Source organism: Desmodus rotundus, chromosome 7, assembly GCF_022682495.2.
Source record: "Desmodus rotundus isolate HL8 chromosome 7, HLdesRot8A.1, whole genome shotgun sequence".
In the NCBI taxonomy this organism is placed as follows: Eukaryota; Metazoa; Chordata; class Mammalia; order Chiroptera; family Phyllostomidae; genus Desmodus; species Desmodus rotundus.
Window position 1 is genome coordinate 90288903 of NC_071393.1, and position 1153433 is coordinate 91442335.

Genomic DNA, 1153433 nt, shown 5'->3' on the forward strand with positions numbered 1-1153433 from the left:
TTGGGTTCAAAGCTAAGTCCGATCTGATTGTTTATTCAGCCCTTTAAGAAAACATCAGTTTGTCGGCCTTTCCTTCTTGCTGTTCCTGTAAGAGAGCACCTGGGTGTCTGGAGAAGGTGGTGTTGTACGCATACTAGTGAACTGGAGAGAGAGGGACCCCTTGCGTGTGTGCTGGCTGCTACTTCTGGGTTTGCAGGACAATGTCCACCTATTGGGTGTCCTGACAGCCTCCGTGTTGGAATTTGCAGCGAGTGAATCTGTGGTCCATTCTCTTGGGTTGGCCAGTACTCACTCTGATGGCCCCAGCCTGGCTGTCTGCTAGCCTTGGAGACAAAGGTACCCTGCCCTTCTAGGGTGAGCTTCTCAGCAAACCCCTAGACACTTCTTGCCACGTTATATGCCCAAGTTTATTTGATGGGGCCGCAACCCAGGTTGGTGTGGGAAGCTGTGAGATTACATCATCCCAGCCCTCACGGGGAGTTAGGTGGGACGGGGGAAGTTGGAGGAGTCTTTGGGCTTCAATGTTACACTCACACAGCACGGGGTGTGTGGCAGACTTGGAAATACACTTAAGGACAAATGGATAAAAAGTAGAACCTCAGTGGTTTGTAATTAGCCAAGACTTTACTACAGAATATTTTAAAGGAACCTCCACATTTATCATTTTTTTGCATAATACAAATAATAACTAACAGAAAGCTAATTATATCATCCAATAAGCCTTAGGAGACAGTGTAAAAAACAGAAAAGAATTATTTATAAGTAATATATCATTCTTTTATAAGTGAAAAGTTATGTAATGTGCTCGCAAATTTTTATATTTGTTATCAGGGAAGGCAAGTTTGTTTACTTCTAAAGAAACTAGACATAGACCATCACTTGTCTAGCTTTAATCACATCGCAGTAACTAAAACTAAATTAATGAGGTCCTCCACATTGCAGATCAAGTGCACATTTCCTAAACTGAAGTCAAAGTGGAAATTTATGCAGTATATTGTTTGATAAAGAATGCTGAAAATATAACAAAAGGCTTGAGTTTCTAAAATCACATAATTTTGTAAAACTGGAGAGAAAGGTACTGATTCAGAATGCTTGGGCCAGGCTAGTAGTTTTTACTCTGCCAAATTCCTGCCTAGCTTCCCAAATGTGATGTTTCTTTATCCCACAATGAGAAAAGAAAGATCCTTTGCCTAGATCACCCTCACCACAGTTAGTTTTTAACATGTGCTGCTGTAAAAGCTCAAAGCATCTTAGAAACAGCCTAAGCTAAACAAGCATCAACCAGCAAAACCACTGTTCCAAGTGGCTTTGGGAGCTACCTCCAATGGTGACGGTTCTTACCGCTCCACAGGAAAATGAAGTAGGCACATTTAAAGTCTGGGCTGTGGCCTGGACCTTCTACAGGGCAAGACCAAGGACCACATCCTTCTCAGGCAGCCAGTGTGAGAATTCTACAGGACACTTAAAAAAAAAAGCAAACTAAATCCATCATAAGCAAAATATAGGAAATTTTTAATTAAACAAAGTGCTTTGGAATATGTTGTCCTTAGATGTCTATGACTACAAAATTAGTTATGTAAATTATGGCGCATCCACACCATGCAGTACACAGGAGTCAGGAAAGACCGTGTTCAGACTGTTAACTGACCCGGGAAATGCTGTGATGTAAAATCTTATTATTTGAAGAGCAAGTCATAAAAAAGTAGGGTCATTTTTTGCTTTTTAAAAAATATATTCACAGACTAGAAACAGACATCAAAAGTCTAGCAAAGATTATTTTACATAATTGAAAAAAATTTTCACCTTTTTCTTTATCTAAATTTTGTATAATAAACATGCTTTTGATGGGAGAAAATATTATACTGCTAGGAAATTGATCAACCTGTTTAATCATATTTCCTAGTTAACTAAAACACAAACAAAGCACTTTGCATGGTTTGAAAGCTTTAATCCTTATCCTGATTACTGGTCCACACAAACCCAATGGTCTGATTGTATTCAGGGACAGCACTCAGCTAGTAAATCTCGCAAAACACCCTCACTGTATTTTTGACATACGCGATATCCAAAGCACTTAAGACTTACATTTAACTTTCATTCAGTTATTACATTGCTAAGCTCATGGGGAACTTGACATATTTGAGACAATTTAAACAGTTACATCTATTCTTCTTATGTAAGCATCACTCATCATCACCCCAGAACCACGAATGCGGGTGTATGAGCTTTAACTTCCACAGATTCGGGTATCGTGGTTTGGAATAGTGTTTAGTGACTAAATTCCTGGTTTACATTTCTTGTTTATATGGTATTTGCCTCAAAGATTAAATGCAACACAAATTGCAAAGGGCTTAGCTCTTTAGGATTCCTGTTGCAACTCTGTTACAATGTAATGACTTTTTTTTGCCATTTCAAATATGCAACTTCTATTTAAGTTCTTACACCCACTTCTTATGTGGAAAAAAAACCCTATTCACTTATTATTTTCATTAGATAAAGTATTCAGGTGGTTCAAATACCAAATGTACAAAATACCACACTCTGACAAGCCTCCCTCCCATCTATGTACCTACTACATACTTCCCACCTTCTTCTAACAGACAATCATTATTAAGTTTCTAATTTGTGCTTCCAGATTTTAATTGAAATGTATATACAATCACAGTACATATTTTTCTACCTCTTATTTTAGCCACATATTATACTGTTACTCACCTTCCTCTTCTTACTTCTGGGGGCTGGTGCTTAGACAACTTCCTGTATTTCAGTGACGTATCTGTTTAGATCCATGTCTTTTGAAGTCTATCTTGATAAAGTATTAACTTGAATTAAATTGAGTGAAGTAGTTTCTTATAATTATCTCTTTTTCTATAATTCTCTTGTTTCCAATTTGTTACATTTGCACTCTCTAACTTTTTTACTGAATAAACAAGCAAATATTTTATATTTCCAAAGCTTTTGGACTTATTAGTTCTACTAAACTTATTTTCTGTTTATATTCTTTCCTTCTTTTTTAAAAAATTATATTGTATTCATATATTATAGTTGTCCCACCATTTCCCCCTTTGCACCCTTCACACAGCACCCCCCCACTCCCTAAGGCAATCCCCACACCATTGTTCAGTCCAAGGGTCATTGGTGTAAGTTCTTTGGCTACTCTACTTCCTATACTGTACTTTACATCCCCCTGGCTATTCTGTAACTACCCATTTGTCTTCTTAATCCCCTCACCTCTTCACCCATACCTCCACACCTGTTTCCAACAGACAAACATCAAAATGCTCTCCATATGCATGATTCTATCTCTGTTCTTCTTATTTGCTTTGTTTGTTTTTTAGATTCAATTGTGGATAAATTTGTATTTTTTTGCCATTTTCTTGTTCATAGTTTTGATCTTCTTTTTCATAAATAAGTCCCTTTAAAATTTCATATAATAATAGTTTGGTGATGAAGAACTCCTTTAGTTTTTCTTGTCTGGGAAGCTCTTTATCCTCCCTTCATTTCTAAATGATATCTTTGCTGGGTAGAGCAATCTTAGCTGTAGGTCCCTGCTTTTTATGACTTTGAATATTTCTTGCCAATCCCTTCTGGACTGCAAAGTGTCTTTTGAGAAATCAGCTGACAGTTTTATGGGAACTCCCTTGTAGGTAACTAAGTGCTTTTCTCTTGCTGCTTTTAAGATACTCTTTTTATTTAACCTTTAGCGTTTTGATTATGATGAGGCTTGGAGTGGACCTCTTTGCATCTGTCTTGCTCAGGATTCTCTGTGGTTCCTGAACTTGAATGTCTATTTTCTTCACCAAATTAGGGAAGTTTTCTTTCATTATTTTTTCCAATAGATTTCCAATTTCTTTCTCTTTCTCTTCTCCTTCTGGGACACCTAAGATGCAAATGTTGGAGCACTTGAAGTTGTCCCAGAGGCTGCTTATACTAACCTCATTTTGGAGGGATTCTTTTTTCTTCATGATTTTCTGACTGGTTGTTTTTGCTTCCTTATTTTCCATATCATCTATTTGATTCTTAGCTTAATCTCCTCTGCTGTTGTTTCCCTGTAAGTTGTTCTTTATTTTAATTAGTGTATCCTTCATTTCTGACTGGATCTTTTTCATGCTGCTGAGGTCCTCATTAAGTTCCTTGAGCATCCTTATAACTAGTATTTTGACACTGCATTTGATGCATTGCTTATCTCCACTTTGTTTAGTTCTTTTTCTGGAGTTTTGATCTGTTCTTTCATTTAGACCATGTATCTCTGTCTCCTCATTGTGTCAGTCTCCCTGTGTTTGTTTCTATGTATTAGGTAGAGCTGCTATGATTCCCTGTATTGGTAGTGTGGTCTAATGTAGTAGGTGTCCTGTAGGGTCCAGTGGCACAGCCTCCCTTATCACTCAAGCTGGGTACTCAAGGTGTGTCCTTCGTGTGGGCTGAGTACACCCTCCTCTTATAGTTGGGTCTTGATTGTTGTTGGCAGGTCAATGGGAGGGATTTACCCAGGCTAGTCAGCTGCAAGGACTGGCTATGACCACTGACCACCAACCTCTATCTTCTGTGGAGGATCAGCTGTGCAGGGGCATGGTGGTGGTGCTCTGACATGGTCTGTAGCTGTCCCCTGGGTGAGCAGGCCCTGCGTTTCCCAGGTGGTGCAGACCTAGGTCAGGCCCTACCTGTGTTTTGCCCTGGGCCATCCTGCCTGAGCTATAGAGCAATCTGAGATGGCTGCTACTTGTGCTGGCCTTGCGGATTCCTAGGCGAGGCCAAGCTGTGCATCTAGGATGACTGCTACTAGTGCCGGGCCTGGGGCCACTTAGCAAGAGTTATGGGGGTGGGAGCTCAATGAGGCTGGCTGTTGCTTGTTTGAAAGGATTTAGGAAGTTGTGAAGCATAAGCCAAGACCAGTCATTCATAGGGAAAAGCCACTATTAGCAGCTGTAAGTTGGATGTGACGGATCCTCAAGGCCTCTCCTGGGTGGGGCAAACAGTATTAGCCAGGTTGATGGAGTCTCAGATATGGCATCTGTCTACTAGCTCTATGGTTCTATGGGGAGGAGGGTTCATAAAAGGGACAATGGCCTCTGCCCATCTTTCTGTCTGGGAGAAAGCTGACCCCCAGCTCCCACTTTGATGCTGGACACTTCAGTTTCTCCTTGTATGCCACTAGTACCTTTCAAACTGCTACCCTGCTGCTGGAGCTCAAAGGGAATGAGTCTGAGTAAGTCCATGTGTGGATTCTTTCAGAGGAACTTCTTGGGACTCCAGAAGTTTCTTCCACCAACTCAACCCCTGCTAGGTTTTGTAGCCAGAAATTATGGCGACTTATCTTCCTGGCACTGGAATCCTGGGCTGTGTGTCCTGGTGTGGGCCTGGGATCCCTTGCTCCCGAGATACCTCTCCTGAATTTTTATCCACCACACGTTGATAGGGGACCTGCCTGCCCCTCCTATTAGTCTGGATGGATGTGGTTTCTTTAATTCCGTAGTTATCAGACTTCCATTCAGCTGGATTTCTCACAATTCTGAGTGATGGTTTTTCTATAATTTAGTTGTAATTTTGATGCAGTTGTGCAAGGAGGACAAGCCGTGTTTACTTATACCGCCATCTTGACTGGAAGTGCCCTTTATTTCAATTTATTTCTTTCCTTTTGTTGACTTTTAAATTGGATACTTATAACATGTATTTCTATTTTATTGTATACATATACACATATATGTACATATGTATACCTAAATTTTTCTGCAAGAATTCCTTTTGTTATATCATATAGTTTCTGATATGTAGTATTTACATAATCATTATTTTCCAGCTATCCCAACATTTCAGCTTATACTTCCTCTTTGACTCAATTGTTGATTAATAGATGTTTTATTTAATTATAAGATACATAATATGAATATATTTTCTGTTATTCTAATCCCCACATTAGTCTCAGTCTTGATTAACTGTTAAATATATTCCACGCTTCCCTCCAATCCTTTTGTAACTATCAGCCTAGTCATATCCTGGTTAGCTGAAATTTGCTTCCTAGTAGTCTCCTCAGTAAGATCTCATGGCAGTGCTTTGTGCCAAGCCATACTGGGGACTGGGCAAAAATAAAATCAGCAATAGTGGTCCGGTTTGTACTTAAAATTACAATATTTTATTTATCATAGATTGTCCATTAATTTTATTTATTTTAATATTTCATTATTATTCTTAATTACAGAGATTTTTTTGCATCCTCTTAAACTTTGGCTCAAAGTGCCTATTATTCTTTGGATTCCTGTATGTTCTGCCTTTATATTGGAAGAACAGTGTGGCTGGCTCACTCTCTCCTTGAGGAAATTCCAAGTAGTGCTGTATAACCTGCTGGTGTTGAAAGATGCTGTGGAAAAGTTTGATTCCAGGCAAATTGTTTTCATCTAAGTGAAACCTCCCCCCCACCCTGCAACCCAGTCTTCCCAATGACTCTATCTTTAAAGTTCAGTACCTATCCTAGGATCTCTCTTGGTGTTGACCATCTGGGTCAGTTTTCCTTGCATAAAGTATGACTTTTTAATGCATAGATTCAAGTATTTTTCTTTCTTGAATTACATTTTAAAATATTTGTTCTGTACCATTTTTTTTTTGTGGTTTTTTCTTTGGATACTTTACTTATGTGTTTGCTGGATCCCCCTTGTATATCTTCTGTGTCTTTCATTTTCTTGTAATTAAAAAAAATGTATTTCTATTTCATTGCATTTACTTTTCTTCTTTTGACCTTTTATATCCTTAGCAGTATTTTCTACATTGTTTGTTACTTCTTCCAATTTGTCTCAATTTCTGCATTTATTTTTTCCTTCTACTTCTTCCCTGTGTCCTACTAGTTTATATTTCTTCTCCTCCTACTGTCTCGCTATCTCTTCTTTCAAATACAGCATTACCACTACTTACTATTCAAAGGCTGTCTTCTCAGCTCTTTCTAATTTTTTGCATTATTATTTATGCAGCCCCATATCCCCTCTGTGTTTGACCTGAACTGGATCCCAAGGGACTTCTGCAATGCTCAGCTTACCCCCATCTCCACCATTGCTGTCCCAGGTATAGGCTATAAGCTCTGATACCTCAAGAGTATCACACCCTCAGGAATCAGAAATTTCAAAAGACTCATGAAGTGAAAGCATCTGGAAGTGAGAATAAAGAGGGAAATTAGCTATGGAATTTTTTTAAGGCAATTTAAGAAATAGTTAGGCTCCAAGATCCAGACCATAGAACAAGACCACACCCCAAGAGAGGATTGAAATTTTTTTTTTTCTAATGAAGGTGGGGTATTTGAACTAAAAACTACTAGGTACAGTTGGTGGCAGATGTACCATTAACAAAATAGGGAGAACACGTGAAACTGAGATCCACCCCCTTACCATGTCTCACTCAGCTTAGAGGACCCTGGTGTCAGACAGTCAGTCACCCCCCAGGAAGAGCCTGGAAAAATCATATGGTCTTACCAGCTCAAGAGTAAAGACTTACACATATTGGCATCACGGTTCCTCACTGAAGGCTGAGTCTAATCATTCTGAAACAAAGCTCATGTCAACAAAGTCCACTTATGTACTCCAATATCCCAGTCAGAGTTGTAGTCTCTGTCTTAGCCTACTCAGACTGCCGTAACAATGCCACAGACCTGCTTAAACAACAGACACTTGTAAAGCTGTTTTATTACACTTGTGGAGGCTGGAATTCCATGATCAAGGCACCAAAACACTCAGTTTCTGATAAAGGCTCTCTTGCTGGCTTTTAGACAGCCACCCTGTCACTGCGTGCCCACATGGCCTTTCCATGCATGTGCGTGGAGAGAGAGTGAGTGCGCCCCCTGGTGTCTCTTTTCATGAGGACACTAATGCTTTTGGGTCAGGGCCCCACCTGTATGACCTTAGTTAACCTTAACTACTTTCTCACAGACACCATCTCCAAATACAGTCATATTGGGGGTTAAGGCTTTCACATATGAATTGACAGTAGAGAACACACTTAGTCTATGATAGTCACCCAAACTCTGTCACACCAAACTGTATCTATGGGATTTCAGTATACAGATAGTAATTACCAACTATCAGCTCTTCCCTTATTCAGCTATTTCACCTCTGGGTGCTCAGTGAGCTTCCACAGCGGGGTGTCACTAAGCGGGAGAACACTTCCTGTTTCAGGACGCTTACATACATTCGGTAGGATTTGGTTTGCCTTCTGTAGACACCAGTGCACCTTCTTTCTGAGTTGTGAGTCTGCTAAAGTCTTTTAAAACTGGTACAGATGGAGAACTGAGGAATGTCAGTTAACCTTTTCTTTTCATTGAGTATAAATATGTTCAATTATAAGGAATTGTTAAAAAATACTGACTGATGGGTATATGGACATATGTAGCTATCTACACCCTTTGTAAAAAACCCTGTCTGTTTCATTGGTATTCACATCCTTTACCCTGTAGTGATCCTTAAGTGCAGGTGGATCCCCCATCATCAACAGAGGCTACTGATGGCTTCCTACTGGAATGGGTGAGCTTTGCTAACAAGCCAGGTGTGGACTTTACATGCCCCTCCAACCAAATCATCCCTTCAAGCACCTTCACCTCTACTTATGTGGGTTCTTTGCCTCCCTCCCGTCTGTCTGTAGGTTCTGGAAGGAAACTCTGATCCTTCAGCAAACCCACCTCTGAACAGTGAGCTTCTGTGAGATATGTTGTCCCTTTGTTTGCTGCTGACAAGCGTAAAGAACCACTTTCATTGCTCGTAATAATGGTTAATTTATCACATCCAGCCGAGGCTGACCTCTGGGTGTCCCAGCCCCTCCATCACCTTCACACCTGCTCAAGCTAATTGTTAGAGCCAAGTGTAAATGAAAATCAACTGGGCTAATAATGAATGGAGCCCATTACTCGCAACAGCACATTGCTTTACAAAGGTTTATCAAGAAACATTATAACCAGTCCCCTTGTCACAGTCCCCTGTTTCAGAGATGAGAAAAAGCAAGCAAACAAGGGGGAATGAGCACCTGAAAACAGGCACCAGGACCAGAAACAGAACATTTGGCTTTAGCTTCCAGAGCAGTGGAATAGCCATTTCTATATTTTATCAAAATTCACTCGTATACCAAAAAAAAAAGGGGGTGTGTGTGAAATATTTCTCCCACTGTTGTTTTCATCTGTTTATATAAGCAAATGCTATCATTACTGGGTATGAAGGCTTAATTAATGTGCTAATCTCATCTGTCCATCAAAACCATCCTTTAAGGCAGTCATCTCCCTGGCTCCTCCAGTCACTGCCACACGTGCTAGAACAGCCTTGCCACTCCTATCTAGAGGCACAGACCCAGCTCCAAACGCTTGAAATGAAATAACCAGAACCCCCATTAAGGGCAACTGTCAAAAGAAAATTCAGAGAGCTTTACTTGATGTGCATATTTTACTGAGTGAGAAACAAAACTGTTCAGAAACAGAGAGACTTCCAAACAGAAAGTGATGAAGAAGTTCTTGGCTCTCAATAATTGCGGCTTAGTTTATACAACATGAATGAGTACATTGTTTTCTATTGGGATTTGTTACTAGACACTTACATTCCTTTTCATCCATAAGCTTACTTGTTTGTGGCTGATGGGCTAGGAAGCTGCGAAGTCCTGCTGGCATGAAGAAAACTAAAGTTTTGTTTAAAGTCCAAGTCAACGTTTTGGGGAAATCAGGGCAGTTTTGTGTTTTGGTTGTGCCACTGTGAGTGTTCAGTCTAGAAATATATTCAAAATGTGGCCCCCATTTTAATTTCTCTTTAATCCTGAATATCATCAAGAGGCAAATATCAGACTAACAGAAATTGGTGACTGAAGTCTGAAGATACAGCCCCGAGGGCGTACAAAATATCACTTCCCTTGGCCAAATTGGGGGTTGGATGTATTTGGGGAATGTTTTAAAAGTTTTTTCATGTAGTAATGCATTTGTTCATTTTAAATGTGCTTATTAGCAGTCGAGATCCCCACTTCAAGCCATAAATCAAAAGAATCATTCGTCCCCAAGCAAATTCAGTGCCAGCAGGAGATGCTCTTAAGCCCATGTGTCTGAACACACACTTCTTATCGACTTCTACCCAGCGATCCTCTGGACTTACAAACACATCAGACCTCCAAATCACCAGTTTCAGACCACTTTGAACCAAATATCAAGTCATTCTGCATTAGGCTTGAATCAGTCAATCACCCAGGATGCAAGTAAGACGGTTACAACTTGAACAAGTGGGACTGAGTCCCCATGATCTTGACTTCTTGCCTGACCTCTGAAACTTGGCTAAAGATCCAGGACTTGTGAGGGAACCAAGATGGCGACGTAAGTAGACACACTGCGCCTCCTCGCACAACCAGAACTGACAGAGAATCGAACAGCAAGGGGGACCGACACCAAGGAAATAGAAAATAAACATTCATCCAGACTGGTAGGAGGGGCGGAGACGGGCACCGGGGTGGAGAGGACTCGCGTGGCCGTGGCGGGACTGAGACTGGCGGAGTGTGGGACAAATGGCACAGGCAGTCCAAGCACTAGCAGACCCTGCGGCCCCACATTTGCACAGATAAACCCAGAGGGCCGGACTCAGAGTGGTGGAGAGTGGGGCAGGCAGAGTGGCGGGTAGCACCCTGCGGCACCACATTCGCCCACAGATAAACCGGACGAAAGGCGGGCAGCGAAGCAGACCGTGCAACCCAGGGCTCCAGCTCGGGGAAATAAAGTCTCAAACCTCTGATTGAAAGTGCCCCTGGGGGTTGGGGCGGCAGCAGGAGAGACTCCCAGCCTCACAGGAGAGGTTGTTGCAGAGACCCACAGGGGCCTAGAATGTGCACAGGCCCACTTACTTGGGAACCAGCACCAGAGTGGCCCAGTTTGATTGTGGGTATCGGAGTGAAAGATTGAAATCCGGAGGAGAGTGAGGCTAGCGCCATTGCTCCCACTCGGCCCCTCCCACTCGGCCCCTCCCCCACGTACAGCGTCACAGTGCAGCAACCAGCATTACCCCGCCCCGGTGAACACCTAAGGCTCCGCCCCTTAAAGTAACAGACGCGACAAGACAAACAAACAAACAAACAAGCAAAAAAAATGGCCCAAATGACAGAACACTTCAAAGCTCCAGAAAAAATACAACTAAGCGAGGAAGAGATAGCCAACCTATCGGATGCACAGTTCAAATCATTGGTTATCAATATGCTCACAGACTTGGTTGAATCTGTTCGAAAAACAGATGAAAAAATGAAGCCTATGCTAAGAGAAACAAAGGAAAATGTTCAGGGAACCAATAGTGATGAGAAGGAAACTGGGACTCAAATCAATGGTGTGGACCAGAAGGAAGAAACAAACATCCAACCAGAAAAGAAGGAAGAAACAAGAACTTGGAAAAATGAGGAGAGGCTTAGGAACCTCCAGGACATCTTGAAACGTTCCAACATCCGAATTATAGGGGTGCCAGGAGGAGAAGAGGAAGAACAAAAAATTGAAAACTTATTTGAACAAATAATGGAGAACTTCCCCGATCTGGCAAAGGAAATAGACTTCCGGGAAGTCCAGGAAGCTCAGAGAGTCCCAAAGAAGCTGGACCCAAGGAGGAACACACCAAGGCACATCATAATTACATCACCCAAGATTAAACGCAAGGACCTACATCCAAGATTACTGTATCCAGCAAAGCTATCATTTAGAATGGAAGGGCAGATAAAGTGCTTCTCAGATAAGGTCAAGTTAAAGAAGCTCATCATCACCAAGCCCTTATTATATGAAATGTTAAAGGGAGTTACCTAAGAAAAAGAAGATCAAAAATAGGAACAGTAAAAATGACAGCAAACTCACAGTTATTAACGACCACACCTAAAACAAAAACGAGAGCAAACTAGGCAAACAACTAGAACATGAGGGTTGTCAATAAGGGAGTGGGAGGGGGAGAGGGGGGTAAAGGTACAGAGAATAAGTAGCATAGATGATAGGTGGAAAATAGACAGGGGGAGGGTAAAAATAGTGTAGGAAATGTAGAAGCCAAAGAACTTATAAGTATGACCCATGGACATGAACTATGGGGGGGGAATGTGGGAGGGAGGGGGGTGGGCAGGATGGAGTGGAGTGGGGGGGGGAATGGGACAACTGTAATAGCATAATCAATAAATATATTAAAAAAAAAAAAGATCCAGGACTTGTAATGACAAGGCTTTTCATTACCATCTGCCTTAACCTGGGCATCTTCCTTACCCAGGTTTTGTGATGTCTCTTGGAGAGATATACTAGTCAATGATTTTGGTGGTATCTTAAGTTTTTTCTTAAGTTTTGAGCACCTTTCCAAACTTACATTGCACACCATCTGCTTCCAATGTGGCAGGGCAGGTAGGTGAGCACGTGCTACCTGAATAGCAGTATCCACTGGGTCCAGAGGAATATGGTATGAACTGTTGTTCAGGGGGTGGGGTGAATATTCCATGGTCAAATAGGATTGGAAAATATTGGGTTACATCATATTTAGTAGGAGTCCTTTTCTTCAATGTAGAATTTCTTAGAGCTAATAAACATTATTTGTCTTCTTTTAACTTCCATGAATATAGAATCCTTGTTTCACAGAACACCAGTAAACATCTCAAATAATTACTAGGATTAAACAGAACATGAGCTGGAAACACTACTCTAAAAGATCTTGTCCAAATAAAAACCAAATAGACTGCTGCAGGAGGGAAAAACAATCAACAGGTTTGTCTATTACTTATACTTCTGTGGTTTGGGATAAAAACTGCTAGCTTCATTTAAAATCTGATATGATAGGGTTTTCAGACTTTGGATTATTCAGCTATTATTGCAATAAGCATGTACAGCAAACAATCGCCAAATCTCAGACGCTTATAACAAACAACATTTACTTCTCACTGAAATCTCTGGGCTGGCTGGGACAGTTCAGCGTCAAGCAGTAAGTCAAATTCATACGTGTTTGGTGTTTCTCATTCAGGAATCCAAGCTGAAAAGCAAAGACTACATTGGGTGTGCTTTTCTCAAGGTGTAGGGCAGGAGCACAAAATTACTAGCAGACATTTGACAGACTTTAAAGTGTTGGTTCAGAATCGGTACACTATCGCTTTTAGCAAATTCCATTGGGCAAAACAAGTTATATGGCTAAGCCCGACTTTAGTGGGGCAGGGAAGTATATTCCACCCACAGAGAAACCAGGAAAGGGCAAAGAAGGAGAAACAGTGGTGACCGAATAAATTCCAATCTGACCAAAAATTCCAATCCAAGGTTTAACTGCATGTGTAGGAAGTCCATCATATTTCTATTTTCTTTAAATACAAATGTCCAGTAATAATTCAAACATACAAATGATTTGACAATAGGAATATAGAATTCATAACCATTCTTTATTCTTTTTCTTCCTGCTTTAGACAGGTCAGTATTCACTACTTATGCAGCTTAATCCAGGGGAGTTAGCATATTATGACTCTTCCAGTTGACTCCTGGGTGTATATCCAGGACACCAACACCACAGTCAACACTGAGGAAGGACAATGACTAGTGTGTGTATTTTCTATGTGATATAACAACTTACCACCCCAAACTTAACAGCTTAAACCCACGAGTGTTTATCACCTCACAGTTCCGGTGGGCCCGAAGTCCAGCACAGCTTAGCTGGGGTCCCTGCAATGCTGCAATCAGGCGTGGTCTCACCGGGGAGCTCAGCTGGGAAAGTATCTGACAGCCTCCCTCAGGTTGTTGGGAGAATTCCTGTGCTTGCTGTTGTAGGACTCTTGGTATCTTGGCTTCTTCAAAGCCAGCAAGGAGAGGAAGACTAGAGAAATTCCACTGGCAATTCTGCTAGCAGGGCAGAGCCTTGCATGACGTGATGTCATCACAGGAGAGCTGTCCCACTGCCTTAGCCACATTCTACTGCTCAGACATGTGTCACAGATCCTGTCCACGCACAAGGGGAGAAGGTTATACAAAGGTGCAAATGCCAGGACGTAGAGATCATGGGGACCACCTTAAAGTCTGTCTCCCATAACTAGAGACCTAATAACACGGTATTGTATTTGTGTCCTACTTTATTCCAACTTCGCCCAGCTTCTCTCGGTGGTGAGTCACGCTCCCCCACGCACATGCATGCACCCTTAGCATGCACACGTAGCATGAACCCACATGCACTGGCCGATTCTATTTCACACTATATTTCAAGACCTTTTCAGGGTAGGAAACCTCTTTAGTCAGCTGGGGAATGCTGTTCTCTCATTGACTACTCAGTACTATTAACACCAGAAAGGCTGAGAAATCATTCCAGCCAGAAAAGGCCCACCTACTGCCATGATTTATGTTTGTACTTGATGTGACCAACCTAAGTCAACTGGTTATTCATGGAAAGGCAAGCACCGACTGACAAGGACTGCTGCGTATGACGCATGCCGTGTCTCCCCCGAGCCAAGTCTCCACTCAGTCAATTCTAAAGGCAGAAATATCAATCAAATAAATGATTTGGCAGCCTAAATATTTAACAACCGGATGATGACTGGAATTTTTGCTTTTCAATCAGTCATGCAGATATAGTCTCCATAACAGAAAGAACTGAAATTTAGAGTTTTCCTTTTCCTAAAAGTCGTTCATCCCGAAACATTTGTTGCATGCTTACTGTGCTCCAGGTACTCTGCTCACTGTTGCAAATACAAAGATGGGAGACAGTGTTGGGAATGAAAATTATTCTTCAAGCTCTTTCTCGGCTAGCATTATGTTACGTATCCTGCTACGCAATTTTCTCAGTGGTCACTGACCTTCCCCATTGCTCCTTTTCCAAATATTTCTCATAAGGAAGAAAACCCAAATATTTAACCAAAATTTGCTTTGTTTTGGCACAACCTCAATACATATACATCTCATGAACATCTCATTGGAACAAGATTACTGCTTCCTACTAGACTGATAGAAAAATCCATATGATAAAAATGTATTACTATGATGTCCATTATAAGATCCGAAGTTAGGAATACTCTTTGTGGCCCTGGCCAGGTGGCTCAGTTGGTTGGAGTGTTGTCCGTACACCAGAAAGGTTGCAGGTTCAATCCCCAGTTGGGGCACATACAGGCGGCAACCAATTGATATTCCTTTTCTGTCTCTCTCTCTCTCTCTCTCTCTCTCTCTCTCTCCCTTCCTCTCTCTAAAATCAATACACATATCCTCCAGTGAGGGTTAAAAAAAATACTCTGTGTTCTACAAACACCTGAAAGCCAAACGTAACTTAATACAAACAAAGCAAGTCTGATACAAATGCTCCAAGTTAAACACAAACAGGAAATGCCACACAGAGAAAGATAACCTCAGAGACCTTGGCCCTTTCTTTTCCTGTACTCTTTCTAGATATGAATTCATACAATCCCATGGCATTTATGTCCTAAATCCTTAGACAGCAAATAGATGAATAACGTACTTCAATAATCATTTATCATGCACTTGGTATGGGGGGCAGTGGATAAACTCTCGACAAATACCAAGGACTCCTGTATTCTTAAGTCCCCTGTACTCTCAAGGACTCCTTTATTCTATGCAATGGCTCCTGAGAAACTTTCCTTTTCAAGGATCCTCTTTTCAAACACAATCAATAATCTACAACCCACTTTGTAAGCTCTTTAGAAGGAAGATATTTTCAGCTTCAGAGTTTTGAAGATAAAATAAATAGCTGGATTCCTACAGGCCAACAATTTTAAATGTTTGATTTGGTGGTTTTATTAATCAGGTTATTAACACTCTGTCTTGTGCCCAGGGTGGCTCAGTTGGTTGGGCACGGTCCGAGTCAGGACACACGCCGGGGTTGTGGCCCAGTCCCCAGTTGGGGTAAATGTGAGAGGCAGCCCATCGATGTTTCCCTCTCTCTCCTTCCTTCCCTTCCCCTCTCTCTAAAAATAAATAAATAAAATATGTTTTTAAAAAGCCCTGTTTTGTTGCCCTGGCTGGTGTGGCTCAGTGGATTGAGCACTGGACTGTGAGGCAAGGGGTTGCTGGTTTGATTCCCAGTCAGGGCACACACCTGGGTTGCAGGCTACCCTGGTAGGAGGGGTGCACAGGAGGCAACCATACACTGATGTTTCTCTCCCTCTCTTTCTCCCTTCCTTCCCCTCTGTCTAAAAATAAGTAAATAAAATCTTTTTAAAATACTCTATCTTAGGCTTGATACATAATGGAAAGTCAATAAATAGTTTTAGAAATCACTAGTTTTAAAATTTGAAATGTGTTTTAAAGCACATTTGCTCCAGCCCCTACCTACAGTGAGAGTCTCCAGCGGCAATCCGTAACCAGTGTTGTCCAGCCCGGGCCCCAGCAGCCCAGCAATGAGGAGCTCTCTACCTAATGAGGGAGATCATTCCAACCTCTCACATCACCATCGAAATGTTTTCCTTATTCTGAGTTATTTTTTTTTTTGTCCTGTCGCTTTAATCCATGAAGCTAGTTATACCCCATAGTGTCTCATAAACTGGGTCTAACCCCTTTATATGACAGCCCTCTAAATATTTGAAATCCCCTACAATGTCCTGAACACCGTTCTCTAAAGGTGCCCAGTTCCTCAAATCATTCCTCATAGAACATGATTTTGGTTCCATTACCACCCTGGTTTCTGATCTCTAAATTAGTGGATTTCAACCATGATTTTGTAACACAATCGTTCTTGTGATCGATAAGAAAAGTTAATTACACATAGCATCTGCACTGAGAACTAAGGATAACTTCCCCTCTATATCACTTCGTGCTACAGCCTGGGAACAAACGAAAAATACCCAGGTGAACATTCTGCTCCTGTGAATGTGATCACCCGCATTATCAATGGTGGGTTAAAGGCTGGACCCCTTGCTTTAAATATTCCCCAGTTTGTCTACTTTCTTTGAAAATGTTGCAGCCAGAACGGAATACAAAAACCAAGACGTGGGTTAGCCAGGGCAATGCAGACTTGTTCATTAAATGAAATTTTTCTCCTCTTTCTACTCCTACCTGCTCTTCAGGACTCGGCTTGTCCCACCTCCCATATGAAACCCTTGAACTGGAAAGATAAATTTTGAATTCCCAAAGTGCTTCCTTTGGATGCAAGCCTAAACTGGATTCCAAGGTCCCCCCACTTCTGCCCCTGTGTCCTTAGCCAGTCCCTGACCCTTCCTCAGATCAACTTCCTAAGGTGCAAAGTGGAGGTTCTTCTACCCCACTGGGCAACTCAGAATTTCCAGTACAGTACTCAGCAACATTAACTCATTGCCGGTCTTTTACTCTGCCCTAAACTGTGCTCAGAATATCGAACTGCTAAGCTTCAAAGACAGGGTACACCAGAATTATGATACCAGGAGAAAAGATATTGCTCTAAGAAACTGAAATTAATAAAAGTCAATGTAAAGTTATGCATTGGCCATTTGTGGAAATCATGCTAGAATGTTACCCACGGTTAGAGATGACTTATAAGACTAAAGTGCCCCTCCAAAATGCTCTCTGCAGTGCTCACTCCAAATCAGAACGAGTGTCAGACGGTCTACAAATGAACCACCACTCATATAACGTAAGAGAGGAGATCTTAACAGTCCCCATCACAAGAAAAAAGTATTTGTAACTATGTGTGGTGATGGATGTCAACTAGACTCATGTGGTAATCATTTGCTAATATATATGACTATAAAATCATTGTTGTACACCTGAAACTAATATTGTGTTATATGTCAATTCTATCTCAACAAAAAGGGATATAATAAGAGAAGCTTCTAACTTACAGTAAAATTACTGTCCATGGGACTGCTGCTCTCAGGCTAATCAGACACATCCTTAGATTGGAAAGAGCAATTCACAGAGTTACTGCTCAAGAATAGTCAGTTCCTCTACTTAAACTTGGGACTCACCTAGCAACCTTCTAACCTGCCGTACAATCTCCTGAGTGTGCAAACATAATGGAGTGTCTGGTGTGGGGGCTGATGTCAGTCACACGCTCCCCCTGCCAATTAACACATCATCACTGCAGCCTGAGCATCGGTCTCCTGCGGGACTTGTGCATGGGAATTGATTTCCCAGCCTAATCCCCTCTGGGAAAATGAGTTCTGTTTTTAAAAAGCTGAGCGGTACATACACCTGCACTGTGGAGACGCCCACACTGGTGCCGACTCCAACGTGCCCTGGATCCTCTAACGACAGCACATCCTTGTCGGTGCCCCATCAGGCCTGTGGGAGATGGGGCTCTGCGGTCCCTTTCTCCCCACTAGACCCTCCCCTGCCCATCTCCAAGTGAGGACAAGCTGCTGCTCTGGTCAGACTGAGGGACATTCATCAGGCCACTAACAGGACAGGACAGGACTGGGTGGCTGTCCTCGATGTTCCACGTGGCGCTCTCCTTACTCTCTTTTCCATTACCTGGGTCCCAGCTACGGCCCTCTTCTCCCGCCTCCTCTGAGATGGGAACATAGGTGGGACTACAGGCCCGGTCACCTTGCACTCTACTCCCACGGGCTCAACTGAACACATGGTTTCCTTCATTTTTATTTAAAAATTGTTTTCAATTACAGTTAACATTCGATATTATGTTAGTTTCAGACGTGCGGCATAGTGGTTAGACGTTCATACACCTTAGTGGGCGACCCCCCGACAAATCTACACTCTTCTGGCACCTGCACGGCTACTACAGTGTCACTGGCTTTGTTTCTTGTGCTGTACTTTACATCCCCATGACTATGAACACATGGGTTCCAATACGCAATTCGGTGATAAGGGAAGTAGGGGGGGTTGAACGGAGTAGGATGTATCATTTGTCCCCAAGCCTAAGCCATATATTTTTCTTTCTAAATAAAATCCTTTCTTTCTAAAACCTCTCTTGGTAGTAAAAGGTGTCTTTCTTTCTGCCCTCTCCACGCCCTTAAACAATTCTGCTCATTGCCGTTTTGTTTCCTCGTGAACTCCAGCACTGGTTACGACCATGGGAAAGAAAGGGAGGTGTCCGTGAGGCACACTTTACAAGAAAGCATATGAACGCTTCTGGCTTTTGCCTTCAGAGCGGCTAGAGCTTTCATGGACATTTAGTGATCACTGCTCGGCTGAAGACAGTTTTCCATCTTTTTCCACGGGGTTCAAAGCTGGCAGCCTTTGCCACCCACTGGATCCTGAGGGACAGGGGTCACAGGGAAGGAAAGGGTGTAGTGTCTTGACTCTCCAGGCCCTCAAATAAAGAAGGGCTCAAATGCTGTTGTGGGGTGACAATGTGCTGGGCAGGCTTGTCAGCAACAGGCCTAGATCTAAGACAGAAAAGAAATTTTCTTTTTCTTCACATTTTTGCCCAAGAGCCCTAAAAAAACCTTAGCCATTTAAGCCCTGCAAACATGCCAAGTGGTTTTATTTATGTTCGTCTCATTTTCTCAAATAAACTATAATCTCTCCGAAAGCAGAACTGATATTCTAGATTTTTCCTACATCCTTGCTTTCTCCCATAGCACCCAGTACTATATATTTGCTGAGTTCATTTGCCCCTCACTTGGTATGGACATATTATTTATATCTGAAGCCTCTGGTCTTTTCTCACTAGCCCAAATCAATAAGCGTAGTTGGGTTCTTGGTGCCAACACAATTACAAATACAAGTGCAACATGGGGCCTGAAATTGTGGGACAAGGGCTAATTACAAGGTGATCATCTCAGTGACCCAAAGTATAGTCACATTATGATTTCCTGATGCTTCCTTAAAATATAAACAAATAAAAATGTAAATTCTTATAGAAAAAACATACATACCCTAAAATTTATTTGAAAACTCCAGGCTGACAGAGACAGACTCATAGATGGAGAACAGATGACAGCTAGTAGTAGGGGTGGGGATTGGGGGGTGGAAGGATTGAGCAAAAAGGAAAAAAGACTCATGGACACAGGCAACAGTGTGGCGACTGCTAGCGGGAAGGGGCATAAGGGGACTAAATGGTAATGGAATAAATATAATACAGACCATATATTAAAACAAAAAGAGAACTCTGGTCTGAAACACACTGACTGCCACACCAAACTCCGAGATGATGAGTACGATGGTGGAGGAAGAGGCCCAGTGTCCACACCCTCCACAGACATGTATTATTTGACTTCCAAGGATCCAAGTGGATTGATTTTTATACAGTAGAAAGAAACAGCCAGCTTGGGGAGGGGCAGACCAGGGCGACAAAGAGGCCTGAGTGAGACCTCTTGCCACCACTCTCTGAAGCTCCCTGACTCTTGCCTGGGCCACTCGCCTCGCCTCCTCCTCCAGGAGAGCATGTGGTCAGAGAGCAGGCCCTGCACCCCGACTGCCTGTGTTCCAGTCCCAGCTCTGCACACCGGCTGTGGCCTCGGAAAACTTACTGGGCTTCTTGAGCCTGCCTCTCCCACCTACAGAATTGGGATTAAAATAATTGTTTGTGTGTGTAAACGGCACAGTACTTGACACATAACATGTCACAAATTATCCTCGAGTCGTGATTCCTACCACCCATCCTAGTCATGAGCCATTTTGCAATCTCCCTGTCTACAGGGAAGAGGAGCCCTCCCACCTCTGCCCTGGACTCTACCACCCTTCGCCCACCTTGGAGGCCTGCTCAGCTGACCGCCCCCTCCCTGTCTGCTGGACACGCCCATCAGCATGCTAGTGCCCTCTTCCATCTTGACATCACCCTGAACGCTGCACTTCCCTACATCTCTTCTCTTCTTCAGAGAAACTGATAGACGAAGTGGTCCCTCGTTGTTCAAAGGCCAATGTCTAAAAGGCTACCTCCAACTTCCACCCCTTCGTACTGTTGGGAGCCTGACCCATACCCCCCAGAAAGTGCTCTCAGAAAGGCAGATAATGCTTCCCTGATGCCAGATTCAATGGGCCTGTGTCATCAAATAGCATATGCTTCACAGCAACACTACACTTCTCAGCTCTCTCTTCTTGAAATGTTCCCTTGGGTTTCACAATACCACGCTCCCTTATTTTCCTCCTCCCTTTTCAGTGAGTGCTTCCGGGTCTCCTTTGAGGGCACCTTTCTGCTTGTCCCCTAAACATTGACAGTTTTCAGGGCTCGAGCTTTGGCCTTCTCATCTGTCAGTTTGCACACTGACTTCACACTGTTTTCCCAGATGATGACGATTCCTAAATTAACATCCCCAGCCCTGGTTTCTCTCTTGAACTTCAGACCACAACTCTTTAGCCAAATGTCAGTATATCTTCACTTGAACTTCCTACAAACATCTCGAAGTCAACACACCCAAATATAAACTCAGAAATTTTCTCTCCAAACCTGCTAACCTCTCGTCTTCCCTATGCCCACATCTGGCAAAACAGAAATGCAATTTTGTATTTTGCAATGTAGTTTTTGAACCCCAAGCCCACATTTGTATGTACACATGTCAAAATCTTTGGGAGGCTTACTCAAGTGTCTGAAGTGTTTCAAGAAGGCCTAGAAAAGGAAGGAATCCTTTTCCCCTTTCCTCTTCTTAAAAGCAGGCTTCCAGCTCCTTTTAAATGAGATCTACGTTTTATCTTAGGACTCATCCCCACATATCACTTCTTCCAAGGAGGCTTCCCTGAGCCCCTGAGAGCAAGTTAAATGGCTCTCCTCCATGCGCCCAAAGCTCCCTTTCAACCACTGCATCACTGAGGATCTGAGTAACTTAGTGTCATAGGGCTTTCTCCCTCACTGCGAGTTGAGCGCTTGAGAACTCTGCTTTAGTTATCTTTGTACTTCCAGGGCCTAACATAAACAAATGCTCGATGATGTTGGCAAAATGAATGAATGGCAAATATTGCTCACAAACCTAGACTAGGCAGGAGAGTAGAGGGTTTGAATTAGAGGCCCAGCATTTTGTCCCCGATTCTAATCATGGCCCATCCTGAGGCCTTGTTCAAGTCCCTTCACTCCCTAAGCCTAGGTCTCTGTATCTTTCAAGGAAATCAGACCAGCAACACCACTTTCTTCACAGGGTTATTGGGACAACTAAATGAAGTTAAGTCCATAATACATGGACTTAATGTTCTTAGTACATAACAGGTTCTGTAACACTCTTTGATGAATTTATTACAGATAAATAGAAGGCAATGACCGTGGAGAAGGGGGAGCCAGAGAAAATTTATAGTTTTACTCATAAACTTTAAATTCACATGTCCCCTCCATTTTTAAAATAGAAATAGTATCAAGAAAATACAAATAATCTAAAGAATGGTTTGCCAACGACATGACCAGGGAATGGGGGGTACAGGTGGAAGGGGACACCTTAGTAGACAAGTGGTCTTTTCAGACATTTTTGGAACCCAAGCTTCCTCAAGAGGTGGGGAAAAGGGTCAATGACCTTGAGCGCAAATTTTTGTTTTCCCCCTGAAAAAAGATCACGATGCTATAACTAATACAAATGGAACAAAAATAGTTACAGTCACAGAGCAGCTCAGCATTCATTAGGGATTCCGGCTAAGGCGAGGCATAGCACTAATATTAACTGTTGTTCTAGCCTTCAGAGTTAGTGAGATGAACCCAGCTTCCTGCAGACCAAACATTTATGCTAATTGAAGAGAAACTTTCTGAAAAAAAAAAGAAGGCAGCCAAATCGAAGAGACCTGTCAACTCCAGGGTCACCAGTGAAGTGCTAACCAGGAAAGAGCTGAAATCAAAGGCTGTCTCTGCCTCCCCCTGCACACTCTGTTCGGTGGCAGCCCATGGTGGTCACAGCTCCTTTAACAATATTTATAATGAAGGAACAACGTTGGAGATGTCAACCTTGATTATTCATAAAGCTTCCTCCTGCTCAGATCCACCCTGGGGCTAACAGTAAAAGTACCTGATTCCCAATTCTCAAACACAAAAGCATACAGAGCTTGAAAGAGGAGCTGACTAATAAAGTTTGCATATCCCTAAGAACAAGAGCATACAAGGAAGAAGAAAAGGAATGGCAAGATTAAACAAAAACAGTAAGCTTGGATGGGATATGATAAAAATTTTAAAAGGCAAGAACTTAAATCTATTTTCCTTTCTTTTTTTTTTTTTTCCAACGTCCTTGTTCATTTACATTTCAGTATAAGCATTTGGAGGAAACAGCTGTTTTATCTCCTGACTAGAATGCTGAGGTACTTTGAACATTCACTGTGGAAGCGTGGTGTTGCTAAACTCTGTTTTGGAGAGTAGTCTAGTGGCTTTAAACTGTGAGGAGAGGCAAAGGGACGCCTTCATCACTGGTTCTATTAACAGAGGCCATCTGTGCAGGGGGAAGAGTCCCAGGCAAGCTCTGGAGTATACACCCTGGCCCCGTGGCCCCTTAGCTCTATGATCTAGTTATTTATTTGGGCATCTTCCTCAGTCCTCTCATTTGTAAAAGGGGAATAATACTACCTTCCTCCCAGAGTCACTGAGAACATTTAATTAAATAAGGAAAATAGAGCTCAGAGCCAAGATGGCAGTGAGCACTTAATAAATGTCACTTATTTGCTGTAAGTATCAATCCTGAAAATATTTGTCAAATCGATATTGAAACTGTTTGTTTTTATTTTTTCTTTTTAAAGTATTTTGTATTGACTATGCTATTACAATTTTCCCAATTTTTTCTCCCTTTATCCCCCCTCCGCCCTGCCCCCCAGCCCTCCAGCATTCCCCCCACCTTAGTTCATGTCCATGGGTTGTACATATAAGTTCTTTGAGTTCTCTGTTTCCTATACCATTTTTTCTCTCCCCGTTTATTTTACGCTTACTAATTATGCTTCTTCTTCCCTATACCTATCCTCCCTTCCCACATCCCAACTGAAGTCCCTTCATGTGATGTCCATTTCTCGCATTCTGTACCTAGTCTAGTTGTCTGCTTAGTTTTTGTTTTCATTGTTTTTCTTTTCTTTTAGGTTCATTTGTTCATAGTTGTAAGTTTGTTGTCATTTTACTTTTCATATTTTTTATCTTGTTTTTCTTAGATAAGTCCCTTTAACATTTCATATAATAATGACTTGGTAATAATGAACTCCTTTAACTTGATCTTATCTGGGAAGCACTTCATCTGCCCTCCCATTGTAAATGAAAGCTTTTCTGGATAGAGTAATCTTGGATGCAGGTCCTTGCCTTTCATGATTTCAAGTACTTCTTTCCAGCCTCTTCTTGCCTGCAAGAGAAATCAGCTGGTACTCTAATGGAAACTCCTTTATAAGTAACTCTCCTTTCCTCTGGCCTCTTTTAGGATTTTCTCTTTATCTTTAATCTGGGGTAACTTAATGATGATGTGCCTTGGTGTGTTCCTCTTTGGGTTCAACTTCTCTGAGACTCTCGGGGCTTCCTGGACTTCCTGGAAGTCTATTTCCTTCACCAGATTGGGGAAGTTTTCCTTCATTATTTGTTCAAATAAGTTTTCAATTTCTTGCTGTTGTTCTTCTCCTCTGGCACCCTTATAATTTGGATATTGGATCATTTCAGGTTGTCCCAAAGGTTCCTAAGTCTCTCTTTACTTTTTTGAATTCTTGCTTCTTCGTTCTGTTCAGGTTGGATGTTTATTTTTCCCTTTTGTTCCAAATTGTTGTTTTGAGTCCTGGTTTCCTTCCTGTCACTGTTGGTTTCCTAAATATTTTGCTTTATTTCATTTTGGGTATCTTTCATTTGTTCTTTCATTTTTCGACCAAGCTCAATCAGTTCTGTGAGCATTTTGATTACCAGGGCTTTAAATTCTCCATCAGATAGGTTGGCTATCTCCTCATCACTTAGCACTCTTTCTGAGGTTTTGCTCTGTTCTTTCATTTGGGCCATTATTTCTTTGTCTTGGTGTACCTGATAGGTTGTGAGGGGGCGGGGCCTTAGGTAATCACCCGGGAAGGGCGACCCTCTGCTGTGCTGTGGTGCTACCTGTGGGGCAGGGGCCAGAGAGGGAACAGTGCAGCTCGCCTGCTCTCCCTAGCCCACTTTTCAACAAACTCTCGTGTGTGAGTGGGAGCTTCTCCCACCATGGCAACCACTGTAGTACATAACGACCTCTGAGTCTGTTTCCCCTTAAATCAGCCCCACCTGTGCAGCCTGCCACCTGGCCGCAGCCAGCCCCGCCCACCCGGTCTGCTGCCTCACCTCGGTCTTTCTGACCCTGCCCACCTGGTCTGCCACCTTACGTGTCTAGTTGTTCTGGTTGATTTTTCTTTAATTCCTTGGTTGTCAGGGTTCCAAGCAGTTTGATTTTCGGGTGTTTCTGGTTGTTTACTGATTTTAGATTGGTTATTATCCTCCTTTTGGTTGTCTGAGGAAGCGAAGGGTTTCTACCTATGTCTCCATCTTGGCCAGAACCTGTTTGCTTTTAATGGTGGTTTCAGTAGAGGTATGTATGGTTTGAGTTTATGGTAATGACTAATGTTGACTGCCAAATATCCTAACTCTTTTCTTCTTCTGGGCACATGCTAGACTTTCTGACCCTTTGTGGTTGGGGGTGGGTGGTGGGCATGTGACTAATTCTGCCCAATAGTTGTGAGAGGAAATGCCACGTGTCACTTTTTGGCCAGAGCACTCAGGCCAGTCCAAAACCTTCCAGAACTCTCTTTCCATCGCCATGACACCTGCAAATGTGCCAAATGATGACTGTTCCATCAATCTGGGCTCTAGGGTTCATAAACCTCTTCCATTTTAGCTGATTTAGTATCTTTTCTCATTTTTGGAAACCCTAGGTGAGCAGCTCTTCAAATATTGGTACTGCCCCATCATCTCTCATGCATGTGACCACACAAGACAGTAACAAGGGTGTTCTTACAACAGTTGTTCACAACACTTATAAATTAGAAACAACCTCAAGATTCATCACTAAAAGGATCACTAAATTGAATTATATTCATTTATTGAAATATTACACAATAGTTAAAATGTTGAAACAACCATATGTAAATTAACAGACAAATCACAAAAACTTAATGTTGACTAGGAAAAGTATATGTTTTTAATAAATGTTTAAAATACACAAAAATGCTACATACATTTAAAGGCACATAAAGATATACTTAAAAGTATACAAATATGCATGAAATTGATAAATATAAAATCAACAGAGGTAGTTTCTGAGAGAAAAAGTATTGGGATTGGAGATGAGAATTAAGCCTAAATATTATGTTAAGAAATATAGCGTCTGCCCCAGCTGGTGTGGCTCAGTTGATTGAGTGTGGCCTGCAAACCAAATGGTCACTGGTTCAATTCCCAGTCAGGGCACATGCCTAGGATGGGGGCCAGGTCCCAGGTGTGGGGTGCTCAAGAAGCAAACACACATTGATATTTCATTCCCTTTCTTTCTCCCCCCTCCCACTCTCTCTAAAAATGAAATAAAAAAATTAAATATATACATATAAATATATATTAAATTATTATATATTAAATTAATATTGTGTATATATATATAACATTTTATTACTTAAAAAGCAGAAAAGAGCCCTAGCTGGTGTAGCTCAGTGAATTCAGCACGGGCCTGCGAACCGAAGGGTTGCAGGTTCAATTCCCAGTCAGGGCACGTGCCTCGGTTGCAGGCCAGGTCCCCCCACCCCTGGTAGGGGGTGCGTGAGAAGCAACCACACTTGATGTTTTTCTCCCTCTCTTTCTCCTTCCCTTTCCCTCTCTCTAAAAATAAATAAACAAAATCTTAAAAAAAAAAAGAAAAAACATAAAGCACATATACAAAAAGATTATTATAATTGAGTATGTTACAAATATCTCATAACATTTTAACAAATGTAATAAAATGAGCATATAAAGGTACCTGCCAAGGCACATTTCTGCTAAATAACAAGAGCAGTTCATGAACGCTTTTTTTAAAAGGTATTTATTTATGTCCAATCTCTACATAAATAATATCTTTCTAGAAATGCTATCTCATAGTACCTGCTGATCTATATATTTTTATAAGTACTCACCAAGATGAAACGAAGCTTGCAGACTATAACCCGGTCGCCCTTATCTGTAACAGGCCACCAGTGAGCGGGGTTCACACAGCACACCACGCTGCTCCTTCAAACTTTCACCCCCACTGTACTCCTCCATTTCAACCATTTTCACTGTTTGCAAGCTCCGTGTCTGACTGATTCATTACTCTACCTCCAGTGCCTGGTACAGAACTGGCCCTTAGTGGGGGCAGAATAAATATTTATAGAAGGAGCGAAAAAAATGAATGAAAAAAATAAAGCCTAGACACCCAGCAAGGAAAACTGTTTTCACATAAAATAATGTCAAAGATTTTCCTTGCCCAACTATGTCATGGTGGGAAAATAAATTCTTTTCCCCACTTTTCCACTAATGGTCATCATAATTGCGTATACCCATGTCGTCAGCTGTTTACATCAAATAACCTGTATACCTCTAGTCACCTGCAGAAAGGGGTCACCTGGCAGCGAAAAGTGGCGAAAGATATATAGTAGTGTTGCATTCTCTCCTACGCCGTAAACCCTCCTTATATAAAATAGACATTCCAGAGGAGAAAGATAGTCTCCACCCGATTTCTCCTTTCCTCACATCCATATTCCTTTTTAGCTAGAAAAAAATAGATTGTTAAACTTCCAAGCCAAACTTCTTAGGCATCAGACATGAATAAATAAATATTTGTTGTACAAGGTTGATTTGGCAATGAACAGGAGAAAGTTGGAGAGAGAAGGGGTCGGAGGTAATTCAAAGGATGGCAACGGAACACAGGTGAAGCTAATACAGTGATTCTCTACGAAGCAGCTCCTGCTGGTTCCATTACAGGTGCCACAGGCAGATGGGGATTTGACTCTGCTGTTAAGCTCCACTACAGCAATCAAATAATCTCTCTTCTGAACTTTCCTCGAGGATTCCGCCTCCTCTAAGTGCGAGCCATTCCATTCTCAATGTGGCCTAATTAAGGTGTTTCCATTCGCATTTGTTCTGTAAATTGTACCACAAAAAGCTACCATTTAAGAATTTTGCAAGCAATCAATTCCACTGCTCTAATAGGAGCAAAATGTCATTTAGAAATTACTGGCATGCAGGGTTACTGAACAAGATGTCAGCCACTCATTGGAAAATTCATTTTGTGGAGACCAACTGAAGTACTTGCCCACCTCGAAGATATTGGAAAGGAGAACTTCTCCACCAATTAGCTAAATTTCTTAATTTGTTAAAGGCCAAAGTTTTAGCTATCCCCCACCTCTATTCAATAGATCAAATAAATGGTTTCAGAAGATAACCAATCCCTCCCTCGCTAGCAGCCACAGGCAGCGAGAGGAACTATTCTACCCTCAGGAGAATTAACCCACAACCGAGCACCCAAAGCTTCCTGGAACATCAACCTCAAGAGAGTAATCCCAGCTGCTGCTGACCCGGACAACGTAAGTGAGGTGGGGGCTAACTTACTGTCACTGTAGTTAGGGGACTGTACCTCCAAGTTTTGTTCCTTTGCACATCTGGAAGTTAAGATCGCTCTGCAACACAGTTTTGTTTTGTTTTTTTTTTTTTTAATTTATTTCACACTTGGGTTATTTTAATTCTTAACTTCTAAAAAACCAAAATTTTCAATACAGTTGCCATAAACAATTGATTTTTTATTTCAAAAACTCTCCCTCCCCTCCTTTTTTCTTTTAATTTCTTTGTCCAAATAAAGGATTAAGAAAAAACTTTTCTGATGTCATCCAGTTGAAATAGTGTTCCTGAGCAGACAGGCCACAGGTACCCGATATGTGAGGGCCAGAGAGCCCAGTTATCCATGGCTTCACTGCCGGGGCCGATTGGAATACCCATAGCCCTCAAGACAGAAAAGCAACTTGGGTCTGATCGTTCTATAAGAACATGTCAGGGAGTAATCCTAAATTCGCAAACTGTGCGAAGGTCCCCATGACCCCTCAAAAGCAAAGCACCACTCACAACCCAGAATGGCAGACACCTTTTTTCTTAAAGAAACATAATATTATGTAAACATTTTAAATATCCAAACAAATATTCCAAGTGGGTTTGCCAGAATTTTGACCTGCTTGTTAAAAGATATAAACAGTCACATTTAAGTTTTCATGCCCAGTCTTTCAGAAACGACCATTTAGAAGGAAAAATAACTGAGGAAACACTAGCCAAATTATTTGGTTGCCAGCTTTAAATATTTCCTTTTCCTTCTTGAGAAAAGCATACACACATTTAAGGGACTCTCTCCACTGTCCCCACCTCTTCCCTTTCTTCAACAGGGACAACCCCAGAAGTAAAATGTCTAAGGCTTCACATATGAGGGTCTTCCTAATTCATTTTTCAACCATTTGTTGATCATACAGTGCTTATTACTACTGAAGATTTCATACTCTTCATAATTATGGTTTCCAACCTGTAACTCTATCTAAACTGAAGGTAAAGCATATTGGGATTGAAGAGGAAAATGAAAATTTAGATTCTGTCTCACACAGGCAATGGCCAACACCCCTGAAGGACATCCTTTCGCATTTTTAAGCCCAGGTCCTAGAAGCAAAATGGGAGATGATTCATAGCAGAAAACAAAAGGAAATAAAAAGAATAATTTTATGCCACAATTATTATCATAAGCTACAAAATGGTTAGTCAGAAGGCAATCCACACTTTAACCACTTTTGGAAACAGATGGCTCTAAATGTGACTAATTTTCCTCAACATTTAACAGCAACATCAGAAATTAAACATGTTACAGAAACCATTAGGTTCAGTCCCACCCCTGTTACTATTAGTGTTGTCTATTAGGGAAATCATATCCCATTAATGTATTTACACTGAAGGAGGAAACTTGAAGGGAAGAATTCGCTATCACTAAACACTCCAAAGCAAAGGCTGAGCTCTTCCTTTCCCAGTTCAAACCTCTGTCTGCTTGCTGGTTACAGCAACTTGCTCTCTTCACCAAGAAAGTTGGTGGATCAAGTTGAGGTTTTAAAATAAATTTTCTTAGCCAGAATCTTGACCCATTCCCAGAAGCTATAGTTTATTTCCACCTCGGATGAATAAAATATCTTACTTGTGAGTATGCTTTCTATCCAATAAAAAGAAGGCTTGGGGCAGCAATCCTTAGTTCAATCCTGGGTTTTGTCTGAACCTACAGCAAATAGTCAAGGAAGAATACAGATTTACACACACAAAGAATTCCTCTTGGTGGCCTACTCAGCCACAGTTCAAAGTACAATCCTAAACAAGTACTGACTGTATCAACCTTCCTCAACTTGACAGCTTGGGTGAAAATCATTTGCCCAAAGCCCTTTGTGCTGATGTATGAGTTAGATGCCACAAGAATGTGAAAAAAGGCTTTTTTCTGAAAATCTTTGTTCCAAAGATGTGAGATCATTAATACCTCCTGTTCTTCCTTCTTGAAGGACACATTAAAGATGCTTTATGAATAAATAAAGATATGAATGGCGTGTTTGTACCTCAAAACAAGCAGGGGGACTACGGTGTCACCTACCAATCCCAATAAGAAGTCCTTCAAGAAAGGCAGAAAGCTAGGGAAAGTCCTAGAAGGGTGATTACGCTGAGGGAGAGGAGGGGGAGCCCGCTGAGCTACAGATCTTAAGACCCTTTAGTCTGAGAGGACGGAGAATGAATGGAGAATTACCAAAGGCTTTAAAGTCAGGAAGAACAGAGATACCATGGGTCTGAGCTTGTTCACAAAATGCCAGGGAAGACCCAGGGAGGGTGGGGGTATCTGAGAAGAGGGTAGTTTGGGCGTTGCAAACAGATACATTGAGGATAAAATACTTCTTTCCGTAGTAAATTGATTCAACTAATTAATTTCCTCAAGCTTTTCCCCTTTCCGTAAAGATTATGTAGGCTAACACCTGTAAAGCTCTAACAGAGTGATCATCATCACTAATTCCTGGAACCAAATTAGAAGACCCTTAAAGACCAAGATGTGTCTCTCTCACATTTTAGTGCCCCTGCCGTGCCCTGCACACGGGACGTGTATAAGGTGGCAGACTTTTAACAACCAGCTCCCCAGGTGTGAGGAAAACTCTGATTTGCAGTGATGGCCAGTTTCCATGATATAAATACTCCCATCGGGGCAAAGGTCAAGCAACCGGGATGATGTCACTGAGAGCGGTGTTGGGAGGAGATGCCCGTAATCAGGTCTGGGGGTTGTAAAAGCCACTCCAGCCCATCACTGGATGCACTCAGTAAATAACTATGAGATTGAAAATGGGGCCAAACCCTAAGTAATTTACACCACGGCCAGCGAAGAGCCATGTGCATGAATAAAAACCACAAGTAGCAGCAGCCACTTGACGAAATCATCTGCACGGTTATTAAAACAATCAGGTGTTTCTCCCAAATCACAACTTGGCCCCATCATCTCTCAGATTTCACTGTCACTAAGGAATTCTAAGTACAGTGTCAGCAGAAAGCCTTGTTACTCACTGCAAGACGCATGTGGACTGTATGCAGCAGCAGGAGGGGGCGTGGGGGAATGGAAGAGATTAGCCAAAGAACATATATGCACAGCCCATGGACACAGACAACGATGTGGTGAAGGCCAGGGGGCTGCAGGGTTGGGTGGAGGGGGATAAAGGAGGGGAAATGGGGGGCATCTGTAATAGTGTCAACCAGGAAAAATTAAAATTAAAAAAAGAGTCATGGTATTTACTGTTGTCAGTGAAAGTTATGCTGTGAGTTAATAAACCAGGAACACTAAGTAACTAGTAAATGAAATGAATATGAAATCATTCATAAGAAGAAACCACAAAGCATTAAAACACCTCGAATTCTCAATTAATGGAATCAGTTATCTTGACGATATCTCCCTTTTACACAAGTTCATGGCCTTGTTGGCCTCAACTGGCCCAGCATCGATTCCCTCTCAATCCTAGTCAAGTCCTGGGTAGACCGTCCCCTAAGGCAAGCTGCCTCGGCCTCTTGGGACACCCAAGGGAGCAGGTCGACCTGGGGGTTCTGACTCCCTCCCTCTGTCTCGCAGAGCTCTTCCTATCCCTTTCTGATGGTACTCAGAAGCAGAGCTACACCTCTAATTGCTTTTCAGCTTAGAAAAATTAAGTCTCTAAACCAACTGAAACCTTTGTTTCACTTTTCTTTCAAAATCAGCCCCAGCTTTGGTGGCTTTCATCCCGGAGGACGCACTGTGCCCTGATGGGAGTATTTACATCATGGTAACTGGCAACCACTACAAATCAGTTTTCCTCATGCCTCCACCCACTCAACATCTCTCATTCTGAGTGTGAGTGTGTGTCTCCTTAATCCACATGGCTCCTTTGAACAATACTTACAATAAGAAGCATCTTTCCATTAACGCCTCATGAACGGGACTGTTTCCTCCCTGTCAGAAAAAGTGTAGGTTCTTTGAAACAAACAGTTGTGCTCCGCCTGCATGCCCTACGTTTCTCACAGTTCTACCCATGTCCTCTGGAGACCTCTGTCTGAGTGCCTTTCCTTCTTGAGCCCAGTTAGAATATCCTGTATCTCTTTTTCTTCAAGTAGCCATAGCTTTTCTAGTTCTCGTAAACAAACAACCAAGACAGTAAAAAACAAGCTCACCACTTAAACAAATAGACTAAAATGTTCACATAACTAGGGTTCCGATGACAGGCATTCAAAAAGAACTATATATTTTATTTCAGTGGGCTTATTGTTCACACCAGGTGACATTCATCAATGTATCAGTCTACAAATCATTAAATCTCAGAGGGGAGGGGGAAGTGGATAACAGGGGAAAGAAGGGGAAGGGTCAAGTCAAGGAACCTGTATAAAGGACCCACGGACAAAGACAACAGGGTGGGGGAGGACCGCATGTGGAAGGTGAGGGGTGGGTAGGTCAAGGGAGAGTAATGGGGGGAAAATGGGGCAACTGTAATTGAACAAAAATTTTTTTAAACAAGCTTCTATATTCTTGCTTCCTTAGGCAGAAATAAATCCATCGTTTAATACATGTGGGAGACAAATTAATTCTTCTCACTCTAGACAATTGCTGCCTAAGACAGTTCCATCACAACATATATCATGCAGTTGCTCTAAAAACAGCGTTTCTTGGTTGCCGGTTTGAACCCCAGTCAGGGAGCATAGAGGTCTCTCTCTCTTCCTCTCTCCACCCCTCCTCCATCTCCCCTTCCTCTCTCTCTAAAGTCAATAAAAAGAAATGTATCTTCACATGATGATTAAAAAAATAGCATCTTCTTTTTAGCAGTCATTAGAAGCGTTTTTTTAATTGACAAATTCTAGAGTCTGAACCCAAATAAGAGAGATAATGGAAGAAACTTATGAAGAGGCTTTGACATGAGAGAATTCGGGGTTTAAGAAGCCATGCAATTTGCAAGGCCCTGTTTAAGAAAATACAACAATCATGAATACAAAATCGGGTACCAAAGGAAATATTCTTTCAAAAAGGGTATGTGGAAGTGAGGACTCCTGAAATCTAAGCTTCACAGTCATACACCTCCCACCTAGAACATCTTCCTAACAGGAAGCCCCATGGATGCTTTCTACCTGTAAACCCATTACACAGGGGAGCCTACTTAATCATCTACCAGCCTTCTGAGAAAGGCATTATTTCCAGCTTCAGTGTATAAATGAGAGATCTGAGGGCAATCGAGGTTGAACAACTTGCCCAAGGTCATATCGCCAAGGGCAGAGCCAGGACCCAACTCTGGCTCCGTATGGCTGGCCAATACTCAAGGCAGCCACCTAAGACCATAAGAATATTTATATATCTTACTTCTACCACATTAATTTATTTTTGTTCCAGCCTAAATTTCCTAAGAAAAAGAGGCACAAAAGTAAGAATGTTTAAAGTAAACACAAATTTTGACCTTGACATTGCACAGCAGATACATCATTATTTGGTCTTAAGTTTTCATCCCCAGTAGCTCCAATTCAATCCTCCCAAACAAAATGAGCTCCTTCATCAGCCATGGCCAAATGGATTTTAAGTGGATGAAGGTTATAGCTGCTGGTGCGGGGTTCTCTAAATCACTAAATTCAGATCATTTCGAATGTCAAACCGGCACTTAACAGGCAACAGCTGAGAATCTGACTTGATTTTACTTTGGAGTAAAATCCTCTCCAAGCTAAGGTTTTATTCTATAATTCCTCACATTACCTAGAAGTGTCATCAAATAGAAAATAAAGATATTTTTCACATCCTTAAGTAATTCAGAAACATTAGGGATGACCCTTCTAATGTGGGAGTCTCAGGAATAAAGTTGCTCACTTTCAATGGGGGTATTAACTTCCTTGGGACCCAGAGGCCATTAGGTATAGTGAAATAGGTACTTTAACACATGGATCCTGAGAGGCAGGAGGAGTCAATGTACCTCACACATTCACCACCAAATGTCATTTAAAACTGAATTTAAAGCTATAAAGAATAAACAGGTCAAGACTGGTTTGTCCGTGACCTCCCTATTCTGAAAGCAACCCCAAAGCAGCTTATTTATTGAACAATTAAGATCCATTTGTTAAAAGTCAGTAATTAGGAAAAAAGAAACTGAGGGAGAAAAGCATCATCTTCCTAAGGCTGGCGCTTGCACTTAGAAAAATGGCCCAGATGAACTAAGTGCCCCCTGACCCCAGCTATCTCTTTTCTGTAACACACTTTTCCAGCTTCAGTGTACAGACGCATGTCATGGAACAGTGTGGGACACCAGGGGGGCAGTTTGAAGGGACTAATGAGAAAGGAACCCAAAGTCAGGCTCATGTAAGCTTGTTTGAACTGACTAGGCCCCAAATTCAGTAGAACCCATCACATTCCTCTCCAAGGAGCTGAACTTGGTTTGGAGTGCATGTAATTTAAGCCTCATAAAAAGGGTTGTTGTTTTTTGGGGGTTTTTTTCAAGAATCCAAAAGACCTCATTGGAGGTCACTTAGAATCTCTGGGCATCACTGATTTTTTTCCCCTTCAAATATTTATTAAACACCTATCATGTGCGAGGCACTAGGGTATGAGTTCTAAGTAGACTGTCTCTGATCTATAACAGTCATGTTCATCCTTTTGACCTCAGGCCCTAATACAGTATCTAGCACATAGTTGGTGGCTTAAAAATGGCAGTTAGCGTTATCATCATCATCACTCTTATTAATGGTACAGGGGTTCAGGAACGACACAGTGGTCAGCATTTTCCAGAGCTGTGTCCTACAATGCACGTGGAATCCATAGTCCCGCCCCTGACAGCTGTCAACCACCCAAGTGACGGGTCAGAGGGCAGTAGGACAGTGAATGACTCATTAGGGCTTTCTCTCTCACAGTTCTCCACACAAGTGACAAAAGCATGTTACTAAGTGGCTGAAATGAGTTAACCTGTTAACAGAAAAATTATTCTTGTGTTTCTCATTGTAAATCTACAGTGTGAATTTTTGAGGGAGGCCTGCGTATTTCACACTAATTGCTTCTAGGTTAAATTACAAAAGGAGATTTAATTAGGAACATGATGGTTTTAACCATGGCATCTCTGAATGACTGCTTGATGCCATACTTTGCTTAGGCAATTCATATTCATCAGCTCAAATTTAATCACCTCCTCTCACGGTATTATTGGCTTCATGTCCCACTTGGCAGATGAAGAAACTAAGTCGCAGACTACCAGGAGGCCAGGGAAGAGTAGGGAGACGTCTGCCAAGCCCCACCAGAAGTCCTCTGTCAAGTAAGGCAGAGAGCTAGGGAGAGTCAAGTGGAGTGAGGGAGGGGATGGGGCGTGCGGTGGGCTTAAAGTCTCAGGGCTCTTTGACCTGAGAAGATGGAGGGAAAGGGGGAAAATGATCAAAGACTATAAAATCATGAAGAAATCCAGCACGAACCTGGGTTTGTTCACAAGATGATGGACTAGAGAAAGGAACTGAAGAGAAGTAGAAAGACCTGATGGATTGAGTACAATCACGTAAGAGAAAAATCACAAAAGAGTTGAAAGCCAAAGTCAAGATTAGAAGGACCCAAGGAGGATGCATGTCTACTAGATACATTTTTATTGATTCCCTAGTAGGTTTCTAGCTCTTTTGATATGATGTCATTTGATCCTAATCAAAAGCCCCTGCAGGGGGAGCGTTGAGTTTTTTCAAGTTGCCCTAAATGCTCGGTGTGGAGTCAATACACTGCCCTTCCCCCTCCCACGACTGAGGGCTAGTCAGCCGGCCCCAGGCCAGCAGGAATGTGTATTGTTTGGGGAATGGATTGTAACTACTTCTTTATCTCCTTTTGGGAGCGGCTTCCGGTCCTGTGACTGCTTCTTGACCTTTTCCATCTGCACGCACACACTGATGTAATGTAGCTCCTGGCTACAGGTAGGTTTGCGCAACGGGGCCCCAGGCTGCCTTTGTCTGGGACCTGTTAAAGCAAGCCTCGGACTCAGGGAGGTGGCGTGCCTCTCGCACTGACCCACCGCCAGCAGTGCGCTCCCTTGTAACAGGAGGAATAAACGGCATGTCCCCATCAGCAAGTCCGCCAGGTGGGTTTTTTTCAATATCATGAACACTTAAGCAGCTCCCTGGTTTGGGGCTCCTGTACTACCCTTGGTCATTTTAATTCAGCGTTTGTGACTACATTCCACCAGAATAGCCAAGTTATCAAGTTTCCATGATGTCTCCAAGTTCATGCTCAGGGTCACTCCATCTGTTGTGTTCACCTATTTCTCTGTTCCCATTCCACTCTAATTGAATTTGGAATAACTCTGCCACTTCGAACAACTGTGCTCACCCAGACACCTGGCCTCTTTCTTTTCTCTAGTGAACCCCCTCATCAGTCTCTTCATCTGATATGGACCAAACATTTGTGTCCCCAATTCATATGTTGAAACTGCACCCTCCCACATGATGGTATTAGGAGGTCCGGCCTCTGGGAGGTGATCAGGATTAGATGAGGTCCTCGGGGTGAAGCCCTCATGAGGGACTAGTGCCTTGAGAGAGCTTTGCGCACCCTCTCTGCACTCTGCCACGTGAAGGTACAGTGAGAGGTCAGCATTTTGTAACCGGGCACCGGCCTTACCAGAACTCAGCTATGCTGGCACCGCGATCTGGGACTTCCAATCTCCAGAACCATGAGCAAAACAATTGGTTGTTTATAAGCCACCTAGTCTATGGCATTTTTGTTACTGCAGCCTAAGATATCATCTTGTGGAAATCTAGGATTACCTCCCCAAAACAAACAAACAAAAAACTCAAACCATGAAGCAAAGAAAACAGTTCCTTTGGGTCCAACAGCAAAGTGCAATGTAGATGGAGCCAAAAGAGGTCTCTGGAAGCGAGAATAACAATAAGCTGCAGGTGTTTAATAAGATGGTCTTTTTCTATGATAAACATAAGTGTGTTTCCTTTAAAAATGTCGATGTACAGGTTTATCCTGTTACAAAAGAAAAGCTTAGAGATTTGGTCACAATAAATCCAACATGAATCACCAATGGAATGTAGCTGCCAGATAAGCTCATGAGACTTAGGCCTCGTTAACATAACATCTACTACACTTTGTACGAATGAGAACCTACTGTCTACATGCATATTACTTTCAATTTTAGGGTCTATGCCCAGAAGAACAGGCTGTAATGACCAAGGCAAGTGACTTCAGTAATAAAGAAACTCAAGCCCTGCCACATGAGGAATGATTCCAGTTAATGGGAATATTTAGCTTAAAATATTGGGGGGGGGACTAGGGTTCAAGGAGAGACAACAGTTGTTTTCAATTATGCAGAGGACCTCCCTGTGGAAGAATTAATCTGTTTGCATTACACAGCTCCAAGGAGCAGAACAAGAACCGATGATAACAATAATAAAAGCAGTTACTCTTTATCGTGCTCTTTCTCTGTGCCAGACACTAAGGGCGTTCTATGCACTACCCCATTTAGTTGTCACAATAATCTATATATAAATGAGCCGTAGTTACCAAGAAATAGATGTAAAGCCAACACACACACACACACAATAATTTTCTAACAACTAGAGGCACCCAGAGGCGAAAGAGGCTGCATTGGAAGGTGCGAAGTGTCCTGTCCCAGGAGAGGATCCATTACGCGCTGGAAACCACAGGTGAGAAGATGGGGAGAGAACGGAAGCATCAGATTGGGAGTTGAGTTCGATCCTACTTTAAGTCCCTTCCGGGACTTGCTATAATAAAAAAGATATAAACAAGGGCTAATAGATGCTTTTATATGAACAAAACAGAGGACCATGAAACAGACTATAAGGAGAAATCAAAATTATTTCAAGCAAAATGAGATGGCATCAATAGAAATCTTTAATAACAGAATACATGCTCTTCTGGGGGATGATTTCTTCGAGGTCCCTTATAATGGCCGAGCTGACAGTGCAGCAGGGCCCCCTGTGCCACATGCATTCTCCCAGTTTTGTGGGGAAGCTTCAGGAGAGGTGCAGGCTTCTCTGGACCCTTTCAAGACTTGACAACTCCAGGATTCTGGAATCCAGCAGACGGGAAGCCTCCAAACCTGGGTGATTTCTAATCACTCCAAGCTGCTAGTCCTTTCCTCGCTCTAGTCACTCAAAATGTCTCTCGTCAACAGGGCCTCGGGTAATTTGCTAGGAGACAGCCTTGCATACTCTGAAAGGACCTGGGCTGTCCAAAGCCTGCCGCAGCAAAGGAAACTGTGGGAAAGTTGAAACTCTTAAAAATAATAATGGGAGTAGGTTGGATCTTTCGGACAAGGCATGACAGCATTAAATTTTAGAAAACCATTTCCAATGCCCGTCGTTGGGCTCCTTCCTACTTTTTCTGTGTTTTTCGGCCTAAGGTAACAATTCAGTACAAGAAATGGGAAAAGAAGAAGAGTGAGAAAGTGGAGTGGCAGATGGAGGGGAAGGAGGGAGAAGAGAGACGAGGAAAGGTATACTCACACTCGGATGCTGAGGGGGTGGGGTTGTCCCCCCCTTAAAGATAATAAGGGGCTAGTGGAATGATTATACCTAATAACAGGAATAATAGGAATGATTACACCAGTTCCACATACATGACGGAGCCTGGAACACGCATAGAGGACACACATGTCAACAGCCACCAAATACTGCTTGCTGACTTTGACCTGAGAAACAACAGAAAGAGGAAGAGGAGTTAAGATCAAAAAGCCTCAGAGACCAAATTTTTTTTCAAACTACCCCCAGCACATCAGCTACCACCTCTCCTCCAGGAAATCCACTGTCCGGGCCTTTAGTTTTGTCCTAGGCGGACCAACACCTGTTTACTAGAGGATGATGTTTCTAGAAGAAACCCTTGTTCTTGAGCAGCAACAAGAGGTGCGTGGAAATTCAACCCAAGCAAGAATCCTCTCAAAGCAGTTTTTCCACGTTCCCTTACATAAAGCAGGTTTTCCTCTCCACTTAAACAACAACAATTTGTTTTACTTTGATAGGTCCTCCTAAATAATGGTTTCGTCATTAAACATCTGGCTTCTTCCTAGCAGATTAGGCCTCCAATGAGGAAAGTGTGTTTATAATTCTAATTTGAAACACAGCACATTAATATGCTGATTCTCATAATGTTTGCCTTAACCTGTTTGGAGAAATTATGACTACAAATATCTTGTACACAACACCTCTAACTACCAGCTTGTACAAACAACATAAGAGCCGGAGCGCCACATCCAGACGATTGGAACCACTTCAGAGGCGATCATGATTAGTGCTTTGGCTGGAAGCCACGTTTTACACATAAACTCAGCATCTGTCTCCAAGCGGCTGTCCCAGGCTAACAGACCCACCTCCACTGTTACTAATAAGCACATTCAAGGGAGCCAGATGGTCTGACGGGAAGCACTCTGCCTTTTCCTGAGCTAGGCACACTGGAAGGAGGGAGCCCAAGCAGGCTCCAAGTCATATTTCCTCGGGCTCCAGGTTCCTGCAATGCTGTGTGCAAACAGGCGCCACTAAAAAAGAATGTAAATGAGGGTGCTATTCATTATTTACAGCTGGCACCTTGCCATCACCTCCTCCTCGGCCATGTCTGCCTGGAGGAACAGGGAAAACATCTGATGAGAGCAGGGCAACCCTGGAGGGGGCGAGCCATTGCGAAGCAGTCTCTTTCCTTCTGCTGTGGATCCTGCAGGCTCAGCACTTCTTGGCCCACAGAACAGCTGAGCTTTTCACTTCCTTCCTAACAAAGCGCTGGAGTTCTTCCTCTGTTTATACCAAGGGTGTTTATTTACAACCTAACCTCAAAAAGCGGACTTGCTGCTCTATACTGAGTTGTAGCCAAGGTCCTTTGCCTCGTGCCAGGTTCAAGGAAAGGGGGTGGGGGTGACCAGTTTATTAAGAGAGAGACTTACAAGCAAGTTCTAGACTACACTGGCCAGAAGTTGCATCAAGAGAATGGCTCCTTTCTTTTGGGTGTGTGGGTATAGATCTTATGCCGTAATACTGAAATATTTCACACATCTGCATCATCTTTTGCTAACTGATTTTAAGCAACAGGAGAGCATGGACCATACATTATATTTATTCTGAATTTCTCCAATGCCAACATAACACAGTGTCCAGAAGATCATTATTAAACAATTAAACTTGTTGTTTAACTCTTTAAGTAAACTTTCTGATTTCATATAAAATGTATAACTTGGCATTGAACTGAATCAACTTTATCCCAGCAAAAATAGCAAAAACTAAGCATTCTTGTTGCTGGGGTTGGCACAGAGCTAATTCCTTCACCTTTTTTTACCCAGCCCCCCACCTCCACCCCTGATTTGTGTTCACTGTCAAAACATCAGATTCCTTTTCAAACTCATCTGAGAGTCTTTTTTGGTCAATGATACAATCCCAGTTGTTAAAAAAAATAGGGAAAAAAAGGTGAACAGAGACTAATGGACGCGTCTGTGTGCTCTCCATGAATCTGAAAAACTTGTTCTTGTCTAATGGTAAAAACATGCTGGCTCCTAGTATTAGTCTGGACCCTTTGGCTCTAAGTGACTAAACTCCAGCTCTAAATAGTTTTATCAAAAAGGCGGGTAGGCCTGGCCAGGTAGCTCAGTTGGTTGAGTATCGTCCCTACTCCAAAAGTTTGCAGATTCCATTCCCCGTCAGGGCACATACCTACGTTCCAGGTTCAATCCTCAGACCCGGTGCATGCAGGGTGGGGTATGGGGATCAACCAATCAATGTCTCTCACTCACGTGCACGCTCTCTCTCAAATCAATGGTCCTGTCCTCCAGTGAGAATGTAAAAGGTGGAGGGTAGGGATTTGTTGAATTCAAATTCAAACTATGCAAAGGGCAGGGATGTAGCTAGACTCGGGGGCTCAGAGACCTTCCTTCCCTCCTTGCTGATCAATTGTCTCTCTTCTCTCTCCTCTCCCTCTTTCTCTCTGTTGTTTCTTTTCCATTCTGTATTTGCCTGCATGTTTGCTGCAATTTCTATGGTCAACCGACCCCACACACTAGTTATAGAGCTACAAGCAATCCAGGCTTATATCCCTATAGCTGCATAGACAAACTTTAAAAAAAAATGCTCTTCTTCAGTTCCACTTATAAAGGGAAGGATGATGACTGGCCTAATGGGAGTCATGTTCCCACTCTGGGCTGTGTACGATGGGAGAGTAACAATGGTGGGCTCATTCTCAGTCTTGTCCCCATCTCTGCGGCTCAGGAGAGAAAACCAGGAGGCACTCACCAGTAAAGACTCAAGTGAAAACAAGGCCATTTCCCCCAAACAAGAAGTGCTGTTAACAGGTAGGACGAAGGCAGGACGAAGGCCAGACCAAGTAAACACACACACATCCTCTATGTTACTTGTCGGCGGCGGGGGTGGGGAGGGGTAGTTATGCAAGACCCTATTACTTGTTATTATTTCAGATATTTGCAGCAACCAACAAGTATCCTTCTACAACCTTTGAAAAGTGAAGATAAGAATTTGACTCCTAGAAGTAATTTTTTAGCTTTATTTTTTTAATTTAATTTATTGGGGTGACACTGGTTCACAAAACCATACAGGTTTCAAGTGTACAACTCAACAACATCGTCTGCACACTGCATTGTGCACTCATCGCCCCAAACAAAGTCTCCTTCCAACACCATTTATCCCCCCTTCCCCTCTAGCCATCGCCACACTGGTGTGTCTCCGTGTTACAGGCACAGCCCTCCAACCCCCTCCCCTCTGACAGCTGTCAGCCTGTTCCATGTATCCATGCCTCTGTTTCTATTTTGTCCGTTTATTTCATTTATTACTATTTTAATCTTTCCCCAAAAAACTTTTCAGAAGTTGAGAATGTTTGCCATTCCAGCTAATGACACCTCGTTTCCAATGGGGTTTTTTTATCGTTGTCTTTACCTTAGTTGAAGTTTTAGGTGCAAAGAGTTTTAAAAGGCAAGAAGTTCTACAAGGGCCAGTTATCACAGAAAACAGGTGTTCTTCCACAAGCTCCCCTCCACTCCAGTAAAGCACATTTACTATTTTTTTTGATATTTACCCCTATCTCTCTCATACAAAGTATAGACATTGTCCTTTTGAGGTGTTAGCTACTGATCTCCCCTATTTAAAATAGGTATTTTGCTTCCTCTGTCCCAACTCCCCAACACTCACACATGCCCCATATATGGGCGTACCTCTATACCCCTATATACTCAATCCTCTACACCCCTAACAATCCTCTACACCCCTAAATTAACCAAGTTAATTTTGGTTTGATCATTATTCAATTTTATATTATACTGATTATGTGAATGCTATTCCACTGCTGAGCCATGAAGTAGGACTACTACTTTTTCTTTCTTGTACAATTTATTTTGCATAGCTTTTAGCTATTTTTTTGTCTGCTTGAATATTTTATGAACTGTCACTACTTTATCTTCAGACCCAGCCCCACCACTGATTAGCTAGCTTTCCTTTCAATACCTGCAAACACTACCCATTTTATGTTTTGAAATTACCTGTTCCTGAACCTTCTAACCTGCTCAAATCTTCTGGTTGCTCTCTGGGTCTGTTCCACCTGGATTCATCTGGGAGTCTCCCTCCACCATCATTCTGAAAATTCTCTTCACCTCTGTCTAATGTTAAATTCCTTTTTTCCCAGAATCTATACCTTCATCATCATTTGCTTACTTCTTTGTTTTGATAGAAACTTCTTCCTCTAGCTGCTGTATTAGAAAAAGCTCCATGGGAAATAAAAATGTTTGAAGCCTTACATGTCTGAGAAACATACTGTCAACCTTTATGCTTCACTGATATTTTGGCTGGGTATAGAATTCTAGGTTGTGGAGCATATGCAAAGTCCAAAATGATTTTAATTCCTGATTCTTTGTATATAACCTTCCCCTGCTCTCTGAACGCTTTTAGGCTCTTCTTTTTTGTCCTAACTACTCAGGAATTTCATCACGATGTACCTAGGTATAGATTTATTTCACCTATTTTGTTGGGCACTTGATGATTCTTTTCATTCTGAAACCTCTGGTCCTTCAGGTCTAAGAAATGTTCTTAAATTAGTTATCTGATTAATTTCCTCACTTTCATTTATTCAATTCTCAATCTTAGGAATTTCTATTATCCAGATGTTAGACCTTCTGGTCTGATCTAATTATCTTATCTCTTTTTCTCCTATTTTACATTTCCTTGCTTTCTTATTCTAGTTTCTAGAAGATCTTCACATCCTTGTTTTCCAAACTTATATTGAGCTTGTGGTTTATGGTTCATTTTTTCCCAAGAACTTTCTAGTTTTTATTTTTCTGATCATTTTTTATAGTAGTATATCCTTATTTTATGAATGAAAAATTATCTCTTATCTCAATTTTTTTCATTTTCCTTTTCTCTGAATTGTCTCCAATTCCTCAAGTTTGTTTTTTTGGTTTCTTTAAGTGTCTGTCTTTCATTTTAGATGGAAGCCATCCTTAGATGTCTGGTGAGTCTTAACTGTCTGCTCATGTTTAAGGTTACAGCACTAAAAAGCTGATGGGTGGAGCTGTCAGCTCTGGGTCTTAATCTTGATGCCTGGGCTGGGTTGTTTCATTTGGGAAATCCCCAATGTGAACATAGTTAGGTCTTTTCTCTTGGACTATGCATATTAGACAGATACTAAATACCTAATCTTGTGCCTAGAAATAGAAGCTGGCTACCAGCATTTGGGGAATCAAGTGGGAGATGAAAATCAAGTTTGCAAATTCAGGTGATCCCTCTTTTCAGGGTGGTATTCCTTCTCTTTTATGTGCACAATGTCCCTGAGTCCACAGGATAAACTCAAAATTTTCTGTTGCACTGGGAGAGGGGCATCATCCAGCTGTCCCAGGATGGGGAGGAAACAGAATTTAACTCTGTGCTGTCCAGAACAGTAGCCACTAGCCACTGAAGCTATGTAAATTTAAACTAATTTAAGTAAAATTTAAAATTCAGTTCCTCAGTTGCACTAGCCATATTTCAAGTGCACAGTAACTACATACAGGTGAGGTAAAAGTAGGTTTACAGCTGTAAATATGTGAAATGCAGAGTTTATTCTTATATTATTACATATTATTATATTATTTTCCATACAAACAACTGTAAACCTATTTTTCCCCACCCTGTATGACTAATGGCTATGGTATTGGACAGCACAGATAAAGAATATCTCCGTCAATGCAGAAAGTCCTATTAGACAACGCTGGAATAATTTCTTCTCCAATAAACTTTGGACCAATCCTCATGGTTCTACCCACATCCCCTGCCACTTCCAGAGATATCTGGCATCCCCAATTCCTGAGCTTGCTGGAGATTTTTCAGGTGAAAATCTGGTTGCTTTTGTTGTCTTTCCTGCCAGAATGGTAATCTCACAAGAACAGTGATCTTTAACTTTGTCCGCAATGAATCCAAAGGACCAAGAGAAGTATCTAGCTCAGGGCTGGTACTTCATAAATGTGTGTGGAATGTTGAATAAATATTTTCCCCACTCTTGACTTAGGGTTCAGAGTTCTCAGATCTAACAAGTCAATTATCTACTCATCTTCCTGCTTTCCAGTTTCCAAAATGGTATTATTAGTGTCTCCATTTCTACTCTCCTATTTATTTTGAGTCTATGTATTACTGACATTTCAGAGATGAGTGTTTTATATTCAATCACCATTTTTTAACCCAGAAATACATTTCTAAATAAAAAGGAACAAAAACTAAACTTAGGATACCAAATATGTAAAGGAAAAGGGGATCTATATTTTGGGGGGGGGGGGGAATCTGAAATAAACACCAATCAAGACAAAAAGATATCCAGACTCTACTCAAAAGAAGAAAACTGGAACAGCAATAACAGTAATCATGTGAAGAAAGTCAACATGTAGGTTAAGAAAATAAGTTTGTTTGTGCCCTGGCTGGTGTGACTCAGTGGGTTGAGCACTGGCCTGCAAACCAAAAGGTCATGGGTTCAATTCCCAGTGAGGGCATGTGCCTGGGTCGCGGGCCAGGTCAGGTCCCCAGTAGGGGGCTTGCAAGAAGCAACCACACACTGATGTGTCTCTCCCTCTTTCTCCCTCCCTTCCCCTCTGTCTAAAATAAATAAATACAATCTTTAAAAAAAAGAAAAAGAAAATAAGTTCGTAATGATTTTCTTATATTATTACAAAATACATGTTTACTATAGAGCATTTAAAGCAGTGGTTCTCCTAAAAATTTTAACAGACTTACTGGAGAATCAGATGAAATTTGCAGCTTAAGGGACTCCATTCCTGAGAACCTGTAGTGAATATTTGTTATTCATTTTGGCAGCCAGTATGCTCGGGGAAGCTCCACACCTGGTGAGTAAGACCGTACTCCACCACAGGAGGAGATATGTACTCTCCCAGCTTCTTGCAGTGGGGTGCAGGAATAGGTCAAACCTTGCTCATGAGATACTCCTGACACAGGCCCAGAATTGGAAGCTAAAGACCCAAAGAACTAGGATGGCCCAAGATCCACCTGACTGGAGTGTCAGCAGAACTGTGTTCTCGCCGATCAGTTCTGCAGCCAAACTGGAAGATGTTTCTGGCTGCATACCCAGCTCCAAGCCTATTCTCAGATCCTCTCCAATATCCTTTTAATAGATTTTTTTGTTGTTTAAAAAAAGCCGAGTTAGTTTTTGTAACAAGCAAATAAAAACCCAGACTGATAAAACATTCAGACACCCCCACCCTGGGAACCTCTGGTTTAGACACAGAATAATATAAAAATATACAACCCAACTTTTTAAATTTCACCTATTCTCTTACTGATCTTCTCAGCCAAGGAATCAGGGACTATGTAATCTTTTGTGCCCAGCTCCCTTCATGCATCCCGTGCCTCTGAGATAAACTCGTGTCATGGAACACAGCTCTGGATTGCTCAATGTAATTAGTATTCATTCCATCGTATGAATAAACCAAAATGAATTTATCCATTCCCTGGCTAATGGACATTTGGATTTTTTTTCTCAATTTAAGTCTATTGGTAACATTCTTATAATTGTCCTTCAGTGGGCAAATGCTTTTATTGTTTTTAATTTTTTACTTTTCAATTATAATTTATATTCAATATGATTTTCTCTTAGTTTCAGGTGAACTCAACATTTTTTAAAATAAGAGTAATTTTCTAACATTTACAAAATGATTTTCTAGGAAACTTAGGCGAGAATCCTAAGAGATTATTTTGTGGAACTTTCACTCAGCATTAAAGCTGTGCCTTGGTGTAGAGTCACAAGCTAATAATATGAAGTTTCTCTTTGTGCCAGGAAACCCTCAGAAAAGCTGGCATTGCATGCTGAGGATATTCTTGGCCGTTATATTCATGTGGAAAGAAACAGAGGCTGAATGAATTGTCATCTGTGCTCCTAAGAGCTGTAGACTCTTATCTCTAATAATAATAATAATTTATACAAATTCCAAGAGAAAAATACAGAAAAATGGAATATTTAATTCTTGCTCTCTGCCTAGAAAAATTATGTATGCTTGCTATTTAATAATATTTCTATTTTTTAAAAAACCAACTTTTGAAATTCCATAGTAGAAAAATAAAGTTGTGAAAGGATGTCATCTTGCCGATGCAGGAAGAGAAGGAGACAGTCACCAGGGGCTGTCCGCAGAGCTCGCTCATGGATGAGCCTTTCTCTGGCTCACTAGCCCTATAATGCTGGCATCAGCTGCTCAACTTTTAGGCCAAGAGAAACCTCTTCAGCAGAGGCCTGAACAGTAAGTGAGTTGATTATCACTTATTAAGTAACAACTAAGAACTTTTGTTATCGAAATTTTCTTTTAATTATTTCTGTTCCTGGGGTTCTGAATGTTCCCTTTTCTGCTTAAGATGAAAGATCTAGTGGGGAGAAAAGGAATGCTTGCATAGCCTCGAAGTCTCTACCAAAATATGTATTAATGACTGTGTGGTTTTAATATATGTCCACACATTCTGATACTCCTCACTTCTCTCCTTCACGTGAGCTGAATATAATGACTCACATCTAGTGAACAGAATACGGAAAGGAAAAAATGGTAATTTTACAGCAGAGACACCTGGCAGACGCCACTCTAACCAAGCGATCAAGGCCAGCATGGCCAGTGGTAAGTCATGAGAGCAAGGGCCCCTCACACGGTGTGATAAGCACACTATCACCTCTGCCATTCTTCCCCAGAACAGTCTAATCACGAGAAAACATCAGACAAGTGCAAATTGAGGAACATTCTACAAAATACCTAAACAGTACTTTTCAAAAGGGCCAAGATCACGAAAAACAAGGAAAGCCTGAGAAACTGTCACAGATTGGAAGAGATATGAAGCCATATGCATGTGGCATCCTGGGTTGAATCCTAGAAATAAGAAGAACACTAGTTGAAAAATTGGTGACATCAGAAAAAAAAGTCTGTAATCTAGTCAATGGTATTGTACCAGTATTATTCTCTCCGTTTTGGTAAGGATGCCGTGGTTATGCGAGATGCTGCTGACATCGGCGGACATTGAGTGAATGGTGTACAGAACTCCCTGAACTATCCTTGCAACTCTTCCATAAATCTCAAATTATTTTCAAATCAATTATCCAAATTGATGACCTGCATTTTAACAGGGCTTAGCAGTGTCTTCCTGCACAGAAAGTCATCTACATCCTTCTCTGCGTAGCACTGTAATGCTGTGGTCTTTCACACCCATTCCAGAAGCACCAATCTCTCCTCTATCAAAGACCTATATACTGCAAGCTCCAGAAGATGCACTGACGAAAGACCCACATTCCAAAGCATATTAGCTCCCAAGACCTAGCCCCTCGGCAATCTGTGACAAGATCATTAATTTTAAAAGTGCGGTTGGGACTCATTTTCTTCTGAAATTATGTCAACTGGGTCTTCTAAGAATCCTCTCTAATGTGGTATAAGACACAAACTGGTAGTTACAAGATAGGCACAGGGAAGTAAATCAATTAATATTGTAATCAATAGGTATGGAGCAGGTGGACCTAGACTTTATCAGAGGGGTCACCTCATAAGTTAATAAATGTCTAACCACTAGGCTTTACTCCTGAAACTAATATAATATTGAACTATAATTGAAAAAAATATAATTTTTAAAAAATAATAAAGTGACATAAAATATTACAACTGCATCATTTCTATCTTTATTATTAACAAAATACATCAATCTATCCTAAGCCAGCAGGCCCCCTCTGTTGGCTGATTTTGGGGGTGGAAAAGGTACTTGCTTTGGCTTTATTTCCAGAGTTATTCATAGACTTATCACCTACTTGATTATTCTACTTTCACTCAGTCGGTATGTATTATTAAGCAACTACGTTTGGCCGTTCGCTGCCCTAGGCACTAGAGATAGCAAGGTTAAAAAGATATGCTCCCTGATACAACCACTTTGGCAAATGTTTGGTAATGCCTGGTAAAGGTGAACTTGCATATATATTGTGCCCAGATGCCCCGCTTCCAGCTATACCTCTCCTATGCCAGCCTGGCACATGCGCCAGGAGACATGGGTAAGGATGTGCCTAGGAGCCTCGTTCACAATTGCAAAACCTAGAAACAAGTCATCATCAGTAGCTTCAGTAAATAAAACATGGCGTATTCGTGAAATGGAATTTATACAACCATGAAAAAAATGAATGAACCATGACAACGCATATCAACAGAATAAACCTCATAAATATAATAAAGGGAGAAAGCAGCAAGTCACAAATGTATACCAACAGAACAATTCCAATTATATGGTGTTCAAAACAGATCCAATTAGACAATATATTGCCCAGGGATACACACTTAGGCAGTGGTATTAAAAACTATAAATGAATGCAAGTTAATAATTGACATAAAATTCAGAATAACAGCTACTTACAGGGGGCAGGAGAGGCGATGAGACCAGGAAGAGGCACACGGGGGATTTCTGAAGATTGGCAGATCCTATGTCTAAGGCCTGGTTATAGGCACACGAGTGTTTAATTTGGTTGTGACTGTTGTTTAAATCGCATAGATACATTTTAAACCCTCTTTTTGTATGTTTTCTATAGTTCATAAAAATGTTTAAAATGTTCTATGAGAAAAAATTTTAAATATTATAATAATAATTGTGTGATCAGCTCCTTATCTCCAAGGACTTGTTCAAAACTAGATGTAATACAGTGCCACCAGTGCTGTGACACTTTTATATGAAGTCAAAAGGAGAGAGGAGTCAATTCTGCCTGAGCAATCAAGGAAGACTTCCAAGAGGAAGTGACTCTTGAGCTGAGAATAGTTATTCAGAGAGCACAGTAAAAGAAGCGTGGGTAAAGAGCTCACAAAAAGGCCCAGAAAGTTAAAGGGATAGGCCACATTTGCGGAAATTAAGTGATGTGTTCCAGCTGCTTTTGACAGGCTGGCAAATGTAGTTAGAGAGGTAGGGAAGGCTAAAAGCAGGAGTTTGGAGCAGCACTGCCAGTCCAAGGCAAGACTAGGGAAGAGGGCAGACAGGAGACCACAGCCACCACTTGAGAGATATAATGGCTTAAAGGAGGGCAGGGAAAGTGGGGATGAGGAAGAGAGGGAGTCTAGAGAAACTGGAGGTACAATTAATATTTAGTGAGTCGTTGGGCGTTGAGGTGAGGAAGAGGGAGCGTCCTGGATGATCCTCAAAACTCCGGTTTGGATCAGGAATTCAGAAGGAAGAGGAGGAATTTGGAGGGAGGAGCAGAGTTGTTGGTGCAGAGTGGGGAAGGAAAAGGAGATTCGTCCAAGTTAGCATCCAATGACTCAGCTTTGAGGTTGCTTTGAAGCAGCCATCTGATGCTTATCAGCCTAACCCAGAGTGGTGAAAAGGAAATTAAAGGAGAAAGCAGCAGCTGGTTTATCTCTTTATGTATAATTAGGAAAGAGACAGAACCCCACAGCAATAAAGAAATTCCCAGACTGTCTCTGGTGTTAGGGATCCATGTTACCCTTGCTCACTGGGCTCAACCAGAGTGGGACAGGGAATCCTAGAAGAGATGGCACAGGTGTCATCGGTACCAGAAGAGAAGTGGGGTTCTCATGGGCACCAACAATGAGGGTCTTCCATGCAGTTGTCATATTATAGACCAAATTTTGGTCTTGATTTCATGTGCCTTTAATAAATGTAAAAACCTAGAGAGAACTCCCTCAGCACTTAGAGTGAGTAAAGCCTTCCATTAAGCTTAGTCGTTGCAATCTAGCTATTATCCATTCAGTCAACTTCATCCTCCCCAAAACTACTCTGTAAAAATCTAAAGCATCTCACCCCTACTACAAGGACTTGAATGGTTGCCCAGGCCCATGGGTTGTTTTCTGCAGGGCGGACGAACAGAGCAGAAGGAGGTTGGCTGCCCAGGTGCAGGGCAGCCAAAAGGGATGAAGCAAGCAGGTGCTGAAGGTAAGTAAGTCTCAAAGTACACAGCTTCCATTTCTCCACTCTCAAGACAAAGCCGCTGGAATTAGACATGTCTATATTGATGTCATTATTTGATGTTTATGTTAACATTCTTGCGGTATAAACATACTTGTAGGTATATTAAGATTTGGTAAATAAACGTTTGCATTCATTCTATACACCGATAGAAGAAACAGAGAATGAGAGGCTATAGTGAGCACATCAGAATAAAATGAGCCTCATTCCACCACAGAGTCAACTCACCCAAAACGCATTGCACAGTTGGGGTGCAGAAAGCTTGGGAGACTTGGGGGAAGAGAGAGTCTAATGGTCAAGTTCATGAGTGCCTCACACTCTTGCTCACACATGCACTCATACACACATTCATTTCCTCACATCGTCGGAACACATGGCCACCTACAAGGTGTAATTTTTTTAAATGGTATTCTCTACCCAACACTGAAAAAAAAAGTCTGCTTCCAAACATCTACCGCTTCTACCAGTTGTTGCAGCACCATTCCCTCCGTTGTTTTGGGGTGTTTTGGGGGGCGGGGGGTTGAAATCTTGAATGTACTGTAGTGCAGATGCATCACGGTAAAAGGCAACGTGCCGGCAGGCCCCTCCCAGGGGGCGGGAAAGCATGAAACAAGCACTGGAGAATAAACCGGGTAAGTCTGACCCACTGCCTAGTTGTGTCGAGGGCCAGACCTCCTCCACACACTAACGTTATCAGCAAAGTACTCTGCTGAAATCGTGCCCTTAACTCATCGCAGCAAATGTCTGTTACTGCATTATTCCTACGTCACAAATCAGGAAACAAGCTTAAGTGTGGTTACCCCAAAAATTTGGCTAAACGCCTCTGGGTATTTATCTGAAGAAAACAAAAAACACTAATTTGAAAAGGTACACGCACGCCATGTTCATTGCAGCGTTATTTTCAATAGCTGAGACACAGAAACAACCTTAGGAGTCCATCAGTAGCTGAATGGATAGAAAAAAATGTGAGACACACACAATGGAATATTATGCAGCCATAAAAAAGAACGCCACCTTGCCACTTGTGACAACATGGATGGAACTTGAGGGCATTGTGCTCAGTGAAATAAGCCAGGCAGAGAAAGGCAATGCTGTATAGTCTCACTTACATGTGGAGTCGAAAACGATGAGCTCACAGGTACAAGACCAGATGGGCGGTTGCCTAAGTGGGCATGAGGGGTGTGACATGGGTGAAGTCATGGGGATATAATGTATGGTATGGTGACACTGTAGATGTAAAAGTTGGTAAGAGAGTAAACCTGAAATGTTCTCATCCCAAGAAAAAAGAGTTGTGTTAACTATGCATGGTGACTGATGTTAACTAGCCTTTTTGCGGTGGTCATCTTGCAATATATGCAAACGTTGAGTCATTACATTATAAAATGTTATACAATGTTATATGTCCATTATACCTCAAATCGAAAAAAACTTAGCCAAGATCACACAGCCAATAGGAGGTAGAAGCAGGACTCTAACCCAGAGAGCCCGTCCATGGGCATCCGGCCATCATCGCCACACCCACTACCTGGCTTCACACGCTGGGAGGGGGCCCTTCACACCCACAGAGAACAGGAGAGAGAACATCGGGTGCACACAGATTAGTCAAGAGAGTTGGGGGCAGAGGAGCCGTCCTGTGTACTGGGAGATGCATATTTAATCTAAACACTGGGAGCTGCGGATGAACTCCGAGGAAGTACTCCCAGCCAGCACTAGCAAACCGAAGGAGACAGACTCTCCTGGGAACAGGGTGCATGTCAGGGGCCACTTGCTCTCACAACCAAACAAACAGCACACAGGGGCAAAAACAGACCAGGAGTCACTAGATTTCTTGGATCAATTCTAAAGCTTCAGAGCTCAAAAATATTGATCAATAGAATCTAATAAACTTGCCCAAACTTGCTTTCTTCAGTAGTGGGTAGTTGAAAGAACTTCCAACCACGATTTAGAAGACTGGGTTCAAATTCCTGTTCAATGTCACTGGCTGTGTGCCTCCACGCAACCAGCTAAAACTTTCTGAGAGGCAAATGTGCTAAATGAAAAAGGAAAACAGCACTGGACTTCAGGAAACTGGTCGAAATCACTATGGCCAAATCACAGCTGAGCCTTGTGCGGATGGGGTCCTACTGCCCACACAGAGCTGCTGCGAAGGCGTGACAGGCGCGAGGGCATCAGGGTAACTGCAACGGCTGCATAAAATTATAGCACTTGCCTCCACCCAAAATAGAAGAGGGAGTCAAACTAGGAGGTCCTTTAAAATCTTTTCTCAGTCAATTGCTTGCTTCTGCTGAGCACACAGATATTGCAGGTTCAGTACCAAACCACCTCAATATAGTGAGTATGCAATAAAGTGAGTCGTAATCTTTTTGCTGGTGGAAAAGGGAGTTTTGCCTTCAATGTAAAAAATGCAACAGCTGTGAAGCGCAGTAAGACAAGGTATGTCTGTCTGAATAGGGGACAAGCAGGGCCAGCTCCATGGGTGTGCAACCAGAGCAGTCTCAGAGGACCAGACTTAAAGGGGCCCACATTGGGACTAATGCCCTGCAAATTCTAGATTTTTGAACAAGGAGCCCAAACTTTCACTTGGCATTGAGTCCTGCAAACTATGTAGCAGGTCTGGTACATGCCCTGTACTTAGCACCCAGGACACAGCAATAAACAGGACGGCATCCTCCAGAAGCTCCCAGTAAGTGTATTACTTTGGAAGCAAACCCTACAAAACAAACAGGACACTTAAGGAAAGATACTAACTTGCCTGTTTTAGATCTCAGCCCGAACTTAGATTGCAAGCTCTAAAAATTAAAGCGATTATTTATCCTCAGATTCTGGCTTGCTTATATGTGAAACATACACACACCCCTATAGACTCACCCAGCTGCAGGTTTCGGAGGTGAGAAGATGTTTTCCTGGACTCTTACAGCTCCCTGAGGCACACCCACGCAGGTATACCTCGGAGGAATGAGTGCCTGAAGCAGCGGTTCTTCAAGGGGGGCCCCCAGCCCAGCAACATCAGCATCACCTGGGAGCTTGTTAAAGATGCAAATTCTCAAGCCTCACCCCAGACCTACTGAATCAGAAACTCCAGGCCTATTGCCCAGCAATCTGGGTTTTAACAAGCCCTGCAGGGATTCGGAGGCTTGGGCTGAAGTTTGGGAACCACTGGCCTAAATAATCAAATTTAATTATTTTGAAATTTGTTTGGTATCTTCTTCTTCTTCTTCTTCTTTTTTTTTTTTTTGGCTAGGGAGGGTGTGTTGGGGGAGTTGGCTGGGTTAACCTACCCAGCATTCTCCACACACCACAATCACTGAAGATCATCAGATCTTGGTGTGTTTCCTGAGAAATTCAATTTAACTCACACACTTTGTATTTGCCTGTCCCTTCAAGTCACAATGCGGCGCGGGAGTCCCTTGTGAACGAGCACCCCACATGCACATGTCGAGTGTCCGATGCATTTAGACTTATCCCAGTCGCTTCATGTCTGCAGCAGAGGCCTCATGCTGTTCTCGGTCTAACAGCTGAGTTGGTGCCCTGGGACAACGGGGCCTGGTGTCTGGGGGAGCCCCGCGGGTCTGACAGCCACAAAGAGCAGCTTGTTGAATGCATGCATAAAAAGAGAAGAGATAGGAGGCAGGGACTCTGATCTTTATGACCCTCCGATTATTCTATCAGTTAGTGAAAGCATAAATCCATCCTCCGACCTAACAAAATACTGTTTTACTTCCTTTTACTCCATATTTTACCTTTTATAGCCAATAAAACATCAAAACCTTACAAAGGTTATGTTCTCATCAATTTTTGCACTAAAGGACAATAAATTAAGTGGAGCTTAGGGCAGCAGCAACAAGACGTCAGCCTGAAACTTTCTTGAAACACAAGCCTCCCTTCCCAACATCGGAGTGAGCGAGCTGCTGGTCAAAGACTTCTGCATTAAAATCAAAGCCCAATTTTCATGGTATTACCATCCTATTTCTTTCAGTGAGATAGGGTCTAGCCTTTTCTCTTGTTTCTTAAAAATCTGCTAGGGACCAACAAATAACACAGGCTGTAAAAACACAAAAACTTAAATATTTATCAGATACGAACAAGAAAAGCTATACTTTTTTGAATCACTCTAAGTCCAGTATCTTCCCATTCTTGTTGTAATAAACAGTCTCCCAAACCTCCACAACACGAAATAGTTACCAGATGATTTCTCATTTATGTAAAAGTCAGTCGACCAAATTTGTCAAAGTTCTATTACGTGGACTGGCACCACGCACTCAGAACAATGCCGGGCACGCGGCAAACCGCATCCCCCCCCCCCCCCCCCCGCCCCCCCGCCCCGTGTGTGTCTGTGTGTCTCTCTCATCCGTCACCGTCGCTGCTGTCACTGCTCCTGCGGTGTCTCGTGCTCTCCTGAGCTGTTTTGTGCTCTGTACGGACAATGACCAGCAAAGCAGATGAGCCTCCCCCGCACACGAAGCCCACCGGCTAGAAGAGACAGCTATCAATCAAAAAGCCACACAAGTAAATGTGCGCTACCAACGGTTACAAACGAGCTCACCCATGGGAGCAGGGGGACCACGAAAGCTCAGAGTAGTTACTTATCTACCACTTGATGACTTTGAAATATTTCGGGTATATAATTTGGTCCAAATCATAACCCTTCCCCGGATGTTTTTCAAAATCCTTCTGTATTACTATGCAAATTCCAAATGTAAAACAGCCAAAAAGATTTATAAACAAATATTCATATTTCATTACCATATGACTCAACATCAGAAACATCTTCCCAATTTTGTACATGAGAACTTAATATTTTTTATACTATTAACATTAACGTTTCTAAATATACAAACAAGCCTATATTCAGATACATTCAATGAATCTTCCATGGATTTTTCTCAGAACATTATGAATTAAAATTAATTCATAATTAAATTATAAGCCAAATTAAAGCTAGGGTTTACACATCGCTTCTCAGCCTTTTGGCTAAGATCAAGTGTAAAGCTAGGGTTTACCTTTAAGTAAAATACACAAACCACTTTCTTGAACCTTATGACTATTTCTAAATCATATGAATTACTTTATGAAAATCAGTTTTTAAGTCAGGGCAAATGCCTGGGTTGCGGGCCGAGTCCCTGGTGAGGGGCCCCAAGAGGCAACCACACATTGATGTTCCTCTCCCCCTCTTTCTCCCTCCCTTCCCCTCTCTGTAAAAGTAAATAAACTCTTTAAAAAAAAAAAAACAGTTTTTATTCCCTTAACTTCTCTCTTTTTTTAAGCTACAAAATAGTTTTTCTGGTGACTTCACTTAGAACCAAAAGAAAGAAGAAAAAAAAAAATAGTGACCACAGAATGTGGAGGCTCGTTCTTAAGTAGAATCTAGTACGATTTGACAAGGAGAACTGGAGAAATCAGAAAGGGCCAGGGATGTCTCCTCAGGCAGTCACGGTGAAGCATGCTAGAGCTGAGGGGAGCCCCTCACAGCATCCCCCAACTTCTTCATAGCATGGCAGGAGGGCCTGGGCTCTGGTCCCCCAAGTGAGCCCCCCAAGTGGATTCCAGCTCCACCTCTTTGTGTCTGAGCTTGGGGCAAGCAGCTACCCTTGTTCAGCTCCAGTTTCCTGCTGTGTGAAATGGGGCCTGTCTCCTAGGGAAGCAGTAAGCCCTAGGTGAAAGAACGCTCGCAAATGCTTCCTACAGTGATGCCAAAACAGAATGAGCACTAGTTAGCGATAGGCAAGCCGCTCATAACTCCATCTCCTAATGGGAAAGGCCCAAAGGCACTACTTCAATAAACAAGCAAACTGGGACCCACAAACCCAGTTTCCACTGCCCATGAACTTCCACCTAGGTCCTCACCTAGGATTCCCTAGGGGGCCCCACAGGAGCAGACAGTGGTTAGCTCTATGGCCTGACTTCCTGACAGGTTCAGTCCTGGCCACCACCTCACAGAACAATTTATTACCAGAGTAGATATTGCAGCTAAACCAATAGGTCAGGTAGAACTTGGCCCTCCATAGTGATCTTACCACGCGCGTTACCTATATACAAGAGCAATCAACTTCAGTGTGCTGAGAACCTTAATCCCATAGGCCACTCATGAAAAAATAAAATAAAATTCCTAGGCAGTCATCCAGAACCTTTTCTCCATCCGTTTAATGCACTGTCAACTACATGCTGTGCGCCACGTCGGTGCTAGGTGTGGACAGAAAGATTCACAAGACCCGGTCGTTGTCATCAAGGTGTTCACGGCCCTGGAGGAGGAAGATATTAAATAGGTAAGTTCAATGTAATGTGGTCAGTACCGTGAAAGAGTCACACACAAGACATTTGAAGTGCTTTTCCTTTTAGGAATTTGGCCTAGGAAGTAAAATATTCAAGACTTTAAAGAAAAACATGTTCTCCCAAAATAATAACTATGTTACCATATTTTAATTAGGTTATTGATACATATCACTTTAAAAAAGAATCATAAAATAAAGATAAGTAAAGAGAAAAATATAATTTTACTCTCTGAAATTACTGTTAACACTAGTTGCATGGACTTCTGGATTTTAAATATGTTTCTACTTCTAAACAAGATAGAAGATTGTTTTATACAGAGTATAGTAACTTAAATTTTTTACTCATCAACAAACATATTAACATATTTCTGGAGTATTAAGTATTCCTCTCATTTATCATTTTAAGCGATCACATAGTGTCCCCATAGAGCACAGGCGGCAAACGCAAGGCCCAGGGGCCGAATCTGACTCTCCACCTTGTTTTATCTGGCCCAGCACCTTGTTTCTACCCGGCGGCAGCGCGGAGCTCCTTGCCCCTAGTTAAGGAGTCGTTAGGCTTATGCAGTCCTGAAGTTACATTCGGCCCTTTGAAGGCAACCAAGAGGCTGGCGTGGCCCCAGTGAAAATGAGTTTGACACCCCTGCACTACAGGTTCCATAACTTCTTTACCTTCTCCTGCGGGATACACAGACTGCCCCCACTTTTTTGGCTATCAGGAATATGATGACATTTGTATGCACACATCTTTCAAACTAGTTCAATTATTTCTTGGGAATAACTTCCTAGAAAGTGGAATTGTTGGATCAAGGGCTATGTACTTGTTAAGACGAATGCTTATTACCAAATTGCCCTCTAGAAAGGCTGTATCGTTAAATACCACCGTTTGCCCCTATATTCACCCTCGCCGTCTAGTATCACTCTTTTTACTCTTTGCGTTCGGTTTTTTTTTTTTAATTTTAATGCACGCGCCTATAAATTTTTTTTTAATTTTAATCACTTTTTACTCTTTGCATTCAGTTTTTTAAATTTTAATGCACGCACCTTAGCTACAAGTGTTGCCTGCAAGAACTTCTTTTTCAGAAGTGGTTATGACCCCTGCTGAAACTAGGCAGCTTTCGGCTGCGGGTAGTTCCGGTTTGGGCCCGGGGCGCTAGCGCGTCTCGAATTCTCTCCTTCACAGAACTCATCCAAGAAGCTAGTTGCACTGCAGGTTCTGACTCAGTAGGTGTGGAGGAGAGACTGAGACGGTGCGTCTCTGACAAGCTCCCGGTGCTGCTGGCCCACAACTCCACTTGGAGGAGCAAGGAGCACAATTCTCTTATCTCAGGGCCCCTCCGAGCCCCTAAAACCCGTCCCAATTCCCCAGCAGCTTCCTCCTCACAGGCGTGCTGCAGCACAGAAATCAACCTACCACTATGCTTTTTGCATTATTCACTGAGCTCCAAAGGGCCTCGGTTTACCCATCCGGGAAATGAAAAGCTTGGCGTATCTGACCTTCAAGTTCCTTCCCATCTCCAATAGCGAAGGAAGGACTTCCTGCCCAGGCACAGCGGATCCGTGAACAACATGGGCTTGAACTGTGTGAGTCCACTTAGATGTGAGTATTTTTTTCAACAAATACCTGTACTGCTTTCCACCCGAGGTGGGGAGTCTGAAAATGCAGAGGGAAGACTTTCTGCATTGATCTAAGCCATTCTATTCGGAGCACTTGAGATCCCTGCAGTTTGGTACCCACGGGGGGGGGGGGGGTCCTGGAACCAATCCCGGGTGGATGCCAAGGGTCAAGTTTGGGAGGAGCCAAAATTTATATGCAGATTTTCGACTGTGTGGGAATCAGGATCGGCACCCCTAACCCCTTATGCTGTTCAAGGGTAAACTGTACAACTAGGCACATTCTAAATTCCTTCTCACTAGCACAGTTTTGCATATTCTCTTCCCTTCACCCCACAGGACTGCACTCAGAAGTGAGGCTCACCAAGAAGCTGACAGTCAAGCTGTGGGGGACAGCCGTGTCCCCACAGAAAAGCTCCCCCAAAGGAGATACTGCTCCAAATGACATTTCACCTGGGAGTGCCGGGTCCTAACAATGCACAGCATTTTCTCTTCCCACCAGGAACAGATTTAACAAGAACTGAAGGCTAATTCGCCCATTAAAGGAACAAAGAGTGGAGTAAGGGAGGGGATTGACAGAAATACTACATCTGTAAATACCTTGCCCAACAGCCTCCACATGTCGGCTCTCGGCCCAGGGAGTCCCAGCGTCCTCGACAATATTTCACGTGTAAAGGCTACTCCCTTCTGTTCTGCTTTTCCTCGTGCTTTTCTGCAACAGGAAAGGGTGGGCAGAAGCAGAACATGGTCCTCACTGCCTGAGCGGACCGAAGTGGCTGTCGGAAATGAAGTCGAACCTGTGGACACACTTTCTCGCTGATGGGAATAACACGACGGCCCTGCAGTCCCTGCTCTGAAGGAACACGGCACACGTGTTGTCTGCCCTAACAGGAGACAGACTTTAATGCTCCCTAGTCCAGGCTGTCCGGCGAGATCCCGATGGCTGTTTAATTCCACCCCCTGTTTACGAAAGACTGGGCCATGTGAGGCAGAGGATGAGAGCAAGATAAATTCTGTTGAATAGACAATAAATAAACTCCTCCCTAAAGCTTTAAAAAGAAAGACTGGACCAGAACGATTCGGTTTTAGTTACTGCAGTTTTCTCCCCAAATCTTTTTCTCCTGCTCCTTTCCTTTTACTGGCAGAGAGTTTAACCTGTTCAAAAATTCTTGTTCTCAGTCTAATTTTCTGTAGCTTTCTTTAAACAACACAAAAGTACTTTTTGACTCCTAAATGAACATTTTTTAAAAGTCCCAAACTCCTTTGCTTTTCTCTTTGTCTCCCACAAAACTGGGAAACTTTGGTTTCTTAAATTAGGCCTGAATTAGGTACAGCAAGCAACTCTAATCAAGAACATCAGCCAACCTGCCAAACCTAAAATACAATAAACAAAAAGAAATCAGTGTCCTGGCTGGGTAGCTCAGTTGGTTAGAACATTATCCCAATACACCAAGGTTGTGGGTTGGATCCCTGGTCAGGGCACATACAAGAAATCAATCTTTCTCTCTTCCTTAACCCACCCCCTCTCTCCAAAATTAATGAATTTTAAAAAATTTTTTAAAAGAAACAGGCAGCATCTTTCACATTTAACGTTTATGCTGCTGGGAGGTCCCTTGAACCCACTTCTGCCCGGCCAGGCCGCAAGCCCCTGGTTTTTCTCTGTTTGCCCTTTCTTGCTCTCCCATTTCGAGGTGGAGACCTGGCTAGGATGCACTTCTCTGAAGAGCTGCAGCCCTAATTCCTCCCCATCACTTGGCAGCTTGTCAGTCCAACCCCAAACAATAAGATCGATAAGAAAACAAATCCCACCGTATTAGCTCCTGTTTGATCTTAAACCCACACCATCCAAGATCACAGCTACATAATGCTGGCTCCGCACGAGAGGCAGAGTTTCCTTAGGAAAATACAGCAGACAAGCACACAGATGAAAGAGAAAATGGATGTGCCCATGCTTAAATGTTCAAAGAGCCTTCAGTGTGGTCAGCAAGCTAAGCAAAGGCCGATGGTTTTTTTCTCTTTCTTCTTCAGTCTTTTATTCTCTGCTCTGCATTCACCCTGCAACAAGACAAATCTTTTTCTTCCAATGAATATTTTTAAGGTATTACTTTTCAATTAGGGATAGCTTAATTTCATTGGTACGTTGGGGTTTTGTTTTCCGCACAGAAATTATAACGCACACTGAAGATGGCAAATGCAAGTCCTAGGATTCGCCTTGCTACAATCCATCAGCTATGATAATAAATATCAAGATGAATATCCATATTGTCAGACCTGTATGTAGCTTTTCGTTCTTTCTACTCCCCCACTAAGAGAGGCTCCACCAGGGACTGCATTATTATTCAAGCTTCCTGGACCCACTCCAAATGCAGATTGCCACTACAATTCAAAGGGAAACTTACACAAGGTGATAGAATACAGACCTTCCACAGAATATTTTTTAATAAAAATTAACCTTTTCAGAGTTTAATTCCATTCTATGTACCCATAAATAGACTGGCTTTCAGGAACTAAAAACTAATCCTATAGTAATAACACAAAGCTCACTTTCTCATTCCATACAGCCATTAATATTGCTTTAAAAATCACGAGAAATCTCTTCGACTTCTTAAGCTGTGTAATTCATTTCTGTACACCGATTCAAGAAACCTCATTAATTTAGGTGGCCTTTTTGCAGTACATCTGAGGCATGCAAATATTTGGAATTTTTACCTTAGGTCAGCGGTTAAGAAAAAATTAACTTCTCATTTTCAGAAAGGATTGATATGTGAAAAATGCTTTTGACAGTAACATGTTTATGCCATCTAAATTGCAACTAATATAGGCTAACAGAATATAAGAAGTAAAAATTAAAAGGAAAGGAGAGGTTTGTATAAATGGTGCAGGTATTTTTTAAGGAAAAAAAATCTCGTTACTTTCTTAACATATTTTTCCTATAACCCAGTTTCTTTTTTTATTTTTTGACAGAGGAGACGGGAGAAAGAGAAAACATCAATGTGTGGTTGCCTCTCGCGCGCCCCCTACTGGGGACCTGGCCTGCAACCGAGGCAAGTGCCCTGACTGGGAATGGAACCCCGCAGCCCTTTGGTTCACAGGCCAGCACTCAATCCACTGAGCCACACCAGCCAGGACCCTATAACCCAGTTTCAATACTCCAATCAAATGTACGACGGAAGAGCTTTGATTTGGGAGAAAAATAATCCTCTGAACACTGATCGCCACGTGATTTGTGCAGTTATTTTACCTGGACTTAAACTCCCTGTGCTCTACTCTGCACTCACTTGATGGACTGAGATGCCTTTTCCATGGAGCTGGATTCACAATTATCCTTAAACAAGCGAAACTTCAAAGGCTGCTCAATAGGTATTTTCCGTTCTTCATTAGAACTCGTAAATGTATAACCTGCACATAAACAAGTCACTCTACCTAATTAAATGGAATCTCTTCGTCTCTATTAAAAATTTAGAAGCGCTGCCTGAGTATAAACATGTCATCTGAGGTGGGGGAGGGAGACTCCCGTAATATCCATGAACAACCAGCTGATCTCCTTTAAGCAAAGCCATGTTAGTAGTAAGGCTGATGCACATAAATTTTTCTAATTATTTGATTATCAGTGAAGATTGTCTAAATGTAAAGCATATTCATTGTTGGCAATAATGCCCCTCAAGGTATTACTACCTGGGTATTAGGGAAATGCAGCCTGGGCCCTTTAATTTACTTCTGAGACGATCACACAGCCTTTCCCCGCCGTCTTTCTCCAACACCTGCCTCCCAGAAGAGGTAACAGAGCATTTTCTCCGAGAGGTGTATCTAGATTGGAGAATGGGTTTGTTTGCTTGTTGGCTTGTTTTATCACATATCTAGCCTTAAAATTCTTAGAAGCATAATCCACAACAGCTCAAGTTTGGAAATGAAAACATTCCTAAAATGTTTTAATTTTGTCTTGTTGGGTCTTTTGTTAAAGAAAGTAAAGATTTTTGAACACTGCCCCTGTTTTGGAAGTGATGTAGGAATTATAGACCAAATCTAGCTAATCAAAGTAGTTTAACTTGTGCACAGGATTCACTTCGAAGGCTACCAACATTCATTTTCTAAAAATATCATTTTTTAATGTTTAAAACAATATTCGTGACACCAAGCTTTGTGTCATAAGACCAGCCAGAGATTGTAGCGTTTAAATGTTTGAGGATGTAGTTTTTTGAACTGTGAGGCGTTTTGTTAGAGCGCCCTCTTGTGGTCAAATGTCATCAACACAATATCTGTTCCACACTTTTCTAGAAGGCACATTTGACAATCCACAGTAGCATAATTTGACAAAGATACACTGCAATTCGTGGTTCAACTTTCTAGTACCTTTTTGGATTTTGGATATTCTCTTATCTAGGAAAGCCTTTAATTGCATTCACTCAAGCAAACAGGGATGCATGAGAATTCTTAAATGTATGATAACAAATCCCTACACATGACTTAAACACAAATGCAAAGTAATGTTCCTTGGTGATTTGGGAACATAGAAAATCTTCCTCATGAGGTATTGAGCAACAAAAAAAAGAAAGAACTCATGAAAACAAAGAAAGTCTTCTTCGTGACATGACACCCATCCTCGAAGCTCCTTCAGCTGGCCTTGGAAGGAATGGTTCTTCTCCAGCATCAGCACCCCTGTCAGATACTGATGCATGAGGTCGATGTGGCAGCTGCAGGCTGGGTGGATCAGGCTGCCTACCACTGCCTGAGAGGTCTTAAAATGCGGTGCTATTGGCTGCACCTGTCTGCAAGGAGAACACACGCGTGCGTTTATCCCCAGTGGAGCAAGGGCCCAGCTGCCTCTGTCCGTGAGTGGAAGTGAGTGAGTCTCTTCTCCCGCAGTAGGGCTGCAGGAATTCAAAGTGAGGATGAAAAGATTGAAGGGAGTAAGTATATACAAGTGTTTCCATAATTTATTAACTATGTTAAATATAAACCATTTCTATGGCTTCAGAATGATTGACCTAGAAGCTTCACTAAAAATAAGCATCTATCATAAATCCTGCCTTTGGCCAGAAAACCTGGGTTAAGAAGTATTGAGAAATGAGGCCTTCTGCTTGATAATCAAATCTCAAGTCTTAAAGGGACCCTGGAAATTATACATTTCAAACTTGTCATTTTACAGATTGAAAAAAAATAACAGTGAGGCGTAGGGATTTGCAAGCCTGGGATTGGAGGGAGTCTCTCAGCTGTAACTAGCACGACCTCCTCTGCCCATCTTTCCAAATTGCTTTCTGGCATGCAATCCGTCTCCTGACCTCTAGTCTGCAGTCTGGCTACCAGAACTTTTCTGCTACTGACGGGTCTGCCCTGGTTCTTTCCCCACAGGATAAATAAATGACACCTATATTCTTTAAGACGAGACTAGCAACAATTGAAAAGCACAACCAAACTCAGTATAACGCTGAACATAAAACATCCTCCCTGGAAATCTCTGGAATTCCCATCACACATAGCTTCATGTACTGTAGAGCTTGTAAGCCAAACTTTTTATATAAAATGGAATTAGAGTAGGTAAGGGGATCGACAATGTGCCATTTTTTATTATAAATGCCAATATCAGCACCCCTCCGTGACTGACTTTAAATGTTATTAGGAAGGACCTTTCAGTCTTTTATAAAAATAAAAGCCCATAGGTAAAAGAACTGAAGAAAGGTCGGTGATTAGTGGCCTGCAGCTGATACACACGGTGTGTGCAAAAGCAACGGATTCTCTGGGGCTGACTGACGACTTCCACCAAGATCGGATGTGGTTATGGTAGTAATAGAGATGCCCACAAGATGGCACCATTCTTTATTTTTAATTCATCATAGGCAAACAAAAACAGTAGATCTTCACACAGTCCAGAATAAATGAGGTTAGGAAATATGCCGCTGATTTAATGTACTGTCATGTTTAATGTTGTGACATGCATCCCAGTTATGAAAATCTGCCCCCTACTTCCCTGAGGACTAGGCGCGAAACGTACAGAGCTCCTACCTGACTCCCTCAGGCTGACTCCCCCAGGACACGGGAGGAAGGCCGTGTGCGTGTAAGTGGTGTCTATGCATGATCCTGTGTGTTTCCTAAAAAGTGAATTCTGTCTTAGAAGCCTGCTCCTTAGATCCGCCCCCATCTTAAGTGTTTTTTATCTTCAAGGCTAAAACAGAAGCTCTCCGACCAATGCCCCTTCCTGTACAAATACCCCTCCTGAAGGGACTTGACCGTCTTTGTCTGCTGCACACGGGCACACATGGGCACACACGTGCACACAGCAGTTCCTCTCCCGTGCTACTGACATACCAAGCCTTTGTCTTCCTCTTCCGCAGGCAGCCGGCGACATCTGGTTTGGAAGAAAGGTGGGTGAATGAAAACAAGAAACACATGGAGGTTCTCAGAAGACCTTGGCGACCAGGGCCGGCGGGCTCCGCGCTCACTTCCAGAGCACTCTTGTTCCACACACTGAACAGAAACACTTTGCTAATAAAAAGTAAATGGTGACTTTTCAACACACGGTGCTGCAGCGGCTGAAGGTCCGCATGCAAAAACAATGAACCTGGACGCAGACATTACACCTCACACAAAGTTAACTCCGAATGGATGGCAGTCCTAAATGGAGAACGGAACACTGCAGACATGTCTTGAAGAGAACAGGGAATCTCTATGACCTTGGGTCTGCGGATGAGTTGTAAAATACAACCCCAATAGCAGTCTGTGAAAGAAAAATGGACCAGCTGGACTTCATTAAGCTGACAGCTCTTGCTCTGTGAAAGACATTGTCAAGAGAATGAAAAGCCGGGGGGGGGGGGGGGGGGGGGGAGGGCAAAGTAGGTTTACAGTTGTTTGTGTGGGAAGTAACACGACAATTAACAGGTAATGATACATGAATGAACTCTGTGCTTCTCGCACCCACAACTGTACACCTACTTTTCCCCACCCTGTGTTTGCAGAACACAAATCTGATAAAGGGCTTACACATACAGCATGAAAGAGCCCTTCAACGGGGGACCACTGCATAAGGCATACAAATATCTAATCCCTATGCAGTACTACACCTGAAACCAATATAATACTTTGTCAACTGTAATCGAAAAATACATTTATAAAAAAATACACACACATAAAAAGAACTCTTAGAAGTCAACAACTAAAATAACAGAGTAAAAGTGGGGTAAAAGAGCCGGACAGACACCCTACCAAAGAAGATATATAGACGGCAACTAAGTATTCGAAGAGGGGCTCGCCATTAAGGAAGTGCAAATGAAAACAACCGTGAGGTACCACACACAGCTATGGGAATGACTACAGCCAAAAAAATGCTGATGCCACCAAATGCCAGCAGGACGCAGAGCAAGGGGAACACTCGTTCATTGCTAATGAGAACGCAAACTGGTGCAGCCACTTTGAGAGAGTTTGGCAGTTTCTTACAAAACTGAACACAGGCCTACCATATGACTCAGCGATTGTACTTTTGCGTATTTATCCTAATGAGCCGCACTTATGTCTTCACAAAAACCTGCAGAGATGTTTATAACAGCTTTATTCACAATTGCCAAAAACTGGAGGCAGCCGGCACGTCCTTTGCCGGGGCCTGAATAACGAACTGTGGGGTGTTGCCCCATGATAAAAAGAGACAAGCTATCAGGCCACTAAAAGACATGGATGAATCTTAAACGCGTGTTGCTAAATGGACAATGCCAGTCTGGAAAAACTACCTGTGGTTATGTTTCTGATTATATAACATTCTGAAAAGGCGAGACAATGAAGCTGATGAACACATCGGTGATGGCCAGGAGTTAGGGGTATGAGCAGATGGAGAGCAATGGACTTGGGGCACAGTGAAACTATTCTGTGTGACACTGTAAGTGTTTCTAAACAATTATTTAGGAGGAAAGGGGATCCCAGAATGGAATACACAATGTGGCAAACAACCCAACTGTATTACAAATGTGTGAAAGACAGTGGGTGAACTTGGTGTTGATCTACGCGATGTTGCGACCGAGTAGAACCTGTCACCCCAAAGGGAAAGGAGCTGCACGGAGCACTGACTCTAGCTGAGGCAGTGTTTCCCTGGGGATGTGGGTTAGCATCCGGCGTTGCTACACGTGCACACTGGAATCCAACAGTGAGGTCGCGGAGGGCAAGCGGCAGGAACCAGGCCTCTCGCTGTTGGAGTGGGAATTACAGGTGAACCAGGGACGGGGCCGGAAAGATAACATGATGGATTAGAGTGGGAGATGGCGGCACGAACCCATCTTTAGCTTAATACAGATATATATGGTCACATGGAAAATTTTATAGATACGTGCAAATACACCGGGTAGTACTAACACACATAGACATTTCCTTGCTCTTCCAGCTCACAGGGCGCAGAAGCAGTGACATCCCAGTGGCGATGAGCACATCTAATGCCCTCCAATGAAAGGAACCAGGGCTTCTTGGAGAAGTGGCAGATTCAAAGATGGGGGCAGGAGAGATACAAGATAAACTTGGAGTATCTTGTAGTGCTAGAAAGTAGGGGAGTGCTCAAAAAAAAAAATTAAGTTGACGTTTGGCAACTTAAAAGCGCTCCCAGGGGCCAAAGCTGAAACAATGTGAGCAGCAAAATAAAGCGGTGCAGGCAGACCTCTGAGATACTGCAAGTTCAGCTCCAGACTATCACAATAAAGCAAGTATCAGGATAAGGCAATTCATAATCTTTTGGGTCTTGCATTCAATTGGTAAAACAAAAACGCAACATCTGTGATGTGCAATAAGGCAAGTACAATGAAACGAGGTATGCCTGCATTGAACTAAAATCCAAAGTATGAGATACATATCCATGAGTCCATAGTGACATGAATGAATGAATGAATGAATGAATGAACGAGGAAAAGAGGCTAATCCACTGTACCAAATTCCAAACGACCTATGTAGCTACTCCCTCCTGAAGCAGGTGGTGCGTTACTCCCCACTCCTGAAGGTGGGCTCTGTGCAGTGACTTCCTTCCACAGAGGGCAGCATGGAAACCGGAAGGAGCAGGTTCAGCAGGGGAGGAGCCTGGCAAACACGACCTCAGCGAGGCGATCGATGTCACCACGACAGTGAGAAGTCACACGGATAGGGTGACCCTGAAGACAAGACGATGACAATGGCATTTTACCTCTAGTCTCCCTCCAAAAACATGTTGCCCCAGTCTAATCATGAGAGAAACATCGGACGATTTCCAATGAGGGACATTCTATCTGCCCAGTAGTCCTCACAACCACCAAGGCCGCCCGGAACAAGGACAGTCTGAGGAACTGCCACCGCGAAGAACCTGAGGAGGGAGACCCGACTACGAAAGTAGTGTCAGAGCCAGGCGGGGTGCGGGGCCGAAACGGGGCACAGAGGAAAACCGGATAGCCATGGGATTTACGCTGTTGGTTTACTCACTGTGAGAAACATACCATACTAATGTAAGATGTTTAAAAAGGGACGACTGGGTGTGGGGCACACAGGTCCTCTCTGTACTGTCTTTGCAATAATTTTGTTAATCTAAACCTATCCTAAAATTAAAAGTTTTGTTTAAGAAATGTTGATAGCCTTTTCCCAATTCACACACACATACAATTGATGGATAAAATGTTCTTCCATTTTTATTAAAATCCTGGTGCTGAGCCAGGAGAGTGAGTCGGTTACCAACAAAGGTGGAGGAGTAAGAGATGGGGGTTCTGCCCCTCGCTAGCTGCCTGACTTCGGGAAAGCCGCTTCACCTGGCCGAGCCTCAGTCCTCTCATCAGCCAAACGGGCTCCCGATACCTGCTCCCTAGGCACGCCCTGGGAGTTCCACATCCAAGTCTGTGCTGAGTGCCGGCGCAAAGTGAGCTCAAGAAATTATTGTTCTTGCTAGCTAGCTAGCGTGGACTGACTGACAAAACCAATGTCCTGGTAGCAAACAGATTTAAATAGAAAAACTCAGCATCTATAAAATCTCTACGCTGAGTCCTTTACTGTGGATGAGAGAATGTCTTACACTTAACCCATCAAACACCAACATCAGTTCCAGAAAATATTCAAACAGGTATTTTGCTCCAGGTTCAAGCGATATGTTGTAACTAATAGAAATCCTTTCTAGTGGGAGAAATTTGGGGTTTTCTTCTGTAAGCTGCTCAGTCAGCCCATACAAATGAGGCTTTAGTCCCTGGCTCTGTGGGTGCACCCTGAAAAAGGTGCCCTCTCTCCCTTCTCTCCACCCTGCCCATGGGCCTTCTTTCTCTCTGCCTTTTCTTGTGTTCCTTCCCTCCCCCTTTCTCCCCCACCCCCAAACCCTGCAGGCCTCTCCTTCATAGGCACAGAGTGGGCATTCTCTGCTCCATCTCTGCTCCATGTTCAAGTCCTGAGAATAGAGGAGAAGATGGAGAGGACTAAAAGTCAACCAAACCTTAAGCCCAAAAAGGTTAACTCCCACTAGCCAACCTCCTTATAAGTTATTGGGCTAACAGGGGCATCTCGTTGTAAAAGGCCCCTTTCTACTACCTGGAATCAGCAAGGGCCTGCTTCCAGGAAAGGAGGTGAGGAGAGGTACAAGAAGGACCAGCACGTACATGTCATTCCCCAGAAATGTTTCATGTGTAAGTTTTTGAGGCATGGAGGCTGTGCACATAGGATTATAAAATTTTCCATCAATAAAACTGCTCCTGGTTTATGTAATAAATGTCAAATGGATCTTTATTCTGAGATGTCTCCAGAAGCAAGTTGCGGGGACTTGGTTGCAGGAACAAGTGCGAGAAGCACTGCCTGCCAGTAAGACTCACGGTGCTGGGTGAATGTGGCCAACAGGAGTAGAAACCATGCACCGTGGGCTCCTCGCCCTTCCCACGGTTTCTGACCTAGTGGGATCGAAACTCTCCTGAGTCTCGGCCGCTGGACATATTCTACAGTTTTCCTACCACCATTTAATTGCAGTAATCATCACAGGTTCCGGGAAGTGAGCCCTCAAGTCCTCTTCCTCAAGTAACTGGTCTGCGTTAGATTAAATGATTTTCAAGAACAGGAAGGAATGGCCACCCTGAAACATTATTTCCTACCCACAATCAGCCTGCATGTATTTGCCAACTTCAGAGGGTCCACAGTTGATGGAAATTAAAAAAAAAAAAAAAAAAAAAAAAAAGGAAAAAAGTACCCTGTCTCGCTGACAAGAAGATGAATGATGTTAGCTGTAAAATAAATTCAAGGGCACTCCGCACTAAGATCAAACACCGCATGTTTCCCTAAAGGACCTACAAAGTCAGGTCTTGTGAGCCATTGACAGACGGAAAGGAGGGAAGTGGGGGGCACCCCCAGGTTATTTGACGAGGCAGAAAGCTAAGAGAACCACGGAGGCCAAATTGCCAAGTGGAAACAGGCCACAGAAGGACAGCCCCATGACCCCCTGAAACTGCTGTCCACTACCCTGTGTGAACACCATGCAGCGGGAAGTGTCTCCCGGGTCCATGAGGTCAGCTCTCTAGTACCACTGTTCAATATCCCTTAATTATGTGTTACCCGTCTGATTATATATGAAACGTATTCATCTGATTTATTAAATGTTTCCGATATACTAAGGACTATGCTAGGGACATTACAGGAATTGTCTCATTTAATCCTCCCAACAGCATTATAAGGTCCACGCTATTGTCCCCAGCGGAGCAGACCTAGGGGCACACTGACTGCAGAGACTCCAGGGGGAAATTCTGCTTAAGTGGAACGCACAAGCCCACAGTGGGGTTCAAGGGGAACACGCCTGTGTTGGGGTGAGCCCACCGCCCTCGCCGTCCCACCGCCCTCTCACCGAGCAGCAGCATAGCTAGATCCTGACCGGCTAACCCCTGGGCACCCTCCAATCTGCATTCTTTGTTTGGGGGAGAAGGAGAAATGGTCGATTGACGTAACTCATCTCTAAGCGGGAGCCCTCAAACACTTCCCATATCGGAGCCTGAGCTCCATTATAAAAGACACCGAAAGTTTACTAATGACCCATCTGATCTGGCTCTTCCAGTTCCGTGTGTTGTTTGTGCTCAGTTTCCAACTGCGCAGCAGGTTTTGTTAGCCTCACGCCCCCTTCAAAACTTCCCAGCCCTGCTGCAGGGGGCGCCGAGAGCGCACAGCAAGAAAGGCCGCTGAGCCGCCCCGCGGACCTGGCGCTGCCTGGGCTCCACGGCCACCCTACCTGGCCTTCAGCTCCTGCAGCGCGCGCAGGTCCTCAGCGTCACCGTCCCCTGGAGCGCGGTGGCGGTGGCGGTGGCAGTGGTGATGCAGGGAGGTGCTGCCCCACGAGGCACGTGGCTGCAGGGCCAGCATGGCCACTGGGCTCCCCGCGTGGGTCGCAATGCGCTGTGCTCACTCCAGGGCCTGCCTGCCCTCGACTGGCTTCCTCACACCAGAATGTGAGACTCTACTGGGAGTCTCCTGAGCGTTGCCTGACTCTAAAACCCACTCCCTACAGAACAGTGAAACCCGGACAACTCTCCTGCTCCTGGACGGGAGACCAGGGCTCAACACCAGCTAAGGCCGGCCTAGCACCAGGATGGCCCTGCCGAAACCCCCCTTCCCGTCCTCTACCCTGGAAGTGCCGACGTTGCATCCAGGTGGCGTCCAGGTGGGAGATCCCTGCCCACCTGCAGGGCTCCGCCCTGCTGAGTGTCTCCTGGTGGCCCTCCGAGCCTCCCCTGCCCAGCCACACCACGCACGGGTGGTGTGAGCTTTCTTGATGAGCTTCCTGCCAAGGAGACAAGAGCTAATTCTCAAACAGGTCAGCCTTCCAGATGTTAGCAGTGATTGGTTCAGGTTGGAGTTCTGGGTGATTCTGTTCTCCTTCTTTATAGTTTACTGTGTTTTTCAACTTCCTACAATAATTACTCATTCCTCTTGTGTGTCAGAAAAAGAAATACAAGAAAACCCTGCTTTAAGTATTGCCTGTCCCAGAAACCTTCCAGATGTCTCACCCTGGGAGAGACTCAGACACGTGGGACCCTGAAGCACCTCCCCTGTGCCTTCCTTGATCGCAGCCCCTATCTTTCTATGTGCTCCGTGTTGCCCGGCTCTTCTTCAAGTCCCCAGTGCTGCGTTTAGGGACCAGCGCATAGTAGGATTGTCTATTGAATAAATTAATACATCAGTGAACGAGCAAGCGAAAGATTGATGTCCTCCATCACCTGCTCAACTCGACTTTAAACATCTTCCTAGTCATGTGAGTTCATGTCTATCAGGACAAAGGTCATCCATTAAGACCAAGATGGTTCTTCAAGGCTCAAGAACACATGGTAAACTCTGAAATCCAGCAACCTCTCTGATACAGAAACCTAATGCTTGTTTGAAACGTTTCTCTAGTCCTGATGCAAATTCCTTGTTAATCCTTGAATTAATGCATCTTTAGAAGTGATAGCCATGGGCTGCAGGGATTATAGCTGGGAAGGTCCTAATTTGTCCTCACCTAGTTGTAAATATAACAGCCGCAGCCGCAGCCGCAGCCGCAGCCAGGTTTCATTGGCATGATGTGCCTCTTCTGGTTTGTTGCTTAATAGAAAGCTAATGAATGGTTCAACTACACAGAACAGCACAGGGGAGGAGATGGGTGGGCTGGTGATCATCCTAAAAACTTAGCTCATTTCTTTACTGTGATTTCAGGGGTCCAAGAAGGCCCTCTCGTACCCCGACCACTTTCCATTTCCTCAGTCCCAATTTTTCCCAGAGCTCACCTAGTTTTTAGGCCAAATGCAGGCTATTTAAAGTTGAAACTGCTGGGTTTGGATTTCCATAAGGCCTAAATAAAGTGGCTTCTGGTTCACTCTCCCCTTACCCGCGACTGTGGAGAACAAGCCCGAGCAGTCTGATTAGGGACGCATAGCTGGGTACAGCACAAATGCAAAAGAGGGCTTGCAAAGGGGGAAAGTGTGCTTTTCTGTTTTAGGAAAGCTGCTGACATAGGGAATGCTTCTGTTTCTCCGCAGAAATGCTGCCTTCCATGGACAGAATTCAGCCACAATCAAGCTAATTGAATGCACAAATGTAATATTTTTTCCAGGGCACCTCCAATTTAATGCTTGATGAAATTGTGTCTTTCGCATATATTTACAAAAGCTTTTCTTCATCCAGAAATGTCTGTTAAAATTGCTTATAGATGCTGAGATAGCAAATCACTCTTCTAATGTAATGAGATAAGTCATCTCTATAAACTTTGCTTGCTCAAATGTACTCGCATAAAAGAAATCAGGCTACAGGCTTTTTTCAATAAATAGAACGAACAACTAGAACTTGATGGCTATAGCGTGTTCTGCCTCATTGCTATGAGATGTTTAAAATTGCTCCCTCTCGCGCGTGCAGCCGAGTTTTCATTTTGGTAGTTGATGGGAAAGGAGGTCAAATAAACTGATGTGGATAAGAGACCAAAGCCGTTTGTCAGGACGTGGGGAGAGGCCTGGAGATGGGAGTCATTTAAAGACTAAAAATTGATTTAAAAGATTTCTGTCCTCAAATCATTTTTCCTGCTAAATGTAGCCACTTCGTGAACCTGGTTTTCCCTGCCTTAGCAATCTTTACTAATAATTTACACCGCGGGAGCTTCACATACTGGTTAGATTCATGGTCATTTGTGCATGGTCCCTAAACCAGGTCCCAAGATCAAGAGTCCACGGAAAAGATGAGGTCTTGGGAGGTTTATCCATCTGTTTTCAAGCGAGATTTGTCTTCCAAGTTTAATCTGGATGCCAACACTGTGACAAAAGGTCTAACAGGCCATCTCACACACGCACAGGGTCACCAGAAAGGGCCGTGGCGTATGGCTACTCCTGCTGTGCGCTGCGCAGCTCCCGGGAGGCGCCTCTCACGTAAACTAGTGTGGAGGGGGCCACCTGCAGGTGTACGATGGCGCAGCCCCGCCCCACCCCACCCCGCCCTGCAGATGGGGCTGGGGGACAGTCATCTTCTGGTGGAGTCACAGTTCAGTAGGCTTCCAGGGCTATACTGCACGCGTTGCCTACCTCCTCATGGAATGAAATCAAAATTCCTTATTACCAGCTGACAAAATGTTAAGGCCTGTCGGCTGTCCCGTTTCTTTTCTTTACCAAGTAAACTGGGAGAATACTCAAATCTCCACATGGTTCTTCAAGAAATGCTTTGGACAGCTTGACTGAGGAAGACAGGCTGAAACCAGGAAGACTGAGACTGAGGTCCGAGTGCCCTGTCAGAGTCGGAAAACCAAGACAACCATCACTCCACATGGGGGAGAGACAGTAGGAGCGTCGGGGATGCTCCCCCAGGAGCGTGTCTTGTCCCAGCCTGCCTTTTGGGTTTTCCCTCACGCCTGCTGGAGGGTCCCGACCAGCCAAACTAGTGGCCAGGAGCACGGCCCGCCTTCTTTGCCTCCCCAAACACACTGTGGTGGCAGGAAACAAAAACCAAGCTCTCGCTGCTCTGAGACGTGGGTCTCGACGGCCTCTGCCCAGCCCTATCAGCTCTGGGAGTTCAGCGCAATTCGGGGTTGAACAGAAAGGTCCTGCCTTTTGTGCCGTGGCTTGAACCTCTGCCCAAAGCGTATTTTGGGATTTGGGGCATCAGCGCTAATATGCCTAGAGGGGTACATTTGAGAAGACATCCTACTTTTGCATAACCTGGTTTGTAAAGTCTAGTTCAGTGACCTTAGTCACTCTACGGGCCACTAGGGACTCAAGAGCCATGCTCCATCTGAGTTTCTGTCTCAGGTTTGCCAAAGGGTCAAAACAGCAAGTCAGTCAGCCCACAGGTGTATTGTGTTGGTTGACACGGCCTCATTATACTTGAATTTGAACCTTTGCAGTGGGGCAGCTATTCTCCGATTCTCCAGACTTCCTAATTCTGTCCAACCGGCCTATTTCACACATTTATTTTCATTACCTGCCCAGTCCCTGCAGACTACAGAATTTGCCGTAGTTTACAAGGACTTGCCGAGGAAGGTACAGGCAAACCACTTAGCGGTCTCCAGACACCCAGGATGCTCACCCAGGACGGACCAGGCGTCAAGAATGAGTGGTTGACACAGTATCCTCTGAGAGAAGGAAATGTAGTGGGGACAGTCAGCTGAAGCCCCACTCCCTCCACCCCCTTGCCCCTACCTTTGCCCAGCCCTACATGCTGCTTCAGGAAGTACCTGTATAAGCCAGCTGTCTGCAGTATCCCGGGCTAGCAGCCTATGGACCACTTTGTTATGAACATAAACACATAAATAACACATATATTGTGCTGTCAATCTGTGAAAGGACAACAAACCATATCTCTCTGTGATGGGTCCCTGGCTGGCTGGGGACAGGGGGAGACATAATCATCACCGTATCTTCTGTCCTTGTGTCTTCTGAAATGCGTACCAGTCGTATCAATGACCTCTTATCCACTATCGGAACCCTAAGGCCCTGTGTGGAGAGCTTCCTCCCAGCTGTAACACCTCACCTTAGACTTTAGGGCACCGTTCAAATGCTACCTTCTCCTGAGCCACCTTTCTCAACAGTCAGAAGCCTTCGCTGTCCTCTGTGGGCCGAATTCACTCTCACCAGAGGTCCTTTACAAGAACACCATAGCCTGACTCACTGAGGGTGGTCCTTGAGACTGGGGTAGAATGTTATTTGTAAGTCTAACGGCCTAAAGGAACATTTGAAGAATCCATCACCCCACACCTCTTCCTAATTTGAGGTCACCCGTGATGCCTGTTTTCAGCTTATTTAGCTGTAGAAGGCTGAGCAGATGAGGAGTAGCTCCGGGGTGTTTCCCCCACAGGCAGCACAGATTCCTGGGTGTGTACGAGGCCCAGGAGAACTTCCTGTTAGAACGGAGATGTTCGTCTTCCACCTGCGCTGTCTGCACATTAGCCGCTCACCACACGTGGGTACTGAGCATTGAAATGTGGATGGCATGAGGAGGAAGTGAAATTCTTACTCATTTAGGTTAATTTAAACGTAAATGGTCACATCTGGGTACTGGCCACCCTACGGAACGGCTCAGTTTTAGAGTGTTCCTCCTGGAGGGGCAGCATTACCAGCTGAGTCCTACAGCCCTCGGGTATGTTTGCTGTTTAAACAATTAAATTTAAAGTGAGGTCAACAAAGTCATTGGTTCTAAAGTAAAAATTCAGTTTATTCATCTGTTTACAACACAGTACACAAGAGGCAAAGTGTTTCACATCATAGATTTAACTTCCAACTCCTTGGAATGTTCATTTCTTTGGCTAAAAGGAGAGACTAGCTGGGAAAGCTGGGCAACGCGTGGGCAACTGGAATAAGGTGGGGCAGGGGCAATGCTAACATCACCCTCACGGGGATGAGCACGGGGGGCTATTAGTCGCAAGCAGATTTTCTAGAATTGTTAGCTGGAAGCATAGGAGCACCACTCCTGGACACTCGAGCTGTCTCGGGCCTCAGTCGTCCCCACCACACAGGTAAAGCAGTGCTTTCTGGTAGTCACCCTTGGTGTCTTGCTACAAAGGGCCAAAGAGAAAAAGGAAATGCGATGTCAAAAAAAAGACCCAAACTTCGCAATAACATACAGGCAGAGCCAGTGCACGCAGAGCCTCTCCTGTATTAACAGGGACAACTCTGCAGGACCTGCCCAGGCACGAAGGCCTGGAAGGCCACTCCCCAGCCACCACCACCACCACCATCATCATCACCATCAGAGAGGGCTCTCAGGGAGTGTGGCGCAGGGAGACTTTCAGTCACGTTACTACTACAAGGGTGGAGCAAATGCGAGGTGCTGGGGATTACCCTGGTAAGTGACTGCTCTGATTACTGTGATTTCCCACACACTCCACCCCTTCCGCTCTGGTCCTCCCCATTTCAGAGAAGAGGGGAACTTTCCTGTCTAGCTCTGCTGTTTTCTAGATGCTTGAGATCAGATGGAGATAAGCTGGTGAGATGAAGACGCAATAACTGGGAGCCTATATGGGACCTAAACTTTAAACCTGGGCCTGATAAACCCAGGCATAGCTAACCCACTGTCAAAGTCACCCTGGGTAACCAGCGACCTGCCTTTGGAAACGCCAGGATCTTTAGAAGGGGGGCTGCAACGCCTGCCTGAACCACACACAGCGGGACCACTGCGAGGGAAGTCACCCCCCCCCCGTAGGGATGCTCTGTCTGCAACACAGAGACTGCACTGCGGGGGTCGGGCGTTCCGAGTCAGTGCTGCCAGGCCTATCACAGGCTTTTCAAGAAAAGGAAATATAATGAAATGTAAAATTTAATTGATCTAAGTCTCTTGAGCTTGTCAGCAGCTCTTACAGGATCATCCTCAGAACACCAATGATCACTGTAGAATAACGGATGTGGGAAATAGAAAAACATTTGCCTGATTCCACAGGATTCCAGGACAATCACAAATGGCACTTTCAAAGTAAATCCCTGGTATCTGATGACTAGCCTCTCCTCCCCAGTGGAGAGGGAAACACCCGCCACCTCTGCGGGGACGCAGGGTGCCGCCGCACAGGGCTCACCTGGATGTAATAGTACAGGGACTTGCCGTACTTCTTCTTGAACTCAGACCTGATCTTCAGCATGTCCACTTCACTGCGGGAGATCATGATTCTCATCAAGACCTTGTCGCGTGTCCCCTTGCCCTGAAAGTCAAGTCGACGTGCCAAGTTACGATCCCCTGACGACGTTAATCACCGTTCCGTGTAAACTAAAAACCGATCTAGTAAGTTTTCGTGCGCAGGGAACTGATCTGGATTCCCGATGCTGCCCACTGAGAGATCACCGCCATAGCAGTGAAACTATACCTGAAGAGCAAACGAGCAGGAAACGCACGAGGATGGCAGCAGCCCACGTGCGCATTCAATGGACGTGTGCTGAGCACCTGGCACAGCAAGGCTCAGTTTAACAGGCGTGCGAGGGTCCACACGTAGCAAACAGTTCCTGGCTCTCGGGGGCTTGCAGAGGCCGCACCCTCATGCCCCCATGTGGCTCTGCGCCGTCGTGCCGAGTATGAGCACTAGGGGCCACTGAGTCTCCTCCCAGAGCCTCAGACCAGAGGCAGCTAGGAAGGGGTCATGTTTTACACAGACCCTGAGGAGAGAAGGGGAGAGGCAGTGTGGGCAAGGGGGTGACCCGGGGGGCAGTGAAAGGGCCTGGAAGCCGGAAAGCACACTTGAGACATGAAGCATGGGACGGGACTGTGGGAAGAGATGCTTCATTTGAGCGAAAGTTGCTGGGCTGGTTTTTGGAGTCAACAGAACCAAGTTCAAATTTGGTTATGTAGCCTCAAGGAAGCTGAAGCTTTCTGAGCTCCAGTCTCCTCGCCTATAAAGAAAACAGTAACACAATAATAAGCCCCAGGTTCTTTGGTAATTACTTAAGGTAAATAAAGTAATTTGCACAATGTCTATTATGTCATGGTTGCTCAATAATAATCTCTCCCTTTCCCGCCTGTCTTCACTGAGGTGAAAGGAAGGAGTCCCTGAGGGGTCTGAGTGGGGGTCGGCACGACTCTCAGCTGGCGTTTCCTCCCCGGGCACACGATTTTCCACCTGTGCACAAACACACGTTCAAGTAGCTGGCAGAGAGAGGATGGACTTGTGGTCTTCTCAGCAGTCAAATGCAACCACAGCTGACCGGTGCACTCTGCACCTGGACTGGGGGCTCCTTCCTCCATCCGCTAGGCAAGGAGACTTAGTTTGGGGACAGAAGAGAAGAAAGGACTAGCACGGAAACATGGACCTCACAGCCAGCTGCCCTTACCTTCATGGAGTCATACAGTCGGTCAGCAAAATACAGGGGCTTGTTCTGGATGCACTGGACTGTGGGGAGAAGAAAAGGGGTCAGTCACCCCTCTGTCCACCAGTGGAGGAGAGGCGCTGCCCTAGGCACAGACCAGACAACCTGATGCAACAGGAATGGGCTGCAGAATGGGCAAGTCTAGGGAAAACCAGGGGGACAGGGGAGCTTCTCCAACAAAGCCCCTTCTCTTGTCTCACTCTTCCACAGCAAATCTCCATTCTACCAATTTAAACCCTTCCTAAATTTATACGGGGAAGGTTATAAAGCCACCCAGATCGTGTGAAGAAGCCACACAACTCCCCACACACTTGAATTAATAGAATGGTCATTTGTTTCTTCTACTCCAGCACAGAAAGCTGAGGTCCACCATGGATGGGGACCTCACGTACGTACCCAGGTTCAGGAAAGCATTTTCCAGGTCTCCCTTGACTTCCTTCTTGATGCTCTCCAACATGTCATAAGGGCTGTAGCTCTTGTACCTTTCAAATACTGAGGAAAAGCAACAAATAATTACCATAACAGGGCCACTAGTCAAAGATGTCCATGACCACTCACACGGTTATGTAACACGATTTAAAAAAAAAAAAAAAAAAGAAGAGAGGACAATTGCAGCATCTGAGGGGCTTAGGGGTTACCATGGTAAACCAGAGCTGACACTGCACCGTTGCCCTGGGACAGCTGTCCCCTGCACTTGTCCTGAATGGCACTGCCCAGGCCATGTTTGAACATCTCCCTCCCTCCCGAGTGGACACATCGCACCCAGCAAAGTCTATCACTTCAACAAATAGAACAAAATTAAATGGTCCTCAGACAAGAAGGGGCAGCAAGCTAAAGCACCAAATCACAGGAACTAGTTAGAGGAAAGAAGGATCCAAACTGAGAGAGGAAGGCAGATGGACCTGCTGACGGAAAAGGGGGTGCGATGTGAAGAGTAAACTTCGCTCTGGCAGACACGACCCCTCCCACATGGACACCCCAGGCTCTGGGATCGCACGGCACCCACCTTTCTGGAGGTGACACACGCTCCGCTCGGTCATGATGCTGATCCACTTGGGAACGTCGGTTCCTTTCCTCTTCACTCCAGCGTCATAGAGATCCTATGAGCACAGCCCGCCAGGAAAGGTCACACAGCAAGGTCATAAAAAACGTCACGTCAAAAAACTAACAACCTACACATTCAAAATGCCACACGAGAAAGGATGATGCACCGCAGCTGTGGGCGAAATGCACTGACTGGGTCACAGGTCTTCACCAAGGGCAGCCCTCCTCAGACACGGACAGGGCGGCCCGAGGCTGGGCTGTTGGTGAGGCCAGTGCTCACACATCTCCTTCTTCCAACACCCACGACAGGACCGAGAGCTTCCGCTCACGTACGGCAGGACGGGCGGACGTTCATTAGCACACCCAGCCCTCCTTCCCTGTTGGCCCTTTAACAGCAAGTAGGCTAGAGGTCGTCTACTGAAGGCAGCTGCAGGGCGGGCACCCACACCCGAGCTTCCGAGGGACTCGGGAAACACGATGGAGCTGAAAAAGGAGCCAGTCCAACCGTATTTCCAGTTTCCAGGAAATCTACAGGCTGTAAGTAATGCTAACCATGGTGGGGAGAAAGCGGGAGAGGCTAATGCTAGGGTGGACACCCATCCGTGACCGTCTGTGATCTGGAAGTTGCAAAGCCCAACTTCTTTATTTTATTTAAAACCCTGTACTACCTGCTAAAAGTGCTGTGGAAATATGTTGAAATTTAAAATGAAAATGAATTTAAATAAATTTTGTTCTGCAGCTCTTAGGAAATGTCTAGAGACAGCTATTGATCCTCCGGGAAAGGTATGCACTTCAGAGCGACGTGAGTCAGATTAACAAACAGCGCTCGGGAAATATGGCACTAGAACCACGAGGGTCCTAAAGAAGGCAGGACCTCTGCCACCCTCCCCGCCTGCCCCGGCCTGCCCCGCCCTGCCCCTGGCTGGGCCTCCACCGTCTTCTTCCACTTTCTCGTATCGTTTACTTCGCTGGCGTTCTCTTGTACCAAAGGCACACCAGTGAGCACAGCTGTATCACACCCTGCGGAAGCTGGTGCTTCGCACACTCAAAGCCTCGAAGAGCCTCCGTAAGTCAGCTGCGGACCCCGTCACTGACAGCAGCAGTGCGAGGCACACCTGGTAATGGATACGGATCCCAGAAAGTGAACACGAAGCCCACGGGCTCTCTAACGTTGCTCCCTCCCAAATGTGGTGGCTACTTCCCCTGCCAGACGGTGGGCTGGACACAGTGACTCACTTCCAGTGAAGAGAGCAGGACATGGTGACAGTGTATGACTCCTGAGATTAGGTCACAAAGCACTTGGCTTCCTCCTTGTTTTCTCCCAGGGATCGCTCCCCGTGGGGAAAGCCAGCTGCCATGTTGTGAGGACACTCCAGCAGCCCCGTGGGGGCCCGTGTGGAGAGACACCAAGGCCTTCTGCCAACCGTCATCTGCGTGGGCCACCCTGGGGCAGACCCTCCTGACCCTGCCAGCCCCTCAGGAGGCTGCAGGCCTGCTCAGCATTTTGTCTACCGCCGTGTGACCGGCCCTGAGCCACAACCAGCCAGCTAAGCCACCCCCAATTCCTGACTCAGAAACTGAGTGATGGTAAAAGTTCTGCGCCACTATCTCTGGAGGTGATCTGTCACACGGGATAGATCGTTACTATACAAACTATCCAGAAACTTATCACAAACCAGAAACTCGCACCAAAAAACCCTGGTGCTTACCCGGGCATCCTGGTCAATCAGTTCATAATCAATGACAGAGCCATCCTCTGCTCTCCTACCCTACAGAAGGAAAAAAAAATAAGAACATCAAATATATTCCTTTGCACATTTTCAATGTTTTCTCTCAAATTCTTGTAAGCCATTACTTATTTACTCACTTAACAAATACCCACTTAACATTGTTTCTTCCCTTTTCAAGTCTAGACAAGACCAAGGAGGGGTAACAGAGCTGAGGCAGTGAAGGCGGGGCTGTGCCTCACATCCTCCCCTCTGCATGGTACCCAGTCCTGGGCTAAGCCACGGTCAGCACGAGTCAGCACGGTCTGCAGACAGGGGAACCATCAGTCAGATGGGGCTGGCGCCAGGCAGGGGGAGAAAGCCGCTCAGCAGGAGGAGCAGCACAGGGGAGGCCAAGTACCTTCCAGCCCAGGTGAGTGAGTGATACCCAGCTGGAGCAGGTGAGGGAACCCCGGGAAGATCAAGTTAGGGAGAACCAGGGTACAGAGGACTTTTTAAGAAAGCAGAAAGTTGGATTTCATGCAGCAGGAATGGGTTTTGACAGGGGACTAAAAGGGTGCAAATGGACTGCAAAACGATCAGTGGATGGTGGCGCACAGGGCAGGAGGAAGGGAGGACAGCAGGGCGGCAGCGCGGAGCTGCTCTGCTGATGGAGATGTGAGGGGCAGGACGCAGTGTGCCAAGCCGTCGTCTGTCATCAGGGTCCCTGGAGAAAATAACTTCTCTTCCCTCCCCTGACACATAGGCATCAAACTGCACACTGGTCAGAACCCGGATTCAGAAGAGAAAGGCCTTTCCTTCCCATTAATGTGTTCACGTTAGCAAACAAAGCCCTCCCCACCCCCTCTCCAGGCCAAAGGCTGCACAGGCAAATCTCCTAGAAGAGAGAACAGGAGAAAGAAACAAGGGGGTCACTCCCACTGGGTCCCCGGTGACCACAGACAGAGGCAAAGTGACCTTCCTGAAGTCCCATGGGAAGGGCTGGCATGGAAATGCAGGCCAGGACCAGAGAGCCGCTGTCACTCCTCCAGCCCCCAGAGTCCACCCGACCGTGCAGTTCTGCTGGGGAAGAAACCCTATTACACAAAAGTGACAACAATCCACAGTGACAGTGTAGACCCGCCGTCGAAAATGCAGGCACAGAGGACTGAGTGAATTCACTCCCAAGTATAAAAGGCGGGATGTGACTTGCCTTGTAGGAAGTAAGGACCAAGAAAGAAACCGGAAACCAACCTTGGCGAGGGCAACCATCAGCTTGCGGAAGTCACCAGATGTGTCGGAAATAATGTCCTTCTCCAGGTCAGTCTTGTACACTTGGAAAACAGCACATAGGGGTTACTTCCTGCCTGTGCAGCCAGCCACCCACGCACTCCAATTACCCCCTGCCCACGGAGCCTCTGAAAAGCAGAGATGGCTCTGGCAGCACAGATGTACCTGCCCAAATGCAAGGGGATTTCCTAGGATGAACTGTACCTTCATTAAACCAGAGCCAGGGCAGACAGAGACAGACAGAGCTGGGTCCGGTCAGGGGTACTCAAGCTCACCTATAATCAGTGATCTCTTCTGTGGCTAAGATGTTGGTTCCCAACCTCCTGGACTATGAACCCTCATTCTGAACACCAAAACATTTGAAAGGCTGCACACACACACACACAATTGTGCTTTATTAGCCAGCGACTGAGAAAATGCACAATGGCAACGAATTTCCATTGTATTATTCAAAATAGCATCTGTACTGAAACATAGTAACACACACACACACATATGCTGCATTCTGCCCACAGCCTCCTATACTGCTTGGTGCACATAGGTCCACGAGCTTCTTGCCATAATCATCCAGTCCAGAGTCGGGAACCTCTTGAGCAGAGACTGGAGGGCACCCAATAAATGAAACCCATGTATACTTTCTACGTCTCCCATCAGATCTTTTAAATGCATTTTGATTTCTCTCCTGTCTTTCCTTTTGTAGACATTCTAACAGAACGGAATAATCAAAACCCAGGCCATTAGGAGGTGGAGGAGAGGTACCCGGACCATGGCAAACCCCTGCACAGAGGGCAGGCATTTCTGCCTATGTAATCAGGCCTCCTATCCTGGTAGCTATGAAGGGGGCTAGAGAAACTGGGCAGAGAGGATGGATCACAGAACTAGGGTCACTCACTTTCCTTGTAGACTCTGTTAATTTCCTGCAGCTCCTGGTTGGTCCTTGAGCAGATGATCTCAATGAGCGAGTCCTCGTCAGTCCCCAGCCCCTGTGAACCAGGTACCACAAACTTTAGCAGCGCAGTCCTCCTGGCCATTTCCCTACTTCTCTGGTCTCGGTCCGGTAAATGGCTGACACTGACTGGGTCTGTGGGCACGCTCCCTTCTACACTCCTGCTGAGGGATCTGCACTGTATTCCTCAGCACAAGCTAATGTTATTTTCTATTCCTTTAAAAAATGCTTTACCAGAATACAAGGCAGTGTAAGTGACATATTTGAGCTCAAATATGGGTGTGTGTGCATGTGTGCACGTATGGTATATGGGGAGAGACACCAAAAATATTAAAAGTGGTTGCCTTTTAATGATGGGCTTATAAAATGAATAACTTCTTATTCCCATTTTTCTTTATATATATTTCAATTTCTATAATCACTCACTATTTTAACAGGTGGAAAAAAACCTTTTAAAAAAGATTCTATTTACTTATTTTTAGAGAAAGGGGAAGGAAGGGAGAAAGAGGGAGAGAAACATCAATGTGTGGTTGCCTCTCACAAGCCCCCTCCTGGGGACCTGGCCCACAACCCAGGCATGTGCCCTGACTGGGAATTGAACTGGCCACCCTTTGGGTCACAGGCCAGCACTCAATCCACTGAGCCACACCAGCCAGGGTGGAAGTGATGTTTTTTATTCAACAATTCTGCTCAATAATTGAAAATAAAAGAATAGCCATGGCTGGGTAGCTCAGGTGTTAGAGCGCCATCCCGATACACCAAGGCTGGGTTTCAATCCCCAGTCAAGAGCACATACAAGAATCAACCAAGGCATGTGCCCTGACTGGGAATCAAACCCATGACCCTTTGGTTCACAGACCGGGCTGCGGGCCAGGTCCCCAGTGGGGGCCACGTGAGAAGCAACCTCACATTGATGTTTCTCTCCCTCTCTTTCTCCCTCCCTTCCCTTCTGTCTAAAAATAAATAAAATCTTAAAAAAAAAAAAAATCAACCAATGAGTGCATAAGTAAGTGAAACAACAAATTGATGTCTTGTCTGTCTCCCTTTCTCTCTCTCTAAATTCAATAAATAAAAATTTTAAAAATACAAACTGATAAAATAAAGGAATATAGAGATTTTATGTTGTCATTTGCAGCCAACATTATTAGATTAGAATTAAGGTTGTGTGTATTGTTTTTTTGTTTTTTGGGTTTTTTTTTTTAACAAGAATAGGTATAGATAAGATGATATTTTTAGCTTCACCTCTTTGAAATGTAAAATTGGGTTGATGTTAAAAATTTCATTCTTGTATTTCCATTTCTGCTTGATTACTATGCACTCTCCAGGCATTTTAGGGTAGCAAAGGGAAATAACGAAGTGCCAAATAAACCTAGACACCAACACTTTATTAAGGAATAAGAATTTGATGGGTGATGTATTCAAATTTAATATATACACTTTTGAGTGTGCCAGATATCTTGAAAGGACTCCCTGAAACACGTATTTCAAAGCTGGCTTCATGATCAAAGTCAAGATTTAATAATGAGGATTCTCTAATACTTGTTTTTTGAATATGGAAATATCACTTTGAACTAAGTAGAATTACAACTGTTTAAAATGTAGATCAATTATAAGGTGTTAATACAATAAGAAACTTACTGATACACATGAAAAGTATGTCAGCTATTAATTAAACTTATTAGAGTTTATATGCTCCTGAAAAGGGGTTTGTGTAATATAAACTAAGCCTCAGGTTAATGATTAATTTTGAATTTTATTCTTAATATAATCTATGAGCCAATGCTCTTCCTACAGAGCTTTTAATCATAGAGGTTCTGGCAAAGCCAAAACTTCTTTTCTTAGCAAAAGGTCTACAAAGCATTCTCTACAAACGTTATAGAATGATTTCCAAGCATCTTAAATATTTTAGACGGCAGTTTTTTCACCTAAAAATAACTCATGCAATGGAAGAGATGCTACATCCTGACACTGTAGAAATGTAAAGCAGGTGGGCAATATAAGATCTCCCTTCTTCCATCACTGATGTACCACTGCTAAGATCTGAAAATTCTCCTAGCGTTTTTTAATCTCTGTATTCAAAGGTGACCTTGGCGATTTCTACCACTTGGCCCAAGCTCTCCACAGATTATCCACAATTCCTCTCACAAGGGGACCGCTGTGACATATGGCAGATACTGCCACTGGTATTGCCAGAAGTCAAAACAAACAAGAAAAGAGTTTTTAAAGCCTAGGTCAGTTAATGTCACTTCAAGCTGTATAGGTTTCGGAAGGGTACTCAGCTGTGACAGCTAATGGAAGAGCTGGCGCAAGGGCAAAGGTATAGAAGTCAAAGCACCTTTCATGGGACCCAATTACACAGATTCCAGCGGTGACTGACATCTCAAACAGGGCCGTTTCAAGTCTCTCAGCCTGGTAATAGATACTAGCAAAACCACAACTAAATGAATACTTGATGAAAATAAGATAAACTGATCCGAAGTGACGATGGTCAGGAGAAACCTGGGAGAGGCCAGCTCATCTGCGGCTCCAAAGGCCCCACAACTGGGTTCTCAGGAGTGCTCTTTTTATCAAGCAGGATCATAAAGTGTGGCTGACATTTTATCCTCCTTAATAATGCCTTCCTGCAATACTATCGCCCACTTAGGAAACTCAGGGCAAGTCTGCTCAAATAACCTAGAGAAGTGAGGGAAGAAAGAGTTCACAACAAATCTTTCCGCAGCCTTGAGCGATCTATCAAGTCCCGGGCGCTGGAAACGCCCGCTGCATGAAGCTGCCTCACTCTCGGGGTGCTCTCGGGGGAAAGGGATGAGAACTGAACGGCGACATTCGCTCTGGTGACAGGCTCGGTCGCTTCATAATTCAGGAACAGTGGCATCACAGAAAGCGCCTCTCGGACTTGGAATAAAAAATCAGAACTGCAGCCGTCTCCCTAAGGCGGAGGCTTTCCCCAGGTTTACCGGCAGAGGGCAGTATCCGATTGCTCAGTGACGCAGTCACACACTGCAAAGGGTCTGGCGCTGCTGTGCTGTCACACGCACTTACGTTTGTGCATCTGTTGCAATTATATAATACGTGACGTTGTAGGTGCGCACAACATTCAGAGGGTTTCCAAACTGGAATTTTGACGATCTAATTTAAACCAAAAGTGCAGGTTCGAAATAACTTTGAAAAGAAAAACAAAACATAATGCGCTACCATACTTTAAACAAAACAGACACCATTCACAATCTGAAATCACTCTTTATATGCACTGGGCTGTTCTGATTTTGCCCAAATTTGAATGAAACAATGGGACTGACAAGGAGGTCGGGAAAAGAAACACCCAAGAGCATGGGCAGAATTTGCAAGCCTCACTTAACAGAACCTCTGAGTTTTACTTTTGCCTTAATATCAAAACAAATCTTTTTAAGGAGGAAGTGTAATCAAGGAAGTAGTTTCTCCAAATGGTGTTTCAATTGCCCAGGTGCCAAGCAGTAGCAGCTGGTAACCGACTTCTCAGCATCATGAAATTTCTTTACAGTCTTTAAAAAAAAGTAATTGAAATATTTTTGGTACAAATCCTGAGACTTTTAGCTGCAGTTCATTCCAAATAAGATGGTTCCAAATGAGAATTCAACAAAACCGAAAATCACCTAATTACACTCAAAACGCTGTAATTCACAAATATTAACGGCAGATTCGACAGATTCGACGCGTTTACCTTCATGGAGGCCTTCAGCTCGGAAGCATCATACTGAGCAGGTGTTTTCAATAGGCCCAGAATCACCGTCTCCAGGTGGCCGGACAAGGCTGACTTCAGTGCTGACGGAAGTTCCTTCAGAAAAAACAAGAACACAGAAAACTTGGTTGGTAACCAATACTCACTTCAACACTGGTGAGCAAAACAAAAGGAAGAGTGATGTGTTTGTGAAGCAGATTGCGATTCCTTGACTATTCAGGGGTCTTGGATCAAACTGGCCCTCCACTGCAGGCCCTTCAACAGACACAGGTGGCAGGAACCGAAAGATCAGAATTTGCTCTGACAAGAACCCCTTAAAAGAGGAGCTGATGTTGCCTTCTCCCCCAAGTCATTAAAAGGAAATCAGAGCAGTCTGCAATTCCTCAGAAAGCAATGAGTGTGAGGGCATTTTCTGAAACACTTGCATGTGGCAAGAGCCAGTGAGAGATGGGGCACTTTCTGGGGTCAAGGACCCTGCTAAGAGGGAGCCAGTTTGGGGGGGGGCAGGCTCTAGGGAAGCAGAGGTCTTTTCACCTGCTCATATCCTCCTGTAAAAGGTGTGTGTACAGCTGTGCCAAGGGTGGCTCCCCAAAAAGTCTCTGAAAGGAACCAGAGGCCCCAGTATGCCTGGAAGTGGCTCATGAAGCTTTCCCACTCAAAACACTTCATCCAGGACCAAGAAAATATCTCCTTGTCCACATCAAATTGGGACAAGGTTGACGGTGATGCTGGCGGGGCTAAAACACCCCAATTTCCCCATCAACTTCTCCGTGGTATATTATTTCTTAAGGGTTGCACTGTCACATTAACACAGATTTTATATCAGGGAGGTCTGAGCTGGCACCCATGGAGGTAAACAGATACCCCAAAATTCCATGCAGCTTCCTCGGGGATTACACGGCCTACAGATAGTGGATGGGGGTTGATGCCGGCATCGTGCTGCGGTAATTACTCTCTTCTCTTTCCACTTTTCCCCTCCTCTTCTCTCCCTCCTGCTCTCCAGCAGCCCCACAGCATCTGTTGACACAATGTTCAGCCCCTACAGGTACTTGCAGGCGTGGAGAGGTGACGTGCCACCTACTTCAGAAAGAATCTTCTCAAATCATTCGCAGAGGTTGAGAGCTTAGAGGGATCTTAGAAATCACTGGCCCACCCCTTTCACTGCCGACTTTCTCCTGCTTCCCGCTGGCCCAGTTACATGTAGCTCGTAGGAGGGCACTTTAAAAGCAACACCTTCCAAATATAGTACCGATTTTCCCATTTGGAACTTTGAGGTTAGGTAATTCCAAACTCCGCCTACTCTTGACACTCCCCTCTACCCATGCTCCGTTCAACCCTCAAATAGCATTTGTGTACCTACCGACTTCTTCCACTTCTATTATAAATACCTTATGGGCGTTCAACTTCCTGCTTCTCACAACACCTAGCACAAGGCTTCGCACTCAACAGAAACTCCAGAAATGTTTGATAAATAAAACACAGTCTTTCCTTACATGGAGAAACCTGGCATCTGGCATCTGCTTGAACATGAAAGCGATATAAAAATCAACCCTCTCTCCCAGCTCCTATCCACTTCTACTAGCTCTGCCCATGCTGTTCAAGTTCATCACCTTGGCAGCCTTGGGCCATATCCCTAACGTGATCTGCACGATGGGCTTTCTCCTTTCTTATGCAAACAACTCATTCAAAACAGTAAGGTCTGTATCCAGGACTTCTTCAGAAATTATCTCCAATCGTATCTTTCTGTAAAAGACGACGATTTTCCTTAGCCCAAGGCTGAGACCACTCAGGACAGCGAGTTGTCCCCAGCACACAGCACAGCCTGTGAGGTCACTGAGCTCCATTATGATTCTGGTAATACCTTCCCTCCAACAGGGTACACAACAGCTTTGCCTTCCATCCAATTTGAAATCAAGATCCAGGCTTCTATATTCCCTTGTATGCTTCTGTGTACATACCCAAGTGCGTTCCCAGACCCACCCTGTTAGTGCCTGCTGAGGAGCAATTACAGGCACAAGGCCCAAAGAGGTAGGCCTTCTGCGCCAACGGAACGCACTTCTACCAGCTCACAGATCCCATCAGGGAAGTGGAGAAATAATACACTCCCTTTTGTGCCTCACTACAGATCACTGTAAGTCTAGTTGGAAGAAGAATTTTAATGCACACGACATGAAAGAAGCCAGATGCCTTCCTATTTGTGTCCTTTCCAACTGTTTTAGGAGGTGAGGGAGGGAGCCGTAACAGGGCTTGACCTGCAACTCCCAGAACCCCGGTGGTCATGTCAACCCCAAGAGCAGAAATGTTCTCCAGAACGCTTCCAGTTCACCTCCACGGGGGCTACAAGTGAAAGCCGTAAGTCAAACGGGACCTGCAGGAAGCCACATTTACTGCACCATCCAAGAATAAATCTAAAGCTTTTAATAGCAAGTAGTTAAAAATAAAGCAGCCCGTTCTTAAAAATAAAATTTCCTAACACTGCAACAAAATAAAGGATGAATAAGCCTGGGGCTGTCCTTTAACCACTAGTGGACAAGTGAGAGCACAGGCGCACAAAGACCCTTTGAAGAGTGGGGACATGGCATGTCGAAGATAGCCTGGTAGACCAAACAAACTATTCAGTCCGTTCATTGCAAAGCTCTTAGAATTCAAGTGTTGCTGGGTTTTTTTGTTTTTGTTCTTTTTTTAAGAATGAGAGGAGCATGTCAGGATCAATATTGGCTAGAGCCAAGTGTCCTAGGATTAAATTAGAAACATCTTATCAAGAGCCAGCAGAAGTCACAAAGATGAAATGAGCTGCTGCTACTTGCAAACAAACCGCATGCCCGGCGCCAAGTAAGCCTTCAATAAATGGTACCTGCTGTCGTCACAGCCTCCGGCTCTCTGACTCCACTCCCAGGACCGCTCCTCCACGCGCTGGGGGCTGGAGGAGCGCGTGGTGTTTGTGTGAGGGCTCCATGCACTGCAGGGGCCACGTGTGTGGGAGCCGTGGCTCTCACAAGGTTGTAAGAGGAAACCTTGGACCCCCAAGGGTTCCAGAAGGTTCTTGCTGGTACAACCCAGAAGGCGTGAAATGAAAAAGCAACGGCTGAAGAAGTGAAACTCAACAAGGAGTGCCCTCCGTCCCCCAGACTGCCTGTACCTTTTTGGTCCTTCTCTGGTAGGCGAAGGCGATATCCTGTCTCTGCTCATTGCTGCGGTTGGTCAGAATGTTGACGATGGTGACCTCATCCACGCCTGTGGGAATGCAAGTGGCGAAGGGTTAGCCGTGTTCTCTGGTTCTTTGGGCTTATACAGAAGGTTTGAAACAGTTTTACAAATAAAAATGTATATATTGTTTTCCAAATAAAAGCACCAGGACATCAAAATTGGGTCTCTCTCTGTCAGCGCCCTTCACCCCAATGTGTATGGCCGCTTTCCTTTGCTTCCTGACCACTTCACACCTCAAGCCTAACTGGACCTTTTAAATATTTGTATTTAAAGAAACTATTTTATTCATAAATAGGTTTCTGGATTCAACAGTAGGAGGTGCGTTTGTAGGGCTCTGGCAGTCGGATGGAACAACGAAGATTTAGAAGGGTTTTAAAGGAAGGTCCCCAAATTGCTATTTAACTGGAGATTTAATAGACAGTAACTGTGGACTGAGTTCATAGAGACAATTATTTATATTTATCGCAGGAGTATGACTATGTAAGTAGCTAGGTATAATTTCTATAATTATAGAAACTGTCATGACAAATGAGTCATATTTAATATGGCAGTTGTATTTTAATAGCATAATTGATTAATACAATCATACTTATTGAAGACTAAATTGTTTTATAAGGAAAACAAACGTTCCACTGCTTTTAATCTTCAATAGGCAATTTTAATAATCAATTTTATAACTTTATTAAAAAGAGTGTTTTAATCTAAATTAAATCTAAATTGGGAGTTTTGAAGTGCCACCAAAATATTTTAGCACCTATTTTAATTGGAACATGTGTATTTACAAAGATAAGCAATGCCTTCTGGTATCTGAAAGTTTCCAATTTTATGTCAGAAATACTCCTAGCCTGCCATTTACCGTAAGAAAGCACGATTGGGGAATTCAGAAAGCAAAGCATCTGTCTCTTGACTGAATATGAATTTTGTTTAATAACGAGTCTTTGCCATAAGTGGACAGTAATTCTAGGCCCACAAGGTCACATGCAAAGGGCCAACAGCATGGCCTAAAGGTAGCCAGGCGTCCCAGAGCGACAGAAAGGCCGGGACTGCGACGCTCCGAGCCAGAGGCAGTGAGCAGGCGGACAGAGAAGGTGTCCTCAGCTCCCAAGCATGTTAAAAAGATCAAAAAGCTGAAAGTCAGAATTTCTGGGTATAAAAATAAAAGTGTGTTCATGCCAGTATGTGAGTCGGTTACGTGAACTGCAGCGTCTGTTACCTTAGCTCTGATTTTCAGAGGAGCCGGTGTCAACATAGAAGTCCAACTGCTCCATAAGGCATGCTTATTTCAGCATTTTGTATAATACCAGAAATAATGGGAAGAAAAAGCCCTACGTCCGTTAAGAGACTGATTAAATAAATGTTCTCGTTTATATACTGGGATATTACAGTCAACTAAAATGGTGGAATGAAGTATCAACTGACACGGGAAAATGTTCTCACAATATACTGTTAAGTAAAAAAAAATACAATACTGTTAAATAAAAAAATAACACAGGTTGCAAAGCAGTATACCAAGTACAACCCAATTTTATAAAATACATATGCACGTATAAGAAAATATCTAAAAGCCTTTACACCAAAGTTTTAATAATGATCATCTGAGTGATGGAATTATTGGTAATTTCAGGTTTTCTTTCTTTTGATTATATGCTTTCAAAGTTCCATAATGAGCATAAAAGGGTTTTTTAAATGCACTGTGAGTGACACACAATCAATGATCTAGAATCAACTAGGGACTTCACCTCAACAAATTCTTGGCATGGTTCTAAATATTTTAGTAAATAAAATACAATACGCCTAATAATTAGGAGCTAGAGCTATATAATTCTCTTTGGTTTCCAAAACATCCTAACAACAACTATATCATTTAATCACACCGTGGAGATAGTTATTTCTCTTCCCAGTTCACAGATGAAGACACTGAACTCAGAGGCTGAGGCCCCACCTTGCAGATGTCACAGCCATAAGCATCTGCCTTCCTTGGATTTCAGCTTCCAAGTCTACAGAAGGGGCTTGAGCAACAGTCTCCAGTTCTACTTCCACAAAACACTGACAGAACCGAGCTTTACCGCATTTAGTTTCAATAGGTACGGGCAGGATAGATTTATGCAGATTCGTGAAAGTTAGAGGCTACCTTAGCGGACATGTGTCTGGGCACGTGCACCTGCACGCACACCTACCCCCGCACAGGTGTGCTCCCTGGCATGTGCGCTCTCCCGGGCTCTGTTTTACGGCTCTGACTTTATACTAGGAAAACCACTGGGGCCCTGGCCGGGTAGCTCAGTTGGTTCGAGCATGGTCCTGATACACCAAGATTGAGGGTTCAATCTCCAGTCAGGGCACAGACAAGAATCAACCAATGACTGCATAAGTAGAACAAATAAGTGGTTCTCTCTCTCTCTCTCAAATCAGTTAAGTTAAAAAAAAGGAAAGAAAGAAATACCCACTTGTTTATATACACTTGTTTTTGGCTTTATAATTAACTTTTTTACCCAAGTTTGAAAATGCTAGAGAACAACAAAATACAATTATATCCTCTAACCTCAATCCTAATATTTCCTGAAATCACTTTTGGGGCTGCTGACCTGAATGCACACCAAGAACACTGAACCATAAAAACACTATTCTCCCTTGGGGACAAATGCAAAGCTGTATTTGTGTCATATGTGGTTCCGGGCCCCCCTGAATTAGAGCCACATGAAGCACTTACTAAAAAACACAGTCCCCTGGGTCCCATCTGCGGTCTATCAATTAAAGGCCCTCTAGGAGTTTGGACCCAGGAAGCAGCATTTCAGCCACCTCCCTGGTGATTATTTAAGAGCCACCAAGAGTCACCAGCAGAGATGGCTAAGCATGGGCAAGGAATGGAAAGCTCTTTAGAAATCTCCCCACGTACAAGACTCTCAAGTACACTTCTACCACCTGCATGTGTCAGGTGCAGGGTCGCCTACACTTTCAGGGAGAGAAATGTTTACCCTTGTCCCCAGACCCCAGGCAGGAAATAACGCCTGCAAAGAGCTGCCTGCACAAGCTATGGTGCAGTCGTCCTCTTAGTCAACGCAACTGCCTTCTGCTTCTCTGTTCATAGCGCCTACGCGTCCAGCCCACTGAGTCGCAATTCAATCCAATTATTGGAAATCCTCATAAAGAGCCCGGGTAGTTAACCTGAATCTCACCAGGAAGGCAGCAACTGCTCTAGTCGGAAGGCATCTAAATGTGTTTTACCTAAATTATTTACCAACCGAACAGCCTGCTGAGATGCAGCCTCCAACATGCTGGGGTATCTTACGAGTGAACAATCTGATGCTTTACAAAAATGCTAATGCCAGCAACGACAAGGAAATTAAACGGGGGTTATTTCTTCAAGTGGAAGCCCACTCTGCCTTCTGAGAACCTCACCTACATCAGTGGTCTCTCCCACACCATTGTCCGCAAGCTTCAAATTGAACCGGAAAGATGAAAAAATCCTGGAGCCCAGGGTCAACTGCCTCGTCAAAGCCACTTAAGGCATCTCCTAAGTCATAACACCAGAACACACACATCGGCCTGCGGGATGTATCCACCTTATCTTCAGAGCACTGCTGCTTCCTCTTGAGCTGCTACCGTAATTGGTGAGACAGTGTGGAAAACAGCCCAGCACAGGTGGAGCTGCCAGGGTCATCCGGTGACTCATCATTTCTGCCCAGGATGTAGCTGAAGGATGAGGACTGAACACTCAGCTCCCTCCGTCAGCACAACTGTCGCCAACAGTGGGCAGTGAGTGCGGGCCACTAGGGACGCTTTAACAGACATAACAAGGGCACAGATGCCCAGGAGATGAGGCTCTGCCCCTCTGCACTTGTACTTTCCAATGGCTCACGTTGTTCCCGTGTAACAGGGAAGTGTTTGCTGGGTCAAAGGAATAGGGAAAAACAACCAGCCTGAGTGGTGCTTTGCCATCCAGTGCACTTGTGTTTGATGTGGAAGGTCACAAAGTAATCTAAGCAAATGCTCACACTGGGAGGCAGTGATACAGGGAGTGTGTGTGTGTGGGGGGAGGGGTACGGTGTCCCACAGAATGTGGGTGAGAACACAGAAATTCCGTGGTCCACGCAGATTTTTTTTTTTTTAAGATTAAAAAAATTTATTTTTGTCCTGGCTGGGTGCTTAGTTGGTTAGAATATTGTCCCAACATGCCAAGGTTCTGGGTTCGAGCCCCCATCAAGGCACATACAAGCAACCAATGAATGCACAAATGAGTGGAATAATAAATCTCTCTCTCTCTCAAAAACAATAAATAAATTTTTTTTTAATTATTTTCAAACTAGTAGAGGTTAAGATTTTCGAGACTGGTGAGGACCTAAGACAAATTTATTCGGCCCCTCATGGGAAAGAGCACCGTAAGGTTTGTAAGCTTTTACTCCCTACGTGAAAATGGTGGGCTAACCCCACCGGCTAAGTACGAACTGTTTCCCACACTGGGCTGGGACCCCTGAAAGGTCAGGCACTGTTCTAAATGGCAGGGAACCTGCAGCAACAGCTCTGCCCAGTGATGCCACAGGGAGGCGCTGCTGACGGCAGGGCTCGAGCACAGAGGTCTGGGGCCGTGGGTTCCTTAAACCACCCGCTGTATTTGTAAAATGCAAAGAACGCTTGCAGTCTAAAATAATGGTTGGATCCCAAACCACAACATCAGCCTCCTGGAGTTTCCTCCTCCTCCGCTCTGTGGGTGGAAACCCCAAGTCAGCTCCGCATCTGGCACTCCATGGAAAATGTCTTTATTGTCCACGGGCAAGGAACCAGGAGGCCAATCTGAACAGGATGCTGACTCACATCTGCCAAGACACACGGGCTGCACACAGAAAATGGTTTTCATTTTGTTCGATGAAGGACACAGGAGGCTGTCGGGCGGTGCTGACTGATTAGAAACTACAAACTGCCCAGATCCTCTCATTATCTCAATCCTGGGAAAAACCCATGATTCGGCTTAGATTACCAGGCATGTCAGTACTGAACCTCCGAAGAAATCACCTGTACAGCAAGGTCCAAGGCAGGCCCCTGAGGGGAGGTGGCCATATTTGCAGAGGTGTGGACCTGTTTTATTTATTATAATATCAAGCCAGCCAGTCAGTAAGTACCTACTAGGTGCCAGGCATTTTGCCAGGTGCTTTACACCATTCTATCACGTAATTCTACTACGTCCAGGCGAGGTGGGTGTTACTGTCAACCCCGTTTTACCAATGAGGAAAGCAATGCTCACAGAAAGCAGGGACTTGCGGCCCTGGCCACATAGTTTAGTAAGTCAGAGTGTCACTTGGACATGCCAAGGTGGCCGGTTCCATTTCCGGTCAGGACTCAGCACACATACAAGAATCAACCAATGAATTCCTAAATAAGTGGAATGACAAGTTGATCTCTCTCTCTCCAAAATCAATAAATAAAAATAAATAAAGCCCTAGCTGGTATGGCTCAGCGGGCTGGGTGCTGGCCTGTGAACCGAAACATTGCCGGTTTGATTCCCCGTCAGGGCACATGACTGGGTTGTGGGCCAGGTCCCCAGTTGGAGGCCTGTGAGGGGCAACCAATCAATGTTTCTCTCCCTCTCTTTCTCCCTTCCTTCTCTTCTCTCTAAAAAATAAATAAAATCTTTATAAGTAAATAAAAATTGTTTTTATAAAAGGCAGGGACTCATAAGCAGAGCTGAGATTCAAACCAGGATTAAAGGGTCAGGCTCACTGAATTCGGCTATCCTGCCTCCTGCTGCAGGGTATTATCCAAAACTCGAAAATACGGCAAGAGAAAGACTGCATGTCCCCCCAGAGTGCCTAGGAGGCCCGTCCAAGACTCTGTGCAGCTGCGTGCTCCACGCGACTCGCTGCTATGTGCTGTCGACTAGGGTACAGGCTCTCTGAAGGAACATGTTCACTTGGAGGTTGAGGTCCCCTGGCAAGAGAGCTCCATACGGCCTCAGTGCCCTGTAGGAAATTAACAGTCTCGTGTCCAGGCCAGTAAGCTCATCCCAACATTCTTTATTCAACACCTATAAACACCCAGTCTCTCAATCACCCTTTGAGCCAGTCTTATTTAAGCTAGTTAAATGCGTCAATCCTGTATTTATGAGTCATGTTTGTACCTTTTACAAATTATACTTTTTCATACCACACTCCTCCCACAACCAGTCCCTAAAACAGATTTGGGACAGTAATGTGTTTATATGTCTACAGAATGGAACTTGTTTAGTACGTACAAACACATTTAATAATCAATAGATAATCAAGTAGATGTTACTGAATTTACTCCCCAAATAACAATGCGTGGCCAGCAAAGAGAACACCCATCCGGGATTTTCTCAACAGAAAGAGCTAGAAGACTCTCTTCTGGAGACAGCCACTAAGAACTCAGTGGGAAAGGGGCAGTCCCTGCCAGCAAGTCATCTGTCTACCAGGAGTGATTTTAGGGACACAGACACACACACACAGACACTGATGTCCAAGAGTCTCCTCGCCACCACCAGCCATGGTACTGCCTGGCTGGAATTCCTGCTCTCAAAGTCACCTCTGTGGACCACTCAGCGGAAGTGAGTTTGTCTCCAGGGTTTCACCAGGAGCCAGACGTCCAGGTGGGCGACAGATGCAAAAGGGAGGCGTCTGGCTACGTGGCAGCAACAGATGTAGTGCTCTGGGAGGACGTGGGACAAGAACTTACGATCTGGGGCATGTTAGTGACCCCCCCGTGCCTCAGTTTCCCATCCTGTAACACAGAGACCATGAGAACACAATTTACGGAGATGCAACAAAGACTGGCTGGGCTAGTGACCTGGAACGCGTCTACTGCCTTCTCCACTCGGCTTCTCTCTGGCAGGCCTGACTCCTGACTGTGTTCAGTGTTTGGTCTGTGAAAACACAGGGCATAGAGAACATGGGGCCACCAGCACGCACTAGATTCGAATCCAGCTTCAGGATAAACTCTGGCAGCTGCCTGAGACATGGGACAGAAACAAGCACTGCACAGGGTGGGAGGAGACTGGGAAGCTCGGCCGCTCTCCCAAGTCTGGCATAGCTGGGGAACATGGTCCCCACTCAGGAAAAGGGTCATTTTAGCTAAGTACCTAAGGAGAAGGCTTGGTCCAAGAATCAAATTTCTGTCCCCATTCCACTCTGGTCTCTCCTCAGCTGAGACCCTTAGAAAGGATTTAAGTACCATCTATTTGGTAATCCCACTGGGTACTTTCATAATCTAGACCCCTGTCTGCTCTCCATACACAATTACATTTCTGCAAGACTCGACAGGACCAGCAGAAAAACAACGCAGGCCACCACCCAAGATTCAAATCAAACCAAATCGCAAATGAAGGACGATGCGTAACATGCAAGCTCGTTTCACGTACTGCTGCTCTATCAGCCTCTTGAGACTGAAAATTAAAAATCTGGACAGAGGCAAGAGGGCCTAACATACCTACCCTGAACTCAACTGGCAGTGAATTTATTATTTATTGACTTAGCATTGACACCAGGTGGGAATCTGGATCCTTCCCTTGTCCCTGGGTGGCACTGATACTAGGATTTCTCGGGGAAAAGGGGGGACAGTTTTTACAAAAAAAGGAAGAGCTGAGAGGTAGGCAGCAGAAGTTGAGGCCTACAGTTTAGAAAGGGAGCAAAGAATCCTTCACCCACGTTTTACAGGTGTCTTCACTGGGGTTGGGCATCTATACCCCACCACCACCAGGGAGACAAAAGGCATTTTGAAGGAAATCATTAAATCTGCCCTGAGCAAAGGTGGCTGTGACTCAGCACTGGCCCCTCTTTGTCCCCAACAGTGGTGGAAGATGAGAACGCAGACAAAAGTCAGCCTGCACAAGGGAGCGGCCTCAGCAACGGGAACACTCCCTCCTGCTCCTTTCCAGCAGGGTGAGACACTCAGGGCGACCGGAGTCCCCAAAGCCTTCCTCACAAGCACACCCTCACTCAGACTCAGGGCTTCTCGCTGCTTTGGGCCCTTACCTCCCACCCCCTCTAGTAGGAGAGAAGCTGCTTTTCAGAGCCAATCTGCCTCCTGGCATCTTCTAAACCACATATTCCTAATCGCTCCCTCAACTGAATGGATACACCTCCAGGGGTGCAGGTGTGACCGTGAGACCGAAAACACGGGCCCTGGCTTGCTCACCATTGTCAGAGGGATGTTAGACTTTTGGCCAAGCGGAAATAAACCCTAAGTGGTTCCATTTTAAAAGCATAAGAAAAAAGTAAGTGCAGAAACTTGCTGCGGTGATGCTTCTATACTTATGCTTATGAGAAGGGGGGAAAGCATTCCCCGCTTTTGCATCCCTTCCGGAGAACACAAATACTGCTAAAATCAAAACTGGCAATAATAATAGGGCAACTCATTACCCTCCCCTTCCAGAGAGAGAGAGACCCAAGCTGTACCAGTTTATTGGCACTTACACTAACTCCGGGGTTGTGCTGCCTCTAATTACAATCTATTTTATGTAGTCTAGATTCATCCTTTTCTAATTTAGCTGACTTTCCTTTCTAGTTATTTGGACCCATATGGTAAACCATTCACAGCTGTGTTGTACACTCCATAGTATATATTTAACCCAAGGCCAATCTAGACCAAGAGACTCCTACAGATTTAAGTCTCCAAAACCTCTTGTTAATTAAGCAGTATTACTACTTTTGCATAGCTCTATCCAGCTTCTAACCAGACATAAATTAAGGTAAGTAATTGCACAGTCTACCTCAAGCCAGAGCAGAACACGTAACAATCACCCACTGGGTGTAGGTAACACACCCAAGAAATACTGAGATCCCTTCAAACTAAAAACAAAGCAGGCTTAGGAGAATGAGCTAAATTCATTTTGTAAAAACAGATCAAAGCTCACCCGGGGGCTCTTACCCTTTCCGGACACTGTCCAGATTCTGGAACTGCCCTTTGCTACCTCATCTGCCAGCTATGGGTCCCTACTCCCTGCACACACCGTGTGCTCTGGGGTCTGCGTACACTGGACTATTGGGTTAAATGTTTACCTTCCCACGCAGTCCCAAGGGCTGTGTGAATAAGATTAAATCCAGTTAATGAAATAAAATCCTTGCCTTCAAGAAGCTGACATTCTGATGGGAAGTGATCCATACACAAGTGTGAGTGACAAAAGCTATATATAATGAGACGCAGACCAAGAAATAATGGATCCTGTCTCCTTCTCAAAGAAAATTTAAAGAAGAGGCTGTGTATCAGCTTGGGAAGAGAGACGCGAGGGGACTGCCTGGATGTTAGAAATGGGTTAACACCCCCTCTGGAAAGTGGTGGCGCTCTCCTGCCAGAGCGAAGGCTCTGTCTGGAGCATGGAATAGCCTGGAGATGAAGACAGAAAAAGAGCCTGCAATGGAAGAGGCAAGGAGGCCCATTAAAAGGACACACGCCTAGCCATGTAGTTCAGTTGACTGGAGCATTGTCTCGATACGCCAAGGTTGCGGGTTTGAACAGAGCACATACAAGAATCAACCGATGGATTCCTTGGTAAGTGGAACAAGAAATCATTGTTTTTCTCTCTCTCTCCATTGCCCCTCTCTCTCTAATCAATAAATTTAAAAAAATTGTTTTTTAAAAAGGACAGATGTCAGGCCAAGTGAGAGATGCTAAAGGTGAAGGGGAAGGGATGGGTAAGAGCTGCTTTGGGATCTACCTTCTGACCAGTCCAGGGCAGCCTATAGATGTTGCCCAGGTCTGCCGCTCCTGTTAATCCTCCCCGCTCCAGGTCTGCTCCTTTACAGTCCTTGTGATTAACCCGCCACCACAGGTCACTTGCTCCCAGCTCTCGTACTGAGAGACTTACTCGGACAGTAAGGAAGTAGATCTTGCATCAGGTGCAGCAGGCACTACCCAGCATGCTCTGCACTTGCACACCCCCCCCACACACAGGTGTGTGCACACACACTTAGGTTACCCTTTCTAGGAGAGAAGACTAGATAGTCATCTTTACTTTTCCTGGTCTTCTGGCTTTTGTTTGTATCAGCATTTAAGGTTTACGCTTCGTTTCCTTTCATGTCCAGAAGTACCAATTACTCAGCATTGTGTTCTCCCCATAAAGCCTTGGAGGTGGGAGTGGGGTGTGGCAGAGCTTCTTAATTACACTGAAGGTAGAAGGCATTCTAAAAGGGAGGGCTAAGATCTTAATTAGCTCATTGTTAAGTGGTGTTAGTTATCTAAAAATATCAAGGGGAAGGAAAAGGAACAAAAGGGATTTTAGCCTCCCAACAAATGACTTCATTTTTGTTTGTAATTAAATTTACTGCCTTTCATTATGAAGTTAATATGTCATCATAATTGAAAACTTAGAGAATATATTGAAAGCAAAAGAAAGGAAAAGAATCAATTACCCATAATTCTGTGTATCAGTTAACACCCTTTTTCCTTTTTGACATACGGAAGCTGTGGTATAATCATACTGTATATGCTCTTTTATGTCCATTTCTTGATGTAAATGTCGCAGTGAGGGTAAATGTTAAAACAGTGCTCTGGAATTGTGGTGATGGTTGCACAACTCTGTGAATACACTAAAAAACAGTGAATTCTACCTTTTATATAGCGAATTGTATGTTATGTGAATTGTATCAAATAAAAATGTTAAAAAGTGTTCAGAAACTTTGTTTTCACGTCTCTGTGGCAGCCTACAGACATCCTATGTGCTACAGAGTGAGCTTCCACCACTTCCGGAGTCACTCCCCAACTAGAAGGTACCCAGCATTTACACGCCTGGTACACTGAGCTCTGCGTGGATACCGTATTCTTTGTTCTCAACAGTTTCCTAGAGGATGTTAAGGTTTTAAACATACTGACAATCTAGAAATTATTTTAAAGGACTGAGAGACAACACAAGAAAATTTAATTACTCTCTAAAATCATTAGGCACCAAAAAAAAAAAAAAAGTAAATAAAAATGGGTTCCTCAGTGGAACTCACTGGGCTTTAAGTCTGAAAGAGGACAGGTCCCTAAAGTGAGACCACAGATATGACGAGTCTGATAACAGTAGAATCGCATTTCTCACATCTGACACTCATTTAGCAAAGAGAAAAAGTGCGATCCTGGAAGGTTGGCATCAAGATATTGGGGTGCTGAAGCCTACAGCCTGGGGCTGCTCAGAACTGGTTCAAACTCCAGTCTGAAATAAGACCAAGAGACCTAGAGCATGCTAAACCCTCAACTGTGTCACCCATAAACTGGCCTCCTACACCACAGGGTGAATCTGAAGTTCTTCTAAGACGAAATGTTCCAAAAGTGCTTGGTTGCAATACCTGCCCATAATGAGCACTTAATAAATTCAATAAATAGTTTTCACTGGGATCACGGTGATGTCAGCTGCTTTGGACCAAACTAGAAAGCAGGAATCCAAGTCTCAGCTGTGCAGACATTTCTGCTTAGAAACTACAGTATTTTCCTGCTAACTTAGAAAGCGCCTGAAGGTATTTTTATTGCCATGGGAGTTTCAGCGGTTCCCAGAGTTCATTTGCGCAATCTTTACATTCCAGTGTGCTAAAAGCTTTCTCATGCAGGGATGAAAGCAGTCTTTGTCTCAAGCTGGGGAAAGGCACCGTCTTTGTCAGATGAGTTAACTGTTAGCCTTCCAGTGTGTTTCTCCGATGGCACAGTGGGAAGCCCCAGGAATACAGACACACCCAGATAATGAGACAGGGTGAGTTTTAGGAAAGTGGATTGTGAGTGTGTGTTTTCAGGTAAACTATTTTGGGCAATGTCAAAATGCCGAGCTCTGTGCTAAGGTGTTAAGAGTTACTTCACAATAACCCTGGGAGGTGGGAACTTTGATCAGTCCTACTTACTACTAAAAAAACGGAGGCTTAAGGAAGTTAAGTATTTTTCCAGACTCAGATAGCTAGTAAATTAGTGGCAGAGCCAAGATTTACAATGATGATCACACATGTTCTCATCTACTGCGCTTCACTGAGTAGAACTGACTGTAATGAGATAAGCCTTACAGACTTTAGTTTTACATTCTGATTAGTGACTTCCTGACTTCCCAACCTGATCTTTGACAAGCATGTTTAAGAGCACCAGAAAAGAAGACTTTTTAAAGGTCAAATTTAGACACTTCATTATTCTCCCTTCAGATGTCCCCTTGGAACTTAAGGCTGCTCAGAGACAGGTGATGCAAACCTCCATGTCCTGGTAGAACCACAGGACGTAAAGGATCTTTCTCCTTTTCTTTTTTTTAAAGATTTTATTTATTTATCTTTAGAGGGGAAGGGAAAGAGAAAAAGAGAGGGAGAGAAACATCAATATGTGGTTGCCTCTCACACAACCCCTACTGGGGATTTGGCCTGCAACCCAGGCATGTGCCCTGACTGGGAATCAAACCAGCGACCCCTTGCTTTGCAGGCTGGTGCTCAATCCACTGAGCCACACCAGCCAGGGCATCTCTCTCCTTTTCTTCCCACCTCTGGAAAAGTCACCAGTTTTTCCAAGGGTTTTAGGAAAGATGACCGTAAAACTTTATTCTCCAAAATAAAACAATTTTGAGAATGAAAAGGGGCACAATCAGTAAACGTGCGGGCATAACCCAGGACATATGGTCGTTCGGTAGGTTCCTAGGTCATCTGGGCTGAGGTTCCCTGTCCGTCAGAGACCTGGGTATGAGCATGTCAATAAGGTCACTCTGCTAGAAGAGAAAAATGTCTCCTAGCTTTTCAGAAAGAGTAAGATCCAGCAGCTCTGATTGCTGGGTCTTGTCTGCATCCAACATCACAGTGGAAAGGAAGTCCAGAAGGGAAAACAAGTGTGGGGGAATCATAGCATCCCAATAATCGCCATGTTTCCAGGGAGTCAGGGGGTGGGGCAACCCCAAAGACACATGCTTCGTTAACACATGAACCCAGAAAGTCAGAACATTTACTTCTGTAGACACAGAAAACAGTGTGATGACTTGAACAAGCTCTCGCTCAACTCTACACAATTAAATACTTTATTTGGTGGATTTAGATAAGGAGACTTTGTGCCTGCTGGTCCTCTCTTACTCATCCTGGAACTCAAGGAAACATACTCATTCCAACAGCTCTTTTATGTCCAGGCCTTAGGGGTGGTGTTAACTAGTAGGATAAAAAAAAAAAAAAGAGTCTGAATTTTTCTCTCATTAGATCAACCTGAAGAACAAAGCAGTAAAATTTCCCCAGCATTTTTCCAACAAAAGTAATGAAATTCAAGGGGAACCAGGACCAAAAAAATGCCCTTAGGGATTCCAGTGACCAATTTCTACCTTCACAGAAGAGGCACTGAGGCCTCAGAGGGTGCAGCTGGGCCCAGAGCGCATACCCAGCAGGGGGCCAGGCCTCCTGGCTCTCAGCTGAGGCCTATTTCCAGGTTAAGTGCTTTTCGGTTAAAACGCTATCTTGTTTTACATCTACTGCTCTCCAAAGAGAGGAGGGAGGGAGCGGGAGAAGAAGGGAAGGAGGAAAGCAAAAGGTGTGATGTAAGGTAGGGTTGAATCCACTCCATTAAAACAATTGCAGATGACCAAAGTATGGAGATTCAAGGGACAACTGCAAATACCCTAGTCAGAGCCCGAGGAGAGGAAAAGTGTATCACCTACCTTTGGTCTTGATGGCCGTTTCAATGTTCAGAGCGTCCCGGTCGGCATCAAAGTTGGTGTAGGCTTTGACCGACCCGTACGCATTTGTGGGTGTGGAGTGCTGAGGTTGAAAAAGAAACATACCCAAATCATACACATTTAAGACCCTCTTGTTGAAATATCGATTTCTAAAATAGATTTTTTTTCCTATTGTTTCTTTTAACAATTCAAACCCTTCTTAGACTCAGTGGCTATAAGGAGCTTGATTCTTTCTAATGAGAATTCTTCCAAGGCTCAGCGAGTTTGTAATATGCTGTCTCTATTTCCACTTATCTTACTTGAGTGTAAGCTCACAAGCAGACAACACAAAGCCAAGCATTTGAAAGCACCTGTTTATTTGGGAAGGTTTTGAAGAGCATTAAAACTGGGCTGGCAACAGTTCAAAACAAATTGAAAATGTGGGGATGCCTGAATAACAAGTGTGTTTAGCCAAGCTTTTGCAACGGGCACATGAATTTCCTCTTGGGCCTGTTGGCTGAGCTTACCATTCTTTTCAAAGCAAATGTAAACCGCCTGCCTGCTTGTCTCTATCAAGTAAGTGAGGAACCCCCTCCGCTGTGGCCTCTCCTGTGGCACCCAGGTGGTCAGGCCACATGGCCCACATCCTCCTTCGTGTCAGCCAAGTTCCTACTGCTCTCCTCTCTCTTCTGTCCCCTCCCCTTTGCTGCCTTTAACACTGTCCCCTCTGCCTACCACTCTTCCTAGTGTTTTATTATTGCCTTGTAAACCATACCCTCCTCCTTTCCAATGGTTTATAATATTCCCCCTCCTGGTCGGAAGGACCCACCCTCACCCCACCCCAGAATGAGGTGAGGGCAATAGCCTGCTTCTACAATGGTTTTCTCTTCCAAAGTGTCAGCTTGCCTACTTCCTGGAAATGCTCTTGCAGCTTTCCCCACCCCTGCTACCTAGCCCCAAAGCGAAGGCCAGACTAAAAGAGGATGGGCAATGTGGTTTTGGTTAGCTGAAGGCTGGTGGCACCACCTACCACACCCCACCTTCAGTGTCAGTGTTCCCCATCCTGAAATCCTCCCACTGCCTCCCTCGTACATAATACCCATCGTAATGTGATGAGTGCCGTCAGCTCAGTTTCTGGGAAAAGTCAGAGACTAAGGTGCCCTGACCCACAGGCATTACATTACAGGCACCCAGCTCCCGCACCAGTTGCTTTTACTAGCAGGGAGGTTGTACAGATCAGCTACTAAGAGGCCGTCCTCTTCAACATCTCCGAGGACAAGCTAGAACTCTAAGTTCAGAACGGGACAAAACATCTCAAAATGTACTTGTCACCATCTTGGCCAAGCAGTAAATCCAGTTCCTATTTATAACTCTGAAACACAATAAAATACCAAGGTGTTTGCCATCTAACTTCACTTCTTAAACTTTCCAGTAAGATTAACTCAGTGGACATGGAGGACGTGTGCAGGAAAAGGTAAAAACAAAGAGCTATTGTGAAATGGTCTGTGTGGTGGCTACAGACTGTGGATGGAACTCGAAGGGAAAACGTCTTCCTATTTATTAGCAATGCCATCAATGACTTACAAAGGCAGACAGTCTGGTCATTGAGCCATATCAAACATGGCTTCATTCACCAGGTGCTATGTCATCCTATTCCAAAAGAGTGAGTAGGGGAATATTTTGCATAATTTTTTAGCATCTATGGAGACAAAATGAAATGGATAACTGAACCTATTCTCTGTAAAATCCACTCATCTGAAATCAAATTATCGAGGCAAAAGTGATCTTTCAAAATACTGGGTAAAACATGCCATTTTCTACTGCAGGCCCATCTCCCTGGACAGGGAAACGCATCACACAGGAGCAGAGCAGCTTCAGAGCCCTCTCAGGAAGCCTGGTACTAAAACAATCTAATGATCAGATCCATTAAAGAAAGAAAACACTAGCTCCTGGACTTGTCTGGACCCAACGGCAGCTTGTACTGTTGCCCACAACCTTGGGCACAAGTTCCAAAAGGAAAGGTCAGGCTTTCTGCACCACACACGGTGCTCACGTGGACGCCATCCTTCTGAGCGCTTAGAGGCAAGCACCCTCGGCAACAGAGGGGTCCACGTGCACACGGTCCAAGCTGCTGTCAGCCCACCACGAGTTCCTTTGTATTTTAATTTAATTGAGAAATTATTTTAAAATATCTCCAAGATCTGCCTACAAACCAGTACCGGGATTTTGTAAAAGCCATTTCCCCAAGATGACCTAAAAAACGTATGATGTGATTAGATAGCTTAGATATTCATAATTTATATTCTCCTTGATTCTCAAAGTATTTGCAATGACATAATCTCGTATACAGTTTCAAATTTTTAAACTGTAAGACAAAGAAGCAAATGCATCAGAATGTCCATGTTCACGTATTTCCTGGGAAAGACAATTAAAAAGAATTCCAAGCTCCAACAGCCAAAGCAAAAAAGGAAATAATGAATTACAGTACTTCTGTTATTTAAACAAGAAGAACAACAAAAAACATCCCAATTCTTTGGGAGAAAAGCTTTCCCAGGTGCTTAAAAAAAAAAAAAAAAAAAAAAAAAAAAAAAAAAAAAAGGTATACATTCTTGTCTGAAATAACTTCTGGGACACTAAGAAGTCCCAAACGCTCAGGATCATTTTTGAGATGGCCAGCCATTAATAAAATCCCAGGGCATGACATGAGAAGCCATACATCATCATAACAATTACTACCACTGACATGATAAATACATAGCCAAACAAAATTCTAGCCACCTCAGTGTCACTAGTGTCTGTCCTATTTTAATGTGATGCCAAAAAAGTTTCTAGAGCCAAAATATTTCTTTCAAATCGAAGTCCTAAGAACAGCTAAAGTAACGGGGGAAAAGGAGAACCAAGAGGGGAATGACTGCCTGAGTTCTGCCCCATTTTCTTAGATGCCCAAGGAAAGGTAGTAGGAGTAGTATCCAGAGATGTCCAATTTGCAAAAATGACACAAAATGAAAATGATATACTTACATCACCCTCCAAGCTGAGCTTGCACAGAATTTCGTGAACAGTAGACATTTTGAAAGCAGCTGGAAAAAAATTAAGCAAAACATTTTTAGGAAGAGGCTTTCCTTTCCCCGGACGCACAGTGATTCATTACACTAATCTCTACTTCTTGGACCATTTCATCTGACAATATTAAAGTAATTTTTACAAATACATGCAATCCCCGTCTCATGATTGGGAAAATTAAAGTTTGGTGATAGCTTGCCTTAGGTCTGGGATGGGCTGCTGAACAAGCCAGTCTTTCTCCTGCTTTGTTTGAACAGGAGCTGGGCTGGGATGACGGATTTGTGATACAAAAACAAAATGCTCTCCAAGGCTAAAGCAACTTGTTGTTCCAACAGGACAGAACTGAGCCTTCCACTTCTCGTACAAAGTGATAGGCTTGCCAAACCTGTCACAACTTCTGTTATTTCTTACCAGTAATCTGACATATTGAAAGGGGCCTGAAACTATGAGTATGAACCGAAATCAGTATCATTCTCATACTGGCCCATTCCTAAACGGAACCTTTAATTACTATCCGTAATTATTTTCTTAACTCACAGATGCTTAGAAGATATTAAGCTGTTAATGAGAGACAGGGGATAGATTTTCTGACATTAACTCATTCCATTAAAGACTGATCCTTGCATTTAAGATTCAAAATGGCTGAAATGAAGTCATCTTCTGGCTAATACACTTCATCGGGCCGTGGCACTGCGGCTTGATGAACTGGCTTCCCAGCTTTGCCATCACACAATTCTCGGAATCGATACACCAGGCCCTGCCGATGAAAAGTGCTCAACTGGCATTAGATTTGTCTCACCGGAGCCAAGGCAGGTTATTCAGCAGCAGCATCCCCCAAATAAACAAAACAGCAGAGCTGCATCCTGAACAGTGGGAATAACACCTGAATTGTAGCATCCCCTCCTTTGGTACTTTTGTGCTTAATATTCTTTGATCAAGGAAATTGCATGCATGCAAATTCAGCTTTCTGTTCTCTTCCAACTATTTGCTTAGTCTAAATATTTTCATAAAACTGGCTTGGAGGGAGAATTGACACAGACACTTACTGTTGTCAGAAGGCTTTAAACTAACTCAGGTGGGGATTCCAGGCTCAGTGTGGGGTGGAGGCGGGGAATGTAAGGGAAGAGGATTCTCCTTCGTTTTGGTTATATCTGTATTTCTGCAAGATTGCCATCCCCATCTCTCACCTAGACCCCTTCTCTCTTCTGAATGCTCACAGATGCTTAAGCACAGCAAAAAGAAAACCACAGCTATTCTAATTCCCCCCACTCTCACAACTCTGACACCCACCCCCAAATATCCTAGTACTGGAATATAATCCTAATTTGCAAAGTCTTCCTCTATAAATAAACTGTGGTACATCCAGACAATGGAGTGATATTCAGGGCTAAAAAGAAAGAAGCTATCAAGCTATGAAGGAAACTTAAATGCACATTACTAAGCAAAAGAAGTCTGTCTGAAAAGGCTACATACTGGATGACCCCACCTACATGACATTCTGGAAAAGGTAACACCAAGGAGACAGGAAATGGATCAGTGGTTGTCAGGGATTGGAGCGGAAGGATGGAGAGATAAACAGGTGGAGCAGAGAGGATTTGGGGGCCATAAAACTATTGTGTATGATGCTCTAATGGCAGATACACATCATTATACCTCTGTCAAAACCCACAGGACGTGTAACACCAGAATGAACCCTAATACAAACTGTGGACTTTGACTGGTAGTGATGGGTGAATGTGGGTCATCAGGTGTGACAAAGGTGCCACACTCAAGTGGGGCTGTTGTGAATGTGTGGGGCCGGGAATACATGGGAACTCTGACTCGCCACTCAGCTTTTGCGGGAACCTAACAATGCCCTAAAAAAGAGAGTCTGTTTTTTCCTCTCTCAAAAAGGCTAGCTCTGGAGGTGGGCCCTCCAACAGAGCAGCCACCAGCCGCACGCGGCTGTCAAGCATCTGAGAAGTGTCCCGTCCAAATGGAGATAGACGTGCTTTAAGTGTAAGTACACGCTAGATTTGGAAGACTTAGTATGAGAAAAAATGTAAAAATCTCTCAATAATTTCTATATTGATTATATATTATATTTATGATGTGTTAGGTGTAATGGGTTAAATAAAAAACTATTTAAATTCAATTTTACCTATTTCTTTTACTTTAAAATAATTTTTTTAAATCTTCGCCCAAGGATATATTTATTGCTTTTAGAGAGAGAAGAAGAGAAAGACAGAGAGAGAAACAGGCCTGGCTGCCTCCTGAATGTGCACCAACCAAGGATCAAACCCACACCCTGGGTATGTGCCCTGACCTAGAATTGAACCCACAACCTTTCGGTGCATGGGACGACACTCCAACCGACTGAGCCACCGGGCCGGGGCTTTTTTTCTTTTTTTTTAATGTGGCTACTAGAAAGTTTACAATTGCACATACGCAGTTCACATTCTGTTTCTACTGGACAGCACTGGTCTGGAGGTCCAGTCCTGGTCCCCAGCCTTTGAAGTGGCTAGTTCAGTTAAAGACCAAGTTTGAGATTCTTTGTAAGACAAACAAGTTTGAGTCTGCTCAAGAAATCCCCAATTTCACCTTGGGCCAACAAACATTCCAAACGGTCTCATCAGTATCGTCAGCCTGAGAATCACCAAAGCAGAGATAAAATGCCTCAGCTTTGGACATTGGAGCCACTCAAGCCCAGGCCTTGACTATTTACTGCCCCTGGGGCTGGGTGAAAAGTAGACCGACAAGTTCTGCACTGAAGGGTCAGCTGTTGTCACCTGCCTTGCAGAATTCTAGTCCGCACTGTGCACCCCTAAGAAATAAAAACGCCAAAACACACAGCGGACTGGTAAGTCAGTTGCAAACAGAGTTGTTCCTCTGCTCAAGGAAGTGTGGATGAAATTCCATTTATTTATTAACTCGAGGACCTCACATTGGTTCTGATGTCTAAGAAATCTCAACCACAGAGGCACAGTATGTTTTCACTGTGCAGTTCTCTCAAGCTGCCTTTCCAGCTCTGAGCGCTGGCTTTGCAGACAGCTGCCCACCATAACCGTGAGCCACATGCCACCCTCAGTAGGCACCAACCAAAGTCTGACATACACTCTCCACTCATGGTCATTCTTCTCCCATAGCCACCATGTACTGAGGGGAGACAGAAAACAGGGGTGTTTAAAAACCCCACAAATCTTCCTTTGCATGTTATTGTCTACAAGTTGTGCTGCTTTCATCACATCAGTCCACTGATCGGTGCCACTATCAGTTAAATTCCCCCAGCGGGTCTTGTTCAATGTCCATTCTTGGAACGCAGCTATGCTCACGACTATACCACCAACGCCAACTCAATGTCCATTCTTAAGTGGCGGTCTCCAAGAGTGGCACGTGAACCCAGCCTTAGTGCCCTGCACGTGGGAACCCGGCCTCAGAGCCCTTCACGTGGGAACCCAGCCTCCACATGGGAACCCAGCCTCCACATGGGAACCCAGCCTCGGTGCAGGAATCCAGCCTCAGTGCCCTCTATCCACTCCCCAGCAAGAGTGGACTTAGGCCAAATTGTTACTTGCTTCTCACCAAACACACCTTACTCCTTTAATCCACAGAGCCCTGATTGGTCCTTCCTCCCCCATCTCCTTACCCTCCATTGTTCCTCTCCTTATAGACCCTGCCCATCCCTCGAGTCACCACCAGTATTGCATCTGCACTAGTGGGGCAGCTACAGCCCCCGTTCCACAGAGCTCTCTCCCTCCTTTCAATGCTGGACGCACTTACTGATGCTACTAGATTTATCCACTGCGTTCCTGCCATGTACCAAAGATTCAGACAGCAAAGGCTTCAGTTCAATTCAGTGCACCAGGCAGTCTGTCTTACCTCATCTCCCTGAGTCTGTTCACCCACAGATTTAAGAGTATCTTCGCATAGTCTAGGCACTAAATGAACACTGAGAAACAATGAGCTGATATTTTACATAGTTAACATTTAATACATGTTTTATTTATACATGTTTTATTTACATGTGTTGCCAAAAAAGCAAAAATGCCAATAACTACAAAGTAATATCCATGAAACTTGCTATGACTCCACACATGTCTTTTGAATCCATATAAGTATTTCCTATTTCATGCAAGCTTAATGGCAAACTTAATTTCACCTTAGAAATAAACTATGGCCCCTGTTTCTTTACTGAATCTAATCCCCCTGGCAAAGCAAAGTCATTATGTGAATGATTGATTAGTCTCTAGAAGAAATAGTTGGCTTTCCCACTCTTGTTTGTTAAAACATTAGCTTAATATTGTATATTTGATTAATGAGATCGTGTCAGGGTGCTACTGCCCTTGAAAGTGAAAAGGAAAGTCTTGGCAGAGCTGTGCTTGGTTACACACCCTGGGAACACTGCAGTAATCTATCAACCCCCCCGCAAGCACGCACTGGCCTGCACCCCAGCAACGGCGGTGACAGGCCCGCACACAACTGTGAAACGCAGGCCCCACGCTGCAGGACCTTCAGCTCTCTTCCCTCCATGCCCCAGTGACACACCTAAGAGATTAGCCCAGGGCGCTCCGCCAATGAGCAGGAAGAGACGGGGATTGGTCAGAATCCGGGCCCTCCGACTCTGGGGTCTTTGCCCCTTCGCCTTCCCCACAACGGTTCTCCATTCTAAAGATGAAAGATGAAGACATCGGGAGAAAGAAAAACAATAGAAGTGAGGTCAGCTAAGGGCTGAAAGGGTGAAGTGCTGACTAGTTGGAGAAGGGCAATGATTCTGGAAGATTCCAGCCAGAGAAACTTGGGGAAAGCCTGGGGAGGTGGAATGGAGGCTGTCCCTGGGTGTCAGCAGAACCAGAGACCAGGCTTAAAACAAGCCTTGTGGGGGGCCTAAAATGAAAATTTCTGAATGGTGCAAATTTAAGCTTGGAAATACTGGAGGGCCAGAAAGCTAACGTGATTTGTTCCCGATACTCATAGTATCTGTTCACAACATTTGCTCTGGAGGCTGAATTTTCTTACTGACAATAAGAGCTCTGCCTTAATGTACCTATTGTTTTAAATGAAAATAAGGTCTACGTGCCTCCGTGAGGCGATTCCATTCCCACTGACTGCTCACCGCAGTGTAAAATTCCTAAGAGCATTTAAAGCAGGACAAGCGCCCTGTCTCTGGCAGGCTGCTCTACAGACAGAACATGGACGTGGCAGCCAGCGTCACTCCTGCCAGCACTTCAGCCTCACCCAGATCTCCAACTGGTTTCGACATGCAAAAAAAATCAGCAAGTTCTATCTGTTGACGAGTACCTCTGCATACCAGTACTTTCCATTCCCAGAGAAGGGCTGGGTTACCAGACAAGATCATTAAAATGGTCCCTTATCAGGGAAAGTTTTTCCTTTAAGAAAACAGAGAGACTTACTGAAAGAGGCACACCTACTCAGGCTGGTTTGAAATAATTCGCCACTAGAGTAAGAACAGACTCACTCAGCTCTACCCCACCAAGGAAACAGAACAGTTTCCTCTGGTCTTGAAAATATTCATAAATGAGACTTAATTGTCTGACTGAAAAAGCTCTTGAGTAAAAAGCTTAACATTAATGAAAAACTGTTGAAAAACAAGTAATTTACAGTTAGCATCAGGACTAGCTTAAATTTAAGGGTTTGTCCTTTTTTTAAAAGCCCTATAGATTGGTTTGTATATTATCGTTTCACTTCAAATACATAGAACAAAAACAGAACAAGTGAAACAGCTTTAACTTCTGCCCACAAAAGAAAGGTCAAGTTTGCAAACAGGTTGAAACAAACAAAAAAGTAAAACCTAAAAGTCAGCACTTGAAATAGTAAAAATAAGCTCTACTGAAATGAATTAAGAATCAGCTCCAGGAAGACCACGTATTCATTCGCACGAACAAAAGCGTGTTGCAACATGGCCGGTCTGCAGAGCAGAATCTGACTCCAGCCCAACAGTTTCGCCGACACGCCCACTTTATAGTTTCATTGTAGTGTTGACGCATCTCCACAAAACACAGCCCTAGCAACCATGCTGAATCAATCAGGGACTCGATGACACAAAAGAGGATTTTTAAAACCAAAAAAAGGAGGGGGTGGAGGGAGGTGGAGGGTTGGGCTTCCCCATCAAAAACCTTACTGTGCAAAATGCTGGGTCTAAGGGACCAGACAGCAATTTTAAACCAAAAGGGGAGAAAAAGAAACACAGGAGTCGGGGTGTGCAGGGAATTTCCCCTGTACTCCACTCTCCAACCTCCAAAACATTTTTATTTAACAGAACCTTCCGGAAAGCACATACTTTCTCCTTGGTTTTATGGTCTTAATTAATGCCTGAGTCACAGGGCCAAGTCATCTCCACAAATCCTGGAATTCTGCCCAGTGGCCGGGATCATAATGAGCAGGACGGACACACAGAACTTGCTCTGGCTTGTCCCTTTTGTTGCCTGATCTCAATCGATTTTTGTTTGCTACCTACAGACAGGTTGCAGCCTTCTGTTCTCAGAGCCTCTCCACACACGGTCTCCTGATCGGGGATGGAGTGGGCGGAGAGAGACCAGCAGGAAGAATGACCTCAGTTGGCAGGAAGCACTTTCAGAGTTGAGAAATCAAGGCCTTCACATGGTCAACTCAATTTCAGCGTTTTATGGCCTGCAAATTGTGTGTCCAACGGGACCCTGCTGCCAACAGAAAAAAGGTCTAAATTCACATTCTGGACTTTACCTACTGATTCATAAATGTCTCTTACACGCCGCAAGCACACCAGCCCCACAATCAGACTGGACTTGTAATTGTTCTCCAAACCCTCAGCACTGTCCTGCCACCTCCAGGCCGGGGTTCTCCAAGTTCCCTCCACTAGGAACTCTCAGTCACCACCAGCTAACATCCCCCTGAGGCCTCTGGCCACAAACACTGCTACCTTTTCCCCTGCTCTGCGCTCCTGTGGCTGTTGTGTGGCTGACATTTCAGAGCCGAGTGTACCTAGGCGGTCCTCCATTCTACCTGCCCGTGGGGTTTCCGTGTTACTCATCCCGGTGTCCTAGTGGGTCTGACCGAGCACAGCGCTCAGCACACACCAAGCGATCGGTCACATGTTGGGAGGGCTTACACACACCAGGTCTTTCCACATTCTGTCTTTTCCCCCTTCTCTTCCAGTGCACTCCCCTGCCTCAGCTTCCTTTGTCTCCCTCAGACTGAGCGTTTCCAGGGAAATTCCAGGGCCACACGTTCAGAGCTGGGGCCTTCGGTGCCCAGCTGCTGCGGAAGTCTGTGCGAAGCCTGGCCAGTCACTGGAGGGCGCATTCTCTCTCATGACGTGCAGCCCATTCCCACCCTGGCTCGGCACCCCACCTCCGTCCCGTCAAGGCCCTGGGGGCCTAGCTCTGTCCACTGGGCAAGGTTGAAGTGTAGCCTGTATTTCCTGTGGAAGGAGGTGGGGAGGAAGGATTTGAAGAGTGGCCTTGGGACTCTGACTTCCTGTGAGCTCTGCGCAGCAGACTGGGAGTGGTAGGGAGACAAAGGGCAGGATTCCAGTCACAGCCACTCCTGTGGGTCAGACCTTCCCACACCACGCCCAGGATTAGACTACTTGGGTACTACTGACTTCTCTCTGACAAGATTGAGCTCAGACGGCTTAACGACTTCCAGGTGTACCCTGAAAAGGCGATTTGGAGGTAATCTCCTGAGAACCACCCAGACCAAGCCTGGGTATCCCTGACCCCTCCTGCTGACCTGGCCTGCAACAAAGTAGATGGGGACTGCCTCTGCCCATAGGAGAAGGAAAAATACACCAGAACGTGAAAGGGCGGAAGGACTTTTTTTCAAAGACTGGAATTTCCTCTGAGTTAGCCAAAAACTAGAATAGGGCATGGTACCAGGGAAAATGAGGGGGGTGGATTCTCATGTCAAAAAAAAAAAAAAAAAAAAGGAGCATTGCTTTTCTATCGAATTCTCACAGTCAAATCCACATTACAGGTTAAGTCACACTAACTTTAAGTAACAGTTTCCCTAAGGTTAAATCTGATGCTCAGATGTGAGGGACAACTAGGTTAAAAAGACAAGGAGCCCCAGCCAAGATTGCGAACTAATGTGGATTTGGGTAATTGTAACATTCAAAATCCAGTTACTGCCTACACAATTCACTTACTTTGTCTACTTTCTGTCTCTGGTTCACTGCAGTATCCCCAGTGCCTAGAACTGTGAGTAGAACATAATAGGTGCTTAAGAAATACTGTGGAATGAATTCGTGTTTAAAGCAGCCCAGCGGGACCAGGATTCCTTTGTGACACACCCACCCTCCCTTAACCAAAAAGGGCCAGAGCCCCACCCAGGCAGAACGAGAACAAAGGCTCATGACTGCCTGCTGTGTCTGGACTAGAGTCTAGGCCCCGTAGTGCAGGAAGAGCCTACAGACCTCAAAATCAATAGTGGTTATAGAAAGATATCTACCTTGCCAGAAAAACTATTTAAATCAGACATTAATCAGGAAACTAATGGCCAGGACTGCTGGCCTGACGTCAATCAATACATCATTTCAATAGCTCAGGCCTGACCGGATGGTAAGTACTGAGACGCCGCCAATCCCAGATCAAGCTCCTGAGCGAAGTCAGTGAGTCAGCAATATTCCTCGGGCATGTACCCCAAGCAGGTCATTCGGCACTGCAGGAAATTACAAAATCCAGGGGGTCTCCACATGATAAAGCCCCAACCGAGAAAAAATGCATACTAATGGCCACACTCTTTCACTGCAGATGCGATGGACAGTTTTGGAGAAACTCTTGAAGCTTTTAGAGAACAGGCGGATTTAGGATAAGCGAGGAAAGTGCTAAGTGGGAATATCTTAACACCATTCACCTCTCTAAACGTGGCTCCATCTAAACTCTTCCCTCACTGCCTGAATGTTACATTATGTGTCTCCTTGACTCCATAGCCCTGAACTCTATAAATTACAAATCTGTTCAGGTAACAAGTTTTTCTTGTTTTTTAAATAACTCCTCTAGATTGCTGAAGATTCTAGAACCATCAACCATTCCCAATATTGAATATTAATGCACACAAGTGAATAAATTCAATTTGCTAACTCTAGCTGGGTGTTAAAGACACTGAAGTAGGAAGGAGGAGGGAATGCAGAAGTGGCTAAACTTGGGTGGCTTTTGTAAATTGTCAGGAAAGGTCTCTAAGAAGGCAGGAGAAAGGCAGAGAAAAGTGGAGGAGGGGGCAAAGACATAATCTTCCAATTAAAGTAATTTAATCTGGGTCAACTTTAAAACTAATAAAAGTCCCCCAAAAAATATTTCAATGGTTTATTCTCCCTACCCATATACCCTCCCCCTTACCCTTCCACCTTTCCTCCCCCCATCACCCTACCACCCAAATTAGTCCTTAGAAACCAGTGCATCTTAAGTATGTTTTCTGGGGTAGCCTGGGAACCTAAGCACCTCCTGTAACATTGTTTCAGTGCGAAAGTGCATTGTTTTTCACACCATCAAGTTCCAGAGGGGCATTCAGTTTTGAACAGAATCTGTCTGAACTCAGGGCCCCAGGTTCCTGGACTCCAGAACTTAACAGTTCGTAGAAAAGACCCAACGTGCACCCAGAAGGCCATGCCCTTTACACACAAATTCAGGACACCCATAGCTTTAAAACTGCAAATCTTGACATACAAAGGACACTCTACAACTGCCTGGCACTTAATGTTTTCAGTATGCTTTACATATTTATTTCTGAGTGAACATGTTTTTTGAAATTTTCGGTAATTACCTTATGGGAATGGAGGTTAAAAAAATTGGCATCCTTAAACCACTTTCATAGGTAAGGAAATTGATGCTCACCTCCGACGTTGAGAACAGCCAGCGGAGGGAATCCAGCCCTCCCACACCAGGCGCTGGGACCCACTCCACAGAGCTGCAGGGAGAGGCCCAGGGGCCACACCCTTTTCTCTACCCTCAGTCCCTGACTCACTGTGGCATCATCGACACAACCCTCCCCACAGAACCCCGGGGGGCACTTCCTTCCTGATTCAAAAGGGGTCAACCAAGTGGAAAACTCTCCAGATACAAGGAAATCAGAAGTTGCTCTCTCGCAAGATAACCTAGACAAAGGAGAATGAGCTGAGGGTTTTTTTTTCATTTCGCTTTGGGGACCAGGGTTGCTACTAAAAATTCCCACCCCTCCTCCTCCCCCCGCCGCTGCTCTCCAGCTGGTCGGTTCAAGTTCCACAAACACGCATTTGTTTCAAGTAAAGTAACTTGTAAAAGATGGGGATTACTTTCTAAACTGTCGGAGAGCTTTTGTTAAACGTAGAGGTAAATGCTCAGCGTTACTTCTCCGCTAGGGACCCGCGGCTCCCAGGGCAGCCACGCCCTGCTCCCGCGCCAGTGCGTCTGGAATGCGGGGCCTCCCTCTGCACCCCTCCCCTGTGCGGCCTCTCCGGGCTTCCTGGGAACACTTCGGGGGACTGCACGACCCTGTCTCTCTAACCTGCACCCCAACGTGGGGCAGAACTGGCCACTCTCACTCCAGCTGGGACCATCTTGCCACTGCGCCCCCTCTCCACAGAGCCCTGTGCGGACCACCCCCCAGCCCCTCCGTCAGACGGCCTACAGGGTCCCCGTCGCCCGAGCTTCTCTTCGCAAAGCCGTCTTCTTCCCGGTCTCTCCGCGCCCCGCTAGCACAGCGGCCCCCGGGCCATAGCGGGAGGGAAGGGCGCGTCCCGCTTACCTGGGCCGGGCGCTGAGAGCTGTGAGAGTCCGGAGAAGCAGAGCGCAGCGGGTAGGCCAGGGTGGGGCTTTTATAGCAGCGACATCCCCGCTGTGCAAGCGGGGCCTGCCCCGCCCCGCCCCGCCTCCCGGTTCCCCCGTCCACTCCCGCCCGGAGTCCGGGTGACTCACCCTCCCCGACCCGCCAGCCAGGAGGGCCAGCCCCGCCCTGGAACGTTCCCCCAGCCTCACGGAGCCCGAGCGGCCCGGGCGCCCCCGGCCCTGCCCTCCATGAAGACGCCCCCGAGGCTTTCTCGAGGGCCTTCGGCCTCGTTTCTTCCTCCCTTCCTCATTTTACTACTGGAGCGCCACGTGGCGTGCTCAGCCCCGGCTTAGATTAATAAATTAACAGGACTTTAGTAGATTCTGAGCTTCGTTAAATCACTTTTTTTTCTTTTCTTTCTTTCTTTCTTTTTTTTTTTTTTGCGTCGATGCGATGGTAGGAAAAACTGATCCAAAAAAACCTAAGTCGTGATTCCCCTGAGCTGGGGCCTTTGGCATCCAGCTCCCCATTACCGTCCGCAAACCTGTTAGCTTAATCTCTGGCCAGCAGTTCCCAGGAGGAGCGCGGGGAGGGCGATCCTTCGGCTGTAGCCCCGCCAAGACTCTGAGCCTGCAGGGAGGCTGGAGCCAGGATTGGGGAGGAGGAGCAGAAGCCAGGAGCCAGCCCCCAGCCCCTCGCTGCGCCGGGAGTCGCCCTTTTCCTGGGAGAACTCTGCAGCGCTTCTCTCCGAGCCTCTGGGGCCCGGACTCCGCGCCCCGCGTCGGGCAGCTCCGTGCGTCCTCGTGGCTTGCCTTCCCGGGCTGGGTGGGGCGGGTGGCTTTGAGCCTCCAGTTCCAACAAAGAAGTTTCCTGTCTTCTTTCACAACGGTCGGTTTTTCGCAGCTGCTTAGCCAGTTCCCTCGCTTGGTTTTGCTCAGTTTCCCTCATTTTTCTTCCCTGCTTTGCTTCTGCAGGGGCAACATGTGCGCAAACAGGTTTTTACGTGTGGCGGCGCAGGTAGTGGACTCCAACCTCAGACAGGAATGTTTTGCGAAGAGTCGCAAAGACCTCTCACTGCAGCGCCTTTGCATCCCCCCCTTTGACACTCACCTCGTGCAGCTCTTTCTCCTAGTCTTAATGCTTCCATATTTAAATCTCCTATCTTAACGTTCATTTCTACTTGCCAGCTGAGCATCATCTCACTTCTGGGAATCAAAAGTGACAGCAAGGCCAAAAGACATCCGTTGGCATTCCAGTTAGCTGCGAAGTCCAGGCTGCAAACGGGGTCTCAGGACACTCAGCCCAGAGCTCACTGTTACCCTGTCTGTCCACTTGGAATGATACCTGATAGGACCTCTCAGAGGGACAAACAGAAAATAAAGCAATTGTTTTGATACAATTTCTGATTTACATTGATAGCTCTTCAATTTAGGCCAAAAGCCGAAACTGTGTTTACTGCCCACTACCCTGAGCATTTCGGGACAGACAGTAATGGTTGGACAGGATTCTGCCATCTTTTTCTACTCCTGTAGGCGATTCCTCAGCCTCATACTCCTAATGGTGCTGTGGTAGGCCCACTACAGAAGATTTAAATCAAATCATGTGGAATACATGCAAGGCACCAAGTACACACACAAAAAAGTCTTCGCTTATCTTTGGCATCCCGCAGACCCGAACAAACAAATCTACGCAACAGCCAGACTTTGCTTCATGCTACAGAACTTACACTGATGTTATTATGAAAACGAAGTAATTAGAAGTCGTGGTTTGCAAACATCTGAGGAACGTGGGGCCAGTAAGTACGAAAGAACTCACAAATCGCTCAGTGCCAAGACCCACTGTTTTCTTTCTTTCTTCTCGCCCTGTGGCCGGGGAGAATGTTTTTACTACAACAGATCTCAGAGTACGTCTGCTGTGAGGCGTACGCACTGTCCTCTCGGGCCTCCGATTTGCTTTGTTCACACTTTACTGTACCTCCACACCTAACAGTGCCTGGCTAGAAATGACAGGCGCTCGCTAAAAAGTATGGAATGATAGCATTATTCACCTAGTAATAGGACGTCAGAGCAGAAAGAGGCCTTAAGAGATCCATTTGCCCAATTCTAGATTGGTATAGAAAGAAGACAATGGAGCACAAATAAAGTCTCCTGCCCAGTCCAGAGACTGTTACACCCAAGTTACTTGTGGCAATGTAACAGATGCCACCCAAAACCTAGTGGTTAAAACATGAGCATTTATTTGCTCTTAACTTTACAGTTTGAACAGGACTCAGTGGGGATAGCTTGGCTCTGTTCCCTGTGATAGTGGGTGGGGCAGAACTGTGAGAAATAAATTTCTGTTCTTCATAAGCCATGCAACATGGAAGTTTAATGTTGTCGCCCAAACGGACTAAGACACCGAGTAATATTATAGTCTCCAAAGATGACCGCAGTAATATTCCCCATCCCATATGTTCTTCTAGAACGTTGTCACTTCCCCATCAAAAGGAGGAGGGTATGCCCACTCCCCTTGAACTTCATGGCCCATTCTGAATTATACGATCAACAGAGTACAGCCGAAGTGATGCTGTGACTTCTGGGGCTAGATCATGAATGCATTTCTATCTTGTGTACTTGGGACACGTGCCTGGGAATGCAGCCACCATGCCGTGAGGAAGCCCAAGCAGCCTGTGGTGGGGAACCAGGGTCTTCAGCTGACAGCCAGGACAACTAGCCAGCTATGTGAGCCACCTTGAAAGTGGACCATCCAACCTCCTGTTGAGCCACCCCAGGTGAGGCTGCCTACAGCAAAGACCTCCCCACTGAGCTCTGCCCAAACTGCACACTAGTGGACAAAACAAATTCTTACTGTTGTTGTAAGAAACTAAATTTTGAGGTGATTAGTTATGCAGCAATGTATAACTGAAACACTTATCATGAGAGGGAAATGCAAGCAGTACATTAAAAGGCTCAGGTTGTGTTTCTACAATCATAATCCTGCAAACAATGTGTATATGTATGTAAAGGGTAAAATACTTATTTTGCATAGTAGAAAATAGGTACTATTTAAAACTGAAAACTTAGAAAATACTGACATGCTATTTAGAAACACAAGGTCCGGCAGAAGTAACGCCTGCTTGAGTGTGGTTGGTAGGGTAATAATATGGGTGTAATAATGTATAATTTTAATTTGAACATTTCAACTAAGATGTCATATGGTGTGCTTGAGTGTGATATCATTATGTTACAGAACTACATGCTTATGATTTTGTAATAAAAAGGGGGCGTTATTTGTGCCAGATCCTGTATATAGGTGACTCACCATAAGAATTAGCCACAAGTGTTGAAAGTGTTTGGCTTTGGAGAGCAGAAATGTGGGGATTGTGGATCAAGGTAAGTAACTGCTACCTGGGAGTGTGTGTCTGCGTGTTGTGTGTAGATGTGTTTGGAAGCTATGATAGAAAGTACACATTTCCCGCTCAATATATATTCTGCTTTTCTTCTTAGCAACAAACCCAGTTTGTTTGTTTGTCAAGTGGGCAGCAGTGTACTCAGCTAAAAGATTATGGTTTTCAGCTACGTTTGGAATTAGATGTGTCCATTTAACTAAATTCTGGGCAAGAGAGGAAGCCAATGAAAGTTATGAGGTACAGTTTCAATAAAACCACTTTAAGAGAAAACAGTTGTCATGGTTTTTCCCCCCCTTAATCCCCCCTTTTTTCCTACTTTCTTTGCCTAATACTTGATATGATGGCCGGAGCTCTTTCAGTTACTGTGGTCCTGGAGGAAAATTGGAAGATGGAAACTAGGCACAAAGGATGGAAAACAAAACCTTGAGGATGAAAACAAAAACACTGAAAAAAAAAAGTGTGGAGGAAGCCAGTGCCTGTTTCCCTGATGACTGGGAAACCAATTCAGTCCTGAACTGCTTTCTTTTAGATTTCCTTTATATGAAAGAAAAATACATTTCTACCTGCCCAGGCCGGGTAGTTCAGTCGTTTCGAGCATCTTCCCCATGTGCCAAGGTTGTGTGGGTTTGATGCCAGGTCAGGGCACATTCAAGAAGCAACCAGTGAACACATGAATAAGTGGAACAAGATCGATGGGGTTTTTTTCCCCTCTCTCTCCCTTCCTCTCACTCTCTAAAATCAATTTAAAAACACATCTCTACCTTATTTAAGTCACTTATTTCCAGGCTCTGTTACTAACAAACAACTCTAACTACGGTGTTTTCGGACTATAAGACGCACTTTCCACCCCAAATTTTGGGGGAATGGGGGTGCGTCTTATAGTCCGAATGTAGCTTACCTGGCTTGCTGGGGTGGGGGGGCGGCGGTGGAGTGGGGTTTTTCCCCCCTATTTTCCTCCTCTGAAACCTAGGTATGTCTTATGGTCCGGTGCATCTTATATTCCAAAAATACGGTAATTGTATATACAATTATATGGAGTTATCATGTAAATATGTGGCTTTTAAAACTATTCACTGGCATAACTTGGCTAAAGATAACAATTAAAAGAGGACGGAAAGAGAGAAGAAAGGAGGGAGGGGAGGATCAGGGAGAGGTTGAGTGAGCACACGTAGGGCTTTGGACTGAACCAGTCCAGGCAGGGTTCTCATTCTGTTTCTGCTTCTTCCTGGCCAGGTGAAACTTTGAAAATCTCAGTTTTTTCTCATTTGTGGTATTGCAGGACCATTGTAGAGAGCGGACAATGTATAAAAAGCGCCCAGTGGGTGTTGAGGCAACAGTGGCTATTTTATTGTCTCCTTGGGTCTTTTCAGCATCTAGCCTGCTGAACTCGTAGGAAGATTTGGATAAACTTGTTGAGTTAAGGCACCGTGACCGTAATCACACAGAGTGCTCTTGGTGTGGACAAACCACAATTTCAATTTTCAGGGAAAAAGGTGCAGTGACTCCAACCTCCCTTCCCCAGCTGTAGCAGACACTTTCCCTCGCAATACATGCTCTACAAGGCATCCAGAATTATCTTTCTAAGAAATAGTTCTGATTATATGACCTTCCCCCGACGCGGAACTCTGTGGAGTCTGACCTACCTGATAACCTTATTTCCCACGTCTGGCCCCGTCCCGCCCACCGTGCGCCACGGCCAAGCACACTGACGCTCCGTGCCTCTCTCTACACTGTTTACCAGCCCGGGGTGCCTTTCCCGTTTTCCACAGGGGTGAACTTTGCCTCATCCTTCAAGCCTTAGAGCAAATGTTGATATTATTTTCTCATGAAGAAAGCCTTTGCCAAGTCCTCCAGGCAGATTTGGCTCTAATCTGTTTCTCTCTGCATTTTTTACATACCTCTCGTCTTTCAGTGGTCACCTTGCGTTTTTCCATAGGGTCCAGCACAAGTCACGCCTGCTTGAGTGTGGTTGGCGGGGTAATACTATCAGTGTAATAATTCATAGTTTTAATTTGGACATTTCACCCAAAATGTCATATGGTGTGCTTGAGTGTGATATTGTTACATAATTACACGCTAATGATTTTGTAATGGGAGATTTTGCAATTTAAAAGGGGCATTATTTGTGCCAGATGCTGTATTTTATTTATTGGTCTCTGCCACTAGACATTTACTTGCTTCCTATTGTGCTGGCAGTGACGTAGCCAGTACCTGTTACTGTTGGACTTCTCTCCATAAATGCATTACTTTGCCTCATTCCTACTTACACTCACCCGACAAAAAGTAGAAGGCTGGTAATACCCAGTGGGGCGGGAAATGGGTGAATGGGGAATTCTCACATGCTGTCGGTGGGAAGGCGGTGCAGTAGTGTCTACCAGTGTTTAAAACATCCGTGCCCTTTGACTCCGTGAGTTTGCCTCTGGAAAGCTATCCTGAAAAGAGTGTCACACATGAGCACAACAGGAAGTGTTCGTCAGCGAGGCTAAGTTACAATTAACTAGGGAAAGTCTACATGATGGACCGAAGCTGCTAAGAAGAATGGAATAGAGCACCATGTTCTGACCCGGATAGATCTCAAACACACCGTGTTAAATGGATGAACGAGCAGAACGCGAGGTAGGCTGTGCCTTGTGGGCGTAGTGAGTGACAATGCCAGTATAAAAAAGATTATGAAAATGAACTTGGCTAAAAAGGCCCGCCCATTCATGATCATTCTCACATTCACTGGCTGAGATATGGGATGCTTTCTGAGCTATCAGCGTCTTAGTTCTTACCTCCACATGTTTGATTGCATTTCTACCGTTTGTCAAGTCAGAAGATGAATATTTCAATCTCCACCAGCCTCTATTGTGTCTTTAAGCAGCATTTTCCACATAATGTTTCACAAAAATATATGAACGACTACTTAGGTGCTCAATGCCTGCTATCAGTGGGAAGATCCTAATTCTGTAATAACACATACATCTCTTAGTTATAAGCATTTGCTCAAAAGAGGACAGTATTTTACATAAAGCGTGTAGTGAGTATGAAAACGCCCACACGAAAGTAGCTACACTTTGGATGTTTTCACCGTTATTAAATGTCCATTAGATGCATTTGGGGGTTTTGAATATTTTCAAACTTGGAAGACCTTATGTTGGCTGATTAAAAAAACAAAACAATTAGACTAATATGACTAATTTGACTCTACTTATATTACTGGTTATGTACATTTACACATATATTGGTGTGTGCGTGTATGTACATATACATGCAAATATATGGAAGGATATACACCAAAGATATTGATCACTTTGGGGAAAGAGGAAAACTGGTATATTTATATAAAGGAGAATGTTTACTTTTTATTATATATACTTTTTTATATTACTTGAGTTTTGTTAATAATGAGTATATATTACATCTATAATTATAAACAGTTGGAAAAAGATATACAACTAATATAAAGAGGGCTTCCTTCTCACAAATTAAGATGACGACAGCCCATGCCAGGCTGTGGGGAAAACTTTTTTTATGGTATTTTTCATATATATTCATAACACACAAGGGTAAACCATAGAGGAGCCCTGGTGAGGTGGCTCAGTTGGTTGGGATGCCACCCATACACCGTAGAGTTGTGGGTTTAATCCCCGGTCAGGGCAGAAACCTGGGTTGCAGGTTCGATCCCCAGTCAAGGTGCATGGTGGGAGGGCAAGGGTAACTAATCAATATTTCTCTTTCACATCAGTGTTTCTCTCTCTCTCTCCTCCCACCCCCCTTCTTCACTCTCTAGAATCAGTGAACATATCCTTGGGTAAGTATTAAAAACAAAACAAAACAAACAAATGAAAACTATAGAGGAAAAGTTGTATATCATAGCACCCTCTCCCGACAAAGAAAACACTTAGATTTCATTTGGTTTTGATTCCTCTAATAATACTCTGTGATAATGCAACGTAATTATCCTTACGTAATGAACCTTACATGGTTCATATACTGTTTGAAAGAAAAGGTTTGATATCCAAATTAATGTAATAAATAAGATAACTTGTTGCATGAGGCTTATGGGAAGGGTTATAACCCGAGAGGCCAGAGTTGGTGCAGGGATGCTATGAGAGGACATCAGAAGCTGGGGTAGAGCTATGCTAAGTATCAAGGAAGAAGCCAAGGACACTGTAAATTTTAAAAATTCCAAAGAACAAGAGCAGAGTTTGAACAGGAGATGAAGCCAAGTTTCTGCAGCTAGAACAATATAGAAGCAAGTAGGAGGGAAGCAAGGAAAATGGAGGTGAGGCTGCAGGTGGGGTTGAAGTGCCCTTGTCTCTGTGGCTCAAGGACAAGTGATGCCTGAGGGTCAAGCTTGGTTGACATGAAGTGAACATGGATGCTAAATCATCTTTGCCATTTCTTCAAAGAACAATGCAATAGAGAAGAACACGGAGGAGGAGGAGACCACAGTGGAGGGGGTGCTGTGTTGCTGTGGCAGAGAGAAATGGACCGACAGGCACTCCTGCCCTAGGCACTCCTACAGTCCCTTCACAGCTCCATCCCAGTTTCTGCATGTGGGGACTGGGCGGTTTGGCCAAACTATCTGGGAGCTCCTTGCTAGCTCTTGAATTTGTAAGGCCTTCCTTCCTAAAAACAGTCTCAGATTCTATAAGACTCAGCTAAAACAACCATTGAAAGATTCATAATCCAACTTCATTTCTCAGGCAGTAGAGTTTGAGTTCAACTCCTTCAGCACTTTGGTATCTGGTTTTCCTGGGGCCCTTGGTGAGAATTCCTCATTACTTTCAGTAGGGTGGACCTCAAGGTTATGCTAGAAGCAAAAGACAAACAGATGGGTGAGTTGCTCCAATCAGCTGTGGTTGCAGTCTTTTTTTTTTTTTTTCTTTTCAAATGAGAGGTTAGTCTTCCCCAAATCCCAATGATCCAGCCACTCCCTAATTTGGAGACAAACCAGATGATTTCACTGGTCTTTCCCATCTCTGGTTTCTATGATTCATCCGCTATAGCAACTAGGGTGGAGTAAACACAAACACAACTCTAGTATGCAGGTTATGCTGGAGCGCAAAGGAAGGAATCTAAGAAAAACTGTTAAGGTTGTTTAAAAAAAAAAAAGAAAAAATATAACTTACAATGCTCCTAACTCGGAAATATTTTCTAAAAGGTCTTCCTGTTTCCAGTGCCTCCTATCTTTCCTCTTCAATTATTAACTACATGAACTTTTCCATTTAGCAAGTGTTTTACACATATTTTTCTATGAAATTGGTAAAATGCTTATTCTAATACAGATGGAAGCCTAGTTGGTTTTGGTCACCCATATTCCTGAAGAAGCCACCAGTATCTGACTATAAAAATCCAGGAACTCTCAAGACAAATTCATTCAATTCAGCAAACACCGAGCACCCACTATAGGCCAGGCCCTAGGGCGGGACTGTCTAGCAGATGCATACTAGAAAAGAAAACATGGTCACTCAACCTTACGGCCTAGTGGGAGGAAGGAAATAATTATAATTTGACAAACGCATCGAAAATCAAATCCAAGGGCGAGTGGAACCCGATAAGAGAATGACAAATCTGTCAGGAGGGGTTAACAAAGATATTCCACTTTGGCCAGTGCAGTCACAGTCACTCACAGCCACTTGAAGTCATTGCGTAACCACAAAAGAGGAAATGTAACATATGCCAATGTGTTCAATATCCAGAGCGAGTGTCATTGTAGAGGGGCGTGGCTGTTAATTTTTAAACAGACCCTTCTAGTACAAAAAACAGGCAAAGAGGATTAGCTGCTAGGGAAGGTATATTTCTTTAATGCCACCATTATGAAAATTGTGAAAATATTTTTGGAACTCCTCTCCTTAAGTATTGCCCTAAGAGCCTAAGGCTAATCCTGGTCACTTGAGAGGAGTTTTGAGGAATATTTAAAGGTCATTCTGAGCCCAGGCTCATGAGTCAGAGGCCAAAGAATAGAAGGAGGAAAGGATATTGGTACCTGGGGTTAGGAATGCAGGAAGCCACGTTCGGGCCCTCATTTGACTACACCCTTTGACGGACTCAGCAGTATCTATTTTCTAGTTTTAAGGAAATCCGATCATTCTGATATGAGATCTGAAGTGGATAGCTATCAGTCCAATACAACTCTCAGAGTTCCTGAGATACCCAACATTCAAAATCGTGAAATACTATTAAAAACACAATTCTTTGTTTCGATGAGGATATCCAAAAATAGAGCGGACTGAAATGGAATCTTCGGTAACAATGTACCTATGCTTGAGGCATGTACACACCAAAATGAGTCTCAAAAACCAGTACTCCCCTGACCGAGTTGGTTGAGATTTCCAACTAGTGACATCGGCCTCCTGTAGGTCACCACCAAAATGGGTCCAGTTGACACCATCAGCCCCTTTCCTTTTCCAGAACCAGTGGCGTTCTTGTGGGCAGTCTAGAGAGCAGGAACAAACTTAGACTTGACCCCAGACGCTGAAGAGGAAAGGAGGCGCAGAGTTGGTGGACGAGACTCGGCCCAGAGACCTCTCGCAGCCAGTCCTCACAAAGGCTGACCGCTCCCCTGCACCTGCAGGGTTGCTCTTCCTTCAAACACTGAAGTCACCCTCAGAACCGTGAACATTGCTCGTTCGTCTTTTCACAAATCAGTCCGTTAATACACTATGCATATAATAAAGTTATCTGCCTTGTAGTGTTAAAAAAATACATGAAGCTCTCATCACAATGACACAAGCTGAAAAGGAACAGCTGAGACCCACGTGGGCTGGCAGCGCTGGTCTCCATATTACTATTGAGTTTTGACTGGTTAAGCCACATTTTCTCTTCCAAGGCTGTAGTATGCATTTTAAACATTTGAACATTAACATAAATATCACACAAACATTAAAACATTTTTGGGGGGAGCTCATGGCATGACTTACTTTGACCCTCAAGCTCCTCAATGGAGGGCACCTTGGGTTTCCGGTTGGGCCTCTGGGCTCAGTGGCTTGACTCACTTCCTTTTTCTTTCCTATACTCCCGGGTCCTAGTTTTAAAAGGTTAGGAGAGAGACCAACTAGGTCAAGATAGCATTTACAGTCAACCATCTTTTCTAAGTGACTTTCTTGAGAGGATATCAATGTTTTTCCCCATGGATTCAGGGTCCACTTCCAAATAATATAATTGGAATTTAATTCCCCGAAGAATAATTTTTGCAAAGATACCCTTCCTCCATGTAGCTTTGGGTTGTAGAGGAAGGAGCGGCATCTGACCCAGCTTGGTGAGGACCTGCAGCACTTAGCACCCTATTAAGTCCAATGCCAGTAGACTTAAGACCTCCTTGTCTCGGCCACATTCGCCCCAGCATGGCAGGTGTATTCGATAATGCAGAAACAAAGATGACAGATTGTCAAGTAAAACTGATCGCTACGGGGTTTTGTTTAGATTGAAAAATAGCCTCCACTGATCTCCCTGCCTCTAGACTTCCCTAGTTTCCATTCCGTCCCCAAATCGATCCTACCTATTATAGCCATGCTTTTCCATTATAGAATTGTAACCACGCTGCCCACCTCCATTGCCACCCCCATGAAAACACTTTTGATTACTTGCTAGCTCAAGACGACACTCCCCGTCTCGAATAAGGCACCCAGGACTTTTTATTGAATTCTCCCCAGCACACTTCGTTCGGTTCCTTTGGGCCCCTTCACTACAGGCTCCCTGGCCAGCTCTCAGTGCCCTGGATGACCTGCTATCCCAACGTGCTGCGTGTGTCTGCATCTCTGCAACGCTGATGGAAATGTTCCTTCCAGTCTGGCAAACTCCTTTCAAGTTTTAGCTCAAACGACATCTCTCACTGATTTAACCTGACAATACTTCACACTTACCCAGTGAGCTGCAGTTTAAAAAGAACTTTGATATCCATTATTTATTGGAAGGCCACTAGAGCCTGGAGAATATGCTGGGAAGGCATAAATATCTGAATTGTACAGATGAAAAGGCCTCGGCTCAAAGAGGAGAAAGGTAAGGCCTTAGCAAATGATGTTCAGACTCCTACACAGTGCTTGCCCCCAACCTCCCCACCTCCAGTGCCTCTTCCGCTGAGTTCCAGCTCTGGGCTGGCTCCTTCTGAGACCCAGCCTCTCATACTTCTCCTCAAGTTGCAGCTGACAGTCTTAACATTCTGAAGACGACCCCAACGGCTGAATACGAATTAACTCCAGCATGGGCTCCAGGGAGGCAGAAGGCTTGGCTGACAGCAACCTCAGCCCTCCCTGGTATGCAAAATGACATTTTGGCCCTAGGCACTTACTAAGTCACACAGTCCTTGCTCCTTAAGAGCAAAAGTTTTCAGGCACTAGAGTGTAGCATTAAAAAAAAGCCAGGCTGAATTAGGGACTGACCTACCACTTTATTAGCCTTCCCACGTGTGCACACATGCACCTTCCAGCCCAATGCACTGTGATTTCAGTTTTCTTTGCCCTCTTCCCGGACTCAGAAGAACTCGTTGTGCAATTCTATGGGACAGCATGTTGGAATTGGACAGAAACTACTTCCAGCTGCCTGCTGTGGCACTTGGGAAACTAGTGTGTAGCACTCTCAGTGGGGCAGGGGGCAGACATTTCACTTGCAACATGTGTTCCATTATTTATTTTTCACATTAGCAAAACAGCTCCTTGCATATTGTTGGGACCCATAATGGACTAGTTAAAAATAAAACACAAGCTCCGTAAAACACATTCCATTTCTTAGTTGTGCAGAAACGTGAACTCTCTCAATTAAAGAGATTATAATTACTTGATTTTTTTTTTCTGGACTCATTTCTCATTTTCAGTTGAAAACTTTAGGAGCAAACTTAAATGTCTCAGGGAGGATTTGTCAGTAAGACTGTTCCTGGACACAACGTCCTCCTCATTTATTGGGAGTCTCATCTAAGAGGCTAAAGCAAAAAAACCTTACAGTTAGCTCAGGAGCCTAAGTCGGGAAGAGGTGTGTTGAAAGCCCAGCTCGCTAAACTGTGCTAGCTTGGGTTTACCTGACTTTGGAAGGCATCACCTGCAGAGCTGTGTAACACGGGCTTCTTTTCAGAACACTGGCGACTGGGTACCAGTTTCCCTTTGATAGGGGGTTTAGTTTAGTTTAGTTTAGTTTAGTTTAGTTTTGTTTCTGCTCCAGGAAGACTCGCAGACTGTTCAGACGACGTTTTGGCTGCCAGGTAGAATGTTTTTAAGAGATTTTGAAATATGCTATCTTCTGAATTGTTAAACCTAAACTAACGTTGTATTTTTTGTTATTCTTACATGAGAATAACATTAAATGAGTTAGACAGTGTTGTAAAATGTATCCAAAATATAGAGCTTTATTGTTTTTTGAGGGGTGACTGGTGTTACCTTTAATAAACATTACGTTTTAAAGATTCACTTTCTTGTGCAGGGCTCACAGCTGCTCACAGACCTGCCCTTGCCAGCGATGAGGCCTCGGACTGAGGAGGAGACAACCCCGCCACATGCTGGCGTACGGCGGGCTCTGAGGAATCGGCACAATTTAATACGTGTCGATGGAGCCTCTGGAGGCCGCCTAGCCCTGGAGTTGGATTTGGGTTATACACACAGCTGTACACAGGCACAACCATTGCCCTTGAGAAGTGTACGATGTGTTTAGGGATATACACACAACCCTCAAAGGAGAATAATGCAGGATAACATCTGAGATTCAGGATTTGTGCTATTATAGTAAGTACTGCAGCAATTCGGAGGAGAAAAGGCTTTTAGAGGTTTGAGTCGTGAGGAAACTTTTATGCCCTGGACCCTAAAAACAGGAATCTCTGACTTCCTCATTTCATTTCAATGCTTTTGTCTTTACCTCTGATTTTTGAATCCAAGTCTTTTTTTCCCTCCAGCCTTTGCCCTCCGAAACTTCCCTGTAGTACCTGATACTGTGAATTATACCCCTCCTACAAAGTATTTATTCTGAGATCATCTCAAATTTATATGAAAGTTACAGAAATAGTATACACGGCTCCTGTATCCTCCTTTCAAGACTTCCTGTTAACATTTCGCTGCCTAAGGCCTCCGATTTCAGAGTAACTTGCAGACACAATACCCCATTATTAATGTAGACCTCAGTGTTTATTTCCCAAGTACAGGGCAGCTCTGACCACATCCAAATCAGGAAATTAATATCCATACCTTACTGTCATATAATCCACAAGCTCCATTCCAGTTTGACCAATGGTCCCGATACTGCCCTTTAGTGGACTAGGACCCAGACCAGGAGCGTGAGTCACATTCGGTTAGTCTTTAAGTGAAACATTCCTGCCGGGTTTCTGTCTTTTGCAACCCTGACATTCTGAAGATTGCTAACTGATTACTTTAGAGACCAATGCCTCAGTTTGAATTTCTCTGCTATTTCCTCATGGCTTAAGCATAGTGGCAGGAATACATCACAAAAGTCACGCTGTGCTCTTCTTGGTGCGTACCAAGAAACACACACTGTTGATTTGTCTCATTACTGGTAACAGTAACAACTTCAATCACTTGGTTAAGATAGTTTCTGCTACAGTCTTCAGCATTAAGTAAACTAACGTTATACTTAATAAACTAGTAACTCTCTTGTAGAGAGATTCTTTAAGACTATGTAAATGTTCCTATTTGCCATCAAATTTTCACCCACCACATTTAGAATCTTTGATGATTCTTAGATAGTTGTTATACTGGTTGCAAATTGGTGATTTTTCTAATTCCGTCATTCCCTCTAGACTTATAGGTTGGAATTGTACTGTAGGGCAGAATGTTCTCTTCATTCTTTATTTATTCACTGATACCAATGTGGGCTTGTGGATGACTATTTACTCAACAGATTCCAATCTACCACTATCATTATTTGATGCTCAAATTTTCATTCAAGCTGGCTCCTATGTTCTTTTGACATTCATCCATCATTCTTTGAGTACTTTCTTACTTTGTTACAAGATGATGTAATTTCCCTGCTCCAGTCTTAGAATGAGTCGTTTCTCCAAGGAGATTACTTCTTTTAGTGGAGAATGGGATTTAGGAACCAAGATCTGGGTTCCAGGTGTGCTATTGCTACTAGAACATCATTGCTTCTAGACCCTATCAGCAGAATTAGAAAATATTAGAAAACACAGAACTATGTTTCTCCATCTTTCTCTGTGTATATGGTAAGTACCATGAGTTCATTCTGATACTCCCAATTCCAACCAACATCACAGGGTTTATTCTTGCCTTCCCCTTTCCCAACTCTCAATGTGTTTATTTTCTCAGTTAACTGGGTATGTAACCAAACTCCTAGCCCCTCCCAAACAGGGGGAGAGAGGAAGAACAGAAAAATTTTTAAAAAGCCAGCTTTGTCCCAAACATGTTAGGCCCAATTATCTGGTGAATGGGCTCCCAACCTCCCTATCAATTTTTCTCCACCAAGTTCCAGACCCCGTTTTCAGTCTACAGGTTCTATAGGATATCGCCTTAATTGTACTGCTGACCTTTGGCTGAGAACACTGCTGCCTGTCTTCTTACCTCATCCACATTCTTCCTCTGACATTTTCCTTCGCCAGCGGGGGCACTCGGGCTAAAAGCCCTCAGCTGTCTTTGAAACCTCTCACTTCCTAATTCCATACACACGTTATCTCGTGTGCCACACCTCCAATTCAGCTTTGTGCTCCCAACACCTACTACTATTACCTAGTTGAGACTCAATGTTACACGTGCTAGATACTCATTTTGGGGGCAGAGTTAACTCTGATAGCTGCTAACTTTTAAATGACTTTCCAATTGACATCCTTATCATCTGCCTGCTAGTTGTATAGTTAATATCTCCTTATTATAAGACTTGCTCCTTTCTAAATAATCCTTTAATATTGTAAATTTCCTAAAACTGATGTCATCTTGCTCAAAAAGCCTTACATGTGTCCTGATTGCTTTCAAAATGAAACCAAACAACCTGGGAATAACAGTTAATACCTTCCACTATCAAGCTCTAAACTCTTCACCTCCCATTTGTTGTCCTTTGCTCCCATGCTTATTACATGAGTACATTGCTATTTCCTAAAATCAGCACCTTTCATACGATTTCCCCTTATGCTCTAATGTTCTGATTCTTTTGTCTGTTAATATTTTGTTTTTCAAACACAGCTTAAAAGTTATTTCTACAAGTTTTTTTTTTTATGCAAGCATATTTTTCTTACTCTTAAACACTACTGTGCCATTTCAATATTCTGCCCTGTATTATAGCTAATTGTGTATATATATCTCCCCAACTAGATTAGGAAATCCCTGCAAGGCAGAAACCAATCGTATTTATCTTTAAATCCCAAGAGATTGGTATAATGTATTACACCCCACAGATGCTCAAAAAGGCATTATTAGTTCCACAGAGGACAAGCAAAATTTGACAGGTGAAAATAAATCCAAGCAGATGTAGCTCTATGTGCAAAAGCATGCATGCAGGGGCAAGAGTGGCTCATTCACGTGGAGCCACAGCCTGGCTGAAGCAGGTGCTGCTCCAAGGCAGTGCTCGGAAGAGACCTGGAGTCTGCCTCAGCGTGGCATTGTCCTACTGCAGTGCAGCTCTTGGGATTCACATGCACACACCCTCCTGTGCTGGTTTTTTGGGGGGGCGGTAAGCAAAACCCAGGATAGGAAATATAGGAAGTATTCCCTTTTTCCCTCTAAGAAATGCTTATTCTCAAGAAAAGGGAAGGAGAAATTCAACTCACTAACCACATAACCTGTTTCCTGACTTTCAAATCAGCATTTAATTTACACCGAGCCCCCACCCCATTACCTCAGAGAATTCACCAGGCTGTACAACGCATATACAGCAATTAAAACAACAACAAAAAACCTTTAGTAGCTCCTTGCTTGGTTACTAACAGTAGCTCATATACTGAAAGCAAACACATATGCCGAGGCCCTTGGCAGAATCTTCCTTTTTGATGAGGCAATCTAGAGGCCCACCCGAGATATATTCATCTGGGCCTCAGCTCCTCCGAGAAGCTTTGCTCAGACCAGACCCAAGCCCCAGGTTCATGCCTGTGTACCTGCCCTTACATACCTTCATAAGAAGTCTGGACATTAGCCAAAGGAACATGGCAAGACTGGAGGTCACAATTAAATGCATCCCCTTTATTTCAACATCTCAACGAGAAACTCAACAAATCTTGGTATCAAATATTCTAAGGTATATGATTTAAAAAATACCATGTGTCTATAGCACACAAGCAGCTTAATAGCTTTATCTGTATGTCCATCAGAAATTTCAGATTTAGTATGTTGGTAATAAAATATTAGAATAGAAAAGTGTTCTCTCCCCTCTCTCCCCTACACCCATGCCTCCTCATATCTCTAAGAAGTTGGCAGTGTCCAAACCCAGAATCCAAGTGCAACTGGAAATGAACAAATAGGTCAATTCCCTTTGTGAGATTGCAAAAGATCCAAATAGTGAAATTATTCCCAAGTTTTGCTGGCTAATTGGCAATGAAGAATGCCATTGTTTCCACCTCACTTTGTACTTATTTCCTAAGTTTTATAAATCTGACTCCCATACTGGCCACTTTAATGAAACTTCTCCTTTTACTGAAGTTCTAGTTTTCCCTGGGGCTCCATTCATGGCCCTTTCATCATTCCACTCATTTCTGCTATATGTTGTTCTTTTTCTGATTTCAAATATCAAAGATACAATTCCCAAATCTGTATGAATGCAATCAGTCTTCTCCGAGTTCAAAATTTAAATGATCAACTATCTTTGATATCAACTGCCTCTATCTCAGATTTAACATGTTGGTAATAGGGCTTTTAAAGAAAAGTGTCCTTTCTTTCATTTATACCCTAAACCTAGTTCTCCTATATCTCTAAAATGCTCATGGCATTTGTGGTGGCTTCAATATTATGCTCACAAATTTTTCCTATACCCCTTCCTTCAAGAGGTAAAACTAAGTTATTTCTAACAAGAAGAATGTGGCAGAAAGACATTGTTTTACTTCCAAAACTAGGATGTAAGATACTGTGGCTTCCTCCTTGCTCACTCTGGGGTAAGCCAGCTATATGTCAAGCCACTCAAGCAGACCTGTGGAGAGGTACAGGTAGTGGGATGCAGCTTCCTGTCAACAACCAGTGAGAGACTGACGCCTCCCACCACCACCAAGAGTGAGCCTTCTTGGAAGCAGATGCTCCAGCCTCAGTCAACCCTTCAAATGACTGCAGCCTCAGCCAATGGCTTGACTGCAATCTTATTAGAAACCGTGAGTGACAGGCACCCAGCTAAGCTGCATCCGGACTCCTGATACACACAAACTCTGAGATAATGTATGTTTGTTTTAACTAGCTGAGTACTGGGGTAATTTATTAGGTAGCAATACATAACAGAGTATTTGAACTCCAAATTCAAGGAACAGAAGTGGTGAAAGGAAATGAACACTTTAATTGAATTTATTCCCATTCTACACGCCTTCTCTCACCTTCTCAGTGTTTAAAACCATCATTCACCCAGTGCTCCAAACAAGAATCATGAGGCTATACTTGGCTCTCCCTCCTACCAACCATCTCACTGAGCTGTCATTTCTTTTTCTGTTATCACTGAGCCCATCCCTACACTTACGGCATCCACTCAGGGCCTTTACCATTTTTTCAGTTACTACCTCTCAGCTTTCCAACTCTTCTCCTTCCCTGCAGTCCTTCCCAGCCCCATTCCATTCTTTGGACTAATGGCAGCAAGGGCTTTTCCAACCGCGTATCTCACCGCGTTATTCGCTTTTATTAAAATTCACTGCCTGTTCTCCCCTTGCACAGGGCAAAACTTAAATGTCACAGGATAGCATGTTTGTCCCTGTCCTGTGTCTTTTTCTCTCATCTCCCATGTCCACAGCCTACAACCTGGCCACCTTTAACCTTTGTATATGCTGCCTTCTTTCTGTGTGGAAGATCTTTCATTCTTCCCTTCTAACTCTTCATTTCTAAAAGACTCAGCTCAACCTTCATATTAGAGAAATCTGCCTTAATTTTCTAATGAGAAAGGTTAAATGGGTTTCTTATATTACTTTACTAGAGCACTTATGTACATAGGTCAGTATTGTGCCCTTTACTAGAATTGAGAGCTTCTGGGAAAGAAGAATTTATCCTTGTATCTACTTGTTCATTTATTCATATATCCAACTTACATCTACTAAATAACTATGTGACAGACACTTGTGCTAGGTGTGTGTTACATGACGGCGAACCGCACAAATGTGCCCTTGCCCTTTTAGAGCATGTAGTCTATTCAAGAACACAGTAACTCAAATAAACGAATAGGTACTGTGATACATAGTAAAAGAAAATGTTATGAGTGGGGACCTACTTTAGATTGTGTGAGACATGGATATACCCAAACTTTTACTGAATTAAATATTTTCCAAGAGGTATGTATAAATTACACCCTCAACACAGAGGTGTAAGAGGGCCAGGTCCACCACATCCTTGCTAACACTGACACTGAGTCTGTTTTAATATTAAAAAAAAAATGCTCATATTGTCAATGTCACTTTGTTACTTACACATTCTCAGAACTAGAAATCAAGAAAAAGAACACAAGACATGATCAAATGTATGTTTTATAAAAGGCTTAATTAAGCACAAGTGGAAAACTAAGACTAGCTTTATATATATTATCAGTTACTCAAATGTATGGCTAAAATAATTTCAAAATAATCACTTGCAAGATCACATACTTTACTAAGTAAAAAGTAGTATTAAAAAAAACCAAAAGCCAAGACTTCCTGGTATTCAGAAGTCTGAAGAAATCATTATCTCGCTTTTTAAAAACAGCAAATTCCAAGGGAATCCTTGACTCTCCCTAGGTTCACTGCCAAATGATTCACAACTGAAGTATTTCTGAGATATGGGAGTAGGTGACAAAGCAAAAAAAAAAAAGCAGTCCATTAAAGAAGGCTCAATGTTTAAAAAAGGAAATGGGAGCGCGAGGAAATTATATATTAAAATACATAAAACAACTTTACTAATAGTTACTCATTAATTAAACATATTTTATAAATGACCAAGAAAAAATCTAAACTAAACAAAACTTGGTAATTTAAGATAAAAATATCCGACTATCACCTTTAACAGTGGAGAAGATTTCTAGAACTCCAGAAAATTCTAGATTTCTTATATTAATGTACATTTCTTATATTAATATAAAACACATAACAATCGCAAAAACAAAGCTAATATTGTCTTGGATTTACAAATGACGCACATATTTCCAAAAACTTTAGTGGATATTAAACAACACGAATACAAAAAATTAAATAAGTCTGTCCCTTCCTTAAGTCCAAATTAGCTACATTGACATCAGCTGATCATGACTTTTTCCAAAATCATTGATGTGGTCCTGAAAAATTTAAATTAATCAGTATAGATGAGGGAAAAATTGCTTATGTTTTACCACACATTAGCCTTATCAGTTGAAATAGTAAGATTTTTCTGGAAAACATGATCATCTCTTTGCTTTCAGGAGTGCATCTCAGTACTCAACTGGAATTAGTGCCAAGAGAGAGGCATTCGTCACCAACCCTATAACGCAATAAAAGTTGTTGTTGTTGTTGTTGTTTTAACAAATGATTGCCCAACAAAAAATTGTTAACTTCACCCTGGCTGGTGCGGCTCCGTGGACTGAGCGCCAGCCTGCGAACCCAAGGGTCGCTGGCTCCACTTCCAGTGAGGGCACACGCCTGGGTTGCGGGCCAGGACCCCAGTTGGGGGCGTGCGAGGGGCAACCAATTCATCAATATATCTCTCACACACTGACATTTCTCTTCCTCTCTTTCTCCCTCCCTTCCCCTTTCTCTAAAAATAAATAAATAAAATCTTTAAAAAAAAATGGTAGCTTGTTAACTTTTCAGAGGCAGGAAGCTTTTATTTTAAGTTTCAGTTTCTGTATTGGAATATCACCAAGTTTTTAGAGGAATTAATTTTACTAACCTGCAACAATCACAACCGGGGAAAATTGGGACAACTGTAATAGAACAACCACCACCAAAACTGTCAGCCCTGGACAGGTGGCTGGGCTGGCTGGAGCGTCAAGTTGTGCACCAAAAGGTTGGGGCTCTCTCCCTGGCTGGGGCATGTACAGGACGCGACGGATTGATGCTTCCCATCGATGTTTCTTTCTCTCCCTACCTCTCTCTCTGAAATCAATAAACATATCCTCAGGTGAGGATTAAAAACAAAAAAACCAACAAAAAGCTCCACCAACCACAAAAAAACCCTGTCACAAGGTGTCAGGGACGAGGTCTACATGTTGCTCAAAATGGTCTTTGACAGTGGCACAATTTGATGCTTTGAACCACCCTCACCAGACTGGTAATACGACTCAAGTTATTAATATAACACATGACAATAAATATTGCTCTCGGAAAAAAGCAAATTATTTTCCTATTTATTTACAGTTTTTGGAAAAGGTCTACTATAAAAATAATTTTCTTTTCTACATATTTCCCTGCCATGATCATGTTAAAACATATCTAGATTTTTCTCAAACATCAGCAGTTAAGAGTATAGTTAGTATTCCGTTTTAGCTGAAACATTCCTTCATACAGCCAACAAATTTTTTCAAGGCACTCTAAGAACTCTCAAGGACACTAAAAAAAATGTTCATCTCATCTACTGATCTTTTAGGCATATTTCCCCTCAAACTTTTCTAAATTGAACATTGTTATAACTGTTTCTCCTTCATTTTCCATGGTAGAGTCCTTAAGTTATTTTTCTTTTATTTGGAGCCACTCCTTCATTTTCAACTTGCTGAGCAGGCAGGCTTTTGGTTTCCATGGAAACTGGATTCCTGCGGCTGTGTGTAGGCATTCTTGTTCCACTAACCTAAGAGATGAAGCAAAGAAGAGAAAACAGTTCAACATGTTTACAACATATTTATATACAGTCAACGCTGTATTATTACCACATGCATTACTTTCTTTGTAAATGGTCCTTTATATATATTTAATCCCTAGCCACCTGGCTGCTTTTAAATAAGCTTTAATTTGACAGTTTTAAAGTACTAAATTTTCAAGTAACAATCAGGAAAGGGGACAGATGAAAGTAGATGGAGAAGCTAAGGGGAAACCACTCTCTGTGTTAAATTTGGAAGAGGCTGAAGTGTTAAATTAGAAAATGAGGGAATCACAGACCTTTTTGGCAATGTGTCTGCAGTAATAAAGCTGAAGGGCAGGAGAGAGGAAGAAATGAAAACTATGACGGGGAGGGAAAGGAACTTCATGAAGGTCCGAGCTGATAAAGAGGAGGGAGAAATTACAAGTGGAGAAAGAGCAAGATAAACAGAAGAGTACAGAGAGAAGGAGGGGAAAAAGAATAAATGTGGAAGAAAGGTAAAAGAAAAATAGCCCAAGTAAGAAAAGAAAAACTGAAGAGCTGAGAGAGAATAGAAAGAAAGAGAAAAAGAAAAGAAAAAAGAATTTGGAAGGACTACAGAGGATGAAAAAGAGAAAGAAGGGAAATGGGGGAAGAAACTTAGATGGGGTCCTGGTTCTACCTTAATGTCTACTCATCCTCACTTTCTAGCTCACACTGTCTAGGGAAGAGAGAAGGCATATTCTTAAGATACAATTCCTTGCTAATTACAGCCATGCTGAAGATGAGATCTGGAAATTGGTCACTGAGAGAGCATAAAGTTTTGAAATGGGTTAATGGAGAAAGCCAGGCCTCACAGAGAAGGACCAAAACTTTATAGCCTGATACCACTTCCCCAGAAGCTGTCGATATCGGCCTGTACTTTCCCTAGCCACCCTGCACCCTTCACATCTTGTCCGGTGAATTCTACACCTTGGACTGATGGGTGTTGCTGTAACTCCAAGCACTCTCTCTCATATTCCTAATACGACAAATTACTAGCACCGCTCTAAAGGAATACTGGCTCACTAAGAATGAACCACACCCCAGCGTCTCTCACTTAATATCTTGTCCCTTTAGGGGCATTTTTGGGTTTATCATTAGATGACTAGAAAGGACAAACTTGAGTTGGGATTTGAGTCTGCCAGTCTGTCTGAATGTGATCAACTTTTATAACATACCGATTATAAAAGTGCTGTGGTTTTCAGATGATCTAGGCCACTCCCCACGCAGCTGGTATTCACTATAAAAGTATACTGGCCACACTAACTGTATCTACTGTATCAGTGAGGAAAGCAAGCATTTTGAAATGCCCACTGTGAGACTGTGTGTGCAATGAATGTTTATTACAGAAATGTTGAAGGAGAAAAGGGGTAGGCACAGAGCCACTGCAAAAGGACTGGAAGCAAAAGTGAGAAGCACAGAAAGCAAATGGGATCCTACTATTAAGCTTCATTCTATGAAGGAGGCAGAGGTAGGGTTTCCTGGGGTACTCTCAGGGTTCTGGTGTTTAAGGCATCACACAAAGATGAGATACCAATTCAAGTGGACTAGAAAGTAAGGGATCACATTAGAGGCAGAAACATTAGTTACATGAGTTTTTATACCATGAAATACATAGATGATTTCATTTCACATAGTGTCTTACTTTCCCCAGCTTCCTGAAGCTTTGGTCTCCTATTGCTGCTAAGGCTAGAATCCCTATCTCTGCTTATCTTGGTTGGTCTAGAAAGTCCTATTCCTATGGCCTCACTAGGAGGAAATAGGGAGGAAGGTGGGGTAATTCCCACCAAACATAGGGCTAAATTGTAGGACAGCATGTCAGAGATCACCAACAACTTTCCATAGGCTTGGAGAAAATATCAAACCAAGGATTATTATTTAATTTCTACTGTACCTAATGCTAGCTGTATGACAACTAGGCCCTGAGTAATCTAAGTATATGTCCCTGAATGCATGAAGTATCTTAAAAAATACAAATGAATGAAGTGCTCGGTAGTATACATATAACTGAATTGTTTAACTTTGTATTTTTGTGGCCAAACCCTAAATATATAGAATTGTGTCAAGGCATTAAAATGCTAATTCTCACTAAAAAGGAGTAAGCCGCTCCACAGAGAATTATCTTATAGGTGAGAAAGTATAATCAGAGTTTCTAAATTCAAAGGAATTCATTATTCTAGAACGAACATAAATCCTTTAAAAATAGTTTTCAATGATTATCTTTAGGTTAGTTAAGAAAATTGTGCCTTAGTAGGTTATAAAAATCACAACTTATATGAAATGTAAACTGGAAATAAGCAACCAAAACTTTAGATAAAATGGCTTAAAATGCTGACAACTTTTTCCATTCTTTCACTTATAGCAACTAGTTAATAACATTTATGTATTTTCTTAGAGAAAGTTAACTAAGAATGTGCAAGGAGTTCTCATTTCTAAAAGGATCCTCCCAAGCAGTAATATTAAAAAAAATGAAAAACATATAAAAAAAACCCCATTCACTAAATTACTTAAAAAACTTCAGCATCTGCATTCCAGATGTTTCTCAAAGGCCTTGAGTACATGTGCTCAAAGCGAAAGAAAAAAAGACGGGAGAAATTCCCACACAGCCCCTGAGTGACACACGCTCTGGGGCACACACGTTGGGAAGGTTATGGAACTTCGACAATGATTTTGACTCAAAGAGTTTTTGGCAGCAGGGAAGGAAAACACATTGCTTTTTTGTTTCCTGAACATTCAGATTCAGATTTGTAGAGAACAAAACTTTACTACAGCTGAACTCCATTTGGAATTTCTTCCATGATATAAAGAACGAGTGACGTGGTGAAGGGTATTTCTTAGTCCTGGCCTTATAGGAAGTTTCAGACAGAGGAAAAACATTCAGCTGGTATTTCTGGGAAGGATTCTATAAAGAGAGTAACATTTATTATAACTGAATAAATAGTTATATAATATTTAGCAAAACACAATATAGTCTTTAACATTTTATTGTACTTTTAATAAGCACTGCATTCCCTAATCACTAACACTAGTTTTTATATTTTCCTATATATCCTACTTATCAATTTTTAATTGCATCATAATTTTATTGTATGTATTTTTCTGTAAATTGCCTCAGATATTTAATGAAATAGAATATTCATAAAAATTATCAAAAACATAACTTTGCTTTTCATAGGAACAAAGGGTTTAACTATGTGGATGCTTTACTCATGCTTCACTGGGCAAGCTAGGAGAATTTTCTCTAGTTGACTTATAAAGCTTACAAAAATAGAAAGTTTCTCTGACATAGTAACTAAACTCAGGAGAGCATACAACTTTACCTATCCTTTCTATGGATAGGGTTTTTACCGTGATGTTATGACTGATATGGTGAATGTGGACATCAAGTTGAAATAGTATATAGCCAGTGAAATAGATTAATAATAAACAACCCAATGGAACATTTAATTTAGAAAAAGATCTTACCTTTTGTTGTGCTGTGGGACCTAGTGACTTAGGTGGAAAAGTACAAGGTATTCTTCCATGATGGATATGATACGGTAATAACAGACCGGGGTCTAATGGAACCCAGGGAACTGAGAGACTGGAAGGGACACCAGGGAGGCTGCAATGTGTTTTATGTAAATTGTATGTTGTCCTAGTGACTTTTCCATCAGAGGTCTTGTAGATGAGGAGTGAAGAATCTTCTGCTGCATGAGACAACAAGTAGGAACCCTCCTGCAAGCTAAATCCACACAATGAGACTCAACTCAGTGTGTCAATTTCAACAGCATTTTCTTAATCATGGACTACGAGTAAAATCAAAAACAGTACGGGAATGGGATACCACCTCTAAAAATAATTTTATGACCAAATAAGATTCAAGAAGTCTTTTGAACTATTTTCATGCCTTTTAGGCAATTAACTTTAATTCTTATTCCAAAGTTCATGATATATGATTATCTTATTTTTACTGTCATATCAGCCAATTCATAAGTTTTCAATAATTTAATGGGAAACAAATAGTCTGCCTAATTGTCTAATCATGGACAACATACACTTATGCTGAAAAGCATTTCACGAATGTACATTCATGTCATTCTTATATACAACAGTTTAATTCATTCAACAAACATTCCATCTACTTTGTATCTAGTAATAGGTGAAGAGACATATAAAAGTGCATGTGACACATTCACTACACTGAGTACTCTAAAAGTAGCAGAAACAGTCAGTGGATCACAATATAATGAAGTAAGAGCTGATAGGTATGGAATGCTTATCATGAGTTAACTACTGTACTGCTTATACCCATGTTATTATTAAATATCCACAACACACCTTTGGTGCATACTATTAATTACTAAGCCCATATTAGGGATAAACAGAAATTAGAGGTGATATATGCCCAAAGACCTGAGTGCAAGGCTTGGACATAAAATCAGGCAAACTCCACAGGCCATACCCTTAATCATGATCCTCTCCGTCACAATAATCAGTTCTGTCAAATATCAAATATACATTTTCCTTAGAAAACTTTTAAGGAATTAAGTGCTTTCTCAACATAAAGAGCTAAAAGAATATGGTTAATATACTGTACTTTCTTAAGATTTTGTACTCCTAGCTCAAAGGTGCTAAGGAGAGCATCAGTTCTTTCCCACAATATATCTTTAAAAATAAGAACTATCATGCTTTAGTTATACAGATCTGCCTACAAAGCTGGTAAGTTACATTTTCATTAATTTTTTTTCAAACACATTTTTTTCATTGCTTTTTAGAGAGAGAGGAAGGGAGAGAAACAGCAGTGAGAGACAGAAGCACCAACTGGCTGCCTCCAGGACACACCCAGACCAGAGATCGAACACGCCGACACCAGGGATCATATGCACCCTGGCGGGGGATCAAACCCGCAACAGGTATGTGCCCTGACTGAGAATCAAACCCGCAACCTTCTGGTTATGACACAACACTCCAAACAACTGAACCACACCGGCCTGGGCTTTCTCATTAATTTTTTTAAGTAGAAAAGTAACAGGTGTGGACAAAGGAGGTACAGAAAATTATTCTTACCCTCTGGAGAATTTCTTTTCCAAACAATCACTTTTATATTTTCATATAAGGAAATGCATAGTTGATTTGGTAATAGGAATAAGTCACATTTTAAAAATTGATCTTTCATCAACAAAAATCATATAGCTTAACTAACTTTCCCCCAAATAAAGGTGGCTTTGGTTAGCAGAGAGAATTCAAAAAGAACGAGATAGATGCTCCAAAGAAGAGTATCTTAAAAGTGCCACAAAGCGCAATGTACATGGTGAATAAAGGCCTCCCGAAGCGCCTATGTCCTAAACCCTAGAATCTGTGAATGTTACGTTACATGGCAAAGGGGAGTTACAATGGAATTCAGGTTCCTAACCACCTGGTTTTAAAACAGTAAGATTTTCCTGGACTCCAGTTAGCAGCTCCCTGTAATCATAAGAGTCCTTACGTGTAGAAAAGGGAGGCAGGGGAGACTCGGAGGGAGGTGTGGCTGTGGAAGGGCTTGGAAATGGTGTGATATGAGGAGGGCTCAACTCGCCTTTGAAACTCTTCAAAACAAATTAAAAAATATTTTAATCCTCCCCTGAGGACATATTTTCTGATTTTAGAGAGATAGGAAGGAGGTGGGAGGAGAGAGACAGAGACAGAAAACTTCGGTCAGTTGCTCCTTGTATGCGTCCTGACGGGGTATTAAACCCCAACTTAGGTATTTGTCCTGACGGTGAATGGAGCCTGCGAGCTTCTGGTGTACAGGATGGCAATCCACCCAACTGGCCCACCTGGCCAGGGTGCGCCTTTGAAACGTTGAAGGTGGAGGAAGAGAGGCACGAGCCAAGGAATGCACGTGGCCTCTAAACTATACAAAGGTCAAGGAAATGGGCCATGTTCAGGGCCTGACAGAAAAGAAGGCTGCCCTGCTGATACCTTGATTTCAGCCCAGGGAGACCTGTTAGACTTCTGCCTTACAGAACTGCAAGATGATAAATTTCTGTTTTTCTACAACACTAATTTTGTGGTAATTTGTTACAGCTGCAGTAGAAAACTAATTCACAAACTAAGATAGTGATAGTAAAACTTCAAAAAGCATTCGGAAAATTTCATGTATAAGCACTGCGTTTTACATGAAGAATAGAAAAAAAAAATATATATATATATAAATAAAAATCCTGCCACAGAATCACAGAATCTCAGAACTGAAAAGTACCTAGGAAATTACTGAATTCAACACCATCATTTTAAAAATACGAAAGCTTATGTCCAGTTGCATAATAAATAGGAGAATTAAAATTTTGAGATTTTTGACCAGACTCTTGAATTGTTTTTTAGTTTATGTTTTGGTAAGGGCACAACAGAAGAAGCATTAAAGTTCATATAACAAGTTCACATACTGGTTTGATAAATGATCAGGTGGAGAATCCATATTCTAAGATGTGCCGTGGACCTAGTGGCTTGTGGTTACCAGCTCTACGTTGCTTCCTTACTCTGAAAATATGAGCACTACAGCCACGGCAGGCTATAGTGGTCACCCAGGATGTCCGCATCCTAATTTCCAGAACTGTTAACGTTACTTTTAATGGCTTTGCAAATGTGTATGGACACAATGTGACACAGAAGCAGGAATCTGGTGGTGCACTTTGAAGATGGAAGAAGGGGTACAAGTCAAGGGGTATAGGTAGCCACTGGACGCTAAAAATGAAGGCAGGGAAGTGACTGTCCCCTCAGGGGCTCCGAGGGGAGTCCTGCTGACGTGAGTTTAGTCCAATGAAAACTCATTTCAGATTTCTGACCTGCAGAACTGTCAGAGAACAAATCTGTGTTGTTTTAAACCACTAAGTCTATGGTAATTTGTTACAGTGGCAACAGGAAACCACTACAATTCGCCTCATAGAAAAGTGTAGATGATATTATTTTTTAGTTTATTTTCATAATTTCAACTTTGACACAGAAAAATACATCTTACATTTCTAGGTTATATTCTACCTATTCCTAATAGCATATATTCAAAGTTTCTATGAATTTTCATCAAAGAAAATAAAAAAATATCAATGAAACTATAAAAAAAATACTTACCTACTTAATTTCTTTAGAATGTGTTGGAGGATGTTAAATAAACTTGAAATCCTATAAAATAGAAGACATTCATGGAAAATGAAACGACCAAAGACCCCGTACTCATTAACAATTACGGTTCTCCAGGAAGAGAAGTGCCCTCCGCAACAGCAGCAGCAACAGCAACAAAAGTGGGTGGGAGAGTGTAAAACACAGAACACCGAAATTTATCCCTCATTTGATTAATTATAATATTTATTTAATTTTTGCCATTTCCTGAGCTTTCTTCAAAATCATCAAGTATTGGCTTGTGTGAGAGCACAAAATAAACCTTCTTACTTGAGTGCCGAAACTTTTTCTTTTAATTCTTCTGAGGTAATTTCTTCTAGCAGGAAAAGCTTTGAAGTAAATGCATCGATATGACCTAAAGTAAAATATCAAACTTGAAAACAATTGTGGTAATTAAAAAACAAAACAAAACAAAACCAAAAACCAAGTTACCCAGTCTCTTTAAAGATGTTTTTATGAAACTATAACAACTATAAATGAACTTTACATTCCAAAAGAAGAGTTTTAAGTTTATTAAGTAAAGCTGTTTTTAAAAATGACATAAAAAGTTAGATTACAAAAGATATATTAATGCTAAAAAATGTGCTGAATGTAGAAAAGGTTACACATCCACACTCCCCTAAGCCCGCAATTTAAGAATAACAACTTAAAATACTGGTGTTTCTAATTGCTACGAAAGTTGAAATTACACAGAGATAAATTTTCAGAGAAGTATGTGCGTATTATCAGAGTAAAGAGATAAAGTCGAATCTCATTTGGGCATGCTCTGTATCATCTCTGAGACATACCTGGTTAAGACAAAAGTTAGATTACAAAAGGCAGCTTATTCATAGTAGCCAAGATATGGAAACAACCTAAGTGTCCATCAACAGATGAGTGGATAAGGGTGTGGTGTGTACATACAATGGAATATTCTTCAGCCACGACAAAGAAGGAAATTCTGCTATTTATGACCAAAGAGATATACCCTGAGGACATTATGCTAAGTGAAATGAGTCAGACTAAGATAAATACTGCAGGGTATCACTTACACAGGAAATCTAAATTAAAAAAAAAAATCTCTTAGAAACAGAAGGTAGAAAAGTGATCCTCAAGGATAGGGGGATGAGGAAAATAGTTACAGGTTGGTAAAATGGTACAACATTCACCTATAAGGAAGATAAGGTCTGAGGATCTAATATGTAAACAGTGATTATAGTTGTTAACACAGTATCATATAATTAAAATTTGGCAGAGCAGAACCTAAATGTTCTCATCAAAAAAATAAAAATATAAATACATGAGATGACATGTTAATTAACTACATATGGCAGAAATCCTTTCACAATGTATACATATATGAATTTACCACAAAGTATAGTTTAAATATCTTACTACTTTATTTGTCAATTATAACCCAATAAAGCTGAAAATATCTGACTTATTTTTAATTAAGGCAGACCATGAGATTTCTTGTGGTTAAAAATAAAATCAAAACAATCTGCTCAAAGTTTTACTTTCTTATAAACATGACATAATTGTGGAATTCCAAAAACCCAAATGGCAAATTCTCAAGATGATGCTTCTACTTTAAGAAGTAATGTGCAGGTTCCACAACAAAATGGGCTGAGACACAACACCGAGACCCTCAAATGTTCCAAGGAAGAGTGATACAAAAACCCTCAGTTAAACGTGAGATCAATACAAAACCACGTTACAATACCATGGTTAAACACATCAATTTGTTTTTTGTAAGTATAATTCTCACGAATGCTGAAAATAATACCGTTTTTGTTTTTACTTTTTTAACTTTCAACATTTAGTTATCAGAACACATTACCTAATTAGGACAACAAAAAATGCACATCACTTAATATCTCATTTTTATACCTAGCTCTCTTTCATTTCATTTGCTTCATGCTCATAAAAATAATTAGAAACATTTCTACCACATACTTCCCTTACAAGACAACAAATTCGTTTTTCCCACACTACTTGTTATTTTCTATGCTAAATTTTAGTTTCACCTCTGCATGTCTAACACTCACCACAGAATGACATTTCTAGTAACAAAGATATTTTAATGGTTTAATAACTGTAGAAATGGAACATTAAATATAATAAAATCTTTTTAGACATTTACTAAATATGACTTTGAAGAGACTAACAGTTCTTACCTTTTTAAGAACTCTTAATTAAAAGTATGTATTAAAGCGTACATCAAATATGGTCAGTCAAAAATAACTACACAGAGAATTCCATACTAAGTGTTATGAGCACCTACCCTGTCTCCTACACTCCCTCCCTGTTACAACATTTTTCTTAAATTAAAAAAGTAATATAACAACATTTAAAAAAAACCCCTCAAAACCCACAGATGCTTTAAAAATAGCATTACAGCCCTGGCTGGTGTTGCTCAGTGGTTTGTGTGCTGGCTTGCAAACCGAAAGGACGCCAGTTGGATTCCTGGTCAGGGCACAGGCCTGGGTTGCAGGCCAGGTCCCCAGTTGGGGGCATGTGAGAGGTAACTGATCAATGTATCTCTCACACATTGATGGTTCTCTCCCTCTCTTTCTCCCTCCTTTCCCCTCTCTCTAAAATAAATAAATAAAATCTTTAAAAAAATAGCATTTCAAAACATATTTACCCCCACACAAAACCCCCAGAGAAAACAGAACCACACATCCATACAATGTAAGTTTCTCACCAAACAGTTGTCAAAGAAACCAAATACACCATCCCATTACAGTAAAATGAATGGCTTTAAGTGGGTAAGATTGTTGAGGATAAACAGCACACAGGGCAATGACTACTTAGAACTTTTAAGAATACTTTAGATGAAGTAAGCCATACAGACGATGGCAGTTTTATATGTTAAACTGTACATTAAAAAAAAAAAAAACCTTTAAACTTCATTATTTGCAGATGACATGATACTGTATATAGAGAAGAACCCTAACAATTTCACCAAAAGACTACTAGAAGTGATAAATGAATTCAGTAAAGTAGGATACAAAATTATTACTCAAAAATCGATTGTATTTTTATATACTAATAATGAACTATCAGAAAGAGAAATAAGAAACAATCTCATTTATAGTTGCAACAACAAAAAAAAGGTACCTAGGAATAAATTTAACCAAGGAGGTAAAAGACCAGTGGAAAATTTTAAGATACTGAAGAAAGAAACTGAAGAAGATACAAATAAGTGGAAGCATATATCATGTTTATGAATAGGAAGAATTAACATCATTAAAATGCCCATGCTACCCAAAGCAATCTATAGATTCAGTGCAATCCCTATTAAAATACCAAATGCATTTTTCACAGAACTATTGCTGAACAAATAAATCATCCTAAAATTTATATGGAATCACAAAAGACCCCAGATAGCTTCAGCAATCTTGAGACAGAAGAACAATGTTGGTGCAGGAACTACTATAAAGGACACATGGACAAAATCAAGGGGGAGGGTAGTGGTGGGGGAGGGAGGTGGGTTCAGCTGGGGTGGGGTGGAGGGATGGGGAGAAAAGGCATACAACTGTAACTGAATAACAATAAAAATTTTTTTTAAAAAAGAACAATGTTGGAGGTATTACACAACTGATATCAAACTATACTACGGTGCCACAGTAATCAAAACAGCATGGTACTGGCATAAAAACACACATATAGATCAAAGGAACAGAACAGAGAGCCCAGAAATAAACCCACACCTATATGGTCAGTTAATATTTGACAGAGGAGGCAACAACACGTAGTGGGATAAAGACTATTGAATAAATGGGTGTTGGGAAAATTGGATAGATTCATGCAAAAAAAACAACATGAAAATAAACTACATTCTTACACCATATACAAAAATAAACTCAAAATGGATCAAGGACTTCGCTGTAAGCCTCAAAACCATAAAACTCCTAGAAGAAAACATAGGCAGTAAAATCTCCCATATTTCTTGTAGCAATATTTTTTTCTGGTATTTCTCCTTGGGCAAGGAAAACAAAAGAAAAATTAACAAATGGTATTATATCAAACTAAAAAAAAGTTTTACCCAGCAAAGGAAACCATCAACAAAACCGAAAGACGACTGAATGAGAGAACATATATTTGCCAATGATACATCTGATAAAGGGTTAACATACAAAATGTAAAAGAACTCAGATAATTTAACACCAGAAAAACAAACAACCTATTTAAGAAGTGTCAGAAGACCTGAATAAACCCTTCTCCAAGGAAGACATACAGATGGCCAAGAGATATGAAAATATGCTCAATGCCACTAATCATCAGAGAAATGCAAATCGAAACAATGAGACACTACCCCACATCTACCAGAATGGCTCTTATCAATAAATTAGCAAACAACAATTGTCGGGGAGGATGTGGAGAAAAGAAGCCCTAGTGCACTGTTGCAGGGAACACAGGCTGGTGCAGCCACTGTGGAAGACAGTATGAAGGTTCCTCTAAAAATTATAAATGAAATTACTTTACGACTCAGAGATTCCACTTCTGGGAATATACCTGAAGAAACCTGAAGCAATAATTTGAAAGAATATATGCACCCCTATGTTCACTGCAGCATTATTTACAGTAGCCGAGATATAGACATAACCCAAGTGCCCATCAATAGAAGAGTGGATAAAAAAGCTGTGGTATGTATATACAATTGAATAATATTACTAAGCCATAAAAAAAGAACGAAATGTTTCCTTTTGTGATAGCACAAATGGACTTAGAGGGTACTTTATGTTAAGTGAAATAAGTCAGACACAGAAAGACAGTAATATGATTTTACTTATATGTAGAATCTAATGAATAAAATACACAAAGTAGAAACAGACTCACAGACACAGAGAACACACTGACAGTTGTCAGAAGGCAGAGGACCTGGGGGCTGGGTGAAGACGGTGAAGGCATGCAACAGCACGAACTGGTAGTTACAGAACAGCCACAGAGATGTATATTGTAGCATAGGGAATACAGCCAATGATATCGCGATAACTATGCATGGGGCCAGGTGGGTACCTGAAGCAGCAGGGGTACTACTCTGTAAAGTACATGATTTTCTAGTCACTTTGCTGTACATCTAAAACTAACACAGAATAACACCAAGTGTAAACGGTAATTGAAAAGTAAAAAAATTAGGTACAAATTACTGTGATTCCCAGTTGACAGATGCGGGGTACCACATAATGCACTAGAAAGGACAGGGGTCCTCCTGACACTGTGGTGATGCTTAAAGCTGAGCTCCTCTGACTGAATTGTTCGTCTGTGCCATTACATTACAACTGGTACTGTTTAAAAAAAACTTAAATGTTTTAATCGTGAATGTCTATTCTCTGTCAGTACTTTAGATTAAAGAGGATTTCAGAGATAAGTTTTCCTTTGGCCCTTTCCTAAAGTGGATGTGGATGGCAACTACTTGGTATGTGGGTGGACTGTTGGTATGTTTCATGGCTAGAGATCTTTCAGACAACACTGGAACTGTGGTCACTGGTAGGAAACTGCTACAATGAGCTTCTGCCACTGTGTCATGAAGGGAGAAGAGGGGGCTAGAGTATCACCAAGTAGTGCATTTAGCCACTTCCTTTTTGGGTTGAGCAGAAAGGATGAATCAATTATCTTATTAACACTTTCATAGAGTATGAAGACAAAATATTGGTTAACTGAAATATGGAAAAAAAATGTCCAGTATTTAACCTTTTTTTGTTTAAGCAAGAAAAATACACTCATAACATTGATTATATACCAGGAATTATGTTAAGCACTATGAGAATATAAAGTTTCATTAGATTCTTAAACTGCTTACCGTTAAATGGGAAGACAGGAAAGGTGTAAAATGTAACAATAAAGTAGAAAGCAACAAGTCATAAGAGCAGTAAAAAAAAAAAGACAGTGCACTGAGAGATCAGAAGACAAAAATGGCTTAATGGAGGAGCAACTTGAGATGGTTGGGATTGATTTGAAATTTGTGGCATTAGGCGTATTCCACTGGGAGGGAACAATGTCGATAATGATTAGTTATTCTCTGTGTGAAGTATGTTAACAGTACATGAACTCAGCTAACACAAATTAATTCCCTGCCTAACTACACACCCCCCAAAGACAACAAAGCAAAAACAGAGTAAAAAAATGTCATCAATATTTGAGATTTTGAAAATGTCATTATAATTTTTAAAACATTTCAAAATATATGCTTAAAGCAATTAAAAAGTACTTTTAAAGAAGCTCATTAGAAAACATCTATATTTCTAGTTAATTACACTGTTAAAGACTATATTTTAAAAATAAAATAATATTATTTACATTCACATACAGCTAAATAGATAGGTAATAAGAGGTAAATCGAAACATTTGATATCACTACCATTTAACTCTGGAGTAGGAATGGTGTTTTAATAAGAAAGGAATGGAACACAATCACAAAACTGAAAACAAAAAGTATAGGGTAGACATTTATAACTGAATTAAGAAGCATGTATTGACTTCCAGCCAAGATGGAGGTGTAGGTAAACACGGCTTGCTCCTTACACAACCACATCAAAATTACTAAACTATGAACCGTCAGAAATCGAGTTGAATGGAAGTCTGACAACTGTGAAGAAGGATTAAGAAGTACAAATAGGTAGTTACAGATTAGCCAGGGGGATGTAAGGTATAGGAAATGGAGTAGCCAAAGAACTTATACTCATGACCCATGGACATGAACAATCGTGTGGGGATTGCCTGAGGGAGTAGGGGGTGCTGGGTGGAGGGGGAGCAAAGGGGGAAAAATTGGGACAAACTGTAACAGCATAATCAATACAATATAATATTTAAAAAGTACTGTATTTTGCTGTGAAGCATGTGCACTTTTTTTGTCCAAATTTTTTAGGGAAAAATAAGGATGTAAATTATACATGGGTAGTATATCTCCATATCTCTATACTCCATATCTAACTAACTCCATATCTCTATAAATGTTTTTAATTCTTTTATTTATGCTTATGTATTAAAAGTGTAACTCTAGAAAATAATAATGATATCTGCATGCAAAATAATACCCTGGAATATGATGATCAGTTTTGTTTCCAAATATAAATAAATAAAAAACTGAATTAAAATATTAAAACTAAAGATTTTTTTCCTGAAAGTTTGGGCCAAAAACATGCATGCACATTATACACAGCAAAATACAGTATGTATTTACAAGAGAATGAAAAAGGAGAAGAAAGCCTCTCATACAACTTACCAACATAAAATGAGCAGTTGGAATGCAATAAACTCTCAGTCCATAAGCGACAAATTTCGCTTTCAGTCAGAGCTTCCGCTCCATAACAAGCTTGATACTCCACTTTTGGTAGAACATAAACTGGAAATTGCTGCAATGCAAGGTTATACTTTTTCAAACTTCCATTAATTTACTACTAACAGCACATATATTTGCCTATATAGTTTGCCACTTTCCAAACACTTTCAAGTAATTTTATTTGATCCTTTCAAATACAGTAGGATTCAGACAGAAAGATAGATGATGGAACCTTGGTAGATGGGGCAAGGTGTGGATGAATAAGAGATCCTGAACCACCCCATCCAAACCCATCCCGATCAACAACCCCCACCCCGGCCCCCATATGTACCCACCTGACTTCTGTCAGGGAATCTGACTGACAGCAGAAACCTTGGAACTGAGCCTGATACATAATTGCCCAAAGGTTAAAAACTAGATTCTGGGAAGGAATGACTGTGAAATATACTCAGGAGGATAAAAAACGATTTATGTTTTACCCCTTCAAAGCATTAGTCACATTGACATTATCAAGGCTAAAATAGTCTGAGCAGCTTGTTTTCATTCTATGAATGTATGAGCATTAATATCGACATTAACATCTGTGAATGCCATTAGCTTTATTAACATGAAAGCTTTATTCTAGACCCTTAGTACCTGGCAAATTATCCATTTAGAGTGTACTGGTCAGGACGCTAAATAGGTTAAGTAAAACAACTGTACCCATTACTGGTCTGAAGGAGGATATGTAAGGAAACAAATGCTTGTGAAATAACGTAACATTAGTCATGTCATCTCATTTCTGTCAAAGACAATTCTACTCTTAACAGCAGTGTCTTTAGTCCCAGCTGCAGGAGACAGACATGATTTATGGAGCTTAGAGAGATGTGGCTACTTATTACAATATTTTTGAAATTACACTACGTTGTCACTAATTATATACTTGAAAATATTTCATAAATGTTTCAGAATTCCTGATTTTCACAAAGAAGCAAATAAGGGCTTGGCACAATGGTTGTGGTAAGAACAATTCAAATCCAGTAAAACTTCTGTTAACAGGTTTGGTTCATATAATTACCTTTGAATGTTTCATACCCTAAAGTAATGTTTCTTAAATTTCAATGTGCATAGGAATGTGATCATGTTAAAATGTGGAATCTGAAGTGTAGACCAAGGTTTTGCATTTTTAACAAGTTGTTGTTCCAGGGGCCAAACTTTGAGTACTAAGGCCCCTTGACTTAAAAAGAAAAAGAAACATACATATATTTTAAATAAGATATATATATATATATAATGATTAGGATAATTTTATTGCTAAAGCATTTTATTATATAATAATTCTTCAGCAACTAGCAATTTCCATTTAAAGTTACTTATAGTTGCAAATAGTAGCTAAAGACAAAGAAATGAGGCTCAGAGTGTTAAGAAATTTTCTCAAGGACACACAGCCAGTTTACAGCAGGGTTCGAAAGGAACAATTGATAAAGAAGATTCCCCTTTTGAATCAGAAATAGATAACAGAGTTAAGATTTTTTTTTTTTTAAATAAAAGATACTACTGTTTCTGAAAAGAAAATACTTTGGAGAATTTTTTTTGATAATACTGCCATATTTGTAAAACTAACTCCTGAATCTGGTTTTAATTTCTGTATGTATTCTACTGCCATCTCCAGGAAGCCAAGGGAAAGAAAGTTAGAATATTTTACCTTAGTATTCCAAAATTAAAGTGAAAGTTTAAACGCAATAACAATTTTCTAACTATAAAAATTAAACCTAATATTTCCTTTCTCTCTTGATAGGTACTCCTATTCTCCCTAAGTGAGTTTCTTTTCTTCTTTTCTTGGTCTGTCTTTCAATTTTTCACATAAACCATTTAAACTTTTACATACATTCCTAAATAGGTAATTCATAGCTATTTCCTGGCATTGATCCCACTGGGTACATTCTACTCTTTCCTAATATTCAAGCACCTTCATTATCCTTATTCTCATCCTGGAATACCAATATAAGTTACAAAATAATTGGATCTATGATATATTATAGAAGTGTATTTGTATACCTGAAACCTATATAATTTTATTAATTAATGTCACCCCAATGAATTCAGTAAAAAATAAAATTTTGAATCATTTTAGAATACATCTCTTAGGAAATTTGGTTAACTGAGACATATAATAACACATAATATTAAATCATTCAAAGTTACTTGGTGTGGGTTTCATAACTATGTGTAGTACTCACTAAGTTCTAGCTTCACCTCTGGTCCAAATTAGCCCTCTTTATTTCATTCCATCATTTGAGACCAGCTGCTGTTCTAAGTTCTCTGATGTGTAGTTCTTATCAAACAGCGATTTGATGAAGAAGGATAAATGATATTGTAAACTAAAATCTCAACTATGATAAACAGAAAATTAAAGACCCAAAGAAGATGAGGTTCTTGTACATCTGAGGTTGAAGAGACTTCTAAACATATTTTAAAGCTTTCTCAAAAACAATTTGATTTTAAAGCAGGAAAAATTGATGAGGATGGATTCTAACCTAATTACAGTTTAAATGGTACCACTTTAAAATTTATCAAACTAGTGCCTCAACTTCCCTAAGTTCCCTCCTTTAACAACACCCTCCTCCTTCCTCACCCCTCATTTTTTTTTCATTTATTCAATATCTATTTATTGAGTTTCTATGGTATAAAACATTTGGGTGAAACAGAGATAAACAGGATATGATTCAAAGGAAACACATTCTACTAAAGGATTTAAACCATGTGTACTAAACTTGGTAAAAACTAAACCTTATTACATATATGATAGGTGCAATATAATAACTATTCACTGAAAATTTTTAAATTTTATTCTGAGTTTGACACAATCAGAAATATAAGGCTATTAGATATTCTTTGGGGCTGGACTGTTTGGATATATTTTGATGTAGAGTGAATTCCCTCCAATAAGGTTCTGTTCTGACATTTGCAAATTTCACTTCAGTCAAGTGAATAACAGTGTCTTTAACAGGAATTCAGGAATTAAGTAAGTATCCGAAGCATCCCTAGGCAATTCTTACTTAAGCGACCCTGGCCATCAACGGTTTCAGAGTACTGTAAGCTGGCAGATAAACACAAAGTGGTAAGGGTTCACAGGGCAGTGCAAGGAATAAGTTATCCCCCATATAAATCAGATAGTAAGTAAGAACTGAAGATATAAAACCTTGAGCCCTGGCCGGGTGGCTCCGTTGGTTGGAGCATCGTCCCACACACCAAAAAGGTTGCTGGTTCGATCTCTGGTCAGGGCACATACCTAGGTTGCAAGTCCAATCCCGGGTTGGGATATGTATGGGAAGCAACCAATCAATGTTTCTCTCTCTCTCTCTCTCTCTCTCTCTCTCTCTCTCTCTCAAATCAATAAATATATCCTCAGGCAAGGATTTAAAAATAACTAAATAAAAGTAACACCTTGAAAATATAATCCATAGCACTGACACTGTATGCATTTGAGATGTTTATGCTATGACCATTAAATTGATCACAGTTAAATATAGATGAGACAGGAAAAATTAGCAAATAAAGTAAAATCATTTAATACAGAGAATATTGGTATTTATCTAGGAGGATGTAACAGGGTGCCACCAGGACCCCCTCCAAAGAGGGGTTTGTAATGGGGTCCAGAACTCAGGGTGTCCAGAAAATATAAAAATATAGGATATCCTCACCCCCATAAGTCTGGATTGGGGATGGGACACATGGAGCAGGGCCACTGAGAGTTATTTTGCACATCAACAGTTGACCAGCTTCATACTTGATATGCAAAAATGGTTACTTTACATATCTACAACAGCTGGCTAGCTTCATAGATTTGTTAAGTAGCTGTGGACTAGCTCTGAGCCAGGGAGATAGGTGTAACTTTAACCCATGCTGTAACTGGGAAGCAGCTTCCCTTTTCTGCACTTTTGTGAGAGCCTAGAGATGGTTCGCTCCATGCCATGAGCCCACACCTGCCTGGACTAACTATGGCAGCCAAGAAAGACTGGAAAAATACAGGAATGCTGGCAGGTGTAGCCGATTGTGGGAGGATTCAGGAATGGGGTTGCAGAGGAAGATTCATGGGATTTAAACCCAGGCGCAGCATCCGTGCTGGGGTCTAAGCCATGTGGTTTTGGGGGGACCAAACACATGGTTTTAGGACTCCCTTTACCATGTGGCTTAGGAAGCAGGAAAGCAAGATGTAGCATCCATGCAGAGCTCTCTTAGCAGTTTGAAAGAATGCAGGAGAGACATTGCAGGAAGGAAAGGGGTGAAAGGACTCTTGCTCGTGGGCCATGAGAAGGTACCACGTGGGTTTAGATTAAGATCTCACACAGCTAATGGTGCTGGGAACGGAAGGAGGCCTGCCGGCCGAGCACAGATTACTGGAAAAAACTGGGAGCTAGCCGAGCCACGGATGGTATCCCTGACTGGCCTGACTGGGCAAAGGGGGGTAAGGAAGGACTGTGTGTGTTTGTGGGTGCTTTAAGGGTCTTTGAGTGTTTAGCAGTGGCATTCTGCCATTATTCTAAGCCTGTATAACTTTTGAATAAATAGTTCCTTTCCTTTTCACCCAACTCTTGCACTGAGAGCCATAATTCCAATTTCCTGGTGGCAGGCAAAGAATCCACAGTGACAGAGGGACCGTGTAACCCCCAGGTCCATTCTGTAACAAGGAGACGGATATCAAATGTACAGTTTTTTGTCCCCTTGAGTTTCTTTTATTGAAACAAAAACCAAAAACCAAAAAACACTCCCCCATACATTTAATTCAAAACCATTGGGTTTCTAAAATTTCTAGCCTAAAGTAGTGATGAAAATCAAATTATAAGTTAGGAATTTTATAAAGTGGTGACTGAGGATCCTTATTAGGTGGTAGGTTAGACATCAATACTTCAAAAAATATATACTATGACAAAGGTACAGGAAAGAAAAAATTCTCAAGAAAAATTAGAGACTTCATAACTTCTTACATGATCAATCATAATACAGAAGCTACTCTTTATTTACCAGAATTCAGTGGTCACACACACACACACAAATCAAACTAATTTGGAAGATACTTTCAAATCACAAGTGCAGAAAACTGCTGAAAGAGCCAATTAATGCAAACTGTAGCAAAAACTTTTTTAAGTAAGGAAAATATTAACATCAAACCTCAAAGAAACAACAGGGGAAAAAGAAAGAATGACATTTGGTCTCCTAACAATTCTGGGAAGACTTTTCAAATGTGTGTGAAAGCCTACCTCCACAATTTGGACTTCTAAAATGAGTCGAGAAGGTCCCCGAAGTAAGAGAGAAAGGGGTTAATATGTCACAGGGGAAATCCAAATTCACAGAGAGAACAGGAACTTATGTGCCAGTCTAGGTCAAATCTATGATGGTGTCATTTTCCACAAAGTTTGTTATTTCATGCAAGAACATGATCAGCATTCATGACTATTATATTTAACTAAACACTTTTCCTTATTAAAAATGTTTTCAGTATTTTACTAAAATTTCAACCTGGAAACACTACTAGAAGAATGATCAACAACTTAAAATTAACCTTCATAACAAAGCCATGTTCAATGTTGCTGATTACCGACGTATGCTAGTACACCCTAACTCCCCAGGTAACAACTTACTCTTCTGATTTTCTTCCGTTTTTTAGAACGTGGTCTGGTCTCTATCCTCTGGACACTGCATCGTACAAGTAACAACAGGTCTTGCAGGCTAAATAACTTGTAAACAAAATTTCCTTCCTGAGGAGCTACATATTCTGATGTATCTTCAACATAGTCCTGAAGTTCATATGGCAGTCCTTTAAAAATAATTATATTTCTCATTTTTATTTTAAAATACATTAATTGTTTACCTAGCATAATCCAAGATAAAACAATTCAATGATCTACCTTTAAATTTCTATCAACTTTAACTTTCTAGTTCATCTCATTTGACCATCACACCATTATCACTTGTTTACTTTTACTGGAACTGGAGCAAGAACTGAAATCCAAGCTTTAAGGTTCTTTCTTTTAACAACTACCTTAACTAACCCTAGACAAAGAGTAAGTTAGTGAGACAACATATGAAGTGAGAAGAAAAAGAGTTTTAAAAAATGTTACTCCTAACCTAGGCAGAGCTGAAGTGCAGCTTTGTATCTATTTCACAAAACGAGAAAGTACCAAACACCAAGAATAAATAAATTTTGGACTAATAAATGTTTATGATTATTTTTGATGCACTTCGCTTTCTCAGTTTGGCAAACGACATTACCTATAGCTTAACAGTCACTATACATGTTGGATAAACACAGGTTACAAAATCCATACAACTCTGGGTATATATTTAGAGAGGTTTGGAAGTTAAAATACTGATCACTAGATTTAAAAAATAATTTATCAATGACTATGTAAAGATTATAAAACAAGTTATAACAAAGAGAAAGTAGGGAATGAGAGAAAAAAAAAACTAAGGATAAGGAACAGGCAAAACAGTTAATATGAACTTTTTAAAATAAATATTGACTTACGTCCTTTTGGCTTCTGAAACGCAGAAGGCCATACAGTTTTTGGCCAGCTAGAGGTATCTGAAGGAGCGGAGGATTGTTCGGAAACAGGAGGTTGTTTAGAATTTTCCATATTCATTAAGGGCAATTCAGGTATCTTTCTGGAAATTGGCTTTAAGAGTTCATCCTGCATTTTTAAAATTTCCCCAACTGGATCAAATTTTTTGTATACTCGTTTAATAGGTTTTTTGAGAACACAGGACTCTTCAGAACTGCAAGTAGCATTAGTCTGGTTTCCTGAGGAAGAATTTGGGCTGGCTGGCTTAGAACTTAAATTAGAACCCACATCAACTGTTTTTCCATTACTATTCTTTTGACACTCTGTATCAATGATTAAACAGTCTTCATCTGTATCACTATTGCAAAGCATTGCATCATCAGTTTTTGCTGCTTCTGATATAACAGTCTTTTCCTTTGAATTGTCTGTGTTCCCTGGAACATTTAGTCTTTCACCAGCATACACAGGATCGGTAGCTATGCCATGTTTATCAGAGGTTTCGTTTTCTGCAGAGCTTCCTAACTGTAAGGCATCAGATGTTTTCGAGTCACCATCTTGCATCAGAGGCTTGTCAGAATTTCCTGATGCCTTCTCACCACATGGTACAAATCCCCGATCATCTTTATTTTTACACTCTTCAGGGCCACCGTCCACACCAGTCACCAGCTGTTTCTCCTTTTGCAACTGTTCCATTAGAATCTGAGATAAACTTCTAGAGTGAGCAGCAACATCTGCCGGTGCAGTTGGTGCCATGGGTGTGGTTGCTGCACTGGGGGCTACGGGAGTGTTTTTCACGTTGGGTATTGTGGAAGTGCTTGCTGGACTTGGTGACTTTGATGGTTTGGTGGTGGTTACTCCAAAAGTTTCGAGTTCTGTGACGTCATCATCAAAATCCAGATCCAAATTTTCAAGGGTCTCAATTTTTCGGCACTCATTAACTTCATTAGACATCTTAAGAAAGTATATTGGTAAACTATTAGCAAAAATTCCAGGCCACACCTCATCTATCTCTCAGTGCCCCTGCTCCTCACATACACAGTTCATGCTCTCTAAAAGCAGAAGTCTAATGGCTCTGAAAGGTTCTTGCTTAAGATGGCAATAAACTACTAGCAACTAACTTATTTAACCTTACATTCCCACTGAAATGTTGATGAAACACAAATTTGCCAAGCTGTGACAACACAGGAAATGGGAATACTTGTGAACTATCACAGCCCATGAGGAATTTCCACTAATCAAAAAATAGGACCACAAAGAAAAGAGGAAGGAAGCGGCTTTTCATTCACACCCATTCCACACACTCTTGCAGAGACACCTGGACTTAGCTGACAGGAGAAAAGCCTCTTTGCCACTGTGAAGGGTCGCCAGCCTCTGCGTCTGGTGCATCAATCAGTGACTTTTTTCTTTCTACATCTACTCAGGGAAAACAAATCTCAGTAACAGGAGGAGAAATGGACAGGAAGTGATTTTATTGTATTCTGGGACACAAAGCCATTGAAGCAGTAGTTTCTCATGTACTATTTTGATAATGGAAGAGCTTTAATTTATTCAGGAATAAACTGTCCTCTCCCCCAACCTGCAGCAGATCGCTCCTCAATCTGGCGTAGCACTTTAAATACATACCATGGAAACTTGGTTACAGCCTGGGCTACATATACCCGTTAGCTTTGCAGCTTAGGATTTGAGAAAGAAATCGTCTGACAGCAATTAAGTAGTGAGTAAGATCAACCTGTGTTAAGTTTTTTTAACCTCTCTGAACCTTAATTTCTTCATCACTAAAACAGTGATAATAGAGTCATCTTCTTGGATTTGCTCTAAGGATTAAATGAGAAATTAAATAGAAAGTTGCTTGTTATAGTCTCTGGCACATAGTAGCTTCTCAGTAAATGGCACCTCTTACTGAAATAAAAAGATGACTAGATTTAGTAGAAAAATAAAATTAAACTATATGCTATTTTATCTGACATTCTTTCACAAAAATATTGAAAAACAAAACCACAAGGCATAACATCAAGAAATAGAGACAGAATGGCAACATTAAGTGTTAGACAAAGCAGAATTCAATGCAAAATGCATTAGACAGGGAAAGGAGTCCTATGCGGAAAAAAAGAAGAAATCCATGATGAATAGATAGGGTCTGGTCATGAATTGTGACATGCCAAAAGCATCAAAATAGGTAGTCGAAACTTAAAAATAAAAAGAATATTTGACAGAAAAACTATTGTATTTGGTCAATGGTATACTGTCTCTAATATGTAAAATAGAGACAAAGTATGAATGAGATTAAGTGATTGAAAGAAATATATATAAATGACTGAAAGCATACATACAGACTACAAAGATATACCTTTTCCCTCCCAAGAATCCAAGGGGTATTTCCAAAGATGGACTATAAATTAATATTAGAAAAAAACATCAATATAGCACAAAGCACAATTTGCTAGGCATCATTAAGAAAAATGTAAACAAACAAAATATCCAAGCCCTTGGAAATAAAAAATACTCCAATTATTAAATGGATTAATAGGATAACAAATATGATATTTAAAAGCAAAAATTAGAACAGTAGACATTAAAAATCAGAAGTACCATTCATGGCATTTGCAAGAAATAAGAAAATAATATCATCATAATAAAGAAATTTCATAAATATAAAACCAAAATTTAATGAATTGGGAAACAATTCTCACAATGGAATTTAAATTAAAAATATCATTTATCTGTAAATAGTATGTATCCATAAATATTGTATAGCTATAAAAGGATTCTTCTATAAAATATCATTAATTATATCAGAAAAAGTTAATAATTTCCTAATGTTATAAAATGTCAGATCAAGTGTTAAAATTTCCCAGTGTGATGCCTTTTTACAATTGTTTATTGGAATCAGTATCCAGTTGGTTGACACATCTCTCAATTGTCTTTCATTTGTCAAATGACTCTCCTCATACTCAGCCAACTCCCTCATCGGCCAGATATTTGTAGAAGAAACCAGGTTAGTTATCCTGTAAAAATTTCTGCATTTTGGATTTTAACTTGTGCATTCCTGTGATGTCATTTAACACAGACTTATATCCTTGGAATTTCCTATTAAAATGATCTAGTAACTTGATCAGGCTCGGGTACCATTTTTCTTAACCTGAATATGTTACGTGTGGCACTCTGTGCTCCCACTTCAATCAGGAGGCTAATGATGTCTGGTTATCTTTCTTCTTGTGATGTTACAATTGATTTGTTGGTTCATCAGGTTTCATCAACTTAATCTATCCATTATAAAATTCCTCATTGATCTCCTAATGGTTTTAGCAGCTATTGATGAGGATCATTGCCTAGATTCACTATTTCATTAGGAGGTACAAAATGACAGTCATATTCTCTCATTACCCTGAAATATAGTTTGTACTGGGAAGGCAAGACAAATACTTGAGTTTTTTAAATCAGTTGTCAGAATAACAACTTCTTGTAGAAGCATTCTCTGAAGGTGACTAGTACTTTTTTGTAAGGTATCATTATAAATTCATGGATTTCAACATATTTCATACGTTTCAATCCACTGCAGTCATCCTGTATCATGGACAAACTGACACATCTCTGGCCAATTGGAAACCCTTCAAAGTTGGCCCGATGTCTTTTTGACATAATTCTAGTATTAGTATAGGGCATTAACTTCTTTGATTGGCATTTTTATCTCTTATGTTGAAATTCTTAGTTCTTAATATAAACATACTTATTTGCTTTATCATACTATCTAAGGTATTCAAAATAAAAATAGCAATATGCACTTTAAGATTTTTCAGTAGTTCTTTCTGATCTTAGGACATAAATCTCTAGGGCTGTACAGTCAAATTACCAAGTTTCTAATCACTTAAAATAATTCTCTGGTTAAACCACTGACTTGGTATACAGTGGATTCATTTGTTTCACTTCAGCTTTTTTAATATTTTAAAATTTGTTTTATAGACATGTAAAATATTTATATGGCTTAAGTTAAAACTGTAAAACAAAGAATACTCAGAGTAATCCAGCTGATAATCCTGCCTCCTCTACTTTGTTCCATCCCTCCTCCAAATAACCATTTTCATTAGTTTTAAATTTATTCTTCATTGTATTAATTTTCTTTTAAAGTATATGCAAATGTGTGTGTGTGTATACAGGGAGGGACAAAAGGTTTACAGTTGTTCGTATGGAAAGTGATACAGTAAATAGTAACACAAGAATAAACTGTTTCACGTACTCACAACTGTAAAGCTACTTTTGCTCCATCCTTTCTTCCTTCCTTAAATACAAAGTAGCCTATTACATGAAATGTTCTCTTCCTTGCCTTTCTCACTTAACAATACATCTTGGATATCACTGCATATAGCTGCACATCTAGAGTTTCCTCATTCTTTTTAATAGCTGCTTATTATGCTATTGAGAATGTTCACTTTATTTAATCAATGCCCCATTAAGGGACATGGGAATTGTTTCCAATCTTTTACTACTGCAAATAGTACTGCAATGAATAACTTGCATATACATTTTGTTCTTTTCCTGGTGTACTTCTGAGCTACATTTCTAGAATTGAGATTTCTAGAATGGACAGTTTTCACATTTTGTGGGTACATCTTGACTATAGATATATTACAGTAATTGCTTCTTTTTCCTCTAATACCTTTGTAAAAGCTTCCATCAACAGTCCTCTTGTGTTCTTCAGGTGTAAATGAGACGGGCTTTCCTGCTCCTATGGGAGAACCACTGTGTGGGGGGATGTGCCAGGAAAGCTTTCTTAGCTTCATGGCTCTCCGCTCATGCTTCATTGTTACCACAAAGTATGCATACATGTGGGTCCGTGTGGATGTGTGCGAATCTCGAGTATATTCTGACATCTGGTTCCTCTATTCCTCTCTCCTACAGTTATCTTAAAACTTCTTTTCTTTACTTTTAACGTCCTTGTTCTGGTCAATATGGACTCTACTACCAGTAATTTTTCCTGAGTGAAGGCGTTTGTCTTGGAAGAGACTTTGGCTGGTTAGTTTCTAGAGTTCTTAGTGCCCAGGTCATCTTAGAAATCTCTTAACTTCTTGAGTGCCCCTGCAATCACTTAAAATTAGAGCCTATTCACGTTATTTTCACTTTTGTTATTCTTCATTCCTCCTTCCATCTGGGATTATTTTCCTTGTGCCTCAAGAATATCCATTAGAGAGGGTCTACTGGTACCAAACTCAATTTTTAACAAAAAAGATCTTGTTTAATATGGTTAGAAAATTTTAGTAAATGGATTTTCTTCTTATCACAGTATATCATTCCACTGTCTTCTGGCTTCCATTGTTGTTGTTGAGAAATTATTTGTCTAACTCTCAGTCCTTTTGTTTCTCTGATGGCTTTTAAGGGTTTTTTCTTTGTCTCCAAGTATTGATTTGGTTCCAGTGTGTCTCTTACACCATCTTTCTGGGTGCAACTACACACGTTAGACATTCTCACTACATCCTCTTTTTGTTGTCTGTGTTACATTGTAGATGTAACACATCTACAAACACACCTTTCAAGCACATCTTTCAGTTTACTGATTCTCTCTTCAGCGTTATCTAAAGTGCTTTAATAACCTCATTTACAGAATTCTTTTTTAAATTAATTTTCTTTTTTATTGTTCAAGTTCAGTTGGCTCCATTTTTCCTCTCAACTGTACTTATTATATTTTCAATTTAAAATTTTTATTTAGTTCTTTTTCAAATGTTATTGGCTTTTAAAAGTTTCCAATTCCTCAGTGAAATTTTTAAGCATTAATATCCTTGAGTATTGTATAATTTAACAGAGTTGGCTAATAGCTTTTGATGGATAATTCTAAGATCCATTCATGTGAGTCTGTTTCTTTGGTCATTGTTTCTGATGGCTCTAGCTCGTAGTATCTGCATGGTCTTCTCCTATTTCTAGTTACCCATATTTTAAGAACTTATTTTAAAATATGCTATATTGTAGCCCTGGCTGGGTGGCTCAGTTGGTTGGAGCATCATCCCTTACACCAAACGTTTGTGGGTTTGATTGCTGATTAGGGCACATGCCTGGGTGGCAGGTTCAATCCCTGTGGGGAGGGAGGGCATTTACAGGAGGCAACTGATTGGTGTTTCTCTCTTTTTCCCTATCTTCTCTCTCTCAAATCAATAAAAACATGTCCTCAGGTGAGGATTAAAAATAAGAGTTAAAATATTATCCTGTATTTTTAAAAGTAATTCGCAGAAACAATTTGAGGCTCAAAATGACGTAAAGTTCCTCTAAGAATTATTTTCATTTGCTTTTGCTACATGTCTAGAGATACTAGTAATCTAAAGGCATCTGAATTCAAGTTCAAGGCTTGAAAACTCAAGCTACAATCTCTGAGAAAGCTGATTGTTTCTGGTTCACCCTTACTTTTGGGATGTCACCCTGCAGGGACCAAGCCTTTGATGAAAAACTGAACTGTGACTTTTGTCTCCCTGGTCCTGTCATGCTGCCAAAACCACAGTTTGTTTTCTGTGGTCTCTTCAGAACTGGTGAGTACCATCCAGGGCAAAAATAAAACATTAAAATTAAAAAAAAAACAAAACAAAACACTAAGTGAGAGCATTACCTCCCTGGGTTCTGTCTTCTCTGATATCCCAGCCCTGTAATTCCCTACTATCTTGTTAGCTCTTTGATGATTTTAAGAAAGAATTTTTAAATTTTTTTCAGCTTTAGTTGTCAGCAGTAATGGAAAAGATCCAAAAAATGTGGTCTGTCATTAATGAAAGGCGTTAGTTACTCTGTCAGATTTCATCCTTTTTAACCTACTTCATGTTTCTTCATAATACTTGTTACTTCCTGACATTCACCTCATATTAATATAAATTTTAGGTAGATTTCAAAATGTAAAACAAAAAAATTTAAGAAAAGTTGGAAGTGTTCTATGACTTATAGATTATAAAAATATTAAAAGACAAATAGCATAAAGAAAAAAACATATAAACACACATAAAACACAAAGAGCTCATACAATCCTTAAGATAGTATGAGCTCTTTCTCAGGCAGTAATAAAAAATGTTTTCCTATTTTATTTTCTAATTTTGTTTTCTCTCTCACTTTATTCATGTCTCTGTTCATATTTCCTGTCCTTGGAAAAGGCTTCTTGACCATGAGTCTCTAGAAATATTCCTATTTCCATCTCTTTTCCTTAACCTACTCTATTTTTCTGCATAGCATTTATTACTACCTGTTTTTTTTGCTATTGCTTTGTTAATTATCTGTGCCCTCCACCACTGATGTAAGCACCAGAAGAAAAGAGACTTTATTTTTATTCACTGCTGGATCCTCAGTATAGTATAGAACAGTATTATCAATAAACACTTGTACAACAAATGAAGAAAGTTTGGTATAAACCAAATGTCTCACTTTAATAATCATGGAAAAATATTTTAAAATACACAAAATAATAAAAGCTACTATTTATGGAGTGCCACACATTGTTCTAAATGCTTCACATGTATTAACTCATTTAATTCCAAATATTCCCATGAGTGAAATAATATCATGACACCCATTTTACTTATGAGCATAGTAGACATAGAGGTTATGTAGCTGGCTTAAGGTCACACAGCTACTAAGTATGCTGAAAAGGATTAACAGTCTGGCCAAATACTTTCTGTACCAATCAAATTCACCTGTTATTTTTCATACTTAAAAAAACTTAAATATAAATAAGAATAATTAAATAAAACTTCACCACAATTACCACCGCCATTGGCTGAGTTTTTTAGTACGTGTATACTGAACTGCTCAGCATTTTACATGTAAGGTCAAACATAATGTTTATTAACAATCTTGCAAAGTAGGTATTATCACCTTTTTTTTTTCCTAAAAAAAAAGGGGAAAAAATTGAGGCTGAGGGAAGTTAAATTACTTGCCAAAAGACTAGCTTGACCTGGGGTTCAATTTTAAGTTTCAAATTTTTATCTACCGATTTAAAGACCTATAATAAAACTTTAGGCTTCGATAGAATAAACAAATATATTCCCTTAAGAAATAAAAACAATTACATACATCCATTTCAGGTATATAGTCTTCTGGTTTGTCCATAAATACTGCAGAGACTGGAACAGATGTATTTTTGGACATCATGAATTTTAATGGAACTTCATGGAAGATTTGATTTCTCTCTCTCATTGTCAGTTTCTTTTGGGGAAGTGGTGAATTAATATAAATTACTTTAACCGGTTTTGAACCTTAAAACAGAAACAGAAAAGGGTGGTCAGTTTCTAGTAGTTAATTTAAGAAAAAAAAAACAGGATGTATAACAGAAGGATCACTAAACAAAGAGACACAGGATAGGAAAGTGGTAGCACAAGTCCCATATATTTGCCAACCTCAAATTAGAAAATCTTTAAAGTCCCTTAGAGATCTGAGGACCAGAGAATCAAACTGGCAAGAAAAGTGTTTTCTTTCTAACAGTTTTTAAAAAGGATTTCTGCTTTTATTGTTATACTTTCACCATCATTAATACTCAGTTCTTATAGGGTTATGTCTTCAAAAGGTGATAACACTTTTACCACAGAGAATATCTTGCATTTAATTCTAATTTGTAGTTTTGTTTCATTAGACACAGTCCTTCATTTATTAGAATTATATTGTTACATATAATAATAGTACTTCTGGAAGATAAGGAAAAATTATTAAATATGAACCAACATAGAAAGGGAATAATCTTTTTCTTAAAGGTTTTATTTATTTTTAAAAAGAGGGGGAAGGAGGGAAGAAGGGAGGAAGAAAGAGAGGGAGAGAAGTATCAATGTGTGGTTGCCTCTCACATGGCCCCCACTGGGGACCTGGCCTGCAACCCAAACATGTGCCCTGACTGGGAATCGAACCGGGGACCCTTTGGTTCCCAGCCTGCGCTGAATCCACTGAGCTACACCAGCCAGGGCAGGAATAATCTTTTGTACAGAGGAATTTACATGCAAATGTAATTTTACTGTCAATAGACTGACTAACCTACACTCATAAGTACAGACCTATTTTAATTCAGAATTCCAGTAACAGACAAGTAAATAAGTCCTGGAAACTTGCCCATTTGAGGCTGCCTAATAAAGTATTGTATTCCTTTCATTTCATTGAAAGATAAAGAACCTGACCATTTCATGTAATTTTGGTCACACTAAACCATAATTATTTCTCTAATATCTTTTAGTCCTAATACAAATGCAGGTTCTGTAGATCTAATAACTCATTTATCTCAGAGTGTCAATTCTATGGTAGCACTATCTATTTAAAAAGTTCTATTAAATGCAAACGTCAAACTTACATCCTCCTTAAATCAAAACTTACATTGTTTGCATTTGATAACTGCCTATAATTAGACCGCTGAAATAGAACCATTACAATCCTCTGTTAAGAGCATTACCTGACATGGCAAATCACAAACCTGCAACAGGTATTACTTGAACAGACACTGGAATTTCCCACTGCTCCTTGTAGTCTGGTCCATGATTATTTAATAAGGCAAATAATGACTGACTAGTTAGAGCTATCTGAGGGTGGTATCTGGAAACAAGCTTCTCTGCATTCGGATCTTTACTAATATCCTGAAAAACAACATAAGACTTGTTACTTCATTATGCTTATTGGAAATTTCTTTTTTTTAATTAATTTTTTATTGCATTTTTTCCTATTACCATTTAGTCCACGTATTCCCTCCTGCCCCCAACCCCGTGGAAATTTCTTTAATGACGTAGTAAGAAGAACTGAAGAAATTCAGGAAGAGGACTTCAGAATAATCAGATCACATGTACTTTGTTAGGTACAGAAGGTTACTTAAAGATCCCAAACTGCCTTCTACTTACATAATGCATAGCTGCCGCTGTTTGTTCGGGTGTCTCAATGGTAGACACGTTATCTTTTGACAGCTGTAACTTTGCAGGCATTGAGGAAAATACTGTCTTCACATATTTCACGCTACCCTAAACAAGAAAAAAAAAAATGTTTACTGCAAAAATCTTGATGCATTTTTTTCTAAGTATCCTTTCATCGTAAGAAACTTTGAAGTTAAAATTCTTCATTCTACTAAATGAAAATGTCAAATTTAAGCCTTCTTAAGTCAACACTTTCATGTTTGTGCTTGACAACCACTATATATATAAAGGGCCAAAGACAAGGGTGCCATAGACTTTCCCTGCCACTTTAAACTTTAACCGCACATTGTGAAGTACAAATGATCACAGGGTAGAGTAGAAGATCTAAACTATCCTCTTTACCACACTCGCATGATTGTGCATAAAATTCCTTTAAAAAAAATACGACTTGTTGCTTATATTCAGTTACATTAAGATGGGCACTAAGAAAAAAATCAAGAAATAAAGTGGGTAGTGACATTTTTAAAAATATCAAGTATTGGAATCCATTTAAAAAGGGACACATTTATACTGCATATTTTAAAAGTGGTATCTCGTTACCGTTCAAAATTTAAACACAAATGTTGTCTGTGTGAAATACAGATGATGTTTCAAACAAAAATAAGTACACACTTTCATATGGTAAACCTTACCAATGCAAGAAGAGTTTTTTCTAACTTTAATCCCATCTCTATTCTGAATGGGAAGAATCCCATTAAGCTGGTGACTTCATGGAGAGTATAGAATTCTGGATACTTTTTTACTTGGTCAATGCAAGCTCTTAAACTTTGCTAGAAAAGAAAAACCAAGAGAAATTCATTTGTATTGTACTTCTTTCTTTAATGATCTAACAAAAATAATTTAGTTACATGTGGCTATGTAATTATTCATTTCAAATATAGCTTCATTTCACTAATCAAACTTTTAACAATCCAGGTGTATATATATTCTACACTTGATGTAATCTCTTATTTTTCATAACAATTCTTTTATGCCTGATTTCTGAAAATACTGATATTTAATAATACTAAAATTAGCAATTGTATTAAAATTTAAAATTAAATAGAAGACATATTTCATATGTTATTTAAGAAACTGTCAAGGAAATAAAGCCACATGAAAATTTCAAACACTTTACTGCCATAAAAGCAGTTATATGATTAGGAATAAGTAATCCTAAAAAGACTGCCAAGCACAAAGAATTAACGTAGTTATCTTACATGTCATTCTAATCTACAACCAAAAAAAAAAAAAAGAGAGAGAAATGTTGTAACTAATTCAAACATGGAGCATTTTTCTTCTCTCCAAACCCTTTTCAAAATATTAATAACTTACCAGGAAATGTAATCAGGAAGGAAATAGACTCACAGCTTTACCCAACACCTGCCTTGTGATAACATGTAGATAACTCAAAGGAACACAGCAGTTTTGGGTGGGGGTGGGGTTTACAATTTTTAAACTACAGAGGCATCTCTTGTAAGTATTTGTTCTTGTCAATGAACCTAACCTGTTCCCTGTAGAATATACTTTATATCACAAAAGCCCTCAGTAATAAGAATGTCTTATGTGTATCTCCTTTCCCTTTAGACATTAATAAAATCTGTCGTTACAAATCAGTAACTTTACTACCGTGTGTCTTTTAATCTATAGTTTCATATCCCTGTCTTCCCCTCTTAATCCTCACTCCCAGCTCTTTCACATTTCCCCTTCCCTCCATGCTTTTCAATATTGCCCTTAATATTTAACTCAGAATACTATTTGCAACTAAGGCAGATGCATGTTAACATGGAAGAGCTGTTCGTTTTTTTAAACTCTAGCCCACTGCAAACTCCGATCAGTATACTTTTGTTCTTCACTGATGACACTGGTTAACATTCACCCCTGACATTTCTGTCCTTATGGCAGTCATTGTGAGAATGTGAACATGCAAAGTTACAAAAGAACTTCGTGACATACAGACCATTCTGGTTAGAGATTTACTGGCACATCTTTCTTGGTAAAATTGCTGGATGTCACAGTGCTTTTATCTGAGTTTTCCTTAACTCAGTAACTTAGGCAAGAGACACAGTCAGAGGAAAAATCTAAGACAATTTTACCCCTATACTCAATAGATTACATATTATTAAAGGTATTTCACAACTGGTAGATATTAAGCAACTAAAGGAACATTATATTTGATATACTTAATTAAAATGTTTCTTAACTAATAACTTATTTGTCTTTGAAAAACAGCTAAGAGTGAACAAGGAAGGTTAAGAGATTCAGGCTGTTCCCCATCATTCATCCCCTGAGTATCATTTAACACTCAAAATAACTTGAAAGTTAAATACCCCCAAACATGCATGCACACAATACAGATCTATCACTACAAAGAAAGGTGAAAATGACTATCTCCCTAAATTTTATTTTTGGGCCATAAAAAAATGGTATCATACACATATTGTTTTTAATGAAAATTTATATAGGATAACATTGGTTAATAACATTATGTCAGTTTCAGGTGTATAATTCTTTAATACAACACCTGTATATTGCACTGTGTGCTCACCACCCAGAATCTAGTCTATTTCTGTCACCACATATTTGAACCCCTTTATCCTCTTCTTTCTCCCACCCCATTCCTCTCTGGTAACCTCCATAATGTTGTTTGTTCTCTATGAGTTTGTCTGTCGCTTTCCGTTTTATATCCCACGTGTGAGGAAAACCATATAATTCTTGTCCTTTTACATCTGGCTTATTTCACTTAGCTTGATACTCTCTCAAGATCCATTCATGTTGTCCCAAAGAGCAAATTTCACTACTTTTTATGGCTACGTAGTATTCCATTGTGTATAGATATCACATGTGTTTCAAAGTTTAATAGGCACTTCTGGCAGTATTGTTGAACAGGTATCTTGAAGAGCACTCCTTTCCAAATAACACTAGATCCCAGATAAATTACAACTAGCAATTTTTATAGCACTGCTGGGCTCAGTAAAACAAGAGAATCTCCAAGGACCATAAATAATTAAAATCTTAACACCTAGAGGAGGAGCAGTGATCAGTAAGAAAATCCATAAAAGGTGAGGTAGCTTGAAAGCAAACGCCTTAACCAGCTCTAAGATCAAGCCGAGAGCTGAACATGAGCCTAGCATATTTATATTTAACCCTTGGAAAACAAAGATCTGAACAGATATTTGTACATCCATGTTCATAGCAGCATTATGCCCAACAGCCAAGAGGTAGAAGCCACTGAAGTGTCCAACCATGGGTGAATACATAAAATGTTCATACACATACAATGGAATACTTATTCAACCTTAAAAATGAAGGAAGTTCAGACACTTGCACAGCACAGATGATTCTTAAAGATACTAGGCTAAATAAAACAAGCCAGTCACAAAAAGACAAATACTTAAGATTCCATCATGACAGTACCTAGACAAATTCAGAAAGTATTGTACAATGGTGGTTGCCATGAGCTAGAAGGGGGGAATTAGGAGTTATCATTTAATGGGTGATACAGTAAGAAATACACATTTGGGCCCTGGCCGGCTGGCTCAGTGTTTGGAGCCATGTCCCATACACCAAAAGGTTGTGGGTTCGATTCCAGTTAGGGCACATACCTAGGTTGCAGGTTCGATACCCAGTTTCTCTCACATCGATGTTTTTTTCCTCTCTCTCTCCCTTGCTCTCTCTCTAAAAAATCAATAAACATATCCTCAGGTGAGGATTAAAAAAGAAAGACACATTTGGTCTTTGTTCCTGGTTTCTGACACAGAGCTCCTAAAACCTGTACAATCCCCTGAGTGCTAGGAATGTCTTTTTTATGCTAATGAGCTGGCTGGTGGCACTAGGTAGCTCCAGGAGGGCTGCCAGAAAGACCAAGGCATGACGAGAGGGCTGGGACTTTTAGTCCTACTCCTCACCCCCAGGTAGGGAAGTTAGTCACTAATAGCCAATGATAATCAATCATGCCAACGAAGTCAAACATCAACGCCAAACCCTAAACTATGGGGTTCAGAGAGCTCCCAGGTGAGTATGTGGAGGTGCTGGAAGGGTGGTGTGCCCAGAGAGGGAATGAAAGCTCCGTGCCCCTTGCCCTATGCATCTCTCTTCCATTTGGCTGTTCCTGAGATATATTCTTTATAAAAAGTGAAAATAGCAAGTACTCTCCTGAATTTAGCAAAACTATTGAATCAGAGGCAGGGTTCACAGGAGCCCTAGGCTTGCTTACTATCTGGAAAGTTGGAGAATCGGTTGGTGTGGGGAAATCTTGGCCTCATCCCTCAACAAATTTGGTGTCAGTATTGAGTAGAAACAGCTCAGAATTGGGTATAAAATCTCAGTTTTACAAGATAAAGAGTTCTGGAGATTGGCTACACAACAATATGAATGTATTTAATACTCCTGAACTTGACACTTAAAAATGGTTAAGGTGGCAAATTTTATATTAGGAGTATTAAAAAAATTTTTTTAAAGGAAGGAAATTCTGACACTGTATGATTGAAACTTAATGACATTATGCTAAGTGAAAGAAGCCAATTACAAAGGGACAAATATTGTATATGAGGTACTTAGAGAAATCAAATTCATATAGATATAAAGAAGAATAATGGTTGCCAGGGGCTGGGGGAGGGGAAAATAATGACATATTTAATGGGTAGTTTCGGTTTGGGAGGATAAAACAGTTCTGGAGATGGACTGTAGAAATATGCTCACAACAGTGTGAATATATTTAATGCCATTTAACTGTACTTAAGAATGGCCAAAGTGGTACATTTTGTAGTTTGTTTGCTTATTTATTTAGAGAGGGTAAAGGAGGGAGAAAGAAAGGGAGAGAAACATCAGTCAGGTGCCTCTCATTCGCGCACCAACAGGGAAGTAACCCACAACCCAGGCATGTGCCCTGACTGGAATTGAACCAGCGACCTTTGGCTCTGCAAGACAGTGCCCAACCCACTAAGCCACACTGGTCAGGGCTCTTATATATATTTTAGCAAAAATAAAAAAAGAGAAAGAGAACCTGAAGAAAAACTGAGGTCTCAAGTCAGTATTTGGAGATCCCATAACGACAGAGTTGAGAAAATGAAGGAGAAGCAATCATTTAAAATGGCTGGGAATTTTCTAGAACTGAAGGATATGAATTCACAATAATGCAAATGTTAATAATAAAGGCATCAGCTAATAACACTCATGGAGTCTTTATCACCTTCTAGGTCCTATGCTAATGCTTTACATGATATATATCATTTAATCTTCAGGATAATGAATGTGGTGGGCAGCACTGTTTTAGTAAAGAAATTTAATGCGTTCCTAAAAAAAAAAAAAATGAATGAATGAAAGACAGACAGACAAAATGAACCAAACAGGAATAAAAAAAAATCACATTGCAACAAGATTGTAAAACACCAAAAATAAAGAAAGGTTAAAGAGAAAAGATAGATTCCCTAAAAGAAATGACTTTGAACAGATAACGCTTTTTAATAGCAATAACATGAGCCAGAAAAAGTAGAATTTTATTTTCAAATCTTAAGAAATACAGCAAACTGTCAACTTACAAGTATATATATAAAAAAAAAAACTATCTTACTAGAATGAGAGCAAAATAAATATATTTCCAGATTAAAAAAATTGTTTATCACCAAGAGAACTTCATCAAAGCAACATGTAGAACATACAGCATTTCAGGAATAATGAAGAGGACTTCAGGTTGTAGATTTGAGAAGAAAGGAAAAGGCAAAAAAATTAGATAACTTAAACATTGTATAAAATAGTAATATTAAGTAGGTCTTAAAAAGAGACAGCATTAAAACAACAGTATGAGTCAGGAGGATGTGATGAAAGTCAAAATGCTCTGTGGTCGTTGGAGCTATAGCTTAACAGAACAACACAGAGTTGTGAAAATTTCTCACAAATCACAGGTAACAAGGTAATTCAATGAGGGGACAATTCATTGTAAAAATTCAAGAGTAACCCCTAAGAGAAAAAAGAACCAAAACAAAACAATGTGTAAATGCCAAATCAATAGAGAGGAGAAAAGGAAGGAGCCAGGAGAGTCAATTCCTTTAAAAGAAGTAAAAGGAGTTGTTTAGAAAAAAATAAGACGAGTAGAAATAACAAGCAAGTCCATATACACCAATTATTATAATAAATGTAAATGAATAAACTTTCTAATTAAAAGATAAGCGAGGATCAGATTTTATTTAAAAAAGGATAAAAGGCAATCTAAGCATAATTTTGAGGTATTTGTAAAATCCAAGTTCTATAGATTCAAAGCAACCCAAGTGAAACTCCTACCTAGCATTTTGGTAGAAACTGACAAGCTAATAGCAAAATTTACATGGAAATGGAAAGGACCGATAAGGGCCAAAACAATTATAAAAAAAGAACAAAGTTGCAGGACTTCCACCACATGTTTCAAAACTTACTACAAGACTAGGAGGTATTGGTATAAAGTCATATATATAGATTGATGGAATAGAACAGAATTAGAAAACTGACCCACATGTCTACGGTGACAAGGCAATTCAACGAAGAAAAACATAGCTTTTTCAACCAATAGTTTTCGACAGAGTTTCTCCACATTGGCACTACTGACATTTTGGACCAGATAAGTCTTTATGGCCGTCCTGTACGTTGTAGGATACTGAGCAACATCCTTGGCTCTACCCACTAGATGCCAGAGGTACTCCTTTCTCACTTGGGACCACCAAAAATGTCTCCAGACATCTGCTGGGAGGCAAAAAGCACTCTTAAGTTGAAAATCACTACTCTAGAACTAGATATCCATACGAAAGAAAAATCAGCTTTGATCCAAACCTCACATCTTGAACAAAAAATAACTTGAACAAACACATTCAAATAAATTAAAACCATAAAGCCTCAAGATCAGGGTTTCTCAACACAACCACTATCAACATTTTGGGCTGGGTAGTTTTTTGTTGTGGGGATGTCATGAGTATTGTAGAATTTTTAGCAGTGTCCCTGGCCTCTAGTCAGTAGATACAAGTTTCAGTCTTCCAGTGAGACAACCAATTATGTCTCCAGACACAGATAAAGTCCAGGGACTGGGGGAGGGGGGAGGGGAGGATGTGAGACAGGGTAAAAGAGTAAAAGTGACCCCAGAAGAGAACCACCTGGGGTTGGCAAATATTTCCATGCAAGAACAGGTAAATGCAATAACCGTAAACATTCTGAAAAATTAAACTTCATTAAAATTAAAATTTTGGTTTTTTGAGAAATCCTGTTAAAAAATTAAAAAGCATGTCACAAACTGGGAGAAAACTGTATATAATGGACTTGTATGCAGAATATACAAAGAACTTTCAAGACTCAGAAATAAAAACAAATAAAATCAGCAAAAAATTTTAAGACATTTTCACAAAATATATACAAAGCCAGTAAGCACTTAAAAATGTTCAAACATCACTGCTTATCAGAGAAATACAAATTAACACTATAGTGAGATGCCACTACACACCAATTAGGTTGGCTAAAATGAAAAAAGAGGAACAATACTAAGTGTTGGTAAAAGTGTAGAACTGGAGCTCATATGTTGCTGGTGAGAGGGTTACATCTACTATGGTTCGCAGGCTCATTCCACTGAACCACACCAGCCAGGGCTGGAAACCTCTACTATGAAAAACAGTTTGGCAGTTTCTAATAAAATGTAACCACATTTGCCCTGACTGGTGTGGCTCAGTGGGTTGAGCACTGTTCCACAAAACCAAAGGGTTGCTGGTTTGATTCCTGGTCAGAGCACATGCCTGGTGTGTGGGCTGGGCCCCTGGTTAGACATGGGAGAGGCAACTGATTGGTGTTTCTCTCTCACATCGATGTTTCTCCCCCACTCTCTCTCCCTCCTGCTCTCTAAAAATAAATATTTTAAAAATATTCAATAAAATAAAATTTAACCAAATTTGTCATATGATTTACAAATTCTGCCCCTAGTTATTTACCCAAGAAAAATGAAAACATATGTCCCCAAAACACCTTGTACAAGAATGTGCATAGTAGCTTTATTCATACTTGCACCAAAATGGAAATAACACAAAGGTCCATCAACAGTTGAATTAATAAACCATTTTTTGCGTAAAAAATATAAAACAAAAAGGAACAAATTATGGATGCTTGTATCAATGTGAATGAATACGCAAACAATGCTGAGTGACAAAGAAGCCAGACATAAAAGAGTACACATTGCATGTGACTCAATTTTCAGGAAGCTCTAGAAAAGGCAAATCTAATCCACGGTGACAGAAAGCACATTGATGGTTTCCTGAGGGCACGGGTCAGAAGAGGCACAGAGATCTTTTCAGGTGTTGGAAATATGTCATACCATGACTGTGGTCAGGGTTACGTGTATATACATTTGTCAAAACTCATGGACATGCACTTAAAATGAATACTTACATGGAAATTATACCTCAATAAAATCGCTTTTAAAAGTTGAATGTGAATTGAAATGGAGATGATTCAGTATGTAAATGATATAAATGTAGTACAAATAATATAAATGTAGTACAATATAAATGTGGTCTGAACTTTTAAAAAAAAAGTAGAGAGTAGGGAGAACATATAAAAAATTTTTTTCAAACTATTTTCAGTAATCCTGTGGATTGGTAGTATTAGTATTGTTATTTTTCCTTTAAATATGTATCTCCTAGCTCCACCAACCCAGGAGCAATGAGCATCCCTAGTGCCCAGACTGCAGTCTTGAAATACCATTCCCCGCTTAAAAACACAGCAAAGCAAATAAACAAACGACGACGACAGCAAGAGCTCTAGAAAATGGCTGAGTCTAGAGCTGGAGAGAAGATGTTCGAAATGAGCCTCAAAGAGTAGAAGAGTGACTCACAAGGGTTCAAAAGTCAATATGCAGAGCCTGTCAACTAACCAAAGATGGTATTATTTGAGCTTCAAAAAGGATGCTTGCAGTGGACTAAACCCACTAAGTAGGTTTAATTCCAATATTTAATAATATTTAAAAAACAAAACACTGATCGCCATTGGAGAATAAGAAGGAATCTATTAATGTTTTTAAAACTGGTATATAAAGGGAAATAATCTATCTTTTTTCCCCTGCTACAGGAAATCAAAGAGCAGACGAGGGAAAACATGTCTTAATAAAATTATTCTGACTAATAAATAAAAATAAAGCGATTAGAATCTACAGTTTTGCAAACCCCAGTAAAGGAATGGATCTAGGCACGGAACATCACAAAAAGAAACAACAGGATATTATGTGTCACCTAATTAAAGAACACACCACAAATTATGTGTTCAGATTATGTGGCAAGACTAGTTCTAATCAAGCTTCTGGATCCCCCTGGTAATTTGTAAGAAATACGGAAAAAGAGGGACGTATTAAACATCATCATGAATACGCAATCAAAGTCTGCACTGGGGAAACTCCGCAGGTCAAATGACCCAGGTTCCTGCAAAGATAAAGTTTCAGAAAAAGAAAGGGATGGAGGGGGAACTTGTAGACTAAAAGAAACTTTTGTCAAAAGAAATAAAACTTCCAACATAGTATATAACCTATAAATTTTTTTTATTTAAATATACAAAGAACTCCCACATATAATATATTGGAAATCCAGAATAAAGTGCAAAACTGGAACAGTCAATTCATAAGAAATGAGCACCATGCATAAGAAAAGATGCACAGTCTTATGAAACATATAGTACCATAGCCTCCTTATTAGCTAAAACTAAAATGATTTTAACTATCAAACGTTGAGGATGTGGAGCAACAAAATTCTCATACGCTGATACATGGAATGCAAAGTGGTATAATTACCTCAGAAAAAGTTTGACATTACGTATATGCTGCAGTTGAAGATAATGCATTTTCTATAACCCAACAATTCCATTCATAATTTTATGCCCAGTAGAAATGTGTGCACATTTGCACCAGGAGAAAAGTATAAGACTTTGCATGGGAGCATTGCTTAGAATAGCTCCAAAAGGGAAACTACTCAAATTCTGATCAACAGAATAAACTGTACTTTATTCATAAAACGGAATAATGTACAGAAATGATCATGAATGGACTATAACTACACACGTGTGTATGAATCTCACAATCATAATAGTGAGTGAAAGAAGAAACAATTCTGTTCATATGAAAGAGTAAAATAATTCTGTTCATGTAAAATTCAAAAACAGCCAAGAGAGACTGAAGAACTAACAGAAAATAAAAAAAGGCATGGAAATTATCAGCACCACACTTGGGATTGTGAGGATCTTTTCAAGGAGGGAGAATGAGATTATCTAGGAAAGATACACAGGGGGCTTATGGGTTACAGGTGATGTTGTAGTTCTTGACTAGGAAAAGAATTACATGGAAATGTAATTATATTACATGTAAGTGTTCATTATATAATTCTTTGTTAAGCTGTATATATTTGTTCTTATAGTTTTCCATTGGTACATTACATTTCATAATATAAAATTAAAATTTTAAAACATTAAGTAAATGTTAAAAATATCACTGAATCTTTGGGATGGAGAAGTAAAATATAAATTTTGAGATGAAATGTTTTGACAAGTCAATCTAGCTAAAAAAGCAAGACATACGCAAAATAGAGGAAAAAGTGAAGGCTATGCAAAGTGTGTGCTAAAGCTAACCCCTGTGTTCTGTTAAAGGTCAACTGCATATATTAATAGTAATTACTTAAGTAGGTTACTCTAAATTTCTCCCAGGCCCACTGAATGATGGTAAGGTACAAGGCAGAGTGACTTACATGCTTTGCCAATAAATTTGCATGTATTATTTATATAAAAATGCACTCACAGTTGAAAATTATCATTTGGTAGTTGCTTACCAGAAAGATAATAAATACAAATTTATGTGACTAAGTTTTAAAGGACCATTTAGATTTTTAATGACTAAGTTAACTCCTTAAATACCCATTATCTCATAAGGGAAATCATTGCCTCAGATCAAAGCATCCATTTGAGTAAAATATTAACTCTCAAATACAGTAGTTGGAGCAGTAAAAGAAAAAAGAATATACTATAGTACATGATTTTGTCACATTAGCACAGTATTTCTATTATTCATATACACCATAAAAAAACTATTTATTTGGTCTCTAAATTGGTAATACTGATACTTCCATATGCATTTGACAGGATCATCACACACTTTAAAATGCTGCTATTGCCCATTACTTGGCAGTTTAAGTAAACGTTAGTTGTTTGTTTTTTACCTCTGTGAAGAGACGTGCATCATCAGAAAGCATATTATAATCCTGTGCACATTTCTTTGCAGAATTCTGTAAAAACTTTAAGAATTCAGTAACTTCTTCGTTCACGTGTTTTTTCATATCCTAGTTTTTAAAAAAGTAGACATATAGAATAAGCAGCTTGGTTAAAAACAATCACCTCAATCACTGCTCTAATAATTTGGAATTAAAGAATAATTAAAAGTATCATATCCAAAGCAAAAATCACAAAGAAAAGGCTGATTAAGATTATTATACAATAATGACATACTTGTTACTAAAAACTCCTCAAAAATAGAAAAGAAAATGACTAATACTACAATATACACTTTGGAATTAGTAAGCTTATTTTACAAAATGGTCTTAATTAACAAAAACAAAAACCACTCCCAAATGGAAAAATGAGCAAACAAAATGAATAGGTAAATTACAAAAGAAGAAACAGATATGGCTTATAAACACATGAGAAATGTTTATTTGATTAGCAATCACTGTAAATTAATGTAAAACGAGGGATCACCATTTCACCCTATTGAATTAGAGGAAAACAAAGGTAATGCCCAGTATTAGTGAAGATACTGAAAACCAAACCAAAACAAAAAAACCCCTTTCATACAATGGTGGTAAAAAGAAGTTGGCTTAAGCTTTTTGTAGAGCAATTTACCCATGGGTAAATGCGTATCAAAGCCTTAAAGACATGTGTAGCTCTTGATATGGCAGGTTTGTTTTAAAATTTTTATCTTAAGGAAACAATCATAGATATAAGCAGTTTCCAACAACGATGTCAGTACAGCATCATTTATATAGTTGAGAATTTGGAAACTACTTAATTAAAGTAATAAACAAAAATTTAACTTGGTTCACGGACCCATGCAAAGCCCTTCTGCTAGCACTAAAGATGAACTGGAGAGAAATACGCTCAGAATAAGAGCAACGTGCCTGAACTGTACCAGAACCAATAAAGGACTTAAAGCACCATTTTGTCCATCAATTAATCTCCTCCATTTTCCATTTTTGGTTCTATGATTTTTATTTATTTTTAAATTTTTATTGTTGTTCAAGTACAGTTGTCTCCATTTCCCCCTCCACCACTGTCCTCTGCTCCACTCACCCCTTGTTTCTATGATTGCACCTAAAAACATAAAAGCAAATTAAAAGTGTTTCCTAACTTTTAAGTATGTTTTTTTCTGAAGCTGAAGAACAGAATACATACCAAATACTGCAAGTAGTCATTTTTATTTATTCCAATAGCTTTGGAATTAGCAGAAATTTTTGAGTATTTAACCAAGAGGTCCACATAAGTCCTCTGCTCTCTCTGTGAGAAACGAGAGAAACGAGGATAAGGAACTCTTGGTTTTGGAAGAAGAACCATTCCAACTGTGGTTTTAACTTTTTCCTTTGCTTGAGTTGCTGTACTAACTGCTGCCTCATTTTCTACAGAACTTGCTGATGCATTCAAATTTTCTCCCATACGCCTGAAAAAAAAAATACAATTTACAAATATGTGCTTTTCACATGAAGATTACTATCATGGAACTTTATGATTCTTAATCACCAGGGAGAATATAGCGTGATTAACACAGTAAATCCTGAATTATTATCTAACTTTGCCACCTGCATTCTGACGTCTAGCTATTTTGTGTAAATTAAGTATTCTGCAGGATGGGATCACATTACAAACTCACCTTCAATTATCTGATGGAAAGGAAGAGGCGTACTCCTTAGACAAGTTATTCAATTTGGAAGTTTTTTCCCTCTATTGAAGAGAGGTAAATCACTCTTGCCAATTACATATGCAGATATTCATGTTTACATTTTAGTTGCTTTATAATGCTTAAATTTTTCAGTAAGATATATCAGTTACTATGATGAACAAAAGCCAGAGAGCAGGTTATGATATGGTCACAAGCTTGAAGTTAACCAATTCACTGAGATTCTAATTCTCTGGTTTCCTCTGCTTCAATTATCTCAAGAATTAAAGAGAGAAATTCCACCTGTGTGTCATATTTTATAAAAATATGAAGTTGTATAATCCTCTATCACTTGTGTACATGGCTAAATCCATGGAAATGTCTTTATGCTTTGTATGGATGCAAAAGAGAACCTTGGCATATCTGTAATGAAATGCACTGGAGTGAGTAGTTAGAGAAACTGTTACCATATTTGTTTATGAAATGCTATCCCCAATTTTGGAAAAATCACCTTACCACTCCAATTAAAGTATATGAATACAAATTTGTTATCTTGTTCATACTGTCTCCTGATATTCAGCTGTTATAATCTACATTTTATTTACATTTTAAAGTAAACATGTAATGGGGTGCAGAGCAGGGGTCCCCTGATATATTCCCCACAAACCTCGGTTGGGGGAGGTAGACAATATGGATATGGTGTCTAAGATACTTTGCTGTGGCCAGTTCAGAGCTGTGCTACTACCCTAGGCAAAAGGTGTAAGTGGTTTTCAGAGTCAAGTGACTCATGACATAGCCAGGGGAGGTGGATGCCCACCCTGGATGCCCTGCCACGGGGAACTCTTGCCCTGACTAAAGATGGCAGCTGAAAGAAGGTAAAAGATACCGGGGAATTGGCGAAAGTAGCACATCCTAGGAGGGACCAGATGTGAGGTCACTTAGGAAGTTCTGGGCTAAGCATTTAAAATAAGGGCAGTCTGAAAGAGAATGGGATTCCACCATGTAGCCTGGGGTAGGAAGGAAGAATTGCACTGTGAGGTCTGAAAGGGAGGAGGAAGCCATGCAGGAGGAAAGGGTGTAAGGAGAGAGCTGATGGAGCTGTGCGGGGACCTGCCTAACCAAGCATGGATTCGTGGCAGGTGCTTGGAGCCAAAATGGGACTGCTGAGCTGCAGACTTCTGCTGCTCTGAAGCATGTACGGAGAAGTCACTCTCCTGGGACATGTGCCTCCCTGGATGTCACCATGATCCAGTGTAACATGGCACATGTTCCCCTGAACCTTACATGGAGGCTGAGGACAACGTACCCCAGATTTTGAAGGAGAGAGCTGCTGCAAGAAGATGGAGACTCTGAAACCCACAAGAGAATCTTCCAGAGAGGATGGAGACCTGTTTGCACAGCTGGCTTAAGCACAGATGGGGATATGGGGAACTTCTGGGCATGGTTCTGGCTCATAGCCTTTTGGGACGCAAGGGAAGTGACAGGTCATGGGAGGGCAGGGCTCTGAGCAGGAGAGCTCTCAGCCCTTACCCCCCAGGTTGGAGTCCTGTAAATAAAAACCTGTTTCCTTCAACACTAACTGTTGGGTCATGCATCAAGGCGTCATGTGGACAAGCCCTGGTTCGCTTGGTTACACACACACACACACACACACACTGTATTTTCTTAGCCTCGACAACTCTAATTTCTATGACAGTAATTATTCCCTGTATTTGGTTCCAAATTTAACAACAATGATAACCCAAGAGAAAGGAAAAGTAATGAGAAAGAGGAATGTGTTGATTCATTCTTTATTCCTCCATTAATTAATATTTATTGAGTGATTATCATGTGCCAGACCTATATCAGGTACTAGAGATACAACCAACATTGAGCATGATACAATCTCTACTCTCTAGGACCTTACGATCAAGCAGATAAAATGAACGGGGAAGAAAGAAAATGAAATATGTACATCAATACAATGTGACTATGGAGCTCTAAGGTTAGCAAACTAAACACACTGAATAGGTGACTGAGCGGAATCCTAAGGACATCAAGATCAGGAATTCAGAGGGAAAGGGGGAGGGGCAGGAAATATCCAGAGCAGTGGTTCTTAGTTATAACAGTATTAATTCCCTAAGGGCATTCTGGAAGCCTGTGGATGCATCTGGGCTGTCAAAAAAGAGGGAAAGAATTGAAGGCATTCAGAGGTGAGAAATACTTCCTGCCTATAATATATGATGGTGTTCAGCACAACTTTCAAAGGTCTATTCGGGCTTTCTGTTATATACAAGTAAGTCTGGTCTGTTATTGTCTTTTTTCTTTTATTTAGTGATTTTAGAGAGAGGAAGGGAAAGGAAGGGAACGGAAGAAACATTCATTTGGTGTTCCACTTAATTTATGCATTCATTGATGGATTCTTGTGTGTGCCCTGACCAGAGAGCAAACCCACAACCTTGGCGTATCAGGATGACACTCTAACCCACTGAGCTACCTGGCCAGGGCCTAATATTACTTAACAGTACATTTTATTCCCTTTGGCTTTCTTATGATTCTTTTATGGCAGTGATTCTCAACCTTTTCCATCTCATGGTACCCATAAACTAATTACTAAAATTCTGCAGCACACCAAAATACATATTTTTTGCTGATCTGACAAAAAATAGGTATAATTTTGATTCACTCACATTGGACAACTATTATTTTGTTGGCTGCTGTCATTTTTTTATTTGACAATCTAAGGGAAGAGAGGTCAGTGCCCCTGACAAAATAGTCAGGTACTGTATGTTTTAAAAGCCCTTAGGCACACCAGTTGAAAAATCACTGCTTTATAGTATAAATTACATTTCTTAAATCCAACCTTATTCACTTTAGCTAGTGCATTTGACTACTTCATTATATATCTTCTTGCTGCAATATTTTAGGAATTTACATATTAAAACATATATTAGAATATAAATCTTTTTTCTTTTACTCACATTTATATATCTAGGATATTATTTCTAAATATTATGTCTGTGGGTATTATTAACTATGAATTTCAATTCAGACTAGTAAAGGAGGTATCTTGTTTCTTACAAGTATTTATGAAAAATGGGAGGGTTTTGGCCTGATAAGGTTGAGAATTACTAATCTAGATTTGAACCTGGACAAAGGGTGAGTTAAGCTTCACCCAAAACTAACATTGACTTGTTTTAAGTCAACTTTATAATATTAGAATAAATATGGTAAAAATTCCAAAATTTTTAGAAGACTTAAGGTCCCAAACAAAGCAGAAATATTCAAGACCACTCCTTTAGAGCTAAACTATGGATGGAGAATTAATCAAGAGAGTTGGTTAGTAAATGGGAAAAGAATTATGAAAATTAGGGATGCTTAGATTGGCTCTGAAAATAATACAGGTGAAAGAAGACATACTTAGTGACTAAAGTTTTTCCCATAACTATATAAAAATGAGCATATTTTAGGTTAACAAAATGAATATTAACTGCTGATCTTGGGAGAAATGTATCACAGCAAATTGATTTTTCACTAGAAAATGTCTTGAGAGCTATTCAAACCTTACAGTATTGTGTCCACAACTCTTAACAATACTGCTTCACAGCTGTCTCTCTGAATACGAGAACATGTCTGTCCTTGTGGCACAAACTGGCAAATTTAATTAAGCTGCTGCAGCAACAAGATGCTGACTCAGATATGCCAGAGTAGGAATGTCAAGAATTTCCAGCAGTTTAAATTGGCTACATTCAGCAAAGAACGAGATGGCAGCACATCAAGATCATTTCTGTGTGTGGTGCTGTCAAAATCTTCATCAGGGTGCAAGCCGAGAGGATCTGACAGGGTTTCTCTACCCACACTTACAGCATTATATTTTATTTCAGTTGAAGGTCTGAAGTTTTCCCCCTTCACTTTGTCTACTACTCATTCTTCCTTTTTACTGAAAGTTTCTATGGAAAAAAGGCAGAATTCAAAAGTTCAAGTTTCCTAATTTTTAAGTCTACTGGTTTGGGCAGCTTCTTTAAGTAGCGTTTGGAAATGGAGCTTGCTTCTAGTCTTCATCTGAAGTCTACCTCTACCTCCCAAATTTGATTTACTTTTCTATATTAAACACATTAAAATTTGATAGCTGTTTTTCTATTTACAGCTACTCACCCCCTTGTTGGCAACTCAGGTATAAATGTCTACAACCAGACACTTTAAATTTGAAAAGAAGGCAAATGTTTACCTTTCAATGAAGGGTTGTATAAAAACTTCACAGTGTTGAAAGTTGTGTAATTAGTGTTCTTAATATCTTACCAAATGTTAGAGAATAAAAATACAAAATTAAAGCTAACAAAAATTTTATATTCTTCTTAGTTTTCAATCCAGAAAACAGTTGTAAATTAATAGTCTGAAAATCCATTCCTTACTGTAAAACTTAATAAACCTCAAGATTAGCAACAAAGACTAAAAATAGATGAAATCAATGCCCTCATCTTTATTTTTCTACATTAAAAGGTAAATTATAATAAAATACTTTGTGCTATATATAGTAATCTACAGAAGAACAAGCATATTCTAGGGAAAAAATTTTAGGAGTTAGGTGAACCCTAATGCCAGTAAGATGTCCTCCCCTTACATAATCCAGACTATAACCCACCCCTGGAATATGCTGAACAGTAGTGGACTTGTAAACAACCATTAAAATAATCAAGAAGCAGTGGCAGGATAAAAAAAGGTTAATATTAGAAATTTTTAGTCTGATAAAAAAAGATGAAGACTGAGATAAAAGTTCTTAAAATTGTGAGAATTTTTTTTTAAGGTAAAGCTGTATGTTCACTAAATACCAGGATACCAGAATTGGTAGGCATTCTATTATTCAAATAGACAAAGGCAATTCTTTATTTAATAAGTTTTAAAGAAATTACTTATCCCTAAGACACAGTACAAGTTGAATAACAGAAATAACCAGAGATGTACATTTATAAGGAATCTATTGTCGTACCCGTCTATAGCTGATATTAGTCAGGACATAATTATGCAGTTTTGGAAGAAGAATATTGCTTCTGAAATTGCCTCTTTTAAAATATCTACTTTTGAAATTGTCTCTTTAATACAACTTTTGCTTGTTTTTATATGAACCTACATGTTAATTTCATGGAATCAAAAAAAGTGCTTGTTTCATTAATGGGTTTTTTTGTGGTTTTTTTTTTTTTTTGGTGGAGTTTATTTACGCATGTGGACCCAGAGGAGGCAGTCTCCAAATTCTGGGCCTCATTAATGTCTTTAATGGCAATCTGGCAATATCTGTCAAAATAAAAGCACATACAAACTCACCTCTTATAGAAATTTATTCTAGTTTTTATACCAGCACATGTACAAAAAGGATGCTGTTTATAGTAGTAAAGGAACAGAGATGACCTAAATGAATATCAATAGGGTTAATTAATTGATTCCACAGACACATCCTCAAAGGTTCAAATTCCAAAGGTTGGGCTGAGCCCTGGCTGGTGCGGCTCAGTGGATTGAGTGCTGGCCTGAGAGCCAGGGGGTCATCGGTTCGATTCCTAGTCAGGGCACATGCCTGGGTTGCGGTCCAGGTCCTCAGTAGGGGGCTCGTGAGAGGCAACCACACATTGATGTTTCTCTCCTTTTCTCCCTCCCTTCCCCTCTCTCTAAAAGTAAACAAACTCTTTAAAAAAAAAAAAAGGTTGAGTTGAGAGTGCAAAATCAGTATTTTTTAAAAAGATCCAGAGTCTGATGAGCCAGCATGGTAAGCCTAAAAATGAAGACAGCAAACAAGACTGAGAAACTCCACAGTCACCAGACTAGGAGGAAAACTAGAGTAAGATATCTCCATAGTCAACAGCTTATTGATGTTGAGAGGAGCAATCTTAGACCAGAAAGGGTGGAAGCCAGATTACAGCGGGATGTTCTGTGAAAGCAAGGCCTGTGAGCTACACAATGAAGGGAAGTTTTTTTATACTGTTTTTTAAATCCATTCTCCCAATTTGTCTTTTGATTGGAGAGTTCAGTGCATTTAAAGTAATTATTGATAGGGAAGGACTTACTATTGCCATTTTATTGTTTCAGCATGTTACATTATTATTGTCCGTCGTTTCCTCCCAGCAAGCATATACAAGTCTTTAAAGGGGTCTAAGCACAAAGGGACAAAGAGGTAAGAGAGTAACTAGGAGGGAATCTGGCGACCAGGGATTAAAGACAGGGAAAGCATAAACACTTCTAAATATAGGCATACCTCCAAGATTATCGTGGGTTTGGTTCCAGACCACTGCAATAAAGCAAATTTCACAATAAAGCGAGTGATAAGGTAGTGTGGGCACACTTTTGTAGGTAGTGGTCTTGCCTTCAGTTGGTACAAACATAATACCTGTGAAGCCCAATTAAAGGAGGCATGCCTGTACTGATCCAGAGAGAACAAAGATACAGGAGTAAGAGGGGATGTTGACAGTAAGGGTACTGAGAAGGCAGGAAAAGATGGGGTCCCATTTGACGAAGAGGCTGAAAATATACTACTTCTACTGCAAAATGAGGGGACAAAGGATGAAAGTAAATGTTGAGCTCCCCAGAAGCTTCCTAATTCCTCATTTGGCATATTTACTCATTTCTAGTAAACCTGATTACTTGGTTTCAAGATTCATCCACAATACTGTAGACACAACCAATCGCAAAGGAAAGAAGAGCTGTTAGAAGTCAAGCAAGCAGTGAGAAGGGAAAATGATCAATTAATGGGTATTTTCATTCCAGAGAGGGGGAGAAAAATTGGCAATTCGGTAGTATCTATTAAAATATTATATGCCAGCTAACCATTTATATGAATTTATCTCAGAAATGACTATAAAAAGTTCACAGATGTAAAGTTTATAATTTCAAAAAAGGAACACAAACATTTTGCAATATAAGACTAGCTAAATGAATGAAAAAGTACATTTATGTAATGAATATGCAATTATTAAGAAGACTGAGCTATACGCAGAGATATAGATATAGGAAGTATTATTTTAAATAAAAAACTATAAAAGTTTTATACTATTTGTAGTATTATATAGCATTGTATTATATAGCATTTGTAGTATTATATAGCACAGAAAAAGTTCATTTAGTTTTTTCCATATGATGGCTGTAGTAGTGCTTAGCTGTCTTTAACTTCATTGAAAACAATTTTGTTAGATTGTATTGTGAGAGCTGTCATATCAGCATGCGTTTTAAAAAAACTTATCAAAAAACGTGTTTTTTGTGCAGCCATTTTAATATTGAAGGTAGAAGAAAATACGCAACATTTTCAGTGTACTATGCTTTATTATTGCAAGAAAGGCAAAAATGCCAACTGAAACACACAAAAAAAGATTTGTGTAGAATATGGAGAAGGTGCTGTGACTGATTGAATGTGTCAAAAGTGGTTTGCGAGTTTCTTGGTACTATTGACATTTTGACCAAATAAATATTTGCTGTAGGGGCTGTCTTATGCATTGGAAGATGGTTAGCAGTACCCCTGGCCCACTAGAAGCCAATAGCAGGTGATAGCCAACATACTCAAAATATCCAAATCAAAAAAGTTATTGGTGAAAATGAAAAATGTGTAGTCTAAGGAAAAAACTAAATGAACTTTTTGGCCAACCCAATATAATATGATCCTATTTTTATTTTAATATCTATTTATCTGTTAATGTGTGGAGAAAAGTCTGAAAAGATATATACCAAACAGAGGTCATCTTTGGGTACTAAGTTCTGTTTCTTAATTTTTATATTTCTATAATTTGAATGTTTAATAGTGGTTGTAGATATAAAACTTCAACTATCAGAAAAATAACAACCAAATATGGAAATAGTTAACCAAATAAATAAACATATTACCTGCTGGATAAAATGCACAGTTCTTTTAAACTTGGAGCCATGGAATGATCTTTGTAATTTTCTCGAGAGAAAAATGTCTTAAGGCCATTTTTTGAGGAGACATCCCTGTGAAGCAAAGTAATTTACTTGCATTTGGCAATTCAAAATCTCCTGCTAGAGTAAGCAGCATAATGGTATACGACTGTAATTTATAACTACATGCCCTCTACTGCCCCTTTCCTAGACAGTCACCTCTTAATAATTTTAATTTCAAGTACCAGATGTATGAGTTTAGATGTTTTCCTTCTTAAATAGCTTTTAGCGTAGGGCCATTCTGAAAAATCCCAATTCCAACAACCAGCTTTGCTTTTCCTTTAGTTACCCGTTGCATAAACGTCAGAGATACTAAAGTGTGAAAGACAGGACAGATTAAAGTACAGTACGAGGTCTGTCAGGGGCAGGGGTCACCTCCAGCTCTGGGCAGTCTGGTTACTGACAGAAGATGCTTCTCATTTCTTTTTGTTCATGCTCTACCAAGACTGCATATCTCCTATCTTCATTACCTTGGCAAATGTGATATATGGTGGGTCTCTACCAAAACTACTTCTAAGGTCATATATGATTTTCCGTAACAGAAATAATTTAGAGACTAATACAGTCAATGTTTGCCATTAGTAAACATCCCATAAAAGCTAGCTGAATGAAGGAATTAAAAAACTAAAAACACTGAGAACCATTAACCTGGGAAGACAAAGATTAGCAGAATTCTGTGGGAGAGGAGAGTTCGAGGGCTACAGTGCTTTGTAAATGCTCTAAACCACACTTGGTTTTACAATGTCAATGGTATGTAAGAACACTGTGCTGCATCTGAACACACACTGTACGGCAAAGAGCATTATTGTGTATACCTCCAATTAGATGGCAACTTCTGGCTGGCCCATTCCCCAAATGGCAAATTCTAGCATACTTGCTCCATGCTCATTTCTTCCTGTTTTTAAAGGCATTTATCCCCCCTCCGCCCCCGCCAAAAAAAAGATTAAAGTGTAAGGGGTAAAATTAGAATGTCTTACTTGCTATTCACCAGTGCAGTTCTTACTACTATTATGGTACTGTATCGCTGCCATCTCATTACATTTTCGGGTTTTTGCATATCATACAAAAACAGTCATGGGCCTCAGGGGTTGTGAGCTCCATGGGGGAAGGGAGCATTGTTTGCAGTAAGTAAATACTTATTGAGCACATACTGATTGCATCTTCTTTGAGTCAGGTACTATTTTCATTATTTCTATACTCTCTTGTAACTTTTGTACTTTCCCCTTGGCTAGCAAATTGCAGATGCTCAGTAAATGTGTGTTAAATTAATTTAAAGCAGCACATATATTAGTTAGATCTCTACAAAGCCACTTAGGCTACTTAACTGAGTCCTCTATTTGTGAAGTTCTCATACACTTCTAAAATAGCCCATGCATTTACATGATCATTTGATGTAGATTCCAACATAATAAAAAGCAGCTTGTCTATTTTTAAAGGGGGAGTCTTTTTATTACTTGTACAGAAGTGGGTAAGGTTCTTGGGCACAAGAAGATTCCAGCATCTCTCCTTCACTGAGACATAAATACGCCCTGGCTGGTGTGGTTCAGTGGACTGAGTGCTGGCCTGCAACTTAAAGGGTCCCGGGTTTGATTCCCAGCCAGGGCACATGCCTGGGTTGTGGGCCAGGTTCCCAGTAGGGGGCATGCGAGAGGCAACACACAATGATGTTTCTCTCCCTCTCATTCTCTCTCCCCCTTTCTAAAAATAAATAATAAAATGTTTTAAAAAATAAAAGACACAATAAATACATGATGGAAATATACTTAGTGGCAATCTGACGGCTGACCTGCCACTTTAGAAGATGAAGGGCAGTTAGCGGTAACTCAAAAGTGTTCAGTATGTGAAGGTAAGAATGGGGTAAATTCTGAGCCACAGAATTTATATTTTCTCTGTTCCCTCCACATCACTCCAGTTTGGAAAGCCTCCTTTCCTAAACCAGCCCAGTCCCACTTCAGTTCTCGTAAGGCGATTACAAACAGATGTCGCTCACCAGTTCAGCCTTGGTTCACTCATGGCCATAATGGAGCTCATATTCTTAGACTTCTTCTCCCCTCTAGCTCACAATTCTGCTGCCTGGCAATGCAGGCTACAGCACAGGCAGGATTTCTCCAGAATCAACACTCCCCTGAGGAAAAACAAAAGGTCAACGTTAAAAGCAGGTGATTGTTTGAGTGGTGTAAAACCAGGTGCTGTTAAGTCAGTAAGGATCTGGTCCTAACACCTACCCTAAAACTGACAGGACACCTAAAACAGCAGCCACAGGAATGTTGCCGAGGCTCTTTGTAGAACAGCAATGATGGTGTAGGATACGTTCTCCTCCATTTAATTTACTCCAGGATTGTCACTCTCAGAATACTCACTGTGAAAATAAGAGCGGAAACAGAATGGTGTTCTCACTGCTTCCACACTGCATCACTTTACGGCGCGGAGATGTACAAGATGTACATCTTAACTCGGCTCCCCCCTGGCTCTAATTGCCAAAATAAATCTCGCTTTGGGTTTGCCAATCACAGCCTGGTATGGGGCATATTCGGGAAGCAATGCAGGCCAAAAGCTTCCTGGACATCAAGAATCTTTCAAAGAGCACCTCACTTTTGAGGAGAAGGAGGTCCAGGCAACTCAAGTGATATTTCACAGGGTCACTTAGAGGAATCACCCTTACTACAAATCGGGCTTGACCACTCCATGTTCGGGGCTTCTCCTGTCACCCTGGACGGACTGATAAGATGTAGGTGGGAAACTTACAAATTTAGGAGTCGGTCTCTGGGCAGTGGGCAGGCCTGACCAGCTCCCACATAACCCACATGTCACACTTCGACCCAGGATGGAGTATGGGAGAGTCAATGAAAGCAAAAGGAATGACTGACGGGACGGGAACTACAAAAGAAGAGAAACAAGGGTTCAGGAAAGCAGGTACGGGGGACAGCTAAGCCGGGGTTCTGGGCCGTGCCACAGCCAGAAGCCGAGTGTCCCGTCCCAGCCGACGGTGCCGCCATGTTCCGTCCTCCCGCCCCTCAAGAATGCGCCCGCCTGCGAGGCAGCAGCCTCCCTTCCCCGTCCCCACTGCAAAGTAGCCTTTCTTCCCACCTCGCGGCCCCCAGTGCCTCTGGCCTGGGCTGCGTCCCCACTGCAAACTCTGTCGCGCGCGCCTCGGGCAGCCCTCATTTAAAGGACGTGCCCGCACCGCCTCGGCACAGCGTGATGACGTCACCCGCGGCGCAGTGGGCGGGACCCGCGCGATTCCTAGGGCCGTGCTCCGACCCGCCCCCTTGAGTAGTTCCGGCACGGAAGCAGGCAGATTACGCTTGCTTGGGCTTGCGGGGTGGAACTGGCTGGGAGTTGCTTGTCCAAAAACATCCTCCACCTCAGTGATAAATTGGGAAGAGGGCCGATGACAAGTATAGTACTGGAAAGACCCCAACAGACGAGTTTTTTGACCTTAGCTCACGGTTTTAATTTCCCTAACCCTGACACCTCTTCAGTAAAATTAAGAGACATACACAATAGGTTTTTTTTTTTTAAAGGATTCGATAGACTAAGTGATGAACTGTGCTCAGCACAGACCTGGCACATAGTAGGTGTCCACTCCATCCCTATTCCGGTTTAGATGTCAGTTTCCACCAGCGGCCCAACTGGCACTCACGTTAGTTTTTTTTTTTTTCTTTTTCTTTCTTCCCCTCATCCATTACGGAAAGATTTATTGGGCACTTGTAATGTGTGCTTAATGCTGGGTACACCTAGGACTAAGACCAAATAGTGGGTTTTCCAAGAGCTTTTTTGATCATTGAGAATCTAAGGCATTCACATTAAATGATTATAAAACAAAACAGGAAGTGTTAAGCTGTGTAAGAGAGGTATATAGAAAAGATTGTGTGCGTACAGAGAGGGAGAGAAGGCAGCTTTGAATAGCTAAAGACATGTATGAAGTACGATATTGTATGTCCGTTACCACACTGGCCACTTAACATGTCAGCTCATTTGAAGAATTTGAAGTATAAAGATGATGGGAAAGGACATTCTAAGAAGAAACCAGAGAAAGGAGTTACATAAACGTATGGTATGAACAGAATCCAGTTTGTGTGCTATCAGGAAAGTGTGTTCTAAATTTTAGAATGACTCATGGTGTTTAAAATAAGTTAAAAATTATGCTTATGTTAAAAACCTCCTTTGAATATAAGGACCTTAGGTAGTTTATTTTGCCTGGAATGCAAGGCTTATGAAGAGTAGTAGAAAAGAGTTTGGAGAAACAGGTTGGGACCAGACCATAGAAGATTTTATAAGCCAGACTACAGATTTTGACTTTATTGTATAAGAAATACAATGCTGGCAGGAGAGGGGAGCTTATAAGCAGAGGAATGACACAATCAGATATCCTATGTTTCAGGAAAGTTTTTCTGGCAAGGTAGTGAATGTGTCGTAGGGAAGAGGCTGGTTAGGAGACAGTGCTTGTGAACCCTTGCAGATCAGCCTGTACAATGCCTGGCACTACGCCAGTAGTATTTTTTATTAGTGAGTGATATCGATGGCCTGTGCTAGGATGAACATGGACGTAAGGCAATGTAGCAGTTAATATGTTGGACACTATCTCATAAAGCATGCAGTCACAGTCAGAGCTGGGTGTCTTGTCCTAGTTTTCAGCAACTGCTTAAAGACCACTCCAGAACTGTTTAAGCATTGATGCAGCTGGGATGCACCGGCCCACAGTAGTGTGCTATAGAGACATCACCAGATACGGCCTGTGTTGAGATTCTAGATTAGCATCAAGCAGTCTGCTCTGGTTTGGCGTATCTCAAGTTCTGGTGGTTGCAAGATAGCACACAGAATCAGAGTTTTTACAGCCAGAAGGAACTTTGGAGGTTATCTAGTCCAACCCTTTCGTTTTCCTGATAAGGAAACTGAGGCCCAGATTGTCTAGTGACTTTTCCAACATTGCATGATCAGTGTGATAAAGCTGATTCTAAAAATCAGGTCACACACAAGGGTGTGGGAATCGACTGCGGGAGCAGGGGGTAGGCTGGGCAGAGGAGGGCAGAGGGGGAAAAATGGGACAATTCTAATAGAGTAACAATAAAAAATTTAAAAAATAAAGCTTAAAAAATAAAAATCAAGTGTCATAATCTTGCCATTAAAATGTATTAAATATGTGCATCCTTCCCCCCCCCCCCCCCATATGCTCTGCTTTGTAAACCAGAAGCAATTGAGTGAAAAGAACATGGATTTTGGGAGTCCAGCATATATGGGTTTGATCTCAGTTTTCTGCTTACAGGCAGTGTGACCCTAGAACATGTGGTGTTTACTCTTCGAGCCCAAGTAGAGGAGGCAGTAATAGCTCACCTACAGGATTTAGTGAGGATTAGAAGTAATATGTAAATGAGTTAAAATAGGCCAAAAAAAGTAATATGCAAGAGTAAATGTTCAACAAATAGTAGCTATTGGTATATACTTTCTCTGCTCCCCCCAAACCCACAACACAGTGGACGTGGCACTGAAAACAAGTGATTATAATAAGAATAAGAAATGATATACATACATATTATAGAAGATTTCATGGGAACACAATGAGGAAGGAACTCATTTTGATGACTGAGATACTTTAGAGACTATTTTGGAGAAGCTTGATTTACGTTGGGGTCTTGAAGGATGAGTAGGAGTTTGCTGAGTAGAGAAGACTGTGCATTTTCAGGTACGAAAAGTCACAGAAGTGTGAAACAGCATGTTCTGGGGAAGGGGAAAAGTTACTGCCTCACTGTGTATGTGTGGAGCAGAGGAAGGAGAGGTCTTCATGCCATGCTAGAGAACTTGAGCTTTCGGACTTTATTCTTGCTGATGAGAAAACCTCTGTGTGTGTGTGTGTGTGTGTGTGTGTGTGTGTGTGTGTGTGTGTGTGAGAGAGAGAGAGAGAGAGAGAGAGAGAGAGAGAGAGAGAGAGAGAGAGAGAGGGACAGCTTTATCAAGGTATGTAGGTAGGTTTACTACCTACTGCGAACTTCACCCATTTTACAAACTTCACCCATGCTATTCAGTGATTTTTTAGTAAGTGTGGGGAGTTTTGGAGTTTTGCAACTATTAACATTACCAAATTTAGAATATTTCCATTACCCTAGAAAATCATTTGTGTCCATTTTCAGTCAACCCTTGTCACCCTCAACTCCAGGAAAACACTAGTCTGCTTTCTCTCTCTGTAGATTTGTCTTTTCTGAACATTTCCTATAAATCAAATTATATAATATGTAGTCGTTTGCATCTGGATTCTTTTTCTTAGCAGGCTATTTTTGAGGATCATCCATGTTGTAGCAGGTACTAGTAGCTGTTTTGTAGCTGAATAGTAGCCCATTTATGGGAATGCCTAATGTTGTTTGTCCATTTGACAGTTGATGGACCATGAGGTAGTTTCCACTTTTTGGCTATTACGAGCAATGTTGCTGTGAGCATTTGTGTACAAGTCTTTGTGAACTTTGTGTTTTCATTTCTCTTGGGCAGATACCCAGAAGTGGAATTGTTGGGTTGTACGATAAATTTTTGTTTAACTTATCAAGACACTGCCAAACTACTTTCCAAAGTAATTGTACTGTTTTATTCTTTGGAATTTTAAGCATAAAAAAGATTTGGTTTTCCATTTCTGCTAAACTGAGAAACAAGCAAACCCAGAAGTTGAATGAGAAGCCAATTTCAGTTTGAAAGAATTTATAACAGTAGGTACTTATTTTGAGCATGTAAAATGTTTCATCAGACCAAAATTTCAAAAAGAACACTTTAAACTGTGAGCGCCTTGCTAAGTGAGGTTATCATAATTGTTACTAGGTTTGTATTTCTTCTTGTGAACCAACCAAGATGGAGAAATGTGCGAGGTCATCTGCATCTCAGCACACCAGCCATCAGCCTCCCCAGCACATGAGCATGGGCTGGTCTTTTGAGACCCGGCGTGAGAAGCAGGCCTACTTTGCACCAGTCCATTTGCTCCAAATGCACATTAGAATTAGAAGTCTAGTTTTGAGGGGCTAGATTGATCTTGACCCATTAAATAAGGCTTACTAGTAACAGCAGCAACTAAAACATGTGGTTGGGTCTTACTGACTAGTCTATGATTATTTCTTTGGCTTTGTCTCCAAGAGATTCATAATAACCTGACACTTGTTTTCTTCATCTAATTATCCCACGAGATCATTATACACAAAACTTTAAGTTGTCCCTTTCATACTCCTGCTTAAGTACCCTCTTGAAGTGCAGCAAGCCAATCCACGAAGGAGGGCTGAGTGTGAACCACTGTTTTTATCAGAAGGAGCTCAGGCATGAGTTTGGCTAACGGCCCAGAGGTAACTGATTTCATATTTTGATCTCCAATATTTCCATTAACTCTCAATTTCCTGAGACACTAGAAGGTGGTGAATATTCATACTATATGGAATATGATAGTCTACATGTATTTCACATGCATAATGTCATTCTTCCTCTTCTGTGGGCTAGCTGGAAATAAAAGCAGGATTAGGGACTGTTTGGTACAGGGGACAATTTGGGGGTCAATTCAAGTATTTATTTTACTGAGTGCAAGAGATACTTAGGTATTGCAGTGTGTGTAGGAAAAGGCAGGCATAGTAGCCTTTATTCTGACTTCAGAGTATTTTATTTGAATGTCCTTGACACTACTTTAAAAATAATTTGTGGTGAGCATTTTGCATTGTTATAAGAGTGTGATACTTAGCTGATGTTAAATTTATTGGTTCACTCCTATCTAATCTACTCAAGAGGAGGGGTGGGGCTGGAGGGGGGCAATACTAGCCCAGGGAAAGTCAGATTTTTAGTCTCTCGCATCATTAAAGCCTTCAGCAGCATTTATGATGTTACATTTTAATGATTTCTAAAGCAGAGATGACCATGCATGGTGTGCATTCAGGACTTCTCCCCTCCTACCCTCAGAGCAGGTATTACTAATCAGTCCAAGCACCCTTCTCCGTTGAGACAGAAAGTAGCCTCAGAAGCCTCTATCAGTCAACAGATGTTAGCTCACAAGTTAAAACTTCTTTCTTTGCCTTCTCTGATCGAAACGGTAGTTTTATCCTTGCACATTTTTTCCCTCTGCAAAATGGAAATAACAGTTTTTAAAGTATTATACTATAGACTGGTGCTCTCAAACTTTAGTAAGCTAACCAATCACCTGGGGGATCTTGTAAAAATGCAGATTCTGCTTTAGTAGTGCTGGGTGGTACTTTGGATTCTGCATTTCTAATAAGGTCAAGGTGACAGGTGATGCCACTGCTACTGGTCTGCAGACCACACTTCGAGTAGCAAGGTTCTACTAGACTGTTCTCTAGGACAAGATGTAAGCTAGAAAATCATGTAAAATAAAAAAACAAGGAAGACGAAAAACAAGGCAAGTGTTCCATTAGAAGCTGAAGTTTTATTATAGGATAACAGTACATAAAGCACATCTAAAATTGATGTGTTCAATGCACTTTTAATAAAGGTAATGTAATATTAAAGGTACAGTTTCTAAGTACAATATAACAACATTCATATTAGAATGAAAATCGGAGTATTTAAAAGACAACATTAAATCTCTCTTTTTTTACAGCTCGTATTTACAAAATGAATCAAAATATTTTTTTTTAATTCAGGACACAATAAAATAACAAACAGCTGGAAATAAGCAGACTACTGTAAGAGTGAATTGAAAAGAAAACCCAATGATGTGAAAAGTTGGATGATCCTCCAATAAAGATCATTAGCAAAGTTTTAGTACAATACTATTTTTAGGATACCCATAAATGGCTTGCATTTTTAGTGTGGCAGAAAAGGAGTTTTTACATACTGTACACAGAACAGACAGATATATTTATAGGTACAGTATTACTGTTTCCAAACTTGCATGTATATTTACAGAAGGCTGAGTTTGTTACTCACAGAGTTTTGTGAAATTTGTGTGCTTAATCTTCAAGACCTACACACAATTAGAATCAGCATTTCATGTGGTCTTTTTAAATGTGTATTTAATACTTGGTTGTAGAAGACAGTGTTAACCATAAGGCTTGGCATACTTTACAAATTTACGGTAACAACGCAGAAAAAGAGTTTGAATTGGGGCACATGTTGTCATGTAACAATTATCAGATGCTGACGTGCTGGCCACTGTGCAGACACAAAGAAACACAATCTCTATCTTCAGGGAGCCTGGGATACTGAATGGTGCCTAAAAAAAGTTTCCCTCTCTTTCTAAGCAAAGCAATAAGGAATGACATGATTTGTGTTAAAAGAGATTTCTCCCTAAACGGCAGCCAATTCACTTGAAAAGGTTAACTATTAGCATTAGCTTTCATTAACCACATGATTGCATTTATAATTAAGGTAATAGCAACTCTTCCATAAAAATGGAAAATGTCTACATTGTGGGTAAATATGCAGTGCATGGAAGCCAGTAACCATGGCTTGAGAATTTATCACCTTCAATTACAAAAAGTGCAGTAAACAGAAACATTTGCTCTACATTTATAAATTGCTCAAAAATCTTTGCTAAAGATCTTACAAATTCAGTAATATTACAGAACAATTCTAATCAATATTTAATAAGGTTAACTACATCCTTAGTTAGATATTTGATATACTTGGATTTTTAACAGTGCCAATAGGTCTTGGGAGAATAGGTGGAAGAGTTTAACTAAGCTCATTATAAATGACTTTTAAAATGAAGGTCCTTCACTCAGTTCATGGAACTGGTTGAGGTCATTTTAGCGCAGAACATCCTTCGTCGAATTTGTTTTGTGGCCCATGTTCTGCCATGACAGTGGGTGTCTTCAGACGTCTCATGGCTCAGGTAGGAGGGAAACGGTGGCCATCAAGCCACCACAGATATTTTCTATAAATGCCTATTATCTACAATAGGAGCTAAGTACACAACCCTGTCAGATGTCAATAATACAATTCCCTAGTAAGAAAGAAAAAAGGTGTGACTCCATTAAACTAGAGTGTTTCTTTAGGATCTTGAAGGCCTGGCAAATTATTTTTCAGCTCAGGAGATATGGTGTAAAGCCAAGTAGCAAACACAAGGTAATTGCTAATAAATTTTCATATAGCCATATTTATAAACAAATTCACCCTATAGATGTCAAATATCCATACTAAGGAAGTAATTTTATCCTAATTAAATACACTCTAGAATAATTTATATAATGATATTATGTATTTAAAGAGAAAAGCATGTCCCAAATCCAGCACTCTGATACAGCTGCCAGTTGGGCACAGGTAGAGAGAGATATATATATATGTATATATATACAAATATATAGTTATACTCAATGAAATTAACAAGACCCAAGGTGGTATTGTCTAGGAATAAAAGGGTTTTTTCTTTTTGTTCACAAAAGTAACTTATCTAGCACCACACATCAGAAAAACACAAAAATAGCACACTCTAGTTCTAAACAGCTATGTCTAAAATAGATTATATAGTAAAACCAGTATTATACAGCATATTGTGGATTTGATAAACAGATAAATATTTGCACTGAGTAGGCTGTTTATAATATAACATCTTCTTATCTATACAGAATGAAAGCCCAAAAGTTAACTGTATAGAGATGTGCAGAACAACATTAAATATCATGACTCAAAAGCAGGGATGAAGGTAAATTTGAAAGAAGAGTAAGAGAGAAAATGTTTACAGGCCATTACAAGTTCTTAAGTTAATAGTAAATAAGGAATCAATTGCTCGAGTTGAAGAAAGCAGTAAACAAGAGATTGCATTTACATGCAGATGTCTAAAATTTGTATTTTTTTAAGTCTATACACAAAAGTCATTTGTTTTATTGCTTGACATTCAGTTATGGCTAGATATTTAACCTATTTTTTTTTTGTACTTTGGAAACAAGAATATTGTTAAAGGTGCCATAAAAATGGACAACATTGAAAACGGTTTGCAAATAAACCACCTAACACTGCAGTTCTTTATACATATTAAAAGCCTTGTCTGGGGTTTGTCGTATGTTAAATATATTTAAACTGGGAAAATATGTTGTAGCTTGAAGCCTCCCATTGGCCCAAACATCCAATACAAAAACACATCTCCACAAAAGGAGCAGGCAGACAATACAGGTACATTTAAAGAAGCAGCCAGCTAATGTCCTAATGTTTAAAATTTACCACTGTTTTATGTGAGATTTTAAACCATGGTGGTAAGAAGAGAATTTTGGATTCAGGAAGGTGTGTACAGCACATACAGACTGTTGTGTGTGTGTGAAATCATCTTCACTATACGCTCAAGAATTACCTGCATTTACATATGCACTCTGTGCGACGATGACCATTTCTGGAAATGGTGTTCCTGCACATGGAAGTAATCACGAACGAGAAAGGAATCGCACAGGAGCACTGGAGCGAATTTAGTTGCTCTCAGAGGACAGCGTAATTTCACGTGCGGCATGTCTAAGCCGAGGCCAAACTACCTTTCATTAGTTCTTAGCAGAAAAATAGAAGAAGTGCGATACTGCTAACGTGGCAAACATACTACATGTAAGCAGCACACAGATTCTCTAGGCATCCACTTTTTTCATAAGTATGAAAAAATATTCATATTTACTCTCTTAGCACAAGACTCATGTTTCACTGCTGACAAAAGTGTTTCTGTTTGGATCGACTGTTCTGTCATTCATTTATAAATGAATGAATGCATGAATGTGGTTATCGCTCTAAGTTCCGAGGGTCTGTTTAAACACAAAGATCTCCTCCCCCTCCCCCATCTACAATGTCTCCTTGGTATGAAACCAGGCTTTGGGATTATTTTTAAAATTTTCTGAGGGTCTAACAAAACTGATCTCACCTACACTAACAAACAAGCAAACAGACCCAGAAGGGAAACCAATTGCTTGGTAAAGCCATTGCTTGTTACTGTTACGTCTTAAGAATAGACAATCATAGGAAGGGCTCTTTAATGAAATCAGGTGGAACCTCTTTATAATACTAGTGTTTAGGGATAGAGTAAAGACCTGTGTTAGAGACTATTAGCAATAGATCAAGATTTACTGTTGCAATTGCCTTTCTGGGCCCATGATCTGATCTAGAGTAGAAAGCTGTTTTTACTGTGTTCTGCTATGTCATCCCTTTATAAATAAGAAGTGGCAATCAAATGTTATAATATGTAAAACTGTCAGTAATATGTATTTGTATATGGATATGTGTGGATATGTATGTATATATATATGAGAGATATTTCTGCCTATTTCCATAGTCTTTATTATTAAAAAAACAAGGTAAAGGCTTCTTTTTCATCTGAGTGACATGAAAAGTTTTCCTAGATTATGCTCTTGTGTGGTCCTAAGAAAGTATGAGAAGCTTTCTCTGAATGTGTATTCCAGGTGTGAAACGGAAGAATCAAAGCCAACGATTACTCTGAGATTAACTGACTGTATGAAAAGCAATATTGGAACATGGTAACAAACTGTATTTCAAAAATGGAAAACATGACCCTAAAAGCTGGCTCATGTTGTTGTGACCGGGTGGGTAACTGATTAAAAACAAAAACATGGAAATAGGAGAATTGTGTTACATAAAGGGATTTTTTTTGGCTTGCTTCTGGAGGAGAATACAGTGAACACAATAGTTGTTTGCTGCCATTAAAAAACACATGTTGTAGGCCCTGTCTGGTGTGGCTCAGTGGATGGAGTGTGGGCTGTGAACCAAAGGGTCGCTAGTTTGATTCCCAGTCAGGGCACACACCTGGGTTGCAGGTCAGGTCCCCAGTAGGGGGTGTGTGAGAGGCAACCACACAGTAATATTTCTCTCCCTCTCCTTCTCCTTCCTTCCCTTCTTTCTAAAAATGAGTAAATAACATCTTTAAAAAAAAATACACGTTGTATCTTCTACCTGTCTCACTTCATCAACAGGCAGGCCCCTCGTCTCCTTTGGTTTAAATTTTTTATCCATATTATGTAGAATTTGAAGTAGTTTTTCATATATAATGCTATAAATATATCATGAATATTTTAATTATTTGAGAAATGATGAATGGCATATGCAGGGCTGTACTTTGAACGATGCTCTCTGTTGGTATGTGACCTATTCATTTATCTTTTGAGCATACTGGCGTAACGTTCTCCTGGCGGAGCTCCGGAAGTCATTCAATGTTTTTACGCACACAAAAACTGAAGAACACCTAAGTTTCAAACGCAACCAAATGAGATGACAGTGAAGTTTATACACTCGTGCAGTTAGTTCTACACAGTTCACTTGTGCCTTGGAGGGATAGTATTATCATCACGATCGATAATAAAAACACAATTCGTCCCAGTAGTACTGGCCACCCTGTTTGAAGAGTTTTAGAAGATCCCTGAGCACATTGTTTCTGACTCTTAACCCCAACTCCAAAATGATAGGGCTTCTATCGTTGATACCAAGATGGATTGTCATTCACAGTAAGTCAATCATAAGGTGCTTATTTACCCTTTCTTTTCACCAATCAGCACAAAGAACTGTCAGAAAATAACTTTTTATTATTAGTATCTTTAAAATAATAGCACTGGAAGGACACATGATTTAAACAATCAATGTTTGAAACAGTGGCTTTAGGATTATTATCTGGCTGCCCCTCAACAGTAACAAGTGATTCAGTCGACATTCCTTAGCCAAAAACAAAAGGAAAAAACAACATCAACAACAACTGTACAAATATGTATTTTTCCCTGAGGGATCCAGGTACACCCGCAAGTGCTCTATGTACATATTGCACTAGAGAGGAATGAAGAACATGTGCAAAAAAGCAACGATGAGAGAAGCTTACATCCTACTTAAACCTTTTCATTAAAGATTCTACTAGGTTGTTTTGCATTCTGGAATGTCGGAACACAAAGAGCTATACCTTAGCCTAAAACTAAAAACACGTATTTCTACTATGGCACATTCAATGAAATAAAAAGTTTTCCAAAGACAGATAGACAAATTCCATCAAGAAAATAATACAAAGTTTGTTTGTTTGTATTTTTTTTTAGAAAATTACATTACTTTCTTTCTTTGTTTCACATTACAAAATCTTTTTTTTTTCTTTACACAAATCACATGTTATTGCAGGAATATTTCAAGTGCCATCAAATATTTATAGAAGGGTTAAAAAAATAGAAGTCTCTCTAAAGTGGTCCAGACAAGGCTTTGTATAGAATAAATCTTTTTCTCCCCATCTTCTAGTTTTGATTTAAGTATTTTGAATACATTTTCTTTTACATTGACACTTAGTAGCCTAGAAGCGGTCCGACACACACACATCATACACAAAAACCACACACACACACATTCCCTCCTCACTTGACCCTCAGCCCACCCCTATGCACTCACAGACATCTGGGTATCCACACTATAAAGAACAACCAAACTTAGAAGCAGTGTCTTAAGTCATGTTTTCTTCAAGTTAGGAAGGGTGAATTAGGATGCTGAAAGCCTTTCAAAAAAAATCCACAGTTTTAACACAATTTGCAAACTGTCCAAAAAAGCAGTTTCACCTGCACTTTTGATTGCATTGAGACCAAGGCCAGTTTCTTCAGGACAGACCACAACCATGTGGGCACCCCTGGGACTGAAGGTACTCAGGCTTTGTGCAAAAGCCTCCTTTCCTCGCTGTCAAACATTGTACATAAGGCCTTCCAGCAGCTGGGATGCCAATGCTATTCCAGTATTTAAAAGACTACTGGGCGTTCAAGGTTAGGGAACTTTGTAAGAACTATTCAGAACAATTGTTCCGTATCACCAAATATTTTGTATCATCCCACAGATGTTTCTATAATAAGGAAGAAAATAAAAATGCGAAGTTTTTCATGCCATTTTCTATACCTCATTTTTTTCCAGCTGAATTTACTGTTTAACTTCATATCCCAACTTTGATCTAAATACCAGTGAGTTGCTCCCGCATCTCACGGAGCATGCCCCTACTGCCCTGTTCCTACACTCTCCAGGTGCTCTGCTCTTAAAGCCCACAGGCCGCTTTTCTTTCAGCAAGACCTAGTAGCAGCATCATGCCAATGTATGCTGCTTTACCCAGAAAGCAGTGTCACCATGGAGCGGCTATTACTGAGATTATATCATCTTTTTTTTTTTGCATTAGGTACATGCAAAATCCTTTCTTGGAAAAGGAACTTCTTTTAAGTTCAACATTAAGTGCTCTCTCACCCTTAGAGAAGTTCAATGAACTCGTATCATCTCATAAATGGACACTGGAATTAGGTTTAGTTGCTCTTTAATGCACTAGCACCTGAGGCTGGTCATATTCAGAAAGCTTTGGTTAAAAAGAAGTTAATATACTTTATTAAAATTTAGTGAATCAGAATGATAAGAAACAAAAAACAACCAAACCAAAGTAAAAATATACCATTCCCCCCAAAGGAGAAACAATAGGAAAAACATGGACAAATAAATAACTATACTTGGTACTTTTTTCAGAGTATAAATACTATTGATTTTTAAAGGAACTATGCTTATTTAAATTAAAAATTTGATTTAACCCTTCCTGCCCAAACATAAATACTATATGCTTATTGTTAACCTCTCTATATAAACACTTATAAAGTTTTATATGCTTGTAAGAAATTTAAGTAAATACTACTCTTGTCTTCTATTTATGGTTAAACCCTTACTATATTTTTGAAAAATTTTTTAGATGTTATTTAGGCTTCATACACACTTCTGTGTGAATGACTGCTTCTCCCTTTCCAAGTCAGTGGAGTTGAAAACAGAGTGAAGGGTTGTGCGAAGCCTGCGCTGTGACCCAGCACGACATCAGGAGCCACAGTCCCCACAGAAGACTCAGGAGGGACCCTGGTGGTAAAGGAGACACTGTCTCCACTATAAAGGGCTGCCTGGAAACTCCCACCTTTTCGCTGTGGGAGGATGTTCCCTTTTCTGAACAAACATGGTCATTGATGTCAGACCAGAAGTTTGACTCCTGCCCCGAGGGGGACTGAAATCATCCTCTAAATACCTACATTCCCAAAGGTCACTTATTTTTAAACTATGCACACTTGTACGTCAGACAGCTCTTTCTCCCTTCCCCCATTGGGAATTACATTTAAAAACCCACAAAATTAAAAAAAAAAAAAACCCTCACTATTTCTCTCCTGAACACCAAAGCCAAATAATCTTCTAAATATTTAATAAAATAAATTACAGTCCACAGTTTTCTAGTGACAATAAATACAAAAGTAAATGTTTGCAGCAAGCACTGACTAATCACTTAAAAGGCTTAAAATACTTAATATTTAAATAAGAGAAACTGGTTCGACATGGTATTCCTCCCCCACCCTCCCACTCATTGTCTAAGAAATATGGAGAGCAACATTCTAGAATGATAGCATCTAGAGGCAGCTAATCTAGAAATAGTTCACTCTGAGATAAACTCTTCGGGTTCCGAGATTATACCAAGAACATAAGCAGTCACAACATGAATGCCTCATGTCCTCACATGGGGAGTGTGCGTTCGCTCCACACAGAATCTTTGGGTCCTTCTTATTATAAAAGCTAGATTCCAATACAATATTCTGAGTTCTGATTTGTTCTCAAAGCATGTGAATTCCAACTCGAGACTGAGCCTAGATAACTACTGAATTGTATAAAACGAGCCTCCCCTCCCCTGCCTCCTTGAGGTGGCATTTCAAAAAGCTTTTTAAAACTAATGGGCGTGATAGTATAAGTCCACAGCACCAATCCATCATTCAACTTTGTATGAAGCATAAACACATCTATCCTTACTTACCCATGTGCAAAGTGTAATTTAGGGAGAGTTTCATTTCTAATTCCAAATTCACATGTAAAAAAAAAACAATCCAACATTGTGATTTCTAGATATGACCAGCCAGTCTCTTAAAAGTAATTTTGTAAACAGCAGCATAAATACCTCCCGACGTACCTTCCAAGCCTTTTCAGTTAAACTTGTGTTTCTGGTGCACATGCGACACGACAGTGAACACGCTAGCATTTAATTTAAAGAAAAAGGTGCAAAACGAAAGTGCCTTATCAATTCAACAGGAAAAGCTACACCAGTAACTACATTTTATATTAATTAAAACAATATATAAACAATATCTCTTTTAGCTATATATAGTCTTCATGCCCATTTACCCTGTAATATATTATAATGCTATTGTTGCTAGTGCTATGGACCCTTTTCGTGCCATCCTGCTGACTGGCAATAATCGGTGAAAAAAATAAAAACTTCCTTCATGAAACAAAGAGCAAGTTGTGCAAATTAATGCTGCAACCTCCGCTATGCACACCAGTCACCGATTATTGCTGGACTCTCTTAGTACTAACAGATTGGTGACTCTGTAGAAAGTCTGTGGGCAGTGAGCTACAAGAAAAGGAAATCCTCCAACTTTAGTACCCTCCTTCTGTTGTAAACAGAGGTCAACGATCAAGAAGTCAAGACAGAAAAAGGGTCCATATCTGTAGGCATAATGGAAATCATATGCATGAGAAAAACAAGTTCAACTTTTATTTGTTTTCATTGTTTCCCCTCCTTTGCCTGACCCCGATCACCAAAAGGTGTGCAGTGTGTTGGCGCTCCAGGTCTGTGCAGGGCCATGTAAAGTGTCTTGGTTAATATTTTTTGTTTGCTTTTTCAGGTTTGTACTTCAGACATTCTAGAAGTGCTTAGGTGATACGTTTACCCATCAATTTGCATTGCTGGCTCAAATTCTGAAGTGAACAACTCCTTGTATAATGGAGGAAAATGAAGTCGCACAATGTCTGGATATATTGCTTTAAATGCCATTAGCTTTTCTGTATGTCGTCCGCATAAGGCTCTTAATGTAGACACCTTGCATATTAACTGTAAGTGGAAGAAAGGACACGTTGTTAGGAGAGAACAGACGTGAGAACCAAAATTCAGGGGGCCTGGCTGGTTCTTACAACACGGTTTATGATGGCGAAACACACTGAAAGCAGCTCAAATGTCTAGTGAGGAGAGGCCTGATGAAAAGAAAGGGTGATATAATTGTACCACAGAATATCAGGTAGACATTCAACGCTAATGACAAGTTTCTTCTTGAGAAAGCGTGTGCCTAAAACAAAGCAATTCTGGGTCTAAATCCCTGAGTCCCTGACAAATATAAAAGTCAAAAGGCCTGGATGGAAGTCCCAGCATTGGCCATTTACCAGCTGAAATACTATTATGATTTCCAAAAATGCTTTTCCAACTCTAAAGCACTATGCAAGCACACAATAATTAGTATTTCAACCCAGAAAAATTCCTCTCTAAGAAATGTTTTCATCAGGTCATAGGTCTTCTCCATGTGTGAGGTACAGTTTATAATCAAAGAACCTAGTGGTACCCTCGTCTTACGGTGAGAAGAGGGAGAAAAGAGGGAAGCTCCTGAGATCTCATCTTCCTCTAGTTCCCATTCCCTCCCCAACCTTCCCTTCAACACGGTCGGAATCATAGACAAAGCAGCAACCAAACCCCAGTTTCCCCTTCCTGACCTAACCTAGCTATCAGCAGTAAATAAGAGAAAATAAACTAGAAAAAAAAAAAACCCTTTCAAATCACCCTCTTGAACAATAGAACACAACAAATAATCTAAGAAAGGGCTGCTTTTTCTAAGGCCAAATACGTTGTCCTGGCTCTAGCACTGAAGAACATTAGCATATTTTAAATTGACATCCTAATTATGCTTTTATTGCAAAAGATAATAATTAGCAAAAATGAAAGCTTATGCTTTGAATACAGGGGAGTAATGGGAAATTGATGAAGAAAATACAAAAGTCATTTACTGTTGATGGCTGATGAATTTAATGGAAATAGAACTAATATTAGAATATATGGTTATCCTGGTTAATTGGCTTAGTACTTCATAACTTTCTCTTTCAAAATTCAAAGACTGTCTAATTTCTATCAATGAAGACCATTAGCGCTGCTTTGTGTTCAAGTTTGATGCAATAGGAAGAGGATTTCCACAATGTGTTAATGCTTTAAAAAATTCTACTATTTCCCTGTTGTAGAGCACTTTACAGCCAATGACAATAAATAGAATTTAACCTGAATTTTGGCCCCACAGAACTTTTGAGATAGACATGTTTCTTTCCTTTCAGCAGCCTGTTGCTTACTGATACCGTTGGGGGCTGGTCAGATGACGTACTTGGGTACTGGCGGCATGATGTATGGCAAGGGGTAATTCAGGCCATTGCCACCTGGAAACCTTTAGCTCTCACCTTTGTTAGTATTCCATCTTCTCGGTGATTCTTCTGTAGGACGTGTTGAAGAGCTAGCTGAATCTTCTGTTGCAGTTTTTCAATTTTTACCTTTTCCTGCAGCCATGAGCGATCTGCACATGAAAGGTGATATTCCTTAGTGTTCCTCCAACATGATGTCAGAACCCCAACTCCTCCTGACTCTTAGACCCAGAGTACGAAACCACAAGGCAGTTAGAAACTAACAGGCCAGTTTCACTCTTCTTTCAAAATTTGCTCCTAAAGGAGTAGAACGCTAATCTAAACAGTTATAAAGGATATTAAACCTTCCCATTTTTACTGATACTTAAAGGAAGGGAGGGTCCTCTCCTTCAAAAAGGATAGCCATTTAAATCTAAGGCCATACACGTACAAGTACAATGAAACCACTGTGGCCTCTTAAGCCTTTCTAAGAATAACATTTCTGAATGAAATATTTATATCAACCCTGCTAGTCTTTCTGGAAAATTTGAAAATAAAATTTTAATCCAAGGCAACTGTAATTGTCAATTGGATTCCACATGACTTAAAAGCTCATAATATAGGGTAAAGTCTTTACATGTAAGAATTTCAAGTAGGCCCTAGCTGCGTGGCTCAGTGGGTTAGAGTGTCATCCCCATACGCCAAAGTTGTGGGTTCGATCCCTGGTCAGGGCACATATAAGAAGCAACCAATGAATGCAAAAATAAGTGGAACAATAAAGTGATGTTTCTCTCTCTCTGTCTAAAAACCAATAAATAAAAAAAATGAAAATGAAAAAGAAAATAATTCTGAGTAGAAGATTGTAAATTAGCAAAACTGATGATCTCCAAGAAGCAGGACTGGCCGAAAACATGGATTAAATTGAGATAAACTTGTGGATGATATCCAAGTAGATTTCAGGAAAAAGTTGGATCTCTTAAAAACCACGTTATCTTGGAGATTGGTATTAAGAAGGGAAACCCAACACTACCATAGCATTTCTCTTGGTATCCGGAGGTGACTTAGGGACTGGGTTTTACTCAATTCTCATTTCTTAAGATTTTAGCAGAACAGCATGAGGTCTTTTTTAAAAGGTATATGTATGTGTGTGGGGGGGAGGTTATTGTTTGAAGAAATTAAAAATAGATTGAATAAGTGGAACAGCCTCTCTTGGTAGCATCTGAATATTCTAGAAGTTATGGACCTGGTAAAAATTCTTCACCTGGACCATTTTTAAAGCACTTTATTTTTATTTGGTTAGCTTACCTGCTGACATCAGTACAAATGCAGAAAATAATGCAATTTCATCTTCAGTCAGGTGCATAGAACATAAACTCTTTCCAAATTCAAATACAAAGCTAATAAAGTCTTCACAACCTGCCAAAATTAAAATGAAGAGAGTTTAGGATTTTGGCTCTTACCCTAGGAAAAAAATATGGAAGCAAGTGAAGAGAGATGTAGTCGTAGAAGATGAGAGATGAGAGGGGATATTGACAACATTTGTACAGTTTAATCATTTGGCATCTTCAAAGGAAAATCTGTTCCGCCAAGGTCACCACCCCACCCTCCATCATCATCACATCATCATCATTCAGAGTAATGAGAGCGGACTTTTGCTGCGTGGTCAGTATGTTGGGAAATGATCCAAGAGATTTCTTTGGGTTTCCAACTACTTCACAGCAGCCCTGTGGAGGAGGCATTTTTATTAGCCCTGTTTGAGAGGTGAAGAAGCAGACTTGGAGAAAAAGGTCATGAGCCTAGGGTCACGCGGGTAGGAAGCAACATCCTCGGTGGCAGAGTCAGACTGCCCGACTTCAGGGCTCACAGTCGTCTTCACCAGCAGAGTTTAGCAGCACAACCTAACTGAAATGCCAAACTCACTCGTTCTGGTGTTTGCCTCTATTTCATCTAAAACGGCCTTAAGAAATACTAACCAATGACACATTATAGTGTAGCAAAATCATTGTAACTGTCACAGAACTCAAAATACAGAACATGAAAGTCCTATAAAATAATGATCCATCCCCAAAGACTACTCTTTCAGATTTGCGTATTATTTATAAACAGGGTGGAGCAAAGAATAATGAATACATAATAATACAAGAATAAACTCTGTGTTTCATAAATCTATTTTGCCCCACCTTCTATTTTAAATGGAAATGAGCTATACTATACTTAAGTATACATACCTTATCATGTTACTACTTTAAAAGTCACATAACGTATTTTAGATACTGTCCCATTGCTCTTAATGACTCTACTCCACTTTATTTATATATAGAAATTCAATACAATTTATAAAGTATATGTCGGTTTCACTTACAAAGTAGCAACACTTTCTCTGATACCCACATTTAATTCTCATTAATGCGTGTTCTCTGAGGAGTGAGAAAGGGCAGACCTCGGGCTCTTTGCTTGAGTTTATGTATCAGATCGCATCCTCTCGTTTATCTGAGTAACATACCCCCTGCCTACCTGGTTCTTAAAATCTGGAAGGATATATAATATGGATTTCTTTGATTACCAACTACATAAAATGAAACTTTGGACCTTTACATGTAATATAGACCAAAGGCATCTGAGGTATCTTTCTGTAAGTGTCTAGCTATAAAGCAAAAAACAGGTATAAAATTCTTCAGTTATTTCCAAATACCCAGTTTCCATTTTGTTCAGTAAGAGCTTTCACCCAGCTCCCATTTGCTCATATAATTGTGATTTAAAGACAAAACACCCGGAGATTTCCTTACCTAAGGATTTGAAGACCTCGGGGCTGGCGTATTTCCCATCGAAGTACACGGTGTTATTCTGAGAGTCAAAGGCACGGCACATTCTGATAAACACCACCTCTAGAGAACCTAAGCGAACGCAGAATAGTTTAGATTATTCCATCTTGGTGAGTTTATTTCAAAGGCACTAACGTAGAAAGCCGCTTCTGAGTCGGAGCACCGGGTGTTGCTTAGCTAGTGGGCTGTCAGTCCTCTAGCTCTCTATCTAAAAGGGCAAAGTTCACGGGTGTAATTCAACACCTGTGCTGAAGCTAAGGCCTGCTTTACTGAAGAAAGGATTGATTTACAAATGACTTCTCTGTCACTCTTCTGTCTTATGTATAGAGTCTCTGAGTCACTAGTCAAATATTCATTCACATGTATTAAAACAAACAAAAAAAGCCAGGGCTGTCTGAGGTTCCACATGTCCTTCCTAACAGCTTACTGGAACCTCCTGAGGACCTGGAGGGTAGAAACAAAACACAGGGGACGGTAAAATCAGGGAAGGCACGCGTCCTTCACATTAATCTTGTCACCCAGGGGAGAAGTGAAATGGAGGGAGCGTTTCCTGCAAATAGGTGAAATGCCTTGAGAAAGAACTCAGTCTCTGCTCAGAGGAACCTGAACTATCGTCGCCGGAGAAAAACTGTTCCCGACACCTTCCTTACCAAGCATTTCTTTAATAGGCAGGTAAAAGCAGGTTAGGAAGAGATCTCAACATTCACTTGCAAAGCACATACCTGCTTTGAGAAGCACAATTTGATCGTTTTGACACAGTTCCATAAATCCATCAATGCGTTTGGCAAACTCCACCACATACTGTATAGCTTCTGTGATTTTGATGGCACACAACTGCCACATCACCTCCCGCTGCTGTTAAAGAGGGAGACACATTAACACACACCGCTAGCCATGGCCTTGGCTCCACTGGTGTAACTGTGCCTCTTTTGTAAAATCCTTCTTTGGAAATGGACTAAAAAAGGCTAGAGGATTCCAAAATAAACAGTTAGCCAGTTATTTGGGATATAATTAATGATAGCTTCCAAGTCCTTTCTCACTTCCCCCAATTCCTCCCTGACCTTTTTGGGGGCAGAGGGGCAGGGGGAAGATGTTATGAGCATGCGTGAAACAGAAGACAAAATCGCAAGCCACTGCTTGAACCCTGGGCCATGGAGGATCTTCTTGTAAGCAATTACGATATGTTTTGCCTTGAGGAATTTAACAGCATTTTACTGGGGGGAGGAGAAAGAGGGGGAGTCAGTTACATTTATTGTGTATCTGCTAGGAGCTAGGTGCTTCACGACATCCTTGTCTCGTTTCATTTTCACAAGAACATTTCCCCATTTTCCATAAAAGGACACAAATGGACATGAATGCTCACAGAAGTTTCGCAGAGAATAGGCATCAGAGCTGGGATTCAAATCCTAGCATCTCTGACTCTGAGTCCCATTCCATACACTTTGCTGCTGCTTCTGCTTTCCTGCAGCCCTTTGAGTCTTTGGCTGCTGGCATATCTCGGAGGCAAACAAAGTGTGTGTTGCTATTCCCCAACCTGTTTAAGTTCTTTTTATATACCCACTCTCTAATTTAGTGACAGGGTGACCTGGATCTGTGGTGTTGCTCACCTGTTCCCCCAATGTCAGGGAATGAACAATTATTAACCTAGATAGGTGTGGGAAATGAGGGACGCAGCCTCTTCCCTGTGTCCCTCATTTCCCACACCTTTATTTTTATAAAGACACACCTGCTGTATACACTGACCTGGAAAGAATTACTCTTGAAACATTGGTCTTGAAAAATTTTAAACTACTCTTGAAAAATTAAGACTGTTTCCACCAATAGATGGGGTGGAAGAAACACTGAATTAGGAGCAGGAATCATGGTCTAGTCCTGACGACTGCAGTCTCAGCCACATGCCCTCGTAGCTTCCTCCTATGTGAAGTGAAGGGCAGCCTTGGCCTAGATAAACTCTATGGTCCCTCCTAAGCCTGAATTTCTCCAATTATCAGGCGGGAACAGCAGCATTTTCTTTACCCGAAGGGAGAGTGGATAATTATAAGTTCCCCTTCTCCAGCCCCACCCTCCCATTTTGGTGGCTTGTTGATCAGCGTTTTACAGAAGAAAGTCAAGTAGCAACACCTGTCAGCCTCACACTGCTAGGTGCAGACCGGAGTTACAATCATAGATTCCCAACCTTTCTGTGTACACGCTCCCTAAACTGCTTTTTCTAAATCTCTAGGAACATGAGACTGAGATTACTATTTTACATGAACTTCCTGACCTTGAAATCTGCCATTATGATATTGGGACAAATCCCAACTAATTGAGGCTTATGGAAACTGCTTCATTTAGCCCCCTATTGACAAATGATAGGAGATGTGTGTGTAGTTACAGGCACAGCAGCATTTGTTGGCTATTGCTGAAACTTCACACACTGGCATCTCAGTAAGACGGTGATGCCTCAGGTACACAATGAGTTCTGGGAGGAAGAATTTTAAACAGAAACTTGACAGCTGATGAAAGGCACTCATTCTTTGGTCTGTTGGTAGTCTCGTTCTAATCACCTGCATGAACACTCTTCCCACCGTTCCCTCCACCCTCGATAAAATTCTTCAGAGTATACCTTGTTTTGATAGTTCTCAATCTCCTCCTGCAGAAAAGTCTGCCACGTTATCTGCTGGAGCTCTTCTCTCAAGTATTGGCAAGTTTCCAGGTGTGACTTAGATATATTCTGTGCGAGGTGTTCTAAGGAGAAAACGGGAGATCGCAACGTGAAAAGTCAAGTTCTTCTTTGGGCAATCAGTGTTTTCCCCTACCTAATATTTGCTGTAAAGAAGTAACAAGTAGAAAGCATCATGCTGAACCAGATTAATTATCTTTATACATTGAAATAAGCAATTTGAAACTATTCTGTCTTTTGGAATGTGGGGATGAAGGACAGGCAAAGCCAAGAGTTAGCAGTAAGTCTTGGTGACTTCAAAGACACTGCTGACCTTCTTTTATAACTTTCCACCAATGTCTGGGAATAAAAAAATATTGACCTAGATAGGTGTTGGGGATGATGGGCACAACCTCTTCTTGGCAATTTTATAAAGACGCATCTGCCATATCCATTCACCTGCAAAGGATTACGCTTGAAAAATGAGGAAGTGGTATTCTTTTATGATAACAGAAATGTATTTCTTTAGTTTTTCCTGAAAATGGCAGAACAAGCATTACTGAGGGCCTACTATGTCACTATATATGGTACAGTGGTTAAGAGATAGACTCTGGAGCCAGAATGCCTGAGTTTGAACCTCAGCCTCGCTACTTATTAGCTGTGTGATCTTGGGTAAGTTACTTAGCCTCTCTGTGCTTTGGTTTCCTCATTTGTAAAATGAGGGAGATAGGATCTATTTCATAGAGGTTCTGTGAGAATTAAATGAGTTGAGAACTTAGGGAGGGTTACAAAGTGTGTGCTACCTAACATTAGTTCTTATTCTACTATGGTATAGGGAGTTTGATTTTAAGAAATAGATGCCAAAAAAATTTCTATAGGAATTTATAATCTGGTGAGCTTGTATGGACATGCTGAAAGGACAATTCAAAGCATTAGACAATAAAGTATAACGTTGGATTATATCAGAAGAGCAAGAAAAACTGGTAATAGGTACTGTCAGGGAAGGGGAGAGATGAATGTTAGCTTAGAGAAGTTAGTGGGTACTTCTTGGCAGAAGAGAGACGTTTGAGTTGGCCCTTGTGGAAGGGTAGGATTTGGTAGGTGGGGGCCAGTGATGTAAGGGGTAGGCCTGTTCCACATTCAGGGGATGGCAGATGAAGGAACCAACATAGCGTTTATAGGAGACAGGCAGATGTGATAAAGTGACAGAGTCAAAATAGAAATATGAGTAGGTAAGAGTACAAATCCTGAAGGATCTTGAATATTAGGATTGAGAGTTTGGAGCTGATGAAACACAAGGAGTCAGCAAGATTCTCAAGGAGGGGCCGAGGTACTGAACACTGTATCTGGGGAAACAGAACAAGCAGTTTTGTGACTGGATGGTTGAAGGACAGGGGCTGGAGGTAAGAGGACCCCTTCGAAGTCTGCTGGATCTAGTTGGGAGGGACTAAGAGCAGGAAGCAGGCTGGTAACCACTGTCATGGGAGGGAAGGCTAGTGAAAAGTTTTAAAAGAAAAACTGATAAGATTCTGTGAATATGAAACCATAGCAAACAGGAATCCCCCTCTCGGGGTCTTGAATGTTTAGCAAGAAAGCCATTTAAAGAGTGGTGCCGAATGCAAGCTTGGCAGCAGTAACAGGACTATTTGTTTATTTGGGAATTTGTTACTTCTTCCATCAAACAGGATCACACTCATTTGTGTGGAAACAGAGCAGGTTCACCTAAATGAAGCTTCAAACTAGAATCTCTCTCGAGACACTGAAACAATAAATCTTAATGGCCCTATTCACAACACACAGACACAAAACAATGTACGTCAATACCATAAAAATGAAACATGAACAAAAGAAAAGAATTTAAGGGGAAGTGACAGAGAGGCTGAGAGAAAGAGGGAGAAGCCAGTAAACTATGTCTTAGAATCAATGGCGCTTGTGAAGAGGAGAAGCAAGACAAAAACAATGGGAAGTCAGAAGCAAAAAATAAGCGTGTAAATAAATTAGTGAACCATCTCCTGCAGAAAGAGCACTCTCTACAGAAGACAGATTCTAGAATGTAAACCAAGTTCTGCAGATATGAAAAAAATGACAAAGTGTTCGCAGAGAAACGGGATCCTGTGAGGTGAGGGGAGGGAAGAGGATGTAGCATTCTCTGCCAGATTATGCTTCTTTTCCAATTAATATGGTCAACGTGTCCTTTCACTTCATCCTAAAAATTGTCTGCACTCACCCCTCCCTCCCTGTTTGGGCCCAGCTTTTAGAAGTAGCAATGAACGACACAATGTGCGTGACTAACCAGTAGAGGGCAGTGGCTGCATTCTTGCCAACTACTCATCAGCTGCCTTTGACTCCCAATTCACAGGTTGATTTGGCAAGTGTAAGACTTTAGACACTTGGCTGTTCTTAAATCTCCATTTCAACAAAGGAGAATATGGCCGCACTGAGTAAAAGTCAACAAGTTAGCGTGGTCTCTCAGAGAAGCAGCCTGGAATAGTGAAATACCTCGGAACCAGGAGTTAGGAGACCTGGCTTCTGGTCTGAGTTCGGTGGATAGATGACCCCTTGGGACAGGCAAACCAGTTCACTTCTCACCCACGCCTGCTTCAACAATTTTCACAGTAGGAAGGAACTTTAGACATCATCTGGTGCAAACTCTCTCCAGTTTACAGATAATAACAACATTAATAGTGATGATAATAGTTAACATTTAATAGCATTTACTGTGTGCCAGACTCATATAATATACATTCAGAATATATATATATATGTATTTTTCTCTTTTCTTATTTAACCTTTGTAACAACTCTTGGAGAAGGTACTAGTAGTATCTCCATTTTACAGAGGTTAAGTGACTTTTCCAAGGTGTCACAGCTGGCACGTGGCCAATTATAAACATACACAGTTTGGCTCCAGAGTCCGTGCTCCTAATGTTTACAGTCCGTAGGCAGGGAGACTGTAGTCTGCAGGGGTTACATGACTTATACTGGGTTGTATCACCTGTAGCGAAGCTAGGACCACAACCCATGTAAGTCGACTTCTTGTCTCATGCTTTGCCCATATGTCGTCTCTCTGCACAGAATTATTGATTATATAACAAGTGCAGTTAGTTTTTTTTAAATGAACCCAGATGGCATATGTGGAACGTATAATTCAGGTATTAATTGTACGTCAAGGGCTACATTTCCTAGCCACGAACGCAGACAGAGTCCCACTAAAAGTAATGGATTGTGGGTACTATTCTTGAATGATAGAATTGGGCTTCAGATGTGTTAATATAGAATTTATTTTTCCACTGAATAATTGTTTTCATTTGTTTAAGATCTAATGACAAAATTTAGCCTAAAATAAAGTCAAGAGTCTTAGTTAAAGAGGTAGCAGGACTTAAGCCCCAAAAGGACACTCAGCTTTGAAGAAGAAACAGTAAAGTCTTTGGCCACCTTTAGGCCACCCAGCTGTTCAAACTATTTTGCCCAGGTAACTGGGATAGAAAATTAGAGCCCAGTTACATCCTTTTCAGATAAATTCCTGTTTAAGTTTTGGGTTTGGGACTAATTCTACTGTCAAGTTAATTTTATTCATCCTGGAAAATGCCAGAACACGTGTAAAAATTCCCTAGTTTAGGAGAACATGGAGAAAGCAGGAAGGCACAGGGCTCCTAGACTGCACTGACAGGTGACCAGCGCGGAAGAGGAAACTGATCTGCGGGGAAGAGGAAGCTGGGGGAACCGGCCTCGCCATTTCATGCCCCCTCAGGTGTCACTCACTACACATGTAGCCGAAGTGCCATATTCAAGGGGAACACTGGCTAAGCCTTGTGGATTTATTTCAGGGTTGCACGTTTGACGCGCAAACAGAATAGACTCGCTGGTATTTATGATAAGGTGGGAGCAGACCTAAGGTAAAGAGAACCAGGTCTTTTTTCATGATATCATGTCAACTTTCAATCAAATCCTTATTCATTTCTGAAAATTTTACTTTCATTATAGTTCTGCTTAAGGCTCAGCCAACCAAGATTTCGTGACAAAAATGGAAGGTTTTTGTTCTAGTTCAAGAAAAATAAAATCAAACCTACCTCTGCTCAGCTTGGCGTCTAGTTCAGAGGTTTTTCTGTTAATCAAAAGAGCTGTGATACACCTTTAATGCTGTTCAGTGGTTAAAGACCAGGCTTAAAATGTCTCTGCTCTTGAGGATTTAAATTTAGACCCATAAAGAGGTGCTTGTGTAAAAACCGTAAAGAACATTCAATTTGTTCTATTTGGAGAAAGATTTTACTGGAAATATAAATTTCACTTAAAAATGTTTTATGGGGTACAGAGGTGGAGAAACCATCTAAAGAACACAACCACTTTTTTTTCCCTGTGAACTGAGGATTTCTGTGCTCAAGTCAGAACCTGCTGGTTCTTTTCCATCTGAAGTCTTCACTCTCTCCTCGCATTAACTTAGTTATCTCCACACAACTAATTGAAATCTCCCAGAGGATTGTAACCTTGTGCAAGGGGTCATGGGGAGGAACACACCGAATTCTAAAACTGCAAAGGTTCTTATCAAAGTTTCTGTAACAATAGTGCTGCACTTAAAAATCGATTAAATGTAACAGAGGATGCTAATGCAACTTCCTTGAAATGGGAAGTTTTTCATTGTGTTATCAACATTTCTAGGTCACATCACTGAAGAAGCAAAAATGATGTCATAGGAATAAGGAAATGACAAGGTTTCGTTTTTTCAGGGGGTTTTGGGGGGGGGGGCGGGGGAAGTTAACTCTTCTATGAAATATATCAGTTTTGTTACCAATATCCATCGCCAAAACAGTCTGGCAAATAAAGAAGCCAGTTTCCCTTTGGTGTTTATTGGACACATCAGAGTCGTGAAACTGAGAGGCCTGCAGGGGCTGGGCAGTCATATACACATGGGGACAGGGGAGGGGGGTGCTGCAAAGGTGTTAGCACCTCACTGGGGCCAGCTAGTTGCTGCCGGTCCCCTATACCTAGATCATTTTTTCCCTCCCACAAGAAGCTGACAACCTGACTTCTTCTGTGAGACTGTCCAGTTCTAAGTTTTGGCAACAGATTCAAAATTTTAAAACTCGGCATCGGTCAAAAATTATGTCTATGGGCCAGATTTAGTTTGTGGACTTCAGGTGTAAAGCAATACCTGGGACGTAAGTGAGTAACTAACAAAGTAAATGGGGCCATTTCCGGAGCACAACAGTTTCCTGAGGAATTTTAAGACTGCTTTAATTCATGCTGACCCATCTTTGATGCTGACAGGTCAATGTTTTCCTTGCCCATCCATGGGAAACAGTGGACAGTGAAAAGCAAGGCGGCAGGGAGGGTGGTATTCCGAAGTGGTCCAAACGGCAAAGGTGAGTTTCCCTTCTAGCTGCATCATTTTAATAATATAATTCATTAGAGGAAAGTCAAACACATCCCATTTACTTCAAAGTGCGTACGCAGCGCATCCCAATAGAAACACGGAAGCCATTACCTAGTTCTGCCATGGACACAGTTGGGGACGTCTCTCCATTAGTGAAAGAACAGTAGGGAAAGAAGCCTGATGCTGGTGTGTAGTCGCATATTGGTTCTGGTTTGATTCCATTGATGTCGAGACCTGACTGGTCCGGGGAAGGCTGTATGTCCAGGTAGAAGCTGCTGACGGCAGAGTCTGCCTTGCTCCCCTCGGGGGTGTGCCCGTCGATGTAGTTGCTGAGGTCGTCGTGCAGTTCTGTCAGCCCGTTGGCCGAGATGTTGTAGGTTGGAGTCAGCGGCTCGGCCTCTCCGGGCTGCTGCTGGTGGTCTCTCTGCTGCTGCTGCATCCGGTGTTTCTGCACTTCCGCATACAAGCTGTCTCTTTGCTTTTTCGACATTCGGCCAAATTTTACCGCTGGAAGAAAAAGGCCAAACCACACCATATATAATACGCTTTTCTTCATTAGGGGTTGCTTTAGGGGTTCCTTTGAAGTCTCAGACAATCTCATCCCAAAACCACATAACCACAAAATAAGGGTGTGATCCAGAGGTGAACACAGTTCCACCCCACGCCCACAACAGCAAAGACACATCCCAGAGGAACTGAGGATGGGCAGAGGAGACCCAGCAAAACAACCACCTATGGTTTCTTGCTGTTCTGTGACCCCGTGCTCAGGGGAGCCACTGGAATGGGACTGGGTGGGGGTGTTCACTGCCCACCCATGCAGCCGGGCGGGACCCTCTCTCCCTTCCCAGTGCACAGGCTCACAGAGGTACATCGAGGCACAAGCAGTCAAACCTCAGTTTTCATCCATTCCTCTATCCCGTATGCTCAAATGAGTTTCTTCCCAGACGGTGGAAGCTGGGGCTTTGCTGAGAGACCTAAACAGACTGGACGAGGCCTTTGCAGTTCCCCGAATTACATCTCCAAGTCCACCCAAGAAGCCCCTCCCCTATGCTGGGTCACAGTGACCCCTGCAAAGCACTTGGGCCCATCTTTAGGTGAGATTTTCTACTTTTCTTATTTTGCCTCAAGTAACAAGAGTGTCGGAATTCTGGAAAGGGCAAACACTGTCTAAGATCCCTCCCTGTTGCGCGAATTTGTGTTTGCAACATTTCTCCTTGCGATGTTCCGTATTTAAAGTGGAGCAATGACTGCAGTAACTTCCCAGTTCATTCAGAATCCCAAACGATTTCTTCTGAAACACCCATATAGTTGAGGGAAAAAAAACCGTTATGATTTCCTGGTCTGAACTCTCCCAGGAACCTATGTATTTTTCAGCCTGAACCTATATATGCAGAGGGAGCCTCTGCTGGAGGGACTAAGATGCTCTAGTCGATTGTGGTTAAATTTACACCTGATGGGGAGGATGGATTCACACATTTGACCATCGTCACAGCTCTGTGAGGCTACAGGAAGGAGGCAGGATAGACGGGCAGGATAGACGGACATGACGTTGGGAACCCAGGCTACCAGCTGGTGGATTCTTTCCCTGCCAAGAAGGACCTACTGTCCTTTTGCAGAGAAGAAACAAGTGACTGTGGGATTGCTAATTTTCTGGTTCCAGGGAGGAAGGAACACACTTGGGTGGGGCTAGTTAGACTGACGTGGCTCTGCGTTTCAGGCCTATGTTTTTATAAGCCCCCAAATTCACTCCACGCCCTTAATAACGTGTGCCGTCACTTCCCTACAAAACCTTCAGGAGACACACTGAAGGCACTTTACTTTTGTGTGACAGAATCTATGTTCTAGAGCACTCAAGGGGATTAATATTCAGAGGTGGAACCTGTTCTGCATGACTCTGAATTGCCTTGAACCTTTGCATGAATATTAACAACAGCAATCACACCATCCTGTAAGGGAAAGGAACAGATCAGCTGCTGGGAAAATGCAGACATGACTTGTGATTTTAACTTTTAAGTTCATAAGAGATGAACCCACTTGGTGGGTGCAGTGCCATTGGCAGGTGGGATCTGCAGAGTCACACGCACACCACAGGAATCTCTGCGACTACAGTGTAAGGTCTGGGACTTGCGTGTCCCAAAGGTAAAAACTTCACTTTTGTTTCTACACACTCTACAAGAGGCCACCCTGTGCCCCACTATTGAAGGTCATTGCCACTTGTGTCTGGGCAAGTCCCCAGGCCCCAAGAACATCTGATTACGGGTAAGACTGGCCTGCAGAATGCCAACCCAGCATCCTCAAGTATTTTTCCACAGGCTGAAACTCTATAGGAAGAGATGTTTCCTTCAAAGGGATCTCTTAAGAGAGCCAGCTAGTATATTTGGAAAAGTCTTTAAAAGGTACCCGCTGTACTTCTACACGGTTTCCTTATATAAGAATAACTGTCTTGAAATCTGGTGTTGATTATTCGGTGCGCTTCAGCTGGTTTTCCAGGAAGATCTTGAAAGGTTCTCTAGTTGAATGGTAGGTGGTCTTTATTTCTTAAAATAGCTTCTTTTAACAAAAAGAGCATTTGTCATTGGGCCAGATTTTGCACTATTTTCATATATTCTCAGTGTACAAATATTTGACTTTGGCATTATGATTCAAAGTATCCATTTAGCATAAAAGCTAATTGAACCCGACTGGCACTAAGCTCACTAGTGTAAAATATGTCACAATTAGCTCTCGCTTGTGTTTCCTTCTCGGGAAAATGCCTACAGGAGGTACGTTTATTAAGGACCTCAGAGGACACTAACCTCCCATCGCCTGGCCCACCTGTGATGTGGTAAACATCAACATTCCGAAGGTGTTCTGACCACACAGATACTTCTCTCCCACGCGCCCCTCAACAGCCAGGCAGCTCACGCCCGTGGAGCACGGAGGAGGAAGTAACTGCTCTGAAGCCCACTAGCCGGCAGGGGAGGGAGGGCCTGTTTGGGCAGATCTGGGTCCAGGTTTCAGGAAGCACTTTGAGAAGCCCATGCACCGTACATCTCCGGCTGTGAGTGCTCACCATCTCGAGACATCCCTACGGCAAGGCATTTCTGTAATCGACAGTGTTGGCAGCGGTTTCTACTGGTTCGATCAATCAAACAGTTCTTCTGACGAGGACAGGAGTAGGTGGCATTGCTTTGCTGACTTCTCCTGAAAAAGCCCTGCGATTCAGTTATGAGACATAAAACAGGTTAGTGTCAGTTTGAGCTGTGTGATACTAAAGACAGTATAGTGAGAACTGAGTGGCATTAATATTTAATGAGGATTAAACTTGTAGCAGAATCATCTAGGAGACCATTAATGAAATTAAAGTCACTTCTTTTTCCTGAGTAAAATTGATCCCCAGAGCCCAGTCCTCTGTCCTTTACACACACAGAACTTTTCACTGCATACAGATGGTGTCTGTGGAAAAGGCACAGGGTCAGGCCCTGTTCTTGGCTTCTGATGATCAAAAGCAACGTGTTGATGGAAGAATACCAAGGCACATATATTTAACCTCTATTTCCAAAATGTTTTGAGTAGAATAAATACAAACCACTTCTGGGGATGTCCAGAGATAAGGAAATTCATCCTTACCATACCCCAGAGTGGCTGCCACCCTCGTACACACTGTGGTAGTCGCTACTAACCCACTCAAATGCATCATCCTTCAGGTGTCTCACCTTCCCCACGTTAGAATCTGCTGCCCCAAAAGTTAAGTGACACTTGGACAGACTACTTTGGCAGATCATTCAAACTGGGAATATTCAACCCTAACAATTTGAAAATACCACGTGTTTAGTGTCACAAACTTTACAATTTCTTTTTAAAAGATTGTATTTATTTATTTTTAGAGAGAAGGGAAGGAAAGGAGAGGGAGAGAAACACTGATGTGAGAGAGAAACATCGATTGTTTTCCTCTTGTACACGATCCGACCAGGGACTGAACCCGCAACTGAAGCAACTGGCGACCTTTCACTTTGCAGGACAAGGCCCTACCGACTGAGCCACACTGGTCAGGGCATGACCCTTACAATTTAACAAATCCAATTTGATGTTCATCAAGCTACACTTAGCTGTTAAGCGCTGTTTTGGAGATGAGAGGGTGTACAAAGATGCAGAGGTAATAAAAATACATATATATGTATATATATACCAAAGACGCAAAGGGAATTGTTGACTTCAAGCATTTCATTCTTCATTCACTCATTTTTGCTAACTTCTTGAGTTGGATCCTTACTAGCTCATTAATTTTCAGTGTTTATTCTTTCTTTAAAATTGTTTTTTTATTCTCACCAGAGGACTTGTTTTATTTTTACTTTTATTGCCTTTAGAGAGCGAGGAAGGGAGAGAAAGAGAGAAAGAAAAACATCAATGTGAGAGAGAAACATTGATTGGTTGCCTTCTTGTACGTGCCCGACTGGAAACTGAAAGCTGGGTATGTGCCCTGACCAGGAATTGAACCTGCCACTGTTCGGTTTACAGGACGATGCTCCAACCAACTAAGCCACACCGGCCAGGGCTTCAGTGTTTATTCTTAAAGCTGCAAGTTTTCCTTTTACTTATGCTTTAGTAGCAACCCAGAAATTTTGCTAGGTAGTATTTTCATTATCACTCAAATGAAAACATGCTCCAATTTTCAATAGAGTTCTTCTCTAATCCATATGTTATTTAGAAGCACATTTCTTAATACCAAACATAGGGATAGTTTTTGGTTATCTTTTTATTGATGAATTATCTCTCAGTGGTGGTGCAGTACTGTGACGAGAACAAAGGTAACCAGAGTTATATCTATGAAGCATAGCCACGAAGTATACAAAAGTATTATCATCTTTAAATCTTTAAAGATTAAGATGACGCCACCCAACAGCACACTAGTGGAGGGGGAGATGAAAAATCCTGAAGAGCTGGCAGAGTGGTGGGCAAACTGATAAGGGTATACCTTCCACCTAAAGATTCTTCTGGAGGCCAGCTTGGCAGTTGTATCAAAATCCTTAAAAACTACCTATCCCTTGAACCAGGAATTACTCTTTTAGGGAATATATTCTAAAGGAACATTACAAATGATACAAACATTTACCTACAAGGATGGCTGCCACAGAACTATCTGTGATATAAAACAATTTAGGAAGATGCTAAGTGTCCAACATTCGTGAATTGGAAGAATCATATTGGATATCCACACATTCAGCAGGCATTAAAAATGGAATTTCAGAAGTACAGTTGACAAAGAAAGGTAACAAAAATATATTGCTGAATTTAAAAAGTGAAGAACTAAACATAATATAATCCAATTTTTGAAAAAATCCATATATTTCACATAGAAGAAACTTTGGAAAATTATGCCCCCAAATGAAATTGTTGGCACTGGTTGGTGGGGCCATAGGTGATTTCAATGTTCTTTCTGTTTATCTGGGCTTTCTGATTTTTTTTTCTATTGTACAGTATGCAGGTAGGAATGTATGTGAAACACTTGGGGAAAAAAGTCTAGTACATCTGCTTTCTTTCGTGACGGCTGGGGAACCATGTGATTTAGTCGATGGATATGATGATATGACCTCAGTTCCCAGTTCCTTCCTTTTGGAAGCCAACCTGGGAGAGAGCAGGGCACAGATACCTCACCCCCTCTCCGCTCTCTGCCACGCTGCTCACTAACCTCAACAATGTGGGCAAGGCTTGGGGCGCAGGGTCTCGGATGGCCTTTCTATTGTACTTTCAATCTCCCTTATACCAAGTCTGGCCTCTTCTGTCAAGCAATTTCTCTTTTCTCAAAATATCTAAACTGTGGGGTTATTTTTTTTTTCCCTCTGTGAAGAGGAAGTGAGAAGAAGGAAAGCTTTCTTTGGGGCTTGATGGTGAGAATTCAAGAAAATATAAATGGTTACAGAGGCAGATAATCCTTAGAAAGAGATACCAAGAGGCCAGCTGTCTAAGTAGTTAAGTCTGAGACACATAATCTCTGTCTAAGCTAAAGGCTTTCCTTTTTTCTTGAGATCGTACCACCATTCAGTCCCTTTGTGTCTGAATCTATCACTGCAAACGTCTAGGGTCAGGAATTATTTGCTTTCCTTTAGTTGAGGCTGAATTTTGCTTGCATCGCAAGAACCCGTTTCATTTTGTTTTAAGATCATTGAACACGGAGAGTTCTGAGTGATCTCTTTTTCCTTTAAATGGAGACAGTATTTGGGGACTGCCAGGCTATCAGATAATGTTTAGTCTGTACACCCAATCGGAGCATCTGCCACCTTCTTTCCAGGTCCTTTTCCACTGTTAGTGTTTCTCCTCAGGGTCACCTGTGGTTTCTCCACATCCTTCATAAATCTGAAATCTAGAACTAGATACCGCTCTTGAATAATGATGGAGTCATTAACAAAAAGGATGCTACCTTTTAGTTCCCACATATTAAACTCAAGTTAATAGAGACCACTGCTAATAAAGCTCCAGAATGTTAGCAGAGAAGCCATACATAATCACCAGTTTGCTCTGCTATAATGGAACTCTAAGGGGGCATGATGATGATGATGATGATGATGATGAAAGGTTTGGGAACAGCAAGCGAGCAAATAGACACCTTGCTCTTCACAGCACCATTTATTCTTCACTGAGCCAGCTGAGCAAGTGCCTGGAGTAGCAGAGCTACATGCCAGAGAAGAGGTCTTTCTTTCTTGTGGACTAAGTCAACAGTCATGGCCACAAAGAGAGCTATCGAATTCTAGACAGGAGGGCTCAGTGAGGTTATAAAGTGAGAGCCCTGAAGGGCGAGAGAGGGTTAACCTCTGTGACACAGATAACCACTTCAGCAGAATGAGGGCTTGGTCTTCCTCCCCACACCCTCAACTCTTCTTTTCAGCATGCCTTGGGGTTTCTCAGAGGTTTAAGGATTCAGGAAGTTAAACTAATAAAATGTTTAAAGCTAATGGACACAAAAGAGGGAGAAAGATTAGAAAAGTGAGAAGGAAGAGGAAGAGGAGTAGAAAGTATGGTAGATAGCTTCCTCCCTAAATGTAGACGTATATGCTCATAAATGCAGAAGCAGGGTCTTGACTGACTGGGGAGCCATCCTGGAGAGGGTTTCACTGTGAAGTGAGTGAGCTGAGACATCGGTGCTAGGGGTCGGGGAGTCTGAGCCCAGTGCATGGAGTTTTGGGTGGAGCTGATGAGGTACGTAGAAAGAGCAGACAGAGTGCTGATGCTGGGAGTTAGTTTGGAAAGATATTAAGCACATTAATTTTTGAGTTTTATTTCTAAAAGAACTTTCTTAAAAGTTCACTTTTTACAGATGTCAAAATGCATGGAAATGTGCCATTATAAACAGGTCGGGCTTGAGCAGAGAGCCACCATGATGAATTTCAAGGTAGTATATCCTCGTGTGACAGTGGCACATTATCCCCACCTAGTGGCAGCACACTAACATGCAGTTATTGTGAACAGTAAATTAGAAAACAAACAGGCCTTTAGGGGAAGGGAGTTGAGAGATGAACAGGTTTGACAATTCTCAAATAGACACAGAATCTCCAGTGGAGCTTCTAAAAATATATGCTTTACGTCCATTGAACCAAAACCTTGGGGGATACAGTCCAGACATACATATTACTTAAAACAATATTAAATGGTCATTTTTGTAGGTCAAAAGAGCAGAAATGTCAATTTAAAAAACTCCTTGAATTTATTGGGGTGACATTGGTTAATAAAATTACATAGGTTTCAGGTGTACAATTCTAGAATACATCATCTATATATTGTATTGTGTGTTTACTACACCAAGTCATGTCTTCTATGAGGATTTTTTTTTTTTTTGCTCAATCCCTTCAACTTTTCCACCCATCCCTCCTACTCCCTCCCCTCTGACAGCTGTCAGTCTATTCTCTGTATTTATGAGTCTGTTTCTATTTTGTTGGTTAGTTTATTTTGTTCTTTAGATTCCCCATATAAGTAAAATCATATGAAAAAATAAACAAGTGGCCTAGCTGCGTAGCTCATTTGGTTAGAGCATGATCCCTGAATGCTAAGGTTGTGGGTTCAATCCCCTGGTCAGGGCACACCAATGAATCAACCAATGAATGAATAAATAAATTGAACAAGAAATTGATGTTTCTCTCTCTCTTTCTCTCAAATCAATAAAAATAAATAAATAAACAAATGGGACTACATCAAACCAAAAAGATTTTGCACAGCAAAGGAAACCATCAATAAAATGAAAAGACAACCCACAGAATGGGAGAACATATTTGCCAATAATACATCTGATAAGAGGTTAACATCCAAAATTTATAAAGAACTTATAAAACTCAACACCAAAAAACCAAACAATCTAATTTAAAAATGGGCAAAGCATCTGAACAGACACTTCTCCAAAGGGTACAAAGGTAGCTGATAGACATATGAAAAGATGCTCAACATCACTAATCATCAGAGAGATGCAAATTAAACCAAAATGAGATATCACCTCACGCCTGTCAGATGGCTACCATCAATAAATCAACAGACAACAACTGCTGGTGAAGATGTGGAGAAAAGGAAATCTTCGTGCACTGTTGGTGGGAATGCAGATTGCTGTAGCCACTGTGGAAAGCAGCATGGAGTTACCTCAAAAAATTAAAAGTGGAACTGCTTTGTGATCACAAAAAGTCAATTTTGAATGGTAAATATTTTAACAAAGCGTCCTGAAGACTCTGATGCCTTCCTCTTGCAGGAGGAGAGATCTACTCTGGTGTTCTGATTTTACAGACAGCAAGAAAGAAGCTCAGAATTTTAAGGTGGTCCCATGGCAGGTGAGAGTCAGTGCTGGGATTCAAACTCCAGTGCCCTAGATTTGCCTGCAGCGCCCTCTCACTTCCGTATCTTCCCGTAAGAGCTGGACGGATAAAACTGATGTCCCGCAGTCCCAGTTCGCTCATACAGAGCCTCCTCGCACATCAACCTTTTGGCTCCATTCCCACTGTGTCAAGGAGAACTCTCCAGGGTTTCTTCCTTTATTTCGCCTAGCCTTTCAAAGTGCCCGTCATTGAGTTTTAGTTCTGATTTTGGCCTTTCATTCTCTATCACCTGTTTTTTAAAAACAATATGGCTGTATACGGACTGACGAAATTGTTCATCAATCCCACTAGATTGGATGGAGCGCCCCAGGACTGGGACAGATGCACAGGTGTGTGGGAAAAGGCTCATCCCAGGCTGCAAGAGCAGAATGTCCAAATTCCACGAGCCAGCTATAATCATTATTAAACATCAACATATTCTTTCATTATTTTTCTATTCTCCACGTTCTGGAGGTTACTTACATCACGTCTGTCTGAATGGTGGATGCGCTACACAATGGTGGGTCCCTATGCACCTCTTCCCTACTCTGTACACAGTGAGACTGCATGGTGGGAGGCTTGAACCAGCCTCGTGGGGGTAGTATTTATACTACCGAAATTGGCAAACGCTGCAAATAGGGACTTGATTTATTGTTCCATTTATTGTCTAGTTTTAAAAAATGATGAAGAAAATGATAACAATGTGGGTGAAATGCCAAAGTGTGTCAAAATACCAACCAACATTTGTGTTGGCATTGTAGTCCTTTGCCAACTGCAACTACCGGTATGGATACAAGGGTTCAGCAAAAGTCAGCGAGACCATCCAGTGAGAAACATTTGTATGAGGTGCATAAATAAAGAGCATTAGAGATTTTCCTCTTTGTAAACTGTGTGAATCATATCAGTAAAACACACGCTGAAGTTATGTACAGACATACGGACACTGTTTGTTTTCCAGGGAGCTGGCTGCTAGAAACTGACCGGCACGAGGCTGGATGAAGCCCAGTCCGGGTTGGATCCCCAGCTTCTCATCAGGCTGAATGAAGCCTCCTCACTTCAGACAGGAATTTACCCGAAGCTGTGGGTTGGTTTCGCATAGCTCCATCTGCCTCCCCCACCACCCACACACTCTCCAGAAACTTTAAGTGAATAATTTTATCTTCATTCCAGGACAGAATGTATCCCGACCCACTCCCTCTCTCCCAGCCTCATCTCCTCCAGGGTTTCCCTGCTTGCTCCGTGAAGGGCACCACCTTCACCCCATTCACTTAGGACAGAAAGACGGGCTTCCTTTCATCCCTGCCTCCTCCACACTCATATCCACACAGGCACCAAATTAGGCTCTTTCTAGCCACCATATTTTCAAATTTATCTACTTCTCTCTCAATGTTACTGCAATTTTCTCAAGTTTCCTTATCTCTTTCCCCCTTAATTGGTTATTATACAGCCTTCCAACTGGTCTTTCTCCTTCAGTTCTCACTCCTTCCAATTCATTTTCATACAGTCGCTTAAGATCACGTTCTAGAAAGCATAAACCTGATCAAGTCACTCCCCTGCTTATTAGCCCTCAGCGGCTCCCTACTGATGACCAGGCTATGACCACCTGTCCAGGCAACTCTCTCCTACATTCAGTCCTCTTCTCAAAGTCACACTCTGGCCGAGCCTAACCTATTGTGTTCACAGTTCCTCTAAGGCCACTCTGACCCAACCCAACACACACACACACACACACACACACACACACACACACACACACGCACGCACATGCACTTCCTGGAAAGCTCTCTCCTTCCCTTCAGGATTCACTTTCTCCAGGAGCTTTCTCTGACCTTGCCCCTTCCGAGGCTGGTTGAGGAGCTCCTCCCATGTGTATCCTTAGAGCCCTCTCTGTGTCCCCCTTATGTCCCCGAACTTGCTGTATTTCTAATCTGCCACCCTCACTGACTGCCCTGTTTTACTGTTTCTAACAGCTAACCAAGGACTCAGAGAAGCCAACAGATACGTGCTGAATATATGTCCAAAGGAAAAAGAGATGATGGTAGCGATAAAGACAGTAGCGACGATCGGATGCCGAGCACCTATTTTATACCAGGCACCATGTAGGGTGTTTGCACATTGTTTGTTTGCAATTCACAACAACTCTGCAAAGTAAGTATTTTTATATCTGTTTCACAAATAAGAAAATTAAAATGCAGAGAGGTTAAGCCACGTGCCCAAAACTACAGAGCAGGTAAGGGCAGGAGGAACCAGGATTTGAATTCCTGAAACCTCGGTGCATCTTATTCCAAAGGCTATATACACTTCTTAATGTACCACAGAGAAATCCCTGAGACAAACATGTAGGGCAGATCCAACGAAAACAGACAAACGACAAAACAAAACAAAACTAATAACCCCCCACCTCAATTTCAGTTCTGTAGGCAGTTTCATGTAATGGTGCAGACCCGAGGTAAGGGAAGTGGCGTTTTGTAGGTTATTGAATATGTACATATTAATACATAGCTATTTAAAACACTTTTATTTGCAAGATCTACTTAATAATGAGCTTTGATATAAACGTGGCATTTCCTATTGGGTGATTAATAGTTTTGCCCCACAATGTGGGTTGGCTGGACACAGAACTGGGGGTGTGGTTGGGAAGGTGCTCAGGGGTCTTGCCCCAAAGGGCTAGACCTCCTCCTTGGGGCTCCTTCTCAGTGAGGCACAGGCTGAAATGCTGATCTGATGTTTGGTCTTTTGACAATTTTCACTTAATGAATTGATTCCTACAGTTCATTAACATACCCACTTCCACTTCTGTATACACATATGTCTTAATTAGCTGCTCATTGGCTGTTTAATTACAAGAAAACAGCTGACAGCTGCCTTGCTGAATTCTAATGGCAGACGCTTTGGAACGGCTACACATTTGCTTTTGACAACCAAGATTTATTCATAACTCTATGATTTATTGCGAATGCTTGCCCGAATTATTGTATTTTCCCATACAAGTAGAAACTTGGAATTTGGGGGGCTGTTGAAGTGGGTGTATGTGTTCTTCTCGTGGGATTGCTGAGGCTGCGAAGGACTGAGGACCCTGTATGTAAAAGCATGCACTATGTTAAGATTTTCTTTATCTGGGGAACTTTCTGTTCAGAAGTATGCGGGGTGAGGAAGAATAAGTATCTTTGGAATAAACCTGGCCAGAATGCTAATTATTTGGATAAAGGAAAAAGGAATATAATTGTCAACTTAATTTTATTGAGGGATAAAGAGAGGAAATGGATAGATTAAAATTAGGGAAAGAGACAGCCTGAAGAAATGGTAAAATTAAAATTGGGGGGGAGCAGCAATAACAGTCCTAAGGAAGCCAATGAATAAGGAAATTTGTTTTTTTAAAAAGAACAGGCAGCCTCATTCACAAAACACTTTTACTGTGGTCATTTCCTCCAATCACAGGGCAGGGCCAGGGAGGGAGTGGTCATTTCCTCCAATCGTGTATGAGCCCTACACTCATAAATCAGAGAAACACGGATCTCTTAAACTACTTTCTTATTCAATAATGACTGGCCTCCCTGTAGAATTTTACATGCAAATGATCTCTGATTAAAGCTGACCTCATGTGTCATATTTGGCAAGTGTAGATGTCTGCTTTGCCGTACTGCGATTTGCTACAATCGGATCCAATCCAAGTGAGCACATTCAGCAACAGCGATTCCCAAGCAGGCAGCGGGCCCTACCCTGAGCCAGAGACTATGTAACAGCCCTGCCTACAAGCCCTCGGCCCAGTGTTTTCTGGAAGTTGAGGAAGGTCCGCAGTTATTGATACATGACTAGGACCTGAGCAAAGAAAAAAACCTAAACCATCTTGATGTAAATTGGGTTCTAATACATTCTACTACTTGTGCATTTAATCCAGGACTGGAAGATTTAGCTAAACAACATTTTTTTCTTATCACCTGTATACAGCAGAACTGAAACTCTGATGTCACAGTATGCAGTAATGGCCAAGTCCAATTTTCATTTTAAATGGCTAGCTCTAAAAATGCAGCCAGCTATTACAAACCATTAAAATAAAAATGTTGAACATGAATGCATCCATGCTGGAAAGTGGACAAAATTGGTAGAAGACTAGTGACATTTCACAACTGAAATTAAAAATATTAGAATCCTATGAAAAACAATTGGGGCCTCAGAGGGACATTTATGGACATTGGTTTTTAACCTAATACAAAAAAAGCTCCAGAAATTGCCTTAGTGCTTTCAGGAATAAAAAAAGTAATAAGTATACACCCTAGATGTCATTGAAAAGGCTTTCTATTGTTAATTTCAGGTAATATATTTGTCATCGCAAATAAACTATTCCCAATTCTCCCTTTACTGGGTAAAAAAGGAAGCTTAGCATAAGGCATCAAAAATGTATTATAATGAGTAAATGTTGATAAACAAATGCTACTCTAAGAACAAAGGGTCTTAAATGTAATCAGAAATCAATTCACTAATTTCAATAGTCAATTGTAGATTATCATTTAAAAAGTTCCAGTTGAAATTGTAGAGCCAAAAAGCCTATAAGGATACACATAAAAAAAAAGTGTGTTTTTATTATCTTGAGATAAATTTTTCATCACCACCTGAGCAGCTCCTGTCTCTAATGATGAAGCTGGGAACTGGAGTTTAATGATAAATAGGCCCATTTTTCAAAAGAAAACCTCAACTAATGGTCATTTTTCTATAAACACTTCAGCATTCAGGATTTGAGCAGGGCTAGTATACTGTTAGCTCATTATTTCAAAAGAAGAAGTAAAATATTTTAAAAAAGAAAAACCCTAGCATAGCAGAGCCCTTAAAATGTTGGAAACGGTGTACCTGTCTACCCCTATCGCCCACTATCCCCGACAGCGACGCCCTGCTCCAGCCCAACTGGGTTGCACATCGTCCCTAAAGTACAACCAAGACGTGTCCATGCGTAGGCTCCTGCTCCCCAGTGGCCGTGTGCTGCTTGTGTCGTGCGTGTACAGACTGTGGCCTCGCTCCAGCACCTCCTCCTTGCGCCGCTATTTAGCTTTTTCTGTGCTGGCCTCAGCTCTACAGCGAGACCGCAAACTGCCTGGCAGGAGGATTAGGCCCTGCATGCCGTTCGATCCCTTCCAATACTTCTAACATGTCTGGTCCCAGGATGGGTGCTCATATTTTCATATGTTTGCTGCTTTAATTGGAAGAGTCTATATCACAAATCACAAATGGTCACAAAATCAGGACTGGACCCACAGATAACCCGAAACAGTATCCGACTACCCAGAACAGCATTACTCGGGCACCAGGAGTCTGGCCGGGAAGGACGGTGCCGACGGCCAACACTTACTGAGTGCTCGTTCCGTGCCCGGCACTTTTCTAAGTGCTGCACATGATACCCCGAGGAAGTTAGCTATGACTCCTGTCCTCGTTTCACACACGGGGGAACAGAGGCACAGACAGGTTGGGTAGTCGCTCACGCTGGTCGACAGCAGAGCTGGGATTCAAACCCAGGCAGTCTGGCTCCGGAGTCCGACACAGCTTCCCTGCAAAGAGGCTCAGGGATCAGGAGCTGTGAGCAGGGAATACAGGCACCAGAGAAAGAGCTACTACCCTGTCTACCCTTTTCACTGTTCATGGGCAATGTGTATCCGAGCCAGTATGTGATAACACAATCATTTCAGCAATTAACTAGGTTCTCTTGTTTGTAGTGGTTTCAGGTTGTCAATTTTAAATGCAATTTAAAATACATTCGCAAAGTGATTAGCATAGAAAATGACTGAGTCACTTTCTTTCCTCTCATTAGATATCTATTTAAATATCTAATTATAAATTTTCCTTATGTCTAATGATACTGACACTGAGATAAATTATTTACAGTTTGTCATAACATAACCACCTTCACCTAGTTAGAACACAGTAAATCATTAACGTCAATGGCAGAAGCAGAAGGCTCTTGACTTCCCCACAACTAGAAATAAAAATGTTAGTTATAACAGACAGAAACTATTATGCAGAGTAAATACTATGTACATCAAATATAAACACATACCACCGTATAGGTCCCAGGCTGGGCTTAGGCCCAATCTGTTAATAAAATTAAGTGTTAATTGTTTGTTTCTGTGACTTTGAATAGAGGAACACAGTAACCAAAAACCACTTTGGCACTGAGTCAGTACATGCGCAAGATCTGAAAGGGAATCTAGAAAAGTGACAACTGTGAAATAATAGCTGCCATTTGTTATTTTATTGCCTTTATTTCTGTCACAAACATTGGGGGTGAGGAGACAACACACACTGTTCACGCCTGTGTAAACACTGGTGCTCAGACAGTCGTTCGGCTTTTACTGAACAGCACGTTGTGAATTGGTTTTCTGAACTGTGGGGTGATTCACAGGAAGTGGCCCCTGCTCCCAGACCCCATTCCTAGGTACTCACTTCGGTTGGCCGCACGAGACCACACATGTGGCACTTCGTGGCAGAGGGAGTGGGCAGGTGTCTGGGCAGAAGGAAGGTACACAGGGTGGTTGATGCCTAGGACCCTGTCCCCTTAAGAAAACCCTGGGTGGTACTCAGGGCACAAAAATCACCATTGTTTGGAACCCCTGGTGGGGGAGGACTACTGTCTACATGGCCTCATCCAGAAAGGCCATGTCACTTTTACCAGGGACCCAGCTTTGGGAAGGTGTGAACGCAGAGTGGATGAGGAAGAAGTGTTACACCTGCACAGCCACGTCAGCCACATGAACTCTGAACGTCACTCGGGTGGCCACTGTCACAGGCAGATCCCTCTCTGAGGTGGCACAGGCCTGGCAGTTGATTTCATTTTGTCTTATTTTAATTAACTAATTAATTTTGAGGGGGGGCAGATTTAGGAAGTAAAAGGGCATAACTGTGTTTTTTTTCCTTGGTAACCGAGAACCCTGAGGCATTCATTGAGGGTTCCCCCAGAGATAGCCCCAATTCCCGTTTAAGTAGCAAGCCCCCATCCCTAAAAGGCTGGTGATTTAAAATACAAAAACAAGAAGTGTGTTTGGTGGTGTGCAGAAACCTCAAGCTTCGCCGAGATGGGCTCACTATGAAGCATTTGTACATGTACAAAGAGCCAAATGTTATAATGATTAACAGTAAAACGAAGACCTACGGAAATTACGAGCCAAATTTCCTTGCAGTCTCTCAGTAGTTATTTGTGTCTGGATGTGATTTTTGTATTTTATGACATTGTATTTTCTACTAGCCTTCACTAAAGGAGAGCTACCCAAATTTGTGGATTTTATTGTTTGCCTCATCTTCAAAATGCCTTAGGGCTCATTTAGGCTGGTTTCAGTGGCAACCCACGGTCTCACCTTCAGCATATTGAAATAGCTGCCCTTCTGTTTATTTCGCGCTGTTTTATCTCGTAAGCTATCTCAAGGCCCTTCCAATATAAGCAGGAGAATGAAAATCCAATACATTGGAATTTAAAGAACAGAGGCAATCTGGGTTTGGGGGTCTTGAATGACCAGGATAAGTATCTCTATTTCCCACTGCCCTACTGTGCATGTGCTGGCCCTACTGTGCACGTGCTGCCCTGAGACTAGCAGTCAGTCAGGGTTAAAACATTAACAACAGCAACACGAATGACAATGTTTAGACTTAAACTGCACTTTTCAGTTTATAAGGACTTTCATTTAGTTTTTCATTCTCAGAGTAGTTCTAAAAGATAGGAAGAACAGGTGTTATGCCCACTTTGTAGATGAAGAAACTGAGTCACTCAAGTACTGAGAGATGCCCAAAACAATATGGACAAGCGGTGGCACCAGGACCAGAGCTCAGTTCTTTCCAACTGCACTGCCATAATCTGGCCAGCTGTGTCAACATCTGTGTGCCAACAATAAGACTTTCAATCATATTCCAATTAAACTTCCTGCAAATGCCTTCTTATAAAGCTTATAACAGGGATGTTATAGAAGTCTAGAGTCGGCTCTTTTAAAAAAGATAACCACAGAGATTGTTCATCAGATCAATCAATTCTGGGACTGGAAGTGACAAACAAGCAATGCTCAAACACTCTTCTCAAGCCTCCTGTTAATTTGACGGAAGGAATTTAAAAATATACATAACTTATTTACTTGTAATTTAACCCCAAAATATTCTGTCCCGTCATTTCTCATCACTCGAAATTCCCAGGAGCTGCATTGTTAAACATCGGAGAAGTAACAACTAAGACTTCCAAAGACACATTCTAACACTGACAGAAACAACAACAGCGATTAAAAAGGCTTACCTTGCAGCCTTCACATGTAATGACACCATAATGGATTCCTGATGATTTGTCTCCACAGATCTTGCATGGAATAATTTCAATTTGAGCTGCAACAGAAGCACGTAACCAGTTAATTACATTTTCTTTTAAACACCTTATAAAAGCGTTCCCCGATCAGCATTTGTATAGTGAAAACTAATAACCTGCTAAACATTATACCGCATTAACTATTCATTGCTGAACTGTAAGGGTCCCCCTAGAGCCCTGGACTAAATTATGGCTGCTCGTTATATAATAGCTTTCGGGTTATTAAAATGGGTCATTTGAGAAGGTGTTTAAGGACCCACAAGAAGGCTGGAATCAGCATTTCAAAGCCTTCAAGAGCTGGAGAGTTCGCAGTTTAGGCCTCAGAGCAAAGCAGATACTAAAATGTTTCCTCCGATCTTATTTTCCATCATTATTTTTAAAAGGTCATAAATCTGTCTTGGCTGAGCACTTGAGCTTGACTGGTGGAGAAAAACATACTCCGAAAGGTTAAGAATACTTAGGAAAATGATTCAATCCAAAACATCAATGTTACATGTGATGGTAAGTTAAGAATTTTTACTTATCCTTTTTTAATTGACATAGTTACCATGTGTTAAAAAACGAGTCCATCTGTGTACCACCAAAGTCTTTCAACTATACAGTTAATATCCTATCTGATTTTAGTAATGATGAATCCAGAAGAATAGAATAAGTAGCTTCTAAGTTCTTTACATTGGAAACTGATTCCCTGGTACAGCGTGCTCATGTTTCTATCCAACCGATTACTTACAGATGCCCCATGGTGTAAAACCAACCAAATACATACAGAAATATATGGGTACGGTACACCAACGTTCTCAAATATGATAAAGCACACTTCTAAGCATACACATCATTTCTTGAGCAGAGTTGAAAATAACATCATTAAGGATTTAGAAATAATCTAAGAATAAAATAATTAGGCACAACGAAGTACTTGGGTCAACTGTGAAATATGGTTTATACATGAAGAAAAGATCGACGCTGAGGAGTATATGGAGGAGAGCAGCGTTCCCCAGTTCACCTAGTATGTTCCATCACGCTAAGTTCACTCTCCATGGTTTTCACTACCAGATATCATATCAGATTAGCTCCTAAATCACACACACAAACACAAGTGCAAGAGCCCAAGTGGATCTCCTTCTCTACAGTTCCTTCCCAGACCCGTGCCTGACACAAAGCAATGACGTTCTAAGGATGTAAGTCACACGTTGTAAGTAACACACATACACACAGCCCACTCTTCCCTCCACTGTAATCCCACACCTTGGGATCATTTCCACAACATGTACTTTGCATTGGATGTGATGTTGAAATTCTTGGATTTAATCTCATTATAAAGCATGTTTACCTGCTAACTTCCCTTCAAGGGGAATAGCACAAGTACTGATCAGGGAGTGCAAGCCATTCTCGAGAGCTCCTTTCCTATCCATCACTGCTAGTGTTGACATACTGAGTTTTATTGCCCGGAGTTAGAGATGGTTCGAAATAATCACATCCAATATATTTTCCATAATCCTGGAGCTTTTTAATACTCCAATAAAGGTGTATTTGTACACTGTCGAATATGCCTATTTCTGAGTTATGCAACTTATTAATATGTTACAGGGTCACATTTAAGAAAAATGATCACCTCCAAGTCCTCCTCCTTGTCCTTAGTGCCTAGCTTGATTTCTTCAAGGAAAATTCTCTATGAAATCTGAAATCTAATAATGTCTCACACTTATGGTCCTTCCAATATTCTTAATATAGTCAAGGTGGAGTTTTGTGCTACAGACTGTCTGCAACTCGAGAGAGAGAGAGAGAGTTAATGCTCAACATTTTTCAGGGACCCATAAAAGCCAAGTGGTAGCTGAAAGGTGTTATCAGCTGGGAGTTATTGCCTGGATTCTCCCGTATGAATTAACCAGTCTATAATGAGAACCTGCCTCCCCCACCCCCACCCCTAAGGAACAGAATAGTTAGACAACACAAAGCACTTGGACCGTTTATTAAACAAAATTTATATGTGGAATAGAGAAGACTGACACCGAGCTGCTTCTGCATATGTCTCATCTCAATCTGTAACCACAGAAATGAGACTTAGACAAACCTAGTGAGGCCCTGTAGTTTAAGGCAGCATCAAAACTATCTGAGGCACTTAAAGCAACACTAGTGCTAAACTCGGGCCTTGCAAGTGTTATCTTCACTCCACATTAACAACGGGGAGACCAAGCACATCTGTTTAGTCCTGTGTAAGCCAGGAAGGCCCTGAGCAAGCCATACTGGGAGTGCTGAGTAAAACTGCCTCTGGATCAGATGGAAAATGATGTATGCTGTTCAGCTGGCTTGAACTCAGTGGACTGCCCATAAGAAGTGAAATGATGGCATTTAAGCCAGTGACCAGAATGCCTGCTAGTGGCTGCTGTCATCCCGCAAGTGACATGGAGGTCTAGCTTGGAGGGATCTGCTCATGGTAGGGGTGGTCCCTGCACTGCACTTTCACCTTTGAAGTGGCTCATGGCCTAGTATGGGGGAGAGGGAGGGGGCAGCATCCTTGGAGCACAGACACAGAGTTTGGTGCCACTACTGACTGGTGGCCTGAGTCAAGCTGCCAAGCTCTTGGTCTTCAGCCTTGTTTTGGCTCCCAGGGTCTTTTAAATCTGTAAGACACTCACGCTAAGATGAAGTTCACAAGATTTATGGGGGACAGTGAGTCATCTACGCTCATCTAAAGATGACTTGCATTCTCCAGCAGGGGGCCACCTGACACCCACTGTGTTTGTGCTTAGTTCCAGTGGGCAATGAGGGCCAGAAAGTCAGGATTAGTCCAGACAAACTCCACTAGGAAGCTCGGGGTAGTTACGGTAATGGAAGTGTTCTCCAAAGCAAGGTTCAGGCATTCTGACTGGTCCGATCAAACTATCCTGCCAGCCTGTCTCCTGGGGGTGGGGGGGCAACCTTAACTCAGAAAACAATCTCAGTTACAAGAGCTTTTTAAGAAATACCTAAAATCCGCCTGCCCCCAAAAGCAAACTCTGAATGTGACCTGATCGCACATGTTGATATTTCCAGAAGGCAAACATTTGCAGATTGGAGCAGGGCACTTGGCCTTCCCTTTACTCCAACGATGCCCCAAAGCGCCCCCTCCACCTTTCAGTCAATTTACAGAATTCACCTGTAACAGTGAGTCTAAAAAAGGTAGTCACTGGCTTGTACATTTTTTCAAAAGGAAGGCAGTTTAGTTCCATAAATTTGAGTTTTCAGTCCAAGAAGAGTGAAAAGGAAAAAACTCCCCTTGCCCTTTGCTTTCCATCCCTTAGGCTTTTCCGTCTTCCAACAGGCAGTGTTGTGTCTTTTCAAAATAATCTTTTAACACAAATAATGAGTCTTGGCCCATAGATATACTGTACACATTAGCTCCGCCAGTATTTCAAAGGATGAGTCCTGTCAGACAACACTCTGTCACAAGTATATTGATTAAATTAGCCCACATCCATATTCATCTCAGCAAAGAGGCTTATTGTGTAGGGGAATATCTGAAGCAAGATGCACGCTGATAATCATGAATTGGCTTAACAATGAACAATCTTGCTATGAAAAATTCTAATTTGCCCACATTTTCAGCTCTATTGCCTAAATAATTTGCTCTCTCATGCACCCTAAGGAGTTCAAGCAGGCGCTGCACACCTGCAGAGGCAGATTCCTGCCGTTTCCAGGAGCTGACAAGTGGCAGTGGGGCGTCAGGAAATCCCGCCACGCAAGCGCACTCATTCGCCGTGGGGGCTGGGGGCTGGGCTGTCACAGAGGCTCGAGTACTTCCTTGCAAGGTTTGCGCTTTACTTTTAATTATGAACGGAACAAGAACATGGGTTCTTAACACCTCATTTATTTCTAGGACTTACAGAGTCTGGCACAAATAATCCCTCTGTTTATTACCAATTCTTTTATTTACAAAATCATAAGCATGTAATTCTGTAACATAACAATATCACACTCAAGAACCCCATATGACATTTTAGGTGGAATGTTCAAATTAAAACTATAAATTATTACACCCATGTTATTACCCTACCAGCAACACTCAAGCAGGCATTACTTCTGCTAGACCCTGATTTTGGGAGATATCGTGGTCACGAGAAAGATGTCCATTCTCCCAGAGAATTAAAAAACTACAACAGTATGAGTTCCCATCACTTCACGCTTAGTGAGTAGTAAGCTCTTGATGATAATTTAACAGATTTATAACAATCAATTATATCTAACAGGCATTTGTGTTTATAATGTAAGGTATTATTGCATTTACTTCAACAACCCTGTGAGACAGGTGGTATCATCATCGTCATCATCATAATCATCATCATCATCACCACCGTCGTCCTCTGTATTTTTCAGATGAGAAAACAAATTCAGAGGGGCGAAATAACTTGCCCCAAATCGAAGAGCTAGGAAGCGGTACGACTGACATTCGGACACACTTTGTTTTTTCGTCTGACAGAAAATTTAGGGTCACCCCCACGCCCCCGCCCCTTTCCCACCACTCTGCACTGCCAGCATCAGATTGCTCCAGCAACAAACACCAGGCGGTTGCCACTCTTGCTGCGTTACCATGAACAGACCCAAAGATGTAAGTACCTGGGTTAAGCGTGCACACTAAGAACTGGCACCAAGGTGTCTTTCTGGGAGTTCCCCGTCAGTAATCATCAGCCTTCTGGGCACTCTGCTAGGTTTTGACCTCAAGGTGACCAGTGCCAAGGGTTAACAATTCTTAAGGCTCGGAAAGTTACTTAACGTCTCTGACCCTCAGTTTCGTGCGTGAAGATTCGATGATATGATATATAAATAACACAGCACATATATGATTATTTCATATATACTCTCTCTCTATGCACATCACACAGTTCTTAGAAGTAGCTGGCACTCAACAAATAGTTGTTATTATTATTGTTGTTGTTGATAAGAAATCCTGCCTTATAGCGAAATGAAATTCTTCTCTGCAGCCTGTAAGCCCTTTCCAAAGTGGGGATGGAGAAAAGCTGCTTATCCTCCAAATACTGTGACAGGCAGCTCGTCCCGCCCCCCCAGCAGTCCTGCACAGCACGGGCACTTAACCGTTTGCTGCGCTCAGTGCTCCGCCGGGATCAGCTGTGGATGTGTCACCTGGAATTGGTCATGAATAACAGTAAAAAAATAAAAAATGCATGGGTCCACATCAAAAATAAACTCATAGGACCCAAGGTTACCCAGTAATATCTTTCATCTAGCTCACATGCACATATTTGCCTGAATTAGACTGAACAGGTTAGGGGTCCCGCTGGCTTGCTAGGTAATGGCTAAACCCTGGATATGTCCATGAGAGTATGTCACACATAAGAATGTCAAGTAATTTTGTGGGTCTTGCAAAAATGGTCAAGAAATACTGCTTTAAAAAATATCTTTTACATCAATTTGTTGACAGTGTTTCATTTTTAATTTTTTTCTGGAGGGCTGAAAATATAGAGGACTTTTCACTTGCTAAGTTATATTTTTCTAACGTTTGAATTTTTTTTACAACCATCATGCATTACTTCTGTAAGCAGAAAAACCAATAAAGATTAAAAAGAAAAACCCTAAGGCATTTGATTTTATTTTCAATAAAATGGCCTGAGTCCTTTATGGATTAGTCACTTCATTTTATCCCCAGTTTAAAACTGCTGGGGTATTAAAGGATTCTGCAGCTGCCTGCGTGGCAGCCTGGCGTGCCTGTCGAGGCTGGATGGTGGAAGAGTGGCGGAGTCTTCACCTGGTTCCCTGGAGGGACTTGGGGAGCGCCTGGTTTTTAGAGTTTTGTGGCCTCTCTGGGTCTAGCCACCTCCTAGTTCCAAGGACGTTGTGCCCTGCCCAATGGAGCCCAGATGAGGGGACAAAGCTGAAATTCGTCTGGCTAGGAGTTCTGAGGCTGTAACAGCCTGGACTTAGGGAGCCTTTTCCTACTTTGCCCTGACCACAGCCCTTTTTCGAACCATCCTTCCAGAGGTGGCGCCTTCCCTGCAGGGTGCAAAGGTGCTGTGTGTGCTAGCCCGCTAGCTGTGGGCACTCCTGCTGCTGCTGCCGCTGGAGGGAGGGGCGCAGACTGTGGCTTCCAACAGTTCGGCACATTCTGTCATCCCGGACCTCCGGCTTGGAGTACAGCATGAATACGTTCCACAGCCCAGGCATGGTCCTCCAGGGCTGCGTTCCAACTGCATGCTACGCAAACCAATAATCACCTTGTTCTGCCACTTTGTCTACTAAATATATACTAAATATAATATTTGTATGTTTCCTTCCTTAGTCGAGTCTTTTCTTCTACTGATTTTGGATTCTTTCATGACAGTACCTGAGCCTCACTGAACATCACCAAAGCAATTAGCCCCCACTTAGAAAAGCCCTACCCTTTCTGGAAGCAATCATAATGCCTGATATCTGCAGAGTTCGCTAGGTTTTTTTCCTCATTGGCTTATTTTGATTTTGGTGCTCACAACAACACTGAGGTAGGCAGACAGGTCTCATCATGCCCATTCTGCAGATGTGGGAAATCAACTTCAGGAGGATTAAATGGCTTATGTCTAGATTTCCCAGGATCTAACTATAAAGGCAGCCAGCCACAGAGCAGGAAGACTTGGTGGTTCTCTCCTCCTAAAGATTATCTGCCGCCTTTAGATTTATGTTATCGTCTCTCTGGGGATCTCAAAAGGCAATGACACGAGAGAAAGAGCTGGAACAAAGATGTGGAATTGGCAATCCTTCCAAGGCCATGGCCGACCCTCCATTCCCTGGGTAGCCTCAGGCAAGTCACTTACCCCTCCACTTCCTCCAGCTATAAAATGGGAATAACTCTTACCTCCCAGGTAGGTGGTGGTAAATGAATGCTCGCAAAGCTCTTTGAAGATGAAAAGACCTATATAAATGGGAAGCTTTAGGAAGCTTGGCATATCATTCTTGGCAAGGACTGGGACGCTGTGCCCTCACTACCCACAACAGGCTCTGCCACAAAGAGAATAAAGAAAAATATATAGAACTGTAATGTTCATCTGCTAGCTAGACTGACTTAAAATTTTTAAAATATGGCTGGCTCCCAGAATGCTTTCCTAAGAGACGAACGCATCCAGATGTTACTAGCTTAGCCTCTGCTTGAGAGAAAAAGAGCACAAAGACGGAGAAGCCACATCTCTGTAACAGCTGTCACAAGCCAAATCCCTGAACTTTACTTTCACCAGGGCTGTACAGTCTTGTGTGGATGTCATGGGAATGGCATGATTCCCTCTTACAGACGCAATAAACATACATGTCATCCTCTGACATCCTGAGCGTGGTAGCATGTTGGTATCTGACCCAAGGACTCTGCCAAACTGTAGCCATTAAAGAACAAAGTCCAGGGCCTGACTCTGCCCCTCCCGAGCCCCGCCCCGTGCCCACTATTGAAAGCCACCTCCAAAAGGCTTTCACTTGACTGTGGTTTCTGATAAAAACTTAACAGCTTTTAAAAACAATTTTTAAATAAAACATGTTGCACATACCTGCCACATACAGACACGTAAGTGCACCTCAAATAATCAAGAGGTCAAGCATTTGCAAACTAAATCTAAAATAAGACAAAATTGAAGTTTTGGAACTCTATTTCCTTCAGTCTTTCTACAATGTAAGATTTAGGTGCATAAGAGTTAAAACACTGGGCCAGAATGGCCCATATAAATTCAGAGAAAGTGGAGCTGTGTATGCAGGAAATCTCTGAAGAATAAGGACGGCAGGCGTATCTTCTCATGTGGCTTCCTGTGAATATGCAGGTAGTTCCGACAATGGGAACTGAATATTAATCCTTTGTAATATGTTTCTATCCCTACTGGGTTAAGCTTTCCAGAGAAACTGACTCACATTCCCTGATGCATATGTATCTTTGCTAAAAGCCAGATCCAAATGAGCACTTTTGTCCCTGGACAGGGGAATCTTGTCAAATGAAAGAGAAAACAGATTTTCATATAGAGGAGCAGTGGACAGCTTTGATTTTTAGAACCAGTTTTCTCTAGAATTCTCCTCCTTTGCAGTCATGCACAAAATACCTACATTGAAAGCAATGAACTATTTACCATTTTTGGAAACTACCTAGTAACCAACTAAACCTTGAATAAATTAGTTGAATAGCAAGAGAAGCAGCTCCCCAACACTTCACTTTACTCATCCATTATGTCAGAAACTGAATAAATTCTCATCCAATAGAAGATGATGCCATTAAGGTCAGCAATACAAATAGTTCCGTCTCTTTGTTTTTCCTAATTTAATCTCTCTATTGTCTTTGCAAATAATGGAGCATATTTGTTGTTGAGAATTTGTGGGTTATGTGAAATCAGGGACCAAGACAGAGGTAACTGGTCATTTGGCCAATTATTCCCAGTTGGAATAAGGTTCCTCTAAGATTCTAGAATTAACTGCATTTTTAAATCATATAATTCCTGAAGATCTTCTAGGGCTTTGAGATGGGAAACATCTAATAACAATCCTTCTCTTGAACCTCTCAGTGTGGGTTAACTGTCATTTCACTTCAGCAGGAAAAATAATGCACTTTATTTTACTAAGTGCTTTGACTACGCTCAAGGGAAATTCCTAATAACTTCTTTTCCAACAACGGGTACGTGTCCCCTACATGATTCTGGACAATACTAAAAAAAATGTCATCTGAGTCACAGAACTGCATCTAATCTTTTCTAGCGATCAGCCTCACTCTAAATACCAATTCCTTTTTTCCCCTTAACAAGAACAATTTTGCCACATTTAGGTTATGTCTTCCTTTGCTCACAGTTGAGAGCAATGGGGTCAGCTCTTTGCTTTCATCATTCAAAGTCTGTTTTTCACAACAACAGAAAAGAACATCTTTAAAACCAAACCAAATCTGGAGATCTTATCTAGTTTCTGTTTAGCCAAAACATCAGAATTTTACTGCATTTTTTTTTGAAATAACCTTATTTTACACAATTCCCCCCTAAATTTTCACATCTAAGCCTAAGAGATAACCACTCTTATCGCCACACCTGCCTATGTAAACCTCAAGCTATACCATACAATCTGGATACTTCAATTTAGAAGCTTTTACTTTTTTCAATGGTACAGATGATATTATAAAGATAAACAAACCTAGTGATTCAATTATAAGTTCAGAAACAGGAAAATATATTGACACAGAAATGGGTCTTATAATAAACAGGGTATTTATTTAAATCTATCAGTTTGATGCCTTCATATGAGTTTGGTCCATTGTATGCTTAGCACACAGCATCACAGTTCACTGAATAAATCAATCAAAGCATTCTGTTTGACGCAGAATACTCCTTAAAGAGACAAAGTTTCCTGCCTCAAAATTCAGCCATTGCTTGTTAACTCCAGTTGCACAATTTCTATGACCCCTTACAGTGCTGGGTGCAGATATGCAGAAGTCAGTCAAAATAACAAGAATCCAGGTTAAGTCATCAAGCTCACCAGGCAAAGGAACCCACTTCTCCCTTCCATTAGCTTGGATTTTTTTTTTTTTTAAAGATCAGCCACTGTTCATTGAATAGTAGATCAGAAAAATATTCCCTAACCAAAGAAATTAAGTTTGAATTCATGGCAAAAGACTGGAAATAACTTGTAACCTTAAACCTTGAAAATATAACTTCCAGTCAAGATTGAGGCATAGATAAACATGCTTCGCCTCTTCGCACAACCACAGAAAGAATTACAACTACACCTCAAGATAAATAACAACCAGAACCATCAGAAAATCAGGCTGCATGGAAATCTGACAACCACATTCATCCAGATGGGTAGGAGGGGTGGAGATGGGTGGGGAGGTGGTGGAGATGGGTGGGGAGGTGGTGGCGGATGAATGGGCGGTCCTGGATAAAAATCAGGAGGGATACATTGGGAGCGAGTGATCCCAGCCCCCAGCCAGATTGCACAGAACACGGTTCCAGTGCCAGGAAGATAAATCCCCATAACTTCTGGCTGTAAAAACCAGTGAGGGCTGGGGTGGCAGAAGAAACTGCCAGATTTTCAGGAGACTCTGCTTAAAGGGCCTGCAAGGACTTAAAACGTAACAAACCCACCCCCTGGGATTCAGCTTCAGGGCAACAGCTGGAAGGGTGCCAGTTGCAGGGCAAGTGCTGAGCAAACCTCCAGAAGCCAGGCAGCAGCAGTGTCCCCTTGCTGAGCCTTCCCCCAATACAGAGCCACAAAGCGGGTTGCCCTGCCGTGGTGATTACCTAAGGCTGTGCCCCACACAATTTACAGGTGCCTTTTCTATAATAGGCTACACTACTAAGACAGGGAGTCAAAGCAGCTCTACCTAATACACAGAAACAAACACAGGGAGGCTGCCAAATTAAGGAGACAAAGAAATATGGCTCAAATGAACGAACAGAACAAAACCCCAGAAAAAGAACTAAATGAAACAGAGATAACCAACCTATCAGATGCAGAGTTCAAAACACTGGTGATCAGGATGCTCAAAGGACTCATTGAATATGGCAGCAGCGTAAAAACAACCCAGGAAGAAATGAAGGTTACACTAAGTGAAATAAAGAAAAATATACAGGGAACCAACAATGGAGGGGATAAAGCCAGGATTTAAATCAAAGATTTGGAACATAAGGAAGAAATAAGCATTCAACCGGAAGTGCAAGAAGAAAAAAGAATTAAAAAAAATAAGAATAGTATAAGGTGCTTCTGGGACATCTTCAAATGTAACAGTATCCAAATCATAGGGATGCCAGAAGGAAAAGAGGAAGAGCAAGAAATTAAAAACTTGTTTGAAAAATGATGAAAGAAAACTTCCCTAATTTGGTGAAGGGAATAGACATATAAGTCCATGAAGCACAGAGAGTACCAAACAAGCTGGACCCAAAGAAGACCACACCAAGACACATCATAATTAATATGCCAAGGGATAAAGAGAGAATCTTAAAATCAATGAGAGAAAAGCAGAGAGTTACCTACAAAGGAGTTGCCATAAAACCGTCAGCTGATTTCTCAAAAGAAACTTTTCAGGCAAGAAGGAACTGGCAAGAAGTATTAAAAGTGATAAAAGGCAAGGTCTTACAACCTAGATTACTCTATCCAGCAAAGCTATCATTCAGAATGGAAGGGCAGATAAAGTGCTTCCCAAGAAGGTAAAACGAATGGAGTTCATCATCACCATGCTATTATCACATGAAATGTTTAAAGAAACTCATCTAAGAAAAAGAAGAAGATCAAACTATGAACATTAAAATGACAACAAATTTGCAACTATCGACAACTGAATCTAAAAAAAACCCCAAACTAAACAAACAGGCAAAACAGGAACAGAATCACAGATACGGAGATCATTTGGAGGGTTATTAGCTTAGAGGGGGAAGGAGGAGTATGGGAGGAAAAGGTACAGGGATTAAGAAGCTCAATTGGTAGGTACAAAATAGATGGGGGGATGTTAAGAATACTACAGGAAATGGAGAAGCCAAATAACTGATTTGCATGGCCCATGGACATGAACTAAAGGGGGTGATTCCTGGAGGGAATGGGGGTACTGGATGGAGGAGGGCAAAGGAAGAAAATTGGGACAACTGTATAACATAATCAATAAAATATATTTTAAAACCCCCTTGAAAATACATTCACACCGTCTGTATTAAGCCATAGAGGACTAAAATGACAACATGCCCATAGCCATAGCAACAAAGACTGTGAAACCAAAACCTTCTTGGTCTACAGATCATTTTAGTGGGTGAGGATGGTTAAGAAAATTACCCCACAGCCCAGATCCCTACTCCATCTCTGTGCTATTTTCCACTTCACAAAGTCTCCCTAGAATTAATAGGGAGAATGGAGTTTTGAGCAAGGGACCAGAGAAGGGTCTGGTCTTTATTAAAAATCACAAGCAAATTATTTAGACTTGCCAGTAGCAGAAGTACAGATGATGTTGTCATATTAATCATTTTAAGATCTTAAAGGATTAGGTGACCAACTCCTCCTAGAAGAAAAATTTTACTAGGTTCTCCACCCACAGTTTCCAGGACATAGCCAATGGTATAAAAACAAGAGATATGGCAGGTTCTAAGCTTTCAAATAAATACATCATAGATGTATTTGAGAGCTGCAGTTCAGTGTTTGTTGTTTTTTTTAAAAATCATCTCTTATAATGCTTTTCTGAGCCAATCAGTGCAGTCAGGCAGAGGAATGACCAGACAAATGACCCAAGGAGTTTTTTTCCTGACACCCTCTCTAAACACGTGTTCTTTATACTTGCTTATGAAAGAAATATTTCATTCTTAATTATAATATATAAGATCAACCAGAAAATGGACAGCAATATTTGCTGAAATCTGATGCACAGTTGTTTCTATGGTCTGTGCCAAAGGGGAGAAAGCAGGAGCTGACAGCTGGAAAGGAAAAAATAGAAAAAGGCAGCAGAGCCTTGGGGATATTAAACAGTTGGGAAGTGTGAGGAGAAGGAATGCTCTAGACCCAGCTAAGAGATTGACAGGTTTATTTTAAGAAGGTCTGACATCTAAGCATCAATTCAGAGATGCTAACACCTGAGAAATGTCATTTTTTTCCCCAACAAAGGAAATGTATATCTTGGGTGTTTGTCTTGAAGCTACCTATTTTCATGTACGTCATGCACTAGAGGTGAGGTAAGAACACCATAGCCATGTAAAGATATCAGAATAAGGTTTGCAACACAATCCCGTTTCCAGTTTCTACTCCTACAGTCCAAGGAGCTTTTGTTAAAAAAAAAAAATATATATATATATATATATATATATATATATATAAATAATTTATTTTTAGAGAGAGGGGAAGAGAGGGAGAGAAACATCAATGTGTGGATGCCTCTCATGCACCCCCTATTGGGGACCTGGCCCACGACCCAGGCACGTGTCCTGACTGGGAATCAAACTGGCGACCCTTTGGTTCGTTGGCTGGCACTCACTTCACTGAGCCACACCAGCCAGGGCTAAGAAGCTTCTTTTTCCTGCAGACAAACATGTCACATGATATTCTGCGACCGCCCTGCACCTACTGCTCTCAGCTATCCAACACTCAGCAATGTGTGTCTTCGCCACTTAAGACAGCTAGAGTGAGTGAGTGTGACTTTATCATTGGAATAAGCGAATCTTTCTAATTTGCAGTAAAAGTGTACCGTTCACACACTGTGGTATTTCAGTACAGCAAGGTTTTGAATTCTGTTTCACAAGTGATGGCAGCACATTTCACATCAGATAGAAACACACTCTGATTGCTAACAGCTGCTATGGGCACATCTTACTGTCGGGGCAGGAGCTTAGAATAGCAGGTCCTTTTTAATGCCAATGGCTGCTACCATCTTAAATACACACACACGCACATCACACATTCCACATGCTCACACATACCACACACTCCACATGCTCACACCCAGCTCCGTCCAGCTGCCAGCCCTACCACCACCTGCTGAGAACCTGCACAGTTAGGCATCAGGGATGCAAAGAAAGTACACAGAAATCATTAGAACCCTTCATCATGTTGCATTAGCTTCACTGTATGTGAATTAAGGAAGAAGGTGAACATTTTTTCAAAAGGAGTTGAGTACAATCTTGAAGGTAAAGTGTCAAAGTTCAATTTGTAAGCTCCAGAGCCTGAAGTTGAATCCTTGCCCTGTCACTAACTAGTCACGTGAACTTGAGCAGCTCTCTTTCTTAATCTGTGCCCGATCTTCCTTGCCTCTAAAATGATGCCTACCTCATTATTACATGGTGCCCAAATACGGTGCCATTGAATCAGTGCCTATACATAGAAAGTGCTCAATAATGTTAGCTATCACCACCATCACCATCATCACTTATGTTTTAAGGATGGTGGTATTTGGCAAGGGTTGCAACTGGAGTTGAGGGAACTATTACAAGAATGAAGAGGGACAGGTCATTCTGTTTCTTTTAGGTAAAGACATGGAGTTCTGCAGCTTTATTTCTGATGTAGAGGCCTAATATGAGAAGTAACGCTAAGCAGGTACAAAGCATGCCCGAAGGAAACCAGTGAATATTATGTCAGCTGCCTACTTTGTAGGAAAGCCCACAGCCAGGCTGGCATCTTAGAGAGATGGAGGAAGAGAGAGACATCCCTGTATGAGCTATGTGGTGAAGCTGGAAAATACCTGCATAATGAGCAACATTTACAAAAAACCTGTGAGACTGTGTGGCCATCTTTCTCCAGGGCTCACCTTCCCTCACCTGTTCTTAGGTATAGTGCTGCGCCAGGTAACCTTCCAGATCTGGTCCTGCTATATTGCACTGTGATTTGATGGTAAGAGTGAGTTGACCTGTAATTTCCCCAAGAGTAGAGATATCTTTTTATGGCAAAGTCTGTCAGGTATCATCTAGTTGGGGGAAAATGGTGACAGAAAGTGAAAGAGAAGCTCCCCTGGCAACCAATCTGTCCATTTTCATTGCATTTTGGTTTAGAGCACACTGAAATGTTCTTGTCAAAGTCCAGAGTCAAAGTTCTGCAGAGTTCCCAGCGGAGCTAGAACACTCTGTTTCAATACACCTGCCTCCTCTTTTTTTGTCTTATTTAAAAAACAATGTTTACCACTGTCAATCAAAGAGAATTCTGTTCAATACCACACCCTGCAATTACAGAACAGACAAGAAAACATGATGCTAATTTGGTACTGATGGAAAATAAAGTACTTTTTCCCTTCAAAGTAAATAATTTCCATTGAATGTGCTAGGACATAGTTTAGTTGTCTGTCTGTCTGTCTCTCTCTCTCTGAAGGCCAATAATTATGTATCATGGCAGGCTGCATCAGTAATCCAAAATTATTTCCCATTATTTTTTATTTCTCAAAAGAAAGCATTCTCCATCAGCTAAGTATTTTAGGACCTCAAGCTACATGGTTCCCAGCTACAACTGTCTAAGGCATTAGATGTCAAGGACCAAGTCCAAGGCCATGCCAGTGACCCTTAGGGCAGAGAGAAGTGACTCCTATGGCAGGGTACACTGGTACCACAGAAGCAAACCAAGCAGACAAGCGCCACCCCTGTGAGATGTTGGGGAGCCAATGTCCAGAGGGGAGGCTGGAGTCAGGCCACTGCTCCAGGAGAATCAATGCAACTACTCACTATGACCTGCCCTTATATTTTGCCTTCACTGTTATTCAAAGGAACCCAAAGTAGCCTCTGAAAGCAATTCCAAGAAATGGAGTTCAAAAAAAAAAAAAAAAAAAAAGAAGAGTTAAGGCTTAAAAAAAAATCATTTGAATAAGCATGCAGACTTCCAAACTGAAATTCTGAATGGGACAAGATTTTTTTTTGCGGGGGTGCATAACCTCAGGATGTTTGTTGAAAAAATTCAGTCACACCTCAAACACACCCATCAATAATCAAAGGGATAGCTAACACCTGTGTGGAATTATTATTCATTAAAATATCTTTAGACTATGTCACAAGAATAAGCTTGACTGGTCCTCACCCATCTCCACCCTCTAAAATAAACACACAGTCTTTCTATTGAAGCCAATTTCCTGTTTTTGGAATCAGCTTTTTGGGTTGTCAGTCAGACAAAATGAACTGATTACCTTACCATAAAATTTGCCATTGTCAATAGCAAGTCAGGTAACTATCACCAGAGGAATATCAGTCCATTTCAAAATGATTCTTGAGAGTAAATTCTTCCATCTGTGACAGAGAAATCATTTCTCCTCTTCTGCCCCACTGAGGTGACTGCACTCAAGAGGTTCATTTCATTGGCCAGTTAGATACCACAGTCCATTTTAGAGCGAATCTACTCCTTTCCTTTCTTTCCCCATTTCCTTTCTTTTTCGACTTTTGGACATTGCTAATTAATTTCCAAGTATGTTTTCTATGGGCATATGTTTTTCCTATGGGCATATTTTTACAAATATACTTTGAGAACCTACAGCAAAGTTCAAGGCGCTTTGCCAAAACAATGTCATCAGTAAGGCAGGGCAATCTCAGGAATAGTGATATAATTACTAATGATGTTAAAAGGTCTGTGTGATTTTTACATCATGTCATGCCAGGAACTTTTCTTCAAGGGGCTCAAGGGAAGAGATTAAAATGGAGAAAAGCAAACTTTGACAGTGGGGGTCAGGCTGCCTTCAGTCCCAACTATGTCAGGGAGTGAAGGTGCTGAGGAGACCTCAGTCCCAGCTGAGAGCACAGGTGTTCACTCCTCTCCGAACCTGACAGAGGGTGCGCTGGCATTTCCATCCCTGCTGACTTTGCCAGGCCTCCCACTTTATTCAACTACAAGCAAAAAATGGGGAGAAAATTGAGAACCCCGAGGGCTAACTAACAAATGATGTATTTTACTCTTGTAGGAATTTAAATTTGAATTGTCACTTGAATTAATGTTTGGCCTGTCTATTGAGAGAATCATTGCTAGACTGAGGGCACTGAGTTACAAAGACTTCAGCAATGGGTATGAAGGGCCAGTGGGCCAAGGGGCTTGAGATCACGAGCAGCAGATCTAAGATCTAAGTGGGTTCTCCAGGAAGGCTGCCCTCACTTCCGTCCGGGGTGTTACTTTTCCCTATCTGCAGCAAGCCCAAACAAGTCCCGGCAGAATGGCGCCGGGACAAGAAAATAAGTAGCAGTTCCAAACATTCTTTAGTAACATCAAAACCTTAAAAAAAAAAAATCAAACTTTAAGAAATCCTATTTTTTATATCTCCAAGGACACCACACTGTGAAATGGGGTAAAATATCGATAGTTCTATCATGACTTCTCATGGGGAAAGCTGCAGTGTCACAACTAACATTTCCATCGAATTCCCCTGTGTGCCCGCGTCTGGACCCCCTGTGGCTAAGTGAGGGCCGCCCAGCCCAGAAACACAGCAGTCGATGCTGACTGCAATAAAAGCACGGAGCTGCCCCGCAACCAAACTCCGCTGCCTCTTAGTGATTTCTGAACCGGTGGCTGAAGTCAGAATTCACCTGTGATGACCGTCAGGTTATGACAACGGAAGTCACCATTCCGTGGTCCTCCTGGGTAAGAGTTTCCCTTTGGTTCTTCCTCCAGGCAGCTTCCCACACTCACTGCCTGCTGTACAATTTTGTTAGTCAGGGCAGGAGTCATTCTGACCCGACCAGAAACGTGTATGATCAAGAGTGGGGTGACCTGGGCACTGGATGCCTGGTGTGTGTGTGTGTGGGGGGTGCTTGAGTGTTGCAGCAGAGAATGGCCTTTGAATGTCCTTTGTTTATGTTGTTGCTGCCATCTGCCATATTAATTTTCTGGAAGAAGAACATTTGTGGCCAATATTTTCTTCCAATAAAATCACTGGCACTAGTCTCTACACCAAAATGATGTTTGACCTTCAAGTGGTGATGTCGTCATTGCCACAGACTACTTTGAACCACTTCTCTGGCAACCACTCTCGGTGTCCATGAAATGAGAAGACAATTCTGTCACTTTATAATCTCTCCCCCCGCCCCTCTCTCTTTTTTTAAAGGAAAATGGCCTGGCCTGATTTCTTCTCTTACCATTAACTATTGGTTGTTTTCAAAAATCAAATTCACTTCTCCAGAACAATGGCCACTCTGGAGAATATTAAACCATCACTGAAGGAGTCGAAAGCAGTTCCAGAAGAGGAATTGCGTACTGGGTCTTGGCAGTGACAGTGAGTGTTTTTGGCACAAACGTTCACTAGCCTCCCCAGCTGACTGTCTTGAAGGGGCAATGTTCATGTGGAAGCATACCTCCCAGTACATTTGTTAAAATAAAATCAGCCTCATTACCTAATAATGCAAATGACTTTGGGAGGAAACTCGGAGACTCATATTTTACTTCTCCTTACAACGCTGTTCAATTAGAGTGGACTTTGTGGAAATTCTGATTTCATTACCATCCCTGCTGCATTAAAGTATGCTTTCTGATGTCATGCTCTGGAATAAACTAAGTTGTTTGCTACAACTACCTACACACAAATTAGAAAATTATATGACAAGGAGTTTAATACAGCCTGCAGCCGGGACACAGGTTATTACTGAAAGTAGTTGTCGGCATGGTTTCTGGTTCTGCAGTAAAAGAAGATGACTTGAAAGGACTCAGTGGTTTTGATGCTCTCCTGGAATGAAAACATTCAGTGAGCGCACAGCATTGGGCTGTCATTAACGCCAGCCATGCGAAAACACTGTCTCCATGAACACTACCGTCACTTCCCCGGCAAGGCCATGACTTTCCACTCTCTGGCATTTCGGGCACGGAGCTGGTACTTTTCCAAAAGAGAATGTCTGGGCGATCCATTCTAGGTCCTCCAACACACACGGTACTTTTCAGTTAATAGGTGGCCTGAACTTGCCAAAGTCATTCGATAACTTCTATGGGAAAATGTGTTCCTTTCTGCAAGTTAATGATGAAATCCTCAAACTTTGGAAGGCAAGAAGTATCAACACTACATTTAAAGGTACATAGTGTTGGTTCAAAATAGTGTGGCGGATTAAAGTGTAGACATATCAGAGTAGCTTTTTATTGTTCCCCTTGAGTTTCTTAAAATGTACAGTTTAATGTGGTATTATTGATAAAGCAGAAAAATGCCTGGTATTCTTGATATATTTGAAGATATGGAGCACCTTTTGTGTACTATGTCTGTTGCCTGACTGCGCTGTCACAAGCAACAAAACACCATACTTCATCCCAAAGTGACGAGGACTGTGGAATGAAGCACGTTGTGTGCGGTGGAGTTAATGGCACACCATCAAACAACAGAGTTGCCCTCTATTTTCTAGCTCTGCAATCAAGAGAAGGAAATAAAGCTATTTTCTTATGTAGGGAGGAAGCATTAGGAAGTGGCATTCACTATCGTATCACCAGGGTATTTTGCTGTTCTTGTTATTTTCCTCCCCCCACAATTCCTGGCCCATGAATTAATTTAAGAAACAAACAAGGCATCCAGGAATAGACTAAATATAAAACGGTATTTGCTGTATTCTTTGGTTTCAAACATTCTAAAAGCAAGATACCAAATTTTAGATGAGAAAATGTTTTGCAGTTTCCCAGGATATCACATATTTGTCATACTTGCTACAGTGATAGTATGTCATTTTTAATACCACATTTTTATTGCAATGATTTTCAAATGTCCACGGTGAATTCTCACAAAGAGATTGCCTGAGTGTTGGGGAGGGTGGGACATCTGGTTACACTCTTATGTAATCTTTTTATTTCACTCATTTTCTATGTTTAAAATTATAAATTCAAACTACATCATCATTTTTAATCCTTGTCTATCTCAATTTTAATCTAAAAAACAAAAAATAAAATTATATCATTATTTGTATTGTGAAATACCCACAAATAGGACTCCAGGGGTACATATGTCTTGCTTTATACGGTGTCTGATTTATCTCCCAGCCGTCAATCAAATCACAATGACAACGCAACTCATTTTATAAAACAAAGGAGCCAAAGTACAAATTGTTTATAATTGAGCTGCTTTTGACCTAGTAAGAAATTTAGGAGAGGAACACCTAAGACTGGAACTCTGGATGGGAATTTTAATGTTTTAAGTTGTTCATACTTAACCCCAAACACATTCATTTCAGAAAATAATGTTTAAAGCCACAAAATTTATGATGTAGGTATCAATAATTTCCCCCTTTAGTGTTCACCAAAAATACTTTTTAAAATCTTTTCTATAAAACCATATCTGGAAAATATCAATAGAAATATTATCAGTCTTTCTCCTTTGGACATAAAAGGGGTTAAAGCTATTGTCAGCATACAATAAGCTTTCAATGGAAAAAATTAATCTTTCTTAATGTTTTTTCCCTCAAGGACGGCCAGAAAAAAATGGAAATAGATATCTCCGTCTGCATCTATCTACGGTGACTCTCGAAGGAGATGAAGGAGTCTAATAACGCTACCTCGGTTTTGAAATAAAAGTTCAAGCAATGAATGGCTGAATTCACACCTGAAACTACACCAAATACAGGCTTACAAAAATAAGTTTTCATTTATGTGAAATCATTACCACAATTACAGAAAACAAAAGGAGCATTTTGCAGAACCATTGCTAGTTTGCCACTCTTTCTGCTAATTTAGATTGTGCAGAAGTTTCATCGTGTGGACGACTTGCTCTTCATCACACTGGGGGAAACACCTTTAGAAGCAGACAAGACAGCTTTACATTAAGCAATCTCTTTCCATCTAGGTTTCCGCAAGGAGATTTCACAGGATCCCATAAGTGAAGTCAATTAAGTATAACTATAGCTCTGCAGGGAATACAAAACACATCAATATACTCATGGAGAAGAGATCCATGCATATTTATTTTCAGCATTTGGAAATGACTGGTGAGAGTGATTCCGTGCCCTTGCCTGTTGTCTTGATAATCTCATGCCTTTTAAGCAAAAGGAAATGTATAGCGCATAATGGCTTTACCACCCTGACCTCAATATGGAGTAAAATGACAGATAACAAGGAAGTAGAAGGTGGTCACTTACACAAGAAAATGATTTTGATGCTTTGGCTTATTCTGGTCTCTGCTTAGTTACCACATCCTTGTCAGCAGATGTGGCTGACAGTTAAAACCTGCTATGTCTAAGGTTTAAGATATTGAACATAATTTGGGTGTATGAAGAGTCATCTTTTCATTTCATAAATAATTTCAGTAAGAATCCATTGCCCATACTAATTCTCCCCAGGAAAGTTAGTTGAAAGACCTCAAATAATTTCTCCCACTGCCTTGCGATGATGCCTTGCTGGTCTCCTTCCTCATCAGAAACTCCTTTTCTGGGTTAGACACTCATAGTTTTTGTTTGCTTAGCATGCATGCTCTTAAGAGCTAAACGGAACCTTTCAAATACACAATTTCAGACCAGTAAGACCTCTGGGATGACCCAGTCAAGACCCTTTACTTTTTAAGTTGCCAAGGCAACTGATGCTTTGAGAGGTAAAGTGGCTGTCCTGTGACTACCTAGCTGGGGTGAAACCCAGAGTGGCCACCACCACACCTGCTCACTCTCCTGCCATCTTTCCAACCAGGTTTATACTAACTCCCCCATTTCACAGACACAAAAACCGAACCAGTGTCAACAGAACAGAAATCTCTCACTTGGGAGGAGTGGGCAGAGGTCAGTTTATCAGGGTGGCTAGCTGAAGCCTTGGCAGCTGCAGGGGGATGGGTGGGCTGACCTTGAAGACAGGAAATGGGATGGTTCAATGGTCACGGCAGTGGTGGTAAGAAGAGGCAGTAAACTGTGGCACCTTAGACATATCTAGAGATACAGAAGCTTTACTTGCTTCTTAAAGTCTCCCTTATTATTTGTCTTAGGGTCCACAGGAAATCAAAAACCAGAGGCATTCTTAAGTCCTCTCTTCCCAAGTCGTCTGCTATTTTAACAACTGGATTCATTCTTTATAGCATTTTTCATTCCCTGGAATGCTATGTAACTATTAGCCGTCTCCACATGTTTAAAACGGAAAGTGTGTAAAGCAGGGGCCTTTTCTTCTCATCCTATATTCCCAGGCCCTAACTCAATGCCTGACATACAGCAGGTACTCCAAAGGAATGCATAAATTAGGGAATCCTATCACCTGCTTCCAGCATGTACTAATCCCTATATCTTTAGAGGGAATGAAAGGGTTGTCAAAGCTATCCTAGATACCACTAAGCACTTTTTTCCTTCTGGCATGGAAACTCTATGGCGAGAACCAAAATAACTTAAAGGATTCCCAATTTATCATAAAATGAAACAAATAAGAAAAATCAATGGGGGCAACCATTCTTTTCTGAACTACATTTACTAGAACCTGCAACCCACAGATGCCAAAGAAATCCACAAGATTGGGGGCAAAAAGGCCATGGGAGCTGGAATTGGGGGAAAGGGGACTTCCACGGAGAGAAAGGTGGAAACTACTCTTCTGATGCCAAGGGCTGATCCATAAGTGGTCCGCACATGGACGCCCCGTGAGTATGTTAGATGTGCAGGGGTAGCTTTAGAGATAGACAGACAGGAGCCTCAATGCTAAGTTGGCCACTTATTAGCTCAGAGATCCTGGGCAAGTTATTTAACCTCTCCAGTCTGCTGTTTTCTAATATGTGCCATGGAGACAAGAGCAACGATTTCACAGGGTGGTTACGAGGCTCAAATGCAAGCATACATCTAAGCAAGCAGATCAGTGCCTGGCACACGATGGTAGCCACTATTACTATTATTACATGAGCTGCTGGTATTTTTATTTGATCTCAGATAATACTTAATAATCAAAGTTAATCTCCATCTGCTTTTCTGAACCAGGAATTACTGCTTTATCCTGGGATTATTATAAGATCAAGGTAGCAAGTGGGCTTCAGCTCATTTTCCAAGTCAGATGGGTTTCTAATGGATGCTCAGGATACTGGTTGAGACGCACTGTGCTGCAACTGATTGTGACGTCTGCCAAGGGTATGGGGCCAGGCTCGCTGGTTCCAATATTAGTATTGGTAAGCCTCTTCTAGGGTCGCAGAGACTAACAGCTATGTTAATATTATGTAACAAAGCACAAAGAAATGGAAAGAATGGGCTAAGAGTTAAGTGGTATGGGTTCTAATTCTAGCTCTGGAGCTAACTGGCTAAATGATTTGATTCAGTCATTTGTCCATGAAGTTACTTCCTATTCAAACCCTGTGATTTGCCAATATCGATTTTGAAAATGTCAGATATATATATGGCAGGGTCCGGCCTACAGGAAGTCCTTAATGGTTATTTAAGATCATTTGAAAGAAAAGTAAAAGTCCAAGACTATCATACAGAAGTGTAACAGTTAAATATTTCCTGTCCTCATTCAAAAGTTTGACTCTTCCTACCAATGAAGAATATTTTTGAAAGAAGAAAAAAAAAAGATTCCAATATTTTTGGCACTACAAAATAATCAGCTAATGCTGAGGGATGCTCCAAGAAAGACAAGGCTGTTGAGAACATGGCAGCCCTTTAATAACCAAGGCACCATTTAAAAATAGCTGGAATTAATTACAGAGCTAATGACCCATTGAAAGGCTTAAATACCAAAGCCAGCACTGAACAATCATGGAAAATATGGCTTAAAAGGGTTTTAGAGAGCAGAAACCAGGAACAGCAGTTGAAACAAAAACCACATTATCCTAGAACACTAGCTACTTTGGTGAGAAACATTCAGGATGTGAAAATCTCAGGGGAGTTCTCGTACTGGGTAAGAGAAGCCACTAGGATCAACAGAAAGACAAGAAGATGACACATACGCTCACAGTCACCTGCTTGGAAAAGAAGGGCCTCTATTCAGCATTCACCCGAGAGGAGAGTCCTTCACAAACAGCTCCCCCCCACCACCCAGGCTTCCTTTCCCCCCTCCCACCCCGTTTTTCTGACATACCTACCCATTTGTAATGGGCCATAGGCTAAAATGAGAATTTCCACAGACAGGAAAATATGTGTTTTAATAAGTCTCTGTGGCTATTTTCGAGCGGCATTATCTCCATGAGCTTCCTGTGTCCTGGTCCTCTGTGCCTCACAGCCACACCGTCATAAGCCAAAGAGGAGATGATAACCTGCTTCAGACTGCCCTACTTGCCAGGCAAAAGTGATACCACTGCAGTTCTTAGCTTCTCTCTGTACCAAAACGGCCTTTCTGTACATCAGTATCCTGGGAGTACACCGGGTGTCCGGAGCTGGAACCGTTTCATTACTTCATTCATGCCCATTTATTAAACGCATTACTCTTACCCTTATTTGCTCTGCAGCCCAGACGGGCCTTGTAGTTGCCTTGCGAAGTTAAAAATGTAATGGAATCAAAAGGTTCCAAAGCCTTTGAGCTTTCAACGTGGGGGTGTGGGGGTGGAAGTGAGGCACTCTTGACGTATATTGGTTTCAAGGAGCAAATATAAATTTGAGTATAAATTGCTGCTCACAATAATGCGTTTAAACCAGCAATTATTTATACTGTACTACTCGAGATACCCTATAATTATTCTGAAAGCGCTTGCCAATGTCTACCCTGTTTCATAATTGCCAACACAGCCTTGTTCAAAAGAATTAGTGGCTATGTTAAAATTCTGTTTGGTGTTATGTTACTGTTTGAAACGAGAAGTGATTGCACCATGTTGTGATAGTCAAGCCGAAAGAGGCCAATAAAGGAAAAAAAAAAATTGTCCTGTACTCACAGGTGGGAAGGAACGGGAGGTGGTGGTTGGGAGGACGCTCAAACTGCTGGAGTTTTTTTTCTACTTCTTTTCTAAGAAATACTGTCATCTTTTGAGCACACTAACTTTCAGGAAACTTTTAACAAATGTTTCAAGTGGTAGTTGTTTGAAAGAAGATAACCCACTTCTCCCTCTTCCCCACTCCCACCTGCCCAGAAAATATCGTTCCCTTCTGGCCTTGACTCCTGATATTCGTGAGTCTGTGGTGGTGGAGCCACAGCTTACGCATCTCGAAACATCCATCTGTGGAGGTCACTTGACTTTGTTGACCTATTTTTTGGCCACTTCTTCCTGTTACCCAAATCTTCCCCTCTTGAAACTATGGTCCTACTTTCTAATGAAGAACAAACAGCAGAGGGAGTTCTCGTTATCTATAATGAAAGCTTTTGGAGTCTCTGGCATTCACTTCCAGTGCGTGGTTAGGAAAAAATGGGATGCATCCTGGGTGTCTCTCCCATATTGATTTCAAGCTCTGTTTCCTCATTGACCCACTCAATTGTGGATGAGGGGCTCTGCATTCCTAGCCATTTCCAAATGAGATCTACTCTCAACATTGGAGGTGCTGCGGATAGTTTCATAAATAGAAACAGGGAGGAGGAAAGTCTGGCCTAAGCAACAATGACTGAATTTAAATCATATATTGCCACCCATGACCCCTCTCTTTTATGAATACATCAAGAAAAAGTAGAGAAGTAAGGCAGTTGTCTGAGAATAAGTTTTGTATTACTTATCTAAATATTTTAGGGAGATCTTTTTCCTACTCTGAGTGTCCAGGCTATCTTCTCAGTCCTGTTGGCTTGGCAGGTGAAGATCTCACCACTGACCGCTCCCCACACTTCTCAGGTGGGTCATAAGCCAAAGTCAGGATGCCATGAATCCACTGGCCACAAATGAGGTCCTCTAAGCCTGGAAGTTCACAACTCCCCCTTTCTCTTTCTGACTTCAGGGTCCACTAGAGACCTCAGCTTTGAGTCAAACATCACTTCCTCCTCTAAGTCTTCTAAAATGAAGAAACCTTGCAAATTACAATAGATGTTTCCCTTCACCATTCATGTATCCGGTTTGAACTTCCTTATCTTCCTTTGGTGAATATGTTGCCTTGCCCTTTTTCCCCTTCAGGAACATTTTTGTGTCCACCCCAATTCAATGACACATGACAAGGAACAGATTTATCGCAGCATACATTTCTGCATCCCCCCCAAGTGCCTGAACCTCCCCAAACGATTGAACAGCAATATGCGCCCAATAAATATTCTTTAAATAGCTATCCCTTACTCCCTGATTTAATCCCACTGTCACTGGATATGTGTTATTCTCCTTTTGTTCTAGAGAAATTTCTCCTCCTCCTACTTGCTGGCAGAAAGAATTTTCTGCTACCTGTATTTTTTTCCCGCTTAGTACTCCCTCCGATTCTGTGAAGGCTGAACTTGAAGTTGCCATGGAAGAATCTGCATTATCCCTCCACAGCCATACCTAAAATGAACCCATTTTCTTCAGTAAGATAAAAAACATACTCAACTGTTGTAGTTACCTGGGAACTAGCAAGTGGGAGCTTTTTGGCCCTAGAAGAGGACGTGTGAGATGACATGTGGTTTGGCTTTCATTTGGAAGGAGCAGAAATCACAGAGCTCGTGGTTACGTGACAGGAAAGGCCAGGGCAGCGAACGCGGTGTTATGGCTAAGTTACTCCGTACTCTTATGTAATGAGACGTAAGCTCAGCCTTGCTTGAGTTTAAATCACCAGAGTCCACTGTTACAGACTCTGGGGTGGGAGGATAAACACCGGAAATTCTGTCCTCCCCCTCAAGTCTGTGAAGCCCAGGGTTCATCAGAAGCACATTCCCTTCAGCTCCATGAGAAACATCTTGTAAATTGGAAACAGACAGGAGTTATTTTCTAGATAGTTTTCTCAAAGAATTCGACGAGGTAAATTCTCCTAACTTCAGAAACCTCTGTGAACATTATCTTTTAGAGCATCGCCAGAGCAAAGAACATGAATCTCAGCTAAGTAGAGTCCTAGTAAGTAATTTGGGCTAGCTAAATTTTCAAATAGCTGAAGTTTCATCCAAGCAAGCACATCGAAGCAAAGGAAGTAGTTATCGTAAATATTTTTTTATGGAATATTTCTAAAATCATGACATTTATTTTTCCTCCGAGAGCATAATTTACTCTTTCCTGATAATGCAGTCTTATTATAAAATAGTTTAAAACTTATCATATACTTACCCCCAAAACAACATAATTAATATATACGCTGCAATGCTCTGAAGGCCTACTAAGAATTATATGACATTTTGCCTCCAAACTACATGCCCCAGTATGTTGATTTTTTAAGAGTTTTCCCCTTTTTTATTAGTTCCATCTGGAGCCACATACTCCATCTAATGAGGCCATCCCATTTATAACTAATATTTCATCGTAGGGTTAGCCATGTGCTTGGAACCTGACCAGAGAACCAACCTTGTCAGGGGACCTGTGCAAAACCATTATAAATAGGATGTATTAGGTCTACAGGGATTTCCTCTGAGTCAAGGACATGAGCTGTAGTGCTTGAACTTTGGGACTCTGTTTTGGCAGCCCAAAGAACTATCTGCTTACTTCCTACGTTCTCAGATGGTTCCTGATAGAAGAGGTTGCAAAAGGACAGGGTCATCATAGGTAAAGTATTGCTGGATTAGGAAGGCAAAGATGGCATCTGAAAGACCATGTTCTTCAAATTACCCAGAGACAGTGTGGCGCAGAGAGCAGATCATTATCTGCACGACAGTCTTCGGTAATTATTAAAAGCTCATTTGCTTTGAGAAAGTTTCCCAATCTATTCCCAATGTCATCACACACAAAGGTTTTAAAGAATGGCAAACTGATTTAATATGACTTAAGACAAATTTTATGCCCCCCCACCAAAAAAAAAATGTTCCAAGCCAAATATGTATACATTATAAATTCTGGCTACTGTTTTTTTGTCTTTATTACAGGTAATCAAAAATGACTATAGTTGCTTTTTCTTAAAGAAGCAACTCGAGTTATAATAAGCAGTCTATGAATAATTTGAATTTGAGGTTTTAGTTCATTTTTAGACCATGTCAACCAATAATAGGTAGTCCATATTGGGTAAAACAAAAAGTTTATTAGAGCAAATCTTTATTCTGTTCCCTATAAGATCGCATTCAATTTCAATCTCTCCAGAGAATTTGACTGACCTCTTAAGGCGGTTTAAGTTGATTATACAGCCACAGATTGCAGTCTGGCTGTATGTTGAAATGCATGCCACTTTAAAAAAACAATGAGGACATCAAAATTATAACTAGACTACAGAACAACCATCATTCAGAAGCACCTGAAATCTAGCTGAGTGGAAGTCCTACAACTAAGAATATAAAGAAGAAGCCACATCGAGAGTGGTAGGAGGGGTGGAGATGTGGAATAAATAGGCTGTTCCTGCACCCATATGTGGTAGACAAAAGTCAGGAGGGATATCTAGGCTGCAGAGGTCCCCAATAAGGAACATAGTTACATGACAGGCCCTCCAGCCCAGGGTTCCAGTGCCAGGAAGAGGAGTCTCCATAAACTCTGGCTGTAAAAACCAACAGGGATTGTAGCTGAGTGAGATGGAGAGCTACTGGAGTGCCAGGCAATTCCTCTATAGGGCCCACCCATGGACTTACACTCCGTCTGAGCTCCAGTGCTGGGGCAGCAACTCAAAAGGGACATACGAGAAAGAACTGAATTGTCTGGCATCTGGGTGAGAGCTGGAGGGGCAGCTTTCTCCCAGAAAGAAGTGCTGACAGAGGCCCTTGTTCCTTTTCCTGAGCCCTCTCCCTATAGAACTGGCAGGCAGGTGCCACATCTGAGTCTCCATCACCTGAGTAAGTCTGTTAGCCCTGCCCCGGATGTTCCCTGAGACCCTGTCTCACCCAACTTGTAGGCCCACCCAAGCTGTCTTGGCTCATGCTTCAGACTTTCCCAAAATCTCTCAAACAAGCAGCACCTGGCCTTCGTGTGCCTGTACCTCTTGCTAAGTGCCCCCAGGCCAGGCTCTACCAGCATTTGGACTTGGTTAGCAGCTTGGCCTCTCTCGGCACCTCTCAGCCCAGCACAAATAGCAGCCATCTGCAGACCACTTTGTGGCTCATGCTGGGAGGCCCAGGGCAAAACACAGGATCAGGTGACATTGGCCTGAAACTTGCAGGAGGCCCCAGAGCCAGCATACCCAGTGGACAGTTTCAGACCACATAGCAGCACCACTTAACCATCTCCACAAGAGACACACTCAAGGGGTGAACTCAGCAGGAATGAGAAGTCCTCTGAAGTAAGTCCTGCTCCATAGGGTGGGCTCCTACTCAGTTAATCCTCCACAGTGATCCCAGCCAGTCCTTGAAACCAATCAGCCTGAGGGTAAGTCCCTCCCATTACCAGGCCAATAGCCATCAAGGCTCAACTACTACAGGAGGGTGTCCACAGCCCACAATGGGTGTGAGCACCTGAGTTCCTAGCTTGGTGAATGGGGAGACTGTGCTACAGGTCCCTATAAGATATCTCCTACATTGGGCCACTTCACCAAACCCAGAAAACAGCAGCTCTACTTAATATATAGAAACAAACACAAGGAAGCAGCCAATATGAGGAGACAGAAACAGGTTCAAAGTGAAAGAACAAGAAAAAGAACTAGATGAAATGGAGGCAAGCAAACAGATACAGAGTTCAAAACAGTGGTTTCAAGGATGCTCAAGGAACTTAGTGAGAACTTCAACAGCATAAAAAAGAACCAGTCAGAAATGAAGGATGCACTAATTGAAATGAAGAATAATTTACAGGGAATCAACACTAGAGAAGATGACGTGGAGAACCAAATCAGTGACTTATAATATGAGGAAGCAAAAAACACCCAATCATAACAGCAAAAAGAAAAAAGAATTTAAAAAAAAAAAAGGATAGTGCAAGGAGCCTCCGAGACAACTTCAAGTGTACCAACATTCATATCATGGGGGTGCTGGCAGGAGAAGATAGCAAGGAACTGAAAATCTGTTTGAAAAAATAACAACACAAAACTTCCCTAACCTGGTAAAGGATGTAGCCATACACATCTAGGAAGTGCAGAGAGTCCCAAACATGATGACCCCAAAGAGGCCCAAACCAAGACACATCATAATTAAAATGCAAAAGGTTAAAGACAAAGAGAATTATAAAAGCAGCAATGGAAAAGCAGTTAGTCACCTACAAAGGAGCTCTTATAAAACTATCAGCTTATTTCTCAACAGAAACTTTGCAGGCCAGAAAGGATTGGCGAAAAAAATATTCAAAGTAATGGAAAGTAAGGTCCTATACCCAAGATTACTCTGCCCAGCAAAGATTTTGGATCATTTAGAATCAAAGGACATGAAAAAGCTATAGGAGTTCATCACCACCAAACTAGTATTACATGAAATATTAAATGATCCTCTTTGAGAAAAAGGAGGGAAAAAAGATAAAAAATATGAACAATACAATGGCAATAAATACATACATACCTATCAACAATTGACTAAAAACCAAAATAAATGAACACACAGAACAGAAACAGACTCACAGATACAGAGAACATTTCAATGGTTGCCACATGGCTAGGGGGTTGGGTGAAAAAGGTGAAGGGATTAAAAAGTACAAATTGGTAGTAGCAGAATAGTTATGGGGATGTAAAGTACAGCATAGGGAATAGAGTCAATGATATTCTAATAACTATGTATGGTGTCAGATGGGCGAGAGATTTATCGGGATAATCACTCTGTAACTTATACAATGTCTAATCATCAGGGTGTATACCTGAAACTAATATAATATTGCATGCCACCTGTAGGTGAAAAATAAAAAATGATTTTAAAAAACACTGAGTAACAAGGGTGCTCTTCTAACATTTTTTTCTTTTATTTACTTTTTCTTTTCGAGAGTGCTTTCTGAAACAGTCAAATTCATGTGACATAACCAGGGTCAGCTTGCCCCCACCACACCATTGATGTCTGATTAACACAGGAACCGAGCTGCCATTCCACTTTTCTTATGTTTACGCTCGCTTAATAACCACATTCAAGTGGTTATCCATCCTCTAAGGCGGCTGCTTAGGCACTCTGTCATTCTGCTCTTAGCAGCAGCTGCTAATATTTAGCTGTAATTTTAGGCTGAAAATTGTTTCCTTTTTAAAAGTTACACAGGCTTACTAAACAAAATTCAGAAAATATAGAAAAGTATAAAGGAAAAAATGTATTCATAGTCTCTGCTCCAAGAGTTACTCAATGAAGGCGTTAATAACGTACACGACTGTATACACACTCATCTTCACATGCACACACCAACACACACATGTTGGCGATGATGTTTTAAACTGTTTCTGTACGTGGGGAGTTTTACTTTGTATTTTTTTAAATATTGGAAATGCTAGAAAATTATAAACAATTGAGACATAATGGTAATTGTTATAAGAAAACGTTAAACTCTGAACTTTGAAATGAATGCAAGAATTTCACCCAGTGTTACAGATCCGGGAAAGCTGGAGGAAGATGCTTTAACCATGAGATGGCTCCCAAGGTTTTGGGCCCCTTTCTGTAATATGATAGATTCCAAATTGTAAAATACCCATTCGTTTTAAAAAAGGGTCAGACAAAATAGAAAGAAAGCAAATGTCAACCCAAAACTGTATCAGTAGGAGTTGAAATTCTCCCAAAGCGAGCAGAGTCAGCCTACCACAGCAAAACCACAATGGGGTGAATACTGAAGTATTCAGACAAAAACCCCTGTTACTGAAGCAAACCGCAAGTATTTGCTTAGCACCTACTATGTCCAAGATTCTGACTATGCACACACGAGGAGTGTCAGACAACTGCCCAGTTTTCCATGCTTCTTTGTCTAACTAGGTATACCGGAAGTTCTCCCCATGGGATTCCACTTTTTGTATTTTGGCTGAAGTATCCATTTATATTGATGGATAGAGGATATTAAACAGGCTTTTGAACTAGATGGTATCTCCACTTCAAAATGAAGTCTACCTTGTGCGTTTGATTAGGGAAACTTCAGGAGATTTTAGCCCGTATGTACATATTTTCAAGTACTGCAGTGGTCAAGAACACTTAGGGTTTCTGTCTGCCACTTGGATACATCTAAGAAAATTTTCCTTGAACCTCAGTTTCTTCATGTGTAGCATGGAGATCTTACACCTCACCTCACCTCACCTCACCTCACCTCACCTCACAGTGCTCTAAAAACAAAGAGATTGCGCAATACTCGGGCAATTGGGGACTCTCAGTAAACGGCAGTTCTTATTGTACACCCCAAAGAGTCTACTAGGAAACTGACTCCCCAGAGGTTCACCATGGCGTTTCCTGTGTGGTTACACGACAGACCTTGTTTATCAGAGGACACAGACCCCAGTTCACTGCGGTTCATTCTTGGTGGTCACTGGAATATTCGTTCCCATACAAGTACACGGACAGGTGACAGTGGCCTACATATGAACAGAACAGCAAACATGGCACTCAGTATTGGATGAAACATCCTCAGAGTGTGCCTTGGGCCTGGGCCCAGCTTTTACTTTGTCCTCTCAGGTGTGGGCCTCCCAACGTGAGCATGCTCGTCACCACACACTCTCCTTTAGCCTGTGAATTCATGTCCAAATAATGAATCCAACATCTGAGAAATCCATAGGCTTACAATCTGTATATGGCACAGCTGTGGAGACATGGTTGAGAGGCTCTGGGCTTAGACACCTAAATTCAAATCTCAGTTCCCACTGCTCTGTGATCCTGAAGTCAGTTTAACCTCTCTGATTCTCAGTTCCCCTCTCCTGTAAAAAGGAGATCACTCCTACATACAGAGTCGCTGGAAGGTAAATGTGACCGTGCATGCCGACTGCTGAGCCCAGTCCAGTGCCTGGCATATAGAAAAGATTCGACCATCATCAGCTTGTGTTGGTAATGTTTCTGACTTCATCCTAATAAGGTGCTGTTCACATTTGTTCACCAAATCAGATCTTGTTTTGGAAGTTTTCAAAATTTTGAAAAAAATTTTGTTGTTCTCAGTGATGACAATTTGGATCGCCCACATTTTCTCATCTAGTTACTTTTGCCTGCACTTGTGAGAGAGCTGACTAGGGTGAGGGGTACAATTGTGGGCTGCAAAGTACTGTTCTCCTGGATTCAACGCCTCCTGAGTCCTAACAAATATGATCTTTTGGTCTCATTAGGACAATCATCTAACCAGGAAAGACAGGGGCCCACAAGAGCCAGTCATCTTCGACTTGCTGAACTTTCAATGAGTGTATTTTTCAAATACACTTCAAGGACGAAGAATCAGAGAGAACCCTCAATTAAAACTACTTTCTCCATGTAAAATTATAATTATTCTAGGAAAATTATGGGAGAGCATAAAAGTACTGATAGTTAAGTAACTCAATACCCTGACGGTGCCTGAGGTAAAACTCTGTAACCAGTGCAATGAGAGCATCATTACACTTCTTTGCTTCACTCTTTGGGGCTTTCACTTCAATGCCACAACCACCTGCTTACAAAGTGCTCTGGGTGAGCAGTGACCACGCTGTGAGCTCACTGAGTGTTATCTACTGCGTTCTACCAATTCCTCCGTGAAAAGACAGGGTGTTCCTGAGACCTCAGTCTCTGCCTTTCGTCCATCAGTGCTTTCAAGAACATTGTCTTCTTTTGATGTGGGCTGATTTTAAGGGACAACAGAGGTTTAACAGAAAACAAAATTGTATTTAGATAAAATTGGTGTATTCCCAAGAATTCTTCCCTGAAGGTAAATTCCACAGATAAAACACTGACTTTTCTGCATTTTAAATGTAATTTAATATATATATTTTTTGTTTTAAAAGAGTTGTTTTTTGTAACCAGGAGCTCAAGTACTGTTGCCGTTCAAACTGGATTGGTTTCGGACGGTGGGAAAGGTGGGAAAATAATTCTGCAAACGCCACTGACAGTGCACATTATACGTGATCTATATGTATGTATTTGTGAGCTGAGGCATTTGGAATACATGGCTGCTTAAATAATGAGATAAACTGCATTTGTCCAATGTCTTCCCATTTATATCACATAAACTTGCGTTATTCAACAACCCAAACTTATGTTATTCAACAATTAATTCTGCCATTCACAATGGGCTTTTTCCAAATTGATCTGTTTCATGTTAAAATTGGTGATAAAGGCGTTTTTTTTTTTTAATGGGCTAGGTAGCAAGCAATATCAACTTCCGAAAGCATAACCCAATACAGATAACTTAATTATTAGCCATACCATCTACACAGAACCAGTATCATAAGACACTCAGTTTGGTTCAAAGATATATTTCCACTACTCCTTAAAAAAAATTGAGCTAATTATGATGTGACCTGAATTGAGAAAGTCAACACATCCACTTGAACAACCACTCACACACCTGAGCAAAGTGAATTGTCCTTGGACTGAGGCCAGGTATTTGAAAGGGTTTATAAACGTCACTCATCTCCTGGCTTGAAAACAGAAGTTAATTCTAATACAAGTATCTTGCCCACCTACCCCCTTGATGCTGGTAAGTTGTTCAGGGAGCATTTGGGGAACATGATGCAGAATTAAGAGCAGAGGTCTGTAATTAACATACACTCATATGGACACTCTAAAAATAGGTTACCAAGGAAAGTCTTCTTATTAGGCAATGTCACCAAGAATTAATTGGTTAATGTCTACATAGCCCAACTATATATAAATAATGTATGATTATTATAATTATGGAGAGCACAGTTCAAATTCCACTTCTAGTTCAAAGAGTAGTAATTTATACATCTAAGTATAGATGCAAATATTTAACTGTGTAAAAATACTTATTTTAATGCTATTTCAAAAGTTTAATAAGTATTACTCATCTCTCAAGTTTTACTTTTCCTCTTAATAAAAGGCCTTAAATGATGCAAAAAATCAAAATTCCATTTCTTTAATGTTATTATTTTTTCAGGAAATTTGGTTATTACATGCAAAAACTGCCACATTAACCAGAGTGCATCCTGGTGGGTGGTTAAGGAGCAGGTGATTTAACTTTGCTGAAAGCTAAGTTTACATGGAGGAGAGAACAATAAATAAGGTTGGGTTCCTCGCCCTCAGTCGCCTATGTCACTTGAGGTAAAAGAAGTGGGTGACTGAACGAGTGCATGGTAAGTTGTAAAGATCATAACGACATAATATAACAATCCAGATTTTTTGAGAGATGATATAGGAAGATCATTTGTCATTTGATTGGGCCATGGAGAATAAATACCTCAGTTCAATAGAAAGCGGAAGCTGAGACGGGATGGCAAGTGCGGCAGACATTCTGGCATGAGCACGCATGGTGTGTTAAAAGAGAGGCTTTGCTGGAAAATTACCTCTGGGTAGGAGGGTGGTGCTCTGCTGGAAAATGCACAGGAAGATGCCTCATACCTCCCGCCGTTACTTCTGCCGGGAGCACCTCTCCATGGTGCCAGAGACAAAAGCTGCCCCAACCTTGGGGAGGTGGAACCAGAAGGCAGCCTCTGTGTGATGCCAAAATAGATCCCAAAGGCCTCTCCTGCCTGTGAGAACCTTCAAACACCTCCACGGATGGTATAGGAGTGAAGGCTCCTCTTTCTGTGCTCTCTGTTACTGATGTAGTTGGGGGAAAGAGGACATGAACTTGCATGATCTCCTCTCAAGACCCAAACCTCCCCATTCCCATACCCTGGCCAAGTACAGTGTCAGGAAGCCTCTGAGGACAGAAGAAGCCACTTCTCCACAATAAGGCAGGGGAGAAGTCCAGTCTCCATGGTCCATGATGTCATGGGGAGAGCAGAGCTTGCTGCCGCTAACACCTGGGAGGTTGGAAGCAGGCCGACCAAGATCTCAGAATACATCAGACCACCTTCCAGTACCTCCCTGTCCTCCAACCCAAAGGCCTCTGACATCTAAGTTTAGCGTCTGAGAGCTTCTTTCATGTCTCCTCTAACACAAGTTTACCTGGAATCTAGGCATGGTTATTCTATTCGCAACCCATCAGTAAGAGATTTTGTGTGTCTTCCTGGTATAAGTAAAAGTGACAAGTTTCTTTTTGTGGGGGAGGAGTGGGCAGTTGTTGAATGACAAAGCCAAGAAGTAGGTAAAAGTTGACTAAAGAGTTTTGATATTTTTTTTTCAGATGGAGTTCGGGTTGGATTGGTTTTCAGCTAAGAAAAAACTATCAAGATTATGGCATTTCCTGGAGTGTAACAAAGATAGGCTGATAATACGACTGACAAAATCATATTTTTGTGGTTAGTGTCTTTTCACACTTTTTTCTTCCAGCATATAGAATCTAATCATTTCTCTGTGGCTGAATTAAATTAATCAACGAAAGTGGCTCTTTTGCACCCCTTCTCAAGAGAAAACAAAGGCTTCATTAAAAAAAAAACCCCAAAATCCAAGTCTTCTGAACGATGCTTAGCAAATACATAGTAGACGCTCGATATGATTTAGCTAATAACAACAGACCTTCTAGTCCTCATGATACTTTGGGGGGTGTTTAAAAGTGAAAACAGGACAACAGCAAAGAGACATGACAATTGGTCTCCTCATTCACTAAATAATGAGTAAATGAAATAGCAGTCACCCACCAAAACAGAGATCGTGTTCACAGTAGGGACAGCTCAAAAGGATGAGCCGGCTTGAACAGGGGGAGGGTGAACAATACAGGGGTAAAAGAGGGACAAGGATAAGGAGGGTTCTGAGTAAGCAAAACCTACTGGTGACAAAGAACGGACAGAGAGCAGGGCTGGGCAGCTGAAGCATCCTTTTATTCGCCAATCAATGGAAGCTATTCAGGCCAATATGGTTTGATTTAGCAGATACTAACTGCAGCTAAAGTGATGCAAATACGTCAGCAAAAGGAGAGGAAGATAAACAGGAGAAACCCACACTGGCTAACAAAACAGAGAAGAGAACAGAGACTGACATTTAAAGACCAGATTAAAAGGATAGGAAAGACGAGAGAAAAGTAAGCCGATGTGAGCATGACATCCTCAGACAGAGGGGAGGTGAAAGGGACAGATCCCATGATCCCCTGCTTATGAGACTCAGAGGACAGAGAGAGCATAACTGATCATGGATCACAGGTCACTCAAATACAGCACAGGCACTTAGCGCATATTTGTTGAATAACTAAACATACATGAAAAGTTCTGTCCTTTCTGGATATGAGGATAACTTAAGATTTTTCTACGATGCCGTATCAACCAGTTTTTTGCCTTTTGGAGATGTTAAAAGGTACAGACAGCTTTAATGATGACATTTCAACGACTGTTTACAGAAATTCTTGTGAGCCTCATCATGTACCCCTGACGCTGGTCCCGTCCTAGATTCAATTGGGGGGAGGGGGGTCAGGCTACAGTAGCTGGAGCACTGCACTGAGAGTCCAGAGACCAGGGTTCCAAAATCGGCTCTGCAGTGAAGTGTGACACAGGGCCAGCCACTTAACCTTTCTGAGTGTTCCTTTCCTCTGGAGTAACAGGAGTGGCCTGGACTAGATAACTCTCTGGACCCTCTAAGGACCCTCTGCACACAACGAAGTACATTACCACACTATTCCGCATTTCTCTTGCTCTGTCTCCATCCTGCCTTGTGTGCCCCAAGTTGAATGGCAGATAAAAGTCCCCCCATCCTCCTCATTGTGCCTGACAGTGCCTTGTCAACAGTACTTTATATAATTAATTCTGGAAGTGTTTACCTATCTGTATTGCCTCAGGGTTGTTATTTACTGTTCCTGTGATTTTTTTCTTAAGGAGGGAGGGGAGAAGACAGGGAGGAACTTCCACGTGCTTCTCTTGGGGAGACCACAGCAAACAACAGGAATAGATTTTCCCAATACTCAGCAGGAAGGGACCCTGATCTGTTGGCCTCTCGGTCAAAGTTTGAACTGAATTCATCGTGATGGCACATTTGAAGGGGTTTCCTGTGTTTTACTGGGCTTTTAAAGACTTAATTAAAGGTAGGTACATATGGTCTTTGTGCTGCTCCTCTTAGCTGGAATTTTTTCCCTTTTCTATGAGAATACAAATAATTATGCAATTGGATATTTGATAAAAATGTCTGGCCTAGTTACTAAAGAGTAAAGGAGGCCTACCACATCGCTGACAGCACTTTTAATCTGATGATATCACATGGAAACTCTTCGCTGCACTCTTAGATAAAGCAAGAGCAGAGAAAAGACCGAGGCAGGGGAGCAGGGAGGCTGGTTCTAGTCCTTAACCAGCCATAAATTATCCTGGTCCTGGGATTTAATCTCCTAACCACCAGATTTGTGAAGTAAACAGACTGGACTCGATCACTTCTCAGGTTGCATATAGGTCTAATATTCTATAAGCTGCCTGACTAGCTAAGGGACTTCATTTTAGCTACGTCGCCTTGCATGATCAAAACTTTGCTCCCAACTAGGGAGCTATCAAAACTCACTCATTAGAACACTGTGCCGAACACATAAATCGACCTTACGGCTTTTGTGTTACCTTGTTGAAAAGTAATAATCCATGCAAAAATGTGGGGTGTGAGGCTAATTGAGATCAAGAGAACAATATTCCAACTTAAACATATCAGAGCATTCTTGAGTGGTCAGAAATCCTAGGTCTCTGAGATGGAAAGAGGGAGGTCTGACCTCTATGTGCCATCCTTGAGCTTCCACAGGTCTGCAAAAAAGGTACTAGGTATATCCTCCCCCGTTCCTCAATACCCGTGATTTGAATTTTAGGACCCGAAGGTTAAGGAGCCAAGTGGAGTACCCTTAAATGCAGAAAGAATCTTGGTGAATAGATATAAAGTGGATTCATGTGCTAGAAAGGTGCTATACCCAATGGAATTCTACGCAGCAGAGAGAAAGAAGGAGCTTATACCCTTTGCAACAGCATGGATGGAACTGGAGAGCATTATGCTAAGTGAAATAAGCCAGGCGGTGAGGGACAAATACCATATGATCTCACCTTTAACTGGAACATAAGCAATAGAAGAAAAAAGCAAACAAAATATAACCAGAGACATTGAAGTTAAGAACAATCTAACAATAGCCAGCAGGGTGGGGACAGTGGGAAGAGGGGATTACAGGAACTACTATAAAGCACACATGGACAAAATCAAGGGGGAGGGTGGAGGTGGGGGAGGGAGGTGGGTTCAGCTGGGGTGGGGTGGAGGGATGGGGAGAAAAGGCACACAACTGTAATTGAATAACAATAAAAATTAAAAAAAAAAAAAGAAAAGAAAGGTGCTGTACCGCTTTTCACATGGCCAGTATAAGGCAAGGAGGGGAGAATGACTTAGAAATTTCTATGTCAAGGGGAAGGAAGAATCCCATAAGAAACAAATCATAAAAGGAGCGCAATATCTCATATTTGCATGATCTTTCCCCAAAACTTGAATAATTTGGGCATATTCAACCACAAGATGTACAGAAAGTATAACCCTAAAGGTTTAATAAGCTCAAAGCTATTACAGATAGTTGGGTTGTCTTGCCTTTATCATTGGTATCCAGACAAAAAGAGTGGCATTTAAGTCATACTCCTTTCCACCATTTTAAAAATATCTGGAAATATCAATAATCAATCTACATTATGAAGCACTTACTGATGGGCCAGGCACCTTAAATATATAATCTCACTGACCTCTGAACAATCCACTGAGTAAACGGCGGCAGAAAGAGACTTGCCTTTGGGTGGTGGGAGCATGATTCGGTGTGCGACGATGAGCTATAGCAGTGATTTTCAACTAATGTGCTGCAAGAATTTTTAAAACATGCTGATACTTGATTATTTAGGCAGGGACACTGACCTCTTTTCCTTTAGATTGTCAGATAAAAAAATGACAACACCCAACACAACAATAGCCATCTGGCATGAATGCCCAGTCTTGAATCATAAATATACAGGTGATACAATCCAGTTACATCTTATTGGTCACACTGCATAATAAGGTTGCAACTGATTGGTTCATTCTTAGTACCAGAAATCCTTACATACAAGTAAAGGCACCTGATTTTTTCGATTCCCAGGCAGGGCACATGCCTGGGTTGCAGGCCAGGTCTCCAACTGGGGGTGTGTGAGAGGCAACCAATCGATGTATCTCTCAACACACTGGTGTTTCTCTCCCTCTCTCCCTCTTTTCCTTTCTCTCTAAAAGTAAATAAATAAAATCTTTTAAAAAATATTACAAACACTTTTTAAAAAAGTCACTTTGGAGCAAAAAGGGTAGGTAATTACTTTTTTGTAAATCAATAAAAAATTATACCTTTTTTTGTTGGGATTGGCAAAAAATGCATATTTTTTTGGTGTGCTGCAGAATTTTAATAATTAGCTTATGTGTGCCATGAGATGAAAAAGGTTGAAAATTGCTGTGTTTTAGAGTTCTATACTCGAAACCTGTATGGTTTTATTAACCAACGTCACCTCAATAAATTCAATTAAAAAAAACCAACACCCAGTGAGGGCACTGGCATGGTCATCCTCGCTAGCAGAGGGGAGCTCGGGGCGTCAAGCAACTGGCCTTCTGGTGAGGAAATCAGATCACCTCTATTCTGGATAAACCTGCCCAGTGCCAAGGGTCTGTCGTGAACGCATGAAGACGCAACAACCTGAGAGGCAGCTGGCAGTGACACTTACTCCTTCAGGGTTTGGGCATGCGTCCTGACTAACGTATATTAAATTACCAAGCATATCTTTAAATAAACGTGTGCTACAGCAACTCCAATTCAAACAATCGTCGTCAATGTGATAATTACACTGGCTGTGACATGAGCTTAGCCGAGAGTGTATTTTTATTTTAACAAGCTTGAGTAAGTGCACGAGTGTGGGCTGAGCTTTTTGCTCGATAGTCAATACTTGAAAGCTGGTTCCAACCTTTAATTTAAGCATTCGCTTGTAGCACCAACAGGGCTACAGGGTTTCTAGTATCAAAGACACACTCCTCCGTCCTTTCATGGCCTCACTTCTGTAAGCAGCGTGATTGAACTGCAGCACCACAGAAACTTGTTTTCCCTCCTCCTGGCAGCGCAAGCCACAACACTACTGCCCCCTTCATCTTAGTGACACCATAATGAAGTCCCTGAATCAGTTTATAACAGGCAAAGTACAAAAATCCATTGAAGGAGTCTCGTGGTGGATGCCTTTCATACCTGCCTCAACGGCAAATGAACGGCAAACTGTCTGCACAGAAACCCAAATCATACCAGAGAAGGGTCTTTTGCTACATCCCAAAAGTTTTCTTTTCCCCTGGAAATAACTAAGGGAAAGGAAGATATGGAGAACACCTGATTGCTCCTAATGATTCCACATGTCTTAAACATGTTTGGCACCATCCCTCAGGGACTTCCTATCACCTTCCAAATAAAGAACAACCCCCTTAAAATGATAGCAGGCCCTTTTATGGTCTAACCCCCCTGGCCCATCTCCTAGTCTGTACAGGCCACACTGAGCTACCTGCCATCCCTGAAGTCCCCTCACTCACTGTCTAGCCTTTGAGAATTTTCATAATCTCTACTCCGTGCTGGGAATTGCTAACTTCACTTCAGAGCTCAGCTAGGCCTTTACCTCCCACAGAAAGCAGTTCCTAACACCTCAGTCTGACCAGGGCTCCCCCCGTGTGTTCCCCTTGTACCCCGTTACTCTCTCTGGCACTTACACTGTGTCATGACTTCATTCCCACCTGGGGTCCTCCCTCACTGGCCTGTGAGCCCCCTGAAGGTAAGGGCTATGTCTCTTCACCTCCCTCATTCTAGCACTCACACAGTGCCTCACACACAGTAGACGCTTCATAAATACCTGTTTCTATTCTGACTGCCTCCACTCTACCCAAGTGTTCTGAAAGAGCCCCCAAGACCAATCTGCACGATGACCCGATCTCAGAGTCCAGAACTCTGTGTTTTTGTGAGACTCCCACGATGCTGGGCTCTTGAACACAAGGAGATTAAAAATACAGCCTCAGGAGTCAGACAGGCTTGGCCTGCAAGGATGGCGACGTGCTAGCTCTGAGATCCTGGACAGGCTGTTCTGCCTCTGCGTCTCAGCTTCCTCCTCTGTGAAAAGGGGATGAAAGGCTCACATGAGCATTCATGTGGTGATCCACTTCACAGTGCTTGGCACAGAGGAGGTGCTTTAGAAATGACAGGCTTAGAACATGTGTCACTGCTTACGGTGGCAGGGCTTGGGTAACGCAGGACTAGAGGCCTCTTAGGTCACGTGATGAGAAATAGCATCACAGTGCCCCTTCCAGCAGCCTCCATCTGACCCAATCACGTAAGCCATGTCTTTGGACACTGTCAAAACCCCGTGTGAAAATGTCAAAGTGCACCGGCTGAGATAAGATGGGATGAAGTCGTTACCCTGAACATGATGTGTATCGCTCCCCATGGGAGCGTGATGATGACAATATTAATCACACTTATTCAGTGTCTGCTATGTGCTAAGTACCTGTTACAGGTGAGACATTGTAGGACGCACCTTCTCTGTGTTACTTCCTACTTTCCAAAAGCCCTGTAAGATCAATATTTTTATTACTTTTATTTTATAGTTGATAAAACTAAGGTTGAGAGAGGTTATGTGACTTGCCCAAGATCCTTCAGCTAGAACGTAGCATTTCAGGGACTTACACCTTATAGCTGGAAAAGTTTCCAAATCCACACGTGCTCTTATACTTATGTCAATTTTCTCAGGCTCCTTCCCATTCACTCCTCTTACGTTACCTGGAAGAGCCAGGAGAAATGGGATCTTCATGTGCTAGGAGAGCAACTCTGCCCTTAGCTGCTAAGCCTGAGACCTCTGAGGACACTGAGAAAGGAGATGCCAGATTCTGAAAACATAGCCAATTTGCCTGAGGCCATCCTTACCCAGGGCCAGAAACTTTAGCAAAGAGCTAAAAAGTACACAGAGAGTATTAAGTCTTAGAAGAACTTCCTATTCCTATTATAATATCCTATCTTCTGATTCGTTTTCTCCTCCTACCTTCCTCATGGGTCACTGCAAAGCCAATGTTAAAAAAAAAAAAAGGAAAAGGGAAACAGAAAGGCTGTTATCAGGCCTTCGTGATATAGAGTTACAGCTTTGTACACACACGTGAAGTATATAAATGCCTTTAGTTTCCCTTTTGCAAGGTCATAGATTCGATTTTATGTTTGTGAAGTGGTGGCACAAAGGAACTGAGGATAAACAAAAGGTGTGTTAAATGACAGTGAAAAATTCCAAAGCCGCTTAGTCTAGAGAATATTTCCAGTACTGGGAGCGTATTATTCACCCAAGAAAAGGAGGTAGAATGCCCCCGCCTTGGAGGAAGCTTTTTACTGAAGTGCGACATACATTGAGAAACAGGCCCAAGTCCTAAATGTTAGCTCCATGAATTTTCACAGAGGCAACAATCTCAGATCAAGGAAAAAAAAATGCCTTTTTGGTTTTTTAATGTTTTTCTGTACCTGGGTCAAGCCACTGAATCATGCAAAACGTAATGCATAAAATTTATTATTTTAAGTTAAATTAGCAGAGACGTGAAATTTAATAAAAACACAATGCCTAAAAAGAGCCATTTTACTTTAAGGAGGATCATTATCCGGGAAATTTGAAAGAAGTATTGTTTTGTTTTTAACCATGAACAGGCACACAGTTATTGCTCTAACCCTTCCCACAAAGGTTAGCGCTTCACCTTCCCGCCAGCCTTTCTAAGGAGAGAGGATGCTATCTCTTTGTTTCCTTCCTCTCCATTCCCATCCTTCCCCACATTGTCATCACGAGTTGTTCGGCAACTAGGCCATCTCACTCTCCTTAGCTCTCCTGATTTTGGGCAGATCCAAGAAGAAATGAGGTGCTTTTTCTCCTGGCCAGGCTAGCTGTGGGCCACTGTACAACCTCTGTTTACAGAGGGAGTGTGTCTCAGCCTATACCTTTAATTGGCTAATAAAACTATGCTGGAGGGAGCTGTCCCGATACTCTGACACTGATCTGGCTGTAGGGGCACCAACTACCCTCTTAGTCATGAGAGTCAGGAGCAGGACCTTGGAAATGCAGAAAGTGCTGAAGCTCCCACTCAACTGACAGCCTACTGATAGGAAACCAAATGAAACCAAGACCTGCGTGCCCCTGGTTTGTAGCTGATGGCCCAGCTGCAAAGGGCAATGTAAATGCCTGTATGTCAGAGGCCAACAAAGTGATTATAAAATTAAGGACAAGGATTTGAGCATCATTTTCTAACTGTACATTATCTTTCACAAGGAATTTCAGGGAAGGTTGGACTTTCATACATTTAATTAGTATAATGGAACTGGTCCTGCCAAGGGCATCTGGAGTTATTGGAAGGCTCGGCCTTCCGGACACACTCTCAGTGCAGATGGATATGTGGGCAGAACTCTTCCCTCTTGGAGAAGGTCTCAGGGGTGTGAGTGATGGGCCCCAGGTGAAGGTCCCCTCACTTGCATGGTGGCAGGACCTGGAGGACTTTCTGTCACTACACACAGTAAGGAAATTCCCCCAAATGCCCAAATTAGTGGCAAACACCTCACATCTACCAGGAGTTAGGACAGCTCTGTCCTAATAAAAAAATTTAGGACAAAAATTTTTTTCTGTCCAATGTACAAGTCCAAACTGAAAAGATAAATAGTAGTAATTTTAACGACTAGTTTTGCAAACACAGGTTGCAGATGATCAAAGATAAAAGGTAAAGCCCCTGTAAACCAGCATTTTATGGCAAATCTCTGTATAGAAAAGAAAACAACAAAAACTCTGAAAATATAACACCAGCAATGATTCTGGTCTCCCAGGGCTATTAAAGATGAAAACATTATTTTAAAGAAAATGGGTATTAGAAAATTTGTTCTTGAGTTCATACTTGAAAGTGATTTGTTTAATATATAATTCATGGCTTATTTGATAAATTTGTCTAAATTTAAAGCCCCAGCCCCTTCTATTGCTAGCTGTGCTTTGTCACCAAATCTTCTGAGTCCCACAGAGTAAACTGTAGAGCAGTGGTTCTCAAACTTTTTGGTATCTGGATTCTTTTATGCTCTTAAAAGCCACAAGGAGCTTTTATTTATGTGGGTTAATTTACCAATAATCACTGTGTCATAAACTAAAACTGAGAACATTCAAAAATACATATTAATTTAAAATAATCGCAATAACTCATTACATAGAAACACAAATTACTTTTATGAAAAATAAATATATTTTCCATGACAAGTAAGAGAATGCCATTATTTTACATATTTACAAATCTCTTGAATAGACAGGTGGATTCTCACATCTACTTTGGCATTCAGTCTGTTGTGCCTTTTTGGTTGAAGTATATGAAGAAAATCTGGCGTCACACAGAGATGTGGCTGGACAGGGAGCACCATTTCAATAGCCTTTCCAGATAGTTTTGGGTCTTCTTCTTGATACCACACCAAAACTCAACAAGTTGTGGAGATTCTTAAAGGTCAGCTGGAACATAAAACCTGAAACAGTCTCAGTAATCTTTGTACTCTGTGACAGTCAAGTACATTTGTGTATTCTGTACCCCGAATGAATTTTTTACCCATGCATGTTTTTATAATAGCACGCACTGGTCACTTGGAAACTGTTCATTGGTTCACCGACTCACGTAGCTCTTCCAGATGTCCTGTACGTCATTAGCACATGTGATTATATCAAGGGATCACATTTACTAATATCACCACAGACATCATGAGAAAAGTCTTTAAATCCTAGGAAGCTGTCAAGTTCAAGGAGCTTTATACAAGTACTCCAAAAATTCTAATGTTTGCCTGCAAGCTGGAATTTAATGGGAATAAATACTGCCAACAATTGTTCTTGAAATGATGGGCTCACTTGGTTCATTCTTGAGAAAACGCATGACATATACCTCGGTCAGAATAACCACAGTCAGCCGTTCTCGTAAGTAAAATGGCATTCCGCTCGCAAGCAGCTAGTTCAGCTCTTCACTCCAACCACGGTGCAAGGGCTGTTCCCCGGGGACAAACATCCTGCTCTGGCATGAAGCAGAAGTGCTTCATGTGCTTTCTGCGCCTTTCCCACTTTGTCATAAAGAATATTAGAAAGGACTTGTACTCAAGGGTCAAAATTTAATGAACTCAATAATTTTTACTGCTTCATGAAGGACGTTCTCAAACGAGCCTGCCGATGTCTTGTGACCGGCAAGTCCACAGCAGCAGCGAACACAGTGACCACTGACAGGTACGGGCCTCGGCCTCCTTTCCTGCCGAGGTGTCAGGAATTTTACCCACCAGTGCTTGGACCCTACTCCTGCAAATGGGCCATACCGTGAAAAAGGCAAATAATAGCTTAGTGTTGTTATGCAAATAGTTTTTATCTCTTGGAACTGCAGAAGGGGCCTGGGGGAAGCCCCGGTGCCTGGATCGATGGTGAGGGCCAGGGCTGCAGAGGACAGGGGCAGAATAAATCCACTCTCTAATCTGCTTCGTGCTCCTGTCCTTGTGGAGTTCACGTAAAGAAGATTTAAAAGGTTTATTTCTGTCTCCACCCTCCTGCCCTCCCTGCTTAAAAAAAAATTCCATTGTGGCAATTCAACATAAATGATGTGTATAGAACAAAGAAATTGCAGTACTCTTGACTTCATCAGCATTTTTCTCCCTAACAAAGAAAGCTACTCTAACAAGCTACTGGGAAAACTATCATGAGTTATAGGAAACATGACATGCTTAGTGCCCACTCTACCCCATTGAACTCCCAACCCTCCCTAAACCTTTCACTTCAGGGGTATTTCAGATGAGTTCTTAGTAGTGTCCTCAGAAATAATCGTGTGTCCTAATTCAGCCACATGCAAATTAATGCTCCCCTAAAGAGGCCCTATTATAATTTCCATTCCTTGATGTCTACATAATCCCCTATAGTTCTTTAACTTCTTGCTTTCGAACTTCTGTTTACCAATGCTACTTTTGTCAGCTCAGTATAGCATCAATTAGTAACACAGTTGTGTTTATTAGGTCTCCCTAGAGCCTTGAGAAAGCTGCTTTGTATTTATTAATGACTACACAGAGCACTACTATTTTTCAATAGCATTTAAAAATGAGTAAATTACTGAAGATGAACTATAAAAGAACTTCAAATTTCAAAGGAAAGAGGGGGAAAAAGCACATTATTTCACACCACCCATAGTACTTGCATAGTTAATTTTATTTTCTATTTAATATCAAGGCTGGCAAGGGGGAGTCAAATCCAGACTATTGTTCCTGTTCTGCTTTGGGCATTTGGAAGCACAGGCCATTTGATTTAGAGAACTGAGGCAGATCTGGTGATTAATTAGGAGCCAGTTTAACAGGTCTAAATTTCATTATCACACACCTGTTAAGTAATGCACACCTGAATCAGCAAAAAAATCCACCCACAAGGTTAATTTTAAAACATTAAAAAAAAACCAACCAGGCATGAGAGAGAGAGACAGACACGTATAAGTCTACAAACTTAGGTCCAGTATTATGTTCTCAAGCATAATTCAACACAATCAACTTGAACTTGAAATGTACCCAAGATGTACTCTCTCACTTTGTGAATAATTCCCTGTACTACATTAGGTGAAGCGAGAGCTGCCCACACTGGTACAGAGCTCACTACTTAAGGAAACCAGACAGACCCATTTGTCCTGCGATGACTCTTCCCTACCCAAACTTCAAGCGAGGGGAACAATTACAGCAGCACTCGTTTGCCCTTCTTTTGTATTCGTGGTCATTTATGAAATGAAGACTCGATCTGCAAAAATCACTTTGCATTCATGAAAGGAGCTCTGGGAGCTCCCCCTGAGCATCTGGCAACGAGGCAGAAATATACCTCAGTACACTTCCTTTGTCTTGTGCTCCCTCTTTGATGTGCAAGTCACTGGTGGAGTAAGCTGTGATCGCTTTGATGTTGAACTTCTAGATTTTATTGTTACTAGCATGCCTACAAGGAGAGCTGTCAGTCATTTCTCACATCTGAACAACCATGCTTTTTTTTTTACGGCACCTCTTTTACAAGCATCAATCCTTAAATACATGTTTTCACATTCCTGCTGCTTACCACACTATCTGTGCTGGGAGAGGGCTGTGCTCAAACATAACTACAGCACCCACATTTTCTGTAAACACCCTGAGGTGTCATCAGACGGCTGGTAACCAACCTTCTTCAACGAGAAGCCTGAGTGCAAAACATATTTCTAGCAAATGAAAACATTCTAAAAATGCTTAAGCCATCCTAACAGTAAAAATGAGTGGTTTAGTCAGTATTTCCCCTAAGCAGCCATTCAAATCACATAGAAACTTCCAAGCCACATTAAAAGGGATTCTGAATATAACAGCAGCAGGAAGCTTAGAAAGCCTGCCAAAACTTTGAGACATCTTAACTCACCTTCAACAACTTTGTTTCTCTGCAATGGTAGAAACAGAACACGTCTGTTCTACCCGGTTTTGCTCATGATAAAAAAAACTTTGCTTTTGAAATAGATTTCCGCCAAACTGATTATTTTGTTAAACAGTATCATTTTCAGAAGGTGTTTGCTATTGTGGATGCAACTTAAGTTAGAGGAAGATGGTTTTTCATAATTTTATATCTAAGGTAAACATATTGGAGGTGCAAACAAATTGTGTACAATTTCTTAAATATATTCATGTACACCAGGCAATATGCTCATGTTTAAAAACCTCTGTTGAAAAAGACAAGGCTCTAATTTCTTTTACCAGCTCCCATCAGATTTACTTTTCAAACTACTTTATCACTTCTGGAACTGCTGAATATTATCAACCCCCTCTGGGAGATTGCACACAAAGAGGAAATAAAGTTAAGGTGCTTACATCACACCACGCTGCTTTATAATGAACTGTTATCTTTCGAAGTAAATGTTTCAATGAAACTCAAATTCTTAGAGATACAGGTCTCAACTGAGGAAGCGCAATGATATTTTTCATGATAGAGCTTAGTTTTGTTATTTTCTTTTTATAAGATGGCAACACAGGAGATACACTATTTCTGCTTGCTAATACATTCCAAACAATGTATTAGGAAAGAGTCACATTCTCTGGGTTTCTGGCCTGGAGTACTCGGTGAGGAATAAAATTACTGTGGTGGACAATTGTTAAGACTATTCAGGTTTTCTGTGTTTAAACAACCTCCCTACCCCCAGCTGCCTGGGTTTTACTCAACCATCAAAAATGGAAAGAAGGCTTTGGGCTAGAATTTGATAAATAAGGGATGACTGTAATTTACAAGAGCCGAGTCTCGGCATACTTCTTCTTATTATTATTAACGAAAGCTTGCTTGTTCTTTAATTCTTTAATGGTTGGCAAAAAGTAATCATTTCTTTTTACCTTACATTTTCACCTCCAAAAGGAACTGATGAGCGGATTGAAGCACCTATAGCAATTAGGGGTTGAGCCAGGGCATAAGGAAACCAGAGGCCTTCCTTTTCCTCTGCTTCTTCCAAGTCTTGAACAAGAAACCAGGCCATCTTTCTGTTCTAACAGAAACGTTTTCATAGAAGGAGGGAGCTGGAAAAGATCTTGATGGCTATCACGTCCAACCCTCTAATTTGACAAATGGGGAGAGTGAACAATTGAGATAACCTGACAATGACGGGGTAGCAGACATAAGGGGGTTTCCGCCATCCAAGGCTGTTTCCCTGTGCTGGGGACCATGACTCATGTGTAAAGTAAGGGTGCTGGACTTCAGGGGTTTCTCAACCAGAGTCGCCTGGGTAGCTTAAAAAAATACTACCGATACTTGAGCCCCACCTCAGACCTTTAATCAGAGCCTCTAAGGAAGACAGCCTGGCCTTGCATATTTTTAAAAAGCTCTCTAGACCTCTACTGTACAGACAAGGTTGAGAACCAAGAGACCAGATGACCTCTGAGTTCCCTCCTGGGACTATTGCCTACCGTTCACCATTGGCTGGAAAACATTCTTAGATTCTGGTCCCCAGTGTCCATCCATGAGGCCGCAAGCCTTTCTAAGGCATTACGCTGTTTTTATATGTGGGCCTAGCTGTTGTCACTTTTGGCATTTACCTAGTTCAGTAATTTTCAACCGGTGTGCTGCAAGAATTTTGAAAACATGCAATACCTGACTATTTAGTCAGGGGCACTGACCTCTCTCCCTTACACTGTCAAGTAAAAAACTGATAAGACCCAACCCAACAATAGCTGTCCAGTGTGAATGAATCAAAATTATACCTATTTTTTTTTGTCAGATCGGCAAAAAATATATTTCTCAGTGTGCCGCAGAATTTTTGTCATTAGTTTAGGTGTGCCATGAGATAGAGAAGGGTGAAAATCGCCACTCCAGTTCATTTATGTGTTTACTTAGGCGTGGCCTCCCTTCTCCCACCGGAACGTACACTCACGCACAAAGACCAGACACTAAGTCTGCCGCAGCGTTCTCTGCTGCCCCAGCCCTGCAGCATCGCCTCTGCAAATGCCCACAGCAACGGGACGGCGCACAACCATTTTCTGAAGACAGAGGGGTCTGGAGTTGCCCTCCTCCTTATAAACCAGAGCTGTTCCACTTTTCCTCTTTCACCAGACTAGCATCTAAGCCGCAGGAGGGCTGTATTGGGCCTGCCTTGTTCAGATCTTGCCCCCTTCAGTGCCTGGACGTGGGCAGATACACATCTTGGGCTCAGGGCCTAAGAAACGCCATCTTGTACAGCGGGGAGGCTGCAGGGCACTGGAACTTTTACTTTGTTGCTGAAAAAGCAACATAAAAAAGATATCACTGTTTCCACTGGAGTTGGCCTTGATGCCTGTGGCATAATCCCCAGCCTGCCCCTCCACTTAGTGGTCACAGTGGTGGCAAAACCCAGCCCAAGCTCACTGAGGGCTGGAAGGCCAGAGCTCCCTGGCAGGGTTTATGCAGAAAAGGAATACAGTGATTGGAAAGTGCCACAGGCACCCCCAGTTTCAAAGCATTGTCTCCTGTTTGGACCATTTGGGTAACAGATTTTAAGTCTGTCCACTTCCTTCTACTCGCTGGTTGATAGCAAGGCTGAAACAGCCAGGAGAATATCTCAAGTGTGATAGTAACAGCCGAGTAACAGCACCTCTTCCACTCCGAAAGAGATTTAAGCAGACTAACGGGAAGCTTATGCTTGACCTAATATGATTTACCTTTCTGAATTTCAGTGTCCCCCTAGTAAGAGGAGAGGGTTAGACCAGACAGGTTCCCAAACCTGTCTGATCTGCAGTCAGCAGAGGAGCTTTTACAAATTCAAATTCCTTGGCCTTACCCCAGACCATTGCAAGCAGGGTCTGTGTAGGTGATGGAAAAACAGGCATTTATCTTTAAAATCTTTCCAATTGCCTGTGAAGATCAATGATATTTGGACACTGCTGGAGGGCCGGAGGACGCCAGTGTCCAACCAGCTCTGACTGGCAAGGACAAGGGTGCACAGAGGGAATGCTGAGGAACACCTAAATTGGAAACACCAGAGACGCTTTTCAAATACCCGGCTTCCTGGGTCAGGAAGACTAGATGACAGAGGAGAAAACAAAATCAGGATCTCTTTTGGGGGGGACTCAGGAACCTGCCTTTGGAACTCTCCAGGTTATGGGGAATACTATAAACTTTCAGAACCACTGCTTTTGGCAGGATTTTAGAGCCTACCTATGGCTTATTTGGAAGGAAATCAAATCATGTTCACACATTACTATATGAATCGGCTTTATCCAATGACGTTAATGTTTCATTGCGTGTCACAAGCTCTCCTTTGTTTTAAATGGCATGTGGCTCATAGAAACTACAGACCTAAACCTATAAGCCCAATGGTCTTAAAGCAGCCTTCTCTGGTTAAGCATGGCTGCCAATTTCTCAGTGCATTTTTAAAATGCTGATTCATGGTTTACAAGACACGATTAGAAGGAAGTTGTCTCAACTACTATAAACGCATACAGTGGCACTTGAGTAACCTAGCACACAGTAGGCATTTAATAAGCATCTGCTCTAACAAATTTACTTAATTATTTATACCCAGTGTGCTACAGAAGATTTGACATGAGAGGAAACAAATAAAAGAAGAAGAAGAAGAAAACCCTACAACTGAAAAATGAAAATAACATTCTGTGAAAGAGAGCATATTTCCCATGCAGTGAAAGAATCACACTTCGGGGTGGCTCGGTTTGAAAAACAGTTTGCTTCAAGAACTGACCTGAAACTTAACCACAGGTCTTCACTTCTGAACCACCACCTTATTTCTGCGGTGGAAAGGTTTAAACAGCAGGTTTTCCTTGCTTTCCCCCCACCCTTGTTTTTCACATAAAGAAGTAATTTCATCTTTTCAGTAGGAACCAGAGACGCGGTCAGCTTGTAAGATCCTGGCGATCACCGGTCACCACTGCTAGCCCCGGTTACTCTGGCTCAGCTCAGAAGCCCTGACTTCTCGGGCAATGTAACACTCGTGTGAACTCGCGATCTCCTTCCTGTGCAGCATCAGGACAAGGGCTACTTAAGGAAATGGGAAGATCAGCACTCATCTCTCTGATTCCAACACAGAAATCAGATCGTTTTATGACTGTTTCCCACCATCAAAATGCCAGCCCACAGCTCGTGTTATGGACTTACCCTAAAAATGACAGAGACGGACGCTCACCACTGCGTCGTGCAGTGTTCTAAAGCATCGACTGTGTGACGTTCTGCAAGCCTATGCAACACGCGCTATCGCTTTGGCAAACTGCGCACGCTGAAATGAACCAAACAATCTGACCTTAAGTTTTCAGAACCTGAAGGGTTAATCGTTTTGCATCTATGTTTAAAATTGTTTTATTGCCAAAAACAGCTACAATCATTTACTTCTTTCTAAATGTTTATCTTTTTTGAAGAAAAATGCTTTAGATTTAAAAAGGGAAAATGCTATATTTCTCTGATCAAAATGACACTCTCTTTTTAAAACATATTTGAAGGCAGTGGAATGGCATTGAAGTTGAAACTCTAAAAAACTCTAAAAAGATTACCATAAAGGTCAAAATAATTGTTTACTTACAAACCAAATCTTACTGAAATTTTTAAATTTAATATGGAGCCAAACAAAATTTTATAAATCAGCTTTAATCTATCTTAAGGTTTAAAAAAAAAACCCATTTATTCCAAGCAAACTTTTAAAATTCATGATCTCCCCCAGTTCCATTGCTAATAACCATGTCAAACACAAACACTTTTCAATCCGATGTAGAATTCCCAGAGCAACTGAGAAAATAATTGCAACCTTTGACCTCTCCAGCAGCCTGATGGGAAATTCACTGGCACCACCGCGCCTGGCTGTCCATGAAGAAGCAACCACTAGAGGGCAGACTCATCTCAGAGCTGACACTGCTTTGGAGAAAAACATCTCATAAACGCTCCTAATGTTCCTTGAATGATTTTTGCAATATTTTTATTTCCCTAAATATTTGGTAATCAACTTCAGTTTATCTAACAGCATTCCTAAATTGGCCCAAGGTTCACTTTCACAAATTACAGTATCACAAAGGCTGAGATGGTCTACAGATACAACCTAGCTTCTGTATCTTAAAATTTTAAAACAAAGTTTTAGAAACTATAGTCTTTACTCCGTGGTGGGTTGAGGGTTGAGTCAATCATACCACAGCTAGTCCTTGGGTTCCACTTTTGGCACAAAAACGTTGAGAGGTTCTAGACAAACTGAAGTGCGTTTGAGGAAGAAGCTGACCGAGAGCGTGGGAAGGCTGGCTGTGAGAACAGCGGAGGGGAAAGGAGCCGCACAGACTAAGGGTTAGAGGGGTGTGTGTTGTGTTTCATCCTTAGTCTTCAAATTACTGACAGTCTTTCATATGAATGACGGATTGACTGTATTCTACACGGCCTGAAAGATCAGAATTAAGAGATTAAAAGAACAAAAGAGCCCTGGTCGGGTGGCGCAATTGGTTGAAGCATTGTACCAATGTCCCAGGCTTGTGGGTTCCATTCCTGGTCAGGGCACATACAAGACTCAGCCAATGAATGCTAGGAAGGTGGAATGAGGAATCAATGTTTCTCTCTCTCTCTTAAATCAACAAATTTTTAAAAATAAATTAAAAGTACAAAGGAGAGACTTATGGTTGATATAAGAATGTTTCCAATTCAAGATGGAATGAGCTACTTCTAACAGTGAGCTTCCATCATAGGAGGTGTTCTGGCATGACTAGATAATCAGCTGGCAGAAATCCTGTGGAGAGAAACCAAATGCCAATAGCACATGTATCTGAGTGACTTTGGAGGTTTCTTCTCCCCCCTAGACTTTATGAAATGATGCTTATTTGCTTTCAGACAAACACACCTCAAACCAGTCGCCAGAGAGGTAAACACCCATCAAGTGAGAAAGGAGCTTTTGCAGATCTATCTACTTGGAAACTTTTACTCCTCATGTGATTTTCTAAAAGACAACAGATTTCTCCAGAGTATGTCCACAGCCATGCCCCTCAGCTGTCATGGGAACAACCAGGACAGGACTCTCAAGTCCAAGGACACTAGAGCTTTCTACTACATACAGGCACTTTCACGTTAGAAGATGCATTTGCAAATGCTCCTTTGCCTACAGATAAGTGGAATATACAGATGAGTCTGTAGCTCCGTTCTATCACAGTGAAGAGAGGTTACACAGGTTAGTCGCACTTCACGGTATTCTGTCTTTTTTAGCAAAGTACAGAAATGCTTACATTTTACCCAGATCCTCTCATAACAAGCAGACTTAATGAAAATCATGGATGAAGGGAGCTAATGATAAGCAAATAAGAATAACTCCATTTGTACCAAATTGATTTTATTAAATAGTAATTTAAGGATATTAGGCTCAGCAAAGCATTACATAATTGAATCTATTTTTTCCCTTATAAACGCCAGAGTTATAATTTCCACTAACTAGAGACAGAGTTATATCCAGGACATTTTCACAGCTTCCTCCAGGGGAGGGAACATGAAGATAGTAGAAATTAGGGCTCTAGTCCTTACTTCCCCATGTGATGACCGCTCCAGCCCATGACCTCTGTGAGCCTCAGTTTCTTCAACTAAAAAGCCTGATCTTCCAAGGAGAAGTAAAAGAGAAAAGAATGTTTGTAAACTGTAAGGTGCAAAACAAATACAGATTAACATCACCCCTCTATGTATTTATGAAATACCTAGTCAACTTCAGAGACAATGAAATGTAAAGCAAAAAAAAAAAAAAAAATAAAATTGCTGGCAAGTCTAGGGAATGGGTTTAACATTACGTTTTATACCGAAGCAAAGATTTATCACATTACTTCCTTGTAATGTGATGAGGCTGACAAATGTCAAAGCCAGAAATAAAAGATTTCAACTGTTTCCTTGCATTTTGCCCGTTGGCCAATATATGCTATTATCTGTCTACGCAGATCTCTATGTCTGCACACAGAGCACTCTGAGAATGTACGAAAAACCATGTTCCATCTCATCATTCGCAACACTGACAGACACCCAAAGTTCGGACTTCGAATCTCTGAGAGCAGGACTCGGAGGCTGTTATGGAAGGGAGGTATTCTCTGCGGAGGAGCGGGGAGGTGGGGAGAGGGGAGAGAACTTGTAAATCATTCCTCAAAAAGTCTTTGAAATAGTATCAAATGTCTGTTCACACCTGTAAGTATTCTTAGAAGATTCCATGTAATGGCTTTTACTGATCACTAAATATAAGAGAATTTTAAGAAAACTGAACTCCAACTCCACCTCTGCAGATCTGTCTGTCTACCCACCCACCTACCCATCCATCCGTCCATCCAGCTGTTTTTTCTCCCACTAAATGGCCATTTGCAAATATTGTCTTCTTAGGTGGCCCAGGGCAAATTACAAAGTGGCTGGGTGCTGCTGCAGGTGCTTTGCAATTGCTACTTGCTGGTCACATCTATTTTATTGTGGTTCACTTGGTTGGGAGGGACATGTGGGAGAAAAAGGAGTCTAGTGAGCACTATTAATATACTTACTAACATTATCTACTAGTCTTAAAAAAAACCCTAAAATTTATATCACATAAATATGTATATATTGAAAGGACTATTTCTGTTTAGATATTGTATTATTTTATAATTGGGCAGCATGAAGAAGTCACATGGTTTTCAAGTCAAATAGAACTCAAAGTGGTTTACTTGTGTATGATGTTGCTTTGCATTTCAAGTAATGTGATTGAAATATATAAAATCAAGAGGCTGCTCACGAAAATGGTGCTTTTCAAATATTCTCTATTCCCAGAGATTCTGAGCTCCCCTCTCCTCCCCGGGAAAAATGGACTCAGAGATCCTCTTTGTCTCTAAAGAACTGACCTCCCCTTGCAAGACCAGCACACTACCCAGTGGAGCGGCCACATGGGCTTCCTCTTTTCAAGAAGACCGGGCCATCACCTTCCTCCTCCCAAACCTGCCCATTGAAGGTCACAAAAACGGGACAAAAACCCTAGCGATGGGACACCACTGACATGGTGCTTAAAAGAAAACCAGGGATAAAATCCAAACCTCATTTGGTACAAAGAAAAGACAAATTATTCAAAACTATAAAATCAAGTTATTGAAGTTGGAAACATTGCTAATCACCAACGTCCACAGCATTTTCAAAGTAGCCAAGGCGTCTTACATTTGCACATGAATTGTATTGGAGAGGAATCCGTGAAGGGACAGAAATTTCCTTTACGCCTCCCCTTCACTCTGAAAACTCCATTTGCACGAAGGTAGCTGAGGACTCGGAAGAAGCAAAGGGACAGACAATCTGCTGAAACCCATGAGGCGCTTGCGGCTGCCTGACGTCGCCGGGGCAGTGCTGTGACCGGCAGAGCAAGAGCTGCCCTCACCGCACACGTCCGCACTGGCTGGCTCCGCTTGCCCACGAAGCAGTCCCCGCCGCATTGGAACTTTGTTACTAATTAAACAAAAACAAAACTGAAGGAGAAGACTAGAGGTGCTCGAATGAAGATTTATTACTTCTAAGCATGAAACCACTTTCAGCCTAAACTTACTTGACAAGTAGTGCAGAGGAAGGATTTTCTTCTTTGGTGAGTTCAAAAGGCCTGATTTAATGATGTTTAAAAAACAACAGTAAATCAGCCAACAAAGAGGATGTTTCTCTTTTATGGTTGCTTGTTCTCAACTCCCCTGTCCACTGGCATGCACATACCCAAAGCTATATTGTAAAGAGAGCTTCTGTTTTGCATGAAAAAATCTAATTATACAAGATGTCTTACAGTTGGAACTCATTTAACAATAGTTAATACTGAGAGGCAGTAGGGAAGCATTTAATATGATTCTGGGCCAGGTTCCCCCTCACCCCTTCAATCTGATATGGAAACATTTACTGCATTCCTCATTTTCCCACAAACTATTTCCCTTTAGTTTAAATTTGCACCCAAGCAAGATAATCCCATTAAAACACAGGATGTTAAGATATTGGGAATGAAGTATCCTAATTATCAAGATGCACTGTAATTCTACTTCTCTCTCTCTCTCTCTCTCTCTCTCTCTCTCTCTCTCTCTCTCTCTCTCTGGTGTATTGAAAACTGCCTTGCCAGTACTTCTGAACTACTTTTCTCCAAGCACAATACTACGAATCCATTATCTTATGGCAGCCAGAGGTCACTCCAAGACAAATGTGTGGGCTAGAGCTTTGGGGGGACGAGGGTGGTGGTGTAATTCTCCTTATTGTTAGTGAGGGATAGTATGGAAGTTCACTTTGTACTCGAAGTACAAAAGCCAAAAACCCTATATACTTGGAAACATCAAAATTAAAATATTAAAATGTACTTTATTGTTTGGTTACTGTTCATTAGGGGAACCAGTCTTAGCTTCTCACCCTTGTCCCAATCAACACATATTATACTAAATGAAATGGATAAGAACTGGCTTTGGCACTTCCCAACTGGCAAAATCTATTTTACAACTTAAAGGGAAAAAATGAAAGAAAATGTCTGAATTACAAAGGATATTTTATTTTTATTAATGAAACATAGAAAATATAATTAAAAATTGGGGGGGAGGGGAGGAGCATAGATTTCTTTTACATAAAAGTCGGTAGAAAATCTTCACGTTTTTTTTTTCCAAAATGATTTTAAATGTTTAAGAACGTGAATCACGGGGAGCTTTCCTCTATGTCACTTCATCAGTTGCATATTCTAAAAATGATTGTATCCTATTTCCCGCAAGCCACGGGGGGGGGAGACAAAATTTGCTGTGGGCACGTTGTGGAGAGAATTTCATCTCAAGCATCTCAGGGCAGCGTCCAGTACGTTGCGTCCTGTTAATAATTAATAAAAGAAATGCCACCCAAGCTCTAGTGAGAAAGGCAAAGCTCGATGATACGAAAGTAAACCCAGCGCAGATACCGAACCCGCGCCCTTCCTCTTGGACTGCAACAAAACCTCCACCTAGCAAACATTTAACGAGCGGCACCCGCACGGACGGCAGAACCCGCAGGGCAGTTTGGATCTGCAAACAGGCAGCGCGTTAGGGGAGCTCCGTCCGCGGCAAACAGATGGAACTCTAAATCCGCATTCCCAGCGGCCGGGGCTGCGAGCGGCTCGGGCAGATTATCTAACCCCAGGAACCTGCTGTTGCCAGAGCGCGCAGCGAGCGGAGCCGACAGTCTCTGGGCTGTTTTCAACAGTCCTAGGAGCGTGTCTCGTTTTCTCGGCCTCACAGGCGACTTCCTGCACACCTCCAAACTCTGGTTTTCCATCAGAAACTTCCTTGACTTGCATGGTTTCTTTCCTCCTCACCTGGGGAGACCTCGAGATAGTCCTGTCTTAAACCAAAGCCCCCTGCCATCCTGTCACTAGTCTGAACACGGAATCCTGATGAGGGCGAAGGCCGGGTGGACAGGCTTGGCCGCGACTAACCCGCGCCCGTCGGCCCTCACTGCCATCTAACCTCCACCATTGCCCGCAAATCCACAACCCAAAGTATCAAGTCGGGGGGGGTGGGGCGGCGGTGCGCTGCGGCTGCGGGCTGCCTCGGAGGGAGTCTTAACACGCTCTAGAAGCCCGTCTCACTTGGGCCCGGGCACTTTCGGAAGTGGCCGCGGCAAAAGGCAGCGCGGACCTGCCGCACTTCCCCGGCGGGCCGCCGCTGGGCCGCCGAGGCTGGAGGGCGCAAGGCCCGGGGCGCTGACCAGTCCCCAGGGACGACGTCGCGTCCGCGAGCACGCACGGCCCGGCCTGGCCACACAGCCTTCCTTCTCCACGTAGGCCGGAGATGTCTGGGGCGCGGGCCCCGGGGACCGGCTGCAGGCGCCCCCGGCTTCCTCCGAGCTCCCCAGGCCCTCTCCTCTCTTCCAGAAGCGCGGCGACTGCCGGCAAAGTTTCTTCCGGGAGCCCCGCCAGGTGCCAGGCGGACCCGAGCAACTGACATGAGCCGGACGGGGCGGAAGAGGGGGGTCCAGCCCGTGCGCCTTTGCCCCCAACAGGAGGCAGGCAGACCCCACCGCCAGGCTCAGGTGGCGCCGCTGCGCGGGCCCCGAAGGCCCCGGCGGGGCTCCGGCGGCTCGCCCGGGGCAGTACGTGCGCTCCGGCAGGCGCGCCCACCCCTCCCCCTGCGCGCCCGCCTCCCCGCCTCCGGGAGCAGACAGCCCACCCGGCCCCGGCGGGGCGCCCGGGCTCACCTTTCATCGCTGCGATCACAAAATACATCATTTAAGCCGCGGTGCGGAGAGCGCAGGGAGAGCGGATGGTCCGATCCCGGAGCCCCCTCTGCCGCCGCCGCGCCGCCGCCGCCCGAGCCACAGCAGCAGCTGCCGCAGCTGCCCGCCCGCCGAGAGCCATCCCGAGCCATAAGAGGCTCCATGTGACCGGCTGACATCACGGCCGCCGCTCTGTTTACACCGCGCCCCTCCGCTTCCTCCCGGGGCGGGAGGAGGGAGGCGGGAGGCAGGCGCACCCCGCGCCGCGCCCGCCCCGCCCCCGCGGGCAGGTGAGCGGAGGCTGCCGGGCCAGCGCAGCCCGGCCCGGCGCTGTCCTCGCGTGCCCCCCGCCCGAGCCCGGGACCCCGGCCTTCTCCTCGCCTTCAGGAGGACCTGGGGCCGCCCGGGCGCTTTCTGCACGCGGCGCTCGGCGGAACTCGCGCCTGACCACTTTCTCCCCTCAGCCCACGGAGCAAGAGGCACGCAACGCAATGCCACTTTCCCGCTCCCTTCCCGGAGTCCCTAGAGGTGTTAAATAATCCGCCTAGTTGGCATAAAAAATGGGTTTGGTCTCGGGGGCGGGGTGGGCTTAGCCAGATTCATTACGCGTTTTCCAGAGCACCCCAACTCTACTTGGAAGGTAGAGCCCCTCCAGATCCGTGGAGAACGCAGCCCTCCGAACCACCTGGAGCGGTGAGCTAGGCGCCTCCTAAGGTCTTTCCTGAGAGGATCATGCTGGGCAGGGGGAACACACATGGGTAACTCACGTCACACCGACAGCTAAGGTCCTGGGTTACAGACACTTCTCTTCCGACCCACTCTCCCCTCTCCTCCCCCGCCCCCCCCCCCCACCCAATCGCCAACACCTGGAAGCAGAGCTCCAGGCGGCCGCCAGTTTGGGCCACTAAGTTTCCAGGCTCTCTCAAATCTTGGGTTCCATTTCAGAGAACCCATTCACAAATGGAAAAAGCTCTAGTTTTCACACCCCCAAAAATGAGGCTTTGTGGTACTTTGGACAGGGGTGAAAAAGACTTCTAAAGGTCAGCGTTGTGAATTTTAACTTGTAACTAATTCCCTCCAAACTTTGAAACTTAATCCTTTTCACTGACTTTATGGAAACTTAAATCATGACATTATTATCAGATGAATCTCTTTACCATGAATTTCAGGGGTTAGTTATCTAGAGTCTGCATTATTTAAAATTACATCAGGTGTATCTGTGGTAATCAGCATAACAGAAAAAAAAATTATCAAAAGCCAAGTTTGCATACCTACTATTGTTCCTTCCATTCTGCTTTGTTTTTCTGATGGTCTGTTTCCCTTTACAACTTACAATATTAGACGGTTAATTGTTGCACTTACGGTGATTAAAGAAGCAGAGTCCTAGAATTTTTCCCATATAACTGAGTGGTCCTTGTCCCCTGAGCTGGGCCATAACTTAAAACACATGTAAACAGCACTGTAGGAAGCTAGAATCATACACTGCCCACCCTACTCCCCTTCAAGGCAAAATCTACACAAACTTCTGATTTAGAAGGTCAAAAAATGTCATTGTACCTTAAATCAAGCCATAGCTTTATAAAAGTCTGATTTCAGCTAAAGTCAACCTAATTCAGTTTTTTCTTTAGAATTTTTTCCAAATCAAACCACAAAAATAAGAAAAGAAGTCATAAAAGTATGAAGCCAAGACATACCCATGTTAACTCAGCTGTCCAGCCATAGCGAAGTGGGCTAGAGTTTCAAATGAATTAACCATACCCTCTGTGATGTTTACAATTATGAAATTAAATCACACCACGTTCCCATGATGCAACTGCATCTCCCAGTTAGGCAACAGCCCTCAGTTACCCTCACACCATCATTCACATTTGGTTCTCGATTTCCTTTGTGCTAAGGACTTTAACAAGGAAGGCTAATGCCAAGCTATGTTGTAGGTAGATTCTGGGTACCATTTTTCTTTCCTTTACACAGTTAAAGGATGGGAAACCATCAGAGACTGCACGCTCATAGGCATGTTCTTCCAGAACATGAATCCAGATCTACAACCCTGAAAATTCATGTGACTTTCAAACAGTATCCTGCTTTAGAAAATAACGCTTTGAAAACGACCAAATCCATTAGCTCTAGTCTGCCTGTCAGACAGAGGGCTCCAAGGTAAGTAGTCTTACATTGCTAGTAATTGGCATTTATTTCCAGACCATTTCAAATGGAATTGGGAATCGGGAATGACGTGCAGCGTGATGCGTGCTCCTGCTGTTCCACGTGGCAGAGTCACTCGTCCGATAGGTGTGTTCCCAATAGAAGTAGAATCTCATCGTATTTATTTGAGCTATTTACACATTTATTCAACAAAGACGTTTTCAGAATAATGTAACACTGACCTTGCCCTTTAGAAATGTATTTCATTATCATCCTACAACTAATGAGCAACAGAATTGCAGATATTAACTCTTAATCTTCCTGTGTGGCCAGGTGCTATTTGTAAACATGGCTCTATGAAATGCCTTCAGCCTTTAACCCAGGCTATGTTATTGTTCTTTATATTAACACAGAGCTCTTATGAAACTTTGAAAGCTTAAAAAAATTCTTGAAATACAAATTTTCTATGGAATTGTAAGTCCTCAACCAAACAAATCAGTCAAGAACGAAAAGATCCATCTCTTCCTTTAATACTACCAAGTTGGAGCCATAAATGTTGCACATTTCAGGGGAGACTTCTACCAACTATATATTAAAATGTGTGACTAATTACTTGGATTATATTAAATAAATGCTTATTGAATACCTACCATGGGGGAAACAGCATTAAGCAATATAGTCTTTCCATTAAAAATTATTTTACTGAGTGTTCTAAAAAAATAGACAATTGCTTACAAGATGATAATTAGATGGGATGGGAATTCTTTACCATGGATGGGATTATGTTGCACATTAATTCTCAACTCAAATGTTTCTGTTGGTTAATCTCAGAAAAAGAAGGCACACATGTTATTCATCTCAGTCCTGGAGAGACGGCGACAGCCCCACATGGTGTCCCTATGTACTAGGTTTCACATTGGATCTGTCACTTAGCAGGGAAGTGGAGAGACACTTCTGATGCCAGGTTGTTTCCAAATGCCTGTGAGAAAAGCCTGCTGTACTTCTGCAGGATTCTAAACTTGAGTGTAATCAGTAAATTGGTGCCAATCTTTGCACTTTCAGAGGTTAAATAAAGAAATGATACTTGTTTTTTATGAGAGTATATTTGTTTTTCTTACAAAGGGCGTCTGATCTCATGATATACCACCTTAAATCACAAACACAGTGCTACTGGGAGAATGGCAAACCAATGGGTTGACAAATTTATCACGAGTCAGCAAGTGGCTTCTGGTAGAAAGATGATTTCAAAGTTTGCCGATGCACATGAGAGAGAGCATTTTGGCTCTGTGGTTCTGTCTCACCCAGGCCCTGATTCTCTCCCCAGTGTATGGCAGCTTGCTAATTCAATTAATTTCTTTCTAGCTGAACAAGAAAGAGATCAGTGAAAGGTTAATGTGGTCCTAGGCAGTTTGATGCAGCTGCATCCAGAGCCACCACTGCACTGTGATCTGTAGGAGCTGGGCCGTTCTGGCCAACGCAGGGCCAGGGGACCAGGTCTTCCACGGACCAAGCAGGGTCAGGCCCAGGGAGTTCTAAGCAGGATTTCTTGAGAAACTCCAGAGAATGCACAAACCTACAACAGATCACAGCCCTGCTTAATTTTTAGTCTGGAAGGAGCCAGTGTCTCCTAAAGGATTATTTATAAATGGAATAGTACTGGTGAGTCCCAGACACTGACAGTGACAGAGGGGCCCCGGTATTTGTAAGTGTTAAGGGGAGTGGGATGCACGGCCCATCATAGCTCATCTGTCTTATTCAAGCATTTAAACCAAATATAGATGTAGATTTAAATGCATATGCAGGTATGCATATAAATGTGTAGTCGATGGAATACGGTGAAATGAACTGTATTTTGGTGGTGAGAGACATCTTTAATTTTGCACACGTGCACACACATTTCACAGTACCGGCCACATTTACTGAATTCCTATTATGTGCCTGGTGGTGTACAGGACAAGACGGTAGCCCTGACCTTAAGAAGCTTGTTAATCAGCTGACGTTGGCTCTGAAAACCCCATAGAAAAGTCAGTTCCCTGAGTTAATCTGAACATTCCTAAGGAAGGCAGTGCCTGGTTTCCCATTGAAAAAGACATTTGCACAGCACTTTGTCCCTCACAGCTGATAGATGGCTGCAAATCATTAGTGTGGCTTTTAGTGTAATGGGATGTTAAAGGTGAAAGATTTGGCTGAACTGAGAGAATGGTGAAGGGATTCTGAGATTTCCGGAACCACATGTCTCATGCATCTATTAGGAAATTCAAGAACTTGCAGATGTTTTGTAACCATCACAATGAGGGACAGGGTAAAGTTCACAGGCATATGGACCTGAGCAACCTCCACAGAATAGGTGGGTAGCAGGTGCCTCGCTACACACACACCTGCCAGGGCAGCAAGGAAGGAAATGCACGTCAGAGGCCAGAGGGACTTCCAGCCCTTGTGTTCCTACACGGTGTCCGCACCTCACCCCTACCAATGGCCCTGCAACAGGCTGTTTAGGAAATTACGATGTTTTAGTTCAAGGATTTTGAGAAATAGAAGTGAACTTACAACCTGGAGATCTAGGTTCAAGTTTCACACTTGCCACTAGCTTTCTGTATGACCCTGGGCAAGTCTCGGCACCTCTCAGGATATCAGGCCCCTTTCCTGTGAATGATGGAATGGGAAGAGGCCTCAAAGTTCTCCTGCAACTCACACATCCCAACATCCCATAACTATTTTGCGGGTCACGTCCCATCCGCTTCTCAGGAACACCCACATCCCGTTCTCTCTGCTGTTCCACGTTCACTTCTCCAACCAGCCTTCTTTCTTTCACTGAACTCCATGATAAAGGAGGATGATCCCCGGCATTAGACAAAGCCGGGCTCAAAGTCCACCTTCCTGCCAGTCACTAGCTGGGCGATCGTGAGCAAACCTGTGTTTTCTCATACGTGCAATAAGGATAGTAGAGCCTGGCAGGGCCACTGGGCGGGATAAATTAAACAATTTAAAAGAGGGACAGAGTGACTCTCTCTTAGTAGGGCTCACAAGTGGGGATACCATCACCACCCCCACCAGCAGCCCCTACATTGTTATACATACAGAGAATAGTTTGTGCCCGGCATAAATTATTAACCTTAATAAAGATGTGTTGAAATAACTATTAGTATGCACTTTTGCTAAGCTTTCTGCAATTTTGAAACTGTGTGTATAAAACAAGCATTTATTAAGTACCTGCTAAGTATTGGGAATACAAAGATGAATAAAAGTTAAATTACCCCATAGCCTAAGGGTACTCATGACCTCACCTTTTTATGTCTCATTTCTTAGGAGAGTCAGAGTACAAGCTTTTAAAAATATTTTACTTCCTGTAAGAGTGCAAGCTCCCATCCAATAAACATTGATAAACACCTGTGCATTACACTGTGCTAGGACATGAAGAGGGAAGGGGGAAAAAAAAAGATTACGAAGGCAGACCTACCCTCAAGGAACTTGGAATCTCGTAGGAAAATGAATGCAATGTTTACAATGTAAGGCAGAAGGTGTGACACATACACTAAGCGTTCCAGAAATAAGGTTCTATGTAAGCCAAAAGTAAAGAGGTTACTTGGTGCAGGGTTCACCTGAAACTTTGTGAGATGAAAAACTTTATGGAGGAGGTACTCCCTGAAGAAGACCTTGAAGAACAAATCAAATCTTAGTGGATAGAACAAGAAGTAACAGGCATCTTAGGAAAAGGGCAGAAAACAGGTAAAAGTACAGAGACATAATACATTTCTTATTTAAGGAAGAACTAGCAGTGAAGGTTTACAGCAACATAAACCTAACCTACAGACAAGGAGGAAAGTTCAGTGTAAGTTGTAGCTATTGCTTCTGTATTCTCTCAAAGTGCCTAGTACAGAGCTTTGCAAACTACACACATTTAGAAAATGACTTTTGAAAAATTGAAAGCAGAAGAAGGGAATTGTGCTTTAGAAAATAAATCTCTTTTTGGCTCTTGCCTATTTTATTGCTTTGCTGTAAGGATTAATAGTTGGTCTGATAGCCATAGAGGTAAATTGCACTTAATAAAACACGTAGAGCAAAAGAGTCCCACATCGCAGCATGCTGAGGAGGAATAAAACTGGAAATGGGTGTTACTTCATCAGAGCAAAAGGCTAAGCAGAGCATTTTCGGATGAACAAGATAAATTGAATGTTATTCGATTTTGTATCTCATCCATTTCAATTCTGAAAATTATCTGAGACAGTTCCATTAATATAGATGCTTTGTATATAGGCCGTATCTTATTTAAAAACAACGATCTTAAAAATATATTTTCAAATAATGGAGAAAAGATAAGCAGTTACAGATGGTTTTCCCCTTTTTGTCACACATGATTAAGGGTGCAGAGCAGTGTGGGCTTCACTGGGAAATCCGAGTCTCACGGCCAGGAGCCTTCCAGGAGCAAAGGCTGGCATTATTTTGCTTTCTCAGAGAAAATATGTTTCTGTTCAGTCAAGCAAAGTAATCAATCATTCTGCATTATGAAATACTCATTTTATCACCATTGACATTTCAGACAGTCGTGCCCCATGTCAATAGTGGTTTTGATGCTCACATCTAAGCCCCAGCTGATAGAACGGGACTCAGCTGGGCTGAAGTGCCTGACCGGCAGTCCGTTCTCAGCTCTCAAGAAGCCCACGTATTATTTTTGTTCAGGCCTGCCCTGGGGAAATACGCTGTGGACATGAAACAAGAATAGACTTGGATATTTTTTTCTGTTTTAATAAAAAGTGTTTAAATTCGTCTAGATGTGTTAGACTCACATTTTTCAAAAAAAGAATCAATACTTTTCTCTTGAATTAAAAACAATCCCTACATAGATAAAAGTAGATGAAATTAGGCATTCCACACAGAGACTCCAAAATTCACATTCGATTTTTGAGTACCCAATTAAAGCTCGTGTCCTCAAAGATAACTTTCCAAAATCAAAATGATGTCTCCATAATTACACGTCACTGCCGCTGTGGCTGATTTTACCTCTCCTGTTGCGGACCCATTACTTGGGTTGGTGTGGCAGGCACTTCTTTTATAGTCGTTGTAACATGTAATTCACCCCAAACTCTCTTTTTTTCAGATGAGGAGACTAAGTAAGGCACAAAGATATTAACTACCTTGCCCAAGAACCCTAGGCTAGGACATGGGGGAACCACAACAACAACCTACGTCAGCTGATTCCAGGATAATATACACCCTTAACCATGAGGCTACCACTGTCAAAATGTTCGTAGTTTTTCCTTACACTGAGCCCTACTCAGTAGTTTGAACGTGGCAAAGCTGACGTCTTCAGGAATCAAAAATTACTACTCTAGTCAGTTTTAGGCATGTGTGCAAGAAATTCTTTTATCACTTGCTCCTGTAATTGAGCAGGGTTAGCATGTGTTATTATGAATTATTGCACAATTTAGTAAATTGTTTAATTACTTACTAATGAAGAAACATACTGTACACAGTTGTAATTATCCCTTTTGAAAACAATGTTGCCATTTGTACATTTAAGAAACACTTGCTACACATTCAATTAACCCTTGAGGGGAATTCTTTCCTATTTTGGAATAATTGAACAATGCTAAATATTGGTAATGGAATGTTAGAGATGACTGCAAGGAAACTAAGTATTATAAAAGCCAATGCTACATTTCTAAAAGACTCTAAGCAAAATAATGTATTGGGTAAAAACACACAAAATAATAATTTCATAGTCCATGCTATTAGAAAAAGAACAAGATAGGGCTATGTATTGCTCTTACTTTTAAAAAATTATATACCTGCTGCCCTTTTGATAAAGCTTTTGCAACACATCATATAATATAGTATTTCTTTCACCTGTTTTAATCATCCAACAAATGGCTGTGGTAGTATAATAATCTTAAGCACAGCTACTTAATTTTCAATGCACTTTAAAAAAAGTGGTTGTCTAGAGTTACCGACTATAGTCAATGGCCTTGTCACTTATATAAAGCCATACATAGTACAAATACAGCCTTTTTTTTTTTTTTTTGGAAAGAGAGGGAGAGAAACATTAATGTTTCCCCCAATGTGTGGTTGCCTCTCATGTGTCCCCCACTGGAGACCTGGCCCACAACCCAGGCATGCACCCTGACCAGGAATTCAACCAGCCACCCTTTGGTTCACAGGCCGGCCCTCAATCCACTGAGCCACACCAGCCAGGCCTACATATACAGCCTTGGGATGTTTTGACAACACATCTTAAGTAAAATATACATAAAGTAACTTTTACAATATTATAATGCAAGCGAGAGTGACTTGTTTGTGTAAATGCAGGTATTATTGAGAAACTATCGATGTTCATTATTGAATTTGTTATAAAGTCTTAAGTACAGTAAGAGTCTCAGATAATCCAACTTGCTTATTGTTCCAAAGGCTAGTACTTACTGTACAGTGAAACTGATTTCAAGAAACTGGAATACAATGGTGATTTTACTTACAATAAGGATGTATAACAGAGGTAATGTGGCAAAGACATTATAAACAAGCAAGAATAAAAAGGAGAAATATCAGAACCCTTATACACTGAGCGAAGGCATGTGGTAGATCTTCGTGCCTAAAAGGCTTGAGGGGATAAACTGACCATATCTGACAGTTGCCTATCATTCAATAATCATATATAAGCAAGAGAAGTCATAGTATCTCATCTTTATTTTGTTTTCTCTTATCCCAAGGTCAAAATGCCATTTAACTGGGTAATTGAAATCAAAGTTTTGTCCTCTTATGAATAATGCATATATTGGCATTAGAGTATCGTTTGCAGATTTCACCACTTGTCAAAAACAGTAAGAAACCATTTCCTGGAAACCAGTAAGAGCCATGTTACATTTAAGCATTACAAAACAAGAGAAAAGAAAACATGGCTTGTATGTTCCTAGTGTCCACTGCCCTAGGTGTGCTCTAAATTACCACATAGTGTTTATCGCTAGAACTGGAGGGAGACACAGGAAGTGCTCTCTGTTTTAATGGTATTTACTGATGTTACTGTGGCAAACTGGAACTTTTTTTTTGTAATTTGATTTATTCTTCAGCTGTTTTTCATCTGCTATTAAAATATAATTTACATAAAACTCACTCTTTTTATGTACAGTTCTTCAAGTTTTGACAAAGGTTTTTAATTGCATAACCACCAACACAATCAAGATGTGGAACAGTTCCACCTCCCTCTCCTCCCAAATTCCTCTGTAGCCGACTTATTCCCCTTTCCCAAACCCTGGCAATCACAGTTCTTTTTTCTATCCCTGTAGTTTGCCTTTAAAAATACCATTTAAGTAGAATAATATGTTATGTAGTGTTTTGGCTCTGGTTTCTTTCACTTAGCAAATGCATTTCAGATACATTCCACATTGTTGAGCATATCAACAATTTGATACTTTCTATTGCTAAATAATAGTTCATTCCACAATTTATTCATTCCTTAATTAAAGGACATTTAGGTTGTTTCCATTTTTTTCACAATTACAATAAAGCTGCTATGAAAATTCGTGTACTGCTTGTTACATGAATGTAAGTTTTTACTTTACTTGGATAAATATCTAGGAGTGGGGTATCTAGATTATATGGGATACAGATGTTTAATTATAAGAAGTGTCAAATGGTTTTCCAGGCTGGCTGGGCCATTTTGCCTTCCTATTAGCAACATAGGTGAGTTCCAGTTGCTATATATCCTCACCAGCAATTGGTGGTGTCCGACATCTATCTATTGTCAATTCTTCTTATTCGAGGTAGATGTGTTCTGTAAAGTCATCGGGATCACCGAATTGGTGAATTCTGTATCACGGCCCCCAGCGTTAGGGACTGAGACTGTTACAGTCATAATATTTTCCTCAGCTGATCGGTACATAACCTTGTTTCTTGAGTGTGTGGCGTTACGTACTCAGGGAACCCAAACAGTTAAGGGAACTTTTCACTTTGGAAGTGGGTGTTTCGTCACTCTGTCCATCTAGCCATACTCTTTAGAGCCAACGGTTGTGTACGCTGTACACTCTCAGTAGGTCTCTGTGAGAAAGGGTGATTTATCTATTCCAAGTCAAAATGTTTTCTGAATATTTTTAAGTGATTCTTCAATAACCTAATAAGAGTTTGTACTCTCTTGAAACAAGATTGTTTTCTTTCAAACATTCCTGAAAAAACAAAAAAATAAATTTAATTCATAGGCATATTATGATTTTGTATGTTTTCTTCCAAAGATCTACTATGTTCCTTAAGATGTCAAGGCAATAAAAGTCAGTAATTTCTATAAAATTATCCCAATCCTCCTGAGTGTGACTATGGCCAACAAGATCCTCTAAAAGCTAAAATACAGGGGAAAAGAAGCTATATAAACAAAAGAAGTTACGATAAACCCATAATGGTTTCATCGCTTAAAATTTATACATATGATTGCCTTACAAAATTATGATGATCAGATAGGATTAAGATTATTGGTCTTTATAAATGCAAAACATGATGATTCACTGACAGAGCAAGATCACGGTAGGGAGGGAGCGATGCTAACTTTGTGTATTTGATTACAAAGCAAAGCAGATAGGTAAAACCTCGGAATCAATAATTACTGTTTTATATGAAACTTTCATTGTTTCCTAACTTACACTTACATTAACTTTTCCTGAGATGACATTTTCAAACAGATAAATTCTTACGTGGACCCAACAACAAGTCTACGTTAAACCTGGGGTTTAAAACATCATTTGCCAAGAGGCACCCTCCAAGAGTTTCCCACAGAGGCACTTCACTGCCTCTTGTCTCCAGGCTGTTTTCGATGATCTTGGACAGGGCTACCAAATGACTTGTCAGGGACCAGGAAAACCTTACGATACTGTTCTTCCGATTTCTTCCCAGAACATGAAATATTGGGGACCGTTCAAAGAGAAGCAAGGCTAGTTTAAGGAGAACTTAAACTTCAAGTGGAAGCTTTCAGTTTTAACTCAGGGAATGCTTCTAACATACGGCTGGGCTGGGACTCATAGCAACCTTGAAATTCTGGCCAAAACGTCTGTTTCAGGAGATTGTGTCTGATAAGCCTGTGCCTCCCTGGTGGGGCCCAGCAGGCATCCAATAAATGCGATTGTTGGAATGAATGAATGAATCAAAGGGCTTCTAATTGTGAGCTACAAAGTCCTCCATCAACAAAATAATCCCATAGGAAAGCTGCAATGTACTTGCTGTGAGGAGTTCTATTTTCAGCCACTTTAAACATTTTTAAAATCATTTATGTCTAACTTGGTCTTTCTTAATTTCTTTAAAACCAAGGTGTGAAAAGCACAAAAGCATTTTTGAGAACATGGAAGACAAGTATACTTCTTAGAAAGTTTCATTTGTATTAGCTTGTACATGATAATTATTTTTAAAAAATCTTTTTTTTATCCTCAGCCAAGGACTTTTTTTCCCATTGCTTTTAGAGAGAAAGGAAGGAAGACAAGAAGAAAGAAGCATCGATCAGTTGCCTCCTGTAGGTGCCTGGACTGGGGATGGACCCCACCACCTAGGTATGTGCCCTAACTGGGAATCGAACCCACAACCTTTCGGTTACAGGACGACAGACACCCCAACCAACTAAGCCACACTGGCCAGGGTCATAATTATTTTTAAATCTCTGTTAATCACCAGATATTTTCTGGGAATAGACTGTGGGTGAGGCACTGTATAAGATATTTGAAAAGGAACTGTAAAAAGTCCTACCCTTGCTTACATAGCAAAAATTGTCATTAAGACTCAGTAGAAGGTGTGTGGGTTCCAGTGTATTCACTAGGTGAGGCAATGGTTAATTAAATAATACTAAACTAGAACTACTATCAAAGAAGTATAAATAATTGCTACAAAACTTTTCATAATTATAGGTCTCTCATTTGAAAGCTTTATGAAATGGAACATGGAAAAAAACAGAAGGAAAGAAAGAAAAAGAAAGAAAGGAGGGAAGAATGAAAGAAAGGAACGACGTAGAGAGAGATCCACAAAGACACACTAAAATTCTAAGAACTAAAGTTGGTATCTGTGCTTTAAAAAAAAAAATCCCTCTGGCGTTCACTCAGTAACTATTTACTCTTATGTAAGATACAATTTTGACAACCTTGAGATCTGATTTTCCAGCATGCAGGATATATAAAAAACACAGCAGAAAGGAGTAGAGAGTTCTGCTTATAGGAGCAAGGAAAAACAATAAATATTGAAGGAAAAGATAAAACATTTTTAAAAGTTGGACATGAGAACTCAAGAAGTGTGGCAGCAGGGGGCCATTCAGCGTAGGGGCAAACAGCCAGCCACACCTGCAGAGACGCTGGGGACAACCTGTATGACAGCATACTGTACACACCACAATAATTAATGTTTATAATGAGTTTGAAACATTGAGAATGGATTAACCCATGAACTCGGAGAAGAGAGGGACTTACATAATATACTAGGAAAGCCTCCCTCTCCCCCTTACACAGAGAAGTGGTTTAGGCATTGGAGAGATACACTCCAGAAAACTGACTTACACAGGATATCTCATTTTCTAATAGTGTCTGTGAGTGGGTATGTAAATCAGGACATGTGCATCTGAAGTGATAGCCCTAATCAATGAAGACCTTACAATGGGGTCTTAGTCCAGTTTCAGTAAGCAATGCTCTGAAGCCTGTGGAAAACTAAAGAGCTTCCTGTAGTAGGAATGCCCGTTTCATACACTGGTATTTCAATCCCAATATTAACCAAATAGCAATAAAATAAAAACTGTTCAAATACACCTCTCTCTTCTTAAAGCTAGTGCTTGAATGATGAGTGTTCCGGGCTGAGGTTTAAATACATACCATTATATTAAGACAGTTGCTATTTATACAACAGAAATTGCTATTTATATAATAATGCTTAACCTGCTGCAATTCTGGAGAAGGAAAGATTAGCAGTGAAAGTAAGTTTGATAGGAAAAAAGAAAGCAGAACGTAGGGACCTCTTGGTGCTGTTCTCACTCAGTGCAGGTGAAGTGACTGGTTTTTAAAAGTATGCTGTATACATGCACACACATGATACCGGCGCCTTCTTCATGGCTGTAACAATTCTTTTTTCAGAACTGCTAACCTGTTTCCAGGGCAGCTGCAAAACATCCGTGAACACTAGTTAATTTGTCGGAGTCATGGAAACTGCTGCCTCTACACCTGCCAGGCTTGATCCACATTGTGCAGATGCCACAGCGCCGGAGCCGAGCTCCCGAGCCGGATTCTCTCCACTGCAGGCTAGACGGAGAAGGGTGGGGGGGCACTGCTGTCCGTGTCCTGGGCCCCACTCTCAGATTTCTCTTGCTTTCACTCCCCATACTGTCTGGGCTCCGGAATAGTGTTTCTTTTTGTATTAAAATCACCACAGTCATCTCTAAATTGCTATTAAATTTATCATTATCTTCTTCATTACTATTACATTGTTGTTGTTATTGCTAAGGCGAGTGCTGTTTGAGGGCTACAAATCGGCACCAACACCGGGGAAGACAACAGGCAGGCAGGGATCCTCACTGCCACTCACAGATGGGGTAAAGGAAGCTCAGAGAGGTTTTCCAGCTTGCCCACATCACACAGCTAATGGTAAAGCAGCAACATCAGCCGGGCTCTGACTCTCAGTCTAGTGCTGGAAAAATGTTGCCATGTGCTAGATATTAACAACTGATTTCCCATTCTTTAAGAATGTATATTCTGAGGAATCGGCAAGTATAAGGAAAGTTTTCCATAGTATGATTTTTGAAAGTTAAACACGGGGCTGTCTGACAACTTTTTTGGAAGACTTTGGTCACTGATTATGTCTTCCTTTCGGTTCATACATGTTTAGGTTATCTATTCATTCCTGCCAAAACCGATCACTTACATGGTTCTTCAAAAATATGCCACCAGTCAATCACTAAGTAATTGTTCATTAATTGGACCTCATAATAAGCTACACAAAACTAGCACATTTGATGCAAAGCAAAAACCAAGCCCGGTCATGGGAAGTGGTTTCACAGTTTCCGATCACTTCGGTGTGACGAGATACGCAGTATTTTTAAGGGCCTGGTTCCCAAGGTGACACTGGCCTCAGGAGTTAAGGATATATTTTGAAGTTACGTCTCTTCATTTTTATGGCTTGCTTTTTCATTAATTTATTTTGAAAGTAAATTTTAATATTTTATCCATTGAGATGGGGCCAGTCCAGGCAGGCTGTATCACACGTTTTTTAATAGCATAAGGGAGTGGTCCCTAGGATTAATTCCAAAATCAACCTTCTTCCATATTTAAGGGACATTCGTTTGGCGTCTCTGTCCCTCAGAACTTTTCTGTTACCACCCTTTGCTTGGTATAAAATACTGAATTAGTTTAGAAAAAGAACCATTCATAGGTTGAATTATCTTTAAAAACTTATATTATTTGGTACTAGGGCCTTTGAAGTAAAACACAAAATATTTATTTGGGCCAGAAAACATGCAATAATCATGGAGAGGATTTTAGAGGGCACAAAGATGCGGTAGCCTTAGGGAGTACATGATATATCAAGTCCCAGGTGGAGATCCTGACGGACCCAGGAATACAATCCTCGAGGTCTCGTTCCGATTCAATATTCTGACCATTTGGTCACGCTGGAGGAAGAGACAATAAATATGTATCTGTGGACAGTCTGTCCGATGGGAATGAGGTAGCCTACCTTTCTTTATTGGCAGTGCTCAGAGACGAAGCCATCTATAAAAATACCTGCCATGACAGAAACCGCTGCATCGCAACTGGAAACGGGAACGCAGAGAAGAGGTTGATAAAAATGAAATCACGATACACTAATCCTTATCCTATCACCAAAGTGGTTGCCCGAAGAGGGGCCTCCACAGTTGTGTGATGAAAGGTACAAATCACGGACTGCCCGCTGGGGCAGCTGGGCCAGAGAAGTGAGGGAATGGCCTTTTCTTCATGGGCTGAATGGCTGGACTCTCTCAAATGAATAGATAACACCATCGCAGAACAGACAGTGGAGATGAAAGTGGAAGCCCACGGAAACAGAAGAACGGAGGAAAACCATCAAAGGGGCAGGAAATAACAAAAGTCCAGGGACTGATGTGATCAGCACCCAAATACTAAAACTGCAGGGCGAGAGAGCTGTTTGAAGCTGCTAAAGGGACTTCATATAATCTGGAATGAACAGAATTTGCCATCAAATAGAACAGAGAGCTACTAAGAGACCTTAAGGAAGAACAACCTAATGGAATGTGAGCCCTACAAAGAGCTCACCTGGCAAGGTCCCTTTGAAGATCTCAATCATTCTATAGTGCTGCTTAACCCCCCCCACCCCCGCACACACACGCACACACATGATCCAGAATCAGTAGGAAATTTTGATGGGAGCTGCTCATGAAAATTCTTAAATAATGCACGGCAATAAAAAGCCATCCGCTCTTCCACTCTGAGGACCAGGAGCAAAGAACAGACGCAGGCTTTATCAAAGCAGCCTCTAATCTTTCTAGCACATCTGCAATGTCCATCTCACCAGGGGTGACCTTCTGAGTGAACTTTGGGGGAGATGTGCTCTTTAGTTTTGTCTGGGCTGCAGTTTAATTCAGCGGGAACCAGGCCGTGGCTGGAAACCACAGCACAAAGAAAATCACGGTAAGGAGGTGAAAAATGTGGGGCTGGTCGACAATAAGTGAGATGAAATAACTGTCTGGTAGTTTGTTTTTTTTTATGAGACCAGCAGAATAAAAAAAATATGATGGGTTATCTCTTTGAAGGCTCATTTCTCATTGTTACAACTAAGTAGGCAACGACAGGAGCAGCGCGACTGAGCAGTAGCACCCAGGTCCGAGGGAAAGAGACAATTAAGGGATCCGAGATGCCCTTCAGGACTGTGTCCAATCCAGGGCAGTCACATGAAAAAAGCCTTTCAATTTCACTCAAGTACAATGAGAATAAACAGCATTAGGGAGGTAAAATATACAGACTTTAAAAAAAATTATTCTGTTTTCATGCAGGTAATTGTCCATAATACCTTTGGTTTGAGAGTGTTTTGGTTCCTGTAAGGCATAAAAATCATCAAATGATCAAAAGTAATGTATCTAATTGTAGCAAGGTTAAGAAGTCATGTCACCTAAAATTTATGGGCCAGTGGTCTTTCTTGTGCTAATCTTTAAGCTAATTTTGGACAAAAGGGAGGGAGGAGGTATTTCTTAGCAGGGGCAAGTCCAAAAGAGTTTGCATACGGAGGGAAAGAAAATTTCTCTTCCTAGTTGACTACCTTCACCCTCTGGGCTGGGTATTATCACACAGGCAGTGAGGAATGGAAAATTCTGTACTCTTGAATGGGTTCAGTCTCTTAGACTCCAAAGATCTCCAAGAGAGGTTTCCTGAGAGAAGTGGCAGGAGCCTTGTTCTGATTTCTTCAGTCTCCCATTTTTGGTGATCATTCCACGCCCCTCAACCTCCCCACAGGTGAGCAGTGCTGAATCAGCGTGAGAACAGGGTGCACGTGGAAGGAGGAAGGTGTTCAGTTCATCACAGTGTTAGCCTTCCTCAGAACCTTCCGTGTTTGCATGCTTCTGGATTCCTAGCAAAATGAAAATGTGGATCTATTGTGCATTATCCCGTTCCACATGTCACTCTCCTTGTCCTGGTAGAAAACAAAGTCACCACTGGGCTCCATCTCGAACAACCTTAAGTTTGGCAAAAATAAGGAAGGATGGAGTCTTCTTTGCATGAAGAGTCTATCATAATCTGAGCACCTAGTAGGTGCTCAAGAAATACTGGCCAGTTGGTAGGGCTGGTTTCCCCTGACAGCTGGCCAGAGACACAAACTGCTTTTGGGAACCTGATGAAGAGACCCGCCTTTCTGGCAGAGCCATCCTCACTCTTTCATCACTGTACTCAAAGATATTACTGATGTTGGTCCTCTGGTTTTGCTGCTTTTTTCCTCTGACTGGACTAACTGAGTCTACTCTGCTCACTAGCTGCCACTTCAGAATCCTGTCACGCAGCGGAAGGCCAAAGGACATTTTCCCCTAAGTCCTTTTAACTTCCTGGCATTCCGTTTTTCAACCCCACATTAAAGGTGCTGATGTTTCATCCTAGTCTACCAGCCAATGTGCGGCCTCAAGTTAGACTAGGCAGGACTTCTATCAGCTCTTTCCCTGTTGGGCACAGGGAGAAGGAACCCAGAAAAATGTTTCCTCAAGCTCAAGCTCATTTTGTAATTTTCCTTTGGATGCTATCACTGAAGTTCTGAGGTCGTTTATTCATGAACAGGCACATTCGAAACTAACATACAACAGATGTCAACTGAGGGCCACGGTTGGCCAGCAAGACCTTTTTCTTGCAAGTTCTCAAAAATATTTTTTCTCTTCTCTTGCCTTTTTTCCCTCTCTGCTCTCGCCCAACTCCCATTCATCTTATAATCCGTTAAAGCTAGTATACTAATTTTGTTTCTTTTTCAAGACAAGATGTGCCAAGTTGAAAAACAAAAATGAACCTTCCCTAATTTTGGCATGTTTCTCCAAGCCTCAACTAACCCCAGGCAGGAACTGGTGGATGTGCGCCCAGTGGAAGCCTGAGGTTTGAGCTATGATTTTTTACCTGCTTTAGTGAACAATCTCTTGGTATGTTCTTGAATTCTCGTCCTCGGTCTATTGCTGGCCCAGGCACTGGCAAACCCAGCAGACTGGCGTTCTCTGCAGTTTGGCAGAGCAGGCCATTTGTCCCGAGAAGCAGAGACCCGAGACGCCTCTGCTCCCAGAAGAATCTCTCTCTCTGCCTCTCTGATTTACCCTGTTCCCGGTGGTAAAGTTTTTTCTGCAAATATGAAATTGGTTTATATTTTAAGGGCTTTGGAATGACTAATTTTGACTAAGTTAAACAGGGCAGAGTAGTGACTCCCGAGTGACTCGATCTGTGATTCTCGGGAAGAGTTTAATGGACATATTTTATTTTTGTTCAGGGTGACCTCACTGATCATTGTGCAAAATGCCCTTTCTTTATTTTTTTTTTTAAACAAAGTAATCACAATTTTCTAGGCATTTCCTAAGGAAGAAAACTCTAATTGTATTTTACTTATCTATAAGGCCACTGTTCAGGAATTATTTGTTAAAAAAAATCTACTTTAAAATTAAAAGTGTAGGTGAAGGTGATTATATCTTTCCAAAGTCAGTAAAACAAATGTGTTGCATAAGTCATTTCAATTCAATTAAGAGAAACAGGTCAGATGCTAAAATATTAGTGAAATCAATTATGCGTAATAGGTCTCCTGTTAACATGTATAACTACAACCACCTCTCTCATAATTCTTGAATAAATTTACATTTGTTTCACATTCTCCGTGTGTCTGTAATATACGTGAGTGTCACTGACCGTAAAAGCTCCTCCATTTCCTTTTCTTTGTTATATTTGCTCTGGTATGCCTTGGAAATCACACGGACTAACTCTTATTCAGTGAAGAGTTTCCTAAGGTGAGAGAAAGACAGGTGGCAAGTTGAAAGGAGCTTTGCAGGCAGGTGGACCCAACATTGAAAACTTTCCTGTCACGTGTCAGCTGGGCAGGGAGCATCACGGTTTGAGCCTTGGTTCCCTCATCTGCAAATGAGGGTAACAGGATCTTCCTTCCCCACAGGGTCATTGTGTGATTGAAATAGACAACTCACTACAGCAAGCGCACCAGGGTGCCCAGCGCAAGTGAAATGAATGTTTCATTCACATACACACCCCACAGGTTCAATGAATGTTTCCCTCTGATCTCCTTTGAAAAATCCTAAAAGTCCATTACCATGTAGGAGAGGATAATAATCATAACTTTTCAAATTTGATGCCCAGTTTTTGCATTAGGATTAGGGTCACTGAAGTCACCTGAAAAAGGGGTGTCAGAGAGGAAGACTTTATCTTTACTGTTTAGTAAAGGGGTGCTCTCAAATTCTCCTGTAGGTGACTCATGTGAAGGCAGCACTGTGGGACAATACATTTGCTACCTCAGTCAGCTTTTCCTCAGACAATAGGCGATGTCTGATATGGGGAAATTATGTGGGAAAAAAAATACAACATTGACTCTATAATTCAATATAAAAAATGAAAGTGACATAGGTATATGATAGATGAAAAATGACAAATGGAAATCTTTTTGTTAAGATTAGTGAGAAAAATGGGTATATTTTTTCCTCTATAATATCCTTTATCATTCTTACGATGAGGTTGGACATTTAGGTAGAAGACAGGGAATGCTGTGATTGGTGATTCATCCTTTTAGGTTGATAGGCTACCTAGTCAGAAGGTGAACAGCTCAGGGATGGAACTTAAATACAATTTGGCTTAATGGACTATTTCCCCCTAACAGCACAGAGAGAATGCAAGCGTTGGCTGAGGTGAGGAAGAGGAAGGAAGGAAGGACAACTCTGAAGGATGGCCACCAGCTGAGGGGAGAAGACTTGGAGAATGGGGGTTCTAGACAGGAGCTCAAGGGGTTGCAGATGGGGGAATAAATGGAAATGGGCAAAGCTGTAGAAGAGGCAAGGCAAGTAATGTTGGGAGGGGCATTAAGGGGTTGATTCTTTGAGGGAATGTGTGTTTATTTTTTAAGAAAAGGGGCATCCATAAGGTGCACTGGTAAGCTCCATATCTCTTGAGAAGGCTCCAAGAAAAGTATTCAAGAGTTCAGAACATAGCTCACTGATACTCTGGCTTCAGAAGACATCCCTTCTGCCTTTGGTTCTATGAACCTATTGTGGGGGGGGGCAGCATGGCCCATTAGGAAGGATAGGGACTTCGGGGCTTGGCAGGCTCAAACTCACCTCTGCCACTAGCTACGTGGGTTGGGCAAGTTGCTTAACATCTGAAGCTCAGTTTCCTCAATTAATATTCATAGTTATACTTATGAGTCATAGTTATCATAAGGTTTAAATGAGATTATACACACATACACACACACTTACATACACATAAAATGCCTGGAACATAGGAAGCTCTCAAATAATGTATTCTTGCTACAGGGAGCAGGAAAGATAAGTTCCATCCTAAGATAATAAGGAAATTAATAAAGTTAAGGTTGCAGCTGCATCCAGGTTTATAGGCACAAGGGGGGACCAGAACAGCCTTCTCAGGGAGTCATACGATTAATAGCTGCCCATGGAAATAGGCGGCACTAGACCACAGGGCCCCACTCAGCTTCCTAGAACGTGATAGTGGATTGGCTGCCATTATCCACAGTCCCACGTCCTAACGCTCTCTCTTGTTTCTTCACCTAGGGCTAGAGCACTTGGCTGAGCTGATTGCTCTGATTCCTGTGTTTTGAATCCTGTAATACTGCATGCTTGCGGTCGGGGGATATAGGTAAAGAGGAAGAGGGTGGCTTCTATTCTCTATGGAGAAGCTGGTAAGAAAAAAGAGTAACACCCCTGCCAGGATCTCTAACCCATACCTTGCAACATGTGTAAAATGAGAAAGGGAGGGGAGATTCTCCCCAGTGAGGGCCATGAGAACTTACTGGGAGCAGGCAGGTAACTCTGTATCTGGAGCTCCATCAGCAGCCAGGAGGAGAAGGCTAATAATGGGAGTTGAGTTTACCCAGCAAAACCCACAGCAGAGGCAGTGGCTGGTAGGCAGACGGAGAATGTGAGTGCATGATAGCCAGGGTCTGGGGAAGCTGCTCCCTCCCAAACCAGCTCATAAGGAAACTGTTTATGTTTTCTGTTTGCCAAAAAGTCTTTGTGCGTTGCTGAAACCTGTTTGTCCTGAAGTCCTAACAATAAACATACGGCAACCAGTTCTCCAGGTGACAAGTCCTTTTGTTAATGATCAAGGAGTGACTGATGAGGCCCAATGCTCTGAAAACTCTTAGATGCCTAGAATCTCGTGGACGCCTCTGAGAAGGCACTTTGGAAAACAGTCTGTTTCTCACTATGCTGCTCCTTCACGTGTGGACAACCCAAAGCACTGTTATGTTATGGTCACGTCACTTGGACGGGTGGCATTTACATTATGTCCAAAGGGCCAAGTGCTCCAGGGGAAGCCAATGCATCTCCATACCAACCCAAAAAACTCAGGATAAAGAGCATTGAGAAATAAAATGTTGTAAATATAGAGACACACACAAAACACTTTATGTCATGTTTAATGTATGCATGCATACACACACACATGTATTTGCAGTTTGGGTATCCATGAGAGTCAGGTCAACTTGAGAACATGTAGACTGATAGTGTTAAACAATTAAGCTGTTGATCAAACTCCAGAAGGGTGTGTGTCTCTCCAGGGTGGTGCTGTGACGTGTCGTTGGCGTGTATGAGACCAATGCCAGCACATGTACCCGCTCTCTCCTCTCCCTCACCTTGTTGTCTATTCAAATCTGTCTCCCACACTTGCTGGGCACCCTCCCAGTTGCATGAAGACCGTCACTGGTTGGCAAGGATTGAGAAATTCCGACTTCTGTTTGTTGTTTTATTGGTATCTGTTGTTAACTAAATGTTAGAAAATCTCCCTTGTAGTCCTTAGAAAGGTTCAGAAAGAAATCAAAAGTCTGGAAGAGTACCAAAGGCGTGTTTGTGGGAAGTCTCAAGGAATTCTAGTGGCCACAAGGTCTAGAGATTCTGATCTTGGAATCAAAACAGACCCCAAATATGTCAGAACAACGTTCCAGGAAAAGAGCTGGGAAAAGGAAGCTTGTCAGGTTAAAATAAACTGATTTTCCCTGAATAATCTTGCACTTTGCACTAATAAGGATGACCACACCTCCATTCTATACCTGGGGCAAAGCCAGGTTCAGCCCAACTAGCTCAAAGGTTTGCTGAGTCAGTGGCAAGGCTGCAGGAAAGCCCCTTGTTCTCAGCCTGGTGTCATCCAAGCCTCGGGAGCAGAACTCTGAGAAAATAACTTGAGAAGATTTGATGGAAATGCTTTTACTGTGACAGACAAGCTTCATATAAAAAGGCCATGCATTTTGGGAAAGACTTCCACATTACAGAATAGCTTCAAAATCAAATCAAAACAAAACAACACAAAACAAGACAAAATAGCAGCCCCATACTTTTTCCTTTCATTCCTACCACAACTATCAAATGACATATGTTCTTTTCTGGAGAGACCATCAGGACAGGGGTGTCTGTCTGGCTCGGAGTTACAACCTCGGAGCCCACCGCAGTGCTCAGAACACAACAGGTGCCATTTTGTTCCTCAGATTTGGTCAATCAATCGATCAATCATGCAGAGTGGGGAACCCAGTGGGTCCCCAACTGAAGCAAAAAATATATATATATAGATATATATATATATACACCTAGTGACAAGGTAATCGGGGGCCTCTCTTTTGAGTCTTGAAGGGCAGCGAGGTCTGAGGTAGCAACTTAGCAAGAGGCAGAACCATGCCGGTGAGAAGCCTTCTCAGAGAACACCCTGTCCACAGGCTCCCTCGGAAGGACTGTTGGTGGAGCTGTCCTGGGCCAATTTCAGTGCCTGTTACAGTTTCATAACATGGTGGATGATGAGCATATTAATCAGGAAGGAAGACAGAATAAAGCAAAAAATATATACACACTCACACAGGAAACCCTGGAACTGTGAGCTTCTTCACAGCCCAGTCTTCATTAAGTCTTCAGACCTGTGATGAGCAGATCTTCCCACGGAGGGCAGAAAGCCTGGCTTCTTCTGGGCCCTGGCAACAGTTGCTAAGCCCCAATTGGGGCAGGGCTGTTTCTGAGGCAGGGCCTGGCTGTATTAGGGACTGGGGTGGCCCTGCGTGCACGGGGGGTGGGGGCGGAACACAGGGAGGCCGCTGAGGATGAGAGGTGCTTGAAAGGGTCATGTTCTGTTGAGAGTGATGATGGTAGGTCCCACTTTGATTCTTAAAACCATTAAGTTGCAGGAAAGTGACAGGACTTGTATCTGAGGGCAATTTTTAATGATCAGATAGGAACAGGCCTATTAGAGGCCACAGACAAGCTGCTAAACAGTCTCCTAACTATTACCACATATTTTTCTTTTCTTGGTCATTAACACTTAGCTTGGCTGATTTCCTGTTCCTGGAGGTGAGGCAGATGTAAGTAGCTACTCTAAGAATCTGATGGCAAAGCCAAACTGAGAGACAGCAAGGGAGTCATGCTTGGGTATCAGGACCCAAGCCGCCTCTCTCAACTTTGACCAAGGCCAAGAGATGACCCCAGCTGTAGTCCTCCCCTCAGTGATCCCTCTCACCCACACAGCCCCCCACATAGAGTACACACTGACACACACACACACACAGATATCCTGAAGCCGCCTTGTCGTGTGCACTCCAGGCACCTGGCACACAGCGGTGCCCAGTATATATGTTAAATATTGAATGAATGGATTGAAACATTAGGAGACAGGTACCTACTCCATCCTGTATTTGTCTCCACAAAGCCTCAACTCGCTATAAAATTCTGTGGACCCGGCTTTTTTCCATGTGTTTATTCTGCCTAAAGGAGCTTTATAAAAGTCAGGACATATATGTAATATATATTTTTTGTATGTTGGTGACAAAAATGAAAATAATTAACTTTCTCATTTCAAGATAGCATAAGGCCATCTTTCCTGTGGGTTTTACCTTTTAAAGCAATCCCTTTCTCACTCCCCACCCCAATAATAATTCTCCAAATCTCACATCCTAACATTTATCTTATGGAATGACAATTTCTTTCAAATTTTTCCTGTCTTGCTATTTTCCCAAATCTTGCCAATTTTTCTGGGTTGGAAGCTCGTGCAACTTTTTTTTTTTTTTAATCTGTCCCAACACCTCCTGCTGACACATGCCCGAAGGTGCTCAGCTTAGAAAGGGAGTGGTCTTTGAAAACACAAACTAGGTGTTCCCTGTTCAAATGAAAGCTGGACAGGTTTTCTCACGGGGAATCTTGGCACCTTTCCTTCAACAGCTGTACAGAGGTGAAAACATGTTCCTGGCAAACGAGGCTCCACTGATGCATCCTACATGGATCGCCCCTTCTTGTGGTTCAGTAAACTCTAATTGCAATTATGTTGGACGGAGGCTGCTTACTGTAACATTTTATAATGAAAAGTGCGCTCTTCAGAATTCAATCCCCAGTCATGGCTTCTTTGATTTGAAGGATTATTATGGTAATAAAACCACTCCAAAAATTGACACTTCTTCAGCAGATCACCTTTATTTGGAGACAAAGGCAGGTTCTGATTCCTGTGATTATTGAGGATCAAATTCAGCTTTATGTATGCACTGCCTGCAGCCATTTCAGCTTCATTTGATTAACTTTGGTGTAAAATATCTTGGGGCTACAAATATGGCCACCCACATTCACAGGACGTATCATGGCGATTCCTCTTGGGTGTACTCATAGTCAGCGGGGCTGAGGGGTTTTCGTTTGTGCGCTGCTAAAAGCATAAACTTTAACGAAAAAGATGAATAAGCAAAACAGAAACAAACTCATAGATACAAAGAACCAATTGATGGTTGCCTGATGGGTTGGGTGGGAGGCTGGGTAAAAAAGGTGAAAGGAATTAAGAAGTACAAATTGCCAGTTGAAAAAATAGTCACAGAGATAGATGTAAAGTAAGCATTGGAAATAGAGTCAGTAATATTGTACTATGTGTGGTGTCAGGTGGCTACTAGACTTATTGGAGTGATCACTTTGTAAGGTGTAGAAATGTCTAATCACTCTGTTGTATCCCTGAAACATAATATTGTACGTCAAATGAAATATGAACTAAAATTTTTTTAAAAAGAAAACAATTATAACATATAAGGAAACTAAGAAACTCACTTACAATCCTGAAACCTTAAACACATTGAGCTGCTTTCCCTCTTCCTCGGTCGCCTACCATCGGCATCTGCATGCAGGTTGGAGTGCTGCTTGTCCCCACGCTGCCCTGTATCTTTACGTCCTCATAATGAATCAGGAATGCTTGTCGCCCCAGCACCTGCCACTCTGACCACCTCAAGGTGACCCCGGAGGAGGCAGAACCACCAAACTCCCCAAGATTTTAGGACTCTATGACTTTTAAGGTACAGAACCCAGGCATTGCTTGAGGTATGTTCTGCAGCTGCTGCACAGCATCTTCGCTGTGTTTTCAGATCTCAAGGCACAGGAAGCCATCGTCCACAGTAGGCTGATCCTCTCAGTTCCGTGTATTCAAAGCTGAATAGATTTTCAGAGTTCCAGCCTCCTTCTCTGAGGCCTTCCCCAACCATTCCTGTCCAGAAGGCTCCCTCCTTCCTTTCAAGTCCTGAAGCTCTTATGGTCAACATCTCCCACCGTCTCCCTTTTGCTAGAGGGCAGATGTTTCATTCCCTCATCAAACTCCACTGTTTTTAGAGTGAGGAATCTTCTTAGACTTCTGACTCCCCAGGATATCTAGTGCATAGAGAGTACTAATGCATATTTATAGATTGATCCAAATAACAGTGTTGATACAATAATTGTCTAGTGGAAAAGCAAGTAAGTAAAAATAATGCAGCAAATGTGAAAGAGCACAAGACATCATGGTATTGGTTCAAACAAGGGCAGAAACCCAGCCTTCGCCCTCTTACGTTACTTAGCCTCTCTGTATGTCAGTTACAAAAAAGAAAACAGAAACAAAAAATAATAGTGCTTACTTCATAGGCTGTCATGAGGATTAAATGAGTTCATATTTGTAAAGTGCTTAGAACAGTGCCAGGCATGTAGCAAATGCCACATAGGCATTTGTTAAATGAAAATAAAAATTAAACACTATGCCATGTCAAAATCTACCATAGTGCCTGCCACAGGGAAGCTGCTCTATAAGGATGGAACTCAACTACCTTCTCTGTTTTCTGACATCGGAACCAGCAGGCGCCCGGGATGGAGCCGCTCTCAGGACCAACGGGCTGGCTGGTGACCATGCCTTGCAGAAGCAGAAAATCTTGGGAGCGCAGCAATCTCCGTGCTCCAGTTCAAGGGTCCTGGAAGTTACCAGGTTCTGCCACAAGCTCAGCTCAGCGGGAGTTGGGGCGTGCGGCTTTTGGAGGAGCAGTTGCTGGGCACCCTGGCGCCCCCACCGGTGGCGGCTGCTGCTGCGGTGAGGGGGACAGACCGGAGCTCCGCCCCCGGGCCTCAACGCTTGGAGCCTGCACGGAAAGTTACTGCGTGCTAACGTGGCAGGACCGATGGAAAGCGCAAGGTTGCCAAGTGCTGAAATCCTGGGCTGTGTTTCTCATGCTCACAGGCACGGCTCTTTTGAGAGTCTAGTCTGTGCACGTCCCCTGCACATAACTGTATTCTTTCAGCAGTTTCTGTATTTTGGGGTGGAGGGAGGAGAAAAAGTTTGAAGGAGTGGCAGTAAAGGTATGGGCCAAGATCCCGTGCATTCCCTGCGATGTCCCTAAGGTGAATATGTGATTTCACCCACTGTATCGTGTATGGTTGAACCTTCATCTAATAGATTTAAAAAACACAGCCTAACTCTTTATAAAGTTCAACTCCCCGGAGGCTTCCATGTGTCTAGTTGCCCGTTCATTTTTTAACAAACATTGCCCAGGTGCCAGTTTATCTGTCAGTTATCCAAGCAGGCCCTGGGAACGCCGAGGAGCTCAGGTCCAGTGTGGAGACAGGGAGGAAGTTGTTGCTATAGGATGCGAGGGCTGTCTGGGGGCCCCCACGCAGGGCTCCCGAACAGAAAGGATTCCTAGCAGGTGGGAGAGCAGCCTGCCCAGGCCTGCAGGGGAGTCTTGTTAGAGCTGCGCTCTGAAGAATGACTGTGGCGAGAAGGTCATCAGGTGAGTAAGTGGCCTAATTAGGCTGTGATGTACATTTACTATCTTTGTCTCACACCTCCTTGTTCAAGTGAGGCTTTGAACACACAAAAACACTGTGTGTGTGGGGGGGGAGTTGGAGAATCGTATTCTGTGAACACTGCGTTCCCTGATTTTGATCATTGCACGGTGGCTGCGGATGAGGACCATCTTCCTAGGAAATGTACTCTGAGAAAGAGCAAGGAGGACTGTCCTATCTCCCCCCCCACACACAGACACGCATGTATATATTTGTATATATACACAAACACACAGACATAGGAGAGAGAATGAGAACGATAAAGCAAATAGGACAAAATGTTAACAACTGGAGAATCTGGATAAATGGCGTTTGTGCCATATTTGCAGCTTCCTATAAATTGGAAATTCCACCAACACAAAGGACAATGCCTGTTCTTACCATCGTTCTGAAAGTGTCAGCAATAACCAGAACATAATTTGGTCGGATGGGTGCTGCTACCGCCACAGGCGACTGGGACCTCTGAGGAGTCGTGTCTTCTGTGGTTGCCCTTTTACCTCCCCACCCTGTTCTTTTTTTCCATGAAGGCTTGAGATTTGTAGGGTGAGAGGGTCAGGGGAGCAGTGATGCCCGTACCAGGTGTGGTCTGTGAAGGCCCTGAGAGGGGAGGGGCCAGAAGATGCTGCCTGTCCCTCTGCAGAGGAAGAATACACATCTCTGGGAACCTGGAGGGATTAGTGCCACAGGAGTGGGCAGGCGGCTTGGTGAGAATTTGGGACCAGACAATTCTGTTGTGCTTGCTTATGATACATTTTCAAAAGCACAGAGCGAAACTTAGTAACAGCAGCAGCTAACGTTTACCAGGTGCATACCATATTCTAGGTACTTTGCTAGCTACTTAACATGGATGCTTCATCAATTGCCCATTATAGATCCTTGAGGTAGGTATTACTAATATTCCCACTTTACAGATGGGGGAACTAAGACTCAGCTAGTCAGTGGTGGAATTAGATATAAGTACACGTAGCCCGGCTCCAGTGCCTGGGCTTTTGCCAGCAGTATTATATTCTCTAGTTCAGGCTATAGTTTATGTGCATGTGAAGTAAGACTTTCAAAGGACGTCTAAGGCAGAATGAAAGCAGAATGATTAGTTGGCATGGCAGGACTGCAGTGATGTTTATTTTCATTTTAATGTTCAGTGTTATTTGTGCAATAAATATTAAAAAAACAATCCCATAGATTGATAATTCCTGATCCAATAGATACAGTTTGGGATATGTGTACCTAAGGCAGGCTCTTGTCACTAAGTAAATTATAGCTTCTCTGTGCCTTGCTTTCTATATCTGAAATATGAGATAATATTTGCTAATATTTCCCTCTGAAATATTTGCTCTATGGTTGATATTTTGTGTGTGGTGTGTATAGGCACCAGAGAGTGGGGAGACGAGGGGGTGAGAAAGAGTAGGGAGGAGAAGGGTGGAGTGAAGGCAAAAAAACTCTTTAAAGGGGCAATCACTCACTGGTGGAATCACAATGATGCATGAGGATGGGCTAGGCTTTGTACTCGCAAGGTGTTGTCCAACACGGGCCAAAGCACCACATCTGAATTAGGTTTCCTTCCCCCTCGCCTGCCTTCTTTGCTTTTCACCTCTCCCTTCCCTCTCACCCTCCGTCCCTCCCTCCCTCCCCTATCTGTCTCTCTCTCTCTTTCTCTGGGCCAGTGGAAGTGGTGTGTTTTGTCATATTTACACATTTTCTCAGATAGGAAAGAATAACAGAGACTCACCAGAGCGAATGTGAGTAGCTTGAAAGCATCCAGGGACTCAATCCCGTGATAGTATTTAACCCCTTTACCACCTACATGGAAGAGAGACTTTTCTATTTGCTGGTTATACACAGACAGTTCACTGGAAATGCCAAAGCGGGAAAATTTGGTGTAACCAGAAGACAGGCTACTATGGCTGGAAATGAGGCTGGTTAGCGTGTACTCTCTTCCGGGCCACCTTTCAGACCATCTGGACAGAAAGCAGCACTTTCGTTTCTGCACATCAGCCATCGAGGTTCAAAGATGCCTTTGAGAGAGCCAAGGGAATGAAGCTTTAATGCTGTCAAGTGCATTGAGATCTCAGACAAAGAAGCTCTGTAAATACTGAGAATTACTGGGCATTATCGGCCCCAGTATCGGTCCCCTCAGTATTATGAGGGTTTTGAAAAAATTAATGAAGAAAGAGGTCCTGGTGCACTGGCAGCAGCGACTGCTTCTGGAAAGATTAAGAGACCCACTACACGCGGGAATGTCGGAGCCAGTGAAAATACTCGCCCATGAATTACTTTTCTTTCTCTCTCTCTCTCTCTCTTTCTTTCTTTCTTTGCCAGTGATCACCACCAAAGATAAAAACCCATTGCAAAATGAAAATGAAAGAATGAAAGCTTTTAAAATCAAACTCTGGTGGGGAGAGGGCAAGGGGCTGTGTGTGCGCGCACACCAGTCCAGGAGGCGAGAAGAGAGACACAGACATCCAGAGAAACAGACTGGGTTTCAGAAGAACACGATGCAAAATGAAAACAAGGCTTATCTTTGCTACAAAATGAAACCCTTTAAACACACACACACACACACACACACACACACTGTGGGTGAGGGTGTAGGGCAACAGGCACTCAGATACATTATCTGTGGGCATGTAAACTGCTAACATCCCTCTGGAGGCCCACTGTGTGCGTCCAGTGACATTACTTAAAATGCGCTTTCCCTTCGTCCTAACAATCCCACGTCGAGGACTTTCTGCTGTATGTATACAAGACGGTGTATGGCCGAGGGTATTCATTGCAGCACGGTTTGCATTAGTAAAGCTTGAAAATAACTCAAACGTTGATTAGTGGAGGATTAAATAACTGCTGGTGTGTCTATAAAATGGAATACTGCGCAGTTGTCAAAAAGAATAAGGCGGCTTTGTACACAGTGCTGTGGAGTTAGCTCTACAGATGCGGTGCTCACTGAAAACACAATACGCATAACAGTGTGTGTATGTGTGTAGGTGTGCATATTTACATTGAATATGTAGGTCTGTATTCATCATGCTCCTATATTCACAGAGCGGATTACTTCTGGAGGCTGCCTAAGACACTGGTAACGGTTAAAGGATAGGGCTTCCCTCTCACTTTGTATTCTTTGGCATATTGTGCCACGTACCCATGTGACCCATTCAAAAAATTTAGATAATGCTTATGTGAATGAAACCACTGATTAACCAACAAAATAAAAAAGATGAACTTTGTACTGCTTTCTGGGGGTGGGGCTGGAGGAGCGTGTCTTCAGGCTTTCCCGTGTTCCCACGTTCCCCTTGACACCAGGCTTCCCAGCCTCTGCCTTCCCAAGCTGCCCACAGCTCAGTGCAGGGGTGGGGTCGGCCTGGTGCCTGTTTGAGCTGCCTCCCCCCAAACCAGGAAATCCCTGATCTGCACCAAATCTATGGAATTAGACCTTAGTATTCAGGGACCTTCCCTGTAGGACTGACAAGGATAAGGATCCCTAACGATTTGGGCTCCCGCTGGACTACATCAAACATATTTGCTGCAACTCTGACCAGAGATAATTTTGGAATTGGGCTGTTTTTGGTCACAAAGAACGAAGACTCACCAAGCTAGGGGACACTTATTACAAGGATACATATGGAGTAATTAGAATAGTACAGTTTTCTGAGAATCTAGTAAGAGTAATAAAACAACACCCTGAAAAATAACAATTCTGGAGCACTTGGGTGGTGGGCACTGTGCTAAGGGCTTTGAGTGGATACTGTTGCCTCCAGGGCACCACAAACCCAGGAGGCCGTCACTGTTATTACCGCCATTCAAAAGGCATTTAGGCTTGAAAAGGTGACTGGTACCACGGAGTGACCTTGGCAATGGGATCTGGACAGTCTGTCCCTCTCTAGTCTCACTCTCATGGGCAGCATGGCACGCCTCCCTCAGGGCTGCTGCTCTGTCTGTACATCTGCTTCCCTCTGTTCTGATACCTCTTGGCTTATTCCCTCCCTGCTGGGCCCGCTCATAGATTTTGGTCCCTTACATCACCAGCTTCACACGGTCCTTTGAGACCCTTCTCCACCTCAAGGTCTCTTCTGGGCTTCAGCTGCCTCCTAATCACCTCCTCTTTAGTCCTCCTGTTCAAATCCCCATGAGAGAGAACTTGACAGGTCATCCTTCCTTTGCAGGCCAGCCACTTCCCAGCCTGGGGCTGGTCGTTCCTGGTAGGTCCCCTTTTTGTTTCCTTTACCTGTGCCTGAGGGCTACCAGGCTGCTTGGGATTAGTCTTTCCCTTCACTTAACAAATGTTTTTTGGAGAACTGACCTTAAGCCAGGCCATGGGACACTGGGGATACAGCAGCAACAGAGCAAAGCCCCTCACTCCAGTGGACTTCTACTTCTCCACCTGCAGTTAGGGGGTGGCACACATTCTAGCCTGTCCAGCTTACAGAGAGTGATCCGTGATTGACCACTAAACTCTGGCCCCAGTCCCTAAGTCACCGCCCCTAAGATTCCCTTCTTCTATGCTTTTTTCCTGGTTACTCACCCACCTCCAGAAACTGGAGCTGTGTCTTGCTCCAGTGTACTCTGGAGTCCTGGGTGACCAGATTGGGGGACACAGTGGGACCGAATCCTGGTGGACATTGCTCAGAGGCCCTGAGGGCCAGCTGCCATAGGCAGGCAAGTCCCAGACATAAATAATGAAGTTATTAGCTGTTCTTCCATAATTGGTCAGCAAATACCCGAGCTGTGCTCCTCTCTTTCTTCCTTTCTGTCAAAGCTAAACTGCTTGAAGGAATTCCATGCCTTGTCAAGTGGTGTTTCCTAGAACTGAGTTAACTTTTTCCAGGCTTGTCTTCCACATTCTTCAAACTCCTAGTAATCTTCTAAAACCGACCTCCAGGCCTTTCCCCCTTCAGTAAGTCTTTGCTAAATTCTCAGAGGCAATCATGCCATCTTTTGGGTGACTTTTGTACTTGGTATTCAATTTAGTTGTTGCCCTTATCATGCTGTATTGCAAATATTTATTTAGATAGTGTTTCCTTCACCGGAGCATACACTTGTAGAGGGGAGAGAACATGTTATGATAGCTAATTTATTTTAATTTAAATAAACTATTTCAGGAAAGATTTAGATTTACAGAAAAAAGACAAAAATAGTACAGAGAATTCACACAGACCCCTTGCCCATTTTCACTTACTGCTGACATCTTGCTTAATTGGGGTACATTTTTTCCAGCTAAGGCATCAACATTGGTATATTATTATTAACTAAATTGCACAGTTGCCTCAGATTTCACTGGTTTTCCCTTAATGCCCTTTTCCTGTTCCAGGATGGCATCCAGGTAGCACATTATATTTAGTAGTCATGTCTCATTAGCCTCTTCTGGGCTATGACAGTTTCTTGAACTTCCCTGGTTTTTGATGACCTTAATAGTTTGGAGGCAAACTGGCCAGGTATGCTGTAAAATGTCTCTCCAGTTGGGTTTTTCTGATGTTTTTCTCATGGTTACATTGGATTTATTTTTAAATGCCAGCACTGAACTAAATACCTAGCCTATATCAGCTCGCAAACATCAGGCATTTGATTAATGGTTATTGAACTGAACAGAATTCCAGGGTTTCTTTGGCACCTTCTATATAAATAAAACCCTGATTGATACTCTCGGAGAGATTAGGCATAGGACTCAGGTCCTGTGAAGAACTACCACACAGCTGAATAATAAAAGACAGTTTGTGACCAAGTGTCAAGTCAGGGAACTGAGAGGACGACCTATGCCAGCTCAGGAGATGGGTTCATCAGTATGAGTGGGTGAGGCCAGCAACACCTCTGTGTAAGAAGGGACTGGAAAAGTGGGGTTGATTTAGAGAGGCCTCTCTCCTTTCTCAAACACACCAAGCTCTTTCCTGCATTTGCAACCCTTCTGTGTTCATGGCTGGACTCTTCTGTCTTTAGGTCTAGGCCTAAATGTGGCCCCTGCAGACCCTGTTATCTAAAATAGGCTCCACCTGCCACTCCCTCTCAGCAGCCTTGTTGTTTCCTTCTTTCCTTTGCCAGCAGTTATAATGATTTATTGTTTATTCCTTTATTGTCTGTCTCCCTCATACAGTCTAAGCTCCTTGAGGACAAGCATTGTATTTTTAATTCACTTTGGCTGAGCCCATTACCTGGCACATAGTGGTACTCAAATTATCTTGGGGAAGGAATAAAAGGGTTGATGTTGGATAAGCCCGACAAGATGTGAGATGATGATGAGAAGATAATAAGCAACTGTTGCAAGAGGCACTGGAATGGAGCAACAGCGCACTGGGTAGGCAGATGGGATGCTGCCAGGTCATGAGACGGATCACATGATACCAGGTGATCCCAAATGGGGTGGCATAATTTGGGCAAAGGCCAATAATGTACTAGGTGTGGGACACACAGAAGCAGAGGCCATCTAGTAATTTTCCATCTTGGGAAGGCCCACAAGGGTTTATAGGACCAACAGGGAGGATGAGGAATAACTGGGGTCAGGGGAGGTACAGGGGCCTTAGGAATGTTTGTATAAACTGAGAACACATCCCACGAACAAGAATAACAAAAAAAGCTCCTGGAAGGCAAATGGGGTGGGGTACCCAGTTTAATGTCTCTGGTGTTGGCACAAACCCAAGAAGAAAAAGGGCATGCTAGTCAACACTACTGAATACGAAAGATAATGTAGACGATGAAGCCTCATGGTTTTGCTCTGGGGTTTAATTCAGGGAAGACAGTCATCTTTGCAAGCATGAGGAAACCTAGACCAGTGCTTAATGAGCTCTAGGACGCAGAGTGGAAGGGGCCACAGAGAAATCTGTGATCTTTTCCGTGTTTTCTACACGGTTACAAAGGACAGGACCAGAGTTCCTACACACTGCCTGCCTCAAAAACTATATACTTCCCCATGTGAGCTCAGTTTTAAAAGGCTGACCAAAGAGGCAGTGTTTCATACAGATTCTGACTGGAATGACTCCAGAGAGAAAAGGCCTGGGAGGCACATGGCAAAGAAACTCAGGGAGTCCAGAGTACAATTCAGAAACAAAAAAAGAAGTGCCATCTTTGTATACCTGTGTAAACAATGATGGTGGGTGAACTCTGCTTATTTTTCATCCAACCTAAGTAATGGGTTTGAAGAAGAAAGATAACAATGACCTGTGCAGACGAGATTCCAAAGGGACTGTTGGCGACAGAGCTCAGGGGATTCCTGGGAAAACCAAGAAAAGGTCCAGCCAGTCTTCCCCTGACAAGTTAGGGTGGGCAAGGAAGGCGTACAAAATGGCGGCACGTCGACATGCAAAGGTCAGAACACGAGACACGGAGTGTGTGTTTGTTATTTCAAATCTACAGCCTTTGAACCCTCAGAAGGGAAGTGGGTGAATCCTAACTTGTAACTCAGAAATTCCTTCTCTCCTCTGTACCTCCTTAGATCGGGGCTAAAGGGAGAATAGGCATTAGCTTGTGCAATCTCTTCATTTGGAAAGGGAGGAGTCTGATGTTCAGAGGACAACGCAACTTGCCCAGAGTCGCCTGGAAGATGGCGTTGGAGCCAGGGTGAGACCCTCTAACCCAGCTCTCCTTCACAGTCCAGGGCAGCCCACCTGGGCCTGACCACGGAGTTGGCTCCGATTTTACATTTTGATTTCCACTTTCCTTTCTTTGAATATATGAGCGCTAGTCACCGCGTTTGTTTCCCCCCTCACATTACTTTTGCAACAACCTTGAGGTGGCCAGAGGAAAAATAAAACAAAACGCCACCCCCACTCACACTCACTTGAATGAAATGCACGCCGGGTACCTGACTCCCACTCCTACTGTCCTGCCAATCTCCAGCTCCTATCAATTCACGTCCGGCATAGAAAGCACGTGGCAACCTAATAGAGGGAAAGTAATTTCCTTGCAAATATTACCAGAGAGGTTACTAGAATTGCTTGACAGTTTTATTATTGCTTTTGTTTCAAGCTTAGGTGGGGAACTCTACATTTGCCAGATTGTATGGGGGAAACAATGCAGGGTTTTTAACTTTGCATTCGTTTTACTGTCAGAGGGATAAATAAGAAACAAAGAACAAGTGTGCTGACTGCATGCTGAGTAAATCGGAGGGCTCCTCCAGGATCCTGGCTTTCCTCCTCATCCCACCCACAAACTCTCAGATCCTACAACATCAGTGTGGGTTGAAGGGAATTACTCTGCAGCACCTGAGCAGCCAGCTCAGAGGTGGGCAGCTGAGGTGACTTGGCAGAACCTGATTGTAAACGCAGGTTATCAGCTCATTTACAAGGTAAGCCAAGTGGGGCAAGTTAACTTGTTTTACTCTTCTCTGGATTTCGCTGAGCGTTTCTATCCTTTTATATAAGAACTCAATCATCCAAATAGTTCATATTTAGATGAGAAAATCAGACAGCATAAAGGAACCAAAAAAGCATTTCATTAATAGTTATTTATGCATAGGGGCTACTTCAATTCACGCTTTACTACCTTTAATTCATTTAATTACTACCCCTGTATTTTCTAAAGGGTCAGATACTCCTGCATGTGGAGTTGCCAGATAAAATGCATAATATCCAGTTACATTTGAATTAAAAATAAACAATGAATAAGTTTTAATGTAAGTACAGTCCAGATATGGTATGGGGCCTATTTTATTCATTGTTAATGAACACCGGGTCCATTAACTAGCCAGCTTATTTATTATCCAGATTTTTTCTTGCTTCCTTCTTTTTTCAGTGGCTTAATTTTAGGAACCCTGTTAGAGGGTGGAGAGAGGAACACAATTCAAGCACATTGGGTGTCCTACTTACCAGGAGCTGAGGCACATGTTTTAGTAGGGGAGGAATTTGATATTCTGGGTTAAAAATGGTGATTATCCGTACGCTCCCTATTACCGTATCCACAGAATTAGCCATAAACTGATGATTTTTTCAGAGTTTTGATTTTGCAGACCAGTAAAATGTAAAAAGAAAAGGAAATTGTGGGAAGATCAATATTGTGTTGCCAAGTCTAAATTTGATCCAATAGGGATGTTAAAAAAAAAATACAACTACCATCTTCAATTGCCATTCATTCACAAAAGAAAGTAGGTGACATTTTAATACCCCTAAAGTAGAAAAACACATTCTTGGAATAAAGAGTAATACTTCTTAAAGCTGGCAGCCTTACAACGTGTTGCCCTCAGTTTCGTGAACACTTCATCAGGACGTGGCGCTGGCCCCGGGATTTGAGAACTCGCAGACAAGCTTGCACCTCAGTAACACCTGTAACCTGACAGTCGCTATGCAGCACATCACAGAGGTCTGTGCTGGTAGGAGATAATCACCTTCTGGAGAGGAAAGAGAAGGCAAGCACAGCCAGTTTAAATTTTGATGACCTTAAATGAGTATGTAACTTAAATATTTTCTTTCTGAGGAGCATATTATTTGTGCGGAAGTATGCTGTGACTTTTCTCAAACCACAAAGCATTTCCTCAACCTCTAGTGTACAGAAAACCTGTCTCGAAGCTTCCTTTGGAGCACAGCCCAATCTCTGTACTCTTCCTCTCTATCTCTGTAAAATGAATGCTCAGGAACTGGATAATGTGACATTGAACTTAGCCCCCTTCCTAAGAGAGTTCAGAGGTCTTTGAAACTACAGGTAATTAAGCCTCCTGGCTCCTGTGAGCTGGCAGAATGTGTGACCCCGGCTGAGCAGAGCTGGGTATTTGCCAAAGACAGGTGTTGCTGGCAACAGTGCTTGGAGACCAAGTCCCTGGGTTCAGCTTTTCTATCACCCTTCCCATCTCACACAAGGGAAAACTATGGTGTGAAAGTGGATAATTGCCTGAAATTGCTGAGTAATTCATAGAAACCACGATTAAAATCAATTGCCCAACCCAAGTCTTATATGCAGTTTCTTCTTTCCTTCTCCTGCCCGAGACACACATATAAAGAAATTTTTTTTAAACAGGGGAATTTTTCTTCAGATAAGACTGAAAATGAATTTCATATGCTGCAGAGAGAATCAAAGCATAATTTACCAATAATCTCCAAATATTCTTTCCTTCTCCCCATGGCCATGAAGTTGGAAATTGAGTATCCTTTTCTGGGGCTCTTCAAAGCAAAGTAGTCATTAAACACGCACATGTTAGTATATGCTTAAAATGTGAGGAACACCCTCAACTTTTAAAATATTTGGACACATTTTACTTCAGTCTTTTTCTAATCACCGGGTTATTTGCTATCTCTTGATTCTGTCATGCATTCAATGTTTAATTATTTTTAAGCTTAATATTATTATATAAATATTTATTGTGTTGTGAATACTATCCATAACTTTATTTTAAATGATATATAATACAAATCATATAAAATATTTTTACTCCCAACTTGTTATGTGATACTCTCTGCTTTAGGGGAATGGGTAGGAGACCTTTTTTTAAAAAAATTGATTTTCTGTAGTGATGGTGTTTTTTAATTATTGTAACTGTCTATTACTTTTATAATAAGTAAAAAACAAAGACACACATACACTCCATTAAAAATCACTTCAGCCTGAAATTTTAGGAGGCCATTTAACATCACCTCCTAATCACATCTTCCCTTAGGCCTAGTCCTGAGTGGCTGAGAAAGCCGGGACCCCTGAGGTATTCCAACGTTTGTCTTTCGGAGAGAAGCACACAACCATTTCTTTTAACCTCTCAAATGCCCAGCTCTTCTGTAGTTACTGAAGCTGAGGGTTCTCCACCATACCCCCAGCCCTAATTAACATCAGCTTGTATTCATTCCTCTCTCTCTCTGGTTTTTTTGCCTTACTGATTCTGACATGACTGTTTTTTTGTTTTTGTTTTTTTCCTTTTCTTCAGGCTCAACTGAATAGAAGAGAGAGATTTTGGCTTTGATTCCAGAATGATGTTTCGCAGAAAGTCAACTCTTGTTCCAGGTACTTGATAATCATCTCACTAACTAATTTCTTACTGTTCCTAAGCCATTAACATCTTGGTTAGCAAGTCCAGAGCCCTTCAGACACCGTTTGCCTCCTACACAACAAGTAAGCAAAGGAAACCCAGGGAGCACAGCCTGCCTCCGATTCTCTTTACCGGTGTCTGTCCCCTGGGGCACCTGGACTCTGCACACCGGGGTGCTGCTTCCGGGCAAGTGGGGGAATGCAGATGGCCTTGGCCCTCACGTTGTAATTTAAAGATAGCTACTCGCTTATACCCATCTATTTCTCTTTCTAACAACCAACTTTGAGGATAATGTACTATTTTTACTTATTTTCAGTGGAAAGAACATTAAACCTTAGGGTGACGGTTGCATATTGCTGAATTATGTGTTTTAGTCTGACGAGAATAAATTAGATTTTGTGGGAGAGAGGAGAGAAAAGAAAGCCTTGAATCCAAAGAAAGTCAGATGTTAAAGCTAAATTTTCCAAGTTTCTGGGTTCTAGGTATAGAGAAAAAATAGCCACAATTAATAATATAATAATTAATTACTTGGCAAGAAGTTGTAATCATTAACAAGATGTTTCTTTCCAGGCTTTCAAAATCTGTGTACTCTGATTTTAATTACATTTCCCTCTATTGAGTTAAAATATGCTGTCTGCAATCAGAATGCAATTACAAGATTTAAAGGGAAAAGAATACATTTAAAAGGCTTTTTAAAAGCACTCCAGGTTTCTTGGACAGGGACCCTTTCAAGGATGCTGTGCGGCGCCAGGGCACTGAATCAGAGACTTGGGCCCTCCATTTCCTTAGGGACAGAAACATGCTTAAATTGTTAGGGCAAATGAGTTGGACAAAGTGCACTCTACGTTTTGCTTTACATTTTAACTAGAAACAAAACAGAAAAAAATCCTTCACTTTGGACTTTGCTGGAGAAATATCCTGAGCCTGTTCATCTTCCATCCCTTGCCCAAGTCAACTTTGGGTATGATTGAATTTTCAGTTCCGTTATTTTCAGATCTGGCCCCCTTGGTGGTTGTGGGGCTGGTAGGGGGAATGGTCGTGGAGTCTGTCATTCTAAGAGTTACCATTTGAAACACCCAAATCTTTTTTTAGGCAAACATTCCCTCTGCCTGTTTCTCAAATGAACGTCTTGAGGGAGTGTGTTCTGTGCCTGTCCGGAAGCAGTCTACAAGAATGAGGGTTGGAGGAGCTTGCCTAGGTCCTTACAGAGATCCTTCCTCCTTACCCTACAGTAAATCTGTGTTCTCCTTTTCAGGTTTATCTTCTCAGGCTTGGAAGGACAGATGAAAATAATCCTATCTCACCACTCCTGGGAAGGGGAAGGGATGTGGTGCTCACGTTCTCTGGCTTTTACTTGAATCGAGTGGGGGAGAAAGGAAGGAAGAGAAGGGGAAACTAAACCTTGAGGAAGGAGGAGGGAAAGTAGCTACTCCTCCTTGGCCCACCCCGCCTCCCCCCCCCACAAATCACCTAGCACTCTGCACTTTTGATTAAACTGACTCACAGTTGGTAGTGGTACCTCTATGGGCTTGGAAGTATCCTATTATCCCTACCATCAAGTAGAGTACAATCTAATATTGATGAAGGAAAAAAAAAAAAAGCCCACCATTGGTTCTTTTTTATTATTATAGTCATTTGTAGGGGAGGAAAATTTTTTCCTCTACCCATCTTAGGTTCATTCATTGCTGGGATCCTGCAAATTAGACGGACGAAAGACAGATTAACAACAACAAGCTTCTTAACTCAGTGATGAGTAGTAACTCAGGAATAATCAGAACTTGGGCTTCTATAGTGTCTTAGCAAAGATCAATGAATTTGTCGAGAAGTGACTTGTTTTAGGGTTTTAGGCTTCCAGGCAGCACACTATGGGAAGGTGAAATGCGTGGGGGAAACTAATGGAAGATAAGGATTGTTTTAGCAGGATTTGTTGCATAGATTCCTCTGGTTCCGTTTCTGGGCCCATAAGAGGCTAGAGTTGTCTCTGGTGGCTAAGAATCTCTCTGCCCTTCCTGGTGGAGAGGCGGAGTCCAGAGTGTTTGTCCTGGGTTGCCTTCAGCTCAAAACAAGCCTTTTGCCAGAGTGATGTATTTGTGGGTGGCATACTCTGAACCACTTCAATTTCAATTTTTCTTTCTTTTTAAGGGGTTCTAAAAATAATACATATGAGTATACATGGTAGAAAATTTGGAATTTAAAAAGAAGTTAAAAGTACACAGAACATTACCAAATCTTATTGTCTTACTAGTCAAAAGCAACCAGCATTAACATCTATAAACGGCTCCCGTATTTTTTGTGTGATTTTTAAAAATCTCCACATAACTGAGATCATTCTGTATACGGGGTTTCACATACTCTTTTTTTTCAATCAAAAATATTTTCTCATGGCATCATTCATTCTTAAATATTATCTTAACAGCAGTACAATTTTCCATTATATGACTATACTGTAATTTATTAACAATTTTCCTATTATTGGACATTTAGGGAGTACTTAAATAAACATTCTTTGTGTGTGTTCATAAATCTTAGCATTTCAAATTACTTCCTTAGGATAATCTCCTGCAAGAATGACCAGATCAAGGAGTATCATCATGTTTTAGGACTTTAATACACATTACCAGGAAAGGTTACCAGTTTACATGAACACAGCATATGAATGTCTTTCTGAAGCTCTGGCTGCACTGATTAATGTCACGTAAGGATCTTTGCTGTTTTGTTAGGTTCCTGTTATGTAACTTTGTATTCACTGGTGAGGCTGAAAATTGTTTACTGTATAATTAGCTATTTGTATTTTCTCTTCTATAAATTGTCGGTTCATGACCTTTATCTGTTTTCTCATTGATTTATAGTAACACTTTGTAAATTAGAGTTATTAACTACTTGTGTCTCAATTTTTGAAAACTACATCTTCTTACCAGTTTGCTTTTTGTCCTCTGATTTTGTTTGATTATTTTTGACATATAGAATGCTTATATTTCTCTGCATTTCAATTTACTGATCTTTTACTATGATTCCTCTCATTGCTTTAAAGGACATTCCTTTAGTTGTTTAGTTTTGAAAAAATATTACTTCCTTAATCTACCTAGGACTTCCCTTGTTGAATGGTATGAGAACAAACTTATTTTTTCCCGGTAAGCTAACAGTGATCACAGCACCACTTGTTGACTGCTTTTTACCGAGGTGGGTTTTCTCTCTGTGTTTCATTGATCTCTTTGCCTATTCTTTTCCCAGTCGTTTTTTTCAGCCCTAATCCTTTTTTTTTAAAGAAGTTCTTTTACCACTTATACTGATTCTTTCAACCAATAGGTGGCCAAGATGGCATACAAAGAAGGCTGTCTAAAATTACTGGAGAGAGAGAATCTCTGCCTTTCAAGATTTAGGTCTTAGGTGCCAACAATACAGTGTTAGCTTTTCTTGTGCCTGTGAAGGGTGGGGTTCAGCCTATGACACAGAAAACCAGAAAGGCCTTTGGGTTTCTCGACAGTGGTAGGAATAGTAATACACAGAAGAATTAGGTATCTTTTTGTTCATCTCAAGAAAAGAAAATTTCCAGTGAGGACATTAAGACATTTAATGTTGAAAAATCATCTCTGCTTGGGCTTCTAGGGTGTCAGTAACGGTACCAACCCGTGTATCTGTAGAAAACTGCCGGAAACTGTCACAAAATGAAAAATGAGAGAAAGCCTGAATTACAGTGATCCTGTTGGGGTGATACAAGGTATGTGCGGCATAGTTTTGTTTTGTTTTGAAGGCTTGTTCACAGTGAATATCTTATCTTAGGATGATAGGACTACAGGTGAGTTTTAAAAAATTTAATTGTATTTTCATTTTTTTTGCCCCAAATTGTATAAAAGCTTTTTTTTTTTCCTTAATGATCTTTTGATTAACTTTTGGAATACAGTATTGGAAGCTTTAGTCCCAAGAATGGTACAAAAAGTGGATTTTCGGTTTCTTCATCTCTTTTCCTTAATAGACACAGCACCACAAAACCTCATCTCATTAGAAGAGATTTTGTGAAAATGAGACAGGCCATTTCTAAACCAAGTGCTTTTCCCTCTGAATAAGATTTAACCTAAAATGGGGCTGGGAAGTGGAAGAAGGTATAAAAAAACTACCTTTCAAAATTGCTGTTTCTAAAACAAAAAGGAATTGCTTTTCCAATAGCTTTTTTCCTTGATGACCAAAGATTGATACATCTTGCATGTTAAACAGTAGAGAACTGTAAGGTAGGTACTCACAGGCTACAATCTCCCCCACCCCCGCCCCCCTGTAAATTCCCTCTTTTGTGATACAATTGACGTTATTTTACTCTTAAAGATTCCCATTTTTCTTTAATGGTCTTTGCTTTCCTGTTTTCTGAGCTCTTCTTAATTGTTCTGCTTTTCATTACAAGATAATTCTCTCTGGCTGACCAACAGTGATGAGGGTCAGAGTCACGGACAATATACCATATCTGGTTTGGTCTGGCTCGAGAAAAGCTACACGGTGCCTCAGCCTCGAATTAGTCACTTCAGTATAAAGGATAGGCAGCCTCCGGGGCAATGATTTTGTCATAGTAAGCACTTGAGAATACCTGCTGCAGCTCTTTCACCCCCACCCCTCCCCCCCCACAAAGCAAGTTTGTCTTTGTTCTTAAACCATAAGCAGCACTTTGTATCTCTTTTCCATGCCACAGTGAAAAGATATAAAAACCAAGCGCCGTACATATCACTTCAATGCATAAACAATTGGGTAATAGTCCATTTCCCTCTTAAACCTTTCATGCTTGTTTTCCTGTCTTAGAATAACACTTAAAAGCCATCAAAGTGCCCACAGTACCAGCAGCTCTCCCGCTGGGGGTGGGGAGTGTTCAGCGCACAAAGCCTTTGCTTGGCAATGGGTGCAATGCGTTTCCTCTGAATTTCTTGGGAACGAGGCTTCCAGTGGGTAGGTAGCCCTGTGAGAGGGAGGAAGCCTCCTTCCACTCGGACAGTGTCAGGGCCAATGTGCCTTTCAGGAGACTGTCTGTGAGCTTCCGAACATTGAAACCATAAGACAAAAAATTGAGTTGGACAGATCCTCGCCACCACTTTTTCCGCTAAATATAGATAAGTTGTCATCGGGTTGCACAAGCAATTTCCAGCTACAGCTCCTCAGGAAGGGAGGCAGGCACAGGGGCTCAGGGCTCTGGTAGCTAAGCTGCACAGAAAGGAGCTGGCCCTGACTCGGCAGTTGAGAGAAGCAAGGGAAGGGGGCAGAATGGACCTGGGGTGCGGGAGTCATCTTAGTCTGGGTTAAATGCAATGACATACCGAGGGAATCTGTAGCAAACAACGGTATTGCAATAACTTGGCAGAACAGATCCATAGAAGGAGTCCTACCACAGCCCCTGCTCAGGGTTCCTTCTCCACCACACTTGGGAAAACCATGGGGTGTAGTGGGAAAGACTATGAGATATGGCTCAAATAGTTCTGAGTGTGAATCCCAGCTTAATCTGACCCAATGCTTTTGTTTTAACTTTATTTTGATCTTTAAAGATCTTCTCCTAAGGACATGCTTATTGATTTTTGAGGAGGGGGTGAGGGAGAAGAGAGAGAGAGAGACAGAGACAGAGAGGGAGAGAGAGAGAAACACTGATGTGAGAAAAACATTCATTGCCTCCTGTATGTGCCCTGATCAGGGATCGAACCCACAACCTAGGTATGTGGCCTGACCGGGGACTGAACTGCAACCCCCTGGTGTATGGGATGATGCTCCAACCACCTGAGCCACTTGACAAGGGCTGACCCTATGTTTGATTTGGAATAAATTACTCAGCTTCTCTGAGCTTTTTCCCCCCTTAAAAATGTCTTTAATTTTAGGAAATGAATTCCAGGGAGGTTAAAAAGCAGTACCAGAGGATAGAGGTACACAACTAGCTGTAGTTAAAGCAGTCAGTTAAGAATATGGCAATATAAACATCTGAAGAGCATCTCTTAGGGGTTCAAAATAAAATGTATGTGTCAGGGTCCTTATATATGAAATCTCAGTACAATAATATCTCCCTCACAGTGTTATTAGGGTTAATATTAGGATTAAAGTACATGGCGCTACTAAGTGCCCAGCTTTTGTTGGTCTCTTTCTTCCCCTTGTCATTCAAGTTCCCTTGGACTCCAGTTGCCTCTCTTCCAGCAAATCCTACCGGTTCTACCTTCAGAGTACATGCAGAATTTATGCACTTCTCTCTGTTTCCACTGCTACCACGCCCGTCCAAACCACTGTCAGCTCTTGCCTAGGCCATTGCAACAACTTCCTAACTCCTTCCTCTCTTTCTGTTTTCACACTCTGTACAAACCATCTCGGTACACAAGCAGAGAGAACATTTTAAAATGTACATTAAATCATGCCACTCCCCTACCCAAAGCCCCCCAGTAGCTTCCCCCTGCACTTAGAATAAAATCCAAACCCCTCACCACAGTCTGTGAGGCTCCGTGCCATCCCTCCCCTGCCTACCTCTTTCCTCTGTGACTTCAGCTGCTAACACTTTCTTCTTCTATTAATATTTTCCAGCTGTACTGGCCTAATTTTACTTCCCAGAACACTAAGTTTATTTCTACCTCGGGGCCTTTGCATTTGCTGATTCCATAGCTTGGAACAAGTTTCTTCCATATTCTGCTGTGATTGAAACCTTCTCAACAGTCAGATCAAATGTCCCTCCTAAAATTCATGTTTCCTGACATAGTCTGTGTCTCAGGCCTGTTTTATTTTCTTCATAGCACGTATCAGCATGTGAAATCATTTTACATTTTGCTGTTTCCCCCATAGGAATGTAAGCTCCTTGGAAGAAGTGGACTACATCTCTCACCCTTGAATAAGCCTAGAACAGTATAGAGTAGGTGCTCGGAAAACATTCAGTGAATGGATTCTGAGTGAACATGTAAAAAGGAGTAACAATATCTTCCTGAAAGTCTGTGAGTGGAGTTGAAAATCTTCCTCTGTCCTTTCCATTTCTAAATATTCTCTGATTCCTTGCACAGAAAGTCTGAATCCCAGAACAATGTTAAAGAAACGCAGTTAGAAAATGTTCAAATAGTCAATATAGAATAATTCGTCCTAGGCTTGCCAAGTGGAGGTACTCTGGCTATGTGCTTTAATGAAAAGAATGACGACTTACCATTTGCATGTCCAGTATTTAAAGGGATCATTTAAATACTATTTGTAAATACTGTATGTAAAGGGATCATTTTAAACTACTTAAAAATTATGTTCCCTTAAGTAGCGTTTAGATGTTCAGAGCAATCCTATCGACAGTTGGCTTAGCACATCCTTTCTTCGCAGGTCTTGAAAGGAATAGGATGCTGTAGCACAACACGTGTGCTAAAGGAAATGGCCAGGTAAGCACAGGCTGTGCGAATAGTGTGTTCTTTATTTCACTACTGTGTTCTGTGTAGGTCAGGCCACTTCCAGGCTGTGCTGCAAGAGGAACACACCGTAAACTGGATTACATCCTAGGGAAGGAACTGGAAACCATGTTAGCAGAAGAAAATGGGAAGCCTAACTAACAGGGGAGGGGACTGTGCAGACTCAAGAGGTGTCAAATATTTGAAAGTTTCTCATAAAAAGACAGATTCTCTGCTGCATGTGCCATGAGACAAATCTAGAATCGATGAGTAGAAGCTAGAGGGAGGCAGAATATGGGTCAACCCACAGAGGCTCAATCTCCAAGAGTCTGGCCTCCTAAACAGAGGCCCGATCGGAAACGTAAGGAACAGGCGCCATCGCTGAATCTCGGGCCAGCGAACCCGGAGTCAGCAGTGTCCTACACGGCTTACTGCTGTTGCAGGTGGGCAGCAGGCACACTCCCAGCAACCTCTCACGGAAATCTTCCCCTGCACCCTAGATGGGCTAGAATCCACAGTGTTCTTCTCTAACACCTAAGGTGGAGTATGACAAGGCTGCTGCAGCTAATGACTTAAGTTCAGAAAACTTTGGATCTCCAAAGTTAACCTAGAATCTCACAGGCCCATGATTTTATTTTACATTCTGGCCTGGAAGCAGGATTTTGTATTCTGACCTTGCTCTTTCCTACCCAGGAGGTTTCTTATCTGGAAGGCTGAAGCAGGCCGCTGCTCTTCTTAGGGAGTACCAGTTTGTGTTCCGGAATAACCCTGGGGGTAGGGATAGGAGATAAGCTGGAGAGCTGGAGGGGTGCATTGGATCACCTTTTAATTTGTTATCTGAGAACTGTCTGTTTTTTGTAAAAGCTATTCCTTCTAGCAGGGGTAGATGGCAACTTTCTGCAGAAGCTGACCCTCCTCAGCAACAGCCCCCAGCCCAACCCCTCTTTTCTCCTTTTTGCCTTCCCTTGCTTTTCATTAGAATCCCTAGGAGCCTTTACGTGCTTAGCATGAAAATGAGCCCATTTTATTTTTGGAACCCACAGAGGCAGCCCTGAGGGGAGTTATTGTGTTGCTTTTAGCAGCTAAACAAAAAGGTGTGAAATCATTTGCTGGCTGTTCTAGAATGGGAGAAAATAAATAAATAAACAGAGAAGGAAGGTTCAGAACAGTGGGTGGCAACTTGGACAGAACCTCGTGACTGGGCTTCTCTGAGACTTATTAGTAACCCAAAGGGCTGCGGGGATGTCTGTGTATCTCTCTCACCTTCCCAGGAAGTTACTAGAATAGCACTGGAAGCCACTGGGATTTTTTTTTTTTAATTTATTCGTTTTGAAACACTATTTCCATGTTGCTTTGAAAAGGACTTGGGGATGGGACTAGTTTGAGAGAATTCTGTACAGCCATTTATAACATTCCCTGTACAGGGAGGTGAGGGAGGGGAGACCACTTCAGCAAGCTTTTTAAAAATCGGAGATACTCAGGGAGTAGTACTTTACTGCGAGGCTTTTAACAATTTAATAACATAACAGTGGTAAGAGACAAAGGCCCGAGGCAACACAGGTTTCTCGTGAAGCTGGAGGATTTTGCCTCTTTCCCAAGAGCCAAACCCTGTTCTGCAGCAGGTGTGTGTCCTTCCACCCTTGGCCTTCATGCAGGCCTGACCAATTAGCTTAACAAAAGCCTTTGGAGTTGGTCTCTCAGCTGCCTGGCTTCAGTGACCGGTGCACATCACCACACAGTGGGCCCTCTGATTGAGATGTCTTATAAGCCTCATTTTCTTTAGCATTCAGGGCAGACTTCTAGGAAAGTCAAACACCAGGATAAGACAAACCGTTTAAAAGTACAATGTAATTGATTAATTAATTCATAGAACAGACAATATTGATTGCTCACTTGTTGCCAGGGACTATCTGTGTGCAAAGACACGGTGAGTCACAGGCAGGCAAATGGAAACTGAAACCATTGTCATACCCAAATTTCTCTTAGGAAAGGAACTGTCCTGGCTGAGGAAAATTTCATGATGAGCTGTTGACTTTGAAGATAGGGGTGATAAAGACCAAGAGACAATTAACTGAGCTGAGCAGGGTCATGGGCAAAGGGGGAGAGAGGAGAGGGAAGGGGAGGAGAGAGATACCTAGGAACCTCAGGGTGAGAGCAAGAGAGAAGAGGGGTGGGAATGGGGGAAAAAAAAACAAAGGAGGAAGACACAAGGACATTTAGCAAAACGGCTAAAATGAGCACAATCGACGGTGGCTCAGCTGCCAAAGGGGCCCAGCAGCCAGGTCGCTAAGGACCCACCTGCAGTTCGTTTTCTGTGGGAGAGTCTCAGCGTGCTGCCCACCCTCTTCCCCCGTCCCAGTGAAACCTTCAGGGAAACAGATTCTTCTAAAAAGTCAAGTAAGGGGTGGCTAGCATATACAAGTATATTTATATATTTACTTATGTAAGTACATGTAATGTATATTCACGAGTAGGTGTTCCACATACACTTATATGTGTATATATGATACATACATCTACATGTTCCACAATATGAATTACTGGACTGGCCCAAAAGTCCGTTACGTTTTTTCTGTATGATGGCTGTAGTAGTGCTTAGTTGTCTTTAACTTCATTGGAAACAATTTAGTTAGATTGTATTGTGACAGCTGTCATATCAGCGTGCATTAAAAAAACTTATCAAAATTGGTGAATTTTTGTGTGGCCATTTTAGTGCTGAAGATGAAAGAAGATGGGCAACATTTTCAGTGTATTATGCTTCATTATTTCAAGAAAGGTAAAAACATAACTGAAATGCAAAAAAAAAGATCTGTGCAGTTTATGGAGAAGGTGATGTGACGGACTGAATGTGTCAAAAGTGGTTTGCAAAATTTCTTGGTACTATTGACATTTTGGCCAAACGATTCTTTGCTGTGGGGCTTATGCACTGAAAGAGGTTTAGCAGCACCCCTGCCCTTTACCCACCAGAAGCCAATAGCAGGAGACAGCCTACATACTCAAAATATCCAAATCAATAAAGTTACTGGTGACAATGAAAAGTGTGTCTTTTATTTTACAGAAGAAACCATACGGACTTTTTGGCCAACCCTGTACACACACACACACACACACACACACATACATAATGGACACGTAACTACTGTATAAAGGACGTCAAATAAACTGAAATGAATCAGTAAAAACCAGAAATTCCGGGCCAGGAGTGATGGAAAACACAGCCCCCAATGCCTCCCTCTTATGCTCTCAACCCCTGGAACTCTCAGAAATCCTGCCAAGGCCTCGGCTTTGTATGTGGTACGGAAAGAGTTCTTTGAGGGACATCGCAAAGGGCAGAGAGAGATCATTTGACCTCAGAGCTGAGAGCTGAACTCATTGTTTCAGTCACACCTTCGGGAACAGGGAACACAATTTGAATGCGCGGGTGGATTCTGAAATCATACTTGATCAAACCTCTGCCTGTAGTTTTGCCCAAATGCTCTTTTCCCTCGTTTCCAACTAGCAAACCCCTACTCGTCATGTTCGATTCTATGTAAATAGAATCACTTTATCTGTGGAGACTTCCCTGACCCCCAGGCAGGGAGGGCAAGTTTCCTCTTCTCAACTTCCATCTCTCTCTCTACATACATATGTGTGTGTGTGTGTGTATACATATATATTACAGCACATATCACATGGTATTACAGGGTATTGCATCTGAATACAACAATGTAGACCCTCATAGTACCACTTCTGACTCCCCCACTGCCCAGCAAGACATATGACACATCTGCTGAGTAACACCTGGGTATGTGAGTGATAAAAAGAAACTTACAAGTGGACACATAGCTTTGGAAAGGGCAGAACTCCCAGGCCCTGAATGGTGGCACCACTGTCCAGTGCCAGCTTTGCTGTTAGATGCTATTTGTCTTGCCCCTTGTTCCTATTTTGAATAAGAACCCATTGCTCCCCCGAAGTAAAAGCAGTGCAATCATCGTTTGTTTATTAATTCCCTGTGCCAAGACGCAGGCTGACGAGGCTGGATTGCACACGGGGCGTGGGCATCAGAAACTGGGAAGTCTCACCCTGCCCGGCCTGTCTGGCTCGTATGCTTGGGCAGGTCACATATTCCTGTGGGACTCCGTTTCCTCACACACTGGTAATGATCGGCTTCGCAGGGTGGCTGCAGGGCTTAATTAATGATTGAGAAGCAGGCAGAAAATACAAAGTGCTTCATGCACGCAAAGGATTTTCTCCCCATATTTATTTTTGGGGTCAGTTACCCGTAGTAGGAAGTGCTTATGACCCGGACGATGAGTCTAGTAAAAACATGTACGTATATATAATTTCTATTTTCATCCTAAAATGGCTCATTTGGCATTGATTGGCAAATGGACCACCTACTTATTTCTTCTCTTCCAGCACAGTCTGTAGCCCTTGCTGCTAACTTTTGGTGTACAGCTTGCTACCTCTAGACCTCCGTTTCCTGGACTACAAGGACTTTCTCTATGATTCCTTTATGCTCAGAGGTGTTGTGAGGCCTTAAACTTTGATCTTGGTGCCTGCGTTCTCAACCCACACTCAGAAGAAACGAGGTTCACGAATGTCACAAAAAGTCTGTGGGCAAACCCGTAGGGGTTGGTTCCCTAAACCAGAAGATGCAGGGGCTTGTGAAGTCTTATACAAATGACGCCACAGCTCGGTCTGGCCAATGCCCTCCGTTCCTGTAAGCGGCCAGCGCCCTCGGGGAGCCAGTGTTTCCCTCACTCACTGCCAGAGCCTGCAGCTTCATTGCTGTTGCAAAGGGACAACCGATCCTGAGGCAAGAGTTGATTTACTGCCTTGAAAAATCCTTATTGTTACTATTCCTGGCTTTTTCTTTAAATCACAGTGGCTGCCCCTGTGCTATAGGGGTAGTCAAAGACCAAAACCGTTCAAAGAGAAGAGTCCAATGACTTACACCCCAAACCAACACTGTGTGCCATGTTCATAGTTGAGAGAGGAACACGGGCCAGAAAATGCCCTTTGTTGACATAGAGCCTCCTCTATGCTCCTCCTGCCGCAGCTGTCTGCCGAGTCCCTGGCATCACACCCCAGAGGCAGGTGGGTCAACCCCAGGAATCAGGTGAGGAGGAGGAAGCGTCAGACAGCTATTGCAGGTTGCCTGTCCAGGTGTGGCGGTGGCTGTGGAAAGACGTGGGGCCACCGAGGCTTATATAAAGAGGAGGAAGAACACAGGCCAAAGGGGAAGATGTAATGTTGACTTTGATTGGCTAACTTAACATGAGGCCAACTGAGGGAGGAAGGGGAGAGAGGGAGAGAAGACACTTTTGAAAGCATGACAGTATCTCATTTGTACGTGAGGGAGACCCAGCCTTCCAAATACTATAGTCCTGAAGAAGGTGGGGATAAGCGGGAAACCAAATGCTACTTTAAATATATACAAACATATCAAAGAAGGTTGGTAATACTAGAATATAAAGTATATCCTAATTACATCACTACTGGATACATTGTTAATACTATTTCTCAATTTCATTTGAAATGCACTTGAAGAAAATGCAAAACTAATTTTTGGAACTTTAACCTTGGGTGCCCCATAGATCATTTTCTTTGGAAATGTGGCTATTGGGAATGTTGAATAGTTTTTTTTCTTTTTTCAAACCAAAGCATTATAACTGGTCTCTCACATGCTCAGAGTAAAAATTTTTATAGAAACACTAGTATAGAAAAATGCCACATGCTACAGATTAAGTGCAGAAGCCAGCTAATCACAACACATGAAAGCAAATGTAGCCTGTTCTGAGAAGTACAAATACGTTGAAACATGACTATCATGAAATATGGTCTTAATAACCCTCTGAAAAATAGCCCTTTTGCAAAGAGAACTTATTATTATACCTCATGGAGGGTTCTCAGTTTCAAATGGAGTTAATTTTATACACTTTGATGATGGAAACTAAAGACACTATGGAAACATCCTTTTAATTCTAAGCACCCCCCCACTTTTTGTGGGGAGGGAAGCTTTTAGTGATTCCATATGTACCCTTTATTCAATATGTGGAGGGTGGAAAGCAGTGCCAGGTAATTCTGACATTGAAATTGCCACCAAACCGCCAGCTGTTAGAGTTCAAATGAATCGTTAGCTATAAAAGAGCGGTTTCTCAATCTACATCCCACTCCAAGGTCAACTCTCGTCACAGGTGCACTTGGCTGTGAGGCACTTGTAATCTCAGAAGCAGATATGGTTGCCAAGTTCAGGTTGCCATGACTCTGAACATAGTATATAACATTCCATTCCAAGCCAGAGCCCATAACTCCTGCGGCTGTTCCAATGAGGGCCCTTCCTGGTACCACTCTGGCTCCCACCCACTGGCTACAGTAATGCAGCAGGTGAAGGACTTAAGTGTCACTCAGTCGGTTTCCAGTTGCTTCCAGGAAAAAAAGAAATCCATGGCATATACGACTATTGCATCTGACACACGGCAGGTTTCCCGTGTTCCCAGGCCACAGCGAGGCGGCCTGACCGTTGCTGTCATGACCGTAAGTGCTGTCTCCCACACTGCGACGGGCCCTGGGACACCAGGAGCCTGGGAGGGTTCGAGTTTGGGAGACAAGGCATAGAAAAGCACTCTCCATGTATCTGAAAACTCTGCCAAGCACCTCAGCCCTGACATGCCGCTTCTTGGCTCTTTCAACTGCGGAACATTCTGTCTCAGGAGTTGTCAGTTAGCTTGACATCACATGCTGGTTCGATGTTGATACTCATCTCCCAGACAGGCGGCTGAAAGGAAGAGCTCACCTCCGTCACTGTCTTCTGCAAATGACCACCCGCCCTTGGCCCATGGGCGTGTTCTCCATGTATCGTTCTTGGTCTGTCCATCTATTTTGGACTGGGCATCTGTGGAACTGGAGTTCCCCAAATATTAAAATGATAAACAATAGTGCTAATTGTCAGTAGGGTTCCTCAAAAAACAGTGGAATAGCAAAGTCACCTTAACTTGGCCTTTGTTTCTTTGGCAATTGAAAGGTCAAAATGCTGTTTTATCATCTTTGCATAGTCATTTATGTTGACATTTTCCCCTTGTGGGATCAGATCTTCAATGTGAAAATAAATCTAGAAACTTTCTGTTCACACCCTTTTCGGTGTGTGTACCAAATGACTCGGGGAGGTGGTAGTTGGCCACATCCTTTATCTGTTGAGTCCTAAGAGTTAGCAGAACTTTATCTTTATGATGAAATGGCCTTTAGAAGTGGGTCTCGGCAAGTTCAGAATAGAGCATCATTACTGAGAAAAGCACTTTCCTTTTAAACTGAGAAACCAACAGTCATGCACTACAAGGCCTGAAAAAAAAATCGAGCTACCACAAAACAAACAAATATTCAGCTCGGTTTCAGGAAGTTTGGAGAGGATCAAACAAGCCTTTCTCTATTGAAGTTGTTCGAGAACATTTATGCTTACTTCGGCCTTAGTTCCTATTTATGCTGCTGGCTTTTATACATCAACCTCAGGAGGGCATTCCAACTTCAGGTTACGCACCGAGCACCTTCTGAAAAGGAGCCCTGCAAGCCCCATCCCCAGCTTGGGGGAGGGGAAGCACTCACGTTGGAATTTGTTTCCAAACCACTGCTCTGTCCTTGAGGGGAGGATATCTCAAAAAGTGGAGACAGAAATTCCACAGAGAGAGGGTGAGAAAGCTTTCTCATGGTGTGAACATGCCTGTGAGGAGAATGCTTTTTTTGGTGGGATGAAACCCAGAGATGAGAGAGACTGTTTGTGGAGCCCCAGTGAAGGTTTCCACTCAGAGGGAGCTTGTGATTTTCTGCAGGTCCCTGGGGAGGAGGATTTGGTAAACAGTTGAATTTTCAAGCAAATTACCTTCCAGAGTAAAGGAGGAACTATGCCAACTCCTTGCAAATAATATTCTTATTTTATTGTACAAACCCATTACTTTTCTTTCTTAAAAAAATGTATTGATTTTTTTTTGTGAGAGGTAGGTAGAGAGAGAGCTGGGGGTGGGGGGGGAAAACATTTCTTTGTTGTTCCACTTATTTTTGCATTCACTGGTTGATTCTTGTATGTGCCCTGACTGGGAATTGAACCCACAACCTTAGCATATTGGGATGATGCTCTAACCAACTGAGCTCCCTGGCTAGGGCCAAACTCATTACCTTTCAATTCTTAGTGTCATTCATGCTCTCAACAATGCTTTGACTGGTGTTTTTATGCCCATTTGATGTATTAGAAAATTGAGGCCGAGAGGTGAACTCTCCAACAAACACAGAAAATCTAAGATGCAAACCTGGGTCTTTCTGCCTCTAATGCCTGAGCTCTTTACCACATGTCACGTCTGCTCCTACCTATGCCATTCCCAACAACCAGTATGATTGGTGGGAAGAGAGAAACTTCTGGAGAAGAATGCTAAAGAGCTTTGATCAGGGAGTGGGCGCGAGGCAGGAAATGTTACCCCTTTGGTTGTCGTTACTATGTCTTACTATGTCCCCATCTTTTCATGGAAATATACAGCAGTTTCCTTTTAATATTTGTATGTTGGAACTTGCTGGTGAAATTTAAGCCACATCCTGCATATATGGTCCAAGATCTCAGTGGAGAAGCAAGAGACGAGGAAGCTGCCATCTCCTGATGTGTCCCGTCTGAGGGAGGCACACGCCTGACCTCCTGCAAACACCCACGTGGCTGGCCTCCGGTGGTGTCAGTAAGGTTCATCTGTGCTTCCGCAAGCACAAGTCTTCCACAAGCCCCGTAGTCCTGTTTAGCTATCTCCTGCTACGTATATGCCTAGCAAATAAGTATCTACTTGGCTTACTCTAGAGCTTAGGACTACCTATGCTGATAACTTCCATTTGTTCTTTATGATAGAATAGATTTTGGTTACACAAAATAGGCATCTTTTCTATGACGTGTACCTCCTCCTTTTTCTCCATTGCCCCATCATGCCGATACACTCAAGTACACGGGAACCCTTCCACTCAAGGAGGCTTCCGGGAGTCGCAGCTCTCTGCACCCTCTTCCCAGGCTAATCTTTTATAAAGTTGGTGCAACATGACCATAAAGTCGACTGTCCCTCCCAGAGTTTTGAACAGCCATTTTAGTCACCTAGATCTGACAGAGATAAAATTGTAAATACACTTTAGGTTTATGTGGGGAACCATAAGTATCAGGCTTGAGTCCTGAGGGCTAGAATTTCATGGGCCATTATTAAGCATGTCACCAGGTGGAAAGCTGTCTGGAGCTGGATCTGAGCGGCATGAGAGTAACCACGCAGCCTGGTTTGAGACAGCGCAGCCCTGATGGGAGAGGGTGTCCTTTCGCCCGGCTCTATCACTCCGCTCACCAATTCATCTCTCCCTCTCTGAGCTCAGAGCTTGCTCGGTCTTTATGATCTGTCCCCTGTACAAGATGGCAGGCTGCCCTTCGCTCACCTAGAAGGAAGGGCTGGGCGGCAGATGGAGAGAACAGGAGATGTGCAACGAGGCAGACCTGGATTTCAATCCTTGTTCTGCCATTTGTAGCTATAAAATAATGCGCAGGTTACTTAGCCCACCTTAGCGCCAGTCTTTCTGATTGTAGAATTAGTAAAGAGAAGTAATAGTACGTGAAAGGTATATCTAGGACCACTAGGCAGAGACTGGGCAGACAGATTGCCAGCTTAGTGGACAGAAGAACTTTCTAAAAACCAGACAGTCTCAAAAATAGAATGGGCTGCTTTGAAAAGAAGTGAAGAAGTAAATACCTTCTCCTTACTCAAGTTGGATGCTGGTGGAGGATCCTGGAACAGATGGGAGTTCAGACTGGCTACTGCAAATTTCCCTGCTAATCTGGAAACTGGATGATTCTGTGCTTTACATGTGTGTCCTTCCAAAAAGCCAAGATGCAGCCTCTTGAAATCCCCAGGGAAGACATCAAGTAAAATGACCTCCTTTTTTCTCATTTTTCATTTTTCCTTCAAGAACACTGATTTCTCCCATATTTTTTCCCCTCCACTTAACTAGTTGCTAGAGAATACCATTTTCAGTGAGTGCATAGAACACACGTAACCATTTTGAAACACTTAACATTGAACACAAACCGCATGGCTATAAGTTTTAATTATTTCTCGCTACACAAATAGTTCTATTTTCAGACAAATCTAAATTCCCCGTGCTGCCTCTCGCTTTCCTCCTCGCTGGTGTCTCCGTGTTTCACCAGCTCGGCAGTACTGCCCCTTCCTGCCCTGCTGCTGACTGAGCCCTGACAACTGCCAACGGAAGTGACGACAGACTCTCATGCGCACACAGGTTTCCAGCAGCAGGGTTCACTTCCTTCATAGTCACCGGAGGGCAGCCAGTAAGCACGATCCGAGCGACTCCGGATGTTTTCCCTGAGATGTTACACGGAGTGCTTTCTTTTCTACGGGTTACAAACTACTTTGAAAGTGAATTTTTTTAGCTTTCTCGGGGAAATGACCTACGAGCCTGCAAACAAATCCAAACCCTTGTTAGAGTGCTTGAGTTCGCTTGGAAAAGTCGCTGCCATGTATGAATCATAGGTACAGGGTCATGCTCCGGGAGAGCGTGTGCTTGTGCACTTGAACATGCCCAGGACATGAAGCAAATTGTGTGAACCTTACCACACAGCATCTTCGGCTTGGCCAACGTGACTGTCAACAGTGGCTGTAAATGGGAGGAGGGCTACCACCCTCACCGTCACCCTCATCACAAAAGGACTGTCATTACTGACCACACATGGACCAGCCAGGCACTGAGACAGCAGGTGCTTGCATCACACGATCTGATTTATTCAGCTACCTAACATAGTCTCCTTATCTGTGGGGTGTAGGTTCCAAGATCCCCAGTGGAAACCTGGAACTGTGGATAGTACCAAATCTTATCTTCTGTGTTTTATTTGGTACATACTTACCTTTTCACTTACAGGTAGCACTTTGTGGCTTCTCTTGGGCATATCTGAATTGTCAGCACCTCGCACACTGTGTGGCCATTATTAAGTAAAATAAAGGTGACTCGAACACAGGCACTCTGGTCCTGCGACAGCTGATCTGATAGCCGCGTGACTAATGGGCGGGGAGTGTCTCCAGGGTAGATGCGCAGACAAAGGGACGATTCACAGCCCAGAACTGTAGCTGGACAGCTGAAAACTCATCTCACTACGGTACTCAGAACAGCGTGTTGTTTGTTTCTGGAATTTTGTTTTCATTTCATAGTTTTGGACTGTCCTTGACCTCAGGTAACTGAAACCACAGAGAACAAAACTGTGGCTTGTCATGGGTGGGGGCGGGCGGCTACTGGACTATTATCCCCATTTTACAGAGGAAGCTCAGAAAGACTAAGTAGCCTGCCCACAGCCACATTACGCCTCGGTTCGGGGCACAGGCATAAGTCACCCCGTGATAATGACTCTGTGGCCTCTGGATCTTTCATGAGACTCCTTTTTGGTGACTTTCAGTGAAGACTGATTGTTTCTGCCCCTCAGGCCCTGTTTTAGTCACATTGTCTCTCTCTCTCACTCTCTTTTTTTTTGTCTCTGATACTTTATTCTCGCTGTTTGTGCCGGATTCCTCCCTGTCTAAGTTGGTTCTCTTATTTGCCTAATGTTATAATTCATGTGTCAGATGTCCTGGGGCATCATGTTTGAACTTTCAAAACTATGAAGAACTTTAGGGATAATTCGAATCTCATCGAGAGCATGGATTCCACTAGGAGACCCCCAACTTTGTAGCCAAGTCGCTGCTCCTCCTCTCCCACGAACGCCACCTCCTTGGATAGTTGGGATTTAGAATGTCTATCATTTTAATCAAAGAGGCTGCTGAATAAAGATGTGTTGACTGAAGTTTCTCACAGGCAAAGGGCAGAGAGGGCTTAGTTCTTCCCTTTGCAAACAAAGATTCCAGTCTTCTCATACTGAAATATGGATAATGCCACAGTTTACACAGGTACCCTAAAATGTCCGATGTTTTGTTTTCAAGGTAGAGTTTTATAAGGGGATGATTTATTTTTCCACTTTGACGCAACTTGAATTGAGCAGGCATTTTCCCCCATATTATATTTCATAAATTTATTTCCACCAAAACGATATGGCTGAAAGAAAGAAAGAATCGAAAACAAACAAGAAGGCAAACCAGCAAACAGGCAAAAACACCTCCTCCATTTGTTCCTTGCTAGGCAACGGGAAGCTAAGCATTTTGAGATCAGAACGTTGTGCACTTTTTGCATTAGGCCGAAACGGTCTCTTCTAACCCCAAGGTGTCCACTAACCTCTGGAACCTGTGGCTGTTATTTTAGACAGCGAAGGGGGCTTTGCAGATGTGATTAAGTTAAAGATTCTGAGATGGGGAGATTACCCTGGATTATCCTGGTGGGCTCATGTAATCCCAAGGGTCCTTATAAAAGGGAGGTAAGGGCATCAAAGACTCAGAGGTGCCGTGACCGTGAGAGCAGAGAGACAGAAGAAGAGAGCTGAAGATGCTATGTTGCTTGCTGGCTTTGAAAGGGGAGGAAGGGGTCATGAGGCAAGGAATTCAGGTGGCTCTAAAGCTGGAAAAATCAGGAAGCAAATGTCCCCCTCGAGTCTCTAGAAGGAACTAGCCCTGCTGACACCCTGATTAGCCCAGTGAAACTGATTTAGGACTTTTGACCTCTGGAACTTTAACAGAGTAAATTTGTGTTGTTTTATATCCCAAATTTGTAGTAATTTGTTATAGAAGCAATGTAAAACTAAAAAGCTTGTTTACCATTTATTGTATCTTTTATGTTCAGCCTAGTGCTTGACATAGAAGATAGACCCATAAATTAATATTTACTGAATGAACTGAAAAATGTAAAGGAAGGAAATTATGGGAATAAAATGTACCCCACTCATGGCAACATTTTTTGCTTTAAAAAATCCCCATTTCTTCTTTTTTAATTCTCACCCAAGGACACTTTTTTTTTTTTCATTGCTTCTAGAGAGAGAGGAAGGAGAAGGAGTAACATCAATGTGAGAGAGAAACATTGATTGGTTGCCTCCTGTTCACGCTCAGACCAGGGATCATAGGCCCAGACCAGAGATCGAACCTGCAACCCAAACAATGTGCCCTGACTGGAAATCGAATCTGCAACCCTTTGGCTACAGGATGATGCTCCAACCAACTGAGCCATACTGGCCAGGACAAAAATTCTCTCTTTCTGAGGATGAAAAGAATATGAGAGGGGAACCCATAAAAACCCAAAATTATCTTCTGGATACCTGGGCTCCTTGTAGTACAGGCTTCCCTGGAGTGTTCGAGGAACCCACCTGTGTCAGTGCACCAGCTGGCGTTGTTGTGAGAGGTATGCTTGGCTTCAGTGAATTTTTTTTGAAGACTCTCAGTGCGTTTGCCCATTTCATCATGGGTGATTTATGAGTGCACCTGCCTACACCGCACTGAGTGTTCATCAGTTTTTGACCAAAACAGCAAGACTCCCATCCATCACCCTCCCTATTCACCCAATCTTGCTCCAACTGACTTTTATTTGTTTCCCCAGATGAAAAAAGTCCTTAAAGGGAAACATTTTGCCAATGGAAGAGGTGAAACGAAAAATGGCAGAAGCACTAAAAGGCATCAAAATCAATGAGTTCAAAAACTGTTTTGAGCAGTGGAAAAATGTGTCGATATGTGTATTGCATCCATTGGAGAGTCCTTGAAAGGTGACTGAAGTTTACACATGTAACAATAAATGTACAATTTTTTAATAAATAAATTCCTGTTTTTTGAGTCCTTCCTCGTATTTCTTTAAAGCTCAGCTGGGTGTAGGATTACACAGCTTTGTATTAGCTCCTCAGGGCTAGTAAGCTCTTTCCTGGAGCAGGTGGAAGAGACCACAGGCATGAAAACAGCATTTAGAGGCCAACTGCTTTAAGAACACCTATTTAGTGCTTCTAGGGACTCAAATACCAGGGAGATGGGGAAGAAGAAGCATCCATACTGTATTATGTAACTAATAAATAATACCACCTTGATGAATGTCTGGTATATAATAAACACTCCACAAGGAAATGGTAGAATGAATAATATTCAGAGCCAGTGTGTAAATGTGACTCGCTCACCTCCTTCCCAAATCCTTCTATAGTAGAAGTCAACCTTCTAGTATCTCTGCCTTTTCTGCCTCCCTGGATGCTGATTTCAGTAAGATCTTACTCATATGCACTAAAGAAGCCCACAGAAGGGCACCCCCAACCTCCCACAGACACACATACCTATCAACACGCCACCTGTGTCTGGGCATCGGGACTGCAGGCCACAGCAGTACAGCTCCTCCCTTCTGAGGCCCTCTCGCTGGTTTCATTTGTGCCCGTCTTTTAATTTAAAGGAAAATAAATTAAGCCATTCTGGCTGATTGAAGAATAGCTCCCCTAAGGAACTTAACATGTAATGGTTACATTAGTGATTTACAGTAACTTCTCATTCAGGATTCTTTTAGATTTATCACAGAGGTAAAATCAATACCCACTACCAACATGGAGAAGTTTAAGTGATTCATTTTTGAGATGGAGGAACAGAAAAAAAATAATGATAAAGACTGAAAATAACTCCAGTTCTTCTAATTCATGATCTGGCCGGCTCTTCGAATCATAATTTAGGAAGGGAGAGACCTTGGGGATCATCTAGTCCTGCTTCCTCACTTCGCAGGTGAGGAAAGCTGAGGCCCAGACCCCAGGGGCTGAGAAACAGCCTTCTGAGTCCCAATCCAATGTGCATCCTCATCTGCCTGCTTTCATTCGCTGACGCTACAAGCAGTAAATAGACGCCAACGTTGCTTTCAAGGTGTTTACATCCCAGCAGCAGAGATGACGCACATAGAGAGAAAATCCTGACACAAAGTAAACAGATACACTCCATAAAAGAGATAGGGATTTAAAAGGAACCTTTAACGACTGATCCCTGACATTTTCTCACTTTTTACAAATAATCAAACTTGTGAAATAGTGAATCTCTTCCTTTTTTCAAGATTTCTTTAAACCAAGCTCTTGGACCATAACGTATTAAAGATTTCACCACACACGCTATTTGAGTATCTGATCTGAACAGTAAACAACTAAGCCAGACCCCACAATGCATGCTGGATGAGACCTTCTGGGCAGGTATCTCCGTCTGCCCAGGCAAGCCAAACCCAATGAGGCACTGGGTCAAAAAGGAAGGAAGAGGAAAGGATAAATCCATTGACTGACACCCCAGGGGGCCAAGAGACTGTCTCCCCCCCATCAGTCGTGGCTGGCTCTACAGTAAAAATCACACGCTCAAGCTGTGACAGAGGAAGCTCTTGGTTTGGAACCCAACTACAAAGTATTCGCAAAGAGAGATTATGATCCAGTAGAGACTCTCTTTTCAGTATAACTAGAAGAATAGAAAGACCACTGAATAGTGGGGTTTGTGAGAAATAGGGGTCATATGTTGGCAGCCCTAGTTGCTTGCAGAATTGGCTCTGTGGGTTGGCACATAGCACCATGAATATTGGAAACCACGAATCTCTAATAGAGTTTCCTGAACAAAGTAAAAGGTCTTTCTGTGGACTGCCGGGTTAGAGACTGGCTCATGAAGGAAGCCCCTGGGCAACTGCCAAAGCCACCTGTGCATCTCACACTTCTTCTCTTCCTCTTCCTCCGGTTCCTGCCTGCCTTCCCTCCTTCTCTTCTCATTTTGGTTACGTGTCTCAGTGGGCCTTGCTGTAACTTATCTACGATGCTTCTGCCAAGCCCCAGAGGAAACAGGCTGTCTCCATGACAACTACGAACCGGAAATCCACAAGCAGCTTTGGACAATGGGACCAACCTTATTTCCATGGACAAAAATCAAGGCAAACTGAGTCCTTTGCCCCTTGGAGGACGAGAGGAGTTACTGACTCCTCCCCCTAACAAGGTCAGATCACGCTGCTACATTTGAAGGCCCAGAGAAGAAACAAACCTCCCTACATGAACAACAAAGCCAGTTCTTGAGAAGCTGAGTCAGAGTGTAAGACCCTTTAAGAACTTCTCCTTGGGAACCTGCAGTGGAAACAAAGTAATTCCCTGTTTTCATGTGTCCATTCTTAGCCTCCTCTACAGGATTCTTATCTTGGGTTCTAAGTTAAGTAGATGTTTCTTAGAAGGCCCCATTGGAGAAAAAAAGGGGAAGATGAGATGAGTTCTTCAAATCTCCAGGATTAGGTTTACCTTGGACACAGATAAATTAGCTGTCTTTTAATACCATAGTTTTGTTTATCTCTGGCCTGGAATGTTCTCTTGGCTCTTCCTTCATGCTCTGTTACACTACTTAGCCAGATCTTCATCCAAGGTGACTTCCAGGAGCCCCCAGTGGGAGGCAGGCCCTATGTCAGTCATCTCTCTTTCCTTCACATATGTATCCAAAGCACTTAGATGTGGCATCTGTGTACTTTTCTGTCTCTGTACTCCTGCCTCCTCCATGAGAAACAGGGTGGCAATGGTGATAGATTCGATCTTTTCCCTCTCTACACCTCCCATACCTTCCACATATCAGGAGGTCAGTAAGGTCAGGAGAATTCCTAAATGAATACACGAAATCTGTATTTCTTGGGCACCTGGTGGACAAAGGAATCCAGAATCCTGAGCAATGGACGGAGAAAGAGAGGAGCAAAGCCAGCAGATTCTGCCTCCACCGAGCACACCAACAGGGCAAAGCCCTCGGACTGTATTTCTATTTTTCATCCATTTGCACAACTATGTTTTTAGGACCCAGAAGCATGCTCTTCGTAAAGCTCTTGAAAAGACTGGGTAAAAATTATCTTATAAATGTCAGTCTGATCCTCTATCTCAATGAGCTGCTACTAAGTACAGTGCAAAAAAGAGAAAATTCAGCAGGGATGTTTGTGCTTAAAAGATTTGGGCCACAAATGCTAAACAGGATCCATTTTTCCATTTGGAGAAAAATGTACCACTTTCAATTGTGATGTTTGGAATGTCAGCTTACACTACAACAGGCCTTGGGAAAGGCATTCGAGGTGGCTGCCAGTCCTTGCAGAATCCCTTGGCCAAGTGCATCCTGCTGTCAGCCGAGCCTGTCATTTGAGTGTATTGACCTGTGCCCGACAGAAAGTCTATGGAAGGCAGAGGAGGAGGAACACACAGCAAACCTGCTGCAGAGCATTAGCAAGAACAGAATTAAAAATGATCACTTCTGGGACTTATCACACAACTTGGAAATAGTGTTCAATAAAAGAAAAGATAATTTGGGGCCACACTACTTGGAATGAACATCTGACACGCAGTCACTGGTCTGGATTTAGAAAACTGCTTTGATCCCCAGAGAGGAGCTTGTTAATGAGTATTTTAAAGGACGAGATTGAGGTAGCATGAGAGATTTGAAAAGGGTACTGGTTTCGAAGGGTTCCAGTCTTGCTTCACTTCTGTAAAAGCAAGTGGAACTGACTTTGAACAAGATACTTTATACCTTCCTGAGAAATGTCTTCATCTTACTACACCAGAGGCGGGGACACCAGATTAACGCTCTCTGGTCCCCTCGACTCTCAAGTCTGGGCCTTGATGATGATGATAACAAAAAGATTGAAAAACCAGAACTAATGCTCCCACTTTTTTTCCCTAGATGAAATGAAGGTGTGGGAACCTTACTACAAAAAGGTAATTTTTTCTTACATGTATGCTAACAATGAGTCAGGATCTTGAGAGCAATGTATGGACTTGACATAGTTTAAGAGATCACCATCCACTTCCCAAAGCTGACATGCTCTTCGGTATCATGTGCTTCTCCCTGAACACTAATTATCCAAGGTGGTCAAACCTCCAAAGGAAAAATAATCATTTTATAAGTTGTAAACAACAAGACGGTAAAGAAAAGTTAATCTATTAAAAGTATCAAAATACCTTACAGGAAAATTGAACAGTGTGATACATTTCATGTACTTCCCCTCCCTCCCCCGATAAGACAACGCTTCGCCATTCTGGCTTCACCTCTTCTAAGTCCCACCAAATATACTTGTTTTACAGAACATTTTAATGTAAATTTCATACATCTTGTCATTTTACCCACAACTACTTCAGTCTTCATCTCTAACTTATAAAGATTTTTAAAAAAACAACTACCATGCCATTATTATACCTGACAATATTTTAAAAATAATTCCTTAACATCATCTAAAATACAAGTCCATCGGTCATCTACATTTTTTTTTTTTTTAAGTTTTTGGCTTGAGTCAACATTTAAGCAAAGACAGAGGTGAAACTGATTTTGCCCTATACACAATCCTTTGTCTTTTAAATATTTCTTTTAGATGCTAACATTACTTAGACACAATGTATCTGGAACAAAACAAATGTGAAGGCCAATTTCATTGCTACTAAAGATTTCATTATTTGAAAGGTCTGAGTCTGTGAATCAGACACAAATACAGTTCAAGTCTCAGAACTGGAAAAATATCAAGTAATTCTTCTCATAGTCTTCTCAAATGCAGAAATAGTTTAGGCAACTTTAATAGTAAGCTTTAAAGATAGTTTGTTAAACTTTATAACATTCCCAGGAAGAAAACATCTGACACACCCTAGCCGCTGAATTTCCTAGACTGTACAGCAGCCCAACAGCAAACGGAGCACTTTCAGCTGGAGCTTCCTCTGCACTTCAAAAAAGGCATCTGGCTGAACCAGGCAACAGCCAGTCAGCTTTGTAAATAGGACTAAGAGCCCTGAACTGTCGCAGACTCAGACTTTCGGGAAGGGGGAAGGTGAACAGTTTCTCCATTCAGCTTCCACGAGGCCTCTCTGCTAACACACAGGCACTGCTGTGACTCATAACGAGAAATACTGTTTTATAACACCAGTCTGTGTTTTGTAACACACACTGAAACACACAAAATAAGACGGTTCAGAAACCCAAACCAAGCCCTGTGTCTAGGCACCGGTATCAAGATCTCCAGATGTCAGGGTGACTATTTAATCCAGATAAAGTAGGTACGGCCTTATCCCTTTCCTTGGCGAGAAAGTGGAGGCTTCCTGCCTGCTGCTGCACATGCCCACAGGAGGAGCCACCATGAATGCAGTTTTCTTAAAACAGAAGCATTTTCAGACTTGCGTTTTCCTGGACAGCTGCCTGGTGGCTGTAATACATAATAAGGGCGTGTAATTGACAGTACTGTGAATCACTCACTGAAATTCTGGCAAAAAATAAATAAATAAATAAACTAAAGAAAAAGAAAAAAAGAAAAAAGAAAAAGAGAAAAATACAGAGATATTTTTTTTCAGGAAAAAATTAAGAAGTAAATTCATCCTGTCCATTGAAAATAGCAATTACTTTACATGTGAGTTCATTAGCTACCTTAGATGAAAAAAATCACTCTAATTTGCACTGTCTATCAGCACATGTAAAGAAGAGTGGTTGCACAATGCCTGCAATTGGATGGGTTGGGTCGGACGTATTCTGTGAAATGGCAAATTTAGATGGGTTACTTGATACAGCATACATGGAATTCCTCTCCCAGGAGCGAATTACAGGAGTTACTGTCCTCCCAAAAGATTTTGCCACTTGAAAAGCTGCTGTCTGTCAGGACCTTGTAATTATTATGGTAATAACCAGGGCAGACTGATCAAGATATTGATGGCAATGGGCAGCTTCAGAATTCCTTTCACTAGGGCTCAGACACAGGGACCTCCAAAATAATGGCTGGGGATTTTCCCAGGTAGGAGCTGTTGGAACCATGGAAGCTTTTAGGCCAGGTAAAGGGTTTCTCTATTCTATTGATTCTCTTTGAATAAGGGAAAGAACAATCTGAATTAACTTCACTATCAATCTGAAAGGGGCCCCTCTTTTCCAAGGCAGAGGCACAGAAACTAAACCCTGGAGAGCCATGAAGATTGAGTTCCATTTAGATAAACCCCCGACTCCATCGGAGCTGTACAGGTTCAGATATTTGGCTGAACCTTCAGCATCTGTGAAACTGGAAAGCCTGTGTTCAGCTCTGCGAGGTGCCTTGAGCTGCTGGTTCTGCAGGGAAGAGAGGTGTTCTAAACTGTGAAAATCTCAGAAATGCATGAAGAAAAACTTGGGACTTTAGAATGTTGGGGAGATACTCTTTGAACCAAGAAAGAAAGAGTCAAAACACTTAGCTTTTTCTCTCCTTATAATAAATACTTCATGAAGACAGTTGGGATTGATTTTCTCACGTGGGATTTTCTCATAAGTAAAATTGAAGTCAAATTTCACGAAATCACAGGTTACGTCAAGACTCTGAGAAATAAAACTGAAATTCGTTCTGTATTTTATCACTAATTACTACTGAGAAGCTTTTTTAATATGACAGCCATTGAGGGAAGGGATTATTGGCTGGGGATGGTGCTCATCTTGGACAGGCCCCACTAATCTCCAGTTTAATTCCAAGTTCATTTGCAAGTAATTGCTAACAGGCAAAATAAGGATGGAGTCCCATAAACCACTAAAAGGGCAGACATTATGTACGTACATAAACCCTGAAAAACATTTCAGATATTGTATCTTAATTGTAAGACAGTCGCAGACTGTCACAATCTGAAAAGTAACATGTACTATGTATATAACTAGTTCCTCTTGCAAGCATTCTCTTTGATTCTATATGAATACATTTTACATGAGCCCAAAGAGGAGGAAATAGTTATTTTTTTCAATTGAGAAAAATGTGTTAACTCTCTGGAATGTCCACATGTAGAAAAATAAAACATCGTATAGAATTGCACACACGTATGATTTATAATGCACATATCCAGGGCCAGAAATTCTAACGAAGAACCTTATTCAACAGAAAAAAAATTTTTTTTTTCAGCATTTGCAATTCTGGTCTTCCACAATGCTGAGGCCAAGCGTATATTTTATTAGTTTAAATCCTACCTAAGCAATAAAATGTGTGTCGTTTCAAATAAAGAAACCATGTTTTTCACAAAAGTTAAGTTAAATGTCCACTGTGGCCCCCTGCAGTGATGCTGTGGTATGCCACCCAGAGCCCCCCCTTCAGGACTGAGACCCGTGTTCCTCTGGGACCTGGCGTGTTGATTGCCAGTGGCTCACCCCTGAGACTTGCCTTGAGCTAAAAGGAGCTGCACAGTCCAAGATTATGCCCCTCCCAGGAGGGAGCTGGTACCCAGTGGCTAGCTGATACAGGGCAAAACATCCAGCCCCCTTGCCTTGATTTGGGACATCTCTCCAGAAACACCCCTGCTTCTGATCTCTCTGTGGCATCTGCTGAGCTCAGGCTGCAACGGGTGACTTCAATTTCCCCTTCTGCCCAGTCTAGCTTCCTTTATCCTGCATAGGTGTTGTTCCTAAGAGCACTCCCCAATCAACTTTCTGTGTGCAAATCTGAGCGTCTCAGAGCCTCCTCTCTGGGGACCCAATCTAAGATAGCCATTTATTTAAAGATACTTTAGTGGAGTGGCAAATTAGGAATAATGATGAATTTTAGAGGGGAATATGGTAGAATGTCACTTTATTCAGTGTGAGGTAGACCCAGCCTAGCCTTTATGCAAACAGGGTTGTTTCCAGAAGTTTTCTAAGTCTAGAATTGCGTGGTGAGCTCACTTAATGGTGATCATATAACTTTAGGATGAAGTTTTACTATTGCCTTAATATAGAAGAATCATGGACAGTAGGGAGACCCTTTGGCCATATACGGAATGTTGGCAGTTGGCTCTTCTGTGTTTCAGGGGTTTATTAACCCAAGCCTGGTAGAACTCTTCCTCGTAAGTGACACTCTGGGATAGAATGAATAAGAACTCACTGGCCATTAAAAGGTAGCTTAAGCACTAGGAGAGTCTGTGAGAATGGGACCCATATTGGTCATATTGTTCATTAGAAATCTAACTTAAGAGAAACACATCAACAGAATCTCAGGTAAAACAATTTAGGGCAATAAAAACACATTCTTCTAAACGATACTGTCTCCCAGTGGCTCCCATAATGAAATTGAGAACATTTTCCTGTCTCTCAAATCACCTCAGTTCTATGCAGGATTTGGGAACTTCCCCAAATCAGGCCATGGAGAGTTCTTTGATTTAGAACTCTTAGTCGGAACTCTATGGGGTGGGGGGAGCGGTAGGGGGATGGTGGTGTGTAGGTATGTGTGATGGTGAAACAGTTTTTCCTTTTTCAACCTGAAAACCATAGTTGGAGCTGCCCTCTGGGATGGCTTGCGCTTTGATGGCACTTGCCCGTGTGAGACGGCAACACAAAATGAAGACAGCGCCCCTTGGTGCATTATTAAAGACCCCCGCCTGAGAAAGGAAAGGGATGAGAGAGGCTACGAGAGACGACACTTCCATCAAAAACCAACTCCAGAGTCCCAAAAGGTCTTCTTACTTCATCCTGTTCTCATTCAGCTTGCTAATAAATACCTAATGAGAGAAGAATTATTGTGAAGCTGAGAAACCTAGGGTTTAAATTTCATATGAAGAGACAGACTTGCATTAGAAGCAAAGGACATTTATTCTCCTATTATAATAATTCCAAAGTGCTTTTTGACCTTGAAAAAAAAAATCAGTGTGAAGATAGAATTGGTTAGGTCATCGCCTAAGGAGGCATAAAAGGCCACTAGAAAATAAATTAAAATTAAAATAAAAATAGATTCTTTTATTGGGTCACATCTCATCCTCTCATTTATAAGCATGGTTTCCACTCAAGGAATTGATACTGCAGGGGATAATTTCGTTCCTCTTGTTTTGACTCAAGAAAAAGTTACAAACAAAAGTAGGGAGGAAGCCACACATAAAGCTGCAAAGACAGAGGATTCCTTGGAAAAGCAGACAGAAACCAAGATTGTGAGCAGCTGCTTATGAAGTGGACAGTAGCTTTGAAATCATTGATCCCTGCTAAGTCAAGGGGATACACTTACATTCCAGACTAGACAGACATGGTAATGTCACGTGTGCTGACTTGGAACAAATCAATGTCATACTTTTCCAGATTTTCCCTTAGAATTCAGTAAGGAAGCTAGGGCTATCAGAACATCTACGTCCCAAATTGTTTAACACACAAGGATCCCATTTCCTCTACAGACCTGACGAATACAGGGTATCTCCCTTGGTAGAATATATCACCTATTCCTGGAAAGATCAGCCAATTCCTTTCTCTAGTAGGTAGTTTTCTCTTTTACATTCAAATAGATACCAATGGTAACTGAAAATATCTCTATTTTACTCTATAAATTTGAGTATCTGGTTTATAAAATCTTGTACTAATAATGCAAACACATGGTATTTAAGAGGTCACTCAGAAAAATAACACATCCCTCATCTTTAGAATGATAAACAAGTATTTTTAAATCTTTTGGATGAGATTCCAACTCATATCTTACACACTGCTAAAGGAAACTTTAAAGAGACCCATCCTAAACCTAAGGCTCAAAATACATGTGGTAAATTGCCAGACATCAAAAAGCCCTTTGAGATACAGTATTGGTTTCCGTGCTAATATAGCACAAGTCTCACAATATAGTTTCAAATAATAAACCTATGTTCTTCCTTAAAGCTGTTAACAATGGGAAGATTATTATTTTTCCCTAGAATCAAGTGTGTAAGAAAACTGGTCATAAAATTGTGTATGTACACAGATAACACATACACTTATTTAAAATCTATAGATATTAAATGAGCACATAGTAGATACCAATGACTACACTAAGCTCAAGGGTTACAAAAATGATTAAAGCATACCCAATGGGACAAAGCTACACAAACAACCACTATTCCACAATACGTGTTCTGCACTGTCCTCTTAACGAGGTAGGTGGAGGACCTGCAGCAATTGACAAGGTGGGGTTGGAGGAGGCTTTGCATGGTGAGTGGCGTTTGTGCCAGCATTCGGGGGAGCAGTAAGACTTCGAGAGGTGCCGTAGTTGGTGAAGGACGTCCCAAGACAAACAAGATGCAGGAGAAGCAAAGGCACTGGGGCTTGCCCATGCATGGAATCTTCTAGGAACTGGTCACTGAGAACGGGAAAAACTGCTAGCACAGTAAAAGTCAAGGAAAGAACAGTGGAAAGATAAAGAACAGATTGTGAAGGGCCTTGAATACTAGGAAGTTTCGACTCCTCAGGCAATGGAAAACTCTGGAAGGCTATGAAGGCAGTAGAACGAGGCGATCCTGCCGACAGTGGAATTCCAGAGCAGTCTATAGTTTTTCTTTTTCTCTGGGGGAGGGAAGAGCTGGGACTGCTGGATGTCAAGGTAGTCTTTTCTAATATGCCCGGGCTCAGAGATCAGAATTTAGCCCAGGTCTGTTCTTAGCACGTGAGAATTCTTCATACCACTAGAAAAGATTCTGACCTCCCCACTAAAATGTTCACGACGGTCCCTCCTCCCGTCAGTGTTCTGTTATAGTCCCACAGCAAAGCAAGAGGAGTGCCAGGCTGCGTCCTGAGTACTCTGCTCTGCAGATTTACTGCCTGATAAGCCTTAAGTTAAAAAAATATTTCAAGCTCAATCTGTCACTAACAACTTCCCATGGTTTGCTGTTTCCTGAGTAGCCTGGCCACTGGGAGACCGAGTGTCTGGTAGTGTGTTCAATGGTGAGTCTCACCAACAACGGCTCAGTTGTTTTTTGTGTTACACACACCAGCACACCGAAACCCTTTCCGAGCTCCAAAGCCAAGCTGATGATGAACAATGAAAAACTGATTTTCTTCTCTTACTTGACTACCTTTGTTAGAAATCTTTGAATCTATAGAGTGCATGGATAGTAAAGAACACAATACTCATTTTCTAAATTATTTGATTCCTCTTCATGACAGTCCCTTGTGGCAGGAAAGTAGTTAGTCTGCAGGCAGGATAAATCTAGGACCAAAGAGATAAGCTAATTGGAAATCACTGTTTGGTGGAGTCGGGGGCAGAGTTAGCAGCAGCATTCCTTGGTAGCTGCTTTCCCGGGGAAGCCCGAGAGCCTTGTTCCCATTGCAGGCTTAAACGTCCTCAATCCATGTAGATCAATTTGGATTCCTGAGCCCAAATGACAAGCTAAACTACCAGTAATGCCTTGCACGGGGTTTTAAGCGACATAATCAACCGGAGTGGGACTTGTGTCATTTAGACTTTGTCTCCTTAAAAATCAAGAGTAACAGCAGTAAGAGAGAAGTTTTTAACAAGGAGGAAAACCCTAGACAGTTGTCTCTAAGATTCTTCACCACAGCTTCAAGGACAACCAGGAAAAGAGCTGCTATTTGAGGCAACTTCATTATAAAATCATTTTTAATAAGCAATCTTAACAAAGAGAGGGAATACTCTTGTGGAGAAACCCTCCAGGGACCCAGAGGCTGCCCAGTTAAGTTATTAGGAAGTTTCACACAAGGGACCAAACAGCTATTTCACTGGCCTCGGGGGACAGAGTTTAGTTTTCACCTGTTCTCTAGAGGCACTGGTGTTATCCTGTCTACTAACAGCACAGCCTGGTAACAATCAATTATCCTGATGCCCCAGCTGGGTGAGGGAAAGTGAATCTTCAGTTTTGTCGACACAAAAAGACATGGTGTCGCAGAGACAGATAAATTAACGTGATACAGTTCATTATACACTGAAGACGTTTATGAACATGTAGCCTACAAAAATGCCTCCAACGGACCTTAGTGTTCCTTAAGTGAAACAACAGAAAATCGTTCTTGGAAATTAACACCAACAGAGAGAAAAGGAAGCATAATTATCCTCTAACTGTACTGTTCACTTATGTGAGAGACATAATTCTTTGATGAAAAAATAATAACCCCTGCAGTTTACTCTGCCTACCTACGTGGGAACAAGATTGGAGTTTGGGTTTCAAGTTTTAGAAAGGTATGTGTGGCTGAGTCTAAACGGGTTGGAAAGACACAGACTCCTAGTGTATTACAGGGGCCTCCTGCCAATTAGCAGTACGAACAGAAGATACAAAGACAACCATGAGCCACACAATGCAAAGTGCACTTATATTTTTTGAGCTTCACTGCTCATTTCATCCTTCTGAGTCTAATGAAATGGGAAAAACTGGTCTTCCAAGTAGACCTTAAAACTGGGGACACAGAGAAAGATTGAAATACTTGTTCTTTAATCCTCACCTGAAGATATATTTGTTGATTTTAGAGAGAAAGGAAGAGGGGAGAAAGAGAGAAGAGAGGCGAGAGAAGAGGAAGAGAGAAGGCGGGGAGGTGAGAGAGAGACAGACAGACAGACGTCAGTGAGGGACAGAAACACTGATGTGAGAAACATTGATCGGTTGCTTCCTGCACACACCCCAGCAGTACGTATCCTGAGCAGGAATCGAACCCACAACTTTTTTGCCGTATGGAATGATGCTCCAAGCAACTGAGCCACCTGGCCAGGGTGATACTCTTTTTCTTTAATAATCAGAACAGCCTTCCCTTTTTGGACTAGATCTCCCCTGCTCAATAAGCACGTTTTTTACACAGCTGATCAGAGGAAAGGCCAGGAAAGGACTTCTATCTAAAGATAAGAGTTTTGTCCGAGTTCAGGGAAGGGACTGACGTATAGAACATTTTGTTCATGTACCTAAATGACAGCAGCAATAAAACGTTGTTCACAGGTCACTGTATTTTTCACACATGTTCTGTGGCTTCACATTGGTTGTTATGAGATAAAGCCAAAACCTTATCTCTGTTCTTCAAGTCTCTCTTTTCCTTGTAAATACCCTCCTCCAGTCAGACGGGTCTACACCACCCTCCTCCAAACCCTCTGCTGACCTACCTTATAACACCTAATGCTTGCTGCGCTTCTGGACCGAGCTCAGCTCACCACTAGTGTTCCCAGCTCACACAGACAAAACGACTCGGATCACAGCCCCGTGTTTTCCTGCAATTCGTTCATTCCTGAAAGTTCTTCAAGTGGCTCTGTCCTTTCTCTTCCTCTGATACAGACTAAACCACTGGAGAGGGAGGAGTATCAGTTAAACTTTCTATATTACACAGTGCCCAACACAGGGCTAGGCACAGAGTAGGGGGAGGAAAACACTAAGCTAATAAAATCTTTCTGATTCCCAGCCCTATCCTCTCTCTACAGGGATTGGCTGGGGTCTGCTTTCTAGCCTTCCTTCCCAAGACCCCTGTACGATAGGCATCTGGAGTATTACCATATCCTCTCCTCCCTCTTGCCTCCAAAAAGAAAATTTAAAATAATGGATTTATGGATTAAGTCTCTTTCACTGAATCCAAACCTCAATCTTGCACATGTTAGCATTTTCTGCTCTTTAATATGCCTTTAATTATTATGCATGGCTGTTAATTATTTAGGCCATTAGGAGCTGGGGTCCATGTCTAGGAGATCGACAAAGTAAAACAGGGGAAGAGTTATCACTCCTATCTAGGCAGTGTTTCCCCGGAGGTGAAGTGCAGAATGTTCCACTGTAAGGAATCTTGGGCAGTCAAAGGAAAAAGGGTAATTGAATAGCTTAGAAAAGAACACCTTAGTCACTGCAATGTACAGATATGGATATCAGCTATATCAAAAGGCCCAAGCGACTACAAATACACTAAGTTCCTGGCAGTGTAGTTGATAAGGCTGGTGTAAAAAATTGCATGTAATTTATAAAGAAAGTGAATGGAGACCAATAACTTTCTTCATATTTCAAATATGTTGGCATGTATTTGAAATATGCTTCTCCTAAGTTTTTATTCCTTTGGCTGCAAAGAGAGAAGCTGATATAACTGTAAATCCAGACCTAAATTCAGGTCTGCTTGAGCATACTCAAACCCTTGATACTTAATTCTCTTATGTATCCTTTTGATATGTGTTTCAGTTCCCTGGGCATTCTTTTAGCTTTGATGGTTTTATTTGTTTTGGGTTAGGTTTCAGGGAAACCACAGTATCCTGAATCATACTACCTCTTAGTGGCAATGAATTGTCAAGTTGGTCTGACAAAAGAGTAATAAAGAAATTTATTAAATGTCTCATTAACATCCACTAAGGGCTTTGTTGTATTGGAGAATGGGTTCATGCTGTAAGAAACATACATTACTGTTGGTGTGGGAAACACAACCATCTTAGAAGCCAAAGTGGCCACTTTGAACCATTCTTTTATTATGAAATCAGCTGAATGGTATGAACAGTGACATGAGTGGATGCCAGTTCTTTCAGGAAGATAAGTAATGATCATTTTTCAGGTAAGACGACTGCCTAGTTTCTAGTAGCCCACCTTCTTTAAATAAATGCTTTCATATAGTGGGAATAACTCCCCCCCTTTCTTATAATCAGTTGGTTCTCCAAGCTTAGAAGCCTTCACAGTTAAAATAATCGCGTGGTCACATAAAACCTGAGTCAATTGTAAGAATGACTGTGTCACACTGGGCTTTCTTCCTATATTTAAGAACGGGAGGACCACTCTAAGGAATGAAGTTCTCTGGTAAAGTGTTTAGGCTCTGGACTGGCTTCAAATCCTGGCTCCACCACATACCAGCTAGTTGTGGGACCCCGGGTCTCAGTTTTCATCTATGGAGTGGGGCTAGCAGCAATTACCTCCTGCACAAGATTGTGGTAAAGATTAAATAAATTAACACCTATAAAGTGCTTAGAAAAGCATCTAGCACTTAGTAAATGCTCCAAAGCTATTACTTAATGTTGATATTGGAGATAATGGTGTGGCACCTATGTGTATGCACGGAGTCAATGTACTCTATTTTGAGTCCTGGCTCTGCCCAGTACCGGCTGGATGAGTCTGTAAAGTTTTTCACTTCTCTAAGTAACTGATCTCTCAGATAAATTTTCTCATCTAAAATGGGCGTGCAAGTAGTACAAAGCTCATGGAGCTGATGAAAAGATTGAATGAGGCCCGGAGCGTTCGACATCCAGCTCTTCTTTACAGATCAAACCAATCATGTCTAAGAGTGTATTACTAAATATGTAACAAAACTATCGAGTATATACCTGTACGGAGTAGACTAGGCACTTTCGCTTTGCCCCTAGTAGTGAGCAGGGATTTTCAAGAGCCATTCACCATCCCAGTACACCCCTTCGAACCCTTGTTATGAAACAGAACACAAATACTTTTTGTCCAAGTTTAATTCATGAATCTGAGGTCTTCTAACAGCAAACTTGAACCAACTGGATGCTCTGATGGAAACACTTAGCTAAATATTCTGGGTTTTTTCAAATGGAATTCACAGATCCTCACCAAAAACTGTGGGTTTTAATACCATGTGAATCTTCTACCTTGGAAGAACTGACCAGCAGGGCCAAGTGCAGTCCATTTATACCCTAATATGATGAAACAGAAATCCTGTGAAGCTCAGGAAAGCTTGGCTCTAGCCTCACAGAGTGAGTCTAAACAAGGTGAAAGGTTTCTAGACAGTACGGGAGCATTTTTACTTCCTTGGAGTAGCTGACTTTGAAGGGACTAAAGAGGTTTCCTCTGGGTGAGAGTGGGAGAAGATGAGCAGAAGGAATAGTTTTTTAGCACCCAGGGCCAAACCTCCTCCTTTCCTCTCATTGCTATTGCACGCTTGGACCACAGCATCAGAATCCTGGATGGCCTCTCTAACGTGTTTCTCCTTCCCCACACTTTCAGCTCAGTCTCTCTCCAGTTGTGATGTGAATTTTCCGGAAATCGTACACTTGGTATTTGTGTTTCAGATGGTTTCTGTGGCTATGTCTCTCCACTATCCACGCCCCACCCCCCACCCCAGTTCCCACCTTCAATCTAGTTTGTAAGCTTCTTGAGGGCAAAGAACCTGTCAGCACACAGTAGTCTCTCATTAAATGGTTGTCCATTGGTTAGCCTTCTGAGTGGCCAGCCTCTGTTCACGCAAGCTTAATGTCTGGGAGAGCCAGTGGCCTTAGCAAGCTAAGAAATGAATCCTCTGGCTCCTTGGTGAGCGCTAGGTTGTCTCTCTTCCTGACTGTTTGTCAATGGTTGGACAGGATCTGGATGGAAGCCTACTTAAAGAACTCCAGTATGGCTTCTTCTCAGGTCTGTCTTAACGAAACACCCAGCCAGCAACTGAAATTATAATTGCTGTGAGTCACGCCATGAGTCACATGGGTTGTCACAGCAACCTACTAACTATATAACCAAAGCCCCTTCCATTAGCTCTGCCAAGAATGGTTCTTGAGTTTTCCTGGACTGTGAAAATAACATGGGTGAGCCCCAAGTCTGGGGTTGCTAAGAGTCTACAATCAAAAGGAATGGCCTCAAGGAAAGGAAAAGAACACGAGAAAATAGAGTTATTCTAGTTCTTGGACCTCCTGAGGAAATGACAACAATCATGACAAATTGTTGGGTTGGTTATGTGATATCAACAAATGCCTAAGGAGAGGAGGGTGAGGCCTCAAAACTAATTTTATCTAAGTCAAATTCAAAGCCAAGTCTCTAGGGTAAAGTGAATGCGTTAACCTACTCCACTTTAAATGATTGCGATAAATACTTTTTCTTTTTACAGATACAAAGGATTATTCCTCAAAGAACTATCCTGATTTGTTCTAAAATATTTTTTACTATTGAGGACTAAGTCTCTACAGTGTTTTAATTTTATACTTTAGGTATTAGCCTGCTACGGCCAGACTTAATATACTAGATTACCTTTCAATGCAATTTCTGTTAAAATTAAACTAGTTTGGAGGGTTCAGAAGCACACTTTGTTATTTTGGGGGGAAGAGTGACATTAAATTATATAAACCGACCCGTTTCCCCGACTGCTTACTGAGTAAGCTGCAGTTTCCACACGTTTGTAAGTGCCTGTTTCTGGGGGTAGAAGAAAGCAAGCAGAACAGACTGAAACAGGAAGGATAAGGAATATAAACAAGGATGAGATCAGAAGGAAGTAGCCATGGTCTGTTGCCCCTGGAAGCAATCCAGAAGCCTACCAGTTATCTCTTTGGTCTCTGACGTGGTGGCTGGCTGATACAAGCCCAAATTCCACGACGCTACACTTCCCAGTAGCTGGCAGTAGCTAAGATGATCTGTTGCATTTTTCCCTTTTTTACCTCCATATTTGTCATATTCTAGCATTTCAGTGAATGAAGAATCATCCAAGGAGAATTCGATTAAGTAAGAGGTCAGGAGCAAATGACCAGTTGTCCTTGGCAACTAAGAAAGAGCAAGATAGCAGCTGATTCCAAGAAAAAGATCCTTATCCACATGGTAATATTTCATCAGGAAAGAGACCAGAACAAACTCGTGAAACACCAAAGCGAAAGCAATCTTGGACGTGTCCAACTAAATACAGGTGCTATATAATCACCACAAAAATTAAACTGAAATTCTGTACCACAGTGTAAAATTTCTCCAGTATGTCTCTACCCCACAAGTAATAACTCCCTTTTATGGTCCCATACCAAAAAACAACAGTAACATTTCCTAACAATGGAAGAACATCAAAAATGTAAGAATTCCTTGACCAATTTGGTCATGATGACTTTGTACCAGAAACCCGAAAGCTCTGTCCTTCCCCATGGGCCAAGTAAAGGTAACGACAAACATGAGAAGTGTTTATTTTCTTCTCAGGAATTCAGGAGAATGCCTTCTCAAAGACCGTGCTTATGGATTCCTCTGAAGCTAACAATAAGATTTCCTTTCCTGGGAATTTCTGGCTCAACTCATTCCAAAACATTTTTTTTTAAAGTAATACCTGTGCTTTCCAGATAATAAGGTGGCCTAAAATATTATCAGGTGTCACAACTATTCAGGTTCATTTTGTAGTTCCTGTACCTCTGACTGGGGTACCTGCGAGCTGACACTCTGGTCTGATAATATATTCTACAACTGTACATGTTAATTTGTAAGTTGAGCCATCTCTCTGCGAGGGCCATGAGGAAAACCAGAGTGAAAGTGCTAATAGGGGGTGACTTCAGCTGTCAAGGACGATGTAGTCAAGCCTGGACCAAGGTTTCCAGAGCCCTGGCTAAAAATGGCAGTCGTGAGACAGTCCAAAAATGAATTCATACACTTCACTGATAGTGAAACTTTCTGAAGAACAGATGTCAAGATGATTTAAGAGGAGCTGGAATTTAACGTCTTAAGAAAACTTATAGGCAAGTTAGGACATTTCCGTTTTCAAGAAAAATCCGACAGATGCTAAAGAAGTCATTTGAGTGACTGTTATTAGAGAAAGAACCGGCTGATTTTCTTCCTCCTCACAACTTGTGGGCCCTGTAGAGATGCTAAGATCAGAAATATGATGGGCTCTCTGCTCTGTTTGATGACAAAAACAATCTCCACATTTAAGTGGCATAAGACTTTTACTAACATGCAACTTGGACAATTCAATTTCTTCTTGGCATGTGTGAAGTTTAGTGCCGACTGTCTACTCAGGTGCTGTTTATCCCAACTCGACTGGCTGTTTTATTTTGGGTCTCCTTCCCCAAATCAGGAAAGTAAATGTCAACCAAAAAAACAAAGACGATTTCTGATCTAAATCTTTCTGTCCATTTAATACTTGAATTACATAAAGGGAGCTTTATTTTAGGTTTTTCTACATTTATTTTATGCTTAATATGTATGAATTTTCCTGCTCATTTTCTTAGTTAGAAAGGCAATCCAAATCTGCCCATTCTGGCTATATCCTGATTTTATTTTAAAGCAGGCATATAGCTGATGGAGTTAGTTAAGCCTCTGCTGCAGGGCCAACCTGCTTATATTGCCTCTTATTGGAAATTCAGTTTTCCTCACTAGCCACCACTCTCATGCTGTCACCTAAATCCTTCCATGAATTAAAATCCAACCACAGGTCATTATTTCTTCAATAGACCAATGAAATGACTCTCGGGGATGACAATTCCTTGAAGATCCATACGGATGGACAGTCTATATATTAACAAAAATCTATGGTCTCTGTCTCATTAGTTGAGGAGGACTCTTGGTATCCAATGAAATTGAACTAGTGTTTCTGTCCATTTATCTAAGAGCCAAGTCGTAATGCAAATAGTCAGTGGCTTTCTGTATATTGCCAGGTGGCCAGGAGTCCATACCCCAAACCACCATGAACAGCAGGCACAATCATCCGCCCCTGTTTGGGAGAGGCCCAGGACTGAGCTAGCAGAAAGACTGAATTACTTACCACCTCTAGAGTGGGTCCCTCCAGGCCAGGGACGAGCTCATGGGCAAGGCTGTGCAAGGAAGCGTTCTGTACCATGCCTGCCCTGCGGATATACAGAGGACTTCAGTCTCCTGTACTGTCAATCTCTCAGTCATCATGAGCTCAATTATGCACCGACAACAGCAAGAACAACAACAACGACGACAACAAAACAATCCCCAAAAAGCTAAGGGCCACAGACTACCCTGATGGAGGGACGGCCAACTGGAGCTGTGCATTGAAAGATGGAGGTGCTGTCCTGATCGTGTGTCCATTACAGGCCTGACCTTCTCATCTTTCCTCAAGTATTCCATTGAAGCTCGTGGGGGAGCCACATGGAGAGACTGTAGGACTGAGCCCTAAAAGTCAGGCAGCTATCAGATTTGGTGGGATTTTTTTTTTTTTTTGCTTTTTTATTTGCTACAAATACAGATAGACAGACAGACAAACCCAAGAGTAGGTTTCAAGAATCAACTAAGGCACAAGATAAACTACTTTGATGTTACACAGATTTTTTCCCCCAAATGTTTCACATGAAATAAAAACATTTTTAAAGTGTAATTAGGAAAAATTGGGGGACATGTCTTTGTCAGCCCTAAGTTGTGCCATAAATACCTCCACTGCTTGCCTTAGAAGGATGCCAAACACATCTCAGAGGTAGCACATATCTGTGATCTAAAATAGTCATCAAATTCTCATGACACGATTAATTCAAAGTCTAAATATGCTGGTCCAGTCCAGTGAAAGTTGACTGCCTGCATCAAGGACGTATTAGTTTCATCCTGAGGTTCAAAGCACAGTCAAACATCATTGATCAGATTGCAAATCACAACACTTTACATTGACGTGAGTTTGTAAACTTATAGTACAGTTTGAATGAAGGCAATTGATGAAAGCAGTTGAACCTGAGAAGTGCGAGTGAGTACAAAGTATAAATCCAGCGCACATTTCCACATCAAACTACCGATGCCATTAACCGGGGCCCCGGGAGGCCACACTCATGGTCAAACAACAGCGCCTACATTCCCAGTCAGTATCTCTGCTCCACAGACACAAGTACGAGACGGCCTAAATCGGGAACTAGTGGTGAGGGAAAGGAGACCAAAGTGTAAAAGAAATCAAAGTGATATTTCCTAGAAACATGACTCTTCTAAGAAGGATCCAGTGTAAGGATGATCAGTAAGTAATTAATTGATCCTCCCAGCTACACTTTATGTTTTTCTTCTACAGCTTAATGGCTTCAGTCACTAGAATTCATCAGAATATGTCTAGACTCTCTTTAACACACACTCAGTACACACAGGTGGAAATGCACCACTTCTGACCACTACAGGTAGAAAAGTATGACCTCTGCTGAGCATGGATCACAGCTGAAACATTAGTTTATACTTGAAGGGTCACAGCAGCCAGACATATGCGAATTCCAACTCTTCAGAAAACGTGGGACAAGGAAAAAAAATGCATTACTTACATGTATGTGTCTTCTTCGTTACTGAGATACCTGGAAGAGAAGAAATAATGACAAAGGTAAGAAAGCATCGTGCATGTGCTTCTCGGCACATACATTGTTCGCAGTGTACTCAGGAGCACAGTGTGTTCAGACGGTGATGGACAGATAGGGTTAGGCTTCATCTTTCATGGCCACATCACTGGACCGACCCCGGAGTAATGCCACCATGAATGACAAGGACAGTGAGCATCACCTACTTGATTTGACAGGTTCTGTGGTAAAAAAAAAGAAGTAGCACAGATAATAGTTAAACAGGGTGAGAGAAAACTCTTATTTTTTATTTTAAATAGGGGAGATAATCATCTTTATAGGTAGAGTGGGGAAGATTTAAGACTCAAGAGAATGATGCCAACCTAGTCAGACAACAGAGCAATTAACTTGCTGTGGCCATTGATTCTATGTTTACTTTTTAATGAAAATGACTCTTCCTGCTTGCCTGAAACACAACTCTTAATGGTGAGGGGAAATACATCCTCAAAATGTACCTATCTGTCCATACTCATTAGGGTCAGAGGGGGAAGGAATGGTAAACAAAGCCAAAATGAACACAGACAAAGATAGTATGAAAACATGGATTCATGACTTCGCCCCCTTGATAGTTCCAAGATTATCGACAGTGAGCAGGTGACGAATGGAACCAGGCAAGGTCAGGCACGGAAGTCTACCTAAGGATAACTCGAACGCGTGCTCAGTGCAGACAGTACCATCTGCATCAGGGGTACCGCCTCTCGAACTCTTCCTGCTTCGTTCTGCCTGGGGGATATTCTTGAGACCACATGGGCTCGAAGATCAAAAAACTCTTGAAAACTTTTTGCCTGTGACTAAGAACTGTGGTAAACCTTGAAAATTTTTTCTTTCAAGGTATTAAGAGAGCTATTTAACCCTCCTCTGGAAAGTTAAAGTTGTTAAAAAATGTGGCACCCACATCAGACTTATTACTTAGCTATGGAACATATGGTACAGGGAAGAAATCCATTTTGAAATCCATGGTAGACATTTTTTTTTTCAGTTAGTTTCAAAGTCGTACGCCAAGACCAAAATCACACACTTGCTCCCCCCACAACTTTCCAAAGGACTTATTTAGGAAGCTGAAATTACATAGCCCAATGCAAATTCTTCTTTTCCTTTTTATTGAGGAAAACTAAGCTATTGTTTTTCACCATGTTTGAGTTGGCTTCCCAAAGTGAAGTTAGAACTTTCTGCAAAGAGCCTCGAAGGCTCTCCCACACGGGAACTGAAAAAGCATTCCAGAACTTTTTGAAATCAGCTTGATCATGGGAAGGGCACTTTGCCCCACAGCAAGAGAGAGTAGAGTTTAAAATCTGAATACAATTTGCAACTCCAGCTCGTGACACCAGCACCAATAAATGGATACATTAGTGCTCTTTCAGCATTGTGAGAGCTATATGTGTACCTTCCTTAGGAAATAATGCTCTCTGTAAAATCACTTTGAAGAGAAAGTGCTTATGCTGTCACTCCTGATTATTCAGAACCTCCACACAATCGGATTTAACACAGCCCCAAACAGACCTATCTATATTCGCTGAGTGTGGCACTATTTTCTCCTGACACTTAAAGGCCTGATGAAAATACCACCGCTTTGACTTTTCTACTTAAATTTATTATACACTGTGATGCAGTGTTCTCGTCAAAGATTTTCATGATGATTACATTGATAATAGATTTCGAGAATCTTTCCAGGAAAGCTGCCTGATCTTCGAGACCGCTGTTGCATGGAGCTCAAAACTTCTCATAACTGTGTCTGGGAGGAAGCATGATGTCAGCAATGGCACAAACTCGGTCCCTCACTTTTGATTAACTACCAATTAATAATCAATAGAAATAATTGGGGGGTACACCTGTATTAGAGTTGCCAGATTTGGCAGATAAAAAACAGGATACCCAGTTAAGTTTGAATTTCAGATACCAATTTATCTGAAGTTCAAATTTAACTGGGCAACCATAATCTATACAAATATAATGTTAATTTTATCTATTTTATCCAATGAAGAATATACTAGTCAATTAACAGTCACATTTTTATGGAGAAAGGATTAAAAAACACACTTCTCCTACAAAAGCAGTATTTTTAAAAAATGCTCCCCAACTCCTAATTATGGAGATAGGCCTGTGCATACATATGTATTTTTTTACTTGATATCCATTATGAACACAAAATTCTATTTCCCTAGGAAAAGCAAACAAACAAAACTATGAACACACAAAAGACAAATGTAATGGAACGCTCAGCAAATGCACTGGAATTCCCTTCCTCCTCCTGCTCTCCTGAAAAATAGCAACAGCGCTCACACTGAGGGCTTGGACTTGTGTCCCTCCTTTCTCTGTGGAAGATCCAGTACTTCACAGTAACCAACTCCACAGAAGTGGGAGAGAAGCAAAAACTGTGCCTGTCATTTCGCAGATGGATCTACTGAGGTCCAGGGAAGTTTTTAATTAGCGTGATAAAAACCTTGCTGTGGGAAGTTAATATCAGACTGGAAGTGTGTCCATGGCACGCATTTTAAAACCCTGGTACAGAGGGTACCTCTCAAAAGAATAAATATTCAAAGAAAAAATTTACTTCCTGGAGCATCCCACTTAGCAGTCAGCGCTGCCGATAATTCCCAGTCCCCCAGCCTGTCTAAACCAGGAAGCCCCACCAGGGGCTCAACCAGAGGGGCCTGTGTGCCCAGGTTTGCAACAATTTCTTCTCCGTTCAGTGGGGTGGGGTGGGTCTTCCTTTTTCTCTTTCTTCTCATCTCCCCAGAGGTTGCAAGATTCCTGTCTTTCTCACCACAGAACTCATCCTCAATGAGACTGCAGCAGTCATGTATGGCCCAGGTCCTCAACTGGAAGAAGAAAGACTAAACTAAACCTAATGCTATTGGCAGCAGCAGCATTTCTGAATCAGAAACTTTTGGGGAATTGGGTTTTCCGAAGGCAAATTTTGATGAGTGTTTAGGAGGCAAATAGCTGTAATTCTGCCCAGGAGTAGAAAAGAGTAAACTTTCTAAAGGCAGCTCTTAAGGTAACCGGCTTTGAAGAGAAGCTGGCCAGAGCTTGCAGGCTTAGCCCATTCACTCTGTGGCCTCTCGGCCAGGAGACCTTGGGCAAGTCACTTAACTCCTCTGGGCTTGTATTTCTTAGCCTTTACAATTGTAAAAGATTATACTACATGTATTATAATCATGATAATACTCAAAGACTGTTGTGAAAATTAAAATGAAATAAGGATGTGTAAAGAGCTTTACAAACTAGGGAAGGTGATATACAGGTTAATGGTTTACTTTGACAAAGGCGGGGGTGGGGGGGAGGCAATCCTCACAGTCTTATTTTAACAGAGTTGAATCAGAATGTACTACTGAAAGATAAGCCATAGCTATTCATGATGTTTCTGGGTTTCTCACTGACTCATGGCATAGGATTCTGGTTTTGAGATCTTTGCTCCTGACTTCAAAATTCATATTTGATGGAGGACAGCATGAGACACACAACCAACTTCCTAAGAGTAAGTGGACTTGATTCTAGACCCTGAACTCCACTGGACTCTTTCCTCTCTGAAATCAAGGGAAGATACTTGGCTCTTTGGCAAGGGGGCGAAGTGGGCTGCTGATCAAGCAGCACAAGCGAAGGACTTAGTTTACCACCCACCACCAAAGGGTGTCGAACCAAGTCCAGATGTTGCGAAGGTTTTGATTCACTTCCAAATGACTGGGAAGGACACCAAGATTCTTCCCCCGGGATTTGCAAACAGGCCATTGAGCAGATTAATGTTTACTACAGACAGTGGAACTTCCTGGAGTTGTAAGAAGCGTGATGGGGCAGGACCAACTTCTAAATGCAAAGCACTCACATACCCTGAGCCAACAGTGAACTTGCTGGATGATTTAGGCAAGTCACTTAACTTCTCTGGGTCTTCATTTTCTCATCTGTCGAATGAGGTAGTTGAACTTCATGATCCTTAATTTCCCTTCTAGTTCGTTGATCAGTGGCTCCTTGCCCTGCTTTCTAGCTGTAAAACCAACCCTCCTCTTTCTAAGCAACAGGCTGCCAGATCTATTTCTTGCTGTACAAAATCTACTGTAGCTTGCAATCAAAGGTAACCACCTGAAACTTTTTCCTTTTTGCCTTTAAATCCAAAGAAGAAAGAAGGCAGTGCCCACAAAAGGTTATATAAGTAAAAGATACACTTCTTTTGGGTGATATTTTAAAATTATCTGGGCTAGAGAAAAATGGTACCTTTTGAAAAGTTGCAAGACTCCTTATATTATATTTCACCTAGATCACACACACGTACAGATTTATTTGCAGGTAATGCTTTAATTTTTCACTTAGCAACATGACAGCAGTTTTATATTGCCAATTAATACTCTTAAAACTCAGAGGAAAAATCTCCCCAAATATCCTACCCCAAGTAGGGCTTCTCATATAGCAAGACTGCCTGACTCTATTTAGTCAACCATGCTTCAAAGTAAAGCAAAGGAAACATAATGAAAATACCACAAATTTATCACTGTCACGGTTATCAGTAGTTTCAAAGTTATAGTTACCACAGAGCAGAGCACTTCAGGAATGTAATCTGATATTTTCAATCAGTGCCAAATCTTGGACCAATTAAACTTCCTTGATGGACTTCTTATTGTCTCTTGGTTTCTAGGCAATTGTCTGGATTCCAAGTTTATTTTAACTTTTTTGGGGGAGGGTAAGAAATGACATCTTTCTTCTTCCCTAGACATGCCAATTGATAAACTAGCATTCCCAGAGGGCCTGCCTTCTGGACAAGTCCCTAGCTATACAGATGCCCTCTGCCACTGTGCCATCTATTCTGCCTCGGAGTCTTCTGTTGTCCTCTTTCAAAGTGAAATAATTGTTGGGAAAGACATACTTTCAACATGGAAAACTGTGAGAATAAAAAACAAAAAGAAAACAAACACAACATAGAATACCTAAAATAAAATGCAGCAAAGTTTTTCTTTTTTTGTTTTAAAATATGCTAATGTTTCCACATTGCAAGCGAGTTTGTATGGTAGGGATGGGGAGATGTACCAAACGATGATGGGCCAAATCTTTAATTGGCCAACTAGCCCTGAGTCTACACTAGCCTCACACATTGACTTAGTTTAACCCCTAGACAAGGAGGGCTACCCCTCTGAAGGCCTTCATAATAAGACTTATTCTCGCTCCTCAGAAGATGCCTGAGTTTAATAAGATGCTCACTGGTTGAGCTGTGAGGTCCTGGACAAATGGCCTAACCTCTCTGAGCCTTTGTTTTCTTCTCTATAAAATGGAGATAAACTTCTGTGTGCTAAGTTTATAGTACGACTTCACTGAGAGAATTCACACGGGACACCCAGCACAGTGTCCCTATAGACATCTAGCCTCTCTCCATGAAAGCTGTTTCTAATGGCAGACACTTTGCGTTAGATAAACAGAGAGATAACCTGTGGGCGGAGACAGGCATGCCCATCAGGGCAATGCTGTTAAACAGGTGGATAATCTGGTAAATGAATGTTTGAAAGCTCAGACAGAACTTTCAAAATAAAATCTGGAACACGTAACCTCCTTCGGACATACTCTCAATAAGCATCCAGCAAAGAAGGATGCTTTCTCTTGGGTCCACTCGCTGCTACCTGTACTTGCTTTTGACTTCCTCATTGTAAGGAACTAGTAGTTAAAACAGCACTTTAAATACACTGCATGGACACTAGCTAAGGAACAAGGCCCAACATTCAGGCTCTTCTTTTTTTAATGGTTAACAATTGTTTCATAAAGAAAAAAATATCACTTTGTGCTGGCCCTGTGTCTCCCCTGACCCCAGTCCCTAGTTGTCCCCTGAACTTGCTCCACCCCTCACATCGTCAAGGAGAGAATCTATGCAGGAGGAGGATCAGGAACACAGCTGAGAAGGGCCTCACCAAACAAAACGATGTTACAAAACAATGTCCTTGTCTAGGACAAAAGAGCTATTAATGATAATCAGTACATATTACTGAAAGTGCTCCAAGTAATCTCTGGACTTTGTTTCAAAAATTCTTAATGGACACTAATGCTTAGAGTTCACTCAAAAGAGAAATAAATTATGTGCCAGGGTTGCAGGGACCAAGGACAACACGCAGAAGGCATCACAGAATTAGCAGTGTTACGACAATCAAACATTTTGTAATTGCATAAAAAGCCTTTAGAAATCATTTAGAAGTACTAATTATGAAGATAAATAATACTTTCATGTGAGCCTTCTTTTATATTTGAGCCTAGGTTGAGCTGTTTTAGTAACAACATTCCAGCTCTTATACCAATCAAGGTGCTTTTTACAACACAAAAAATTCCATTTTCATTTGGAAAATGGTCATGGGTATTGATAAGAGGAATTTTTTTTTGGTCTTTGGACTAAACATTTTTTTGTGTTGTGATTGTCCTCCATGCCTAGGTCACATGTCCGGACATTGGTACCCAGAAATATCTTTTAATTTTGGACAGGCAGGCCAGAGCTCTATCCTCTTTCAAGCCCTGCTTTTACCTTTGATGGACTAGTTCCAAGGACACAACCTTATTCCTGGTCCCCCAGCAAAGTCAACATGAAGAGCCATCAGTTTAGCCTAGAAAGAAATTTTGAGACTCAGTGTATTTGGGAAACATCCATCTTGTCTCTTAGAGCTCACTATTCAATGCATTATGAGGACTTCAGACCTAAGAAGGGCAATTTCTCCACTTAAGGCTTGCTGGTGCCAAACACTTGATTAGTACTAATGCATGGTAAGAACAATATGAATCCTTCTTCTTTCAAATTGATTTGCTTTTTCGAGTCTCTATATTGAAAATGGGGCTACCCATTAGATATGACTTGGGTGACTTAAAGGTGATCTTGGAGCTCTGAGCAGGGATGTGAGAAATGACAACTATCAACACTTTCAGGTTAGCCTTTTAGAATTGAGGAGTTTTATAAGTAAATAGTACAACTCAGGTCAAAATTAGCAGCTCTTACCACACTTTTCCAGGAAACACTTTACTTTATGTACCTCTGAAATCTGTTGAAATTGTTTATCTTTGCCACGAACAGGGGCAGGTACCGACTTGAACTGTCTGCAGATGACTTGCCTGGATGTTGTCAAACACGTGGCTGTAGCTACAATCTGCAAACGCAAAGCTACCAGAACTGGTTGGGTGAGGATGACCCAAAGATAATAGAGTTGCGGCCCCAAAGCAAGGCAGACACAATGGACATTTTTCACATATTATACCCTTGTGTAGACAACCTAAATCATACCTCACGGAGCATGGATCCTGGTCAGCATACCAGGTCAAGGCAAGTAACCACTAAAGCAATTTCACCTGGTCTGCAGCTGTCTCAGACCAAAGGCTGCTACTGATGGGAAAAGCATGGATGTTCCAGAGAAATAGAGGTTATGGCAAAGGAGAAAGCAATCCAGGGATTCACTCACGTCCTGAATTGCCTAGAAAGGAAAGGGAAGCTGCTGAAGTAGAAATGATCAGAATTTGGTTCTAAATTTGGGGAAATTGAGTTCCACCATCAAAACCAGGACAAACACTCAAAGCCCCAGGATCCAGTGGGATAGCAAATAAATATGTAGAAGGGGAGAGGTGGCTTTAATTATTCCTTAACACATGGGATACCATGAGTCTTTAAAGGATTTTTAAAAATTGTTATCAACTCGAAGAAGAAAGTTGAAATCTTCAATTAAATATGTATTTGTGGCCTCTTTACTATCCCCTGAGGACAGAATTATAGCAGTTTGTCTGGACTGGGCCCTCCTGGGTGACAATTCGAGAAGAAAAAGTAGTCATCGAGCTCTTCCCTTTGCATTTACAGAATTTATTGAGTATGACAATTATTACATTACATATTTTCCACATGAGCTTTAAAGTCAGGAAACCTGGATTCCAGTCTGAGCTCTGTCACTTGCCAGATGTATGAGTTTGGTCAAAATAATCTCTCTGAGCCTCAGTTTCCTCATCTCCAATGAAGGGAAAATATTTTCTTGCTCAATTCGACCACTAGAAATGGAGTCTTTAGAAAATCATTATAGGTGTACTCAGAAAGGTTCTCCTCATAGCATTGCTTCTATCAGCAAAACGCTAGGGAGGAATGACCCAGATGTCAACAGTACAGGATGAGTTAAAGAAGCCGTGGCATGTCCACATAATGGAATACTCCACCATCATCAAACTAATGAAAACTTAACTGCACAGAAAGATGTTCTAGCTGTCCTAAGAGGAAAAAACATTCAAAACATATACACCAACATTCCATTCAGATCTCTGCTCAAAGGTCACCCCCTCCCAGGATGCTCCCAGGTCAGCTTCTCTAGAATTGCGTCCCCAGCCCTGATCTTCTCTTTGTTTTACTTTTCTCAACTGTGCTCTCCCTGTGACATTCTACTAAATAGTTGTTGTATGTCTTCCCAAGAATGTTATCTCTCAAAGTTGGGCACTTCATGTTCCTGGATGATCGGTGTATTTTTAGTGCTTAGAGGAGTTACCTGGCACATAGTAGGAGCTCAAGAAAATTTGTCAAATAAATGAATGAATGGCTCCCCAAAGCCAGGCAGCTAGTCTACTAATGGTGACCTCAAAGCCCAGCCTCTATAAGTGTACAGAGAACACAAGGGGAACATAGATGGTGAGGCAAATGCTTGATGGGATGGTGTGGGGCAGAGAAGGTAAGGTTTGCACAGGTGAAGAGAAACACAGAAAAGGAAGGCTACATATGAAAGTGAGAGGGGAGAGAACACACCCCCACCCCAGGACCCTGAGGTCAGGCAAGCAATAGAAAAGTTAAAACGGCACTTTTAAACACTTCTGATAAAATCAATCTGGTCATTACCAGAGCTGAACACAGGGCACATAGGCCTCATCTGTTAGAAAGAGCTTTATGATCTTGTTACCGGATCCCCGACACAGAAGCTATAGAGGTTATAACCCAACTTGTAAAGCTAATCTCACATTGGCTCTGGTATAATAAAGAACCTACAGAAAAATTCCCTATTAGCCATATGCTCTAGCAAGAAGAAGACCTTTCATGACTTCTCATACATGGCAATTTGGAATAGTTTAACCCTCCCATTTCTGAGACTGAGAAAGCTGTTCTGAAAACAGTAATTGCAGTATTCAGGGCTCTTAGCTGTAACGGCTTAGAGGTTGACTTGTGTTTAGCAATCCCCCTTCACTTCAGAGTGATTTAAAAATAAAAATCAGGATGTCATTGCCACTGAATTATGCTGGGACCAAAAGCCAAACTTAGTTTATTTTTTAAAGATAGCTCTGTTTTCTATTTGTATACCCCAGATTTTAAATCCTTGGAGGAGGAGGAGGAGGAAGCGGAGGAGGAGGAGGAGGAGGAGGATTATGACTGTTTGATTTGTGAGTTTGGGGTCATTCTTCTTAAATAGAATATGTAGCATCCTTTCTTGATTCACACTCTTCTGGACCACACGGTCCAGATCATGTCTGCAAGAGCAGAACAGAAAGGGAAAAGGAGTTTATACCACATGGCAGGTCCAGGAAACAAAACAAAATAACAATTACAAAGCCCCTGCGTGGCCTTGAAAAGAACACAGGGGAGAAAGTGAGTGCAGCAGGCACTGAACCGCATACTGAAATATGAAATACGTAGAGATGACATGATACTATGTCTGAGATTTGCCTTAGAATACTTCGGAGAAGGAAAAAAATGATAGATGAAGCTAGAGGGGCAAAATCTTGAAAAGCCTTCAGTCTGGGTGTTGGGTGTATGGGAATTCATTGTATTGCTGCCTCTATTTGTGTGTATGTTGGAAATGTTCATAATAAAAAGTCCTTACTGGCTGGAAAGACTTTTAAAAAGAGGCCCAGTCCCCCTCATGTTAAGTGTGTGGGTGATTCTGACCATGTATGTGAATATACAACATTGGTATTTCCTACTGAAGAAGGGGTTTCTCACCAGAGTAGGTCTGCATGCTTTGAGGAGCAGATACCTTCAGAATATATGTATTTGGCCATTCATCTTCTTTTATTTATGAAAACAAATATTAAATACCTTTTATTCCTCCTCCTTAGCACTGTAAATCATTCCCATCATGGTTTTGTCAGCTATGATACATTTTAGGAACATAACCTCATTGGTTTGTGAGGGAGTACTGGTATTTGGTATGGCCATGTGAAGGAAGCATGCAGTAGAAAGTAAGTCAGACCTGACTTTGAACCCCACCTTCCTCTCCCCTGGCCCTCTGCCATCTTTTTACTATAGTTTTAATGGGTCTGCCCTCTTGGATAATCTTTTGCTCGGTTCTCTTTGTTCTCAGCAGCCTGTGTTTTGTTGACTGGATAAAAGTCCCATCAGTGGTATGTAATAGCAGCCACTCTTGAAAGCAGGCCACCTCTACTATATAGAAACCTAAACGGAATCAGACGTCCCTTGGTTAATGATCCCAAACAAGAACCTGAGAAATCCTGGCTACCCTCTTAAGTGGTTATTTTAAGGCAGAGGGTTACTTTTAACGTGCAGTTCAGCTCCTTTGCAGGTAATTTCAATTCATCATTCAGAACAGCAATCTGATCCTCATTCAAACAAGATGTAGCATTTCCCCATCAGTTTTGTGTGGGTGTCCTACATTTTTAATCACTTGAAGATTATTCAAGGGCAATTTGCTGTTAACCATTGTAACGATGTATTCATTGGTGCACAGTTGACAGCATATTTTCACCCTAACTTCTGGTTTCCTCATCTCCCTCTGTGAAATAAGCAGTGAAGATATTAAGCTATTTTTCAGTGAGGAAACTGAGTGTCAGAAAGATGCAGGGGCACGTTCAAGGTCAACTGGCCCCCATGTGGCAGAGCTGGGGCCAGGGTTCAGTCAGTGACATTTTCTGTGACTGCAGTTATTTCCTCCTCTGGCTGAATCCTTTAAGTGCTCCTTCCCAAGCTCACACCAAAAGCCAAAGGCATCCAGCAAAAATGATCAGAGATGAACATCTGTATCCCGGCTCAAAGGCCCCGCGGTCTCCCTCTCTTCCACCAGCGTCAATTCTTTCACTAATAGGCTCTCCTGGCTTTACCTTCTGGCTGTCCTTTCTCATTTTGTGCAGTTTAGATAGTGTACTGCTGCACAAGTGCGTGCCTCTCTGTTCTACCCCCTGGTATTTATAAGAAAGATACTGGAGGGGACTGGTCCAAGCCTTGAGGACACTCCTAGCTGTCAGGGTAAGAGATGGGACTCCTGTGGTATTATCCAAGCACAGTGGATCCACTCTGCCACACAGAACCAGGCGCTCTGCTCTCTGACCTTGCACCCATGCAACGTAAAAGCAGCACTCTCGATGCCTTTATGAATTTGCAACTCAACCCCTACCCAGTGAGGTAGCTTTACTTACCTCTAATTTCAGAGCTGTCACTAGTTTGAGCCCAGAGCCAAAGGAAAGCTGGAAACTACTCAAACATCTTATTAATGAACAATGTATAAACAATCTGATCTCTCAGCTCAAAGTGGAATTTGTTCAAGTATAAAAATTCAGACATGCATATATGCTGCCTCTCTTTGGCTATATGGTCGTTTCTTCTCTCCCTGCCCCATGCTGTCAGGCACTGTCTTAGATGCTGGGAGTGTAAGAGCCCATCAGATAGCCATAGCCCTCGTCCTCACGCTGCTGAGGGAGAAAAGCCCACAGTATGAGTATCAGCCGATGCCTCAACTGCTGACCCAAATTCCATTCTGCCCATCCACTTTGCACTGGCCCCAGTCATGGTCCTAGAAGTCATCTCCTTCCTAGTGAAGCCCAAATACTCCTCTTGATATCCCTGAGCTTCAAGAGCAAAACGTGTTTGAGGGGCACTGGGAAAATGCAGCTGTGTTAAGTCAGCCCACCCCTTAGCACATTCCCTTTGCATCCCTGGCCAGTGGAGGCCCTGGGGACTTCTTTTTCAGGTGCCCATGTTCATTAAGAAATATATATGACAGGGATCTCTTCCTGCTGTATGTTTCCCCCTACAAACATCTTGGTGTTTTATTTGCATTTAAAAAGATCCTTGTACATGATCTAAATACTCCAAATAATTCTTACAACTGCTATGATGATCTAATTCTGTTAATTCTTTATTTGCACAAATGAAACCTGTGCCTCAGTTTCCAAGGTAACAGCACAAATAAAACAAGCCATCTCCCTGATGCCACTACAGTAGAGGTTGGATGGCTTTGAACTCAGATATGACGAAGCTTTCAGCCAACTCAGTGTCCTCCTGGTTGCTAATGTTTTTCCCCCAATAGTCATACTCAGTGTCACTTATTGAAGTGTGCTTTTAAAATGGCTATAAGAGGTACACAGATGAAGCAAGGAAACTTTCAGGATTTTAGTTCCAGCAAATGAAGGCAGAAGTGACTAATCAGAATGAATGCGACTGAGTCAGGAGCGTCAACGTCAGGGTGAATCAGCCTCTGACAGCGAGCGTGGCTTCAAGTGCTGCTTCTGCGAACGCCATGCCTCAGATGAGCCGCCATGCAGCAGAGAATCCCAACACCATTTCGAAGCTGACAGACGTCTTATTATTATTATATATTATGCTGCAACGCTGAGCCTTACGGTAAGTCATCATCTTATACAGTTTTAACAGTGACTGTAAAATACTGCCACGGGGGGCACTGTCAACGTTTCTGTGAGGGCTACCTCTTCCTCATGGTGACATTCAAAGTACAGAGTCTCCTTCATCTAGAGGAGTTGTCCTATCCGCTCGCTAATGGGAACAATTCATTTAACCTGCACGCGAAGTGCAGCCAAGGAGTGGAGTAATTCGTACGGGATCCAGGGGGAGTCTGGCCTCCCACCGGGCCCCTCCGGACATTTGATTCATTGAGGAGAATTCCACTTTCTTTCCACTCAGGTTGACTTACAGGAAAAAAAAAGGACATTCCAGAAAAATTAAGTTAACTCAATCCCCTCAAGCTGCTGGTGTGGATTACATAACAGCTCCCTGATTCCAGAAGGTAATGTACGGGAGGCCCGAATTTCTCTGATTTCCTATCCTTCTAATGTCCCTTCCGGTCCCCTGTCCCCTTCTCCCAGTCTACCACCCGGCCACATATGTCTCTGACAGCCCACGTGGCATGTGTTCCTCATCTACTTGAATTATGTGGGGTGCTTCTGCTTATACTGCTGCCTCCCTCCTTCATAAAATCCTTGCTTTACATGACCCTCGCTTGCCACCTATGACCTACTCACCATATAACGTTTGCAGAGCCAAAATTCTAGGAACGGCACCTGCAATCATTAATGCGTTAGACGGTCGTTCCAAAACGACTAAATGCACGGTTTCTGCTGCAGAAGAAAATGCTGAGGTGAAGCAAGAGCAAAGGTAAAGACCTGGTTTTCCTAAAATGCATACAGCACTGGAGGCACTTAGATTCTCAGAGGACACAGTCGTGATTCTTCTGATCATTTTTCAGATCAACTTAATGAGTGGGAGATGGTCCTCTCATTAAACTTAGGGAACAGATAAACAGTACTTACACGTGGGGCGGGCAGCTGAAGCAAAAACATTGTTTCCTCGGATTCTCAAGGGGTTTTAACGGAGAAATTGAGAGCCTGCTTTCTGAAGCGGGTTTTATGTCCTGCCCTCACTCTTAACCGCCTGGCACAATAAATAGGGGCAGAGATTTCTCAGCTCTGACGAACTTGTAACAGTTCCGACTGGTATGAATTGCTTTTTGTAGGATTTTGAGTAAGTACCACATTACAAATTTTACCTCTACTTATGACTTCCTTGAAAGATGACTAAATGCCAAACGAGCTGGAGCAACAAACATCTAAGGAGCTACATCATCCCCAACATATTGTTTTTTCACAAACCACAAGCGTAAATTAGATGCTATATACCCCACACGGCTGCCCAAATGAAGCCTCCCCCACCCCAACCTTCTGGTGCAGCCAAAAACCCAGACAGGACCTTCCTAAGGATCTTTCACAAAATGGATGTTAAATGCAAACAAAGCATCGTCTAACCAGCTGTTCTAACTGCCTCAAACTACAGAGTTGTCCACCTTTGCTACTTCCTTCCAGAAAAGTTGGTTGACTTCTGCCTACTTGCTGCTGACAAACACTAGAAACTTCAGATCCACTTGCGCGCAGTATTTCTGCCTGTTTTGAATAAAATAAGGCCTGCTTTTGTGTTAACGAAATCAGGCCTGTTACTCAGTAGAACCCGTAGTCTAGGGTGACCCTAAAGAGACATAAATTTCTCCTTTTTACACTTTCCTCAAATTTCACAAGTTATTTTGTTATTGCAAAATCCAGTGCTTTATAATAAATTTATAGGGTGCCTAGGGGGCTAGCCATTCATATTATATGGCATCTCATCCACGGTTCCTTCGGGAGAGTTCTGCCTCTCAGTCAGCCAGCCACGCTCGGTGTGAAGTTCCTGTGTGACAGGACAGACACGGCTCCCGTGGGAGTCCCTACGCACACAGAATAGAAAAGCCTACAAAGCGGAAACAAGGCCGCTCCACTCCTGAGGTAGGATCACCGAGGTAAGCTGGAAGAATGCTGCGGTGTTTGTAGTCCTGAAGTGATTATGCCTTTTGTTGTAGAAACTGGTATAAAGTACTGGTTTCAAATCATTTTTTTTTTACATACTCGGTGCTGAGACAGAGGTGTGACCCCTTCTTTCTTTCCAGAAGCATCAGCAGCCACAGTCACACATCAAGGAGGGGAGAATGCTGTGGGAACAGTTGCCCAGCATGTAATGATTTAAATAACTTAAATGACAATAATTTAAAAACAGCAAAAAGCCCGACTAAAAGCTGACTTGGTTTTCATGGTTACCGTGGACTGTCAATTCTAAGCAATGTCAGTGATGAAATATTCCTCTCCACATAGGCCAGACACTCCCACTGTCTGCAAACTATTTTACCTGCCACTGTGAAAGCATTCCAGTATCTTTTATTTAAGACACACTCATCATTTTTAAAAATGAAAATAATACATAGTTACTGTAGAACATCTCTACAAATTTAAAAAATTAACTAGAGAATTAAAATTTTCCATTAATTCCACCAATTATTGATAACCATAGCCTTTTATGTCATTTCCATTTTTTGGCTATTAAAATAATTCTACCATAAATAGCCTTATTACCTATACCTTTGTTGGCATTCACAATTAAAAAAAATATTACATTTTGAAAGTATAGCTTTTTAATAGAATTGAATATATACCTCTAAAGTGCCCTGTATAAAATATTTGCTGATTTATAAGTCCTCGAGCAGTGTGTACCCTCACCAAAACGAACACTATCATGAAAAACAAATCCTGAAATCGAAGTCACTAAAAAGGTATCTTCTTTTAATATATATTTCTTTGTTTACTTATGGGATTGTTTTAAGTTTGCTGACTTTTGTATTTCCTCTTTGGTTAACTGCCTATTCATAATCTCTGCTCATTTTTATATTATGTTATTAGTCTTACACTTGCCAATTTATAATAATTCTGTAAAATTAATCATATGTTGTTTTTTTTCTTCTAAATTTTGTTTAAATTTTTTTCCACATACACAAATTAAAAAATTATTTACTTCAGGGGGTAGGATCAAATCAAATCTAGTTGGTCTTTTACTTATGACTTCCACCCTTGCCTAAAGACTGTACCAAAAACATATTCACCTACATTTTAAAAATACTTTTAAAATTTTATTCTTCAGTACTTGGCTATTGTAAATTGTGCTGCTATGAATATTGGGGTGCAGAGGTTCTTTTGGATTGGTGTTTCAGGGTTCTTAGAATATAATCCCAGCAGCAGAATTGCTGGGTCAAAGGGCAGTTCCACTTTTAGTTTTCTGAGGAAATTCCATACTGTTTTCCACAGTGGCCACACCAGTCTGCATTCCCACCAACAATGTACGAGGGTTCCCTTTTCTCCTCATCCAAGTACTGGAAGCAACCGAAGTGCCCATCAACAAATGAGTGGATCAAAAACTATAGCACATTTACACAATGGAATTCTATGCAGCAGAGAGAAAGAAGGAGCTTATACCCTTTGCAACAGCATGGATGGAACTGGAGAGCATTATGCTAAGTGAAATAAGCCAGGCGGTGAGGGACAATTACCATATGATCTCACCTTTAACTGGAACATAAGCAATAGAAGAAAAAAGCAAACAAAATATAACCAGAGACATTGAAATTAAGAACAATGTAACAATAGCCAGAGGGGAGTGGGGAGGGGACAGTGGGGAGAGGGGTTTACAGGAGCTACTATAAAGGACACATAGACAAAATCAAGGGGGGAGGGTGGAGGTGGGGGAGGGAGGTGGGTTTGGCTGGGATGGGGTTGAGGGATGGGGAGAAAATGCAGACAACTGTAATTGAATAACAATAAAAATTAAAAAAATTATTCTTCATAAGTAACTTAAAAATTGAAATGGAATTTATCTTTTTCTTCCTTAAGCTTTGCTTGTAGAAAAATTGTTCTACCCCACTCCTTAATATTTGAATCCAAACAACACAATTGTCTTGTCTTCCTTTGTCTTTCTCCCAAATGAGGTATGTCCCTGTGTCTGTCATGTCAGAAAAAAACCAAGAATATCATAAGGCTTGTAGCCGAACTCTAGCCCAAAAACTTTATGTGTAGAATTTGAGTCAACACATTCCTTCTTAAGAAAATGAGGCCAACATTAGGATTTGAAGCATCCATTTCTTCTTTATTTTTAAGATTTTATTTATTTATTTTTAGAGAGGTGGGGAAGGAGAGAGGGAGAGAAACATCACTGAATGGTTGCTTCTCATGCTCCCCCTATTGGGGGCCTGGCTCACAACCCAGGCATGTGTCCTGACTGGGAATCAAACCTGCAACCCTTCAGTCTGCAGACCGGCACTCAATCCACTGAGCCACACCAGCCAGGGCTGGAGCATCCATTTCTTAAATTTGTTTTCACTGAGTAAACCTGGGCATGTTTCCTGATTTCTTTGCAAAATGGGAATTATAACAAGCAAAGCATAAAACTACAGCACCGATGCTTGGTGCTCTCTATAACAGATCACTGGTATAGTAGAACGTTTCATGTTCATCCTTAGTATATTTAGTATTTGCCTGCAATGAAAACTATTGGTGATATTTTAATACTTACCAATAGTTTTTCAATTTGAGTCGATTCTATAAAAAAGGCCCCATGTGCTGTTTACCCATGTTTGTTTAATTAGAATTATATTCCATAAGCTAAGAGGGCTCCATTCACTGATTTCACACAAAGTACATGCATAGACGTGATGTGCAGTCCAGATGCTATTCCACAAGTTGATCTGCTTTTTGTCCAGAAGGACAGCCAGGGAGGTCACAGAGTTAGGAAGGAGTTTGCAGAGTGGGCTGCCCTGCCCAGTTATGGGAACTGTGCTCATTAGGAGAAATAGGAGGAGCAGGTTGGGGAGGCAGGGGCTGGGGAGGCACACATTTTATGAAAACACTAGATATAGAACCAAGATGGCGGCGTAGGTAGACACACTGCGCCTCCTCGCACAACCAGAACTGACAGAGAATCGAACAGCAAGGGGGACCAACACCAAGGAAATAGAAAATAAACATTCATCCAGACTGGTAGGAGGGGCGGAGACGGCACCGGGGTGGAGAGGACTCGCGTGGCTGTGGTGGGACTGAGACTGGCGGAGTGTGGGACAAATGGCGCAGGCAGTCTGAGCACTAGCAGACCCTGCGGCCCCACATTTGCACAGATAAACCCAGAGGGCCAGACTCAGAGTGGCAGGTAGCACCCTGCAGCACCACATTCGCCCACAGATAAACCTGACGAACGGCGGGCAGCAAAGCGGACCACGCAACCCAGGGCTCCAGCTCGGGGAAATAAAGCCTCAAACCTCTGATTGAAAGCGCCCCTGGGGGTTGGGGTGGCAGCAGGAGAGACTCCTAGCCTCACAGGAGAGGTTGTTGGAGAGACCCACAGGGGCCTAGAGTGTGCACAGGCCCACTTACTCGGGAACCAGCACCAGAGTGGCCCAGTTTGATTGTGGATATTGGAGTGAAAGATTGAAATCCGAGGAGAGTGAGGCGGGCGCCATTGCTCCCACTCGGCCCCTCCCCCACGTACAGCGTCACAGGGCAGCGACCAGCATTACCCCGCCCCAGTGAACACCTAGGGCTCCACCCCTTAAAGTAACAGATGCGCCAAGACAAACAAACAAAAAATGGCCCAAATGACAGAACACTTCAAAGCTCCAGAAAAAATACAACTAAGCGAGGAAGAGATAGCCAACCTATCGGATGCACAGTTCAAAGCACTGGTTATCAATATGCTCACAGACTTGGTTGAATCTGTTCGAAAAACAGATGAAAAAATGAAGCCTATGCTAAGAGAAACAAAGGAAAATGTACAGGGAACTAATAGTGATGAGAAGGAAACTGGGACTCAAATCAATGGTATGGACCAGAAGGAAGAAACAAACATCCAACCAGAAAAGAATGAAGAAACAAGAACTTGGAAAAATGAGGAGAGGCTTAGGAACCTCCAGGACACCTTGAAATGCTCCAACATCCGAATTATAGGGGTGCCAGAAGGAGAAGAGGAAGAACAAAAAATTGAAAACTTATTTGAACAAATAATGGAGAACTTCCCCGATCTGGCAAAGGAAATAGACTTCCGGGAAGTCCAGGAAGCTCAGAGAGTCCCAAAGAAGCTGGACCCAAGGAGGAACACACCAAGGCACATCATAATTACATTACCCAAGATTAAATGCAAGGACCTACATCCAAGATTACTGTATCCAGCAAAGCTATCATTTAGAATGGAAGGGAAGATAAAGTGCTTCTCAGATAAGGTCAAGTTAGAGAAGCTCATCATCACCAAGCCCTTACTATATGAAATGTTAAAGGGAGTTACCTAAGAAAAAGAAGATCAAAAATAGGAACAGTAAAAATGACAGGAAACTCACAGTTATTAACGACCACACCTAAAACAAAAACGAGAGCAAACTAGGCAAACAACTAGAACATGAGGGTTGTCAATAAGGGAGTGGGACGGGGAGAGGGGGGTAAAGGTACAGAGAATAAGTAGCATAGATGATAGGTGGAAAATAGACAGGGGGAGGGTAAAAATAGTGTAGGAAATGTAGAAGCCAAAGAACTTATAAGTATGACCTATGGACATGAACTATGGGGGGGGGGTGTGGGAGGGAGGGGGGTGGGCAGGATGGAGTGGAGTGGGGGGGTAATGGGACAACTGTAATAGCATAATCAATAAATATATTTAAATATATATATAAAAAAAAGAAAAAAAAAAGAAAACACTAGCACATGGGAAGAACAATGTGCACAGTGGCCATCAAATGGTATTTGAATGAACAATTTCCTACTCTACTCAACGTGTGTCAAGTATAACAACCCCACCTTCTTAGCTCCCTTTACCCGGACAATTGCCAGCAAGGAGGTATTGCAGAACATGATTTTAGGCAGCAATGTATTCCTTAAGAGAAGATAAAGTCTACTGTAAGAAAAGGGGAGCAGGATGGTTGACCTTGATCCTATTTGACCATAGCCCCAGTCCCTGGGATCTTTAGCTTTGCAGAAACTGAAGGAAGCAGAGTCCGTGGGTTGATGCATAAGGGAAATCTTTCATTCCACTCATAGGGAACAGGCAAACTCTCAACTCCTTCCTTAAGGGTGTGGGAACTAAGTATACTCTAGAATCCTCCTCTACTTTGTGAGGGGAAAAGAACAGCCCAGGAGACAAATCTAGAAAAAAGGTCAGGAATCTTTTCACTGATGTATTTCACCAGTGATAAACATTTTCTCCATATAACCCCAATGCTGAAGAAAGGCAACTGGTTTCTTAGCCTGCATAGCTTCCCCAGGTGTTCATGTTCTTAAAGACCTCTGAGCTTTTTGGTCTTCTGTTCCCTCTGCCAGGAATGCTCTTCATTTTCTCCCCTCTTCCCCCACTTATCCTTCAAGATTCAGTGCAGGCTTTCCTTCATCATCACACCCAGGCTGTGCTGGCGGTCTCTCCCATCTGCACCCTTAATCTGGCCTGCTGCGGTCTGTTGTGAGTATGGTCACAGCTCAAGGGCACTGAGGGAGGAATGGACAGGGGTATATGAGGTCTGTCCAGAAGGAATCCAGCTATGTAATATTAAAAATAGAGGCATTTATTGAAGAAGATACAAGAAACATTGTACATAGGACAATTACACTTAGTCCCCTTCAAAGTAGGTATCTTGGGACCTCACACACAGTTCTCCCAATCACCATCAGCTACTCCATCATATTTTCCTGAATCTCATCAATGATCTGAAATATCTTTCCAAAGATGATTTTAGTTTTGGGAAAAGCCAGAAATTGCAGGGTGTGAAATCTGGGCTGTAGGGGGGCTGAGTCACCTGATTGATTTGATGTTTCACCAAAAAACTCTGCACGAGACACAGTGTATGAATGGGCACATTGTCACAATGAAGCTGCCAATCACCAGTTGCCCATAGCTGTGGCTTCTGAATCATCCGAATAGATTCCATGGAGGAATGTTCAAGCTTAACACAAAATCTGATGCAGATTCATTGCTCTACTCACTCAGTCATTTTCAATGTGACAGCCACACCGTTCACAAGCTCACTTAATGGTATCTACCGTTCCTTCACTAGTAGAGTGAAGCCATCCTTATTCACACATGCGTATTCCAGTCCACTCTCCTTGGCTGCCAGGTTACATTGATGTCTCCCAAATCATTCTTGTTTTATTAACGATGGCTGGACTTTTTCCTGAAAGACCTTGTATTTCATTCACAAGCCTAGGTGAAGGTCTACATCCACCCTAGGAAGGAGCACCTTTTCTAAATTTCCCTGAATGTCGCCTTTTCCACGCCTACCATTCTTTTTTTTTTTTCTTAAAGAGATTTTATTTATTTATTTTTAGAGAGAGGGGAAGGGAGGGAGAACGAGAAGGAAAGAAACATCATGTAAGAGAAACATCAATCAGTTGCCTCTTGGACAACCCCAACTGGGGACCTGGCCCACAACCAGGGCCCGTGCCCTGGGAATTGAACTGGTGACCCCCTGGCTCGCAGGCTGGCACTCAATCCACTAAGCCACACTGACGCAGATCTTGGCCCGTAGATCTGCTGTTGAGGTTTCAGTATTCCAATACACATACACATGGACTACAGACGTCCTGTGGGGGAAAAGGTCCTGTGGGGGAAAAGGGATGGTGCAGCCACTCTCTCAAGAGGAGAGCACCTCTCAGCGCCTCGGCCAGTCCCTCAAGGGGAGAGCGCCCATGCCTACCATTCTTACAGCTATCACGCTGTGTTGTTTTTATTTACTCAACTGTCTCTGCACAACCCCCATGCATACTCTATCACCCACCATCCTCCCACCCAACGATATAAAACATCACTCCTCCCAATGAAGTACAGGGACAATATCTCTTTTTCTGGATCTAGAACCCGTGCTGTTGTGCCTGGGACACAGGCTCTCCTTAGGAAATCTCTTCTGCATATTTGCTGAATGAATAAAAAAATGAATGCCTTCAAGAAACATGTGGCTCTAGCAAACACCTTGTCTTGCCAGAAGTACCATGACACATAATATAATGCCTCCTATGCGAAGTTTCTGAAGAGAGGCTCAGACAAGAAGCACCAAAGGTGAGAGGGGATTGGAGAAGTCAGGGTAAGTTTCACAGAGGACGTGAGCTGGTGTCACTGACCCACAGGGTCTGACAGAGTACTTCTAAATGGAGGTTCGGTTTTCTCACTTACGGCAAAGTGGGTCCTATAATTGGTTAGCTCCTTCAGATGACGAATGAGATTTTTCTATGGTGCTATGTTTAACCTTCTTAGCTCGGTTTGTTTGGGAGAAAGCCCTCGCCTTCTGCAGCCACCTCATTTGGAAAGGGGCCTTTTCTCTCTTGCCATTTTCATTCAAGACATCTGTGGCAGTGCTGTGGAATATTCCAATACGTCCTCTTGACCTCTATCCATAAACAGCCTTTCTCACAATGAGATGTTCTGAGTTTAGGAGCCTTGCTATTTTCAACAAAGAATTAATTGCAAAGTAATTAAGTTTAGAGCAGGGGAATAGATGAACCCTGTCTATCATAAAGGAGCAATGTGGATGGTGACATAATGAAGGGAGCAGACGATGCTTTAGATTAACACACGTGTGCATGTGCACACACACAATCTCTTTTCTAAAGCACACAAAAACCTTCCGTCACTAATACTGACTAGATAAATCTAAGCTGCTTAAAGGAGCACTTAACTTTTTTTCTCATTAAGTCACAGGGTTAAGGGCTTTTACCCTCCACATCCAAGGAAGCAATGTTAGGTTTTCACCTTGGAAAGTTCCCTGAGGCCTTAGATCCATTGACAAATATAGCACTAAGATGCGTTATAGGGACATGCATCTGAAAGCCAGTTGCGTTGCTGGCCACATTCCTCCCGGGCTCCACTTCCATCAACACAGATGGCACAGAGAACACCAGAGTCACACAAGTGTTCACCCCTCTGTTGTGGAGCAAACAAATCTGCAATTAATCAACAATGGATTGGGTGGGGGGCAGGTGGGGACAGCCACCAGCAGACTAGCAGGTTTTACCACTGGAAGTAGGAGGCTTAATCTGCTTAAGGGCAATTAGGTGGACAGTCGACGCCACCCTAACATTTTTGCAGTTGCTTCAGGGACTGAGAAGATGCCAGCTCACATCACATGTCCCTCTTGGTCAATGTGATGGGGAAGGTGCTGGAGAAGTGTGATGGGATAACTTAAGGCACATCCTCATACATCCCTGTATTTTGATTAAAGCAGTACATCTCCAAATACTACATATTTGAGGCTGAAAAGAATAGTACCTGGGATTTAAGAAACACTTGAGCACTTAAAAGAAAGGGAGAAAAAGGAAAAAGGAAAGGAGGAAGGAAAAGGAAGGAAAAAGGTCTAGAAGGAAATGCATTACAATTTAACTGGGATAGTGTCTAATATTTTTCCTTCTTTATGCTTTCATATCTTTCCCCAATTTTTTTACGAGTACTATTTTACTTTTATACTGGGGACATTACCATGAACTTGATTTTGATAATTTAATAAAAAGTCTTTTTAAACACATCAATTCTAATGAATCTGCTTTAAAAGCCCTCAAGGAATTTTACCTCTAACTTTAGGCAACACAGCTGTGACAAAGATGGGTGACTCCAAACTTGAATGAACAAAATAAAAAATTAAGGTTTTTTCTGCCCATGAAGTGTTTACATTTTGGCTCCTTTCTGGTGCTCTTTCATGGTTTCAGGTTGGAGATAAGTTGTGGGAGGGGCTATATTAGTACCTGTTCTGAGGAAAACAGGGTGTTGCCCCCTCCTTTCATCACACCCCTCCTAAGAGCAAACACAACCGACAAACCCCATTGGGTACTACCTCAGTGGCTCCCGCAGTTGCCGGAGGCACACTCTTACAGGGTGGGGCTGAGGAGGTTGAGATACAAAAAATAAAAACCACTACCAGGGAGGGCTCTCTGGAGCAAAGTTTTCTGTCATCTCCTTTCTCCCTGCCCCAATAATCCACTAGTTTTAACTTAAATCCCTCTAAGAAGCATTAACCTTGTTCATGGAAAAGAGAAAAACTTGAACAAGATGACCAAGGATGCAATGGAAAGAATGAGGAGATAAAAATGAAGTTGCAGGGACTTCAAATGCATAATCTAGGTCGGATGGGTGCTAATTCGCAGAATGCTGTAACAGAAACACTGACATCAGGCCTTGCTAGCTATGGATTCAGTTCATACCGTGGTTACATGTGGGGCCCACACAACAGGGGCTTCCAGTCTTCCACACTGAGCACCCTTGCCTGTTGCTCTGGATGGTGAATGAGCTTGCACATGACACCACAGTGCTCTTCACACCGACCTACATTACATTTGCCTGTGAATGAGTTTAAAGGACTAAGGTGTGATTCGCGTGAGCTTCCACGTGTGATGGCTGGGGGCTGGCAACGCTCTCCGTGCACCGGCAGAGTCACCACAGACATCGCTAGCGTGGGGTTCCTTCTCTAAAGCACAGGCAACAAGTCACTGTAAGGTCTCCAGGATGTTGTTTTCACATTGTGCTTTGTTTTGCTTTCCCCCAGCAACATTTCCCTTCTCATCGTGATACTTTTGTGCCAGAAAAAGAAAGCAGTTCCCTACCTATGCAGTGAAGAAACCCAGGGAGTTTGCACCTCACTGTAGAAAGTTATCCGAAACAGGTCGTGTGCAACCGGGTGTATGCGAAGGCTGGGCTCATATTAAATAAGGAATTTTGACACAATCTGGAAAATGAAGTGAATATAAAATGAATACTGGTTTGAGTTTTCCCTGAAATTTCTGTGGGCTGGAGTTTGGATTTAAAATTTTCCACTCATAACTTACATTATCAATTTGTCAAATATCACCACAAATATGTGTGTGACGGTGGCCCTGTGATTTCTCTGCAAGTATTTAACTACGATGCGATTTAATCAAAGGATTCAACAACAGTAGGATTGAAAGGCCACAAAATGATCCAACTTAGAAATGTGGAGCCGTCTTTACCATGTAATTATTGTAAGGGAGAAGGGGCATTTTATAAAATCAGAGGGAAGGTGACAGTAGAGTATTTCTTTTTGCGGGGGTTGACTTAGTCCTTAAAACACGTATCTGGAGTGAGGATTCAAAATCCACCCCATTCTCTTTCACCAGCCAACCTGCCTCCCTTTTTTTAAGAGTGCATGTTCTGTTCTATAGACTGTAAGAATTAGAAAACTGGGAGATAATTTCTCAAAAGGGAAGCATAATCTATTTGCTTAATGATCCAACAAAGAGCTAATAACTATCCCTCTTAGAAATAATAATACTTTGCTTTTATGTAGAATCTTTCTCCAGGGAGCACAAAGTATATTATGGATAATATCTAATTAATCCTCCTAGGGTCCCAGGTGGAAGGGAAGTGGCAGGTATTATGAAGGTTCATCACGCACCATCAACATGTCTCAGGTGAGGAAATGCAGCTATATAAAGAGTGGCGAAAAGGGTACACACCTAGTAATTTAGGCTAGGTCTGCATGACCTCAAAGCACCTAATCAACTCAGTGAAAAGAAGAATCAATCACGTTTGATACTGGTTGTTAAGTGAACAACAGCACAGGACTGTCTGACTTCATGCTCTGCCCTTCTCTGAGCTGTGCTCAGGTGGCAGAAACTTTAATGGGGGTGCCATTGAGGGAACCCACATCTCGACCCTTTAGCCTGGGGGTCTCTTCAGAAGGCAAACTTGGGTGGTACTGATGGAACTCGAATATTTGTTGCTTGACAGACACTGTACCCTCACAGAGCACGTCAGCCATGTGGCTATGGATTCATGTTTCATTGTCCTTGGAAGTTTGGTTAACCAAGCTCCTGTCCATTGCACTCTGTAATGTGGGCTCGTGCATGGTATGTGCACGTGGTGGGATGGTGAGAAGGGGTCAGGGGCTTGAATGACCTCTTTGGGCGTCCCTATCTGTTAAATCAGTAGAAGGCAAGCCACAAGTCTACATCTCTTGTATCAGGAGAGGTGTGAAGCTGGGAGTCCTGAGAGGTGTTTGGCCTCTGCCGTAAGTACTATTCCTTTTCAATTTTAAACATTCTGGGCCAGAAGTCGGCTTTTCATTATTGCACACCCTCTGCAGAGCCAGAAGCCTATACCATGTCTTGATCAATTAACTGATGAACTAAAGAGGGTGCTTTGGCAGAGTGAGCAAGTCTGAGAGTGACAGCCGAAGTGGTACCTCCTCAACTTCTAACACTTTTTAGTGCCAGGCTCTCTGGGGAGTTAGGGCTCAGCTGAAATCACTTCCCAAAACAGAAAACCCCCCAAGAGAAAATTCAGTCAAATTAATAAACTAGTTGCCTCTGATGTGAACTACATTTTTTTTGACACATTCTGATAATAAAGTTTCTGATTCTTACTTACTTAGCTCAGGAAATATTGTTACTTGTATTTCAAAAAAAAAAAGACACGAATAATGTCATTTGTTTAGCAAATGGAGGTAGATATATGGTGTGTTCTGAGAGAAGATATCACTTTGCTGAAACGTGGAAATTAATGGGCTGATCAGATGGCCCTCAGTTGGTCACCAGCGTCTGAGGATCTTGGTTTGTTACCAGAAAGGTGGACATTTACTGAAGCACCACAGAAGGGCAGACTAGTTTACTGCTGGCTACTGCAGAGGGGACACCTCTCTCCCAAGCCCCTGAATTAAATCTCTGACTCTAGCTTGCCCCTCATACAGAGATAATTTCCTTTAAGCATCCTCGGCCCTCTATTTCTTGAAGTTACTCAAGTGGTCCCTAAGTCCACCTCCTTTTCTCACTCCCACATATCCTCTTTTAATATCTTCCTCGGATCCTTCCCCCCATCCCCCGGCTCTTCTCTTCTTGGTGTCCTGTTCTTAGCTCGTACACTGGCCACTGCCCAGCCTGGACTATCACTCCATCTATCCTAGTTTATCCCTTCCCCTTTTCATCACTGGGAGCTCATCTGATTTCTCCCAGATCTGTTCCTCATCCCGATCATCTCAGTAGCCTCATAAAATTTACATAAAACTAATTGGGTACATATTTGATTTCATGTTTATCACTCATTTGCATACATTCTTTTGGTGTTTGCTCAGGCTGGTCCTTCTAAACAAACTCTCTACTTATTGGACTAAGGATTAAAGTTTAGGCTTCTTAAAAGTAAAGAGACTGTCTGCTAGGTCCTTTGAATTTCCCCACAGCACTCTGGCCACATAGGGTACTTCTGTATTATTTATGTTCTATGCCCAACTGGGATTTTCCTAGGTACATATGTTCTTTTTAAAAACAAAATGTCACCAACTTCTCATCCAAATGGCATTCAACTGTGGCGTAGCATTAGAATTTGAGCTTCTTTGTCATTTTATGCCTGTGTGTGTCCCAAGGTGGGTGGGAGAAACACTTAGAAATAGCTCCTATTACATAAAGGGCCATTGAGGAATTTTCCATACTATGTGCACAAAAATTCTTTCACTTAAAGCCCCAGACTTGTCATAGACATTCTGACATCTTCCCCACCCTCCGAGGCCCTTTAATTCCCTCCACTTTCACCCTCCCTGTCCCTAGGGTACAGCAGGAATACTGCAGCTAAGCCTGTTTCATATTAGACTTAGAATTATTTATATCTTAGAGCTCAGGCTTGTTTATGTGGTAGAACTCTAAGAAGGAAGTGAATCAGAAGATCTATCCCCTCTCAGGGCATCCAGGGGTCAGGCCGAAGAAAAGCACCGATGATAAGGTAAACCCACGTGCTGCATAGCGGACTGACGTGACAACAGAACTCAGATAGCACAGGCTGTGCAGGGAAAGGCCTTGATGCGGTGCCCGCGCGGCCCGCACAGGGTCTGCCAGCAGGCAGATGTGATTGTCTCAGGGCAGTTCCTGAAAGGCCATGGGGATGGGAACGATCACGGAGGCCTTCAAGGAACCACTGAGCTTCAGCCCCTTGCTCCAGGCCTACCCAGCCCCGAACTTACTTCTGAGAGATCAGCAGGGAGATCCTACAATCTAGTACATTCGAACACTTCCTCCCTTACTCTGATGAACTTTCTCTTTGAACTAACTACAATTTAATTGTTTTTAACAGCATTAGTTAACAGCTACTACCATTCAATGAGTTTCTACTATGCACCAAATATTTTACATACAGATTTAATTTAATTTTACAACACCACTGAGAAAGCATTATTATTATTCTCATTTTACTGATTGAGAAACTCAGAGAGGCAAAGTAACCTCCTAAAACTTCATTGCTTTTAAGTAACAGACTGGGGGATTCAGACTTTTCTCTAGACCACCCTGCCTCTGTGTCCTGCAAACGAGGCAGTGGCTACATCAAGGGGGTAGAGTCCAAGGATTTTGGTGGGAGGGACAAAGTAACTAAAATATCAACAGTTGGGATAATCAGAGTGTTTACCTTGATTTTACTGTCCCAAGAACACTCTGGGGCTGGAGGCTTGGTAGGATGGACACTGGATTCTAACCCAGGTTCTGCCACTTTGGACAAAACCCTATCTTGCGTTGCACTTGGACTTGCGGAGATGGATTCTTCCTTATTTTAGGAATTATCCATATCAAAAAATAGAACAGATAACCCTACCGCTGAAAATGTTTGAGCAGATCATGGATCACTATCTGTCTAGGATGTGGTGTAGGAGACGTTTCGGTCTTTGCCAAGGCAAGAACCGTGAGATGAGGGGTTGGCAGTTAATGGCCGGGTGGCCTTCCCTAGGCATGCATTCTCAACATTGAAGCCCAATTTCCCCTGAGCAGTGGGAAGCCCACAGTGGGGCTCTGGATGGCTCCTGTGGTGGCTCCGGAGGGCAGGGCTCTTCTTATTGCACTGGTCCCAGGCCAGAGAAGAGGGAGGGCAGCCATACACAAGGAATCCCAGCAAACCTTGCACCCCCTGTGCTCCAGGGAACACATACAGTCAGCACCTGCAGCCCTTCTGGGATGATCTCCCCATTTCCACTACTAAGAGGGGGGACCCAAAGCAATGGGAGAGGAAGCTCCCTGCTTAACTGGCCACATTTCTCGGGGGTGCTGAGACCAGAATTCCGGGGCTCCTTTTTATCACACATTGCCAGAGCTTCCTCAGCCTCACTCTTCCCCTGCAGCCTGATTTAGGCCAATGTATTCCAGAGGAGGCTTTGACTCTATCAGGCCTCATAAAGGTGGGTCACTGCTGCTCTTCCAACGTGTAGCCCCCAGCACGGCCTCCATGCCCTCAAGGCCTTGTGTATCTCTCTTTTACCTGGAATTAGTTATTAATATACACTTCTCACTTCCACTTCTAAATGTGGACTGGGGACTATATATATTTCTCTCTTTTCTGCCAACTTCTTTTTGCCCAAGTAGCTGCCAGCATAGAGCAGGTAATCAATATATATTTATTAAATAAATGAATGTATAATGAATAAATGTCAAAAAGCTGCCGACAGTACTCAAGAAGATGGACAGCTTGAGGCGGCAGTTAATTAGAAGCCAGCTGCAATAAGGGGTGATATTAGGTGCCTCTTCTTCCTTCTTACTGTGCCCTGACGTCCATGACCACACATACCATGGACTACAAGGCTTTATTTTTAGGGCACTGTTCTTCAGTTGGAGAGGAAGCTAGATTGAGGACTGCCTGTCTTGTGAGAAGCACCCCTCATGGTAGATTAGCATTCTGTTCCCCTTCGCCTCTTGCTCTTTCCCACAGTCTCTGGCCCTGCCGTCTCTTCTGGTCCTGATGCCCTCTGGTCCAAGGGCTATGGGGAGATGATACTTCCTTTAGGGCCAATGGTTTAGCCTCGGATTGGTCCTCTAGGTTTTCTGAAAGCTTCCAGTAACACACCTTTGCCCCCATGACCTGTTAGAAAAACTCCAAGTTTAAAACATGTTTACTGAAAACAAAACTCCAATTTCCTTAGCCTTACCATGTCCACTCAGAAGATGCTATATTATAACAGCCATGGCTTCCATTCTCTTTTTTTGTAAGAGTACAATAAAACTATTTTGTGATGTATAATCTAATAATAATTGACTTTTTTTTAGAAATGAAATCTGAAATGTCAATGACAGTATATTTTTTTTCTATGAATACGAGAAGTGATGTTTATTATCTTAGAAAGCATGGCTGACACTTTCAAATGGAACACATGCCCTAGCTAGGACATTCTGAAAATATGACTATGCTGATTTAGGGGTGAAGACTTATTCCAGAGGAGACATACCGGTGGTTTGTAATGCAAACCCATGCTGTCTGGATTACTAATGGCTGCCTCACACTTTTTAAAAATCAAGTCACACAGGGCATCCCCAGATTTACACATGCAGGCATTTTCCTTGAGATATGTATATAGGTACACACACATATGCACACACACACACACACATACACATACAGGGTGGGGCAAAATATGTTTACAGTTGTGAATATGGGAAACAGAGTATTATTTATTGATAATTGTATTATTTCCCATACAAATAACTGTAAACCTACTTTTGCCTTACCATATACACACACACATATACACATATATACCATGCATATACATACACACATGTGCACACATATATACATATACAAACATATATATGAATATATGTTTTATATCTTGGAAATAAAAAATGCAGCGACACAAAGCCTATGTTCTTGAATCACACAATTACACTTGATCCGAGTGAGTGGCTGCTGTCTTCAGCACAAGTTCCCAAGTTGACGCAATCTACCCCACTTCCCACTAGTGGAACTGAGGTCACATGTGAACACTAGGTTTGCACCATGGTTTAAATTCCTTTTGGTTTGTCTTTTTCATATGCACCCAGCTGGCTTAATCACTTGCATTTAGGACCCAGCGTATTGCCAGACACTATATTCTGTGATGGACAGGGCCCGGTGTAAACTCCGGCCATTCTCCCGGGGCTAGGGAGAATTCCTTCCACCCCGTACAAGGTCTGCCTCAGTCCCCACTGTTTCCGGGATGCCTTTCCTCCCCTGACTCGGGGTGTCCTACCACTGGCGTTAACGACACACCGCCCAGGGTTAGAATCCACACTGTCCTCCGGTTGCTTCCTGGAGGGCGGACTGCTCTCCTTGGAGGGAGAAAAATCTTGAAGCTGGAAATCCTATCTCAGGCTACGAAGCCCAAAATTTCTCCGCTCATGGATATTGGGCTTGTACCCTGTTCAACAATAAGGGTGGATACTTTGAACCTGAGTTAAGCTGGAAAAAACCCCAATAGTTTAGGTTACATTCATCAGCAAGACAAACAGATTTTTCATTTTTTTTTACTTTTTTTCAGACTGTGGCCAAGGTTTCAGTGGCAATAAAAAAGATCACAGTAAATTGTTCTAAATTATGTAGGAAGATTACAGTCACTAATACAATCATCTTCCGTAAGAAAACAAATGTGCTAGAGCCAGCAATCCGTGCCAGGGGAGCCCAGGAATTTCCCCTCTTAATAGGGTGCCAGCCACCCAGGAGCATATAAGTCATTCCTCGGGCCACAGCAACGAGGCTGAAGAGGTCATCTGGTTCAAGGAAATGGCTTTTTGCCTCCTCCTCCTGCTCTTTACCCACTAAGAAAACCAATGGCGCCTTTTATCAGTTTGGCAAAAAGACAAAGGGAATGTTTAATTCTGTACTTAACATTCTTGGTTCCTACTGTCAATGTTCCCAGTTCTCAGAGAACACTGAATGGATATTTGAAGAGTTTTTGTGAAACTGAGACTGAACAGTAGCAACAAGGAGGAAAAGATCCAAAATTGAAAGAAGGTTTTAAAATACACTCCCCCGTAGATCCCGTTCTCCTTGCTTTTTTCTTCTTTCCAACCAAGCCATATTCAGCCCATAGGAATATTTCCATGGGAGGGAAATGATATAATGTCCCCACACTGTCTTTGTTCAAATCCCAATGACCCTGACTAGCTGTGTGGACCTAGGTGAGTAACAATTTTCATGTCACAATTTCCACATCAGTAAAGTGAGGTTAATATCAGTCCCCAGTTCTGGCACCTGTCATACAGAAAGGGCTCAATACACATGAGCTATGGTTATCATTTAAATTTTCTAAGGGAAGCAACTGATTTCTAAGATATTTGCCATAAATAGGATTTACTATGTGGAGTAGTAGCTGCTAGCTGTCAGACTATTGACTCTGAGCCTCTGAAGCTAAGATTTCATAGACTGATGAAGTCAAGTCCTGCAACCTTCTCAGATTCAAGAGTGAGGTACTCTCACGTGGCAAAACTGGTCCCTGCAGAAACCCAGGAGCAATTGAAGCAGCACCGTTGTAATTCACATTCTTGTATAAAGAAGGATTTGCCTTCCTGCATAGAAAATGTGTATGTAGGGGAATCCTGGGATGACAAAATGAGCTTCTGCCTTCCCCATCTGATAATATACTGATGTGGCCTCTGACCAATTAGAAAAAAGGAATGTTGAATGAGCCCAATGCTGTACTCAATGTGGTCTCCTTATTTGAGAGACCGAATCATGGAATCCTTAAATTCAAAGGCCCTCCTTTTGCTGAAGTGCCATCCAACCCTTGAAAGTTTAGGGGATATGGCCAAAATCTCTTAACTAGTTAGGGGAAAGGGTGGGACTAGAATACAAGTGTTTTGACTTCTTGTCAAAAGGTCTTTTCATTTCACCAAGCTACTTCTGGTAGCTGGGTTGATTGATGATGCTATTGGAAAGTGTTAGACTTTGTAAGACTCTCTGATTCAAGTTCTTTCTCAGGAGGGAAGATCAGCTTTGACAACTACACAGAACATCCCACTCCTTCTCTAGCAGACTCTGTGATGCAGGGTCTGGGTCCTGTCTTCCAATGTATAATCAATTCTACAGGAAGACCTACAAGGGACAGTAATCCCACGTACAAGGGCACAATGAGCAGGAAAGGCGTATGTGAGAGGAAAAAAGAACTTCAGTTGTGGTAAAAGTTTGAAAACACTGATTCCTGACAACCCTCTGTCAACCATGTGACGTGGCACAGTCACCTGTGAGACACGGTTCTCCTTTGCTAACTTTCTTACAAAGCTTGCTGGCAACAGGTGGGCGGTAAACTCTCACACTGTTTTTCCAAAGCCCTTCACAGGGGGTCTCATCACATACTGAAAAGAGCTTCCTTGAGGATTGTCTAAGGACAGTAGGAGACTGGGCAAACAAAACTCTGCAGAACCACAACTTTATTCATTCCTTAAGGTGTGCATTCACAGAAATTGTGCAAATTGCCCTACCTGTTAAAAAACAACAAAACCAAAGTCACATGTTTAGAAAGGAAATATAATGGAAACACACCTGAGTTTCCATTAACCTTCCAAATTGTCCCTGACAAGAGCTTCTAATAAATTCACAGGCTAGCTTCCCCCCCACCCCCAGTTGGGTGTACATGTGCACCAGCACACTCCCAGGTCAGCAGTCAAACAGCAATCTAAAATGTTGGAAGAGGGAGAGATGCATCTCCTAATTCAAAACACCAGTCTGCAGATTCACAGTTGGAACAAATCTGTTATACTTTTTATAAAAATAAAAAAAATTATGATTCTTCCTCTCAGCCTAATGCAGAACTGCCTTTACCCAGAAATGATCTTACACTACACTAGAACTACTCAGTCAGCATCTTTAATCATCATTTCCCACAAGCCTCTAGGCCAGTGCTTCTCAAAGTTTAATGTGCATATGAATTGCCTGAAGATCTTGTTAAAAATGCTGATTCTGATTCAGCGGGTCTGGAGGTGGCTCTGAGATTCTACACTTCTTACAAGTTCCCAGGTGATGCCAAAACTTCCTATCCATGGGCTAACTGCACAGTTTTTGACAAGCCTACTTAACATTGTTCTCCCTAGGGCAAGATATGGGCCAGAGACGATTATGGTTGGGATAACAGGCCTCTGTGGGCTACCACGTTCCCTGTAAATCTTCCTTCACTCGCATACCTCCCTCAGTACCATCTTCTTTCCCTCTCTTCTGAATGCACTTGCAGTTACTAACCTAAAGGAAACAGTCTATGGCACTGGCACAGGGAGAAGACCATGCAAACTTGGGTCTGAATTTCAGTGACACTGCTTAGCAGCCAGGCAATCCTCATCTCTGAGCCACATCTGTAAAAGTGGGGCTCAGATTCCCACCTGTGAGCTTGTCATTGTGGGTAAATGAGAGAACTTATAGTACCCAGCAGAGAGCCTTGCATGCTGTAGGAGCTCAACAAACATCAGGTCCTTTTCCTTTAAAGTGTCATGCCCAGAATCAGTGCTCCAAGCTTGGCTTGGTCAGCACAGACAAGGAAGAATGGGGTTCGTGATGCCTAAAGCAGCTAATAAAGTCCACCATGGTGCCGGAAGCTGGACAGAAAGGCGGTGGAAGTACAGGTACAATCTTCCTCTATTGGCAGTAAGTTATAAAACCCTTGTCTTGCTTTCCTGTTTTCTGTCGTCACACCAACTTTCAGAGCTCTTGGCCTTATCAATTAATTTACTAACATATTTTTATTAAGCTCCTATTATGTGCCACATACTGAATCAAATATCCAGACGAAATCTCCAAGAGTAACAAGCTTCCAGTGTAGTTGGAATTTATATACGATAACTGGATAATTGATCAAAAATGTTGCATTTTCACTCTAAGAGTTGGTATCCTACTGGTGGGACCTTCTTATCAGTGAAGTTATGTCAATGTAACAGAGTTGGCATAATGAAACTTATTTCAACATAGAGGCAGAAATAAATGGTGGTCTGGACATTGTTGGCAGAGGTTTATCCTTCTGCTCATCCATCAGTCACTACTGGACAAGTCTTTCAAGAATGCTCAAGTTTCTCACCTCATCCCTGATGATGCAACCCCTGGACCTGCCAACTTCTTAAGGGTTGTTCTCTTGTCGTTGAATTCAAGGTGAATGTGGCAGCAAGAAGTAAAGACATTCCCCTAGGAAATGTGATCCCCACTTTTAAAAAAACTAGTCCAGTGAATACAAAACAGCTAGATTTACACATTGAATAAGAAAAACCACTTTTAAAGAGGTTTTTCTGGTTAGATAGAAACAAAAGTCTTTGGATTTGTCACATTTGAATGAGTGATGGTCATTTACTAAGCTGATTGTCCTGTTAAATTGTCATCATGCCGCAAATGGACTTTAAAAAGATAACTAGAGCCAGAGTGGTCTCGTGAGAACTTAACACACAAAGCTCGGATAGCAGGAAATTCATCTAAACATCCACGTCTTGACCTCCTTCTAACCCAAGTACAAGACTTGGCAGAGAGCAGATGAGGAAGTCATTAATATGTGCAAAAGGGATCCCTCAAAGGCACACACCAAGACCATGTGCCTTTCTCTGATGAAAATCAAAAGGAATTGTACAAATATTTACCACAAGAAAATAATAAGTTCTGCCACAAAGCTGAGGAATTTCCACAATAGATACAGGGCACTGTATCATCACCAAGGCAGAGCTTCTCTTTAGTACAGGCTCCAGATCCATCCTGAAAGTGACGTGTGAGGCTCACGGCTCAAGGACTCACCTTTCTTGAGCTTTAAAATAATAAAACGAAAAGATCAGTAATGTGTGCCAGTGGGTGTGTGTGTCATTTCCGTGACGGTTAACAACCCAGCAAAAGATCTCATACAAACTGGTCAGTGGATTCAATGCTTTTCTTCCTTGTTTGGATCTTTATTTGATCAAATCAACTGCATTTTTGTTTAAAAATGGACTCAATATCATATAATATTAAGGAATTATTAATTTCCTTTCATTTTGATAATAGCATATGGTTATACAAAAAAATTTAAAAGTTGTACGTTGCCATGTTTACTGGCAAAATGACATGACATGCGGGATTTTCATTAAAATACTCCAGCAAAATTAAAAAGTGGATTGTGTGGAGGGGGTGGGGTGGGGCTGGATAAAACAATTATTTTAAAATTTTGATGGTTGTTAAAACCAAATGATGGGCCCGTTGGAAGACTGAGTTTTCTTTCAACTTTGGAGTGTTCGGAAATTTTTACAATAGAAGTTAAAAAGAAATCCAACCCCAAATAAAGGGTTTACACAACAATAGCGACTTTTGTTGTGAAAGGCAGGGAGTAGGTGTGAAAACCCTAGAGCAATAATTAATGGCCAATCCTATGTGCATTCCATTAAGCACAAGCAGCTGTCATAAACATCTTAATTTAAAGAGCTGGGGTTTGGGGAATCACAGCACCGCGAAGGCTGTGTCCTGCTGCTGCTCTGAAGAGCTGGTACATATCAGACTCTTAAATTTTTAAACACGGCTTTCATGTTTTTGAGAGCTGGAAAACCTTTGAAAAGTCGGCTTGCTAGAAAATTCACCTTGCAGACTCTGGCTTCAAGGATTGGTTGAGGTGCTTGGGTACGAGCAGAATTGATCTGGGGTGGGGGTGGGCGTTCACAGGTAAATGAAATGTGTTGTGTGCTCAAGAGGGAGCAGGGAGAGGCAGCTCTGAATGTATGGGGCGTAGCTGCATTACCACAGTACCTTTCAGTAACGCAAAACATACCGCCTTGCCAGAGAGGCATTTAGGCATTTAGAGTCTACTTCCATTTTTCCTCTCCCAGCCTCTGTCCAGAACAATGGAGAAAGGCAGCATTTTGGAGAGAAGTAGGCGCCTAGAATTTAGTCTCTCTATTGGTAAGTGCTACTGTAAGCCTTAGGTAATGACCGGCCTTGGGGCCTCCTCAGGGACAGGAGAGCCACATCTCACACCCAGGTGGGTCTCTTGCATCACTCCCAGCCCTAAGACACCCGCGTGCCTGTGCTGTGATTTGTATGAGAGCTAGACTGGTGTGCCCACCCTCTACCACCTATTTCCCCTGCCACAAGTGTCCTATTAGGGCTGCAAAGTTTAATGTGAACAGAACAGGGCAGAAGATAACTAACCACACAGTCTAAGCCAACAATTTAAAAATCCAGACCCCCAGTCAAAAATACCTGAATGGACACAATCACTTTTTATCAATAGGAAATTTAACAATAACCCCTGTCGGCTGCCTCCATCTGCGATATGTTTACTCCTTCCCCTCTTCCCTCAGGACCCCCCCCTTCTGCCTAAATAAGTGGGTCTGGGGATTCTACGCATTGGTGGTTCCCCAGCAACTTAAGAATACCTGTGTGCAGGTTGAACTTGACAAGAACCAAAGCTTGCTGGCAGCACAGAGCGAGGACTCCAATTAATTTCTTGAATCGATCCTGGCAATATTATTATCAGGCCCAGGAAAGAGCAGCTCTTTACTCATAGCATCAGATCTGAATTTTTTTAAACACTCTCTGTTGCCCGTAAGAATGACTAATAACTGTCGGCTGTAATTTCCCAGAGTTTGTGGGTACGACTTCTATAGTGTTCCTTGCGTCTGAATTTGCCATACTTCGTCTGGGGGCTTTGCGAGGGCTTTCAAACACAATTTAACCAAAACCCCCAGCCGGCTCTCGGTTCAGCCTAGAGATCTTTGTGGTACTCTTGAACTTACTACCTCCGCCCCCACACCTGAGAGTCTCCCTGAATGCTGCTTTCCCTGCCTCACACACCATCAATCAAACAACCCGAGAAACGCAGAAACCTCAGTTCTCAACTGCAATCAATACAACCACCTTTCCTGGGGTAGCGCTGCCTTAGTTTTGAAGGTCACAGAATGAGTCAGGGGCAGAGGAGAGAAAAAGAGGCCATGGGTTCTCTGACTCCATGTCTCGGAGAGATCAGCCTCTACAGAAAAATCACCTCATTAAGCTGGTCTGATCGCTGGGGAGAGGACAGACCCAATTCACAGAAATTCTGAATGATCAAAATGCTGTTTTGCTATTTTATAGATAGTCTCAAGAGCTAGAGAAACAAATTTGCCTGGTGTAAGTTCTGATTCACAAACAGATAAGAGGAAATTGAAACCACAATAGCCAAACTCTTCTCTCTCTGAGGAGAGCGAGGCTCTGCTTCCATTGCAATCACATTCTTATTTATGTATTCTTGCGTACATTATCTAAGTATACATTTATTACTCGTTACAAACCAGGTGTGTTGGGTGCTACCATGGGCAATCATAGTACAAAGTGCCGTGGGGCAGGCAGGTATGGGTACCCTCGGAGAACTTGGTAAGTGGCTATTTTTTTAAGTGCTATTTAAACTAGTTGCTCTTCTGGTAGGAAAAATAAAATTGCCGGAAATCTTATCTATACTCTCGATATACAAGGCTATTTAAACAAACCAGACATATGAAACAATTCTAAAACAGACAGATCAGGAGCTGGTCTTCTTTATTAAAACAAAAGGTAAAACCCTTTGAGGTTTGAGCAAAGATTATTTCTGCAAAAGGACACCCCTGATAGAAGCACCTGATCTCTAAACAGAACCTCATTTTGGGGGCCATTCCTTACAGGCTGGTGATTTATTTTCCTGAGGGATGCACCATAGAATGTGTACAATCAGCTCTTCAGAAATACCTCGGTTGTTTTAACAAACTATACCTATATTCATTTGCTTAACAAGTCATCTCATTGTGGATTTAGCCCAGCCACTCTACATAATCACACCTGGTAACATTACACCACCACCTTTTCTACTGAAAACCTCTCAAAGAAACAATGGCTCACGTTGCCACTTTTTCTTCTTAACCTTGTTCCTCTCGACTCCGTTCTTCCCTTTCAAGCTTGCCAAATACTATTTTCTTAAGTTCCAAATTCCTAGAGATCTTCTGTGTTACCAAGAAAATGCACATCATTAATACCAATGCATGAAATTATCTGCATATCATTAAAGAACTGAGCTTGTGCTGCAGTTAGCAAACTGAAGCGGAAGCAATCACAAAGATAACCTAGGAAACCTAGCCCGCTCGCATCACCCACTACACTGTTTCTTAGAACTTTTATCTTTGTGTGTGTCAACATGCTGTTTGCACAGGGTAATGTTTCTGTCCTGCCTTAGTCCTGTAGAGGACTTACCTGCAGCTCTCTGAACTTCTGAAGGATCAGAGTTCTTGGCTCACTCTCGCTGCTCTTGACACCTGTCTGACCTCCTGGCCTCTAGGCCCTGCCCATGTACGGCATCGCCGCTTGCTCCTCCTCGGTCCAGCTGACTTCCTGGTTGGCCCGAACCTGTACTGTGTGCCAGATGCCTGGAGCAAGGTTGGACTCTGGTCATTCCCAGGCAGCCTTGTCCTAAAGTCATCCAAGAAAAATGCAGGAAAGGAGGACCACACCCTCAGCAGATACAGACCTTGTTCTGCTGAATATTTCCAACATCAGACATGAGGGGTATCCTTCCCATTCCTCAACCTTCCCTCTCCAGGTCTCACAGATGAGAACATTTCCCAGAGAAGAGTCCAGGGTATAGCGAGACAGGGAGCCAAAAGAATTCTGTGCCTGAATGTGTTATCATGAACCATTGAGTTTAATGTCTCACCAGATCTTTGCAAAGATGGAACAAGATTAGTTTGCAAGAAACCTGGTTTCCCTGCGTTAAATGTCCTTGGGCTGCTGCGAATTTTAAGGATGTATAGAAAATGGAGCTTCACTTTTTTCAATAATCTTATTAAAATTAAACATAGAAGTTTTTTCAGGATGCAGAACTTCTTGCCCAAGAAAGGAAGCCAAGGAAGATAACGCCAAGACTAGATTTTATAAAAAGCCTAACGTAGATAAATGGATTAATATGGAAAGTTTTACTTCAGTACAGCAGCTACCCCTGGTTTACATGAGCATAGAAGTTGAAAGGCTTGCTGGAAAGAGAGAAAAATAAAGACCATTTGTTACCTCAAAACTGGTTGAGATTGACAGATGTGACCCTTTCAAACCATTTGCAATGTCCACCCCCAACCTCCCCAGCACACACACACACAAATGGCCATTTTGGGGGAGAAGTTTTGGAAAGACACCCTCCTCAGGTCAGGAGGAGGAAAAAAACAAAGGGAAAGAAGGGAAGTTGGACTGGTTGAGCACTTTCTCAGCGAAATGACTCGAAAAACGGAATCCCCCTAAATAAAATACATGATAGATTCTAGCAAACAATCCTTCCTGGATGTTTTCACACCAAAACAAATTAACATAAACTCCTGAGAGGTTATTAGGGTCAGGGTTATGACTCCAGGTAGAACTGTATCTAATTCCACTCAGCCTGCCCTCCAGGCATCGATGCATTCACCCACCCACCCCAATAACAAATCCAGAAGTATTGATCGGACACTTACTATGCACAAAATCCTGTTCTTGAGGGCTGGGGCTACAAGAAGGACCAAGACAGGCTCTCAGTCCTCCAGCAGGGTGAGAGGAAGGCAACAATATGAAGTATATTCAGGTGTGTAGGGCTCATCTTTACTAGAGACCAGGTGGATCTAGCTATGGAGCACTTGACCTAGTCTTAGACTATGTATCATACTTAGGGAAAGGTGTTAATTCTCTTAAGGCTTAACAAATGTATTGAATCTGATAGCATCCAATCTGTATACTTATTTTACCTCTGGCTTCATTTTATTATTCCTACCTGGTTTTCTTTCTGTCCTGATTTACTCACTGAATTTTTACCTTGTGTGTTGTATGCATTACTATAAGCTACCTCAGAACATCTTGGCAAATAAAGAGGTGTACATTCTCAAAAAAATAAATACAATTATCCTATAAGACCACAAAACAGTAATTTTATTATTACTGGCAACTTTCATTATGGACTCACATATATCAGGCACCATTCCAAGCACTTTACAAGTATTTTCTTATTTATTCTTCATCATAATCTTTTGAGGCTGTTACGATTATTATTCCTATCTCATAGATGAGGAAAACAAAGCGCAGACAATTGCCATCACATGCAAGTAAGTCGTGGGGCCAGGACTTGAACCCACAGTTTGCTTGGGAAGGGGCTCCTAGTGGTTTACCCAGGGATCAAACTCCCCAGGTCTCCTGACAGGGCAGAAACCCTTTGTTTACTGCTCTGACCTATCAGGCTTCCTTTATTGTTTGACTGTAAGGCTCTTACGTTGTGTCCTACCTCGTCTCAGAGGCCTCTTTGAATACTGGCTTGATTTTCTCTGTCATTCCATCCTGACCCTGTGGCTGGGTTAGTAGGAGCTCCCATATCTAAGCACCTATGTCTCTGGAGGGTGAACTCCTTAAGAATAGGGGCTGTGTCCTCCTCACTTTTAAGTTGTCAGGTGGCATAGATGAGCCTAGCGGACGTTTAAAAAGGCTGGTGTGAATTGACTGAATGAATGAGGGCCCCATCACTTTCCCATGGACACTGTGCAACTTTCCCAGACAGGCATGTCCATGTCCTGGCTCCCTCCTTCCACACTGGTCCCTTCATGATGGCTCTGCAGCTTCACTGGCTTGTGTGTGGATAGTTCTACCTGTCCAGGTGATGCTTGTAAAATTAAAAAACTATTAATATGTGAGCTGTAAAGAATATACACCCAGTTTTATCAAATGGGAGAAAAACATTTTGCAGGGAACAAAGGTCTTCTTGATTGCTGATTATAAAATTGACTTGATTTCAGTCTAACTTAGTGTATTCATGGGCACTTTTAATTATATTCAGGTATTTCAGTGACTTCTTTTCCCCAGATTTACCTCAGAGCAACGCAGCCAGCACCAAGGCCTCTCCTGCTCTGACGCTGTCTCCCCCATCCTGCATCTTCTATGCTCTTACTACATGGGCTATTTACTTGACAACTCATTGTGTTTTACTTAGAGGTCTATATTATTGTGTCCAATTGCTATTTAACTCTCACATTGTTAACTCATTGTCCTTGTGGCTTGACTTGTTTCCAGTAGAAATTTCTTGACAAGAGATCACTGTGACTTGCGCCTCTTGCAATCCTTCCAAGTCTATCCATGCAAGTATGGGTTCCATGACAGTCTGGGATAGGCCATGGAACATCATAAAAGATGAAGTCCCTCAAATAAACCGAATATAAATATCCCCCACTGTTGGGTCATTCATAAGTGAAGTTGATGGAGGTTCTACAGAGCATTCTCCATGTAGAAGTTTTGGTCAAGTGTGAGTGGCAAGAGAGGTCGGGATGAGCGTGATGGTGGGAGGGGTGACAGGTGGTGATGGCGTGCACATTTCTGGAATGACCATATATATTAGGCACTGGGCTAAATGTTTTACACACTTGATTTTATTTAGCCATCATAACATCCTCAGATGTTGACATAATTCCCCTCTCCTAGCAGTGATTAAAATGAAGCTCAGAGAATTTAACTCAGAAAAGGCCACACAGCTAAGTAGGTGGTGGGAATGGGGTATGGCTCCAGGCTTACCTGACTCCAAAATTATACTTCTCCCTCCTTACTGCTCCCCAGAGTCACCTTCACTCAGAAATTCATGCACCTGCCGGGATCCCCCTTTAGGCTCAGAACGAAGGAAATAAAGGTTAATAAGAGGCCTAGCTGGCAAGTCTAATAAATAAATGGGCTCAAGACCAATAGGGAAAGGAAGTTAAAATGTCTAAGTATCTGGTTGTGTTAGGATTGCAAAAAAAAAAAAGATGGTAAATGACCTTAACCAGGAAATTAATGGCCAGCTTTGAGTACCTACTGCATGCAAGGCAATCTGCTGAGGCATGGAATGCGAACAGAATTGAGAGAAGGTCATTTTACCCAGTGCCCGACCTATATTAAAGCTAGCTGAGCCAGGAAAGCTCTTTTCGCCTTGCATTCCTGCTTGAAAATCATCTAACAATCATCCTTTTAAAGACCAATGGAAGGTAGTTCCCAGCCTTTGCTCAAATGGGCGCTCAGACGTGCATCTGCTCACGCCTCCCGAGGGGCTGCAGCCGCGCCTGGGTGTCTGGGGGTGGTGGGTGTGCAGTGAGACTGAACCAGACTTCAGGCAAGCAGGGGGTTAATAGCTCATAAAATAAAACCCTCTAACACAAAAATGTTATTTTAATTGTATTACATTGAGGAGCCCTGAGGGTCGTGGGGTAGATAATCAAAAAGGACAAGGAGGAAATTAAAAAAGGGAAGAAGGCAATCAAAAAGGCCATTTAGGAGAGCCCCTTAATCCTCCATAGAAAGAACACTAATTATACTCCAGAATCTCCTTATAATTAACCCTGATATAAAGTGTGTTTTGAGCAGTAATAACTTTCACATTCACAATCGGTTTGGATCGCAAACTCCGGTGAACGCCTTATAAACAGCAGCCCTCACAGGTTGGTGGGTTTTTGGGTTTTCTTCCCCAGCGAGCCACAGGATTACAAGGCCATCCACAACCCAAAAGACAAATATTTCTGCCCTCAACTAACTCCACTGCTCCGCTGAACTCAGCTCATTGCTTTCTTTCTTTCTCTCTTTCTTTTTTTTTTTTTTTTGGCAGGAATAGCCCGAAACACAACCATACTTGTGCCTCCTTCCCATTCTCTGTAATTGCTTCCCTCGGCTCATTTTTAGCCTTTAATATGACTTGGACTCTGGGATGGTTGCAAACCCAGTGAATTCCCAGCATACCTTCCTTAGCTAAAAGACCCTGGCTTAGATTTACCTACAGTCCCAGGCCGCTGGGCACACATTGCTGGGAGTCGTTCTTAAGATTTCCAGACAAAAGCAAAGATTCAGACAGGCTCTGCCCAAATCCCATTCAAACTAAGAGCTTCACATTCTTTGCCCTGACAGCTGATCACTTATGAACCAAAGCTCCAAACTGTCAACTAGAATAGTTCAGGAGCAAAACAGAGCAGAGAAAGAATGGAGACAGTTCTAGCTTCAGGTGTCTGAGGTGTCTTTGGGAAGAAAGAGGCAAAGGAAAGGCAACTGGGACAAGGCTGTGAAGGGAGAAGGGCCTGGAATACATGGCTTGGGACTTTTTGTTTTTAATGGCACGAAAATGAAAAGAATCTGTCTGTGTCCTCACATGAACTGGCTACTGCTCTTATCCCACCCGGTAAGAGAAGGAGCAGGATCTCAGATCCCATGAGATCCCAGAGCAGATAGTTTCAATGGGGTGCCTGCTTGCCAAGTGAAACCCTAGGAGAGGTTCACAGGCCTTCTGATATTCACAGCACTCAGAAGGTATTCGTCCCTGCACCTCCTCCCTGCAAATACACAGCGAAGGCATTTGAAAGGTCTGCCTGTTCACAACGGGTGACATCCGCACTTTAACCAGAGATCGGGAAGCCAAGGTCTGTGAAACACCAAGCCCGGTGTTTTTCCTCTGTATCAAGAGAATGCATGCTTAAGAAAATTTCCCACTTTTTCTTGTATGCTATTGGAACTAAAATATTACTTCTACTTTCCATCTGGGTGCTTATTCTTTATGTAGAATTTAACAAGATAAGAAGATGCTTTCTTTTTGTTGTTGTTTAAATCAGAATCCATAACTGAGAGACAAATGTTCTTTTATCACCCAGTAGTATTGATTAAAGATCTTCAATAAGCCCAATGCCCTCAGACCTACACATATGGGATAGAGATTATATTGTCCCTGCTTGTGTAGGGCCTCGGCTGCTCCTGTTCAATTATATATTTGGTTGAACAGTAAGTTGTAGTTCATTAACACAGACAAACATAGGATCTTAGTTCATTTGCACTTTCAAATATCACAACCAAATAAATTATCATTTTCTTATCCAAAACACCTGTAAAGACACACAATTCACTTATGAAGTCAAAAAAGCAGATTAAAAATGAGGAATGGACGATGAGCCTCCTACTTTTCAATTTTCACAGGTACAATGTACTTACAACTATAAAACATCAAAGAGAATGTAGAGATCTCTGTTAACATCCCTGATTCATTCATAAATGCAACAAGTCCATACTGAAGTGCCACTTATTTCTCAGTACTTAAAAGATGAGGCAGGCATACTAAGCTCAAAAAGCTTAGTATGGTAGGGAGATAACTTGCATTTACATATAATTAAATTGCAAGTCAGAGTGTAAAAAGTATCATAAGTAAGGTGAAGATTTAAAAAAAATTATAAAATGATATAATTGTTATATAAACATAAGATATTACTCATCTCATTAGGCAGGGGTCTCCCCTTAAGTTAACATATTTGAAGAGAAGGTGACACTTCAGTATCTGCACAGATGGGGTATTTAAAACTTCCTTTGGTGGTGTATTTATTCTAGGTTTAATTAATATTAGCAGGACAGGAGCTGGAAGCCAGTAGGAAAAGGTACAGCTGATGATGGCCTTCACCTCCTATTTTTTTTGGTGTCCCTTCCTTGGAGATGCAAGTTCTCACACTGGGCTCCCTCCCAGATTCCCCCAACCCCACCTCTTTACTCTGGCTGCCTCCCACCTCTGTTCTGCTTCATCAAAACTTCAGTGCTTAAAGAGCCCCACAAAGGCCACTAAGAAAGACAACACTTTAGCTGGAAATGCTCAATCTGTTGGTCGCTTTCCATAGTCCAACTCCAATAATATACTGTATTTTAACAAAGTCGGCTGGGGATGAGCCCTGGACTGAAAGAAACTCCATATTAGGAGAGTTGGAGAGAACTGATTCTGGAATCCTGGGTTCCAGTCTTAGATTAGTCACTCACTGTAGTAATCCAGGAAAAACCCATTTACTTATGTGAGCCTCTATGTTCTTCATTGCTAAAATTCAGTAATAACAAACTCCCAATGTTGTATGTGACATGTAATATATGCAAATAAACACATTTTAATACAGCCGTGGGTGGGAATTTGGGTTTAGCACAGGGAGCCTGTCTATAGAGCCTCGCTTAGGGTTGTCCTCCTGTCCCAGCACGTGGCACCGCCTCCCTCCCAACTGGACTGTAAACATTTAATGCAGTCCCTCTTTCACTTGTTCCTCCAACCCGGCTTTACATCTAAATGTAAAGTCCGGATATTCTACATTTTTTGTGGTAAGGGCAGGGAGAATGTAGCACCCTCTAACGTCTCACCTCTCTGCTGACAATGGGTTTAGCTCCCACACGAAAAAGAATTGCCGGATTCCCTCTTTTCCGATTGCATCTCTGTAAGGGGCAACGCAGCACTGAATCAAAGCGGCCCTTGTCGTGGGACCTGTCACTTTTCACATTTATCTCTTGTCAAACTAAAATCAAGAAAACCACAATGAGAGTAAACATTGAGTGTTTTGGAAGCAGTTTTTAAGAAGTAGATCTTGGTATAATTTCTCAATAGTCAGCAGTTCCATATGAGGCTTCCGGCATCTTCCTTCAGCTGACCACAGGAGAGGGCCTAACGTAGAATATGCTGGAAGGCCTTCCTCACCCTGAAGGAAGACAGCTCTCTTTCACATTTCATGTGTGTGTGTGTGTGTGTGTGTGTGTGTGTGAGTGAGTGTAGGACCCTTGGGTGTTGTCATGAGCAGCTGGAAATTTTGGTGTTATCAAGGATAAAAGAAAATGCCATTCTTCTTATTCTGACTAAGTGCATTTGATCCAATGGCCTTAACATTTTATGGACTGATTTCTTTGGTTGTCTTACAGTTAATTTAAATCATTCTTTCTTCAAATTATAGAAGTAATATATGTTGGCTGTAAAAAGCTGAAAAATGTAGTTGGATGCAAAATAAAAATCAAAAGACCCCATTCACTCCCTTCCCCCATTCCTAATCTCTCTCCTCCTTTCTGAGGTAAAAAATTTTAATGTAAGTTTTTCTAGGCTTCATTGTGTATTTTCTAGGCTTTAAATGCAGGTTATTATGTATATATTATATATGTATGTGTGTTCACTTAAATTTTTCTTTGTATACTGTTTTTTGATTCTTTTATTTTACTTAATAATACATCATGGATTGGTTTCTAAGTCAATATATCTGTATTTGCATTATTCCTTCTAACTGCTATATAGAATTACACAGAATACATGGAAAGGTATATTACAGTCTGAATTTTTATGTCTCAACAGTTACCTACATTTGTATAAGAAAGGACTGATTCTTTTGACAGGAAGAACAGAGAAAGAACAGTATTCACATTGCTTGTGAGAATAATCTGATACATATTGAGGCTAAACAGTAGTAAACAGTAAAATAAGTAGTGAAGCAATATTTTTTTTAACTTCAAGAGACTTGAGAACGCTGATGGGCCATATGGGGTGAACAATATCAGTGAAAGCAAACTTGGTCATTTGAACCATGTCCACAAAAGAGTCCTGCTGCAAACTTTCAAGTATTACACCTAAATTTCACCAATAGAAAGTCATTCCTTTGGCTCACATATGGTCAACTCTAGGCATTCTCCTATAACATGCATATGTTTTAGGAATGAACAGCCACTTAGTTTGCTGGACGCTTTCCTTCTCAGAAAGCTTGATTCACTGACAATGTTGAGTGTTTCTGGTGGGAGAGGACTCTAAAACAGGGGAAGGGGAGATGTAAGATAGAGGGACTGTGATCAAAGAAGAAAACAGAAAAAAAAATAAAAACAGTATGAGTTCAAATTTAATTGAAATATCAGTCACCTATCTAGAGATAACCCCACCTGCTAGGGGTAAAAGATAATTTCATCAAGCACAAAACCCCCGACTTTTATAAAGGTGGTGCCTTTCTTCTGTTAACTAGGACAGAAGAGAAAAAGCACAGCCAGCATGCGGTGCCCCGTTCCTGTTTATGGCAGACATCACTAATCTGTCATGGCATCCTTTCCCCCTGAACCAGGCCTCAGCCTCAGGGCTGCCCTCTACCCAGCACTCCAGGCAGCCACTCCCGTTGATGGTAGTTGTTGCCCCAAATGAAATCCGGTTTTTCATTCAGTCACGTGAAGGAGTCATCATCTCTATGATTACCAACCATGAGTTTGAATCATCTCCATGATTACCAACCATGAGTTTGAATTTCACAAGCAGAGATGAATTGCATAAGCTTAAAGTTCCTGTCGGGATTCTTTTTCAGCCAAGTATCTGCAGGAGGACACATCCCAGGGAAAACAGGTCTCTCTTAGCTAATAAATTAGGATTCCTCCACACCAGACTAGAAACTCCGTGTGGGCAAAAGCTTTGTTCCCCTCGAGCCCAAGGGAACATCCAACTTACAGCAGGTGCTGAGTTGAACGATCACCTAAATTAACTCTACAATGGAATAGAATACAGCCCTAGCAGACGTTTGGTATACAGAGTTCCCAAGAATTAAAAAAGACAAGTTCGCCTTAAAATGTCATATCTGGATAGGGAGGCTTCTTCATAGACACCTCCCAAATTAGATATCTTTAAGAGAACTTATTATCTAAAAATACAGTGTCATGTTTTAAAATACAGTTGTCATCAAGGAAAATGGAAATGGAATCTAACAGGAAGAGGAAGTGAGTGTCAAATTCTTGGGTTGTAGAAGACGGAAAGGTAGGTGAGAGTGAGCCAGCATCTTCCAGATTCCTGGGAGGCAGCAGAGTCTGGCTGCTGGGCACAAGTCAGGCCCAAGCTCTCCTCCCTGCGGTGAGTCTTCAGCAAGCCACTGACTTCCTGTACGGGGGCACACTGAAATGTCTACCACCACGTTTCAGGAAGCTTTCCTAGAGTTTCAGTGTAGATGATTGTCCAATCAGAAAAAAGTTAAGCAAGTGAAATAAGCCTTTACCTGATTTAGCCAGCTTTGTTTCATGGCACCAGAGGGAGGTCAGAGCAAGCCCATCCAGCCTGTCTGAAATGGGATGATCATTTTTGTTCTCTCTCACTCACTCACTTACTCATACACATACCCACCCACATACACTCACACACACAAGAAAACATACACACATTGGCACATGAAGACATACACATATTCACACTCATACTCACACACCTATAAAGACTCATAGCCATATGCACTCACATGCCTACCCATGCATACTGTTCTATCAGCCCCAGAGAGGCAGACTCAGATATTGGCCCCTCCCCATCACACTATTTTCCTTCTAAACAAAAATGACTCTCTTTTGATAGAAATCTCCTTCTAAGGGACACTCTCCTAAACACCAAGCCTGGGGGACCATGTGGAAAATAAGCACACACCTGCTCTGCTGTCGGCCCCTTTATTACTGAGATGGTATTAGCCTATTCCTCTGGAGGAATTCTGGCTCAGAACTTTTACAAGTAGGAGACTCAATTATGCTTCTTATGAGTTCCCTAAATCTGAAAATGGAGCTAAAAAAGGAAATACATTAGTCAATGTCCTCAGCCTCCTCCCCTACTCATTTATTTCTCAATCTTTTTTTTTTCTTGTTTCTTGGGGTGATTTCTTTGAATTAGTAAAGCTACCAACTGCAGCAGCCATAAACAGGTGTCATATTGAGATGGGAAAGAGGACAAGTGAGGAAACAAATGCCAGGATTAGACACTGAGCATGATCAGTATGTGGTTAAGGACCATGGGCAAGTAGGGTCCTTGTATGGGCCAAGCCAATTTGCTCTAATACTGAATTCTATTGAAGAGTGAGCAGTGTTATTGTGAGATTCCAAAGAAAGAACACACTTCAGTATAGGAGGTCTTTATCGTTTAACTAAGGTGCAAATATTAATGCTGTCAATATTTGGGGATTACAGAGGGTATCCCCCAAGAATGAGTACTAGGGAAGAAAAAAAGACCATGGCATGCAAGTTAAGCTGTATGATCCCATATAAAGGATCATGGCAGAAATATGCAGTTACCTTATGGAGCTTTCTGGAAGAAAAAATTTGAAACCTGTCTGAATTTATAATTTATTAAAAGAAGGTATGATGATCAAGTCTGGCCATGGAAGCAGAGAGAAAGGAGGGTGTTGGAAACAAACACAGGCAATGCCCTCGGGATTTTTCAGGCCAACGAACCCAATCAGTTGTTCCCAGTAGCAGGAAAGTTGAGTCACCTAATATGTGTGTATCCAACTATCTGCACACAGATGAGGCATAGAGTGGGGAGGGAGGGAGAGAGAGAAGGAGAGATCGAGAGATCGAGAGAGGAAGAGGGGGACAGAGGGAGAGCGCGAGAGAGAAATGGAGGAGAATGAATGAGAGAAAAGAGGAAAGCAGGGAGAGGGAGGACAGAGAAAGGGAGAGCAAGGTGGATGTAAGAGATGTGACTCTGTTGATCTTTCAGTCAGCCCTAGTTTTTGAGTGTATGAGCATCTCTCTGTTTTTGGTATGATTTTTAGGGTTTAGTAATTATAGTGCTTGTTCGTTCAACATGACCCCTAACCAGTGTCCTCCACGTGTGGTCCTTGGACCAGCAGCATCACCTGAGAATTTGTTAGAAATGCAAACCTAGGTTCCACCCAGGTCCATACTATATCAGAGACTCTGTGGGTGAGGCCCAGCAATTTGTGTTTTAACAAGCTCTCGGAGTGATTCTGATGCGCAATACATCAGAGAACTCCTGCCTTAAATACTAGCCAACTAGTGCATCTGAAGCTCCATGGAAGAAACAGCTGGAAAAATCTCTCATTTAAGTAAGCACAGAACATTCTGGTTTTATACATCAATTTTTGGAGTTTGTAGGATTTGAATCTGTCCTCACATCTCTGAACATCGCAAAGACAAGTCTTTGAGCTTGTGGTGCTGAACACTCTTCTCTGCTAAAGGGAGAAAATCACCAACAAATGGCCACTGTTAGGCTTCTTGGGACACCTGGCCTGTCCATGTGCTGGGTGGGTCCTCCCCCTTTATCAATCATTTCAGAAAATTAGGCTTCCATTATTAGAGAGAGACCCACACCTTGGTACCAAGCTTCAGAAACATCCAGTGCGCCCTTCAAAAAGGCCATTCAGCTGTGTATATTATATCATGGTAATCACATAGCCATGCTGAGGTGACAAATGGGGCTAGAAATTTCTGCAATACTTTTGGCAATGGCTAACTAAATTGCTTCCCTCTAATCTAATACATCAGTCTGGTATTTGTTTCTATACTGCTTTTATTGTTTCACTCACTCTGCTATGTGCACTCGGACTTGACTTGTAGACAATTGTGGGCAGCACAGTTGGGTATAAAAGAGAGTTATTTAATGGTGTTATTTAAGGTGTGCCCCTTAGCCATGCAGTTTACAAAAGCAAATCCCTGTGAGGTATAAAGCATCAGAGAGCAAAACAACAGTTACTGACATCGCTTTAGAGGAGAGAGAGAAGCTGAGTCAACGAGCCTGCAATTCAAGGGAAGGCAAATATAACACAGAACAAAGAATAAACCTTCACCCTGGGTCATAGGACATCTGCTTCAGAGACATTCACCAGCACAGAAAATTTTTTTGCTTATGATAAAAGACATCTGTGATAAGACATAGTGAACAAAGCATCGTCTGACCCCTAACTAAACATAGCTTGCTTTATAACGGGTTGCTTTTTTATATGATATTGCCAAACACTTTCTGTAGGTCATTTAAGAAGACAGAGACCAATCAGTGTTATTGAATCTGTGGCAGACATCATTCTCATCGGTGTCTAGGAAAGCACATGACACCTACATCCTTCCTGTCTAATTTGCTACTTAGAGATAGAAATTAGTGCTAATTAAAAAAAAAAAACCCCAAACATTGCATTACTGAGGGCCTACCACCTCTACAACTGTGCTAAGCATCCTGAGGAAAAAAGGAAAAAACAGGTACCACTTTGGCCTCCAGAAGAAACAAGGTAAACAGAAGTTCAGTAGAGAAATATTTGTGTTTAGGGATGTCCACGTGGCAGGAGAAGGCTTTGCGGAAGGGATGAGTTTTGCTCACTTGGTAACATTTCACAAGGAAGTTTGGCAGAAAATATAAGCAAACCAGAAAAAGAGGAGTAAGGGCCCCATGCTTTTAAAGATAAAATTCAATACCTTACTTTCATTTGAAATGAAATATTGGGATATAGCAAAGTCACCAATAGGAAGGTTGATTCATCACCAGAGAAAGACATATTGATCATCCATGCCCAACTTAATCCTCTATTCCCAATTCTAAATACATAGTAGATTAGATGTGTCCAGGTCCTTCACAGCAGGGTATTATCTATCACATTTCAGCTGTTCCTCTCCTAATTATCTTGCTCACCTGTCACCTCTAAGACATCATCTAGGGATCAAACAGATGCATCAGAGGCAGGGACTTGGGCTGGGGGAGGAGATGTGCGGATTGTGGGGTTAGGAGACTGTGAATAGGGATGCCAGCTCATTACTAGTTGAGTGGAGGGCCCAGATTCAATCTTTTGCCTTTCCCCCTGGTCCCCAAGTATCCTGGAATAGTACTTTCTGGTTGGACTATGAGCTTTCACATTGGCAATCTCAGATGGCACAGGGGTCTAGGGCAGATGACAGAAGTGCTAGCTGCATGACAGGAGGTCAGATATTAAGGAAAACATCTCAGAGCACAACCCCGTCTGTCTCCCTCTTCCCAAGGGTCCTGGTAAGAGAGGCCCTTTGGCACTACTTGATAATACTGGAAAAAGGACTTTCCCACTGAAAGGAAGACCTTTGCATAGGCCAGCGTTCAGTTTAAGACTTTGGCTTAGGTTTCTCCGTTCATGAACTCTGATGGAATATTCTCTGGTTTGAACAAACTCTAATCTGAAACCCTGTTTTTTCTCCCTCCTGAAAGCTATCACAAGTGAGGTATGATGACGTCCAGAGCACCTCTGAGGAACTGTGAATCTGCTCTCGTAGTACCTACCGCCTGCCATGTGTTATGATGATTTGTGGGCCTGCCTCACTCTCCCACACAAGAACATCAGCTCCTCTAGATGAATCACCTTGGCATTCTCCACCTTGCCCTACACAGAACTTGCACAAGGTAAGTGTTCAATAAATACGCCTTGGCTGATGGAATACAGTAGAGAGAATTCAGGTTCTTCCCACCTCTCCACTGATCAGAAGACTAAGCTCTTGCTAAATCTTCATTAACATTCCTTCCCCACCCTCTGCACCCTTTCTTGGACCCCACCTGTCCAGCTGTTCCCAAGTGTCCGGCCTCCAGGTGCACTGCTTTCACACCTGAACCCTTGCAGTGCCTTCATCCTGGACCATCCTGCTACAACCATTGGGGCTGCCAATGGGCTAACTAGGGAGGGTAGCAATTCTCATGAAGGGCAGGCATGGTATAATCATGCCGATCATACTGTCATTCCTGCTTCTTGGACTTATAGCTAAACCGCTTAAAACCCTTTCGGGAAAGTGATGGTGTCTACTCCAACTCATATCCAGGTAAGGTTCTGTAACTTCAGGCTGTCATTTCCTATGTTAAACACTCACTATGCCCCCTAGTAACTGCAGGATGGTGTTCTCTGCCACCTGTTAGCGATACAGACCAGTTGAAGGCTAATGTCTAGACCAGTGGTTCTCAAAGTGTGGCCCTTGGCCCTGCAGTGGCAGCCTTGCCCGTGAATGAGGGAGAAATGCAAATCCTGGGGCTCCATCTCAGACTTACTGAGTCAGAAACTGTGGGGGTGTGCTCAGCAGTTTGTGCTTTTAACAAGCCCTACAGGGGATTCTGCTGTTCACTACAATTTGAGACCCACTGGTGTACAGACTGGGGGCTATGAAGGTCACATGTACGTATTATTCGTCAATTTAGAATCACCCGTCTGTTTGACCAAAGTGTCCTCTCTTTATTGCTGCTTGTCAGAGATATTCACTTTAATTCCATAGTTTGTGTGAACTTTCAAATGCAGAGGACAGGATCCAGTCTTCACAGGCCACCGGGCTCCTGGAAGCTCAGGCTATTTCACTCCAAAGAACTACATACTAGATCCTAATTAATGAATTTGTCAAGAGCTGCTCCTCTTTGTCAGGATTTTAGCAAAGTCGATGGTGACAGCCGTCCACTCCTATGGCTTTTAACTGAGTAATTAATAGGATAACAGTTGCAAGTGCAAGTTAAGTGCATATTATTTCAACTGGATTGGGTCATAAATAAGTAATATGGCTTTTTAAAGTGAATAGGAAGAGAGGGTTGAAAAGGAAGACTATTGGGAGCTGAACGAAGGAGGCCAGACTTAATTTGAAGCTCTACCTTCTCGTTGCAGCGAAGCGAGCAGTTCCACAGGGGACGAGCCGAGACCGTGGCGCACTCGGCTTCACTCTGTGCTCCCGCTGCATCAGCTCACAGACCATCTACCAAACGGAGGCATTCTTGAGACCCTCCTCCTCCCACCGAAATCAGACATGAAAAGGGCTCAATATGCCGAAGCAAGAAGGAAGGAGGCTCAGCAAAGCTTGAGGAATATTTTGCAACACAGTTACACAAACAACTGGATGTTTTATCTTTTTGGGGGGAGGGGGGTGGGGAGCACCTGGGCTGACTCCTGCTCCAACCACAAATTCCGGGGCTTCTCTGGCAATCCAGCCTTTCACCTATTCTGAAACCACTCCAGGCCTCACGGGTGCATCACATTATTTTTTTAAATCCTCAACTGAGGACATAGTTATTGACTTTAAAGAGAGAGGAAGGGAGAGAGAGAAACATTGATGTGAGAGACAAACATCAGCTGGTTGCTTCCCATATACGCCCCGACCAGGGATCGAACCTGCAGGCTTTTGGTGTGCAGGATGATGCTCCAAACACCTGAGCCACCCAGCCAGGACTGCATCCCATCTTCTGTGGGCCCTGCACACTTGTGCCTTCACAGGCCCCCTCCTCCATAAAAAAGTAGAAGTAAAAATGATATTTCATGACTGCATAGGTATAAAGACAAATATAATCTAGGCAGGATATCATTAGTATATATATTATTATTATATTCACTTTTCCTTCTGATTAAAAAAATTAGAATTGAAACAATTTTGTGGGACCCTAAAGTGCTGTGGGCCTGTAGCAATTTCCTAGGGCTGCTATAACAAAGTGCCACAAACTAGGTAGCTTAAACAATGGAAATTTATTGTCTCACAGATGCGGAGGCTAGAAGTCTAAGATCGAGCTGTCGGCATGGCCATGTGCTCTCTGAAGGTCCTAGGGAAGGATCTGCTCCGGGTCTCTCTCCTACCTCCTGGTAGTGTCTTGGTTTGTGGCACCATACTTTCAGCCTTCGCCTGGTGTTCTCCTTGTGTGACTGTCTCCCCACTGCCCCTTTTTATAAGGACACCAGGCATGTCAGATTAGGCCCCCCCCCCACTTCAGTATGATCTCACCTTAACTAATTCCTCTGAATGGCTGCGCTGAGTACTAGGCATTTAGGATTTCAGTGTATGACTTTTCAGGGGACAAAACTCAACCCAGAAACAAGGCCCTGGTCCCTGTGTCTCATGGAGACTCCATTGCTGCAGAGACTTCTCCGGGATTCTGAAGTTAAGAGGCAAGTCAGGGGTCTCCAGAGCATCAGAAATGAGGTAAGTGCCCAGGAGGGGAAAGACGGAGCCATGATAGGTTTTGTTTTATCTTCTTTTTAAAGGAAATACTTCAGGATTCAAAGGCACTTCAAAGAAGATCTGTGGATCAGCTCAACCTGGAGGAAGGTTAACCTCTCTCAGTGCCTCATTTCCAATAGGTCCAGGGTGGGCTTTAACCCTGCCTCGGCCCAGCACACCCCTCCCATCCCCCCATGAATCAGCTTGGTGTTCTCCACCCTGCCCTGCACAGGAACTTGCACAGGGGAGTGTTCAATAACGCACCCTGGCTGAGAGTGGAACACAGCAGAGAGAATTCAGGTTCTCCCTCCTTTCCACTTCTCGGGAGACTAAGGAGCAAACCTTTTCCTACCCTGAGGTTCCCATCCTGTATGCTCACTGCTATTTTTTTGGAGCTGAGCCTTCCTAGGAACTGAGGAAGAATACAATTTCTTTCTTTTTTTTTTAATCTGATTTCACTAAGGCCATGCACTGCTTATGCTCCCCGGTCCCCAGGTTAACCTTTTCCCTTCTTGCTCAACCTGCCCCTAGGTCTAGATTGATGATCCAAAACAGGGGGAAAGGAAGAGAGGCTGCTTCTGAAAGAGAGACTCGCCCATCTTCCCCAGACACCAACCTTTTTTCTCCTCCCTTCTACTGGAAAAGAGAGAAAAAGAGCGAGAAAGGCTGGAAAGGATACCTGAGATTATCACTCCCCCACCCCCCTTTTTTTTTGCTTCAATTTTTAAAAGTTACTATCAGCGCACAGCAACAAAGGCCTGTGAATTCTTTTTCAGTCCGTGGTTCAATGGTTTAATTCCCAAAGGATTCTATAAACCCAAACAAAGTGCAACCTACCCTCTCGGACACTCCCCCTCCCCCAAACACAAACACTCAAGAAGAAAAATCACCTCACACAAAAACAGCCAAATAAAGCAGCACAGCCCAAGGGGGCCCATAAAGGGAGAACTGAAACAGTACGTGAACTTGACCAGTCGATTTCAATGGCAAAGGCTCCAGCTCATTCGCAGGCACACAATTGGGTCTGGCAACACCATCCACAGCCCTGGATGTGAACTGGAGTCTAAGACATCGTTAAAGGCACCAGTGACAATGCCAGCGAGGCTGTGTCGAAAGCTGAACCGTCCCTGTGAAATGGTTCTCTCTTAGAGTGGACCGAGGTAAAAAGATAGTAATGGCTTTGAGGGTGTGCACGCCAAAATGGGAGAGCCGGATGTGTACATGGACGAGCAGTTGAAACTCAAAAGGCCTCAGGAAGGCTTTTTCTCCCCGCACAAATTGTCAAAAAATAATGGTAGTGATTACTCTGAGCCAAAAGCTTCTTCGGTTTTTGTGAACTCAAAAAAAAAGTGATAATGCAATGTACATATACAAGACCAAATGACTTGTGGAAGAAGCTAGCAGAGCCCTCCTTCCTCCTCAAAAAAAAATCCTCATGTTGGTGTACCTCCCAGACTCAGCCCAGAGGTTGAGCAATTCTCAGGTGAGAGAGAAGCTGTGGTACTTTTCCAGGCTGTACACTCAGCTCACCTGTATTTCCTGTATCAGCAGCTACCAGATGTAAGCCATAAGCATTTGGCTAGCGCGGTGAAAATGGTGTGGTTCAGAATGAATGGAGGTTCTGGGTTCCAGGTCCCTGTGTGACAGACTGCTGAAGGTATCCTGAAGTCCTCTCCAAATGCCTCACTAACGAATCAGATACCACAGTGACCGTGAGCAAATTGTGTGGGTCAGGAAGAGAAGGGTCAGGGAACAAATGGCTTAAATTCAATTCCCAGCCAGAAACTTCATGTGGCACAGTATGAGTTTCAGAGGCAGTATTCTAAGGAACAGTGGCTTCTGCTTTGTGTGACCTTGAGGCTTTCTTTGCCTTGCATGCATGGCAAAGGGGCTGCGTGCATGCCCAGTCCTGTCCCTCCCCAAAAGGAAGAAGACTGTTCACTCTGTCCACATGATCTCGGATAACACGGCTTTCAACAGGCTCTGGGCTTCTGGAGGCTATAATAACCAGCATCAGGGAAAAGTGAGATGGGAGAATGCTTCCTTGGAGTGAGAGCTTCCAGAGAATGGAATAGGGAAGAGGGTAGGGTCAGATTGACTATAAAAATTCTCATCAAACTGCTCAGAGAGCAGTGTTCGAGGGCAGAGAGTGCAGCTGGTTCTTCCCTGTCTGGCCCTGAAAATATGGAGGTTTATACCTGGGCATTGAGCAAATGCCCCATAACCCACTACAGCAGTTGCTGGTACCACAGCTCAGTACAGAGACCTGGGCACCACAGCTTCACTGGCCTAATGGACTCCAGGGACTTGGCCCTCTCCCTGGAATCTTTAGAGCCTCAGGGCCCTTCTCACTTTGTGCCTCTTCCTTATTCACGTGGGAGGCCTCAGCAACCTGACTTTCCTTGTCTTCTTTCCCCACTTCCTGCATGGCCACAGCTGACATTCCCCCCCACTCAGCCCTCCCCCCCCCCCCCCTCCCGCCACATGCCTCAGACCAACTGCACAAATCTCCTTGGAAACCAACACGCCACTCCTTGCCAAGCTTACTCAGAATGTTGCCTTCCAGTTCCTTTCCTCCCAGATGAACAAAAGTTTCTCTCACATCGTTTATGTAACCTCTGAAATCCAACCTCCTCCAGGAAGCCATTCTAGATTGATTAGAGAGAAATGCAAATGATTCCCATGGCCTCAAGAGAACACACACACACACACACACGTACATAATTCTAGGAATTACCGTTTCCATCAACCACCAACTTGCTTGGTGTATCCTTCTCTGCCACCCACAGTGAATGCTGTTACTCTTTTAAAAGTGAAAGTAACTTAATGTTTTACCAATTATAAAAATGCCAAATGCTCACACTTAACAGATTTGTAGATGTGGAAACCTATCCAGAAGAATCTGGAAATCACACTCCACGTAAATGCATTTAATGTCAACTAATATTGCCTCTATGACACATGCAAAAATTAAAAGGTGGATAATTTCCATAGCAAACAGTAAGTCCTGTAGCTACTATTAATTGGTCCTGTTTATATATACCTACCACAGAAGGGTCATTTTTATGCTTAATAGGAAAGCTTCAGCTTGACCAAGACGATAGTCTCAAGAAAATTGAACGGATGCAGATATCTATTGTGATGTGAAAGATGAGTCAAGATCTCATTGATCTATTATCACTTTGCTATACACTCTGATGGGTCTAAGGAAAGTAGGAAGCATTAGTTTGAGTAAAAGAGTGATTGAGGTTGACCAAAGAAGCGTACGCAAGGCATGGGGAGCATATCTGCCAATCTTTCTGATTCTAAGCCCAAATTTAGCACGAGGCTCACCTGTGCACATCTTATGCGTTGCCTGTGTTGGATGGAAGGTTTGAGGAAAATAAAACACTCCCAGCTTCTCCTTTCTTCCTGCACTCCAGGGAGAAGCTGGCCTCAGTCCCATCGGACCCTGGGCCCTGTAGCCCCAATCAGAGTAGCGGACTGGTGATGGAGGAGAGGAATGAAAGAAGTCAAGACTGTCTGATTGGTTCACAATGGAGAAACCAGATTTATAAAAGAGGTAGGTAGAGGAAAAGATAAGAATCAGAAAGCACTGGTTTGAGAAGTTTAAAGGGACTTTCCTTTTTTTTTGAGGAGGGGGAGTGATTTAGGCAGTTGTCATATTGCGATGGGTGAGTTGAGGAGATAGATGTATAGAGATTTTTTTTTTCCAGAAAAATCTCTTGTAAACTATAGATGGGACCCTTCCTTTAGAATTTTCTGAGAGACTATAATAAAGATATGTCACTTTAAAGTTCTTTTTGGAAGTCAGTGTGCACTTCATTTAGGAGTGACCTGTGCCGACGCTGAGGCTGCAAGGCAGCTCAGGTGTGTATAGGTTGGTTGCTCTGCACTCTCAGTTTTTGGTGGTCGGGGCCCACGTTTGTGTAGCTGATCCTGTTATATCCAGGGAGGCATCTTTTCATACGTACAGAAGCTCTGAAGTAGGGATCCGAAGACCTGAATTTGAGTCCTGGTTCTCCTTCTTACTAGCTGTGTGGCCCAGGGCACATCCCTTAGCCTTCCTGAGTTCAGTGTCCTCATAAGTACACTGCGGGCAATGAAGGTCGCATCTGCCTGCACCTTGGGCCTCCTTGAGATCAAATGAGATAAGAGTATGTGAGCATGCTTTGAACCCTAAAGAGCCACCCAAATCATCACTAAGTGTGGCCTCCAGTACAGCAAGATACTCAGAGACTTGCTATAACCAATGCTAACAAAGGCGGCTCGCATAGCTCCAGAACTGCTTCTGCCCAGGGCTATCGGCAAGTCTTCTCTGCCCCTTCCTGGTGTCATCTCTGAGTTGGGGGACAGCAAGGAATAAACTCAGTGCCAGGAAGCCTGTTGGGAACAGAACAACTTCCCTACCTCATTTCACCCGCTGCCTCCACCACTGATTAAATGGAAATGCTGGAGGGTATGATGGGCCCCGGCCAGGATTCTGTTGAATCCAGCGATGCCTGGCCACTGCACCCTATGCTGATGGTGACTTCACCTGCTGGCTCCCATCTCAATGGAAGGCTCTGAAAGGCCATTTTGTGACTTGTCCTGGGAGTGTTTCATTCATGCTGGCTGAAGTTCTTTCCCTTTTTGCTCAAAATTAACCCTATTCAGCCCAAAGCAGCCAAGAAGAATCTGAATGAGATAGTGGCCAGCGAAGACCTCACACACTCCAAGCTGGTTTCCAGGGGAGCTTTCCTCTACTTTCCAGGATTCAAACAGAATCCCATCCAACCACAGAAGCAGCAGCGTGACTGCAGCCCAGAGCCCGCCTTCAGTGGAGGTCTCTCCCGTATGCTCCTGTCCCTCCTAGGATCTGCACCTCCCTATGGAAAGGAAGCCAGGCACATGTACCTGCTGCCTCAAAATCACACCCTGTCATTTTGTTTTTAGTAGCTGAGACCAAAAGCCTGGCCTATTCCATCTTTGGATTGAGGCAAAAGTCTTTGCAACTGGTTTTCCTGAGAGGCAGCCCAGAGGCTGGGGCAACAAGGAGCTGGCCTGCTTTCTTTGGCCTCCACATGGCCAGTCCTGCCCTTGCCCTGAGCCAGGCCAGTAGAAATCAGGGCCCAAAGTAGCACCAAGACCTTGAATTAAGACACAGGCAACTCATTCCACTTTCCTGGCTGCCTCAACACATCTGTCTTGCCGGCCCGTGTCTAAACCTCTTAAGCGATTCCAGTTGCTGAGCCAGGCCTGCGGACACAGTGACATTTGGTTTCTGTTAGAACACAACAAATCAGTGTGTTCACCTGCTTCATTTTTTCCCTCCTGCACAAGAAGGGGACAAAGGCAGCCAAAAGCTGATGCTGCTGACCTAGAGATTTCCCTTTTTGTTTCAGTGACTTCATGCCTTGGCCTGGCCTCCACTGGATCTTCCAAAAATCACTTTATTTCCTGTGTATTTCCAGCACTTGGCCAAAAAGAATGTACAGTATGAGAGAAATGTCTGCTCCCCTCAATTGCAGAGACCCTTTGGAAAAAAAATAACTGGAGGGCTTTTAAATAAAAGAAATAATTAGAACCTGCTGAGTGCCTTACAGAATCTATGAAACTCGACCTTTTCCAAAATATCATAGTGTTTCCTGTGGCTTCTGTAGGCTAAGCCTGCATGGATTTATAGGTATGTGTCCAACATCATCTCTGGGCTTCATTTTCTTAATCCAAAAGTCAGATTTGAAAAGCACAACACACCCTTTTGGAAGACAACATCCCAAGAGGTGTTAAGCTGAAACCTAGCTGGAAAAACATAGGCTGCCAGCCATCAGGGGTGGTGGGCCCAGTATGTTTGTTTCATTTTATTTATTTCTTTTTAATGAATGGAGGTTTGCTGCCCAGTGGTAGCTTTTCAGCATGTGATGAACATGCCAGGTCTGCCTTGCAGATGTGTACAGTCGCAGCTTACAACTGTACGGTGGGTGGAGAGTGGCTTATGAGCCGTGAGAGTCATAAATTCCAGTCTTTAGAACTCTCTCTATAAACACCTTTAAAGATTGGGAAGGGAGAGAGAGAGAAAGCATTCTGACCTTAAACTACCTGTGATCAATGATCCAGGCTCATGCTACCTTTTCCCAAGAGAAAACTGAAACCTTTTGAAAGAGAAACTCCAGGAGAAAGAAGCTTCTACTGACTTTCCGGAAGAGGTAAAGATTCCAGACCAGTTCACCGTGCGTGACTATTTCTCGATAGGTCGATGTGCAGACAGACAAGATTGGAACAGAAGGAGGTACAATTAACAGGACACTTGAATACATAGGCCATCTCTAATAAGTGGTCATAAAAATACCTGTCCCATAGTGACTCTGAAAAACTAATTCAGATTATTATCTTAATTTCATGTTGTAGGCTGCCCATTGTAGCTAAACCTGCAGAATTACGACTTCATTTCCAGTGAGGAAGAGTCGAATTCCATATCAAAATATGGAACAAAATAGTGAGGGCAAACTCACAGACCGAATGCAGTTACTGTCAGCCTCAGGCTGAGCTGTGAACTGGTGATCATCTGTTTTTACAGCCACAGCCCTCTCCCCTTGTTCCCTCTAGTCCCCAGTGGTAGGGACCCTCCATTAAAGCTTGGCAAACCTGGCAGCATTCCAGGTTGGGGACAGTCTCTTCTTCTCTAAGAAACCAACTAATTTTTGTTAAGCTGAGAATAGCTGAGGATGTGTCCTACGTCCCCAGTAACTCTCCCCAAGGGAGAGTCCAAAAAGAGTTGGAATCCTTGGAACCAAAGGGAACTGGTGAGAGAAATATTTTTAATTGGAAAGTAGGCATGTTCAACCCTTCTCACCCACCAACTTTGAGGGACTATTAGAACATTGTGTGAGACAAAAACGAAAGGATGAACTTGCTCTACTCTGTGGTGCCCAGTTCGAGTGGCCGAAAGTAGAGCAAACATAAAGAGAAAGCTCTGAAATAACTGATATTTCATTACTTAACCTTGGCCTGTTAGCAGAGAAATATATACAACTATTTTGTACAGAGAAAAATGCTAACATGCCCCAGTCACCTTCCAGAGACACTTTTATCAACCTCCTACGGTTTGGGCTTGCCTCTACTCTCTCAGGATTTCGGAACAAGCGAGGCTTTACCAGAGGGACCACAAGAATAAGGGCTATCAGACACACAGTATGTGATAGCTGCAGGACACAAGCAGCACACAGAGAAGAGTCAGTAAACAGACCACAGGAAATTCTTGGATGAGTGGTCTTGGGCTCCCAGGTAAGCCACAATCAAGTACTGGTAAGTAGGTAGAACCTTTCTTGTTTCTATGCCTTTCCTTTAGGGATCTAATTCTTAGTAAAGCAACTCAAGAAGAAAAAAACTAATGCTTCTTTGTTTCTAGGACTTGGCCCTTTGTTTTATAATTAATACAGATTCCCACCCAATGCATAAATGTTTAAAGAATCATTTATATTGCATTGGCCACTTGTTAAAGTTTAAAATGTTGCAAATAGCCAAGAGTCTGTGCTTTCGTTACAAGCAAACTTGCTCACCCCGTAGTCTTTATCTCTGGCAAACAGTGGCATAAAATTGACCTCTAGGTCAATTTGCTGCACATTCTTTGCCTTTATAAAATGAGACGTGAAAATCTGGTTTGGACTCAAAGCCTAGCTTAAAATAGTTTAAGCATGTGCATTTGCGTGCTGGTCTGAAATATGTGTGTGGATGCACGTGTGTACATCTATATGATATATCGTACACCGACATGAGTGGGGAAACATGGTCCTAACCCCGTATTGGGACAATTAGTACATAAAGATCTGAAGAGATATAAACCAGCACCTTCAGACACAGGGGTGACTTCACTAACAAGGGAATGGGTACACATAATGACCAAGCCATCTGCTTTCAAAAAAGTCACATGCAAATACAGTAAAAAGATTCCTCCTCATGTTGTTCTTAGATGTGTTCAAGTTTCATGTCACTTGGCCTCATATGTCAACGCAGGGGTGGACTGTACAACCTGTCCTGAGCGTCATTCCAATAACTGGGCTCCTGGCCTGTCCTCTAGAACCAAGCCTCTCCTGGTTCAGTGATGGAGTCCCCAGCATGATCTTGCCTGGGTACCAGGAAACCAGGGTTCCAGCCTGCTTTCTTTCATTTCCTCCTCACCTCAAATTCTGACCTTACCATCGTGATTTTTAGGCCATAAGGTTTTCTGACTGTTGGAGGGTTCTAATGCAGGCAGCTTGGCACAGATCTTGTGGAGTTGGGGTACAGTTCAGTGAGTTTAAGTTCTGCAATATTATAAAAGAAAAGAGGCCCCCATGTTCCTACTATACAGAAGAGCCCTAAGAAAATTTCCTGGGTTCCTTCAATCAAGGTACACATGATTTTCCAATGTTCTGTTTAAAAGTCGTTCTTAAATTTTAGTAAACCTACTAAATTAGCCAGGGATTTTGTTAAAATGCACATTCCTAGATTCTACCCCTAGAGACCCTGGAATTCAGAGATTTGGGGGTTCCAGAATCCTGGACTTTTATCCCCACAATTCTCTTTCTTGGGTGGAATATCAACAGTTTTTCTCTATGTATTCATTGAATAACACTCATGGTGAATTAGGTTTTATTTTCATATAGGCCATTATGCTTAAGAAAAATAGTTGCTGTCTTTAAATAGTTTAGTATATCCCCTACAAGATCATTTGAGCCATTAATTCTTCCAGGAAATTATTTCTGTAAACCATAGATGTATAACTTAATGTAACCTGATCCAGGCTACATCACTGCAAACTGCTCTAAGAATGGATGAGATGCAAATTAATGAGATTTCTGTGAATGCTTGCTTTTTTCCCTCATAGTCTATGGTAGTGAGTTATGATATATAGTCAAATATTGAACCGTTTCATCTATTTTAGAAGACTAACCTAAAGGCTATTTTTACACTAGTTAAGAGAGGAAGAACAGAGTCGATGGTCATCTCAGTAACCCTTGCCTGGACAGGCCAAGTTTTGCAAGACAAAGTAAACATGAATTAGAACTGCCAAGATAAATGTTCAGAGTATCTGTTAGCACATTCAGACAGCGTCTCCTTCACCAGGAAGGAGACAGGGAGAAAATCTGCTCCCTGATGTTAGGTGCTGAAGACCTAAATTTAAACAACAACAATAACCATAATAGCTAATATCAATCAAGCCCCTTCTGAGTGCCAACGCCTTCCCATTCATTATTTCACATTGCCTTCACAACAGCCGTACAGACGGATCCTAAGTCACACATCTATAAAGTGGCACTGCTAGAGTCTGATGCTAAAGTCCCGGAGACCCCGGCGGCATCTGTTCCTGAGAAGGGCCTCGCTTTCCACAGCCACTGGCCTCCTCAGCCAGTGCTTCTTCCTCTGTCTGAGGCACAAACCAGCCAGCTCCCACGTGCATCGTGCGGAACAAGGGGACACAGAGAAATAGTTGTCCCGATAATTTTCCGTAGTGAAAAAGAAAAACAAAATTCCTTTTAAATTTCATTTCCAATATATTTTTGTAAACACATTTGGCCTGGTTGCCACAGAACGCAGCCCTGTCTGGACCCGTGGCCGAAGCTCAGCATTCCTTCTGGGTACAGCGGCAGCTTTGGGCAGCCGGAGCATTAGACTCTCCGGAGGGAAATCTTTCCCGGACATCAAACTGAGGTTAGATTTGAAAAAAAAAAAAAAAGAGGAAAAGATGGCCAGGGATAGTCATCTATTCCCTTTTGTGATCTGCATGTAAAGAATAACTTTAGAAATGAAATTTTTTAACTTAAAAAATATCTGTAGCGCAGAGAAGGAAAGGCAAGGGAAAGCAGCATCCAGGGCCCCAGTAGTTGCTTCCGATGGGGAACTGGCTGGCACTGTGGTTTCATGGGCTATGCCCCTGATGTCCCTGTTCACAGACAAGGTTGCCAAGGCCTATAGACAAAGTCACCCAAGAGGTGAAAGGTGGGGAAGAATTCAAGCCTCCTGATCCCCAGGTGTGTACCCCTCCCATTACACCATGATAAAGGGATTACTTCATTCTAGTAGGACTTAGTGGGTGGAAGCCATTTCCAAGCGGGCAGTGATCAGAGTGGAGCAGAAAGGCAGCAAGGGGCTGAAGGCAGAACAAGGCGGAGGACTGCAGCACCCCGGAGGGCAGGGAGGGGCTGAAGTTGGGGCTCCACGGAGAAGGTCTGCTAAGACCCTTTGGCTGACTGTCTTTTCCCTCCCCATGGCGGGCCCTCCCTCCCCACAACCTGTCCATGTTATAAATTGTTCTGCCTCCGTGTACCGTCTTGTCAGGTCTTGGTTACTTATGGGAAATAACATCTGGAGCAACTGGCAGCTGTGTGAAGATAAGCGGTGGAAATAAGAAGTGGGGATAGCAGGAAGTGGATCATCATTATGATTATTGTTTTGATTTAACTAGGTTTTGCTATTTGAATGACAAAAATATTGAGAATGATAATAACACTGATAAGCTAACATTTAGTAAGTCAGGCACTACGTGGAACACTTAAAATATGCGATCTTATTTGACCTTCTGCTGTTGTGACCAGTATCATCATTGCCTACTTCACAGGTGAGGACAAGGTGGCGTGAAGAGGCCGGCCGCCAGATCACTAGTGCTGGGACTCAAGTCCCAATGTCTGGTTGCAGATTCCAACTTCAGAGCCGGAATTCTTGACCACCATATTCTGGGCTGTCATAGGTGTTACCTTTGTGAATCCTCAGAGAAACAAGCTGAGCCGGGCATTGTTATCTCCCCTTATAGATGAGGAAACTGAGGCTCAGAGATGATCACCTGCCCAGGGAGAGGAGCAGAGCTGACATTCCAAAACAAAACTGCAAGCCATTCTCTACTGGTCCACAGCCCAGCCTGGAACCCACACTGAGATAAGAATGGGACGCTGGTTCTCGTGTCTAGGACTCTCTGTCCAGGTAGGAGCTGGACCGGGGCTTGGGAAGAGGAAAGAACTGACAAAGTGTGTTAGAAGACAGAGAAGCTGTAAACATTTAGCATCTCTCCTGTGACCTGTCAAGCGAACAAGGGGACATAAGGAAGGAGTTGGAGAGGGTCATCTGAGTTAGGATGAAGTTTCTTTGACTTGCTAAAAAAACTGGGGAGAGAGAAGGCAATGGGACAGGTTGGGGGAGAACAATGAAGAGAGAGAGGCAGACATAAAAAGAGACCATCAAGAGAAAAGAGAGAACCCTCTCAGAATGGCATATACACAACCAAAAATTCAGGCGTCAACAAAAAGCCCCGGATGGCCAGATACCTCCAACGTCCCTCCTTTCTTTCCCCAGTGGAGCAACTGGAAGCTCTGATTTCATCTCCTTTTGCTTCTGGATGAAGCACACTGACAAATACAGTATGTAAAATGCAGGGATGTGTGAAAGGAAAGTGTGGCTAGGGTTGTTTTCCATCTCCCAATAATAGCGTTTCAATTTGGTACCTAAATAAACAATCTATTTTAGTGGCTCCCCTTTGATACCTCGAATGTTCCCTTCTGTTATTTCTGGCAGTTCCCAATCCTGTGATGTGATTAGAGAGGATGATTACACTTACATAACAGCATCAAATTAATTTGCCACCGAGAACAACAGCAGCAGGAAATCATTGGAGTTCTCAGATCGCTCCCCCCACCCCCACCCGCCTCGAGTTTATTTAAGTGACATCAAGGGATTAGAGCGAAGTCGGTCAGTAGAGCACTGCTGGGAAAACAACCAAAACATCGACTCTGACCTTGTAAACGAAAGAGGAACAAAGCAAATAATGGAAAGTGCTGGTCCCAGGCCTGGTGCAAGGGCCATCGATGAATCAGCCTCCCAAACACACATTTCCGTCTGCGGGAGAAAGAAACAAACTGTACCTTTCAGGGAAGATTATTTTCTCAGGCTATGTTCCACCAACCAAGGACTGTCAAAACCAAAGACACTTGCAATTTTGCTTATATATTTTTTTTAAATCCTGTTTTTTCCTGTTGGCCCCTTTAAAAAAAAATTAAGTGACTTGAATTCTTTTTTAACTCTGATTTAAAAAAAAGAAAAGAAAACACAGAGGACAATAGTATTGCTTCCACCTTTCTAAAATGTAAGATAATAACGACCCAGAAAACTTTGGCCCCATCTCACCAAAGGCCAGAGGTTTAAACAGAGGGCAGCGCGCGGCGGCTTGGAAAAGGTGCTCAAGACCGAAGTTCCTGCGTGTAGTTTTCAGCTCTGACACTAACCTCGGACAGTCATTAAACTCTCTGAGCCTTGGTTTTCTAACTCATGAAAGCAGGTATTACCTTCTTTCATCTCTGTTACAGAGTTGTGTTCACCCACCCATTCATTCCGTTCATCCATCCATTCAACAAATACTTATTGAACACCAATCGCGCTGCAGGAGCTAGGCTGGCCCCTGGGAATACCTACTGACATGGTCTCAGCCCTGGGAGGTCACAGACTAGTGGTGTGTGACAATAAAGGCAGCCACCGGGCACTGCGAGCTGTGTAGGCAGGTGCTGACCTTGTCCTCCTTCATCCATTATTGTGTCTAAATCTCACAAGTGCCCTCCCTTGCCAGGGTAGGTATCACTCTCCCTATTTTACAAATGAGGAGATGGAGTCTAGGCACTTTTAAAAACTCCACGTCACATTACATTAGCAAGCATCAAAACTGGAATTCAGATCCAAGTTTTCTGAATTCAAAACTGTGCTAGGTCCCTTTATATTTTCTTGGAACCCGATAAACTCTAGTCTTTTGCAAATACAAAGACTTATTTTAAGTGCTTTTGCACAAGATGTTCTGCTACTAGACAGACATGACAACTGTATAGTTTTTTTGGTTGCCTCATTCCAGCAATTACAGCATTTGCTTCTTTTGAAAGCAAACTCACTCCCATTATCTCCTTCGAGCCTTGCAACAGTGTCGTGGTTCACACAAAGCAGGGGTTATTACTCCCACTGCATACATGAGGAGACAAGGTTAAGCATTTCGCCAGAACCAGACCTAGAACTGGCCTAAACTGGAACACTGATCAGTGGCTGTTCACTCGCTCCCCTTCCCCCGAACCTTGTCTCAATGGGGCTGATAAGAGTAGTGTTCCCTGTTGACTGCAGTAGATTCCTGGATGCTGCCTATATGTGTCAGTCTTTGGATCTCCGTGTCATACCTTGTTTAGGTAGAAATCCACATTTGAAATACAGCATGGGCTATATTTATGCCTGTTCACCTTCACAATCATTTGCTGCTTTTCCACCTTATAAGAATTTGTAGCATTTTGCTATCATCTTTTATTAACATTGTCATCATTTGCTAACATGGAGATTTCACTGTGTATTCTTAGCTCTTATATCAGTAAGGTTCCCAACGTTGGTGCTCCTCCAATTTGGTCATTTTAACCTTTTGTTTCTTTTACAGAAGCAATAAAACATGACAATGAAGAGACTCACGCTAACTCTAGCTTTCGCAGGGCATGCATGATGACACTTGACCTTGCTTGTTCGAACCTCTCTCTTCTCTTTTTGCAGCTTTTGCCTCCTGAGTTAGTTAGTCCTTCTGCCTGAAACACTTGTCCCCTAACTTCTACAACCATCTCCCATTCTTCAAGGACAACTCAACTTCCACATGTTTGAGGATACGTTTTCACAGCACCTCTGCCAGAACTGACATCTCCCTACCTCTGAATTTCCAAAGCCCGTAGACCGTCAGCGGCTTACTCAGCAGGTTCATTAGAGGAGATCCGGTCCTCGCCCCATCGTGTGGGGATGAGAAGAATGGCATCCAGAGAGGTCTAATGACTTTCTGGTTGATGCTAAAGCTGGAGCGAGTACCCCGCTCTCCTGATTCTTGAGGCTGGCATTACTTCTGCTAGGCCCCTCCCGCTCCCCCTAATGTCTGTGGAACTGCGCAGCTGCATGCTGTGTACAGGATCTGCAACGAGTCTTTGCCTCGTTACCTCCATACACTCCGTGAGCCTCTGAAAGCAAGGGCTGAGTCTCCTTCATCTCTGAGCCCTACAGCATCTTTCCCAAGCCCAAACCCACAGTAGTTATTCAAGAAATACTTTGGGGATAAATGACTGTCCTTTATGGATGCTGTCTGCCTTTTCATCTGTGAAGCTCTTTGCTAACCCATCCCTTGTTGGTTTCTTGTTCTTCCCTTCTCCTTAGTACCTCCTCCACTCCAGGCCACATCTCCCCAGAGGACTTGCCCTTCTAATTCACCACTCATTCATTCATCCACTCATTTACTTAGTTAGCAAATGTCTGTGAAGTGCCTACTGTGTGTGCCAGGCGCTGTCCTAGGTACTGGAAATGCAGCAATGAACAACATGAAGTCTCTACTCTCATGGAGCTTATTTATCAGCCTTCATGGCTCCACCTTTTCCTCCTAAGTAACAGCTTCCAACTTGAGGGAAAGCCAGAGTGTCACAAAAGAAAGTCCCAAGACTGTTCACTTCCTGACAGGGGATAATGGCATGCATTTTAATTTCTACTTAAGGATCTAACTATAATGATTACTTAAATATGTTTTCCATTTGAAAGAGAAGAGTCTGAGGTCAGGTCCCTGGGCTCACAACTAGGTCACTCTCCACGAATGGGGGGTGTGCTGAAGGTCAGCAGCCACTGTGGCAATTTGACTGTCGTGCAACTTAAAACGTTTATTTCTTGGTAGTTGTTGCCTTCAGTTGTCTAACTTTTACCCAGAATGGGCCTTTGGGTAAAGGCAAATAGCACAAGAATTCTGAAGTAAAAATGTGGAAAGTTTATGAAAAGTATACATCTGACAGCAATTCTGCAGATACATTTCAACGACTTCTTCACCAGTTTTCAGAGTTACATTTAATTGATTGACCTCTGAAATAACCCACAGACACCTTTTCCTTATTTTGAAAAGTACTGTTAATAATAGAAAATTTAGTGTTGCTTACGTCCATTTCAGCTTTTAATTATTTGTATAGCAGTGTTTATCAATAGTGGCCTTTTTTAATTTCACTATTTAGAAATAAAAGAAAAAGGAATAAAAACAAACTAGAAGATTCTTTTTGACTCAAAATGCATAGTTTTATAACATTACTTATGAGAACAGATTTTGTATGTTTTTGTCTGTATTTGATGCTATGACACACAGTTAAATTTCAAGTCACAATTTAATATTTACTTGGTTTCCAAACTAAGCACATTATTATATGTTATTTTAATATGTGTTTTATAAATTGTTATTTCTTACATAATTAAAGTAAATTAAATCACGTGCATCACTTGTTAGATGCTACTCATTCAGAATTTATTATTATAATCCAAGAATATTAGCAAATATTGCATTCAATTAATTTTGTAATAAAATCTCTAATATATACTGATCTAAAATGACACATACACTTTAAAGCATTAAATCACTTTATTTTGCATTGCATACAAAAATGATCAGATGATTAAAATTTTTCCAAATAATATATAATACTAAGAAATGAGTTCACAAGTTTAAAAATAGTTGGGGCATGCTGTTCTGAATTCTCTATCTGTCCCTGCCCTTAACATCTCTTCGCCTTCCCCAAGATGAATGTCCTTCTCAGCACCGCTTATCATACCTTCTGTCTCCTGTCCAGCCAATGCTTTTCCCTCTTCACTTTCTCCTTCTCCTCAATCATCAAGTTTCTCTATTCTAAACAGTCAGCCAGCCAACTATAAGCAGCATCAGGAAACTTCCCCTTCAGCCCTGCCTTTCTCTCAAGCAGCCACCTTACACAGACAAGCTTCAGATTTTCTGCCATCTCCGGTGCCTCAGGGCCTTTGCGCTAGCTGTTTCTTCTGCTTGGAATGCTCTTTATCTAGTTTTCTGCATGGCTGGCCGAGTCCTGTCATTCAGGTGTCCGCTGTTCCAAGAGCTGACCAGTTTTGCTAAAGTGCCCATCTAATCCCTCTCCACCACATCACCTTCTTCTGATTCTGAGGGTTTATTACTACCTGACATTTTTCTTGTTTGTTTTGGAACAGGTCCAAAAGAGAGAGCATTCTCTATTCCCTGCATATGACTTCAGCACCTAAAATAGCACCTGGCACAGAGAAATTGCTTGATATTTATTTGTTGAATAAATGAACAAATGAATAAATTATGATCTGCTTCAGCTTCTTTTGCTGTTTTTTTTCTTTATTCCTTAAATGCTTGCTTTGTGTAGGAGTCTGCCTTCCAACCTTTTCCCTTCTTTCTTTTCCCTTTCCCCCAGGGTTATCACAGCCACCCTCAGAATTCGAACACCCATCTACATACACGGGGATGACAAATTCAGAGCCTGGTACTGCCCTGGGCAAACATTCCCTGTGGATTTCAGCTCTCTTTTCAAAACAGTTTAGTCCTAGGGTGCACTGTGCTCTAAGCAGGCTCTGCCCACCGATGAAGTTAGCATTCCAGATGAAAGCTATTTCTCTGACCTGCGTGCCAATGACTCCCCAAATTCATATTTGCAGCACCGAGGTGTTCAGGCCCCCCTTTCAAACGGCCTCCTAGACACTTCCGTACGTTCACGCTATCTCCTAGCACCGTGCCTGCAGCGCGGGGAGTGCTCAGTAAAGGCTTTGTGCAACGATAAGCACATATTCAGTGACACTATCCACGCAGACAGCCTCCACCAGCTTGCCAGGTATGAGAGTGAGACTCCCTATTTGTAGTTCTCTTCTTTCAGAGCTGCCGTGGCAACTTGCCAGGCCCGCAGCACAGTACCCATTTGTAACAAGTTACACATTTTGGCCAACAGTCCCACAATTTCACCCTTGAGTTCCTTCAAAACCCTTGGGTGGATGCCATCAGCTCCAGTGATTTATTTACACCTAGAGTGCCATTCCAGGACATCCTGTCCATTCACCGCAGCTTTTGGCTTTTCTGTTTCCAAATACAATCGGGGAGGGCGGGCTTTCCTTTCCATATCTTCACTGACAACTAACGCAGAGAATTAGCCATGACTTTCTCCATCATTTTTTGCTCCTCTTTAGAGGAGTGATGAGCACGTGGGCCCAGCTGATCCAGGTGCCTCCCTCATTTTCTTACTGCCGTTGGTGCCTAATGAAAGAATGTTTTCTGACTGCAAAGCCACCCTCAAATTATCTCCTGTAGCAGCACTACACCAACTAACTATACAATTCAGGCTGATAACTCAAATGGATTAAAGAACTTTCACCCCCCGCCCCCCCACTCATTTCATCTTCACACAGACCCTGAAAGGTTGATAAGAGAGGCTAGACAGATTATCATTTTACAGACCGAGAAACCGAGGCCCAGAGAGGTCAAGAGATTTGAAGTCACACAGCCAGTTGGTAGCTGAGGCTGGGACCACTCTTTAGTGCTTTTGTTCCTCTTTCCTGCACTTGGGTTCAGTTGAATTGCATCAGCCTATCCTAATCCAATCAAAGGCTCGATGAATAGTCATTAGGACAACTGGAAAGAACTAACTGACGTCAAAATGTTTGATTCAGTGGCCACATGTAGCTATGCCCTCATGTAACAAAAATGTGCTCTGCTAGGAAATATTCCCCACGGGAGGCAGCTGGGGGTGAGGGCGGTGGGAGAACACACTTAGAGTCCTGATCCACCGAGGCCATCACGTCACACATAAATACACACAGTGTTGTGCATAAAAGTTCTCGCCGCTGGCTTTTATCTTGAGACTCGTTGAATTCTCCTTACAGGGCCCTCTGCTAGAGTCCAGGCTGAGGTGAGCGTTGAGGCCACCACTGGCAATTAATGCATCGCGGGAGAGGGGCGGGGGGAGAGCTTTGAGTGCGTAGCAACCACAATTCCCACAAGGGAGTAACGAGGAAGCTCAGTCACTGGAAGGATTAAATACTGGTATTTCGTTTTTAGGATCACATTTTGCGTGCAACCGCAGCTCCAGACCTGGGAGACTGGCCGGCTCAGATTTGCCCATAAACACAGAGAAATCTGCCTGTAGTGTACCCTGACATCGTCCCCACTCTCTGAGTAACCACTTTTGGGCAGGCCTCAAAGAAGGGTGTGCCAAACAGTGCCCTGCAGACCCCAGCAGCTGCCAGTCTCATTCTTCCTTCTCCTTAGTCTTCCCACATATTATCTTGCCAGTTAAGCCAGTCTGGCTGAACAGAAGAGACTGTTTCACCATCTCTGATACAAAGATAAGGGGTAACATTACCATTTGATATCTTATTTTCCCCCATCCAGATACCAAATAATTTGTTATTTTTACTTTAATTCCTTTGGTACAAAGATCAGTCTGATAGTATTTTGGACTTCCTAAGTCAGTCAATAACTTTCAGTTAGTCTTAAAAATGTTTTAATGTACAACCTTGGGCTGTTTTTTTTAAAATAGTTTTAAAGTTGAAGCTCCGAAACAAAGTTGTGGTTTTTTAAAAAGTGTTTCAATTTGTTTCATTACAAGTTCTCTCTGACCTCTAAAATTTTTTTTTCTAATGTTCCAGCCTTCCACTTCTAATAAATGTCAACTGAATTTGGGTGTTGAAATAAAATTCAAAATTTGTTGGGGTTGGGGAGCTGTGGAGGGGCTGACTGTGGGCAGAGCATTCTCTGGGCACCCAGCTGATTTGTCTCCTACCTTAAGAGTATTCGCTAATGAAGGGAGCACTGGCATGGGACCGAAAAAGGATTCCCTGGGTCTGTTAATTTACTTGTAATAATTCATTAGCTGACACTTTGAGCTGTGAGTTTAGCTGATAAATCCCAGGTCGCCCCCACATTATGTATAAAGAGGGCAGTGCTGTCTTTGGGCGAGACCTTTAGCAGGATGGATTAAAGCCCCCTCTCTCCCACAGCTACCCTTACTGTAGGGAGCTTGTTAATAAAAAGATCTTGGGAGACTCTCATTTGTACAGGCACTGTATGAATATTTATAGAATATTCCATCTGTAAACAGCATTAAAATATAAACAGAGCATACCGAGAAATAGGAAGGCCATTTCCCCCTCACACACAGCTGCGCTGTGACACGCCGGGGCGCTTCTCCTGGAACAGCTAGAACAGCACGGAAGGAAAAATCATTTGCTTAACAAACCAGGGGGCAGCAGATCGTGCAGTCTGGTGGAGCTCTGGTGTTCTTTGTTAACTGAGTGAGTGAATATGTATGCGTAGATCTACGCGAACACACGCAAACAGGCACCCGATAGTTACAATTGTTGAAACTGGTCACATTAAATTGCTGCTTTTGTAGATAGAAAGTGATCAAATATCAGAATTTTCATATGGTTCGACCTAATTATGCTGCGTGAAGTTTCTGGCCCTTCTCTTTTTAGGCACAGGGAGGGGTGGGAATATGGAATTCTGTTTACATGTGGGCTCCAGCTAGTAAGCTGAGCAAGAAAGGCGGGAGGGGGAGGAGTTGAATGGAAACCTTTGCAGAGAGCAATTTCTGCAGATTCCCAGGGCAGCATCGTCTCTTCCGAGGAAGGGGGATGGAGACTGCGGGGGTGGCAATCAGCCTGTACACCAAAGGAACTTCCCACTCGCCAGTTGTGGCTGCGTGCTCTTGATTGCAAACCTCTGATAATTGTCATAGGTGTGTTACCAATTTTCAAAGGGATTAGTATACAATAAAATACACTCAACAAGAAAACCACCCAGAACGCAATGAATCATTCTTTGATGATTCAAAAGGCATTTTGGGATCCTAGTGCCTTAGGGTCAGCATTACAAACATCAATTATTTTATGGTGAATGTGTGGAAGAGCCAGTTCATGAAAAGTACTAGTTAAGGAAGCCCTGGGCGGCCCTCTCCTACAATATTGTAAAAAGATAATGTTCTATCCCAGGTCTTCTCTGCCTTCCTGCTCTTTCCCAGAACACTGCCTCCATTCTCTGAAAAAAAAAAAAAAAATGGCTCATTAATCAGCTTGGAGAAGTACCTGCTTTACAGTAGGCTGGAGCACACGAAACTAAAATTCCCTCATTTTCCCACCAGCCATTTTTTGGGTAGACTTTTGTTCTTCTCCCTTGGACACTTACATAGGCCTCTCCTTGAGTTCAAATCATTATATAAGAAGTTTGGTCTGACGAAGTTGACAAAATTATTTAAAAAAAAAAAAAGTCAGGTTTGTTTTTTTAAAAACAGAATCCTTGTGCTCTGTTTCCTTTTAAAAGCTCCTAAAAACCAAGAGGAAGTGATTCTACTGCATTGAAGCCAATCACAAGCTGAGTTTCTCCCTCCTTGCAAACTACAGTCATTGGTAACGAAGAAAAAACATCTAGTCCTTGGAAGTCAAGTTCTTGGGCACTTTTGAAAACAACTTAATCCAAAACATCTGCAAGAATGTTATCTTTAAAAACGCAGGTGTCTAAAACCTAAGGGGAAATAAACATGCAAAGAAGCTTTGCCGACTAAGATTTTGAAAAACAGGATTCTAGCAAAAACAAAACGTCAAAAACGAAACACAATTGGCTTTATGAATCTTTATTTTCCATGGCGATTCCTCCTTTTGGCCTTCTACAGAAAAGGGAGTTCCTGGATGTCCTGTCAGACTTTCCGAAGAGCTAAACTGAACAAGGGGATTCCAGGCACACTGAAATGTCCCGGGGTGCTCTGGTCTGGGCTTATTAAACAATTCCAGATCTTCTTACATGCTAATGGTGGCAAACCCAAAGCAGCCAGACATGGAGGTCATGGTATCAGGCTTGAAAACTCCACAGATGTGTGGCTTAACAAATGACAAGCTTAGATGTTATGCAATCTCTGAGAAAGGCCGCCGAGGACTCAGAGAGAGGAGAGCACGTTCCTGCACCTGGGCTGATTGTGTGTCATTTAGGAAATCTGTGACACACACACACACACACGCACACACACAATAAGGGTGTCTTCAGGTTGCTGGCACACATATTTACTCCCATTTCTACAAACAGGTGAGCCTACACATGATCCGAACAAACATTATTTTACCTGAAGTGACTGTGGCTTTGTAGCTACACAGGGTGGGGTGAAAGGTTTACAGTTGTGAGTAGGTGACACAGACTTTATGCTTGTGTTATTACTTATTAATTATTGTATTATTTTCCATACGAACATAAACTGCTACTGCTTCTCCTCCTTCTCTGTCAGACATGGTCTAATGGTTTCAGAAATGATGTTCGAGATGCTGCTCTGCCTATGAGAACTTCGGCTACCCGATTCTTGAAGGACATGAGAATGCTTAACTGTGTGCTCACACATTTTATTAAGTTGTTTTGAGTGCTGGAAGTCTCTTAACCTTCATATAGACTCACAGTCATAAAAACTACATGTTTTAGTAAAAAAAAAAAAACGAGAGGGAAAAAAATGGGCATTTAATTCCAAATAAAAGTTCTGTTTATTTCCAAGAGGTACAAAATTTAACCAACCTACCAAAGCAAAGGCAGGCTGCAGATGTTGAAAAGTGAGTTAGGAGATTGCACAGATATTTTTCCAAAACTTTCTGCACAGGGCGGTAAAGGCTGTTCTGGGCAGCTCAGGGGGAAAGACAGCATCGTGCTGCCAGGGGAAGGACTTACTGTCAAACCACTTTTGATAATGAAAGCTGAACAAACGTGACCAGTGATTTTCAGCCCATGTGCCACAGCACACTGGTGTGCCTCAAGAATTTTTAAGGTATGCAATACCTGACTATTTAGTTAGGGGCACTGACCTCTGTTCCCTCAGATTATCAAATAAAAAAAATGACAACAACCAACACAACAATAGCTGTCTGGTGTAAATGAATCAAAATTATACCTATTTCTTTTTTGTCAGATGGGCAAAAAAATATAACATTTTTTGGTGTGCCGCAGAATTTTAGTAATTAGTTTTTTTGTGCCATGAGATAAAAAAAAGGTTGAATATCTCTGACTTAGATGTTTCCTCTGCCCTGAGTTAACTGGTTCTTTGGCAAATGTAAGGCCAGGGTCTCCTACCAGGGAAGTTACTTCATGCAAGGACAAGACCTCCTCAGCATCGAACTCCTTTTCTTGTAGAAAGTTTCCTCTTCCAAATTTAGGAGGTTACAGAGTGTGTTAAACTCTTAACAAGTCCTAAGACAGAGGAGAGACAAGCTACGCTGCTTGCACCTCTCCAAGAGAGCCCCGTTTTAACCAACCCCAACTGTCACTGATCACAGGGGTCCCCATGGGGACACACTCAGCGCGATCGCAACCTTGCCTCCGGAAGCATGTGTGGGAAAATGTGCCAGATGGTTGCTCCCCAATTCTCCTGCTCAGTTTCAAAGATGTTTCTCATAAACCACACTGACTGGCCCATTCAGGAGCCCTGCAAGCTCCCACCGGACCTGCCCCTCCAATTCTAGATCATCCACGTGTGTTTCCCACCTCCGGAGGCTTTTCTGTTTTTTACCTTCTCACTGGTGCCAATCACTGCTCTCCCCCTGGTGCCCCCTCCCCAAAGGCTCTGCCAGGCTGCTCCCTGTGTGATTGGCATCTCATTAATGAAGAAGGGCCGTGTCTCTCTCATTACAGTTACAGTGAGCAAGAGTACCTCAGAACTAATTTATTCGCTCTCACTAGGGAAGGCATGTTCCTCCATCAAGAAGTTCACTTTTCTGCTGCCTGTGGCAATAAAAGAACCCGTTTTGTTTTAACATTAATAAGGTGAGAGAATAGAGAATTTCCAAAAGAAATTAAGAAAGGCAAGAGGGTAGGTGTTGGCCTGTGGAAGTTTCCCTGAAGCAGGCCTGCTGCTGGGGTTCAGTGAGGGACTTTGATTCAGCAACACATGGGCGACTCCAAAAGGCCTGGCAGACAAATGAAAAACCAGGCACATGGGAAGTCTGGAGGATGAGGCCAGAGGTGTGAGTTCCAGTTCCAGGTCCTACATCCCTGAGTGACCTTGGGCCAGTCTTTGATTTTTTTTTTCTGGGTCCTCAGTTTTACTATCAGTAAAAGAAAGGGATTGAATAAAATGGTCTCAAAGGGTTCTCCCAGCTCTAAAATCTTAATATTCTATAAATGGGACTCTGGACTATTTAAACTTTTTTTCTTTCTTTTTTTGCTGTTTGGAGTGAGTTTTTATCTCTGGCAACAAATTAGAAATTCCTTCAGAATTAAAGAGCATGGAATGGAAATCATTTGGCTTCTCCAGATGAAAAGGTCAACTAGATTCAGAAATGTACTCCAAGCCTGCACTACCCGTGTGGAAACCTAATTAGAGATCACACTTCATTGGCTAAAAGGGATCAAACTTATCCAAGCTTTCATCTGGATATGTATTTTTAAAAAAAATTACTCTAATTCATTTATCTTTCTACTTACAGGAAATTCCCCTCGTGGACAAAGCTCTGCCCGACACTGCTGCTCCCGTGAAATACCCTCCTTTCCAGCCACGCCGCTTTCTGATCGTGACCGTTTATCACGTTGTGCTTAAAACACCCGTCTTTAGGAAACTGCGAAGAGGACATCTTTAAAAATGTGCCCATCACGTAGCTGGAGATGGCTGCTGTGCCTGGGACCCGAAGCGTGCCTTCCCAGTGGCTTGCCTCAATGACAGAAGGCCAGTCTAGAGATTGTTACCAAAATAGATAGTGTCCTGTGTCACCTGGGTTCCATTTGATTGGGAATGTTGTTGCCAAATTTTAATATGGGTGACAAAGCAGGGGGAATCCCAAATGCCTACCTTAGGGGGAGGGGTGACTCTTTATTGGGAACACCACAGAATCCACAGCACGCGGCTAATTCCTCTCTCAGTCTGTGAAACGGGAGAACTTTGGCGCAAGTCAGCAGTCTGGTTTCTTACCCTGTACCTCTGTAGGCTGACCTAGTACTCCCCGCACCCAAGATCCCCCACCAAACCAAATGAAAATAAGCCCCACGGGTGCCCCCTGAGCGTGGCCCGGGAGGACAGGAGATCAGCTCAGAATCACGATCTCAGCTGTCAATTCTCAAACCCACCATACCTACCTCTGCCTGTTCCTGAATACCGCCTTAGGGCGCTGACAGCCTTTTCTCCTACTTCGGAGTTTTTGGATGAAATTTAAAGCAATCCTCTCTGGCTTGGTTAGGTCTTGTGTAACATTCCCACACCCCACCATCAAGGCCTTGCAAAGTGGTGTCGGGAGAGATAGCCAAGCCGCCACACCTCCGTCATGATGCCAAGGAGGATAATGTTTTCTGCCTTCTATGTGGCAGCTTTGAAAACCTGAGTCACAGGCCCTCCCTTATGCCAGTCCCTCCCTTGCCCTTCTCACAGCCAGGACGCTGGCACCTCTCTTTAAAAATGAGCAGAGAAAAATGAACAAGACATTTGTGCACCTGAGGAGAAAATTGAAGCTCTTCAGATTTCCACCCGCAATTTCACCACGCCAATGCGGCCCAGCTTTATTTTCACTGGCACCACGGTGCCACAAACCCTCTAGTACTGGCATTTTACTCTCTTAGCTAGCAAGAGAAATAAGAAAAAAAAGAGAATCAAAAAGAAGAAGAGAAGAGACAGGGGATGAATTTTCAGGTCATCATCCTTTTCTTCTTAAAAAATGGAATTTGCCTGCAGTCCCTGTAATTTAGGAGGTTTTAATGAATAGCTTCTAAATTATTTATTACTCATAGAAAGCTGTAAACATTTCTCTCTACACCATTATGAAATTATCTGGGCAGAAGTCAAATGGTTCAAACATTTGGCACTTTTTACTGGACTCTTGTTGAAAATAGTTCTGCTCTGAGAATAACACTTTCCTTCCTCGTTACCACAGGGTTGCATGGGAGTCCGTGTATTGCTTATTGACTTGAGACGGTCAAAAGGCATGTAGGCTTTGTAATTGGCTCTTTTGCAGACTTCTGACTTCATAAGCGATTCCAAAATTAGTAAAAATAAAATGAAGATTTTAAAAAAGGCATCAGCAGAATATACAAACTGGATATTCAACAAGCAGAAGTGTTTGAAATGCCTGAGCCTCCTTTCAAAGAGCTCCCTGCTGTCAAGCCCAAACACCCAGACAGGTAGACTGCTGTGAGATATGTAGGCGACGCCCGCTGCCTGATTTTCAGATGGCGAGCAGGCATTTGAAAGCATCAAAGTGCCCTGTATAGATGTGTGTACATTAATCCCAGCCTCTGTGATCTCCGCACTCGCCTATTGTAACTTGCTGTTTAATAGATTGCCAAACTTTGCCCTTCACAAGCTGCACATTTCCCCCCAAGGATCTGTTTCTCTCCCAGGAGCTTCTTGCTGGGGCCGAGTTTTCAAAGTTTTCATTCCTGGGCTTGAGCTATGGTGCTGGGTCAGTCTTTGAATTCTGCACTTTTGAACACCTCACTTGTTGGCTGGCTTGTCCTCACCTCTGGTGCCAATGTCTGTATGTGGCTAAAGTCAGCGCCCTCCAACTATGAAGCCCCCCTGATAAACCAGCCCGGCTATGCGTGTACCACTGGCCCACCAGAGCCCCGGCCCCGTAAGAGCCTGAACTGGGGTGGGACAGGGGAGATGGAGACCCACGGCCATGAACCAGCAGCCCATGGGTCACAGAGATACTGTTTTGCCTGCACTGTTTTATTTTTTAAATTTTTTAAAATTTATTTTTATTAAAAAATGTTATTGGTGTTTAATTACAGTTGTCCCCATTCCCCCCCCCATTACGCTCCCCTGCCCTACCCACCCCCTATCTTCCACATTCAAAGTTTTAAAGTCAGATTAGTAGTGAACACAGAAGAGTTGAGAAGTTTTACTTAGAAATTTGTACTTCCAGCTTTTCCTGGAAAACTGGACGATGTGAATGCACCGGGCTTCCTTCCTGCTAGGGCTCCTGTTTCAGGTGGGGCACACGTTCTTCCTCAACTGAAGCGAGCGACAGATGCTATTCCACTCTCCATATCTTTGTGTCACCTGCTGGGCCACTGGCCCTTTGAGTTTGTGGTCGGCGATAAGAATATACACAAAGGCAAACAATGATTACTGGCATATTTGAGGGCCGCCAGCAGGTTCTTTAGATATGTCATCTCATTTGATCATCCCAACACATCTGCAAGGCTGGGATTCTAAAACCCACTGAACACATGAAAATATGGAGGTTCTCTACTTGAAGACCTTGTGCTATTTCACACAGTTGGTGAATGGAAGACTGGGGTGTTGAAACTAGAGCTATTGGCTCTGAAGCCCCCCTCTTTCCAATGAGCAATGCAAGACAGCCTCTGGGAAGGGCGCACTAAGTGCTGCTGGACCCCACACTCTGCTCTTCCACTCTCAGCTCTCTCTAGTCTAGCCACATGAACTGTTCAATGGACCCCAGATAGTCTCCGGGGTGTCCAAACTGCAGCGCGGCTGGGGATGGCTATAAATGTGGCCCCCGAAAATCGTAAATTTACTTAAAATCTTTTTTTTTTGCCATCAGTTTTCATTAGGGTTTGTGTATTTAATGTGGGGCCCAAAACAACTCTTCTTCTTCCAGTTGGGCCCAGAGACGCCAAAAGGTCCAACCATTTCATCACTTCTTGCCTTTGCATATTCTTTCCCCTCTGCCTTGAATGCTTTTCCTCAGCTTCCTTCTGTACCTGGAAATGTCTCTGTGAAACCCGGCTGAATTGTCAGCCCTTTTGGAACCCCTGAGTCAATTCTGACTTTGGAGCTCCTGTAGCCTCCATCTTACTCAAGTGCTCGATGGTAGAAGGTTTGCATACATGTCTCCTGTCATCCAACTGTCAGTTCTTTAAGGGCGAGACCGTATCTCATTCATCACTGTATCCCCTACGCCTGGAACAGGTGTCTGACATGCACTCAACACAGGGTGCTCTGTGGGGTGCAGGGTTCTGAACCATGTACTTTTCAAGGTCTCCATGGGGAAGTAAAATTAAATTGGAAGAGTCGACAGTAAATTCTATCCATGTTTTGTTTCCTCGTGCCCCATCATGCCCCACACCTATCCCCCACACTCTCTCCTTAACAAGACTTTGCCACTCAGTCCGCTGGTGCCAGATGGTTGAACACCCTCACTACTAGGTCCACCAAGTAGCTGCAAATAGGAGACTTATCACAGGCATTGCATGGGTGATGAGGAACTGGCATATGTGCACTGCAGGGTCATGACATGGCTGTAAAGTCCATCAGGAAGTGACCAAGCCCACCCAGAGCCTATAAAATGCCCGAAAGGACAGCAGGCTTGCCCAGATGAGCTGAGTGCTGGCTGGCCATCTCTTTCCTGTGTGGGGTGGGGAACTCTACCCGACACCTACACTGCTTTCCCTCCGAATCACTGGCTGGGCCCCAACTAAACTCCCTGTTTTTATTTTCTACCTCCATATCACTTTTGAAAGTGTAAAATAATTGGCTCTATATCTAACCACTAAAGGTTTCATTTCAAAAAGAAACTAATGTGGACTAGCATACGCGTGGGATAATCCAAACCAGAGGCCCAGACTCAAACTCCATCCGCTCCAACTCCCGCCCGAACCATGTGTGAGTGGCAAAATTAAGAGCAGGTGCGCTGACAGACAACAGCGGCAGGCTGGCCGGATAAGTGGGTTTGGATTCTTTCTAATGAACTTGTCGTATGCAGACAATGAGAAAAGACTGACCAGGCGGGAGGGGACGGTTGACTTTGGCAATGAATTATTAAAGGTGAGAAATGTGTCCTCTCACAGAAGATTATTTCAAGAGAAGACACAGAGAAGAGGCTGTGGCACATTTAGAGGAGTTTTTAGTGAATGTGGCCAGTGAAACTTCGGTTATCATCATATTCAGGTTCTTCACTGTTAGCACCAGGAAGTAAAGCACAAAGAGAAATTAACTTCTATGATCAGTATTTGTTAAGAAAATACTCTTTAATTGAGTTAGAATGAAAGCAAATGTGCAAACTGCTATTTAAGATAACTGTTTGATAAGCCTCTTGCAAGTACAATAGGAAGCAGAAAACTTGTTAACAATTTTTGTCTCTTCTTTATTCACCGGGGTCAGGTGCTCTGACAGGGCAGGGCTAGGGGAGGGGGAATCTGGACTAGTACTATCTTGATGAAGTTGCAAAAAGAAATGGAAAAAAAATCCATTCAGTTACATATTGTGAGTTGACACCTGACTCTGTAAACGAAGAAATTTAGAGTGGCTGTACAAATTTGGTTAAGTTTCAGGGGAGAATCTTAGACTAATAAAGTAAGTAGCCCTTGACTGTTCTAGTTACCAGGTAAGAAAAGTAGACTCCTTCTTTCTGGTCTTTTTGGGAGTCAGGTATTGATGTCACAAACCTTAATGCTATGGGCTTGCCTCTCTGAAGTTCAAGGTCCAGTCAGAATCACTTTGAAAATGCAGTATGGGCAGTTTATATAAAACTCAACCAGTGTGGCCTCTGTGCTCCTGGACCTTCTCTGACCAGGCTGGGCATTTCTTCTCCCCTAATAATCAGCCACCCAGCATCTTCCTCCAATTTCCTCCAACCCTGCTTCCTAGCCCGCGCATTTTTCTTGCTTCTTTCATTTTTCCTGTGTATGCTGACTCCCCTGTTCCCCCACTACTAAATTATGCTCTATTATTTCCACAGCCTGAAGAACTCACAGCTGAAGCATTATTTCTAACCTTATTTTGTATTCCTAGCATGTGCTATAACCTGTTTTGAGTTTTATTTGCAGCCGAGATGCTGACACAGCTCCAATTTTGTTTTCCTATTTTGATTGGGTAGGAGTGTTCATTACTGTGAATACCAGGGTAGGGAAGGAAAGTCATTTTAAAAAGCACAATTTACACCTTCGTTAAAGGGCTTTTTGTTTCTGAAGGCTGCCTATTTAAATTCTAAAAACTACAAATGTTAAAAAAAAATACACTACTTATTTTCTTGGAGGAAAAAGATTTTAATGAAAATTGTAGTGGCCCAGCATTATTTTCCTATTATGCTTTTTATGCCATGCCTATTATGTCCGATCTCCCTTTGTGTTTCTTAACTGTCCGGCACACACAGGCAGGGGAAGAACGCCTGGGAGTCAGGGATGTGTGAGAAATGTTTGCAAAGCTCAATCCAGCTCTACACTAATCAGCCATCCTAGGGACAACTGCTTCATAGGTGACATTGTGAAATTCAGAGTTCATGTTCAGCTCATGTCTGACAAACACATTATTTGTACATTTCAGGTACAGGGAGCCCCTTAGATGGGGCATGAGGGTTCACTGAACTTTCCCGTGAAGAAAAGCTTAAGATGAGTGAGGTTTCACTATTTAATTTGCACACTTCTTTTCAGAAGAGATTTATTTTCATGGAATTCTTCTGCTTCCAAAGCTTCAGGCGCTCACAGCTAGGGTTGCCAGATAAAAGGCTACCCAGTTACATCTGAATTTCAGATAAACAATGAATACTTTATTGTATAAGTGTGTCCCACACATCATTTGGGGCATACTTATATCAAAAATCATTTTTTACCTGAAAATCAAGTCTAACTAGACATCCTGCTTTTCTTCTCCTTCTCCTTTGTCTTCTAAGTCTGGCAACACCACCCACAATATAGGAGGAGCCTTTATGGGTCCTCCATAAACGGACTTCAACCCTTTTCTTTCTGCCTTCTTTTCTACTATATCTGACCTCTTTCCCCACTCCAGCCCCATGTGCCACTAAGCCTCTGAGTTTGGGTTATTTTCCCATCTTGAATGTCTCCTTTCCTTCTCTCTCCCTGGATTACTCAAACGTGCCTCCTCCAGGAAGCCTTCCCAGAACACGTAATCTTCCCAGCCAAAAGTAATCTCTTGCTCCATTTACATCAGAGAGCTCTTTTTGTTTGGGCTGTACATTGGTGCCTGTTACATCCCACCAAGGAGCTTTGGTTATTGTTCCACCAGTACACTGTATTCCTTTCAAGAAAGCACATGTTCTTCCAAGGAAGTGGCCATCTCTCACACCTCTTTGTGTGTCAAGAGTCCAGCACTAGACCTCTCAACATAGTTGCTGCTCACGAGGTACCTACTGATTTAAAAAATAACTGCTGATCATCACTGAGCTGTTCTCTTGTGCAGCTTCAACTTCTTCTTACTTATTTTCTCACATTGAGGGAAGGCTCAGTGCCTGCTCCATAATATGAACTAGTCGGCACATGGGCAGCCTACATGCATGCTCTCAGTCATGTTTCAGGGCTCATGCCAGCATCAAATCTTCAAATCATGGTTGGTAAAGTGAGACTGTAAAATGACACAGCTGGAGACCAAACCAGCTGGAGAGCAGGTGGCAGGATTCTCTGGGTAAGCTAGGGGACTAAGTCACGGTTGCTGGGAATTTATCCATACAAACTACATCACATGATTGTCTGGATTTAGGGATACACAGAAAAGGAAATTCTAGGAAGAAAAAACACAGCAATGATATCGGCTTTAAATTTCTTTGAAAACTGTTTGCATTATTTTATTTTATTTTTATATTTTGCTTTTCCTTATGCTCATATTGGTCTCTACACTGTGTCGTGAGCTGTCAATCATCTCATGAACCTGGGACTTTAGACAGGCTTGTGAGGTTGGAAGTGTCCTGCACACCGTATTGGGAGCGTGCTTTCCTTTTTGCTCTTGTTGTATTGCATTGAAGACAGCGGGGCTTTCATTTACCAGCCAGCCATAACAGCAGGGCGAGCCATACACAGTGTTCATGCCAGCCAGGACGGCCCAGCTCTCTTGCAAAACCTCATTTTGCTGCTGGATGTGTGGGCATCTGCACACTGTGGATCCTCCTCCTCACACCCACATTCAGGCTCAATTAGTGCGAGCCAGTCTTATATCCACACCACAGCAGCACATTAAAATGTCTCCGATTAAACCCTGGATTAGCATGTGCCCTGACTTTATCTTAATTGCCGATTAAGATTAATCCCTCTGGGGAGTTTTCCAGGGCTGCTTCATTACCATGGGGTGAATCATTACATTTTTTTGGGTTGCAAGTTCCATTTAGCTTCCTTTGACTAAAATGGGAGACCGGACTCTCCTGGCCTCTAAGGAAGAGGCTTTTTCTTTTTTTGCTCTCCGAAAATCTCCCTTGACAACTCATCCACATCTAAAGGTTGAGAATGGGGCACTGAAGCCTTGATCCATTGTGACAAGTCTATGAAAGCGGGGGTACAGGGGGCCACAGGCTTGTGGGCGGGCACTTGGTTTGAGACAGCTGCAGTAAACTTTGACCTGAAGAATGATATTCTTCATACACTCAGTGTTTCTTACTCTTAATGATTTACTTACAACATTTTTTTTTCTTTCTCCCTCTTTCTCTTTTTCTACATGGATATACATAAGTTATTTTCTGAACAGTTTGAGGATGAGGTGTATATACATCATGAGCCTTTAATCCTAAACACTTCACTAAGGTGTTTTCTAAGAATAGGGATACTCTCTTACATAACCACAGTTATCAACTTCATAAATTTACATTGCTAGAATAATTGTGTCTGCTCTACCAATACTGACTTACTTTGAAATCCACTTCACTAGATGTTATCCTGGGTACCTTTTAGGATCTGGTTACAAAAGTGGGGCAGGAATCAAGAGGATGGAATAATCTTTTCAAGAAAGAGTAAGACAACTGTCCACTGGGGAGAGACAGGTCAGGCCCAGGGTGAAATACCACGGTGAAGGTTACACAGTGGCAGCAGGGTCAGGACAAACTCAGGGACTTAGGCAGTCAGCTTTTCTGTCCTGCTACAGGAGCTCAAACAGCTCTGCAGAGCCAGGGTCGCAGGGCGAGAAGAGTGGTTGCAGTTTTCTCCCACCCACTGCCTCTGTGTGTTGAAGAAAAAAAAAATGCCATTGCTAATAAACGTTTCAAAACTGGCCACGAATGAGCAAATGCAGCTAAATGAAAGGCCGACATTAGGCAAAGTTCTGGCCACTGAATGGATAAGCATGTAAAATCCCAAAGAAGGCCAGGTCAGACTCAACCCTGGGAACAGGGTGAGCTAACCAGACCTGACACCCTCCCTCCAATGGAAGCTTCCCCTGTGCAGAGGCCAGGAGCTCTTTTTTGAGGCATGTGCTCAGCGTTTGTGTGCTGTGCAAATAAAGACTTGGCGATAGCCTACTTCATTAAAATACACCTTTTCTCCCAGGTTTAAGATTCTGATTGCTTAAGAAATACTGTGTGGCGTATCTGGGGAGGCATAAATCAGGAGTCCTGAGCAGCAACGTGAAACCCACCCTGGTGGAACACAGCTGAAAGTCCCTTTGATGACCATGTCTGCCTTTGGCCTGATGCAGATTCGAGGATCTGGCTGACCCACAGTCATGGCTTCTGGAGATTCCTGATAGGGCAGTTCCCAGCTGCACACTGTCAGGCAACCTAATCCTGTTATTGCTCTGGATGGATTAACTTTTATCAAAGTATGTGGGTCAAATGAGTCTGTGGAGTGCACTTATCAATGTCAAGGTCAGTCTTAACAGTCATCTCTAAATGCGCTGCCCCATTTCTTGGTGTCTTCACCTGAGAATCTGTCCTATGCAGGAACCATCACCAGAAACTTACATCCTGGGAGACCTCAGAAGGATCATGGAGGCCCAGTCTCCTCCACCAGACATACCTTTCTTTTAAAAAAGATTTTATTTATTTATTTTTAGAGAGGGGAAGGGAGGGAGAAAGAGAGGGAGAGAAACATCAGTGTGTGGTTGCCTCCTACATACCCCCTACTGGGGACCTGGCCTGCAACCCGGGCCTGTGCCCTGACTGGGAATTGAACCGGCGACCCTTTGGTTCGCAGGCCAGCACTCAATCCACTGAGTCACACCAGCCAGGGCGACCTTTCTAAAGACTCCTTCTCAGAAGGCTGTTGATTTTTCTGCTTCTATCAGTAGGGTTTACTCCTAGACAAGAGAAAGCCCCGCTGTCACTTTCCTACCCTGCTTACTGCCTTGAGTAGCCACCAGTCTTAGCATTTCAGGGTTTCAACGGATGCACTCATATCTAGGTCACTCAGTTGTCTCATGGTCTTCGTCTCACTTTACACCGGAGTCCTGATATATACCACATCTGTCACCAGTATTTCAAATGGACAGAGTCATTTACGGTCTCCTTCTAAATGTTCTAGTCTGCCCCTCCCACGGTAGCCTTATTTTCATCCTGAAACAGAACACAAGAATTGAGGACAAAAGCTTTCTCTTTGTTAAACCCACATTATAAGCATGCTCCTTAGATTCTATTACAAAACAACCATTGGCTTTAACTGGAAACTAGAAAATTTAGGGTAATTGTAGTATCAATTCATGATTACTCAACACATTTCCTCAACTTCCTTTGTGACTGACATTTTGAGTATATTACTGTAATGCTTTCTGAATAAAGTGTGTTGTCCTGAAACAAGTTATCAGTGGGGTCTGAGCCTCTCCAGGATGCTAACTGAGCTTCTCATCTGTGAAGCCCATGGCTACCAGAACCCCTTTACCCTCTTCTCCAATCCTTCTTCCTGAAGCTCCCAGCACTTGGACTGGGCTTCCTGGATTTGCCTCAGCACTACCAGTAACGTGAATCAAAACGAATGGGATTTCCACATTATTCTGGTCCGAGCTGCAAATGATTAGATTTCCCACTGAGCCCCGATGGCAGTATTACGAGGCTTTAACTTGATGGGACTGACTTCGTTAATAGAATTCTCTCTTCAGTTGTTTGACTATGTTAATGTTGCTAGAAGGAAAAATCTGATTTTCCTGTATGTAAGCTGTTTTCAGATTTGTGGGGTGAGGGGGGCTCTCCTGAACAGATCTGTACTTTTCTTCCTAGGGAGACGCTACAATTACATATTCGTTCTCCTCCTTATAAAACCAATGTCTCGCTGGGCACTCGGCCAGGAGTACTTAGACTTCGTTCCGATAAGAAGTCTTCCTGGGTATTTCTGGTCTAAGCTCTAAGACGTCTTCTCCTGCCTTCCCTCTTTGCTCTCAGCCCCTCCTTTCCCACCCCTACTCAAGGCACACACGTGTGCACACACTCCATTTATGCCCACCTTGGAGCAGATCTGAGCCAACATATTCCCTGGGGGGAAACAATGGTCTCTTTTCCTATTAATGAACAGTATGTTGTTGCAGATTCATGGAGGGCTTAATTTAATAAACATGGAAAGATGAATATGCTTATGGGACATCAAACCTCTTTAGGTTTAAAATTACTGACATAGAAGAATTATCTTCTGTAGCACCCCTCCCCCATCCTTTCACCGCTGAGTCATTAAGGAATGCGGCGTGGCAGGGGGAAAAGTCCCCTACCCTTCTACCCTTTGACTCCCTCTTCCATCCCTAGGTGCCGGGAAAGGCGTCAGTAATGCCTGTGTGTGAACTAGTTCAACCTAAAATTCTGTGGCTTAGTCCTTATCAGTAATTCGGTGGAAACCTGAAACTTTGTTAAAGGGGAAGGTATTTTGCTGGCTCAGTTAGAACTGAGTTTAGACAGCACCCAGGATTGTGATGAGCAACTGGCTTGAGGCGAAGGCACCCTTGGCCAGCATGAAGGAGTGAGCCTCCCCTGTGGCTGCCCTCCCCGCTCTCCCTAACCTCCCCAGCTCTGCAGGCTGCATTCTCTGTATACCCAGCCTCACACTTTCCACTCTTGTGGGGAAAAAAAAACCTCGACCACAAAAAGAGAATAAGAATCAGATTCAGCCGGTAAAATGGGGAGTTGACTTACCAGTATGATTTAATAGGGACCATCCCCTAAACAGCTCCCTCTCGGGTCATGACCTAGGCCTGAAGCTCCATTTCTCTTCTGAGCTAAGGCATCCTCAGCATTGACATCATCACACCATAAATTCCCTTACCTGGAACCCATGGCAGACATTGCTAGTCAATCACAGAATTCTTTCCCATTCATACCAAACACAGCCCCAAATCTTTCCCACTATCATAGTTCAAGCGGTCACAACCAGTCACCAGGAATTGACACGGGAGCTGGATCCTATTTACACTCCTGGGTGAAGGCACTGAATAAGCCTGGACCCCAGCAGTCTGAATGCCAACTCTACCACTTAAAAGCAGTGTGAGTTTGGGCAAATTATTCTTTGCCTCAGTTTCATTAACTGTAAAATGAGGATAATTAGTCTCCTCATCATATGGTTGTTGTCAATATTAAGTGGTGAGTATTATAAAGTGCTGAGAACAGTACCTGGCCCACATCAAAAGGGATGTATATGTTTGCCATCGTTACTATTGTTCTTACGCAAATGTCACCCAGCAGGGATGTGTTACAGGGTATTAGCCACTTCCCCTTTTTCATCTTGGATTAATCTGTCAGGTGGCTAGGTAATCTCCTAGCAAGGTCTTCAGGAGGGAAATAAAACCAGGCGACTAGGTCCAGGCCTTCAGAGATGCCAAAGGCTGCCTGGTGAGGGAGGAGTGAAGGGCTGGGAAGCTAAGAGCACAACTGAGAGCTGAGTGCTGGGGTAGGAGGGAAGGAGGGAACATCAAAGACTTCACATCAGGGCTTTATTGAAACACATGTGCTTTTTCTGCTCCTTTTAAATTAAGCAAACCAAACTGCTATAGACCCCCAGGCTAAAGGGTTTCAGTTGGGCCACAGATGCAAAAGGTGTGAGGTCCCCAGAGTTTGGGGTTCTAATATGGTTGGGGGAGTGGAGTTTTTGTTGAGTATTTGACTCTCGATCTGCACCAATCACTGCCTAGATGCTGCCTCAGTAAAGTGTAATTACCGTCTCCGGATTTATGCAGCCCAACCTGACCATCCTACTTAATTCTGCAACCTGCCTCCCCTTACTTGTTCTACTGTTTCCTCTTTCCCTTAGCTCTCACCACTTTCTAACACAGGACACTGTACAGTTGGCCACGGGTGTTGCATCCCCCAATTCAAGCAACTGCAGATGGAAAGCAGTACTTTCAGTTCGTGGTTGGAAATCCATGGGTACAGAGGACCAACTTTATGCATTGTTTTATGCCATTTGGTGGGACAGAGGTGAGCAACCATGCATCCATGGGGGGTCCTGGAACCAGTCCCCCACAGACACTAGGGAAGACTGTAATTTACTGTTTCTTATATTTATTGCTAATTATCTGTCTTTTCCCTGCAGGACTATAAGTAACTCAAAGGGATAGATATTTGTTCATGTTTGCTGATATATCCAGCCACGTAATATGAAAAATAGAGACATTTATTGAAAAAGATACAAGATAAAGAAACATTGTACATAGAACAACGACACCTCAGTCCCCTTCAAAGTAAGCACTTTGGGATCTCACATAGTTTTCCCAATCACCATCAGCTGTCTTGTCCTATTTTCCTGAATCTCATTGATGGTCTGAAATCCCTTCTCTTTCAAAGGTGATTTTAGTTTTGGGAAAAGCCAGAAGTCTCAGGGCCCCAAATCTCGGCTGTGAGGGGCCTGAGACAACTGGGTGATCTGATGCTTCACCAAAAAACTCTGCACAAGACGTGATGCATGAGTGGGCACATTGTTGTGATGAAGCTGCCAATCACCAGTCACTCACAGCTGTGACAGCTTTCATCATATTGCATCTCGCAACCAATGAAGAACATTGAAGTAGCGCTTCTTAGTAATTGTTTATCCTGGAGGGGTGTACTATGATGGACAACACCTTTCAACCCAAAAACACAGTTAACATGGTCTTGATCTTGCTGTGACTCTGCCACGCCTTCTCTGGGTGTGGAGAACTAGGCGACTTCCATTGGGACAACTGGGCCTTTGTTTCCGATTCATAGCCATAGACCCAAAATTCATCACTGGTTATGACCTTCTTGAGGAAATCTTGTTCACTGGCAGCAGTTTGAATCAAGTCATTAGCAACTGCAGCACAGTATTCCTTTTGGTAGCAGAAGCTGCAGAACAAATTTTGTCACAACACATTTCATGCCAAGGTCCTGCATCAAAATCTTGACACAGTAGTTTGTGGAATCCCCAGAACAGCTTCTAGTTCTTGCACTGTTAATCGCCGATCTTTGTTGATTGCAGCCCGTACACATTCAACATTCTCAGGTGTTCTGCTTGTTGCAGGCCTTCCAGAACATGGGTCATTTTCAACAGATTCTCGACCATCTTTGAAGCATTTGTGCCACACTTGTATTTGTACTGCACTCATTGCATCATCCCTAAAAGCCTTCTGAATCATCCGAGTAGTTTTCATGGAGGAATGTTCAAGCTTCACACAAAATCTGATGCAGATTCGTGGCTCTACTCAGTCATTTTGAATGTGACAGCCACATAGTACACATGCTCACTCAGTGGCGTCTACTGAACCGCTGACTAGTACAGTGAAGTCATCATTGTTCACACCTGTGCATTCCAGTCCACTCTCTTTGGCTGCCAGGTTACACTGATGTTGCTCAAACTGTTGTTATTATATTAACAACGACTGAACTTTTTCTGGACAGACCTCGTTGTATTCCTAGTACATTGAATTATGTGTGGTTACTAGTAGTTGCTGAATAAATATTTACTAAATAAACGAGTGAATGTTGCTGGTTCTTAAATGCAGTTCTCATACTCTACAAACGCTGGGGACCCTTTAAGGCAGTAATGAGTACTCTAATAAAAAGTGTACCCCTATTTGTTAGGTGAAAAGCTGAGGGAAGCAAACAAATCCAGAACATTAGCTCAGGAGGAAATACAGACATATGTGTTTTCTCCTGAGTGAATAAACACAGATATATCTCCTTCTTCATAGGGAGAAGCCTCATGATATCATGGAAAATTCACTGGCCTACATATAAGCAAAACCTGGTTGAAGACCCAGCTTGGCACACACCAGCTGTGTGACTGTGGGCAAATCCCCTTTCCTCTCTGGCCTCACTTCTCCATCCAAGTGAAGCTTAACTGAGTTCCAATATTTAATGAACTTCATCACTTCTGGCCCTAAGAAGGCATTACACTACCTAGTCTTACTCAATATTAAGATGCTAAAATAGCCTACCACATAAATTTGATCAGTCATGGGAGAGAAAGTAAAGCTGCATCCCCTTCCCTCACAAGTGTGGGTGGCAGCCCCCAGGTGGGTTACACCTTTATGTAGACACCCTTACTCAGCAGAGTAGGCATTTACTCTGAGAGGTGAGCTTCTGAGAGCCCCTGGTCCAGCACAGTCCAACTGCCCACCTTTAATAGCCACTTCGGAGAACCAGAATCTAATAGCAATCTTGCCAGCATGGGAATGAGTAAAATACCAATAGCCAAGGTGCCTACTGAACCACTGAGCAAGGGGTGTGCAAATGTTCTTTCAAATGGCTTAAAAAGCATCACAACAATGTGAGTGGGTTATCAGTACCACACAAAAACACATTTGGAGGATCTCTTTGCTCTCGTGCATCCTTGAATATTAAACCCAGAAAAATAAATTGACTTGCTGTTTAATCCAATAGTCAATGCAAGCTTCTGTTATATAGATTCAATTGACTTAAAACTCAAGCCATAGCCTCCGGCAACAAACACCTAATGCTACCATGCAGGCCTAGTATTGATACATACCATGGGCAGTTGTTTCTTCATAACAAACAATTATCCCAAACTACCTTTGGTGGGAATGGCCAGCCCTCAAGGATCAATGTTGTTACTAGTTTTTGATCTGGCTGACTGAGGAGCGGGGCACAGGCTCTCACAGGTTCACAGGGTTCTCTAATGGGATTAGGTTATCATGATTTCTCCCCACTGCATAGGGACCTTTCTCTCCCCATTCAACCATGAAGAGCTGCTGCCCATTACCATGCTCTCTGCCACATGTCGCTCTGGTATCTAACCTCACCCTATCTCACAGTCCAATTACCTGCTTGCTGGCAAGTGTAGTTTGCTGCTAAGTGGCAACAGGATAAATGAGGAGAGCTAGAAATTAAATTATATTGAGTATGCATTAATGCCTTCCATGCAAACCCTGCAATCTGACTTTCTGGGGGACTCAATGAAAGTAGAGGGTCAAAACCTAAAATTGCTGAGAACTGGTGTCTCCCTGTACCAAACAACAGGTACAGGGAGACCTGCCCCCTCCCCCTTGCCCCTTCTCAGTTACAAGAACGGCTTCCTGCTTCTTTGCATGGAGATGGCTGCTCTTTTCCTATTGCTCAGGATCCCTTACAGCCTTACGAAGAACACATTGTCCACTGGTTAAAGGGTAGCCATTTCCATGAAATTTGCATTAAAATCTTACCACATTATTTTCTCCCCTCTAAGTGGGCAACAAACTGAAGTTTCCTTTGAGTTTCAGCTTTAGACACACCCCAAAACTCAAAGTAAAAATGATATAAGCTTAGTAACAACATCAAGGGAATCCTTTTCAAGTTCAAAGCAGATTGTAAACATTAATTAATCAGTTCCCCCTCCCAACACTGTGTGAGGTATGAACTGGCCCCATTTTATAGATGAGAACATTTAGGTGGGGAGCATGAATGACTAGTTCCAAGCTCCGACGGACTTTAGTCAGTGAAGGGATGAGCTATTTTGATTCCCGTGCACAGTAAGGGCTCACACGACTTTTCTCACTCACAAAAATCAATGCAAACCCTGTCCCAGGGCCAGGGACCTGAGCCTAACTTAGCTGCCTCTCTGTGGTGGTCAGAGTGTGCCTCTCAGCTCAGCATGGCTGCCGTATGTTTCCACCTTCAGTTTTCTGGGCAAAAGGGATTGCCTTCCTCCAATACAACTGAAAGGAGCTCAGATCAAAGGCTCACCTCCGGGTCACATAAATGCCCAAGTCTGTCTGACATCTCTCTCTAATCAGACTCCGTGTGAGCCATAGGCTTGAGTTTTACTAGCCTATGAAAGTCATCTTCAATCCATACTGCTCCCGGCACCTTGGATCTGCAGCCACGGGAGGCATAAGACTGGCAGGACTGCATGAAGGGAGTGCTGTTTGGCACAATTAGGATGGAAGGCAGGTAGGTAGGTAGGTAGATAGACAGACAGACAGACGGGCCAATACATTTTGTGACCTTTTACTATATAAGCCTGTTGGCTAATCTTAGTAATCCGCATGTCTTTTATAAACACCAAGTTGTTGGTCACTTTGGAGGAAACTGTGCAAGGTTTGTCTTGAGACAGCCTTAGCAATGGAGTTGCTGACGACCTTGAGATGGTTCTACATTGTCCCCATGAATTGCCTTAAGCTGGTGAACACTGATATTCTTTCTATTGGCTAAAGCATTGTGAAATGGTCAAATGAGACCCCGGAGGAATTATCTTTGGGGTTCAAATGCACCAAGGAGATTTGCCTCCATTCAGAGGATAGTGACAGTCAGATTTCAGCTCTCCCTCAGCAGAAACATGTGAATACGCGTTTTCCAAAGCACTTGGGGGTTTTCGGCAAATGTTTATACATCTCACGAAAGGACCTTTGGGAGCAACAACGGCTATACTTTACAGAACGCACAGGAAGTGTGTCTGCTGAGTGGGGAGATGGTAGGAGGAGTTGCAGCTGAGCCCTAATGAATATGGGAATTTACAGAGAAATGGGGTGGGAGGAGAGAAATGTCTGTCTTTGCTACCATGCTGGGATGGAAGAGTTTAGCCAAGTGGATCTCAACCCTGGCTGCTTATCAGAACCATCTGGAGAGCTTTGGGAAGTTCTTATGTGTATTTCAGTCCTATTGGACTTGCTTCTCCATGAGGAGGGCTAGGCAGGGGTATTAAAACAAAGCTCCTTTAGTAATCCTGTTGTGTAGACAGGTTCGGGGAGCACTGGCTGTGAACACATGTGAGTTACATTACCTGTCAGGGAACATGCAAGAGAGATGTTCCTTAAACAAGAACCAGGCACGGCCTCCTCGGGTAATTGCTTCCAGCCAATATCACTGTTCAATTAGTAACTTAGCTTTACAGTATCTTTCATGTGAGAAACCATTTTAAAACAAGAAATCCTTCATTCTTATTTAAATGAACTCAAAAGAAACAATCCGCTTGAGAAATGAGCAGAGTTAGGGATTACATTACTGACCCCAAAATAACTTAAAATGAAAAAGGTATATAAAACCAAACCAAACCAAACCTACACTGCTGCACCACCGTCCCTGGGGCCAGGTTTCCTCCGAGCCTGCCACGCACGCACCGAACGTACCGAGGGCCCACCAAGTGTGGGGAACTGTGTGCTTGATCCTAGCAGTACCGGGATGAAGCAGATATGGTTCCTACAGCCCTGGGTCATCGGTTTACCAAGGGAGGGGGTAAGAAAAAAAACAAAAAAGGAAAAGTGCTACAATAAAAGCTGATTTTTATTTGCGTCTTTCTATGGGTCATGTAACCTTTCAAGTGCTTTCTGCTCCATTTCTAATTTCATCCTCATAACAACCTTCTTCAATGGGTTCTATCATTATATCCATTTATAGACGGGGAAACTGAGACTTAGAGGGCTTAAGGAACTTCTTGAAGGTCACAAAACCTGTAAGAAGCAGAACTAGGTCTTTCTGACTCAGCAGGACAAGTTTATATCCCTGCCTTATTCTGCTTTGTAAGTGCACAGAAGGCATGTGGGGGTTCAGGCATGTGGGGTGTTTAGTTTGGATGGCTGTGTTGGGGTGGGGTGGGGAGAGCTGAACACAGTATTTTCTGTTGTTAGGTCATTGCTGCTCCAAATAAGAGTGGACTCGGCATCTTGGGTGTCAGCAGCTTTCAAGGTCAGTATTAAGAAACACCGCCTCTTCTTCTTAAACTTGTACTCCCAAGCAGCCTGGGCAGCTTTATGGTCAGTAGTGCCTTCGAGGCTGGCCTCTGGAGGGGAAACACACACACACACACACACACACAAAGGAAACACAACCTGAACCCCTCATGCTGGGGCTTAATTTGGTACCCGGGAACCATTTATTTCAGTTCCTGGGGAAGGACACCGCTTGGCCTGCTTACCAACGTTTCGGCAGCACAGAGTTGCCTGGCCAGCCCTCAGACTTAGGTGCAGCTGATCGTAACTTGGAGTCAACTGTTTATCCGCTAACTGTACTCCTCCCTGGCAACTGCTTTACCACAGTTCAGTGAACCGAGCTCCCGAGCTCCAGTACCTTGGCTGTGGTGTCAAGTCACAGTTATATAACCACTGGGCTGAGTGCCTCCCTGGAGGGGAAACAGGGGCGGGGGAGGGGCGCTGAGCAGGAAAGGCATTATTAGTGTAATGTTAAGAAAACAGACTTTGAAATCTTCCAGAGACTTGAGCGTTTGGAACCGTTTGCTTCCCGTATAGTAGTTTGTTTCCCACTTACTTCTATATTCTTCCAACCCTGTACATTTGAGTCCAGTCAGCTGTGGGTCGGGAGGCTGGCACAGCGAACGGGGGAGTGAGTTTACTTAGCCTTAAAATATGCCCTGTTGTACGACTGTTCTCAGTAGAGCGGAATTGATGAGGAAGAGCATGTGAAAATTAGTGCACAGCTACAGCTAAAGAAGTGTCATAAGTTTTGCAACTATTCTTCTGCTTCTAAAGCCTTAATGTGCACAGCTGGCAAGATGGGCAGTCCTGCAGATTGCTGGCCTCCCAGGCGCTCCCTGAACCTTCCAATAAGGACCACAGGGTAAACACATGAGTGCCCTTTCTGGCTATTTACTTTGGGGGGGTCTGTTTCTTTTGCTCCCAAGAGTTACAACTATCTGTTGTTGTTGTTGTTTTTAAGTTGGAAAGGTAGTCATGCCATGTGCAGTCACTTCGTATCACAGAAATCAATTTAAGTTTTATTCATATAGACTCACCCACAGCTGCCATGGGCCCTCCAGCTATGAGAAGTAAAGTTTCCCACCCATACTGCCCCTTCTCCATGTGGCCCTAAAACCTTTTTAATGACTAGTCCCAGATCAGTGAACATGTGGGAGGACATTCAGCCCTGCTAGTCATAAAAAATGCAAATTAAAGCAACTTTGAAAAGGTAGCATTTCAGCCTTACCAGATAATGCCCTAATGATGGTCAGGCTGATGTGAAACTGATAGACGGAAATGTTATAACCCTTGAGTTAAATCAGCATAATTCTTCTTGAGAGAAATGAGGCAATGTGCAACAAGAATCATAAAGATGTGCTTTCTCTGACCCAGTAATCCTTCTCCTGGGAATTTCTACTAAAGAAATAATACGGCAGAAGCAAAATGCTATACAAACTGTAGCACTGTCTCTAATGATCAAATCTAATCACACACATATGCACACAAAACTCCAGAAGCAGCCCAATATTCAGTAATTAGGGACGGCTTAACAAAATACAGTATATTGACAATGATATAGTATGCCACTATGAAACTCCAAAAGACATGATAAGAACATTTAATACATAATATCACAAGGATGATAAAATTTATTTGAACCCTTTTCTTTACTTTTTTAATATATAAAAAATGTGTATTATAGAGAATGCATTTGGGGGCCTACCAAACAATTATTTTCCTGTTCAGATCATCTGTACAAAGGGGCGTTTATTAGGAATTTCCCAAATGAAAATAATGACATGCAGAGGGTTACCCAGACCATGCTGCATCCTGGGGGAGGCTCAAGACCTCGTAGCCTTGACTTGAGTCTAAGTTAGGTCTTGGCCTTCGAGTCTCACATTTGCAGACAACCTTAATAACAACTGAACAAAAATTTCAACAAAAATTGAAATTTTTCCAAAAGGGGAGACTTTGAAATGTGCCAAAATGGGGCTCCCCTCTCCTTAGACCAGCCATATGAGTGCACTTCCAGTCAGGTCCCAGAAGCACTTCCCCAGGGACCCTGAGAACACACACTGCCCGGGTTGCAGACCCCTCCAGATTGACAATCTGTCTGTCACCCATCCTGAAATCAAGGAATCTCAGGTCCAAGTGACTGGTCACCTAGGTAACACTAGCAAAGAAGTGAATCTCTATACAGGATGATCATCCAGTCCCATCGCTGGTTGAACTCAATGATTTCTGGTCAAACCAAGCGCAGCCATCCCTTCGCTCCGCATCAGCAGCTTCCCCATGTCCGTCAGAAAACTGTGTGGGCAGGTCCGTGCTGTGGTTTTCACTGGTTTGTGTCCAATGGGGAAAATAAGGATAATATAATGACTTCTTGTGAAGCTGAAGTGATTCAAAGTAAAAAATTATTTCTTACTCTAAGATAATGTCCTTTTTCGTTTTTGGTATTAAAACTCCATTCTTTTGGGAAAAGATGATAAAAATAGATGAAGTTATTTTTTGTTTCTGTTATTCCTTTTCAATAAAATAAAGGACCCTTGTGTTGTCGCACCAAATACTGGTGAAATCAGACCACTTCATTAAGCAGGTTAGCCTTGGGTCCTCATTCAGAGGGAGACGGAGATTCTGCACATTCTAATGAGGCCACTCCAAAGGGTTTGGCAAACAGTTCTGGTCCTGGTGACTCTTCAGAATGTGCTGTGCAACTACCACAGAGCTCCGCATCCACAGCTGTATTTGCCTGCCTGACCTTCCGGGCTGGGAGCGTCTTTGCCCAGGAACCGTGTCCTATTCACCCTTGTGTTTTTTGGTGACTAACACAGCTCTGAGTAAACTGCTGTTGGACTATTCTGCAGTTAGACAAAGCGAGTGAAATCTTAAGAACAGCTGTGGAATTGAGGAGAAAACTTTGAAAGCGGGCTCCAAAAACCCAATCAGAAGCCTGGGTCGGCCACATTCAGTTGTAGGACTGAGCAGTTGCTTGCCCTCTGCAGCTCTAATGTGCAGAAATGCTCCCTACACCATCCACCAGCACCCAGGCTGTGTCACTGCGTGTGGGTCCCGGGAAAGTGCCTACACGTGTGTTAATCTCATTGCATTCTCTCCATTTTATTTCCTGACTAGATGCTTCTCATATTTACATGTCGCCCCTGCCCGAGTCCTGGCCAGAAGGGATAGAGAAGTAAAAGGCCAGGTCCTCCCACTCAGGGTGGTGGAGGGCCAGGGGCAGCCGTCACTGTGCTTCAGTGAGAGACAAAATCAAATACAAGCAGCATCCGTTTGCATTTACTCATGATTATTGCGTTTGACAAGATAACCTGTACCCACTCGTACATTCATTACAGAGCTTCTGAAATGATTTTTCTTTGTCTGCTTGAACACAGGAATTTTTAATAAACAGTTTCAATGTCTGCTTTCATGCACTTGAAACACAAACATCAGTAAGCCTCTTTCTAACAGGCTTCATCCATAAACTCCGTAGACTCCCTGCTGGAGACCAGAGATTCCAGCAGGGGGATCTGTGTGGGTTTGCAACTCAGGTGCTTTCTTCCAGAGGTCATGGATGCAGATGAGAAAGGGGAATTTTCAGTCTCCCTTTTCCAGTGGTAAATATTTTAAATTAATAAAGAGGTAAATGGAGAAGAGATTTGAATTTTAAGTGGTAGTAAGTGAGGCATGAAGGTGCAAAGAGCTGTAACTGCCAGGGCAATCCTTTGAACAAATTCATTTGCAAATCATGTCACATGGGATGCAAAGAAACATCAGATGTTCTGCCTGTTGTAGTGTAAGAAGCTTAAGGGAGACCGCTCCTCGACCTTCCCAGCTGCATCTTGCACTCTTCTTTCCTGCCTTCTGGGCTCCAGCCTTGGTGGCCTTCACCCAGTTCCTCAAACACAGATTCTTCATCTCTCCGCAGGGCCTTTGCACATGACATTCCCTTTGCCTGGTTCAGTCCTATTCTTGTTTTGGGTCATCGGGAAACCTTCTTTCCTTTCATGATGAGGCAAATCTCCTAGTATGTATTCTTGGAGGTTGTATTCTTCAGTGCTCTTCTTGCTGGTGTTACTTTACATTTATCTGGTGACAGTGATGACCTCTGTTTCCATGAGACTGTTAGCTCTGCAGTACAGGGATTGTGCCTCTGTTTGCTCCCTATCTTGTCCCCTGGACCTCACATGGCAGGTGCTTGGTAACTGTTTAAGTACTAAACAAATGGAGTGAATGAATCTCTGACGGTTAACTTCATCGAAATCTTTTTTAATGATCTGCCTTTGCAAGGCACCCTGTAGAACAAATTAAAAGTCATTGTTCCAGGCTTCTGGGGTTTTCATTAGCTCAGAGATACCATTTTCACACACAAACCATGTCACTGAGTTTGAGACTTAGGCTGTAAGTGGCAGCAGAGAATCCAGGTGTGTTCCAGAGGGCATACACCACCTTGGACAAACCACTAAACCTTCTGTCCCTCCATTTCCCCATTTGTCAAATGGTGGTAATATCAGTGTGCCCTCTGCTGAATGGCCAGAGGATAAAACCAGGTATCAAATAAAAATGCCTTGAAAAGGTAAATACTGATACTACTTTTTACTTACAAGTAACCACCTCCTTGGTTGCCTCTATAAAGAGGCTTGGGCCTTACTAGAAAAAATGATGGGAGCAACCATTTTGGGTGAGATGCAGCTTGGACAGCAGGAGAGGGCTGGGCCAAGTCTGGTAGCAGGAGGGCAGACGAGAGGGGTCTCTGCTAGGGAGCTGGGGAAGACCATCCTCCTTCAACCAGAGCCACACAGGGAGGACTGCCATGCTGAAACAGGGACCCCAAACAGCTTTGTGATGGCAGAGGACCAGGACAAAGGAGCAAAGGAGCCGATTCTTCTGTAAAGCAAACCACCCCCCCTGAATTCTGTATCTGAGCCCTGTCTCACCTGGGTTGGGCAAACAAACACGAAGGCCCCTCACTACTGATGCTCACCTGACTAAACTCAGCCCTCACTCAGGAGCTGCTCCCTCTGGGAATCTCAGCATGTGATAACAGTTCAGCAACCATATGAGCACAGACGTGGAGAGTCCTACACAACCACAGTGAGAACCACGGCCTTTTTCAGGATCAGGTGACTTGGGAACCACTGGGTTGGGGGTTGAGTGGAATCTCATCAATGTTTTATGAAAAACTCAAGCCTTCCCATCTATAGTTATCAAAATGCAATGTCATCCCATTTTGCAAATGAGAAGCAGAGGGGCTAATAAGCAAGTGTACAGAAAGTCATCTAATGCCACAAAGGTAGGTACAGGTTCATCAAATCAGACCTAACAGAATAACGGGACAAGCGCTGGGTAACCACACAGGACTACCAAAACAGAAGGCCCTACTGCTTAAGCAGCCATTGCAAAGTTTGGGAGCTCAGGTCTAGCTGAGTGACAGATGTGGCTGTCACTGGAGGAAACACTGCACCAGCCCCTTTCTTATTTGTCTGGAAAGGTCACAGCCTCAGCAGATGGTGACAGGAATCATGGATCCACTAAGTGGAGCAGTTCCTCACAATCTTTCCTTTTCAACCGTGGCCAACCCTGAGGAGAAATGGCCACAGCCAACGGTCTTTTCTGGGTGTCCCTTTGCAAGGGGCGCAGTGGGTGGTGGAGCTGACATTAGTGCAGGGGTGTCAAACTCTTTTTCACCGGGGGCCACATCAACCTCGCGGCTGCCTTCAAAGGGCCGAAATAATTTTAGGACTGTATAAATGTAACTACTCCTTAACTGCTTAGGAGTTGAAATTACATTCGGCTGATGTGGCCCCTGGTGAAAATGAGTTTGACACCCCTGCATTAGTGGCTAAGAATTTGTTCATTTAACAGAAATACTGCTTAACTAACCCAGGGACATCCAACATTGTTTTCACTAGTTCTGCAGCCTGGTATTGAGCACATTCAAAGGCCAGGCCCCTGTGCTGAGCACAGAATGCAAAACCCACCACAACTGCTTTCCTATTTGGTTAGAAGGCCAAATAGACCAAAATTAGAGCTGCTGTTTGGGAAGCCTAGCACTACAATATACAAGGTGTAATGGGAACTCAGAGGAAGGAAAATCTCTGCCAGGAGAGCCTAGGAAACCTTCCTGAAACAAGGTATTGATAAAGACTAGGAATTCATCAGGCATCGCAAAGACCATTCATTTATTCATTCATTCAACACTCAACTGTGCTGGGCACCTTACCAGGTGCTGGGGATACAGTGGTGAGTGAAACAGCCCAGCTCCTACCCTGTAGAGCTCACTATCTAGTGGGAGTGGTAGGCCCACAAGAGTTAACCATAAATTTGGAAAGTGCTATCAAGGGGAAGTACAAGCTGTCTCAAGAGAGTGTATCTGGGGAACTGATCCTGTCTGCAGGCAGGAGGACCTCTGACCAGGATGTGCCATTTGAGCTGAGAAGGGAAGGATGCTCAGCAGTGTATGAGACCAAGGGGCTGGAAGTGCGGGCAGGAAGAGACTTGGAGCAGAGGAGGCGTCATGTGCATGCAGTCATTCATTCTACTGACACTTATAAAGTGTGTGTTCAGTACTGTGGTCACCACGATGATCAAATCACCTCTGACCCCAAGGACCATGCAGTCTAGTGGAGGAGGCAGATGGTTATAGTAGAGTGTGCTACCTTCATGACTGGGAGCGGGAAACGCTTCCCCTCAAGAAGGAACCGCGTGTGTAAAGGCCAGGAAACAGAGCCCAAGACATCTTGGTCGGGGTTGGGGACTTCTAGCTTTCTGGGTTGGCTGCTGTGTGGGGTCATGCTTGGCCCATCATCTTGCTCTTCCTCGCTCAAGAACGAAACTCCTTTCTCTACCAGTGGTAATGGTGCCACCCAGAGAAGAAGCCGCCGCAGCAAACGCTGACATGTGCATTTTGCAGTGTGCTGGAATTGGCTGGCCTGGCTTGGCCTGTGCTCCCCCACCACCCCTCACCGTGAGGCAGAATCCACACAATCACCAGCACTATGAACCTGATTGCTTAAACAGGGCACCCTCCCTGCCTCCTTGCTCCCAGCCACCTCAGTCCAGGCTCCCTGCCACACCCACAGCCCATCCATGCCTGCTGTCTGAGGGTCAGGGCCCCTTCCTGGAGAAAGGCCCCATCCTGCTTAATAACATTTTCCCTCTGCCTGTCTAATTAACTCTGTCACTGTATCTGCAGTCAGATAAAATGCTCATTTCACACCACATTAATTTTTATCAGCTGAACATTAAGCAACACAAAGCTATCTATGCTTGGTTTAATTTACATACTGACAGACCTACAAAGCATTACCCACAGTGGCTTCAAAGCAAATAAGCAGAACTGGCATCAAACAAGGCTTTTCAAAATGAAATATTGATTTGCAAGGTTGATAGTAAAGAAGGGTTGAAGGGAGATGGGAGAAGAAGTGAGGAGTAAAAGGGTTTTTCTTTTCCCTTAAAGAGCAATTATTGATGTAGTCAACTAATCAGAAAGGTCAAGTAGAGTGGCCCGCTGGGCTTCAGGATCCTCAGCATCAGTCATGGTCTGGGCACCATGCTGCTGTTGGCGGTTCCCCCAGCCTAAATTGAATGCCCTCAAATAGCAAAGGGTTCTCTCGCTCTCTCTCCCACACCTTCCCTATGTCACACAGACACACACACTCCATGATCTATCTCACCACCATAATTCTACTCCAGTTATTTCTTTAGAAGTCTTCCTTCCCCTACTTCATGGTCAAGACCAGGTATCACCTCCTCTAGGAAGTCTTCCCAGATTGCCTTCCTTCCTTACTAGTACGCTCCAAGAATATCCAAGAAGACAGTCCACATCGCACCTACCACATTGTATTTTAATAGTCCACGTGTATGTCTCTTTCTCCCACTGGTTATAAGCTCTTCGTAGGGGCAGATATAGGTTTAGGGTGGTGGCTGAAATTTATGTAGGTTGGGGGACTTTTTTAAGAAAGAAAGATTTTAAAACTATCTGGCTTTTGCAATAATAGAGAAAAGTATAACTGTGAAAACACATTATGAGAATCCCTCCCAGGGCCTTGGAAGAAACCTGTGCAAAGTAAGGGATTCTGAAGTTTAAGCTTTATCACCTTTGAGGTGAGCCTACTCCTGGCCTCTTGCTCATAACAAGCATTCGACAATGTAGGCAGCATGAACTGAATGACTGTAGGAAAACGAACTACTTTTGAGTATATCGTCTGTGACAGGCTCAGCCAAGAACGCTGGCAAGGGTAGTCTCTCACATCATAGCAGCCCAGATGATACAGCTGATAAAAACTGATTTCTAAGAATTCGGTCTTTCCATGTGAGGACCTATAACTGGGGGTGGGGGGGAAGGCACAGATGCCCCCAAGTGAAAAGACATGCAATTCAAACAGGTCCGTCTTTAGACTTTAAATCACCCTTAGCAGTCCTCATTTCACCCAGAACAGTGGTTCTCGCACTTTTGTGAGTACCAACATTACCTGCAGAGTACCTGGCCTGAACACCAGAGATTCTCATTTCTTTTAACTGGAGTGCGGCTCGCAAACCTGCATTTTAAACACTTGTGACCCCTCATGATTTCCCCCTCCAGCGATATTGAGATATGCCTGACATATACAGCCTTGTGAACCTTGTAGGTGTGCAAAGTGGTGATTGGATACAAACTGTAAGATGATATATATATTGTCAAATGTTTACGACAATAAGGTCAGTTAACACATCCTTCACCTCACATGACTACCATTTTGCTGTTATTGTTATGGTGAGAACACGAAAGCTCTATTCTCACAGCAACTCTCAAGTCTACAGTACAGCACTGTTATCTATAGTCACCACATTTTACAGCAGATCCCCAGAACCACCCGTGATCTTGCAGCAGGTTTTCTAAGACCATACTTTGAGAAACCTTAACTAAACACAAATGTGAATGTTGAAAGAGAGTAGGCTGGGAGAACTGGCTAGGAGCTGGTTGTGAGGGGCGAGTGGAGAACAATATTTCCTTTAAGAAGCTGGAATGTGACCTGAACACTATGTGGTGTCATGGCCTGAGGAAGATCCAGGACTGGCAGAGGGTGGGAAACATGCATTTGGAACCTGGAGAGTAGAGGAGGCTTTAGATGTTCTTTGAAATAGCTGTGCAAACCTCAGTTTAAGAACAGCCCTTGTGTTCCTGTGAATTTCAACCAGCAGATACTTTGTACTGAGTCCCCATGAAGGAGAGGAGCAGAGCACCTTTTCCAGTGACAGGGGCCAAGGGAGGCTGAGTTTTCAGCTCTGCTATACCAAGTTTCAGTAGGGAGCTCTGGATAGGTAATGTACAACAGTCCTATCATGGCTGTACATGCTTCCCCCCAAAAGAAACTTCTGGGCTGGCTTCTCTTTCACAATCATGCATGCTTGGGTTGGAAGGCATCAGTTGATTCTAGAATCACCACAAGTATTTTACGTCTAACACCAGCATGGAAGAGTCTCTCTTCTCAGAGACATCTGCAACCCATGGTCCCAGATCCTTCCTTTGGACCAAAAAGCTTCAAAAAGGCAGGATTATCATTTGTTTGTCTATTCAATGGTGTTTAGTGGGCAGAGAATGCAATAGGAGCTTTGGCATTGAAAAGTCTGGCTACCGTAGAATCCAATGTGCATAACACCAACTGTGGGTCTGAGTCTCGGCCTAGGTCATGGGTTCGGGGTTCCAGTCCCGGCCCAACCACTACGAACCTGTGTGAGTGTGGACACGTCACTTATCCTCCCTGAGTCTGTTTCCTCATCTGTAATATGGATTTAATAATATTAGTTTTCCCTCACAGAGCTGTGACATGGAGCCAATGTGTTCTGAAAAATCTAAATGTAAATATAAGAAGTATTGGCTTCTGGTAAAGGTCTACTAATCCTACTGTGGGTAACAATTAAAATACCTGCACAAGATAGTTTAAAAAAATTATTTGAAGACAATGGAGTACAACCAAAAGCAAACCGAAGTCTACAAGACTAGAGAGTCTTTACCCCGAAAGATGGGGCCTCCGCTTGGTGAAATTAGTGTGGAATTTTGCTTCAGACCACGCTCTCGTCAGTTTTTGGCTCAGGATAACTTGAGCTATCTGAGGATAAATCCAGGGCTGGAAGAAGCACGTGAAATTTGGGGAGGACATTCTGGGAGGGTGGAAACGGCAGAGGGGGAGAGTCACAACATCTGTGTATAAAATCTGCCCAAGTCCTTGGCTAACTGCTAAAATATTAATATACATGCATAAAAAAGATCTCAGAGGGTCCAATACAAAAGCAGCTGCTGGAAGATGAAGGAATAGAAAAGACTTTAGTTGTTACTGAGCACAGAGAAGGCAGAGCTGGAGTTTTAGTCCAGCCAAGTTAAGTGACTGCTAAAAAAGTTCCCTTCAGAGGAACATAGTAAAATCTAGGGTCTCTGCAACAATCATTTGTATTGACTATTACCCGATCAAAAGTCACTGGACATGCAAAGAAAGTAAAATTTAACTCATATTCAAGAAAAGAAAAGCAGTCAAAAAAATCCCCCAAATACTCAGATGATGCATTTAGCAGATAAGGACTGTAAAGAAGACACTATAAATATGTTTAAGGAATTGAAAGAAATAGATACATAAAGAATGAACAGATATGGAACCTAAGTGAGACACAGAAGCTATAAAAATAAACCAGATTGAAATCGTACTCCTGAATAGAAAGATGACTATAATGAAAAAAATTACTGCATGAGCTTAAAGGGTGATTGGAGATGGCAGAAGAATGTCAGTGCACTTGAACATGGACCAATAGGAAGTACCCAATCTAAAAAACAGAGAGTGAACAATTGAAGAAAAGTAAACAGAGTCTCAGAGATCTGAGCATCACAGCCCATCAGAGTGTGTAACATACATGAAATTAAATCTCAGAAGGACAGGAGAGAGAGGATGGACAGAAACTATGTTTGAACAAATGACTGAAAAGTCCCCAAATGTGGTGAAAGATATTAACTAAGAGATTCAAGAACTTCAAAAAGCCCAAGCTGATAAATGCAAAGAAAGCCATATCACGGCACACCAGAGTCAATTTCCTGAAATCCATAAATAAAGAGGAAATCTCGAAAGCAGCCAGAGAAAAACACCTATGACATATAACGGAAACAACAGTATGAGTGATGGCCAACTTCCTCCAAAACAACAAAGGCCAGAAGATGATGGAATGACATGTTTAAGGTACCGAAAGAAAAAAAAAAGTAAAATCAGAACCCTATATTCAGGAATAAAGGCAAAATGAAGTTATTTTCAGGTAAAACAGATTCATTACCAGGCAACCTACCCTAAAAGAAATGCTAAAGGAAGTTCCTCAGTTTGAAGGGAAATAACACCAAATGGTAATTGAGATCTGCAGGAAGAAATGAGGATCCCTGAAAAAAAATTTTAAATGGAAGCACTTATTAATTTCTTTAGTGGATAGCAAATTTATCCACATAATTGTACTTAACCCTAGATTAAATGACACATGATCTGTAAAGTCATTAAATCCTATAAATTCTAGTCTTTTCAGCTCCTTCTTCACTACCCCCTCCTCCCACCAAAAGAAGAGAAAAGAAAACTTCATTTTATTACTTAGCTGTGTGATCTTTGGCAAAAAGCTGACTTATCTGTGCATTGTTTTTCAACGTATAAATGAAGAGATGGACTAAATCTTCTAATTTCCTTTTGGCCTGAACATACTGTGATTCCAGGACTAAACTGAAACAGTATGTTAGTAATATTCCCCATTTAATTCTTTCCTCATATTTATATTTCCATCAGTTAAAGTATTTCAGTTTTATTCTTAATGATCAGACGAACTCATTAGGTTCACCCAAGAACTAATGAGCCTCAGAAGCTTCTTAGACACACCAAAACCTCTTGTCCTATGACTGAAAAATAACTAAAACATACTCCCATTGCCGAAGGAGTCAAATTCGTAGTCATCTTGAACATCGAGGAGCTACATAAAGCCACGTCAAAGTGTGCTTAGCTGGCCACGGAAGCTCACTGTACAAGTCCTGCCTGTGTGTGAAGCAGAGACGAGGGAAGCAATGGGACCCTAAGGACTAGGGGCCGTTAATGAAATATTCAGTGTGTCCATGCTCCCCGGGTCGGGGAGAATCTGTAGAAACTCCAAGAGTGCTCTGGCGATTTGCCACAGATGGACGGAAGGCAGGCTAGACTCCAAGGGTAGGTCACCATGTTCAGGGAGGACACCCCTGGGGTAGCCTTCCTCAGGATGCTCTGTGACATTTGAGCCGGGGAGCCTTTCCCTCCTGCCTCAGTGCCTCTGAGAGTCTGCTGGATTAAGGAAGCCCTGGGAGGTTCTCCACTGATTTGGTAGACTCTAGAACTGGCTCTTTGATGACCTTGGTCCTAGCTGCCTATCCCAGGTGGCAGGGGAAAGGCGGAATAATTTGGTCCCTTTATTGGAAGTACAATAGCTTTATGATTCTGCTGAGTGCAGTGCGTTCGGTTGTTTCTTTTCTCCTCAGAAAACATTCACTGTGAATAAATAACATGCTGTTTGGAAACAGGTCTACTTAAAATGTCACATTAATATAATTATTTATAAATACTGGCATAAATGAAATAAAGGTCTGACTAAAACAGAAAACTTCAAAGCCTAACACCATTGCTTTAATGAACAGAGCAGAGAAATGCTGAATAATTTTCTGCTTATTTCATGGCATTCTTGATAAGCCTTTCTTCCCTCCTACACACACGTTCCAGGTTAAATTTTCCTTTTTTAATTTGCTCCAACTTCCCAATTTGTAGCAAGTAATGTGGTATACACATCATTTGTGTTTTTGAATGGCTCTTAGACAGGTTCGAACTTGTCACCTCAAGACCATTACAACTGCTTTTAAGCTATCCTTTGGGGGAAAAACAAACAGCAACAAAACCCTAAGGGAAAATTCTGGGTACATAATCAGTGAGCCAAAGTCTGCTTTCCAATTTCCAAATCTCCACTGATGGCAGAGGCAACTGAGTCACGGATGTTCCTGTGAGCTGCCTGAGGGTTTCTGACAGCAAAACCCAATATTTTTTCAAAATGACAACCAGAACCATCTAAGCCATTGGCTACTGGTTGTCAAATAATAGTACTTATATTCTGCCATTTAATTAAAGCGGAGTGAAAAGCACCTGGCTTCCTTCCCTGTTTCCTGTTAAGATGGGTGCTTTGGCCCATCTGCCCATGTCCCTGAGTTCACTGCAATAAAGCTGCTTAGACCTGGAGTTCTGCCTTTGTACTTCAAGTGTTTCAACAAAGCAAATGTGGGAAATGAGAGGTGGTGAGAGTACTCTCGGAGGTGTTTGTCTAAAACCAAATCTGTGACCTTAGTTTCAAACGTGTGATGCCCCCTCTGCTGCTTGGCAACCACATAAAGAGCCTCAAAGAAACACTGCCATAAGCATCAGAATTTATAATCTATTACCATTTTGGCATGCATATCCTGGGGTGATAGCAGCTATCCAAAATCCCCACCCGCTCCAGTCTTCCAGCTCAGGAATCACAGCAAAGAATCCTTGCCTCTAAAGAGCCAACCTGGATTTTGTGGCTGGTAATGGGGACAGGTATAAAGAGAATTCAAAATGGCGCCCCCAAGTCAACGCTCACCAGGGGCAGTGCAGGGTCTGCAGGCTGGCAGCACCCGGCTTATTACTCCTGCATTCGCTACAAACAACAGCAGCAGCAGGAGCAGTGACAAAACCTCAGCCCCAGATGATTTGCTTGACACGCACACTTTGCTTCTACACTCTTCTTATGCTCTGTCTCAGAAAGGTGGCCAAATCCCAGGAGTGTATTTTTTTTTTTTTTGAATTAAAACTTGACAACTGTTTAGACTGGAAACTCCCTGAGGGATGGCTCAATCCTTTGACCTTTTTTCCCAAGGTGCACAGTATTTTCCTCTAGGGCTTTGTTGTTGTTTTTCCCCAAAGGATAGCATAATATAGGCATCTTATCTGTTGGCGCAATGATGACGTAGGATCTGGAGCAGCCCCAGGTGGCCACTGAACACTTAAGACTGAAACTTCAGAGAGCTTCCTCCCTCCCTTCCTTCCACAGTGAGCCAGCCAGAAACAACTGTTATTTTTTTCATCATCCTCGGACTATCAGAGGAGACCTTCCTAATAACCACCCCCCATGTATATCAATTTCCCTCACTTGGACTTCCCATCCTTCCCTCTCCTCCAGCCCTACTTATGTGAAGGTGCCCTGTAGACTGTAAGGTACTGTGCCATAAATGGAACATTATTTAGGGCAATATACTATAGTGGAAATAGCTCTGGGCAATTACCTAAATGGTCCTGTGCCTTGGTTTCTTCAGCTTTAAAATGGGGATAGTAATCCCTGACGTCTGGCCTACATCAGAGGCTTACTGTGAGTACCAAATGTTTAAAGCCTATGTAAATATTATCATCATCACCACAGTATTTTTCTGACCTCTGCATCCTCAAAGCAGGAAGTGTAAAATGAGCCTGTGGTATGTGACAGAGTGGGAAGAAGCCTTGGGGATCGGAGTGAGCCTGGGTCTGGGTCTGCCACCCTCTCATCCTGTGTGCTGGAACAAGGCTCCTCTGGCTCTCTGCCTCTCTGCATCATGGAGAGAGTGGTGGTCTAACTCCAGGGGGACACACAGACTACAAGGTCTGTCTGGAAAAAGCCCAGCTATTGTTAATATAATGACAATAGTTTTCACGACATCAATGTAAACTTGCAGCTGAGGAGAGTGGACTGGAATGCACATGCATGAACAATGATGAATTCACTGTACTAGTCAGTGGGGGTGGTGGACGTCAGTAGAGTGAGCATGTGTACTGTGTGGCTGTCCCATTCAAAATGACTGAGCGAGTAGAACAACGCATCTGCATCAGATTTTGGGGTAGGCTTGAACGTTCCTCCATAGAAACTACGCAGATGATTCAGAAGGCTGCAGCTATGGGCAAGCGGTGATTGGCAGCTTCATCACAACAATGTGCCCACTCATGCATCACGTCTTGTGCAGAGTTTTTTGGCAAAACATCAAATCACTCAGGTGACTCAGCCTCACTACAGCCCAGATTTGGTGCCCTGAGACTTTTGGGTTTTCCCAAAACTAAAATCACCTTTGAAAGGGAAGAGATTTCAGACCATGGATGAGATTCAGGAAAATACGACTGGGCAGCCGATGGCGATTAGAACTGTATGAGGTCCCAAGATACCTACATTGAAGGGGACTGAGGCGTCATTGTCCTATGTACAATGTTTCTTGTATCTTCTTCAGTAAACATCTCTATTTCTCATATTATCCAGTACATGGCTGGATACCTTCTGAACAGACCTTGTATTTAAACTAGATGGGACTCCCCAAGAAGGCACAAGCTCATGAATTAGGTGACTTCTCGATATTCTGATGCACACTGCAATCCTGGAGGTAACCCTTTCAACTTCCTAAAATGCAGGAGCCCAATTCTCAACTTAAGAGACACAATGAGGACTCAGTGGGAAAGGCTGGGCTGGGCTGTGGGCAGTGATTCGGCCTGTCCAAGCTTCCCACTGCTGAAATATTTAAACTGTTCTGAGAAACAAATCCGTCCTAAAGAAAGCCAGACAGAGGCCATTTTGTGCCCACCAGATGAGAATTAAATAGAACAAAGGAAAATAAGTGTTAGCAAAGAAGTGGAGAAAGTGGAGCCCTCATACATCGACGGTGGGAATGTAAAATGGTGCAGCCACTTTGGAAGAGAGTCTGGCAGTTCCTCAGTAAATTAAAATAGAATTATTATCCTATAACCCATAAGTTCTACTCCTAGGTGTATATCCCCCCAAACTGAAAGCAGTTGTTAAAAAAAAAACTTGTATATAAATCTCACAGCAGCCCTATTCACGCTCAGCAAAAGGGAAAACCACCTTTCGTCTGTCACTAATGAATGAATGGACACAATCTGGTATACCCATATAATAGAATATTATTCAGGCACACACACACACACACGAGCAATGAAGGACTGACACACGCTACAACAGGGATGGACCTTGAAAACATTATGCTAAGTGAAAGAAGCCAGACACAAAAGAACACATATGGATGATCCCGTTTACATGAATACCCCAAATAGGCAAGTGTATGAACACAGAAAGCAGACTAGTGGTTGTCAGGGGCTGGAAATGGCGAATGACCGTTTACTGAGAAGGGGATTGCTCCTGGGGTGATGAAAATGTTCTAGAACTAGACAGCGGTGATCGCTGCACAACTCTGCGAATGTGCTAAATGCCACTGAATTGTACCGTTCAAAATGGCTATGATGGCAAATGTTGTATGTATCAAACCACAATTAAAAAAAAAAGAAAGCTGGACAATGAGGTGGAGCTTCCAGAACCTTCCTAAATCATCTCTGCTGCACTGTGCCTGCCTTTCCAAGGGCCCAGCTTGTCGGCTTAATTGAGAAATTATTCCTAATAAGTCCCAAGGAGCCACAGGTCTTTTCCTTACAAACGGGAAACAATCATATCTCATGGCAGCTCATTACACATTCTTTTGGTACCATGAGTTGTTTTAAAGCCGTGAAATTAGTTCTGGCAGAGTTTACAGAAAAACACCCATGAGATGAGACTGAATGAGTTATGTAAGACTCCTCACACTCCGCACACGAGATGTTAACTCCTTACTGGCATAGCCAAGGACACCGGTGTCATTTATAAAGTAACAGCACTCTGGTTTCCACCGAGCCCAGCACGTGGTTGACCGGAAGGAGCAGTCATCTGGATGTGGATTTGGATGGGCCTATCAAGCAACTGCCAGGTCCTCCCTTTCCACTTGAGGCTGGGGAGGCCCCAGAAGGGTGAAGGGACTTGCCTACACAAACTGGTTTTACTAAAAGTTCCAGTCCTTTTCCCAGGCGCTAGGCTGACAATTCGCTGTGGTGTGTTGAAGGCTTAGAACCCACCGAGCATCTAAATCCTCCATGCTCTATAGCTGGGCCATAGGACCAGCCCCAGCCCAACCGAGAGAATACCTACTTGGATCAATTGAGCTTGAATTCTGGCACTGCGACACAAATCACAAAAGTTTTCACTTGACAACAACCACTACATCAATGATTATATCTGAAAAGAACCCTTATTTAATGCACGAGCCCCAAACAAGTTGCTGAGCTCATGAGTGCTCTTGCTCTTCCTCCTCTCCTTACACGTGCACCGCCCCCAACACACACTTCACCTTGCGTGTGCCTACAAAAATAAATCTAAATATATAGGGAATATTTTACCAAGAAAATGAAATACCTCATTATTTCATATGTTCAGAAAATAGCAAAAAAATTAGAAGACACATTTAAAAACAAACCTGCTCCAGGTACATCTCAGAGATCAAGCACCTAAACCCTTGGGACTGTATTCACAGTCCATGAACTCTTATTTTATGAAAAGAAACAACAGGCTTAGTTATCTGTTTCTTAAACCCAAAACGCTGGCTCCTTAGAAGGAGGAGAGGAACCCTGGCAGGTTGCTGTACCCTGTCTATAGAGACATATGATCACTGACTACCAAGGCAGGGAAATCCAAAAGGACGAAAAGCAAGCAGAAGTCATCACAAATCCAATAGCCTGGAGCCACCCTGACAGGCCAGCACGACAGAGTGCAGGAAACACAGGCGGAGGAGGCAGCCTGACCTGCGTCTGAAGGCCAGACTTGACCCTGATCTGCTGTGCCATCTTGGGTGTATTTCCTCTCCTCTCTTACCCCTAGCTTCTTCCTATAAAGGAATAACACCTCCCTACTTGAGAGTGGGAAGGGGCATATCCACCTTACAGGGTTATTGTGAAAACGAGATGATTTATGTAACGAGTTAACAAAAGCATCTAGTTATTGCTCAATAAAGGACTTTTTTTTTTTAAAGACCTAAGGACATCAGGGTATCGTGGCGTGGTCTGGTTATTCACGTTCTTCATGAGCACCCTGAGTCATACGGAGAGCATTAACATGTAGTCTGTGTGTTCTCAGGGAGAAGGCAGGGACCTTCCCTCCAACAAAACGCTTCGTCCCCTCCCCCGCACCTCCGGGACCTTGGCACCTCAGGCCTCCATCACTATGCCCATCTCTGCTCAGACTCTCTTCCTCTCTCTTTAAAACGTACTTTTCCATAACTATTCTTCTGTAAATTATCCAATAAACTAATTACCTCATAAACTAATATATTCTAAGGTATCAGTGTTCCATAATAGCAAAGCAAAATTTTTGTGGGTTTCGGTTAGTGAGGGGCACTGCCCTCAGCCAAAGGACTACATCTCTAATGGTGACATTTCAGCAAAGGTGTGTCCTCTCAATCACACCTTGTAAGCAGTGTCTTCTGTATGGCTAGTCTGAAGCATTACCGTGCGCAGCCTGGGACACTAAGAGGACCCATACCCTTGCTGTGGAAGACAGTCTGGTGCTCCCAGCCTGAGTCACAGGGTGAAAGGTGTCCATTCGAAACATGATGGCACCCCTTCCGACTGATTCATAGTCACTTATTTATTTATATTCTGTATTGGTCCAAAAATATTGGGGAGGGGCTGCTGAGTTACTAAACGTAACAAGGTCTTATGCCAGTAAGATCCCACCACTAAAGTATTGTACTAAGTTTATCATCATGCTTTCCTGCTAACATGCTCTAAGAAGTAGCACTCACTTCTTTTCCTTTTCTCGCTTTCCTCTGAGTTCTGATGTTCTTTTAAACACCCATGTGCTGGAGGGTGTGACAGGGCAGAGGTAGGTAAGGATGGAGCAGCACAGGAGGAGACAAATGGCTGAAGCTTTTTAGAATTCATCAAGATCTGTACATTGGACGTCTCCGCCTTTTTGTCTCTCTCTCGCTCTGTCTCTCAGCGCCTCTCTCTCTGTGTTTCTATTTAAAACAATAACAGAAATATTGCTAGGATCAAATGGAAAATACTTACTACTTCTCAACTGCCCAATGATGGGGGCTCTGGCTTCCTAAGGAGGACAGGAGTCGTGTCTGTTTTGTTCACTAGTCTAACTCCAACACGAGCCCATCCCCTGCGGCAGTTCTGCGCATCTCCTCTCAGCCCTGCACTCAGAGGCATTTTTACTGGTTGCCTGAAATTGACTATAATGGGCGAGTTTGTGCCAAAGAAATTAGCAAACACCACAAATCAGGGCCATTTTCCTCCTAGACATTTATCAGCTCACCACGGATAATAAGTATTCCACAAATATTTGTTAAATAAACAAAGGAAGAATGATGAGCTGTTCCCTCTCATTTGGCCAATCCCAACATGTCTCTGACTTTACTCATAGCAAACCCTCTGTAGGTTCTTCTCGACAACATGCTGACAAGCCTTAGGATTTAGTGAGGAAGCAGAGAAAGAAATGCCAGGAAGACAAACTTAAAACAAAATTTCTCTTTGGTAAGAGAGCCTCTGACTCAGTTCTAGTGGAAAGCAACAACCTTATAAACCCACAAGGTAGGGGTGAAGATTTCACATAATTCCTCATTTCTTTTGATGTTAAAAGGAGAACCATATTCAATGCTGGGACAGGGGTGTGAGAAGAAGTGTGTCGGGCTCAGAGTGAACAGTCAGTACAGCAGCCTCCTCTTTGTGACCTCCGGGAGCCAGGGGCTTTTTCCGAGCACAGGCTTCCTTGGTATTGAGTAGTAAGTGATGCCTTTGCCTAGGCTACAGGATAACCCTCTCCCCTCCACTGAGAGCTCACATTCATCCTCCTGAACCCAGTTCTCGTGTCCCTGCTCCCTCTGCTGCTCTGACAAAGCCACTTTACCTCCTTCAGGAGAAGAGGGCTCTCTCCTTGGCATGCAGGTCTCTCAGCCCATCATTCCTGTCTCGATTCCGGCATTCATTATACATTATATTCGTTAGCTGCTTATAGATTGCCCCCCACCCCCGCCTCTGTCACTGGGTGACCTCCTGCAGAGCAAAGGCCACACCGAGGCTGCATTCCCAATACTCCTCAAGGTGCTCAGCACACAGTCGCTGGCCACTGTCTGTTTCTGGAAGTGAACCACCGAAAGTAGAAGTGGAAGGGCTGTTAAACTGTTAACATACTATGTCCAGCGTAAAGGGTTATTACCAAGGGAAGGCCACCGAAAGGGTGGCACACTGCTGCCAGGCCCCAGGAACAGCCTTTGCCCAGGCAGACCCTATTACAGCATTTAATCACATAGCTGTTAGAGCAGACCCGTGCACACCTGGAGGACGCGTGTGGAAAGGATCCATTAGGAACTAGAGAAAGCAGTCTTCCAAATAGTGGGCTCCTCCTCCTCCTCCCAGCGCGTTCCAATAGCTTATTCCAGGACTCTGAACCCTCCCTGCCCACAGGGCTCAGAGGTAAGAACATTACATAAGGAATGAATGCTGCCTTCATTTGTTTTAATAAAAGAAACAGCCCATTTAAAGGAACACAGACTTCAGTGGCTCAGATATTTCAGAATGTGAATATGACCCAGAGGCTTGGGCATACGGAACAGCTGTCTTGAGAATGACCGTTTTTTCCTATTTAAAACATTCTGGAAAATTGCTCCGCGTCCTCGTGCCAAAAAGAAAAAATGAAAAACATAAGGGCTATTTGGAATGTCTCTTCATCTTACAAATGACTTTAATGCATAACGTTATAAAGACATGAAACTCTCTGGCCTCAAATGCCCCTGATACAGTCGTCCAAAAGCCCAGGAGAGGCAGCCTGCCACAGTGTGGAATTTGTGACCCTTGCAAAGAAAACTCACCATTTCAGATGAGTTTCAGAGTTGTTCACGGCCTTCTTAGTTTTTAGGCATTTCCTAATAAAATATAAGCATGCTGGTTCGGGTAACATCTTAACTGTCTCATAATATAAAATGATAAAGACAATGCTGATAGTGGTGGTGGTGATGGTAGAGGTGTATCTCAGTGTGAAAAGCTGTTTTCACATGTATTTTCTCTGGTTGTATTTGACATGGCAACCATATTAGCTAGATAGGCAGTGAACTGCTGATGTTATGGATGTGGAGATGAAGGCTGGGAGGTGCCATGGCCGGCTCCAGGTCTGAGTGCTGGACCCTGGGTGACCTTGCAGCAGAACCCAGAGCTCTTGCAGGATGGCCAGTAGGAGTGGGTGGGAGTGGGGAGTCTAATAAGGAGGAGCAGCACCGTGAGTGGACAGGATTTGGAAGAGCACAAGTGTTGGAATCAGACCTGATTCTGCACCTGGGCCCTCCCAAGGATAGGTTTTGTGATCATGGGCCAACAAAGTTCCTTCTGGCCAGTTTCCTCATCTGAAAATGTGAATAATGACTCAAAAGCTGTTGTGCCCTGGCCATATAGCTCAGTTGGTTGGAGCATCGTCCTGATGTGCCAAGGTTGCGGGTTCGATCCTCCGTCAGGGCACACACAAGGATCAGCCAATGAACGCATGAATGAGTGCAACAGCAAATTGATGTTTCTCTCTCAAATCCACAAATAAACCATTAAAAAATTGTTGTGAGGATCAAGTGGAGATGGGGAAGATGGAAGTACATGGTAGAGATCCAAAAAATGGTAGTCATTAGATTTCTCATTATTTCTAGCTTTATAGAGGGCTCTTGGCCCCATAAAGGGGCTAATGTCATCAATTCTTGGGGACTCTACCTGTGTGGGGATTCCTCTAAAAATTTCATGAGGACCTTCTCCCTTTTTGTCCTTTAGGGGCTGAGCAAATGACAAACCCCTGAGTACCGATCTGGCTTCCCATGGTCAGCAGGAACAACCATGCCTGAACGCACTGTGTGTGTGTGTGTGTGTGTGTAACCTAGTTGCCTACCCTTCCACTCTCCTTTACTTTTGAAATGATATTCACGTGTCATTGACACACCATCTTTGTCTTTTTCACATACTTCTGTGTGGACAGACAGAGAAGAAACTCTTTGCCCAGATTCAATAAGGCAGGAAATCAATTAAGGTGTTCATTTTCTGCTTAGCCTCAAAAGACAAGACGATGAGAAACGGCCTAAGCAAAGGAAATGTATACAGATTCCTGGAGGTTTCATTCTGGGTTCTCTGTTCTGGAAAAAATGAAATAAGAACAGAAAGCCTTACATGTCCTATTTAAAACATAAATGCTACTTTTTAAAAAGTTTACAAATCCCCTTCACTCTATTTTGATTAATATGGACAACTCTGACAGAGGAAAGATGCCTCAATTTTAAAAAGACAGCCGTAAACCTAACAGCTTGGTTTTAAATGGCCACATTTAAATATTTCTTTCTCTGTTCATTTCCAAACCTGAGCCATAAATCACCCTTATGAACACAATGGCCTGTGCCTATAGCCATTTATCATTTGGATAATGTCACCTGTTCAGGTGTGCATTAATTTCTGCCTCAAATTAGAACTCCGGTTGGCTGAAATCTTTCCTCTCATCTGCACATCCCGAGCAGCAGCCCCAGAGGACCAACCGTGCACAGCCCGGGGCAGGGAAGAGCCTATGCAGTTCTCCCTCTCGGGAGGAGGGAGGACCCAGTGAAAATAAAGCTGGGCCCCAACAGTCCTGTCTAGTTCACTGCTCAGCTTTTTCATGTTCATCGTCCAAGGAAGCAACCTCTTATGAAAGGGTCAACAACTCCAACCCAAAGGGGAGGGACATGCATGTAGCATGCGTGTCAGCTTTTGTTCTGTGAGAGAAGACGAGGTTTTAAAAAGGAATGAGATGGAGGCATACGGAGCCTGTAAGACAGCGTCTCAGCGCGGAAGGAGTGCCAGAGTGGCTGTCGGGAACTGGGAGTCCCTGTTTTGCTGCTAAGTGTGTGTCACCTTGGTCAGGCCACATCTTTCTGGGCCTCAGTTTCCTTAGTAATAAAATAAAAGATCTCCAAGATCTTTCGTCTCTGACATTCCATGACTTGAATTCAAGAGGAAGTAGTCCATTTTTATTACTATGTAAACCCCATGAAGCAGCTGTTTCCTCCAAAACAGACAGGGTACAGACAACTGTAAGTTTCTGACCCATGATACGGAGAGTTGGCTTTTATACATCTGGGTGGGGAAGCCTGAATTTGTTTGGTCTTCTTCTCTGTCTCCACTCTTTCCTTCTCTTTTTTTCCCTCTCTGTGCTTCACTGTCTCTCTTTTCCACATGTCTCAGCAACAGAGAAAACACTATCCGCAACTAGAGTTAATATCAATGAACTCTGAAGATGGGTTTGCTCTGTTTTAGGTATTGTGTCCTAAATCTTAATGAAACTATTTCATTTAATGCTCCATATAACCTAGGGAGGCCCACATTAACCCTCTGCAGTTGACAGGTGAGGAAACTGAGGCACAGAGCAGTAACTTACCCAAGGTTTCATAGGGAATGGCAGAATATGAATCCGAAGCCAGGGTCCCCTGACCTTTAAATAAGCGCTATGTCCATAGTGCTGAAGTGAGCAAGTTCATGAATCAGGATCCTTTAAAATGTTGTTTAGTAAGTTTGATTGCCTAAGCTCCACTGTAGCCAAGGGGGATTACCAATATTTTTTAATTTCCACAAAAGAGAGAGGTGTGACTATAAAATGAGATATGTATGAGATTAAACAACTGATTTCAAGAGACACACACACACACACACACAAACCAATCTTGTTGAATTTTGGCCAGGGTTTATAAATTTGAATTGTAAATTCAGAGATCCTGGCTTAGTTTATTTCTCTTTATAAGCCTGTGATCACAGCCCTTAAATTAAAATAGTCTCTCCTTTTCAACAGAAGAAACCTAAAATCCAAATTTGTTCATTGTTCTTTTTTAATGACCTCTTTATATATGTAGTTTTGAAAATTATTTCCTCATCACCCAAGTAAAGGAAGAGAAAATGTCTTCCCAGCCACGGTTTAATGCACCAGTTTTGTTGAGGGCGTGAAAATTGTGGCAATCCCATGGATTGAGTCCTGAGCACACAGGGTGGTGAGTCACTGCTTCCACCAGTCACTTCCCCAATTTGCAGCCCAAGATGTCCCAAGCTCCTCTCTGCTCCCTCCTCCCCCCACATGCAGCGTGCCCTCTCGCCGTGACGCCACTCTCCCCTGACAGGCAAGGGAACACCTGCCAGAGGGTGACTTCACCATACCAATCACTCTGACAACAGCCCAAATAAAATCATGTCATTTAAACCACAAACAGTAATCCAACAGGGCTCAGGAACTCAGAGGGATAGAAAAGGAGAGAGAGAGAGAGAGAGAGAGAGAGAGAGAGAGAGAGAGAGAGAGAGAGAGAATATGCACAAGTTGTGAAAACACAGTCAGCCAAGCATGGACTTGGGAAGTGTAGAGAGACAGCATGGCTAGAGGGAGGAGTAAGGAGTCAGAAAGAACTGGGTTTGAGTTCAGCATTTCTGCCAACGGAGGATGCCACCTTGGGAAAGTTACTTACTCTCTCTCATCCTGTTTTCTTACTTGTAGGATGGAATTAATAACAGGATCCCACTCACAGGGTTGTGAGATTCTGAGTATTTATGTCAAACACATAGCATTCAATTCATGTTTGCTGATTCATACCGTATTATTAACATAGGATTATATGGTAAGTTGCCTTCCTTGCACATTACAGGCCAATGTGCCCCTCTCACTTAGCAAGCTGCTCCCTACGCCATTACTGAGGATGTGAAAGAGGCCTGTATTCCAGTCCTGGTTTTGCCTCTGACCAGATGAGGGACTTGAGGCAATCACATCACTTGATGTCAGTTTCCAATTCTGTCAAATGAGTGTGATTGTCTCTAATGTGGTGTTCTTACCTTTACCCATTGTTCAATACCGAACTGTCCGAACTGTCCGGAACCCCTCCTTTGGAGCGTGAGGACCTCTCTCTCCAGGCCTGCCCCTCCTCCAGGAATGCTGAGGGCAGACTGGGCAGGACCGATGCCTGGGAATCCTGTGTAAAGCCTCCCCTGGAGTGTTCCAGCCAATTCCACAGCATCTCTAATAAGCATTTTAGGCAGTGACGCGCTGCTTTGAAATTTTTCCTTTCAGTAGGAAAAGTCAGAACTGTCAGAAGCAGTCTAACTCTTCTGCTTTTGATTTCTTGGTAAGAACCCAAGAGGGAAAAAATGCAAGGGGTTTAAAAAACAAAAACAAAAACTCCAGGGACAGAGGAAAATCCTTGTTCTAGTGGATGGCTGGCACGTGTGCCTCACCAAAAAGCACCCAGCATAACGCACGCTCCATCAGCTTAGTCCTGTGTGAAGGTGTCTATACATCCACCCCAAGAGAGAGCAGCACCAGACCAACTCTGGGCCAGACCAGAAGAGACTAGTTCAAACAACTCTTGCCATGCTTTCTGGAACGCCATTCTTTTAATTCTGCACAAGATCTCTCATCGCTATTGCTAACAGGGACTTTTAGATTGCCTTTACAGCACCCTCTCCCAGGGAGTTGCCGTGGTGACGAGAATACTAGCACCTCCTGGTATCTTAAAGGCTTTACAGTTCCACAAAACGCTCCCTTCTCCACATGCCTTTGATCCCACAGCAATGTTACCAACAGGCAAAGCCGCATTATTATCCCCATTTCACACATGAAAAAACAACCAACATGTTTAGTGAGATTAAGGACCAGCAGGTCAGGGCTGACGCCCTCCACCTCAGGGGACACATGTGCACATACAAAAAGGAGAGAAGTGGGGTCTTGAGGGTGTCACAGAAAAGTGCATTGGGTTAAGTGTGAGGGGTCTGGCCTTCAGTTTTCATTCTGCTCTGAGCTGGGGGAACGTGGGCCAAGTTCTTGCCTTCTTTGTAGGGAGGTTCTTGTCTATAAAACAGTGTCCTTCAACTCTAAATTCTATAACGAATTTCACGCCTCCTTGGAGTGGCCAAACTGACATCAGGTTTGGATTGGTAAATTGTATGGTAGTAGCAGCCTGAACTACAGCCATCAGTGGAAGTGTGCACAGTTCGTTCCAGTTCTGTCTTTTAAAAAATTCATGTTTAAAAGTTATATCTGCATATTACTTAACAAGACAAGTAACTCTAGAAAGCTTTGTAGAAAAACCAAGAGTCCCCTCTCTCCATTTCTCATGCCCCAAGGGCAACTACTTTTAACTCCTTTACCTGATTCTTTTGATATTTACTTCCATATCTCTAAATAACACGTTTATGTAACAACTTCTTAACTTTTCAGTTTTAGGCTTTATCTATTGACCTTCCAGGACAGAAGATGAGGTTTTTGCCTTCTTTCAAGAGCCCCCACCACACAAGCACGTTTCCTGTCTCCCATCCTGCCAAGGTAGTTCTATCACAATTTGGTTGGATCGATATTCTGTGCTTTTGGTTTAATCACAACAAAAATGGTATTCACTGCTAGCTCATGTTGTATTCTGTGAGTTATCTTCCTTTTCCATAGAATATTATGTTTCTCCTGGAGTTAATAACAGACTGCTAGGCTTGCTTTATTTGCTATGTACTGATTACTTAAGCCCAAACTCTTCTTCAGTGTCATCAGTTTCAACACATTCAAACATTAAACATTCTGCCAATTTCACCTTCTCAAAGAAATTTCCCCAGGGGCCTCTGACCAGCTGCAGTCTGGACTGGTTCTCCTCTGGGCTTGTCCTCTGATTTCTCTTTCTCATCATCCTCAGAACACTCTTCGGTCTCAATTGTGTTGGCTTCCTGGTGTCTGAGCCTACGTCTTTCTTGGTTTATGTCCTCATTTTGATGGAGTCTCCTGGGAAAGGATGTGTGTGAGGTAAAATTTTGGAGACCTCACATATTTGAAATGCTTTTTATATTATCGTCACACATAGTTGATAGTTCGGTTAGATATAGAATTCTACACTGGAAATCATTTTTCCCTTGGTATTTTGAAAACCTTGTTCCTTCATCTTTTAGTTTCCAATGTTGCTGTTCAGAAATATAATCAGTCCAATTCTTGATCCTTTATACGAAACCTGTTGTTTTTCTTTGGAAAGCAAAGGTCTTCTTTTTGTCTTTGGTGTTCTGAATTTCAAAATGACCCTGACTTAGTAAAGATCTAATTTCATCCATTATACTAGGCATTCTGATAGATTTAACAGAAACCTCATGTATTTCATTTCCAAATTTTCTTGAATCATCTCTTGAATTAGTTTATCTTTTCCATTCTCTCTATTCCCCTTCTTTGTTTTTCTTTTAAAGATTTTATTTGTTTATTTTTAGAGAGAGGGGAAGGAGAGAGGGAGAGAAACATCAATTTGTGGTAACCTCTCGCATGCCCCCTACTGGGGACGTGGCCCACAACCCAGGCATGTGTCCTGACTGGGAATCAAACTGGCGACCCTTGGGTTCCCAGGCCTGTGCTCAATCCACTGAGCTATAGCAGCCCAGGCTCCCCTTCTTTGTTTTTCATTTCTGCTCTTAAATTTTAAATTTGGTATAGCTCAATCTTGTTTTTGAGTGTTCCTTTTTTTTTTAGAGAGAGAATATTCTATTCTTCTTTCATGGATGTCATTATCTCTATGATCTTTCTGTGTTAAAAACAGGAGTATTTCCGTCTCCCTTAGTTTTCTTCTCCCTCCATAGTTTGTTTCCTCTAATTTTCTACTTAAAAAAATCTCTCATATTAGATGCTTTTCTCAAATGCCTGGTAATTCTTGGTTATCTGCTCATATTTATGAGTGGGGCATTAAAACACTGAGTATGATTTTTTTGTGCACGAGAGGGGTTCATTCACTGTTAGGATAACTGATTGGACCATTTCCTTGGGGAACTCCAGCTCCAGAATTTTTAGTGTTTTATTCCTCATGGTCTGATCAGATACCACAGTGGAGATTCTAGCTCCTGCTAAGAGGTTTACATATGACTGCTACTGTATGTGAGCCAAGGCAGTGGAAGAAAGCAGGGAGTCTCCAATTGGTCATATTAATGTATTCTTAACCCCACTGTTTGTATATGATGTTCCAAGTCAAGGGAGTAGCCATTTACAGATACAAAAATTAGTTCTGCTCAGAGAAGGGGTGGGCCAGTTTCCCATTGGGAATCTATTACTTAAACGACTTTGAATCAGTACTCTGTTGTTAGTCCATCTTCTACCACACTTTCAGAGGTAGCTGGTGTCATCAATTCTTGAACCTTTGGGGCACAGGGTTCTGTGACATTCTAGGTTTCCCCCATTACTGGCTTGGGATTCAGCTTTGTCATCTGCTAAGTCAGGCACCATTGGCTTTCCAGCTCCTAAAATACTGTGGCTGATGTATTCTCACACATGGCCTTATAGATTATTGTTTAGAAAGACTCTTTCCAAATCATTTTAGTGGATTTTGAAGACAGAATAAAATTAAATGTGTGTGTTTAACCTCTGTCTCTAACTATTTTATTGAAGTTCCTTCATTCTGTCTTTAACATAGTAAGAGTCAAATATACTTTGGACCAATGATATAGAAACATTACCTGAAAGAAATCTTAATCCACTGGAACAGTTTCTTTATGTCATTTATTATTGTCCAAATCTCAATTCTTATTTCTGCCTAGTACATGTCTGTAGGCCTGGTCCTGCCCACTGGATTTGTAATCTGAGGCTTTTAAATATTTGTGTGGCTGTTAATCTGCCGTGAGCAACGTATAAAGCAAGCCAACGACCAAACTATGTTGATTTCATTTACTGTCTCTTGGGCAGCGAACAATTTTCCATCTCAAGTTATTTATGAAAGTTGATTCATTTGTATGTTCATTATTTTAGTACAGAAATGGTTATTCCCTCCCTATGTGAAAACCCCTAATTCCCCAAAGTTGAATCAAGTGGTAGCACTCTTTAACTTTGAAGAAATTAACTTTGAAGAATATTATAGAAAAGCATAGTGTGTTTACAAGTATGGCCTCTGGCATCACACTGCCTGCATTTGAATCTCCACTTGTCTCTGTCAGACCTTGGGAACACTGATGAACCCCTCTGTGCCTTGGTTTGCCCATAAGTAAAAGAGAAGCAACAATAGTGTCTACACCCTAAGTTTATCATGAAAATTAAATTAAATGATCTATGAATAAAGCACTTTTCCCAGTGACTGACATGTAGAAGAGCTCAGTAGATGTTATCTACTGCTATCCATTATTATCCCATATATTTAAGGACTCAGGAATAAAGTTAATAAATATGCATTCAACTAAGTGTGGCTTGACAATGACACACTCCCTAACCTCTCAGTTATGTAAGAGAAATAATACTGTCATGTGACAGTTAAACTGTCAGTTCAGCACCTAGGGGGTTCTAGTAGAAATACACAAAGTCGGGAGGAGGAGGGTCTCAGGTCAGAGAGCCTTAGTGTGATAGGATTGACGGAATATGCACACTGGGTGGATGAACAACATCCGGGGGGCATGTCCTGCTATTGTATTAAAAAAGGATACCGCCAAAGTCTGGATTATGATGAAAATAAATACCAAGGCAATTCTATTGCGCTGACCAGAAAAGGCTGGGCTCTGTGATAACCAAGAAATCCCTACCTCTTAGTAGCTTAAAAGGAAAAGCTTTTTCTCTTGATTCCAGGAAGCCTGATGTGGATCAATGGTTCTCCATCTTGTTTCTCTGCCATTGGAGCACATGATTGCCAAAGGTCCCCACGGGAGGGAAAGAGAGCTAGAAAAGGCACTAGAACTACCACATCCACTAACATTCAATTTGCTAGAACTCAGCCTCATGGCCCCAACCTGAGGAGTCTGAGAGATGTCACAAGCTGTGTGCCCAGGAAGAACAGATAGGGTGGTGAGTACAGAGCCTCATGAGGGCCACCCCCTTTGTGGAGGGCTAAGTGAACAGCCAGCTGCTTTCTCTAAGGAATGATTTTCTATCTCTTCACTGCGCACCCCGGACTGTACGTGGTGGCCTTCCAGTCTCTCTTTGCTCAAGTCCCACGGAACCCACAGGTGGCCAAGACTGAAACCTGTGTGCTTAGCCTTGCCAGTCTTCAAGGCTGGGAGAATCTAGGCTGTCATTGTAGTAGGAGCTCCATCCCTAGTGGTGAGTGGGATCGCAGATCTGCTGACTGAAACCTGATCGTTAAAATTGAGCTCTGCTCAATGGTATCCTTTGCCCATCTTCCCATTAGTTCTGCCTTGTGGCTGAACTTAGAGATTCCAATTGGTGACAGCTGAGGGAATAGAAACAAAAGAAATTGCTCTAGAGTATTACATATTTATTATAATTATTTATTTGATCATACCTAACAACAATATTTTGTATAATATAGATCACAAAGCAGTTTTATCATTGTTGCCTTAATCATGGAAATACTCTGGGAATAAGCAACAGAATTATCACAGTTTTATGTTTGAGACAATCAAAGCTCAGCGAATGGAAGCATCACATTCAGACCAGTCAGTGAGCTGGAGCTGGAAGTGACCCTTGTGCCTGGGTCTTCTGACTTGCTTCTAACTTGTCCTTTGTGTGTCTTTGGTAGGTTACTTAGTACTTAGTGCTGTTGAGTTCTGTGCTGCAGGAGAAAACAAGGTGTTCAAACTTAAGTAATTAATCATCTATCTGGATAAAGAGGCCCACTACATTTCATAAAACAATCTATGAAAATTAGGAGAGAATATGTAATTAGGGACTAATTTAGCTCTTCCAGTCCAGAGGGACAGTTTTGCACCATAAAGGTGGAAGTTTTTAAATGGCCCCGGACCTAGTACAGCATCATGTTTCCGTGCCCTTGTCCAGGCTGCTCCTTTTGCACAGACAACTTTCTTAGTTCTCAGCCCAATAATCTATCTCATCTTTTTAATGCTGGCTCATAGGCTACTTCCTCCCCCAAAGTTTTCTCTAAACTCCCCAGCTAGTCAGTCTGCCTTCTCCAGGGGGCCCTGGAGCACAGGTCATATCTATGTTAAGGTTGTCGATTATCGGTAGAGGTGGGCATGGTGAAAGGGCTGTCTGGGATCCTTTTTTTCCTCCAGGTAAATCCCGGATTTCCTGAGGGTAGGAATCAAGCCTGTTTCTGCTCTGTATTTTCGAGATCCAGTGTGGTTCCTGACTTGAGTTCAAGGTTCATGGAATGAAAAAGGAAATGATCTGAGAGAGAGAACACAGCTGTGTAAGATGTCCATTATAGTCCCACAGGTGTCATTCCCAAGCTCGAATCCTGGAATCTTGGAGGCAAGAGACCAGAGCTGAAGGAAATGGTGGAAGAGAAGAAAGGGGCTACACTGGCAGGTGCTTAAGAATTTCTGGGGTTCGTGCTCCTGCCACCAGAACACGAAGCCACAAGCAACAGTGACCTCTCTGTTCTTCCATCCCTCTCCCCATGCTATTTGGCTTTGTTTGCCATTTCCAACCGGGCTCTGTGATCCTTCTGCAAAGGGCTGCCCTTGGTATGGTGAGGAATCAGCCTCTCTGTATGCATAAAGGCCAATGTAATGGGGAGGAGTAGGTGGCACAGTTATTGGGTTGGTTCTGGGTGCTTTCCCTCTTCTCCTTGAAGCTCTCTCCCAAGACTTTAGGTGTATCCTTTGCTTCAGCTCTGGGAAAAATCTGAACCTATGCTCACAAGCGGGATGCATGAAGCAAAAAGGGTTGATAAAATATTAAAACCTCAGTTTCTCTTCCCACGGTTTGACCTTAAGGAAGTCAACTAACCCAACGGCATTTCAGTTTACTCCTCTATAAACGAGTCTAATGATACTTTGCCTAACTCATGGAGGAGTGACGAGGCTTAATTAACCAGTGCTCATTTCTCTCAGCACTTTGGATGCCCTCCATGGGCACAAAATTATGTTATTACTTGAAATAATAATAATAGTTTCCCCTAATAATTCTGTGTTATTATTGCATTTAGGAAACTGTATTAGAGGCCTTCTGGATCTAGTTTAATACCTATAAATGTCTCTCCCTGGCAAAACAAGGGAGCATTGCCCAGTGATTATGGTTTGTCTTACATTTCAAAACTAGTCAGTGTAAACCCTCAGTGGAGGCCTTACAACAGTGCCTGGCCAGGGGGGACCTCTTTTGATCTCAATTTGCTGGACCACTGAAAGCACTTAACTTTCACAAGGCAGCTTGTTTTCAAAGCTGAAGTCTTGGCAACTCTAAGGGCCCAACCTAGGACTGTGAAAAGATAGGCACGGAGCCAAGATAAGCAGGCCCAGCTTCCCACCCTGCAGCCTGAGGAGCAAGGTGCCATATCACAAATCTGATCACTGTTACCCCCTCTTTATTTCCACCAGGTTCCTCTGGCTCTTAGAGTCAAGTCTGTACTCCTCCCCAAGAACAAAGCCCTCAAGTTGCACCCTTGACTGCCCCTCCACCTCATCTTTAGACGCTCTCCCTTGGTCTCTGTTCCTTCACCCTGATCTTTTATTTCTTCAAACACGACAGGTCCTCTCTCTCCTCTGGGCTTTATACATGCTGTTCCACAGCCTCTTCAGATGCTTTCTCTCGTTTTTACCTTCAGCCCTCCTAGGTGCCACGCTATGTACTTTGTATCCTGAGCCAAGCATGTGGCAGAGAAAATCAAATTTGTCTGTTGACTTCCAGGTTTGCCCATGAAATTCTGTGGGAGCATGAAGTGTGCTAATCCTGAGTCTGCACAGAGTAGGTGCTTAATCAATATTTGTTGAATGGCTGAAAAAAATAGTTTCTCTCTTTTTCTTCTTATACTCCATTCTCTTATATCCTATGCCTGACCCTAAACCTGACCCTTTCCTACCCCTTCCTTATACCTACCAAAGACAAGTAAAATGGATAAAGAAAAGAAGAAAAGTATGGATTCCTAAAAGGAGAAAGATACTACAGGCATGAGGGAGTAGGAACAAGGAAAAGTGAGAAAGGAAGAGGAACATTTGGGAGGGGAGGATAAATGAAAGAGAACAGGTACAAGGATTGTAATACGCTAAGATTAGATCACCCATCCTTGCATTGTAATTCTTTCTCAGGAATTTTCCATGCAAGAAGTGAGGAGGGCAGGAGAGCCTGTAAGGAATCTTTGTTATCTCCTTTATTGCTCACACTCACTGTCAGATAGTCATTAGGGTCCCATTTAACAGAGGGAGGCAGGGAAGTTCAGAGAGGTGGAGTACCTCGCCCAAGGTCACACTGCTAATAAAGAACACAGCCTAACAGGGAACCTGAATGTGTCTGATCTCACCTTGCCCATTTAGAAGAGTAAGATGTCCACTCCACTGATGGAGCATCGCTCCTGTCAGGCTCTGGGGTTCTCATATGTCCCTTCTCTTTGGGGAGGAGGAAGACAAAGTGGGTAAATAATCACTAAGAAAAAAAGGAACTGAGCACCCAGTTATGTGTTAAATGCTGTATTTCAAAGAGTAGTTTCCTACTTTGCAAAAAAGAAAAAAGGAAAAAAAAAAGAGAAACTCCCATTTTCTTTCATCAGAAGGAAAATGAATTGAACTGATTTTCCTTGGCTCTCGGTTTGCCTTTCCTATTATTAGGTCCACGTCTCGTAGTCCTGTGTACATAGGCCCAGCGGGCACTAGTTGTTAATTCCTCATCGCAGCAATATTTTCCGCCAGTTTGAGCCCGGCACCCAGCACTGTGCTTTTGGACTTTTGCAAAACCAGCACAACACAGCCTAGCAGACATCACTGGAGAATGAACTCCCCACCACTGTTTGCCTTTCTTAAAGGCTCTGTGACACCAGTTAATAGACTCCAGCAGTCCAGACGCTTACTGACATCTAAATAACTCGGTCTCACTCTCCGGTTCTCTACATCGAAATTTCCTCTCCCTTTGGGGAATGAGATTCAAAACAAGAGTCCTGCGCAGAGCAAGCAACTGTCTTGTCTTTGATTTATACTCTTACTGCAACTGCAGGCCTGGAAAGAAATTCCATCACTACCATAATGAGGGTGAAGATTCAGTTAACTATTAAGTCCTTCAGGAGTGTGCTCTGATGCTACTGAGCTATTCAGTAAACAGTGATGTACAAGAAGGGAAGAAAGATTTTTAAATCACTCAAGACAGACACACATCCACTACGGAATTAGTCAAGGCCTAGAAATATCATGTGTTAAGAGAACCAAGTTTATTTATAATCAGTAATAACACATATCTCCTGAAAATACCAGGTAACTTAGCCTTTATTCATTCCCGGGCCCGTCTTTGTAAAGGGAAGGGAGAGAACCAAAACCTATCTGTGATTCAATCAGAAAATGCAAATGAGGTCAAGTTTCTTACAGGCTTGTGAGATTTCCCTAGAGAAATTTCCACAGCGACTCAGCAGCTGCCTGCGCCCTTCGGAGGCTGGGGCTTATCTGTGGCGTGAAAGGAACTCAGTGCTGGCTTCCTCCTCCTTCTCTTGGACTCTGGCTGGCTGGGCACTTGAAATTCCAGTAAGGGGCTTCCTAGAGCTTTGGGACTAGCGTCTCAGGATTGAGGCCACACACACACACACACACTTGAAAGACTACCTCTTCATGGGTACAGCCCATGGCCTTTCTCTCTGCCCCATCTCAGAGTGAGGGCCTGCTCCTGAAATGAGGCTGTAGGTGGGCTCCTTAGGCAAAGCCTCACAGAGAGTAGGATCCTGGAGATATCCTGCCAGCTTCTGGGACCAGTGGCTCCACCTCTGTGAGGGCCTCAGGGTAACCTGGAAGGAAATCTCTCAGCAACTGCTCTCCTCCCTGACAACCTAAACGAAAAGTGTGCACGTGTGTGCATTTCACAGAGCCGGGTCCTCCCCTGGGCCACAGAGCTCCGAAGCCATCCTGCTATCTTGCGATTGGGAAACGAGTCATTTGGGACAAGCTGACAAGTGATGCTGCAAGTCAAGGCGCTCCCCTCTGCCTCCCAGCAACCTCAGGGTGGCTCAGGGAATTTTTAGGGTTTCTCTTTGCTCAGCACAGGTTCTAGCATGTGTTTTCAACGTAGCCTTTTGTTTTCTTCCCAGAGATAGGTAAACATTGTGGATCAAAGCTATAATCCAGTTCCCTGAGGTTTTAAAAGACTAGACAAGTAGCTAAGAAAAGGAGGGAAGGGACAGAGCCCCCCAGCTCTCAGCGTGCCGGAGGTCTCACAGAAAGGGAATCCTGGACTCCGCATGTCACACGTGGGAAAGAGCTGGTGAGAAAGAACCCTGTATTACATGAAAGGGGTTTTTATGATTGGAGGTTAAAAAAAAAGTTCCATTCTCTTTCCTGTAAATTTTTAAAACATTATTTTTAAGCTAAATGTTACCCTTTGGGCCTGTAACTTTCATATTGAGAATGTGCACAGAGGTGGGGTGGAGAGGCAGGTTTATGGGTCTTACAGGAAACTTTGAGGAAAACAACACTGATTTCCCCTAAGCTGCGAAAGCGGAGGTCCCAGCTTCTGTATGTCGGCCTAGTCTCAGTTTGTCAGTACCGACCTTCCCTCCACCACGTGTCACTCAAAGTGCAGGCACAGACTGAAGACATAAGAACTGCTAGGGATGCTTGTTAAAATGCAGATTTCCAGGAGTTGCCCTGAAGGATGCTGGGTGTGGTCCGGGGATCTGTAAAGGAGATGGCTAATGTCTAATTTCCACACCTACCCGGCCCGCCCCCTCTCTGCCACTCCACCAGTCTAGGCTCCCAGGACAGGCGCTCCTCCAGGAACTCCAGCTACCCCACAGACACAGGATGCCTCGCCCTGCCAGGTGTCACCAATTATTTAGTCCCACTGGCAGGGCTCAGGGACTTGGCCAAGACTGGCTCTTAAGGAAGAGCCCAGAAGTGGGTCAGTTGGCTAGGTAAGGGATCTATCCTCCACAGACGAGGACTTCAATGCCCTCAGCCTCTCTGACCACTGGTGGTGTGTGCCCCATTTCCAGACAACTCCCCACTGCGTCACTTCCTGCTGGCTCCCTGTTCCATGCTGCCTGCCCACCCCCTTCAGGCTGGCTCCTGCCTTGCTCCTCTGATCAGCGCCAGACTCTGGGTCTCCCTGCATTTTTGGATTAGGGGCCCCTAGACTTCATGCCCCTAGACACTGGGTCTGCTCCATATGCTGCCCATGTCCTAGTGCTGATGGTCCCCAAAGCTTTCAGCCCTCCAGAAGGTGTGGCTCATGATAAAATGGTAGTGTTCTATTCTTTATCTCACTACCCAAGTGGCCCGAAGCTTCAATATGACTAGTAACTCACCATGTTGGCCCCCTGCCCCTAAAATAATCACTCCCTCCTCTCTACACATTTCCTGTGGTTTCACAACATATTCAAATTGTTTGTATCTGTACCTCCCCTCTGCCTCGTTGTAAGCTCTATGATGCAAGGACTGTGTCTTACTCATCTTTGCATCCCTGGAAACTACTGTGGGCCCTCGTGGTACTGATACAAACATACACTGAGTGCTTACTGTTTGGCAGGCATCATACTAGGTGCTTTCAGGCCGTATGCTACTTTGCCCTCGTGACAACCCTGCATGAGTGGCACTTTTATTAATCCTACTTGGATAAGTAAGGCCAGAGAGGCCAAAGAGATTAGGTAGCTTGACCAAAGTCATACAGCAAATAGTGGTGTGTTCGGGGTTGGAATCTGAGTTTCTGACTCTTGAGTCCCATACTAAGAGCTCATTTGAAGCTTGCTGAATAAACCAAGGAAATGTGAACAAATGAACAATGGAAGTGTCTGTAGAAGCACTGCATTTTGGCGACCAGTTAGTCAAACCCTGCCTCTATTGCTGAAGAGGGTCAGAGCAGTGAAAGGAAGAGTTGGAGAAAAGGCTGTTGGAAGAGATGGCCTGGGTCGGAGGGCAGCTCTGTCATCTGCTATCAGTGTAAACCGGGCTAATTCTATAGTGTCTTTGCTCCTCAGTTTCTTCATCTATAAAATGGGGGTGATAATCCAAGAATTTATCTCATTGTTTTTGTAAGACAATATTCATTTCTTAGAACACTTCCTGGCATATATAAATGCTCTTTAAAAGTTAACTGTTGTCATTACGGGTAGAATCATAGCACTTGGGGCTGAGAGCAGTCTTAGAAGTCATGAGTTCAAGTCTTATTTATGGAGGAGAAAAGGGATTCGGTTTTATTATTACTTGCAGAACTAGAATTGATAGAATTGGATCATTAAAAAGAAGCACGCTGAACTCCTACTTCAATGCCCTTGTTTTTCAAATGAAGACGTTGTAGCCCGAGGAGTCAGATGAACTGCCAAAGTCTCCTCCTCATCAGAGCTGAGCGGGAACCAAACTCGTGTCTCCTGACTCCAGCTGCACTGCCATCAACCCCCTCGTCAGCCCATTCCTCACCATCCTCTTATCCCAGGCTTCTCAGCTCAGGAACAGAAAGTCCAACTCAAAATTATTAGACACACTCCATGCTGGAGCTCAAATTCATGGCAAGCAAGTCCATCAAGATCCAGTTCTTTCATATGACAGGTGGGTAGAATTATAGAATCACACTGCAACTGGAGATTTGTGAGATCCACAGTGGAAAAGGCAGAACTCCCCACCACTAAGCTGATTGGTGAGTGAATGAGTCAGCATTTATGTGGCAAACCACCCAAGGACACATACACGAGCCAGCACTCAGCAATTAGCATCCACCCTCCCTGGTGCCATCTAGCATCAGTGGTTCTTTATCCTCATGCACAACAGGTGGCTTTGAAAATATGGATGGCCAGGCCCCAGCCCAGAACAACTATAACAGAATCTCCAGGGATGGGGCAGGCATCAGCATCTTTTTTAAAGACCTCCAGATAATTCCAATGTTCGCTGAGCCAGTCATAAGGCAAGAGAAATTTCTTCCACGCACAATATCCTAGAGCAGTGGTTCTCAGAGCGTGGTCCCCAAACCAGGGAACTTGATACAACTCCAAATTCTCACTAGGTGCCCTCTGCCATTTTCTCTCATAGCACTCTGTTGTTAGTTTTCACAGCACTCAAAAAGAAGTGAAATTATACATTTATTCATTTCACGTCCTTTGCCTGAGCCCCTCTGCTCCAGATGGCAGGCTTCATGGTTGGAGGTTCTGACCATGTCTGTTTGTGTAACTCAGAGCACCTGGCACACTGGAGAGAGCTGACCAATATAGATTTGGTGGGTGAGTGAATGAATAAGTGTTAGGTATGTACCGACAAGACAGATACATTATTGAATTTTTCACTTTTCAGAATTCACTGCTGTGGTCTTTTCGAGACCCAGGGTCTGGCAGGAGTAAGGCTTGTTTGAGTGTGATTGGCAGGGTACAAGAATCTCTTGCACGAGATGGAGAGCAATTTGAACATTTCACCTAAAATGTCATATGGTGTGCTTGAGTGTGATATTATTATGTTATGGAATTATGGGCTTATGATTTTGTAATAAAAGATTTTTAATAAAAAGGGGGCATTATTTGTACCAGACTCTGTAGAACACAAACATAAGTAATACATGTTTCATCTCCCCCAGAAAAAAAGAAAAAGCAAGATTAATTCAATGTAGCAGGTAACTAGGAAATTTTAGACAACTACTAGAAAAAGGAAATACAGATAAATAAAAATAATAAAAAATAGATATTGCCAACAACAACAACAACAAAATCAATGTAATAACTTTGGCCCAAAGAGTAGTTTTGCCTAAAACAGTACTGTTTTTTTTTAAAGTCATATTCCTAAATGTTTATTGAAGGTAGCTTGGGAGTGGCCAGCATATTAATTAGCCCTTTGGGAGAAATAAGAAAGTTTAAGACATGGTTCAGGGCCTTTGAGGTTGTTGGGAAAACAGAGCTTGTTGGTGTGGAATTATAAGAAGGAAAACATAAGTTAGTATGCAGTAAGTGTTATTTCCAATATGCAGGTCTGTTGAATGCTTACGTCTCTGTGTTCAGGTTGGATGAGCTGTCCTGGTTTAGGTTAGGGCAGCTGGAAGGAAGACACCCACAAAGGGAGAGCACATGATTATTGGCACAATCAGGAAGGCCTTTGTGGAGGAGGAAGAGGGCTGGGACTTAGAAACATTTTTGACTCAGAGAGGCTTTTGGAAGTTAACATAGTCAACATTTCTCTCTAGCTTTGTGTGGAGAACAGGCCTAATCTATGAAGTCAAGACAAACTTTGTTCTTGGATGTGATGTGGGGGTTCAAATGAGGAGAATCAACTGTCTCCATGAACTTCAAATACTGTTTTGCAGACAGAGGCCAACTGGCTCTTTGCATACACATCTCCCCTTGTAAAAGGAATCCTCAAGTGCCAGCAACTGGGCTGTTACATTCAATAATAACATCCACATTTCAAGACGCAGTGTGCTAGTAGCCGTGTGCTGCAGTGATTAAAGCAGACTGGCTGGAGTCAAGTCTCAGCTCTGACATTTCATAGCTGTGTGATCCTGGACAAACTATATAACTTTCCTTTGCCTCAGTTTCACCACCTGTAAAATGGGGCTAATAATGATACCTCACTGGTATTATTGTTGCTGTGGAAATAAAATGAGGCAATTTATGTAAAGTTTCAAAACAGTGCCTGACACACAAGAAAGGCTACAGAAGTGTTAGCAATTATTATTTAGAAACGAAACTCAATCTCAAACCCATGCAATCTGTTGTTAAGAGCTATTTACTTATCCAAAATATACCCAAAATGAACTGTAATTCTGCTAAGGGACAGTATAGCAGCTGGCCAGGGACAAAATAATCTGATACTTCTGGAAAAGTCACAGAGGTGACTTCAGTGGTGGAGTACAAAACATCATAAATAAAGAGGGTCTAAATAGGTTAACATAGGACTGTGTAGCCAGGAACTTCTGGAGTTGTCTAGTGCTGATACCTTAGGATTAGCTCAGGTGACTAGAGCATCACTGTGAGGAACAAAGGGTTACAGAGCTACTCCTCACTGGAATGAGTTGACTCCCCTCCTGTGCCGTGGTAACAGGGATACTGGTAGCCTTCTAAATTGCTGTGCCACTGTTACCAGGTAGAACTAGAAGAGAGCACAGTGGAGATGGTTTGCTGCAACCCATCGCCACATCTAACTCATGTGTAGGTCCTTCTATATCTGCACCATACTTACACACAGAAGGCATTGATGCAATTATCGCATAGGAAAGTCCAGTTTGATAGAGTAGTAAAAATGATGTCGCTATTCTCTGGAAGTCACGGTGACATTAATAACTATGCTCACTATTCATGAGAGACCAGAATTTGAACTATGGCAAAGCTGTCTGAGAGTGTCATTCAGGAGGTTTGTGTGAATCACTGAAGTTCCATAGGGGGTTTGAATCAAGGTGGCCTCATTTATAAGTCCCAAGGCCAAGAACTGGAGGCAGTATAGTGAAATCCTAGCATAATCCATAGTCAGCTCCAAGTAGGCCTACTTCCCTATCTTACATCTTCATCCTCAAAGTAGGATGCTGCTGCTCCACCCACCCTCCACGCCAGCATAAAGCAGGGCAAGGGAGACAAGAGGGCAGAGCGCACGCCAGGGGCCTGACTCTTCCAGAATTTCCTCATCTGTAAAAATACAAAAATTAGAGTAGCTAATCTCTAATACCTTCCACCCCTAAAATTTAAATCTGAGATGATCTTCGATATGCATAATTTACACATAATTTACTTGATTCTTGGACACAACAAATGGCTATCACACAAGATAATGTGAAGAGTCTCCCTGCTGAAAAAATATCTCCCCCTCTCCCTATCCCAGTTCCTGACATTTTACCATTATAAACATATTCCTCTGGACTTCAAAGGATTTTAAATTCTTAAGAGTCTTCTATTAAAAGGCAGGTAACTGAAAACAATGGAAGCTTTCACTAGTTCTTAGCTTACAGTCAGGGCCAATGGGTCAGCTTGCTGTTCAAACATGACTGAGGACATGGGGGTGGAACACTGGATGGGATGGGTAGACCCCATTCTACCTGAGAGTAGGCAACATGTCTCACTCATAGCCCCAAGTCCTTTTTGTATACAGGTATTGGCCCGTCCTTGATACTTTTAAATGTTTTGAGGTTTTGTTGTTTTAGAAGGAAGGAAAGGAGGAAGGGAGGGAGGGTTAATGAATGTCCAAATAAAAAAATACTCTTGCGAGTACCTGCCTTATCTGACCTGGTCATTGGGTATATAAGGGAACCTTTATAACTTGGGTTCAAGGTGCTAAAAACAGCCCCATTCTAGAAGGGCCATTTCCCGCCTTGCCACTGACTTCCCTTAGCTCCGAGAGGGCGCTGGGCTGTCACGGAGGACTATTCAGGGACTCAGGCAGACCAGCTGCTGCTAGGCTGAGCCCTGCACCAGTTCTAGGCGCTACACTTTTTTTAAGCACTTGATTTAAATGAAGAAAGAAATTGGCTTATATTTTTAGCAGCTCCTGCTACTAAAACTCATTTGACAAAAGTGCCAAAGGGACAGTTAAGTCTGAGTATGATTTTTTTTCCCATGGAGGAGGAGGAGGGTATAATTTATCTGAAAATGACTGGTACTTTCCTGGCCTGGGGACATTATTCTACCTGCTCTCTCTTTCTCCTTTTAAAGACATACTCTTTTTCTTCCCCTCAAATTTCAAACTTAAGATATTTATTGTCTTTAGCTTTAGTTCCCAAGCCCTAACACAACTATGGGGGGGGAGAAAGGCATACCACCTCAGTTAAGAAAAATCTACAACCTTCAGTTACATTTCAGAATTAGAGGCATCTAACTGGGTAGACCAACACCCTCTCCCTCCTTGACCTGTGATACAGAGATAATGTCAAGTCCCTGGTACAAGTATAACATTAAGCCTAACTGGAAAACAGTATTGATGCTGTGTTTACATATACTAGGTAGCACTCTAAGTATATGATTTCAGAGTGCCCCATGTCCCTCTTCCTACATGTTTCTATTACTGACCCGACTTAACTATCTATCTGAGATCGCCTCCATTACAGCTGTAGAGAGAGAGTTCCCGAATGAAGAAGCCTCTTCTTCTTCTTCTTTTTTTGAGGGTTAGGAATTAGTCAATCACAACCCTCTGCTGAAATGTGTGTTACTTAGGAAAGTAGCAGGTTAACCCAGAAATTCACTGACATAAATGATTTTAAAAGACGAGTGAACTGGTAGAAATGGAGCCTTGACAGGCTGGGCGTTGTGAAGGGTTTAGGGCTGGTAAGAAAACATCTGGTGTACATAAAATTCAAAAGGAACTCAGTTATTCATTTGTGATTTGGAAGTTTTTCCCCAGAATTGTGGAGAGTGGTCATGTTCCCAGAGCACAGTCTCTAAAAGTACGTTTTAACCATAATGCACTTGAAGTACAATCTGAAAGGTAGCACCAAACCACCCTTCAGGGCAAGGCGTCTGTAGGGAAGTGTGGTCAGGGACCAGTTTGGGAGCCACTACTCCATCTTCCTGCCGCAGTGATGTCGGGATGTAGCCCACTGCCTCAGACAGACCAGTGGTCTTCAAAGGAAACTGGGCATGGGAAAGAGCTACTTGTGTTTGTCCCTGAGAACAGCCACTTTCACGTGGGGATGTCTGCCTCCCAGGCCCCCAGGGATTGTTAACTGCTCCTTGTTAATGTTGCCTCCCATTAGAACTGTTGAAGACTCCTTTATAGCGGCTAGTGCCATGACAGTGGTTAGGAAATGCTACTGTCGCTAGTGTTTTATAAGCAGCAGAAACTACCTCTCGTTAATGCTTGTAAACCCTGATGCAGTGGGTGACAGGTACTGGGTGCTCAACGAAAACTAGGTGAGGCAAGAAAGACTCGTGTGAATTTTAGAGACAAACTCGTACTGAAGAAGTGGGGCATTTCATCAGAGAGGGTCACTGGGGATGAACAATAGGCAGTGCCAGGAGCAGCTTAGAAAGGGGACAGGCTAGAGGCGTCCTGAAGAAGGGATGAAGGGGATGGGAAGGAAGCTGAAGATAGGCATCCAGCCATAAAGCAGTGGTGGTCAGTGTGAGGAGCGGGCAGAGTTATTGGTTAAGACTCACTTTCCCTACTCTCCCTCTCAGCCCTGACTTCAGACTTCAGCCTAGAGCAGGAGGACAAAGGGAGGGATGCAGGGGAGGAAGGTTGTCCTGTCAATCTAGTGATCAGTTCCAGGTAAAGGAAGGCTTAAGTTGGGGCCCAGATGGTTTCAAGAAGCTCCCCAAAGGGAAGAGAGTCTAAGAGGAGGACAATAAGAGGGGAAGCAAAAACACTCCTCAGTGACTGTCAGATCTGGACTCAGCCGCATCGGGGTGGTCTATTCACTTCTGGCTAGCACCTCCACGCGGCTAGTGATTGAGGTGCACTGGATGTGGAGTGGGCTACACCGTCTGCATGTCCTGCAAGTCAAATGGAGGTACCGCCTATCCCCACCCAGACCCATAGGGGATGTAGAACCCTGGAAAACTCTCAGGAGGCACTGTGCAGAAACCCTCCAGGATACTTCTTATAACCTTAGGAAGAAAGTACTAAAAGCCAAGTCTTGGTTAATAGCTTCTCCAAGGACTAGCAGTTTGCATTTCCCTTCCCTGATTTTGATTCTCTCTTATGTTCAGATGTCTGGCCACCAGGAGCTCCTCTAGTCTCCTCAAACCTGGGGAAAGGTGCAGAATTCATCTGTATTCATTACGGTCTCAGGGCAACTCATTTACTTTCATCTTGCAATATGCAAAGAGTTACTCATTTACTTGGATCACTTAAGGATTTCCGGGAGTCCTACAAAGGAGACATTAGGAGTCCATCTGCACAGAAACACTGCTAACCGCACTGGGGGGAGGTGGTGGGTCAGAGTGTGAGAGACACAGTGGCACAGCATTTGGTAGGAATCTACCAACAGTGTACAAGTGTTTCCCTTTCTCCGCATCCTCACCAGAACTTGTCGTTGTTGATTTATTGATGATGGCCATTCTGACAGGTGGGAGGTGACATCTCATTGTGGTTTTAATTTGCATTTCTCTGATTATCAGTGATGTTGAGTACTTCTTCATGTCTATTGGCTATCTGTATGTCCTCTTTGGAGAAGTGTCTATTAGGTTCTTTGCCCATTTTTTTAATCGGACTGTTTTGGTTTTCTTGGTGTTGAGTTTTGTAAGTTCTTTATAAACTTTGGATATTAACCCCTTATCAGATGTATTGGCGAATATGATCTCCCATTCTGTGGGTTGTCTTCTTATTTTGTTGATAGTTTCCTTTGCTGTGCAAAATCTTTTTAGTTTGAGGTAGTCCCATTTGTTTATCATTTTTCTTTTGTTTTCCTTGACTGGGAAGATATATCAGATAAAATATTGCTGTGAGCAATGTCCGAGATTATACTGCCTATATTTTCGTCTAGGATTTTTATGCTTTCAGGTCGAACATTTAAGTCTTTAATCCATTTTGAATTTATTTTTGTGTGTGGTGTAAGAAGGCGGTCTAGTTTCATTTTTCTGCATGTATCTGTCCAATTTTCCCAACACCATTTATTGAATAAACTATTTTTAGCCCATTGTATGTGCTTGCTCCCTTTGTCAAATAAAAATGGATCTGCCTTTTGACCCAGTGATCCCACTTCTGGGAATATATCTCAAGAAGCCCAAAACACTAATTCGCAAGCACATAAGCACCCCTATGCTCACTGCAGCATTATTTACAATCACCAAGGCATGGAAGCAGCCCATGTGTCCATAAATAGACGACTGGATAAAACAACTATGGGACATTGACACAATGGAATACTACTTTGCTATAAAAAAGGAGAATATTTTACCCTTTGCAACAGCATGGATGGACCTGGAGAACATTATGCTAAGTGAAATAAGCCAGTCAGAGAAAGACAAATACCATATGATTTCACTCATATGTGGAATCTAATGAACAAACTGAACTAACAACCAAAATAGAGACAGACTCATAAAGAGCAGGATGAGAGCTACGGGGAGGAGAGGTTAGGAGGTAGAGAAATCAAGCAAAAAGGAAAAATGACTCGTGGACATGGACAACAGTGTGGTGATTTCAAGGGTGGGGCGGGGTAAAAGGGTTAAATGGTAATGAAAAAAAATACAATTAAAAAAATTAAAAAAGAATCTACCAGGGAGGAGCTGTCTTTCCTCCCGCCCAGGCTGGTTCAGTCTCACCTTTGCTTACCTGGATTTTTGCCTGTGTGGAGGTAGGATACACCCCAGGGAGCTTCACAGTGGGGAAGTGTTAGTCTCCCTTGGCATTTACTGGTACCTTAGGGTGAATGCAATTCAGTGGGTCGCTACTGCTCCCTGAGGCACTGACCTGTCAAACTGTATTATTCACTGGAATGGAAGATGCTGTCCCCAGTTACTGCATCGATGATCATGGGACAGTGAGGGTGACAGAGGGTGTTTTCAGGACCCTTGAGATCACACCATAGAGATAATTACTTCTATCTCCTAGTGTGCCCAACGCGGCCCCACATAATGATCTGTTCGTGTCTCTAGCTTGACTTCTAGTCCCACAGAAACCCTGCATTAGCTAGGGAGAAACGTTATTCATCTGGAGGCCTCCAACTCTGACTCCTTTCAGAGTCATCCATTTCTGAATTGGGACAAGCTCACTGGGACAAACCATGGAAAGAGCCTGTCACTTCTTCCACGAGCCTTTGTCATTGTATGAAGCAATCAATGGAAAGGGTGAGGTCTAGACACTTGAGAGTCCTGTGAGGAAATGGGAGAAATCTCACAGAACACCAGAAAACTCCTGAAGGAAAGGTCAGTACTGGTGACAAATGCTCGCTTCTGTTTATTCATTAATTGATCCCTCCATTAACATTAAATAAACATATACTCCATTCACAACATTATAAGGCAATGAACATGTTGCCTGCTTAGCACTTAACACCTCCCTGCTGCATTTCAGGTTTCTCAAGAGTGGGGCCTTACTCACTATAGCACTGTGCCTGGCATATAGTGGGAGAACAACACACGGTTTATGGATGGATGGATGAATGAATGAATGAATGAACGAACAATACACAAATTTAAAGATATCCCACTGAGCACAGGACTCATTCAAAGAACTCATTCTTTGAATGAGTTCAATATGTTAGAACTCATTCAAAGGTGGGGAGTCACAACATTTGTCTTGGACTTCTGCAGAAAATTAGATTTCATCAATATCATCACATATTCCTCAAATGGTATTTTTGTCTTCATTCTTTAACTTTCTGTTATTAAAAATGTAGTATGTATTTATATTAAAATAGAAGGAATAGTGTTTAGAAAATGTGGGAAGCATAGATTGTCTTAAGGAAAAAACTAATTGTCCATCATCCCACCAACACTGTTAGCAGTGAGGAGAATTTCCTTCTAGTCTTTTTTCTAAGTATGTTGGAATCATGCTGTATTTACAGTTTTAGATCTTGATTTTTCCACTTACATTATGTCACAAGCATTTTACCACATTATTAAATATGCTTTGAAAATGTTATACTTAATGGCTGCATAATATTACATTATAGCTCTTTAATTCTTAACTAATACAGATTTATAGTCCTTAATAACTCCCCAAGTCACGGCACAATAAAAATTGTTCCCAGGCTTCTGTAACCATTGTAGTGGCTGATGCTGACTACAAACCTTTACAAAATTACGAATAAATTCTTCCAGGCAAGTGAAGCTGTCACAAGTATGACTGGGTGTAATCTTCAGCTTTTCCCTCCTCAGAGTTACTAATTCATACAAGCATGCTAATGTCTTTGGAATGTTGATTCTCCTCAAGTGGGAAGCTCCAGGGTACACAAGGAAATAGGCACAGAGCATGATGAGAAACACATGGCAAGGGTCTAGTGGATCCACCAAACACTTTAGATTTACTTGGGCACGAGGGACTGTGCCTCGGTTCAAGAACAGAAATATTTTATTTTTCTACAGCAAAGTGATTTTGCTGAAAATATTATCTTCAGCCGTCAAGAAGAGAAACGATAGTGCAAAGTACACACCCGGTCACACACTTGTATCACTGGAAACTCGGACTCCCCGTGAGGCTACCATCACAGAGGAGGTGATGAAGGGTCTTTATCAGACTGGAAACCATTAAATAAGTTGTGTCCTGTGCTCTCTCGTGTTGAACGACTGATTTCCAAATGTTGCCATACTGTCTTTCACTCCTTGGGTCCCATCCTACCCCAATCCAGTCTTCTGTGTCTTGAAGCTGGAGCGTTTGATATGGTGGATTTAAACCTGGAACTGGGAAGTTTTGTGTGGGAAACTGACTTCAGCAAAGCCAGCACAGGTCTGGATGGCATAAGGGCCGGACAGAACTGAGTGTCCTCAGCACTCAGTGGCCACACCTGGGAACCCAGGCTCCCCACCCATAACACGTGAACTTAAAGGTTTATATCACCTCCTAGCAGTGTGGATTATCAGCTGACCTTTCTCTCACAGCTGGTCTGGGTGCCAGCTAACTGGTTAAATGGACACTCTTCCCCAAAGAGCAGGATTGAGGAAGTCCTCCCTTTCCTACAGCTGAGTCTCCTCGAAGCCAACAGTTGCTGGTAATATTTAAATGCAAAATTCCAGATCCACCTCATTCAGGTATTTGGGGATAAAGGTGAGAGACATCCCCCCGGATGAATCTTTCTCAAGTACTTTTTCATCACTGTCATTCATGACCCCTAAACTCAAAACCATTCTGACAACCTACTAGAATGATCTGAGTTTCCATTCCCAGCCACACTAGTATGTTGCAATCGATTGTGAGGATGTCACAAGAACCATGTGTGAATGATTAATACTTTTTTATAAACTAGTAGAGTCCAAGGTTATCCTTATAAAACATCACTCTCAGATATGCCTCCCGGGCTGGGAAAAGGGTGAAGTTGCAGCTAATAGGGTAGGATGTTCACAAAGCCCACAGTCTGACTTTCTGGGACAGTATCTGCAGAGATATCATTACTGATACAGCATCAGCAGACACACAAATGCTTGTGAACTTTTGTGAACATTATTTTCTTCTACCAATAAAAATATTTGTGTCATGGCAAGTGGCCCAATATCCATTACCCTAAAAGACCTGAGCTGGGCTCATGGCCACCCAGAATAACGATATTTCCTGTCCTCCCTTGCAGCTAGGTGTGGCCATGTGACTAAGTTCTAGCAAGTGGGATATAAGCACAAGTGAAGCATGAACCTTGCAGGTGGGGCCCTAGAACTAGTATGACAACCCCCCTTGTTCACCAGGGACTTTCCTGGTTTTAGCATTGAAAGTTTCATGCCTTAGAAAATCCCCTAGCTCTGGGCAAAAATGGAATGTTTGGTGACTATCTCCCCACTACCCCTTTCTTTAGCCTATTTCCTGGTATATGGACATAGCAGTGAGCCATCTTGGACATGCAGATAAAGGGAAACCCCAGAAATGGCAGAAGGATCCTGGGTTCATGCCAACTTCATGTAGCACAGAAGCTACACCAGCTTAGACTTTCATGTGAAAGATAAATCAGCTTCTAAAGGTCTCTTCTACTTTCGCTCCAGCTAACCTAACCCACCAAACTCCATCTGCTGTATCATTTTTGCATACCATGATTTTGTCCTTTCCTGGAACCTGGCAATATCTTGACCATGCATTTGATATTTAATCACAGACTTTTTTGTACAGTCGGTTATCTTAATACATGTTTAAATTTTGTCTCCTGGGAAGAGTCAGTGTGGTAGAGAGAACATGGCTTAGGTTTAAAAGATCCAGGTTCAAGTCTGAGTTCTATCACTTGCTGCTTGGGTGACTGTCAATCATGACTGACAATTTCTTCATTTACAAGGTGGCGGTGATTATAATCCTTCCTATGCCTATTCCACTGAATTGTGGTGAAATTGGATATCATGAGAATACTTCAGCAACCATCAAGTACCATAACCATGTTAATTGTTCTTGAAAAATGGTCCTTTCTCTAATATTTACCAGATGTCCCTAGCAGGCTTACTACAGTGCCAGGGATGGAGTGAATAACAGAGCCACAAATCCTTGTAGAGTGAGTAAAGGAGGGGTAAAAAAGGTAAAAACAACAGTTCCTTAAATATCATGAAATTGCCAAGAGTAAGGCTCTGCCTGGACATCTATCTACTTCTTCAAATGCAAAGAAGGCACAAAATAACTGGTCATATATCAAACTGGAGACTGTCACTCGTTTTCATTCATAAGTGATTTCTAAGGGCCATATTACTCACTAATTCATGGCAACAAAGTCAAAGTCAACAATACGGGAGATGCAGGATTAGTTTCTGTGAACAGGGGCACCCCTCTTCTCAGCCTCAACTCTGTGTGTTCCTTATCTCAACACGAACATGAGTGAAAATCACAAAGGTTCCAGATACACTTTATGTCAGGAAAGAAATGGCTTCTACTCAGCAAGTTGCAGAGAGTTGCTATTTTCAGGTCCTCTATAGTTTAGCAGAATACCACAGTGATGACATTAAATTTAAGACTACCTATTAATGGAAAGATAAATGTGAGAAATTCAGGGAGGCCAATTAAGCCTCCCTGAAGGAGGCTTAACACCAGTAGAAGGAGAAAAACCACTGTGAGACCGCTGGGGAAAGAAAAGAGATGCAGCTTCTCCCAACGGCTTAGATGATGGGCCCGATCCCATCACAGACGCAGAGCTCCTGCTCATTGGTTGAGACAGAGCCACTCTGTTCACACCAAAGGGTGGCCAAGGCTAGGAGCTGGCTCAATGCCTCAAGACCTCTTCTTGTTCGCCTTTCCCCTTATAACTTATCATGGTACATTCTCCCTCAGGACCCTTATCCTTGCATGATTTTTCCCCTAAAAGAGCTATCTTTGTACTCAGGAGTCCATAAACTCATAGAGATGACTGAGAGTTATTTTTCCTAGAAATATTTAGAATTTCAAAGAGACTGGAGGTCTTAAACTCAGGGAGTGCACTTGTCATTATGGAGCTTAAGTGTGTTTCCATGGCTAGGGTGGGGGTGACACTGTAAGAGAAGATGGTGTGGGAGGGAGAGAGGACCTCAGTACCTTCAGAATAACATCATTTGGCTGCCGTCTTCACCGCCTTTCCACAAAGTGGGACCTGAACAATGCACACAAATTGCTATGATCAAATCTAGGGCCTCTAAAGGAGATCAGGCTTGGCTTAAAAGCTCTTGGGCTATGAGTTAATAAGAATTTTAATAAAAATGGAAATATAGCCCTGGGCCGTGGTACACTATCTCTCTGGGTTGCTGGCATTCTATCAGTCAATCATATAATCTTTCTGATGTTCGTGAAGTGGAGAGGGTCAGCAAAAGCTGCGCAGGCCAGCGGTTTTAGAAACAGAACCTGCAGAAATGTCATCGGCTCTCTGGTTGGCCTTCCCAGGGCCTGAGACGTACCTGAAAATGAAGTGTTTCCCACAAGATAAGGTACCAATAAAAACAACCCGTGGCCAACACATTACACATAACAAATCAATTTCCATACACGTCTAATTGTCAGGAAACCCTGTGGTTCCAATTTATTATCATCCCTATTTCACATATGAGAAGGCTGAGGGTCAGAGAGGTGGTGGTGGGGGAAACCTGATCCCAGGTCTTCTGATTCCAACTTCCTTTTACAAATTCATCTGTAGCTTATTTATATTTTAAATTTGAACTGTCCGTTTCATCACTATGATGCTCCAGTTTAGTTTACCTAGACACAACCTAGAAGATGGCTGGCCTGTGTCATTTGATTCACCTCCAAAGGTAGGGAAATTGACTAATCATTTTTTTTATTTCCAATAATTAGCATTGAGATGAAAACTTACTACCAATTTAAAAGCAAATAGCCTTCCTGCCATTCACCTGCTTTTGTCTAAAGGTCTGTCAAGTTCTGTGATACTTAAGGTATGTTCAATACCAAGGGTGTTGCCCAATCACTTATTTGTGCCATTATACTGACCTCTGTTAATTCTGTCCATCGATGGGTATATTTCTGATGGTTAAACTTTGATCAGAACAACTGATAGCCAAAGTTGGTTTTAAAAGTGTTTTTTTTAAAAAAATGGTATTCAGCTGAAAATATAGTTGACATGTTGTGATGCTTGCTTAGCCAGAACATGCTGGTAGAAATGCCAGCCCATGTGAAAGGCACATTCCTATACACAACTACCATGTGGCTTGAAACCCAGTTAAATATCTATGCTGGTCCATTTTGCTTTAAGCGTTGACTAAGAGAGGGGCAAAACAAAGGAACTTCACTATCGCTCTTGATTTTCCTCACACTCACAGTGACAGAATGAGAAGAGGCTCGAAAGGTTACACTAGTTGTCCCTGGACCCCCCTGACCATCCTTCCTCCATCAGTAGGAAAGCTGGAAATCTTTCCATGCTCCACCCTCTTCATCATAGCTCATGTTCGCCAGTCACTAAGTCCTCAAGGGTTTATGTGCTAAAGATTCCCCCAATCGGTCCCCTCCTTTCCCCCCTGCACCCCACTGTCCTAGGTCAGGTCCTCCAAGTCTCCCACCTAGTCGACAACCCAACCCCCTGAGTATACTGCAGTATAATGGGGTATCAAAAAGGCAAATCTGACCAGGATATTCCCGACTGAAAAGTCCTTCAGTGAGTCCATATGCCAGTATAAAATCTTTGCCTGGACTTCTAAGGCCCTCTATAACCTTGTCTTTTGCCTTTTCTGCAGCCTGCCTGAGCAGGGACCAGGGCCATGAAGGGACATGGCAGATTAGAGGCAGATCCTGAGTCAGAGCCTGCAAACTTATTTTCCCACCTTGAATTCTTGGGGGGAAACCCCCCCCTACATTTCTTTCTTGTTCTTTTTCTATTCCATATTTTCTATATTCTGGTCAATGCATTGTCATTGGGAAATTAAGTGATTAGGAGACAAAAAAAAGCCTATTTGATTGAGGTGATTCCAGAGATGAGATGAAGCTTGGCTAACACAAGCTCATCCACAGGTGGGGCTCTAATAATTATGCAGCAACGAGGATGCCCATATATCAATCAATGGGCACAGCACGATGCCAACCACACCCCTCCCTGCACACGTCAACACAGGCTTGGTAGCAGGTACTACGAGTTTGACATGTGAAAAACAAAAAGCAAGAAAATAGCTACCTCCTTCTCTGCCTTCTACCGGGAGTCTGTCTAGGGTGTAGAGATGCACTCACTCTAAATCATGCCTCACACTGGCCTGTAGCCTTGCCCTTGGTTTCTATGTTGACAACAAAGTTAGAGATAGTACACCATTCACTCCTCTGAAAAGCTAACTGGGGGCACGGTCTTCACTGTCTTCATTCACTTGGAAAACACAAAGGGCCTCAGTAAATAAGTTAGCATCTGATGGTTTCTGCTCCTGATGGCAAACACCTGGATACCTGGAAACCTCTGGAAGCAACTAGCTGTTTACTTTGCATGCAAGCATTTGGCATTGTGAAGGTCCATCCTTAAAATAAGGACAGGGGTTGTCTCCCTCATCTCTCTGTCCTTGTTCCCTAGCATAGGGGTTGGCAAAGGAAATGCCTAAGAATGCTTGAGAAGGGGTCTTATAAACAAATAACCTAGGCCATGTACTGTGAGGTGGAGCACAACTCTCCCTCTGCATCTTGCAAGGTATGGCTGCCCAACAGTTTTGAATGGAGATTCTGTTCTCACTGCTTCTGTTGATCTCTGAGATATGCTCAGGGATTCATAGGCTTCGAGATCTTGGTCACCAACCCTGCTCTCTCTGCTGACCTGCTCTCTAGCTAGCATACTGCTTCTCAGGAACCACACCCCACAGTCTGCTTAATCCTCCGACAACCACAGAAAATGCAAGCAATCCCCACCTGCTCAGGTCTGATCCCAATCTGCCGATTTCAGCCTGGCCTGGCCTGTAGAGTCCTGGATGTGCAACCTGCTTTTATCACTGAACACAAGTGGACCACGACAAGGCCTGGGCATATGATTTTACCCAGGCCATGGCTGTGACTGCTTAGCACCTAGCATCTGGAACATAATGGAAAAAAAACCCACTATGTGCCTGTTTCTAAACATCCAGAAGTCTGGCATGGAGAAGGGGTAACATCCTGGCACCTGCCCCATCGACCAGGGAGTGCTACCTAAGCAGAAAGGCAGTAGGGCCTGGACCCAGAGGCCGGCTGGTGCCTCATGCTGGCCATGGAGTCAGAGTGCTACGTCCAGGGCTGCTACCTTGTCTCTGTGCAGGATGAACTCTGACCTAAAGACTACAGACCTAAAGCCTCTCCTTCTGGAAGTCTCCTCAAGAAAAGAAGCATGGGGGTCAAGGAAAGAAGTCTTTCAGAACTAACCCTGGTCATACCAGATACAATGGCCTCATACTTGTAGGTACCCAAGTATGTCCAGGTCAAGATCTCCTCTGCTTTCAGTTCCCAGGGAACATGGTTTAACCAAAACCACACTAGAAAGCTCAGTGTCTTCTGGTTCTAACTCAGTTCCCCCAGAAATGCTTCTTCTTTTTCTTTCAAGAGACCATTTGGGTTGCCACCTGACCATCCTTGAAAAACTTCCTAAGACACATATTAAGTGCTGACATGCTGGGCACTGTCAGCATAGTACATCCTGCCAGTAATGGACATAATGACAATAAGACTAACCAATAATTACATTAATGATGATAAGAATAATTGCTAATATATATAAACCCTTTATGTGCCTCACTGAAAAATCTCTTTGTCATTTTTATTTGTATTTTTCATTAACCTTATCAAACCACCATAAAAATAATTATTATCTCCTTGGAAGCTCAGAGAGATTAAGTAATTTGCCAAAGCCACACAGCTTATAGATAGATGGTGGAGCCCAAATTTGGATCTAGATCAGTCTGAATTTGGAGATCATACAGTAACCATCGTATTTATCATCACACACCTACAAGACATATGTGGCAGGCCAGACCCCAGGTCTGTACGGGGACTTCACATCTCTGGGGAGCAGCATTCATGGGATTCCATCAGACTGGCACCAGCAAGAGCACAGCTCTGTAGGATACAAGGTAAATGACCCCCCTCCCCACCCCCTGGAAGCTGCGAGACAAAAAAGCCCTGTCCTTAGAGGCACTAGGAGTACAAGAAGAAAAAAAAATCCTATATAGGGATGGACTATGTATGTCTTTGTATCACCAGTGGTGTCTAATATGGAGGTGGGCAACTGAGGAGCCTATATTTCTGCTGTTTGTCTATATGCTTCAAAAAGTAAATGGAGAAGGAGGACACCCAGGCTGGAAGATGAACTAACAGTTGGGTTCTGTTGGGGTGAACACGCTGAAGGAGGGTTGGGCAGGAGAGTCCTTCCCGCAGGGAGACCATCCAAGGGACATGAGCTGTGACCATGGGAAAGGGGCTCAATGTATTGAGCTGACCTTGACCTTGAGATGGCTCCCAGTGGGAAGAGGGGGACCTGGGTCTGCAGCACCTATTGGACTGCTTCCAGGGTGACTGGTGTTGGCAACAGCTGCCTAACATGGGACCTTGGTTTCCTTTTGCAGCGCTATTCTGGGACAGTCCATTCTAGTCTAGGAGAACCCACTCATGATGGGAAAGAGGGGTTATTGTTTATGTGACTCAATGGCTCCAAATGTATTTTCCTCCTGTCCAAATGTTTTTGGCAGCTCTCCAAGAGGGCTCTGCAGCATCTCTGTGTGGGGTGGGTGGGTGGGTGTGGGGGTTGTATGGCTCAGCATGGGCTGGATGAAGACAAAATCCCCCAGGTCCTTAGGCTAAATTTGGTTCAGGGAGTGCTATCCAAGGAGAAAGGCAGAATGGCCTGGGCCTGGCCGACTGGTGCCTCATGTTGCCAAGTTCTTTGCACTTAACCTAGAAGTCTCTGAGCACTGGATTCGGAACCCTGCAACCTTGAATCTTGTTCCAGTTCTAAGCAGCAGTGGCTCCACCTTGGAAGTTAGATCAATACTGTGAGCCTCAGGGTCCCCATTGGAAAGAGGATCATGGACCTAGATGTTCACCAAGCTGCCTGTCCTCTCCAGAAAGGGTCCCTGCATGGGTCCAGCCATTGCCAGACCACACAGGAAAGAAGAGAAGCTGCTCAGAATTGACCAGAACAACTTCTCACCCACCCCCTCCTTCGCATCCCAGTAATTGGGTGGGCCTACATTCTGGTGGGAATGCTCTCAACATCTCCCAGAGCCTGCATCTATGGCCCACAGCCTGCCTGACAAAGCAACCTTCCTGTCAGCAATGTGGTAGCTGCCCTTGAGGCTGACCCATGGATGGGTTTTTGAAAGCAGTTACCCCAAAAAAGCAACTCTGAGCTGGGTGTAGTGATCACTATCTCTGCGCTGTCACACCACAGGGGAGGGAGGGTGGCGATAATAGCACCTTCTTCCTCGACAATAATACCTTACGGAAGGCAGAGAAATTTAGGCATTGAAAGTAAAAACGTTCACTGCACTTACCAAACGTTGCATGCCTCCCTGTTCGCATTTTCAGCAGCGACCTGCAGGAAACAACTTTTTCTTGTCCTCTCCCCATGCCACCCAGCAGCTGACCCCGTCTGCAGAAAGAACACTTGCCCAGAGAGACTCCACACATCCTGCGGTGGCTCTGGACTCTCTCGTGGGCCTCAGGCCTTGTCAGGTGCCCTCGCACACCTCTTGGGTTCTGAAACCCCGAGAAATCTAGGGCTGAGTGATTCTGTGCTACTAGAGAGAAAGAAAGAGGAAGCAAAGCCACAATCTGGATGGCTGTGCGGCAGCCGCCACAGCCATCCGACCAGCGGGCTCACCTGGCAGCGCTGACTGGCCATGGGTGTCTCTGTCTCCCTCCCTTTCTGTTGCTCTTTTTTGCTTTCTCTCTCCCTCCTTCTCATCCTTTCCTGGGAGTTGTACTCATTCTGGAGAGGAAAGTACCTGCCTTTGCTTCTTCCATTACAAAGAAAAGGAAGATTAAAATACCATTGAGAAATACCCCAGTGTTTTTCTGGAAGTTAGAAAAGAGGTCAAAGAAGCTGATTTTTCTGTCCCTATGGGGGTGGGGATTCTTCCCTCAGAAAGGGCTTGGATTAGGAATGATAGGATCTTAATTAAGGCCAAGAGTGGATATTTTGGGACTAAACAACCCCTGTTTGTCAGTCATTTTATACCTCATTCTGTCCTCCCTTCCTTATTACAGTATTTTTTAGCTATTGTTTGGTTATTAGTGTTTCAGATCATGTTTACTTATGAGGAAAGTGTAAACCACACACTCTGTCAGATGTGAAACCCTTGAAGAAAGCATGACACAAACATACAAACCAATCAATGTGCCAAATACCACCCTTGGGATGTCAGGACCTGGGTCAAGTGACTTAGGACTATAGGCCACCCTCACCCCGCAGGACAGAGAACAGCACTGTCCTTCCTCCTCTCACGTGTCCATTTGGGTTGACACCATCACTGGTACAGCTGAAAACAGATCCGTGATTCCTCCTTCATTCTCCTGTACTGTCCCCAAGCTGGGGGCCCATCCTCCCCCCTCAGTCATCTTCCTTTTTAAAGTTCTTGAATCTGTCTTTTCCATTCTATTCCCTCTGCCACCTCACTAGGCCCTCACACACTTTGCTTCAACAGAGACAGAGCCTCCTCATCAATATTCCTTCTTTCTTCTGATGTGTCCCAAATTGATGACCGGGGGAGATCTCCGCAAACACCAGTTTGTTGAATGCCATTCCCTGTGGGAGGACCTTCCCTGGTTGCCCATGGGCTGCAGGAGAAAGTCCAAGTTCCTTTCTTGGCAGAGAGGAGCCTCTATATTCTGGTTCTAACTTACTTTTCTAGACATGAATAGATTTTTTTTAAGCTACCATTTATGGGACACTGACTACATGTCGGGCACAGTGTTAAGCACTTTGCCTGAGTTGTCCTCATAAGAGTCCTACAAAGTCCCATTACTTGCAGTTCACACTTGAGCAAACGGGACCCAGAGAGAAGTAACTAGAAGGCTGTACAGCAAGTCAGAGCTAGGCCCAGCATTTGGACCCAAGTCTTATGATATCAAAACCAGTGCTCATGACCAGCTCTCTCCACTGCCCCGTCTACCTAAACGGGTGCTCTGTGCCGCAGCCAGCACGCTCCTGGCCCCTGCCCTCAGTACAAGTCTCGGACTGCTCCAGGTCTACAGATCACCTCCAAAACCCAACATGGGACCTGGTGCAGAAGAGCCCTACAGCATATTTGTTAAAAATTCTCAGCCTTCAAAGTCGAAAGTAGGATGGAAAGCGACGTGCTGCCGGGGAAGCTTCGGGTGGACAGGCAGCGGGAGCAGGCCCACCGCCTCACTGGAGGAGAGTGGTGGTAGAGAGCTCTGAGCTGGTTGTACTCCTCTGAGTCGTAGGTTGTAAACTGCATCCTGCATCTGCCTCCTTCTCTCTCATACTGCCTGCCTCCCTCATGAGGCTCCATCCCCTGGCGTGTTCTCCAAACTTCCAAATCCAAGGACTACGCAGGCAGGAAATTGGGTTCTGACACCCCTGACCCCTGCTGGCTTGCTGCAGGGAAATGGAGGAAGAGGCATCCTCACCAGGTATTTTATTTCCTTGACCAAACACATGCAAAGAAACCCCCAGAGTCCCTTGTTAAGATGAAATACTTCTTGGTCAGACTCTTCCATCATAGACCACACTGACTTCCTCAAAATTAAAGGGGTGAAGCAGACTCGGACAAGGCAGGAGAAGCCCCTTAGAAGCCATAGACTCCAGTGTCTCATTTTACAGATGAAATCATTGAAGCTTAGAGGGAAATTACTTGATCACGGTCATTCGGCATGAATGTGGCAGAGCCCAGACAAGATCAGGAGTTGAAAGTCTCCCCGGCCTACAGCACTTCCCCTGGCCCCGCAACCTCACAGCTATGACCACACAAGCCAAAACTGTTCTTTTGATGGGGTGACAGTTAGGTATTCAGTGGCTTCCCAAGGGCCACCGGACATAAAAGACATAAAAGCAGTTAGTCCCATTTGTCTTTCAAGTTGTCTGTAGGAGTCAAGGACACTTTGAAGATTCATACCATGACCATGGCAAGCCAGGTTCTAGGAGGGTGAAGTCACTTGTGAAAGGAAATTCACTGGCTGAGTCAGAACCACCAACTGACTTGCAAGCACAGCTCTGTCTGGCTAAAGAAGGCAAAGCTCTTCATTTTGACCCCTAAAGGACTCCTCTGGATTTTCTTGGGGTCTCTGGTGCACTCGTAAGTTTAAATCTTAAAGCATAAACTAAGTGGTAAGCATCCTTGGGCGATGCACCAAGTCCTTCCCTGGCTGGGCCAGCCCATCTTTCCACAGCCTCACCTCATATGCCTCCTCTGCTCAAACCACACAAAACATAGCCCGCAGCTCACATCTTCATTATTTCTTTTGCTATTCCCTCTGCTGAGGGTATTTTTTTCTCTCTCTAACTGACAAACTTGTACTTGACTTTGAGTTGGGAGCTTAAATGTCTGCTTCTTTTGATAGCCTCCCCTGGCCCTTCCCTCCTAGTGCCTGCTCCTCATCTGTCTTCCCTCAGAACTCCATTGATAGCCCTCCTTGGCCCTCTCTGGATTGAATGCCAGCTATTTGTTAAACATTTTCTCTCTATGGCTATATTGAGAATCTCTCAAGGACAGTAGCTCAGTCATATTCATCTTTGTATCCTGAGTAGCTAGGTCAGTTTCTGGTACATGGTGGGAACAACAGAATGACCAACTTAAATTAAATAGAAACGTGTTGGCTTAAGGAAAACTTTGCTCTAAATTCCCAAGTGGCAAAGCCAGTGAAGGTTTTTGTTTGTTTGTTTGTTTGTTTCCTTAAGAATATAGCAAAGACCTCATTATAGGTGAATTGGGTAAAGTATCATTTTATAAGCCACGGGCCAACCTCCACGTGTACCTGAATGCACACTTGTGTGTGCGCACACACACAGAAGCTCGAAGGAGCTGGGTGCTCTATGGCAGGTGCAGCACAGAAGATAAGATCACTATGCTGCAACAGAGGTAAGCCAAGTGATGATGTGGGTAACCCCAGGCATAGATGATACCCTCAGCAAGGCCCAGCTTACATCTAACCACATCATCTTTTCATGAAACAGACATGAAAAAGTACGACTAAGACAATTACAAAAACAGTGGTTTAATGCCTTCTTGCCTCGATGGTATCAAAGCTCTAGACTCTGGGGCTACACTTCGGGAAACAATTCTCTGAGATAAGAAGATGAGCTATCTGCTCAAGAGAATGTGCAGGAAGCCAAGGTAACTGGGCAACACATAACGAAACGGTTTGTGGCCAACGAGCCATCTAAACCAAAGTGTCCCCCGGCTGTACCAGTTGTGTGAGCAAAGGAAACCAAACCCATCCTCATCTCAAAGTGAAGACTTTGTGGGTGCCAATCTGTGTGTGTGTGTGTCCTCACTAAACATTTGGCTAAAGTGAAATTCACAGCTCCCCCACCTGTGACTGAGACTGTTATGAAACGAAAAGGTTGAAAAGGTGAGACTTGTTGTCATGCAGCTGCCTGAAATCCTTCTCCAGGGACTCCACCTGCTGTGTGACTCACTTGCTGAATGACCAGCGTGCTACACCACCGCAAACTGGGATCCCAGCATCGTGTGATTCGTACATCCCAGAAGGAGACCCTGAGTTCCAGTGTCAGGCTGCTCTGATATAGTTAGGTCTGAATTCTCTGAGCCACCCAGGAGGGTGTTTCTCCTTTCTGATGCTCTGCTCATGCCTGGCCCAAGTTTTACTGCAACGTGGTTTGCTCCATCACTCATCCCCTTTTCAGTCCCCCAAGCAATCTTCCCGTGATCCTTTAAGGTCCCTAGAACTATAGGATGTGACAGCTGGGATGGGCTATAGGGCATTAAGATCCCAAGCTTCACAGGCTCAAAAAGTTGTGAATGAATCACAGTTCTGCATTAGTCAATGCTCTTAGATTTTTGGTTGAGTTTCTTAACCCAAATATCAGCTTTATTGGCTATAAACTGGGACTAACAGAATCCACCTCCTGGGTAAGTTTGCTTAGAAATGTATGAGTTAATTCATATGAAGGACATAGCACAATCATGAGCATAAAGTGGGACCTCACTATATGGAGTGATTATTATCATCACTGCTATCATAATCCATTCAAAACCTCTCAATTTCTAGAAGAGGATCCTGAGGTCAAGAGAGGTAAGGTGACTTGTCCCAAGGAAATGAGTCTTGGGTGCTCCAGTAGTTCTTGCCGCAGACAGAAAATGACTAGACTGAAGGCAGCAGCACTCGTAAGTGGATGAGTTAGAGGCAGAACTCAGATCTATGGATCCCAGGCCAGAGCCTGACCTGGTGTACCACAGTGACACTATGTGCTGTTATTTTGCATTGCACAAGCAGGGGTGTCAAACTCATTTTCACTGAGGGCCACATCAGCCTCACGGTTGCCTTCAAAGGGCCGAATATAATTTTAGGACTGTATAAATGTAACTACTCCTTAAATGGGGCAAAGAGCTCAGCACTGCCACTGGGTAAAAACAAGGTGCCAGGCCAGATAAAACAAGGTGGAGGGCCAGATTCAGGCCGCAGGCCTTGTGTTTGCCACCTGTGGCATACTTATTTTTTTCCAACCAGGTCTTAAGTCTCTGGAAGGTAGGGTGCCATGATTCTTGAGTCCCCCCAGAGTGTAGCACTTCACAGGAATTGGATAAATATTTGCTAATTAGGGGATTGAAAAGGTAGCTGCTGATTTTCAAGACAACAGGTTTCTGTGCCATAGTTGCTTCTACTCCACACTATCATGTCCTTATGATTTTGGAAAACTCATCCTAGAAAGACTTGTGCTAATGTGTTAAAAAGAAAAATATTCCACCACTTTTTGGAATACAGACAGAGATGGCTCCAGGTTGCAGGCACACTAATTAGAGCTACAGGTAATCTGACTGATGATCTAAAGCCCCAGTGCACTCACTAAAGGCACTTTTGTCCTTGCATGTTACAGTTTTTGTCACTACATGTCAAAATGACCAAATTGCCTATTGATAGTGCTGCTGGTACCCACAGCCCAGATGTCAGGGTCGAGATGTCAGCCCATTGAAACATCATCAGAAAGGAACTTGGCACCAACCCTTCTCCTGAAAGCTGAGTGTGCTATGGAGACTGCTGGCCCTAAATAGGATATTCTAATATATTCTGCTATTATTTTTATTGTCTTGTGTAGTATTAAATATGCTTTTCATAAGCTGGCCTTTATGCAAACCACTATGACCTACATGTTTAATTCAGATCTTTATTTTCTGTTTCATAAACCCTTTTAATTTAACATCATTGTAAAAAATAACCCAAATGGATATACATGATATTCTATTGGTCCTAAGCTTTTGGGGCTAGACTTTTGTGACTAACATTGGGGTCACTACAAGAGCACAAGAGAGAATAGGAATAGCTTGGAAATGCCCAGGGTATAGTTCTTTCCCTGGCAACCAATAGCCTCTCATTGCTTCATTGAATTTTTCCTGTTCTTGACCTCTGCCCTTCTTTTCAGTAATATTGGTATAATGAGTTGAATAAATGGCCCTGTCTATTAAGAAATGAGAAAAGTCTAGCTTCAGCTAAAACTCCCTCTGGAGATTAAAGTTGTGAGGGGTGGACACAGAGGTGAACTTAAAGACCAATCAAATGGATAGAGACAGGCGTTCCTTAGAGGCTCCAGCCAGGCAAGAGTCCACTCAGGGTCTAGGGCCCCCACTAGCCCCACCAAGCAGTACATTGTGTTCTAGAATATGCTATTCCTTCCTTTGCTTCCTGTGGCCTACTCAGTGCATCTGATGTTGGGGACAGCTAGTGGGAGTGACATGTGCCACACATTCTCTGAGACATCCCACTGTCCACTGCTTTTCAAACACAGCCTCAGTAGATGTTGCACAGGACTCTGAGGACTGTGTCTGGACAAGCACTGCCCAAAATGGTCATCACAGGTGGTGACTGAGCATTTGAAATATGGCTAGTCCCAACTGAGATGTGCTTTAAGCATAAAGCATACAGCAGATGTTGAAGATGTAGTAACCCATAAAGAAAGGTTGTAAAATGTTGCAGTAGACTTCTAGTCACGATGGTGGTGTAGGCACACATGACTCACATCTTCACACAATCACATCAAATTACAACTAAAATATAGAATAGCTGTCAATCAGAATCATCAGAAATTGAGTTGAATGGAAGTCTGACAACAGTGAATTAAAGAAACCACATCCATCCAAACTGGTAGGAGGGGCACAGACAGGAAATGGGCTGGTCCCTCACCCACATCTGGTGGATAAAAATTCAGGAGGGATATCCCAGGAGTGAGGAGTGCCAGCTCCACACCATGCCCACCAGCCCAGGGGTCCAATGCCAGGAGGATAAATCCCTACAACTTCTGACTGCAAAAATCATCAGGGGTTGAGTTGGTGGAAGAAACTTCTGGAGCCCTAAGCAGTTCCTCTTAAAGAACCCCCACATAGACTCACCTATTCACATTCACTCCCTCTGAGCTCCAGCACCAGTGTAGCAGCTTAAAAGGCACCAGTGGCATACTGGGAGAAACTGAAGTATCTGGCATCAAGGTGAGCAGAGGTCATTGTCCCTTTTCTAAACCCTCCCCCCACAGAGCTGGTAAACTGGTGCCATATCTGACACTCCATCAATTGGCTGACACTGTTTGACCCACCTTGGAGATCCCCAGAGTCTCTGCCCCACCCAACTTACAGGCCCACCCAAGCTGCTTTCCCTTGTGAATGGCTAGTCCTGGCTCATGCTGCACAACTTTCCAAATCCTCTCAAACAAGCAACAGCCAGTATCAGTGAGCCCCAGGCCCAGCCCTAGCACCATCAAACCTAGATTCACAGCTTGGCTTTGCTTGGGAATCTCCAAGCCCAGCACAAGGAGCAGCCATCTCAGATTGCTTTATAGCTCAGGTAGGGTGGCCCTGGACAGAACACAGGTGGGGTCTGACCTTGGCCTGCACCACCTTGGAAACCTCAGGGCCTGCACACACAGTGGGCAGCTACAGACAACTTTGTAGCATCACTACCCTGCCCCAGCACAGCTGATCCTCCACAGAGGGCAGAAGTTGGTGGTAAGTGGTCACAGCCAATCCTTGCAGATGACTGACCTGGACAAACCCCTTACGTTGATCTGCCAACAGCACCCAGGGCTCAACTACAAGAAGAGGGTGTATGTAGCCCACACATATGGCACACCGCGAATATCTAGCTTGGGTGAAAGGGGAGGCTGTGCCACTGGACCCTCTAAGATACCTACTACATTAGGCCACACTACCTAGACATGAAGTCAAAGCTGCTCTACCTAACACACGCAAACAAACACAGGGAGGCTGCCAAAACAAGGAGAGAAAGAAACATGGCCCAAATGAAAGAATAGATCAAAACCCCTGAAAGAAAACTAAACAAAATGGAGATAAACAATCTCTTATGTGCAGAGTTCAAAACACTGGTTATAAGGATGCTTAAGGAACTTAGTGAAGACCTCAGCATCATAAAAAAAGATTCAGTCAGAAACAAAGGATACACTAATGGAAATAAAGAATAATTTACAGGGAAACCACAGTAGAGTGGATGAAGCTGAGAATCAAATCAATAATTCGGAACATAAGGAAGCAAAAAACCACCAATCACAACAGGAAGAAAAAAAGAATCCAAAAAATGAGGATAGTATAAGCAGCATCTGGGACAACTTCAAGAGGTGCAACATTTGCATTATAGGGGTGCCAGAAGAAGAGAAAGAGGAGGAAATGGGAAATCTATTTGAAAAAATAATGAAAGAAAACTTCCCTAATTTGGTGAAGGAAAGAGATATACAAGTCCAGGAAGCACAGAGAGTCCCAAACAAAATGGATGCAAAGAGGTCCACTCCAAGAGACATCATAATTAAAATGCCAAAGATTAAAGATAAACAGAGAATCTGAAAGCATCAAGAGAACTTAGTTACCTACAGGGGAGTTCCCATAAGGCTGTCAGCTGATTTTTCAAAAGAAACTTTGCAGTCTAGAAGGATTGGCAAGAAATATTCAAAGTCTTCAAAAGCAGAGACCTACAGCCAAGATTGCTCTACACAGTGAAGTTATTATTTAGAATCAAAAGGCAGATAAAAAGCGTGCCAGACAAGAAAAAAACTAAAGGAATTCACCATCACCAAATCATTATTACATGAAATGTTAAAAGGACTTATTTAAGAAAAAGAAGATGAAAACCATAAACAATAAAATGGCAAAAATACATATCTGTCAATAATTGAATGTAAAAAATAAACTAAGCAAACAAGAACAGAGATAGGATCATGGATACAGAGAATGTTTTGATGGTTGCCAGATGGGAGGGTGGTGTGAGGGAATGGGTGAGGAGGTGAGGGGATTAAGAAGTACAAATAGGTAGTTACAGAATAGCCATGGGGATATAAAGTACAGTAGAGGAAATGGAGAAGCCAAAGAACTTACATGCATGACCCATAGACATGAACAATGGTGGATGTACTGCCTAAGGGAGTTGGGGGTGACAGGTGGAGCAGTGCAAAGGGGGAAAAAATCAAGATAATTATAATAGCATAATCAATAAAATATAATTTAAAAAATGAAAAAATGTTGCATTAATATGTTTTTATATTGAATATCAGCCAAAATGATAGTACTTGGGGTGTACTGGTGTGATTAAATCTTCCATTAAGATTAACTTGCTCCGTTTCTTTTCACTTTTTAAAATATGGCCGTGAGAACATTTAAAATTAGAAATGCAGCTCACATTATATTTCTACTCCTTTAGATGATTACCAGAGAAAGTCATTTCCATTAAAGTACAGATCATCCCAGTGGCAAACACAACTCTCAAGCCCTCTGCCAGTGCCCATTGCACTCACAATGGTCCATGCTCCCACCCTGGCCCCATGATGCTGCAGTGCCTGGTCCCTGCCCACTCCTGAGCCTTCCTCTGGCTGCTGACCTCCGTCAGGTGGGCATCTTCTTCAGAAACTCTGGGCTTGCCCCAGGCTCAGGGGTTTTGCAGGCTGGTGGTTTTATCTGAACTCCTTTTTCCTCATGTGTTTTTATCATTGGGGTCTTATCTCCAATGCTACCTCCTCAGAGAGCTCTTCCCCACCTTCCTGTGAGAGATGCAATGACAGTTCCCCAAAGACGTCCACATCCTAATGCCAAGGACCTGTCATTATGCTAGCTTACATGGCAAAAGGGACTTTCCAGATATGATTACATGGAGGATTTTGAGATGAGGAGATTATCCTGGATTATCCAGGCAGGCCAAATATCATCACAGGGGTCCATATAAGGAAAAAGAAGGATGGAAGAGAATCAGAGTCGCAGAAGGAGATGTGAGGACACAAGCAGAGGTCGCAGAGATGCAGGGACAAGTGCCAAGGAATACAGGCAGTCTGCAGAAGTTTGAAAAGGCAAGACAGGGATTCTTCCCGAGAGCTCCAGGAGGAACACAGACCTGTCAACCCACTTTAGACTTATGACCCCCCAAACTGTAAGATAAAAAAATCTGTATTGTTTTAAGCCCAAAGCACTGTCGTAATTTGTTATAGCAACAAAAGGAAACTAATACACCTCTCAATCTGAGACTCAGTACTACCCAACCCTTAGTTCTTCTATTCCATCCTTCTAGGTTATTCTTTTCATATTATTTACTGCTATCAGACACAATTTTCTTTATTTTCTGTATCTCCTGAATAGAATGTGAGTTCCCTGTGGGCAGAGACCTCATCTGATGTGTTTGTCACGAGGTACTCTGCCTTTTGAACTAGTGTCCCGCTATTAGTAAATGTTCCTCGGTATGAATAATGCTTAATGAAGAAATGCACACACAGATGAACGACAGCTGGCTATTGGCAAGATTTACTTTCAACCAAATGGATGTCATCTAAAAACTTTCACATAGAAAGTATACCCAAGTAGGTGAAATGAGCAACATCGACACATGTTAGTGCTTACTATTTACAAGATACCACGGTGGTGATGCAGAGATACAAAGAATTCAATGATCCTTCCCCTTCTACAGTTTCTGTAGAGGGCACATGATAAAACAACAACCAGTGAGGGTGTTAAATAGTTGAGGCACATGAGTGGTGGGGCATTAGGTATAAGCAATGGTGTACTGGTAAACCAGCTCTCAAAACCACAACAATAACAACCACCACAACAACCTGACTTGTACTGCTTGCCAATTTCTGTGCTGTAAATACTCCTACGATGACTGATTGCAAGCTAGCATTGTAATGTCTCTGCACATAACATTCAGAAGAGCTAACTACAAGGTCTCGTTGAGAAGGTGGCGTATCAACCAAACGTAGAAGAGTTGGTGGGATGAGGATGGCCTCGGGAGAGGGCAGGAGGCATAGTGCACACAAAGGCAAAAATCTCTTTGGTGCTTGTGACATAAGGTCTCAATGGCCCTTGACGCTCCACTGGGTTTCTTGTCACTGAGAGAAACAGAAATAGGCAACTAACAGATGTAATCATGAAGTGGGCTACCCATAGAGATGCAGGTGCACAGAATCTTATTGCCAGGAGGACCTTGATGATTTTCCAGCCCAGAACTGATTTTAACAAGCATGTGGTAGACCTAAGAGCTTAGGCAACTGATGTCCTGGGAGAAACAGGGAATAGTCCATGTTCACTGAGCTGGTTATAGGACCCAGACTTGAACCCAGGATAGTACCCTCATTCTTCTACTTCTCACAATTTTCACCAATTGACTGACTGATGCAGCTCCCTGCAGTCTTAGCATAAAGATGAGCTTTCAAGTAAACTTGGGACAATCCCTTAAGGTGCCCAAACTAATCCTCCTTAAAATTCCCACCCTCATCCAAGAGTCATCATGTCTAAATTGGAAGTCTGGGAAATTTGATTCTGACGATCTTAGGGTGGTACGTAAGAAGTTGATATATGGAATCAAATGGTGGCTGAATCTGAATCCTAACTCCACCACTGCTCAGATGAGAGATACTGGGGAGGTGACTTGATATTAGGATTATCATGTCTAAAATGAGGGTAATAACAATAATATCCCACAGAGGGTTTTGTGAAGATTACATGATGCATAAAAGTCCCCCAGCACCATGCCTGGAGCATAGTCAGTGCCTGATCAATGTGTACAAGGCTGGTGATGAAAGCGACAATTATGTTTTTCCCTTTCTCAAGGTCTTACAGACAGAACCGAATTTCCAAAGCTAATTTCTTAACAAGCTCCTTCCCACCATTCAGAGTCACCTGTCCATTGCCTCTGCTCTGAGCAGGAGGCACACCCTCTATAAACACCGGGTGCAACAGCCCTCTCAGGCCCCTGCCTGGCTGGATGATCACTTTAAGAACACACATTTGTTTCTGTGCAGGGTGACATGTTTTCCTTGCTTTGGGCGTGTTTCAATGAAGGACAAAAATAAGGCCATTATGTGAACACAGGGACAACAATGAAAACAAGACTACTTTCTGAAAAGCACTAAGAAGCTTTATTTTGCCTGAATGGCCATTATTTTCATTCTTTTTCCTGACACAAAGCACTAGAGCACATTTCATTCAGCCTGTTGCTGAGTGAGTGGGTGTGAAGATGCCATACAAACAAAAGAGGTAACGCATTGCTGTTGTAGGGTCTCTTGTTGAGTGCTCTGTGAGATGGTCCGAGCTTCCCCGCTAGCCTCGCTGCGTGAATCATCAGAACAACAATGCACATGTATATATAAATAAAAAACTCTACATCATCCTCCACATGGTTACATGATGACTGGCGAGCAGAAACTGGGTTTCCAAAGTCGGCAGAACATAAAAGCACTGTGTTCTTCTGAGACGTTCGTACCTTTCATCCCCTGGGGCAATTTGAGATGTCAATCCTGCTGCCTTGGAAACACTGTACTTTCCGTCCCCCGGAAGAAGGCAATGATTGCTCTGTTCCTGACCCACAGGGCTCCCTGGGCTTGTGTGTGAAAGGCCTGGCTGGTGTGGGCCAGGAGGTGCGGCAACCACATGCTTGGAGAATGGGGGGAGTTTGAGGTACCAGAGGAATGGGTTGTTCTAGGTTCCAGGCTGTCCAAATCACACAACTCCAAGTAAGAGAACATCATTGTACGCTACTCTGAGTTTTCTGGAAATAAAAAACAATTTCACATAGGGGAAGGAAGTAAATCTTGGCATTCTGTAAGTTCTCCTTCATTAAGGACAACTCAGTTATGTGGATTATGGCAGTGTATGTATGTATGTGTCTCTGTGTGTGATATTTTCCCCCCACAAGTTTTCCTCCCTCCAGCTTTTGTCAAAGAGGTCACTGTGCCAACCAGATGTAAGTTCTGAGAACCTTTTTTCTGAGTCACTGGATGGTTCTGAGGAAAGAGGAAGTGTTTCTTGATAATGTCTCAGCTCCCTGAGGGCCAGGACTCTGCCACATTTCCCATGCAGTCTCCCCAGGGCCCTGGATGAGCCCACACTGAGTCTCCCTGCCCCAGCGACACATCAGTGCTTGAACCTCCGTCCGAGAGGGGTGGGGAGAGCTGTCCCTACACAAAGGGAGTCACCTTTAAGAACACCATTGTGGGTGGTCTCATGGAACACCAACTGCACACCTGGCACTGGGGAGTGTGATGGTACAAGGATGACTAACCTGTGTTCGGGTGCCCCCAGGAGCTTATCGTCGAACATGCTCTGAGCTTCCTCCATTCACCCCCAGTAGGCACCCAGTGGACGGCACCCTGCTTTGGCATGTGGAGCTGCACGGCAGTGGGGCCCCCCTGCGTCCAAGCACTGTGTGACCCTCGGTAAGTTTATCACATGCACAGTGTGTGTAAGTTCCAGTCTCTCATTTATAAAATGGGGATGGCAACTCCCAACTCCACGGTGTGCTGTGAGCATTAAATGAAGCTATGTCCGAAGTGCCTAACCCAGGACCTGGCACATAGTAGGTGCTCAGGAAATTTGGGTGGCTAGCTGCTCTTTGATAAGTTGTAAAAAAGTCAATCTGAGGGAACAAGATGAACATGTAGAAAGTAATTAGGGAAAATGATAGAGTTAGCAAATGATAAAGAACTAAACGGAACAAGTCACAAGATCTTTGGTATGGGCTTGAACTGTCTGCAGCCCAGAAAGAGGATGAAGGGGGCTGGATGAGCCTGCAGCAAACAGTTTCATGCAGGAAACAAACCTGAGATGGAACTGGAAGAAATGGCTTAAGTGGCCACAGTTCCCCTCGAATAATGAGAGTTCTGGTGCAATAAAACATGCTGTTTGAAAAAAAATCCAAGTGCCAGATTCATCTCATGGGATCATGGGAGTAAAATGAACATGAGAAAGAAGCATGGGCTGGGCCCGTTCTGCTAATAGCGTCTCCCCAAAAGGTTACCCATAATATCCTTTGTGTCTAGAACTGTGGCAATTAGTAATGACCCCCAACTTAGTGCTAAGAGCATTCCTTTATGACAAGAGCCAGCCAGACACAATCTTTCTACTCAGAGTTCAGGGTATGGGGGGCAGGAATCAGGCAGGTCTGCACTGTACATGCTTCCAATTAAAAATACAGACAGAGCGAAAAGCCAAATGAATGTCACAGAAAAGAAAGTGCTGCCACCCACTCTTGGCCTAAAGATCACTGTGTCTCAGCCTTTGCCATTATCTCCAGTAGCAAAGGTCAGGGGATTTGTCTGCATTTCTGAGGAGTATGTAGGCTTTCCCGAGGCTTCAAGATGACTATTGCTCTGACACCAAAATCAGTGATAAGCTCTCAGTAGTAGACGATAATAGAGAAACGGAGTGACTGTAACCTTTTCCGCCATCTCTCTTGTCGGCTCCATGAAGCAGAGTCACAAGGCATAAAACGAGAAGTTTGCACATTCTACAAAAGACTACAAGACTGCTGACTTAATTGGGGGAGTAACAAATGGCTATACTATTGCCAACAAGAAGACATCAAAGAAGAAGGAGAAGGTAGTGATTAGAACACCCCATGGCATTGCCATGGTGTGGAAATGGGCTCACAATCTACCTGGACGGGTCTTGATACAACAGTGCAGGGCATTAGCCACGTGGTTCCATGAATAGTCCAATCACTGTGGCCAAGCACAAGCAACAACACCACTGTCTGATTCATAGAACTTCATACATTTAAACATAGAATGAACTGGACTTGGAGTCAGACAGACCTGCATTCAAATCTCAATTACTGTCCTTATCTTACGGGTAGTTTATATCATCTTTTATGATTTCTGTACTGTGATTCCACAGTTTTGGCATCTGGAAAGTTGGAATGATTTCAATATCTATAGCTTAAGCTCCTAGCAAAGATTAAATGTGAAAAAAGGTAGAAAAGTCCTTTATAAATGACCAGGTACAATACGAATACAAACAGTAATAGCTCTTATTATTATTATTAACTAATAATAATGGCCACTCTGAAGTGATCCCAATCCCTATACACTCTGAGGTGATGATGCTTTTCTGTCTTAGACCTCGTGGGAGAGAAGAATTTCAGCTGCTGCTGATTAAATGGAACCTGAGAAATGCTAGTCACACAACTACTTAGGTGGGATGATACATAAAACACAAGAAGAAAAATAAACCAAGGACACAGCGCACGCTTAAACATAGGCTCAGTGTGGCCTTGGGTGGGTGGGTACCAACTTGTAGCATTTTATCTAAGCTTCCTAGCAACGAAAATGCATACACCATGATATTACGTTGTGATATTGGTCCCTCCAAGTGTGCTCTAGCTAAAGGCATTTGTCATTTGTCAATTCATGCAGGTAATAGACAATCTGATGTTCAGATCTGACAAGCAGAGAGGATGAGAACAGAAATGATAGTTTGGTCGTCCAAAATACTTTCCCCCTTCATTATCAGGAAGACATCGATTACAGTATCAGCAATACTCCAAAACATAGATAATCATCCAACACAGCAATAAGGTTTTCTTTCTAAAGGTGTGTACCCGACCCTGGTGAACAGATCTGGAAAAGATGCCTGTGGTCTATGTTTTGAGCATAGCACAGTAATCCAAAGGGGCTGCCTCAGGCTCAGGGGCTAGGGCAGAGCTTAAGATCATGTTTGTCTGTGTGGCTGACCACGCTGATGCTGCTCCTGCAACTGTCTGCTTTATTGGCCTCCACACAACTCATTGGTAGACACAAGCTATTTGGTAAGATGTAGGAGAAATGTGTTTTGTAAAGTTTCCTGGGAAACTGGGTATCAAAGGAATGAGATGCCTTCTGACCTTTTATGTTGCAAGAGAGAGAGAGAGAGAAAGAGAGAGACTAACTAGCTGGGCAGTGAAAACTTAGGGCAAATTTTAAGGTAATATGAACACCACATGGCACATTGTACAGGAGCCTGCATAACTGCTGAGTCATTCCCCTGGTGCTTCTGCTCTCTGGAGCTACAAGGAGCCATCTTGAGGAACTGAGCAATTCTCGTCATGGGCAACATTTTTCACTAGACATGAATGGATTCCCAAATCTCTTCACTCCCCTCTCCAAAGGAATCTATGCATGGGCTTAGGATCTTTGCGCTTTCACCGGATTTTTCAGGGGTCTTTGCCATTTTTCTCCAGCCTTCCCCCCAGAAGTTTAGAACCAGCATCATAGAATTTCACCTGGTAGAATTGGTCATATTTAGGGACATAATTATGAAGGTAGACAAGAGCAGAAATTGAAGCACAGTTATGTCTGAGTTGCCTTTGCCATGTTCTCCCACTGTGCAGGGAGAATTTGACTCTGGTCTTAGAAGGTAAATGAGTGGTGTCTTACATTTTATTGCTTTCTCTTTTATCATGTTTCCTTGTTTTTTTTTTTTTTTTTAAACCTTGTTCCTGCATTAAATTTGAACCAAAGATAAGTAAAATGCAGATTTATGGGCTTGCTCCATATAGATATTACGTCAGGAATCCTGAGGAAGGTCCACTGAAGTTAAAAATGGCTGTGCTGATCCCTCCTCACCAGCCACAGTCCTGGACGGGCCTGAAAGTCATCACTACCAACCTGAGAAACCACTCAAGTGGAGAAGGAAAACATGGGAGACAACGAGAACAGATTAGATCTTTCTGGCATATTCCAGGCCAGTATTAAAGTGGCATGATAGGTTTTGTCTCTCAAGGAGGAAGCCCTCCAAATGCCTCCCAACGCTCAATATTTCATTTCCCTCCCAACTCTCTTCCTAGCAATAACACCCAATGGCATTCACCTTGGCCAGGTCTCCTTCTGACCAACCAACCAGTCACCTGTCCAGATGTAAGGGCTGGTGGCAGACCCCTTGAATGGAACCCCTTGAGGTGAGATCTAGCCTTCATTTATAGAATCATTGACTTTTTAGTTTTTTTGAACTATAAGCGTCCTTAGTATAAAAATATTATCTAGACAAGCCAGACTTTAGAAAAGTTATCCATGCAAATGAATTGATACTTTATAGTTTAAAAATATAAAATTTTATTTATATTGTGTATGGACCAAGGAAAGAAAAGAGTTTTCTGTAGCGTGTGAAGACAGAGTAGTCCTGGAAACTGCATGTTTACTTCAACTGGGGCACCACACACAGTGCTGCCTGTTTTCTGGCCAAAGAACAAACACTTGGAAAATGAACACAGTTTTGGGTATCACGTCAGAGGTGGAGTCAGAGAACCCAGCCCACCAGAGAAGTGTCCAGGGTAAGGAAAGAGAGAGCGAAGGAATGCTGTTTTGGATACAGAAGGCTCAGAAGAGAAGAGACAGGATAGGGTGGGTGGATAAACTTAGAGCAAATCTGTCAGAAGAGGAAGGAGGAGGAATAATGGGAACACCAGAAATACAAAGGAAAATCTTGTTCCTGGTCTGTATGTGGAACACTGGAAGGGTGATCACAGAGAAAGCCGTTGCGGATTAATTCATTCATCCACTCTTCATTCAATGAATATTTAGTGGGAGAGCACCCAGGAATGAATGACATATGGCTGGTCTCTCAGCCAGAAAAATAATGAGAGACATTTTCATTATGGTGGGGCAAGGGCTGTGATGGATGGAAGTTCAGGGACACAGGTGAAGCATGAGCACAGACAGAATATGTAAGGGAAAGCTTTCTAGATAATGTGGCACCTCCCGAGACCTGAAAGGAAACAATTTCAACCATAGGGGGAGCCATCCAGGAAGTGATCATGGAGAAAACCAAGACTGAAATTATCTTTGCTCATATACATGCCATCGAAGAAAATGTATCATATTTGAGTCTTTGCTCTCTTCACCTTGAATATCCTTGGTCTGGAATACAACCAGCAGTTTACATTCAGCCAAAGATTATTGATGTTGCTTTTTGGGTATCTGTAGCAAAAGGGGTGCCCATTTCTTTCCAGGATAAACTGAGGAACTAAGCTGGCATCAAGGGGAAACATGGTAATGTGCAGCCAAGTAGAAGGTTCTCCTGGCTGCTGAATGCACGCTGCAAAATGGCACACAGGTGCTAACACCCAGCTCTCAACTTGGGTGGCATAACAAATCGACATGTGTTGACAGCTGCAGTGAAACACCCAGAGTTAAAGCAAAATGATTAGCATTGACTAGAAGCTGGCATTGAAGAACGGTGGTTTCTGAGACAAAATTACAGGATCACAGCCTGTGACAGTTGGGAAGGGGCCCCACAGATAACAGACAGTGCCTCCACTTCTCAGATGAGAAAACAGGGGCCTGGGAGGTGCAGTGAAGCAGAACGCACCATGCAACGATCTCAGACGCTGTACGGCAACAAGGTAGGAGTGAGGGCTCCGATATCAGACGATATGGGGTTTGCATCCCAAGTTTGAAAGCCACCGGCCTCAGGAAAGTTCCTTTGCCTCCGTAAGCCTCAGTTTCCTCTTTGAAATCTGGGTTGATGTGAGGATTGACTAAGATAAATTGCAGGCCCTGCTCATGGTAAGTACATAATGGATTCCTACCCTTGGTCTACCATTATGAGAGGTGGCTTCCTGAGCCTCAGTTTTTCCGCCTGGTATATAGTGATAAGAATGCTAGTACCTGCCCTAATTACTTGCCAGGATAGGTGGAAGGCTTGAAAATGAGAACTGTATAAATCTCTAACCAAGATGTTACCATTAAGGCAAGACATGTTCTGAGACTCCTTACCGGTTAGTGGTGGAGCCAAGACTGGACGTAAGCAGTCAGCAGTGAGAGAGAAAGACCAGGTGAGGTTTTTTTGTCTGGACAACAGTTGGATTGCAATGCTTAGACTCTTCCAGTTGGGGTCAGAAAGTCTGATGAGCCAATGTGGAGCTCAAGTGTGAGAAGAGAGCTGCAGTACATGCAATGCAAAAGGGAGGGATTCCAAGAGGTGACTGGGACAGAAAGTAGCAGCAGGAAGGAGAGGAACAACCTGGGGAAAGCGAGCAATCTGCCTGAGTCTCACTCTGACTTTTCAGATTCATTAAAAAGAATGAAAGACAATACCCCCCTCCCCACAAAAAAAGGCAAAAGGCAAAAGGCAAAACCCCAGTTAGGTCAATCTACAAGATATAAAGTCAAGGCTGCAAATAGTGCTGAGAACAGGAAAGCTGGACTTTTTCACAGCTTCAGCTGGCTTGCAATCAGTTCAGCTCAGCATTTCTGCCAATCCATGTCTCGACATTCTAAGTTTTGGGTTGGCCAAGATGTTTGTTTACTTTTTTTTTTTTTATAATGGCTCCAATAGTGTTTAGTTGTCTTTAACTTCATTCAAAATGATTTTGTTAGATTGTATTGTGACAGCTGTCCTATCAGTGTACATTAAAAAAATAACTTATCAAAATTGGTGAATTTTTGTGCAGCCATTTTAATATTGAAGATGGAATACACATGCTTTATTATTTCAAGAAAGGTAAAAATTGAAACACAAAAAAAGATTTGTGCAGTGTATGGAGAAGGTGCTATGACTGATTGAACATGTCAAAAGTGGTTTGTGAAGTTTCTTGGTATTATTGACATTTTGGCCAAATAATTCTTTCCTGTGGCCTGTCTTATGTATTGGAAGATGTTTAGCAGCACCCCTGGCCTCTACCCACTAGAAGCCAATAGCGGGAGATAGCTGACATACTCAAAATATCCAAACCAATAAAGTTAATGGTGAAAATGAAAAAGGTGTCTTTTATTTTATGGAAAAAGCTAAATGGACTTTTTGGCCACCCCGATATATGGTGCAGCAGAAAGCAAGCCTGGTGCCCTTGGATGGGAGTGACTGCTGACTCGCCTCTGGAATGCTCTGTGCTTTCATAGCTTCATTTTGTTTTCTGGGACTTGGGAATGAACTGGACAAATATTTAGGCATCTGCTCTGCAGAAAGGTGATGAGTTTGTATTTGGTTTCTCTTCTTACCCAGGCTCTAGCTTCAGCCTAAAATACTCCTTTATGGCTCCACTACCGGCTTCCCTGCTTCTCCCCTTGAAGACCCAGTTCAGGGCTCCCAGTCCCCTCCATCTCTGCCCTGATCACTTGTGGAATGGTGACTGTTTACCCACCTTTCTCCCCACCACACGGTGATTCCCTCAGGTAATGGCCTTGTCTTCCCCTCTATTCACTGCTGTGTTCCCCACACTTGGCACAGTGCTAGCTTTCAAGATGTTTATGGTTTCTGGACCAGCAGCATCAGCACCACCTGGAGCTTGTGAGAAATGCAGAGAGTCAAGCTCCACCCAGACCTACAGACTCTCAATTGTCAATTTAACAAGATCCCTAGGTAATTCGGGGCCACATTCAAGTTTAAGATGCTGAATGAGGTGGAGGGAGAAACATGTAATCAGTATTTGTGGAATCTACCTGAAGAAGCCGGTTTTTCCCGCTGAAGTTCTCTCTCCTCCAGCAGTACAGAGCGAATGGTTATGGGAATGCAAACCCTTCACCCTTAGTCCTCTGCCCTGAGGTGGATTCCTAAGATGAACTCTGCAAAGCTCAGTGGCCTATTTCCATGTACCTACCACCTACACTTACTCTCTTCAAAGAAACCACAATCTGACCTGGAAGAGAGCCGAATGTACCAAAGAGTCTGAGGACATTTCACTGAAATGTGGCTGGCCTTATGGGAAGCTGGCATAACCAGAGATGTCAAGAGTCTCCATTCTTGAGGTTTCTAGCCTCGTGTTGCAAATTCAATGGTCTGGATTGAGATCAGATGAGTCAAGTTCAGATAACCATCCAAACCTTTAGATGGGGACTGAAACCAAATCTGGGTGCTCAAGCCATTCCAAATGTGTTGATCACCAGTTTTAGTTTGCCATCCAACCCAGTCCAAGAGAAGACAGTCATTTCTCTAAAAGCAGATGCATAATTTGCTCATCAATGGAAAATTGAAGCATAGCATCAAAGGTCAAAAGTTGCAAGAAACTTGACACCTTCAAGAGGGTGCCAAACCACCAGCTTCCAATAATAAAGGCTTTCAGTCAAAGCTTCTGAGGGAAATACAGCCCATCCAACCCAATGTCCAGCATAAAGTGGCTGAACCCTTTGCTAGAGTGTTAACAAAAACAACAACACAGGCAACGTCTTCTGCCCCTGGAGACTACGGCCCAACGACGTTTCATGAAACAGCAGCCTACAGCCATTGCTCAATGAGGTATGGAGATACTGTTGAAATCCAAGGAAGTGAAACCAAAGTCTTCAGCTTGATTTCCTGAATGCTATAAATTGTGACATGCTAAACAAGTATCAGTTACTATTTAAGTACAAAATTCTAAAATTTCAGACTAGATTCAGAACAGATAGCTATAGACATCAAAGCTATTAATCCAGGGGACATTTTGGGGTATTCGCCATGTGTTAGGGGAAGTGTTAGGCATTTAGGATTCAATGTGGACCTCCCCACTTCCTCCCCCATCCCTGACTTTCTCTTTTCAAATATTTAGTGCCCATCTACTGAGTCCCCAAAACTGAGCTCAGCCAGAAGCAGGAGATTTTCCCTCTTTGAGCCCCTTGGTTCCAGCTGAGACTGACAGATGCGTCAACCAATAATGTGGTGGGAAAAGTCTTTTCATAATGATGCGCACACAGTCCTTAGGGAATCCTTAATAATTATGATCCAGCTTGAGCTCTTGGAAAACTCTGTGGCTGTCCCTGAGGATGTCAACAATAAAAGTAGATCCGAAAGGCTCCATTAAGATGCTATATTGTTTTTGGAACTGAAAATGGCACGAGGGAAGCACACTCATATCACAGTTGATAAGGAGGTCAACCATCCATAGCAGGGGTGGCTTGATGTCAATCACACATCCCATAAAAATGTGCTTGCCACTTAATTTTTGTAAATCAATTCCCACTGGAGAAGTTAGATTTGTTTGTAGGCTCAACTACTTACATTGGTAAGCCACCTTTCTGTTTAAAAGCACTTTCATTAATGTTTGCTCAGTGGGCTGTCCAAGTCACCCTGGGGTAGCTGGTGGCTTGTCACACTATGAATGGCTAGTATGGGCAGCACTGAGATGAGGACCCTCTTACGCTATGTTCTCGGTTAAGCAAAAGGCAGCTATTCCTCACCTCGAAAGTATGAGAAGTACATTTTTGAAATTCCAAGGAATAAAGCATCTCCCTACACTGCCTTCCTCCTCATGTAACTTGACATGGAGTATCCTGGTATGTTACACTTTCCTCCATTTAACTGGCTCTGCAAAAGTCCTCACCACTCAGATTTAAGGAGGCAGAAGGAGGTAAAGTAATTCTAGGTCACTTGGCTCTCCTCAATAGACATACTAAGCTATCCTCAAAATAGGTCCTCAGTTTTAAGAGGGAAGGAAACTAATTCATGAAGGTGATCAGGGTATTTTTTAAATTCTCATTCATCAACATGTTCATTAATTTTTTTTTTTTTTAGACAGAGGGGAAGGGGAGAGAGAGAAAACCATTGATGTGAGAGAGAAACATTGATGGTTGCCTCCCAAACGCGCGCAAAGAATCAAAGCCACAACTTAGGTATGTGCCCTGACCTGGAATAGAATGACCTTTTGGTGTACAGGACAGGACAATGCTCAAACCAACTGAGCCACTAGCCAGAGGATGAAGGTGGTCAACTTTAAGTTCAAGTTATTTTCACTCTACATTTTATCTTGGCTCCAGCTCCCATTAAAATGGAAGGTGATTAGCTCAGAGTGACAGAAAATGGGCACTTTATGAATATCTTCTATGTACAGTAAGGCCTCATTTAACATTGTCCATAGTTTCTTGAGAACTGCAACTTTCAGAGAAACCAGGTATTATAAAACCAGTTTTACTACAGACTAATTGATATAAACAAGAGTTAAGTTCCTGCAGCATATTTCTGGTCATGAGAGTATCACCACACTTTTAAATAAAGGTCAAAAACACTTTTGATATTAAACATTGAAATAAGTGTAAACTATACACACAATTAGGAAAGAGTAATAAAGAAGAAGAGAAGATAAGTACTTTCAAACTTGCTTGTTCCAGTTCAGGGCTGTGTGTGGCTGGAGCCCATCCTGGGCACCCTGGACAGGACACCCTTCCATCACAGGGCACACTCACGTAAACCCACACTCCCTCAGATGGGAACAATGTGGAAGACATGACGGTTCACTCATGGGCACATCTCTGGGGTGTGGGTGCAAACCAGAGCACCTGGAGAAACCCATGCAGACATGGGGAAAACGTGCGAACTTCACAGACAGTAGCCCCAGCAGGGAAGCGATTTTTATTTTTTTCTTATCAACATGATAAGGAAATGATGTTGAACAAAGTAGGGTTATTCAATGACTTGCTGTTACAGATCTTTAACTTCTTCTAGAGCTTTTAGAAGCTTGTGGATTGTTCATTATTCAAAAGCAGCCCTTGATTTTTTACTCCTCCTCCCCAGGTAGCCCCCTCCGGGCCCTGGCATCCCTCTGTCCTGGAAAGGTGAGACAAGAGGGAAGAGGGAAAAGTACAGGGAAAGTCAAACCTGTTCATCTGTTACAACTCTTAGATGGGGTGTATACATGGGCAAGGAAAAGTGGCCAAGAGAAAGTCAAACATCTATGGGCAAGGAAGCCAATTAGCCAGCAGAGAGAGAGTCTTGCTTGAGAATGCCAGGCAAGACTCTCAGCCACAGCCAGTGGGTCCAAACACCGGGGGAGGGCACCGAAGAAAAACGTGGACGGTGATGTGGCAGACAGCACTGGAATAGCAAAACTGCATTCTCTCCTGCCAAAGGGACACACTCCCAGGAGGGACAGAAGTAGTGAGTGGGAGGGATTCTGAGGAAGGAAACAAAAAGGGGCACTTGTATGCGTTTTCATGTTATTTCAGTGAAGTCATAATAAGACAGTTTCTCTTCCCAAAGCTTGCCCAGATCGGCTACCTAAAGTTCGGGGGGGGAGGGCAGGAACTGTACGAGCTTTTACTAGATTCTGAGGTCGGAGCCTTAATTAGAGTCACAATTGTATTGTACGTCTATTTGTGTAACTGTTCAATTAGGAGTGTAATCATTGGGACAGAGATCTTAATGAGCTTTTAGTGTCGTGATGCTTCAAGGCTGCCCTTTTTTTTTTTTTTTTTTTTTTTGCTTATTGTTATTAAGCTTTCATGCTGGCTTTTTCCTCTCCACAGTCCAATTATACAGTTCTCCCTTTAGACAGGTTGAAATTCAAGGCTGAGTCTTTGTATGGTGGACACTGTGCATCAAAGATGGGCTGTTATTCCTTCGTCAATTTCATGATTAGTGTGCAAATTGTTGCTTGGATCTACCCTGTGGTCAGTATAACCCTGGGAACGGTGGGATCATAGGGCCGATCTTTTACAACTGAGAAAAGAAAGACAGAAAGATGAGATGATCTGCCTGCTACGGCACAGACACCGAGTGCCAGAGCAGGCTGGCATCCAGGCATCCTGCCTCTGAGGGGCACAATAATCAAAACACTTGTACAGGTCACTGCACTGTCATCCTAACACTGCATCATATACAGCAACCTAATCAGGTCATTTGTTTAAAAAAGAATTCCTTCCCCGAAACATCATTTTGTTGCTCTTAACTAAATAGGAACTTGACTTAATTTTTCTTTGCCATTCCTTAGTTAGACTTGGGTACAGTGAAAGATGCATTTTGTGTTATACTTAAATCAGTATTCAAACATCCTGATTTAAGCGAATCTGGCACGTAAAACCTGTATCCATGAAACTTCATCTGTGGGGATGGTGGTATTTTGTTTGTTTTTTTGCTTTAGAAAAAGATTCTCCACCTCCTCAGTTTATTCATATGTAAAATCAGCATAATAATGGCACCTCCCTTACAGGACTGTTGGGAAGATTGAATGAAATAATAGTTAAACTGTTTAGCATGCTATTTGGCTAAGAGTTAATCTCAATCAGTGCTGGCTGCTTTTGTTCTTATTCTTTTCATTATCACAAAGGGATGGCCAGAGATTCTGTCTGCTAACCAGTCAGAACCATTTTTGTATTTGTAGGAGGAGGTGAAGAGGATTGGGTGGCATGCTGGGGCAGTCAGTATTTGCTAATATTTTGAGATGAGTAAAAAGAAAGAGAAAATTAATGCCAGAGCTTGTGAAAATGAATACCAAACAATATTCTATTATAAATTAATAATGCAATTCATTTATGATATGTTATTGAGTGCTTGAAGAATGAATTGCCCTCAAATATTCTCTTCAAAATCCATTTATTGCCCAAGATAAATTTAAGGGTAGTGTTGCATTTTGAAAAATGTTATTTTATTCACCATAATTTTTCACGGTTCCAATGGGGACCTGGTGACAGCCCAACACAGCAAATGTCCTTCATGTTGCCATCCTTTCTTTTCTTTAAAGCTGAATTGTACTGGGACCACTCAAAATATGATTTATTTGTCCCTGGGCCAGTAGAAGGTTCCATGTAGGTGAAAATGGATGTTTGGTTAGTTGAAGAGAAATGGAAATGAGACCCACAGGCTGACTTATTCAGGGGAAAAGAGGTAAGTAACCTAGGAACATTAGATCACTCTACATTCTGATTACACGGAGTTCAGGATGATTCATGTCCCTTAGAGATACGCATGGACTTCCATGTGATGTATCAGGAAGGAAGAAGGCAGGAGTGCAATCAAGAGAATGAGCATGTTTTTAGCATCTCAGTGCTAGGCCTCGTGCTATGTGCTTTGTGTATATACATACACATAGTAACTGCAACTGTCCAGCGAAGTTTACGTTCATTGAGAATAGAAAGTGTGTTCAAAGTCATAGAGCACAAAGTACCACCAACACTGGGTTTGTCTCAAGTTTGGGTTGGTTCAAAAGGACCATGGTGTTGCCAGCACTGCAGAGACATTTTGCTTTATCTCATGTCTTCCTTTGGGGAAAAGTATTAGGTGTCTACATTCACAATGAAGTTGATGTGAGAAGGCAGGAAGAGGCTAGAGAAATGCAAATAAAAATGAATGAAGATATCTTTAAGTCATTGTTCTCCAACTGCCTGGTCCAGTGCTCCCAGCTCTTAAGGATGCAGTAGGAAGATGTCAGATGGATTGGATGGACCATGATGGATGGGTAGGGCTGGCTGTCAGAGAAACTGGGTTCCAGCCCAGTCTGTAAATCTGACTATCTGCAACCTGACCCTTTATACATCATTGCGCCTCTGTTTCCTCATCTATCAAATGAGGAGGTTGAACTCGATGACTTCCAAGGTCTATTTCAGCTTGAACATTCCATTATTCTATTATCTCTGTGCTCTTATAAGTAGGAGCATGTAGCCCTGGGCTTATTAATGTTAACTGGGGCAAACAAGTGAAATTACTTTGAAAATAGAGCTGTGGTTGTTTCTTGGAGCCAAATCTGTCTGATGAGACTTACTCTAAGCATTGGTGATACGATTGCTCAGGGCTTCTTGGCCAGAGCCCACAAACCCCCAGCAGTTGCACTTTCTAATCAGTGCCAAGAGTGTCTTCCGCAGACACATGAAACTGAGGCACAGCACGTTTAAGTGAAAGGAATAAGTAAAATCAATCACGTTTGGCCTGACTCATCTTTCTTCCATCTCCTTCCTATTGCTGGCTCAGTCCAGCTCAGTCCAAAGGCCAACTCTTCCTAGAAATAGCCCCTATAAGCCTCAGCCCACAATGATGGATTATTCCTCTGAATCTCAGAAGAGTTCCTGCTCTCTATACTCTTCTCATCTATAGTCTGGGACTCAAGCATGTCTATATGTTTCCACATTTGAGAGGCATAATGAAGACCCTTTGTGGCAGGGGCAATGTTTTATGCTTTGGGGTGTAAGTGGAAGGCCATGGGCTATATATGTGGCCTACATTGCCCTGTTTGCCAAGTTTATTTTAATGCTCTGACCCTGAGTTCTAACACAAGATGCTGCAAAAATAAGTACACAAAGTGTAATGTGTATCCTATAGGGCAGGGGTGTCAAACTCATTTTTACTAGGGGCCACATAGCCTTGCAGTTGCCTTCAAAGGGCCAAATGTAATTTTAGGACTGTATAAATGTAACTACTCCTTAACTAGGGGCAAGGAGCTCGGCACTGCTGCCGGGTAGAAACAAAGTGCCAGACCAGATAAAACAAGGCGGAGGGCCGGATTTGGCCCGAGGGCCTTGTGTTTGCCACCTGTGCTATAGGGATTTCACTGAGACTACAGCTAAGTCAGTCTCTCCATGGTCTATATACAAAGTCCTATAAGAGACATTTCTTCCACATTTAATTTCAGAAATATAGCTATCCCATTTTGACGATCATTTTATTAATAAGAATTGTGAATTAACAGTGTCTGACCTCTCACTTTGGCTGCCAGGAAGCCCAGGTCAAATATAAAATGAAATGATATAATTTTTCTTGTTTCAAAAGATTTGTATACTTTTAATTTGTTCATAACAGTTTTCAATTTTATTTATGCTTTTTCGGATATTTATATTTTGCCATTGTCGAATACCAGATATGTCCTTTTAATTTGTCCCAAGTATTTCTTAAAATGAGATAAAATATAAGTAAACACATAAATAGAACACATTATTTCTTTGAATCTGAAATGCGTGGCATTGTGCCTGAAATTTACCAGGTGTTCAATAAATACCTACTGCTTGACTCACACGGAGACACATTCATCTTATACAGAAGCACTTTCTGTATAAGAGTCCTCGCTGCTTCATGAAGAACTGTGCGGTCCCTGTCTCGGGGGTATCAGTGAATATACTGAACAAGCACTTTGGCCAACTTAGCCTCAGTTTCTTTAAGTATAAAATGGGAGCGAGAACATCTCCCTTGAGGTTGTTGTGAATAGCATATGAGTCGGTGCAGGGCAAACACTTCAGCACTTTGCCCACTGCCTCGTGCACACAATAAGCATTTGTAAAAAGTAGCTGTCATCAATAAAGGGGCCTCATGCATTGAAAGCTGTGTTATCAGCTTCATACACATCCAGACCTGACTGTTGGGTCACAAGTTCTCAGTCATCAAAAGAATCCAAGACTTGGGAGTCATGGACCAAACCTGCTTGTGTGGCTACTGTGAGGGGCATTTCAACTGTAGATGAGGGAACGATTAGGCTTCCTCTCAAACTCAAAGTTCAGGATACTCAGGTTTCAGACCCGTTTCACCAGAGGTAGCGTAAGGGTATTGGGGGGAAAATTAAAGGATTCTAGTGTCATTTTCTTAGGAGTTCTCTCTTCTTTCATGTGTACATTTCATTTGGGACCTTATCAATTGGATATTAAAATACTTTCCATGGGAAAAAGGCCCAAGAAGAGGAGAGTGGAAGAAATGTCTGAGAGCGCTTCATGCCTTGCTATCAATCTGTAAGCACAGAGCTGCTCTCTCCATGGCTCACTGAACACAGGGTGGCAACCTGGTTACTTCCACTAAGGCACAGACAGCATGCTTCAAACAGCGAGGCTGTCCGAAACACGTGCTGAATGCGATGGACACTCGGGTTTCATTCCTGTCAGCCTCACACCGAATCACTCTGTTATGCACCCTCATTACTTCCTCATATTTTGATGGTGGTGTCCTTCACAAAATATGCCACGTCTAAAACAAAAGAACACATCAGCTCTCTCCACTTTTTCTAGAGTCACCATAGACTTGCAAGTCACCCTGCCACCATGCTAACTTTCCACTGACCTTTGTCTTAGGGGTTGTTAGGCACCTGAATGGGGCAGAATGCACAGGTGGGAAATTCTCCAGAGATAGAGAGGCCATAAATTGATTTTGTGATTTTAAAGATGGCTTTTTTTCCCCAACGAAAATCCCAAAAGAGGCATTTGTTACAGAGGTTGACGCTACATGTGGCACCCCAGGTAGTCCACAACGTAGGTAGTCCAGGTGCACCTGCATCTAGGTGGAGAAGAAATGGCAGTCTCAGCAATGAAGGACAGGTTTCAACTTAACACTTCCGCATCAGTCAACACTTTGGTTGGAAAGAGGACTGACAATTTCTTGCTGGTAGAGACTCTTGAAATGTGGGTGGGCAGGTGGAAGGTCTGGTGGCAAGCAGTGTCTAGCATGTGGCTGGTCACATAATGGGTGCTATAAATATTTGTTTCTACTTGCCTCCCCTGTCCCCAGGTTAGGGCTCTCACAAAGCTCTTACATAGGAGCCTCTCCAGCCTTGGGTTGGGGTGCAGGGGTGGGGCTAGGACATTAAAGAGCAAGCAGGCAATTATAGCTTCGTCTCTCCTTGGAAAACTGTTAAGTGGATAAGAAATGGTATAAGCTGCTGGCCCAAGCAGAAAGCTGGCCCTGCAACCGTGTCATCCTCCTTGGGACCCTCTGGCTTTTTAGTGTGTCACCTTTCCTCTTCCCTCCACGCTCCCTATTCTACATCCCAGAGAGAGCAGGCAACTCAGCTAGGATATAGTGTTTGACCTCAAATTCACAGCGATGTCAAGAAAAAGCATCTTTGGGACTCTCTTGCTTCTTTGGGTTCATGCTTACCTTTTCTTACTCACTGCTGAAAGCTCATCATGGTTGATTAGACCAAAGAAAAGATCTTTTGCAACAATGGCATTAGAATTCAATCAGTCATCTGGCCAAGACCACTTCTTATTCATGACTTCACTCAGAAGGTGATAAGCAAAGCTAGGGTTACTATGTCATCAGCTGTATAACTGGCTACAGAAATCAGGTGCATTTTATTGAGATATTTATTGAACTGACATTACATGTCTCAAGCTAAGTAGAGCATGCTAAGCACTGTGGGGACATACAAAGGTGAAGTGAACATAAATCCCGTGCTAAAATTAATTGTACAAAATGAGGAGGCATTAGATACCTGCTTGTATAAATAGAGAGTGAGAAGTGAATCTAAGAGCCACAGGTAGAGATTTAGGGCATTTGAGCAGGGGCAAATGTCTTCTTCCTCCAAGCTTACACGGAAGAGACAGCTCATATGCTGGGCTGCATAAAAAGGACCTGAACCTGAGGGAGTGGCAGGCAGTGGCAGTGGCTGGCAGCAGTGATAGAGCAGCAGTGTCCTTAGCAGCAAACGTCTGTGACCTAAAGGCTAAGAAGGCATATTCTACTGCAGGCACAAGGCAGTCAGTTCATGACCGTGTCTGATGATGCTGAAGTACTTTGGATAGAACCCTGCTTGCTGTCACAAAAGCATGTGGTCTGGACAATGGCCTGAGTTTTCTACCTCCTCACCGAGCATTCTGGTTTTCAATGGTGAATGTGCACATATGCCAGCCAGCTCAGTCTTCACCCTCCCCAGTCACAGACGGGACACTCAGAGAGGTGGTTCACTGTCCTTGTGTGGAATTAGAACAGACTTCCTTCTGGCCCTACCGAGAGACAAGTCGTAATCATATTGTTCTTTTCCAAGACAATGAATGTGATCTTTTGCCAAAAGTATTCTTAAAGTAAGTTCTTAGCTCTTTCAGTTACACCACTAGTCCTATTATGAAGACATACCAAGGATGTCTGGTTTGCCAGAACGTTCAAGCTGGAGAGGTTCTGCTACTCTGTGAAAACACAGCCAGATCTTCTTTTATCCAAAGTGGAAACTTTTGGAAATGGTACATCAGAACAAGCATAGGAAGTGGTCATTTGAATGGACTTTAGTGCATAATAGCTCAGGTCCAGGAGAGATTCAGGCAACAGAAGTCTTGTACACTTTCCCAGATTGCATTCCTTCTACAGATCAAAGTTTTTTCCCAAACCACACCAAAGAACACATTTGGAAGCTAAACTCTTCAAGGCATGTAAGAAGCATTTGGTAACTTTCCTGTTGAACTTGGAGTTTGGCTTATAAGCCCAAGGTGTATGAAATAATGACCTTCATCGCACCCCTGCCCTAGCAAAGAAAGCATTGCTCATGGAACCAGGAAACTATCGAATACATCTGCATGAGGTTTGAACTGTTTTATGAGCACCATGTTTCAAGAGGTCATGGCCAGCCAGAGTTCTCATAATTCCACCCATCAAATAAATATTGCCAAGTCAGATTTTGACTCATCCAATTCTTTTCTACCTTGTTAAAACCACTTTGCCAAAGAGAATTTGATGAGGGGAATGTTGCACCTATGTTCCAAAGGCTGGCTGGCTTTTTCATTTAAAAAAGGAAAACCTTTCTCTTTTACAGAAATGTCTCTCTCCTTTCCAGTCTCACCAGGTTCAAAGCCTTTTATGCAGAGCAGTCGGTTTCCATATACCACAGTCATGCACAATTAAAAGTTTTAAGGATGCAATGCAGTAAATAAATACAGAAATGCAATGTGAACAGCAAGGGGACATCAATGTAAAAATTGATGAAATTCAAATCAAGTCTGGACTTTAATTAATAGTAATGTGCCAATATTAATTTCTGAATATTGACAAATGAATCATAGTTATGTAAGATGTTAACATTAGGGAAGACTGAGTGAAAGGCATACAGGAACTCTCTGCATTGTCTTTGCAATTCTCTAAAAAGGTACAATTATTCCAAAATAAAGAGTTTATTGAAAAAAGGTATGAACAAACTTAAGCATTAGAGGGCAACTCACTGGCAGTGCTCTGAGGAAACATCTGCTTCAGAAAGCAAGTCAAGCAGAGCAGAGAGAGCACTAGTCTAGGAGGTAGGAGCCGAGGTCTGCATGCAATTAAAGCCATGGCCTCGGATCAGTCACTTAGCCTCCTGTAGAACAGACATCTATCTGCAAGGGGCTCCCATCGCTCACGGGGGCATTATAGGACCACGTACAAAGATGTCTTAGAGAATTCACCGAAAACCTAAAAGCACAAAACAGTAGGAAGGTGGCCTGAATAAGCCAGTGAGTATCTTGATAACACACAGAGGCTTGACCTAAGGGCAAACCCAGGGCAGGTGCAGTTTGGTCTCAATGCCAGAAGCTGATAGCAAGGACAATTTTGCAAATGGTGCCTGAGAAAAGACACCAGGACAACTTCCAGGTCCACAGTGGGGATTCAGTGACCAAGTGCAAAACAGGGTAGTGACAGCAGCAAAGCTTTTCCTAAGCATCTCCTGGAAGCTCTGGGACTCCAGAGTGCAATCACCTCAACTTCTAGCGATTGAGGAGGGGGTTCATTCATAGGCAGAGTTCATTCATCATACTTGTTGAATTGTCATTCCAACTATTTCGTTCTGTCTTATCACAGAACATCTGCTCATTCTTTCACGGTTCTCCAGCACCTAGACGATCAAATTCAACTGCTTCGCATAGCACGCAGAGCCTTCACCTTGCTCACCTCTTGTAGTCTCCTCCTCACATGCAGTCATTCTCACCTACTTGCTGCTTCTCATGTGCACACAGTGTTCAATCCTATCTGCCCTTGACCTGGTCTTCCTATTCCCTAGAATGCCCTTTCATACCTTTCTCCCCAGATAACCCCTACTCATCGTTTTTCTCCTAATCCTTTATTTATGGCCTCTCACCCTTCCCCATTTCCCTTTTTCCTTGTTTTCGGGTTTTACATCAAGTGTCAAGTCTTCAAAGTTTCTTCTCTGATGTCTCCCCTCTTCCAGACTCAGCTGGTACTTCCCACTAATTCATAATCAGATGGCTCACCCAATATTCCGTCTGTCTGACTCCCTATCACCCTCCACACCAGACTGTGGTCTTTCATGGGTAAAGGTTCTGTGTGTAGGCGTGCATGCAGGTGTGCTTCCCAGCATCCTAATCATCTAGCCAGGTATTCAGCACAAACTAGGTTACAGGACTAAATGAATCAATGAATAAAATGGTTACGCCACTGAGATCTATTCCAGGAGTGTGCATGTGCTTCTAAGGTCGGGAGTACACATGGCATTAAACACTGAGTGTTATTTCCACCAGACTAATCTTCAAATATGACCCTTACGAGTAGCAGTGAGCTCACACTCCCCAGCAGTACTAACAGTGCATACAGAGCATTTTGCAGAATGACATAATGAGAATGACAACATTTTATGACTAAGTACCAGATAATGAAAGAAAATTAATTAATTCACTACTAAGATAAATGACTGTAAGAACTTAGGGGGAAAAAAACCTTCCATAGCTATTATGCTTCTAAGTTTGTTCTGGAATATAAAGTACCTTCCACTGAATAACTCCCACCTCCAATTAGCTGCATTAGCTATAATAAATTAGGATACAACTAGAGATACCCAGCTGCTGTTTTAAACCTCCCAAATAACACATTCTAGAGCAAAAAAAGCAAATTTTGTAGGTAACTGATGAGTATACAATACCAGGGAATTTATCTTTTGCATATTAATTCACCAGAGAAGGGGCAAATACAGAATGCAAAGCAGTCTGTCTCTCCTTCTAGGCATATTTTCCAATTAGCTTTATAGAGACACCACCTTAAACAAATAAACTAGTTTTCAATGTCAATATTAATTTTAGCAAGTCAACGCATCAGGTTCAGAAGTGGGTGGGGAGAAAAACCTAAACCAACTGTTTACATCTAGAATCCCTCCCCACAGCCTGTGGTAAATGCTCAGGAAAATTGATAAAAATCTCATTTTATGAGTTCACTGCTCATAAAACTTATATATGTGAACATTAAATTTTATAGGTTTTGGGGGGATAGCTTATACTAAAATTCTGCTTATTTGCAGACTGAAACTATGTCTATGATGGCACAGTTAAAGAAGTTACAAACAAGAAATTTTCTGTCATTAATTTTTTCCAAAACCACGTATCAAATGTCTACTATGTGGCAAGCCTTGTTATAGGGACTAGGAATAGAGCAGTACACAGGATGGAGGTTCCAGCATTACAGCCCTACATCTTGGCTTAGGGGGTCAGCAAATTTCTTCTGTAAAGTGTCTGGCTTTGCACCTAGCCTGTCTTTTGCAATTCTCAGCCTTGCCACTGTAATACAAAAGCAGCCACAGACAATATGTAAAGGAATGAACGTGGTTGTGTTCCAATAAAACTTTATCAATATAAACAGGCAGGAGACCTAATTTGGCCTGCAGGGCATAGTCTGTCAACTTGTCTTAGGGTTTATAAAATTTCTTATAGAGCATTGAAACTAAGTAGCAGTGTTACAGAATTTATGGAATGAGTTATAGAATTACTGAAATTTAGATCTGAAAAGAGATATTCACATATTTTAACCTTACTTTCCCCTCATGTGGTAGCATCGTGGTTAACAATGTGGCCTTTTGGGTCAGCCTTCAAATCCTGCCAGTGTTCAAATCCTGCCTTTTCCACTTACCACAGATGATTTGGGGCAAGTTACTTAATCTCTCTAGGCCTCATTTTGCTCACTGATAAAAGGAAGATAGAATAAAATATAGATAGAATAATACTATCTATATTTTAGGAGGCTCTTGAGACAATCTGGGTAGACATCAGGGCACATGAGCCACAGGAAACTCACAACGAATGCTAGCTATTCGTCAGAACAACAACAACGACACCAACAACGCTAACAACAAAAACAGTGAGGCTCAGAGAGGTGACGTGACTTGCAGAGGGTCCCATAGCTACTGCGTATCAGAGTCCCAGTGGGAAGCCAGCCACTGTGCCTCCCAAGTCAAGGTCCTATGAAACCACATGATTCACGGGTAGTAAACACTGGACATGTCTACAGATGGTAGAAGGACTCACTCAGTTTAAGTCTCCAGGGAATCTTAGGTCTGCCCTGTGATGGATGGAGAGGACTTGGAGAAAATAGGCCTACTCCAAACCTTTCTGTTAGAAATGTGTGTGCTATTGTCCCATCAACATGCCCAGTAATGAGGCTACCAATGGAAATTAGCTGCGAGAAGAATAGAGTCATTCAGAGAATAACTTCTGCAGTGGAGGCCTAAGTTGGATAGGAGAATTCAATCCCTCCATGCATGAATAAAGCCAGGCCTTCAGTAGAATCACTGTGAAACCAGAATGCCTGCATGAGCTTAAACATTTTGGCTTCTTCCACCTGGTGGCATGCTCCACCAGACCACCCAATGAGCCCATCAAAATATTATTTTTCATGGTAATTATTTTCAACATTTTGCTTGTTTCACTTAAGGATCAGGTTCTCCAAAAACTCCTTTGAAGACCAGAGTGGTTCAGTGTATTTAATGTAAGTTATCCTCAGGGAAAGAGGAACACCAGAGCTGGATTCGTACCACCACACCCTCCTGAAGGCTCACATATTTCTACTGTTTCAAGCCAATCAAGCTACAACAGCATGAATGTTCTCTCAAGGAACTTTAAGCTAATTAATTGTGAATGTGACAGCTAGAGTGCAGAGAATTAACTTCCTGAGGTTGGTCCAAAAAAAAAAAGTGTGTTTTTTTTGAGGTCGGTGCTTTCTGGGCTCTCTTATTTGTGGGTTCTGACAGGAAGTAGGAGGACTAGAAGACCACCACACTGTTTGAGTCGGTAGAATTATTCTTTTGACAAATGGTTTTGCTGACTGGAGACATCTGGGTCATACTGGGCTTGAATTCAACACCGAGGTCTTTTTTCCCAAGCCAAAGACAATGTTCTCCTTGGAAGTCCTGTACCTCACAGCACTGGTGCCCATACACACCATTCCCTCACCCATTTTTAAAATCTCTGTTACCAGAACCAGGTGAGGTGAGGGCCATGTGACTTCAGTCCACTTATAACACAATGTGTTGAACTTGTTGAGCTCTTTGTTGATTTTCTTTTCTGAAATCACTTGGAAGATTTGCAAATTACCCCTTCTAGGAAGTTTTCAAAGGGTGACTTCCTATTCTTTGTTTAATATATCTGAATGGGACATCTTCTATGCTTGAGAATTGTAAGTCATATGATGTCACAAACACGCAGTTCTTTCCTCAAAGATCAGTGGGACTAACAGGCACCTTGTTACCATTCAACATGCGAAGTGTTATTACGGAGGCATTTACAACTGTGGGGATATTGGTGAAGACCTTTAAGAAGAAATCCATGGGGGAAAAATAGTTCACCAAGGCAAGGAAATGGGCAGGCGCACACAAGCTCAGCATGTACCAGTGCAAATACAGAGAGATTCGAAAACATTTTGGAACCTGATGTGATCTCATTAAAACTGAAAGCTTGTGTTTCCCTCGCTTTCTTCAGGGTGGTACGCCCTTATCCTTCTCTTATATCCCTGACTCCTCAGGGCCTAACATACTGCCTAACATTTTGTAAGAATATAATAATGGTGTGGAATGAGTGAATGGGTGTTCTTATGCCTTTTCTTTTGGTAAGCATTCCTCCCAATGCGGTAGCAAGTTCTCTGGAGATAGGAAGTGGGACTCTGATGTGATGCGTTATCGAGTTGATTTAATCAGTGAGAAACAACAACAACAATAACAACAAACATTAGACAAAGATTCTGAGCCAATTCAATGAAAAAAGAATAGTCTTTTCAACAAGTGACTTTGAGACAATTGGGTATCTATATGCAAAAGAACTAATGTGGATTCTTATCTTATAAACTGTATGCAAAAATTACCTTGAAATGAATCACAGGCCTAGATATAAGAGTGAGGTTTTCTTAGTAGAAAACCTAGGAGTAATTCTTCGTGACTCTGGATTTGGCAATGCTGTCTTAGATTTGAAACCAAAAGTACAAATGGCAAAGAAAAAAATAGATAAATTGAACTTTATCAAAATTGAAAATGTGCTTCAAATGATATAATCAAGAAAGTAAAAGCAACTCATAGAATGAAAGAAAAGTTTGGCAAGTCATTTATCAGGTAAGGGGTTTGTATCTAGAATATATAAAGAACACTTGCAAGTCCACAGTAAAAAGTGGGGAAAAAACCAATTAAATATGCGCAAAGGTCCTATAGAGACAGTTCTACAAAGAAGATAAGCAAAAGATCAATAAACACTTGAAAGGTACTTAACACTATTAGAAACCATGCAAATCAAAACTACAGGCAGGTATCACTTTACACAGGCCAGGACTGACTAAAATAAAAATGGTGGACAAGAACAAGTCTCAGAGAGGATTTGTAGAAATTGGAACCCTCACAGGTTGCTGGCAAGACTGTAAAATGGTGTGGCCACTTTGGAAAACAGTCTGGCAGATCCTCAAAATGTTAACTGTAGAGTTACCATAGGACCCAGCAATTCCGCTCCTATCTGTAAACCCAAGAGAACTGAAGACACATGTCCATACAAACACTAGTACCTGGATATTCATAGAAACATTATTCATAAGAGTCAGAAATGGACACAACCCGAATGGCCACCAGCTGATGAATGAGTAAACAAATGTGGCATATCCAGATAATGGAGTATTATTAGGCAATAAAAAGGAGTCAAGTATTGACATGTAACAACACAGATGAACCTCAGAAAAAAGGCAAGTGAAAGAACTCAGTCACAAAGGCCAAGTATTTTATGATTCCATTTATATGAAATGTTTAGAATAGGCAAATCCACAGAGACAGGAAACAGACTAGTGGTTTGCTAAGACCTAAAGGGAAGGGAGCGTGGGTAGGGACTGCTAGCAGAGAAGGCGTTACTTTTTGGTGGAACAGAAATATTCTGAAATTAGATGGTGGTGATGGTTGCACCCTCTGTGAATACACACTGAACTGTAAACTTTTAAATGGTGACTTTTATGGAATGTGAATTACATCTCAATAAAGCTATTTTTAAAAAAATCATGGGAGATATTATCATGGCCATTGTTATCATTACTGTTACCAACATGGTCCTGAATGTCACTGCGCAGTTACTTGTTGCCAGCTGAAGACTTTACAAAATAATTGCCGACTGGATTTCTCTCTTGCAACTTTAGCCCCTGGGGACTTTGTTTTAGAGCAGCCTCTGCCTTCTCTCCCTGGGATCTCTCCACAGTACCTTGACCAGGTCTTCACCCAGAGTAAAATTCAGTAAATATTTTTCACTGTTATCAAAAAGCTCCTGTCTTTTCTCAGGTCAAGAAGTAACCAAGCACATTAAATGAAAACACCTCCGTTCACCCTACAAAACATTAAAACATTCCAAGGTCTAAAAATTCATTAACAGTTTGAGCTCATACTTACTGCTTCCTGATGCTTACTACTTCAGAAGTGCAGGGAAAATATATAAATAAAATCTAGCAGTCAGAGCAATAAAAGGGAGATTTCACTTTTATGCTATGGAATTACATCTGAATGTACCCATGATTTCTTCTTTTTGCAGATAATAGTAAAATTGCCTAAATCACACACCAGAAGTGCTCCAATGAGACCTGATTTGGATTCATTTCTATTCAAGGCAAACTAAACATGTAAAATGCCCTACTTCTCATGGCTCACCATAGTACACAAACTTTAAAAATGGATTCCATGAAAGTGAGTTTGGGCTGGTGAAAACTCAAGTGTGGAGCCTAAATTAAGCTGATAGAATTTTCCAGTGTTAAGGAGCACAGTGTGACTTTCTCCTCACTTGCACTCACCCTCTCGGAACGCAGTGAGAGTGGGAGATTGGGCACCTCCTTGCTGGTACCTGGGGTGACTCAGAAGAAAGGAAAACAGGAGCACAGAAACTGAAGATGTGGTGATACTGCCTTGTTCCTTTGTGGGTCTGCCTGCTCATCCTACATCAGCCAAGTCCTAGACACTTTCGGAGGCCAGCCCTGGTCCCTGCAAGCTCTTGCTTCAAAGAAAGTTCTGTTTCTTCATGAGGACTCTGTCTAGCTTTCTGGCTAAATCTGTTGAGCTTCATGGCTAATGCATGATTTCCATCATTGCTCAGACCTGTGTCTGAAAACCTGGCCCCATGGAAGCAGTTATGAGAAACAACATCACTCTAGTGACCTGTCCTTATTTTTCCAGATGAAGCAACTTGTGCCCAGAGGTAAGGTTCTCTTCCCCAAGTTAGTGCAGCAGTTGGTTAAAGGGCATTCCCATTATGTAGCCCTCCCTCTGGGTATCCAGAACTGGTGCCTTGTCCTACAGTCTTTGCCTGTGTTTTCTTTTTCTTTATTTTTATTGTTGACACTGTTACAGATGTTCCCATTTCCACCCTCCCTGTGTCCACCTCCACCCAGTCCCCACCCGCCTGCCCTCTGGCTGTTACCACACTGTTGTCTGTGCCTCTGGATTATGTGTATATATTTTATTTGAGCTCCTTGGATTCCAGACCTCCAGACTTCCACCATGTAGCTTTCTGCCCCTCAGGTCCCAACTCAGCCACCTGTCAGCTTGAGCAGGTTTCAGGAGAGGACCCTTTTAGCTCTTGGAGTCATCCTTTTTGAGACCCAGCTGCCCTTGACTCTGTTGGCTCCCCAGTCTCTCTACTATGCAAGTTCATTCCTGTGTGCTAAGGTCAAGCTGTTTCCACGTGTTAGGAGCACATGCTTCATTTCCACTGAGCAGCAGCAAAGCACAAGCATCTGTGCCTTGGAGTGTACCAGGACGGAGAGCAAGGGTCACGGGGCCCACAGTGCTGCGTTTCAACCCTGGCCTTGCTCGTTGTGAGCCAGGTGGCTTTGGGGAAGTTTCAGCTATCTGTTTTTGTTTTTAACCTTTCTGAGCCTCTGTTTGTTTATCAGTAACATGGGACTAATCATAGGTCTAGTGGGTAGAGCAGATAAGATGACGCACCATGTAGACTCCTTAGAAGAGCCCGACGCACGGAGACTGTTCAGAAATATTAGCTGTGTTATTTGGAGAAGGAAAATCAAGTAACTGTCAAAAGTCAATGGAAAACATACCAAACATCTACTTAGATGCAACCTTATCATTATATACATACACTCTTAATATTATCTGAAGCATTTTCCCCAAAAGGAACTTTTAGGGTCTGTGATCAATTATTTAGATTACAGAAACACGTCGTAAGGACTCACTTTAAAACAACCTGAAGCGACATCACTGGACACCAGGTATAAGAGGACATCAAAAAAATCGATCTCTAACAGACGGGCATAATTGGGGTTTAGGCGCAGGATTCTGGAAATTCCTCATATACTAAAAGGAAACGCTCTTGCACGTTATAAAGCAGAAACCAATTTCCCTTTTCTACTTGTAAAATAAGACGAAACATAAACCCTCCACCTATATGTGCTATGTTAGAACCCTATTTCCTTCAAAAAACAAATATGCAAGCCATCATCGTGAGTGTGGCATTGCCATCTGGGTCGATAGAAGAAGGAGATGGAGGAAATCTGTGACCGTATTTCCTGTCCGCATGCTGTGAAGAAATAAGCTACTCTGTCAGCCATGGGTCCACTAAGAGGGTTGCACACACATTTCTTTTAGGTAGGAGTGTACAGTGTAGATCTCCCTCCCTCGGAGACTGAAATACTTTCATCTGACCCACTGCCTCCCATTTCACACCCCGGTTTCCACGGAAGACTCAGTTACTAGCAATCCTGCAGGTCCCCCGGCCTATTCTCCCACCCCAGCCTCTCCCTGGCAGCGGTGTGGCCTGCTTCTCTTCACTCTAACTTTCTTCTGCCTTAGTCTCTAAACAAGAATTTGTATTACGTTAAAGCAATTGCCATTTCTGTAGGTCAAAACTCATTGGATTTCAACAACTTCATTTGATTCAATCCATTTTTACCATTTTTAGTGATAGATACGTTGTAGGTCAGCTCGAAGCCTCTGACCTACAGGGATATAAAGGGATATAAGGTATAAACAAAATAAAATAAAATAATAGTCTGATTTTTTTACAGACAATAAAGTTATGAGACAAAAAGATTAAATTTAATATATGTCTGCTTTAAGACAACCAGAAATATAAAAATCTGCCAATGGTTTAGCTTTTCTTTCTCAATAGAGAAATCCTTTCTTTTAGTGAATGCTGAGGCAGGGAGTGATACTGCTGATCCCCTGCCCATGCGAGCCCTCAGCTGCCATTACCCGCCCCCCCTCCCCCCGCTGTAACCTCGTGTCCTCTTCTGTGGACCCCTAAGGACTCCTCAAAGCACCATTTGAAAACACTGATCTAAACAAACAGCAGTCATCACCAGAGAGTCGGGAGCAATTCCCTGCTCCCTGCCTTCCCACAGTGAGCCTTACTGACTTAACTTCACCATGAACTTCAGACCCTTCCATACATCTTCGTTACCGTCGAGCTTGCTTCTGTTTTTTTGGCTGCTCTTGCCTTTTTTCTGCCTAAGACCCCAAACTCCCATGACCTCCTGCTCTGCATCCCTCCCGGGCACACCCCCATGGCTGTATCTGCTGGAGAGGGGTCCCTCATCGGGCCAGAGGCCCGGACAGACACATGCCAGGCAACCCCACCAGGGACCCAGTGTGGGCCAGCATTGCTCAGTAAGGGTGCTCTCAGCATGTTTCACGCCCCCGAAGTTCCTGTCCCACCCATTGGAAAAAAAGGCCATTTTAACACTCAGTAAAGCTCAACAGCATTACTTAGACTATCAGGATACCACTTAAACTGCTGGGGCAGCCATTACAGCTAAGGCTCAAAGCACATTTCAAAGCATAGAATGGCCACTCTGCTACTGCCCTCCTATTTTTAAATAAACCCTTCGGTCTTCCTTTTACCACCAAAATAAAAAAGGGAGCGAGTGAAAGAGAAAGTGTTAGAAAACAGGGTGAGTCTTTTTCCAAACAATAACGGCATTAAAAGGTGTCCTTGAGGCAGACAAACCACTCAAGAAGGAAATAACACCTCAAACCAGGGGGCCTTTTACCGAAGAGAGGTAACATTTGAAGCTCTTTGGAAAATGTTTCCTTGTTTCTGTCTTCCCTTGTTCACCACAGGACTGATGAAAAAGAAAGATGATAAATATGTTTATAGAAAAAGAACCCATTCAATAATTCATCACCTTGTTGGCGTACAATATATCTACGCCAAAAGAAATTTGTTTTCCTACTCACCGACCATGAATGGGCACCTGAGACTTAAATATGGCTCAGAGCATTGTCCTCCTGTGTACGCTCTGGAACTGTCCCCAGCATGCTGTCCAGGCCAGAACCCAGGGGGCGCTTTCTCTTCCTTAGCCCTGCTGTTCCCGTATCTACAACCTCTTCCATCTCCCAATACAACACATGCTGGCTGGCACCCAAAGCTTTTTTGTGGAAACCATTAAAATTCACTAGACTAGGAATTATGGTATTTTTCAGCCTAAAATGGTACTTCTCATTCTGAGGGCAGAAGGGTTGTCTATCCCCCCAACCGCATCACACTTTCGGCAATGTCTGGAGACATATTTGATTGATATGACTGGCGGTGGGAGTAGCCACTCGCATCTAGTGGGTAAAGGCCAGGGATGTCACTGAACCTCCTACAGCGCACAAGACAGCCCCCCCACAATAAAGAATTATCCTGCCCAGTGTCAACAGAGCTGAAGTTGAGAACCCATGGTCTAAATGAAACACGCTAATAAAAATCTGCTCGGCCAAGCTCTCACCTAACAGATGAAGAAGCAGAAGCTCAGGGAGGGAGTGATGCCGGGACCTGCCCAGAAGTTAGCCAGCTTGCAGCGAGGATAAGCACGCTGCCTGGCTTAGCTGGTTCTGTGTGTTTTCCCCACAGCATGCTTACTCTCAAAGGAATTACTTTTAAAATGGCATTTAACCTCATAAAAAAGAAAGCCTAGAAGGGTATACACCTAAGTGTAATCTGTGATTATTTCTGAATAGTAGGAGTGCACTGATTTTTCTTCTTTTTCTGATATGTCTGGCTCGGATTCATTTTTGTACTGCTTTTATAAGCAAGGAAAAAAACTGTTCGCATTTTGAACAACTATGTGAAATGTGGTAAAGTTTAACCTGACTATTAAATCGTTTTTGTGGCAAGAGCATGACAATACCAGCATTACGAGGGGGTAGGGTGGGATGGGCAAGTGTATAAATGGAGACTCTTCTAGAAAACAAACTGATCACATGTATTGAGTCCCTGAAAGTTCATTCTCTGACCTAGTAATCTTCCTTTAAGAAATTTTTCTCAAGGAAAAAAAAAAGGGCTCCAAATATTTATACACACAAATGTGAAGTGAAACAACGATAATAAGAAGACATTGGAAATAATCTAAGTATCTAATAATCTGTGATTAGTGTAATACAATCTAGTTAGGCTCAATAAGATATGTAAATTATACAAAAGGACAGAGTTAATCTAAGCCCCAACATATGCAAATGATGAAATGTTATGCAGCTTCTAAAAATCACATTCTTTATTATTTCAGTGCTGGTCTCCTATTAAACTAACGTCCACAAGGCCAGGGATCTTGCCTTTTTGATTTCCTCTGCCCTTCTGGGGTCCACAGCAATTCACACGGTCAGTATGTAATAATTACTGTGGAATGAGCAAAATGAATCAACGAATATGGTCACCAGTCAGTGACAGTATTGTAGATAACAGAACCTTTTTATTTTCCTTTGTCTTTCAAAGATTCTCCAATAAGCATGTGTTACTGTTACAAACAGAAAAAAAAGACATAGATTGTTTTCATTGCTGTAAAAAGTAAAAAAAAAAACACAGTAGAACTTAAGTAAGAAAGCAAGAAAAGAATCCAGTAAGAAAGGGCGAATGCAAGGCCCTCCGGTGCTAGGGAAGCCCATTCTATGATGTAACCAGGGGCGACAGTGCCCCAGCTCCCATGGGCTCGAAACACGGCATTATACATAAGCCACTGGGCAGCAGCCCTTTGCCATGACTGGTTTACTCTTTCAGCATTCTTGTCTCATTTGAGCCCTTCTCCCACTGGTAGCACCAAGAGCTAAAACAACAGAGAAGCCACAAATCAACAGACTCGTGTGGTCAGGGGCCCCAGTGGCCACAAGATCAGAGGCATTGTGGCAGTGGAGGCTGGGGGTGCTTTTCAACTGGATGTGCGTCTGTGGCTGACAGATGGAATAAAAGAGCTGTGCTGTAGTGCTCAAAATAGAACAGAAAAAAGTATCCCAAAGAGAGAGAGAGAAGAAGAAGAAAATGACACAGACATGAGAGGCGAGCTTCTGGAACAGCCTAAAAAGACCGTTAACCCAGACCCATGAATATAATTCTCACATCCTTTGTAGAACTTTTTTTCCCCTTTTTACAAATGCCTCATTGGGACTGCAGCCCTGAAAAATGTCATCTGCCCTTTTCCTGGAATTGCTGGATCCTTATGTCACCTGGCTAGAAAAAAGCGTGGGGATTTTATATATTTGACTCCTTGTGGTCATCTTGGTGGGGTGACTGAAGAAAATAAACAAATCTAAAAATACAAATCCACATGTTTGTATGGAGAGAGAATAAATGAGTCAGAGTGAAGAAAAGAAGAGGAAGAGAGAGAGAGAGAGAGAGAGAGAGGGAGAGAGAGAGGAAAGCCGACGAAACTCAGGGCACCCAGCAGTCACTGTCTTCAGGCAGCGACTGGAACAGTCTGTAGTTTGTTGGCTCTGTCGGGGCTTCTGTCCAAACCCATTCTCTCTTGCCTTCCCTGTCGCTCCAAAACAACACATTTCCTTAACAGAAAGATCCTTTCATTCTCCAATTAAAGGTACAGTTCAAGATGAGAAGGGCCCACAGGTCATGGGAGTCATGGGTGCCTCAGCTTTCATCAGCACAGGTTTCAGGGACATGGGGGACCGGTGAGGGGAAGGTGAGGATCAGACACTGGGCCACAAAAACCAATACTATTTTCTTCATAGTTTGGCCCACCACAAGCCCTGCGGTAAAAAGCAGACTTTTCCCTTGCTTCCATGGAGAGAGCATATGTGACGGTGGTAGATTAAAGACAGCTGCACATTCTTCGGCTCTCCCTCTAGTGAGAAGCAGGGTTGATTTTTCTCTCCCTGGGTCTAAGCTGGCATGAGATGTTTTCCGCAATACAGCACAGTGGGTGTGCTATGTTTTATTGCCATACCTGTTTGGGGCTCAGCCTTTAAGAGAACTGGTAGCTTCTACCATGTTCTCTTGTGCCCTGAGCTGCCACACAAGAAGTCCACATACCCTGTGGTAGAACCCCGTGGAAACGACCCCAGAACACATGAAGAGGGTGGGGGGGCCCAGGTGAGCCCCAGACTTCCAGCTGTCCCTGCCAAGCTGCTGAACATATAAGTACGCCCTCTTGGACCTTTCAGACCAGCCTGTGTGCAGCTGAAAACCAGCAGGTGACTTCAGTTGATATCATGTGGAACGTGGAGGACCTGCCCAGCGCAGCCCTGCCTGACTGCCCGACCAATCCACGAAAAACTGTGAGATAGAATAAAACGGTTGTGCTGTTAAGCTCCAAAGTTTTGGGGCAGGATGTCTGTCTATGTTACACAGTGAGCAATAGATAGTCTGGTTCCGGCAAGAGGGTGATAATATGACAATGTTTGTCCATTTTCAGTATTAGCTTTGCCTCAGAAGCCTATCTATCCATCCATCCAAATAGGAGAAAAATATAGTCTGTGCTCTTTATGGAATGTAATACAGTGTCTAGCTTAGCTTGAACACTGCCACTAGCCTGGTAGAATGACTCAGGTAAACTGCTAACCTCTTTAAGCCTCAACTTCCTCATCTGTAAAACGGGGCTGACAATACCTTCTTGATGAGGTTGTTGTGACTGTCACATGAGAAAGCAGATGCAGAGCTTGGAGCACAGCACACGGCTCCCAGCAGGAGGTTTCCCCGGTCTGTGACCCCTGCCTCATCCCGCCCACCGAGCATTTGGTCTCCAAACCCCAGCCAGCTTCCCTGCCAGCTCACTGCCTGGAAACGCCGACTTTTCCCTGTTTGTCTTGTCTATATCTCAACCTGACTCTCTGTGAGAACTTCAGCAAATAGAAGGCATCTTTAAAAGAACCCCATCTGGCATGCAGAAGGTCCTTAAATCAGTGAGAGACAAGACTCTGTTATATGTGGAATCACATTTTCCCAACAAAATCAGACAACATGATATGACAGAAGGCAGACCACCGAAACATCCATCACGTAAACATAAAAAAAGAAATCCGTAGGCCCTGAGAAGTGAAATAATAAGAAAAAGAAGATGCTAACATGGTATTAGTTCAGTGATGAGACAAAGATGAGCAAGGTCAAGGCCACTCAGTCTGTTGGTCCCTCTCTCACAGCTCCCAAGGGTAAGACATACCGTAGTCTGAAAGGCTTGAAATGTAAAATCTTCTGCCTACAAACAGGAACAGAAATACTCCACATTGAAGGCTCAGCTTCCATGCCTGGGTGGTTCCTACAGAACCTTTCCTTACACTTGCTCATGTTAAACTCTGTAGAGAGTCTATCTGCCCAGGGCCAGCCGGTCACAACCATGGAGTTGAACTCCTTCTGCAAAATATTTCAGCCCGTTAGCTTAGTCAGTAATATAGACAGCTTTGATCTCCATCTCGGGCAGGTCTACAGTAATGAAAAAGCAACTTTTCTTGCATAAGCAATTATAAGGATGATGAAAGGACTAAAACTCTTAAAGAACAACTTAAGATGTTACTAAAGTTACCGCGTCCTCATCCAGGTTTTGTAATGAATGTAGTTTACAGCTACAACTTCTTCGTAGACAAGTGGGTCTCTTTCCGAGACGGATTGGCACACCGTTATGTGTTTGTGGCACAGACTAGACACAGAGCAGGTGTGCCAAAGCATTTCAGAAATAACTAACAACTTCAAAAATCTTACCATTTGCAAAGACCAGACGAGACTCACGGTCACGCCACTGAAACCTAATAGAACGACAGCATCTGTGACTCTCTCCCTTTTGCTCCCGGACTACAAAACCACCTTCCTTGATGGTTTTTATTGCTTCTGGAAGCGATTTGCTCTTCATCAGGTTTTTGCAAATGAAAAGCAAGACAGGTCAAAAGAAAGCTGGCTTCTTTATCAGCAAGATACTTTCCTTTGCCAGAGCTAAGTGAGAGACAAAGTGAGAAAGCTAGAATTAGGGAAAAAATGTTTCAAGGGCCTCTCTGACACGTATGATCTTTTAACAGAGATGTGGAGCATATCTGATTTGCAACCCTTCGTGGCCTGAAGGGATCTAGTTATTTGGTCAGTTGTGATGACAATCTCTTGTTCCTACTCTGACTGTCATGCTGTCACTAGGGTGCACACCTGGTTCATGATAAAAGGGAGCCAAACTGGCTTTTTACAGGAATTTCAGAAGTCTCAGCATTATCGAAGCCCCTTACCGGGATTAAACCTAAGTTCAGTGAACCAGTGTTCGACGTATTATGACAAGAGCAGAAGAGGAGGAAGAAAAAGAACGAAAAGAAGCAGGAGTAAAAAGTGGTTAGAAAAAAGTCTCTTTTCATGCACATTTGATGTAGCAGGGAGGGCATCTATTTCTTTCTTTGTGGTTCTATGCTTGCGGTTACTTGGCATTTGGGCAGAGGGTAGGAAAGGGGTTTTTAAAAATAGCCCACTCTCCTTGGCACAAGACCGTGGTAGCCTGAAAGGCTGATTGTTGCAAACCACTCAGACCGGCTGGGGGCTGGACTCTCACAAGGGCCCCACCACCGCCTGGCCTGCGCCTGGCTGCGGGGTGAGCAGGAGGTGACGTCAGGGTTCCAGCAATGCGATTTGTTTCACCTGAGAACCTCGTTCCTTCACCTAGTCTGACACGTCATGTAGCCTACTCATGGGCATCTAAAAACAGGAAGGCTAGTGAGAACTCAAAACAAAGAAAAACTGAAAATTAGCCTGCTGCAGCCAGCGACAGGGATTCATGGAGAACCCAGCCCTGCTTACAGGATGAAGTACGGGATTGTGCCTCTCCATCTGTGCCTTGTTCCGCAGCCCTCACCACACCAAGCAGGCTCCAGGCCTCTGGCTTCTCTGTCTCCTGGCCTCAGCCACCCCCTAGCCACACGACTATTCCACCTGCCTGATTCACAGCACTTCATCTGAGAGAGTGGTTTCTGCTGATGTTGTTTTACCCGCCTCTTGCTCCATCAACTCTAGGTGAGAAGTTCTGGTCTCAGCTGGGTGGGGGCTGGCATATTGGCAGGTATTCCCCTCCAGGGCCACTGGACTGACCGGGCAGAGTGCAGCAGGGCACTGGCTATGGTCCCGAGTGTCACCAATCTCTGGGGTAGGTTTTCTACAACGCACTTTCAGCCCTCGTGAGGGTCATGGAAGAGCTACACAGCATGGGGGCAAGAACAGGCAGGGAGAGGAAGGGCTCATGTGCAGAGTACACACACACACACACACACACACACACAAACGATCTTCTCTCGTCAGCGGCTCACAGACAGTTGTTCTCACCGAAATGAAACCAAAGCCAAACTCCAGGTAACAGCAGCTGTCTGGCTAGCCTGAACATGGTCTTTCTGGGCACAAGTGCGGCCGATGACGTCTTTTACCCCAGGGCTCCTGCAGCCCTGCTGTTGCTGGTTCTCCTCCGAGACTGTCTTTCCCTCTATGATTTCAGGAGGGTGCTCGTCAATGCGGGTGAGCAGGGAGAGAGAAGCTGCTGTGCCCTCTGTGACTCGAGCCTGCCACTTTGCAAATCTTTGCTGAGGGGGCAGCAGGCCCCCTGCCCTGAAGGGACGAGGCAGATAGACCAGACTGGACCCTCACATTCTTTCTGCTCAGAGCGGGGGGAGGGTGGGAGCAGAGAATGGGGACTTCACCCCAGAAAGAAAGATAATGTCTTCCATGGACAGACAGCCACTGGAACCTAGAACACGCTCACACTATAGGAGATGCTAAGATTAAGATTAAGAGGGCCACCTCAGAGGTACCTTTGCTGACACTTCCCTGCCCTGCATTAGGGGTTCGGTTTGCTTCCTAGGGTCCCATGAGCATTCTCTGTTTACCCGCCACCATCCTGGTCGGTAGCTGGCCGCCTCCCATGAGTCTAAGTACTCCTTTCCAGCAGGAACTAGGGCTTTCAGCACCTCGCACAGTTCCCGGAAGAGAGGCACTCACTAAAGGTTTGTTGAATGATGGACTGATCCATTATTCAGACTCCTTTTGCAGAGAAGGAAATTGGTGCTTAGAGAGAAGGAAAAGGAGAGAGGGAGGGGAAAAAAGTCAAGCTTTCTGGACTACCCACAGGCCAGGGAGCATCTCAGGCATTTCACATTCATTAGTTCATTCCCTTCCAAGAACCCCAGGGAATTAGGCTCCACTGCCCTGCAGACTTGCCAGTGAGTGCTGGGACACGTGATTATTTGGGAGAGAACAAAATGCAAAGTTGTATGAAGTCAAAGGCCAAACAGCTGAGGGGAGTGAACACGGGAGGCAGGGCCAGAGATTCACCGGGCGCCTGGAGCAGGGCTGGGTTGGGGGGATTGGGAGAGGCACCAGCTCCTGTAGGAACTTAGCTTTGGCCTGTTTGGGAGGCAAAGATACAGAAGACTCGAAGTTAAAACATTGAAGGGCAACAGACCAAACCAGGAAAATATGCAGTCCCTACCCGCCTCCTTCACCTTTGGCCACTGGCAGAGTTAAACTTATACCTGGTGGAACTCATACATAGAAAACTGTACACACTGCTACTGCAAACCTAAATTGTAACAACCCTTTTGGATGATAATAAATATACAAATATCTTAAAATATAAGGAGATTACTTCTGAAGACTGGGAATGACTTATGACGAGAGAGAGATTATAAAATAGCATCGAGTATTTCCCCAACTTTGAAAATAGAGGAGGACGTGGCACACACACAAGCGTACACGCGGGAAGGGCCGCCACTCGCGGCAGCCCTGTGAGGGCTCTCGGGTTCCATTGTTCTACGACGGGAAGCTCAGCGGGCGCTCTCTCACTTTCCAGTTGTCTGCGCTGCACCTGGAAGCGTCCCTGTATCATGTCAGTACTTGTTTAAAGGCATCTGATGTTAGAGCTGAAGGCATTTTCATGATCATTCACTCTAATCCCCCTTACTTCACACTTGGGAAAATTGGGGGCTCAAAGAGTTTTCTTAAAGTTAAGAGTGGAGCTGGGCCTAGACCACTGGGCCTAGTTGCTTCTGAAATGTCTCATTTAACCCTGCTCTTTAGCTATGAACCGTCCCAACTCCTCTCAGAAGAATGCCGGGTACAAATCTGAAATAAGAAAGAAAGAACAGGCTTGCCATTAAGAGGTGTACCGCTTATCCACACCATCACTGCCTCTCTCTTGCCCTAGAGGCCCCTGGAGCAGCAGCATCGTGACCACGCGAGCCATGGAGGGTGGTGCCCTGTACACCGTGTGTTTCCATGGTCGGGGCATCAGCAACTCTCTCATGCTCCACGGCCCCTTCATGGGGACTGCAGAGAGCAGCAGCGATAAGGTGTGGCCAAGGGCTGCTCTGTTTGTGCCATTTTAGCGGAGCTGGGATCTTATGCAAGGAAATCTTTGGTATTGCAATAATCCTAGATTATAAATAATTTAGCATATTTCTTTGTAAACTGCAGGCCAAAATCCTTGCAAATAAGAAAAGGATTAACTTTTTTAGAAGTACTTGCTCTTGAGACTTTAAGTTCAAGGCAGAACATTGCTTGCCGTGGTAATTCCATCTATTTTAAGATCACAAAACCATACCCAGTTGAAACCAGAGCAGAAGATATTAATGCAGTGCTCCCTCTGAAGTGCCCAATAGTGGGACGAGAAAGCTTTCAAAGGGAATTAAGTAGACAGAGAAAGCTCCCTGTTCATGTCCAAATCACAAGGAGGCGGCTGAATAGGATTCACAGTTCTCCATGGGAAGGACCCACACCACAGTTAATGTTCAAAACAGGGGGGAGATGTCTTGGGAAGATCAAGGACCCAGAATTCTGCTGTCAGAATCAGCTGCCTTCCCATTAGAGCCTCAAAGACCCTCTTCCATGTGCACGCTGACATCCTGCAAATGAGCCCGTTTTTCTTTTTCTAACCGCCCTGAACTCTATCTGAAGGACGCTGTCATTATGTAATATTTCCCAAGCACCCTTGATGTAAGCTTCAGATCTTGTGAGCATGTATGTATGTGTGTGCACAGGAGGAGAAAGAGAGGGGGCAGCAAAGAATAAGATGTACATACAGAGTAGAGAAAGTGGATGGGGGGCTGCTCAGAGTGTGAAAGAATGGTCAAGCATCTAGGGTGACCCTCAGGTCAAGGGGTCAGCACCTGGTTAGGTCACAGAGACAGAGGTGATGAGGGGAACAACATTAGCCAGAGAGAGAGAGGCAGAGCCAGGTCAAGTTGGGACAGAGAGACAAAAGCAGGGAAGTACAGTCTCTGAAGCCATCAGCCAGCAAGTAGGGGGCAAGGTAGGGGCACAAAGGACTAGAGGGACATGTCTGTCAGTGAGACCACACCTCCAAAGCCTGGCCTCCAAGACCCTCTATGATCTGGTCTCTGCCTGTCTTTCCAGCCTCGTTGCCTGCTGCCATTAATTGAAAATTGCATCAAAAATGCCATCAAATGCCTTTGTTCTCTCTGTTCCCTGTACTGAGACAATTATTTTTCCCTTCTCCTCATAATGTCTCTAATCTTCCAAGATATAGCTTTAGAGCCATCTCCTCCTGGAAGCCTTCCTTGCTCCCCAAATCTTTAGGTTGGGTTAAGTATCATGCCTATGTGCTCTGATAAACTCGTGCCAATTTCCAAGCTTCTGCCTAAGGGAGATGGCAAAGAGGTTTCATGGGAAGGGTCAGCTCTGAACTCTAAAAGGGCCATGGCTGCCTGGGGCACTGTGTTGAGAAGGACTCTGAGGCCTCACCTGGAAGCATTTGGAAAGAATGCTACAGTCAGTTAAAGATACCTGCCACTCCAGGGCATGGGCCGCATTTTGCTGTTCCTGCTAGAGACTAACAACCTCAGTAGCCAGCTGAGAAGAAACGCAAGCCTGAAAGATGGGGAATATCTGCCCAGCGTTACAAGGCTGGTGAACAGCAGAATCAGGACAGGAATTCCAGGTTTTATGATTCCGCACCAAGTGCTCCTTTTAAATGTTAAGGTTCCCAAAGATTCTAAATCTGGACTATTGAGACCTTAGGAGATTCCTAGCTCTTTTCAGAGATGGAGGGAAATTGCATAGTGATGGAACCAGTGAAGGGAAACAGACCGTTAGTTCTCTGGTTTGCGCGTTCGCACTGCCAGTGCCTGTTCCCCAAGTTTAAATGAAGATCCCTGAGCTGACTCTCCCAGTATCACAGATATGCCCGCACAATGACGCACGCTTCTCCACGTGAGGGGAAAAACAGGTAGAGGAAGTGAAGTCACCTTTCCCAACTTCACCTTTCACTCCTCAGCCTGGAATCTGAAACTTTTCTGAGAAAGAAATACACGTGGAGTGGTTTCATTAGATAACGTCTTTCCCTGTCTTAGTGACAGGAATTTTCCAGTTGGTTCCAGTGTCGGAGGTTACCAGGTATAAGAGAAGGAAAGCTAGCATGCTCTCAGTCTGACCAAGAAGTTGTCACGTCACCACTGTACTTAAATTTAGCTGGAACGTCTTACAGAATTCTATTATGCACTTCCCCGAGACGTTACATGGGGAGAGACACGACACACTTGCCCGTCCGCCCCTCTCCCCCCACCCGTGCTTCTGTGGGAGCGTGGGGTTTGAGATGAATTCTCCCAGAATGGCTTGAGTTTACAAAGGGTCATCTAACCTTTAAACTTCAATTCGACAAACTGGGCTGAAAAGAATCACCAGGATGTCCCCCTGTTAGGTACTTCAACAATACATGACCTGCTTAGCCAGGTTACCCAAGGACACGGCTCTCACTGAAGATAGGCGAATTCCCAGGACTGGAAGCAAATTTGAGATGCTGATAGGACTTTCCCTAAACCCCCTATCCCAGGATGCTCAACGGCAATTAGCAGCCATGTCCTTTGTCTCACCTCCACTGTGTTTTTAGCAGCTCGGTTTCTTCAGGGGACAGGGCAAGAGGGAATGGGATTAGGCTGGGAGCCCTGATTTTCTGAGGGAAGAGGGCATTACACATTTTCATTTGGAGTTTCTCTGGAGGGTTTCTCAGCAACCAACACTCTACCCTGACCCAGACTCTGTCATCTCTGGGTGTCCACCTTACCCGTTCATAAGAAATCAAAGCACCAATTTGCAGTTAAATTTCCAAGGAGCTGAAAAGAGAAAATTTCATTGTATCTGTTTGCCTCCCCCCACCCCCCACCGAAGCCCTGCAAGAAAGAGGCTCCTAAGGGAAGAGGCAGCGTGGAAGAAGGAGAAGTGGGTGACAGGGACTTCCAGGGATCAATGAATTCAACTGCTCCTGTGCACAAGGGGAGGAATGGAGCAGGGAGGCAGCTGGGAGAAGCAATCCCGGAGTCATAAATTTTAAGGCTGAAAAGACCCTTAGAGGTCACCTGGTGTAACCTCCTTTGTTTTATAAATGAGGAAACTAAAGTCAGAATTGCTGATGGACCTGCCCAAGGCCACACGACGTGTGAAGGGAGAACCAGGACCACAATCCAGCTCTCCCAGGTACCCAATCCAGTGCCTTCGCCACAGTCCCCTGCAGCAGTAGCAACCCAGCCAAGCAGCCATGTGAGCAATGAAGTGCCTCCGCGATGACCCGCGTCCACCCGCAAGAGGCTTCCCAAAATGCTCCTCTCCTCAAACACAACGTCATGGCTGCCCACATCCTCCGCAAACCATCTCCCTCCCTCACTGGGCACAGAGACAGTTTCTTCTGTGAGGAGCTCTCGGAGCTGACTTTTTCTGTGAAGCCGGCAAAAGCTGCTTTGGAGATCATTTTTTTAACAGGCAGCTCCCTGACAAGAGGATTAAAGCAGGCGGCTTTCAAAAAAAAGTCTCAAGAATAATTTAAAACGCAATAGGTTAATGCTTGTCTAGAGTTTTGTACACTTTTGTGAAAACCCATAAACCTCTTCTGCCCCGCCCTAGCAGCTATCCCATCACTAGCATGGTTTATTGAAATTAAAAAAAACACAAACAAACTATTGTGAACCCAGTCGTAAATTAGGACCAGACACCTCACTGTGCAGATGAGGCTTTCGAAGGCACAAACCCAAATTGAGCGTGGAATCACAACTCTGGGGGTCTTCCAGGGAGTAGGCGGTCCTTCTTTTTGGAGGGCTCGTTCCTACCAATGAGATGGGCAAGGGACTAGAAAATAGTGCTTCTGAGATGTTCACTTGCCTCAGAATCACCAGGAGAGCTGGTTAAAACCCAGACTGCTGGGCCCCACTCCTTGGCTTTCTGATTCTCACGTCTGGGGTGGGGCCTGAGGACCCACATTTCTAAGGAGTTCCCAGGTGGTGCTGCTGCTGCTGGGCTGGGGACCCCACTCTGAGAACCTGTGGGCTGCAAAGCCCTCCCCCACCCCGGGCCTCTGCTGGAGTGGGACTTAATTACAATGTGGAAGACGGAATTTGAGGTGGAATTTAAAAATCCTTCACAGGCGCAGCAGGCAGGGTGGGAGATAAAAGTGCACAAACTGTGGGCTGTCACAGCAACAGCACCCACGCACGGTCCCTATAACAGGGAGGTGCGCGGTGTGCTCCAGCTCCTTTAGCCACCTCTAAAAAGACAGTGCCTACCTGAGCAAAAGCAAACACCGGGAGGCTTAACAACCCGGGGCACCCATGCACATTTCCCAAACAGGGGAGAAACGTCTTTATGTAGAGAAAGTGCAGTGTAAATAGAAATGAGGGCTCAATTTCCACAAGCTCGCATCGAAGAATCTGCTGAGGAGGCCACCTGACAAGGAATGAAATCCAGGCCCTCGATACCCAGAGGCAAGAAAGAGAGCGGAAGATCCACGAAAACCCGAACGCTCCTCCATTCCTACAGTCAACAGTTCTGATAGGCTTCTCTCTCTGTTTTTGGAACATACATGAAGTTCATTAACTGGCATACATTAAAGAGGAAACAATAAAAAAAAAAGGTGCTGGAGGACAAATCAGTAATTGCTCCTTTAGAGCAAACCAAAGTTACTGAGAAAAATCTCCTCTAAAGGCCCTGTCAAAACAAGTCACTGAAGGATTAGCGAGAGCTAAATCCTCCGTCAGAGAGATTTTTCCCAACTCTCGTAAATGGGTTTTAGTATCGGAAAATCTTAGAAAATTTACTTCCCCTGCCCCCACCCTCTTCTCAGAACGGCTCTTTCAAGAGCTTGGCATTTTGTGCAAGCACGGTGTCTCCTCAGGCTGAGGCTTCTTCTTTTAAAAACAATAAAATAAAATAAACTCCATCATTCACAGCAAAGTCAGTGGCTGGGAATAAATCGTTCCAGGCACCTACCTAGTTGCAAGTTTCAGAGGCTTGCCTATACAACACTCATGTTCAAGTACAGTCCCTTCCCCTCTCAGCAATTTCCCTAACGATAATTAATATGCGGCTGTTACAAGCTCCAACTTTAGCTTTTTACCTTTTTCCAATTTTGTCTCTTTCCTTACGGTTGAAATGCTCAATTTGTTCATTCGGTGAGGGGAGAACTTACACTTCATCCTTAGACAAGTGTAGATGATGACTTTTTATAAAAATCAGACAAAGGCGAACACTGGTAAGACCCAGCTTGTCCACTGGCAGCCTTCTCATCGTGTCTGGGAAGGGCCACATATTTACTCTGAGAAAACCGTGGTCGGCACTCGTGCTGTGTTCCCGAGCAGTCACATCCCTGTCACTGGATGACGGGGGTCTGTCTCTGCAGCTGGGCTGCAGGAAACTCGCTCACACGGTAAGCGCTTAGAGACACTCTGGCGTTCATCCCCATGAGGGGTAACCTGGCAGGGCCATTTCATATCTGCCTCCCAGGTGGCTCCACTCTACTTTTTCTACCCAAATCTTTGTTCTCCTATCAGCTCTCAGAGCTAACACCTCCTGGATGTCATCGGTGCCAGTCAGTGGGAAGCTAACAAACTTGCGAAACACTTCCCATGCGGATAAGGATTGATTTTACCCCCTTGCTTGTTTCTGAATTTTCCATCTCTATCGTTAGACCCATTAAAAACGTCCATCTGACAGATAAAAATATTTCTCCTGATATCCATATAGCAAGTCTTAGTTACAGACTTGGTTTAAGGCATTAATATTCCAGGCTATTCTTTAGCATGGTGTGATATGAGGGAGTGACCCAACATCCCAGCCCCCGTGTACTTTCCTTCCCAATCTACCTCATTCCTAAAATGTCACCACTGAAAAGACATTTTAAAGTCCAGGAATACCCTTTCATATTAAATTATTCCGAGAGGCAACCCATTACACCTATTTAATCAGCGAGACTTGAGAGAATTTAGCCAGTCTTTTATTTTGGTTGCATAGCCAAGAGAATTTGGCCTTGGGGCACCACACAGACCAGAGCTGGATTCCAAGAGCCATTGTTCCTAGCACCATGACCTTGGGCAAGCTACTTTGCCTCTGAGAGGCTCAGCTTTTTCATCTACAAAAAGAGAATGATAAAGACGTGAGGAGTAAGTAAAGAAACAGGAAGTAGGAATAAAGAAATTGAAAGTGTGGAGTAAATAAAGAAACAGGAAGAATACACTGTGTAGGATGTGCCACATGAACTGTGCTCAACAGTGGCTGGTCAGGGAGAGAGCGGTCAGGATAGACTTTCCTCCTAAGATTGAGAAGAGATTTAAAACAAACAACAAGCAAACAAACAAAAAATACCCCCAAAATAACAAGGCACATCCTGGGAAGGCAGCTCCAGGGAGTGGGTTGTGTGTGTGTGTGTGTGTGTGTTTTGTTTAATGATCAGCAGTGGAAACAAGGAGAATCATGGTCACTTGGGAGAAATGACTGCAGCAGAGTTGAAAGAACAACCATAACAAGGAGCGAGGACCTGGGGAGGCCAGCAAGGACAGCCCTCCATCTGCTCCACTCCTCTGCTGCTCGCCAACTCTACTCACAGTTTTTACACGTTTCACTGCAGTTCTGCCCTAACTTGATTACATATCAGGGCCTTGTAGTCATTATCTCAAAAATGATATCTGAAGATCTTTGCCTGTGGGATCAATGAGTAATCAGGACGTACACATAAATCTCTACTTCGCTGAAGATCAAGTTCAACAGTGGCCTCAAATCTTTTTCTTGTAGCGGAAGGGGTCTGAATGTCAGATGAGTATGTAAAGGAAAGCGTGAAGCCATTATCTTGGTGACATGTCCAGATACCAGGACTGTCTATTGTGGGGGGAGGGGCGTGGAACGAACGTTTCCATCAGTCTCATTTACCATGGCTCGAGGGGGAATCTGTGCATTTGTGTTTCACAGCCCCCCGATAGACCTGCTGTGGCTAAGGACAAATTTTTGAGCCCCAAATGGAGGCACCTGTTTTCTAAATGATTTGTGAGTTGTACCTATGTGGAAGTTCTCATGAAATTGCACTTTTGTTGAAAAAATAAAGCTTAGGTGAAAAAGATGGACCTGGAAATTTTACAATGTCTGTCCACAGACCATGCTTACACAGGTAAGGCTTAGTGAGTCCCACAACAGATAACCACTGTTAGCCCCACATCTTAATTTACTTAACTCACTCCATTCTTTTCCAACTTCCTCTTAAGCACAAAGCCATGCAAATGGGAAAGCAAAACTGTGCCCACAATAAAGAGAGGAGACTCTGGAAAGACCAGATAGGGCCCATGCGGACGGAGTGAGGGATGGGTCTTGATGTTTCCCTCCACATGTAACTCTTTCTATCTTTATCTTGGACGAATGGATGTTGAAGACAAATCTTAAACAGTAGTCAAGAAACCGTAAGATTAGGAAAGGAAGCTATAATTCTTGAGCACCTACTATGTGCTAGGCATTTTATGGGCACCAACTTATCTAAGCTACGATGTAAAAGCACAATGCAATAGAATTATTTACTTTACAGGCCAAAGAAGCAGAGGCTCAACTTGGTCAAGGTGCACATTAGTGACAGAACGGTTATTCAAACTGAGTTCTGGTGACTCCAGAGTAGGTGTGGGGTGGGGTTGGGATGTTCTTGTGCTTCGGAGGTCTTCTGTCTACTGGAGGCATGGGCTTAGTCCTAGGCTCAAGGAACAGAAGGAAACAGAAGTGGTAAATCTCTGTACAGCATGGGTCCTCTAGGGGAAACAGAGGCAGGAGGGCAGGCAGGGCAGGACTCTTCAGAAAATGAGGCAATATATTTTTGAGAAATATTACATGGGGTTGGATGGTGAAGTACCCTAAGACCAACTATTCAAAATTACTATAAAGAAGTTTTATCTAGTGTACAGTTTTCAAGGAGCTGGGAGGAGAGGCAAGCCTTGATGTCAGGCTCATTGGTGTATGAGACCAGGACAGATATTTCTTGGAGTTTCTGGAAAACATCTAGCAAGGAGTCCCATGGGCAGTAACTGACTTTCATGCCATTGTAAATAAGCACCAGGGTCAGGGGTGGTCCACGTCCTACTCAGAAAAACAAGGGGCAGCATTTTCTCTCCAGGCCACCAGGGGTTATCCACAGTACAATACAAATGATGCCTTAGCCTTGACGAGACAGCTAAAATGCAAACATGTTTGCTGCACGCTATTTTCCAACCTTAGCTTCTTCCACCCTGCTTTAGGATATCCCAGGCAAGATTTCAGACAAATAAACACAAATACATCATTTTCAAAAGTCCTTAACATGGGAAGCACAGACCTGTGAGTTCAGCCACCCGGAAAGGTCAAAAGCAGATTACCATGCAGCAGCCAAAGAATATGTCCCATATGAAGTGCACCAATGTGGGTTGGGACTGACATGACCACTAATTTTCTGAAGGGAAAAAGGGGAAATCCAGTGTAGTGACTGGGTTAAAAGTTAGTAATAAAAGGTAAGTCACCCAGACAGGGAGTTTCCTGAGCAAGCACAACCCGGCAGTTTTTAGCCACGTTTCTTTCATGGCGTTGTCTTAGTCACATTGATAGACATCTGACCCAGTGCTGGACCACCTACCGAAACCACCTCTCGTCATGACACCAGGTAGGGACGTCAGCAAGAAGACTTTTCAGCCCAAGTAGCAACTCACTTTCCAAAACAACTCTCCACACTTCAAACTAAACAAACGACTAAGTAAACCTTGATAAAATACAGCTTAATCAGGATGGAGTTTGAGTAATCTCTGAATCAACAAAATCTGGGGAATGTGTGTACAGAATATCCATTACACAAATGTCAGGCCACAAAGTCAAACTCTTTTCTGAGATGCTGCTAAGGACTCTTTATCCAGCCAATATGGGAGAGGAAGCAAAACCCAGCATCACGCTAGCTTCCACCCTACAGCCTGCTTTTCCTTATGCAAAAATCAAGAAAGCAAATTTTAGGCAGAATTATTCTAGTTGTTTCCCGGAAAGAGCAAGATAGTCTTTCCCCATTAGTTGGAATGGAAAGCTCCTTCTGCTTTAACTGCTATGGGTGAAGCTGGAGCATCACACCACTCACAACTACAATACAACTGGCATTGTTGCATGGTGTTAACTTTGCCAGGTACAAGCTACAAAGCCCAAGGTTAAAAGGGTCATTTAGTGCCTGCCATATGGAATATTTCAAAGTGAAATGGTTCAGTCACATAATTCGGCGGAAAAGGAAAGAATTAAAATGTACGCTCACATACAGAATTAAGTAGGCTCAGAAAGTGATCAGGGCAGGAAAATATAGACAACAGTAGCCCAAGAGCACACAGTTATTCGGATTGTCATGGAAGACCGAAAACCTAACATGGCATTTCCTTGATCTATGTTGAAGCTATTTCAATACTGCTGTCATAATCGTCCAGGACGTTGGCAGCACAAGTCTGAATATGCCTCGGAACCAGCGATAGTGAAGTCGAATGCTAGCCTGTACACTCCCTACCAACGTGTGATGTGGGCAAGTATCTTATTTCTGAAACTGGCCTATAATCTATGACACGAGGCCATATGACCGTCCCCACAGGTTTTTACACAGCTATAACAAAATTACATGTAAATAGCTGGCCCTGACACATCCTAGAGCCTTGATATTACTCCTGCCCTCCCCTTCCCTTCTTCCTGCCACCTTTGGGCAGAGAGGTCTTGTGTGTGTGTGTTTAGTTTTGAAATTATGCCTATATGTAACAGGCAGAAATATATACTTCTTGCCATTTATTCAATAGCAAACATTGATTATTTACCTTTTTGCACTATCTAACCCTGAAGTTCCCAAACATTCTTGTTTCATTATTAGCCTACCAGTGATTTTTAACAGCACTCCCAGGCTAAAAGAAATGCCTCGCCATTCTGCTTATTAATAAGGCCCAAATGATTTAGTAAGTATTTACGTCATAACATTTTAGTAGATTTTGGAAAAAACACCATCCATAAATAAAAAATAATAGTTTATTCTCGGATGATCACAAGTACTTACTTCCGAGATGCATGTGCCTGTTGGACACTTGACAACTCCTCAGACCCTGGCGTTGGATTGGAAACCCCCACCCTCGTTTCCTGCTCCACATTGTACCACAAGGTACTGCTTTATATATTATGGCAACTGAAAAAAACCTAGCTTCACAAAGGTATGACATCACTAAAGAGAATGTCATGCGTTCCAATAGTGAAACTGAGCTACCTCGAGCTGGCGGTTCACACGGTATCTGACAGATGTCAAGAATTTGGTGTATTTTCCTCAACTACTTAAACACATTTCCTGGCACTCTTTTGAATTTGCTGCGATGTCCACGGCCTCTTGGCTCACTGTCTGGGAACCAAAAGGCTAATCAACCATTTCAAATCAGGTTCTTTTTCTGTGCTACTGTATCACAGAACTATGAATTGGACATTACAGATAAATCTGAATAGTAGCAGAATTGCTATAATGGAGTTCTAATTCTATTTCTCTTTAATTTTTTAGTCTTTAACAGTTCACCTATTAAAATCTGTCCTAGTAATGTCATAAGGTCACCAGATAAATTCTGCAATGAAGGTTCTGAGGACTCAGATAAATATCTACTAATTTCAATCTCAAGTATTGTTTACCTCAAAGATCCATAGAGTAACATGAAGTTCACCCAATGATTCTTCTCACTAATAGGAATGTGTGAGCTGTGGATCAGCCTCCTCTAAGTCCATTCGACATGAAGAAAGGGATTCCCCTTTTACACGTGAGTCTAGCTCATCACTTAAGAACTCTGCTTGCACGTTCGCTGTTCGGCATCTAGAACCCAGGCCTAGGGAAGCAGCATGACTCGCCCCTGCTTGTATTCAGACTCTATTCTATGTTATTTTTATAGGCACGTCTCCAGAGATAAAAGATGGGTTAAATCTTGTTCAGGAAGAGAGTGGTAAGGAGAGGCACAGTGGGGCAGACCATATGTGCTGTACATGTGTGACAATGGCTCTCTGAAGGAAAAAATCCTGCTCTGTAGCACAGGCCAAATTCTACATCACAAAAACTCCCACCACGGATGGGTAAGGTTGCTGCGTTCAGCACCAGGAAAAGAAGCACTCCATCAGCTCTGGAGAGGAGGCTCCAGTCCACCCTGGATGCTCCAGTCCACACAGATGTCTTCTCTTCCACAGCTGCCCGAAGATGCTCTGGCCTAAGAGACATGCTCTTTGCTGACAGGAAGATATGCACATGTTTGGGTTATTAGCTCCTAATTGGGGGTTTCTCCCAGACACAAGAAATAAAGTTAAAAAAAATAGAGTTTTTTTGAGGAAAAGTAGGCTAATCTGGAGCATTTTGTGCAGGGCATGAATTCTGATCTTCCCCTCAGACTGTGGAAATCATCCTGACCTTGCTGGCTGAGCCTTCCCGCCCGGGGAAATCAAGTCAGCAGGAATTCATCAGGCACCAACCAGAGGCCCAATATCTCATTAGTAGTTTTGGAAGGTCCCAAGAGACAACAGTGTCATCTCTGTCCTGAGGAGCGGACGATGTCCCTGGGGAGAGGAGGCTTGCTGCACACGAAGCAAGCAAAACCCTGCTCCGGACTCTTCTCGTTGCAACTTTAGAGTAAACCAAGCGACACTGTCTATCTTCCTGGGGGCACTGTTGGCAGAGACCCACAGGACCCACTGTTTGTACTGCTAGACGCATTTATGGGCCCCCGGTGGCCTATTTGGCAAGAAGCTTTGTACATAGTATCTTCCAGCCTCACTCTGCCCAGTGTGAGTCGGTGGCCTCAGAGTCCCAGCTCCGCCCACTTTGCAGCGTGCTCCTCAGTTTCTCCAGGCACATGATCTGGTACTGATTTTTTAAATTCTGCTGAATTTTGAAATGCACCTGACAAAGCTATTATATTCCACCAACTCTCTCCCCAAATGCTGTGCAGTTCAAGGTGGCAAATCTGGAGATCAGCCAGTCAGAATGCACCATGATATCCCCAAATAAGTTCACAGGTGAGTGCACGCAGAAACAAACAGAAACACAATAGCTCCTGCAGGGATGATTACCTCCCCAGGGACTCTGGATTTAGAATTATGCAAAATATAGAACAGGTCCAGTCTAAAAGTTCACATAACAGTGATTTAAGTGAGGAGGCAATGAGTATAATATCTTCTAACAAGTTAAAATTTCCATAGCAAACCCGTGTTATAAAGTGCTTTGCTGTACCATTGATTTGATAAGCCTGTGGGGTACATTTTGCATTCATGTATAGTGACATATAAAGTATCTTGTTTGCTTTGAAAAATGAAAGGCCAATAATAATAATCCTTGGGTTACTATGATTTCCCCATCATTTATATTGAGTGCCTTCTAATTCTGGACCTTAAACTCCATGCTGTGAAAGCATTTGTTTAGCCCCTGAGGCGTTTTCAGACTAGTTACTAGGCATCTATGTCCTCTGGACCTTTTCAGACACTGTATAACTGCAGTAATATATGTGAAACAAGCCAATTATTATACCATTTTCACATTTATCCTCCCCAAGACTTATCCTGGGTTTTACTACAGACCTCCTCTCTTATGAGGTTTACCTTTATGATCTGAAGGTCCTTGTTGGGACACAGTAGAACTTCAGATACATGGTATATGGAGTAGGACGAGTCTTTTCCCTAAATATTGACTTGCGTGGGGATTAAGGAGCTTCCTTATTAGAGAGTTAGACTTAAACTTTACCAACACTGGAGATTCAGACAAGTTTGATGGTTTGAGGAGGAGAGCTGAGATGAGGAATGAAAAATAGGGGTCACTGCGGGAGAATCTGGGGGGGCCAATTAGACCCAGCCACAGTCTGAGAGCCCCATGGGAAGATGTTCAGATGGGTTGGATGTTCTTTGTTATGGTGGCTAGTATTTGGACTCATCCAGCTCTACCTTCCATGGGTTGTATATACCTTGGGGAGGAAAGGGCTTATGCATATACTGAAAAAAACTCTCTCACTAAATTCTAGAATATGTGGGAGCTTGAAATACTTTACTAACTTAATATGCTCTTAAATGAGCCCAGAGACAAAAATCTTTTTCTCACTTCACTGCAGGCTGCCATTCTGTTGTGGTAATAAACAGTTTGGGATGGCTGGCGGCTGGGGCCAGCAATCAACCATGAGAAGGGGATACCTGTATACGTAGCAGTGAAGAAAATAAGGGTGGTGCAATTTGGGGTGGGGAAGGTCAATGTTATGGCACCAGTGGGACCCTAAGTAGCAAGCAAGGTTCAGTAGTGAGTGGAAGCCCAGATTAATTCCTAAACACACACGAAATGCCACTTTGGGAATGCAAAGGGATGCTGAGGTTGGGATAAGTTTTGTAAGGGACTGTATTACCTGTACTAGCTGGTAAGGGCTTGAGGCTGTAGTCTTAATGTCAGCGAGACTCATTCACACCTGGGGCTAGAAGGCTTGGAAACATTTTGGTTACATAAGCTTACACCAGCCCCTCCTCTTCTTTTACCTGACATGCAGTCTTAGCCTGGTTATCATCTCTGATCTTGGACCACTTCCCTGAGTCACTGTGCAACCTAGCTCTCTTTCTGAAAGGCAGGCAGAAAAGTAAATTTACTGTTTTCCTCCAGAGCAGCCTGAGATTCCCTAATTTGCATTGCTATGGGAGTGCAAAGCACGATGGTAAAAACATAATTCTTATGACACGTCAAAGACAGCTCATTAGATCAACTTTTTTTTTTCTTGTGTGTGTATTTTTTTTTTAAGCATGGACCACTGTGCTTTCTTTCAAGTGACAGGAGGTGTGACAGCTGCTCTACGAGGTAGTCAATGGTTAATTAAGACACCAGTGTCATCGCTGAGCTCTTTGTGTTTCATAGAAAGCAGTCGCTAAACAGATGAAAGTAGGTCTGAGGCAAGGGGTAGCATAACTATTATTTCATTAATAAATAGCTCTAAAAGTGAGGGAAGTGATAAAAGCCTCAAGAGCGTCTGTATCTGCCCCGGTTCTGTCAGGAAAATTAAACAGAGCACTTGTGATTGCCACTGCTTCTGTTTAAGAGATCCAAGCAAGTTGGGTCACCTGTGCTAAGCAGGTGAGAGTCTTCCTGGTTCATGGGGCACCCCCTAGTGACCCATTCCTGTACCCTGGCCCCCGAGCTTCCCTGCTACCGAAGGGATTGTGGCGAATTCACTACTTTGTCTTCCGCCTGCATCCTCTCCTCTAGTGCCCTCCCCCCACCTTCCACCAAAGAAGCCCTAAAATGCATTTTCAGACAAATATCAGGGAAGCATTTATAAATATTTCAGAGGCGTTTCATAAATAAGTAAGCAAATCTACAAAAAGACTTCCCTCTTTTAATGAGAGCTTGCCTGTGGTGTTTGCCTTTTATTGGTGCATCATTAAAAAACCAATTGGGAAGATTTTTACACTGGACTCTCTTTTGGGGGGTTTCATAATATATGAAAAAAGCCTGCTATGCATCTCTGAAACGTGTAGCCTCGTCCCTGACAGATTAGGCAGTTCTGGCACGAGGGAATAGCTTTTACTCTTTTTAAAGTAAATACTAATCAATAGCAACTGTACCGACAAAACCTTCTTGCCGCCTAATTGCACCACAGTTACTCATAGACCCCAACAGAATTTTCCCCTGGATGTAACAAAATTAACTACCAGGGGCTGAGCTGGTGAGTTATCGCCATCTCTCTATTCAAATGTAATTAACACAACCCCCCAACTGCCTCACATGCCATTAAAGTACCATTTGTTTGTGTGATTTCCAAACAGGGTCTGAAGGTAGTGCCCACATCAGTCTTTTTAACACATTCATCTGCACAAAGAATCAAACTGGCAGGGAGGTGGTTTCCTAACTGTTATAGGAAATCTCTCCCTCTGAAATCTTGTTTGTAGTTGCTCTTCTGCAGCTTAATGCCCTCTGTGGTCTCTTTGGCCACGTCAGAAATAACCAAGCTGTATCAGAGGCAAACACGTAATTGAAACTGTCTCTGCAAGCCAACCTGGTACCCGGCTCTGGGCTGATCCAGCCGCAAGATATGCAGGAATCTTACCAACAGCTTGCGATGGATACGCTGACTACTTTGGTAATAAACTACTTTTTATCACACATTAAGATTTGTTAAGGGTTTTTACTGACATTTTTCTAATTTATTATTATGGTTGACAATTATTTCAATAGCAGTGGCCATTTTGGGAGCATTTGAGCTAAGAGCTCTATATAATTATTTTCTCATTTAATACTTACAAAAACTTTATGAGTTAGGAATCATTACCCCTATTTTAAAATCAAGAAAATGGAGGTTCACAGAGTGAGTCCAAGTGCTCCAAGTAGTCAGAATGATGGGTCACCAGGATGTGAACTCAATTTTCTAACTCTAAAGCTCATGCTGGAACACTTACTCATTTTGGGAGGGAGGTACCATCATCATCACCACTGGCAGCATCAGTATCACCTGCATTTTACCCATGTAGTAGATGAGGCACCGAGAGGTAAAGAAACTTGCTCAGGGCCACCCAGCATGGAAGTGTAGGGAAGAAGGGGAAGAGGCAGCCATGGGGGCTTAGTGCAATCTGACTCTGAATGCACATCGAGTCACAGCAGCCATTCTATCAGTCTTTTTCCAGGGCCAGTGGAAAGAGCAAGAGAAGAGCCCAGGGGCATGACGCATCCACCTGTATAAGACACCGGCTGGGGGACTTTCAGCCCGAGACGTCCCCTCTCTAGGCTCAGGGACCTCAGCTATTGTACACAACAGTGTACAGATAAAAGATCTTTTAAGTCCCTTGCAGATTGCACATTTTGGCTAATTGTGGACTCTTTGAGCTACAAGAGGCCATACATGGAAATCTAACATAGCATTATTTTCTCAAGACTCGACCTAGTCCTGTCCCCGTTAGAACTGAGATAGCCCTGTTGTCACAAAGCAATCACTTTTACTAAAGGGGGATTAATGGGTTGAGGATGCCCACATTTAGCTTTCAGGAATAATCAGCCACCCCGGGCACTAACAGGTAAAGAGAACACATGCCGCCCACCACGCAGCTCCCACACTTAGCGTGGCATAGCCGCGCTGCTTGTGAAGAAAGAGGTCTGTAACTCCGGTCAGGACTCAGCGTGTGCTGCCACTATCCGCCCAGCACCAAGGGGACACTCGTGCCTGAGCAGGCCGTGCTGGGTCTGTGCATCAGGGCTGGGGGAGAGCCTTTGGTGTCCAGAGATCCTTGACATCAATTTATTCCCATTTAAATATGTTTTCCCTCGATTCAGAACGAACCAAGAGAAGCAAAAATACTAATCAAAACGGAATGCAAATATCCAAGGCTCTCTTCTCTCAGAAATGCCCTATTTTCCCCCCTCCATGGTACTAATGTTTTAGAAATAGAAGGCACCTCTGGAGAGACAGGATAATACCAAATTTTAAAATCTGTAGAAAATGAGTACAGGGGTAGGCGGCACTATTAGTGCTACTAAAAATAAGCTTTGGGAAGCTGCAATAAATGGAAAAACCAGAAGAGTCATTCCTTTTTTAAACTGTATTGAAAAGCCTGCATGTTCGGGAGCCATTTTCTCCAGAGATCCCGACAATAATACTTTGGATTCAATAATCATTTCTATAGCGCTCTCTCTTCCATCTTCTCCCCTCCAGCCCCTCCACTCTCCTCCCTCCTTGCCCTGTAATGCAGGCTAAATATTGAGCATATTACCCATTCAAGACAGTGTGGTCCTGCCTACTGAATATTGTGCCAGATGCCACAGCACTGGGGCGATTATGCTCTGCTTGCTGCTTGGTGTACTGAAGATGGGAATCATTTTCCTTCATTTTTATTTTATTTTTTAACAGAGAGTTCTAGGGTTAATGTAGACAAACACCCCAGTTCTGGAGAGAAAGGATGTCCCCTTGGACTTGAGGATTCTCTCATCTATGTAGCCCCTTGTACGGCCCACTCTGTTTTGCCCTCAGGGGGTAAATTTCCTGTTACCTGGGGGGAGGGGGAGGGGAAGGGTCTACTCATACCACTGACCTCAGGGCAGGTTGAAGCCTTTCCTGAAAAGCCATGTTCACCATCCACAGCTCTACTGGACTAGAAAAATGACTGCGAATATTCAGACACAAGGACACCGGCACCCACTATTCCACCTGCTTTGGGTGCTATTTCAGGTGCCACACTGGACACATCTGCCAGCCTCAGCCACAAAGTCCCAGCTGGGCTGTTCAGGGTGTCCTGAAATTTCTGGGATTTAACAGTGAAACAAAAGAGTATCTCGCCAAGAGCCGAGGCCCGGGTGTTGATGCTTAGGAGGCCAGCTCCTTAGCATTCAGGTGGGCTAGCAGGCCAAGGCAAAATTAGCAGTAAACCCAGGACCACAGTTTCTTCCAGCCTTCCCATCTTTCCTCAAACTTAGTCTTTCTTGCAATATTTAATCCTCACATGCATAAAGAAACGGAGAAAGATGGACTCCCAAAATCTGTAAAAAAGAGAGTCACAGAATATTCAAAGGGGGCATTTGTAAAGCAGCCCCCTGAAGAACAGTCCACTTTTTCCATTTTATAGATGAAGAACTGAGGAACAGAGGCTGAAGGCTGGAAACAGAGCCCCTCTTGGCATGTGTCCGACAGAGTTGGGGGCAGAACCCCGGAGCCCTGGCTGGGGCTTCTGGCTCCTGATTCAGAGCTCTTCCCACCACCAGGGCTCTTGTTGTTTCTGGTTTGATTCATGGAGCCTCTAGAAAGGGAGTGACCTCAGGTGGGACAGGAGTGAAAAGCCAAGCTTCAGAACGCTTCCGTATGTTTTACAAGGTGATCTGGAATACATTATTATTTTTTCCTTTCTTTGTTTCAGTCCAGCCATTTCCGCCTCTTAAAAGCAGCTAAGCCTGCACCATGGAGGGGATGCAGAAATCTACCAATAAAGTAAGCTTGAAAGCCCTTTGCTTCCTGCAGAAAAAAATCTATATGTGCCCTTCAGCCTTATAATTGAGTTGTAAAGGGGAAAAATAAAATTGTTTCCTAGCTGTGTGGAGCCATTCCACCCAACATGCCAATAAAAAGCAAGTGGTGTTTTTGTCCATGGGATGTCCAGGTTCAGAGTCAGATCTATGAAGCTAAACAAGGGCTAGGTTATTACCAGCAAACGATTACACTCTGGGTTGTATTAAATAGAGGGCTATTTGAACTCTTGAGGCTAATTGGAAGGGTTCTGAAATGTCAATGCTGATGTCCCCTGTCCAGATCCCCTGAACCACAGAGGAAATTGACTAACCTTGAATCTTAAAAATGTTGCCTTCAAGTAAGTCCTATGTTTCTCTCAGGAAATGTGAATGTTAATCCTGGGCAGTCCTGTTATGTAGCTACTGGTGCCCTTCTTTGCCATCAAGTAGAGACCTAATAACCATCTACATGATTCTTTTCCTGAAAAGTATTTGGAAGACCAGGTAAATAATACCTTGTTTATAAAAACGCCTTCTTTTATTCAATATCACCTACTCCCTGCAAACAGGTGAACATCACCTATCTTTAAAAGAAACTTGTGTAGCTGGGATAACAGTGCCATTTTAGAGATGAGGGGACTGGGGCTCAGAGTGATTATGTGGCTCATCTAAGTTCACACAGCTAGAGAGCATCAGAAAAGGGACAAACCTAGGCTAGCTAGTTCCACATCCCAGTCTCCCTCCCCGGTACCGCATTGCTTCTATCGTGGTATAGGCAAAAAAAAAAAAAAAAAAAAAAGTGACATTGCAATAACTAATTAAATTCATCCCCAGCCTGCCAGTCATGTCAATATTTAGGAGTCTATGCTCCTCTCCACGGACATAAATCATCTTTATAAGTCTCTGGATGTCTTTATGACTACAGCAAACGCCGGAAGCGCCTGGCGGTGGCTGATTCACTGATGGATAAGGTGAAACGGCCAGACCAGTCTTGCAGCATACCCTCTGCTCCCAAGGCCATGTACAGGGCCAGGTCTGAGAACATCGGACCAACCCAATCTTTCATCATATTCGCTCGGTTGATTTTATTTGAAGACAAAATAGATGGTTGCCTTCCTGTTGTAACTTCCAGGTTCCTAGAGGAAAGCACCTCTTCTTCAATTCTCTTCTATCTCTGCCCTTGAGGCTTGAAATCCCTTGAGTGGGGATTGAAAAACAACCATTCTACAATTAAAGACAGGTTTAAAGTGAAAATATACTAAAGAATCAATTCAGGGCAACAGATTCATTCACTAATGAATAAGTAAAATAATAATCAATTCTCTTCCCACCTTGCATCCTAGGAGCCCTGACTGCATTATTTTGCTTAAGGCAAGGCCTGTGAAACAGTTTCTAGGTTCTAGTGAAATAGCCTGAGGATCTGTTAATAGGTCTGATTAATTTTTTTAAAGCATCCTTATCAAGAAAAAATTTATACCTTAGAATCCACATATTGTAAGTGTTCAACTTACTGATTTTAGTAAATTTATAGTAGTGTAACCATCACAATAACCCATTTTTAGAAACAAGTTCAATTTGAAGAAAGAATACTTTGAAGAGGTAATTCTGCTTGCCTATCGCAACACTTTATCAATATCTCCCTCAATTAGGCCTCACTACCAAAGCAGCCATGCTTTGAAAGATCGGCCTTCTTTTCCTGCCTTCTGCGTGATTGCATGCTGAGATTTGGGGGTGAACTTAGAGCCCAGCCTCCCAGTACTTAGGCTCAAGGAGGCACCCCTGGTGTTGACAGGAAGGTCCACCGTCACTTCCACAGCCTCCACACCCACTACTTGGAAAGTTACAGAGAGCTCTTGGTCACACCTCTAGTTTCCAGAACCAGAAGGACAAACATATGACCAGCCCCTCCACCCCAGCCTCCTACACCCACCTATCCTCGGAAAGCCTGACGGAAATTGGCCAACACTTGGCATTCCACTCTGGTTGCCAAGTCCCCTTATTGTTTTTGTGTACTTCTTGGAGACTGTCAGTACAACTTCCCCCCTGACACCATGTGACAGGCTACACTGCCCTTTATCTCAGGGCACCAAATGACTGCCTCATTCCAGGTCTTTCTGTTTCACTGAGAGTCAAGTGAGAGACAGACAGGAAGCCCTATTTTAAGGCAAATAGTTGAACTTTGCTGGCCTTTGTTAGTAGCAGACATGGGTAATGGGTATGAGCAAATATTTGGTTGAGTGCAGACCCTGCTTGCACTACACACTGTAGAGCTACTGCTCAGGGTCACAGGAACAGTTGTGGAGCTACTCTACCAAAAGGAACCTGCACTGAAGACACGTATGCCTTTAACCATGTTCTCTCTTTTGAGAATCCTCTTTCCTCCTCTCGTCTGCCCTTCTATCTCATAGTTCTCCAAACCCAAATAACTGACCACTCCTTTTTCCCACATCATTCTTTCCTATGGACTTAGGCTGGTGGATCAGGTGTTCTGTTTCCCTTCCATACTGCAAGTCTTGTGGGCAGAGGACCATGTCTTATTCATCCTTGTAACCCTGGAGTCCAACACCACATCTGGCACAAAAGGATGCTCGAGAGATGACCCGCACTCAGTTGACTAGAAAAGGACCCTGAAAACAAAGAGGAGTTCACATGCAGAGAAAATATTTTTTTCTGCTGTGCTAACTCGCCAGACATTACATGGCCAGGGAACAATTTGTGATAATCTGCTGAAGTAAGAAATTGTTTTAACTTCAGAAGCACCAAATGTAAACTGCAATGTTGGGTTGCAAGAGAAAGGGCTGGAGGCTTTGGGCAGGGGGCTTTCCCAAAGCACTTGTCCGCTGAGAAGGCAAGGGGAAGGCAGGCTCCCAGTGAAAGAGAATAACGTTGTAACTCTACATCTGAGCTTTGTGAGGATAAGGCAACCGCTCCTCCTCACAAACATCCACAGTCAAAGCTATATCCACACCAAGAAATACAAAGGTATGACTTCAATTTGTTGTTTAAATAGCCTTCATGATTTTAATTTTGCCTATCATGCCCACAGTCGTATCCAATGCTTAGCACAGTATCCAGAACACAGAAAGCACTTAGTAAATACTTGGGATGTGAATGATTATTTCAAAGTCTGACTGGCTTTTTACCCCATAAAATGTGCATTTTTTTCCTTGTGCTCTAAAAACACAAATGTCCTGGGATGAATTTTACATGGGAACATCTCACTTGTCTAGGAAGCAATTCATGAACATGATTAACAAATGGGAAATACGCAGAATAAACCCATGGGAACCAAGCCCCGGAGTTCCACCATACAGAAAATACATGCAGTTAAGACTCGAAATCTCAGACATCCTCAAGTAATTACTCACCTCCTGAGTGACCCCTGAAATTTCGGAGGATGCTGGGGCTCATGAGTCACCTAGGAGAATGCAGACACCAAGAGGAGGGAAGGGAACTAACATTTCTTTGGCACCTACTCTGAGCCAGGTATTGGTCAAGTAGTCCTGCCTCTCATTTCAGTTCTGATGGTGACGGTGACGACCAGATGGTGATGGCCATCATGAGGACGGGGGATCAGAGATACTACCTGTCACACCCAAGGTTGACCAGTGAAAAAGTGGTCATGCCAGAACTTTAATGCAGGTCTACGTAACTGTAACATGAAACTCTCTCCGCCACCATGAATCTGGACCCTGCTGTTCTTCTGGCTTTTGAGTCCCGCAGAGCAGAGACGAGTCTTATGCATCTCTGAAGCCTGCTCTCCTCAGCGTAGGCCGGAGGAAACACAGATACACGTCTCCTGAGCCGCATTCCAGGTCGCCAGCTAAACAAAAGTGCTCTGACTACAGCCCCACAACAGCCTGAGGGAGGGCACACAGCCGCCAAGTGCTGGTGCTGGAGGAAGTGCTCACGCAGCACCGACTTTCACCGGGAGGAGCACAGACGTCTCCATAGAGATACTTCCTTGCTATCACACAGACCCTTGTGATTCAGCCTTAGCAGCAATGATCCTGGGGCTTGAGGAAGGCCTTCCAGAGCTTTGAAAGGCAGCATTCAAAGTGTCCTCTCTACAGCTACCCCTGCTGCTCCACGCAGATAATGCAGAGCCTCCCAGCTTGGCATCAGACTTCCTTTCTTCAAAGTTCGAGAATGGTTCTGAGTGGCAGGTACGGTCTAATGTAAAGCCTGGAGCAAGCAGCAGGGCAAGGGAGGCTAGTGCTTAGGCAAATAACTCTCACTTCTTGGCCCTTAGTTTCTCCTCTGTAAATTGAAAAGGTCTGACAGATTATTTATAAGCATTGTAGAACTTTGTACAATGATGCAAATACTCTATTTTCTGCACTGCCCAATACATTAATCACTCACTAGACATATGCCTACCACATGCTGGAAATGTGGTTAGTGTGATTAAGGAACTGAATTTTAAATTTTATGTAATTTTAATTAATCTATATTTAAATTTGTTTTTAAGTACATTTTATTGATTATGCTACTATAGATGTTTTAATTTTTCCCCCTTTGCCCTCCTCCTCCGGGTAACCCCTTCCCTCCAGCAATTCCCCCCTTAATTTATGCCCATGGGTCATGCATGTAAGTTCTTTGGCTTCTCCATTTCCTATACTATTCTTGACATCCCTCTGTCTATTCTGTACCTAGGAATTATGCTTCTTAATCCCTGTATCTTTTCCTCCATTTACCCCCTCCCCCCTCCCTGCTGATAACACTCCAAATGATCTCCATAACTATGATTCTGTTCCTGTTCTAGTTGTTTGCTTAGTTTATTTTTGTTTTTTAGATTTAGTTGTTGATAGTTGTGAGCTTGTTGTCATTTTAATGTTCATAGTTTTGATCTTCTTTTTCTTAAATCATTTATCATTAAGATATCATTTATCATTTATCATTTACCCTTTATCATTTCATATAATAAGCCCTTGGTGATGATGAACTCTTTTAATTTGACCTTATCTGGGAAGCACTTTATCTGCCCTTCCATTCTAAATGATAGCTTTGCTGGATAGAGTAATCTAGGTTGTAGGTCCTTGCTTTTCACGACTTTGAATACTTCTTGCCTACAAAGTTTCTTTTGAAAGACCAGTTGATATTCTTATGGGAACTCCTTTGCAGGTAACTCTCTGCTTTTCTCTTGCTGCTTTTCAGATTCTCTCCTTATCTTTAACCTTTGGCATTTTAATTATGATGTATCTTACTGTGGTCCTCTTTGGGTCCAACTTGTTAGGGACTCTCTGTGCTTTATGGACTTGTATGTCAATTTCCTTTGCCATGTTAGGGTATTTTTTTTCATTATTTTTTCAAGTATGTTTTCAATTTCTTTCTCTTTCTCTTCTCCTTCTGGCACCCCTATGATTCAGATATTGGCACATTTGGAGATGTCCCAGAGGTTCCTCAGCCTCTCCTTGTTTTTTTGAATTCTTGTATCTTCTTTCTGTTCTGGTTGAATGTTTCTTTTTTCCTTATGTTTCAAATCATTGATTTGAACCCCAGCTTCTTTCCCTTCCCTGTTGGTTCCCTATGGATTTTTCTTTATTTCACTTATTGTAGCCTTCGTTTTTTCCCTTATGCTTTTGCCGTACTCAGTGAGGTCTTTGAGCATCCTTATCACCAGTATTTTGAACTCTGCATATGATAGGTTGGCTATCTCTATTTTGCTTAGTTCTTTTTCTGGGGTTTTGTTCTGTTCTTTCATTTGGGCTGTATTTCTTTGTCTCCTCAATTTGGCAGCCTCCCTGTGTTTGTTTCTGTGTATTAGGTAGAGCTGCTTTGACTCCTTGTCTTAGCGAAGCTATTAAGTTTTATGGGGCGGAACCTGAGGTATTCACCAGGGCAGGGCAACCCATTTCACAGCTTTGTAGCTCTGAATTTGGGGAAGAGGTTCGAGAAGGGAATTGCTGCTGCCTGGCTACTGGAGGCTTGCTTGGTACTCTCCCCACTTCCAGACACTTCCCCCACTTCTCGTACGCAACTGGTATCCCTCTAGCTGTTGCCCTGGTGTTGGTTCCCAAGCTGGGTGGGTTTGCATATGATCTAGGACTGTGTGGGCCCTTTAAACGGACTCTCCTGAGAGACTGGCAGTTTCTTCCGCTGCCCCAACCCCCACTGGTTTTTACAGACAGAATTTATGAGGCTTTATTTTTCTGGCACTAGAACCCTGGCCTACATGGTCTCGACTGGGGCCAGGATTGCTTGCTCCCCAGGTATCCTTTCCAATTTTTACCCACCACATGCGAATGTGGGACCACCCATTCCACCAGCCACTGCCACCTCCTTGCTGCCACCACACCACACCCTCTCTGCTCTGGCTCCCCATCTCCACCCCTCCTACCTGTCTGGATGAATATGGCTTTTTTAAATCCTTGGTTGTTGGACTTCCATACAGTTTAATTTTATGAAAGTTCTGTTTATTTTTTGTTTTGCGGTTAGTTGTGATCCTTTTTATGGTGGTGCAAGGAGGTTAAGTGTATCTACCTATGCCTCCATCTTGACCGGAAGTCTGTATTTAAATTTAAATAGACATATGAGTCTAGTGGCTCCCAAACTGAACAGAGAAGTGAGGAACCTTAAGCTCTAAAGAAGTGGAGAAAGAAGCAGCCTAAGGTAGGAATAAGAGTTCCCATTTACACAAATGCGGGTTCAAATCCCATTCTGCCACTTATTTAGCTATAGTCAAGCACAAGGTATTTAACGTCTTCATACCTGGGTTTCTTCTTCCATAAAATGGAGATAATAATGGATTCCACACCAATGTGCTGTGAAAATTAAGATAAAAAGCACTGTCCTTGCCAGGTGGCTCAGTTCATTGGAGCTTTGTCTCACAACCAAAAGGTTGTGGGTTCAATTCCCAGTCAGGGCACATAGCTAGGTTGTGGGTTTGATCCCCGGTCTAGGCATATATGGGAGGCAACCAATTGATGCTTCTCTCTTGCACTGTTTCTGTCTCTCCCTTTCCTCCCCCTTCCTCTCTCTCTAAACACAATGAAAAAAATGTCCTTGGGTGAGAGGGGGGAAGAAAGCTCTTACTATGAGGGATCTATATATGAAGGGGTGAGGAAAGTATTTTTCTCTAATCAATCCATCATTTCATTCACCAACAGACCACATCTAAAATTAAGTGGAAGACAAGATTAAAATCCACTAGGTGGGGCACTGGGGGGCGGGTGGAAGGGGAGGGAGGGAAGGAAAGGCAGTTTTGCCTACTTCACATGTTTCCCAGGGCTGTCCCTGTGTGTATATTTGATTGGGTCAAATTACACAAGATCTAGCCAGATATTCAGATTCTCTCAGATGTGTCTGTGTTGTGTAATCCTCCCAGCCTTGTAAAGGAGCAGATCTGACCAGCCAGGCATTTTATAGGAGGCATCATCTCTGAGATTTACAGTTCACAAGAAACAAGGGAAGGCTCCTTGGCATTCTATGACAAATGCACAGTCTGACACCTCAGGATGACACTTTCTGTGCTACTTAGATGGCATCTTCTAGCTAGAATTAAATGGATTCACCCATTAAAGAGAAAGCAGTTGATGAGAAAGTCAGTCCCAAATTCCTTTTGCCCTCAAAGATGCTCACTCTAAATACTTCGCATCTGCCCCATTTTAATAAATAGCTCCCTATCTGTTCAGTCCTTGCCAACATCATTTGAATCACCTAGAGGGAATTTTAAATCCTGGTGCCCAGGCTACACCACATACAACTAAATCAGAAATGCTGAGAGTGGGACCCAGGTATCAGTACTTTTTAAAGTCTCCTGGATGCTTCTAATGTGCAACCACATTTGGGGACCAAGCGTTCACAGGGAGCGATCTGGGTAGGAATCAGGAGTTAACTGCACCAGGAGCCCTGATCTATATCATACACTCAAGGCCTAATCAGATCATGCTGATGTTTCGTTTAGCACACACTGCTTATTGCATCTAGAATATTTCTCAACCAACATCCTCTTTAATAAAGACCAATTTGGGCCATTTCCACATTGTTAGTGTTGACCGGGAAATTCCCTAATGAATTGGTGATAGGAGGGGGTGGTGCTTTAATATCAAGCCTTGAAGAAGTATTAAGCCGGTTTCCAGAGCCCAAAAACCATCAACGAAAGAGCAGCTTCAACAACTTCTGCATACTGCCACCTGGTGGGACCTGGTCCCAACTTTATCCCTGCTCCTCAGCTTTGGGCTACAGCCCCTCCTCCAAACAGATGTAATTTAGGAAAATGTCATGCATTTTCAATCCAATTTACTGGTGCCTTCCACATTGATCAGACTTCTTTCTCCTTTTTCCTCCCATCGGGTTAATATAATTATTGCTTTCACATGGTGAAGCCATTTTATGTAATAGCTTTGTTTGTTGCTATGGTTACAAGTTTAGCCGTACTTTGGAATATAAATCTATCATCCCCGAAAGTAGCTTCCTATTTGTCAAGGTGCAGCCCTGACACACACCAAAAAGCAAGCTGAGTAGTGGCTTTAGTTTTCTGTCTTCAGGGAAGCGGCCTCCTTTGGTCTAATTGTATTTGAAAGTCCTCTGCTTGTAGACACTCCTTAGAAATTGCTGGGTGCTGTCCCACTGTCTTCCCCCTGGGATTTTCCAGCCTGTGTGAGGCACCCACAAGGCCCATCAGAAGTGCTCAGGGACTAAGTCAGAAAAATTGGCTGTGGGGCAGCTCTGGTTGCCAGGCCAGGGCCCTCCTGTTGAAAAACTGGAGTTGTTATGTGTCTGTTTACTCTTGGCTGATTTATGTCCCGGCTAAAGGCAAGGGCAGAGAACATAATCTCGCAGGAGTTAAATTTCTTTGGGTATAATCCCTTCCGCTCACATATCTGAAGCATCGCCCCTCATTTCCTGATGGGACTGAATTATAATTTCCCTTTAGAAAATGGCAAAAGTTCAGAGCTGGATGCAATCTGCCGTCCTCAACAGACAAAGCATGACAGTGTCTCTGCTCTGACAGGGCTTCACACCCAATTGAATCAGACCTGGCCCTTGGAGAACAGAGGTTCTGTGACCTTTGAAGTTGGCCTTTCCTCTCGTGCCTGGTTGAGGGTAACAGCTGACCCAGGGGAGGGGTGAGTGTGTACCTCACCTTCCATGTGCATAATCCCAGCTAATCCTCATGACAACCAGCAGGTGTGTGGCATCACTTCCCTTTTGCAGAGGAGGAAATGGCCAGAGGAATTAAGCGCTGTCCCAAAGTCACACCACCAGTCAATCTGTGGACTCATCATCTTTGGTCTCCAAGTTCTGCTTTCATTCTAGGCATTCTTGCTGGAAACTCAACAGAAGCTCACTCCTGAGATTCAACAGGAGAAGGAACAGGCACTCTCGATGTCTTCACCGAGGCCTCAATGAAACCAAACTGAACAAACTCCAGCCATGTCTTTAGGAGAAAGTCATGGGTTTGGTAGCCCTTTGGTGAATTTCCAATGGCTACTAATTAACTAGCCATGTCATTTAAGCTCATTATCACAGAGCAGGAACACACTTATTTATACCACTCACATGGCAGGGTAATTTGCAGTTATATAATTTCATGATAATTACAGTGGAATTGCCAAGTAGATACTAGGCACTTTGGAGGTACATGTTCATCAACAACTGGCTACCTTGAAATTACTCATTTATGATGTGATTAGTTGTGGCCTTCTAATAAAGGTTGTTATGTAAGGAACTTTACCTTTTCACTTCCAATTGACAGAAAAAGCAGGAACCTTGGAGATACCAGGAATATTTTTTTAAACATTTTTTTTTTCTGACAGGATAGGATGCAGTTGTGCAGGTTTGTTCTGTTTCTGGGCATGTCTGGATGAGCTTTATTTATTTATTTAGCAAAGGGTGCAAGCGCTAAGCTGTGCCAGGCTAGTCTCCACAACTGTAGAGCCGGGGCACCAGTGCAAATGACCAACTTGAGAACAGATTGAGGGAGGTCAGAGAAACTGCACTTGGACTAAAGGGCACAGGAGTCAGGAGGTTGAATGATTTCTTGCTTGCCTGCTGTGTGGGGACCAGGAAAATATATGTTGTAGTAAGGAGGCCAGAAAAAGAGAAGATGGTAGATTCTGTTTACTAGGGGTACTATGAAAAAGCATGCAGGTCATATAACTTACACTGGGCATGTACCACCCTGGGAAAACAACACTGGTCCCAAGCCTGGTTTTCTTGGCAGAAGTGTTTTCCTTGTCCCTTCTTCTTCAACCCCTCAAGCTATGCTCTGAGGTTGTTCTTGCTATTTATTTCACTGGCTATCACCGGGCACACAATGGGATGGGTTCTCACCCTCCAGGAGCTCGGGGCTTGGTGCACATAGAATCAGAGAATCATTGGCTCTTAGAGCTGCAAGGGAGCCCTCACTTAACAGAGGGAACACCCAGGCCCCAGTATGGGTGCATGTGTGGTCCAAAGTCACACAGCATACAAATGGCAGAGCCAGGTCTGGAACGCCCATCCGTCACCTGCAAGTGGTTTTCCATACTGCAACTCCTTCATGACGGAGGAGTTGTTGATGCTTCAAATTGAGACTAGGCTAATTTAAATAATGGCCTTATGGGGAGTGCCTCTGCATCCATCAGAAAAGCTACTCTGGGATAATTTTTATCTTTGCCTTTTTAAATAACCTTATACAAATGCCTTTAAGTGGTCAAGAGCAGGCAGACATTTGTTCCTCTTGGCCTGAAATGTCTCCTATTATGAGACAATGAGAACTCTGCAGTCTGCAATGACTCCCCTTTCCCTCCCCGGCTGCTGGGAGGCTGAGAGCTACATTTAGTGCTTATTTGCTCAAATTTTCCCCAGGCAGAAGTTTTCATTATAATTTTCTTTCCCTCTCATTCATTTGATACCTGCTTTTGCATTAGGTAAATTGTGTGAATCTTTTTTGTAGCTGCATTTTTATTATAAAATTTCCAGATGGAGGTGGGGTATCAACAATCAGTAAGTAAAAATAAATAAACAATAAATAAACAATAATCTTATACCTAGGGGTTCAACCATGTAGGAAATAACATCTGACAGAATTGACAGACCAGTTGGGAAGGACCCCACACCCTCCTGTGCCACCTACAAAGTGCCAAGGTGGGGAAGGCTCTGTTTTAGTGAGAAGGAACAGTAGGCAGAAGAGGCCAATTCCTTTATCAGCCCCACACCAGCTGCAGAAGCACCATCTCACCCCACTAACCATTATATCCAGAAGAGTCAGAGGAAGAACCAAAGACTTCTGGAGTTGTGTGAATTGGTGAGAGAACTATAGTAACTTGGAACACATTTGATGAAAAGCAAAGGAAAGCAACTGCCATTTTCTGACGGCAGCAATGTGTCTGGTGCTGTGTGTGATGTCTCTCTGTCTCTCTGTCTCTGTCTGTCTCTGTCTCTCTCTCCCTCTCTCTATATATAGATATATAGATAGATAGATAGATATTTCATATATATAATCTTTCTTGTTAACCTTTTTCTAATTTTCTCTAAAATTGATTTTGTCATCTTTATTGTTACAGATAGGAAGCAGAAGTTTGGAATTAAGTAATATTTTTCAAGGTCAAATAGTAAGAAGACATGGGATTTGAATCCATTCTCATTTGTATCTAAAGCCCATATTTTTTTTTCTTCCATATCATCCACACCCTCAGTCCGTCACTGTCACCTGGCCATCTCTTTTAGGTCTCCCTTAGGCCAAGGTTACCAAGCTTTATCAGCACCCCCACTGAACTCCTGGGAAGAACAGGTTGGGGGGTACAGGTATGAAGGATGAGGATGACCCACCTAACCAGCTGCAGAAGACAATTCCCTGGGGTTCATAGTTAATCACAAGCTATTATGGAAGCTACTTTTCATCCTTCAAAATGAAATTGTAATGATACCATTGTTATAATATTGACAAATCTTCAAGTGCACTAAATGTCATGATGGGTTTTATTAAATTTTTATTTTATGAGTTTTCTTTGTTGATGGATTACGTGACAGCATTCATATTTCTCTGTTATATGATTGTTGGTGTCCTGGAGTGACATGCTGTTAAATTAAATCATAGGTACGGGGCACTTCAGAGTGTTTTTCCTGCACTAAACTTATTTCAGGAACATTCATGATGCACTGAAGGTCTGGCCTGGGATGTGGGGTTCATCAGCACTGGGCAGGAATACTCCAGGCTCAAATTCCAATCTTGGTTCTTCCTCTGAGCCCTCTGGGACCCTACGTTATTCACCAGTCTTACAGAACTAATCCCATAAAGCAGTTAATTTCTTAGCCCATTTCAAGAGAAATGGGTGCTAGAAAGGGGAAAACTGGAGCTCTTGACTTACATACACCCTGTGCCCCTGTCATTTCACCCGAGAATACATCCAACAGACACCCATGCTTAGGTCCACTGAAGGACGTGTATCAGAATGTTCACAGATCCACTAGTCATAATAATGCAGAAACACCCCTAATCCCATCAGTAACAGAATGGACTAACTATGGCATATTTCCACCATGGAATATATAGCAGTGAAGACGAAAGACCTGTCAGAGGCATCAACACGGATGAATTTCACACATATAATGTTAGGGGCAAAAAGCCATCTATAAAAGATTGAGTCTGTTTATATGGAGTTCAAAATATATGCAACTCTTACCTAGAGTGCTAGAAGTCAAGGTGGGGGTTACCTCTGAGGAGGCATTGTGACTGGCAAGGTCATGAGGTGGCTTTGAGGATGTTGGCCCTATTCCATTTTTTGATGTGGGTCTAGGTTATTTGATGCAGTCACATAAAAATTCATTGAGTTGTACAAATATGATTTGTGCACATTTCTGTATATGTGTTATACTTCAATCAAAAGTTAAAGAAGAAGATCAGGGTTCAATTCCCAAGTCTGCCACTCACTCTGTGACTTCCAGGATTCACTTTATGCCATAGCTTCTTCACCTGATAAATCAGCGTAATACAAACCCACTTACAGGGATGTTGTGAGAATACAGTAAGAGGCTGCATGTCAAACAGCCAGCCCTGAACCTGACACATGGTAGCTGCTCGATATATAGTCGTTCATTATTTCAATGCTTTAAATATGGAAATTATTGAATACACACTGAATGAAAGAGAAGAGCATAGTCAACCCCCATGCGCCCGTCAATCAGCTTCAATAATTGTCGACCAACCTATGGCCAGCCTTGTTTGGTCTAAATCTGTCTCCTCAACCACTAAAAAAGGGTATATTTTAAAGGTACATATTTTTATCTATCTATTGGCTTGCATCTCTAAGAAATAACTGCTTTTAAATACATAATCATAATTTCATTATCATTAAATACTACTATTGCTACCTATCAAGTTTCCCGATCACCTTTCAAATGCCTTTTTTATATGTGGTTCACTTAAATCAAGACCCAAACAAGGTATACTGTTGCGTATTATTTCATTCTTAATTCACTTAGTCTCTCAACAGAGGACAAGGGCAATGGGCAGAGAGGTTGTCTATGACCCTACCCACCAATGACAGAGTCCTCTGTGCAGAAGGAAGAGGAAGGCTGTCGTGAAGCCTCCAGACAACACCTAGAGTTCCCATCTACAGCACTCTCCTGAGTTCTTTAGAACCATGGATGGCTGCTGTCGCTGTCAAACTAGAGCTAACACAATAAAGGACAGACCCTTCCTTTATCACAAGACTCTATACAAATGGGAGAGCAGCTACTACTGTCACACAATATACAGAAGAAATCCCGTACAGGACATCTCCTGGAAGCCTGGCAAGGTGTTGTCAACTGTTCAGATGAAACAAGCGTTTTGAGCTCCTCACATGAACACGCTGCCCAAATCAAGGTGAAAATTGCATTTTGCATCTTTTCCCTCTGCTCTTTTGTTTTCCTCCTAGTGTTATCTTGCACCCTGGCCAATTTCTGAGTCTGAGTAAAGGCAGGATCACGAGCCCAACAGTGTTTGACCTTCTGCTGATTCCTTAAAAAGTATATTGTCTCCCAGACTGTGGAGGCATCTCACTACATTTTATCAAATAACCAGGTAATGTTTCTGTCTCCTCCAACTAGATATGAATGCCAAGGGAAGGGCCCTCATTTTATTCATCTGTGGATTCCCCATCCCAGCACTGTGCCTGGCACACAGTAGGCCTGAAACAAACACGTGTGGGATGAGTTAGTGAACGACAGTGAGCGGAGCCTGTGGGAAAAGCAGTGGACTGGGGGTTGGAGATGTTCAGGTTGGCCTCTGACGACTGGTGTGACCTGGGACAAGCCACTACCTTCTGTGGGCTTCCAGCAATTTCTAGGGTCTTTTCCAACTTTTAGGAAAGAGTCCCCAATTCTACAATGCACTTACTTTACTTATTTCTCTCCTGTGTTGATCCACCTAGAAATTTACAGGTAGCCGAAGTTCTGTCAGAGGCCTCTCAGAATACCTCCTGGCAATGCACCTTTGTCTGCAGGTTGCCTTATACACCCTGCACCTCTTGTGTCCCCACCACAAACCCCAGCAACCTCACACAGAATGGCCAGACGGAACCCTCCCATCTAACTCACCCAATGGTATGCTGCACGCTAGACGTGTTTCAAGTCAGTCACCCTGGAAGCTGCAGTGAGAAGGCACCAAGCAGGCCTCTCTTCCTCTTAGTCCCTGTCTGATGCTGCCATGAACAGAGTTGGATGACTGACCATTGGTAGGTTTGGGAAAGGGCCACTGTGTTTTGACAGGTACAGGTAGGGTCAGCTCACTAAAAACTTACCAAGTGGTAAAATTCACCTTGGCACTTGCTCTTCTCTTCCCTGCCATCCTTTTCATACTCCCTGTGTACTATCCCATTCTAGAAAAAAGCTCTGGCTCTTAGCTTGTCAACAGCTCATCTCTTGAAGGCTCATGAGTTCTCTGAGGCTTAAGTTATAACCCATACAGGCACTGAGAGAATGGAAGGAAGGCATGAGTTACAGTTATTCCATCCTTTCTTACTCATTGCAATTAAGGAAGCAACTGGGATAGTTGCCTAATTTTTAAAAAGTTATCTTATTGCATACCACTGCCATTAGTATATGCTCATACTACAAAAACATAAAAATACAGATTGGAATAAAGAGAAAACTAAAGTCACCACACTTTATAGGCCTTTTAAATGTTAGAGACTAGGTTTTTTCATATATGTATAGTGAGTATATTATGTGTCCATAATCATACTTCTACTCATCATGTCTTATGAATTCTATTTTTAATGGAATACACATTTTCCCTCCCTTCCCTTTTCTCCCCTTTCCAATCTAATTCTAATGAACTAGAATGCATGAGGTTTTTAATATGGTTGCATTTTTTTAAATCCTCACCCAGGGATATGTGTATTGATTTTAGAGAGGAAGGGGAGAAGGGAGAGAGAGAGAGAGAATAAAACATCAATAAGTTGCCTCCTGAATACACCCCAACTGGGGATCAAACCTAGGTATGTGCCCTGACCGGGAATTGAACTCACAACCTTTTGGTATACAGTACAATGCTCCAACCAACTGAGCCACCAGGCTGAGGTGATATATGGTTGAATTTGTAATTTACTGAAGTGGGGAGATGTATTTTGAGAGGGAATTTTTAATAATAGAAAGCTTCCAAGACACAAAGGAATTAATGTTTTGTGGTAAGAACAAATGGTTAAGGCAAAGCGTCTTTCCTGACCCACCTTCAAATCTCTAGGCAGAGAGTCCTCTTTCCCTGCTGGCCCTCTCAGCTGGCCATTCACGTGACTGGTCAATGTACAAACCCAGGGGCTGAAAAAGGCAGGTCTGGGAAAACATTGGAACTTGAAGTCATAAAAATGGTTTCAAATCCCAACTCTGTCTCTTGCTAGCTCTTGGGCAAGTCACTTAACCTTTCCATTTTCAGATTTCTCATTAATTAGCAAAACACGAATACACAGTAAAATTAATTAGTAAGACAGTAATACACAGGGTGGCATAGGGAAGTAACTAGCTAATGTAGTAAAAGTATTTTGTAAGTATTCAAAAGTAATCTAACAATTCAGAAAGCTCCTCCACGCCACACCTTGGCAGGTGGATTCTAGCTGCAGCTGTATTGTAGAATGCTCTCTCAATAGCGTTTTTTGAAAGTTGTCAGTTTTTTAGTACTGGAACATCTCCCAGCCCAGAATTTGTTGTGTTCAGACTATCAATCCTCTCTAGACAGGATCGACCTCCAAAGGAGCATTTTAAATGCTCCCACATCCACACCTAACGGGGATGGCTGGACATGCAAAGCCAGCCTGGAGATGCTGAGTTACTCGCATTTGTGAGGGTCCACCCCTGGAATCCCACCGTATTAATAGCACAGTGTCTATCTGTGTGGCCCAGTCAAAGACTATGGCCCTGCAGGACTGGCTGTCCTCAAAGGGGAGTCAAGGCCATCCCCAGAGAGGCCCACATGGAGCTTGGGCCCAAGCACTCCACAACTCAGGCTGGCCATCATGGGTGGAGCACGATGCTTCTCTGGGTCTCAGTTTCCTCAACAGGAACGAAGGGGATTGGTGCGGATAAGTGTCGCGATTCCTTCTTGCTCCAAATGCATGAATCTGTAAGTTCTTATTCATTTATGTGTGTCTGCTCCGTGCCCAGCACAGTGCTTGCCATAACATACATTCTCAGTAATATACCTGAATGGACACACACGGAATAAGTGGTTGGGAACTCTGTGCTTGCCATGAAGAGGAAACACAGGTTGGGGAATTCTACTCTAGCTCATCACATGGTGTCAGGCAATGGTCAAAACTACTGGAGTCCGACCCGGCCTGCATGGTCTGTCATGCACAGAGCCACGCCCAAAGGCGGCTGGATGAAGAACATTGGCTGTAACTGCCCTTGAATGGCTAGGACCAAAGGCTGCCATACTGGGAACCAGAAAACATTGCACTGGGGCCCGGAGAAGGTAGTATTTCAGACAGGCAGGCAGCTATGCTTTTGGTATCTTTCCACATCTGCATTCCTTGTACTTCTCATACTTAGTGACACGCCACTATCCAAAAGCCAAATGTCCCAAGATCCAGGGTTAGTCATCCGGAGAAGAACCTGGAAAGCACCCTATCTGGTCTGGCCCAGGGACTCTACACTACAGCTTCCGTGAGCCTTTGGCAATGTCTCACACCTCCATGGGGCCTACGAAGTCAGCAGTGCTCAGGGAGTATGGAGTCGCTGGGCAGACCAGAGGCTTCTCCCTGTCTCTGGCCTGCCCTATTCCCAACCCTTGGAACACTGGCTTTCCAATAAAATAAAACATTAAATCACATTTTAAATACGTGGGTAAATCTTTCCAGAGAGCCTGTTTGGCAATATGTAGCAGACTTTAAAACTTGCAGACACTGTGCCCTAGCCCTTTGCTCTCTTCACCTTCCTCACAGCCATGTCTTTGTCTAGGACTCATATTTTCTCTTGCTTGGCTGATTGTAATAGTCATCTAGCAGGTTTTTCCTCCCCTAGTCTCCTCCATGCTAAAACTCACTCCACCCTGGCACCAAAAGATCTTCTTGAACACTGGTCTGACCATGTCCTTCCTCTGAATAAACCTCCAAATGTTCCTCATTGCCTCCAGGACAAAGAGCAGGCTCCTCTGCATTTCCCATGGGCTTCTTCCAGGTCTGGCCTGTTCCAGCTTCACCCTCCACTCTGTGCCTCCCACCTTCTAAGTCCAACCAGACTGAACTACATGCAACCACTCAGTCAACAGACGTGCATATTTATGCTTTTACATATATTCTTTGCCTTCTGTAGTAATCTACAAAACTTCAAGCCTTCCTTCAAAACCCAACTTAGGTATCTTGGAGGCCTTCCCTGAGCCCCCAGCACAGTTCTGCTCCCTCCCGTGTGCTCCCGCAGACTAGAGGGAACAGCTCTATGGCAGCACTCAATAATCGTGGAGAGCATCTACCTTCCCACCAGAGTGTGCTTTCCTTGTTTAGTTTTTTCTCATTCATCTTTGAACACAGATTCTAACACAAAGATGAGAATAGACACTTTATAAGATTTTGGGAAATAGGACAATGGGTAAGTGGATGACTGTATGAATGAATGAAACTATGCTGCCATTCCCTTTATTCAGAACTTCTTTCCACAGAATGGAACCTTCTGGAAGGCAAGAGCAACAGGGAGAACACTTGCAACTTTAAAAGAGAGCCTTTTACAACTTATGGACCACAGTGGCACTCTGGAGAAACAATCTTACACACACAACAGCTAGAAATGCTTCATGTTCCTTACTGTCACGTACAGGAGAGTTTATTACAAGGGAATCTCCTATAAGTACTTGACTTAAGGTGTAAATGAATCCTTAAGTACTGCTAACCAGCTCTTGAAAACACAAACAGAATTCTAGACTGAAAAGTAGTGGAAACCAACAACAAAACCATATGCACCCAGTATGCCTGCCTTCTACTTGGAACCTAATACATAGCAGGACCTCAGAAAATATTATCTACCAAATGGATAAATTAATTAATACCAGGAGTGAGGGTGTTAAACCAATACAATGGGCAGTGAAGAGCGAATTGTTGTTTTCTTAGACCTTTTAGAACTGAAAAAGACTCTGAGATCATCCAGTCTGACACTCTCACTTCACAAGGTGGGAATCTGAAGCTCAGGGAGATCACTGACTTCCCCAAAGTCACACGGCAAGTGCATGAACAAGCTAGGACTGTGCTGGGGTCCCCTGATGGTCTCCACTGTGCTGTGCTGACTTTCCGAGCAAGCCCAAAGCAAACGTGGTGATCTCACCCGCAGCTCCAGGCACAGCCTTCGCTGGAAGAAGCCAGGCAGCAGCACAGGCTGCGAGTGCGGTACACAGCTAATCATCCCTAGAGAGGTTCACCTGAGCTGCCAAAGAGTTTTGTTTTTTTTTTTTTTTAACAAATCTTGAATTCTTTGGTGAAGACTGTCTCAAGCCAAGGAGCAGGCACACTAGTGTGCTCCCTCCCCCATCCTCTTCTTTGTTCTTCTCTTTGAGCTGGGTCCACTGGAAGAGCATTGTAAGGTGCCCCTGCTGGGTCTACAAGGACCCTTTTTGGTTCAATTAATGAGCCATAAATAACCCAATGAAGGTGTCAACAAAGAGGGTAATTTATCATACCTTGTCAGGACAGCCAGCCTTGTGAGGCAAACGCTCATTCACCGTCTGGTGCAACATGTTAAGATTTATTCCTGGCCAGGTCCTTCCTCCTCCAGGCCCCCCTCCCCCAAACCAAAATTTATCTTCCACAGGAATCCTCACAGGTGTGCTGCTTTGACAAATAAGCTATGAAGTCTGGTATTCATCACTGGCTGGTCTTTGTTGGGATGAAGGGAGCAGGAAATAAATTTATTTCAGAGGGAAGGTACTTGTGATTCCAACATGCTAAAGGGGAACAGCGAGTTTACTTCCATCTTCCTGGTTCTACAAGAGGAGAGGGGGCAGATAATGCCAGGACAGCCTCTTTTTCATTATTTACTACTTGGTGGAAGAACAGCCAGTACTTTACTGAGATGGCACCTTTAGTTGCCAGTCTGGAAGCTCCCATCACAACTCTTGGATATGCTGGGCTAGAAACCTTACACTGGAGTGGCAAGTGCTATAAGACATCTCAGATGCTCAGAATTGCTGTACCAGGAGGTTTTCCAGCCTTGCTATTCAACTTCTGGCACCCCTTGGAGTGCTGATGCTGAAATGTGACAGCCACCTGGGGGTGCTTGTTAAAATACAGATTTCCAGCTTTTCCCCACCCCCTAAAGATTCAGATTCAGATGGAGGAACCAGGAATTTGTATTTTGACAAGCTCTTCTTTCTCCTTGCCTTTGAATAATTCAGATGCACATGACCTATAGCACACAGTTTGGATCAAGAAAAGCCACTTGGTGGACCTGGCTGGGTGGCTCAGTTGGTCAGAATGTTGTCCTGACATGCCAAGGTTGCAGGTTTGATCTCCAGTTAGGGCACATACGAGAATCGACCAATGAATGCATAAATGAGTGAAACAACAAATTGATGTCTCTGTCTCTTTCTCTCCCTCCACCTTCCTCTCTCTCTAAAAAAAATCAATTAAAAAAAATGCCACTTGGTGTCTCCAGTGCCATTCATTTGAACGTTCTGTGAAGATGGACATATTCTATATTAGTGCTGACACTACAGCCAACAGTCAATCACTCATGGCTATCGAAACATGGCTAGTGTGAGACAGGAGCTGAATTTCTTCATTTTATTTAACTTTATTTTTTTGAAATTTAAATCGTCACACATGGTCAGTAGCTACCATGTTAGACAGCACAGCTCTAAGCCATCACTTGCTTATCTGAATGCTGGAGAGCATGTACAGACTGGAAAAGTCAATGTGCACCGGAGACCTGATCCACCAGTCTCCTCCCACTCCCCCTTATTTTGCCAGCTAATAAGTACTGTAAGCCCCTGGGGTGTGCCCTGTTCAGTCACTTGTGGGCAGGAGGCAGGAGAATATGCATATCCTCCTGCTTCCATTCCCAAGGTCTATGCATGTGAGGAGACAGAGAGATGCAACTTCATTAGCACCTTCTCTGGGGCTATGAAGGATTGGTTTGGGAGTAAGATATAGTCCTGGCCCCTTAGGGCTAGGTCCCTTTCTTCCTCGCACAGGGAGAGAAGATAAATACACAAGTGACCCAGCGCCAGATGGCACAGCGTCATAAACGCTGTAAGAGAACCCCGGGATGCACCAGTAAACACCTACAGAAGGGAGAGGCCAGGAGTCTAGGCTCCCCTAGCCAAGGCTGTGAGCACTGCTAGACATGAGACATTTCTTCCCTACTTTGGGATTCATGAGACAGCCTAATGGTTTATTGTGCCCAACGTACAGAGAACTGAGCCTTCTAAGTCCCTTCCTTGAAGTGTCCAAGGTAGATTCCCCACTCTCTGTCGTGATGAGATGGGACCCACTTCCATGGTCACACGTGCATGTGTGACTGTCAGCATCTGCTCCCGGCTAGCCTATAGAGACCGAAATCCATGAGGAGCCATGAGGGCCCATTTGCCTGGGAGTCCCAGGGCCCAGTCCAGTGCCGGACCCTGGCAGAGCACAACCAGTCTGGACTAAAATGAGACAGCCTCACACTGGCCCGGGTGAAGCCCTGACGACGTGCTTACGGCTGAGACTCAGATAAGCAAGTTGCCCTGAAAAGCAGAAGTGGTCTGTTCCCTGATCTAAAGGATATGGATGTTTCCCTTCTATAGTGTTCCAAGAGGGACTCACCCCATGCATATATACTTTAAAGGGTAGGGGGAAAGCCATATGGAAGTGTGATTGGTCAAGGATTGGAGGAGGAAACTCCCCTTCCGTGAAAAAATCCTCCTGGAAAAGTGAAGGATGTGTCTGACTGCGGCCGTAGTAAGGTTCCAGGCCTACACGTGGGGCCAGGTAGCCTGCAGGAGGTCTGAGGTCTTGGGAGGTGGGCTACTCCTGACCAGAGGCTCGGAGCCCCCATTCCAGAGGGGAAGGGCACAGGCTCTGACTGGACCCCTTGCCACCACTGGACATCCCTCCCTGCCCAAGTGCTTTTCTAACTCACTCCCCTGGCTCCCAGGGAAGCAGAACCCAGCTCACAGCTGCAGGGGAAGAAGAGAGAGGCCTGGCTCCAGATGCCAGAAGTCTTGCTCTGCCAATTTCCCAGGTTCCTGGAGTCTTTCAAGTCCCAACATTCGATTATCCTTTCTTTTCATCAAGGGGCCTTATTTTGCCTCCAGAAAACAAGCACTGGTATCAAAAGGAGTGTGTTTCATGCCAAGACATAATGCTCCCAAGCATCTTTCATGGAGCCAAAAGTGCCTCTCCCTGCACAGGGAGGTAGTCTGACAGGAGAAGTCCTTACAGGTTACAAGCCACTGTGAGTTCCTCCTAACCAAATGGAAGGGAGGGAGAAGAAGGGATTTGGAATAGCAAAAATCTCAGCCTTCTGCCTTATGATAGTAATAGCTGAGATCCAAAAGAGTTGGCAGAGTTCTCCAGCTATATATTCATTCGATCAACATTAGCTCAATGTTTGGGAGCCATGTGAAGTTACTGCTTTAGCTTGGCACTCAGCTTAATATCAACTAAACACTGGAAATTAGGGTCTGGAATTTACCAATGAAACCTCTTCTAATTCTAAATTTTTAAAGCAACCTCTAGAAAAATATTAAATTAAGAGATGTTTCAAAAAAAATTCAACAGTAGGGAATAGAGAAGCAACTTGTATTTGGAATACCATAGCAGCACCAATTTTTTTGAATTCACCCTGAAAAACAAACTACAGTATCTCTCTGAGTGGAAAGATTTCATGGGGTTTGAAATTTCAAAGATTACTATGAGGAAATCTCAGAGACCCAAGAAGGCAAAGTTGCTTGAGAGGCAGCAGATAAAGATGCAATAAATGGAGGTACCATGAGCAGAGTTGGTTTAAGTCTATTCCCACCAGGATCCTGGGGTAAGTGTTTGCAGGGGAAGGCAGGTTATTGTAAACTCTGGGACATTCTGGACATTCTCAAAGGAATCATCAATTCATTCAATCACAGCTGTTCATCAATAGTTGTGGAAACTGAGGCCTCCTTAAACAACTAGCAGGTAAGTAAAAAAGTTTCATCTGTTTATCTGTCAGTGCCAAGTGCCAAGTTTCTCTATGGAGAGCAGGAAATGATTTCCATGCAACAGCTTGAGATGTGCAATGGTGCGTTTGCCTGAAGCCATGGCACGGTGAGTGTGATTTCCTTCAGATCTTGCATACTACCAACCATCGGCAGGGTGGGTAGGGAAGCCTCCCAGGAAACCACAGCTCCTGCAAATGACTCAGTAGGTGGTTCCAACTCTTCTGAGTCAGAACCAAACCCAAGACCCAGCCTGTGCCAACACTCTGTGGCACTGTTAAGATGCTCTGGGCTTGGCTGGCCTAGGATACTGAGGACCTCTGGTGTTCATCTTTAAGGGAGAAATGCTCTTTCTGACAGACCAAGGAGTACGGGCCAGAAAAGCAGCTGACATCACTCAGTGGCTCTCTGTCTTGCCTCCCAAGCCCTGGAGGGTTTTGATTGCTTTCTGCATCAGGTGACCTTAAAGTTAAAAGCTCACTCCTTCTTCTCACCAGGAGTTTTTGAGTTGCCTCCCACAGCGGTGAAGTTGTGGACATAGAAGAAGCTCTAGCTTTGATTCTGCTGCTTCCTAGGGCTAGGGTCCCAAGGAAGACTTTATCAGAAGCCTGGACTCCTCCCCACTCCAATCCTAATTTTAGCCCTTTCATCCTCCAGTGCCATGATCATCATACCACTCTCCTACCCTAGATTCTCCCCGGGCTTTCCTGCCTACAGCATCACATCCAAACTCCTTAGCCTGGTATTCAAATCCCATTCTATCTCTCAGGACTCGTCTTCCTGTATCACTCTACTTGTACGTTCTGGGCAGGCTTAACTGCTCAATCTTACCTAGAGCATGTGTTCTACTTCCCACCTTCCAGGTTTTTCCAGGTCCCTTTACTTGAGATGCCTTCTCTCTGCCTCCTGAAATTACGTCTACCCTTAAAGGCCCAGATCAAATGCTACCACCTCCTCTATCCAGCTTCCCCAGATCATCTCTTAGGAAGTTCCTTTGGTCTCTCACACTACACTTTGCTGGTATCTTCCCGTTGACACACAGCACCCTGTTCTGAACTGCCAGCATTTGCATGAATGACTTATGTGTCCTTAAGGATGGCATATTCCTTAATGAAGAGTGGGAGGTGAGGGGAATGTCTTATTCTTGCTTTATTTCCCATCATACCAGTTTATACAAGTTTGTACTAAGGAACTAAATGAATGAATTCCAAAAAATCTAATGGGTGTTCTAAAATTATCTACAGCTGCGGAATTTCATTCCAGAGGTGGCTACACATCAGTAATAAAAACCAGCCTGGCCACAAGCTTTTCATATGGGAAAGGAGAGAAGCATCGGTACAATCCATTCTGTTGGCCACGCAATATCTCTGGGTGTGTGCACAGACTCCTACGAACCAGATGCAGCATCTGCTCTAAAAGGGACCAGAGCTCCTGGCCTCCCTCATTTCTCAATGTGATGAGAGGTGCACGGCAGTCTTACAGCCAACAGTCTTTCTGGTAAAGAAACACCTACTTAGCATAGCACCACTTCAACTTACACCACATGCATCAACAGGGGTGAGCCACAGTGCCCTCTTGGCAGCAAGCCAGGAGGAGGCTTGAGGTTTGGTGCCCTCCTTCCCTGTGCCTCCCCACTGCCACCCGCTGTGCTCAACAGGTGGCCTTGATCTGAGTTAATGAGGATTCTCCTTCTGTGAGACCAGCTAACCAAGGAGACTGCTCCCTGGCCTTGGCCTGCCTCATGTGTGAAGAACCTCCCCAAAGCTGTGTACCTGCCCCATGCTGGCCCAGTGGCACCCAAAGGGGGAAGGAGGGAGAGTTTCTAAAGCTCTCCTTCCTGCTTCTCACTTTCCCTCAAGAGACTAGACCAGCAAGCATCAAGAGTCACCCGGAGGGTTTGTTAAAACCCAGATTGCTGGGCCCATACTTCAGTCTCTAATTCAGCAGCTCTGGGACAGGACCCAAGAATGTACATTTCTAACAAGCTCCTAGGTGGCGCTGATACTATGGTCTGGGGACCCCACTTTGAGAACCACTGCTCTAGGCTACCCTGAGAAAGGCAAATGACAGCCATCAGAGGTTGGACTGGAGTTCCAGGCTCTGCCCTCTTAGATCTTTCCCCTACTCTGCCAGAGAAATCACCTTAAGGAAGCATCCATGTGCCTGGGCCATTGGCTCCACTGCCTTCTCCTTGCCTAGAAAGTAAAACTTGAGCTTGGTAGCCAAGCTCAAAGGGACTAAGCCCTAACTATGTGCCAGGTACTGCTCTAAACCTTTTACACATATTAACTCATTTAATCTACATAATTCTCTGCAGGAGGTGTTATTATTATCCCCACTTTGGAAATAACGATTCTCAGAGTGAGCCCTCAGAAAATACTTTCTGAATGAAAGGAATAAAGGACCTCATAAGCATTTACACCATGCACTACAGAAGCCTGTTTTCATGCCAGGGGATGCCATCAAAAAGTGAAGAATTGGCTTGCCCACCAGTTATTTGTTCCTGCCCTGCACCAAATAATCCGTTTGCCTGCAATTGGCTGGATATTCTGGCTCTGTGTAGACATCTCCTCACTGGGAGGAAAGCCAGAGTTAATCCCTCACAAAGGGTTGTTTAATAATAACCAGAAACTGGAGAAGAGCAGAAAGGAACACAGTGATCCCATACACTCTGAGGAAAATGGACTGTCGGGCTCATGGTATTCACCCTGCCAACAAGCGCCCCTGGTGTGGCCTCAGGTTTCTTAATTTTTATTATAAAAATAGAACATGAATATGTCTCTCCTGATTATCACCACCAAATGCACCGGCAAAACATCTACGGATGCATATTGCTCTAATGCAGCACTAACGCTCACGCTGGAGCGGAAAACCAGGTCATCTTTGAAAGTCTGGAAATGGACAGCCCTCTCCGTCTATTACTTATTTATGTTTCCCGCCTTTTGCTTAACCAGCCTTGAGGCCCAAACAGAGAAAACACACCACACATAAAGCTACCAGTACACATAAATAAAACATCAGACTCAAACTGGTAGCTTCAGCTTTCATTGCTTTGGGGTGGGGAGTGGACTTCACCAAGATGCTGCACAAATGATCAGCAAAATGTGGCCCTTTGAGACTGAGGCAGGCAGGTCAGTCCTAAGATTCGTGCTCTTCTTAGAAGATACTTAGCTTTGCCCTGTCTAGAGAGTATCTTTCTTTGTTGTGCATGGAACACAGCGACTGTGGAGTGAGTTTGAACTGAAATCTCTCTGAGTTGGGTAAACTGAGACTGATGTTGAATCCATCACCAGCTGAAGTTTCTGGGTCACCTCCAAGGGGTTTCCCACATGGTCTGCCCTGCAATTAACCACCCTCAGAGCTCACCATGGTAATAACAGCAATGGGGAAGTCCATGCATGGGGGAAGTCCTCAGAGTCACCACGCAGAGTTCCAGCAGAAAGACAACCATGCCAGAATCAAGCCTTTTTGATGCCCCTGTGGTATCTACAGCCCACGGGGGAACCATTGTGGGTGCAGGAAAGAGCCATCTCTGGGAGCAATGTCACTTGCCTCACCCCTTACAGTTTTCTTTCTAGCTGATCCCAACAGGCCTCTCTTAGCTGGAACAATCCAGGTTAATCTCACCCAGTTCTCAGCTTAGCCTGGTGCTTGGCAACCTGTGGAGTGGCTCGGCTGGAGAGATCTAGTGTAATTAGCAGCAGACAAACGCCCGGATGGAAAAGCAGAGCTGTCCTTACACACCTGTCAGGCCCTCAAACTCTGTAGCTACAGAAGGAAGAACGCTGGCCTCACTGTCCTCGTCACTGCCGCTACCATCTAGTATGTCAGACACAGATCGCAGCTGCTCTATTCATCCCTGAGAGCAGAGTGGAGGGGTCAATACAGAACACTGCGACCCGGCAATAGGCACCGACCTTGGCCATGTGGCAACAATGGTCAAGAAACAAACCGTTGTCCTCTATGCATCGGCTTTCTCTTGTGCAGAGAATTAAACGACTCCTAGTTGGTTATAAAAATGACAGTTTATACTGATGAAATGTGTAAGACAGGCATTTTGATGGGGCAAGGGAAGACGGTAGAAATCTCCAGATGCCAAGAACTCTGTTTCTGGATGCACTCAAGTAAAACCACTTCAACAGATATAAAGCTCTGTGTTGAATACTACATTACAAGATAGGAATAGTATTAGAGCTTATGTTGTATGAAGGGAGGGTTATATGTCTTGTATTTTCATCTAATGATAATTGCAAGCATTTACTTAACATATGCCAGGTGCTGTATGTAGTGCTTTATCTTGAATGAGAACAACAACAACAACAAAATGAAGCACACAGCTGGCAAGTGACAAAGCTGGGATTAGAACCCAGGAAGTCAAGCCAGAATTCAGACTGGCCCCCTCCAATACACAGCCTCTCTCAGAAGGACTCAGAAGAATGCAGGGCCTAGCACAAGCCCTCTATAAGTGCTTCTAGATAGTCAACGCTGAGCTTGAACATGGTATTTGCCCCAAAATATTTTCCTTCTGAGTGATTATTATTGCTTACTTCATAAGGTTTTCATCTTGGTGAGAAAAGACTCACCCTCATCCAGCTGGAAAGCCAAGTTCTTCCAAGCTTGAGAAAATTGTGCCTCATTAAACCCAAAAGATACCAAGCAGCATGGGAAAAGCTTGTCACAGATTTCCTAAAACTGGGTGTGACTGTTTGGTTGAAAAACATCGATAATTCTTTCTTCTGCACATTGGGGCAGAAAATGCATCACTAGTCCTTAAAGTCCAGTCTCGCTGGTGATTCCTCCAATTCCCTGAACTGCAACTTGGGTCTTCATTACACAAGAGAGTCTGGTGCCGCCACATGCAGAAAGGTGCACCCAAGAGACTTCTCGGCCAGACAGTTTTGAACTACAACATCTGGGTTTAAGTCTCAGCTCTAACCTATTTGCACGACCTTGAGCAAATCGCCAAACCACTCTGACCATCAGTAAAGTGGAGGTGACATCTGTAACAATATGATATAAACCCACATATGTCTGAGGCTTACAATTAGGATCAATGAAAATACCACATGGGAAAACATCTAGGAGTATAAATAACAAAGGCAGCAATGATGAATAACATTTCTGGGTTGCTTATGTGCCAGAAATCCCATTAAGCAGATGCTAACATCTTCACTGCTGGTGAGGAAGAGAAAGGGGAGGCTCAGAGGAGAGAACTGGCAGAAGCAGGCTTTGAACCCGGGTTTTCCTAGCGCATGCTTTAGTTGACATCAGCCCTAAGAGGGTGAAAGAAAATTGGTTCTTGGCGGCAAAAAAAAAATCTTACTCTTTGATATAAATCACAGCTAGACATATAGCACATGAAAAACAATAGTGTGTTTGTGGTACTAAAATTTCACAGGGAGGGTAATTAGGGAGAAAACAGTATCTAAAAAGGCTCCTAAGAAGGCAATAATGAAAAATTTGAGAGCTACTGGTCAACCTTCACTACATCGCCCCATTTCCCATAGTTAATAAAGATTATGACTGTCATGCCAGGAGGCTCCTACGATGCACAGCCACGTGCTGTGTCCAAACACAGAGGAAGCGGTGGCATGTCGGTTACCGTATGAATGTTCTAGCTCGGAGGTCATGTGCAAGAATTGAAACACCTTGACGTTTAAATTCCAAAGAGTAAAACTTCTGCCAGTCCATATAGAAAGTTAAGGCATCACTAATGCTATCCCTTATGATACATACCGAGATCAGTTTACACTAACTAGAAGAGGAAACACTCACCCTGACATTTTTAATAAAATATTGGTCAAACTAAAAATGATAATTGAGTGTATTTAGAGCATTATTACAGTGCTGCCTAGATTTGCCAATGGGGACACAAGTTGCTCCTTTTTTCCTGGCTATTGGAAAAACTAAAGATTTAGGGGTAAATTCCAACCAATATCCACAGATTAAAAGAAAACAAACTGGCCCAGCCCCTGCTTCTAAAGCGAACCCAGCCCACTCAAGCAGCGTGCTTCCAGACACACGCACAAGTGCAGTGGCCAGCAGTGGGTTGATCAATTTGACCCACGCCAGCCTGCAATGGTGTGCTTCCCTCTCCTCGCTCTCTGCGACTTCTTGCCCAGGCACTCCAGCTTCCGATGCCCCCTCAGCTGCCTACCCTCCCTTCCCACTTTGCCCTGAGTGCTCTCTCCCGGACCTCTTGGCATTCCACTCTTGGATTCATTCATTTCATTGTATTCAACAAACAGTTGTCCTGCTCTCACAATGAACCAGGCCCTGCCTTTTAACAGGGTGGCCCTGCCTGGCCAGTCTGAGAGGCCCAGACATCTGCACTAGCCTTACCGAAAGTCTCCACTGGATGTGCGGGGCAGGAGAGGAGGGACTTGCAGTCATCAGAGATTTCAGTTTGTACAAATTGCCTTTGAGGCGCGCTTCTGACTGAAGCACGGCAGGGACCCACGTGCTCACTTGTAACGCTGGGCCAGGCTGGTCCTGAGGTAGCTGCGATAATCAATCCAGTTGCCATAGCGGCCGTAAGTGTTCATTTACCACTATGTGACCTGGAGCAATAATATATTATGCCTTTCGCCAGTGGGAGCCGTGCCAGCTGCAGCACGGGGCGGCCGTGTCGGCCATCAGTCACCACTCTCCTTCACAACCTTTTGTTCCCCGCTCATTACGGTGAATTATAACAGGGGGACAGCACATTTTTCAGGAGAGTCTCTCCTGTTACGTCTAAGTGCTAACTCATCCCAGGTTGTTCAAAATTGGCTGCACTAGCGTGGATAGTATCGCCTACCAGCTTCCCTCTTCTCCCTCCCTGAGTACTTAGAATGAGCGAAAAAAAACAAAGTGTGTGCACTTTTCTACAAAACAAGATAAAAACCCACTCAACTCGGTTTACTGTAAATACTGGATACTGCGTGTTGTGGCACTCTGTCATGCCCCCGAAGGTTTGTCGGGACGGTAAATGACATTATAGCACACTACACAGGCCATCACGTTGGCTTTGGGTCTTAACATTGCTACTTCGAGATGAGCAGAGGTCACTTCCAAAGTCACAGATGGAAAGATCAGGGGCCAACATCTCCACTCCATCAGGATTTTTAAAAAATGTTTCACTGTAATGGTGATGACTAACAATCTAAGACCATAACAATTAAAGCCTGGGCCAAGATACTAGGTGACTAAAAGAAATCAAGGATGAAACTGTTGGCTAAGATGATTCCGAATAGCCCCAAATGGAAGCAACCCAAGTGGCCGTCAACTGGGGAATGGTAAACAAATTGTATTTCCTGTATCCTGTATACAATGTGCTATTTCTGCAGTTAAATGAAACAAAGTATTCATACATGCAACAACATGGATGAATCTCAAAAACGTTATGCAAGAGAAAGAAGTTGAACATAAAAAACTATGTACTGGATTATCTCATTCATATAAAATTCTATGAAAAAACAAAACAAAAATATAGTGACAGAAAGCAGATACGTGGTTGCCAGAAGCCAGAGGTGGGAAGAGAGAAGTGAGAGCAAATAGACCCAAGGGAGGTTTTTAAGGTGAGGAGACTGTTCTATATATTGATTTTTGTGGTGATTATATGACCATACACAATTACCAAAGTTCATCAACTTGTATACTTAAAATTGTTGATGAAACCTTGATAAAAATGGAAGCATAACAAAAAATAAAAAACAAAAAGCAAAAGTTGTTGACTAAGGGAAATCACCACTATCTTCCTCCTACGGGACAGACGGAAGCCCCTCTCACAAGGCAGCAATGGTACTGTACAGGAAAATGACTTACACTCACTAAGTAAAAGTGAACAAGCCAACCCTGTGAGCCTGAAGTAACAGAGGCCAAGTACTTCATACTCCCTGTGGTGTGGTGCTAAGCTCCATATACCACCACGGGGATGGAAAAGTGCTGTCAGTTCCAGTTCACCTTCTGGACAACTGAAGCCAGGTCTACAAGAGGCTGAAATGATAGAGTGAATAATTCACCAGCAGTACAATCTCAAGTGAGTGGTTTCACCTCCTGGACCTCAGTGTCTTGTCTTTGACAGTGAAGGAGTTGGATGTGATGGCTGTTGGAGCTCTTCAATGGCACAACTGTGCCATTCTTTGCTCTCTCAAGTCCTTCAATGACTTGACATGATTTCATTTAGCTTTTAGGCTTCCTTCTAACCCCACCCCAGCTAAGTATGGCTAGTCTCAGTGTCAGTGTTTTAGACAATGGGATGAAGGACCCTAAGACACCTGGAAGGAAGACTACCAGTGCTATAGGCAACAGTGGACCTCAACGATGAGACCCCCCCATGGCTCACTTCCCGACCCGGACACAGTAGCCAGTTTCTATTATGTTCTCACCCAGAGGTGGTCTTGGAAGATCTCCAGGCACTTACCTGCTTTATTTTTTGTTCCTTGGTGAGTCCTTACTTTGTAGCCCAAGAAAACTTAGATCTCAAGACAAGGAATTTTTTAAATCTCACTTTTTTACACAGTAGTGAGTCCTTCAGTCATCACATCATCATCTGTAACCCAAGATGCCCCTCTCATCACTGATCTATCTTTTTCATCTCGTCAAAGATCCTGGAGGTAAGGAAGGGCTTTAAATATTTGCTCTTGAAAAGAAAAGACATGAGAACCTGATTCTTGAGTGGTGATCAGCACTGCAGTTATTACCAAGAAAATGTTTTTCAAAAGCAGAGCTTTTGCAAAGTTAACTATTGATCTTTGCATCATCTACCAGTCCAGTGAGAAGGCAAATCTATGCAAAAACCTGCAAAGTCTTCAAGCAAACCCTAAAAGAATGAATGAAAACTTAATCCATAATATCTTGGAAAGATTCCTGTTAATTTTCTGAAAGTATTTTTTTTCCACCTGATGGATTTGGCTAAAAACTAAAACACCAGCAAAAGCCACAGCTAATCATTAAATAACTATTTATAAAGCCCTTAATAATGATTAGGCAATCTGTACATGACAGATCTTTCGAACCTGACAACTGAATGTGGGAAACTGAGTCATTGTAAGTTCATGTCACAAGTTCAAGGCCATCCAACTTATAAGCAGCAGAGCTGGGACATACACCCACACCCAACCAAATCCAATGTTCTCTGCTCTACAACTTATTTTCAAATTCAAGGACCAGGCTTCTGTTTACATTTCCATTCACAGGGCTCATTGTGTGTGTTAAGTAAGATGCCCTGCAATTATTTGTCCATGGATGAAAAGGTGTGTGTTTAGGTTCCTCATGTCTTGCCTTTTACTTCACATTAGCAGTATAGCCTTAGGCACATATTCATTGTGAGCAGTGACCTGTAATCAGTTCATAAGATTAGTGCTTCAAAGAATGTTCCTATTACTGATGATGTTAGAAGGCTTGCTGAGTGCATGTTACCTGCATAACAAGCACATTAGTTTTCTATTTAACCCAGCTCTCCCTATCTTCCTTCAAAAACGCTCCCCATCTTTCATGGTTAGGTTTATGTGCAAAAGTGATAATAGAGACATACCCTGGGAAGAGAGTGGGAAGGTCAGAGGTAATTCAGCATAACCAGAGAGAAAAAGATGCAAAGACCCACAATTCCAAGACTGGCCCTTGCTGCCCTTACACATAATGGAACAAACAAGGTTAATAATATTGTCAAGCCCACAAAGCCCTGTTACAGTTGAGAGAGCAGCTCACTGAAGGTCAAGTTTATTAGGTTCTCTTTTCTACCTTTGTAGAATGGTTGAATAACAACTTCCCACTGTTAGCATGCACACTCTTTTGTAATTGCTTCACCCAAATCAAGAAAACTGGAGAAAGGGCACCTGTACCCATCTTCACTGTCCTCACTGTCCAAGCCAAGCCCAAGCAGCTACGCAAAGCAGATTCTTATTTTGAGACTGGTCCATTCAACTAGAGGTTTGCGAAAGAGGTGACTTTGCTGTGAGGTGGTAGGGAAACCCAGACTGCCAAGGTCTGTAGGACATTTTAGGAGTGGACTGCCAGGTTTAGAGTTTAATTTTTCACATTTTGAATTAGCTGAAGAATGTCACTTCTGATTCTACTCCATCTTGTTCTGGCTCTTGTAGTCACTCTTCTGAGGTGACCTTGTTCTTTGCTGTAATCAAGGTCATACTTAAAATAAAATGTTATTTCTTGATCAGGGTTCTGAGGTGATTATGTTTTCAGTGTGAGGGTTCAGCCACTGTTTCAGAGGACTGGACTAATGAGGGTAAGTCTGAGGGTCTCAGCCCAGCAAAAGGCTGCCTCAGTCCCACTCTCCAAGTATAACATCTTTAACCATGGCTGACGCTCTCGGGGACTGGGCCAGAGGGACAGTAACGTGAAGATAAGTACATCACTCCTACTCACTAAACAAACCATAAAACAGGCCGTTGCTACAGTCAGTTGGCTGACCCTTGCTGTGAAGGGAAACCACACACACACACACACACACACACACACACACACACACTCTCTCTCTCTCTCTCTCTCTCTCTCTCTCTCTCTCTCTCTCTCTCTCTCAAACAAGGTCATCCAGCTGTCAGAGAAACTCTATGAAGTGAAGAATTACAACACGGGCTAAACATGAGAAGTGGCAGGGGAGCTTTAAAAATTCCTGAGTCCCAGCCTGCCCCATTCCCATTTCCCATTTCCCATGAATAATGATTAGTATTATTTAAAAGCCCCCAGAAGATTCTCATGTACAATGGGGGATACAGCCCCCTGCCCCAGACCGCTGGCCTCAGTGAGGGCAACCCTAGGGACTGGGCACAAACCTCTTTAATGGACATAGTTGTAGGTAGAAAACACCAAACCTATGCATGGCCCAGAATTCCTGCATGCCACCTCCTGTATTCTCAGAGGGCAGGAAACCACTTCCAATGATTGTCCCTGAAGAAGGCTAGAAATATGTTAGCAAAAAGAGTAACACTTAAAACTGCATGCCAGACCCCATGGCCAAGGATGCTGCATGCCCAGCGTGGTCTGAATTCCCACCGACAGTGGCCTGGACTTAGCAACAGGCAGAGTACACAGATACGTCAGAGTTTCCACAGGGTCCACAGCTTGGAGATATAACAGATGCTCGAGATGAGCAAAATGAAAAAAATGAGACAACAGCAAAAGCAAACAGCTTACTTGGTTTTAGAATGGAAAAGCCAGGACCTGGTTGACTTAAGGAAGGTCAACAGCTAAATATACCCAGCAAGTCTAGTAATGTGGGGCTGCAGTAGAGAGACAACCTATAAAATATCACTTTTCTCCCAACACTCTCTCTGAAATCCAAACTCGTGATCATGTAAACCACATATGTCATGGGGAGGGGGGGAAGAGAGACTCCCATCTCTCTTTTTTAAGGGCAATACAGGGGTGGGCAAAAGTAGGTTTGCAGTTGTGAGTACGCAAAACACAGTTTATTCCTGCATCATTATTAATTAATTAATTAATTATTATTATTATCAACCTAATTTTACCCACCCCTGTATGTATTCCAAGGTTCCCATTGGAAGAAGCAAGGCATTGCAGGGCTGACGTCTCTGGGGACCAAGCGGAGCACTGGCCTCTTGCATGCAGGTGGGTGGTGCCAACTGGCCAGCATGTGGGGCTGGCTCACACCCAGGAGACAGTGCCTCGTCTGCGCTCCTGTCAGGGGGAATGTTGTTATATTGTGGCTGCTGCAGATGAGAAGGTGAGGGAAAGGATGAGAATCTTCAGGCTACAGCTGCCAGGAACAGGAACAGAGCTCGTTAGAAGAAAGGTTTCTCACTGTTTGAGGAGAAAAACACCTTCTCCAAATTCCTTCCATTGAATCCACCCACCTCACCCCCCACAACATGCACAGAAAGATGTTCCACCAAGAAGTGTTATTAGGTATAAATGAGTGCAGTCAATACTAAATTTGGGAAAAGGGGAAATAATTGGTTCAGGCAAGGGGCATGTATTTGGCAAATGAAGGCGACTCACTTGGTGTATGTACTTGTCTATTACAGTGCATGTGGCAGGACCTGATATCATGAGATCACCTCTCTTTGTGGGGAAGCCAGGAATCTACAGTCACCTAATCAGCCCGAAGAGCCAGAGGCAAACCAGGCTACCAACCCTATATTCAATCCATGAGAAAAACTGGGTCTGCTTCCTGCCCTTTTTACCCAGGCCATGGCGGTCATGAGTTCTCCCAGCCACTGGACTCCCCGAAGAGTCAGGAGTGTAGCAGGATCCACACCTTGAGTGCAGGTTGGGCTCACCCTAGAGTTCAGGTGGGTCTGGAGGAGAGGCGACACTCAGGGTAGGTTACATGCAGGTGGGGTCAGGAGCCTCTGGGAAGACGATGCATTCCAATGGGAGATACACATTCAAAGTACAACTTTTGGCATCAAAGAGAATGAGCCAGGACCAGAGGGAGTGTGATTCTGAGTGGAGCGCAGTGTTCCTCACCCCAACTGTCCTGTGCCTCATGAGAGAACAGCTGCAATTGCACGGATGAGTCAAAACAAAATGAAACAAAAAAGAACAATTTCCCCTAAAACATGAGTTGCACCTCATGAGCACAAGGACATCACGGCTGCTTTGTGGCCTGCAGCCTCGGCGGTGGGAGCCAGTACCTAAGTGAGGGCAGTGGTGGGAGCTGCAGTGGTGATGGCACCTTGACCGGGCAGGGCACGGGGTCTCAGTGCATTGGGGCGGCTGCCTGGGGGCATCAGAAGTTCATCACTGCTATGAATAGGCAGCAGTACCGCCATCCCAGGGCCACCCATGAGAATCTCTGGTGGTGACAGTTTCCTTGAATGTCATGTCCAAGCTGCTGTTTTCAGCATCAGCAGCGTCAGAAGATGTCACCACTGAGAGCCACAGGGAGTGTGAAGGCAGCCAAGACAACCAGGTCACCTGAGATATGGCCCGAGGCTCCCAGATTACTTAAAAGATATTTGGGAAGGGAAAGGATTACCATTTTTTCAGAGTGAATGGTAACAAAACTATTTGGAGACCCTATTTTTTATTCCAGGCATATATGGCCCAAGAAACACAAGTCACAGGTGTTAAAGAAGAAAAATAAAACCGAACAGGAAAATTTTTCTGCTTTTTCCTGCAATGCAAATGCACAACACCATCCATTTACAAGAAACAAAATCCATTTTTTCTTTCCACTCCAAAATGCCAACATTTACAAATGAGTTATAGGAGTCACTTCTGGAAGGCAAAATAACTCTCCATGGTTCATTTCCTCAGTCACTCAACAAATAGTGGCTAAAAATAGATGAAGTTCCCAGCTAGTGCTCACCTCTATTGGTGATAAATACAACCACCACCACCAAACAATATTTAATTTATGCCAGTCATTTTTACGTCAGCAGCCTCCTTTAATCCTCGTGACTGCACTGTGACAAGCACTGTTTGTTCCTACCTCCGAGATGGGAAAACTGAGGCTTAGAAAAGTTAAGTGGCTTGACCACGATGATACACATATTAAGGGGCAGAAGCAGGTCACACACTTGAATTTTCCAATTCTAGCTCCAGAGCCTTTTCATCGCCCACACTTTTCCCTCACGGGGCGTACTAACAATGGGTCTGACTCCCTGCTGCAAGGACGCATGCACCCCAAACCCAGTGAACGATCTGAAACTAGCATTGGCTGACGTGCAGTCCTGGTTCCAAAGGATGGATGACAACGAGACACCGTAATTCAGGCAGCAGGAGATCAGGGAAGGTGGGGGGTGTCAGAGCTGTTGTAGAGAAGGGGACAGGGGAGGGTTTGAATGGGCAAATCGAAAACAGGGTGAGTGGAAGTATCCCTGAGGAGTGAACGAGGGGAAGAACCAGGAACTGTCTTTCTAAGCGGAACCAGAGGGGTGGAATGCAGCATGATGGCGGTGTCGGGGCTCCCCTTCTCCTGCAAACATCCCTGAAGCACCAGGGGATGGAGCACACCCAGCGGTACCCACATCCCCAAGTCAGGCTGCCTCCCTCAAGAAGCTCACAGGCTGCTGTGGTGAGAGTGCTGGATCCTACACGATTCCCAGACAGACAACTGTCACCTCCTACCCACACTGACAACACTGCAAGCTGCCAGTCCAACCTTTGCTCGGCTCCGCCAGTTAGGCTGTTCATCAGCATTGCCTCACAGACGTAAAACCTCTCAATATAGAACTAAGCGGGGAAAAGCCCAGCATGTAACTATAAATTACCCAAATACCAGCGCCCAGCATTACTACACCCAGGAGAACGTCTCACAGCCCTGGAATCCACGCTGGAGCAGCACTGAGGCCACAAGGTGGCAATGTGGAGACCTTGCCCCCTTCTGCTCTAAGGCTGGCGGCCTCATCTGAACTTGGACGAGAAGCCCCATGGCAGGATGCCAGGGACGGACTGTGGGGATGCTTTCTAACTTTCTTGTCACCTGGTGTCGTGTTCCAGTTGCCATAGACGTCGTGGCGGGGTGACACCGTCCCACAAATCTTTAGCACTGCATTTTTTCACTCGGCAGCTCCCTCCATCTTTATCTGCACTAGGTTTATAAGTGAAATCAACTGATAAAGCTTCCATCTCATGCCATCTGTTATGTATCACAAACACTGGTTTTGCAAAAGGGGTGAGAGGGATCCTCTAAGACAATGGAAACTTTCAGAATAGTTTCAAGCTCTGTAAGCTAGGAGCTAAGCCTCACCTTAGCATCTGGACATACTCAGAGGGGAACTGTCCATACCTGGAAGAGCGGGACTCCAAACCTCCTAATGCATGGAAAAGCTTTGGTTCTGTGGAGGTACCTTGGGGAGGGGAGTCCTGAACTGCTCCCCAGTGGATCTGGTATTCACCACACATTGACCTATATGGAGTTTCCAGTGGATTTAACAAACATGAAAGCAGCCTGCTGCCAAAAACTTCAAGGGGGAAACCCTATTCAACCTGTTCTTGAACTCCATCTGTGAGTCCCCAAACAGAACGATTTCCCCTGAATCCCTCAGACACTTCATGAGTGGTCCTCAGCTCTCATGCATTCTGAGCTACATGGTGAGCTAGCTCCTTGAGGCGGGGACTTGTTTCATTTCTCTTTGCAGCCATCTAGTAATGCGTAGGTTTTAACTCAGTCGGTAGCTGTTGAGCAAAATCAGGCATTTTTCTCCAGTTACCTCTTGCATTGACTTCTATTTATGTGGGTTATATATCTCTTTAAAGGTGATTACATGTATTTAACTTACATGTATTATTTCAGAGAGCTAAAACTTCAGATCAAGGGCTATGAGCATTATTAAACAATACAGGTAACATTCAGCACATGTCAGTTACATTGTAGGTGCTCAGTACATGCTAGAGGCTGTTCTGTTATTACACATAAGTGTAACCAGACATTAACTGTGTGCCTTTAAAATTCCTGGTCCTAACTGTCATGCAATATTTTCAAAAACAATGCTCAATATTCTTGGAAATTCAACATAAAACAAGAACTCACATTTATATATACTGTGTGAAAGATTGTACAAATTTTTTTTTTTTTTACAGAGTTTCAACTGCTGCATTTCGCTGGTGAGGAAATGGAGGCTCAGCCAGCCTACCTGTCTCACTCAAGGCCACAGCCAGGAAGGGGCCGAAGGAGGAGTCAGACCCAACCAAGAATCCTGACTTCTTGTCCTGACAGCCCCAGGGCCTCCTAGTTCTTCCCTGCAGCATTCCAACATGTCATTACTTTATCCGTTTTGCATATTCCACTGAGAAAAGGACAGTTTACATACATGTGCTCTTTAAAGGGGCCAGATGACGTCCGAGACTGCAATAATGGTAGGCAAAGCTTTGAAGCAGGACAGCGTTCTACTGAAAACAGAAAATCACGAACAACGTTGTAATTGCTGTCGCAATTTTAAACAAGATTGCTTTACCTGGTTTTGTTTACTTCCTTGTTAGATAATTTCCCCAGCAGGTTTGTAACAAAAACAAGCAGGGAAAGTAGATTCTCTTGCTAGAAATGTAACAGCATTATGTTCAGTGATGAATAGAAGTATTTCCCTTATTTTCATCCTGCCTTGCCCACAGTATGAACTGGGGAAACACGTGTCCAATCAAATTATTATTACAATAGCTTGTTGCTTTTTTTCCACTGAGCAATAATAATGTCACTTGTATAATGCTTTACAGCTTACAAAGCACATTCTTCAGGTACACCCTTTTATTTCTCACAGCAATTCCAATAGGCAGATACTAATTTCTTTATTTTACAAATCAGGAAGCAAAAGCCCAGGTAAGTTAGATAATTTGCCCAAGGTCAAACTTGCCTACCAGGAGTTAGCCTGTTCAGAAACAATGACAATTTAGGAGAAAACTGGTCTTTCAGGGGAGGAAGTATGACAGAATGGCTGAAAGTAGGGGCTTTGAACTCAAACTGCCTCTACTGTGGCAGCAGATTCAAATCCTGCCTCCGCTGAGAACTAGCTCTGTGACCAAGCACAAGGTACACGCATTCTGTGCCTCCGTTTCCTCCTGCGTGAAATGAAAATAACCGTGGGAGCTACCTCAGAGTACGTTAGTTAGGGTGACTAGTGAAAAGTGCTCGGTATTTACTGAGCGCCCATCTAAGGGACTCAGTGAATGGCAACATCTATGGTTATTATGACTCCTTCTTTCCCTGGAAAAGTACCTTGTCAGGTCCCGTTATCCCTTTGATTATCAAATACTATAAATACAGAAGAAGCTGTGAGTGAGCAGCATAAGTCCCTGGCTCAAACACCAGAAGTCCTGGGCGTGAGTCCTGGTTTCGCCTTTTATCAGTTACGAGATCATGAGCAAGTTGCCGACAGCAACTTTCCGACAGCCCATTTCTGCCTCTATAAAGTGGGATGATAATTCTAGTCCTATCAGCCTTGCAGTGTTGCTGTTTGGATTAAATCAAGTGAGATCCAAAAGGAAAGTACAACCTAATCTATAAGGTGCGATGCAAGTTCATTCGTTAATTCATCATCCATTCATCAACTGCTGGCAGCTTGCCTGCCAAGTGCCAGGCACTGTACTAAACAGTGGCAATTCAAACATGAGTCAGGATAGTGGGGGAGACAGACATACAAAATGATAAATGACTATATTATGATATGAATTCAAGTAAGGTATTATTACAATGTGCCTATTACCAAAATAGACACCATGGGGGCTGCAAGAGCACTTTAAAAATGTGAATGCACCCTACAATCCTGTTGGAGAGAAAAGACTAACATCCTTTCAACACCCACCTGTAGGAACTTTGCCAGGAAAGGCAGGTGAGGACTCCAATGTACCTGTCATCTTTCTTCAGCATGGAAGAACTAGTAAATACAAGAGACCTTTTAGCTACAGTTCCAACAGTTCTGTGACACCATGCCACTCCTCAGCTCTTCCCACCAATGCAGTGGGGGCACCCAGTGTCCCGGGGTTTGCCGTAGTTCCTTTAGGTAGGCACTTACTAAAGACCTGCTGTATGCCAGTCACTGTGCACGAAAAACAAGATGGAAAGGATACTTCGCTCAGCTCCTGAGGGGGCTGCAGCTCAGTGGGGCTGCTGGACTCACAAGTCAATTATTCCAGAATAAGGCGCTCATGGTTGAGATTTGGGAAGCGAAGGGCTCAAGATTAAAATGGAGAAAGTCCCCTTAAGCCCACCTGGAGAGCAGAGAGGGCTTCCAGGAGGAGGGGACACTTAATCTTAGTCTTCAAGGGTAAGAGTTAATTAGTTAGATGGGGTGAAAAAAAAGAGGGTACTATCACAGAAAAGGGAAAAGCACAAACAAAAGGTAGAAACTATTCTTAAAGAGCTAACCACATATCCTAGTAAACTGCTACATTTTCCTCTCAAATGTAAATACTTGGTCTCAAAATATAATCACGTTGTGTCAACTACTTTTCATGTGTTTTTAAAATATGGAGCTCTATAAGCATAGCTAATATTCACAATTATCTGTGAAGTGTGTTTGATGTCAGAGTTGCCTTTAATTTTCCTGAACCAGAATACCTCGAGAAGGGAATAATTAGTGATCTGCTTTGATTCAATGTCTCCTTTGAAATAGTTCATCTACTTTATTTCTCCAATTAGATAAATAAATTATTCAGAAACCTGATGATGGGATCATGCAAATCTAAACTCAGCCAGAATGTTGGTGGTCAAGGTTCATATCTCATTATAGAAGATGTTTCATATAAATATTTATTTTCCTAAAGTGGTGACGGCAGAGATTTTAAACAAAGGATGTTCGTACTGTATTAAACATCAGGCTCAAGTCACCTGAGCCCTCGCGTGTTTGGAGAATCAAATCCCATTTCACCCTGACCCTGATAGGCTGCTGCCCTGGAGAGCCACTTTGGATTTAGTGGGTAATGGGGTTCACTGCCTCTTTATCAAAACATACACTGCCTAAAATGTTACTGTGCTCTAATTGCCTTCAATAGAGGTGGGGAAAGAGGAAAGTGGGACTTTATAATATCCCACACAATATAGATTCTGACCCAGCGAACAGCTACTTATTAATTGCCTAGTGTATGCCAGAGGTGAAACAGATGCTCATTCAATCATACCTCATCACACCCAGTCTTCCCCACCTCACCGGACGAAACTGAAGCACAGAGGGACCAGAAGCCTTATCCCAGGTCAGGTAATTAGAACTTAGTAGTGGTTGCTGTGAGAAGTAAATGAGACCAAACCTACGTTAAATGCCTAGATGGTGACTAACAGCTAAACGAGAATGGCAGCCATAGTTGTCATTAAGAAAATCAAACTCAGTGAATGCCTACAAAATGTATGACGTGGAAAATATGCTATGTGAGGAGAAGGTTTCTGGTTGTCGGTCAGGACAGGATGGGAGCCTAGACGTCTGCTCCGCGGGTTTGCACAGTAACCTGGCTCAGGCAGCTCCTTAGGTGGCCGGCGGGAACAGAGAGAGCCGCGGTCCCTTACCCCTCTGGGCCAGCAAAGCAGAGTATCAAAACTCTTCAGACGCTGACAAAGTCTGCAAATTGGCACCCCCATTTAGTTACCTGCTGATAGATCCTCAATGATGCATTCCAAGGCTAATTATGGGCAAGATTTTGGAAACTCAAAAACCAGGATTACCAGCCTGCATAAAACAGCCATCCCGACTGAGCACTTTTGTGCAGAAGGACTAGAAATTCAGTGCCCTTTTCCTTCCCTTTACGTCTTTTGGACAAAGGACTGTATTGTTTGCCTCTGTGTGACAGACAGGTGACAAACAGAAACGTGGACCGAAAGAGGTCAGGGAAAATATCTGTTAAGACATCGTTTCCCTGAACCATTCAGACAACTGCAGGTAAAGTGTGCAGCTTAGCCTGCCTGATGTGAATTCTGGAGCTCGGAACAGATGCTCAGCAAACCTGGACTTGAGTCCTAGTTCAAGCCAAACTTGACAATGCCTTTGTTCTAATTTCCTTGTTTATAAACTAAAGTATTAGACAAATGCTGGGATATTTTACCAGGAGCCTTAACATGAAAGGATTCTTTACAAAAATAAAAAAGCCATGAATGGGGCTAATGTTTACATCTGCTTTTTGGAAAGTCACAATGCTAATAGTAGCAGATTAAAGATTCTGAAGTTCCGGATGCAAACAAACCTGTAAACCAGGAGTGTCAAACTCATTTTCACCGGGGGCCACATCAGCCTCACGGTTGCGTTCAAAGGGCCGAAGGTAACTTTAGGACTGTATAAATGTAACTACTCCTTAAGTAGGGGCAAGGAGCTTGGTGCTGCCACCGGGTAGAAACAAGGTGCCGGGCCAGACAAAACAAGGTGGAGGCCGGATTCAGCCCACGGGCCTTTTGTTTGCCACCTGTGCTGTAAGCCGTCATTCCCAAATTTAAGGCATCACAATGTGAAATACCTTTAAACATCTTGGGAAGCTGGTAGAACATACCTTTGGAAATACTGGATTAAACGGTCCCAAAGGTTCCTTCTGCTGCTGGGTCCCATGTTCCTACAGAGAAGGGTTTCATTTTGCCGTAAAGATTTTTGGCAGAGACACATCTGTGAGCCTCTCTCTCAATTCCTCTCCCACCCAACACCTAAGATACCATCATTTTTCATTGCTGGAACTGCAAATGGGGAGTGGCAGATGTCACCATATGAGAGGCTGTCTTCTATACTTTCCTACAGCCAACAGTGGTTGTAATATTTTTCTCAGAAGCCCCCAAAGTAAATGAAAACAGGACTTGTGAAAACAGTCTGGAGTTTCCTCAAAAAATTAAACATGGACTGCCTTTTGACCCAACGATCTCACCGATACATTCTTTGGATATATTTCTGGGAATATATCCAAAGAAACCCAAAACACTAATTCAAAAGAATATATGCAACCCTATGTTCATTGCAGTGTTATTTACAATAGCCAACATCTGGAAACAGCCCAACTACCATCAGTAGACGAGTAGATAAAAAAAGATGTGGTACAGCTACACAAACACCACTTGGTTGTTTAAAAAAAAAGGCGGGGGGGGGGGCGGAATCTTACCTTCTGCAACAGAATGAATGGATGGACTTGGAAATTACTATGCTAAGCCAGAGAAAGGCAAATGCCATATGATCTCACTTATATGTGAAATCCAATGAACAAAATAAACTGATGAACAAAATAGAAACAGAGGCATGGATACTTGGAACAGCCTGACAGCTGTCAGAGGGGAGGGTGGGTGGAGGGCTGGATAAAAAAAGGTGAAGGAATTAAGCAGAAAAAAACCCCAAACCATATATACACACACTGACACAGACAGCAGTGGGGTGATAGTCAGAGGGAAAGTGGGGTAGGTAGAGGTGGGTATTTGCTGTGGGTGATGGGCTTACGATGCAGTGTGCAGATGATATTTTGTTGAATAGTACACTTGAAACCTGTATGGTTCTGTGAACCACTGCCATCCCCATTGTCAATTAAAATTTTTTTTGGAAGCACAAATTTCCCGAAACTAGGATCTGAGGGTCTGGACACTTCTTCTCAGTTTATGGAGCCACTTGGCTTTATATTCTCATTGCTGCAAAGACTAGATTATTTCTGAGTCCTCTTCCCACTCCAAAATGACATGACTCCATAGAGACAAGGAAAGAAAAATGTTTGACTTCATTACAAAATCATCAGCTTATGGCTGATGCGTGTAACAAGCCCTGTTTTTATGAAATCCCTGTGGCCGGGAGGGCTGCCAGGAGCAAACACGCCAGTCCTTTTCCCTGTCCTCCCGAAGCCAGCCTCAACGCTGGGTGACCCTCCTAGGAAACACGTGCTGGCGGTGCCACGGCACTTGATGTGCTGGTTAGGTCCCGCATTTGTCCCTCTGATTAGGAATGAAATACGTGCTCAGGAAACAGTCTGGTGGATGCTTTGGCCCATTGGGATGGCTGATTGAGTGTCTGCCCAGATGACCTAATGAGGGGGGCAGGGACTGAACATTTGAACGATCAGGAAAATGAAATACTGACAAGCTAGTGTTCCCTTAAAACTAGCTTGTTTCCACTTTCACCCTGTTACATCCTAGTGTGTGTGCGAGCACACATACCCTCTAAAAACAGTTCCTTCTTCTCACTGCACAAAGTCCAAGCTCTTCTGAATGGCTCTTAGGACCCTCTCAAAGCTGGCGTCACTTAAATCCTTCTGGTTTACAACGTGTTCCCCTGACTCGAGTCTGTTCCACTATTTGCTCTGAGAGCTTTGCACCGCCACTATCATCAGTGTGTTTTAGCTACGTGCTTTTCAGTTATTGTTTCAGCAGCCTTCAAAGCAACCCTATGAAATACTCTTACTATCATTCCACAATTGGGGAAATGGAGGAATGAAGAAGGTAAGGAACGTGCCCCAAGCCACACAGCTAGAGCGAAGTACAGCTGAGATCTAAGCCCTGTCCCTCTGTCTCCAGTCTTTACTTTTCATTGCCAGTTCTTAGAGGCTTTAGTAATCTTGTCATCTTCTCCAAATCTGGCCGATCCATCAAGGTCAAGTGCAATCCTGCCTCCTTCAGGAAGCACTTTCTGAGAGCTCTTGGTTTTCCTGTCGCCTTGCTCCTGATTTGTTGCACTCTCCCACTCTCGCTTCCTGTCTCATGTGTCACGCTGATTTGTGTGTGTGTGTGTGTGGGGGGGGGCTCCTGATCTGACTGTGGGCCTCCTGAGGTCAGGGATCAGACACATTATTACTCCTGTACCTGCTACAACACCTGCACAGTATTAGGTCCATGGTACATCATGCTCCACAGAAACCTGTCCACAGGTGAGTTCTCTGGTGGCTTAATAAAGGCATTAGACCATTCTCATTCTCAATCTTCCCATACCTAAGACAGACACACATGGTCCTGGCAGCCAAGAGCCACAAGGAAAGAAACATACGTGAACAAGGAGAAAATGTCTATCACCCAAGGACGTGACCGACAGAGACGTAGAAGTTAGGCACCGATCATGTCAAACAACCATGTTTGTGTTGTCTTGAAGCCCCTGAGCTGCTGCTTTAAATCTGGCCTCAGATACGAATGGGCAGGGGCTCATACCCTGGAGAGATGTCTGCTGTGAATGGGCCAAAGGAAAGGAGGGGGAGGGGGGCAGAAGCCGTTATGGCTTTAATGGTTTAATCCCCAGATATATGTTGTCAGCCTGGCCCCTGTCCAGGAGCACTGGGAACTGCCAGCTCCAGCCGACACAAGCGCGTGCTAGGTTAATGGGCAGCAGAACAAGATGCAGATTGTGTAACTGACGGTTCGCACGGAGCCCTCATCAGGTCTACACTCCCCAGGGTCCCAGCCTGAAAGCTGTAACTGATACAAGCACCACATGGACAGGTTGACGCACACAAACATGGAAGGTCCGCATAAATACGTGGAGAGGTGCTGAGGTCTGGATTTTGTGTGGCACAGGGCACCAGCTGCCGATGGGTGGATTCCTTCGGGACATGGAAAGGGGCCCCCATCTCAACCAAGTGTAGCTTTTTTCTTGCTGTGGCCACAAGACTGGAGGCAGCAAACGGCCGCTTTGAATCCTGAGTGCCTTTGCTGTCTTGGAAGTTTTTCAGCTGGACTTTCTTCTTTAATGCCTTCCATTATCAAAGTTTCAATGATTATATTCCCAGCACCTCCACCCCATATCCGCAGAAGTCTGGCATTTCCTGTACCAATTGGAAAATGACCTGGCAGTGGAATGAGCAGAAGCCTGGCTCTTCAGCATGTTTTCTGATGCAGCCTTTAATTTAGCCCATCCTCCCCTTTCTAACTGCTAGAGAAATAAGAGATTAGTGCAGATGGATGGAAATATTTTTTTCCACTTCAGCATTTGCTATCAGAACCAAGTACAAGTAGGTTCTCAGGTGGTGTCTTCAGCAGCATGGAAATTCCCAAACCCATCTTCAACTATAATCACCTGGTCCCAAAAGGCTCCCACAGATCAGAGAAGCTGGCCTTTTCTGGGAGCAGCCCCTTCAAGTTCTATTTCAGGCTACACGCTCCCTCCCTCCTGCACTTTACCTCAGCTGTTTCTGAGCTGTCCTCCACACAGACGTGCACTGTTTGTCCATCATGAAATGGACACTTGGCAGCCTTAACACGTCCACCTGCCCAAACATGGACATTGATACTCACTGATGATCTCAGCTCCCATGAGCCTGCACTGTAACACTCACTAGATGGGTCATTTTGGTGGTGTGGTCCAGTCTGAGCAAACTTACAGTCAAACTGGTAAAATATGAGACTTGCTCAGAAGAATCAGTAACAAGAGATAAAAGCCCCCCACAAAAAAATGGTAGAAAGTAGGTGCAACACAAGTTCAAAGGAAATTAAATGGTTACAGGAGATGGTGAAGACAACATGGAGGTGATGCCGTTCGTGGTCATGAAAAGTAGGTATGGTTTCAAAGGTGGGGAGCAAGTTTTCCTGGTGTGGGAGAAGCATCGCGCTGTGCTCTACCATGACACCGACAGGTAGAGATGATACAAGATGCCAGGCACTCAGATGCCGTACATGCACCATCTCATTTAAGTCTCAAACTTGTGAAGCAGATTTGACTATCTTTATGCACAGTGAGAAGAAATTGAAGATTTCAGAGGGTAAACGACTTGCTTCTAAATTGAACAGCCAATAGAGGAGGTCAGCTCTGAATCTAAAGTCTGTACTCTTAATGCTCTAAAAGGCGGAATATATTTGTCTTGTGTGGGTGGTGGTGGTGCAGGAGAGCCCCTGTTTTTGAGCATGGGTGAGGGGCTGGGCCCTGAGGACCGACCACTATGCAGGAATTGCAATGATAAGGAATGGCAGAGGTGGGCAATGGGAGCAAATGATTGAAAACGGCCAACTTCGGAAGGAGCCTAAGGAGATTTACGTTAAATTCTCTTAGACACAGAGCAATGAACCATTTCTGGGTGGTGCGGGAAAGGATGCTGGCATACTCTGGTTTTTGACCCCTGGCTTCCTGGCAAAGAGGTTTTCCTTATTTGTGAGGTTTCCTTCCCATTCCTTTTGCTCCATGCTCAGCTCTCTCTGAGGCTAGTACCTCCCTCAGTTTCATCCAAAGCCCTCTCTGAGCATCTTAATAAAAGAGTTCCATGCAATGCTACAGAACTCAGCAGGAATGGCCCAGTTCCAGAAGGGTCTGGTGGGCAGGTGTGAATCTCAGCCCCAGTTAGCATGAAGGGACTCAGGTACTTATGTGTCCCATTACAGGAACAGGGATCCCTTGATGGGGCTCTCCTGCTAGGATATTCGAGGGAAGGTTCAGCAGTGAGTGGTTTTCAAGTCAAAGCTTCCTATCAAGTTCTTCCTCACTCCTAACTTTAAAGAATAGGAAGATAAGAAAAGCAAGGTGCATTTAGTACCCATTATTTGTCAGTAACACCCTACCCCTGTTTCATATTTCCACTCACAGGAGCCACCTGAGATAGAAACTATCCGGTTTAACAGACTTGGAAACCACAGCACAGGACTGCTCACTTGTCCCGGTCACAAACCTCACAGGTGGTACATCTGGTTTCAAAGAGAAGTCCATCTGACTCCCGCTTCTCTCCCGAAGCTTCTCTGCAGCTTATATGGATTGTTTTCAGCAGCCAGGGCTTTAATATGCCTACCTGGATAAGATAAGGTATGGCCTTTTAGCTAAGGAAGATGAGTCTATGTCTTTACGAAGCAAGGATCCCAGCTTAAGTCTAACTGGTTCTCACCCTATAGGTAGGACTCAGGTTAGGCTGGTGGAAGGTGGGGTCAGGGGGTGTCTGATTACAGAAATCTCTGGGAGCTTCCTGGGAGACACCCCAACCTAAGAGAATGAGCCTTGAGAGCCATAGTACTAGGACCAGGGTAAGGGCCAGAGAGGAGAGAATCATTCTGAGCTTTCACTCAATCCCGTCTCCTGTGGCCTCATATCTGGGCCCTGAGTCCTGAAGCTAGAATAAAAGAACTAGTAAAACTCCTGGGGCCTCGGGAGAGTGAGGAAGGCAGTGCTGTCTGGTGGCCAATGGAGGTAAGTACAGCCAGCAGGAGTTGGGGCCAGTATCCTGAGCAGTTTGCCAAGTAGGTTTCCAGGTGGACCAGGAGAAACGAGGGGAGAACTGGGCTCTGTCCCAGGCACTGCAGCCCTAGCAGCAAAGGGCATCCCAGAGGCTGGTGTGGGAGAACAGGCAGGACTGGCTCCAAGCACCCGAGTCATCCTTCTGGGGGAAACAGTTACAAGGGGGTAGTGGGTAGGGAGAAAGGAACCATAAGTTACACTGAATTATGCCACATGAGTTATGCCACAAGGAGTATACTCAGATGAAAAAGAAAGCTTCTCTTCCCCCTTCTCTCCCTATAACAAACATTTGTTGAGTGCCAGCTATGAACCAGGCACAGACTAGCTTCTAGGGACACTGAAAGGACCATAGGTGGATCCCTGTCAGTAAGTGTGTTCCATGGGTGGCGTGGGGGGTGGTGAACAGAGAACTAATGAGCAATCCCAACACAGAAGAGTACACGGTGATGGGGGCCCTGCATCACCTTAGTGTCCACCCCTCTCAGAGTTGAAGCCACTCCTCTCACCTTTGGGCAGGTCTTTCTGGTGACCAGTGGGAAAGAGGCCCGAGACATGGAGGCATAGGAGCTGTGGTGTTATGTGGTGAGGGGCAATGGACTTCTCAACTGATGCAACTGGCAATCAGACCCTTTCACCAGCATGGCACTGAGCCATCCATGACGACAGCTGTCTGGACCAGTGGGACTGATGTAGGGCCCTACTGTGCTGTAGCAATTTTCATGCCTCTTGAGCACCAGTGAAGAGCCATTTCACACCAGGTGTCTGCAGTGTTTGACCACACATCTTTTGGTTTCTGCCCCACCCTTCCTTCCCAGTTTAGTTTATCAACACCCTGCCACAGACCATCCTAGTAACACAGCAGTAATGGCAAACGACCACGCTCTTCTCAGTACCTCACTTCTCTCACCACTTAGTGCGTATCTGGAGGGCCATCTGTGGTCAGGGCACAGAACTAAATGCAGAGTTAGTGATGATGTCTGCCCACTGGGCTTACACTCTCCATCCCAGCACTAAGGAAACGCCTACGAGTATAATTAATTACAAGGGGCAAAGAGAGTCTTACAGTGGATAAACTTAATACAGCTGAGCGAAAGAAGGAACTAACCCCACATGAAGTCATTTTGTTTCCTTGTAAAACAAGACAATCCAATAAACCTGACATCACAGGGAATGCGTCCTCCAGAGAGGGCAGAAGTCGCTTTCACGTTGATGGAGCCATTTGCATGCAAAGAGCTGCATCTTGATTTCTTTATTTGCAAGCACTATTTGCAAGCATTGGTTTGTTTCCCCCACCAAAACATTAATTTTGCCACCCTCCATTCCTACTCAAAACCTCGCCAATAGTCCAACCTATCTGATACCCTGTCCCTCTCCAAATAGGAGAGGCATCCATTCCCTACCTATATTATAGCACTTACTACATACTTGTCTAAGTTTGGGGGGCTGCTCTGACAATGCACCACAGACTGGGTGACTTCAACAACAGAAATTCATGTGTCACAGTTCTGGAGGCTAGAAGTCTGATACCCGGGTGTCGCAGGGTTGGTTCCTTTGGAGAGGTACGCAGTGAGGATCTGCTACAGGCCTCTGTCTGTGGCTTGTAGAAAGCCATCTTCCCCTGTGTTTTCACACTGTCTTCCTTCTGTTATCTGTGTCCAAATCTCTTATAAGGATACCAGGCATGTTGGGTTAGAGGCCACACTGATTACCTCTTTTAAGACCCCACATCCAAATAAGTTCTCATTTTGAGGCACTGGGGATTAACATTTCAACATATGGACTTTTGGGGATACACAACTCAGCCCACAGCAATATTTTGTAGACAGCTTTCTAATCGGTTTCTAGAAGATGAGTCTTATATCCGCAGAGAGTTTGCAAATCCCACCAATGTCAGCCATTTTTATGCTTGCAAAACTTAATCTTTAGTTATTAACATTTAAAAATTGTAAGCTCCATGAAAGAAGGGATTGTGCCTGTCTTACCACTGTTTCCTCCTAGAGCAATATTTGCCACATGGTAGTAATGTATTAAATACGAGATAAACGCATAAATGATAAAGATATTTCCACATTGGGATTACATCCCTCTGACCTTCCAGAGACCCATATTGTCTTTAGAGAACAATCTGATCTTGGCTTTCACTGAGGGAGAGGACACTTCTGTATTTTCCATAAACCTGATATGTTCTAAATATGTTGCATTAGCCACAGACGTAAACACATGGTAGCAATCCATCAGGAAGTCAAAAATACTCTTTGAGTGTGATTGACTAGAATTCTGATGATAGGTTTCAGCCAAGGAAGTCAGTCAGGCCAGCTCAGCACCAGCTTTCAGTAGGTCAAAGCCAATCTGAACACTTGGGACTGAGGTTTGTGCTTTCAACTGCCATGGTTTCTTCAAGGCCATTCGTGCCATATCATATCCCTTGAGAATCTTCCACTTGCTCTTCTACCACCTCAGTAGAATTATCTCGGAAACATCCTAAAGCAATGCTTTCCACATAACGATTTACCATGGGTTCCGTCTACGCCATCCACATATCTTCCACAGATAAGGATATGGATTCTAATTAGTAGCAGGACCTGAAGTTAGGAATCTCTCAAGACCCATTATTACTTAAGGTCCTTGCCACTTGAGTAACTATATCTTGAGTAGACTTTTAAACAGCGTGACATATAATTATTGGTATATATGCATGCGTGTGCACTGACGCATGGCCAGATGTAGCTGTGTTTCTGTGCATGTTTGTAAACATGTATTTTAATGTATTACATGTTCTTTTCAGTATCACCTTCAGCACCCCACCCCCAAAGAGTACCAATCAAGAGAGACAAGTACACTGGGATCAATCAGCACCGATGAAATGTGACACCATGGAGTGGAGCCAGGAGAGGCAGAGGCAGTTACTGCAAGAAGCGCCTGCACCCTGGTTATGTCGATCACTCGGACGTGCTCCTCTCTCCCTCCAAAGTGACTGATGGGCCTGTAATTTGTTGTCAAGGCTGTTTTGGCACACATTTGCAGAAACAAACTCGTTCATGGTTCCCCTGCTGATAGCCCAACCATCCGAGTGCCATACGAAACAGACTTTGGCATTTTAGCTGCTCACAGACTAGGTCATCCATAAACGTTTAATTTTCTAAAAATATTCAGCGAGGTGCTTTTCCTGAATGAGATGGTTTCTGGCTCATCAACGTATTTCTGTGAGTAAATAGATGTAGGATCAGTAAGTCAGGAATCTAATCAGCGATCATCCAGTCCATCTGGTTTAATTAGAGAGCCCAGCAGCTCGCAGGCACCTTTTAGTAAAAGGCTTCAGAACTGGCTCCCTTAAAGGTGGGGGTGCTCGTGAATGTGGTTTCAGATGCTTGTCGTGTTCCCTGCCTCCACACAGTCCCTTATCAAATTCCCATCACGGAACAACTTGAGACACATCACTGCATGCCTCTAAAGGGCATGCAAATGGAAGCAAATGTGGCATAGGGGAACACCACTGAACATCACACCCTGTCCCTCTATTCATTTGATAAGCATCAATTAAATAAGCATGCACTGGTGCCTACTCTATGCCAGGGACTTTGTGAATGAGACTTGGACCAGCTGTGGTGGGGAGTGACGAATATGTGAACAGATCATTTCTAAACCCTGAGGTGTGCAATAAGATAGTGAGGTAACCTCAGGGATGGGACCTGGAGAAGGTCTGGCTGGACTAGAATAACTGGGAGCACATATGGACAGAAGAACAAGAAAGCCTCTAGACCAATGGTTCTTAAATTTAAGTGTGAACCAAAGCCAGTTGGAGGATGTGTTCAAATACAGATTACTGGGCCCTACCCTCAGATTTTCTGATTCAGGAGGTCTGGGGTGGGGCCTGAGAATCTGCATTTCTAAGAAGTTTCCCACTGGTTCTAATTCTGCTGGTTCAGGGACCATATTTGGAGAATAGGCCAGGAGTTCTCAGCATAGGCTCACACTGGAATCACCTGGGAATCTCAATAGCTACTAAAAACCCTGGGTCTCCTCCCTAGAGATTCTATTTTAATAGGTTTGGTGTGTAAACTGGACATCAGGGATTTTATGTTTGTATTTTAAGGATTTCAAACTGGCAGAAAAGTTGCAATTACAGTATAAATAATGTGTGTGTGGTTTTGCTTTTTTTTTTTTTTAACTGAACCATTACTCTGTAGTGTGCATTTTGTTCCAAATAAGAACATTCCCCTACATAACTATAAAGCAACCATCGAAATCAGAAAATCCACAGTGATGCAGTATACTCATACTTTCAAGTTTTGCCAAATGTTCAATGTTGTTTATGGCAAAAGGATCTAGGTCAGAACTTCAGGTCGCCTTTGCTTGTTGTGCCCCTTTAGTCATCTTTATTCTGGAGCCACTTCCTCAGTCTTCCTGTAACATTCACGACATTGACATTATTGAAGATTACAAGCCAGTTATTTTGTAGAAATGTCACTCTGTTTAGTTTGTCTGATGTCTCGAGATGAGATTCGGGCTCTGTATCTGACAGGGCTACCACTGAGGTGACAGGTGCCTTCTTCTGTAACCTATGACGACATGGCGCATGGTTTCTACTTGTCCCATTACTGATAATGTTCACTTTGGTCACTCGATTGGGGTGGCAACTATTTAGCACCAAACTTTCAACGTATCCATTAGGTAGTTTTGTTTTTGTTTTGTTCAGAAGATCATAATCTGTAACTATCATTACTTGTTTGAGGCCAGTGGGAGCCAGTCAATCTGGCTCGGCCTCCTGGATTTGCTAAAGCTTCTAATGAGCAGCCCAGGTGACAAACTACTTCTGGAGGGTAGAGCAAAGCACCATATGTGGAGGATTGGAGTCAATGAGCAGAAGCCTCAGGGAACTGCAAGGTTTTCAGCAGGACTAGTGGGCAGGATGAGGGTGGGGAGAGATTCAGTCTGCAGGGCTCACATGAGCCCACATGACCTCGCCACCATTATCTCCAATAGTGGGGTCCTAGCCCTCTGTGTATATACTAGACCATGACCCCACCTACCAAGGAAGTGCTGCCTTGCAGCTAAGGACACAAACTTTACACCAACGGGGTTTGAGTGCCTGTTCTGACACTTCCTAGCTGTGCAACTTATTATGGACTGAGTGTGTTACTTGGTATGGACTGAATGTTTGTGTCCACCCAAAATTCCCCTGTTGAAGCTCTACCCCCAAGTATGGCTGTAGTTTGACATGAGGTCTCTAAGGAAGTAAAGTCAAATGTGATTCTAAGGGTGGTGCCTGATTCTAGATCATAGTGCTCTTATTGGAAGAGACACCAGAGCTCTGGACTCCCCAATTTGCATGTACTAAGAAGAGGTCACCGTGGGCACACAGCAGCATGCCTGCCATCTTCAAGCGAACGTAAGAGTCCTCTGATTGAAACCTATGCAGCTGGCACCTCAAACTTGGACTTTCCAGCCTCCAGAACTGTGAACAAATAAATTCTGTAGTTTAAGTTACATAGTCTACGGTATTTTGTCATGGTAGCTCTAGCAAACTAAGATGTCGCTTATATGATCTAAGTCTGTTTTCTATCCATGAAATGGATATTCTTAGTCCTACTTTATGGAGGTCTCGTGAGGTTTAAGTGAGAAGAAAACATAAAGTACTTACCATATGAACCCTTAGTAAATGCTTAATGAGTGTCAGCTATTTCTATCACTTGTCCTCAAACACTTGTCCCCTGTATATTTCTGCTTTGCCGCTTTTACTCCTAACCAGTTCAGTCCCACAAACACTATTTCAGCAAGTCCCTACTGTGTGCCAGGCACCACCTGGGCCCTGGAGATGGAGAGCTCAACAACATATTGCTCCAAGTCCAAAGCTAAGAGTGAGGATACTGCCCACTGCTGGCCACCTTTAGAAGTTATTTCAAATCCTGTTTGCAGTAGAGGGACTGATTAACAAGAGGAAACAGAAACGTGGTTTGGAATCTGTTTCGCAGCATTGGGCTGCTGAGAAAATGAATAAAACACAGGATTAGATCCAACAATCATCCATACTCTCCCTTGGTTTTATTACATTCATATGGTAACAAAGTCTTCTCCCAGATTACTAGTAACTGGCTGAGGTCCTCCAAACTAATAGAGGTCTTTTTTCTTTGTCTTAACTTTAAAAATACTTTTTTTCCCACCCCATGGTTTGAGGTACTGGATGAACCCAATGTAAAGTGAAGGCAACTTTACAGCAATTAAGCAAAAATGGAAGGGCCTTGCCATGCCCCACCGACATTCAGGCGGGAGGTCCAAACGATCCCTGAGCCCCGAGCAATCAGGATAAAGCAAGGGTCCAACTGACTCATGTTGGAAAAAACGTGGCTGTAACTTCAACCTCCTTTGGGGGCATAAACAGAGGAGTAACTTCTTTTTATGAGGAGAATGAAATTAGGATGAGGGAATCAAAATAAGTCTCATAAGATAAAATCAGAAGAGTCAAAATATCCCCAACATTCCTTCTGAAGCATGAAAGGAACATCGTTCATTACAGGAACTAGCTTTGGCTTAGATATTTTCACAGGCAGCCCCTCCTCTGGTCTTCCCTAACACTCCATTTGTGTCTTCCTCACTGTTTTCCGGATTTCCTTTTGGATTTAATTTTTGAGTATGTCCCCTACTAGACAGTGAGCTCCCCAGGGCCTAGTGGGAAGCAGGCACACCCTCACCCCTCTCGTCTGGTGTGCCCCCAACTGCAATGACAGGCTGGACTCGCAGAGGACACAGCAGATGTCCAACATTCAGCCTGGATTTGGACACACGGTGCCTCTCACTTTCTGCCGGAAACACCCACTCTGCATGCGTGTCCTCGTACCTTTGTGATTCTTTTCCTCATTCCATTGCAATCCTTACAGTTTTCTCTTCCTTTTATCATTCTTGCCCTTAGAACTAGACTTTCTATTTATAGCTACTGAGCTCCCTCTTCTTCTTCCTTAAAGCATTTCTGCAAACCTCTTAAAGCTCTTCCACAAATATGAATGGTAGATTAAAAACCTTGAGGAGGCCTTCACCATGGAGTCACATTCTCCTTCCTTGTAGCCAGTAAGAATTTAAAGGAGACAGTATGTTTCCTCAGTTCTCATACAGGACTTGCTTGCACTGGGCCAGCAAGAGCACATGGAGCTTCTGACACTGCCCCTCCCACCACGGGGCAGCCTGGGCAGTCGTTTTCAAACTGGGTCCCCTGGAATTTGAAGCTTCCTGAGTGGTACCCTCTCGGCCAGGGGTGTCAAACTCATTTTCACCAGGGGCCACCTCAGCCTCGCAGTTGCCTTCAAAGGGCCAAATGCAATTTCAACTCCTTAACAGTTAAGGAGTAGTTACATTTATACATTAATTTATAAAATTATTTTGGCCCTTTGAAGGCAACCACAAGGCTGATGCAGCCCCTGGTGAAAATGAGTTTGAAATGAGTTTGACACCCCTGCTCTAGGCCAGCCAAAGAGGAGAACGAGAAAGGCGGGAGAGAAGAATAGCCAAGGGTCATGCCCCCATTCATGCTTCAAACACAGAAGCTCTGCTTTTAACTGCCTTACCAAGTTGACTTCTCTAAAAGACTCCAGCAGAAATAGAAATGGTTCTACCACTAAAATATTTTGTGAGCCACTGGACTAGTGGGAAAACATGTTGCCCGTCAGACTGGCGGCAAATTCCCCCTTTCGGGGTAGATCAGGTGTGCATGTTGGAAAGAGCCAAAGACCACTTGGAGCCAAGACTGGTGAAAAGATATGTGAGCACAAGGACTAATGCCACTGGAAGGTAAAACAAGAACAGTATGAGAAGGCTGTGGTGGTGACTGAAAAATACCATGCGTGTGCGCAGCTCATGAAGTACTCCCAGGAGAAACTGGGAACCCCAACCAAGCATTCATGACATTGTTGGAATAGGGCACAAACTGACCTTTGTGACCTTGGCATTGAAGCCTGGAACTCGTTCATATGTATAAGTTGTCCTGCTGGTTCTGAGTAACGCTGTGTGGGTGTGTTCAGTCTCACTGCTTCAAAAGCAAAGTCTAGAATTTCTCTTGTTAGCCTTGAGGACAAAATGCCTTACAGTGTTTAGTCTGGATTCAAACGCTCCTCCAATGCTTACTGATTGTGTGCCTCTAGAAAAACCATTTAACCTCTCCATACTTAGTTTCCTCATCTGTAAATATGGGAATAACATTACTTAACTTGTAAGGGTTTTTTAGGGGGAAGATTTAAATATGGTAGCGTATGTTCATCGCTCAGCATAGAGCCTGGCATGGAGTATGTTCTCCTTCTATACATACAAAAAAATTATCCTCTGACCTGAGGATTCTCCAACATACCTGGCCAGCATTCACTCAAGAATCCCCATCTCTCTTTAGATAATAAATGAGGTGTTGCTTTAATTGATTAAGAAGCATCAAAAACAGAGAGGCAGCTTTGCCAAATCATCCATGACTCACAGGAAATCTGGGATTACCATGAAAAGTGGAGGCAGTTTGGGCAGCTGGGCAATGGGAGGACACAAATTAAGCCCTTGTGTGTCCCAGTGGGTAGAGACATCAAAAAAAAAAAAAAAAAGTCAGGGCTGTCCTGGAAAGGAATGTGGTTGATGCCCAAACATGAAAGAATTCTGGAATCACAGGTTCACTGAATGTCAGAGGGAGATCTATGAGACCTCCTTGGTTCTAGTACATACACAGTGGGACCCAAACAAGTTAGTTACTTGCCTGGTTGTACACAGCTTGTTGGTGGAGGAGTGGAAGTAACACTTCCACCTACAGTTTCGAGGCCCACTGACTTTTCCCTGCTTCCTGCCGAATTTTACTTGAAGCTGTCTCCATCTGGCTTACAGGGCCTATGAGGGACAGGGACGAGCAGGGGTGGCTGGGTAGCCTTAGCCCTGTGCTCTGAAAATGCTCTGATTTTTCAAGTCTGCAGCCTCAAAGCATAGCCTGCGGTCCTCCTGTCTCCCCTACTAAAAATGTTCACTCTGAAACTTGTCACAGCAGTGACCTCTGACAGACTGGCACATCCCAGCTGTTAACATTATTCTGCTTACAACAGAAGTTGCCCTCAAGACCCTTGCAGCCTGGCCCGGGGAGGAGGTGACACCGTCAGGGCTGGGTGTCTCAAACAAAAAGAACAGTGGCCTTGGCTCTGAGCGCCTGGGAACTGCCAGCAGCTGGCTCCAGCTTCCTGCAATCACCCCCTTCTGCCACTGTGGGTTGGAGATCTGAACCGCTGCCTCTGCAATGGCCAGTGACACTCCTCTGCACGGGATCTCTACCAGCAATTAGCTAATAGAGGGTCATTTTAAATGGGGACGTATTTTTAGAAATCCGTCCCTGAGTTTCAGGATATTGCATTTCAAACTTTGTTCAATCAATTTCACTTGGCTAACATGCTGCTCCTTGAGCCCTGGGGTAAGTTGCTCAGATGAAGACCCCTTTGGAGAAAGTCTGTGGATGACTTGGGAGGACCTCCAGCCCAGCCTCCACCCCAGCCCCATGGGCACTGCCCAGCTAAGGGGGCATCGACTCCCCAGTAGTCACCCTGAATCTTCTAACGAGCTTGGGTTATTTCATGTCCTTCCAGGCTATTAAGAGAGGGGTGGTACAGTTATGAAGACTTCACTAGCACCTTTGCTGGCACATTTTAATCAGGTCGTTTTACCCCTGGCTCCTTGTTTATAAATTGGGGAAAGTCTCTGCCTCAGTCACCTCTCCCCGGTACCATTTCCAGGTGACTGTGGCACAGAGCGTTGTGCCCTGCTCAGGAACGTGTTGTTACCCTCTTGGGTAGCATGCAAGTTATTCACTCTGTGCTTTACCTCTGTGGCTCCTGAGTTATCAGGACCCTTAAGAGGCAAGACGTGGGAGAAATATGTTCTGGGACTTCAGTCCCCCAAAGACCTTATTCATTCCACATGCGCTGGGCCTCTTCTCTGCCCCAGGCTCTGTGCAAGGGAATGAGAAGTGAGAGATCCAAACAAGGCCCCCGAGGCCTACAGACTAGTGGCAGCATTGTGTGGCTTACACACCAGGGTGTGGTCTCAGTAGAGGACAGCCTCCACTCCCGGCCTAGGGGTGAGGGGACCAGGGCATTTTCCTGAGGGACTCCCCCTCCAGCTAGTTTGAGATTTTCCAGGATTCAGCCAGTGGAGAAGTGGGAGGCAGCTGTCCTAGGCATTGGGAAGAGAATGAGGAAAGGCTGGCAGGTCCAGGGAAGGAAAAGCAGTGCTGTCTGGCTGGGCTTTGTGAACAAGTGTGGGAGAATGCAACCAGAAAGGTGGGCCTGGGCCAGACTGCAGAGAACCTGGAATCCTTGGGGGGAGTGAGGGGAGGTGGGGGGACACACACCCAGACACCGGGCTTTCAACAAGGGGAAACACACAATGGCATCACTGTGGGGAGAGTGGAGGGAGGAGGGGGACAGGGCAGGATGAGTGCAGATGTCCTGCAGACGCCCCTCGGAGGCTGCTGCAGTGATCTGGGCAGGGAGCAGTGAGGCCTAAACAATCCCAATCTCCCATGGCACAGACTGCGAAGGCAGGCAGATGCTAAAAGTGTATCTGAAAAGATGCAGCAGGCAAACCAAGTGCTGGATTCCTGGTGCTGAGTTGCCCAGGCCTGCCAAGTCTCTTCCCAGGCCCTCTAAGTCCTGCCACCTTCACGACATCTTCCTGGATTTGTCATTGGTTTTTACAGACAGACCTCCCAGAAGGAGCCCATTTCCAGTTTGCCAAACCCAGAAGACATTACGAAAAGCAGATCCCAGAACTCATTATGAAAAGCATGGAGATAAACATGGGAGATCATATTCTAGACACGCTCACCTTCAGTGTGTGGAATCTGGGCCACTTTTAATGAAACCATCTCCCCATGTAGACTAAGCTGGTCACTCTCACTACTCACCTTGAAAGTGGGGGTGATGATGTATATGACTGAGGACTCAGGATTGAAAGAGTTAAATGCATATGAAATAACCTATGTGGTGCCAGGTGGGGCACAGAAAATGTGCCACCTCTAACATAGTGCTCTGATTCTCACGTGCCTGACATGTGGCCCTTCTTACTTTGCTGCGGCCTCTAAGAAACACACACACACTTGTCAATTTCAGCTCTCAGTTAAGAGTTAGGATCTGCAATCTATCAGGCTTTCTGGGATGGGGGGCCCTTTTTGAGGCTCTCAGATCCCACAACAGCCACCCACCTCTTCTCCCCACCCATCAGCAGGGGCTAGCATGGATGGTGAGATGAGCCTTGGGCAAGTAATCCACATCCCACCCTGGGGAGACAGACAGCGGGTCATCATTTCATCAGTGAGCTTGCTGAGCAGCAGTTCTAGCACATGCTGGGCCAGGCGAGGAATCGATGGTGACAGGAAGCACATTAGAACCTCAGCTACCTGAGCCTGTGGCACAGCACATACCCATGCAGGACTCAATACCTGGTAATAAGGATTACCTTCCCAACACTTCGGCAAATTTCTTTCCTTTTAAGAGCTCCCCCGCCAACACCCTCAATAAAACAGAAGCTGAATAGTTGGGGAACAATTTCTTCTCCAGAAGAGGGATGTTAAATGGAAAAATCTTGACCATTTCTGAGCCTCAGTTTCCTCATTGATAATGAAGGAGTCAGTTTAAATCACTTCAGTGTCTTCAGGCAAACGCAGACCAGCATAGAGTGCACTGGTGATCGATTACTTTGACACCCACCCATTCTGCTGGTGTCTGGACTGCCCAGGCCTGGCCAGCACTCGCCAATGTTCGTCAAATTGACCTGATCCCCGTGGATGCTCTCTTTCACATACAGTAGCTGATAATGGAGAGACAAGTGTTAGCGAAGCAGCCCAGGCCAATCCCAAAGCCCTCACTTAGACACAGAACAGGAAAGGCAGTGAGCATCTCAGCAGGAGACCCTGGACAGGAGCAACGAAATCATTAGCAGAGCCCCACCCTTCCTGCCTCCACTGAAATCCTGGCCCCAGTGAGCTGGGATTACAGGGGGCTCCTCCCACTACCACCTGCAGCAGCAGCTCAGCTGTTATCTTCGAAGAGTCCTCCCTCCCTTCCACAAGTATTTTTTAAGTATCCAGCCATGAGTCTGTGACTGGATGTACATGTCACCTCTGTTTAGGTGGCCAGATGTCCTGGGGTGGCCAGATGTCCTGTGTTGCCCAGGACAACCTGATTTATGTTTGTTGTGCCAGCATCTCATATGGTTAGTGCCCACTTTGACACTCAAAAGTGTCCCAATTGGACAATAAATAATGTGGTTACCTGGGCTCTACAAAGTCGTTTTCAAAATTGGTTAGAGGGAAGAAGCAAACCTATAGAGCTAAGCATGATTAAATTGTAAGATTACTTTTCCAAGATCACAAAGATTGTCTTTGCCCACAGAAGTTATTTGGTTTGAGGTATAGGTGGGGAGGGGATAGTAAATGTAATTTAGTGTTGTGATTGTATAAGAAAAAATGGTATTCTGTAGCTTTTTTAAAGAACAGATGTTAGTTGTCAGCTTAACAAAGCACCCTATACTTAACAATAAAATATTGTGTTAAAACCAAATAAATTATGTTTATTCATACTTTTAAATATTTTTATAAAAATAAAGGTTTAGTTTTTTTTGAGATAATATTCACATAACATGAAATTCACTATTTTAACCACTTTAAAGTGTATAATTCTGTAGTTCTTAGTATTTCAGGGGTTTTTTTTATCCTCACTTGAGGATATATTTATTTGACTTGACAGACAGAAGAAGGGAAGGAGAGAGAAACATCGATGTGAGAGAGAAACATCTATCAGCTACCTGTCATACACACTGCGACCAGGGATCAAACCTTCAACCTAGATATGTGCCCTGCCCAGGATAGGAGCTGCAACCTTTCGGTATATGGGATGATGCTCCAACCAACTGAGCCACCCAGCCAGGCCAAAACCAGTAGGAATTTGATAGGGATTACATTGACTCTGTAGATCAGTTCAGGAAATATTGCTATCTTAACATTAAGTCTTCTCATTAATGAAAATGGCGTGTTTTTCAAAACTCTTGTAGTTCTTAATATATGAAACTTTCATCTCCTTGGTTAAATTTATTTCTCAATATTTATTTTTGATGCTATTTTAAGTAAATTTTTTTTCTACATTTAATGTTTGGATTGTTCACTGCAAGTGAAGAGTAAAGTCCTCACTTAACATCATTGATAGGTTCTGTGACTTTAAGTGCAACAACATATAAGGAAACAAATTTTACCATAGGCTAATTGATATAAATAATACATATAGATCAATAGAAAATAATATACAGCCTAGAAATAAATTCACATCTTTATGGTCAATTAATATTTGACAAAGGAAGCAAAAACATACAATGGGATAAAGATCATCCATTCAAGAAATGGTGTTGGAAAATTAAACAGATATTTGCAAAAAAAAAATTAGACCACCTTTTTTTTTAACTTTTTGATATATTTATTGATTATGCTATTACAGTTGTCCCATTTCCCCCCTTCACTCAACTCCATCCTACCCACCCCCTCCCTCCCACACTCCCCCCCCATAGTTCATGTTCATGTAGACCACCTTCTTATATCATACACAATAATAAACTCAAAAAGACTTACATGTTAGACTCAAAAATCATAAAAATCCTAGAAGAAAACACAGGCAGTAAAATCTCAGACCTCTCTCTCATAGCAATATTTTTTCTGATATGTCTCCTTGGGCAAGGGAAACAAAAGAAAAAATAAACAAATGGGACTACATCAAACTAAAGAGTGTTTGCGCAGCAAAGGAAAACATCACCAAAATGAAAAGACAACCCACTGAATGGGAGAACATATTTGCCAATTACACATCTGATAAGGGTATATAATCCAAAATTTATGAAGAACTAATACAACTCAACACCAAAAAACCAAACCATACAATTTAAAAATGAGCAAAGGACCTGAATAGAAACTTCAGGAATAGGAATTTCCTTAAAAAATTATAAATGGAACTACCTTATGACCCATTAATTCTATTTCTGGGAATATATCCAAAGAAACCTGAAACACTGATTTGAAAACATATATGCACCCCTATGTTCACTGCAGTGTTATTTACAGTAATCCAGATTTGGAAGCCGCTTAAGTGCCCATCAGTAGATGAGTGGATGAAAACGCTGTGGTACATTTATACAATGGAATACTACCTAGCTGTAAAAAAGAGGGAAATTCTGCCTTTTGCGACAGCATGGATGTACATGGACAACATTATGCTAAGTGAAGTAAGCCAGTCAGAGAAAGACAAACACCACATGACTTCACTTATATGTGGAATATAATGAACAAAAAAACAAACAAAAGAGAAAGAGACTCACAGATAGAGAAAACAGACAGACAACTGTTAGAAGAGAGGGGACTTGGGGGGCCTGGCGAAAAGGTAAAGGGATTAAGAAAGAAAACAACCTCATAGACACGGACAACAGTATGGTGATTATTAGGGGGAAAGGGGGCTGAGGGGAGGGTAAATAGGGATAAATGGTGATGAGCGGATATTTCACTTTGGGTGGTAAATACACAATACAATATACAGAATATGTATTATAGAATTGTGCACCTGAAATCTATATAAAGTTATTAACTAATGTCACCCCAATAAATTCAATAAACATTTAAAAAATACATTTCCATGGTACCTCATCAACATTATAATGAAATGACATGGAATGAAATGAGGTTGTTCAAGGACCTACTGTGTGGAAATATACCTCATTTTTTTATATATTCATTTAGTATCACACAACTTTGCTGAACACACTTATTAGCTTTAATTGTATGTGTGTTTATTCTTTAAGGTTTCATACATATGAAACCTTACAGATGATTATGTCATCTGCTCATAGTTTTAATTTCCTCCTCCCAATTTAGTGGCTTTTTATTTTTTATTTTTGTTTTTGCCTATTTGTCCTGGCTACATGTCCAGTATGATGTTGACTAGAAGTGATGAGAGCAGATATCCATTTCTTGTTTGTGATCTTACAGGGGAAGTGTGATGTTAGCTATAGATTTTCCATAGATGCCCTTTATCGGGTTGAGAAAGTTCTCTTCTATTTCTAGTTTGTTGAATATTTTTATCATGAAAGAATGTTGGATGTAGTAAAAATACTTTTTCTGCCTCTACTGAGATGATCATGTGAGCTCTTTTCCTTTATTCTATTAATATTCTGCATTACATTACACATTGATCAATATGCATATTCAACCAACCTTGCATTCTTGGGATAACTAGATTTAGTCATGGTGTCCAGCTCTTCTAATGTACTGCAGGATTCAGCTTGCTAGTATTTTGTTGAGAACTTTTGCATACATATTCTAAAGGATATTGATGTATAGATTTCTTTTCTTGTAATGTCTTTTTTAACTCTGGTATCAGGGTAATACTGGCCTCATAGAATGAGTCAGAATGTGCTTCCTGCTCTTTAATGTTTCAAAAACTTTTGAGGGGGATTGATGTTAATTCTTTAAATTATGTCTAGTAGACTTCATCAACAAAATCACCTGGTCCTGAGTTTTCTTTGTTGAAAGTTTTTTTTATTGCTAACTCAATTTATTTGTTGTAAGTCCACTCATATTTTCTATTTCTTCTTCAGTCAGTTCTGGTAGTTCATGTGTTTCTAGGGACTTGCTCATTTCACCTAAGTTTACCAGTTTGTTGGTATATCATTCATTATATACTCTTACAATTATTTGGTCTTATAATTATGGTCTTATAATCCATTGTTGAGCCCCTCTAGTTAATTTTTTTTCAATTACTGTATCTTTTAATGCCTGAATTTCTATTTGGTTGCCTCTATATGTTTTAGACCGTGGCTTAGCATTAAATTTTATTTCCATAAAATTGGTAGTAATGTCTATTCTTTCATTCCTAATTTTAGTCATCTTTTTCTTGATTAGTCTTTGTTAAAGTTTGTCAATTTTGTAGATCTTTTCAAAAAACCAACTTGTGTTTCTGATTTTTTCCTGTTGTTTTCTAGTTTCTATTTCATTTGTGTCCACTTCAATCTTTGTTTTTGCTTCCTGCTGCTTGCTTCAGGATTAGTATTCTCCTCTTTTTTTAATTAGTTAAGGTGAAGCTGAGGTTATTGATTTGAGATTTCTTTTTAATGTAGTTCAGGTGTTCTAGTGACAAACTCTCTCAGTTTTTACCTGGGACTACCTTAATTTCTCCTTTTGAAGGCTAGTTTTGTCAGACACGAAATTCTTGGTTGACTGTATTCTTCTGTCATACCTTTGAATGCCATCCCTGCCTTTGGCCTCCCTGGTTTATGATGAAAAATATCAGCTGTTAATCTTATTGAGAATCCATTATATAGGACAAGTTACTTGTCTCTAGCTGCCTTCAAGATTCTCTACTGTCTTTGGTTTACAACAGTTTGATTATGATGTGTCTCAGTGTGGACCTCTGAGTTTATCTCACTTAACATTCATTCAGCTTCTTGTATGTGTAGGTTGATGTTTTTGCATCAAATTGAGGAGGTTTCACCATTATTTCTTTAAATAATCCGTTTTCCTTTCCCTTTGGTATGCTTGATGGCCTCTGGTCTCCTAGGTTCTGTTAATTTTCTTCCCTTTTAAAAAAAAATTATTGATTTGAGACAGAGAGAAAAAGACGGGGGGGAGAGAGAAAAAGGGGGAGAGAGAGAGAGAGAGTTGTTGTTCCACTTACTCATGCATTCATTGGTTGTTTCTTGCATGTGCCCTGATTGGAGTTCAAACCTACAACCTTGGCCTGATAGGATGACCCTGTAACCCACTGAGCTACTGAGCCAGGACCTCTGTCAATTTTTCTTCATTCTTTCTTCTTCTTGTTCCTCGACTGAAAAACTCCAATTAACCTGTTTCAAGTTTGCTAATTCTTTCTTGGGTCTGCTCAAATCCATTGTTGAGCCCCTCTAGTTATTTTTTTTTCAATTACTGTATCTTTCAATGCCTGAATTTCTATTTGGTTGCCTTTATATGTTTTAGACCATGGCTTAGCGTTAAACAAGAGGGAAAGATGTTCCTTTTGAGTGAGCCTCCCAAAGAGCCACCAGGCAGGCCAAAAAAGAATTCTTTGTTAATGAAGTCCATGATACCTGCCCTAAGAATGTGGGCCGCTATTTTCAAAGCTGCTGTTGAGTTGGGGAGCAGGAGATAGAAGTAAAGGAAGTTGAGACATAAGTAAGTCTGCTCTTTTTATTAATAATTGGTTTTTTAAAGAAGAATAAGTGCTCCCCAGACTACTGTAAGCCTTTGGTTAAATTCCAGATTTTTGAGAATTTGATTCAGATAGTTTTTGCCAGATTTTTTCTCACTTTTATAGAGAGTTCAATGTTAGAATTCCTAATTTCACTATTTTCTCTAATGTCACCTGTTGTCTTGTTTTCTCCACTGTTAACATAAGAGCACCTCCTACTTCTGGGTCTCACATGAAGTCAGCTACCTTTGTAGTCCTTGGAGAAGGGAGAGATGGGAGTGGAGTTTGGGGGTTTCTGGGGAAGAAGCAGTATTTGGGGGGAGGAGTTGTATATTACATAGCAAAATTGAAACTGCTGTGTTTTTCTTCCTAAGCACTCCAGGGTCTTGACAACACTGAAGATAATACTAAAACCTTTTGGAGCATATTTTAAGCAGGATGAGAACCAAGATGTGGAAAACATGCTCAAGTACGGAGTTCCTCAGATGCAATTCTTTTCTAATCTACTGTGTAAGAAAATACAGTACCCTGGTCGAGTAATAATAATTCAAAAGATATTTATGTTTCTTTAGATTTTTTAAAAAATTAATTTTCCCTAAAAAACTAGGTTTAAACTATTGTGTATTTTAAATATAAGAGGTTGAAGAATAAGTTCCTGATATATTTTTGTTTTAAAAAAGAACAGTAATAATTCATAAATATTACCAATAATGCTAGTTATTTTAACTATTTTTAAAGATGAGAATGATCATTATCATCATCATTATTGTAATTACTGCCAATATTTATCTACTAGTGCATCTTACGAGAGAGTAGAGGAATGTGGATACAGAAATTTGGACCCATGTAATTTCCGTCCACAAGTAATTTACACAATACAGGAGGCAACGCGTACAAAAATAACGAGGCACTGCATGTAATAACCAGCCCTGCTCAAAGTACAGCCCACGAGCCAGAACGGATCTGCAAGCCTGTTGTTACTGGTTTGAGACAAGGGAAGTACAGAAATTGGAGAGTAGTGTTTACAAACTCAAAGCACTTTGGGAATGGGGCACATCGCCCCAAAAGTGAAAAATTTTGTCTGTGGAATTTAATAACAATAGAACTGCTTTTGTATTTTGTCTTTTTTCTCTTATTTTATTTTTCAGATATTTCATTTTTAACAGAGCTGTTAGTCTGCAATAAATTAGAGTGTGTGGGGTAGGAGGGGGAGAAACCAATCCTTCATTAAGACAGTTTGAGAAATGTTAGTTTAGACAATTTATGCTACTTGGTTTGAGAAATATGTTTGGTTGATATTTACTGTTTGGATTTAAAGGGATATAGATATCACTATGGCTTAGAGGTTTGAGCAGCATTTATGGAACAAGTGGGACTTTATGTTGTTATAAATTAGGGGTGAAGAATGGAGGAAAATTCTATGATCAAGTTTCCTAAAATTCAGAAAGGCAAGGCATGCAAATTCTTCTACGGTTTTGCATCTCTCTTGTCTGAGTAGAGGCATCCCTTCCCATTATGATGGGTGAGATCAGGAAATGGATTAAAATCTTTTAATTTCCTCTTTGGCTTTGAAGTTGCTTAAAGAAGGGATTTAGAATTTAAGTAGTGTGATTGGTACAATTTTGAAGCAAAGGGGAAAACGTAAATTAAGTGTCTTCTCATTTTCAGAATTAGATGGAAGAGCTTGAGCCTGCCTAAGAGAAAGAAGAACTAAATTAAAATGTTTGGCACTGAAAGTAATCAGAATATCTGATCAAATTAAGAAAAAGTAAATCCTTCTTAAACTTTAGTACCTGTATTTTTAAAAGCCCTCATCCTCTCTGGATATGGATGAAAACAATGTTTTCCTCATGTATGAAAAATTAATCTTACACAGAGGCTAGAAAAGGAGCTCACCCTGACATGTGTTACTTAAATCAAGGAGTTCTTTAAAAGCAGCAGTTACATTAAGCCTTTTATTATTTTTAATTTTTAAATTAAATTTATTGGGGTGACATTGGTTAATAAAATTCTAGAGGTCTCAACAGTATGATGGTTACCAGAGGGAAAGGGAGGTGGAGGGAAGGTAGTAAACATCCACATACGTTAAGCTTTAAGTTAAAATTTCAACAGTATTTGAAGCCTGTGCAAACTGGCACCATGTCTAATCCAAACATAGCCCTTTAAACTTAAGAGTTGAAGAGTCCTAGGTAATGATAAGCTAAGACCTGAAGTCCAAGACAGGCAGGTAGTGCTAGGACATGGGATTCTGGATTGGGAGTAAAGGCAATGAGGTCACCTAATTTCTAATCTAGTGCACACTTACTTTTGTAGTTTTCTATGACTAGAATTAGAGGTTGCATGCAATCAGCTGTTAGGAAGCTTTCTTTCTTTTTTTTAAGATTTTATTTATTTGTTTTTAGGGTGAGGGGAAGGAAAAGAGAAAGAGAGGGAAAGAAACATCAATATATGGTTGCTAATTGTATGCCCCCTACTGGAGACCTGGTCCACAACCCAGGCATGTGTCCTGACTGGAAATTGAACTGGCCTTTGGTTCACAGGCCAGCACTCAATCCACTGAGCCACACCAGCCAGGGCAGCTTTCAGGAACTTTTCAAGTTTCTGAACAACTTAGGCCACTTCTTCAAGCTGCCAAAATCCTGGGTGATCAAAGCAAGTCAGGGCAGAGAAGGGGTCTGGCTGGGAAAGAAGCTGGCAACTGTCAGTGGCCACTGGAGCTTCAGACCTGGGCTCACTATGTAGCTGTTAGGGGCAGGGCAAAGACTCCATTCAAGCTTGATGTGCCCAGTGACATACAAACCCTGAGTCTCCAGCTCTGAAACTGCTTAGATCATAAAGCACCTCACTGGCTGGGGCTGTTATTGACGTGTATCTGTTTCTAACTGCAGGACAGCTTTCTCCAAACCAGTCACATGCAGTCTGCTTGAGTCACGTGGGTGGTGTAAACACAGACTGTTTTCCAGTTTTCCTGGGGTTATCTGCTGTGTTTCAGTTTAGGGGGACACAGAAGTACCTCAAATCATTGAGACTTTCATTTAGCATACTCCTTCGACTGGATGATTAAAGCACTCTGTTTTCCGCTACTTCTGATGTTCAGAAATATCAAATGTTCCTTCACTGGAGGCTAAGCTAGCCCCGCTAAAGTGGACTGTAAACACAAAGAAAGGGCCAGAATGATGCTGGCAACATGCTGTGGTCAGCTGGGGATACTGACACTCAGATTTTAAGACTGAAGACTTGGGGGTGTGATGTCTCATTTGTCCCTCCCACTCAATGGTGATTGTGTCTCCTTATTGTCGGGAAAGCCATTCTCCTCTCCATGCTTTTGTCCTTGCTGTTGCTCCTCGCCTGAAGGATAGTCTCTCCAATCACGATTATCCAAGACAGACTCATGGTCTCTCCACGCCTGCTCTTTCTTTAAGGGCCAACTCAAATTCTATCTCTTCCACAAAGCCTTCCTTCCTAAATAGTATTGGGTGGTCAGAAAACCATGGGCACTGAGTTGGCCAGACCCGAGATGGACAAGTTACTTAATCTTGCACAGATTCTTTACTATTAAATGCTGGATCATTTACAAAAAAACAAATGGGGTATTATAGCTTTTATTATTATTTCAACCTCCATTCTCTCATGAATACCCCCCAAACACAAGCATCAGAACCACATCTTTCAGCATCTGTATGATAGGTGAATAATTCAGGAGTTCTGGCCTTTTCTCCCTAAGAATCCCTGAAGGCAGTGAGGACGGCCCACGTCTTTGAAGCAGAGATTCAGTTATGCTGCGTGTCACTTACGGAACACCTACTTTGTGCTAGTTACTGGCTGCTTTCATTTAATTTTTAAAATGGCCCTGAGAAGAGATTTTTACCTTCTGTTTACAGAGTAGAGAACTGAGGCTGAGTTTGCTAGCATGGCTGGCCTTGAACCCCGGTCCTTTATTAATCACAGCAAGTGCTCTCGGAATAGTAGGTGCAGCAGGTGCTGGAGGGCAATACTCACTGACTGATTAGCTGGACTGAACTCACAGCTGAGTCAGATTGCATCCTTGTCTTCACAGCATCTTTACCTGCCATCCTCCTTGCTTTTGAGGGATGCTTTTCCACTCTGGCTGTTTTCCCTCTGCCATCACACTGAGCATCAGCACAATGCCATCAAAGTCTAAGGACCCAGGGAGTCAGCAAACCATATTTCAGAGGCCACTAAGTGGTAAGAGTGAAATCGAGGTGGCAGGCAAAACCCCCAAGCATGTCTGGCAGGGTTGAAGTGGGGCATGGGACAGAGGGTCCCGGGAGCAACTGATAGATTACCTGTTTCTAGAATCAGGTAGAAATAGTAATTCCCCTCCGGGGAGAAAATCAGGGGTAAACATAACCTGCCATCAGTCATAGCATGCTAATAGGAGAGGAATCACATTTCAGGCCTCTGGAAATGGACCAATAGCCTCATAGGTCAGACAGCAATTGCCTTCATTCAGCTCAAGAAATGCCTATTTTTCAACCAGTGAGCGCACTGCTTGGGATTTTTGTTGTTTTGTTGTTCTGACTCTGTTGGAAAGAACATATAAAAGTCATAGCCAAAGGCAGAACACTTGCTCTGCTGACAAACGGCCTATCGACTACGGCAAATCATCTGTTGCTAAACTATTAGAATTACGACTCGCTGCTTCCTTGGCAAATGCCTGCCCTAGATGAAGTGCTCTGGACTCCACAGCTGTCTCAATCCTTTCCCACCCCTTATGATGTTTAAAGGCCACTTGAAACACTTTAAACAAGGTACACCATGTGGTTTAGTAGACACTAACATCTTAAAGGGCTGACCTAGATTTAATCTATTCCAGGTGCACAGAAAATGGTATTTGCACCCTCCCCCATCATATGCACTCACTTTCAGTTGAAAATGCTAATATTATCTCATTCTTTTCTTTTACACAAGAGAAGAAGGAATCATCCTGGAAAGGGGGTGGCAGGGGTGGGCAGTGATAAAGGTAGAATAAAGAAAAGAAAGTATCTTTTGAGTACCTACTGTACGTACATCACTCTAATCCTAACAAACTTCAGGGTAAGATATTCTTATTGTAGAATTTTTTTGAGGTACAATCCATATAACATACAAATAAGCATTTTAAAGTGTAGAATTCAGTGACATTTAGTATATTCAAATGCTGGGCAACCACTCCCTCTTTCTAGTTTCAAAACATTTTCATCACCCCAGAAAAATACTTTATGCCTATTAAGTAATCACTCCACATTTTTGTTGGTAATCACTAATCTGCATTCTGTCTCTATGGATTGGCTTATTCTGGATACACCATATCAAAGAAATCATATAATATATCAACTTTTAATTATGGCTGCTGCTTCTTTCATTTAGCATAATGTCTTTGAGGTTCATCCAACTTGTAACACGCATGAGTACTTTGTTCTTTTATGGCTGAATAATGTGCCATTGTATAATATGCGCATGCTACAATTTGCTTATCCATTCATCAGTTGATGGATGGACATCTGAATTGTTTCTTCTTTTTGGCCATTATGACTAACGCTGCTATAAACATTCATGCATGCACATGTTTTTGCTTCTCATGGGAATACATATAGGAGTGGAATTGCTGCTTTAAGATGGGGAAACTGAGGCTGAGAGAGGGTAGGTACCCTGCCTAGGGTCATTCCACTTGTCAGAGGTGGAGCCAGAACCAGGACCCAGGTCTACCTGTTCCTAACTCTATGTATAGTCCATCCACTAAATCTAAAACTTCTTGAGCTAAAAAAACAAATCTCACTGACTAATTATTTTGTAGAATAATTCTAACTTTTAGCCCTAACTCAAACACCATGAGGTCATATGATTAATAACACTAATTTGAACTCATGGAACATAGTTTCATTTGGCTCATGCTGAGATCTGAGCTTTTTGTCTCCTTGGAAAATCTAAAGCAACAGACTTTATCTTCTTAGATCAACTATAACTTTTATTTTAAAAAGCTCCGATTATGCTCTAACGCAGAGTTTATAGGCTAAGAGGACTTAATGAAATCATACATGAAATTTTAATTTAATAATTAACGGTATAAAAGTGTTGTGATATTTTGGAATTATGAAGGCTTGTGTGTGATTTTCCTTTTTTTATTAGCCATTGTTTTAAGATAAAATTATACTTGTTTCACATAATGATTGGGCAGAAACTTAGTCATTAAAAAAATAGAAAATGAGTAAATTTCTACTTCTGTGCTTTTCTTCAGTGAATTGTGAAAACAAAATAAAAAGTGAAATATAATGGGGAATCCTATACACTATTAAGAAATGATGAAATTCCTTCAAAGCCAATTATTCCTAGATAAAAAATGGAGGGTTAAACAGCCCATACATTTATCCTGAACATCCCTTAGGAATATAAACTAGTAAGGCAGTGATTTCCGGGAGAATTTGTGTTGTCTGAATGAGACAACAGCCCACTGAAAATGTGTATGAAATAAATACACACCACCAAGGTACTTCTTCACAAACCTTTCCATAAACACCCACCTGCAGCTAAACACCCACTGACACCACGAGCAAGTCTCCCAGGCTCCCAACAAAACAAAAATACTCAGACTATTATCTCCTTTAACAGGCACTCACTCAATACTTGAGCCTACCAAGCACTAGATGTTATAAAGAAGTTAAAAATAAATGGAATCTCAAAGGACGATGCAGGCAGAAATCAAGTTATAAACCTGAGATCTACTTAGCTAAAGTCACCAACAACTAAGTAAAATTATTATCTATGTCACCAAATCCCAGACAATCCTTATCTATATGTTGTTTTTATTAAAACAAAAAACAACCATTTTGCAAACTGCAAAGAACCAAATCTTACTCATTTTTATTTATTCAATACTGTTGGATGTTCACTACGATAAAATGAAAGGAACACCCAGACCCAGCTGAGAAGATATCAATTACACCCAGGAGATAACCACCTCATGCTTCTCAGAAGCAAATGGGAAGACAGCAGAACTTCTTGTAGTACATTGACTTTTGGCCAAAGAACAAAACTAATACCACCAATATAGCAAGCAGACCTGTGTGTGAATGAGTGAATGAAAGAAACACCCTGGACGAGATCAAGAAGTAGGCAGAATTTATTTGGAGACTGCAGACTGAATGAGGGAAGCTTTAATGTTGGTTTTTAAGGATGTGGTAAGCATGGACTAGAAGGGACAACAGAGGATGTTTCTGGTCATTTTAGACATGCCAAAATTAAATTGACAGGCAATACGTGTCAAAAGTCCTCAAAGTTGTAAGAGTTTTTGCGTCCCAGTAATACATACCTAAGAATTTTTCCTAATAAAAATGACTCAAAAGATGAAATTAAGTAAAAACTAATAATTTAAAAATATAAATTTTGTTTTTTTAATGGTAAAAATTTAGAAACAACTAACAGTAAGAAATGACAATTGAAATAAATTAATATTAATAAGTTATTTTCCGATAGAAATAAGAAGAAAATTATGGTAAGTGAATAAATAAAATCAAGTCTTTAGACCCAAGGAGAAGCCAATATGAAATAATGTTAAGATCAGTATAAAAAATCTAAAATTATTAGCAAATATGCTTTTAAAGATTATTCTATTAAGAAACACAAGAGTTTCAAACAAGGAAGACTAGATTCCGGCTGGAGGAAATGGCACCGAGAAGGCCCATGATTTGGAATGATGGGGAGGAGAGGAAAAATGAAGAGACTTGATTGAAACAGAGAGTTCCAACTAACAGTGAGCAATGAAGTTGACCTGAGCCTTCACAGAGATCCTAATTGCAATCCTTAGGTCTTCTGTTGTGGGGGCGGGTCCCAGCATCTCAGCCCCTAGGAAGAAGACCCTACACAGTCCTTATGTTTAGGGGCTTATAATTTAATACACATACCCAAGCAAGGAAATACAGGAACTGCTGAATGGAATTGGGAAAAGGATGGAGAATAAAGTGAAATCACTGCCTGATCCCAAATGCCTACAAGTAGAGGCACTACCAGAAGACTTTTTATCTGAAACACTAACTTCAGGACACATCAGCCAACCATCTACAAACTGGTGCTGTGGAAAAATCTTTCCAGCAGAAATAATACTACCACATCCCCCAGCTCATGGGCTCCTGGAGACCAAACTCTGCAGATGAAACTATGAACTGGGGGAATCCAACGGAATCTTCCTGCCACAACCGAGCCACTCTGATTACCACCCTTCTGCAGCCTGCTTTTACACAGCCACCCTGCTGCTGGCCTCTCCTCCTTCCCAACAGGTCGCCTCTATCAGCTCGGTGGTGAATACGCCATAATAGTAAATACGAGTCCCACAAATGTTCAGGCGAAACACATTATATGCTCATGGAAAAGACCACATTTGTCCATGGCAGATTTAAAACCACTGCAACATGTTTGGCCCCTGTAATGTTAGAAGAGTCAAGTCCTATGTGCACATAATTCACCTAAGTGTTCTCACACACTCCAGACTTCAAGCAATACAGTTCTTTGTTTCCATAAGAAAACAAAGGAAGGTGGTACTCACAAAGCTGCTGAAGGATACCCAGTCCAATTAAAATAAAAAACTTTTCATTCTGAAATAATTTTAGAACTACAGAAGAATCGCAAAGATAGTACAGAGTTCCCATATACTCTTTACCCAGCTGGCCCTAATATTAACATCACATATAACCACAGTGCATTCATTAGAAACTAAGAAATTAACAAGAACACATTACTGTTAACTACGCTTTGGACTTTATTTAGATTTTTTCCAATTTTTCCACTAATGTCTTTTTTTTTTCTTTTTCTTTCCAGGATCCCATCCAGAGCCCCACAGCGCCTTTAGTCATTCATGTCTCCTAATTTTTTTTCCATCAGTGGTGATTTCTCAGTGTTTCCTTGTTTTTCATGATCTCAACACTTTGAAACAGTTTCTCAATTTGGATTTGTCTGATGTTTCCTCATGACTAGACGAAGGTTATGATTTTCAAGACAAATACTTCAGAGGTGAAGGGTCCGTCTCTTCACATTTTATCAGGGGGCACTTAATTATTAGCATGATTTGTCACTGGTGAAGTTAACCCTGACCACTTGTTTAAGGTGGTGTCTGCCAAATGTCTGCACAACCTGCCTTTACTTTCAGAGTTGCCAGATTGAGCAAATAAAAACACAGGACATCAAATGGGAAACACTTAGCCTGAAAAAATATTTTTAATCTAAAGTTCAAATGTAACTAGGCATCTTATATTTTATCTGGCAGCCCTACTTTCAGAAGTGAATTCCCAACGAAAGCCAGAAATGTTCACTGAGCCCCTCCTGTCCATGGAACTTGCCTCACCCCACTTTCCCTAGGCAACCCTTGCCTCACAGATTGCAGTGCAGACAAGAATCCTATTTAGTGCTTAAACCAGTAATCCTCAAACTCTAGGATCCACTAGAATGCCTCGGAGAACTGGGCCCTATCACAGTTTCTGGTTTAGGAGGTCTGGCGCGGAGCTCTAAAATTTGCATTTCCAACAAGTTCCCAGGAGATGCTGATGCTGAGGGTATAGGGGCCTCATACTAAGAAACCCTTGTAATCATGAAGGGGAATTGGGTATTTGTACTTTTTACATGTGCCATAAGACAAAAGATCCATACAAACTACGCATTACAAATGTGCCATTACAAATCTTGTGGGGTGGGTCCTAACTGACACAACATACTTTCAACCAATGAATGATTCGTGTATAAGAATGCAAACAAAGAACAGTCCAGACTAGATCTTCCTAACCCTGCAGGTGGGAATCCTTCCTCTCCCCACTTAGAGTTGAGAATTAGCCTAGATCAGACGGTGAGTTACAGTGGGATGGCTTCACCACCACCCCACTGTTGCCTCAGCTGTTGAGAAGACACAGGTTTATCTCCGTGAGCATCTACCTATCTGTTGTCATCTTTTGTCTGCAACCATGGAACTTGTCAGGGAGCCACTTACACAGGATGTGGTGATGTTGGGAAACGATATGCGTCTGGAAATCAATACTATAGATACTAAGCAAAAGTCAACCTGCATTTTGTTTGTTTGTTTGTTTCAAAAGCCTACTACAGGTTGGTTTGGGTACTCGATACTTAAAACACTGCCCCTGTGTCCTTAGAGGAAAAGTCTTTCTTGGAACCAAACAAAAAAACTTTCAAGTGCTTCATTTCAAAGCAATTGATCCATAAATTGGAGGTGTTCTACTCACTTATCCCTTTCCCTTTAATTGATGGACTATTTTAAAAAGGAGAGAATAAGACTGTGGTCAAATTCTTCTGCAACACTTATCAACCCTTTGCACTGGCTACCTAACAGCCTAGGTAGCAGCTGGTTACCTACAATCCTCATTACATTAAGCTCAGCTCCTACTTGGATACTGGTAACCTTTCTAAGTTGAAAAGCACTTTGAAAGGCAAAGGTCTTTGGGAAAAATGGCTAGTGTGTTCATTCTTCTAGCATATAACAAATGCCAAGGATCCTATCAGGTAATTCATAAACAAGATTTCATTAATCTTTACTTTATTATGGTGAGGAAGGTATAAATAACTCCCTTTTACAGATTGGCTAAGTTACTTATAAAGCACATTACAGATCTGGGATCTGGCTTCAAAATTTTAGACATGACTTTACAATCAATACCTCATTTAATTCTCATTCAACCCAGTCAACACTTACCAAGAGATGTAACTTCAATCTTTTAAAGCATCAGGAAGAACATTTGGTATTCTTAACTAGGCACCTACAAATAGTGCTACTAGTAGGCTGGTTATAAAGACAATTTAAGGGGGAATCTCTGTATAGGAGGTCTGTTTGGAAAAAGTGCAACCATTGTTATAACAAGAACAGTTTGCCTGACGTTGATGTAACCTGGCAGCCAAGGAGAGTGGACTGGAATGTGCATGCGTGAACAATGACAACTTCACAGTACTTATCAGTGGGGGTGGTAGCTGCTGCTGAGTGAGCATGTGTACTGTGTGGCCACTGCATTCAAAATGCCTGAGTGAGTAGAGCAATGAATCTGCATCAAATTTTGCATTAACCTTGACCATTCCACGGAAACTATTTGGATGACTCAGAGGCCATAGCTATGGGCAACTGGTGACTGGAAGCTTCATCATGATAACACTCCTGCTCGGGCATCACATCTCCTGCAGAGTTTTTTTGGTGAAACATCAAATCATTAGGTGACTCAGCCCCCAAAGAGCCCAGATTTGGTGCCCTGGGACTTCTGACTTTTCCCCAAACCAAAATCACTTTTGAAAGGGGAGAGATTTCAGACCATTGATGAGATTCAGGAAAATACGATGGGGCAGATGATGGCAATTGGGAGAACTGTGTGAGGTCCCAAGGTGCCTACTTTGACTGAGGCGTCATTGTCCTGTGTACACTGTTTCTTATACCTTGTATCTTCTTCAATAAATATCTCTATGTTTCATATTACATTGCTGTATACCTTCTGGGGAGACCTCATACAAAAAAAAGGTTAAAGTTATTTTTCCCTTTAATGCTCCCCCAACATCATTTTCAAAAGGAAATATAATCTCTGTCCAAAAAAATCCTAAAACTCATAAAAGGGGAGACAATACCTTGGTTTTGCTCTCATGTGATTTAAGACCACTAGATCCATTTGGTACGGCTTTGGATTAATGAGAGAGTCAATCTGAGGGCAAACAAAAATCGAGTGTTTTGCGTAAGTTCGAACTGGACTAACAGGTTTATTTCTAAAAGTCACCTTAGAGAACAAGAGGTCACCAAGAGTGGTTATCTAGACTGTTTGGCATTTATTTACTGTTGAATCTCAGATTTCAACACACAGGGAACAGAATGGAACGTCACCAATCCTTACAGGATTGGGAGAACTAAATCTCTTACGATTTCCTCTTTATTTTCTGAAGACTTCAATGACTGCAAGACTCCCAGGCTTTCACGTGAGTCCCCCCAAATGTGGTGGCTATTAAGTGTAGGTATCCTGATATCTATTGTCTTTAAAAGAACTGAATGGAATGCAACCAAGTATTTCTGCAAATAACCAGATCTGTACCTCCTTCCTGGAGCCTCCTCCCCTGACCACCATTTCGTGGGACCCCGGAGAACCAGGTCTTAGTTGCATTCATCTGTCTTGCTTCCACCTCTTTACCTCTTTAGGATGTAGCTTTCTTGACTTTTCAGGAGTATCTGAAAACCAAAATTCCCATCTTCCTATCCAGAAACCAGTAAGATTATAGCCCAGGAATGGTGGAATACAGAGAATGTGATCCAGAAATGAAGTGGCCCGAGCATAGGGACTAGGATGCGGGGGAGAGCTCTGTAGGTGAGGTTGTGACCACAATGAAGACATCTCAACACACGTCTTATTTTGGGTCCTTCCATGCCCTGGCCCATTGTAACGACAGGCCTGAATGAACTCACAGGCTTCCTTGAGGAAGCCAACTTCATCACCCTTTTGAAGACCCTTTGTTTTAACAAGGGTGGTTATTCCATTGGGGCATTGGGGTGTCAAGGGCCAGAAGCTTTAAAAAGGAAAGAAAGAGAAGAAAATCAGGAAGTGGTGTAACAAAGGCCTAATTATAAGGGAGGAGTATCTCTCTACAGACAGGTCACTGGAAGGATGCCAAGGGCTCTAGGCACATAAAGGAAAAGATTGTTATAAAAAGATTTATAAAAAAAGAAGAAGAAGAAAGAGGCATGGCAGTGGAGACTGCGAGGGGTGGGGCAGAGAATGGGGAAATGAATAAGAATAATGACTTAAAAGCTTTTTTTTTTTCTTCTGGTTCTCTGCTTCCCTTTCTGCAGATGCTCAGCTGAGCCAGTGCAGCTGGCTCCCTGACAAATGTGGAAAAATCAGCCAATTTGAGCTGGTTGTTAGCAGTCCTGGCACAGAGGCTCAGAGAGACGAGGCGCTGCCTCAGGTGTGGCAGCAGGTCTTCCAAGCCATTGCTGAGAGCTTGGGCTAGCGCATGTCCTCCTGGCCTCCAGGACCTTACCAGTGTCCCCTTCTCCCTTGGGGTTAGATAAAAGTGACCTTGGAAAAGGAATCTTCCTCTACTTGCTCCTCTTCCCCTCCCCAACACCTTCCTAACTGACAAGTTCTCTCCTCCCTTCAAACTGGTGGGACTTCCTCCTGCTCACTCAGGGCCGCAAAAGGACTCTTGTCCACAAGTGTCTGAGCGCACATCTGATGGCCCACCTCCAGGCCCCTAGAAAATGCCTGATGCCTGCTCCTTTCACATCGCTGCACTGGCCCAGAGTCTGCGGACGCCCTGCAAGATCAGCCTGGCATTTCCCCACAAGTCGGTCAAGGCGTCTCTGTACGTGTTCACTAACACCAAACAGTATGCCACATACATTTATTTACACATGATTATGTCCACACATGGAGTATGAATGTGACAAAAGGAGGGCACATCTGGCCATTCAGTTCAAGTGAAGCAATTAATACTTTGAATCAAGTTCAAGGCAATGTAGCAGCTCAAGTTCCTTACCTATAAAATTGTCCACTTTTTCTATGACTTTTGTTTATGGATTATAATTAAATAAAAAGCACAAAGCGAGGAACTAAGATAAGTCCTCACTTAACATCATTGATAGGATCTTCAGCTAAGCCCAATGATGTATAAGGAAACCAATTTTGCCACAGGCTAAGTGATATAAACAAGAGTTAAGTTCCCAGAGCATCTCATCACCATTATAACAAAACAGCATTGAATAAATGACCTTATTCAAGCACCTGCTGTACTAAAATAACTGCTTACAAAAAGCAAGTTTCGAAGGGGATAAAAATGTTCTACATCTTGTTTTAAGTGGTGGTACATGGATCTATACAATTACCAAAACTCACTGAACTGAACACTTAACATTCTGGGCATTTTATTGTATGCTAATTATATCTAAATAAATATAAACGCTTACGTTCCAGTAGCACTCACGGTGTCCACAAAATGCATCTATACCAGCCTACTGAAGCGCTCTCTACTATAAAAATGCACCAAAAAATGTCCAAGGTGTCACTTCATTGGTTACCCTTCACATAATGGACTATTTTCAAGAGAACTGAAAATGATTCCTCTACTATCCTCAAATACACTTTAGGAGGTTGTAATAACCCAGAGTGGTCAGAAAATAAATTTTTGGAAGGAGAGCTGATATTGTTTTATGTTACATGCAAGTTGACTAGTTCCTATTATTCTTATACTCTGAAAATCAAGTATATCAGGGTCTTGACTTAGTTGGTCTTAAAAGCCTCAATGTGGGGAATGCTGGTGGGGAGTTTAGAGGGGAGGGCAAGAGAATTGGTTTGTTTGAACTGTACTGATTTGCAGATGACATGAGAACAGTTGTTCAATTCAGGAAGAGACAGAACATCCAAGGTGAAAAAGCACTGAATTATATGGTCTCTTCAACTCATTAAATCAATATAAAAGTTGAGGCTTGGGAAGGAAAGCAATGTGCCCGAGAACACACAGACATGGGCATTCTGCCTCTCAAGTCTATTTCTCCTTCCAGCTTTGTGTTACTCATGTTTTAAATGCTATCCTCCACTAAAAGTTTAAAGCAAATATGATATTTATATCTATCATCAAATTTCTACAAATTAATATTTTTACTAATATTTTAAAACACTGTGAGAAGAAAGTTTTCCCCTGAAAATGGTTGCTCAAGTAAAGTGTTTTGAAAATTAAGGTAGTCTAGTGTTCTACTCAATTACTCACGTTTATCTTCTTAGAAAGTACTCATGTATATCTTCTCTTTAATGTAACAGCTGTTAAAAACTCTAATGCATGTTTGCTGATATCCATGCCTAGAACGTAAGATTTTCAAAGGCATTTTTATCATCCACATTTTCTCCCATTTGGTCCTCAATGCTTCCTTTAACTTTGCTTTGGTGACTAGGCAAGTCATCCTTCTCTTTGTAGCTTTCAGAATTGCTAGTTATAAGGTAAAAGCCATAATCCCATGGAAAGAATTTATTATGTTTAATACAAAAAGCAAACCAATACTCTTGGTTGTGTCTTCAACACACTGTTCATGTAGAGAATGAGCCACGAGGTAAAGATGTTAATAGGATGTTCACATCCCTGCCAACCACACCAAAGACCCAGGGCTTACTGACCACAAGCAGAAATGAACACACTCAAGAGTCGGCGGTGGCTTTGGGGATCCAGACCTGATGACCAATCGCCATGGAGTCTACTATAGTGACAACACCCCAGAAGGTAGAAGGGAGTTGAAAATTCATCAAGTGTGCTAGAAAATACAGTTTCTTTTGAAATTAAATCTTTATACAGACATGATCTCATCAAGGCTTCCTGTACATGCGTATGCTGGGGACTCAGCCTTCAGAATAACCTGTGGCACCTTTGGCCATGCATGTGGAAGAGAAGGGAAGGAATAAATTTTGCTCCGAGTTGTTGTTGTTTTCCTGCTGTCTTCAAAGCAGACTCAGCCCTTTTTGAATAGGGTTGAGTCATGAAAACTTTATGGCCATTTAGAAATGCATCAGATTCTGGGCACAAATTCTAAACAGACTTTCCATGTTAAAACAAATGAAAACAGCTAAATTGCAGACAAATTAATCTGCTCCTCATTCCCCCTCAAAAGGAACTACTTCAAGGGTGCAAGAAAGACTGGCTACACAGTAATGCTCAGTGTTTAGAGCCAATCAACAGCTGGAAAGGCAAACTGGTTTTTAGTGTGAACATTTCAGAGTTCAAATCACTTAACAGATGTAAAATTATAGGATATACTTAGCATTTAGATTTTTTTATTATTAGCTAAAGAAGATCTTTTTGGAAAATACATTTGATGTTTAGTACTTCTTGATGATGATGGCAAGAATTTTTTAAATGTTCATTATACTAAATAAAAATGTTCATTACATTAAATCATACTTTAATCAGCTTAACATGAGGCTTATACAGGTTTTCCTAAGATTAACTACACATTTTACAACACTAAATATACAAATTTAAAGTTGGGGAACAGATTGTCATACTGATCAGCCAACTAATGTAAAAGATGAAAGGCATCAAAGCTAGAAATGCAAAGTAAACATTCCACAATTGAAATTAATTGATAATTGATCATGCTGGTTAGAGACCTTTGCAGTCAAGGGAGGCCCAGGATCTCAGGCTCAGAGGCAAAGAGGACCTTGCCCAGGGTGAGTGCCTCGGACAGAGCGAGAGGCCACGCCAGCCACTCCCCTCCAAGTAGGAGCAAAGCAAATAGAGAGGATTTACACAGTGGACCCCAGGCCTCTCACTAGACAGAAGGCAGGTCTGGGGAGGAAAGATTAGTGCAGTTAGGGTAGTTTCAACTTCAGAAGAAAAGAAAAAGAGCAACTTGATTACTCTTATCAAGTTCATGACTGATCTTCATAAGAGGCTTCAGAAAAATTAAGTGAAAGCAAGAGAAATTCAGGTGGGTAATTGGAGAGGAATACGCTTGCTCAAGAGAATCTCTTAAGTAAAAATAAACTAAAAAAAACCCCCAAAAAACCTTTCTCAAATGAGAAGGTTAATAATCTTTACCTGAGAAGTATCAGGTAAAGTTGTAGACACTCCATTTTTAATTTCCTTAATAAAAGATAAAAGTTTGACCCAATGGTTTCTTGAGCATCCTGCCCAACATTCTGGTTCTACACTGATTTTTATTTTCAATGTGTGGTTGCCTTTCATGTGTCCCGTACTGGGGATCTGGCCCGCAACCCAGGCATGTACCCTGACTAGGAACTGAACCAGCAACCCTTTGGTTTGCAGGCCAGTACTCAGTCCACTGAACCACACCAGCCAGAGCCTACACTGATTTTTCACCGAACTGCTGGGATAAAGATGACATTAACCAATGCATGGTCTATTGTGGGAAATGATGCTTTTTAAAAATGAATTACAAACCTCTGTGGGAGGGGAAGAGTGAGCTATAGAAAAGTCATTAATAACTTTGCTTAGAGCTCAGCTTTTCATTGGGAACATCAACCACATAACAGTGTTCTTGCTGGCTGAGTAAGGTTGGGCTCCAAGAGGCAGAGAAAGCATTCAAGGCTGACACTTCAGAGACCAAAGAAGGACACTAGTATATGTCATCATTCTTCTGGACTAGTTTGCTTGTAGTGGATTTTAGTCTTACCATGCCATGGGGAGGGGGCACTTATTATCTCCTTATTATAAATGAGGACCTAAAGTTCAGAGAGGTAAGGAAGTCTGCTCCAGGTCACATGGGCAGATTGAGGAGGCCCCTTTCATCAAACATCTACAGAGTGCTGACTCTGTTCTAGACACTGTGGGACACAGTGGGAGAAGCCTACGTGGCACCTGCCTTGACAAAATTTACCTTCTAGTCGGGGGAGGGATGAGAAGCTGTAAATGTAGAGAAATACTTGATAGTACAGAATATGACAAAAATACCCGTACTTTGCTGTGTGTAATGCACACCCATGTTTTGGTGTGCATTATCCACAGGATTATTATACCCATGGTGTGTAATCATTATACCCATGTAGAATGCGCATCCTTCTTTTCCCCAGAAAATTTTGGGCAAAAAAGTGCACATCAAACATAGCAAAATGCAGTAAAACGAGGGAATCTGATAGACAGTGATGAGGGGCTACTTCTACGTGGCAAAGAGAAAAAGAGCTCTCTGAAGAGGTGACTTTAAACCAAGAACAAAATGACAAAAGGACCCAGCCATGTGAAGATCTGGGCAAGAGTTAGATCAAGTGAGCAAGAGGAAAGGGCACTGCCTGTACAGTGGAGACAGCAAACATCAAACAGAATGTAGCCAAAGAGGCAACTGATGGACAAGATGGGCAGCTGGGAAGCTGACTGCTGCCTAATAACCTCCTCTCTCTGCCAGGCTGTTGCAGTGGGTTGGCTGGCTGGTTTCATCCTTGTCTTTTAATAGAAACAATGGGAGGGGAGCGGAAGCCATGTCCACGTAACACTAGCACCTGCACCTACAAAGAAGGAATTCCTCATAGGCAGCCTGGGCACCACATCTGACCACCCCCAAAGTTCTAAGGTTCCTTTCTGCTTTATGTGCCAACCTCAACTCTCAGCTTTCATCTCCCCGGGAAAGTGCTGTCAGTGTGCTGGAAGTGCAGCAGCTGAGTCAGGAAGCCACCTCTAGGCAACAGGGAAGCAAGGTAGGATGGGAAAAACAACATCCCACTGCGATCTCAGCTGTATTTCTTCCACATGGCAAGTTTCATTTTGTTTAATTTAACAATAAACTCATTATATTAACTCAATTCAATAGAAGCAGCAGGGGGAGTTCTCCTAATTTAATCTTGGGCTTTGAGGAGCCTTGCTCAATGCTAAAACAATGCCGTGCAGAGAGATTAAAGGGCTTTATCATATTGAAAAAATACCTTAGAGCTTCTGAATGTAGTCTACCTGTAATTTAGGAACTAGACAACCCACTTCTTACTTTATCCAAAGCATCATCTAGTCAGAGAGCTAATCTCTGCAAGCAAATCATTCTTATGAATGATGCCGCTTTAGGGTTTAAACTCTGAGAAGTGATCCTTTCATCCTTGGAGCTGATGCTCCAATTTGAAAAGGAGTTATTGGATGCACCCAGCCAGGGAATATAAATATCTTGAGCTTACCAATGTCATAAAACTGGTTTTCTGTATGTCACTTGAAAATACAAGGATGTAACTATCTAACATCTATTACTCAATGCATCCATTAAGCTATATATCATGCAGCCAAAAAAAAAGATTGGTTCTGATTATTAACCATTATAAAAAAGAATGTCGACACCTTTTAAAAATCTTAAGGGATAGAAAAGACTACATAATGTGCTGATGTAGTGATTTGAAATCTGGAGATTTCAAATTCACACACATACATATACATGCTAGAGACCAAACAATGGATTTTGTCCTCAGCTGGCAAAGAAGAATTAACACATTCATTAATTAGGATCCTGTTTATGCTGGTATTGAATATATATGCATGCAGGCCCACTTGGGGATTCTAGCTGGGAGATGCCAACTTTTGAAATTCAAAGACAAACTGGATTTGTCTTTGGTGTCTACATATGCCTACTGTGGTCATATTGACCATGTGGGCTTGTGTGTAGCTGTGAATATTTATTTAATCTATTTAATCAAGCAAGTTCTAAAGTTTATTTCATGTTCTTTTAACTACAAAATGCAAAACAAGGTCAGGCATGGGAGGTTGGGGAGAACAGAGCCAGCTTTTAGGAAGAAATTATCTTTATCCCAGATGGCTTTTAGAAGAAGAAAGAAATGCTGAAATGTGAGAAAAGGTATGGATAATAGTTCCAATTCACTCCAGCAGTGGCTAACAAGGCCAGGCCCCTCTCCCTGGTGGGAAGCAAATGAACGGAGAAACGGTGGGAGAAAGGCACAGGTCTGGCCCTGGCTGCTCTGTCCCCATCTCTCTCTGTCTCTCTCACACAGTCTCTCTCTCAGTCTCTTTCAGTCTCTCTCTTTCAATGAGAAATCTTTTGTCGAGGTCAGAAAAGAATTTTTTTTAGGGGAATACACCAAAATCCCAATGCAGAAGGACTGAAGCAGCAGGGAGTTCTGTCCTAGGTTTCAGATCTCTGAGTGGAGAGAACTCAGACAAGATGAAGTCTCCGTTCTTTGCCAAGTGAGAAAATTCCTTCTCACCCTGTCAGTTTGCAAACAAGAAGATTTTCCCAGGTTTAGGACATTTTCTTCTATTATTTAAATTCCTTGTTGAGCATTTGCTTTCTTTATGGACAGCATTTCCTGTCATGGAAAAGTGTAATTTGCCAGAAAGAGAGGCAGGGTGGAGATGGAGTGAGACTGAGACACACGGAGAGCAACTAATATCAGAAGACAAATAACACAGCAAGAGGATACACCCTATTATAGGGTTCTTTCTGTTTAAAACGGAGTTTCATTTTCCCCATCTAAAAATAAGCCTGTGACCTTTTGTATTCTTCAGACCATATGGATTTCTGCACCGTCCGGAGTCCCAAGGCACATCGGGCAGAGTGAGAGCTAAGGGCTGCCTGGTCCAGGTCCCCGGAGCTAAGAAGTACACCTGTCAGAGAAGAGGCAGCCAGATTCAAAGATAAAGAATCCACAGAGCCCTGGGAGGGCGCTCTGAGCCCCTACTTCCTCTGTCAGTTATTATTGATTAAACCTCTTACGCATACACATCCGCTCCAGGAAAGCTTAACTTTAATTTTATGCCTCCTACAGAAAAGAGATGAATACAGACTGTGAGTAAATAACACTAAGCACCGTAAGAAGAACAAACACCTGCATGCATTTTCATTGTTAGATTGTTGTAAGGCTAGAGAAGTAAAAAAGAACGTCAAACCTCACTTACAATCAAAGAAATGCAAACTAAAATGTGTTACACTTCTTAAATCTTATCCAATTAGCAAAGATGAAAAAGAAAGATAATACCACTGCCGGTGAGGGTTAATGCAAACAGGCACTCTCATGTCTATTTAGAGCTGGGATATACATGAGCAGAGCTTATATTTCTGGAGTTAAGTTGAACAACATGTTGGAAACGCCTTACACTAAACTTGCACTTGTAGCAGTTTATTTTCTCAGTCACCTTCAGTTCATCGCAGCATTGTCTAAGAAAGCAAATGGTTGGAAACAAAATGTTTCACATGGGACAAGTGGCTAAGTCACACAGACGGGCGTGACTAAAAGTCCTGCTTAGAGCAATACGTGGGGAATGAAATGGATAAATGTTCAGAAAATGCAGCTAACCAAAAGAAGTCTAAAGCAAGCTACCTATCTGTCTGTCTGTCTATCTCTCTACCCGCCTACCTACACACCTCATGTAACACTTACAACAACCCCATGAAGTGTACGCTATTATCACCTTGTGGCAGGTAAAGACTCTGGCAAGTGCAGGTGTGGAAGTTTAAATCCAGGTGGGTGCTGGTCTAAACCACACACACTCATTCTCTCTGCTGTGAGAATGAGTGTGTGTGTGGTTGTGTACCTGTGTCCTTCCTCATGGATATATACAGCTCTAAAATATCTGTAATCGTATCTGAGCCATAGGCTCAGAGGTGATTTTCGTTTACTGCTTAGTCTTTTTTTTTTAATGATTGCTACAATGAACACGTGTTTCTTTTACAACTAAGAAAAAAATAAAATTAGCTCTTCTTTAGCGATGATATTCTGACTAGGATCACCTGACTCCTTGGGACTCAGGAGGATTCAAGAAGAGACCTTTTATCCCTGGATGGATTCTGGAGCCAGGCACAACCACTTACTGACTTTTGGCCGAGGGACAGGTCACATTGCCTCTGTCATGTAAACTGAGAAATAAATATGCTAAGGCATGTGAAACCACCCCCACACGATACCTGTTCACTAAATGCTGTTGCCCCGTCTCTCACCTGTCTTCTGAAGCACACCAATTCCAGGAGGGTTCTCAGGGCTCTAACACACAGTGTTCACTGTCTGAGGCAGGACTATTGACTCGAAATCAAAGGGAAATACATTCTGCCTGAAGGCTGCTTCACCAGTGCCTGTCAGATGCAGCTGGGCTCCCCACTCCTCCTAAATTCTAGCCGTCTTTAAATTATAGTACTTGGTTTTGTAAAGTTATCTCTTTCTCTATCACTGCGGTCTTTAAAACTAGGGAATGTACATACATACCTGAAGTGGGCACAGATAGTGTTATGGGAATTAACTTCCAGAACTTTTATTCCCCTATGATTCTTCCCTAAATTTGTCTGAGAATGCGTCTGTGTTCAAGGTCCATCCCAGTATCCTCGCCTGCCCTCTTACAATCATCCTTCTCCTACTAGCAGGAGAAACACATGACTCCCACCTTCGCAAATCCACTTTACCACACTGTCCAGAGCTCTGAACAGCACTGGAGTGGCCCTGAAAAGTCTGATCTGATATACAGGTTAAAAGTGATCCACTGGTAATCAAAGTGGGTGATGAACCCCAGGGTGTGAGGGCTTTTGTAAAGACTTAAAAATAGTATATTTTGGCCCGTTTGGGGAATTCTGATAGGTGGAGTGGGGTGGTAAGAATGACAATAATTATCTTTTCACTATCTCTTCTCTTCTATCCCTCAGCTATCCTTAGAGACCCCACTGGAATGAAGAGCCAATGAGAACTACTGTGCAGCCTGACCACATCCAGGCCACACGCCCCTGGTTCCAAAGCTCCATTCTGCAATCAGCATCTGTCCACCTCTCTCTCTCTTTCTCATTGAATAATTGCCCTTCCAAATATACATATACTCATATATATAAACCCTGTCCTCATAGAGTTATATCTTAATCAAATTCTATATTAAAATTTGAATTCAAAAGTGACCTGGTTGTCAGGGGGATGTGTATTAAATATGCTCATTGAAAAATGAAGTGAGACTTTTTCTGACACAAAATAAATCTGATTTGGCTGGTTGAATGAATGACAAGGACAATTAGGGTATGTTACTTATGCAATGAATGAGCTAAATTTCAGATCCAAAGATTGATGAGTATGGCACTTAAAGAATGTGATCAAAGCATTTCTACCATAATTATGTCAAAAATATTGTTTGGGCCCTGGCTGGTGTGGCTTACTTGGTTAGAGCATGTCCTGTACACCAAAAGGTCACAGGATCGATTCCTGGTCAGGGCACACACCAAGGTTGTGGGTTTGGTCCCCAGTTGGGGTGTGTAAAGGAGGCACTGGATCGGTGTTTCTCTCTCTCTTTCTCCCCCCACACTAAAATCAATAATGCATTCTCGAGTGAGGATTTAAAAAATATTGTTTGGCAGGTGAAAATGTATTGAAATTACCAACATTTCTAAATTGCTAACACTTTCTAAGTAGATCAAGTTAAACAGCATGTCACTAAGTTAAAAAAGTACATAATTTTTCGTCATTTAATACCTTGGTAAAGCCTTGTGATACACCTTTTGGTACAGATCAAGAAAGTAGATGACTTTAATGAATGGATAACAAATGCTTTTTGAAGCCAGGTGCCCACCAATTCTTTACTTTTCACAAAATCAATGGAAGACCTAAGAAATTTACTAACTGAGATCAATAAGTATGGCTACTGGTGGGGGTTTGGTTTTGGCTTATCATTCAGAAGTTCAAAGACAGAAATGATATGATCTAACAGAACTCCATCTGTCCCATCACATGATATGTAGACACTGTTTCTCACCATTTACATCATAAAAACTACAGCTAGGAATGGAACTGGCCTTGAACCCTTAACAATAATAAATATTCATCTATGGGTTGAAATAATTGAAAATGAAGCCCATTCATCTCATTAACAAATACACTCCCAAAAAATATTTACTTTTTAAAAAAGATTTTATTTATATTTAGACAGAGGAGAAGGGAAGGACAAAGAGAGGGAAGGAAACATCAGTGTGTGGTTGCCTCTCGTGTGCTCCCAACTGGGGACCTGACCCGAAACCCAGGCATGTGCCCTGACCAGGAATCGAAATGGCGATCCTTTGGTTTCACAGGCCCACACTCGATCCACTAAGCTACACCAGCAGGACATAAATTTTTACTTTTTACATTTAATAATTACTTATCAAAATGTTTAATACATTTATGTTGTTTTGATCAACTTTGCAATGGAATCATTGTAATGATAAATCAATTTAGAAGACCTTATTACTTAGAGCTTTATGATCATAGAACTGTTAAAATAAAAGTTTATTTTATATTTATTTTTATTGCAAAGGATTATAATAGCATTATCAGACGAGATCGGGCGCGTTCAGGGTGGTATGGTCATAATAGCATTATCAATAAACGGCCTTTAAGCACAAGCATGTATAACATGAGGATAAAATTCCACAGAAAAATGTAATAGAAATACAAGTTCAAAGGAAAAAATAATGTAAAATTTTGAGTATTAAAGAACAGCTTGTTCATGTATTTAAAAACAAATGAAGGGTGGCAAATATTCACTCAAAATAGTACTTAGATTTCACTGGGTGCATTTTCAAAAGTGATGTTTTATTTTAAAATGTTAATATTGATAATTTGCTAGGAGTTATATTCTTTGCAACTATTTAAACTTATGATAAAAATTTTTTAAGTCAAAATTTAGATAAGCATATGCAAGGGGATACAAAGAATTTCTAATTTTCGAGGGGGTAGGGGTTAAACGACCAAAAAATTGGAATTTACTTTCTACATTTCATGGCTACCCTTTTTCCTTTACAAGACCCAAGAAAATGACATTTATTTTACTGAGTTTAATGGGGCTACAGAAAATACTTGATTTGGTCCCTTCAAGACATCTGGCCACACTCCTGCAGCCACAGACCAGGTGTTGGTTGGGTCTCCCATGGAGCAGGTGCTTAAAGCCCCTGAACAGGGATGGGCACGGGGCAGCTCTGGGGACAAGGGCGATGTCGGCCTTGGGGTCTTTCCCTGAAGGGTGGAAGAGATCTGACTCACAAAAACAAAAGAAAACTAAACTTCCCACCTGTGTGACTTGAAACTGTTGTCTAGTGAGTTATATGCACCATTTACAAGAATAGAAGAAGTCCTATGGAAAACAAGAGAAATTCTCTGTTGGCCATGTCTTACTATTTATCACCTTTTAAAGCTTTATCTTTAATTTCATTAGACAACAATCTCACAACTGGGTACATTACGTTATTTAGAAAGTTGCATGCAGTAACACCGACACCCAAACAATGGAAAAGATTTGAAAATAAATGACACAGAAGAATTACAGGGACACATATACAGCCTTTCCTCCTCTCTGCCAACTCCGACCAGGGGCAACTTCGGGAACAGGAAGTTACCCATTCGACGTGATTAGAAAGACAAAGGGTTTCTAAAGTACCAGGTCCCATCTTTTGCCACCTTGAATGCTCCTTAGCCTCTCAGAGCCTTGGTCTCCTATCTTTAAAATGGAATTCAAAACAGGCGCCTTGCTTTCTACTTCACAAGTCTGCCACAAGGAGCAAATGAGCGTTGAATGCAAAAGAACATTATACATCATTATCGATTCATCATTTTGAGTCTTAAAAGCTTTTCTGTGCCAACACCTTTGTGAGAAGAACTTTAACTCTGGTGTTCTCCATTCCATTCTCTGTCTTGATGCTGCTCTCTTTCCTTATGAAGCAGCCCATTTGGGTAGAAGGATGGTTATGGAGTTGCCACTGATGTCATACGCATCAAGCAAAAATTTATTATAGGGGAGAATTCACATTGCAATGAAAAGTTAGCTTGCCGCCCTGGCTTCACTACAATGAAACAAAGAGCCAGGACTCTGGTTACAGTCCTGTTCTTCAAACAAGTATGGTTTGGTGCAGACAGTTACACTTGAATGAAAGATGTCTCTACTTTGATTCGTCCTTGTGACACAGGAAAGAGAAATTGGCGAGTGAGTTTTCACTGGTAAGGTCAAGACAAATTACTGATTTTAAGTCAGGTGGGCTGTCCTGACGCTGTAACAACAACGAGAAACAGAACCATCTAATTTGTCCCACGTTGAAAGCTCACAACTATTGAAATCCGGAGAGCCAAGATCACTTAACACTTCTTAAATTGATTTCTATATGTAATGCCAAAGCTCTCTCTTGAGGTAATACATTATAAGCCCTGACATCATTAACCTGGACAATGGACATGAAAAAGGATCCTAATTCATTTACTTGATAATTGATGTTCATTGCTTTGGACATGGACTTCCAACACTGGCAAGCTAGTGTTTATCTGTAGGAAATAAAGACCAAAATAGAGTAAGTAACTGTGCAGATCTGGCCGAGGCTTGGGGGGAAAAATATGGGTTTTAAAATTCTCTGAACATGAAAATGAAAAACACAACTAATAAACAGTTGTGTCGCCTTTTAGTCTTTGCCCCCAACTGTACTGCTTCATTTTTAACATATGTTTAACTGCTATTTTTTATTAAACTCGTATTTAGGCAGAGAGGAACAAGCTTACCACATATGCTTTGGGTTATATACTAACTATTCCCTGTCAGATGGTGAGTTAAAAAGAAAAGACACTGGGAGAGAAGAATTCAATTTAAATCTAGCTTATGAAAATCCCTAGCTTTGGGGAAGAAAAGCCTATGTTTGACAGAGTCTGGGGTACTTTTCGATACAGAATCTTTAAGGCACGCTGGAAGAGGAGTCTACTACTATCATAGTCAAGTAGAGTCACCTTGAGCCCCATCTAAAAGGTCCCTGTACTACCAAAATTACCCCTTTAAGTGTCCATGGATAAGATGGTACAAATCCCTGACCCAATTGCTGGCTTGTGAAGTTCTGGTGAAAATTGGTGACCTGCTAACAGTAGGACTTAGATGTAAGGGGGTGCTGTGTAAGGCACAGCAAACAGTAAGAAGGGTCCATGAATTTTCAGAGCTTGGAGATGAGCGCTCTTGCTAAGAACACCCAGATGAATTTATTCCTTGAGGTGCTTCCTTCCTATCTGCTTACATCTTGATCCTGGTCCCTTGGTTCTGTTTTGCTGTTATTTGAAGACACTGACTTAGGTGCCACACATCTTTCTAGATTAAGCCAAATGCCTTGACCCACATCATGTCACTTAAACATTCTTTAAAGCGTGTTAGAATTATTCTCATATGATAGAGAGGCAATGTGATGAAGGTCAAGAGATGAGTCAAGGTCATGCAGGCAAAAGGGCAGAGCTGGGAACTGAACCCAGACCTTCTGATTCCATATTCGGCATTCCTTCCTCCTCCTCATTCCAATGCACACACATCTAGCTTCCTACCCTTTCTTGGCTATCTCCATTTCATATTTCTCCCTTTCTTTGCCATTATCCGTATCTTTCACATTCTCTTTCTTTATCTCTCCCTTTATAAGCATGATTTATCTCATTACTCAGTTTATTTCTCACTATACAGGTATTAAAGTTTCTAAATCCTAAGGAAAGAATAGAAACTTGGGAAGAAACTGTAATAATAATGATACCCTAAAACTAATGATGTCAAGACTAATAAAACGATAAAAGGTTTTGCATTTGTTGTTTATTTTAAAATGTAGAAATCTTGTCTATTTTATGTGAGAACAGTGATTTGAAATAAAAACTGTAATCTAAAGAGGCAAGAGAAGTGCCATTTCCCTCTATTTTCTCAAGGGAGATATTGAGAAAAGAGTCTTATTGAAAGTATATTTGCCAAAGCTTCCCCACATACTTGCACACACACACACACACACACACAAAAGTATTAGCTACTTGACACGTATGAAATATACTGAATTACTCCAGGCATTGCTTGGTATCCAGCATGTATTAGGGTCACTTGAGCTGTTCTGCTTTAGGAGGGTTTAACCCCAAGAAGAGTATGTTTAACCAAGCTTGCTACAAGTGCCCACTTAAGAATTCTTTCAGCAAAAAGAGGAAACATTCTTCAGCTAGAGTTTGTGCCACGGAGCCCCAACAGGCATGATGCATTAAATTCCAGAGAATGTGCCCAGTTTTCTTGAGAGTTTGCCTCAATTTACATCTCTATTAAAAAACATAAAGAGCTGGAAGACCACCCGGTCCAGCTACTTGCACAGAAAGCGAGGGTGTGCAGTCCAAGCTCCCCAGTGGCGCCGAGCTTCCTTTCCCCAGAGCTGCCCAGGGTTTTGATGTGACCTTGGTCCCTGCCTCAGTTTCTCTACCTCTAACATGGAAACAATAACAGCACCTGTCTCACAGAATTGTTTGGGGGATTCAATGAATTCATTTGAGCACAGATCTCAGAACATGTGCTGGAAGATGGTATTAAGTACCCAATAAATTTAGCAGATAAAATCAATGATTTCCCCATTTGTTCATATCAGGACACCCACACTAGTACAGTAATCCTTGCTGACAACCTTCTGCCCCACCCCAAATCCCACAAATACTAACTTGTACACTGCCTTATTCCCTCTCAATCCTCCCCTTTATTAATATAACTAGACAAATGAACTTGTAAGTCACCTAATGTATTTTTTTCTCCCAGGTACAGGCAATGCTTTATTCCAGTAAACTTCACATCTCGGGAAGATCGTTAAGTAATTACTTTAATAATGGAAATTTCAGGCAAGCTGGGAAATGTTTTCTTGACCTGATACCCCTTCTCAAATGCTTGGTAAATACTATTTCACTACACTAGGTAGTCACCTAACTTCCAGATCAGTCTGCTCCAAACTTTAATCACCATCACAGGCAAATGGTATCTTGGGATGACAAACCTCCCTGAAATCTTTCTGAGGACACGTCTTCCATTCAGTGCACTGATCATCAAACCATGAGACAGGGAAATGAATTCTAGTTCCACAGCCTTTGTTTGTTCACTGAGTTGCGTTTGACAAGTCACTTTATTTTAGCGAGCCTCAACTTCCTCACCTATATCAGAGGAACAATAACACGTATTCACATTACCATAGCCCCAGAGCCAGATCCAGCCTGCTAGCTCTTTTGGCAAATAAAGTTTTATTGGTTCACAGTCACTCACATCTGTCTAGGAACTGTCCAGGACCGCTTTCCTATGTTACAACAGCAGAGCTGAGTAGCTGTGACAGAGATCACGTGGTCCTCAAAGGCAAACATATTAAACCATCTGACCCTTCATAGAAAAAGCTGGCTAACTCCTGCTCTGGAAGACTGTTGTGAGAAACCAATGAAACCACGGATCTGGAAGGGCTTTGTAAACGGCAATATTTATATGAAATGTAAATTTTTACTACTGCCTTTTCGATGTGTATAGGCAATTCACGTGCCATTGACCCCATAGCTGCGTTCCTCCCAGCTAAGCAATCCTAAACGCCTTGCACCTTTTCCTATTAGCTCAGTTTTAAATTTCTTCCACTGCCTCTGTCACTGGGTGGGGTATCTCTGTGCTTGCTCCAGCTCCTGCTGTTCATTTTTCTTTTAAATTTCAATTAATGTATAATATACTGGAAAGGTTATTATCTGGTTCTCAAGTGAAATCCAAATTAATACAGCCAAGAACTGAGTTGGCTTTTTAAAGAACAGCTCTGTAATGACGCGCTCCTGGTCAAGTCGAAAGAGCACGGTCCCAGCCCAGCTTCATCATTTACTAACTGTGAACACTTGAGCGAATTATTTAACCTCTCTCAACCTCAGCTTCCACATCTATAAAATAAGAGAACAGACTACACAGGGTTTAGAGAGTTATTGTAGCAATTACCACATATGTTTGTAAATAAGGACTTAGGCAGAATGCCCTGCACACGGTAGGTCCTACGACAAGGCCACAGATGTCTTCCTCCTATCGTTGATCGCGACACTCTCTACCACCACAGTGCTCAGATAATATTACATTTGTAAGAGTCCATTTATTGGAGATAAGTATCCTGCCTTACATTTGTCCCCATTGAACTTCAAGTTGCTTTTGATTTATTGAGGTCACTTTGACTTCTATTCCTGTCTTCTGAGGAGTTAGAATTTCTGCCTTTCTGAATTTGTATTCTGTGGACCTCATTTCCAAAGGATGAAAGAACAGGAGAAAACACAGGTTAACTAGGGTTACAAGGCTAGCTGTCTATGGAGAAATTAAGTGTAGATTTGGACCAATTATTCAAAACCTGATATGACAAAATGTTTTGGCTTCGAAATGTCTAAGCCTTAGGAAGTAAAATGTTTTCCTCTCAATTTTTCACCTCACACTGCTAACTAGCACAGACCAGACCACGGGGCAGAAAGACAAATGCGTAGGCAAAATTAACAGCATAGTTGAGGGGAAAGGAATGGGAAATGTGACTTTTCTCCCCAGAAAGCCTTCAGATCTTTAAACCTTGCTTCCTTACCAAGGTTTGCTTCCAGATTGTTTTTATCTGAGTCATTTTATCTACTCAAACCTTAATCTTTCTACCCCATTTTCCACATTTTCCTCTGGCATCTTTGATGCTAGCACTTACAGTAAGCACCAGATCTCCCTGCTAGCCTGAAGCTCACTGAACTACCGCAAAAGGAGTCATAAGCACCTTATTAATTACCACCACCAAGAGAATTAGTGTGCCTATAATAAACATTAAAGTTGCTAATTCTTTCTCTAAAGAATGCACTTGCTGTGCATAGGTATGGGACGTCTCTCCCTGAGACAGATCTCAGTCACAGAAGACAAGGGAAGCCCTGGCGACAGATTCTATTTTAATCCAAAGATTTAGGGAGGGGACTTGCCTGCCAACTAAGGATTAGTTTCTTTCCTTAGAGTCTTGCGACTCTAAAAACCAGCTAAACATGCATATAAAAATGTAAACTGCCTAAATCAGCAGTGTGGGAATCATTTCAAGCGCACCGACAAAACTGCTCTTATAAATTGAGATATTAATTCAAAATTTTTAAAGTAAAGAAAAATTAATTACATCTAAATGCACAAAAAAAGTTTGGAAAATAGGCTTTTTGCTCAACAGAAATTTCCAATTTTCTCATAACAACAATAACTGCACCAGTTAATATTTACTGAAGAGTTACGATGTACAAGCCACTGTACGGAGAACGGCACATGCGCACCTGCTGCCCCCACACCTCTGGGAGGCATGTGCTATCATTACTCACCAGAACTGAGGCTTAAAGAGGCTGGAAATTTGCTGCAGATCACAAATCTCAGTTTTTAAAAATTAGCTGCATACATGGGAAAAGAAGACTGAACCATTCAGAGAATATGTTCCAAATGATACAAGATAATTAATTACATATTTGTAAAAGAGTCACTGCAATCTTAGGCTGCATTAATGAAAGTAGGAGGTCCAGGGCAAGGGAGATGATGGCTTTGCCCAACTCCTTGGACCTCAAGATCCATCTGGGGCACTGTGTTCACTATAACAAATCAGACATGGACGAAGCAGGGGGAAGGTGTCTGGGGTAGTGAAGGGACATGAGTCATGACACCTGAGAATGACTGAGGGAGATGCATTGGTAGCCTGGAAACAGGAGTGCAGGCTTTGTGAGAGACCACAAACAATGCAGTAGAGTAAATAAGAGCACCGGCCTGATTTCAAGTCTCACCTTTTTCTCTTCTTAGTGGCAACATGCGGAGCAAGCTATTTAACATTCCTGGCACTCAGGAAGCTCTAAGCAAATTCTAGCCACTATTTCTATTGTTGCTCTTGTGCTTCTTGTTGCTCTTGAGGTTCTTAAATTAGAGCAGTGATTTCCAAAATCACTGCAAAAAACTGGTCTTGTGTGGTAAATCGGTGGCATGCCAATAAAGGTGTCTACGGTCCCAAAGGTTTGGGAAATACCGACTTAGAGAAAATTAAGCAAGATTTTCATTCTAGGCATTGTGCCTTTCCAAGAAGAGGTAAAATTATGTAACAAGTCAAAGGTGTGTTTGGTTAGAACCATTTCTAAAGAATATTCCCTGGAAAGAGTGTGTTAAACAGAACAAGCTTTGGGTGCCCTGACTCCCGAGGGGCCCGCACACTGAGAGCGGTGGCCACCATGCCTGAGGTCCATAAACTGCTCTCTGGAGTCTGCAGGTTTCAGGACCTGCAAGGGGGTACGAACTTGGGAGGTGGGTCACTGGGCAGGCTGAGACATAGGAAATGTGCCTGCTGGATGCCAGACCTAAGACGCAAAAAGCAGCTCATTCTGAGGAAACTGGCACAGTCCCCTGATAAAAGCTGACTTTCAAAGTCAAATGGCCCAGATAAACCTGAGATTCATTAAGTGAGACCTGAAAAAAAGGCTGCCCCATATAGATTCATCCAGAGACATATGAATGAAGAAAGAAATGAATGAATACTTTTATTTCAAGGTTATCCCCTCTGTCTTAGAACACATCAAAAAAATCATGCCATTATTACTACCACTGATTATCATTCTTGATAAAATTATAAACAGCATCAACAGGAGTATCAACTGAGCCTTTCTCTCCCCAGTTGAGTGTATGGCATGCATCAGACCCTCTGGATTCCTGTGTCCTTAGCTGTTGGCTTCACCTCAAGGGCTCTGTTGGAATGTGCTTCACATAAGCAAGTTCCAAATGGGAGAGATGTGACAGAATCCGGGACAGGCTTTGTGTAGACATGGATTTTCACATGCTCATTCAAAATATTTGCTGTCAATGGTACTTGGTTGAAGTGATTGTTACATATAGTGTGGCTAACTTTTTATGTAAATGAAATGCAAATGTATGCAATGTTATCTTTAATGCAGATGTAGCAGAAAGTATTAAGATATGCTGAGAGCCTAATTAGGTCCTACATCAAAAACTATATATAAACTTGACTCCCATGTCTCAAGAACACAAATTAAGTTGAGAAATCCCAGTTTGCAAGCTTAAAAAAATGTACATATATATTTTAAATCACAGTTCTTTTTCTTCTCCCTTCTCTAAGACTGAGCACTTAAAAGGATGACCGTGGACAGAAACTTCAACTTGGGAGAGGGGGTGTGAAGTGGGTGGGAAACGAACAAGTTTCTTTCTAGCAAAAGCCAGGAAGCAAGAAAAGAAAATCAACCACAGCCCTGGAGAAAGGCAAAACAAAGCTGTCTTGTGCTTTCCGTTTTTGTATTAAAAATGATGACTTGCCAGAAAAGCATATTTTTGCATTTATTTCCATTTCTAACTGTCCCAGAGACAAACACATGTGCATTCCTTCCTAATTGCTGGGACAGATAAAGCTTATATAAATTCAAGTTCCCCGAATTCCCTGTGTTGATAACCCCAACAGGGGTGGGGCCACATTTTGCTGTTATCTAGGGGGCAGGGGGTTGGCAAAGCAAATAGATATCAGAGTGAGTACTGAAGCCATGCACACTCAACCTGCATGATGGAGTGAGCCCGCCTCAAGCTAGAAGCACCGTTTATATAGAATATTGGAAAAACTGTTCAACTGCCTTTCTATTTATTACAATGGGTCCCCAAAAGAACTCTCCTGTGGAATACTTTGTTAGGCCACTATATTTCAATATACACAGTAGAAAAGTCTTCATAAATATAATCCAGGCTTTTCACTAACTTAGAGGACCCTCACCTCCTGATTCCTCAGCAAAGCGTAGTGGGCTCAAAGTAACAAGTTCCTGAGGCCTCTGCCTGTCTCTAGCTGTCACTTGCTCCATGCCCTCAGGCAGCTCAGAGGCCAAGAGCCTCAGTAGACTTATTGCCTCTTTGATTTAAGGGGTTTCCTCACCCCTACCCCCCATAATATTCCAAGATTGCTTTAGGAACCAAAAGAGGGAGAAGAGGATGCCAAAAACAATCTGAAAAAGTATCTAAAATACTTCATAAATGTAAGGTGCCATGGGTCCCCAAATTGTAAGGGCATGTGTGTGTAAGGTAGAGCACACATATATTCTGCATCACTTGTATGTGCATATCTTTATTTGAATTCATGAATATTTGTGTGTGTAAATATATCTGCATACATTTGTTTACTGAACTCACATCATGTGTATAGGTACCCATCCATAAGTAGATGTATATATGCATATAGTAACCTCAACCACATAAGCATGTACAATATGTATATGATGATGTACTCATATATGTCCTCATTATGCATATATGCTCATTCACATATGCTCATATGTACTCACATACATATGTGTGTCTCTATGTGCCAATACATTAAATGTGCATGTACTCAAGCCAGTTAACCTGTGCCCTTTGCAATAGAGAGAGTTCCTGAAAGGGCCCACGACTACATCCAGACCTGTGTTCAGGCTAAAGGGCTTAAAGCAAGCAGAGCTTATCCGGCTCTATTCCCCTCGGAGTTTCCTTCCATCTTGTTTACTACAACCGCTGAAAGGAAAGATCTTTTTTAGTTCTGCTAAGGTTCCCAAATGCTCTTAACATCTCCAAAGCCCTCTAATACAAAAGGACCCCGTTGCTGTGAGGCACAGAACTGCCCTGGCTTCCCGGCTCCACAGAACGTGCCCAGCAGAACACAGCACACACCCTACAGTACAGCGCTTCTGAACGTGACATTGCCATCACTCGCCCCGTATTTCCCACATTATCACGATGACCCCATTTGTTCTCTGGCTGTGCTTTTCACATTTTAAAGTAATATTTTCCCCATGTCCGTCCTTCATCATGCCTTTTCTTTAAAGAGGACGTCCCTCCCCTGCGTTCCTCCCCTATTTTCTGTGGCAATTCCTGGGGTTGTTTGTCAAGTATACAGTAAACACTGCTATCCACTAATCACAATCTGTGAGATTTTAAGAGACAGGACTTGCACCCAAACAATTAGAGGCCACTGGAAGATTTAGTCTTAGTGCTAATACAATAGCTCGGTTCAGATGATAACCGCTGTTGATGCTCAGAAGACAGAGAGGATGTCCTGGGATGCAGTGCTTGGGGAAGAGTCAGAAACTGAGCAATCCTCCTGTCCAGCCCTGCCCCCACCTTTTCAGGCGCTCCTCCCAAAAGAATAAACTATTCTGCTACTCAGGTCCCTCATAATCCCCTCCTTAACTTTATGCACCTTGCTTTGCCTCTTCTGCACTTCACTAATGGTGACCTAACCCCTTCATGAATTTCCCCACCCTGTCCTCACTGCCTTCTCTAACGATGTGCCAATCACCCTCACTTCAGCCCCTCTGCTCACTTTCTTAGCAAAGCCCACTTCTGGTTCCTTTCCCACTCCCCAAGCATCTTCTGATTCCTGCTCTGGCTCCAACTATACTCCCACGGCCCACGTACTGACCTATGACCCTATCTCTTCTCCCTATGCCCTTCACTACGCCTCTTGTGGAATTAACCGCCAAAGGATTGGCTAACTTCTCTCGGGAGCTCCAGATTCACATTCCCGAGTGTCTGCTGGACATCAGCACAGAAGGGCCCTTTGGGAAGTACCAGTGAAACCAGCTCTGAATACTGCATCTTCCTTCCAAATCCCATTGGGGCTGCCCATGCCAGAGTTCTACAAGTGGGAAATGCTTCTGTATGTCCTTTGGTCCCCACCCCCTTTTGGCTCCCAGGTTGAGTCAACTTCCAAGTGTCACCTCCACAAAGCTCCTCACACCTGTTACTTATATTCCATCCTCTCTCCCACCATTCATGTTCAGACCCTGCCACCTAAAGGCCAGGATGGAAGAGCCCCCTTTGTCTAGAAGTGAGCATCTTGCAGGGGAAAGCAAACATACTCTGGGCAAAGATGGGCCAGGATTCTAACTTGGAATTGCTGCCTCTTTACAGATCTGAAATATAAATGAGGCTCCTTTCTTGTGGCTTATTGAAAATAACAATGCCTGGCTATTGTTAAAATCACTGTTTCCCTCCTCTAATCCAGGTATTCACAAAACCTTCACCCTTACAGATTTTGATTCAGAATATGCACAAAAGTCCCCTCAAAACTGTATTTTGAAAAGTTCCTCAGGAATCTTGGTACCCAATTAGATTTCAAAGACTCTCTTCTAATCTATCATAGACCTTGAAGCCAGAATTGCCTTCTTAAAGCATAACTCAAGTCACATTACACCCAAGCTAAGAAAACTTCAAGGGCCCTCTATGGTATCTTAGGACATTTCTGGCACCGCCTCACTAATCTCTATTTCCCAAATGGTAACTGATCCTTGTGCCAAATTAGATTCTTTCTTGTTCCCTATCAGTTATGATGAATTTAGTTATAAGTATCAGAAACCCATTGATAGTGGCCTAAAGAAATAAGCACTTTCCCCTCACACGACACGAAGTCTAAGGGCAGATGCCTTTGTGCTTTGCTGCAGAGGTTGTACGAGGGCAGGGCTCTAGACCACAGTTATTAATTCTCTTGGTCTTTTCTACAAGGAGAAGATAGCAGCAGCTTCAAGCATCAAGTCCACAGCTATATTTCTTTTTAAAATTTTTTAAAAATATGTTTATTAAAGAGAGTGAGAAAGAGAGAGAGAGAGAGAGAGAGAGAGGCTAGGGGGAGAGAGAGAAAGAGAGAAACATTGATGTGAGAGAAACATCAACTGGTTGCCCGGGCTGGGGAATGAACCCACAACCTAGGTATGTGCCCTGACCAAAAATCAACCCCCCAACCTTTCAGTGTACAGGACAATGCTCCAGGGCCCATACCTATATTTCAATGCAGGAAGTGGGAAAAAACTTCACAGGAAGATTCTCCTTAAAGCACCCTCTCTCTTGCCCCATTGACCATAACTGGGTCCCATGGCTACCAGAGAGGCTGGGAAAATGATATTAATTGTTTACCTTGTATAGTGGTGGGAGACTGGCAAGGGAGAAGGAAGCTTTGGGAATGACGGCAAGTAACCAACCATTAGAGTTCCCTAAATGCACTCTAAATGCCCTGAAGCCTGGGCAGCGACATCTAGGACAACTGTCCTTCCAAAGCCTGGGTCTACTTACATAACTATAGCTAATATTTATTAAGCACTTGCTGTAGTCCAGGTGGTGTTTCAAATGCTTTACAGGTATTAGCTCTTACTCTTCACAATAACCCTGAGGTAATAATGTTATTATCCTGGTCTCACAGGTGAGGATGCTGAGGCTGGAAGGGGTTTAAAACAAGCAGCCCAACTCCAGATCCTATACTCCAAGCCACAACACAATACTGCCTTGCAAGGAAGAACCTAACTATTCAATACAATCTTCTCCATAAAGAATAACATGTGAGGGCCAGATGTACCCCTTCCTTCCTTAAATCTTCAGAGGTACTTGTATGGCTAGAGCAATGATATCACCCAAAGTAGGGCATGTTTGAGAGTAAACTACAGCATGATTGGTTAGCAACTACACCAGGAGGACATAGTGTCCTAGCAAACCAGGATGGGACCATTCTCCCTGTGGCTTTAAGCTCCAGCAGAGTGCCTGCAGACAGGTCACATCACACTGCACTTGCGCAGTGGGGTTGTGTGGGCAGGTACTAGATGGGAATGGTATGTGCACCCCTGGTATGCTGCATGTGCTGCTCTGCTCAGCTGAAGTGCCCCCAATCAGTGAACTATGTACAGACCTGAGGGAGCCTGGGAAGGTGGGTAGAGTTGGCAAAGGACCATAGGGCGGCAGCTGTGAGGAGTGAATGGGGTACAGGCTCCACAATCAAATTGCCTGTATTCAGATACCATGTCGACCACTTGCGGGATCTATAACTCAGGACAATTTAATTCATTAGTTTGTTGCCTCAGTTTCCCTATCTGTAAAACCATAATCAAAAAGGTCACTTATCCTATAGGGTGGTGGGAACCACTGTGTGTTCTAATGCTTGTAAAGTGCCCAACATAGAAACACCCAAAATTTTGGCAACCATTAATTCACACACATTCATTAATGGTACAAACAAATGTGTATGAGTAGAAATGTGTGTGGCAATGGTGTCATGTGATAAGATGTTTCAAGAAAGTAAGTTTGGGTCAGATGTGTAGCTGCTGGGTCAATACCATCTTCCCAGTGCTTTTAAGAAGGGAGCTCAAATTTCCACACACCATCTTTGTCAATGGTGCCCACACAGGCACACCGTGTTGCTGTGACGTCTGCTACAGACTCCGCAAGGCACAAACACGTAACACACTCAATGCTTCTAGCTCACAGGCCTTATAAGTTCCACAGCGACAAAACAAAAGTAAAAACAAGTGTTTTGTAAGAGCCACAATAAAATGTATGGGGTTCAGAATGGACAGCTGGGGATCATATTCAGAGCCCTGCCTTGATAAGTAAAACGACTTCCTGTAATTTTGTGTTTTCAGAGCTGGGTAAAAACTACGACCCTCTAAGACACATCATAGCACACCGAGGATTAACTGGTGGGTTCCATTCTAAACCATATTTGTGGTTTGTCTGTTTAAATGGGGTAGGAGAAAGGGGTGAATTGACCTTGAGCCTAAGTTTGCAGTTTCTTTTTTGGCTCCTCGGGGAAGAGATGCAGAGAGACAACAGTACTCCTGGGGGTAACCAATGCTTAAGAAACGACAGAAGTAGATGTTGGCCTTCTGTAGGTCAGCGAAGAGGTGACAGTATCTCGGGATCAGCTGCAAACCTGCAAGAGGGCAAACCTGCTGTTGGTGTCCCTGCACCGTTCCTGTTAACAGCTTTGGGCATTTTTGTCGAAGCAAATCCCCTTGGAGCGGGCAGACACAAAACAAAGGAACAAGCTATAAAAGACATGCCTTTTCTCATCATAATCACAAACCTGACTTCTTCCCAGTCATGATTTGCTGTGAGATGAGAGCCCTCATCACATGATGTCTTCATCAATAGGTAACTCCCAGTGGCTCCACAAAAACTGAAACTATCCAAAGTGTACACCCTGGCATACATAACCATGCTACTTTCCTACCTACTCTGATCAAGCACAGTTGAGACAGCCAGTTACACTGCCCCGGGGGCCCCTTACACTGGTCTCAGAGAGTCTCTGCAGGAAAAAAGAAGATGGGGAATGAGAATGAAAAGTAAGCAATGCTGTGTGCACGCTTGGACTGTACAAGGTTCACGACACACTTCTGCTTATTCAATGTGCACGACCCTACAGAGGAAGGTGGTAATCCAGGTGTTGGGTTTTTACATAAAACCCAAACTGAGGACACCGGCCTAGCAGGGGCACAAGCAAAATTTGAATGAGAGTAACCTGATATTCTAAAAGAGTCATGCATGTAGCATTCATCAAGGGAAAAAATCAGAAATGTGCTAGATCTCCTTATACTCACTTTCAGGTTTAACTTGTTGTTTCCACAACATGATTGCCTTGATAGGTAAGATCTTCAAAGCCTCAGTCCAGGCCTGGATCCCACATACAACGATTTGAGCATCCAGAATGCAGACCACAGTGTCTGGGACTCCAAAGCCCCATAAAGGATAAAAATGATGAGACCCTATCAGGCTCAGGATGCTCCAGAATGTTCTAAACATTCCCTCGGCATAGCTCCACACCCTGGGACAAAATTTAACTTCTCCCGAGACTTCTCAATTCATAAGACGCCTGTCTTTCCACTTGTCAGACTGGGTGTCGCAGAGCCCTGTGACAATGTCCCTCCTGAGAGACCTTTCGGCTCCCAGAGAGCCATCATCCCCTGGAAGGGCTGTTGGCCAAATTCCCAGGACCCTACTGTCCTTCAGTGACGTGACTCAGGAACACATCCTCTGTGTCAGCGGGACGAACCCAGTTTCTTTCTGATAGCGGTGATCCTGGAGTCAGACCCTTAGGACTTTCCCCGTCTTCTAAAGATGAAAACACAGCTCCGACCATCTCTGGGACCAAGGATCGGAGAAAACCTACAGGAGACCATGGGACCCCCTGGAGCTAGTGGGTGAAAGGCACAGGTTTATAAAAGGTCCCTGGGCTGAACATTTTAATTCACAAGAGCACCAGAGATGGTCCTGAATTTAATAGTAGAGAAATCCGGTTCCATGTAAAAGAAGCTTATTAAAATAAAGAATTAGTGCAGAAATGTGAAATGGGTAGATGAAAAAAAGGTTTGGAATGAAATTCTCCCTGCCACCATTCACTAAATGAGTGTCAGCGATCCAGGAGGTTGCCTTTTACCAAATGAGCGTCGGCAACACTGGCCGGGGTTGCCTTTGTGCGTGTAATTGGCCATGCCTACATTCTTTCAGGCTCCGCAGTAATGTTCCTCGCCGTGTATTTGAATTAACCAGACCCAGAGGATAAAACTTTCAAATTAAACACATTCCTAAAGGATTTCAGGCTCATTGTGTATGCACCAAGGAAACATAACATCCTAAAAATAATACATACACAGAGAGAAGCACATTTTCCACGAACATTAAAGTGGAATATGAATTATGACCCAGCTCATGGGAATAGACATCTGATTACATGCAAAATGGAGCTTTTGTAAATAACATCAGTCTTTGTGAGCTACCACAATTATTATCAACCATTTAATTTTACTCCCTAGCAATTCATCCATCATTGTTAAAACTGTCCACTTTTGGTTTTTTTCTCTTCTGATTCATGAGGCTCTCGATTTTATAAAGTTCACCGTTAAAGCTATACAGATTACCAGCCCAGCACCGAAGGAGTTCACAAGATTATTAGATTCACCAAAGCACATACACTGCTTTGTACACATGCTATTTTGGGACGTATTCTGCGGGCGAGTTTCTAGAAGCAGCAGAATTACAATGGTAGCCATTCCATTCACTTTTTATACAAAGGAGTCATTAAAATGTGTTCAAACTTTTAGTATACATGTACTTAAGAGCCAAGTGACTTCAAGAAAATCAGGAATACTTCACCTCCTTGTCTCCCTTACCCCCAACATTTGACACTGTTTCATGAAACACCATCTACAATTCCAGCTGCTCTATGTCATATTTAATATGCTTGCCTCGTAAATAGTAAAATAAGCCATTTGGTGGCCTCACAATTTCTATTTCACAACAAAGTAACGACAGTCACAACAATGAGAAATGTTTATCAATAGAACTTGACTTTTCCAGTTGACCTCTGAATTTGTCCTCAGTCTATTCCTGCTTTATACTCTTGAAAACCAGACATAGGAAGTACCTGTGGGCGATGACCTATGGGAGTGCTAGGTGGGGAATCTGAACAACGCCTTTGAGTTTAACTGCATCAGAGTGAGCTCAGAAAGCCTGTGGCCTGCAAAAATGTTGTCAAGTTTCCACCTGCACTTCAACAGCATTTGTCATAGTAAGTGAGCTGTGCAGTATTTGGTTGAATTGAAAAGCTTGTTTGTTTGTGTCTCTTCTATTGGAATATGAGCCCGGTGGGCCAAGGACGATTATTATTATCCTCATTTCTGTGCTTCAATAGTATTACTTGAGCTCATATTCACTGAAATTAAGAGAAGAATATTTAAGGTAGAAATGCAAGTTTCTATTTCTAACGAAACATTTTAAATGTCTAGTACCTAATTTCTTTCTAGTCTTGGCCTGAAAAGGTACTGCCAGAAATGCTAGCTGGAACTTTATACTGAAGCCATTTATTTGCACGTTCATATAGAAGTAGAAGAAACAAAAAGGGAGGTGCCATTTTTTTCAGCACCTCATTTGCATCAGGCATTGGCTTGGAAATTTATTTCATTCAATCCCTAACTATACCATGGAGAGTGATATAATTCTTCCCAATTTTAAAATTGGAAGCTAGGGTTTGGGGAAAGTAAGGAACAGTCTTAACTAAGAAATGATACAGGCTAGAGTCAAAACCAGACCCATCTGGCTCCAGAGCCTAAGCCATTTCCCCTGCTCTGTTACAATAAAGATTATTTTATTCAGGCATAATCATTAATAGCTTTTAATTTTCAACTTTAATTCTCTACTCTAAACCTCCTAGTTACAAGGAGGCCCCAGAGGTCTGACCACATGGAGAGGTAGTACCTAAAGTTGTTCTAGTTAACATGAGATTTGGAATTAGAAAAACTATGGAATAAAGGCCAAGTCACTTTCCCTCTCAAAGCCTCAGTTTATTCATCTGAAAATGGTAACAGTAACACCAGGAGAATTAAATAAACTTCCACACCTGAAGCCCACAGCGCAGTGTGTAACCAACCCACTGTAGGCAATCCAGGCAGGGTGTCTACTGTCATTCAAGCTAACCACTTGTCCATGCAAAAATGTTAACCATAAACTACTTCTCACACTTTCAACATCAAAGAAGAAACATACTAAAAAAAAAAAAATCCTCCCAGACACATACAGAATCTTGCCCCAGGAATCCCATTTCTCTTCAAGTCTGATGGCAACCCAGACCTTTCCAACTTTGCAATAGGCTGGCAATGCATTAATTTCAGCAGGCCTCTCTGCTTTTGCCTCTCATAGTTGCATCCATATTTTTGCAACTTAATTCATATAAATATATACAATAAGTGCAGAATTCCATTAAGAAATACAATTGAGTAAAGGCATGCTGGAGGCAAGAGGAAGAGCTGAACGGTTGATGGAGGGCCCTTCTAATCTAAGGCACAAGAGAGGCCATGCCAAGGAAATTCATACAAATGGTCCAAATATCCAGACTGCCAGAAGCAATCTTGTTTTAATGAATGGAATTAGGACTCATTCATTTAACAAATATCTAGTACTGTGCTCCTACTGTGGCATGACCTTGTGTTAGGTGATGGGATACCATGGGGGGACAAAACAGAGATGGTCCTTTCCTCCTCCAGTTTACTTATGGTGGAAAAGACCAGCTTTAAATTAGGTGAAGAATCATGCAAACAAAAATAAAATTGCAGCTAGGAGAAATAGTACCAAGGAGAGAGCGACAGTGCAATGAAACCCCATCTAGCAGGATCTGGCCTCGCTAGGCGGACCAAGGAAGTTCTCTTGAGGAAGGAATGCTTGATTCAAGATTCGAAGGCTGGCCCAAGTGTCCATCGACTGATAAGTGGGAAAATGAAGTATGTTATGGCCATACAGTGGAATATTATTTGGCCATAGGAAGGAATGAAGTTCTGATCCCCACTATAACATGGATGAACTTTGAAACATTATGCCAAATAAAAGAGGCCAGTCATGAAACACCACACATTGTATGATTTTACTTAAATAAAATGTCCAGAACAGGAAAATCTGTAGAGATTGAAAGAGTATTGGTTGCCTTGAGCTAAACAGGTAAGGGTGGGTCGGGTGAAGAGTGTGAATGGGAATGAATGAGGAATGACTGCTAATAAATATGGACTTCTTTTGGGGGTGATGAAAATATTCTAAAATTAGGTATACTCATTTTTCATACTATATACCAAGAAACATGGAATTTTATACTTTAAGTGAGTGAATTGTATGGTATGTGAATTATATCTCAATAAAGTTATTTAAAAATGCTGGAAGGCCGCGGAGATGATGAGCTGAGGAGCGAGGGAGCTGTAACCGGAGAAGCATGGTAAGCGCAAGTGCACAGGCAGGAAGAAGGCTGATGTGGCAGCGCAGGGAGGGTCAGGCATGAGATCAGGCGGAGGAAGGCAGGGGTCAGTCCGCACAGGGCCCCACAGGTCATGTTCACGTTCATATCCAAAGTACACAGGGATACCATGGCAAGGTTTTAAGCAGGTAAGGGGGATGAAATAGTCAAATTTTCATTTTAAAAAGATCTTTCTGGCTGAAGAAGGAGAACAGGCCAGAGAGCACATGTACAGACCATGTATGAGGCTGTGAGAGTCCAGTCCAAGGGTGGAGTTGGCACTGATGGACAGATTAGAAAGGAGTGTAAGATGCTCAGTCTGCAGGATAAGGTGTTAGACTGGTACTTAGCATCTCAAGTGCAGAAACTAGGAAGGAATATAGTTGGTTCTATAATTCCAGAGCTTTCTGGAGAGGCCCGAGCTTGACATGTGAATTTGTGAATCACCTAAATAGAGAGAAGTGGAACCATGGGTGTCCATAAACTTGGCTCAGCGGGACAACAAGGAGGCCTGAAACTGCGCTTTGAGGGATTCCAACACTTAATAGTACTGGTACCGCACAACTAAAATCTATGCATAAGACAATCCCAGAGTGAGGGTCACTCTATGAAATAATTAGCCTATAATCTTCAACTATGTCAAGGTCCTGAAAGTCAAGGAAAGACTGAGAAGCCGTTCCACATGAAAGGAAACCAAAGGCATGTGACAACTAAACAAAATACATGATTCTGAACTGGAACCTTTTGCTATAAAGGGACAATATACATATTATACATCTTTTGAAAACTGTAATGTATCAGAGCTAATTTCTTGATTTGATGGTTCATATCACAGATATGTATATACAGATATTATATACCCAAGTATTCCATGGTGACAGGGCAAGAGGTTAGCAACTTACTCTCAAATGATTCAGAGGAAAATAAAACTTTCTGTATTAGTCTTGCTACTTTTCATAAGCCAGTGGGCACACCCATTTAAGAAGGAGCAGACTGTAGAAGACAAGGGATAATCAATGGCGCACAGGTCCTGAGAAGACAGCTTCAGAAAAGACTTGAAGCAGGTGTCATGCTGTGTGGGAGGATGAGTGCATGAGAGAAGCAGAAGAAGGTGGGCAGGCAGGCTGGGGGCTCGCAGCAAGATGGCAACTGCGGAGAAAACACTCATGTGCCTTTGAGCCAAATTCTAGGACTTAAAAACGTAACATTTTAAACTGATTCTTTATGTGATATATACACAGATAAACTGTGTTTTATCTCTTTCTCAGTTTCACTTGAGAAAAATTCAAATTACCAATTGTGAAAGATATTTAAAATATATCAATAGCTTAAAACTCACAAAACAGTTCAACTCAATAGGTGTGTGTTGTGTGTGTATGTATGATACATGTATTCACACACAACACATACATATGTCACTTCAATTAAACAATACACGGGCTGTTTTAAAATATCATCAAAACACTTTGAGACCAACATAATTCGCTTAGTAACTGTTCAGTACATAGTTTCTGAATTAAACTGAATTTCTTTAAAAATTATTAGCCTCTTGACAATATTTTGGCAAGGAAAAAGAAAGGCTGAGAGAAACAACTGCATAAAAATATTAAATCCAAAGTTGTTTTTGGTCAACTGAAACTCAATTATGACATCAAGAAAAATTCTCTCTGGCTATCCAACTCAGTGAAAAGAAATCTTTACAGAACTCTAATTTATATTCTGTCTTTTCCATATCTCAGTAGTCCCCAGGTGAAGGGTAACTTTACTTGATATCTCTTCATCTAGGATCTTATTATAATGCTCATAAGACATCACACCTCCAGTTTATTCACGGCACCAAATGGAAATACTCTTTTAATCTGGTTTTAGTGCCAATGCATTTTTGAACTGACACATGACGTGGCTTTGCAAACAACCAACTTCCTGGACTATTGCAAACAAAATTCGGAATAGAACCTGGTTGTGTATGCACACTAAACTTGCATGTGTGAAACAGTTAAAGATCTTCTTGCAAATCCTCTAACAAAGGATAGGGTTAGGACTATACCTACTGAGTTTTAGGGGCATATGCGATGCACTATGAAGGGCAAAAGAAATGACAATATGTGTAGTGTGATTCTACTTCCATACCAACCCCCCCAGAGAGAGCCCCAGCAAGCGTGTGTCCATGCACATGCACATGTGTATTAGCAACACAAAACATGAAAAAGAACAGTGGTCTGTCCTTCTTGTTCCCTCATGATGTGGGGGTGAGGCACAGGGCGGAAACACAGAAATGGTTAAAGCACCTTCTTATGTATAACATTATATGCAGATGTTTCTGAGTAAGAATGAAAGATGTTCGTAATTTTGTTCTCTAAATCATTGACTCTCCTTCTGAAGAGTTGGAGGATATTTGCCCCTCCTACTTGCCCTGCCAAGGATGGTCTTTATATCACTGATTACCTAAACAAGTCTGTCTTTAAAATAGTGTCCTTTTATGTCACAAGAAAAGTGTGCTGTGAAAGGGATATGTTTTACGTAAGCCGTGTATGTCAAATTCAACACGTGCTCTATCCATGAATAACATTTGAGTTAACAGACTGGTGAGCAAAATTACATGCAGAGTACTATAAAGGAAGCCCTTCCAAGTGGCTCGCATCGCATTTAACCAATTATGGTTACCACTGTCATGGATCATAAAATAAGCTATAAAATGTGGCCCAAACATTTAATCTAAAGCAGAGAGTTGCAAATAGAATAACAAAGACCCTCTTTCTCCCCATCCTCCAAATGAAATAGAAGCCTGAAAATACTGCCTTTCTGGCCATGAAATTGAGTCATTGTGAGATTTTGCTAAACTTGCAATCTTGAAAGTTAGAGAAAAGAAATAATAAAAGTTGGTTTCCAAGAAAACCACAAACTCCTAAAAAGAAAACACAAAAACTGTATCTATGTTTGGTGAACAGAGGGGACCACAGCATGAGCGCTCCGCCTCTTCAGATGACAACCATGGAGAGAGGAAGCGCACAGTAACACGCCCAGGCTGGACCACGAGTGGGTGTTAGAAACATGTACATTCATAGTGCGTCAGTCTGGAAAAATGAAGAGGCAGGAGGAGCTTCATTTGACAAACACTTGGAAGTTTTCTAACACAGTGTAGACCTCTAATGATTCCCACCTTAGCTTCACCAAAAATTATCATATGGAGCATGGGCTGCAGAGCAATACAAGGGATCTGTCAGTGTAGGGCTATGGCAGCAGCTTGGGACAATCATTAAATATGGCATCATTATGTATGTCTATGTAAATATTGCATATTTTCATAATATTTATGTTATGATGATAGCTATCATTCATTGACTGCCTACTGTGTGTTGGCACTCTGCCAATTGCTTTGTACACTTGATGGTATTTATTGCTCAAAGAACTCTGCAAGGTAAGCATTAGTGTTCCTATTTTATAGAGTTGGAAACAGATTCAGATTTCAATTTGCTTCAAGTCACCCAGCTGTTCAAATTGAAGGCTATCGGATTCTAAAAGTCCATGGTCTCTTGGATACATCGCAAGGAGTCTCTACAGATTTATCACTAAGCCTGCAATGGGTCTAGGCTCTATCCTATGAGTACAATACAGACAGAAGAGGCAACACAAGTTTTTGATACAGCAGGAGCTGCCTCAGGCAAGGAGGAGGGAGGAGTGCTGAGCTTTCTTTTAATCCAAATGTTCTTTCTGTTTTGAGACTGTTCAGAGAGAACTAATTCTTCCCCATGATCCTGTTAGTTGGGTTCTCCCTTGCTCATAGCAAGAATGTGAACCCCAACAACAGAGCATTCTCATGCAAGTACAACTTAGAGCCTGTATTTGTAGCTTTATGCTCAAAAAGGAAGGCATGCTATCAGAGGGACGATTCAAATTTGTAAGACCTCCTGACACTCCTTCCTCCAAACTCATCACCAACCAAGTGAAGAAATGGGGGGTGATTCCTCCTTTAACTGCAAACTGACCTAGGTAAGTATCTTCATATAAACAACATAAACAAGACACTCAAGCCTCCAGATTTTGTTAATTTAACACTGGGTCCTCTCTGAGCGTTATTTAACAGTTGTGCTGTCCAGTTTCATCCACCAACCCATGTGGCTCTTGAGCACATGAAATATATAGCTAGTCCCAACTGAGATGTGCTGCAAGTGTGAAATACATACCAGACTTTAAAGACTTAGAGAAAAAAATGGAAACTATCTCATTAACAATTATATTATACTGGTTATAGGGGGAAATTAAAATATTCTGGATACATGAAGTTAAATAAAAATATATTATCAAAACTAATTTCATGAGTTTCTTTTCATTTTTTTTTAACACAGCTACTAGGAAATGTACAAACACACAGGCCCCTGGCATTCTAGTTCTCTTGGACAGAGCTGGACCGAGCGAAGGCTTGCCAGTGCTGTCCGCACTGAGACAGCTGAAGTTCCCCATCACATATAGGTTCTTTTTGCTTTAGTTTAATCCTAGAAGAAAGAACTGTATTAAAACTGCAGCTATATTAAATCCTGGGTGAACAGGAAAGAAAGAGAAAGAAGGAATGAAAGAAAGGGAAGGAAGCCAAAAAGAGTATCAAGCATTTTCTATTAAAAATGTGATTGTTGATCTGTGGTGGCATAAAGTGATTTTCAAAAGAATGTCAACAGCGAGTTAGAATTCAGTTTCTTCCTGATCCACAAGGTTGAGTCAAGTACAGTATCCACAGAGGCTATTCCTGGACCGTAGTTGAAAGCTATTGCCTTCCCAATTGTTTAGCTGATCACTTCTGAATGATAATTATAGCTCATTGTTGTTCCCTGTTAAAAACCATTGACATCCATCCAAAAACTCAGAGCTTACATTTCAGGGAATATTTATATGATATTTATAGCCTGTGAAGAAAACCCTGGGGAATTGCCAGTAGGAAGGATTATTTATCAATTTCTCATTCTTTACTCTGAATTTTCTTGAGATTCATTTCCAAGGGACATTTTATAATCCTATGTAATGCTAGCATGTAAAATGCTAGTGTGTGAATATAGTTTGGTATATTGGTCAACTCAAAACCTAGTTGATCCACTGAAAATATAGTAGACAAAAAAAAAAAAAAAGAACATTCAAGGAAGTAGCACTACATACTTGAAGAATCTTTTGAAGTTAGCCAAGAAAAATAAAGTCAAGGAGGAAAAGCTGGGGTTTTAATTTTGTACTTCCTGGTGATATAAAAACAAAAGTTAAATTCAGAGAGATTCAACTCTGAAGTTAGCATCGCTTAAAAAACAATAGGAAATATTCAACTATGTGCATATGTTTGTACACAAACAGAAATAGATATAAACAGACCTTAATTAGTGTTGTAGACTTTAATTATCTTTGTACAGTAATTGGGAATGGTTTTGTTCTGATTTATTCCATAACGCTTACTGTGTTCTGTTAACAAGTAATTTTTTCCCCTTACAGCCCGTAATAGAAGGCTTTAACGGCACACTTTGTTGCATCTGCTTCTCATTTAATGACCATTGTTCTGGTCTGTCAGAGCAAACAGCTATACAACTTCCCAAATCTGCAAGATTAAGCAAATATTTTGACAATGCCTAGATTCTTTTCTTTTTTTCTAAACAGAACAAATAAAAATAAAAAGATATTTTTTTTACTTACCCACACAATGTTAGGGGAGTTTTTAATTGAAAGAATATAAAGAATAGGCAGCCGTTAAATGTACTTCAGGTGGGAAAATACATCAAGCAATTTTCTGTTCCATTTCATTTAAGTGTCCTAAGAATCTTGTCTGAACCACACAGCTGGGGTCACCAAGCGTTTCTGGACTGCAGGGAGGTCGCATAAACCCCCCTGGAGCAAACCACCTGGAGGCCTTTCAATTGTGACCAACTTCCAGAACAAAACAGGGGTCCTCCAGCTCACCTCGGATGGCCACAGCAGGAAAGCTGAATGACAGGTGTCTGAATCACTAGGATATTAAAAAATGTCTATGCTACACACACAACTGATGGCACTAGGACCAGGATCATGACTCTTTTAGACAGTGGCTACATCTACAAGAATGGGAGCCTTTCTACGGTTAGGGAAAGAAAGAAAAGAAAGTTGGGGGCAGGGGATATGGAGAAAATCCATTAATCCACAAGCATTCATTTGTTCTACAAACTTCCTAATGGTGGAAGGCAGAAAATAAACAAATAAGTCAATAAAAATATAAAATAGAAATAAATATTATAACTATGTGAGGTGGTAAATGTTATCTACACTTATTCTGATAATTTTGCAATATATACATCTATCAAGTCATTCTGTTGTACACCTTAAACTTATACAATGTTGTATGTCAATTAGGTATATCTCAATAAAAACTAGGGGGGAAAGAAATAAATACTAAGAGCTCCTAGTGGCTCTGGTACATGGAGATGCTGTGGTTGTCACCGAAATGAGGGAATGGGTAAGATAAAGAGCTTTAAAAAAAGTCTCTGCCCTTAGAGTAATTTAGGGAACAAGTTAAAGGGAGATAACTAGGAATAGAAAGTAAGGGTTTAATTAACCCCAGAGGTATAAACCTCTTAAAACATCCAGGTGGGGAGGCTCTCCTTTGGAAGCTGCATTTGGCAGGGAAAATTTCTGCAAGAAGGCATTGGGAACAGAGCAGGCAAAATTCTGCTGGAAAAACAGGAAAGAAGACATAATATGGATGGGCCATAGGAGAGCATCAGCAAAGATAAAGCAAGACGAAACAACTCTCTTTGGAAGAAACAAAGGTTTGTCTGATTGCCATTAGATTGCTTCAGCTCTCCATTAGCTTGCACTTATTATAGCAAGGATACATGCTTCAGGAAGCTCAAATGTAAGGCCATGAAGTTCATTGACAAGCCACTGGCAAACTGCCTGTACTTGTGGGAGTCCTATGAAATGTGCCCTTCACACAGTCCCTTTACTGGTGACACCATTGGCTGGGCCCTTAATTGGAGCAGGTCTGTGCCTTTTAATGAACATCCTTGATGAGTTCTCTGGACTGTTCCATTAAACACTCATTCGACCAGAAAGTCCTGATAATTCTCTTTAAAAATGTTTTCTTGTTATCACTGCCAGTTATTTCTAAAGTTAGGCAGTACAAAGAAACAAAAACTCAAAAGATTTGCCTTTAGATAGGGGAGACTTCTGGCCAACATGGAGGCATAGGTAGATATACTGTGCCTCCTCTCACAACCAAAAGAAGGACAACAACAAATTTAAAAACAAAGAACAACCAGAACTGCCAGAAAATCAAACTGTATGGAAGTCTGACAGCCAAGGAGTTAAAGAAGAAACATTCATCCAGACTGGCAGGAGGAGTGGAGACGGGCAGCTGGGGCAGACAGCATTGGTGGCAGGGTGGCAGCTGGCAGACCAGGTAGTCCCACATTTGCATGCAGATAAACTGGGAGGAACAACTGAGGAGCAAGACACACCTCACAACCCAGGGTTCTAGTGTGGGAAATAAAGCCTCAAAACCTCTGATTGAAAATACCCTGTGGGGGTTGCGGCAGCAGGAGAAACTCCCAGCCTCACAGGAAAGTTCATTGAAGAGACCCACAGGGTCCTAGAACATACACAAAATCACCTACCTGGCAATCAGCACCAGAAGGGCCCAATTTGCTTGGGGGTAGCAGAGGAAGTGACTGCAAGCAGGTGGCACTGTTCCCTCTTTGACTCCTCCACCACAGACAGTGCCACAACATAGCCAAGTGGGTTGCCCCATCCTGGCAAATACCTAAGGTTCCGCCCCTTACAACATAACAGGCATACTGACACACACAAAAAAACGGTCCAAATGAAAGAACAGATCAAAGCTCCAGAAAAAATACAACTAAGTGATGAAGAGATAGCCAACCTATCAGATGCAGAGTTCAAAACACTGGTAATCAGGACGCTCACGGAAATGGTTGAGTATGGTTGCAAAATTGAGAAAAAGTGAAGGCTATGAAAAGTGAAATACAGGAAAATATACAGGGAACCAACAGTGATGGGAAGGAAACCGACCTCAAATCAAAGGTTTGGATCAGAAGGAAGAAATAAACATTCAACCAGAACAGAATGAAGAAACAGAATTCAAAAAATGAGAAGATTAGGAACCTCCGGGACAACTTTAAACGTTTCAACATCTGAATTACAGGGGTGCCAGAAGGAGAAGAACAAGAGCAAGAAATTGAAAACTTATTTGAACAAATAATGAAGGGGAACTTCCCCAAACTGGCAAAGGAAATAAATAAGACTTCCAGGAAGTCCAGGAAGCTCAGAGAGCCCCAAAGAAGTTGGACTCAAGGAGGAACACAGCAAGGCACATCATAATTAAATTACCCAAGATTAAAGATAAGGAGAGAATCTTAAAAGCAGCAAAAGAAAAGGAGACAGTTACCTACAAAGGAGTTCCCATAGGCCCATCAGCTGATTTCTCAAAAGAAACCTTGCAAGCCAGAAGGGGCTGGAAAGAGTATTCGAAGTCATGAAAGGCAAGGACCTACATCCAAGATTGCTTTATCCAGCAAAGCTATCATTTAGAATGGAAGGGCAGATAAAGTGCTTCCCAGATAAGATCAAGTTAAGGGAGTTCATCATCACCAAGCCCTTATTATATGAAATGTTAAAGGTACTTTTCTAAGAAAAAGATAAAAAAAATATGAACAGTAAAATGACAAACTCACAACTATCAACAACTGAACCTAAAAACAAAAACAAAAATGAACTAAGCAAACAACTAGAACAGGAACAGAATCACAGAAATGGAGATCACATGGAAGGTTATCAGCGGGGAGGGGGCGGGGGGAGAATAGGGGGAAAGGTACAGGGAATAAAAGCATAAATGGTAGGTACAAAGTAGACAGGGGGAGGTTAAGAATAATATAGGAAATGTAGAAGCCAGAGAACTTATATGTACAACCCATGGACATGAACTAAGGGGGGAGGGGGAATGTGGGTGGAATTGGGGTGCAGGGTAGAGGGGAATAAAGGGGGAGGAAATGGGACAACTGTAATCACATAATCAATAAAATATATTAAAAAACCCCAAAAACCTTGACTTTAATTTAGAAGCCTCAAGGAGTACCTACCATAGAGCAGAGATTTATAAAGTTGTCCCTCCCACTCACAAAACAAGAAAAGAAACCACTATCAAAGCTCCTGGAGTACAGACCAGAACGCAACATCTTGGTGCAGATTCACTGGCCTCAGCCAAGAGTCTGAATCAGCAGGTCTGGGGGTATTTGCACTTTTAACAAACATTCTAGGTGATTTTGATGCAGATGAACTTTGAAATGCTTCTGCCAAGATGAAATGTGGTAAATGGCTTTAAGTGTGGGGTTTGCAGCCAGACTATACAACTTTCAGTCTCAGCTCTACCACTTCCTAGCTGTGTAACCTTAGGGAAATTACTTAACCATTCTGTGCTTCACTTCCCTTATCTTCAAAATGGAATAATGGTAGCAATATGAAAGAATTGAAGAATATGTGAAGCACTTTACACCAGGCATGGGACATGATAAGTGCTCAAAAAATTAGCTGCTATTAATAGAGGATTCACCCAAAAGTACTCTCAACTAATGAGCCAGATCTGGGGGAAGAGGGTAAGCTGAAGCAGAACCCAGCTGAACCAATGAATGAATGCTGCTAAGCAAGTAAAAAACCTGAATCCTTATTAGGTATCGTCCCACCATTATCTCAGCGCAGTTCTAGAAGCTGTGCAGACTTCCTATACAATGTGAACCTACTGTAGCACAATATTCCCTAACAACCCTCTCGGGCACACACAGCACAGGGCAGGAGACAACTCACCTAAACCACCAAGTACACGTTCCACTGCCTCTCTTCGTGGGAATCCCATTAAGCGCCAGTCTGGAAAGCGATGACCTCGCAATGCAAACCCAGTTAATTCAATTCAACAAGCATTTATTGAACCCCTGTGATGTATCAGGAACTCCACTAGATGGTGAGGATGATATAAAGAGAAAAGAAAAAAAAAAAGAAAATGACCCTGTCCTCAGGGAAGTCATAATCTAGAGGGCAAAAGAGATGCAAGTAACGTGACGGTGAGGTCGCCTGAGATGAATGCTGTAAGGGAGGGTGGAAGAATGCCACGTGAATCCTCAGGAAGTCGTAATCAACTCTGACGGGGGCAGTTCAGAAAGGCTTCCCTGAAGAGCCGACATAGCATGCCATTATAAGAGATCAATCAGGCAAGCCTATGAAATTGTTTAACGACTTTTTCATTTGTGGAAACAACTCAGAAAAATCCTGAGGGAGCACCCCTCTCTCTGTATTAACATGTGTGTGCTTAAGATGTGATTAAACGTTTGTAACTGTGATACATTACATTTAAAAAAACACGAACATTTATCTACTGCTCTGATCTTCAAAGAGGAAAAAAATCCAAGAATACTTTACTTTTTCCAGAGCAAGCCCTCCCAGTTAATAACAAAGAATGGCAAATGACTAAATATCTCACGGACTAATCCAGTCGGCCCAAGCTCTGAGAAGTCCCTCATTGGTTTCATGCAGCAGTAAGACAGAATGCAAGGTTTTTTCCTGTATATGTGGCTGCCTCTCTTGACTACAATCACTAATAATTTCTTCAGACTAGCACAGGAAACAGGTATTGATCACAATAAGCCCCAGCACCTGCTACAGCAGGTTATGGTCTCCATGGAAACCCTCCAATAGAACCAATCTCAATAGAGTTTCAGAAGTAATGAGAGCAGATAATTTTACACTCAATCAATCATTGTCAGCCACCACTATCAGCCAATCAGTCATTATGTCAGTCAGTCACACTTTCGACAAACTTCTTCTGTGGCTGGTCAGATGACAATGTTTTGACATCCAGGAGCAACACAATCAAATTGGCTCGTCTTTCCTGGCAAGAAGCCAAAGACACAGCAATGCCCTGTGTTTGCAGAGGCAATAAAGAGAGAGGCCAACCAAAATACACTGTGGTTGTGGAAGACGCTAGGCAGCAATTTCAATAATTGTATGACACTTAAGACAGAGCTGTTACTTTAGACCCAAAGGTCATATAATTTAATCCTTTCGTTTAAACATGAAGGAAGAGAGCCAGAGAGGTTAAAATGCCCGCCCAAAGCTACACAGATAACTGACGATAACCCAAGACTAAAACATGAGTTTTCCCACAGCCCAGTGCCGGTCCAGATGTCATGCTGCTGTTATTAAATGTCTTCTTCTTCTTCTTCTTTTGTGGCAAGAGGGTAGGGATAGTTGAAGGTTAGGTTCCAATTCTAAGCAGAGAGCCCAGAATCTGTGGGAGATGCACAGGATGCTTGTGGTGCTTGTGTTTTGGAGTCCTCTCAAACTCCTTTCTGTCTGGGGTTAGTTTGTCCTCAGGCAAACACAACTTCCTGTTTCTAAGGGAAAACAAAAGACTTTTGAAACACTACAGGGCTACCAAATCATTGTTACAAAAAGGACATTTTGATGAATTTAGTGTAGGACTATCAAGAACACCTGGGTTGAATTTCCCTAAAAATGCATGGCCGTGGAAGGTAAAATTTGCCGGGAAAAATCTGCTTCTGGCAAATATATTTGGGCTCTTATCAACCTCAAACATTAGAAAAGTCATTTTGGACTTCTGAAAGGCGTTTGGTTCAATGATCCTAGGTAATTATAGGTGTAGTCCTGGAAATCCCAAATATTCCCAAGATTACTCTGTATTCTCCAAGAATTGCTTTATTAGTTTTTTTTTTCCTTTTGTACTGCATTATTGCTTTGCCCATTTCTCAGAGACAGGTTTCTCAGGTTGACAGCCGCACTCTTTTTGGTGAAATGGATCAACCTGATGATTCTCAAATGTCAGTGTGCAAGAGACCAACACTGTTCAAAAACCAGATTCTCACGCTCCATCTCCAGAAATCCCCACTTAACCGGTGGGGTGGGGCCCAGGACCTGCCTTTTTAGCAAGGGGCCCTGGTCATTCTCATGCACTTTCTCTGCCAACTGCCTTGAAAAACATTGGTAATGATATTTAGTAAAGGATTGGGTCATTTTTTGATGGTGGTTTTCCAATCACATTTCCTCCCAGCCACTTTCAACTTCATGAATTGGGTGTATCATCTGTATCACAAGAACACCATTTTCATGGGTAGGTCACAAGCTTTCATACATAGACCACCATTTTCAGATAGTTGTAAGTAGGCTTCCCTTTAAGTAGGTGGGTGGTATGTGGAACGCTCATTCATCCCATCAGAATTTATCTAGGGCAAATGACGTAGAAAAGCAGCAGAGCAGATATGGCTTCAGGCTTAAGATGAGACCAGAAACTACAGCAAGAGCGGCTGGAAGCTTTAACACAATGCAGTTGGTTTATTTCTCTCCTCTCATCTGTCTGCATGACCTCAGCTTGAGCTACTTATTTTATCTTCTTGCAAAACACTGATATAAGGCTTTTTGTTTGTTCATTTCTAGATCATTAATACTGGGCCTTCCCCTGCATTTCCTTAGCTTCATTTTTGTCTTTTCCTTACGTGTTTCAGGACATTTGATGGGCATTGGAGCGTGTTTAAATGGCGACATGTATAGTGTCTACCTACTAGTCGACTGTCCACTCTGTACGGACAGTTTTTCCATCACTGTATCCCCTGAACATGGCATACTGCCTACCACATAGTAAGCATTCAGCAAATATTTGTTGAATAAGTAAATAAATAAAAGGATGGCTGGATGATTAACAAGTAAAAACTCACCTGTCTGGATACTGTCTGAATGAATAAAGCTAGTCTGAAACATCCGTAGTTTACAGTGTTAACCAGTGACTACTCATTTCTTCAAAGGTTGTCCTCATCAGAAAAAAATAAAAAAAGCTTTTGGTTAGGCATTACTTGCCCCATAGAAACCAAAAGCAAATACAGTATTTTAAACATGTCTTCCTTTGCAATACCAGCTAGCACACAGATTTTTCTTTGTAGTCTTCAGCTCATTTCATTTTTGTTATGACTTAAGCAGAAATGTTATTGGAAGCCAAAATAGCTTGCAGACATTGGGGGAATGAAGAGGCAGAGGGATTGGGAAGGGGGGTGGGAAGATTAATAAAAACAATAAACCTCACTCACCAAGGTGCTTTAGAACCCTGTAACAATTCAGACACCTTTAAAAACTCACTTCGCTTCATTGCTCCAATCATTCCAGGCTCAGAACCTCCATGCCATCATGCAGATGAGAGGTGACCCTTGGGAAGTTTACTGATCACACTGATGGGCTTCACAGCCTCATACCCACACAACTTTAAATTCTCTCAAAGCAGCCTAACTAGATGAGAGACAAGCTCCATGAGCTATCAGGAAAAGAAGGAGGGCCGTGAAATTAACCTTTGTTGAGAATCCATCAACAAACAGGTGCTGCACTATATCTTCACGTACAGGATCCCACTTGACTCTGCTTACTTACCAGGAAGTAGAAAGCAGTATGTTCATTTTCCAGGACTCAGGGCTCAGAGACCTCCATCCCCATTGCCAAACAGCTAAAGAACAGTAAAGCTGGGACTAAAGTAACAGCAAACATTTACTGAGCAATCAATCAATGTCAGTCATGGTTTCATGCATCTAATCCACATTTCAGCCTCACAAGGTGGGTACCTCCATGCCCTTTTTAGAGGCTGAAGAACAAACCACAGAGAGGTTAAGTAACTTGCCCAAGGAGTCACAGTTGGTAAGTGGCAGGGTTGGGGTTCAGTCGACAGGCTGAACCCAGCCTGTCAACTTTGGACCCTGGTCTCTTAACTACCACAACCAACCATGCTCTAGAACAGGGTCTAGGTTGGCCTTTTCCAAAAGGCCACCTTCTTTCCAGGATACAACTTTGATTTACATTTCTGGATTAAAAAAAAAAGCCATATCTTAACAACAGCCTAGAAGACCCTTCCAGCGCTATACATCATGTATTTTATTATATATACAGGTGTGCTATGTGTTTATATTAAAGTAACCATATAATTTATTGCCCAAACCAAGACTCAGCTGAGAGGGAAAGGGGGCACTATTAATAATTACCCCATGACTACAGTTGTAACATGAAGTGTCCCAGGTGAAAAAAAAGGTACCTGGTTACCCGAGTAATGAACATGTGTCATACACACGTGATTAGACATAGTCACTTTCAGATACATTCCAATAAGATCAGTTGGACTACAGATGTGAAATTAAATGCCTTTTGACACTGTGCAAGCCCATCCCCCCCCCCCACACGAGAGCTGCCAGTCCTTTCTTTACCTAATGCATTTCTTTTAATTTGTTTTCTCACAAAGGACTGTGCGTAATTGGTCAGCCACGAGAGATTAATTTGTACTTAGCTGGCTGAGCAGAACTCAATAGCGGATGGCGCCTGTGCACGGACCGGCAGCTCCTCTTACATAAGCCTTCCTACCTACGCTCAACACCGTCCCTCCCAGGCCTGCTTCTTTGGGAATTGCCACCCAACCCCTTAATTTACCTCATTTTTTGCCTGCCTGAGGAATTCTAACTTGTAGCTTTTAATTTTCTCATGAACCCTTTTTCTTTCAGAAATGGAAATAGTAGCAAAGGCCCCAGACTCCCCTTCTATAACAGTAACAGAAAGAATCGGGGCATTGGAGGGCATGACAGGCAGGGAAACACAGGACCGAGCCAGAACAAGGTTGTCTAGACCCTTCACCTCCTTCACATTGATTACAACTATAGTCAGACGCAAGGAGACCAGGCTGAGGGCAACAGAGATATTGATGATGACCAAAATGCTTCCAAGAAGTTATAACATGCTTTACATAGATTATCTCATTGAATGCCCTCTCAATTCTAGGTGACAGGTACAATTACCATTCCGTTTTTAGAGATGGAGAGACTGAGACTTAGAGCAAAAATTTTGTCCAAAGTCCAACTAGGCAATCTGACCCAGAGCTAGCACTCTCGCCCACTGGGCCCTGGCATTCAAATGCAGACTCTGCAGATCACAAAGCCAGAGACGAAGGGACTAGAGAGATCCATGCCTCCCACCTCATCTCCCAGAGGAGGACTCCAGCTCAGTCCCTTTTCCTCCTCCAGAGAACACACACCCAGAACTTTGTAAAAATACAATAAAAAGAGGGTCAAAAAGCTACCTAAAGTAAGAAGTGCTATATAAATGTCAACTGTTATCACTACACAAGCCTTTAAACTCTATCAGAGAATTTGCTCTAATAGAGCTATTTAACTTGGACATCAGGCGTGGGGCCTGGGCAAATGCCACCTACCCTGAAAATGCATCTTGTCCTGGGTTTATGCCTGCCACACAGTTATCTCCCGGGGTGGCCACATTTGTCACATCCCAATGTACTGTCAACAAGGATAAAATACCTTCAAAACACTGTAAAAGCCCAGAACACAGGGGTTGGAGAGGACAGAAGAGGGCAAAGTCAAGGAAGCAAAAGGATTTTATTTTTTAAATGTTCCCAGTCCTCAAGCACTGTGCAACCGGCTCTGTTTCACTGAGCAGGTTACAGTGTCAAGAGAATTTGCTTCCCAGAGTAAAGCTGTGCACTCAAAGGGTTTGATGCTGGAAACAAACCTGAAAAGATCACAAGAACGGACCGTAGTCTCCTCCCCCCATCTCAACTCAGCAGTGGAGTTTAAGGAGACCCCATTTTAATGCAGCAGGATGGGCACAGTGTTTTAGACACAAAGAAAATCTGACCCACCCCAAAGTGGTTAGTTTTCTCCGGAAGGAAGGTTACTTTTCTCTTGAGCTCTGAGATTTCTATTTCTCACAGGGGTGGGAAGTGACCCGGTGTAAGATTCATGTCATGAGGCTGCTCCTCACTTGAGAAGACCACATGGCTCTGTAACTGGAGCCCCAGGCCCAGTGGTGGCACCTTCTGCTCTTCCCCGAGTCACTTTGCTGAGCCACCCAGGGATGGGGGCATAACACGCACTAACAGAGTAGCCACACATGGCCGTGAGCACCAAGACTGTGGCTTGTCCAAACTGAAATGTGCTGTAAGTGCAAAAGCCACACCTGATTTTGAAGACTTCCTGTGAATATCTCAATAATGTTTATATTGATTACATGTTGAGATGGTAATATTTTGGACATATTGGGTTAAATAATGCATTTCTTCAAAATTCATTTCACTTGTTTCTTTTTACTTTGTTTAATACAGCTATGAAAAAACGCAAATGAAAAGGTGGCTATCATTTGTGACTCATGCCCGTATTTCCACTGGGCAGCACCACTGGTCTAGAGTCTTGCAACTATGACGTGCTCCCTCTATCAGCAGCATTAACTCAACAGGGAGCTTGCTGGAAAGGCTGGCTCTCAGGTCCCATGCAGACCCACTGTATCAGACTCTGCATTTTGACAAGATCCCAAGGCAACCTTCGTGCATGTGAAAGTTTGAGAAGCATTGTCTGGCACTCTACAGGTGCTTAAGAAATACTTGTTGAATGAACAAATGAGTTATCTCTAGGAAGGTGCTGCACTCAGAAGACTGGGAAAAGGGTAAGGCCCTTCTTTCCCTGGCTCTCTCTTTACCTCATTAATATTGATGTACTCATCAGAGTAGTCACTTTGCATTTTAACAGACCCACAGAATCAGGCCTTGAGAAAATGTGGTCCACAGATTCCAGGATCTGGTTGAAAGTTAGAATCCCGGATCCCTTCTCAGACCTACTAATTTGGAATTAGGATTATAAATAGGTCCCCAGGTGAATCGTAAGCATGCTAATGAGTTAAAAATGGGGTGTAAGGAACAGGGTGTCTCAATCACTCCATCGAAGCATGAAGGCTGAGACATGTGTGTGTGTGTGTGTGTGTGTGTGTGTGTGTTGGGGGGTAGGGGGCACTTTGAGGAGCCCAAGCTGGGCAGAACTGCTTCTGCTGGGATCACAAGGTACAGACCATCCTGTGCCAGGCCCAGAGGAGGAGCAGGCTTGGTCAGGCAGATGGAACAGAAGGGGCCCCACAGCACACCACAGCGTCCTGCATATCGAAGATCTGGCAAAGGACTGCTCTGCATCCCAACTTTCCACTTTATTCTTTCTAGACCTAAAATCCTCGACACAAATGGACTGTCCGGTCACGTTAGCTATAAAAATATATACTCATAAAGCTGATTTTTTAAATCAGAAGCAAATGCTCAGGGAAGAGGACATTATGGCATGCAGAGAGCAGCAGTCACAGCTACTGTCTCTGTCTCCTGGCACCCACTCCAAGACATCCACAACCCCCCACCTGGCTAACCTCAGAACAGAAAATCAGAGGGCTAGAGCATTGGCTGGGGTTGTGGGTGGCAGGTAGAGAGAAAATACAGCAGAGACTCAGAAACTGGGGAACAAGGAAAGGAGATGAGGAAAAGTGGAGGAACGGAGAGAAAGGAGTCAGGATGTAAAAATTCCATCAGAAGCTGTGTGCCTAGAGGTGAGGAATGGGGAGAAAAGAGAGACAGAGACAGAGACATAGAGACAGAGACAGAGACATAGAGACATAGAGACAGAGACATAGAGATAGAGACAGAGACATAGAGACATAGAGATAGAGACAGAGAAAGAAAGCTGAAGGGAGAAATATGAAGGTATGTCTTCAAATCTTAAATAAATTTCCCTTTTAATTAGCACGAGGAAACGGAGGAGTCTAAGTGTGACCAGAGGGCATTACAGAATATGAATAGTCCTTAAGCAAGTTCAACATCCCTATACCCCATTCTCATAAAACATTATCAACTCTTTCTTAGCTCTGACAATTGTCCTGGGGGTCAGGCAAGGCGAGTGGGATACAGTCAGCAGGTTCCTATGAGTGATACGCCCCAGTGAAGGGGAAGGTGGACTTAGGCACACAGAACATATGTTACAGCCATCCTGCCTGCTCACACCTGGAGTAGCCTGGAGTTCCACCTGAGCAAGCCAGAGATCACCACAAAGGTCTTCACGCAGAGTGACTAGAGGGCGCTCCCCAGGCCCCCAAGCCTGGCAGCAAGGCTCCTTTGCCAGTCGTTGCTCAATGTTTTTCTTCTTTTTATTTTTTTTTAAAGAAAACCAACATACTGCAGCTGGACTAGATGGGGTAGCATGCAGCAGGACCCAGTGCTGAACTAGAGAAAAGGAGACAGAGTCACTCCCAGCGTGGACTCCAGGGCCTTCAGCACACAGGGAAGGACAGCCTCACCTGCGTGAACTCTTCCAGGTTCCTCTGACCCCAAGGCTGCTCTGATGAAACACAAGGGCGGGTGTCTAGAGACAAGGGAGGGTGTCTAGAGCCAGCCTCCAGCCAGACAGCACACCTCGTCAAAGTGGAGTTCATACTATCAAGCTCAAGGCCCTTCTCTGAGAGTGCCGTTGCTTAAAGTGGTTGGTTGTCTTGGTTTGAATGAGACTCTGGGACAGACAGATGTGCTCACTCTAGGCATCTCCACTCAGAACACGTACTTGATTACCTTCAATGGGGCCACCAGCCCCCCTGTGGCCACCTATATAGTGACTTGTAAGAAGTGCACCTGTGAGGATTGTCTCCATTCATCCTCAAAGGGGTCGGGGTCTGCAGCCTGCTTAGAACTGACACCACGTGGCTTCATCCTGGCAGCACAGAGGGTCCTCCCTGATGCTGTGAGCAAATGGGTTGTCTGTCCTCGTGCCCAGGATGTGAACCACCTCCCTTCCCACCAGCAGACACGTGGCCTGGGTCCCCCTACAGGATCCTGCTCTGCACAGGACTAGGAAATAAGGTAGGTTTAGCAGGGCACTGATCTGTGTCCCCTGGCTTTTGAAAGATTTCAAAAGGACGACCACTTTCTTATTCTATGCCCACATTGTTCCTGAAGAAGAAAACAGGGCTTGGATTTGCAAGTAGAAGAAAAAACAATGCATTAAGATCACAGAAGCACCCATGGAGGAGCTGCTACCAGCAGCCTCCAATGAATTCTTCACCTTCTCGAAAGGGCAATTGGAACTTCTCCTTTGAGCATCTCTTGCCTTGCTCTCAAGAACAAATTAAACGAGGGTGTTAAGAGTGGTCAAGAAAAGCTCCAGTAAAAAATCTAAGGCACCTCTATCCTCTTGCTGCATTGTTCCATGCAAAATGTGAGTTTTACCTTTTTTTTTGTCTGACAGTACAAAACATCCTACTCCTTTGTTGCCTCATAATTGTTTGTATCCTGAACAGACTCACAAAAAAAAGCAGAGGAAGTACGGTCCTCTGGTCACAACTTTTTTCCTTGGTTGCCCCAGCCACAAAAAGAGGACACAGTCATTCAGCAAGCATTCCTTGCAAACCCATTTTCCAGGAGAGTCCATCCTAACGAAGGTACTTGTTCCCACGGTGACAAGGTGAATAACTTTAAAAGTCCCCAGGAGGCAGAAGGGACTTGTGTGTTTATGTAACCAGGGATTTAGATATGGCTTTGGAAAACAGAACACGAGCCCAAAGAGGGGCTCCCAGTATTTTAGTAAGGTACGTGACCCCCATGTTTATTACTCCGCTGAGTTCATTTTGACACCTGGTCATTTTAACTCACATCTTTCATGGCTTCTTCCCTTTATATTAAAAACTAAATGTCAACAACATGCTGGTATCGCTGGTTAAATTACATGCAGGTCAATTTTGCAGGTTCTCATCCATAAGCCTTTGAGAATGTGTTCCTGAAGTTACCCAACTTCACTTACCTGAGTGCCCACTTTACCCCCGGGAAACGAGAAATAACACTGCATCCTATTTCCTCTTTCTCCTCAGCCAGGCCTCTCTGGAGGTCAGCAACTCGGCAAGACCAGGGCAGGGAGGAAGGCACAGATGTGCCAGACACAGGGTCTCTGCCTTCTATGGAAAGGCACACGGATGGGATGACAAGACCTCTTTCCCTGTGCAAATCATATCCCCTGGACCTGTACCCAAAATCTCCTCGTGGTGGCCCTCACCCCAGCAGCCCAGAGAGCATCGTGGCCTAGCAGCCAACCTGTTTCTCATTATTCTGCTTGACAGAGACAATCTGCTGGCCTGTGCAGTTTCCGAAATTTCCTAAGCTCAGGACAGGAGGAGACTTTGACGTCAATTCCAGCAGGACCCACACAGTCCCCTCAAACAATCTCATCTGTGTGGGAAGCCTAAGGGGAGGTTTTAAATAGGGGCTGGCATGGAGAGGAGGGGGGTTGGGCTTCCTCCTGACAGTCTCTTCTACTTAAGACTTGGCTCTTCAAGCACATGCCACAGCCTGCAGCTTAATGGGAAGCGAGACCCACTTCTGGTCTCAGATACGGCCAGGGTCAGCCTGCTGTGCACGCACAGGTTACAACCTTGTAACCTTTCCCTGGACACCACCCTCCACTTCAGTTTTCCATCACGCCTTCCTGCTGTGGATGGAGCTCCATCCACAAGTCCTTACTCTCAAGAAAAGTGCCCACCGAGGTAACCACTCTGAGGCATCTGCCTTGCACACTCTTTGGGTCTGAACACCTCCTGTCCCAACACCGTGTCTGCTGAAGTCGACTGGACTCGAGACACTGGCGGATCAGTGTTTTCGGAAACTGTGGAGAGTTCTCTCACCACAATTCTCTTGTTGTCGTCAAAAGCAATTACATGTTTCAGATGATGAAAAGCACTGTCATGAAAAGCTGGCACAGCAACCAAGGAGACAGATGTATTAAACCACACGGCTTCTAAGAACTCCCACTTACGCTGGAGCTCAACACAGAGGTGAGACCGCGATACACCGACCTGCCGCAGCACCCCCGCCCGCGGGTTAGTGCAGGTTAGTGCGCACGCTCACCTCTGACGAGGTGCGACGTTCCGTGGACAAACACAAATCTGCAGAGAGTGGGTGTCGTAAAGTCCACCTCCTCCAATGAAAGTAACAATTTCATAAATGCAAATGCCCTGCTATTAAAAAATAGAGTAGGTGTCACTGCAGTGATTTGTAAAAAAAACCCAGCACTTCCAACTAGTGATGTGAGGACTAGTTGGTCTAGGAGACGTTATTGATACGCTCTAAAAATACATACTCCATTCTCACAGACGTAGGGAAGCTGTAGGTTAAGAAACACCAAGTGTTTCTTCATTGCAGGACTTTTCAGAGCTTTTAACGCAGTTATAAGTTCTGTGAAGTTAAGGGATTCAAATGAAATACATATACATACACACACATATGTATGGATGTATATTTTCCCCAAATCTTCCTGATACCTTCGAAGTTGGGGATGTGGTACAATCGCCTTCTATCCACCCTAAAAGCCTTGTTCCTCCCTCCCTTCTCTCATCCTTCGACACCCAGCACAGAGGCGACCTTCTGCGAAAACCATGCAGCCCAGAGTAACCTTCCTGCCGCCTGAGGTGCCTGGTGCTCACTGTGAGGCTGCGCAGTCAGTGAACGTGAGCTGCGTATCAGAGGTTCAAGAACATTCCGTTCTGCACCATGTCTGTGACAAGGGGATGCTGTGACATCCCACCACCTCTGGGGAAATGCAGAGATCAAGTGCTATCCCTAAAAAGGAGCCACTATAACATGGAAGTTACCTGTCACACATTCCTATTTTAGTCCTTGTCCACCGCTTCCTGCTATGTGCTTTGTTTTGATAAGTTAACCTAAGGCTTGGGTTCCTCACCCATAAACTGGAATAATAATAGAACCTATGATGAGAATTAAAAGAAACTCGTCATGTAAAGCAATTGGATGGTGTCTGGTACATGGTGCATGTTCAATAAGAAGTAGGCTTTACTTTCATCACAGGAGAAAAGTGTTACAGCCGAGACTAAACCCCCACTGGTTTGGCTTGAGATCCCACGTCTGTTTCACTGTTCCACACTCCTGGGTTCTCCCCACCCCACCACACCGCCTCCTCTTTGCCGACAGCACCTGTCGGCACCCACTTACGTGTGCTCTGTGTTCACTTTTTCACACGATGCCTTCCCAGCCAGCTTGTGAGCTCCCTGAAGACAAAGACCATACATAGCTCATGGCACAGGGCGTTCTTATGCTATTGCCAAAATGCTTGAATAGTCAACAAGAAAGTGATTTACTGTAGTTATTAAACAAATTCTACTGACCATGAGAAGTGCCTCAATGTTGACTTAAGAAATCTCTTAGAAACATCGACACCAGGAATGAAGTAGGTTTCCCAAACTGTTTTCCGGAGGACAGGAGCTGCCATTTTTTTTTCTATAAAGGGCCAAAGAAGTAAGTGTTTTAGGCTTTATGAGCCATGCAGCCTGTGCCTCACTACTCAGCCCCGCTGTTGCGCGAAAGCAGCCATTGACGGTGAATGAGTAAATGGATGAGGCTGGCTCTCTCCCAGGGAACTTAACAGACGCACGGTGGCCACATCTGCCCCATGGGTGGTGGTTTTCTGACCCCGGCTGCCGGGGCGATGAAAGCGTGGTGGGGCAACACTGGTTCATGGCCCCATCAAAAGGGTTTGCTGTAACCTGATTTGAGTCTTTTAACTTCAAATGCTCAATTACCATAAACTCAAAAGCCTGTGCTCCACTCAGCAGCCCCTGCTCACAGCAGCCTGGGCAGGAAAAACTGTGGTGTGCACCGCAGGTGATGCGGTGACAGACCTAACACACAGCTTCTCTTTCTCCTGGAGTCAATCCAATGACCCACTGCTAATGGAATCTTCAACCTGCCCAGAATGGCTTGTCCTGGTGCCTCTGGGTAGGCATCCTATCGCATGTATCATGAAAGCATCCCACAGCAGTCACAAGCTTGGCTCTATGAGGACAATACACCAAGGCAGCTGTGCCACCTAGTGATGCTTGCATGTACTGTTCCCGTCCTGAAGAAAGCGGGAGAGACTTTGGGGAGGCCTGGCATTTGCTATTTCTGGCCAACACTTCCACATGCAAAAAAAAAAAAAAAAAAGTCTGAATTCTCCACTTCACTTCAAAACATTCCTTATGGCTGCATTAACCATTCCCCAGGAGGCTCATAGGCTATAAATGACTTTGTGCTAAGAGGGAGCAGCCCAACTCTGTAGCACTAATTACCAAAGAATATAAATCAGACACACACACACACACACACACACACACACTTCAGGTCTACTGAATAGCTGGAATTCTAGAAGTCTGGATGGCAAAGCCTCATGCATAATGCTTTTCACCCTTCAAAAGGCAGCTAACTGCAGCAGTACCACTAACAGTGCTTTCAAATAGTGGTTCAAGTATTACATGATGCTATTTTACTGAATGATGACTGTGTTTCCCGTAAGGAAGGAAAGCATCAGTCCAGGAGAGAAACGGAGGATATGAAGGGCATTTATCAGATTGTAGTTTCCAAAAATGGATTTGCTTCACTAGATCAAAGACAGCCCATTTCTATAAATCATCGCTAATTCAGTGTACGTTTTCAGATTGGATAGTTGATTCCCTCACTGACTATTTCTACCCTAGGTCATTGGCATTTCCATGCACACTTGATTGTCTTCATATAGTTAATGAATAAAGGAAAAGCACAGAAGGGGTACAAGAAGCCCAACGAGGGGAGAGAGAGGCTAAGATGAAGACTTCGAGCAATAAGCCACACAGTTGGTTAGTTGTACAAAAGTGTTCCGCCTGTACCCTACTTAACTGTGTGCCTGGTACAGGATTACAGAAGGGACACCTTTTTCTAATTCACTGAAAGTGCCTTTTGGGAAGAAATGATAGTATAATAAAAAGTACCCTGAAGAAAAATAAACTCATCTTCATGCCCATTCACTTATTTCATATGATTAAAGATTTAACCAGGTCCATCACTCCTACTTCTGTCCCTGGAGCAACCAGTGCCTGTGTCGTCGGGAAGACAGACCTGACTGGAACTACTCAATCACTTGGTTTTCACCCAAAACCAATAATCTCAACTCCCCATATTTTAAAATGCTCATCACGATGTACTGTTACTGTTTGCATACATCTGTCAGCTGTGAAAACATTCTTTTTTTGGACACAGAAATCTGGCTTTTGCCCCTCTTCCCCGGAGACTCAATGGGGGCCTACTGACTCACGCTGACAAAAAGGACAAAGGTTCCCTTTGTTCCCTCCCTGTCCAGACGTAATTAGGCCTTACACAGGTGACCCTCAGCAGCAGAGAAAGCTCAGTGAGAGGGTCCGCCATTGTGAACACAGCTTCACGACAGCCACTACGCAGGCGCTGAGCGGAGAGTTACAAACAGGCGGGTGCTGGATGTCTCTTGTGATTCTCATCACTGCCGGCTCTGAAGCTGTTGTCCAGGGCAGAGCTGAGGCCAGGAGAGAGAGGCAGAGCCCCGGCCACAAAGATGAGTATGCGCAGTCTCTGAGAATGCCTCTCAAATCCTTGCTCCTCTCTGTTTGAGGGGCTACAGGGAGACAGTACAGCCGACGGTTCTTTTTGCACCCAGAAAACAAGTAAAGTAAGAGGTGGGCACGTGTTCAGACAAAAGCGCTCCATGAAGATGCTACTCAGAATCTACACAGCAGTGAAGCACGCTTAGACTTCCTTTGCCCCTTTAACACTCCCCAAGCTTGACGTACCTATTGCATTCTTGGGGGAAGGTCTGCAGAAAATTCAATACTTAAGGAAAAGTGGGAGCGGGGGACAGCTTATTTTTGCTATTTCCTTTGTTCCCTGCAAAGCTATTTCTTTAAAAGGAATCTTTTCCAAGTAAAATAGACTACATTATATTTTTACCCCAAAGCTGCTGGGTGGTAGGTGTGACTTGCAAATCTCCAGTTTGCTTCAAGCAAACCCACTTGGGTTGAACAGGACCAGAAAAAAAAATGTGAAAGGAATGGTGATGAATAAATGGACTTATAATAAACTTAAAGTAAGTTTTAAGGATGGACTTAGTCAGCACTTCCGTGCTTTTACATCTATGCAGCTTCTCCCGAAGACAAAAAGACACATACGCCATGTGAGAGGAACAAAGAATAAGGCTGGAAATGAAAGTCACCATTGGCGGAGTTGTCTCCCTACAGCCCCTAAAAACGGGCAAAGAACGTTTATCTTCCAGACAAATGGTCTCCCATAGATGCAAAGAGTTCAGCTTCATTTCTTGCCACAGCCATGCTCTATTTCTAAACTGTCTCCAGTGGTGTCTGGTGTGTTCCTGTGGAGATGGAAATCGGGGGTAACGGCGACAAGGAGGCCGGTGCCCAGCACCAGGGCCGGGAGCCACGGCCTTTGTATTTCTCACCCCCTGGAGGCATAAGAAACACCGGCTCTCCGATTGAGGCTCCAATCAATACTCAGTGTCCCAATAAAGATTTTTCAATGAGTATTTTTATATTTCCTCTCATTAACCATATTGTTTTAAATATTCTATTTTCGCGCAGCTCGAGGCACATGAACAGTGGGTAAATGGCATCATTGAACAATGCACTGTTATAAAAAGGCCATATTCTCTGAGCTGTACTAATGAAGTGGTGGTGGATTGTCCCCTTAACTTTCTTACACATAAAATACAGTCTTGCATTTACCTGAGCTCTCCCGCAGGCTGGCTAAGGAATGCCACCTTGACTATTCTAAGCCGCCTCCTCTCTTTTCCAGTTCATTCCCTCTCTTTTCTTTTTAATTTGACATGTGAATCCACCCTCTCTGCAGAGAAGTTCAGTGTCGTGGATTTTAATGTCGTGTTTTATGAACCGGTTTTTATTGAGATTTTCCCTCACTCTTCAACCCAGTACTTTATGGAGTAAGCGTGGCTGCTCTGAGTCGCCGGCCAGCGTGGGAACTAATATTTATTCTGTGGCTAATGTTTACAGAGTACCTTAAGCTGTTCAGCGGAAACTCACTTCACTTCCCAAAGAAAACACATTTGCCTCCTTACTTCTCACACCACCTCCCTGGCAATGACTGTGCAGGTGTCTCTGCTTCTGAAGGTGTTTCAGATGCCTGGGGCCACGGGTAGGCCTGCCATACACAACAGTTTTATAAACAAAGAGACTGGTTCAAAGATTCCAGCTGGGTTTTGAAAGTAAAATTTAGAGAAAGTACACAGGCGGGAAAGGTTGATCATCCTGAACTTTTATCACACATCACAACTTCCTTGCTGTATTTTCAGGGCTGTGGTCTCAGTGAAAGTGTAGAATAGCACTGCCAGTGTCTACAGGCAACAGAGTCGTTAGGGTTTGGGAAATGGTTTCAGAAAAAGTGGCTTTAAATAATTAACATCACAGCACTCTTCCCTCCTTCTTCAGCCAGGAGAGTAAATGTTTCTTGGCAGGTAATGCCCCTTACATGAGGCTGTAACTCCAGATTGCTCAATGTAACTGTACTATTATTGAAAAGTAATAATAAATAATACTTTAGTATTCAATACTTAAGTATTGAAAAGTAATTAGTGCACTTCAAGTAAATACAAAGTCTTCAAAAACCAGGCAACAACTCTTAAACATTCAATTAATCAGTTATCACCTCAAATGGATAAAAGATCCATATGCTACTTCTATTTTTTTAAAAAAAGCAAAAGAAGAGAAAAATGTTAAGAATAAAAGTAAAACATAAACGAGCTAATCAATAAAATAAGAAACAATAATGCCAATAGTGAACACCCATTTTGAACTGTGCACTATTAACTTGCTGGCTCCTGATTAGATACTCGTATATGTGTTTTCTGATTCACCTTAAACCCCATGGCAGGTATTAACGTCCTTAGATCACATAGAGAAACCGAGGTTCCGAGAGGTCATCCTGCCCAAGGGCAAAGGCTCTAAAACGGAAAAGCCAGAGCTGCCATCTGGGTCCCGCTCAGTCCCATGGTCCTTCCCCTCTTACAATGCCTCTCAACACGAGAAAGGAAAAGGGGGAGAGAAACTGAAGCCTGACCTATCTGAAAAGACACAATCCAGGATTATTCAGAGACATCGAATTAGCCATATTTTGAGTAAATATGTGTTTTCCAGCCATTGGATCAACGATGATGTGCTTCAAACTGGCTCTTACGAAAGCCAAAGACACCAGATGGATAGTCTTTCAAGCTGGTGTTTTTGTCATCTAAACACGGTCCTAGAAATCAAAACAAATAGAAACATAAAAACCATTTTTTAAAAAATATGGGCAATCTCTACCCTAGAATAAAGGCAAAGAAGGAAAAATAGCTACCCAAACCAGTCCTGGAGTAGAGTACACCTATTTTACTGTTAGGAAAGGCAGACACCCATCCTGTTTCCTTCTGCAAACGGTCCCTGATCACTACCTCTGCTGAGCGGAGATAAACACACCCTCCTGTGGTGTCCCATGGACTCCTGACACTCTCCGGCCCGATCCACCCGTGCACCTGCCTTCCCTCTGGCCCCTGAGGGGTTTTAGGAGCAGCATGGAAAGGTGAGGCCTTCAATGGTCTACCCATTGGACGAGACTTGAAATTAACCTCTTAGTGAATCTTTCACATTCGATGTGAAACGGCAGCACCAGTGGGGATGTGACATTTTTGGTAGGCGAGCACATCAAAGGCTCCTGTCTCTGCCGATCTCCCTGAACTCCCAAGGGTGTCTCAGGCTGCCAGGTCTCCTTGGACTGGATGGGCAGAGGAAGTCAGAGGAGGCAGCACGAGCAGGCTCACTGGATGCTCTACATAAAATGAAGGTATTTCAGCCCACTTCTAATTCAATTTTATGCACTTCATTACATCTGGCCGTTTAGTATTCAAGTATAAAAGAGAAAAGTAGGATAAAAGACAAAGAGTATCACTTCTGACTGCCAACCCCCCAAATGTAGAAAAACACGAGCATGTGACTTCTGGCCGCTGCACACGCCACCTTGATCTTTCTGCCAGCGTTTCTGGGCAGGACGTGTTTAGTACTTTCTGTTGGGAAGGCAAGTGTCTTCAGCACTTCTTTAGATGTCATGCAGCACTTTTAAACTGAAAGCACATGAAATTTGGAGTCAGCACACGACATTGCCTCCTAATAATGAAAGTGACAATGAAATAATTATGCCCATCTCTCAGGCACCAGCCTTCTTTCTGGTCCCCGAACTCAGGGCCCAATGGGCACCCTGGAGGCATGCATATCTGTAGAAACCTCTAGATGTTTCGCCTTTTCCACTTCCCTTAAAACAAGAGACTCGGGAGAGGAGAAACCACACAAAAAATACCTGTCTTTGCACAATGTCACCTTTAGGACCCACGGCTTATACTTGAGAGTCTCACCCAGATTTGCTAAAGAGTAGATGACCCAGGACTCTAGTGTTCCCAAAATTTCTTCATTCAGGAATCCATCCTTCAGGAAAAAAATACTTGTTAAAATAGACCACTGTGGCTAGGGAAGATTAAAGGACAAGTATTTAATTCTGAATCCAGTTTAAGAAGAGATTTAGTAAAAGACTCAGGGGTACTAGGGGTTCACTACTGACTGGATAGGGTATTTTCCAATGTTCAGGTCTGTCCCCTTATGGCCAGTAGTCAAGGAGGCCTCATGGAAAAGAAAGGACTTCAGTCAGACCATGGTGGGGCCTCGGGATACCCCTGAAGGGAGCAGTAAAGAGCAAAGGAGGAGAAAAGATCAGACAAGGCTTGACGTGAGACTGTGAAGAGGCAGTGTTGGACAGAAGGTCACATTTAGAGAAGAGACGGGTAAATCAGAAAGGCAAGGTGCGGCCAAACCGGACATGGTCAGGCTAAGGTTTCGAGTTCATCCCCAAAGTCATGGTAGTTTTTAGTGACACGAAGCACATTATAACCACTTGCTGAATGAGCGAATGTGCAGGAGTTGAAAGCTCAGGAGGAAGGAATTGTTTTAAAGAACTTTAATGTTGCTGCAGGGTCTGATTTAGGTTTGAAGGAAGTCAGTTCAGGGTCAAAGAAATCAGTTTAGGAAGCAAGGAAAACCATACCGGTAGGAGACGGACAGGACCTGGGTTCAGGGCAGTGGCAGAAGAAAGCAAGGTGATAATTCGAGGCATGTCAGGGAGATTACGGACTAACTGAATACCAGAGGGTAAGCTGGGAAGAGAGGACAAGATTGATAGCCACTTTTTGGTGTTGAGGTGACCAGAAAAATGATGGCAGCACTAACAGAGACAGGGAATTCAGGGGCACTTTATCCCAACTTCCAGGGCCTAACATTTTGTATTTCAACCAGATAAAATACACTTTATTATCATTATTCGGTGTTGCCTGAATAATGCTAGGCAAGGACAAAGCCTGAATCTCGTTTTCCTTTATATGTTCCAAGCTCCTGAAGCAAAACACCTAACACAAAAGAGGTGTTCGAGAAATAGCTATTGTACAGGGAGGCTCCAATTGGGAGGAAGACGAGGTAGTCCACTTGGAAAATTGGGTGAATTCACGGTGATTAAAGCATTTTCTTAGATGTAACCAATGTTGAAATTGAGAAGTCCTCTTTGACTTCTTCCTTAAGTACCCCCCCTCAATAACAGACAGATACTGCTGCATCGTCCTTCCTAATGTCTACCGGTTATATCCTTTCCTTTCCAACGGGCAAATACACGTTAAGACAATGAGGATGAATCGGTCCCCTAGAGAGAGAGCAGAGGGAAGACAAGAAAGCCAGCAACTGAACCTCAGGGGATCCCTCCATCTTGGCAGCAGGAGGAGAAAGAGAAACATAATTTGCAGTTGCGTTAATAGAGTCAGGACCCCCGAGGCCCGTGGCTACTGCAGGCACACCACGGTGCAGGCCGTCTGAGCCATGGGCAGGTGGGCTCAGGAGACGGTCACGGAGCTCCTGAGAGAGATGTTTACCCAACTGCAAATAACGATACTTGATTGTCATTCTGAAGGACAGCTCACTTTATCTTCTCTGCCTACAGTGATTCGAATGCACCTATTTATTATAAGCCATTGTATAGGCAATTACACATGTTTCTGGAGGAACAGAGGTTTACAGAAATCCTCCTCCATTCAAAATCTGCTTTGAGATACACTCTTGCGACCGGTATCAACAGAACCTCTCCTCTCATGGGGAAATCAGAGCCCAGCATTTCCTGCTGTTTATGGGCTACAGTAAAAGATTCTTCTTCTCAATTTTCCTTACCTATTCTGTCTCTAAATGGGGGTCAGTCTAAAAGTAGGGACAAACACAGATGGTATCAAGGAGAAAAATAAGCAGATTCAAAGCTCCAGTTCTGGCAGCTGAAAGCTCTGATCAAGAAAATAGGATTTGGTTACTTGCAATAAAATAATCCATAAAATGTATAAGGTAGATCGAAACACAGTTCCACGCTTGGAAATAAAACAAACAATGCCTTTCTGGTAAATGCCATCCAGCAATTAGTTCCATGGAGGCAGAGGGGTGTCCATACTACCTGACTGACTGGTCACCTCGTGCAGGGTGTGGCTCAGTAAATACTTGGTGAGTAGATTGTCAACTCACTTCTTACAGGGAGAGACGGATTCCACATTTCCCAGGCTCCTCCTCCACACTGGGCACCGCGATGTGTAAAATTAAGCCCCTGATAATCATGTCCCCTGGTCCTACGGCATCCAGACTCCTGTTTCAAATGTCCTCCTGGGCTCACCTCTTCCTCCCCATTCTGCTCCAGCTAAGTCAGTGCACTACAGGAGCCGGCTTCTCACTGGCCTGGTCCCAGGTGGTTGCCATGACAACACACCCTAATAGCAGGAACCTGACAAGGGCCTTCCCCTACACTCCAGGGCAGGAGGGAGTGAGGGAGACGGAGGCCCACAGCTGGGGGTGACATGAGGGGATCCCAGCTGCAGTTGATAACATCACTCGTGGCCATGCACCACCATCGGCTGCTCAGTGAAACTGGGGACCCTGTCCCTAAAGATTCTGCTTTCTCACCCAAAGAACACAAAGGGAACAGTAGCTTAGGATGTGTCAGTGGTCACACATAACCTCATTCTTTTTATTAAAACAAGTGAAGTAAATAGAATCTGGCATCAAAGACAATTTAAAATATCCTGACTCTAAACTCAGGTATCCCCAAAGTCCTTATAACAACGGAGCTGCTTTCTTCCCCCCGGGAATTTGGCACTCAAGGGCATGGCAGGAAGTGCTGCTATCCAGTGACACTGGTGTAGGTGGCCAGCATGTCTGCTGTGCGCTGATGCGAGGCATGGGCGGTATTAGTGGGTGTTGACGGCACAGGGTACATAAGCTTCTGGCCTCATCCCTCATTCTAAAGTATGATTCTGAGACTTTAAATTTTCTCATGCACAAGCCCTAAAGCTCTCTATGATTTATTTATCCCTAGGTATACTGAAAATTATTCAGATGTACATCGCTTTTTTCTAATTACAAGAGTTAAAAAACTATCACTGCTTTAGCTGCTGGGCAGAAGGAGCCTACAGAGTAGGGTTCTATGCATCACTGTATCAGCACCTTGTATATAGTAAGCTCCCAATAAATGTTAATGAACTGAATAGAAAGACTAGAGGTGACGCCAGCACTGGCACCCCAAGGAGTGCTGTCACTTCTTTACTAGGTCCTCTCAGCTCCTTGTGCCTGCAGGTGCATGGGGGGGGGGGGATGCCACGCCTCCCAAGGACAAAGGCTCACACCCACACACAGGGCCTTTGCAGAGAACTGCAGAACTGAGGAGATGGCCTTGGGCCACATTTCCCACTTCTTGTCTCCTTTTTAGCCCTTTCTTCAACATCAAGCTCAAATCTTTCTCCTCAAGCCTTCCTATTCTTAGCTACCTTCCCCTTCTCTGCAGCACTGCACTGTTGATTCTGCATTTCATTTGGAGCTTACTAAGTAGCCCCTTTTACATTGAGAGTATTCCCTCTCTTCCCATGTAGGCGATAGGCTCTAGAAGTGCCATGCAGTGGCTCCCGGGCCAGTAATGATGATGGTCCCAGTCCCCAAACGCCAAGCAAGTGGCCCAGATGCTAATGAAAGGAAGAAGAGTATTCATTCTTCTCCCTAGGCCAGAAAGGAGCATTTCTCTGGATTGGTATTTCCCTGGAGAGGCCTCTGGGAACCCTGAAAACCAGGTCTAGCCGAACAGATAAAAAATCATAACCAAGCACAGTGTAGAAGCTAACTTAGGTCAGCAGAAAGCAGGGAGTAGAGAGGGAGGCTCTCCTGGCCTGGATGGAGTCAGCGAAGAGGTCTCGGAGGAGGGAAACTTGAGCCAAGTGTTGAAAACCAGGAGGAGTCAGCCCAGCAGAGAAGATCTGGGAGGGTTTTTCAGGCAGAGGGAACAGCCTGGAAGGAGGCTTGGCATGTTTGCGACTACGCCTCTCAGATGAGCAAACTCAAGGAGTCCCCGGGCAGCATTCGCATAAATATAAATATAAGTTTATATATATTAATTTACACACTCAGTGTCTACAGGGCATTCATATCTAGCAGACAGAAGATAGCTACTACCCAGAGAGAACATGCTCAAGTATTTATATTCTACCAATGTAACTGGATAAAGCAAAGGTTTTGTAACCTACAATGTGGTGTAGAGTAAATGTTGAATACACTTCATCTTTTATCATCTAAATGTAAAGAGCAATTCAGAGAAGGTTACCTGGCCTTGTATCTACACGAAAGGAGTTTTTGTTCATCAACGCAATCAACTAACAGTCTAATGAAATATAAAATAATATCCTGGAATCAGACTGGCCTGGCTGAAATCTCTGGTCTCCCATTTAGTAGTTACATCTCCTGGGAAAGGTTCTTAAAAGTTTCGAAAGCCTCATCCTCCCCATCTTTAAAATGGGATACTTACCTCATAGGTCTGCTGAAAGGAGTAGATGGTTAATGCATATAAAGTGTTTAGCACACTTCCTGGCATATGGTATGTGATCAGTAAATATTAACTTTTGTAATTATAAAAGAGTAAGAACACTAAATGACAGCTTTTCAACTTAAAAACGCCAAGTTGTTCTAATCAGTTTTCCTGAGAGAAATGAGCCAGTGTTGCAGAGTAAAGAAAGAGTGTGTTCAGCCTCCCTTTAGACGATGGAAAACACCAGGAAGGCCAAGTTCTAGTCCTGTCCTGAACTACCTCTCTGTGAAGTCTTGGGCACATCATCTCACCTTGCTAGCCTCCTACTCGCTTCAGTATAAGGCTTTGGTAGAGTCAGTGCCGGGTAAAGCTGCAATCCCCGTCCAGCCGTAACATTTGGAATCAACCTCTGAGGCAGCTGCGATGACAAAGGTCAACACAGTACACTTTATAAGCCATAATTAGAGGACGGAGTGATAGGGCCTATTGGACACATTATATAATTAGCCCTCTGCCTCGAGGGAGGGCTGTGCCTGTGCACAATTACGCAATCCCACTCTGAAGGGAAGGTGCCAACTCACGTCAAATCACTCAGAACAACTATGATGAGCCACAGCTTCCACTTAAGAAGGTTGTCCAGGTAATTTTAGCCTGCACCTTCTCAGCACCAAATATTTAAAGAACTCTCTCCTTTTGTAATACCTTGGATTACAAAGGGAGTGTCTACGTGGCCCACCCCCACTGGGTTTCTATTAGACCGGTGAGCTCCATCCCGTCACACCTGGACTGTAACTCAGCACTCCCACGAGCCTAAAACCCTAGTGCGGACTTCAGAACACGTGAAAGTTGCCTGGGGACGGCAGGTCTATGGCAGAGCCCAGGGAAGTGCCAATTAATGAGCCTCCCCAAATTCCTCTGGTATCGGTGGTCCACGCTGTGAAAACCACTCTCCGCATTCATTGTGGATCGATTTGGGGAGACTGCGTGGGTGACTACCATTTCCTGAGCTCAGGCTTCTCTACCTTTGCTGTCACCAGGCAGCAAGAAAACCCAGTTCACAATCCGCCCACCCCCTTCCCTAGCACACAAGTGGAATTCTAGAATTTCTAAGATGCAAGCCCACTTGGGAATAATAAGCAACCCCCCCCCCCCAAGTTTCCCACCTTAGCCCTTGTCCCCTTATACCTAATGCTGACTCACTGTTTGCCCTGAGCTCGCCACTCACTTCTCCCAGTCTCCCCCTACAGAGACTAAAAAAGGGTCAACTCAGTGTTCCCACTACATCAAGCATGGAGAATGAGTCCAAAAAGCAATTGAGAAAACAATGTCTTTAAGCGTTCAGGATGTTTCACAAAGTAACAGCAGTGCTATCGTTCAGGTCGGACAAATAAATGGTGCGACAAGGCTTGGAACACCAGGGTTCTCACTCAGCACACCGTGGGGCCATGCTCCACAGACACGGCCACCGTGTTTGCGGAGCTCATCCAGATCCACACTGTCCTCTCCTCTGTGATCTTGCAGGTCTCCACCCCACCCATCCTCAACTTTCTAAATAAAGGGTTCTGGGTACATCTATTTGTCCTTATGTGGAATACCTCAAATCCCTTAGCTGCTGCACCCCTTTCGGGACCTTCCTTGGTTTTGTCAGGTTGTTCTGAAGGTGTACTGGTTCAACTGTAAATTACATTATAAATGGCCAGAGACATAATTTTAATTTTAATTCCGGCACTGTCCATGATTACACCCAGTTTGGGTCTCCCTTTATGGGTACGACCACAGTTTGGTCAGTCCTCACAGAGCCTTCTGCAACGACCTACAAGCCCCGTGCACTGCACTGTTGCTCACCTATAACTCTGGCTGCTCGTCTCCATTTTTTCCACACGCCTCGCTCATACAGATGCTCTTCTGCCTCTTTTTAGCACACTTGCCCGTGACAGGGTGTATTTTGTTGTTAGAAATATCCAGAAGTTCCACTCCACATACAATCACATAAAAGTGTTAAACTGGATCGCCCTAACCAATGCCTCGGGGCCTGTCCTATTTATAGACCTCCATTCAGGGAAATGACACTGCAGGTCCAGCCACCCGGTCCTGTTTCTAAGACAGCCTCCACCCCGAGACTGTTTCCTCCGATATCACACTTATTAACAATTACAGTGGGAGGAAATATCTGGAAAAATTCACTTTGTCAATTACATTTGCTAAACTTTCATCCTAATTGTTCGATTATTCCATGTTCTCTGACATCTTAGAGTTGACTTTGACTTCAGAATATTTCATTGTGTTGTGCATGTGAGTCTATAAAGCAAGGCCGGGCAGGCGACTGGCTGCACAACTGTCCTATGAATCTGGGCCATCACGCAGTCAGTGCAGACCATCCTGGGAAGCATGAGATTACTTTTCCCACGTCAACAGACCCAGTTCCTGTTCTTGGGAATAACCACAGCAATGCATGTGTGTGTCTATGCAGTCCTATTGTTTGGTTTTGCTCTTTTAGCTCTAAATCTGCGGCCTATCACCCAGTACAATAGCAAAATTTTATTGGGCACACAAGCAGTTAAAAACTTTCCTCCATTGGGTGAGAGGCAGAAGCAAGTCCTCTTGAAAATACAAAGAGAAATTAGTCTGATAATGAAAAAGCACTGAAAGCAATTTATAAACCATTCCCCTGACAGTTTATAAACTTTTATATACTGTACATAATTCAGAGTTGGTCTGTTTTTGATTCCTCCCTTCTAATCATACATCTTTCTAGCAGCAATACTGACACCTGAATTTCTTTTTCTCACTGTTTCAGAAAGATATACAGTAGCAAACAGCTATGCATTGCATGAAGCTAAGAGCTTGTATTATTTATTCAATGGAATGCCTGTGGTAATTTTTTAAAAAATGTTAATCAAGCAGTTGAGAAACCGAATATTTGCAGAATCCAAGCACTTGTGTAAAGCCCAAATTTGTTGCTGTGTGCCCTTAAACAAACAAACTACGTGATGGCCACAAATAAAAGGGAACTTAAATGGTAAAATTATTATTTCCTTAAAACTATGTAAGCCAAGAAAAAAAGTTTTGCAACATAAAATTGGGTGGAGGCTATCATAAATGGGGAGCCATGGTATCCCAAAGGAGAGAAAAGCAAAAAGAAATTTCAGAGAGGATAACGAATTAGTTTAGCAAAGTCACAATGAGAGAGGGCAGACAAAAATAAAGGCAAAGGATGTAGCGTCCAAGGAAAGAGGAAGGGGCGAGTGGAAACAGCTGGAATTGTTCAGCTGTGTCAACATTCGGCTGTTTCACAGATTGACTAGCAAAGTGTCATCTGAAACCAATTACATTCCCAAAACCCCACGGACCCAGTTCATAACATTGATTAATCCACAATGTGAAAAAGTCCCCAAGCAAAACTAGAACAGCTGTCAGCCCTTCGAGCTCAAAACACAGCAATTGCTTAAGAAAAAAAGAAGAAAAGCTCCTCTTCAAATTTTAGGGATTTTTCAGAAGGTACGCCTACTGAAAGAAAAGATAGATTTAAAACTGCTCCTACCCGTGCCTCTTTGAGAACTGACTATAATTAGAAGACTAGGGGTCATGTTGAAAAAGAAAAAACCCACAGTCCATTCCCCGAATCAGAGCACGAACGCCTCAAAATCTGAAATGCCTGGTATCATTTTGCTCCCTGCTGGGAGTAACGCTAGGCATTTCATTTTTTAAAAGTATGTTTATTTTTTTTCCTTCTCGTTATTTTAAATGCTTTGACCCATCTCCTTTGGGCCAATTACAATGTAGCTATATTTAACATACTTTCTAATAAAAACCTTTCTTTATACCTTTGTTGCATTTCACAGAGTGTCCACACACAGTCCTGTGCGTGCAGACATCCAACATGTGCAGGAGTCACACACACACACACACACACACACACACACACACACACACACACACACACACGGCCGCCACACCCCGAACGGGAGCCTGGAAAGGAGTTTGCAGCGCTGTGAGGCTTGTCTCTGAAGCCACGGCAGCTAGACGTCCCGCCACCATGTCCTTCAGAGGAGACCGCAAAGCCATGTAAATGGCCATGACGGCACCTGAACAAGTCTGGATTTCTGTAGATCCCAGCCTGAAGTCTCCGGAGACTGCAGAGGTTGCAGGGGGCCCTCATCTTTTGGGTGAACTGTTTCCACAGAAATAAAACACAGTGCTTATGCATTTGGTCACCCAGCAAACTCTGCATCAAACACTGGGTTTCAACATGTACATTTTGTATGTGACTAAACCAAAGTTTAGAAAGGTTTAGGGACCGGCCCAGGGCCACGCGTCCAGTAAGTGCTCGAGTCGAGACTCAAACCCAGGACTATCAAGTACCTAATTCTGGGCTCTTCCCCAAAACCATTCTATTACATTATGCTTGACACAGATTTTCATAAACTAGCTTGGGAGATCAAAAGCATAGAGAATGCAGTCCTACAGGGAAATACATTGCAAATTACAAAAGCTGAGTATAAATTGGACTTTAAGAATGTAAGCTGTTTATATATTCAGATTCTACTGTGCTTTGCTCATTCTGTAAATACCCTATTAGTAATCTAATGGTGTCCTCTGTTGAAACGACACTCTGTAACTACAAGTTTTACTAAACTGAAGTATGTCTTTGATACACTGACGCTTTTCACCCAGATACTTCTGCTAGTGTCTCATGGCATTAACCGGTGTCGCCAGGATCAGATTTTTTCCAATTCACACCATTCAGAGATACACAAACCTTGGCTCCACTGGAACATCCTTGGATTTGAAAAGAGAATAGAAAAAAAAAGAAAAAAATCACCACCCACAACTCATTGCATAAGACAAAGGAATCCAGGCTTATTCATTTTCAGATCTTAAGAATTGGAAGATCATTGTTAACTATGGCAACAAATTATTTCAGATGTAAAGAAATAGCATTACTAAATACCATTCTCCAAACAGTAACAACATCTTCAGAGCTTTGCAAAAGGCAAATCTGTACTGAGTTTTGAAGGATGGGAATGGGAGTGGGGGACAGTACCCGCAGAGACAGAGCAATACAAAAGACCCTCTAGACAGATTCTCCAATTCTTTCTACTGTTTTTTCCCTATAGAATATTTTTATTTTTTTAATGCTCATGATGTCACAGATAAAGAACACCAATTGCTCCCAACAGAACTCTAACTACAGAACATGTTTATAAGAGCAAATTACTGTTTATACATGGACAGGGTTGTAAATGAGGGGAAGAACATTGCAAATTATATGTTACTCAATGACAGCCAAAACATTTCCATTTCTTTCCTCTTTATGAAAAAATATCATTACCTGCATCGTGCCCCCTTCTCTCAGTCCCCTCAGTGGACACTGGCACTGATAAGCCTACAAGAAATACAACAGGAAGTTTACATTTTTATGTTATGATTTTAGAACACGGGCTAACATCCAAAGTGATGGGTGCAAAATCACTCACGTTGTCATACTTCAAGCTGCTCTAAGAATCATTAGAGCAGACAGATTATAACTTAAGTGCTGAATGGAGATACTGTCAGTCCCAAGAGTTACTCACGTCTATGACCTTCAAAAAAATCCATACTAAAAGGTGTACTATTCGACAACAACAATGAAATTCAACCCTCAAAGAACCCAAATGAAGTTTTGTATAAGGTGGGGTCTTTTCTTTGTGCATTTGATGAACAAAGAAGTTACCATAAGCTACTTTGTTTTTATTTTCTTACAAGTAATTCTTGTTTTATGAAGCCTAGCCCTATTCCCAGAAACCAATGGAGGGTCAAGATTATAGATATAGATGTCAGGCTACCATAAGGCCCTAAGGAGGACTGAAAGATCACAATAACAGTATCTTCCTCATGGATTTTAATATTGTTCTGAGAATTAAATGTGTTAGTGCATCTAAAGCACAGAACACAGCGTGGACCATAGTGAAAGTGTTGGAATAATGTTAAGTGGTCAAAGTTGGTGTTTCCATTCCACTGGAGGTCCAGGGAAAATGAGTTCCAGGAACGTAAATCTGGACAGTTTCAAGGCGGTGTTGTAGCAAATGATGACTTTTATAAAGATGTGGCTTCCTATTCACTTCCTGCCACTATCAAACGCCACTTTTTCTTAACTTCCTGCAGAAAAGAGGTTGAGCGAGGTAGGCAGTGCGCATCTGCTCCCAACCGCGACTGAACCTATGACTGGCCAACGGTCTCTTTTCCTCTGCTTCCGGGCTGTAAGTGGATGCTCTGAGCAGTTGGTTGAGAGTCGTATGTTGAAGAGCTTTTGTTTGATTGTGAGGCAAGGTGGAGGGCAGCGAGCAGGTGTGCTCTTTGTTTCCCTACCGCTCCTGCTTTATTTAAAACCAGCACACCCAGACAGCCTGTGGGATTGCTAACGGCTCACGTCTCAGCCCCGTGGACTCTGAGGGTGGAAATGGGTAGCAGAGGTAGGTTAGGCCCGCCCCCTCACAGCACTATCAGTCATTGCTCAGTTGTCCAAACTTCTCACAGTCAGGAACCACCTCGCCCAAGTGCCACCACTCATCGTGCTGGGCTTGACTTGCCTCAACCCCGGGGAGTTCAGTGGCCCAGTGGGTGAAAGGCAATGGACTAGTGGAGAGAGTCAAGAAACCCCCAGGACCGAAACTGTTGTCTCGATTTGTCAGGTATCCGACTTAAATAAGGTAAATATTACATAGGACATGAGCGTGTTGTCCTCGCAAGCCACTTCCTTCGTGAATATGGTCACGCTTTGCCCATCATCAGGTTAGGGCCGGCAATCCATGGTAGAGATGCTTTCAAAGAAAAAAATGTTTGGGTTTTTGGGAATTACTGAATTTTTTCCCACCACAAATGCCAACAATTGCCAAATTCATTGCTAAATTTCAAAAAGCATTCCCTGGTATTAAAACCATCATTTTCCAGAATATCACGCAGCCCATTTCAATGAATGGAAGATGCTGTTTCTTAGTTTCTGGCCACCAAAGCTTTGCCTTACCACTCACAACCAAGTTGAATCACAGCATGTGGATGGTAGGGAGGTTCCAATGGCTTCCTGTTCTGGAACAATGACACCTACAGAATGGAGCCTAGGTACAAATCTGCAAGTGTGTGCTTGCTATTGTACTTGGCAAAGGACCCCAGGACCCCTCCACTTTGATCCCACTTCTCCTTGGGAACTCTGGTAAGGATATGCCTAACCCTTAGCTGCACTGCTGAATGTCTTTATGCTACTCTTTGCCCACGAGCCTAAAAGAAACAAGACTAAAGAATGAGAGCAGTGCTGTACAGCAGGGAAGCCACGTAAGAAATTAAAACTATGCACTAGTAGGCAGAAGACCTGAATAGACACTTTTCTCAGGAAGACACACAGAGGGCCAAAAGGTACATGAAAAGATGACTAACATCACCAATCTTCAGGAAATGCAAATCAAAACCACAAGATATCACTTCACATCTGTCAGAATGGCGATTATCAAAAAGACAGGAGACAGCATGTGCTGCTGAGGATACAGCAAAAAGGGAACCCTTGTGCACTGTGGGTGAGAATATAAATTGGTACAGCTACAGTGGAAAACAGTATGGAAGCTGCTCAAAACTACCATATGATCCAGCAATTCTGCTTCTGGATATTTATCTGAAGATTACAAAAACACTAACTCAAAGAGATATGGACACCTTCATGTCCATTGCAGCATCATTTATGATAGCCAAGACATGGAAACAACCTAAGTCATCATTAATGGATAAATGGATAAAGAAAATGTCATGCAATGGAATATTACTCAGCCATAAAAAAGAAGGAAATCCTGACATTTACTACAACACAGATGGACTTTCAGGATATTGTACTAAGTGAATAAGTCAGATAGAGAAAGGCAAGTACTATATGAGCTCACCTATAAGTAGAATCTAAAACAAAAAGAAAAACCAAGGTCATAGACGTAGAGAATAGACCACAGGTGGCAAACACAAGGCCCACAGGCCGAATCTGTCCCTCCACCTTGTTTTATCCGGCTGGGCATCTTGTTTCTACCTGGCAGCAGGGCCAAGCTCCTTGCCCCTAGTTAAGGAGTAGGTACATTTATACGGCCCTAAAATTACATTTGGTCCTTTGAAGGCAACCACGAAGCTGATGTGGCCCCCAGTGAAAATGAGTCTGACACCCCTGGACTAGGCTAACATTTGCCAGAGACAGCAGGTGGGGACGCAGAGGGCAGGATGGAGCGGTGTGAGGGGCGGGTAAAATGGGTAAAGGGCGTCTAAGGTGCAAACTTCCAGTTATAAAATAAGTAAGTCCTGGGGATGTAATGTACACCATGTTGGCAATAAGTAATACTATGTTGCATATTTGAAAGTTGCTAAGAGTGTACACCTTAAAAGTTCTCATCATAAGAAAAAAATGTAACAATGTATGTGATGGATGTTAACTAAACTTAAGTGTGCTGATCATTTTGCAATACATACAAATATCAAATCATGTTGTATACATCAAACTAATATATATTACATATGAATTATACTCAATTTAAAAATTTACAACATGGAATAGTGAACCAATTTAAGCCATTATGTGTGTCAGGGTGACTTGATAAATTTAAGTCTTTGTGATGGCTGTTTAGGAGAACATCTAAAAATACCCCATTCACAAGCCATCCATAAAGAAGTTACATAATTTAAAAAACCATACGTTGAGCAACTGAGCACCTACTCTCTACCAGGACCCAGCCCTGCAGCAGCCCAAGGTCTACTGATTGATTCAGACATGGAAAGAGACATGCTACATGGACAATCACTCTGTTACTCCAGAAAGAAATCATTGTTTCAAAACCAAACCCTGGGCAGCAATAGGCCCGAAGAGATTCTTGGCCAGAAGCTCTGACCTTTGGCCTGAAATTGGTACTGATATTGAAGTGCCTATAAGGAAATAACCATGTCTACCAATTTCTTATAATTTATCAAAATCACCTTCCTTCCCAAAATTATCTTCCTTCCCATAGAAATGGATAAAAATTCTTATTTGTGTACTGTACAGGTCCAGGGGAACATTTCATACAGGGAGCAGACTCCCGGAAGTGTTTCTCAGTGTTTTAAGCTCCTTCTCCTTAGCTTCAGGTGAGGGTCCTGCCTCGAGCCACAACAAGCTCACAGCGAAGCTGCAGGATATTTGAAAATTTCCAGAGTAACAGTTGCATGTCAGACAACAGAAACTACTAATGCCACTAAGCATTAAGTTCTTTGAAACTCACTATTAATAAATGGCACTGCTAGGCATTTCTCTTGGTCTAGGGAGGGGCAAAGTTGCTGAGACACAAAGGCACTGTGAGCTGAGACTGCTTGGGAACCTTGGGAACGCGGGAGGAGGAAGCTCTCTCCATCAGTCCTCAAAGTCCTCAGCAAGGGGCTTAAGAGTGCCTCTACCCTCCATCTTCAAAGGGAGTGGCTACGGGAGACTTGATAGTTTTTGTCACATGTGACATGCCACTGTGGGTTTAGGAAGAAGAGATGGACCTGCCGAATCAGTTAGAGAAAGCTTTGTGATGCCTCTCAACCATGTATTATGTGCCTAGCCTGTAACAGGTGCTCCATAAATGTGAGCAGTAGCAGTGAGTGGGAGGGTGCTGGTTGTGATTATTATCTTTAGCCAAACTTGGTTGACTTAAAAAATTGCAATTTCTCTGAACCTATTCTTTTGCCCTTTTTACCCCAAGAGCAAATCTTTGCAAGGAGCCATAGAGCTTAACAAAGTTGAGTCGGCCAGTCTAAGTTACAATACATACACAAAGAAGTATGAAAAACTCAGTCTTATCCATGCACTTGGGGCTGCCAGATGTGTCTACATACCCCATACAGAGCCTACCATGCAGAAGGCACCATCTCAAGTCGTCTAGTACACAACCTGCACAACCCTATACAGCCACCCTGCTCAGTATGCTGAAGTCCCATCTGATAGGTGGAAAATAGGGATGGGTGTCTCTAGCCAACAGTCATGTTCATTACTGGGTGAATGTTCACACAGCACCACCAGACAAGTGGAAATGGGAACTCAGGCAGCAATGAATAAGGCCAGTTAGGACACCAGTGGGGAGAGCTCCCAGGTTCTCACTCAAGAATGCTGGGGTGGAGGACTGTCTCCAGCCTGGCAGGTGGCAGAGCACCACAGTTTAAGCAGAACAGTAGTTGTGAGGACCAGGCACGCAGGCAGAGTCTTGGGCAGCTGGGGGTGGGATGGGGGCGGGGCAGCACTGAGATACACTTCAGGTACCACTTGGTAGTGGGACTAGGGCTTTTAGCGTGCTGCCAGCTTATGCCAAAACAAGTTCTATCCCTAGCATTTTAGATCTAGCAAATCCACCCATTCAACAGGCCCAGCTGGCTGGTAAAAGTAAGTAACAAACACCAGCCACCATTGGAGGCATTCATCCATAAGCCCCCTCCCACCTCATTTCAATGTGTGCTTCATCCTAATTGGTGAGTCTCCTCCAGATTTGCTCTTGACTCCCACCTTCCCACACTGTCTTGCACTCTTCCCACTCCCCCGGAACTGCCTCACCCACCAAGCTGAGCTAGCTTGCTGCCCACCCTGCTGTGGAGGCCCATCCCTGCCCAGCAGGCAGGGAAGAGCCAGTCCTGCCATGGAGGGCTTTCAGGGCCTGCTGCTAGTCTATGCACTCAGAGACTGCAGAAAGGAAATACAAAAGCAATACAAAATCGCACACCTATATAAATCGTTAGCATTTTCAGAGTGACTGCTTGGCTAATGAGGAGGGAGGAAACTTCTCCCATCCTCTCCCAGGGTTTGTACTACAGGGAAGGAGGATTTCTGCCTGACAGAGTAGAGAGGCTGAGCACTTTCTCATTTGAGAGGAGTCTTGCAGGCGTTGCTTCAGACCTGCACCTCTACCCTCCGCTCCTTGCTAGCTCTCTCATGGGAGGGGCTGCCCCAAGCACTGGACTGGAGCCTGGCCATCACTAGGCCACGATTGCAAGGGGCAGGGTTGCTGTCCTCTCATGCAGCCTTCTCAGCTCGCCTCCTCTCAGCTTCCTGCCTGTGTGTGGTCACCCCACCCTTGCCTTGGTCATGCTTGCGGTTCCAGCTACTTGTACCTGGGCTGGCTGGGCAACTGGACATAGAGTCTGGCCACAAGGCGGATATGGGAGGCCTCGTTTAGGTTGTTGTGACTCAGCCCTGTGTTCTACCACCCCTTACCAGAGAAACCCTACAGTGTGTGTGCAGTATGTAAATTATGTATGTAATTAACAGAGCACTTTGTCCCAATTGAGCGGTGATTCTTGCTGGTAGGGCACCTTCATCCAGGAACAAGTTTGGGGAAAATCCCTTCCTTGCCCACCTCGATGGAGCAGAACGTCGTATGACACAGCTAGGGCACATATAATTAGCTCCGTTTGTGAGATGGGGAAACTCAGGTCCATCTGAGTTTATTGAGGTTAATGGATTTTCCCAGGGTCCCAGAGCTACTGCAGCATAGCTGTGCCTTGACCCGAGTCTTCCACATCTAAACCTCCTCTTACTGCACCGCAGCCGCTTTGATTTTAAGCAAGAATCAGTGCCCTTCTCTGCCTCCAAAGGCATACTCGGTGGAGAAGCAAGCAGACGTTCTCTTCACGGCAAGAACAGTCCAACATCATATGCACGCAGCCTTGTGGAACAGCTCGACAACTTGAGCTGCCAGCAAGCCCCGGAAACATCCAGAGGAGGCAGGTGGGAGGCTCTGTCAAAGCTTGTCCTCAACCCAAGGAAGCTCAGTTCCCAGCCCTCTGGTCTCACTCATACCTGAAGTCTCCTGTGCACAGCAGAAAGTCTGTGGAGGCACTAGAGGGCCAGGAGGAGTGTGGACCGGTGCTTCTCAAACACGAGCACATGTCAGAATCACCTGGAAGGCTTTTTGAAACACTGAAGGCTGGGTCTCACCCTCAGAGTGTCTGAGGGTGAGGCCAAAGATGTGCATGTCTAACCATTCCCAAGAGGTCCTGATGCTGCTGGTGCAGGGACCACACCTGGGAACCACCTACACATAGTGACTTGTCTCTTCCCAGGGCCTGGCTGACTGCCCCACACGTGGCAGGTACTCACTGAGGAACATCACGAAGAGGAAAGCAGCTTCTGTCTCAGGCTCTGTTTTAGACCCAGTGTGGTATGAGTTAGAAAAATAAGTCTGCCCTCTAAAGACAGACACAATTCACGTACATGTGCTTAGAAAGATGAGACGACCACATTCCAATTATAATAAATCCCCCCAGAATAAAACAAAGGGCTGACCATGGGCATTGCAGGCTTCCTTGGGAAGTCTCAGGAGCTTATGCTTTCTGATTTGCGGTGCTACCATCATCGTGCCGTGGACAGCTGTGCAGCTGTTCAACTGTATGTAGTCTCAGTCCTACAGTCAGATTGAGCTGCTCCAACCTAATGACACGTGTGTCCTTGACCACCGTCAGGTCACTCGGACAGACAGGAATGGCTGCAGCAGGCAGTTACGGCGATGGGTTTCAGTGTGCAGGACTTACGGTATCAAAGACCCGTGAGCTGCTCAGCTACACAGAGGAATCATTCGAATAATGATCATTTTTCACTCTCCCCCCTCCCTTGCTTGTTCAAAGAAAGAGCCCTTAATTGCTTCTTGAACTGCACACAAGTGGGCCATTGACTGTGACTGTAATTCAGCACAGAGAAGCAAGGAAAACTCTGAAACAGATTTTGTCGAGGCAACGTCTCACACGGAGAAAACGCGACAGCGGGATCAGCAGGCACGGGGCACTGCTAAGTGGAATGAAATCATCTTAAAGAACAGCTTGGGGTACTCTCAGCAGTTGAAGTGATCTTTAGTTGTAGATGGCCCTAGGTGTGATGGTGGAGCTACCTGTTTTAAGTGGGGAGGGCGTGGGAGGGAGAAAGAGAGGGAGGAAGGATATCACATTACGGGTGACCTAGCAGATGCAGATAGACTCAGGTTCCTAATGAAGAAGACAGTGTTTAAGGAAACCAAAGAACTCTGCAGTCGGTCATTTGCTATTTACCGTCTTTCTACAACCACGTCTCAGGCACAACATTACATCTTGAGAAGTCTGAGTCATTTCCTTCAGTCTAGACTGCGCGTACCTAGAAAAAGGGTTATGGACCAGGTGAGGAAGAAGCTGGCTGCCCCACTGCCCAGTTCACAAGCCATCCTGTCAAAGCCATGGCCACCACTGCATAGGCAGCACTCACTGTGGGGACTAGAAAACAGATGCCTATAGCTGAGAGCCAACTGCCAACTGGCTGTAAATATTTCTCTCCGTGTTTATCTAAGGATGCAGATCTTCCAAGGAAATCACCTTTTCAAAAATGTGCCTTCTTCCTTCTGTCTGCTGTTAGGTCCCTGAAATGAAAATCGATGCCCAACACCTCTCTGAAGCCCCCCACCCTGCTCCATGCAGAGGAGTCTCTTCTTGAGTTCCATTTGAACTACCCTGCTCGGTAGCTCTTTCATGACTATCGCCCGTGCAGACCGGCTCACTCACCTCACTGTCCCACATCCCCTGCGCCAGGAAGTGAGGGCCCCCACTTCTGCCCTCCACATAGTAGCGATGTCACCTTCTCAGAGACACTGAGCTGCAATGCTGTTCGAAAAGCAAGCCTCAGTGAGGAGGGCAAGGCCTCTCATACTGGGAAAAGCCTGCTACCCACTTCCCAGTAAAGCAACTACTGGACAACAAGGAGAGTAGCTGATAATAACGAGCATCTATTGAGTACTTAGTCTGTGCTAATTTATACTAAGAGCTTTAAAACAGTTTCTCTCGCTCAGTCCCCAAAATAACCCTACTAGGTAGATACTATAATATTCCTGTATTATTCCTATTCCTGACTTTACAGAGAAGAAGAACCGATGCACAGAGAAAATAAATAAATTATCAAAGTCATAGCAACAGTGGTAAACTCATGATTTGAACCCACATCTGTCCGAGTTCAGGGTCCAAGCTCTTCCATGAATTTAAGGCCAGAAACCATGCCACAACTGGGGCGCATCCCACACAGGGCCACTTTGAAGAAAAGGCATGTATGTTCATCCATCTCACAGAATCAATGTCTACACACTGGGCAATGAGTTGTTCTTCATATGCTGTTTCTAAACTTCACAACAACTCTAAAAGATGAGCTGTTTTATCCTCACTTTAGAAAACCCCAAGTCCATGTGACTGAATAACTCGCCTACACTTCCACAGGTGGTATATACAGGAGATTAAATTAGAAAGCCCACATGCTTCCTGCTCTGCTTTCTTGGTTCCACTTGTCCAAGACTGCCTTATTCACCAATTACCGATTTATTATCTTCTTCCCCCTAACTAGTAAAAGAAAATAGTAACTCAAATCCAGGACTATTCTAAGACCGTACCCACGAAGATATTATATACTCTGAGCATCAAAAATGGTGCCACCAATTCATTTAGATGTTACCTTCCAATTCTCAAATAAAATGTACTCACCTTAAAAAAGTGGTAAAATTGAAAATTATTAATCGATCAACTAAAGAGATGTGCCTTATTTCACTACCAGATCTTAGATGCAGTTCTCCATCATTCCTCTAGTTTGTAAAGCTTTTTCCATGACGTAGCCTGACTTTATTTCCCTGGTGGCAGGCTCTGCTCTCTCCTCTCCAGAAATCATCATCCCACTTGCATAATTAAGGAGCGTATGAGGATTTCAAGTATTTCTTAAGAGTAGCTAAAGTTCTCATAAATCAACTAGTTCATCTTCTACTCAGTGATCTACCCAGTTTCAGAAATACTATTAAAAAATGCCTGAGTCCAAACATCACTGTTGAGTTCCTACCAAACAGTTACAAGAAGGGTAGAAAGGGGACAAGAAGTAGAGTCGCACTTCTGTTAGCAAATGTGTATTGAGAAGGTATAATATGCCCGCTCTTCCATAGACACGGCAGGGCTGCTGAAGGGTAACCTCACCCTCATCCTCAAAGAGCTCGCAGGGACTTAGGAAAGGGAGACGCTCAGATGAGACAAACTAATGAACGTGTTCCGTGAGTTTCACTCGGCCCTGGGCACCTGTGGATGGTGATGTTGAGGAGCTCGTGTTCTGAATCCAAACTCGTTTGAAACCTGGCTCCGTTGTTTTCTTTTCTGTGCAACTGTGAGCGTGCTATTTAACCTCTGGAGGACTCAGTTTCCGTTTACAAATGGAGACAAGAGTATTTATAACAGGGTAGGAAGGAATAAACAAGTCTTTGAATTTTTATTTATTGATTTTTAGAGAGAGAGGAAAAGCAAGAGAGAGAAACATCGATTTATTGTTCTACTTACTTATGCATTCACTGGTTGATTCTTGTATGTACCCTGAACGGGAATCAAACTCACAACCTTGGCATATCTACAAGATGCTCTAATCAAGTGAGCCACCCGGCCAGGGTAATAAGTGAATCTTGTATATAAGGAAGCCAGTGTGTGACCAGCAAATAGCAACAATTATGAAAGTCAAGGATAGCACACAGCTGAACAGATGAAAGTGGATTCACCCTCCACATGGCAGGCGACTCAGGAAGCCACTAGTTATTCAGAACGTCCCTGTCTTTCTTCTCCAGGACTTTGCACACCTTTGTTTGGTTGCAGCTTCCACTTCCCTAGCTGGAACCCCATGCACATTTTACTTGGTTAACCTCTACTCATCCTCCAGCCTAACCTAAACTCCCATTCCCATTTCTTCCTGAAATTCCCACTCCATCACAAGAGTGATGACTCATCCCACATACTCTCAAAGCACCTAAGCTTACCCATATCTCAGCACCTGTCACTCGCTTCTGGGAGTCCTGTTTTCTTGCCTGCGGCCTCTACCAGAGTATAAGAGACTGGAAGGCAGGACCATGTGCCAGGGCTCTCTCCCCAGCTCCTAGTACAATAATGGATGGTAGCAGGTGGTCAGGAACCATTTGTTTAGAAGATGAATGAATGAACACAAATAGACACCATGTCCAAACCTGTACAAGTCTGCCCTAAAAAAAGCACATGGCTCAAATGTGGCATCAAATTCTGCTGTCCCATCTTATGCCTGGTAGCATTAAATCTCTGGACAAGAAAAAGAGGTGGTTGTGGTGTCACCTGGAGGCCATCCAGGACATCCGCTGTTTGTCCTGCACATGGTGGATGTAGAGTACCTTACAAGGCTTGGCTGCCTGACTCTTAGTAGGTTCACCACTGCTAGGTATAGGTGTGAATATAGATGGGATGCAGATGTTCATTCCAACGTCTGGCATACATAAGTGTGGGAAGAATTCGAGTCGGTCAACCATTAGTAACAATATCTTCTCGCTCTCCTGGGAGCTGTTTGGGATTTTGGCTCCATCCTGGCCCCTGCATAAAGAGACCGGGATGGGACTGCAGCTTCTAGAATTACAACCATTTTGTCAACTTGTCATTTGACTCACTGTCTGGCTGGTGCCTCTCCCTCTGGGTCTGGAGACATTTTGAACAGGAAGAAAGCAATAAAGTGAACAGTCACGGGGCCGATGAATTCTGCAATCTTCAAAGCACCTTGTTCTGTCCCACAGTACATACATATTTCTGGTAAGCACCATGGAGAGCCTCACATCTGTTCCCTCCTGCACTGCTGGGAATCAAAGCATTTATCCCCACGAGATGTTTTCTGAAGGCCCAAGGGCACTGAGCCATCTTATCCTCACTCCCTTGGCGAGCTTCCCTGCCTACATGAAAATACCTGAAAAGGCTAACTTTGTCTGTTCCTTATTGCCTTAAAAATAACAGTACTCTTAACCTTTAGGGATTTATATTTGGAAAAGGGAAACGAACTAGATACAGCTTATAAAAAGGCTGGAGGGTGAGTCATTTTTATACTTATTTATAAATTTGGGACTATATATATATGTGTATATATATATTTTTTGCAGACACTAAATATGAACTGATCTCATTAATCACTTCTCAGTGTACATACTTTTTTCCTTGGTTGTATTTTTTCTTTCAAATATAATAGTGGAGTCTATAGAAGGTGCTAAAATCCTACCTAATCAACAGCATAACCAGGATTTATCATCAGTAATTAGTTCGAATTAGCCCTGAGAATAATAACCAGAATTCTGTAAAATTGGGAGACAAAAGACAATTTTTAGATCTCAGCTGCATCACTCCTTCATCATTCCCCAAACGTGGGGCTGACACACCGTCGCCTCGCAGGCGGGCCGTGGTGATCACAGGCAGCACGATCTTGTAAAGGGCTGCACTTCACAGGACCTGACATCTTCCCAGTTCCTCATCAGGTTTGAAGGGAAAATGCCAATGGGGTTGCCCTTTCAGGGAAAAAGTTACTCCAGCATATTTTTTTAATGTTAAATCATACTTATAAATAAATCTCCACCTATTATTTCCTTAGTTTTCTTTCGGATCCTAAGAAAAGAGGTAGAATATGAATAACTGACTTGGTCAGTTTACTATTGAGTCAAAGAATCAAACAGTGTTGTCATTAGAAGAAACTTAGAAAGCATCTAATTCTTTTTTATCGAATTTATTGGGGTGGCGTTGGGCAGTAAGATTACCGAGGTTTCAGGTGCCCGGTTCTATAACACATCATCCGTACACTGTGCTGTACATTTGCCACCAAAGTCAAGTCTCCTGCAGTCACCATCTATCCCCCCTCACCCTCCTCCACCTCCCCCCACCCCTCTTCTCTGTTGTCTGTGCACGTGAGTTTTGGGGTTTTATTTTTAGAAAGCATCTTATTCTAATCCAATGTATTCATTTGACCAATGAAGAAAGGGAGGTGGAGAGGGGCTGAATGAATCTCCCCAGATGACAGAGAATCACCAAACCAGGTCTAGACCGAAGGGCTTCTGACTCCTTAGGTGCCCTGAATCTTTAGAACTCCATGCTAAACAAAATCTTTTTCCCCAGCTTTCCACATGAAGCCAGCGTCTCAGACCACAAATGCGTCCCTCTCCAAAAGGTGTGGAATTGCTATGAAAGCTGTTTCTGGTGGCTGAGCGTGGTGCCTGGCCGGTCACCGCAGGATGCCGGCTCTGTACTTCCGCAATAGGCAGACAGGACCCATGTCCCTTCCCTGAGGCCTGACATGGCTTTCCTGTCCACCCCACAGCGTGCGAATGGGTCATCAGCTTTAGTAATCGTGACCATGTTACAAAAATTCCAGGCAGAATCCATAGGGGAAGATCAGAATCAGGAAAAGTCTAGTTCCCATAGGTGTCACAGAAGAGCCGAGCCTCCTTCTTTTAGCTTATTTGGATTTGAAGCGGGAGTTTCCCCAATACAAAGCCACGCGAGCCCACAGACCTGCTAGGACAGGGGAATTAATTCCGTAGCCTCTCCAAATCTGAGGCTGGAAATCTCTCCGTGACCAAAAACCCAACATATTTTACAAAATCCTTTGGTGCAAGAAAAGCCCAATGTAAACAGACCCGAATAACCCAGAATACGCTGTTGCCGACACATCTGCTGCAGTGTCTGTTCATCTGGACAGGGATTCTGGAGTGCTCTAGGCTAACAGGGAAACTTAGAATAGGGGAATGAAGACCCCTCAGCCCACACCCCCACCACCTCTCCCAAGTCCCTTCTCCCCTCTGGGGATCTTTCCTCTCCCGGAAGTGAGGTAGAGTCAGCCCCACTGTGCCGGACAAACAGAACACTGGACTACACAGACCTCTCTTGACTATCGAGTCCTCGAAGGCAAGAAGAAGAATGGAGAAGAAACGCACACTCACACAGGAATTATTTCTGTTTGGCTCAAAGAGATATTAAGAGCACATGCAAATACCCCAAGCCACTCCTACACGGACAGCCTGGGGCTGTTTCTACCCCTTCGTGGTATCGCCAATGTTTGAAGCCCAGGACTTGGCTGGGTGGGAGCGGGCAAGCAGCTCTTCAGCATGGGGACGAGTCCCTGCCACCAGCCTGAAGGGAGAGACATGTGAGGGTTGAAGGGGGCTCTCTCACCTTAGACTGGCCCCATGAGAACTGCCTAGGCCACTCCACTCACCTGAATTTTCTGCCAAGCCTCTCAGTGAAGGCAGACAAATTATTTCCTCTACTTCAGAATGCTCTGGTCTATTGAGCTCTTTCAGGGTTCATTGAAAAAGCACAAGGTTCTTCCAGACTCCATTAACCATGCTTGTGAGAAGCCAGTTGGGCTGGACACTCACTCATCCCACATGGCAAGAAAAAGCCTTCTAGGTACCAACCATAGGGACCCAAAGTCAAAAAGTAGAAGCAAGCAAGTCCATAACCTCTCTGGGAAAAGCAAAACACTAACTTGCTGAGGTCTCTTGTGAAGCCCAAGGATAATCACAAGAGATGGATAATGTATTTGACCCTTCAAAGAGGTGCCTACATATCGGGAAATATCTGACACTTTCCTGGGATTTGCCGTATCTTTTTAAAAGCGTGTAAGTGCGCGTGTGTGTTTGTGTGTCTCATTTTCTAAATTTCAAGTATTCTATCGCCAGTTTGAGTTCTCTTGGCAGAACCTTCAAGTGTTCTCAGTAACAGATGCCTGGAGGAGAAGGATGCTAGGAGTTCTGAAACAGAGCAATGCACAGAGTTGGGGAAGCAGCTGCTCTGCTCTAGTCACTGTGTATACAACTTCACCCAAAGTGTTTAGGAAACAGATCATTCTGGAGCCTATACCACCTATTCAAAATGCAGGCCCTTTCAGTTCCGCTCGTCCTTTTCTCCCTATGCTGTTTGTTTTTTGCCATGAGTTTTAGCAATCTGTTTACGTTGTGTGTGTACACACATGTGTGAGTGTGTGTGCATGTGCGTGTTTCCCTCTGCAGCCTAGCTGAATTATCCCCAAGTGACTCTTAATCCTCAACAGTAATTCCCAGTGATTGCACTGACATGATGATAACAGGGAGCCCATTCTCCTCCCGCCCCTCCTTGCTAAGCTCAGCCAAGGATGCTCCAGGGAGCTGTTTATTTAAAAGAGGAAGTTCAGCAGCAGGGTCACCAGGCTTTTACACAGAGAGAGGCTGCCCAGGGTAGGAGGGTAGCTCGCAGTCACAAGCCCTTCCCTTCTTCCTCGAACCCAGCATCTCTCCACCATGGTGTGAATGCTGGTGGGCGGACATTGGTCCCAAGTCATCACTCTTTCCAAAGCCTTTGCTCTCCCTGCAATCCACCTAGACTGGCACTGTCACTGGCCAGAGATCTAGACAAGCTGCTGCATGGTGGGCAAGTTACCTGCCCTCAATTTCCACAACCATAAAAATGGACAAGACAGATCTGACGGGATGGCGACTCGACTCCAATAGTTCTTGTCAAACTTTCACTATCAGTAACAATAATCGGGTGGCCTTGTTAGACGGTCTTGCAAAAAGACCTCGTTAAAGGATTCCTGGGCCCACCTGCAAAGATTCTAATTTGTTAGGCTGGCCACAGGGCCTGAGAATTCGCATTTCTAAGTTGCTTCCTGGTGATGTTGGTGCTGCAAGTCTGAGTGAGGAACACACTTTGAAAATCACAGGCCCATGGTATCTTCCACCCCAAATATTCCACTGCTCCGTCCTTGTGCTTGGGGGCCTAAGAGAAATCAGAACTATTTGGCCCTGGTCTTATGAAGAATTCCACAAAGGGCTACAAAGGTCACAGGCCTCTCCTTCATTTACACAGTTTTTCTCTTGTCCCCAACTCCTGCACAGTCATTTGCAAAGACAAGCAGCAAAGGCAGGGGTCAGGAGTGCTACTGGCGTAGCTTTAAGCTGTCAGCAGTTGCTACACCCGTGAAGGCATCTTGGAAACCATTTGAAATTATAAGATGGAAATAACTCAAAATAGCAAAACAGGAATAAGAATAAATCATACAGGCTCCACTTGCCTAGGCTGTTATCCTGGGTCAAACTGCATAAGTCACCTGGAACAGTGCAATGCAAATTTGGTAGTATCACGTACTGTTTGGAGAAGCATAAAAAATGACTCCAAAGCAATAGAAAAAGAAGTATTACAAGGTATACTCTTAGATATTTACCTTGCTCATAGCTCTATAATCCTTTTCAAACTGCAAAACCAGAGACCTTTCTGCTATTCGGCAACCTGACCTTCACCTGGAGGTGTCTGCAAATTCCTGCATGTGTCCATCCTCACAGAGTGGAGGGGTCCCGTGTGAGACGGAGGAAGCACTGGGCTGGTGATGCGGGGATGATGTCTGAGAAAAAATTCTGGTTCTAAGCTCCTGCTTTTTAGATGCCTAAATATTAGTGCCCATCGGAAAGTCTAGTTATTCAAATACAGTAGGGCTCAAGCTAAGGCAAAAGTTTAAGAGAGACCTTAGAGAAAATTATTGAGAGTAATGTCACCAGACCAGTATATTTCATAGATCCCCTCCCTTTTGGAAATGTATGCTGCAGTAAGCCAGTTACTAGAATGTACTGTATGCATTAGATTACCTAAAATCAGATAAATATTAAGAACCATCGCACTAGGATAAAGAATAATTTTTTTTTATTTAAAATCTTATACTTAAAATTTGATCTGGCCGCTTTAGAAATTATCAAATGGAATAGGAGCCAGATAAGAGGTTTATTCCCAAAAGGTCTAAAAAAATTTTTTTCATGAATTTCCCAAAAGCTGTTTGAAAGATCCATATTTGTTTGAATCAGGGGTTATCCTGCAGTCTATTTTTGTTAGTCCAGTTTCCCTGGAACACAGCCGCTCTCTCACGTTGATGAACTGTCCCCTGTCACTCTGCTACAATGGCAGAGTCGAACAGTCACTAAAGAGAGCAAATGGCCCACAAAGCTTAAATATTTACCATCTAGCCCTTTACAGAAAAAAAAAAAAAGTCTGTAAACCCTGGTTTAAATAATAGAAAGGAAATAATGGCAGCATTTAAACCTTAAGACATGATACATGACATGCATACTCCAACCAATTACCTTGTAAATTAATTACCAACCTGCTGGATCAAACGCCCTATCTACCAATATCAGAATCAACTCCTTTTTCCTAGCTCTCAGTAATGTCTCCAAATGTAAAGTAACAATGCGTTGAAATTCACTCAGCTGTTCAACAAACTTTTGAAAGCCTGTTCTATCCAGAGCACTAAAATCAATCTAAGTACTGAAAATTTATACATACCCCATTATCCACCAAAAAAATAAAAGCAGAGCCACACTAATTACAAATTTCTGTATGTGATTTGAGTCATATAAAAACAACATACGAGGAAGGGGGCAAATGGGTTTTTAGAAGCCATAAGTCTATAGTTGGCAGATAAAATGCCATCTCAGACAATCACATTTGATTGTCACTAATGTTAATATACGTCGATAACAGTCTAGCACTGCACACCAGAGGTTAGCTTTACTGCTTATATGCAGATGTTTGCAGTACTGAATCTCTGCCATAACTCTGTGGGAATGGCATTTTTTATGTGTTCTGCAGTGAATTTATGGCCAGCGAGCCATAAATGTTATAGTTCTTCAAACCTTTTGCTTGTGGAGATTGTCACAGTGCTTGAAAAGTAGGAAGGCACAGATGTCTTCCCTTAGCAAGGCCATTTTCAGACCTGCTCAAGGATATAGCCTATGCCACCTCCTGAAGTGCAAGTAACCTGTATTACCAATGCCGCCTGGATTTGAAATCTCCCATTATTGATTTGGTTCAGATCTGCAGAGAGCGCATACAGCCTCTATGTTCCAGGTGCTGGGCTAGCAAGGCCCTGAGACAAGGCCCTTGACTTTAAGGCACTCCCACGGTGGCCCAGGTGACAGGCCAGATGCACAATACCACATGGAAAGTGCTGTAACAGAGCTACACAGAGGGCCACAGGAGCTCTGCCCAGACAAGAGCAGAGGCACAGACAAGAGCTCCTGGAAGACTGCTCTGAACCAAGGCTTGAAAGACCTACATAAGGAACAGAAGCAAAAAAAGTTCTCTGTGTATGTGTGTGTTGCTCAAATAAGAAAAAAACACGAACAAAGCCACAGCTACAGGAAACTGGACGATTTCTCCCAGAATGTCCACAAAGTTTACTAATGGTATGGCATCAAGCGGCGGGGGCTCCGGGGACACAACTGTGAAAAGAGCATGGGCTTGAGTGAGATATATCTTGGTTCGAGTTCTAGCTTCATCACCTACTAGTAGTGTGACCTTGAGTAACATCCAGAATTTCCATAACCTCAAAAGTGCTCATTGGTAATTTGCATCTCGGAGGGCTGGCACGAGGATCAAGGGAGATGATGGCTGAGTTCTAAGAGCAAAAACATCTAGGGAACTGTCACCTCACAGCAAAGTCACATGGCAGAAATACACTCCTTCTATACAGCAAGAAAGGGCCTTCTTAAAAGAGAAGTTAAGGATTTTTAAGAAGTCTGTGGCCAGCCTCTTCCATCGGGCTCTGGAAAATGACAGAAGGAGTCATTTAGGAGAGAAACTCAAAGGCAGAGCGACGCTGCTTGAACCCCCCATGTTCCTGGGTCATCACCACAAAGTAAAAGACATGCTGTCAGGGAGATGACGAATCACAGATACAATTTTCACCATTCAAACTGGCAGCCCCACGAGGCACCTTCCCCGGAGTCTAAACCCAACACAAGCTCTGTGGGTGCCACGTGTCCCCAGGACCACAGGGTGCGAAACAGACTTCCCCTTGAAGGGACACAAAGCCCGCTTCTGACACACCAGGAGCTACATGACAGACGCAAAGGTTCTTTCCAGAGAAATGAATCAGCACCTCAAGCATAACAAAAAGAATTAATTTAAAATTTTCTGTTAACATGAGCTGTGCCAGTTTCTCTTAGGGAGGACAAAAAGCCCCTACTGACGATGAGTAAATGTCTGTGCTCTGGGAAAAAGTCAGAGATTAGTGGTTACTGTTCACCAAGGCCTTCCTGGATTCTGTGTGAGAGGGGACTCCCAGGGAGAGCATGGGCGATGCTAACTTGGGAAATCATCCGGATTTGTGCAACCGTATCCAAAGATATGGTTCTGTTCACACTTTCTTGCATGAACAACACAGGCATGCGTGTGCGCGCACACACACAGAGAGAAAATGGAATAGTCATGTCTGCGGGGTTGAGACCCAGAGCTTCTATAAACACAGTACAAAGTAGAAGGGATGCCTTTCACATGTCTCAATACCCAGGCCACCCTCAGAGGCTTCTCAACAGTCCCTGGGAAAAAGCCCCAGGGGCCCAGGAAGAGAGTCTTAGTATAGGAACAAATGGGGAAAATTCCTCCTAATCAGGACATTTTCCTTCAAAGGATTCAGAGTCACAAATTTTATTCATTTGGTTGTTTTTTTTGTTGTTGTTGTTTTTTTCTGGGGGAAAGGGACAGGCAGAACCATCCAGCTGCAGCAAACACCACCTGGGCAGACTCTGGGCCCCTGGGATCAGGGCTGGCTGCTGGGTGCCTCTGCGGCCCACCAGTGAGAGTAACGACAAGCAGGGGCTCCAAGTGTGCCGCTGGGGAGCCATGCGTCGTCCCACTGTTGGTAAACACAGCTTTCCAAAGATGCATGTTTACAAAAATTCAATTGCCACGTTTATGATCATTCCGAGGGTGGATCTAAATAAACAAAGGAGCCACGCAAGGACAACCTCTAACTACAAAGCCTGGGGGCTGGAATTCTCTATCCCTCTAGTCCCTACTCCTAACATTCAAAACACCAAGTGGAGCAAGCCCAGAATCTCCTCCCAAGGGACTGCTCTGCTGGAGGAAACTCTCCATTCTTGACCTCTAGCAGGCCAGAGAAGGAGGAAGGAGTTTTCCCTGCAATGGAGTGAAGCAGGCAGAGCTCCAGGCACGAGCTGGGTTCTGCAGACTAGACCTTTCACCAATACTTCTAGGTAAATCACTGTTAGGACCTTAGGGTTTTTTTGTTCTTATTTTTGTTTTTTCTTTTTGGTGTGTTCACTGAAGTGTTCGGACCAACTAAATGATCCTAAAGATTCCTTCCAGCTCTAAGTTCATTCCATGACACTAAAAGAAAATAAGGCAAATCAAGTTGTCCCCGTGTAGATGCAAATGAGGCAGTTGTCTACACGGTGTATTTGAAGGCTCTGAAAAAACATGCAAGCCTCCACTGGGGATCCCTAAAAATCTTGCCACCTCGTGAGTCTTGGATGAAAGACTGAAAACTGCTAAAATGTACTCACTGAGTCATGTTGGGACGTGTGACCATTAACTCATTGTCAGCCACGTGGTCATCGACAGGAAGTCAGCTATCCCATCAGTCAGCCAAAGGTTAAGTAACTTTTGTTGGGGCAGGAAAGGTCTTACATCTCCAGCACAGGAAGATGTCAACAGCCACAGTTCGTACACACTGAGATGACTGTGGAGCATTAGACAAAACGGGGCAAGAGACAGGCCATTTCGTTCCTGAGAATCCCAAATCTCTCCTGAGCAGGAGGGATCCACGGTCTGCCGCTCTTTGTGATCTGATGCTATGATGCGCTTCTGTTTGATGCCTCTTGTCAGCCCTAAAATGCCCTCCAAAATTCACTGCCTCAACACACGAAGTCGTTGGAGAGTTTCAAAGCAGCCAAAAACAGGGTCGGAAAACCTCGCTGTATCGCTCTGCCCCTCCTGTTACCTAAAACGGCCGCTGTTCCGTTTGCATAGGCTTTTCTTCGGCAGATTTACAAGGTAACATCTGCTTCAGAAACAGATGTTTATGCCAGAATTCTCTTCTGCTCATTAATGCTTTTCCGGTTAACATCTAACTATCTCACTCATTAGTTCTTAATAATACTTTTTGTATCCGAGCCATGCCAAGTACGCGCTCTGTAGAGCTCTGTATTATTGTTGCTTCTGTCGCTGCTGAATTACGCTGCTGAATAAAGGAAAAGTAAAAATAAGCCCCTCTAAGAAGGCTGCTATGTGTCAGAGCTCTATCTTTGTGAACTGAACAAGCTGAAATCAATTAAAAGTGTGTGTTTAGAGAATGCATCTCAGCTGTCTAATTGCACCACCTCTGCTTTAGGGCCAAAGTTTGACTCCCTGCCAAATTGCCATCAAAATGGGCATCCATTAGCGCTGCTACAACTGCTACTGCCTGAGTGCGATTCAAGGGCTTGTTTAATGAAGGAAGCCCAGCACGCTCTGGGGCTGGGTGCACACAGACTCCCACCTCCCAATCCCACTAGGCTCCCCTGCTCAAACAAAGGACACTGCAAAGCCCTCTGGGAGGAGGGTCCTGGGGCTGAGTAATTTACCTCCCCCCTCCCCCCAGCTTCCTCAGTCTGACAGTCTTAGATTAACTACAGGAAGTCGTCACAAGATGTTCTCTACTGATCCACAAGCAGATACATGTGAAGAGAACTCCTTCAGGAAAAGCAGAGTCAACACACCTTTGCTGAACAGTGCCCCAGATCACTAAGTCAGACACGTTAAGAACTATTCCTGAGGACTCATATCCAATTGGAAAAAAAGAATCAGGCAAGCTTCAGTGTTTCCTGATTTGTAACACAATGGCATATATTTAAATTTTACTTGAAATACTTTGAAAAAAACATTTTAAACATTTGATGGTGGTCCCAAGACTGGCTTTCAAGAAGCCAACACCATTGTCAAACAACTGATTCAGCCAAGAATGAAGTAAGCTAACATTGGTCTGTGTGATAAGGGAAAAGCTAACCTCCAGGGAACACGGGCCAGCACAACGTATTGTTTGGGATCAGGAGAAAGAATGCTTAATAAATCATCAATAACAGTTTCCATGGTTACAATAAGTGTATAGTCACCTATATTGTTTAGGTTGGTGTAACCAGTCCTATAAGGAAGAAATAATCAAGGATTTTGTTGATTAGCAAATATGAAACTCATTTAATTTAAAGGAAGGCTGGCAAACTGAATGAATGGTAGGAAAGAAGGAAGGAAGGAAGGAAGGAAGGAAGGAAGGAAGGAAAGGACAGAGGGAGGGAGGGAGGGGAAAGAAAGAAAGAAAAGAAAGAAGAAAGAAAGAGAGAGAGAGGAAGGAAGGAAGGGAGGGAGGAAGGGAAGAAGGAAGGAAACGGAAGAGAAAGGAGGGAGGGAGGGAAAGAAAGAAGAAGGGGAGGAGAGAAGAGAATAAGATTGAAATTTGAGCCTAATCAAACCAACTTAGTCTCCAGAATCCATGGTAGCCAAAGACTCACGGTCCCAATGAATTCCACTGGAGCTCCATAATATGCTCTGTTCTTTCATAGTAGGCTCTTTCCTTTCTGCCTAAGCAGCTGCTTTTCAACAAAATTACTCAGCAAACACTGTTTTATCAAGTATGAATCAGATATGCTACTCTGGAACCTAAACCCACAAAGACTTTTCCCCATAACACTACATAATAATGAAACATAGAAATATTGCACTATTGCTGCCAAAAGAAATGGAAAAATATGAATGAAAATGATTGCTGGGTGTCTTCCATTAGATTCCACATAACAGTCTCCATTTGCTTAAATCGCTACAATCGCATGAACTTACACATTGCAAAATGAAATAAAAGCACGTTTTAGGAGAAAATTAAAATGTTATGAACTGCCTGGGGTGGTGCTGGCATTGTGCAAGGAATGGTGAGTACTAACCACAGTCAAAACTTCAACAGATACCAGCTGAGGTTTTGAAGCAACTGCTTAAGGGAATTCAAACTAGAGCTATGGGAGCTTCTCCACAGCTCCTTTCACTGGGCAAATCCTAGAGAAAGCTAGAAAACCATGTAGCTATAGGATGAAGTAGGTGCAGACCTACTCTGACATTTTACCTCCAGCCCTTTTGCCATTTAAACAGTCCCCATCTCCAGATCCACCTCCTGTACTTGCTGTGAACACTGCTACTCAATTCTCCTGGACTTCCCTCCTGAAGTGCATATTACTCATTGCTTTCGCAGACTCTCTGTTAGACTGATGGCTGGTATCTCACTCAAGGGACTCAGGTCACAGTATTTACTCAGTTATCCCAGGAAGAGACAAGTGAACAAAACAGGGCAATATTCTTCCAGGTGTAATAATTTTCTGAAACCCCAACTAGAAAGAAAAGTTTTCTTTCCTATGACCAGGCTCCTTTCACTATACATGCATCAGTTGCTATGAAAGAACTTCCTGAACTCAGAGCTTCTCTAAGACACAGCTCAAGGTCTTGGACTAGGTGGCTGTCAGGAATGGCATCTGCCAAGGGCACCAGCCAAACAAGTGATGTAGACACACAGCCACGTGGTAAATTATCTGAGCATTACCCCTACGCCTGGAGACTCCAGCCAACAATGCAATCCTCTCTCCACCACCGGTGGCTGGCAAGTTAAATTTTTTCATCCTTATACTCAGAGTTTACACTGGCCATGGGGAGATGCAGAAAACCATTTGGGAGAGGGCCCACACAGAACAAATTCCACAATACGGTGGTGACTCCAGGTGGCTCAACAGTAAGCAAGAGTGCTCATCTGGACAGTGGGATTGTGGGTCCTCCTTGATGAATGCACCTTTCACGCCAACCCCTGGGAGGTGGGGACCAGAGCAAAGCTGGTCTCCTCACGATCAATCCCTTCACAGCCCTCTCTGAAGCTAACAAACTGCAAAGGTAAGGAATGAGCAAAAGCATCATCTTTCTCTTGCTCCACGAGGTCTATGTGCCGTCACCTTGCGTGTGGAGTCGACGGAGGTCCAGCACTCCGTGAAGCGGGGTTTGAGCAGGGAAAGACTGACTGAAAATGAAACAGTGTCTCCCACACTGGTGGGCCACAGAGGACAGAGGTGACTTCAGGGGGAGAACGGCAAACTCCCCTGCTTCTACTGCCAGCTCCCACAAGACACAAGATGGCCTGAGACCTTTACCAAGGTTCAACAGAGCCCAGGGCTGTGCCTCACAGTAGGACTTGGACACAGGACAGAGCCTCATGCTGATGAATGTGGCAGGTCCAGGTGTGGTACTCATTGGTAAGACCCAGCTCTTTCTCCGAAGGATAGAGGATCAAGAAACATCCATTCCTGGGGCAAACGTTCCTTTAAGTGAGTGCGCAAAAATACTGAGACTTCCCTAGGTTCCAAACAGACCTCAGAGTACTGAGAATTTTTGTCTATGGAAGGACCTATACATTTAGATGGCTGAGACTCACCCTCTAGTTACAGGAAGCAACATCTAGGCCATTAAATTGGCCTCAAAACAGTATTTTCCTCTTACACACTCTAGTTAATCAAATATGACTACAAGGGAATAACAAACAGAACCCATGTAGCGGATATTTCAGCAGTTGCTGTCTGATGCCAGCACAGAGACAAGCTTTTTCTCTGTCCCACCCCCAGGTGATGTCCAACCCACTGGCTAGAGGGTAAACGAGGAATGCTGCTCCCATTCTCCGAAAAGGAGCCTCCTCGCAATGCCGCCAGCTCTCCGGAACAAGACAAGGTGCCCCAAATGCACCGAGCACATCTTGTGCTCAGGGCTCTATGGGGAAGACAAAGACGGATTAGACAGAGTCCAGCCGTCAGGGAGCTTAGATTTCAGTAAGAAAGATAAAACAGCTAGATAAATAACTATTTTAAAAGTGGAAAGAGATAAATGTCATAAAGGAGGAGGAATAAGTTATTCCCATGCCAGATAGGAAAAGGGAAATCTCATCTGAATAACTAGTAGGTATCTAGGGCTGGCGAGATGCTGGGGTTACAATGACAAATGTGACCCAGTTGCTGGCCTTCGGGCATAGTTCTATAGACAACTAACTACAATAACCCTGCAGTAGGAGGAGGAAAATAGATACCATATTTTTCGGACTATAAGACGCACTGGACCATAAGACGTACCTAGGTTTTAGAGGAGGAAAATAGGGAAAAAACCACGCTCCACTAACACCTGCACCTCCCCTGCCTCCCCACTGCGAGCCAGGTAAGCTACATTTAGACTATAAGACGCACTCCCATTTTCCTCCCAAATTTGGGGTGGGGGGAAGTGCGTCTTACAGTGTATGTTTCAATGCCTCAGGAGCAAGAGAGGCCTCCTTCACCTAAGTGAAGAAGAATTCACAACAGGTGCTATTTGAGCTGCTTATGGAACGATGGGCCCACATTTTGCCAGGCAGAAGAAAGAAGAAGATTCCAGGGAAAAGGCACTGCATCTCCATGAGGGTTCCTACTTCCTCCCACATCAACCTTGATTCTTCAGTGTTCAGCATAATGCCCGAAACACATGTGCACTCAGTAAAGGTTACTGAGAAAGTCAGAGAATTCAGGACATGGACAGACAGACTGTCCTTTGGGTGCAAAGCCATCATCAGGGCAGTCCCTGGTCAGATCCTCGTTTCTGAAAGATTCTTCCAGGGGCTGGGGAGTGGGAGTGAGCTGGCTTGTCAGGGGCGAGCAAGAGTGCCGGGAGAGAGCACTGCAAGCAGTGTGACGGGCGGGGAAGACTAGGACATGCGGACACCCTCGCGGGAGGCTGTGGCCGAAAGTAGTTCAGACACCTACAGTAGGAATTTATTTACCAAAGATATGCTTTAAAAAAGATTTATGGAAAGAAAAAAGACAACACCCTTTCAAAGGCTTATTTTCTGAAAAGAAAGCGCAGTTAATAACATGTATTAATGATTTTACAGGAAGTCATATGTAAAACCACTAATAAAAAGACTTTGATACAACTAAGCAAGGTCAATGGCTACCCATCTGAGGAATCCTGGCAACTTTGTAAATATCAACTCAGGCTGAGGGCTGGGCCCGAGTGACAAATGCATTTTCCAATTTCATGGAGAATGAGATAAGACCGCGCCAAGGTTGTGCAAGGATACAAAATCACAGAGTGCATAAACCGGAGGTTTTAAACACTTTTTTTTTTAAAGCAGCAGAACCCTTTCCCAGAAAACCGTATGCAAAAGCCAGTAGGCAAATCAGATCTCAGATAAGGATGCCTGTTTGAGATGGAGCTGTAGGAGCTTGGAGACCCCAGGGTCCACTGTTTTCTGTCCTTTCTCACATCTGACAGCAGCCCAGAGGCCCCGAACAAACGCCCAGGAGTCCCCTGGGTCTCAAAGTGCTCTCCAAAAGTCTGGGAAACTTCCACACTGGCCCGTCTTTCACTGCAAGAACCCACCTCTCCAAATGACAAGATGAGCTCCCGAGGCATCTGATTGTTATTTCCGGCTGCTTGTTGTATAATCACCAGGAAGCTGGAAATTATAAATCACACACCAGGGGCCACACAGAAAAACTCCAAGAATTCATCCCCAAGTGGGAGACATGAGAGTAACAAAGGACTGGCTCCTCATGATGAGTCCCAGAGCTGGGAATCCTGCAGATGACACACTGAGGGCCCACGGGGTAGCACCTCGCCCAGGCCTGCACCCACACGGAAGTGGGGGAGTCTGTGGCAGAGCCAGGTCCGTGGCTGTGCGCACCAGTGTCCCTTACAGAGCTGCAGCCTTCTCGGGAAACATCCGAATTGGGTACAGTCCACATCTAGCACTCCAGTATAAGGACACAAAGCAATGCAGTGTGGGGTAAATCCAAGGACATTTTGTTCTTTAGCAGAGACTGACAAGCTCATTTAGTAGCAACAATTCACCGTCCACAAAAAAGTGCTGAATCTCTCACTTACAGACATAGTGAAATTCAGGCAAAGACAGCCAAATAGCACTGGAAGCTATTTTAGACATGCATATTTTAATACCATAAATCTTTATTTTTCTTAACAAAACAGTCCCGCACGAAATGATCTGTTACCACCAAGGGCCCGGGAGAGGGGCTGCAATCCCCATTTCAGAGATGGAGAAACTGACAGGTGCAGGCTCCCAGAGAGGCAGCGAGCGCAGAATCCTCCTTATATGCACACAGCCACCCGTGGAGCTCACACAAAGAGCTTCCACTGTCAGCAAAACGCAGCCTCTGAGGACCCAGGGAAAGCGGTTCAGAGTCATTAAAAATTGGTCCTGTCCCATCCCAAAAGGACATCTGGATAAATATGCACTGGGGAGACATGACTAGCAGGCTTACCTGAGGAATTTAATCCCAGGTTGCTTTAAATTCACAGTACTTATGCCTGGTCTGTGGTTTCCTTGCTGATGGAGTGGCAATTCTACAAGCGCTTCACAGGCGAATTTACCTTACATGTCTTTCTCTCAAACCCCTTCCAGGAAATAAAAATTAAAGCCACTAACTGTATAAACCACCCCATCTAAACAGTCTTTCCCCATTCTTTCTGATTTTCTTTGCCTGATCCCCTTTTAAATGGATTTCACACTCTAAAGGTTGCCAGGCTGACATCCTTGGGGACCAGTCCTATCCATTTAGATGCAGGATCCGCAAAAGATGCTCGGCCCCTCTGCACACAGACTCCACGCAGAGCCAGAAGAGGGTGGGAGCGAGGAGAGAGCAAGACATACTTTAGCCCCGGTGCAGGCCCACAGGAGTCAGGGGCAGTCCTGCCGAGATGCACCGTACAGTGTCGCCTCCACTCTCAAACTAGCTGATTAGCTTGGTTTCTTTGAAAGATCAGGATGTTATTTTCTACAAGACATGAGTTAGAATGTGCAGCAATCTCTTGCATGTTTGCATTAAATGCAGTGGGGTGAGCCCAAAGCTCATGAAAACCTGCAAACTCTTTCTTACACATAAAGGCCTCTGCAATTTGATTGGCCTACTCCTTCAATCCCATCTCTTTCTCCTTTTCCCTCCCCCAACATCCTACATCCCAGCTCCACCATTCCTGGTGTTTTTCTTTGTCCCAAAAAGCCCTTCTCCAGACCACCGTTTAAAAGACCACTGATTAAAAGTCCATCCCCTCTTTGTGCTTCTCCCATGACACCCACCAGCACATCGGACTGTTCTCCTTCTAGGTCACCTTGACACCTTGCGTTCTCCTCTAGGCTCACTTTCATACACTGTGCACAATTACTTAGGTAGAGCCAGCTCCCTGCAGCAGACCACGAGCTCCTTGACAGCATAGGCAAGATCTAATTTACCCTTGAGTGGTCTGGAATATGGAAGCAAAGTGCCAGACACACAGTAGGTAGTAGAACATGCACGTTTAAAAAAAATGGAGAATGCACTCCTATGTTGCTTCAGCAAAATACACCATTTGAGAGGTACAGTGGTATGAACAAAAAGTTCACTATGATAGAGGCCAACCTAAACACCTCTCAGTAGGGGAAAGTCTAAATAATATGCCCACTTTAGGGAAGACCACACAACAGTCACAGAATGAGGCGGATCTGTGTGTACGGACATGGCCAAAGGGAACTGAAATAGCAGGTGAAAAATTCTGGAAAAATAAACAAGGAATTCTTAACAATAATTACCTCTGAATAGGGGATGATACTGGGATTATGAGAGGTTGACTTCAATTTTTTAATTTTATGTACTTTTCTAAATGTTTGAATTTTTTAAGTATATATTATATTTGGAATTTTAAAAATGGATAAAAATGCCCTCCCTTGAAGTGGATTTTAATTCTAAAAGTTTCCAGGTTAACAATCCTCTCAATTAAATCAAGCCAATGAAACAAGCTATAATGCACTATAATAGCCTTGAGTCTATAATATCCTTGAAAAATAAAGACAAATAAAAGAATGAAACCCATGAGCACTCACGACACATTTCCCACTGTGCTCCAGGATCGGCTTCTCCCTGGTGCAATGCTTTAGCAAACTATTCCCTGCTAGCCTGATATTCGGACTCGAGTTATTTCCACTTGATAAATATTTACTGGGCATCGCCCACACAGAAAGCACAGGTGCAGGGCATGGATGCAGAAGAAAGAGGGAGTAACATAAGGCCCCAGCATCCCACGGCTCTCCCTCCACCAAAGGAGACCAACACCAAGAATTAAAACAAGGCAGAATGGGAGAAGTGCTATAAAAAGGAAAAAGCAAACAGGAGGGGGAGTGATTCTGACTGGGAAGACTGGGAAGATCTTGTGGAAAATGAGATTGGGGCAGGGTCCAGAAAGACAGGTGAGACTAACAGGAGACGGGACTGAACGAGAGAGGTGCCCGCCTTGTCCTGTATGCTGTTCTGGCACATCGGACGTGCGGCTAAATACCTGAACTTTAAAGGGCTTTCTGCATGCCAGTAAACAGAAGGAATTAACTGCCACATACCTGGAGTAAAATCCAAACTCTTTTCCTCAAATTACAAGCCCATGTGCCCCCACCTTACCTCTTTTTCCAACCTCAGTTCCTCCTCTTTCCTCCCCTCCAGCAGCCACCCTGCTCTTCAAACTCATCCAGCTTGCAGGACTTTTCCCTCTGCCTGCAGAATAAAGGCCATCAAAGAAGGGCCTTTGTCACATTTACGATTTCATCCTCAGTGCCTAGCACACAGTAGGAGCTTCTCAACTGATATCTTTGGAGCAAATAAACGAATAAAACAAAGCTTTCAACTAGAGTGTAAATGAGTTGGCAAATGTAGAAGCTGTCCTTGGATAACTCACCTGGATACGTATTTTTTAATTTTAAATAACTCTGTCTGGGCTATAATCATTTCACCAGTCCTCAACCACAAGGACTATAATGAGGATTAAGACTGATACACTGCGGCCTTTCATTCCCCAAAGGGACCTGCTACAGCCCTCACATACGGGGTCGTCTCAGCCCACACAAAAAGACTGGGCATTTTAACACTTACTTCACAGTTGAGAAAACTGATACTCAAGCCAAAAAACCTTTTGGACAGTCCCAAGTCAGTAACTATAGGAACTAAGACCCGACCCCAACACTCTGCTTCATCTAAATCCTATTGGCTTCTACTAAACCCCAGCTGATCTGTTGGGTTCGGAAGAGAATTGCTACTCCCATTCTTCACAGGCAGCTGTAAAGGGCTTCCAGTCCCCAGTTATCTAGGAAGACTACCAGTGAAATGTATCAACAAGAGACTGCGGCGTGATTTGAGGAAAATCTTCCCCTACAAACAGGAAGTACTAAGCAAGTTTTGACAATTATTCCTATAACTCCTCTTGATTATTGTTATTGAAATGTCTAAATTTTTAAAAATAATAAGTACCACCCAGGAGCAATTGTTATTTTAACTGTGAATTAAGATCATAAGTCTTTTGTGTAAGAGGCAATCGCGTGTTCAACCAAACACTTCCAAAGGTGCACGGCTGTAATTCCCTTGCAGGCAACGAGTGCTTCAGTGAAATTTTTCATTTGCAAATTAGGTTAGTGTATGGCAGAAAATGAAATGTCATCATCAGACAGACCAAGAAATGGGGCCATTCTTTACCTAGAAGGAGTAATTAGCTGAAACATCTGTGGGGAAAATTTCTCTGTCAAACACTGTCGATTTTAAAAACGAATGAAAGAATCATTCTAAAATTTCAAGAACACACCTAATTATGGCTTCCCCCAGTGACCGTTTTATCTGTCTGTTTACTCGGGTTGCTGTGGGAGTTGCAGGCTCACCTTGAATGAGACAGTGCCCTACAAGGAGCCAACTCCATCACGGATTTGCAGTTCACAACTTCCCCCTGCACACTGGGGCAGATTCATTTACATAAGCCTATCTGTCCACAGGCAGATGCCCCTGTAAAAGTGAGTTACAATTACCTCCAAAAAGACAGACTATCTTGTTCTCTGCTAAATCCCCTACAGGGGAGGGGACTGTTTTCTTGGAACATTACCTCACTTGTTTAATTTTCTAGATAAATTAGGAAAGACATTAGGGGAATGGGAAGGTAGGCTCACACTTCACAAGCATTCTTTATTATTATTATTATTATTACTATTACTATTATTATTATTGATTGATGAGAGAGAGAGAGAGAGACATCGATTCATTGTTCCACTTATGTGTGCATTCATTGTTTGATTCCTGTGTGTTCCCTGAACAGGATCAAACTTCCAAGTTTGGTGTGTTAGGACGATGCTCTAGTGGACTAAGCGACCCAGCCAGGGCCTTCCCGAAAATTCTTAACAGTTACAGGACATTAGGCAGCTAATCAGACACAGGTTGGTTTTTCTTTATAAACGTTACTTATTACTTTAAAACTAAAACACTCCTCCACAAGAAAACCAAAAAACTACTTTCATCAAGATTGCATATCAGGTTCAGCTCTCACCATTTTTATTTCTAACATGTTGGATTTGTTCCATTTTTAGCGGCAACTCCTTTAGGAAACACTCTTTTAAAACCTGCGTTTTGAGAAATGAAGTTAATGGGCCATAACTGGTTTATCATGAAATACTCATCAAGTCAGGAAATAAAGTTCACACCCTTCTGCCCTCAGGTGAAGGGAGCCACAGTTCATGGGACACTCTCAGAGTAACTATCTAAAGGTCATTTTTCTAGAGTTAGCGAAGAGCGTTCAAGAAGTAGTAAGCTTGGATTCAGCACTATCATCTCCTGTCATACGTAATTTTAAAAAGGAGGACACATTTAATTTACTAAGTTCAATAAAGTGCTCAATCATGTTAAATTACATGCAGAATTCAAAAGAGCCAGAAATTACCTCCTTACCTCTCCCCACCAATACCTAATAATGAGTGGCCAATCTTTAAATGCTCTCCTAATTTGTAACAAGCATTTTGAAAAGCTACAAGGACTGGGGTTCTACATGAAAGATGAAGAACGGTTTCCTTTTCTCCATCCCAGGGCTTTGTGTACCCAGAGGGGGACCAGTCACTCCTGTGGAATTTGAGCCCTCACTCCCCCAGAGGGAGAGGGGCCCTGACACAAGCCTGCTCTCCCAGACAGACGCTGCTTTTCCATATTCCTTATCAGCCACCACACTGCCTATCAGTAACACACCCCCTGGTGTTACCCTGAGCCAGATCCCAGTTTATCTGGGACTCCTTACAGTTTAGGTTAATGTCTTCCAGATGAGATTTGGGAATGGTTAATCACTTCCCTGGCACTTTGATTCGCACCAGCTTCAATTTCAGAAAGGTATACTTAATAACCTACCTGCAACACTTACCTGGCCACCTTGTCTATAACTACATTAGAGCATTTCTTCTACTGTGTGGAAAATTAGCTTATTCTAAGACCGTCTCTTCCAACAGATCCCCTTAAAGACAGCAAATACGCCTTATTCTTGCCTTGCTCACACTTACTGCTCATTACATGTTTGTAGAATAAACAGATTAATGAATACATGCTTAAATTCTTCTACAGGGAAGCACAAAGATGGACATTGAGACCTGCTGTGATGTATTCAATTCAATCATTAATTCTTTTATTCCATCAATATTTAAAGTGCACCGGAGACATGGAGAGGAATACAATAGGTATGGCCCCTGCTCTTAGGACGTTTATGGTTAATGGAGAAGGCAGAAGTCAACCAAGTAATCACACAAATAAACATATGCAATTGCAAACAGTGGCAAAGGGAATGAAGAAAAGTAAGGGTTATAAGAGACCATGCAACACTGAGGAAGGGATTACATTTATTCCGAGACTGGAAGAATGAGTCAGAATTAGCCGGGGGGAGAGATGAGAAGACAAAGTTTTCTAGGTATTGGGAACAGCACGTACATGGGCCCTGAGGTGGGGAAGAGCTTGACACATAAAGAAACGGATAGATCAGTGTGACTGGAATTTAGCAGTAAGAAGGTGAAGCAGGAGTGATGTGGAAATCAAATTTCTCCTTTTCCTAAGTGTGCAGGAAATACCCTTCTTTGAAAATAACAAAATAAAATCAAGCAAAGCTTTGTAAACCTGCTGAAGTTTTTTTTTTTTAAGATTTTATTTATTTATTGTTAGAGAGAGGAAAGGGTAAGAGAGAAATATCGATGTGAGAGAGAAACATCAATCAGCTACTTTTCGTAGGCACTCTGACTGGGAACCACATCCACAACCCAGCCTGCGCCCTGACCAGGGATGGGACCTTTCACTCTGTGAGACCACACCCAACCCACCTAGCCACACCGGTCAGAGAGGTCACATCTCAGGACAACAGAAAGGGAACCTGGACCAGAGTAGGGTGGGGTGGGGTGAGGGGTGGGTTTGGTACAAACGCTGGAAGTGACTCTCAAGGTCTTGGGTCATGGATTGAACATGTGGGCTGACAGCCAATGTAATCTACGGTTTGTGCAATCGGAAGCTAACCTAGACCACGAGGGGTGGGCCTATCTCCCAGGCCACCTCTCAGGCACACACCTGGGTCAGGACAATCCTCTGAGAGTTAACAAGCTCCAGGTGGTCCCTTTGTTCTGGTTCTGGCACAACCTGCGCATATGTTTCTCCGATCCTCGTCACAAGGGTCTACCCTGGTCCGGGTCCTGGCCCCACTGAAGACAGTGGATGCTTGAGCGAACCATGCACTCGTTCTTGTTAACAGCTGTCATGCAAGGTACAGACCTCCACTCCTGGGGTTTCCATGTAAGCCCCGTCCTCAACCCTCCCGACTTGACAAGCTCCGTTTTGCCCACAGCAGACTCTAAAATGTCACACAGACAGTACAACCGAATTTCTCCTCTTCCCTGCGTGGCCCATAAACATCCTTCCTTTAAAACAACCAAATAGAAAGCCTTGCTTCCCACTGTGAGTTCTGGCCTTGACTGCCCCAACTGCCAGGGCCACGGCTAAGGACCTCTGGCCTCCCAGGCATTTTGCTTCTGCTCTGCTATTCCCTCTGCTCCATTCTCCCGACACCCACAGCTCTTCCTCCAACATCCTTTGATATCCGGTTTCCCTTTCATATGGCCCCTACTGTCAAAAGTACGGTTTTGTTTTCTTGCTGGAGCACTGATCCAATTTGTTCTGCTGTGCACCCCCACCTCCTGGTTCTGTTCCTACATCCCCAGCGCTTAACCCTCACAGCGCCCCGAGCCTGCCCTCTCCGGTGCTGCTCCCACTCTGAATGATGTCCCCACCTTTTCTTCTGTTAATATAAAACAGTCCTCTCAACTTTCTCTTGCTTGACCACTTCCTCCCTTCCGTGACTGTGTTTTACAAAATCAGATTCCTCCAGCTAATGGACTGGGTGCTTTCCTAAGAAGGACTACCAGAGGCCTTTCAAAGCCCCAGCGAGAGACCCCAACCCTCCATTTCTGAATTAAGTCTGTACTCTGAATCTAAATGTCTCTTCATTTTGAATGCTTGGTGAGGTTACAGCTGAACAAAAATTGAGTTTGCAGAGAGATGTCTGCATAATAAATGTCTCTGTTCAGATACCCTCACATCTCCCTTGCTCCTAAGTCTTTCCACTAATTTTAGGTGGTTAACTGCAGACAGTGTGCTACGGAGGAGGAGTATGGGGAGGGGTGAGCAGAGTCCTGGCTAACCACGGGAAGGCACAGTGGGACAAGGGTCGCCCTCCTTTCAGGGGTGGGGCTCAGTAACTGGCAGCAGAGGGCTGGCACTGAGTGTCAAGGGGTAGTGGGGGAGAGGGGGGGCGTAGTCATAACTGTAGCCCACTGATAATTGAGAGTTAACTGAATGCAAACTTGGGGTTATCCGGAACCTCTTCCATCGCCCCCTTCCCTCCATCCTAGTAAACTGAGTGCTGAGAGTGTAATGACTTCCACCTGCCAGATGTAAACCATGGGCTGAAGGCCTTCTCCAAGCCCTCAAAGAGAGGGTGGTGCACCCAGAAGCAGAGCCCTCCCACATCGGGCTGAGTTTGAAACATAACCACCATCACTGACACCAGGACAACAAGAAGGTCCACCAAGGTCCAGCATCCATGCCTTCCTCAGTGTCCGGCCCTGTCCGTACTGGGGGGACTCTGCCTGCTGCTGTGGGGACACCTCAAAGACCTAAAGGCAGTGGGTGCAGACAGCTCAGAGATCCATTTTAATTCTCATGGCATTCACACTGTCCTGGCAACTCACCCCGAGAACGGATCCAGATACAGGAGCCAGCAAAGAATTCGACAAAGGCAACACCAAGATCATTTGCATGCAGGGAAGAAGCCATCCCCCATCCTGTCCATTTACACAGGCAAAATGTGTCCCAAGGCTTGGACCTAAAAAGCCCTCAGCAAGCACCACAAGTTTTATGGAACCAAAGAGGAATGACAACAAACTCAATAAATCAGAGGAAAGAAGAGGGGTCTGTTCCCTTCCCCTGATGCTCACACTATGCCAGTTACAAAATACTTCACCAATTTGTGCAATTTCCTTGGAACTCTGAACACTCTGAGTTCATAAAACTTAATTCTGTGCTAGAAGAAAGATGAATCTTAGATAAACAAGGGTGCACTTGGGAAGGTGGGAAAATCCACACCTGTTCTACTCTCCCCCTTCCCCACAACTCACCTGTCATCTTCCTGTGCCTCTTCATTGCAAAACCAGCATCCCTCTCACGGTTGGCTATGCACAAAATATCCTTCTGTTCTCCTAGTCACATCAAAGCACCTTCACGCTATGCAGACAAGTCATCGAGGGAATGGAGAAAATTAACAAACCCACCTAGGTTATTTCTATTAAAATTAGCCCCTCAGCCTGTAGGCTCTGTCAGTTCCCATAGAACACAATTCTGACAAGTCTGTTGAAAACTCTTCACCTTTCCAGGTTGTGTCAACAGCTTGCAAACACAACAGGAGGGCGGTTCCTCTGAGTTCTGCCTCTTCTTTTGAAATAGAGGAGGCATCAGGGTTTGGTCATAAGCAACTTTCACATTTATCTTCATCTCCCTGCTCATCACACACTCACCACCTAAGGAGCATACAACCACCTTACTTGGTACAGACTGACATCTTTCACTCATCTGTACGGTCCTGTTAAGATTTACTTCTTGTCTGCTACTCCATTCATACCTTACCCCCATCCCCTCTTCATTCTACTCAGTCCCACCAAAGGCTACGTCCTCAATTTTTCAAACAGGTCAAATTTCCATCTGCCACAGGGCCTTTGCATACACTATTACTCTGCATGGCATCCTCTTCTCATCAAGGTCTTTCTCATCCCTTTGGGGTTTAACTCGAGTCACTTCCTCAGAGTAGGAAAGAACCCGCATTTACTCTCTCACACTTGCACACATTTATTTTGATGCACATTGCACAATGGGCAATTAAATACAGCATTTATGACATGTAACTAACTAAGCTCTATCTTCCCCACAAAGTTTCATGAGAGCTAAAACAATGTACATTTTGCTGCAACACAGAACTTGGCACATAACTGTATGCTTCAGGTGTCTGTAATTAAACAAATTAATTAATAATTCGGTGTCATTCCTCTAGTTAAAAATTTTCCAGTGGCTCCCACAACATTTTATAAAGTCTGAAATTTTTCAAACCCTTCATAATCCCACCAAATCATAGGAGAATTCAAGACTTCTTATTAGTCCCCCAAGGATACTCCCCTCTTCTGCCAAGGTCATTGCCTTGATTGTGGCTCCTCATCTGAAATGACCTCTTTGCTCCCATCTGCCTAGTAGCCCATGGAGGTTGCATAACACAGTGGTAGGAGTGCAGCTCTAGATTGGAGCCCTAGATTCAAAGTCACCTTTCACTACTTACTGTTTGTGTGACTGTGGCCAAGCCATTTCCGTGCTCTGAGCTTCTGTCTTACAAAATAGAAAAAGTAATATATCTACAAGGCTATTGTGAGAGTTAACTAAAAGAGCATTTTCCGAGAACTGAACACACTTCCTGGCATATACTAGATACCAGGTAACTATTAGCTCTCATCAGACAATATGAATAAAACACTTCCATCCTTCAAGTTAGACCGTCATAAACTAAAGTCCACATGCCTAAAAGTTGACATACTGTAGGAGCAGCATGGGCCAAGTTCATGTACAAAATTAGTTGTCAGGAAAATTAGCAGGTACGCAGTACCTCATGAAACGTACATAGGTTCATTCTCACTAGTAGTGTCAAGCAGAGGTGGGTCTGCTCTTTGTGACCGCAAAGCAGCTCATGCTACAAAAATTGCTTTCTCAAAGTGCCCAAGAAAACATTAGTTTCAATCAAAGCTTAGCATTCTGTGATTTTAGCCATTTTGTTCAATAAGGAAGAGTGTCTAGGCAGCATCTGCTCCATGCTCAACATTCCACTTAGTACTGTAGAAGATTCAAAAACATTGAATGGTGGCCTTTCCCACAAGGCACTACTAACAGTAGAGCCAGAGAGAGAAGAAATGTCTTGATATGCGAGATAGTACAGGATTCAGTTCTAAACTGGGTGGTGTAGGCTAAGTTCAAAGCAGAAAAAGAATCAAAAGAACCACTCATTTGCTTAATAAGCATCTATTAAGTGGCTACCAAACAACAAGAAACAATTAAAAAAACAAAAACAAAACCACCACATGCCTACTCTTCAGGCAATCATAACATAGACCACCTGTGATCCCTCCATCCAAATCCTGCTCCATCCATCCATCACCAACCATGGGCGTGGTCAGGTCACATCTCCCCCACGAAGCCTTCCTTCATCATCCTGGGCCAGTCCCACCTTTTAAAAATTTTATCTTTTGCATACTGATTTTATCACTCATCCAATACTGCTTGGCTTGCGCTGTTAAACACAGTCATCTTTTATTGCATAGCTCTCATTTTTCTTTTTCTCAGTGTATATTTTCTCCATCTTGTTAAGAACTCCGGGAGGCCATGGGCTCTTGAACCTTCTGCAGATTTAAAACGAATATATTTTTGTTTGAATCAAAGTAAATCTTCCTAAGAGCAACTGATAGCTGAAAGAGGGGGTTAGGATGGCAAGTAAGCCTTTCCTCAGGCCCACTTAAGTCCTAATAATCCTAGAAGAAGGTAACTGAGTCCTCCTGGAATCCTTCCTCCCTTCCTACACACGTCTTCCTGAACATGGTCACTGAACAGCCAGCATCTGCCCACTCGGACCCCAGCACATTCATTTCCCAAGTGGGCGTAAAGTAATTACTTGCTGCATCCAATGGGCTGGAATCACCTCTGCTCTGCTTGCTCTTAATACCCCCATCAACCCAATCTGAATACACAGGAGACCACAGAGAGGGAAGAACACAAGCTGTTTTTGCATGACTGCCTATTTGAACAAATTCACAAAGGCCTCCAAATGCAAGGAAGACCATCTACCAAAGAAGAAGCTTAAAAATGATTAGTGGCCGTTTTACCAATATGTACAAAAACTACAGAACTTTCCCCTTTTTTTTTTAATTTTATTTTTAAAAGAAGTCCACTATCTCCATTTCCCAAAAAGCTCTTTGTTCTTTTTCTCTAAATTATTCCTCACCTTGGGCAAGTGGTAGGAACGTGAGAAAATTACATTAAATCAGACATCCTTGAGATCAAAATAGATGGGAACAGCGTTTCTATTTCTTTAAAATGGTTCTTCAAAGAGAAAGCAAAGGAGCTTAAGGGAAAAAAAAAAAAGCTGTCCAACACCCTCAAGCATTTTGGAAACACCTAAGATCTACACACCATTGATATGTTAATTAAATTTACTTTTATCTACAATAGGTGTTTGCTGGTCATGGTCCCATTACCCTGTGGCACTTTTGGCTTCTTGAATAAAGTTTCATTTCTTGAAAGACATTAGAAAATGCTTCCTCTTTTTCATTTCAGACTGGCTTCCTGTCCCTTCCGTTTAGTGAGACTTCATTCTAGTTTGCTAATATTACAGAGCTGATCACCAAGTCCCAGAGAGAACCATACAACCCATTAAGTTCATCTACCATCAGCCTTCTGACTGGATCAGGAACTAACCACCTCAGAAAAGACAAGGTAAAAGTCCAATTTTTTTAAGTCTGTGATTAATAGTTGTGTGTTGACTAGCAGCCCCAGTGGTGCCTATCTATAGAATTTAAAGCACCTAGAGAAGGAAAATCCTTTCCGGCAGGAACCCTCCTCAGAACTGTGTTTCAATAACGCACGGCCCGCACTGCTGTACATTCCTCCTTCTACTAAACATAAATCCCACGGGACAGTTTAACTCTGATTCTGTTACAGGAAAGATGCCCTTTCTGGGTTCTTGAAACTTCTTTGTACTGGCCTCCGATCAGGAAAGAAGGTCATGCCAAACAGGAAACTAAAACCATCAAGAGTCAACTCCAGACTCGAAACTGTCTACCGAGCGTAGGCCGAGTTTGAGGGGAGTCAGTGTGATGTTTGTTCACGTTTCACTTCACAGGCGAATGCCATGCACGATGTTATTGCTAACAGAATGTTGACTTTCTTCTGGAACAGAGGGCGGCAAACTAGGGCCTGTGAGCTGAAGGCCTGCTTTTATCACCAAAGCTTTACTGGAACACAGCTATGCCCATTCATTGTCATACTGTCTGTGGCTGCTTTCTGGCTAAAGGGGAAGGCAGAGTTGTTACCATAAATCCTGTGTACTAGTTGGCCATTTACAGAAACAGGGTGTAGACCCTTGTTATCACAAAAATGTTACCACTGAAATGCACACTATTAAAAATACTTCCAAAGAGAACACTTTGAATATCAAAAAACTGAGGCCAACTGGTGTATGATTAATTCCCAGGAGTCATCACGAAGGCCTCCAAGGAACCACAAAATCACCTCGTATTACCTAATTTACCATCGGCACCTACAACCCCTGTTTTGCCATCTCGTTTGACACGCCTCACAAAAAAAAAAATCAGGAATGTGCCAATACTTCCTATAAAAAGCAATAAACAGCATCACCTTACCATAAAATTAACAGATAATCAGAGGCACTGGGCTAACCATGTAATGCATATTTTTATGTAACTAGAAGGGAAGCTCTACTAGAGCAGGGTGTGTCTGCTTGGTTCACTGCTGAATCCTCGGTGCTTAGAACAGGGGGTAGCACATTGTCATTACCCCAATGATACTTACAGAATGAATAGAAGTTAGTTCTCACACAGATGCCACAGAGTTCGTCCTGGTACTAGGCAAAGTGACAGAGTGGAGATTTAAAACCGGGTGTTTTCATTTTCTTAAAACTTACTTCATTGCCTCTGTTATTAATACATGGTTCAGTCAGCAAGTCTCCTCTAGCCCATCTTGTTTTCAATTAAATAAAGACCCTTTGGCAATGGGATAACTAAATCCAACCTGATTAAATGGCTAATAATTTTATTGGTGATTTGCTTACAACTGTGTTAGAAACAAAAAAGCCTAAAAAAAAATAGGATTTTTTTTTGTTGCCCATAGCACATAAAAAACAGTCCAGGGGTTAAATGCAGAGCTCTGAAAGACTGCTCAACGATCACACCTGCTTCTCTCCATCAGTCGTTTGCAATGTGACCTTGGGCAAGTTACTTCACCTCCTACTGCCTCCCTTTCTCCATCTGTAAATAGGGACAATGATAGTATCCAAATAAGAGGGCTGTTGCGGTCACATGCTTGTCACATAATAAGTACTAATATGTACTTGTGAGTGACTTCTATTGCATTTCCTTAACTCTGTGAGTGGGAAAATAAGAAACTGGCACCTGAGGCAATTAGTAAAACATAATAATTTATAAGCCCATGTGTTGGTAGAGGTGATGATTAGAGACGACAATGACCTACAAATCCTGGAACATACCACTCCCCATGACACACTTCCTTTGGTTAATTTCTACCCATCCTTCATGTCTACTTCCCAGGAGCAACCTCCCCTGACCAACCCACTCTCCGACTGGGTCAGTGTCCACCCTACAGTTCCCATACTCCTTGCACTCTGCACTTCCTTTCCATACATGCATCACTCTTACAATTACTTCTGCCATAAACTATCAACCACACTTGTGTAGCTATTTGCTCCTGTGTCTTGCTGACTCCAGCTTCACACACAGGAGACCTCCATGATTGATTGTGGACTGAAGCACTGGGCAGTGTGGACCTCCGGAGGCAGGAGAGGTTACTGTGTATTTGAAGTCTGTGGGGAGGTGAGATAGTAAAATGAAGAAGGCTGAACTGTCCGCAGGTCTTGATAGTTCCTTTTTTTTGTAAGGTAAGAAACACAGTAACGTGATTTGTAGAAAAGAATGTATCGAGCTTACCCTCAAATCTGAAAACCTCCTTTACGTGATTATAGAGGATGTCTAGCTGGGTTTCTTTTTTGTTGAGACAGAAGCAGAGATGGTTGGCAAGCAGAGATGGTTCCCCTGCTAGCTGGGGAACTGGTCCCTTTCCACATCTTTGGCAATAACCAAAGTACATTCCTTAAGGAGAAGAAAACCCTGGGAGGCAGCTTTTCTTTTCATCCAACATTGAATCATTGATTGAAGGCAATACAATAAAATAAAATTTTACCTCTCTTAATTCAAGTATGGTTCTTGATTTGTAACTATTCTAGTCAATATTATATACATATGAGTATCTAATCTCTTCCTTATGCTCTCTAAATATTAGCTTCAGAAATTCTGAATCTCACCAAAGCACATGGTATGTGTTCGCTTAAGGTTCTCATCCATGTCTTGGTGCTGAGGATATTATCAAGTATGCTCATATTCTGGTGAAAGCATAAACCTTATCTCCATTTATCTATCAGAGATAGAAAACTTCAACAACCAAGGAAAAATAATGAGTCTTAATATGCAATGCAAATGAGTGAATTTTATAAAAGGGAGAAATAAAAAAAATTATAATCCCTTTGGCATGCCATTCATTAAGAAATTCTTCCTGAGGATTATGAGTTTTAAATATGCTCTGCACAATCATTTATTCATTCATTCAATTCAACTAATATTTGGAGTGCATTCATTTATTCACCTATTCAGATTTCAACTAATTTATCAAGCGCCCTCTATGTGTAAGGCTCCTGCCAGGTGTGGGAGTTGGAGAGCACCGGATTCACCATGTACCTGAATAACTATGCCAGGGGGGACAGTGAGGACATAACCTGCACTATTCTGAGTGTGCCTCATGGACAGAGCTGGTCCTCAACCTGGTCATTACCAGTCTGGGACAAGAGAAGGACAGAAACCAAGAGTGAGCCTTAAAAGCCTTTCATGTAAATTTCACAGTGTAGTTTTATATCTGGTAACTCTCATAATAAAAACCAGGGGCTTGTATTTTTTAATTGCTTTGTTCTTTTTAGTTGTTTCTTCTAAAAGTATTGATCCATGATGCGCTGAAGGTGGACAAAGTCCAAGGAGCCTTGCTGGAGCAAAGGGAAGTAGCACAGCCCAGGGGGGGAGAGCAAGAGAGTGAGCCACCCTCCGTCCTAGGAGGGAAACGGGGGAGGGAGTGGCACGTGAGCACAGCCACATGGAACTGGAGGAATCTGGAAACAAAGGCAGGAAGGAGAACAGGCCTTTAGAGGTAAGGTGAAAGGTTGAGGCCAGGAAATGAAAGGTTTATATAGTGTATGGCATATATTTAAGTCTCTGTAAAGCAAAGGGCAGGTGAATAATAATGATAATAATGGCTAACATTTACAGACTACTTACTGTGAGCTGGGCTCTATGCTGAGAACGAGGTGGAAATTATCTCATTTGTTCCTTCCAACTACCTGCAGGGACAGTGATTTGTGAGAATGGTTTCCAGACAGATGAAGGCTATTAAATCAGAGGTGAGGGTGCACCTTGGGAAGGCAGGAGACAGGCACCATTCAGAGACAGAAGGGCACCAACTGCATGGTCTCTAGCTGGAAGAGGGCGTGGGACTGAGCCAGATATGAAAATATTCTCTTTAAACAGAAGGACATAAAATTTTCTTGCAGGTTCTTTTGGAACGGTGATGTAAGCCCAAGGATGAATGGGCAGGCAAGCAACAAGCATGAACTTCCCAGAACCCGCAAGACCCCCGTTGCTGCAGACCCTTCTTGGTGACCTATACAAAGCTCCGCTGAGCTGGGCTGCATCTGTCCCCTGCTATGAGTAGCCACCTCACGACACATGGACAAGATTTGGTACCTCTGGCTAGTTAACGACAGAGCTTAATCTAACCTTACAAGGTGTGTGTTCTGCCCCTAACAGTATAGCAACACTGCACTTGCTTTTAAGTAAGTGTGACGTAATCTGTATCGATGACTCGAACACAGGCCTGGCTGCCTCCAGAGAGGCAGGAAGGGAGACCACTCAAGAGGTTGGCGCCAGGAGATAGATGGGTCTGGGTGTGGACTTGGAACTGAACACAGGAAGAAATTAATACAGATGGATGGAGCATAAAAGTCTTATGGGAGGCTCCTTACCTCCACAAAGAACATTCTTGGGCTCAGCAGGACAATGTTGTGGGAAATGACAAAGTTACTCATGTGGCCCTAGGTCACAGTCCTCTTGAGAAATTAAAAAAAAATGAGCTGATCTAACAGTCAGTGCTCCCTCAGAGAGGTGCCTGCTGTCATGCCCAAGTTCACAGTTTGCAGACAGGGCCTTACAATGTCTTGCTAGGGAGTTCTTACACCTGCTTTAAAACAATTTTTATATTTGTTAAAATAGTAAATAACATAATACTAAATGTAAATAATGTATAAATATAATTTACAATAATACAAATATATACATATGCACATACGCACACACATTTATAACCTCTCCCCACCTTTCCTTGAAATACTGAAGACACATTTGGTCTGGACTGCTCACTAGCTCGTGAGGCACCTCAGCAAATTTTCAGATGTCAGCGCCATAAAATCAAAGTCCCTGTTATTGCAGTTAATTGGCCGTCGTTGCCAAAGCAAAACCAGAGACAGAGTTAACCGTGGCAGCCACGAAGAGCTGATCTTGGACCAACATCATGATTTTCAATGGTTTTCCATCTGAAATAGGGGAATATTACTCACTAGAGCCTGAAACCGTTTCCTGCTCCATGAAGCTAAATTCCTACACCAGCAATAAGGTCCCCACAGAAGACCTTACAACAGAAATGTCACTCCGCAAAGCTCCCGTTTCAGCCAACAGGGCTTTAGGTTTATGCTTAACTGGGAGCCTGAAAATCTGGCTCACCACAGAGGCGACTGGGAGGCCTTTCTCTTTAAATGCCTGGAGACTGATGTCAGCGTTCTGTCTATCCAATGTCACCACGTCCCTCTCCCCAAAACCAGAGTGAACTCTGGAGAAAGCAACAAAGGGTTGAAATTTCAGCTTTATCCCATGGTTGGCATACGCTTCCAAACTCATTTAGTGCTCAGGTAAGTTTCAGCTTTAAAAATCTTTGGGAGGAAAGAGACCAGGTGATTTACTCCATGAGTATCTTATTCTGTGAAGGGGAAAAAATCAACTACACCAATATGATCTTTAGCAGAAAAAATGCACTGCTGTTAGGCCTGGTTCTCAACTTTCTTCACTGTATCCATATTTACTAAAATGCCCGTTGCTGTGATGGAACGAAATTGGGCATTAACATTTACCTCTGTTGCTTGAAAGAATTTTCCAGGCAAAAGTCCTGTAGACGAATGCTCCACCTACAAAATGGTTTAACTAGATGCTGGTCTGTAAGCCCCTCAGATACAGTTGGATATATAATTGGCTCATCGGCCAGGACAGTTCTCCCCACGCCTTGCTCTTGTCGTGGCAATCAGCCCAAGTGGGCAAACAAACCTATCTGAGTTGGAGTCCTGGCCACTGTTTATCCATGTGGACATGACCACAGACCCCCAGGGTCTCTGTCCATTGGCTGTTTGCCCAGCGAGGGGGTGTGAGAACTCCTTTATGACATCAAAATTTTATGTGACTCCCACATCTTTCAAGTTATAATTTCAGCCTATTAATTAAAACTCCCACAACTTATTTACCAGTTCTTTAAAATAAGCAAGCACTTACAGATCCCAAGGCATCTGTACTTATTTGCAAGAGTACTATAGACCATGTTCTGTGTGCAGTGGGTGAGCACTGTTTGGTAGAGGGAGGTACATGGATCCCCACCCCTAGTGAAGACTCGGAGGTCCCCGGGGCCCAGCACCCATCAGTTTGAGATCTTGGGACTGGCCCAATGAAGACACCGTCCTGTTTTGTGTCTCCAGAGTGCATGAAGGAGCTGGCCTGCAAGACTTTTAATTTTGCCCCTTTTATTGGGAGGTTCCCTACTACGAAGGCTTTGTAATGGATATTCGAATGAAATGCGAATGCAGCCACACTGGAGGGCACCATTTAAATGAAACCCACACGGAGGCCTCAGCAAACCACTGCCTCAGAGGGAGCCCGGCTGACTTGAAAGACAGGACACTTGATCCGGAACATGCCGCACCACAGGCCTCCTGCCACAGCCCTGCTGGTTGCGACCATGGAATTTCCAAAACAGACTCCATCCAACAAAGCCCAAAGTACATTGCTGTGGCTTCAGAGTGAAGAGAGTTTTTTTTTTATTAGAGAGATAGTATTGCTAAGTGGGCCCCCTTCCCCTCATATGCCAGCAGTCTCAGAAAAATCAGCCTCCCCAAAGAAGTGCTTCCATTAAGGTGCCACATGGCTTGGGAGACTAGGCAGGCGCCTATGGGCCCGGGAAGGAAGAAGGAATTACAGCACCACAACTTTCTGAGTTAAGAGGACATCAACTATACGGGCACCAGGACGGAATGATCCAGGACTTATTCCACCCAAAGGCCAAAAGCCAAGAGGTAGTCAAAGAGGGGGCTTCCCTGATGGGGTAGTCATGAGCTCGTTCCTTATCAGCAGAGAGAAAGGCTCTTTGGGTAGATGGGAAGAGAGTGGGCCACACATAGGGGACACAGTGTAAACTGGTTGGGTGGCTCATTGCCAAAGGAAGAACCACCACTGGGGAACAGCCGCTGCAGGTCAGGCAGTGGAGCAGCAGTGATCCATGGCAACCCATTACTCCTTGAACACTTCCTCAAGAAACACTGTCTTGATGAAGGATGAAGCATCTTAGCAATGATGGGCAAGCTGGGTTGGGAAAACAGGAAGACTAGCTGTAAGTCTGTGGTAATCATTCAGGTGTGATGTAGACGGCATTAGAATGAAGATGGTAACTATGAAAATGTGAATTAACAGGCACAGCTGAGAGGTGACCTCCTCCTGAGCAATGGGTGTGCTGACCCACTGCCCAACTGTGGGTCTAGTTTTAGGATTTTAGGTGCAGATAAAACAGGATAGGGGCTGGTCATGTCTACCACTGACCTTAAGTAGGACCTGCTGTTGCCCTAGAATCACAGGAGAGCAGCAGTTGAAAGACACACCCCCATGTCCCTTCTCCTAACGATGTCACAGTACAGTCATCTACCCTGGACACCCCAATCTTGCACATCCCATACCAAGCCACCATCCCTATGAGGCGAACAGATCAGACAGGGTAGTACAATACACAAATCACCTCTACGATTACAAATACCATTGAATCATGAGATTTTTGAAGTAAAGCTCAAAACGTGCTCATTTTATAAAGGAGGCGGCAGAGGCTGAGCAGGTAGCTGCCATTTCCCCAGGCTCCGAGAGCTGGACGCTGTGGTGCCTGATGAGTTCTGTTCCTGCCTCCACCACCGACACACTGGATAAAGCTCGGAGAATTATTCTTTCTTCCTGAACCTCGGATTTTGCATTTGTAAATAGAAAAGATATAACCAAATGGCTCCTGGGTCCCTGCTAGCACTAACTTCTTATGTGATCAATGCTTCTAAAATTGGGATGTGTCCAGGTGGGGAAGTTCATCTACCCCCTATCTGGTTTATGCTCACTTAAGGGAGTGATTTCTTTCCTCTGAGGCTCTCATCTCGCCCATTATTCAGAGTGAGCTGCCTCCTGGTGTGCTGTCAAAATACATCAGCTTCAAAGACAAACACACACCTTTCAATCCCAGGCCAAGAGAGTTTACTGTATAATTTATGATAATGTTAAGTCTGTTTCTCATAAATGTTAATGGTGCCACTTTTTTTTCATAGATGGGTAATTCTCAGAAAAGCAGCTGGATGTTAAAAGTTACATTTTTTTTTTTAACGACATAACTGCCTCAGCCAACAAATCGGATTAAAACAAAATAAAACTTCACTGGATTGCAGGCACAAGGCTTCTGTTAATGGTGGTAAGAAAATCCAAAAGAAAACCTTTCAAAGATTCTGTTCTAGTGACTGTTTATCTACCGTGATTTGGTTAACTTCATGCTCACAGACTTTTCTCCACTTTAATGTGCAGATATTAATAGAAAAAAAGAGTCCTTTACCTTAATACAAGTTCTTTCAATTCCTATAAATTGCTGGATTTGTTGTTCAATAGTACTGGTATCATATTGGGTTGGCCAAAAAGTTCATTTGGTTTCTTCCGTAAAATAAAAGACAAATTTTTCACTTTCACCAATAACCTTATTGATTTGGGTATTTTGAGTATGTTGGCTCTCTCCCCTGTGGTATAACATTGACTGTTCTCAATTAATGTCTTGATTTGATCTCTATCAACTTCAGCTGGTCTACCTGACTGTGGAGCATCGTCCAATGAGAAATCTCCAGCATGGAACTTCACAAACCATTTTAAATATGTTCAGTCAGTCACAGCACCTTCTCCACACACTACACAAATCTTTTCTTCTTTTTTTGCATTTCAGTTGTGTTTTTATCTTTCTTGAAATAATAAAGCAGAGTAAGAGGTCTGTCCAGAAGGTATCCAGCCATGTAATATGAAAAGCGGGCACATTTATTGAAGAGGATAAAAGATACAAGAAACATTGTACACAGGACAATGACGCCTCAGTCCTTTTCAAAGTAGGCACCTTGGGACCCCACACAGTTCTCCTAACCGCCATCAGCTGCCCTGTCATATTTTCCTGAATATTAGGAAAGGTGACTTTAGCTTGGGAAAAGCCAGAAGTCACACAGCGCCAAATCTAGACTGTAGCGAGGCTGAGTCACTTGGGTGACTTGATGTTTTGCAAAAAAAAACCCTGCACGAGACATGAATCGTGAGTGGGTGTGTTGTCGTGATGAAGCTGCCAGTCACCAGTTGCCCATAGCTGCAGCCTTCTGAATCATTCAAATAGTTTCCGCGGGGGAGTGTTCAAGCTTAACACAAAATCTGATGCAGATTTGATCTACTCGCTCAGTCATTTTGAGTATGACAGCCACACAGTACACATGCTCACTCAACAGCGCCTACTGCCCTGACTGACTAGGAGAGTGAGGTCATTGTTTACGCATGCACATTCCAGAGCACTCTCCATGGCTACCAGGTTACATCGATGTCGGGCAAACCGTTCTTGTTATATTAACAATGGCTGGACTTTTCCCCGACAGACCTCATATGCCGAAAGTGTTGCTTATTTTCTTCTACCTTCAATATTAAAATGGCTACACAAAAATTCACCAATTTTGATATTTTTTTAAGTGCACACTGATATGACAGCTGTCATAATACAATCTAAGACAATGGTTTCAAATGAAATTAAAAACAATGAAGTGCTACTAGAGCCATCTTATAGAAAAAAAAAAAAAAAACGACTTTTTGGCCAACCCAAAACAATATACCGATGTACCTCCCAAAGTAAATTCTTTCCTGCTGAAAATATTTTGCCATTAAGTAGTCACCTTTTTCTCATTAATAGAATTAGCAAACTTTAATTTGAAATAGAAATGCTTTCCTTTCGACCGTATTAAATTGTTTTGACTGCTAAACATGTTTGAGAAATTTTCTCTCAGACATTGGAAAGCTGGATTTTGAAATCACTTGAATCTTTCAAAGAGCTCCCCTGACAAAAGAAAATGAGTCAATAATTTCAGTTTAGCTCCTGTATTGGGGCTTCTGAAATTGTGAATTTTCTATTTTGAAGCATCATACAATCCATCAAAATAAGAATGCAAGTACTCTTAATAATTGCTGGTATAAAAATCAAGAGTAATAAATAAATTTTAACATAAAATGATTTCAAATCCACAATAAGACAGCCAGAAAATCATCTAAAAGAATTAGGTTTAATGTCCCCAAATTGTCCTCAAAGTTCAGGACAGCAGGGTTCTCCTCCTCCTCCACTCGGTAACTCTGCAACCTTGTTCTTTTATTTTTTCTTTCATTCATTCCTTCCACTCAGTAAGACATGTGAAACTTGACAGCATGGTGCCATGCTGGGCACTGGCTAGAGAGAAATGACAGAAGACAGTCCCTTCTCTTGAAGAGCCCGCAGTCTAAGGGGGAGAAAAACATACAAACGGATAATCCCACATGTGGTGGGTGCATTGATAAAGTTACGCAATACCTGCCTGTCTTGGCCTCACAGGCCGGGGTGAGGCTCCTGGGAGATCACAGCTGGGAAAGGGCCTTGTGACCCAAAGCACGGAAGGGCTGGACTGGGATTATTTCCCATGGTGAGGCACAGAAAGCTGTAGCATAATGAATGAGTGCTTTTGCGTCTCTAGTTATTCAGGAAAACATCCAAACGTGATTTGGAAGAGGGGTTTTAAAAATCCAGTTTCAGCGATTTTCTCAATCTTATTTGTATTTATAGAGGACTTAAAATGAAAGGACTATGTATCTCCATTTCACAGATGAGAAAATTTAGGCACAGGGCCCAGAGAGTTAGGGAAGATTCTGCTAGGGAAAGAAAAAGAAAAAGGCTCAGCGAGAGGTCGGAGAGAAGCGGGAGACTGGGTGGTGGTACCATGGGAAGTGGCGCTTTCCTTCCATTACCCCCCCCCCCATGACATTCCTCCTGACCAACATGGAAAGAGTGACTTTCTCTACTTTTTTCCCTTCCTAAAAGCAAGTCAGAGAGAAGTATCCACATTTAAAAACAAAATCCACATTTAAAACTCCCCAAATATTTCTGAGACAATTTTTTTCTCCATTTCTCTCCAAGCCAGACAGAGGAGGTATTAAGGCTCAGTTCATCTCTCATGTTAAGCTTGGCCCGGACCAGCTTGTCATGAGTGACCATGATACAGACTTCAAGTGTGAGAGGAAATAAAGGAAAAATAAAAATGGAATCCATGAGGGATGGGGTCCTTGGAAGACACTATAAAACAGGACATTGTCTCAAGCTGGTGATGAAGTCTGGGAGGATTCAGTGAACAGAGTAGGAGGGGCAGCCGCTATGGAACGATCACTAGGAGGTGTAGGGACAAGCGTTGGGCTTACCCACAGGAAGGGCATTTCCCAGAGATCACCTCAGAGGTAAGGCGCAATTATAGCTTGCCCCACGGCCACTACTCACGAGGAACACAGTCAAAAATTAGACTTAACTGCACTCAATCCCTCCCATCACAGTTAATTCTTACAAATGAGCAGACAGCAGGGTGCAGCAGAGTTGATTCATTTATTCCACACAGGCTCAGTGGGCTCACCCTGCAGACATGAAGAACCAGGAAAATCCAGTCTATATCTCCAGTCTTTGCAGGAGCGGAGACGGTCCTAGCTCTGTGGAGGAAACAGACATCTACGCATTCACTCTGTGGTGCAAAGAGCCAAGGTCAACTAAAGAGGTGTGCCCAGAAGCTGGGGCGCACAGGTGGGCAAGGCCAAGAGCTCTGTGAAACGGAGATGATGGCGGGAGAGAGCATGGGCACAGGGGTGTGAAAACACACCGGACATTTTGGGGAGGGAGGAAAAGCCAGTGTCACATCTTGAGTGGATGGCCGCCTTCTCGGGCTGTGGTTCTCAGCCCCGGCTGCTCACTAGAGTCATCTGAACAAAAAAATACAGATGCTGAATGTCCTGTATATGTTGATAGGGGTGGTGGTCACATGGATGCATTCCTCTGTAAAAATTTATCCAGTCATGCACTTAAGATTGGTGTACTTTACTGTTTTAAACCACTCACCTCAAAAATAAATAAATAAAATACTCGTGCCCAGTCTGCATTCCGGAGCAATTAAGTCAGGATCTAATATGCAGCCAGCAGTAAAGACCATTGTCCCAGGTGAAAAATTAAAAAATAATCCCATCATTTAAAGGCAGCACATTTTTTTTACAGGAATCAAAGACTTATATTCCTCTATCTACCAGACAGAAAATTGGTAAAAAATTAATGAGGGTTTTGCTAGTGCTTTAAAAAAGGGCAATCAACAACAAAACAAGCACTATCTCCAATACTTTAACACCAGCTTGTAAAATAAATTAGGATATAAGATACCCATTTGAAAGATGAGGAAGCTGAGGCTCAGAGAGGCTCCTCCTTGCCCAAGGGCACACAGCTAGTAAAAAGCAAACCTCTTGGTGGGGGCAGTGCCTTTCCCCTGAGGGATCCATGCATTCAATCTGAAGGAAATTTCTAAATACCATCAAATGACTTTGGGAGCCCACCACCCTCTCCGACTCAAGTTCTAATAACTTCTCAAAGTGGGAGCTCCCTGATGCTGCAGGAACAATTTCTGCAGGCCAGTAAGCCTGAAGTCAGCAACGATTAAATTGCCCCTTGAAGCCCTTAGCCACTAGCATGTCTCTTTGTCTTTGGGGTCTCATCTCAGCAATTCGTTTCAGCTTCAGTCTGCACCAGAATCTCAAATCTGTCATGCCAATGGCAAGAAGAAATGCTCTCCTAACAAGACTCTGGGCATCGCTATCACTGCCTGCAATCCATACTTCCAAAGAGTCACATTCTTCATGCGCAGGTAACGAAACTCATAGGAACAGGAGAAACTGCACAAAAGCAGAAAATGACAATTCAGAACACACACCCACTGAGTGACGGCGTTAAGGAAACCCTCAAAGCCCTTAGCAATGTAGCTGTCAAAAGAAAAAAAAATGACTTCTTATAAAAAAGGACCCAAGTAGAAGTTATAATAAAGATCCACATACATACTGCAGGTTATGAAAATTACTGCAGCGTTAGAAGTGATAATAGCATAATGGCATCTAGTGTGTATGAAACCCCGGACAATATAAGATGGGTTGCTTAAGCATAAAGGCTAATACTGCCTAGTAACACCAGGGAAATAAGACCTGCATGTAAGAGGGAAGATATTCACTTGGTATTTCGGGATCACCTTTCACAGTGCTTGCAAGAGAGTAAACAGCATTTCCGGTTGGAGTCTCAGCAGCTCTTTGTACGCACAGAACTTCTTTCAGAAGCCAGGCTCTGCTGTTTGAGCTGAAAAGTTCTTGAGGGTGTTATTCCTCAGCCCCCCACCTTGCCATTTTATTTCTAAGCTCTCACAATGGACGATGGAAAGGGGAGGAGAGGGACTGGGAACTAAGGAAGTACTTGAAAAAGGGCAGTTTGGGAAAACTGTATGCTTACCCTCTTCCCTTCGAATCTACACACAAGAACTACAGAGCTAGAATGTATTTAAATGTGTCCCCTCCAAACTCCTGATTTTAAAATGAGGAAACCAGGCTCAGGGCAGTGAAGTGATTCACCTGAGCTTATAAAGCTGGCTTCCTGGATGAACTGGGTCTAATAAAGTCCTAACTTACATTGTACACATGGGTTTATAATGCTTAAAGCCCTTTCCCAGGAATGATCTCATAAATACCCCACTGAGGATATGTCCCTTTTCTTCAGATGGAAAAACCAAGGCTAAGAGAATCTGATTCCGTCTCTCCCCCCACACCCCAGCTTACAAAGCTAGTAAAGGGCAGTCCTTGTAGCCAGGTATCTGAACTCCTTCTCTGGTATCCAGAAAACTGCCTGTGTTAGGCATGTGGCTCGCGGGCAAATGTACCTATACCAGGCTCCTTTAGTCCTGATTCACCCTATGTGGAGCTAAGTCATTCCTCCCTGCCCACCCCCCAGTTAAGGGCAACTGCGTTACTGGGTAAAATCTATTCAGGCAGCTTCAGGCACATGCTGTACTGAGAAAATTGAGACAAAAGACTAAGGATGTTTGGGCACAGGCAAGAAGCTGTATTACAAAGGTATACGACTTTCATATTCATTTGCACAATTTTCCTCATAAGAAAATTAGGCTTTAATGTAACCTCAATTTCAACCTTGTTGCTTCATTGCCTAAAGCCCATTAGAGAGTGATTTCCCAGGGCCAGGTACTTATGATTGGAGGTCACGAGGCTGGGGTTTTAATCGACTCCTGATGAGACTTCTTTCCTGCAGCTCCACTCCTCTGTCTCGGCTCTGCCCTGTTCTCAGGGGATTGGTGCACCCTATATGGGTAGTGAGGATTTTTCTTCATACTCTAAAGGCTGACTTAACTGCCAGCCAGCATGGTGTGTGTGTCTATGTGTGTGCGCATTGGTGGGGAGGGCCCAGAGTTCTCACTGACTCACAGATCAATGCCTGTCAAAACAGAGCAGCTAACACCTGCAAATGCATCACCCCATATGACAAAAGGGCAGGTGGCACCTTGTCTGTCTCCTCTTCCTTCCTCCGGGCTAAGCCAGGTGTCTGATCCACTCTAGGGGGCACATAAAGAGTCCCTAAAAATTTCCTGTGGCCCAATACAACCCTTCCCCCCAAGTTCCTTAGAAAAAACTACCCGCAGATCAGGAATGTGTAGCCCTGTGGCTCTTAAACTTAGATCCTAATTGAAAGCACCTACATAGTCTTTTTAAAAAGCTGATACTTGGGTTCCCCCCACCCCATGCCTCCAGATTCTGATGTAATTGGTCTGGAGAAGAGTGTGGGCAAAGGGGTTTTTAACAGTCCCCTACCCTGTCCCCAACCCTGCACCCAACCCCATCCCCTTCTGCCACCCTCCCCAGGTGATTCAGGCAAGTTTGAGAAGCAAAGTTCCAGCCTAGGTCTAAGCAAGATTATTACTCTAAATGCCTCCAACCTAAAACGTCTTCCCACCCTCCCCCTCCACCCCTACTGAGAAATAGGGATGGCTGCGATCATACTTCCACTCCCTCCACCTCAGGGCCAAACTTTCCAGGCACTAGACACCTCCAGACAGGATGCTGAGGGAAGAGAGGAACCATTCACTTCAGACTGCTTCAAAGTCTTCGAAGTCTCTGCTTAATCTACTACATAAAATGCTTATCAGCCTCAGCCTTCCCCAAGTACAGGCAAACAGCCTTTACAGGCCGTGCGTGTGAGGTTCCTGACCCCCCAAGCACCCAGCACCACGCTGGCCCTGCTGATTCCCTTCAAAGCACAGCTCCCTTGCAGTTTCCCAAGGCCAAGCTCCCTCCTCTTGGACCATTATGCATCCTGGCACCCCCTACCATTAAGGTATCAGCTCCTTTTACTTAAAGCAATTCCCTTATCAGGACTCAGAGAAAATGCGAACACTAGGAAAATACTATTTTTACATTCTAGTGGGTGCTTGTAATAATTCACACTGGTAGGTTTTGTTCCCCATACACGAGGACCCTGACTGCGGTCTACCTCCAGGCAGGAACAAAATGGATGCAGGTGGAAGCAGTGGGGGAGGCTCCTGCCTCATGTGCCGACTCAGCACCCTCTCCGGCTGCCTAAGAGCAGTGTGGAGTCCACCTCCCAGGTCTGTCTTCTTATAAAGAAGCTCAGAAAGACCAACAGCAGACGAGGGCTGGACTTGAACACAGCTTTCTAGCCAGAGAATCTCAAGAGAAGAGTAACACCATAGTTTCTGACATAGGTAACTTTAAAAGCAACGGCTGGCTTGTGTTTATTCAACCACTTTTTAACCTTCCTTTTGTTTTTTCTCAGCATCACTTTTCTCTAATTCCTTTACTTTTAAATTCCTACCTGGGAGCAATAAAACCTCATCCCTAAACCTGGCAGGTGCTACTGCTAATGAGTCTTGTAACTCCCAGTAACACTAAATGCCTCTCTGGGCCTCAGTTTCCCCTCTGATAAGGAGATCGCACTTCACTAGGTGACTGCTCATCTCCTATTCTGATCTCACATGGCTCTCTCTGTACACCCCTCCATCCCATTATAATCTTAGGTATTGATCTATCATCCAATCCATAGCGGGCATTAATATCGTTATCTTCCCTCACACAACCCATCCCTGTCCACCCCTGCCACCCCCCAAAGTACGTGTGTATTTCAGGTGGAGGGGGTGAGAGAATCAAAAGAATTTAAATTTTTTCCTATTATTGCAGCATTGGCGGTATAAAAATAAATTGGCAATAACACAGAACTGCCTCTCACCCCCCACTAAATGTCATATTTTACATATATTAATTTAGTATTCATATCAAAAGCCATTTACCACATTATTGCAAAAAATGCATTTTTTAAGGGCAAAAGGGATGAGGGAACCACAACATGTGACATTAAGTACCATATGTATATTCACGTAAACTGATGGAGTTTGGGCAATACTCTTGGTATTGTAGACAGAGAGGTGGTGTAAAATTACACCACGGGGCTGTTGGCACCGTTTCCGTGCAGAGCAGTCAGTTTCCCGATTAGTACTATTAGGTTTCGAAACACGTGCACGGCTCTATTCCGCATGGTGTTCACACCAGGGGCAGAGAAGGTTTCCTAATTTTGTTTGAATTCATGCTTATTTCAATTATAGTACACCAAATCATTTTGTTTGTTAGCTATAATGAATGTGCTATATTATTTGATCCCAAATATTCCCATTTGTAAAAATAGATTAGAATGTGGTAACTTTATTATACTATTTTAATAATTTTTCTATGAATGGATTTTAAAAACTGACTATGCTTGTAATACCTTTATTTAGCAAATACTGCTGTAATTTTGCTGCTTTTTCTGTACGTCCCCATTTCTCTTCTCAGTAGAATTAGAACTACCAACAAGGATGAACCTAAAACTTCTGTTTTGCATCAAAGCCCTCCTATCAAATGCTTCTGATCTGAATATAACCAGTCCCGTTGGCACATTTAAAAAATCAATTAGCTAAAAGTAGTGGAAACTGTCACAGTTACTGTGCGCACTATTGTAAAAGCACAGGAACGGTGGCACAGGATCCAGAAGAGCAAAACTTCGCATTGGGAAGCTACACTCTAATACCAGTTGACACATGCATTAATATTGTGTTCTTTCTGACATCTCGTATTACATTAAATTATAGTTCTGCAGCGGGGTAATGAAAGCTGGGATGATTTCCGGTCACTTTTCTTCAGGAAGTCCTTCTTCTGAGGCTATAAGGCATGAACCTTCTCTATCATTTAGCTACTCCTCCAATCAACAACCAGACCTTGATTTTTCCACATCCTCAAATCAACAGAGGCTCTCAAATATTTTTTATGATTAATATATGGAGACAGTGAAGAACACTAAGTGAGAAAATTACCATTATCAAAGGAGTTGTAATTAACAAGTTATCTTCCATTCTAGATGCCAGATAGTTTTCCTGCCTCATCCTCTTTCATGGTCACTACAAGCCCCCAGCCCACACATACACCCGATAAAGACTGCTACTCCGTTTACAGAGGAGAAGAGCGGAACTTAAAGAGGGTGAGTAACTTGCCCAGGGACTCAAGGATAGGAAGGGGCAGAGTGACTACAGCAATTCCACTGCCTGCCACCCTGCCCGGGCTCTCCCCACCATGATGTACTGCTGGGCGAACCACAGAGCAAGGTAAAACACCCAAGAACAGAGTGGCTAGGGTGGTTCAGTCAATACACTAAGGCAAATAACACTGCGCGTGCATTTTATCCTTCCAATATATTTTTGGCGGAGAACAAACTGCCCCAGGAGAGGTATTGTGTAATTTCATTTGGGGCATTGTCCTTCTGTAGCGGCAAACTGGAACATACACACACTAAAATCAGATTGCAATTAAAATCCAATTATAAATATATTATGATATTAGACACCTACCCAGGAAAGATCCAGCAGGGGACCATCTCTGAAAGGCAGTGTGTCACTGTCTTCAAACCGCTTCCCCGTGCACTGCTGACTGTGCCCTCTGACCTTGAGGCGTGTCAAACAATGCCCGGCAGCCTTTCTCGGAGCGGAAAAGGGCTCGGTTTATTTCTCATGACGGAGTAACTTTAATAACCCCACTACCAATTGACTTTGGAGGATGACATGTGAGGAACACTGAGTCTTCCTCGTACAGATTACTAAACAAATTAAACACAACATTTAAACTGGCGGGATTCCAGAGATGGGATTCTGTGTGACGTCAGAAAACACGGGGTCACAAAAAAGGTCTATACGGGACCTCCATACCTTTTAGGCCCTTTATTTAAACAACTTGTTACTTCACTGAATGACGGGTTTAGCAAATACTTATCAAAACAAACAGGCAGTCACTTCCCCACGACCCCATATTTTCTTTTCTTACAACATGACTTTAGAAACCAAATTAGTGGCCGTATCAACTATGCGGCGTATCTGACAACTGGGAATTTACTTCCAGTTGCCTAGTAAAATATTTGCACTCGTGACAACTCAGTTGATTTTCTTTAATTCGACAGAGCATTTCCATGGCAGAGCTCAGGCTTCCAACATTTTTCAACAGTTGCTCTTAAGTTCACTTGTCATCATTAACATGGGCCATCCGGACAGTTCGCCCCACACACTGCACTCGTCTGTCCAGCTCTCCGGCAAGAGCACAGCACTATGGCTGACTCTCAATGTTTTCAATTTATGAAAATGCCAAAGGGCCAGGCACTGAACCCCCAGTTTCTTTTTAAGTGGTCTGGCATAGACTACAGGTCCACACTGCATGCACCAACTTCTAACAGCTATAGGACAGGTGCTAATTAATCCACCTAATTATGCAGTGAGTTGAAGAGGCTTACCCATAGGATTCTAAATCTGGAGGAAAAAAAAATGAGAAGGGAAAAGGGAGGCAAAACGCTTTTGGTTTCACACTGAAACATAATTTCAGGAGTCAGCTCACTTGTCATTTCTACTTAAGTTGGATTGATTCCTGTATTTCCCCTCCATCACAATTGCTGCGTGTGTGTGTTTTTTCCCTCCAGGGGTACACAGAAAACACTGAGAAGAAATGATAAGCTGGCCTGAGAATGATTGGCTTACTTTTATTTTTTTAACTGTAAATAAACAAGAAAAAAAGAACCCAAGCAGTATATAAATTTAAGATCAGTCCCATGAAATGTGCAAGACTCCAAGTGATGCTGTCGTTCCACCAGGCTCTTGTTAGCAGGGAACCACTCACATGCCTCGTCACGGGAATTCCCTGGATGCCCATAAAAATAAATAACATTACAGATACCATGAGCATAGACCTAGGAGGCTGTTGATTAGGTTCAGGAACTGAGGGATACAGGAAGAGAGAGATCCTGGGGTGGGCAATCGATTTTGTCACACACACTCCCTTGGCCTTTCCAGCTTTACAGGAGGACTGTAGTGTCCTTTCTCTGGTTCTCAACTGCCAGCGACACATGAAAGTTGTGATATCTGGCAGGGAAGGGGAGAGGAGGACTACTGAATTTCCTCCAGGGGAGTCGAAGCAGATCATAAGCGATCAATGTATTCTTTCAGGAACAATCCAGCGTTGGCAACGTGGCTCACGGCCTGAGAGAAATGAAGTCAAGCAGTAAGTGAAGTCCATGGGCACAAGTAGACTGTGGCCCGGGGAAGGAGAACCGCCATCTAGTCCTATACACGGACTGACACCTGGGTCTGCCTATGACCCACTCCCTTCTGCGAATGCCCCCGACCCTTCAGAAGATAATTTAGTATCATGAATTAAAATAGCTGAAAATAATTTTTAAAAAAAATGAATAATTTAAGAATTCACATGTCTCGTTAACACTAAATGACTTTCCAGCTGGGCAGAAAATCAAAATCTGCATTTGGCAGTTTTACAAGTCATTATGGAAATATGTCTCCTCTTTATGTGATCTCCTATTTCTAGATATCGTCTTCACTTCTAGATATTTTCCTTTTCTGCATGTTACAGAAGGCATTTGAAGAGGCTAAAAATTCAGGTACCATTTGTGGTCTGAAGGAAAAAAAAAACCCTGCTGAATTCTATATATACATATAATAAAATACCTGCTGACTTAAAATGCCAATGTTTTCTTGAAAACATGTTAAGTGAAAGAAGCCAGACACAAAAGGCCACATCTTGTATGATTCCATTTATACAAAATGTCCAGAATAAGCAACTAGAGACAACGGAGATGAGTGCTCATCGGGGCCTGGGGGAGAAGTGTGGAGAGTGACTGCTGACCGGGTGCAGGGTTTCTGTTTGCGTTGGGTGAAAAGTTCTGGAACTAGAGAGTGGTGATGGCGTGCCACACTGTGAATGTACTTAATACCAACGAAATGTATATTTTTTAATGATTAAAACAGTAAATTTTATGGTATGTGTATTTTACCACAGTTTTTAAAAAAGTGACAGTGTTTTAAGTGGTAGAATTATAAGTTTGCATAGTGATGAATGGCAGACGAATCAGTGGATGAGAAAGGCTGGTCCACTCTGCTTCATGAAGATTAGAGGAAAGAAGGAGCCGTCTCCATCTACCTGGTTTCTTACTTTCACCTTCCAATCCTGAGATCTTTCTGCAGTAGAAAGAGACGCGAGACTGAGAAGACAGGAATGAGAACATGGACCACCGCCTTTTCCCTCCTTTCTTGGCCAAAAGGTCCTGAGTCCAAAGGAGCAGGTGACTAACCCATAGTCAGCCAACAAAGTTTCAGACAGACTGAATTTCTTAAGAGCATCTGTGCAGACTGACAGTGGCCAAAGGGGAGGAGTGGGGAGGATAATGGTGGAACGAAGGGGAAGGGTCTAGTCAAAGAGCATGTATGAATGACCAATGGACACGGACGACAGTGTGGGAGCTGACTGTGGGAGCAGGGGAGGGGGCTGCATGGAGGAGGGCAAATGGGGAAAAACTGGGACAACTATAATAGAATAACAATAGAAAAATAAAAGAAAGATGATATTTTCACAGGTAAATAAAGTCCAAAGATAATTCACAACCTCAAAAAAAATGGGCCATCGGCAAACAACGGAAAATTGAAGATGACTGCTTATGAACTCCAAAAGGCTCCAGACACTTACCTCCTGATAATGTTTCCCTTCCTTGTCAATAAGGAAGGAGAACAACGGGGAGGAAAAGCAGCAGGAAGAGGATGAAGAAGAGAGGAGATGTCAGTATCTGGAGAAAACTTTTCTTGAACCTTGAGTGCCTGATTAATTACTTTGCACTGCTCTGAAGAGGAGGCATAATATTGGTTATGAAATATATTGGCATAATAATTTACTGGTTTCCTCAACCATAAAACGAAGGTGATTCAGATTTGTGTTGGAAGGGATGCCACACATACACATCTGAATTATAGGTAATGGTAGTTGATGCTACGCGGACCTTAGGACTGGAAGAGGCTCAGAAGATTCTGCAACCCTCTCAGCTTACAGGGGGGAAAAGAGAGGCCCGGGGAGTTACAGTAAGGCACCTGAAGATTTGAAAAGACAATATTTTATGGTGGGCTTTGAACATTTTGATGCTTTGAAGATTCTGATTCTATAAAAATGGAATCAAGTGAAGGCTTTGTCATTAGCAGCATGAGAAGTTTTGGAAATGAGGTGGTGGTCATACATTCAGAATTCAGAGTTAACACATTGGTTCAGATACTGTTTTGCCACTTAATAGCTAAAAGTACTCCAAGTAATTTACTTTATTTTGGCCTTGATTTCCTCATCTATATAATGGGGAGAAGTAAATTTGTCTCTTTGAGGATGATTCATGGAAAATGCTGGGAAGAGTTGAACACATCAGGACTCAATACACGACGGTTGTTGCTGGCACCATGGCCGCTGGAATCCACTGTAGGGTGGGTTTTCTGTACACAGTTCTTTCCACTGTTACTTGTTTCAACATGTTTATAATAAAATGTTAGGAAATTCATAAAAAAATAAGTTAGGGCTTCAAGAAGAAACAAAGAGAAGGCTGGCACCTATCTTCACAATGTAGTTACAGTATCACTAAGCCCCAGCTCATCAGCCCTGGCCAGTTGGCTCTGTTAGTTGGAGCGTGGTGCCATACACCCAAAAGGTTGTGGGTCTGATCCCCAGTCAGGGTACAAACCTAGGCTGCGGGTTCAGTGCCTGTCGGGCGTGTACAGGAGGCAACCAGTGGATATTTTGCAAATTGATGCTTCTCTCTCTGTATCCCTTCTCTTTCTCTCTCTCTCCCTCCCTCAAATCAATAAATATATCCTCATGTGACAATTAAAAAAAAATCCAGCTCATCAGTAGTAACTGAAATCCAGGTCTCCTGACTCCAAATATAAAAGTTTTCCCACTCCTCTATACATATGCATAACCTTAGCACACACGGTACTTTTTAGCTCCTAGGATGCTACTCGAACCCTCTGTTTCCAGTGAGGCAAAATACAATTCACTTAAGAAGGAGACACTAGCGTGTTCTGTGGGAAGACTTAACCATTTCTGAACATCGGGTGTGAATACGGCAGTCACTAACATCCCTGCCCTTGCTTTTACCGGGGCCCATTTCTGTAACTTTCCAGATGACCTGATCCTGCTCACGTCTCAACAAAGTGTTTCCACTATGTGCATGTTCACCCATTAAAAATAAATAGACGAGCTGTCTTGAAACTGTTTGATTCATCTGTGGAAAGCTGAATCTAGACTCTGTCAAACAGAGTCTTCTCACAGGTTTAAGCAACGCTTGCCGGGCAGGGTGGCTCCAGCCCCTCTATAGGGCATGCAGCGGTGGTTCCTTGGGAAGCGTACTGGGCAGGGTGGGGACTAAGGGCTCGCTGAGCAAGGAGTGAGGGAGGCTATAGGGTGCTTTGACCATTTATTGGAAAGCCCAAGAAACTGGGATCAAATTAGTTATGCTATGAAAGTAGTATTACTGATAGCAAACATGCTCTACTGTTTGTTACCTGTTAGACAATATTCTAAGCACTTTTCATGTATGAACTCACTAAATACAAAATAAAAGTCAATGTTCCAAAATCCAAGCTATGCTTTGGTACAGCGGGGAAAATGCACTGAGCCAAAGCTCCAATGCTTATGGGGTGTAACAGGAAGGGGGCACAGGGCTGAGCAAACGGAGACCCAACTCCTCACTTCTGGCACTCAGTGGTTCTAAGGCCAGTCACTTCTCTTTCGTGAAATCTCACACGGCAACTCAGGACATTTTCATTTGGAAAAACTGCACTGAACTGGCACTGGGGATGGACGGCTGGTGGATCTGGGACATATTGCAGAGACTTCACTTCCCTCTGGGCATCCCCATCAGCTCCCTTTCTTCCTCCTTCCTGCTCTCCCTCTCTCTTTTTGAAAGAAATCAGATATGCATTCAAGTCTTTAAAAAAAAAAAAAAAGAGGGAATTCACTCACTAATCTGTCCATTCTCTGGATAAAATGGAAGTAGAAATTCATTGAAATGCATAATTCAGAGTGGTTTATAGAAACCATGCCATTCCAAAAAAATAAATTCAATTCATCTTAATTTCCCCAATGAATAACCACATTAAATGCTAATATAAATACATGTCAACAGGAAATTATTAATTTTTTTTATCTTAACAGATATCTGAATGACCAATAAACCTCGACCTCCATCAGACAAAACAAAGACAGGGCAGCCAAGTGTCTAGAACTGTTATTCCTGTGCTTAAATTTTTCTCCATAATAAAATATAATCATCCTTGTTCCTGTTTTGTAGACATCAAATAGCCCAGTTCAGACGTTTTTCCTGATTTCCAATATTATCTTTAATAATCTCATGATACTGCAATAAATAATGTCAAAGATGAATAATGAAAATGTAAATTTCAATGTGCTATAATTACAATTCTAAAACACTGAAGTGCAATAATTAAGGGCTTGTTCTTTGGCAATTGTAAACATAAATAGAATTTCCTTTGGCTTCGGGCGCATTCTGGAGTGACAGTGCTGCTGTCAGAGAGGCAAGCAGCTGAAGAACAAACACAGCACCTACCTACTCCTCTGCAGATAAGGTCAGACTGCACTGCTGGCGGGAAACACAGCCCTGAAGTTGGGGGCCGCCGTTTGCTCGGCACGTTTCTATGACTGACCTGTATAAGTGTGTGCTGTTTTTACCGTTGACACTTTTATAAATATAAAGAACTCGCTGAATAAATCTGGCTATAGATCTCGGTATTAAAATGGAACAGCTCCACTGTTGTGAAATCTGGCAGTTAATAAAAATAGCCTGCTTTTTATTAGATTCTTCCAACTATGGGAACACAATAGTTTAATAGTAACTAAGCATGCTTCAGATGGTAAACTTATGTAAATACTAGAAAACGTATAAAAGACACAATAGCTTTGGTCCTTATTCCCAAACAAAAGTTGTCTTTCTTTTGTAAGTACTATTTCCAAATGATTAACATATATGTAAAATAATGTCGATCAGAGAACACGGAAGGTTCCGCCCAGTAGCCGCTAAAGCCCTCTGTGAGGTAAAGAGAAAGCAGTTCCGCACACCTGCCTGCATCTTTTAAGGACGGGACAGCCACAGATTTAAATTACAGCACTCTCACAAGACATAAGGTAGTAATTCTCATACAATGAAGTAAGTTACATCTGCCCTTCAGTGGGTTTACATAACCATCTTCTTGTGAAAACAAAACCAACGAAAACAAAAATGACCCAAAGCAAGAAGAATCTGGAGAAGCATATATCAGGATTAAGAAACCTGGAAAATGGAAGGCTGCTGATTGATCAGAGAAGGAGGAGGTGGTCAGCAGATGCTGTAATGTTCTGCAAGCCCGGGGAGAGGCTGAGTCAGAAGTTAGAGTGGCCAGGGAGAGCCCAGACAGACAAAAGGCCCATTGGCTCCACTGGAGGTACTTTCAGGCCACGACTACATCTACGTCAACTTATCTCCTCTGCTCTCCTCCAACCTGCAATAAACCAGCCATCTGCTGAAACGGACTCGTTGCTCTGGCATCATGTACAGGCTCCCCTTTGGTTCCAGGAATCTGGGGATATTTGTCTTGATGCCTCCTGCCCTTTTCTGAAACTTACCCTTCTCCCTACTGCATCATTAGGCTCAATGAAAATAACCTCTAACTGCAGCAAAACACACTGAAATTCCCCAAAATCCCCCACAGGAAGGCACCTTACCTAAATGCAACTGAAGTGAAAGCCAGGTTGGTTTGCTGAAACCACTCTCCGCTTTCTTTTAGGATATGCCTGATTTCTGGCAGGCTCAGGCAGGCAGGCCACAGATTTCTGGAACCACAGAGCACCCCCAAGCTTCTTCTGCATCAGACAGACCTCTTATTTGGTGTCCATATTTAGCGCCCTGATTTAGCCTTTTACAGCTCATTGAAACTTTATCTCTCTCCCTCAGAAACCTCCCAAAGTCTGAGAATTGGCTTGGCCAGGCCAGTCTGAAAGGGCAGGACGGTCTGCTGGATTTGGAGGGCATACTGATGATGAGTAGTTTCAGAACACTCTATAAAGTTTCTTGATCAGTTTGCCTTGAAAGAGAGTCCCCTTCCCACATAGGGGCAGGCAGTCTAGAGTTAGCAAGGGGCATGGACTCTGCAGCCTATCACTAGGGTTTATTACCAGCTCCTGTTCACCTTCTGTGCCTTGGTACCCCATTTACAAGGCCAGAGGATAGTAAGAGTACCTCACAAACCCTGTAAGGAAAGATCCAAAGAATACATGTAAAGCACTTAGAACAGTGCCAGGGACAGAGCAGGCACTCAACAAATATTAGCCTTTATGATTAACCTGTAAAGAACTAAACAAAAGTTCCTGCATTCAGCCCTGTGGGTAGGAATAACACAAAATTATGCAAAGGTCCGAGTTCGATTTATAAAAAACACAAGTGTGCATTTTCCTTCAGATTACTAAATGCACATCACAGTGTTCAAACGTGACTCAGGCCCTTTGTAGTTATCTTTGGCCCAACAAACACAACGTAAGCAAGTGTCTGACAGGTGCGGCCACACCTTGAGACTTTTCAGAGTTTTACAGAGTTTTTCAGAAGAACAGGCATCTTCCTTATCATCTGTCACCTCCCCCATCCTTTACTGGTTGTTACCTCAAGAAACGTGGCGTCTTCCCACAAACCACTGTCCTGACAGATTTCAGGAGCACACACCATGTACGGTTATTTTTTCCCTAGGGTGACAAAAATGAAAATGTCAACAATTATTTGTTGTCAACAATTATTTGTTCTATTAGGAAAAGCACACAAGAAGAATTCTTCTTTTGGTCTTACCTACCTGCTTAATCAAGAGGAACATGTTTTTATTCTTAGGTATCTGTATAATTACTCAATTCTCTCCTTGGCTTTGGAGGGCACACATGAAAGTCCACATTCTCAGCCAATAATTAGTAACCTTTTAAAGATGAAAACCCTCCATAGGAACAAAAGTCAAAACAAAGGATAGTAGAACCGGAACTCAGACAAGAAATTGAAAATTGATGAGGAGATACATAAGTTTATTTGCATTAGTTTTCAAATATAGGTGGAATGAATGGATCTATTTGTGAAATAAGACAAAGTCTTTGTTGAAACTTAATATCTGTCCATTTAAAACATAATTTAAAAATTAGTATCTTGGCTGGCAAGACGCTAAAGGCTCAGTTAGTTGGAACGTCATCCCATACACCAAGAGGCTGTGGGTTTGATTTCCGGTCAGGGCATGTGTGGGAGGCAGCCAATAGACAACTGTCTCTAACACTCTTTCTCTCTCTTGCTCTCTCTCTCTCTCATTCTCTCTCTCCCCCTCTTCCTCTCTCTCTTTCAATAAACATAACTTCTTCAGGTGAGGACTTTAAAAAAATAGTATCTTCATTCCTTTTTTATCTGGAATGACTAGATCCACAGCCTTGATCAAAGTCACCAGCTCCTTATCAGTTACAATTTATTTGTGATACAGACTTCATTGCTCCAGTGGATGAACTCAATTTGGCTGTTCATTTCTTGAGGCAAAGGCCATTCTTACAGTCAAAATCAAAAACCCTTAGACATCACAAAAGTACCCTCCCTTCCCCTTTTTTCTAACAGTAATGAGTTCGCTTTCTGTATATTGTTTTGTTTCTGGCAGATGTACCAGTTAAATGTGTGCTTGAACGAAACTTTTGTGTTGTCTGTTTATATCATAACTTTGGAGGAATAATATGATATATTCCACTTACAGCAAGCACAGACACAACCTACCAATAAAGTCTATTTTGTTCCCCAAAGTGTGAGAATAATATTTAAGTGCGAGAGCTTTTCTCACACTTTGATGTTATTCTCACATTTTTAACGTCAGAGGCTTGTATTTCCACATTTCAAAATTTTAAATAAAACCTACCACCAAACCCTGAAATCATGTAGCTCCAAATGCCAGCACATCTCTCTGTGCAAGTGCTTTGCCTGGCACCAGGAAAGAAGAAAGCAGCACTACAGAACCATGGGTGGTGAACTCAGAGAGAAGGCTGAAAGTAATAAGCCAGCCCATGAGAAAAATCTAACAAGACACCAAGCAATCCTAGGAGCCAGGCCCGACACACCATCTCAAATTAAACACAGACAACCAACATGCACCACTATGATCTTTACCCAACTGGCCATCTATCTGCCTGCTCTGAAATATCAGGAAAACCGATATCCCATCGTTGGGTAAAGAAGTGAAAGCTTTGTGGGGGAGGGGTGTAAATAACTTATGACTCCTCAAAAGTTCAAGCAAAAAGGCTACCAAAATCTCCAAGTAGAGTTTGCTTTGAACATCCTTATGTATCACCTGTTTTCCTTTTTAGGGATGGACTCTGATTTAGTGTGCGACTTCCAGAACTTACTCTCCGCTGTTCTTGGAAGGGTGTGGAATATTTCCTAGCTCAGAGTCTGTGGCTGTCATGGTCATCCCTACACCAAGAATCTTAACTGCCTCCAGAATGATCTGTCCACAAACCCATTTGGAGAATTTACACTTTCCCTATTTATTTTCCTCCCACATACAATTCCCCCCATTTTCTTTCTTAAATGGTTATGTGATGCTGATGGGCATTATTAACCAACTGGAACACTTGGCCCTAGAGATGGTTCCATTTTAGTGAAGTTCACAGTTGAGTGAATTTGTAACTCATATCTAAAGTTTGAGATTTAATCTACAGTCATTGACAATCCAAGCAAAATCATTTAAGCAGATTGTTTTTTAATTAAAGAAAAAATAAAGAATAGACTACAATGAGATAAAACAAAATGGGCACCTTGTTACCACAAGACAACACTGGGGAAAAGAAAAGATATTAGTTATTGTAAACGATCAATAAATGAACACACAGTAAAAACAAAAGCAGTTCTCCCAACAATGATTTATCTGGAAAAAAAAGAAAAAGGAAAACATTTCTATTTATAACAGCGTCAAAAACAATAAATACTTAGGAATAAAGTTAACCAAGGTGGTGAAAGATCTCCACACTGAAAACTCTAAGATATAGATGGAAGAAAGCGAAGCAACCACAAATAAATGAAAAGGAATCTTGTGTTTGTGATTAGAAAGAATTAATATTGTCAAACTGCCCCTACTATCCAAAGGCATCTATAGATTCAATGCAATCCCTATCAAGAATCCAATGTCATTTTTCACAAAAGTAAAAAGAAAACCAAACCTAATATTTATACGGAACCACAGAAGACAGGAAACAGACAAAGCAATCTTGAGAAAGAGCAACAAAGTGGGAGGCCTCACACTTCCTGATTTCAAGCTATATTATAAAGCTGTAGCAACAAAAATCATATGGTTCTGCAATGAAAACAAACACATAGATCAATGGAACAGAATTAAGAGACCAGAAGTAAGCCCATGCATATATGGTCAACTGATATTTGACAAGAAAGTCAAGAATCCTCAATGGGGAAAAAAAAGTCTTTTCAATAAATGGTGCTAGGAAAATTGGATGTGCACATGTAAAACAATGAGCTCCCTATCTCACAAAAATTAACTCAAAATGTATTAAAGACTTAAATGTAAGACCTGAAACCATTAAACTCCCAGACAAAAATGTAGGGAAATAGCTCCTTGACATGGGTCTTAGCAATGATTTTCTTGGATACGACACCTAAAGCACGAGCAACAAGATGAAAAATAAACAAGTAGAACAACATCAAACTAAAATGCTTCTGCACAGCAAAGGAAACAACCAGCAAAATGAGAAAGAAAACTTATAGCCCTGGCTGGTGGGGCTCAGTGGATTGAGCATCAGCCTACAAACCAAAGGGTTGCCAGTTCGATTCCCAGTCAGGGCATATGCCTGGGTTATGGGCCAGGGCCCCAGTGGGGAGGGGGGCGGTGCATGAGAGGCAAGCACACATTGATGTTTCTCTCTCTCTCTTTCTCATTCCTTCCCCTCTAGGAATAAATAAAATCTTTTAGAGAGTGAGGGAGAGAGAGAAACATTAACATGAGAGAGAAGCATCAATTGGTTGCCTCCAGTACGTGCCCAGGCTGGGGATTGCACACAGCCAGACCAAGGATTGAACCCACAACCCAGGTATATGCCCTGACCAAGAAACGAACACGTAACCTTTTGGTTATGGAACAACACTCCAACCAACTAAGCCACACCAGCCCGGGCTAAAGCTGCCTTCTGAATACCACAAAATCTGGCATGCTTTATCCTTCTCCAGGCTCTTCATCATTCATTTAATCTGCAGCATATACAATACAGGAAATGCCAGCCACAACAGTTACTAGATCCAGAGCCTACTGGTTTAACTTTCAAAAATGTTCTCTCTCAAGAGAGAAAGAGCCCCAAATTGAAGATTGAGGTTCACATATCGCCTATGTTTCTGAATATTAACCTTCTTAAAGAAACAGACCTTAAGCTCTTTCCTGCAAAATTAACATATCACACATACGTGTTCCCCTTTGTAAAGTGTCCCCTTTCCTGGCAGTGTATGCCTGCAGGAGAAAGAGGCATCGGCCAGCGCCTGTTCAGTGTGCTGGGCCCTTCCAACTGCAGACATGCTCCTGAGCTGCAACACACTCCTGCTCGCGGTGCTCAGAACAGAGCCAAACTACAGTTAACATTTTTTAATTTAAAACCTGTGCTTAGACGAGTGCCACTCTTGCTGAACAATCAATTTGCAATACGTTAAATTAACACAGTAATGAACAGCTATAAAATTACAGTTTTCATACATTAAATTTAATGATGAAATAATAGGTAATAGCAGGTTCCAATTCTGACAAATATCATACAATCAGTAAATCCACTCAACAGTAATGAATAACTTTAAACATTCCATTTCCTGGGCAACAATCTTGAAAGAGGAGCATACAAATGGGAAAGTTACTGTCCATCAGGACAACACAATTAGCCTGGAAAGAGAAATACAAGGGGCTGAGAACCTGAAGCATATGGTCAGAGCAAACTTTCCCATTTTTTATTTATATTGACTCATTTGGAAGAACTTAATAAGTATCACCTCTATTTTGACATGCTGTTTTCATATTACTCATTTTTATGCTAAAAAATGCTAACTCGCATGCTTGGAATAAGACCAGAACAAAGGTGGTAATTATTGGTAATCCAAGAAAGTGAGAAACATATGTATTTGATTCTTAAGACTCATTTGGGTTTTTTAATTAAACAACAAGATTTATTTTTATTCGTTTTTTCTAATTATCTATGTGCATAAGACACTTTTTTAAAAAAGAAGTACTTAAAAAAAGTGACTCACACAGACGTGGGATGGAGCTAGATGGTTCGTGTATGCTGAACGATGCATGAATAAAAATGTTCAGAGAGCAGACTTTACACAGTATGAAAACTTCCTGCTTTGGGTTTGCTGTCATTACTCCCCTGGGGCAAAGAAGACCACTCTAAAAATGCTCAAATCGCAACGGGGCCTGTTTTAAGCACAGATCCTTGGAATTTCTTTGCAAAATGTGCAGGCTTTCACAGTAAAAGAAATCCAAGTCCTTTCATGCCTCAAAATCAAACTAGTACCACCAGCAAGAAAGTTTGTGAAGCGCCAACAGAGAAGCTCCTACCAGATGTGGGAGGACCTTGCTCTGCACAGTCTGGGCTGTTCTGTGGAAAGCTTGTGTCCCTCCGATGCCAAGAGGTACAGTTCTGCCAATGCGAGGCTAAACAAAGTTTTAAAATGTTTCAACTGCAAACGTATCAGTCTTTAATACACTAATGAGCACAGGGAAGCAGCAAAGGAGAGACACAGCAGGTAGGGTTTTCCCAAACTAAACTGACCAGGAAAATATTCTCCACAAAAAAACCACCACCACCCTTACCAACCACTAGTGTTCCGTGAAATTCAATTTCTGTAACATTTTGCCTGAAAAAAAAAAAAAACAAAGTTTTTCTTTTTTGCTTTCTTAGAAAACAAAAACAAACATACCAACAAAGAAAATTATTTTTTTTAATTTAATTCAAGACGTCAATCTAGGACAAAAGAAAGAAGAGGATCTTAACATGTCAACATGGGGGTAAGTTAACAGAAAGCTTTTTGATGTGCAGGTGAGGAAATGTGACCAGGGCCCACCTACACTAGTAGCATGACAGGGACCCTCGGGCTTTGAGGGACTACATCTTGCTGGCGGAAGCAGAGCGCTTTGGAAGAGCCCATGAGTTTGATCCTTCAGGGCAATCTCTCGCTCACCAATCTCTTGAAGAAATCCAGCAAGTCCACTACAGGACAATATACACCTGCAGCCCTGCCTTGGTGGCTGCCACCAGGGTCAGGTGGGACAGAGGGAGCCTAGTATCTAATGGGAGAAAATGAACCTAAAAAAAAAAAAATCACAGTAAAAAAATGAAAAGATGCTCTCCCAAAGGCTTTATGTTTTATTTTCCCCAAATTCTAGCCTCTTTTCCTAGGTTTTCTTTCAAAACAGAGTTAAATAAATTGGACCAAAAGGAGCTGCTACCTGATTGAAAGTTTCTCTCACACCAGGAAAGTTCTGCTAGCTGCTGGAGGACACCATTTGGCACTTCCCAGGCTTCATTTGCACATTCTCAGTTGTACTGCTATAAATGTAACCACCGGTATGCATATACATTCACAGCACACTGAATGTACAATGTCGAACTTATTTTTCGGGAGAGAAAATGTCTCCTCAACATGTCAATTGTCTCGTTTTACCAGTGTCTGCTCACTGCCAAAAATACAAAAACAGAAGAAGAAAACTTGGTTCTGATTTCACTCACTTTCTGTTCAGGGTGAAGGCCGAGCACAGTGCCTAAAATGTTCTGCCTCGAGGCCTCTGGGGACAGGGGCTTTGCAAGCGAGTGAGGAATGCCATTGCATGGGAAGGTGTGCTTGACTGATAACCCCTGTCAAAATTCTACTCGTCTTACAGATCCATTTTAAATGTCATCTCATTCAAGAAATATTCTACGATGTTTCCACCCAGATGTGAGCTCTCTCTCTCTCTTTAATGGTTCTCTGCTAGAACTCCAGAAAATGCCTTGAAAGTGTTAAATTAGTTCAACAAGGAACCCATTAGACTGAAGTGACTCTAATGCCCTGGTGGCCTATGAAAGCAAACGAAAATCTAAGCCTGTAAACGCCTCAAGGTTATGAAATCAAACCGCTAAGGACAATCAATCACAAACAGCCAATAGGCTTTAAACCATAGCCAGTCAGATAATTCCTTTCTTTGCTTCCACACTTTCTCTACCTAAGTTTTTTCCCTGAGCTGCTGCTGGCGGAGTGCTCCTAGTCACTGCGGGTTCGACAATGCTAGATTCAAATAGATTTCTGCTCAAATAAACTCTTAAAATTTTGAATATGCCTCAGTTTACCTTTTAACTATCGAAAGCACTGGAACCAGGAAAGATAAGTTCCAGTGCTGGACAGAAGAGTTGAAGAATGGTGCAAAGAAACCCACACATACATGGGCAACTGATTTTCGACAAAGGAGCCAAAAACATGGGGTGGAGAAAGGCAAGTCTCTCTGATAAACGGTGTCGGAGAAACTGGAAAGCCACATGCAAAGGAATGAAAGTACATTGCTATCTGACACCATACACAAAAATTAACTCAAAATAGATTAAAGACTTGAATAGAAGGCCTAAAACAGTTAAATACATAGAAGAAAACCTAGGCATTAAACTTATGGACCTTGGTCTCAGAGGGGTCTTGTGAACTGGACCCCAAAAGCAAGAAAAGTAAAAGCAAAATAAATAAATGGGACTATATCAAACTAAAAGGCTTCTGAACAGCAAAAGAAACCATCAACAAAACAAAAGGCAACCACCTGAACGGGAGGAAATATTTGCAAATGACACCTTCTATAAGGGGCTAATATCCAAAATATATAAAGAACTCAAACAACTGAACAACAACAACAATAACAAAAACCCACAAACAACCTGATTAAAAATTTTCCAAGGAAAACATACAAAATAGAAAATAGAAAAATTTTCAAGACATACAGATAGCCAACAGATACATGAAAAGATGCTCAACATCACCAGGTATTAGGGAAATGCAAAGCAAAACCATAATGAGATACTCCCTCATACCTGTTTAAAAGGTTATCATCAAAAAAGCAAGAAGTAACAAGTGTTGCAGAGGATGTGGAGAAATGTTAACCTTTGTGTGATGTTACTGGGAATATAAATTAGTGCAGACACTATGGAAAACAGTATGGACGTTCCTCAAAAAATGAAGAATAGGGTTACCATATGACTCAGAAATCCAAAGTCAGGGTATCTTCCCCCAGAATTTGAAAACATTTATTTATAAAAATATATGTACCCCTATGTTCACTGTAGCATTAGTCACAATATCCAAGGCATGGAAACAACCTAAGTGACCTTCAACAAATAACTGGATAAAGAAGATGTGATATGTACATATAACGGAACACTATTCATCCATAAAGAATAATGAAATATTGCAATTTGTGACAACATGGATGGATCTTGAGGGTACTATGATAAGTCAGATGGAAAGCAACAAGAACCAAAGGATTTTACTCATATGTGGGATATAAAACAAAGAGCAGGAAAAAAAAAAACCACATGAAAGAAAAAGATCACAGACACAGGCAACAGAATGGTGGCTACCAGAGGAGGAGGGTGGGGGGAGGATGCAGAGTAACAGGAGTCAAATACAAGTTGATGAAAAGACACTAAATTGTGGGTGTGAGCACAGAGTACAGAGATGTATTAAAATGCACACCTGAGATTTATATAATGTTATCATCAACTGGCATCACCCCAACAAATTTAATTTAAAACATGATGGTCCAAACCACTGGAGAGGAGCTGGTGAGCTAGGGAATGCTGAGAACAGAACCAGAGAACTAAGTCAGGAGCAGCCCATGTGGGCCCGGGCGGGGGGCGGTGGGCGGAGGGCGGGGGGCGGTGGGCGGGGTGGGGGAGGGGCGCAGGAAACCTAGAGCAGAGGCGCAGGGCAGGTTTGCCAGGGTCAGCGCTTTGTCTGGGTTTTAACACTGGTCCTCTAGGGCAGAAAAGGAAGAAGAACCTACTGAATATTCATATTGGGGGATATTTTTAGTCTTCTGTTATTGTGTTGTTGACGGTGAGCGGCAAGCACAAAATACACCAAACAACTTACAAACTCCCTCAAACCAAATAAATAAATGAAAAGGGAGGCTTATGAAAACCTTGACAAGCAGCTTGTCAAAAAAGGCTGTTTTTCACACAAGAAACCTCCTTTCAGAACCCTAAATCCTACCAACTTCCATTCTATTTGCAGTATACTTATCTGTTAATATCACAATGGGGAAAGTGTAAATTGGACCCCCCAAAAGTTCCTTTTATTTTTAAAGCCAAAAACGGCTCAAGGAGTCACATTTCAAAAGGCTATATTGAGAAAGGGGTGCATATTGACTTCTGGGGTTGAAGCAATGTTCACAGGCTTGTCTTATGTACAGTGTTCTTCAATATATGTCTTTATGATGAGTGAAGTTTGGAATTGATGCAGAATTTGGGACGAAGACTGTACCAGAGCAGTTTGTGGCTGAAGCAGTGTTAAGCCAATGAACATGTTATTATGTAATAATCGTATGCCCTGTTATAAAGTCTAACACAATTGCTCAGGACTAGCAGCAAGACAACAAGAGAGAAAAAAATAAAATAAATTTAAAAAAATCAAAATGATCCAATTTAATCCCACTGTCTAGCATGAGAAAGAGGAAAAAGGAAACCTGGGAAAAGGGCTTTTTTTCTTTAAATTTTAGAAATCTATTAGAGGATTAACCTCAAGACGACTTTACAAAGAAATCAAGGCCTTCAAAGATGCAACAACTGCTGAGACCCAGTGAGATGGTGTCAGGGTTGGATTTCACAAGCATGAAATCGACCGCACCCTTCACAGCCTGAGTGAGGACCGGAGCAAGGCTCCCCCAGACACACAAAAAGGCGCTGGAAGCCTGCCTGCCAGGTCACCACCTGCCCCAAGCTTTAGGTATTGTCAGACTGCCCTGAAAAATACAAAGAGGTCACCTGTGGAAGACACGGAAAGAAACCACCATCACCAATTTGCGCTTGAGCTCGGACTGGCCAAACAGCTCATTAACAAAGGTACAGACACTTTGGGGGGAAGGAGAGTGACAGGGCCCTGGTGTCCCGCCAGTGACTGCCACCAGGTGGATCCTGTGGTAAGTGCGGAAGAGGCAGGAGGCTGAGGTATGGGGAGGGTCTCCAAAGAAATTACGAAGTGGGGGAGAACTATGACAGGGAGAACCCTTCTCACATTTTGCCACAGGATAACAGTCTGAATATATAAAGATTCCTAATTTCAGAATGCACACAATATAGACCAATGTGTAAAGGTTTTCTTGTTACCCTCAGTATCTCCAGGGTTTCTGCACGGCTTCCCAGAGTGTTCCAGATGACTATCACAGCTCCCCACCTTCCCATTCCACAGGCGAATCACTCAGCACCTGCGGCGCTTCTTCATGCCTCAGGAATACAGGCACATCGCATTGTAGTGAGCTTCGCTTTATTGCACTTCGCAGATGTTGTTTTTCTTTAAACTCATCGAAGCCAAGACTCTCCACCAGCAAAAAGATTATGACTTTATTGTGATACCCGCTTTACTGCGGTCGTCTGGAACGGACCGGCAATATCCCTGAGGTCTGCCTGTGTACCTGTTACCCTCTCCACTCCCCTTTTCTGCTTGAATAGGACAGGTCCAACCCGGTCAATTAATAATATAACTTGTCAAATATTCTCCTCTACAAATATATTTAGGGAATCACTGAAAAAACACTATTAATAAGCTGTTTCATGCTGATTCACATTAAAATACTTAAATATGTATTCAGGAAAGAAAACTTCCAAGTTATTTTTTCAAAACAGCTTTAACACTCATTCCACACCTGACAAAAATAACTCAAGAAAGAAAATTCAGATCAATCTAACTTATAAATAACGATGTAAAAATATTAACTCAAACATTAGCAAACAAAATCCAACAACACATAAAAGAATACCATATCACGACCAAACAGGGCTACCAGCATAATTCAAAAATGGAACTTGTACTTCTATAATTCATAATATTAATACATTAATGGATAAAGATCATATGACAATTTCCATAAATGCTAAAAAAGCATTTAATAAAAAAATAATCCATACAACTTAATGTGCTAATAAAATAGGAATCTATGAATACTTTGTATGAAAAAGAAACATATAAATATGTCTTGCCCTGACTGGGTGGCTTGGTGGGTTAGGTGTCCTCCCGCAGATCAGTCACTGGTTCAATTCCTGGTCAGGGCATATGCCTGGGTCGCAGGCCAGGCACCCCCCACCCCAAGTTGGGAGTAACCGATCAATGCTTTCTCTGTCATGTAGATGTTTCTCTTCTTCTCTTTCTCCCTCCCTTCCCCTCTAAAAATAAATAAAATCTTTTAAAAATATATAAATAAATACATCAACTCAAAAGCCAGAATCAGGCTTAATGGTGACACATAAGCAGCATCCTCATTAGGACAAAAATGGCCACGACCAGTAATACCCCATAATTTTACATTTTCCGATGGAATTAGGAGGAAGACATTGTTATGGACAGGATGTTGGTGTGCTCAACCTCCAAATTCGTGTGTTCAAGTCCTAAATCCCAGTGTAGCTTTATTTGGAGTAAAGAAGTAAAGTTGAATGAGGTCGTAAGGGTAGGCTCTGATCCTATAGGATTGGTCTTTACAAGAAGCGATACCAGAGGGCTCATGCTTGAGCCCCCTTCATGCCCTTCACCTTGGGCTTCAGCCTCCAGAACTAGAAATAAATTTCTATTGTTTAAGCCCCCTTCCCCACCAGGTAATGTATTTTGTTATGGCAGCCCAAGCAGAGTCATAGAGTCATGAATAATATAACTTACAAAGGAAGAAACAATTATTATTTTTGCAGATGATACATATACGAACCTAGAAAATCAAAGAGAATCAACTGAAAATGAATAAAAACATTGAGAGAGAATTAAAGCAGATGAATTACAAAACTGACATACAACAATTAATAGCTTTTATTATACAAACAAAAGCTAATTGAAGATATAAAAGCTAGTATGTACAAGAGCAAGAAGCACACTTTTTCAAAGAAATAAATTTGAAAGTACATAGAATTCATTAAAAAAAGTTTAAAATCCTACAGTGAGATAGGAAAAATGACAAATTAATGGAAACATGTACTTTGCTCATGGGTGGAAAATACATTGTAAAGACTTATTTTCCCCAAATCACGTAAAATAAATCACTTTATTTAATGTGATCCCAATAAAAATGCCAGTAAGAATATTTTTGAAACTTGGGAAGTTAATTTTAAAACGCATATAAAATATGACCTGTGAGAGTTGTCAGGATACAAAGGGTTATTAACCCAACTGGATATTCAAACACACTATGAAGTTAAGGTAATTAAAACAGTTTGTTACTAGCAAAAGTACAGTCAGAAAAATAGTACAAAAATAGTTCAGGAACAGATGTAATACGTATAGAAATTTATTTTATAATAAAGTTGGCAATTCAGATGTGAAAGAATGATGGATTAACCAATAAATACGTTGGTACAACTGGCCAGTTACTAGGGAGAAAAATATGCAGGTTCTATTCTCATGTCTTATATCAAAATACATCCCAGATGGCTCAAAAATGTAAATGTGAAAAATAAAGTTGTTAGAACAAAAAAATGAGAACATTAAAAAAAGTCTTAACATAAGGAAGGCCCTACTAGGCTAAGGACAAAAAACCAAATGCCATAAATCAAAAAAGAAAAATAAAGAAAAACTGATAAATTTGTATCAGCATTTGAAACATTTGAAAGGCAAAGAGTACCAACAACAATGTGGGGGAAAACAACAGAGAGGCAAAGATATTGGCAACTTAGAGAAACAGCTAACGTGTCCTAAGCAGAGTACCTTTAAATCCCTTACAAAGGGACCAAGAACTCAGCTTTAAAATGGGTATGGTTAGGGGTGTACACTGGGCTCTCTGGGAATCAGAATTAGAAATGGAGAACAGAATGCGGGAGGCTCACTGGGGAGTGTTCCCAGGACCAACCCCCGTATGGAGAAGAGAAGGAACCAGCACTGCACAGATGAAGCAGTGCTGAAACCATAACCAAGACCTCTGCTGGCTGGACTGGCAGCTCTGGGGCTGGTGCTGCCAAATGGGCAGTGAAGGGGTTGAGCCCTTATGGTCCCACACTGACTGATCATTGGACATGGGTGTCTGCAGGAAGGGAGTGAGACCTTAGGCTAGTGGTCTCTCTTCCGCTGAAGCAATCCCCAAAGTGGAGCTGACAGCTTAGTTCCTTCCTCTACAGCCTGTGCAGCAGCTGAGGGAAGGGGCTTCCTCCTGAACAGCCCTCTGGGTAGCTGAGCACAGCAGCATCTGCTTTAGTGAGTGCCGTTCACAGAAAAAGAAAGGCAAATGGCTAATCCACATACAAAAAGACACTCAACTTCATTCTCAAGAACAAAATACAAATTAAAAAAACAATGAGTGCCATTTGTCCTACTAGAGAAACAAAGATAAAATGGTTGCCAAGGCAGAGTTGTTCATTTTGATACTCTTACACACTTGTTGAGAGGAATGTGATTCCCTCCCAACCTTCGTGGAGGACAATTTGGCCTATCTTTCTAAATCGAAAGTGCACTCGCCCTTGGATCCAGCTTCTCCACTTCTAGGAACTGGTCCTACAGATCGATTCACATGGGTATCCAAAATACGCTCAAAGCGTGGTAACACTGGTTACTTCTGGGGACTCGGTCCAGAAGGAAGGGATGGGAGTTGCGTTTCATTGTCTATGCTTCCATATTCTGTTGATATTCTTTACTCTGTATGTTTATTACTTTAAAATCCTAATGGTCAAAAGAAAATCTGAACATGAAATCGAAATTTCTGCCTATAAAGATATGTTTATGGCTTGTGCTTTAAGATTATTCCACATCTAACAGAACTCGTTTTGTTTCCATACTCCTGTAGCTGGAATATCTCCTGATTCTCTTACAATCAATACCATAAGCTTACTCCTATATGCAACAATCTGTATAAAGTCTCCAAATGTATTTATCTTCTGCATGGGAAACTATGCCAATTTAACTCAAATCCTAGTAGTTCTTAACACTTCTGGAGAGGAAAGTGAGTTGTTGAAATACTATGTGCCAGTTATGCTAATTGGCATTCTAATATATATTCCAATTTAATCCTAAAAAGCCTATGAGTTATGTCTTATTGTTCCCAACTTACTTATAGGAGAACAGTGCACAACGGTTAAAGGACCCGTTCTACGTAGTCCGGTTAAAGTACCCAAGTCCAGCGCTGACCCAGACGTTTACCCCTTCCTACCACATCCTTCTGCCTGCATTTTTGGGGGGAGGTAGGGGGGCTCCCAAAATATTTTGTACACAGATATTGGGAACCTACGTGAAATATAAGTGGTATGATTTCTATTTTTAAAAAGAAAGGACTGAGAAACAGTAACAGGCAAATGTCTCCTTCCAGCTCAGAAAACTAAAATTTTGCATATTAGAATGCCAGTCTTCACCCTCCCTACTATCTGCTTTTGAGTGCCCTTGAATCTGCTCGTAAACCTCCCACTAAAAAGGAATTCAAAGTAGGTGGGATCTCTGCCCCGTCTTCCTTGTTGGGTTGCCAGGAGAAGAAGGATTAGAGGAAATACCTTGAGCCAAGAGAAGGGGTAGGAGTCCAGCACAATTGTTTTCCTTTTAGTCATTAAATGCAAGGCCAAGTAATGGAAATCTATGTATGTTTGGGTGAACTATTTGAATCTGTGGGGAGAAAGGGGACCCACAGAAGTTCTGAGACAAAAATCAAACAAACAATAGGGGCATGAAGTGAAGGATGCTTTCCTTAAATGTTGAGGTAATTTAGTCAACTAGGGGAGGGTGGGTATTTGGAGTGAGCTCCTACATATAGGAGGCACCGCTACCTTAATGAAAACAGCCAACGTTACCAAAAATTAGGCTTGGGCCAAAACAGCAGAAATCTTTTTTTAGAAGATTTTAATTGTAAGTAATCAGAGTAAATAATGGGTTAATTAAAAAATATATAGCACCGACAATTCTGAACCTGGATAGCATCATTGGTCATTGCTATCCAGTGGGGGGACAGAATTGCTTCTGCTTCGCTGACACTGTTCATCATCCCGCCTGGCCTTCAGCAGAGGTTGCTCCGTGTCTCACCGCCAACCATCTGTTGTCGCCTACATGAAGGAGCGACATAAATCCCTACCAGTTGCTTACCTCAGAAATGCCCCCTCCCAAAGAAAACCATAAATTGTGGCTGCTTTAAGACTCTAAGAAAGGGGGATGACTCTAAATATACCCCCAACACACTCACAGGCGCGCAGAGCAACTTTCATCTATAATTTAGAAAATGGATACAGCTCAGCAACAGTTAAAGACGAATTTCGTATGCTTTTTGTGCATTTACATAATTGATTCGCTAGATAATGCACTCTGCTTCCTTATTTAATAAACATGTTAATGATTTCAGACAATTACTCAAAACTGCCTACAAGTGTCTGCCTAAGAAAAGCAACAAAAAATAATTAAAATGAAAATACACACCAAAAGGCACATCTTTCATATCACATTACACAAGATATTAAGTCAATATGTCACCCTGTCACCAGTCACTTGCTACCTGCTGTTACACATTTATTCAAATTCTAATGTATCAGCTGAGGCTGGGACATTGGTTAGACGCCCAGGCGGGCAAACACGCAGAGGGAGAGAATGAACCTGGTGCTTTGTCAGGGTAGAGGCGGCGACACAGCAGCAGCCGAGGAGGGGGAGGCAATAAAACAAGGGCTAGAAACAGAAGGTTGAAGCAGACGTTTTCACAAGAAAACCCTCTCCAGGCGATTCATGGTGGGGGGCAGTCACAGGGGAACTAAATGGATTCCATTTCCTCTGCCACCCCTGAGCGCTGGGAGAGCACCAGGCAGGCCACACATCACAATAGGTCCAATTCTGGCAGATGCCTCATGCATTCTGGCCATTTTCAGGCCGCCTTAGCTTATTCCCTAGAACTTTCACATGAGGGAACCACAAAGCCACAGCCTAAACTGCAGACACTGTCACCACCTGTGACCAGGGAATCTTTGAAATAAAATACATAAATCTCCAGTCCCGCTCCACCCGAGGGCACTGTGAGGACGGGACACGGAAGATGTTCACACACTGGGCAGCCATGACTTGGGCCCTCCATGGTGCTTGGCTGTCCACTTGAGCTTGGTTGGCTCTTTCTGCTCCTGCTGGAAGCCAAGTTGCTTGGGCACAGCAAGTCCCGGCCACCTTTCTGACCCTTCAGGAAAAGAGAGGAGGGTCACCTGACAGGTGCCAAGAGGACACTGCAAAAGGAGTGTGGAACTTTCCAACCCTTGCTAGAAGCTAGCTGACTCTGGTTCAGGAAATCCTGGCTCCAGCCCTCCTGGAAAACAGACAGGTTACAGGCAAAAAGTAAATAAATAAAATCGAGGAGAAATGGGCCCTCCATCAGTAACTTCTGATTCTGGTAGAAAGGACGGCAAAAAGAGTAAGTAAGCAGGGAGGCCGTCCTAAGCAGGTGACACTCATTTCACATTTCTAAGCCCAAGTGACCTGGATGGAGACAGTCACGGTCGCAGCTCTAAAACAGGAGTCACTGGTCAGTAGGCAAATGGGTGTGGGTGGTTTTGTGTGGGGGTGAGTGTGTGTGTTCATTCTTTAGGTGTCTGACCTGCCTACTTCACTGTATAAGCTCAACCTGCTTACACCCTGGGTAGCATGCAGAGGAAAGGGCGAGAAACAGGGCAGGCCAGAAACAAGGACGGGTCATTCAGCCTCACCCTAAGAGATCTGCACTTTACCAGGAAGGTTATACAGAGCCGCCTGCGAATCTGAAACAGAGTGACAGGGTCTGTCTGCTCCTGGAGTGATCAGTCTGGCAACAAGGTGAAAAATGGCGTGACAGGGACCAAGAGATCAGTGAGGAGGCTGTTACATCAATCCGAGTGAGAAGGGGACCAAAGGCGTGGACCGATGGTGTGCAGTGGAGGCCAAGTGAAGCGGGCAGCAATGTGGGCCAAGAGAAGGGCACGAGCATTCTGAAGTCAGGCCAGGAGAGTGAGGGAGAAGGAGATGCTGGTCTCTAGGGATGAGAGGGGAACAGGAATGAGGACAAGGTATGGGGAGGATGGAGGAGGAGGGCGTCGAGCTCTGCTTCACACACTTTGGGAGTCAGGTGCCTGAGGTCCATCCAAATGATGGTGTTCAGAAGCTAACGCTAGACTTCTGGCTTGTAGCTCCACCTTCCCCAATAGTAAATAGTCTACTACACTATAGTGATGTGTCACCTGGGTCACCACATCACCTTGCTCACTACTGGAAAGTTCTCCCTAGTCTCCAGAAATGGCCAAGGCATGAAAGAGAATGGATTTACTCCTATTAAGTATTATTAAAAGACCTAATAAATTAATTCATTCAAACCACCTTTCCCACCCCCAAAAGAAAGGAGAACGACAAAGAGAGGGTGGGAGGAACTGCCTACTAATGTTTATAGCATTCTTGCAATGTCACGGCCAATTCGTTCAGGTCAGAAAGTGGAACAGATAACACCCTGACCAAATGTTCAATATTATTAAGAGGCCCTTATAAATCTACTCAGCACTTATGTGAAATCAGATTATAATGGGATCATGTGGTCTGACTAGTCCACGAGGGAAGGAGGCCCAGATGATCTTTTGTATGGGCCAACGTCTACCCAGGTGACCCTTTGTGCAGGCTGATCAAACATAGGGAGCTCACACACCCTGCACACAGTGCACCTGATGTAGAGAGGAGAGGGCAGCTGCATCTGTGGATGCATCTGTTTCAGATTCCTTCCGGCACGCTTGTTAGATGGGCCCTCTGGCCAGCTCTGTGGGGGCTTCACATCAGGCAGTTTGCTCTGTTCCCCTTGATGATGCTTCAACAAATGGACAGAAACTACATCTGGCAATTCCAAATGCTGAGGTATGGTTTATGTAAGCAGGTGTAACTCAGGACTTAGGGACTGCATCTAGTCAGCTGCCTATTCCTGTGCTGTCACCTACACGAAAGACAGCCCTGTCACCAGCTTCTATGAGAAACTCGTGGCTTACTGTGATCGCTACTGTTATTGAAGATCTGTGGGACCATAGGGAGGGGTCCCATTAGACAGTCTCCCCCCTCCTCTCTGTGTGCTCACCTCCCCCATCTGTGGCCCTCCTGTCCTTCTTCATCTACAGAGAAACCTTCACTTTGGTTTGAAACGTGGGTACCCCAAAGTCTTCCTTCTCTCCTACAGAGAGGCCGTCAGACAAATTCCTCATCAAAAGAACCCTACTATCGCTACTGGAAAAAAAAGTTATTTTAGCTGCTAGGAAGATACCATTCTCCCTCAAGCATTCCTTTTTTATTTATTCATTTCCTCTTCTACTTGCCTCCAGAGAGGATTTGAAGGTGCTTACAGCAGATATGCCATAAAGAAAATCAGAAAGCCATATACCAACCCCATAATGATCAAAGTAATTATTGAGATTCAACATGAACATCAGCCAGGAATCACAGGTAGCCACAAGAAAAGGTAAAGTGTTTAGGGAAAGCTACCTGTTGTTTAGGATCTGAAATGATGAAACATACCAACATCTCAGTGAGAAGAAGTTCAGAGAAGCTTTCAAAGCATTAACTTGGGAAAGCCAAATCATTGGATAAGAACTCCCATTTCTCCTCTATAATGTTCGCATGACTGCATCCTGTTTTATACAGTCTTTATCTGATGAATTACTTGAGCAAAGAACAAACATTGGACTAGGAGTCAAGAGTTCCTCATGCTCTGACCAGTGTGACTCAGTTGGCTGGGCATCGCTGCACGAAACAAAAGGCTGCTGGTTTGATTCCTGGTCAGGGCACCTGCCTGGGTTGCAGGTTCGGGGCACGTGCAAGAAACAACCAATTGATGTTTCTCTCTCACATGGATGTTTCTCTCCTCTTTCTCCCTCCCTTCCCCTCTCTCTAAAAGTATATAAATAAAATCCTTTTAAAAAAGATTTCCTCACATAATCCTAGTTCTGCCATAACTAGCAAAAGTCTTAGGAAATAGCTTCACCTTTCCAATAAAATAAGAGGCAAGAACCAAAGAGCCTTCCCTATCCAATGCTATAGGATTTTTAACGTATCATTTGTTTTTGAAAGGGTTAGGAATATCACACCTGGTAAAACTCCTCTGTATGTGTACAAACAGGACTAAACCCTCCTTCGAGAATAAATTAATTCTTAAGCTTTTCTGTTTTGGGAGGTATCATATGACTCAACACTCCATGATTCTCTCTGACAATAGGCCACATATGACAAGGGGCATTCTGCCATATTTCTTAGAAATAAAAGAAATATGCTACTGGAAAATAGTTATGCTTACTGGCCTTATTTGGTTGATCCTTTCTGGACTTCTAAAGCTCTACATCAATTGCCCAATTCATTAAAATGGGGTGTACAATTTTAAAATAATTAGTTTAGAGCCACAATTTGCACAGAAATGAACATACACAGATAATACATGCAAAGAAGCAGAATTGTGGTCCACATTTATCGACCTTCTTTGTTCGTCCCTATACCAACTAACACTGTTGTTACCAAACATTTAAATTAATAACCTTAATTTAAACCCATAGTAAAAGGAAAACATCCTAATGAAACAAAATTTCAAACTGGAGTTGAGTCTGTCTCCTAGACCAAAATATACAAAAAGACTCTTGCTTATATTTTTAAACTTCATGTGACTTACTTAAAAAATCAAGGTTTTCACTGAAATGAGGCATAGATGACTAACCTTTCATTTAGGCTACATAGTAACTCAGGAAGAATTCTACTGGTCCATTTGGATTTGTTTAAATAGTCTTCACCGGCATAGATGGAAACTAGCCTGACCAGGGGAGGCCATCCCTTTCTGTTTTGTTTTGTTTAAGACCAATGATACGAAAAGAAATTGTGCTTGTTAAGAACACTGACATTTCTTTACTTATAAGCAGGGATCTATCATCATTACATTGCCTCAGTTGCCCTTAGGTGCTTTCATCTTTAAATTGCCCAGAACCATGAACACATGCAGAAGTTTTAAGTTCTTAGAAGGCAAAGACTCAGTTTTACGGAACAGCAGTATTATAACTGCACAGCTTACCTGGCCCAGGATGGAAATCAAGTTGCACACCTGCTGTAACTCCCTACCCACTGTCCACAGCAGACATTGCCAGCCAGTCAAGAGTAGCATCCATTTACTCTACGCCCAGATGTGGCCTCTGATTTCTTTTCAACATAGCAGGACAGGCAGTTAACACCAACTGACAGCACATGAGGTGAAAGCTTTTGCATTTGGTTACGCCATTCAAGTCCGATGTTGAGAAGACGACACCAAACTGCAAGCTGGTTAAGGTGCACAGTTGTTAAGCTATTGAGTCAGGACTACACCCTCAACTCTACAGCCCTTATCCAGTGTGCTCTCACTAGACCCCAAGTGCCGTGTTGTACGCTTAATAAACCATCACCACATAGGATGAGTGAATAAATAGACACTTCCCCGGTGTTCTTCAGTGCCTTCCCCATTTCCTGTGGGAAGATGTGAATGGAACAATACGCCTAATTATTATCAAGTCATAACATTTGGGTACCAGGTGAAGCTTAGTAGGCCAATGGAAAAGACTGAAACTCACTCCTGGATTCAAAAACACTGGCGTAGCCGTTATTATCCATTTCGTAATTACCAGTCCAGACACCCCACAGGGCAGAGGCCGCAGGGTGAGTACTGCACACCGTTCCTGACTTCCCTACTGCAGATCTGGGACCCTCTGTGCTGAATACTCTCTCCTCTGGGCACCATCGTGTTCATTTTTAGACGGAAAGTTTCAAACATCTGACTTCTAACACGTTTTGTGATGATGAAACTCAAACGACGTTAACTTGGAACGCAACGTCTAGTCATTAGCAGCCTACTGTAAGCAGAGCACTTTGATAGGTTCAGGGCAAAGTCAACGAACAGAATATGCAGACTGCGCTCCAGTTCCCATGTCCCCTATTAGCACATGGTTTGTCTTCCATCTGCCATACTCATGTTGTAAGAAGGCCCAGTTTGCTTCAGAGTTGGTGAAAATAGCTGCTCATCTTTCCCCATCAAGCTGCCAGTCAGAGTAGCTTGGCAAAAATTCCAGTGCTATTTCAAATGTTCTCTGCAACTCAATAGCTTCTCTCCTCGATATGCAAACGAAAGCAAACAACTGCACCTCCCGCCTCCTCCCCCACGTCTCCTGGTAGAGAATGATAAACCAGGAAAGGCAGTGGTAGAAAGTGAGTGTTATTAACACATTTTAAATGGACATTTTTCTGACGTGAATACATGCTCACATTCCCTCAAAGATCCCCCAATTCCTAAGTTGGAGAAACAGCTGAGCTACTGCCCAACTATCAGTAAGAAGCTAAGAGAAGGAAGTGCCAACATGCAGTCCTGAGGAAGGGAAACCCTGCCAGCCCTGTGAGGAAGAGTCATTCCAGGTGTAGGAGAGTCTTTTAAATCCATAAAATACGTGAGCAAAAGTTTAGTACCTTCATTAGTTAAAAACTCAAAAAATTATTCTAGCCCTAGCTCGTGTGTCTCAGTTGCTTGGGAGTCATCCCACAAACTGAAAGGTCATGGGTTCAATCCTGGTCAGGGCACTTGCCTGTGTTGTGGGTTTGGTCCCCAGTCAGGGTGTGTGTGAGAGGCAACCGATCGATGTTTCTTTCTCACACTGATATTCCTTTCTCTCGCTTTCTCCCTCCCTCCCCTTCTCTCTGAAATCAATAAAAGAAAAAAATTATTTTATTGTGTTTCCTTCATTCAATCAACAAACATTTATTGAAAGCTGTTACATGCTCAGTACTAATCTAGGTGCTGGGGCTTTTAGCAGTGAACAAAACAGATAGACATTTATGGCCTTATAGAGTTTACATTTATATAAAAAATAAAACCAGGAAAGCAGCTTCTTGGGCCATCTGTCTACACACCTGTCCACCCTTACATTCAGAGGTACTGGGTAGGTAACTGTTTCATGCCAGGCTCTAGGTTACTTTGGGGGAAAAACAAGACTACAACATCCTAGCACTTACAGATAAACAAGAAAGTCACAAGAATAACAGGCTGCTTTAACAGAAGGGTGGACAAAGCACTATGGACAGACAAGTGATCAGTGTTCCTTGCACGTTTAGGGGAAGGGACAACTCACAGTCGAACTGGCCTTTGAAGGATGAACAAGCATGCATGTACCAAGTAGACTATGGCAGAAAAGCATCCTGACAGAGAATCACGGGAGTGCAGAGAGGGCGGGAACATCCACAATAAGCCCTGGGACCTGGAGCATGGGAGGGGATTAAGAGGAGAGGGTTCTAGAAAGTCAGGCTGGAGCCCCAAGGGGCTTGGTCTCAATGCCTGCCTAGGAGTTTGCCCTCTAACCTGGGAAAATGGCATGACGAACCCGTTTTTGCTTAATATCCTGTTCAAATAAGCCTACACTATACACTCCTTAACTGGGATAGGATGGTTTGTCCCTCAATATTTTGATCCCTGTCCAATCCCCAGGCGAATGAGGAAAATTTTGCTAATTATTACCAGGAAAGGAAATTCGAGTGTGACTGGCCCAGGCTGGATGGGGCCCAACATACCCGGAGAGATGGCATTTTCTTGCTTTCAACCACTTCATCCAGTGAGCAGCTGCTAACCCACTGGCTGTGCCGGAGAGACTCCATGGGTCTGACGGCTGTTAATGGGCTTTATTACCTTGTTGAGTACCTCAAACTCCAGTTACTAATTACAGGGCATCGATGTGAATGTTTGGCTATACAATTTTTGTTAATTGATTTGCATGAGGGGATTCGGGCATGACACGCTCTGAATTTTCTTCTGGCTCTAAAGCTCCACGACTCTCCTCTCTAGCTACATGCATCAGTAATGACCTTGTGCGTTCTGGACTGTGGGTTGCATGCACGGGCTCCCTCCTCAATTGCTCAGAACCCTCAGGAGCAAAGTGTCTTGCAAGGACTCACAATGACATGGAGGCTCAGGCTGCAGCGGGACTCAGCCATTATCACTCACGCCAGCTAGCATTTATTGGTCTCTCACAGTGCGCAGATTCTGCAGGGCCAAGTCACTGCTGGCCGCGTGGACATCTAGCCTGCACTGGGTTCACACAGCTTACTGACACAAAGCAGGTGGCTCTGCTTGATCAGTGGGTCAAATGCTTATATCCCACAAGTCCTAACCAAACTCTTTCTCCATCTGTCCCTCGTGTTTTAATACTAAGGCTTTAACTTACCCCTTTCTCATGCCCACTTCAACGGTTCACCTCCCCAAAGCCCACAGGCTCATTTTGAAGATACTGCTCCCCACTAACAAAACTGCTTCACTCTTTGAATAATGTTCTTAGCATATCCTATTTACGGGATGGAAAGAGATACAAAAGGGAAGGACAACATAGGAAGGACCCACAGATAAGGTGATTCAAAACTTATGTACCAGACTTCCCTGGGGCCACCTGTCAACTGTTAATACACCCAGTAGGTCACTCTGACTCTCAGCCCTATAAACTTTCTTGTGCCCTTATTTTCAAGGTGAAAAACAGAACTACTAAGAAACTGTGAGCCACAGCACTCCCCTTCTGATCAAACTTCTGGGCAAGCGTCCACAGGAAACTCTCTGGCATGGAAGGAAGTGGTTCTCAGTGACTCTAGAGGACCTGCCATTCCAGATGTGTCATGAGCCATTTGTGGCTAAGAACAGTACAAATTCCAGTTTCCAAGCCATTAAACTCCCCTACACGACCTAGAGGTACGGAAAGGCTGTCACATAATAAAGCCCCTCTCACAGCCCTCCATTCAGCATGCTTCCTCAAACAGGAAAGAAGATGAGGGTGTGAGAGCCAGGACACCCACTGTGTCCATGCCTCCGTGCGCGTGGGCATCCTCTGTGGGAATGTCACTAGTTACATCTGCCATGCATGACGTTAGGAAATACACGTCGAGACCTTCAGCTGTTTCTTGAGTGGAGGGTGAGCCGAGCAATGGAAGAACGGCAGTTCTGCTTCTCACATTATGAAGAGGGCGTCACCTGGGCAAGGCGATCTGCGGGCACAGCAGTGATGCGGACCCCATCACTTCCCCAGATTAAGACGCTAGAAGGAATATTTCTTTAGGCATGTGAACCTGAAACACTGCCAAATCCAAATCAAGAGAAGGCACCAAAAGTGTTTCCCATATTATGAAGGAAAAAGAGAATGAGAAAGAAAAGTTAAAAAGTAAAGCTAGAAGACTTACTTGGTATTCCCTCCATAAACGGATGCTGGGCGTTTGGGGAGCTGTGGCCTCAGGCATGGGAAGACCTTTGGAGGAGTTCTTGGGCTCTATTAGGCAACAGAGATCATTCAAATGGGAAAGATTAAGCAAAGTACACTTGTGTGTGATGCCTGAGAAATTCTGTCTCATCTTCAGCTGTGAGAGGAAAAAATTCACCATGTCCTCCAATAACATTAATTATCCAACCACAGCAGAAACTTGACAAAGCTGATGATGTGTTTAGATGCAGAGAATGTGGTGAATCACCGGGCACGGGGCCCAGGATTCAGGCACCTCACAATAGTGGCTTTCTCCTCCCCACACTCAAGGTGAAGGGAGACCCCAGCGTTGTCATCGAGCCAAGGCAGGAGTGCCTTTTGGGCTCTGCATCCTGCAGGATGGGCTTATACCAAGAAAGATGCCGCTGGTGCTTTAGAACCCAACAGGCAGTGTTAATCCAGCTGCAAACATTTACCATCCTCACCCAAGTCTTTTCTGGACGAAACTCCCTGAAACTTCTGAAGAGAAATCTCAAGAGCTGCTGCAAAGCCAAAGAGATGTTCCTATTCTTTACTGGGTGAAAAGCCAGCTGCCTGTCACTTTTTTATGTTTGTTTTAGGAAAATAAAGCAAAGGAAAAGAGGGTAAAACAAGGTGGGAAACAGTCAGAAGAGATGAATTAAGATATTTAAAAATCTGTTCCTGTTCCCCTTTTTAGGATTCTACAGTTTGTCTGGTAATTTTTGCAAACACCCTGTGTGGAAGAGGCAGCTGCTTGAGATAGCAGGATCCTTGAGTTGTGTCTTCTAAGTGGAAAGGAAGAAACAAAGGGAAGTTTCCCTTCTCCCCACGCCCCCCCATAGGCCAGCACCCCCTACAGTTCATGAGTCATAAAATAGCTCATGGAAGAGGCAGCTCCATGCAGTCTTCTCAGCTCCTCTCTATTATCTTCCCCAGAGACAGGGAGAGATGGCGCCAGAGAACAGCCCAGCAGGAATCTGTGGGAGTGAAAAGCAAACAGGAAGCCTGAGACCCTAGGAGGTCGAGGCTGTTTGGGAAGGAGGACAATTTTGGTAACTATGGGATTCTAAGAGCAGCCACTTAGGTTAGGGCCCTGAAACACAGCCAGTGCTTAGCACTGCATAGAAAGACCCTCAGGAACTGCCTCGGTCTCCAGACCCCTCTCTTTCACTACACTTTTAGGACTTAGTACTGGCCCATAGTAAGGCTTTGCTTTTTAAAAGAATTTCCCAGAATGTAAAACACAACCAGTGCAGATTCAGCTCAACGCCATCTATCTTTTGTAATGAACAGTGAGAGATGCTTGTGCTGAAGAGCCCGGGGACTGTCAGAGCACCAGTCCCTTCCTTCCAAACGACCCAAGGATACATTTTCAAGGGAGAACATAACTGATCCTTTTCCAAGCTTCAGGAGAACAAACCAACCAACCCCAGATGTCACATGTAGTTAAGTCTTAAACATAACACTTTAGTTAGTGCCTGGCACACGGTAGGTACACAGCACAGGTTTGTTGGATACATAAATGGCCAGAACCAACCACTTTGGCAACATGGGAGTATAGTGCATCATCTGGAGCGCTGGGTTTTACCGCCTCTCGGGAGGAGGAGCCCCTTGGCACGGTGTAAGCAATGCCATGAACGTAAAAAGGGACTTCGACTCGGAGGCGGTTCCATGATGGGCTTGGTAACCAAGAGCTGTGTGATGCTGGGGAGCTGAGTTAGCTCCTCTGTGTTTAATCCATCGAGAAAAGAAGAAAAATACACTTTATTTTTAAAGTTATTTTGCGAAAACGAAGTGATAAAGTGAATATGAAGCCGAACTGTAAAGTTAAAAACACTGGACCAAACTAGGTATTTGTGCTACACAAATGCCATGTATTTGGTTCCCATAGCCCCTTGTATCTTGCTTTAGTATAACACTTATCTCATTGTTCTCAAACAGCCAGAATTTAAGGGACCCCCTCACCAAGTGCTAGGCACTGTGAATGGAACTAGAAATAACCAAACGAAATAAAGAAAAAAAATCCTTGTCATTAACTTTACATAGATCTCTCCTACCAGCGCACATAGGGATAGACACACAGCAGGCCACTACCCATCACTGGGCGGCCACTGAATAAATGGGTAGGAAAATGCACGCACAGGAGAATGACTAGATGAAAACGGAAGCAGCACTGAGGCACATCTCCCCACGCCTCAGACCCACATCAGTAAAATTCCACAGTCCCTGAAGCTGCAGAGAGCAACAACACTGGGCCTTGGAGGCCTGCATGTGCTCCCTGGCTGGAGCCAAATCCAAGCCCCTGGAGAGCAGGAGGGCCACAGTCCAACGCATGGGAGGACATGCCAAAGCCCAACCCCAGCTGCACACTGACTCGTAGGAAAACTCACCCAACTCCCTTCCAAAAGAGTTTGCCGTGACCACTACCCCAAACGAGCATGGATCACATGTCGGGCTCCGAGGCCAAGCCCTCGTCCACAGAGTGTGGGATGAACAGTTCCATCCGTACAGATGTGCTCTCCAGAGTGACAGCATGGAGTTTTCCACTGCTCCAGGCAGTGGGGGAATGCGTGCTGATCTGACTTGGCTTAAAGGAAGGTCTGACAGTCTCCTTCACAGGAGGGGCGTCTCTACTGGACATCAGCCAGGACGATTTTTGCAAGTCCTGGATTCTCCACTTTCTACAACTGGTGGGAGATGGGCCATCTTCAGCATCAATTGGATATTCACCTTCCATTCCTTCTCCAGAGTAGCTACTGCTCACAGGCACAATATTTTGACCCCCCCATGTCTAAATTGCTAGGTAGCTCATTACTTCCTGGAGAGCAGTCGATCTTTGCCTTTATCGAATGAACACTTTTTGAGCCTTGCTGTATAGTAACCACTCTTCTAGTGCTTTACAAATACCCGCCTATGTACTCCTCACCCAGTCCTTTCAGGTAGGTACCGTTATTGCCCCCAGTGTGCAGATGTGGCAATAGGGGCCCAGAGAAGCTAAGGAACAGCTCTCAGTTTTGGATGGCTGTAGGAGCTGTTACATCAGCTGAAACAATATTTGATGAAAGACTCGAGAGTTAGAAAAGCTCCATTCCTTTTTAGGGCGAGTCATTCCGAAGCATAGTCTATGGCCTTTAAAGGACAGAGGCAGAGGCGGGGGCCAGGGAGGGTCACAAGATAAGTGGACATTGTTCATACTGCATTCACATTTATATCAGCATCTTACCAAGGACAGAGGACACCAAAGGAAGGGCATGACCCACATGGTAGGGTCTTTTCTTAGAGTCAGCCTCAGTCATTTAAGATTAGACCTCAGTAAACTGCACGCATGGAGGATTTTATACATAAATATATAGATAGGCAGAGACACGTATAAGTAGATAGAAATAAATCAGGGCCTCTAAGTAAATATATTAAGAACCACCTTCTACCCTTGTTAACTGGAAAATAGCCAGCTCTTGCCGGTCCTCCTACACAGAATGCAAGGGTAACAGCCCACGTTGAGAGTTCCAGTTACTAGCCTTTCTGAAGGCAAAGTCACACCGTTTGAGACACTTCTCATAAAGTGACTCTGCTTTTCCTATTTATCCATCTGCTCTTGCTGAACATTATTAAGACATTAAGCCATTATCTAACCCAAGTGATAACATTTAACCATGAAAATCGACTTCCTTTTTTCTTATCACTTTATCATCTACAGCTATCCCTTTCTTCCATCAGGAGCCCTTGTCAAAAGCTGATGGTTATTGCATGCTAATTTCATCACAAACGCCTGATCTGAATTCTAAGTAATTAGCAAATCGGGTAACCTGTGAGATGCTGATCTTTTTTTTTATAACCACAAAAACGCTTTTCACGGAGGATATTTTAGTTCAAGAACATTTCCAATCAGGAAACCTAACATTGTGTTCCAAAACACCACGCTGTATATCACCTTTATACGTTTAGGCGACATGCTGACTGAGGATACTAGTGTACCTTCACGCCAATCACACCACACTGGGAACGTGCAGTGGCCACGAAGTGTACCTTGTGTATGCTTTCCCAGTTCCGGCAGCTGTCCACAGAGAGAGACCAAACTCATTTCGTGAGGTCCAGTTTTCTACTGTGAATGAAAAGCCTTTGTTTGTTCAAGGAGGAATGTGTATGTTTACTGGAAAGTCTCATTGTGTGAGGATCTGAGGACAGGTACACCAAATGACCCACATAATTCCGAAACATCAGACTGTCGTGCAGTAGACTCTGAGATAGAAAATGATTCCTTCCAGTGCCTCCTCTGCAGTCAGCAGCTGCACGACGTCAGCTTCCTCGTGCACGAAGTGGGAACACTAGTGCACACCTACATCCCAAGGTTGCTGGGAAGAACTTTAAAAAGACGGGCAAGTGTTGTACAAACTTAAAGCAACATACCACACAAGCTCTGATGTCACTGACAGGGATCAGTCATCCAAGAACTAACAAGACCTAGTTAAAAACAAACAGAAAATAGTAGCAAAGCAACAAGAACCTGCCTCCAGTCACCGATGCTGGTAAAAGCTGTTCCACATTTATAGACATTTATAGACATTAGCCTAAGGTACCATATGTAAAGTAACTGAGGTGAGAAAGAACTTTTTTTTATAATTTACAAGTTCATGTTACATTTCATATCTTTTCACAGCATTGTTTCAATGTTAAACCACATTTCACACTAGAGTATCTTATTACTGAGCTTTAATATTCAGTAAATAAGTTAATTCGTATTATTACTTCAAGTAAATGTGAAACTCCCTTGCAAAACAGCATTCGATCAATGCTGAGAAGGGACATGGGTGAGGATGCAATACGGCCTCGTGCCTGGTCTGTAGCTGGTGCTTGGCGGCTGCTTGATGAGTGAGTGGATGAGTGAACAGGCCGCAGAGGCGATGAGCAACATGGTGACAAGTGGAGAATCTCAGGGCTGCACGCCGCTTCAGAGCCATCACAATAGATCATAGAGAAGAGAATTCTCTGGGTGGGAACTCTCAGGGGTTATGGAGAGAACTGTCTTCATCAGTGAAAACATGAAAGTCACAATGTAGAGTCAGGTACAAAGATGATAATATTTTTCACCGAGGCCCAAACAATACCATAATTGTTCAAGAAATGAATATTTCCATTGGAAATCTGAGGAGGACACTTAGGGCCGTGTACCAATTTCACAAGCCCAGTGTGCACTGGGTGAGCACAGATCTGCTTTGAGCCAACTTCCTACGAAAAGCCACTTGCATCACTGTGAAAGACCAGGGCGTGAATTTGGCTGTGTTGTGGTAGGGGGCGGGGCTGCAAAAGTGGGGGCGACTTCTTACTCAGAAGTCTCATCTGTGCAACTGGGAAGAGCTGGGTGCTCTGAAGCAGCAGGAAAGAAGTACATGGCAGGCCGAGGGACCATGGGTGCCATATGAACCCCATTCTCCCAGGTCACCAAGTGGTTCCAGGGAACAGAAAATGCCAAGGAACAGGGGTTTTCTTCCTGAATTTTTCCTACAGATTTAGAGTGACTAGGGCAGGGAAGCAGGAAGCAAGGACCTTGAGGCAGAGTTGAATTGTACTTGGGCGGCCTGATATGATGCATATGATGCAGATGGAAGTTACATTTTGGATTTGGCACACCTGGATTCAAATGCTGGCTCTGTCCTTTTCAGGTCACATCAACCTGGGCAAGTGCAAAACCTCTCTGAGCTCAGTTTTGCCTTCTGTGAAATACGGATAAGTCACATTTATCTCACCAACTGGCGGTAAGACCTTTACAAGGTGATGTACGCGCATCCACACAGCCTGAGCTTCATAACCGTAGGTTTTCATTCCCTTCCTATGTCTTCTTAATGTTTCATTGTTTCCACTGTTTTTATCTCTACTGCTGGGTGTGGTCACACATAAGGACAAAAATAGAATCTCCAGAAGAAGTCCTTATGTATTATTTGCATCTTTAAATATTAAGCATCTTAGATTGTGGCTATAATGGAAAATTAAAATATGCTAATTACATGCAATTTCTTTTCACTGTGAATATGAACTTGAAATGTGTTACATATTTGTCTTTCCACCTACAAAGGCCACTTCAGAAACAAAACACAACTCACGAGGCCGAAACAAAAGTGCAGTGATACGCTGTGGCGACAGCTCAGCTGTGCCACGACCACTGTGGATTTTCTGTGTGACCACTGAAAATCATGTTTTTGAATGATTTTTTAAAAATTTTTATTGTTATTCAATTACAGTTGTATGCCTTTTCTCCCCATCCCTCCACCCCACCCCAGCTGAACCCACCTCCCTCCCCCACCTCCACCCTCCCCCTTGATTTTGTCCATGTGTCCTTCATAGTAGTTCCCGCTGAATGATTTTTAATCATAAGAGAAATGCATCCGCTATCATGTTTGATGCAAAAGCCAGAATGTAAATAGATAAAAATGTATTTATATGTATGCACAAATATGTAAAGTTAGTCATGTCTAGGATATTTTATTGTTGCTTTCTACTCCAAAATGAGCATATATTTTGTCTGTAGTCAGAAAGAAATTAAAGATGTCTTTAAAAACACTTCACAGTACACTAACAATAGGCTTCCACAGCCTTCTGTTAATTTGCTCTGAAAAGTGTTCCCTTCCCCTATTGTACGGGCCCACGTACAGGTAGGTGCCCTGGGTCCTCAACTGTGTTTAAAGACCACACGGTCCAGTCCTAGTTCTAGTTTGTTGCATTGGTAAAGGCTTCTAACAGCTAATTTTGCTCTTCCTATACCACTAACTGAAAATTTGTAAAAAGAAAAAAAAGAAACACCTTGGTTAAGTGTGCATTTTTAGAGAAACCAGTCTTGGCAAAAGCCTGTCAGGTGACACAGGAGACCAGCCACAGGGCTGGACGGTTCACGAAGGAGATGCTGCCACTCGGGGCATTTCTGGTGCTAACCATCCAAAAGTTTCCACACAAGGCTCAGCTGGAGCAGTCTTGGTGAGGAAATCCACCAACTCTGAGTAACACAGGGGCAACGTGGAAGCAAGCCATGACTCTCTTTCAGCCCTGACATTTCAAACTCATTTCTACAAATTAATAGACTTCAAGAGCAGGCTCACCTACACCAGCTGCCCCTTTTTATGGCTAGAAAACCCAAGGTCCAAGACGAAAATTAAGTGTCTTATCTATAGTCCCCCACTTGGTGAAAGAGCTGAGGTCACAAACAGGGTCTGCAGACACACAATCTAGTCCTCCGGGGAGCTGTATACAAGCCACTTCAGCTAGTTCATAGCTGGGCTTTCTGTTACCAGTTTCCAGGTACTGAAATCCACTCTGCAATTCTTCAACACAGCACCAGACACAGCCCCACTCTTACCGAGGAATTTGGCAGAACACAGAATTGTCTTATGCTCCATTTAATAGGGTCAGAATGGGTCTTCCAGTCTATGTGCCACTCACTGTCCCCGGAAGAATAGCTCGTAAGAGACACGGACCCGATATGAGTTGGATATAAGTCAGTGAGTGACTGAGTCAATGCCGACAGCTGCAAGGAGGCAGAGCCACATAGTTAATGTAATTGCGCATCATGACTTCCCTCCATCGATTTCAGTGGGGTTTAGGAAAAAAATCTGTTTTCAGTTATCTATTTCTCCACTTATTTGTGTGTGTGTGCACGTGTGTGCGTGTGCAGTTGGTCAGAATTGGTCAAAGCCTGCACACCAGTGTCATGATGTGACGGGGCACCCGTGAATGTCTGTGCAGAAGCAGGTCAGCACTGAGCTCCTTCCCAAAAAGGGGCTGTTCCCCTGTGAATCACATGGAGAAACTGAGTCTTACGGGAGATACAATGACTTGCCCAAAGTATCACCGACAAACTTGGTCCAAATCAGTAGGAGCAGAGGCTGGGCTCAATAAACTGCTAGATCATTTAAATACATACGTACCAAAAATAAACAAAAAAAATTTTTTTAAAAAAGAAAGAGGACAAGCTCTGGTGATTGGAAATTTCATCACTCAAAGGAGAGGAGGTTCCTGTATCACTGGAACAGCCAATACATAGCCAGATGGCTCAGTGACCTGCCTCAGATCAACAACATGGAGAGAGTGTATTCTTAATTATGTACTAACATGTGCTTTTCCTGACTTTGAATATGAGGTTTCATCAGCACTTTAAAGCTGTTTCCCACATGTTGTCTCTCTGCAGTGTCAGACCCCGGCACGGCCAGCATTTGCTGGTGAGGCTAGGCATTCAGCCCCTCTCGTTCAGACTGACCAGAGAAAAAGGGAGTGGAGGACCAGCAGAATAAATGACAAAAATCTTGCTCTTTCCTAAACAATCAGGTGGTGTTCTTTTATCAAGAGGAGTACTGCAGACCTATATAACACAACCTGGTCCTGCAGAGGTCCTGCTTTAATGAAAAGGAAAGAAGGATTTGTAATTAGAATATCCTTTTGCATGTTCTTCAGTACCACAAGTACCTTGTTCCCTTGAACTTGCTCTGGAGAGCCCTTTCCTCCCAAGCAGAGCTAGTTACACTTTTGCTCTACCTCTGACACTATTATCACAAATTCTGCATCAGTAAGGTCTAAATTAACACCCTTCTCTGTACCAGGTCTGCAGAGTCTATTGAGGGTTCCTGCTAAGAGCTCAGGAGATCCAGAAGCTGAAAGACTGATTTTTGAAAAATTAAAAGAGAGGTACAGAGGTGTAACAGGAAAAAGAAGGTTGTTGAAGGTAATTACAAACTATTTTCCAAAGCCCACAGCACAAAATTCCGAGTGCCCCTCGATACTAAGGAATACTGTGCCATTTATTTCAGAGCAGAGACTCTTTGCAAAGACAGAGTTGGAGCCCTGCCCTAAGCCACCCTGCACTCCAGACCCCACTCGGCAGCCCCGCACGTGCCCTGCCCAACACCTGCTGACAGGCAGGCGTCCTGTGTCTCTCCCCAGGGCCTCCGCACAAACCCCACGGAAGAAACAGCTATAATGGTGAACACAGTTTCGTTCTTCCCACCTTCCTGCTGCTTCTGCCTGGGGAGCAGCACCCCCACATCAACACCATGTCAAGCACCCAGCAACAGAAGTCAGTTTTCCACAAGCTTCTGGTTAGGAAACTGTCATCGGTTAAAAAAAAATTGATTGTGAATGGAACTTGTCAACCTTCAGGGTTATTTCTTGCTGAAATTATAGCCCCATCTTCTCACCAATTCACAAGTGGTTGTGTGTATCTCAATCCGTTCTTTATTCCCAGAGCATTTGACTCCTCACCAGAGTCTAGTCTTGTACCTAAGTCTTTCTTTTGACCCGATATCTTTACCCTACACCAAGGTCAATGGTTAGTATTTTCAAACTCTCTGTTTTGCTCAGGAGCCGTTACCCAAAGTAAATCCCATTCTAAACTCCAATATGTGAAACAGAATGAAAGCAGGCTGCCTGACTAGAGCAGAGTTGGGGGCTGGGGGCCCACCAGCCCCTCAGCCTGGAGAACCCTAGAGTCCTGTGGACCACTGAGCCAGGTGGTGCTGATCCCTGAAAGTGGAAAAAAATAAACAAGACTTGGGGCAACAGGGGATTCATGAAAATGAAAGACAGGAAGGCAACATTCCCTCCTGAACGTGAAAGCTGAGAATGTCGACCTGTTCTTAATTGTTCAGGGCAAAGAGAAATGTTTAACTCATAGGCCTGCTTTACAAAAATTCAAAATATCTGCACCTTAATACAGGCACTTGTAGATACCTCATTTAATCCCCACAACTACTCTCTGTATAGTTTATAGATTTCCAACTTATAGATAAAAAAAAAAACATGAAGCCCAGAAAGGTTAAGTAACTTACCCAAGGTCACAGAGACCTAACAGGCAGAACCTTGACTGAGCCCAAGGTTGGACTCAGAGACAACGGATGAGTGAGACACAACTTGGAATTCCAGAATAATTCCCTTCCCCCGGCCCTTTGAATCTCTTAGAGGAAAGGGCCAGGGTGAGAGCTCGGAACAGGAACACAGAGAATGGGGACAGAAGAAAGCACAGAAGGGGGAGGGGAGCCAGGGGGAGAACAAGTAGTAAAACTTACATAGCGCTTGGACTCTTCAAAGAAATTGCACATCCGCTGATAACTGTCATACCTCCTTATACCCCCATAGCCACTCCGTGCTATCTGGTGGAGCGCCACTGCAGTATAGGAAGGGCATATATAAAAACCAAGCTTTACAGCTAAGGACGTGTGGCCTCAGAGAGGTCATTCCACCCAAAGACACAGAGATAATGGCGGCGGGGCAGGGGGCGGGGGGACACCAGACCTCAGGCTCCTAGCACAGTGCCTGTCCCACCACAGAGAGGACAGATCCTCGGATGTGTTTTTCCACTCCTACTTCGCCTGCCAAAAGCTAACATGGTAAAAAGACTCTTTCCCTTGCTGTCTCCACGATCAGATTTATCCCCTCCCATCCTCACCCCCTCCACCTCCTTACCAACAACAGTTATCTGAGCCCAGCTACACTCACTTAAGCCCAGGCCTCCGCACAATTACAACTCAGAATGAGAAAGTCAAGTTGCCAGAAGATGTCTCAAATTGGCTGCAGTGACACAAAAATCACAGAATCGGCTACATCCCCAGCTCTTCTGTTCAAAATCCAGGCCTTGTAACGACATCTAATCAGTCAGTGGAATCAGCTGAAATGAAGACTTCTGTAAAAACCACCGCTCGTCTAGTGCTCAGCAGTTAAATCTCTTAAATGCCAACCTGGTAGGAAGTAAGAAAGTTTTTTCTCCTTCATTACAAGTCTCAAAGCTACTGAGTGCTCTCAGTTTCCAGCTGAACCCAGATAGTTGTATATCCAGAGAATATAAACGTTCTTTCTCTCTCTGCTGGGTTTGAATAATTTTGAGTTACTCAAAGAAACAATGTCCACATCATTAAAGATGTACAAGTTAACAATGAAGTAGGCGATTCTTTATCTAGGTATTTATAAAGGTTTAGACGTCTTTGGAGATATAGATGACATGACTAGGAGTTTTGGCATCGGTGGAAGTTTCTCTACAACCAGGGCTCCATGCCCACTAGCCCTACAATTTGGCTGCGTGACCACTAGATGGTGATAGTGTGTCACAACCCAGAAGCAGCAGGGCGGGGAATCTGCTGACTTTCTCCAACACTTCTCATATCAAAGAGCAACCTCTTCAGCATAGACCTCACTTAATTCTCCACCACATTTAAAGTGTTACTTTTAGCAAAGCATTTCAACTGCTAGATTAGGCCCCTCATAATCTGCAGAACTCGGCACCCAATCTTAAACCTGGTATTCAAGGTGCTCCAAAGTAACAACCACCCCAGGACCCACACTCACCCCCACTAATCTCCTACACAGTCCTCATGTTACAGCCACGTTGAATCCATATTTCCTACACACACACACACAGATGCAAAAATAGTCCTAACAGTCCCCACTTCTATACATTTGCTCTTGCTCTTCTGTTATGTTTGGAAATATCCCAATGGCCCACCCATCCTTTGGATACCTCTAAAATACTTGGACATCTTTGTTCAGGAAAAACTTCTCCAAAAGGGTTTATAAGCCCAAACTTCTATTAGTATTTATGAATACATTAGATATTGTTCCCTGTAGAAAATTTGTAAACTGTAGATTGGCCAAAAGAATTTTAACAAAATAGCCCAAACTTCATCACTCAGAGGTAGCCACTTGATGTATTACATATTATATATTAATCTTGATATTTTTAGGATAAATGGGTGGTACTAAGAGCTGGATCACATAACCTGTGTTAGCCACTTATCTGTACCTCCTGAACATTTTTCCACATCCTTAAATAACACAGGAGGCTTTCTGCGGCCCTCCCCGCACCCCCCCCCACCTCCCCCGACCCGGAGCTGATGCAGTGTGATGGGAAGCACATGAGGCTTCAAACCCCAACTCCCAGTTTCAGGCCTGGTTCTGACAAGGACTCGGCTATGATTGGGCAGATTACTGAGCCTCTCTGTGCTTCACCCTAGGAAGCTGTGTAACATTTGCCTCAGTGTCTCTGACTGTCTAAATGAGAGAATTTAAGTGAATATGTCTAGCATGCCTGCCTGCCTCAGAGCGACCCTCTGCCCTTACTCATTTCTTTCCTTCCCTTGTTAGTCAGTGTGATTTCTTTTTCCTCCCAACCCCCCACTGCTCTTTGTGCCTCCCCGTAGCCCTATCCTGCCGGCTCTACCTTAAGAGGAATTTGTGAAAATGGCTGTATTCCCTACCAGGGCAGGTGCAGACCCTTGAAGGTGGGGCTGGCCCCAGGAGCTGCCAGCACAGCGCTGACCCTGCGGGTGGTCCCTGCATGGGGCCTCCTTTTGCCTTAACCATTATCACCCTCAATTCTGGACCTTTCCCTTTTGCATCCCAGTAGATAGCTTCAGAGAAAGTCTGGGATTCTTTCAGGCCCTGGATTAACTCTGAGGCTAAAAAACACTCAGTCTAGAGCTTGGCTCTTCAGGGTCCTGACGATGCCTGTGGCCTCCTCCCCACTGTAGCTTCTCTCTTGGCAGCCAGTACTGCTGCCTCTTCTCCAGGCTCCTATCTCTGACCCCGGAGTATAAGCTAGCTAGGTGAGCAGAAGAGCAGCGCCCCCTCCCCAACCCTCCTCCTCACCTCCACGTAGTAACTAACAACCTGTTTCAGCTGGGAAACAGACCACTCTGAGGCTCTCTCAGCCTGTGTTACCTTGTTGTTGGATTTTATTTTTTCCATTTTCATGAAAAAGCACCTTTGGTTCCTTTTCAAGCAGGTGATTGATCCATACTGAAGCTAAAGCCCCTTCCTGTTTTCCCTCAACACCACCCCCAGAAACTGCCCTTCCAGACTGCCTGAGAAAAGCGAACAGCTCTCGTTAACAGTACAGAGCACTCTGGAGGAAAAACTCATCTGATTTCATCGTGAAGTTGAGTCTCACGTGAACCTTTTGCCGACTCTACTAGGCAAGTAAAATCAAAAAGAAGGCGCAGAAGGCATCCCTGCTACACAAGGCACCTGCTCCCGGAAACAATGTGTGTGCCGTAAGAGTTCAAGCACCGGCTCTGGAGCCAGAGTGGGGAGGATTCCCCGCTGTGCCACTTCCTCGCTGTGTGACCCAGGCAGAGGCTCTGTCTTTCTCATTCCCAACCCCCTCTATCGAATGGCAGCCTCCCCGGATTACTGCGTTTTGCCACAGCTATTGAAACAAATTACCTCGGCTTAGATGGACCCAAACGTTACTACAGTACTTACAGTTCTGGAGGGCAGAAGTCTTCCAGTCAAGGTGCTGGCAGGATGCGTTTCTTCTGGAGGCTGTGGGGAGAATGCATTTTCCCCCTTCTCCAGCTTCTCTAGTCCATTGCGGTCTGTGGCTGGCGGCCCCTTCTTCCACCTTCAGACTCCTGTCCCTCTCTCCTCTGCTTCCAACACCACATCTCCTCCTCTAACTCGGACCCTCCCACCTGCCTCTTAGAAGGGCATTGTTACACTGGGCCCACCCAGATCATCTGGAATAAGCTCCCATCTCAAGGCCCTTAACTTATCACATCTGTGGAGTAACATCCTCACAGGTTCCAGGAGTTAGTTAGAAGGTGGACATTGTTAGGGGCTCACTAATTTGCCCACCGCCTTTCTCTCATAGGATCGTTCTGCAAATGCAGAAAGAGAATAATACATGCACAGTCCTCAGGACACTGCCTGGCTCCTGAAAGTGCTCCAGAGACGACAGCCATGGCTCTAGCAATGTATCCGTGCCAGCATTAGTAGGTAAGAAGTGGTTGCTAGTGCTTACTTAGACAAAGGGGGGCCGTGTGTTCTGAGTTTCATGGGAGCCAAAGGAAGTATTACTGGGACTGGGTAGTGCCAGGGACATCCCTTGCGAGTTTCATATCCTCATCCTCTATTTTTGAAAACCAAGGTTTGCTGGGCCCCCACTAGGTAGCACCACTTTTCATTCCTCACAATAAGACTCAGGTTGCACCGTTTGTTCAGGTCAGTCAACTAGTAACTAGCACAGGCAGGACTGAACCTCTTTTGCCTGACACAGAAACCTGTCTGTCCTCTTTCCAGGCACCAGGACTTGGCCACCTACTGGCTCCCACGTCCCCTGGCCACCAGGCTGCCCCCTGCACTGTTTCTGGGCAGAAAGCGGGTTTGTACTTCTCTTGTGTTCTACACAGCTCTTGCCATTTTGCGAGGATTAGGTGAGCCCAACGGGAAGGGGATGATGGGATGTGTCTCTGAACCCAGAGCTGCCATCAGAGTCACCTGGCAGCACACTCCCTGACGACAGGTGGCTTTCATTTGCATGTCCAATAAGCACCCCAGGCCCACTTCGAGAACCACTGTTAGGGAGTGATCCTGAGCTGAATTCCTTGGAGGAGAAGACATTGCTTAGATGTATGGGATCCATGCTCACCAGTCGCCACACTCTCTTCCCACTTGTTGCTTTCCTCAGAGCTGTGAGGGCCGCTAGAAGGATACTGCTCAGCGTAGGGACGGCGGTGAGCCCCTCACCGAACTTACACCAGCTCCTTCACTTCCCCTGCTGTTCCCCCAGGGGGCCCTGACCAGCAGCCTTGGCTTTCTCACATCTTCAGAAGAGAGGCCCCAGTCACCCATCCTGCCAGCTTGCAACTTTGCAAATGATGAAATATGAAATACAACATAAGACACCCAGCACTGCCTTAGGAAATGAGGCAGCAGAGGACAAGAGCAACTATTGAAAAAGGGCAAAATGTTCTTCGGGCCACCAATTCGTAACACGTAACCCACAGCTCAAAGTCATGAGCTTGCGGGGCTTCAAGGAATTTGGGAGCCAAGGCCTCCAGGGTGCTAGTGGCGTTATTTAGCTGTGACCCTACAGGCTGAAGGGCATGCTCACAAACATATTTGGGAACAGCTGTTGATCAAAGATTTTCAGTTTTACTCAGGGGACCAGTTGCAATGAGGAGCATTTTATGAGAACAATACAGAGTGTAGACATCTGAATATATTTTCATGAAAAAATAAGGATGAAGGAAACAAAAAGATGGTATAGTGTTCTTACACAGCTGATGAATATTTAATACGCTAGGGCTTATCTTTAAGGGGAAAAAAATACCCTTTGCAATTTTACACACTCCCTACAATAGCAGCCCATGGACAAAATGACAAACACTACAGCCACCTGCCTGAATACCATGTATTTCATTCTTCCCTCACTACAGTGGCACGGCGACCAGCTGCTACATGCAGTATCATGAAAACATAAATTACTGGTTATAAATAGCGTCTTAAAAACATGGCCATCCAAAGCTGGCTGGTTTAACACAGGCTGCCTAGAACAAGTCTGAGGAATTGATAGGACAGGCAGGGAAACTAGGCAGAGTATTCAGATCACAGGACAGCAGCCAACAGAAGCTGCGAGAAAGGCTCTCGACAGAGCGAAAGGGGACAAAGTGGCCTGCTCAGGAGCCCAGAGGAACGATCCTGCTTTCAGTTGACCCTTGCCACCCCAAGAGGGACCGATTCACAGACTGCTTATCACCACTATTTTTAACTTCTTGGCAGACTAACCTGGTGCAATGGGAAAAGTGCCCAAAGTAAATATATACTCATTTGATTCTTCCCCTGGCAAGTAATTTTCTATTATTTTCTGTTATAACCATTTCCAGGATAAATCACGCTCCAGAGGCAGAGCTTAAGTATGAGGGTCCTCTGAGGAGCCTCTAGCCTAGACCGGGGGAGCGAAGAAAAGGCAAGTGCCTGCTCCCCGCTCTGGATGCTGTGTCCAAACAAGCCCTTTGAGAAGCTCTCCACACTTTTCACCTTCGTGGACCCTTTGCCATTATCATTATTTCCCCTGAGTTTTGCTACCAAACAAAATTACATAGTCACTTATTATTTTTCCATGAGACAGCTTAATAGGAATAACATTTTCTAAGCATCTTCTCTCTGTCAGGCACTGTGTACACACCCTCTCACCAAATGGTCACCTCAGTTCTATGAGCCGGGTGCTGCTGCTATCCCTACTTGACATGGGAAACAGGAGCACACAGGTGAATGAACTTGCAGGAGACCTTGGCGCTGGCAGGCAGTGGGCTAAGTCTAAATCTCAGATCTGTCTCCAGAGTCCATGCTTGTAACCGCTGCAGTGGGCTGTCCTACCTGACCCATGTTAATCCATGTTAAGACAGACCAAGGAAAGGACTAGCCAAACTAGGGACAAACTTCTAAAGGATAATGTATAACTTGCTTTAGATTTTTCAAAACACCCAAAACAGCTTGAAGAGCCCCATTAAAGTCTTCACGGATCCCTGCCTATCCCACACCTCACCCTAGGAACCACTGACCTAGGACCACCCGAGTATCATTCACAATGTGATTCTTCTAGCACCAAACAAAAATAGCTAGTTAAAAATACTGCCCTGGGAAATAAAGTCAAATAAAGCCAAAACTCAGAATGACATCCAAATCTCTTCTTGAACTGGCCCGCACTATCTTTCCAAATCCATCTTCCAGAACTGTGTTAAGCACAGAGTCTGAATCAATAGGTGAGAGGCCTGAGAAACTGTGCTTGTTGCAAGCTCCCGAGAATACGTTGATTGGCAGTTAGATTGAGAAACGTTTCCATCTGATTGTGACCAGAACTCCAATCTCCTAAGCAACACACCATTGACAGGCACACTACCAACTCTCTCAGCTTGGTGCTTTGCCCACGACCTTTCCCCATCCTGAAATGCATGTCTCACCTTTCCTTCCAGCCCCAGCTCAGAGGCCTCCTCTGGGAAGCCTTGCTTGCTGCCTCATGTTAGAATCTGTCCTGTCCCACCTGCCCCTGCAGTACCCTGCGTACACTCTGCCTTCTCTCTGGGAGAGCTGTCCCCTGGTCTGACCGTGCAGACTGTACGCTCTTTAAGAACAGGACTGGTTCTCACTAACCTTCTCTGCTCCCCCTGCTCTTCCCACTGGCCATGGAAGGTTCTCAATAAGGATTAGCAGGTCTAATTTGTCGCTGGAGGCCAGGAGTAGCCACTGTACTAGAAACAGACTCCTTCCTTGCCAACAGACAGGGGGAAAAGCAAGGGGAGGGAGAGAGGCTTCTATAGGAATTAAACAAAGAGAAAAAAAAGCAATGGTTCATTTTTTTTTCCTTAAAAATGTGATCCAGGATTAATAATGGACAAGTGCTCCTCAGGAACTAGTATTACTGTGATCAAAACTTTCTGTAATAAAGTCTGACACAGAGGTTTAATATTTGCATTTGTCACCATGATCAACCACCTCACTCACACCTGAAGTGAAGCCAGTGCCTCCTGAGCCCTATGGCACCTCCCAGACTCCAGTCAGCCTCAGCCATCCAGGTCCACACTTTCAATTTGCATCTGCTCCCTAGGGGACAGATTTTACTGATTACCAACTAATGTTTATTGAGCACTGAGTCCCAGAAACCGCAGCCTTTTATATGCATAATATTTAATCTTTACAATAGCTCTCTAAGGTGTTGTTATTACCACTTTCGAGATGGAAAAAAAAACCAAAAAACCAGAGCTCAGAGAAGCTAAATAATTTGCCTACAGTTGCACAGTTAGCAGTGCTGGAATTCAAACTTAAATATGTCTGACTGGAAAGCCTAGGTTGTTGATTAACTACTCTGCTAATTTTTTAACAAGAAGATCTGTATGCCTTTACAGAGGATAAGCAATGGCATCAAAATACTAGCGGAAGAGGGAAAGGCTCTGGGTCTACACTCTAGATGCTCGAAAACACTTACAGTACGAGCTTCATCCTGAGAGCTCACCCTGCCAAGAGCACCGAGCTCATCAGGCAATGGCTCGAGCCTACCTGGGCCTCTTTCAACTGAAGACCCTACAGAGGCCCTGTCCTCAGTCCTCAGAGTCCTGGGCTCAACCTGGCCATCAGTGCAGACGCCCAGCTGCCTCACCAGCACAGCCTCTTGCCGGGTTCCCAAAATCAGAAGAGCCGAGGAGGAGATTCACAACATCCTAGGTCCCTTTCTCTCCTTTTAAAGATGGGAAAACTGAGGCCCACAGTAGTTAGGTGTTGGCCCAGGTTGCAGAGCTAATGAACCACTAAGCTGAGGCTCAAATCCATGCTTCTTGCTGTGAGTCAGGCTTGATATTTTTTCTTTTTAAAAAAATTACACACACACACAAAATAGGATCACTGTAGCAGAAAAACAGTAAGAGCTGACATAAGAAAACAAGCATCTCCTGCTTCACCCTAACCCCAAGCTCCTGCCTTCTAGAGAGGTATGTACAAGTCAATAGTTGGGTATGTACAAGTCATACTTCATCACACTAGTTCCTAAACTCATACACATAGATACAAACACACACACCCATTCCTTAACAAGATGAACACACACATCTATTCCTTTCTAAAACTTTTATCACTTAGCATATGCTGCATATATCCCCGAGTCAACTAGCTATGGTTCCTTCTCCCTCAGGGATGCACAGCACTCCCCAATTGGGTGGCTGCACTTTGCCTTCAGACGTCTGCGTACTGGCAGAAAGTCTGATTGTTGGGTGTGCCTTCCGCAGGCCACCCTACTGCCATTCAAGCAGTGAACTCTGCCATCTTGGGCTGGGGGATCCTCTAACTCATTTGGCTTTATGTGGATCAAAAGGAAAACCGATCGCCTAAATGCAGTGACTAGGGTAACACTCTGTTTTCTGAGAGTGGGTTCTGTTTTCTGGTGTACCAGATGGCCAGCTCTTTAAGTAAACCAATCTATGAAAATAAAATGTTTTTACTGATTGCTTAAAAACCTGCACACCAAGCAGCATGAACTTGGGCAGGCCAACGTTTCCTCATCTGTAAAATGGGCCAAGAATCGTACTTACCTTACAGAGTAGTGCAACTCATAATTAAATGGGATAACACCTCCGCAGTGCCTTGCATGATGCCTGGTACAGAGCAGCATTTAATAAAAAGGGCTATTATTACCGTTGTCATTGAAAATAGGCTGGCATTCATACGAGAGCAAAAGAGGCACAAAGGTTTGGACAGGAATGTCCATGCTTTATTAGGTCGTGACCTTCCAGTAGCATGTTACCAGCCTCTGGAACATTTCTCACCCCACATTTATGACATGCCCGTTCCCACAGGTGTGGGGGCCAGGGGGTTGGTGAAGACAAAGGGAACAGGGTTAGCTGGCCTTACATGGATGTTGGTGGTTGAAGATTTAAAAACCGCCGAAGAGATAATCCCCACACAGAACATTCAGTGTTTATAACAGGCCTTCTGTGAAGTGACAGAAGGAGCTCTGACGTTTAAGTCTAGAACATTTCAGCTCCCACCATTAATGCTATTCCCAGCAAAGGAGGAGGATTTGCGTCTCCAAGTTAAGGTTAGAAAATCCAAGCGAGCAGGAGGTGGTTCAAGGAAAATGTAATTAGTAAAGCAGGTAAGTGGAAGCTTGTGTTTCCAGAAATCTGTCTTCAGAAATATTAATGGGCTTGGCTTTTACACCCTACCTCTCTAAATATGTTTGTAATTTGTGTGGTCTGCATACTCCAGATTTTGTTTTGCAAGGGAACTTTATAAATCACTGTATTATCGCTACAAATAATGGGACCAAAGACTAATCTGTGGTCGCACACATGTTCACCAGCATGTGAAAAAGACTGCTGTCAGCTCCAGGGCCTGGTTTCCTTCATGTCACTGTTTTTACATTTTAGTGTGCATCTGAATGTTGCAAATCCGGGAAGGGGAAGTATAAAGAATGAAAAAAATCTGTAAGGAAGAACGGAGAAAATGAGGAAAAGAAAAAAGAAGGGGAGAGCAAAAAACCAAGGGAGAAAAAAAGTCAGCCTTCCATGTACTTAGCTTTCAGAAATATTTCCAACATTTTCACTGGGCAGTGTGTTTAGAATACTTTCATTCCTTGTTAATGGCATTTAAAAAAATAAAAATGGACCTAATGTGTGTTTTTCAAAATCCTTTGATTCTAAATCCATTCAGCTGTAAATCTGGGTTCCTAGTTGAAAAGCTAGATATACCCTGACTTCCCCAAAGTGACGTGAAATATTCGATCCTGGGTCAAGGAAAGTCCCAAACCAACCAACAGAAGTCAAGGAAAATTCAATACAGAAGCTTTCCACTTGAATTATTCAGGTCCAAAGAAATTAAGCCTTCCATCTTTTCTCCCCTGTTAACGTTTAGAACATTCTTAATACTTTGCTGTAAATATTTCAAAATATAATTCAAAAGTGATCAAATTCCATTTTATGAGCTGAGGAGTATAGATAAATATATCAAGTTTGTCTAGAATACCCACACCCATTTCTTTCACGGATATTGAAAAATATTGATAGAATACTGTGTCTATTAAAGTGCTTCCAAAGTATCATTGGAAAAGCTTTTTGATATTTTGACTAATTTAACTCTGAAATAAACAATTGTTCTAAAGTGCTTTTTAAAGATACTCTCTCTAAGAAGAAACTATAAAAGATGACACCACTTTGCCAATATACAGAAAAGTGGACAAGAAAAACCAGTTTTCCAATTAGTTAAAATAGAAAACAAGCCTGCATATAACTGAACAACAACAAAAACCTACCAACAGACATCTGATAAACAGAAACATCAAATCAATGACACGGGTTTTGAATAGCTTACTATACAGAACATATACAACTTCTGAAATATCTTTGGATGGAATGAAAACATTTTGGTACACCTACCACGTTATTTAATGTTTTCCCGTGACCCTCCCTCACCCACTACTTTTTCTCTTTGGCACAAAGAAAACCTAAACACATGCAGTCTGCTACGTGGATTCAAACCTACAGAAACACAGTCACATGAAACACCCACTGACTAATTTTTTTATTTTATTATTAATTGACGTGCGAGAGAGATGGAGAGAGGAAGAGAAACGGTGATTTGTCATTCCACTTATTTATGTATGTATTGGTTGCTTCTCGTGTGTGCCTGGGCAGGAGATCGGACCTGTAACCTTGGCATATGGACACTAACCACCTGACTAATCTTGAACTGTAGTATGGACTGGAGGTATTCAGTTTGCAGCTCTGCCTTCTCAGGGTCCTTTCAAGTCATTGCTAGTGTTTCGGCATCTCCACTCTCTTGAGAGTGAGGGCATCATTTAGCACGGCGGTTCCCACAGGTACGGTCCATGGACCCTGGGGGTCCCTGAGACTCTTTCAAGGAAACCCATGAGGTCAAAACCATTTTCATAGTAATACTCATCACAAGAAGTAGAATTTTCTAGAAGCTACATGACATGATGTGTCAACAGACTGAATGCAGAAGCAGAGTTGAGAATCCAGCTGTCTTCTATTATGCCAGATATAAAAGAGATTATTTACAAAAATTAAAAAAAAGAATGCCACTCTTTTGTTTTGGAAAATAGTTGTTTTTTTTTTTTATTTCAATGTTATTTATGTTAGGATGTAACGGGTTTATTATTTTAAAAATAAATATATTTAAAAATATTTCTCCATGTTCAGTTCTAATATGGCAAATATCAATATTTATAATTCCCATAAACAAAAGCTCTTGAAAGCCCTCAATATCTTTTAAGACTGTTAAGGAGTCCTGAGAGCAAGGAGTCTGACAGCCAGTGACTGAGCACAATGCCTGACATACAGTAAATGCTCAATGCGTGCGTGGCGACTTGACTGACTGAAGGGCTTTTGTTATGGTTTTTAAGTGTACAAGAGACTCCACAGTTCAATAAATGGATATGGTCAGTGAAGACCCTTGGATGACCATCTTCAGGTCCCCTGCACCTGCTTACCATACAATTTAAGGGAAAAAAATATGGTGCAAACACAAAGGAAGGAAAAACAATGATTGCCTTAAAGAGAACGCAGTATTTGTTTTACACTACAAGTATGGCTTACAGACGTAGCAGGTAATATGGCATAAGGACAGGAAAAGGCAAGGAAAACAAGGGCAGGTCAGTATTAGTGCAAACAGGTTCTAATTGTAAGTGGACTTTCTTTATCCATCCTATCCCCACTTATTTCTCATTTCAGAGAAACTATACTTGCTATTAATTTGGACGGCATGGTCTTCTAAAGCAGTTTATGAGGGTTTTATGCGTAGGCTAACTAAACGATGCACTATCCTGCATAGTGCAAGTGCTTAGAGCCCTACCAGGTCCTGGGGTCAGCTGTGTGGACCAATTAGATAACTTGGTTGGGTTCCACGGCCATGGTGTTCATGTGCTTCTCCCAGTTTTCTTCCTGGTTATGTCTTACTTATCTTAGAAAATCCACTTTGTACACTATGTACTTCGAAAAGCTTTCCTTGAATTCTTTCCCAGAGAAGGTTAAAAATTCCTTCATCTGTCTTACCTCTGTACACGTGTCTGTGGCAGCATGTAGCACATGCTATTGAAATTCTTTTTTTTTAAAGATTTTACTTATTTATTTTTAGAGAGGGGAAGGGAGTGAGAACAAGAAGGAGAGAAACATCAATGTGTGGTTTCCTCTTGTGCGCCTCCTACTGGGGACCAGGCCTGCAACTCAGGCACGTGTGCTACCCTGGGAATCAAACCAGCGACCCTTCGGTTCCCAGGCCAGCACTCAATCCACTGAGCTGCACCAGCCAGGGCTGAAATTCTTTATTTTCACTGTCTCCTTTAGTAGACCGTGGGCCCCTTGAAAGCAAGGCGCAAGTGTTGACCTGTGTCTTCTAGTACGTATAGCAGTGCCAAAACAGGGTAGCCACTTTATAAACCCACACAAACTAGTCAATGATCTTAGAGGACAATTAGCAGAAGTAAGTTAAATGCAAAAGAATAATAAGGAAGTAGTGAAATCCCATGTTTTTCAGCCCAGTTGGAAACCCAGCATGTGTGTGTCAGTGATGGTGAGTTAGTCTTGCCGTGTTTGAGAACGAAGAGCGGTCCACATAGACAGCCTACCATAAAAACATATCTCCTGGAAGAACATCTAGCTCCATCGTCCTTCTGAAAGGACACAAACTGCGAATGGAACGGGCAAGTATTTCAAATGATAGATTAAGCCAAGGTAAGACCTCACAAGGCAAACAGCAGTACTAATGTGAAAAACAGTCAATTAGCAGAAAAGGACTGGAGAAGGGGGGTATCTAACAAGCTGGGATGCTTATGTGACATCAGAAGGGTGGGAAAGTCATGCTATAAACTGAATCAGGCTTTGTTGCCACCTTTTAAGTGACACGCCCATCAGAAAAGAACACACATTTTCATTGGCAGATCAAAGGAAGAACTTGATTGCCTAGGGTTAGCTTTGGCAAAGACACGGGTAAAGTAGGTTGTTTCCTGTTTCCATGTTTAGCTTTAAGAATATGGCCATACGGTAGGAATTACGATGTTGCCCGGAATCTAATACAGAAGAGATGGCTGCCTGCATACCTCCAAAAGAAGAGGCCAATACTGGAGTGGAGAGTCAAGACTGGGTAACTACCGGCAATCTAATCCTACGACAAGCTACACACAATGGAAGTCTCTTGAAGCACAAAGAGCTTGTCCATCCTTGTGTGTATCCTTTTGCTAAGACTTTGAAAACAGCAATTTGTTTCTCATTTATTAGTCTGATTTCACACCACCCTTATTGGATGTCTTAATTATCAGAGACTCTAAATTCATATAACACCCAGACATTCTCTATATCTGCTTCTTTACTACTTTATAACTAAGTTTTCCTCGTTAAAGCTAGAGTCTTCGCCCAGGGGAAATCCCACCATTCTAGAGCTGAAAGTCACGCCCTGTAATGGACTAATCTAACCCCATCCACTTTAGGAAAACTGAGGCCCAGAACACTCAAGTTCCTTGCCTGCGGTCACACAGCCGAGGACTGACAGAAATAGACAGCGCCTCAGGTCTGCCTTCCTCCACCTCAGTGCTGTTTCCATAATACCAAATCAAAAAGCATAGATGCTCATTTGGAAGTGTGCGCTTGGACGAACTGCTAGCCCCAAGCACCATTGCCTCCCTACGTAAATAGAAGCAACGCTTTCCACCTGCTGCCTCCACCCGGAGACATCCATGGCGGGCGTGCTCATCCCCTCAAGCCCACGGCGGGAAGGCGGATGGCAGCACCGCCGGGAAGCAGCAGTGCTGATTCTAGAAGGAGGCCGTTCACGTGGGCCAAGGCACAGGCCTCACAGTGGCCCGTGCAGAGGTCTGGGAGAAAAAGGATCCTGGCCTCACCTCAGAGTGTCTCCCCAAAGTACCTGTTAATTACAAAAGGAAAAGTAGTTGAGAAGCCTGGCAGACACCACTTTAACTAGGGGATAGAGGTTTATGTCCCCCAAAATGGGATAAACTAATGTCCTGTTCCCCTGACAGGATGTACTGGGAAGGGCACTTCACCTCTGCGGTCTTCCCCAAAATCCTGGCCTCCACTTCACCGTGAGATGACCCAGGCGTGGGGGCACTCTGTAAGCTACCTGACCAGTGCTCTTCCCAAAGTCAAGATTGTGAAAAACAAGGAAAAACCAAGGATATATCACAGGTTGGAGGAGAATTAGGAGACAAGAAAACTAAATGCAATGTGAGATCCTGGACTGGATTCCAAAACAGAGGAAAAACACCGGTGGCAATTAGGCTAAATCCGAATCAAGTGTGTAGCTTAGGTGGCAGCATTGTGCCAATGTTAACGTCTGTTTTGCTAGCTGCACCATGGGGACATTGTGGGAGATGCTACCTTCGGGTGAGCTGGTTCAGGAGTGGGCAGGAGCTCTGTACTTATCTTTGCGGCAGTTCTGCAAGTCTAAAATTATTTCAAAATTAAAAAAATGTTCCAAGTGTCTCATGGATGGGCAGGAGACAGAACTGAAGGCTTTCTAGCTTCTCGTCTCAAACCCTTTAAAATCAATCACTTTTCCTTTCTCTTTCAAAAGCACTTTGCACAAGCTCTTTTTTCTCATTTATTCTGCTTATTGGTGTACCTGTCTTTTTAAAGTGGTAATGTTTTAAGAGCAGAAACCAGGAAGAATCTTCATCAAGGCTGGGAGCACTTCATCCTATGTTTTTCACAAAGTAAGTGCTCAATTAAAACATTGGCTACACCAATATATAAACAACAAGAGCATCCACTGAGGGCAGAATGGATACAGAAGTTGAGGGTTAAATACAATGGGATACTCAGCCATAAACAAGAAGGAAATCCTGCCATTTTTGACAACGTGGATGGCATCATGTCAAGTGAAGTAAGACTTAGAATGACAAATGCTGTGTGATTTCACTTTCATGTGGAATCTAAAAACATACTCATAGAAAAAGAGATCAGATTAGTGGTTACCAGAGGCAAGAGAAGGGGAGGCAGACAAAGTGGATGGGGGTCAACAGGTACCACCTTCCTGGTAAAAGAGAAGAGAAATAAGTACTAGGGGAGCAATGTACAACATGAGGACCACGGTTAACACTGCTACACGGTACATTTAAAAGTTGCTAAGAGAGTTTCCATTTCAAAGAAAAAGTCTTTTTTATATCTATGTGAGATGATGGATCTTAACTACACGTACAGTGGTAATCGTTTCACAATCTACGGGAGTCAAATCACGAGGCCGTACACCTTAAACTTATGCAGTGCTCCGTGACGACTACAACTCAGTGAACACGGGGAAAGTGTCGGCGACCTGAGTAAGTTACACTCAACAGCCCCGTGCTGTCTTTTTCATACCTCTCCTCTTTGCATTCATGTCAGACATACGTACCTTGGCTAAACCTGTCCATCCTTGGAATTCACAGACAAGGGAAGGGTCCCCCGGGGCTCTCTCAGCCCTCTGCCCCCACACAATGAGCCTTCTCATCCCGGGCTGCACTGACAGAGCCCTCTCCTACTGAAGCCCCACCCCCGCATGCACAGAACTCACAAACCCATCTCTGAACAGCTGATGTTACATGCACCTGCTTCCCAGGGATGGGTTATATGCATTCGGCTGCATTTCATCACTTTGCCCCCAGTTCCTCTTTCTGTAAGTTAAACATATTGTGCAAGTGTGCTTGCAACCTTATTTCTGTCTCTTCGCAGCATCCGACGCAGCACACTGCCCTCACCCACCGAACATCTCAGAAGCAAATGCTGTTGAAAATTCCCCCAGCTCTTTGTCTAGACTGTCCTTCAATTCCGTCTCAGTCTGAAGAAGTGTCCGTCCAGGCATCCTCCGAAACTTTTGCCTCACCTCCTCCAGGAAGCTTCCCCTGGACACTCCTCAGCCTCCCACTAGACAAGCCCCATCCTCCTCAGAATTAATCACTTCCTGCTCTGTGATACCTCTGTACCTGGTACATAATTCTGCTTAGTTCTTACAACACTCATTTTAATTACCTCTTTACACACCCATCTCCCTGACTATAACAAGAGCTCCTTGAGAGCAGTAACTTTGCTTTATTTATTGTGTATCCCTAGGACAGTAGCTGGCATGGAGTCAGTGATATAATAAACGTTTGCTGGATCAGAGAATGACTATTATTCCCATCTTCTGCCTCCTGGCACCCAGGAACATTCTGGGGTGGCAGACACATGGGCCATGCAGGCGTTACCCAGGCTGCAAAGACACCCCTCAGGTCCCTTGCTGTTGCAGCCAGCTCGCAGGTGCAACGGCTCAGCATGCTGATGACACGTGAGTGATTATCTGCTGATGCTCTGATTCCTGAGCCTCTACAGCAACCAAAAGGATTTTTAACCCCCAGACCTGTTGATCGGATCTTCTTAATTTCCCTGTGAGCACAAATGCTCGTTAGGAGGGTAGGGAATGACTTTAGGTGACTGGACCAGAAGGGTCTGTAGTGACACCAGGGTTATTCTAGTACGAAGAAGTGACATCCGCCCAGAACGTTCTCATCAGAAACCCCATCCCAGCCAGCTCGGTGCGGCCAGCGGTTTCCCTCTATTTCCCCTGTGCTGACGGCTTCTATACTTTGGGCTGGCTGCACTGTCATCTCTCTGGGTCCCCAAACTGGAAAACTTAGACTTGTCATTGCTTCTTTCTCTCAGCCACACCTCCAAGTGGAAACCTCATGTCAGTGATCGACGACGGAAATAACCCAAACTAACCCTCCTTTCCATCCCGTGTCAGGAATCAAACATTGGAATGCCCCACTCGCTGCTTCTACCTGATAAACTCCTGAACATCCTTCAACACCCAGCTCTGAAGGGCACTGGTTCCACACCAGCGTTCTCTCTGTGGCTGGCCCCTACCAGAATGTGCACAACTGCCAATCCATGAATTGTCTGCAGAGCACAATTTGTCTGTTGAATTTTATTATGTAAATCTTATCATTTAAGCTTTCGTGGGCACATGTGTCTTGTCTTTGACTAGATTGTGAGCCCCTCCCTCCCTCACAGCTCCTAGCGCAGCACCCTGCGTACATGGGTCATTTATAAAGATGTGTTATTGCGTGACTGAAGAGGAAACGCCGTTCTGCACCAGGAAGTGACGGCGTCAGGATCACACCTGTGGTTCTCAGCTGCTGATGTGCATCAGAAGCAGCTGGGAAGCTTGTTAAAAATGCAGATGCCCTAGCACTGCCCCTGCTGATTCTGATTCAGAGGACTGCAGAGAGTTCTAGAAATCTGTATTTTCCCCCAGGTCCCCTACTCCTGCCCGTTCACTTAGCTGCTCCCCAAACAGGAGAACCGCTCCCTCCCATGGCAGGTCTGACAAGCTCCGGAGGTCCCCTGCTTGCCCTTCAAGCTTCCTCCCTCTGGGGTCAAAGCTCAGAGGTAAAGTCAGAGGGAGTCACGGAAGGAGAGAAAGTTCAGGGCCCTCTGTGCCGGCCTCTCTCAGGAGCCGGCTCCCCACCTCCAAGGCAGCGGAGAGGCGACTGTATCTAGAGAGCACACAAACTACTTATCTGCTCTCTGCGAAATGCCAGCGAGTTTGAAAGGCACTTTGTCCAATTAGAAGTGTGGAGAAATATTCATCCTGTCCGTGACAGAGATGAAGTGCTTCTTTCAAAGGCAGCGGTGGCAGCCGGCCAGGTTTCAGAAGTCCAACTCTTCCACACCGAGCCAGCAGTTATTAATTAGTTTTATTAATGGCAGGTCTTTAATGCAAAATGACAGAAGGAGAGAGTGAATATCCCCGTCACTACTAAAATACAAATTGTCCGGATTTAGGTTGTGTTGTTCTGCAGCATGTACAGGCGGCCCGCCAGGCCCAAGTGGGGAACGGAGAAGGCAGCCAAACGCCTTTCTGCAGAGTTCCGGACTATTAATGGCATGACAAAGAGACTGGGATGCTTACCTCAGGTAGCTCTCTAGGGGAAAATCCACCAACTTTAATTATCAAGGAGAGGAGCCTCTGAGGGGAGGAGAGGGAGGCCTGAGGGGAAAACCCAAGAGCAGGGCCAGAGGATGTGGCGGGGATGGGGAGGGGGCCTGCGTCCCCCACACTGGTCACAGGCCTCTGCGAGACCCCAGCGCTTCCAGAGAAGAGTGCGGGGCTGTGTTGCTGAGAATTAGTCTTATACTGTCAACCTGTTTTTTATGACCATTAATCACATTTGTATTTATAAGCACTAAGACAGGATAATCAAATCTCATGCTTCAAAGCATATGTTTATCACCACAGGCATAAAAAGGAAGGAGGAAAAGTTTACAAGCCTGCACCATCCAGGAGAGCTGCTGTTTTTCTGGTCGCTTCCCCGGCGGCACCCTGGGGGTTCTGGAGAACACTCTGTGAGGAAGACAGAACTGCCCGATGTCTCTCTCTGTGCTTGCCGGTCCTAAGGCAGGAATTTTAAGGGATGTCCCCCAACATCCTCCACCTCAACGCTCACCCATCAGCCCTGAATCTCTGCCTTGAGGCCTCCCCTCCCTTGGCCCACACGGGGGTGGGTCCTGACAGGCCCTGGCCCGGACAATGCCTCTCTCCCTCATGCCTTGTCTTTTAGCAGCATGTACCTTCCCTGTGGTCCCCCAGCTACCGCAAGCTGCCTATGCTTTAAAGAGGTTTCCCACCCCACCCTCCTTTTAGCAGACTTCCTCTAGACCAGACCAGAGACGGGCAACTTCTTCCGTCAAGGGCCAGACAGTAACTATTTTAGTCTTTGCAGGCTTTTCAGTCCCTGTGGCGACAACTACTCAAATCTGCCCTTGTGGTTTGACAGCGCCCTGGACAACATGGAAAAATGGGTGTGGCTGTTCTCTAATAAAATTTCCTCTCCCCCCAAAAGACACTGGGTGGGTAGGTTTGACCCGTGAGCTGCAGTTTGCTGACTCTCACTCTAAAGCAGCAGTGGCCGACAGAGGAAAGCGGTTACTAAGGAGTTCTGCAAAACTGGATGAAAGATCTCAAAAGTTCTGACAGCAAAGATGCACTGGCTTCCTCCACGGTCACACAGGCTAACCCAAATCCGACTGGGATCATACCCGCACTTGTTTTGATAACTACTTTGCACTGGGAATACATATTGAAAAGTGATCATTAATAAATAAGGCAGATGATCATAATCTTTCAAAACATGAGGTCTGTAATGGAGAGAGGGCAAGTAACCAAAGTGACCTCACCATTTAGAAGCAAATAGAGTATCTCAAAAGCATCTCGTGCCACATGTTTCTCTAGAAGATTCCCTCAAGTGGCTCAAAACACGCGTGATGAAGCGGGACGTTATCTCCTAACGCAGGCGCGGCACGAGTCAGGGTCAAAAAGCCTGACTGCCACTATCAATATTAAGAGCCGATGTTTGGAGCACTCCCTGAAAAAGGGAATTTGACAAGCCCATCAGAACCAACAGCAACTCTCGACCCAGGCCCGTATTTTCTAGAACAAGATGGAAGTACACAAAGCATTAGGGAAAGACAACAAGAGTGAGACAAAAACGAGAACGAGGAGACCCCGGTTCTCCAGATGATTTGCTGGGTAACACGCAGCAATTCACCGAGTCTACATACCGCGTCTTCGTGTGCGACTCTCCAGTGTTCAGTATTTCCTCCAAGAGGAAATGAACTCTACACCCATGTTCGATGTTATAAAAGATTCAGAAATGAGTGTGAGATGATGTTGCCTTACTAGGGTTAACGGTGTGACCACAGAGCACGTGACAGGATGCAGCCAGACGACACACCGCATCTAGGTGCAGGCATGGCGTTTGCAGGTTCCCACCAGCACCCACGGACTCGCCCCATGGGGGATCTTCTCTGGCCCGCTCTCCCGGTTCCCCAGCTCCCAGCACATCTGTAGTAGACGATTTGGAGGATGGTGGAAGAAGGCGCCCTACGAGGCTGGCACCACGAAAATGTGCCAGCAAGAGGGAGAGCTATTGCCTAAAAGGGTCTCAGACACTAAAGGTAGAGTTAATACCTATAATGACCCCAGCATTGCTGATCATGAAAAAAGAACTGCAAACAAAGCACACATTCACCAATGGGGACGACCAAATGAATCGATGTCTGTACTACGTGAAATTTTACAGTTCTTAAGAAAAAATTAGATTTCTATCTATTGACTTGAAATGCAGTCCATGATACATTTAAAAGTGTATCTGGTCCTCATCCCCAAAGCCTGCTGGGGCAAATTCTCATGTATGTGAATAAAAATGATTTCCTCCATCAATTAGTACTTGGCCCAAACAACAGAATCGTCGTGTCCTGCGCTAAGAACATCAGTAAGAACACCGCGGTGGCTCAGAGTGGGACTGGGAGGCACACACAAGAAAAGCTGGGACTCCTAACTCCTCAAACAGTGTTCTCCTGGTAATGAGGGGACACCGATAGGTTCCCTAAAACTGAATGTTTTACAGCATGCAAGGAAAGCATGCCTGGTGGAAACTAAACTAACATGAACTTGACAGAAACATCGCCTGCTAAGGTGAGGCCCACCATTAAGTATCAGAAGATGCTTCTACTAAAAAAGATGCTTCTACTAAAAAAAGAAAGCCATGAAAGATAGGTTACATAAGGAAGTCAAGGAAGAACCTGCGTATCATCTGTTAGTACACTACAGAATGCTTGCATATACGCAAGGGTGTATATGTGTGAGTACAATTTTATATATAATTTATATAACGTATAAATACTTTTGTTTGTATCTATGAATCCTATTTTCCCACTGGCTTCCTTACAAAAAACCAACACCTGATGGATCTTCAATAGCTCATAACAAACAGCGTAGTTTTGAGATTCTTAGTCGTTCAGCTGAGAAATTAATGATCTACACACAAAGACTAAATGCATCAGGGAGGTATTTTGTACAGTTCAGTTTTCATTTGAAAAGCAGTGTTGTGTAGTGGAAAGATCCTAATGTTTAAACTCGAAGAGACCTTTGTAGAAATGCTGGCTCCACCACTGCGGCTTTGGGCAAAGCTCTGAACCTCTGTTTCCCCATCTAAAAACAGGCAGCGCGCAGCACTTCCCCGCACTGCCACCACGCGGGATGGAAGCACTGTGCACGGAGCCCCTGGCCGGACTCAGCACAGAGCACACACTCGACAACTGTTACCTCCATTACTATTTCACCAGTTGGCATTTCTTAAGGAAAGCACATCTACACTGCCAACTCTCTCATCATAGCAAAAAAGAAAAAGAAATCAGTTCTGATCAAAGGAACACCTAATAGTTGTTAGTGAAAAGTGGTTGGGTGGCTCAGTTAGTTGGAGCTTCGTCTCTTACACCAAAAGGCTGCCGGTTTGATTCCCAGTCAGGGCACATACCAAGAGGTTGTGAGTGCAATCTCTGGTAGGGGCAAGTACGGCAGGCAACCAATTTCTCTCTCTCTCTCTCTCTCTCTCTCTCTTCCCCTCTCTCTAAAATTGATAAACATATCCTCGGGTGAGGATAAATAAAAAAGAAAAGCAGGATGGGAAGATGACAGAGCCCTGCGGCCCCCTTCTCACTCATTTAGACGTGTCCCAGGACAATAACAGGCTGGCTACTGTATTTCTTAGGTTGTGTCCAAACCATTTTAGACAAAACCAGTGCTTTGTAGATGAAAACATCGTTGGCCTTTAAAATAGTCATCTGCCCCTCTTAGCCTCCCTTCAGTGGAACCGAGCGAGTGACTGTTTATCTGGTCTCTCGCCAAACAATAAAAGCAGTTCAGCGGCACTGAGGCAGGCTTCACACAAGTGCTAACCCAAGGACACAACCTGGTAACCCCACGTGCAACTCTGTTCATCGAGGCGGCTTCAGCAAGACCCAAGGGGCCGATGGGCTTGCCCATGAATTCTGCTTCCCCATATCCTGTGGTCTTGCATCTGTCCTGAAAACCTGGTGGCAACAGAATATTTAAAAACCAGGTCTGCCGAGTGCTGTAAGGTCTGAATGCCAAATACCACTGCCATTCAAGCTTCACTTCTCTCAGAACAGGCCGCCCGGAATGAAGATTACAACTGCAGTCCAGGCTCAAGCTAAACCTTGTTTAATGGCGCACTAGATACTTAGGTCGCTAGCCAGGGGATATGTACGGCTTTTGGGGGTAACTCTCCACAGAGCGTGTTGTGTGCAAACAGAGGTCATGTCGGCACATGTCGTCCGCAACCAACACACTGCTATTTAAGTAAGTGCTAACCTGCAGCTTCCGCAACTGTGATTTATTGAGGAGGGTGGTGTGAATAATGCAGAAGACTTGACCACTGGCCTTTAATTCCTCTCATTTAGGCTGCTCTTCACCATAAAACAGTCATTCAGTAAATTAATGTGTTTTATTTTTAAAGTGACATGTTGTACTGGCTTCTGCTTAGTGCAAATTACTCAGGGTTGCCGGTTTCCCAACCAGGCTACAAGGGATCCAGCCCACTCCACCCAGGGTAGAAGAGAGAATTTAAATGGGCTGCAAAAGAAGACAAAATCTACCATCCCCACCCGAGGCCCACAGGTACCCCATTCACCACCAAAAGGCACACCTGCTACAAACTACAGGGACCTTGCTCAGTAAATGGGGCCTTGTCTGCAGCTCAGCACTGGACCGAGCCTCATGTACCTGGAAGCACCCCAAGTACAGGTGCCTGCCATGACCCAACGCGGCTCTTTACTTTTCTGAGACCCAAAGCCCATTCGGCAGGGAGCCAGTCTATTGCTTCTCCTTGGTTAGCTCTCCACATGACTTAGGGAAGGAAGGACTGATTGCTGTACACGGTTCCCAGTTCACATCCAAGCCCACCCTGTTCCCCACGCACAGCATATGCGTTCTGGTGAGCAGAGACTCGTCTACCTCCCAGTTCTGTGACTCAGGCAATGGGAAAGCTCTAGCGAGCCCCTTCACATCTCAGAGCTCACGTTTTCTAATCTGTAAAAGAGAGCTAACACCTGCCTCACAGGGCTGCTGTGAGGTCAAACAGAAAAGGTATCCATGACAGTGATTGGCCAATGGGACAGTGTTTGTAAATATCAGCTGTTGCTATTACTATCATCTTGCAACTCCCAGTCATTGACGCCTTCAGCAATTCTCTATTACCAAGAGAGTAACAAGCAGACCCAAGCTCAGAGATCAGGACCCACCCAGCCCATGTTCCCTCTCCCAGCTTCTATCTTCTTCCCTCCCAGTTCGAACCATCGATTCCAACCACCCATCTTCTCACTGATCCTTGAACATATTATATAAACTCCCACCCCTTATACTTTCATTCATATCACCCTGAAATATTCCTGTCTTCATCTCAGCTCAGCCTACATAAACTCTATCCATTCATAAACCAGTAATATATTTTTGGAATCTACCATGTGCTCCACAGGGTAGGCACAAGACCCAGGCTGGCCACTGAGTGTAATACATACACCCCCTCCTAGGCACAGCTAATGATACTGGGTGGGGTCACATGACCCAGTCTGAGCCAATGAGTATGTTTTTAAGGATTCATATAGGTCTGGGGGAAAGGAAACTGTACCTTTTCCCTTGAATCTCTTGCTAGAGAGGAACTGCATGAAAATAGAGAAAGGCCAAGTCAGAAACTCTTTGACTCTCTTGATCTTCCCCTTAGAGTTTTTAGTTATATGAGCCCAGTAATTCCCATTTTTTGGCTAGTTTGAGTTTGGCTCATCTCATGTGAACTCCAAAGAACTGTGACCAATGCCAACATTCATAGCAGCTCCCTTTGAGTGTGAAGGAACACTGTGTTAACTGCTTCACAGATATGTATTTTTAATTCCCACCTTTACAACTATAGACCTGTTGAGACCCAGAGTGGCTCAATAATTTTTCCCAAGGTCACATCACCCAAGTGGTGACACTGCCGAATGTCAAGACTCCTAGCTTAACACTCCATCTCCGCCACTTCCCACCTGCAGGCACGAACCTTAGTGGACGGCTCTGGGGGCGCAGGGGAAGGGTCGCTGGTCTTATCATGGCCCTGGTTTTCAAGAACTGCATTGGAAGGGGCCCCACAGCAATTCACTGTCGCCCCGAGGGGTGCACTTTCACAAACCACACCTCCTACTGCCCTCCGTCACCCGTGCAGCCGGGCCGAGACTCATAATGTATGGCCAGTGCACTAATGAAACTGCTTCACGTTCTAGAGCAGAAGGTACACTGAATGCCTTTCAGAGACGTGTGACCCTGTGTCCTTCCAAGTCCCCAAAGAAGAAAAACTATGCACATGTCGGGAGGAGGGGGACTAGATGCAAACCAGCATGTTTCTCATGTTGACTTTAACTGTGTAATAATTTCTTATTTAGACCATATTGTTGGAGAAGGCCATATTATTCTACGTAAGTGATTTCATAGATAATAGAACTCACTGTTTATTTTTTCACTGTATTTTCAAATTGAACGTTGGACATTTCGATGTTGTTGAACGGGTTTTCTGAACGTTATTTCATCATGACCTAAGGTGTGAAGGTTATCAGGGACTACGGAGCCCTGCTGCTTGGGTGTGTATATCCCGCTTATAAAAGTTTCCAACTGTTATGACCTTGGCCAAGTTAACGGACCTCCGCAAAATACACTTCCTACATCTGCAACACAGGGGTAATAGCAGGACCATCCTCAGTGAAGTGCTGTGAGAATTAAACAAGATAATACAAGGAAAATGCTTAGCAGTGTGCCGGTCAAAAAATGTTAGCCTTTCTGTGATTATAAACAATAAAATCATTCATGTTATCTTCATGTCCTCAATTTTTTTTTTTTTTTTTGTAAAACAGTGATTCCTTTAGGATCTACAGAGGTATACAAGTGGGTTTACCCCATCCTTAAAAGGCCCCAGGCTGTTTAATGATTTTTTCTGCTTTCTGTAGTTCTTTTGACCCTAAGATTTCAGGCTGTGAGCTATTACAGCTATCAGCCTGCACACTGTGTATTTATTTTCTGCCTCCAATTTACAATAGAGTCGAGTTTACACACGCACTAAACAAGATTCATTACTATTAAGCTTTGCAGTAACTCTCTCAGCCACTAGAGGTCTGCCTTTCATTCATGGGCTCACTGCTCTGTTGGGCTTCCCAAAGGTCCATGTTTTAACAAACCAAACCACATTAATACAACTATTCCCTTAATGTGTATTCAGAGGTCTCCCCAGTGGGGTTCATACCTACATTTCTACCCTCCTATCTGCTCTTTACCATGTACAAACTATCACTCCCAAACATATTTTCATTGTTTCCCAATGGCCCTTGGGCCTCTTCATCTCTGTGCCTTAACACACACTACTTGCTCTCACTAATAAGCAACACACACACGCACACATACACACATTCCCCCATGGTCTTTCCATCTATCTAAATTCTTTTCATCCTTCAAAGACTGGCCCAGGGTCCACTTCTTCATGAAGCATTTTCCACGTTTCAAATTACTGGTGATACAGTCCCTCCTCTGAACTCACTGAACGTCAGGTCTATGCCAATCACTAGCCAATGAGTCCCAGACTATTGTGACACATCTCGCATTATTATTATTATAGTATGTGCCTCTATTTAACCGAGCACATGTTGATGCTCTGCCTCTCCAAATAGATTGTAATCTCCTGAAGCGATGGTTGTCTTTCTATCCCACACAAGAGTCCAAAAACAAAAGGAGGAAGGTATGCCGTTTATCAAGTACCTGATGTGAGTCAAGCATGTTGCTGGTCACTCCACAGTCTTGATCAATAAGTTTATTAAGATGGATATTTCCATTCCATCTGTAGAAATTGAGTCTTAAGGATATAAAATTATCTGGCCAAGGCTTCACTGCAGGTAAACCAAAAGCCAGAATTCAAAGCCAGATCTGCCCCTGAAGACTGTGTAATTTTGCCCCGTTAAAATCCTACGTATTTAACATTGCATGCAGTACCTCCTCAATACTTGTGGGTTGCTCACACAGATAAGAAGCAGTTTGCGCTGAATGTCTGCAATATTAGGCTATCCGCTAACCAGTAGCATGTGTCCCCAGTCCTCAGACCCCTGAGTCCCTGTGTGACAGCTCAGGTGGCTCAGCAGTCCACCCAACAAGCCCAGGGACACTTCAAGACGAAGAACCTCCTTCCCCAGCGGGAACAGCAGCTCTGACGCACTATGCCTGTCCCCCAACCCCCTGCCAAGCTCCTCACAGGTTGTAAGGATCTAATGGTCTTCTCAGATGAGAACTGGGGAGGTGAGAGTCACAGAGCAGTTACACAAGCTGCACACAAGGCCATTATCAAAGAGTACATGAGGCTCACACGCACATTTTCCCTGCTAGCAGCTTTGCCACTCTGATAGCACCGTGATTCAGTTAGCCAAAATATTATGAAATACATCGCAAACAACTGGATTTCCTTTCAAACAGCATAAATTAACAAATTGCACATGTGCACAGAGCATCTGCTAACCTAATAATTAAGATATTTAAAAAGTCACCTAATGGCACCAAAGTCAGGATGATGGGATAATTGGCACAGTATTTAAAAAAACGTAGAAGACACATAATCCAGCCACCCATGTGGCGCACCCAGCGGAAGGGTGCTTTTCCATGGTCTCGGTGAGCACCGTGTTTGGATTAGCACGCTGTGAAAAGCAGCAACTGCTGTTATGTAACTAAACCCTGCATATACAGTTGTCAGTCTGGGTAAATTTAACTCTGCAGGTTTAAGGCAGAGCTTGCTTGCCAGAGCAGAACTTAGGAAACAACAATTTAAAGACACATTGCCCCGTGGACCACAGGGGAAAGCTGGTTAGGGAGCTGTCCAGACTGCGAGGTGGAGCAGGCCCGTGCAGCTGGCCTGAGCCACAGCGGGCAGGAGCCCCCCCTAATCGCTGGTTTGAAAACAATGAGTACTGACAAGAGCATGGTTGTTCAATTACAAAGCTGTCTGCATTCTCCCTCTCCCTCCATGGCAATAAAGGCACTTAGGGGGCCTAATGTAGTTCGGAAGGAAAGGCACTGAAGCCTAGAATCAGGGGGAGGCTTTAATAACAGGTTGCTTTACAGTGAGAACAAAGTGGGTCCCCATCCCCAGGCGAGGGCTGCCCCATTCCTGTGGCGCAGCAAGGCCTGCCGAGAGCAGGGCGGTGGCCGGGCTCCAGGGCCGCCCTTGCACTGCCGGCCGTGTGGCTCAAGAGGAGCCCCATCACCTCGCTACCTTCACTCGGATTTGCCTACTGCAAAATAAGGGGCAGGGGTTCACGCTCCAGGAGGCCTTGCAATTCTCTGATTCCGTCCTCTGGTTTCACCAGTAGATCTTTATTCATCATGGACAAGGGCTAACTCTGCAGGGAACCTCTCATTCTAAACTGGGCTATGTCAGGTGAGGCTAAGAGAAGGACATTCACTGGGAACTGTCAAGATGTCAAAACACATAAATCCACTGGACCATGTTTCCAGTCCTCTCGCTCCTCAGCAGAACTCATTATGAAGCGGGTTTGTCCTGGATCACATCCAAAAAGCCTCGGTGAAGGCAGTCTTGACACGGAGGTTCCTACTCACAAGATGTTCTCCCCATGCATATCTCAAAACCTCATGGTAAGGGGCAGGCCCAGGGAAAAGCCCATCGCCACTGCTGAAGACAAGACACCCCAGTGAGTTCAAGGGAGGCTTCGACCTGAGTTGATTTGCTTGTTGATTGTTCTGTGGAGGGTGAGGGACATATTTTACAAGGACAGAACAGATTGGAGGAGATGCTGAAAAAACTCACAGCACTGAGAACAAAGTGGGTCCCCACCTCAGGCAACTCCTCTGTCAATGCAACCTCCACAGGGCACTCACCTCAGGCCCAGAACGCCGGTGCCGAACAACTCAGCAACCAAGGCAAGTGACATTTTAATATGATACTTTATAAGTTAATGTCAATGCAAAAAAAATCATGATGAGCACAATATCAATAGCAGTCTAGTAATGACTGAACAGCCAGATTCTTTTAAAAGCGTTAGTCTGACTTGTGTGAAATAAGCCACTGTAATAACACCTTTAGATCCCGGCTTTAAATTTAGATCTAGGTAAATAAGCAGGGGAAATTACTGATGATAACTTGTTACCTCCTCAGCCACAGCCACAGCCACAGCCACGTCTCCTCTTGCTAAGCATTCCGATCACGGCTATGTGGGAATGAGCACTATGGAATCACGCAGGAGGGATACACCAACAAGGGGTACTGGCCTCTGTCTGCTAAGACCAGACTGAGCAGAAATTCTCAAGGATGACTCCAGCAAAGTCTGCGTCCTAGAAGGAAATATTACCCAAATTTGTTTTTTATTCTGGAATGATAATTCTTTAAAATAATTCCTAGTCAAGTACTGATAAAGCACTAGCCTGCATTATATTTTCCTCTAAAAGACAACTATACATGCGACTGTGTGTTTGTTTTTTGGCAGCGCAGGTCTGATGATGCCCCCCTCGTTCAGAAAACTCACGTGGCTCCTGAAGCCCTGCAGACTCACATTCCAGCTCCAAAGCACAGAAATAAGAGCTTTACTCTCTACACTAACGCTTACGATTCTGTTTTATTTCCTTTGCCCGACCCCCGCTGCCCAGCCTTCCTGCCTTCGCTGAGGCTGTTGCCCCACGGGAACAGAAACACCCATCTCTCACCCGCACCACCCCATCTCTCCTTGTCTAAATCTCTTATTCATTCTTCCAGTCTCAATTCTACAACTGCCTTCTCCATGAAGCCTTAGAGCTCTGTTGGGTGCTAAATTATGGGACACGTTAATGTTAGTAAGAAATAGCTCCAAATAGCTTCTCTATTTCACTTTAACCCCAAATTAACCAAATGTTCCATTTACCCAAAACACCTCATTGTCAAAGCATACTGATTCCTCCTTCTCTACCCTTAGAATCAGCACCATAGGAAGAATAGAAAAGGAAAAAATAAAAAACATGAAGCACCTTTTCCTCACTGACTCCTCGTGAAACAAAGTAGGTATTCAATAAAAGAATAAATAGATACATCCAACTTCTAGTAGAGACCAAGTATGGAAAAGAGGTTCATTGAATGGCCCCTGATATAGACACAAGATGAATACTCTCTGGATCTTAAAGAATGCAGATGCCGAATCGCACACCACCCTGGGCCTGAGCAGGGGAGGAAAGAAAAATTCCATCTGGCCTCCTGAGCTGTAACTGGAGTCCCGCTCTCCCAGGCCTGTGCCGCTTGCCCAGTGTGATTTGCTTCCACAGCTGCGGGCCTGGTACTCAAGGCCTGAAATCCCTGAGCAGAGCAATTCAAAACCATCTTAGTCACACAGGTAGAAGGTGAAAGTATATTTCAAGCAAACTACTGGACGGAGGTCAAGTTTATCAAACCAATTACACCGAGATGTTCTGGGAAGGGGGGGAAACGCAATCACATATGAAAGGGATTATCAAAACTGCTTACACAGTAAATCAGGAAACTGATAACAGGCTGACAGCCGCATCTACCTGAGTGAGGAATTTCAGGCTCAGATTCCCTGGCTTGTAAAACAGAAATAACAACACGGAACAAGATGTGCAGCGCTGACCGGCGCCTGGGCACCTCGAGGGGGAAGAGTAGAGGCTGCGGACGCAGGGTGCAGGGGAGCCAAGGAGCCCCTCTGAGAGGCTGACCTCCAAGACTTGTTTTGAAGGAGGCCATTTCTCCTTACACTGTTCAGAAACATCTTAATGGGCCCTGACCTTGGACACCACAGAAGTACAGCGCTAAGTCAAAGGAATCTTCGGGGAGCAGAAAGAGGCAGACGAAAGTCACAGTGGTACATTGCGGTGAGGATTGGAGACCCAGTGGAAGTCAGGGAGGGGAGTCACTGCACAGTGTCTGGGAGAAGCTGACTTTCTGAGAATGGCCCAGAAAGGTCTGCAGAGCTTCTCAAAGTACCAAAGTGCCACACACGCTGGGAAGGCCTCTCTTCTTTTTGGACCCTGCCTCTCGGTTGCTTAGGGGTCCATGCAGGGTAGGCGACGCGTGCAGAGTGGGGTCATTCTGTATCCCCAATAGTAATAAGTGAACTTTGGGGAGCACAGAGTCACCACAGGATCTGTGGGGCCCAGAGCAAAAGCGAACTGCAGGAGATAGCTAATGAATCACTGACAGGCAGGACACCAAAATAGAGGCCCTAAATAAAGCAGCTGACCTGGAAAAGGAAATAAATACCTGCATTTCAAAGGAGGGGCCTGCTATTTCTCTGTGCATCACTGGGTTTTGTTTTCTGTTCACAATGTGGCGCCTTGAAACACCCTAACAAGTTTGGCTGACTCAGGGCACAGGCTTAAACTTTATCAACGCCTGCGACAGTAGCAATTTGCATCAAGTTCAATGTTGTCCTTTTGGCAGTTGTTGCACTTAATTGAGTGAAAAAAGCTGTCAGTCTAAAGCCCCAATCCCAAGGTAAAATTCACTCTGAACTAACCATCTGCCAGGGCTTCTCCCAGGGTAGTCAACACTTACCATCCAGAGGACTGGATTCACTTTCTCATAATTAGATCATTCCTGAATTAAATTGACGGTCCCGGGGAAAAAAAGAAATGCAAAGTGTGTTTTGAGACCAGAAAGCAGAAGCTGACTTGTTTTAACAAATGCAAGAGACTACATGTTTTTTTTTCACAGCCACAGAGCAGCACACTAAATGATTTTTCTAAATTAGGCAATTATTATCTTCCGCGCCACCCTCATGATTTACATTCGGGGGTTTTGTTTTGAAAGTTGAGGCATTTCTTGGAGGCACCGCACACAAACCCAAAAGATAGACAGCTAATTGTTTTCAGACCCAGGTGCCCACGCCAGGTCAGACCAGGTTGACCAATCTTATTAAATGTTGTGAATGTCAAAGTCTCTGTGAATTTGCTGGCACATCCATGAACCTGCTGCTTACTCGAAATAAAGGGAAATAATTATAGGTGGTTTCTTGTATCCCATGTAAACCATGGTGGTTGGAAAGGCTGGGAGCAGGGGAGGCAGGTAAAACAACCCACTAAGAAATAAATCTGGAATCAGGTCCCCAAAGCAAGACCATCCTGCTGCCAGCAAAAAGAAGGGAAGAAACGGAACAGGGATGGGTGGGATTCGGAAGGGTTCTCTGCAAACAGGATTTCATTCCCTACCAGTAATTGGGTGATTTGCCTCCAGTCAGATTCAGTCCCGTGGGGACCTAACTGCACAAGGTTTTCTCAAATACTGCACATTAACTCAAATGTTTCCAGGAAATACTTCTGAATTAACTAAAGTGTTTGGTAACTCTTCCTCTTGTTCTTCAGAAGGTGACACACCACTGGGTTACCACTACGTTTCTGATGAGTCGGGGAGACAGAAAGCAGTGAACCACTGTCTCACGGCCTCCTCCCGCCTGTGGCCAGGAAAGGGTAATGCAACTCAAAATAGAATGAGGCCCCCTCATCTTTGCCTGAACATACAGATGAGACGTTGCAATGCCCACTGTTGTAGGGGTGTCATGGGAAAGGTAAGAGAAAGGAAGACGGACAGAGACAGAGAAAACACCATTAGGTCCTGGCAACCTCCCAGACTAAATCCGACCTAAAAGGTTACCGCATATAATGCTTCTCAAACTTGCCCGATTTTAATAGCTACCTGGGGCATTTCATTAAAACATGGGGTTTTTAGGTACTTCTCCCAGAGGTTTAAATTGAGTAGGTCTGGGGTAGGCCTCACTAATCTATTCTTTTACACAAATTTACCAGAAGCCAAGACTTAGGATAAAGCACAGAAGCCAGAAGCAAAGCAAACATGTTAGAGGCAGAAAAGTAATTTTAAAAACAGTAAGAAACAAAGTTAAGAGTCAGGAAAGTAATGATCTCATGATACAACGATGGCTTGGGGGGTGGGAGGGGAACACGTCCCCATATATGATGCCCTGGGGAGGGGACCTAGGAGTTGGGGCGCTAACACCCACACAGGGACGGGAGACGGGACCCTGCATCCTTGCTAGGCCAGAAGCTGGAATTGTGACCCCTATTCAAACAGAGCTCCCTGAAGAGCTGTCCCCTTCATGAAAGAAACACTAGAAAAACTCTACCCCTTGCTCGGGGATGGGAAAAAGCAACTTGACAATGGCCTAGCATTCCAGCTGCAGAAAAAAAAAACAGTCTCCTGTAAAAAGTTGAAATTCCGAATCTATGCAAACGCATCCAGGTTCTGAACATCTATCCCCCTTGTGCTGAAGGACAGGGGCACTTCCACAACTTGAGATCCACAGAACCTCCGGGGTGGAAAACCCTGATGGAGACGAATACACAATCACCAGTTAGAGTCACACAACCTGAAACTAACCGAATATTCAATGTCAGCTGCAACTGAAAGAAAAATTACAGTCATATATGGAAAAGATCTACCGTGCATAAGATACAAATAACAAGAATTAGCACCATTAGGACATGACATAATAAAATATTATGAAAGGCTCTATAAGATAAGCAACTCCAAAATTATTAAAGTGGTCAGAAAACATAGGATAAATAATACAATTACTGAACACAATGGCAAAAAAAATAGACAAAGTAGAAAAATGTCTAGAAAGAACAGATATTAATCATTTAAAGTTAAAAACTCAGAAGACATGAGACAAAGGATGTATTTGGTATGTTTCCATTCAGATGAAATTCAGTATGAGGCCAACCGAATCTATGAGGATGAAGTCAGAAAGGCATTTAGCTTCGAAAGGTCTAGCCCAGGAGAGGCCATGCAGGGGAGCAGGCAACGTCATCGCTGTTGACCTGGGTGATGGTTGCCGGAGTGTATTCACATGGAACGCCATCATTACTTCATTGCATATACGTGTAACCACCATTTGAAAAGTTCAGTGGGCAGTTTAAACAATAAATTAGAGAAGATTAGTGAACTCAATGAAAGAACCAAGAAAATTGCCCAGACTATTGACCAGAGAGAAACAGATGAAAAGAGCTGAAAAAGAAGAGACATGAGAACATCTCTCATACACCCGAAAGGAGGCCCAGGAAGAGAGACTGAGGGAAAAAACACAGTGTTTGCGGACCATCCAGAATGAAAGCAAGCATGACTTATCAGAATGAATGAGCACACCAAACCCTAAGCAGAATGGGTACAGAGTTCCATGCCTACACACATGATAGTGGCCCCGCTGAACACCAGAGAAAGGGGAAATATGAAAAGCAACCAGGAAGACAATTACCTACAAAGGAACAACAAATCAGCTGACAGTAAACTTACCACTGCACAACGCGTGCCTCTATTTGGTCAAAGGCCACCCAAGCTGTAGAAAATGAGTTTTGTTTGAAATGACTGCAGAGAGAACTTATTTTTTTTCAGGAAGGTTTTCCATGTTAAATACATCCTTCATTCATTCCTTCAACAGGTTTTAAATTGATCACCTACTATGTGCCAGCCTGGTCAAGGAACTTCTGGGCTCTCAAAGAGCTCAAAACTCTGGATTCAAGTGTATTTTAAGTGCTGTGATGGCTGAAACACAGGTACTCTAGAAGACAAAAGACAAGACGCCTACCCCAGGGAGAGCTTCCACGAAGAAGCAAATCCAAGCTGAGATCTGTCAGATGAATGGGATTAGCAAATGAGGACTGGAACCTCTGTGAGCGTGGGGGCTTGTCTGTCTCTATACTGTGGTATCTCTAGGATTCGGAGCAGCACCTGGCCCCCAGGAAGTGCTCTATAAATGCTGAATGAATGAATGAACCAAAGGATGGCTAGAACAGAGGTCAGGGAAAGCATGTGGAGGGGAGGAGGCATAGCACGTTTGAGCGCCAAAGCTCAGTACAGCTACAGAAGAGACCACGTGTGGAGGAAAGGTGAGCCAGGAGGCTGGAAACCCAAACAAAAAGCTGAGTTAGGCTATGTTAAAGGGTTTGCATTTTATTCTAAGAGCGACAGAAATTCAATGAAGGGTTTAGATCCATTAGATTTACATTTGCAAAAATCACTTGAGTCCTAGTGTCAATGCCAAAGAAGTTAGCGCTGTTCTCTGAGGTGGAAGAATTCTTCCTCACCAGTAATAAGATGAGCAGCTTTCAGATTTCCACCCAAAGAGCTTGAGAGAGAGAGAAGAAGGGAGGGTGGGAGGGCACGAGGGAGAAGGGGGGATAGGGAGAGACAGAGACTATGTGTGAGCACATCTAAGAAATTAGCATAAAATCCTGGTTATCCAAATCCCACAGTGGGTATGTTTTCCAATCAGCCCTGAGGCTTGTGGCGATGATTAAATAGGAAAGGACTATGTCCCCAGCTCCAGCTGAACATTCTGTTCTGGCTTTTCGATCTAAAAACTTCAGCGTGCTCATTGGCACCGTTGCTGTCCTCATGTTGTCTGCCCTACACTGGTCCAAACTGTCCCTGAAATATCAGTGTGTCCAGGCAAAGGTTAATGTAACTGGGAAGTTGAGTTTTCCCCTTCTTGCAAAAAGCAGTAAAGCAGAGATGGGCCTGTGATAACGACTATGACTCTCCTGGCGCAGACAGCTTCTAGAAAGGGACAGCAAGCCCTGAGGACCCTGGCTGAATAAAACCACTCCCTAGGCAATGTCAAATTCAGCACGTCTCTGTTGGCAGCTCTTGTTAGGGCTGCAAAGCACTGGAGGAGCGGGGGAGGTTCTGACAATGGGTCATCTTTGCGTGGGTGGACCCTGCCATGGGGCAAACTCCGCATCTTAACTTTCATAATCCACAGCGCGTGCACCTGCCTAGCTGCAACCGCAGGTCGCCCTCAACAATCTGTTCAAGTTCCTAGGCAGAACAGAACACAGGAGTTCCGCCGTCAAGATCGGAGTTTCACTTTGTCTCGGCAGCCGGAAGTCTGCCAAGACAGTGAGGGAGAGAGCTCAATCTCCAGGAGTTCTCTGGCAGGACCATCTCAGGCCTAGGAAGGGCAACAGGACGCCTAAGGAATGAAAGGAAAACCTGCGACCGGAAGGATGAAGACGCTGCCACAGGAACAGTCAGAGGGCAAAAGAAAGTAAAAAAATAAACAACAGTCTCCGAGGGCGGCTGTGGTCAGGTGACTTGGCTGAACACTGCGCAGAGCCAAGCGCTCCCTCCACTCGCCGAGACTGAACCTCCAGCAGAGATGAGCACAAGCGGAGATGGAAAGGGGCCCCAGGGGAACGGGGCTATTATGGAGACACGTGTGTCACAGTCAGGGGAAGGGGCCGGGAGCTGTGGTAGTTGGTCTGCCACAATGTTCTAAGCTCTGACAAACCAATGCTTCCAGGCCTCACAGTCTTCTCATCTGCAACATGGGGATCACAATTTTAAGGACTGAATCCAGTGTGGCCAGTGCCTGGAGCACAGTAGGAGCACATAACTATTATGAATTCCTATCAAATCAAATATGAAACTCCAGAATAACTGTTCTTGCAAACTCATTGAAGATACAGATAATATTTTACGTCATCCTTGTAACCTTGGCCCCTAAGAAGAGCGTGGGAACTGGATTCATGGTTGTGGAAGGAAGGGGCGGTGGGGGGGGGGGGGGGGAAGAATCAGGTATCCTGTCTTTTATTTCTCTCTTTGGCTCCCGACAATGTGAGGCACTACTGTGAATACTTACACGTTCACAAATATCTCTTGTTGTATAGAAAGTATTTATTCATCGACCACTTACTCACAAAACAAAGTTTTGTGCCTGTTGTACACAAAGCACTGTGTTGGAATCACTGGAAAACACATTGGTCCCTACACTGCATCTCTGTCCTCACGGATCTCACACCTCATGCGTTAAATGTCCCAGCCACGATCCACTGTGGCAACACAGGTCTGAGTGAGGGGGGCCACCGGCCTCCCCCCCCAGCCCACCACCCAACAAGGAGGCCACTTTTTTCCTAAGGGGTTCCTTCCCAATTGAGAGAAGGAAATTCTCCCTCTTTAAAGCTGGGGGAGAGAAGGGTAAAAATGTGTGCAGCTTGTCCATCGTTCAGAAGGCCTGGAAGCACACAGCCCCGGGCAGCCTTCTCTGCCCAGACCTACCGTACATCAGGCTCAGCACAACAGAGGGGCTGAGGTTTACTGAAGAATGTCCTGGTTTATCTTTCTTTGCAACACCCTACCATATGGATTCCACCAAGGCAAAGTTTTCCCAGGACCCAAGAGGCAGAGTGTGACGCTTTAAACATCACTTCCACCACTGGGAATAGTAAACAGTCTAATGTCTGAATTCCAAAAGATATTACTGATATTGTTTATAATTAGCGTGCTATATTAAACAGAGTCAAGCTGCTGGCTTTCATAGGCTTCACCCTATTATGCATTTAGAAAAACATGGATGTGTGTGTGTTAGTATATGTGTGCACATATACACATTCATATACATATGTGCACATACACATACTATGTGTGGGTCCAATCATTCTGAAATTTAGAATAGAACATGGCTACGAAACATACCTACCATACTGAGGTAAGAAAGGCAAGTGGAATAGCCTTTTTTCTTCATCCTACCTGACATACTAGCCAAGGATGGACTCCAGGAAACTGAATCGACCTGGGGGCAGCTAAAGATGGAAACACACTGCAGATTAACCACAGCCCCAGAGCTGAACCTAAGCTGGAAGATCATTTGAGGAACATCAAGACTACGGAGTTGCCACCCTCCATTAGCTTGAGCCTACCACGTGGAAATGCACAACCCGTCTTCACTCGCAGCTCAAAAGGAGCACCGAACATCAAAACCACGACGTCGTCTAGCCTATGGCATCTCTTTCAAAAAATCAACAGCCTGAACACTTAACTTAGTCCTCTTCTCAATCTATTTACCTTCTCTTTACCATTGCATTTAGTGGTCTTTGTGACGCACAGCTGAAAAGCAAAGCATGAATTTCTCTCTGCACGTATTTCTCTCTGGATTTGCTGTTGTTTCCTTCCAGAGGAAATGCTGAAAGGGACATTACTAAGTCAGAATAATGGCCAGTGGCCTTAACTCTTGCTCCCAAGAGTTTCATCATCCAAGGTGTGACATAAATGTAAAACAAACAGGCTGCCATTGGGAAAGCTTTTGAGTCAAGTTCCCTAGCGGGGAAACCTCACATTTATAGTAATTCTATATCACGGAGAGGGATCTACAGCGAGTGCTTTCACTCACTTATTGATAGTGTTTAATCATATTTTCAGTGACCCAGCCAGCTCAGTCCCATGACTGGGAATGTGGTAAGTGGTTTAAATACCATACTCTAGCCTCTGCTACGACAGAAGGCCTAAGAAAAACATGTTGCATTTCTCAGAGAGAACTTGTGGAGTAGGTACAGTGGACATAAGCACTCCACAGGACAGAAAAGGAAAAGAAAAGGAGCCCATCAATTGATGAATGGATAACCAAAATGTGGTATATCCATGCAATGGAATATTATTCAGCAATAAAAAGGACCAAGGTACTGATACTTGCTACAACATAGATGAATCCCCCAAATTATGTGATGTATAAAAGCCAGGCACAAAAGGACTGCAATTGTATGATTCCATTTAAATGAAACATCGAGAAAAGGCAAATTCTATAGAGACAGAAAGATTAATAGCTTTCTTAGACTAAGAGTAGGAAGGTGTAGTAATAGCAAATGGAAATGAGGGACCTTTCTTGGGTGACAGAAATGTTTCACAAGTAGATTGTGGTGGTGGTTATACAACTCTACAAATTTACTAAAAATCACTGAATTATATATATATATTCATTTAAAAAAGAGTGAATTTTATGATATTTAAATTAAGCCTCAATTTTTAAGAAGGTAGAGAGAATAAGGATGGTGTATTCTTTGCTAGATCCTTTAAAAAGGTGTGCCTTAGTCATGAAGTCACAGAGTGTCAGGCTCAGAAGGAACCTGTAGCTCAGTGCATCCCTGAGTTACACCTGGAGCTCACATGGAGACAGTGAGCCCCCCCTCGGGAGGGAAATGGAGGAAAGCCAATTGCTCGAAGGCACTTATATAATTAATGGTTGAGCTGGGACCAGAACCCAGGCCTCTTGATGACTTGTCCAGTGCACTCTTTGGTTTATCTTCCTTATTTTGCTTCATGCAAACTCCTAGGGCATTAACTATCCAGACAATAAAGTACGTTCACAATCAAATGTGCCTGACTCACAGATCACTCTGTGTTTGGAAAATATACCCTATTGGATAAGCCATGATTCACTTATTCTCTGCTCATATGAGTGCTCGTGTATGTCACAAGCATGTCTCTTCTTGTCTTCTCCCTATTTGTTTTTGCATGAGATGCATGGCTGAGTATAACCTTTAGACTGAAGATATACTTTCTTTACCCTAAAGATTCATAGATGAGTGTTTAAGAAGCTGAATCAACTCTGAAAGGTTTGCTGCTTCAGTACAACCAACACAAACACCCTAATTCAGACCTAGCCACAGGGGCTTATCTTCCTAATAGAAATGTAAAATAGATCTTTATTTGCTACAAAATTAAAATGTGATCCAATTACACAGAATATGAAGGAACTTGTTGAATTACAAAAAAAAAAAAAGTCACACGCACTAATTTGAAACAATGATACCACAGCCTTAATTACCATCAGCTTCACTACGGTAGTTTTCAGACAGTGCTGGGATGCGGTGAGACACAGCCGTGCCTACGATAAAACATGCAGAGAAAAACAGGACCCTGCTTAAACAAACAAATGAGAAAATTAAGATTTTTAACCAACTTTTTAGAGAAAAATTGACCACCCTGAATATTATTAGTAAGCTTTAAGCATCGACCAATGTCAGGGACTTAAATGTGCCTCCCAAAAATTCACAGGCTGAAACCCTGGACCCCTAATATCATAAGTGATGATATTAGGAAGTGAGGTCTTTGGGAGGTAGTTCGGTTTAGATGAGGTCATAAGGGCAGGGTTCCCATCATTGGATCGGTGCTCTTATAAGAAGAAGAAGAAACACCGGAACGACCTCTCTCCAACATGTGAGGAGGATACAGGAAAAAGACAGCCGTCTGCAAGCCAGGAAGAGGGCCCTCACCAAGAGCAAATCTGCCATCAGCTGTGTCTGGACTCCTCAGCATCCAGAACTAGCCGTGGTATTTTATTATTACAGCCCAAGCTAAGACAACCAAATATTTACTTTCTAGGTATGTGGACCTCTGTACAATGCATTGCAGTGATCAAGGTTAAGTGGTTATACAATGTCCCTTTCTCAGGAACTCAATCAGGGGTTAGTTATTCATGGGCATTAAAATATGTGAGAAAATATTTAGCCTTCCTAAATCTGCATTTCGCAAGGGGCTATTCTTGCAGTGACTTACTTACACATTTATAGCCTATCTCCCAATGCTTTCGCCTTGGCATAAAATGAAAATTAAAATAGAACTGCATATTTAGCTCAACTTCCCTGTCATAGAACCAGTCCTTAACTTGCTAAAATGTATGGCTTTAGCCTCAAAATGATGCCTGTCTCCAAACTGCTTCATTTTGCAGTCGTCTGTACACACAGGGGCCAGTTGGACAGACGCTCCCAGGATGCTGACGGTTCCCCGGGAGGTAGGTGTCCCCTTCTCAGAACACAGGGGGAAAGAGGCAGTTAATGAGGAAGAGCAGAGCTTCACTGACCAGCAAGTGTGGAAGCTCAGAATTTAAGTATACCGATGACCTCACATTCCCGGAAGGCTGTGGACCGCCCCTAGGGATCAAACCCGTCTAGCCAGTCTTTCTTTCTCTAACAACAAAGCCCAACACTCTTCCCCAGTGACCCAGGTGATACCTCAAGTAGGAGGAAAAGTTCCCAAACTGAAGTCGGTTGTTTTGCAGGGAGGCCTGTCTTCTGAAGCCTAAACCAGAGGATCGGGTAAGAAACAAATACTGTTTCGAATGACAGAGGTTAACCTCATACCCATTATAACAGGAGAAGATAAAATAACCTCAAACTGCGTGACCTCTAAATTATCAAATCCCGTACATACCCTAATTTTTTGAATGACTCAGTTTACCTAATTTGTGAACAAGGCAGAACCAGGAAGCTATGTGAGGAGAGCTAAAGCTATGAATCCCTTCTTCTTAAAAAATGGAAATATATAAACTGAACCTACTGAAAGCTTGATCGATAAAGAAAAACTGCACCACCCTAAGACAACTAGGTTTCTGGACATAAATATCATCTGTGACCCATTTCCATTCAGGATCCTTGCACATCCATCAGGTTTTGCAAGCTGACACAGGGCCCTTTAAAATCTAACCAAAACCATGCTTCCCCGAGAGCCATACCCTCTTCCTGCTTCTCTGCACAGAAAGGCCGTGACCCCCAGCTTTCTGGCTCTTGGGATGGTGGCCAAGGCGAGAGAAGTCAGGTTGGAGAACTCCCCACGGCGGTTCTCAGGTAACCAGCCGGTAAGATTTCATCTTGTGTGGGGTTAGCTTTGCCTCGCCAGGCAAAGGAGGCACTTGGCCTGGGTTTAGAACGATTTCTGTTTGGGTTTCTCCAGGGCTCAATTCTAAACAGCCCAAATAAAGGCTCTGCTGTCCTGAAGGGCACCTTTCAAGGCAAACAAAAATAGGACGCTTGCTTAACAAAAGGGGACTGTTCGGCCACCAACGTCCGAACGGGGTCTGACCTTAGAACTGGAAGGGCTTTCTGCAAAGCTAAAAAGGCAGAGAAGAAAACAGCAGCTAGAAAAGAATCATTACAGAATCACCCACTTCAAACCTTCCTTCCCTCTCAGAAGTGCCAAGGGATAAAACATAAACCTCTCCGAAGAAAACTGCAGCCGGAGCTCAGCTTTCAGGTTTTAGAGGACACTGGCATCCCAAGGCCTCCCCACCATGGGATCAAACGCACACAAAACAGTTCCTTGATATTTGCCCAGCTTCCCCCATACCATAGAAAACAAGCTTTCATTTTAATCGACTTACCGCCCTGTGGGTGCAGGTCTCTCATTTCACAGCACAGAGATAACACACAAAATTCATATGACAGATAGTGGAAGATCTACAGGGAAAGTACTTAGAGCCCATTGAAAGCAATAAGGAGCTTGGCTACTGCCTCAGAAGGCAAAGGTGTGGCCCTTCCCCCAGACAGGAGACCTCTCCTGTCACACTCACTGAAGGTGAAGAGAAGTTCAGCCTACCAGTATGCGAGTTGTTTTAAGTGAACAGGTCTCCCTAATTACACAACCCTTCTCTGGTCCCTCTGTTCCAGGACCTCCAAAGGCTACTGCACAGCTGAAAGCCCTTTGAAACAGGAACACAACAGGCAATCCCACTATAACCAGAATCAACACCGTCATCCACCCGCCAGTAAATACTTGTGCATTTTTTTTCTCTCTTCCTGGTCAACTAAAAAAAAAAATCTTTCATTTAGTTTCCCATGGCTAGAGCCATCCTTTGAAGATCTGACACCCTTTCTCAAGACCCTCTTTCAACTTTCCCTCCCTCGAAGCTTTTCCCCCAGGGCAAGGTGGAGACCTTTCCACAGCTACTATTCATCCCATTGCTCCCAGCCTTGAGGTTCTGCCAATTGTGAGGCACATTCCCTTTAGAGACAGGATAAATCAATGACAGGCTGTGTACAAAGTTAAAAAAAAAAAAGGCAGCCACTCTTCAGACATAAATTAGCCAAGTGGAGAAAGACACCACCATCAAGGCAGACACCACTGCAATGCAACCGGAAGTCACAGCGTGTGTCAGAGCCTCGCTCTGAATTTAAAGACATACTTGCTTTCCTAGGCCAGTCATACATGTAGTAAGTCCAGGGCTAAAGCCAGTTTTGAGAGATCCTTTCCTCTGTCACTACACCCATCCATCTCCTTTACTTTCTCCGCCACACTCACTTGGACCCTAGGCTTATTTTTTTCCTGATACCACTTCAAAATCCATGAACATGACCTGGTATGGTATAAACCATGAACATGGTATAAAAATTTCACTTAAAAATAAAGTAAGTATCTTTATTATAGCACTCTTCACATATTTAGAGATTACAAGTTAATTTGTCTTTCCTATCAAGTCCCATAATTCAACTTTGTACCTCCATGGAGAAACATGGGGCCCAGCACACAGGAAGTACTCAGTAAATACCTGATGGGTCAGTGAAAGGAGGTGTGATACATAGCATCACCTTTAAACACCACAAAGTTTCATTGAACATTAGATTTTCTTGCCTCATCTCACCTTCCCCTCAGCTGGCTGGTCTTTCATGTATTGGTTGTAAACCACCCTCACTGGCATCCCAGAGGCTCACTGAATGCTCAGGTAAGAGACAGAAGACTGAAGACAACCTACAACACTGCCCTGAAGGAGCTGAGACCCATGAGACACAAACACAGCTGAAGCGGGAAAATGTGAATTCAATACGGGCTGTAAGTGATGAGCGATAAAACCAGAGTGCATGTGCTACTAAGAAAATACTAATGTAAAAGACCAATTAATAAAGGGATGTTGTCAATCACCATGGTAACTTTCATTACAACATTTTATTAGACACAATGCAACATTGATACTTTTCAGTGAGGCTTGAAATAAAATTTCTTAATCCAGATGCCAGACACTGATCGACACTGTGTACTCTCCCCTCACATATTCATGGAGTTTCAAATCAACACTGTTGATCTGAGATAAGGGGGGTGCAGGGTTGTTTATGAAGCAAATTTATTTTCAATATTTTGGTCATCAGAGCAAGCATTACATATGTGAAAGTTAAATATGTTCTAAGGTACATAAAGTCTCCACTCTTTGGACAAGGTCTTTCCGAGGTTCTGGCTTACCAAGTCGTGGTGCTGCAGAAGCAAAATCCTGGGACAGAGCAAGTAGGAAAGAGAGGCTCCCAGGAAAACCCGTCCTGGAGGGCGCTGCGGGAAATGGAGGGAGTCCTGAAGGCAGCAATCCAGGCTGGAGATGAACCAGGCAAGTCTCCAGCATCTCCCTGGACATGCCCTCCAAACGGTTGGCAACTCATAGGCAATTACTGCCAAGTGACCCCCTGATGCCAGTCCCCCCAGGGGCTGAAGGGATAAAGTCACTGGAACCAACTCAAAGTGTAATACATTCCGGGGCTTTTTAATTTACAGGTCCCACTGGGGGAGCAGCACCATCTGAGCTGCTTTCTTACATCCTGTTTCTGCTCTTAGGGTTCGCTTATGACCTAAGGCATAAAAATGCGCCTCTATCTTTCCATTGTGAAAGGAGTTGTTTGGCCAATGTCCTTCCTTAGGAGACAAATGACAAAATAAAATGACCATAGTTCCTCGGCCCTTAATGCTTCTTCCCAAACTTACGAAATAACCATTACCAGAAGTCCTCCGACATGGTAATGAGGATGAAGAGGTTGAACCAAATACACAAAGCCTTGTTTTTAAACCCTTGTCTTGATGCTGTTATTGCCTTGGCCTGCCACAGCTGATGCATGTCCCCCCCAGACTAGCCAGCTTGTTAAAAGGCAACACAAGGCAAGCATTTTTATGGCAGTTATAGATCATGTCTTTGATCTGCCTGACTGGCACAATATGCCTGTGTTCCTGTGTGTGCATGTATATCTACATGCGTGTGTGTGCATACGTATACGCACATCTGTATTAAATGTATACGAAGTCACTTTCACAGAACAAGGGCTTACTTTCACTTACTGACTGTTGTCTTGAACATAGGGCTGGGGCTTCTCAGCTGAGTCGGGTTCTTGAAGACCTTCCACTCTAAGTCTGTGTATGTGTGTATCACCCAAACTATCACAATACACACTGGGCAAAATAGATGCTTAATGGTCTAGCCCACTTTACAATGGCACTACTACTACAGCATCACTCTATTCTCACCATTAGTGCACATTAGAATCAGCTTCCAGCATGTTTGAGTGAAGAAATAAAACAGCCTGATCACAGTGCCGATTAGTTCTGTGACAGCCATGTAGTGTATCAAAACTGAAGCATTTCCACAGCATCCCACAAAAATAGGATTCTACTCTTAGTTCACTTCTACTAGCTTGCTGTGTTTCTACCCCTACTACACATTGACCTATCCTAGGCTAATTACAAGCTAAAATCAATTTTAAAAACCCCTTAGCAAGTTCTTTAAGAAAAGGTATTATAATCCATCAGCACACTGTTACCTTGTGCTAATGTTATTTTCCTGGGTTTACCCAATACCATTGTGTACCAATAACCACTCTTTCTCCCGCTGCTCTCTCATCAGCTCAAATACTGTAACAGCAGAGCAATTTTAAGCAGGTTGTAAAACTCTGAGAGTATTACTTGCAAAGTGCATGTAAATTATTAGATTACATTACAAGTGAAAGACTCAGCAGTGGGTCACCATAGTGGAGCATTAACGCAGACCAAGTTGAATGGAACCCTTACAGACAAGCTTCTCCAACGTGGTTTTTTTGGCAGTGAGGAGAAAGTAAGTAAAAGGGTAGGAAGGACAAAGAATGGTAGGTTGCTGCAAAATGAGGTATAGGAGAACAGAGGAGCACAGTGGGAAGGAAGGTGCTCCCCTAGGCTCGGTGCCTAGAGGGGTCAGCCAGCGGGTACCACAGGAATAGTGGGGGCAGGATAGAAGGGGGCAGCTAGACATGGGCCCTCCTCAGGCTCAGCTCAAGGTGTGGGTTGTATGTGACCTCAGGGAAGGTAACAAGTGGTTGAGTGGGTGGAATTTCTATGATCTATCCTCACTTGACAGAATGCATCCCATGGCAGTTGAGCTGAGACTAGAGCAGGACGCAGTTCAGGAAAGGAAACTGGCAGTAAAGGGAAAGGCTTCAGGACTCTGATGCCCTGGAACTCCTGCTTATTTCACAGAGCAACAAATCAAAACCAAGGAAGAATGCTCCAAGCAGAGGGAGTTGAAGACTCGAGGAGGACACAGAGAGAAGTGGGTAGAGGGACCCACAGCTCCTGTGTGCTCCACGACCACCACCCTGTGCTCCAGCGTCACCACCATCACCACTATCACCACCCTGTGCTCCAGCATCACCACCCTGTGCTCCGGCATCACCACCACCACCACTATCACCACCCTGTGCTCCGGCATCACCACCACCACCACTATCACCACCCTGTGCTCCAGCATCACCACCATCACCACCCTGTGCTCCAGCATCACCACCCTGTGCTCCACCATCACCACCACCACCACCCTGTGCTCCACCAACACCAGTTACTGAAGCCACACTTGATGTGTACCAGGCACCCTGCCAAGTGCTGCAATATGCAGAACACAGCAAGCCCCTCACTCACCTTGGGAAGTCAGCACTGTCATCATCCCGTTTCCAGGTGATTAAAAAAACAGATTGAGTGGTTAATGAACTTGCCTAAGGTCACACAGCTCATACACGGCACACCTGGGACTCTGGCCTAGGTCTGTCTCATTCACCGCAGGCTCGTGACAACCACATATTCTGTCTCCCAACACGTCCAGCCTTGGTCTGAATTGCTCAAGACTGGAGCAGGCCTGAACCTGCCACTGAGAGGAGGCGTGGTGGATCCAAGAGAATCAGCAGTGGGACAAACAAGGGCAGCTGGGCCAAATCTAAGTCCCAGTTGGAAAAATAAGCAAGTAGAAGCTGCACTTGCAGATCTGGGAAGTGTAGAGCTGACTCCACTGAGGAAGCAAACAGCTCTGTGGGGCAGTGCAGGAGAGATCATCATCACAGTTAGTGAGCACCTACTTTTTGCAAGGCACTGTGCATGAATAAAAAAAAAATCCCTGGTGCCAGGTTCCTGGAGGCGACTACACTCCCACCCAGGATATAAAACGACAAGAGTGTATAGAGGAACCCGGCAAAGGAAGAGGGTGCATGTTGACTGAAGGAGTGACTACTGTAAAAGACAGGGCCATGATAACTGCAGTAGAGAGAGGGTGCATACCATTTGGAGCTTAAATGATCATAGGACTTCAACAGGCAAAGAGAGACTGGGCATAATAAGGGAGGTTGGGTGGGGCAGGGGAGGGAGGGAGGGAAAAGTCACACAGAAGGAACACGGGTGAAAATGGCCAAGTGCAAGGTACACTTAGAGGACATTCATCAGAAGTGTCTGGCCAAAGGTGACCCAGACAGTAGGGCACATGGAGAAGCGCCACCATTCGAATGTTAAATCTGGGAAGGCAGGGCTCTGACCTCTCCTGTTTGCTGCTTTATCCCCAGAGCTTAGTTAGCACTGTGCCTGGCCCATAGAAGGTGCTCAGCAAATATTTGTTGAATAAAAAATGCCACCCTCTTGCTTTTACACAGTGACATCAGCTCCAAGCAAAGGGGATCCCAGAATTTACATTCTAAGCTAGTCTACTCAGAAGCATGCCTACATGTAATAGGGTATTAATAAGCACGTGCTAAAAGTGGCATAGAGATACTGTATGATTACAAATACCATTTACATTATTTTCCCTCTCCCACCTCCTCCCTGAAACCAGAATGAGAACACCTGGAGTTCCACATCAGTTTCTGTAGAAGCCCTCCCTCCCTTCCTCCCACCGGCAGGCCACGGCCCACGGAGAGGCTGCCTTCACCTCCTGCCCGGGAGGGGGGTTTTCAAACTGCAGGGACAGCTCACAAACAGATCATCAGATCGATTTGGTGGCTCATGACTTGTATTTTGTCTTTAAATGATAGAAAAAAAATAACAGTGTATCACAGGTCAAGCTTAATACTTTACGTGAAAAATTTATTTCGACTGCCTGCGTGTGTACTGGCTCACGGTGTGGTATGTGTCCTCACTGCAGGTTATAGTGTAAACACTGGAGAGACACTGGTTGCCCCAGAGGGGCCAGAAACTCCAATGTTCAGACACTCATTTTCATACTCAGGTTGAATGACCCCTGCCCTCCTGGCTGCATGTGACTGTCCAAAGTATTGCTCTTTAGGCCAGTAAACTTGGCCCATCCTGAATATCCAAAAATTCTGCAGAATATGCTAAGTTCAGAATCCGTTCCTTCAAGGTATCCCTGGTTTCAAAACACACAAACAATGTTTTTTAAAAAATAATTATATTTTCCTAGTTACAAAAGTAATACATGCATACTGCAGGAAACTTTGAAATACAGAAGAGCGTAAAGAAAAAGACACTCACAGATAATCCCACCATCTAGAGATGAGCACTTTATAACTTCATCACGTAGGTATATGTTGGTCCATTCTAATATATATGTATGTGTGTGTACACAGAGATACACACACACATATTGTGTATCTACGTATGTATATGTATATAAACATATACACACACGCACACCACAGCTTTTACAAAGTGTATATCACTCTGTGCACAGTGCTATGGAAGCTGTGACTTTTCACTAAGCAACAGATCATAAGTATTTTCCCGTTAAGAAATATTTTTCTAGTACAAGATGATTTTTACTGGCTACGTAGTATTCCATTTGCAGACTTGCTCTTGAGCATCTCTAAAGCGCACAGCCTTAAACTGTATGCCTCGAGAAAAGAGGGCTACTGCTGAGATACGTCCTTCCCTGCTGCACTCCTGGCTGCGTCTAGCTCCCGCGACCATAACTGCTCCGACAAGCAGTGAGGACAAGATGCTCAACTCCGTATCCTGCACTTTACTTGCCAGTAAGCCAGACCATGAGATGCAGGCATTATTTTTGCTGTGTGTTAGAATGGCTTTCCTGATGTAGCCACAGGCTCACTGGCTAATTTTAATCAATAATAAAAATGAGCAGTGGGACTTAACAAAAATAACAATTACTGACAATTTTCCACTATTGATGAATAGCCAAAATACCTTTCACTTACTTTCACACATATCCACTACCTATTGCTGGATTAACTTGTGTACATCTGAATATCCTCAGGGGGGTTTCCTGGGAGGCAGGAACTTGGTTTTGTACCTTGCTGGAACTTCTGAGCATCCTGGCAGAGCACACAAGTGGAAGGAACAATTTTAGGTAAGAAAGGGGAAGACTAGTGTTCCAGTCACAGCCTTGCTACATACGAGGAACGGGCCCTCGCAAACATTATTAGATCTCTGAGAGTCCGTTTAAACATGAGGCTAGGCTAAATGATTCACAGGCCTCTTCCGGCTCTCCCAGGCTTTATTCTAATGAAGCACGAGCAGTGGCGGCATCTGGACCTATTTCTATCTACATCTATTATCTACGTATCACATGCAGAGAGTACACCCCCGTGTCTGACATATACACCCCAAGCTCAAGATCGGAATGCGAGCTTTAGAAATTTCCAGAGCCCTTTCAGAGTAGCATCAGTCCTCTTACAGATTCTCTGCGGGGCCTCCAGGAAGTTGTAGCACCTCCCTCGTCTCCAACCTCCACCCTCCACACTGTGAAATTTTACATCTTCTGGGTTGACAGCCCAGTCTGGAGAAACTGTCCACTTTCTGCATAAACGTGTTCATCAGCAGCGGTTCACAAGTGCCAGAAATGGTAAAATACACCGCTGGCAATTTCACACTTGTCATCATCAGTCAACTAGCATGATCACTGAAAGGAGAACCAGCTTTGATTACCCAAGTATTTCATCTGCCTCGGCTTCCCCAATGCTTCATTACCTGGACAACTGAGAGCTATGGGCAGTTCACCATCCCAGCCGCCCTGTCCTTTCAGACAGAATACCCCCGTCACACAAGTGTCCCTAAGAGGACATGCTACATTGTTACTGTAGCCTTCTTAACCACCCGCCGGGTTTATAATTGTACAGTGAAAACGAAAAGCAATGCAGTTTATTGAAGAGTTTTTAGACTTGCTAAATATATCCTTGTTTCTTCTGTGATGTGTATGTTGAAAATCCATTAACTGCTATAGAGTGACTCCTCCCCGTGACTGGCATCGATGGTGTGGGGTGACAGAAGCCTCTTTGCTTCTGGAAGGGCAGAATCACGTCTGGTTGTCTTTTCTCCGTCTGTGTCCATTTTCTTCAGGTTTCTTTAAAAACTAAGTGGAATAGTCAGTAAACATGCCCGCTGATTTCCTGAACACACCAGGAAGCAGATCATCGTGCCCTTCAGCCCTGTTCTGGTTCTGTTTTTCCAAGTACTCCCTTACCTGCCTTTGTCACCTGGCATTCTCGGCAAGTTCACCGTACTCCTCAAAGTGTCAACTTTTCCTCTTTTCCTTGCCCTTGTTAAAGATAATTTAAAATTAGAAAGGCACATTCCCAGCCATTTCAGACTCAATGCTAATTTCATTTTCTCTGGCACAGAAGTCTCTTTTCCCCTCTACAGAGTCCCTTCCTTCATTCACAGCCCCCACTCCCCGGCCCCAATAATCTCTGTATGCACTACTCCATCCCCCTACTTCCCCCGTTCTTATCTTTTCCCGCAAATACTTCACCCAGCGAAACACACTTTAGCTTGTGGTTCTCCTTCCTTCACTCCACTTCTGAGAGAAATGTCTGTGTCTGGAGATTGTAAAGTCACCTTCAGGAGAGAGGCATACAGTGGCTGTCAATTAATCAGGATAAGACAGAAAAAATTACATCGTGTGCAGCTTTGCTTCTCGGTACATGCATTTACACTTTGGGGATCAAGAGGATTTCTCCCAATACAACCTAAAATTCATATTTATGCCTTTTGTTTGGCTATAACTAATTCTTTACCTCGCGCATAGTTAATATTCTGGATTATTTAAAACAGTGATTAGCATACCTTCATTATAAATTTAAGTGTTGGTCCCTCCTTTGTCCCCCATTCTGCTTCACCTCTATTCTTTGCAACCTGCCTGTTTATCCTTGGTGGCATTCTTTGCTTATAAAATAAGTCAAATGATTTCATATTCTGTAATTTTTATTTCCACATCTAGCTTGACATATAGACTTTAAGCCAGTTTACTTTTTCCCCCATTAAGTACAGACCCGAATGCCACCATTCTTGTCATGTCCACAATTCCATCAAGTTTCAGTGTCATTTATACACAATTTTACTTCTTTCTTCTTTCACATACGCCTACCACTTACGTACAGCAACTCACTACATTCATATTTCATAAACTTCATCAGCATTCAGCCAAGCCCTCCCCCGAAGCAAGCTAGGTATTTTTAACAGTGTGCTGCCTTTTACAGGCTTGAGGATCCCAGACTAAGTGGCACCTCTCCTTCTACCCCAGAGTGTCATCTATTATGGTCTCTTCGTGGATGTAGGAGCTTCCTAATAATTTCAAAAAACTTTCAGATAGTTCATTACCAAAACTCAAACGCCCAATCACACTGCTAGAGGTGATCCGGGGCTGGGAGACGATACATCCTCTGCATCGTAATTGTTCCTACTCATTTCCAGCCTCTGCCAGAGCTTCAGGGAAAGCAGCGTTGGGACAGCAACGACCTGGGACAGCCTGCGGGCCTTCAGCCCTTTCAAGGATGTGGGATGCCTCTACTCTTCAGTTGTGAGGGGACACTGCAAAGGGCTCCCCAGCTGGCCACTAGGGCCCCACCTCTGTGGACAAGATAATCACCAGGAAACCACAGCACCACGCATTGCCAATGTGCCACAGCATGTAATGTGATAAAAGACAGTTTGCAATAGTGACACGTGAGTTAAGGCCATAAACATCTGTGAGGGGGAAAAAAAATAATGTTCTTCCATCAGGACAAGGGAATTGTTACCTGTAATCCCTTTTAACATTCACATGTAAAAACGAGCAAAAATTGAGCCTGCCTAAACCATGAGCTCGGGCACAGGCATTCCTCATCACGCCTTGGTCCCTTCTTCTCAGGATCTCTTTAGACAATCTCATGGATCTTTTTACTACAAAAGCAAAAAATAAATAAATAATTGGGATGTCACAAAAGAACACCAAGACTCTCAAGCTGAATTCCCAACACTTCGACATCAAAGATATCAAAAGATAACCGCAGACTGTCACCAAGTTGAGTGGGACGGCCCTGGGAAAGTCAGTCGGCCTCTGCGGTGCGGGCCCAGGGGTTCTGTCCTACTGGTGTGGGCAGCAAAGGCCTAAGCTTGGAAAAAGGGTTTCTTGGGGCGGGGGGTGAGGGGGCGCAGAGGGGGCAGATCTAAGTGTTCTTCACTGCTATTCTTGAAAGTTTTCCTTCTAACCCTTGAGTTTCCTAAATTTCCCGATTTATGAGCCCTTTACGAAAGAGACCCTTGAACTTATCTAAGCAAAAGGCAAAATTAGCTAGCATTTCTATCTACCATCACACAGGGACGTCGTCACAAAGTGCTATGATACAGCAGTACATAACTTACTGGTTACGAATACAATAGCCTTCCTGAATATTTGCGAGTGCTTCTGCATCCTTTACAATTCTAGAGAAAGAATGAATGGCTCTAGACTTGGGTTGAAATTTTCCCATAAAGTAAAAACCTCAATTAACCAGAACCAAATAATTGAAGTGACTTTCTATTTTGGTACTTGCAACTAAGAGAACAAGGGAGGCAAATGACAAAACATACCGCTATCAAGGATTAAAAAAAAAAATTCCAAGATGAGGTCAGGACAGATCTAGTCCAATCCCTGATACTGTCTCCATTTACAGCGCTATAAAACGTACAATCAAAATTCACCCTCAGAACAGCGACCCTGTGGCACCATCAGATCCTCAACCTCCAAGAGTCAGTTACATCCTCAACTTTCTTTTAGGGTAGAAAAAGGGATCAGCACGTTTTAAAAATATATTAATAAGAAAACGATTTTAAAAAATTCTGGTTAATCTGTTTGCCAAAGAAAAAAAAAGATCATCAGTAATACCTTGGTATTCTTATAGAAAAATCATGGTTTATTGCATATTAATCAACACTTGAGCACTGATTATGTAAAGAGACTTTTTGAAACATTAATTAAAAATTATTCAATTTTATTTTTCTTAACATACAGCTTAATAAGATGGGTGAAAATTTTAACAGCTCATTTCAAACCAACATTTCCCATCATGTACTAGATATTTTAAAAAATAATATAAAAACAAAAGTTTTTTTTAATGATGGACGAAAGAGAGAGGCTGTCCCTAAATTCTCAGCAGGAAAGATAGTCTTCACATTCAGAAAGGCATTCTGCATTCCAGGTGAGTGGCCCAGAATCTGCAGGTCTTTCAAAGCAGGCTCTTCTTGCTCTGGAAGAACTTCTCACTAATCCGGCACGCACGGGCCAGAAATCTCCTTGAGGCAGTGGTTGATGTCCACCTCACATTGGCTTGTGGAGGACAAAGAGGGTGAGTCGCAGGAAATATCAGATGAGAAGAGCTGCATTTTCTATAAAAAAATTTTTGGCACGTGGGGCAGTCACATTAAGACTCTTTCCCTGGACACCTGAAATGTAGTGACGTATTTTGCTTCTGCAGACGCTGCACTACGCATTGAAGCTAAGAGGCACAATTCATCGAGCAGACTCGGAAGAGGGAGGGAAAGAACGAGAACCCTCCGGAAGAGCAGCACATGCTGCAGAGAACACGGCACGCACACAGAATCTGCAGTGACACCCAGCTCCGTCTGTCCCTCCAACATCATCCGCCACCTCCTCAAGGACAAAACGGGAGAATTATCTCCCCCAAATGGGAGGAAACCGTGCATTTTAACTCCGAAGTGAGAGAGTGTGACTCAAGGAGAACCCATGGACTTGGAGAATGCATTCCAAAGGTCAGCTCTGGTGGACAGGCGTCAGTTTGCTTCCCAAAGTGATTCATTCAGTTGTCACCAAAAATCCTCAGGACATTTCCATCTGGAGGCAAAACTATTGCAACGAAACTCCCTGCATCCCCCTCAGTTGTCTAGTATGGAATCAGCACCTCTGCTGCCTGGAAAACACAAGCTCGAGGGTCTCCTGGTTAGAGGGCTTTCACACGGGCTCCGCGTTACAGCATCAGAAACAGAGACTTTTTGCTTCTAAAGCCAAGGGCTCCTTATAAAGCCGGCAGGCTTTGGGAAATTCCAGCAGGTGACTAACATAAAGAGATTCTGCTAAAAATGATTTTAGCCACTGAGGATTTCACTTCTGGATTAATAATTCAATTCTTTTTAAGAAATAAAGAGGGAAGCAACAGAAAAGGTTATCATAAATATCATCAAATGCATTTTTCTAAAATTATTCTATTACATTTTTAGAGGGTATAATTATGCATGTTTTTATGAGCGATTTACCGGAAAATTAAAGTCCCTTAGTTTAAAAAATAATTATTCCATCCCTCTGGCAAAGGATTTCATCCCAGCCAGCATCTCTTTTAAGCTATGGGGCATCATTTGTTCACTGCAGAGAGCTGTGCCCATGTAAGAAAAGCTGATCTGAGAATCAATCTCTAGAAAGGGTACTAAATTGCCACAAAGTGAATCAGCTAAGACTGAAGGGGGGAGTGGAGGCAAAACACTTTCAAAGTCAAAGACTTGTGTGGTTCTAGAATTCCTCAGGGCAACAAATAAACTACAGGCCTTGTTAACTGATTTTAAATCAATTTAAACTGAGCTTCCAGGGGGTTCGATCTCAACCCAACTGAGCTTTTCAGTGTTAATCCCATCTTTTGGTTTCGATCTTTCCCTTAGGTAGGCCTGCCCTAAAAGCATTCAACCTTCAGCACTGGTGTTCCAAACCAACCGTGTGGCACACAGCCCTGTGAGGATAACTTCAGTGAAGTAAAATATGTAAGCTTCTGGCATGCATGTAATCATGAGATTCTGGAAAAGGGTTCTTAACAACAGCTATGTCACAATGCTCACGAAGTCCCTAAAAGCCCTGTTAAATTAAAGATTTGCTGTGGTGTTTTTCCACTTTATTCTTACTTCCCATGTTACCTCTCGCCTCCCCCGCCCTTCATTGTGTTGTAAAGATGGGACTGAATGACACCAGCCACCATTAATACACCTAGAAAGTGGAACAGTTATCCTTAAAACTGCTATCAGTCCCTGTCCAGTTTTTAGGAGAGAGAGGGGCTGTCTTTCAGATTATACAGTCACACATCAGATTTCGGAAGCTTAGGCGCAAACCATACACAGCCTCAGGAGTTTGAAATTTAGCAACAGCTTTCAGTCTACCTAGATGTCTCATGAGGTCACCTCAATGTCATGAGAATCCAGACCACAATCTCTGTGGCCTTAAAACATTGGCTGGCTGGATGCTAATCCTGCAACCTCTCCAGAAAGCATCTCCCAAGTCAGAAAGCTTCCGGATTCACCCAATGCCAAGAACTCCACTCAACCTTCCTTGAGGTTGAAAATGCTAATTATAAGGTGATGATGTTTGCTTTTCCTTTGAATTGTGTGCCTTTACGTTTAAGTATTGAAAAGGTGTAATCACCTAGTGTGTAGGTTAATTTCTTTCCAATATTGTAATTTATGCAACATTAATACAGGATGCCAGCTCCAATTTTCTTGCTGCTTACACTCTGGGAGCCGACTTGCATATTCTGCCAACTCCATTACATCATCTGAAAACCCAAACATTTCCCATTTTCAAATCACTCTCATCTACCAGGCATACTTACACATTCTCTCTTTTTCTCCCTAGCTCACACACAAAGATTGGTACCCATGAGGAGCAGATGCTACATCTGAGGTTAAAGCTTGCAAATGCACATAATTTCTGGAAGCTGTTACTACTGCTGTGTTAGCTAAAGGATGCCTCCATCTCTGACCTTCCTTTTTCCATTCAGACTGTTATATAACCTAGTGCCTGCGTGCAGGATGTGAGTTGAGTGCTTGGGCCTTACCTCCTCACCCTCTCCTCATGAAATCTCCTGAGGGATAGACAAGGGGTTGCTTCAAAGAAGAGGCAGGGGTGACCCTCTAGGGGCAAGGGGATATGGGTCAGCAGGTCAGCTGTTCAAGATGCATGCCTCCTCATGTTGTCCCTCTCCCCTTTTTACTGAGCCTAGGGGGCTGGTGGTAGTGAATGCCCGTTATATAATTTGCAAGAACAGCAAGTTACCGATTTGCTAGTCGGTTCTGCAGCCTGCCACCCTGATTTCTTGCAGGAACACCTTCTGGCAAGAATGACACCTGAAGATGCTAATAAACTGGGGGGGGGGTGGAGAGGGGGCAGGTTAAGACACAGGGGAGTGGCAGCTCAAACCAGAAATTATTGTGGCTTCCTAAATAATATATCCCCCTTTCCCCCCAAAATAAAAAAGCCTCAGAAACACATGAAGGGGATTTTCTCCAGTGTTTCTGATTAACCCTGTTACATAACCCGCTCGCATTCCAAATCCACCGTCTCAGGGTCTAAATATACTCTTTGCAGCCAAGAGCTCTCCACACACAAACTCACTGAGCCGGTGTCAGGTCCGGGCCCCCAGGTCCCCAACCCTGATCCCTCTCCCTTCACTCCCGGCCCTCGCTGCCCCCACCCCTCCCGCTCAAGCCGAGGTTCGGTGTATTCACTCTTACGAAATGGCCTTTAATTAAATGTTTTTCGCGTGTGTCATCCTGATGGCTTTTAACTGTACTCAAATTCCGTGAATGGGAAAGCTCCGGGACAGGGGGTGTGGCTACGGGGGGGGGGGGAATACTGTAAAACAGCCAGCACATGATCAGCCATATTCCTACCTCCAACTATAACATCGAGAGGAAGGGAGCGGCTCCCGGGGTCCCCACTCGCCGCTCCCCAACCCTCCCCAATCGCCGCCAGAAGCCGAGTGGCGAGAGGAGGGGACGCGCTGGACCAGTTCTCAGGCCAGGACTGGAGATCCTCTCTGTCCCCAGCCCTGGGCTGCTCGCGCGAGCCCGCTTCCTCCGGAGTGACAGGCGTGATTTATACATTATTTACAACAGTAATTAAAGCAATAGCTTCCTCCCGTTCTTTGCAAACTCCAGGCACATTCGAATAAATAATTGTCCCAACCCCAAGAAAAACCCCACATCATGTTCCGACACCTTTAAAAAAGAGAGAGTGAGTGGGCTTTCCCGAACACTCTAACTAGGAAAAGGCAAGGAGGGGACAATGGAGCACCCCCACACGCACAGACTCCAAATGAAGTGTAAAACTCGCCCGGGGCGGTGGGGAACGTCGCTGGCACTATCCAACCAGCATTCAGCTTGCACTGACCCGGTCTCAGGTTCTTTCCGAAACGCTTGGAACCTCACGGAGGGAAGGATTCCCAAGGCAAAAATAAGTTTTGGTGCCTTTCGAGCTTTCTTTTGCTGCTTGTTTGCTTTTGCAGACGCTCACTCCGAATGCGCGTGGAGCGCCCCACAGGACCGCCGCCCCCCGCGCGCTGGCGCGCACACGCCTCCCTGCCAGCCCCGGCGCGGGGCTTCGAACCTCCCGTCTGCAAACTTGCGCATCTCCCCTCGCCGCGCCCGCCAGACAACTTAGCGAGCACCTCGCGCGCCCGCAGCCCACTCCTTCTAGCGGTTCTTCCAAATCCCCAAGCCCACCGCCGTGCTCCAGAGAAGGGGCTCACGTCGCTCCTAGATCCAGGGGCGCCCCTTCTCCACCCCCGGGGCTTCCCTGGTCGCTCACTCCTCCCACCCCCCTTCGCTCTGTGGGGGATCGAAAACAGCCCTTCTCGGGCCGCCGGGGCCCAAACTGTCAAGAGAAGAAAAGGTAAAAGGGGAGGAAGGTGGCCATAAACAAATTTTTTTCCTTCTTAAAAGGACACTGCCGCTTTAAAAGTTTCTTTCCCGGGCCCCCACTCTCCGGTTCTCCGTATTTTGGGGGAGCGTATTTAATTTCGGCAACGCGGCTTTCCTCCTCTGTTTGCAGAAAAATCAAAGCCAGGGGTGAGCCCGCCGGCTGTCAAGCCTCCTGCCGCCTCCCCCGCCCCCCTCTCCTCCCGCAAACCGAGAACGTGCTGCAAAAGTTTGCAACATTTCTGGGGGGCCGTGGGGGGAGGGGGGAGGGGTGCTCCGGGCTCGGGGTGCCGCTGCAGGCTCGCCGCGGCCCCGGACCCCGCGCCCCGGGCGCCAGCTCCCGGCCGCCCCCCGCTCCGCACCCCGGCTCCCGCCGCCCCCTCCTCAGCCCCTCTCGCAGCTCCTACCTCTGCTGGTGCTGGAATAGCTCTGTCTGCGCACCGGGGCGGGCGGCTCGCTCTTGCGGGCGGATTCCTGGTTCAGCGGGGTCTCCCTGGAGCCGGCGGCCGCGTCCGCGCCGCTGCTGCCCGGCTCGCTGGCGGCGGGGTCGGGGGCTGCTGGAGCTGACTCCATGTTTTTTCCCAATGTAGAGATCGCTGGAGATGGCGAGCTCCGAGACTCCCTCTATCTTCTGTTTTCAGAGCAACTCTATGGTACCAAAAAAAAAAAAAAAAAAAAAAAGGGCGAAGGAGACCGGGGAGAGCAGGAGGGAGAGAGCAGGCGGCGGCGGGCGGGCGAGGGAGAGCGCAAGGGAGCGCGCGGAGTGTGTCTGGGTGGACGTGTGTGTGCGCCCGAGAGGGGATGGGAGGCGGGTCTGGCCACAGGCAGCGCTAGCGAGAGCTTCTCCAGCCAGCCCCCACACCCACATTCCCCACCCTCCAGACCCCAGACCGAGAGCCACGGACTGGCTGCCAATTTTGGGAGGTGGGGAAAAAAGGGGAGGAGGAGGGAGAACCTCTCGTGCCCCCAATCTTCCCCCCTCCCCAGTCCAGGGACAGAAATTAGGATCGGGGAGATGATTCTGTGCCTACTTCTGAGACTCTCTCGGGAACAGAGCTGGTCCGCATCCGCATCAGCCTGGGAACAGACAGACGCGATTATCCACGTTGGGGAACCGAGGGTAGCTTCCTGCAGCCCAGCCCAACCCAGCCCAGGACTGAGAAGAAACTTCAAAGGAATTAGACCTGAACTTGACACCCCAAGGAATGCAAAGGATGGAAGGACCGGGCACTTCTGACTCCGGGATGCGACGTCCAGTGGGTTTCCAATATTGGTTTGATACATGTGTCTAAAGCAGATTTCGTGAGTTTAGAATCTCCGTGGATGGCTAGCTTCGGATGTTATTGAAAGAGGTCACTTTCAGCTCCTTTGCTATTTGCTCCGCGAACCATCCAGAAATACTTGGCAGGGCAATTTCTACTGAAGAAAACTTTGGCCTGTTTGGTTGAGGACTATCTAAGACAAGTAGGATGCATCTTGTTCATGCGTGGCTGCTGTCAATTTCCACTGTAACTGGCTGTTAAGTATACAGCCTCATCCATAAAATATATACTGGAGAATCATTAATAAATCTAGATAATAAAACTCAGATAATTAACAGCTCCTAATAAGTCACATCGTTATAGGCATCATTCTACACCCCTCCTTTCAGTGAAACAAAGTAGGTGCTTACTGAAACCCAAGGAAACTGGAGAATTGCATTAGTGTTACCTTGACCCCCAACTCCAGTAGGAAGGAACAACACAAACCGTATCAGTAAAAAAACATTCAGGTTGTAGTAACCTCATTTCTCTGCATCAGTACTAAATCCACCATTTCCTTTTGCCTGCGGAGACACTGATGAAATCAGTAGTTTTTTAACACATACTCCCCACCTTTTCAGAAGGTTCGCTAGCAGGTTCTATTATTTTATACCACATGTGGCATAAATATGTGCATTTATGGGGGTAGGTGGGGGAGGCAATTGGGGGACATTTTGCTTTTGCTAACTTCCCAGCTTGGGGAAAAAAATGCCTAGTGAAGTAATAGTTTAAGAGAAATCCCCGCATGCCAAACTTCACACATGGTTTGTGTTACTGTTACCGATCTTGGTTTGATTTCAAATACACAGTGCTGTCTGCCATGGTCTGTGTGTGAATCACCAAAACCTGTGGTCTACTCTTGAGAGTGATGGAAATGAGATGTTAACAGTTCCGATACCTTAATTCAGTCTCTGCAAGGATCCCTGGCTTTAGCCTATCCGTCAGCACCTGCGGACAATGCCGTGATTGTCTCTTCCATCCCAAGTAAGATGTGTGTTTCCCCACACAGCAGAGCACAGAAATCCAGAGCAGCCTTCACACCATTCACAATTGATTCGTCTGTTAATGCTCTTGATACAGTTGACCCATCTTGTCACACTTGACTTTTCTAAGTAAACACATATTATCAAAGTGTGCAGTTTAATAAGTAAGTCCCTGTGGGACAGTGTCTCAAAATACATCCACTGACCCATATTTATTTTAGAATATTTAAAAAATACTTTTCGTATTAAATTCCACCAATAATTATATTTGGAATACCAGTGCCTTAAAGAATATCCCAGCTCCTTTTTAGGGGCCAGTAGCAACTTGTTAACATTTCTTTGGTTAAGTCTGTTCACTTGGGCCTTCAATTGGTTCCTGAACTGGTATTTGTTCACTGTGGAAAGACCTTCCTGAAAATGGCCCTAGTGACCTTAGTCAATTAAAATAGAATCCATACATCCTTTCCCGGGTAAATTTCAGCTCCAAAAAGCCATTTCTCCTAACTCTCTCAATTACTGCTTCTGCAATTTAAAACAATTGGGAACTCACGTGCTTTCCCCAAGGGAAAAATAAAAGTGAGTTAGATACATTCCTTGACTGTCAATCACTGTTACTAAAGTGTAAATTACCTGGATTGGGGAAGTGTTTGAAACCTGAAAAGCACAGTGATTAGGTTTATATTTCTTTCCTTCCCTCATGCCCCTACTCTGATCACTAATTAAGGTTTTCAAAAATTCCAAATATTTGGAAAGCTGGGAACCTTCTTTAAATTCTGCTCATTGACAGGGGCCAATAGTGTTTGCCTAAAAATGGGTTATTTTACTTCGCACTGCTGAGTTCTCTGACAGACAATGACTTAAAAAAATACTATGCTTTCTAGAACAAATAAGCTTAAATCCATTTTTTTTTTTTTTTTTGCAACCCCTCTCTCCCTACCCAAATTCACCAGGGCTCTCTCTGCCTCCTGACAGATCCAGAGCTTCCCTCTTAATGGTAAAAATAGGCTCCCACTACTTTTCTGTTATAACAAAGTAACTACTCGTTTTAACTCCTGTCTTTGACTCCTGCCCCTGCCCTAGCTTTCCACAACCTAACATCTTTAAATTTTGTTTCTGTAACATCTGCCTGGTCTTTCTGCCGCCACCATGCCAGTGCTAGACATTATTGCTTGCCTAAACCATGACCTTCCAGATAACTGGCCTTCAGTCTTATAACCATCCTAATCCATCCCAGACAGCATTGTCAAGTTAATTACCCTGAACTGGAGCTCTCATTTCCCACCATGTCACTCCCTGCCTTACAAGACTTTAATGGCTCCCCACTGCCTATCCAATTAACTAACTAGTCAACATAGTATTCAAGGTTCTACCTTACTTTTTTGCTGCACCAGGGATGGCAAATCAACCTCATCCCATGAAAGAACTCCTGAGGTTGGTTGGAAAGGCATGGGCTGTGACTGATTCATGCTGTCTCCCACAGGTGGAGAATTGGGAGTGTGACCCTCATGCCAGGAGCTTGCCAACTACCTTCCATCCTTACATAATCCCTGCAGTCCACCTGTAACCCTCAAACTATGCCACAGATAACTCCTGCTCTCCCTCCTCCCTGTAGTCCAGGGTGTAGGGGACAGACATCCATGCTTCTTCCCCTGAAACGCCCTTCCTGTCTTCTCTGCTTGTTGAAACCCTACTTTTGTTTCAAGCTCCATTCTAGAAGGCAAATTCTATGTGGGACCTTCCCCAAATATTTGAACTGTCTTAGTACTTTGCACGCCTCTGAAGGCACTTGGTATACTCTACCTTGTGCTATGCTTGGTTTAACATCTGCCTTACCCTCCCTGGTGGAAGATGCATTTTTTGAAAACAGGGGCTGTGGCCTTGCACACAGTAGGCACTTAGTAGAGTTAGTGGGCTTGGGGAATGGAACTGATGAACTAATCATAAGGTAGCATGTCTACACAGAGATTCCATTACACAGCAAGAATGAAAACTTGAGCATTTCAGCTTTCAATCACTTGAAATAAACCTTTCCCTCCTGGATGAAAGATTAGTTGACATGTATGGGCTGTTAAAATTTATATATGCAAAAAAGTTGACAGTTATTTTCTTTGCATTTCTTGGAGAGGGAGAGAAGGAAAATTATGAAAATACATAGAATTTCCTTGGGAGAGGGGAGCTGTCTACAACAGGCCTGAGAACAAAGAAGACAGAAAAGTAAAAGCTAGTATCCAGCCAACAAGTTCCTTTCTTTCGAAAATGCGTCAAGCTGAAGCTGGACCATATGCTGAGAATACAAGAAACTCAGATGAAAATGCAGCACCACTCTTAGACCTGGGAGGGGCTCCATCCTGCTGCAGTGTGTTGTCAGGGCGGCCCCAACAAGGAGAGTCCAGGCTAGGAGATCCCTCTGTTCCAATCAGAGAAGGAATGGAGGGAGCCCGAGGTCTCCATGGGAGGGGACTGGGAAGCCAGGATTGCAGACACTGGGAAATAAAGAGGAAAGCCGAAACGTGGAGCACCCACCCTGGATGATCCACTCCACCCCTCTTCCCATTTTGTGGATCAGGAAACTTAAATGCAGAGAAGCGACTTGCTCAAGACCACTCAGTTAATCCATGGCACCATGTGGTAGCTTCAAATCAACTGAATTCAAGACCCAGCTTGGCCACGAACGAGCAGAGCGGTTAAGAGCAAGTCACTAACTATTTCCGGGTCTATATTTCCTCATATATGGTTGAGGGTTGTTAGAGGACTAGAGGAGATAGATGATCCTTCTAAAATGCATGCCACTCAAAATTTTGCTATTATTGTTATGCATCTTACAGGAGTTAACAAAATACTGCATAAAAGTGCACTGTCCAATATAGTAGCCACTGTCCACATGTGGCTATTGAATACCTGAAATATGGCTTAAATCCACGTTCATTTTCAAAGGCAGTACAAAAAAATGTAAAGAGTCTCATTAATCATTTTATGATGATTGCATATTGAAATGACAACAGTTTGGATATATTGGGTTAAAATAAAATATATGATTAAAATTAATTTCATCTCTTAACTTTTTAAAATCTGGCTACTAGATAGTATAAAATTACTATTTGCTTTACATTATACGTCTATATATTATACAGTGCTGGAGTGGAGCATGCCTGCACATAGTAGGTATTACAACGGTTTAATTAGAGTAACTGCTAGGGTTCAGCTGGAGGCACCACTGGGTCAAGAGTGAACATCTGTATTGTCATTTTGCAGAATCTTCACTGTGCTCCTGCTGTTTACAGGGCATTGAGCTGGGTGCTAAGGGAAATACAGACAATACTATTGTGTGTTATAGAGAAGGTAAGATAGGCACACCCACACTGAGTGGCATTCAGTCGGAAGAAGCTTCAGCTGCCCTAAAGTAAATAGTCACATGAAGCTAGTGGTCACTGCATTGGACTTCAAGCTTTTCAAGTTTTAATCTTTTGAACTTCTGAGCCACCCTCACATGGATATTCATTCATAAATTTTAGATCCTATAAATATTTGTTCTGCACCTGCTACGGAAAGATGCTGTAAAGGATTATAAGGTGAGTTGGGTAGAGCTCTATGAGGAGCTGAGACAAGTCCATCAGCACCTATACTTTAGGAGATGACATGCGGAATGCCACAGGACAGGTTCAAACAAAGTACTAGACTTCAGAAAGAACCAATGTTCCTTGGTGGAGAAATCGAGGAAGGCTTCCTTGAAGAAGAGGCATTTTATGAGTTGTTTCTCCTAGAGCCAGGACTAAAGATATGTACCCATTTGGTAAGTGGTTATGGATATAATGGGTATAGTCGAGCCTTTTACAAAGAGAGTTGAGGTCACTGGCTCCGTTTGTATTCTCCAGGTGGACCTGTTCTCAGTGTTGCATGCAGACATTTACCCGCTAAGGAAGGTCATCAGAATCTTCTCTGTGCCGGGCAATGTCCCAGTTAGAATACATCTCACCCATCTACATTTTCACCCTAGATCTGTGGTTCTCAAAGTGTGGTCCCCAGACCAGCAGCATCTGCATCACCTGAGAACTTGTTAGAAACACAAACTCTCTGGTTGCACACCAGACTTACTGAGTCGGAAGCTCTGGGGCTGGGGCCCAGCATCCTGTGTGGTAACAAGCCATCTTTGTGATTCTGATGCACGCTCAAGTTTGGGAACCACGGTGCTAAATCAAGCCCTCCTGATTTGTAAATTCACATATATGAATAACTATGAATCCCCAAAGAGGACTCGTCTTATGAGAGAAGATCCGTGCCTCGGTGGGACTCCAGAACAACCTCAGATTTCCCAGCACCAAGTAAGCAACCATAACTGCGTCTATGCCTGTCTCGTTATGTTGGCGGTAATTACACAAAGAAGAACTTTTGTCTGTTCTTCCGCAGAAACTTGGATAGAGCTTAAATTTAAAAATTAAAAGAAAAAGTAAAAGAATAAAAGCTGCCAAACTAGCCTGAGGCACCGATGATTCAGAATGCCAGTTCTGCCTTGGTGAGGATAGATATTTAGATGGAGGGCCTGTGTGAAACTGAGTAAGAAATCAGCAGGAAATATTTTCTGCTTAACAGATCAGAAGGGTGACAAAGACAGTAGCACTCTTGCAAAAAGCTACATCATACTAGGTATTATGGGTCCAACTTTCCTTTAGAAATAGTCTGAGTTGTCCCTCTCTCTCATGCTAGAAGAAAAATAATTGGCCCCAAAAGGTAGTTGGGCATCTCACTAAATGATTTTTTCCACTTTAGGTATGTCAGTTACCTATTATACAACGATACTGAATAACAAACCACCTCAAAACTCAGCCACAAGCATTTCCTTCTCATTCTTTGTCTGTGAGAAAGCTAGGGTTTAGCTGGACTGGGCTCCAGGTGGCTGATGGGATGTAAGTCTGTTCTATACATCTTGCATTCTTCTTGGGACAGTGGTTGACTGGGGTCTGCTGCGCTCATGGCAAAGGCAGGTGCATAAGAAATAGAGCCCACCAACCAAGCACAGCCAAGCCTTGCTAACATCCCATTGGCCAAAACAAGTCACATGGCAAAATCCAAAGTCAAAGGGTGGGGAAGCACCCTTTGCCCACCAAGAGTCAGGGCAAGGCTGTGAATGTATAGAACGACTACAAGAGAGGGAAGATTTGAGGCCAATAATGCAATGATCAGAGATGGCTTATCTGTAGATCAAGCTTGGCTGTACACTGCAATCCCCTGGGAAATTTTAAAAAGTACTAATGCTTGGGTCCCGCCCCCAGAGATTCGTGTTAAATTGGTTTGGGGTACAGCCCAGGCTGGGAGTGGTAATAGCTCCCCAGGTGATGCTAGTGAGCAGCCAAGTCTGAGAACCACCGGTGTTAAAGCAAATGCTATTGATTAAACAAACAAACAATTTTGACCACTGCTTGGGGGAGGTCCCTTTCCTATTCATTTGGTGAACTCCTATCTTTTAAGACCTGTTACAGTTAAAGCATTACTGTGGCAGAAGCAATTTCAGTTCCCTCCAGTGAGCAGCCTCAGGTCAGAGTCATAAAAAGGTATCATCAGAGATTTTCTTAGCACTGAATTCTAATGAATTGTTAGTGATTCTGTTGGTTACTTATCTATGGTAAAGTGAAAACACTGGTATGGGTGCTAATTGCTAAATGTCTACAACTCTGGAGAACAAGGCCAGAGGGGTATGGAGTCCTGCTGTGTTGTCATTAGAAGTTAGGCTCTGCCATCTCAAGGCATAGAACCCTTGCACAGATGACGAACACGTGTATTTTGCTTTTCATTTACTTGCATATGTTCTGTATGTATGTGCATGGAGAAAGGCCCACCATGGCCACTTTCAGAGGTGCCTTCTGGCATTCAAAATTCTGTAAATAAATATTGAGTTGGTCAAAAAATCCATTTAGTTTTTTCCATAAGATAAGATAAAAGACACATTTTTCATTTTTACCAATAACTTTATTGATTTGGATATTTTGAGTATGCCAGCTGTCTCCTGCTATTGGCTTCTAGCGGTTAGAGGCCAGAGGTGCTGCTAAACATCTTCCAATGTGTAAGACAGCCCCACAGCAAAGAATTATTTGCCCAAAATGTCAATAGTGCCAAGAAACTTCGCAAACCACTTTTGACACATTCCATCAGTTATAGGACCTTCTCTATGCACTGCACAAATCTTTTTTTTTTTGCTTTACCTCCTTGAAATAATAAAGCATAATACACCAAACATGTTGCTTATTTTCTACCATCTTCAATATTAAAATGGTTACACAAAAATTCACCAATTTTGATAAGTTTTTTTAAATGCATGCTGATATGACAGCTGTCACAATACAATCTAACACAATTGTTTCCAATGAAGCTAAAAAAAACTAAGCACTACTAGAGCCATCTTACAGAAAAAAACTAAAGAAACTTGTTGGCCAATCCAATAGAAGTCATAGGACTTTACAACTGTTCTTTCAAACATCTGCTCTAAGGGGGTTGTTTTCTGCCACACAGGTTTGAAAAAGGGATACCCAGGGCTAGTTAAAATCAGCAGTCTCGGTCCTCTTTAAACCATACTTCTTCCCAGCAGAGTTATTGCCACTTAAGTGCCTCTGACTTTTTTTAGTCTTAGAACTCTCATGTCATTTATTCCATCACTGATTTATTTTAGTTCGCAGTTGAGGATCTTCCCAAACCTCTTCATGACACTGTGAAAAAAAACATATGACATCACATGCCCCTTTCGTATTTTCTTTGTGTGAGAGAGAGAAAGATAGTATTTTAAAAATTGACCTATGTTTCAGAAAATCCTTCATATCCTTCAGGGATCTTCTAGATATAGTGATCAAGCAACACATCCCCCCCCCAATACTTCCTCAATATGTTGTTTGGCTCACAGGTGAGCTCATTTGTTAGAAAAAGACGATTGTTGCCTGTCAGGGTGTTTGAGATTTTGAATAATCAATTGAATTATTAATTTTTGATGAAATTCCATAATGCTATGGCTAATTATCGATTTGGGGCAGGAGCACTGTGTAGAGCAACAAAAAGTGTCAGTTTGAAAGAAGAAGAAGAAGAAGAAAAGACACATCCACCCTATAGATGAGTCACTGGGAACATATTGGATACATTTATCAAGTAGGAAGCACTATTGAGTCAATAAGATTTCAATTTGACACTTACTTCACATCCAAAAGTTGGATCCACAGATATTTTCTTCCCAGGGACATGTTGTCATAATAAAGAAAATAAAGGCTTCGGTCTGCACAGCTGTTACCCTTTGCATTTATTCCAGGATGACGTGACCAAGAAGGATGCATCATCACACACAGCCACCGTTCCACTGCAGAAGGCCGGAGGCAGGAGCCCTGGAAGTGCTGCCAAAAAGCTATGCGACTTTGGAAAATTTGCTAAATATCTCTGGGTTTCAGTTTTCTTATCTGAAGAGGTAGGTGACTTCCAAGGTCCCTCTGCAATTCCATGTAACTGCCTAACGAATACTCAGCACTGCAGATGACAATGTTGGAGGGAACTGTGCTACAAGAGATGGATAAAAGCAGATGTTCGGTATGGAAGATGTTATGGATGGAATGCTCTGATGCTGAGGAAGCTTGTTAAACAGAGAAATAACGCTGTCCACTCAGAAAACTAGAAAGGTTAGGGGGAACTTGGCCAAAGACACAGAGTTGGTGGCCAAGGGAAAGAGGGACCCGAGACTACCAGATCCCCATTTAGGGCTCTTCCTTCTGCCCCAAGCTGCTTCATGGACCAAATTTAGGCAGCCCCAAACTTTACAGGCAGATCTTCTCATTTGGCTGATAGAAAAGTCACTTTAAAGCACTTTCTTTTTTTTTAGTGTGGGATAAAGGATCTTTGCGGACAGGCATGGCCTGTGAAATGGGGGCAGCATGATCCCAATGAGTGTGGCCCCAAAGGTAGTCAATATTTCACCTTCATTGTCAGCCATCCCTTCGCTACATGATTCTAGAGGGTCAGCAATCAGCCTCAGCATTCACCAAATGATCAGGTTAGATTCGAATTAATTTGGAGTTGGCCCAAAGTGAATGTGGCAAACAGTGTCACTACTCAATCTTGGGGGTACAGTGAGAACTTGGAACTCTTGCCTGGATACTTACTGGTCTGTGGCCTCAGGGAAAAATCAACACGTCGTGAACCATACTTGGAGTGTTACTTATTTATGACAGTGCTAGGAACTGGGTGATGGAATCCCTGCATTACAAAGAAACTTAGCCTAGATTATGACCAGGTTTGACCAAAGTTCCATGGTTAATATTCAGTGAATACAAGCTCTCAACCTAAGTCTGTCTAATTCCAGTGTCCATGTGCTTTCTATGACATATTTCCTCTCTAATGCCAACAATGATAAAATGAAAAACAAAAGTGAAGCTTAAATCTCAGGCTAGAGGAAAAAAAAAGGAAAAGGAAAAAAAAACCCGGAGGAGTTAGTGGAAATAAATAAGAATGCTAAAACCTGGGTCCAAATTCCAGGTCTTTCTTCTTGATCATTATCCCATCCTCCTCATCGGCACATATTAGGTATTGTTATAACTAACAGCCACTGAGCACTCACTCTCCAAGTGCATTAACATATTTCCTGGGCTTTCCCCATATTTCCCACACAACAATGCAATGAGGCAGCTCCTGTGATCATTCCCATGTTATGGTTGAGGACACCGAAGCCCAGACAGAAGGTAAGTAACATGACCAAGACGATCCAACTTGTGAGAGCAGAGCTGCACCACGATACCCCATTACACCTTCCCAATTTGGGACCGGCTCTGAACCTGTCCTGCACCTCCCAGTGCACCTGCTAGAGCTGTTCAGGGTTCCTAACAAATCACCTTCCCTCCCCAGACAGCAGCTTTCTCATCATTCAAACAAGGAGGCTATTCTCAATTATTTTTAGGATCCTTTCCAAATCTGACACTGGCTGGTTCTATGTAAGAAAGGAAGACTAAGAAAAATGGAAGATCAGAAGTAAACTAGAGTAAGAGGTAAAGGAGAAGAAGAAGGAGGAGGAGAGTGGAGGAGTGGTGCCAGCCCTCGCTCCCTAATTTCCCAACATATTGCTGCCTCCGACTCTCATCAACCATCGTGTGCCGCCAATGTACAGAAGCATGTGTTTCTCCACTTTGCTTGTTATGCAGTCCTAGAGATTTCCCCACTTTGCGCTCTCCCTCTCCTTAATCTGCCTCCGGTGGATTTCCTGTACCTACCTTCCATTCTTTCCTTTCGTCCTACATGCATAAGAGGAACTGCAAAACTGCCACCCTGGAGCATTTGAGATCTTGCTCCCCAGCATATATTGTCAGTTTGGTTCAGTAAAGAACTCATAAAACTTTGCAAAAAATTAAAAAAATAAAATGTTGGCCTCAGTAACCACAAAGTCCCTTTCTGATCTTACAGGCAGTAATTCTATGGAAAAGCACAAGCCTCTTTCCTCTCCAGTATGCTCCCCACTGAACTCTGACATTTTTCCAGCAAGGGCTTGTCTGGGTTAAGACATAGAAGACTACCATTAAACTGACTTTAATAGAGCTGGAGTATACATACATCATGAATAAATGAGTGACTACTGATGTCACTTATTCATTTATTCATGTTATTGTGTGGTCATTCCCTCCATTAGACAAACACTTTTAAGGCATTATAAAAGTAAAAGTAATATTTGTTACCATTTATTGTGGGCCAGGCATTTTGCCAGGTACTAGGGATGAAGATGTGGCAGCCTCGAGTTTCAGTTCAAGAAGATAGCTGTTGGGGTGGGCGGTGGGAGTGGTGTGGGATGCAGCATGAGGAACGCAGGTGAATTGCTGCATTAGTTTGTGCCATCCGTCAGAATCCAGCCACCATCAATTATGTTGTAGAAACAGCAGCGGTTCAGAACCTCAGAATGTGAGTTCAGATTGCTAGTCTGCTACCCTGGGCCAGACTTTCTCCACTTGGGACTTTATCAGGTTGTACCCCATTTCCAAGGAACAGAAAACCTAACTCAATGTAGCTTCAGCGGGAAGAGAAATTTGTGATAATACCAGAGGTCCTATGATAGGATGGGCCCGGGATCGGCCAGTTCTGCCCCTCATTCTTAGTGACAAGGGCCTTTCCTCTCCCTAGTCTGCACTCTCTGAACAGCAGCCTGAGTCTCATCCTGCCCCCCTCGTGGTAACAGATGGCTGCTGCTGTAGGTATCGTGTCTAGCAGAAGAGGACCATCTTGTCCTTTTGCTCTTTTTTTTAAAGAGAGAAAACAATTCCAGAAATTCCTCAACAGAGTTCCATTCAAGCCTCTTGACCAGACTGAGTCACAATGCCAACCCTAAACCAACCATAAAAAGCACTGGGAGTACCAGCATTGGTTAAGGCCACTAATCAGGATTTATTCTAAATGGTTGAAGGTCACCTTCCCTGAGGGATGGACAGCCAGACACAAGTGCAGTGCTGTTAGTGAACCAGCCGCTTCTACCACAGCAACTGCCATTTCTCTGTTGAAAATGGGAAATACATCCTCCTTCTTTACCTGCCTGTTGTATTAAAAGCAGGTAGCAACGTTTTTGTACTCTTAAAGCGCTCTGCAGATATCAGGATGCTAGTATTCCTCTAATACAAAGCAGAGGTTCTCAAACCAGGTGAGGGTCAGAGTCCCCTGGAGGGCTTGTTAAAACAGATTGCTGGGTCCCCATGTTTCTGATCCACTAAGTGTGGGTGGAGTCTGAGAATTTGTCTGTCTAACAAGTTCCCTAGTGATGCTGCTGACGGTGGTCCCAGACCACACTTGGTGAGTCACCGCTCTAGACTATGCACGTCTTGAGTGTCAGAACTAGGTCTTATTTATATTAATACCTCTAGCACTTCAGTGCCTGCTACGTGCAGCAGACGGTAAGTAAGAATAATATCTAATATTTACTCTGTGCTTAGCACTTTATTAAACCTTTTATGTACATTGTTTCACTTAATCCTTACTGTAACAACGTGAGGGAAGTACTTTTCTTTACCTCAATTTTCTAGATGGGTAAATGCAAGACATAGAGGCAGGCGGCCAGGCAGTGAAGAAGCAAAAATTTAAACTCAGATGCATCTAAACCAAGAACCTGTGTGATTAACTAACACTTCATCCTGAATATAATAAGTGGTTGCCAATTGTTTGTTGAATGCATGAATGAATGACTAAATAAATAAATTTGCTATCCTAAAGGAAGGAAAAATAATAGTTATACATTGATTAGGTGAGAGAGAAAAGACAGGACAAAAACATGGGCTATCTCCCTAGAAATGTGGTCCAGAAAAAGCCTTGACATTTGGGATCCCGGGCAACACCACCCACCCTGTGAGAGAGAAGATCTCAAGGGAGGTGGCTCTAACCAAGTGGAAATGGCACGCGCTCAGGAGCTCAGTTCCCCCCGCTTCACTTGTGTCAGTGGCTTATCTTCCACTGACACAGCAGCCCAGCCTGAGAGTGTGATGGGAACAGAAGGGCAACAGGGAGCCTTAGTCACCCATTTTCCACCCTCGGCTGTCCATGCATTGCAGGGAGAATTCTGACAGTGCATCCCTGGATGTGAAGGAAGCCCTTTTACAGATGCGCACTCACTCCCTAAGTCACCAGGGTACCATTTGGTAAATTGCTGCTGCAAAGCAGAGAATGGTACCCTGGTGGCCTCACAGACTGATTGTATCCCTAAAAGTGTTTAATTTACCTCTGGGGGGGAATTTACACCCTGGGAAAATCTGGTTAAATGTATAAATGAATCTTCTAACCAGCCAAGATTGAAGATATAAAATCATAAAGCCAGAAGGCATGCCTTGAGAGCAACAGGTTCCCCCCCACCCCCACCCCCTGCCCCACTACCACCCTCCAGTACCCTCTCCCTACACAGTCTCCGGCAAGGTGGCCATCTTCGCTGATTTCAAAAGGGCATCAGGAAGGAGATTCTGGGATGTCATTCCACCCTCTGACCTTCAAATATTTTTGCTCACCTAATTGAAATCCCTTCTGCAGCAACTTGGGCTCATCTCACCTTCTCTGCCCCCAGTGGAGATGGAGGACCGGTGACCGGGTAACACCCTCTGAAGCAGAACTTTCTTGAACTTCAAGAGAGTCGTTAAGCTTCCAGTGGGTCTAAAGCTTTGGGGGTTAGACCTCAGCTTAATGATTCTCCTACTCACTCCTCAGTGTAAAATAAAAATGCCAAGAATCACTCCCTTGGAGAATTTGAGGGGTGTCTCTGTCAGGATAGAATGTTACGGTGTGTAGCAGTCAACCACCCAGACTTAATAGCTTATAACAGCCAGGGTTTGTGTCTTGATCACCCTGATTACAACAAATTTGCAGGTCAGAGTGAGGAGCTCTGCTTTCCACCGTCATATTTCAAGCAATGCTGGTCACTAGAGTGGTGGGAAGTCATGAGTGGACCCTTAAAGCCTGCAGTTCCAAGTTTGTCACTCTATCCACATTGCATGGGCCAAAGCAAGTCACACGGGCTCACCTAACTCAAGGCTGCAGGGAAGGAAAATCCTAACATGTTCCCAGAAGGGAGCCTGGGAAAACTTGGAGAAATCACAACACTGACAGCCAGACCGCAGGGAAGATTCCTGTGCGGGAACTTCTGTGAAAGCCACTATTCCTCACACACCTGAAGTGCCTGAGAGAATTTTATGAGGAAAATGAGCCTACAGTTCTCTCTTTTTGATGAGTTGTGCACTTGTATTAAAACTAGGCCCATCCCCCCAAATTAACATTCCCATATCATGGAGTGTTGACACACTCAAGGGTCGACAGAGCGGGAGGGAAACTTAAATCAGATGAGCTAGTGCTTGTTATGAGTCAGATTCTGTACCCCCTGATCAGAGTACAAAATGAGTAAGAAACTGTTTCTGGTCTTAACTCAGCTCATGAGAGAGACAATCAAAGGAATAAACGAATTCACTGTAATGGGTCATATTGTAACAGTTAAGGGCGGCTGAATCAAAAAGCCCTGAATTTGTACTCCCGGTGCTTTGTTACTCAGGTTTCCTCCTCCTAGATTGTCCATAATTGCAGTAGCCTCCCTGAGAAAGCTTGTGAGAATTACAGTAGGTAATCCCTGTAAAACATTTACAGCGCACACCGAATGAAATGCTTAAAACAAATACTTTATTGGAGTAAGAATGCAGGTTGCCGCAGGAGCACGGAGAGGGCCTCAGTCCCCCGCAGTGTGAATTGCTTCCTGTAAAGCAGCACCAGCAACATGTGGTGAATGGTGAACAGGAGTTCGATAAGGAAAGAAGGAGTCAAAGAGCCTCTGAGCACTAGTAAAAGTAATAGGTCCCTGGTCTGAGGTCTAAATCAAAACCAGGGCAGATCTGTCAAGTTCTCTCTTTGCCACTTATTAGCTGTGTAGCTGTGGGTGAGTCCAAGCCCCAGTTTCTTGACATATTCCTCAAGATGGGTTGTTATGAGTATTACATCCCAAGCTCGTACGTGATAAACGGTAGCTGAAATAAAGGAAGTCTTGAACATGTGCAAGGAATGGAGGTCTGAGAGGCCGGTGTCTTTGTCCACACTCCATTTTACCCATGCCTCAGTTTTTGCAATAGAAAGCACGAGATGCAATAGAAAGCACGAGATGCAACAGAAAGCTCGCTGTCATTATTCCGTGAGCAGCAGGTGACAGAGAAAAGCAGTTCCATCGGCCAGGGTTCAGGACAAGGGCAAGAATAAAGCTGGGTGTTTGTTTTTAGTTGTAAGTGGTAGGCTCTTTGATAGCAAAGGAAGGTAATTGACTTTTAGTTCCCACTAATCTTAAGAGGCTTTAGTTTGTGCCAGACGAAAATTAAATAATTAGCAAGGAATGTTCAATTCCAACATCCTCAGCCAACTGCCTATTTCTCCATAAAGATGGGCCCCCGGGGAATGGAGAAGGATGTAACTGCAATTAAACAGGTGCATAAACCTTGCAGAGAGCTGTCACCACAGTGCCAGACCTTGGCTGGGATCTCTTCTAGAGCACTCACCATCCCCTGTTTGTGGTATGCTCCAAGGGAAAATGAATCAAAATGGTGGTGAATGCTCCCAGGTTTGTCCATTCTTAGAAAGTAAAAGTCCAATAAAACAGGTGCTTCTAAAGAGTTGTTTGTGAAAGATGATTGTTATGCAACCCATGGCTGAGAGGATGATATTTTCTTTAAGGTCTCAAAGTCCAAATTATGAAAGATGAGATGTGGAGTGTATATACTGTAACAACTACCTGAAATTTTCAGAATCACTACTCTCTTGCCTATTAATGGAAATTTATGCCTCCTACATTTATTGAGCATTTACTATGTTCTGGGTCCAGTGTCAAGCCCTGTGAATACAATGCTGAATAATATATAACTCCTCCTTGTGTTTCTGTATCATTGAGGACTAAGTTCAGCTACATATAATAAAAATCCAATAAAAAACAATTTATACTAGCTAAAAGTTAATTCTTTGGGGGTGTTGGGGTAAAAGAAGAGGTGGAACAGGCAGTCCAGGACTGAAGTGACAGCTCTGCAAAGTCAGAGACCCAGGCTACTTCCAGCTCATTGCTCTGGCCATTTTAACATGATACTACACAGCCCAATGTGGCTGCTATAGCTCCGGTCATCATGTCCACCTCCTCACCAGCAACAAGGAATTAGGGACAAGAAAGATTATACTTCCTACCTTTGAGGACATTTCACACACACACACACACACACACACACAATTATTTCCTAGCTTCAAGGAAGCTAGTAATTTTATAGTCTTTATTCTGGTTCATCATGTACCCAGCTAGGAATTGGAAGGTCTGTTACTAAGGAGGAAGGCAAGAACTAATATTAAGGGATAATTAACAGCTTTTGCCACAGGATTAAAGAGGTTGCTTCTTTTTCTTTTCTCCATTGTCATATTTATAACTAAGTATTTGAAGTAGCACCATTCTCTTCCAAGAGGAAGGAAAAGCCCTGGGCATGCGTGTGTTAAAGCAAAAATTTATGTACAGAGAATACTTGATTTTTTCCTGATCTTTCAGATTACTAACAGCTGAAAGCCTTGTAGGGAAACTGGAACAAGAAAATATAAAAATGACAGGGAATTTTTGAGGATTTTCCTCCAGGAGATGATTTTTTTAAGCTCTTGAGGAAAAATAAACTTGGATGCTTACCTCATGCCATAAAGAAAAAGGAGTTCCATTAAGATTAAAAATTGAAATACAAAAGAAAATAAAGTTATTCCACAAATTAAATTTAGGATGTCACATACTCAATCTAATGACGGAGAGGACTGTAAACAGAACGCATATATGTACATACATACAAACACACAGAGAACACGCCAGGCACAGAGATGGCATAGTAGAAAACATATTAAAATACATATGTATCGAAAGAGTAGTCATACCCTTAATGGCAGAAGAAGAAGGCAAATACCCCAAATTTTAAAACACAAATGCAGTTAACAAAAAATTGTGTTTAGTGTAAGTGATTTAAAACATACTGCAGTCAAAACCAAATGATCAAATATAAAGGGAGAGAAAAAAATCACAATAAAACACTTGGGTTGGTTTGGTTTGCCATTCCATTCAATGAGCCTGAACTCTAAGACTGTGCTTTATACAAGAAATGTGGACTTATTTCCTGTCTACTCCATGGGCAACGTAGGGGACCTTCAGCAGTCATTTGGACTGCATCTGATTAAGTGCTGCTTCTAAAATCAAAACATCGTATAAAATGCAACAGTTGCATTTTTTTTTTTTTACCCAGAGTTGGTTAAGTTGGGGAGACAGACTTTCTCACTCATAGCCATTGGAAAATAGAAATTGGTAGAAGCTTTCTTGATGGTAATTTGGCATGGCATGAGCTCCAGGCCCCGGGAGGTGTCTGAGAACTGTAGATTGTTCAACAAGCAAGGGGGCAGATTGTTGGCTAAGTTGGGGAAAAATTAATGAAGCATTTCAAGAAGATAGGCTTGGTAAGTGGGGGATACTTAAACATTTTGGCTGTGCGTCTCAGTAGGGAGGTGGGCTCTAAAGCAGTGTTTCTCAAGGGGTCTTGGGCATTTGGCGGTCTCTGGTAGTCTATCAAAGGTTCTCCAGGTCTTTTCATGTTTCAGAGGAAAAGGTTCAAAACAATTCTCTTTGCATATGCTTGAAATGTGGGACTCATTATGATTTTCTAAAACTCGAATTATGGTGAGTGGTGATAAAATAACACAATTCAAAATAATGTCCAAAACATGAATAGTGAGCAGCTCAGTGCTAACAGAAAATGTGAATCTGTATGTGTTGGGACATGCATAGTTACAAGTGTGATGATTTTTCAAACAGAATCTAAAAAGAAAAAAAGGTAATAGAAAGAATTATGATGAATCTGAAAATTAGATATTATTGAGCCAGCCAGCTGTTCACTCTCCATTCTAAGTATTTTGTCTCATGTGAAACTGTCAAATAGTGGCATGAAATCACCACATTAAAAAAAAAAATCTCTCTAAACACAGTGACTTCTCTAGTAAATAAAATTAGATTTTCCATAATAAGCACAAAAAATTGTTTTTCAGCACAAAACTGATGCACATTGTTGCTAAAGGCAAAGAGAGCAAAGGATGGAAGCATCCTTCAAAGTCACATTTCTTACAGTATAAAAAGCAACAAGTATCACTCCATCGCTCCTGAAGAGCTTATAAAATGATTCCCAATATAACAAATATTTTGCTTGGAGAGCTAGAAGAACAAGCTATTGGTGAAATTTCTTTATCAAATGGTACAGATGGACACAGCACAAGAACAGCGGCATATGGTATGAAAAAGCAATTACTCTCTCATGTACAGGTTCCCAACTGGAAAAAAACAGGGATGTGTGGTGTACAAATCAGGTCCTGACAAGTCATGGTCCATGTAAGAGGGAGAAAGGTGTGAGGAGCCTTTGTTTGCTCATCACTGAAAAATTCAAGTATAAGAATTTAGATAATGGTATTTTGTGAACTAAGATAAAACTGGAAAATGTATACTGTGATAAATACTGATGGAGCATCAGACATGAATGTAACAAGGAAAGGTATCATAACCACACAAGGATGCTTTATCTTAACACCAACCCACAGACGGATTTATTGCAAAACGGCAATTGTGAGTGAACAATGTTCCTTCTGGTCTTGATTAAATACTGAAGGACATACTGACTTCTGTGAGTAACAAGCAAGTTATATCTACCAAGTATACACTTTTCAATGTGCTATGCTAAAAAAGGGAAGGAGATTTGACTTTGGACAGTAAACACACAATGCAATATACAGATTATGTATTATAGGTTTGTATCCTTGAAACCTATATGATATTATTAACCAATGTCACTCCAAAAATTTAGTAAAACATTAAAAAAAGAAATGGTCAGCAGTCACAAGAATGCTCTTCTGTGCTGATACATGCTTACCGTGAAAGGAAAAGATACACATGAAAGTTTTTGAAAGCAAGGGGCATAACTTAAACTATCCAAAGCAATCTTGAAAAAGTTAGAAGAGTTACTCTATCTGACTTCAAAACTCACAATAAAGCTACAATGGTCAAGACAATATGATGTAAATAGACCAGTGGGACAGACTCAAAAGCCCAGAAATAGACCAGCACTTAGAACATCAATTGATTTTTAAAAATCACTTTTGTATTGACATAAAATTCATATAACATAAAATTCATCATTTTAAAGTGTACAGTTTGAAGTATCTCTTTAGTACACTGACAATGCTGTGCAACTATCATCTGTACCAGATTCCAGAACATTTTCATTATTCCAGAACAAAACCTGTAGCTGCTGGCCCTCACTACCGGTTGCATACTTCCCTGGAAACCGCTAATCTAGTTTCTGTCTCTAGGGATTTGTCCGTTCTGCATATTTCACATAAGTGGAATTATACAATATGTGGGCTTTAGTGTCCGGGTTCTTTCAATTAGTGTGATATCCTCCTAGTTCACCCACACTGTAGCATGTTTTAGTACTTCTTCATTCTCTTTTTATGGCTGACCATACTCCACTCTGCAGCTATAGCACATTTTGTTACTTTATTTGTTTGGTGAGGGATATTTGGGTTGTTTCCACTGTTTGGTATGGTGAGTAATGGTGCTATGAGCATTTGTTTTTACATGAACATATATTTTCAATGCTATGTTTACTAAGAAGAGACATTCTTGGGTCATGTGGGACCTCTAAGTTTAACATTTGGAGGAAATGCCAAACTGTTTGTCCACAGCAGCTGTACTAATCTGCATTTCAATAGCAATGTGTGAGGGTTCTAATTTCCCCCAATCCTTACTGCGACTTCTTATTTCCCATGAAAAGTTGTTATAATTATAGCTATCCTAGTGGACATGAAGTGGCATTTCATCATAGCTTTGACATGCATTTCTCTACTGACTACTGATATTAAGCATATTTTCATGTCCCTATGGGCCATTTGTATATCTCCTTTGGAGCAATGTCTACGGAAATATTTTGACCATTTTTTTAATTGGGTTAATTGTCTTTTTATTGTTGAGTTGTAAAAGTTCTTTATATATTTCAGCTATTAGACTCTTATCAGATTTTCTCCTGTGTGTATGGTTTTCCTTTTCATTTTCTTGATAGTGTCCTTTGGTGCACAACAGTTCTCGACAATGAAGTCCAGCTTACCTTTGTTTCTTTCCTTTGGCTGTTTGCGTTGCTAGTATCATACCTACGAAACCACTGCATAATTCAAGGGCACAAAGAGTTACATCTATGTTTCCCTCTAAGACATAGTTTTATAGTTTCGCCCTTTAGGTCTGATTTTTTGAAATAACATTTGTGTGTTGTGTGAGTTTTAGGATCCAAATTCATCCTTTACACGTGGATATTCCAGTTGTTCGAATACCATTGTTCAAAAGACTTTATTTTTTTTCTCCCACTGCATTATCTTGACACCTGTACCAAAAATCAGTTGGCCATAGCTAGCTGGGCTTGTTTTTGGATTCTCACTTCTATTCCATCAATCTCTATATCTATCCTTCTGCCAATGCTTCACCGTCTCGATTGCTGGAGCTTTGTAGCAAATTTTGAAATCAGAAAGTTTGAACCCTCCCATGAGATATCCCATGTTTATTTCTCAAGATTATTTTCGCTACTTGGGGTTCTTTTTCCACATGAATTTTAAAATCAGCCTGTCCATTTGTGCAAATAATGCAGTTGAAATTTCGATAGGGATTGCATTGAATTTGCAGGTCAATTTGGGGAATACTGCTGTTTTACAAATACTAAGTCTTCCAATTCATGAATACGGGATATCACTCCACATATTTGGGTCTTCTTAAACTTCTTTCATCAATGTTTTGTAGCTTTCAGTGGACAAGCGTTCCATTTCCTTGGTGAAACTTATTCCTAAGTATTTTGTTATTTTTAGTAAATTTTATTTATTTAATTTGGAGTGAAAGGAAGGGGAGAGAGAAACATTGATTTATTGTTCTACTTATTTATGCATTCATTGGTTGAATTTTGTGTGTACACTGACCAGGGATTGAACTGACAACCTTGGCATATTGAGATGACAATCTAAACAGCTGAGCTACCCAGCCAGGGCCTAAGTATTTTACTCTTGATGGTATTGTAAATGGAATTTTCTTGACTTAATTTTTTATTGTTTACTGAAAGTACATAGAAATTCAACTGATATTTCATATGGATCTTGTATCCTGAAACTTTGCAGAACTTATTTTTTAGTATTAATATATGTTTCCTGGATTCCTGGGATTTTTCTGTATATAAGATCATGTGTAAATAGAGATGGTTTTACTTCTTCCTTTCCAATATCTATGCCTTTTATTTCTTTTTCTTGCCTAATTGTCTTGCCTTAGAACTCCCAGAATAATTTTGGATAGAAGTGTCAGGAGCTGACATCCTTTGTCTTGTTTACAATATTAGGGGAAAAGCTTTAACTCTTTCACCAGATATGATATTAACTATGGGTTTTCATAGAAACCCTTTGTCAGGTTGAGGAATTTCCCTTCTATTTCAAGTTTGTTTAGTTTGTTACGATGACTGTGTGTTGGATTTTGTCACGTGCTTTTTCTGCATCTATTGAGATGATCACTGATTCATTTTGGAATTCCTGGGATAAATCCCACAGGGTCATGTTGTATAATCCTTTTAATGTGCTGCTGGATTCAGTTTGCCAGCTTTTTGTTGAGGATTTTTCCCTCCATATTCACAAGCAGTAATGGTCTTTAGTTTTCTTTTTATATGATGTTTGTCTGACTTTGGTAGCACTGGCCTCACAGAATGAGTTATAAAGTATTCTCTCCTCTTTCGTTTTTTAGAAGAGTTTGAGAAGGATTGGTATTAGTTCTATTTTAAATGTTTGGTTCAGTTCACCTGTGAAATCATCTGGTTGTTGGCTTTTTTTGTTGGAAATTTTTTGATTATTAAGTCAATCTCTACTTGTTATTAGTCTGTTTCAGGTTTTTATTTCTTTTACGTCTGTTTTGGTAGTTTGTACGTTTCTAGTAATTAGCCCATTTTATCTAGGTCATCTAGTTCATTGACACACAGTTGCAGTAATTTCTTGGAATCCTTTTTATTTCTATGCAGTCAATAGTTAAGATCTCCTCTTTAATTCCTCATTGCAGTAATTTATTTCCTTCTTGTTCAATCTAGCTGTGGGTTTGCCAATTTGTTGATCTTTTCAAAGTGCCAACATTTGACTTTGTTGATTTTTTGTACTGTTTTTCTATTCTCTATTTTGTTTTTCTCCACTCTAATCTTTATTATTACATTCACTTTTCTTTGGTTTTTGTTTGCTCTCATTTTTTCTGGTTCATTAAGGTGGAAAGTTGGATTATTGATTGAGATACCGGTATTTCTTATTTTAATGAAGGCATTCATAGCTATAAATGTCTATCTGAGCACTGCTTCTCATAACTGTTGGTACACTGTGTTTTTGTTTTCATTTATCTCAAAGTATTTTTCATTTTATTGTAGTCTTTTCCCTAACTCATTGGTTATTTAGAACTCTGTCTTTTAATTTCCACATATTTGGAAATTCTTCCAATTTCACTTTAAAGTTGATTTATAATTCCATTCCATTGTGGTTGGAGAACATGCTTTGTATAATTTTGAAATTTTAAAATTTATTGAGACTAGTTTTATGGCCTAACATATGGAAAATGTTCTATGTGCACTAGAAAAAAATATGTATTTTGCTGCTGTTGGTGGAATATTCTATAGAGAAGTTCAACTGATTTTTTACAAAGGTACCAAGTTAATCCAATAGAGAAAAAAAGCTTTTTCACAAATGGTGATAATATCCATATAGGAAAAAATGAATCTGTACCCCTCCCTTTCACAATATCCAAAAGTTAATTCCAGGTAGATAATAAACTCTATATAAAAGCTAAAACCTTAAAACTTATAGTAGAAGATATTCAGAGGGGAGTTGGGAGGGGATAGTGGGGAGAGGGGTTTTCAGGAACTACTATAAAGGACACATGGACAAAACCAAGGGGGAGGGTGGAGGTGGGGGAGGGAGGTGGGTTTGGCTGGGGTGGGGTGGAGGGGTGGGGAGAAAATGCAGATGACTGTAATTGAACAACAATAAAAAAAAAGGTAGAAGATATAAAATAATATTTTTGTGACTTGGAGGTAGGTAAAATTTTCCTTGGTAACAGAACACAATAATCATAAAAAGAAAAAAACGATATATTAGACTTCATTACAATAAAAAACTTCTTTTAATCAATAGACACTTTTAAGAAAATAAATAGACAAGACATAGACTAGGATAAAATATTTACAAATATAAACCCGACAGAAAATTGGTATTCAGGACATATAAAGAACTTCTACAACCTACTAACAAAAATGACAATTCACTGATATGAAATGAGTAAAATAAGTTTAACAAATATTCTACAGAGGAAGATATACAAATGGCCAATGAGCACATGACGATGTGCTCAATATCACCAGGAAAATGCAAATTAAGGCCATGATGAGTTACTACTACATAGCCATTAACATGGCTAAACTTAAAATGACTGACAATACCAAATGTTGGCGAAGTTGTGAAGCAATGAAAATGCTCATGTATTGTTGATGTCCTCTAAAATGTTTCAATTATTTTGAGAAAATGGTCTTGTAGTTTCACTCCTAGAAATTTCACTCCTAGGTTTTTTTGCCCAAGAGAAATAAAACATATATCCACAAAAAAAAACCTAACAGAAGACTGTTCATAGTTTTATTCAATATAGCCCAAAATTGAAAATGGCTCAGATGCTCATGAACAGAATGACTAAATAAACTGTGTTATATTTGTACAATGTTATAAAGCACAGCAATATGAAAGAATGCACTACTGCTCTACCCAAAGGCTTGTGTGAATCTTTAAAACATTATCCTGAGTGAAAAAAGTTCTTACATAAAATAGTACATAGTGAATACTCTATGATTCCACTTATTGAAACTCTAGAACAGGCAAAATTAATCTACCATTAAAGAAATCAGAGTAGGATTGTCCCTGGAAGATTAGGGGTGGGAACTGTCACATGAGGAAGCTTCCTGGAGGTGATGGTACATTTCTACACAATAGCAGGGCTTTAGATAACCTAGGTGTTTAGATTTTTCCTTATCTTTAATCTAAAATAGTATCTTAATATTTGTGTATTCATTATATATGAATTTAATTTTTATAAGAAACTATAATTTTGAACTATAGTTAATGTGCATAGTGCAATTTACTTTGATGTTTATCTAAAATGAGATGGATAGATGTATAAAAGTGTGAAAGAATGGAAAAAAGTATGATAAAGAAAATACAGTAAAATGTTAATTGTAGAATCAAGGTAATACAAAAGTATTTTTAAGTATATTTTATTGATTATGCTATTGAGTTGTCCCACTTTTTTTCTCCCCTTTATACCCATTTAACATTTCATATAATAAGGGTTTGGTGATGATGAACTGCTTGAACTTGACCTTATCTGAGAAGCACTTTATCTGCCCTTCCATTCTAAATGATAGCTTTGATGGGAAGAGTAATTTTGGTTGTAGGTCCTTGCCTTTCATGACGTTGAATACTTCTTTCTAGCCCCTTCTAGCCTGTAAGTTTTCTTTTGAGAAATCAGCTGGTGGTCTTATGGGAGCTCCTTTGTAGATAACTCTTTCCTTTTCTCTTGCTGCTTTTAACACTTTTCTCCTTATCTTTAATCTTGGGTAATTTATAAAGGGACTTATCTAAGAAAAAGAAGATAAAAAATATGAACAGTAAAATGACAATAAGCTCACAACTATCAAAAACTGAACATAAAAAAATGAAAACAAAGACAAAAATGAACTAAGCAAAGAACTAGAACAGTAACAGAATAACAGAAATGGAGATCACATGGAGGGTTATCAACGGGGAAGGGGAGGGGGAGAATGGAGGAAAAGGTACAGGGAATAAGCAGCATAAATGGCAGGTAAAAAATAGATGGGGGGAGGTTAAGTATAGTATGGGATATGTAGAAGCAAAAGAACTTATATGCATGACCCATGGACATGAACTAAAGGGATGGGGAATGCTGGTGGGAGAGTGGTACAGGGCAGAGGGGAATAAAGAGGAGAAAAAATGGGACAACTGTAATAGCATAACCAATAAAATATATTTAAAAAATAAAAAAATCTTGGGTAATTTAATTATGATGTGTCTTGGTGTGTTCCTCCTTGGATCAAACTTGTTTGGGACTCTCTGAGCTTCCTGGACTTGCATGTCTATTTCCTTCACCAGATTGGGGAAGTTTTCCTTCATTATTTGTTCAAATAAGTTTTCAATTTCCTGGTCTTCCTCTTCTTCCCCTGGCACCCCTATGATTCAGATGTTGTAATGTTTAAAGTTGTCCCAGAGGTTCCTAAGCCTCTCTTAATTTTTTTGAATTCTTGTTTCTTCATTCTGCTCTGATTGAATGTTTATTTCTTCCTTCTGTTCCAAATCATTGTTTGAGTCCAGATTTCCCTCCCTTCACTATTGGTTCCCTGTAATTTTTCTTTATATGCAATTTCACCTTGCATAGCCTTCACTGTTCCTTCTATTTTATGACCATACTCAATCATTTCTGTGAGTATCCTGATTACCAGTGTTTTGAACTCTGCATCTGATGAGTTCCTATCTCCTTGTCACTTGGTTCTTTTTCTGGAGTTTTGATCTGTTCTTTCATTTCAGACATATGTCTTTGTCTTAGTGCACCTGTTACATTGTGAGGGGTGGAGACTTAGGTATTGGCCAGGGGGGGACAACCCACTACACTACGTTGTGGTGCTGTATGTGGGGGAGGGTTCAGAGAGGGAACAATGCCACTTGCCTGGATCTCACCCTGATTTCAGTCACTTCCCCCCCACCACCCACAAGCAAATTGGGCCCTTCTGGTGCTGATTTCTGGGTGGGTGGGTTTATATACATTCTAGGACTCTGTGGGCCCCTCCAATGGACTCGTCTGTAAGACTGGAGTTTCTCCCACAATGGCAACCCCCCCACCACCACTGGTTTTTACAGCCAGAGGTTTTGAGGCTTTATTTTCCCACATTGGAACCATGGATTGTGTGGTCTGTCTCACTTCCCAGTTGTTCCTCCAGGTTTATCAGCACACAAATGTAGTACTTGCCTGGCTTCCGCCCCTCCTACCAGTCTGGATGAATGTTTCTCCTTTAACTCCCTGGTTTTTGGACTTCCATACAGTTCAATTTTCTGGGAGTTCCAGTAATTTTTTTTTGTTTTAAAATTGGTTATTATCCTTTGTTTGTGAGAGCCAGTGAAGTGTATCTACCTATGCCTCCATCTTGGCCAGAAGCCAATATTGAATCTAGGTAATACAAAAGTATCATAGTACAATTCTTTCAATTTTTCCGTATATTGGAAAATTTTCATAATATACTGTCAAAATCTGCCTAATAAAATAAATAAAATTATTGGTCTCAGAATTCTTGTAAAGATCATTCCTAGGATATTAGCTATTTAATTATGTTTTTTTCTTAGCAATAATTTAAGTCTTTTGAATAAGATAAACCTATTAAAAGGTTTTTAAATGCTTTTCAATGTCAAGGATAAAGACCAGAGTGTGGTACAAATAACATAATAACCCAGAATTTGAGTTTTTTTGCCATTGATCTTCTATACTTACAGAGAATGAGAACTATAAAAACATGCAGAAATACTTTCCAAAATCAAATGCAATAAGTGTAAAATTGGGAATCCATTTGCTGCCATCTCTCAAGTTGAAATATTCAACTTCTGGCTTTTGAATGTGATATGCTTGTTGATTTAGTATCTGACTGAATGACGAAAGTAGTCTTCAGTGGGAAATCTCTTCATAATTTCTATGTCTATATCCAATCCAGAACCATTTGTCAGGGCTACCAAAAACTTGCTGCCATTCCTGGCAACCTGTGACTGTAAATTTAGATTTTTTAATATAGTGAATACAAAGAAGAGAAATTGGCTAAATACAGAGCACAGCCTATGGCCCAGCTTATGTGTAGGATAGTAATATAATTTTAACCCAGGTTTGCTAGAAGAGTCTAAATCAAAAGATTATTTGCTAACACTTTGTTGAGAAGTGCAATTCCAGGAAATTAAGAGTGAGGGAAAGTGGGAATTGATTAAGGTAAGGAGAGAGATCAAATACAAGGGGGTGCATTACTGACATGGCCAAATTCCATAACAAACACAGCTCAGTTGCTCATTCCTAGAGATGTGTCATCCCTGAGGGCACATGAAACTTTTGTGCTTCAGAACAATCCTGAGCAGGGAGAGACAGAGAGCAATGGAGCAGGAGAAAGGTTGACAAATTTATTTTCTGGTTCCCTTTGCCTCTCCTTTTCTAGTGTTTCAAGTCTACTTGAAAAGTGGCAACTCTCCTTTGGCCAAAGTCTCCATAGGTCTATTCCAGTCAGTGGAATCTGCTTTTTGCCAGTTGACATCACTGATAGGGGCTCCTCAGTGGTGGCAGCAGACTGACTTTAGAGCCTTGGGAATTAAGTGAGCTGCGGCTAGAGCAGCTTTGTCCAGTAGGTAAGGCAAGGGGCCACTGGAAGTATCATTAATGTTCTAATTTAAAAATGCTAATGTCTTTTCTCCCCATTGATTTTGTCCATGTGTCCTTTATAGTAGTTCCTGTAATCCCCTCTCCTCACTGTCCCCTCCCCACTCCCCCCTGCCCATTGTTAGATTGTTCTTAACTTCAATGTCTCTGATTATATTTTGTTTGCTTTTTTCTTCTGTTGATTATGTTCCAGTTAAATAACAATAAATTTTTTTTAAATGCTCTTGTTTTATTATAAGATTTATTTTTAAAATATTTAAAATATTAATCTAAAATTGTTGTGTCTATGTTTGAAGACTATCCTTTAAGTAGTACTTGGTGGACAAAAACTGGAGAAATTGAACTATACGAGGTCTGTCCAGAAAGAGTCCAGCCATTGTTAATATAATGAGAATGGTTTGCATGACATCAATATAACCTGTCAGCCAAGGAGAGTGGACTAGAATGCGCATACATGAACAATGATGACTTCACTGTTCTAGTCAGTGGGGGCAGTAGATGCCATTGAGTGAGCTTGTGTACTGTGTGGCCATCACATTCAAAATGAGTGAGTAGAGCAATGAATATGCATCAAATTTTGTTTTAGGCTTTAATATTCCTCCAAGGAAACTATCTGGATAATTCAGAAGGCCACAGCTATGGACCACTGGTGATTGACAGCTTCATCACAACAAAGCACCCACTCATGTATCACATCTTATGTAGAGTTTTTTGGCAAAACATCAAATCACCAGGTGACTTAGCCCCACTACAGCCCAAGTTCAGTGCCCTGCCACTTCTGGATTTTCCCAAAACTAAATTTGCCTTTGAAAGGGAAGAGATTTCAGACCATCAGTGAGATTCAGGAAAATATGACGGGCAGTAAGTGGTGATTGGGAGAACTGTGTGAGGTGCCAATGTGCCTACTTTCAAGAGGACAGAGGCATCATTGTCCAATGTACAATGTTTCTAGTATCTTCTTCAATAAGTGTCTCTATTTTTCATATTACATGGCTGGATACCTCCTGGCATACCTTGTATATCAAAGTCCTTGCAATTTCATATGGAAGAACTCATGTGATGTACTTCATTGTACTGTATCACAAGAGTCTTTTTGCCATTATTTAGCCATGTATACTTAATAATTGTTTCAAAAGGAACAAAACTAATAATAATGACCAAGGTATTAAAATAAAGCAGGTAACCTTGCAAATATTCTATAGAAAAGTTGGTATTCATCAGTTTGTGATGTATCCATCCTATTTTTATTCTTCCTGAGTGTATCTCAATTCACTTTATATATCTGACAATTGAAGTCTTTCTTTAATTTTGCAAAATCTCAATTAACATATCTTCAACACTGCCTTTCTATGATTCCATCCTTTATTTCTTGAACTTCTAATATATATTATAGCTTCCCCTTCTGTTATCTGTGATTCTTAAGTTCTTTTTCATATATTTCATTTATTTTCCCATTCTGCAATCTGAATAAATTCCTCAGTATTATCCTTCTTGTCATTAATAATTCTCTGTTCAACTGTGTTGTCAGTGTGGTGTTTATTCTGCCTGCAAGGTCTTCCTTTCCATAGCCTTTTTTTTTTTTTCAGGATTACTAGTTGGTTTCTTTAATATTCCTCTGTTGCTCCCTTAATCTTGTTAAAGATCTTAAATATATTTATTTTGAAATTACTTTAAGAATCTCATATTATATCCATATCCTCAAAGTGAATTTTTTTGATTGATGAGGTATCTTATACCTCAATTTTCTGCATTAGCTTTGACATTTTGCATGCAAGTTCATTTTGTATTGGAGTTTGGGGGGGTGGGATTTTATTTATGAAATTTTATTCTTTTAAGAAATAATTATATATACTTTTAACTTTTTTCACATTTTTTATTGTTGCCAATGAATGGGTAATAAACTATGGTACATTTACCCAATGGAATACTACACAGCAGAAAGAAGGAGCTCCTACTCTTTGGGACAGAATGGATGGATCTGGAGAGCACTTTGCTAAGTGAAATAAGCCAGGTGGTGAAAGACAAATACCATATAATCTCACCTATAAGTGGGACCTAATCAACAAAACAAACAAGAAAGCAAAATATAACCAGAGACATTGAAATTAAGAACAAACTGACAGTAACTGGAGGGGAGGTGGAAGGGGATAATGGGGGTAAAGGGGGAAGGGGTTTCAGGAACATGTATTGAGGACACATGGACAAAACCAAAGGGGGGAAGGATCAAGGGTGGATAGTGGGGATGTATTGGAATTTTGTTACATTTTTCTCTCTGTATTCAATCTTCTCAACTGGATGTGTTTGGTTGTCTACATCAGGCTCCCCAAAGCTCAGTCCCTTGTTCAGAAACAGGTCTCATATTCAGAGCCCCTTAGCTCTTGACTCATGGGATTATATCTTTAATTACCTAGCCATCCAGCAGACCCAGGTAGCAGTTGACACATTTGTCAGCCTTACTTCACTGGGAGAGCCCCACTCTCGACCTTCTCACAAAGTGAGTCTAAACATGATTGTCGCTATGAACAGGTGTGTGTTTGATCACTTTCTCTTGGAATGAACCTCAGCTCGCCTTTGTCTGCTTCTATTCTGGAAGTCCAGTAGGACCAAGGTCTGCTCCCACTTGCTGTTGACTGTTTCTGATCTACAGAAATGATTTTCTTATTTTCCAGTGATAGGTCTTTAAAAATTATTTCAATAAAAATAAACTATTAGCCACTGGTATGCATTGGAGTAGGAATGTGCAAGTATGTATAGAGTACTGTGATCACACGTGGCAGTATATTGAGTGACATTGAAACTATAACATAAAGTGGCATTATTCTAATCTGGAACATGCTAGATTACTAAAAATATGATTTAATTATGAGTATTAAATCTTTAAAGATGTAATACTTTTAAAATAAGAAGTGAACCTTGAGAATTAAATCCAGAAGAGGTAATTAGCTATGAGCAAAAATATTGCCCTTCATGATATTCATCACATTATTTACAAAAAAAAAAAACCCAAACAACCTGAATGATCAACAATAGAGGAATAAAACAAGCACATGAGGAATTTTCGCATAGTTACTAAAGCGGTTTTCAAACAATTCATTTGTATGATCCCATGTATGCATTTGTATATTTACTGAAGGGGGATGTAGCAAAATTTTGACAGTACTAACTACAAAATGGTGGGAATAAATTAAAATTAAATTGTTTTACTCTTTAACTTCCTTTGAACTATTTTTTTAAAAACTAATTCAAAAGTTTCTCAAATTGGACACTTTATTATCTGAGTTTACATTTTATTTGTAAAATGAGAACAATCACAATAAATTCCTTAGAAGATGATTATAATAATTCAATGAGATAATGTATACCCACCAATATGAATTCTTTTTATATCTCAGAAAAGTGACTTAGCTTTGTTAAAGTTCTATTTCCTTATACGTAAGATAGAAATAATGATACTAACTACCTCAAAGGATTATCAAGAGGATGGAATCCTGTAAATAGATTAGTAGAGTGCCTGGGCTTAGAAAACTGGGTGCTCACTGCATATTAGCCAATACTGTTGCTGTTGCTGCTAGTGATTTTGCTGTCATTATATGGCTACTGTTTCTAGCTTCTTCAAGGCCTTACTTTTAACGGTATAGCCTTACTGATCCTGAGTCTCATTTTCTCAGGGCTTTGCTTGTCCATTGAACTATTAATTGATGATAATTACTTAATGTGCCTCTTCTCCTGGTAATACATTTATAGTATAATAGGAGTGTTTAATATCACTAATATGAAAAATGAAGAACATTAACCATTAATACCATTAATTCCTGGTGAAGCAGAGGGAGAAAAGAATTTGGAGCCTGTGAGCCTTGAGGCAACCCCATCAGATTATTTGATCTGTCTCTGAACTTCTGTGTTAGTACTCTGAGATTCCGTGATTTACACAAATGTATTCAAGTACCAAAATATGACAGGTCCTTATAAGATTAGCAAATTAGATAATGATTATGTATTATAATTGAATAACAGAAGCAAACAATAATAACTACATGTTATTATACCTCATTACATTATGAAAGAATTTATGCTAATTCATGCCAGGAACTTTTATCTAAAGGTGAATGAAATTGGCTAGTAGGTCTTTCATACCACTGAGAATGAATATTTAAGGTAATCTCCGTGATGTAACTATGATCCCCAGAGATGTGAAATTGTGTCTTTAAAAACCTTACTAGGCTTTATTGTTGGATCAATAAGAGGTTTTTATATACTTTCAAAAGTATCATAATGAATAGGTGGACATCTAGGTTTGCTGAACAAGGGTAGACACCTGACTATTAATCTTCCTTTATCCCTTCCCATGAAAACATAAAATCAACAAAGAGAATAAATAAAAGTACACAAAAAATGTATCTTCTGTATTATCAGAACAGAGAGAACTCTACAACCTTTAAATTCCCCATGAGCATAAAAATAAAGAAATAAATTCTGACAGAGACCTTGCTGCCCATAACTGTTGCAAGTCTGTAGATGCAGAGAATGGGAGAATAGAGTCTTAAAAGACTCAGTAATAAAAGAACAAAGGAGAGTGGATGAATTACAGGGAGCTCTGACAAAATACCTGCAGAAAGAGCAAGTACAATAGTAAATGCTGACATATTGAACACAGATCAGGACTTGGCTGTTTGTAGCCCTGCCTATGGGGAAGGGGTTTAAGAGTGTCAGCCTTGGAGAAGTGTTGCTTCTGGGGAGAATCAGATGAATAGAGAGAAGGTATCTCTTCGCCAAAGGCATCCCTTGGTGAAGAGGCGAGGAAGAGAAAAAAGAACATAAGAAGAAAATTGAGGATTCTGAAGAAATGAAAGAGAAATAAAACATGTAATTTGTGCCTTGCCTCTGCCCACTAACAAAATCATCATTTAAAAGCTGCTTCAAAAAGGACAGAACTGACAGAAAAAGTTGCTTACAAACTAGGAAATCTGTCTGTGAAATAAACAGGACTAATAAAAAAGCATACCATATCTACACGAAGTTACTGCAAAATGTCAGAATATGTGAATAAAAATTTTCTTCTGAAAATAAGTATTCCCTCATAAATGAACCATGAAACTGAAGAAAAGTTTAACACAGCATTCTAAAGAAAATTACATATCCTCAAACAAGATTTGGGAACATGAAAAAAGGCAAAAAAAAACCCTCAAATCAGAAATACAAAAAATAATAACACAAACAGACAAAAAAAAACTAAAAGGGAAATGAAACATGAGTTGATTGAAGTCTAGGGGAAAAAGAGAAGAAAAGGTAAAAATTCATTAGAAGTAAAAATTTAATAAAGGACACTGAACTAAGCTGATAAACAACCAAGAGAATTAAAATAAAGAAAGAAAACAGATCAGAAAGAAAGAGTTTGAAATGGAAGTTAGGTAAAGAAGTGTGAGCATAAGTATAATTGGTGTCCCTGAAAAAGAAACTTGAAACAATGGACCAGATATAATGATTATAACTAAAATCCAAGAAAACCTTCTGTAAGTAAAAGAAGACCTGAATCAGGGATCACTGAGTATTGTGGAGAATGATTTATATGTCTGAGAAATATCCTGGTAAAACCATTAGACTTTAAAGATAAAGAAAATTCCATAAGGCTTCCAGGTAAAAGGATAAAATACATTGCAAAGGTAAAAGGGTCAGAATGGCATCACATTTTCCAAATTTACACACCAGGCAAGATGACAGTGAACCAGCATTTTCGTGAGCTTCAAGAAGAAAGTACAGACCAAGGCTATTGTAACCAGCTATACTGTCCTTCAACCATCAAGGTCACAGGAAATTGTTTTGGATGTGTCAGAACTCCGAGAATATTGGACGAGTGCTCCATTCCTGTGGATTTAGAGCAGGGGTCAAAACTATAGCCCAGGGGCCAGATCCAGTCTGCCACCCATTTAAAAAATAAAATTTTATTGGGGCACAGCTACAGCCATCTGTTTGCATATTGTCTGTGGTTGCTTTTGTGATAACAGTGGCAGAGTTGAATGGTTATAATAGAGATCATTTGGCCTAAGAAGACTAAAATAATTACTCGCTGGCCCTAATTTACAGAAAATGTTTGCCAGCCATTAATTTAGAGAATAAAGATCATCCAACCAGTGATGAATGAGAAAACTTTCTAGGACTGATGGTGACTATTTCATGTTTTTAGCTGTAGATCTGACATTAAAATGAGGAAGGCATCACAGGTTGAGGAGTAATACGTAAGCATCACGTGTTCTGATAGAGTAGAAAGAATGCAACTAAAAAGTAAGAAAAGAGAGCAAAAAAGGAGAATTTAGAGTAAGTTGACTGTTACATAGGTAGTAGATGAGAGTTAAATGATGGCACTTAAACTTAGGACAAAGATAAATAAGTAAAGAGGGAATTCAGAACACTATAAAAACATTAATACAAATATAACCATTAAAATAAAATATAGCCCTGGCTGGTGTAGCTCAGTGGATTGAGCATGGGCCTGCAAACCAAAGAGCTGTTGGTTCAATTCCCAGTCTGGGCACATTCCTGGGTTGTTGGCCAGGTCCTCAGTAGGGGGGCATGAGAGAGGCAACTACACATTGATGTTTCTCTCCCTCTCTTTCTCCTTCCTTTCCTCTCTCTCTAAAAATAAATAAATAAAACGTTTTAAAAGATAAATAAAATATAGACTTTCTGAAATAAAATAAAATGTTTGAAAAAGCAAACAGGATACCTCAAATAGAAAAACTTAATAAATACAACCAATAATATAATTACAAATAAAATGATAAGACAGCATAGAGACCAAAGATTACATTCATATAAATGTAACCTTATTAAAAGAAAAAGGTTTTCAAATTTTCATATAAAGTAAAACCCAAGTCTATGCTGTTTAAAGAGCTTCATATGTAGAGCCTGGCCCTTAATAATAAATTCTGGTATAATAAATTCATGGAAGCTCAGGTTAATTATAGTTTCTATTAGTCCTCAATATCTTATTTTCAGTTCCAAATCTAAAACCTCTGAAAAGTTTTTCTCTACCTCATCCAGCAACAATATCTGACTTGATGTGGTTTCATTTGATAGAAAAACCTGACCTAAACTGATGAGGGGATATTTATAGTCTTTATTTCTATTGCTTAGCATGAATATTCATGTATGTCACTACTGAAATATCAATGGGATTGATTATGGGCTGTTGCTTTCAGATACTGGAGAAGTTTTACATGATACACAGCAAGCTCACCATATAACCCTTCTAAAATCTAATTGATTCTGAATTTCAAAATATAATTGTCCCAGAGGGTCCAGATAATGGATTGTGAAATGCTTCTTCTTCTACTACGGTTACTACTAGGTGTACTAAGTAATCCCCCAAATAGGGCCAGTCGGGGAGAGGGAGAATAAGACTTTGCAACATTGTTTAATAGTAAACAATTGGACCCAACTAAAACTTGCAATAGAAATATGATTATATAAAATACAGTCTCCAAATTGGTGAATTTTTTGTAGCTATTTGTGATAACATAGAAAACTTTACTTATACCAAAATAGGATATAAAAATAGAATATAAAAATTCTAAGTAGGTTAGAATTTAAAATTTTAATAATTTTAGCAATCATACAATATGGGCTATAGTGGCCCATAGAAAAATAAAAATAACTTGCTTGTAAAAATGGCAAGATTTTTGGTAATTATTTTCCTAATATAAGTGGGAAACTCTGCCTATTATTAAAACTGCTCAGGGATTATCTGGACGACACTGAATTCAAGGTTACCTAAAAACCAAAGAGCACTGCAGTGCGTAAGAACTTTGCAGTCTGAGAACCTGAACATTTTGTTGAAATTTACAGTCAAGAATAGAAAGATCAGTTCTATATAAAGTCATAAAAGAAGCAATTAATTTGTTACCTCTCGGTTTTCCTAGTCAGTCCAACCCTTGCCCCCATCAGACACATGGACTCATGTAACCACTGTCGTCACCAGAAGCTAGAAACATGCCTTTGCCTTCTAGACCGGGGACAATTATGTACGTAAATGGAGGCCCAAATATAATGTCTAAATATTTAAATGGATCCATCCATTGTTTAACAAACAGTTCAATCAAATACGTTTTGACAAACAATGACAGCACTTAAAAATATGTGAAAATGTATGGCTTCTACACGACTGAAAATAAGAAAATTACTGATGTCCAAAAGGGAAAAACTAGCGTTCAAACGAACCCGTCCCTAAAGCAGATCTCTGCAGTAACAGTGCCTGTGAATTTTGGACGCCACTACGCCCAGCCTGGAGCGTGAGCTGATGCCTGTTCCTTCCAGGCTGTCTGCGGCCGCCGGCCCAGTGGTGTGACTGGAGACTTCCCTGCTTAGTTTACATCAGCTGTCTTTGAAGTGTTTCTCACCAGCCCAAGAAAAGCAGGAAATCAGTTTAGCAGAGGGAAATAAACAGATGGACAGAGTCATCTATTTTGAGGGGAACTCTGTGCTGTTTGAATTAAAGTAATGAGCACTTTAAGATGCTGTGAAGCTGTTTTTACATTTAATTTGAGTAATTCAAGATGTAAACAGAGCCCCATGGCAGATGAGCAGTACCAAACGTCCTCCGCTTCTGCACATTCCAATATGCACTTGGGGAAGGGAACATCTTCCCTCTTACAGAAGATAACAATAATGGTGATCATGACAATGAAGCTATCAGCAATAGCACCTTTTTATTGATCGTTATTATGTGCCAGCCCTTGGGAAGGCACTTTGATACACATTATTTTTAATACTCACCACAACTCTGCAAATCCCAACTGAGTCACAGAGGCTGAGAAATTTGTGAATGGAGCTGAGATCGAAATCCACTTTCCTATGATTCTTCACTCTTCCTTCCACACCACAGACTGAGGAAGTTCAGCTGTCATCTACTCTCCACCTTAGCTTTTATATTATTTGAATGTAATGACTTGGTTACTGATGCTCTGTAGCTAAAGTAGCAAGCAAAGCCATGGCTTGTATTCTGGCTCAGGTTCCAACAGCTTAGTTTGGGATATTCAGCAGGTTGCCTAGCATTTCTGGCCTTGACTTTCTCTGTGTTTAAGGGAGATAATGCTAATCTACTCACCTATGGTAGTGAATGAAAAACAAATTTTGTAGTGCACACTAGGACAAAGTATAACAATTATGTGACAAGCTGTTCACATGGTATGAATTTTAGCATAGCATTGTATAGACTAGTATAGTTTAATATTGAACAGAGTGGTAGAGTGTAAAGAATAGCAAGGTGACCTCTGTGGTGGAGTAAATTATTTTATAATAGTCATTTTAAAAACAAACTCATGTATCAGATAATAATAATTAGCATTAATGAATCTAAAAAATTTTATTGGGTACTTAACAAGCATCACTCTATAGTAAGAACAGGATTAGAAGGCAAGGGAAGAGAAGATATTAAAACATTTTATATTCTCAGAAACTATTTCTAAAGATCTCCTTGCCTTTGGTAACTATTAGCTCAGGCTGCCACCAGAGCACCTTGGGTGCCAGCTATTGCCCTGCTCCACAAACCTAAAAGTTCCATCATCAGAACCTTGACTGGTGCTGGGAAGTGAGCAGGAGGTACTGGGTACTAATGTAACTCCATGAGGGCTGAGATTCTGTCTTATTCACCTCTGTAGCTCTGATACCTAGTATAGTATTTGGGGCAAAATAGGTGCTCAGTAAATGTTTGCTAAGTGAATAAATACATAACCATAAAATACTCTGTTTCCATCAAAATAGGTTCTATAATAGAAGTAAATTTACTGACATGAGCATAAATTTGCTATTACTATTAATGACAAATTATTAAATAGTAAATGTATTATCTTCTTTTTGTAAGAAGCAAATAATATTGAAGCACAGAGAAACATACACAAGCACACATATCCATAGAAAAACACCTAGGAGGATGAACAAAATATTGACAGTAATTATCTCTGGGTGGTGAGATTTTAGATATCTTTAAATTTTATTCCGTTATCATTATCTTCTTAATTTAGATAATAACCGTGTATGGCTTCAAGTAAAATTTTATGCTATTGAAAGAAAAATATCCTTCTCTCCCTTATCAGTGTCACACATTTCTTTAGACTGGCATGCCTGGAAACGGGGAGTTTACATCTTTATGGACTAGGAAAGCATTGCTGCAGATACCCCTGGAACTCAGTAATGAGGGGCAAGAGGGAGGTTCTGTCCAGTAGCAAGCAAACAGTGCTCAACCTCTGCGATGGCTAGCTGGATTTTCACATCTGATGGGAGTGAGTGCTGGGCATTCGTAGTTTAGGTTCTTATGCAGGATGGGACTCCAATAACTAATTACTGAGTTTTGAGACTCAAATTATTTTGGCTCTCCAGTTACCATTGGCCTCACGATAGTAGCCAGTTAGCAGACTGCTGGAGCAAAACACAGACGAGGTTTCACTCTAACTGGTTATGTGGGCATGGACATGCTTTTTCACATCTCTGAGCTTCTTTCTTCATGGGTTTCAGGAGGGGATGGGTGCATGTGATTGCCTTTTTTTCTTTTTGTAATAAATGTTTCAGGATTCTATTTCTACTGTGATGTCCCCTTGAGGTCTGACTTCTTTAAATAAACAAACAAACAAAAAGGAAGAACTGGTTGTTTTTGAAGACCTGTGCCTGTTTTCACCCAAAGTCATTACCTCTCCAGAATCAGGAAGGTGCTCCTGCATTGGGACAGGTGTCCTGTAATTCTACCCTGGGCTCAGCCAGAGCTCCGTCTGGGGTTCTCATGTGGACATTCTTGACATGTAAAAATGCTCAACATGAATTGTTCTGAGCAAAAAAAACAGATGCAAAGCAAATGTTTACAGAGATTCACTTTGGGAGGTGGAATGATAGAGATGTCCAGATTGAGGGGAGGATTGAATGATGATTTCCTGGGACTCAAAGACCTTTACTCTGTTAACAGTAAGTGTACATGGTCTGTTCATGAGGGGAAAAATGAGTATCATACAACTTCCCACAAGCATTTTCTGTGAGCAGTGAATAAGCTAACATATATAAAGCACTTAGCACAGTAAGTGGTGGCTATGATCACTGTAACTTGTAAATGTGGCCTACCCACTCACCACACTGACCCTTCCATTCCTGCCTTTCCGGCCTGCTGCTCGGACTTTCAACCTTCCCTCTTAGTTCCCTCTATGTAATACCTTCCTCTCCTGCATGCAGTTTCTCTTGCAGAGACAGAATCACATGTAGAGGCCAGTGGGATCCAAACAGTTAACCCAGAGCAGAAAGTACATAGTGTCAATATTTAGAGTGGCACTATTTGACCAACGGTGGTTTTTCCCTCTTCAGAGTAATTACTCTGTGTTTGGATTCTCGTTTTCATAAAGGAAACTGGGCTTGCTCACTATTACCTATACCAAACGAACCTAAGCTTGTGTAAATGTTGAATAATGAATTAAAATGAAATCACTGCTTGTGACAGGCCTTCCATGACCTAGTGGGGTTTTGGAGGCAACGGTCCCTTAAGTCAGCTTCCATGTAGGAGAACATCAGAGTTGCCCCACAGCAAGTCTTGTCACAGCTCCATTTGGCTGAAAGACAGAGACGGTCCTAGAGATAAGCAGAGACTATTCTTTTATAAGACCCCTCCTCCTGCTCCCAATCTTGTCCTTGAGTACCAGACACTCGCACGAGGACAAGGTCCCGGGAGCTGCTCTCAGGCCCGTGAGGCATAGCCACTGCATGTTGACAGCACAAACTGGAAATGGTTGCATCTCTCAGGACACAGTGAAGGTTATTTTTCAGTATTTAGCAAAGAAGCTTTCAAACATGCATGTGTGACGGGATAGGTAAAAGCCACTTTAGCCAATGTCAATCAAAGGCATGTAAAGTCCCAGAATCTTTAAATTTGGTCTGTTCTTTAAGAGCCATCCAATCACCATTGCAGAACACTAAAGGGGAAATACATGTCACACAATATTAATCCAAGGGCATGTGATGTCAGTCCTTGGCAAGTAAAGAGGAGGGTAGGAGATGATGAGCAGGGGCATTCAGAAGAAATGTCAAGTGCAGGGATAGGGACAATTCATTGTAGGTGTGGTAGAGTGTGTACTTAGTTTAGTTGGAATCAAAAGAAAGCTTGGTGCTGATATGTAGACAGATATTCCTTGATTGAATTAATCAAGATCTTTCTTAGAACAAAGATCTTTGCTGAAAAGAGATTTAATGTGTTTCCTTTTGACCTCAGCCCTGCTCCTGACCCAAAGCCTCAAGGCCTTCCAGCTTCTGCCAAAGCCATTTCCCACCATCAACCAAAGCAGCTGGATCAGGAACTGTGCTGTAAATTATTTCAGATAGCAGGGTTTTGTTGGTTGGTTGGTTGGTTGGTTTGCCTTGGTATTTTGTGTGTATATGTAAGGATGGCTCTCATTAGGGGCCTAATATTTTCCCTTCTCTCCACTTACATTAAACTCACCACTTTTTCAAGGCCCACCTAAGGCTCTTTTTCTTTATTCTCCCTCAAAAGTCTTTCCTACACAACCCTAGCTCACTGGGACCCCCAATCCCAGCCCCTTCTCCCAATTCCATGTTTTTACTGATTTTTGCCTCTATTCTTAACTTTTTCACCAGCAATGGACTCTACAAAATATTGAAATCTCATTTATAAGCCCAACTGGAAAAAAGAAATAGATCTCTGGGACATTGCAGACCCCCACACTCAGCTCCCTCTCACTTCCCAAAGAACCCTTGGGGCAACGGGGCACAGAGTTCAGGCGGAAGCTGATCTGTGCCACTTGTATTGTTGTCTCAATATGCTGTTCTCACCACGTATCTCTCTTCCTGAGTAAAGAAGAAAGCCCCTTGATGAAGGAGAAACTGATACTACAGCTGTGACTCCAGTCAAATCCCAAAGTGGGGCTCATGTACTTCTGGGCACAAGAGGGAAGAATATTTAAAGACCAACCATGAAACACCTAGAAGGATGATCATTTTACACTTTGGTGCGTCTTCTCAGGATTCATAGCATAGTCCCCTCCACATAGAAAAATGTTTAATCAATTCCATACATGCTGATTTATTGACTACTCTATGGAGTTAAGTAGACCATTTTAATCTTGCTGGTTGAAGTATATTTATTTAAATTGTATAAATTGACCCTACTTTTTATTATAGCATATTGTCAGTGAATAATGTTTTTAAAACGTAGAAATGGCAGGAATAAGAGCAACCTCCATGCACCGGAATAGCTGCCATCGATTTACAGGGGGTGGTGCTTCAGGAGAATTAAATGTGTCACCAGAAATAATGTATTATACACATTTAAATTCAAGAGAGACTTTTTGTTGGGATATTCTCCTTCTTTAAGCATTTAAAACCTTCTACTACCTAATGATACATAATTAAATCCAGTAAGACAGGTAATCATAATGCAAACATTGCTGAAAATTCTGATGGACATATGAATTGGTATTTTATTTGGAAAGTTTGGTCACATAGAAAATTGTGGGTTTTGCTCTGGCTGGTGTGGCTCAGTGATTGGGTGCTGATCTGTGAACCAAAGGGTCACTGGTTTGATTACCAGTCATGGCATGCACCTAGGTTTGTGGGTCAGGTCTCCAGTAGGGGGCGAAAGAGAGGCAACCACATATTGATGTTTCTCTCCCTCTCTTTCTCCAACCCTTCCCCTCTCTAAAAAATAAATAAATAAAATCTTTTTTTAAAAAAGAAAGAAAATTGTGTTTTTTCCAAAATCTAGAAGGACAACCAGAATGCTCATTCAGCAATTCATCTCTTTGGTTATTTATCAAATATTTATTGATTAACTTATGACTGCCAATTACCTTGCTAAACACAGGTGAGCATGGTGCAACATAATAAATGCATTCCTAAAAAACCTCATGCTCTGTAAAATTATGCACTAAAAAAATAAATAACCGGATCTGGGAGTAAAATAAGTTTGGACTAGACCACTCAAAATCTAGACAATTTTGGAACAAGAGCACTAACAGAAATAACAAAGAAACAATACCCAGTCTTAAGAAAAACTAGTATAGTTAAAAAGATTCATCGCATTTCTAAAAGATAAAAAATATAGGAAGTATTTACTAAATAAGTTGTTTTAGAAAGGTGATGGTTGTGTGGGGGAAGTGGGTGTGAGGTGTATGGCAGGGTGGAGACCACTGAGTTACAGAGGCAGGACGAAGGCTACAAGAGGATGGTACCACAAGCACTTCAAGACCACAGATGAGGATGGAGTGAAGAGGAAGAGTGATGTGCATGAGTTCAGGTTTCCTCCCAAATGCACCATGGGATCAGTATTTTGATGCATATATAGGGAGGTGCTCCTTGGAAGCACAGTGAGGGAGTGGAAGAGTGAGACAGGGAAAGGATGCAAGTTGCTTCCCTTTATCAAGTAGACCCAGTGAGCAGATCCACTCCTATGGCCACTGAGTCTCAGCCCCTCGTTGGACACTGTCAGGTTGCAGATCTCTCCTGGGGCATCAATTCCTTGGCACTTTTTGTCTTATGTAACAGGCCAACAATCTCTCCTGTAGGCCAGAGAATACCCTCTGTTAGGGACAAGCAGAAAGCAACTGACAGTTCTGGAATTATCTACAGGTGACCCAGCAGAAGTGGGTGGGTGGAGAAGATTCAGGCAGCATCTGGCAGGGGGTAAATGGGGATTGTGCACAGTGAGGAGAAAGGGCATTGGGTTAGTACTGTAATCTTTTGTGGCTTGCTAGCTGCTATGTTAATATGCATCAGCTATTGTTTCATGGAACAAAATAGTAAAGTGTTGGAAAAAATTACCTATGATCCAATAAGATTTCCACATTAGGTAGATATCATATCCCTCTTTATGATTTGTGTGTGTAATTTGTATCACAGAAGCCATGTGTGTGGAAGGACAGATGGTACTGGGGATGCCACCTATGAATAAAATACTGAACAGTCCCTGTCTAGTGGGAGAAACCAGAGCTCACAGTTCAATGAAATGAGTGCTAGGACAGAAGATGTTACAAGGTGCTATGCATCCCTAAGGTAGTGCCCCTGCCCACCCTTGGGGAATCTGCATAACGACATTTAAGCTAAGTCCTGAAGGATGAGCCACAGGGAGATGGGTCAGAGAGAAGAAGAGAAGCCTAGGGAAATGAGTATGTGAGGGTGCAGGGTGAACTCCCAATATCCATGAAACCTTTGCCCCCCACTCCCATACAGGTCACTAAAGACCCCAGGACTTTCAGGGTTTCGCTTAAGAAAATGGGGAACATTAGAACTCCAGAAGTTCAGGTCCCCAGAGACAAATGTTAAGCCCTATGGTAGGTGGTCAGATCGATCCCTGCTCATGTAGAGCCTGCCTGGCTGCTAGTGTTGGATAAATAATAAATACCAGTCCCTTCTGTCCCTGGGATCAGCGTCCTGCCTTGACCTTGCTTATCAGATCAGATTGGAAGCCGAGGTCCTCCTTACCACATGTGGTCATTGCATTTCCCATGGCATTTTCACAAGAGGCCCGGGCTGCTTCCCTGGCTGTTGTCCAGGTAGGTAATTATCTTGCCTCCTGTTCTAACTCCCTTGCGGTTTCAGTTGTAGGAAAGAGCTTCCTTTGCTCCCACCTGATTGGCTGCTGCGTTGAAAGGTTTCATTCTGGAAATCTGTTACCTTCTGCCCTGGAGTTTGGCTGGCTTTCAGGGGTAGGAGAGGATGTTTGAGGACAACTTGGCCAGGTCTATACTTACTAAGAGAAGTGGAGAATTGGGACTAATTTCCTGATAAAATGAGCATCAAACGTATTTGTTTGTTTGTTTGTTTGTTTGCCACATGACCTCATTGTTTAAAACTATAAAAACCTGGGTTGTTCAGGAGAAAGAAAAAGTGCCCTATTCTAAACTACTGACCTACAATGTGTATTTCGTAGCCTCACCATAAGAGCACACTGGCAAATTGCCCAATGCATATGACGGGCAAAGTTTTTGAAGATACCACACATGAAGACAGGATGTGTGAGTTGAGATGGACTGGAAAGTCTCTCTGTCTGTGTGTCTATCTATCATTTATCATCATTGCATCCTTAGCTTTTTATCTGCTATACACGTCATTAAAGTATAACCATTAGCACTCAACCCATAGTAATGATGGTCCTGAGAGTTCCGTCAGTCAACCACAGCTCTGGAGTACCCACCCTTGGATGGCCCTGTGACTTTAAAGATAAGAAAATCTGTAGTGATTATACCTTCCCTCTGCCCTCTGTTCATATCTGAGTGGTAATGCAGCACGATAGGACCAGCTCCAAAAACAGACCTGAATTTAAATTCTGGCACCACTACCTCCCGTGACTCTGAGTAAATTACTTAATCTTCCTAATCCATAGTCTCTTTATCTATAAAATGGGGATAATAGCATTGGTACCTAACTTACAGGGTAATAAATTACATGAGATGATGCAATTAAAGTGCTAAGTGCTTAGCACGGTGTCTGGTGCATAATAGGCTCAATAAGTGTTTATAATCATGGCTATAATAAAAACCACCAGCCATACATACAAAAATGCCTGAACTGCTAAGTGAGGAAAAGTCTGGTCCTGCTTTCCAGACTTTTGCCCCCAGCAGCTCTGACAAGGGCTGGTGCTCTGCAGCAAGGATTTGACGGTTACGAGCATAGTCTTTGTGGTCAGACAAACCTCAGATGGAACCCCAGCTCTGAGCCTGATTAGCTCTGTGACCCTAGACAAGTTAAATAATCTCTCCCAGGCTTGGTTTTCTCCTGGTAAAATGGGAGAGTTGCAGGATAAAATGCAATAACTCTTTATAAAGTCACATAGAACTTGCCACATGGAAAGCACCAAATAAATTTCTGTATATTTTATGTTTGTATATTTTGAGTACCATTATAAAAATAATTTAATTTAATATTAGGTATATCAGAAAAAATTTCCACTGGAAGGTTCTAATAGTAATAGCCATTAGTATTGAATATAATGAATACAAAGCATTTGATGATTTGACAATAGGAATCACTCAGAATGCAGCTACTTTCATCTTCATTAGCCTAAAAAATGTCTGTACCAATATTTACCAAAGGCCCAGTGGAAAGAAGTACTATCCATGGAGGTCTCACGAAAGGTGATAGTCCCTCTATCAGCAGGAGCCCACAGCTGGGTCCTCCTAGTGCAGAATTAGACTTTTACTGATTTAAACTTTGGCATTATGATACTCACTTGCATTGGGGAACACAGCCATTACCAACTGCATGAAACTCACAAACGGGTCTAAGAAAGGATGTTGTTGAAATCACCGCCTTCAAAGAGTACTCCTATTTGAGGACTCATAGGGGAAAAACCCATTATGCTTCAGTTCCTTAAAAAGTTGGAAATTTTTGCTTTACCTTTAAAGACTTTATTGAAATGTATAGCATGCCTCACTGATATTAACCTGGCTTCCTCATAGCTTCTCTATTTCCTTTTTATTTTGTTTTTCTTTTCAGTTTATTTTATCAAGCTTTTGCATTACACGTAGGAAAGCTGCCTCAAATCCTTGTGGGAACAGGATTGGAATACATTAATAAATGAAATGAAATATTCTTGTAATACCAACTTTATGCTCCACAGTGTTTGAAATATTGTTCAACTTGAGTCAATCTATGTACGACCAGCAGGAAGCCTAAATTTGCAATATTTCCTCTACAGTGCAAGCTCTTACCAGAGCATTTTGACATAAAGAAGCTTGTGTTGACTAAGACTGAGTTTTTAAAGTATTATATAATGAGAACAGTAGTATAACTATAATAATGATATATAACAAGTTTTGAACTCCTATCATGTGTCAGACTCTATGCAGAGTACTTTACATGAACATTTAATTTAATCCTCCATCATTATCCTATAGTGAAATATTTTCCAGGCATATTTAATCTCATAATAACTTTACTTGGATGCAGCCAGTGATCTATTTTACAGATGAGGAAACTGAGGCTCAGAGAAGTTATCTGTGCCTGCTTGCAGAGCTAACAAGTGACAGATTGGCCGAACCCAGAAGAACTTGCACTACGGCACCAGAACTACGTTCACATTTTTGTTGCTAATTTAGTTTCAGCAAAATGACATCATCTGTCATAATTATTCAGAGAAAGAACATTGTGACATGCTGTGGACTCAATTTTTGTTATGGTTTTGTTTTATTTAATCTATAACTTTTTATAAGAAATAAAACTAAAGGATGCATAGCTTTTTATATTTGTCGATTTTAAGAATCATTGCAAAATAATTTAACATTAGCTATATAAGAGAACTTTTTTTCTGTAAGGGGTTAATATGTTTCTTGGGTTTGGGAAGTATTGATACAGATAAGTTTTTACTTTTTATTGTTTTATTTTAAATGAATATGATTTATAACAATTGAGAGGAAAAAGAGATCCCACTGAGATGCACTGGAAAAGGTGGGATTTCAACCAGCTTTGTAAAGGATAGAGGATTCAGAATGAGAGTGACATCTGGCTTCCACACCCCCTGTCCAGGGGATTCTAGATTGATTTGGCTCAACTGGACAGCTAAAGGGCATACTTCGTCCCACATTGTTCCAAGTGAAGCCCTTCAAAACCTGAGAACTTAGTCAAAAATGGCAAACTTTCCAAACAGAGGAGGGCCTGCCTTCAGTTAGAAAACCAGATTTAGTTAAATTGGAGGTGGGAGAACCCTCTTGTGCTAGAGGAGCCTCCGGCTCACAACAGGACATAAGTAGAACACATTGATCCACTATACAAACTAGGCTGCAGAGCAAGGGCCCACAACAGATCACGTCAGAGAGAGGAGCCAGAGTCAGAGCCAAACCCAGAACCACAGAGGGGCTGGTTCCGAATGCAGAGCAAGGAGTTTAGATGCTGAGCAATGGGAAGGCATTGCATGTCTTTTAGTAGGTGATGGGTATAAAATGCAATAGATGGTGTTTTCATAACAAGACAGAGGAAGACTAGAAGAAGGCAAAGCTTGCTGGACTGTGAAGAGCATTGGTTGGGTTTACCAGAGTAGAGCTTAAACAAGTGAAGTAAGGAAGGAGTTGAATAACCCTCCTTCACTCCCTAGGTAATGGGGATTCTGACATCCCCATCAAGAAGTAACATATGGAACTTCCAGCCAAGATGGAGGTGTAGGTAGACACACTGTACCTCCTTGCACAACCAAAAGAAGGACAACAACAATTTAAAAACAAAAAACAACCAGAACTGACAGAAAATCGAACTGTATGGAAGTCCGACAACCAATGAGATAAAGAAGAAACGTTCATCCAGACTGATAGGAGGGGCAGAGACAGGCAGCTGGGGTGGAGAGGACTTGGCAAGGTGGCGGCTGGCAAACCCTGCAAGGTGGAGGATTGTGGAACGGGGCAGGCCAGGCTGCAGCTAGCAGACCCCACAAGGTGGTGGCTGGCAGACTCTGTGGCCCCACTTTCTCACATAGATAAACTGGGAGGAACGGTGGGGGAGCGAAGCAGATGGCTCAACCCAGGGCTCCAGCAAGGGGAAATAAAGCCTCAAACCTCTGAGTGAAAACACCCATGGGGGTTGAGGCAGCAGCAGGAGAAACTCCCAGCCTCACAGGAGAGTTCATTGGAGAGACCCATGGGGCCTAGAGCGTGCACAAGCCCACCCACTTGGGAATCAGCACCAGAGGGGCCCAATTTGATTGTGGGTAGCGGAGGGAGTGACTGAAACCTGGCAGAGACCAGAGAAAGTGACATTGCTCCCTCTCGGACCCCTCCCCCACATACAGCTTCACAGCACAGCAACCAGCGGTTACCCCACCCCAGTGAACACCTAAGGCTCCGCAACTTTATGTAACAGGTGCACCAAGACAAAAAAATGGCCCAAATGAAAGAACAGATCAAAGCTCCAGAAAAAATACAACTAAGCAATGAAAAGATAGCCAACCTATCAGATGCACAGTTCAAAACACTGGTAATCAGGAAGCTCACAGAATTGGTTGAATTTGGTTGCAAATTAGATGAAAAAATGAAGGCTATGCTAAGAGAAACAAAGGAAAATGTACATGGAACCAATAGTGATGTGAAGGAAACTGGGACTCAAATCAACGGTGTGGACCAGAAGCAAGAAAGAAACATCCAACCAGAAAAGAATGAAGAAACAAGAATTCAAAAAAATGAGGAGAGGCTTAGGAACCTCCAGAACATCTTTAAATGTTCCAGCATCTGAATTATAGGGGTACCAGAGGGAGAAGAGGAAGAACAAAAAATTGAAAACTTATTTGAACAAATAATGAAGGAGAACTTCCCCAGTCTGGCAAAGGAAATAGACTTCCAGGAAGTCCAGGAAGCTCAGAGAGTCCCAAAGAAGCTGGACCCAAGGAAGAACACACCAAGGCACATCATAATTACATTATCCAAGATGAAACAGAAGGAGAGAATCTTACAAGCAGCAAGAGAAAAGGACACAGTTACCTACAAAGGAGTTCCCATTAGAGTATCAGCTGATTTATCCAAAGAAACCTTGCAGGCAAGAAGGGGCTGGAAAGAAGTATTCCAAGTCATGAAAGGCAAGGACCTACATCCAAGATTACTCTATCCAGCAAAGCTATCATTTAGAATGGAAGGGCAGATAAAGTGCTTCTCAGATAAAGTCAAGTTAAGGGAGTTCATCAGCACCAAGCCCTTATTATATGAAATGTTAAAGGGATTTATCTAAGAAAAAGATGATAAAAAATATGAACAGTAAAAATGACAGCAAACTCACAGTTATTAACAACCACACCTAAAACAAAAACAAAAGCAAACTAAGCAAACAACTAGAACAGGAACAGAACCACAGAAATGGAGATCACATGGAGGGTTATCAACAGGGGAGTGGGAGGGGGAGAGAGGGGGGAAAGGTACAGGGAATGAGAAGCATAAATGGTAGCTAGAAAATAGACAGGGGGAGGTTAAGAATAGTATAGGAAATGTGGAAGCCAAAGAACTTATATGTATGATCCATGGACATGACCTATAGAGGGGGGAATGTGGGAGGGAGGGGGTGGGCAGGATGGAGTGGAGTGAAAGGGGGAAAATGGGACAACTGTAATTGCATAATCAATAGATATATTTTTAAAAAGAAAAAAAAAGAAGAAGTAACATATGGGCACTGATCAACTCAAACTAGGTATGGCCAGAGCCTCAGCTTCCCTGGTGGCCTCCCACATTTTGGTCAGATCTATACATATAATAGAGAGATCGTTATATTGCCCCTTTGTCTTGCGGGCAAAGCCTGTGCCTACAGTAACCCACTGGGACCAAAAATCACATTGAGATTTCACAAATACATTTTTGACAATGCTGGGCAATAGCTCATTCTGAAAGACTCTGCCCAGGGTAGCTATTGCAATCAACTCTCTCGCTTTGGGTTCTGAAGGTCTCATGCAGAGAATTCAATTTATATTGTCCAAATAGGTGAAACACGAAGTGTACCTCTCCAACTCCTGGGGCGGGGAGCAGTCACCATGTTTACCCTCACTGTCTTCTGGTTTCTGAAGGCAAATGAATTAACATTCATACATTAGATTTAAAAACCATGATATTTGCTGTATCAAATATCAGAGAAAACAAGCAAATATCAGAGAAAACAAGCAATTAGTTAGTGTATTATTTAAAGCTTTACTATACTTCAACATCCAGGAGCAATCATTCATTCTAAGATTTTTTTTAACTCATTATTAAAAGCTTAAGTGTCTACCAATAGCTGAAAATAAGTTTGGATTTACTTGAATTCTACTCTTGGGAGCAATATCCTGACAATACTTCCTGAATTAATACCTCATATTATGACATGAGGTCTAAAGCTAAATGTATTCACTTTTACACAAATAAAACACTAGCCTGTAAATTGTGGTATGGATTCTTTGCAGTACATCGATCCATCCATAATTTCTAAGCATCTGTTCTGTTCAGGGCACTATGCTCAAAGCTGTAGGGTAGCTGAAATGTAGTTATTAACCTCCATAAATTTCAGCTCTTCTCTTCTATGGTAGATAACTCGTCATTAATAATGACAATAATTGTAGAAATTATCTGCCTATAGATATTTCTAAATAATTTAAGGACTTTCTCTTATGTAATTTAATCTTCCATTTAAAATTCAAGGGAATTCTTTGAAATAGGAAGCAGATGGAAACATTAGTAGCCACATTATATGAGGGCAAAAAGCTTCTCCCAGAAAGCTTTAGCAACTTACTCCACGTCACCAAGTTAGTGATAGAACTGGCACTAACACATGCATTTCCTGACTCATGATTAAGTACTGTGTCTACCTACAAACTGACTTTTATGTATATTACATTATCTCCTCTGTACTACAGTAGAAGTACTCTAATGATAAGTGGATTTATACAGAAGGATCTTCCATGCTAGCGTAGAAATTTTTGTAAATTTACAAAACTGTCTGGCTTTATTCAGATGGGAACACTGAGCTAACCCTGGATGCCATCGTTCTACTCCAAACATGACACACCATCAACAGAATGTTCAGAAGATGTTCTAAAATGTAACTAAGTATGAAGGCAAGAAGTGAGAATGTCAAGATGCCACAAATGAGAAGGACGCTCAAAACTAAAGCCATGGGAGGCCTATGAGAGGGAGGCCATGGGTAACCAGGACCTGTCAGATGCTGTGAGGCAGGGCGGGCAGTGGCTGAGGAGGAGTCTGGAACCCAGGCAGCTGGCGTTCAGCAAGTAACTAGCTGTTGTCACAAGAAACTCAGATCAGTAGCTTGAGAAGTACCCTGGTGGCATACAACTCACCCTTGGTTGTGAATACAATAGCAATACATTTGCCAGAAAAAGAAAGTGGACTCTCGTGCTGGGTGCTAGCTGCTGGGTGCCATATGCTCCGGGCCAGATCCATGTTAGTCAGCAGCCACAGGAGCTTAACTTTAAAATTGGTTAAGGATATCTCTTCCCAGATATCAAAATTAAAATGTTATAGTGCTAAAATGTTAAGGGTTGCTAGAAGAATAAAGATCACGGCAATTTCCCAATCAGTAGAAGAAAAAATCAGGAAGAAAAAAAAGAATCTCTCCAAAACCTTTAATTAGAAAAATAGTAAAGGGACAAAAAGAAAAAAGGTTAAATAAATAACATATAATAACATAGCATAAATATGTCCAAGGACATGGGTTATAACTATAATTGGTCTAAATTCAGTGGTTAAATGTACACATTGTCAGAATTGTTAGAAAAAGAATTGAGTATATTTAAAACCTAAGTTGAAAATAAAAAATAAATAAACACACAGATATATGCTATAAATATTTTATTATAAAACAAGTTTTAAGTGGTTCAAAACTGGAGAATCTGAAGGGCACTGCCGGATGAATCACCTCCACAAGCCAGGGCTCTACTGAGAAACTGGTGTGGAAGACCACTGTCGAAAAGAAGCTAACAATAAAAAGGTATGACGCACCTCAGGAAATCCACCTCCACGAGAGCGCATCAGCACACACAGGAAGTGAGAGAAGCTCCAGTTGAGAAACTAAAGAAAACTGAGCAGTTTCCAAAGGACTTCAAAGTAAATATGTTCAAAAATGTTCAAAGAGATAAATGAATCAACTGAACTTATAATGTTAGAAGACATTATAAAAACAGAGTAAGTCCACCTGAAAATAAGCATATATTCTAGAAATGTAAAATACTGCTCTCATAATTGTAAAATTCAATAGTACATGTCAAAGTCTACTAAAGCAAGAATTAATAAACTAGAAGATGAGTTTAAGAATGCAACCTGGAGATCTCAAAAAATACATGATAAGACAAAGTCAAGGAGATATGTGAAGAATTAAAAAAATTCCAATGTGAGTGTAAGAGTTTCAGAAGGGGAGAAGAAGTAATGTGGGAATAGTAACATGTTGGTGGAAAGTTTTCTAGTAAGACAGAAATTCTTAGATTGAAAAGTCACACACCAAGTCCCCAATGGAAGAAAACTGACAGAGAGAGAGAGAAAGAGAGATTAAATATTAAAAAAATCTTAAAAACCATCAGAAGAGATAACACAGACAACCTATGAGGAAAAACAATCAGATTGACAGGAGGTAATCTGGAAGAAAGTGAAAAAAAAATGACTTCAAAGTGTCAAGGGAAAAATATAATCGCCAATCCAGAACCGTACACTGTTGGGGACCGCTCTGTGTGGTTTGGGAGACTGTAGCCCCACTGAGGAAAGCCTTGGAAGAGGGCAGTAAGTCTCCCTGGAAAACCAGGAAAGCGAGTGGCAAATAGGACCCGATACTAATACCGAGGGCTCCCACGGGAAATCAGAAATACACATTTTATCATTTGAAGCCTGCTCTGCCTAGCGATAGTCTTGATGGTATACGCTAGATGTTTGAGTTCAGAGGATAAAGAGAGAACTCCTTATCTCATGAATACGCCTTAACGACCACCTGGAATCAGCATGTCCCTCAGACCCAGACTTGAGATGATCTCTGTGTTCCTTCAATTGTTATCTATGGATAATATCTGTTTTCTATTAACTATAGCCTTTGGGCACTGATTGATGAGCTTTGCATGCATGCTGTATACCCCTGCACAAACTGATTCCAACAGAAGCCATGTCAGAGAAGGGCTCGGGGTTTTCTCTCTCCACCAGAGGGAATTCCACTCCCTTTCCCACCGGAACAACAGATTGTATTTGGGACGATTTCTTTCTTTTCATTGGAGACAGCTGGGAGAGCTCTGCTGGGCGGATCCCATTCCCCCCTCCCCGCCCCCCAGTACACTTAACTAGATTATCATTCAAGAATGAGAATGAAATGAAGATATTTCAGGACATACAGAGTTCATTACTCACTGAAAACTTTCTAATAAAAAGAATAGAATCTAGAAGGAAGAAAAAGAACCCAAGTGGCGATGATGAAAAAGAAATTAGTAAACACAAAAAAAGAAAAACCTAATGTAAGAGTTTAAAATAAAGCTTTCTAAAACATGAATTATTTTGTTAGTGGGGAGTAGTACACACAGGATTAGAAAATTCTATTTTCCTTGTGTTGTTTGGGTAAACGAAGGTGATTAACTTTAGACTTTGTTAGAAAAATACAAAGTTAGATATGGATCTTGAAAAATTTAAGGACAATCACACAAACAATAAAAAATAAACTTTTCACTTGCAAACTACAAAACAGCTAAAAGGTAATGGAGAAACTCAGTGTTTAACAGAAGGCAAGAAATTAAGAAAGAAGAAGGGGAGGAGGGACAAGAGGATTGGAGGGAAAAGAAGGGGAGGAGAAGAAGCAGAAGCAGCAGCATAAAAACCCTAGTAAATAGCTAGTCCACATAAAATGGTACAAATTAATCCAAATATGTTAATGATATATACTGTGATGGTTAGTTTCATTTCTCAGCTTGATGGGGTGACAGTTCCCTGTGACACAAACACTAATCTAGGTGTTGCTGTGAAGGTAGTTTTGTAGATGTGATTGAAGTCCATCCTCAAGTGACTTTACGTGACTTTAAGACAGGGGGGTCAAACTCATTTTCACTGGGGGCCACATCAGCCTCGAGGTTGCCTTCAAAGGGAATGTAATTTCAACTCCTTAACAGTTAAGAAGTAGTTACATTTACACAGTCCTAAAATTATTTCTGCTCTTTGAGGTAACCACAAGGCTAATGTGGCCCCCTGGTGAAAATTAGTTTGACACCCCTGCCTTAAAAGATCATCCTGGGTTATCTCTGAGGGTCTGGTTCAGTCTATTCAAAGGCCCCTAAAAGCAAAGCTGAGGCTTCCCTGAAGAGGAAATCTGGTCTGTGGGTAGCAGCTTCAGCCCATTCCTGAGAGTCCCAGCCTGCCCTTTCTGATGGCCCGCCCTACAATTTTAGCACCATCTAGCCAGCCCCCATAATTTTGTGATCCAGTTCTTTGCAACCTCTTATTGGTTCTATTTCTCCAACAGAACCGTGACCAATATACTACATAAACAGATTAAACTCATATATACAGGCCCTTAAATTGCATTGGGAACAAATAACAAGGTTCTTTATGATAAATATATCTAAAACAATGGAGGTTGAAAATTAAGGGATCAAGAGAACTCATTTAGCAGGCAAATGTGTACCAAAAGAAAGCAGTGACAGGGATGGAGAGGCATGTCACATGACAAGAGCACCTCTGATGAGCAGTGACACCTGGACCGATGAGGACAGTCTCCCTTGAAGTTGCCTATGCTTCCAATGAAGTCCCAGCCCTCGTGAGTCTTTGGTAAACTCGGTGATTTCTTTCTAATTCCTAAGAAGAGCACAGACCATTTTTGAAGATAAATCTGGACATGTAGCACATGGAAACCAGGAAATCAGCATTACCACAATGTACGTGCGTGGTTCTATTATTTTATCACATGTGTACCGGTATACCTTGGAAATGTTGTGGGCTGGGTTCCAGGCTGCCACGGCAAAGCAAGCATCCCAATAAAGTGTGTCACACAATTTTTTGGTTTCCCAGTGTATATAAAAGTTATGTTTATATCACACTGTAGTCTATTAAGTGTGCAATAATACCATATCTAAAAAATATGCAGACCGTAATTAAAAACTACTTTACTGCTAAAAAATGTTAAGTATCATCTGAGCTTTCAGCTAGTCATAAATTTTTGCTGGTAGAGGGTCTGGCCTGGATGCTGGTGGCTGCTGACTGATCAGTGTGGTGGATGCTGAAGGCTGGGTGGCTGTGGCAGTTTCTTAAAATAAAACTAAAATTAAGTTTGCCATATTGATTGACTCTTCCCTTCAGGAACAATTTTTCTCTGTAACGTGCGATGCCATTTGATAGCACTTTACCCACAGTAGAACTACTTTCAGTATTGAGTCAATCCTTTCAAATTCTGCCATTGCTTTATCAACTAAGTTTATGCAATAGTCTGTCCTTTGCCATCATTTCCAGAATATCCACAGCATCTTCACCAGGAGTAGATTACATCTCAGAAAACCACATTCTTTGCTCATCCGTAAGAAACAACTCCTCATCCATTAAAATTTTATCATGAGATTGCAGAAATTCAGTTACATCTTCAGGCTACAATTCTAATTATAGTTTTCTTGCTCTTTCTACCACATGGGCAGCTACATCTTGCACTGAAGCCTTGAACCCCTCAAAGTCATCCATGGGGGCTGGAATCAACTTTTTCCAAATTCCTGTTAGTATTTTGACATCTTCCTACAAATTACAAATGTTCTAAATAGCATCTAGAATGATGAATTCTTTCTAGGTTTTCAATTTACTTTGCCCAGACCCACCAGAGGAATCACTATCTATGGCAGCTTATCACCTTATAAAATGTATTTCTTAAATAATAAGACTTGAAAGTTGAAAATACTCCTTGATCCATGGGCTGCAGGCATAAAAACAACATTAACCTCATTGTACATCTTCGTCAGAGCTCTTGGGCGCATTGTCAATAAGCAGTAATATTTTGAGAGATCATTTTTTTCTGAGCAGTAGGTATCAACAGTGGGCTTAAAATATTCAGTAAACTATGCTATAAACAGATGTGCTGTCATCCACGCTTTGTTGTTCCATTTATAGAGCACCAGCAGAGTAGATTTAACATAATTCTTAAGGGCTCTAAGATCTTTGAAATAGTAAGTAAGCTTTCATATTACAAACTTTTCTTCTAACCCTCACCCAAAGATATGCTTATTGATTTTTAGAGAGACAGGAAGAGAGAGAAACACTGATGTGAAAGAGAAGCATCGATTGGTTGCCTCCCACACCTGCCCATACTGGGGACTGAACCCGTAAGCTAGGTGTGTGCCCTGATTGGGGATCGAAGACCCAAACTTTTGGTGTGTGGGATGACCTTCCAACCAACTGAGTCACTTGGCTAGGACTGGCTTCAACGTAAAGTCACCAACTGCATTAGCCCCTAACAAGAAAGTCACCCTGTCCCTTGAAATTTGTAAGCTAGGCATTGACTTCTCCCCAGCTATGATAGTCCTGGATGGCATCTTCCTCCAATATAAGGCTGTTTCATTTCCATTGAAAATCTGTCATTTAGTACGACCACCCTCATTAATTGACTTAGCTAGGTCTGGATAACTTGCCGCAGCTTCTACATCAGCACTTGTCCTTTACCTTGCACATTCACGTTATGGATTCAGGTTCCTTCCTTAAGCCTCAGGAGCAAACCTCTGCTAATTTCCAACTTTCCTTATGTAGCTTCCTCACCTCTCTCAGCCTTCACAGAACTGAAGAGAGGTAGGCCCTTGCTCTGGGTTAGGCTTAAGGGAATGTTGTGGCTGGTGTGATCTTCCTTCCAGACCACTAAAACTTTCTCCACACTAGCAATTAGCCTGTTTCACTTTTCTTATCATTCATGTGTTCACTGGAGTAGCACTTTTCATTTCCTTCAAGAACTTTTCCTTTGCATTCACAATGTGCTTAACTGGTCCAAGAGGCCTAGCTATTGGTCTGTCTCAATTTTCAACATGCCTCCCTCACTAAGTTAGATCATTTCTAGTCTCTAATTTAAAGTGAGAAACATGAAACTATTTTTTTATCTTGCATTTCAACTTTCTTTTCTTTTTTTTAAAAATTATTTTATTGTTGTTCAATTATAGTTGTCTGTATTTCCCCCCCAACACTCCCCCCCGTCAACCAAACCCACCTCCTTCCCTTGCTTCCACCCTCCCCCTTGGTATTCTCCATGTATCCTTTATAATAGTTTCTGAAAAACCTTCCCCCATTGTCCTCTTCCCCTTACCCTCTGGCTATTGTTAGATTGTTCTTAATTTCAATGGGGAGACATGAAACTATTTCTTTCCCTTCAACACTTAGAAGCTATTGTAGGATTATTAATTGGCCTAATCTCAGTATTGTTGCATCTCAGGGAAGAAGGAGGCCTGAGGAGAGGGGGAGAGACAGGGAAACAGCTGGTCGGTGGAACAGTCAGAGCACACACAACAATTAGACTAAGTTTGCCATCTTATATGGGTGTAGTTTGTGCCACCCAAAACAATTAGAACAGTAACACCGAAGATCACTAGTCACAGACTACTGGTCAGAGATCACTATAACAAATATAATTATAGTGAAAATGTTTGAAATATTATGAGAAGTATCAAAATGGGACACAAAGACACTAAGTGAGCAAATGCTGTTGGGACAATATGCCAACAGACTTGCTCAACACAGGATTCCCACAGACCATACAAACCTTCAGTTTGTAAAACCACCACCACCACCACCACCAAAACCCCCCGATATATTCACTCCAATCGAAATAGAGAACTATCTCAGCTCCTCAAAAATCTCTCTTGTACTGTCCTTTACGGTCACACCCGCACCATCTCTAACCCCTTACAATGACTAATTTGTTCTCCATCCCAATAATTTTGTCACTTTAGAGTGCTATATAAATGGAATCATACAGAATGTTAGATTTGGCTTTTTTCAGTTAGTCTAACACCCTTGAGATCCATCCAAGTTGTTGCATGTATTATTAGTTTATTCTTTTTTACTGTTGAATAATATTTCATAAGCTATACATGTTTTTAAGTTCTAAGAAAAACCAGAAATTTGTTAAATAAAAATATTAATTTTTTAAAAGACTAAGAATAGGGTAGAAGCTCTCAGGATTATAATTTTAAAGTTCTGTTTTAAAGTAGTCCAAGATTGCTAATTTCACTGTATTGGGCCTTAAACACTCTCCCAACGTGGGGGAAAAGAGATCGTTTATGTTCTTACTCAATCGCAAAGGGAATGGTTACTCATCGATGACAGAAATGTCTGTAAAGTGCCTGCTTTGTCTCCCTGTGCTTGGACGCTGGCAGGCTCAGAAGAAGGAGCGCGATATTGATCTGCTGCTTAGCACAGTGCCTGGCACATGGCAGGCCCTCAATTGCTATTAATTGAATGAATAAATCCTGCTTTAAAAAGGAATTTATAATTTGGTAGCAGAGAAAATGTGCGGATACAAACTCATGTCAGTTATAAAATGGTGTGTGTCATAAAGAAGGTGGAGAGCAGCCCAGCAGGACAGTCTGTAGGAGAAAGACTATCCTTCAAGTTGTAAGGACCAGAGAAGGCTTCAAAGAATTGGTGACACAGTTCAGGGTTGAGAGATGACAAGAATTTAGATAAAAATAAATCAGGAAGAAAAACTGCATTCTGGGCACAATAATAATGGCATTTGACAATTATTTATATCTTCCTGTGTGCTGGGCACTCTGCTAAGTATTTTACATATTTGAATCATGTCATCCTCCCAGCACCCATGTTATTATTTTCATTACAAACAACAGGCCGTGCCCAATGTAACAGCTTGCAATGGGCTGAGTTTGAAAAGCTAGGCAGTAAAGCTCCAGAAGTCTCCCTCTGATGGATTAAAGAGTGGGAGTAGAAAGGAACAGGAGACTAGAACAGTGAAAATTTCCTGGAGTCTAGACTGTGTCATTGGGAACAGGACGAGAAAGATTGATAGGAACCAGGTCCTGAAGAATGAATGCCATGGTGAGTAATTTGAATGTATTTTAGGAAGCCTTTAAAGAGTTTGAGCTTCAGGAATTACTTGATTAGAGCTGTTTTGTTTGTTTAGTTTTTGTCTTTATTCAAAAGTACTATATAATATTAAGAAGGAGCACATAGATACTAGATATGGGAAAACCAGTGACATCAGTATAGATAAAAGCTAAGAGAGCACCTGTGTGACTGAAGCTGTGGGGCGATTGAGAGATGCTCCGAAGAGGGACAATTTAGGACCTGGCAACTGGCTGGAATGGATGGTGTGTGTTGGGGTTTGGGGAACAGAGATGGAAACATCTAAGGTCTTGGAGGTTTCTCAACTGCATACCAAGGCAGATAATGGTGTCTTCAGTAGGAGCTGGAAGAGGAGGATTGAGTTTCAAGGAGAAAAGAGACTTCAGCTTCAGATACTTTGAGGAATTCCAGGGATACTTCTAGGTTTCATGTAAAACCATGAAAGGGCTGAAACCCTGGAAAGAGTCTGGAGGGTCCACACATTAGCCATGAACATGAATGACCTTTATTGGGGCAAAAATTTTTAAATACCCAGTTTTTAAAGAATTTCTAATCCATAAAGAGATTTCACATTGAATTAACCAAGCATGTCTTTGATGTTGAAGCTCACACACTACTGAACTGAGATTTTTCTCAGTGTTTTTTTTTTTTCTTATTGTTAAGAACTTAGGATTTATGTTAAAAAAAAAATGGCACAGACATGTTAGGACTCAAGCCTTAAAGGAATGGCTGTGGGAACATACACTGGGTGTAGGAAAACTTACAACTGTAGTTCATTCTAAACTTGTCTTGATTTCATTTTACAAAAAGGAGATAAAACTATTCTTGTTAGTTGTTGTTGATCTTTTTACCCACCAGCTGATACTTTCCTGAGCAAAGGGTGTTGAGAATTTCAGTATTTTACACTTAGTTTCCCTATCTAGTTTTAGCTAGGTAAGATCTTAGATTCGAAGAGGAAGAGCGACTAGAATTGTAGAAACTGTAATAATAATAATAATAATAACAACAACAACAACAACAACAACAACACAGCAGCTTCTAAAATGAATAACCTGTTGAGTCTACTTTGAAGCATTTTAAAAATTAGATTTGTATCTCTAAAGTTGTGACAGTTCTTAGAACAGGCTGCTTGGATTGAAATCTACTTGAGTTAGTTGAGACAAAGAATATGTAGGAAAAAACCAAAGTGAACTCCCTTCGTATCAGTTATCTCAGGAACAGGCAGTAACATTTCACCTCTTTCCTTAGAACATGCCTTTGGTAACCCTAGAATACTTCGTCCCTCTGATACTTAGAGGGACTCAACTCCAGATCCATAAATGGTTTCAAGCAAGTCCTTAAACTTGTATGTTAAAATTGTGAGTGAGTTGTGTGCATTTCCTGGAAGTTGGTTTTACAGGGCTTCATCACAATCTCAAAGCAGTCCATTAAGATGCAAGAAGCTACGGCTGTCTCCTGGGATCCTTCTCGGTTCAGGGACTGCAGGACTGGAGGCGCACTCACTCTTGCCTGATCCTGCAGCATGGTGTGCTGCACTGGCAAAAGTGCCAGGTTAGGATTGGTGAGACCGTTAGTCCAGTCTGGCTCTACTCAGAACTTCCGAGCTTCAAACAAGTCACTGATTCTCATTAAGCTTCAGTTTGTTCATGACTCAGATGCAGTGGAATGCCTAAACTACGTGGAGAGACTCAACCAGCCATTGTGAGAATTGAGTAGGTAGTAAATGTGCTTTGAATGTGCAAGAAAGTTTTTAAAAGGTCAAGTATTACTTGGTGCCCTTGTGTCATGTCGGTTCCTTTATATTCTTGCTTCTCTGCTTCTTTCTTTTATTAGAGGCCCCTGGTTCCCTCAATTATGCAGTCTCTGCTCTTTTCCCCATGTGCTTTAGGTGCTGCTTCCTGAAGCAGAGACAGGAAAGCAAAAAATGCTGATTAGGCAAGGGGTCACTTTAAGAACTTGCTTCCCAGAGGAAAATATTAATACTTTACTTTTGTAGAGTTTATGGTTTTCAAAGCATTTCATATTACCTACCATATTTCATCACAACAGACCAAGGAGGAAGCTTTTACCAAACCTATTTTATTTGATCTGGAAGTTAAGGCACAGAGAGAGCAGGAGTCCAAGATCTCTCAAATTGTCTAGGGTGGTGCTAGGGATGGAACTGGGTACTCTGACACTGGGTTCTACGCTTTTGCCGCCATTCTCATGGGTCTCATTTTAGGTGAGATATACATAATCAATCTTGATAGTATCATTTAGTCACACAGTGAGAAGAACTTATCAGCAAAGGAACAAAACATCTCCATTTCTTGTACAATGATCCAAGAAAAACTGTGTCCTCTTGTGCCTGTTTTTAGATGGGGTTTGACCTTGTGGTTAAAGTCTTTCTCTTGCTGCTGACTCTGCTCACTATCTTTCAACTTGATTCATCTGGGCCCCAGTGAGCCCTGCTTGGGGTAAGGCCCATCTGGGAGTGCTCAATACACTCCCCTGTCAAGCTGAGGAAAAGAGCTACACTTGCAGAATAAAAAAATTTCCAAGAGGACTCTGGCCAGAAGTCAATTTGCATTTCTGAGAGCGGCACTTGATCTGGACACTGACATAACATGCTTGTTGCTTATTGCTTCACAAATGCTGCTACATATCTTTTTACTCTGGTCCACGGTCATGAATTCTCTAAACAAGTATGCTGCTCATTTCAACCAGTCATTCAACCTGCAAGCATCTCACATACATTTAGTGAGCACATACCATGTGTCAGGTGCTCTGGGGAATAAGAAAATGAAAGTTGACAGAGCCTGCTTCAAACCTCCTATTCTTTGTGAGATAGCAACGACATGGTTGTGCATGGGTGCTTCCAGAGAGGGCTGTGCACTGTGGCCTATGGCTGCAGAGAGGGGAGACTAAGTTCCCAGCCTTCAAATATTAGCTCGTGTGAAAAGATGCTCCATATCATGTCATTATGGAAATACAAATTAAAACAACAATGAGATATCATTACATGCCTATTAGAATGGCCAAAATCCAGAACACTGACAACAAATACTGGTGAGGATGTGAAGCAATAGGAACTCTCATCCATTGCTAGTGGGAATGCCAAATGGAACAGCCGCTCTGGAGGACAGTTTAGTAGTTTCTTATAAAACTAGACATATTCTTCTCAGTCCAGCAATCATAGTTTTTGGCATTTATCCAAACAAGTTGAAAACTTATGTCTACAAAAACATAAATATGGATAGATGTTTATAGCAACTTTATTTATAATAATCAGAACTTGGAAGAAACCAAGATATCCTTCAGTTGGTGAATGGTTAAATCAGCTATAGTCCATCCAGTCAATGAAATATTGTTCAGTGTTAAAAAGAAATGAGCTATCAAGCCACAGAAAGACATGGAGAACACTTAAATGCATATTACTAAGTGAAGAAGCCCATCTGAGCAGGCTATATACTATGTGATTCCACCAGTATAATGTTCTGGAAAAGACAAAATTATGGAGACAGTAAGAAGACTGGTGGCTGCCAGCGGTTAGAAGGGAGGGAGGGGTGAATAGGTGAAGCACAGAGGGTTTTTTGGGCAGTGAAAATGTATGATATCCATGATGGGTACATGTCATTCATTTGTCCAAACCCATAGAATGTACAACTCCAGGAGTAAACTCTAATGTAAACTATGGACTTTGGGTGATAATGATGTGTCAGTATAAGTTCATCATTATAGCAAATGCCCTGCTCTGATGGGGGATATTGATAGTGAGGTAGGCTGTGCATGTGTGGGGACAAGAAGCATATGGGAAATCTTTGTATCTTCTCTCAGTTTCACTGTGAATGTAAAATGCTCTAGAGAATAAAGTGTATATTGCCCTGGACAGCGTGGCTCAGTTGGTTGGAGGGTCATCCTGTAACCAAAGGGTCACAGGTTTGATTCCCAGTCAGGGCATATACCTAGGTTGTGAATTTGATCCTTGACCCCTGATCTCTGGTCTGGTCGCATGCAGGAACAACTGATTGATGCTTCTCTCTCGCATCCCTGTTTATCTCTTTCCCTTCCTCTTGCTCTTAAAAAAAAAAAAAAAAAAAAGCAATGAAAAAACAATGTCCTTGGGTGAGGATAAAAAAAAACAAGAAAAGAAAGTCTGTTTAAAAAACCATAGCTCCATGAGAGCAGGGGTCTTGTCTATCTTGTCCACGGTTGTATTCTCAGCTCCTAGTGTGATGCTCAATAAATACTTCTGACTATAGGACCAAAGGACCTCTGCCTGAATTGAGGAGAAGATTTAAGCAGAGAATGTGAGATTTGAGTAAATGTGAGCAAACGTGAGGATGAGTAGGGCTTCCCTAGACAGGGAAGTATAGGCAAGGAAGTATATTAGAAGCAAAAAGAATATTTTGATAAAAGCAAAAAAGCCTGGAAACAATGAACTGTTGGAGGAACTTTGAACAGGCCAGTGTGGCAAGAGCATAGGTGTTTCATGAGAAAACTAGAAGGTCAAAAACACTGACTAGTGCCATTCTGGGGTTAGATATGAAATCATTATTAGGTCCCCATTTTACTGAGGAGGAACCAGAGGCTCAAAGAAGTTAGGTGACTCATCAAGGGTTATGTGTTTATAAGATCTATGCCCTTTTTTGTGTTTGGTCACTGTACTACGCACTTTTGGGGCATTGTCTCATTTCATCCAGATAGCAAGTTTGTGAGTTAGGTACTACTATTTTGCTAATTTTATAGATAAAATAACAAGGTTTTGAGAAATTAAGCAATTTGCCTGAGCTTCTTATTTAAGGTGGTAGATTGAGCACACACTATAACCTCTTCTTCCTGACTTAAATCCCTAAAAATGAAAACAGTATTTTTCCAAAAAGAAAGGAAGAAAGAAAGAAGGAAGGAAGGAAGGAAGGAAGGAAGGAAGGAAGGAAAGAAAGAAAGAAAGAGAGAGAGAAAAAGAGGGAAATCATAGAACCACTGGGAAACAATGACAGCCTAGAAGAAATGAGGAGAAATATCTAAAGAAAGCAGCAGGATCTGGACTGAAGAATATTACTTTGTGAGAATTCTTTGATGAAGTTTGGGAATAATGCTGTGTTCTACCCTGGGAGGGGCAGGTGCCCTGCAGGGGCCCAGGCATGATGACAGGCTGGTGGGTGGGAGCAGACCTTTTGTACCCCCTTCCCCTCTTTTGGTGGGCAGCAGTGGCTGAGAGGGGTCTGCCTCCAAGCTACAATAAAACCTGTTGAGGAACTGAACCTGAAACACGTGAGACAGGGCACCCGTGGCAGGCCTAGGACCTCACTCCCTGAGTAGCGTCAGAGGTCCCATGCTAGTGGTGTGCCCCCCACCCCTCCACTTCCACTGTGAAAATCCCAAATTCCAGCTTCAGCAGCATGCCCCACCCTCCCCTGCACATGGACAGAGCCAACAATCTAACCAGGAGGCTGAGCACAAAGATGGGCCCAAATTAAGAATTGCCAGTGAAGAAGGAAGTCACTTGTCCTCTGTCACCTCTAATTTATTTAAAATACCTAATAAGTAGTAAAGGCCTGGGATCTCCACTGTAAATCTCCTAGGCAACTTGTCTTCCCACAATGCCAAACCACCTCCTAAACCTAATTTATGTTTATACCATGTTTGAATCTGCATTCCCGCAATGGAACAAGCCCCTGAAGTCTGCGTGAAAACCTATCCCATTTGTTTGTTGGGCTGTTGACCCACCAGGCCTGTAACACACATTCGGCACAAATTCAGTGAGTGTGCTGTGTGCGCACAGCCTCTCCACAATTGGGGAGCAGGTGGGGTCTGCAGGAATGGAAGGAGAGGCCTCAAAGCTGATGGCAGTGGGCCCAAATCATTGGTCTAAATGATTAATAGAGAATCAAGAGGGATACCTTAAAATACCATAGTTTGAGTCTGTTAAGGGCTGAGGCCTTGAGGAAGGTCTTGAAGAAATTAGACTTGGGGGAGAGTAAAGAGAAAGGCCAATGCCAAAGGTTATGTATGAACCAGAGCCTGAAGTCAGTGGGCAAGGTGGATTAGCAAATAAGAAGGCATTTGTGTGACGTGGGACAGCATTTTCATGGGAGCAATCACAAGACAGAGAGCCTGTTTTCCCCCAGTTGTGAAGTGGATTGGATGGTATATTAGAGTCCCAGGGCTGCTGTAAAGAATTACCACAAACCACTGGCTGCAAACAAAGAGAATCCTTCCTTGCCACTCCCTAGCTTCAGGTGGCTCCCAGCAACCATCGGTATTCCCATGTGTAGTTGTATCACCCCAGTATCTGCCCATGTCATCTCATAGTTGTCCCTGTGCATCTTCACATTACCTTCTTTTATAAGGACACTGGCCATTGGAATTAGGGCCCACGCTACTCCAGTATGACCTCATCTCACCTAATTACATCTGCAATGACTCTTTGCAAATAAGGCCACATTCTGAGGTTCTAGGCGAATATGAATTTTTATGGGACACTATTTAACCCACTACATGCTTTCTATAGATGGTATGCCTTACAGAGGGGCTACTGAGACCCTGCTCCTGAACACGGGGGCAGATTCTCCTGACTCAAAGGCAGCTGCCCCTCAAGGGGTGGACCCCCTTCCGTGAATGCTGAAACTTTCTAAATAATGTCCCACCTACATCCTTTCTCTGAGATCACTCTGCAATGCCCAACAGGGATCTTTCTCCTTCCCTTATAATTTGCTACTTTAATATTTGTGGGCAAAGGGAATGTTGCTCTCCTCCCTCAAATAGTTTGCTTCTGCAGACAATGCACTGCTTTCCCGTTTCTATTTTAAAGCTGCGCATGCATCTGTAAGAAGACGGGAGTGTTATGTAATACCTACCATTTTTGTCAAAACCTCATCTCACCCCATTGCCTGATAGAGGAGCAAGTTCCTGGTGTGAAATTTGCTGTCTTTTTTTTTAGGGTGAAGAGTATATTCAGATGAATTTCATACCTCACATTCATAAGCAGGGCCATTTTTACAAGACTATAGGTACTGTGCTAATGAAAGATGAAATTCACATCTGTCTCCGGTACATCACGCCAGCAACAATTGCACAAATAAAGCTGAATTCTCTACCTTTGCCTTTATAGGTATTTTAAAGAGGTGCCCTAGAGGGAAGCATGCAGATTGATCAACAGAAAATATCTTAAAAAGAGGAAGATGACCATGAATATTTTAACAGGTTATGATGCTAAAGTGTTAGTACATTTGGAGTTTGTCATCTGGACTATTTTGGTTTATAAATGAGAGCTGCAACAGCCACAGGGGATTTAGGGAAGGGAAAAATTACTTCAGGGAAAAGATATTTCTTTGTTAGAATCGGGGCTTTATGAGTGGTGGGATAGACCACCTCAGGAAAAGCCAGGACTCGGACCCCGTCGGAACAGCAGGCCTAGGCAAGGCCGTGTATCATGGGGTGGGAACCAAAGCAAGGCTTGGGAGCACATGCATGGAGATATGAGATGGCAGTGGCTCTTAACATGGAGGTCAGTCTGTGAGAGAAACAGCAGGAGGATGCAAAGTACCACTAGGCAAAAGTCCAGAGGGAGGCCACTCTGGTTCAGAGTATCATCCAAACAGAAGGAAGAGGCAGGAAGTGGACTGGAGTCCAGTGAAAGAAGCTTTGATATCAAGAAAGTCTGGCATTGGTTACTGGGATCCCAGGCATGGGAAAACTGGGGATTCAAGGGAAAGACATCCAGTCCGGAGAAGTTCTGCAGATGTTCCAGCCTAGGCTTGGGTGGGAGGTAAAGAAGGGTCTTGGCAACCACTTTGTAAAGTGGGCCATCTATAGAAAAGATGGAGGGATACTTCCGCTACTGGGTTCAATGATGTCCCCCCAAAATTCATAACCACTTTAACCTCAGAATATGAAATATTTTGTGAATTTATTTGGAAATGAGGCCTTTGCAGATGTAATTAGCTAAGCTAAGGTGAGGTTAAACTGAATTAGGGTAAATTCTAAACCAATGACTGGTGTCCTTACAAGAAGAAGACCATGTGAAGAATACAGGGAGGAAGACCATGTGACAGTGGGGTAGAGCGGTGTAACCGCAAACCAAGGAATGCCAAGGATTGCTGGGAGCTACCCGAAGCTAGGGAGAGGCAAGGAAAGAGTCTTTCCTAGAGCTTCCAGACAGGACGGTGCTTCAGGGAATCCCTGAGCACCATTTGCTGCCATTTCCCTTTAGTTCTGGGTCTGTGTGTCCCACACCCATTGAGACTGTGAGCTCCTTGAGTATGAAGCCCAGGGAAGGTTGTTATCTTTTGTGACGCAGCTTTGGCATATTGAAGATAGAATTAGACTTACACCTAAGAGCCCTGGACTATGTTTTATTACTCATGTACATATGCATTTATCTGTTCCAGGCCCTGAGGCACAAAGATGGTAACAGAGTCCCTGATGTGAGGGACACATCTAGTCAAGCACATTCCTTTGAAATAATGTATCAAGGACAGTACGGGAATATTACAAAAACCCTGGGGAGGCACAGCAAAGCCAACCAAAGGAAGATGGGGGAGGTCAGATAAGGGTCCTTGGAGGTGATAATCAAATGGGGTCTTGAAGGGTTAGCAAGAGCAAGCCAGACAAAGATGAGATAAAGGCATTTTAGAGAGAAGAGACAGCATGAACAAGACAGTGGAGGTGACATATGCGGAGACCTTCAATTCAACTGTTTTGCGGGCATTAAAGTATGCAAGGCAAGGAGGGATGAAAATAGGGTAGAGACATATACGGAGAGCAGATGGTGAAGAGTCTTGAATACATGCTACAGAGTTTGGACTTCATGTGCTGGTCATGAGAAGCCACTCACAGATTTGAGCAGAACATGGTAAGGTCAGATTTGTGACACATGGGGGACACAGGGGAGGCAGAGACAGGAAGAGGACATTGCTGTGACAGTTGGGGTGAGACATTGTGCTTCTCCCAATCAGGGCAGCAAGAGGAGAAGGGGCAGTGGTGTGTTTTAAGAAACATGAAGGTCAGCCTGGAACTCCAGCCTTGTGAGCTTGTACATTTTTCTGAGCCTTAATTTCCTCATAAGCAGAATGGGGATAATGATATTCCAGTCCACAGAGTTGTCAGGGATTAAATTAGGTCACCGATGTACAAACACTTTGCAACTTCTCTAGCAGCTTCCAGGGTGCAGCTGGTGATAGGTTTTCCATAATATTTGTGGGATGATCTACCTTGTGCCTCAAAGATGGCTGATCTGGAGAAATAGGTGATTTAGAAATTTAAAATGTGATTTTTAAAGCCCAGGTTTATAAGTATTTCTACGCTCTCTTAAAAATATATAATTATGTTCTCTGCTCACATAATTTTACTCATTATAAAAACCGAACATCTAACTGTCACTTTCATTGCAGGGTACTGGCAGGAAGAACATACTTTGCCTAGCAGATGTGCTCCTGAAAATTTTACTCATCAATTGATTTTAAAATGAGTCAAACATCCTTTACTCACACCAGGGAGATGAAGCATTTCAAAGAGCCCTCTGATCATGACTCCTTCGGTAGAGTTCATCATTATCCTTAATATTTTGGAGGGGTTAAAAATGAACTTCCATGGATCTTAATTGGGTGGTCTACACATAAGAATATTTATATTATTACAATATACACAAAGGCAGCGTGTTATCTGTTCCAATACCCTAGGCGGCCTCTCTCGCAGCCTGTTGCTGTGTGGTTGTGTTTCTTAACTCCCACCCATTGCAATTGAAGACATTCCCCCACCAAACATGTCAGGGTAGCAGCTACATTAATCTTCTTCATGCCTGACATAGATCTAGTCCCAACCCTTCCATTACTGACATGAGATCAATTCACTTTCACAATGTAATCTTCTACGAGACAATAAATTATAAACTTTCTATTTAGCATCTAGTCAGCATCTAATTGCATTTTGATTTGTTTCTTGATGTGTTGGGAGGAGTGCTGAGAATTGGACATGGAAAGTCAGATGAGTCATATTTGCCTAATTATAACTTGTAATTGTAAAACATAACAGCATTAATATGATAAGTGATGCAAATTGATACTAAAAATGTTCACGCAGGAAAGATTGGTGGCAATGTGGATTTATAATACTAATCACCATTTATGAAGCACCTACTATGTTCCAGGAACTGTACTTGTTACTTTAGATATATTATTTTTATATCTCCCCTGACTCTGGCAGATATTACTATTTTTCGTTCTGCAGATGACAAAATGGAGGCCTAGCCATATCAAGTAATTTGCTCTAAGTTACCCATCTAGGACCTGGTCAAGCTGAAATGTGAACCGTGAACACGGTTATGCCTCAGGCCCTCATAGTTAGGAGAGCTGGTTTTCAGTCCTGTCTGGCCTACTGATTCACCTTTGCACCCAGGTCCCTCATCTATCACAGAGGGCTTTGTCCTCTCTGCCTCTGAGACCCCTTCTGCTTCCTGATGTTTTCAGTGAAGTTTCATGAAGGCCTTGGGCTACTTTTAAACAGGCTGGCATTCTACCTCACCTCCCCAAGTCAATGAAATCCAACTTGAAATCCAAGAATAGCTAAACCTCTACTTCAGTCCCAAGAGCCATTTCATTTACTGAAATACCACACTACCATCCAATTACTATGTAAAACACCTTGGGATACCATTAATACAAAAGGTTATATATTCTAAAACCCAAATGTCATTTTGTATTAGACATTTTCTTAAGGCCTACTTATCTCAGGGTGAATTCCAAGAATGAGTGCTTAATAATTATTTTGCATTTAAACAACCTACTTATGAATTCCAGGGATACACTGTGTCACAATACTGCTTCTGCAGGATATAGCAATTACTATAAATGCTGGTGGATTAACTGCTATGGTATTGCAGCCTGACAAAATGACACATCTGTATTAGATCACTGGTAGGTAATCAGGCAAAATCCTTCCTTCCCTCCATCCCCAGCGCTCACCCCAGAAAATGGGGCTGTGTGAAAAGTTTCTCAACCCAGTGAGAAATAATACCAAACCCATGAGAACCTATACAGGTAGAGCCCCCAGCACGGGGACTGGCCACAGACATTTTATTATTCGGTGAATTGCAGTGTAGACACTCCCCTCTTCAAAGGTACAGGGAAGAAGAATTCTAGAAGCCAAGGTATTTTTACATAAACTCTTGAATTTGACTTAAAAACTAACTCAGCCACAATAATTTAGAGTTTAGACCTACTTAGCTTTATGAAGTTTGTCTTTAAAAGAAGAGAGCATAATTTGGGAGAAAAGAGGGTTTGGATTAAAACGTGTCACTTTGTTTCTGTATGCGTGTGTGGGGGAGGGGGACTGAGGTGGGGAGAAAAGCTCAGTTAACCTCTTATGAACTCAAATAGCCAAGCTCCATGCAGCTTTAGTAACTAACTACTTGATGATGAACACTTAACAGTCTCATTAAATCATAATTTAAAAGATTGCTTTCTTTTGCCCCAAACAAATAAAACTCTGTGAAATTCTAATAAGGATCTTTGAAACAGCTGTTTTCTGCTACAGAATGTATAATGACCTTATAATTGTATTAGATGTGGCATGGAAATGTTTATGTTTCTTTTCTAGTCTGAAATGTGCTAAATAACAGAAGCCAGAAAACAGGGATTCATTATGAATTCCAAAGACTCCAAGGCCCTTCCTGGAGATGGAGGGTTGGGGGGCAGAGGGGCAGGGGTCCTTAGTCAAATTCCAATAGGGATGCTGTGCTGGGGTGGACCAGACTGAGACAGGCAAATTGGTTTCCATACAGTTGGAGCCACTTCTTTGCTCTTCATGGTGCCTTGCCCTTCACTGCAACCATCTAAACACGTGCCTGGACCTCTGGACCTCAGAAAAATCTGATCTTTTCTCATAGACTGTTGGGTTGCAAGATGCTCAAAATTCCCAGGGCCAGAGCCTATCTCTGCTCTGATCATGTGCTTGAACTTCCTCTAGCATGGGAGTTGCCTGGTTGCTGTATACTCTCCAGGTCTGCTCTCCCACACTCAGCCTCCAGGCCCAGAAGGCTGGCCAACGTGAATTGTGTCCACTGGCTTCCTGGCCTTTTGGTTCTCACTGGGTTTGGCCAATTGGAGCAGAAAGGAGGAGAGCGAAGTTTGGTAAAGATTTCCCTGGCTCTTTGTGGGGGTTACAATGGGTTATGTCTGTCTCCCTGCCAAAGACCTCAGCTCCTGTCAGTTACTGTCTGGAGGCCTTGCCCACACAGCGTTTTGCCTGGAGGTTCTGGAATTGCTGCCTCCCCCTCCCCTATGTCCTTCCAACCTAGAAGTGGTAACAGATCCTAGGTGTTAATAGCCTTGGGATGCTTCTTGTAGTGACATGTTGGTAAATGCTCTCCAAAAATCAAAACCAAAACCAAAAGCCTGATTTGTGGGGTTTGCTGATTTCCATAACATAAATGCTCCCATCACGGCTGATGTCCAAAATACCAACATGACCTCATTGAAGGTGCAGCTGGAAAGGGGCACGGCTCACCTAAGGGCTGTCTCGCCACAGGCCACTCTGAGCTGGCTGCATCACACCACTGCTTCTCCACAGCCTGCCCATACCTTTGCACACAGCCTCTGAATTCAAATGCACACTGGTTACCCATTTTGACTGTGTTTTCTGTTTTCTCCCAGGGCCCCGGCTTACACAGCCTTCTTCTTCTGAAACGGTGGGTCTTGTGTGCTTACACACTTGTGGTGACAGGGAAACGTCTCCACAGAAGCATACTTTCTCTCGGGCCAACTTCCACAGTTCCAAGTTTTCCCACAAGAACAGGATGTCCTCTCCCCTGCGTCTCCTCTTCCCCCGCCCCCCGCCACACTTGTACCCCGTCTGATTCCAAAGTACAGATGCTCCAGCTCATCTCTGTGCTTTTACAGGTCTCCTTCCAAGTGACCTGGGGTGTTATGGGGTGTGTTCACCCTGTCATTGAGTCAATGGTGGTGAAGCCCATTCCAAAACACAGAGGTGCCCTCTCAACCTGTGGCTGTGCCTGGGGGCTCCCTCCCAGAAGCCTACTCCCTATTCTCTAGCTCCAGCATATTTTACCGGGGGTTGGGGCACTTGTCTAAGGAGGGTTCCCACTCTGAGATTTTCTTCCGTCAGGATTGGCTGCCTCTTTTCCTGTCCCTCAAATCAAATGAGTGTTTTCAGCTAATTACTCTCAACAGATAATTCAATGGTTCATCAGGAGGGAGCTTCATGCTCTGGGATTTCTCAGTCAATAAAGATAAGAAGAAGCTTATGTACTTCCCTTAGGGCTGAGGAGGGCTGAGATCTACTACCACCATTACCACCACCACTGTTGTTGATGCTCATAACAATCCCCAGCATTTAGGGAGCCCTTACTATGTGTCAGGTGCTGTCTAAGCATATTAACTTCCCCACAACCTTGTATCAATCAGAGTCCCTGACAGAAAACAGATGGCATATTCAAAGGGTATAATTGAAGAGAGTTCATAAAGGAGCTGTTTACTTTTGTAAATGTGCAGCCTGGATTAAGAGAACTGAGGAGGGGGGTGCAGACCCACAGGCTACTGACGGTGGGGATCATTACTGCTCATCACAACAAGGAGGGCAGGGGAGGGAACAGGGTTCCTAGGATCTGAGGACAGCATCCACCGCCCAGTTAAGATCCCAGTGAGTCTAGGCTGCGTGCAGGTTGTGGGAGGAAATAAATACCCCGACCCTTCTCTCCCCACCTTCTGTGGGCCAAATCCCAGGGGACGTTAGAGGGCCTGGGAACTAGGTGATACAGTCTGTAAACCTCAGCCTCTTGGGTACTGAATACAGCAAAGGGCTGGAATGGATCTTAGACAGGAGGGGATATGGAGAGCAGCCAGTACCAACCCCAAGAGGTAAGCAGTGCCATCTTCTTCCATAAACTGCAACAGCTGGACTTGAACGCAGGGAGGGAAGTGGCAGAACTGGTGCCACTGTGCTGTGCTGCTTTCTAAAGGCTCATGGTGGAGCATGGAGCAGCACTCACATCTCCCTGGGCCTCCTGCTACCGCTGTTGGTCTTTTAGTCTCACTTTAATGGCCCTGGAATAAATGTGTCCTTTATTCTTTTTGAAAGTAAGCTAGCAAAAACAATAATGAGTTTTGTGTGTGGCAAGTTAACAGTTTTTATTTTCTTTTTTGATCCTTACAATAACCCCGAGAGGCCTGCGGGACTATGACTATTTGAGTGTTTTCAGATGACTTTCAGGGAGGTGAATAATTTGGCCCAAGACCCCCAGCTTGCAAGGGGTGGTCCTTGCAGACAGCACAGCAAAGTGAGCAGAATGGTTTCAAGCTTTGGAGTCTGACTGTTCGGTTCGTGTCCAGCCCATGTAATCTTGGGCACATCACTATACACAAGACTCCCCTACCTAAGCTTCAGCATTCTCATCTTTAAAATGAGGGTGATGCTCATACTGAATCCACGGGACGCTTGCAGAAATGAAATGAGATAGTCCATACAAAGCACACAGCATAGTACCTGACCCTTGGTAAGAATCCAATAAATGTTAATTATTAGTGGTATTATTTCTATGAATAATTTTAAATTCAGGCTATGATCATTTTTCTAAGACTAGCACTCTTTTTAACCAACGTCCAGGGATTATAAATATATTGTAATCACACTGCATTAAAAAACTTAGTATTTTTCTGAATGTACATTTTCCTCCCCAGACTCCACATTGACTTGCCATCTATCAGATCCCAGTTATACAATATCATTAGGAAAAGCTCCAGCCAGGAGCCAGTTTTAGGCGTGTGCGAATTTGGCAGAGGAATGGCCCATGTCAGCACCCAGCGCAGGGGTTGGCTTAATGTCACTGCCTACAACAGGGGCCCTCACTTCCCAGGGATACATCCTCCAAGGGCTACTCCCTTCATCTTCTCAACAGCCACTGCCCCCCACCCCCACTGCCCCTGCCAGAGCCTGTTACCCACTGGAAAACTCACAAAGAAAGAAATAGCTCAGGACTTAGAAATAAAGAAATAGGCTTTTGGGGCAGGGCTATGTTTCCTTATCTATAAATAAAAGGGGTGGTGGGTGGTAAGATTGGGTTCCATGATTTCCCAGTGCCCTGTCTGACCTAAAAACCAATGGGAGTTTCCTGCAGGAAAACTGGCTGCAGGTCTCCCAAGACCAAAGCATCCTTCCACTTCCTGGTCTGTCCCATCAGCCTTAGCATGTTCTATGTAGGGCATTGTGCTATCTAGGGAGGACCAGAGAATACAAGAATTCATGTACCACAGGAACGTCTGGTGTTCAATCACTGACTCTAGAGGGAGGGAAATGTGAAGGAACAGGCACATATGTGTGAAGTTTGAAGGTTTGGGGGTTAGGGAATGGAATGCAAATAATGATAACAATACAAAGCATTGCCTCAAGCATTATCTTTCATTCTCACGACAAACTGAGAAGTAGATGCTATTATGATCCTTACTTTACAGAGAGGTTATATGAGTTGCCTAAGATCACAGAGGGAATGGTCTGCAGAGTCTGCAAATGGTCTAAATCTGAATTTAGAGCTCGAAAGCCAGGGAGTACTCTCCATACAGCACATTGCTTTCCTACAGCTCAGACGAGGTCTCAGTTTTCCTGAGCCGTATATCTGTGTTATATGGAATCCAACAGACTCACTTCCCCCATTTTCTAAGACAGGCTATAGACATGACAAGACAAAAAGTAGACAATTGTACCCAAAGATAGACACTGCTGAGGTGGCCTGAGGCAGGGTGATGTTGGAGCAAGATATTTAAATTTCCTTTTAACATTGTTGCCTTGACTTTCAAACTGGCTATAATTATGTCTGCACACTCCCCACCAATGGGATCCCATCAATTCCTCTGAGATTTTTGGGTTGTATTTCATTTTACAGCTGAGTGACTGGATTTTGTGCAGGCTTTGCTCACTCAGGCACCTCAAGCTGTCAAGTGGCATGTCATCTCCCAGGAATGAGTCACAGACCCATCAGACCTGAAGTGCTGGGCGGGCTTTCCAAGAGGCACTGTAGTATATAGATCAATGGTCCTCAGACTTTATCATGCCTCAGAATCATCTGGAAGGTCTATCAAGGCACAGATGCTGGGTCCTACCCCCCAGAGGCTCTGGTTCAGAAAATCTGGGGAGGGGCCTGAGGGTTTGCATTTCTAACAAGTTCTCCAGTGAGACTGAAGCTGCTAGCACCCAGAAAACCACACTTTGAGAACCATTAATATGAAAGCAAATTGAGTGAGCTTTAGCATCTCCAAGATTTTGGTGCAACCTTGGCTTTGCTTCTTGGGCAATTTACTAGACCTCTGGGAGGTTTGACTTCCTCACTTTCAAATGGTGATAATAGTATCTATTCCCTAAAGTGGCTGAAAATGTGAAATGATGCCATCCATAAAAACCCTGAGGGCTGTTTTCTTATACATCAGGCTCCTGTGTCCCTGCAAATGGCAGAACTCAGCTTGTTTCCAGGATGACCCTGACCCCCAATAAAAATTCACTTGTGGAGAAACATCAATAAGCACCTAGAGTCTGGCAAAGATAATGTAAAGGACACGGAAGGGGAGGTTTACATCCTATGCCAAAACCAACACTGTAAAATCCCCCCTCAACATTGCTGTTCTCCCAGCACCTCTCTTTGGCCTCTTGGCCAAGTCTTTTCATCCCCAACCCAGATATCAGGAAGCACCCAAGTGTTACTAGACATTTTCTCTCAACTGTTCCCAACATTAACTTCTTTCTCATTTAAAGAGTCAGACTCTCTCCCAGTCTCTCCCCTCCCACGTGTATGCCCAAACTGATCACGATATTTGTAACACAGGGGCCTCCAGTTAGGAGCACGCTTCTTCCCAAAGACAGCTCCTGGCCATCTTTGGTCACTTGAGCTGCCTTTGGCCTCTGAGCCTGCATTGTGAGCAGTTTATTTGAGCATCTCCCTCTCTCCCACTTCTCTCTCATTGGCTGCCTCCCAGGGAAGAGAATAAAATGTCTTCACTGTCCCTGCAAGTTATTATATGACTGTGGTCTCAAGGGAGTGATGGTTTAGAGAAGAAGCAAAATAAGCAATCACCAGTGGCACCGAGGCCTCCTCAGACTCAAGTACAGCCCCCCCCCTCCTTCTCTTAAGGGGTCTGAAAGCACTTGCGTCTGAGGCTTCCTTTTGGATCTGAGAGCTCATAAGGGAGGAGTGGTTCTCCCCCACACAACGGGCACCTCCAGCCCTTCTGAACATGTGTCAGCAGGAGCTCTCAGAGCGAGCACATATGAAGTGGCATTACAGGGTATTATTGGTCTCCCAGGAAGGTTGAACCCATAACCCAAAGCTTTCCCTACACGTCCTTGCCCACAGAGCCCCTGAGCTTCTTACTCCCTTCAGTCAAATTAATGCCTGCCCTCCCTCTAGTACCTCAGATATTATGAAAAAATGAGACTCTCCTGCTTACCAAAATGCTTCCCCTACCCTTAGAATACAGCTTGCTTTTTCACTCTCTCCCATTTCTGATATGAAACTGCTTCCCATACACTTGACCTTAGCTGCTGTAATTGCCACCTCCCTTTTCCTCTCTAATTTAAAATTAGCTTCACTAAAAGCAAGACCTTGAGAATTAGAATTCCTGATCCCCAGCACATTGGGCAGGGAGATACGGCCCTCTCACATCATGTTTGGCATAAATGGCTCTCACTCTCATTTCACCGAGCCTCACTTTTCAAACCATATTCCAAATCCCCATGTTGCTCAGGTGGTTGCCACTGTCTTGAGCCCCAAAATGAAGACGAAGGTCTACATTAGCAGCCAAGGTCTGGAGAGTCTTCACATTCCTGAGTACCCATATGAACATACAGCCATAGTGATTGACATGGTATTGACTTTGGGACCATCTTTAATACCTAAGGCTGGATCTAAGCTTTTCATTAATCCTTTTGATTATACACACTTGCATCCCTTTGCCTCCTGGGCAGTCCCAGTTAATTATCTTATTCTTCTTGTGGTTGGAAAAACTTAGGATCTAGGTTCATAAAACTCATGAGTTCACAACCGATGTGCTGTTCCCAGTTTGTCCGGAAAGACTATTTTACCACCCTGAACCCCTGCTCTTATAGGGCTCATGCTAACATCTGCTTAGTAAAGGATTGAGTGGATTAACGTACATACAGTAGCCACACCCTTCTCCATGGTTTTGCTTTCCACAGTGTCAGTTATACCTGCAGTCAGCTGCAGTCTGAACATACTACATAGAAAATTCCACAAAGAAACAATCCATAAGTTTTAAATTATGCTCTGTTCTGGGTAGCATGATAAAATCTCGTGCCATCCCGCTCCATCCTGCCCGGGGTCTGAATCATCCCTTCGTGTGGGGTATCCACATTGCAAACACTCCTGCTCCTCCTGCCCCTTGGTTATCAGCTTAACTATCATGGTATCACACAGTGTTTGTATTTGTTACCCTTATTTTACTTAATAGTGGCCCCAAAGCACAAGAGTAGTGACACTGGCAATTTGGATATACCAAAGAGAAGCTGTGTATTACCGCCTTAAGTGAAAAACTGTGAATGTGTAGGAAAAAACATAGTATATAGGGAATTCGGTGCTATCTGTGGTTCCAGTGGGGGCTATGACCTGTATCTCTTCCAGATAAGTGGGGACTACTGCATGAAGATTTTTGAAGATATTGGGTCCTTCCAACATAGGCTTCTTCTCTTATTTCTAGGGGCACCCACCTATTCCTTGCATCCTAGGTTTCCTCTCAAGCTGATACTCACTGACGGTTTTCGTGTGATGAATAGAGTAGGACAATCTTTTTCAGTTTTATTCCAATGGACTAGGCTGCCTTTGCTTCCATGGAGGGAATTATGTCCAAGTTGTTGTCACGTTAATCACAGGCCAACTGGGAGTAGGCTATTTACACTGATGTCACTTTCTCCAAGATTCGATTACTGTAATTGCCTATCGACTATGTGCTCTGTCAGCTCCACACCAGCTCCAGCTGCGGGGGACAGAGCAGTGGGCAGTTTGTGTCATGGTGAAAAGGGAAGCTTCCGACAAGTGCACGTACACAGCAGCGACCCTTGGACCTGTCTGTCCATCATCCCCAAGCCCTCATTCAGTGTGCTGACCCCCAAACTCCTTTTACCATTTATTGTCCACTATGTGTCTCCAGCCAAAGATATCTCCCTAGATTTTAACCATGGTTTGTGTGGTCAAATCCTACACAATGTAATTGCCCAAGGTTATTTGGAGTCTTGTGTAAAGATGTTCGTTTTCATTTGGAATTGTTGGATGCCCTAACTGCATTTTTAAAAATTTAAGCTTTCTGCTTATCTCATGCTGCTTAAATTGATTTTTATGAATCATTTGGCTTCTCTACTGATTTTTCCATTTTCTTTCATTAGTGTTTTGAGGGAGGGTGATAGTGGTGGTTGATTGCTTGCTTTTTCAGTCAACAAAGTCGTGGGCTATCTGACTTCATTTTCAGACTAGAGGCCAAGTGCAAACTTCATTTTATTCAATATATAAATTGGTTTGAAAGAGAACCTATGAATGAATTTAATTCCTTCTACTTCAGGTTTGAGTGCGCTGTTCAGCATTCCTGCTGATACCTCAGCCTAAACTTTACACAAGTTGTCCTATCGCTCAGCTGTCTTCCAGAACTGAATTTAGCTTAAATCACTACCATCTACTGCGATTGCCCCAGACAAATCTTTTTCAGTCATCTAGCTCTCAAATGAAAAGTGCTTGCTCACTGCTTATTTGATGGAGGGTAATGAGGTGCTGTTTCTACAAGATTACTTACCTGATGAGACAGGAGGACTTGATTGAAAAGACCCAGGCAGGATCCCAGATGGCTCTGGCTGAGCACTTCTGGAGGATTGAGCTAGCATTTTGGTAGAGAGACATCAATGCTTTTCTTCCTATTAGAGCCAATAAATTAATACAGTTCTTTGTTCCCATAAAATGTTCTTTCAACTTTTACTTTCTCCTTGTGCCTAGAGCAATGGTTCTCTAACTTCAGCATCCATCCCAATTACCTGGAGGTCCAGTTGAAACACAGATTCTTGGGTCCTACTCCCACAGCTCCTGATTCAATAGGTCAGGGTTGGGACCTGACAATTTTCATTTATAACAATTTTGCAGGTAATCATGCTGCTGCAGGTCTAGAATCCACACTTTGAGAACCAGTGTCCTCGAGCAAATAAGGCCAGCACACCATCCTGGCAGAGAATGCCCTAACTCATTTGGTCCCTTTCTCCCTTCTCACTTTGTCTGCCACTGACATTTGCTCAGTCTTTCAGTCGTTCACTCATTTAGCAAATATGTGTCTGATACTAAATCCACTACAGTTCTTGAAGGCAGTGAAGTAATACCTACCTCCTTGACTTTGCTATTGTCATTGGCTTTCCTGAAATGACATCCTCTAGCCCTGTATTTCCTGTCTGGCTCATCTCCAACTCATCCAAGTTCTATGTCAAGTGCTAACAACTCTGTGAATCAAGTCCTTGACCCATGAGAGCCAGGACTCCTATTTTGCCACAACTGTACCTTGCACAATTCTTCATTATTGCACTTATTTCATTGTATGTTAAGTGCTTCTTTACAAATTTGCCTCTGCTGGACTGTGACTTCCTGAGAGCATATAGTGTGCTTCATTTCTGTAAGTCCAGAACATCATACCAAGGTCTAGCCCATATTTGCTGACCAGTATATGTAGTGAATTTGATTATTTCATGGCAGGGACAGTTGATTGGCTTAATTAGCCAGGAGCTTGGGTTTAAATATGATTTCCCTTCAATAGATATAAGTGATTTAAGTTTTGTTGCTTGGAATCCACTGTGAGTGAGTGCAAATGAAGGAAGAGTGTTTAATACTGCATGGGTCTGGTGGCTTCCCTTAATTTCATGATCCTAATCCATCCATATCTATAATCATCACGTGGATTCATCATGTAGAAAGTAGAGACATTTTGCATTTTGTAAATGTTGATACATTTGAGTAGATTCTTCTATATTAAAACATTTTCACACCCTTTATCTTAGTAGATCCTTAAAAATAATCCTGTGACATACTAAGATGCTCTAGTAGATATAAGTCATCATTTCATTTGGAAAAGTGATTCCATTCTGAGAGCTTCCCACCTATCACCAGGATGTAAATGGCAGTCCAGGGGCAGGGGAGTGACCACGGGAGGGGGATGGGCACTCCGCTGGGTGGGAACGAGACCAGCACTGGACTTAGGAGGTGTGAGTTCTTTGGTCATGATCCAGCCACAACTGGCCATGCAACTGTTAGTCTCAAGCTTCTTTGTCTGTCAGATAAACTAAATGACCTCTCAGTTCTCGCCTGGCCTTGAAATCCCGTGGTAAGAGTTTTAGATTAAAATAACAGATTCATTAACAATTCCCCTTTAAAGGCAATGTCCCCTTCAGATCAACGTCCTCGAGAACTGTCACAGCTTATTCTCTGGGGTGCATCAGGCCCCTGAACGCTTTCCAGACACCTTTCTGAGGGAGGGGCTGTGAACAAGTATGGAGATTAGTTTCTGGGCCAGGTGCTCAATGAGTATTTTTTAAGGTAGACATTGGTACAGAAGTCAGCTCCGATCTATCCCATACCTGTCACGCCCACTGTTGGGGTTGCACCTGAACTTTACAGTGTTTTCCTCCTTGGGGACCACCATAGATGGACACAAAGCCCGGCTTCTCTCTGGAAGTTTCCCCTACTTCATGGCTTTAGTGCCTACCTCAGTGCTCATGACCACCAAAGTGAGGTCTCCAACGCCACATCTTCCTGCCAGCTGCTGAGCACTTACACCACATTCTCCCCTTGTTACTGCAAAAGTAATATCTCTAAACTGAACTTGATTTCCTTCCAAATATGCTCTTCCTTTGGAGGTTCTCCAACTGGATCCAACAGAATCCAGTTACCTAGGCTTGAAATTATACACTCTTGGTTGACTCCTCTTTCTCCCTACCCCACAAATTCTAAAGGTGTTGTCTGTTTCTTCCTGGAATATTTCTCTTCTCTCTTCCCTGATTTTATCACTGAGCCACTGTCTTAGCACCAGCCTCTGTGGCCTCTTGCCTGGAGTTTTGCAGCAGCTTCCTAACTGGCCCTACCTTAGCAGCCTTCTCATTCCAACCTGTCTGTCAGAAGCAGGCCCTGAGATGAGGATTCATGAGCAAGTAATGTATTAAGGGACTGCTTCTGGGAGAAACGGGTAAGGAGGTGCAGGGAGTAAGACAGATAGAGAAGAAACTATGCGAGGATGAGCTTTCGCACCCATCCCAGCCCCAGCCTGATCCTGTAGGGAACTTCGGAGTGTAAATTACACCTCAGAGTTTGTGCCAACAGGAGGCAAGGGAGCTGGACTTTCATGTCACCACACTGTCAGCCACTGGCTAAGGGCTGTCCCCAGAGATGCCAATTCCCCAGCATTTTCAGCACTCTGCCTGTTTTGTCAAAGTGCCCCCTGGAGCCCAAAGGCAGTCCTCTGAACAAAGTCAGAAGTGTGAACTATTAGAAGCAAAGCATACAGAAGCCAGGAAGGGGGACTTAGAGAAATAGCAAAAGAAACCTGGGTGGACCTGGGCACTTGACAGAGCCTTGGTGGTGTCCATTACGCTGGCCTTCACGTACCACCCACTCAGCATTGCTGTACTACTGCTCAATCACTGCTCCACTTAGCAATCATTAATGATTCTCTAAACTCTCCAAGCTCTTTGTCTACATCAAAGTCCCAATGAGTTGGGACCATCCACTTATCCATGCTTGCCCTTTTTTTTTTCTTTTACAAATCTAACATTTCTGACAGATTGATTTAGTATTTTATAGACAGATCAGAGCTTTCCAGCCTCTATGCCTTAGCCCACTTAGTTCTCTCTGCCTAGAAGGATCTTTAAAGTACATCTGCAGATCCTACTTATCTTTCCAGGACCAGGAAGGCTTTTCTGATTCTCTCCCTAAAGATGGGGTCTTTCCCTCTTTGGAGCTTCCTCAGCCCTTTATCTGTCCCTTTATATTATGAAAGCAGTTGTCTTATCTCTCCTCTGGGCTAATAATAGTCAACAACCAGCATCTCGTTTCTCTTTGCATCCTTCCAGCACTGCCCACAGTGCTCAGTGCTGAAACATAAACGATGCTATCAGTGCTTGTTGAATAAATGGTTGAAAGCCTTCCCTGTGCCTAAGTCTAATAGGAGAATGTGAATGGGGAAGTGCCCCTCCCCCTCAACTGAGTTCTCCAAGTTCCAGTTCTTTAGATGAGGCTTCTAACCTTTTGGGGCAGTGAATTCTTTGGGTACCTTTCCCACATCCTCTCATATCCATCTCTGCTGTGGAGGAGAAGGTGCAGTGGGGAGGCTGGAGTGAACGGGAAAGAAAGCTCCAACTCACCGTGTCCTGAAACAACCCTTTCTTTCAAGGAAGTTCTAAAAATAGCTCATCAAACCACTTAATATGTGCAGCATATCTAACTCTCAAGAGTATTTTATGAACATAAATGTGAAGTGCTTCTCTGTCAGGAACAGCCCTGAAACGGCGTTTAAAGGTCTAAGATGTAACACTGGCCCCACCACTTCATAGTCAGTTAACCTCTTCGGGGTTTGTTTTCCTCCTAAGTTAGTGGTGTGGTAAGATTAGAGCCTTAGTAGCTCTGATACTTTGTGGTTTCACTAGGACCTTTCGTGTGCCAGCCACTGAGCTGAGTATTGGAGGTAGGAAGACAAATGTCATAGGTTCCCTTGACCACGAAACCCTTGAATAACTGGCTCTCTGGTCCCCTCTTGAAATCATTAAGCTTCCTTGGAAGAAAACCTGTTCCAGTTGTTGAAATCTCCATCCTGCGTCTTCTGCCTGGTAGTTCTAGTCGGACCTTTCATTAGAGCTGATGCCTCCTTCATACTCTCTATGGTGGGTCTTTCTGCACAGAAGGCCCTCAGGGACTTTGATACTTTTCCCACAATATTTCTCCCATTAAGCACATACATAGGTGTGAGTAGATAACAAAAACCTGTGTTGAGTGTTGATTCTAGCAGTCTGCTAGGGTCACTCAGTGGTCATTTGATGGGATCACACATATTAAGCCAACAACACATACAATTCAAATTAGTGCCAGAATAAAATGAAAATTCCCTACACCGTGGACCATTGAGGTCCCTCTTGCATGAACGAAACTGACCTGTTAAATCCTGAATGCTGCAAGTCTTCTCCAGTATGGATTAAACAAACATAATAATAATCCCACTAATCCATGTGATTCCCCAGTCTCTCGCTCTCCTGACTGATTCTGTTCAAATTGTCCGAATCATTAATGTACAATTTTTGCTAACTTTCCAAATGCTTACCTGTCCACGCACTGTGTGGGGCCCTAGAGGTAGTAATATACTGAGAAAAGGTGTGTGGCCTGGAGATTTCATCTAGTACTCTCGAGGTGGGCTGATCAGTTCAGACTTAGTTTTCAAGGTCGTTTGGCATGACCTACATTACCATGTTTGTGGCTTGCTTCAAGTTGTATATAAAGCTCGTTGGCTTATGCCATAGAAAGTCAAAATGTGTCTTCCATTTTATTGTTGCCTTGACTGTCTTTCTTTTCTGGGCCAGTTACCAGAGTATCAAATGCCGCTGATTCCCAAGGAGCGAGCCAGCAACTGCCATATATTTATCTGTGCAGAATTATTTCATTCTGATTCAGAGGCCTCTTGTCAGATACTGACATTTTGCAGGGGAAGGAGCACTGTTTAAAAGATTTCGCCTTGTTGAAGGTTAACAAGAGCTTAGGGTTGGGTGGAAATCTCTTTGAGAGAGTTTCTTCTCCCCCCAGCTTCTCCTCCTATGGAGCACAAGCCTGGAGCTTGGGAGCTGCAGACCAGCCTGATGGAACATGCTCCAGGATGAACAAGCTCTGGGAATGCAGTCCACCTTACCCAGGTGGAGAGCAACTCCACTGTTCCCGTGGCTCGGAGGTCTTACTCTTGGTGAGGGTGGTGGCACTCAAGACTTGTGACCCCACTGGAAATCACTCCAGAGTGACGCTGGGCAGCACTGAAAAGCCCCATTTGGAGAGGAAGAGTACTCTCGGGCTTACCTAGAAGCGAACATCCAGCTTGTGTGTTAGGACGTCAATGACAGGGTCCTCTTCTTCTTCATCGTACCATTTTATCTCCTTGTGCCTTGTATCTAGCTGTCCTTTGTTTTCACTGAAGATACACAATGACCTGAAATTTTCAATTAAAGGAAAATGGGGGGAAAGAAAACTTTGAAGGAAACTCAGGTTAGTTTTGTTCAGATATTCATTGTGGGGGGAAAGTTCTCTTCTAGATAATTTCTTTTACTTGGAGATTTGATGAGGACATTATAAAACAATAGCCATTAAAAATAATACTGTAAGAGAATATAATACTGATTCTGAGCAACAACTTGCCTATATCTTCAAGTAAAGGGAAGATGACAGGGATTTTAGTTAGGTTTCGTATTAAAATGTGCATTCATGAAGCAGCTGATAAGCATATCACTGATAAATGTGTGCATTTCCTCTACATTCATCTGGCTCAACTCCGGCAAGATCACCATGCTGGGAATGGATACCAGGCCCCATGTTAGGGTGGGAGAGATTTTTTATAATAATGTCCAGAGGCTGTTCAGTTAGGAGAAGATTCCCACTGTAGTCATGAGAGGTAAGAATCTGGTCTGTTAGGTAAAGGATAGGGGGAAAGAAATAACGTGGACAGAAAGGAAGGCATCTGGTTGGAAAAGCAATGAACAAATTCACTGCGGGTACACAGTTCCGCGTTGGTGCTGCACACTGAGTCTTTCCCAAATCCCATTCTTAAGTCTTACTAGTTTCTTGCATGCCAAATTTATACCATCTGTCTCTTTGCTCACGTGATTCTTACTTCCAAAATTACCTTCTACTCTGTCTGTATTTTGCCGAACCTTCAAAGCCCAGGTGAAGTCCTATCTTCTCTGTGAGGCTTTCTTCATGGTTCCATTGCTCTCAGATCTAGTGGCTCTGTTAACTCTTTGAGAACCATGTGGCTGAAATGTCCAAGCAGATGCAGTCCTACTTCCTAATAGTCTACATCACCCTGTTTCATAGCTTCCTGCAGCATATGCTGCTGACAAAGAAAATATGTGTGTGCTACTCGTCTCCTTCCGTTAAATATCTTTGAGGAAAGCAGCAATGCTGTATAATTTCTTTTATCCCAAAATGAGCTATATAGCACTAGGTTTTCACAGCAGCCAACATTTATCAAACATTTGCCTTGTGCTTGGCATATTCTCAGCTCTTTCCATGTATTAACTCCTTTAACCATCACAAGAACCCTGTGAGGTATGTACTACTATTATCCTCATTTTACAGATGAAGACACTGAGGCGCAGAGAGAGATTCAGTAAATCATGCAAGACAACACAGCTAGGAAGTATGAGAGACTGGGTTCAAAGGCAGGCTGTCTACACCCTTGACCACTTACTGCCAGTGGTCTGTGCTAAGTAATTTATAAATATTTTTATACTTGTTAATAGATTGACTTGTCTTAAAGAGAAAATAATTAACGCTAAAATAAAGCATTGTTTGTATAAAAAAAAAAGAAGCTCATACTCAAAAGCAAGTATTATCAACTTCCCTTTGCTTGGATTTGATCAGAAAATTGAACAAAAATTCCATCTTTCTCACTCTGTCCTTGAAGTTCTATAAAAACTACAGGAAGCATAGAGTCTGATCAGGGCTTTCAAATGGGTTCCTCCTCATCTGAAGGTGAAGAGGAAACTGGGCAAGTGTCCAAATTCTTTACCAAGCCAGCTATTGCTGCTGGTAGCTTCCTAGAAACCATTTAGGGGCTCACAAAGCCCTCGGTACACAGGGAAACCTGGACTGCCCATTAAAAGAGGAAACAGGAAACAAGCATCAAAGAACTAGCCTTTCGGATCATGTGTTCGTGTTACATACATGAATCATCTCTGAATAAGAGGGACAGAGACTGGTCTTTTCTCCAGGCTTGTTATGTCCGTGCTGCACCCAAAGCGGTAATGTGGTGTTTGTGAAGGCCACCCTGTGAAAAGCGCTCCAGGTCTCCCCAGAAATGCAAGCCAGCAGCAGAGTTGACGAGAAGTGTAACGAGCGGTCCCTTGTGGAGGACACAGATGATTTTCCCCCATCGTCTATTCATATGTTTATAAATGAGTAATGAGGTCAATTTGGGACAGGCAGGTTTTGTGCCACAATTTGGACAGATGTTCAGAGGCTCTGGAAAGCACAGCTGCCTGGTCCAAGTGATGGCTCTTGCCCAAAGTACTAAGTGTTCAAAGGAGAATGTGTCACCAGGGGCTGCTCAGAGGAGCCCACTGAGTGATCAGGGAATACTAGACTTTTATTGATTCTTCCCAACCACATCCATACTTGTAGAATTAAGTAAAAATGGACAAAAATAAAACATTTTTGTAATTGACAAATAAATATCTGATTAACATAGTCACAAATCTTTGCTTATTTATATCCAAAAAGATTGTACTTGTATCCTTTTAAATTGGCAAAACTGAATTGTAAATCAGTCATTATTGAGGTGTCTGGCTCTGTCCTTTGGGTAACAAGCACAGAACTGTGACATGGAATAGGGAGGGGTTTTTAAAATTTTTAAACTCTTATTATTTTTTCAGTATGTGTAGCTCACATGACATTGGACAGGAAATAATAGCCATTGTTAGCTAAGATCATATTTCGCTTTTTGTTATTACAAACCATGCTAGAATGAACATTTTTCTGCATGGTTCTTTGTGCACACTTGTTATTGTTTCCTTAGAGTTCATACTAAAAGTGGAAGGGTAACCCTGGCCAGGTGCTCAGTTGGTCAGGGCATACACGGGAGGCAACTGATAGATGTTTCTCTCTTATATTGATGTTTCTCTCTCTCTCTGCCCCCCTTCCTCTCTCTCTAAAATTAATAAAAAATAAAAGAACATATCCTCAAGTGAGGATTGAACAAGTATAAAATAAACAAAAATAAATAAATACATAAAGAAAAGTGGAAGGGCAGGATTGTAAAGCATATATATTTTCAACTTTTCTAGAAATTTCCAGATTATCCTCTAAAAGACACTATTGCCAGCAGTTCCTGAAAGACCCCATTTCCCCACATCTTTGCTAGCTTCTGATGTTGCCAGGCCCTTGAATGTTTGCCTGTCTGGTTGGTATGAAACTGTCTTGTCTTTTCCTGACCATTACCAGAGCTAAATGTTGTCACATTTGTCTGTTTTTCATTTCAGGTTTCTCTTCTCTGAGTGATGATGATGATGATAATGATTTGCAATTTTGCTATTGGGCTGCTTTTTAAAGAATATTTCTAGAGTTGTTCATAGATTCTAGATATCAATTCTTTTTAAGTTATGTGCATTGCAAGCACTGTTTCCCACCCTGTGATTTGACTCCTTCATTTTTCATATTGTGTCTGTTGAGCAGAATTTTTAAAATTTGTTGTAGTCAATTTTGTGTCTGCATTATATAGTCATTTCTAACCACAAGTCATCATGATACTATTCTATGTTTTCTTATAAAAGACTTAAAGTTTTGATTCCCATATTTAACTCTGTAATCCACAGGGAATTTATTTGTATATGGTGTGAGATAGGGATCACATTTTACATTTTCTATATAGATCACCACTTGCCCTCACATCTTATTATTTTAATAGTCCATTTGTTCCCCCTAATTTGTAGTGCCATCTCTGTTATATATCAATTTTATATTTTTAATGGCTGTTTCTTAATTATTTGTTTTATTGGTCTATTTTCCTGTCATTCTGCCTCTAATGTATCATCTTAATTAGTATACCTTTGTAAAGCATCTGGGTGTCTGTAAGGGTGGGCGCCACTGCTAACTCCTTACTTGTTCTTTTTTTTAAGCTTGATTTGTATTGTTTACATTATTACAGATGTCCCCAAGTTTTTCCCCTTTGCCCACATACTTGCTGTTTTCCCCAAAACTGTATTGACTACACAGGGCCTTTTTCTCTTCCACATGAATTTTAGGATCAGCTTGTTAAGCTCTAAATTCTTCCTTGGAATTTTACTTGACAGTTTTTTGCATTTATAGAGTAATTGTGTGAGAAATGACATATATGTGATATTGTATTTCCCAACTGATTGGTGTAACTTTCTATTAATTCAGATAATCTTTTATGTGATTCAATAATGTTTTAAAATTTTCTCTAGGGAAATAATAGACATATTTGTTGATTTAGTACTAATTACCTCAGAATATTTTTGCTATTGTAAATGGAATTTTTATTTCCATTTCATTTTGAAATAGCTTATTCTTGGTATATATAAAAATATTGACTCCTAATGGTGAAATGATAGATAACTATCATGCTGAGCTCCCTTATTAATTATGCAAATTTTTGATAAGTTTTGGTAAGCTGTCTATATAAACAGTCGCTATAAATAAACACATTTCTCCTTCCTATCCAATGCTTATAATTTTTTTCTTATCTTAATTCAATGCCTAGAATCTTAGAAGTGATGATAATGAGTATTCTTGTGTTGTATTTCAATTTAATGGAATTACTTCTAAAGTTTATCATTAAATATAATGTATGATATGAATTTTTATTATCTATTTTAAGATGAAAGAAGTTGTTTCCAAAATTTAGTTTACTAAGGGTCTATTTCCTGAATAAGTATTGAATTTTATCAAGTGATTCTGCTAAGTCTATTAAAATGGTCACTTTTTCCTTTTCATTTGTAAATTCAATGTGCTATAGTGATCAATTTTAAATTCTTACTTGTTCTTTGATTTCTGAGACTAAATATATTTGGATTTGGCATATTGTCTTTAAATGCTGCTAAATTAGATGCATTAACAATATTTTATACATGACTTCTGCATCTGTTTGTAATTGAGCCTAGTCTACAAATTCATTTTCATATGTTGAAGGTAATAATAACCTTATGAATTATAAAATTACCTTCATATTTTTCTTTCATAGCTTTCCTTACTTTTATTTTTTATTGTATTTTTCTATGATCATTTATCCCCTTATACTTCCCTCCTCCCTGCAATCCTTGGACCACACTGTTGTCCAATCCATGAGTCCTTTTTCCTGTTTGCTCCATTACTCCACCTCCTTACTTTCGATTTTTGTTTTCAATCCAAGTTAAAGTTATAAATGCACACACTTTAAAGAGTAAAAGAGTTTTCTAAGGTTTGCTACCAAAAAAGAAAAAAAGCTAATCTCATTCCTAGCAGCCCGCCCACCCAATTATCATTTTTCTGTTCCCAGGGGCAAAAATTTTTAGTTGGTTATTTTGACACTTACCTCAAGACTTCTGGAAAATATGCTTGCATTGTAATATGTATTGATTTCCCACTACAAGGAATGAGGATTTATCTTTCTTTCCTTCCTCTGCTCCCATACACACATACACTCTTTCCATCTCTCCATCCTCCCAACAGAGTCACATTACGATTTCAGTTAGGACGGACATTAGTATTCTATTATAGCAACCATGTAAGTGCTATTCAAAGTGAGACAGTTTTTCCTTTTCTGCATCTTGTTGGTTTTGCCTAAAGTAAATACCATTTGTGTTTGCATTTGTTTTGTGTCTTTGCTTAGTTCCTATGTTTTTATCACTAATAACAATCACAAACTGAACTCCTCACCAATTGTCTAGATCTCCTCTCAGGACATCCAGATACAATAGGTATCCTATCAGTTTTATCTCCTGGAAAAGTCCGCGTAGGAAACTTCAGAACTGCCCCAAAGCAGACTGGCTTCTCTTGAAACCTAGCAGACAGCTGGCATCCTGGGACTCCCCTTCACCAGCACCCTGAGATTCCCTTTGCTCCTTTTCTGTATTGGACCTACTGCTTCCCATATCCTATGTTTTCTATTTGCTTTGCGTGAGTAAATATTTAGAGATTCTGCATCACTAAACATGTCTATTATACCCTTCTTTGAACACTAATTTGGTTGATAATAATAGGATTCTCGATTGGAAACATATTCTTTTAGAATTTTGAAGGAAAGTATTGCTCAATTGCTTTCTATTTTCCAATGTTGATTCTGAGAAGCCTGAAGCCATTCTAATTCCTATTCCTTCTCATGTGACTGTTTCTTTCCATCCTGGAAGTTTATATGTTTTTTCTCTTTGTGCCAACTGTACTGGAATTTAAGAATGATAGTCCCTGTATGAGTCAACGTCCATCTACTTTTCTGGGCCCTCAGTAAGCCTTTTCAAATGGGAAACCGGTTCTTCATCTCCAGGGGATTTTCTTGAATTACTTGATTGTTTCTTTCCATGCATGTTTACTATTCCTCTTTTCTAGAATTTTTAGGTGTTGCACCTCTTGGGATGGCTAAATTTTATTCTCTTACCTTTGCCTTATTTTTCTAGAAATTTTCCTTATTTTTGAGAACTGTCAATGATTTTGTTTCGTCTATTTAATTGTAATTTCCGAGAACTGGTGGTGGTGGTGGTTCTCTGAATGATCCTTCTCACAGTACACTGCTCTTGTCTCACAGTAGGAGAATCTTCTAATCTCTCTTCCTGGGACACTGATGAAAGTTTCTTCTTCTTGCTTAGTCTCTGCTTCCTTCAAGTTGCTTATTTCTGTTTACGTTGCTCTTGAGCTTCCACTTTAGAAGCCTCCCCTAGATGTCTTCCACCTCTCTTGCCACCTTGCTTGAATGTTTAGATGTTTTGTCTTAGGCAGTTCAGATCCCTGAGAACTGACCTTTCTGACTTTCCTAATCGGAAAGGTCAGTCTGGACTTTACCTGCCTGACTGCTCTGCCATTGTTTTGGAAAAATACTGGGGTAGGTGTGGGAGAACTAAAGTCCTTGGCATTTAAAACGTTCCTGTTTTCTTAATTGCCCTACTTTCAATATAATACCCTCATCCTAAATTGTGCTGACTGCCCCCAAAACAGAGACTGTTTTACCCTTTTTTGCCTTTTATTGTGGGCGATGAAGAAAAACGGGTGAAACATTTTCCTGTGCTGTCTGGAGATCTAATTATGCTCAGACTTTCAATTCAAGATCCGTAATTTTAACCTCCTCCTCCCACTTCTTGAAGTAAGTGGTGGGATCAACTCTTGAGTCTTCTGGGGTTCTGTGAAGTCAGATGGATTCTTGGCAATTTCCTTTGCAAGTTAAGAATTCGTTTTCTCAGGTCTGCTAAGTTTTTATGCCTTGCTCAAGTGCTTTCCAGCTTGCAGAATGCTATTGCTCCCTGATTATCCCTGTATTTATCTCCAGATTACTTTTTATATCAGTTCTACTTCACTCTGACTTTTTTTTCCTTAGATAACGCCATAGGCCTTTTACTATTTTAAGGTATTAATATTTTTTCAAAGTTATCAGATTTTGTATGTGATATAGTAGTTTTTTTTAAATTGACTTGATTATAAATCTCCTAAAGTCTTCTCTTTTCTTTTCTTTGATTATTTTGTTTCAGTGTATCTAATACACTTTACATTTCTAGGACTTGATGCCTACAGGTAACTGTTAAATCATTTCTAAGAGACACATTCAATGTACTCACTGTTGGAGCCAAGGAGATGCAATGGATATGGTGCCAGGGAGGGTCCGGTGGGCTAGGATGTTATGGGGGGTCTAGAAGAAGGACAAGTCCACAGGGAAAATGTGTAAGGAGGGAGAAGATTGGGATCATAGGCTTCTTCCCTAAGCAGCTCCTCTTGGGGAAGAAGGAGTCAGGAGCTGAGAAAACCCGCGCTGTGAGCTAGGAAGCAAGGCTGGACAGGATGAAATGGTCTGGGATGAGAGTCACACAAGAGACTCAGGGTGTTATTGTTATTGGGTGCTGTCTGGGGGACTTGCAAAGGGTTGACTAGTTTAAAGCAATAGGGCTGAATCAGATAATAATTAATATAACTTTTTAAAAGTTTGAGCTAGTTCTATTTCTATGTGATAGAAGAGGAACTCACATCCTGAAAGGGTGAATGACTTGCTGAAGGTGCACAAGTGAGCTGCAGAGCTGCCGACAGAATACAGCTCCTGGAACCTTAGCTCCGCTGTCTTGCTACTCTTTTACCTTGCTTTTCATCCATGTTTCTTTGGCATTTATAGGGAAACAGGACTCAGATTCACTAAGACGCCCATCTGAGAGCCACTGACTGTTGCCTGATGAGCTGCCAGTGCAAAGGGATTACAGTCAAGGCCCAGGGCCATTCATCTGAAATCTGTGGTGATACAGGCAAGCTCCCTGAAATTCTGATACCTGACATCTGTCAACAGAAAGGCTGCCTGTTTGGAAAGTCTAAGGTCACTTATATGTGACAGAGACCAGTTAGCATGCAGCACAAAAACAAACACATTCTCCCTGAGTTACCTGCTCCTCAGAGCAGTCCATGTAGCTGGACCATGAGAAGCTGTAGATCCCTGCTGGAAAGCTGATGTGCAGGGACACTGATGTCATGAGACCTGAGGTCATCATCTCTGTTGGGCAATTCGGCCTTCCTAACTCTGGTGGTGGGACGGACATTAGCTTAAGAGTGCTGGCCTCCCTGCCCTGAGTGCCCCTGTCACTCAGTTATCTGGGCCCTGGAATCTTGTTCACATGTGGACCTCTGTGAGGAGGGTCCGTTGTACTTCCAAACACCACCAGAGACCTTCAGGTATTCTCTGGGAGTCTCAGTAGCCTCCAAACACATCACCCTTGGGCCATTCTGCTTCATCCTGCAGGTGCTTCCTACACAGAATGCTTCTGTTCTTTCTATCCAAGTCCCAAATTTCAAGCCTTCTCCTCCAAGCCGGCCCCTTATTTCAGCTCTGTGCTTCCATCATTTAAATCATTATTTTGACAAAACAGGCTTGAAAGAAATATTATTGACCCCTTTTGGCAAAGCACCGTGAAGCATTCCCACTGTTTTCAAGGGACAGAGAGGAAGCAGCAAGGTCACTTTGCACATCCAGTTGTGTTTAGCTAATTGGAAACAGGTTTCTCTTCCTTGATTACTAGTTCTTTATCCCTCCATTCTCATCCCCCCTTTTATTTAACACAACATAGAAGGGTTACAGCAACCAAACTGTAACCCTTTACAGGATGATTTTAAGAAAAAATGCAAAGTGAATACCCTAGTTCTCACACCCCAGAACAACTATTTTTCTCTTTACATATTTCTCTGTCTCTCCTAATCCATATATCTCATATTTTGTATATAAATGCCCATAGCATAAGAAATAAGCTACATTATTTCTATTTCATATTCTATTTTAGAATCTTTCTTTGTATATAATTTTTCTCACTGTTGATGGCTACTTGATATTCCACAGCATACTCACATTATTTCTAGAGGAAAGAGTCAATTTATTTTATGTGCACCATTCTGCTACCTATACTTGTGCTAGATGCCCATAACTGAGGTAAATACTATAGCATCTTATTCTCATGATGGATTTTCAAAATGAGGAAATGAAAAGGAAAGCAAGTTAGATAAGAAGGCAAGCATCAGAGGCTAGGAATTGCACATCAAAACCTGGGCACTGAGAATTCTGGGCTGGGTCCATGGTGTCAAAGGTTAGGGGTAACTAGTGGTAGGAGAAGGGGAAGCCTGTGAGCCAGGAAGTCAGCAAGACACAGGACCTTGAGGGTCAAACCAAGGGGCCTGGGTAACATATGATCAGGCATCCTTCCAGAGGGTGTTTGCTGTTTGTTTTCCCTCTCATTCTTCTTGCTGTGTTTGGGTGCTCTTGAGGTCACCAGGGGTGGGGGAATTGAACAGGCGGTACTTGGAACTGAGATAACTTTGCGCATATTTGTTCTGCCCATGACTAAAGCAAGAGTCAAAAAACTGGGATTATGAAGTCGTGCCCTGGAATAACAAGTTCATGCCCTGCCCATAATGTCGCCCAGGGGATCTGCCTACTCATGGCCCCTACTGGAAGAGGGAGGCAAAAAAGCCATAATCAGACTGGACCCAGGGTAAGCACTCAACTCAAAGGCCATCTAAAGCTCGTCCTGTAAAAATGACTGGGCCAATCTGATTTTTTCTGTAAGTAATTTGCCATTTGGAGATGGAGAGGCTATTGCCAGTTAGTGAGGCCTGAGTGTTAAAGAATATCTGTGGAGTAGAGGGACCTGTCAGCTCTGATGTAGCACATGAGATGAGGTTATAGGGAAATTGCCTCTAAACCTGGTAGAAATAAAAACAGCAAAAGTCCTCATGAAAGAAAAATCACTAGAGAAGAAAAATTTTTCCCAGTGTGTGTGTAAGTTTGCTATTGCTCCCTTCTTCAACTTTTCCTCGATTAGCATACACATGTATCTTTTCATTTAATCTCTTCTTTTTCCCTCCCAGAGGCACCCAAGCAAATTGCTGTTCCTTCCAACTAAGAGATTACTGTATCAAAGATCCTAACAATGAAGTCTCAGTAAAGAAGAAATTCCTTAGAGATCCCCACATGAGGTTGCCTTTAAGTCACATCTCCAACGTGTAAAAAATTTGGCAAGAAAAACCGAAAGGGCTCACTGCCTACCTTTACAGGAAGACAATTAAATCAATTAAGAGTGAGATACGGTATGCCTTTTGCCTTCAAGGTCAGGCCTTGACTCACTAGAACCTTGGCAAAGTCTTGCTGTCTGGAGGAAGTAAGAAATCATCCCTGTGGATGACAGACTCTGAGCAGATGGTTAGTAAATCAAGATTCTGATGTAAAATGTTGACGCTTTTTAGCCCAGGAAGATGCAGGTGAAATATGATGAAGTTAATCTCACAGAGTAAACCACTGGTCTTAAGAAAAAAGACCATTCAATGTGAGATGAGAACCTAATTGCACCAAGCAGAACCATAAAACCAGTTAGATCCCCAAGACCAGTGGGGTATAAGGAAATTATAATTGAAGACATATCATTTGTTTTTATAAAAATGTTTAAACAAGACACTCCTTATTTTGGTGAATGGATTCTGTGTCCTGGATGTGCATTAAAGAAGGGAGCATCCTACCTCAGGATTGTTTGTTGGGAACCACCCTGCCTGGTTTCAGAAGCTGTAACCCCCCATGGCTAAGGCTGAGTCAGAGACCTTGGGACCATAAGCCACTCAGGAGACAAAGCTTATCTCCCTGGCAGGGGTGCAGCCTCTGCCTACTTTACTTCACCCCGCTTGGCCCCAAGACTGACCAGTTAGCCAATGACGGGTAAGGTTCCTCAAGGGAGGGACGACCTAAGACAGGCATGGTCATGAAGAGGCCCTCAGAGAAGGACTTGGGGGGCTACAGAAAAAGGATGTGACGGACCCTCGCCCCTCGGTTTTGACAGCCTGAATCCTCTCTCTGTCTGCAAGAAGTCTCCTAATCTCTTGGCTGCCTTACTTCCCCTGCCTGACTTAAGCCTGAAACAATGACAGAGGGTGGTGCAGTCCTGTGCTGGAAAGGGCAGATTCCCTGGGGCAATCAGGCCTAAGAAAGAATGCATAAAACCCTGTGAAACCTGCTTTGCTAAGAATGTCCTCAGTTTTCTGATAAGGGTCCAAGCATGAAATGAGTTTGTTTCCCAAAGTTTTATAGCCCTTTAGCAAACTGACCCTGACTCAGAATAAGCCCTCAGAGTTCTTTGTGTGTTATCTATTCTTTGATCCTTACTGCCTGACAATGATTGATGAGCTTTACCTGTATTCTGGTGCAAATTGAACCCAATAAAAGTCCATTGAGGAAAAGGCTCTTGGCCCTTTTCCTTTGAGAGATCGGCTACCTTTCCTCCCCAAGCAGATCATGTCTTGGTAGACTTATTCTCATCTGTGGTGGCTGGGGGAGCCCTGCGGGCAGAGCCCCCCCCCAATTGGTATTATTAGATTCGTATTATTAAACTCCCAATTAAAATGATGGGTTTTTCAATGTACCCACAATAATCATAATATAGTAGGAAGAGCTATGTCCAAACACCAAGTCTGTGAATGAAAGCTGTGGGTTGTGAGTCAATCAATTTCCCTTTCTTTGTCTATCAAACGGGACTCGTAATTCCTACTTTTTAGGGTGGGATACTCTCTCCTAGTTGCTTTCCCCTTGGGGTAGAATCCAACAAGAAGGTCCTGGCTAATTTCTGCTTTGAGGGCAGCTCCAGTGGCAGATGCCTACACTCTGGAGAGCCCAAGACTCTTAGAGACATGCCTATGGGGACTCTAGCACCTGGTCCACAGATATTCACTGTCTAGGTGCTGTGGTCTAGAGATGTTCCACAGTACCCAATGTCCTTTAGGCAAAGACCACAGCCAATTGTCATTAGGAATTGTTTGGAAATTGTCACATTAATATTTTCTGGTTTCCCTGAGGTCATTTGAGCATATATTAATTATTTCATTTGATCCTGATGGGTGTGTGTGTGTGATAATTTCTGTTTCACAGATAAAGACACTGAAGCTCTGAAAGGTGAAGCAAATTGTCTGAGGTGGCATAACACACCAGTGGTGGAGCCAGGGTCTGAACCACTCGTCAGATCACAGTGTGCACATGCTTCCCATAATCCCACTGAAATTCTGCCAAGTCGGCCGGTGGCATGGCACCTCTCCATCAGCTAATGCAGACTGCCTGGACTGCCGTTCTTACAGTTTGTCCTGGTTCAGTGCTTTTCAAACACCAATGTGCATACAAATCACCTGAGGCTCTTGTTAAATGACAGATGCAGATGCAATGGGTCTGGAGTGAGGCCTGAGGTGCAAGTGCCTAAGTAGTACTGCTGATGCTGCTTTGCTGACCACACTTTAAGTAGCATAAGCCTAGCTGACACCCAACACTTCCAAGTTATTCACTGGATTATGAAGAGGACCTCTCTCAAAGCTCAGTACCTTCCCTTCTCTACTCAGTAGTGAGTGACCAGATCTCTGCAGCAGGCCCAAGCAGTTCTTAATGGAATTAAAACCAGACTGACATCCCTAATACTCCCCAGCTGTTATCTAGTATATGCCATTAGGGTAATTGTGTGAGTGAGCTGAAGAGCTGAAAGTTGACGCTAAAATAATAATCTAACCAGGGTCTATTTAAAGCTACAGGCAACGCAATTAGTAAGGTAAGGAAATTCAAGGTGAGATCATGGAGTGAAGGCAGTGGTAGAAACAGCACCAGTGCCAGAGTACCTTTTATATTTTCAGTTCTTACACATTTTATGGGTAATTATTACAGCAGTTCAGCAAGGAAGACATTATTATAAGCTTTTAGTTATTCACACTCTACTTTTATTGATAAATAATCTAAAGAATGCCCAAGAGTTTCTCACATAGGACAGGAGAGCACAAGTTTAAATGTGGGTACAAGTAGAAGTGTGGGTGCAAACAAAATAGGGCCAGGGGAGTGGCTCTCCCCAAGCACACAGGAACTGCAGGCCTGCCAGGGATTACCCCCAGTTGGTCCCCAACTTTTCAGATGCCAACAATTATTATTGAATTACTGGGGCTCTGAAGAAGAAGGATGGCTGTAACTCAGTGGCACTTTTAGCAGCCCAGCCATGGAATGCCAGGCGTAAGGTTCTCTTGACAAGCATGCAATCCTAGTCCACTGATTACCATGCAGCAAAAGTAATTACACTGTGCCGTAATGCACTATTCCAACGCCTACTTTCCCTGGAGACTGGGAGGGGCTGGGCCAGGAAGGTTTCCTGCCTACTGATGATCCCCCCATTTTTTCATTAGGTCAGCCCTTTCCCTCTAGCCATCATGCTAGATTCCAGCATTCCCTCACTAGCACTTTTCTCTTGCAAAATCCTTTGTTCCTCATTCCCTCCATCTTATTCATCAGACAGGAGTCCAGCTCTGAGTGAGCTCTACCTTCTCTGAGCCTGCACCTGAGCTGCTACATGTAGACAGAAAAATGCAACAGAGCTAAATGATTCACTTTAAATGCATGATCTCCAGCTTCAGATGAACACTCAAAACTGCCCAGCAGGTCTTTCATTTTTCTCTTGTTACTTCCTGTTCTCTGAGAAGGCTATTTTATACCTTCTTTTCTCTTCTGAAACCTCCTCCATTCCTTCCTCTGTCCTCACATGATGACTTCTCATTTCATGGATAAAATTGAAAAATCATCTTTACTTCACCAAACCTGCAATCTTTACTGGGGCCCATTTTCTCCTTCTTCGCTCAGGTTAAAATGGAAAAAGTACCCTGCAGCCTATCAAAGTTCAATCCCTTCCACATTCACCCTGGATCTCGTCCCTTCAAATACTGTCCCAATTTAGTTGTCCCTCTTAATACATTACCAGTTTTTCTCTTTCTTACTGGATCTGCCTCACTGATAAGCAAATACGCTTTATCATCTCCTGCATTTATGAAAAAGACAAAACAAAATCTCTATTAATCCCATATCTCTTTCCATGTACCATCCCATTTCTTTCTTCAAGTATATTTTATTCATTGTGTTATTACAGTTGTACCAATTTTCCTTCCTTTGCCCCCTCTGCCCAACACACCCCTTCTCTCCAGCAACCCCACCACTAAGTTCATGTCCATGGGTCATACATATAAGTTTTTGGCTTCTCCATTTCCTATATAATTCTTAACATCCTCCTGTTTATTTTGTACCTATCACTTATGCTTTTTAATTCCTGCACCTTTTCCCCCATTCTCTCCCTTCCCCTTCCCAGCTGATAACCCTCCAAATGATCTCCATACCTATAATTCTGTTCCTGTCCTGCTTGTTTGCTTAGTTTTTTCTTTTTTAGATTTAGTTGTTGATAGTTGTTGCCTTTTTAATGTCATAGTTTTGATCTTCTTCTTTTTCTTAAATAAGTCCCTTTCACATTTCATATAATAATGACTTGGTGATGATGAACTCCTTTAGCTTTATATTGTCTGGGAATCACTTAATCTGCACTTCCATTCTAAATGATAGCTTTGCTGGGTAGTGTAATCTAGGTTGTATGTCCTTGCTTTTCACCACTTTGAATACTTCCTGCTAGTCTCTTCTTGTCTGTAATGTTTCTTTTGAGAACTCAGCTGATAGTCTCATGGGAACTCCTTTGTAAGTAACTCTCTGCTTTTCTCTTGCTCTTTTTAAGATCCTCTCTTTATCTTTAACCTGTGGCATTTTAGTGATGATGTGTCTTGGTGTGGTCCTCTTTGGGTCCAACTTGTTTGGGACTGTCTGTGCTTCCTGGACTTATATGTCTATTTCATTAGCCAAATTAGGGAAGTTTTCTCTCATTATTTTTTCAAATAACTTTTCAATTTTTTGCTCTTTCTCTTCTTCTGGCACCCCTATGATTTGGATGTTGGTACATTTGGAGATGTGCCAAGGGCACCTTATACTATCCTCATTTTTTTTTGTTTTTGAATTCTTGTTTCTTCTTTCTGTTCTGGTTGAATGTTTATTTCTTCCTCATGTTCCAAATCATTGATTTGAATCCCAGCTTTGTTCCCTTCACTGTTGGTTCTCTGTAGATTTTTCTTTATTTCACTTAGTGTAGCCTTCATTTCTTCCTTTATGTTTTTGCCGTACCCAACGAGTTCTTTGAACATCTTGATCACTAGTGTTTTGAACTCTGCATCTGACAGGATGGCTATATCTGTTTTGTTTAGTTCTTTTTCTGAGGTTTTGTTCTGTCCTTTCATTTGGGCCATATTTCTTTGTCTCCCCAAATTGGCAGCCTCTCTGTGTTTGTTTCTGTGTATTAGGTAGAGCTGCTCTGACTCCCTGTAAAAGGCACCTGTAAATTGTGTGGGACAGAGGCGTGGGTAATCAACAGGATGGGGTAACCTGCTTCACCACTTTGTGGCTCTGGGTGGGGAGAGTATTCGGAGAGGAGACTGTGCTGCTGCCTGTCTTCTGGTGGTTTGCCCAGCACTCGCCCCATTTCCAGTCACTTCACCCACTCCCCATATGCGGCTGGTGCCCTTCCAGCTGTTTTCTGGTGTTGAATCCCAGAGTGGGTGGGTTTGCGAAATTTTTAAGACTCTGTGGGCCCTTTAAATGAAGTTTCCTGAAAATCAGTTTCTTCCATCACCCCAAACCACACTGGTCTTTACAGCCAGAAGTCATGGAAATTTATCTTCCTGGCACTGGAACCCTGGGCTGTGCAATCTGTCCTTGGGCTGGGATCTCTTACTCCCAAGGTATCCCTCCCAATTTTTATCTGCCACACGCACATATGGGACCACCTTGCCTGTTCCACTACTACTGCCACCTCTCTGTGCCACGTGGAGTCTCCCTGCCTCTCCACCCTGCCTCCACATCTCCACCCCTCCGATCCATCTGGATGATTGTGGCTTCTTTAAATCCTTGGTTGTTGCACTTCCATACAGTTCGATTTTCTGATAGTTGTGGGTGTTGTTTGTTTTGAAATTTAGAGTTGTCCACACATTGGCTTCACACTAACTCTTACCCCACTGCACACTGGTTTTTATCCTCTTGTACCTTGCCAGTGATTTCTACTGGACATGTGCATGACCGACTTTCTAGACCTCCAGGATGTGAAATCAAATGAGTGGCTTTCAATCTCATCTTAATATCTCAGTAGCTGTCAATCACCCTTTCTTTATATTCTCTCATTGACTCTCATGACACTCATTTCTTCTCCTTTGTCTGACTTCCAAATTAGAATCTTCTCTCTCCCTGAGCAACCTCATCCAGTCCATTGGCTTATGTTATTTTTTAAATTGGGTTTAATTTTTATCAAAGATGCATATGTACAGAATTTTAAAAATAATACTGTTAAAAGTCTATTGATAATAGCCCCCAAACATGAAACACATCAGACAGTGTGATGGTTCCATTTCTTTTCCTGGAGTCTTCCATGGCTTTCTGGTCCTCCTGCTTCTGTCCAACCTGTCTCTCCCACACAGCTGACACCCTATGACTTCCCCTTCCCACTCTGCTATGTTAACTGAAATCTTTCTGGGATCCTTTTCTCTTTCTTGGTTTACAGCTTTATTGGCTGAAGGATATCCTTCAACAGCTTTTTAAGAAAGAGTACATCCAGATGTGCGGGCAATCTGGCTGTGACATCTGTTACCTCATTGATTGCCAGGGTTGATTCGGCTGATCTGGCTGGATAGGCAGGTATCCCCTTCCCCCCTCACCGATCCAAGTGCATCCCTCCTGAAGCTGCACGCTTGGTGGAAGAGGATGACCTTCCCAAATAGAGGAGAGGACCAGTCTTTGGTCAAGGGTATACAAGTAGCTGAGCTCCCCTGCTAGAACCTCCAAACCAGCTCTCAAGAAAGAGTACATCCATTTGAATTCTTTTGGTTCAATAAACATATGCTTATTTTATGTTCATTCTTTGGGTTAATAATTTAGCTACAAATATAATTCTATGTTAAAAATCATGACCATTCAGAATTTTGAAGCAGTGCTCTGTTTTCTTTTAATTTTCAGTGCTGCTGTTGAAAAGTTCAATGCTCTTGACTCCATTTACTTTGTATATGGTTATTTTCTTCCTATCTGGAGGCTTTTAGGATCTTCCTTCTGTCTCTAGGTTCCAAATTTCACAATGCAATGTGTCATATTGTAGGCCTGTTTTCATTCATTGTACGGGCACTTGGTGGCTCCATTTAAGCTGGAGAATGTGTCTTTTAATTTGGGGAAGTTTTATTGAATCAACTTAGTTTAACATTGAGCTTCTTGTATCAATCTTCTAATTGTCTTTTTTGTTGCTTGTTATTTATCCTTTTGTTGTTGTTCTTGTTCTATGATCTATGAGACTGCCTCTAATTCATACTCCATCTTTTACATTGATTTTAAAATTATTATCAGATAAAAAGCTTCAAAAATTTTAAATTATTCTCTATTCCTTTTCCATAGCACTCTGTCCTTGTTTTATGTGTACCATACCATCTCTCACCATTCTGAGAATATTAGTTCTCATTTGATTTTAAGGTTTTTTCCCCCTTCTCCTTTTTTTTCTGATTGTGTGTTTTTGTCTTTTCTTCATTTTAAAGATGTTCCTAATATATCTGTTATTCTTTTTTGTTTGTTTTTACTCAAATGAGAGTTAACTTCAAGCTGTGTGATTTTGATAGGGCTTAACAGTTGATATATTTTATTGTAGATTGTGCTAGCCAGACTGTGACTTTTCCATTCTCCAAACATGTCAAGATCTTTCCTACCTCAGGGACCTAGGACATCAGGATCTATCCAAATGGCACTCTTTACCCCCCTCCCTCACACACAGGCTACCTGCCCCACCACATACACACTCTTGCCCGAAGCCTTCTTTTTCCTTTATATCTTTGCTTACACATCACTTCTTTGGATGGGCTTTCTCTGACTGCCCATCTAAATAAAATAGCTCTCTCTCCATTATTCTCCCATTTCCTTCCTCTGTCATATTTACCACAATTTAATTTATGTAATTGAAAACATACGCATTATGCAATTGAGTACTTTTCTGTTTCCTGTTGTCTAACAACAAGCTCTGTGTGGGCAAGGATCATTTCTATTTGTTCAATGCTCTAGCCTCAGGGCTTAGTGTTAAAATACAGCATGTTCAACAAATGTTTATTCACTTAGTCAGTGAGTGTATGGATATGTAAGTGAATAGAAATTCTAGGGTTTTGGTCAATCTCTACTATAAATAGCTCTGTATGTAATCTTAGGCAAGTTGCTTTACCTCCCCAAGCTTTGTTTAAGTTCTTCAGACTTAGAATAACAGTGCTTACTCTACCTTAGAAGTATTTATGAGGCACAAATGAAATAATTGTTGTAAAAATGCTTAGTTTGAAGGTTTATAGAAATATGAGGGATTATAAGAGATTGAATGTGACTTACTCTATCCTTTCTAATTATTTTCTTCTTTTCATATTGAAACCTCAATTTAACACTTCAGGAATCATACCTTAATAGCACCTTCTATGTGGTGTTGTTATTAAGGGTTCTTTTTAGAACCAAATTAACTAAGCTCTTGATTTGGTTCAAATCAGACGTGCCTTATTCAGACTTCTGAGCAAAAAACATCATGAGAAGATTCCAGTTTCTGGTTCTAGTCTGATGAAGGGAATGGGCAATATCAACTCATGTTCTACTTTTAAGTATGAGGAAGGAAGATACAATAAAAATTCCTGCACAGGAATGATGATTAAATTACCTCTCTATTTACACCATAATTTTCCTGTATTTATCCCAAACTAACCAAAACAAATGATACCCTATTCTAGTAAGAGTATGGTCAAGCTAGAATGCTTATCCATTGCTGAATTGAATTATATCAATTCACAGGTAAATTGATATAATCCTTCAAGAAAGCCATTTAGAATTATGCATAATGTGGCTTAAAGATATTTATATTTTGGGGTACCATAAATATTCTTCTGAGAAATTATCCTAAGGAAATAATCCAAAATATAGGAAAAGCTCTATATTAAAAATCATTTCCTGTATTTAACAGTGGTAACTATTTAGAGATGACAGAGTGTATTTCCAATAATATATTAAAGGTCAAGTAAATTTATGGAGTATATTTGGCAGAACACTATGCAGCCAAAACAATCAAGATAATAAAACATATAGAAAAACATGGAGAAATGTTTATGATACAGGATACCAAAATTGTACATATACGTTATTGCTGATTTAAAGATTTTTAAAAGAAAGTTTAAATAAACATCACAAAAATGCATTCTATTTAAGCGGGGAAATAACAGAGGAATTATTTTCTAATGAGTACCTCAGGACTGACCAATCAGTCAACGGCTTGGTGTTTTTGAACTTCAGAAGGAGGATATAAAGAAAAACAATGAAGGAGAAGGGAATATCATCTTCAACCAGATGTTGAGCCTTCTTAAAACTGAGATATGGCTCTGACTTTTCTTACACTATCCACAGAGTTTAACTTGGGCCTGTGTACAGAGCAAATGCAGGTGTGATTATCAAATGCACATCCTGTTAGTCTTCCTTAGCTCTGGTCCCAGTTCTGAGACTTAATTTTTGCACGCTACAGGACTGAGCATTAATTGGAAAGCAAACAGGCCGCCCTCCTTCCTTTAAGAGAATCTCATGAGTCCTGGCTGGTGTGGCTCAGTGGATTGAGTGCCAGCCTGCGAACCAAAAGGTCCTTGGTTCAATTCCCTGCAGGGCACATGCCTGAATTGTGGGCCAGGTTATCCAACTAGGGACATGTGAGAGGCAACCAATTGATGTTCTCTCACACAATGATGTTTCTCTCCCTTTCTTTCTCCCTCCCCTCCCCACTCTCTAAGAAATAAATAAATAAAATCTTTTTGTTGTTTTTGTTGTTATTTTTTAAAAATTTTTTATTCAGTTACAATTGTCTGAATTTTCTCCCCTTCCCTCCACCCCACCCCAGCCACTCCCACCTCCCTCCCCCACCTCTACCCTCCCCCTTGAATTTGTCCTTGTGTCCTTTATAGTAGCTCCTATAGACCCCTCTCCCCACTATCCCCTCCCCACTCCCCCCTGGCTATTGTTACATTGTTCTTAATTTCAATGTCTCTGGTTATATTTTGTTTGTTAATCTTTTTTTAAAAAAAGTATCTTATGATAAAGGGGAGCAAGGCAGAAGTCTCTAGTTCAGGTGCCAGCAAACTTTCTGTAAAATGCTGGAGTAAATATTTTGGACTTTGCAGATCATGAGAGCTCTATCGCCACTACCCAATTTTGACTTAGTAGAGTGAAAGAAGCCACAGACAACTCATAAACAGATATTTGTGTGTCCCAATAAAATATGATTTACAAACACAGGTGACAGGCTGTCATTTGTGGAACCCTGATATGGCTAACATGCTTTCTTCTTCATGTGATTTTTGATGCCTCCATTGGTCATCAGTGTTCAGTTAGTTCCAGATGTACCTCACCTCTTTAAACAGCTCCTATTTCTCCTATTTCCCCTGAACATTAAACCAATTTGGTATCAAATCTCAACACATCCTGTGGAGCTTTGCCTTATAATTGACTGATCTGCAACATTGGCAACAGCAGGAAGCTGGTTAAAAAACAAGAATGTGAGGCCCTAGCCCAGATGCGCTGAGTCAGAACCTTCACGGTAATAGGCTTCTGAGGTGATTCACATGCATATTGTATTCTGAGAAGCGCTGCTCCAGAGGACAAACCACAGTTGTCTGTGCAGAGCTCTCTATAATGGCTGTGATACTATGTGGCTCTTTGAAAAAGTTAAATTGGAGAAGCAAGTTAGTGTGTCATTATCTGGTCTCCCTTCTGGATGACTCAACCCCTCCTCACCTCCATTAAGGTTGAGGGCTCTACTGACTGATGACAGTGATAGGGGATTTGTTTTCTTCCCAAACATAGGGCCTACCACTCCATCCTGTCAGGGATTAAAGTCAGTCATATATCAGTATTTTCATGTTCTTTTCACATGGTTCTCCTGCAAGGTACTGGGTCTCAGAAGTAAACTAAGACCCTTGTGTATCCAATAATTCTGTACAGCAAAGATGCAAATCAGCCAGCTGCAATTCTGTTCATGAAGCCATTGAGTAGTTTAGAGATGGGCAACAAGAAATGGTTGCCCATCGCCCATTCCACATGGTTCAGCCTGATGGTAATACAAGTAACTCACAGCCTAATGGCTGACACTTGAACACTTAACAATGAGCCAGGGCCCTTGTTGGACAAACTTCACCCATCACTATTCTGCTTAATTCTCAGAACAACTTGGAAAATAAATTTCTACGTTTCCTATTTTACAGATAGGGAAATAGAAGCTCCAAAGAGTTAATTACCCAACATCATGTTGCAAACTGAGGCTTCAGTTTCAGAATTCAGGTTTATTCCACTGAACCACACTACTTTTCTTTAACTCACTCTCTTTTTCAAGCTGAAGTCTAAACTCTGGGGCTACAAATGCATTCTGGCATACATCTGAAACAGCATATTGAGGTAGGCAAATGGAGTATAGGTGACCAACAGGTCTGGGGTTCCTCTTGACCTCTTGGCACCTATCTAGGAAACTGATGCTATCATGGCTGCTTGGGAGCTCCCACCACAGATCCTGACTGTCCTCTGCTCTAGACCAGTGATTCTCGGCCATGTGTAATCTTTAGTCACACCTCGAAATCACCTGGAGGACTTGTTAAATACAGATAATGGGGCCCAGCCTCTAACCTTTCTAATTCAGTAGGTCTGGGGTAGGGCCCAATAATTTTAATTTCTAACAAGTTCACAGGTTACTCTGATGCTTCTGGGTCTGGAGACCATACTTGGAGAATCACTGTTGTAGACCTTTGCCATCCAATCTTCTAGCTCCTTATGGGAGTTAAGATCTCCTAGCACTCTTACCCTCCAACTCCTATTCACTGCTAAACTAATCTGAGCCACTCTTCTGACTTAATAAATTCATGGCATGATAATAACAAATAATAGTAGAGGACTTGCTAAATACCAAGTGGGTCTGCCACACATTCAGATACAATACGAACTGTGTGCTCTTTCATATGAAACCCACAGTAAGGGTAGATCTTACCCCACTCAGATCTTATGTCAGAGGTGCTCTGGGTGTTTTCCACTTTTAGGGTGGAGGACAGTGTCAAATTTTCCTGTATTTGGGTCCCCTTCTGGTATTCCAGATTCTTCCTCTTGCTGCCTTGACTTTACCTATAGAATCTCTCAGGGTAGTGTTTCAGCAAGGAGGTTTATAAAAAGAAAACAAGAAGGGGAAGGGACTAGACAAAGAACATGTATGAATGACCCACAGACATGAACAACAGTGTGGGAATTGACTGTGGGAACAGCGGTTGGGAGGAGGAGGGCAAAGGGGGGAAATTGGGACAACTGTAACAGAATAACAATAAAAAATAATTAAAAATAAAATGGCATTAAAATACAAAAAAAGAAAAAGAAAAAGAAAACCATGTCTTCTCCCCATGTAATTTAGGGGTGTGCACAGTGACCGAGAGTCCTGGGAGGTGTGAATAGCTTGAAGTCCTCCAGTGGGTCACCACTGAGCTCATACATCTCCAGAGGGGATGGGGATCTTCCTGTTTCTGACCCATGAGGCTTTCTCGGGAGTGGCTCTCTGCCACATGCTTCTTTCCTGGGTTCTCTCTCCCTTGAGACTCCCTCGAAACTCCCTCTTGGCTTCTCATAAACAGTTGTCGTCAAGCTAATGCTATGTTCATGTACAGCCCTTGTCCCCCAGGACTTAAAGCAATCCCTGATCACCCTTGGCTTTGGTTTTACCTATTCCTTCCTCTTGTCACTTTGATGCCCTAAACTTGTATTCTTTACACCTGCTTATGCTGCTGGACAATTATATAAATATTGCCAAAGCATGATTTTTTTCCCCTGCAGTTTCTCTTGTTTCTCAGGTGCTCTTGTGCATCATGCCACCAAATACTTTCTGTGCCCTAGGATGGCAAAAATTTTTTGTTCATTCAACACAAGTGTTGAATGACTCTTTTAAATTTTTTAAATTTATTTTTCTAATTGTAATTAACATACAACATTATATTATTTTCATGTGTACAACATAGTGATTAGACATTTATACACCTTATGAAGTGATCACCATGATAAGTCTAGTTCCCATTTGGCACCATAAATTGTTATTACAAAATTATTGACTATATTCCCTCTGCTGTACATTGCATTCCCATGACTTATTCACATGTTGGGTGCCAGATGGGAGGGGGTAGGGGATGGGTGAAAAAGCTGAAGGGAACTAAGGAGTACAAACTGCCAGTTATTAAATGATTCCTCTATACCAGGTACTGTGTGAAGTACTGAGAAGGCAGGTGCATTTGACATGCAGCATTTTCCCTGAGCAACATGTATTGCACTAAAATCCTGAGTAAACTGACACTGGAAATCAGACCATTGGAAAACACTGTTTTTTTTTGTTTTTTGGGGGTTTTTTTGGTATGGGATCGAATCAGATACTAAATAATTGCATTGATCTTTGTCTGACTCAGGGTCAGCCCTTCCTATAAATTAAGTGGGAGTGACTGAGAGAGCATGACTGTAGGGATTTCTTCCCCAAGGTTACTTACACAAATTCTCCCATTTTTTTTGCTGCTTTGATTTTGGTATAGATAATGCAAATGTGAGGGATTTAGGTCCATATTAATTCAGATTCTGTTTTTTATTGCAGTTATCTAAAGAAATATAATATAGGTCAAGACAACTATTATGTGAGGACAAGCTGGAGGGTGACATTATGAAACTTGGGTGCATGAAACATGGCTCAAATGCCAGGAATAACAGGGGGTTCTTGAAGATTCCTAGCCAGCCAAGAGTTATCTGGCAGAAGATGGGGATGAAGATACAGACAATCAAAACTCTAAACTTGAACTTTACCTAAGTGAATTTTGACAAGATCTTGTTCTTTAATGGTGTGCACCAGGTCCAAAAGCATATATATTTTTCTCTCTATGGCGGAGGACCCTTTCACTAAGTGTTTCAAAGTGAGTTTCAAATGACCATTTCAAAATCTCAGTGTAGCTCTAGATGAGACGTCTCCAAACCAGGAATTAAGAGTTACTGGGAAGCCTAACATATCAGCAGAAAGGTTGGCAACTGAATTGATAATCATCAACAGTCCAAAATAACATTCTAAACATAATGGCAAAAGACTCAAACCATAAAAGTAAAGATTGCCAAATCTCACTGTATAAAACACTTTTTTTAGCCACCCAAAATGCCATAAAGACAATTTTAAATGCAAACAACATGGTGGGAAATTGTTTTTGCAAAATTTATGAAAAAAATTGCACATTACATATAGGGTGAGCAAAAGTAGGTTTCTAGTTATAATATAGATAAATAATACAATAATTAATAAATAATAAATCAAGAATAAACTCTGTGTTTTGTGTACTCACAATTGTAAAACTACTTTTTCCCATCCCTGTATTTAATAGTAAATACAGAGTTCTTAAAATCAGTAAGAAGAAACCAATACCCTAACATAAAAAAGGTATATGAATTAGGGGTGTGCTCACGGTTGGAACAGCAAATTCTCCATGGCTCATTACAACAGAGGCACTTTCTCATTCTCATAACCTAACTTAAGTAACTGTTCCTCATTGGTGAGAGGCTTTTTCCACTTGGGGCTCCATAATTTTCAACATGTGGCTTCCAAGATGATTGCATTCCACTGCACAAACCAATGGAAGAGTTGAAAAATCAGGAGGGTTCATGTCTGGGATGTCATAGGGGCCAGGACTGGAAGAGGCACCTGTCACATCCATTCACATTCCATTGGCTAGAACTGAACCACGTTTACATGGGAATACTTAAGTGCAAGGGGAGAAGGCAATATTATATACCTGTGTGTCTAGAAAGAACAAAAAATGGCTGGTGAACAACTATCTAGTCTCTGCCACAGACAAATTGCATGCTTTATAGAAGCCAAATATATATTTTATATTATATTATATATAAAGTTTATATTATATATAATATTTATATTATATTATTTATATTATATATAATATATTTGGATGTATTTTGGAGATATATATATCCAAATATATATATATATCCATTTATGTAAACACAAAACTAAATTAGTCTCAATTTCTGACAATAGCTGTTAGATATGAGAGCACCATGTAGGATCTGCAAAGAAGGTGTTCATAAAACAGTCCTGCAACTCAATCTCTCATCTACCTCAAGAGTAAAAATAACCTGAAGTTACAGATGCAAAGAGGACTTGTATAGAGAAAGTAAGTTACTGGTTGTAGGAGGCTCATACCTCTCCCTCCCTCCTTTAAAGCTTATGTAAGAGGTTTTAATGAGAACTTGGTAACTTACTATATGTCCCTGCAGTGTGTCTGACTTATGCCTGAGAGGCCAAAAGAGGGAGAACCTGGGGTCAGTAGCTGGCAGCAGCAGACTAGGGGTTGCAAGTTGGGAAGTAACTTCACTCCTGCTATGGTAAGAGGTTTAGGTTTTTTGAGTCACATTTGAGAGCCACATGCCATTTGAAAGCCACATGGTGAGCAGCTGCCTGAGATCCTGTCCAAGAGGAGCCACCTGGGCAGAAGTGGGAACCTCAGTAAAGCAAGCTGGAAATTTACTACCAGATCTTAGAGGCTCAGAAAGGTAATTTAATGGACAAGCCAGAAGAAATGCATCCATGTATCAAAGGAATTACAAGTGAGAAATTCCCAACAGCAGGGTGGGATTCTCTGAAGAACCCGTAGAAATGCTCTATGAGAGAAAGAATGAGCTTAAATACTTGCCAGGACCAGATAGTACCAAGGCCAACTCATAAGAGCATCAGTCAAGTAAGAATTCTCCTGTGTCCTTTCTTCTCACCCTTCCCCCAGCGCCTGCCCCATGCTCTAGCTGTGTAGGCTCAGAAACCAGATGGGCAAGTCAGAGGAGAAGTTAAAGTGCTGGGCGAGGAAAGAAGAAAGAAACCCCCTTTCCCACTGCAGGCAGCAGGCCTACCTTGGCCAAACTGGAGGGCAGGGAAGGTGGAGAGACTTTGCCTTTAAGTAATGATTGAAATTTATATTGTTACTCTGGGCTGGACATTAATTACTGAAGCAACCTGCTTTGTGACCAAAAGTGATTGAAGGACTTCTAATTATCTGAAGTGACCTGGTTTTCATCTGCGCAGAGGATGAGTTTTAATGTGCCCTGTGAGACTGTATATGTGACTTCAATGCAATCATTTCAACTACACATATAAACGTTTTTGAAAAGATAATGACATGCTAACAAGCAGACCTCGGGATGGTGGGATCGGGGACAAATGAGTTTCCTTTTTGTCTGTGTATGTATCTATGTCTTTCAAAATTCCCCCAACACACATTCTATTTACCACATAATCAGGATGATAGTACACACTGCACATTTGCAGTAATTTATACATGATGTGAAATGCAGTAAATTATACATAATTTTAAGATATTTTGCCACCCTCTCTCTTGCAAGGTAACTATTTACTGGATACCTGACTTCAAAAATCACTGAGTGTAAAAGCCATCATTATTTGATTTATGAACATTAAACTGAACATTAAATTCACTTTAATGACCATATTGGTATCAGTCCATGTCTTAAAGCATCACATTTATAAAAATCGAATGATCATTTCACAGTACATCCATCTCATCTACCCTTTTGCCCTCCAACATCTGTGTGCTGTTTCTGCATTTCCTCCTTCTGAGTCCTTATTAAGTTATCTGTCTTAAAAGAGAAAAAAATTGGTGTCTACCTCAAACCCTACAGTTTTCAAGAAGGTCTCATCATATATGCATAGATCTCATCCCCCTCCTGAGTCCCACAGTGAGTGGATCTGGATCACATGGCTGAGCAACTTCCTGCAGATTGCCTGCCTCTTTTCTGGATGTTAGGTTTATTCTCTCAACTGGATAACTCTCTCTGAGCTAGAGAACGCTTGTGGTCCTTCCAAATGCCTTGAGCTCCTAGTTACCCATTCCTGGGCACGTATTAGGTAAGAAGACAAATTGTTACATCAAACAGATTTAGGTAAAAAGACGATTATTTTCCATTCCTGTTTCTCTTGGGCGATCCCCTTTTGGATCTTGAGCAACTCAGGACGGTTTTACTATGCACAGCTGGAGGATGACTGCTGTTTTTCTGGCCTGCATTAGGAGAGGTTTACCAACCCATATGCCAGGCGAGGCTCAGAAAAAGAAGGAAGAATGAAAATAAACACCACAAACAACATACACCTGCTGTCTGATCTGGCTGGGAATTTGGGGATGATCAGTGGACCATTAGCTTGTGCTAACTATCCCCCAAATAACAAAGTATTTGGGGTATTATCTATTACTACTCTGCTGCTGCTGCTGCTGCTACTACTACTACTACTACTACTACTACTACTACTACTACTACTACTGCTGCTGCTGCTACTACACTTAGCTACCTTTTATTGAGAGCCTTCTCTTCATATTTTACCAAGCACTTCATAAACATTATCTCAATGAATTCTGGCAACATGAACAAAACATAGAATTGTTTACACTCATTTGCAGATGAGGAAACAGAGGTGTTAAATGACTTATCTAGGGTCATTCAGCTGCTAAATAGCAGGATGGATGTCAATTCAAGTTAGTTGGCTTCTGATGCCTTAGCTCTCTCCAGTATACCATGATGTTTCTTTAAAAACAGTTTCTTTCAACAGCAGTTTCTTCATAAGTTAAATGTACTCTTATTGTATGACTCACCAATTCCACTCCTATCTACCCATTAGAAATGAAAACACATTCCTCACGAAGACATATATACAAATGTTAAGAGCAGCTTATTGGGATATTAGAAAATATCCCGAACCCAAATGCCAATCATCAGATGAACACAGACATACCTCAGAGATAATGCAAGTTCAGTCACACAGCACCGCAATAAACCAAGTGTCACCATAAAGTGAGTCGTAATCCTTCTGCTAGTGGAGGGTCTTGCCTTCAATTGGTAAAAAAAGAGCAACACCGTTGAAGTGCAGTAAAGTGAGGTATGCCTATAGACAGATGAATCCCTAAACAAAGAGATTAGACTAGATTAAAGATAAATAAAATGTGGCATATTCATATAATAGAATACTATCAGCAATAAAAAGGTAGGCACTACTAATATGGGCAACAACATGGGTGAACCTCAAAGACATCATCCTGAATGAAAGAAGTCAGATACAAAAGACTATGCATTTTATCATTTTATTTATATGATATTTCAAGAAAAGGCAAAACTGTGGAGATACACATCTGACCAGTGATTTGTTAGGGCTGGGGAGAGAAGCAGGAGTGAACTACAAGTGGGGAAGGACATTTTTGAGGGTCATGGCTGCACAGCTGTTTCACTTTCTAAAAATCATCAAACCATACATTTAAAAAAGGAGAATTGAATGATATTTTGACTTCAATAAAGTGGTTAAAAATGAACGTAACCATTTTAAGTGTACAGAGGACAAAGGCCCATTTCATCATTCCCAAACCAGTCAATCCCCATTTGTCCTCTGGTTTAGGCAAACACTGATAGATATTTCTGCCTCTGCCAGATTTCAGATCAATGAAATCACATGCAGGCATGCTTTGGATAACATTTTGGTTAATGGCAGAACATGCATATAACAGTGGTCCCGTAAGATTATGCTGGAGCTGAAAAATTCCCATCATCTAGTAATGCCGTAGCCTTCGTGACATCATAGCGCAACACATTGATTACCCGTGTGTTTGTGGTGATGCAGGTGTAAACAGACCTACTGCACTGCCAGTCATATAAAAGTACAGCAGCACATACAGTTCTGTACAGCACATAATACCTGCAAATATAATGAACTGGTTTACGTATTTACCATACTATATTAACCATCATTATTTAGAATGCATTCTTTCTACTTATAAAAAAATTTTGCTGTGAAACAGTATACCGTGTTACATTGGCAGCAGCTTCTTACATCTCCTGGTTACTGCATCTCTCAATTTCATTTTCATTGTTTCATTTTCTCTTGTGTTTGATTTAATCTCATGTTGTTTTGTTCAAGCATATAAAATCCACTGCTAGTGGTGCCAGTAAGAGGCCACATCGAATGATTGACCTGGAAATGAAAGCAAGAGTGATTAAGGACTACAAAGGTGGAAAATCAGTCATGGTTACTGCTCATCAATCAGGCATGTCCCACTCCACCCCAGGTACCATCTTGAAGAATAAGAACAAGGGACAGAAGCCATTAAAGGATCTCTTTCATTGAAGGCAATAACACTAATAACAATTCAACAATGTCCTATATCAGATGTAGAGAAACATCCAATGGCCTGGGTTGAAGACCAGGTATGGAAGTGTATCCCTCTCAGCTGCATGGTGACCATGACAAAAGCAAAATGTTTGTTTCAATGTTGAAAGAAAAGGCTGGACTTGACTATGATGTTGAATTTTTTGCTTGCTCTGGGTGATTTAACTGATTCAAGATCATCATTCATTACATAACATGAAAGTGAGTGCAGAGTCTGCAAGTGCTAATGCGAAGGAAACTGCAGCATTTCTGGAAACTCTAGATAGCCTGACTGTGAAGGAACATTACTTGCTAGAACAAATATTCAATATGATGGAACCTCCGTGTTCTGGAAACAGATGCCTAAAAGGGCTTTCATCCATAATGAGGTCAAATCAATGCCAGATTTCAAGGTTTAAAGGGACAGAAGAAGTCTAACTTGGGGGCAATGTTGTGGACTAGAAATTGGAATCTTTTGTGATGTAGCACAGTGAGAACCCCAGGGCCTTCAAGCATATAAATAAGCACACACTGCCTATGTACCACAGGAGCAATAAGAATGCATGGAGTAACCAGCTCCTCTTCCAGGATACCCTACTGAATTGCTATGTCAGAGAAATAAAATGAAGAAGTACTGCTTGGAGAATAACATACTTAGCAAGATTTTGCTTATTGTTGATAATGCTCACAGACATCTATCTTCCTCTTATTGATGATCTTTATATCAAAGTGCTATTTCTTCCTCCAAACACCATCGCTTTGATCTGAACAATGAACCAAAGAGTTATAGAAGCTTTTAAGGCCTACCACCTAAGGAGGACCTTTGCCCAGGATATTGCTGCAACTGAGAAAGACAATGATGCAATTCAGAAAGGATTACCACATCTATGACTGCGTCAGAAATCTTGCTTGGGCTTGGAGTGACTCCACCAAGGAGCATATCAATGGCATCTGGAAGAAGACACACAAAAGGTTCAAACCCTTCTAAGTGTTTGCCAAAGATAAGGAGGTTGCAAGAAATCAACAAGGATGGGGATGAGATGCAAACAACTTTAACCTGGGTATGGATGAGGGTGACATTGAGGAGCTTCTAGCGGTGGTTCCTGAGGAACTGAGTAATGAGGAGATGGTGGAAATGGAACAGGAACACATAGCTGTACAAGAGGCAAGAGGAAAGGAAACTACAGGAAAAGCTCCCCAAGAAACCCCCCAAGAAAATCCACAGTGGAGGGGTTAGCAGAAGTTAAACAAGCAGACCTCAACAAAGCTCCCTAAGATGTTTGAAAACATGAAACCCTACAGTGAAAATTTTTCATTAATAAAGTGAATGTTCATGGAGCATATCTGCTTAAGCAAGCCTATGATGACAAAAAGAAACAAACCAAGCAAACCACTATGGATGCCTTTCTGAAAAGAGTGGCACGTCCCCAAGAATAGCCTCAGGCAGGTCCTTCAGAGGGTGTTCCAGAAGGAGATACTGTTATCACAGGAGATGACAGCTTCACAGGAGTTACTGACCCTGAAGATCTTCCAGTGGGGGAGCGTGGAGGTGGAGACAGTGATATTGATGTTCCTAATTCTGTGAAGGCCTAATGTGTGTGTTTTATGTCATAGTTTTTGACAAAAAAGTTTAAAAGTAATAAAAAAGAATAAGGATATAAAGAAAAAAATATTTTGTACAGCTGCGCAATGCGTTTGTGTTTTAATCTGTGTTATTACATAACAGTGGTGAAGTTAAAAAAATTATAAAGTAAATATGTTATAGTAAGCTATGTTTATCTTATTATCAAAGAAAATATATTTGTGTATAAATTTAGTGAAGCCTAAGTGTACGGTGTTATGAAGTCTACAGTAATGCACAGTAATGTCCTAGGCCTTCACGTTCACTCACCACCCACTCACTGACTCACCCGGAGCAACTGCCAGTCATTCCAGTAGCCAATCCCAGCAGCGAGTGGAGCTGAGATCACCACCACATCTCTCCCCCCACCAATTGTAAAGGTTAGCCCTGATATAGTTCCCTTCACTTCAAGATTTGGTGATGGACATGTGGAAGCCACTGACACTGTCTCTAGTTACCAAAATAGTAAGCAAAAAGCAATATCCCTCCGTTTCTGGAGGGATCGTGTAGATTAGTGATACCGTCAAGGCCTTGGGAGATGTAGGCATGGTGGTGCCTTCCACATCCCCTTTCAATGATGAAAAGATAGACATATCTTGGAAAATACCTTTGGATTATCAAAACTGTGTTTGTGTCTTAGTTTTTTACTTGATTTGGTGGAGAGGATGACCTGTCCTGTGCACACCAGTGAGTCTCTTTCCTCAGCCACCTCTATCCCTGCCTAATTGGCTCACAAAGTAGCCATGGTGACATGGATGGAGGTTATGCGTGGGCTCAGTAACATGGACTTTCATGCATGAAGTCCAACCTGGCTTCTAACTCTACAGAGTACCCAATCTGCCAACCACCTGCTGAACTCTGATATGGCATTGTTCTCCCAGGGTATCATCCAGCAACCTGGTGGCAGCTTGTTCACAATGGAACACTTCCTCTATGGAAGGAGCAGCTGTATTCTCACTAGAATGTTACTCTGAATATAGATTTGCCTTTCCTACCTGCAATACTTCTGCCAAAACCACCATACATTGACTTGCGAATGCCTGACTCACCATAATAATATTCTACACAGCCTAGCTTCTGATCCAGGAACACATCTTTTAGCAAATGCCTTATAGCAATGGATGTATGCTATGGTATTACCATGCTCTCCAATTACCCATAAAGTGCCTGGCCTGATAGAATGGTGGCATGGCCTTTAAGGCTCGGATACAGTGACAGCTGAGTAGCAGAATCTTGCAGGGGTGGGAAAGTGTCCTCCAGGAGACAGTATGTGCTGTAAATCAGACACCAGCAGAGAGTGCTACTTCTCCCATACACAGAATTCATAGGACTGATCAGGGGTGGGAATGGCAGAGGCTCCTCTCACTAGTGTCTCAGTGAAAACGTTTTTGCATTCCTCTCCATAGCTGTGGAACCTGCGCTACTCGTGGTCATACTTTACAAAGGAGGAAAGATTGCACGTGGGACACAGCAATGGTTCTCTGGAAGTGGAAGCTGAAACTGCCGCCTGGCCATTTTGGGTTCCTCAAGCCAGTGAGGCCAAAAAGGGTGTTACTCTACTGCCTGGAGTGGCGGAGCCTAACTACCAGGGGAAACTGGTTTGCTGCTACACACTGAAGGAAAGGAAGAATATGTCTGGAATGCAAGAAATACCTTGGAGCCTTAATACTCCTCTGTCTTATAATTAAACTAAATGGAAAACTAAAACAACCAAACATAAACAGGACTGCTTATGGTCAAGGCCCTTCAGGTACAAATGTTTGGGTCACCTTGCCAGGCAAGGAACCACAACCAGCCAACACCTTTGTTGAGTGTGATAATGAATGGGCAGTGGGGAGAAATAGCTGTGAAAAGTATCTACAATCACCTGACCAGACATGAGGACTGTGGTAGTTTCAAGTATTTCTTCCTTATTTTGATGTGAAACCATTTGTGTACCTACACGGCTAAAGGCAGAGGCTCTGGCTGTCCAGATTTTGAGTCCCATCTCCACTATTTATTGGTTCTATGAGCTGGACTAGGTTTAATTTTTTTTTTTGAAGTTTGTTTCTGAAAAATGTGAATAATTATGCTACCTTCCTCAGGGAGTTCTGTGACCTTTAAATGGGTTAATACCTTTAGAGACAGGAGAGGCAGAACAGTGCCTGGCCCACAGGACGCATTCGTGGGTAGCTGTTGTTAGGAGAGGCTGTGGCACCGGAAAGAGCAGATTTCTACAGATCTGGACGTTTCTCCTTCAGGAAAACTTTCCCCCTGACTGTCTCAGACACATATATGGAAAGGAACAAATTCCCAGTCTTAAACTTCTTTCTGCTTGTTTGGCCATTTATGAGGTACCCTCCCCAGCAAATTCCAACAGGCCTCGCCTTCATACTAGAGCATCTCCTAGCATTTTCATGAGAACACTCTGAGAATAGATATGCTTGTGACAGGGACTTAGGGGAGGTTTAAAAATGCTAAAATTTGACCAAGTCTCCAAATGAAAAATACAGCTTTAGGGGAAACCAGACTTCTCCCTCTTTTTCTTTCACTCTCAAAATGCATTATGATGAATACTGCCCCAGGGCTGGTGTATGCAAACCTCCACTGTGCTTATGGGGAAAGATTATAATTGAATCCCTTATAATGATGGGCAAAAAAAAAAAAAAAAAACCCAAAAAACCCAGACAGACAAGGCTCAGAGTCTGCAGATTGGCCCAGTTTGGCCTCTAGCCCACAGCACCTACAATTATTCTGTGGTGATTTTTATTTATCTATTTAGTGCTCTCACTAGGCTGGGAAAAAGAGAAAGAGAGAGCACAAGAGAGACAGAATCTAGTCATAATGCAGCTCTCTTGGTTAGGCAGCAAGCTCGAAATTGAAAAAGTTACTCAAATGGATAATAAAATGGAGCTGAGTTTCTAATGTCGTCCTCCATGGGAAAATGGCATAAATTGTGGGGCTCTGCAAATGGCTTACATGTTGTTTGTGATGAGATTATTTAAGAGTCAGCTCAGTGATGCTCTACAAGCGCATTATCCCAAGGTGAGTGGTACACTCCTGCACTTGCATCAGAAGGGAGGATGAAATCGCTGCATTTGATCTGGAGATGGTCAATAACAGCCACCAGGTGCAACCGGGACCCCATCTGTGCTACTCAGATCTTCACTAGTGAGACTGAAAAAATCATCCCTTAAAGCTGTGGCCCTGGATGAAATGTGTCAAGCATAGTCAAGCAGTCAGGTGGGTTGGGAGGAGAGGTTGACAGTAGGATGCATCTGTGAAGAACTGCATGCTGCTAATCCCAGCGGCCGGTGGAGCTGTGGCCACTACCATATCTCTCCCCCAACCTATTGGGAAGGTCAGCTTGAAGTAGTTCTCTTCATGTTAAGAGTTGGTGATAGATATATAGTGATCACTCCTACTACATGCCTTATCTGCAATCCCAACCAAACTCAACGCAACATTTGTAATTACAAAGCACTTTCATATACAACAGCCAAGGGAAGTAGATAATTTATTTTATCTCCATTTCATAGATCTGAAATAATGAAAGTTCAGGGAAATAAAGTGATTTGCCCAAGGTCACATGGTTACTTAGGTTGTGGAATAGAAGCATGAACTTGAGGGCCAATGAGTTATCACCATATTTAAACCCATATTCCTTCTATAAGTGGAATATCAATATTCAGCTTTTAAAATTCGACACTTCAGAACCTAGAGCAGTACTGTACAACACTGTACAAAAGAACTTTCTGTGATGATGGAAATACTCTGTAATCTGTGTTGTCCACAACGTTAGCTGTTAGCCGCATGTGGCCACTGAGCACTTACGAAGTGGCTGGTGTGATTGAAGAATCTTAAATTTTATTTAATTGTAGTGAATTTAAATTTAAAACTCCCATGTGGCTTGCAGCTACCATACTGGGCAACAGAAATCTATTCACTCATTTAATTGTCAGAAAACCTGGTCTTAGTGCAAGTAAATATGGTGGTTTAGGGCATGCAGTTCAACGGCAGACAGTTCATTTCACACAATATCCAGTTGAATAAGGTATCGACGAGAAAGGAGTAGGGAGCTTTGAAGGAATTCAACAAATTGCCTTAGAATCTGAGAAAATTGAGGTCTATGTATTTTAAACATATCAATGTTATTGTATTCAATACATGCACCTGGAAAAAGAAGAAGGATATAGGAAAGGTAACTGTAAAGGAAATGTAATCATTTGTTTAATTTTTCCCTAGCAGTGTCGTCCTCATGGGGAACTCTGGAGAAATTGTGTAGCTTTGTATCAAGAGGATTAGTGCTACCTGTAGAGAAAGAAAGTCTCTGAGGGAGGGGATCCTCACTGTGAAAGTCAGCAGTGGCTGCCCAGGAAATTGTGGGACGGAAACCTGAGGCTAAACGGCAGACCTGAGACGAACTTAGGGTAGGCACTCAGCCCTGGGGTTTGGGTTTACGTGAAATAGTGGATAGAAAAGAGTCGAGGATTTGTCTCTCTGAAGCAATTAAAGAGAATATAGTGTGATATAATAATTCAGGAACCTAATATCGAAGAACTAGGAAGTTCTAAGTTCTATCAGATGATGTTTGTTGGGATGTAGTGGAAGGATGAGGATCCGTGAATGAGCAGTGCTCCAGGGAAGAGGCCTGACAACTAGGCTGCGTCTGTGGAAGGAAAACACTCAGGCTTGGAAGCAGCGTGATCAAGTGTGTAGGATGCTTCTGCCTGTGAGGAGAATCCCCAGGTAATGTGTTTTAAAGTGTAAGGACATAAATTGTTTCACATGATGAGAAGTTCAGAGGTAGGGTTGGTCCAGGGTTGACTATTTTTTCTTTATTTAATTTTCCTGATAATTTCACAAAGAAGGTTCCCTGGATAGCCATGGAGAAGCTGAGACTTTGGGAGGTTACATTACTTGACCATAGTTACACAGTTGGTAAGTCAATCCAGTGAATCAGGGTTGGACCCATAAAGCCTCAGGCGCAGAAAGTAACTAAATACTTTATTCTGGTGGGGTTTCACTTATGTAAAGGATTTTTAGTATCTTATGACAATATTAGAACAAGGATGTTGTTGTAATTTCCATTTTTTGAAGGTCGGGATTCACAGTGCTGAGAGACCATGAAGGTAGTGTCCAAATGACACAGCAGGTCAAACTAGAGATGAATCTATGGCTCAGAACGACAGCTTTCTATCAGAACTACCAGGTGTTATTTCACGGTTCCCACTTCTGACAAAAGGACAATAAACAAACACAATCAAACAACACACCCCACAGTGCCTGCCGAATCGAATCTCCCGGCAGCCTCTGTGCCCACCTGGTGCCCAGTGGCTGCGCTCTCTAATGCCAGCCTCACTGCTTTCCCCAACAGTCCCAATGGCTGCTGTTTTATGAAAACGAAAGGACAGTGGGGAGCATGCCATGGCTGCAGAGCAAAGTGAAGAGGCAGACCCGGCATCTGCAGCCACAGGGGGCGACCACCCCAGGAGAACCTGACCCCAAGTTCATTCAAGGACAAAAGGGAGTCCTGGCTAAATCTAGGGAGGTGGCATCTCAAATGTTAAGCCATCTGACCTTCCCTCTCTATTTAAAGTCTCAGACTGGATTAGGCATCAAAAAGTAGCCGATTAAACCAGCAAAAAACAGCAAACATATAAGCCTGCATGAAGGACTTCAAACACAGGCAGCCTCTATGGAACCTGGTAAAAGGTATTATTTTTGGTTGTAGAAAACTTCCACAACTGCAAGTACTAAAACACATTTAATAGCTAGATCTAAGCTTAGCTTAGCCTATGTGAAGAGCTAACATTATTTTTCAGAAGATAATTATCCATTTATTATCTTATCCTTTGCCAATGTCACTTAATGTTGAGAAAATGATCAGCAGACAACCTAAAATGTCTAAGACTTTGGAATGGAAATAACTGCCAAATATGGATTAAATTGATAAAATAATTCCAAACATGATTAGAGTCACTCCGTTGTATTTCCCACACAGCAGGTGGGAAATCCTTGAGAAGAATTAGGGAAAGGTTTAGGGAAAGCAGATTAATGGAGAAAAGATTAAGTGTGTTTCAAAAGCAGTACAAAACATTTTAAATGACAATGTTAAAAGGTTCTAGGACACATGCAAAATTCAAGCACTTGCTTTAAATGTAGATCACAGGGCAGTAAATGGAAATGTGTCCTTGTGGTACAAACATGCACATGGAAGACATTTGGAAGTGCCAAATATCAGTGGTTCTCTTTCTTTTTGTTTTTATACTTAATTGTGTAAGTGATACAGAAACGCATTCTTATTGTAAAAGATTCAAATGGTGCAGAGTATATAAAATGAGATGCAGAGATCCTGTGGATGCCACAACCTTCTCCCTGGCCCTTCCTTCCCCAAGGCCATATTCCCTGCTGAATTAACTAGTGTTTCTGATCCTCTTCCTATTCATGTATCTACATATGGTCCCACATGTACATATATTTTGGTTGTGTTTCTTAAATAAATGTAGATGGTAATGTAAATATTATTCTGTTATTTGCTTGTTTTCACATATGAATACACATTGGAGCTCTTTTCAAGTCAGTACACCTATATCTACTTTACTTGTCAAAGGCAAAATAGTGCCTCACAGCATGGACATTCCATAATTTATTTAGCAAATGTTTGATGATATTTGATGTCTTTGTAATGCTTTATTATAACACATTCCAAAGAAGGCTTGTTTGCCTATTTGCTAAAACTTATCAGAGACGGTATCATTTCTAGTGGACTCACTTAAAACTCACTCATGAATACTATAGGCTGCAAGGCAGTCTATAATGAGCCGGTAACGTCCATTCTGCCTCTGTTGACTGAGGCCAGACAGCCACTGCCATGGCCCCACTTCTTGGCTTACTGGCATTTTAATCAATGGGACTCAGCAAAGGCGATCCATCAGATCTCTGCATCTCATGAATATAAAACCAAGCTAATTACTCAACTTCTCAAAGCCTTGGTTTTCTTTTATGAAAGACGAGGATGATAAGCCAACCTGATGGAGCTTGTCTGAGGATCAAATGAGGCAAATTGGTATATAGAGTAACACAATGGCCAAGAAAATGGGCTGAGGGGCCACAGAGACCTAGGACTGGATGGCTGCTTCTCCACTTACCTGCAGAGGGGCCTTGAGAGAGTTTTATAACCTCTTTTAATTTTAATTTCCTTATACATAAAAGGAGGATAACATTAACTTTAAATGTTATTTTGAGACCTAAATAAGATACTGTATCTTAGCATTCAACCTGACGTGTAGGAAATAGCCAATAATTCTCTATACCTTGTTAACTGCAAAGCTTCAATTGAAGAAGAGAGTATGGCCTTACTAAGAAAATGTGGCAGCATGGTTACTAACTCTTGTTTCTTTGTAGTTTTGTAGTCAATTTAACACACATTTTTTGATCCTCATAAAACCCCCCATGGTAGCTATAAAATCTCATAATTCTTCTCCGGGGATTAGCACCATAGAGCGACAATTCCCTCTGGATCTCTCACGTTTCTGCACATCTTGTGAGCAGAGACACTCACAGCCTTTTGTGGACTTCGTCTATTTTTTTCTTACCTTCTTAAGACATGGTATTTTATTTGTTTGTTTGGTTGGTTTTGTTGATTTTATTGGGGTGACATTGGTTAATAAAATGATGTAGGTTTCAGGGGTACAACTGGATTGTCTTATTAACAATGTTTCTACAGTAAGTGCTGACCTCTGGAACAAAGAGCAGATTTGCTTGTTGTCCAGTCAAATAAAGATCATGTCCCCTTCCAGGGCAAAGGGCAGGTTTGCATCAGCCCATTCCAAAGAATTTGTGTTTCCTGAGGTTGAAGGTCCTCAACTGTAATGGGAACCAACTGTCTACATAGCAGCGGCCTTGGCCACTCTGTGAGCCCTGTAGGGTTTGGGGGCCAGGGAAACTGATGCAAACATGAAGCTCACACTGCTGGCTATGTCATGAGTTTGAAAGTCTCATGCCTTTTGGCAGCACCCATAAAACTGTAGCAGAGTAAACTGTTAGCTTCCAAGTAAGATAAAATCTTAGATTCTTCTTAGTTTTTCACACAGCCATACAGTGCATGGAACTGCCATTCATCCACTAGAAAGAAAGAAGGACCTTCTCAGTCTTCGTCTCCTCCACATTTATACAGTCCACCACCAAGTGTTATCAGTATCAACATCAGAACTTTGAAAATGCTGTTCCATCTGCGCAGTTTGCCATTCCCTTACTGCTTTTTCAGTTCCCTCATACTAGTTCTTCGAACCCTACTCAAGCTCCACTTCCTCAGGGAAAGTTAATCCTCCCTGATTCCATAATTAGGCAAAATCCTTCTATTATAAGTCCAGCACCCCTTCTTCATAGAACCTGCCACAGTTGATATTTTACTGTTATTTTAAATCATTTATTATTTTATATTTATTTACATTATTTGATAATGCCTAAATTTGCTTCCTTTTACCTTGGACTATGAGCTCTGTGGAGAGAAGGACCATATCTACTTTTCAGTATTACCTAGCACATTGCTCAATAAACATGGATTTAATGCTGAATAAATAGAGTAGGAAATGTTATCTCAGTTTTTTTTAACAAATATCATAGGATCCCACCTGTATGCAGAATCCAAAAAAAAAAAAGGACAAATAGAACAGAAACAAACTCCTAGATACAGAGAACAAACCAATGGCTGCTAGATGGGAAGGGGCTAGGGGCTGGGTGAAGAAGGCAAAGGGACCAAGAAGTACAGATTGGTGGTTAGAAAACCGTCACGGGGATGCCAAGTACAGCATAGGGAATATAGTTAGTAATATTGTAACAACTATGTATGGTGTCAGGTGGGCACTGGATCCACTGGGGGGATCACCTCATAAGTTATATGACTGTCCAACCACTATGCTGTGTGCCTGAAACTAATATAATATTGAATACTAATATTTAATGTTAATTGAAAAATTTTTAATTAATATTAAATTTAATTTAAGAGTCAATTGGTGGATATGATTTTAGAGATGGCTCTATTGTAAGTGGAGAGCAGATGCATGTAGAGAAAACTGCAATAGATATTTCATCAATGTGTGAAATATCCTAAATATATCCAGGGCAGGAGGAATGATAAACCAATTTTCATCTTAAATCATTTAGACATTAAAGAAACCTAAAATCACATGATATGTTAATTTAGAGTAGTTTCATCTCTCCACTTTGGGAACTCCCCGGTAATGTTAATTTAGCTACTTCTGTCCAGCTATATTAACGGAAGGCAGTTTGTTGCTCTGTTGTGAAGAAACACATTGAATCCCCAAGACAATATAAAAGAATTACAAGCTAAATAAGATTTTAAAACTATGCTATATAGTACAATTACACATTTAGACTTTTTCCAGTGATGTGTAATAGTCTAAATCAACACAATAGCATTCTATAACACATATTCTCAAATTGCCTACTTAACTCTTAGAGAAGCAAAGGTAGGAAAGACATTTTCCATGGATATCTCAGTTTCACAGATGAGAAAATTGAGGCTCAGAAATTGCAAGTAAGTTTCTCATGGTCACACAGCTACCAAGTGCAGTTCCAGGTCTGCCATTCAGGTTTAATAAAAGTACCAGATTCTTTCCATTAAGGTCATTTCTGTGAATCCAGGGTGGACTAGAAAGGTCTGCATAAGGGAACAATGTATAGGGAAGAGTCTGAATGGTGGTGTATTCCAGGTCCTTGTACACACTGAATAAAGGAAGTGGGAAAAACGGTGAGAAAGAAGGAACTAGAACCAGGAAATGTATCTAAGTATAAGGGGAGGGAAAGGACTTACATGGGAGATGGGCAGCAGACCTGGTAGCAATAGGGCTGGATAGAATGAGGGTTGAAAAGTAGACCTAGGTGAGGTTATGAGATCCAGGATCTGACCTGCAAAGACTGGTGGTCTCTGGGCACTTGTTTTTAGAAGATAGACATTTCCTTAGGGAGACAAATCTTACTTATAATAAAAGTAACAATAATTCCCCAAAGAGGACATACAGATGGCCAATAGACATATGAAAAGATGCTCAATGTCACTCATCATCAGAGAAATACAAATTAAAAGAACAATGAGATACCATCTCACACCTGTCAGAATGGCCATCACCAATACATCAACAAACAACAAGTGCTGGTGAGGATGTGGAGAAAGGGGAGCCCTTCTGCACTGTTGGTGGGAGTGCAGACTGGTGCAGCCATTGTGAATGCAGTGTAGAGGTACCTTAAAAAATTAAAAATGGATCTGCCTTTTGACCCAGTGATCACACGTCTGGGAATATATCCAAAGGAACACAAAACACAAATTCAAAAGAACATAAGCACCCCTATGTTCATTGCAGTGTTGTTTACTATTGCCAAGATAAGGAAACGGTCTAAATGTCCCTCAGTAGATGAGTGGACAAAACAACTATTGGACAGTTACACAATGGAATACTACTTGGCCACAAAAAAAGAAGAAAATTTTACTCTTTGTGGCAGGATGGATGAACCTGGAGAACACTATGCTGAGTGAAATAAACCATTCAGAGAAAGACAAATAGCATATAATTTCACTCATATATGGAATCTGATGAACAAACTGAACTAACAAGCAAAAGAGAGACAGACTAATAGAGAGCAGGATGACAACTAAGGGGTTGGGGAAGTTAGGTGGTGAAGGGATTGAGCAAAAGGATAAAGGACTCCCAGACATGGACAACAGTGTGGTGATTGTGGGAGGGAGAGTGGTGGTATAAGGAGATGAAATGGTAATGAAAAATACAACAAAAATAAATAAATAAAAAACAAAAAGTTAAATGAATAGGAAAAAAGTAACAATAATTGTCATTTATTCATGTGTTCAAGCATTGTGCTTGTCACTTTTCATTATTTTAGTTGGTCCTCTAGGCAGTCCACTGAGGAAGATGTTAGACTTAGAACCCTGGCTTGTCCTTTTTCCATCTACCTGTTTACAGTATTCTAATTGTTAAGTATGTGGAAAATTTCTCTCTTCTGTGTTTTCCTCACTTCTACTCTCTCTTGTCTCCTGGTCCCTACCCTACCACCATTTTCACAGCCACGTGTTCAGGGCCTTAAGATACCCACCATGAAATTCCACCAGGTTGCCTGCTTATTCTCAACCTCATTCTGATAAGATTATTGATACTAAGATTTAAATGACTAGTTTATTCTTACCTCTCTCAAGAACTACTGCATTATAATAGAGTACTCTCGGAGAAATATTTAAGGTATTCTTTAGCCCAGTAAATGAATCTCTAATAAAATTTCAAGCAGAGATACAAGATATATCAAAAGGGCATAGGATTTACTACGCATTTAAAATTACATCCACACCTAGACCTCTACTAATTCAACCTACTGGGAGATTTATCTCTTCTTGGTGATCTAGTTTTCTCTCCCTACCTCTGCCAACTTCTGTGTTAAAATTCCATTACTGGGCATGGCCCATGGGCAAATATGAACAATTTTCTTCCTCTATGCACAGAAGTTATCTTCACTGTCAATGGCATCTCCCAGCACCCATGGGATCCCTCAGAAGTGAAAAAGCTAAACTGTCCCCAGTGGAGAATGGGAGCAGTTATTCTGTTACCCTCTTCTACTATGGAATAATTGGGAAAAAGATGATTGGATGAGACACATTTTTTGAATGTGTATTATACACACAATCCAAGAAATATTAGAAGTCTTTTGACAGTAATGATTAGTTGGTTTATAGTTCATTGAAGGTCCTGATGGAGTTAGCATGTGACTTGAGAAGCTTCTTTCCAGCCATAGCTGACCTCTCAGGGGATCCATTAGTATAGGGAAGTTTTCCAGGATCCCTTTCCTTCTCCAATGGAAATATTTTCAAACCAACATGGACTGAGATTCCTGGCTTCTGACCCATCGCCTCACTTCTAGATTACACCTCTTGGCCTAAGTCCTTTGTATGGACACTTGGGTTGAATCGTGTAGTTGGCTTTTGATATTGGTTTCATTCATGGATGTTGTCTCTTGGACCTTCTTTGTTTCTATTCTCTGTACACCTAAGGATTGATGTCACTGTACTCTCCGTCCAATTAACAGGCTTTGAAGATTCCTATGTTCTGTGCTCCCACTCGTCTGAGAGAAGAATTTTGACAGGACACTGCTAAATACCCTGTTTTGCCCTCACACTACAATAAGAATTGTTTAGTCAAATAATGACAATGAAAGTTACACTGAAAGTACTGCTTAAGCATTATACAGGGTAATTCTTGCTCAGTTTTTCTTCCTAGACAAAAGGGAAGCCAGAACTCACATCTCAGAACTTGGGCTGAGTATGGGGATGTGGTAGGACAAACCCCTGGGCTCCTGGGAAAAGCTGAACATCATGTGACTGAGTCTCCAGCTGCAATCAAAATAAAAAGCCAGACTGTTGGGATGACCACATGAAAGTCTGCAGAGCTGGGCTAAGAGGAAGAAAGGAATCTGAGGATACCTTATCAGAGAAGAGGAGATTGGAGTCCAACTTTGAGCTACTGGAGGGAATCTCTTAAGTATTTTCTGTAGGCTTCCTGGGTTCTCAGTCATGGATGTACAGATTTGTGTTAGGGGAGCCAAGCTGTTACAAACAGGTATGTGGTTGAGAGATTCATGTGCTGTGGTTTTTCAACTCTAGATCTTATTGGCAAAGATCTTACTAGATACCTCTTATAAGTGTATCGGTTAGCAACTGCTATGTAACAAACCACCTCAGTACCTGCTGGTTTAAAGAATTTATTTTATGAATGTATAAGTCACATTTTTCATTATAGCTAATGCTTCTGGGGGATGACTAATGTAAGCTGGACTTGTCTGAGTGGTTCTGTTCATACTGGTTGGACTTATTCATCTATCTATAGGTTGGCTGTAGTAGGGGAGGGGCAGGGGCCTTTGTTCTAGGCTGAGGCAGCTCAGTTAAGGGATGTTCTACTCCACATTGTCTCTTAGCCTCCTCCTGAGACTAGAAAGCTAGCCCAGAATGTTTTTATAATAACGGTAGAGGAGCAAAAGCAGAGCAGAAACACATAAGGTCTCTTGAAGGCTAGGCTACAAACTGGCTTATGTCACAATTTGCCTCATTTTATTGGCCAGCCCTGTCACATGACCAAACCTAAGTCAAGAGGCAGGGTAGTAGTATGTCCTGCTCATAGCAGAGCAGTGTAAAGATCTGTAACACAGAGTGTGAATGTTACAGAACAGATCCGGGGGAGGGTGAACAATATGCTATTACTGAAGGGACCCCCTTCTGCTCTGGGGGTGCCCCCCCATACTAGGTTCACCTTACCCACTGTCAGGGAAAGATGTCTCTCAATGCCAGAGATTGGTGAAAAGGAAAAGAATTATTATTTCAAAAAGTTATACAGACAGAGTAATTACTTAATGTTTTCATTAAAATACTAAAGTCCTTTAGAATACCCCCCCCCCACACACACACACAGTCCTTCATTCTCCCTCTGCCCAGTCCGGGGTTCTGTATCTCAGGAAAAGAAGTAGAAGTCTGTGGCTCAGGTAGCCCCTCAGTTCCCAGCACCATCACCTGTGTTTCCTCCGCGATTTCCAGTTAATCCAAAACCATTGGCACTTTCTCATGGCCTACCAGCAAGAGGCCTTTCACCCCTTTTCTTCCCAGCAAGGTCTCTCCTGCTTCCTAAGTCACATGGCAAAAGGAGCACCCCAAAGCCACGTGGTCCCCACCTACTCTGCCAAAGCCTGGTGGTCCTCTCTGGTATGGCTGTTGCACTGTAACCAGGGGGATTTGCCTCCCAGTTACATCCTGGGTAGAAGTCACTCCCATTTCCTGGGCTCAAAACATGGCCATAGCCTTTTAACATATCCATGAAACCAGTTGAAAGTTATAGATATGTTAAATGACCATCCAGAAGTTAGCTGCAAAACTGTTGCTATGCAAAACAGCTCTCAATGGCCCTGCTCCATGTGTCCCAATCCCCAGTTCAGACTTGTGGGGGTGAGGACATCTTATATGGATATATATTTTTAATATTTCGTGGACACCCTGAGTTCTGGACCCCATTACAAATCCCTATTTGGGGGCCCCTTGGCTGCACCCTGTATCATGAATACAAGAAAAAGGTAAAGAAGTGTAGGCAGTAACGCAATCTGTACAATATAGTAGGCACTCATCTAAGAGCTTCATCATATGTATAATGGGTATGCATTATTATCCTGATTCTATAGAAAACTCAAAATATTTATTTCTGTCACTAAAGCTAAAACAACCACTAAGTGGCAAAGCATAGATTTCAACTCAGTTCTGTTCAGTTTCAAATCTAAAATCTTTCCATCATGAGGTCAGAATTCACCAAACTATCCTTTTTCATTCCACTTAATTTTTATACAGAGCATACATACAAATACATACATTATATTGACTATTTGACACACACTTTAACAATTGAGTAAATAAAATGAAAACAAAAGTGAAAATTAAAAACAATCCTAATTTCATCACATGTTCTTCCTTATTGAAGAACCTCCATGGATCTATTCAATATTTGCTGTCACTTATTCTTTGCGTTTATAATATTCTAGGAGTTAATAATAACTTTCCTGATGCTGATTCTTCTTCTCATATATATACACATATAGAGTTAATTTTCAATACTTTTTAACATGGAGCTCATCAGTAAGGCAATTCTTTCACAGCATGAAAAGGATTCTTTTACTTAAAACAAAATTTCCCAACACACTAGCACTAAGTAAAGCAATTAGCTATCCATACACCCCTTTAAAGCATTTTCAGAGAGTTCATTTAAAGTCCTTCTGCCATGGCCAGGCCTGTGGATTCTGTAATGACAAGAGTGGATTTAGAGAAATGATGGCTGGAATCATCATGCTCTGAGGGAATATTTCTGCAGATAAATGAGCTTTCTCTTGTGCAAAGTCAAACAAATGATATAGGTCCTCATGATTATACTCCAGTATCACTGTTTGAAAGAGGCCTTCCTAGTTCTCAATTACTTAGCAGACATCTTCTGAAAAGTAACAAGATGATAAATCTCATCAGCCATCATCTGACCACCTCAAGAAACTACAAAGAATCCCTGCTGACCAGGCCCCCTGGCCATCTGTAAATTCATCCCAGGTGAGACTAAGTTTCACCTGGTTCATCAGTTTATGGCAAGTCTCATCTCTACCCTTTCAATTAATCTTATATTAAGGCCTGAGACCAGGACAAATCCATTCTCACTTTTGAAAATAGGAGAATTATTTGTACAATAACAGTTTAAGGGTGATTTGTGAAAAAAGCTATACAGAGTAGGGTTTGGCGAACTGAGCTAAGAGTTGAGACCTGAGAGACCTTGAGTGCATTACCTCCCCTTTCTGAGCCTTAGTTTTCTCACTGGTCAAGTCAGAGAACGAAAAGCTAACATTTTAGAACCAGACAGTCCTGACTTCCTGTTCCACATCAACACAAAGAGCTAGGAGTTCTTGGGCACATTATTTAATCTCCCTGAGCTTGTTTTCTCATCTGCTTAATAGATAATAACTCTCACTTTTCCTTCCCCAGAGAGCTGAGAAGAGTTGGTGCTCAATGACTGTTAATTTGCTCCTCCACTTTGGTGGTTCTTGTGACTGTAGTAATCTGTAATTCCAAAAACTAGACTGTTGGAAGATTTAAACAATTCTTTTATTCTGCAAGACATTTCCTCCTAACAAGTCACTAGCAATAATACATCACAGTACAGCTCTTTTTAAGACTTTCCCCCAAGATACTCCAGTCTATCAAATTGACAAAAGACTTATATTCTTGTTGGAGACTTTCCCATAGAATCAGTCTCCAACCAATGGAAAGATGACCTTGGAAATTTTTTAGTCCTTTACTCCACCTACAGATTCTTCATAAACTTACATCTCACGAAGTTGTACAAGATCACAGTAGATTTCACAACAGTGAAATTAAAAGCCACGTTGAGCAACAATGTCTGGTCAGTCCTATCTACTGATATCCATCTCAAAAATAAGCAAGAAAGATCATATTTGGAAAAAAAAAGCCTAAGATTTATTTTCCCTTATTACATTAATTGAAGATCTTAGGGGAAAGGATTTTTCTTTGAAACCAACTCATATTTTTGAAAAATAAAATACATTTGGGATATACTACACCTAGAAGGGTCTTGGTCTGTGTGACTTTTGTTACTTCTGCTGGTTTGGGTCCCAGCAGTTTAGGGAGCTTCTGCAGAGAGGCAGTAACTGTCTGATTGGCAGGCATATTAGGTGGTTATTTTCAACATTTTGCAACTGCCTTTGGGTTAACCAATCTGGAAGACAGTATTGATCAGTGGTCTACAATACATGGGGAACTACAGAGATTTTATATATGTTGTCTCATTTGATTTTTACATCCATGGAGCAGTGATGGTGAGAGAGGAAATGCACATATATTTGACTCTTATAACTTTGTACCTGTCATGTGTGTTATTCTTGTTATAATGTAAACAATTAATAATGATAATGCCAACAATGTTGAGAGTTCTACTGCATTCCAGGTACCATACTAAGACCTTTGCTTTCATGAGTGCATTTAGTCCTCCCATAGTGTATGTTATCACTTCCATTTAGAGAGAAGGACTCTCCGAGGTCACCCAGCTAATTAATTGTAAAACAGTGCTAATACTAAAGACAGAGTTTTATTAAAGAAAACACTGAAGTTCAAGAAACCCCAAATATTATACAGGGAGAAAATACTAAAGGTAAGAACTGAGTTTTTTAATGTCAATACCAATTAATGTGGGGAGGTAAATATAGGGGCAGATATTATACAGTCAAAAATACTTAGGTCAGCTTCTCAGAGTGATCTTATGCTCTCATGTGGACATAACTTAGGAATAAATATACTATGATTTCTCCCCTCCCATGAAAAGAGATCTTAAAGTGAAACAAAAAAGCTTACATAAAGTTGAACCATTTGAAACTGCCAATTTCCAAACAATTTTTAACCTATAAAATGGCAACTTTCTATCATTCAAATCTAAAAAAGCAAATACTTGAACACCTACAATAATTCTACTCCCTCCCAAAACCCACTAAAACAAGGCAACTGGATTGTTCTAAAAAAAATGTAAGAATAATCTACATGGAAGGGAATACAGGAAGGGCAACTATAGTTAAAAGACTTTGGAAGTTTTAAAAAAAAGGTAGATGAATGATAACCAACCTAAAACTGTAAGGTGAAGTGAGGAAATCTGAAGACCAACTGAAGGTGCATTGCAGAATCTTTAAAAGGTTCGGAAACCATCCACACCAGGACCCCTGAAATTGGGAGTAAAGAGGCAGAAAGGTAAAACCAAAAGGATGGAAAGGACACTTTTATGAAGGAGTTTCCTTTCCCCATTCCTCCTACCTCTTCCCCATCTCATCAAAAGTTTGGAGGTTTATTCTGTGGGGAGGTTAAACAAAGGTCTTTGGACAAGGAGTAGACAGGAATAATTGATGGCATTGAGTGGTTAATTATATACCCAATGCTGAGAACTTCCAAACATCTTCTGTGTTCCAGTTTCCAGAATGCTGGTAGCCAAACTTTTGTCCTCCAGGCAGGGTATTGGAAGAGTACTCCCCAGAGTATATGACAAGTCCAAGCCCAAGGGAAGAGACAAAAAAAATAATCACACAAGAAGTTCCCAAACAGCTCATCCAGGAAATGCTACAATAGGTTTCAACTTCAATCAGATACCCCACTCCCCAGTATCATGGAAAAAAAAAAAGAATTGTCTAACATCTGAGGACAGCCTAGAACACAAATGATAGAGGCCAAAGCAAACAAACAGAACAATGTAAATCACATGTGTCAGGTACTATCCAGGGAGAATAAAACAACAAACATAACCAAATATCACTATCCTCAGAAATAGGAGAAGATAGTATATCCATGAAACTAGGCCAGAATGCAGAAAAAAGGAACACTTAGAAAACACACACACACACCATTTATGGAAATTAAAAATATGACAGTATGAAAATTTTCAATCAAAGCATTTTTGAAAATCAGAGAATCAAAAAGTTTGTTTCAATATTCAAAAATAGTCATCCCAGAGAGAATAGAATAAATGTGGCAGAGAAAATAATCAATAAGATGATTCAAAAATATTTTCCTGAAGGACATGAATTTCCAGACTGAAAAGGTCCACCGAGGGTGCAGTGGAAGAAAAAGGGATCTCATCAACATATACTATTGTGAGATATGAGTGGTTGGCTCAAAGAAATGATCTTACAAGCAGAGCAGGAGAATGAACAGGTGCACAGAAAGAAGAGAAAGAATAACTTGAGATATCTAAATAGCATCACAAAAACCTAGAGGGCAGTGGGTCCAACCCATGAGAAAAAACAATGAAAATTTCCAGAATGACACTATTCTACTACTCTGGACAGCAACCTGGCTGAGATAGAAGAAGGATGGAGGTATTCCAGCTGGATATTCCCAAGGAAAAAAAATAAAAAAGATAAATTTCTTGATGTGATTGACTATTTCAACTTATATAAAGAGGTAAACTGAGGCAAGCTCAAGTTATCAGAACTTAATTTTATTTGGGAAAAACTGAGGAATTACAAAGCAGGAAACAGATGCTGTAGTAAGCTACATGCAAGTCCCTTGAGGATCTGGGGCTGGCTGTATTATGGGCAAGGAGTGCAGGGAGTAGGCGGTCCAGCCAGAGTTCCAATAGTAAGTTCACTGGCTTAACGATGGAGAGACATTCTTGGTGGATGTTCAATGGTGAGGAGGTAAGTCTTGACATTTATGGGAAATCAGTCTCTCAGTTAAATTCCATTCTTCTGAGGGCACTCCATTTCCTATCCTCCAGTTCCATTTTACACTGAAATCCTTTCACAGCTGTGTAGAAACTGGTACTGGAAGCTTTTGGTAGATGTGGGGGAAATTAGCAATATACACAAAGGCAACTTCTAACATGAAAACCAACACATGCACATCCACATATATTAATCCACTTAGAAAAGACAAAAAGCAAGGAAGAAAACAAATTCAATCCTTTACAGTGCAAAACTGGGAATATTTGTATAGAAATACTATATTAATAACTGGATACTGATTTACCCTAATATGATGGTGAAGAAGCAGCAGAGAAGGAGTTAATTCCTCAGCTACCATAATAGGAACTTAGAAGATAAGACTTAAAATTCATTAATCCAAAGAGAGAAATATGTGGACATTATTTAGAAATGTGTCTGCTTAAATGCAGAAAAAAAATTAAAAGAATAAAATAATTGCCTCTAAAGAGGGTGATTGGAGAGAGTATGGAGTGGTAAAAGGGGATTATTTAGAAAATGTTATAATCCTTTTATAACTTTTTGATTTTTATATGATACGCATGTATTACTTTGATAAAATAGTTTTAAATACCCAAGTTCAGTGAGCATAATGATACACAGCCCCTTTGAAAATAATTTTTCTCCAGTTTTGACACAAGCTTTTTTATTTTTACCAACACTTGTACAATGCATGAAATTTGCAGAGCAATGTGTTAAGTACTGTTTCTACAGTCACAGGACTGCTTCACTTTAAATAAATTCATCTTATGAGTTCAAAGCTTTGACCTTACAAGATTAGTTGAAAAAGAGGGTCAACACTTCTTTGTGTGTTAACCAGAGCTATAAACTCAAGAAGCACTTAGACTGAGGATCATACAGGAGACAGGAGATTTTGGTAAAATGAATATTAATTACTGGTAGATAAATTTTAAGAAATGTTACACTCTGCTGAGCTTTGGATCTTCGTTACTTCCTAAAACAATCTTTATGTCTATGGGACTTTGTTGATGAATCATTTCACGTCCTGTGGGTTGGTCTTGGAACACTGTTTCTGTGCTTACAAGAACAGTAATCTTGGCAAGAAGCTGTACATGTACTAGCTTTATTTCTCTTGGCTCTGGGTGGATGTCCCTCCAAGGGCCCTTGCTGTGTGTGGGCCAAATGTGGATGGGTGAAGTATGACATAATACTTATTTTTGATTCTGATCCTTAGAAGAGCTCGTCTTTGTCCTTCAGTTTCATTTTTGACAGGTCACTTTCTGATAAGGATTACCCTTGACAAACACCCTTTTAGAGTAAATACTAGATACTTTGCTTGAACACCCCACCCACTCCCTGTTTCTACATTCTTCATTACTAGTCCTGTTGGTCTTGCTTTTCATTTATCCATTTGCCATAACTCTCCTCATTCTTTCGCCCAGGTCTCTTGTTCTCTTGCATTGTTTCAAATGTTAGGACACTTTGTAAGGTTTCAGTTGGTTGTACATAGGCTTTTCCAGCTAGTTCTTTACCCAGATGGAAAGGTCTACATGGATGCCTTTGAACTGTTATTACAAGTTCAGTGCCATCTTTTGTTATTCCTGTTATAGAACAGACCTGGTGGTGGGGGGGAATGATAGACTATTACCAAAGGACCCCCCCTTTTTCAATGGGGGTTCCCCCACACCTACTACTAGCTTCGCTTTGCCCACCACCAGAGGAAAGACATCTCTCATGCCAGAGAAGGCATTGAGGCATTATTTATTGTAAATAATTCCTTTCACCAGAAAAGGAAAGGAATTACTTACAATAAATAATTATTCCTTAAAAGTTATAAAAGAAAACTAAAAAAAAAAGTTATACAGACTTAGAGTAATGACTTAATGTCTTCATTAAAATACTAAAGTTCTTCAGAATACCCACAAATGCACACAGTCCTTCCTTCTCCCCTCTGCCCAGTCTGGGGTACCGTGTCTCAGGAACATAAGTAGAAGTCTGTGGTTCAGGCAGCCCCTCGGTTCCGGCACTACCTGCTGTGTCGCTGCCATGATCTCTAGTCAATCCAGAGCCATGTGGCACCTTCTTGTGGCCCACCAGCAAGAGTCCGCCACGTGGTCCTAGCCTACTCTGCCAAAGCCTCCTGGTCCTCTCTGGTATGGCTGCTGCTGGTATGGCAGGATCCCCTGCCAATCTTCCTCTGCAGCCCCATTTCCAGCTTCTCCTACAATCAGTTACACTTGCCAGCATTACTGTATTCTTCCAGCCTTACTGGGCTGCCATAGTAAGTCCGGGCAGGTGTGGCCCCATGGTATGGAGCCAATCATCTTCAAGCTCTCACGCAGGCCCTGTAACCAGGGGAAGTTGCATCCCAGTTGCCTCCTGGGTTGAAATCACTCCCATTCCCCTGGCTCAAAGCATGGCCACAGCTATTTAACGTATCTATGAAACCAGTTAAAAGTTATACCTATGTTAAATGACTGTGCCAGAGGTTAGCTACAAAGCTGTTGCTGTACAAAACAGCTCTCAATGGCCCTGCTCTATGTGTCCCATCCCCCATCTCAGACTGGTGGCGGTGAAGACATCATATATATATATATATATATTTCTCTAATATTTCCTGAACACCCTGAGTTCTGGACCCTACCACGAATCCCTATTTGCCCACCTCCCCCCCAGCTGCACCCTGTTACATTCCTACAAGCTCCTATTCGTAGTTTTTTTTTCCTATACTATCTATCAAAGGAGCTAGTATGAGATGATTTCTGTTGCTTTTAGGGAGATTCTGCCATTGTTGGTATCTTTTCTGTTCTTGTTGGCTTTCCTCTTTGGAGTTGTAATATGAGTTTGTTTATTCAGAGACTCCCTCCTGCTTCTCCCGAGTTTACACTTGGTATTGGGACTTAGATTTTGAGTTCCGGTTGCCGCATGCCTTCGTTTGGGTTATTGGTGGTGGATCTGCTCTCTAGGACTCTGCTCAAGTCTGGAATGAGCAGAGGAGAAATGGAAACACTGAAGCTTTAACTCAGAGATGCCGAGGGTTAGGGAAAATGTGCAAAGACCTGGGAAGCCAATGGGCAAATGGAAAAGTTCAGTGAGTTGAGGGGTCCTGGAAATCCCAATGGTTTCCACCCTGGACCCAGGCTCCAGTGGTCACAGTGACGGCACTTATTCTCACCCTTTCCCTAGCAAAGGTCTCCAGGTTAGTCTCCTGAAGATCCTTTCTGTCTTAGAAATCTGCAGTTAGAACAAATACAATAAAGGAAGAAAAGAATATTTGATTCTCAGAAATTCTGTTTTTAGTCAATGTGTCTAGAATGCATGCATTTAATAAATTAAGGCCAAATCTCTTTTTCTTAAACAGTTTATATATTCAAAAGAAGATTTACATATGTTGCTGATGGCATTTATTAATGCATTCATTAAACATTTATTGAGTACCCACTAAGATCTGGGTACTGTATATTAGCCTATGCTTTTGGATTATAATTCAGCAGCACATATTTAGAGTCATTACTATTTTTACATATTTTGTAGCAATAATTTGACTCCAGGGAATTTGTCCTAAGGTAATAATTGAGATAAGAAAAATTAAGTGATATGTAAAACATATTTATAGCATCATTATTGGTAATGATAAAAATCCTGAATGCCCAACATAGGGGAATTCATATAATTGTGGCATATTCGTTTCAAAAACATTAGGTATGTACTGAAGATGATGAAAAAAACCAAGTATAGCAAATGGAAAAAACCTCAGGGATAAAAATTGTATAAAAGTATGATTGCAACTATGTAAACACGCGTGTATAAGAAGTTTTAGAGACAAATGAAAAGTGTAAATAGTTAACATAATTGGATGATCAGATTATTAAATCCTATTTTCCTTCCTGAAATATTATAAAGTTGTCTTGATAGTAAGTAAAAGTAATTAATGACATTGACTGAAAACTATTTTAAAACTCTACTTTTTGTAGTGCATAGTAATGTGCACTGAATGTGGAACTCTCATGTCCTTAGCTATCAATAGTTTGGTTGTAAATGGAAATGTTTTGAACTGAGATGTCAAGGGAAAAGAATTCACAGAAGCCAATAGTGATAACCAATATCATTCAGTCCTCGGGGGCATGTAGCTCTGCAGCCTGAGCTACTTCCATTCCCAAACAAAATTTTCCTGGTGTCTATAATCTTAAACAGCCTTCCTCCTCCTCTGGTTCTTTGGGAACCTTGAACTCCTTGGAGATCACTTAGGGTAATGGAGAATTCAGACCAAACTAAATTAAAACATTTTATGATTGAGTTTTTCTATGTGATGCTGAATGAATTACATGGCATTTCAAAGTCTCAGTTTCCTTATCTGTATAATGGGGATGGTAATATCTCCTCCCTCTTAGGGCTATAAGTAACAAGGTATGGGAAGCAACCTTTAGACAGGAGCCAAGGGGGGTGCATGATTCACACAATGTGAGGAGCTTGGGGCAAAGTTTTGTAGGTAGCAGGCTCTCACTCAGCTCGCACCAAGTCCTGCCCATTGCAGGGTGTGACCTCAAGCTTCAGAATGGCTGTGCCCTGACAGCAAGATTCTGGCAAGACCATTTTACTGCTTACTTTTTCATTGGAAAGGCAATATATACTTACTAAATAAAACTTGAAAGGGTGAAAAATGGAGAACAACCCCCCAAATTCTCCCCACTTAGTGAAAATAACTGTTAACATTTTGGAGTATTTCCTTCCAGGTTTTTCCTACACATGCATTTTGGCTGGATTTTAAACACAATTGTAATCATGCTGCACATAAAATTTTGCATCCTGAACTTTTAATGTAGTGAATAAGCTGTTTTCATGCCATTTCTAGTTTTCGGGGCCATCATTTTTAACGGCTGCATAACATTCCAGTTTGGAAAACTTACAAGCCACACATGTGCCCTCCTCTCTGGTGCCAAAAAGGTGTTGTAGTCTTTCCATATCCAAGAAGACTTCTGAGTTTTCCAGGCGGCCCCAGATCACACAGTCAAAAGCATATAGGAGCAGAAAAATCTTTCTGGAAGCAGTAGGGGGAAAGGAAGTAGAAAAAGCAGTAATAGTAAAAGAGAACATTGAAGGAGAAGGAAGGGAGAGAGAAAGGAAACAAGAGGAACAAAGAAGAAAGGAGAAAGAAAATGATATAGAGGAAAAAAGGAAATTAAAGAAAGAGGAAGAGGAGGAAGAGGAGGGCAAGGAAGGTGAAGAAGGAAGAGAGATACCTGGTGTTTTCAGATTAACAAGGTCCCACTCTAGATTCTCCCATGATAGACGCTTTCTGTGGAAGATAAAGACTCCCTTGGGTTCTCCTCTCATTGGCAGCTTCCAACACATTGCCAGCCTCTGACATTTTTGTGCTCAATCATTCATATTTAATGTTATAGCCACTGAACCTTTTGACACTTATTAATTCTTTATTTGGAGTCAGAAACACATTTACCTGACATCCTTGTTTCTCAGACTCGTCATTACCTCACCAAGGAGATGAAGGACTTCCGTGATTGATTCCCACGGTTTCAAAGGGCTGGATCCTGTATGAGGCCCCCAGTGAATTCTTCCAATAGGGGTTTCATTTTATTCTTGATTCAGTGACTTTGGCTGGGATCAACTTTTTCTTCCTAATATTTTGCTCCTACCACCAAAATTTAATTTCAATATGTGTGATCTATTTTCCACGTGCTGGCATTTTTACAGTCCCTGATGAGGTTCTGGGCCCACATGCTACCTCTAGTTTTGAGGAAATATGGTTTATGGAAGACCTTGAAAGCCCCCTTCCTGCTACAGTTGATCAGTGTTGATGTAATGAGGAACCTGGGCTTGACTCCCCTGCAGCCTGCCCTGGGGACCATCTGCATACTGTGGGCCTGGGACCTGCTATCACCCACAGGAGGACTGTGACCATCAGAAGCACTGGCAGGGGCCTCCAGAAAAAGCTGCAGAAAAGCCAGGGGGGTGGCTTGCTCACATCCAGTCACCCCCAGGAGCCTGTCCCACAGAGCCTTGGCAGGTTTGCATAACCCTCTGCCATTGCGGTGGCCCAGGTCCAGCAAGCAGCAGGACCCTACCCCTACCCCACATGATGGGACAGGGTGGGGCCATGAGTCCTTCTCTGCTAAGAAGGAGGTGTGGTCAGAGAATTGGGGGTTGAAATCTGAACTTTGGTGTTCTGTGTTTTGAGCCAATACAATGCTTTTTGGACTGAGCTTCCACATTTGTAAAATGTGAATAAGAATCCCTGTCCTGTTTACCCTACAGAGGTGTTGTTATAATCATAAGGGACATAATGGAGGTTAAAGTATATGATTAAAAAAAATGTGCTTCCCAGGTCGAGGGAGGGGGAGAGAGCACGCTGTAGTGGTACAAAGAACATTCCTTTGGAACCAGAAGCCCTGGGTTCACATATTACCCCTATTTTCAACTCACAACTTGCTTTTGCTCAGTTCCCTCATTCTGTAAAAATAGGCTAATAATGCCTGCTCACCCTTCCTCACAGACTTTTTGTGAAGATCAGGTGAGACAATGAAAGTGAAGCTGAGACAAACTTTAAGGAAGAGCCTATTACTGTTATTAATATCCCTGTTGTTGTTATGTACACTATTATCAGAAGCAATGCTTACCCCTTGTGTTATGGACTGAATGTTCCTATGTTACACCCTAGTCCCCAAAGCGATTCTATTTGGAGATGGTGCCTTTGGGACACCATCTCCCAAGTTATATTCAAGTTATATGAGGTCGTGAGGGTGTCTGCCCCTCTCATGGGCTTAGTTCCTCTATAAGATGAGAGCTTGCTCTCTCTCTGGCTCCATCATGGGAGGACACAAGGAGTAGCTGGCCATCAGCAGGGCCCTCACCAAGAACCAGGCCATGTTGGCACTCTCATCCAGAACTTCCAACCTCCAGAACTGTGAGAAATAAATGCCTGTTCTGTAAGACCCCTAGTTGGTGGTATTTTGTTATGGCAGCCCGGTAGACTGAGACACTTGATGTTAGGCCAGGCAAGATCCCTTTCCCTGCCCCAGAGTGTGGACTTGTTCACATACTCCCCACCACTGGCAATCAGCCAAGGCCTTCAGTAGGAGCAGAAGAGAGACACCTCACCTCAGTGCGAAACTTAAGGTGGTATTAAATACCTCATCATCAAGATGAATATTTTCATGAAATTAAAAAAAAATTTAAACTAATGCAAAAAAAAAACAACCCCAAAACAATCCAGGATAAACAAAACACCAAACTTTTAAGTAAAGACAAGATCAATAGCCACATTGGAACCTGAGGCAAAAAGGAGAAATAAATAATCCTAATCTTATCTTTATTAAACAATTTTGATAATTTGTTCATCTGGATTTTTGCATAAATTTTGATTTTTAAAATAGTGCTCTAAAGATTTACCTTGATCGCTGAGTTTTTTGAGCCCCCTGAGATTCTGCACCCTAGGTGAGTACCTTGGTCACCTCCCCAGCCCTAGCCATGCTACACTCCGTGCCGCCTCGTTCTGCACAGTGGAGTGCTGGCCCATGAACCTGTCTCTGTTTGCTCCTGACAAGGCCAATTTACTGTCTGCTGCCTTGTTTTTCTAGGCCCTGTTCAGTTCATCCATACTGAGTGTTAATAGCTGAGAAAGGGTCTTCCTAGAAATCAGCAATTGAGAAAAAGTCTCCTAAAACTAAAATGTCTGAAGCCAAAGTCTCATGATGAATTCTTAATCTTTCATCCAATAAATACTTATTAAATGACCAGTGGTGGTGTGTCTTGGGATGGCACTGAAAATATACAGTGCCATCCCAAGAGACATGAAAAGATACAGCCCCTGTTCTGAAGAGCTCACAACCTCATGAAGAAGGCAGATAATCACAATACAGGGAGAAAAGTGAGCCAAGGGAGCTGTGGGTAATGGGAGGACAGGAAAGGTGCTCTTAGGTCTTGCTTTGGATTCAGGGAAGTCTTCACAGATGAAGAGAGGCTTGAACTCTCAAAAAATGTGAATTGTGTTATTCTAATTCTAAGTCATATGTGACCATTGTAGAAAAATTGGAAATGAGAAAAACATTCAAAAAAAGTTAAAATAGTTACTCTCACTTCCCAGGGATGACTATTGTTTACATCTGTTATTGTTTCTAATTTACATCATGTCTATAGTTATATTTTTACCTGTAATGGGTATAAAATATAAGCCCACAAATAAGTTATGTTCAAATTACAGAATTTTTAAGAGTTACTATAATTGTTTTTACCTTGCCCCCATTCCAAGTGCTGGAGTTAAAAAAAAAAAAAAAAGGAAGAAAAACTTAACATTTCTACTTAAGTGACTCTGACACAAAACAGTTTCTCCTTTGATAAATGTTAAATCAATTCAAAGTTTAAACTCCCTATCTGTACTTTTCTATCCTTTCAAGCTGACCCCCCCACTTCTTCCTTCCATAGTACCAGGGTACAGGAGGTGGGGCACCTGTCCTCTGGGTTGCCTGAACTCCCACAAAAGGACATATCCTGCTTGGTCACTGGGGATCCTGCTCTTGTGTCCACTGAGTCTGCCTGGTCTGGGTGTGCTGATGGCATCACTGTTTGGCTGGGGGTTGGTGGGGGGGCAGTCAGGAACTTTTGGCATAAAGCAACTTCTCTGACACCACCTAGTTTTATGGCAGGAGATGACTCTAGGGAGATGGACACAGGCCACATTATTCAGGGCCTTACATAGAAGGGAAGAAATTTGGATTTTACCTCAAAAGCAATGGGAAGCTATAAGCAAATTTAAGCAAATAACTGGTGTGGCACAGTTCTCATCATTAACAGACCACAAGTATCACTCTGTGTGAATGGATTGGAAGGGACAGAAGTGCAGGCAGTATGACTATAAAAAGCTATTGCATAGTGAAGGCCAGAAATGATGGTGGACCTCAACTTAGAGATTAGAGATAAATGTTGGAAGTTGAACATCAGCAAGCTGATGGGTTGGATGTGAGAGGAACGAAAGAAAATGTTCAGGGAGACAAAGGGCAACGTCTACTAATGAGATGGAGGAAACTGGGCTGCGGACAAGTTGGAATCGAGAATTCTGTTTGGGACGTGTTATGTTCCAGCTGTTCTTGAGATGTCCAAGGGGAGATGTTCAGTGGGAGGTTGAATGTGTGAGTTTAGAGAAAAGATGTGGGTGTCATCAGCACCTAGTGGACATTTAAACCCATGGGAAAAATATTCAATCACATAATGACAAACTGTAGGGAAAGAAGGAAGAGACTCCAGTAGAGGATCTCAAATAGCCTCAACATTTAGAGCTTGGGCAGAAGAGGAAGAGATGGGCCAAGAAGACTGAATAGGAAGCAGCAGTGAGCAAGGGGAGAGTAATGACGCCTAAGACAAGAGGGTGAGGATCCAAAGAGGAAGAAGTGGTGGACTGTGGGATGCTGCTGAGAGGGTGACTAAGGCAAGCCCCTCTTGGAAAGCACTCCCAGCCTCCCCTGGAAGATTCAGGGCTCCTCTTCTTTCCACCCTCCTTCCACCTTGACCCTCTTTATGCACTCATTGCACTGCATTATAGCACACGTTAACACACCCGCCCCCCTCTCCGTCTGAGTGACCCCAGTGCATTTACTGTCTAGGGGAAGTTCCCAGGAAATATTAACAGAGCAAAAAGGTTAGCAAAGGTTTGATGGGATCAAGACTCTGTGTCAAGAAACGAGCAGGCAGACACCATTATAATAGAGACTTGGACATTGCTGGTGACTACCGCTGCTTGGCTGCCTCCTCTGGGCTCTACTGGAGAAGTTCTTTAGGAAGGGGACGTTGAGAGAAGGAATGAGAGGAGGGATGGAGCTGATAAGGGGCAAAGGGCCACAAGGCAGTGTCCATATGAAACCCCTCTTTCCTTGTGGATGGTAGAACAGACTATCATCCACTTGGTGATTTTACCTTTTGTTTTTAAACTAAATTGAGCACAGTGACTACTTTCTCATGAACTTAGTGTTAACCCTTCTATTAAAGGTTTAACTCTCTGACATTGTCCCAGACATTGTCCTAGATGATTCTCCCACAATCAGTATCCAGAAACTTAAAACTAAACTTCACTTCCATACTCACCTGCGTATTTCTCTCGGGCACTAAGTTGTTACAGAAGGAACAGGAAGGGAACCAAAATTCACTGAGAGTTCAAACCAGTGGGGCTGCATTCCTCCAATATTTATCTCCTTTTCTATTTACCACCTTCCTCATTGAATTTTTACACCCATCTTCCAGAAAAGGAAATTAAGGATCAGAGAATTCCCAGCATCACACCCTGGTGAGGTGTGGAGCTGAGAGTCATTAAAAGAATTGGACGGTGGTGGCAACAGTAACTTTCTGTCCCAGGAATATTGGTGACCCTGGAGTGGTCCTCAGCTCCCCTAGCGGGTCAATTCTACAGGGCTCTGGGAGCCACTGGGTGAGTGGTCTCAGCCTAAAGACCATTCCTGCAGCCCTCCCAAGGATCTGATAAGTCAATTTCCTGTATTGAATGCCATTCTGTTTGAAATGCAGGGGATTTCTGTTTGCTACACTATAGCACTACTTCCTACCCAGCCCCCCAGCTTATAGCTAGCAAGTGCGAAGGAACCAGCATTTAACACTGAAACAATTCCCCCTTCCTATGTTGGCCCACCCAACTCCTTGGGGCACATGACTAGGAATGGCTTCACTCGCAGTTGGTTCCCTCAAATGGAAAACCGTGAAGGATATGGGACTGGGTAATATATGCTGATGTAAGGGTCACACCGGAACTTGGAGATGAAGGTGAATAGGATAACAAGCAGCTCTGTGTAGGACATTCTGTGCAGGTCTCCAAATTAAATGGAAACAGTGGGGATTAATGAAAGGTTCAGAGCAGGAATTGTGAAATGGCTCCTGGCAACAGACTCAGTGTGCTCTGCTCTCTGTCACAATGCCATTGTCTGAGATTTATTAATTTTGCTTGTACTAGGTTTATTTATTTTTTAAGCTACAGAATTTCAAAAGATAAGACAAACCAGGCCTCAAGGTTCTTTGCAGAAGCAGCAGCAGAGGGAAAGGGAAGGATTCATGTGGCACATTGTAGGTGCTAACACTTAACTAATGAAGGAAGGATGGTTATACCATCAAGAACTTCCTATGATCTGGCTGCAAACTTTGGTCCCCATCTTTTCTTCTGCTACTGCCCTTTGTAAATCTCCCCCGCCATTGACACTGTCTCCTTGCTGTCTGACTCCTAATGTGAGCCTGCCTCCCTGTCCTTGTCTTCTCTGGCCTGGAATGACTCCCTCCCTGCTTTCTCCCCACCCACATAGTCTACATTTGGCAAAGTTTGGGTCAAATCCTACTCTTAAGCTACTGACTTCTACCTGACAATGGTCTCACCTTTTCTGAACTGGCAACACCTGGGCTTGTATATCCTTTAGATAGTTTCATCTTGCTGAGTCATCCTGCTGAGTCATGAATCTGAACTGAGTAATACTTGCTTTGCTGATGAAACACCTGGAAAGGAAACCAGCTTACCTGGAGCATACTTCACCTGCCCATAGCTTTACAGGGCTGAACTACTCTAATCATCCTATTAACTCTCTGAAGAGCACAAGAGCTCTTGGAGCTTAAACAACTTTGCCAGGAGTACCTGGCCTGTAATTGGCCAAACTGGATTCAGACTTGGTTTGGGTGCAGGTCTGTTTGACTCTCAGATCTTGATGTGTCTCATACAGGCATTCTGGGGGTCCTGGGATCTGGGGGTCAGTGACACATTATGGGTTCTTGGCTTTGAGCAGGAAAGAATTCAAAAACAGCCAGCATATAGTTCAAAGGGGAAGTGAGATTATTAGTGAGACAGAGAATGGGCTACTCTACAAACAGAGCAGCCCCTCTTTAGCAAAATTTGCTGCCTTTATTGAGGTTCATTTAATTGGAGGGTAGAGTATTCAATAAGGGAAAGGAATATTCAGGATCTTCCCTTGAATGGGGTGATTCCTCAGAGGAGCTCTGTTGACCATTTCTGTGTCCTTATACAGGCTTTCTGTCTCAGATCCTGGCAGGGCAGAGTGTGTCTTTTAGCATCCTAATGTAGTACAGTAGGTGTATAATGAAGTGAGCAGATACTATTAGGTGAAATTAGTCACCACGTTGGATTCAGCCAGTCTCTGCAGTTATAAGCCATAAACCTGGTAGGGGTGGTCTTCCTTCCTCTTGACATTTCCTGTAGCTTTTATCAATTGCAGCTGTTCTGCCACATACTGTATCTCATGCCCACTATTTCATATTGCCTCCCTTAACATTAAGGTGCTTTTCACAACTAGATGGTAAGCTTCCTTTGGTCAGGAATTAAGTCCTTTCATATTGGAGTACTGCCTCTGTTTTGAAGTATCCTGCACATTGTAAATTATAAATTATCTCAATAAATTTTATTTGACTAATTGGGATTATAAACCAATTATCTATAGTTGGAAATATTTTAACATTTTAAAAGTGTGTTTACATTTGCTAATTTATTTCCTGTGATAGGGATGCTATTTGAAAACTCCCCATTACACAGATTAAAAACAAAACAACAGGCCCTGGATGGTGTGGCTCAGTTGATTGATTGCCCGCTTGTGAATCGAAAGGTTGCTGGTTCAAATCCCAGTCAGGGCATATGCCTGGATTGTGGGCCAGGTCCTTAGTTGGGGGCGTGAGAGAGGCAACCAATTGCTGCATCTCTTGCACATCAATGTTTCTCTCCCTGTCTCCCTTTCTTCCCCCTATCTAAGAATAAATAAATAAAATTTAAAAATAAAACAAATAAAACAAAAACAAAAAGAAACAGCATTGAGGGTAAATGAAGTGCCAAAGTCACAAAATAAGAAATCTTGGTATCTACATTAGTAGATATCCAATATCTACTCTGATATTTACATTAGTTCTTCTATTGAAGTACCAGATACAGGTACTATAATGAGACACTCTGAGACAACTGGGAAAATTTAACTATTATTTGTTAGATAATATTAAGGAACTACATTCATTTCCTATTTCTGCTATAACAAATTACCATAAATTTAGTATTTTAAAACAACACAAATTCATGATTTTACGTTTCTGGAGGTCAGAAATCCTAAAAGGCTCCCACTGAGCTAAATAAAATCAAGGTGTCAGCAGCACTGTGTTCCCTTGAGAAGATTTAGGAGACTATTTCCTTGAATTTTCCAGCTTCTAGAGGCTGCCCACTTTCCTTGGCTCGTGGCCTCCTTCTCCATCTTCAAAGCCAGCAGTGTAGGCTCTCCTCATATCACCTCCTCTGACACTTCTGGCTCCATCTTATAAGTACCCTAGTGATAATACCGGGCCCACCTGAATAGCTCAGGATATTCTCCCCAATTCAAGAGGCTTAATTTAATCATACCTGCACGGGCCCTTTCACCATATAAGGTAAAATATTCACAGGTTTCAGGGATCTTTAAGGTGGACATTACTCATTGTACTCCAGAAAGTATTGGTAATTTTGATAATTATGATAATGGTATAATATTAATTATGTTTTTAAAATATCCTCATGTATTACAGATGCTTATTGAATTATTTATGTGCAAAATAGCATGATGTCTGATATTTGCTTTAAAAGCTACAGAAAAATAAGTGTGCATGGAGGGAAAATGAAGGAAATAAGGTTGGCAAAGTGTTTCATAATTAATTGATAACTATTGAAGCTGGTTGTTAGGTACATGGGAGTGTGCTTTACTATTTTTTCTGCTTTTTTATATGTTTAAAAATTTTTATACTATCTTTTTAAACTATAGATATCATTAAAAATTTTTGTGTAGCTTTCTCTAATCACATTCTCCTTTCATCTTCCCCAGAGGAAGCTGCCATTCTGAATTTGGTGTTTTTCACTCACTTCCATAATTGTAGAGTTTACAAATATACATCTTAAAATATAGAGAATTGGTTTGTGCATTTTTCCAAATTTATATAAATAGTATCATATTGCATATTTAGTCTTTGAGATTTATTCATGTTGATACATGGGTAACTGCAATTCATTCTTTTTTAGGTAGTATAAAGCATTCAACAGTATATACAGCTATATTTAAATTTTTCCCTTATGTGGATGTGTATTAAAGTTGTTTTCAATTTTTAGTTATTAAAAACAATGCTATAATAGGCCTCCTTATAAATATCCCCTTGTGCACATGTATGAAATTCCCTCTAGGGTACTAAGTAGCGAAATAGCTGGGATGTTTGGTATATGCATTTTCATCTTTACTAGACCTTGCTAAATATTTAATAATGAGATGGTGCCAATTTATACTCTAGCAGTACTCGAGATTTCCCATTTATATTCACATCTTTACCCACACTTGGTATTTTAAGACTGAAATTTTTGCCAACCTTATGGATGTGATATAGTATCCAATTGTTTTAATTTGAAATCCCTGATAACTAGTGAAGTTGAAAATATTTTCATCTTAGTATCCTTGATTAATTCTTCATTAAACGTTGTCCCACCTAAAATTTATAAGTTTTTTATTTTAATACTACTTTTATCTCAGGATTATATTATTTTTAAAATTTCTGCTTTGTCTTTGGGTATTCTAAACATTCTTTTTTTTAAGTCTTGGCAGATTATAGGATTAATTTTACCTATTAAGTCATATTTTGATGATTGACTACTGATCTTATTAACTTTTTTAGATTTCTTTGTTGGTTTTTAACTTTAAGTCTGTAGGCTCAGTTTGAATGGGGAATTTTTGGTCTATTTTTTTTACTTCCTCTTTCTCCCCCTGGACATATCCCTTTCTATCTAGCCTTTGCTAGGATCCTTCTTGGATCCCTGAGTCCTCAGTGTGGACCCAGGTCTCATTATGACATTTCAGGACTCCATTCCCAAAGTGAACTTCACATTACTGCAGATCCAGGCATGAAGACAAGGAGGAGCAAGGGTCAGACCCTACTTGTGAACAGTATCTAGGTCATCTTGCCTCAGTAACTTGTGCCATGTTTAAGGCAAAAATCCCCAGCTGTGGTCAATAGCATTTTGGGAAACTTCTCATGAATAGGGCAGCTCTACCCCAGCCCCAGTCTTCAAGAAGGGGCTTCGTTTCCGTCCGCATCTTCGCAGGCAGCAGTTTTACTCTCAGCTCCGCTCTCTGATAATCACTTTGAATTTCTCTTCTGTTTCTAGTTCACAAAAATGTATAACGAATTTTCTGATCCACCTCTGACTTTTTAATTTCACCTTTTAACTTCGACTGGGTCTATTATAAATATGTGCCAGGAGCAGAAAGAATGCCTCTGGTGTCATTTTCTTGAGTCACTGTGATTAGATACACAGGTTACCTTGTTTTTTGTTTTTTTTATGGGGAGGGGTACCTTTTATATCTAGTAGACTTTCTCATAGGGTGTTGAGAGGGTCAGATAAACATGATATGTACAACACTGAAGTCACCATTTTGAAGACATGATTCTATTGTGTTTACTACTGAATGTTGTTAAGTCTGATGCTAATCTGATTCCTGTTCGTTGGTGAGTAACAAACATACACAGACATATGTGTGTCTGTATTCATATTTCCATTTGAAAGTATCAAAGATCTTATATCTACTTCTTTATGCATCTATTCATCCACCTATCCAATGGCCCACCCACCCACCTACCACCCACCTATCATCCTCCTGTGTATATTGTGTGTTTATATGTGTATTTGAAAGTCTTTACCCTTTTTTTGGAACTCCATTTTAATCTTGATGTCCTGAAATTGCATATGAATGAATCTAAGTGTGGTTCTCTTTTATTCTTTCTGACACTCAGTGAAGCCTTTCATTCTGAAGACCTGAATCTCCCTAGTACTAGAAAGATTTGCCTATTATTCTTTTATTATTCCTCCTCCATTTCTCTGTTCTTTCTTTTGATGGATGTTGATCCATCTTAAGTGATTTTCTGTCTCATATACTTTCCCCTTCTTTCTTCTATCTTTATCTTTTTTGATTCATGTTTAGAGAAACTCCTCAATGTTTCATAGTAGCTCTTTAAATAAATTTGTTGGTATATATATATATATATATATATATATATATATTTCTGTTCATGAATTTTTATTTCTGTTCATGAATTCTTTCTTGTTATTTGATTGCTTCTTTTTCACTTTGACAGCCTGTTTTTACTTTATAGGTAAAATATGTTTTTAAGTCTCTCTGAGGATACTGAAAAGAATTTTTTAAAAGCTGGTATCTCTTCCTGGATTCTCCTTGTACCTCTTGGGTGATTTGCTGTGAATATCACCTCCTTGCTGTTGGATTGCCTCATCTGTCTGGTGGCCCTTAGTCATACTCCCATATTTAAAAATGAAGGACCATGCTGAGCATGTAGCTCAAGAAAGCACTACCCATGGACTTGCTAGGACCAGCTTCCCCTGGGGGCTTCTGTCCTCAATGGGAATTCCGGTCTGCCCCTTCCTATCCTAGAGCCACTCTAGAGCTCCACACAAAGAGCCCCCAGCTTCCCCGCATCCTTTCTGACTTGGGTCTCCTTTCTCCCTGGTTTATCAGTTAACATGATGTGATCCCACGTATAGTCCTCCAGGAATTTATCAAAATCTCTACTAGGGATATACCTCCCCCTTTCCTGTATGCAATACTTCAAAAAAAATGTGTTTCATTCTTTGCTTCCTAAACCTAACAGAATTTAGAAAGGGGAGCGGGTGACAAGTAGCTTAAGAGGTATATTCAATATTGAAGCATGATCAATTGATGTTTTAAGAAAAGCACTCTGGCTGCTGTGTGGAGAGGAGCTGGATGCAAGCAGAAGTTGAAGCAAAGAGTCCAGGTAGGTCTACCTGTTTCAAGTGCAAGATGATAGATAAGGTGAGGACAGAACTGAGGGGATAACAAAAAGAGGTAAAAGGGCAGGGGCTGTACTTTGAAGGTACTACTGATAGAGATCTCCTTTCCCTCCTTCTGAATGTTTCTGGACTTGTGTGAGATCCTGGGGTATGAGGCTCTTAAGTGACGAATCTAGGGAAGTAGCATGGCATGGTGAACTGAGTGCTGGGTTGGGGCAAAGGCAGGACTGAACTTGAATGAAACAAGTGTATAAGTGATTTTTATAGACGACCTCATTGCCTCAGCATCCTCATCTATAATATAGGCCTACTAATACCTACTTATGCTAGTTAGGCAACAGAACACCCTTGGACCACTTTCAAGCAAAGGGAGTTACTGGAAAAGTATGAGCAGATTAGCCCAGAAGTGGAAAACTTCAGAATCAAGCCCACAGATCTCTCCAAGACTCTCTACAGACCAAATAAGTTCTCTAGCATTGCCTGTCCACTTCTGTGTGTGTCTGTTTTATGAATGCCAGTTTGAGGAAGGAGATAACCTAATTGGATTAGCTCATTATTATCAGCCCAGTTGGATAAAGCCCTTCACAGCAGGTCATTGGTTGCTGACCATTGACTGAGAGACTTTCTCAGGTCAAAGGACCACCTTACCTCAGTAAGGGGCCGCTTCTGTGCAAAGAGCAGCATGGCCCTGCTCTCCCAGCCAGAGGGGGCTCCGTGTATTAAAATAAAAAGGGAAGGCATAAGTACTGTGACTAACATACCAATACTTTACCTACTAGGGTTGATGTGACTAGCAAATAAAACGAGACAAGTAAAATATGTAGGGGGTAATATTTTTAGATGAACCTCACCTCATTAAAAAACACCCACTTGCTTTACACAAAATGTGTTCAATAGTTGTTAGACTCTCCAGTATCCCATATAATGGGGCATCCTAGCTAGTGAAATTCAGCCTAATTGTGGAGTGAAAGTAGGCTTTGAAATGCACCTAGGAATAAAGGCTAAAGAAATAAAAGAGCCCAGGAATTTGGGAGAATTACTTGGATTCCTTGATTTTGCTTCTTTGTGAGAATCTCTACTGTAGCTTTGGTGAGCTGAATTAATTATGTTTGATACATCCCTTCATCTATTGTTCTTGAAACTCCAAGTCAAAATATGATTTATATTTTCAGGACCATGGCTGTTCAATATCTATTTCTAAATCTGTCTGGTTAAAAATGTGTATGAAAACAGAACCTGTAATACTGTCATTTAATTAATAAAGACAGAATTCTCAGTTTTTCTACCATATGCATTCTTTTGTTCAGCTGCAACCTAAGTGCTATTTTCTGTGCTCCTTTTTAACTTTTAATAAGCTTCCTTCTGTAAAGTGTGGATAATGTTGTGAAAGAGTAGCTAAAACATATTTTCAAAAGAAAAACAAGCCTTAGCCAAAAAAATGATCCAAAGGAAGGCGAACAAAGAGAACTGCCAGGACAAATTCATGTCCACTTAACAATCCTCGTGTGTTACTGCTTATTTGACAGGAAGAGGGAAAGGGAAACAGGACTCACTTTTTCTGATTTTGCATTTTGTCACTCAGTTCTTTCAACACTGCCTCATTAATGTTTGTACTTTACTAGGAAATTGGAGGAATACATGAGAGAAAATACAGATTAGAAGGTCTGAAGACCTAAAAGTGGGTACCAGCAGTGCTGTTACCTAGGCTGGGGGCACTATTAGGAACATTTACCCCTCATCCTTCAACTCATCATCTGAGGAACAAAGAGAAGGTTTGGACTAGGCAGAGGAGCAGAGGTCTAATGTCGCCAACCTGGGATTTGGGAGCATTTAATAACATTGAATTATATACTAAAAACAGTAACCGCTTTTCAACTTTCTGTCAGTATTTTCTTAAATTGTATGATGGAGAAAGTTTCAGTTTGAAATGTCTTTAACATCTCTTTAATCCCTTTCTGATTTTCTTTTTTTAACAGAGCAAACCACAGGCTTAGAGCCTTTGATAGGCAGTAGTCTCTACCTAGAATTTAAATAGCACCCACCCATAGACTCCCACTAGTGGTATTTCATATTAAGGCCACCTTCTAACTGTGGCAAGAGATTTTACTATTCCATTGATAGCAATATAATGCTTTCTTTGAAAATAAATGGAATTTTAAGTTTGAGAGCCATGTCTAATAAGTACCATTATTTGTACAAGAGACAAAGAGATAAGGCTGGAGTGGCCAAGGGATGAGTGAGGGCTGGAAACATCTAGATGATCAAGGCCCCTGCAGCACTGGAGCCTAAGCACTCTCACCTGTTGAGCCCTCTGATTGCTGTTTCTATTGATAATGCAAACACATTCACAGAGAACAAAACATCCCTCCCCCACCCTCCTCACAGGACAATTCGTGAGGCTCTGTGGCTCCCAGAATCTTTGCATAATAAACAGTGGAGCCACTTGTCGTTCACGATACTGGACTGTAAAAAGAAAGAGAGAAAACAGTTCCATAAGAGTTTTAGGAAGACTGTAGACTCCAGTTAAATGGGACAGATTGAACACACATATTTATTTTGGCTTTCTCTCCAAACAACTAAAAAGACAGTAAAGAAATAAAAGAGGTGTAAGCCTATGGGAACAAGGAAAATGGAACAGGAGACAGCAGAGGACCAGAGTGCAAAACAGTGGTTTGAGAGGTGGAGCGCTCCTGGATGGGAACAATCAGAAGGTAAGTGCCTTTGCAGGGAGGGACCAGCGACAAGCCAGCTGATTCATGCCTTAGGGCCTTGAAAAGCTCAGGAATTAGACACCAGATTCTTCTGGACACACCACATGGGTGCAAACAGGATGAATGCTGGAAATTCTGTCTAAAGCAATTCCTCAGCCTTGGCCCTCCTGACATCTGGGGCAGGAGAAATCCTTGTTTGGGGGTTATCCTGCGCTGTACGGGGTTTAGTAGCATCCATGGCCTCTGCTCACCAGATGCCAGGGGCACCACTCCCCAGTTGTGACAATCAAAAAAGTCTCCAGGCATTGCCAAATGTCCCTTCAGGGGTAAAATTCCCCCCAGGTAAGAACCACTAATCTAAAGGATCCCTCATCTCTCCCTAAACTCAGGCAGACAAGTATCTATCACTCTCCTCCCCCACAAAAATGAATCAGAGGTTTATTCTATGACTACCTTGGAGAAGCTCTGGATCTGGGATGGGAGGCAAGAAGGGAGGGGAGAGGCGCTGGACTGAAAGCCAGGGGTTAGGCAGAGTAGATGCTTCCTTCTCAAAAGTAGGGTATCTCACTTCTGTCGGATTATGTAGTGATGGGGCACAGACAGCTAAAGACAGTTACTAATTCTAGAAAAATTAAAAATAAATGAGAACCAAATGTAATCATAGTGTATGACTTGGTAAAGCTACAAGTTATATACATATATACACACATTATCAATCGATCTACATATATACATATATATTTGTTATTGTAAACATAAACGTTTATAATGACAGAGAGAGCAAACATTACTTTTTTCAAAATTGTGATATAATTAAAATAAAGGGACGTGTGGGGCAGTTGTGTGTGTGGCTGGGGGCGGTGTTGGTGGTTTTTTGTGAAATCTCACTCCATGTAAGATGTCAAGAGAAAGGTTATTTTTCAATAAAGTTTTTAAAAAATCAAGGTATATAGCATGTATATATTATTTTAAAACATAAAAGTAAACTAGAAAAAAAGACTAACATAGTTGAACGTAGCTGCCATTTAGGAGCAGAAACCGAATATGTGGCAGACTGGGCAGGGAACTAATATTTTTGGGATAAGTATTTTGTCCTGTTTACCCTGTTGAACTACACATGTGTTTACACTGACACTAATCATTTTTGTTAATAAAGGTGATGGAATGGTAGTTAGGAGACAGTAATGGGTGAATATAGAAGAGAGAGTATTTATCAAAGGAAAAGCATGTTACATTTTGATGTCTACATGGAATGAAGAATAAGTAGAACACAGTGGGTACATGTTAACAAAAGAAGAAAATGGAAAATGACGGCATATACTTTTTTTAAAAGGAGGAAGTCAGAATTGACATTTGTTTACCATTCACTAAGTGTCAGGCAGAGCATTAGGAATTTTATATACATTGTCTTATTTAATTCTCATGATAATTCCATGCAGTGCATACTATTAGTCTCATTTTACAGATGAGAAGTATAATTGGGAGCAGGGAGGTACCATAGTGCATGGTGGTGCAGTGAGATGCCAATGTTTGCATCAGGCTTCTGACGTTCATGAGCTGTTATAACCTTGGGCATACGCCGCATCTCCTTGTGCTTCTGTGTTCTCTGATGTAAAATGGGCATAGAGATGAGAATGAGGATTACTTCAGCCCATGAAAATAGTGTGAGGAATTTATGAGTTAATATGTGTAAAGCATTTATAAATGTGCCCAACCTATTATAAGTCCTATTATTATTCAGCCAATCAAGATTGAATGAAAACAATGGGAGGGACATTTTTCTGAAACTATTTCCTCATCTTATTTGACCTCTCTGGTGATTTGGAATTACTCACCCAAGTACTGGCCATTTGGCCACTCCCCCAAGTTCACATAACTGTTAATTGAACTCAGGCTTCTTTTCTCTATAATCTGTTACCCAGCCCCCTCCGCCATGAGCTGACAGGGTATGTGGTGGAAAGGCCAGCAACAAAAGCACAAAATAGCAATACTAGAAAACAGAAAGGGGGAAAGGAGAGAGGCAGCCAGTGAAGGAGTTAAGCAATATGATGCTGAGTCAGATAGAGAGGGGAGTGTGATCCATTAGGATAAAAATAAGATGGCAGCACCGGTTGGAGAGGGTAGAAGATTATGTTACTGAGAAGAAATAATACCTGAGCAAGCTCACCTAAGTAGGACATTCTGATTGGCAGAAACGGATGTAAGTAGGGATGGTCTGAGGAGAAACACTCTAGGCAGTCTGTGGCATAACTTACTTTAACTCTTGGAATGCCAATAGAAAGATTGCAGCTGGACTTGCAGCGTTTTCCATCTTAGGCAGCATTTTCCTTCTCCTCTGCACTCTGCTTTCCTACTATTCACAATTGTAACCAATTTTCTATTTTGTGATGATCTACTTCATATCCACCTCCCCAACTAGACTGTAAGGTCTGTGAAGGCAAGGACTATGTCTGTCTTATTCACTTCTACTTAACCCAGTGTCTGTTTTAGACTAAACAAAGAAATGAAGGGAAGGAGGAAGGACATGCTTTGTTTTTTAATGTATTATGCTTTAATTATGTCCCCAAAGTCCAGGAGAGTATGTGAGAAATAATGGGAAAAGGCACTTTGAAATAAATTAGCCAATATTTTGGGAGAGAAATCAGAATGTGTAAGCTGAAATGGTCTTAGAGATCATCCACTCATCCATTCATTCATTTAATTAATGTTTAATAAGTGTTTATAATGTACAAAGTCAGGTACTACTATTAGGGATATATAGAGGAGTAAGACATGGCCCCTACCCCAAAGGAAGGTGCTTCCATTCCAAAGAGAAGAAAGAGGAGAAGATCAATGCAATAGGAGGTGATGAGGGTTATGGTACCAAGAGGCAAGAGGAAGAAAAATGGGGAGACGTTTATCTGAAACTCAGTTTTCTCATCTTATTTGACCTCAAATGTCCATTCTTGTGACTGTTCATTAAACATTTCGTATCACTTCACTTTGTACTAATTCTTCAAAGCACTTGGGAATCTAGATTTCTTTATGAATAATGACAAGGTGAAGCCCTCCAAATCCTTCCTTCCAGTGGGCTTGGGGTGGGGCTGAGGTGCTCAGTTGGCAGGCAGCCATCACTGAGGGACACATGACAGTTCCCGTCTCTTATCTAGTGCAGGTGTTTCCAGACGGGGGTTAAGAAGTAGGTATGTGTAGCAATAGAGAATTGCCAGCTTTAATTCTGCCTCAAAATGGGCCTAAAAACAAACAATCCCCAAACAACCTATCCACTACTCCCACCATCTTTGATTTTTTTCAGAAATAAAAGTATACACTTTTTAATATAAAAATGTAGAAAGAAAGTATTTTGGTAATTGGAGCACATGACTTTAAACACAGTACCTCTTCTTTAGAGCACACAGCAGAATGCTGGGAGCTAGGGAGCTGAAAGACTTGCTCAAGGCCACAGTGAGTTGGTGCAGAGTTGGGATCAAAACCTGGCATCTCCCAGGCCAGCGTCCTGCCTTGCACAACTGCAGTATCTAAAACACGATGAGCAAAATACAGAGAAGCCTTTTTGGGATAAGGATGCTTCCAAGATAAAGCCCTTCTTGCCTTTGGATATTGTAGCCAGTCATGGCACCGGCAGAGAGACAAGGAAAAGTCCTCCCAAATGGGAAACCTACACCCAAAAACAGCTGAGAGAAATTATAAACTTTCTGAGATACCAGTGCCACTGCCCATTCACAGCATTTAAGTGTTTCCCGTGGCATGTCTTCACTCTGAACATGAAAGAAGGGGCTCCTTGGAGATGTTGGACACACAAAATGCATCATAATAAAAGGAATTAATCTTTACATGCTCGTTCTTTCCTTCACTATCTTACTCATTTTCTCCCTGTAATGCCCCTATGAAGCTGATGCAGTCGTCATTCCCACTTCAGAAACAAGAAGCTGTGGCATGCAAAGCATAAAGAGCTTGTCCCAGCCCACTGAGCTGCTGAGAATGGAGCCAAGTGGGATTTGAACTCCAGAAATGTGACTGTATTCATGGTCTTTTCCTCTCTGTCCAAATGCATTATTACATGGAGAACGGTAGGACACGCACCATGCCCAGAAATGTGATTGATTTCTGCCAATCTAGAAAAGAATACAAGATCTCTCACCTCATGACAGTAACTACAATTTATCTGAAGCACAAAATAGTTTGCTGAAAATTCTCCACGTGCATTCCATTATTTAATACTCACTCTAATCTATGAGGGAGGAGTAATGATGCCCAGAAGGGGCTGAAGCTCAGAGAAATCAGCTACTGTGCTTAGATCTCCAGTTGTGACCCAGTCAAGCCAGAATCCAGACTTCATGTGCTTGGCCCCTCAGCACCAGCTCTTGGCCCTGAATGTGCTTTTCCAGCATTTTTATCCCTCTGATTTCAGAGGCAATCTCAGGGGGAAGGGGTACTGTCCAAATGACATCATCTCATTAAAATTCTGCAATTGCGGGGGGGGAGATATATCTAGAAAGGCTCAGATAAATCACAATTTCCTTCTTCTAATAATGTATGATAATAACAATAATCTGTCTAGGAAAAAGTGGCCCTGATTAATTTTGAAATATCAAAATGTCAACGAAGAATGACCCCATTATATTTAGGATAATTTAAGGTTATCATAGAAATTAATAATACCTTGCTCAAATTTGTACAGTTCTTTGCAGTGTACAGAGTACTTTCATGTTCATTGTCTCATCTGACATTTATAAGAAGATGGTCATGTTATTATCCTTATCCCCATTTAACAGAAAGTATACTGAAATTTAGAGAAGTTAAAGCTTACAGTGGCTCCTAAGAGAGAGAATGAGAGCCTAATCCAAATAACCTGATTCCTAGCTTAATGCTCTTTCACCAACCCCCTCTGTAGCATCTGTATTGTTTGCTCTTAAAATAAAAAGTAGACTGAAGAAAGTTCCAGGTGCAGTATATATATGTCCTTTTGGAATGCCCCAATGTCTGACTCTTCTGGGAAACCAAGTTTAAGGGAAACACTGGCAAGCATCCCTGAAGTGATGGTGTCCTCCAGGGCAGAAATTTCTATTCTTGTGGTGGACAGACTGATGATTTATTGGGTGGCCAACATGGGAGACTGAGGCTTCTCGGGAGGACCTGCTGTCTGCGAAAACACCCACAACAGAGCAGCATTTGAGAGGTGGGAGGTGTTTGGAAATGACTGAAAGAGATAGGCTAAGCATGAACAGATACAGCTTGGAGAGTGACTCATATGCAGATAGTAATCAAAAGAAGCTTAACACTTGAACAAAGAATAGAATCACCCAGAACGGCTGCAAAGTTGATGAACATAAACACAAATACTCAGCCCAAAGATAGCACTCAGAACTGTCAGCCCAGAGCCCCAAGTGTAGTCCTTCTCAGGGTCCCACCTGGTCCTTACCTCCTAGTCTATGAAATCCAGTAGGGCAGAAGGAAAATGACTAGTTATTGGCTTGGGATGTACTACTGCCTACTTAATAATTTTTTTATCCTGTAATATCTTTCCTGCTCTTCTACATAATGATATCCTGGCTCTTAGCACAGAAAGTAGTCTTGTTTTCCTGTAGACACAGATCAAATCACCTCCTTGATTAGGCTTTCCCTGACCTCTCCCCTGAGATAGAACTTGAAGTCCCACCTTTGGGTTTTAGCATATCACAGTGTAATATAATATTTATGTACTGTCATGACAACCATTGGATGGGGAGCTCATTGAGGCCACAGTCCAACAAAGGACCTCACCCAAACTAGGCCCCAGAGAGATTGCAGTTGAATGCAGAAATGAAGTGAGTAGCACAGATAAAGAATTAAAGCAAGCTTCAGTTCACTAGGACATGAGTGCGCAGAGAGTGATGCTATCTATTTAAATGAAGTTGTCCAGAAAACTCTTTCTAACATAGTAGTACATAGACTATCTTAATGTTACCTGCCCTGTTCCTGCTCAACCAGAGGAAATCAGCGACTATCAAGACTGTGTCCTTACTGTCTGAAAGCAGAGGAGGGAGTCATTGATTCTAATCGATTGGATGACAGCAGGCTTTAAAACCATTCTGCTCTTCCAGCACTGCTCAGGTTTGAAATGACTTGTTTGCTACCTGTCTCTCCTATTAGCTGTGCCAGGGCAGGGGCAAGTCTGCATTGTTGACTGCTGTGTTTCCGAGGTCTAGCAGAGTGCCTGGCACAGAGTAGATTTCAGTAGACTTTGTTTAATGAATACATAAAGGAAGGAAGGAAGGAAACAAGGAAGGAAGGAAGGAAGGAAGGAAGGAAGGGACTTCACAGGAAGGGTGCCACAGATGAGCCTTGCATCATTACTAACTGCAGGGCTGTCATTTATAGTGTCTATGAGAGTCAGCCACTGCACTAAACATGTTAAAATTCACAAAGGGTGAGGACTGGTGCCTATGTTTTACAGATGAAGAAACTGACATTCAGAGAATAGAGTAACTTGCTTAGAGTCGGAGAATTAATTTTTGGCAGGGCCATCCATCATTCAAACAAAGCTCTGCCTGACCCCAAAGTGCACAGATAAATGGGAAAAGCAGCTCCCCGCTGAGGGAGGAGTATGGCCCAAGTGTGGGTGTGGAAGTGCCCAATGGGTTCAGAAACTGGCTGTAGAGTGGGGCTGCCAATGGAGGAAGAGACTGCACAGAGAGGTTGGGTGGGGCTCAACTCAGGATCCAGGCCTGTAGACTGCACCGAATCTCCACAACTCCAGGCTTTCCTTTCACAGTGAATTTTCTGAATAAATCCTACGTGACTGCTTATTTGTCAGGTTTTCCACTAAATGCAGAAGTATAGAGGAAAAAAAGTCCAACACTTTAAGGTTCCAGTTAGTTGGATTGCAATTAATCAAATTTTACTGTGAAAGAAAATTTCCTAGCTGGATGCCTACTTATAATTTTAATGTTTTTAAATTTTGAAATAATTTTATATTTGCAGAACAGTTGCAAAAATAGTACAGGGAGGTTCTGTACACACTTTACCCAGTTTTATAATTTTAACATCTTATATAACTTACTGTACAGTGATTGAAACTAGGAAGTTAACATAATACTTTTAACCAGCTCCAGACTTTATTTGGATTTCACCAGTATTCCCCCTAAGAGGCTTTTTCTGTTTTAGCACCCAGCCCAGGATCTCACTTGCATTTAGGTATCGTGCTTCCTTAGCCTCCCTCCATCTTGTGACAGTTCCTTAAACTTTTCTTGTCTTTCCCAACCTTGATACTTTTAAAGAATACTGGTCAGTTATTGTTTTGAAGAATACCCTCAGTTTGATTTTATTTGATGTTCTATAGTGAGTGGATTGAGGTCACACATTTTTGGCATGATGTGTTAAATCTTGCCATCTTGACAAGTGCACACCAGGGTGAACGTGATGTCAAAGTTGACCTTGATCAGTCAGTGAAGATGGTGCCTGCAGGATTTCACCTCTGTAAAGTTATTCTTTTTCCCTTTGTAATAAATAAAAATCTTGGGAGAGATGGTTTCAGACTATACAAATATCCTTTTTCTCCTCAAACTTTTGTCCACTAGTTTTAGCTTCCATTACTTGAAACAATTATTGCTAGTGTGTTGTAATGTTGTTTTATATTTTTCACATTCCTTTTACAATGATTAATTGGAATTCTTTTGTAAGGAATAATTGTCCCTTCTTCTCTCTATGCGTTTATATATTCAATTATTCATATTAGCACACGCTCATGAATATTTATTTTATTTTATGGACTGTGATCCAATACTACCATTATTTATTGTTGTACAGATTGTCCTGGCCGTGGCCATCCAGAGCTCTGCGCCCTTTCAGCATATTCCATCCTATTTTTGAGCACTTCTGACTTTTAACACAGATACTCCAGGCTCACCTTGTATTTTCTCCCCCAGCCCTGGAATCAATCACTTATCCAAAAAGCCCAGGTCGCTTTTATTGGAGAATGGTATTTAGAGACCAAGATCTTGTGCCTATTGCCACTAGAGTGCCATTTCTCCTAGGCCCTGTCACTGGACAGAGCTAGGGAATGCGTATGCGGGTATTAGCGGATGTATGCACACAGAGAGACACCTGTAATTATTCCTGTGTCTATCATTTCGTATGTATATTACAGAACCATGACTTCATGTCTATACCTCAGGTTTCAATCCAATACCACAGGATTCATGCTAGCCTTCCCCCTTTTCTAAATAGTTGCTTACTTTGGGGACGATTTTCTCCCTGTCCCTACACCTAAACAGTGCAGCACATTATTGGTGTTCAGAATTCTGCTATGTTTACTGAGCGGAAGAGAAATATCATCTAGGGAAGACAAGTTAGGTGCCCCTTTACGTTTTTATCAGCCAGTTTTATGACACCATAACTGACATAGAGAGATAGTAGTTGGCACCTGTGGGTACTTCAAAGGCATGCAAAAGTAGAATATTTAACAACCACTTGAAACTTGAAAGATCCTTTCCTTAGCTTTTTTATAAACTACCTTGGATCCAGGGTCATGCTGTTCAGGGGGAAAGAGTTTAGGAATCCTTATTTGTTATCAGAGAAGGTCTCCTGTCTAAGGCCAGAAAAAACGGGGTCTTTTCAGACCCTTAGCTTAATTCAGCCTAACTTAGCCTCATAGTCACCTGTACCCTTGTAGTCACCTGGGCTTGTGTTGTGAAATCTCTCCTCCATGAAGTCAAGACCCCACACACTGCCGGCTGCCCCTAGGCAGACCTGCTCAAAGCCAGGCCCCCTGTCCCGTAAAAACATCATAATGGTAACCAGCACTTCATGAGTTTATGATTAGAGGTCTAGGTTCTTTTCCTGCCACAAACATCCTAAAAAGTGGGTCAACTAAATGATCTTCGTGGTCTGGCTCCAGGAGTCCCTGGTTCTCCTGAGACAGTGTGATCTCGTGGAATGAGAGACGCTTCAGAATGTAACCCCAGTCCTGCTAAATGGCACAACTCAGCAAACCATGTGAATGTTATTTCGAATAAAATTTTGTTAATTTTGAAAGGGAAATAATAACAATACCTTTTCTTCAAGTTTGTTGTGGGAACTATGTGAGATAAAGCAGGTATACATCTAAATTCTAGTAGAAAGAAGGTATTTAGTTCTCACACCAGCTTTGTCATGGTGGATGAGACCTTCAGTCTGTTGCATCTCAGTTTAGTTGTCTGTAAAACAAGGACAATAAATTTGAGTTTTCCAAACTTTTCTTTTGCTGGAAAACTCTTTAAAACTCAAATGATGTCTTATGTAGCTCTCCCCAATAAAAAACAGATCAAAGTTGAGGTGCAAAAGCTTCTGAGGAAATGTGGACTGTGTAAATCATTTTTGGGACGGATTTTGAAGAGTAAGCAGAATGGGTGCTACTTAGTGTTAGAAAGAAACATAGTAAGTCAAGCCCTGGAAGTGGGAGTGAGTATGGTGGGTATCAGACAAGGAAGAACACGAAGTGCTACCCAGTAACTTTATACTCACCTTGACCACAACCCCATCCAGCTGTTAATACTTTAGGGGGCCTTAGGTAAATGTCCTTCCCTGGTGGATATGCTCCTCAAGACTAAGCTTTTGTTCCCTCAGGGTGGTGCTGTCACTGGGCTTGTCTGTATGGCACACTTGGAACCACACTGAGGCTACATGTTCAGAGGCTTGGGGTTTAAAACTAGCTAGGTTGGGTGTGGCCACTTTAAGAAGATGGAATGGGTTGAAATATGGCCCCTCCCCACAAAAATATGTTGAAATTCTAACTCCTGGTGACAAAGAATATGACCTTATATAGAAATAGGGTCACTGAAGATGTAATTTGTTAAGATGAGATCCTACCGGAGTAGGATAGGTCCTTATTCCAATGTGACTGGGGTCCTTATAAGAAAGTGGCCATATGAAAACAGAGGCACACAGGGAGAGCACCATGTGATGAAGAAGCAGAGGTTGCAGTTAATGCAGCTGAAGCCACAGGATACCTTTGGTATCCGAAGGTTGCCAGCATAGCACCCAGAGCCAGAAGGAGGCAAGACAAGAGTCAGAGGGATAATTACCCTGCTGACACCTTGGTTTTGGACTTCTAGACTCCAGAACTATGAGACAATATTGTCTTAAACCACCTGGTTTATGGCATTTTGTTATGGCAGCCCTAGGGAACTAACACAGAAGGGCGTGGGTTACAGGGATTTTGACTGGCATTGAGAAAGAGGCAGTCGAGGGAGAGCAGGCATGCCTGGGAATGACTCAGTGAGAGCCATGCTTCTCAAGGTCAGAGTCCAGGACCGGTAAGACGGGGGGAGACCAGAGTGACGGACCCTGGACATAAAGTGCTGAGAGACTTGATAGACGTGCTGGCAGCAGGGACGGAATGAACGAATAAAAGCAGAAAACCTGTCAGGGCACTCTAACAAACTGGATAAGCACGGGGAAGGGGACCAACTCAGAGAGACGTAGTTTCTTGCTTGGACGCTTTCCTATCTGTGTGAGTTTAGATAAACAATCTCCGCAGTCTCTGCTGATGAGTCCGAGTGACGGAGAAGTGGAGGGTACTGCAGAAGTACGCTTGATCCAACATTCTGATCCATTGTTGACTTATTCCCCTTACTCTGAAGCTTGGTCAGGTAATATACAATTTACTACTACCACCACTAGCAAATGTTGAAGACCTAGAACTAAACTGATCACTTCAGGTTCTGCTTAAGGTCTTTGTTTCCTGATTTGGTAGGATAACACACCCCTTTTATCTTCTGTTGAGAAACGGGCATGTGCTATATATCCTGTATTGTGCCTCAAGAGATGTTCTTCCCTCCCTCACCCTTACCTTCTAGGTAGTCTCATTCTGCAAAACTTCTTCTCAGTCCCTCGCAGACTTCCTGCCATGATGCCAATTACACTTTCCTTGCTCTGTCTACACTGCCAATGGGAACACAAGACAGGGTCCTTTTCTGCATGAAGCACTGAAAAAAATAAACTGACTTAAAAATCCTTTTTAAAAAAATATGCATTCAATATGTCCATGTCTTTAGGGGCTTGATATTTGTTTGTTTGAGATAAGAGACTGGAGGTGGGAAACAGAGGGGCTGGAAGAACGAGATGAACTCATGCAAATTCTGAACTCCTGTATATATTTCCTCGCGTTGAAACAACAGTCCTGACACCCTGGTCAGCCTGTTGTCAAATAAGACTCAAGATACCTAGCCACATACACATCTTCACTTCTTCAAACAAGCCCTTATCCTTAAAAGTCCTGCAATAGGGGAAACATTTATCAGGGACAGTGCTGTTTTTCAAGCACCTTTATGGAGGCTTTAAAAAAAAGACAGCAAACTGTAACGTATGTATCAATGAAAACTGTTTACAAGACAGAAGATTGCACCCAGCACGAGCTTTCCGACACATTTATCACTTCATTCCAAAGCTGGGTGGGAAGGGGCAACCTTCCCCTGACAGCTGATGCCTGGCAAAAAGGATGAAGAAAGTGTCAGAAATTTTATGAATCTTCTTCAGGCAGTTGTAATAGTGAAAACGAGAATGATTCTCTTCTCCATCCCCATTCATAAATCTCCGTCAGCACTTGAAGATAACACTGACAATCTATTGTAGTCTTTCAACATAAGGTACCATTGTGGCAGTTTAACATGGAGCCCAGGAGTATTACCTGAAATTGGAAGTCTTCCAAGTACAATATGTACTGATAAGATGCTGAAGACAGAGAGAGAGTAATGGGGGTGGGCGGGGGGGGGGGGAGGGGAAAAGCAGGAAGAGAGGTGGGAGGGATGGAAAAGGGGAAGGCTCCTAGCCCTAGTCATTTGGTGATGATCTACTTGTCTCTCTGTCAGATAAACATATTTGCTTTTCCTAAACTCACGATGTGAAGAGAAAAACAAGAGAATAGATTTAATACCACTTTGAAAAGTTGAAAGCCCCATTTTAATGTACGGTATTGCTATTCATATTATTATGCTTTTTTGGTGGGAAAATGTTCAAAGGAGAAGGATCCAACTAATGAGCAGTGAATGCATAGCTTGGGGAAGATATTATGTGGGTGACAACAGGTTAAGGAGAGAAGCTGTTTCCATTAGCAAAACTGAAATTGGACATGGCTTCAGTATCCCACACTGCTAAGCTGATAGTATGGGATCAATAAATATTTATTGACTGACTGATTTTAGCTCATTGTATAATACAGATTTCTTTCCATAACTGTGTCTCTTCCTATGATAGAATAAAAAAATAAAACAATGGCAAGTGTCTCCATAATTATGGAGGGTCAAATGAACTAACATTTGTTCGAAATTGAATAATTAGAACCAAGACAAAATGCTAGTTATGATAATAAGGAATTGACAAATGGATAAGCAAATAGATTAATAGAATAGAATATAGAGGCTAGAAAGAAACACACACTTATGCAGTCAAATAATTTTTGACAAAGAACCAAAGCAATTCAAGGATGAAAGTATTTTCAAAAGTGATCATAGAATCATTGGGTATTCATAGAAAACAATGAGCCTCAACTCCTACCTCACACTATATACAAAAGTTAATTTATAATGAATCATAGATCTAAACATAGAGCTAATATTATAAAATTCTAGAAGTAAACGCAGAAGAACATCTTCATGACCTTAGGGGTAGGCAGGGATTTCACTGAGAGGTCAGAGAGTGCACTAATCATAAAGAGAGGAAATGATAAATTGGACTCTGTCAAAATTAAAGACTTCAGCTCATAGACAGACATGATTATGACAACAAGCCAATAAGCCTTAGACTGGGCAAAAATATTCGTAACACATATGTGTGTGATCCCTCTTCAGATAGGGCCCTATGCTAGCTCTTCCCTCTCTAGACAGGCTTCTTGAAAGAATGTTTACAGTCATCTACTCTTCACATTGTCCTGCAACCCTCTACATTGTGATTTATGCCTCCATCCTGTCACCCTTTCCAGGGTTACCTTGTGAAATACACAGGACAATTTTCTGGACTAATTTCAGGTGTCTTCTCTATAATCTTTGGGAGTGGTCATTCCCTTTTGGGGTTGGTGTTCATTATCGCCTTTCCCTCCCCCTGTCTGCTTTTCCACCTCCTCTGGTTATCCCTCTCAGGGTCATTTTAGGCTCTTCTTTTTGCCTCTTATATTCAGTGTTTCTTGAGATTTCAACTCTTATCTCCTAGTGATTTCATCCCAATTTACGAGCTTGATACATAAACTTTTATTATTTTTCTAGCTCCACTGCACAACACATGCTCATAAGTTTTGTCTCTCTTGACAGTTCTCTGAGTAGACTAACCACCTATTTATTCACTTGTTCACTCTTTCATAAAATTACTATTGAATACTAATCATGTCCAAAGACTTATAATGTTTTGCCTTCCTGTATCTTATGTATATTATGGCCCCTGTGTTTAAGACATTTTGCTCCTTTTGGGGGGATATGCTTAAGTTTCAAACATCCCTAGAGACTCAATTCAAGGTCATCTTCTTCTAGAAGCCTTCCTGACCTCCAAGTCTTATGCTGATATTCCTTAAACCCCCTGCTGCAGCACACTGGGCTTGGTTCTCACATAGCCCTTTCCACACAGCACTGCAGTCCTTTACCTTCTTGCTTGGCTGCCTCTTCTTTCAGACACACTAAAAACTCCTTGGAAACAGAGTTTGCATTTTAACCCATTGGAACAGAATGGGTTTGCCATAGATGAAAACTGAATGAGATCAACCTCAGTTTGCATTCCTAATTCCTATTCTCCCACTCACCAGCAAATCATCTTGAGAAAATTACTTGATCTAAAAAATGTCTCTGAGGTTTGTTGGTTATAATCCTACCACACAGGATTGCATTTGGAGGGGATTAAATGATTTGATAAATGGAAAACTCTAAGAACTGTCCTGGCCTCTGGTGGATGGCTTACAAGTGTTAGTTCTAGCAGTTTAACCATCACACCCAGTGGTGTAAGCCAACTCCAGGCTCCGGAAGAGATTATTAGGTGTAAGCTACTATAGAAAGAGGATGTATTACTATGACTGGCCCTTCCATGGCCCTCCCATGTAGGAGAAATGTCTGGAGGTATTTGGAAAATCAAGGCTATAGAGATTAACCACATATAACATATTAGAGGAAGTATAAGTAAAGAGTCAAATCAGACCCAATATAATTCATTCTTTTAATTTTTTTAAATTCTGATTTTAGAGAGAGAAAGGGAGTGAGGAAGGAGGGGGAGGGAGAGAGAGAGGGAGAGAAACAATGGTTGTTATTCCACTTACTTTATGCATTCATTTGTTGATTCCTGTAAGTGCCCTTACTGGGCATCTGACCTGCAACTTAGGTATATCAGAATGATGCTCTAACCAGCTGAGCTACCTGGCCAGGGCATGGACATGATATAATTTAACAGGACTACTTGAAGTGATTCCTGCAAGTCATCTCAAAATGAAGTTTGATTTCTTCCAGAAACGTTTATTTCTTCATTAAATAAACATCTGCTATGTGTAAAGTCTTATGCAAGATGTGGTAGAGTGAACACAGGAGTTAACCTGGTCTTAAGAAATGTAGATTCTAGTAAGGAAACTGAGCATATCGTAACTGTAGAAAATACTGGCCACTGGGTGAGGGAGTTTGGAGGAGTTGAATCATGCAAGTGCCCTTTCTTAAATTTGACTCTGCTCATTTAAGTAAAGGCACTTAGTTTTTTTGCATCTTGTTCTGTGTTTTTCTTTGATCTGTCTCTCTTCCCTCTTTCCTGCTTCACTTTCATGTCTTTGGCTTTGCTCTTGCTGTCCTGTCAAGGAAACAAACAAACCTCCAAGCCATGTGGTCATTCCACCCAATCCCATTTTTCCAACCTTTCCAATCACAAATCTTTCCGGCTCTGGATTCGGAAATCAGCCTCTTTGAAGCTATTGGCCTATAATGGCGGCCAGAAGAGAAAAAGTAGGGCACTTTACTGTAACAGAGGTTCTTGTTACAGAAATCCAAGACTACATGTCTATAACCAGCTTTTAACTCCACTCCTCTGTCATCTGTTCTAACACACCAAGGAAAAGTGGGAACTAAAGACTCTCAGAGAATGAACCATCAGAGAAGACATGCTCAATTCAGCTGTCTTTGAATGTGAGGGGGTTTGTGAATATAATAAATATAATCTATCGAGGCCTGCAGTGCTTGATTAACGACATGAGGTTTATTTATTCTATATCTCATTTACAATGTTCCGTTTTATTGTTTAATATTTTATTGAGATAATATTTTATCATAGGGGTTTTTAAAATTAATATGTACTCATAATAGATTTTCTGCATTCCGTGAGGTAGTTTTGAATCCTGGAGCTGCACTGCTTTTCTCGTGGTGACACAACTCTGATATAACAAAGAAAGTGATATAAGGAATTTGCATTAAATTTTACGCTAAATGTGTTATGGGTATACCTCCTTCAGAAATCAAGGTAACCCTGAGTGTAAACCTAATAGAATGGTATACATGTATTAACCTTAATATTATGTTTAAGCCTCAATTTGAATTTACAAATAGGAAACCAAAGGCCTCAATAAAGAGACATTCCCCTGAATTTATTGTCTTTCAATCTGTGACATGGATCCAGTCTAAGGAGAGAAGCCTGAACAAGGCAAGCTCAATGATTTCAGGCTTTTTTTTTTCTTTTGAAAATAGGAGTTTGGTCAAGATTACACTTTTCTTCAATGTGACCTGTGTCCCAGGAGGTATCTTGGATGCTGCCATAAAGAATGACAAAAACTCCAAAAGTGGATTTCTGAGCTTGCCCAGCTGTAGCCAAAGAAGTTCTGATTTTATTTCCTGTATTTTAAATTTTATCTTAATATATTGAGGTTCCAAAAATCATTTGAAATCAGAGTTGTATTATTATAAAGAACAGGTTGATTTGGGTTTACTTTGTGATCCGTATCAGAGAATTACCAGCTAAATATCTTGAAAAACCCACCTGCTTCACAACACCTAGACACACAGGACAAAATGTAATGAAGAATTTTAAAGGTCTGGCTAAGTTTACAACAGAGTAAAGAAAATCCTTAGTGGCCGAAACGCTAAGGGAATGGAAATCCAGAATGATAGACACATACTGAAGCTTTCACTGCTCTCCGGACCTTTGACGGTCCTTGTGACTCAGTGCACTTCAATAGCTGCACATGAAGACAGAAGACAAATCTTGGGACTATGCAAGGTATAGAGCTTAAATTAAGACTCCTATATGTAATCAAGAGTTTTCAAAGGAGCCTAACTTCAATGAAAGCGTGAGTAGAAAACAGCCTACTGGCAAAAGGAGAAACTTGTTAAACTGGGTGTAAGCTCTTATAAGGAAAACAGTCTCACTTGAGGACCTGTGAACACAGTTCTGTGCTCACATGGATTTCAAGTTTATTTCTATTTTACTTGGGTGATCCAGGAAGCCTTGAGACAAAAGTACTAATGTATAGTGATCATGGAACAAGTGCCTGGCAGAAATAAAAGCAAATTGCACCTGTAACATGGACTTTGCATAATTCACACCATTGTTACTGAAGTGAATAGGAGTTGAGAAACCAAAATTACAAAACTCTAAGAATCAAATCAAAATGAATGAGAGTTGACAAAACTACAAACAAAAGCTTTAGGCTCTCATGGACTTCTGGGAGGAATTGTCAGAAAAAGAACATTCAATTTATATTTTAAAATGTGCAAAGTAATGAAACAGGAAATTGAAAATATGATCAAGAAATAACACATTGTGAAAAAAAATACAAGGACATCTTGAAAAATACCAAACAAATAGACATCTAGGAGTAAAAAGTTTCATAACTCTTTTTTTAAAATTGTCACCCAAGGACATTTTCTTTTTTATCGTCATCAAAGGATATATATTTTTTCATTGCTTTTAGAGAGAGAGGAAGGGAGAGAGAGAAACATCGATGTGAGAGAGAAGCATCTACTGGTTGCCTCCCATATGTGCCTGGACCAAGGATCATATGCCCCAGACTGGGGATTGAACCCACAACCTAGGTATGTATGTGTCCTGGCTGGGAATTGAATACACAACCTTTACGGTTACAGGACAGTGCTCTAACCAACTAAGCCACACTGTCCAGGGCAAGCTTTATAACTCTTAAAATTAAAAACTCAGTGGATTAATTAAAGAGCAGAACAGATGGAGTTAAAGGGACAATTAGTAAACCAGAAAATAGCTTTAAGGAAGTTACTTATACTATACTGCACACTGAAGCAATTACAGGAATAGATGAAAAGGTGATAGAATCATGGAAACATGAAAAGAAACATGTTTAAAGAAACATGGAAAATTAAAATATAAAATATAAAAAAAAACATTTATCTAAAGCTCCAGAAGAAAATACTAGAAAAAGTGGAAGAGGATAATATTTGAAAGGTAATTTTTTCCAGAATGATTCAAGTCACAAATTCTCAGATTCAGGAACCACAGCAAATCTGAAACAGAAAATAAGTCTGCATCTATAAATAAAATTATAGAATAAAAAAGAGAAGTAAAAACATCAAAAGCAATTTTTAATAAAGGATTACCTTCAAAATAAAAACAATTGGACTCACATCAGATTCCTTATAGCAACATGGACATCAAAATACAGTGAAAATTCTGAGGAAAACTAACTGCCTACATTCATATACCCAGGAAAACTATCTTTAAAAAATGAAGATGAACCAAAAACATTTTCAGACAAAGTTGGAGTTTATCAACAACATATCTAAGACTGGAATATCCCCAGAATATTCACAATTCACTGATTACTCAGTCATTGGAAAAGTTATGTTTATATTATTGGTATTTGACCCCTCGGTAGCTCCCTCCCTTCTGGTACTTTCCCCCCAACTCCTACCTTTATTGTTCAAGTCACTCTGCTGGTCCAAAACTCTGTGAACTGGTACCTCAGTTCAACAGTCTGTGACTAGCTATGGACCAGGGAGTGAGTGCCCTGAAACAAATGGGCACAAACAAGCGCATGCTACCACATGTAATTCCCATCTTTCAAAGGCCCGCTTCCCCATGGTTCCTACATTTGTTTGCTCTACGGTGCTTTCAAAAGTGCTTTTAAAATATTTTGTCCAGATGTTTAAATTGCTATTTGTAGGAAGCATAGTACAACCAAGTAATTCTACTGTTATCAAAAGCTGTAATCCGGGCATTTAATTTTGAATGTTAGGTTTGTCATACTTATTGAAATTGTGTGTGGAAACATTGAAGAATATACATGTGTGAAGTTCAGGGTGGAGATCTGGGGTGGGGTCATAAATTTCATAGTCATTAGCATATAGATGATAGCATTAGGCTGGAAGAGATCACTAAAGAAGTGAATAAAGATGAGGAAGAGAAGTAATGCAAATACTAAGACTTAAGGCTCTCCAGAGTTTAGAAGACTGGACAAAGGCGAATGAGATGGAGCAGTAAATGAGATTAAAGAAAAACCACAAGGTTGCGGCATCCTGGAATCCAAGTGGAAAAAAGTTTACTGAAAGAAGTGATCATTTGTGCCAAATTCTGCTGATCTGGCAAGTAAGATGAGAACTGAAATTGATGATTGGATTTCATGATATGGAGGTCATCGATGAACTTCGAGCAGTTTTAGTCGAGTGCTGAGGGTAAAGTCTAACTAGAGTGACTCATAAAAGCAATTGCCTCCCACACAGGATTATTGTGAGGATTTAAATGGCAAATCAAAAATGATATTACTATGTAAATAGATCATAAAATTAATAAAAAAGCAGGGAGTTATTGTATGGGGTACAAAGTCTTAGTTTGGGATAACAAAAGGTTTCTGGAGCTTGATTATAGTGATTTTTGCATAACAATGTGAAAGTGTCTAATGCCACTGAATTATACACTTAAAAATGGTTAAAATGGTAAATTGTATGTTATGTATATTTTACCACAATACAAAAATAATAAAAATGGTCATGCATTATAAGAATGAGCAAAACGAGAACATACAGAAAAACAAATATAAATGGTTATTAAACATAGAAGTTTCAACTAATAATTAAATTAGCTGACTGATTTTTAAAAATGCAAATTAAAATTAACAAGTGGCATTTTTCACCCATCCGATTGGCCATGTTGAAAAGTTTGATAATACATTTGCTGGTAAAGACATGAAGGAACATGTTCGTTCATTATCGGTGGGATATAAATAGTACAAGGTTTTCAAAGAGCAATTTTGGTAATATCTATCAAAACTAGAAAGGCATGTACCATTTGATCTAGCAATTCTATGTTTATGTATGTATATATATATACACATATATGTGTAATTCATATATAAGACTTAACAATGAGTTTACTGGTTATCTGGTTCCCTCCTCCTTCCTGTATCTCATGTCTTTCTCTTGGAGTCTATGTAATAATGTCTGGTATTCTTTTCAGAGGCACAGCATCCAATTTTTCTCCCTCTATTTTGAAAATGTCCTACCTCCTAATCAAGACCCTAACCTCCCTGCCACTAGAGAATTGGAAAGTAACAGAGATTTTCTTTACCAGGCTGCCTCACAGTCAGGGGCCCGTTTTGCCAGTCAGACACTCTCACCCCAAGGATGGAAAACAACGACCTTGGTGATGGGAGCGGCAGCGCTGGCGGCTGCGTCTGGTCTTCAGGGACTTGAGGAGTGATCCTTGCAGAGGGAGTGTCCACCCCACATGTATCTCAGATGTTGCCATGTTTGTATGTTCCTAACTTGTGTCCACAGTCCAACGTACTGCTGTAGAGAATTTCCACTTTATGACAAGGGTGCAGTTATTTTTCCATCTCACTGCTTAGGAACATTTGGGCTGTTTTCAAGTTTGTGTTTCTAATTACAGGAAGAATGCTATCCACAATACTCTTGAAAACATTTCCCGGTATACGTGTTCTTTCTTGGACGCTAAATATCCATACCCTATTCCGAAAAATTAAATCAGAATATCTAAGAATGAGGTCATAAAACTTATCAAAAGTAGATTATCCATACAAAGGAAATACCTAACATTAATTTTATCTTCATTGTTTGAATCACAGGTCAGCCAGCTGACACCTAGCCCCAACATCATCACTGCCTTTGCAGTGGGCCGGGAACATGTGTCCTGTATCCATTTTAGCAAAAGTGCTAGTCTCTCTTCTTCCGCAGAGGCTTCCAGTGTGGGCTGACCTTTTCCAGTGGCCTACACAGGAGACAACCTAAAGCCCTCAGTCACATGGGAGTAACTACACCGTTGTGAATTGCCTTTGCTCAGGGGCAGAGGCATTTGGACAGGACATAAACAATGTTTCAGCACACAGGGAGAAGATCCTAGTAGTTGAATTTTATGACTCATCGTATCTGGAGAGTCGAAAACCTTGTCTCTCTTTTCGCATAAGTGATGCCACCTATGCAGCTCCTGCCTATAGATCAAGCATGCATTCCCTGACAGCGTTCTGAAAAAAGACGGGTACCTTGGGCTCATTTGCATTTCTAATGGAAGAGGGGCAAGATGTTCCCTGAGCTGAATCCTAGTAAAAGTTGGGTTTGGAAAAGTGCTTCAGGCAATAGTATTTTTTCAATTCTGTACTGGGAAAAACCTAAAATGTACTTAGCCCAACACTCTGAGCCCTGAGGCACTCAAAGCAAAATGTAGTCCATATGTTTCTGATTCATTTCACTCACCTCAAAGGCTCTTCAGAGGGAGTTGCACTGTTAAGAAGTCTTCAAACTGTTAACTTTTCTCTTTCTCCAAAATAAGAAGGAATCATTTACTAAACTCATTTCCCAAAAGACAGTAACATTCAGGCTCAGCATTCAGAACTCCTACTTCTAGAGTCTGGCATGCTACTGAACATACCCTGTATCTTTAAAAATGTGTCTTTTCCTTTAAAAAGAAGCATTATAGCATCTTAATAAAACTGCCAAAAAAAGGGGGAGAAAGGATTATGCTAAGCAATAGTTTTGTTTTATACTTTAATTTGGTTCGATTTCCTACTCATTTTATATGATGTTGATTACAATATTTTACAATGATATAATATACAATATTTTCCTCAAATATGCAGTGAACTACTTTTCTTTTTTCCTCCTTCCCTCCCTCCTTTTTTTCTCTTGTGGCACAAAAATTTGGAAATTATACACCCCAGGCAGAAAATATTTTGGCCTATTGTTAGGACGCATCGCAAATGATCTGATCTCCTGTTTCTACACCCCTCCCCCAAATTGAAAAATATAGTCTTTGTATGCATTATGAGTAAAGTATAAGGATGTTTATAGAACAGATCCTCAAAATATTTTGGCTGCCCAGAGAATAACAAGAAACGTCAAAGGGGTCATCAGGAAGGCCCAGGCTGAGACATTAATTTAACCAGGAGTCTGGCAAATATGTTTAGAAGATCCAGACTCTGCGAGTGAAATTACTGAGTGCTAATCCCAGGGCAGAAACTGCTTGCTTTCTGGCTCATTTTTTGTAATCTGCTATTCGTATTATATTTAAAAGTCTCTACATTTGTCATTTTGTTTAATAAAGAATAGCCAGGAAAGAGTGTTCAACTGTCTACTTTAACATCTGCATGCGTAATCAGTCGGAACATTTTGATTAAACTGACTAGTCATTTCACACTGCGAGTCAATTTAGTCAAATAACTAGTTAATTCCATCAGCCTGTCTGAGTGTTTTTCAAAACTGGATTGAATTTCAACTAAATTCAAGCCTGTCAATTTAGTCGAACTAGTTATAAGTTTAAGTAAAATAATGATTCTGGCGAGTACTGTCCTTGAGTTTTTTTGAATTGACAAAATTTATATTACCGGCCTGGATCTTCAAGTTCCTCAGGTCTAATAGTTTTCCATTCCATCTACAGCCATTATGACATGTGGTAAATGAAATGCAATTTTCCCCAGTAGCTTATAAAAAAAGGCTAAAAATAACTTTTACTTCACCTGCAAAACTTTGCTACCACATTTTCCCTTATGAAGAGGAAACTAGTCAATAAAGAATGGGACAAAAAAAAATCCACAAAGAGGAAAAAGTGAAGAGAAAGGCTGCAGATTGTCTTTAATCGAAGCCCAAACCCTGTTCCATATCCGGAGCCATCCATATCCGGTGTTGGCAGTTCATGGGAAAGCAGCCTGGGAAGGCAAGTGTCTTCTGGTCCAGGTTCCATATTCGACCCTGAAAGAGTGTGTGGCACTTACGTAATGTTTCCAATGAAGTGAAACAATAATTGTCTAGAGACATACTGTTTTCTGCATAACATCCTCTTATTATATAAAGCATGCATATTTTGTTGACTACTCCAAATAAAGAGGGTTACATAAAAATGTTTTGCCATATTCTTGAAAGATTACAACACAAAAACATGTTTGCAGGTTGCTAGTTGTCAGTTTAATAGAATGGCAGTCATTTGGCTAGATGTTAATTTAGTGGAATGGCCAGCTATGGGGTCTGACTAAATTTAACACTGTTTTCCTCATGTAGTGTCTAATCCCTCTCTGTCCTACTCCCTTCCCATTACACTTTAACTCACAGAAAAATGTTTCTATGCCTCACTGAGGAACAAGACTTTGGCATTCCTCTCTGGCCCTGTCTTCCCCAAGAAGACCACACGCCGGCTGCACTGGTGGGTTCTCTGTTCTGGGTATAAACACGCCAGCCTCTGCACTGCTCACCTGACCCTGTGCTGTGGGTCTCGGGCTGCTCTCCCCACCCCTTCCCTTTCGCTCATTTGATTCTTACCCATCTTTTTGACCCTGGTGGTGTTTCCCTTCACTGAGGTGGAAGCTTTTTCTTGTCCTTTGGATCCACAAACTTTTCTCTTTCCTGAAATGTTTTAGCACTTACTGCCGGCACCCCTCCTGTGGTAATGACCTACTACCCATTATTGCTAGGTAGGATCTCACAAATTTGAGAGTTCTACTCATTCTCACAATCACTTTTTGAAAAAGTTGTGACAAAAATATCTCCACTTCATGAAGGAAAAGATCTCCATTACATGAAGGAGGAAGCAAAGGTTTGAAAATCTGTGACTTACTCAATTTCATATAGTAATTGTCAGAGCCAGGATTTGAAGCCTGCCTTTCTGGGGGTGGGAAAGTGGAGGGGGAGTGAAATTAAGAGAAATAAAAATTCATTTTGACTTCAAGATAAATTTGACCAGAGGAAGCTAATAAAACTTACTAAAAACAAGATGTATAAATCTTCCTACTACTATTCACTAGCATGGGCTCTATATTAGCAAAGCATTTACACATCTTGATGACATTTAACCTTCATAAAGTTCCTGAAGAATGGATATTATTGCCTCCTTTTTATAGATGAGGCTCATGCATTTTAAGTAATTTACCTAAGTCATACTATAGAAATCAGTAGCCTGACTCCAAAGCATAAGCTTTCTATTATTGTACATCGTGCTGCTTCTCCGGAACCATAGGACAAGAGGAAAAGGAGGAAATGTCTTACAATAAATTGTGCATAAAACCTACTCAGATACTGCTGCACTGAAAGAGGGCCATACTCTATCTCACATAAAGATCCACCGATTGTATTTTTGTTTAATAGACATGTCTTACTCATTAATTCTAATATAATTATTATATACTAGTTATCCTCTAAAGAGGATATAAGACTTCTGCATCAGCTATAATGAGTACAAAGTAGGTTGTAATAAGTTAAAAGTGCCTATTGTAAACCCTAGAGCAACCAATCAAATAAAAATAGCAAAGAGATGTGTGTATAGCGGAAATAATGTAGAATTGTTAAACAACCCAATTAGTCCAAATAAGGTTGGAAAAGAAAAAAGGAACAAAGAACATATGGGAAAAGTAGAAAAGGACCAGCAAGACAGTAGATTTAAACCTAATCACACTAATAATTTTATTAAATGTCAATACGCTAAACATTCTGCCTGAAGATGAAGATTGCCACACCGGATAAAAGTCCAGGTAAATGTGACCTAGAGAAATCTGCTTTAAATATAAAGATACAGTGTAATGGTAAAATCTGAAAGAAGGAAATGAGGCAATTCCTTACATTTTCCTTATTTTTGCTAGCTTCATTTTCTATTCTCTGGGCCTGCTCTGATTGGTAGTCATACAGGTTTACGGAGTGGCAGAGGGCTCAAAATAATACCCAGACACTCTGACTAGTTATTAACCAATCTACCATTCAACAAACCTAACAAAGAGAACACTTAGCTGTCCAGCATTGGACCACATAAACAGGTGTTGATCTTTCTCCTAGGACAACAAGGAAAGAAATAGTTATATAGTTCTGTGTTTACTTTTTTAATTAAAAATGTCTTTTGAATAAGAAAATGATAAATATTTACTGGAGAAAAAAATTGAAGATCTTCATAAGCACAACAAAGAAATTAAAAATACCCCAAATCAGGCCATCTATAAAGAACCACTTACGATATTTCAAATATTTTTCCATTACCAAAATTGAGCACATATAATTTACAAGAATTGGATCAAATTTTTTTTCACTTTGAAATATATTGTGAAGCTTTTCATGTCAATACACATTTTTAAAAATCCAGTGACCATTATGCTATCACATGTGATGCTATAATTTATCACAATAATAAGTACAGCCAATGTATGTACCAGACACTGTGCTAAGAGCTTTGCATATTCATTTGGTCACCGTTCGTCACTGTGTAACCATCTGAGTAACATTATTAATTGCCATGATAACACTCTTTTATATTGCCAATAGGCCAAGTTGTCCTATTTTATAGTAAACACTAAATCTTTCTTTGGCATCGGCTTGGCATTATGCCCCTCCCACCTCTGAACTGCTGCACCTTTCTATCCCTATCGCACATGCCCATCCAATACGACACTCCGCCTGCTGAATGACTCCATGATAGTATGTCCCTCCACTGCACTAAAAATACAGCTTTACTCATTGATCTGAACTTGGCAGCACTCTGGTACATGTCTTGAGCATTTCAGTACTGTACTGTAGAATCTGTCAATCTCCTACTTGTTGTCACCAAATTGTATATAATTTTTTGTTATTTTGAGCAATGCTGTGACAAATAGCCTTGTGGGGATATAAGTAAATTGTATGGAGATCATGCTGTGACTTGCCTGATGTCCAGATGTTCTCATTCATTCTTAAGACCTGAACTAAGCACGAAGATACGTGGGGGTGAGTATGAAAATGAGTCTTAGTAGTGTGCTAGAGCTGGCTTGTGTCAGCTTGGAAGAGTTGATTGTATCTCTTTGCAACTCAGCATTCAGTTACATTACACCAAAATCAGCCACGGGGGAGTAATTACACCACAGAAATCAGCAAACACTGATCCTTTCCCCTGCAGGGCCTGTGGTTACACATTTACCAGCGCATCCCTGGCCTTACTGATGAGTTAATATAGGTATCTTGATGCCGCACCACGCGGTGACTCAGTTAGCATAATTCCTAATCAATATAGTTCTGTCTACCAGCCAAGCACTCTACAACACAGCAGTGCTGAATACAGAGTGTAGCCCAAGGTCATGCAGCTCGAAAGTGGTGGAGTTGGCATTCTAACCCCAGGTGTTTTCTGTCTCCAAGGCTGAAATTCCTCTGCTCCACCTGAGTTTCTGGAGAGGGCGCGTTCTGCAGACAGACCTCTAGGCTTTATCGCCTGACCAGCCATGTGGCTGTGGGCAAGTCACCTACCTTCCATATCCTTACTTCCCTCATCTGTTAAAAAGGAATAAGAATAATATCTATTTCATTGTGATACGAAGACTAAAGGAAGTAATGAATTCAAGGAACTTGGCACAGTCCATGGCACATAATAAATGCTCCATAAATATTATTATTAACATGTATTTTTAAAGTCCACGGTGTGACAAACTGGTAGTATCCTTTATCTAACGTTTATCTATCTATCTTTTGTCACACAGAGTCCTTTTAAGGTAAAGAATTCTGTTCTTAAAGAAAGCCTTGACATTTAATCAAGCACAGAAATTCTTGTTTTTATGGCTGATACATAGTTCAGTGTACAAGTTTTAGTTCCATTACAGAACTATTTACCTGTTCATTTAGTTGATCAAGTCCCCTTAAAAGCAATAAATGAATTCATAGGAGCCTCAAGTTTCTGGAGACCTGATTTCCTTTTGAAAAATCACTGTTTCATGACTAAAGACTCAATTTTGGCTAATCATTAGAGATCTGGTCGCTGCTCCCTTGGACATAGTCCCCTTTGATTTCTCTCTCTGAGGAGGAGTGTGCTTTGGACATAATGTTCTTATCACTTGAAGGAACATATCTTGATAAATGGAAATATTCACTTTCAACAGAGACTCTACTGAATTTATTTAAAATGAATTTAATATTTTTTCTCAATTTCTCTGTCAATTGGTGCCTTGGAAGAAGTTTTAGGGTCATGATTATAAAACGAAGAGGGAAACAGATTGAATAAAACAGTGCCTGGCATACAGGAAGCCCTTAATACATATTTACTGAATGAATAATTAACCAATATTGATGTGAACATTGTGGTAGACAATACAGACATAACACTTAACTGATATATGTGATGCACCCACACATAATACAGATATATCAATGAAACCACTTAAATCTAATCTAAAAAACAAGTTGTAATGCGTATGATCACCTCATTTCTTGTATTTCATGGGAACGATGTTTAGACTGATAGGTTTTGATAAAGGGCTCCGTCCTTCTCTTGAAGTTATCTGGCAACCCTGTCACTGGATTTAGGTAAGGGGATACCAGCCTGAGCATCCTTCATGGAGACAGAATTGCTCCATGGAAACTTCTCTGTAGTCAAACCTGGTGGCAAAGAGCTGGTTCTTTAAACCATGAACTCTGCTGTTTCCCCTGGCTGTGAGGAGAAGTCTGACAACCAACCCAACCTGTGAAATTTCTTCTTATTATTATTATCATTATTATTATTTTCTAGAATTTGGATTTACACGGCGTTTCCTATGATACTTCGGTGAAACTTTAGGACAGTTTTCTATGAAGTTTTGACAACTGAAGCCAATTTCCCCCAGTGCAAATACAACTTGCTTCTCAGCTCTGCCCAAGGTTGAAAATGTCAGCCACCTGCAGGTCCTGGCCAGACTTCTAAAGGACAGGGACCCACCAGAAAGGGGCTTTCTCTCTCCCAGCATCCTCTCAGAGAATTTTTACAGCCCCATTTTCTACGGGGATCAAACAATGACAAATAAAGAGTATGAAGTCATAAGCTGGAGTCCTATAAACTGCACTCAACACTTGGTCTCACCCAGCCCAGCCTGACTAGACCCCCAGTAGCTCAAAGACCCTCAGAGCTGTCCTGTTCTTCTTACCCTCCTGCCCTCCGTTCATCTCGGCCAGATGAACCAGTGAAGAAAAGAAGCTAGAACGGTTCTCCAGCTAGTTCAGTCAAGAAACAGGGGAGGGATATTTTATGTGTCACTGGTTAAATGAAGTGGCTGTTTGTTTCCCTTCTCTGGGCCTCAGTCCTCTCAGCTATCCGAGAAGATGGCAAACCACACAGTCTCTAAGGCTTTGCAAACCTGATCTTTTTTCCTTTTATTTTTATTTTTTGACTTAATCTTTATTTTTCTTCCATTACCATTTAGTCCCCTTACTACTCCCGTCCCTCCACAATCACCACACTGTGGTCCATGTCCATGAGTCCTTATCCCTTTTTGCTCCATCCCTCTACCTCCTAACCATCCTCACCCAGCTGCTATCCTGCTCTGCATCTGTGAGTCTGTCCTCATTTTCCTTTTTAGTTCAGTTCATTAGATTCCACATATGAGTGATATCACATGTTATTTGTCTTTCTCTGACTGGCTTATTTCACTTAGCATAACATTCTCCAGGTCCATTTATACTCTCTCAAAGGGTAAATTTTTCTTCTCCTTTTTTTTTTTATAGCCAAGTAGTATTCCGTTATGTAAATGCCCCATAGTTGTTTTATCCGCTCATCTACCGATGGACACTTGGGCTGCTTCTATGTCTTGGTGATTGTAAATAATGCTGCCATGAACATAGGGGTGCTTATGTGCTTTTGAATGTTTAAAAAAATTCTACAATTTATGTTATGCCTATTGTGTACCAGGAATGATGCTAACCTCATACACATTTATTTTGTTTTCACAATAGTCCATCCTACCGATATTATCCCTAAATCACAGATGAGGAAACTCAATCTTAGAGAGGTTAAGTAACTTGGTCCAGTTCATGAATGGATGGCAGTGAGGATTCAACCCCAGGTCAGCCAATTCCAAGTCCCACGTCCTTGCCCACTACCCTGAGCTGTGCCTGACGTGCCCCTGATGTTTCTGTGGCACCTGACAATATCTTACAGTCAGATCAATATCTCAGGACACCCTCTGGACACTCCTCAAAGGGTGCTTTTTACAACTTATGTCCTCTCATCCACTGGCATGAAGAACCCAGTTCTACATCGTGTTTGATGGCAAACGTCCATGTAACACAAAGAAGCTGCAGGGTCTTATCTAGTCATTTCATTTGTGCAAGCAAGGCTCTATGGAGTCTGGATGTCTGTGACTCATCCGTCAGCTCTGGAATCTCTTTCAAAATTTACTGATCTCCTGACAGGAATGGGCAATGGCTTCAGAGAAAATGGAAAGCTCTGAACCTTTGCCAAAATCTCAAACTCAAATGAAACCCAAGTGCTTACAGTGAGTTTGGGCACTAACTTTGTTCTTCTGGCTCCTGCAAAGTCAAAGATGTCTCTCCTTCCATTCCTCCAGGCTTAATGAATGACAAACTAAAGTGAGCCAAACATGCACCTTGTGAGGAAGGGCTGCCAGGCTGACTTCGGATCTAACAGCCTAAGGATTTTCTGTGCTGAGGTTAAGCGTGAGACAGTGCATTTAGAGGAAAAGCAGTTAAAAGGAAGTCTGATAAAAATCTCCATTACTGCTAAGGCAGAGGTTTTTAGGAGACTGAGTGGTAAAGTAGGGAGAATGTGTGCTTTAGTTTCTATGGGACCCAGGTATGAATCCCAGTTCTTCCACTTGGTAACTGTGTGACCTTAGGCAAGAAATCTAGCCTCTCTGAACCCTAGTTTCTTCATCTGGAAACTGAGATAATAATTATTTACCACCTAGGTTTGTTGTGAGGATTAAGTGAATTAATTATGTAAAAACTTAATACATGTGTCATCCCCAATTCCACAAAATTATGGAAATTTAGAGTCAAAAGAGACTTATGATTTTGAGTTTAGAGACCTGATTTGATACATTCTAACATAAAGTCCAGGGAATTAAAATCCAAATTCATATACCGTATTTTTTCAGACTATAAGATGCGCTTTCCCCCCTAAATTTGGGAGGAAAATGGGGGTGCATCTTATAGTCTGAATGTAGCTTATCTGGCTCACTGGGTGGGGGGGGGTGACGGTGGAGCAGGGGTTTTTTTCCTATTTTCCTCCTCTACAACTTGGGTGCGTCTTATGGTCCGGTGTGTCTTATAGTCTGAAAAATATGGTGATTAGTTAAATGGAACTCTAATCCATTCTATTTGCATCCTCCTGAACATTTTTCAAATCCTCCATATAAAGATATACATTAATCAACACAATTTATGGAGTATCCATTATGTGTTCAGCACTGTGTAAAGAACTGCAAAGTATAAAAAAAAAGAGTCTCAGGCATTATCAACAACAGGCATCAGGACCCTGCTGTGTGCAGTGTTCTCAGCCTTCAGCTTTAGGAATGATAAATTAGGTGTAGGATGTAGTACATGTCATCAAGGAAGTTACATTTAATTGTGAAAACAACATTAATCCACGTGGAACCAACAGAACCATGCAAGGTTGTTTGTACAAGTGCAAATGGCTTGATTTTGACAGGAATCTAGGAGAAGATCATAAGTAAGCACAGGAGGACTCAGAAGAGGCAGGCTTCCTGTAGGTACTTAACTTTGGAGGATTCCGCTGTTAGGAAGAGATCATCATGGGAGCGAAGTAGCTACAGGACAGTTTCCAAATAGAAGACTCACTCCACCTGAAGCTTTGTTGTGTTGTCTGATGATGAAGATGAAGATGAATTAGCTCCTATATTATAATTTGTTGTGAAGATTAAACTATGTGCTTAGTGCAGTACTTGGTACGTGGAGAGAACTCACTAAACACGCAGCCCTACACTGAGTATTGTGCTTGCAGAATGCTGAAAGGCAGTTACCATTGTTTTCACCATTTCATCATGAGATAACCTGAGTGAAGTGCAATTAAATATGGGTATGTTACCGCAGTTTGGTCACTAGTGTTTGAGCAAAAGTGATATGAGTAAGTTACTTCTGGAATGAAGTGGTAAGAAAATGGGTATACCTTTTCCCGTGGTCTCTTTTCCCATTAGTTGACTTAATGCAGACAGATCCAAAAATTAAAAGGAGGGTGGAACCATGGGATAAAAGGAGAGTGGATCCCTGAATGACCACATGGATTGTTTCCCCCAAACAAATACCTCCCTTTAAACTGGAACAAGCAGTTCCCTTTGTGTGAAACAAGCTTTCACAGTACAAGCACCAAAGTTCCAGGATTTACCTGCTCTAATACCTAATGTAATAGTAACTAGGTAATACTAATACATTTACTAATGGCTTATTTTTTTTAAGAACACTAAATTGGAACACTTTACAGCAATAGCACATAAGTTGGGGAGTGGTTAAAAAAGCAGTTTAATTCTTCTACATTTTTTTCTTATCTTGGCAGAAGATAAAGTAACTAACTTTAGCCTCTGATACATTGCATAGGTATACTGTGATCTCCCAGCCTCTAAAGAATAGAACACAACTCCAAAATAGCAGTGAGGAAAATTTGAATAAAATAAAAATAAGTAATGGAAAGAAGGTCATAAGAGGAGTTCAAATAGAAAGCCTGAAATACAATGATAAATAAATATATTGGAAATTGTATTAAATATAAATGAATAAATGTTCCAAATAAAAATATCAGAATGAATTTTAAAAAGCTAACCATATGCTACTTACAAGATGAACATCTATAATATATGTTAAATAAAATGGTTAAAAGTAAAAAAATGGAAAATGACATACCAGGTAAATTCTCACCAAAAGAGAATTAGTTAACTATCTTACTATCATACCAAATAGACCTAAAGTAAAAAGAAAAAAAATACTAAAGATAAAGAGGGAGTTTTCATAACAATAAAACTCTCCATTAACTAGAAAGTTGCAACAGTTTGAAATTTATATGTGCTTTCATAAATTAAAAATTGACAGAGCTACCAGAAGAAAGAAAAAAATCTGTAATAAATATAGGAGTAACTGATGGCAAAAGCAACAAAAAAAATCAGTAAAGATGTGGCAGCAGACTTGGACAACATGATCAACAGACTTAGTTTAATGGACAGTACAGAACGTGATACCCAACAAGTGCATTATGTACATTATTTAAAAGTGGATAGAATATTAACAATTTACTCTATATCAGTCCATAAAACAATTCTCAACAAATTTCAGAGTTCTGAAATTAGAAATCAACTACATGAAGAAAATTGGAAAAAGCACAAATACATGGAAGCTAAACATGCTAGGAAACAACCAGTGGGTCAGAGAAGACATCAAACAGAAAATAAAAAAAACTATCTTAAAATATAACTTTCAAAACGTATGGAATGCAGCAAAAGCAGTTCTAAGGTGGAAGTTCATAGCTATACAGGCCTTCCTCAAGAAAAAAAGAAAAATCCTAAATAATATAACTCTACATCTAAATACACTAGAAAAATAAAAAAGAACAAATAAAACCCAAAGTAAACCAAAGGAAGGAAATAGTCAAGATCAGAGCAGAAATAAAGAAAATAGAAATTGTTTAAAACTGGAAAAGATGTATAACACTAAGAGCTTGTTCTTTGCAAAAAGAAACAAAATTGACAAAACTAGTCAAAATCATCATGAAAAAAAAAGAGAGGCCTCCAAAAATAAAATCATAAATGAAAGAGAAGTTACAACTGACACTCCAGAAATACAAAGAATCATTAAAGAATACTATGGACAATTATATGACAACAAATTTGAAAACCAAGAATAAATGAATAAATATTTAGAAGTATATAAACTTCCCAGATTAAACTAGCATCAAGAAGAACTACAAAATCTAAGCAGAACTAATTACTAGTAATGATATTGAAGTTGTAATAAAAACAAACAAACAAAAAACTCGCAATAAATAAAATTCCAGGATCAGAGACTTTCACAGGTAAATTCTACCAAATATTCAAAGAATTAATACCTGTCCATCTTAAACTATTTCAAAATATTTTTTCCTCTTATTTTTTTTATTGTTCAAGTACAGTTGTCTCCATTTTCCCACCACCACTTTTCCCTACCCCACCCACCTCCACCTCCCACCCTCAACCTTTCCCTTCTTTGGCTTTATCCATGGGTCCTTTATACATGTTCCTTGATGACCCTTCCCTTTCTTTCCTCCATTCTCCCACCTCCCCACCCCTATCTGACTACTGAGAAAATGGAAAAGTTTGTTCTTTATTTCACTGCCTCTGGTTATATTTTGCTTGCTTGTTTGTTTTGTTGATTAGGTTCCACTTATAGGTGAGATCATCTGGTATTTGTCTTTTACCACCTGGCTTATTTCACTTAGCATAATGCTCTCCAGTTCCATCCATGATGAAGGAACACTTCCAAACTCATTCTATAGAGCCAGCATTACCCTGATACCAAAACCACATAAAGAAATTACCAAAAAAAAAAAAATGTACAGGACAACTGATATCCTTGATAAACACAGATGCAAAAATTCTCCACAAAATATTAGCAAACTGGATTCAATAGTACATTGAAAGGACTATATACACCATGACCAAATGGGATTTATTCCAGAGATACAAGAGTGGTTCAATATCCATAAATCAATCAATGTGATATGTCACAATAACAAGGATTAAAACCATATAATCATCTCAATAGATGCAGAAAAAGCATTTGACAAAATTCAACAGTTTTTTACGGTAAAAACTCTCAACAAAGTGAGTATAGAACAAACATATCTGAACATAATAAAGGCTATATATTACAAATCCACAACAATGATGAAAAGTTGAAAGCTTTTCCTCTAAGATCAGGAACAAGACAAGATGCCCACTATCACCACTTCCATTCTATAAGTCTGTCCAGAAAAAGTCCAACCATTATTAATATAACGAGGATGGTTTGCACATCATCAGTGAAACCTGTCAGCCAAGGAGAGTGGACTGGAATGTGCATGTGTGAACAATGATGACTCCACTGTACTAGTCAGTGGGGGCAGTAAACGCTGTTGAGTGAGCATGTGTACTGTGTGGCCATCACATTAAAAATGACTGGGAGAGTAGAGCAACAAATCTGCATCAAATTTTGTGCTAAACGTGAACATTCCTTCACAGAAACTATTTGGAGGATTCAGAAGCCTGCAGCTATGGGCAACTGGTGATTGGCAGCTTCATCATGACAACGTACCCACTCATGTATCACATCTTGTCCAGAGTTTTTTGATGAAATATCAAATCACCCAGGTGACTCAAACACTCTACTGCCCAGATTTGGTGGCCTGCAATTTCTGGCTTTTCCAAAAACTAAAATCACCTTTGTAAGGGAAGATTTCAGACTGTCTGTGACATTCAGGAAAATATGGCAGGGCAGCTGATGGCAACTGGAAGAACTGTGTGAGTTCCCAAGGTGCCTACTTTGAAGGGGACTGAGGCATCATTGTCCTACGTACAATGTTTCTTGTATCTTGTATCCTCTTCAATAAATGTCTCTTTTTCGTAGTCCATGGCTGGATACTTTCTGGACAGATCTCATAGCATTGGAAGTCCTAGCCACAGCAATTATACAAGAAAAAGACATAAGATGCACCTAAATTGAAAAGGAAGAAATCAAACTCTCCTTATTTGAAAATGACATAATACTATACGTAGCAGACCCTAAAGACTCTACCAAAAAACTATTAGAACTAACATATGAATTCAATAAAGTTGCAGGATACAGAAACAATATATAGAAATCTATTGTGCTTCTTTACACAAACAACAAAAGATCAGAAGGAAAAATTAAGTAAATAATACTATTTATAGCTGCATCAAAAAGTATAAAATACCTAAGAATAAATCTAACCAAATAAGAGAAAGACCTGTACTCTGAAAAGTACTGGCAACAGAAGAAATAAATTGAAGAAAATACAAAGAAATAAAAGGATATACCATCCTAATGAATTGAAAGGATTAATATTGTTAAAACGTATTTTCTACCTAAAACAATATACAGATTCAATGCACTTCCCATTAAAATATCAGTGGCATTCTTCTCAGAACTAGAACAAATAATTCTAAAATTTATATGGAACAACAAGACCCCAAATAAACAAAGAAATCTTGAGAAAGAACAAAGTGGGAGGTATCATGATCGCTGATATAAAATTATACTACAAAGCCACGATAATCATAACAGTATAGTACTGGTATAAAAATGGTTATACAAATCAATGGAATAAAATAGACAGCCCAGAAATAAATCCTTGCATATATAGTAAAGTAGTCTCTAACAAAGTGGGCAATGATATACAACTGAGAAGAGACGGTCTCTTTAATAAATAGTGTTGGGAAAACTGGACAGATACAAGTAAAAAAAAAATTAAACCACTTTCTTGAAACGCATACAAAAATTGATTCAAAAATGGATTACAAGCTGAAATATAAGACATGAATCATAAAACTCCTAGAAGAAAACATAGGCAGTAAACTCTTTGACATTGCTCTTAGCAATATCTTTTTGGATATGTCTCCTCAGGCAAGGGTGGCAACAACACCACCAAAAAAAAGAAAATGAAAAGAAAGCCAAAATGGAACTACATCCAACTAAAAAGTACTTGCACAGTGAAGAAAACCATCAGCAAAACAAAAAGACAACCTTTTGAATCGAAGATGTTTGCAAATGATACATTTATTAAGGGGTTAATGACCAAAGTATATAAGTAACTCATATAACTTTAATGTGCCCCTCACCAAAAAAAAAAAAAAAAATCCCACAATCTGATTAAAAAATGGGTAGAGAGTCTGAACAGACATTTCTTCAAAGAGGACACACAAATGGCCAAGATATAGGACAAAATGCTTCACATCACTATCATCAGGACAATGCAAATCAAAATTACATTGAGACATCATCTCATACATGTCAGAATGGCTATCAACAAAAATCAACAAATAGCCCTGGCCAGGTTGGATCAGTTGGTTGGAGCATCGTCCTGAACACCATAATGTTGCGGTTTCGATTCCCAGGCAAGGCACATAACTAGCTTGTGCATTTGATCCTTGGTTGGGGTGCATATGAGAGGCAACTGGTCAATGTTTCTCTCTCACATTGATGTTTCGCTCGCTCTCTTTCCCTGCAAATTTCCTTAAAATCAATAAACATATCCTCCAGCAAGGATTAAAAAACAAAACAAAACAAAACACCCTGAGAGTAGGACCTAGGCATCAGTACTTTTTCAAGTTTCCCAGGAGATTCAAATGTATTGTCATAAAAAAAAAAAGAAAGAAAAGAAAGAAAAGAAAGAAAAACTCTACTAGAAGTAAAAGCAAGACTTCAGTATTGATGGATTATTAACAATATCAATTTTTAGAGCTTTCCCTAGACTAATTAAACCAGAGTCTCTTGGGGGAAGCCTAGGCATTGTGGTTTTTTTCAAAGCCCCTAGGTGATTCTAATGTGCTGACTGGGATGAGAACTACCGGTTTTCGGCCTTCTGTTGCTCTTACCCACCACACTCAGCACTGTCAGTACCTACTGGTGACTTTCGTATCAGCGTGTTAAGTTTGTAAGCTTTTGGATAGCTCTGAGTGGTAAACTGATTTAAGTCCAACTAAGAAAAACTTATTCAACATTTATTGAATATCTATTGAAAACAAAAAGATGGAGTTCTTGTCTTCAGATGGGAGAAAAATCCCAAACAAATACAAATTCCAGTTTCTGGTAAGTTGTGGGTGGTCCCAGTACCACCAAACCTTGTATAAAGGACTCTAATATCAGGAAGAGCAATTTAAAATACCGCCCAGTCATATGAACCATATAGCACCTCTCCTGTTCTAACAGTTTGGAAAAAGAGGAGAGGGTAAGGTGGTGATAATAGAAGGCAACATCACACCAAATATTATAATAGTCCTGCCAGCCCTGTCGTACCTGAGAAGTGCAGTTCACACTCACAAGCGCAGTGTAGCAAGTTACGCTCCTCTGGCACCTCCTTGGCAGGCATGTAACTCTGGAATGACTTAGCAAAATCTGGGGCAGGTAAGGCCAGAATGCTCATATACAGTTGAAAACACTGAACGGAGTCATCTTATGACCCTGAAGACATGGTGGTTCTGTGTGGTCTTTCCCCATGTGCCCCATTCACCAGACACCAGCTCCAAGGACAAGGCTGACCCCTGACAGCACACATACAAAGGATCTAAATAACACACTCCATATGCTAAAGCATTTCATTGTGTTTCTAGTTTCTAAAGTTCTTTTGCACGTATTCTCTCTAGCACGATCGATGCAGTCAACTCTGTACTGAGTGGTTACGTAGGAGGATGCAGCTATCCAGAGTGACGAGGCAGTGGCTCAGGGTCAGGTTGCCAGTGGGAGACAGAGCCGGGATGTAAACTGAAGTCTTTCCCATCAGGATCCACGCTTTCTCCGCTCTTGGCTAATAGGACACTTGACATCCCTATGGTGTCTTCTGACATGCAAAGCACATTCCCAATAATTCTTACTAAAGGAAATGACACAAATAAAATAACAGCACGTGCCTTGCACGTAATAGGCACTCAGTGCACGGACTTGCTTCTGCTCCTTTTTATCTGTATATTGTTTACTGCTCTCCCTCCCTCAAGGGATTTGAGTAAATCATAACCTTTTTTAACCTTTGTGCCTAATAAAATAGCTAAGATTGGACATTACATTGGTCCCCTAGCATAATTCCTTTGAGTAAAATAGTTTCAAGGTCAGAATAGAGAATTGTATAGAACATGACCTGGGACTTCATAGGCCAAAGGGAGAAATGATAAGTAAGTTTTATACATCAGAAAAGGCCACAGCCTCTGATTTGAAAGGAAATTTGAATCTCTAAACCTTAGGTCTAGATCAAGTCTCCATAGTAGTGTTTTCATCCTTCTGTAGATAGGTTTCTTTTTTATAATCATTAGGAATGGATGTGCCAGTTTGCCTGCTATGATGTGGGTTTTTTTCAGGACCACCAGGAATAGTTATATTCTTTTTCAACAATCACTCTTCCCCATTCTCTCCATCCCCACCCCCTACCCTGAGAGTGTTATATGCACAGAGTACAATAACAGAATGGGAACAAAGGTGCTAGTTTATTAATAGCTGTGCAAGAGCCCAAACTAAAATGCTGATAAAAAATTGTTTTAGCATGTGGCTTAGACTTGAAGTTAACGTAAACGAACAACCTCCACTCTCCTGTCTCCATGCCCACACCCCAAATCTAAACTATGAGGCCAGTGTGCTTCACATGAGTCTGTCAGGAGAGAGACAGCCAGGGTGGGTTCACTCAGCCATACAGAAACACAGAAAAGAAAGGAGACAAGACCTCTGGGGGCACTGTCACCTTAGCAATTCAGGGGTGTGGAGGAAGGTGGGGTGCAAGAGCAAAGAGGAGAGCAGTGAGCTTTACCTTTTAAGGCACAGTAACTGTGCTTGCTGGTAAAATGTGACCAGATGAATGCTCTACACTATTTCCAGTCAGCCCACCAACTTTCCACCCCAGTAGGGAAAGCAGGATCTAGGAGAGGGCTGGACTAAGGTGGGGTTGGCTGGGAAAAGGTAGAAGAGTCCTCATTCTACAACAGACTCAGGTTTAGTTTCTGCCTTCTCTCTTTCCTTTTCTTTCACTCATTCTTCCTTCTGCTATAAAATATTATGCCTATAAAATATATGGAGCTTATATCTTAAAAAATAACTTAAGACTAAAATTACTTTCTGTGATCATATAGCCCATATTCTTACAGATTATTGGCCATAAACATCAATTTTTTTAAAAGGACATCTTATTTTCCCTTGTCTGATGCAGCAAGAATTTCTCTCAGGGTTTCTGGATTTCTACATGGGAAGGGCTATTCTCTTTAGTTCAAATGTCCCAAGCTCTAGGGCCCCCTTTATCAAATTTGAAAAGTAAGATTTGTCCTTCTGCCTTGGATTCTCCTTACAATGCACTTTTACTCACTGACTCTAGGCAAGAAAGGCAAAATTGGGCAGGGCGGGGGGAGGTGCGCTTCTGGTCCTCCTCTACTTTTAAGACTTCTTCCTGTGACTTTGTCGATCATGCATCCCTTGTTTTAGCTCCTAAATAATTGTCAGGTCAGTCCCCTCCTCTCTACCCCCATCCCTACATCAGCGGCTTCCTTCTACCTTATTTCCAATTGCCTCCCTGTCCAGACCGCATGTCCCTCCTCAGATTTAAGATTTCATTCCGATCATGTTCCTCCCCTGGGAAATATCCTTTGGTAGTTACTCATTGCCCACTGGTAAAATTACTAGCTCCTTCACATACAATTTAAGACTTTATGTGACTTGACTCCCTTTTAACACTCAAACCTGACTTCCTCCTTTGAATTTTATTCTCCAGCAACATTATTCTTCTGGTAGTTTCCAGCATACCTGCATATATTATATTCTTTCATCCCTGCATCTCGGTTCAGTATGTCCCCTTACCTATAAAATGCCCTACTTCCCAGCCCCCTTCATTTGGTCAACTCTCATTTTTTCCTGTAAGATCAGCTCAGGTGCTATCTTCTCCAGGAAGCACTCTCTCCCATTCGCTTCCTGCTGCTGTTTCCATACAATGTTGTCCATACTTTTGCCATAACTTCCATAAAACCTTATCCACACTTCTGCCATAGCATGCACTATATAATGTTGAAATTCTGTCTTCGTCACTAGGCTTCAGAGTTCAGGGTCTAGCCTCACCTTCTACCAGGGGTGTCCAACTTGTGGCCCACAGGCTGCACGTGGCTCAGGATGTCTATGAATGTGGCCCAACACAAAATCGTAAATTTACTTAAAACACTATGAGATATTTTTGTGATGACACGTCATAATGTATTTAATGTGTGGCCCAAGACAATTCTTCTTCTACCAGTGTGGCCCAGAGATGCCAAAAGTTTGGACACCACTGCCAGACCTTTGAAGTAGGAGATCTTCCATACCATATGGCCTGCATCCCTTGGAGGCTTAGAAATGGGACCAGCAGTCAGTATAGGAACCAACCACTTGCTTAAATGGCACAATATGCTGGCAAAATGGCAGGGAAAATCCATCTTTCATGCTAAATTCATGAGTTAGCAGCGTGAGAAACTGTGAGAAACAGTATGACTGGTGATGGGACAAGCATCCTACAGCTGCCATTTTAGATATAAAGAAAAAACCTAACATTCCTGACCATCTAGACCAGCGATTTTCAATCTTTTTCATCTTATGGCACACATAAACTAATTACTAAAGTTCTTCTGCACCCCCAAAAATATATTTTTTGTCAATCTGACAAAAAAAAAAACAACAGGTACAATTTTGATTCATTCACACTGGATGGCTAGTGTTGCATTGGCAGTTGTCATTTTTTTTTTTTTATTTGACAATCTAAGGGAAAGGAAGTCAGTGTCCCTGACTAAATACTCAGGGATTGCATGTTTTAAAAATTCTTGTGGCACACCCATTGAAAATCTGAAAATCACTGATCTTGATCATGAGGCACTGTGTTTTTTGCTTCTATTTTTGTTAATCCTAACCAGACTTCTTACTTGTTACTGATCCCTGTGTTCCTGATAATGCACTGGTTTTCAGAGTCACTTTATAATTTAAGGAAATCATTGTTAACTTAAAGCAGTGGGCCTGGATCTGAGCCCTGCCCTGCCTAGCTTAAAGGCCTTGGCCCCATTCAACCTATCAGGCTCTGTCTTCCTTTAGGCTGGAGCTATTGTTATCCAAGCTCAACTCTACATTGGCCACAAATGATGGAGGCACAGTGCCTGATGACATCACGTAAGTTAGTTCCCTCAAAGGCCCTCAGCTATATTGGAGAGTTTGTCCAGGCACCTGCCTCTCATGGCTCAGGACAGACACACTTGTGTTTTTTATCTGTAACCCCTTGGTTATGTCTTCTTGCTACCCACTGACTGGCTCCCCAAGGCCCTGCTGAGACCAGGCCCTTGCTGAGCATGGTGGAGCTGCTTCTACCCCCACCCCAGGCCTCAGGGGACAGGACCATGTCCTCCCCATGCTCCTTCCCCACAGGCATGGACACTGGTCTCTCCCTAGCCTCCCACATATGAACAGTAACTTCAAGTGAGAACTGAACAAAAGATAGGGAAATGGGGTGTACTGAGCCCACAGCAATGTCACTACTACTAAGACTTCTCTCGGGGTTGTGGCTTGCCTCCCCCGGTCCAATGCAGAAACTGTTCCAGGCCTTAGCACCTGGCCTTAGCCAAGCTCTGTCTCGCAAGTTCTCATTTTCCACCCTGACACTGTCCTTCCAGGATGAGACATAGTGGAAAAAGTCTATACCCCTTGGGAAAAACCCTACTCTTGTCCACACTCCCAGAGGGTGGCCTTGCCCTCACACCTTGGTCACTCAGTCCCAAATCTGACGTCAGTGCATTTAAAAAAGCTTTGGTTTTATGTTAGCACAGCCATCTTTTTACACCATCATCATGGTATTAGCCCCTACAAAGAGCTGTATCTCAGTAGACAATAGACTTTGAGTCTCCTCACTGCAGCTTAATTTCCAATCCATTTAATAAATGTTGAAATAGCATGTACTACTGGTCAAGATGGTGGGACAGGCAGACATGGCTCACTTCTTCATACAACCACAACAAAATTATGACTAAAATATAGAATAACCATCACTCAGAACTGACAGAAATCAAGTTGAATGGGAGTCTGACAACTATGAAATTAAAGAAACCACATCTATCCAGACTGGTAGGAGGGGCACGGGTACTGGTGGATAAAAATTCAGGAGGGATATCTTGGGTGCAAGGAGTCTCAGCTCCACACCAGGCCCCCCAGGCCGGGGTTCCAGTAGCAGAAAGATAAATCCCCACAACTTCTGGCTGCAAAATCCAGTGGGGATTGAGTTGGTGGAAGAAATTTCTGGAACCCCAAGCAGTTCCTCTTAAAGAAACCACACACAGACTCACATACTCAGACTCGTTCCATCTGGGATCTGGCGTCGGGGAGGCAGCTTGAGGGGCACCAGTGGCATGCAGGGAGAGGCTGAGGTGTCTGGCATCAAGGTGAACAGAGGCCTTTATCCCTTTTCTGGGCCCTCCCCCCACAGAGCAGGCAGCCTGGTGCTGCATCTAAGATTCCATCAACCTGGCTAATACTATTTGACCCACCTTGGAGATCCCCAGAGACTCCGCCCCACCCAACTTGCCTGCCCACCCAAGCTGCTTTTCAGTATGATTGGCTGTTCTTGGCCAATGCTTCACAGCTTCCCAAATCCTCTCAAATGAGCAGCAGCTGGCCTCAGTGAGCCCCAGCCCCAAAACTAGCAGACTAGATTCACAGCTTGGCTTTGCCTGGAAATCTCCAAGCCCAGCACAAGTAGAAGCCATCTCAGATTGCTTTATAACTCAGACAGGGTGGCCCTAAGCAAAACACAGATGGGGGCTGATCTTGATCTGCACTACCCAGGAAACCCCAGGACCAGCACAACCAGTAGACAGCTACAGGCCATGTCAAATCATGAGCACCACCACTCTGCCCCTGAATAGCTGATCCTCCATGGAAGGGGAGGTTGGTGGTAAGTGGTCACAGCCAATCCTTGCAGCTGACTGGCCTGGACAAATCCCTCCCATTGACCTACCAACAGCAACCAAGGTTCAACTACAAGAAGAGGGTATATGCAGCCCATACATATGACGCACCTTGAGTATCCAGTTTGGGTGAAAGGGGATGCTGTGCCACTGGCCCTACAGGACACCTACTACATTAGGTCACACTACCAAGACAGGGAGTCATTGCAGCTCTTCCTAATACATAGAAACAAACACAGGGAAGCTGCCAAAATGAGACAAATAAACATGGCCCAAATGAAAGAACAGATTGAAGCTCCAGAAAAAGAACTAAACAAAGACAGAGATAAGCAATCTCTCAGGTGCAGAGTTCAAAACACTGGTTATAAGGATGCTCAAGGAACTTAGTGAGGACCTCAGCAGCATAAAAAAGATCCAGTCAGAAGTGAAGGATACACTAACTGAAATAAAGAATGATTTACAGGGAAACAACAGTAGAGTAGATGAAGCCAAGAATAAAATTGATGATTTGGAACATAAGGAAGCAAACAACAACCAATCAGAACAACAAGAAGAAAAGAGAATCCAAAAAAATGAGGGTAGTGTTAGCAGCCTGTGGCATAGCTTTAAGCAATCCAATATTCTCTTCATAGAGGTACCAGAAGAAGAGAAAGAACAAGAAATTGGAAATCTATTTGAAAAAATAATGAAAGAAAACTTCCCTAATTTGGTGAAGGAAATAGACATGCAAGTCCAGGAAGCACAGAGTCCCAAACAAGATGGATGCAAAGAAGCCCACTCCAAGACACATCATAATTAAAATGCCAAAGGTTAAAGATAAACAAATAGAAGGAGGGGGTGTGTGGGAGAATGGGTGAGAGGTGAGGGGATTAAGAAGTACAAATGGGTAGTTACAGAATAGCTATGAGTATGTAAAGTACATGTACGAAAGAGAGTAGCCAACCTGTGGACATGAACAAGGGTGGAGGGATTGCCTGAGGGAATAGGTGTGCTGGGTGGAGGGGAGCAAAGGGGAAGAAATCAGGACAACTGTAATAGCATAATCAATAAAATATAATTTGAAAAAAGAAACAGCATGTACTACACATATACAGTTCCAAGTTTGGAAGTGATAGGAACTTGATTCTTCAGAGGAGGAAAAGAGGGACAGAAGAAGTAAGAAGGGAAGTCAAAGGAGGGAAGGAGGAAAAGAAGGAGGGAAGGAAAGAAGGAAATAAATAGTAAAGATGAGTAACATTCCAGGAGGTTCGTGTGTGAGACATGCCATGGTCAAGGCTGGTGGGGAAGCTCTTGATGAAGGAACTGCATTCCTCTGTGGAAACCAGTGAGATGGAGAACACAAGTGGGAGATCCATAAGGACAGAGAGCCCCTCCTCCTGTTTATGTGGGGCTCCCCATTGATGCTTCTGACTAAGGCTACCCGGTAGCACCAGGCATGATTAGCACCCACTGTCACCACCTAGCTGCCTGCCCTGAGGGGTCTCCTCAGTCCACTGCTGCACAACGCCAGGCAAGCTGAGGCAAAGCCATCCAGGTCGACCCAGTTCTCTGTGTTCACTAAGGCCTGGTTGCCTCAAGAGATAATGGGACAGGAGTTCTGAAGATGAGGAGAAAGGCAGACAATACTGGGACAGATCATGCAGTCATGAAGACCTGAAGATGGAAGGAAGACATTCATTAAAAAGCATGTTCTTCCAATAATGGGAAGGTGTCTCTCCTCTGATGTTCAGGCATGCTTTAAGATTGGTCTTTGGATAACCTAGAGCAAAGTGCTCAACTGCGACTAATAGGTATTGTATATTTCTCTCCACGCTTTTGTATGTCACGTTTGTCTATTTGTCTCTTCTGTTCTATTTTCAGACAAAGGGGGTTTAAGCAACAAACCTTCCGAATATATTCATGAATATTTTAGCATGTATTTTTTTGCACACATTTAATATTCTCTCCAGGGCACACAGAGCAAGGAAGCGATAAGGGGAAGCTAGACCACTGTGTGGTGCCAGTTGCCCAACAGCCGCTGCTCTCAGAAGGAAAGGGTAGGTTCCCTCAGCCAATAGTCTGAAGGGCTTCAGCAAAAGCCAGAAGAGGACATCTAGCTTTCCTGTTCAAAGGCAGAGGGTGGTGAGGGTTGCAAGGGTGTGGGGTAAGGAAGGGAGGAAAGACACAAAGGGACGTCATCTACTGTGTCTCTAAAGAGGTACAATGGTGCTGCTCACACTCATTCACTCACTCATCCATTCCAGATTAATTGGGAATCCTTGCTATGATCCTGCATTTGTACTAGTTTTAAGGATGCATAGTTGAGTACAGCGTGGTCACTGATGCAAGGAGTCAAGAGGGATGACAGCACAGAACCCAGGGACCACAGTAGAGCATCACAAATGCTATGGGAGAGTGTCAAAGGGGAAGGAGAAGCTGTCAGTGCATCAGGAGGGGATATTCAGGAAAGATTTCCTGAGGGAGGCTTACTTGAGCTATACCTTGAAGGGTGAATTAGCTTTAGACAGAAGACCTCCATCCAGGAATCCAAGTGCATGAAGGGCCTGATGCATGAGTGACTGAGGCAGAGTCCAGGCTGGTGTGGTTGGTTCTGCCCAGCTAGAGTGAAAGGAGAGGAGGGAGCAGAAAGAAGGCTGGACAGGTAGAGCTCCATCACAGTGTCAGCTGCACAATGCTAGGGAGTGTGAACTCTCCTGGGAGGCCCAGAGTTAGAGCTATTAAAGGATTCAGAATCTGCTTGGCTTTACATTTAAAAAGATCACTCTGATAAAGGTTCAAAGGACACATTAGAAGGGAGAGATGAGATTATTGCAATGGTACAGGAAAGAGATGGTGAGAGCCTGGATGGAGGCAGTGAGTGGGAAGAGGACAAAGGGACAGAGAGGGAGGAATGGGGCTGAGAGGCATTTGGGAGTCAAAGGGGCAGGACAGGTGACCAGTGAGATGTGGTGTACATGGGAGACCAACTCTTTCTCCCACCAGCACCTGTATATGAGGCAGCATAGTGAATAAGAGCCAGAGGACCTGGGTTTGGAATCCTGTTTCTGCCATGTACCAACTCAGTGACTTTGGGCAAGTTACTTAACTTTCTAGCACTTCCATTTCCATGCCCATAAAAGGGAAGGGGGTAATGATGAATTAGTTTAATACTGATACTAGTAAACACTGTAAAACATTTAGAACAGTACTAGTACAAAATAGGTGCCATAGAAGTGTGTTCAATAAAATAGTGTGCTCAAACCCTTGACCTAGAGGAAGGGAGATGGGATGAAGTGGCGTAGGCTGGTTTCCTAGACTCAGTGTAACTCAATCCAAGTACGGGCTAAGGACCACTGTTGTTCCAACAACTTTTATTACAGGTTTGTGACATGTGAAGGAACAAATTGAGAACAAGCATTTACCCATTTCATACCAGTTTGACTTTGCTGCTATATCTAAGGCATGTGATACTTTTTAATTTTACAACCAGATGGAATGAATGTTTACATGCAAAGTGGTCTCTCATTAGAGATGGTTTGAGAAGCATCGGTTGACAGCAGTGGGTCTCGAAAAACTTTTTCATGCTAAAATCACCTTGGGAAGCTTTTAGAGACCTTGATGCCCAGGCTGACCCCCATACATTACATGAGGATCTCTGTGAAAGAAACTTCAATAGTCAGTATTTTTAGAGTTTCCTAAGTGATTTTAATGTATAATCACGTTTGAGAACTAGTGGTCTAGACCACGGCTTTTCAAACTTTGATGTTTGAAAATGAATCACTTGGGATCTTGTTAAAATACAGATCCTGATTCACTAAGTTTGGGGTGGGGCCCTAAAGTCTGCATTTCTCATAAGCCCCCAGGGTAAGGCCGATGCTGTTGGTCCATGAACCACACTTTAAATGGGATCTATAAGAAAACATCTTATTATGCTGTGGCCATTCATATAACTGTAGAATTTGATCTGCAAAACAAACCAGATAGGTAGACCTGCAAAACAGACCAGAACAGTGCCTGGGAGGAAATCAAAGCTCAGAGACAGTTATAAACCAGTAAGTAGCCACACATGGACCTGAGCCTGGGTGTCCTAATACTCAAAATCACTACTTCCCTACTACATCGTACTGTCTTTGTAAATGTTACTATTTCTGGTTTGGATTTTGTGCTTCCATCTGCTGCGTTTCTATCCTTACCCACCACTCACACCCCCACCCCAGGCGCTGGTTTTCTAACAAAGTAATGTTTGGCTAAATTCAAAAGAAAAAGGTATTTGCCCCTATGTAGGCCTAACTCTAAGTAAACCTCTATGCAGAACTTTACCTTTCAATCACATTTTGTCAGACTCTCCTTCTAGAAGTAAAGAACAACCAAAGAGGTACCAAAGTTAAGTAGGACAAATGGATCCAAAAGGACTGCATCTTTTAGGCATAATGTACTTCCTCTTCAAAGAGTACTTGCTCCCTAAATGATGGCAATTTAAAAAATCTCAAATGCTGACATCTTAGATATAGGCCAGGCCACAGAAGGTGATCTTATAAAAGCCCCCTTTGACATCCCTAATCACTCAGTTCCATGCATTTGTAAAGCCCAACACCTATACCTGCAGCAAGGAAGAAGGCTGCGTGTGGTCATCACAGAACATTGGACACTGTTGTTGTCTTCTGATTCTACACGTCACACCTATCTAACTGAAGTTAGCCCTTTGTCTCTGCTTCTAGAGGATTTTGTATATGTACTTACATTGCATTCAAGTGAGGTGTATGTGTGGGTCTTATCTAACCACACATCCTCTCAGCCATGAGGACCATGCCTTATGTTTTTAGTTGCTGACACAAAGCAAGTACTCAATCACATTTTGTTGAGCCATTGAACACCTTCCTCTTTTACATGTAACATGAGTTACAATGGGGATGGTCCAATTAACTGGAGGATAAGGAGAGGCGTGCAAAGTAAGTGTGACCTTTAGGTCTCCAAAGGGACCTCAGGCTCTGTTCATATCAAGAATGAACCTGGAGAGTGGGGACCTGGAGTGGGCTTTGAAGAAGACAAATTGGCTTAAGCAAGGAAAAAAAATGAGCCTCTAAAGTCCTTAAGGGTTCTGGATTAGATCTGCAGTTTGCAAAAGTTATTCAGCATGTAGCTGTAGTGACCTAATGATAGCAAAGCAGATGGTGAGTCCCGAAAGAGAGTGGAAGAAGGGAGTGAAGCAGTGCCCTCAACTTCCACTCTAAAAGTGTACACCAGAAAATGATGCTGGGGGAGCTTCAGAGGTGACTGCTCTTGAATAAAAAAGGCTGCCTGCATCTTCAGCCACAGTGAGCAAGTTGAAGGACATACCTGTGTCTGGGAACTTGGCTGCATGGGGTTGGGGAATTGCCAGCTTCCCAATCTAGCTACTGTCTTAATGGTGTTATATAGTGTTTTATGTTAATTAAATGTCTACTGTAGTTCCGTGCCAGGAGGCCTTGCTAAATCCAGTGTGTGGGGAAAAGAGGACGGGCGTGCTCATTGCAGCGGCCATTCCCAGAGGTCTACAGACCAAAGAGGGAGAGTCACAGAAACCTTCATCTGGGCCCTCGATGGAAATGACTGCAAGCAAAGTCCTGCACAGTGCAAACGATTGTTGTAGAGGGGCTAAGCGAAGTGCCTGGGTCCCTGCTAAGAAGAGGTAAACATGGGACCAGTCTCCCACATCCTCATGTCCTTCCTTCTCATTACACCTCATCTCCTTGATTTTGAGTAGAAATTGACCATACTGGTGAATTAAAATAAGAGCATATGGTAGGAAAAGAGGAGACTGGTGCCACACAGCAGAAGTAAAAATGTTGGATGTGTTACTAGTGAAGCCGTGGTTTGGGTTTACTTCCTTTTAAGCCTTGGGCTACACAAGCCATAGTTCCCTTGGTAGGAGTCCTTTCTGTGGGCCAGACCCTATGCTGAGTATTTTACAAATGTGCTTCTACAAGACAAATGCTTTCAGTTAGATTCAATAATTAAGAGGAAACAGGAATTAAACGATGTCGGGTAACCTTTGAAGGTTATGCACATAGTGAGCGGCAGAGTCGGAACTATAGCAGCTGCGGGTGACGACAGCCTGTGCTTAACTGCATTTGCTGTCTCCCAGCCTGGGGGCTTGCCTCCCCAGGCTCTGCAGTAGGAAATCGGAGGGTGACTGGAAGGGTTGCCTCATTCAGTATGTCCCAGTCTCTCCATCTTCCTCGTTCCCCTGCCCCTGCTTCTCCTCCTCCTTGCCACCTCCTGCACATCTTCAGGCTTAGGGTCTGCTCAGGGCAAGAGAGAAATGTCATCAGCAGCTTCTTCAAGCATCTTTTCAAAGCTCCGCCTGAGCAGCCCAAAGTTGCGGCCTTGTCCAAACTGTCAGAGCCATCTGCCTGCAGTTCATGTGGCAGAAAGACCATCTGTCAGCCTCTGACCCGTGCCTTCCCTCTTGCAGACTCCTCCGGCCGCTCCAGGCTTTCTGAGAGCCCCTGAGGTCCCTGCCTCCACAGTCCATCTCCCCAGAACTGACTGAAAACTGCCGCTCAGTTAGAAGAGGGAGTGCAGAGGGTAAGCTAAACTGAGAAACCACACTCCCTTTGGGAAAACACACAAGTGTGCACATGCACACACGGAGAGCAAACACTGTTTCCTTATTTGGATCATTTTCTTCTAAGAAAATAATTCTTTACTATAAGTTTTGATTTAACACAAATACCCACTAGCTGCTACAGGGCATATATACTGAGAATGGGTATGATCCTAAGGCTTCCTTATCAAGTCAAGTCATATCAAGGAAAAAAAAGTCAGTATTGCAGAATTATCCAAAATTATTGTTCACGGTTTCTTACTTTTAACCATGTGGCCCAGTAGTTCTCAGTCCCAGCTGCACAATAGAATCATGTGGGGAGCTTTAAAAATAATACCAATGCTTGGGGCGCATCCCAGACCAATTATACTTGAATCTATAAAATAGGAACTGAATAGGGTATTTTTAAAGTTTCCCAGGTGATTCAAACATGCAGCTAGTGGTGAGCATCACTGAGTAGCCACAGTGTAATGAAACAAGGGACTGACCGGGAGGGAGGGAGGGCAGGAGGAAGGGGAACGGTAGAGGGCATGGTTACTTTATTTTGGATGGTTAGGGAAGGTTCCAGCTATTATGTGGCTTTTGAACTGAGACATGGATAACAAGAAGCAACAAAACATTCCATGCAAATGAAATAGCAAATGCAAAGGGCCTAGAGAGAGACGAAGCAGCATATTTCTGAGGGACAGCAAGAAAACAGTGTGGTTGAGCATAACGAGGGAGAAGATAAATGATAGGAGATGAGGTGCAAGGGGGGCACTAGATGGATCCTGAGAACCTTGCAGGCTGAAGGCAAAAGTTTGGATTTTCTGCTAAATCTACTAGGGACATAGGAGTATTCTGAGTAATGGAAAAATGCAAACTGGTTTTATTGTTAAAAAGATCATTGTGGCTGTTAGGTGAAAAATGCACGTAGGGTGGTGGCAGCGTGTAAGCAGAGAGATGGGTTGGAGATTGTTGCAATGTATCAGGAGGGCGATGAGGGTGAGGTTGGATGAGCATGTTGTCTTGTGATGCCTGGACCTTGGGGTGGCCATTTGTGAACATAGTTGACAAGTATGAGAACAAAAATGCAATATGTTGTGGGGAAGGGAGGAAAAAGAGCCTGGATCCCTGGCAGCACGGCTGAGCAGCTGAACCAACACCAACAGATGTTTACCCCTGGACTGCTTATCTGAGAAAAACAAACCCCTATTGTGAAAGCAACTGCAGTCAGAATTTCTGTTACTAGTAGTCAACACATTGTCCTCTGATAGGGCCAGTATTTTGTGTCAGGTACTGGTAGTAGAGGGGGCTATAAATGAAAAATACCGTATTCCTGCTTTGTCCCCATGTTTGAGCTGGTTTATAGAAAGAAATTTGCATTCAAAGTTGAAGAAGACAAAAATATTCCAGTGCTTTGACTGAAGTATAAACTAGCTCCTCTCATTTGGATAGATCCTAGAATCAAGGGCTTCAGGCTGAATTGGATGAAGTCTGATTCTCACAAATCTGGCAACCAAAGGCTCACAAAAACAAGCTGGTAGAAGTAAACCCACAGGGAGAGAATTACAGTTCAAAGAGCTAGCAGAGGCCTGGAAAGCATCTGGTCCAAGAGCACTGTAGGAGACTGTTCAAAGAGAAGGCTCTTTTGGTTCAGAGCAAGCACTGAAAAAACAAGATTGGACAATGGGTAAGGGGCAGAGCAGTTTCAACCATGATGCTATGTTGCCCTTCTCCTGATCTCCACTGCTCTTTTCAGTCCAATGCTTTCCCACTAATTCATATAAACAGTACATGCAGTGGGGTGAGAAAGGAAGAATGAAGGGTACTATAGTTGGGGCTAGGAAGGGAGGGCAGTTCATGGGTATGACCCAAGCTCCCCTGCGAACTCTGGTCCTGTAACTATGCTCAGCAGTCCCTCACTGGCAGCTTGAGGCTAAGGGTAGCAGAGGAAGGGCAATCTCCATCTCTCTGCTGAATGAGAGATGGGTGCCTGACATGCCAATGGAGACTCTAAACATATTTTCCTTTAGAAATATTATTTTATAAGTGATTAAATGATATAGTACTTGTTCCTAGTACATTTGGATTTCATATATCATTAGGGATGGGGCTTGCCTAGGATCGCAGTCTCTTTCTTTTATACTATTTGAGGGCCATTGTCATTCAAGTTCCAAACACTGGATTATAAAGGAACATTTTTATAAGGCATCTTTTTGTGGGAGGCGAGGCTTGCCTGTACTGTCCTAGATATTATAATACATGCCATATATTGAAATACGTTTTTGGTCACTAGGTGTTGGTGAGGATCTTGATGTTTAGTTTTTTAGACATTCATTTTAACTCTTAGATAGACAAAAAAATTTTTAGTTGAAGGAAATATTTTTATTTTAGCTCAAAAAGTCTCATTTCTGGTTGAAAATATTTTTCTCCCAGAAAAGAATAACCTTTTTATATTTTTAATTTTTTTAAGAATAACCTTTTTAATGTTAAAATGGTTTTGTTTAAAATAAACTTTTAAACATTATAGCCCTATGTACATATAGCCAATTTAAAAAATTTTTATTATTTATTTATTTAAATTTAAAAAATTATTGTTATTCTATGACAGTTGTCCCAATTTTTCCCCCTTTATCCTCTTTCACCCGCCCAAATCCCCACCCCCATAGTCAATGCCCACACTGTTGTCCCTGTTCATAGATCTTTCATATGTATTCTTTAACTAGCCCCTTCCCTTTCTTTTCACCATTATGCCCCTTTCCCAGCCCCTCTGGTCACTGTCAGTCTGTTCCATGTTTTCATGCCTGTGACTCTATATGGCTCATTAGGTTATTTTGTTCATTAAATTCCTGTGGTAGAAGAGTGGAGCAAAAAACTGTGGAACATTTACACAGTGGAATACTACACAGCAGAAAGAAAGAAGGAGCTCCTACATTTTGTAACAGTATGGATGGAACTGGAGGATATAATGCTAATGAAATAAGCCAGTTGGTGAAAGACAAATATCATATTTTAATTTCTGATTCCCTAATTTTATCAAATAGGAAATAATGCATATAATAGCATTTCCATATGACACAGTAAGGAAAAACATTCTGGATATCACATAATATTCTATGAAAAACATTAAGATACTTTTCTTCTGAAATTTAAGTTTGATACTTTGGAACAGTATTTAATGCCATTGGAATGAACAGCCAAATGAGTGGTATTCATTCAACTATAATTTAACATTCTTTTGTGTATGTTTCAAAAAATAATAATGTTTTCATTAAAGTCGGTGGATATTGGTAAATTGCAATGCAGTGACCATCACGTTAGGAAGACAAGTCTGTGAGAGAGAGGGAGTGTTCGTAAGATCTGAAGTGCAAACTCCCAGTTGAGGGACAGTGAAGTAATAGAACAATCTACCATATCTGTAATACCACAAACACATGTGGCACACTTACAAATATTTATGTTACTTGGCCACATGGTAAATCTCAACAAATTTCAGGGAGTTTATGTTACAAGGACCATATTTTCCCACCAAAGTACAATGAAATTGTAAGTAACAAAATAATAGCTGTTCCTCTTTAAGAACCTTAAAAATAACTCACAAATTTTTACTATTACTAAATTATTCATGGATGAAAGAGGAAATCATAAAGAAACTATAAAACATCTGGAACTAAATGGCAATGAAAATCCTCCAAATAAAAATTTTAGCATACTGCCACAGAGGTGCTTATATTAGAAAAGAGGAACAATTTTGAGAGAGGACCACGAGGTTTTGGGGGAGAGGGGAGAGGATCATGCAGCTTTGGCGAAGTGAATAGAGAGAAGACCATGCGGTTTTGGAGGAGAGGAAGGAGGACCATGTGGCTTTGGAGTGCTCCTTTTTTGCCACACAGCTTAGGCAGCAGGAGAGACTTTGCCGGGAAGAAAAGGGTAGAAAGGACTCTTGCTGGTGGGCCGTGAGAAAGTGCCACACAGCTTTGGATGAACTGGAGATTGCGGTGGCCACACAGCTAATGGTGCTGGGAGCCTGAATCACAGACTTCTACTTCTTTTCCTGAGATACGGTACCCCCAACTGGGCAGAGGGAGAGGGAAGGACTGTGAATCTGTGGGTATTCTGAAGGACTTTAGTATCTTAATGAAGACATTAAGTCATTACTCTAAGTCTGTGTAACTTTTAAGTAAATAATTTCTTTTCCTTTTCACCAGTAACAAGCATTGAGAGACGTCTTTCCTCTGGCGGTGGGCATTTCGAACCTAGTAGGTGTGTTTGTGGGGGGAACCCCCAGAGAGAGAAAGGGGAGATCCTCTCTGTAATAATTTATTGTGAACCACCCCCCGCCTGTTCTGTAACAGTTTCTTTAATTCTGTAGTTGTGTGGTTATGAGACGTCCATTAAACTTGATTTCTGATGAAAAAAAAAAAAGAGGAACAATTTTAAAAAGTAATAATCTAAGTATTCAACTCAAGAAGTTAGAATTAGAATAATTAAGAAAATGAACTTGAATGAGAAGAAAAGAAAGGATAACTAATAAAGAGCAGAAATTAATGAACAGAAAAAAAAAGCAATGATAGAAACCAATACAGTTAAGGCAAATTTTGGTTCATTCATTCAACAAACATTTATTGACTGTTATGTTTACTTGGGATTCAGTAGTGATCCAAATGGATAAAAATCTCTGTTCTTGTGAAAACTGTGTTCTACTTGGGAGACAGACAATAAATAAGATGAACAAAAAATAAAATGTACAGTATGCCAGAAGGTGATATGTATTTAGAGAAAAAAAAGGAAACAAGCAAGTTGGATATACAAATTGTGTGGGATCTGGAAGATAAAAACCTTAGAAATGATGGGTCCTGAAAATCTCAGAAGGAAGTGACTTTTACTCTTTGAAAAATGAATATAACTGGATATCTCCAGAAAATTTTATCAAAAATTAATAAAAGGAGAACAATGCACATTATAATATTAGCACTGTAATAGATTGTGCAAGTACTCATGCAGTAATGGGGTAGATTACATACCTGTGCCTATATACACACAGTAACAACCATGCAAACAATATTAAGAAAGCACTAGATCATATAAGTATTTATATAACATATTTTGATTAGAAAATCTTAAGAGAGTTTAATGTACAACTTCATGCCAGTAAATTTGAAAGTATAGATGAAATTAATACATTTTTTAGAAAAAATAGAAATACTAAAACAGACTCAAGAAGAAACAATAAATAGGCCTAAAATCATTAAAGAAGTTGAATCAGAATTAAAATATTTAAGCTCATACTCCCCTCCACAGGCAAATAATGTCAGAGATGAAATCTACCAAACTTTCAGGAAATAGATTGTAGTGGGTCAAATGGTGTCCTCCCCCAAAGTTATATTCATGTCAAATTCCTGGCATCTGTAAATGCCATATTTGAAAAAAAAAATAACCCTTTGAGATGTAATTAAGAATCCTGAGGTGAGGATATTGTCCTGAACTATCCAGGTGGTCTCTAATTCCAATGGTGTGTCCTTATAAGGGAGACACAGTCAGAATATTGGGAGGCCAAATGACCAGACCAGTAGATTGGAGTGATGTGGCCACAGACTCCAGAAGCTAGAAGAGACAAAGAACAGAATCTCTGCTAGAACCTTTGGATGGAACCTGGCCCTACTGACACCTTGATGTCAGACTTCCAACTGCTAGAACTATTGTTTTAAGCTGTAAAGTGTGGTAATTTCTTATGGCAGCCTTAGGCAACTGATACACAGAAAATCCCAATATTATAAAAATTGTTCTAAATAACAGAAATCAGGAAGAAAGCTTTAAACCCATTTCACGAACAGGGTACCACCTTGAGACTAAATAGGCTAAACTCAGTTATGACCACAGCTATATAAATTAAAAAAAAAGAATGTTAGCATCTTGAATACCACCATGTATGTTAAAAATAATACACTCTACCCAGGAAGGGATTATCCTTGAAATCTCCATAATTTACAAAAGTAAGATATATAATTAATGCACTTTATAAAATTCAGAATACTTATATCATAAAGTCTTAGAAACCTAGAAAAATACCATTATGCTTTTAAAAAGTTAATAAAACCTAGGGCAAACACTTTTAGTGATGAAATATTTTAAGGTCAAGCATAAGACAAGAGGGGACAGGGATGGTGGCCCATGGCCAATGACTGACTGATAGGGCTTCAATGCTTCCAGGAAGGACGATTAGGATGTGCCAGCATGCTCCAGAGCTCCTAGCAGGGCTAGGCTGAGGTGAGGTGTCACCTCAACCCACATCTTTGCCTAGCTGCCTCCCCTGTTCTCCCCTGACCCTGTCACTGCTTTACAACTGTCTATTGAGAGCAATTCCCCTCCGTAAGTCACTTTGACAACAAAACACATCTCTGACTCTGCTTCTAGGGAGCCCAACCCAAGACACTGAACAAATCTCAATGTTAAGCCCCCTGACAAGATTATTCCTAAGAGAAAATATTCCATCATTGCTATATAATAGCACAATATAGCCATATCTATTGAATTCTGTCAGAAAACCATTTTAGGCCAACTCAATATATAGACTGAAATGAGAATTATTGATCTAAGAAACTTAATACTATTTTCCAACATTGCCAAATAGTTCTGATTTTCTCTCTGTTCTACCAGTCTTCACAAAGACAGTATGTCACTTAATGTTACAGGATCTGACATCTAAATTCTCTTCCAGTTCTTAAACATTATAACTCAAAAACAGTAGATTACAGTCTATGCTATCTCTGAGCTTCAGAACTTGAAGAGGCCCAAGAGACCATTTCATCTTGTTTTCAGATGAGGGAGAGGAGAGTGAGAAAAGGGAAATGACTAGTCCAGTCCAGAATTTCCTGTGTTGTCTCAGCTCTAGATCTACAAAGGAAGGGAAATAAAGGTTCCCTAAAGTGATAGGAGCTCATCCTCTCCTCTACATAGATGGGAGATGGTTGAAACCCTGCTTCGGATAACTAATGGCAGAGCCAGGCTCAGGAGCTGCATCTTGACTCCCAGGCAGAATTCGTTCTTGAGGAAAGACAACACAGTCAGAGAGGTATGCTGAGTTGTTAAGCAACTCATTTTGGATGATGAAAACAACATAACATTTTTAAAGTTGTTTGGGACATTAAGCACCTAGCCCAATTTCATTATTTTACAAATAAGAAATTACTTACTCAAATTAAGCTATTTTTAAAAAGCCTAGAATGTGTGTGATTTTTTTCCTTCGTTTAAAAATCAAAGTCCTAGGAGAAGTACTTGGATTTCCTATATGGCCAATCCCCAAAACAGACCACAAGTAAGAACATGAGCGCGGTCTGCAATTTCCTTGTTGACATACAGACAACTTTCAGAGGGAATATTTCTAGATCACTAAATCTCTTAATATTCATTCATTGCTTTGTGTTTTAATTTATTTGGAGTTATGAGATGACCTGTCCTCTGAGGAATAGAAGGCAAATCCATCAAGCAGACCTATCTGCAGCAATGTGCATCTCAAGGTCACAGGCAAGACCTGGAGGAGGCAGAGAAGCCTTGGGTTCTCAAAAATCCTACAAAGCCAGCATGGCCCCACAATGAAACCAAGACAAGGGAAGACTGAGGTCCAAAGTCAGCAAATCCTCATAAGAAGAAAATGGCAAAAGTCTTCAAACAAGCTCGCTGGTAAGCCACGCTTTCATAACACTGACCAAACAAAGGCAAGCATCTCAGCATTAAAAGCTGCTTCGGGAAATCTCTGAGTTGATTTATGTCTATGAGACTAAGCCAAAACACTAGTAATGGTGCACAAAAATGTCCTGTCTAGAAGAATTGACTCTTGTCTATCACAGCAAAAGTGGAGGTGGGAGAGCAGAGGAGGGGTGAAGAGTAAATCACAGGATATAAACACATGGTGACAAGGCCAGGTGACCAGGGATAGATAGGTCACTAAGAAATTTATGATATGGTAATTTCAATTCTGAGTCATGGCAGTAATTTATTTTTAAGTTCCAATGTACTCTGGACATCATAGTCAAGATACAGTCATTTGGAACATTTAATATCCATGAAAAAAATGTAAAACACAAATCTAAATTCTTTAAAAAAACTGAATTTTTTATCCTTTGTATTTTTAGATTCCAAGATCTCCAAGGACTTTTCAAAAAATGAGAACAGTTAATATCAAAAATTCCACTGGGGTGTGGCCAGGTCTGAGGCCAGCTCCAAAAAATTTCATAACTTAGATCTGATGATTGGAATAAGACCTGAGACCTAAAGCCAGACAAAAACTACCTTAAATAGAAATCCTTTGGGCTTATCTTCTGATTTTATCTTCAAAATTGATGAATGGACAATTGGACAATTGGACTACAGAAGTGAACGATCTCCTTATTAATTGTCAGTCAGGATACATGGGGGAGACTTCAGAGTGAAAGTCAATTTTAGCCTCTCCCTCCCCACCCTACTTTCAGTTCCTGACCTTCTGACTGTGGGATTACTTCAAACATCTGGCCCTTCTTCTCTCTCCATTATCTTTCTCCCTCAGCACCCAGTACACTGGCCTAACATCCATCTCCACTCCCACTGTGTCTGCATGAAGATATAAGGGAATCTCCTTGGAAAATAAGTTAGATCATGCCATGTTTAAAGATGCCCACAGGACAGGGTTCAAATCTAGAATATAACATTAAAACACCCTTCCTATTTTAGGCCATGGGTGGCAAACTATGACCCACGGGCCAACACGCTCTTTTTCTAAATAAAGTTTTATTGGAATACAACCATGCCCATTCATTTACATATTGTCGAGCACTGATTTCACACCACAATGGTAGAGTTAAGTATTTTAAGTCTCCCCCATGCCATATTTAGTCCCTTTACAGAAAAATATGTACCATCTCTGTTCTAGGACTCAATCCACTCTTCAGTATACTTTCATAAATGTCTATCCCCAATATTGGTTCCCCATAGTCTAAAATCAGACTGATTTTCTTATTATTCTCCAAATATACCATTTTCTTTTAAGATTGCTTACTTCTAAACACATTATTCATGCTGGTGAATCTGCTCAACTTTCTTTGTTTCTTTAAGACTCACCTGCAAGTGAAACTGCTCAACTTCCTTTGTTAAGACTCACCCCAAATATCATCATTTCTGTGAAGCCTCCCCTAGCTCCCATAGGCAGATTGGCTCTTCCCTCCTCTACTCCATTTTAATACTTAATGCATGCTTCTGTTTGAGCATTTATCTCACTCATCAGAGTCCCTTATTAGCTAGACTGTGAGCTCTCTGAGGACAACTGCATGTATTTTTAAATCCTCGCCCGAGGATATATTTACTGATTTGAAAGAGATAGAGAGAAACATTGACCCATTGTTTTCCGTATGTGCTCTGACTGGGGATCGAACCCACAACCTAGATATGCGCCCGGACCAGGAATCAAATCCGCAATATTTTTGTGTATGGAATGACACTCCAACTAAATGAGTCACCTAGCCAGGGTAGTTGTCTGCATTTTTGTGTTCCAAATATCTTGCAGAGTGCCTGACGTATCTAAGTATTCAATAAGTGTTTGATGAATGAATGAATGAATGAATGATTTGTATACCATGTATATAAATTTGGAACACTGGACATGCTATATTCAGTTAAATTTTACTAATTTAATTAGCTTAGTCTTCCAACAGAAGGGTGCACTTTGTTCACAGGGGAAGTTTAAGTGATAGGGTCCAAAATGATTTGCAATTTATCCCTACCATAAAAAAAAAGAGGAGAAAAGGCAAGTAGCTAGTTTACACCTTAAGTACAGTGTTTTCTTATCAATGAGATATCAGCAAAACACATGGGTATTTAAAAAACACAACCTATTTAATTCCTTCTCTTTTTCTGTTCTAACAGAAGAAAGAGCAATTGCCAGAGCTAAGTTTTAATTAAGACTGTATCATGTTCCCTCTCGTTAATAAAAATTCATTATACCAAGTAGGAATTTATTGACTAGAATCTTGAATTCCACTTTTTAAAAAACATACATAAATTTCTCCTTAGTCTTTTTGTAAATCTCTGTATTGACAAGCTGACATTTAATATCAAGTCAATCTTAGCCCAAAGGTCTTGTGAGCACCCATGTGTCAGAGTCAGAGTCAGAGAAGAGAGGCTGGAAAGGGAGGCATAAACCTGTGACACTGTCTAGCCCATCTTTCTCTCATGTTACAATGTATCTCTGTAATTCTAAAAACTGAACCAATCACATTTCTCAAAGATCAAAGTAATTATTTTCATTTAATAGGCTAAAAAAACCTCTGGAATAAAATGTTCAATTAATATCACTGAAATTAATTGATTTCTTTAGTACTTACTGTATAGGAAAACCATTTTGTTTTTATCTTTGAAAGACCACTAGTCCTATAGTTTCTTGAAAAGCTAAGATATGTAGAAAAATAATTGGAAGTAAAATTTTAGAAGGTTCCACTGATCCATCCTGGAAAAGGCTCTTAATGCTGAAGTTTGAGCACACACAGAGATGACTCCTGCTTGGGCTCTAGGGCAGATCACAGCCTCATTGCCTTGCATGGTGTGGAGCATCCCTCCCATAACTGCTGCTGCACTAGCTAGGATGGGCCCATGCTAGGCCATGTTCTTCAGCACCATTCCTATGATCACAGAAATTATATGGGGCTAACATGGTTGGAACCAAGTTTATATCCCAGGGTTGCTGGGAGTGAACTGCCTTAGAATCAGAAGACCTGACCTTGAGCCAAGTTTTTAAAATCATTTCTGAGCTTTCATATTGTCCCCTGAAAACTGAAAAGGAGAATAATACACCAATTGCAAGGATAATTAGTCAAAGGTGAATAACGAATCCATAAAGCTAGATGAAATATAAATCAATTATCAGAAAAAAGTACCTTTGGTGGTAAAGTCTTCTCTAAATATGAAAACCAAGTTAAAAAACAGAGCAAAAGATCCCTGGGTCTTCCTCAGAGGGTTTAGAAAGTTAGCTCTCAATCAGAATTGGGTGAGCTGTATGGGGTTATGGACTTAAAAGTGGTTACCTTTTCTCCACTCTAGTTTGAACAGGGATTTAATGTTTTTCCTTAACATGGAATGGCCTTAAGAGGTCCAAGATGTGCCTATTGATGTTCCTGTTGTCCCACTTCCTTGTGAATGTCTCTACCACATACCACATTGTCCCTACGTACAGTGTTGTGACTGTCCTATAGAAGGGCACGTCAAGTGCTTGATACTCGGAAAATACTTGCAAGAATTTAAAATATTATATGGATCCAGGAAGTATAGAACCATTAAAATCCATGACTATGAATGTGAATGGCTATATAGACTTTTAAACAAAGTTCAAATGTGATGATAAACTGTGAAAAACATTTTTAGTGTTTATGACAAATGCTGAATGTTCTTAACAAATAAAAATTTCAAAACGGTAAGAAAAATATTGACATATGAATAGAAATATGGTCTAAGACACAAACAGATAATTCACCAAAAATAAATAAAAATAGCTAATAAATATATTAAAATTTGACTTATTGATCAATAAGGCAAATTCAAGCAAAGATATTATCAATTTATTACGATGATGATTAAACTTGACTGCATATCACAATCCTTTGTTGAGCTCATGAAAAACACAAATGTCTAGACTCCATCTCTCAAAGCTCCTGATTCAGGAGAGCAGAAGTAGGAGTGAGAACCTGTTTAACAATTTCAAAAATATGGGCTCATACTGAAAGCACTTGTTCCCCTTATATTTAAGTGGTTTGAATGTCTCATACTAATACATCTTATTGTATAACTTCCCAATTCTTGAGTTTTTCATTTTGATATAAGTGGTCTATTTTATTTGTTGAGGTATCTCTAGAATTTTCTTTCTGTTGGTTTTATACATGAGGTCTGTCTGGAAAAAGTCCAGCCATTGTTAAAATAATGAGAACAGTTTGCACGACCTTGATGGCAGCCAAGGAGAGTGGACTGGAATGTGCATATGTGAACAATGATGACTTCACTGTTCTAGTCAGTGCTGGTGGTAGATGTCATGGAGTGAGCATGTGTACTGTGTGGCTGTCACATTCAAAATGACTGAGTAGAGCAACGAATCTGCATCACATTTTCTGTTGAGCTTGAACATTCCTCTGCAGAAACTAGTTGGATGATTCAGAAGCCTGCAGCTATGGGCAAATGGTGATTGACAGCTTCATCACAACATGCCCACTCATTCATCATGTCGCATGCAGAGTTTTTTGGCAAAATATCAAATTACCCAGGTGACTCAGCCCCACCACAGCCTAGATGTGGTGCCCTGCAACTTCTGGCTTTTCCCAAAACTAAAATCACCTTTGAAAGGTAAGAGATTTCAGACAGCCAATGAGATTCAAGAAAATACGACGGGACAGCTGATGGTGATTGGGAGAATTGTGTGAGGTCCCAAGGTGCCTACTTTGAAGTGGACTGAGGCATCATTGTCCTATGTACAGTGTTTCTTGTATCTTCTTCAATAAATGTCTCTATTTTTCGTATTACATGTCTGGATAACTTCTGGATATACCTCAAATAAATATTAGGGTTCTAGGTTTAGTAATGTATCACAAAATTTCCTTTTTAAAGTTCTGTAGACATTTCTCCAATTGTTTTCTGTTTGTTTGTTTGTTTTGTCTGCTTTGGTTTGGAGGTAGAGTCTAAGGTAACCCTAATTTATAGGTAACTATTTTACTTCCTTGATGTGTATGAGCTTTTCCTTATTTTCAAAATTCAGAAACATATGTTTTTATTTATTTGTTTGATTTCATTTATTTCAATTTATTGCTTAGCACAGGAATATTCCCTTATAGTATCTTTGATTACTATATTTGTTTCTATTGTTTTGGTTTTATCCTCAAAAGTACTATAAAATTACTCTGTTATTGTAATGCCAGTTTCTGACCCCCTATTGAACAACTTCTCATTCACTGATTTTTATTTTGGACTTTCTTTACATATTTTGGACAACTTATTTAATTATATTTGTCTGTACATCACTAATTCAATTTTTATTTCTGCAGTTTCAATGCTGTGCTTTGTGGCTTCCCATGAGATTTTTCAAAGTTGATCTTGAAATTTGGATTGCTTTGTAGTCATTTCTTGTTTTTACTAGATCCTTTTGGTATATTTATTCTCAGTAATTTTCTTTTCTTACAACCTGTTCTTCTGGCATAGAAATCATGTCCTCCTGCGTGTGTGTGTGTGTGTGTTTTGAGAAAACCAGAGTAATGTAGTATAAGATTTTTATTTCAGAAAATCCTCTTTAAAGAAAATATCTTCCTCCAAATCTTCAGAGAATGTTTCTTTATGTTTTACCATCAATTCAGAAGTGCAGACATGTATTTATACCCATGTAGGTATCTGTGTCTACATCTGTCTATACCTATATCTATATCCCCATGTTATATGTTCCCCCTGCCCCCTCCTCCATTCCCTCCCTCCCTTCCTTCCTTCCCTCACTCATCTCTTATAGAGAGAAAACTCTCTCTAGGGCTATTGTCTCATCAACAAAAAAGTTGGTGTGCTTAGAGCTCCTTAGATTCCCTGCTGCTCACTTGGGTACCGGCAGCTCCTGCTTCTTGGCTCAGGTTGATGTGCAATACCCTCACTCAATTTGCCAAGGACAAGCATCTTCTAGTGTGGGTATGTTCAGCTGAACCTTGATCTGATATTTCCTTTTTTGACACGACATAGAGAATCAGACACAGTTTGGGACAACATCCACTGTTCATAAATCTTTTTCTATCTTTACTCCTAGTCTGTAATATTTTTCCTTAGACAGCTTAGGGCTATTACTTTATGGTGTATTGCCAGCTTTGAGTTCGAGAAAAATAGCTGACAGGGATGGGGACGAGGAGGACTCTGAAAGTCATTATTTAATTGGGTTGCACCTCCCTATTTTCCTGGGCAGAACAGTGAGCCCCGACAATGGGTGGGAATTCAGCCTTCTTAGCGAGTACCTGTCCTACTCTGATTCAGGACAGGGTGTGTGGCGTGCGAAGCGTGAGGCTTCTCAATTCATTTTCATCAGTGACTCAGTTAATGTAAACCTCTGACCGTGGCAAGTTTAGTTGATAATTCTGTCACCAATTTCTATCTTTTGTGTAGTTTTGGAGTATTTTAATAGAAAATTGAGAGAAGGCTTAATGCCCATACAATTTACCACTACGACAACTCAGAACTCGAGAGAAATAGTACATTTTCAAAGTCTTCCAGCCATGATGCACATGTACCAGAGTCTAAAAGTCTGTAATAAATAAAGACAGAAAATGGGCTAATTAAAGGTGGTACAAGGGAATTCAAACCCCTCGTAGTACATAAATGAAGGCACTTTACTTTATTGTAGACCCTGAAGGTAAGTAAGCACAATGTAATTAGGGAATAACTTCCATTAAAAAGTGTCAATCGCAATGACACTTTAAATTGGGTTAGACATTTGGAAATACGACAAAATGATCGTGTAGATATAAGACCCTCAGTACACTTATAGAACTATAGGACCCGAGTTTGTATTATTGGCATCTACATTATTTGTCTATATGTAAAATTGGTATAAAAATCTCTGTAGACTGAACTGTGAGATGCATATGTTAGGTTCTAGAAAGAGGTCTCCATCCAAATATCATCAAGGGAACTAATGGTTGACAGGGAAAATCAAGTACCACACTGTGCCCCAACAGCCACCATCACCCAAAGCAGAGTTCTGGTCATTGGGCCTCAATGAAATGTAACCACCGTGGAGAAGGTTGGAGAAAGACACCTGAAGTAACTAAGGGAATAGATAACCAGGCTTCCTGCTCACAGGATTGGGGAAATCTTGGTGAAAGGAGAGCATAAGTTCAATCAGCACATAGTGATTTCAAGAGGTCCAACAGGTTGTCTTTCTCTCCCTTTCTCTCCACCCCCATGACCCTCCACACATACACACTCACTCAGGTAGGCATTTTTAAAAAAACACATACTGTATTTTTCAGACTATAAGATGTACTTTTTTCCTCCAAATTTGGGAGGAAAATGGGGGTGCATCTTATAGTCCGAATGTAGCTTACCTGGCTTGCTACAGGATTTCTGCTTTAAAGGATGTCATTAAATATTTTACCACATTTTTGGCTTCAATTTTTTTTCCTATTTTCCTCCTCTAAAACCTAGGTGCATCTTATGGTCTGAAAAATATGGTAATATGCTGTATTAAGGGGCTTACTAGGAGACTGAGGGGAAGCAAAGCTGTTTGTGTCAGACCCAAACTTTCAAGGTGACTTAGGAAGGATGGCCTTGGGTGCCAGGGACAGAAACGCAAGCCAGCTGAATGGCTGGATCCCTCCTATTGCAGTATTTCTGATGCTTTTATGACTGCACAGTACATGATAACTGTTCTCTTCACCTTTCTCTTCTCTTGTGCTTTCAAATATTTATATGAAATTGGCCGTGGATTCCCTATACTCCCTTGCTGTAGTGCCCTTGTAAGGTGCTGATTCTCAGCACTGACTTCAATAGAATAGAAGGGAGAAATTAGATAAGGAAATACAACAGAAAATAGGACATAAATAGAAATAAGGAATGCATCCCTTTTCTGAATTACCTCAAACGAACCTTTAAGGGATCATATGGCAAAATTTCAATAGCAGATGATTCTGTCCTAAAAATACAAGGGCCAATACCATTACTGAGCCTTCTGCAAGACTCTAAGTGAGTCCTTAAAAGCACAGTGTGTGTGAGCAGTATGTTGGCCATTATAATGGGTTTTAATGTTTCCATTGGTTTTACCAGAGAGAAATATATAACTACCAAGTACTTTATATTCTTTCATTTAGTCTTCCAACCAACAGCCCATCAAGGTTGGGAGTACACTTATTTTACAGATAAGGGAGGCTTATAGAGGTTGGAAAATTGGTAAAGGTCATGCATGTATCAAACAATGGGGTCAGGAATTGAAGGCAGATCTAATTAGACTCTGAAATCCAAGTTCTGAACCAGTTCACCGCCCTTCTAGCTGAATAACAAAGCACTGGTGTTGGTTTGCACAGGCACAAACAAATCTGTCTAGAAACAGACTGTCACGTGGCAGAAGGACAAAACTGGACACTGTGGTTCCGAGGGTGAAAGGAGTAGGTGGACCACTGAAGGTGGCAGTGTCGGGTTCAGAGGGCATGGAGTGAGAGCTGGTGAAGTTCCTGGAGCGGGCTGGCAGCGGTTTCTCACTAACCCCTTCCCTGCAGACCCTGTATGCTCTAGAGCAGAGCCGCCTAGCAGAAAAACAGCGCGAACCACATAGGTAACTTTAAATGATCTAGGAGTCACATTCTAAAACGTAATCTTCACGTAAATAATATATTTATTTAGCCCAATATATAAAAAAACATTTTCATTTCAATACGAAATCAATATGAAGATTATTGATGAGATATTTTACATTCTTTGGTCCATACTAAGACTCCAGAATCTGTATTTTACATTTAGAGCACAACTCAATGAGGAGTGGCCACATTTTAAAGGCTCAGTAGTTGCACATAGCTGGTGGGAACTGTATTGGACAGTGCAAATTAGTGGGAAATGGTGAGGCTCTGGCATCGCACAAATTGGATTTGGGGTCTCAGATTTGGGGGAATGTTGAGCTGCTGCTATTGAGCAGAGATGGGGAGAGGAAGGAAGAATCAGGAAGGTTTTATCTGAACCACTAGACAGGCATGAGGAATACATAGTGGATAAGATAACAGGCTGGGTTCAGACAGACTGGATTTGAAACTGACTTGATTTGAAGCCAACTATGCCACCTGTTAGCTCTGTGATCTTAGTAAATTTCTTAACTTCTTTTATCTTATCTGTAAAAAGAGGAAAGCTTAACCTCCCTTGAATGGTCCAGGAAAGATTTATTGACAACATATATATGTGGCCAGGTACAAATAGATAAATGTTATCAATGATAACATTTGTGCTATTATTTTGTGAAGGAAGAATTGGGGTAGAGGAGACAAACATCATTGCCACAAAGAAGAGAGAACATTCCTGGCAGTGATGGAGCAGCTTAGAGTTTATAATTAGGGAGTAGATATCACTTGTCGATGGAGAATGCCAGTTGACACTGCTTTCTTTTACTGTTCACGCCACAGTTCTTTCTAAATCATCCTCTTCCTCTAGAACCTTCCTCCCTTCGACTCAACTTCTTTCATCTAGCATATTACACTTCCGTAGTTATAGGTAGAAAAGCTTTGAATTTATATTCAGAAGGATTTGGAGAAAACACGTAGTTCATAAGTGAAAATTAGGTCTTGCCTTCTGGAGAAAATCTGACTCGAGATGGTGTCTCCAGATCTGACTACTACTTCTAACAGCTTGACTATTGTTTTAATGGCATCCTGTCCCGCACTAGTGAACCATTTTTTCTCTGGTGGAATCTGGCATGCTGATTGGGCACAGAAATGAGGGGATCCTTTCCTAGTAGCACGTTTTCAGCAGCAGCATCAGGCATCTAGCACAAGGCTCGAGAGAACATAAAGAGACAGAGAGTATAACCCCAAATTAATATACCTTATCACTGGTGGTGGGAGATAAAGCAGATGGGGAGCAGGGGTAAAATATGACTAAAACCTATAGCCAGCCCATCTTCTTTGGCTCTGTCTTAAGAAATTCTTCCCCTAAAGCTCCCCACAAGCCAGCCAGACCTCGAGTTCTTCACAATAGGAGCATATTGGGAGTTAGTACACACTGACTTCAAAACTGTCATCAGCACCCTCCTGGGGATCGAAAAGCAATCAATATGGATTATATTCTTGGGCGCCAGGTTTGAGAAAGCTCACAATACACTAATTTTCCAGGACAATGAGTGTCTCACAGTTGATCCCTGGTCCTGCAGCAACAGAGAGGGCTGTGTCCTCTGCCCAGCCAAGTAGCCCTGTTTTCTTAGCAACTGGCACCATTAGCCTCAGAAAGGGATAAGCAACCATTGGAATTTCAAATGGCGAATTTCCCAGAAATGCATTCTTCTTTTCTGAGACTAGCACAGATTGGCCAGCTAAAGTGAGGTACCTGGGGTGATATCCTGGCACCCAAATTACAGTAAAAATATTGCCTGGGTGTTTCATAATAAGAATCATTTATAATTTCAATTTGCTGTATAACTTCAGTATTCATCATTGAAAAAGGTACTTATACTGGCAATAAATCACTAAATATCATCTGTAATTTTTCTACAATCAAATCAGAATGTATACAATTGAGATAGACCACAAAAATAGACTTTTTCACTCTATTTGATCTTGCTGTTTTATGTAAGAAAACAGATGAATCTTATGAACTTCACTCTCATCACAAATAATGTTGTGTATGACATTTAAATATACTCTTAATTATTTACTACATTTTTCTGTTAATTTCTGGGCACTTAAAAATAAATTGAGATTTCTCTTGCAGGGGAGCAATTTTGCGTGATTTCAGCTTTTCTACACAATCTATTCATTTCAAGGACATTCCCACATAGGATCCAAATTCTCCATTTCCTTTGCACTGCAGTTTAATAAAAACCCAGCATTTTTCTTGCTCCAAAAATGCCAAATGTAGTTAAGAATGCCTTGATAATATGCTATTGCCAAAATTTATTTATATTCATAGATTCCTGACAGTTTACTGCTTTTTGACATGGAATTTCTCATTGTAGATCTTTGGCAAATATATATGTGTATATATTCTATATGTCTATTTACATTATATAATTAATACATACAAATATTTACTGCATTTTGGTCTCCAGTTACTACCAAGCATATCTATACTCTGAAAAATAAAAATATATAAAGCACTTATTATCAGGATACAATTCTACATATATATCTATAAATCATCTTTAAGTGGTTATGAATATTTCAGAAGCAAGGAATAATGTATAGGAAAGCAGGATGCCCTGAATTTCAACCAATGTCAGTTTCACATTCTGCTGCTTCTTTTGAAATAACTCATTACCATGGAATATGAAATTCAACAATGGACAAAACTAGTCACGTCTGTTAAATCAATGTGTGCCTCTGCGTGAGTACAGGTGTGTGTATTTGTGTGTTTTATGACTGAAGGAAAGATATCCATGGGAACTGAAAACATTTCAAGAAAGGAGATCATCACATTTCACTTTACGGAATAACATGCGGTGTCTCTCACAAGCAAATACACAGGAACCTCTTCTCTTCATTAAAATGTGGCTGGAGAGGGTGAGTGTGGCTGCTATGGCCTAGTGATGAAGTGGGTGGGGAGAGGAAGGGCAGCCCACAGACACACCATCAGGGCCTCGTGGCTACCTGTGTAACTTGTCAGTGGGCAGTACATTTGTGAAGTCTTTCCCTGCCGACCAGATAATGAGCAGGCGCTGCCTCAGATAAACAAAACTAAATGCTGTTTGTATGTCATTTGGGGCACGCAAGACCACAGCATGTCTTCACGCGTTTCATCACAGGTACACGATGCTTTCCCCCGACCTGTGTTTGAGCAGAGAGCAAGGCTCCTTATGGGTATGGCTATAATTCAACATCTGTGGCCTCATTTTTAAAAATTAACACACCATAATTCCGCGCTCATTCTTACAATAGCAAGTATGTGAACAGCCTAAAAAGAGAGAATGAATTAAAATGCTGTTAATTATGCTTGAGGCTATGACATTCCTTCCCAAGTAATTACGAGAGGGAGAAGCATCCCCAGCGTTTCTGGTTTCTGACAGTTTACGTAGAAAGTAGGAAGAGTGTATTGTACTCACCTATCAAGTCCTTGGTCTTCCTGGTTCCTGGCAAACCTGGAGTCACCTAATCCAGTATTTGGAAAGCTGTCTACATTTTCTTAGGGCCATAAACTTGCTGTCAAGAGGGAGTTGAGTCAGAGTGTACCTGTGGTAATAGAAATAACCCCGTTTTGCTTGTTTTACTTCATATGTTTAGTAGAATGGAATCAGAGAAATTTAGAGAGCACTGAGACATTATCTATTTCACAGAGGCAACTGCTGAGGCCCAAAGGTGCAGAGGTGGTTTCTGTAAGAACTTTCAATGAGCTCTCCAGCATGCACAGAGTCTCCATCCATTGAGTAAAAATAAAGAAGTGAAAGAAAAGTAGATAGGGAGTGGTTAGTGCTGAACCCTAGGAGCTAGAGTGACTGTACTTTTTATTTAACAAATCTGGACCTTGAAAATCTCCCTTGACCCCTTGCCCCAGTTATTGGAGGGAAAGCAATGTCAGGCATGGCTGAAACAAGAGCATGACACGTCTGGAGCATTCTTTGGCAAATGGATTACAGGAAACACTGATGCTTTTTGATGTTGTTTCAGCCGTGCTTGGGGACAGTCTGAAGTTGTGGGGTGGACCTTGGCAGATTACACGTGTATCAGAGTTCAGAGGTTTATTTGTTTTTGCAGAGATTCCAAATGCTCTTCAATGAAGCACAGAAAATGAATTAAGAGGGAACATGGCAGCTACAGGTACTTACAGATGTGAGATTTAATAAAACCTCTGTTCAGATAAAAAAAAAAAACAACCTAAAACTCCATTAGCAGTATCCCTGGGGTGGGTTGGGGGGTGGCAGGGGAAAGGAAGGAAAATGCTAGCAGGACATCCGGAAATGACTGTCGCTGGAGCAATCCACTACAAAGACTTTCCACCTAATTGAAATTAATGATGCCTCAGCAGCTTAAATTGTGTCCCAAGACCTTCATCTGTGCTAATGCAACGGGCAGAACTCAACACTTAGCCAGGATACTTGGTTTCCACCTGACCTCTAGGTTTTAGTCTTTGCTTGCCCATGTTAGGGCACCTTCCCTGGAGAAATCAAATGGACATCTAAAAATGTTTGCATTAGACTAGACAGGGCCACTTATAGGAAAATTGGGACATTCTCAGAACTTGTGTTTGGCAAGTCGCAAAGTTTCCAGCCTGAGGACAATGTTTTCTGAACCAAAAGATTTTCTGTTTGTTTATATTTCTGATCTTGTCAGGTGCAAGAGAAAGTTTCACAGATGTATTTTTCCTTTTGTAAGGCAACAAATACTTATTTAATCATAGAAACTTTTAGCTCAAAAAAATCTTACAGATAAGCTTTCATTGGGAATGGAATCTTTTTGTTTGTTTGTTTGTTTTCCAACAGATCCCTTTCTTCTAGCACTCACGTTCACAAACTGGCAGCACATTGGAATCAACTGGGAAACTTTAAAAATACTAATGCCTGAAGGAGTCTTTAATTGTTCTGCAATACAAGGTTTAGAACCACTATTTTAGAAGATCCATCCATCTGCACATATAAGCACACACCATTCATGCCATTTACAGGATATTTTAAAGTGATACACATGTAGCCCTAGCTGGTGTGGCTCAGTGGACTGAGTGCTGGCCTGCGAATCAAAGGGTTACTGGTTCAATTCCCAATCAGGGCACATGCCTGGGCTACAGGCCAGGTCCCTGCTTTGGGATCGTGTGAGAGGCAACCACACATTGATGTTTCTCTCCCTCTCTTTCTCCCTCCCTTCCCCTCTCTCTAAAAATAAATAAATAAAATATTTAAAAAATAAATATAATCATAACCCAGATCAAATTAGAAGACTTCGTTTTGATATTAAAATATTAAGCATCGTAGATGGTTTTACAAGGGCAGAATTAAATACTTGAAGTTGGATCTGGTCTGGTAATTTTTACTCACCTTCCACAGCAGCGTACTACTCAGTGATATACTTTCTCTTAGCTCAAACCAGACAGGAGCTATATAGCATGAGGTGTATTTCCTCCTGGGAAAATTTGTATTTGAGGATCATCCAATGAGGATTGGGATTTGGGGACATCAAGGACACTAACACCAGGATGTAGGTAGTAACTCTATCCCGCTTGGCCTAAGGAATAGAAGCAGAAAGCTTGTCTAGCAGTTTCCAGCCAACCTTGCCTGTCAGACAAGCCAGTGTCCTCAGTGGCAAGAAGGCTTCTCCTATTAAACAGTTCATATGTTGCCTCAAATAAGCAGAGAGCCAATTTTCATATTATTCCTACTTCTAAATAAAGATGTTGCCCTCTTCCCAGGGACAGCTGTAAAGATGCTAGTAGAGAATGACCTTGAAGAGCTTGTCTAACATTTAATTTAAAATCCAGAGGAAAATGAGGTTAAGAGACCACAGTTACTTGGTTTTTAGGGGATGGATGGAGAGGATAGTGTACATGTATCATTAGAAAAGTATTCAAATATGCCTTCTCCCAAGTCCCCCACCCATCAACCTCTTCCAGGTCTTAAATATGGCTCTGCCGTGGCATCTTAAATCTTCATTCTCAGATATTATTTGGGCTAAGTCATTGGAGGTATCTGCCAAAAGACAAATCTGGGAGGCAGCATTTGCTGAGATTCTCAGTGTCATGAGGAGCTGGGGGTGAGCCCCTGCTGGGGGTAAGATACTTTTCTACACTACACGCCCCCTTCCTACTCTGAGCTAAAATCAACAGGGTAGTGAAGAATGTTGTTACAAATGGAGATTTATTATACATTTCGTGTGCATGGTGTGGAGATATTAAAAAAACTTAGAACAATTGATTTAAACTGGGAGTGATTAACATTTTGGCACAAATTAGTTGGTCAGATGCTAGCAAAAGCCCTAGAGACAAGGACAAAGGAGAGGAGACATGTGATGAAGAGGAAGTGGGACAGTAAAACCCGAGGCTGGGGGGAGATGGTCTCAGGCAGGGTACTGCCCCCCCCGAGGGGCTTTGGCCAGGATGGGAACAGAGGAGGGGAGCTGGGAAAAGACAGAGGTAAGGGAGGATTCAAACAAAAAGTAGAAAGTCGATGAGAACAAATACTGTCTGTTTTTCTAGTTTCTCCTAGTTGCATCCTGATCAAATTCAATGTAACTGAAAATAAAAACTGTCTTTTTTTGTTGTTGTTGTTCCTTTTGCTACATTAATACTAATAGCTAACATTTACTGAGTGCTTGCCCTGTGCCAGGTACCATTCTAAGCATTTTACACCATGTCTATGAGCTACATGTTCTTATTGTCCCCATTTAAAAAACAGGGCCTAGAGAGGTTAAACAATTTATCCTAAGCCCCACAGCTATCAGTGGCTGTGCTAAGATTATGAGCGAGGTAACTGAGTCCCAATCTTAGAGACAACATTCCACCCATTGTTTATATGGGTTAGGAGAGCATGGGATGTGCCCTGGCTGGTATAGCTCAGTGGATTGAGTGTGGGCCTGTGAAGGGTCACAGTTCAGTTCCCAGTCAGGGCACATGCCTGGGTTGCAGGCCAGGACCCCAGCAAGGGCATGTGAGAGGCAATCACACATTGATGTTTCTCTCCCTCTCTTTCTCCTTCCCTTCCCCTCTCTCTAAAAATAAATAAATAAAATCTTAAAAGAGAGAGAGCGAGCACATGGGATGTATGTCTCAAAGAAGAAAGAAAGTACCTGCGTCTTTTTTCCAGGAAAGGACAACAGGCCATTTATTTTTGAGGACTTTACTTAGCCTTCAAAAAAGATAAACAAGTTTTGTGTCTTTAAGAGCTAAGAATCCTTTCAGAGAATAATTTCACATAGGCTACTGGGCATCTAATAAAGAAGGCAAAAGGTGGAGTTAAAAATTTATGGCTAAGCACAAAAAGTGGTATCCATGGGGAGTTGGGTGCAGAGAATGCTACTTATGGGAAAACATCTGGGGAAAGCGATGCAAAAACAGAACGGGGCTTGGGAATCTGGAGGTTGGGCCACCAGGCCCTCCTTCTGACAGTGGTCTCAGAATCTGTGTGAGGCTAGTTGAAAGAAGGGCCTCTGACAGGGACCCCTTTTTCCAGCCCGGAACTGACTTCCATCACACAGTTACTGTTCTACTACTCCTTGTATCAGATGATATTTATAATCATATTTCTCTTGAAAAAGTAAAAAGACTTCCATTCTGAGCTAGAGGTAAACAGAATGTGTTTTGGTTACAGAGTGTCTTTCGTGTCGTACACTCATTTCTCAGAAGGAGCCTCACATTTGCCTTTATTTTAAAAGCACGGCAATTTTTTTTAAAAAAGCCTAAATGCATCTGCTTATGTTGAAAGCCCCCATCTGTTTGATTTGATTTTCCTTCCTAAGAGCTTCTAGAATTCCTCTGGCTTCTGTTTCTCTTCCTAGTGGTAGGGTTGACCTCCTAAGGAAAAAGCCTGAAACTGCTTAAGACCCCTGGGCAACCAGCAGGATGAAAGCCATATCCTGACCTGAAGCTACACCAGCGCCTCCAAGGTGCAGGATGTTGCCCGACTTGTTTACTACTGTAGTCCAGGTGCCCACTCCAGTGCCCAACACAGTGAAGATCTTTGATGAGGAGAGTCCAGGTCAGAGAAATGAAGTTATCTTCCTAAAATCACTGAACAAGTATATTTGTTATCTATTGTGACATAACAAATTACTGCAAAATGATTACAAACTACCACTAAGGGCTGAGAACAACAGACATATGTTGTCCCACATTATCTGTGAATCAGAAATGCAGGTGCAATCAAAGTGTCAGCCAGGGCTGCAACTCATCTGGAGGCTCAGTTGGGGAAAGACCCTCTCCCAAGCTCTCTTACTTGCTTTTTAGCAGAATTTAGTCCTTGGGTCACTGTTGGCCAAAAGCCACCCTCAGTTCCTTGCACTATGAGCCTCCCTAAAATGTGATCTACTTGTTTCATCAAAGAGAGAGTCTTCCAAAAAGATAGAGATCACACTCTTGTACAATCTAATCATGGAAGTGTCATCACCTTTGCCATAATCTATTGAATAGAAACAAGGAATAACTCTAACCAGCACTGAAGTGGGGAGCATTATACAAAAGTATAAAGACCAGGAGCAGATCATTGAAGGGCTGTCTTAGAGTTGGACCATCACAATTATATATGAGGGTAAAGGAAAACTACAACCAATGTACTCTAACTCACATACCTATGGTAAGCATTGCCTCTCCTTCTCCCTCCTGCTCAGCCACCCACATCTCTATGCACTTTGAACACACATGCAGTGTAACTTATGAGCAAGGCAATGTGAGGATACACCATGATTATAGAGAAGGAGCTCTCAATCTATTAGAGGAGATGAATAAAAGACATACAAAATATATAACAAGAGAATGTTGATACAAAAATTACAGAGGCTGGGGGTGTTCAGGTCCAAAGAATAGTAAGTCCAATGAAATAAACACTACTTTGGGTTGTTGTTGTCCAGAAAGTTTATAGAGAAATGAGTTGAGCTGGGTCTTGAAAAGTAGATAATATCCAACATTTATTGACTTTTATAAGCAACATTTACTGACTTTTTATGTTGTGTCTTATGTGAACTATTTCACTTAGTTTTCATAGTAATTCCCTAAGGTAGATTTTATTGTCATCTCCAACTTAAAGATGAGGAAACTGAGGCCCATTGAGATGAACTGACTTGCTCAGCTTATAGGTGGTGAAGTGAGAACCACATCCAGATCTCACCCAGACCTGCACTTGCAACCACCACTCAGTGTGGCTTCAAATGGGACTGGCCAGTCTAGGCAAGTGTGGGAAAGGTATTTCCAACAATGGAAATGGCATTAACAAAGAAGTGAAGGCAGGCGAGCACCAGCTACCTATCCAGTTTGAGAAACTACAATTCACTCTGTCTAGCCAGTTCTTTCCTTAGCTCTTCATAGGGCTGGCTCATCAGTGCCTTCGGATCTCAGCTCGAATGTCATTCCCAGATAAAGTGGTTAGGAACTCCCTTCCTACTTCCCTCCATGGGCACCATAAACTACTCTTTATTACTTCATCTTGTTTGTTTTCTTTATAAGTCAATATAAGCCATAATTATTTCATCCATTCATTTCTCTACTTGGTCATCGTCCCCCCTATTGAATGTGAGTCCTAAGAGGGAAGAGATCTTTTTGGCCATTCCTACTGTGTCCCATGTCGTCAAAGTGCTGGGCACAAAGTCGGTACCTCTGGAGCAGAGTGGGTATGAAAGATGGAGTTGGTTTTTGTGCACTAAGAATTTGCTTTTCATTCTGTAGATGATAATGGAGTCTGTGGAAGATTTCTGAGCAGAAGAGTAACATAATGACAGCAGGATTTTGAGGAAATAAGGTTGTGTGTGGTGTTTCTGGACATTGGTATTAAAGAACAGTTTGTTTTCAGATTTTTTACTGACCTGTTCTATGCCCTCTACCCCTTCAGAACGTAAAGATTTCCAGCTGTCTACTTTTCTCTCGTCAAGGGGGAAACTCATTTGAAGTGAGACATATGAGGATTATTTCTGATCCTTTCAGGAAAATGTGTATTTTATAAGGAGAACTGATGGTTCGTCCTGGCCCCTGGATTCTACACCTGGTTTTGGCCCTGACCTGCTGTGTGACCTCAGGATAAGTCCCTTCACATCTCTGAGCCTGCGTTTCTGTTTAAGTAAAATGAGTAAGTTGGGCTACCTGCCAGCCCTGTGCTCTCATTATGCTTGTGGCTAGTTTAAGATGAAAGCATTTTGCTATAAATTAGGGATTTTAAAAAAGACTTTATTCTAAGAATAAAAAACTTCCAAATTTTTAGTTACTTCATTCACTAATGTCAAAATGTCCTAACCAGTGGTCAAGAGGGATTGTTAACTTATTTTCCCCTAGGTTACAGGTGAATTGGTTTATTTATCTTGAGGTCTTTTCTCATGTTCTGTTTCCTGCTCCCCAAAAGGTCCGGAGGTGTGCAGCCATCTTCTTGGGAGACACAGTCTCAAGAGGCTGACGCAGGCCCATTGTTTCTGCCTGTAGTACTGCCGTGAGCCAGAAAACGATCGTAAGCCCGAATCATCTTAGGAACGGCAAAGACAGGATCAGGCAGTAAATGAAGTATCACAGGGCTTTCAAATGACATGGAAAAAAAAGTAAGAAAGACTTGCGCAAAGTTCCCCAAATCTGACTGCTGCCGCCCAGCCCCACATTCTGCCTCTTTCTCCCACCTCCCGTCTTCCCCATCCATCCTCAGGACCCGTTCTTGCCACACATCTTTGCAGCCTCCAACAGGTACATATTTAGTAACTTCCAGAAAGCTTTCCATCTAGTATATTGCCACAAAATACCAAGAGCAGTGTTTTTCTTTTTTTAATTATCCTCACCCAAGGACATTGTTTTTCATTGTTTTTCGAGAGAGAGGAAGAGGGAGAGAGACATTGATGCAAGACAGAAGCATCGATTGGCTGCCTCTAATACACATCCAAACATGGGTCACTCGTGCCCACACCTGGCCTGAGGACCAGGCCGGGGATCAAACCTTAGGTATGTGCCCTGACCAAGAAGTGAACCTGTAATCTTTCAGTAACAGGACAACACTCCGACCAACTGAGCCACACTGGCCAGGGATGCAATGAGCAGTGTTTTATGGTTAGGTTGTACAACAAAGTACCACGTATGTTTAAAGTACTCTTTTACAAAATTCATGTTTCTCCTTTTCCCTTTTTTCAAACTCCCCTCTGGTCTCCCCCACTCCCCATATACACAACACAAACACTCCTCCTACTTCTGGAAGCTCGGATGACTTTTCCCTGTATAACTCAGAGCAGGAGATTGCCTGGCAGTTTGTGAAACTTTCCTTGTGTTCTGTTAAATTGAAATATTGTTTTTAGCATGCAGAAAGTAGTGGTGGAGCACGATGGTGGTCTCCTCAGAGATGTCAGGACAATCGATCTCTGTGAAGCCCAGTAGGCGTGAAGTGAGACAGTGCTCAAGTGCTCGGATACCACACGTCTGACTTGCTGGAGTCTCTGTTGAGAAAGATAATTTATCATACTTTCACCGTGGAACCAGTGGATTAATTGTTTCCCATGCATATGTCTATTTGATCTTCCATGAGTACGTCCCTGAATGTGATATAATAACTCAATGGGTATTCTTTCTTTTGTTTCTTAATATAAGTTTCTCTCTTACCCCAAAGCCACCCACCCTCTCTACCCTCAAATCCATAAGGAACAAAGTTTCAAAATTAGTTCCTAGAGGGCCCATCCTATGTTATCCTAACCAGGAAGGCACTGCCATGTGTAGGAATTGGTGCTCAGTAGGGTCTAGTCAGTCAGTGACCTTGGCCTTCAGCCTTACTGTCTGTGAAGCAGAGAGACAGTATTGGAGCTTGGGCTGCAGCCACAGAGGCTGTTACCCACTAGGTTTTGTGAAAAGTTACTTAAAGCATCTAAGCCACAGTTAACACATGTGTAAAACAGACATGGTAGTACTCAGACAAAATAAATATGAAGTAAACAAAACTCTTCGCTTGAAGTGTTTGCTCAGTGACTAGTCTGTCCTAAGTGTTGGTACATGTTATGTGGCTGCTCAGGCACTGGTGAAAAAGACACGTGCGGAAGCAGTGGTCTCCAAGGGGGTGCCCAGCTCATTCTTTAGGAGTCTGAGAAGGCATTATGATTTCTTTTGATACTTGCGTTTTATCTACAAAGGAAAGAAGTTAGCTTCATTAATGCTTAATGTATGAATTGACCCGTAGCCTACCTCATTCAGTGTCAGTGTCCATGTGACCTGGGTGGCAGGTGAGCTATGCTGAGGAAAGGGTGGGCTCAGCACCAGGGCAGGTAGGCAGTGGGGACCTTGCACTGGTCTTCATGTCACTGGGTTGGAACAAATGAGGGTGTGTGCAGTTAGGTGACTTTGGCAATATTATGTACTTTTAACCAAACTAACTCTCATAAAATAGACACGTGATTTTAAAAGATTTCTGTTCTATTTTAATAATATATTAAAATACTGTCAAAAATTGTGGAGGGTCTGAGGTGTTACCCTACTTGCAAGTTAACAAGATAGTTCACCACATTTCATGAATGATGGCAGGAGATGCAAGGCTCCTGGGTCAGAGACAAATGACTGTATTACTCATGGCACAATAGGCAGCATGGGCCTCGCGTTTGTCCTGGCTGTCCTTGCCCCCCAGGCCCCACAGGGCCACTGTGGACAGCCCAGGTGGACGCTGCACATTCACTGTGTTTGTGTCACAGCTGTAAAAGCTGAAGTGAAGGAAACCCAATTCTATTACAATGGGATTACTCAAAACCCTGCCCAACCTTTGCTCCAGAGGAAGACATTATCGTTATTATATTAGACAGCAATAAACCTGCTCTCTGCTCCAGAGAGAACCACTAGTTTCATGCTGTAAGGCTGTTTGCTATACAAACATCCTTGAAAAGATAGTTTCTGAATGAAAGTGGTCAGAACCTCTGCTCACAAAACATGCAAAAAAAAAGAGAGAGAGACCCATTAAAAACTGACTCACAGATGACATTATATATAATGGAGTACAAATGAAAAGAAAATAGCTGAGCTTATACTCTTTTAACTCAAAGAACGAGCAAGTCCTTTTATAATACATAAACAATGATGATTTAATTAAATCAAATAAGAGGTCAGCTAAAGAAACTACAAATGATAATTGACTATCTGAATATAGGTTTATATCTACTTTCATGAAGAATAAACCTTGATGCAATTATATATATAGTGCCTTAAAATATTAGCAAATGATAATAGCATATTTACATAATTTGTATATATACGTATAAGTAAAGACATAAAATTGAGGATCTGGGCTCAGTTTAACTTTGGGTGACATGCATTCAAAAGTCTGTTGATCCCCGCTCTAGAGACTAGAGTGCCATGATGTGATGTGCTGGGAATTACAAGGACTCCAGGATGAAAAGACATTGTTATAATTTTCCTCTCATTCCAAGTTCTTCTCTGGTAATAGCAAAAGTAGAACCTTCCTAAAAGTTTCTACAGCTTGACTTTTTCTGCTGTTATAGAAGACCTTTTGACTCTAAAAGGGGGGTAGAAGTCATTCCTAAGTAACTTGACCACCTCTTAAATTAAATTCACATGCACAAGTAGACATAAAGATCCCCCAAATCTCTGGGAGCCAGTTTCTCTGGGGAACTGAACTTTCCACTAGGCTAATTGAGACCCTCTACCTGCTGAGGGAGACCCTCTACCTACTCCATTCCATGGTGGAGTAGGACCCAAGACAATTACCCTTTGTAACTCTTCCCAAATTGCCCCCACCTCGGACTTGTTGAAGCAAATTCAACTTAGTATCTGGGCAAGCATGAGAGAAAAATGACTCAAACAGGCAAGAGAGATGGGAGGAGGAGGCTTAGAGGATATTCTGGTTATTTGTGAGGATGTAACTATGCTTTGCCTTCCAGAGCAAGGCTGTAGTGTTTGGGGTTTTTTTCCCTTGAATTTTCTATGCAACTGTGTTTTGCCTTCCAGAGAAAGGTTGTAGTGCCTGGTTTTTTTTTTTTCTTGAATTTTCTGTGTCAACAAGGTAGTTCCTTATCTTCCTTCTTGCTCACCCAGGCTTTGTCATCAGTCCTGGCAATTGCTCAGCTGGAAGCCTGGAGCATTTGCTCCTATTCAAAGCCTCTAAGAGTGTATTTCTACAACTGTTTGCTGCAGAGACACTTAGGAATGCACAATTGGGTCACCCTTGGTTTATCAGCTAGGAAATGACCCTAGTGTATGCCTAGCTGCTAAAGCAACTAATACCATTTCTCCATCTTACAGTCAAAAGGCTGGAATAAATATCCTTATTTTACCCCCAACAAGTAGACACTGCGCAGATTTTGAAGTTCTACAATGCTGTTTGATTACTGGCTCATTTCTTGCTACTACAGTGACCTTGGATTAATTACATTGCCTTTCCATGTCTTGGCTCCCTCATCTGTTCACTTGGGTTGACACTCATTTCTTTTATGAAAATCATGAGGCAAATGCATTGTATTTGCAATAATGCAATAAACACTAGTTGTTCTTCCCTTCTCCCCTATCTTATGCAGTAGAGTTAGGAAGATTAAATTAATGGTACATAGCCATGTTCTTTTTAATCTTTAAAGCTACTGCAATTATTATTATACTATTATCATTTGGTGGCTGCTATTCCTTGCCCTAAGTTTTTTTCCCGAGGCTCCCTGAGTATATAACCCTTTTTCCTAATGGAAAGGACCATTTCAAACTCTCCTGAGATGGGAGATGATGGTGGGGGTAAGAGCTAATTAATAAATAGTCAAATATTGGCAGCTAAGACAGATGACTAGTTCATTTTTCTGGGTTTTGGGAAAGCAGAAGCCAAGAAGGGATTAAATGTGCAAGAATTTTATTAGAGGAAGTGCCCGTGAGAGGAAGTGGGCAAAGCTGAGAGATCTGGAAAGGCTGTCAGACTGCCATGACAGTCAGATCCCTCAGTAAAAAACGGAGAAAGAGAGAGAGACTGGGCGGAAGTGTCCCCGACTGCTGTGAAGTCTAAGGAGGCTCTTCAAGGCTGCTGGGGAGCCCTCAAACCGCAGCTGGCTTCCAGAGGAGCTTCATGTCTCCCAAAAGTGCCTGCCTTTGTATCACTCTCACCCTTAGTCCATGGGTCAGGGAAACCCATGGAGGGTGTGGCTGCAATGCAAACTCAGGGATGGACTTCAAAACACAGCAACTGGGCCCTTGCTCAACTGCACCCTTATATTGCAGACCTGTTAGGTGAATTCCCTTGGCTGTCATAAGTCAGTCTCCTGCACAGCCTCCTGCATGGCCTCCTGCCTGCCTTAAAACAGCTTCAGAGTTAGACATAGGAAGCAGTATCTTTTCCCATATAACTCAGAGGTAACCTGGAAATGTTCTCCCTGTGTTCTGCTATAGTGATTGAAATTCCAACATTGGAACTTCTTCCCCAAAGGTCTTCCTTGTTCTTAGGAAAGGATTAATTTTAAAGTCTTCCAAATAAAGAGCTCATGCAACATGAACCAGATAAGGAAGTGAGGGTAGGGGTAAGGGTGATAGTGGGGGAATGGTATTGGAGGATGGTGCTGCATCACGTTGAGAAAGAGTCCTGGATAATCCCTGAAAGATATCTGCAATCTTCAACCATTTTCCCAAAACACCAGGATGAGCATTTGACCCAACTGAACATTTGACTGATCTCCCCCCAAAACACACGCCTTTGTCAGGGGATGAAGCATTCTCTTAAGACATAATACAATGTCCAAGCTTCCTCTCTAGTGGACTTCCTGGGGCAGCTTCACATTGGCAAAGCCTGATAAGGACTCCCAAGGCTGTACAAAGTTCCCAAGAGCTTGTGAATGTCTTTTGGCTCACTGAACATGTTGGCTAGTAAATCTGGGCCCATGGCTTCAAACAGCCCAAGAATATGTCCTTCCTCTAAGCATTGCACAGAGTCAAGCTGGATACTAGAGCTCCTAGGTCTGGAGCACATATCAGTTGTTGGCTACACCTGAATAGCTATTAGAGGGAAGACCTAAAACACCCTGGAAACTTTCCCAGACATATATTTCTCCTGCAGCCAAGAGGAAAAAAACTGTCACATTTCTGTCAGGGCAATGGAAGAACCAGTTTGAGGGCTTGGTACCTTGAGTTCTCCATAATTCAGCATGCCAGCATGGCCTAGAGCCATGATTCTGAAAGAAGACTGCACTTCAAAATATCAGGAAGGCTTTGAGCAAATACAGATTCCCAGGCCTTATTTCTGGAGAGTCCTATTAAAGAAGAGGGCCTGGGAAATGCTATGCTAAAAACCTTCTCATCTCCCTTGATCATTCTGATGATCTGCCCTATGTATATCAGCTAAAATCCCAGTCCCCACGATGGTACCAATAGCCATGGATTCTACTTATTCAGACTTTCTCTTGACTTGAATTAAAACTTTTTTTTTGGAACAAGCTGGGCTATAACCAATGAAGCAACATAAAAGAAAGCTAATTGACACACATCAAAGTTGTGTGGGTCCCTAGGAAATAGACTGTGAGGTGGAGATTAACATGCAGGACTTTTGTCAGGAAAGACTCCTGGGAATAGCACTTGTGGAATGGAGGGGAAGGAATCTGTTGGAGAGAGGGCAATATCAGCTGTGATTAAGTCCGCTGGCAAGCCCTGGGGGACTCCAAGGGGAGCTCTGCAGCAGGATGGCCCTCTAGAGTTGTCCTGAGTTGGTGCAGAGGGCTGGGCTTTTATGCCCTTATGTTGATCAGTCATTGAATTGAGTGTGGGCTGCCTGTGGGAAGAGGTGTGACCTTTGGCAAGGCCATTTTCTTTAGCCAAGGCAATCCCCTAAAAGGACTAGTAGCTGAGGGTTGCCACCTGTGAGCATTCCCAGCAAGCACCTGTGGGCTAAAGGAGTCCTTTATTCCTGAAGGGGGTTCTGGGAAGAAGGACAGAACATCTAGCACAATGCAATTACAACTTCTAGTAGGATTCATCTGTATCTAGGCTAGGATGAAATTCAGCATCCTCTGCACTCCATAAGCTAGCTCACTATCTAGTATGAGCCCCTGGATGCCAAGGAAGAGTCAGGAGCTAGTACCCTTCCCAGTTCCAGAGACACTGAGTTAGCAGCTTATGTGTGGAAATAAAGTGGACACTACATTGGGCCTGTAACTCTTAGATTTGATAGAAGAGGAAGGTGGCTCTTGGCGGTGAGAATACTCATCTGATTGATGTACTGTGCAATGAAACCAAAGGTGTGTGCATAATGCCCACGTGGGCCAGGGAGATTCACTCTTCTGATCGTTATTAACTGGAGATGAGCACGCATTACCAAATAATCTGAGGCAAAAGATTACACTGATTCCCTGAATTGTCATAACAAAATAGTGTCCTAGTAAAACACCCCCAATAAAATGCACCCTACCCCTAACTCTGCACTATCTCCACAGAGAATTTGCCTCCCAACAGCATAAAATCTCTGATTAATCATGAAGAGGCTTATTATGGCAGAAAATAATGCCACCGGGGCTGAATCCCAGATATTTGTGCTGACTTTGATATGCCTCTGCCAAGTTTCACAGTGGTTAGGTTCCCCTAATCCTTCAGTAATTATTTGAGATGTCTAGGGAAAAAAACACACCACATTCTTTTAATGAGAATGATTGTTTGGTATTCCTATGTATTTATTCTCTTGTAATGAGCAGGAGCCACTCGGTGAGCCTGTTCTGTTCCTCTCTCAGATTCCTTTACACATAAATTATTTGAGGGTAAGATTTATGCTCCAAGAATAATGAGGTAAACAGGAGCAAAGGGAATAATTTAAAAGCAATTCATAACAAAGAAGTGATCACATATACTGAAAGCATGGAGAACCACACCCAGTTGCTCTGGTCTGTTTGAAGTCAGGTCAAAGGAGAATTTAAACCCAGGGTCCGTTTCTCCACTGAAACTCCGAAAGGCTTTCTCTTATTTTAACCATGTCGCAGCTCGAGACCTGACTACTGAGAAAGAGAAAGTTATACCTTTGTTAAGATTGTTTTGGCTTATTTTATTTTCTAAATTAATTCATTTTTTTTTTCCTAAAAGTTTCTTCCTGGAGAAAGAGTGCTCATCATTAATCGAAATTATGTTAGCTTAGCCAAATATCTTAAAACAATTTACAAAAACTTGGAATGCAATTCATGAGCAAAGACTTTTGTTCAAGCCAAAAGGCATTACTTAAACAATGAACAAATAACTTTGTGACTAGAATTGTAAATAGAAACATAATTTGCTAATGGTTTGTTCCTGAAGTCAGACCTCACTCCTTTTCCCTGGTTATTAATCTGGGACATTAGGGGAATGAAATAGAAATAATATATCTGAATTTCATTTAGAAATTTGACAAGATTTCTTATGCTATTCAAATAGGTTTAATATAGAAATATGTTTTGGATAATCAATGGCCACCCAGAGGAAGTCGTTTTTAGAACCATGTTGCAGTTCCGTATTTTTTTCAATGACTATATTATAACTAAAACAGATTGATAAAATCTGTAATAATTTAAGCCAGAAGGAATAGTTCTGTAGCTTTAACTACTGCCTAGAAACCTGTGGGCTCCAAATTTGTTTCCAGCTTGCTTTCTGAGCTTCATATCTATCTAGTAGGCATCCCTCCACATAGCTAAAGCTGAATTTATCACCTCTACTCCAACCTCCAACTGCTCAAATCCTATAATTCTTAACAAATAGACACTTCATGTAGCTTTCCAAGCTAGAACCCTCGACACATCATCTTAATCATGTGTCAATATCTAATTGATCATCAAATCCTGTTAACCCCATCTCTTTAATGTCTATCTTATGGTATGTGTTGGAATTAGGATAAAAAAATACTGAAGAAAAGGGAAAACAATAAGATAATGCCCTCGAGTCTCTGCTATGTTGATTGCAGTGTTATTTACAATTGCCAAGATTTGGAAGCAGCCCAAATATCCCTCAGGAGATGAGTGGATAAAACAACTATAGCACATTTACACAATGGAATGCTACTCAGCAGTAAATAAAGAAGAAAATTTTACCCTTTGTGATAGTATGGATGAAACTGGAGAACATTCTGCTAAGTGAAATAAGCCAGTCAGAGAAAGACAAATACCATATGATCTCACCCACATATGGAATCTAATGAACAAACTGAACTAACATGCAAAATAGAGAAAGACTCAATGATAGAGCACAGGCTGACAGCTGTTGGGGGGAGTGTATAGTGGGACGAGGGATGAAGCAAAAAAGAAAAGGGACTCATGGACATGGACAGTGTGGTGATTGTGGGAGGGAGGGAGTGGTGGGAAGAAGAAGAAGGTGTAAGGAGGATAAATGGTAATGGAAAAAAATACAATAAAAAAATTAAAGTAGAAGTCGAACTTCCAAAGTACAGAAGGAGATTTAGAAGCTGTAGTCAGTGCTGAGTTCATCATGAAGCTGTAGTTTAATTGGCCTCAAAAAGTGTTAATGTGACCTGAGGGTGCATTAATTAAATTATAGTGTTTAAAAGGCAAAAGAGGATAATTTTGCTGTGCTCTATACTCTCAGATCACAATTACATTCAGTTAAAATATATCTATTTTAATGTAAAATAGATACAACTATGTTCGGAGGAGGGGACAGAATGTTGAAGAAACTCAAAACCCTGTATTTAGGGATTTGCAAGGACTAGGAAGCTTTCCGTTGGAGAGGAGAACTCTTGACATGGCTGTGAAAGCTGCCTACAGTTTACTAAAGGATGCTGAATAGAGCAACGGTCCTAATGTCTAATCCAACGCAAGAGCTGGACTGGCCCTGTAAGAATGTCCTAGGATAATTCTACAGATTCTGTGGTCCCATCCCCAAGAAATTTTTATTCAGATGCCTTAAAGGGAGATCTACCCACCCTAAATCTATACACTTTAAAAGACTCGTGGGTGATTTTGACATGCAGCCAGGGTTGGGAAGGAACCCCCATGTAAATGAGAAATTAGATGCAGCCAAGGGCCAATGGATCAGAGATAGGTCTTTTCAGAATATTGGGAGATGCATTTTGATTCAATGGGCTACCTTGGGAAGAAGGGAAGGAATGTGGAGTCACTGCAGTTCAAATAGGGCTATGTGAGTAATTTGTAGCCAAGGAATCTAAGAGATTTGCACAAGAATGGTAGTTGGACTCTATGGTTTTTAAGATTCTATGGAATTTGCCAAAAGAAACAAAGGCTTATAAACACAAAGCAGCTTTAAAATTATTTCATTTAATTATCTAGAGTACAAACTATCCAGCTATAGCAGAAGTCGTTAGCACCCCACTCAGAGCCCCTTGAGCCTATTTCAGTGCACGCTGGTCTGACTTCCATCTGCACCCCTTGACCTGAGGCCTTTTGCTGGCCTCCAGAGCCCACTCTACTTGGACATACAGCATATCAGACATGCATGGAACTAATTGTGCACCTTCCCCCCGCAATCTTGACTAGTTCCATGAGGAATTTGTGTATACATACCCCAGCTCCCTCGCCCTTCCGGTGGGATGACTCTGGGGGATGTGGCTTATATTCCTAGAGTTTCCAGGTGGGATGAAGCTCCAGATACTCACATCAGTAATAGTACTGGTTGCCTTTTCTCCCCTTTATCTCTATCCCACTCTCCTACTCATGCTTCCTGAGATCAATCACAAATAAATTACCTATACCCAAATCCTTGTCTTAGTGTCTGCTTCTATAAGAACACAGATGCTACCAACCAATTATTGCTAACTAAGCAGAAAATAATTACTAAATCAAAACTTGAGGAAATGAGGATTTAAGAAGCATCTACTTAAAAATTTGTTTTAAAACTTGGCAATCTGAAAGCACCTGAAAGCTAGGGTAATATTGATAGGCACAATTACGTTAGGTGGTCCAATGGCCCTTGGCTTCCAGATCACTGGCTACTGAGTTATTGTTGTTCCCTGATCTCAATAGCACCCACCTCTCTGGGCCTGCTTTCTGCCAGCTGTCCTTCACTCTTGGTGTTCCAGGCACTACATATAATTCTCCTGATATACCTCCTGGTTCTTACTTCCATGTCTTTGATTTTTCTATTTTCTACTCTCCTAGAATGAAACTGTCCCCTCTTCCAGAAATCCTCTTGCCTCATTCCCCTACAGCAATGGAGTCCTGCACTGCTCTAATTATTTCTGTTTCCTGTGTAGAATGATACAATTATCCATCAAATGAATATGTAATGTTAAAATAGGAGTGAGTTAAATTGGAGGGCACAGAAATCTACTTTGGCTCTCTTTGTATTCCCTGCCAGGGAACATCTCAGAGAAGGATGGATTTTAATGATAATTCATTTGTATATTACCTCTCCTTTGTTCCTTTATTTTACAGCTAGTTTAGTGAGAATGAAATCATTAAACAAGTATATAGAACTTAAATCCAAATAGACTACCCTGAAAATGGGGGAATATCATTCAGTAATTTAAGACAATCTGTATAATAAAAGCAAAATGCTTATGCTGTCACCTAAATTGAGATGAATAGGCCACAAAATTCTGTGTGCAGTATAAATTCAAAAATTGTGAGTTTGAAAAAGGGAAAAGGAAATCCATTAATGGTCATGCAGATCTCGGGGGTGGGACTCTGGTGATTATTTTTCTGCTTCTTTTTACTTTTCATACTTTCTAAGTTTTCAATAATGAACAGGTGTAGAAAATAACAATGACACCTTTCCACCTGTAATGAATGATTCCCCCAGATCAATCACCATGGAAGAAATGTTATAAGTTATTAAAGAACTATCTACAAACTATGTCAAGAGGCCACAGCATTTTCCTATGCCAAGGCTTTTTCTGTGAATTGCTTCAGATGTTGAAGGAACCTCCATCACATTATTCTGCTGCCACATAATTTATTTCAGAGCATAGGAAAAGCTCAGTAGCCTCACAGTTTTGTTGTTTTAATAAGGAAGCTTTACCCTGAAACCTAAATTTGATAAATAAACATGCTTACACTCACATCACCTATAGATCAGTGGCACTAATCAATATAAGCAGAAAAGTATTAAATAAATACTAGCCAATTAAATTCAATAACATCTAAAATAATTATCCTCCGCAATTTGATAAACCATCCTAAGAACAAAAGAGTGATTTAATATTAGGAAAACTATCATTATAATGAATAACTTCAATAGGGCAAAGGAGAAAAACCATCTCAATGAGTACTGAAGAAGCAGCAGATAAAATTTTTAAAGTATATTTCATAAAACCGGGAATAGAAGAATCCTTTACATGATCATCGATCATTAACATAGCCAAACAGAATGTTGGTTGTGAACAGTGCTCTAAAACCATTGTGACCTAGGTTTAAATTCTGACTATCTCACTTTCTACCTGTGAGTTGCTTAGTAAGTTATTCAGTCTTTCTGCCTTGGTTCCGAATGTAAAATGGGCATAGTAATTTCTCAGTTCATAGGGTTAGTGTGAGCATCATTACAGTGAGGCATGCTAAGTGCTCAGTACAGTACCTGGAACAGGGTAATGGTGTTATACTAACATTTGTGTACCAAACTCCATGTGCTGTTGGTGATAATAATGGTAGTGACAGTAGTAAAATTTATGTACTTCAGAATTTACTTGTAGGGATTCTTCTCCTCTACACCCCAAATACACATACCCAAGGGTCTTCTCTCAGGTGATTCTAATATATACCAAACATCGAGAATCATTAAATTAAAAAATTCCTAGTAAAATTAGAAAAAAAGAATATAAAATATCACCAAGTTGTTGACTACAGTTCTGAAAAAATCTAGGCAATGCAATAATCATGAAACAGAAGTGAGAGGTATAACTATATTTTCACATGGTCTTTCAATAAACATAGAAAATTCAAGACAATCAAATATACATATGTATTTTTTCAACAATATCCATGTAGACTATATAGTAGGAAAAATCCATACATAATAGCAACAAACATATAAAGTACCTAGAAACACCTTATGAGAAATGCAATATATATGAAGGAAAGCAAATACTTTACCAAGTGATATATAAGAAAAGTTGAATAATGGGAATATGTACTATATGTTCTAGAAGTATAAGATAAATATTATAATTTGGAAAGCACTCCTTATAGCTTTAATCCCAATAAATCCCAATTAAAATACGAATGAACTTTTTAAAAAATGAAATAATTGGGATTCTGTTTGAAGACTAGATGTAATAAATAAACAGTCTGGAGCTTGACTTACAACAGGTGTTTACTAAGTGCTGGCTGACTTCCTCTTGCTGCTTAGCAAAGTTCTGATGCCTCAGACCATGGTGATCTCCTATCCTTTGATTCCTATAATTACCTATAATTCATTTGGTAATTACTATACAATATTTGGCAGTTCTACTTTACATTAACTATTTAGGTAATTTACATTATTGGGACTTTATTCTCTCCCCCCCAAATTACAAACTCCTTGAAGTCAAGGACTAGGTTCATACATCTTTGAACCAAATACTTCATGCACACTAGTCATCTGTAGGAAACTGGGGGTGACACAGAGATAGTAGGCACAAAACTATCATTATCTCGTCCCTGTGGAATAAATACAATGCAGTTCATCACAGATGTGGAAGTCAGACTTGGGGGCCCCTGAAGCAATCTGAATGCCAACCACCGTCCCAGGGTGGAGTGAGCCTTCCTTTAGCTAAAGCAATCACTGCTGAATGTCATGTTGGCTGATGCATCACCTCATTTTTAAAACATGCTGAAGCCAATAAGGAGCTGAGGTCAATCCGATAGTCCAGTGAGAATTCTTGCAATAGGGGTGACTAATTAGAAGAAATACATGTCTACTTAATAGCAGTCATGGCCTATAACTCCAAAGAATGAGTGAATTCCCAAATTCCCAAAGCTTCAAAGCGAAATATTTCAGAATCATGCTCTGAGTAGTCTTGGCAGATTCTCAAAGTATAGTGGCTGCAAAATACTCACTTGGTATTTTAAGCATATTTTGTATGCTTAAATTTGTAAAATTTTATAAAATTTGATGAGAAGATACTGTTAGTCATAAAGTATACATGGGGAACATAAGTATTCAATCAGTATGTGTACAGTTTCCAAGAACTATGAGTAAGCAAAACACTTCTTGACTTCAAGTGGATGTCAGTTTTACCTAAATACATGCAGGGGATATTAATACTATACTCGTGTTTACTTTAACAACCACCAGGCCTGTGTGAAAATCAGCTTCACAGCCAAATAAAGTGACAAAAATGACAACTCCAAGAACACAGAAACCACTTTGCAAGTCTTGCTTGAATTTTCTGTGTCATCTCCAGAAAAGAAGGCTTATATACTTGTGCACTGGCTGCCTACCCACTTCTCAAGCCCCCACTTAACACTCCAGGGAGGGGGCTTACTAAAATGCCAACATTCAAGTCAGAAAAATGCCTCTTGCTTTCAAAACCTGCCCAGTATTCCAGCTATTTCTAAGAAGTGAGTAAATCTCACCCATAACTCAGAGCTCCAGATTTCTGAGCAGAACTCACACACTCCCAAGTGGACAGAAGGACTGCAGGAGCTGGTCTCCTCATGAGTTCAGCTACAGTATGACTAACTGATGTCACTGTGGCCAAGGACTGGCTGCTGATGATGATAAGGTAGGCCTGCCACCTCACAGGCCCACATGCAATTTGGAGGTCTGTGGCAAGAGTATAGATACTGAAGACATGGTCTGCACTTTACATAACTTAAAATATATTTAAGAGGAAAATTCACAAAGCACAAGAATTAAATGATAATTAAAATAACAAGAAAAAACTATTGGAATTACATAATATTAAATTTGAGAATGGGAAGTTTCCAGATATGGGCTGCAGACAGGAACTTGGAAGGGAATCCCAAGTACAGGGACTGCACTGTGGATGGGATCATTAGGAGGGGCTTTAGGAAGATTTGGATCTTTCATTGGGAGGCCATTGAGCTTAATGAGTGAGAAAAGGGGTCCTGGAGCAACACGCCCTGCTTTCTAATCCTGCTTCAAATCAAAGGAGCTCTCTGTCCATGAAACTATTACTTGTTCCTTCTAAGCTTCTGTTTCTTTACCTGTAAAACAGAAATAATAATAGCATCTACCTTGTAGGGTTGAGTCAGATAATGAATGTGAAGCAGCATCTGGTATATGGTAATGGCTTAATTAAATATTAGCATAAAAATAAACAGAACAATTTGATTAGATAGATAGTTTGGAAGTGGACAAAAGAGGGACAGATAATGCAGATCAGATGATGCTTGGCAGGAAACATCTGAAGGCCATCTCCCTTTCCTTACATCACTCTCCTAAGGTTCTGGTTATTTATTATAACCCACCGGGATGTAGGGGAATTTTGGAGAATACTAACATCCATTTGGCCTCCTCCTTGGAATCTGACTGGGAGGAAACCACATCTTTGTTTCCTGATTTTTTTTTTCATTGAATACATTTTGGGCCCAACACACCACCAACAAAATAATGTTCAAAATATTCAGAAATCCAAGCTGAAAGATCAAAATAACTGCCTGACTCAGAAGAAGGGAGGGCTGCATTGAATTTTCGTGAAACCATGCCCTGACACTCAAGAGTTGTGTCCCTAACACAACATTGAGAAAGAGCTTTTGAACTAAGTGAAACCCTGGGCCAATCTAAATGTTTCAAATGATATAGACAGCCCATCCCCTTCCTATTCCTCCCCTGTACTCGCACCTCCCCTCTCATTACTTTCATATTATTTCATTTTCATATTTCTCAGCAAATAATGGGCTGAAATTTTGGTTCCATGGATCAGATGTTTGGCAATGTATACCCTGAGCCAGTAAGTAGAAAACAACTCACTCAAGAAACATTCTAGCCAAGAAAGGGCAGTAAATGGGCCATTTCACTATCATCCATAATGACTCCCAAATCCCACATTTCTAAATGTGACCTGGGAATTATAGCCACAATTTGAGAATTTTAAAGCATTTTTTACTGTTCCAGGTGCAAGCATAATTGTTTTACTGGTGTTTGTAGTTTAGGAGGAGGGAATTTATTGGGTTCTTTTCATGACTTCCCAAAATCCAGCTGCAAAATCTAGACTCCCTTGAAAAATAATTTCACATCTAAGTATACAGGTTCAGAGCAGCTTTCAGAGGAGGGAGGAAAGGGCCAGCCACTATGTCCTTCAGATCCATGTTTCTGGAGGACACCTTTGGCCATAGCACCAGATTGCCAGGTTGGTTGGCAGTTCTTGGCAAGTGCTGCACCTTTGCCTTCAGGGTGAGACCTGTCACACTTTTTCTTTTCTCACACCATGGGGTGGGAGGCATGTCAGGGAATCTACAGTCAACATAAAAGTCAATTTTTATAATCACTTTTGTTCCGAATGGCCCACTTTCCCCTTGTGCTTGGGGACTTCATCATATTAAGAAAAGGAAGCAAAAGAGGCATGTTCTATTCCGCAACCAGATACATCTTCAGGCAATCTCTGTGAGAGAAGAGGGACTCACAGACCAGCTTGCAACTCCCTAGCAACCACTATCACAAGTTCTTACAGGTCACCTTCAAGGAGAATACTAGGAATAAATGTTTCTCTTTTTAATCATGAGGTACAATTTTTAATACATAAAAGATGCATTGATACAGCACACTCCTAACTAAAGCATACTTTCATTTTTTTTATTTTATTGATATGCTATTACAGGTTGTCTCAGTTTTTCCCCTTCTCCCCCCCTCCACTCAGCATCCCCACTTCCTCAGGCAACCCCCTCCCCGACCCCCATAGTTCATGTCCATTGGCCATGTGTATAAGTTCTTTGGCTGCTCCATTTCCTACACTGTGCTTTACATCCCCATGGCTATTCTGTAACTACCTGTTGGTGCATCGTAATCCCCTCATCTCTTCATCCATTCCCCCACACCCACTCCCTTCTGGCAACTATCAAAATGTTCTCTGTATGCATGATTCCGACTCTGTTTTTCTTGTTTACTTAGTATGTTTTTTAGATTCAGTTGTTGAGATGTACTTACTGCCATTTTATTGTTCATAGTATTGACCTTTTTTTTCTTAAATAAGTCCCTTTAACATTTCACATAATAGTGGTTTGGTGATGATAAACTTCTTTAGTTTTTTGTTGTCTGAGAAGCTCATTATCTGCCCTTCCATTCTAAATGATATCTTTGCTGGGTAGAGCAATCTTGGCAGTAGGGCCCTGCTGTTCATGACTTGGAATGTTTCTTGCCAATCCCTTCTAGCTTGTGAAGTTTCTTTTGAGAAATCAGCTGACAGCCTAATGGGAACTCTCTGTAGGTAACTAACTTCTTTTCTCTTGCCGCTTTTAAGATTCTCTCTTCACCTTTAATTTTTGGCATTTTAATTACGATGTGTCTTGGAGTGGACATCTTTGCATCTATCTTGTTTGGGACTCTCTGTTTCCCAGACTTGTCTGTCTATTTCTTTCACCAAATTAGGGATATTTTCTCTCATTATTTTTTCCAATTTTTTGCTTTTTCTCTTCTGGCACCTCTATGATGTGAATGTTGGAACACTTGAAATTGTCCCAGAGGCTTGTTACACTAGCCTCATTTTTTTTATTCTTTTTTCTTCTTGTTATTCTGATTGGTTGTTTTTTGCTTCCTTATTTTCCAAATCATTGATTTGATTCTTGGCTTCTTACTTTGTGCTCCTGGAGCTCTCATTACCCATTTATATCACAGAAGCCATATTTTAAGCAGGACTTAAAAGACTGGTAACTGCATAAAGAAGGAATGGGTTTTACTCCCTTTCCTATCCCCTGGCACATACAGAGCCCTCTAAAAATGGCCAGTGAAAAAAATAAATGAGAGTACATACATGCTGCCTAGGAGGCCATGGGCTTCTATCTTCACTTTCCCCAGGGTCTGCTCATGGACTGTACTCTGCCCTCAGTCATGCTCTCAAAGATGTGTACCACAGATGAGAAGCTGGGCTGACAACCAGACTCAAGGTGCCACCACTTCATCACTGAGCTATCCGAAACATAGGTCCATGAGGGTAAGGATTTGAGCCTAGAATGATGGCTGGCTTAAAGTAATTGCTTAATAAGTGGGAGAATAGAGGGAAACCAGGTGAGGATCAGTATCATCTCTGTCTTGGAGAAATCACACATAGGCTCAAACTAAAATTCCAACTAGGTATGTGTTTGAAAAAAAAATCACTGCACCTCAGAGAAGGTGGTGGCTCTACTTCTTAGATTTTCAAAATGACCTACTTCTCCAAAAATATTTACCTCATGCAGGCAGCCTATTTATTGGAGCCCCTCTCAAGATTTATCATCTGTGAAATTCCCCCTATATCAAGATGTTCCTTCCGTATCTTAACCTTTCCTAGCATACATTTTGCCAGTTAAATGTAATCAGTTCTCTGAGTGTTTTAATTTTGTTTTCCCACCTGAATGGGTACCAATTTGGACATATTGTTTTTTGGGTGTTTTTAGATCCCATAGTGAGCAACCCCCTTACCACACTAGGTACTCAAACGATTCCTATTAGGTTGAAATGTTGAGGACTTACAAGTATGGAGGGATTAAATGTGTGTATATTTACATAACAGCTAGCACTAGAATTCCTCTTAGAAAGGAACTAACTACACTGAGGAAAATACATTATTGGGCAATTTGAGAGTGAAACCATGAAGCCTCCAGAACAAGGTCTGGAAGGAAAAAGCAGGACTGGAAGACAAGGACAGAGCAGGAAATTAATTGCTCTGCATGGAAAGTGGGAGGATTTGTTTTTATTTCTGAGAGGAAGTGGGGAGTGGGAGGGAGAAAGAGGCACAACCATGTGGCCAAAGCCTGGAGCCCAGGTTGGCAAGGACGGCCTTTCAAGTACCAGGATGTCTAAGACCAAGCCTCTGATTTCTCTCCTACTTAGGGCTTAGGTTTGCCTCCCACACAAAGGCCTGGTACAAGGAATTTGTTTGTATGATTGTTCACTGATAGAAATCAATGATAAAGCGGATCACACAGCAGAGCTGAATCTTCACACATGAGCTATAAAGTGAGGAAATCCACCTGACACAAGAGCTAAGAGGCAGAGAGGAGGAGAAAGCCATGAGTCTTCTGCAGTCCCTACCCTCCACCCTCATATATTGGGAGGATGGGGGTCTCACTGCACATGGGATGAGGTTCAAACAAGCTTTAGTAGAATCTCAAAGGGTGGACACTGAAGTTGACATGTACATTCCATGTGGATTATGGGCCATAAAGACCTACGGCTGCAATCAGTAAGGATGAGGGCACTGAGGCCCAGAGGGGAGAAATGACTTGGCCAAGGTCGCTCAGCTATTTGGTGAAAGAGCTGGAAACAGACCTCAGACTTTCCCTATACATTATTCCATCTTCTACTCTGTGCAACTGCCTCTGTCCTTAATTTGACCATGGGGACCTAGAAACAGTGTCTGTCCAAGACTGTGGCATTTGCTGGAGTTATAATTGGAGAAATTTAGGTTACTTTCCATGCCAGCAAGGGCTACTATTTATCTAAAGGCTGGGATCACATCTGTGTTGATTGGCCATCCGGGAGAGCCATCTGTCATTTCGGGGAATCCTAAGGGGATCTGGCAGGTGGATGAGGTCCTGGGAATGGGCCGAGTCAGGGATGCTGCTAGTAGCCTCCAGGCCTCAATTACCAAAAGCCTCGTCACCTTGTGCAGTCTTTTCTTGTCCATTTGAGGAGCCTGAGAAAGTGCCCCTCACAGCACCGGTTGCTCACATTTGCAGTTATGGAACACAGGAAATTTGTTTCCACCAGTCTCAGCACCCAGACCCAGGAGGAGAATCACAAGGAAGGTCCTCTCAGGGAGGTGCCATTGTCTGTGTCCTTAATTCCCAGGTATCCAGGGTGGCTTAGTGGAGCCTGTGAAATTCATTTAGTTCTCCATGTCCATTAGTTTTTTTCCCCTGCCACTGACATTGCCCTGTAGGTACAGATAGATATAACGAAGCTGAAATTGTGGTTAAAACAAAGGGATGCTGCAAGTCAAGGCAACCACAAGCTTCACTGTTAGCACACAGCCACCAGTTTTGAGCAATGGCGGTCCGCAAAAAGTGAGAGAAGCAGAGAGGTTACAGGCAGCGTCTCCTGGGTGGTCTGCGAGGGCTGAGGGAGCAACTGCCTGTCCAGAGTTGATTACAACAGCAACCAGGACAGAGAGGAAGAGCAATAAAAATGCTATGCAAATACAGCAGCCTGCTTTTTGTCTCTTCTAACCACAAGCTCTAAACATTTGATAACAACAAATACCCCACAAATTTCTTTATCCCTGCTATTGTGTGAAACTATGGCTTCAAGAAAAGAGGTTAAGGAGATTTAGTCGAGGTCAGCCAGCAAATCAGTAACTCCTAGAAGTGATTCAGTCTCTGCTCTTCTCCAACTACTACTCTACAATGTTTTTTGTTGCTGTTAAAATAAGAAGTGCTGTGAGCAAACAGAAAACATCCTAGGTCCTTTCCAGTGGAGATGTTAAACACCCACTATAAAACATTTCCATTTTTGACTTGATGGAAATAACTTTTAAACATTGTCTCCTTTTTTTAAAAAAAAATTGCCACGATAAAGCTTTAAAACGGGATTGGAGGAAGAGAGTGTTTCTGAATCAAAAAAAGCTAACCTGGGAGTAATCTGTTTTTGCAGCAAGAAGCATGTCTGTGATTGACCTGTATCTCTTAGCTGTTTAATGACCTATTGTGATGAAAATTCAAATTTTGAGAGTGTAGGAAGTACATGTTTGTTGACTTTTAGAAGAATGAGAAGTTTAAAATGACCAAGGAAACCTACTCAAGACAGCCTGCTGATTCTCAGCAATAAAGGTCCAATGTCAACTACTTCCTGAAGCCTTTCCCGGACACCCTCTTCCCCGTTTCACATCCTTTTCTTACCTTTCTTTTCCTCCTCCTTATTTTACTTACTTATTACTATTTAACATAGTGTATATTTGCTTGTTTATTTCGTTTCTTGCCTTCCCCCTAGTAGAACCTCAGTGTCATGATGGCGGGGACTTTGTTTAGTCCACTGTATATCCTCACAGGCTCTAGAACAGGGAGCTACTCAAGTAAGATTATTGAATAAATTAAAGAAAGAAAGAACAAAGTGATAACCAAAATGCTTACAAAAGATCTGCTATTGCAAAGCACTAATAGCTAATTTAAACAAATATAAGCCATAATAATTCCCTTGTATTAGTCTGCAAGGGCTGCCATAACAAAATAACATCAACTAAGAGCTTAAATAAGAGAAATTAACTTTCTCACAGTTCTGGAGCTAGAAGTCCAAGATCAAGGGTAGACAGGCCACATTTCTTCTGAAGGCTGCCTCTCTGGCTTGCGAATGGTCACTACCTCACTGTCTTCACACAGTCATCCCCTAGTCTATGTATATGCGCCCCTGGTGTTTCTTTGGGAGTCAAAATTTCTTCTTCCTGTGATGACACAAGTCAGACTGGATCAGGGCCCACCACAACAACCTTATGGTAATCACCTTGTTACAGGCCATATCTCCAAATACTGTCACGTTCTGAGGTAATGGGGGTTAGGACTTCAACATGTGAATTGGGGGGTGGGGGGATATTTCAGCCCATATCATCCCTCAGAAGGATTAATATGTGTTTAAGAAAGAAGATATAAGCCCCTGGCTATTAACAATTATCATTAGGGAGAAATAACACATTAAGTATAAGAAATACAAGATAAACCTACAAGATAAATAATGAAGCAGTACAGTGCAGTAGGTCCGTGGTAGTTCCTTATGTTCACCAGGTACTGGGGAAATTCCGTATACCTCTGAGCTTTGTCCCTCAGATGGACAACAGGAATAATAGACTTGATGAGAAGATTAAATGGGATTAGGTATGCCCTATTCCCAACAGCTCGGCATGTAGTAGGTGTTTAGTAAATGCTGCTTACCTTCTTTTTTCCCCTCTCTTCAAAAATAGTACATTCATTTTGGTGCCATATATTTAACAGGAACACTGATAGTCCTGTGAAAATGGACTTTTTTCTAGGTGTTCTTTTTTTTTTTTTACCTCAAAAGTGATTTTCTTTAATTATAAAGTAATACACATTCATGTTAAAATTCAAACACTATAGAAGCGAGGTAGGAAGTGGAAGAAACCCATAATTGATGCCCCTCTAGGCAGAAGATAACCACTGTTCATAGTTTGGCATGAATGCAGGCTTAACCTTTTCTCTATTTTTATATAAACATATAGTTTGTTTTTCACATGAAAGTAAAGTAGCTCATAATGGGGATCTTTCTATGCCAATGTGTAGATCCAGCCCATTTGTTTTTATAGTTGTATTTCATTATATTAGGGAAGGACAAGGGATGTAAGAAGGTTCCTGTCAATTTGAGGAATGCTCAGTTACACAAAGTTAAACTGATTTCTTTTCTCTAGAACTGCTCAGAGCCTTTAATATACACAGTGACTATCCAAGAGGTTAATTCAGTAAGTGGCATGTGCCAATTATTAAATTATTGTGTCTCGCTCTAAACCCATCCTCTTTATTCTGTTTCCCATGCTGGGACTAGAACTCCGCAAACCTCATTTCTGCTTTGCCACCTAGCCCCCTGATATGCTCTGCCACTAGGGGGCGTTGGGAGGAGGCAGGGAGGATGGAAGAGGAACTTCCTGTTTGTTTCCAGCCTGTTTCACTCCTATGCAGGAGCTCAATCCAGTTTGTTCTTTCTCCAACCCTTGCAGACCAGCCTCTCTGCATGGGAGATGCCAGCACCAGGTGGCTAGCATTCCCTCCTCAGAAGTCTGTAGCCCAAACCCATGGGGGCTCTTCCTCCTTTGAGCTCAGAAACTAGCGCCTTGCAAGCAGCACCCCCTCCTGAGAGGTCTATGTTTCAGCAACTTGGTGCCCTTTCTGCAACCTTCTAGGATTTAATATAGAACCAGCCCTGTTAATACCAGCTGGTATATTTAATAATACCAGCAATAGGGGGCGTCATTGCTGCTTGCAGTTGCTGCCTCTGTGATAACTTAGTCTTCTGCCTTTTCAGTTACTTAGTTAAGAATTTTATAACTATTTGTATATTCACTTCTTTCTGTTCAATAATTGGTAGGTTTTTGTCTCCTATCTAACTGACCTCTGACACTATATGGCATTTCAAGACCTTATTGGACTATGTCCCTTTCCTTAAGGGACAACTAAGGGGTCCAGCCTTCTGTCAAGCAGCTGCCTAAGAAGAAAGGCAGCTCTGAGTATTATTAAGTTTAAAAATATGATTGTTAAGATAGGCTCGAATGGACTCGGTGAACCTCTCTGTAGAAATAAAGGGCAGTACAGCAAAGGGACCATTAAAATGTACTAATTTTAATATGTTACCATCATTTTTCAGCAACTAGGTCTGCCATTAGTAGAAAGACTTCACCAAGATACATATTGAAAGTTAATTCTAAGAGTTTTTGTTTGAGCCAAGACTTGCAGATCTTGAATATTTAATATTCATTTAAGTACATTTTACCATTTCTTAAAATCTTTTGGTCATTTTGGCTTAATCATTTATCATGTTCTTCTTCTCTTAGATTGTAGATTGGGACATGTTTCCTTTAAAATACAGCACTCAACCTAACAATCCATGAATATTCTCTCCCTACATTACAAAGCTAATAAATTCTTTTTCCTGTAACAGTATTGATTCTCCCTGCCAACTTTTCTTTTAAAACGTCCTTCACATTCATCTTTTCTTATTCATTTCAGCAGCCACAACTTTCAATTTTGTTCTTCCTCTCCTACCCAGCTTGCTATAAGAACCTTTCCAAGATTCTCTTCTCGCCTCCAGCTGGCTCCATGTCATTTTCAGACTGATTTACTGTGTTCAGTAATTCCTCTGGTTAAGGCCCTTCAAAGGTTCCTAACTGCCTACATCTCTAACTTCTTAGCCTGTTGTTCAAGTTCTTCTCAATCTGACTTTGCAGTTTGATCTCCCGCAACCCACTTCCCTGAACCTAAGGCTCCAGTCAAACCTGATTACTCACCATTCTTAAATTGGAACTTTGCTTTTTCTGCCTACAAGTGTGTACACATTTCATTGCCCTATCAAGAATGCCCTACCTGTTCTTGCTTCCATCCAAATATCAGATCTGCAAGGCCTGATTCAATGCCCCTCTCTAAGCCATCACTCCTTCCCACTCCAGTATGCTGGTCTCTTCCTTCCCTGAACTCCTATAACCATTAGTGGTTTTACCACTTAATAATATTAGCTACCATTCATTGAATACCCACTCTATGTCAGTACTTTCTTGAGTATTTTATTATGTCAAATGTTCTTTTCAACCTTCATCCTATTTTGAATGAAGAAATTGAGGCTCAGATTGGTTAAAAGTTTCCTAAGTTCATGCAGTTTATTAAAAGGTGGCGTCAAGAGTAGAGGTACCTTTCTTCAACTCTCCCATGCTGTTATCTATTGATCCTCGAGTCAGAAGACCCAGGTTTACCCCAGGTTCTGTCGCTGACTAGCAGTCAAATCTGGCATGGGTCACTTCACTTTTCCTGACTTTATTTTCTCTTCCCCTAGGCCCCTTCCATCACTAACATTCAGACAGCCAGTTTGCAGAGGGTCACGGATCCCATTATGTTCTTTGAGATGAGAGAAAAGATTGCAGACAATCTAGACCGGTGTTTTTATTGGGCCTTTAATTCCCAGGGAAGGGGAGATGCAGTAGGGTCGGGGCACTAAAGTGATTACTCTTTGCAGGATGCTTGGAGGCATCTTGTCGTGTTGAATTAAGCATTCATCTTTATTTAGAAACGCCAGAAATTTTACAGGAAGGGTTTGTTAGGAGAGAGTTTAAATTGTCAACCTGCCGTATTATCACAGATGAACAAAAGCGGTGGAGAGTTCCTTTTCCCCACCAATAGCAGAGGGGTTTGCTTTTTCATTTTGCAGGCCTTACGGAGGAGATTTTGTTCAGTACCTGCCAAAGCAGCCTGGGCCCAACCCTGCAGAGAGTACCTGGTAGCTGGAAATCTGCAGCTTTTGCTCGAACATATGTCCTGACCCGGGAGCCTTGCAGGGTGAGATTACACAGCACTGACAGAGAGCTGTACGCAGACATTGGAAGCCAATATAAAGGCAGGGATTTTTAAATCTCAAAATCACAGTTAAATTGATTTCCTCAATGTACTTACCCTGATGCTAGTTGTGGGAAGAATACAGTCTTAGGAGTTAAGCAAGCGGAATTTACCACCTGGCTCTTACTCACGTCTCTGAATTTTAGTTTCTTCTTTTGTAAAGTGAGGGTCAACCACGTGCCATATTGTATGGTTTTTAGAACTAGAGGAAGTTATGAACATAAAGCACCTCCTCCAAGTAAGTACTCGACAAAGGTTACTTTCTCTCCTTGTCTGTACCTTTAATAGTTGACCCAATGCCAGCCACTAAATTATATTTCTAAATTCAAATTGAGGTGAAGGGTGGGGGGCATTTGGATGGCACGAGTAAGGAAAAGTCCACACGGACACTCTATCCCACTTTGTACATTTTCTCCTCATTTGAATATCCCATTTGTCAATCGTTCAAGAAAGGGGGAAAAAATCACTCATTGTTTGGAAGATTTCATGCCCTACCCTCCATCCTGCTTTTTGAGGTAAAACAGAGAAGAGTCAGCACAGCATTTCTCAGTGCCGCAACCACCAATCCCAGGAAGCGGGTTCTTCTAGCACACTTTTAAGTGCTTGCATGACTAATAAAGTGTGACATGGCTGAGATTCGCTAGGCTTCTCTTCAGAGCGTACATTCTAGCTGACAAAATATGGATAAATTTAGCTGACTTTAGATAACAAGCGTCTTCCAAACAAAGAGGGCCTCAAAGGCAAAAATGAGCCATGACATGTCTCTGCCCTAACATGGATTTGCCCAGCCTCTCATCGGTGCCCCAGCCCTCGGCACAGACACTCATGTGCTCACGAGCAATGCCTGAACTGTGTCGATGGTTACAAGGTAGGCACCTGGGTAAGGTGTGACTTCTGACCCAAGGGTCTTTACCTGGCTGAGGGGATGGGTGGGTGGGGCAGCTGCAAATCGAGGGGAGACAATGCTCTCAGTATCCGAGGGTCCCATAGCACTGCTGGTGTGCAAGCCTATGCTCTAAGCACTGCACGCTGCAGCCTCAAATAATAACCTATCAGGCTTGGAAAAGAGCTCAGAGACCATCTAACTTAACACTCCTAGTTTGTGCATGGGACTACCAAAGCCCAGAAAGGTGAAGCAACTTGCCCAGGGTCCTACAGCCAAATGGATGACCAGCTGAAAGCAGGAAGGTGATGCTGCTTAATCGTAGTCAACTTAAAAATGCTTCAAAAGAAAGTGTGGAAAATCTGCCGGGACATATGGGAGGCACTTTGTGGAGGAGAATCATATGTTGCTAAAGCATTCTAAGAGCTAAAACTGTCTCCATTCCAGTCCAAAGTTTGTGTAGTTGGATCCAAAACATTGTGAATGCATTTGGCATGGATTACAAAGATGACACTGACCTCACTGTGGCAGGCAGGGGCACTAAGTGTGACAGGGGACATCCCCTGAGTTCAGCCAGAGACCCAGCAGCAGCCAAGTAAGGACACAAATTGATTACAGGCGCAGACTCAGATGCTCAAAGGAAGAGAGCTACAGTCCCCTGGGGGTGTTGACCATGGAGCATGAAAAGGAAATAGAATGGAGCCTTCCAGCCCATTGCCAGGATTCCAGATGCAGGCACATCTGTGTGGGGGGCACTACTTGGCACTTGCATCATTTGCAGCCCCTTCTCTGCTCTCCTAGTGTCTCAGATAATAATGGCTGGGAACTGCATTTCCTAGACTCCTATGTCAGCAGAGTTCCTGCTATGGTTTAGGTTCTGCCTGTGAGATGCACTTAAATGAGTGTTGGAAGAGAAGTAGAAGTTATTTTTCCTCTGGCACTGCTGGTGAACATATGGCTTTGGCCACATGTCATCACTGGCATCCCTGTTCCCCTGACTGTCAGAAGCTGCAGAACCAGCTGTGACCATTGCCCATGGTGGTTTTCTGCAGTTTGTTGACCACTGGGAGGTGGTTAGGAGGTTCTGATTCTCAGAATCACAGTTTTAGCAGTAAAACTGAAAGCTAGTGCTTGCCCCTTTGCTTTGACTTATGCATCCAGTTCTTCCAAAGCTTTTTAAAAATTATTTAACTTTTTATTAAAATATAGAGATAACATACATTAAAATATAAGATACGTAAGTTGTATAGCTTGATGAAATTTTAAAAACCTAATTCTCTGTTTCAAGTCCTTTTTTCTTTGGGATATCTAGAGTAGTTTCAGTGCTCTCGGCTAAGCACTGATTAACAATACATTTAGTAAAATAAAAAACAATTTATTGAACACTTCTCATGGGCCAGGACTCTTGACTCCTTCAATCTTCACTATAATACCGTAATCATTCTCAATTTACAGATAAAAAAATGAAGGACTAGATATATAAGGTGACTTGACTGGGTTCACCTACTTAGCAAAAGGATAGCCAAGACTGAACCCAGAATCTACACTCTTAGCACTTTGCAAATTGATGCTTTTTCATTTTAGAATTGCTGTTTGCCTCAGAAGAGTCTTACTTAACACTACTGTTTGGAGCAAGTTGAATCTCAAAGCAAAAAGAAAGAAATCAGGATTCAAAGAGAGAGACTATGGGAGCCATTTTTTGCTCCTCCCCTCTCTTACCCTTTCTTCTGCACCTAATGAAACTCCACAAACACATGCCACACTTCCATGTACCTGACCTTCCACCCCATGTGCCTGCCCTCCATAACCCCTCACCTACCCTGCACGGTTGGGATTATTGCCCTCATTTTTGTGGAAAAGGCCAGCTCAAAACTCCTCTGTGAAGCCTTCTTTACTTGGGCACCGGTTGGATGCCCCAAGGCAGAAGGAATGCTTCCTTTGCTCTGCTGCCTCTTGTGGCTGGCATCTCAACCCACTTGGAATTAGGAAAACTTGCATGTGTGTTCATTTCTCCTACTGGTTTGGAAGTTTCAGTTGTCAGGTAACACCTTTAATTCACACCACAGCAGGAGCATAAAGATAAACCCTGGCTCTTTAATGGGATTTCCATTTCAATAGCACTCTGGCTATCAGAATTTGGTTACACAATCCCCTTAAATACTCTCTAAGATCCCATTTCCTGTTGCCTTGTCTACTTCTGTAAATTACTGTGCACAGCTCTTGACCACAATAGATTCAGGTATGTGCTCACTTAGCTCCTTTGACCTGACTATAAGATGGAGCTGGATCCATACTGGCAGATTAATCTCATAACTCTCAAGGGTACGACTTGTCATATTTCAGAAATATTTCCAGAACTCATGTGATGTATTACTCCTCAAGCATGTCCCAGACAGTTATTAGGTTTCTCATCAACAGTAGAGTGACCCATTCATAGTAGAGATTCAGGAAATGTTAGTTAAATTGAAATAAAAGTCAATGTCCATTATTTGGAAGATCCCCCAGAAACAAAAGATTCACCAAAACTAAGAAAGAAGTTGTCACCTGCACTCTTAGGGGTGGTAGGTTGATCAAGGAGGATGAGGATCATCTAAAAGGTATTTGAGAAGGTATATGTCTGTTTGATTAAAGAATTCAGACAAAACAGTTTAGACAGGATCCAAAGAAAGAAGGAAGATAGATGAGAAAAAACTGGAGGTGGGGACAACATGGGGCTTTAGAAAGCTGAAAGGCAGTCTCAAAGCAACTGTCAGGGGATGCGTGTCAAGAAAAGGCTTTGCAGCCAAAAGTGAGGCACAGGGGTAATGGAAGGGAACACAGCATGCTCTCAGAAGATGAAACATAAAAGAGGGAAGCAAGTCCAAAGTTTAGGAAACCAATTAAATGGGAACAGAGATGAATAAAAAAGAAGAAAGATAAGAGAAAGGGTGAGAAAGATAACTACAGATTCTACCTGGCATTAAAAATGTCCAGGAAGATCACTGAAAGCTCCTTCATATGAGCACACTGAGCTACATACACACGGGGAGATAGAAACACATCTAGCATGTATATGACGTATTGGTCAAGTTTCAATAACAAACAGTGTTCACAACTTACTGGCTTCTCACAACAAAGGTTTATTTCTCGCTCACACTATATAGGTCCACTGTGATTCAACTGGTGCTCTGCTCTACACTGTCCTCACTTAGGAACCCAGACTGGCAGGAGGCATTGCCCTGAGTCCATGATTACTGAGACAGAAAGAACACAAAATCATGCACTGACTCTTCAAGCTTCTGCTGAGGAGTGAAGCATGCCATGTCCACTCACATTTCTTGGACCACCAGCAAGTCACATGGCTGAGACTAACATCAGAGGGGAAGGGAGTGTAATCCTACAGTGTATCTAACAGAACTGGAACATTGGATCAACAGAATTAATGACTACACTGTGGTAAATTCCCAGGCTCTCTATTACCAGCCTGGTATTTTCTTACAGAATTCATAGGGCCATAATGTGGCAGAGCAGGGGGACCTGGCAAAGTATCTAACCTAGGTTTTGGAAGTTATTGGTAGGGAAACTGAACCTCAGAGAGATGAAGTGACTTATCAAGGACCACACTGCTGGTAGAACAGCCAGGTTCCTGATCCTCAGCATTCTGTGCTGCTTGTACCACACCAGGGTACTTCTATTAGCCTCATACATATCTACTCATGTGATCTACCAGATTCACTTCACTTTGGAAGAGGCTCTTAATTACTATTATAAGAAAAGGAAGGGTTTCTTGCCAAATGTCTTGGTGCTGCCAAGGTCCTCCAAAATGAATCTAAGACATATAAATAAATAGAAAATAATTAAGAGTTTGGAATAAGAATTTGGGTAGTATTAGAGTGAAATTTTTGGTACACATTTCATATCCCTGTAAAACACAGAATTATTGTTGGCCATTTGAAGACATATTCATAACCATATATGTATATATACACACACGCATATTAGCAGCTCTGTAGAATATTTCCAAATGGACGCCTGAGAAGAGGTAATGGTGGGAAGGGATCTACACTCAAGAAAGAGACTCTCTCATTTTCCCCTA

The 1153433-nt window shown here is 42.4% G+C and overlaps 3 protein-coding genes and 1 long non-coding RNA gene across 16 annotated transcripts; 1 reads left to right on the forward strand and 3 right to left on the reverse strand.

The window, feature by feature from the left end:
- Positions 1–75583: 75583 nt before the first annotated feature.
- On the reverse strand, positions 75584–118247 carry ANXA2 (annexin A2). 5 transcript variants are annotated; one of them, XM_045201336.2, is made up of 13 exons: positions 118042–118247; positions 106740–106798; positions 103722–103821; positions 90081–90175; positions 86924–87037; positions 83170–83260; positions 82242–82321; positions 80991–81050; positions 79244–79337; positions 78634–78729; positions 78202–78260; positions 76959–77081; positions 75584–75944 (listed from the first exon to the last, which is right to left on the reverse strand). In XM_045201336.2, the coding sequence occupies exons 2-13, from the start codon at positions 106785–106787 to the stop codon at positions 75885–75887; spliced, it is 1020 nt and encodes a 339-aa protein (XP_045057271.2). In that variant the 5' UTR covers positions 106788–106798; positions 118042–118247; the 3' UTR covers positions 75584–75884. The 5 variants fall into 5 exon arrangements, with proteins under 5 accessions (XP_045057271.2, XP_024424283.2, XP_053783870.1 ...); XM_024568515.4 differs by lacking the exon at positions 118042–118247 and adding an exon at positions 117477–117620; XM_053927895.2 differs by lacking the exon at positions 118042–118247 and adding an exon at positions 116588–116609.
- Positions 118248–138282: 20035 nt separating this feature from the next.
- On the reverse strand, positions 138283–193586 carry ICE2 (interactor of little elongation complex ELL subunit 2). Of its 4 annotated transcripts, XM_024567762.3 has the most exons (18): positions 193467–193570; positions 193125–193256; positions 192605–192738; positions 192370–192504; positions 190308–190412; positions 181994–182255; positions 180766–180885; positions 170221–170358; positions 169520–169636; positions 169102–169261; positions 167724–167905; positions 159659–160643; positions 158772–158947; positions 153094–153223; positions 146154–146238; positions 145836–145886; positions 142212–142470; positions 138283–138716 (listed from the first exon to the last, which is right to left on the reverse strand). In XM_024567762.3, exons 4-18 carry the CDS (start codon positions 192408–192410, stop codon positions 138594–138596), a joined length of 2934 nt encoding a protein of 977 aa, XP_024423530.2. In that variant the 5' UTR covers positions 192411–192504; positions 192605–192738; positions 193125–193256; positions 193467–193570; the 3' UTR covers positions 138283–138593. The 4 variants fall into 4 exon arrangements, with proteins under 4 accessions (XP_024423530.2, XP_045057325.2, XP_045057326.2 ...); XM_045201390.2 differs by lacking the exon at positions 193125–193256 and having other exon boundaries at positions 193467–193572; XM_045201391.2 differs by lacking the exons at positions 192605–192738; positions 193125–193256 and having other exon boundaries at positions 193467–193586.
- A 5168-nt stretch (positions 193587–198754) lies between these two features.
- RORA (RAR related orphan receptor A) lies at positions 198755–896109 on the reverse strand. Of its 6 annotated transcripts, none has more exons than XM_053927992.2 (12): positions 895848–896048; positions 740913–740966; positions 375807–375836; positions 237387–237472; positions 223375–223516; positions 220434–220829; positions 214917–215038; positions 213034–213163; positions 212276–212383; positions 210795–210905; positions 209550–209662; positions 198755–208170 (listed from the first exon to the last, which is right to left on the reverse strand). In XM_053927992.2, exons 1-12 carry the CDS (start codon positions 896011–896013, stop codon positions 208006–208008), a joined length of 1623 nt encoding a protein of 540 aa, XP_053783967.1. In that variant the 5' UTR covers positions 896014–896048; the 3' UTR covers positions 198755–208005. The 6 variants fall into 6 exon arrangements, with proteins under 6 accessions (XP_053783967.1, XP_053783966.1, XP_045057323.1 ...); XM_053927991.2 differs by having other exon boundaries at positions 213034–213166; positions 895848–896047; XM_045201388.3 differs by lacking the exon at positions 895848–896048 and adding an exon at positions 879887–880216 and having other exon boundaries at positions 213034–213166.
- Positions 337609–354762, forward strand: LOC123480477 (uncharacterized). Its single transcript, XR_006656507.2, has 3 exons — positions 337609–337717; positions 341296–341351; positions 354297–354762. It is a non-coding gene; the product is annotated as an uncharacterized lncRNA (long non-coding RNA).
- Positions 896110–1153433: the final 257324 nt, after the last annotated feature.

What these genes read in the sequence shown, in the direction of transcription:
- ANXA2 (XM_045201336.2), bottom strand. Translation starts at nt 106,787, where the DNA reads ATGTCTACTGTTCACGAAATTCTGTGCAAGCTCAGCTTGGAGGGTGAT. An exon ending in AGCTGAAGGCCTCCATGAAG is followed by an intron (nt 83,261 to 86,923) that starts GTAAACGCGTCG and finishes CCTGGTTCACAG; the next exon opens with GGGCTGGGGACTGACGAGGA. An exon ending in CCCTGTACTATTACATCCAG is followed by an intron (nt 75,945 to 76,958) that starts GTGAGCCCTGTG and finishes GGCCCTTTGTAG; the next exon opens with CAAGACACCAAGGGTGACTA.
- RORA (XM_024567481.3), bottom strand. Translation starts at nt 255,686, where the DNA reads ATGGATCGCCCAGACATTCTCTTTTGGAAAAGTACCAGCTCCGTGCCC. An exon ending in AATTGTGCTTCTCAAAGCAG is followed by an intron (nt 212,384 to 213,033) that starts GTATGTGCTTTG and finishes GCGTTCGCTTAG; the next exon opens with GTTCTCTAGAGGTGGTGTTT. An exon ending in AAGATGGAATACTAACAAAG is followed by an intron (nt 208,171 to 209,549) that starts GTGAGAGCTAAA and finishes TTCCACTTACAG; the next exon opens with TTAATATGCAAGGTGTCTAC.
- ICE2 (XM_045201391.2), bottom strand. Translation starts at nt 192,410, where the DNA reads ATGAGCTCCATTATGGCCATGAGTGAACCAAGGCTGAACTG. An exon ending in ACTATATACCTGAAATGGAT is followed by an intron (nt 160,644 to 167,723) that starts GTATGTAATTGT and finishes TACTTTCTTAAG; the next exon opens with ATGTCTAATGAAGTTAATGA. An exon ending in AACGGAAGAAAATCAGAAGA is followed by an intron (nt 153,224 to 158,771) that starts GTAAGTTGTTAC and finishes CTTGCATTGCAG; the next exon opens with CAATTTCCAGTTTATGTTCT.